The following is a 1,153,433-nucleotide window of genomic DNA, read 5'->3' as shown; positions in this document are numbered from 1 at the left end:
AACTTCATGACAGTGCCCGAGGGAAGCACTCCTACGAATTGCACTGCATGGATTTGTCAAAGGCCACCTGCAGCAAATTTGGACAAATGTCTCAGTCAACGTACAGTGTCGCCATGATGGCATAAGGAAGGTTGCAGTGATGCATCATTCCTTGTTGCCTAAAAGCAACCAGCAACCAGCTGATGGCTAATTTAAGGTCCTGCATATGTGGAGGATTTCTGGGATATGCATTCTAGCCCAGTGTTTTTCAACCTTTTTACACCTATGGAGCTGCAAAAATAAAAGAATTATTCTGTGGACCGGCGGTTGAAGAACACTGGGCTAAGTTGTGGGTCAGACCCCGCCCATCTCTACCAAGCTCCACCCCAGACCCCGCCCCCATAATAGTACTAATTGCACCTTGCACGTCCCGTGCCTCATCTGGAAGCCTTCCCTCTGACGTTGCAACGTCAGAGAGAAGGCTTCCGGTTCAGGTGCAGGACGCCCGTAGGAGCCACTGCCCTTGGCATTGTGCACTGAATCAGTTAGGAAGAGGCAGCTGGCTCGAAGATAACGCCGCATCCATCGCACCGTGGACCGGCGGTTGAAGAACACTGGGATAAATCATGGGCCAGACCCCGCCCATCTCTACCCAATGTCCACCCCAGACCCCGCCCCCATAATAGTACTAATTGCACCTTGCACGTCCCGTGCCTCATCTGGAAGTCTTCCCTCTGACGTTGCAATGTCAGAGAGAAGGCTTCCGGTTCAGGCACAGGACGCCCGTAGGAGCCGCTGCCCGTGGCTTTATGCACTGAATCAGTTAGGAAGAGGGAGCTGGCTCGAAGATAATGCCGCATCGATCACACCATGGACCGGCAGTTGAAGAACACTGTTTTGGGCTTGATGCACATGCTGGGCCTGTGGACCGGCAGGAAATTTCTGTGGACCGGCACTGGTCCATGGACCGGTGGCTGAAGAAAACTGTTCTAGCCTATCATTTGATACTGTCATGCCTGGTTATTCTAAGTTAATGGAAGACATCGGGACGCATCGGTACATCACGGGACGCATTGAGTCAGAAGATGATATCTTCTGGCTCATGGGACCCTCAACCACCAGAGGTTATCCACTGAAAATCAGGGGAGGGAAGTTTCATGGCGACTCCAGGAAGTACTTCTTCACCGAAAGAGTAGTGAATCATTGGAACAGACTCCCACTCCAGGTGATAAAGGCCAGCAGCGTGATGGATTTTAAGAGAAAATGGGATACTCACGTGGGATCTTTAAGGGAGTAAACTCAGGGGGGAGGGATACGTGGAATGGGCAGACTTGGTGGGCTATAGCCCTTTTCTACTGCTTTTTTCTATGTTTCTATGTTTCTATGATGGCAGATAAAGGCCAAATGGCCACAGCATCCACTATCTCCTCCTCTCCCTATTGGCTAAGGCTCTTAACATTTGCATCTCCTCTTCCTATTGGCTAAAGCTCTTTACATCTGCATTGTGAGGTCATAGGGCTTTATGGTTATAGAAACAGACTCCCACTCCAGGTGATAAAGGCCAGCAGCGTGACGGATTTTAAGAGAAAATGGGATACTCACGTGGGATCTTTAAGGGAGTAAATTCAGGGGAGGGGATACTTGGAATGGGCAGACTTGGTGGGCTATAGCCCTTTTCTGCCGCTTTTTTCTATGTTTCTATGTTTCTAACTTAACTTGCTAATCACACGCACAAGGAGTGACACTTGGTCGCACAAACTATAGCAGGACATGTTTATCTCCTCCTACCCTAGATAAGATCATTTTCACGCACCAGTCTATTAACACTGCCTCTGTTTATCACTTATATAGCGTTGAAAGGCGTACACAGCGCTGTACATTTTGACTTTTAATAGACGGTCAATGCTCAGAAGAGCTTACAATCTAACTTGGACAGACAGGCGAGAGGTATAGGGTTAAAGATGCGAAATTCAAGTCGAGAGGAGTTAGGAGTTGAAGGCCGTCTCGAAGAGGTAGACTTCTAACTGGGCCTTGAACACTGCCAGAGGTAGAGCCTGCCATAGGCACAGCAAGGCAGAAGGGATGGAGTCTGGAGTTGGCAGAGGTGACCTCATGTGCAACTTTCTTCACACGAGTCCCTTATTGTCTGACCTCTGTTACTCTATCTATAAACTCCTTTGCAGCAAAGATAGATGGCCAACTCTCCAAGCTACTGACCAAGACGACCAACTGCAAAACATTCAGGAAAGAACTGAAAATGATACTTTTCAAAAAATTTGTCAAATGAGCTAATCAAAACCCTTATAAACCCTCCCCCAAAACCCATCGCTCACGCTAGTCTTCAATTCGTGTAAGCTCAATCTATCTTTCAACTATGTAAGCTCCCTGGGAATGCCCAGGCCAACTGAAAGGTATTGGCAGGATAGAAAACACTAATATAATGTAATGCTTACACCTTAAGCCATCTATTAAATGTTTTATCACATGTTCTAATGTATTAAATGTTTTATCACACATTCTAAGAACATAAGAATTGCCGCTACTGGGTTTTATCGCACATTCTAATGTAACATATTATGCCATACTTTGTATTATAATCTGATTCTTTTTTTTTTCTGCAGTAATTATCTATTGCTTATGTTTGAATTCTTCAATCACAAATACAATTATTGTACTCTTAGGTTTTACAAAACTGCGATAGCGGTTTTTAGCGCAGGCCGGTACACTGAATGCTCAGCGTTGCTCCTGAAGTTCATAGGAACTCTATGAGCATCAGGAGCATTCGGCACACTGGCCTACACTAAAAACCACTATCGCAGTTTTGTAAACGGGGGGTAAGTCTCAGGTATGCTGAAGGACAATCTAAACGCATAATTGTTTGACTAAATTTCTTTGACTAAGTGTAGTTCCCCTTCATTCCACATAATCACACAAATCTATTAATTTGAAAAGACTATGATTCTGACAGTTTTTCCAAAAGTGCTGAAGACAGAGGTCACTTGTCTGTTACTAGGTGAGATATCCATGTACACAACCTGGAATTCTGTACCTTTCACTTTCACCAGCGCTCAGCAAAACCCTGCTGGACCGAGGCAAAAAGCCTGTTCTCCAGGGAACGATCCCCACTGCGCCCTCCCGCGAGACCAGCGCTCAGCAAAACCCTGCTGGACCGAGGCAAAAAGCCTGTTCTCCAGGGAACGATCCCCACTGCGCCCTCCCAAGAGACCAGCGCTCAGGAAAACCCCGCTGGACTGAGTCAAAAAGCCTGTTCTCCAGGGAACGATCCCCACTGCGCCCTCCCAAGAGACCAGTGCTCAGCAAAACCCTGCTGGACCGAGGCAAAAAACCTGTTCTCCAGGGAACGATCCCCACTGCGCCCTCCCAAGAGACCAGTGCTCAGCAAAACCCTGCTGGACCGAGGCAAAAAACCTGTTCTCCAGGGAATGATCCCCACTGCACCCTCCCAAGAGACCAGCACTCAGGAAAACCCCGCTGGACTGAGTCAAAAAGGCTGTTCTCCAGGGAACGATCCCCACTGCGCCCTCCCAAGAGACCAGCACTCAGGAAAACCCCGCTGGACTGAGGCAAAAAGCCTGTTCTCCAGGGAACGATACCCACTGCGCCCTCCCGCGAGACCAGTGCTCAGCAAAACCCTGCTGGACCGAGGCAAAAAGCCTGTTCTCCAGGGAACGATCCCCACTGCGCCCTCCCGAGAGACCAATGCTCAGCAAAACCCTGCTGGACTGAGGCAAAAAGCCTGTTCTCCAGGGAACAATACCCACTGTGCCTTCCCTAGAGACCAGCGCTCAGGAAAACCCCGCTGGACCGAGGCACAAATCCTGTTCTCCAGGGAATGATACCCACTGCGCCCTCCCTAGAGACCAGCGCTCAGCAAAATCCTGCTGGACCGAGGCAAAAAGCCTGTTCTCCAGGGAACGATCACAACTGCGCCCTCCCAAGAGACCAGCACTCAGCAAAATCCTGCTGGACCGAGGCAAAAAGCCTGTTCTCCATGGAACGATACCCACTGCGCCCTCCCGAGAGACCAGCGCTCAGAAAAACCCTACTGGACCGAGACAAAAAGCCTGTTCTCCAGGGAACGATCCCCACTGCGCCCTCCCAAGAGACCAGCACTCAGGAAAACCCCGCTGGACTGAGTCAAAAAGCCTGTTCTCCAGGGAACGACCCCACTGCGCCTTCCCGAGAGACCAGCGCTCAGCAAAACCCGCTGGACCGAGGCAAAAAGCCTGTTCTCCATGGAACGATACCCACTGCGCCCTCCTGAGAGACCAGCGCTCAGGAAAACCCCGCTGGACTGAGGCAAAAAGCCTGTTCTCCAGGGAACGATACCCACTGCGCCCTCCTGAGAGACCAGCGCTCAGCAAAACCCTGCTGGACCGAGGCAAAAAGCCTGTTCTCCAGGGAACGATCCCCACTGCGCCCTCCCAAGAGACCAGCACTCAGGAAAACCCCGCTGGACTGAGTCAAAAAGCCTGTTCTCCAGGGAATGATCCCCACTGTATCATCCCAAGAGGTCTTCACGCTTGACCACTGCTGCTTATAAAGTAGAAATGGATCGCATACGGAGCTTTCCTTACAAATCGGTCCTTCCAATGAACGGTGAGCTCATTGTTAAATTAAGGGGATGCACAAGCAACTTCTCTTACCTGATGCTGGTTTTGTTTGTCCAGCATAGTCTCTGGAAGCCAAGCTTAACTTCTCATTCTCCAGTGTCTCGCCGCCTTGCTGCATTCGATGAAGTGGTATCTAACCCACTGTGCCCATCAGCCTCTCGTCTCCGGCCTTAATCAAAGCAATGGGAAATTACAGGAGTGATTAAACCTGAAATAACACCACCTCCAGCAGCTAGGCTGACGCTCGGCAATTGATTCGATGGGGGCCAGGCACTAGCGTTTCATTCGGCAGATTTTTTGCATTGACCTGTGATCTCTTTTTTTTTCCCCCTTCCTTTGGCAAGACTCCTTTGATTTCATGCTGGCTTTTTAAATTGAGGATAAAGTTAATTCACTCAACAATGCCACAGCTGGAATTAAATATCCTCTGTTGGGGGAGGGGTTGATGCTAGCTGGAAGGGCCTTATTGGATCCCTTAACACCCTTGAGGGATATTATGGATTCAGTTGTCCCTCTAAGGACACGGGGAGAAGTTAAATAATTATGACCATATGGTGGAGCAGAGGTAGAGACCCAGCAGCCACCTTGTTAGGTAGATGTTTAGAAGGAGGTGAAAGGGGGAAGTTTTAGGTAGAAGGTGTGGTTGAAAGGCCCACTGACAAGCTTTGGAGAGGGTGATTGTTGAAAAGGCCGCATGCTGCTGGCTGAAACAGCTTGGTAATAACAGAGATTTGTGGCCTCTAAGTCCTTGTGGTTATAGCTGGCACGCGCCACTCAATTGGCCTGTCTCACGCTCGCTTGGTTAATTGGCCTCGGTGGTCAAAATGAGATGTTAGCTGAAGGTGCAACACATGGTCTACCTGACACACACAATGTGAGGTACAGCACAGATGTCACGTCTGTACTAGAGAGGGAATTAGCAACAGGGCCTTTAGGAAAAGAGAGAGGACATTTCTTAGGGTATCTGCAGTTTTTAAACGTTTAGGATGAAATGAATTGACGCAAAAGTGAGGGGCACGTTCTCGGAACTGTATGTCAAAGATATCTAGGTAGGGCTGAAGTATCTGGGCTAAGGGGCCAGCCTGCACCAAACGATGTGTCCGAGGGTCCGAATGAAAGCGAAATCACTTTTGGGATCTGACAACTCTTTGGGATCTGACAACTCTTTGGCATTACAACGCATTCTGCATAATAACGAACACTGAACGAAATCAGGAGAGAAACTGCTGATGTCAGCTCTCGATGTCCAGTCGTAGAAAAAGCAGCGTACAATGGGGTCCTTTTACTGAGGCGCTAATCAATTTAGTGTGTGTTAAAGATTGGCGCCCACAGAATATAATGGCCGTCTTAGCATTTAGTGCGCTAATCTTTATCATACGCTAAATCAATTAGCGCGCCTTCGTAAAAGGACCCCAATGCATTCCTTGTATGGAGCTAAGAGCCAAAAACAAGGAAAGAGAACTTGTACAATACAATGCTGTTCTGGACAGCCTCACGGACCAGACGGATAAACAAGACACACCAGGGTTTTTTTCTATAGAGCTGCTTTGTTTTAGGCACCTATTAGGGACGGGTAGAGCAGGATTAATTCATCGAGGGCCCCTAGACACCCAAGTACACTGGGCCCCCTGCCCCACCCCACCCCATCATGCGCCCAGGCGGAAACAGGAAGTTGCGTCAGAGGGAAGTTTTGGGCAGGCAGCACCGCTTGCACAATTACAGTTCCCCGCGTTGCTTGCTTGTCTTAGTTTCCGTCGATTGGTGGGGGGGCCGTGTTGGCGATCGATGCTGGAGGGGCCCATCGCCGTTTGGAAAAAACAATGTTGATGCCCTCCTTCATTGGGGCCCCCTGACCATTTCGGGCCCTAGGCACGTGCCTGCTTGGCCTATTGGTTAATCCTGCCCTGGGGATGGATGCCAGGTAATATTTATTTTGCATTGCTTCTTGTGTCATTTCTAGGAATGTTCATTTTATTCGGCCACTTTCTCACCACTTTTTCTCACTACTGCGTTCATGTTTGAACTACTCGCACTGGTTTGCACATGCAAAATAGTTCAAATATGCTTCCCTGCTCATTTTCATTCATTAATGGCATGCAATGAGCTGGGATTTAACAACAATTTATCCCATCCCTACTACTTAGCATGAAGGTGGGGGAGGGGGGACTTCTGTAAACGGTATCTACATCAGCAGATGGCAAAATGGCATCTGCCACATGCCAGTCAAATGTAATAATAACAGTTTATATACCGCAGTTTGAACATATTTTCCCATTGCTGAAAAAGTTACACTGGCTTCCTGTCCGTCTCAGGATTCACTTTAAACGTGCATTGTTTTGGTTTCCTTGTGCCTCTTGTTCCGTTATTCTAGCATCTTGTTTGCTTTTTTGGCCGCTGCCACACATTGGGTAGAAGGTTTCAGCATATTGTCTACAATGACACCTAAATCTTTTTCTTGGGCGCTGACCCCCCAAGGTGGACCCTAACATCTGTTAGCTATCTAATCTAATCTAATCTAATCTAAACCTTAAATTTATATACCGCATCATCTCCATGAGAATGGAGCTCGACACGGTTTACAAGAACTTAAAATAGTGGGTAGAGAAGAAGAAAAAGGATGACATGAACTTATGTGTAGAAGGGGGGAGAGAAAGGGGGGAAGGATAGAGCTACAATTTGCTGAAAAGCCAGGTTTTCAGTTGTTTGCGGAATAACTGAAGGGAGCTCAGGTTCCGCAGCGGGGTGGTGAGGTCGTTCCAAAGACCTGTGATTTTGAAGAGAAGGGATTTTCCCAGTTTGCCTGAATAGTGGATGCCGCGTGGAGAGGGGAAGGCTAGTTTAAGCCTTTGGGCAGTTCTGGAGGAGTCGGGACTGGAGGAGTTGAAAGACAGTGGGATAAGAGGAGGGAGGATTCCGTGAGTGATCTTGAAAGCCAGGCAGGAACATTTGAAATGGATTCTGGAGATTATTGGGAGCCAATGAAGTTTGGCAAGGAGTGGGGAGGCATGGTCAGACTTGCGTTTTGAGAAGATCAGTTTGGCTGCAGTATTCTGGATTAGCTGGAGTCTTAGAAGACTTTTTTGGATAGATTTAAGTAGATGGCGTTGCAGTAATCTAGTTTGGAGAGGATGATGGATTGGACAAGGATGGCAAAGTGTTGTTGGCTGAAGTAGGATCTAGCTTTCCTCAGCTATGATTTGGGTTATTCTTCCCAATGTGCATCACTTTGCATTTGCCCACATTAAACTTCATTTGCCACTTGGACGTCCAGTCTTCCAATTTCCTAAGGTCTGCCTGCAATTTTTCACAATCTGTGTGCATTTAACAACTTTGAAGAGTTTAATGTCTCCTGCAAATTTAATCATCTTACTCGTCGTTCCAATTTCCAGATCATTAATAGATAAGTTAAATAACACAAGTCCCTACAGCACTCCACTAATTGCCCTCCTGCACTGAGAAAATGGCCATTTAACCCTTGTCTGATAACCAATTCCTAATCCACAACTGAGCATCGCTTCCTATCCCATGACTCTTTAATTTTCTCAGGAATCTCTCATGAGGAACTTTGTCAAAAGCTTTCGGAAAATCTAGATACACTACATCAACTCACTCAGCTTTATCCACATGTTTATTTACACCTTCAAAGAAGTCAGCAAATTGGTGAGGCAAGACCTCCCTTGGCTGAACCCATGCTGAGGAGTGGGTGGCGCAGTGGTTGGAGCTACAGCCTCAGCACCGCTCTGCTCCTTGTGACCCTGGGCAAGTCACTTAATCCTCCATAACCCCAGGTACGTTAGATAGATTGTGAGCCCACCGGGACAGAGAGGGAAAATGCTTGAGTACCTGATTGTAAAAACCGCTTAGATAACCTTGATAGGCGGTATATAAAATCCTAATAAAACTTGAAACTTGAAACTGACTCTGTGCCATTAAATGATGTTTGTCTACCTGTTCCACAATTTTATTTTAAAATTGTTTCCACTATTTTGCCCGGCACTGAAGTCAGGCTTACTGGTCTGTAATTTCCTGGATCTCCCCTGGCGTAACATTGGCCATTCTCCAATTTTCAGATACTACACACGATTTTAGCGACAGGTTACCAATTATTAACAGCCAGTCAGCAATTTCATGTCTGAGTTCTTTCAGTACCCTGTGATATATACAGTGTGATCCAGGTGATTTATCACTTTTTTTTGACTTGTCGATTTAGCTTAGTACATCTTCTTGATACACCGAGCTTTCTTTCAGTTCCTCCACATCATCACCCTTGAAAACCATGAATGGTTCAGGTAGATCTCTTCCATCTTCTTACATAAAGACCGAAGCAAAGAATTCATTCAGTCTCCCCACTATGGCCTTATCCTCCCTGAGCACCCTTTTTGCTCATTGGTACAAAGACCAATTAGACACATTAGACACACCTAAAGTGGCATTAGGTGCTGGTAGGTGCTTTAAATTTTATGTTAATTACCATTTCAAACGGCACTTTCTAATTGACTGAAAATGCCGGTGCCAAAGTTAGAGAATTTCCCTTTAAGGGCCAAATGCCTGTTGCATGTCAATCAAACTTAGGCGCCCATTACAGAATTGCAATTAGTGGCGCTTAACTTAAATCTTAAGTGCCTGTAATGTAGGCTAAGGTTTTAAAGACCTTCATTATAACCACTTAAGTCCTTTAGAGAATCGCACCCGGCAACGCCTAAGTCCTTCTCCGCCTCTAAACACGCCTACTTTGGAATTAGGCACTGCTGGGCGCCTTGCGATAAGCCCCTATCTTGTATGAAATCGTGCCTATCTCCCAATTAAATTTTTTTTTTTTTTCAATTATGAGCTTGTTAAAATTGAGGCCAATTTACTAATTAACTCCCCTTTTACAAAACCGCATTAGGCTTTTTTGCACCAGCCCTGGCAGGATTAGCCTATGAGCGCGGAGCTAATACCGCCACGGAAAGCCTAATGCGGTTTTGTGAAAAGGGGGGGAAGGGGAGGTAAGTTAGGCACCAGGGGAGCTCAGAACGGTTTACATGCATTTATTCAGGTACTCAAGCAGTTTTAACGGGTTTTGCCGAGTTTTGAAAAGCCGTCCGGACCCCCGGACATGTCCTCAAAAGGGAAACCAGGACGTCTGGTAACCCTATAAATCACAAATTCTCCAAAAGCTTCACTTTATTCTGTAATAGCAGACGCTTCAGTAAGAAATGCGAGAGCTCAATTTTCACAGCAGTGACAAGATTCTGAGAAAAAGAGTCAAGGCAGTGTCCAGATGAGCCACTAAAGCCCAAACTTGGCCTAAAGTAACTCCAGGAGGTGAAACTAGCCATGGTGGTATAGTAAAGGCTACAGCAGCAAGAGCTGGCAGGGTTGGGGGGGAGGGGCAACCCCTGTTGCTGAAGGATCACAATCCACTGGAGCCACGGAGAGGTCTCGCATTGGAAGTCCACCAATAGATGCAATCCCAGCCACCTGCGCAGTACCTCCAACTCAGATCTGAGCCACTCTTCCTATATCGGGGATTCAAGTTCAATTTATTTGATATGCCACAAATATAAAACCAGGGTTACAATCTAACCCTCTTCTTTACCAAGCCATGCTAGCATTTTTGGCGCTGGCCGCCGCAGTAACGGCTCCGATGCTCATAGGAACTCTGGGGGAGTGTGTGGCACAGTGGTTAGAGCTACAGCCTCAGCACCCTGAGGTTGTGGGTTCAAATCCCAGGCTGCTCCTTGTGACCCTGGGCAAGTCGCTTAAACCCCTTTGCCCCAGAGTGTGAACTCACACTGGGATAGACAGGGAAAAATGCTTGAGCACCTGAATATATACCACTTGGGCCATAAGTGATATATAAATAAAATAAAGAAAGGAGGAGGGGAGGAACAAAATGCAGACCATAGAGCAAGAACATGAGGAAAAAGACAAATGGGTTAATTACACTAAAATCTGAGGTATGGGGAAAAGGATAAAACATTTAGGGCTTTTTTAATTAAGGTTCGTTACGGCTTTAACGCGCGGAATAGCGTGTGCAAAATTGCCCCGCGCGCTAGACCTTAACGCCAGCATTGAGCTGGCTTTATTCTAGAAGTGTTCCGTGTGGTCTAGCGCGCGCTAATTTTGTACGTGCGCCAAAAACGCTAGCGCTCCTTAGTAAAAGGAGCCCTAAGGTATGGGATAAAAATAAGATTTCACCATTTTATTTTGTTTTTGAACCCGTACTGTCATGCTGTGAGCAAAATGCCAGAGAAAAATAAAATGCCTTTAATTGAGCCTTACATTTTGAGGACAAGCTTTCAGTGTGAAGGTAGCGAGGTAGAGCATTCCAGAGCGCAGATGCCGTAACTGAGAAGGCGGAATCCCTATGAACATCGAGGAATAGTTGTCTGAATGATGGGACAGTTGGCAGCTGTTTTTGCGGGGATCGGAGAGCTCTCCGAGGGGAAGAATAAACTAAAAAACTTAAGGAAAAAAGAGGGAAGACCGCTTGATAATATCTGATAAGAGAGTTCACTCCTTCAGAGTCCCCTACGGAGGAGCTGACTGCCTCATCTACCTGTGCTGGGGATACGAGACCAGCGGATAATTCTCTTGGCCTTTGCAGGGGCAGTGCGTAACTCAATCCACACACAGAGCTGGGGAAGGCATCCGAGAAGATGGAAAAGAATCCAGACTCTCCACTGATGAACTGGACTGGAGATGTTTCAGGATTGGAACCACTGAAGTCAGCAACTTCACATTGACCCAGAGGGCTCACAATCTATCTAATGTACCTGGGGCAATGGGGGGATTAAGTGACTTGCCCAGGGTCACAAGGAGCAGCGGGGGTTTGAACCCACAACCTCCGGGTGCAGAGGCTGTAGCTTTAACCACTGCGCCACTCTAGAAATCAAAATGTATTAGAAGAGACCCAAGTAAAGGACAATCAAGCCATTGTGACATCACTGATGAGGTTGGCTCTTATTGGTGGAATGAGGCATTGTGACATCACAGGATCAGCTCTGGTTACCAGAAACTTTTCAGACTATGTATTCAGTTTTCTATACTGTTCTCAGAAACGGTTTACAACCAGCACGCCATTCTTTCTGTTAGGGATTTCTTCTTCACCACTATTTTAACCCTTCCACCCCAGAACATGCCAGTAAGGTTAAACTTCTCCCCCTCCCCTTGTCACAGCTGTGCTCTGCCAATAAAGAGCATGACTGCTGGTTATAGCAGACTCATTTAATGATTCGATGATGGTACGCCTTCCATCCCCATGGGGGTATTCACTAAACAGCAGCTCTCTCCCCCTTCCACTCTCTATGGTAGCACCTGCTAGTCTCTCTCATATGTTTATTTGCTTCGTCTGGTCTCAGTATTGTCAGAAACTGACACTTTTATTTTCCCACCTACACTGAGAAAAATGCAACAGGTTAAGATTATGGTTATGAAGATCTCATGTGTGTGGCGCAGTGGTTAGAGCTACAGCCTCAGCACCCTGAGGTTGTGGGTTCAAATCCTGTGCTTCTCCTTGTGACTCTGGGCAAGTCACTTAATCACTCATTGCCACAGCTGCATTAGCTAGAGTGTGAGTCCACTGGGACAAATGCTTGAGTACCTGAATGTAAACTACTTAAGTGGTATAGAAATACTAAGTGGTATAGAAATACTAAAGTGGTATAGAAATACTAAAACTAAATATATGTGCAGTCAGGCCCTATTCTGAGGCAACAACGAAACATGATGGCAGATAAAGGCCAAATGGCCCATCCAGTCTGTCTGTCCGCAGCATCCACTATCTCCTTTGGCTCTTAACATTTGCATCTCCTCTACCTATAGGCTAAGGGGTTCATAATCGAAAGAGAAAAACGGCCTAGGTTGGCACTTGGACGAACATTTCTCAAAAATGTCCAAGTGCCGATACTAAAAACGGGTTTTGGATGTATTTCCAAATGACCTAGGCCTTCATAGTGCCGCTAAACGGGGCGTTTCAGGAGGAGTGTCGAGGGTGGGAGCTGGGCGGGACGTGGGCCGGCTTAGACTTAGTCATACAGTATGTATAACCGAAAGTTATACAGCCCACGATCGACAGAACTTGGACGTTGTGACTTAGACCATGTTTTACATGGTCTAAGTCACAAAAACCCACCTAAAGTCACCAGATAAGCACTGAAAACACATAAAAAAGACCCCCACACACTACCCCAGTGATCAACGACCCCCCCCCCCCCACATAAAAATTTTAATGACAACTTTAAAATTCAGCCTCCAGACCATCATCACCTGGCCGCCTGGCATAGGAAAGCCTAGTCGTCCAGCACAGAGGCAGCTTAAGTCGTCTTAGGGGTGGGTTAGGGGCCCATAGAGAGGAGGACCCATGCCCATAAGCCCCTGTAATCACTGCATTGATACCTAAACATGTGCACTCCCCTATACACCCCCAAAACCCTTTTTTTACTGGCATATAAGTAGCTCCTGCAGCCATAAGGGCTATTGGGGTGGTAGATAAGTGGGTCTAGGAGATTCTGGAGGTGGTTTGGGGGGCTCACCTTAACCTATAAGGGAGCTGTAGGGAGGAGAAGACATGGCACCCTTTTTGTGAAGTTCACAGCAGTGCCCTGTAAGGTACCCCACTATTTATGTGATATGTCTGGGTGTTCAGTCTATCATTTTGCAGACCCCTCCCACGTCCAACAGGGCTTGTTCTAGGCGTTTTGGACTTGGATGAAAAGTTGGATGGAAATGTGGTATAAAGATAGACGATTTAGCGGCTTGGACGATCAGATTGGCAGGACGTATAACTAGACGATTTTCGAAACGAAAAAAACATTGGACATATCTTTCGAAAATGTGTCTTAAGCTGTTTTTTATTTTGGACGATTTGCGAGATGAACGTAAACGGACTTAGAAGTCCCTTTCGATTATGCCCCTCCACGACTCTTTACACCTGCAGCATCCACTGTCTCCTCCTCTTCCTATAGGCTAAGGCTCTTAACATTTGCATCTCCTCTTCCTAATGGCTAAGGCTCTTTACACCTGCATTGTGATGTCATAGAACTTTATGGTTATAGAAACATTGTAACATGATGGCAGATAAAGGCCAATTGGCCCATCTAGTCTGCCCATCTGCAGCATCCACTATCTTTGCCTCTCCCCGAGAGGTTCCACGCTTTCTTGAATTCAGGCACAGGCTCTGTCCCCACCACCTCTTCCAGGAGACCGTTCCATGCATCTACTACTCTTTCTGTAAAAAACTATTTCCTTTGATTACTCCTGAGCCTAAAACCTCTTAACTTCATCCTATGGCCTCTCATTTCAGAGATTCCTTTCAAATGAAAGAGATTTACCTCATGCATAGAAAGAGAAACATGATGGCAGATAAAGGCCAAATGGCCCATCCACAGAATTCACGATCTTCTCATTTTCAAGTTCTGTCCATCCATTCATCTATCTGTCATCAAATCCTTTAGTAATAGAATGATATTTTTATAACTGCTTCTAGCAGGCAACTAGTTCAAGGAATTTAATCTTCATTAGCCTGTTTGCATGCGCTAATCAAGATGCTTTTATCCGGATAATGCGGGAAAGCTACTCTCTGCCCTGACATACCCTCCTAAAAATATTTCTAAAAAATTGGCAATGCATAGATTAGTGTACAAACATGGGCAAAATATCGCAAATCACTTTAATGCATTCTGAAAGGTATTAAGAAAACAAGAAAAGAAAAAAGCACTGGCAAGTTAGATGCAAAGCACTGATACAGAAAACTAAAGAAGAATATGAAGAAAAACTTGTCAAAGAGGCAAAAACTCATAGTAACAATTTTTTAGGTGCATCAGTAGCAGGAAACCTGTGAGGGAATCCATGGGCCCATTGGATGACCAAGTTGCTAAAGGGGGTTGTCAGGGAGGATAAGGCCATAGTGGAGAGAATGAATGAATTCTTTGCTTCAGTCTTTACAGAATAAGATGTAAGAGATATACCTGAATCAGAAATGGTTTTCAAGGGTGATGATGCAGAGGAACTGAAAGAAATCTTGGTAAACCTAAAATATGTAGTAAGCCAAACTGACAAGTTAAAGAGTGATAAATCACCTGGACCAGATGGTATACATGAAATTGCTGATCTGCTGTTAGTGATCTGTAACCTGTCGATTAACTCGTCTATAGTACCTGAAGACTGGAGGGTAGGTAATGTTATGCTGATTTTTTTTTTAAAGGGTTCCAGGGGAGATCCAGGAAATAACAGACCGGTAAGCCTGACTTCAGTGCCAAACAAAATAGTGGAAACAATAGGAAGAAATATTAACTCGGAGAATAGTTAAATTCTAGAACCTACTGCTAGAGGATGTGGTAAGAGCAGTTAACATAGCTGGTTTCAAAAATGGATTGGACAAGTTCTGAAGGAAAAGTCCATAGTCTGCTAGTGAGACAGACCTGGGGGAAGCCACTGCTTGTCCTGGGATCTGTAGCATGGAATGTTGATATTCTGGAGTTCTGGAATCTTGCTACTCTTTGAAATTCTGCTTGGAATCTTGATACTCTTCAGGGTTCTGGAATGTTGCTACTGTTTGGGTTTATGCCAGATACTTGTGACTTGGATTGGCACCATGAAGATGGGATACTTGGCTAGATACTTGTTCTGACCCAGTAAGGCTATTCTTATGTTCTATTACAGTACTGGGTGCACTTTACAGTCTATGGCCCAGAAATATCAAAGAAAATAGGCAATTTAATTTAATCATGAATTTATAATGTGTGTAACTAATGAGCAGACAGGATGGACCATTGAGGCCTTGACATTATTTATTTATTTTACTTAAGAACATAAGAAATGCCTTCACCGGATCAGATCTTAGGTCCATCTTGTCCAGCGACCAGCGCACGCGGAGGCTAAGCTAGGTGTTCCCTGATGAATCCCTTGTTAACCCGTATCCCTCAATGTGATTTGCAAGAAGGTGTGCATCCAACTTGCCCTTGAATCCCGGAATGGTGGTCTCCGTCACAACCTCCTCCGGGAGATCATTCCAAGCGTCCACCACTCGCTGAGTGAAACAGAACTTCCTGAAATTTGTCCTGGACCTGTTGCTCCTCAGTTTCAGTCCATGACCTCTTGTCCGTGTCACATTTGACAATGTGAATACCGATATTTCTTGCTCTATTTTGTCGAATCCTTTTAGTATTTTAAAAGTCTCTATCATATCCCTTTTATGAAGGAATTCAATCAAGGTGGTGCACAGGAAGAATAAGTTTCACATAAGCAATAAATAATTATAGCAGTAAAAATATTCCAATTACAATCAAAGTATGGCATAGTATGTCACATTAGAATGTTTGATAAAACATTTTAATAACGTAGCATGTAAGTAAAGATGGAGCATATAACTAGGTAAGACAGAGTAGCAGAAGTACGAAAATAACCCTCAGGTTCTATTAAGGTCTCCCAAAGTTGGGGACCTACATTTTGGCATGGATTCCAGATGCATGTGGAAACTAATTAGTCAATTATGTGCCAACAATTAATAGGTTGAGGTAATTGGGACTTAATTGACACTAATTAGAGTTACGCATACATCTGCCCTATGCCCTAATTTTCATGGCATGCAACTCAAAAGACCACTGGAAGGGCATTGATAGGTCATGGGCGTTCCTAGAAATTAAGCTCCGTGTTAGATAATACTGGCATTTTCACACCCAACTGCCATCAGGATTTACACCACGTTTGAACAGGTGTAGGGCGCAGGAATCTACTCTAAGCTCTCTTCTATAAAAGCTACTCAACAGTGCGTGATCTTTATAGAATTAGCGCAGATCATACGGGCACCATTTATTGAATCTGGCCCTAAGGGTTTAACTTCCGTTAGTAAAAACAATACCTTAATTATGAGGGGGTGCTGAAAAGTTCTCAGCCCAACCAACTAACTTCCTAAATTCTGAGCGTTATTTTTTGCCACTGTAGCTGAAAAGATAATTATCGTATTTCATGAAGTGCCAGTTTGCAGCAACAAAATTCTCTGTTTTGACATTGTTTCAGATCATTGATTCAGCCATATCCACCTCATTCTCTTCTCGGTTGGACTCAGAAGTTTTCAATGTGAAGAGCTTCAGTCTCTGGTAACCAGAGCTGAGACTGTGATGTCATAATGCCTCATTCCACCAATAAGAGCCAACCTCATCAATGATAATAATAATAATAATAACTTTATTTTGTATACCGCCATACCCAGAGAGTTCTAGGCGGTTCACAGCAATTAATTAAGATTACAAACGATGAGATCATTGGAATGTAGAGGTCATTGAAGTTGATATGTATTGATATGAAGTTGATATCAAGGGATATACAAGACTTGGCTCATTTTTATAACATACCAGCGGGTGCTGAAAAGTTCTCAGCCCAACCAACCAACCAACTTCTTAAATTCTGAACGTTATTTTGCCTCTGTAGCTGAAAAGAGTGTTATCTTATTTTGTTAAGTGCCAATTTGCAAAAATGAAATTCTCTGTTTTTTTTAACTTTGTTTCAGATCATGGATTGAACCATATCCACATCATTCTCTTCTTGGTTGGGCTGAGAACATTTCAGGAGCCCCTTGTAGTGTGAAGAGTTTCAGTCTCTGATAGCCAGAGCTGAGATTGTGATGTCATAAAGCCTCATTCCAACAATAAGAGCCAACCTCATCAGTGAGGTCACAATGACTTGATTGTCCTAGACTTGGCTCACTTTTATTACTGCTGAAAAGTTCTCAGCCCAACCCACCAACTTCCTAAATTCTGAGCATTATTTTGCCATTTTGTAGCTGGAAAGACTGTGATCTTATTTTATTAAGTACCAATTTGCAAAAATGAAATTCTCTGTTTTTTTAACATTGTTTCAGATCATGGATGGAACCATATCCACGTCATTCTCTTCTTGGTTGGGCTGAGACCTTTTCAGCACCCCCTCGTATATGTTTGCATGACATTTGCATTAACAGTGCTGCAAACTATGCAGAGAAATTATTAAACTGCATTAGGCATCACAAGGGTTAACATGCATTGTAAGACATTTTGAGGGAAATGCCATTTTAAAAGAAGCAAATAAAAATTCATAGCGCCTATGATCAAACAGCGCCAGAATCGTGCCTAATACATGCGCAACATGTCCGAAGTGGCGTTAGGCGCCGTAAAGTGCCCATGTAGGTGCGATTCAGGTCAAAAGCTAGGCAGCGGAAATGTAGCCTGGCCCGCTTTTCTGGCACCTCCCTTTGCCAGAGGCGCAATTCTCTAAACGGCGCTGTCACGCGATGGGCGTGAGCGTGGCGAGAATTCGGCACTTTGGGTTCTTTTACTAAGGCGCACTAACCAATTTAGCGCACGCTAACAATTAACCCGGGCTAATGCTAAAGACGCCCTGTGTCCACGGCGGCAATTTGTTTTCTCCATCACAGCCCCCCCCAAATATGGAATTCCCTCCCAATTTGCGTATGGGAAGAACAAAATCTAGATAGATTCAAGAGCAAGCTAAAATGCTTTCTTTTTAAAGAAGCATTTGATAACTAGAAAATTAGATTAGGAGAATCAACTGAATCTTAGTTCCTAATTTCTTTGAAATCCACTGCTTTCCCCTCTCCTAGTGGTTTTTTTTTTCCCTTACTCGTCCTATTTACTATCAATAACTTGTATTTCTTTCCCCCTTTTTTCCCTTTCGTATTATATGTTTTGTCAGGTCAGTCGTATTTATTTGGTTTGTTTTCCCTAACATAAGAACATAAGCATCGCCTCTGCCAAGTCAGACCATAGGTCCATCGTGCCCAGCAGTCCACTCCCGCGGCAGCCCCCCAGGTCAATGACCTGTAAGTGATCCTTTACTAAGACATCTTATCCTGTATAGTACCCCTCTAATTATACCCTTCAATCCCCTTTTCCATCAGGAACTCGTCCAATCCCTTTTTGAATCCCGAAATTGTACTCTGCTCTACCACCTCCTCTGGAAGCACATTCCAGGTGTCCACCACCCTCTGAGTGAAGAAGAACTTCCTAGCTTTCGTTCTGAATCTATCTCCCTTCAGTTTTTTTGAGTGCCCTCTTGTTTTTGTTGCCCCTGCCAGTCTGAAGAATCTGTCCCTCTCTACCTTCTCTGTCCCCTGCATGATCTTGTAAGTTTCTATCATGTCCCCTCTAAGTCTCCACTTTTCCAGGGAAAAGAGCCCCAGCTTCTCTAGCTTGATTATTGGTTCATTGGTAGTCTTTCGTGAGGAAACAAAGTTTGGTTTTGTACATGGCTTAGAATTTTGAATAAGCGATTAATCAAATCCATAATAAACTTGAAAAACTTAGCATTTAGCGGGTGCACGAGCTAAACAGATGAGCGTACGAACCACCTTGTGCTTGTTAACGCACTCTAGGATATAGACCCCTCAAACTTGGATTCTCAGCTCCTCTACTATTTATGGGTAATTATGCATCGCTCCCAGAATTACAACATTTCGACAACTCCTCGAAGCGTTGTGTTCGCGCTTTCTTACGTCTTTCCATTTTTAAACCCTGAACAATATCGTAATGAACTTGAAGAGACCCTGTAGCTTTGCGTCACCTGCTCTCTTTCTTGTTGTTCTACAATTAAATCAGCAAGTTTTAATCCCAAACGACAAAAGCTTTTATGAAATGTAATTTCCTAGCCGGCCATTTGAAGCTCTCGAGCCGCTGGCCTCCTTCCCGCCAATGTGCAGCATTGGGGTGGGTTGCATCCTGCTGCAAGCAATATGTCAGACCTTTGGCGTACAATGGCCTGTGTAAGGCAGCCTATGAGGCTGAACAAACCGCCTCAGTGGGGGGATTTTAACCCAGCCCTGCCTGACAGGAACAACAGCCTGTGTTTGTAAACAGAGCTGGGCAGAATTAGTGGGAGCCCCTAGAACCCTGTCAGCTAGTTAATTGGATGTCAGCGCCCTACTGAAAATAAAGCTTAACGACTCGTCTTATAATAGAGAGCAAAAGGGGAGGCAGGAGGGCGGAAAAGCGAGAAAGGGGAGATCTATACAGCAGCTACATTGCGGAGAAAGCCTGGGAGCTGGCTAAAGGGAAAACCTCACTGAGGTCTGGAAATCCTTAAGCAAGCGAAAAGGGTAGAATATATTTTGTTATGTTGTGTACACCCAAAGGTAAGGGAGGTGTAAGTGTGCGTGTTTGAAAATGCATGTATGTACGTATTATTTTTAAGTTTGGTGGTATCTATTATAGAATTATAACAGAACAGGCTCCTTCCTATCTCTTGGATGTATTCACGGTTTCTCGGAGACGTGGTGGAAGGAGGACAATCTATGGGACACTGTGTTGACCAGAGGATAATTATATTGCAATTGGAGGGGGGTTGCCCTACATGTTAAAGAGGGAATTCAATCAAACAAAATAAACATTCTGCAAGACATAGATAGTAGCAAAGAATCCTTATGGATAGAAATTCCATGTGCGAAGGGAACAAATATACAGGTAAGACTATATTACCATTCCCCAGCACAGAATAATCAGACAGATAAAGAAATGTTTACAGAGATGAGGAAAGCTGAGAAATTGTAACCTACCGCCAAAAGTGTCCAAAGTACCTGAAGATTGGAGGGTGGGCAATATTACACTGAGTTTTAAAAAGGGTTCCGGGGTGATCAGGGAAATTACAGGTCAGTAAGCCTGACTTCAGTGCCAGGCAAAATAGCAGAAACTATTCTAAAAAATAAAATTACGGAACACGTAGTCAAGCACGGTTTAATGAGAGAGAATCAGCACAGGTTCAGCCGAGGGAGGCCTTGCATCACCAACCTGTACAGGTCATTGGTGAGGCCCCACTTGGAGTATTGTGTTCAGTTTTGGAGACCGTATCTGGCGAAAGACGTAAGAAGACTTGAGGCGGTCCAGAGGAGGGCGACGAAAATGATAGGAGGCTTGCGCCAGAAGACGTATGAGGAGAGACTGGAAGCCCTGAATATGTATACCCTAGAGGAAAGGAGAGACAGGGGAGATATGATTCAGACGTTCAAATACTTAAAGGGTATTAACGTAGAACAAAATCTTTTTCAGAGAAAGGAAAATGGTAAAACCAGAGGACATAATTTGAGGTTGAGGGGTGGTAGATTCAAGGGCAATGTTAGGAAATTCTACTTTACGGAGAGGGTGGTGGATGCCTGGAATGCGCTCCCGAGAGAGGTGGTGGAGAGGAAAACGGTGACTGAGTTCAAAGAAGCGTGGGATGAACACAGAAGATTTAGAATCAGAAAATAATATTAAAGATTGAACTAGGCCAGTTACTGGGCAGACTTGCACGGTCTGTGTCTGTGTATGGCCGTTTGGGGGAGGATGGGCTGGGGAGGGCTTCAATGGCTGGGAGGGTGTAGATGGGCTGGAGTAGGTTTTAATGGAGATTTCAGCAGTTGGAACCCAAGCACAGTACCGGGTAAAGCTTTGGATTCTCGCCCAGAAATAGCTAAGAAGAAGAAAAAAAAAAAAAAAAAAAAATTTAAATTGAATCAGGTTGGGCAGACTGGATGGACCATCCGGGTCTTTATCTGCCGTCATCTACTATGTTACTATGTATTTATTTCGCTTCTTTGAAGCTGTAAATAAGCATGTGGATAAAGGCAGGCCGGTTGATGTAGGGCTCCTTTTACTAAGCTGCGCTAGCGGTTTTAGCGTGCACTTAGCGCATGCTGCAATGCCGCATAGGCTAGACGCCAACGTCTCCATTGAGCTGGCGTTAGTTTTTGGCACGTAGCATGCGCTAAAAACACTAGCCCACCATAGTAAAAGGAGCCCGTGGTGTATCTAGATTTTGACAAAGTTCCTCGTGACAAACTCCTGGGAAAATTAAAGAGCCATGGGCCTGTACAATGTCCATTGGAATATTAGATCACTTGATATCCGACTGTCCTATCATTTAGCATTCTTGGTCCCAAGTTTGATCAACTATCTGTAAAAGTCTCAAACTTTCAGAGCACCTAACCCTGGCAATAATTATATATGGTAGATATGGTTTACAGACTAAGATCGCAGACCCTACAGCCTGGTTATTGGAAAGTCTTTCATTAATCATCATAAAAACCATCTTAACTAATTGGAAAAACTTTCTGCTTTGAGTTTCAACTCATGGTGGAATATGGTTCGTTTGATTGCAAAATATGAAAGAGTAATGGCAGGAAAAAAATGATTCGTTACGAAAGTTTGAGTCAACTTGGAAGCCAGTTGGAACCCATTGTGCATCCTCATAGTTTGGTTATCTTCATTATGTGAAAATGATATGCTTGAGTAGAAGAGAAATACTTTTCTGTTATTTGGTATTGTACGTAGTTCTTACTTGTGATGCCAAGCACTCATATGTTTGTTGCATTTTTTTGTTATTGTGATTGGTTCTGACCTTTTTTGAATTGTTGACCCTATGTTTGATTATCTATTGTATACCTTTTGAAAATAATAAAAATATTAAACTAAAAATGAGTCATGAGGTACAAGGTAAGGTTCTGTGTTGGATTAGGAATTGGTTATTGGACAGAAAACAGAGAGTAAGGTTAAATTGCTATTTTTCTTAGAGGAGGAGGGTAAAAAGTAGAGTGCCACAGTGATCTGTACTGGGACTGGTGCTATTTAACATATTTATAAATGATCTGGAAATTGGTAAAAGTTAGGTGATTAAATAGGCAGATGACACAAAACTATTCAAAATTGTCAAAACACTGTGAAAAATTGCAGGACAACCTTAGGAAATTGGAAGACTGGGCATCCAAATGGCAAATGAAATTTAATGTGGACAAATGCAAAGTGATGCCCATCGGGCAGAATAATGCAAATCACAGTCACCTTATGCTAGGGTCCATCTTAGGAGTCAGCACTCAAGAAAAAGATCTGGGTGTCATTATAGACACTCTTCTGAAATTTTCTGCCCCAAAAAAGCAAACAAGATGCTAGGAATTATTAAGAAAGGGATGGTAAATAAGAGCATTATAATGCCTCGGTATAGCTCCACACAATTCTGGATGCTGTATCTCAAAAAAGATATCACGGAATTAGAAAAGATTCCATGAAGAGCAACCAAAATGATCAAGAGGGTGGAACGCCTCTCGTATAAGGAAAGACTAAAGAGCTTGGAAGGGGAGACGTGATTGAGGTCTACAAAATTCTGAGTGAATCAATTTCTCACCCTTTCAAAAAGTGTAAAAATCAGGGGACAGACTATGAAATTGCATGTGAATACGTTTAAGACAAATAGGAGGAAATATTTATTTACTCAAAGAATAGTTAAGCTCTGGAACCTGTTGCCAGAGAATATGGCTACAGTGGTTAGCGTAGGTGGATTTTAAAAAGGTTTGGACAAGTGCCTGGAGGAAATGTCCATAGTCTGCTATTGAGACAGGCATGGGGGGAGCCACTGCTTGCTCTGGGATCGGTAGCATGGAATGCTGCTACCATTTGGGTTTCTGCCAGGTACTGTGACCTGGATTGGCCTCTGTTGGAAACTAGAAACTGGTCTAGAATGACCCTTATGTTCTAGGCAGAGCGATCGCAAACGTCTGAGAGGGCTGCTTTTTTTTGTGCACTGTATTAAAGGCACCCCCAGAGTCTGCGTGCAGCCTCCCAATTTGAATGGTTCATTTGAGAAATATTGATGGTTATTTATTTATTTATTTATTTTAGGTCTTTTGCCCTGTACAACGATTCACATTTCACACTGAAAGATGTTCGTCTATACCTTAGGGCTCCTTTTACGAAGGCGCGTTACCAGTTTAACGCACGTAATAGCGCACGCTAAACCGCCGGCCGTGCTAGCCGCTGCCACCTCCTCTTGAGCAGGCGGTAGTTTTCTGGCTAGCGCGGGGGTTTGCGCGCGATGAAAAGTCACGCGGGTTAAAGCCGCTACCGCCTCCTCTTGAGCAGGCGGTAGTTTTCTGGCTAGCGCGGGGGTTTGCGCGCGATGAAAAGTCACGCGCGTTAAAGCCGCTACCGCCTCCTCTTGAGCAGGCGGTAGTTTTCTGGCTAGCGCGGGGGTTTGCGCGCGATGAAAAGTCACGCGGGTTAAAGCCGCTACCGCCTCCTCTTGAGCAGGCGGTAGTTTTCTGGCTAGCGCGGGGGTTTGCGCGCGATGAAAAGTCACGCGCGTTAAAGCCGCTACCGCCTCCTCTTGAGCAGGCGGTAGTTTTCTGGCTAGCGCGGGGGTTTGCGCGCGATGAAAAGTCACGCGCGTTAAAGCCGCTACCGCCTCCTCTTGAGCAGGCGGTAGTTTTCTGGCTAGCGCGGGGGTTTGCGGGCGATGAAAAGTCACGCGGGTTAAAGCCGCTACCGCCTCCTCTTGAGCAGGCGGTAGTTTTCTGGCTAGCGCGGGGGTTTGCGCGCGATGAAAAGTCACGCGGGTTAAAGCCGCTACCGCCTCCTCTTGAGCAGGCGGTAGTTTTCTGGCTAGCGCGGGGGTTTGCGCGCGATGAAAAGTCACGCGCGTTAAAGCCGCTACCGCCTCCTCTTGAGCAGGCGGTAGTTTTCTGGCTAGCGCGGGGGTTTGCGCGCGATGAAAAGTCACGCGGGTTAAAGCCGCTACCGCCTCCTCTTGAGCAGGCGGTAGTTTTCTGGCTAGCGCGGGGGTTTGCGCGCGATGAAAAGTCACGCGGGTTAAAGCCGCTACCGCCTCCTCTTGAGCAGGCGGTAGTTTTCTGGCTAGCGCGGGGGTTTGCGCGCGATGAAAAGTCACGCGGGTTAAAGCCGCTACCGCCTCCTCTTGAGCAGGCGGTAGTTTTCTGGCTAGCGCGGGGGTTTGCGCGCGATGAAAAGTCACGCGGGTTAAAGCCGCTACCGCCTCCTCTTGAGCAGGCGGTAGTTTTCTGGCTAGCGCGGGGGTTTGCGCGCGATGAAAAGTCACGCGGGTTAAAGCCGCTACCGCCTCCTCTTGAGCAGGCGGTAGTTTTCTGGCTAGCGCGGGGGTTTGCGCGCGATGAAAAGTCACGCGGGTTGAAGCCGCTACCGCCTCCTCTTGAGCAGGCGGTAGTTTTCTGGCTAGCGCGGGGGTTTGCGCGCGATGAAAAGTCACGCGCGTTAAAGCCGCTACCGCCTCCTCTTGAGCAGGCGGTAGTTTTCTGGCTAGCGCGGGGGTTTGCGCGCGATGAAAAGTCACGCGGGTTAAAGCCGCTACCGCCTCCTCTTGAGCAGGCGGTAGTTTTCTGGCTAGCGCGGGGGTTTGCGGGCGATGAAAAGTCACGCGGGTTAAAGCCGCTACCGCCTCCTCTTGAGCAGGCGGTAGTTTTCTGGCTAGCGCGGGGGTTTGCGCGCGATGAAAAGTCACGCGGGTTAAAGCCGCTACCGCCTCCTCTTGAGCAGGCGGTAGTTTTCTGGCTAGCGCGGGGGTTTGCGCGCGATGAAAAGTCACGCGGGTTAAAGCCGCTACCGCCTCCTCTTGAGCAGGCGGTAGTTTTCTGGCTAGCGCGGGGGTTTGCGGGCGATGAAAAGTCACGCGGGTTAAAGCCGCTACCGCCTCCTCTTGAGCAGGCGGTAGTTTTCTGGCTAGCGCGGGGGTTTGCGCGCGATGAAAAGTCACGCGGGTTAAAGCCGCTACCCGCCTCCTCTTGAGCAGGCGGTAGTTTTCTGGCTAGCGCGGGGGTTTGCGCGCGATGAAAAGTCACGCGGGTTAAAGCCGCTACCGCCTCCTCTTGAGCAGGCGGTAGTTTTCTGGCTAGCGCGGGGGTTTGCGCGCGATGAAAAGTCACGCGCGTTAAAGCCGCTACCGCCTCCTCTTGAGCAGGCGGTAGTTTTCTGGCTAGCGCGGGGGTTTGCGCGCGATGAAAAGTCACGCGGGTTAAAGCCGCTACCGCCTCCTCTTGAGCAGGCGGTAGTTTTCTGGCTAGCGCGGGGGTTTGCGCGCGATGAAAAGTCACGCGGGTTAAAGCCGCTACCGCCTCCTCTTGAGCAGGCGGTAGTTTTCTGGCTAGCGCGGGGGTTTGCGCGCGATGAAAAGTCACGCGGGTTAAAGCCGCTACCGCCTCCTCTTGAGCAGGCGGTAGTTTTCTGGCTAGCGCGGGGGTTTGCGCGCGATGAAAAGTCACGCGGGTTAAAGCCGCTACCGCCTCCTCTTGAGCAGGCGGTAGTTTTCTGGCTAGCGCGGGGGTTTGCGCGCGATGAAAAGTCACGCGGGTTAAAGCCGCTACCGCCTCCTCTTGAGCAGGCGGTAGTTTTCTGGCTAGCGCGGGGGTTTGCGGGCGATGAAAAGTCACGCGGGTTAAAGCCGCTACCGCCTCCTCTTGAGCAGGCGGTAGTTTTCTGGCTAGCGCGGGGGTTTGCGCGCGATGAAAAGTCACGCGCGTTAAAGCCGCTACCGCCTCCTCTTGAGCAGGCGGTAGTTTTCTGGCTAGCGCGGGGGTTTGCGCGCGATGAAAAGTCACGCGGGTTAAAGCCGCTACCGCCTCCTCTTGAGCAGGCGGTAGTTTTCTGGCTAGCGCGGGGGTTTGCGCGCGATGAAAAGTCACGCGGGTTAAAGCCGCTACCGCCTCCTCTTGAGCAGGCGGTAGTTTTCTGGCTAGCGCGGGGGTTTGCGCGCGATGAAAAGTCACGCGGGTTAAAGCCGCTACCGCCTCCTCTTGAGCAGGCGGTAGTTTTCTGGCTAGCGCGGGGGTTTGCGCGCGATGAAAAGTCACGCGGGTTAAAGCCGCTACCGCCTCCTCTTGAGCAGGCGGTAGTTTTCTGGCTAGCGCGGGGGTTTGCGGGCGATGAAAAGTCACGCGGGTTAAAGCCGCTACCGCCTCCTCTTGAGCAGGCGGTAGTTTTCTGGCTAGCGCGGGGGTTTGCGCGCGATGAAAAGTCACGCGGGTTAAAGCCGCTACCGCCTCCTCTTGAGCAGGCGGTAGTTTTCTGGCTAGCGCGGGGGTTTGCGGGCGATGAAAAGTCACGCGGGTTAAAGCCGCTACCGCCTCCTCTTGAGCAGGCGGTAGTTTTCTGGCTAGCGCGGGGGTTTGCGCGCGATGAAAAGTCACGCGGGTTAAAGCCGCTACCCGCCTCCTCTTGAGCAGGCGGTAGTTTTCTGGCTAGCGCGGGGGTTTGCGCGCGATGAAAAGTCACGCGCGTTAAAGCCGCTACCGCCTCCTCTTGAGCAGGCGGTAGTTTTCTGGCTAGCGCGGGGGTTTGCGCGCGATGAAAAGTCACGCGCGTTAAAGCCGCTACCGCCTCCTCTTGAGCAGGCGGTAGTTTTCTGGCTAGCGCGGGGGTTTGCGGGCGATGAAAAGTCACGCGGGTTAAAGCCGCTACCGCCTCCTCTTGAGCAGGCGGTAGTTTTCTGGCTAGCGCGGGGGTTTGCGCGCGATGAAAAGTCACGCGGGTTAAAGCCGCTACCGCCTCCTCTTGAGCAGGCGGTAGTTTTCTGGCTAGCGCGGGGGTTTGCGCGCGATGAAAAGTCACGCGCGTTAAAGCCGCTACCGCCTCCTCTTGAGCAGGCGGTAGTTTTCTGGCTAGCGCGGGGGTTTGCGCGCGATGAAAAGTCACGCGGGTTAAAGCCGCTACCGCCTCCTCTTGAGCAGGCGGTAGTTTTCTGGCTAGCGCGGGGGTTTGCGCGCGATGAAAAGTCACGCGGGTTAAAGCCGCTACCGCCTCCTCTTGAGCAGGCGGTAGTTTTCTGGCTAGCGCGGGGGTTTGCGCGCGATGAAAAGTCACGCGGGTTAAAGCCGCTACCGCCTCCTCTTGAGCAGGCGGTAGTTTTCTGGCTAGCGCGGGGGTTTGCGCGCGATGAAAAGTCACGCGGGTTAAAGCCGCTACCGCCTACTCTTGAGCAGGCGGTAGTTTTCTGGCTAGCGCGGGGGTTTGCGCGCGATGAAAAGTCACGCGGGTTAAAGCCGCTACCGCCTACTCTTGAGCAGGCGGTAGTTTTCTGGCTAGCGCGGGGGTTTGCGGGCGATGAAAAGTCACGCGGGTTAAAGCCGCTACCGCCTCCTCTTGAGCAGGCGGTAGTTTTCTGGCTAGCGCGGGGGTTTGCGCGCGATGAAAAGTCACGCGGGTTAAAGCCGCTACCGCCTCCTCTTGAGCAGGCGGTAGTTTTCTGGCTAGCGCGGGGGTTTGCGCGCGATGAAAAGTCACGCGGGTTAAAGCCGCTACCGCCTCCTCTTGAGCAGGCGGTAGTTTTCTGGCTAGCGCGGGGGTTTGCGCGCGATGAAAAGTCACGCGGGTTAAAGCCGCTACCGCCTCCTCTTGAGCAGGCGGTAGTTTTCTGGCTAGCGCGGGGGTTTGCGCGCGATGAAAAGTCACGCGGGTTAAAGCCGCTACCCGCCTCCTCTTGAGCAGGCGGTAGTTTTCTGGCTAGCGCGGGGGTTTGCGCGCGATGAAAAGTCACGCGGGTTAAAGCCGCTACCCGCCTCCTCTTGAGCAGGCGGTAGTTTTCTGGCTAGCGCGGGGGTTTGCGCGCGATGAAAAGTCACGCGGGTTAAAGCCGCTACCGCCTCCTCTTGAGCAGGCGGTAGTTTTCTGGCTAGCGCGGGGGTTTGCGCGCGATGAAAAGTCACGCGGGTTAAAGCCGCTACCGCCTCCTCTTGAGCAGGCGGTAGTTTTCTGGCTAGCGCGGGGGTTTGCGCGCGATGAAAAGTCACGCGGGTTAAAGCCGCTACCGCCTCCTCTTGAGCAGGCGGTAGTTTTCTGGCTAGCGCGGGGGTTTGCGCGCGATGAAAAGTCACGCGGGTTAAAGCCGCTACCGCCTCCTCTTGAGCAGGCGGTAGTTTTCTGGCTAGCGCGGGGGTTTGCGCGCGATGAAAAGTCACGCGGGTTAAAGCCGCTACCGCCTCCTCTTGAGCAGGCGGTAGTTTTCTGGCTAGCGCGGGGGTTTGCGCGCGATGAAAAGTCACGCGGGTTAAAGCCGCTACCGCCTCCTCTTGAGCAGGCGGTAGTTTTCTGGCTAGCGCGGGGGTTTGCGCGCGATGAAAAGTCACGCGGGTTAAAGCCGCTACCGCCTCCTCTTGAGCAGGCGGTAGTTTTCTGGCTAGCGCGGGGGTTTGCGCGCGATGAAAAGTCACGCGGGTTAAAGCCGCTACCGCCTCCTCTTGAGCAGGCGGTAGTTTTCTGGCTAGCGCGGGGGTTTGCGGGCGATGAAAAGTCACGCGGGTTAAAGCCGCTACCGCCTCCTCTTGAGCAGGCGGTAGTTTTCTGGCTAGCGCGGGGGTTTGCGCGCGATGAAAAGTCACGCGCGTTAAAGCCGCTACCGCCTCCTCTTGAGCAGGCGGTAGTTTTCTGGCTAGCGCGGGGGTTTGCGCGCGATGAAAAGTCACGCGGGTTAAAGCCGCTACCCGCCTCCTCTTGAGCAGGCGGTAGTTTTCTGGCTAGCGCGGGGGTTTGCGGGCGATGAAAAGTCACGCGGGTTAAAGCCGCTACCGCCTCCTCTTGAGCAGGCGGTAGTTTTCTGGCTAGCGCGGGGGTTTGCGCGCGATGAAAAGTCACGCGGGTTAAAGCCGCTACCGCCTCCTCTTGAGCAGGCGGTAGTTTTCTGGCTAGCGCGGGGGTTTGCGCGCGATGAAAAGTCACGCGGGTTAAAGCCGCTACCGCCTCCTCTTGAGCAGGCGGTAGTTTTCTGGCTAGCGCGGGGGTTTGCGCGCGATGAAAAGTCACGCGGGTTAAAGCCGCTACCGCCTCCTCTTGAGCAGGCGGTAGTTTTCTGGCTAGCGCGGGGGTTTGCGCGCGATGAAAAGTCACGCGGGTTAAAGCCGCTACCGCCTCCTCTTGAGCAGGCGGTAGTTTTCTGGCTAGCGCGGGGGTTTGCGGGCGATGAAAAGTCACGGGGGTTAAAGCCGCTGCCGCCTCCTCTTGAGCAGGCGGTAGTTTTCTGGCTAGCGCGGGGGTTTGCGGGCGATGAAAAGTCACGCGGGTTAAAGCCGCTACCGCCTCCTCTTGAGCAGGCGGTAGTTTTCTGGCTAGCGCGGGGGTTTGCGCGCGATGAAAAGTCACGCGCGTTAAAGCCGCTACCGCCTCCTCTTGAGCAGGCGGTAGTTTTCTGGCTAGCGCGGGGGTTTGCGCGCGATGAAAAGTCACGCGCGTTAAAGCCGCTACCGCCTCCTCTTGAGCAGGCGGTAGTTTTCTGGCTAGCGCGGGGGTTTGCGCGCGATGAAAAGTCACGCGGGTTAAAGCCGCTACCGCCTCCTCTTGAGCAGGCGGTAGTTTTCTGGCTAGCGCGGGGGTTTGCGGGCGATGAAAAGTCACGCGGGTTAAAGCCGCTACCCGCCTCCTCTTGAGCAGGCGGTAGTTTTCTGGCTAGCGCGGGGGTTTGCGGGCGATGAAAAGTCACGCGGGTTAAAGCCGCTACCCGCCTCCTCTTGAGCAGGCGGTAGTTTTCTGGCTAGCGCGGGGGTTTGCGCGCGATGAAAAGTCACGCGGGTTAAAGCCGCTACCGCCTCCTCTTGAGCAGGCGGTAGTTTTCTGGCTAGCGCGGGGGTTTGCGCGCGATGAAAAGTCACGCGGGTTAAAGCCGCTACCGCCTCCTCTTGAGCAGGCGGTAGTTTTCTGGCTAGCGCGGGGGTTTGCGCGCGATGAAAAGTCACGCGGGTTAAAGCCGCTACCGCCTCCTCTTGAGCAGGCGGTAGTTTTCTGGCTAGCGCGGGGGTTTGCGCGCGATGAAAAGTCACGCGGGTTAAAGCCGCTACCGCCTCCTCTTGAGCAGGCGGTAGTTTTCTGGCTAGCGCGGGGGTTTGCGCGCGATGAAAAGTCACGCGGGTTAAAGCCGCTACCGCCTCCTCTTGAGCAGGCGGTAGTTTTCTGGCTAGCGCGGGGGTTTGCGCGCGATGAAAAGTCACGCGGGTTAAAGCCGCTACCCGCCTCCTCTTGAGCAGGCGGTAGTTTTCTGGCTAGCGCGGGGGTTTGCGCGCGATGAAAAGTCACGCGGGTTAAAGCCGCTACCGCCTCCTCTTGAGCAGGCGGTAGTTTTCTGGCTAGCGCGGGGGTTTGCGCGCGATGAAAAGTCACGCGGGTTAAAGCCGCTACCCGCCTCCTCTTGAGCAGGCGGTAGTTTTCTGGCTAGCGCGGGGGTTTGCGCGCGATGAAAAGTCACGCGGGTTAAAGCCGCTACCGCCTCCTCTTGAGCAGGCGGTAGTTTTCTGGCTAGCGCGGGGGTTTGCGCGCGATGAAAAGTCACGCGGGTTAAAGCCGCTACCGCCTCCTCTTGAGCAGGCGGTAGTTTTCTGGCTAGCGCGGGGGTTTGCGGGCGATGAAAAGTCACGCGGGTTAAAGCCGCTACCGCCTCCTCTTGAGCAGGCGGTAGTTTTCTGGCTAGCGCGGGGGTTTGCGCGCGATGAAAAGTCACGCGCGTTAAAGCCGCTACCGCCTCCTCTTGAGCAGGCGGTAGTTTTCTGGCTAGCGCGGGGGTTTGCGCGCGATGAAAAGTCACGCGGGTTAAAGCCGCTACCGCCTCCTCTTGAGCAGGCGGTAGTTTTCTGGCTAGCGCGGGGGTTTGCGGGCGATGAAAAGTCACGCGGGTTAAAGCCGCTACCGCCTCCTCTTGAGCAGGCGGTAGTTTTCTGGCTAGCGCGGGGGTTTGCGCGCGATGAAAAGTCACGCGCGTTAAAGCCGCTACCGCCTCCTCTTGAGCAGGCGGTAGTTTTCTGGCTAGCGCGGGGGTTTGCGCGCGATGAAAAGTCACGCGGGTTAAAGCCGCTACCGCCTCCTCTTGAGCAGGCGGTAGTTTTCTGGCTAGCGCGGGGGTTTGCGGGCGATGAAAAGTCACGCGGGTTAAAGCCGCTACCGCCTCCTCTTGAGCAGGCGGTAGTTTTCTGGCTAGCGCGGGGGTTTGCGCGCGATGAAAAGTCACGCGGGTTAAAGCCGCTACCGCCTCCTCTTGAGCAGGCGGTAGTTTTCTGGCTAGCGCGGGGGTTTGCGCGCGATGAAAAGTCACGCGCGTTAAAGCCGCTACCGCCTCCTCTTGAGCAGGCGGTAGTTTTCTGGCTAGCGCGGGGGTTTGCGCGCGATGAAAAGTCACGCGCGTTAAAGCCGCTACCGCCTCCTCTTGAGCAGGCGGTAGTTTTCTGGCTAGCGCGGGGGTTTGCGCGCGATGAAAAGTCACGCGGGTTAAAGCCGCTACCGCCTCCTCTTGAGCAGGCGGTAGTTTTCTGGCTAGCGCGGGGGTTTGCGCGCGATGAAAAGTCACGCGGGTTAAAGCCGCTACCGCCTCCTCTTGAGCAGGCGGTAGTTTTCTGGCTAGCGCGGGGGGTTTGCGCGCGATGAAAAGTCACGCGGGTTAAAGCCGCTACCGCCTCCTCTTGAGCAGGCGGTAGTTTTCTGGCTAGCGCGGGGGTTTGCGCGCGATGAAAAGTCACGCGGGTTAAAGCCGCTACCGCCTCCTCTTGAGCAGGCGGTAGTTTTCTGGCTAGCGCGGGGGTTTGCGCGCGATGAAAAGTCACGCGGGTTAAAGCCGCTACCGCCTCCTCTTGAGCAGGCGGTAGTTTTCTGGCTAGCGCGGGGGTTTGCGGGCGATGAAAAGTCACGCGGGTTAAAGCCGCTACCGCCTCCTCTTGAGCAGGCGGTAGTTTTCTGGCTAGCGCGGGGGTTTGCGCGCGATGAAAAGTCACGCGCGTTAAAGCCGCTACCGCCTCCTCTTGAGCAGGCGGTAGTTTTCTGGCTAGCGCGGGGGTTTGCGCGCGATGAAAAGTCACACGCGTTAAAGCCGCTACCGCCTCCTCTTGAGCAGGCGGTAGTTTTCTGGCTAGCGCGGGGGTTTGCGCGCGATGAAAAGTCACACGCGTTAAAGCCGCTACCGCCTCCTCTTGAGCAGGCGGTAGTTTTCTGGCTAGCGCGGGGGTTTGCGCGCGATGAAAAGTCACACGCGTTAAAGCCGCTACCGCGGCTTCGTAAAAGGAGCCCTTAGTGTTAGCCCAGAAGAATAATGACGTGCTTTATTGATCTCTGCTAGTTCCCTTTGGATTTTGAGGAGTTAAAAAAATAATCTCTCAAATGTAATATAAGCATGTTCGTTACCAGATGAAAATGATACTAACATATGTGTGTACGTCGAAATACATTTTACAAAGCCATTTACATAGTGTTATGTTTATCTTAAACTTCAGAATGTGTTTTCAAAAACTCCTTCCCTGCCACATTCCTGGCTGCATTTGCCGTCTGGATTGAGCCCCTTCCCTGCTGGGTCCTGATCTGCCCCTAGGTTACAGCAGGCCGTGGTAGACAGCCTGGCTCGTGCTACCTGCTGATCAGGCTCAGATAGATTAACTCGCTGGCAGCCATATGGACCAACGACTTCGCAAAATTCCTCGTGCTTTACAGGCCGGACCAGCTCCATGGCGAGTTTCCCAACAGAAGCAGGTCCTTGGCGTCGCCGGGAGCACCTGTGCTGGGTGGGAATGGCATCGCCATCTGCTGCTCCAGGACTGCTTTAGCCGTCAACCTTCCTCTCTCCTGCAGCTCTTCATCGAAGCACTTATAATTCAGTGCACTTTATTGTAACGGAGCTTGATGTCCCTTAAAAACCTTTTTGCTCTCTACGGGCAAACACTGAGCAAACCTTCTAATTAATTAAAGCAAGCATATATTTATCCCAAAAGAAAAGAGAGAATATAAGACATATTCAGAATCACTATAGATCCTGACATTGATCATATGTTTGTTATAAGATTGTTTTACAGCGCTGTTAAACATTGATATTTCTGATACTTAATCCTGTTAGACCAGTGGTCTCAAACTCAAACCCTTTGCTGGGCCACATTTTGGATTTGTAGGTACTTGGAGAAAAAAATAGTTAATGTCTTATTAAAGAAATGACAATTTTGCATGAGGTAAAACTCTTTATAAATCTTTCCTTTTAGCTAAGTCTTAATAATAATATTGTAATTTATAGCTAGAGAGACATATGATCAAGAAACTGTTTTATTTTACTTTTGTGATTATGATAAACATATCGAGGGCCTCAAAATAGTACCTGGCGGGCCGCATGTGGCCCCCGGGCCGCGACTTTGAGACCACTGTGTTAGATCTATTACTAATATTAAATTTGTCATCTCGTTGATTGTATTTTATATTAAACTGCTGTGCAACCGCTTTGGAAGAATCTCTTATAAATCCCAATAAATAAATTAACAAATAAAAATGCCCTGCCCCCTTTTACAAAACTGTGGCAATTTTTAGCACCAGCCATGGCAGTAACAGCTCCGACGCTCATAGTATTCCTATGAGCGTCAGAGATGTTACTGCCATGGCCAGCATTATAAAACACACTACAGTTTTGTAAAAAGGGGTGGAGGGGGTGGAATTTGTGAATAATGAGTCCTCCCAATACACACTTGCCTTTGTTTATCTGCAGCAATATTCAGGCCCCAAAATATTTACCGGCTCCAGGACTCGCCTCTGCTGACCAATCCCACCAGTAGATAGCGCTACTTCATACAATCAATCAGCAAATATACAAGCTGCCGCGCAAATCCATAATTCACACCGAATCATCACACCACGCAAGCGACACTATAACTGACAGTAGAACAGATAGAATTTTCTGCCTGATTTACAATACTACATAGTTTTTTTTATTAGGAATTAACTGCACCTACCGAATTGGCCAACAAGCCAAGGGGCTTAGTTACTAAGGTGTATTAAAGCAATATTGTGCACGATTTGCTTCTTAATATGCATTAAGGACTAGATTCTATAAATGGTGCCTAAAACATATTGGTGCCGGGAAAATAGTGCTCAGCGCTATCTATAAATTGCATTCAAACTTAGGTGCTGTTTACAGTATAGCGCTAACTTTAAGCATGGTAATTTACCCTAGAGAATGACACGGGGACAAATTTGTCCCCGACCCACAAGAACTCAATTCCCCCATCCCGTCCACTCAAGTTTTGTCCCTGTCCCTGTTCCATTCCTGTAAACTCTGCCTTAACCGCACAAGTCTCGACCACCAGAGGGCATCCGCTGAAAATCAGGGGAGGGAAGTTTCATGGCGACTCCAGGAAGTACTTCTTCACCGAAAGAGTGGTGGATCATTGGAACAGACTCCCACTCCAGGTGATAAAGACCAAATGGCCACAGCATCTACTATCTCCTCCTCTCCCTATTGGCTAAGGCTCTTAACATTTGCATCTCCTCTTCCTATTGGCTAAAGCTCTTTCCATCTGCATTGTGAGGTCATAGGGCTTTATGGTTATAGAAACAGACTCCCACTCCAGGTGATAAAGGCCAGCAGCGTGACGGATTTTAAGAGAAAATGGGATACTCACGTGGGATCTTTAAGGGAGTAAACTCAGGGGAGGGGATACTTGGAATGGGCAGACTTGGTGGGCTATAGCCCTTTTCTGCTGCTTTTTTCTATGTTTCTATGATGGCAGATAAAGGCCAAATGGCCACAGCATCCACTATCTCCTCCTCTCCCTATTGGCTAAGGCTCTTAACATTTGCATCTCCTCTTCCTATTGGCTAAAGCTCTTTACATCTGCATTGTGAGGTCATAGGGCTTTATGGTTATAGAAACAGACTCCCACTCCAGGTGATAAAGGCCAACAGCGTGACGGATTTTAAGAGAAAATGGGATACTCACGTGGGATCTTTAAGGGAGTAAATTCAGGGGAGGGGATACTTGGAATGGGCAGACTTGGTGGGCTATAGCCCTTTTCTGCTGCTTTTTTCTATGTTTCTATGATGGCAGATAAAGGCCAAATGGCCACAGCATCCACTATCTCCTCCTCTCCCTATTGGCTAAGGCTCTTAACATTTGCATCTCCTCTTCCTATTGGCTAAAGCTCTTTCCATCTGCATTGTGAGGTCATAGGGCTTTATGGTTATAGAAACAGACTCCCACTCCAGGTGATAAAGGCCAGCAGCGTGACGGATTTTAAGAGAAAATGGGATACTCACGTGGGATCTTTAAGGGAGTAAATTCAGGGGAGGGGATACTTGGAATGGGCAGACTTGGTGGGCTATAGCCCTTTTCTGCTGCTTTTTTCTATGTTTCTATGATGGCAGATAAAGGCCAAATGGCCACAGCATCCACTATCTCCTCCTCTCCCTATTGGCTAAGGCTCTTAACATTTGCATCTCCTCTTCCTATTGGCTAAAGCTCTTTCCATCTGCATTGTGAGGTCATAGGGCTTTATGGTTATAGAAACAGACTCCCACTCCAGGTGATAAAGGCCAGCAGCGTGACGGATTTTAAGAGAAAATGGGATACTCACGTGGGATCTTTAAGGGAGTAAATTCAGGGGAGGGGATACTTGGAATGGGCAGACTTGGTGGGCTATAGCCCTTTTCTGCTGCTTTTTTCTATGTTTTTTCTATGTTTCTGTGTATGATTTTAACGTGTTTGAGGCTTGTACAGATGAGGACGGAGCTTGCAGGGATGGGGCAGGGACAGGAAAAGAACTCGTAAGGACGGGATGGGAAAATGGGAAAAATTTGTCCTCGTGTCATTCTCTACTTGGGAGAACAGTATAGAAAAATTGAAAAAATAAACAGTGTGAAAAGCTTCAGCCTCTGATAACCAGAGCTGATATTGTGACGTCATAATGCCTCATTCCACCAATAAGAGCCAACCTCATCAGTGATGTCACAATGGCTTGATTGTCCTTTACTTGGCTCACTTTTGCGACATTCTGATTTCTAGAGTGGTGCAGTGTAGAAAATGACACAGGGACAAATTTTTCCCCGTCCCATCCACACGAATTTTGTCTCTGTCCCTACCCCATTCCTGTAAGCTCAGCCTTAACCGCACAAGCCTCGAACACTTATGATTTTAAAGTGTTTCAGGCTTGTACAGATGAGGACGGAGCATCATTGGTGGAATGAGGCATTATGACATCACAATCTGAGCTCTAGAATGTTGCTACTTAGGATTTTAAAGCGTTTGAAGCTTGTGCAGATGAGGGCGGAGCTTAGGCATTGGTGGAATGAGGCATTATGACATCACAATCTGAGCTCTAGAATGTTGCTACTTAGGATTTGAAAGCGTTTGAGGCTTGTGCAGGTGAGGACGGAGCTCAGGCATTGGTGGAATGAGGCATTATGACATCACAATCTGAGCTCTAGAATGTTGCTACTTAGGATTTGAAAGCATTTGGGGCTTGTGCGGATGAGGACGGAGCTTAGGCATTGGTGGAATGAGGCATTATGACATCACAATCTGAGCTCTAGAATGTTGCTACTCATGATTTTAAAGTGTTTGAGGCTTGTGCGGATGAGGACGGAGCTTAGGCATTGGTGGAATGAGGCATTATGACATCACAATCTGAGCTCTAGAATGTTGCTACTTAGGATTTGAAAGCGTTTGAGGCTTGTGCAGGTGAGGACGGAGCTCAGGCATTGGTGGAATGAGGCATTATGACATCACAATCTGAGCTCTAGAATGTTGCTACTTAGGATTTGAAAGCGTTTGAGGCTTGTGCAGGTGAGGACGGAGCTCAGGCATTGGTGGAATGAGGCATTATGACATCACAATCTGAGCTCTAGAATGTTGCTACTTAGGATTTGAAAGCGTTTGAGGCTTGTGCGGATGAGGATGGAGCTTAGGCATTGGTGGAATGAGGCATTATGACATCACAATCTGAGCTCTAGAATGTTGCTACTTAGGATTTGAAAGCGTTTGAGGCTTGTGCGGATGAGGATGGAGCTTAGGCATTGGTGGAATGAGGCATTATGACATCACAATCTGAGCTCTAGAATGTTGCTACTTAGGATTTGAAAGCGTTTGGGGCTTGTGCGGATGAGGACGGAGCTTGCAGGGATGGGGCAGGGACATGAAAACAATTTGCAAGGATAGGACAGGAAAATGAGTTCCCGCAGGGATGGGGAAAAATTTGTCCCCTTGTCATTCTTTAATTTACACCAACTGAAAGATGGTGCAAATCCTCACGCCTAAGGGCTGCTCTCATCCAACCGCGATAGAGCTTTTAACGTGGGCTGGTGCGGTAAATGCTTCAACGCTCACAGGAATTGAATGAGTGTTGAAGCATTTACCTCATCGGCCCACAGTAAAAGGCTCTATCACGGTTTGATAAAAGGAGACCTCAATTAGGCACCAATTCCTTATTCTGGAACTGCGCAAGTCAGTTTGAGGAATTCTCATGATCCGCCCATGACTCTCCTGTGGTCATGTCCCCTTTTTGGAAATGCACATAAAATTTATGCATAGATCCCATGCCTAAAAATACATATGTAAGTTTGAATAAACTCCAATTAGCAATAATAATTGCTTAAGATATGTGCTAATTGGCTTATTAGTCAGTTGAATTGAATGCACAGATTGGAAGTGTGCTCAAATGTGTGCACACGATTTATAGGGCTTTTTATAGAATTAGGATGCACATAGCAATATCTAATATAATAAAAGCCTAAGCACGCATGCGCACTCTTACCTGCGTGCTTCCGTTTTCCGTGAGCTGTAGGGCCCCGCAGGTAAGAGTGCGCATGCGCCCTTCTACTCCCTCCCTCCCTCCCTCACTGTAACTTCGCCGCCGTCGTTCGCCGCCTCCCCCCCCCCCCAGTGCACCCTTTCCCGGCACACACTAAAACCCATTGACCCTCCCACCGCGAGATGCACAAACCTCCGGCTCCAGCAGCAACCGCATCACACTAAAGACGCTGTTTCGCGGTCGGCATGGTAGAAGAAATCAGAGCATGGGAAGGCCGCGAAGCAGCGTCTTTAATGTGATGCGGCCGCTGCTGGAACCAGAGGTTTAACGGTTGTCTCACGGTGGGAGGGGGTGGGCACAACCCAATCAAGGACAGCAGCGAGCAGCCAGTGAACAGGCACACCAATGTCCTGCCCTGGGGGTACACACTGCGTCTCTTCCTCCTCTTCACAGCCCCTCCATTCGCACCTTTCTCAATCACTTCTCCCTTCTCCTTTCGGACAATCATTACAGGGTGAGGCTTCAATATATAGGAAGTGACCCCAGCACCGACTATATTAATACAAATTACGTACTGGTAAGACTGGATCCGTACCAGCACTAACCCATTTGGCACTCTGTCTCGTGGTGAGAGGGTCAATGGGGTCAGCTGCACGGCGGAGATAGTGGCAGGGGAGGAGGGAGAGGGTTCTACTGCACAGGGGGATGGCTAGCAGGCAGGTTGGCTTCGGAGGGTGCGGGAGGGACAAACTATGGAAGGCAGTGAGGGGCAGCAGGGAAGAGGTGTTGCTGGACTGGGGGAGCAGGGAAGAGGGACCAGGGGAGTAGGTAAGAGGTGCTGCTAGATAGGGGGAGCAGGGAAGAGGTGCTGCTGGATAGGGGGAGCAGGGAAGAGGTGCTGCTGGCGGGGGGGGGGAGGGAGTTCTATTGCACAGGGGGATGGCAGGCAGGCAAGCTGGCTTCGGAGGGTGGGGGTGAGAGAAACTATAGAAGGGAACATGTGAGGTTTTACTAGCATCCGTTAATGTAACAAGCTAAAACACTAGTTGCATTATATTGCCGTGATGCACATTAGCCCAAGTCACCATGGGAAGCATACAAGGGGCCGCTGAAAGTTCTCAACCCACCCAACAAAGCTGGGGTTGTCTCCATCGAGGGCTATACACTTAGTCCAGTGATTCTTCAAGTTCACCCAACTTTGGAATGATCTTCCACTTTTTTTGCAAAGTTTTAATTCTCTTTCATCCTTTCGCAAGTCTTCACCAAACACTTTGCTAATTAATTCCTCTCCCACTTCTGCTATGTTACTATTTGCTTAATTTAATTACTGTTCAATATTTTCATTACTTTATCTAACTACTATAAACCGAGTCGAGCTTTCTTGGATTGAAGACCCGGTAGACAAAACTAAGCATTAGATTTTTTTCATTCCGTCGTAAAAATACAGAACAAAAGAGTGGCCGATCACTGGACTAAGTGTTTAGCCCTCGGTGGAGACTACCCCAGCTTTGTTGGTTGGGCAGAAAACTTTTCAGCGGCCCCTTGTAATAGTGAGAAGCAGAGCCCACAAATGTATGCAAAACACCTCCTAATTCTGAAACCTGAACCCCACAGTTTGCAGCTCAATGGATTGTAAGCGGCTAGGATACGACGTAACTTTCCCTTCCTCTGAAGTCCCTGCTAATGCAGTTTGGCTGAAGGAATTGTGAACCTTTTCTATTTTTCTTGTGGCCATCTCTGTGTCTAAATGGAGACACCCAAAGCCCGCTGACGTTTTGTTTTCTCACAATCGGTCTGCTTGCAATAGTAATTTTAACACCCACACAAAACTGATAGATAATCTTGAGAGAATATGAAACATTATAGCTGATGGAGAAAATGATTCTTTTCCTTCTTGAAATAGTTGTTGAATGAGATGAGATAAAGTAACTGAGACATTGCGGAGGGGGGATAATTTTGGAATAGTCTGTGTAGCTAGTGTTCAAACTTCCAAGGTAGTTTCTCGTCAAAAACCTGCTGGTGTGAATTTTACGTGGTGAACCTGTCCACATTTTGAGGTAAATTTGGTAAGAAAGAGCAAGTTTAAGAAGACAAGTTTGAGGGGGTGCTGAAAAGTTCACAGCCATTGTGACATCAGCGATGAGGTTGGCTCGGAGGCATTGGTGGAATGAGGCATTATGACATCATAATACAAGGGGCCAGTGAAAACTTCTCAGCCCAGTCAAGAAGACAATGATGTGGAGCCATGAAACTTACAAGTTATTCCACACTTTTTGTTTCTATGAGGCAAATGCATCTAGTAAATGGGCCCAAGTAGAGGGAAACCAAGCCATTGTGACATCACTGATGAGGTTGGCTCTTAGGCATTGGTGGAATGAGGCATTATGACATCACAATAGGAGGGGCTGGGAAAGGCTCTCAGCCCAACCAAGAAGAGAATGATGTGGAGCCATGAAACTTACAAGTTATTCCACACTTTTCATTTCAATGAGGCAGATGCATTTAGTAAATGGGTACAAGTATAGGGAAACCAAGCCATTGTGACATCACCAATGAGGTTGGCTCTTAGGCATTGGTGGAATGAAGTATTATGACATCACAATACAAGGGGCTGCTGAAAAGTTCTTGGGGGGAGGGGAGGGGTGTCTGCTTTGTACATATTTACTGCAGTCATGTCAATATGGATATTTTTACTCCAGCCAGAATTTTATATGTATGTGTGACAACGAAAATGACCCCATTATGCTTTTTGAACTAACCCCTCCCCTTCCTCCTTTTTTTCACTTTTAGTGCACAGAGGATGTCAGTTTCCATCTATGTCACTATTCCTGGGTTGCTATTTTGGAAAATTGCTCTTGATCCCTTCTACTATGCCTCCTGCCATGTAAATCATTGTGGAACAAGAAAGCTTTGTTTTACCTAAAAGAAGCTTTACCTGTTCAAAGCTACTTACGTGACGTTAAAAAAAAATGTCTTTTTATAGCTTTATTTTAAGACTGTGCAAATTAAGGGGCCCTTTTACTAAGCTATCCTAACATTTGTGGTTATCATGCCTGAACCCAGGACTTTACAAAGAAACCAAAATGGAATTGTCCAGATCAGAATGATGTGCCCTACAAAAGTGTCCTCCAAGTCAACTGATAATGTGAAGATCTTTATTCCTCCAATGTCACAATGGTACATTCAAACGACTCAATGACTCGACATGTACATGTTTCGGCCTACAGGCCTGCCTCAGGAGTCTTAAGAATACACGAATGATGATATACAAAGAATGCTACCACTCACATAGATTTGACCAATATTCCAATGGGGAATCTTTTAGCGTGTGAATTCAACTATAACCGACTGGTGCCGAACATCTCGCTGGTATAACCGCACCAGTCGGTTATAGTTGAATTCACACGCTAAAAGATTCCCCATTGGAATTTTGATCAAATCTATGTGAGTGATAACATTCTTTGTATATCATCATTTGTGTTTTCTTAAGACTCCTGAGGCAGGCCTGTAGGCCGAAACATGTACATAGAAACATAGAAACATAGAAGATGATGGCAGAAAAGGGCTACAGCCCATCAAGTCTGCCCACTCTGCTTACCCACCCCCTGTCTATGCCCTAATGACCCAATTTCCTTATCTTGACCCTCGTAGGGATCCCACATGGGTATCCCATTTATTCTTAAAGTCTGGTACGCTGTCTGCCTCGATCACCTGCACTGGAAGCTTGTTCCAATGATCAACCACTCTCTCTGTGAAGAAATACTTTCTGGTGTCGCCATGAAATTTTCTGCCCCTGAGTTTAAGCGGGTGCCCTCTTGTGGCCGAGGGTCCCTTGAGAAAGAAAATATCATCTTCCACTTCGACACGTCCCGTGAGGTACTTAAATGTTTCGATCATGTCTCCCCTCTCCCTACGCTCCTCAAGAGTGTAGAGCCGCAATTTGTTCAGTCTCTTTTCGTACGAGAGACCCTTGAGCCCCGAGATCATCCTGGTGGCCGTCCGCTGAACCGATTCAATTCTGCGCACATCTTTACTGTAATGTGGCCTCCAGAATTGCACACAGTACTCCAGATGAGTTCTCACCATGGCCCTGTACAACGGCATTATGACTTCAGGCTTTCGGCTGACGAAACTTCTATTGATACAACCCAATATCTGCCTTGCCTTAGATGAAGCCTTCTCCACTTGTACATGTCGAGTCATAGAGTCGTTTGAATGTACCATTGTGACATTGGAGGAATAAAGATCTTCACATTATCAGTTGACTTGGAGGACACTTTTGTAGGGCACATCATTCTGATCTGGACAATTCCATTTTGGTTTCTTTGTATTTGTGTTTGTGGTTTTGTTTTCCCCTGGTTTGTTCCTCCTGAACCCAGGACTTTACCACACAATAACTGTTACTAAGCTGTGGTAGGGATTTCTACTGCGGCCCGGGACCCTAAATGCTCCGATGCTCAGAGGAATTCTATGAGCATTGGAGCTGCGTCGGAGCATTTAGCGCTCTAGGCCGCGGTAAAACCTATACCGTGGCTTAGTAAAGAGGGGGGGGGGAGGATAATGCAGCAATTGGTAGGGGTTAAACACATACGTGCTGGCATTCTAAATATTTGCATATGGAGATGCAGCGCTTTGCTTATAGAATTATCCTTTTCCTGTTCAGAACGCTACTCTTTCCGTTTTTCCATGGCAGTTGTTATAAATATTCAGTAGCTGATTTGATCAAGAAGAACAGGTCGAGAAATAAATTCCACGTTGCCTCATATAGCGAGATATCTATATGGACTGTCAGTTGTAAGTCAACAACCTGGTTTCTTGATTAAACAACTTTAATCCTGCTTCCAACAATGGCCAACCCAGGTCACAAGTACCTAGCTAGATCCCAAGTAGTAAAACAGACGCACCTTTAACACATGTGCCCGAGATCTGCTTTTAACACACTACCACCACCTCCAGACCTGTTGGTAATTTTGGCTCGTTAAAGGTTGGCGCTTCATTTAGTTTGTCGCCATGCAACGTTAGGGCGTCGTCTGGGGTGTGCGTATTAATATTAATGACCTCAGTGGTGTACTAAGCAGGAGTGGGGGGGGGAGGGGCGGACCGCCCCAGACGCCATGTTGATGGGGGCGCTGGCACCCTGCCTTATCCCATTTCTCCCCTCGCCACGGGCGCGCCCCCTTCCCTTCCCCCGAACAACTTCACCGTGATCCTTGTGACCACGTCGGCTCTCCAGCTGATGTCACTTCTGGGTGCCACACATAGGAAGGAGGGAGAGCTGATGCGGTCATAAGGAGCACGTTGAAGTTGTACGGGGGAAGGTAAGAGTGGGCTTGCGCACGGCAGGGGGGGTGGCTCATGGAAGGAGCGGGGAGGGGTCCAACGCCCCGGGCACCTCTCACCCTCTCTATGCCACTGAATGACCTTCGAGGCTGCTACATAGCATGGAAAAGACCGCGGTGCATCAGTAGGTAAAATACTTCAACACTAAACGGGTTAGAATTGGTTTAGCGTCGATCGTTAAATGCACGGTAGGTTTAGAACATCAGGGCCTAAGAGAATAGAAGCTTCTCCTGCCCACTGAAATCACTTTAAATATCAAATGGGTTGTTTTTATTATTAACAAATTATAGAAGGATGCACAACATATAATATGTTCCTATAATGATTCAAAATGTTATGTGATCTTGACACCGAGGTACCCCCTCTTCAAACCCAGCATGCACCCAAAAAGAGGGAGAAAGAGCCTCAGACTAATGTAAAAGTATAGAACCAAAAGGTACAAATCAAAACTTCTTTTGATACTTTCACTGGCAAAAAAACCTCCCTCACAGAACAGCTCAGGTTTAGAAAAGGGCAAAGTCACCAGAGGCACATTCAAGGACTTAGCTGGCAAAAGACGACTTGAGCTCCAATGCTGTCACATCTTCTCCAATCTGCCCAACAAGCAACCTTGTTTCACCAATGTTTGGCTCTTCAGGGGAACAAACAATATAGCCTTGAAAAGTGCAGCCATGCTGAGACCACTTGTTGGGAAGATTGGAGAAGACAAGACAGCATTGGAGCTCAAGTCGTCTTTTGTCAGCTAAGTCCTTGAACGTGCCTCCGGGTGACTTTGCCCTTGAAAAGGCTGTATTGTTTGTTCTGCTGATGAGCCAAACATTGGTGAAACAAGGTCGCTTGTTGGGAAGATTGGAGAAGACGTGACAGCGTTGGAGCTCAAGTCGTCTTTTGTCAGCTAAGTCCTTGAACATGCCTCTGGGTGACTTTGCCCTTGAAAAGGCTGTATTGTTTGTTCTCCTGATGAGCCAAACATTGGTGAATCAAGGTCGCTTATTGGGAAGATTGGAGAAGACGTGACAGCGTTGGAGCTCAAGTCGTCTTTTGTCAGCTAAGTCCTTGAACGTGCCTCCGGGTGACTTTGCCCTTGAAAAGGCTGTATTGTTTGTTCTCCTGATGAGCCAAACATTGGTGAAACAAGGTCGCTTGTTGGGAAGATTGGAGAAGACGTGACAGCGTTGGAGCTCAAGTCGTCTTTTGTCAGCTAAGTCCTTGAACGTGCCTCCGGGTGACTTTGCCCTTGAAAAGGCTGTATTGTTTGTTCTCCTGATGAGCCAAACATTGGTGAAACAAGGTCGCTTGTTGGGAAGATTGGAGAAGACGTGACAGCGTTGGAGCTCAAGTCATCTTTTGTCAGCTAAGTCCTTGAACGTGCCTCCGGGTGACTTTGCCCTTTTCTAAACCTGAGCTGTTCTGTGAGGGAGGTTTTTTTGCCAGTGAAAGTATCAAAAGCAGTTTTGATTTGTACCTTTTGGTTCTATACTTTTACATTAGTCTGAGGCTCTTTCTCCCTCTTTTTGGGTGCATGCTGGGTTTGAAGAGGTGGGTACCTCGGTGCCACGATCACACAACATTTTGAATCATTGTTTTTATTATTGCCTATTGATGTTCTTTCATAAGTTTTTTATTTACCCTTCCTACTGTGCTAAAGCTTAGGGGCCAATATATGCATAATTTTGGCCCTGAGAACTAGGGATTCAAAGATCACAATCCCCCCCCCCCCATCACCTGTGTAAGGAATGGATAGGCCTCGCAAGGAAACATGATCTTACTTCTTGAGACGGGAAGTCTAGGACGAAGACTGCAATGGGTTGGCACGCTCACAATGTTTCTAGACTCTTCTGAGCTATTTCTACCTCACTACAGAAGCGTTTCAGGGTGTCCGGCACGTCACACATTGTAAAGAGGCAACCACAACCCTGTTTGGATAGATGTGGTCACCCAAGATTAGTTACAGTTCTTAAGATCACACATGAGGAAAGGTCCAAGCCCAGGAGGGTTCACGCAGAGGTTCTCCTACCACTCAGCGTGACGAGCCTATGTGGACCTGTAGGGCAGATCAATAAGATGCCTGCCCTAAGCCAGTTCTTCTGCTTTTGTTCTACAAAAAAAATGTAAAAAACATTAAATAAAGGAGTATCTAATTCAAAAGAAAATACCCTCTAGCACAAGTAATCTCATCCATTTTGTTACCAGAGCCTGTGTAAACTGTGTGTGCAGTGCTCACAAATTTGCCCCTCCTTTTCCAAATTAGAGAATCATTCCAAAAGGCACCGTAACACCCATTTTGGCATCTGAGATCTGAATATCGCATTAATAACAACTGACCAGTCTTGTGGGGGCTCCGTTTCTGAAAAGGCAGCATTGTTTGCTGACAATGGGACTAGGGGTATTTAAGTGTGCTGGAATTTAAAGAACACTTTGTAAGGCATGCAGAGAGAGAGAGAAAAAAATCCCCATCAAACAATGGTGTAACATGAAGCAAGCACTACCTGAATTAGCCTCAGTGGAGAATTAGCTGGATGACTGTCACCCATATCAGCCACGGGAGCCCTGGGAGGGAGGGAAAAGGTGTCGGGGGGGGGGGGGGTCAGATAACTCTCAGTAAAGGGTCTCCACATTTACAAGAGGGAAGTAAAACTTTGGTTGACTTCTACATGGGAAAGAATGGTTTTGTTTGCTTGTGACAGGAGTTCCTTAACCTCAAGCTCTGTTGCTCATGTGGATCTCAACGAGGCTTAACCTCTACTTTGTCACAGTAAGAGAGGCTCTGAAAATTCAACGAGTGTAGGCCCAAAATGAGGTGTTAAGGGGCACCAGCTGGTATCAGTTTGCCACAATAAGGCTCATCATTCTGGTCTGGTTGATCATATTCCACGTACATAGACCTTGGAACTATGGGGTACAGATATGTAGAATTTTTCCCACAGTGCAGTGGGGGAGCTGGAGGGGGCCTTGAAAACATTTGTCCTGCATAAATATTAGCAGCCCTTTACTTTTTTTCCAATCCCAAATGATGCACTTGAATTTTATTTTATTTTTTTTGCAAATATTGTAATGATATCCTGTGTTATGTTACTGGTTGAATTTAATCCGTTATATTTGTGAGTAAGAATTGATTTTAGTGTCTGCGGATAGACAGATAGGAATGAAAATATACAAGATAGAAGCATAAATAAGTTCACAAACTGGAATGTTCTCAAGCCAATCAGATCTCAAGGACACAAGAATATTTCAAACAATGGTAAGTGCTGCTAACGGTAAACATGCAGTGGAAGCGTAATTTCTAGAACTGTTGATCAGTGCTCCAGTAGCTCCACTGATCACAATAGCCAAATGAACATAAACATTGCCATACTGGGACAGACCAAAGGCCATTGAGCCCAGTATCCTGTTTCCAACAGTGGCCAACCCAGGTCTCAAGTACCAGACAGAAACCCAAAGAGTAGCAACATTCCAGAGCTGAGATTGTGATGTCGTAATGCCTCATCCCACCAATGCCTATGAGCCAACCTCATCAGTGATGTCATAATGGCTTGAGTGTCCTATACTCGGCTCACATAAGAACAAAAGAGTTGTCATACTGGGACAGACCGAAGATCCATCAAACCCAGTATCCTGTTTCCAAGAGTGGCTAAACCCAGGTCCCAAGTACCTGCCAGAAACCCAAAGAGTAGCAACATTCCAGAGCTGAGATTGTGATGTCGTAATGCCTCATTCCACCAATTTCTATGAGCCAACCTCATCAGTGATGTCACAATGGCTTGAGTGTCCTATACTTGGCTCACATAAGAATTGTCATACTGGGACAGACCAAAGGTCCATCAGGCCCAGGATCCTGTTTCCAGCAATGGCCAAGTACCTTTCAAGATCCCAAGTAGCCATCACAGGATTCTTATCAGTTGAATTATCTGTTCCTGTAGAATACCAGAACATCCCATAGGCCGCTGGATTATCAGGATATTCACAAGAAATAAAAATGAGATATTTTAGCATATGCTGGATTAACAATGTATGCAAATTTATTTATTTGAAATGTTTTTACTATGGTGATTTTCCTGAAACAAAATCAAAATAGCACAAAATTTAAAAGCACACATTCATAAAATATTTAAACACCATAAATTGTTGTTAAAGTAGACTTGAGGGGGTTCAAGGACAAATCATCGTAGCCATTTCATCTCGACATGGCCATTTCAGCGCTGAATCGTCCCGTGGAATGTCCTGTGATGAACTATGGGATAGTTGAAAGACCCGTCCCCTTCAGTTATTAAAATGAGATCTACATCGCCTCCCTTTCCCTTACCATCAAAGAAAGTGGGCATTGCAGATTGGGCGATCAGCACCAGCGCCTACACCGGCACACCAGTGCACCATAGCTTGGGCTCCTCCCAACACCAAGAGTCTTTGTGATGAGACATGAGACCTTGTGTGTGTGTGGGGGGGGGGGGCAATTCCTCCCATTCTCCCTCAAAAGTACAGTCCACAGTACTGGTTCCCATACCAACACTACTCGCTAGGCATACTTCGCTCGGGGTCCTCCTGATGCGGAGAGTTATTGGGGTGAGACCTTATTTGGGGGGAGTCATGCCCCCCCATACCCCCCAAACTACACCCATTCCACTTCCATGGGCAGATCCAGTCATTCTCTCTCTCTCTTTCCTCACTCTCAAATGGTACAGCAGGGAGGCCAACCAGATTGCAGAAGGACAGTGCCTAGGACAATTCAGCGTAGCTGCATTTAAATGTCCCGCAATGAACGGGTTGTGATGAATCATCCCATTCCGGGCTTGGGGAAGGCCACTGCTTATTTCTGGGGTTGGTGGTAACATGGAATCTTGCGCTCTTTGGGATTTGGAATCTTGCTACTGATTGGAATTCTGGAATTTATTTCTTTTTTTTTTACTTTTTGGGAATCTGCTGGATACTTGTGAACTGGATCGGCCATTGTTGGAAACAGGATAATTGAGTAGATGGACCATTGCTCTGATCTCGTATGGCCTTAATCCCATAGGCCTCTAGTCTCGTTCTAAAACCAGGGACACAGGGAATTACACCTCAGGTCACAGGACTTAATCAATTAGACCATAATCTTCAACCAACCTTATTCCGGAACTTCTCCTGTAAACCTTCCAGTACACCAGTAACTTAGGGGCCCTTTTACTGAAGTATTTTCAATTTTGCTGTTACTGTAAAAATTTGTACGGTGAGTGTAAATCTAAGATGGCAGGTATTGGGGGCTCCCGCATTAAAATGTCCTTTTATCACCCAGTGCGCTGGTTGCAATTAGAACGAATGAACTTAGCATTTCTTATCTAGGAAGTGCAAAGTGGACCCAAGCTACCTGAACAAGTGATCGTTCTGGAAACAGCCTTGTTTGAACGCGCTTTTGGTGATTGCTGATGAATATTTGAATAAATTAGTAGCAACAGTTTATACTGCACCCTGTATTCCATTTTAAGCCAATAAAGTTTGACTTAATAATCGGACACATGATCATATTTTCCTACTCCAAAGAGGCTAGAATTTTGGGTAACCAATAAGGCTTGCATAGTGGTCGCAGGATCAACCTAGGATCACTCCTACCCTGACTAGGCTGCTAGACTATCACGGTTGTAAAGTAGGCCAAAGGGGAGGGGTGATTTTGTTCAGGGAGAAGCAGAGTGGAATCTGCTTTTGTTTTTTGGGTTTTTTTTTGCGGGGGGGGGGGAGGGGGAGGGGGTTGGAGGGCATGCATACTGTTGACTTCAGTTTCAGTCATCCTCTAATACAGTTATGGAACAGACTGTCACAGTGTGATATTGGGGTTACCTCAAAGGAGGTCTCCAGTTAAAGAATTAAGCACTAAGAACATAAGAATAGCCTTACTGGGTCAGACCAATGGTCCATCAATCCCAGTAGCCCATTCTCACAGTGGCCAATCCAGGTCACTAGTATCTGGCCAAAACCCAAAGAGTAGCAACATTCCATTATCTCAGAGTAAGCAAAATTCCGGAACCCCAAAGACCAACATTCTATACGGAATCCCCAAAGAGTAGCAACATTCCATACGGAATCCCCAAAGAGTAGCAATATTCCATTATCTCAGAGTAAGCAAAATTCCGGAACCCTAAACATAAGAACATAAGCAATGCCTCTGCTGGGTCAGACCTGAAGTCCATCGTGCCCAGCAGTCCGCTCACGTGGCAGCCCAAGAGGTCCAGGACCTGTGCAGTAATCCTCTATCTATACCCCTCTATCCCCTTTTCCAGCAGGAAATTGTCCAATCCTTTCTTGAACCCCAGTACCGTATTCTGCCCTATTACGCCCTCTGGAAGCGCATTCCAGGTGTCCACCACACGTTGGGTAAAGAAGAACTTCCTAGCATTCATTTTGAATCTGTCCCCTTTCAACTTTTCCGAATGCCCTCTTGTTCTCTTATTTTTCGAAAGTTTGAAGAATCTGTCCCTCTCCACTCTCTCTATGCCCTTCATGATCTTGTAAGTCTCTATCATATCCCCTCTAAGTGTCCTCTTCTCCAGGGAAAAGAGACCCAGTTTCTCCAATCTCTCAGTGTATGAAAGGTTTTCCATCCCTTTAATCAGATGTGTCGCTCTCCTCTGAACCCTCTCGAGTAACGCCATATCCTTCTTAAGATATGGTGACCAATATTGGACACAGTACTCAAGATGCGGATGCACCATTGCCCGGTACAGCGACAGGATAACATTCCATGCATAATCCCCAAAGAGTAGCAAGATTCCATTATCTCAGAGTAAGCAAGATTCCGGAACCCCAAAGAGTGCAACATTCCATGCGGAATCCCAAAGAGTAGCAACATTCCATGCTACCAATCCAGGGCAAGCAGTGGCTTCCCCCATGTCTTTCTCAATAACAGACTATGGACTTTTCCTCCAGGAACTTGTTCAAACCTTTCTTGAAACCAGCTACTCTATCCGCTCTTACCACAACCTCTGGCAATGTATTCCAGAGAACATAAGAATTGCCGCTGCTGAGTCAGACCAGTGGTCCATCATGCCCAGCAGTCCGCTCCTGTGGCGGCCCCCAGGTCAAAGACCAGTGCCCTAACCGAGACCAGCCCTACCTGCTTACGTTTTGGATCAGCAGGAACTTGTCCAACTTTGTCTTGAATCCCTGGAGGGTATTTTCCCCTATAACAGCCTCCGGAAGAGCGTTCCAGTTTTCCACCACTCTCTGGGTGAAGAACTTCCTTACGTTTGTACGGAATCTTTTCCCTTTTAACTTTAGAGAGTGCCCTTTCGTTCTCTCTACCTTGGAGAGGGTGAACAACCTGTCTTTATCTACTACCTGTCTATTCCCTTCAGTATCTTGAATGTTTCGATCATGTCCCCTCTCAGTCTCCTCTTTTCAAGGGAGAAGAGGCCAGTTTCTCTAATCTCTCACTGTACGACAACTCCTCCAGCCCCTTAACTATTATCTTCTAATATAATATACATGAAAAATAATACTACTAATATTATTCTCAACTGCTATATAATGATTTCTCTTGCTGTCTGATACATTACAGAGTTTCCACCTGCTATAGTTTAGAATTTGCGATAACTATGGTACAGCTCACATTTCACTTTAAAACTGTTTCTCAGTTCAGTTTCCCAACTCATGGCCTCAGAGGGCGAAATGGCCTCCTTCAGGTACACACACAGGACCGACGAGTTTCGGTAGACTTTACCGCTGTCACCGAGTTCAGCAGCCTGAGTCTAACTTCACAAAGAAGTAATGAAGCCTTTCCCTGCAGAGCAGTGGTGAAAACTGCCAGGTGGTCAAGCGACGTGGAGGTTCTGTGTCAGCAAATACCTTCCATGCTCAGGGTGAGCATTAGGTGAGCGTGTGGAGACATCAACATGAGGTCCTGAGCCGCTGACACTTAATGAAAGCCCTATATCTGGGAGGAGAGCACTGTGAATTACAATATGGGCCACGAAGGATGCTTGGGCAGCACTCCAGGGATAATCCTTTAAAAAACCAAGTGCTCAGCATTTCATACTCCACTTTTGAGCACTCAGTGTTGCTTTGATTTCCTATTAAGTATATTTGGAGTTTTGGAGATTTGGGAGGGTTTACTCTAAAGGGTGTTTGGGTTAGATTGGTGGGAGGCCATAAGAGCACAAGGTGCTTATTATTGCTTGATGTTCATTCAGGGAGGGGAGGGATGCAACAAGAGGGGAGAAGTAGGGAGGGGAAGGGAGGATGCTATTTTTATGATATGGGGGGAATTAAAACATTTAGGCTCATAGATTATGCAGATACTGTTGACAATTTCTTGCTCATTCCAGTTAGCTGTTGTGTGTTTCATTTCCAATAGCGAATGTCAAACAAAATCTACCGTTTAGTCCATTTTCAAGAGTATAAACCAGCCACAGGCTACACCCTTCTTTTTTCTCTCATTTTAGAAACCAGGTTTTTAAAATCTTCTTCAGATGACATAACTTTTTTTTTCTCTGTCTGTTCATCAATAATTTTGAAGTCTGACTATACACTTTTATTACACTTAGGGCTCCTTTTACGAAGGTGCGTTTTAGCTACCGCCTGCTCGAAAGGAGGCGGTAGCGGCTAGCGTGCGTGGCAATTTAGTGTGCGCTATTCCACGCGTTAATGCCCTAACGCGCCTTCGTAAAAGGAGCCCTTAGACAGAGATTCTCAAAAGTTTAACACTGTCGCTAAACTGTTTTCCGACGGGTTAGTTTGCACATATTTTAGCGGCAGATTATCAAAACGGAAACGAGCCTAAGGCTCTGATTGCCCCAGATGCCTAAGGCCCCTCTAGGCCAATCAGAGCCTTAGGCCCCTTCCCGGTGCATCCCAGGATGCAACGGAGAGGGGAAAGCCCATTTTGGAAGAGGCGGACCAGCTGGCCGGAAGGAGTAGGCATCCCTCCAGTCATCCATCTAATTAAAGGTACGGGGGAGAGGGGTTGGAGGCAGGGGCTGGTGTGGTAATGCCATCTATATAAAGTTACCTTCCGTGTGACTGAAATTGAAATAAAAAATGAAATAAACAACAAACATACCACCCCTTTTACAAAATCGTAGTATGGTTTTTAGCGACGGCTGCGACGGTAACAGTTCCAACGCTCATAGGAATTCTGTGAGTGTCAGAGCTGTTACCACCGCGGCTGGCGCTACACCACGCTACAGTTTTGTAAAATGGAGAGATAACGTCAAACAAAACATTTTTTCCAAGCAGGCCCTGACATTCCACTTTCCTCTATCAGGCTCCTTTTTTTTTCTCCACCTTTAAGATTCCTTTCTTCCTCATTCCATTCTTCCTCCCCCTTTCAGTTCCATTTGTCTTCTTCCTTTGTCCTTCCAGAAAAAGTCAGGGTGGCCTGAGATGAGTAGCTTAGGGGCAGTGGGCACATGCGCCAAAAACTGGGAAAATGTGAGAAAGGGATAAATGAGATTTCAAAGACCAACTGGTGTATCTACTTTAAAAATGTAATTTACTGAAATGTAGATTAAGATTTATATGAATCACTTTATTGTATTGATGGAGGTCCTAACACGCTGGCAATATTTATCTACTCTTGCTGACTCCTAAGAGAATTTAATCCATCAGATCAAAAGAGATTCTCATTTTCTGTAAGTCAGTAACGAGATCGGGTGAAAATGAATTCCAGTGGGGTTGCGTTAAACCTGAAAGTTATTAACAGTTTCTTTCACTTTGTAGGTTTAGATAAGTAAGTGGATGAAACATATTACCAGGAAAGAAAATACATAATGAATTCCCCAGACTAATTTGGTTTACTGCGGTGCGAGAGCGCAGCCATCAGCCGTCAGCACCCACCCCGTCGCACACCAGTAGGTCAAGCAATCAGGTTGGGTAGGACACGCAAGGCATTTGTCTCTCTAAATAAGGGGCTGTCAGCAGATCACAGCAAAGAAAGACCCTGGGCGTTATTAAGTCTTTAGTTTTGGATTAACAGGTTTTAATGCAGATTTAATTAAACAGAGCAGGGGTACCTTGTAGAGGTGACGTTTGGTGGCTAAATACCTCCCCCCCCCCCCCCCGTTGAATGCTCAGTTCATTGGAAATAAGCCTAGGCTACATTTTAAATGAAACAGAGTCATAAGAACATAAAACTAGCCTTACTGGGTCAAACCAAAGGTCCATCAAGCCTGTTCTCACGGTGGCCAATCTAGGTTACTAGTACCTGGCCAAAACCCAAGGAGTAGCAAGATTCCATTATCTCAGAGTTTCAAGATTCCGGAACCCCAAAGAGTGCAACATTCCATGCGGAATCCCCAAAGAGTAGCAAGATTCCATTATCTCAGAGTAAGCAAGATTCCGGAACCCCAAAGAGTGCAACATTCCATGCGGAATCCTCAAAGAATAGCAACATTCCATGCTACCAATCCAGGGCAAGCAGTGGCTTCCCCCATGACTTTCTCAATAACAGACTATGGACTTTTCCTCCATGAAATTATCCAAACCTTTCTTAAAACCAGCTACTCTAGCCGCTCTTACCACAACCTCTGGCAATGCATCTATAGAGCAAAATGGCTGCCCAGTCTGGGCTATCCTAGCACATAAAGTGGAGATAGTTTGATGCCCACTGGTATATGATTACAGCAACTAATAGACACACCCAGGAACCTAGAATGATGACCTTTGAAGAAATCAATCCCTTCTGATAGAAAGCCCGAAGAAATATGATCATGTGACACCGTTCTATCGTGAGTTACGTTGGCTTCCTGTGGAGGCTCGAGTCATGTTTAAATTGGGTTGTCTGTTGCAAAGTTGCTTTTGTCACTTCTCCGCTTAATTTGGGCTGACAGATATCTTAACGCATCCTACAAGAAGAGCAGAAGATCTCATGCCCTTTTCATTTTTCCCATCTGTTCAGGGTTGCAAAAGCAAGAAAGTTCACGATCATACACTCGCATCCCAAGCTGCGTCTCATGATACAGAATTTCGATTCCTGCTGCCTACATCTCACTCTTATCAACGTTTTAGAACGCAGTTGAGAACCTTTTCAAAATATCTGACCATAGTAGACGACGGCAGATAAAGACCCGAATGGTCCATCCAGTCTGCCCAACCTGATTCAATTTAAATTTTTAATTTTTTTTTCTTAGCTATTTCTGGGCAAGAATCCAAAGCTTTACCCGGTACTGTGCTTGGGTTCCAACTGCCGAAATCTCTGTTCAGACATACTCCAGCCCATCTACACCCTCCCAGCCCTTGAAGCCCTCCCCAGCCCATCCCCCACCAAACAGTCATACACAGACAAAGACCGTGAAAGTCTCCCCAGTACTGGCCTTAGTTCAATATTTAATATTATTTTCTAATTCTAAATCCTCTGTGTTCATCCCACGCTTCTTTGAACTCAGTCACAGTTTTACTCTCCACCACTTCTCTCGGGAGCGCATTCCAGGCATCCACCAATTAGCTTCATTCTGCTTTCTTTTGTAATTGTCATTGATAATCTTTTGTAAACCACGCCAAGAGTGACACGAGCGCTGTAGCTGAGGAACTGATCAGCAAATGGAAACCTGCGTACAGTGGCATAGCAAGGGTGAGAGGCATCCGAGGTGGTGGTTCCCCTCCTCTGGCCTCTTCTGCTCCCCCCCCAAGATGCTCCTTCCTGCCTCCTCCTGCCATGCACACGCCACTTCCCTTCCCCCGTACCTCTGTAACGTTACTGGGGTGAGCAGCAATCCATAAGCTGCTGTCGTGGTGCTGGGAGGTGAGAAGCTGATATGCACGGATGGGGAGAGGGACCTTGGGGTGATAGTGTCCGAAGATCTAAAGGCGAAAAAACAGCGTGACAAGGCAGTGGCTGCTGCCAGAAGGATTCTGGGCTGTATAAAGAGAGGCGTAGTCAGTAGAAGGAAGAAGGTGTTGATGCCCCGGTACAGGTCGTTGGTGAGGCCCCACTTGGAGTATTGTGTTCAGTTTTGGAGACCGTATCTGGCGAAGGACGTAAGAAGACTTGAGGCGGTCCAGAGGAGGGCGACGAAAATGATAGGAGGCTTGCGCCAGAAGACGTATGAGGAGAGACTGGAAGCCCTGAATATGTATACCCTAGAGGAAAGGAGAGACAGGGGAGATATGATTCAGACGTTCAAATACTTGAAGGGTATTAACGTAGAACAAAATCTTTTCCAGAGAAAGGAAAAATGTAAAACCAGAGGACATAATTTGAGGTTGAGGGGTGGTAGATTCAGGGGCAATGTTAGGAAATTCTACTTTACGGAAAGGGTGGTGGATGCCTGGAATGCGCTCCCGAGAGAGGTGGTGGAGAGTAAAACTGTGACTGAGTTCAAAGAAGCGTGGGATGAACACAAAGGGTCTAGAATCAGAAAATAAGATTAAATATTGAACTAAGGCCAGTACTGGGCAGACTTGCACGGTTTGTGTCTGTGTATGGCCGTTTCGTGGAGGATGGGCTGGGGAGGGCTTCAATGACTGGGAGGGTGTAGATGGGCTGGAGTAAGTCTTAACAGATTTTGGCAGTTGGAACCCAAGCACAGTACCGGGTAAAGCTTTGGATTCTTGCCCAGAAATAGCTAAGAAGAAAAAATTTAAAAATTTAAATTGAATCAGGTTGGGCAGACTGGATGGACCATTCGGGTCTTTATCTGCCGTCATCTACTATGTTACTAAGTCGTACCAGCGTCGGCTCTTTCTCTGACATCACTTCCTAGGCACAGATCCAGGAAGTGACATCAGAGGAAGAGCCGATGCAGGTTTGGGGTTGCTGCTCACGCCAGAAACTTTACAGAGGTATGGAGGAAGGGAAGTGGCACACAAGCATGGCAGTGGGTGAGGGGGGGAGGCAAGGAAGGAGTGGGAGGGCAGAGAGGAGTATGGGTGCCTGCATCCTCACCAGGATAATGCTCAGGGGTAGAATAATCCCCACCACCTTTTACTACACCACTGCCTGTGTTACAGGGACATCTGGAGTCCAGATGGTTACCATATGGCTCCAGAAAAAGAAGGACGGATTGAGACATCCGGGTTTTACTTTCAGCAATGGAAGTAAAACCCAGATGACTCAATCCGTCCTCCTTTTTCTGGAGCCATAGGGTAACCCTAAAATTTTCTGGACTGATCGTAAACAGATATCAACAACTTGGTATTTTACTACTTGGGAACTAGCTAGGTATTTGTGACCTGGGTTGGCCACTGCTGGAAACAGGATTCTGGGCTTGATGGACCTTCAGTCTGTCCCAGTAGGGCAACTCTTATGTGAGTCAAGTGTAGGACAGTCAAGCCATTGTGACATCATTGCTGAGGTTGGCTCTTAGGCATTGGTGGAATGAGGCATTATGACATCACAATCTCAGCTCTGGAATGTTGATACTTTTTGGGTTTCTGCCAGGTACTTGTGACCTGGATTGACCACTGTGGAAACAGGATCCTGGGCTTGATGGACCTTTGTATGGCTGTTCTTAATGACATAAACGTGGAGAGTCAATGGTTTTTACACTTTCATCTAGGGAAAGACCTAAGTGATATCTCTGCTCATAGGATATAGTGCTCGTGATTCAAGACATTCCAGAAAGGCAGCCACAAGAGGTTAAAAAGGGGATCTGATTCCATTGATGACCCTGGTAACTGACAGTTTTATCATAATTTAGATGCAGCCTTGATAAATGCGATCTCCGAAGAAGCTGGCTTGACTGGCGAAACGGGTCCCGTTGGACTTGGGCTGGCATTAAAGATAAGTCTGATTTTTAATAACTTTCACGTTCTTCACAATGTTAATGATCCAAATCAAGAAGTTGTTTTTTATATTGTGTAATGGATTAGAAAATGCATTACACTGAAATGGTTTAATGAACACATTGAGAGGTTTTTAGGATCGATGACTGACATCTGGAACCTGAACGTCTTCGACTCTTTGAGTTCCAAATATACGGAGATGCTTTTCCTCTCTTTAATGCATCATTTACTGTGATTATTTAAGGGTCATAAGCAATAGCAATCCTCCCTCCCCTCCCCACTCCAACATAAATATTTAAATGGTGACCCATCAAAAGCACGCTGGACATTGGCGCACCGACAATTGCGCACAGAGATGAATGCACGCTGCCACCTGAAGCCGTTATTACCGTTTCTGTTAGTGCTGTGAGGGGGTGGGGGGAACCCCCCAGTTCATTGACAAATACTTGCACTCACATTGAGGGGTGTTGCAGGGGAACCCCCAATACACCAAAAAGTCCCACTCTTCTTCCAAACACTGGCTCTTCTGCTGTGACGGGCGGTGGGGGGGGAACCTGAACCCGAACCCGAACCCGAACCCGAGCCCATCCACGCCCATCCTCAACGTAAGCATGAGTATTTCTCAGTGTACTGGGTGGTAATAATGGCTTCAGGTGGCACGCATTCGTCCCTACGTGCAATTATCGACGAGGCTTTGTCAGAGCGCTTTTGTCCTGCGCCCAAATGTCGGTGTATCCCAAGCAGTGGCGTAGTAAGGGAGTGGTCCGACCCGGGCGCTGTCTTGGTGGAGGCGCCAGAACCCGCCCTCCTTTCCGCCTCCTCACTCCTTGCCAACCCCCCGCTGAGCCCCTGCGCCCCTTCCCCCGCACCTCTTTAATTTTCCTGACGTGAGCAGCATCACGCATTTGCTGCCCACGTTGGTGTCAGCTCTCTCTCTGATGTCACTTCTGGGTCCCGCGCTTAGGAAGTGATGTCAGAGGAAGAGCCGAGGCCGACACGAGCAGCAAGTTTGTGATGCTGCTCATGCTGGGAAAATTAAAGAAATATGGGGCAAGGTAAGTGGCCGGGAGGTCTAGATGGAGCCGGGGGGGGGGGGGAGGCCGAGAACGTGAAGGAGGGGTGCCACTCACCCTCGCTTTGCCACTGATCCCAAGGTAAACAGATAGCTTAGCTGGTCCTGTCCCAAGAACCATGATATCAGTGACCACGTATTCAAGTGTAGAGTGAGCTGCAACCTCTGAAGTATGACCCCCCCTCCCCCAATCTCTCTACAGGACAGAGGTCCTGATTGGTTTTCAGAGCTCATGCGGAATACACAAGTTGTCATGATCTTTTAATTAAATTCTGAGGCTGGTCTTCCGAATGCATAAAAATATGACCATCCTCTTCTCCCTCCCCCTCCAGCTTGTGTCCCACTACCCCCCGCTGGCCTCATTCTAGCACTGTCTAATGTACCCAAGGTCCAGTGGACACTTGCCCGGCTCTTATCTTCTGTCGCTGGACATAAGTAGCTGGCAATCCCCAGACATCTCTCATTATCCTTACGAAGTGGCTGAAAAGGGCTTCAGACAACAGAGCCCCTCTGTCTTCAGGCTTCTTTTGACGCGATTAGAAAAGAGCGGATTTGTTTGTTTAGAAACTGTTACAGAGCATATGGGCTAGTTTTAACGGTTGCCCTTCTCCATGACTCAGGATAGGCCAAATGTAGGGAAATAGAAAATACGACGCCTATAGAGCCGTCTCGTGTAATGCCACAAATATAATCCACCTATGTAGCTGCACTTTATCCATGCATTTACATTACATTACATTAGTGATTTCTATTCCGCTTGTACCTTGAGGTTCAAAGCGGATTACATTAGAAGACCGCTGGATATTTCCAGGAGGATGCATTACATTGGAAAAGTGTAGTTACTTACCTGTAACGTAGGTTCTCCGTGGACAGCAGGATATGTGGCTGACTCATCCTGCTTGTCCTAGGAGAAGTTTCTGGCACAGGTTACAAATTGAGGATACAGATTACATTACATTTCTAATATCTCCCCTATGTATCTGGCATTGCCCCCCCTCCCCCGTGTCCATATACCATCCCCATGGCATGTATGTCCCCTTTATGTCTCTGTCCCTATGCCCCCATGCACATAATTTCCCCTCTGTTTCTGTTACCTTCCTGTGTCCAGATTTGCCCTGTCTTGCTCTTCCACACCAATGTGTCTCTTCTCTCCAACCCCATCTAGCTTCATTCCCTCTTTCTTCCCTCCCCTGCTTCCAGCATCTGGCTCACCTGCCTGGCCTCCCCTTTCTTTCCTGCTGTGGGTTTCTTTTGCTCCCTCTTCATCCCCTTGGCCCAGAATCTCTTTCCCTCCCACTCCCTCCTTCCTAGTGTGAGCCTCGCGCGGTCCAGCAGCCCCCCCCCGCCCGATTGCAGCGTCCAGTCAACTCCCTCCCTCCACCCCACCCCAGATGCCGAGTCTGCCGGCCTTCCCCTTTGCCCAACCGCACGCGTTCAAAAAACCACGCATTTCTGCTTTTTCAAAGACTTCGAATAAACCTTTCTATCACAATCTGGCTTAATATGGTCTGAAGTGTTATAGAGGGCAAAGTGAACATTATAATTAAAAAAAAAAAAAATAAAACCAACCAGGTGTATTTTCAAAACAAAGGTGAAAATGGTTTAGATAGTCTTTCTTTCATGCAAATATAATTTAACTGTATTTAAAACGTACCCTGCCCCCTTTTTTTTTTTACATAACTGTTTTTTAGTGTCAGCCATGGCGGTAACAACTCCGACGCGCGTAGGAATTCTATGAGCGTCGGAGCTGTTACCCCCATGCTACGGTTTTCTAAAAGAGGGGGCCGGGTTAGGAAGGCACCTCCCATGCAGACAAGCCAATTGGGGAGAGTGCACAATGGTGCTGAAAATTTCGAGCAACCCCCTATCTAGGTATCAAGCTTTTACATCTAGGAGTAAATTTCAAAAGTTCCTAGTTGATCTGGAACAATTTGGACATTCTTGAGCACATTGATGGAGGACAATTTTCAAAGTCACTTTCAATGTGTCAAAGATTTTCAGAAATGCCGCTAAATCCTCCATTGCCCAGGTACAAAACTTAGGACTCCTTTTACGAAGGCGCGTTAGGGCCTCAACGCTCAGAATAGAACACGCTAAAATGCCCCGCGCGCTAGCCGCTACCGCCTCCTCTTGAGCAGGCGTTAGTTTTTCAGCTCGCGTGCGCTAAAAACGCTAGCGCACCTTCGTAAAAGGAGCCCTTAGACTGTGAGGAAGCATAGTAAAACCTTAGATGGCGAGCAACGTGGCGCGCGAGTCTTTTGCAATGCGATCAAAATGTTCTGTTAAATTATAACTTGATAAACGAGCAACGTCTTGCAATACGAGCACGTATACACGCGGCACGTCATCGCAACTGAGCTGAAGACGCTGCGAGGTCTGGCAATGCATGTATGAAGTGTATACGCGCGTCACGACTGAGCCGATGGTTCTTCTCTCTCTGACGCTGCGGGAGTGTAGTGACTGTTCTAAACAAGCGAGGTCTTGCAATACAAGTACGTACTACAGTACAGTATTTTCTGTTAAAGTTTTTGGGTTGTGGAACGAATCGTCTGAGTTTCCATTATTTCCTATGGGGATATTTGCTTTGATTATACGTAATGAACCTTCTTTAAAAAAATGTAAGCGTTCCCTTAAAAGCTTTCTGTTCAAGGACGCTTTCAATATATAGAAAATACTACCTACAAATATTAAATCCCAGTTTTTAATGAGTGTTATGTGTAGGTCACCAAAATACTCTTTATTTCACTTTATATCTTGGATTTGAGATCCTACCATATATGTTTTCCATGACCCCTCCATATGTGGTTTTTTTTCTTAAATGTTTCTTTTTCTTTTCTTAAAAAATTTGTAGTTCACCCCTTTTGCCTTTTGTACCAGTTTGTAATAGAATGCCAAAATTTGTCTATATTATCTTGTTTTGTCCTCCCCAATTTGTTAATTGTTATTTTCAAAAAACAATTGTTATACGCATTGAAATATATGATATTGCGTAGATAACAAATCCCAATAAAACTTGAAACTTGAAATTTGATTTACGAGTGCTTTGGAGTACAAGAATGCTTCCGGAACGAATTCTGCTCACAAACCAAGATCTTACTGTACCTGCATAGAACGTGTACAGTATTGCGTATGTCTAGTAACGTTATAGAAATGATTAGAAGACCCAACTGTTTGAAAAATTTGGATCCTAACTGGTTGTTCTGTCATGCAATGTATCTTCTTTTAAATTGTATTTTTACTGTATGGTCGGTTCTTATTTATTGTATTTTGTTTTGAATTGTTTTTTCCTTTAAAATTCTACTCTCCACTGTATGACTTGTGCTTATTTGTTGTAAACTGCCTAGAACCATTTTTTGATTAGGCGATGTATAAAAATAAAATTAAAATGATTATTATTATTATTATTTTATGAAAATATATTCATGAGGTAAATATCTTTTTTTGTAGACGGACTCCTGACGCAAGCCTTGTGGAGTCCTTTCACTGTTCGATTCTTCATGTTGTGAACTGGAACTTCCTTGTCTTATTTGCTGATGATGTACCCCCAAAATTCTCCTTTTGTTTCACGTATCCTGTCTCATATTGTCTATTTTACCTTACCTTAGCCTAATTTTTAGATAATTTTTTTTTTTTTTTTTTTTCTAAACCGCTTAGGATTGGTAAGCGGTATATCAAACCTTAATAAACTTGAACTTGATTTCAATTAACCTTTGAAGGACATCCAATTCAATCCTTAGTTTTTATAACCAAAGCATCCCCAATTACTGGGGCTCGACTCGGTTCACATTATTGGTGTAAAGGGAAAAAAAATCCAATAAAACAGAAAGAAATCCAAATTAATTGGCCCACCCCGATACTAAAAGAAATCAATTATTGTATTCATCTAGAGCCTGTTGGAAAAGATAGGTTTTTAGGGATTTCCTAAATAAATTTGTTCCAGATAGTCACAAAGATGTATACCGAAGATCGAGAGAGATATCCCATAGCTTTAAGACCCTTAACAGAAGGGAACAAGAGTGTAAACGTTGGACACAGTCTTGATCTTGTAGAACATACAATTCTCTGCCACTTTTGTTTCGGACTGCTTTTCCTCACTGTTGTTGCTCTTCAGTATCTACGTGAGGTCCTTTCCTTCTCCATCGTGCTGGGTAGGAAAACAGTCTCGCAGCTCCATCTCTTCTTCCTCTCACCTCCCAAGCTAGTGTCCTGCCGCTCCTGGGAATGAGGGAACATGGCTTCATCTCCACCTAGGCCCAGTAGATCTTTCTTCTTTGTGCTAAAAGCAGCTACTGCACACAAGGAGATCCGTGCCCACGTCGCTCTTGCCTCTTTCACACAAGAAGGATGCTCTCCTGTGGTCTGACCTGTCACTTCTCTTTATGCTAATCGAATTTCCCGTTAGGAAAAAAAAAGCCCCAAGAAGACAGGAGCTCTGTTCCACCTCATTTGTCTTCTCCTCTGTTTATTTAGTTTACATAAAAGGCTGATGGCCCTCCATCCCCCTCATGTAATTTTCATTTTTTTCTTGGGCTTGAATGGAATGCGAGGGGAAGGAGGGTTGGTTCCCCCTTGGATGCAAAACAATCGTTTCTCTGCGAACCCTTGAAAAGGTTTGCACTGCTCAGCCAGTCCTTGTGTTGTTTTCCATTAAGACTCCTGGACTGGAATCTCAGAATTTGTCTTCTAGCTCACGTTTTCCTTGGACCCCCCTCACATCCTCACAAAAAACAACAACAAAAAAAAAATCTCCTTTTTTCAGATTCCTGCTCTTGAGCCACCCTCAGCCGGAGGAGAACTGGCAGAGTGAAAAGACAGAGGAAAATCTTCCCTTCCTAAGTAAATAAATAAATACGCAGAAAAAGAAAGAGAGAGAGGGCCCAAAGAAGCGTTTGGCAGTTCATTTTGGGCATGAGGTAATGCTCGGGCATTCAGTGTATGGTACAGCCAGCTGGTAGGCACTGGGAACTGCCACGGTGGTATATGGTGAGCTTACCCAAGCAAGAACTGGCACTGCAGACTGAGCTCTCACAAGGCTCTATTTATAGATACAATGGCGTTCATTTTTAATGTTTCTATGCACAAGAGGAGATTTCATTACTTCTGGAAACTTTATTTAAAAAAGTCAGTTGAGGCCTCTTTCCCGAAGTCCCCTCCCCACCCCCCCCCCCCACCCCCCATGGATAGCCCGGTGTGACCGTTACCTCATTGTATCCCAGGCACTAAAAGCGGGAAAGATAGAGCTATGATCTGGCCTTCTGATGGATTTTCCTTCCATGCGTCTTGGATGGGGTTTTTTTGTCTTAGGTTTCCCAGAGCGGTTTCCAGCCTCGCTTTGTTCCATTTTGAATGAACGTCTTGCATAAATTAATTAGACAGCTGTTTTCATGTCACTAAGATTAACTTGCTCTCTCCTTCCTACACGTGTGAAGCATGTTGGGTTTTGCACTCAAGGAAACCCTCCTCTTGCTAGACTCTTGCCCAAAGTTCGACGCAAGATTAACGCTATGGGCGCCCTGCATGGATCTTTCTGGCACCAATATACATTTCTTTGTAGTCCATCGGTCAAGGGCAGGGGTTTAAGTGAAGAGGTGTGTTTTTATTGCTTTTCTAAAGCTGAGGAGTCCTACAAGGGGTCTGATCTATGGGGGCAGTTGATTCCAGTGACTCAGTATGACATGGGGGATTGCAGACGAAGGGCTCGACCAGGGGGCATTTTGAGGCATACTTCGTCCCGGGAGCAGAGGACCTGTTTCATCGTGTACGGAAGAAGCTTGGTCATGACGTAGCCCAGCGCCATGTCGTGTGAGGACGCAAAAATGAGCCCGATAGGTACAGTATGTTAAAAATCTTTTAAACCATCAGCGGGTGCCCTCTTGAGCGGCCACAAGAGGGCACCCGCTCAAACTCAGGGGCGCAAAATTTCATGGCGACACCAGAAAGTATTTCTTCACAGAGAGAGTGGTTGATCATTGGAACAAGCTTCCAGTGCAGGTGATCGAGGCAGACAGCGTGCCAGACTTTAAGAATAAATGGGATACCCATGTGGGATCCCTACGAGGGTCAAGATAAGGAAATTGGGTCATTAGGGCATAGACAGGGGGTGGGTAAGCAGAGTAGGCAGACTTGATGGGCTGTAGCCCTTTTCTGCCGTCATCTTCTATGTTTCTATGTTTACACTTCACCAGATATGCCAATGGCATCCAGACAATTAAGCAGCTTATTTTTTTTAATGATCCACAAGATCAAAAGCACAGCTCAGATCAAATTGCAATATCAAAGCTCCTAGATCTATTCTCATAACCTGACTTTGCTGAATTAGCTTCTACACCAGGGTCCTGCAAACTTCGTCAAGCCGTGGCACATTAAACGTAGTGGCCGCGGCTCGAGGCATCCGGAAGTGTGCAAACCTTGCCGTGATGACGTCACGCGCATGTGTACCGACATCCACGCGTGCGAGAAGGCCCTCCAGACGGGCCCTGAGCTGCCAGTAGGGAGTGCCGGCAGGGAAGAGGCGCAGCTGCCGGCTGATTGCCTAAAGGACGTGCCTCTCGCCGCAGCAGTCAGCCAGCGCCTCTCCTCCTCAGTGTGTCGTGGCACACCTGACATCTCAGGAGGCGCACGGGAGAAAAGGAAATGGTCAACAATCCACAGTATTTGCCTCCTCCACTACAGCCACCCAGATCCTAAGCATTAATGAACAAATGAATGAATTTAAGCCCTTTCCCCCCCTCATTCTCCAAATTTAAGAATCCAACCGCAAACATTTCAACATATATCTCTACAGCTGATACCTAAGTTAAAGGGCCTATCAGACGTTGAATCTAAGGAAGTAGCCTAGCGGAGCTCACAAAAGCGGTGTCCAAAGGTTATTAGCGAGCCGTGTTTTGCTACACTTTCAAGAGCTGCCTCATTTGGCCGCGCCTGGGCACCAGCAAAGGCCAGCCAGGCAGTCGAGGAGATTAGTTTAAGCTCCCGCTCTCAAACCTCTCTCGAGAATGATGACTGAATGCTCGCATTTATTTTGTCCACAAGTTAAGTATGAATAGAAAGGAAAATCTTGGGTTCGTTGGGTCTGGCTGGTGTCCAAGCCCTGGGAGCTGCTCCCCAACGGGACAGAAAGAAAAGAGGACGGAGGAGAATCATGACCAGAAATCTGAAGCAGACAAATGCTGCATTTCTACCCGAGAACCTGTACAATCATTTGTCTTCAATTACCAATTATGTGCCTCCGGTTCAACGAGTCCCTTGAAAACCATTTTAATGATCTAAAGTCAGACCTTTGTTGCTCTGCGTTTACCTTAGATCTGTTTGTTAAAACTGCAGTCAGATTATAAATAGCAATTCAATGAAAAAACAAAATTAAGTTTGGACATTTAGATCCCAGCAACCTGGTCCATTCCCCATGCTTGCTTATTCTCCGGAATTAAAGGCATTGCTCATGGTTACATTGAACATCCTGGACATGGGAACATCACAGGGCTGCCCAGGTCAATAGACCCAGGTTGAATTTATTTATTTATACATAGAACCATAGAAATATAACGGCAATAAAGACCAAATGGTCCATCCAGTCTGCATCCACTATCTCCTCCTCTCCCTATTGGCTAAGACTCTTAAATTTGCATCTCCTCTTCCTATAGGCTAAGGCTCTTTATACCTGCATTGTGATGTCATAGAACTTTATGGTTATAGAAACATAGATCACAAAAATACTGCACCCTCCAACAAAACAGGAGAAAAAAATCACCTTTCTTTCAAAAAAAAGGGAGAAAAGACCTCAGTGTCTAATGAGGTCTTTTCTCCTCTTTTTTTGGAAAGAAAGGTGATTTTTTTCTCCTGTTTTGTTGGAGGGTGCAGTATTTTTGTGATTTATTTTGGGCATCCTTTCTTGAATTTCTTTGATATTTTTGTTATAGAAACATAGAAACATGATGGCAGATAAAGACCAAATGGTCCATCCAGTCTGCATCCACTATCTCCTCCTCTCCCTATTGGCTAAGGCTCTTAACATTTGCATATCCTCTTCCTATAGGTTAAGGCTCTTTACACCAGCATTGTGAGGTCGTAGAGCTGCCCTTCCGCAGTAACCATTATCTCTTCCTCTCTCCAAGAGATCCCACGTGTCTATCCCAGGCTTTCTTGAAATCAGACACAGTCTCTGTTTCCACCGCCTCTACCGGGAGACTATTCTAGGCATCTACCACCCTTTCTGTAAAAAAGTATTTCCTTAGATTACTCCTGAGCCTATCACCTCTTAACTTCATCCTATGCCCTCTCATTCCAGAGCTTCCTTTCATGCACATTTATGCCACGTAGGTAATTAAATGTCTCTATCTATGTTTCTATACTGTACTATGTTACATTCTAGGCAGTGAACAATTAAAGCATTCCCAATAATATTCATATAAAAGATACCTAGTATAATACAGTACAGATTTTCTATACTGGGAAGAACATGAGACGATACAGACCAATTTATTTCAGCCACTGAAAGGTGACTTGGTACATGGATTTTACCACTGCGTGTGGCTAAAAATGCAAATACATTTACTCTGTACGCCATGGCTATGGCAAAATCTGTAGGTCTACCGGACATCGTGGCCATTTCATTGCGGCTGCGCTGTCTGCTGGATTCTGTTTAGGTTACTCAAAGTAGGGTGTGTAAACTAATTAGTCAATTAGTATTCAATTATTGGAGCGAACGAGCCCTTAATTGGCATAGGAATTATGCGCGGATCTGCCCTATGCGCCATTCAATAACATGCGAACCTAGATTTCATAGTCTGCAATTCTCTAGGACAGTGTATCGCAAACTGTTTGCTGTGGCACATTAGTGTGTCGCCCATGAATCCAGGTGTGCCGCGAGGCGCCGGGGAGGAGGCGAGGCGCCGGTGCCGACTGACTGCCTACAGGACGTAACTCTCGCAGTGAGCGCCTGTGCCTCTTCCCTTCCCTTCAAGGATCTCACGTATGAAGAAAGGCTGAATAAATTGCAGCTGTACTCACTTGAGGAACGAAGAGAGAGGGGAGACATGACTGAGACGTTTAAGTATATCACGGGCCGTATCGAGGCGGAAGATGATATCTTCTGTCTCATAGGACCCTCGACCATGAGAGGACATCTGCTGAAAATCAGGGGAGGGAAGTTTCATGGCGATTCCAGAAAGTACTTCTTCACCGAAAGAGTGGTCGATCATTGGAACGAACTCTCACTGCAGGTGATTGAGGGCAACAGCGTGTCAGATTTTAAAAGAAAATAGGATATTCACGTGGGATCTCTAAGGGAGTAAAGTCAGGGGGGCGAGTCATTAGGATGGGCAGACTTGGTGGGCTATGGCCCTTTTCTGCCGTCATTTTCTATGTTTCTATGACCCCCCACTGGCAGCTCGGAGCCCCATCTGGAGGGCCTTCACGCGTGTGCGGACATTGTGATGACATCACGCATGCATGTGACATCATTGTGTCAACATCCACGCACTTCCAGATGCCTTTGAGCTGTGGCCACCACGTTTAGTGTGCCGTGGCTTCACAAAGTTCGCAAGACTTCCCTAGGAGGCCTGGCCATGGGTGAGTCAGGGCTGTTCCCAGAAATCAAGAGCAATGTTTTAAAATACCTGCATTCATGCACCCACCATCAGTTGGGTGCAAACATTACACCAGCCTTTGGCATAAATATTCAAGCTCAATGTTAGGCGTAGGATTACCAGATTTTTGTAAATGAAAATCCGGAGCCTTGGCCCCACCCCCAGGCCCACCCTGTTTCACCTGGACACGCCCATTCCACCCCCAGGACGGCATCTGCACATGCGCTGGTGTGACATGGATAAAATCAGGAAAGGAAACGTAGCTAAATACCATGTTTCCCCGAAAATAAGCCCTAGCATCATTTTCGGTGTAGGTCTTAATATAAGCCCTACCCAAAAATAAGCCCTAGTCCCGCGAATCGCCGGCAACTCTTTAAACCCCCACCACCACCACCATCACCACCATGCAGCTGAATCCCTGCTGACCCTCCATCCTTCCCGTCGACCATGCGCAAGCTCTACCTTCAACTGAAGCAGTGTCGGGCCGGCAGCCCTCTAAACAGGCTGCTTGGCCTTGTCCATCGGAGATTTTACTCTGCCGCGTTACTGATGACAATCCCCGATGGACAAGGCCAAGCTTTGGTTGAAGGTAGGGCTTCGCTCGCAGTCAGCGGGGAGGGAAGGATGGAGGGTCAGCAGAGGTTCGGCTATGTGGTAGGCGCAGGGGGGTGTTCAAGGGTTCTGCTGCATAAGGGAGGGAAGGATAGAAGCTGGGCAAACATCTGCTGCACAGAGGGATGAGAGAAAGGAAAGAGGAAGAATTGGGGTGAAGGAGAGGGAGGGAGAGATGATCATGTGCATATCCCAAAAATAAGAGACCTAGTGCCTTTTTTGGGCCCCAAATGAATATGACAATGTCTTATTTTCAGGGAGTCAGCAGACAAGCCAAAGAAACTCATCAAAATGTTCCACAGTAAAACAGGAGAAACCGAGCGAAACAAACAAAAGCTGTGGAGTTGATGGTCTTCTTCTGAGAGTTTATTAGAAAGTCTCCACAATAAAAGTGATGCAGGTCAATTATAAATCCATATAGTACACAGTAAAAATGTTGTGGTGTGGACCCAACACGGTCTGTGTTTTGGTCATAAAAGACCTTCTTCTGGAGTCCAATCTGACACTGCCACAAAATTTAGATATGCTGAAAAGCATCCAAAATACTGTTTTGAGAATTTAGCCCTCGGACGTCCCCAAAGGGGAATAGGGTCCACTTTTTATTATTCCCCATCATGAAATTTATATGTGCACCCCACCCCCACCCCCTTGCATCTCTCAAGGACCAAAGTTGTCCACATCTGCCCTATCAGGGAAAGAATGTGCACTATGATTGTGAAAACGTCCAAGTGAAAATTCCCATAAACAATGTTGGAAATGACACCAAACATAATATTTCTGGCTACCCATTCCTATCCTTTGCTGCTCTCACTCTAACTTTGTGTGACCCAGTTTAGGAACATGTGATTGCAAGAAGAACGTGCCAGGTTTATTTTTCTGCCTGTAAAAATTTTTTCTGAACGTCTTTGTGAAAAGCAAACTGGGCATGCCTCTGTTTCAAGAAAGCTTTCTTTTGTAAGCACAGAATGAGCAAGACCCATAAGTTTAATGAAGAAGCCATCTTTGGTCACCTACTTAGTTATTGCTTTTTAAATGCACTTAACTTTTGGTGAGATGTCAAGGTCCTCCTCTCACTTCCAGTAATAGACCTACAAGAGTCCATGTCACAGAAAACTGGAGAAATGGTGCCCTCTAGTGGATATTTTAAAACATTACAGACTACAAATATGTTACTATAGCCAAGTTTTAATTTGTAACAATTCTAATTAACATAGAAAAGCAAACAGGACAAAATGGCAACACTGAATTCTGACTGCTGTAGGGCATTGGAGTGTATTTCAAAAAGGTTCTACACTGAATAATTCCATAAAGACAGTCAAAACCTCTCTCAAATAACAGGTGAAGAAAGCATTAGCAATTTGTACCTATAGCACATAGATGATCATACATAAAAACATGATTGCAGATAAAGGCTAAATGGCCCATCCAGTCTGCCCATCCACAGTAACCATTATCTCTTCCTCTCTCCAACAGACCTCACGTGCCTATCCCAGGCTTTCTTGAATTCAGACACAGTCTCTGTCTCCACCACCTCTTCCAGGAGACGCTTCCATGCATCTGTAAAAAAGTATTTCCTTAGATTACTCCGGAGCCTATCACCTCTTAACTTCATCCTATGCTCTCTCATTCCAGAGCTTCCTTTCAAATGAAAGAGACTCAACCCATGTGCATTTACATTACGTAGGTATTTAAACGTCTCTATCATATCTCCCCTCTCCCTCCAAAGTATACAGATTGAGATCTTTAAGTCTGTCCCCATACACCTTATGACAAAGACCACGCACCCTTTTAGAAGCCTTCTTCTTGATTGACTCCATCCTTTTTATTTTTTTTGAAGGTCTGGTCTCCAAAATTGTACAGAATATTCTAAATGAGGTCTCACCAGAGTCTTATACAGGGGCATCAAAACCTCCTTTCTCCTACTGGCCATACCTCTCCCCATGCACCCTAGCATCCTTCTAGCTTTTGCTGCATATTTCATGAAGCTAAATGTTCCCGATTCAAGTAAACAAAATGCTAAGTCAAATGCTAGACATAATGAAACCTTATATACATTTGCTATCAAATACAAGAAAGAGAGAAGCACAAAATCTTTATTAGACAGAAGCTGTTCAATATTCGGAAGCAAGGAACAGGTGATGAGTGCATATGTGCTTGGTTTTAAAAATCAGTGGCCATATAATGGACACATTTTGGATAAACAACTCAATGTCCGTCCAGTATTCATCGTTCAGGGAGGAGACAAATTTAGCCAAATTTTAGGGAAATTTAAAGACTTGCCTTTTCCAGGATGCATATGACTCTGAAACAGATCTTAAACAGTCCGATTTCTTTGATAATTCTAACTGCCTCCCTTTCCCATTGTGGTCTCCCTTTTTTGTATTCTTTTTTTTAAATTTGAATTTCTCCCACCTTTCCTACCTGTTTCTGTTAGTCAAATGTTTTGTTCAGTGGAAATCTGTCAAATTATGTCTCCCTCCTTTTAATATAACTTGTAAAATGCTTAGAAATCTTGATTTGCGTTTAATCAACATTTTAATAAACTTGAAACTTGATCATTGTATATCAGTGCTAAGTTCAAGAAAACAATCCAAGGTGCAGCTCAACTAACAGAGATATTATTAGAGAATGACACGGTGACAAAATTCATCACCTTTCCGTCCCCGCAGATAACCGCGGGAAATAATCCCATGTCATTTTCTATTGTCTATTTCAACCTCAGTCCTTCTACAACAGCATTCTTCAAAGCAAAGCTTGCGGGTCAGTGGTTGTGGCCATTCATACTCTGATTCTTATTTGAGCCAAGTATAGGATAATAAAGCCATTGTGACATCACTGATGAGGTTGGCTCTTAGGCACTGGTGGAATGAGGCATTATGACATCACAATATCTGCTCTGGATACCAGAGACTGTCATTCTGTAATGTCTGTTTCAGCCTCAATTCTTCAAAGCAAAGCTTGCGGGTCAGTGGTTGTGGCCATTCATACTCTGATTCTTCCCTCTCTCCTTAAAGAATGACATGAAGATCGTTTCCCGCGGTTATCCGCGGGGATGGGAACGGTGATGAATTTTGTCACCGTGTCATTCTCTAGATATTATACAACATTTTGGGGAGTGTTTTTCCCAGTTTGGAGGTTAACTTCGATTTTATGCAAACAATTCTGTCCAACATTCTCAGATTCTTGAGGCAGGCCTTGTGGCTGAAACGCGTTTTGTGTCGAGTTGATCTTTTTTTAATTTTTATTATACTTTTCAAATAATTTCACAAGTATACTCTTGTTCAAGCAATGCAGAACTAGATATATAATCCATTATACAGTACTCCCCTGAAATTCGCAAGGGGTTCCGTTCCAGGAACCCTCCGCGAATTTCAAAAAACCACGAATTCGGTTTTTAGGCAGGGGAGACAGGAGAGGGCAGCTGGAGAGGCAGGAGAGGGCAGCCAGAGCACCAGTGAATGAAGGAAATCACTCGCTGTATGCTCCGACCGCTGCTCCTGATCGGTAAGGCCCGACTTTAGTACAGGAAGAGGCAGTCGGCGCATACAGCGAGTGATTTCCTTCACTCGCCGGGGCTCCGGCTGCCCTCTCCTGCCGCCCCTGCCCAGTCATTCGCAGTCGGAAGATACCACGAATGACCGGGACCACGAACCACCGACCACAAATTCGCGGGGGAGAACGGTAGCAGAAATAAACAATTAGGAAACAATTTAAAGTTCTTCCTTAGACCCCAAAATAGAAGGGAGGGGGGCGTTCCAGATAATAAGGAGAAAAAAAAAAAATAATAATAAATATATAAGTAAAGGTTTGAATGTGATTTAAGCTCTGATACAATCCTTAAATTACAATCTAAATAACTTGAACTTTAGGTAGACAGCTTCTTTAACCCCCCCCTTTTTACAAAATTGTGAAAGCGTTGTTGTTGTTGTTTTTTTTGCGCCAGCTGGCACGCTGAATACTCTACCCTGCTCCCGACACTCATAGAGTTCCTATGAGCATCTGTAGCATCAAAGAGCATTCAGCACGCCAGCCTGTGGTTCTTTAGAGGGGGGAGGGGGTTAAATTAATAAACACCCTCAGACGCTCCCGCTGATAATAAACATAAGTTATACCCAAATATTTTATGCAGCAAAAAGTTTGCTCCCAATGACAGAACTTCCTGTCTCATTTCCAAAAAGGCTCTTCTAGTATTTAGTCTGTTGTGTCCCATCTGGGTAGTTCCAGATCTTTTTCCCACAAAAGAGAACTTGGGCATTTCTAAAGTAAAACGTCATAATTAAATTTGCATCTTGTTCAAAAACAAATGAGACCAAGAATGTTGATCTTTCAGAACTCTGTTAAAGAAGATTCTAGAATTTCTGAGTTCTTGAGACCTTCGTTCCTCGTTGCTTGCGCATTAGTCTCTGAAGGATCTCCTGACTTCTTTGAGGAAATATAATCTATTTTATTCACCGGAGGAATATTTTGAGTGGAAAATTTTAAAGCTTCTATCAAATATTTCTTAAAAGCGTCAAGAGGAGAAATCCCAGGAGATTTTGGAAAATTCAAGAAACGAAGGTCCAGTTTTCTGTTATAATTCTCTACCATTTCAATCTTCTTATTAATTACTTGGTTATCTTTAATTATAGATGAGGAAACATCTTTTAAAGTTCTCATTTCTTCTTTTAGCAATATCAACTGAGTGGTAAATGCACTTTTTCTCCCTGATAAAATATCTATTATACTTACAAGGGAAGATATTTCTTTAGTTGAGGTGTTCACCTTCATTCAAATTTCTGGAGAGCATTCCAAATGCTCTCTAATACCGCCTCTGGCATTTTCTTGCTGGTGAATGTAGCAGAATGCTCCACAGGGTTTCTAATTTGCCCCGAGGATCCTGCTGCAGGATTGTCCCCATAGGAGGCCTCCGATTCAGTGACTTCCGCCGAGGGAAACCCTTCCAAATTCACAGGGGCCTTGGGGCGAGGCGGTGACACATCCAGTCCCGACGCCGTCGAGTCTCCGTCCTCGCAAGGCAACGGCGGGAATCCTCCAGAGCCTAGCGTCAGAGCTCGGACCACAAAAGTCTCGATAGTCGACTGCGAGGTAAGAGCAGCCTTAAAGCTCGGGGGGGGAAGAGCCTTGACCTCTGCTTTCCTTTTGGTATGCGGCATTATTACAAGCGGAATCAGGCAAAACTCGCAGAGTCCTAGACACTGTTCCCTTCACACCGCCATCTTGGCATGACACCCCCTTGAGCCGATCTTCTGAATTAATAAATGCATCTATTGGAACATCATAGGTTGTATTGCCTTTTGTCTCCTTCACTCTGGTTTTGCTCATTTGCCATTTGACCTGCTCGTCTGTTGTTTGCTATGTCACCATTTGATGCAAACAACCTATAGACCTATAGAATACTATCAGTTGCATACTGCACTTAGGCTTGCCAACTTACACCTGTCATAAGTGGGAGCACCTGTACTTGGGCGTGCAAATGCAGCTTTCCACTAGTACTCTATAAGAGTCCTGAAGCCATTATAGATTTGATGCTAATTGCAACCTTTTATGGAGCCTACAACTTAGTTCCACGTTATAGAATTTGCTTCGTAAATTTAGCAGAAGGACAGCTGATACTTAGGCCTACAAACCGATCTCGACATGAAATGCAAGCACGGCTACTTTTTGAACAAGCTTATAGATTTTCCATGAATCACGTTTCCTGGTGGGTCTTTCAAAGTCCTATTAATGCTAAGTGAAAATTCCCAGCTAGCCAATGCTGGGTAGCTCCCTCAAACTCGTCTTCCTTCTCCTAGGGCACCGATTACATCGGTCTCCTTGGGCGGGAGCTAATCAAAGCCATCGTTCCTGTTTTCCTAACAGATTTTTTAACACACTCAGACTAATAAAGCCCATTTCTATTGTAAATGAAAACAGATGAAAAAATAGGTACCGAAACTAATCTCTAGATTCTGCTTCTGTTTACAGGTCGCTCAATCTGTGCCGTTCGTGTAGGCAGAAAACAAGCACAGCTTTATGCTAATATATTTGCATCTATTATTTCATGAGGGTGTACTGGGAGCATAACCAACATTTATCATCTCTCTGATCTTAGGAGAATGAAATGTTCCATCGTACCAAAGATCTTGCATCTGTGTAGCAAAAGCAAAGCTACTTCCGAGCCTGGTTTTTCCATAATTATGTAGACGTCGTTCCAACAGCTGGACATGCTTCATGTGCAAAGCAGAAAAGCAAACAAGACGACAGGAGCTGTTTTTCCAAAGAAGTAGGTGGGGGAAAAGGTCAGGCTCCCTGTCTCCTGCAGTCCCACTCTGAAACTGGAAAACAAGAACCTTGGGCCCACATTTGAAGATAACGATGTCTGAATGGGATGTGTGTTCGTTTTGATTCCTTTTCATGTATGCGACTACATTTGATTTACAAGCATAAAAAGACACATTTACCTCCACAACAAAACAAAACAAATATGAAATAAAAGAAAGGAAACAGAATTAAAAAAAAAATAGAATGAAAAGGTTTTGCCAGTGTAAACATCTAGTGATTGAGGCACTTTACAACTAGAGTTTATGTGCAATGGAGTTTTTTGTAAAGTATCCTCTTGGAGCAGAAGGAGATTCTTTCTTCACGGCCTTTCCTCACTTTCCTTACTCTCACAAACAGGAAGCCACTAAAACCAAACAGGAAGCCACTAAAACCAAAAGCAAGGTTCTCTCCAGAATAGGGTTACCAGTTGTCTGGATTTCCCCGGACATGTCCAGGGATCCGGACGGCTTTTCAAAACCCGGCACTTTGGGTTTGGAAAAGCTTCTGGCGATGAGCGACGTCGGGACGGCATTCGCGCATGCCCTGCTGTGTCATCACATGTGTGCCCGTGACGTCACCAAGTTGCACGCGTGAATGCCGTCCGATGTCACTCGTTGCTCGTGCGGGTCGAGGGGGGCAAAAACTTAGAAACTGATACACTTGGTTTAAATTCAGGGCTGGATTAAGAAGAATTGATGCCCTAAGCCAAGCCGAACAATGGTGCCTCCTTGGCCCTTCCATTGCTTAACTGGCGAAACATTAAGGGACCCTTTTACTAAGCTGTAGTACATTCTAATGATTACGGGAAAAGTGGGCTGTTTCTCACTTACAGCGCTGTATAAACAGTGGATGCAACCTGATTCTCTGGTCACGGTACATGGGCTTGTCGTGCCACTGAAGGCTTGTGCGCACCTGTGAAGCCAAAAATTCTGCCGTTGGTCGTGTCACTCCAGCAGGGCCTCCCAAGGTGGACAAGTTTCAGCAGAGATGTGAGACTAACGATGTACCACCTAGATGGGAAGTGTTGGAGGCGGGGGGACAATGGTGACAATATCGAATTTATACTGTGCCGAAGAAAGGCCCGACAATCTACTTCTGTATTCTGCCACGAAAACTTGATGAAGTTCACCAAGTCGCTAGGACGCGAATATGAGTCGATAGCATCTAACAACTTGATTACAGGAGAAGGTGGGATAATGTGGAAACAGAGGGGCATTTCTCACTCAGAGCACTGTACGAGTATAAGCTGGATATATTGTCTGAGACTATAACACAGGGGTCCTCAAACTATGGCGCGCGGGCTGGATACGGCCTTCCGAGGTCATTTACCCGGCCCCCGCTTGAGTTTGCTGCTCATGTTCCTATCCATTGCTGACTTGCTCCATTGTGGCTTTCTCACTATAGCGCTCTGCAGTTCTCGCCGTCTCTCACTGTGCGCCGCCAGTAACCTCCTCATGTGAGCTGGACGGCCAGACACACAGCGCTGACGTCACGCTTCCATGCTGCGTGAGCCATCCGCTGAGTGCGTGGGCTGATGTGCCCAGCCCTGTTGCCGCTGGGAGGGTTTCTTGGAAGTTCGGTACGGCTGGCGGGAAACTTTTGGCATTAGTGAGTTGCCGGATGTTTGGGTACTTTATTGCAGGGGGTTGGAAGTACTTCACTTAACGTTCCAAACTTCAGTATGCCGTTTCGGCTCTTTTTGTGAATTCCAAAACTCATTCTGGCGCTCCAATAGCTTTTCTCAGTATACTTCAAGCCTCATTCTGGTGCTCCAATAGCTTCTCTCTATGCGTTCCAAGACTCATTCTGGCATCACCATCTACTGCTTTCTGCAGGTGCTTTGTTGTGATCCCCCATGACCATCTGTTAGTTTTTTGCTGCTCCAGCATTATTAGCATCGGCCAGGGGTAAACGCTGATGTGACACACTGGGGCTGAGGACGTGTTGGTTAAGAACATAAGAATTACCGCTGCTGGGTCAGACCAGTGGTCCATCGTGCCCAGCAGTCCGCTCACTTGGCGGCGCTCTGGTCAAAGACCAGCGCCATTCATTTTAAATATTGTATTGTTCTTTCATGGGTTTTGTTGTTTGTTTTTTTTGCACTACAAATATATACAGCGTGCATGGGAATTCGTTCATGGGGGGGGGGGGGGGGTTTCAAACTATAGTTCGGTCCCCAATAGTCTGAGGGACCGTGAACTGGCCCCCTGTTTAAAAAGTTTGAGGACCCCTGCTATAACACACGCAAGTTGTCTAACGAATCCCAAAGGCTCAAACTCCAGCTTAATAGTAAATGTTCCCCAGCCCATCTCATACCAAACTGTGCAAGTCTGTCCAATACCAGCCTTAGTTCATTAGTTTTCTAATTAGAGATCCTCTGTGTTTATCTCACGCTATTTTGAATTTTTTGAAGTTCGTCCACCTTGTAAGCGGACGTGGCACAATAGATAAGACACAGTGATTGTTTCCTTGATTGCTTTTCTTCATATTATTTAATGGGGGGGGGGGGTTGTTGCATACCACATTGCAGTAAATGTTTAGAAACTGGCACATACTGTATATGTTTAGGTTCACACATATCCCTTCCTTTGCTAACGTATAGTGCGGGTTTTAGCGCAGGCAGCGGCGGTAACTGTTCTGGCTCTCATGGAATTCCTATGAGCGTCGGAGCAATTACCGCCGCTGCCAGCGCTAAAGCCCGCGCTACACGTTAGTAAAGAAGGGAGATAAGGGCATATATACCAATATTACTACTACCGCTTCTACTAATTATTTCTATAGCGCTGAAAGGCTGTACATTTTAACATACAATAGACAGTCCCTGCTCAGAAGAGCTTACAATCTAATTTAGACAGGACATTTCAGGGTTGGGGAGGGTCTAGGTATCTGACAGCAGTGAGGGGGAGTTAAGAGTTGAAAGCAGTTTCCAAAAAGTGGGCCTTTAGCTTGGATTTGAACACTGAGCGCTAATTCTGTACATGCGAGGCTGTCTTGCCCATGGGCGGGGCTCTCAATGGATCTGTTTTTGAAAGAACATAATATTATAGCGATACTATTAAGACCAACAGATGTTTCCTATCCCTCGCTTTGCTAACGCGCTGAGTATGGGATGCGATTCCAAACTGAAGTAATGTTTGGCCTCTCCTCTTGGACTTACAAAAATGACACATTTAACCTTAGTCATGTACGAATAGCCCATGCGGAAATTATTTCATTTTTATGGCACAGAAGACATTTCGACAAGATCAGTAATAAGCTTCCATTGCTTTTTTTTTTCCCCTTGCAAATCCACTTCATTTTCATTCTAAGCCCTACTGGTTCTAGAATGGTTTTAATACAGCGGCCATAAAACACTCAGGCAACTCCAAACTGCATTTGCTGATTATTGCAGGTTAATGAGTGTCTCTCTGATGAGGTCTTAGCATCTTGCAGATTACATCAGAGCAGGAAGTCACCCGGAAAATGAGGGCTTTCTGAAAATGTCACTTCAGCCGTGGATAGTGTCAGACAAGTCAGGAGAGAGAAACCCAAGGGACAGGCAAATGAGAGAAATCAGAAATGCTCCTTGTTTCACATTTTCTTTAATGGCAGAGACAAACTTCAGACAATTCAGATATAACCCAGAAGAACAACATGGAGAGGATCAACAGAGCCGTCAAATAGATACTGTTCTCTTTTTCATGACATAAATGAGCAATCCATGTTCAGGAAAGTATATTGGCATGAAAACTTGGATTTCTGTTGAGTAAGAAAAAAAGATTTTTAAAAAAGGAATGCATTGGTTTCATATACACTTCTCCCTCCTTATTCGCTGTGATAGGGGATTAACAGAACCGCAAATACAGAAAAAACGCGATTAACGCTGTTTTCTGCTAAAAACCATCGTGAATATGGTGAAACCGTGAATAACACGGTGGGAGACCTGGCCTGTTCCTGAAGGAGATGCAAAACACAGTGAAAAAAGTGCTGGGAATTAACAATTTTCTCTGTAAATGCTTGGAATCAGCAATTTCTCTATGCAAGCTGATGTAATTTTTTTTTTTTTTTGGGGGGTGAGCAAGCTAAAAACCATGAATAATCGAAACCGCAATTGCTGAAACCGCAAATACGGAGGGAGAAGTGTATAGCCCACTGTGTAAATCAAAGAACAAAACAGGAAAAAAAATAGATCCTCATGAACACAACCAAATGTACGAGGGGCTGCTGAAATGTTCTCAGCCCAACCAAGAAGAGAATGACGTGGATATGGTTCAATCAATGATCTGAAGCAATGGCAAAACAGAGAACTTTGTTCCTGCCAATTGTCACTTAACAAACTAAGATAACATACTTTTTAGTTAGAGTGGCAAAATAACACTCAGAATTTAGGAAGTTGGTGCGTTGGGTTGGGCTTAGAACCTTCCAGCACTCCCTCGTACAGTGAGGTAAAAGCAGGAAAAGTCAGAGTTAAAGAGATGGAATCACTTGCATTGATTTATTCATCGATCTAAGTCGGATGAAAAAAAGTTCCATGATCCAAAGGCATAAACTAAGCAGCTGGAGAGCAAGACTCTCAACAAGGCCACGTTTCGGCAAAGGTGCCTGCTTCAGGAGCCAATAATTCCAATTAGATGTCATGTTAATCTCAATGTGAAGAAAACAATAATATTCTTTAATGATTTAAGGACAAACTCAGTCCTCTACAGAGAGTTTAAAAAACTAAACTGCACTAAACATTAGGTTTATATACCGCATCATCTCAAAAGAAGGGCATGTTTCAAGTTTCAAGTTTATTATAACATTTGATTAATCGCTTATTCCGAATTCTAAGCGATGTACAAAGTGATAAAATTAAAAAATATAGAAAGACAAACATAAGAGATGTACTATAATTACTAAAACATTGTAGTAAATAAAATTACAAACATAAACGACAAGTTTCATAACTACTAATACATAATAATAAATTAAATTACACATACATTAATAAAAACATAGGGAAAACTCGGGATGAAATACAATCTAGTTATAAAAGTAGAACAATTAAGGTTAAAAACAATAGGAAGGGGAATAAAAAACAAAGTAGTTAAAATGGATTAAGAGCCAAAAGCAGTTCGATTAAACATTGAATGCATCTTGAAAAAGAAGACTCTTTAGTTTGCTCTTAAATTTTTCAAGATTCTTTTCATCTCTCAGATGAATTGGAAGAGAATTCCAGGATTGGGGAGCCGTAACAGAAAAAATAGTCTGCCGCCGCGTATTAATAACTTTGAGAGAAGGGATGACTAACAAATTTTGGTCACTTGACCTCAAGAGTCTAGGTGATGTATATGGAATTAAAACCCTATAAATAAAGGCTGGGGTTTTAAATACCAGAGATTTAAAAGTAAGGAGGCATAGTTTATACATAATGCGGGGAAATCCGAACATCTGGTAACCCTAGGGCTGGGGGAAGAATGGGGGTGTGGTCAGAGATGGGACTGGGCAGGACTGGGTGGAACGGGGTGGGGCTGGAAGCGGGAAAGGGTGGGGTCATGTGTCCAGGGTCTCCCAAAATGCGGGGAATCTCCTTCTAGGCTCCAGGCTAAGCCCTTCTATTGCCACACACTTTTCAGCCAATTTCTTCAGTTCTCTGCTCACTCCCTGGGCAACTCAGAGAGCCCCCCTCCAAATATCCAGAATGGGCAGGAGCCAGGGGTAACCACAAGCTTCTCTTTTCCCTCCCAGAAGATTAGGTGTCCTTAAGGTCGCTGGGCTCTGGCGGGGCTAGGAACATCCAGAAGCCTTTCTTCCTCTCTTTGTCTCTGCTCCCTCCCAACTAAGTTAGGGAGTCCCCCTTGGTTGCAGGGCTCGGGGTGGGGGGGGGGAATGAGCAACCAGAAGCCAGGAACTGTCTACTGCACCCCTCCCACCCCACTTCCTGCTCCTCTTCAAAATGTGTTAGCCACAGTCTGAAATCTCAGTGACTCCCCTGGAAAATCCTACACTGTTGCTATTCAGTGTCAGGCATTTTCCAGAGGGTGGGGGGTCACACAGATAAAACAAAAATCTTTTAGACAATGATTAATAGGAATGGTAGCAGACCAATCTATAAAAAAAATACAAACATTTCTAAGCTAGGGACTGTCAAGCGCAGTTAACATTTGAAATTAGAAATGATGAGGTTCTTCTTCAAATGTCAGTGTTATATTCTAATGAACTCATCCTGCTGTGAAGGGGATGACATCACTCGTGACCTACCTTTGGCAAATAAGAGACTGCGTGCAACCTTTTCCTCTAAATCCAGATAACAAATGGCACACTGGAGCAAACAAGATCAAGACAGGATGTTGGAGGTGCAGAAAGGGCACCTAGTCTAAAACTCTATTTGCTAATTCAATCTTTCCATGTTGCATTGGCACAAAGAAGATCGTCTTTGTGGTGAAAAGGCCTGTACTAGCAGGCGAACAATTTAAAAAAAAAAAACAACTTTATCGACAATATGCAGAAACTGACATAGGCGGCCATTTTTTTCCTCTGCCTTATCTTACTCATCTAAGTAAGATACTTGAGACCCCATCTGTTATTATACTAGAGCATTGGTTATAGACGTCTGGTGATAACATCATGGAAAGATGAAATACAGGCATCCCTCTGCCAAACACTTCTTGTTGTTTTACTCACATATTTCCATGAGCTCACAATTTGAACAGAAGAACATTTTTCCATTCACAAGATTGAGATAATCAAAACAAAGGTAGATTCAGTGCTCCACTTTGAGGAAATTATATATGAAATGTGGTTTACATTTTATTTTAAAAAAAAAGCACAAAAATAAACTCTAATAAAGCCAGGACTTAGGAGAAAACAGGGAGTAACCTTGGCATCATTTCAAAATCTGCTTCCGTAAGAGCCAAGATATTTATTTCAGAATTATTTTGAAATTAAAACTGTTGTTCGGAGAAGCATATAATATATGACACCACGTGAAAAGCCATTTTCTCAGTAACAGCTCCCACTCTCTGGAACGCCCTTCCATCATATCTTCGTCATGAAACCTCACTAACTAAATTTAAATCCAGCTTCAAAACGTTTTGTTCAATGATGCCTATGATATGCCTATGATATGCCAAACTTTCTCGAGCCGGGGCACACTAAAGGTAGTGGCCATGGCTTGAGGCACCCAGAAGTGCGCGTACGTCACGCATATGCATGACATCATCACGTTGACATCCGCGCATGGGCAGAGGCCCTCCAGATGGGCCCTGAGACGCCTGTAGGGGGCGCTGGCAGGAAAGAGGGCCGGAGAGAAGGAGAGGCACTGTCGCCAGCAGTGTCTCTCAACTACTTCAAACTAAGCACCCCCTAAGTCTAACAAATATCAACTGAGTACCCCAACCACAGACCTCTCTAGGCCCATCCAAATTCTGCCCCAGATCCCACCCCCTTTACTAATTGTAATGCCATGTTTTTCCATTTATGTTTCATATACACAGCAGATATAAATTCTCAAAACATATTTCAATCACTATATTGAAAATACAATGGGGGGGGGGAGCGGTCCACCCTGGGCGCTTTGCTGGTGGGAGTGCCGGCACTCCTCCTCTTCCCATTCTTCCCCTCGTGTGTCTCCCCCTTCCCTTCCCTCATTCCTCTAGCTAAAGTTGTTTGCGGTAGCCAACAACGTGCTCATCGCGACCTCGTCAGCTCTTGGTGCCACCCATAGGAAGTGATGTCAGAGGGAAAACCTACGAAGTCGCGAGAAGCACGTTCTTGACTGCCACAAAAATCAACTAGAGCTACAAGGGAAGGGGTGGCGTGCTCCTTGTGACCTTGGGCAAGTCACTTAAACCCCCCCCCCCTCCATTGCCCCAGGTACATTAGATTGTGAGCCTGCTGGGACAGACAGGGGGAAATGCTTAAGTACTTGATTTGTAACTGTTTTTGAGCTCTTTTGGGAGGATCATGGTTAAAAAAATCAAATAAATAAATAAATTCTTACTAAACTAGGGTAAAGTAGTCCAGACACTGAGCTGGTCTAAAGGGTGGGCCTTATAGCCTGATGCACATTCCAGAATAAAAGAAACATATTGCAGAGCCAGCAGGGGCAGAAGCAAATGGGGATCACTCTTGCCCCGGAGTCTGTCGTAGGGGAAAACACCCTCCAGGGACCCAAGACAAAGATAGACAAGTTCCTGCTGAACCGGAACGTACGCAGGTGAGGCTGGACTCATTTAGAGCACTGGTCTTTGACCTAGGGGCCACCGCATGAGCGGACTGCTGGGAACGATGGACCCCTGGTCTGACCCAGCAGCAGCAATTCGTATGTTCTTATGTTATACCCCTAGACCACCAGGGGCCAAGGGGGACACCTGCAGCTGAGCAGAGGGGAAAAGCAACACCCGTTCAGAGGGAGGGAGACGAACAAACAGGACAAAGCACGCATTTTTGGCTTCCATCAAAAACACAGGGTCAGTTCCTGCTGAAACCGAAACCATGGCTGCAGCCTTTTGGCAGAAACTGAAACCAGGGAGAAAAAGGACCAAACCCAAGATTTGGTCAGCCTCTGCTAGCTTAAGTTCAGGCCAGCCCAAAATAAACCAGATACTCAACGCTGGCCACCGGAAATGGCCCAGAATTGAATGTCCAGGTGCCTCCCGTGGTCCGAATATTGACACCAATGTCTATCTGGGCATTTGTCTTTTGAACTAAGACCTCTCTATCAGTTTGCGTATACCAGTTGTGCTCTACGAGCGTCGGAGCAGTTACCGCTGCTGCCAGCGCTAAAACCCGCACTACGCGTTAGTGAAGGAGGGGGGTTAGAGCAGAGGTTTACAAATACAGTCCTTGAGAGTTCGAAACAGGTCAGGTTTCCAGGCTATCCCTAATGAATATGCATGAAATACATCTGCATATAATGGAGGCAGCATCCATACAAGACAAATTGGAACGTCTCAAAACGTACGAGTATAGCTTGCATTTTCTAAATGTTCCTAGATCTTCTTTTTTTTAACATATTAAACTAAACTAAACCTTAAGTCTGTATACCGCATCATCTCCACAAAGATAGAGCTCGGCACGGTTTACAGGTAAATTCAATAAATGAGGGAAGGACATAATAAGAAATTAGAGATTACGAAGAGGATAGCTAGCTTTACATTTTAAATAGATAGCTTTACGTTTTGGAGAAAAGCCAGGTTTTCAGATGCTTTCGGAATAATTGGTATGAGCCTAGGTTCCGCAGCGGGGCAGGGAGGTTGTTCCAAAGTTCAGTGAATTTGAAGAAAAGAGATTTCCCTAATTTACCTACATACATGATGCCTTTTAACGAGGGGAAAGATAGTTTGAGTATGTTTGCGGATCTGGTAGTGTCAGGTCTCGAAGAATTCCAGGATAGTGGGATTAGGGGAGGAAGAATGCCATGTAGGATCTTGAAAATTAGGCAGGTACATTTAAAGTGAATCCTAGAAATCACCGGAAGCCAGTGAAGTTTTGACAGACGTGGGGAAACATAATCGAATTTTCTTTTTGCGAAGATCAACCTAGCCGCAGTGTTCTGGATCCGCTGAAGTCTTTGAAGATTTTTCTTGGTTGGACTTAGATAGATGGAATTACAATAGTCCAGTCTGGAAAGAATGATCGATTGTACAAGGACAGCAAAATGTTGTTGGCGGAAGCAGGATCTCACTTTCCTCAACATGTGAAGACTAAAAAAACATTTTTTTACCAGAGAGTTGGGATGGTCTTTAAATGAAAGTGTAGAGTCAGTAACGATGCCCAAAACTTATTGAAGAAATTGAGCAGAAAATGTTTGATTTCCTTTGGGTGATATATGAATGCTGTCTGCGTTGTGTGCCTCATTTGCATTTCATTAACATCTGTCGTGATTAAAGGGGTTAAACATCACATGAAGTGCTGATGTTAACACAGTTTGCAATATCACCTGAAGGAATTTTTTTTTGTTGTTGTTCTTGACAGACGTGATTGATAATTCAAACAGAGTAAACGCATAAATTAAATAAATCCTACTCTGAAAAGTAAAACACAAGAGTGTAATGCAAATTAAACCAACGCCTGATACCCCCTTGGGGCGATTAATTATTCAAAGAGATTTAACTGGGTAGGAGAGACTCCTGGCCAGTTACATTGGGCAGTCCGAGGGCAGAGTCAGCACTTGTGCACTTTCACTTCAGTTTATAGGATATACCAGAAATATAAAACAATGTAAGATCAAAGCAGTTTATGGAGTTAAAAAAAAAAAATAATAATGAGGTAGGGAGGACAGACGTGGTGACATGAACGAATAGAAGACATCAGAAGTCTCACTGAAACAATAGCAGAGTGGAAGAGGGAAGGGCAGAATATATGATTAAGAGACCAAGTTTATTAAATATTTGATTAATCGCTTATTAACATTCTAAGCGATGTACAAAGTATAAAATATTAAATTACAATAGTTGAAGGGAAACGGACCTTGTGAAAAAGAAGAAAAGAGCATTTGTCTCCTGCAAACAATCGGAAAGACTAGAAGCTAAAGAAGACTATCTGGCAAAGACTAGAGCTGTCAAAACAGCAGTCAGAGATGCCAAACTCCGGATGGAAGAGAATCTAGCAAAGAACATTAAAAAAGTGGATAAATCCTTCTTCAGGTATATTAGTGACAGAAAAAGAAACACAGATGGGATAGTGCGCCTTAGGAAACCAGACGGAAACTATGTAGAATCAAACTCCGATAAAACCGAACTACTAAATGAATACTTCTGCTCAGTCTTTACCTGCGGGCGCTGGGATCCGGTCCACAACTACAGACAAGGGAAAGCTCAGAAGATCCGTTTTGAAATTTTGAGTTTACGACCAGCAGCGTCTACCATGAACTATCAAGGCTCAAAGTGAACAAAGCCATGGGACTGGATAAACTACATCCCAGAGTGCTTAGGGAGTTGAGAGATGTCCTGGCGGAACCGTTATCTGCGCTCCCTAAGTACAGGAAGAGTCCCATTGGACTGGAAAACAGCTAACGTCATTCCGCTCCACAAAAAGGGTTGCAGGACGGAGGCTGTGATAGTGAGTAAAATTATGGAAACATTAATCAAACACAAATTAGATACAATCCTGAACGATGAGAATCTACGAGATCCCCATCAACATGGATTTACAAAGGGAAGGTCCTGCCAATCCAATCTAATCAGTTTCTTTGACTGGGTAACGAAAAAGCTAGATATGGGGGTGTCCCTGGATGTCGTGTACTTGGACTTCAGTAAGGCTTTTGATAGTGTCCCACACCGTAGGTTATTGAGCAAGATGAGTTCGTTGGGATTAGGAGAAACATTGACTGCATGGGTTAAAGACTGGCTCAGAGGTAAACTTCAGAGGGTGGTAGTAAATGGTACTCTCTCCGAAACGTCAGAAGTGATCAGTGGAGTACCGCAGGGCTTGGGTCCAATCCTATTTAATATCTTTGTAAGGGACCTTGCTCAGGGACTTCGAGGTAAAATTACATTATTTGCCGATGACGCTAAACTATGCAACATAGTGGGCAAAAGCACAGTGCCCGACAGTATGGCGTAGGACCTACTCTTACTGGAACATTGGTCCAAACTTGGCAACTAAGTTTTAATGCCAAAAATTGTAAGGTCATGCACCTTGGCAGCAGAAATCCATGCAGAACTTACACCCTAAATGGTGAGACCTTAGCAAGAACTGCAGCAGAGCGGGACTTAGGAGTGATCATTAGTGAAGATATGAAGACTGCCAATCAAGTGGAGAAAGTTTCATCCAAGGCTAGACAAATGCTGGGTTGTATCCGAAGAAGTTTTGTCAGCCGGAAGCCCGAAGTTGTAATGCCGTTGTACAGGTCCATGGTGAGACCTCATCTGGAATATTGTGTACAATTCTGGAGGCCACATTATCAAAAGGATGTGCTGAGAGTTGAGTCGGTTCAGCGAATGGCCACCAGGATGGTCTCAGGACTCAAGGATCACCCGTATGAGGAACGTATGGGTAAGTTGCAGCTATATTCACTCGAGGAACGCAGAGAGAGGGGTGACATGATTGAGACGTTCAAATATGTTACGGGCCTTATTGAGGTAGAAGAAGATATCTTTTTCCTTAAAGGACCTACGGCAACAAAATCAGGGGTGGGAAATTTCATAGCGACACTAGGAAGTATTTCTTCACCGAAAGGGTGGTTGATCGTTGGAATGATCTTCCACTGCAGGTAATTGAGGCCAGCAACGTGCTTGATTTCAAGAAAAAATGGAATAAGCATGTGGGATCACTTAAAGGAAGAACTTAGGGGGAGGGTCATTAGAGTGGGCAGACTTGTTGGGCCAGTGGCCCTTTTCTGCCTTCATATTCTATGTTTCTATAGTGATGATGCCGCATTATCCCCTTCCTTTACAAAGCCATGCTAGCATTTATACTGCCGGCCACCACGGTAACAGCTCCGACGCTCATAGTGCGGCTTTTAAAGGAGGGGGTTAATGCACCGAAGTCCATTCAATTCCTATGGGCTTCGGAGCATTTACTAAAGCAGCACTGCTACTGCGGTTTTGGAAAGATCTTAACTACCTACGTTAACCCAACAAAGCAGACTGGCCCTGATTTTATAAATGGCACTTGCCAGTAGGCACCTAGATTAGCGCACCTGAGTTAGGCGCCCAACTTAATTTTTTTTTTGGTGCAGTAATTGAAAGTGCCAATAAAAATAAAATTAAAACATTTAATTTTTGGATAGGCATATCTCGGTAGGTGCCATGTTTCCATGTTTCAGTCCTTCTACACCAGCATTCTTCAATGCAAGGCCTGAGGGTCAGTGGCTGGAAACCATCCCGGGTCATTCTTTAATGTCCATCTCAGCCTCGGTCCTTCTACACAAGCATTCTTCAATGCAAGGCTTGAGGGTCAGTGGCTGGAAACCATCCCGTGTCGTTCTTTAGTGTCCATCTCAACCTCAGTCCTTCTACACCAGATTTCTTCAAAGCAAGGCTTGAGAGTCAGTGGCTGGGCCCATTAAAACTCTAATTCTTCCCTTTCTCTTTAAAGAATGAGACAGGATGGTTTCCTGCGGTTATCCGCAGGGACGGGGAACAGGGACAAATTCTGTCCCCTTGTCATTCTCTACGCCGCAAGCATAACAGATCTGATTTATCAAAGGCTATTTCTGTGAAACCCACTCTTTGCCCCTCTCTCCATCCTAAAGTCAACATTAGAAGAACTCTAATTGAGTAGGTACCGTATGTTACTACGAGCAAATACACAAGGATGTAATAAAGATTATCAAGGAAGGGGGGAGGAGGACACTGGGCACAGAAGCATTGGTGACCATAAGGACATGAACTCATTATTGTACCTGATACTTTCAGCTGGATTCATTTCATCATCAATAAAAGACTTAAGGGAGCAGAATTATTTTCACTATCACACTTATCAGTTTGCCTTGTCACTTTTCATTTTCCCTTACCTGTTTTCCTAAGTAGAGAATGATCGTTTCCCAGAGACACTGGCAATCTGGGTATTGGGTATCTTTGAAAATAATATTATACAATGACATACAATAGAATTTAATGGGACTTTTTGATTTGTAAATCATATTTTGGAGAAAATCCAATTGCTCCCCTTTTGGAAGTCATCAATAAAGCAAGCAAGTCATAATTGGTTTTAAAAAAAACCAAAACAACAGTGGAAGGGCTCAGAGGAGCAGTCATTAAAGCTGCCGAAGCCCCATGAGTTGGGTGGGTGAAGCAGTTGTTGGTAAGTGGAGCAAAAGAACAAGGCAGCCTACAGCACTGAGAAGAGCCTGTAGAATCAACAGCTCCTAGTAAACATGCTTCCTGCAGAACCTGCCCCTTCCGTCCTGCCCCCACACTATAGGACAGCTTTGCATTGAAAAAACATGACCACATTACTGAGGCCTTCATCAATTCTCATTGGCTTCCAATCCAGATTCCAGGAAAGAATACAATTTAAATTCTACTGTATACTATTTAAAACTATAAATGGAGACAGCCCAACCTACCTAAACGACCGCCTCATCCAAACCACCTCTACCAGGCATAGAAAAACACACACCCCATTCACTTACCCCCCAATCAAAGAAGTAAAATGGAAAAAACTATACAACGGACTACTGGCCACTCAGGCAGCGAAGATTGACAACAACCCCAGACTACAAGATGTTCAGAAAGGAAATAAAAACTATACTCTTCAAGAAATCCCTTAATAAAGCTTAATACCATGATAAAGCTTAACCCCCCTCTTACCATCCCCTCCCTAACCCCAGATCCTACTTTTCCCTCTCTTGGAAACCTTCTCTGATCTAACGTTGTAACCCTTCTTCCATAACTCTTTTTGTAATCCGCTTTGAACTGAAAGGTAATGGCGGAATAGAAATCTGTAATGTAATGTAATAAATCCCACCAACAGAGGACCCTCAAAGTCTGGGATCCCTAATTCTAGAGGAGAAATCACAAAGATCTCCAGAGAGAGCAGGAAGCAAAACAAGGAAGCCACACCTTTGCTACTCATGCTTCCCTAGGTAGTCATTGTAAAGTGTTGTTTTGGATTATACCCCCCCCCCCCTATTTTTAAGGTAAGTTTTATCTGTAATGTCAGGGAGGTTCCTTGTGGTTCTGTGTAGGACCTCTTGTAAACTATTTGCACATGATTCTGAAATAAAACAGAGAGCTCATTGAGTCACCTTTGAGTCACCTTCAGTTGCCAGGATAACACAATGAACACAGCTTAATTTCCCTTGAGTTATCTTCAATCAAAATGCAGCATCCTGCTAAAAGCAGTCAAACCCTATTTAATGCAATCACTTCATATTCTTAACTGTCTGTATCAGTCCATCTAAGCTTTATTGGCGTATAGCATGCATTTACTGGATAAAGAGCGGCTTTAATCATGTGTCTTGAAGGCTCTCGTTCTTTTACTGCTTTTATTTATTTATTGCGGGGGTTTTCTGTTTGTGTTGTCTTTACAGGTTTGACGTTTTCCAGAAAAGAGAATGTCAGCATCGTTGGTAATGTCACTAAGGGGCGAATTTTACAACAAGGCACCCATAAAAATGACCCAAAACAAGCTTATTTTATAAAAACAGAATTTATGAGCGTGATTTGAAAAGTTTGGTAAAAAGGCAAGTTAAATTAAGGTTACCAGATTTTCCCCCTAGACACGCCCCCCCAGGCCCCACCCATTCCCTTTTGGGGGGTGGAAAAAGTGCATCTTATGGAGCGAAAAATACAGGTAAGTAGATTTTCATGTTGTAATCTAATCTAATCTTCGGTTTATTTACTGGGTCATCTCCCAGTGGAGCTCGACTCAGTTCACATATACCGTATTTTCACGTAGATAATGCGCACCCATGTAAAACGCGCACATGGGTATAGTGCGCGGAAACCAAAATATATGTTAAAAAAATTTTGTATACCGCGCACACCCGTATACCGCGCATGCTGCCCCGACTCTCCTCTGGCTGCCCCGACTCTCCTCTGGCCACCCCGACTCTCCTTTCGCCTGCCCCGACTCTCCTCTCCCCCTTGAAGTCCTGTCCCCACCCTAAAAGCCTGATGCCCCCCCCCCCGACGTCCGATTCCCCCCCCCCCCCGCAGGACCGCTCGCACCCCCACCCCGAAGGACCGCTCACACGCACCCGCACCCCCACCCCGAAGGACCGCTCGCACGCACTCCCACCCGCACCCGCACCCCCACCCTGAAGGACCGCTCGCACCCCCACAGCCTCCCGACCCCCCCCTCCCCATCATGTAGACGCTCCTAACGGTGTCCTGCTGCTTCCTCTCGGCGGTCCCGGCCCTTCTGTGAGCCCTGCGCCTGCGCTGCTTCCTCTTCCGGCGGTCCCGCCCTTTCTCTGATGTCAAGGTTATGCACGGTTTGTAAAATCGTGTATAACGCGCGTGTTATATGCGTGAAAATACGGTAATTAAGACTAGAGAACATAGCAGAAAACATAGGAGAAGGAAGAACTAATTAAAAACTGAAGTACATAAGAAAAGCATAAGAAAAATAACTATAATATTATCATTTCGTTGAGGCTGTAGTTAAACCATTTAAAAATTGCGAGAACAACAAAGTTTTCAGGAATTTACGAAATAATTGCAGCCTAAAAGCCTAATGGAGTCGGGAAGTTCATTCCAGATCTCTATAAACTTGGAAAGATCGACTGAGCTTCCCAGCAGATTTAATTCCCTTAAAGGAAGGGAAGGCTAACTTATATCTTTGTGTGTTTCTCAAATGGCAAAGTCTAAGGGGACAAAAGGATCAAATATTCCATAGAGACATTAATTTAAACTCCACATTCAAATATCTTCAGCTGCCTGAACTAAGCAGCTTAACTATGCATAGAGTGATGCTAAAAATGTTTCCTGAAATTTTCACATTTATCAATGTAGACTTATCACTAAGCACTTCATATTAGCTGATTTGATATTCTTTTCGTCCCACTCAGGCCTGGTGGTATAAGGCCCCAGGAATACATGTTCCTGTTTTACTTATGTCATCTAGAAGCATGAAAATGAACATCTAGTTTTCAAGCTTCCTGCCCAAAGCTGCACTTAACCCAGAGCAGGTGCTCACGGGATGGAATTTGTTTTGCTACTGAACCAAGCAAAGGTCACTTGCATGCTGTGAATAGACGGTGGAAACCGGCATCTGTCTTCAAGCCTTTACTATTAAGAATAACATATAGTCAGAAGTATTTTAAACTGGACGGCTGCTTCTAATTGTACAGTACTTTCAGAAGACAGCATTACAGGCTCTCCATTATTTTTGGAATGCAAGTATTTTGTGTGATCTCTCTTTTTTTTTTTTAAATTCTTTATTCATTTTGAAAACTTACAGCAAGCGTACAGGAATATATCATTAGTAATAACAATAACACTTGTAATTCTCATATAATTCTAAAAACATAAAAATTATATCCCGTCCCACCTACCTTCTTTCAAATATTATAATCAATTATATCATAAATATAATATAAACACATAATATAGTGAAATTTCCAGAAAAACTCCCCCCCACCCCCTCTATGTGTACATATATTCATCCAAGGAAAATGATGTTTACTCCTTACAATATCGTTCCAATGGCCCCAGATCTTTATAAAATTATTATAGTTCCCTTTCTGTATTGCAATTGCTCTTTCCATCTTAAAAATATGGCATACCAAATTCCACCAAAATGTATAATTAAGATTAGTATAATTTTTCCAGTTATTGGTGATATGCTGAATGGCGACCCCAGTCAAGATTAATAATAGTTTGTTATTATGTGCTGATAATTGACTTTTTTTCCTCATAGACATGCCAAACAGAATAGTATCATAGGATAATGCAACATGGCTTTCTAATAGACAGTTTATTTTGTGTGATCTCGTAAATAGATTAGAGATGGGCAAGTAGGTTATGCGCTCGGTAATCAGTATGCATGTGGGCGCTTTTCGTTTTCGCGGCTGCTTGTCGACTGCATCAACGGTGTTACTTGTTTGGCTAATCTTGCATGGATTGCACTGAGCGACCACTGTCCAGGCGGACATATTTGATTGCTTTGAACTTGAAGCTTCCTGAGTGGGCTTTATGGAAGTTCTGAGGCTGCCTCGGATGGACTTATTTCAGCTCAGAGTCATCCTTTCTGAGTTTCATGAGCCACTTCAAACACTTTGGGTCTTGGCTTTAGAGGCCAACCACGTTTGGGGTTTCATTTCAGTTATGGGGCTGAAACCATCCCAAAGACCTTTTCTGATCGGTTTTGGTTTCAGCTGAACGATTATTTTAATTTTTGACTATTTTTCATTTCGGCAGAAAAATTACATTACAATTTACTTATATACTGCAGGACTGTGAAGTTCTATGCGGTTTACAAAAGAAATTGAACAGTGAGATGGATTAACTTAATGACCTAAATCTTTGGTGAACAAATAAGTTTTCAGATGCCACATGTTTTCAGTGGAAGCTGAAAATGTATATTTCTCCTGTTTTCTCCCTCTCTGCCCCTTGATCATGAGTTGCCCCTTCTCCCAGATCCCACTAAATACCTTCCCCCCACCAACCCATAGGTCCCCCTAGGCCAGTGGTCTCAAACTCGCAGCCAGCCAGGTACTATTTTGTTTCTTGACCAGCTATAATGACAATATTATTATTAAGACTTAGCCAAAAGGAAAGAGTTTTACCTCATGCAAAATTGTCATTTCTTTAATAAGATATTAACTATTTTTTCTGAGGCCCTCCAAGTAACTACAAATCCAAAATGTGACCCTGCAAAGGGTTTGAGTTGGAGACCGCTGGTCTAGGCCTTTCTTGCAATTCCAGATGATATAGAGGAGAAGATAATTCTGTCTTTGATCTCAAAATGGCTGCCACATCTGGAGCATTACTCCGGTCCTGAGTACACCACCAGCAATTATAAGTGGTCCAGGAGGGGGGCACTTAATGTATTCTTTGTTGGGTTTTTTTGGGGGGAGGGGGGTGTACTGTGCTTGCAAATAATGCAGTTATGACCTGCCCTATTCTTTGCCCCCACCCCATCTACTCCTTCCCCGCCCCCCCACTACTGCACGCATGCCTCTTCCCTTCCCTGGTACCTCCTTAACATTTGCAGCGTGAGCAGCAACCCCGACCTGCTGCTCACGCCAGCGTCGGCTCTTCCTTTGACGTCACTTCCTGGACCTAGCAGGTCGGAGTTGGGTACAGGGGAAGGGGAGGGGTGCACGCACGGCAGGACGGGGTGGATAAATGGGCAGGGGAGGGGTGCCATGGCCCCAGGCGCTTCTCACCCTCACTATGCCATCAGAGAAAAGACTTCTACCATCCATCCTCAGTCTGCCCACCCCAATGACCCTCCCCTACCTTTCTCTGTGAATAGATCCCACGTGTCTATCCCATTTGGCCTTAAAATAAGGCACGCTGCTGGCCTCAATCACCTGAAGTGGAAGACTATTCCAGCGATCAACCACTCTTTCAGTGAAAAAGAATTTCCTGGTGTCCCCGTGCAGTTTCCCCCCCCTGATTTTCCACGGATGCCCCCTTGTTGCCGCGGGACCCTTGAAAAAGAAGATATCTTCTTCCACCTCGATGCGGCCCGTGAGATACTTGAATGTCTCGATCATGTCACCCCTCTCTCTGCGTTCCTCGAGTGAGTACAGATGCAACTTATCCAGCCTCTGAATCCCTGACGCAGCGGGGTTAGTTAGCTCTAGAAGCGTAGCACGCAGTAATTCCCTGCGTGTGCTAAAAACGCTAGCGCACTTTAGTAAAAGGAGCCCATAGTCAATTTTATCTGATATATTGTCAATTAGAGTATTATCTAGGTCAGTGTTTCTCAACTCAGTCCTGGAGAACCCCCTTGTGTGGTTAACAAAAATTAAAATACACGGTATAAACACAATTAATTAAAATATTTACCAAATAAATCAGTCTTCATAAATTTTCTAAATGTCAAATAAGAAATAGAGATAGAAAGATGCCTAACTACACACAGAAGCGGAGAAAAGAATTTCTTCTAATGAGACCAGCAGTAATAGCCCTGGGAGCTACTTTTTTTCTTCGATATCCTTGCAAATGTATAGTCCATTATAAATTGCATAAATTTGTTTTCTTTGAACCATCTCAACTGACAACATTCCTATCACTGTCAAGACTGGAGAAAGAGACAGCTCAAGATGGATAAAGATAGACGACTGTTAGCACAGTATTAACTACAACTGTCTTTCTTCTTTAATTGATTACTTAAATTACGTTTATTTTTAATCTTGGATCCTAAATAGAGGACTTGAGTGAGATTAAAGATACAATTATTTCTTGTTTTATATTATGTTTGGGAAAATCTTTTTGCTTCTTCAATTTTGCTTTTCTATACAAGTTTATACTTGATTGTTATATTGAAAATCTATAAATAAATAAAAAAAAAAAAAAGAAAGATGCCTAACTAATTTCTTTATCCCATAATGCTGCCTGATGCACTAAGATCTTACCAAAGAAGCATTTATACACACATCCTTTTCCAGAAGGAAAATCAAAGGGCCGAAGATCACGTAGGTATTTTCTATTGGCAAATATTAAATGACTGGTTATGAAAAATTGGCTATTCTCAACATTAATCTTATTTGTACTCTAACTGTAATCTATTTGTTATATCACACAGTAACGTACAGTCAATTTAATATCCAATTTGCAAGTTCTTCCAGAATTAATCCAGGTACTTCTCCTCCCTTGTAACCAAAAAAAACCCCCCAAAACTGTTGTAACTTCACTGGAAATGTCCAGTTAGCTCTTTTGTAATCCGCCTTGAACTGCAAGGTATAGGCGGAATAGAAGCCCCTAATGTCATGTAATGTAATTCTGGATCAGAGATTTTAGGCACCTTTTCCCAGAGCTGGTCAACAAATGATCTGCTTTCTGTCTGCCAGTACTACTAAACCTGTTGTTCTCTGCCCAAAACTTGCTTTTCCCCTCAGAACATTATCTTTCTCATACGTAATTAACATCAGGGCTAAAATGAACCCACAGTACAGGTGTTGCTCGCAATTCATCCCCATTATCCTCCCAGTTCTGTTGCTCAGTACAAATAATAATAATTTTTAAAGTATCCAACCAAACACCAATCTAATGACCCCGATCAGAGCACCGCATATTACAGATGTCTGGAAGAAAGGAGGGAGAGGAAAAGGATGAGGGCAAGGAGCAGTGGAAAATCTCTAGAAATGATGTCAGAGAGAGGGAAGTTAGGGATTGGAGTTTGGAGCTGAAAGCCAGGGCTATAAATCCCTAGATGCTGGCCGAGAGCATCGGGGAATCACTTAAGAGGAACCAGCAGAGGGGAAAAAAACATCCTTCAGGTTGAATTTCTTTGCGTAAGGTGAGTGCGGTGGGCTTTCTTTTCTTTGGGACGGACATTTACTCTGTCGCTTGAATTCAGAAGCTAATGAAAGAGGGATCAAAAAAAGGCAAGAAAAGTCTTAGGGTTTCAAAGTCCATGTATCTGTTTGCAGGAAGAAGAAAGCAAAGCGAGAAATGAAGGAAAATACTGGAAACTACAGAACCAATTTCTCTCTCTCTCTCTTTTTTTTTTTTTAAGTGTCTCGGATTCTGTCTCATTTCATTGGCGCTCTGACAGCTCCCTGCTTAATCCATTGCACTGGGTTTTCTCTTACTCTGAATTTTGCACCCTTACAAACTTCGAAAAGTGAGTTCTTTTTAGCAGAGTTACTGGAAGGATATCTTCACACTTCTGATGATGCATGGAACATGCTCAGTGCATGATATTCTCTGAGAGACTCAACAATTTCTATAGAAAAAAAAGGGTTTTTTTGAGATTCAGATGAGCAAATGACATACAGTGTAGAGAATGACACGGGGACAAATTTTTCCCGATCCCCACAGAAACTCAATTTCCCCCTCCCGTCCCCGTGAGTTTTTTCGCTGTCCCTGCACCATTCTTGTAAGCTCTGCCTTAACTGCACAAGCCTCGAGCACTTATGATTTTAAAGTGTTTGAAGCTTGCGCAGATGAGGACGGAGCTTAGGCATTGGGTGGAATGAGGCATTCTGACATCACAATCTGAGCTCTAGAATGTTGCTACTTAGGATTTTAAATAAGTGTTTGAGGCTTGTGCAGGTGAGGACGGAGCTTAGGCATTGGTGGAATGAGGCATGATGACATCACAATCTGAGCTCTAGAATGTTGCTACTTAGGATTTTAAATAAGTGTTTGAGGCTTGTGCAGATGAGGACGGAGCTTAGGCATTGGTGGAATGAGGCATGATGACATCACAATCTGAGCTCTAGAATGTTGCTACTTAGGATTTTAAAGTGTTTGAGGCTTGTGCGGATGAGGATGGAGCTTAGGCATTGGTGGAATGAGGCATGATGACATCACAATCTGAGCTCTAGAATGTTGCTACTTAGAATTTTAAAGTGTTTGAGGCTTGTGCGGATGAGGACGGAGCTTAGGTATTGGTGGAATGAGGCATGATGACATCACAATCTGAGCTCTAGAATGTTGCTACTTAGGATTTTAAAGTGTTTGAGGCTTGTGCGGATGAGGACGGAGCTTAGGCATTGGTGGAATGAGGCATGATGACATCACAATCTGAGCTCTAGAATGTTGCTACTTAGGATTTTAAAGCATTTGAGGCTTGTGCGGATGAGGACGGAGCTTAGGCATTGGTGGAATGAGGCATTATGACATCACAATCTGAGCTCTAAAAAGTTGTCATTTATGATGTTAAAGTGTTTGAGGCTTCTGCACGTGAGGACGGAGCTTGCAGGAATGGGACAGGGACAGGAAAAGAACTCGCCGGGACGGGATGGGAAAATGAGCTCCCGCGGGAAAGGGGAAAAATTTGTCCCCATGTCATGCTCTAATACAGTGCATGAGACATATGTCTCATGCATGAACAATGTGGCTTCCACTTCCACTGATCACCGTATCCTTTGGCAATGAATTTTTTGGTAAGTGATGAAGTCTTGAGTGGAGTTAGCAAGAGAGCAGTCTACCTACCTTAGACTGATGTTCCCTGTTCCAACAGTCTGCATTCATTGAACTTTTTCAGACAGATGCGCTGGGTATAGAAATATAGATGGACAGTGAGGAAATCAAGGAAAGTAAATGTTTGGATTAGGATTTTGGATTTAATTGCTTTCTTTCCAGAGTCTAACTCAGGGTGAATTGTTATAATCACTTTTATGTATTTAGATTTACAGCCCATCGTCCCAGAAGAGCTCAGAACGGGTTACAAGTTTCCATACATAATAAGGCATAACAGGGTCTGGTAATGGAGAGCATGACGGTACATTTTAGATCATGTAGGGGAGCGTGATAATAGTCATAAAGCATGGCAGTACTTAATAGGATTTGACGGGACAAGACCTCATACAGCATGGGGTGGAGATTAGATGAGTTTTGTATGACATTGCGGTAACTAATAGAGCTTGACAGTAGGAAGCGTGGTAAGGGAGTACATAACAGAGCATGGCAGACAATTGAAATAGGAGGTTGTGGGTTCAAACCCATACTGCTCCATGTGACCCCCATTGCCCCAGGTATATTAGATAGATTGTGAGCCCCCGGGACAGACGGGGAAAAATGCTTGAGTACCTGAATAAATTCATGTAAACCTTTCTGAGCCCCCCCCCCAGGAAAACAGTATAAAAAATTGAGCAAATAAGTAGTGTGAAAAGTTTCAGCCTCTGATAACCAGAGCTGAGATTGTGATGTCATAATGCCTCATTCTACCAATAAGAGCCAACCTCATCAGTGATGTCACAATGGCTCGATTGTCCTTTACTGGGGGTCTCTTCTAATGCATTTTGATTTCTAGAGTGGTGCAGTGGTTAAAGCTACAGTCTCAGCACCCTGAGGTTGTGGGTTCAAATCCACCCTTCTCCTTGTGACCCTGGGCAAGTCACTTAATCCCCCCATTGCCTCAGATAGATTGGGAGCCCTCCAGGACAGATGGGGAAAAATGCTTGAGTACCTGAATAAATTCATGTAAACCTTTCTGAGCCCCCCCCCCAGGAGAACAGTATAAAAAATTGAGCAAATAAGTAGTGTGAAAAGTTTCAGCCTCTGATAACCAGAGCTGAGATTGTGATGTCATAATGCCTCATTCTACCAATAAGAGCCAACCTCATCAGTGATGTCACAATGGCTTGATTGTCCTTTACTGGGGGTCTCTTCTAATATATTTTGATTTCTAGAGTGGTGCAGTGGTTAAAGCTACAGCCTTAGCACCCTGGGGTTGTGGGTTCAAACCCACACTTCTCCTTGTGACCCTGGGCAAGTCACTTAATCCCCCCATTGCCTCAGATAGATTGGGAGCCCTCCAGGACAGACGGGGGAAAATGATTGAGTACCTGAATAAATTCTTGTAAACCATTCTGAGCTCCCCTGGGAGAACAGCATTAGAAAAATGAATGAATAAATATAGATGTACATATTTATATGTGTGTATAAGAAGGTATAATATGAATAAATATATGATACATTTTATAAAGGTATGTATAAGCAAGTAGATTGATTATATATTATAGGCGGAAATAAGAAAACGGATTGATTAAGGTTTAAGAGGGCTGGACTGAGAACCAACTCAGAAAACGCTAACTCTATATTTTAACACCTTTACAAAAGCACAAGTATTGATTAAGGTTTAATAATGTCTGTATTGAAACCATCCCAGGAAATGCAAACTCTGTATTGTAACGCCATTACAAAGCTCATATAAACCGCTCCAAATTGACTCCCCCAGTTATTACCAGCAGTATTGAAGCTTTCAATAAACAATACATACAGGAGAATTGGTAGGAATATGACAATGCATGGAATGGCTGAATGAAAATATAGGCTAGGTGTGGTATAGCATGGAATGTCTGGCAAAGCGTGGACGTATTGTTGGTAATGACATGTCTCCAAGAGCTTACAGTTCAATAGCGGAGGCTGGTGGGAGAAGCAGGATTTGAACCCTGGCACCCCTGCTTCTCAGCCCTGTGGCTCTAACTGTTTTTACTTCTAGCAAGTTCCACGAAAACCGTTTTGAGAGGTCTGCACAAGTGAGTGGTGATAGGACGGCGCAGTTTGCAGAGTAGAGTGATTTGTGTGTAGCTGTTTTGTTTTTGCCACGGCAGTAAGACCCAGAGCACTTAGTGGCAGTGAGGGAAGTACTTCAAGGTCTCCATTCAATAACTTCCTTCTGACTCGAAATGACCACATGTAGCCGTTTGCTCTTCATGGGTCTTAGCCTTCCAGGTCAGTGGTGTTAAGAAAGAACATTTCTGTTTGCTCGGTGCCAGCCTGTGTTTATCTTTTCAGGTAGAAATTGACTTGCAACGCCCCACTTGACCTTCGCATTCCAAGAAGGATTCATGAATTCATGTTTGAATCTTCTTGTTTCTCCATTTCTTGCGTACTATCAATTTCGAAAAGATCTTAAAACCCACTTATTTAAACAATATAATATACATTACTGATTTTCATATTATTATGTAGTTATAATGTACTTTTAATCTTTTAATCTATAGTTATTTTAGTTTATATTGTATTTTTTTTTATTCATTAGTTTTAATGCTTGTATTAGTTACTTAGAATTTTATTATGTATGATGTTATTATTACATTGTATGCTGAGCACCTATTGTGTAAACCGCTATGAACTGCTGGTTAGGCGGTATAGAAAAATAAAATTATTATTATTATTTTTTATCTTTATTGATTTTTTTTATTCAAAAATAGTGCATTAAATATACATATTCATATTAAATAACTTCAAAATTGTACTTGAATCAATCATCAAAATACTTTAAGACATTCCCCCCCTCCCACCCCAATACCAGAACAAAAAAACAAATGCATTACCGGTACTTCTTAATGTGAAGCCGTGACTGTTTGATGTGCCTTTGCTTTCTGCCTCTTCTTCCCAGGTCGCCGGAGCATTCCTTAGGAGGCTGGAAAGTCTGACCACTGCCTACTACTGCTATAGGATTTTCTTGAACTGGGTGTACAGCACAAGCAGAGACCAAGGTAATGAGGTTATGATGGTTATTTTAGAAGCTCTGAAAAGCAGCATTTAGACATCCGTATTACCTAAATGTATAAATCCCAATTGCATAAAGAGTGAGGCCAGGATTTTGAAAAACCCGCATTCAAAAGTGACGGTCTGCTAACGCAACCGTTTTAATACCGAATCTAAAAACCTGAGACATTCGTAAAAAATTGTGCATGCAAATAAGATCGGCGGACAGAAGCAAAAATTTCCTACATTTAAAACCAAAAAACACACTCTCCTGCTGCACTATAGGACGAATGGAAGGGAGAGGAGGGGAGAAGCAACATCGACTTTTTTCAATCGCGCATAGAACATGCCTTTCTCTCCAAAAAACTACTGTAATTTAGTTCTATAAAAAGTACTTCGTTATTAAATGTGATAAAGCTCCTAATACACTATCTCATGCTTTATGGCAATGTCCTCTTAAGTCATTCTGGTCTGCCATTCTATTATATCTAGGTTCATTGTGGGATAGTCCATTAGTGGAATCCCCAAGGGGGGTGTTATTTGGTAAAGCTGCTGCTTGTGGGGCATATGCACAAGGAAGAAGCATTTTATTTCAAAAGGCATGCATGATTGGTCACAAATGTATTTTGCAATATTGGTTACAGAAAGATCCTCCTAGTTTTTGGCATTGGAGGAACCAACTCCATCGTTTAATTTTGTTTGAGGTTAGGGAGGTGTGTAAGTTTCCTAGAAGAACATGATTCTTTTTGAAAATATGGGACCCCTATATTCAAAATCTTTTCTCCAGAGCACGAAGTATATTTATTAATATTCTACATTGAAGCTTTGGTATACATTCATTGCATTATAATACCTAGTAATATGTGTCATCTTCCATTCAGGGGGAGGGAAGGGAAGTGGGGAAGGGGAAATGGGAGAAATCTTCCATTCAGGGGGGGAAGGGAGGGGGGAAGGGGAGGGAAGTGGGGGGTATAAGATGTTTTGCAATGGGTCATTTCAAAAATATTTTGAAGGAATGATAAAATATGTATGAAAATATAATAATTGTGAATCTAATTGAAATGAAAATCTATGTATATTATATTTTATTTCCTTCAATAAAATGTTAGAAATTAAAATTTCAAAAAAATCCCCAAAACTACTTTAAATCAGTTGTATAAAGAGTGTGGCGCAGTGGTTACAGCTACAGCCTCAGTACCGTGAGCTCCTTTTACTAAGGTATGCTAGCTTTTTTAGCCGCGCAAACCATGCGCTAAATGAAAAATACGCAAGCTCTATGGAGGCATTAGCGTTTGGTGCATGCAGCATTGTAATGCACGCTAAGTGCACGCTAAAACTGCTAGCACACCTTAATAAAAGGAGCCCTATGCCTTGTGACCCCTGGGCAAATCACTTAATCCCCCACTATTGCCCCAGGTAAATTAGATAGATTGTGATGCCACCAGGACAGACAGCAAAAATGCTTGAGTGAACCATTCTGAGCTCCCCTGGGAGAACAGTATAGAAAGATGAATAAATAAAGGCAAGATGTGGACATTTGAACTGCAGGACATCCTTATGGCAAGGGGGACATGATCGTGGCATGTTTTGGGTGGGACTACGTAGGAGTCAAAATACGGATGGCTAACTCCAGTTTCAGAAAGGGGAGGGATGGCCTTTCCAGGTTTTCCCATTGAATGGAGGAAGGGAAGTCACAGCAGGAAGCTTTCCGTTCCTAGAGGGCTCGCAATTAAGAAAAATACAAAAAGGAAGAAAATAAAATTACAAAGTGGAATTTGAACCTGTGTTTTCTGGTTCTCTTGTGGAACCAGATATTTTAAACATTTGGCTACTCCTTCATATGGATAGCTACGTGGCCATTTTGTGAAAAACCCAGAGGAAGAACACCTCAAAATCAAATTCTATAATAGTTCTTCAGGTGAGCATTGAGGGAGATACAGAATCCACTCACACAATTATATCACTACAAATAATAATTTAGTGATTTGGAAGTGCTCAGTGTGAGTTGCATAAGTCAGAAAAATGCAAAGCGTTCAATGCTTATCTCATGCAGCTCATATGTTCTTACGTGAGCCAAGTATAGGACAATCAAGCCATTGTGACATCACTGATGAAGTTGGCTCTTAGGTATTGTTGGTATGAGGCATTATGACATCACAATATGAGCACTGGAATGTTGCTACTGTTTGGGTTTCTGCCAGGTACTTGGGACCTGGGTTTGCCACTGTTGGAAACAGGATCCTGGGCTTCATGGAGCTTTGGCCTTTCCCAGTATGGCAGCTCTTATGTTCTTATGTGAGCCAAGTATTGTGACATCACTGCTGAGGTTGGTTCTTAGGCTTTGGTGGAATGAGGCATGATGACATCACAATCTCAGCTCTGGAATGTTCTACTTTTTTGGTTTCTGCCAGGTGCTTGGGACCTGGGTTGACCACTGTTGGAAATAGGATCCGGGGCTTGATGGACCTTCGGTCTGTCCCAGTATAGGAATTCTTATGTTCTTATGTCTGAATTCTCTGAGAATAATAAAGCTCTCCAGGAAGCAAAAAGCCCTCACAATTTTGCAAAAAAGTGAAAAAGATGAGAAGTCTCTCACATAAACATTCAAAATGAATATTCTGTGCATTGAAGTACCATGTCAGCTCTGTTCCAACCAGTTTCACCTTCCACAGTCTTCTTCTGGGAGCATCACCACTTATCCCCACAACTCAGGCAATAAGGCAGTCTGTGAGCTATGAACACATCACTTTCCGAAGCTTGTCGGCAAAATGGGATCTTGTCCTCCTGCTCCGACAATGAGGAAATTGTACAGAATGCAGGTCATGCAAAATTCACATCACCGGGTCAAACTATTTCCAGTCAAGAAAATGGTAACAGACATCTCCCTCAGGCTATCAGGTGACGTAATGGCTTAGACCACCAGAGCGTTATTTCCCGTGTGGGGAAGTTAGCAAGGGCTCTCCATCTATCTCTTCCTCTGACTTTTGTTTCTGTCTTCCCTCTTTGCGGTGCCGTATGTGCAGAGAAAAGCCAAGAACGGCAGCCATTTTAGACCATCTTATTTGAACTACAAAGTGGCCTTTCTGATTTTGTAGTCTCGGAGCATGTTCCCTTTCTGTGTCTGGGCAGGAGACAGACATTCATGTTTTGGCTGCATGTGAAACGAATTAGCACACAGCTCTTTCAGTCCTGTCAGCAAGAGAAACGGATGCCTGCTCTTAGATTATGCACCGCTTGAAAGCTGTTCCTGTGCATCCTTTTTTTTTATATATAACAACTCTAACAATTAGGAAGGACTCCATCTCTTATTAAGTGGGAAGTCATGCGAATATAAGAACAGCCTTACTGGATCAGATAAATGGTTCATCTAGTCCAGCATCCTGTCTTCGCGGAGGCCAATCCAAGTCACAAGCACCTGGCAAAAAAACGAATAGTAGCAGCGTTCCAGAATCCCAAAGAGTAGCAACGTTCCATGTGGAATCTCTAAAGAGTAGCAACACTCCATGTCACCAATCCAGGACAAGCGGTGGCTTCTCCCATGTCTGTCTCAAAAGCAGTTTATAGACTTTTCCTCCTGGAACTTATCCAAATATTTTTTTAGAACCAGCTACATTAACCGTTCTCACCACATCCTCTGGCAATGCGTTCCAGAGCGTAACTATTCTCTGAGTGAAAAAATATTTCCTCCTATTGGTTTTAAAAGTATTCTCCGTAACTTCATCGAGGGTCCCCCTAGTCTTTGTAAATCTTGATGCAGTAAAACAATCGATCCACTTGTGCCCGTTCTACACCACTCAGGATTTTGTAGACTTGGATTATATGTCCCCTCAGCCGTCTCTTTTCCAAATCGGCCTCTGTCAGACAGGGGCAGTGACAAACAATCCTGGCATTAACAACGCACCTTTGCTATCTAAGCTCTAAGAAACTTTCAATCAACTAAGCCCGTAATTGAACTACTCCTTTTGACATCTGCCAGTTGCTCGATTGTAGAAGGCAGGCCTCGACTTTTCTCAATTCTACACCTAAGACTGAAAAAGGCTCAGCTATTTTTAACTTGAGTTATTTTTTAAACAAATGGCTTTTTCAGTTAATTACTCTGCCTTAGACCTCTTCCGTAAACCAATATCATATAAATATTATTGAGGTTTGATATATTACCGTCTGGACAGAACGTCAAGCTAGAATTAAGCTCAACATTCTTTCGGACGTGGAAGGGAAGGAAAACGGAGAATAGGCTATTAAATGTCAAAACCTGAACCCCATTTTTAGACAAGTCTAATTTCAACCAGTTAATCAAGTATCTTTTGTGTGGTCAGATTCATAATATTTATTTTTGTTATTATACTGGGGCCTATTTTTAGCTGTTTGGTCTTTTCAATGAATAAGCCCTGGCCTGCCTATGAAAACCAGATGAAATGTGTGTATTTAAGCTGTGCATTTATTTTTGGACTCTCCTATCCAGATAAGCAGGATGTGGGCATTGGAGAAGTAATAGACTGGCACGTTTTTCTGTTCCTACACCCATGCAAACACGCAAATGCACACCTCAGAGACTACAGAAGGACAGCTGTTTCAAATTCTTGTCCTGTCTCATCCCATCTCGGTGCTCGGGCCGCTGCTATTTAATATATTCATAAATGATCTAGAAGCAGGGATGAAGTGTGAGATAATAAAATTTGCGGACGACACTAAACTATTTAGTGGAGCTCGGACTAAAGAGGACTTCAAAGAATTGCAAAGGGACTTGAACAAACTAGGGGAATGGGCGAAGAGATGGCAGATGAAGTTCAACGTTGAGAAATGTAAAGTATTACATGTGGGAAACAGAAACCCGAGGTACAACTATACGATGGGAGGGATGTTATTAAATGAGAGTACCCAAGAAAGGGACTTGGGGGTAATGGTGGACATGACAATGAAGCTGATGGCACAGTGCGCAGCGGCCTCTAAGAAGGCAAATAGAATGCTAGGCATAACCAAGAAGGGTATTACAACCAGTACGAAAGAAGTCATCCTGCCGTTGTATCGGGCGATGGTGCGTCCGCATCTGGAGTACTGCGTCCAATATTGGTCGCCGTAACTTAAGAAGGATATGGCGATACTCGAGAAAGTTCAGAGGAGAGCGACATGTCTGATAAAAGGTTGGAAAACCTTTCATACGCTGAGAGATTGGAAAAACTGGGTCTCTTTTCCCTGGAGAAGAGGAGACTTAGAGGGGATATGATAGAGACTTACAAGATCATGAAGGGCATAGAGAGAGTGGAGAGGGACAGATTCTTCAAACTTTCGAAAAAGAAAAGAACAAGAGGGCATTCGTAAAAGTTGAAAGGGGACAGATTCAAAACCAATGCTAGGAAGTTTTTCTTTACCCAACGTGTGGTGGACACTTGGATTGCGCTTCCAGAGGGCTTAATAGGGCAGAGTACAGTACTGGGGTTCAAGAAAAGATTGGACAATTTCCTGCTGGAAAAGGGGATAGAGGGGTATAGATAGAGGATTACTGCACAGGTCCTGGACCTGTTGGGCCGCCGTGTGAGCGGACTGCTGGGCACGATGGACTTCAGGTCTGACCCAGCAGAGGCATTGCTTATGTTCTTATGTTCATCTCCTTATGGATAACAGAGGTCAGCAAAGCATAGAATTAAAGTTAATTCGAAGAAAAGGCTGAAGAAATCAACTCATTCCTTATTATCTTATAAAGCCCAGGGAGAGTTCTGGCAGCCATGTTGATCTTAATGAAAGCTGGTTTCTATTTGGCTTAATAACCACCATTTCAAAACTGATCGTGGTATAAATGTATAGCAAAGTGGGTCACTGATTGCCTCTAAAATTGGTAGTGTCTCTTCCAATCCAACATGTATTGTAGAGACGGTGGGGGAGGGGGGAAGGGAGGGGTTTATGTTTCACCCTCAACTTGCCTTCAGTCATCAGTTGTCAATTGTCAGATTCTCTTTTTTTTCTTCTTCAAATTAAGACACTCAGATTGAGTCTAACTTCAGACACTCATACCATATCAGTCCATACCTTGGTCATGACTACTGCGATTCACTCTAGCTGCATGTTAGTACCTAGCACAGCTTAGCAAAAGAGCCCCTAAGTGACTTGCCCAAGATCGTAAGTGCCTTTTCTTAGAAAAGTACCGGTACTCCTTTGTATTTGAAATATCATTGGTTGCCTATTTGTTACAGGACACAATTTAAAACTTTGATATTGGTCCATCGGGATTTTTAACATCATCAACCTGAACATTAAGATCAATGCAGGATAATAGGTTGGTTCTCCCCTCGGCCAAGTGGGAATCAACAAGAAACAAAGCCTTTTATTTCAAGGGTCCCCCAACTGTGGAACCATCTACCACAGGATATTAGATTAGAAGTAATCATCCAGGCATCTAAGTCAAGGCTAAAAATCTTCTATTATTGTGAGGCGTTTGGGAATGATGTATCTTTACCAGAAATTACTCATGTTGATTGAGAGAGTTTGACTTTGCAGCACGACTCCAGGATATGATTTAATTTTAGACTGAGGGCTCCTTTTACAAAGGCGCGTTAGCGGGTTTAACGGGCGTGACTTTTCATCACGAGCTAACGAGGAGGCGGTAGCGGCTAGCACAGCCGGCGGTTTAGCATGCCTTCGTAAAAAGAGCCCTTAGTATATTTTTGTAAGTTAGATGGTGTCTTTTTCATGACAAATGTGATGTTTATTTTTATTTGTATTTTTTGAGGTCTTTCCTATTATTATTGGAGTTCTTTTTATATCAAATTTGTATTGTAAATCGTTTAGACCTGTCATATACCCAAGCGGCATAATAAGTTTTAATAAAACATACACATAAACTCCAGGTTCTATTGTCTACTTATCTGCAGAAGACAGTGTTTCTCAATGGTGGATCTATGGGCCTCCTGTCACGAAGTCTTTATTATGGGCTGACCCTCAAATGACATTCCTAGACTATTTCTGGAATTCAGCATCCCACCGTGTACCACTGGTTGTGGTCCAGTCATACAGCACTACGGAATAAATAGTATTCCCCCCACCTCTCTTGCCTACGAAAGCCTCGAGGGTTCCATCTTTCGTATTTCTTTTCTTGTGACGGTTTTGTGTTGTTGGTGACATTTCCAGTGCTTCTCCTTTATTCCAGATGCTTGAGTATCATTTTACGTTCCTAAATGCCATCTTGGTTCTGGCTCTAACACAGTGGAGTGGGGACAGGGCTCTGCTCGCTGATGCTGCTCCACAGGTAAGAGAAACGTTGCCTGAAAGCAATTCTCCAGTTCACTGAGGGCTGCCACTACTGCACTGTAATTTGTAATTTCTTTCTTTGTATCCCGCTTTATCAAAATAAAACAAAACACTAATACATACATTACAAATTTAAGACAAAAGGACAAATCGGCGGCCAGCGCTCAAATACACACAAAGGGCTTAAACCCCTTACTTCATCTTGCAAAATAAGTACCTCTTCAATAATAATTTAAAATTACGCAAATTAGCCTCCTAGCGTATGCACTGTACATTGGAATCTCATTCCGTTCCTGAGAGCCAATGCAGGAGAACATTCTAGTCCTGGACACTTTCGGCCTCAAGCGCCAGACCAGTACGATTTACAGAGCGTAATTTCTGTAATGGAACATAGGGCAGAATACTATCCACCAGACATTTTGACGCTAATCCTTGCACACAGAGATAGACCATCAGCATACTAGTGTTTAAGCCCGTTAGATTAACGGGTGCTAGATGACCGCCTCTCCTGCTTTTGAACCTGGGCAGGGGCAGAGGCAGAGCCGGGGCGGGAGGGAGTGACGGTGGGAGAGCAATTTCAAAGCCTCGGCAGCGGCGGCTCCTTGACCAATCCGCGCTTACAACGTCCCCACACTCGCGGGTCTGGCTGGCTCCCCTACCAAAGCCCTTCGCAGCGGCAGCCCCTCCCGCATCCGTCCCCGCGTCCCAAGCCTCTCCGAAGGCCGGCTCCCAAGAAAATGGTACCCCTCTGTCCAAAGCCGCGACGGCAGCCTCCCTCAAGACACATTTCAAATCTGACATATTGTAATCACAAAACAGAAAATAAAATTATTTTTCTTACCTTTTGTTGTCTGGTCATTATTCATATCATGTAGGGGTCCCAGGCTATGGTTGGCTTTTGATAACTCGCTTGCCAGGGCCCCTTCTTTCTTCTTCCCTCCCTCCATCCCGGCAGCTGAAGACAGGCACCTCCCCCCAGTGGTCTGAGACAGGAGGGAGCAGTTAGGAGAGGGTCTGAGGGCAAAGAGGGGCTCAACAGCGCACAACCACCTTTCCTTCCCTCCCTCCATCAGGTGCAGTGAATCCACCAATGTTAAAAGGAGCCGCGTCGAAATCGGAGGCCTGCCACTGCCGTAGCACTTTCCTCTCTGCCTTGGTCCCGCCCCTTCTCTGACATAAGGGACCGCGCAGAGGGAACGTGTTACGGTGGCGGCAGGGCTCCAATTTCAAAGCAGCTCCTTTTAACATAGGCGGATGTACCTGATGGAGGAAGGGAAGGAACGGTGGGGCAAATTTCGGCAACGGCAGGAATTGTTTGGCGGGCCAAGCACCGTGAAACTTTGTTTCTTTAGGCAGCCCCGGTTATTTACTTGGATTGAATGTGAGCCGGGTGAGGAAGGCCGCCGCAGCCTCGCGGCTAGTTAGGGGGACAACAATGGCGCTTATGCTCAAGCCCCCGCCCGCAGCTCCTCTCTCGATCCTGGTGCGGTTTGAGAGAGGAGTCGTGGCGGCGGCTTGAGCATAAGCGCCATTGTTGTCCCCCTACCTAGCCGCGAGGCTGCGGCGGCCTTCCTCACCCGGCTCTCACGGCTGGCGGCCGGCGAACCCTAATGCTGACATTGAATCCAAGTAAACAACCGGGGCTGCCTAAAGAAACGTGGTAATCATATTATGTCCTGAAAGCCCCCGCCGCAGCTCCTCTCTCGATCCTGCTGCAGTTCGAGAGAGGAGCCGTGGCGGCAGCTTGAGTATAGTGCACAGTGAGAGCCAGGGGCGCGCATGCACACTCATATTTTCACGACGGATCAGGGAACACGTTTTTTTAGTGCGCATGCGCGGCCTAGCATTTTATTATATTAGATCTGGTACTCCAGTTTCAACCAATAGAGCTTCACATAGTATTCTACATAGTAACATAGTAAATGACGGCAGATAAAGACTTGAACAGTCCATCCAGTCTGCCCATAAGTTATACCCATTAAAAAATATATGCTTATTCAAATTTTATCTAATACGAACGAGCAATTCACATACTTGTACTCAGATTTACAAAAATTATTAAAAAAGAAAATCTATAAACCCAAATTCACTTAAATCAGTGTTTTTGGTTGTTCACTTATAAATTCAATTATTTAGTCCACAAACAATGGAGAGAGACTTTTAGAAAAATTAACAATTGAAACAATCTTATCCAACCTAGAAAGCAGCAATAATCTGCAGTGCTACAGCCATTTATGGCAAGTTACACATTTTCAGCTATAGGTACTACTTGCTCTTTGGATTCTATAAATCCTAACAGTTGTTTAGGTTCAAAAAATAAGTAATTCTTATTCTGATAGAGAACAAAACATTTTACAGGGAATTTCAATAAAAAATTGGCTCCCAGGGCTAGGACTCTTGGCCTTAATGTCAAGAATTCCTTCCTACGCTTCTGAGATCTTAAAGACATATCAGGAAATATTTGAACATTAGAACCTAAAAACTGATCATTAAAGTGACGAAAACACAAACGTAGTACATATTCTCTATCACTTTCCAAAGCAAGAGATATTAACAGGGTTTTCCTTTCCGTTATAACTTCTAAGGAGTTTTCCAGAAATGTTGTTAAGTTCATATTTTCATTATCTGTCCCTTGAATCTCATTAGGAGTGGAAACTTCGTCTGGTTTCTTTATTTGAAAATAATTAGCTCTGACAATAGGTGGCAAACTTTCATTAGGAATAAGCAGAATTTCTTTGAAATACTTTCTTGTCATCTCCATTGGTGAAATTAAGGGGCATTTTGGAAAATTTAGGAGTCTCAAATTATTTTTCCATAATTGGTTCTCGAAACTTTCCATTTTCCTAGCAATAAATGATCTTTCTGTAAAGTCTGGTATTTTTCTAGTTTCGAAATGCCGACCAAGCTCAGTCCAGCCTATCCAACCATCCTGTTGTTTGCAGGATATCTACCGTAAAGCAGTGGTTCTCAACCCTGTCCTGGGGGACCCCCTAGCCAGTCGGGTTTTCAAGATATCCCTAATGAATATGCATGAGAGAGATTTGCATACCTGTCACTTTCATTATATGCTAATCTCTCTCATGCATATTCATTAGGGATATCTTGAAAATCTGACTGGCTAGGGAGTCCCCTAGGACAGGGTTGAGAACCACAACCGTAAAGTCTGGCCAGTAACATCATCATGTTCCATATTAGTGGAGTTCCCATTGATGCCCAACCCAGCCCAAACTACACCGAATCACCATATATGGAACACAGACTGTGCAGGTCTGTCCAATACATGTTCGTTCCTCCCTAATCTAAAAAGTTTCCTGTACTGAATTTTGCGCAACCTTCAAGGCACATAACATTGACGCAAGTATACCTAAAAGAGAGTAATGGAACACTGGAGCATAAGAGCGTAGATTAACTGCTGGAGAAAGAGGTTTCTCCATTTGAAGACAATGTTATATCCAGGCACCTGTGGTTAGGTGTCTCTTTGCATGCATAAATGTACCAGTTCAATAAGAACATAAGTATAGCCTTACTGGGTCAGACCAATGATCCAAAAAAGCCCAGTCTTCACGGTGGCCAATCCAGGTCCCTAGTAGCAACATTCTAGAACCCCAAAGAGTATCAAGATTCCATGCAGAATCTCAAACTGTAGCAAGATTCCAGAATCCCCAGAGTAGCAACATTCCATGCTACCGATCCCAGGAAAGCAATGGCTTCCCCATGTCTTTCTCAATAACAGACTATGGACTTTCCTCCAGGAACTTGTCCAAACCTTTCTTAAAACCAGCTACGCTATCCACTTTTACCACAACCTCTGGCCCATTCTCTAGCCTAGGCATGGGCAACTCCGGTTCTCGAGGGCCGCAATCCAATCGGGTTTTCAGGATTTCCCCAACAAATATGCATTGAAAGCAGTGCATGCAAATAGATCTCATGCATATTCATTGGGGAAATCCTGAAAACCCTACTGGATTCCGGCCCTTGAGGATTGGAGTTGCCCACCCCTGTCCTAGAACCATGGCAATTGAGTAGCTCATAAATCAGGGATAGGGAACTCCGGTCCGCGAGAGCCATATTCCAGTCAGGTTTTCAGGATTTCCCCAATGAATATACATTGAAAGCAGTGCATGCACATAGATCTCATGCATATTCATTGGGGAAACCCTGAAAACCCGACTGGATTCCAGCCCTTGAGGATTGGAGTTGCCCACCCCTGTCCTAGAACGATGGCAATTGATTAGCTCATAAATCAGGGATAGGGAACTCCGGTCCGCGAGAGCCGTATTCCAGTCGGGTTTTCAGGATTTCCCCAATGAATATACATTGAAAGCAGTGCATGCACATAGATCTCATGCATATTCATTGGGGAAATCCTGAAAACCCGACTGGAGTATGGCTCTCAAGGACCGAGGTTCCCTACCCCTGTCATAAATTAATGAATTAAAATAAATAAAAGAGACTTGGATCATGAACGATGTCCTGCTGTCTTTATCTTTATTACTGCCAAAATGTCCTACATGTAGTCTAAGCGGTTTACATCAAATACAAAGAAGCATAAACGCCTAGTGATCGTTCATGGACAGCAAATATATATCAATAGCGTAGCTGAGAGTTGAGATTTGAGAGCTATCCTTAGCATAGATGGGCAGTGGCGTAAGAAGGGGGTGGACCGCCTCTGGCAACATCTTCACGGGAGCGCAAGCGCCTTTCCTCCTCTCCACCCCCACACACCCTGTGTACCTCTTGAAATGTTTACTGGCAAGAGTAGCATCTTCCAAGGCCTGTTCACACAGGCCTTGGCTCCCTCCTGACGTCACTTCCTGATCACGGGACCAGCACATGACATCAGAAGGGAGCCAAGGCCGGTGCAAGCAGCAGGTGAAAAATGCGGCTCACGCCAACAAACATCTCAAGAGGTATGTGGGGTCAGGGGGCACCAAGCGGTGAGGGTCACGGGGTGCTCATGCAGCAGAGTAATGCCAGGCACCACCACCCTGGGCACAAACCTCCCTAGCTACGCCGCTATAGATGGGAACAACCGGGGCAGATTGGGTGGGCCTGTCAGCCATCTGCCTTTGGATTGCATGTTAAATCTCTTTCTGGAAGACGCCTCAGTTAACCAAGTTCCAGTGCAACAAATCTGTTGTTGTTTGTAAATAATTTCACAGGAAATCACCATTTTCTGCCTTTCATCATAATATTGATTTGTTTGCAAGCTGTCAGTCTTACAAGTCTGAGCCATCTTCCCTCAGCTGCAGAATAGTGTGGTAGAGATCTCAGACGATATTCTGCACCTTCAGCCTAGAAAAACACTATTCACGGGAACTCATTTTCCCATCCCGTCCCCGCGAGTTCTTTTCTTGTCCCTGCCCTGTTCCTGCAAACTCCGTCCTCATCTGCACAAGCCTCAAACACTTTAAAATCATAAGGGTTCGAGGCTTGTGCAATTAAGGCAGAGCTTACAGGAATGGGGCAGGGACAGCGACAAAACTCACGGAGACGGGATGGGGAAATTGAGTTCCTGCGGGGACGGGGACAAATTTGTCCCCATGTCATTCTCTAAACTGCACCATGCTAGAAATCAAAATGTAGTAAAAGTGAGCCAAGTAAAGGACAATCGAGCTATTGTGACATCACTGATGAGGTTTGCTCTTATTGGTGGAATGAGGCATTGTGACATCACAATACCAACTCTGGTAATCAGAAGCTGAAACTCTTCACACTATTTATTTATTCAGTTTCCTAGACTGTTCTCCTAAGTTGAGAATGACATGGGGACAAATTTTTCCCCGTGGAAACTCATTTTCCTGTCCCTGCCCCATCCCTGCAAGCTCCGTCCTCATCTGCACAAGCCTCAAACACTTTAAAATCACGTGTTTGAGTCTTGTGCGGTTAAGGCAGAGCTTACGGAAATACGGCAGGGACAGCGGCTAAACTCGAGGGGACGGGATGGGGAAATTGAGTTCCTGTCATTCTCTAATTCAGAGGCTCACATTACAGCTAGAAATGCATCTGAATATAGGTGAACAAGTGCTAGGTGCCCTAGTGATAAAAATGTCATCAAATCAAAGTGTAACGTACAAGAAAGATGTAACTTCCACAGACATGACAACAAGAACCCACACTCTTGAAAAAAGGTGAGGAATGGCCTAGCAGTAGAGCTGCTACCTCTGAACCCAGAGGTTTGGGGATCAACTCCCAGGACTACTCCCTGTGATCCTGGCCAAGTCACTTAATTTTCCAATCTTTTGTTCCATAGTTTCTCTGGGTTGTTTTAAATCTACTAATTAGAAGCTTCATTGCATGTCCCCTTACATAGAACGGACAATGAACACTCCACTGAAGATCACTGATCAGTGATCTTCAGTGGAGTGTTCATTGTCCGTTCCCACTTCCTTTTGTACTGTTTTATACCCGTGGAAGTAAGAAAGACAATCTGGGTTTTATTTCCATTGCCTTCAATGGCAGTAAATCCCGGATGTCTCTCAATCCATCCTTCTTTTTCTGGAGCCAAATGGTAACCCAAGCCAGCCATGTTTTCAGGACACCCACAATGAAGATGCATGAGATAACTTTTAATGTGCTTCCTCCTTTGTATGCAAATCTATCTCATGCATCTTCATTGTGGATTCCTTGAGAACTTGACTAGCTTGGTGTATCCTGAGGACTGGATTGAGGCCCCCCTACTGTAAGTTATTGGAGGAAGCCATTTTGGGTGCCTTCGTGCTGACATCTTGAATAAGAAAAGAAGACTGTCCGAGGCCTGAGCTGTCCCTTCACTGCTATAACAGCTGAACATTTATTTCAGTCATTTGACCCCTCCACTGTCTTGGAGATGGATTCGGAATCACTACCCAGTGAGGAGAAATTGGCCTCCGACTTGGCAACCAAACTGCTACTCCTGGATGAACTGGTGTCTCTGGAAAACGATGTGATGGAAACCAAAAAGAAAAGGAGCTTCTCCAGCTTCGGGTCTCCCCTTGACAGGCTTTCGGTGGGCTCCACCGAACTCAGGAGCAAGCAGAGGTGAGTTTTGTTTCCAAAGAGTGAAAGTGTATTGTGCTGCCCTTGGTACAGGTTACTTTCACACTTCTGGAAGGGAGCTGATACAATTAAGTCAACTAGAGAATGACAAGGGGACAAATTATCTCCTTTCCCTTGAGCCTGTCCATGTCCCTGCCCCATTCCTGCACAAGCCTAGAACACTTTAAAATTTTTGAGGCTTGGGCAGTTGGGACAGAGCTCAAGGGGACAAGGTGGGGATAGAGAGATCTCGCGGGGATGGAGAAAATTTGTCCCCGTGTCATTCTCGATGACCAGGTTAGAGAAGTCAGCTCTTTATTGAAGATCTTCTGCACCCTGTAATTTTTTCAGAGATGCATGATAATAGAGAGAGGTTGGAAAAATCATGATCTTTGATCTTGATCCCTATAGATCAGGGGTGTCCAACCTGCGGCCCCGTGAAGTATTTTGTGCAGCCCCGGTTGAGGGCGATGCAGTGTTTTCCTCTGCTGCCCCCTGGTGTTTACCGTCTTGCCAGCTCCCTCCTCTGTCTTGCTGCAGCGTTTGCGCGGCCCCGGAAACATTTTTTTCAACCAATGCGGCCCAGGGAAGCCAAAAGGTTGTTCACCCCTGCTATAGATCATGACATTTCCCGAAGAGCATATTGTTCCTGGAACAGATATATCAGCGCAAGGAGAGAAATGGGAAAGGTCTCCAGCTGTATCAGAGCAATGCACTACTTTTGGAAAGTTTGCCAAGGTTTCCACAATTTTCATTGAACTTATTTACACAACATTCACTCGGGTGTTTGTGTTATTTAAATAGTCCTTATACAAATCTTGAACTTGCCTGTTCATTTCACCTTGGATAAAGTACTTATTTATTAAACAATAAAATAGTAATTATAGCTAGATATAGTTCAACTTGATGAAATTACAGGGAGATACTTTTAAAGCCAATAGGAGGTTTCAAGGTTTTATTAAAAAATTGATTAATTGCCTATCAACATTCTAGGTGATGTACAGTTTAATTAAAATGAGGGGAACAAAATTAAAATAATTAGCAAAAGCCAAATCATGGACAAGACCGACAGACAAACAGGAGACAAGAGGACAGAGGGTGAAATACAATATTATCAGAAAAGAATACAATTAAGGACGTCAGAAAAGGGTAGGTAAAACTTAGTTCAGAGCTGCCTTTTCTGAAATTACATTACATTAGGGATTTCTATTCCGCCATTACCTTGTGAAAGAATCCCGAGTTATAGAGTAAAAGCATCTCTATAAAGCTCTGGAACGCGTTGCCAGAGGATGTGGTAAGAACGGTTAACATAGCTTGTTTTGAAAAAGGTGTGGACAGGTTCCTGGAGGAAAAGTCCATAGTCTGCTGTTGAGACAGACATAGGGAAAGCCACTGCTTGCCCTGGAATTGGTTGCATAGAATGTTGCTACTCTTTGGGGTTTTGCCAGGTACTTTTGACCTGGATTGGCCACTGTGAAGATGGGATAATGGGCTAGATGACCATCGGACTGACCCAGTAAGGGTATTCTTGTGTTTGAGAAATACAGCCTGGCACATTGGAGGTACAGAAGAATTCTAATTACCCAACCTTTTTTTACAATCTTTATTGATTTTCATATATCAACAGTGCAATACAGAAGTATATAAACATATAATAAATTAAGAAAAGCACATTCATCTTACAGACCTACATGAGCATTTAAACCCACCCACCCATCCAATAACTAGTCAACAAAAACATAAATACATAGATTCTTTCAATAACCTTTCCCTATTTAAAGTAGTAATGTAATCCCACTCTCCTCCCACCCACCTGGATGTATGTATTCAAAGGGCTAAAATTAAGATAAAAGTATCCCTCCCCCATCCAACATTCTGGATTAACCAACAGCGGGCAACTTTCTCTGCCCCATCCCTCCACCCTTCTCCCCAGCACACACCTGGGGTTGGGGCCATGGGGCCAGATTTTAATTTCTGAAAATCTGGTAACCCTAATCCTTCTAAGCCACTGTCTCTGGAGCTGGAAGGCGACAGGAGACTCAGCAGCAGCCAAAGCCAGAGAATTGGGGCAAAGGCAAATATACGGCACATGTCGGTGCCACAATCAAAACAGACCGAACCCTGCAGCTGCTGTCCTGTGTTTGTAATCTGCTGCTGGAATGGGACAAATCATCGCAGGTATTTCAGCGCAGCTGCGATGAAACGATCCGCAATGAAACGGTGGCGATGAATCGTTCCATTCCAAGGGAGACGATGCTGACAGAAGCAGAGCCAGGCTGGGTTTAGTGTTCTTGAGAGTCTTTGTGATTTGCAAAGGAAGCCAGTCCGTGAGATCTGTTCTGCACACTCTGGTGTGGAGAAAAGAGGTGTCATTTACATAGGTGTCCACAAGATGGCTCCCTAGAATAGCCTGATCCTTTCTTTGCTTAAATTTAATGATTGAAACTGTAGATGGGCAGATCACAACTTTTTATTTTGTTTTCTTTGCTGTGGGCCTAATATTCAAAGCCTTTTAAGTAGGCAAAAGAGGCTCCTGAAGACCTAAATCACTTAGGTCCGCCTCAATGCTGATAGTGTGGCACAGGGGTCAAAACTACAGCCCCAGCACCCTGAGGTTGTGGTTCCAAACCCACGCTGCTCCTTGTGACCCTGAGCTTAGTCACTTAACCCCCCATTGCCCCAGATACATTGGATAGATTGTGAGCCCACCAGGACAGACAGGGAAAAATGCTTGAGCACCTGAATAAATTCATGTAAACCGTTCTGAGCTCCCTCTGGGAGAACGGTATAGAAAATTGAATAAATAAATAGTGTGAAAAATTTCAGCCTCTGATAACCAGAGCTGGTATTGTGACATCATAATGCCTCTTTCCACCAATAAGAGCCAGTCTCATCAGTGATGTCACAATGCCTTGATTGTCCTTTACTTGGCTCACTTTTGCGACATTTTGATTTCTAGAGTGGTGCAGTGGTTAAAGCTACAGCCTCAGAACCCTGAGATTATGGGTTCGAACCCACCCTGCTCCTTGTGACCCTGGCAAGTCACTTAACCCCCCCATTGCCCCAGGTACATTAGATGGATTGTGAGCCCACCAGGACAGACAGGGAAAAATGCTTGAGTACCTGAATAAATTCATGTAAACCATTCTGTGCTCCCTCTGGGAGAATGGTATAGAAAAATGAATAAATAAATAAACTTAATTGGACATTGCCACTATCTGCATTAACCCACCTGCACTGCTGTCCAGTTAGCATTGGGAGCCATCTGTGAGGTAGGTCCTGGAAGGACCTCACTTTAAGTATTGCATTCAGTTCTGGTCACCTTAATCTCAAAGATAAAGCAGAACTAGGAAAGGTTCAAAGAAGAGCGACCAAGATGGTAAAGGGGACGGAACTCCTCTCGTATGAGGAAAGACTGAAAAGGTTAGGGCTCTTCATCTTGGAAAAGAGATGGCTGAGGGGAAATAGGATTAAAGTCTACAAAATCCTGAGTGGAGTAGGACGGGTACAAGTGGATCAATTTTTCAATCGGTCAAAAATTACAAAGACTAGGGGACACTCGATGAAGTTATAGGGAAATACTTTTAAAAACCAATAGGAGGAAATTTTTTTTACTCAGAGAATAGTTAAGCTCTGGAATGCATTGGCAGAGGATCTGGTAAGAGTGGATAGCGTAGCTGGTTTTAAGAAAGGTTTGGACAAATTCCTGGAGGAAAAATCCATAGTCTGTTATTGAGAAAGACACGGGGGAAGCCACTGCTTGCCCTGGATCGGTAGCATGGAATCTTGATACTCTTTGGGGATTCCGCTTCTATTTGGGTTTTTGGCAGGTACTTGTAACCTGGATAGGCCACCATGAAGATGGGATAATGGACTAGACGGACCATTGTTCTGATCCGGTAAGGCTATTTTTCTGTTCTTCTGACTTAACTGGTCAGTGGTTGTAAATATCTTCCCATGTGAGGCAGCAACACTACTGCTCGATATGGGTCAGTGACAAATGCCACACCAGCCCACCTTCAGCCTTTTTATTGTGTGCAATCTCATGGAGGTCAACATTTCCAAATGCATTCTTTCTTTTCATCTATTGAGAAATGCCTTGTCCTTCAGGTATGCGGTTTTTCCTCCTATGCACTGTCCCCTTTCTGTCATGAGCTTGGATAGAGTGGCAAAGAACAGCAGGATAAAAGTAGGAATGATGTTGAAGGCTATTCCAGAGGTCTCCAGGGTCCGCCATTGACCCCCTGGGCCTTGCACTGAATAAAGAACACTGCTCTAAGGGCTTATTTGGCCATTGTGCATAGGCAACGTTACCCTCAAGTTTCAAGTTTATTAGATGACTTGATCAATCGCTTAATCAAATATTGTAAGCGATGTACACTTTAAAGTTTACAATTATTAAATATAAAAAATAAAACAAACAATACAAGACATACAATTACTTTAAAAAATGGGTAAGAACTTATGATTTTAACCTTGATAAATATGGGAAAGGAGGGATGAACTACAATTCATAAAGTAAAGAAGAAACATTGAGGGGAAACACAAAGGGAAATAATTAACACAAGTATCATATATGAAAACATGATACTAAAACTAAAATTATGCTGTAAAAGCGTTTTTAAAAAGGAAGGTTTTAAGTTCAGTTTTAAATTTTCCAAGTTCTTTTTCCTCTTGTAAAAAAATAGGAAGGGCGTTCCATGTTTGCGGCGCAGTACATGAAAAAATAAATTGTCTCCTCCTCATGCTTGCCCCTAAAACATTTATTTCCTTCCTTGCAGGAAAGTGGTGGATCTACCAAAAAGGCGATTTGGGATCCTTCCAATAGATAGGATTGGAATGAATCGCCTGTCTAACAGCAGAGGCTAACAGACTGGATGGGTGAGTTGAGTTGGCCAAAGGCAACATTCTGTGCTGTGAGTCTGGCAGTTCCCAGAGATTCAAAATGACCTTCGAAACTACCAGTGCGGCACTGATTTACCTTTATCAGCATTTCCTTTTTGTAAAAGACTCTCGAGCTGAGTTAAACACAGCCACCTTTAAGCCTCGTTTCAAGTATTCATATGTGATCAAAGGGGTACCATTATTTTTCTGCAGCATAACACGAGGCTGGCTACCGATCTGCAGAATAACTTACAAAATTCTATTGCCGGCCTTTCAGACCAAAACCTCTAACAAGCCAGAATTCATACACAGACTGCTTATCTGTTACACACCTACCAGAACACCAGCCACGCATGCAGATGAACAAGGAGTTATATACAACTGTGCAAATTATGAAAAAATGGACAATAAAACTTATGAAGGTCCCCTTTTATCAAGCCGCGTTAGTTTTTTTTTTTATTGCTGGCCTTGGTAGTAAAAGCTCCGACGCTCATAGGAATTCTGTGAGCGTCGGAGTTTTTACCACTACGGTTGGCAATAAAAAAAACTCTAAAGTGGCTTCTTCAAGGGGTGGGAATGGGGGGTAAATTTTTGCAGGTTGGTATGTCATCTAGAAGTGTGGAGGGGCATAATCGAAAGGAATGTCTAAGTCCGTTTTCACCTAAGTCGCAAGTCGTCCAAAGTGAAAAAACAGCTTAGGACACATTTTCAAAAAATACATCCAAATTATTTTTTGTTTCGAAAATCGTCTAAGTATACGTCCTGCCGATCTGATCGTCCAAGTCGCTAAATCGTCCATCTTTATACCACATTTTCGTCCAAGTCCAAAACGCCTGGAACAAGCCCTGTTGGACGTGGGAGGGGTCTGCAAAGTGATGGACCGAACACCCAGACATGGGGTTCCTTACAGGGCACTGCTGTGAATTTCACAAAAAAGGGTGCCATGGCTTCTCCTCCCTACAGCTCCCTTATAGGTCATGGTGAGCCCCTCAAACCACCTCTAGAATCCCCCAGACCCACTTATCTACCACCCCAATAACCCTTATGGCTGCAGGAGCCACTTATATGCCAGTAAAAAAGGGTTTTGGGGGGGTGTAGGGCAGTGCTCATGTTTCATTATCAATGCAGTGATTACAGGGGCTTATGGGCATGGGTCCTCCTCTCCATGGCTCCCTAACCCACCCCCAAGACGACTTCAGCCGCCTCTGTGCAGCACGACTAGGCTTTCCTATGCCAGGTTGTCTTGTGTGTGTTCTTGTGATGATGTTCTGGGGGCACAATTTTCAAGTTGTGATTAATATTTTTATGGGGGTGAGGGTGATCACTGGGTTACTGTGTGGGGGTCTGTGTTATGTGTTTGCAGTGCTTATCTGGTGACTTTAGGTGGGTTTTGGTGACTTAGACCACGTTTTAAATGGTCTAAGTCACAGCGTCCAAGTTCCGTCGATCCTGGGCTGTATAACTTTCGGTTATACAGGCAGTACGACTAAGTCTAAGCCGGCCCACATCCCGCCCAACTCCTGCCCTCGACACGCCTCCTGAAACGCCCCATTTAGCTATGGCCGTTCAGAGGCATTATGAAGGCCTAGGTCATTTAGAAATACGTCTCTTTTATCGGCACTTGAACGTATTTTGACAATGTTTGTCCAAGTGCCGACTTAGGCCGATTTTTGGACGTTTTTATCTTTTGATTATGAGCCCCTTAGTTTTTATTTTTAATCTCCAAGATACAATAAATTACCAGTCAGAATAAATCCAATATGATCCAGGAGCCTAGCAGAGTTTGCATCTCTGGGAAAAGGGCAGCTTTTTCTTCACACCTAGTATCGTTATTAAAGCAAATTAAAACCTTTATTAAATATCTCTACCTGAACTAATGAAAGATATATATTTTTTTTTTCCAGGTCCTTCGCTCCTGGATGATCATTAATAGATTTCAGCTGTCACAGAAATGCAGAAGGGACACTTCAGAGAACCTTTCTCCTTGACTAATAATTTCATGTCTGAGTTGACCTCATATAAATTTATTTCTGCTTGTCTTTTCAAATAATAAGGAATTCCGTTCATCAGTCAAATCCTTCTGTGGCTGGGCCTATTCATTCCATTGCAAAGAGCATAGAGAAGTCTTATGTTAGACTGCATGGCAATTAATATTTAATATTTCTTAAAGACAGTTTCAGGTTTATTAGGCTTTATATACCGCCTATCAAGATTATCTAAGCGGTTTTACAATCAGGTCCTCAAGCATTGTTTCCCTGTTTGTCCCAGTGGGCTCACAATCTATCTAATGGGTCAATGGGGGGATTAAGTGACTTGCCCAGGGTCACAAGGAGCAGCATGGGGTTTGAACCCACAACCTCAGGGGGGCTGAGGCTGTAGCTCCAACCACTGCACCACACATTCCTCCGTAGACAGAAGAATTTGGGAAGAAAATGTTTGTAATTCCTGTGAGTATTGTGGTACAAATAGGCAGAGCAAAAGGCAAAATCCAAAATAACTCATTCCCTGCCTTACCTCACCGACTCAAGTCAATAAACCCATTTGGTGAATTTGGATGAAAATTAGGGTCAACTCCCGAATGCCACAGTGACCTAGAGCTGGTCTACATCCAGGGTTCAGCACTGAATTTCCTCAGCTCCTTTGCTTCTTTACCTGACACTCCTCATATGAATTAACAGTTTTGAACAGTTGTGGTGGCTAACCAGGAAATCATTCTTACTGGTTTAACTGTCGAGGTAGGAAACCGTAGTGCCTGCGTTCCCCAGCCTGATGGTGCAGACATTGGGCCCCAAATCATTGAAAGTGGCTGCGGAGCCTCTTCATCATCTTTGCTACAAATATTGTGGTAGCCTGACGTTTGAGAATCCCAGTCTCTGACTTACGATTTCGAGGCTGGCAGTTCTCTTAATTTTCCACCCAACATTTTTGGGATTTGGATGGTAAGATTCTGGTACCAGAAATCCTTCCCTAATGCTGTCGGCTTCTGATGGCCGCGCAAATCTCCTCACTGTCTCTCCCGGATGTCGGCTTCAGGTGCTAAGAGATTGGGAAGCTGCGCTTTGGTGGGGGAAGTGGCGGGTGAGCTAGAGAGGGAGGGAGCAACAGTCATCCGAGGTGAGGGCCTTTCTCTGCAGCAGGAACTCTTCAGCCCCATCATTGCCTTTCAGGGGAAGAGACGGGGGAGGGGGAGGGAGATAAAGGAAGGGAGACCTACTGCTGGACAGGGGGACAGGAAAGAGGTGCTGATGGACAGGGGAAGAGACATGGGGGGGGGAAGAAAAAGGAAGGGAGCCCTACTGCTGGACAGGGGACAGGGGGACATAAAAGAGGTGCTGATGGACAGGGGAAGAGACGAGGGGAAGAAAGAGAAAGGGAAGTCTACTGCTGGACAGGGGGACAGGAAAGAGGTGCTGCTGGACAGGGGGGAGCATATTGTTAGGTTATATTATGTCATGTTTCTAAGTATTTCCTTAGATTACTCCGGAGCCTATCACCTCTTAACTTCATCCTATACCATCTCATTCCAGAGCTTCCTTTCAAATGAAAGAGATTTACCTGAAGCGCATTTATGCCACTTAGGTATTTAAACGTCTCTCTCATATCTCCCCTCTCCCATTTGTCCTTCAAAATATACATATTTATGGGTCTGTCCCCTTATACCTTATGATGAAGACCACTGCCCATTTTAGTAGTCTTCTTCTGAGCCAACTCTATCCTGTTTATATCTTTTTGAAGGTGCAGCTCCAGAATTGTACACAATATTCTAAATGAGGTCTAAATGTTGTATTTCCCTATGTGGGTCTATGTCTAAAAAAGATCAATGCTGGGATTTACACCTGCGGCCCAGGAGCATCTAGGTTTCAGAAAAGTAATTGTTTTGAGCAGGGCTCCAATGGACAGATTAGGGGAAGTCACCTCCTTAATCCCCCAAAGGTTAATGTCCCCACCAAATATGATATTGGCAAGAGAAATCAGACTCTATGGCAACGCAGGAAAAATAAACATTTATGTTTCTAAAATGGCTGACAGGAATGTTTATGTTGCCATGGTGACTCCATTGATATTGCCGGTACACAGTGCTGGCCTAGCCTTCCCTCCCTCTATCTCTTCCTCTGAGCAGTCGGTCATTATAGAAAATGCAAGATGGCTGACGCAGGAACAGGAATATGCACACATGGCTTCCACACTCTCCAAAACAGGAAGTTTGGATGAGACAGAAGCAGGAAGGTCATGAGCATGCGCAGATGTTCAGGACACCACACTGATAGCAGATCTTAAATATTTGCTAAATGCTGCATCTCTGTCTCAGAGAAAAGGAGGTAAGACCCAATGGCATATTAAGGGTGTGGGTGAAGAGGCGGTCTGCCTTGGGTGCCATGTTGGTGGGGGCACCAACACCCCTCATTCCTCCCCTCCACACGTATGCCCCCCTTCCCTTCCCCCAAACCTCTAATTGAAGTTGTTGGTCGCAGTGGTCAACAACGTGTTCTTTGAGACCCCTGTTGGCTCTCCCATTGATGTCACTTCCGGGTGCCGCGCATAGGAAGTGACATCAGAGGGAGAGCCGACGGGGTCATGAGGAGCACATTGTTGACCACCGCAACCAACAACTTCAACCACAAGTACAAGAGAAGGGAAGGGGGCTGGCGTGTGCGACATGCGGGATCAGGGAAGGAGCGGGGGAGGCGGAGATGAGGGTGGGGGAGGGGTGCCACCGCCCCGAGGCCTCTCACCCTCGCTACACCACTGGTAAAACCTAAACACCTTGCAGGGCAGTTGAGGGGAGAGGGGGAAGGAACAAAAGAACTGCTGGAGACCACAAGGTTGGGGTAGAAAAGACACGTTCTGGAGACCAGGAAAGTGGGGAGGACAGATGCTAGAAATTGTGTGAAGGGCAAAGCCTTAAATGCACAGCTAGTGATATCTGGGTAGTGGGTTCACCTAGGGCTTCAGAGACCCTTGGGCCAGCCCTGGGTAGATGTTTATGCTTCTAAAATGGGTCCTGTCTCCTCAATTTCCACTCCTAAATGTATTCGGATGCTGTTTTTGAATTTTAGTAGAACTTGATATGTCATGACCTGAACATCTCTATTCCAGTTTCTGCTTCCTTTCTACAATGTCACTCAAGACCATTCAGAGAATTCAGCAAACCAAGTGATAAGCATGGAGGATCCTTAGTTGCAAAGAAGTGGAGGAAAGCCAGATGCCAACTGGGGTCTACAGCAGTGGTTCCCAATCCTGTCCTGGAGGACTACCGGGCCAATTGGGTTTTCAGGATAGCCCTAATGAATATGCATGAGAGAGATCTGCATATAATGGAAGTGCCAGGCATGCAAATCTGCTCCATGCATATTCATTAAGGCTATTCTGAAAACGCAATTGGCCTGATTGTCCTCCAGGACAGGGTTCGGAACCACTGGTCTACAGCATTGTAATCAGAAATAAACTGGGTGGACTAGATGGGCCCTACAATCATTAACTCCCCCCTCCCCCCCCCCCCCGACATACACACTTTACAAAACTGTATTGTGGTTTTTAGTGCCAGCCATGGCGGTAACAGCTCTGATGCTGGTTTTAAGTTAGGTTTGGACAATTTCCCAAAGGAAAAGTCCATCGTCTGCTAGTGAGACAGACAGGGGGAAGCCACTGCTTGCCCTGGATTGGTAGCATGGAATGTTGCTACTCTTTGGGGTTCCGGAATCTTGCTACTGTTTGAGATTCTGCATGGAATCTTATATTCTTTGGGGTTCTAGAATGTTGCTGCTCCTTGGGTTTTGGCCAGGTACTAGGGACCTGGATTGGCCACCGTGAGAATGGTTCTACTGGGCTTGATGGACTATAGTAATGTTCCCTGTTTCTAAGCAACATTCTAAAGAAGTTTCTCTCATGGCTATGAGTAGTTTATTTCCCATTTTTAGGATTTTGTTTATATAGCCTAATGTTACCTCACTGGTAAAAGGCTGCCAGTCAGTCATTTTATTCTCGACAGAAGTGTGATGGTGACTTGTTTTCACAGAAGCGCAGTGAGGGTAATTTTCTAACAGGTCACTGAGGCTGAAAGGCAGGAAGGGGCCTATTTATGTTTGAATCCATTTGATATACCACATAACCTTTACAGGACGTAGTGATTTACGTCAATAAAATGTGAGGCTTATTTTACGAAGACATGGGTGCATTTGTGTCTTGTTATAAAGTTGCCCCACCAAACCCACAGAAATTGCAGCTAAAAGTAAGCTAGAGACATTTGGGCCACCTGAATAAAATCACCGCCCAGCGCTATCCTTGAAAAGGCACTCCCGATTCAGCACAGTGTCAATTTCCGCACCCAAATTTGCTGAAGTTAAGTATAATTCCTGATGCCCAATTGGGGCATTCAGCTGCAGCATTGTATAACACTGCAAGCAAATTTTTGGAATGCCCTGACATGCACATGCCCTTCAAATGACCTTGCAGAGGGGGATCTCCAATCTTATCCTCTCTCTCAGGACTGTTCCCTTGGCTGTTTCCTGACCCCATAGGCTCCTGTAGCCAGTGGTATAGTAAGGGAGGGCAAAGGGGCGGTCCGCGTAGGAGCACGGCCCCCTTCTTCCTCTCTGCCCCCCCCCCCCCCCCCGCCATGAGTGTGCACCGCTTCCCTTCCTCCATTCCTCTGTAACATTCCTGGAATGAGCAGCAACTCCCAACCGACTGTCGTACCTGCATTGGCTCTTCTTCTGACATCACTTCCTGGGCCCGCACCTAGCAAGAGGGATGACAGCAGGTTGGGGGTTGCTGCTCATGCCAGGAATGTTACAGAGGTACGGGGGAAAGGAAGCGGTGCCCATGCACGGCAATGGCGGGGTAGGGAAGGAACATGTAGAGGTGGAGGGAGGGTGCCACCACCCCAGGCGCTTCTCATCCTCGCTATACCACTGCCTGTAGCTCCCTCTGGGAAATCTTTTAGAAGAAGACTCTTAACCCTTAGAGACAGGGTCTCTTATACTTCATTCCAAAGCACAGGAGAGACCTCTGGCCATTTGTGACTAGGTAGGCATAACCTCCATTACCTCGACCTTGTACAAGGTCAGTTCAGGATCAGGGTTTCCGGAATGTTTCTCTGTACAGAAACACAGAAAACTGAAGGCAGATAAAGACCCCGTGGCCCAGCCAGTCTGCCCATCCGTGCCACCTACTCTCCCTTTCACTCCCTTAGAGATCCTATGTCGTGGTTGTCCCAAGCTTTTTAAAATTCAGATACAGTTTTCATCTCTACCGTTTCCACCGAGAGGCTTTTCCATGAACTGACCACCCTGTCCACGAAGAAGTATTTGCTCAGGTTGCTTCTGGGTCTATCCCCTGTCACCTTCGTCTTATGCCCCCTCATTCCAAAGCTTCTTTTCAAATGAAAGAGACTCTCCTCCTGTACACTTACTCTACATAGGTATTTACATATCTCTATCATATTCTTCCAAATTATAATAATAATAATAACAACAGTTTATATACCGCAGGACCGTGAAGTTCTATGCGGTTTACAAAGATTTAAAAGATGCTACAAATTAAGTAGAATTAACAAAGTTAAAAGCTAGTGATTAACAGCTCTAGAGATCAGTTATTGTGGAATAAGATTGTCCAGGTCAGTTCCCTAAATACTTCAGGAACAGATGTGTTTTTAGGTGTCTCCTGAATTCCCCATAAGTTGTTCCAAATCTCTACCCCATAATGCTGCCTGATGTGAGAAAAGATGTTGATGATGTCTTTTAAATTTACATCCTCTAACCGGTGGGGAAACAAAATTCAGATGTGAGCTTCTCTTATGTCTGTTGGTTGAGAAAGAGAAAAGGTCAGGTATATATTTAGGGGCTAAACTGAATAGTGCCTTAAAGCAAAAACATCCAAACTTAAACTTCACACGTGCCTCCATCGGCAGCCAATGCAGGAGTCGGTAGGAAAGTGTTACATGATCGAATTTCTTCAACCCAAAAATTAGCTTGACCGCCACATTTTGCACCAGTTGTAATCGCTGCATATTGAAATCTTTAAAATCTGTCCCCATATGTTTTATAATGAAGACCACTGAGCATTTTAGTAGCCACCCTCTAAATTGACTCCATCATAGGCAGCGAAACACTTTTTTTTGGGGGGAGGGGGACCCAAAGGCTCCACCCTAGCCCCAGCAGGATCCTGTGACACGACCTCTCTCTCCAGCTCCCGACTCCCCCACCTACCTTCCCCGGTCACTGCAATTTTAAAGTTTATGGCAGCCGCCGCACAGATTCATCGAGCAGGCCTGCCCCAGAAGTCTTCATTCTGCAGCGACCCTGCGCAGTAGATGTCAGAAGATTTAAAATTACAGCGGCCAAAAGGAGGTGGGTGGGGGAGTAAGGCCATAACTGACTCTGACCGCCAATTTTTGGGGAGGCCATGGCCCCTGTTCCGACGCCTATGGACTCCATCCTGTCTATATCTCTTTTGAAGATGCGATCTCCAGAATTTTAGACAATATTCTAAATGAGGTCTCACCAGAGCTGAGGAATGGGGGGAACATTGCTAGGGGTAAGTACCCTTGAAAGAGACCTGGGTGTGCTGGTGGATACAACAATGAAAGCATCGGCACAATGCGCGACAGCCTCAAAGAAAGCAAACAGAATGCTGGGTATCATCAAGAAGGGTATCACGACCAGGACAAAGGAAGTCATCATGCCACTGTATCGTGCAATGGTGCGTCCGCATCTGGGGTACTGTGTCCAGTATTGGTCGCCGTACCTCAAGAAGGACATGGCAATGCTTGAGGGGGTCCAGAGAAGAGCGACGGAAATGATAAGAGGTATGGAAAACCTTTCATAGGCCGACAGGCTAGAACAGCTGGGGCTGTTCTCCCTGGAAAAGAGGAGACATGAGACAAACTTTCAAGATCCTGAAAGGCATAGATAAGGTAGACAGGGACAGATTCTTCAGACTGTGGGGAACAACAAGTACAAGGGGGCACTCAGAGAAACTGAAAGGGGACAGGTTTAGAACCAATGCCAGGAGGTTCTTCTTCACCCAGAGAGTGGTGGACACATGGAACGCACTACCGGAGGTTGTGATAGGGCAGAAGACACTACAGGGATTCAAAGAAGGTTTGGATAAATTCCTGAAGGATAAGGGGATTGAGGGATACGGATAGAAGTAGTGATAGGTTTTTTAGGATGAGGCAGGAACCACTTGACAGGTCATGGACCTGATGGGCCGCCGCGGGTGCGGACCGCTGGGCGTGATAAACCTCTGGTCTGACCCGGTGGAGGCAACTTCTTATGTTCTTATGTTCTTAATCCACCAACAACCTGCCACAGACCGTGACTATTTGTAGACCCCCCATTGAAGAGCTAGACAGGACAAGAGTATTTTTTCCCTGCCTGACAAGTTTTGCAAGGATATTTTTATATTGTACTTTAGATGTACTGTAATGCTTTTTGCAAATTAAATGTTCCTTTTCCACTGGGGGGGGGGATTTTTTTTTTTTTAAAAACAAACTTTGTAGATCACTGATGTTGTCTCAGTCTCTTTACTTATTATAAACCACATAGAACGGTCTAGAAGTGCAAATGTTATGTTTATAAAGATCATCATCACCTCCTTTTTCTACCTGGCCATTCTCCTCTCTGCACTCAGACATCCTTCTATCTTTTGAAGTCGCCTTTTCTACCTGTTTGGCCACCTGAGATCTTCACAAACAATCCCACCGAAGTCCTGCTCCTCTTTCATGCACCAAAGTTCTTCACTCCTTAAACTCTTTGGTATCCTGCTACATTAGGATGCAAATATGAGCTTAACAGATGAACTGGACTCTTATCCAAGGTTTCTTGTGCAGTTTATGGGAAATGTCTGGGCTTGTGCTTTTACTTCATAAGCTTTGTCGTTATCGACAACAGCACACAGTTGTTATTGTCCTGGACACTTAAAAAATAATACAGGAGCCTCAGATGTGTTAACAATCAGATGTATTTCTGACCAGTTCTACTTCCTCAACTTTCCAACAAAGAGAAAATTCAGAGCAAGGGTTGCATCATGCCTACAAACCACTGATGGAAATTGTTTTAAGAGTTGGCCTACAAAGATCAGCAATCCCTTCTCCCAACAATTCCAGGAAGTTACAACCATTAAACAAGGTAATAGGTAGAAATAAAATAAAAATATAAAGGAAACCCCCTCTTTTTTATTGGACTAACTTTAATGTAGTTTATGATTAGCTTTCGAAGGGAACCCTGGCAGAACAGTATAGAAAATGGAATAAATAAATACAATTTAAGCTAATTCCTAGCTGCGGGTCCAGGAAGTGGCCTCAGAGAACGAGCCGACGCTGGTGCGACAGCACCTTGAGGGTTGCTGCTCATGCCAGTAACTTTACAGAGGTACGGGAGGAGGGAAGCGGCATGCATGTGCGGCATTTGGGGGACAGGGAAGAAGCGGGGGGGGGGGGGACACGGACGGACGGAGAGGTGGACGGGTGTTTATTAAAAATCTTTATATACCGCTCGGTTTGCCAAATAGGATCAAAGCGGTGAACAATATGATCCAATCAAAGTAATAAAAAAAAACATTTAAATTTTTGGGTTCACTCCCTGATCTTTACAGTTGGGTTAATTGAAAATTAAACACATTGTGAGTCCCATATATTTGTACTACTGTGATATTCTTGCGCTGAGCTCTTTATGTTTGGCTGACATCCAGATAATGCTGGTCATTGTTTTGAACATATTGCACGTGTCAGCCTAGAGGCCTCTGGGAGATTATATCAATCTGACCCTGGCATGAGAAGGCAGATAGACCCTTAGTGCAGGGAAACTGTTTTAAGTAGCCCTGATTGATATATTTTAAGTTTCAAGTAGCCCTGCTTGAATCATGGCTAGCTAAAAGGTGTTAATGTCTGATTAAGAGGGTGCTTAGGACAATGGTGCACAGATCAAGCCAGAGACTTAATCCCATCACCATGCTTACAGGTATCTCACCCTCCTTAGCAATTAAATTAACCATTGTTTCAAACAGTTTACAAATTCTAAACAGAAAGATACTGGGGCATACAGGTTTCTATATTGAGCCAAGGTATAAAAGCCTGCTCTCTGCAACACACAGCGAGCTCTCTCTTTTTCTATGCAGCTATCAATATCGCTCTCTTTTTCTATCCTTCTCTTTATCTAAGCTTAGACCATCCCCCTTGTCTCTCCCTCTCTGCCTTTCCCTGAAACTTCACGCTTCCTTCTGGACACTGTATGGCAGGGAAACTGCTCTGCTCTCTATTTAATTGTAATGCTTATGAATATTACTTTTCTGTAAGCCTATTTCTATAATATATTCTTTATGCAATCACCTCTGGTTGTGTCTATTATTCTACTTCCTGGTGAGTCATCTGTGAGGGAACTGAACCTGGGACCAGCGTTTGTCAGTACGCCTTTCCCTTAACCCCTACCACCTAATATTGTGGGGGCCACTTTCAAACTGACATCACTGTGTTTATCTTATTGATTTGATTTATGTAATGTATGTATTATGGTGCCCTTTTCTGAAATGTACATTTTTTAATGTATTTGCTGATCAGCACCATATATTTTGTTCGCTATGGTTTGTAAAACTTGGGGCTCCTTTTACGAAGGTGCGCTAAGTGTTTTAGCGCACACGCCAGATTAGCGCGCGCTATAGCATACGCTAACTGAAAATCTACCGCCTGCTCAAAAGGAGGCGGTAGCGGCTAGCGCGCACGGCAATTTAGCGTGCGCCATTCCGTGCGTTAAGTCCCTAACGCGCCTTCATAAAAGGAGCCCATAATAAAACGTTTTTGAACTATAAAAAAAAAAATAGGAAAGGCAAATCAAAAATTAAACTAAATATCATCCATCCATCATACAAAATATTTACGGTAATACATTCTTCAATATAAAAAAAAGATAAAATTAAATTAATAAAACAAAAAGACGGTGCCCAGGGTGGACTGCCCCTCCCCCACCCCATTACATCACTGGTCATACCCATTCGAAGGGCCTCTCGCTTTCACACTCTCTGAGCCCCTTCCCTCACTCACTGTCGGTACACCAGTCTTGTTCACTACATTCATCGGAGAGAAGTCTAACAGAGGTAAAAGTCGTGACCCAGCCAATAGGAAAAAACCTGCTCACCCTGTCCTGTGCACTGCCTCTCCCTTGTCCTTGCCCATCTCCATTCCCTGCACCTACAAATGCACATGCTCTCGAGTCAAGGTCACTTGGTACCTCTGGGAATTTTTCCCATATTGCTTTCACTCTGCCTGTTTCCTTGCAGAGGCTCCAGCAAAAAGCAATTATCGTTTTACACTCTGTGGCTTTTTATTTTTATTTTTTCTTTCATTTGCGAAATAAACTGCCCTTCGATTTTTAGCATGGATGATGCACCATCTGAAAAATCTTACTCTTTGGCCTTCAATCTCGCTCTTTGGGATGGTTCACCCTTGGCATCTCCGAAAGCCATTTGATAACTTATATTAATTGAAGTCTGGCTCGTGTAGTCTTCATTTAATACAATCAATCAATTCAGACTTGTGTCTGAGGAAGGCATTTCATCGACATGTTTCTTGGACTTTTCAAAGAAGCTATTATGTTCAGCCTCCAGCTGCTATCTTCAGCTTGCAGAGCCCCCGGAACATTGTCTCATTTGTTAAATGCAATAATGATACAACTGCCACGGATTCATCTTTATTATTCTCATTTCATTAATAACATGTAGATTTGGGAGGAAATCTGATTTTGATGTTATCATATTCTTTTTTTTTTTTTAATGTGTTGTCTTCTAACTCCCTAGTGACAGACAGCAGGGAAGGGGATGACCGACTAGCAACAGGGAGTTTTTTAAATGGCCCTGGAGTCCCTCTGTGGTAGTAACCAGAGTGTTTTAGTAGGTAATTTCTGGAACACAGATCTCCTTACTTCAAAACACATGTTGGGTAAGGGTTAGGTAAACTTCAGGCTTTACCTCTGAAGATTAGAGATGGACTGTCATTTGCAATGATACTGATTTCAACAATAGTCAACTTAGGACTGGATACGGTGAGGTTAATTCTCAAAAGGTCACTTATACCTACAGTGTTTCCCTGAAAATAAGACCTACCCCCAAAATAATCCCTAGTCCCTGGATTCTCCGGCAGCAGCGCTTCCCCCTGCCATGCAGCCGAATCCCCGCTGACTCTTCCATCTCTCCTTCCCGTCCAAACCCCGCCGACCCTCAGACCACGAGACCTACTACCTCCCTCCACAGAGCAGTGTCGGCAGCACTCCAAACAGACTACTTCGCGGCCTTATCCCACCGGGGCATTCCAACACGGTGCATGGAAGCTAATCTGTGGAGGGAGGTATGTAGGTCTCATAGTTGGTGGGGTTCGGATGGGAGGGAGAGATGGAAGGATGGGATGGTAGGGGGGGGGAGGGGGGCTGCTCAAGGATTCTGCTGCAGCTGCACAGAAGGGAGGGATAGAAGCCGGGCAAGGGTTCTGCTGCATGAGGAATGGGAAGGAGGGAGAGATAGAAAGATGCTGAAGAGGGAAAGCACAAGGGGATGGGTGAGAGGGGAGGAAAGATGCTGCACATAGGGAAAAAGAAAGAGGAAGAATTGGGGTGGAGGAGAGGAAGGGAGAGATGATCATTACTTGAAAAAAATAAGACCTACCCCCCAAATAAGTCCTAGTGCATTTTTAGGGCCCAAAATGAATATAAGACACTGGGTTTTTTTTCCAGAGAAACATAGCAGGTGCCTAAAGTGTGTGCACTAAGTACGAATTATGTAACAGTTTAAAAGCCTACCTCTTCGAGAGTGCTTGTGACTCCTAATTCCTCTCACCTAGGGTCCCGCATCCCCTACCCTCTATGTCATGTCTTGCTGTCCAAGTTAGATTGTAAGCTCTTCGAAGCAGGAACCATCTATAAATGTCAAAATGTACAGTGCTACGTACACCTTTCAGTGCTATATAAGTGATAAGTAGTACATGAATCATTGCTGTTCTAGAATACTAGCGTATATCTGCCGTTATGTGCCTAATTTTACTCATGAGTAATTATGCTAACTCAATAGCTGGTGTAAATACCCACCCATACATCGCTCCTGTGTATCCCCTTGCAACTATGTGATTTACAAGTTAAAAGTGTATATGCAGAGTATCAGTTAGGCAGGATTTCTTCATTTATACATGTACCGTATTTTCACGCATATAACGCGCGCGTTATACGCGTTTTTACCTACCGCGCATACCCCTCGCGCGTTATATGCGTGAGCGCGGTATACCAAAGTTTTAAAACATAGTTCCCACCCCGCCCGACGCCCGATTCACCCCCCCCAGCAGGACCGCTCGCACCCCCACCCCGAACGACCGCTCGCACGCGCTCCCATCCGCACCCGCATCCACGATCGGAGCAAGAGGGAGCCCAAGCCCTCTTGCCCGGCCGACTCCCCGACGTCCGATACATCCCCCCCCCCCGGCAGGACCACTCGCACCCCCACCCCGAACGACCGCCGACTTCCCGACAATATCGGGCCAGAAGGGAGCCCAAACCCTCCTGGCCACGGCGACCCCCTAACCCCACACCGCACTACATTACGGGCAGGAGGGATCCCAGGCCCTCCTGCCCTCGACGCAAACCCCCCTCCCCCCCAAGAACCTCCGACCGCCTCCCAGCCGACCCGCGATCCCCCTGGCGACCCCCACGACCCCCCCACCCCCCTTCCCCGTACCTTTGGTAGTTGGGCCAGAAGGGAGCCCAAACCCTCCTGGCCACGGCGACCCCCTAACCCCACCCCGCACTACATTACGGGCAGGAGGGATCCCAGGCCCTCCTGCCCTCGACGCAAACCCCCCTCCCCCCCAAGAACCTCCGACCGCCCCCCAGCCGACCCGCGATCCCCCTGGCGACCCCCACGACCCCCCCACCCCCCTTCCCCGTACCTTTAGTAGTTGGCCGGACAGACGGGAGCCAAACCCGCCTGTCCGGCAGGCAGCCAACGAAGGAATGAGGCCGGATTGGCCCATCCATCCTAAAGCTCCGCCTACTGGTGGGGCCTAAGGCGCGTGGGCCAATCAGATGTGCCTCAGGCCGCGCCCCCAGGTGGGACCTAAGGCTCCAGGGCCTATTCTGATTGGCCCACGCGCCTTAGGCCCCACCAGTAGGCGGAGCTTTAGGATGGATGGGCCAATCCGGCCTCATTCCTTCGTTGGCTGCCTGCCGGACAGGCGGGTTTGGCTCCCGTCTGTCCGGCCAACTACTAAAGGTACGGGGAAGGGGGGTGGGGGGGTCGTGGGGGTCGCCAGGGGGATCGCGGGTCGGCTGGGGGGCGGTCGGAGGTTCTTGGGGGGGAGGGGGGTTTGCGTCGAGGGCAGGAGGGCCTGGGATCCCTCCTGCCCGTAATGTAGTGCGGGGTGGGGTTAGGGGGTCGCCGTGGCCAGGAGGGTTTGGGCTCCCTTCTGGCCCAACTACCAAAGGTACGGGTAAGGGGGGTGGGGGGGTCGTGGGGGTCGCCAGGGGGATCGCGGGTCGGCTGGGGGGCGGTCGGAGGTTCTTGGGGGGGAGGGGGGTTTGCGTCGAGGGCAGGAGGGCCTGGGATCCCTCCTGCCCGTAATGTAGTGCGGGGTGGGGTTAGGGGGTCGCCGTGGCCAGGAGGATTTGGGCTCCCTCCTGGCCCGATATTGTTGGGGAGTCGGCGGTCCTTCGGGGGGGGGGGGAGGGATGTATCGGACGTCGGGGGGGGGGCATCAGGCTTTCAGGATGGGGACAGACCTTCAAGGGGGGACAGTGCACGGAAGTCAGGGGGGGTGAACGGAGAGTCGGGACAGCGCACGGAAAGTCAGGGCGGGCGAAAGGAGCGTCGGGCAGCATGCGCGGTATACCCGTGAGCGCGGTATATCAAAGTTTTTGTGCAAATCATCGTGATTTCTGCGCGCTATATTCGTGTGCGCGTTTTATACGGGTGCGTGTTATTTGCGTGAAAATACGGTATACATGTATGTGCACACTTACACATGCAATATACTAGAAAACAAATCACTCCATTTGATCAGTACACACCAACGCCAGAAAAAGGCCTGAGGAGTATGAGCAAATCAGGGCCTTCCAGATATCCACTTATAGCAGATTCACACGGGGCACAATTGATGGGGAGGCACTGTCGTGCCACACTTGTCCGTGCACGCAATTGTCGGTGTGCCTTAGTTTTCCTGCCAATAAGGTCATAAAGACTGTGTTTCACCTGAAACTCCGCATCCCTTGCCTTCCCCCGTACCATTTTTTACTTCCCCAGCGCGAGGTTGCTGTCCGTGTCGGCATCGGCGTTCTCTCTGATGTCACTTCCGGGACCTGCACCTAGGAAGTGACGTCAAAGGGCGAGCCGACACCGACGTGGACATGCTGCTTATGTCTGAGAAGTTATAAAGGTACAGGGAAAGGGAAGGTGGCGTGCGGCAGGGGGAGGGGCCCACTCACCCTTACTACGCCACTGACTCCACTCAGACCTATCTCAGATCCTAGACTACAAAGGGTTTTTTTTCCTTTCTGTCTCTAAAGAGGAGTACAAGTGGATCGATTTTTCACTCTGTTAAAAATGACAAAGACTAGGGGGAACTCGATGAAGTTACAGGGAAACACGTTTTAAAACCAATTGCAGAAAATTTTTTTTCACTCAGAGAATAGTTAATCTCTGGAACGCGTTGACGGAGGATGTGGTAAGAGCGGATAGCATAGCTGGTTTTAAGAAAGGTATGGACAAGTTCCTGGAGGAAAAGTCCATAGTCTGTTATTAAGACACTAGTGTTTTAGCCCATTACATTCATTACAGTAACGGGTGCTAGAATAGCCCCACCTATACCCTAATCCTGACTCTGACCCCACCCATGCCCCGCCTCTATCATGCCCGTACCCTGCCTCCCACTGATCCCAGTCCCACCACTCACCTTTCACCATTTCCTTTGTACCCTTTTGGCCCTCATAGATCCTGCATTGCATTTATCACCTGACAGGGTCTTTACTTACCTGAGGTGGCAGGTACCAATCTTTCCTCCCTCATTGCCCCAAAGCAGCAGTGGTCCTACCTTTCCCCCTTTCACACCCTCTACCATCTCTCTCTGACCCTGTTTCACCCCTTTTGCCATCTTTCCCTTTCCTGTCCCCCCTCTGTCCTTCCCCAAGACCATCTCTCTCTCCTGCCCCCTCCACACTCCCTGAAGTCTATCTCTCCCTATCCCCTACCATCTCTCCTGGTCCCCCTAGTAGCCCCTCTGTCCTTATCATCCATCTGTCTCTGTCTCTCTCTCCTTTCCTCACGCGAGTCCAACATCTCTCCCTTCTCCCACTCCCTCCCCCGAATCCATCACCTCCTGCCTCTGGGGAGCTCTCGCAGCTCCTCCTCGTCCTCCTCCAGCAAGGCTTCAGCCATCTACACTGGCTCCGGGCTCAGCTGCCATGGTCTGCAGCCGCCGACAGCCGCCGCGGCCGACATCCGCCTCGGGGGAGAGAGAGAGATTCTTGTGTACGCCGGGAAAGGGTGCATGGGGGGGGGAGAGGACCACGACGGCGGCGAAGTTACAGTGAGGGAGGGAGGGAATAGAAGCGCGCATGCGCACTCTTGCCCACGGGGGCCCTACAGCTCACGGAAAATGGAACACGCAGGTGGGAGTGCACATGCGCGCTTAGGGTTTTATTATCTTAGATGGGGGAAGCCGCTGTTTGCCCTGGATCGGTAGCATGGAATGTTGCTACTCTTTGGGGTTCCGGAGTCTTTTGCTACTCTTTGGGGTTCCAGAATCTTACTATTCTTTAGGATTCTGAATGGAATATTGCTACACCTTGGGTTTTGGTCAGGTACTAGTGACCTGGATTGGCCACCGTAAGAACGAGCTACTGGGCTTGATGAACCATTGGTCTGACCCAGTAAGGCTATTCTTATGTTCTTACTCAAGACATCCAACGGAAAGCACACAACACATACTGGAAACATATAATAATTGCATCCCATAAATAAGATTTAATTAGCACAAATCTGAAACCTGAGAGATTTTAATGGCCTCTCACAGCATCAGATCTTGGCACTTTTTTGTGGGTACCATTTCTCTGACTCTGTCCCCTTATCTGTGCAACCTGGTTCCAAAAAATCTCTAAGGAGAATTTTCAGCTCAGCTTTGCATATAACTTGCTGCTGACTGCACAAACTCCTGCATTCAGTGAGTCTAATTGTGTATTTGGTACCATACCTTCGGTACCCAAAATTAATGGAAAATACAAATGATGTTATTCCGTCACTGTAAGAACTTCAGATAAACTGGTATTCTTATGAATTTGTAAAAAGGATTTTACAGTCAAGCTTTGAACTTTCTGCATCTATTCTGAGCCCTGTGTCTAGTAGCAGATCTGAAACGGTGAGAAATCAGAGAACATAGGAGAAATCATTCAGGCCAGGGGCTAGATTTGTTAAAATGTGCAGCTGCATTAGCATAAAATGAGACCGCTGGTAAATAACACACATTCTTTTTCTTTTGTGCCAGCGTAAACTTCCTGACACTTTTTTTCCATGCTTCAGTGCCTCGGTCAGCTAAGGGCCAGATAAAGGAAGAGAATGAGAAAGCAACAAAGACCGAGACAATGAGGTAAAAGAAAGGAGAAGAGAGCAGGGCTGGTCAGTAGTGGCTCTAGCCATCATCAGATGGTCCCACAAGCAGCCATACACTTTAAGAATAAATGGGATGCCCTAATAGGATCCTTACGAGGGTCGAGTTAAGGAACTAGGTCATTAGTACTCAGACTTAATGGGGTGGGTCAGTAGAGTGGGCAGACTTGATGGGCTATAGCCCTTTTCTGCCGTCATCTTTCTATGTTTCTTTTTTCTATGTTTCTATCCAGTAGTGATAGAAAATGGCATTGGACTTAGATACATATAAATAGTAATCCATAGTACCAAACCCTGCGCTGTTCCTTTTCACCCTGGGCACGTCACTCAGTTCTCCATAGCCCCAGGTACGTTAGATAGATTGTGAACCCACCAGGACAGATAGGGAAAATGCATGAGTACCTGATTGTAAAACTGCTTAGATAACTTTGATAGGCAGTATATAAAAACCTAATAAACTTGAAACAGATAAGATGGCGGAGAGCCGCCACCACCCTGGACACCTTTCACTCTCGCTACACCACTGATATTCATTGAAGATATCCTGAAAACCTGACTGGCAGGGGTGCCTCCAGGATCAGGTATGGGAACCACTGACCGATTCTTGACCTCTATAGGGAAAAAATTGGGCCATGCTGCAGGCTAATACTGTTAGCAAGTGCTAAGTGTTGGTAAAAAAAAAAAAGTCCTTTAGTGTGGTTTGTGAATCTGAACAGTATATATAGTCATTACGTCAGGCTCTGTCTCTTGCAGTGCAGTATTCGCACATAGATTCACCCTATTTGGCATGTTTGTGTGTCAAATTAGATCGGAAGCTCTTTCGAGCAGGGACTCTCTCATGCGTGTTTAATGTACAGCACTGCATGAGTCAGGTAGCGCTTTTGAAATGATAAATAGTAGTACTGTAGTAGTATTCTAATCCAAGCTGAAAAGCCCACTTTTTCAATGTTGCTTTCAACTAGAGAATGCCACGGGGAAAAAATCTGTCCCCCGTCACCGGACCACTGTCCCCTTCACCGCCCCATCCCCGTAGCATCCACCCTTCCCACTCGCCACCTCACTGCCCTTCGGCACCCCTTGCGTGGTCCATGCATCTCCCTCCCTCCCCTTACCTTCTCGGCACGTTTTAAGGTTTCAGACTTGTTGAAAGCTGCCGGAGTGTTCGTGCAGTCACGTGCATATGTGGGCAAAAGCTTCTCCTCTAATGCATCCGGAAGTTGCATCAGAGGAGAAGCTTCTGCGCACACACGCGCGCGACTACACATACGCTCCGGCGGCTTTCAACGTCTGAAACCTTAAAACACGCCGCGAAGTTAAAGGGGAGGGAGGGAGATAGATAGAATCAAGTGGGTAGGTAGGAAGGAGGGAGAGGGCTGCACGCGATCGGTGACCGCGCATGTTCCCTCCCTTAACTGTGGGGATAAGGCCATTCACTGCTTCACGTGGTGGTGAGCACCTTTCCCGCCCTCCACCGTTTTGGCGGGTTACCTGCGGCTACCCGTGGATAACTTCCACTGTATCATTCTCTACTTTCAACTCCGATCTCCCACTCACCATAAGATACCTATGTCCGTCCTATCATTCTCTCTGCAAGAAACTCTCTAACTACTGTATGTTCTATTTGTCCAAATTAGAATGCAAGCTCTTCTGTGAAGGGACTGCCTACTCACTGCATGCTTAATGTGCAACGCTGCGTACACCTTTCGGCACTATAGAAATTATAAATAGTAGTATGAGCAATCAGTGGCCTAGAAAGGGTGAGCGACACCTGAGGTAGCGGCGTCCCTCCCCCACCCTCTTCCCTGCCTTCCGTTGCCGCACGCACGCGCCCCTTCCCTGTACCTTTTTAATTTCGGCGTGAGCAGCCACCAACTTACTACCCGTGTCAGCTTTGGCGCTCTCTCTGACATCATTTCCTAGGTGCGGGCCCTGGAAATGACATCAGAGAGAGCGCCAAAGCCAACACGGGCAGTTTTAAAGATATGGGGGAAGGGGCGCACGTGCGGCAGGGGGAGGAATGAGAGGGGGGATGCTCGCATCCCAAGCAAGATGGCGACCGGGGCGGACCGCTCCCTTACCCCCCTTATTATGCCACTGTGAGCAACAGCAATTGCTTCAAAGGATTTCTCAAGTCAGTCATTCTGTATCAGCCATTCCGGTTTTCAAGATATCCACAATGAATATGCATGAGCTAGATTTGCATGTGTTGGCCCCACCCTCTGCAAACCTATTTCCCATGTTTCCTTGTAAATATGTGGAAAAGCAGAGCAGGCCCAGGACAGGTGTGAGAAAACACTTGAAGCCCTAGGAGCCAAGTTTTCCAAATGATTTATTGAATTATTTTTATAGCACCTATAGCCTAAGTGGTTTACATTAGGTACTTTATCATGTTTATCATATGATTGTGGGGTGCTAAAACTTAGGACCACAGTGAAGTGTAGTCAATAACGGGAGGGGCACCCAAACACCCCCCACAGAAGCGGCTCCTACTACGCTTCAAGCAGATGCAAGGCGACCTAATTTGCATATCGTTCGCGCGCGTAGAGAGGATAACCAACCGCCGCCACAGCTGCGAGCCTCGCGCAGGCGCGCGTGCCGGCTCCACGCCGGACTCCGGCTCTTCGCGGCCGCCGCCGCCGCCGCCTTTCTGGCCGCTCTCGGGCCCCGTAGCTGCCCTTTCTGGCTGAGGACTGCCCCGTCCCGTCTCGAGCAGGGGAGCGCGCGCCTTCCGGAACCATGGCCGATACCAGCATCGATCAGACCAAGCTGCCCGGAGTGAAGGAAGGTAGGGGGAGGGGCCTCACTTGCGCTTCTGTGTGGGGGGCGTCCTGGGAGGGAGAGATTTTCAAATTAGTCGTCTTTTTCTTTTGCGCTTTTCTTGACGGGGAGATTTGGGGGTTGTCTTGGGGAGGGGGGCGAGGGAGGAATTTGGGAGCTGGATGTCTTTGTTTTAGGAGGATGGAGGGGGGATGTAGGTTGTCTTTTCTGTTTTCTTTGTTTTAGAGGGAGAGATTTGGGGGTTGTCTTTCTTTTCTTTTGGGGGGTTGTCTTTCTTTTGTTTCGGGGGGTTGTCTTTGTTCTTGGGTTCTTGTTTGTTTTGACTTTCTGGGAGGGTGAGATTTGGGGGTTGATTGTCTCTTTTCTCGTGGGAGGGGAAGAGGGATTTGGGGGTTGTCTTTCTTTTGTTGTGGGGGTTGTCTTTGTTCCTGGGTTCTTGTTTGTTGTGACTTTCATGGGAGGGTGAGATTTGGGGTGTTGTTGTTTCTTTTCTTGTGGGTGGGGAAGAGGGATTTGGGGGTTGTCTTTCTTTTCTTTTGAGGGGTTGTCTTTCTTTTGTTTCGGGGGGTTGTCTTTGTTCTTGGGTTCTTGTTTGTTTTGACTTTCATGGAAGAGTGAGATTTGGGGTTTGGTTGTTTCTTTTCTTGTAGGTGGGGAAGAGGGATTTGGGGGTTGTCTTTCTTTTGTTTCGGGGGGGGGGAGGGGTTCTTTGTTCCTGGGTTCTTGTTTGTTTTGACTTTCATGGGAGGGTGAGATTTGGGGTTTGGTTGTTTCTTTTCTTGTGGGTGGGGAAGAGGGATTTGGGGGTTGTCTTTCTTTTGTTTCGGGGGGTTGTCTTTGTTCTTGGGTTCTTGTTTGTTTTGACTTTCATGGGAGGGTGAGATTTGAGGGTTGGTTGTCTCTTTTGTTGGGGGAGGGAAAGAGGGATTTGGGGGTTGTCTTTGTTTTGTTTGAGGGGTTGTCTTTGTTCCTGGGTTCTTGTTTGTTATGACTTTCATGGGAAGGTGAGATTTGGGGGTTGGTTGTCTCTTTTCTTGGGGGAGGGGAAGAGGGATTTGGGGGGTTGTCTTTGTTCCTGGGTTCTTGTTTGTTGTGACTTTCATGGGAGGGAGAGATTTGGGGTGTTGTTGTTTCTTTTCTTGTGGGTGGGGAAGAGGGATTTGGGGGTTGTCTTTCTTTTCTTTTGGGGGGTTGTCTTTCTTTTGTTTCGGGGGTTGTCTTTGTTCTTGGGTTCTTGTTTGTTTTGACTTTCATGGAAGAGTGAGATTTGGGGTTTGGTTGTTTCTTTTCTTGTAGGTGGGGAAGAGGGATTTGGGGGTTGTCTTTCTTTTGTTTCGGGGGGGAGGGGTTCTTTGTTCCTGGGTTCTTGTTTGTTTTGACTTTCATGGGAGGGTGAGATTTGGGGTTTGGTTGTTTCTTTTCTTGTGGGTGGGGAAGAGGGATTTGGGGGTTGTCTTTCTTTTGTTTCGGGGGGTTGTCTTTGTTCTTGGGTTCTTGTTTGTTTTGACTTTCATGGGAGGGTGAGATTTGAGGGTTGGTTGTCTCTTTTGTTGGGGGAGGGAAAGAGGGATTTGGGGGTTGTCTTTGTTTTGTTTGAGGGGTTGTCTTTGTTCCTGGGTTCTTGTTTGTTATGACTTTCATGGGAAGGTGAGATTTGGGGGTTGGTTGTCTCTTTTCTTGGGGGAGGGGAAGAGGGATTTGGGGGGTTGTCTTTGTTCCTGGGTTCTTGTTTGTTTTGACTTTCATGGGAGAGTGAGATTTGGGGTTTTGTTGTTTCTTTTCTTGTGGGTGGGGAAGAGGGATTTGGGGGTTGTCTTTCTTTTCTTTTGGGGGGTTGTCTTTCTTTTGTTTCGGCGGGTTGTCTTTGTTCTTGGGTTCTTGTTTGTTTTGACTTTCTGGGAGGGTGAGATTTGGGGGTTGATTGTCTCTTTTCTCGTGGGAGGGGAAGAGGGATTTGGGGGTTGTCTTTCTTTTGTTGGGGGGGGGGTTATCTTTGTTCCTGGGTTCTTGTTTGTTTTGACTTTCATGGGAGGGTGAGATTTGGGGGTTGGTTGTCTCTTTTCTTAGGGAGGGGAAGAGGGATTTGGGGGGTTGTCTCTCTTTTGTTTGGGGGGTTGTCGTTCTTTTGTTTGGGGTGTTGTCTTTGTTCCTTGGTTCTTGTTTGTTTTGACTTTCATGGGAGAGTGAGATTTGGGGTTTGGTTGTTTCTTTTCTTGTGGGTGGGGAAGAGGGATTTGGGGGTTGTCTTTCTTTTGTTTCGGGGGGTTGTCTTTGTTCTTGGGTTCTTGTTTGTTTTGACTTTCTGGGAGGGTGAGATTTGGTGGTTGGTTGTCTCTTTTCTTGGGGGAGGGGAAGAGGGATTTGGGGGGTTGTCTTTGTTCCTGGGTTCTTGTTTGTTATGACTTTCATGGGAGGGAGAGATTTGGGGGTTGGTTGTCTCTTTTCTTGGGGGAGAAGAAGAGGGATTTGGGGGGTTGTCTTTCTTTTGTTTGGGGGTTGTCTTTGGTCCTGGGTTCTTGTTTGTTTTGACTTTAATGGAAGGGTGAGATTTGGGGTTTGGTTGTCTCTTTTCTTAGGGAGGGGAAGAGGAATTTGGGGGGTTGTCTTTCTTTTGTTTGGGGGGTTGTCTTTGTTCCTGGGTTCTTGTTTGTTTTGACTTTCATGGGAGGGTGAGATTTGGGGGTTGGTTGTCTCTTTTCTTAGGGAGGGGAAGAGGGATTTGGGGGGTTGTCTTTCTTTTTTTGGGGGGGTTGTCGTTCTTTTGTTTGGGGGGTTGTATTTGTTCCTGGGTTCTTGTTTGTTTTGACTTTCATGGGAGAGTGAGATTTGGGGTTTGGTTGTTTCTTTTCTTGTGGGTGGGGAAGAGGGATTTGGGGGTTGCCTTTCTTTTGTTTCGGGGGAGTTGTCTTTGTTCTTGGGTTCTTGTCTGTTTTGACTTTCTGAGAGGGTGAGATTTGGGGGTTGGTTGTCTCTTTTCTTGTGGGAGGGGAAGAGGGATTTGGGGGGTTGTCTTTCTTTTGTTGGGGGGGGTTGTCTTTGTTCCTGGGTTCTTGTTTGTTTTGACTTTCATGGGAGGGTGAGATTTGGGGGTTGGTTGTCTCTTTTCTTGGGGGAGGGGAAGAGGGATTTGGGGGTTGTCTTTCTTTTGTTGGGGGGGTTGTCTTTGTTCCTGGGTTCTTGTTTGTTTTGACTTTCATGGGAGGGTGAGATTTGGGGGTTGGTTGTTTCTTTTCTTGTAGGTGGGGAAGAGGGATTTGGGGGTTGTCTTTCTTTTGTTTCGGGGGGGAAGGGTTCTTTGTTCCTGGGTTCTTTTTTGTTTTGACTTTCATGGGAGGGTGAGATTTGAGGGTTGGTTGTTTCTTTTCTTGTAGGTGGGGAAGAGGGATTTGGGGGTTGTCTTTCTTTTGTTGGGGGGGTTGTCTTCGTCCTGGGTTCTTGTTTGTTTTGACTTTCATGGGAGGGTGAGATTTGGGGGTTGGCTATCTCTTTTCTTGTGGGAGGGGAAGAAGGATTTGGGGGTTGTATTTTAGGGGACTGGTGTGTGTGGGGGGGTCATTATCTTTGTTTCTTCCTGATGGTGTGTGATTGGGGGCTGATATATTGTACAGCCAAGTTGCACGTTCCTGTCCTCTAAGATTCTCATTCTTGCCACACTGTTTCCCCTGATGAGCTGAAGCACATCGCATTGCCCCAGTTCACTACTGTGATTTTAGTGTATTATGCCAGATGCGTGTGACGCTTTACAGAGAGAAGCACAGTGCTCAATCCCTGCTCCTACTTGAAGTTTACTGTCTGGATAAGACAGGACAACACAGAGGATTCACCTCATAATAAGATCCTGAGCAAATTATGGAGTTGCTGATATAAGAATGAATAGTTTGTTGAATCCAGGAGATTACACATGCTCTCACTAGCGTCGTAACATAGTAAACTACAGCAGATAAAGACCCGAATGGTCCATTTTTCCCAAACGTACACTCTATAATTTCAGTGATTAACCCCCTGTTTTTCTAAGGTGCCCTATGCGTTTTAGCTCGCACTAAATATATGCACGTGCTAACCACTAATGCACCCATAGACTAACATGCACATGTTAGCATTTAGCGTGTGGTTAGTAAGTTCTAATATTTAGCACGTGCTATAATGCTTATCACACCTTTGTAAAGGAGCCCTTAATTTAAATTGTTCTTTTTCTTAGATGTTTCTGGGCCAGAAACCCAACGCTCTGCCCGGTACTGTGCATCTACTGGAGTCTCCGTCAAAGCTCACTCCATCTCATCTTAACCATCCCAACCCATCCTCAACTGAATATATGTGACACAGACCGTGCAAGGCTGCCCAGTACTGACCTTAGTTCTTCAATAGATAACATTATTTTCTGATTAGAGATCATCTGTGTTTATTTTACTGGACTTGGTAAAACGTTTTCCATACTAAACATATGAGAGAGGGTGCCCCCCCTCCCCATTATGACTGCAGGGTGGGTACTGACTGCATTTTAATATGGCCTGCGTTAATGGTTTCAGCGCAATTTACAACCCACGCTGAGATCATTTGAGCATTGGATGACAATAATTTGCACTTACCCAGCATTAAACGCATGTCAACACTTGTGGTAGTTTTGAACATAGACCCCTCTCAGTTGTCCGGGTCATTGTTAAGCCCCCCTTTCCACACATTTGGGATCAGTGAATTTGTTTGAGTTGTAATAGGTAAACCTCTTAGCAACACTATGTGCGATTGGCTGCATATCAGACCTTTGGAAATAAACACATTCCCTATTGAGCTGCCAGACTTCTCTGGAATGGCTGTGCCCTGACAGCTTCTGGCATTGCTACACTATCGGATGAGAATCAGGCTGCATACTTTTCTTCTTCAGTATTGGAGTCATCTCCAGCTAGTACAGCAACATGTACTATTTCCTTAATTGGTATTTGGAAGATTGTTTTCCAGGTTGATATCTGTCTTAGTGGTTTCTGGATAGACATTTCTCTTTTCTCTATAGAGAGTAAACTGAATAAGCATGAAGGATTTGACAAGTAGAAATGTCTGTTTCAAGATTAGAATCTCAGGCCCTGATTTTCAGATTACTAGGACTTTCAGCATGAAATAAGTTTGCTACTTCAGTCAGGATGAATCTGTGGAGAAACTTAATAAATTCAGGAATCTTTAGTTCTTGAACTTAGCTAGGATTAGTCTTCTGTGTCCCACTGAGCTATTGAAGAATGGATATTACAATTTCCTAATGCAGAGGCTATTGGTATTTCCCAATTGTATTATTATACCTTCTAAAAGTACTGTATATACTCGAATATAAGTCGAGACCCTCATTTTTCCCCCAAAGAAGGAGGAAAAATGGTTGACTCGAATATGTTGGGCGGCTTAATATTCAAGTGCCCTGCCAGGATCTGCACCTAGTGTCCCCTTACCTACCGGGCATTGCACCCAGCCCCCTTCCCTCCCTCCCTCCCCTGCTAGGCTCTCAATCCTGTCCCTCCTTCCAGGCTGTGCATCCTGTCACCCCTCCCTGCCCTGTCCATTGTACCCCCCTCTCTACCACTTACCTGGAATCCCTGGTGGTCCAGAGGTGTAGTGGGCAGGAGTGAGCTTGCCACGCCCTTACCCCGCTGCTAAACCGGTTTGTCGCTGCCGCGAGTTCTGGCTTCAGCAGTACCAAACAGAAGCAGCTTTCTGAATGGCTCCCGCAAATTCTTGTGAGACTTGCCGCAGCCATTCAGGAAGCCACTCGGCACCAAGCAGCAGCACCAAAGCACACTCCTGCTTGGTACCACTGAAGCCAGAACTTGCAGCAGCGACTGACTGGTTTAGCAATGGGGCAGGAGCATGGAAAGCTCGCTCCTGCCTGCTATACCTCTGGACTACTAGGGATTCAAGATACGCAGCAGAGAGGGGGGTACAATGGACAGGGTAGGGAGGGCAGACGATGCAGAACCTGGCGGCCCGGCGGAGGCCTGCGACAAGTCCGGGAGGGGGGCAGATGTGCTCTGGGTGCTGGCCCGAATATAAATAAAGACCCCCATTTTGGGGCCAATTTTTTGGCCCAAAAATCTCGGTTTATATTTGAGTATATACGGTATATTGAATACCATAGAAAGAGGAAGTGATATCTCAGATCCTATAGCCTTTCTGTAATCATCTTCAGTTAGCATCTCTTCTAGGACTACCCTTCTAGTGACCAGCTACCTTTAATGCAAGAGATAACGGTAAGACATTGAGGCGCCTAAGTTAAGTGAAAAAGCACCATATAAAACGCTACTTAAAAGAATTTCAAGGCATCTATTGACTCTGGAAAAAACAACAACCCCAGCACTGGAATTGCATCTCCGGAGGTGCCGACTCGCACCTAGTGCCATTGTAGTTGTGGCCTCCAGAGGTGCTATTCACGTCAAAAGTAGGCACCGGAAATGTGGCCCTTGAAAATGTGGCCTACACTTCTGGTACCTACCTTTTGCCGGAGGCACAATTCTCTAAACGGCGCCGTCACGTGATACGTGATCAGCGGCCACCAACAATGGCGCCATTTAGGGAATCTAGCCCTGAAAGTATACGTATTTTGTAATAAAAAAGTAACTTTTTGTGGCAAGAAAATCCGTTTCTAAATGTCTCTAAGGTTATACAGATTTGAAGCTGGGCCACGTTGTTTAAAATTTTCATACAAATGTTTGGTGAGCCGTCTAGGGTAGTGGTCTTCCCAGATTTTTACATTGGGGCCACTTTGGATTCTAATGAGCTGAAGGAGGAGAGTCACATTCCCACCAGTCCAGACGTTTCATTTTCCTCAGAGATGTGCATTTCCAAATGCACTCTTCATCTGTTGAGAAATGCCTTGTTCTCCAAACATATGGATCTTCTCCCCCCCCCTCCCCCCACACACACACTTTTTGTCCTGTGCTTTACAGGTAGAGAAAAAACATAGACGGGGGCCTCCATGGAGGTCTCCATTGGCCCCCGGGCCTTACATTGAAGAACACTGCTCGAGGGAGTCAGGTTTTTCGGGACATATCTCAGCTTGAGGATTTCCTTTATAAGTTTCTTGATTGGAATAAATGTATTAGGATCCTTTTTACTAAAGCTTAGTGCTTGCTTGATATTCTTGTGGGCTACATGACACTTTAAAACATGCTAATTAATGTCCATTAGTATATCCTAAATTTTAGTCAAAGGGCCCCTTAATTAAAAGTGGTATAAAGTTCATTTATTTCTTTTTCTTTATGCTGCTTGTTTTTGTGAATTTTTCCTTACTGTCTCTTTTGATCTGGGTAGATTGATTCAATGATTTTTCTAAGTTTTCTTTGTTGCTGTAATTGCTTATGTTTCTCTCTTCATACCGCAGAGGCCCCCTTTTTTCTACCAGAATGTTCTGTTTTGCTCATTTGGATTCAAGTTATAAAGAGCCCTTGAGAGATGGCATGTGGTGACCATACGTGATTTGTGGTAACCTGAATGTCCCACACTTCTTTCGTAATATTTTTAAACTTAAGTCAGAACATGCAGTACCTAACATTTTTCAAGTCATAGATTCCTTTAATTAACATTGTTTGAGAGAGCGCGAATATGATTTTTTTTTTTTTTTTTGTGAAATAGAAATAAAACATTTTTGTTGACCTCTTTGCTTTGGTTATATAGAAATTCAGTAATCATGTCAACGTTAAATGTCCTTCTCAGTCCCTCAATAATTTGAAAAGTGAAAAAGCAAACTAGAAAGAAAGTGAAAAGGAAATATACATATAGGTGGCAATAACGGATGAGCCAGAAAAAAACCCCAAAATCTTCTGCCAGGTTACTTTTAATATGGTTTTACTACATTTCTAAAAAAAAAAAAAAAATCTGTATCCAGCAGCATATCAACTTTGTATGAATAACAATGGCTGGTGCCATTTAAAAACAAAATGCCTCAAAATAGTTCATTTATGAGTTAAATTTTTTAATTGCTTTTCTAAAATGCAACAGTCCATTTCATCAGACAGCAGAGTGATGTGAACTGAGCTGAGGGAGGATAAAGGGAAAACTGATGGTGCCGTCAAATAGGCTTTTGTGTTTGGGAGGGGGGAATCGGGGAGACAAAGCAGTGAGGGCCAGTTTCACGAATTCAGCAAAAAAATGTCAAGCCCTACAAAGCACTTACTAGATGTGTGAAAGGAATGCCTGCTTTCCCTATCGAGTATGTATGAACCACCGTGTGAGAGTCTCAGAGAGCTCTTATTAGAAATCGGCCCAAAGTGCTGAACAAGTGACCTTGAGTATACAAACCTTTGTTTTTTTGTACACTGGAAATCGCCTTTCTTCTGAAAGAGCTGCTTCCTCCATTAAGCTAGAAATATCAGTCTGTGTCTTTTTGATGAAACAGTTTAAAAATTCTATCAGCTTTTGTTCAGGTTTTCATTTTTAGTCAATTTCTCTGGTAAAGCTCTGTGGCGGAGTATTCTCTGGAGAGAGGAGACTTCAAGAGTGGCGTATTGTAAGTCTGCTTGACAACTAATACAGAAATGAGAGTGCGTTCAGTTATGTGGCATTAAATCCTCAGTTTAGAGAAATGAGCCACTGATATTTGGCCATACCATAGGAGGATGGTAGAGACCTCCATATAGTTTTGGCTGCAGTTCAGTTCAGCAGTCTCTGGATTCATCTGCTGTGACTAAAGGAAAGAAAATTAACAGGTAAGAGCATAATTTTTCCATTGCGAGCCTGTGGTTTTAATCCGCGGGTTTAAAGCATGTTCTGTTCAATAATCTGGCTGCACAAAATAATTAGCTGCGTCGGCCACAATCATTCCTTTTAAAAAAAATGTCCAGCTCGTAGGGCCAGCAAAAGTAAACTGCAGCCACCCCTCCTCCTTTCTTTTGAGCTCGATTGTGCTTTGCCGCCAATGACATCTAATATAATAAAACGCTAAGCCGCGCATGCGCACTCCCATCTGCGTGCGCCTGTTTTCTGTGAGCTGTAGGGCACCGCAGGTAGGAGTGCGCATGCACGCGAAGCTCTCTCTCTCCCTCCCCCCCGAGGTGGATGTCGGCCGCCGTGGCTGTCGGCTGCGGTGGTTGCTGGCCGCCCGAAGCTCTCTCTCTCCCTCCCTCCCCGAGGCGGATGTCGGCCGTGGCGGCCTGAGGTGTATGTCGGCTGCGGTGGCTGTCGGCGGCTGCAGGCCGCGGCGGCCGAACCCGGACCAGATCATACTGAGAGCATGAATTCTGCGGATGTCGGCCGTGGCGGCTGCTGGCCGCCCAAAGCTCTCTCTCTCCCTCCTCCCGAGGCGGATGTCGGCCGTGGTTGCCTGAGGCGGATGTCGGCCGCGGTGGCTGTCAGCGGCTGCATGTCGTGGCGGCCAAACCCGGACAGCATCATACTGAGAGCATGAGTTCTGTAACACATATTATTTAACACCAGGTGTAAATAGGGGAGGGAGAGAGAGAGAGCTTCGGGCGGCCTTTACAGGTTCAGTTGGAGTCATTTCAAAGCTCTCCTTGCATATTGTTTTTTAAATGGAGGAAACAATATAGCAAGTTTAGACCCTTTGCTTGAAACGTGAAGGAGGAAAGGGAGCAGGAGGGGAGAGAATAGTAGGGCATGGAGTTAAGGAGGAAGGTATGGGGGGGGAGGAAAATACTGCACAGGGAAGTGGGGTGGGAGGGAAATGCTGCAGCACATGGAAATGGAGGGGCAGAAAAGGGGTTCATGGACAGGGGAAGAGGTGCTGATGGACAGGGGGGGCAGAAAAATGAACGCAGCCTACTGCTGGACAGGGAGAGCAGGAAGGAGGTGATGATGGACAGGGGGAGGTAAAACAAAGGGAGAAGGGCTGCTGCTGGATAAGGTGAGCAGTGATGGGGTGGTGGAGGACACAGGGGAGGTAAAAGGAAGGGAGAATGGACAGGGGGAGCAGGCAAGGGGTGGTGGTGGACAGCCAAGGAAAAAAAAAAAAGAAAGAAAGACAGACAGAAATACAGAAAGCGGCTAAGGCGAGAGAAAAAAAATAAAGACAGACACACACACATATATTCTAGCACTCGTTAATGTAACGGGCTATAAGACTAGTGTGGGAATAAACCCCTCCCACTAGCTACGTAGTAAGGGCGAAGAGCTAGGGCATGCGTAAATTGCATCAATAAACAACAAAGATACTCTGTGCCTGCGTTTCAATTGCTCTTACAGCGATCAGTGGGATCGCTATAGAGCGTGCGTCCAATCAGATCATTTGCATGTAGAATCTGTAGTGAATCGGTCGCTCAGCAAAACTTGACCAGATGCATGCTCAAGGCAGGCAGAAGCCGGAGGTGTCAGGTCAAAAGCGCGCCAGGACAAAGACACGCTTTGTCTATGAACCGAAGCCGGAAGATCTTCTAGGCACATGAGCTGTGCCTGCGTGCCGGTGCCGGTGCTGGTGCTAGACGGGGAGGTGGGTAAATTTAAGTTGTACTGACGGGGGAGGCCGGTTCGCACGGTGAGGGGGTACCGGTTGGAGCGAGGGGGCCTTTGCGAGGGGTGGGAGCGATGCCGGTTATCGGGGGGGGGGGGGGGGGAACTGTATCAAAGCGAGTTTCCATTATTTCCTATGTGGAAACTCGCTTTGATAAACGAGCATTTTGGATTACGAGCATGCTCCTGGAATGGATTATGCTCGTAATCCAAGGTACCACTGTAATTACAAGTCAAAGATCTTGATGCTTTTTTGGAGTGTGTTTCTGTTTCTTTCTTTGCTTATTTTTATCTCTATTTTGTTTACTTTAATTATTATTTTAATTCTATCTTTAAATTATTTATTCATTACTTGTTGGAATATTTCATTTCTATCTCTATCTCTACCTCTGTCTTTTTATTTTTATTTTTCATACTGTTTCTTCAGGTACTTTAGTTAGATTGTGAGCCTTTGGGACAGTTAGGGAATTTCCAAGTACCTATCTTATTTATTTAGTTTTTATTTATTGTATCTTTAATGCATCATTTTTGTAAACCGCTTAGAAACCTCACGGTTATTAGCGGTATATAAGAATTAAATTAAATTAAATCCTTCCTGAACATGTTTTCATGAAAAAAAGATGACAGATTTGGGGAAAGTAGATAATATTCAAAGTTCCTAGTACTAGTTTTCAATGTTTCCAACTTTCTCCATAAATCAGTGGCATCTTTAACAAATACAAACTGTTTCCGTTATAGATAAAAAAAATATATATATACATGTATATCCAAGTACGTTTACCCTTAGCAAGTTTTCCCTGAACATAATGTTTGTTTCTGTTCCTGGACTTTAGACCACAGAACTTCAAAGGCCTAAGGCTTTGCCCAAACCTAAAACCACCTCCCAAATAGTCTTTTTACGTGAAAGTTACTGGGTGTTCCAAAGTAAACTCAGTAGCAGCAAGAGCACCCACTGTGGACAAATCCGGTGCAGCCGTAATCTCTCATCTCATCTAACATACTTCCTCAAGCAGGTCATTTCTGAGGTCGGAAGCCTAGAATCAAGCAATTCTCTGGATGCCGATATTCATAGCAGAACCTCTCTGCTGTACTGAAATATCCTTTATTTCTGCACTCCTTCCCTGCTGCCATTTCCAAAGGAGAGCGTCTGCAAACCCCAACACTGGTGGTTTGTTTTTTTAAAAAAATCTTTATTATCTTTTCAAATATTAACAGTGCATTACAAAGAATTTAAACATAAAAGAATCAAGAAAAGCACTTTAAATATACAAATATTTTGAAAACAATCATTTTCTCCCCTCTCCCTTTCACCAATAAAAGTAGAAACACATATATAATTTCATTAAATAATAATGCTTTCCCCCTCTCCCTCCCTCCCACCCTGGATGCATACGGAAATCAACTAAAAAGAAAAGGTACATGACAGCCAAAGTGATGCAATAAATGATGTCAAATGGGCTCCACACCATTTTAAATACATTACTATATCCCCAAAATTCAGCGTTCATTCTTTCATTTTTATAACTGGAACATAAGCTCGTCCACCAGAAAGTATAATTAAGTTGATCATAACTCTTCCAATTGTGTGTTATCATCTGCATGGCAATTTCCATCATTATTAAAGATCCAAAGAAGGTTTAACATGTAGTAGAGTACCACAAATTATTGCTTCATAAGTCAACGGAATTGATGACCCAAATACAACATTAATTTGGCCCCATATCGACTTCCAAAAATTAGGTATCAATGTCCTTATATCAATATGACAGTGCCAGCATCTATTAGATTTAGAACTAACTTTTGCAAATGCACTGGGGTCCAGAAAATCCTATGCAACAAGAAAAACCAAGTTTGTCTCACAGATGCTGATGCTGTACATTTCATCCTCCAAGTCCAAATTCGTGGCCAACGAGACACAGAAATATACTGTTTAATCTCGCTGCTCCAATGTCCCTTAGACTATTTTTTGATTTTTTATTCAAGAAATCAGATATTAATTTATACCACCGGGCAGCCTGATGATGGATGTAGTGGATACACTGCTCTGGGCTCAATAATGTATTACTTCTCGGAATGATGCTACGTTTCAAAGCTCTAGCATTGATGCAGCCAGGAAACCTGCATCGGAGGAATCTATAATCAAACTGGACCAAGAAGGTATCCATGTGATCCTGAGGCATACACCGGAGCTTTGAAGGGAAGATCCTCCACTTGCTTTTGACCATTTATAGCAGTGGTCTCAAACTCAAACCCTTTGCAGGGCCACATTTTGGATTTGTAGGTACTTGGAGGGCCTCAGAAAAAATAGTTAATGTCTTATTAAAGAAATGACAATTTTGCATGACGTAAAACTCTTTATAGTTTATAAATCTTTTCTTTTGGCTAAATCTTAATAGTAATATTGTAATTTATAGTTAAAGAGACATATGATCATGAAACTGTTTTATTTTACTTTTCTGATTATGATAAACATACCGAGGGCCTCAAAATATTACCTGGTGGGCCGCATGTGGCCCCCGGGCCGCGAGTTTGAGACCACTGATTTACAGCAACCAAAGTAATAAAGGGGATGGGACACCTTTCATATAAGGAAAAACTAGAGAGGTTGGGGGTCTTCAGCTTAATGGTTATGGGGGGATATGATTGAGGTCTACAAAATCCTGAGTGGTATAAAATAGGTAAGAGTGAATTGATTTGTCAGCCTTTCCAAAAGGAAAAATACCAGGAGATGCTCAGTGAAATTACATGGGGAAACTTTTAAAACAAATAGGAGGAAATATTTATTTACTCAAAGAATAGTTAAACTCTGGAACTTGTTGCCAGAGGAGAAGGTTACAGCAGTTGTGTAGCTAGGTTTAAAAAAGGTTTAGACAAATTCCTGGAGGGAAAGTCCATAGTCTACTATTGAGACAGATATGGAGGAAGCCACTACTTGCCCTGGATCAATAGCATGGAATGTTGCTGCTATTTGGATTTCGGCCAGGTACTGTGACCTTGATTGGCCATTTATTTATTTATTCATTTAGCCCGTCCTCACAAAGGAGCCCAGAACGGGTTATAAGAGTACATTCATATAGATAGGATAGACTTAAGTGTGAGTACAGGCTGCGTGGATTTGAACCCACAACCTCAGGGTGCTGAGGCTGTAGCTTTAACCACTGCGCCACTCTAGAAATCAAAATGTATTAGAAGTGAGCCAAGTAAAGGACAATCAAGCCATTATGACATCACTGATGAGGTTGGCTTTTAGGCATTGGTGGAATGAAGCATTATGATGTCATAATACCAGCTCTGGTTATCAGAGGCTGAAACTTTTCACACTATTTATTTATTCAATTTTCTATACTTTTCTCCCAGGGAAGCTCTGAACAGTTTACATTAATTTTTTCAGGTACTCAAGCATTTTTCCCTGTCTGTCCTGGTAGGCTCACAATCTATCTAATGTACCTGGGGCAATGGGGGGAATTACCAGTAAGTGATTGCCCAGGCTTACAAGGAGCAGCATGGGTTTGAGCTCAAAACCTCGGAGTGCTGAGGCTGTAGCTTTAACCAGTGCCTCACAGGCTCCCCAAGTCCTGCATACCTTCCCATCTCCGCAAGCAGTTGTATTCTATTCAAGCTAAGCGTATAGCAATAGGCAGGATATGGGAGACATGTGCTGGGGGGGCAACACAAGTGTATTCTAAGCTGGAGAAGCATCCTGCACAGACTGATGGCGACGTCACCCCATCTTGTGAGGACTTGTATCTTACTGTCCACAAAGGACACCTACTAAAGGCCAAAAAATTAGTTATCTCCCCCTGATTCGGTGTAAAAAAAAAAAAAAATGCATTCCTTTGCAATGGTGGAACAGTTTTTCCCATTCTCTTGTTATCTGCATGGGTCAGCATGAAAGGTAGTAACCAGTCATGCAGGAAAGGATTGTGGATGCTTCAGCACATTACCTAGGTCTCTTTATTTTATTACTTTGCAATAAAGTAATGTTGGGATTTCAGACAATTTTCCGGGAGCTGACAGCATTGGAAAGTGCTATATTTGGGTTTTGCTCGGTAATAGCTCAAGGTGAGATTACATTCTGGTACAGTAGGTATTTCTCTGTCCCTGAAGGACTTACAATCTAAGTTTTGTTCCTGAGGCAATGGACTGTCCAAAAGACTTTATGAAACAGTGTCTTTTGAGGCCTAACCAAGGTAATTCTTATAGTGTAACATGGCAGTTGAGGGAGGAAAGATGGTAGTTAATTGCACGAGATCCATACTTCAATGTGTTGTTTCAAAGACCAGAATCTGGAGTGTGTTGTGTTGTGTTGTACAGTATAATCTCGTTATAACAGACTTCAAGGGACCTAGAAAAACGGTCCGTTATATCCAGAGTTGCATTTTTTTTAAAGCTTTATTTAGGTCAACTTGAAACAACGTACAATCAATGATCAAGTCACTGCACAAGCATATCAGCAACATCAAGAACAAAACTCAGCAAAACATTGGTATGGCACGAAATGATTGCAAAACCAGAACATTAAAAGATGTTTTAAAGCATTATGTCGTACTGTACTGGAAAGAAAAATACTCTGTCATTTTCTTCTCGGCTGCATTTTGATACTGTATCATAGGCACGCCACATGCCTTGTTCTGCATGTCCGTTATAGCCAAAGAAAACTACAGCTAAAAGCGGCTCTGGGGACCAAATTGATTGTCCGTTATATCTGAAAGTCCGTTATAGGCAAGCCCGCTATATGCGATGATTTTCTGTATGTTTATAATGGCGCACTGCCGGAACCAGCGGACCTCGTCCGCTATAGGCGAGGTTCTGTTATAAGCAAGTCCGTTATAACGAGATTATACGGTATATATATTGGCTTGTTTCTCAACTCATTGAGTAACTTAGGAAGACTACCTCTCCCCCCTGCAATCTGTGCAAAACTCATCTTCTACCAACCTCGCTGCACTCATGTCACCCCTCTCCTTAAATCACTTCACTGGCTCCCTATCCACCTTCGCATGCAGTTCAAACTCCTATTGCTCACCTACAAGTGTGTTCATTCTGCTGCCCCTCAATATCTCTCCTCTCTTCTCTCTCCTTATACACCTCCCAGAGAACTCCGTTCCTCAGATAACTCACTCTTAACGTTACCCTTCTCCTCCACTGCCAATTCCAGACTTCGTTCCTTTCATCTAGCTGATCCCTATGCCTGGAATAAATTACTCGAGTTTGTCCGCCAAGCCCCTTCCCTTCCCTTGTTTAAAAGCAGACTGATTTTTTGAACCTTAACTGCATTTCTGTCCCTAAAGCATCTCAAAGGGGGGCTCAGATGTTGGAACTTAGTTTCCTAAGATTTTTACAAGTTTTTGTTTTTCTTCGTTCTAGCAATCAAGGATCTCAATTATTATGTGGACTTGAGATGGATTAGTTTATGTATTTTCTTTGATATAGTTCAGGGGTCTCAAAGTCCCTCCTTGAGAGCCGCAATCCAGTCGGGTTTTCAGGATTTCCCCAATGAATATGCATGAGATCTATGGGCATGCACTGCTTTCAATGCATATTCATTGGGGAAATCCTGAAAACCCGACTGGATTGCGGCCCTCAAGGAGGGACTTTGAGATCCCTGATATAGATTGCATTATTTGTTCTTGGCTAATACTTTCTTTTCTGTACAAGATTAATTCTTGATACTGTATGTTTAAAATTGATAAATAATAAATAAAAAAGCAGACCGAAACCCCACCTTTTTCATGTATAGCCTTCAAGCCGTAACCCTACTTCCGACTGCCCACCAACCCAGCCAGCAGATTAACCCTTCCCCTTATCTGTATCCATGACATCCTGTTTGTCAGTCTTGTCTGTTTAGATTGTAAACTCTTTTGAGCAGGGACTTTCTTTTTCGTGACTGTACAGTGCTGCATACGTCTGGTAGCGTTATAGAAATAATTAGTAGTAATATTAATTTAAAACCTAAAATTGAACTGGAGGCATTTACTATTATTTGTGAACAGAATAACAGAATGATCTCTCTAGTTTTTGCTGGGATTTCTTATGAATGTTTGAGAATCCAATTAAGAAAAAAAAAAGTTAATGGCATTAGCCACAGAACTCAGTGGCATGGTCCTCTATATCAGAGCTACTCCAGTTAGATCTTACGAAGACCATTGCAGTTTAAATCCTAAACCAGGGGTGTCCAACCTTTTGGCTTCCCTGGGCCGCATTGGCCGAGAAAATGTTTCTGGGGCATCACAAACACTGCAGCAAGACAGAGGAGGGAGCTGGCAAGACGGAAAACACTGCATCGCCCTCGACCAGGGCCGCACAAAATACTTCACGGGGCCGCAGGTTGGACACCCCTTTCCTAAACTATTCAAGAAAACAAGGGCTAAGTGCAAGGGAATCTCTGAGGAAGAAGGGATTGTAGCACTTAATAGCTGATATGGATGGGCAGACTGGTTAGGCCACATGGTTTTCATCTGTTGCCATTTTCTGTTTGTCTAACCCATTGTGTTGTTTTATTTTTCTCCCCTGCTCCTACACTGTTCTGTAGTGTGTCGGGATTTTGCAGTTCTGGAGGATCATACCTTGGCATACAATCTGCAGGAGCAGGAAAGTAAGTGCTGGACCCACGGCTGAATTTTCCCTGCTCCCATCTCATTCATCCACAGTGCAACAAAGAGCTAAGCTCTTGCAGTGTCACTGGAGTACAGCTCTTGAACTGGGTTTTCTACCAACTTAGAAGGCCTATGCTTATATTTTTTTCTAACCCTGCTACCACTGCCGCCTCCCAGTGTGTTAGCAAATACATATCTCAAGACTTCCATTTTCAATCACTCTTTCTGTGCATTATGGAATGTCATTTCCTGTTGTTTAGTCCAGTGTTTCTCAACCTGCGGTACACGTACCCTAGGGGGTACACAGGCCGCCTGTTGGGGTACTCGGGCTGACCACCACCCGGGATTTCTCCCTGCCAGCCCCTTGCTGAAGTCGTCGCCGATAGGCTACATCCACCTGCCCACCGCCACAACCCAACAGCTCCATTCAATCATCCCCCGCTGCCACCACAACTCCAAGCAAGGCAGGGTCAGGCGCGTGCAACGATTGTAAGCTACCAGCCCACAAGGCTTCCCCCCTGACGTCAATTCTAACAACAGAAAAGGTTCCGGGCCAGCCAATTACTGAGTGGTGGTGGGGGGGGGGGCAGGCAGGCTTCGGCGCAGGTCAGATTCGGGGGGGGGGAGGGAGGAAAGAAAGGGGTCTGACAAAGGCTGGAAGGCAGTGAGGGAGAGGGGGCAAGAACTCAAGACACAGAAGGAAAGGAGAGGGCATAAACGTGGGACCCGAGGGAGGAAGGAAGAAGGAAGGGAGGGGGCATGAACATGGGACACAAGGATGGGAGGAATGGGGCACTAACTTGGGACATAGGAGGAAGGGAGGTAATACAAAGGGACAATTGTTGGGCCTGAGTGTGTGAGTGAGGGAAAAGATGGTGCAAATGGGGAAAGGAAGAGGAAAATTGGGAATAGAGATAGAGAGAGGATTGAGATAGAGATGCATGGAGAATAGAAGGAAGAGAGGGAGAAATGTTGGATATGGTGGTGGAGAGGGAACAAAGGGATAGATTGAAGGGGATGCAAAGGGGAGGAATGTTGGGCCTAGTGATGGAGGGAGAGATGTGGCATGATATTGGAGAGAGGTGATAGAAAGAGAAATGGGCATGAGGCTGGTGGGCAGTGGTGAAAAATGTTGCACATGATCTGGGGGATGAGAGAGGAAGAAAAATTTGACTCCTGTAGGGACAGAGAGAGATTTTGGTTGGGGAATGGAATGAGGTCTAGAGGAGAGGAAGCATGCAGGAGACTCATGAAATCACCAGACAACAAAGGTAGGAAAAATGATTTTATTGTCAATTTAGTGATCTAAATGTGTCAGTTTTGAGAATTTATATCTTCTGTCTATATTTTGCTCTATATTTGTTTATTTTTTCTACAGCTGTTATTGACTGCATATTTTAGTCATCTGCCTTGACCTCTTTGGAAAAAAAAAAAGAATATAAATGATAATTAACATTTTCTCTGCGTAAAGTGTGTTTTGTGTCTTTTTAAATTTTGTAGTTACCATTATGTATTAATAAGATTATATTGTATGCATATGAAAAATGAATGGAAAAAATTGCATTACAATTAGTATTATTATTATGGGGGTGGGGTCTGGGGCGGAGCTTGGGCGGGGGTAGTCGGTTGGTATTTGTTAGGCTTAGGGGGTACTTGGCTTGAAAAGGTTGAGAAACGCTGGTCTAGTCAACAGACGTGAGAAGTGTTGTCGGTGAATATAAAAGACGCAGATGCAGAGGAAGAAGTATGAGAACCCTAGACTGTAATCAAGAAAATGTCTGAAACTTGAATTAAATGCAGAGTTCAGAGTCTGTCCTGTTGTTTGGTACTAGGTGCATTTGCATTAAAGGGTGATAGTCACCATTTACTGACTTGAGTTGTTGACAGTTGCAAATCCAAACTTGCTCCTGAGTGGGAGGGGGAAGTAATACTTTGTGCCTCTGACCTTATTCTGTTTGACTTTGCTTTTCCTGTGTGATATACCAGCAGAGAGATGCATTTTAAATTAAGAGAACTGGACTTCCGTTTGTGTGAACTAGACAATGACACGGTGGATGTTACCCTGCGGCTAGCCACGGGTAACCCGTCAAAACAGTGGAGGGGGGGAAAGGTGCTCACCGCAGGTATGGGGACAAGGCCATCCACCGCCCCATGGAGTGGTGAATGGCCTTGTCCTGAGTGGCTCTCTCCCTCCTTCCTACCTACCCACCCACCCAAATCTATCTATCTCCCTCCCTCGCCCTTACTTTCGTGGCGTGTTTTAAGGTTTTAGACTTGTTGAAAGCTGCCGGAGCGTGCATGCGTCTGTGGGCAGAAGCTTCTCTGACACAACTTCCGGTTGCTTCAGAGGAGAAGCTTCCGCCCACACACGCACGCGACTGCATGAACAAGTCTGAAACCTTAAAACGCGCCGAGAAGGTAAGGGGGAGGGAGGGAGGGAGATGCACGGATTGCGCGAGGGGTGCCGAAGGGCAATGAGGTGGTGAGAGGGAAGGGTAGATGCTGTGGTGAAGGGGACGGGGCGGTGAAGGGGACAGTGGTCTGGTGACGGGGCAGTGACGGGGACAGATTTTTTTCCCCCATGTCATTCTCTAGTGTGAACATCTCTGCTTTTGATTCCCAGTTTAGGAGGTGAAGAACATTTGTGCATGAAAGAGGTGCAATAGCATGTGATAATCTTAAAGTGGCCAAACAGGTTGAAAATGCGCCTGCGAAAGATAGAAAGATGCTAGGTGGTATAGAGAGAGGTATGGCCAGTAGGAAAAAGGAGATATTGATGCCCCTGTATAGGACTCTGGTGAGCAGTGGTGTAGCAAAGGGGGTGGAGAGGGCACCTCTCCACCCCACCCCCACACACACCATGCTCGCACCCTCCATTCTCCACTGCCCCGTATTTCTTTAAAATTTTCATCAGAGCGAGCAACTACTCTAGGCTGCTGGTTGCGTCGGCCTGGCTTCCTTTGAAATCACTTCCAGGTCATGGGGCCAGGAAGTGACATCAGAGGGAAACCTAACACCAGCATGAGCAGCAGGCCGTAGAATCTGCTCGCGCTGGGGAAGATTTAGAGAGGTACAGGGTGGGAAAGGAGGGTGCGAGTGTGATGTGGGGGTGCAGAAGGACCAGGGAGGGGGTGGGCGTGGGGGGGATGCCACTGCCTCAGGCATCTCCTACCCTCGCTATGCTTCTGCTGGTGAGACCTCATTTGTGTACAATTCTGGAGACCACACCATCAAAAAGATATGCAGGATGGAGTCAGTTCAGAGGAAGGCTACTAAAATGTTGTGTGGTCTTTATCATAAGACGTATGGGGACAGACTTAAACTCAATGTGTATACTTTGGAGGAAAGGCGGGAGAGGGGAGATATGAGAGAGACGTTTGAATACCTACATGGTATAATTGCGCATGAGGTGAGTCTCTTTCATTTGAAAGGAAGCTCTGGAATGAGAGGGCATAGCATGAACTTAAGAGGTGATAGGATCAGAAAGGGTGATAGAGGTGTGGAATAGTTTTCCTGTAGAGATGTTGGAGACTGTCTGAATTCAAGAAGGTGTGGGAGAGGCACATGGGATCTCTTAGGGAGAGATGGAGATAGTGGATTCTGCGGATGGGAAGACTGGATGGGCCATTTAACCTTTATCCTCCATCATAGTTCTATGTTTCTCCATTGAAAGCCATCATATACGAGAGGATTCATTTTAGGTCAGTGGCAGATTGACACCATTTAATGGTGATAGCATTTATGCAGCAGAGATTTAGTTATTAGTGCTTCTTTTTCTGCATTTAAAACTGTGCTGTGTTGGCTGTAAATACTCTTGTTAGTGGAAATATTACGTAAATATTTTTCAGATTCTTGGAAAATTATAATTTGAAAAGTGGAGGACAGTTTTCTGTAAGGTATGCCTAAGTTGAGACCTGTCTGATGGTGCATACATGCCCAAAGCACTGTTCTATAAGCTTGCACACAACTGAACATATGAGAAGAGCACGGGTGGGATGTGGGAATGCCACTCATCAAGACTTGGATACGTGCGTGGATAGATCCATGGGCACACTCCTGCGTTTGCCTTTGAATATGTGGGTGTGCCTTCTGGGTGCAACAGTGTGATAGTATTCTCCTTAAAAAAGCCCCTGTTTTCACTCCTCCTCTTTTAATTTGTTTACTGACAGCTCTGCATTTTTACTCTTTCTTTAGTTGAGCATCACTTGGCATCAAACATTCAACGAACCCGCCTGGTACAACATGACTTGCTGGTTGCAAAGAAGCTACAAGAAGAAGAGGACCTGAAGTCCCGAGCTCGGATCCAGAAGCACTACAAAGATTTGTGAGTGAAAAATCCCCCAGGTCCTGAGAATAACTCGTCCTGAAGCCACCTGTAGCGCTCACTTCCTCAAGCCTCCACTCATGTTTCATGTGCTTTAGTCAGTTTTCCACCGGGGCTTCAATCTTTGACGAATGAGTTTGATACTTCGGAGACCTCATTCTCCATATGAAGTAATAAACTTGAGGTTTCTGTCATAATTTCAGTTGACAGATAAAATGCCAAAAGCTGTTTTTGTCTTTGGAAGGCAATTATTAGGAGCCCTTTGCCCTTGTTAATGCTATCTTAAAAATTGTCCTGCTTTACTAAGCTATCCGTGTAAATGTTTAATTAAATATACAGGAATGAAGTACATTTTTTTTTTGTTCCGGAACAGCTCCGTAGTTTTCTGGATACAAAAAAGTTAATTCAGTCATGAATAGAGCTGCATGAGAAATTTAGACCAGATTAATTCACGTTATGCCTTTTACTTTTAGTATTTATTTAATATTGTTTGAGATCTCCTTATATCTTTAATTTTCTTGTTTTCCATGAGTAATTAATAGTGGTCTAAGGAAAAGTTTAAAGATATTCTTTAAAAAATGTGTATATTATATATTGGAAAATTTTCTTATTGAGAAGGGATGTATTTGCACTCTATTACCTATTAATTTTTTCAGTACAACATGTAATTTTTTTTCATCTTTTATTTTATACTTCTCTGAATTTCTGTAACAAGAGGATTTTTGGTTTTTTGTTTTAAAATGCATAAAAATAATAAAAATTGTCCTGCCCACATTCAGCGGAGGCATTGTGGTAGCAGGTTTAGGGTGGGAACTGTGAAAATGATCCTAGGGTAGGTGAGTAAGTGAGCATAGTGATGATATAATTTATGTAAATTGATTGGATTATTCAAGTGTCATATGATCTCAACAAATTCTGCCCTCTTAGGGTCGGATTCTCTTAATATCGCCGGTAAAATCCGATGGGTTGCTATCTCGGCCATAAATGTAACGATTTCAAAAAGACAAGTCATTCTCGAAGAACCGCGCATGCAAAAGAGGTTCGCGGAAGTTCACAGAGGGTCGCCAAATTTACATGAGATGACTCACTGGTTTTAGTGATCGGCACATTCGCAGAGTAGTCTATGGAAAGAGGTGTAAATGTGCCAGGTAAAAGCTGCGTTGTAGGCAGACATATTGTGGGCATGCCTTATACGCACATGTCATAGGCATGCATGTTGTGTCTATCATAGGCATGCCAGTGCTATTGGATACAGGGGAAGGGAGGGGAGGTGCAAGCACACATAAGACATGCCTTTAGTACACGTGCCCGAGATGCGTGCTTTTGAGATTTTTCCCCCCCCTGAAACTATTATACAACTATACTATTATAATTTATGTGAATAGTGTATTTAAAATTTTTTTTATCATGAGCCACAGCCAGAAACAAACGCCTGGGATGTGCTTTTCACAGTACTGGCACCTCCGGACCAGCCAGTAATTTGGGGTCATCAAAAGCCGGTGCTGTGCTTAGAGAATCACCCAGCGATGATGGAGAATCGCCCAGAATGCTCATTAAATATTAATGAGTCCATTTTAATATTTATGACCTCATTGTAATATATTTGCATGGCAGAGTCAGAGTATGCTAGGAAGCTCAGAAAAGACCACGGTGAGCCATTCTGATCGCGCGGTAAAATACTGCCATGCTAAACCGGCTGGAGCCGGTTTACTGACCATCGTTAAAGGCACGGTAAGTTTTGAGAATCCGGCTCTCAGTCTCCTTATTTGCTGTTGAGAGATTAGTTTCATAAATAGCCATAAATGGGGAGAAAAATCAAACTCGGAATTTGACTTTCTCTCTCCCTTGCTCATAAGTCCTGAATTTAGCTTTCATGAGTAGCATTTCCTTTTTCTCTGTCCCAGGGAACATCAAGACTCCGAAATTGCTCAGGAAATCCAAGAGAAGCTGGTGATTGAAGCGGAGAAACGACTTAGGCAGGAGGAAAAGGATGAGGTAAGGGATAAGAGCAACATGAGTCATGCCTGCGTTTCATATATTTAAATCTTTTTTATTAAGCAGTGACAACAGCAGGTACAACAATAGTAGAAAACAAGGTTTACAATTTCAACCAACAACCGCAGAGGACTGGACTCTGATGTCCTCCACAATCAAAAGCAACACCCCAACCCCACAGATAGAAACCCCCACCCCCCTTCCCCTCCCACCCCCACCCAGAAAAATTGTACAACTCCCAAACATGGAAAAATCAATGTCAAACAGATAAACTGAATTAGAGGTGGAGTCTCTTCAGGATACGGCTACGACTCTCAGGGGATAAAATGTTCAAGTATGAAGTCCAAGTGTTGACAAAGTCTCTGCTCCGGCGGGGAGAAGAAGTGGCCAAACGGGCCTCCCAGCCCATAAGTTCATGGAGTTGATTCCTCCAATGCCAAATGGAGGGGGGTTCAGAAGAGAGCCAGCAACATAAGATACATTTCTTCCCCAAGATAAAACATTTACTAAGAAATAGTTTTTCTGAAGAAGTACACACAGACAGGAAGGAAAACTGGGCAAACAACATAGAAAGCACTGAGACAGGCACAGGAACTTGTACCAGGTCCTGTAAGAAGGAGCCTGCATTTCAATTTCATGTATTCAAAACAGGAGTGGTTCATCTTAGAAGTGCTTAAGTTTTGAAGGAAAGATTACAGAGTTTTGATTCCATATTTCTATTTTTGCAAAATGTGAGTAGGGATGATAAATAAATAAATACTTGTTAGCAGCAGAGAAATAGTCAGTGTTGGCAGACGAGGGCAAACTGAGCAATACCAAGGCTTCCTATTCCCCCACCTCATCTTATCCTTTCCCTTCGAATCTGTCCCAGGCGTGCTTGAATTGCTACACGGTTTTGGTTTCTATGGACTCTGCTGTTAGCTTGTTCCTTTCTAGGAACCACTGAAATTTCTCTCACATAGTTTTTGTTGGAAGGAAGGGTTACACTTACAATATGATACCGAATGTTAAGCCTATTATTTATTTAATTCATTTTTTTATCCCGTTGTCCCCAAAGAGCTCAGAACGGGTTACAGGTTAAAAATAGTATACAGTTAACAGGTTATGATTTGCACTGGATTTACCTTAATTTCAGTTTAAGTTACAAGTTGTTATTCTAACTTAACACATAATAGGCTCTAATACTAATATACAATTTACCGTTGCTATCCTTACAGAGCAAATTTTCCAGTATATGTTTTATCCTAATTGACACATATAGACCATTTACAGGTTGGATTTGCCATAATTACAGCACAAGATTTTTACAATATAAGTGTCCTTATACCGGGTTCTGGTACCAATATTCATTTCTTTGTGATCCATCGGTCAAGGGCAGGGGTTAGGTGAAGAGGTATGCTTTTATTGCTTTCCTATAGTTGAGGAGTCCTTCAAGGGATCTGATCTGTCAGAATAGCCAGAAACATTATGTTTACAAAATTGCAAAAGGCCTTGTTGAGAGCATTCTGGTGATACGTCTTCTAATCGCATGACTGCACTGTTCAGGCCTCATTTCCTGAGAGGAAAGTGATCAGTAAAGTGGAACACTTGACTCTTTGCTGAAAGAGCAGCTTCAGTCACTCCACAATAAATCTCTTCAGTGCTACAAGCTGAAAGCAGGTCATCGACTTGTACCTTCCAGGTTTTTTTTAACTTGTGACCAGTACGCTGTGTGAAATCCTTCAATCTGTTTAAATCGGGCTCCTTAAGACACACCCAGCCAGTCAGGTTCTCAGGATATCCATGGTGAATAAGAAAATAATTTGCATGTGAGAGACTTGCATACAACAGAGGCATATTCATTGTGGATATCCTGAAAACCTGACCGCCTAGGTGTCCTGAGGAAAGCTAATATGTGGTGAGCCGGAAGTGACCCCTGAAGAAGACTTTTTGTCGAAACGCGGATCGTGCTGGGTCCTGCATCTCTAGCAGACTAGGTCCTTTAAGGTTTTTATGTGGATCATTTTATTTTTATGTGGCTGATATTAGTGTATGTTTGGAACTTTGACATTTTCAAATAAAGTCCATTAAGGAACATCGTCATTCCACAGAGTTTCTTTTGGTTTCTTCAAGAGATTTCTTGGGCTCAAACCAAGCTGAAATCTCCTTGGTTCAAGTTGGACCTCAGTGATCCACATTTCTCTGGCTTCACAATCAAAATTAAAAATTTAATGTACAGTGGTACCTTGGTTTACAAGTGCACCCGTTTGCGAGTGTTTTGCAAGACGAGCAAAACATTCGCAAAATCGGCGCCTCGGAAACCGAGCGTGCCTCGGTTTGCGAGTGCCTCCCCTGCTAACCGGCACCCTCTTCCCCGCGATCCGGCATCCCCCCCCCCCGCCACCATCGGGCACCCCCCTGCCATGACCTGAGGTCCCCCAACCCACCCGAACCCTCTTCTTACTTCAGTGTAGCCTCCGCACCGGCACCAGCATGTCCTGCCGGTGCCCGAAGATCTGCTTCCTGTGCTGGGCCTTGACTCTACCCTAACTCTTGTTAACCATGTCGAGCTTTATGAATGTAGAGATGATGCAGTATACAAACCTAAGGTTTAGATTAAATTAGATTAGATTAGGACACCCAGAAACGTCTGGACGTTGACGCGATGAAGTCTGCACATGTGCAGATGTCCTCCAGCCTCTTATTATGTAGATTTTAATATATGGTTTGTTTTTATCTATGTATGTTTTAATTGATGTAAACCGTTAAGTATTTTGTAAATGGTATAGCAATGTTTTACATAAATTAAAATTTAGGATCCATTTCCCAGAATGTTTTGCATATAAGAACAGTCAAATTCTAAAAACCAAAATTTTTTCATTTTACCTTATATACTTGAAGATTAACTGAGATTTTTGGGCCAAACCATTGGCTCAAAAGTGGGGGTCTCTGTTTATATTCGGGCCAATGCCCACCCGCCCCCCTTCCGGACTCGTTGCAGGCCTCCACAGGGCTGCTAGGCTCTGTAGTCTGTACCTTGTCTCTCCTCCCTGCCCTGTCCATTATACCTCCTCTCTGCCAATATCCTGCATGCTTCCGTGCCTTCGTATGACTGGGCAGGGAGGGGGGACAGGGTGCAAAGCCTAACGGGAGGGAGAGAGGAAGGGGTGCTGGGTTTAGATCCTGGCAGGGCAGGACACTTGAATATTAAGCCTCGCTTTTTATATTCAAGTCAACCATTTTTCCTCCTTTTTGGGGGGAAAAATGGAGGTCTCGACTTATATTCCAGTATATACGGTAATTATTTAAAATATCAGCAAACTAAGAACCAAGCCAATTTTTTGTTTGCTTTATGGCAAATCCACTCTGCATGTACGTCGATCATCAGGCCTTAAGACCTACAGTAGTGCTTGGTCATATCAATTTATGGTAATAGTTTGTTCTCAAGTCTAAAGCCTTCTTCTATGAAGCACATTCAGAATATCCAGTCTATGCCGTTTAAGTTGTTCTGTGCTCCAGAGAAATATGTCCAAGGTCCTTTGCTCATCGGTGAACACTGGCTCTCAATCACTTACTGTGTCAACTTTAAAATCTTATGTTAGCTCATTTGGCTTGTTTTATTGGAACTTTCGCTTATTGACAAGTCATTTGATCCCACCGACATCAAATCAGTCAACGAACCAGAACACGAGCTGCCAGTCTTTGTTTTCGTCCTTCAGCAGCTCATGCGGAGCTAGATTCTCCTCGGTACACCTCCTTTGACTATGTGCGTACTGCTCCAATTACAGGGGCAAATAGTAGTATCTTTGAACTTGCATTTACACGTGTACACGCTGGTATTTCCAGGGGGGAAAACACCCTCCAGGGATTCAAGATAAAGTTAGACAAGTTCCTGCTGAACCAGAACGTACGCAGGTAAGGCTAGACTCGGGGCACTGGTCTTGGGCCGCTGCGTGACCACTTGTCTGATCCAGCAGCGGCAATTCTTATGTTCTTATGTTCAATTGTCACACAAGGCTTCTAAAGTGGCCTCCCAAATTTAGAAAAGAGTGAATCATGTGTGCCAACTGGCATACTATCCACTGAAAATTGCCCGCAGTTGGAGCATTTCCAAATCTCACAGGCTGTCGGTGCCAATCTCATGGCACATGGAGGGATCTCTTTAAGGAGGCAGGATTTTGATGATATTCCTTTTCCTCATAGCTTGTTTCATCAAGGGATAGAATTGGAGGGGTGTTGGGGGGGGGGGTAGGGGGACATGCCTCCTCCCTCAATGGCTTTTTAAAACATTTATCCCCAGAAGGTTGCTGTCCCTTGTATTAAGTGCCAGTCACCTTCTGCTAAAGAAGTTGTGAACAAAATGTAAAATTCTGCATATTCCCTTCCATATTTTCTGCTTCTGCCAGGATATCGCTAGGAAACTGCAAGATAAAGAAATAAAGGAAAGGAAAAGGCAGACAAAGCAACACACAGAGCGCCTGGGCCATGAGTTATTTGAAGATGGCTACTATCAGGAGACCAGAGGTAACTGCAGAGGCAAAGGCCTCATTTTAGGAGATCTCGGGGGCGTTTTATGCCAAAGGAATAGACATGGGTGGCAGCATATATCTGTTGGAAGCACTGGTTACAAGTCGATAAATTAAATTGGATATGTGGGAGTGGATGCTTCAACTACTCTGAACTAGAGAATGACACGGTGACAAAATTCATCACCGTTCCCGTCCCCGCAGGAAATAATCCCATGTCATTTTCTAGTATCTATTTCAACCTCGGTCCTTCTACACCAGCATTCTTCAAAGCAAAGCTTGCGGGTCAGTGGTTGTGGCCATTCATACTCTGATTCTTATGGGAGCCAAGGATAATGAAGCCATTGTGACATCACTGATGTGATTGGCTCTTAGGCACTGGTGGAATGAGGCATTATGACATCACAATATCTGCTCTGGATACCAGAGACTGTCATTCTGTAGTGTCTGTTTCAACCTCGGTCCTTCTACACCAGCATTCTTCAAAGCAAAGCTTGCGGGTCAGTGGTTGTGGCCATTCATACTCTGATTCTTCCCTCTCTCCTTAAAGAATGACATGAAGATGGTTTCCCCTCGGTTATCCGCGGGGACGGGAACGGTGATGAATTTTGTCACCGTGTCATTCTCTACTCTGAACCACTAATTCCCCAAATATTATTCCAGATGTTTAGAGAAATGTACTACAATAATCCCAGCACAGCATCTGTGACATCTAGTGCATTAGTTCCCAATTCAAGTCTGATGTTCCCCACTTCCATATAAGCCCAGTTTCCAGCACTGTTTAGGAGATAATCTATCCATTATTTGAAAGTTGGGTTTAGGTCACGTTCATTTGCTGTTTCAGGAGCCATAAGACCCACACGTAGTAACAGAAGCAAGGATTGTGGACACAGGTAAAGGATTTAAGGCTCATTAAACTGCCCAGTTTCCTTGTTTTAACCCTCATCCCCTTCCCCCAGCTAGGTTCACACAGAAAGTTCCCACCTACAAACAGTTTTTTAATACTAGCAAAGCTCTGACAGGAAGAGTACACAGCTATAAATTGTTCACTCTTTCTAAAAATACAAGGACTAGGGGGCATGCGATGAAGCTACTAAGTAGTAGATTTAAAACAAACTGGAGAAAATATTTCTTCACACAAAGTGTAATTAAACTTTGGGAATTTGTTACTGGAGAATGTGGTGAAATCAGTTAGCTTGGCGGGGTTTAAAAAAGGCTTGGATAATTTCCTAAAAGAGAAGTCCATAGGCCATTATTGAGATGGCTTGAGGAAACCCACTGCTTATTCCTAAGATAAGCAGCATAAAATCTGTTTTACTTCTAGGGATCTAGCTAGGTACTTGGGGGCCTGGGTTGGCTACTGTTGGAAACAGGATCCTGGGCTTGATGGTCTTCTGTCTGTACCCGTATAGCAATTCTTATGTTCACCATTGTAATACATCTAGGCCAAATTGTCAAGAAATGTGGATACAACAATAAATTCTTATAATTGGTGGACTCTTGAGTTTTTGTTCATTTCCTAATCATCATTTTCTTATATTTTTATATTTAAGTTTATTGGCCTCAGTGGTTTGCATTCAGGTACTCAAGCATTGTCCCTATCTGTCCCAGTGGGTTCACACTCTACCTAATGTACCTGGGGTAACGGGGATTAAGCGTGAGATTGTGGGTTCAAATCCTGTGCTGCTCTTTGTGACCCTGGGCAAGTCACTTTATCCCCCCATTGTCCCAGGCACATTAGATAGATTGTGAGCCCACCAAGTACCTGACTAAAATTCATGTAAACCATTCTGAGCTCCTCTGGGAGAACAGTATAGAAAATTGAGTGAATAAATAGTGTGAAAAGTGTCCGTCTCTGATCACCAGAGCTGCTATTGTGACATCATAATGCTTCATTCCACCAATAAGAGCCAACCTCATCAGTGATGTCACAATGGCTTGACTGTCCTATACTTGGCTCACTTTTACTACATTCTGATTTCTAGCGTGGTGCAGTGGTTAAAGCTCCAGCCTCCGCACCTTGAGGTTGTGGGTTCAAACCCACCCTGCTCCTTGTGATCCTGGGCAGGTCACTTAATTGTCCCAGGTTCATTAGATAGATTGTGAGCCTGCTGGGCCAGACAGGGAAAATTGCTTGAGTACCTGAATGTAAAACATTTTAGGCTATAAGTGGTATATAGATAATAAAATAAAAAAATAAATCATGTTTCTATGTATAGAGAATCCCGACTAGTGGCAATGTACGTGCTCTGATTTGATACTACTACTGTTTAACACTTCTATAGCGCTGAAGGGTGTTCACAGTGCTGTACATTCTGACATTAGACAGTCCCTGCTTGGAAGAGCTTACAATCTAACTTGGACAGACAGACATGACATAGATAGCACATATCTTGCTGGGGAGCATACAAGCACAAGGGCAGATGGCACAAATGTGTGTAACCTATGGACTATTTGGTTAACATCTAGGCATGGGCATTTACATCATCTGTAGGTCTGATGTCAGTGATCACACCTTGATGTGCATGCATTTTTTTTTGTCCGTTTGTGCTAATATTCTATAAAGAAAAGTGGTGCCTACTCTCTCCCGATTGCAGTGTCTCTCAAAATGTATTAACTCCAGCACACTAAATGGAGCAAATGTTTTTCACGACACATTATAATGGCAATTTTAAAATTGCAAAACAACAAAAAATTAAATTTGAGAGTTATTTATTTAAAGTTTTTATTGTAATAACGGTAAAACTAAAGTAGATGGCATAGAATTGCTAATCTATGGGCTCCTTTTACAAAGGTGCGTTGAGGGCCTTAATGCGCAGGATAGCGTGCGCTAGCCGCTACCACCTCCTTTTAAGCAGGCGGTAATTTTTTGGCTAGCGCACGCTAATCTAGTGTGTGCGCTAAAAACGCTAGCGCACCTTAGTAAAAGGGGCCCTATGTGATGGATGTGCTTGTTTTTCAGTGCAAATGAACTCAAAATGTGGCTTAATAGTTGACAAGCAAACGCTCATTTCATCATCCACCATCTGCAGTTCTCTTTTTTTAAAAAAATTTAGGGGTCCTTTTATCAAGCTGCGGTAGGGGTTTAACGCGTGTTAAACCGCCCGCCTTGCTAGCTGCTAACGCTTGCATTGAGCAGCCGTTAGATTTTTTTAGCCGACCGCAGGGGTTAGCGCATGATGAAATGTCCGACGCGTTAACCCCGCTAGCGCGGCTTGATAAAAGGACACCTTAATTTCTGTCAGAGCTGAAAATCCAGGATCGCAAAGATAAGAAGATCCAAACGATAGCAAAGCCTTGATTCCTTTATTGCTCAAGTTAGGATAACTAGTGCAGAAAAAATAAAACTAAAATTACTCGCCGTTAGTTTTCAAGGACTAATCGTGTCAAAAAATGATGCTTGTCTGGGCGGTTGTATCCTTATGCACACGGACACTCATAACATGGACAGACTCTTGCATACGCGACATGCATGTCATCTATTCTAGTGTATACTTATGAAGGGAATTTTTAAAAATAAAGTAAAATTCTGGAATCTTTTGTGGAACACCCGGAATCTCTTTGGGCACACCACACTGTGCCATGGCACATAGTTTGAGAGACAGCTTAAAACTAGCACTACAAAGAGCCCCTGTAGTGAACACTGTTACAGAATTACCCTCCTTATCCCAAATTGCTATAAAACTCTGGCTGTGCTAAGTGGTTTATTTAATAAATGGTCAATAATCACAGGACCAAAAGGAAAATTCTCTGAATGATTGATTTGATTTTCGCTTTTCCTTTCACCAGTGGGTACATTTTTTTTTCTTCCCTGGGTTCATTTTGCAAACTTGCTGGGACTCTTTAGGACTGAAAATAAATCACTGCTCAGAAATATGACCAAAAGAGAGCGTGAATTAATATTTGTGCATTGGTCCTGAAGGAGATACTCTCTCCAAGCCCCAGCTAGGTTGCAGCTCGAGGTGAAATTTCCAATTTTTGCATCCTGCTTTCCCTACATTACAATTGTCTCAGCCAAGGTGGAAGATGCAGCAGACCTCTTAATGAAATTGAAGGGGACGGAGTCATTCAGTGCAAGCTCCATCACCTGACCTAATATGTTCCCTTCCTTAAATATTCATCTAGCTACAGCAGTTCTGCACAAGATTGTTGGAAATCTTCCAGTTGTGTCCCCTGTCCCTTGTCTCTCAGTTGTAGCAGCCTTGATTCTATTGTAAGGAATGTTTCTTGCAGTTCTTCAGACCTGAAGATTCAGTTCCCTATGTAGGTAATTGAGGTACATTGCTAAGCTTTCTGGTTGCAATTCATTTTTTTTATTTTGCATTCCATAACATTGGCCCATGTTCTAATCCCCTCTTATCACTCTCCTTTCCCAGTAATTATGCAAAATAACAAATCTTCTTTTCTAGATTAAAAAATAAATAAATTCTAGATCTAGTTGAGCCTTTTCATATTTTATTTTAGAGTTGAAACCAATACACTGGAGATTTAACGTGGAAAAGAGAAATTCTGTGCCTAATTAAGCTCTTTTCAAAAGCTAGAATTCCTCAAATGGCAATAGAATGACATTTAAAAACTTTCTCTTGGTGAGGGGCTTGGGTGCTGGTGTACTGGACAAACCATAGATCAATAGCCAGGAAAAGCTAATTCCTTGTCTTATGTAAACAAGCCCTACCACGACTATCGTGCCTGATCTCTCCAGCTCTTGTTCCTACATAGAGAAGCGCTGTGTTCTTGGGGACTGCCGTGATCAACAAATACCACTAAAAAGGAATCATCTGATTTCTAAAGCACACTTAAGTGTCTTCTCATTACCCCGCCCCCTTTTTCATGCATGTCAATATTTCCTTTTTTAGGAGTATGTATTTCCATTGAATGGTTGATCCCTCATTGTGTCAGTAGGAATGAGGGGGAGGGAGAAGGAAGTGTCTGCTACTTCTGATTTGTCCAGATTTGGTGTCTCCTGCTCCACATAGGCACTCCAGCAAAATATCACATTTGGATTTAGATATGTGTCCAGACCCATCTGACATGTACTAATAATGATTTTTGCATGTTTTCCATCACAATACCTACCATTTCCATAGTTCTGTGTTGTGTTTAAAGCTGCTATGCTGCTTGCATCATGGTTTGCTTTTCTGCATGACTTGTCATAGTCAGAAATATATTTTCAGATGTAAGCATGGGTGGTCTTTATTTAAAAGTGTGTTTTAATTAATTAATTTTTTAGATATTTCATGTTGACGTGATTACATTTTTGTAGTCTTACCTTAACATTTGCATCACTAACCTGCATCCCTCACTATTTGTCATGTCCCTATCTTCTCCCAACCCGGTGCTCCACTCAGATCATTCAAGGGATAAGCACAAGGAATACGAGCATGATAGTTCCCGCAGACATCGGAATCGTGAAAGACACTATAAACCCCCGAGTGAAAGCAAACACTCTCAATCCAGGTTCTACACAGATATGTCTGAACAGCAATCGCATGTGGAAGAGAATCCACAGAAACCTTGTCGGGAGCAAGAGGCCAGAAGAGCTCATAGGCATGAAGAGCATTATGACAGACCAAACTCTTGGAATGATAGGTCCACCAGGTCACCCCTTCCAAGATCTGTTCGAGATATTGATGTGGATCTTGAGCATGCAACCAGACAGCCATCGACCAACTCGGGCAAACCCAAATCTCAGAGCCAAGACATTCTGTGCTCAACAGCCTGTCATGATGGCAATCACCACAACCCTGAGGTTCCGAAGAGAAGAGAATATAGAAAGGATGAGCCTAGTGCTAAGAGAGGCCCTCCTAGATCCCCTTCTCCCTGCAATGGAAGAACCCAAGCCAATTGCCATGATCCAGGTAATATGCAGCAGCTGTAAACAGATGAACATTTCAGGAGTCCTAGTTAAAAGAGCAGTCTGATTATTGAATTTCAGAGTACATGTTGCTATCCAGGCCAAATTGCAGGGTTTTCCAGAAGAGGTGACATTGTAAGATTATTTTTCAAGGGAAAAATGATTAATCTGATTTTGTTGTGAACGTCAAAGACATGAATACAATTTACTTTTGCTGCAGTTATACTGTGGTAAAGATGTGGAAATAATATATTTTTTGTGAAGGAGTTGAAGGTGGTATATTAACTTTAAACTGTACAAGATTTCATGCTATTTCCCATTTATCGGTTCTCCAGGGACGGGGTCGAGAGGAGTAAGAGACACTACCCATGGCAAGATGCGGGCTGATGTAAAGCATCTGGAACTGCAAGATGCACAGATGGCCAGGCAGCTGCAGGAGGAAGAACTAATGGTGAAAATGCTAATTAAAATAGAATCTAAAATGAGGGAAAATCGGTCTGGGTGCAAGGAAGAATAAGGAGAATAACTACTCAGTGGTCCCAGTTCTTTTGTAACCATGCATGCACTCTTAGAGCATGCATTTTCCCATTTGCAATAGTTGAAATGCCATTTAAGTTTAGTGATAGTAATCCTTATTTTTTTTTTTCATACTTTTGAGCATATACAACTCTGTGCATTGGTAATATTCAGGCGCAATAATTCTGCCTTCCTTTCTGTAAAAGAAATGGGGTTTGAACTCTGGTGCCATTGATTTCTCAGCCCACTGTTCTAACCACTCCTCATAAACTGAAGTAGTTCAGCCTGCACTGCTATCAATTTGGCAGACAGTTCACTCTTCTGAGCTGAAGAGTGGGTAAGTTTAGGCAGCAGGAAATTGTATTTCTCCCCCTCTCCACCCGATGAATTAGCACAGGGGTTCTTAAACCAGTACTCGGGACACACCAAGCCATTCGGGTTTTCAAGGCACCCACAATGAATATGCGTGAGAGATTTGTATGGAATGGGGATACATGTATATTTGTTCTGGATGTCCAGAAATCTTGACTGGTTAGGAGTATCCCAAGGATTGGCTTGCGAACCTCTGAATGAGAGGGCAGAGAGACCAGGCACCTGGAATGCAAATGTGAATGCAACTTGTCCTCTGCCCAAGCATTTTAGATTGTTCAGTGCTTGGCCAAGATGGTGGAATCTGACCCTGAAGAAGAGAGGTGAAGTAAACGAAGAAAGATGATTCTTTCGATTTAGTATCTATGGCTAAGTCTTCTTTTTGTCAAGTTCGATGACTGTATTTTGTCTATTGATATTGTGTATGTTCTATTGTGAGCCGCATAGGCTTGTAAGCGGATTAGAAATGTTTGAAATAAATGTGAGGCCAGTTGTGGTGAGAGGGTGGTCCCCATCATGCTTTTATACGGAAACTGAGATCCTGTACTTATGTACAACTTTGTGGTCAGATTGGCTAGATTCGACCACTTAAGATAGGATAATAGGTTGGGTCAGATGATCACATATGGCAGCATGCTTTGATTTATTTTTTATCATCAGAGTTTTTCTGAGGAAGAATTAGTCATGTGTCCCATTTTGACAATAATTTGGCCTATACAGTTGAGGTAGTATTTCTTATGTTGCTTGATATCACCAAATACAACTTTGTATATAAACAACCTAGGGCAGAACCAGCCTAGCTGGGGAAGATTGATAAGTTCTTTTCCCTTTATCCTTCACCAGAAGAGAGTATCCAAATGTACCAAAATGGAGTATGTTTTGGTGGCTTTTTGTTTTTCTCCTTCATCCATGCATTTTCACTTGTTGAATTAGATTTTTCTGTTTGTTTTAGGCGAGCAGGTCTGACATGCGAGCAGTTCAGGTGGCCCAGGATGAGGTGAGTGTGCATGCCCTCATGTCTCCCTGTCACCTTCTACTGGATGCAGCCTCGATAGCCTTGTGGACAAAGGAGCAAGCAGAGTAGATGGTGACATTGATTTGTGACCACAGTGGCCCCCATGAGATAAGTAGGAACAGAAAGGATGTCATCAGCACCCGTAATTTGCAGAACCTGTCTGAAGTTTGAGAAATTTTTTAAATGCTACGCTACGTGTGACTTGTTTACAGATTCTGTAACATGTAGGTGCTTTTTCCCTCTATTTTGTGTATCTCAGAAAGTCTTCTGTATCTTTATTATTCAGTAGCACAGACTCTGTGTAGTTTTAAACATTTAAATATATATCATATAAGTTATACATTTTAAATCAATTTCTTAACTGTTGTTAAAAGGTTTGTCTGTGTGCATCAGTACTTTTCTACGATTTGGCATGAGAATTTGGCCACTGCACATGTTTTGACTGCTGTTGGTCTGCCTAAACTCCTCCCCTTTCCTAAGTCCATCACAGGCATTTTATTTGAAAACAGCCAGAATGGCACTTGTGCTTTTTGCTGTGCAACCATTGACTGTGTAAGCGCTCCTGAATATTTTTGCTAACGTCTCTAAAACGTAATGTATGAGTCTGAGCGTCCGTAGCAGTAATGGTCATGTTCGGTCACACGGATTATATTACCTCTCTACAGGAGGTCATTGTGTGTTTCAGCTAGCTCTTTCTACCCATAGGGTCATAAACTGAAACACATTCTTTAGGGATTTTAAAAATGATTTTGACTGACTGAATACAGCTTTAGAGAAGTTAATTTCACATGCCATAAGTTGTTTTTAAACCCTATAGTGAATGACGGCAGAAAAAGGGCAGTTGGCCCACCCAGTGTGTGTTTTATTTTGAAAATCTGTTTCACAGTTAGGGATTATGTAGGTTTTGTGTTCTTTATGGAATGTTGCTACATAAGAACATAACATAAGAATACCCTTACTGGGTCAGACCAATGGTCCATCAAACCCAGTAGCCGATTCCAAGGGTGGCCAATCCTGGTCACTAGTACCTGGCCAAAACGCAAGGAGTAGCAATATTCCATGCTACTGATCCAGGGCAAGCAGTGTTTTCCCCCATGTCTTTCTCAATTACAGACTATGAACTTTTCCTCCAGGAAATTGTCCAAACCTTTCTTAAAGCCAGCTACGCTATCCGCTCTTACCACAACCTCTGGCAATGCGATCCAGAGCTTAACTATTCTCTGAATGAAAAAAATTTCCCTCCTATTGGTTCCCTGTAACTTCATCGAGTGTCCCCCTAGTCTTTGTAATTTTTGACGGAATGAAAAATCTATCCACTTGTACCCGTTCTACTCCACTATTTGGGTTTCTGTCATTGGCCACTGTGGAAACAGGATACTATATTGTAAGTCACCTTGAATGTGTTTAGGCATAGCGTGTTTCAAAATTGCCAGATTAGATTAGATCCTGGACTAGACGGACCATTAGTGTGACTCGGTATGGCTGCTCTTATGTCACTGTCCTTGCTTCCATATTACCAAATGCACTGGCCAAGGATCTATCCACCCATATAAATGTGCCTCTGTAAGCCTTGCATTTTCAATAACAGACTTTAGTGCTTTGGGGCAGTGGGGGGAGAGGGGGGTGAAAGCCAGCATGGTCTTGATGTCAGCAGTGCAGCATGCTGTCTGCTGTTTTCCCATCTACTTGACAATTAAACAAGCATGGCCATCTGTCTTGCTTTTTTCTTCTCCACCTGCCTGACAAAGCAGAATTAAACCACATGTTCGCACAAAAAAAAAAGAGAGAAGTCAAAAAGAGGAAAGGACACCTGTCCCTCTGTTGCTGAGAGAAAGGAGGCCTCTGCCCTCACTAGTGCCGAATGAGAGAGCAGAGAGATTTCCGACTTTTGTGGATGTTGTATTTTAGTGGTTGTGAGAAATCACATTTTCCAAAATCCCCCTAAGTTAACTAATTTCAAAGTAGCGGGAGCTTGAAGTCAGCATGATGCTATTAGGGAAAGGGATTCACTATGGCAGATTTTGAGATCCACTGGCTTGAGATGCAGGGTGTGGCTCAAGGTCCCATGCTGAATGGGGGCCCTTAATGATGACTGTTTACACTGATGAAGAACTAAAAGTGTACCACTGCCTCTCATCAAGGTATTATCTCCAAATCATTCTTTAAACCTTGCAGGAAATAGCTCGTTTGTTGATGGCAGAGGAGAAGAAAGCATACAAGAGAAGCAAAATGCTGGAAAAGATGCCTTCCGACAAGAGAAGGCAGGAACCAGAATGGCAGGTAGTTCCTCTTCTGTTCAGAAAATTGAAGAAATTCTCACTAAGGTAGATCTGGACTGTGGCTTATGTTGTCTGCGTTATTAGGAGCCATTCGCTGCAAAAATAGTTTGGCCAGAACTCGCTGACCGCTGGGGATCTTCTGATGTTTAAAAATGGGGGTGAGGGCAGATTAGAGGAATGAATTTTCAGAAATAGTTTGGATTCCTGAAGAAATTCAGTAGGTCTTGGGATGAGGGGTGTGAAGGCCCATTTCACATAGAATAGGGATGTGTGCAGTTCTGGTATTTTAGAAAAGGGTCAGCTGATTTAGGCTTCTTCTAGATTGCCTGCAAAAATGTATATATATATATTTTATGGCAGGAACATGTACCTACAAAACTCGCATACATTTACAGGTGTTGCATTTTGGAAACCTAAACTTGTAAAAGCATCTGATTAACTATAGAGTCAGCAGTTTTTCTTAGTTGCAGTTTGGAGTGGGAAAGAAACAGAATTAAGGTGGCTGCCACCTCTAATCTCGCCTGCCAAGAGCTGACCCAAATGTGCACATAAACTTTGAAGGAGGAAAAGGGATGTTAGAGGGAGGGGGCCTCCTAGGGGTTTGAAAAATATTTTAGGAATGCCACCATAAAAAGTTTTGAATCGCTGCTCTTAGGTTCTTATTTAGTTAACAGATCGTTTCAAAAATTGCTCCTTTCATGTTTGTTTCCGTTTGATATATTGTGAGTATTCTACAGCTTTGAGAAGTTGAAAACTGGCATGGGATAGGATTCACATTCCTTTAATGTTAGTCATACATTTATTGATGGGACAGATTAGCTTAGTCAGACTTCTTTTCATTTTTAGTTACTCTATGAGGAGGATAAATGCCCAGGTGACTCTTATGTTTACAGAAAAAAAAAAAAAAAAGAGTTGCCATACTGGAACATACCGAAGGTCCGTCGAGCCCAATATTCAGTCTCTTTCCAGCAGTGGCCAATCCAGGTCACAAGAACCTGGCAAGATCCCAAAAGGAGTATGCTGCTTATCCTACAAATGAGCAATGGATTTTTTTTAATATTGGCTTTTTTGCCTTGTTCTTAGCCTGATACAGTCGAACACACACCTCCAAGATCCCGAGATGGCCCTGAAGTGCACCGATTGAAAAATGATAAACCAGCACGGTAAGTTTACGTGTTTTTGTGCGTGCAACATAGGGCTGGCATTATTATCTTTGGCACTAATTATGGCCTCCTGTTGGTAATGACATCATTCAAACTAGGGCTGAATGGACAGGAAGTCTGAGCCACCCTTTACATAGCATCAGAACCTTTAATGGTGCATGACTATGGTATATCATGGTACTTTGTAACATTTTAGTGTTTCAACCTTTCGTTTATTTGGTGATAGGAAGATAAAGTGGCATAAATAGCTGCTAACCCATGGCTGGTTAAGCCTAACTATTAACTGGTGATGCACTAGCCATCTTTAAAAAAAAAGTGTGGAGGGGGAGGGGGAATTCAGTGCTGAAGCCCAGACAGGGGTCTGGTATTGAATTTTCAGTTTTAGCGCTGGTAGCGGACAAAAAAACCATTGTCTGCCTCCGGCTAATGTCTGGGGGAGTGGTTTTGCACCTCTGATATGCGATGGTTACCACCTCCTTTCTTCCTTTGATAATCTTAAGCTCAGAGGATGCTATTACACAGGTGATGATTTTTTGGTAACTGGTAAAGGCAAAGATTTTCTCTGCCGTTACATCTAACCTGTACAATAAACCCCTTCCAGCCTATAGAAGAGGGTCTTAATGTACATGATATTTTCATTTTTCTTGATCTAAAAACTAATTCAGAATTGGAAAAAGGAGGTTTGCTTAATTTCCATGTGTGATGCAATATAGTTTGGTTTGTGGCCTCATAATGAGTTAATGTTGCCTGTAAAAAGATACAGGAGCCACTGGACTGCCTTCTTTTTTTGCACAGTGTTTTGGTTCCTTATATTGCACGGAGATCTCTTCGTTCATCAAACCAACATCTTTTGTGTGTGCCTTCTTTTTGTCAGTTATTTCTTGATATGCACAGAAATTCTTCATTCTCACTTATGGCACCTACTTTTTGGAACACTCTCCCCATTTATCTCCAGGAAGAAAAATTGTTACATTCAAAGCTCAATTAAAGGCTTTTTACTTCTTTCAAGCATTTTGCTCATAGGTTTTTATGGGGGGGGGGGAGGTTCTGGTTAAGTAAGTTATATAATGGTTCCCCCTTTTTTTTCCCTGCAAATTTTATTGCAATCTAACCTTATTGGGTTTTTTTTTTTCCTTTGAATGTAATGGAGTTTGTTTTTGTATCGTTTTTACCTCCCCAGTTTATATTCTTTGTAAACCGTTTAAATTTAAACTTTGGATTTATATTTGATGTATATTAAATAAATTGACCTTGAACTTTGGGAAAGCCTTGACCTTTTGCCTCTAGACATATGGTTAGTGGTAAAATGGTTCTCCTTGAAATTATCAAGTTTCAAGTTTATTCATTATTTGATTAATCGCCTATCATAATTACTAAGCGATTTACATTTACAGAAAATACATGATAAAATATTAACAATAATATAATAAAAATATAAAACTCATATTAAAAAAACTAGACAAATTTAAACAGGAAACATTAGGATAGAGGGGGAAGAAATACAATTTATAATAGGAAAGGAGGGACCGATAAGGGTAAAAACACAAAAGGACAGGGAAAACAAAATAATTATAGGAAATGGTATATATGTATATATAGCTAACTAAAATGAAAGGGAGGAATTATGGGGAATATTAATATTTGTTTGGGATGTAGTAAGAACATAAGAAGTTGCCTCCGCTGAGGCAGACCAGAGGTCCATCTCACCCAGCAGTCCGCTCCCGCAGCGGCCCATCAGGCCTATTGCCTGAGCAGTGGTCCCTGACTATTTCTATAACTTACCTCTTACTCCTATCCCTATAACCTACCTCTACTCCTATCTGTACCTCTCAATCCCTTTGTCCTCTAGGAACCTATCCAAACCTTCTTTGAAGCCCTGTAGCGTGCTCCTGCCTTTCACAGCCTCCGGAAGCATGTTCCATGTATCCACCATCCTCTGACTGATTTCTTTTTAGATACGTATTTCTGATGACATTTATAGCTGCTTTCTGTACAGGTTTTTGTTTTGAAGGATGTTAAGATACGATGTATTGGTTAAGGCTGTTTTTTAAATATCTAGTTTCCCCAAAATTGTTTGGTTTTCCAGACCGCCTCCACCTCAGACACTGAGTGACTATGCAGAGTTCAAAGGTTCTCAACACATCTCTACTCGCCCATCTGCTAGATCAGAATCTACTTATAAAGGTAGGAATAATTGGTTATATCATCTAGCACCTTTTATGCAAACAAGATTTTGGGCTCCTTTTACAAAGGTGCGTTAGGGCCTTAACGCGTGGAATAGCACGTGCTAAAATGCCGCAGCGCTAGCCGCTACCGCCTCCTCTTGAGCAGGCGGTAGTTTTTCGGCTACTGCGTGCTAATCTGGCGCGTATGCTAAAAAAAGCTAGCGCACCTTTGTAAAAGGAGCCCTTTGTTGTGCGTTTCTATGTCATGTCTCTGAAATGAACCTGCAGCCACCTTTTGAGATGAACGACTCGGCAGCGTGTGCTTCGGGAGAGCCAAATTAAGATTAATTGTCTTGTTTTCAAGTGGATCTTGGAAGCCTGAAGAAATTTGCCCAAGATGGCATGATCTGTAACAAAGAGCAGATCTGAACTTGTTTTTCCAGGACATTCTCATTCCTATGAGCTTGTTGAAGAACCATAATTTTGATTTTCCTCTCCTTTTTGTTTTCCTTGAGCAAAAAAAAATCTCAACTGCTTGTAGTTTTCACCTTTTTTCCCTCCATACTCTGCAGTTTTTCCATAATGAATGAGATTTTGAGACTCAGTTTAGTTGCAGATCATGTTCAGTGTCCCAGTGAGTCAGTTGATGTGATAGTATCTGTCAAGTATGATAAACGGATGGGCAGACTAGATGGGCCATTTGGCCTTTATCTGCCGTCATGTTTCTATAAATTCCTACGATATTTTGCTTTAAAGAACGTGAACTGAGCAAACTGAATGGCCCAGTTGGATTTTACCTGCTATGCTTTTCTCTTAGTTCTAAAGTTCATGAGTTAAAATTTCTTGTAGAACATTGTTGTTTAATAATCCATCATTATTGAGTAAATTAACCAAAATATAAGTTATATGTAGAAAGTAAAATTGTGTCTTTTCTAGCCCTTTGCCTTTTTTTCTCCTTTCTGTTTTTTGTGTTCTCCCTCCTCCCACCTCCACCCCCGACACATACACATTCACGCCATGCCATGCGGCAGGAGGAATCTATGAGTACGGTAGAGTGTTGTGTACTGCATGAGGTGGACAGTTTTCAAACTAAAGAAACTAGTAGTATATTAAAGCATTTTCAGAGGTTGTTCCAGTATTGATTTAATGTGCAAGAAAGTCGAGGATTGAATTTTGTCAGACAGATGAATTAAGGTTTCCCAAATAACTGAAGAAATGGGCATCTCGGCAGGTACAGTTTTGAAAATAATTCATGAAAAGTTGGGCTTGTCCAAGGTTAGTGCAAGATGGGTTCCAAGAATGCTGATGCCATGTCAGAAGGCCATAAGGCTCCAATGCTTTCAGGAGAACTTGGAGATACTCCATGAAGACCAAGTGAATTTTTTTTCTTATTTTGGTGACTGATGAGACTTGGGTCTTTCACAGAGATCTTGAACACAAGTCATCCCCCACCCCCAAAAAAGTTCAAGACAGAAAAATCTGCAGGCAATGTCATGGCAGCTGTCCTCTGGGATGATGAAGGACTTTCGCTTCTGGAGTTCATGCCACTCAAGACGCAACTGGGGAGAGTTATGCCAACACAATGATCACTTTGTGGGAGTCAATCAAGGAGAAAAGATGAGGAAAACTCACAGCAGGCGTGATGCTGCTTCATGACAATTCGCCGGTGTGCATATCATGACAATCACAGGCTGTCATTTGAGAATGTAGGTTTCAGCAGCTCAACCATCTACCCTACAGTCTTGACCTGACTCCCTCAGATTATTTTCTGTTCTGAGTTTTGAAGAAATCTCTCCGTGGACAGCAGTTTTCAAGTGACAAAAAGGTCCACGACATCGGAAGGCAAGTGGCACAACAGCGATAGTGTCCCCCGAAGAAGGCTTGTTATTAGCCGAAACCCTCTGAAGAGAGTGTGAGCGTCGGGCAGTTCATGGTCCCCCAACGTTGGCTTTGGCTGGAAAGCAAATAAATTTATAGGTAGGGAGGAGGTTTTGAAGTAGATGATTACATCATATGTTTCCAGAAGGAAGACTTGAAATAACATCTAGGTTATAAGAGGTCTCTTTACTGAGAATTTTGCATATTTATAATAATAATAACAGTTTATATACTGCAGGACTGTGAAGTTCTATGCGGTTTACAATGCTTAGAAATGTTACAGATTGAGTGAATAAACAGAGTTACAGATTGAATGAACAAACAAAGTACAGATTTAGTGACAGGTGATTCTTGCGCTCGGTTGTTAAGGACTAAGATTGAATGGGCTGGTCTCCTAAGTATTTCAGGAATAGATGTGTTTTCAGGCGTTTCCTGAATTCTCCATAGGTAGTAGGCACAAGCAATTGTTCAAGGTCTTTACCCCATAATGCAGCTTGATGTGTGAGAAGATGTTGATGATGATACTTCAACCTCATTATAGAGTTTGGGTATGAGTTCTATCTTTAGATTAAGTTATTGTTTATGAGGTTTGAAGTAGGTGGGCTTGTAGAATTTCCCGCAGTATAAGTGGTTTTTTTTATACAAAATGAAAAATTGCATGTTTTATTTGGTTCATAGTCATTCGCGTGCAGGACTTCGGCGGGCTGACATTGTAGCGCAGACAATTCGGCGCAAGACCCCAGCGCGCCGCCTAAAATAGAAACATAGAAAAAGACGGCAGAAAAGGGCTATAGCCCACCAAGTCTGCCCATTCCAAATGCCCGCCCCCCCCTTAATTTACTCCCTTAGGGATCCCATGTGAATATCCCATTTTCTCTTAAAATCTGACACGCTGTTGGCCTCAATCACCTGCAGTGGGAGTTTGTTCCAATGATCCACTACTCTTTCAGTGAAGAAGTATTTTCTGTAGTCGCTATGGAACTTCCCTCCCCTGATTTTCAGCGGATGCCCCCTGGTGGTCGAGGGTCCCTTGAGATAGAAGATATCTTCTTCCGACTCGATACGGCCCGTGATATACTTAAACGTTTCAATCATGTCTCCCCTCTCTCTTCGTTCCTCAAGTGAGTACAGCCGTAGTTTATTCAGTCTTTCTTCATACGTGAGATCCTTGAGCCCCAAGACCATCCTAGTGGCCATACGCTGAACCGACTCGATTCTCAGCACATCTTTCCGGTAGTGTGGTCTCCAGAATTGAACACAGTATTCCAAATGTTACTATTAAAGAGCTCCAACGCAGGGTGTATGGGGAACCCCCCCAGTTTACTTCATACTCTTTGCGCTGCCGTTGGGGGAGGTTGGAACCCTCCATTATTGAGTAAACTTAACTTTTTCCCGATTTTTTTTTTTAGGAAAAAGTTAAGTTTTCTCTATAATGTGGGGGGTTGCACCCCCCCCCCATGGCAGCGCGAAGAGTATGAAGTAAAGTGGGGGGGTTTCCCCCACACACCCCGTCGGAGCTCTTTAAAAGAAACTTTTTTGGCAGCGCACTGGGGTCTTGCGCCGAATTGTTTCAAGGTTTCAAGGTTTATTAAATATTTGATGAATCGCTATATCTTTATACAAAGCGATGTACATAAAAATACAATTAGTTAAGATAAAAACATACAATAAATATATAAACACTAGATATTAGACAAGACCAACAACAATTGGAAGGGAAGGGAGGTTATGTCGGCGTGCCGAAGTCTCACGCGCTTTTGTCCCATCACCATTTTATTTATAGCTTTCATTATTTGGAAATCAAAATGTAATGGAAGAAGACAAGTTTTGAACAAAATAAAAAGTAACTGACAAATCTCCCCCAAAATGAACTGAAAGACAGCATCATGTACTCTCCTAAAATTTACCTACGTCCTAACTGAGTAGTTTCCAAAAAGCAAACTTGCCCCCTCTTAGAATAATCTGTGTATTGATCATGCTTTGTTTGAGAATGCTGCTTAAATTTGTGTCACACCTGGGCAGAATAAATTTAATAATCAAAACCGATTTTTCTGAATTTGAGTCTCTTGTTAGGATGAATATTCTGCTAAGGAGAAATGTCTCATTTCCTTATAATAAATTTTGAGTGGGAAAAATACCAACTTTCTTTAGACACCTGCTGTGTTTGAGTCACTTATTTTTTAATGCTTATAATCCTTTACAAGCAACACTTGCAACAGAAGTAAGCAGAAGAAAAAGGAGAGAGAATAATCTCAAAATTATTTACAGCTCTTATAATCAATTGAATCTCAAAATCCTGGACCATAATATATAACGAGTGAGGGGGCCATCGAGAATTGAAGGAGTAGTTGTCACAAACTACCCCTCACCCCCTTTTTATAAAAGCATAGCGCGGTTTTCCGCGCATAGAATTCCTATGAGCTTAGGAGTTGTTACCGCCGTGGCCGACGCTAAAAACCGCGCTATGGTTTTGTAAAAAAAAAAAAAAAAAAAAGAGGGGCAAATTAAAAAAGAACATAGAATGTAGACAGAATTGGCCGATGAATAATAGATCTGTAGCATTATCATCCTGCCAGTCCTGTCCATCTGCTGTTGGAGCTACAGGAACTATATTAGATTTTCTTGAAATTGGAAAAGTCTTTAATTGCTCAGGGTCCCAGAAAAAGAACAGACAGTTTTAATGGAAATAACACCACATGCTGAACAGTGAGGTGGTTCTTTCCAGGCTGCTGCTATTATTAATTCAGCATCATCCAAAAACAGGATTTATCCAGCAACTAACAATCTGTATATGCCTAAAATGAACCTTCAGCAGAGAGAGAAATAGGGCTTGCTCAAAACCATACTTTCCATAAAATCCCTCAGTTTGAATTTATCAGTCCAACTCACAGTTTGTAACATTAAGGACCAGATTCTGTAATGGGTGCCTAAAAAAAAAAGGTAAATATGTAGAGGGGGACAAGTTACAACCAATGTAACAAGAGTGAAAAGGTGCATATATTGAAAAGAAAAAATCACTCTATAGACCTGTTCAAAGAGTAATATGGATGATATAACACAGTTCACAAAAACTTGCTCAGAATCAAGGAGGGGAAAACTGGGGCTGACCCCAGAAAAAACCACCTCACAGCCCAATCATCGCATGGAGAGTAAACAGAACATTATATCATTTCATATATGCTTTTTGTTATGAAAAAATCACTGACGTTCAGCACAATGTTTACTAAGATTTTAGTCAAAGAACTGAGCAAACTTAACTTGCAGCTTGCGGGTTCCGACGTGCACGTTTCGATCCTGCCTCAGGGAACACACAGGAATGGTTGGAAAAAACTCATGCGATGGGTACAAAGATTCTGAAAAAGACAAAATTAAACGAATCAATACTTTATTCAAAAATAAGTTAAAAAAGTTTAGCACATTAAAATTGAAACGATATAAACGCAGCTTTCGGCTAAACAGGAAAAAGGACTCACCAATACGGACTGCTGTCTCACATAGAGAAGCGCAAGTAGCGCGGCTTGACTGCTTTGAGAGGTAACCAGAGCGGAAAGACCGCCGTGATTTTAAAGGGCTCTGAGAACGTGATCACACGCCTAATGCACGGGATGACGTCATGGCACTTACGGAAAAACAGCAATTTTTTTCATAACAAAAAGCATATATGAAATGATATAACGTTCTGTTTACTCTCCATGCGATGATTGGGCTGTGAGGTGATTTTTTCTGGGGTCAGCCCCAGTTTTCCCCTCCTTGATTCTGAGCAAGTTTTTGTGAACTGTGTTATATCATCCATATTACTCTTTGAACAGGTCTATAGAGTGATTTTTTCTTTTCAATAAAAAAAAAGGTAGGCACCTGAAATTAAGTACCCACTGCATGTCAGTCACACTTGGGCGCCCATTACAGAATCGTGCCTATCTTAAACTTAGGCCAGGGTTTTAAAGGCCTACATTATAGGCACTTAAGTCCTTTAGAGAAACGCACCCAGCGGCACCTTTCTCCACCCCTAAACACGCCTACTTTGGTGTTAGACAATGTTAGGCACCCAGCAATAGGTGCCTATCTCTCAATTCAATTTTATTTTTTTTCAATTATGATCATCAGTGCAGCGCAGAGCAGTCAGTGTGCCAGCCGGCGCTAAAAAACCTCTTGCGTGGTTTAGTAAAAGGGAGTGTAAGTTATGCGCCCGACTTTACTTGCCTTTTATAGGACTTTCCCCTAAATGTCCATAAATCCCATGTTGCTCCTTATGACCCTGGGCAAGTCACTTAACCCCCCCATTACCCCAGGTACATTAGGTAGAGTGTGAGCCCACCGGGACAGACAGAGAAAAAGGCTTCATTACCTGAATGTTATTCCACTGAGCCTATAAGTGGTATATAAATACTAAAAATAAAAGAAATATTTAAATGAAACTTATCTGAATTTGACTTCTTGTTCATTTAATTCATGTTTGACTTATTCTTGCTGTGAACTCCTTCAAAAAGGCAGTAAATAAATATTTGCAGTTGAGAAAAAGAATTGACCGTCTGTATTTGAACTTTTAATTATTATATTTCATCCCCCTCCTCTCATGCTTCCCATATATGTTTCTCTCCTATTTCTAAAGTAGTTCTTGCCCCTTTCATCTTGTTCCTGTCTGTCGGCCTCAATTTGTTCTTGAATTCATAATTTATATTTTATGTAATACCCATTGGGGGGGGTTATTAATATACTCTGCCTAGAAATCTTAATAGGCAGAATAACAAATTTTAAATAAACTTGGAAGTAATATGGATTAAATGAATAAAGAATTTTTGGCATCAATTTTGATGAATTCTCTCCAATGCAGGGTTGGTCCCTAAACACAATAATGTTGAAACTTTGATAGAGGATTTTGTGGCCTCATTAGAAGGAGGAAAAGATAATTAATGAAGTCAAATTTAGATAAGTATCACTGATATATTTATGGAAATTTAGGACCGGATTCTATAAATGGTGCCGTAATTGAGGCCACTGAACGAACTAAAATCCACATTGAATCCCGTTCGGCACCTAGTGACACCTACCTGAAAAGTAGGGCTCCTTTTACTAAGCTGCGATAGCGTTTTTAGTGCGCGCAGAATTTTAGCGGGCGTTAAACCCGCGCTACACGGCTAGAACTAACGCCAGCTCAACGCTGATGTTAGTGTCTAGCGTGCTAAAACCGCTATCGCAGCTTAGTAAAAGGAGCCCTAAGTGTGGTAAGGGGTGAAGAATAGGCATGTTTGACTTAGGCATTGCTAGGCGTCCGAGTTAGGCACCGGTAAATTAGGCCTGGTAAAACCTGGCTTAATATACCGGCCTAAGGATGCCTAGGTGGTGCCTAGCGGTACATTGGCAACCGTGCTGAGCTTACAACGTAGGCACCATTGGGTACCTTTTATAAAATCAAGGTGCAAACAATGCAGTGGTGGCTAAGAAAACAAATAGGATGCTAGGAATAATCAGGAAAGGAATGGAAAAGAAGGATGAAAATGTTATAATGCTCTTGTATCTCTCTGTGGTACGGCCACTTCTTGAATACTATGTGCAATTCTGGTCGCCGTATCTCAAAAAAAGATATAGCGGAATTAGAAAAGGTACAGAGAAGAGCGATGAAAATGATAAAAGGGATGGGACGGCTTCTCTATGAGGAAAGGCTAAAGCAGCTGGGGCTCTTCAGCTTGGAGAAGAGACGGCTCAGGGGAGATATGATAGAGGTCTCTAAAATACTGAGTGAATCGCTTGTATACTATTTCCAAAAATACTAGGACTTGGGGGCATGTGATAAAGCTACTCGGTAGTAGATTTAAAACAGACTGGAGAAAATATTTCTTCACACAACGTGTAATTAAACTTTGGAATTTATTGCTCAAAAATGTGGTGAAATCAGCTTAGAGGGTTTAAAAAAGGTTTGAATAATTTCCTTAAAGAAAAGTCCTTTAGCCGTTATTAAGATGGGGAAATCCACTTCTTATTCCTAGATTAAGCAGCATAAAGTCTTTTTTTGTTTTTTAGTTCAATCTTTAAGTTTTATCATCTTACAGAAAAATACAACACACAAATGTATTATAAACATAAAATAGGAAATTCTTTTTTACTACTTGTGATCTTGCCAGGTACTTGGGACCTGGGTTGGCCACTGTTGGAAACAGGATACTGGACTAGATGGACCTTCGGTCTGTCCCAGTATGGCAGTTCTTATGTGAACCAAGCCATTGTGACATCACTGATGAAGTTGGCTCTTAGGCATTGGTGAAATGAGGCATTATGACATCACAATATGAGCTCTGGAATGTTGCTACTCTTATGGGTTTCTGCCAGGTACTTGGGACCTGGGTTGGCCACTGTTGGAAACAGATGGACCAGTCTGTCCCAGTAAGGCAATTCTTATGTTCTCATGACCAATGAATGAAAATTGAGAGGTTTGGGGGAAAGCGTGTAGGGAGTAAGTCCCATTTCTAACTCTGCTGAAGGTCCATTTTAATCATAATTTGCACTGATTGTTGATTGCTGGATAAGTCTTGTGAGTTTTGCAGGATAATGTTGGCTACTTATAGGTGGACTGTCTGTTGTCTTGTTTGGAGGCTGCAGTAATTAAAATATGTAGGGGAAAGTGTCTCTTTCCACATACAGAAGTCACAATACGGTGTTAATGGAATGCTCAAAACACCTCTCCCTCTCTTAATATTTGTACGTGCCGTCTGTGCCTTAGTTCTTTATTTTACACTAATCTTTAAGCCCATTACATTAACAGGTGCTAGAATAGATGTGTCTTTCTCTCTCTCTCTCTCCTTGGCTGCTTTCTGTCTGTCTGTCTTTCTTTCTGTCTCTTTTTCCTCCGCTGTCCACCACCACCCCTTGCCAGCTCCCCCTGACCAGCAATAGCCCTTCTCCCTTCCTTTTATGTCCCCCGTGTCCAGCAGCACCTCTTCTGTGCTCCCCCTGTCCCTCTTCCCTGCTCCCCAGTCCATCAGCACCTCTTTCGTGCTCCCCCTGTCCCTCTTCCCTGCTCCCCAGTCCATCAGCACTTCTTCTGTGCTCCCCCTGTCCCTGTTCCCTGCTCCCCGGTCCATCAGCGCCCATTACCTGCTCCCCCTGACCAGCATGTTTGTTTGCAGCCTCTTTAATGTTCCCCCGTCTATCAGCACCTCTTCCGTGCTCCCCCTGTCCCTCTTTCCTGTTCCCCCGTCCAGCAGCACCTCTTCCGTGCTCCCCCTGTCCCTCTTCCCTGCTCCCCGGCCCATCAGCGCCCCTTACCTGCTCCCCCTGTCCAGCATGTTCGTTTGCAGCCTGGTGAGGATAGCGGCCAGCTGTAGCGAACCTCACAGTCCGCTATGCACCTCAGTAGCAAGTTCCTTCTGACGCGATCGCGTACGTCAGAGGAAACGTGTTACTGAGGTGCTGAGAGGCCTGCGAAGTTTGTTACAGGCGGCCGCTATTCTCACCAGGCTCCTTTGAAGAGCGGCGTCGGCAGCGGTACTGGGCGACGATGATGCGGCTCTGGCGCCACTGGGAGAGAGCTTGCCTGCAGCTTCCTCCAGCAGCAGCGGTTGGTGAGTGAGGGCGGGAGGAGGGGAATGGCCAGAGTGTTCCCTGCCGCCGGGTTCTAAAATGGAACACGGCCACGGATAACACACCACGGCGGCAGGGAACACGAAACCCTTAGGGTTTTATTATATAGGATAAGGGAGGGGATGGGAAAGGCAGTGGCTATGAGAGGTGAATGCTGCCCATTTTTTGCAGTTCTCCTAGCGCATTTTGGCATCAGTTAGTTGTTATGTTTTCCCCATTAAGCCAATGATAAAAGCAGAAGATTGTGGATGTAGATGTTCTGAAAGATGATTTATTATTCGCTCTTCACAATAAAAACATAAAAATACAAGTTTAAGTCTGTGGTACACATGTGCTTGTCCAACCTGACCCTATACGGTCCGTGTTTGGCGAACATGCCTTCCTCAGGGGTCCGAATAATATAGGGTACACAGGTAGAAGTATGGACTAAAATCAGTTTACGTGTCTTTGAACAGATAACCGAAGATGGCTTGAGACGAGCAAAGTGGCGCGAAAAATCGCAGTCAAGCCACATATCTATAGGTGTTGAGGACAGGCAATTTGAAGAAAACCAATGAGGGTTATCAGCTGTCGTCATTGGGAACAGGTTTGGAGTTACAGCCTGGTGTTTTAAGGAAACGAGCAAAGTCCCAAAATGCAGCAAGACCAAGACTAAAAGATAGATAAATAAAGCCAAAATAACAGTTGGTACAAGTGGCCTAATCTGTCCCTGATGAATTGGAGCAGTCCAAGAACCTGAAAAGGGTAGGATAAAATGGTCATTCTAGTAAGCCATACAATCAGCTTGACTCGTCCACCTAAAAATGTCCCCTTTTAGTTGGTTGTCTTCATTTAGGCAGCATACCAGTCCCTGGGCTGTTAGATGTTACTGGCAAATATCTGTGCAATAGTTGTCCATAAATTTTGTTTTCTTTTCTAGGTTCCACTCATTGATAATGAGGTTCATCTGGAATTTCAATCGATCCTGGCAAATTGTAGCAAAAGTCAATGGAATTCAGAAGACACATTTTGTTTCTCTCCTTCATGGTTTGCATTCCAAGGATCTCGTCTTTGATTATTGATGAATAGGAAGAACGTCTTTCTCCTTGATAACCGAGATGACCATATCATGTATATATTCTTAACCCATACAGTACAATCTATCTGTTCCATAATTATCCTGGTGATATGGAAGAGGAGGAAAGACCAACAGTCTATTTCTAAATCACTGAAATGAGCCAATGGCATGGGAGATTTGTTTTTCATCTCTGATTTTCTCTTGCCGTTCTTCCTAAAAGCACAAACCATATGTTATGGGTTTTAGATAATGGTGACACAATCATTAGAGCAAGGCTTATCAAATTTTTGAAGTTTATTGTTCCTCCCTTGAGAAGCCTTTCAAAGTAGGATGTAAAGAATAAGTGGGCCAAGAAAAGGAACTACATTTTACCATAGGATAGGAAAGAGATAGCATTACTGTAGCATTAGCTGCCACTCTGAAGTCCCCCGAGACAAGCTTCTAGTGGTCAATATTAAGAGATGTTGCAGTAAGTTTCCTAATGTCCCCCTCACATTTGATTTAGTTTTGGGATGTCTTTTCATGCTGCTGTTTCAATAATTCTGGTCAGTAAATAGCGATCGACAATATATTGGCGGGGCTACACCTAATCCTCTGTTTCGAGGAATCTCCCTTGTTTGGACATGAAATTCTTGCATTTCTTTGAGCGATACCATGCTGAGCAGCAAAAGATGATCTCGATGTGAAGGATGCCCAGCAGAAATCCATGACTTCAAACTCCCACCTCACCTTCAAGAAGCTGCGGTTCCTTTGCAGTCTGTGACATACAGTTCTATGGTATTACTAGACATAACACAGCACTGTACACAAACACAAGAGATGGTCACTGCTCGACAGAGCTTAGTTCATTCGCGACAGACAAGCATGACATGTAAATGGAGGAGAATGTTTGTTATAGACTAGCCTGATTCTTTGCAAGCTTGATTTAACTCTTTTTTTTTCATGATCAGCATATGAATTCCGAAGAGAAATGATGTGCATGAGTTCAAAGCACATGGCCTGCAGAAAATCCAGGACAAGAAAGGACATTAATCCAATCAGCACATAGTTAATCTAAAACCAGGTTTTCGTAGCCGAGTGCTTTAAAGGACTTTGTTCTCAAAAGAGCCCATCTCCTCAGGAAGCTGTCTTTGCTGTATGGGCCCGGCCCGTGGTTCTCTTCCATTTTTTGTTAAGTGCTAACAAGTTTTTTTTTTAAAAAAAAAAGATGTACAATGTATTTTTCATCGGAAAATTTGCAGGCTGAAGTGCCATTTACAGGGAAGTTTTATTTTAAATGGTTTTATTTTTATATTTTGGTGAATTCTTTCTACAAACCTCCTGAAATGTGTATTTATTGTCATAGAATGTAGGATGAGGTGATCTTCTGTGTCTCAGTGTCAGGGATGATAAATATGCCTCACTATAAATCAGTGTTTCTCCGAGAGGAATTCAGACCTTCCCGAAATTGCTGAAGCTCTTTCGTTTCCTCTGTTCCTCCTATAAATGAAGAGATTTCCCTGAGAAGGGCTTAAAAGCTTCCCTTTCTGTTCCTCATGGAAATACTGTTCATCATTTTTTGTGAAGCAATAGTGGGATGGTGATGAAGGATGATAAATGAGTATCCTCTTGATGTTTTTTTTTTTCCTTTAAATTTAAATTTATGGGGGACTTATGTCCTTTCATCCTTCCTTTTTATTTTCTCCCAGGAGGAGACTGCCTGAGTAACACAGGGGCCCTTGACTATAAATGTAGTCTTCTGCTGTGGATTCTCCATAGGTCCCACTGGTCACTACAGTACCAAAGCCACAGCCCAGGTTCTGTCTCTTCAGTATTTACTTTGTTTTGGGTTATTGTGTCCTGTGAATTGTCCAATTAGATGAACAGTAATCCTGCAAGGAAATAGGACAGAAAGATACTGGCTCTAGAAAGTATTTCTGAGAGACTCACTTTTGCTAAGACCTTACATAAACCTTCATTAAAAAGAAAAAATCACAATTACTAAAGGATTTAATTTGACCTGAAACTCCGAGTACCAAATTCCTGGTTGGAAACGCCACTTTTGGCTTAGTTCGAGTGATGGAGCTCATGTTCCTTGAAAGGCCTGTTTGAATTTTGTGCCAAATCTCTGTACAAAACATTTTTCTGATTGTGAACACACGTACGGCAGTATGAGACTTTACTCAGGGGTGTTTATCTAACGGCAGTACCTTTTACAAATACTGATTTCCACTGGAAGGGGGTACAGAGGGAACTGTTAGGCAAACGGAGAGCAGAGCGTGGAAGACGGTGCAAATCTGATTAAGATAATTTTTCTGGTTGCTTAATTTTTTATGTAATACAATTATGCTAAAAAAAAAAGGTTGTTTACTTTTGCTGAAATGCACAGCAAACCAAAAGTATCAATTCAGTGAAATGGAGATGATGATACAGCCAGACTATCAAAATGTATTTAAGGCAAAAGAAGATGCTCCAAGATGCCTTAGTTTGTATTAAGAGAGATCAATTGGCTTAATTTTAATATCAACATTTTAAATTCCATCTTTTTGTTGAGAAGGAATTAGAGAGTTAATTTCTATAATAATTTTAAAGTCTGGCATATATAGTGGACTTTGTCAATCTAAACACAGAAATGGACCAGAGTGCGCTCCTTTATTTAGATCCTAAAATGGTTTCTGCTCCTTCCTGTATCAGAAACTGTACTGACGGCAGATAAAGGCCAAATGACCCACCCAGTCTGCCCTTCCACACCATCCATTATCCCAGGACAAGCAGGCAGGTATTCTCACTAGTGGGTGATGTCATCCGACAGAGCCCCGATACGGACATCTTGCAAGCATGTCTTGCTTGAAGAAACTCAGAAGTTTCGAGATGCCCGCACCGCGCATGCGCCAGTGCCTTCCCGCCCGATGTACCGGGCGCGTCTCCTCAGTTCTTTTCTTTCCGCGGAGCTGAGAAGTTCTCTTCAATTCTGCGCTGACTGAAATTTCAGTATTTTGCCTTCTTTCCCCGCGTTTTATTGTTTTACTTACTTTCTTTGACTTTTATTTCTATTTAAAAAAAAAAAAAAAAAAGTTACAATTATTTCGTCCGGCGGTTCGGCCGGGCCGGCCTCGTGGCTGCGACCTAGCTCCTTCGACCTAGCAACGTCACTTTTCCGGCCTATGTCCCGGCCTATCACCGGTTTTAAAAAGTGCAGCAAGTGCCAGCGTGCGATTTCGTTGACGGACCCACACCGGCGCTGTCTTCAGTGTCTTGGTCCAGAACACGTTCCGAAATCGTGCCGGCCTTGTTCCACGCTCACAGCGCGCTCTTTTAAACGGCGCTGCTTACTTTGGGAGTCCATGTTTAAGATGGAGTCTTCTAAGGAGCCATCTGCTTCGACTTCGACAGATGTTTCACCGGTCTGTTCGAAGCCTGCATCTGCGACTCATGCATCGAGCATCGTGAAGCCAGCATCGTTCACACCGGCTTCTGCATCGAGTTCAGCATCGGTTCCTGCTCCCGTCTCCTCGGTTCAGGTACCGCCTTCCACTGTTCCTCCCGTGGTCATAAAAGTGCCCAAAGCTACCAAGCAGAAGCACTCGACCACGAAGGAACGCGATGACCGTGCAGGAGGACCCCCTTTCGGTGCGGATCCCTCCATATCGGCATCGCTTAAATCCCTGCTCGAAGCTCAATTTGTTGAGCTCATGCGGACGATGGGACCGAGGCTTATCGCTAATATTCAGGGCGATACTACGGTCCCGGTCCCGGAGAGCGGTCCGCCCCCTCCTCCTCCTCCTCGTCGTTCGATTTCCCTGCTCGACGAGGGGGAGCGGCGGAGGGCGGCGGAACCCACTAGGCGGGCTTCCCTTTCTGACATGCCGCCTTTAGAGCCCATTACACCTCCACGTCACCAGGGTACTACATCGGCCCCTGATAATCGGAGTCCTGGGCATACTGCATCGCAGGAGGAGTTCTTTCGCACTCCATACCAGACTTGGGTGGCACTGCGTGAGTCGGCATCGTTGCCTCCCATGCGCTCCACTGCATCGAGTCCAATCCATTCCTTCGAGGCTTCAAGGGATCGATCGATGCATCGAAGATCACGTTCCCCATCCCGGCATCGGGAGGGGCATCGATCTCGACATTCTTCTAGACACTCCTCGCGTCATTCGGAGGTGTCTCCACAGAAGAAAATGCAGCGTATGGGATACTCATCCTCAGATTTATCCCAGCCAGAGGGACCGGAGTATGAAGAACCATCTACCTCATACTCTCCATGCCGCTCTCAGCTCTCCCTGGAACCGGAGGCTTCCACGTCTTCTAGTCCGTCTCGCCGGCCGGCCTTGGCGGACCAACTTTCCTTTTCATCCTTTCTCAGACAGATGGCGGATGACTTGGATGTGACCTTAGATACTGGGTCGAAGTACTCTAAGGAGTATCTGGACACCATGCATTTACCTCATCCTCCGGCGGAGACACTTCGGCTTCCCCTGCATAAGTTACTTGACCAGACTCTCATGCGGTGTTTGGAGACACCGTATTCCATACCTGCGGTACCTAGCAAGTTGGATGCTCGATACCGCATCGTGCACCACAAGGGGTTTGAGGGAGCTCAACTCTCTCATCAGTCCCTCCTAGTCGAGTCTTCCCTTAAACGTTCGCACCCCTCCCAAGTCTACGCTTCCGTGCCTCCTGGCAGGGAGGGGAGAACGATGGATAAGTTTGGTAGACGTATCTATCAAAATTCAATGATGGCGACTCGAGTGCTCAATTACAATTTTTTCTTCTCGTCCTATTTGGATTTTTTCTTGCCGGTACTCCGCAAGTTCACACCTTTCATCGATGCTGAGGCTCGGTTTGAGTTTGAGGAGGTGGTGGCGACCCTGTCCCAGTTGCGCCTTCAATTGATGCAATCCTCCTATGATGCTTTCGAGCTCTCGGCTCGTGCTGCGGCCTGCTCGGTCGCCATGCGTCGACTGGCTTGGCTTCGCACCATTGATATGGATCCGAATCTCCAAGACAGACTTGCAAATGTGCCTTGTGCGGGAGCGGATCTGTTCGATGAGTCTGTCGAGACTGTTACTAAAAAACTGTCAGACCACGAAAAATCTTTCCAGTCTATCATGAGGCCTAAGCCTAAACCACAACAGTCTCGTCCTTCTAGACCGCCTATAATCTACCAAAGGCGTTATCAACCAAGGCAGGCCCCTCCTGCGAGACAGCCTGCAAAGCGACAGCCGCCCCAGAAGACTCAGCAAAAGCCTCAAATGCCGGCTGCTCCCAAGGCTACTCAGCCTTTTTGACTCTCCTCCAGGGAGCATAACCGATCTCGTTCTGCCTACCCCATATTTTCCCATAGGGGGTCGTCTCCATCATTTTTGTCATCGATGGGAGGCGATCACCACGGACCTCTGGGTCCTCTCCATCGTAAGAGAGGGATACTCTCTTCATTTCCAACGGGTCCCCCCGGACCATCCTCCAAGAGAGTATCCTTCCAACTCCACACAGACCGCTCTTCTTCTCCAGGAAGCTCAGGCTTTGCTCCGGCTTCGGGCCGTCGAGCCGGTACCGGTGGATCAACAAAACCAGGGGTTTTACTCCCGGTACTTTCTGGTTCCGAAGAAGACGGGCGATCTGCGTCCCATTTTGGACCTTCGGGTCCTCAACAAGTTTTTGGTCAGGGAACGGTTCCGCATGCTGACCCTTGCCTCTCTTTATCCCCTCATCGAGCAGAACGATTGGTTATGCTCTCTGGACCTCAAGGAGGCCTACACTCACATCCCGATTCATCCGGCCTCCCGCAAGTTCCTCAGATTCCGGGTGGGACATCTGCATCTGCAGTATCGAGTGCTTCCCTTCGGCCTATCTTCGTCGCCCAGAGTCTTCACGAAGTGTCTGGTAGTGGTGGCCGCTGCACTCCGGAACATGGGTCTCCAGGTGTTCCCATACCTCGACGACTGGCTCATCAAGGCCCCGTCCGCTCCCAAGGTCATTTCGGCGACCTTGACTACCATTTGTTTTCTGCAGAGCTTGGGCTTCGAGATCAACTTTCCAAAGTCCCATCTTCAGCCCACCCAGTCTCTCCCCTTCATAGGGGCTGTCCTGGATACCATTCAACTTCGAGCATTCCTTCCTCCTCCACGCTTACATGCTCTCCTTCTACTCTGCCAGTCAGTGTCTTCTCGCCAATCCATCTCAGCGAGACACATGATGGTCCTTTTAGGCCACATGGCATCTACAGTTCATGTGACGCCTTTTGCCAGACTACATCTCAGGATCCCTCAATGGACTCTGGCATCTCAGTGGACTCAGGTGTCCGACCCGTTATCTCGTCACATTGTGGTCACTCCTGCTCTACGGCAGTCTCTTCTCTGGTGGATGACCTCTTCGAATCTATCCAGAGGTTTGCTGTTTCATTCTCCTCCCCATCAGAAAGTTCTAACGACCGATTCATCGAACTATGCATGGGGGGCCCATCTGGATGGTCTTCGCACTCAGGGGTTCTGGACCAGTGCGGAACGACTCCATCAAATCAATCTTCTGGAGCTCAGGGCCATCTTCAATGCTCTCCAAGCTTTTCAACATCTGCTTCACGACATGGTGGTCCTTATTCGCACAGACAATCAGGTCGCCATGTATTATGTCAACAAACAAGGGGGCACGGGCTCGGCCCCTCTTTGTCAGGAAGCTCTTCGGGTCTGGGATTGGGCGGTTCGCCACAACACCTTCCTCAGAGCAGTCTACATTCAGGGGAAGGACAACGTCTTGGCAGACAAATTGAGTCGTCTACTTCAGCCTCACGAATGGACGCTCCACTCCGACCCCCTTCATCAGATCTTTGCTCAGTGGGGGACACCTCAGATCGACCTCTTTGCAGCCCCCCACAACTTCAAGCTGCCTCAATTTTGCTCCAGGATCTACACTCCTCATCGCCTAGAGGCAGATGCTTTTCTGCTGGATTGGAGCAAACGTTTCCTATATGCGTTTCCTCCTTTTCCTCTCATTCAAAAGACTCTAGTCAAATTGAGATTAGACCATGCCACCATGATTCTGATTGCTCCTCGGTGGCCCAGACAACCTTGGTTCTCCCTTCTACTTCAACTCAGCAGCAGGGAGCCAGTACTTCTTCCAGTGTTTCCTTCACTACTCACTCAACATCAAGGTTCACTACTTCATCCCAATCTGCAGTCCCTCCACCTGACAGCTTGGTTCCTTTCAACATAACTCCTCACCAGTTCTCTCAAGCAGTGAGGGAGGTCTTGGAGGCTTCCAGGAAGCCTGCTACTCGACAATGCTATTCCCAAAAATGGACTAGATTCTCTTCCTAGTGTATTTCCAATGCCACGGAACCTCAGCGAGCTTCCCTATCTTCTGTATTGGATTATCTTCTACACCTGTCCCAGTCTGGCCTCAAGTCTACCTCTATACGAGTCCACCTGAGTGCTATTGCGGCTTTCCATCAGCCTCTACAAGGGAAACCTTTGTCTGCTCATCCTGTGGTTTCCAAATTTATGAAAGGGCTTTTTCATGTCAACCCTCCTCTCAAACCTCCTCCTGTGGTTTGGGATCTCAATGTTGTCCTCTCTCATCTTATGAAGCCTCCGTTTGAACCTCTCAACACGGCTCCACTCAAGTATCTCACCTGGAAGGTGGTTTTTCTAGTGGCCCTCACGTCAGCTCGTCGAGTCAGTGAGCTTCAGGCCCTAGTGGCGGATCCACCGTTCACCGTATTCCATCATGACAAGGTGGTTCTCCGTACTCATCCAAAATTCTTACCTAAAGTGGTCTCTGAATTTCACATCAACCAATCCATCGTGCTTCCGGTGTTCTTTCCAAAGCCTCATTCTCATCCTGGGGAATCTGCTTTGCACACTCTGGACTGTAAACGTGCTCTAGCTTTCTACTTGGATCGCACAAAGCCACACAGAACTGCTCCTCAACTTTTCGTCTCCTTTGATCCAAACAAGTTGGGACGACCGGTATCGAAGCGCACCATCTCCAACTGGATGGCGGCTTGTATCTCTTCCTGCTATGCCCAGGCTGGATTATCCCTTCCCTGTAAGGTCACAGCCCATAAGGTCAGAGCAATGGCAGCCTCTGTAGCCTTCCTCAGATCGACACCGATTGAGGAGATTTGTAAGGCTGCCACTTGGTCCTCGGTTCATACATTCACCTCTCATTATTGTCTGGATACTTTCTCCAGACGGGATGGACAGTTTGGCCAAACAGTGTTACAAAATTTGTTCTCTTAAGTTGCCAACTCTCCCACCATCCCATTGGGGTTAGCTTGGAGGTCACCCACTAGTGAGAATACCTGCCTGCTTGTCCTGGGATAAAGCAATGTTACTTACCGTAACAGTTGTTATCCAGGGACAGCAGGCAGCTATTCTCACGTCCCACCCACCTCCCCTGGGTTGGCTTCTCAGGCTAGCTACCTGAACTGAGGAGACGCGCCCGGTACATCGGGCGGGAAGGCACTGGCGCATGCGCGGTGCGGGCATCTCGAAACTTCTGAGTTTCTTCAAGCAAGACATGCTTGCAAGATGTCCGTATCGGGGCTCTGTCGGATGACATCACCCACTAGTGAGAATAGCTGCCTGCTGTCCCTGGATAACAACTGTTACGGTAAGTAACATTGCTTTATCCCAGGACAAGCAGGCAGGTATTCTCACTAGTGGGTGATGTCATCCGACAGAGCCCCGATACGGACATCTTGCAAGCATGTCTTGCTTGAAGAAACTCAGAAGTTTCGAGATGCCCGCACCGCGCATGCGCCAGTGCCTTCCCGCCCGATGTACCGGGCGCGTCTCCTCAGTTCTTTTCTTTCCGCGGAGCTGAGAAGTTCTCTTCAATTCTGCGCTGACTGAAATTTCAGTATTTTGCCTTCTTTCCCCGCGTTTTATTGTTTTCTTACTTTCTTTGACTTTTATTTCTATTTAAAAAAAAAAAAAAAAAGTTACAATTATTTCGTCCGGCGGTTCGGCCGGGCCGGCCTCGTGGCTGCGACCTAGCTCCTTCGACCTAGCAACGTCACTTTTCCGGCCTATGTCCCGGCCTATCACCGGTTTTAAAAAGTGCAGCAAGTGCCAGCGTGCGATTTCGTTGACGGACCCACACCGGCGCTGTCTTCAGTGTCTTGGTCCAGAACACGTTCCGAAATCGTGCCGGCCTTGTTCCACGCTCACAGCGCGCTCTTTTAAACGGCGCTGCTTACTTTGGGAGTCCATGTTTAAGATGGAGTCTTCTAAGGAGCCATCTGCTTCGACTTCGACGGATGTTTCACCGGTCTGTTCGAAGCCTGCATCTGCGACTCATGCATCGAGCATTGTGAAGCCAGCATCGTTCACACCGGCTTCTGCATCGAGTTCAGCATCGGTTCCTGCTCCCGTCTCCTCGGTTCAGGTACCGCCTTCCACTGTTCCTCCCGTGGTCATAAAAGTGCCCAAAGCTACCAAGCAGAAGCACTCGACCACGAAGGAACGCGATGACCGTGCAGGAGGACCCCCTTTCGGTGCGGATCCCTCCATATCGGCATCGCTTAAATCCCTGCTCGAAGCTCAATTTGTTGAGCTCATGCGGATGATGGGACCAAGGCTTATCGCTAATATTCAGGGCGATACTACGGTCCCGGTCCCGGAGAGCGGTCCGCCCCCTCCCCCTCCTCCTCGTCGTTCGATTTCCCTGCTCGACGAGGGGGAGCGGCGGAGGGCGGCGGAACCCACTAGGCGGGCTTCCCTTTCTGACATGCCGCCTTTAGAGCCCATTACACCTCCACGTCACCAGGGTACTACATCGGCCCCTGATAATCGGAGTCCTGGGCATACTGCATCGCAGGAGGAGTTCTTTCGCACTCCATACCAGACTTGGGTGGCACTGCGTGAGTCGGCATCGTTGCCTCCCATGCGCTCCACTGCATCGAGTCCAATCCATTCCTTCGAGGCTTCAAGGGATCGATCGATGCATCGAAGATCACGTTCCCCATCCCGGCATCGGGAGGGGCATCGATCTCGACATTCTTCTAGACACTCCTCGCGTCATTCGGAGGTGTCTCCACAGAAGAAAATGCAGCGTATGGGATACTCATCCTCAGATTTATCCCAGCCAGAGGGACCGGAGTATGAAGAACCATCTACCTCATACTCTCCATGCCGCTCCCAGCTCTCCCTGGAACCGGAGGCTTCCACGTCTTCTAGTCCGTCTCGCCGGCCGGCCTTGGCGGACCAACTTTCCTTTTCATCCTTTCTCAGACAGATGGCGGATGACTTGGATGTGACCTTAGATACTGGGTCGAAGTACTCTAAGGAGTATCTGGACACCATGCATTTACCTCATCCTCCGGCGGAGACACTTCGGCTTCCCCTACATAAGTTACTTGACCAGACTCTCATGCGGTGTTTGGAGACACCGTATTCCATACCTGCGGTACCTAGCAAGTTGGATGCTCGATACCGCATCGTGCACCACAAGGGGTTTGAGGGAGCTCAACTCTCTCACCAGTCCCTCCTAGTCGAGTCTTCCCTTAAACGTTCGCACCCCTCCCAAGTCTACGCTTCCGTGCCTCCTGGCAGGGAAGGGAGAACGATGGATAAGTTTGGTAGACGTATCTATCAAAATTCAATGATGGCGACTCGAGTGCTCAATTACAATTTTTTCTTCTCGTCCTATTTGGATTTTTTCTTGCCGGTACTCCGCAAGTTCACACCTTTCATCGATGCTGAGGCTCGGTTTGAGTTTGAGGAGGTGGTGGCGACCCTGTCCCAGTTGCGCCTCCAATTGATGCAATCCTCCTATGATGCTTTCGAGCTCTCGGCTCGTGCTGCGGCCTGCTCGGTCGCCATGCGTCGACTGGCTTGGCTTCGCACCATTGATATGGATCCGAATCTCCAAGACAGACTTGCAAATGTGCCTTGTGCGGGAGCGGATCTGTTCGATGAGTCTGTCGAGACTGTTACTAAAAAACTGTCAGACCACGAAAAATCTTTCCAGTCTATCATGAGGCCTAAGCCTAAACCACAACAGTCTCGTCCTTCTAGACCGCCTATAATCTACCAAAGGCGTTATCAACCAAGGCAGGCCCCTCCTGCGAGACAGCCTGCAAAGCGACAGCCGCCCCAGAAGACTCAGCAAAAGCCTCAAATGCCGGCTGCTCCCAAGGCTACTCAGCCTTTTTGACTCTCCTCCAGGGAGCATAACCGATCTCGTTCTGCCTACCCCATATTTTCCCATAGGGGGTCGTCTCCATCATTTTTGTCATCGATGGGAGGCGATCACCACGGACCTCTGGGTCCTCTCCATCGTAAGAGAGGGATACTCTCTTCATTTCCAACGGGTCCCCCCGGACCATCCTCCAAGAGAGTATCCTTCCAACTCCACACAGACCGCTCTTCTTCTCCAGGAAGCTCAGGCTTTGCTCCGGCTTCGGGCCGTCGAGCCGGTACCGGTGGATCAACAAAACCAGGGGTTTTACTCCCGGTACTTTCTGGTTCCGAAGAAGACGGGCGATCTGCGTCCCATTTTGGACCTTCGGGTCCTCAACAAGTTTTTGGTCAGGGAACGGTTCCGCATGCTGACCCTTGCCTCTCTTTATCCCCTCATCGAGCAGAACGATTGGTTATGCTCTCTGGACCTCAAGGAGGCCTACACTCACATCCCGATTCATCCGGCCTCCCGCAAGTTCCTCAGATTCCGGGTGGGACATCTGCATCTGCAGTATCGAGTGCTTCCCTTCGGCCTATCTTCGTCGCCCAGAGTCTTCACGAAGTGTCTGGTAGTGGTGGCCGCTGCACTCCGGAACATGGGTCTCCAGGTGTTCCCATACCTCGACGACTGGCTCATCAAGGCCCCGTCCGCTCCCAAGGTCATTTCGGCGACCTTGACTACCATTTGTTTTCTGCAGAGCTTGGGCTTCGAGATCAACTTTCCAAAGTCCCATCTTCAGCCCACCCAGTCTCTCCCCTTCATAGGGGCTGTCCTGGATACCATTCAACTTCGAGCATTCCTTCCTCCTCCACGCTTACATGCTCTCCTTCTACTCTGCCAGTCAGTGTCTTCTCGCCAATCCATCTCAGCGAGACACATGATGGTCCTTTTAGGCCACATGGCATCTACAGTTCATGTGACGCCTTTTGCCAGACTACATCTCAGGATCCCTCAATGGACTCTGGCATCTCAGTGGACTCAGGTGTCCGACCCGTTATCTCGTCACATTGTGGTCACTCCTGCTCTACGGCAGTCTCTTCTCTGGTGGATGACCTCTTCGAATCTATCCAGAGGTTTGCTGTTTCATTCTCCTCCCCATCAGAAAGTTCTAACGACCGATTCATCGAACTATGCATGGGGGGCCCATCTGGATGGTCTTCGCACTCAGGGGTTCTGGACCAGTGCGGAACGACTCCATCAAATCAATCTTCTGGAGCTCAGGGCCATCTTCAATGCTCTCCAAGCTTTTCAACATCTGCTTCACGACATGGTGGTCCTTATTCGCACAGACAATCAGGTCGCCATGTATTATGTCAACAAACAAGGGGGCACGGGCTCGGCCCCTCTTTGTCAGGAAGCTCTTCGGGTCTGGGATTGGGCGGTTCGCCACAACACCTTCCTCAGAGCAGTCTACATTCAGGGGAAGGACAACGTCTTGGCAGACAAATTGAGTCGTCTACTTCAGCCTCACGAATGGACGCTCCACTCCGACCCCCTTCATCAGATCTTTGCTCAGTGGGGGACACCTCAGATCGACCTCTTTGCAGCCCCCCACAACTTCAAGCTGCCTCAATTTTGCTCCAGGATCTACACTCCTCATCGCCTAGAGGCAGATGCTTTTCTGCTGGATTGGAGCAAACGTTTCCTATATGTGTTTCCTCCTTTTCCTCTCATTCAAAAGACTCTAGTCAAATTGAGATTAGACCATGCCACCATGATTCTGATTGCTCCTCGGTGGCCCAGACAACCTTGGTTCTCCCTTCTACTTCAACTCAGCAGCAGGGAGCCAGTACTTCTTCCAGTGTTTCCTTCACTACTCACTCAACATCAAGGTTCACTACTTCATCCCAATCTGCAGTCCCTCCACCTGACAGCTTGGTTCCTTTCAACATAACTCCTCACCAGTTCTCTCAAGCAGTGAGGGAGGTCTTGGAGGCTTCCAGGAAGCCTGCTACTCGACAATGCTATTCCCAAAAATGGACTAGATTCTCTTCCTAGTGTATTTCCAATGCCACGGAACCTCAGCGAGCTTCCCTATCTTCTGTATTGGATTATCTTCTACACCTGTCCCAGTCTGGCCTCAAGTCTACCTCTATACGAGTCCACCTGAGTGCTATTGCGGCTTTCCATCAGCCTCTACAAGGGAAACCTTTGTCTGCTCATCCTGTGGTTTCCAAATTTATGAAAGGGCTTTTTCATGTCAACCCTCCTCTCAAACCTCCTCCTGTGGTTTGGGATCTCAATGTTGTCCTCTCTCATCTTATGAAGCCTCCGTTTGAACCTCTCAACACGGCTCCACTCAAGTATCTCACCTGGAAGGTGGTTTTTCTAGTGGCCCTCACGTCAGCTCGTCGAGTCAGTGAGCTTCAGGCCCTAGTGGCGGATCCACCGTTCACCGTATTCCATCATGACAAGGTGGTTCTCCGTACTCATCCAAAATTCTTACCTAAAGTGGTCTCTGAATTTCACATCAACCAATCCATCGTGCTTCCGGTGTTCTTTCCAAAGCCTCATTCTCATCCTGGGGAATCTGCTTTGCACACTCTGGACTGTAAACGTGCTCTAGCTTTCTACTTGGATCGCACAAAGCCACACAGAACTGCTCCTCAACTTTTCGTCTCCTTTGATCCAAACAAGTTGGGACGACCGGTATCGAAGCGCACCATCTCCAACTGGATGGCGGCTTGTATCTCTTCCTGCTATGCCCAGGCTGGATTATCCCTTCCCTGTAAGGTCACAGCCCATAAGGTCAGAGCAATGGCAGCCTCTGTAGCCTTCCTCAGATCGACACCGATTGAGGAGATTTGTAAGGCTGCCACTTGGTCCTCGGTTCATACATTCACCTCTCATTATTGTCTGGATACTTTCTCCAGACGGGATGGACAGTTTGGCCAAACAGTGTTACAAAATTTGTTCTCTTAAGTTGCCAACTCTCCCACCATCCCATTGGGGTTAGCTTGGAGGTCACCCACTAGTGAGAATACCTGCCTGCTTGTCCTGGGATAAAGCAATGTTACTTACCGTAACAGTTGTTATCCAGGGACAGCAGGCAGCTATTCTCACGTCCCACCCACCTCCCCTGGGTTGGCTTCTCAGGCTAGCTACCTGAACTGAGGAGACGCGCCCGGTACATCGGGCGGGAAGGCACTGGCGCATGCGCGGTGCGGGCATCTCGAAACTTCTGAGTTTCTTCAAGCAAGACATGCTTGCAAGATGTCCGTATCGGGGCTCTGTCGGATGACATCACCCACTAGTGAGAATAGCTGCCTGCTGTCCCTGGATAACAACTGTTACGGTAAGTAACATTGCTTTATTGCCTCTTCTCCCTAAGAGATCCCCATGTGCCTGTCCCATGCTATCTTGAATTCAGATACAGGATTCTGCGTCAGACCACAAACATCTGAACTAGGAAAAGAAGCAAAACGGTCTTAAAGGCACAAGCGCACCAACTGACTTTCACTTGAGCCATTGATATGATGCAAACATTGTCTCATTGGACAACTCCGTTTTATGTGAGGGACTCCTTTTAGTAAAGGATCTAGCTATCCATCATTGGAAGCAGTGGTGTAGTGAGGGTAGGAGGCGTGCTCTGCCCCCTCTCCCACTGCTCCTGTGCCCCCACGCCACACTCGCACCCTCCCTTCCCACCCCTGTACCCCTTTAAATCTTTGCCAGCATGACCTGCTCTTCCAGCCTGCTGGCGTTGACTTTTCCTCTGACATCACTTCCTGACCCCATGACCCGGAAGTGATTTCAGAGGGAGCCAAGCCTGCACGAGCAGCAGGCTCGTGCTGGTGAAGATTTTAAAGAGGTACAGGGGGAAGGGAGAAGCACGGCACGGGGAAGCGGAGAAGATGCAGGTGCCCCCCAACAATACAGCGCCCAGGGCAGTCTGCTCCCCTTTACTATGCCACTGATTGGAAGGTGAAGGAACAGCTAATGCTTCAGTATTTTATCAAGATTAAATATTGAAAAGACAGAAAAGTACCCTTAAAATTATGCAGTCAGCTTGAATGCTTCTTGGTTATGTACACTTCTCCCTTGGTATTCGCGGGGGTTAGGGACAGAGCTGGACCACGAAGTGTGAAAAATCGCAAATAACTTTGTGCCGGCTCTGACCCACCCCCAGACCTTACCTGGTGGTCTCTGCTTCCGATCGCCTCCCTCTGTGTGTGTTTGCGGGGTGCCAGTGCGGTCTCCTCTTTCCCCGCTTCGGTGTCGGACCGGAGGAGCGAAGAGGCGGCAGCGGGAGGATGCAGGGAAGAGGCGCTTGCCGGGGGCGGGGTTGATTGCCGTGGTTATAGGACGCTGAGAGCGGGGATCGTTCCTCTCTGAGTGCATAGGACCTAGGCTGGGCAGCCTGTGTCGGGAAAGGCCGGGGAGCGGCTGGAGCCTGCTTGCGTGCGTGTGTTTAGGTCTGTGCGGGCCCCGACTGCAATCTCCAGGGCTCGGCTCTTCGGTGCTCTTTGTTTCTCTCACATCGCCGCAAAGATGAACCGGTCTGTTATTGTGATGAGGCCCGCCTCCCTCCTCGCCACGATCCAAGTTGCGGGGCCATTTTTTTTTCAATTTCCAGGGGGCTGGGGAAAAAAAAATTGCAAATAAGCGAAACCGTGAACGTCGGAACCGTGAATAGGAAGGGGGAAGTGTAGCTTGGAAATGGCTCTGTTTGGGTGTTTTCATTGCTGCCAAAATGAAAAGCTTGTGATTGGAGCTGCAAAGAAATACTGTAATGTGAATAGAATGTCTTCATATTGTAGAACCAGTGCCGAAAGGCTTTTGATGCATTTTGCAATACTTTAGACTATGTAGAACCTGAGTGCAAATGTAGCAACCTTTAGTTACTGTGAGCATGTTGATAATGTCTACTAAGTGCACAAATTTAAAAGAACTGTTTAGTTCAATTTTAGCAGTTTTCTAGAGAGATTCCCAAGGCACACTCCTGGTGCTAAAGACACTCAGTTAACCCCCCCACCTCAACTGTCCCGTTGTTTTAATCACCTCTGCGTAGCTAAACTTCCTTTGCATGTATACCCAGTAATTCATCTATGCAATCTTAACCGTTGAGACTTCAATTTTTGAAGTTAAATAACATAGGTCCTCTGCATAATTTTTAACCAAAATATTCAGTGTAGCTATAAGGTGGCATGCTTGTTTTGTTTTTCCCAGTTGTATTCAGCAGGGACCAGAGAGCCTCACTGTCCATTTCCTTCAATAAACCATCTTGATTCACTGTATCTTGTCTGTGTGTCTTTGTTCTTTATTTCTTGTTTTGTTTACAGTTTCAGGGATTGAGTATTGACTGTTGCACTCTGCCGTCTGTGAGCCATTTCAGCTTTTCCAAGCTCATTGTTCTCCTTAGCTGTTGGTGCCATCTATATGTATTAAGGCCATTAGAGGCAAGAGAAAACCTTGTGGCATAATTTGTGGTTGGAGGCTGAAGGTTTTGATATTGCTAAACACATATGCCATCTTTGACAGTCATGTAGGGGCTTTCAAAATCTTCCTTCCATATCTTTCTCCCTCCCTCCCTTTCTTTTGTAAGGGCTTCACCCTCACTTTAGTACCTCACAGAGCTGCACCCTAATATTTCCAACCAGAGTTATGGGGATTTGAATCTGCAACCTGGCATCACATAAGAGAGAAACATAGAAACATGACGGCAGATAAAGGCCAAATGGCCCATCTAGTCTGCCCGTCCACAGTAACCATTTTCTTTCTCCAAGAGATCCCATGTGCCTATCCCAGGTCCTCTTGAATTTAGACACAGTCTCTATTTCCACCACCTCTTCTGGGAGACACTTCCACGCATCTACCACCTTTTCTGTAAAAAAGTATTTCCTCAGATTATTCCAGAGCCTGTCACCTCTTAACTTCATCCTATGCCCTCTTATTGCAGAGTTTCCTTTCAAAAGAAAGAGATTTTACTGGCCATCCCTTCCATTCTACTACACTAGGAAAACTAACTTCTCTGTAGTTGCTCCAACTTTATGGAACGCCATTCCACCTCAACTCCGTCATGAAAATTTTCTCGACAAATTCAAGATTAAATTAAAAACATTCTTATTTCAAGATGCATACCACAATTTCTAAATATCCTCTCACTTACAGCTAGCAAAATCTCTCAACCGCTTCTATGAAGTGATCCCCATCCCTGATGTCATATCCCCCCTCCTTCCTTTTTTTTAAATTTTGTTTTTAATATTGTACTTATTTACCCTCCCTCTCCCCTTATTACCTTCAAGTCTATGTAAGTATTTGTCAATTGTCTTTTTAATGTTTACTCCTCCCCCATAGTTATTTATTTTTACCTTTTATTTTATTTTTTTATTTTTAGCTTTGTAAACCAGCCCGATACATGCTGATGGTCGATATATTAAAAATAATAAAACTTGAAACTTGACTTGACTCATGCACATTTACATTACGTAGGTATTTAAACGTCTCTTATCATATCTCCCCTCTCCCGCTTTTCCTCCAAAGTATACAGATTGAGATTTTTAAGTCTGTCCCCGTACGCCTTATGACGAAGACCAAGCACCATTTTAGTAGCCTTCCTCTGGACCGACTCCGTCCTTTTTATATTTTTTTGAAGGTCTGGTCTCCAGAATTGTACACAATATTCTAAATGAGGTCTCGCCAGAGACATACAGAGGCATCAATTCCTCCTTCTTCCTACTGGCCATACCTCTCCCTATGCACCCTAGCATCCTTCTAGCTTTCGCTGTCACCTTTTCGACCTGTTTGGCCACCTTAAGATCATCACATACAATCACACCCAAGAAAGTAGCTCTCTTAAGAGAGACTCATTTGCTTTATCCTTGTGGGTCAAGCCTGTCCTGTTTTCATTATTCTGCCACATCCTGAAGTCTGTGCCTTTTAATTTCAGCCCTATCAGTACATCCTCTTTCTGTTTAAGATGTTTGAAAGCACTTTAACAGGGAGTATGCACAAATACATTTTTGACTAACTTGTTTATAGGACAGGTCAGCATCCCCATACTTCAAGCAAAGAGCTCAGAACTCGAGCATTTTCCCTATCTGTCCCATCGGGCTCACAATCTATCTAATGTACCTGGGGCAGTGGAGGAAGAAGTGACTTGCGCAGGGTCACAAGGAGCAGCGTGAGATTTGAACCCACAACCTCTTTCTCCCTATACTCCCAAGATCAGCATACCTTTCATTCACTTTCTACCTCATCTTGCTGCAGCATTGAGACGAAGTGTTGCATTTCTCCAGGAGTCAGTGCGGTTTCCTGTTCAAGTCTGCCTTCTTCCCCGCCCTCCCCCTTCCCAAGTCATGTATCAACACTCAGGTCTTGGAGGAGCCCTTTTCTTTCATTCCCGTCCCATTCAGAGCTTGCATGCAGAAGGGGAAGTGCTGCCCAAGATCACGCTTATATTTTGTCTTCATGTCCAGGATTCCGTAGTCTCAGGTATAGGATCTGGAACGGACACCAGGAAGCTACTTGCTCTTCATAGATGTTGATTAGCTGTTTTCCTCCTATAATTGCACCAACAATCATATTCTTCCAAGAAAAAGGACACCGCTATCAAAATGATCACAAACAGCATGTAACCCCTCTCCTTAAAAAAGCTCACTGGCAACCCATAGCCCATAGAATTTCCTATAAAATAGCATTATTTACTTTCAAAATACAGTAAAACCTTGCATTGCAAGTAACTTGGTTTGCAAGTGTTTTGCAAGACAAGCAAAACATTTTATTAAATTTTAACTTGATATACAAGCGAGGTCTTGCAATATAAGTACATACTGTATACACACATTACAACTGAGCCGATGGTTCTTCTCTCTCTGCCGCTGCAAGAGTGTAGTGACTGTTCTAAACGAGCAAAGTCTTACAATACGAGTATGTATAGTATTTTGTATTAAAGTTTATGAGTTATGCAACAAATTGTCTTGAATTTCCATTATTTCCTATGGAGAAATTTGCTTTGATATACGAGTGCTTTGGATTACAAGCATGCTTCTGGAACGAATTAGAGAAAACCAAAAAAAAAACCCACCAAAAAACTCTGTGGAATGACGATGTTCCTAAATGAACTTTATTTGAAAGTGTCAAAGTTCCAAAGGTACACTGAAATCATCCACATAAAATAATTTCATCCACATAAAAATAAATCATCCACATAAAAGTCTTAAAGGACTTAGTCCGCTAGGGATACAGGACCCAACATGGTTCGCGTTTCAACAAAAAGTCTTCTTCAGGGGTCCCTATAAAGGTGAATACGTAGTGAGCCGGAAGTGAGGGACCCCTGAAGAAGACTTTTTGTCGAAACGCGGACCGTGTTGGGTCCTGTATTCCTAGCGGACTGGGTCCTTTAAGGCTCTTATGTGGATGATTTATTTTTATGTGGATGGAATTATTTTATGTGGATGATTTCAGTGTATCTTCGGAACTTTAACACTTTCAAATAAAGTCCATTTAGGAACATCGTCACTCCACAGAGTTTTTTTTGTTTTCTCTGGATTTTCTTCTTTGTGGATATTTTGGGGTCAATTCCTTTTGTTTTTTGCTACTTATGATTTCAAAGTTTTTGAGGCTTGCGCAGATGAGGACAGAGCTTAGGCATTGGTGGAATGAGGCATTATGACATCACAGTCTGAGCTCTAGAATGTTGCAAACACAAGCAGTATCTCACTTCCGGCTCACCACACAATTGTTTCCCACGTACTCACCTTTATAGGACCCCCAGGGACTCCTGAAGAAGACTTTTTGCCGAAACGCGGACCATGTTGGGTCCTGTATCCCCAGCGGACTAGGTCCATTGAGGCTTTTATGTGGATGATTTATTTTTATGTGGATGATTTCACTGTACCTTTGGAACTTTGACACTTTCAAATAAAGTCCATTTAGGAACATCGTCACTCCACAGAGTTTTTTTTTTGTTTGTTTTCTCTAGATTTTCTTCTTTGTGGATATTTTGGGGTCAATTCCTTTTGTTTTCTGGAACGAATTATGCTCGCAAACCAAGGTTTTACTGTATTAACAGTTAAAGCCCCTGCATTCTTGGAAAGGTATCTTATCCCATACATCCCAGCTAGAAGCTTGAGATCAGAGGATAAAAATTTGCTAGTGGTCCCGTCGCTAAGAATTATAAATTAAAGACAAGAAACTAACTTTTCAGTCACAGATCCTAAAATATGGAACATGTTACCAGCCTTTATTAAAAAGAAAAGTCACTTAATAAATTTAAAGGAATGTTAAAATGCTGGTTATATAAGGATGCATTTCAGACCTGATTCATGCATGACAATTCCTTCGTTTCTTCTCTTGTTTTTTTTTTAAGGAAACAAAGAATCTTTTATCCCAGGACAAGCAGGCAGGTATTCTCACTAGTGGGTGATGTCATCCGACAGAGCCCCGACACGGACATCTTGAAAGCATGTCTTGCTTGAAGAAACTTAGAAGTTTCGAGATGCCCGCACCGCGCATGCGCCAGTGCCTTCCCGCCCGATGTACCGGGCGTGTCTCCTCAGTTCTTTTCTTTCCGCGGAGCTGAGAAGTTTGTACTTCATTCTGCGCTGACTGAAATTCAGTTTTTGCCTTCTAATTAACCCGCGTTTCTGTTTATTTCTTTGATTTTATTTCAATTTTACTTTATTTTTCTCAAAAAAAAAAAAAAAATTTTAAAATTATTTCTTCCGGCGGTTCGGCCGGGCCGGCCTCGTGGCTGCGGCCTAGCGGCTTCGACCTTGCAGCGTCGATTTTCCGGCCTATGTCCCGACCAATCACCGGTTTTAAAAAGTGCAGCAAGTGCCAGCGTGCGATTTCGCTGACGGACCCACACCGACGCTGCCTTCAGTGTCTTGGTCCGGACCACGTTCCGAAATCGTGCCGGCCTTGTTCCACGCTCACTGCGCGCTCGTTTAAGCGGCGCTGCTTGCTCTGGGAGTCGATGTTCAAGATGGAGACTGCCAAGGACATCTCTGCTACTGCGGCTGTTGAGGTTTCGCCGGTCCGTTCGAAACCTGCATCGACGACTCCTGCATCGAGCATCGTGAAGCCCGCATCGTTCGCACCGGCTTCAGCATCGAGTTCAGCATCGGCGCCTGCTTCCGTCTCCTCGGTTCAGGTACCGCCTTCCACTGTCCCTCCTGTGGTCATCAAAGTGCCTAAATCTAGCAAGCAGAAGCACTTGGCCACGAAGGAACGCGAAGACCATACTGGAGGACCCCCTTTCGGTGCGGATCCCTCCATATCGGCTTCGCTTCGTTCCCTGCTAGAAGCTCAGTTTGTCGAGCTCATGCGCACTATGGGACCCCGGCTTATCGCCAACATTCACGGTGAGCTACCGACCCCGGTTTCAGAGGGCGGTCCGCCCCCTCCCCCTCCTCCTCGTCGTTCGATCTCTCTACTCGACGAGGGGGATCGGCGGAGGGCGGCGGAATCCTCCAGGAGGGCTTCCCTTCCTGAGATGCCACCTTTGGAGCCCATCACACCTCCACGCCAACAGGGTGTTAGGGCGGCTCATGATAATCGTAGTCCTGGGCATACTGCATCGCAGGAGGAGTTCTTCCGCACTCCATACCAGACCTGGGTGGCGCTGCGTGAATCCGCATCTCTGCCACCTCTACGATCCACTGCATCGAGCCCTATCCATTCCTTTGAGGCTTCAAAGGACCAATCGATGCATAGAAGATCTCGTTCTCCGTCCCGTCACCGGGAGGGGCATCGATCTCGGCACTCTTCTCGGCACTCCTCACGTCATTCGGAGGTGTCTCCGCAGAAGAAGATGCAGCGTTTGGGATACTCCTCGTCGGATTTGTCCCAGCCGGAGGGGCCGGAGTATGAGGAACCATCTACCTCCTATTCTCCCTGCCGATCTCAGCTCTCCCTGGACCCGGAGGCTTCCACGTCTTCTAGCCTGTCTCGTCGGCTGGCCTTGGCGGACCAACTGTCTTTCTCATCCTTTCTCCGACAGATGGCGGATGACTTGGATGTGACTTTGGACACTGGGTCCAAATATTCTAAAGAGTATTTGGACACCATGCATTTACCTCACCCTCCGGCGGAGACACTTCGGCTTCCTCTACACAAGCTGCTGGACCAGACTTTCATGCGCTGTTTTGAGACACCGTATTCCTTACCTGCAGTCCCCAGTAAACTGGATGCTCGATACCGCATCGTTCACCACAAGGGGTTTGAGGGAGCTCAACTTTCTCATCAGTCCCTTCTAGTTGAGTCCTCTCTCAAACGTTCTCATCCCTCCCAAGTCTATGCTTCCGTGCCTCCGGGCAGAGAGGGGAGAACGATGGATAAGTTTGGTAGACGTATCTATCAGAACTCGATGATGGCGACTCGAGTACTCAACTACAACTTTTTCTTCTCTTCATACTTGGATTTTTTCTTGCCGGTGCTCCGCAAGTTCATTCCTTTCATCGATGCTCAGGCTCGTTTCCAGTTTGAAGAGGTGGTGGCGACCCTGTCCCAATTACGCCTTCAACTGATGCAATCCTCCTACGATGCCTTTGAGCTCTCGGCTCGAGCTGCGGCATGTTCGGTCGCCATGCGTCGCCTGGCATGGCTTCGAACCATCGATATGGATCCGAACCTCCAAGACAGACTTGCAAATGTACCTTGTGCAGGAGCGGATCTATTTGATGAGTCCATCGAAACTGTTACTAAAAAGCTGTCGGACCATGAAAAGTCTTTTCAGTCTATTCTACGTCCTAAACCGAAGCCTCAGCAGTCTCGTCCATCTAGACCGCCTCAAATTTACCAGCGGCGTTATCAACCAAGGCAGACTCCTCCTGCGAGACAGCCTGCGAAGAGACAGCCTCCGCAAAAGACTCAGCAGAAGCCTCAGATACCGGCTGCACCCAAGGCTACTCAGCCTTTTTGACTCTCTTTCAGGGAGCATAACCGACGTTCTGTCTTCCCCTGTTTTTCCCATAGGGGGTCGTCTCCATCATTTTTGTCATCGATGGGAGTCAATCACCACAGACCTTTGGGTCCTTACTATCGTAAGAGAGGGATACTCTCTTCATTTCCAACGGGTCCCCCCGGACCACCCTCCAAGAGAGTATCCTTCCAACTTATCGCAGACCGCTCTTCTTCTCCAGGAGGCTCAGGCTTTGCTTCGGCTTCGGGCCGTCGAGCCGGTCCCGTTAGATCAGCAAAACCAAGGGTTTTACTCCCGGTATTTCCTAGTTCCGAAGAAGACGGGCGATCTGCGGCCCATTTTGGACCTTCGAGTCCTCAACAAGTTTTTGGTCAAGGAGCGGTTCCGTATGCTGACCCTTGCCTCTCTCTATCCCCTCCTCGAGCAGAACGATTGGTTATGCTCTCTGGACCTCAAGGAGGCCTACACTCACATCCCGATTCATCCGGCCTCCCGCAAGTTCCTCAGATTTCGGGTGGGACATCTACATCTGCAGTATCGAGTGCTTCCATTTGGCCTTTCCTCTTCGCCCAGAGTCTTCACGAAGTGTCTGGTGGTGGTGGCCGCTGCACTCCGGAACATGGGTCTCCAGGTGTTTCCATACCTCGACGACTGGCTCATCAAGGCCCCGTCGGCCCCAGAGGTCATTTCGGCGACCTTGACTACAATTTGTTTTCTGCAGAACTTGGGCTTCGAGATCAACTTTCCCAAGTCACATCTTCAGCCCACCCAGACTCTCCCCTTCATCGGGGCGGTCCTGGATACCATCCAACTTCGAGCGTTCCTTCCTCCTCAGCGCATGGATGCTCTTCTTTTACTCTGCCAATCGGTGTCTTCTCGCCCGTCCATCTCAGCGAGACACATGATGGTCCTCTTGGGTCACATGGCATCCACAGTTCATGTGACGCCTTTTGCCAGACTACATCTCAGAATTCCTCAATGGACCTTGGCATCTCAGTGGACTCAGGTGTCCGACCCGTTGTCCCGCCACATTGTAGTCACTCCTGCTCTACGGCAGTCTCTTCTCTGGTGGATGACCTCTTCGAATCTATCCAGAGGTTTGCTGTTTCACTCTCCTCCCCACCAGAAAGTTCTCATGACCGATTCATCGAACTATGCATGGGGAGCTCATCTGGATGGTCTTCGCACTCAGGGGTTCTGGACCAGTGCGGAACGACTCCATCAAATCAATCTTCTGGAGCTCAGAGCCATCTTCAATGCTCTTCAGGCTTTCCAACATCTGCTTCACGACATGGTGGTCCTGATTCGCACCGACAATCAGGTTGCCATGTATTATGTAAACAAGCAAGGGGGCACGGGCTCGGCCTCCCTCTGCCAGGAAGCTCTTCGAGTCTGGGATTGGGCGGTCCGCCACAACACCTTCCTCAGGGCTGTCTACATTCAGGGGAAGGACAATGTCTTGGCAGACAAGTTGAGTCATCTTCTCCAACCTCACGAATGGACGCTCAATTCCAAACCCCTTCATCAGATATTTGCACAGTGGGGGACGCCTCAGATAGACCTCTTTGCAGCCCCCCACAACTTCAAGCTGCCTCAGTTTTGCTCCAGGATCTACACTCCTCTCCGCCTCGAGGCAGACGCTTTTCTGCTGGATTGGGGGAATCGCTTCCTATATGCGTTTCCTCCTTTTCCCCTTATTCAGAAGACTCTGGTCAAGTTGAGATCAGACCATGCCACCATGATTCTAATTGCTCCTCGGTGGCCCAGACAACCTTGGTTCTCCCTTCTACTTCAACTCAGCAGCAGGGAGCCCATAATTCTTCCAGTGTTTCCTTCACTGCTCACTCAACATCAAGGTTCACTACTTCATCCCAATCTGCAGTCCCTCCACCTGACAGCTTGGTTCCTTTCAACATAACTCCTCACCAGTTTTCCCAAGCAGTGAGGGAGGTCTTGGAGGCTTCCAGGAAGCCTGCTACTCGACAATGCTACTCCCAAAAATGGACTAGATTCTCCTCCTGGTGTATTTCCAATGCCACGGAACCTCAGCGAGCTTCCCTTTCTTCTGTATTGGACTACCTTCTACACCTATCTCAGTCTGGTCTCAAGTCTACCTCCATACGAGTCCACCTGAGTGCTGTTGCGGCTTTTCATCATCCTCTACAGGGGAAACCTTTGTCTGCTCATCCTGTGGTTTCCAAATTTATGAAAGGGCTTTTCCATGTCAACCCTCCTATCAAACCTCCTCCTGTGGTTTGGGATCTCAATGTTGTCCTGTCTCATCTCATGAAGCCTCCGTTTGAACCTCTCAACAAGGCTCCACTTAAGTATCTCACCTGGAAGGTGGTTTTCCTGGTAGCCCTCACGTCTGCTCGCCGCATCAGTGAGCTTCAGGCCCTAGTGGCGGATCCACCGTTCACTGTATTCCATCATGACAAGGTGGTTCTTCGTACTCATCCGAAATTCCTGCCTAAAGTGGTCTCTGAATTTCACATCAACCAATCCATCGTGCTTCCAGTGTTCTTTCCAAAGCCTCATTCTCATCCTGGGGAAGCTGCTTTGCACACTCTGGACTGTAAACGTGCTTTAGCTTTCTACTTGGATCGCACAAAGCCTCACAGAACTGCTCCTCAACTTTTCATCTCCTTTGATCCAAACAAGTTGGGACGACCTGTATCGAAGCGTACCATCTCTAACTGGATGGCGGCTTGTATCTCTTCCTGCTATGCCCAGGCTGGATTATCCCTTCCCTGTAAGGTCACAGCCCATAAGGTCAGAGCAATGGCAGCCTCTGTAGCCTTCCTCAGATCGACACCGATTGAGGAGATTTGTAAGGCTGCCACTTGGTCCTCGGTTCATACATTCACCTCTCATTATTGTCTGGACACTTTTTCCAGACGGGATGGACAGTTTGGCCAAACAGTGTTACAAAATTTATTCTCTTGAAATTGCCAACTCTCCCACCATCCCATTGGGGTTAGCTTGGAGGTCACCCACTAGTGAGAATACCTGCCTGCTTGTCCTGGGATAAAGCAATGTTACTTACCGTAACAGTTGTTATCCAGGGACAGCAGGCAGCTATTCTCACGTCCCACCCACCTCCCCTGGGTTGGCTTCTCAGGCTAGCTACCTGAACTGAGGAGACATGCCCGGTACATCGGGCGGGAAGGCACTGGCGCATGCGCGGTGCGGGCATCTCGAAACTTCTAAGTTTCTTCAAGCAAGACATGCTTTCAAGATGTCCGTGTCGGGGCTCTGTCGGATGACATCACCCACTAGTGAGAATAGCTGCCTGCTGTCCCTGGATAACAACTGTTACGGTAAGTAACATTGCTTTATCCTCCCATTGTTTAGACCTTTTCGAGATGTCTTCATTCATATTTCTATCAGTCTTACCCTCCCATTGTTTTGACCTTCTATGTCCTCTTGCTATACTTATTGTCGTTCTTCCTGCATCCCTTATGTGCAAGTTTCTAACGTCTTTGACTCCGTTGTATTTTAAATAATTTGGATCCCTGCTTTTAATTGTAAATCGCTTTGAAACTATGATATTGCGATTGAATCAAAATTTAAATAAAACTTGAAAACTTATGTTGCAGCATCACTTAAAGTAGCATTCCATGTTGGCAGATGTTAGACAAAACCGTGTAATAACAGTTCTCCTAAGGATGACCAAAGAAATGTCATGGCTTAATTCTATACACGTCTGTCACATTTTGTGGGTCATTTATTAATGGTTAGCATGTGCTGTTAGTAACCTCCTTTGTGTGTCGCTTATAACCACAATATCCCATGACTTTAGTGGTGTGTTCTGTATTAGTTAAAAATGCTTTACTATTGAAACACTTGGATACATCATATTAAAATTTTACATATTTCAAATTCTGGTCTGTTGAAGCCTTATGTCTGCCCACATTTGGGGTAATTCTGTAATACAGGTTCTAACATTTATGTGCCAGTTTTGCACATAAAGAGGTCTTTTTATTAAGATGTTCTAACCGATTTAGCGCTCGCTAAATGCTGATATGTCCATAGGAAATGTCTTGGCATTTAGCATGCGCTAAATTGGTTAGTGTACCTTAATAAAAGCCCCCCCAATTTTTATTTTTTTTTAATAATATTAGCATATGTATGCACATTCATGAATTGTACAAAAAACTGTGTGTATTTTGGTTCCTTTCCTGCAACGGGAGAGACGCTATATTAGAAAATATATTATCAAATCAGCCTCAAAGGCTCAACAATGGAATAAACAAAATACAGACTTAGTGATTGATAGATCTAGGGATCGTTTGTTGAGGACTAAGATTGTATAGGTTGGTTTCCTAAGTATTTCAAGAACAGATGTGTATTCAGGAAACGCCTAAAAACACATCTGTTCCTGAAATACTTAGGAAACCAACCTATACAATCTTAGTCCTCAACAAACGATCCCTAGATCTATCAATCACTAAGTCTGTATTTTGTTTATTCCATTCAATCTGTAACATTTCTAATCATTGTAAACCGCATAGAACATCACGGTCCTGCGGTATATAAATTATTATTGTTATTATTATTATTAAAGACTGCATAAATACGCTTTGCATTTATGGAGCACATGAACTTATCAATGGCTGGTTTTGTCTGAAAAAAAAAGAGCACAGCTAAAAACCTATTAGCCTGTGAAAAAAAAAAAATGATGTGCTCCACAAAACTGGTCCACAAACAAACAAGATTTATCAAAAAATAGGTCAAGCACATAGCCAGGAAAGGAATATGCACCCAAATCATGAAATTCTCAAAACATAATCTAAATACCCTGATGCAGCGGGGCTTCCCGCGAAAAAAGTGGCCCTTGTCTTTTGATAATTTCATAATTTAGGTCCAGTGAGCGCAATATTCAGAAAATGAAGAAATTGTTACTTAAGTAGTAGAAGCAGCTGGTTTCAGTTCAGGCATCCAGTTCCTTGGATTAGTTAGGGCTGATCCTAGTGCACAAAACAAGTACTGACCATCTCAAGTATTTTCAGCTGTTTAATTCCTGCTCTGCTGTGGGCGAGGTTTATCTTTGACTTGGTCTAGGCCTAGGAAGATTCTTGAAGGCCTGAGATTTTTACTGTTTTAGTTGAGAAACTCTTCTTGACTATGGCTTTCACCTCTAGCTAGGGCAAAAGCTCAGGTCTCATGTACTTAAGGTTAAGTTGAAACTTCTTTAAAAATGATTTACACATTTCTTGTGAATAAGCATATAACTATGGATAAGCATAACTAGTCACACCCCTTCATACTGTATACAATCCATGTAAGCATATTTTTAAATTCCTGGTTTAAACTCAAAGCAATTTAACTAGCCAGAAATGGCTCCTGGCCAATTAAATCGCCCCTTTGGGGCTAATTGCTCATTTTTAGCAGTGCTTAACTGGTTAGTGCCAAATTGAGAATTGGGGGCATTCTGGGATGGACTCAGAGCTTGGCCACTTAAGTGCTGATATTCAGCACTTAAGAAGGCTAGGTTAACAGCATAAAAATTGGTCTTATCTTTATGTGGTAATCCATAGCCAGTTAAAGTTCTGAATATTGCACTTAATCAGCTATGCATTCCAGAAGCCTGGAAATTCAATACTGGTGCCCAGACATGGCTCAGCATTGAATTTCCAGGTTTGACGATGCTGGTCAGCAAAAAGGTGATCACTACTGGCTGATATTAAAGCCTTAATTATTTTTAAAGGGGATCATAAGTGAAGGGAATGTGAAGAGAGTAAACAAAAATTAAAATGCAAGTAACAGAGAAGCATAGAAACATGATGGCAGATAAAGGCCAAATGGCCCATCCGCAGCATCTACTATCTCCTCCTGTCCCTGTTGGCTAAGGCTCTTAACATTTGCATCTCCTCTTCCTATAGGCTAAGACTCTTAACACTTGCATTGTGAGGTCATAGAACTTTATGGTTAGAGAAACATGATGGCAGATAAAGACCAAATGGCCCATCTGCAACATCTACTATCTCCTCTCCCTGTTGGCTAAGGCTCTTAACATTTGCATCTCCTCTTCCTATAGGCTAAGGCTCTTTACACCTGCATTGTGAGGTCATAGAACTTTATGGTTATAGAAACAGAAACATGATGGCAGATAAAGGACAAATGGCCCATCTGCAGCATCCACTATCTCCTCCTCTCCCTATTGGCTAAGGCTCCTAAACTAAACTAAACCTTGGGTTTATATACCGCACCATCTCCACGAATGCGGAGCTCGGCTCGGTTTACAGGAAGAAAGATGAGAGAGGAACTACAGTGGAGAGATTAAAAAGTTAGGTGTAAAGGGGGAAGGTGAGAGGCCTAAGAGGGGGGAAGTGTTACAGTTTTGAGAATAGCCAGGTTTTTAGGTGTTTGCGGAAGAGTTGGAGGGAGCATGAGGTTCGGAGAGGGGAGGTGAGGTTATTCCAGATCTCAGTGATTCTAAAGGGGAGGGATGACCCAAGTTTGCCTACATGGGAAATACCTTTTATGGAAGGGAAGGATAGTTTAAAAATTTGGGAGGATATGGAGGAAGTAGGGGTTGGGGAGTTCCAGGATAGAGGGATAACGACAGGAAGGATGCCATGTAGGATCTTGTAGGCCAGACACGCACATTTGAAGTGGATCCTGGGGATTACTGGGAGCCAATGGAGCTTAGACAGGAGTGGTGAGACGTGATCAAATTTGCTTTTCGCGAAAACAAGCTTAGCCGCTGAAGTCTGTGGAGGCTTTTCTTGGTTAGGCTGAGGTAGATAGAATTGCAATAATCCAATCTGGAGAGGATGATGGATTGTACTAGGACTGCGAAGTGTTTTTGGTGAAAATAGGGTCTGACTTTCCTTAGCATGTGAAGGCTGAAGAAGCATTTCTTCACCAGGGATTGGAGATGTTCGTTGAAGGATAGAGAAGAGTCTAAGGTGACACCCAGAACTTTGCTTGAGAACTCAAGCTGTAATGGGGGGCCGGAGGACAATGGGATGGAGGAAGGTAGATGGTCTAATTTTGGGCCGAGCCAAAGGAGTTTTGTTTTGGACTCGTTTAGTTTCATATGCATTGTGAATGCCCAGGATTGGAGGTTCTTTATGCATGAGGATATGTTCGTGGAGAGGTTAGTGAGGTTCGAGTCGGTCTCAAGGAGGACGAGGATGTCATCAGCGTAAGTGTAAAGAGTTTCAAGGGGGGATATTTGGAGTAGTTTCAGGGAGGACATGTAAATGTTAAAGAGGATTGGGGAGAGGGGTGAGCCTTGTGGGACACCACAAGTCGGGGTCCAGGGGGAGGATGAGGTGCTGCTCATGTTAACCATGTAAGAGCGGGAGCGCAAGAATTTGGAGAACCAATCAAGAACTATGGAGCTAATGCCTATCTCGGAGAGTTGGAAAATTAGAATGTCGTGGTGGACAACGTCAAAAGCTGCGGAGAGGTCGAATTGTAGAAGGACAGCAAACTTGTTACGAGAATGCAGTTGCTGAACCTAACATTTGCATCTCCTCTTCCTATTGGCTAAGGCTCTTTACACCTGCAGTGTGATGTCATAGAACTTTATGGTTAGAGAAACATGATGGCAGATAAAGACCAAATGGCCCATCTAGTCTGCCCATGTTAAGATCTGGAGCGTGTTGCCAGAGGTAATGTAAGGAAAGGGATACCACCTTTTTGTGGTTACATATTCAGCTGGTTTTAAAAAAAAGGTCTGGATGAGTTTCTGAAGGAAATGTCCATAGCCTGCTATTGAGACAGATAAGGGGGAAGCCAATGCTTGCCCTGGGTTTGGTTGCATGGAATCTTGTCACTCTGGGGTTCTAAAATGTTGCTACTCTTTGGGTTTTTGCTAGGTACTTGTGACCTCTAATGCTGTTCGTGCAATACAATGCCACATCTTTCTATGCAGCCAGGAGCCAGATGCAGATACAGTATGTTAATCAAGTTTTCTATTCCGCCTATACCTATTCAGTTCAAGGTCAGATTACATTACAAGAGGTTGGGTCAGTTACCCAGGAGGTTTCACCTGGACATTCAACAGAGTTGCCAGTACAGGTAGATCAATACAACTATTAATACATAGTTACAAATGCATAGTAAAGTTTAAGTATCATATATACTCAAATATAAACTGAGGTATCCTTTTTTCCATCCAAAAAGGTGGGGGGGGGGGGGGGAGGAAGGTTGACTTGAATATAAACCGAGGTTAGAAATTTGGGTTATGGTGAGCCAATGTATAAAGACAGTTCACCTTCCCTCCCCATCAGCTATCTCCTAAGTCACTAAGCAGAATGCAAATATCTGTGAGGCATATTATATCCCAAAGCTAACAACCAAAATGAGTCCTCGATGGTTATTAATTAAAATACTTATTTATTTATTCAATTTTCTATACCAGGGGAGCTCAGAACAGTTTACATGAATTTATTCTGGTACTCAAGCATTTTTCCCTGTCTGTCCCGGTGGGCTCACAATCTATCTAGTGTACCTGGGGTAATGGGGGGATTAAGTGACTTGCCCAAGGTCACAAGGAGCAGTGTGGGTTTGAACCCACAACCCCAGAGTGCCGAGACTGTAGCTTTAACCACTGCGCTAGTAACAATGTTTTTTTGAGTGCTAAGAAAAAGGTTTGTGAGAGACAAGACTTAGTGGAAAGCTCCAACAGCAGGAAAAACTCTCCTTTTTCAATCATTGCACATATCCAATGCACTTTACGATCCAATGAACAACTTTTATTGGTCATTCCCACTCTTAAATTCATAAATACCCGAAGACAATATATCTTCACTGTTACAGCACCACAAACATGGAATTCTCTCCCACTTTATTTAAGGGAGGAGAAAAATCTTGATAAATTCAAAAGCCAACTTAAGAGCTTTCTTTTTAAAGACGCTTTCAATATTTAATTGAAATGCCAATTGCTCTTTATAACTCCCTTTCATTTTAGTCAGCTATGTATACTATTTCCAAAAATTATTTTGTTTTCCCTTTCCTTTTGTATTTTACCCTTAACGGTCCCTTCTTTCCTATTATAAATTGTGTTTCTTTCCCCTCTATCCCAGTGTTTCCTGTTATAATTTGTCTAGTTTTTAAATGATTTTTATATTTTTACTATATCATTGTTATTGTTTTATCATGTATTCTTTGTATATGTAAATCGCTTAGTAATTGTGATAGGCGATCAATCAAATAACAAATAAACTTGAAACTTGATATCATGGCTTTGCATCGGATAAGTTTTTTTGTTGGTTTGCTTTTTTTTACCTGAGGCATGTTCAACATTTAAGATTGGTGAATGTTCTTTCCAAGCAATTTGGCATCCTATGCAGTGGTTTGTTTGTTTTTTTCCTTCAAGCCTGTCTGTGCTGCTTCTTGTGTGTCTGCTAAAGCAAAGCAGGGAGCTTAGGACTTTTAACTGTGTAGTAGGAAACGAACGGGTTTGGTTTCTGCCCTCCTTTACCCCTTAGCATGTCTGCCTAGTTTTAGAATGGCAAAGACAATTTGACAACCTGGGTTTTAACAGGGTACCCCTTTTTCATTTGATGTTTCCTATTCAGACTGTAACTAAAACAGTTAACTTGTAGGAATGGGTGGAACTCCTATTTTCTGACAAGGCCTTGGGGGCAAGCGGGTGTGGCCAAGAGAGAAAGAAAGGATTAGCTTTGATGTGCATGAATAGGAGACGTTAACCGTACAGCCACACAGCTTGCTAGAACCTTCCAACCCTTATACTGGCCTGCAAATATAACCACTTCCCAGCTGCATTGCTTTCAGTCATTCAGAATATCTCTAATATATGAATTATTCCAAGTTGAGCCAAATTAAGCTTTGTGATGTGGATGCAGCAGGTTTGATCAAGCCTTCGAAGACTGCATGAAAGAAGTTTTGAGTTCTATAAATATGTCTCCAGTTCTGCAGATGGGGCTTTCAACATTTACTTCTAGAGGACGGGGAGAGAGGGGTGCGATCAGTTAGGTACGTTAAAGGTAGACATAATGCAGTGGGCACAGGCATTTTTCAGTGGAAAAGGCATTATCGAAAAAGGTTTAAGAGGGACAGACTCGAGATAGCAACAGAAAATATTTCTTCCAGATTAATCAGTGGAGACGAAACGAATAGCCAAATGCAAAAGTATGTTGCATTCTGAGTTGCAGAGAAATAAATGGCAGAGCTCATGTTGTAATGATCTCAAAAGTATGTCATATTCCCCTCCCCCTCTCAAATTGGGGTGCAGGACATGTCAGCGTCTGTTAATATTTTAGTTATAAAGCTTTTTCTAAAATACTGTACTGTACATGCAAGAAGGGACATTTAGGCCAAAATTCTATTTAAAAAACAAACAAACAAACCAGCACTAAGGTCTTCTACAAATGACGTTTAGACTTGGGCATTTGGCACCAGAATCCACACCCAATTTAAAATGCGAAGAGTTAACGCCAAGTAAAACCTGGTACAAATTATTGTGTCTAAATTACATGCAGGCTTCCCTTGTTCTATAAAACTGCATGTAAATTTCAAGAATGCCCCCCATCTGCCCCTTTCCGGAGCCATGTGTAAAATTCACGCACGGATCTTGGCACCTAAAAATGTGCATGTAACTTTTACTTTACCCTCAATGCCAGTTAGCGCCAATCATTTATTAGTGCTCAATTATTGGCGCCAATTGGCTTGTTCGTTTAAATTGTGTGCAGAAACTGGGCGTGCACCCAAATCTGCGTGCAATTTTGAGTGCCATATTTAGAATTAGGCTGTTACGTACCGACTACATGCAGGGGGAGAAGCTATTTTATAGGTTTCAAACAACAGGGCCAACATGCGGTGGTGTAGTAAGGAGGTGCGAGGGGGGTGGGGAGCGTGCCTGCCTGCCTTCCCTCCCCCCCCTTCCACAGGACCAGGAAGTGATGTCAGGAGAGCTGAGGCAGGCATGGGGAGCAGGTTGGAGATGCAGCTCACTCTGGCAAAGTTAGAGGTACGGGAAGGGGTAAACACATGCTGCAGGGGGTGGGGTGCCACCGCTTGGAGCACTTCCCACCCTCGCTACACCACTGCCAACATGGCTGGTAGAACAGCAGCAGCTGAACAGCAAACCAACAACTGAATATACAATTTATTGGGCCTACAATTAATAAACTGTCTATATTTATATTTGTTGGTTTTACTGGCCCACATGACAGACGCCTGTGTTCCTTAGAAAATCACGTTTAACAGCGCCTAAGGTCATCTCCACCCCTAACCATACCTACTGTGATCTTGGGTGCTGTTGGACGTTTGCTTAGATGCGATAATGACGCCAACCTTCGTAGGCGCACAATTTTTAAAAATGAGTTTTTAATTGTTGTTTTTTTTTAGCAGTGTGGTCAATTACACCGATTAAAACCAATTAAATCAATTAAGTTAGGTGGCAGTATGGTGCCTGCCGCTGCCTAATTTATTTAAAGCAGAACAAATGGCAATATTTTGAATATCTCAATCAGGAGCTGTATCAAAATGTCTGTCTCTAACCCAAAGCTCCAAATGTAAAAGCACTTTACAGGGGTTCAAGGAAGGTTTGGATAGGTTCCTGGAGGATAAGGGGATTGAGGGGTACAGATAAAACTAGAGGTAGGTTATAGAAGTGGTCAGTAACCACTTCACAGGTCACAGACCCGATGGGCCGCCAGCGGAGCAGACCGCTGGGCGAGATGGACTTCTGGTCTGACCCAGTGGAGGCAACTTCTTATGTTCTTAATCTTATCACCACTAGTAGTATCCAATATCTCACCATGAGGAGACCTCAGCCCCACCACTCCACCACTGTAGATCATTCAAAAGCGGGAAGAATCACGTGGTACCTTTCATTATTGGTCTCAACATGTAAATGTAGCTTTGTTGTTTAGGTCATTTATAGAGTATAAATAGCATGAAATAGTATAACAAAATATACTTATATTGATAAATATTAATATAAAGCACTTAGAACGGGAGTTGTGCCCCCAACATGTTTCGCACAAAGAGCGCTTTGTCAAGGGGCTCCCGGGGCTGTATCTGTCATCCAACTCCCAAAATTATGTGAAAGGAAGCTTTTGGAGCCTAATTTACGGCACTGTTTATAGAATCTAATGAGCTCCTTCAGATAAACTTAGAGCTGCTCCTGGTGATGTCTATCTCCCACCCTTGATCTTGGAAGACATAAACATATATTCCCTTTCTGAAACGGATCATGCACTGGTACTGCCCTAGTTCCACCAACAACACACCTGGTTGCTACATGTAAGTCTTTCTGATTTCTGGGTTTCTAAAACTGCAATATTGTCGTGTTTGTGTGTGTCTGAATATCAGTTTCCTTATGTCCAGCTCAGCAATAATAATAATAATAATAACTATATTTTTATATACCACAAACAGTTCAAAGCGGTTTACAGACTGTCTACAGACAGCGACATTACAGAGAACTTTTGAAATTACATTGGCATGTTAAGTTTAGTCAAGTTTATCTGGAAGTGTTTTGGAAGTGGAGTCAGAGAAATTTGTCAAAGAGATAAGTTTTGATTACTGGTAACTTCCTAAACGTTTGGTACGAAAGTGCGTTTGAGTTGACGTTTGTTCAACATTTATTCCATTTGCCTCCTTGGAATGATAATGTTCTATCGAGCTATCGAACAAGTAGGCACTACGTGTATTAGCTGTGCCTGGGAATTCGAATTGGTGAGACAGATAGATTGGGTATGAACCTGTCATAGTTTTGAAGCAAGGCAAGCAAACTTAAAAACAAATGACCCTTGCTTCCACAGGCAGCCAGTGTAGGGTTTTTTTGTAATACGAGCTTATATGGTCCGATTTCTTTAGTATTAGAGCTGCGAGTATTGAAGTTTATCTGATTTCTTTAGGCCATAAATGAGACGGACTGCAGCATTTGGGACGATTCTCAGTCGTTTGATGGTTTTCTTGAGAGATCCCAAGTACTTCACAGTTTACCCTTAACGTTCCTTCCCTGAAAATAATCGAAACTCGTCGTGCTCTTATTTTTTCTGTAACAGCTCCAATGATTTGGAATTCTCTTCCCCTATATTTAAGAACGGAACGAAATCTGCAGAAGTTTAAAAGCAGTTTAAAGTGCTTTCTTTTTAAAGATGCCTTTAACTGAAAATACAATGCTTTTAACTAAAAATACAATACATATCAATTTTAGCAGTCTCTAAAATTGTTAATTTTGCAGTTTCCAATTTGATATACAGTCAAACCTCGGTTTGCAAGTAACCTGGTTTGCGAGTGTTTTGCAAGATGAGCAAAACATTCTCGCAAAACGTGTCTCACAAACAGAGTGTTGACTCGATTTGCGAGCACCCCCCGATAACCGGCATCGCTCCCCCCCACTCGCAAAGGGCCCCCTCCCGCATGAATCGGCACCCCCCCCCCCCCCCGCGAGAACAGGAACCCCTCGCCCGACCAACTTTTACTCGCCCCCCCCCCTTTGGCACCGGCACGCAGCCCACAAGTGCCGGTGCCGCTTGTAGATCTTCTCAGTCTCTGCCGGCTTTGAGCAAGCATCTGTGCATGCTCAAGCCTTTCTAATTCTCCCTCTCGCCGAGCTTGTGGGCTGCATGCCCGTCCCAAGGGGGGTGAGTAAAAGTTGGTCAGGCGGGGGGTTCCTGTTCTCGCAGGGGGGGGGGGGCCTTTGCGAGCGGGGGGAGCGGTTCTCGTGCCAGTGCCAGACGGGGGGTGTGTGAGTTAAAGTTGGTCGGGCGGGGGGTGCCTGTTCTCACAGGGTGTGCCGGATCACGCAGGGGGGGGACTTTGCAAGCAGGGGGGGGGAGCAGCACCCTGGCCTCGGGGGGGGGGGGGGTTGGGTTGTGGGAACGTATCAAAGCGAGTTTCCATTATTTCCTATGGGGAAACTCGCTTTGATAAATGAGCATTTTGGATTACGAGCATGCTCCTGGAACGGATTATGCTCGTAATCCAAGGTACCACTGTATATCTTTGCCAGCAATCCTTCTCTTCCCACCTCCCTTATGTATTTTCCTTCTATGTACTTTTTCTGTAAAATTGTAGATCTCCCCCTTTTTCCTATTGTTTCTTGTGACTAATAAAGCAGTTACCCAAGAATGTCCTATAATGAATCATGTACGTTTAATCTCTTAAAATGTTAATGTCCTTTTTATTTTTTATTCTTTGTACAACGCTTAGTACCTTCGGATAAGCGTTTAATCAAAAAAAAATAAAAAAAACTTGAATAAACTTGTATATAATATTGCAAAAGTCTAAGGTACTTAAGATCGGAGATTGAACCATCAGTCGAAAGGAGAAGAAATTGAAGTAATGTTTAATGGTACGAAGTTTCCATAAAGTGAGAAAGCATTTTTTGACTTGAGCGTTAGTGTAATCTTGAAAAGGGCTTTTATAACCAGTATAATCACAGATTATGGGCGTGATAGTATGCTTGATTCCGTATTGTTTGCCTTGGTGGTTTGCTTATTCCATTTCATAACAAGCCTCAATCAAAACATTTCTCAAGGGGCAGAAAAATTAAAATAGAATGGACAGAATAATCATAAATGCAATTTAGAAATTTGCAATATAATCCCTCATCTGCCCCTCATTTCCTGTGTCCTGACCCTAAAAACTACAGCAGTTCCCCTGATACATAACACATTATAAACTACTGATCTCTCCCATCAGAAATATAGGGCCTCTTCTACTAAACCGCGCGCCGGGAGCCATGCTGAATCACCCGCGCTGTTCCCGACGCTCATAAGAACTCTATGAGCGTCGGGAGCTGCGCAGTTCCCTGTGCTAAAACCGCGAGCACAGTTTAAAAGAAGAGGGGAATAGTATCCGTAATATTCCTCTTAAAATGGAAACGACCATGCTTTAATTTACAGAACTTCAAATAATTATTTTCCTGATATAAATCCAAGGGCAAAGAATTCTACTGGTCTGGTCCCAAATATGCAAAACCATTGTCTTAAACCCCAAAAAATTATTATTATCATTTAGTATATTCAGGTACTCAAGCATTTTTCCTTATCTTTCCTGGTGGGCTCACACTTTACCTAATGTACCTGGGGCAATGGGGGGGTTAAGTGACTTGCCCAGGGTCATAAGGATCAGCATGTTACCCTGGGTTTAAAGCTGTAGCTCTAACCACTCCCCCCAAAAGAAAGAAATATAAGAAGGTGAAAGACCAAAGTGGCCACTGTGGGACAAAACTAAGATATCTGGCAAATAACCCAATCGTAACAGTTTGAATTTGATTCTTTCCACTGGTAACCAATGTAAAGACCAAAACAAGCTTTTCCCCATTAGTAGTTTGAAACAGCTGAATACGTCATAACTGCCTTTAGGGAAGTCCTGCATAGTAATTACAATGACGGAGTCGTAGTCCTCAATACATGTACCAAGGTGATTGCATCGCCCAGTCCCCAAAAATGGCCCTACCCAGAACAAACTACTGGTCTCAGTTAGGAAATGTCCTTGGAATTTAGGCCCTGAATACTCCAGTTCAGCCATTATGCTCTTTCCAGTCTGCACTGTTGATATTTACTTACGTCACTTCATCCAGCTCAGTTAAGGTCCATTTGAGGGAGAGGTCCGTCTGTCTGTCTAGAATTCCCTTCCACATGAAGTTTGGGTTTATGACGATAGTGAAGCCATGGAGACTTGGCAGCATGTTTATTTATTTTAGTTGTAATTATGCCATAATTAGCTTGTTGTACTTGAGTTAATTATGTTTGATCAGTTTGTACGGAGTTTTTGTATGTTGTATTTTTTTTTTAAGTGTTTCCTGTTGTGTTTGGCTTTGTAATATAGTGGACTATTAATCTAAAGAAACTCTGGCTTCCCATTCATTTTGTTATAGCTAAGAACTGTCTGTGCTTATTCCATACTAGTGTTTTAGCCTGTTACGTTCGTTACAGTAACGGGTGCTAGAATAGCCCCACCTATACCATGACCCCACCCATGCCCCGCCTCTTCCATGCCCGGACCCTGCCTCCAACTGATCCCAGTCCCACCACCTCACCTTTCACCATTTCCTTAGTCCTCTGTACCCTATTGGCCCTCATCGATCCTCCACTGCATTTATCCCCCTTTCAGTCCCAGCTCCATTCCTATCTGTCCTTCCTTCCCTTGCCTCCAAGGCCATTCTTCCTGTCCCTATATTCCACCCCCCACCCAGCTTCTCTTCCTTTTTTATCCTTTCTCTTGTACCCCACCCCAGGACCAATTTCTCTGTCATCTCTCCCCTGCCCCTTCCCACGGTACTGCAACTGTCCCCCTCCCCATTCCAACATCTGCCACTTGAACCCTCTTCACCCAACCACACCCCAACACAAGAGCCTGCACCAGCCCGCCCCTCCCCACACACACACACACACCTGGTCTACCACCCCCACAGGTCTGTCCTCCCTCCGCGTGGATCTGGCCTCCTGGGCCCCACTACTTACCCAAGGCGGCAGCAGCTCGTCCTGACCTACCAACCCCCCTCCTCCTTCCGTGCCCCAAAGCAGTACCAGCGGCAGTAATCCTGACCCCTCCATTCCTTACCCAAAGCAGCAGCTGGTAGCGCTGTAAACAGGCTGTCTGCTGAAGTAATGCGACAGAGGAAAGGCATCTGCCTGGGTTTGCCGCGAGCAGCCTGTTTAAAGCGCTGCCGCTGCTGCTTTGGCTAAGGAATGGGTGGAGAGGGGTTTAGCGGGTCAGGATGGCTGCCACTGCACTGAGACGCTTCCCTGCTCAGCGGTGTACTGCACATGCGCATACTCCTCAGATCAGCCTACTGCGCATGCGGAGGCACACTAAGGGTTTTATTATAGCTGATGTGGGAATATCCTTTATAGTGGAAGCAGTTCATGCTCCTCCAACATATGTAGCCATAGGTTAAGGAAACTACAGGGGTCACTGGCTGAGACTGGGCAACAATTGGGTGATTCAGCAGTTTCACCCTAAAGAAATGGCCTATATGGGAAGAAATTGGGATTGAAAACAAAAACTGTGGATACAGATGCTCTGGAGATAATTTATTAAACACTGACATATAAAACCATGAAAATTCAATTTAAAAAGTACAATGATAAAAAATACAGTGATAAAAATCCACCCGGACCCTACACGGTCTGTGTTTCGGCGAACACGCCTTCCTCAGGGGTCCAATGGTTTGCAACCTCACATATACAGAATTGGACTGAAAACAGTCTATTGTCTTTAAACCTGTGAGCAAAGAACACCGCAGACAAGCTGAAGAAGCAAAAAAATGCCCATCTGCAGTAACCATTATCTCTCTCCTTATTGGCTAAGGCTCTTAACATTTGCATCTCCTCTTCCTATTGGCTAAGGCTCTTTACACCTGCATTGTGAGGTCATAGGGCTTTATGGTTATAGAAACATTGTAACATGATGGCAGATGAAGGCCAAATGGCTCATCTAGCCTGCCCAACAAAGAAAAATGAGGAGACCCGATGATCCACCAATGAAAACAAAAACTGTGGATACAGATGTTCTGGAGATAATTTATTAAACACTGACATATAAAACCATGAAAATTCAATTTAAAAAGTATTATAAAAAAAACTAATTAAATAGAAAATACTTTTAAGAATTAATCAAATATAGAAATATATAGAGAAAATAAACATTAGAAGTGATGAAAAAAGAAAAAGGTAAAGGATGGCATATGAATAGAATGGAATGAGAGACAGTTAATAGAATTCTGAGAAAATTTTAAATGAAAAATTAAACAAAAGAAATAAAAAAGAAATAGATATAATATGCTTAATAGAACAAAAATCAGGAAGGACTTATATTATATGTGAGTTTGCAAGCTATTGGACCCCTGAGGAAGGCGTGTTCGCCGAAACACAGACCGTGTAGGGTCCGGGTGGATTTTTATCACTGTATTTTTTTATCATTGTCCTTTTTAAATTGAATTTTCATGTTTTTATATGTCAGTGTATGAAAAATTATCTCCAGAACATCTGTATCCACAGTTTTTGTTTTCATCGGTGGATTGTTTTCACTGTGGATCATTGGGTCTCTCCATTTTTCTTTGTTGTGAGGCCACTGAAGAAGTTATATAGGGTCAGATTCTATTAATGGCAACAATAACATTTCGGTGCTCAACTCTGTTCGATAAAGGGTGCTTCACGATGGACGCTCTTCATAGAATGGCTTGAGTCAGTGGCCCCAGCAACTGTCCTCCTCTCTGCCCACTGCTTTGCCTGCCGCATGTGTGCCTTCACTCCCCCACCCGCCGTATCTCTAGCTCTTTGCTGGCACGAGCTGCAACTCCTTCCTGCTGCTCGCGCCAGCATCGGCGCTTTCTCTCTGATGTCACTTCCGGGTCCCGCACCTAGGACGTGACATCACATGGAGAGCTGGTGATGCTGCTGGCCCCAGGAACATAAGAATTGCCACTGCTGAGTTAGACCACTGGTCCATCATGCCCAGCAGTCCGCTCACGCAGCGGCCCTCTGGCCCAAGATCAGCACCCTAAATGAGACTAGCCCCACCAGCGCACGTTCTTGTTCAGCAGAAAGCTTGTCTAACTTTGTCTTGAATCTTTGAAGGGTGTTTTCCCCTATAACAGCCTCTGGAAGGGCATTCCAGCTTTCTACCACTCTCTGGGTGAAGAAGAACTTCCTTACGTTTGTACGGAATCTATCCTCTTTCAACATTAGAGAGTGCCCTCTTGTTCTTCCCTACCTTGGAGAGGGTGAACAACCTGTCCTTATCTATTAAGTCTATTCCCTTCAGTACATTGAATGTTTCGATCATGTCCCCTCTCAGTCATAAGAACATAAGAATTGCCGTTGCTATGTCAGACCAGTGGTCCATCGTGCCCAGCAGTTCGCTCACGCGGCAGCCCTCTGGTCAAAGCCCAGCACCCTAACTGAGACTAACCCTACCTGTCTACGTTCCAGTTCAGCAGGAACTTGTCCAACCTTGTCTTGAATCCCTGGAGGGTGTTTTCCCCTATAACAGCCTCCAGAAGTGCATTCCCGATTTCTACCACTCTCTGGGTGAAGAAGAACTTCCTTACATTTGTACGGAATCTATCCCCTTTCAGTTTTAGAGAGTGCCCTCTCGTTCTCCCTACCTTGGAGAAGGTGAACAACCTGTCTTTATCAAATTTCAGCGCTCTGAGTCTAGCCTTACCTGTGTACGTTCTGGTTCAGCAGGAACTTGTCCAACTTTGTCTTGAATCCCTGGAGGGTGTTTTCCCCTATGACAGACTCCGGAAGAGCATTCCAGTTTTCTACCACTCTCTGGGTGAAGAAGAACTTCCTTACGTTCATCCGGAATCTATCCCCTTTCAACTTTAGAGAGTGTCCTCTCGTTCTCCCTACCTTGGAGAGGGTGAACAACATGTCCTTATCTACTAAGCCTAAGGCCACATGATGTTGACCGCTTCTACAGTGGCATTAGGTGCTGCAAGGCGCCTCCTTAGTCGGGACATTGGCACCATTTGTGAAAACGCCTGTGGGTGCCTCCATTTTTTAAAATTGTGTTTTAATTGGTTTTTAATCGGCGTAGTCATTTACCGCACCAATCGAACCAATTAAAACAATTAAGTTAGGTGATGGTAGGATTCCTACTGCCACCTACCTTATTGCGCCTTTATTAGAATCTGAGCTTGACCGATTTGCTGTAGGTCCAATGTTCCTATCCATCCTCCCCCCCAAAAAAACAAAAAAACGTTGATATCCAGTAACCATCAGGAAGTGAGCTGGTTGCCCACTCCACCAGAACTAATGACTGAAATTGGCTGATGTCATTCCAGGCACTACTTCAGGTGAGGCGCACAGCCAAAGTTTGGGAAGAAACCTGGTGTCTTAGAACACAGTGAGAAAAGGGGGTTAGAGAAGCAGAATTGTGGTCCCTGCTAAACTTGCCTCTGTGTTCCAGGTGGAGGAGACAAAGGAAGACAGAGTTCGAGTTGCTTCGACCAGGGCATCTTGCCTCTTATTTACCTGTCTTCTGAACACCCTGTCCATACAGAAGCATTGCATATCCAAATAATTTTTGGCTCCTGCATTCAGTGTTTAAAGTGGCTGAACACTGTCTTGTGCAATTTTATGGGCAGCGTTAAGAGTCATGGTTTTGTGGTAATAATTCAGTTACATTCTGCTTGATGGAAACCAAAACCTGATAAAAAGAAGGCTCTCCCAATAAACAAATAAGATTTCTATCATATATTATAAAGAATAGCTCTCAAAGGGTTTTTGATTGTTCCTGGCTCGGTTGTCCTAGAATTAGTTGTATTTATTTATCAAACCCTCCCCCCTTTTTACTAAACCGCAATAGTGGTTATTAATGCAGGGAGCCACGCGGAATGATCTGCGCTGCTCCCGATGCTCATAGGTCCTCTAGGAGCATTGAGAGCAGTGTGGAGCATTTAGTGTGGCTCCTTGAGATAATAACCACTATCACAATTTAGTAAAAGGGGGGAGGGGTTAAATTATTTATATACTGCCTATCAAGGCTAACTAAGTGGTTGAAAATCAGATACTCAAGCTTTTTCCCTATCTGTCCCAGTGGGTTCACAATCTATCTAACGTACCTGGAGGCAATGGAAGATGAAGTGACTTGCCCAGGGTCACAAGGAGCAGCACGGGGTTTGAACCCAGAACCTCAGGGTGCTGGGACTGTAGTTCTAACTACTGGGCCACTACTTTATTTATTTTGTCCATTACCTTAATGGTTCTTTTTGAAACTCAGCTTATAAAATTAATAGTATTACAAGGGGCCACTGAAAAGTTCTCAGCCCAACCAACAAAGTTGGGGCAGTCTCCATCAAGGTCTATACACTGACACACTAATGATTACTCACTCCAGCCCAAAGTGCTTTCGACTGCCATTATAATCTCAAGCATGCATATACCCGGCAGTATATAAATCATCAAATAGCCTTTACAATCCTGTCTATTGCAGATTCTTCAGAAATGCCACCTACCAGCCAATCATTAATAATAATAATAAGAGCTTATATACCGCAATACCGTGAAGTTCTATGCGGTTTACAAAGATTAAGCAAAGGTACAAATTGATTGACTTTAAGAGGGGAGGAAGAAAGAGGGTTAATAGGACAGGAAATCCATTTTTGAGGAGAGAGTGATCAATAGAACAAGTTAATCGCTATAATTCAGCGGCTGTGTAGAAAACGGTTTTTGTGACACATTGAATCGTCCTCAAATCTGCTTTCTTAATTTATATTGAAAAGTGCTTAGTGTTCAAAGGGGTTTTCAAAACTTAGTAAATCATAAATATGTGAATGCCTAAAATGACTTAGCGTAACGCTGTTTCACTATCAGCGTCTTTTATATTCCTTATGAGGCTTTTAGTCTGCGCCGGGAAAAGACCCATTGGCCGAGTGGCAAAATATGTCGAATGGGTCCCTTCCTGACGCAGACTAAAAGCTTCATAAGGAATATAAAAGACACTCATGCCGGAGAAGTTAAACATGTACGAGGGAAGGGAGTGCACACGCAGTGGGGGAGGGGAGGTATGCCACCACCTCAAGCGCCGCTCATCTTTAGTACGCCACTGACTTGTGCTATTTGATTATTATTGTTACAAAATGCTATGACTGTTTGCTTGATGAATGATTCTTGCTGATTGCGATTTTCCTCTTCATTTTTTGGAGTTCTATAAAGTAGATTTTGTTCTATGTAAACCGCCTTGTATGGCAAATTAGGCAGTATATTACCCCTTTTTACAAAACCGTAGCAGTAACAGTTCCAATTCTCATTGGAATTCTGTGAGTGTGGGAGCTGGTACCACGTTACCACCATGACCGGCGCTAAAAAAATGCACTACGGTTTTATAAAAGGGGGGGGGGGGATAAGTTCCCAAATAAACACAAACCCCCAACATAAACTTGCCTAGGCTTCCTTCCGCTTGCAAAAGAAGAGAAAACCCACAGTGCAGTGTGAAACACTTGACAACAAAGCTCCTGAAAACCATCTCTGCTGCCCCTGAGCTGGCAGTAAATTTTCGGAATTACGGGCCATCATCTCCTTCTGTGCATTGGGAAGGAATACTAACTGACCTCATTAGCAACCATTTAAATGCATTTCAATACATTTTGTGGCAATGTTTGGCACACATATTGACGCCCGCGCTCAAGCCCTTTGAGCATTCTGTACGTGATAATATGCAAGGAAATCAGGCACTAGCTGCTTTTTAACACTGGCATTAGTTTTGGGTATGAGCCCCTCAGTGGGATGGCGGGGAGGGGAGACGAGAGGCGCCTTTGGGGGTTCGGAATCCAAAAGGAGAATGGAAACGGCTAAGGTATGCCAACCCTTCTCACGAAATAACAAAATATGAAGCAACCATTTCGTTTCAGATGAAAAATGAAACAAAATCTTTTGTGGCATGGTCCACTTTTGTTTCAAATGGTAGCACATCTCTGCTGGGGGGTGAGGGGGGGGGAAGTGGACCTCTGTATGACAGCTGGCCCCAATGAGGTGGTTTTGTGGTATTGTGTGCTGTTTCCAGAGGCTAAGAAATTGTCTCAATTTTCTGTAACACGTGTAAGTTTAATAAAAATTTGATTTGATCGCAAAATCGTAATTCAATGCGATTTACAAATAATGATAAAATTGGGGTAAAAAAGAAAAACACATTAATCAAACCAGACGGTTAAAACAGCTTTAGACCAACCAACCACATAAGGTAAAAAATAATAAATAAAGGGTTAAATACAATTTATAAACAAATAAAAAGGGCGAGGTGATAAGAACATAAGAAGTTGCCTCCACTAAGGCAGACCAGAGGTCCATCCTGCCCAGCGGTCTGCTCCCGCGGCGGCCCATCAGGCCTATTGCCTGAACAGTGGTCCCTGACTAATTTTTGTAACTTACCTCTAATACTATCCCTATAACCTACCTCTACTCCTATCTGTACTCCTCAATCCCTTTGTCCTCCAGGTACCTATCTAGACCTTCTTTGAAGCCCTGTAACGTGCTCCTGCTTATCACATCCTCCGGTAGCCCGTGGTAGTCCATGTATCCACCACCCTCTGGGTGAAAAAGTACTTCCTGGCGTTTGTTCTAAACCTTTCGCCTTTCAATTTCTCCGAGTGCCCCCTTGTACTTGTGGTTCCCCATAATTTGAAAAATCTGTCCCTGTCTACTTTTTCTATGCCCTTCATGAAACAATAAGATGGGGAAAAGGATACCTGCTCAGTTTTCACCCATCAGCATTACTAGTCCTCTAACACAGTGTTCTTCAACCATCGGTCCATGGACCAGTGCCGGTCCACAGAAATTTCCTGCCGGTCCACAGGGCCAGCATGTGCATCAGGCCCAAAATAGTGTTCTTCAACCGCCGGTTCGCGGTGCGACTGATGCGGCGTTATCTTTGGGCCAGCTCCCTCTTCCTCACTGACTCAGTACACAAAGCCAGGGGCAGCGGCTCCTACGCACGTCCTGCGCCTGAACTGGAAGCGTTCTCTCTGATGTCGCAACATCAGAGGGAAGCTTCCAGATGGCCCACAACTTAGCTCAGTGTTCTTCAACAGCCGGTCAGCAGACCGATGCCGGTCCACCAAATAATTCTTTTATTTCTGCCGGTCCAAAAGGTTAAAGAACACTGCTCTAACACACATCCTGGATATATAACATTTGCATAACTCAGTTAAAAGCGTCCTTAAAAAGTCAGCTTTTCAGGAGACTTTTAAACTTACTAAGTCATTTTTCTTCCCTTATATCGACTGGGAGCGAATTCCAGATTTGAGGGGCCTGTGACGGAAAAGATCGTGTCTCTCCTTGAATAAATGAGTCTCAGTGAAGGGACTAGCTTCCTCATATTGGGGCTACCAGATATCCAGATTTCCCAGGACATCTTTTCACAACCCGGCACTTTGTCTGGGTTTTGAAAAGCTTCCTGTCAAAATGGGGGGGGGGGGAGGGTGCGGAATGGGGAGTGACACATTTGGAATGGGATGGAACTGGGCGGGCTTATGAGCGTGGCCACGGGTCCGGATTTTCCTTCAGAAAAAGCTGGTAACCCTACCCCATAGTATGTATATTATCGGAAACCGTCTCAATTTTCTGTAGCTCCTTATTGATCCTGTAGCTTGTATGTTATCGATCCTGAAAACTACTGTGTACGTGTCCTTGTAATCCGTTCTGGGCTCCTGGGGAGGATGGGCTATAAAACTAAATAAATAAATAACAGGAGTAGTCATTGCGCCGATCCAATGCAGTGTCTGAAATCAGAACTAAGCTCTTTCAAGCAGGGACTGTCTTTCTTCTTTGTGACTCTGTGCAGCATTGCCTACGTATGGTAGTACTATAGAAATAGTAGTGTGAAGAGTTTCAGTCTTTGGGAAGCAGAGCTGAGGTTGTGATGTCATAATGCCTCATCCCACCAATAAGAGCCAACCTCATTAGTGATGTCACAATGGCTTGATTGTCCTGGACTCCAACCCAACCAGCAGATTAACCCTTCCCCTTAACTGTATCCATGACATCCTGTTTGTCTGTTTAGATTGTAAGCTCTTTGGAGCAGGGACCGTCTTCTTTGTGACTCTGTACAGCGCTGTGTGTGTATCTGGTAGCGCTATAGAAAGAATTCATAGCAGTAGTGTGAAGAGTTTCTGTCTCTGGTAACCAGAGCTGAGCTTGTGATGTCATAATGCCTCAGTCCACCAATAAGAGCCAACCTCATCAGTGATGTCACAATGGCTTGATTGTCCTGTACTCCAACCCAGCCAGCAGATTAACCCTTCCCTGTTAACTGTATCCTTGATGTCCTTTTTGCATGTTTAGATTGTAAGCTCTTTGGAGCAGGGACCGTCTTCTTTGTGACTCTGTACAGCGCTGTGTGTGTATCTGGTAGCGCTATAGAAAGAATTCATAGCAGTAGTGTGAAGAGTTTCTGTCTCTGGTAACCAGAGCTGAGCTTGTGATGTCATAATGCCTCAGTCCACCAATAAGAGCCAACCTCATCAGTGATGTCACAATGGCTTGATTGTCCTGTACTCCAACCCAGCCAGCAGATTAACCCTTCCCTGTTAACTGTATCCTTGATGTCCTTTTTGCATGTTTAGATTGTAAGCTCTTTGGAGCAGGGACCGTCTTCTTTGTGACTCTGTACAGTGCTGCGTACGTCTGGTAGCGCTATAGAAATCATTCATAGTAGAACTAGATCTGCATGCCCTTCTGAATCTGTCCTCCAGTGCTTTCCGCCTCTGCTGTGTTGTCCTTTAGAGCAGTGGTGCCCAACCCTCTCCTGGAGGACCACCAGGTCAGTCGGGTTTTCAGGATAGCCTTAATGAATATGCATGGAGCAGATTCGCATGCCTGGCACCTCCATTATATGCAGATCTCTCTCATGCATATTCATTAGGGCTATCCTGAAAACCCGACTGGCCTGGTGGTCCTCCAGGAGAGGGTTGGGCACCACTGCTTTAGAGAACTCTGCTCTAACTCTTCCTCTAGTTTTCTGCTTAGAAACAACTGGATTAAGCCACCATTGTCAGAAGCATCTTCCAGAAGGTTAGTCGAAAGGTCGGCTCAGGTGCATCAATCAGCCTGTAGATTTTATTTTACACTTATTAGGCCAAGTTTTGACATTTTCTATGCTAACTTTGACCACTTCTTAATCTTGGGCAGTTTGGCCTTTTATGACCTCATCAGTCTTGATTTTCAGATTAAAACTCTCACAAACTAATTAAATATATGTTAACGTATGTGATTGAACTTATGTGAGCTCTCCGCACTTTTAGCATGCATTAACTAATGCCTGGAGTCGAGAGACGCTTTTCTCTGCCCTCCCTCCCCCCCTTTCCTGTTTTACTAATATAGGTAGAATTACCATATTTTTTCTATTAAAAAAAAGTGGATGTGTGGCCCTGCCCAATTCTACCCCGGTCCTGTGCCATTCCGCCCACAGCCCTGCCCCTTTCTGCCCCCCCCGGCCCCACACAAACCTCATCTTTTCGAGGCTGCGTCTGGAGGGCATCTGTGCACACATGGATGTGATGTGATAATGTCACACACATATAAGCACACGTGTGTGATGTCATTGCGTTGCATCCACACATGTGCAGATGCCCTCCAGACATGGCCCCGGGTTCAACGTTTTTTTGGAAACCCGGACAAACTTCCGAGTCTTGAAAACCCCTCCGGACGCCTGGACAGTCCTCTAAAAAGAGGAGATCTGGTAACCCTAAATATACTGTAGGTAGTTGATCACGTGCACTTCCCCTCCCTTAAAACGATTTGCTGCAACCTTAGTACCCCTTTTGTCTCCTTTCTCCCCCCTTATATTGTTTGGTTGGAATAACCATCTACTCAGCCGATCTACCTGCCTCCTGAACTTTACCTCGGTTCTTTAGTCTATTTCTGGAAAGATCAGAGAAAGAAATCCACACCAGAGTGTAGGTAATAGTCAAAACTTTGAGAAGCGTTTCTACATCCCCAAAATAATGGGGCATCAAAAAGGACTTAAGAACATAAGAATTTGCCTCCGCTGGGTCAGACCAGAGGTCCATCGTGCCCAGCAGTCCGCACCCGCGGCGGCCCATCAGGTCCATGACCTGTCAGGTTATCTTGATTTAGCCCTATAGCCCCCTAGTTTTTATCTATACTCTTTCCATACTCTTATCTACCCTTATCTGTATCCCTCAATCCCCCTATCCTTCAGGAATCCATCCAATCCCTCTTTGAATCCCCGTAGCGTACTCTACCCGACCACTTCCTCCGGGAGCGCGTTCCATGTGTCCACAACCCTCTGTGTGAAGAAGAACCTCCTGGCATTGGTTCTAAACTTGTCCCCTTCCAGTTTCTCCGAGTGCCCTCTTGTGCTTGTGGTCCCCCGTAGTTTGAAGAATCTATCCTTGTCTACCTTCTCCATGCCCTTCATGATCTTGAAAGTTTCTATCATGTCTCCCCTAAGCCTCCTCTTTTCCAGGGAGAAGAGCCCTAGCTTGTCCAGCCTGTCAGTGTATGAACAGTCCTCCATAGCATTTATCATTTTCGTAGCTCTTCTCTGGACCTTCTCAAGTATCGCCATGTCTTTCTTGAGGTATGGCGACCAATATTGGACGCAGTACTCTAGATACGGGCGCACCATTGCACTGATACAGTGGCATGATGACTTCCTTCGTCCTGGTTGTAATTCCCTTCTTAATGATGCCCAGCATTCTGTTAGCTTTCTTCGAGGCCGCTGCACATTGCGCTGATGATTTCATGATTGTATCCACCAGCAGTACATAGAAGATAGATAGCCTGAGTAGATGGTTATTCCAACCATACAATATAACTAATTTTGGCTTTGTAAACCACTTAGATGTCTACTACTACTACTAATTATTTCTATAGCATACAATAGACAGTCCCTGCTCAGAAGAGCTAACAATCTAATTTTAACAGACAGGACATCTCAGGGTTGGGGAGATTCTGGTAGAAGAAATGACGCAGTGGGTCTGGGTATCTGAGAGAACATAAGAACATAAGAACATAAGCAGTGCCTCCGCCGGGTCAGACCATAGGTCCATCCTGCCTAGCAGTCCGCTCCCACGGCGGCCCAAACAGGTCACGACCTGTCCAAATCACCAGAAGGGGCCCCCATGCCACCTTGGTTTCCTATTGAGTCCTATCTTACCATCAAAGTCCTAGCCCTCCGGTCTTGCACATGCACGACCTGGTCGGGTTTCTATCAGCAGTGAGTGGGAGTTAAGAGTTGAAAGCAGTTTCCAAAAAGTGGGCTTTTATCTTGGATTTGAATGCTGCTAGGGACGGAGCACAACGTGTTGATTCAGGCAGCCTGTTCCAGGCATACGATGTGGCAAGAAAGAAGGGACGGAGTCTGGAGTTGGCAGCGGAGGAGAAGGGTACAGATAAGAGTGGCTTGCGCGATGAATGGAGTTCACGGGGAAGAGCTTAGGGGAGAGATAAGGGAAGAGAGATATTGGGAGGTTTCAGAGTGAATGCACTTCTAAGTCAGCAAGAGGAGTTTGAACTGTATTTGTGAGTGACTTGAGGAGAGGGGTAATGTGAAAAGAGCGGCTCTCATGGAATATGAGTCGCGCAGCGGCATTTTGAAGATTGAAGAGGTGAGAGATGGATGCCCGGGAGGCCTGAGAGAAGTCCGTTGCAGTAGCCCAAGCGTGAGGTGATGAGAGTGTGGATAAGGGTTTTGGTAGTGTGTTCAGTGAGGAGAGGACGGAGTTTGGTAATATTACAGAGGAGGAAGCGACAGGTTGACTATTTTTGCAGAATATTAAATAAAGATGGAATCTTGAATGTTAGTGCGTTACTCATCCACTTTTTGATTGCTGGCACAATACAGTTTAGTTCTTAAAAGACTTTTGATTCTGAGAAGAATGCTGCACGCCAACTTTAACTAATACCAAATGGAGCTATGAGGCTAATTTTTTCTGCCTATAAGTTTGAATCAGCTACATCATTTCTTACACAGCTGCATTGGGGTGACGGGATTAAAGCGTGCCAGAAAATCGCACGGACGTCAGCGCACCGGATTAAAAGTTAAATTTAAAGCGCTCTGAGGGGTGTGTGGGTCCCCCCCCCCCCAGTTTACTTAGAAGTGTTGGCTCTGCCATTTGGGGGGGGGAACCCCCCCCACACACACACACACACACACAGAGGAAAGTGTAATTTTTTCCTAAAACAGGGAAAAATTACACTTTCCTCTATAATGGGTTCCCCCCAATGGCAGTGCCAACACTTCTAAGTAAACTGGGAGGGGGGCCCACACACCCCTCAGAGTGCTTGAAATTTAACTTTTAATCCAGCATGCTGATGTCCTGCGCGCATATGTCTAAGCTCCTTTGTCCTTGTGCGATTGTCCTGCGTGTTTTCATCTATGTACATTGCATTGGTTATGGTTGAGTGTCGGATTTTTTTTATTATAAATTCTACGTTTTTGCCTTTAAGTCATTATATGGGGAATGGTATTCATATTTGCATATTTATTTTCATTGTTTGCAGGGAATGGTAAGATAGAAATTTTTATTAAGCATTCCTTTCATCAGATCTGTAGGATAGAACAAGTCTCACTCTCTTTAAGAAAATAATCTAGTTTTCCTGCGTTTCGTAAATTGTTAAAAACGGATTTATATAGGAAATTTGTACTGTGACTAGTTTGACGTGTTCAGCCTTTCTTTTGTTAACTGCTTTGAACTTTAGCTGGTATTATACGTCTATACATTTCCTGTAATGTCAAGGAAAGGGAATGAGATTTTCTGTGGTTACAATCAAAGCGATTTGCATATTATATACAGGTACTTATTTTGTATTTGAGGCAGTGGAGTGGACTTATCCAGAGTCATGAGGAGCTGCAAAAGGCTACTGTTTTTCAACTCGGTCCTGGATTCCCCCCCCCCCCCCCCTTGCCAGTCAGATTTTCAAGATATCCACAATGAATATGCATCAATTTGATTTGCATACACTGTCTCCATTATATGCAAATTTCTTTCATGCACATTCATTGTGGATACCCTGAAAACCTGACTGGCAAAGGGGGGACTCCAGGACCGAGTTCAGAAACACGGCTTTAGGCTAATTCGTTAAAACCGTTTAGAAGCGTCGGTGGACTACTGCAGTTACTATTGAGCCTTACTTTTACGAAGGAAAGACCAAGTTCGACAAGTTCCTGCTGAACCGGAATGTGCGCAGGTAGGGCTAGTCTCAGGGCGCTGGTCTTTGACCAGAGGGCCGCCACGTGAGCGGACTGCCGGGCACGATGGACCACTGGTCTGACCCGGCAGTGGCATCTCTTATGTTCTTCAACATCTTTGTTTCATATTTCAAGCATATGACGTGGATTTCTCTTATTTTTCTTGTCCACCGTAACATTCCCTGGCTACTGGGTGGCAACTGAATGAAAACCGTAGTAATGGATTTATAAGTCTCATTTGCAATATTAAGTTGGATGACAAGTCAAGATCCTACAGTGGTTAAAAGATAAAAGCTACTGTTTTTAAGCCAAGGGTTTTGAACTAAAGCTCTCCATGACTCATGGCTCACTAGCATGGTACTCCCTCACTGCTGCTACAAGGAATGGTGGAGTTAGTCATTTAATGGGATGCCTGAACTGGGATCAAAGTGTTTAAGAACCTAAGAATCGCCTTAGTGGGTCAGACCAATGGTCCATCAAGCCCAGTAGCCCGTTCTCACGGTGGCCAATCCAGGTCACTAGTACCTGGCCAAAACCCAAGGAGTAGCAATATTTGATGAAACAGCTGCTGCCTAGCCCAGAGGTAGGCAATTCCGGTCCTCGAGAGCCACAGACAGGTCAGGTTTTCAGGATATCCACAATAAATATGCATGAGATAGATTTGCATCTCATGGAGGCAGTGCATGCAAATCCATCTCATACATATTCATTGTGGATATCCTGAAAATCTGCCCTGACCTGCCTGGCTGCCTACCCCTGGTCTAGCCAAAGATCTGTTGCCCAACTTGGGTGGTGGGTTCCAAAAGGAGCAGAGCTGCAGTTCAAAGCTTCAGCAGCTTTGTCGTTTATAGGTCCTGCTTCTCAGCTACTTCGTAGGGTCCTTGCCACTGGCACAACAACTTGCTTTTTGATGAAGGTAGGAGTACCAAAACCCTGGCTCCATGTTGGCAGAGGCTTTGGACTGCTGCACGCCTAGAGAGCAAGTATACCTGACCTCCTCTCACCACCATAAGGCTGGTTGAGATCTGCAGAAGAACTGCTGCCCAATCAAGAGAGGGACAGTAATAGCTCCTCAAACTCAGGGGGAGGGTGAGTTCTAAGAGGAACCAACTGGCTGACCTGTCAAAGAAGGTGTAGGCCAGGGGTGTCCAATGTCGGTCCTCGAGGGCCGCAGTCCAGTCGGGTTTTCAGGATTTCCCCAATGAATATGCATTGAAAGCAGTGCATGCAAATAGATCTCATGCATATTCATTGGGGAAATCCTGAAAACCCGACTGGACTGCGGCCCTCGAGGACCGACATTGGACACCCCTGGTGTAGGTCCTTTACTACCATTTCTCATGAGTAGACTACAACAGAAGATGGCTCAGCTCCCCAAAAGACTGTGTGCTCTTAGGGGTGAAGTCTAACAGGGTACATTACCCCCATAGGGAGATGTAGGTTTCAATATCTGAATGTTCTTTGGTTTTACAATTCACTATCTTCTGTTCCTTCATTTCTTGCTTTACAATCAGGTGCTACCCTACAAGTAGATAAAACGTTTAAAGTTTTGGGTATTCTTTTAGACTCTTCTCTTACATTTGAAGATCAAATTTCTAATTTATGGAGGAAGATTTTATCTATTATGAGGAAGTCGTGCTTTTTTGGACACCATTTTGCACTGTTGGTTCAGATGTTGGTGTTGCCTCAACTTGATTACTGTAATTCTTTATGTTTCACCTTAACATCAAAACTGATTTTAAAAAATTGCAGTTGCTCCAAAAATCTGCGGTTAGATTAATTTTTGGTCTAAAAAGCTTTGAAAGTGTTGCGTTAGCATATAAGAAACTTCACTGGTTATCGGTTGAGAGGCGAGTTAAGTTGAAATCAGCTTGCATAGTTCATCGTCTATTACAGACGGACTTTTCAGAACATCTGATTTTGCTTTTTCCTAATTTACATCATTCTTCCACCAGATTCTGTGGTACTTTATTACTACGTTTTCTACAGATTAGAGGAGTGCGGTATAAGTGACAGTTCAACTCCTCTATTGCTTACGTTGCCATCATAAAAATTTTAAAATTTTTTTATATGACTTGTAATATTCATGTTATGATGATATTTTATTATTGATTGGGGGGGGGGGTGTCCCATAGATTTTACAGCCTCTTTGAATGCAAATCACCTTGAACCCTTTTGGTATAGTGTGATTAATAAACTGTGTACTAGATTAGATTAGGATGCAAAGCGGAGACAGTGAGACTGATGGGATATTGGCAGGGCTGCCAGCATAGAGTCCTCCCCAGTGCAATTTAGTATGAGATCCCCTCCTACGTTTTTGGTAAATTGCAATGAGCAGAGTTGAAGCAGTCGTTTAGAGGCCACTGGAAATCGTCAGCATAAAATAATTCATGCCTAGAGTACTAAAAACTGGCTTATCCACGATGCACAAATGTTGATGTGGAGTCTGGATGGTGGCAGATCACCATCTAAGCAGCTGAAGAGGATCTTAAGTTCACCACCGAAGAGTTAAATACAGTCTGAGACAGAATCTGCTGCCAAAAAGGAATCAAACTATAAAACGCTTTACATTTTACTTGCCCTTTCAATTGTATTAAAGTTGTTCAAAGCCTAAGAACTGCTGTGTGGTGCATTTGTGCATAGAAAGGTGTTCCAAGGAGAACTTACCTGCGACAACAGGAAAATTCCATACTTACCCCAAGCTTCAAATCACACGTAAAATCCTGAGTCATTCACCTTACGTTTGCCAAAGGAGAAGCATAATTTCTCTACCAGCACGTGCAGGAGACCCTGGCTGCAGAAATTGGGTTACCAGCAGGTTTTCTTCTAGGGGGGGGGGGGGGGGGGGGTGAAAAAAAGATACAAAATGTCAACGTGTCACATCCAAGACAGCAGGAAGGAGTATGTGGGGGTTTCATTTTTAGGTTTTCTTATTTTGGTTTCTTCCGCAGATAATTATGTAGCAATAGTTCAGGAAAAACCGGTTTGCTGGAAAGAGGTAAACGAAGTCAACAGAACCACTGTTTCCCCCTCTGTGCAGTTATTTTTAGGAACTAGCTGCAAAAGACAAAAGGGCTGATGGAAGATGAGTTGTAATTCGCACTGTGGTGGGTCGTAGCCTTTAATGTACATAAGAAACAAAGGGAGGCCAAATAATACGTTTGAAGAGACACATTGAATGCTGGTAAACGTTGCTAATTTTCAAACATGGCAACAGTTTGATGAGATGTGGCCAGTGAAGTGTATTTATTCTAATAATATTGGAAAAGGGGAGGGTGGTGAGGTGGTTAAAGCGACAGCCTCAGCACCCTGAGGTTGCAGGTTCAAACCCACACTGTTCCTTGTGACCCTGGGCAAGTCACTTAATCCCCCCATTGCCCCAGGTACATTAGGTAGATTGTGAGCCCACCAGGACAGACAGGGAATCTTGTTCTTCTTTGGGGGTTCTGCATGGAATGTTGCTACTCTTTGGAGATTCCGCATGGAATGTTGCACTCTTTGGGGTTCCGGAATCTTGCTTACTCTGAGATAATGGAATGTTGCTACTCTTTGGGATTCTAGAATCTTGTTATTCTCTGGGATTCCAGAACCTTGCTATTCCTTGGGATTCTGTATGGAATGTTGCTCCTCTCTGGGTTTTAGCCAGGTACTTGTGACCTGGATTGGCCACCGTGAGAACGGGCTACTGGGCTTGATGGACCATTGGTCTGACCCAGTAAGGCTAATCTTATGTTCTTAACCTTAATAAGATGGAGTCAACTGCTACTGCTTTAGGTGGAATTCTTGAGGTTGTGGAGCTGGAGAACTTTGTCTCCTGCCAAATTTTAACCATTTTCAGTTAGACTCTACACCAGGGGTGCCCAACGCGTCGATCGCGATCTACCGGTAGCTCAGGAAGGCAACGTGAGTCGATCGCAGAGCCCATCCCGGGCTCCGTGAAAGACTCGTGTTGCTGTCCCAATCTACCGGGCCTATCAGCCTTCCTCTCCCCGACGTCAAAGACGCCACGCCGGGCATCCACTTTAGGCTGTTTTTGTCATTTGGGGGGGGGGGGGGGAGAGGGGAGCGTGGCAGCGGCAGCAGCAGCCTGAAAAAGAAATCATCCTGGCCGGGGTCGGTGTCATGCTCCGAGCTTCTACAGCCTTCCTATCTCCCTCTCCCTTCTACCTGCTTCCGGCCACACACCCTGCTCCACGGCTCTCTTCGGCAACTCAGCAGCAGCGATCGACACAAGCTTCTGACGTCGGGGCCTACCCTCTGCGAGTCCCGCTTGTTTCAACTTCCTTTTTCCACAAAGGCGGGACTCGTAGAGAGAAGGCCTCGATGTCGGCAGCTTGTCTTGATCACTGCTGCTGACGAGTTGCTGAAGAGAGCCGCGGAGCAGGGGGGTGTTGCCAGGTGCAGGTAGAAGGGAGAGGGCCAGATGCAGGACTCGTGGGTGAGGGAGGAGAAGAGAGAGAGAAAGAGAGAGGGGAGGGAAACAAAAGGAAATATTTCATACTGGGCTGGGCCGGAGTGAAGGGAGGGTGGAAAGATTCTGGCTACCGGGTGCAGTAACAAAGGAAAAGGGGGGAAAGCTGAAAAAAGACACAAAGAAGAGAAAAGGTAAGCAGGACCTACTGAATAAGGATAGAGATACAGAGGGGACATGAAGAGGAGGTGAAATAGAGACATAGAAGTAATGCTGAAAAAGTGTGGGGGGGGAGATAAAGACATTGAAAGGGCAAATGGTGAACATGGGGTAAAGACAAGGACAGAGACAAATGAAGATTCTGAAAAAGTGGTGAGAAAGGGATATAGGTGAGATGAACACAAAGAAGGGTGATGCTGGAAAATAGGTGGAACGGTAATTCTGACAGACACAGAAGGGAAATGCTGGATCAAGGAGAGATGGGGCTCAGGCTGGATGAAATGAGGAAAAATGCCTTGTTGGCCCGGAATTTCCTCTCCTACGTCAGAATTGACGTCAGGGAGCGGAATGCTGGTCAGCACAACGCTTCTGCAGGGAAAGCTTGGGACGGCGGTGGCTTGGGGGCTGTTCCCCGATGGCGGTGGCAGCAAACCGAGTGGCTTGGGGGAGGGCACGGAGAAAGAAAGAAAGGGGGCAGACAGGGAGACAGAAAGAAGGGGGAACAGGGAGACAGAAAGAAAAAGTTGGGAGAGAGAATGAGATCTGGAGGAGAGGAAACATACAGGAGGCTGAGAGAAAGGAAGAAAGATTGGATGCACAGTCAGAAGAAGAAAGTGCAACCAGAGACTCATGAAATCACCAAACAGCAAAGGTAGGAAAAATGATTTTATTTTCAATTTAGTGATCAAAATGTGTCGGTTTTGAGAATTTATATCTGCTGTCTATATTTTGCACTATGGCTCCCTTTTACTAAACCGCAATAGCGTTTTTTAGCGCAGAGAGCCTATGAGCATTGAGAGCAGCACGAGGCATTCAGAGTCACTCCCTGTGCTAAAACCTACTATTGTGGTTTAGTAAAAAGGGAGGGGGTGTATTTGTCTATTTTTGTATTTTGTTACTGAGGTGACATTGCATAGAGTCATCTGCCGTGACCTCTTTGAAAAAACCCGGAATATGAATAATTAACATTTTCTCTGCCTTTCAGTGTGCTTTGTGTTTTTTTTAAATTTTATTGTTGGTAGATCATTTTGACTTAGTCATTATAAAAGTAGCTCGCAAGCCCATAAAGTGTGGGCACCCCTGCTCTACACCTTAAACCTGTGTTTTCAGGAAACCCACCAAACATGCTATTTTGTCTTGATCTATTTTCTAGGTCAATAGCATTTTGAAAATCTTTCTTTATCTTTAACTTGTATTGCAAGGAAACCTAGAATACAGATACTTCCTTGAACACCTAACCATGTGCCCCAGCAGATCAAAGAAGACCTCAAGAGCTAAAACTGGGTTGGCAGGATCCAGTGGTTTTGCAGCATGACCAGAGCTGTAAATCATTCAGCAATGTTTTTCATATTCCAGCCGTGACATCTCCATTGTCATGAGCCCTGGAAGCCAAGAGAACTTGCATTGGTTTAATTCTTTCACAGGACAACTTAGCAAGAAATTGGCCAGGCGAGAACCTGAGCCTATCACATTACTCACCTGGAAATGCAGGAAAATCTTCACAGCTGAAGTAGGATCTCAGCTTATCACCTTTGCATTTGAGTTGGGGGGGAAACGGCAGCTTCAAAGAATTTCTTTCTCATAGGATTTTGTGGCATAAGTTTTGAAGGGCCAGAGAAAAATATGAAAAAGCCATTCAGCGATGTTGCTGAATTTCCAACCCCCACCCTTTTTGCTCACTTTTATTACTTTTGATGATGAAACCATGATAAAATAATTGGGCCTGATATTCAAAAGGATTAATCGGGCAGGAGAGCCCCTGCCCAGCTAAATCTCACTGAGCACCTCAGGAGGCGATATTTAGCGGTTAACCAAGCAATCCCACTGAATAGCCCTTCTGACCAGTGGGGCACGGTCTGGGTAGAACTATACAGGGTGCCCAGAAAAACACTCCTTGATTTTAAATGGTTACCAAACCAAATCTTCTTTCACCTTTGAGGCTACACTTTCATCAACTCATAAGGTTTCATATGGTATCTGTTGATGGGCGTCCCACCTGTTACTCTGCAAACATCGATGCGATAATCGAGCTCAGACCAGACTCTCCGAAGCATATCCAGTGCGATCGCGTTTATAGCTTCAGTGATGCGTTCCTGCAGATCATCCATAGTTGCGGGTAGTGAAGGTTCATACACTCTGTCTTTCACGTACCCCCAAAGGAAAAAGTCACAAACAGTAATGTCCGGTGATCTCGGGACCCACTTTAGGAACACCTGGTCATTTTGTCGCATTGCATTATCAGAAGGTTGTAACCAATTGCAGCTTCTAAGGGTGAAAGTGCAAGCTATTGTTGGGACTTGTATTTGTTGTTATCTCATTTATAAACATATTCCAATAGGTTTTGATTCTGGAACCATTTAAAATCAAGGAGTTTTTTGTGGGAACCCTGTATAATCAATAATAGGATAGAAGTCCTATATCATTAAAAACACAATTTTTATTAACCACTAAGCATAAATATAATCTTTCACAATACAGATACATATCCTTTAAATCAGTGTCTCAAACTCAACCCTTTGCAGGGCCACATTTTGGATTTGTAGGTACTTGGAAGGCCTCAGAAAAAAATAGTTAATGTCTTATTAAAGAAATGAGGTAAAACTCTTTCTAGTTTATAAATCTTTCCTTTTGGCTAAGTCTTAATAATAATATTGTAATTTATAGCCAAAGAGACATATGATCAAGAAACTGTTTTATTTTACTTTGGTGATTATGATAAACATACCGAGGGCCTCAAAATAGTACCTGGCGGGCTTCATTTGGCCCCCGGACAGCGAGTTTGAGACCACTGCTTTAAATAAATGAAACAGAGTTTCGAAAATGCTAATAGATGAAATCAGTATAAGACTCTTTTTCAAAAAGTCACTACTTCACTATTTAAATAAATGTTCCACTTAATTCATAATATGTTGCTAGCAATGTAGTAGAATTTCTGTTAAAAAAATATTCTAAAACGTTCCTTCTGATTCACATGAAAGGCACAGAAATCTACAACAGTCAGCCAGGTCAGTTCAGGGGCAGATTTAGGGTGATCCCAAAAGTTATGTAAGCAATATTCGGTGCCAGCAGTCACATAGTCAATAGGGTAGGTATGGCCGCTTAAAGATCAATCCTAACTTTGCCTGGTTAGCTATGCGGGTAGATCACTGAATAACTTCCGTGAGCTGCAGCTAACCTGGTTATTCAGTGTCGGTGCCCAGATATGGCCCAGTAGTGAATATCCAGGCCTAACTTAGCTAGCAAAGGGTCAGCGTTGAAAAAAACACCACCCCTGCCTGAATATTAACCCACTCACTTTTTCATGTAAGCAAATTTTCTCACAAAACATAAGCGCTATTCAGATTTTGGAGAAATGAAGGACAAAGTAGAACACTAGTTTCCGGATGTCAAGGAGATATTATTTATTTATTTATTTATTTATTTAATATTCTTTATTCATTTTCAAAATTACATTAAGTGTTAAATATATTCATTCACATTAACAATAAAAATATCACTTACAAACAATCATTGGTACATTTCATAAATTCTTATTATTTATTTCTTAATCCAAATAGTCATATTACAAACACATCATAGGTAGCACTGATAGTACAAGCTCATAAAAGTGTTCAGCAAATTCTCTACCTTCATCAGGGGTCCTAAATCAATTGACGCAAATGGTATGGTGCCTAATAAATTCTGAGGATGCTTTGATTTGTTTGTAATATGGCCATTTGGATTAAGAAATAAATACTGTATCTTTTGGACATCCGGAAACTCGTACATGAACATCAACCCAGATAAGACTAAATTCCTACTGCTTGAACAGGACAAAACCCCTTCTACAACCGAACTAGAAATAAAAACCACCAAATTCCCCATACAGCCCGCTCTCAAACTCCTTGGAGTAACATTAGACAGACGTTGCACTCTTCAATTGCAAATCAACAAAATCACACAAAAAGCATTCTTCACCATGCGCAACCTTCGCAAAATCAAAAAATTCTTCAACAAAGAACACAACAGACTCGTAGTTCAATCCCTAGTCCTAAGTCTAATGGATTATTGCAATATCCTCTACCTTCCTTGTCCCACCTACTTAATAAAACAACTACAGACCGTGCAAAACACTGCCCTCAGACTGATCTATTCCCTTGGAAAATTTGACCACATCACCAACGCCTTCCTAGATTCACATTGGCTTCCAATACAAGCCCGCATCCAATTCAAACTCTACTGCATATTATTAAACACATTAAACGGAACGGCACCCACCCACCTAAACAACCGCCTAAACAGGAACCTCTCATCCAGACAAAGGAGAACCCAATCCCCCTTCTCCCACCCCCCTTTTAAAGGAACCAAGCGCAAAAAGATGTACGACAACCTACTAGCAACACATGCAGCTAAATTGGACCCCTCCATCACCAACTTACTGACAACATCAACTGACCTCAAAGCTTTCCGAAAAGAAATCAAAACCCTGCTATTTAAGAAATTCATCCAAATGTACTAACCCTTTTTTTCTTTTTCTTTTCCCCTCTCTCCCCATGCTAATATCCTCCCTTCAAAATTGTTTCAGACCTAACGCTCTTAATTGTACTCCTCATCCTGGAAACGTCTAGCTATCTTCTTGATGTATTAGGCCCAATGTCTTTAATTGTATCCCTCATCCTGGAAATGTCCAGTTATCTTATGATGTAATCCGCTTAGAACTGCAAGGTACAGGCGGAATAGAAGTCATTAATGTAATGTAATGTAATGTATTCCTCTTTTTGCTTGTTGGTGGACCACTGGTTCTTCTCCTGCTTGGATCTATTCAGATTTTGGAAACATTTAGAAGAAGGTGTGCACTGTGTTTCACAGACCACACACACCAGCTAGTGTGTCTTTTACTGCACAGACCGGCACTACCATCTACTGTGCATTAAAACCAGCGGCTCAAGGGCGCATTCACACTAGCTACTTAACACAGGTGGGCGTGGGGGACATGTACATGGCATGGGCAAGTCAAAGGTGTGGCCGGCAGTGGCAGCTAGCCTGCAGGTCAGTACCAAAATCTAGCTGTACCTAACGCCACTTAGAGCTCCTTTTATAAAGCCTCACTAGGGCCTTAACACGTGGAATAGCGCACGCTACATTGTCGCACACGCTAGCCGCTACCGCCTCCTTTTGAGCAGGTGGTAGATTTCCGGCTAGCACGCGCTATAGCGTGCACTAATCTGGTGCGTGCATTAAAACCGCTAGCTCGGCTTTGTAAAAGGACCCCTTAGTGCTCAAGAGGAGATCGGTAAGTGCAACCATGCTACCAAGTTGAACCTCTATTAAAATACGCACATTGGCTTCCTATTTCTCATCGCATTACGTTCAGGATCTTACTTTCAAAACAAAATTAGCCCATTCCCTGGCATTTATTGATTCTCTTCGGAATCACAGGTCTTTGGAACGACCTTACTACCCCGCTGCGGAACCTGGGCTCCCTCCAATTATTCCGCAAGCAACTGAAAACCTGGCTTTTTCACTAAAATGTAATTCTATCCCCCCCTTACTCTTCTCTTCTATATATAAGTTCATGTAAACCTTTTTTTTTTTCCTTCTCTTCCTATATTTTAAGTTCTTGTAAACCGTGCTGAGCTCCACAACATCCATGGAGATGCTGCGGTATATAAACTTAAGGTTTAGTTTAGTTTAGTTACTTCCTTACACAACTTTGATCCACTCAACAAAACCTGCTTTCAATGCCTTCAATCCGCTATATCGTTTACGACTCCACGCGTAAAACCATATTTTCGGTTGTGGCTTCAACTTTACGGAATGCCTTTCCTACTAATCTAAGACAGCAAGATTGTCTATCCAAATTTAAATCAAATCTTAAAACATTTCTGTTCAAAGGCGCTAACATTTCCCTCTTAATCATAAATGTCCACATTTTCGTTATCCTATCTTCCCTTGTATCATCCTTTTATTTTTTTTACATTGTAATTTTGTTACCTTCCCTCCTTATATATCAAGCTTTATTTTGTGGTCTCTGCTTTTATTACCCTTTTTAAAAATTTTTAACTGAATTATAAACTACTAAGACTTCGAAATAGGTGGTAAATCAAATAAGCTTAAAACTTGAATACCTTCAATCAAAACTAAACTGAACTTAAGTTTGTCTACCGCATCATCTCCATAAAGATAGAGCTTGGCACGGTTTACAGGTAAATTCAATAAATGAGGGAAGGACATAATAAGAAATTAGAGGTTATGAAGAGGATAGCTAGTGTAATCTGATGCAACCCTACTCCTACCAGTCCTATGATCCCTCCAAATCCAATCATCTTATCTGATCCAAGGCCCTACCTGATCCCTCCAACACATACGCAATCTTTCATCTCTCAGAACCACCATATCTAGTGGACAGACTACATCCGGCACACACCGACACGCGTGAGCCAAATCCTCCTTCTGGAAATACCTTCCTTCAGCGACATCAAATACAAAAGTGTCATGAAAAGAATGTGCTCAGTGATGGCTTCAAAGTGGTGGAATGTCCTTCCTAAGGAGCCAAAACTAGAAAAGGACACCAGAATTTTCGAGAAAGGGATGAAGACCATCCTCTTCACAGAATACTAGAGCCAATAATGCAACAAAGTTGGCTAGTCCCCACTAGGAACATCTGCAGGATAAACACAGTTAGGGACAGGGGATAAAATAATCATAGCACAGATAACCAGATTTATCAGGAAGTCAGTACTTCCAAGATGAACGTAGATCACGATAGAGATACCAAGCGCAAATTGAAATAGGAGTAGTGTGAACAAAGTACACAATACTAAATATAGATTTATATATTTATATGTGTGTAAGAAGGTACAATATGAATAAAAATATGATATATTTTATAAAGGTATGTACATGCAGGTAGATTGATTGTATATTATAGACGGAAATAAGAAAGAGGTTTGATTATGATTTAAGAGAGCTGTATTAAGAACCAACTCAGAAAACACTAACTTTACAAAAGCACAAGTATTGATTACAGTTTAATAATGTCCGTATTGAAACCATCCCAGGAAATGCAAACTCTGTATTGTAACACCATTACGAAGCTCATAGAAACTGCTCTGAATTGACTTCCCCAGCTTTCAGTAAACAATAAACCCCCTTCCTGATCAGCATCCTCCCTCCAGGTCTGCATCAATGCCCTAATTTGGTTCTGTAACCCCCAACCCCATCTCCTCCTTCCTGTCGTCAACCTACTTCTCTTTCAGCCACCTTCAGGTAAGCCCTGGTGATCCGACGGGAAAGGGTTAGGACTTATATACCACTTTTTAATGTAGTTAATGCAAAGCAGTTTGCATACAGGTCCTTTAAGCATTTTCCCTATCACAGTCTGTTTAATGCACCCGAGGCAGTGGAGGATGAAATGACTTGGCCAGAGTCACAGGGAGCAGCACCGGGTTTGAGCCCACAATCTCAGGGTGCTGAAGCTGTAGCTCTAATCAATCTCAGAAGTGAGCCAAGTATAGAACAAGGAAGCCATTGTGACATCACTGCTGAGGTTGGCTCTTTGGCATTGGTGGAATGAGACATTATGACATCACAGTACGAGCTTTGGAATGTTCCTACTATTTGGGTTTCTGCCAGGCATTATGACATATGTGAAAGGGATTGGGACTTGTATATCACCTTTTTGCAGTTTTACAACCACACTCAAAGTGGTTCACATCCAGGTACTTCATGCATTTTCCCCTTTCTGTCCCTGTGGGCTCACAATCTATCTAATGTACCTGAAGCAGTGGAGGATTAAGTGACTTGCCCAGGGTCACAAGGAGCAGCACAGGGTTTGAACCCACAACCTCAGGGTGCTGAGGCTGTAGCTTTAACCACTGCACCACACTCTCCTCCCTGCAAAACCCTCTCCCAGGGACTCTAAGGTTGTGCTGTGAATTACAAAGATGTGAATGGGACCAGCACAGGAGCAATAGAAGAAGCAGGCTGGGCTCCAAAGATAAAGCCCGGAATCTGCCTTTCGACACCGTAGTGTGTCAAAGTAGCTGGTACCACACTGAACCTCGCTATAAGCCCACCATCATAGACGCACCCTTCACAAAATCCTTTTTGAAAGAAACTAGGGTATCTTCCTGTTTGAGTTCATCCATACTTGCTGAATAACTAGGTGTCGTGAACATTATTTTAACATCAAGGGTTCTCCGATCATTATTAGACAAGAGACTAGTGATTTTGCATCCCTCAAAAACGAAATGGGAGAGAGCCAGAAATTCAGCATTCTTTGCCATTGTGCCAGCCTTATGGAACTCATTGCCGACTAGTGTACGCTTAAAATCTTCATATACACTGTTTCGTGTACTTTTGAAGACTTATCTCTATGAACACGCTTTCTCTTAACTGTGTAAATTTAGTAGAGAACGCACTTTTGCAGTGATGGACAATGAATGGTTTTCTGTATGAAAGTAGTGTACTATCCTATTTTTAATGGTGTTCTTTTTATTTATCGCTTAGAATTTAGAATAAGCGATTAATCAAATTTTATAATAAACTTGAAACTTTTATTTTCTTTCTTTTATTTTACTAATATATTTTATTGTAAACCGCCTTGAATTGTGCTGCAACTAAGGCGGTATATCTATTTCAATAAATGATCTTTTGATCAGAGGTAAGATTCAGTAGGAGAAAATGATCACTGAGCTAGCTGCAGTGCTCAGACTGGGCCACAAGGTGGCGTGAACACATTGGTTCAATTGCCACACACTGTAATGTGGGCATGATCTTAATTAGAATTGGTCTGCATTATGATTATCTTATAGACTGCATGTTGTAGAGGTCATTCATTTGCCAGGTGGTCTGACAACTCTCAGACTGATCTATCCTACCTGAATTAAAACCCAGAGAGCTGCTTTCATTCTGAAGTCCAGTTGCATCACTTTGCTTGACTGACTAAATATCTCTCACGGAAAACCGTAAAAGAAGATTTAGAGCAGTGACTGTTTCCAAACCCTACAAAGATGAAACATATCATGGCTTTCACTTTTTCTAGCTTGCTTGAGCTGAGACCCAAGAATGTGCCTTTATTTCTTTATGGTTTTGGATAATGCAACTCTTCCATGACTTCTGCTGAGTTTTGTCCCAAATGCAGCTGATTGGTACTGCCCCTTTTGATCTGTCAAACAGCAAAGGCCAGAATCATTCCCAGACCTCAGAAACTCTGTTGTACCTATGTCCCTTAGGGTCTTTGTTATCCTTGTCTCTCAAGAAAGATATAGCGGTACTAGAAAAGCTTCAAAGAAGAACGACCAAGACGATAAAGTGGATGAAACTCCTCTCATTTGAGGAAAGACTAAAAAGTGTAGGGCTCTTCAGCTTGGAAAAGAGACGGCTGAGGGGAGATAGGATTGAAGGCTACAAAATCCTGAGTGGTGTAGAACGGGTACAAGTGGATCGATTACAAAGACTAGGGGACACTCAATGAAACTGCAGGGAAATACTTTGAAAACCAATAGGAGGAAATGTTTTTTCACTCAGAGAATAGTTAAGCTCTGGATCGTGTTGCCAGAGGTTGTGGTAAAAGCAGATAATGTAGTTAGTTTTAAGAAAGGTTTGAACAAGTTCCTGGAGGAAAAGTCCTTAATCTGTTATTGAGAAAAACATGGGGGAAACCACTGCTTGCCCTGGATTGGTAGCATAGAATGGTGCTACTGTTTGGGATTCCGGAATCTTGTTGTTCTTTGGGGATTCTGCATGGAATGTTGCACTCTTTGGGATTCCGCATGGAATGTTGCACTCTTTGGGGTTCCGGAATCTTGCTTACTCTGAGATAATGGAATGTTGCTATTCTTTGGGGTTCCGGAATCTTGCTTACTCTGAGATAATGGAATGTTGCTACTCTTTGGGATTCCAGAATGTTGCTAATCTTTGGGGATACCCCATGGAATGTTGCTACTCTTTGGGGTTCCTGAATCTTGCTTACTCTGAGATAATGGAATGTTGTTACTTCTTGGGTTTTGATCAGGTACTAGTGACTTGGATTGGCCACTGTGAAAATGGGCTGTGAAAATGGACTTGAAGGACCATTGGTCTGACCCAGTAAGGCTAGTCTTATGTTCTTATTCTTCCTGGTTTGTCTGGTCTACTTCCTGCTCTTTTATTTTCATCCCAACACAGAATCCAGCAACAGCTAATGGCAGATGGTTCTCTCTTGTGTTTCCTTTGTCTGCAATGAGAGTATGACAAGGTCTCACGTCTCTCTGTTTTACTGTGGATTGGCAATTGTGAAACACTGCAAGTGGAACGTGCCACAGATACTATGCCCTGAGGCAGCGGACATAGTAAGACAAGTCCGCGAAGCGCTGGCCGTGTCGGCTTTTTCCTCTAATCCTATCCCTATAACCTTACCTCTACTCTTATCTGTACCCCTCAATCCCTTTGTCCTCCAGGTACCTGTCTAGACCTTCTTTGAAGCCCTGTAGCGTGCTTCTGCTTATCACATCCTCCGGTAGCGCGTTCCATGTATCCACCACTCTCTGGGTGAAAAAGAACTTCCTGGCGTTTGTTCTAAACCTTTCCCCTTTCAATTTCTCTGAGTGCCCCCTTGTACTTGTGGTTCCCCATAGTTTGAAAAATCTGTCCCTGTCCACTTTTTCTATGCCCTTCATGATCTTGAAGGTTTCTATCATGTCTCCTCTAAGTCGTCGCTTTTCCAGCGAGAAAAGCCCCAGCTTTTTCAGTCTGTCAGTATATGAGAGGTCCCCCATACCCTTTATTAGCTTAGTTGCTCTTCTCTGGATTCTCTCAAGTACCACCATATCCTTCTTGAGGTACGGCGACCAGTACTGGACACAGTACTCCAGGTGTGGGCGCACCATTGCACAATACAGTGGCAGGATGACTTCCTTCATCCTGGTCGTGATACCTTTCTTAATGATACCCAACATTCTGTTCGCTTTCCTTGAGACTGTTGCGCACTGCGCCGACGCCTTCAATGTTGTGTCTACCATCACTCCCAGGTCTCTTTCAAGGTTGCTCACCCCTAGCGGTGATCCCCCCATCTTGTAAGTGAACATCGGGTTCTTCTTCCCAACATGCATGACCTTGCATTTCCCTATGTTGAAGCTCATTTGCCACTTTTTGGCCCACTCTTCCAGCGTTGTCAGATCTTTTTGGAGGTCTTCGCAGTCCTCCATGGTAATATTGATTGAATGATGGTGTGGGTAAAATGGGAAGGGGGGGCAGAGGGTGAGGGAAATATATGAGGTGTTGTCAAGGGTCTGTAGAATAAGGATTGACAAGTTTATAAGAGGAGATAAGAAAGGGTTAATAGATAGGGCTTGTAAGAAAGAAAAATGATTAGGGAGGTTTCTATGATGGGGTGGAGCAGTTACGGGATTGTGGAAGGCTGGAGTGAATTCCGTGAGGAAAGGGGAACAGTAGAGTAGTCTCTTCAGGAAAAGATTATCCCTCCCTCCCTCCCATTTGGGCTGGTGTTATGTTTTGTGTCAGTGTTGTGGGGTGGGGTGGGAGTGTACAGGTTATATGTTGACTTGTGTGGGTTTGGTGGAGCTTATGGGGTTGGGGGGGAGGTGGTCGCAGATTTGGGTGGGGCAGAAAATGGGGTTTGGCCCAGTTGGATCTGTATGCAATACCGCTGCGAGGGGATGCATGGCCTTGCGTCACCGTGGGTCATGTTTGGGCGGAGGGGATGCATGGCCTTTCGTCACCATGGGTCATGTTTCGGGGAATGTTATAAATTTAAAGACTTAATGGGAGCTAGTTTTGACACCGAATAGCTCCCTGGGGGAAGGGTGTGAAATATGCATTGGGGGTTTGTTGGTTTTTGGACACAGATTGTATTGTAAGTGGAGATAATATTCAGACAGATAATAAAGCTTTGGCCAAATATTTATTCCAATAAAACTGAGTTGTGTGATTATTGATTGATGGTGATTAGCTTTCAGTTGCAGGTGACGGGAATGCGAATGCTAATGTTAGGAGAATCGTGGTATGTGAGACTTCTCACATCATTTCTTTGAGACCAGGACCAAGGTCATCAAATGCCAGAGAGTATAGACGAGGATTGTATACACACTGCTCGGTAAGTCAGACCGCTCCCAGAATGGCAGTCTGAAACAACAAATTTACTGAAACTCTGTTTTAGCACTTACGCGAGAGAATAACTACCGCAGAGGCAGTCAATAAACGGTATTTACAACATGTCTTATCTCTCTTGTATTGATGCCCTTACTTAGAAACATGACTTCTAGTGGTAACACCACAAGACCACAGCTAGGGGTCTCTGATGCCATTTTGAGTAAAAGCTCTGCGCTAGCAAAGTAGGAGGGATGGAGATCACTTCTGTTCTTCAGGAGGGTAAGAAGGCCTGGAGGAACAGTCCTGTCTCAGGACAGGAAAAGTTTCCAGGTATAGAGGCACCATTAGGGGAGGCCGATACCAGGGTGAGGGGGCTTGATTGAAGAAGACTCCAAGAAAGGCTTGGGGGAACTCTATCCACTACCTGTAAAGTGAAGTTTTGAGAACATCAGTCACAGCTTGGTGGCCTGGTGCTCTCAGGCACTCATACAGTCCCAAATTTTAGCTGGGTCATTTTTTTTACTGACTATATGGTGGCTTACACATGATACATGCTGCAAGTTTGGTTTCACAGGTTTCTTATTAATAGAACGGATGCTCTTAGAAGAGATGATGAATGCTCACCTCCCATATGAGGAAAGACTGAATAGACTACAACTATACTCGCTCGAGGAACGTAGAGAGAGGGGGGACATGATTGAGACTTTTAAATATATCACGGGCCGCATCGAGGTGGAAGACGATATATTCTTTCTTAAAGGACCTTCAACCACAAGAGGTCATCCGCTGAAAATCAAAGGTGGGCAATTTCATGGCGACGCCAGGAAGTATTTCTTCACCGAAAGGGTGGTCGATCATTGGAATGAACTTCCATTGCAGGTGATTAACGCCAGCAACGTGCTCGATTTCAAAAAGAAATGGGATATGTATGTGGGATCTCTAGCCGGGTGAAGTCTGGGGGTGGGTCATTAAGGTGGGCAGACTTGATGGGCTACAGCCCTTTTCTGCCGTCATATTCTATGTTTCTATGTTTCTATGCATGGCAGCCAGTATGTGGTATGTCTCAGAGTTCACCGTTATCACCATTGTTGTGTAATTCCTGTATGCAACCTTTAGAGATGATTTCTTTCAAAGGAGACAAACATTTGTTTTCTTATGCCTGTGATATATTTTTAGTAATGACAACATCACTTTTGGAAACTGCTAATGGAAATATTCGACATTTTGGGAAATACGAAGATATATTGCCCACTATTATACCATTGGTTTCTGGAGAACTTTCACCAGTTAAGCATTCAGCTAAAATGTTAGGAATAGTTCTGGATCACACTTTTGGAACCTCAATGAAATAATCTATGCAAAAAAAGTATTTTTTATTCTCAAACAGCTTAGAGCAATTTGCTTCTATTTTCCTGAAGATCATTTTACTTGTTCATCACTTGGAATTATCACAACTGGACTACTGCGATGCTATTTATTCTGCAATATCAGTTTTTTTAAAAATCTGGAAGGAGTTCCAATGACTTCAAAACACGACTGCCAAATTAATTTTTAAACAAATGAGGCTTGATTATGTTACCCCTTTGCTTATCAGCCTGAGCACAAAGAGGAAGCCAGTCCAGCGTGATTTCAAATTATCATGCTTTTTTTTTTTAAATAAGATTTTCCATGGTATCTATCTAAAGTGCTGATTTTCAAAAGAGAAAACTATCTCAAAAGCGACAGAAAGTGGCAGGTGGATGTTTTTCCCATCTAAATCACAATTTTCCAAAAGGCAGAATTCAAACTTTTCCATTCAGTTCATCCAAATAGCAAGGGGACATGGCAGAGGTATGTTTTGAAAAACAAAAAACAAAAGGAATTGACCCCAAAATATCCACAAAGAAGAAAATCCAGAGAAAACAAAAAAAACTCTGTGGAGTAACGATGTTCCCAAATGGACTTTATTTGAAAGTGTCAAAGTTCCAAAGGTCCACTGAAATCATCCACATAAAAATAAATCATCCACATAAGAGCCTCAAAGGACCTAGTCTGCTAGGGATACAGGACCCAACACGTTTTGACAAAAAGTCTTCTTCAGAGGTCCCTGGGGGTCCTATAAAGGTGAGTACGTGGGAAACAATTGTGTGGTGAGCCGAAAGTGAGACACTGCTTGCATTTGTCGAAACGCGGACCATGTTGGGTCCTGTATCCCTAGCGGACTAGGTCCTTTAAGGCTTTTATGTGGATGATTTCACTGTATCTTTGGAACTTTGACACTTTCAAATAAAGTCCATTTAGGAACATCGTCACTCCACAGAGGTTTTTTTGTTTTCTCTGGATTTTCTTCTTTGTGGATATTTTGGGGTCAATTCCTTTTGTTTTTTGCTACTTATGATTTCAAAGTGTTTGAGGCTTGCGCAGATGAGGACGGAGCTTAGGCATTGGTGGAATGAGGCATTATGACATCACAATCTGAGCTCTAGAATGTTGCAAACACAAGCAGTGTCTCACTTCTGGTTCACCACACAATTGTTTCCCACGTACTCACCTTTATAGGACCCCCAGGGACCCCTGAAGAAGACTTTTTGTCAAAACGCGGACCGTGTTGGGTCCTGTATCCCTAGCGGACTATGTCCTTTAAGGCTCTTATGGGGATGATTTACTTTTATGTGGATGGAATTGTTTTATATGGATGATTTCAGTGGACCTTTGGAACTTTGATACTTTCAAATAAAGTCCATTTAGGAACATCGTCACTCCACAGAGTTTTTTTGGTTTTCTTCGGAGGTATGTTTTGGGCAGGACTTAGGCGAACTTGCAATCTAGATATTTTTAATGTGACAATGGAAAAGAACAAAAGGTCCGGGGCAGAAAAGATGTACAATCATATCTATTAAGTCATAAAAGGTGCCCTAACTGACCAGCTGACTATAATCCCCTTAATCCCCCAAGTGGTCACTGACCCCCTCCCACACCCCAAGGATGCCACCCTACTGTATGACAACCCCAGATATTTTGGCCACCCCTAAGAAAGCAACAAGCAAATAGATGGAGTAATGCAATGGGTAGTGACCAGGATCCAGGTTCAATCCCCCCCTTTAACTCCTTCATTTCATACAAATATGTGAGTCTTTCTGGGACATACGTAAAAATACCTCCTGTACCTAAATATATTTGCAAGCCTGAGAGCTATTGTAGTGGTGGACCTTATAGTACGGTAGGTTTACTCTGTTCCGAAAGGGCTCACAATACAATATGAAGAGGTTTAGATGGGATTTGCATCTGGGTCCCTCTGGATTGCTGGGATGTCTCTGGGGCCAGTTCACTAGAAATGCTACCAGACAGACATCCCTATGGCTTGTTTTTCAATGTTTTCCCCTGGGATGGATTTTTTTGTGTTTTTTTAATGGTACATCCACCCCAGACTACAAAACTTTCAAAAAAATACATAAAACCTATATAACACAACCAGATCCGTCCCAAGCTTCACCTACAATACTATCTACTCCTTAGCAAATCAAAATGTTCAAACTACTCCTTATGTCTTTCCCAATATCATAATATATGAAGGTAGTAGGGGGATTAGATAATTAATTTATTGGATCTTGCAAGTTTTAGGAGGTCAAAACTTGTGTAAAATACCAATACTGTAGAGAACTCCTAAAGGAGAAAGGTTAAATAAATTGTATAAGAAAGATGCTTCTTTCTTTTTTCCGCACATACACTCAGAAATGTGTCGTTCAGCCAGGGGCCGGAGCTCCTATAGCCAAACCCACCGCCCCATCACTGTGTATGAAAATTTAGAAAAAAATACTAAATAGGTGCTATTCTGATGATAGTAAACTTTTAACGGCAAAAAGGTGAACTTTCACGAAAATAAAGCTTCAATACAGCATTAACATCTTGTTGAAACACAAATGAAATGAGCATGGTAGCTCTTTCCTCAGTTGTTGCTTAGCCGCGGCTAAGCTTATTTTCGCAAAAGGCAAGTTCGACCAAGTCTCTCCGCTCCTGTCCAAGCTCCACTGGCTTCCAGTACACTCCAGAGTCCTCTTTAAATGTGCCTGCTTAGCCTTCAAGATTCTACACGGCATCCTTCCTCCCATTATTCCACTCCTTTGGAACTCCTCTAACCCTAACTCCACCAGATCTTCCCAAAAACTGAAACTATCATTCCCTTCTACAAAAGGTATATCCCGCGCAGGAAAACTAGGAACATCCCTCCCCTTTAGAACCACAGAACTCTGGAACAACCTCACATCCCCGCTCAGAAATTCAAACTCCCTCCAATTCTTCCGCAAACACCTGAAAACTTGGCTCTTTTCAAAAATCTAACACCTCCTGCTCTCTGGGACCCTTGTCCCTCTCTTTCTTCTTGTTCCTTTCCTATAACCCTTCATTGGAGTTCCTTTCTTCCTAACTTTGTAAACCGTGCCGAGCTCTACGCTTGTGGAGATGGCGCAGTATACAAACCTAAGGTTTAGTTTAGTTTAGTTTAGTTGTAGGGTTTTTTTTGTTTAACAGAAAGGACCATCAATCGAGTAGCTTCCTGCAATACAAACTAAGTATTCCTTGCAGTAAAGAACCAGGACTTGACATTGAATTGCTCTAAAATTTTAAGCCTCCAAACTTAAACTGTGCTCTGCTGGCAATAGGAAACCAATGCAACCATAAAACTGCTTTCCTATGTGGTCACAGGGGAAACGTGGAAGCCTTCCTGAACAGAAAGCAGTAACATCTTTCAAAAGGGCTGCCACCTTGGAATTTTCACGGCGTGCACTGGGAATAATTTGTTTTATCTCAAGGTTGGCGTTGGGTTGATGCAGCATAGGCAATAAAAAGAGACGGGGGAAGGATGGGAGAAAGCCAGATTAAATATCATCTACTCTCTTGCAACGACCGCATTGCCTCCTAAGCCCCTGAACAAAGATATGTAGTGCTTGCAGTTGATAAATCAAAGGCCTGTTCTCCTCTCTAGGTATACGTTATATATAGTACTGGCTTATTTTGATGATTCATTGTCTAGCTATAAAATACATAATGGCGGATGAGCTGTTATTCTAAAGTTTCTGCTTGCCCTCTCGGACTACGTCTGTGCCATTTCTTTAATCTTGCTGCCGTGACTTTAACATGATCGAATGTAGACAGAAGCAAGCAGCAGGAGTCGTAGTCCCCCCAGACATGTTCAAGGTATGACACCGGAACAGAAATCTGATGCCCCTTCCAGACCTTGAACAAATTTTAACACTAGTAGGAGACAATGCAACACCAATTGGACCAGGGTCTTCCCCTTTGACTTGATTTGTTCAATCTTTATTTACATTCAATAAGAGAGATTATTCAACTATTCTATATCCATAAGAACATAAGAATTGCCGCTGCTGGGTCAGACTAGTCCATCGTGCCCAGCAGTCTGCTCACGCAGTGGCCCTTAGGTCAAGGACCAGTGCCCTATTTGAGTCTAGTCTTATCTGCGTACATTCTGGTTCAGCAGGAACTTATCTAACCTTTTCTTGAATCCCTGGAGGGTGCTTTCCCCTACAACAGCCTCTGGAAGAGCGTTCCAGATTTCTACCACTCTCTGGGTGAAGGATTATTGTTTCTTAAAAGCCAACGCCTAACTAGTAGTTAATGGGCAGGAGCAATGCCCACTCATTCTGGCCCATGTCCAAGGCCACGGCAAAATGGCTGCCACGACCTGTAACGGAAGTTACCCAGATGCTAGCCCAGGGGTGGGCAACTCCGGTCCTCAAGGGCCAGAATCCAGTTGGGTTTTCAGGATTTCCCCAATAAATATGAATTGAAAGCAGTGCATGCAAACAGATCTCATGGGAGGAGAAAGGTCAAGAAGAAACAGAAACAATGTGGAGAAATGATGTTCCTGAGATGGACTTTATTAATATGAAAATAATATTAAAACTTGGCAAACCACATAAAAACCTCTAGGATGCAGTCTGCTGAAAAGCTTTGGACCCTGGACCCAACATGTTCCGTGTTTCGACAGAATGTCTTCTTCAGGGGTCCCTATGAAGTCCTATGGTAAAGATACGTGGATAAAAAAGCCAGTCGGAAATAAACTGATCCGTAAAAGCTGAGGAGAAAAGTCAACCCTTGAATATGAGATTCTATATACTTGTCTGCCGTTTTGTTCTGTTCTTCAGTGTACTGGGAACTACAAGGACAAGAGGACATCTGGAGAAATTGAAAGGGGACAGGTTTAGAACCAATGCTAGGAAATTCTTCTTCACACAGAGGGTGGTGGATACCTGTAGAGAATGACACGGTGACAAAATTCATCACCGTTCCCGTCCCCGCGGATAACCACGGGAAATAATCCCATGTCATTTTCTAGTGTCTATTTCAACCTCAGTCCTACACCAGCATTCTTCAAAGCAAAACTTGCGGGTCAGTGGTTGTGGCCATTTATACTCTGATTCTTCCCTCTCTACTTAAAGAATGACATGAAGATGGTTTCCCGCGGTTATCCACGGGGACGGGAACGGTGATGAGTTTTGTCACCGTGTCATACTCTAGCATACCTGGAAAGCGCTTCCGGAGGGTGTAATAGGTCAGACTACATTATGGGGTTTCAAAGAGGGACTAGATAAATTCCTGAAGGATAAGGGGATTGAAGGTTACAGATAAAGGAGAAAGAAAGGGTATAGATAAAAAAGAAAAGGGGTTTGAAGGATATAAAGGATTAGGGAAGAACAAGTTCTAGACAAAAGATCACTTTACAGGTTATGGACCTGATGGGCCGCCGCGGAAGCCGACCGCTGGGCGCGATGGACCTCTGGTCTGACCCAGCGGAGGCAAATTCTTATGTTCTTAACATTGCTGGCGTATTCCTCTGTTTTCACTGTAGGATCCTCATAGGCTAGGAAGTGTGAAGGTGACATATGTAAATTCTTTTTGCAAGTGAATATTACCGAATGTGAGCCTGGGTCAAGGTGGCTTCTTGGTCATAGTACCGTGAATTCATATAAATCGTTTTTTAAAAAATTGTGCTTCCTTGTGACCCTCCACAGGTTTCATGCTGCCAGTGATGGGTGAGATGTGTTAATGCGTTTACCGCTTTGACCTTGCCCTGTAGAGATCGAGAGAAAACGGAGGGGGAAGTGTATTCTTTTTCCAAATTAGGGGGTCCTTTTACTAAGGCAAGTTAGCCGTTTTACCGTGCGCTAAACGCCAATGCGTGGCCGTTTGGTGGGGGATGGGCTGGGGTGGGCTTCAGTGGCTGGGAGGGTGTAGATGGGCTGGAGTAGAGCTTTGGATTCTTGCCCAGAAAAATTTTAAATTGAATCAGGTTGGGCAGACTGGATGGACCGTTCGGGTCTTTATCTGCCGTCATCTACTACGTTACTATGTTTTTATAAACTTCGATTGATTCGCTCTCTTGCAAAATTCTTACAACCAGAATCCATTAACATTCTCATTCATTCCCTAATAATGTCTAAATTAGATTACTGCAATTCTCTTCTTATAAACGTAACACAAAAAGAAAAAAGAAGACTGCAACTTATACAAAATACCGCTGTGAAACTAATTTACAAAGCTAAAAAATACGATCATGTCACCCCACTGTTGATTAAATCCCATTGGCTTCCTATAAGCCATCGTATCACTTTTAAATTACTGCTTTTGGTGTTCAAAGCCTTAAACTTTAATGAACCACAATTTATTAACAGATGGCTTATCCCATATAGTACAACAAGATCACTTCGTTCATCTTCATTTAATCTTCTTTCTGTGCCTTCTATTAAAATGATAGGAACTAGAAGACAAGACATGTTCTCAGTTATGGCCCCACATTCTTGGAATCTTTTACCACAATACATTAGAGAACTAAAAGACTTAACACTGTTTAAAAAAACGTTAAAAACCTTCCTCTTTAAAGATGCGTATGGATCTTAGGATAAAGAAAAATCTATTATCTTTATACCGTTACCAAGTTTTCTAGTTGTTTTTATTTTTTTTTAAACAACAACCATTATAACCTCCCTATTTGTTTTTCCCTTTTATGTTTCTTCTTCTCTTCTATCAAAAATTGTAACTATTCCCCCTCTTAACCACACATGTCTTGTATGTTTTACCCACAAAATTATTTTTAACTTATGTTTACACTCAGTTTTTAAGTGTGTTAAATTTTAACTAACAACAAATTTGTTTTTATGTCACCATTAATATTGTGCTTGTTTCATTTATTAATATATGTTAATATTATTATACATCGCCTAGCAATTTAAATAGGCGATTCATCAAGAATAAATAAACTTGAAACTTGAAACTTACTATGCATCCATAGACTATAATGGACGCGTTAGCGTTTGGCTTGGACTACCTTAGTAAAAGGACCCCAGTATTTCTTTTGTATTATTTTATTCTTAATGTTAACCGAGTCGAGCTCCAAATTGGTTGATGACCCGCTGTATACAACTAAGGGCTCCCTTTACTAAGGTGTGCTAGCGTTTTTAGCGCGCGCTGAAGATTAGCGCGCGCTTACCCCGCGCTTCATGAAAAATGCTAACGCCAGCTTTACGGAGGCTTTAGCGTGCAGCGCGGGCTAAGCACACGCTAAAACCACTAGCGCACCTTGAGCAGGCGGTAGTTTTTAGGCCAGCGCGGGGGTTAACGCGTGATGATACGTCGTGCGCTAGCGTGGCTTGATAAAAGGAGCCCTAAGTTTTAGTCTAGTTTAGTTTGGTGATTTTCGTGCAGATGAAAAAGTATTTTTGCCTCTTCCCCTCTCGCTTGCAGGAAAAAAATATGAGTGACAGTATTAAAGCCTCCGTGTCGAATGGTGTCTTACATTCTGGCACGTTCTGGTTAATTCATTTTGTGTAGCTCTGGGCTGTTTAGAAATAGCTAGCGTCCCAAATCAGCCAAAAACGTTTCAGCACCGAAGAGGTAATTGCAACTTTCTTTGTAGTGTCTGTTGAATGTTACAAGAAGAGCCAGTAATTTAGAACTGATTTAGGAAAGATTTAAAGAGCTTTTGAACTTCAATAAAGCAATATTGTTCCACAAGCCAATCGGGGAAGCAGCTTTCATTTCTATAAATGGTTTGGATTGATGAGGACCTTCAAGTGGGCTAAGCTGCTTTGCCAAAGCAGAAAATGGTAATTGTGAACTGTTTATTTTTGTTTCAAAGATTGACCTAAAGTACCCTATGAAAAAGAGCCCTAACTGGGCATCTTTAGGATGTTCTGATCAAATCTGAGAAGGTTTGGGGTACAAAGACTAGGGGGACACTCGAAGTTACAGAGAAATACTTTTAAAACCAATAGGAGGAAATTTTTTTCACTCAGAGAATGTGTTGCCAGAGGATGTGGTAAGAGCGGTTAACGTAGCTGGTTTTTAAAAAAGGTTTGGACAAGTTCCTGGAGGAAAAGTCCATAAACCGCTGTTGAGACAGACATGAGAGAAGCCACTGCTTGCCCTGGATTGGTGGCATGGAATGCTGCAACTATTTGGGTTTATATCACGCACTAGTGACTTGGATTAGCTACCCAAAAAGAGGGAGAAAAAGCCTCAGACTAATGTAGCGGTATAGAACCAAAAGGTACAAATCGAAACTGCTTTTGATACTTTCACTGGCAAAAAAACTCCCTCACAGAACAGCTCAGGTTTAGAAAAGGGCAAAGTCACCTGGAGGCACGTTCAAGGACGTAGCTGACAAAAGACGACTTGAGCTCCAACGCTGTCACGTCTTCTCCAATCTGCCCAACAAGTGACCTTGTTTCACCAATGTTTGGCTCATCAGGAGAACAAACAATACAGCCTTTTCAAGGGCAAAGTCACCCGGAGGCACGTTCAAGGACGTAGCTGACAAAAGACGACTTGAGCTCCAACGCTGTCACGTCTTCTCCAATCTGCCCAACAAGCGACCTTGATTCACCAATGTTTGGCTCATCAGGGGAACAAACAATACAGCCTTGAAAAGTGCAGCCACGCTGAGACCACTTGTTGGGAAGATTGGAGAAGACGTGACAGCGTTGGAGCTCAAGTCGTCTTTTGTCAGCTAAGTCCTTGAACGTGCCTCCGGGTGACTTTGCCCTTTTCTAAACCTGAGCTGTTCTGTGAGGGAGTGTTTTTTGCCAGTGAAAGTATCAAAAGCAGTTTTGATTTGTACCTTTTGGTTCTATACTTCTACATTAGTCTGAAGCTTTTTCTCCCTCTTTTTGGGCGCATGCTGGGTTTGCATCATTATATAATTTACCTTCAAATAATCCAAAATGCAGCCATCAAAATAATTTTTACCGCTAAAAAATTCGATCCCATCACACCCCTTCTACTTAAATCACACTGGCTCCCTGTTGAACACCGTATCACTTACAAAATCATGTTACTGACATTCAAAACCAGGAAAACAGGGCAGCCGGAATTTATTAACCGTCTCCCAGCGCACTCTCCAATCTTCCAATCTAAACTTGCTTGCTTATCCCCTCCTTAAGATATATAAATACTATGAAAAATAACATCCTTTCTGTTACTACCCCATCGCTTTGGAACTCAGCCCTGAACTATTTATGAGAGATCACCACAATTGATAAGTTTAAATCCAGTCTAAGGACCTTTCTGTTGAAAGAAGCCTTTGGCAAATAACCGTCCTTTTAAGGATGTTTTAATCCATTGTTTCCCCAGCCTTTCTGGAGGACTCCTCACTTATCAAACCCTCTTGGCCTTCCCCTGGTTTTGTTTTTTTTTGTTCTTTCCTATTCAAGCAATTGTAGTTCCTACATTTTTCCTTTCAGTCCCGTTTTATCGTGTTGATTGTTTATGTATATCGATTTTATTTGTTTCCCCTCTGTGATTTTAACGTAATGTGAAACCGCTTTGAATTTTGATAAGGCGGGCTAATAAGTTTTAATAAACTTGAACATTAATATAAACCAGACGTTTTAGTTCAGTGGTCTCCAACTCAAACCCTTTGCAGTTCCACATTTTGGATTTGTCGGTACTTGGAGGGCCTCAGAAAAAATAGTTAATGTCTTATTAAAGAAATGACAATTTTGCATGAGGTAAAACTCTTTATAGTTTATAAATCTTTCCTTTTGGCTAAGTCTTAATAATAATATTGTCATTTATAGCTAAAGAGACATATGATGAAGAAACTGTTTTATTTTAGTTTTGCGATTATGATAAACATACCGAGAGCCTTAAAATAGTACTTGGCGGGCCGCAAGTTTGAGACCACTGTTTTAGACTGACTGAAATTTCAACTCATAATTTTGATTACCGACGCATAAGATGCGTCCCATATTTTAAGAATATTTAGAGAGGAAAAAAGTGCGTCCTAAATGCCGGTAAATATAGTCATTCTTTTTTTTAAAAAATAATTTATCGTCTACAATTCTATGTGGATTACAAATTATTCAGGTCCTCAAGCATTTTCCCCTAACTGTCCCGGTGGGCTCCCACTTTATCTAATGTACCTGGAGCAATAGAGATTAAGGGCTCCTTTTACGAAGGCGCGTTAAGGCCGTAATGCGTGGAATAGCGCGCGCTAAAATGCCGGGCACCCTAGCCGCTGCCACCTCCTCTTGAGCAGGTGGTAGTTTTTCAGCTAGCGCGCGCTGATCCGTTGCATGCGTTAAAAACGCTAACGCACCTTTGCAACGCCCTAAGTGACTTGCCCAGGGTCACAACGAACAGTGCAGGATTTGAACCCACAACCTCAGGGTGCTGAGGCTGTAGCTTTAACCCCTGCGCTACACACACCTTGAAGCCTACTGAAACAGACATGAGTTAAATCTCTTGTGAAGACCTGCTAGAAATCCCCACAAAATAAAAGATCTGCTCCAGTCCTTATGAATAATGCAGCATTTTTTAATGGATTACTTAATGCTGCCTTGCTGCAGTTTTAACTAAGTCCTCTTAGTAAGAGATTTACATAATGGACTCTGTAATGAGCAGAATTTTGTTCAACTCAGTTTCCCCATTTACCAATTTAGAAACAGATGTACTAAGCTTTTTTCTTCCCCCTCCCCCCAAACTCTTGGGTGCCAATTGCTCTTCAGTGTGATCCAGGCTAATCCTTTGACGGCACGAGTATTGGGGTCATAATACCTAAACCATTACCAGCTTTTGGAGCAGGTTTTGATTAAACAGCAGATGGTGGAGGGCAATTTCGGCTGAAATGTGGATTCCTCCCTTGCCCCTTCCCTAGAGGAGGTTTGATAATGAAGTCACAGACAGCAAACTGTGCCTCGGATACATTTTTCTTGTCGATTACTGGTGATAGAGGTAGGATTGCTTGAAAAACTGGGTTCGTGTCCGTGGCATTTATTCAATATCGTGTAATAGGTATACACTGCTTGGTTCTACTACAGGCCGGTATATCAGGAATCTAATGGAAACATGATTGTCTGTGAAATTAAGCAGTTCCGGGATCGAGGAAATAACAGTATGAGCCCCCGTGGAAGATTGGTCCTAAACCTACAGAAAGTAAAAATGTGTGGGGGAGGGGGGAGGGGGAGAAGGTTGATATACCGCTGGAATTATACCTGGAAATTCAATCCCAAGTAGGGTTATCATATGGCTCCAGAAAAAGGAGAAAATGTCAAAGCAAAAACCCGGAGAGAAACCTCCACACACACAAAGCCAACAGACAACAGTGGAGGTTCGAAGACAATGGGGTGTAATTTTATTCAACAAATCATAGACCTGGGCGGCGGCTCGACACGCACGTGTTTCAGCCGGTACGGCCGGCTTCGGGAGCCTTTTTAACTCACAATCGCAATTTCTCGTATAATACAGAAGCTGACGATTCAAAGTAACTCAGGAAATCGAACATGGAATACAGAAACTCACTGCACTCGCCAAATACAAAAAAGGACAGATTGAGGCATCCGGCACGGAATTTCGCAGTGAAATCATAGCTGGTATAATGTGGTTTCCAACCCTTAACTGGCTATAGCAAACGCATAAAGATAGGACTGACTTTTAGGTGATCTATTTATGTACATAAGAACATAAGAACATAAGCAATGCCTCCGCTGGGTCAGATATGAGGTCCATCGTGCCCAGCAGTCCGCTCACGCGGCTGCCCAACAGGTCCAGGACCTGTGCAGTAATCCTCTTTCTATACCCCTCTATCCCCTTTTCCAGCAGGAAATTGTCCAATCCTTTCTTGAACCCCAGTACCGTACTCTGCCCTATTACGTCCTCTGGAAGCGCATTCCAGGTGTCCACCACATGTTGGGTAAAGAAGAACTTCCTAGCATTCGTTTTGAATCTGTCCCCTTTCAACTTTTCCGAATGCCCTCTTGTTCTTTTATTTTTCGAGAGTTTGAAGAATCTGTCCCTCTCTACTCTCTCTATGCCCTTCATGATCTTGTAAGTCTCTATCATATCCCCTCTAAGTCTTCTCTTCTCCAGGGAAAAGAGGCCCAGTTTCTCCAATCTTTCTCTCTCTCTATTTCTCTCTGTCTCCCTTTCTCTCTCTCTTTCTGTCCCTCTCTACTCTCTCTATGCCCTTCATGATCTTATAAGTCTCTATCATATCCCCTCTAAGTCTCCTCTTCTCCAGGGAAAAGAGACCCAGTTTCTCCAATCTCTCTCTATCTGTCTATCTCTATTTCTCTCTGTCTCCCTTTCTCTCTCTCTTTCTGTCCCTCTCTACTCTCTCTATGCCCTTCATGATCTTATAAGTCTCTATCATATCCCCTCTAAGTCTCCTCTTCTCCAGGGAAAAGAGACCCAGTTTCTCCAATCTCTCTCTATCTGTCTATCTCTATTTCTCTCTGTCTCCCTTTCTCTCTCTCTTTCTGTCCCTCTCTACTCTCTCTATGCCCTTCATGATCTTGTAAGTCTCTATCATATCCCCTCTAAGTCTTCTCTTCTCCAGGGAAAAGAGACCCATTTTCTCAAATCTTTCTCTATCTCTCTCTATTTCTCTCTCTCCCTTTCTCTCTCTATTTCTGTCTCTCTCCCTTTCTCTTTCTTTCTTTCTTTCTTTCTTTCTTTCTTTCTTTCTCTCTCTCTCTCTCTCTCTCTCTCTGTCCCTCTCTACTCTCTCTATGCCCTTCATGATCTTGTAAGACTCTATCATATCCCCTCTAAGTCTCCTCTTCTCCAGGGAAAAGAGACCCAGTTTCTCCAATCTCTCAGCGTATGGAAGGTTTTCCATCCCCTTTATCAGACGCGTCACTCTCCTCTGAACCCTCTCGAGTATCACCATATCCTTCTTACGGTACGGCGACCAATATTGAATGCAGTACTCCAGATGTGGGCGCACCATCGCCCGATGCAACGTCAGGATAACTTCTTTCGTTCTGGTTGTAATACCCTTCTTGATTATATCTAGCATTCTATTCGCTCTCTTAGCGGCCACTGCGCACTATGTGGTTCCCTTGACCGGTTAACAGCTGAACATTGGCACTTAACCAGCCGAGTGCTGTCTCCGCCCCCAGAACGCCTCCAAAAGAGCTGGGTTTGAGTTGGGCATCTATCAAGCATGTTGAGCAGTACTAACCAGTTAAGTCTCTCCAAATATGACTAGTTAGCCCTGAACAAGCCATTTAACCTGCCAGGAGCTGTTTCTAGTGGTTAAATCACTTCAAATAACAACCCCATGGAAATTTAAGAGAGAGAAAATAAATTAAAATCTGTTTTCCTCAAAAAAATTCAGGTTTCTCTTTTTTTTTCTTCTTTTTCGTTCATCGAGCAGCTCTGTGAGGAAAGCCTGCTCATGCCTAGTACATCGCTGGGCCACGAGAACTCGAGGCGGCCGTTCAGGGAGGGACTCAGCATGGAGCAAGAGCACGGAAAGCTTGCTCCTGCCCAGTACACTGCTGGACCACCAGGGATTCAAAAAGGTACGCAGGGGGAGGTGAGAGGGAGGTAAAAATAAAATTGGCAGAGTCAGATGAGACGGGAGGGATCCCTCCTGTCTCAGCCCACCCCACTATGTCATATGGCAGGTCCGGTGGAGGCCTGCAGGACATCGGGAGTGAGGGAGGACAGGGCAGGGAGGATGGCAAACCTGGCAAAGGGGAGGGGGGAACAGGGTGGAGAGCTTGGCAAGGAGGGAGGGAGGAAGACTAGGTGCAGAGCCTGGCAGGGCAGGAAGGGAGGCTGGGTGTAGAGCCTGGCAGGGAGGAAGGGGTGACAGGATGGAGAGCTTGACAGGGCAGGGAGGGAGGGGGGTCTGGGTACGAAACCTGGCAGGGAGTGAGGAGGGCTGAGTGCAGAGCCTGGCAGGGGAGGAAGTGAAGGGGGGGGGGCAATGCACTGATCCTGGCAGGGCGCATGAATATTAACTCCCCCTCCTCATCATATATTCAGATCAACCTTTTTTTCCTCCGTTTGGGGGGAAAAAGAGTACCTCGTCTTATACTCAGATCGACTTATATTCGAGTATATACGGTACCTCATTTTGTTGTTGAATCTGAGCAAACAGAATAAGGTGCATCATTCCCGGTATCACTGCTGCTGTTTTCTGGGCTTCCAGTTCAGGCCCTACCTTGGATCCCCAAACCTTGCATATGCATTGCCTTAGTGCAGTGTTTCCCGTTAGTGCTAGAGTAGCCCCTTGCCTAGGATGTCCACAATGAATATTCATGAAAAAGATTTGCATACAATGGAGCCTGGGAAAATATAACATGATGAACATGGTACAGTGTGACACAGGATGGCAGCTTAGCATGGCAGACATAGTATAATACATGGTGAACATAGTATATTATATATATATAGACCTAGCGTGCCAAACATAGCATGGCAGCCTTTGCATTATATATGACATTAGAGATTTCGATTCCGCCAATACCTTGCGGTTCAAGGCGGATTACAAAAGAATTACAAAAAAGGTATTACATGAAGAAAATATCTGGTAACTTCTAGAGGAGATACGGAGTAGGTGAGGTTGCTTTGGGGAATCAGGAAGGTATTGGGAATTGGGGAAGGAGCTAGCGGTACATGGTGAACATAGTATTATATACTGTATATATAAACATAGCATGGCTTTTCATTTGCTAGTGATAGGCAGGTGCACTAGAGTGCTGCAGAGCTTGTCTGCTCCTCCCTATTGAAAAGGTGATAATGAAGCAGCAGCACCCCCCACTGGCAGGACGGTAGGTGAAGGACTCCCACTTAGCTTAGAGGAAACGGTGCACGTCTCCCCTTGGAGTGTGACACAAATGGGTTTTCAGTGTCCCTCCATTTGGGGGGGATTGTGACCATGATTCCTAGCATGATTAAGGTCGGGGAGGGAGAAGGAAACAATGCCCCTTTCCAAATGCTACTGACCAGCACTGGAAGGGATGCCACACGTGGCGTATAGGAGGCACATGGGTGTAAGGTATGCGCTAAAACGCTATTGATGAGGTGCAAGTGGGTGTGCCTAATTGTTTATGCATAAATGCTGATTTCCATTAATATTCTATAACAGAATCTGGGTGTCCAGAAGCCATTATGGAATTAGAGTTCAATGCGCTGCATCATTTATTGAAGACATTTTGAATCGGCCTTAATCCAAGGCCGCTCACAATATCACATACACATTTCAGGATTTGATCATCTTAAAAATCATAAGATTATACCATCTCAACCGCTCATCTGCTACATTATTTCAATAAAGCAGCACAAATTTGATAACCTGCAAAAAAAAGATGATATTCAGAAGATAAAAGTATTAACTTAAGAAGCAGGGTATTAGCTTTCTAAATTGCAGTAGATTTCTACAAAACCGTAAGGTACCAGACAACGCATTCCACGTAAATGGTCCAGCTAGAGAGAAACATGAATTTTTGGTCCGTACACATCGTAAAATATTCCCCTTTGTTGTGTCTAACAACCAACGATTCTGTGACCTCAGCGTCCTTGGCGGAGTCTGTAGTGTTAGGCATTTTGCAACAAAAAGGAAGGAGGAGGTCCAACCTTATCTGCAGAAAAAACCAACCAGGAGCAAACAAAAACAAACTGCAGATGTGTACAAGATGCAGGCGAAATTTATTGTGACAAATATAAATATATAAAAACCTTTTTTACCAAACAGTGGACCCGACACGATCCATGTTTCGGACAAACCTTCGTCGGGGGTCCAAAATGAAAAAGGTTTGAAAATTATGCCACAAAAAATTGTAGAGTACAATTTCATAAACCAAAAGGTCCAATGCGCCGAGAATCGCCAACTACTGTAAAGCGTCTCACGAAGACGCTGACTTCATGAGACGCTTTACAGTAGTTGGCGATTCTCGGCGCATCGGACCTTTTGGTTTATGAAATTGTACTCTACAATTTTTTGTGGCATAATTTTCAAACCTTTTTCATTTTGGACCCCCGACGAAGGTTTGTCCGAAACATGGATCGTGTCGGGTCCACTGTTTGGTAAAAAAGGTTTTTAAATATTCGTGTTAGGCATTTTGCCAAATAATTTGGCAAGACGTCATAAACACCTTGTTAGACAAGTTTCAAAACTTTATAATATGTGCAAAAAAGAGAAGGTCAGCAAAGTGGGACCGAGCCACTCCTGGTTACCACTTTCCAAGTTAGGCAGAGACTGGTAACTCTGATTTACTCAGAGAAGTCAATGAGAACCACAAACTAACAGTCAACAGAGGTATAACCTGGACTGGCTCAGCCTGCAGCCATCTGGTAACACTGTCAGTCATACGAGTTGCCCACAAACCAATGACTCAATTGTGCTGTTGACTCTCCGGAATTGCTGCCCATCTGTCATTAGGAAAGATGGATCATCGTCTTGGAAAAGTTCCAATGAATTATAGCAAAGAAGGCCAACATTTTTATGTGGCTGATAATTCTCGGTGCGATTCCCCAACCTATCCCGGTGACCCCGCAGCCATTTACGTATGCAGATTTGTCTCATGCATATTCATTGTGGATGTTCTCAAAAGTTGACTGGTTGGTTCTGGAAACCTTGAGATATGAGAATGTGATTAGTTTTATTAATTCTCCCTTTCTGTTCATGTACAGTAACTATATTTTGTAAGTATGGTGGGATAGTACACCACTGCCTCTACACTGTGAGGGCCCTTCATTCACAGCTCCTAACAACCATTTGAGGAGAGTGTGGTGCAGTGACCTTGGGCAAGTCACTTAATCCCCCCATTTCCCCAGGTACATTAGGTAGAGTGTGAGCCTGCTGGGACAGACAGGGAAAAATGTTTGAGTATCTGGATAAAATTCATGTAAACCATTCTGAGCTCTCCTGGGAGAACAGTATAGAAATTTGAATAAATAGTGTGAAAAGTTTCTGTCTCTGATCACCAGAGCTGCTATTGTGACATCATAATGCTTCATTCCACCAATAAGAGCCAACCTCATCAGTGATGTCACAATGGCTTGACTGTCCTATACTTGGCTCACTTTGACTACATTCTGATTTCTAGAGTGGTGCAGTGGTTAAAGCTCCAGCCTCCGCACCTTGAGGTTGTGGGTTCAAACCCACACTGCTCCTTGTGACCCTGGGCAAGTCACTTAATCCTCCCATTGCCCCAGGTACATTCCATAGATTGTGAGCCAACCAGGACAGACAGGGAAAAATGCTTGAGTATCTGAATAAATTTGTTTAAATCATGGGAGAATGGTATAGAAAATTGAATAAAAACAAACTTGATCTGAAAGGGTTTCATTTGCTTGCACTCATTTAAAAATAAAGTTTCTTCTTCACTAACTAGCATAACTTAAAGAGAAACTGAATGCATCCCTTCAGCCTTAGTGCAGAACTGTCAGGCAAAATGGGCAGGTTTCTTTTTTCTTTCTTTTTTTTGCAAGATTTATAAATAAAAGTTCAATGCGCTGCGGTGGCAAAAAGGGCGAACAGAATGCTAGGAATGATAAAGAAGGGAATCACGAACAGATTGGAGAAGGTTATCATGCCGCTATACCGGGCCATGGTACGCCCTCACCTGGAATACTGCGTCCAGCACTGGACGCCGTACATGAAGAAGGAGACGGTACTACTCGAAAGGGTCCAGAGAAGAGTGACTAAGATGGTTAAGGGGCTGAAGGAGTTGCCGTACAGTGAGAGATTAGAGAAACTGGGCCTCTTCTCCCTTGAAAAGAGGAGACTGAGAGGGGACACGATCGAAACATTCAAGATACTGAAGGGAATGGACTTAGTAGATAAAGACAGGTTGTTCACCCTCTCCAAGGTAGAGAGAACGAGAGGGCAATCTCTAAAGTTGAAAGGGGATAAATTCCGTATGAACGTAAGGAAGTTCTTCTTCACCCAGAGAGTGAACGCTCTTCCGGAGTCTGTTATAGGGGAAAACACCCTCCAGGGATTCAAGACAAAGTTGGACAAGTTCCTGCTGAACCAGAACGTACGCAGGTGAGGCTGGACTCATTTAGAGCACTGGTCTTTGACCTAAGGGCCGCCGTGTGTGCGGACTGCTGAGCACGATGGACCACTGGTCTGACCCAGCAGCAGCAAATCTTATGTTCTTATCTTCTTATTTTAAAGAAAATGTAAAAAACCCACTCTCCTCCATTTCTCCCATCGCAAAGGAAAAACTCAAATGAGAGCTTATGGGGAAGGAAAATAGATTCTCTGAGGACATTTTCTTACAGCTGGATGTTGACATCTGGCAGAGCCCATGTGGGAACTCTCTACAGTTTATTGGAAACCTTGTGCCAGACATGAAGGCACTTTTGCTCTTTCTGCTGGTGCACGGGGCCTGGTCAGTCTTGTGTTTTTTCTGCCTTTATGTGTAAGTCTTGACATTGCTGTAGAGGGCCTCAATCCCTTGGCTAGGATTATTTTGCGCTTTTTAAATTTTATTTTTTTCCAAGGTCCATTATTTTATTTATTTATCATTCTTCTGTACTGTAATTTGGAAATTTGAAATGGTGCATAACATAGAGTTCCTTTTACAAAGCCACGGTAGAAGTTTCTGCTGTAGGTCGGCAAGGTAAATGCTCCAAAGCTCATAGGATTTCTATGAGCACTGGGGCATTTACCTCGCTAGCCCACGGTAGAAACCTCCTACCATGACTTTGTAAAAGCCAGCAATTATTCATAACTCAGTAAAATCAAGCATAGCTGGTTTGGACAAGTTCCTGGAGGAAAAGTCCATAGTCTTTTATTGAGAAAGACATGGGGGAAGCCACTGCTTGCCCTGGATAGGTAGCATGGAATGTTGCTATTCTTTAGGGATTCCGCATGGAATGTTGCACTCTTTGGCGTTCCGGAATCTTGCTTACTCTGAGATAATGGAATGTTGCTACTCTTTGGGGATTCCGCATGGAATGTTGCACTCTTTGGGGTTCTGGAATCTTGCTTACTCTGAGATAATGGAATGTTGCTACTCTTTGGGCATTCCGCATGGAATGTTGCACTCTTTGGGGTTCCGGAATGTTGCTTACTCTGAGATAATGGAATGTTGCCACTCTTTGGGGATTCCGCATGGAATGTTGCACTCTTTGGGGTTCCGGAATCTTGCTTACTCTGAGATAATGGAATGTTGCTACTCTTTGGGCATTCCGCATGGAATGTTGCACTCTTTGGGGGTTCCGGAATCTTGCTTACTCTGAGATAATGGAATGTTGCTACTCTTTGAGGGATTCCGCATGGAATGTTGCACTCTTTGGCGTTCCAGAATCTTGCTTACTCTGAGATAATGGAATGTTCCTACTCTTTGGGGATTCCATATGGAATGTTGCACTATTTGGGGTTCCGGAATCTTGCTTATTCTGAGATAATGGAATGTTGCTACTTTTGGGGATTCCATATGGAATGTTGCACTCTTTGGGGTTCCGGAATCTTGCTTATTCTGAGATAATGGAATGTTGCTACTCTTTGGGGATTCCATATGGAATGTTGCACTCTTTGGGGTTCCGGAATCTTGCTTATTCTGAAATAATGGAATGTTGCTATTCTTTAGTGATTCCGCATGGAATATTGCACTCTTTGGTGTTCCGGAATCTTGCTTACTCTGAGATAATGGAATGTTGCTACTCCTTGGGTGTTGTCCAGGGACTAGGGACCTGGATTGGCCACCGTGAGAACGGGCTACTGGGCTTGATGGACCATGGGTCTGACCCAGTAAGGCGATTCTTATGTTCTTAACTCCAGTACCTAACATTGCATCAGACCAATTTCTGGCAACCCAAAAGCCTCATATATGTGGTCACTTTCTAATCCTTATATTCGGCAGACTGGAACCCTCACAATCAGAGCAACCCAGCTAAAAAGAACTGACACATACGGTATATTTTTCATCCAAAGAAGCTTTACTGGGCATTCAGATTCTTATAGAAGTTACAAAAACATCTGAAGAACTTTAAATTCCATTTTAAATTTTCCCTCAATGACACACTCATGAATCTGTTTAGTCCGAAGCTATCATTACGAGAAGATTACAATACTTTTTGCTGCCAGTAGAGGTGAAAGGCATCTTTCTCTGAAAGGCACCAGTAATGGGGTTTGATGAACAGCAGCCAGTAATCTTGCACCGTGGTGACACACTTGTCATTTCCTGCAGAGAAGAAAAAAGGTCTCCGTCACGGATAGTCTGATATTACAAAGCAGACACCTGAATCTGTCTGTCCCCTGCCCATCCCACCCTATCACTTATTAAATACTGTGACTCAGTCAAGAGACAGTGGGTTACTGCATTTATTTTTCAAGTCAAATATCTATGAAATAATAGAGACAGCTGCTTATTGCAAAATATCTCCTTCCGTTCAACTGGGGACTTTCTGCAGTTTGGTGGCACAGCCTACCGGTGACTCCCTTGAGAGTGCAAGCACGGAAGCCTAGCAGTGGGTGTGCCAAATGCAGCCACTTTTTATTTTCACAACTCATTTGCATAGTAACATAGTAGATGACAGCAGATAAAGACCCGAATGGTCCATCCAGTCTGCCCAACCTGATTCAATTTAAATTTTTTTATTTTTTCTTCTTAGCTATTTCTGGGCAAGAATCCAAAGCTCTACCCGGTACTGTGGTTGGGTTCCTACTGCCAAAATCTCCGTCAAAACCTACTCCAGCCCATCTACCTCCCAGCCACTGAAGCCCTCCCCAGCCCATCCCCCACCAAACGGCCATACACAGACACAGACCGTGCAAGTCTGCCCAGTACTGGCCTTAGTTCAATATTTAATATTATTTTCTGATTCTAGATCCTCTGTGTTCATCCCACATTTCTTTGAACTCAGTCACAGTTTTACTCTCCACCACCTCTCTCCTCATCCTTATTAGATCCAGGTTTTACTTATGTGGTTTAATGGGCAGTGACTGCTTTTTTATTTTTTTTTACATTTCCTGGTTCTTCTTGTCATATTTCTTTCATTTGTTATTAATGGCATTATTAAAATCTCTCAGCACACACAGTTAAATGTGTTTTTCAAGCCCTCAGCTATTGAATTTTCTGGTGGATAAACTGGATTTAGATGGGTGTTTTCAGAAAGCCTTACAAAGGGCTGTGTTCATTCATCAAACAGATAATAAGCTTCTAGAGAAACAGAATACGTTTTTGTCTCATTAAAACCTGCATCCATTAAGCTACACTCAGATTTATCTTTCTAGCTTGATGGTGTCCTAACGCTGTCTGCATGAGTTGACTCAGGTGCTGCAGTAACATTTCCAAACACCTGGGAATTTTTCTCACCCAGAAAAGTAACCGTTCACCGATTCAAAAAGGAAACCCATTAATCTGCAGTAGTGCAGAGAGATGCACATTAGTTGTTGCAAGATTCGCTGTTGGAAAGAACTGAGAACCAAATGAGAGCTAATAACTTTTGTTTATTAATCTTCTTTATAATAATTTAATGTCCCCTACTGAGATGTTATAAAAAGTATATGTTGGAGGTTTTGTCGCTGTCCCTTCCACAGATTTCCAAAGCTTATCATATTTCTTCAGCTGTTAAGAATGTTTCTGGTGGAGGGATCAAGGAGGTACCGTATATACTTCAATATAAGATGAGATTTCTGGACCAAAAAATCGAACCAAAAATGGGGGTTTCGTTTTATATTCAAGTCAGCACCCCTCCCGGACTTGTTGCAGGCCTTCACCAGCCTGCTGTATGACCTGGTGGGCCAGGACAGGAGGGATTCCTCCCAACTCTACCAAGTTTTTTTACCTCCATCCCGCCTCCCCCCGCATACCTTTTTGAATCCCTGGTAGTCCAGCGGTGTACCGGGCAGGAGTGAGCTTTCCATGCTCCTGCCCCACATTGAGTCCCTCTGAATGGCTCAGGGTTCAGCACTGGTCTCAGGGTTCAGCACTGAGCCGTTCGCTGAATGGCTTCCACCAGTTTTCACGGGACTTGTGAGAACTGGAAGCAGCCATTCAGGGAGCGGCTCAGGGCCGGGCAGGAGTGCAAAAAGCTTGATTGTGCCCGGTACACCCCTGGGCCATGAGAATTCGAAACAGCCATTCAGGGAGGGGCTCAGCACGAGGCTCCTGATGGAACACCGCTGGACCACCAGATATTTAAAAAGATACACGGGAGGAGGCAGGAAGGAGGTAAAGAAATTGTCAGAGTCAGCCAGGACAGGAGACAGGAGGGATCCCTCCTGTCCTGGCCTGCCACTGGACCACCAGGTCAGGCTTGGTGGAGGCCTGCAGGACATTGGAAGAGAGGGGGGGCAGGGAACAGGGCAAGGAGGTGGGACAGGGTGCAGAGCCTGGCAGGGAGGGAGGGGGACAGGATGGACAGCCTGGTGGGCAGGGAGTGAGGGGAGGCTGGGTGCATTCGAGTGAACCTTTTTTCCTCCTCCTTTTTGGGGAAAACGGATACCTTGACTAAGATTTGGATCGTCTTATATTCGAGTATATACGGTATTAGCGATAGACCTGACCACTATGCTAGAAATGTCTATTCAAAAGACTGTACTATGAGGCACCCTTATGGCTACCTTATTTTGTAATGAAGATAGAGATAAAGGGCTCCTTTTATGAAGGTGCACTAGCGTTTTTAGCGCATGCGCTAGCCGGAAAACTACCACCTGCTTAAAAGGAGGCGGTAGCGGTTAGCACACTCTCTACAACCACCAGCGCACCTTTGTAAAAGGAGCCCAAAGTCTTGATAAATTTCTTTAGGAAAAACTTAGCTCATTTTCTTGGCTCTTCAATATATATTTATCCTGATGTTTCTCACAGGACTCAGACGATTAGGTGATCAATTGAGACCTAGAGCATCGTCCCTTGGAATGATCTTTTTTTTTTTGGGGTCAGGTAAAATATCTAGGAGAGGATTAGATATTTCTGGATCCCTTACAATCGGAGAACTTAGTACAAGCTCAGGAGCCAGCCAAAGTCCTATCAGCAGGGCTATAGAAGAGATTGAATTCGAAAATGCATCATGCCCGTGTGTTTGAGCTAGAATAGTTGTGTCGAAGATTGTAGTTAAGATAAGATCAGTAGAATGCTCTTGCTCCTTGATTTCTCTGTTGTAGCCCTAATAAAGACTTCTCCTCTCAATTTGTTTTATCTCCTTGCAATGTTCGTTGACAGAAAGTCAATTATTGGACGTTCCTTTGTTTTTCAAATGTGATTGATTTTGTATGTGGAAGGTTATATTATACTGTATAATTTCCTAAGAATGTGTATTAAAATTCCAAAAAAAAGAAAACCACTGCTTTACACCTCTGTGGCAGGGGTTGGTAAGTGCCTATTTGACTGAGTGGAATGCACTGAAGACACCTACATTATCACCGCGTCAGTATTTCGTGTACTGAAAAGTACACATTTTTTTGAGGGGGAGAAAGAGTTCAAATAATCTGAAAGTCAAACTGATTCTTGCAAAATAGCTGTTTTCCTGTCGCAAGGTTTAATGTCCTGCAGAGTCTGGCAGGGCATACATTTCGCCAAAGGACTTGCACAGAACAGATCATTAACATTTTCAGGAAAAATATGCAAACTTGAACAAGTGAAATGACTTGCAGGCTTCTTGTAGTTTTTTGCTCGGCTGTGAAAATCAATGTAGGCTGTTAGCTTTTCAAGGAGCTTCAGTGAAAGCAGACCATCATTTTTTTCATGTGGCTCTTCACATGAAAAAAGCTCTAGAAAATCACTCTCAGAAATCCTTTTTAAGAAAAAGAAAAGTCCAGTTTGCCAGTACCCTGTGAGGTATACCACCTGGTCCAGGTGATTTATCCCTCTTTAACTTGTCAATTTGGCTTAGTACATCTTTTGGGTTCACTGAGATTTCTTTCAGTTCTTCTGCATCATCACCCTTGAAAACTATTTCCGGTTCAAGTAGATCTTTTACACTGTCTTCCATAAATCTTTCATCTTCATCCCCAGGCCCATAATAAATTTTATTTTTCAGTGCATGGGTAATGCATGCAAACGGAAAAAGTACCATGGCATACCCTCAGTCTGCCCTGCTGTACACAGTTTTTAACACAGAAACAGACAAAATTTTGCTGCTCACTGCAGCTTTTTAAAAGGGCTTCTAAAACTTCAGTCCTGTGGCATCTAAGTATGTGCTCCTTTTACAAAGCTGCGTTAGACTTTTTTTTTATCGCCGGCTGTGGCAGTATTAGCTCTGACCCTCTTAGAATTCCTATGAGTGTCATAGCTAATACCGCCATGGCCAGTGATTTAAAAAAAAAAGCTTAACGTAGGTTTGTATAAGGTGTGTGAGGGGGTATAGTTCTCAAATAATACTCCAAATTGGAAAAATATGAGCAAGTGAAAGAACTAGTTGACTCAATGAAAATGCATCGCATCGCATTGTCAAATTAACTTCATCAATTTGAAAGCACTGCAAAACTTGAGACAAAAACCCTTTTAAAGGCAATCTGACTCAAAGATTGAAACAGAGTGGCAAAAGTGCTTCAAAATAGTGCAGGTACTTGACCGAAGCGCTTGACTGAACGGCAAGAAAAAGCATGTAACAAAGTAGCAAAAAAAAAAAATTCAGTGTAGCTTGTTGAGAAATGCTGCGATAATGCAAAACTATTACCAAAACCCCCCACTTATCTTGAATTTGCAGTGGTAAACCTTGGGGTCCTTTTATCAAGGCACGGTAGGGATTTAACGTGTGGAATACCGCGGATTAAACTGCCTGCCGCACTAGCCGCTAACGCCTCCATTGACGAGGCGTTAGTATTTTGGCTTGCCGCAGGGGTCAGCGCGTGATGAAATGTCCGACGCGCTAACCCCCGTAGCGCACCTTGATAAAAGGAGCGCCTTGTCTTCAGCTCACAAGTTTTACAGGGCTTTCAAGCTGATTAAGTTAATTCAACAATTTCTTTAGTCACAAGCCAAAGGGCTCCTTTTACAAAGGTACGTTAGGGCCTTAAGGCGTGGAAAGGAACACGCTAGCCGCTGCCGCCTCCTCTTGAGCAGGCGGTAGTTTTTCAGGTAGCGCGCGCGCTAAAAACGCTAGTGCACCTTTGTAAAAGGATCCCAAAGGCTTTAGATTTAAAATTAATTTATAAAAATAACTAAATATAAATATATATAAATCCTATATAATAAAACCCTAGAGCATGCGTGCGCTCTTGAAATTTCGTGATCCCTGCCGCTGTGATTTCTGATCCGTGGCCGCGTTCCATTTTAGAATGTGGAGGCAGGGATCACTCTGGCCACTCCCCTCCTCCCGCCCTCACTCACCAACCGCTGGAGGAAGCGCAGGCAAACTCTCTCCCTGCCTGCGTCCCTCGCCACCCCGATTGGTGCTGGCGGCGGCTGCCGGGAGGAGGGCTTCATGGAGCGCCGCCACACGCCAACACCTTCACAGTCCCCTGAGCCGTGTCCTCGCCACCCCAATTGCCGGCATTCAGTCTTCACGCTTCCGCGACGCAGGCGGGGATCGGAAAGAGTAAGGGAGCCGAATCAGTGGGGGGTGAGCTGGGAGGGAAGAGAAGCGGTCTGCCTCGGGTTTTTCAAGGCCTGGTTTCTTCGAGCAGCAGCAGCGTTTACAATTTGCTGCTGTTGCCGGCTTCAGGCCTTCCTCTCTGGCGGGTCCTGCCTACTTTCTGTTTCAGGAAGACGACCCGACAGAGAGGAAGACCTGAAGCTGGCAACAGCAATGAACTGTGAATGCTGCTGCTGCTGCCCGATGAAGTTCAAGGAGGAAAGGGAGCAGAGGGGAAGAGAATGGCTTGGAGGGAAGAAGAGATGGCAGGGCATGGAGGGAAAGAGGAATGTATGCCAGACCAAGGGAAAAGGAAGGGGTAAAGGAAGGAGGAACATATGGAACAGAGAGAGAGAGGGCGGACACTGGATGGAAAGAGAAGAGAGGGCAGTGAATGGAAGGGGCAAGGCAGAGGGTGAACAGTAGATAGAAGGGGTAGAGAGGGAGATAGACACTGAATGGAAGTGTGCGGGAGAGGAGGGACAGCCACTGAATGGAAGTCTGAGGGACAGGGGGAGCAGATGTTGGAAGGAAGTGGGGAGGAGAAAGAAAAATGGGCACATGCAGGATTGAGGGAAGAGGATAGAGTTAGAAATAAAGATAGACAGATAGGGGGCCAGGGAGAGACAGACAGAAAGAATGACAGACAGACAGCATCCAAGGAGAGAGAGATAAATTAAAAAAAAAACAGACAGACATGTACTTTAGCACCCGTTAATGTAACGGGCTTAAACACTAGTATATATATATATACTAGCTGATGCCCCGGCGTTGCACGGGTATTTAATTATAGCAATAACACTGTAAATGGATTTAAATAAAGATACTTTATAGTGGTGAATGAAATAATTTTGTTACAGCTTTATAAAAAGTAAAATATTCAAAGTATAATGTGAAATATTTGACAAAATGAATACAATTCAACTAACACAAAAATTGATTATAAACAACATTTTTAGTTTCACCTCCAGGAGCAAGAACATATACATTCTTGGGTGAACCCACCCTTCCCACGTGTGCAGGTGGGCCGTGAGACCCCCAGAACATATCACCCCAGGTAGTGAGGGATCTGCATACCAAGTTTCGTTCAAATCGGTCCCACAGCTTTTTACATTTTTTCCATTGAATTGAATGGGTGAAATCTGATTTTCTGTTTGTAGCTCCGCCCACGTGTGCAGGTGGACCGCGAGACCCCCAGAACATATCACCCCAGGTAGTGAGGGATCTGCATACCAAGTTTCGTTCAAATCGGTCCCACAGCTTTTTACATTTTTTCCATTGAATTGAATGGGTGAAATCTGATTTTCTGTTTGTAGCTCCGCCCACGTGTGCAGGTGGGCCGCGAGACCCCCAGAACATATCACCCCAGGTAGTGAGGGATCTGCATATCAATTTTCGTTCAAATCGGTCAAGCCGTTTTTGCATGATCGCGGCATATACACACATACACACACATATACACACATACATACCTCCGATTTTATATATATATATATAGATATATATACACACACAAAGAAAGGAAGGTTTTTGAGACTGATGAAAGATACTACCATCCAGTGATTACCAATGGATGTCTCAATTCGTCTGTGGTTTGGATGTCTGAGATCTCTTTCCTTCATAAAAAATATTACTGTCTTTGAACTTTGATAATAATAATAACAGTTTAGTACAATGCGTTTTCATTGAGTCAAGTAATTGATGGGGTATATAGGGATATATTTATCCTCTTTCTTGTGTGAAGAGTTAGCTCACTCAGAGAATAGTTAAGCTCTGGAACGCATTGCCAGAGGTTGTGGTAAGAGCGAATAGCGTAGCTGGTTTTAAGAAAGGTTTGAACAAGTTCCTGGAGGAAAAGTCCATAGTCTGTTATTGAGAAAGACACGGGGGAAACCAATGCTTGTCCTAAACCGGTAGCAAGGAATGTTGCTACTCTGGGGATTCCAGAATTTTGATACTCTTTGGGGTTCGAGAATGTTGCTATCAGGGACCTGGATTGGCCACCATCAGAACGGGGTACTGGGCTTAATGGACCATTGGTCTGACCCAGTAAGGCTATTCTTATGTTCTTATGGAAGACATGGGTCATATTAAAATCTATGCTCTTGAGCTAATTAAGGTATTTTGTGCAATGCAGAGAGTGCGCCATCCACGTTTGACTTGTACAGAATGCAAGAATTTTTCTACAAAGGTCCGAGTTGGCGCAAAAAGTTTTCAGGAGCTGATTTCTTGTCAATCGTTCACATTTAAGTGCTAGATTTGTCTTCTTACGCAAGCAAAAGGAAGCCTTTGCAAGCTTTAAAGGGATGTGTAAAGTAGCAAGCACATGTCCATGTCTGAAGGAAATTGAAAGTGAAAGCTCGCATCAGTGCCTATTCTGGGACTACGTAGGAGTCTCTCAAAAATTATGTGCATACAATTTATGCACAGAAAAACAAGCACCAACCTGTGCGCGGTGTCGACACTTCCAGTTTTGGTTTGGACATGTGCACAAGACACCGTGTGTACTCTCCCCACATTTGCTACAATTCCCCACATAAAATTTGCATGCAGTTAACTCCTTGCGTGCCACAATATTACTCTCGCAGTAGAAGCCATGCACTCATAGAAACATAGAAACATAGAATATGACGGCAGAAAAGGGCTGTAGCCCATCAAGTCTGCCCACCTTAATGACCCACCCCCAGACTTCACCCGGCTAGAGATCCCACATACATATCCCATTTCTTTTTGAAATCGAGCACGTTGCTGGCGTTAATCACCTGCAATGGAAGTTCATTCCAATGATCGACCACCCTTTCGGTGAAGAAATACTTCCTGGCGTCGCCATGAAATTGCCCACCTTTGATTTTCAGCGGATGACCTCTTGTGGTTGAAGGTCCTTTAAGAAAGAATATATCGTCTTCCACCTCGATGCGGCCCGTGATATATTTAAAAGTCTCAATCATGTCCCCCCTCGGACACGCTTGTGTGGCTTGTGTGGCTGTACCGCAAGCCTTTCTGCAACGGCCCCCAAAGTGCAGATGGCAAAGAGCCATCTACCAAATTCCTATGGAAAGTGAATTACAATAATCTGAGCACAGAAGTGCCAAAAAGTCTTTGCCATCATCCAGTATTTCAAGACATGCCCGGAGCTGCCTTATCATCTTAAGACAGTCAAACGATTGTCGGGTTTTTTTCCTAGTTAATCTGATTAAATTATTTCTTAATTTATGACTGTGTTCTAATTACTAGTAAGATTATGAATATAATTAATGATAATGAATGGCTCCATTAGTCTCCCACTAGCTGTGATAATGTCTTGGGCTGACACATCCTTTCTGTCTGGAATGATTCTCAAGTACGTATATTCTAGATTTCTATTTCCAAAAACATCTGGAACAAAGTCAAGGAAATACATTTAAGTAGACAGTGCTCATAACATTAGGAAAATCATTTAAGTTTCATTTATTTTCAGCAAATTTTATGAAAGGGGAGAAGAGTGAGCTGAGTGGACCAAGAATGAAGCCAAGTCCTGTATTTATGGCAAATGAAAATGGCCGGTTGGACAAGTGGCGCTGTAAGTAGCTCTCTAGCGAGATGCATCCTGATCATTTAGCATAGTGGGTCAGAATTCAGATCACCCCAGCCTCTGTTTCAACTGAGCTGGAACTTCAGAACAGTAGGAAGAAACTGCAGGCTCTTCCCTAAAAATAGAGAAGGAAGTTCAAAGCCTTCAGGGGCCCTGAGGGCACTGCTCTGAATTTTATTGGCTGAGCAGGCAAGCAGAAGCTTCTCCGTCAATCAAATTTAGATCAGTACTGTCAGGGCCTTCAGGGGGTTTGGAGAATCCCCAGCCCAAGAGCCCTGCCTTTTTTATTTGGTTTACTTTTTGTTTGATGCAGTTTGACTGGTTAAGCAGGCTGCCTACTCAACAAATCAAACTGCGTCAAGCAAAAAGTAAACAAAAATTGAAAACAGCAGGGTTGTAGAGCTGGGGATTCACTGAATCACCTGAAGGCCCTCACCGCACGCAACTGGAGTCCAAGAATACAAACACAGGAATCTTGTAGAATGAATATGAAGAAGAGAAAGCCACAGGAGATAGTCAGTTTGATCCTCATCGCTCTTGTATTATCTCCAGCTACTTTGTAAATGTCTGTGTTGGAAATGGGAAGAGGGGTAGAGTCATCTCTCATTTTGTAATTGTGTGCCACTAATGGGCACACAGTTCCAGGCTGATTGGCATAAATCAATTTGAGTCTCCTACTCTTTGTGGCAAATAGAGAGTTGCGCGGGGACAGAAATCCCTGCCCATCCCCGCCAGGATCCTCTCCGTCCCCACCCGTCCCCGCCAGGATCCTCTCCGTCCCCACCCGTCCCCGCCAGGATCCTCTCCGTCCCCATCCATCCCCGCCAGGATCCTCTCCGTCCCCACCCATCCCCGCCAGGATTCTCTCCTCCCCCACCTGTCCCCGCCAGGATCCTCTCCGTCCCCACCCTTCCCCGTCAGGATCCTCTCTGTCCCCACCCGTCCCCATCAGGATCCTCCCCGTCCCCATAAGGATCCTCTCCGTCCCCACCCGTCCCTGCCAGGATCCTCTCCATCCCCACCTGTCCCCATAAGGATCCTCTCCGTCCCCACCCATCCTGCCAGGATGCTCTCCGTCTCCACCCGTCCCCGCCAGGATCCTCTCCGTCCCCATCCATCCCCGCCAGGATCCTCTCTGTCCCCACCCATCCCCATCAGGATCCTCTCCGTCCCCACCCGTCCCTGCCAGGATCCTCTCCGTCCCCACCCATCCCCATCAGGATCCTCTCCGTCCCCACCCATCCCCGCTAGGATCCTCTCCGTCCCCACCCTTCCCCGTCAGGATCCTCTCCGTTCCCACCGTCCCCTTCAGGATCCTCTCCGTCCCCACCCATCCCCGCCAGGATCCTCTCCATCCCCACCCGTCCCCACCAGGATCCTCTCCGTCTCCACCCATCCCCGCCAGGATCCTCTCTGTCCCCACCCATCCCCGCAAGGAATCCCCTCCATCCCCGCCCGTCCCCATAAAAAGCAGCAATTACTTCTGACAGGATCATCAATTCCACAGTTTCTTTTGCTGTTTTCCTTGTGGAATCTCTTTGGTGGAACCTTTTTTTGGTTTTCTGCTCAGGTAATTAACTTATAAACCCCCTCTTTTACTAAGGTTGATGTGTCTTTTATATAATAATAATAATAATTTTATTCTTATATACCGCCATGCCCATCGAGTTCTAGGCGGTTCACAACAATTACATTAGGATCCGAATTGACATGCCGATTTACAAACAATGAATTGGGTTTACAAACAATGTATATGGACGAACCCTTCTTCCAAAGCCTTCCATCCCCTTGAGAGTCCCGTTGGCTAGAGGGGGGTCCCCGAGGGTGTCCCGTGGGCCAGAGGGGGGTCCCTGTGGGAGTCCCATGGGCCAGAGGGGGATCCCTGTGGGAGTCCCGTGGGCCAGAGGGTGTCTCCGCGGGAGTCCTGTGGGACCCCCACGGAACCCACAGGATTCCCGCAATCCCCGTCCCCGTGCAGACCTCTAGTGGTAAGTTAGACTTGAGGACTTTCCGTTCCATCTGCAGAAATCTAAAATGCCACACTGACACCTAATGATTACCATATTAATGCTGTGAGATTCATTTAATTTTGCCACCTCACTGTGTCCAGTGATGCATGGCCCTTTTGCAAATGGGAATTATGTGTTGAAGCTAACCATCGATGCTCCTTTCGGGAGAGATGGCTCTGCACAGTTCTATGCACACGGGAATCCCAGAAGCTGCAGGAGTTTTTCCATCCCAGCATGTGTGAGGGATGTTTTCACCTCCTTGGGTTGTCCCTATTCTTCTGTTTCTCTTCAGTAATCTTCAGAGGTTTGAACACATGATTAATGCCTTTGCTGCGAGGTGACACTTCAATTTCGCACATTCATCCATCATCTGTGCATTTCATGTGGGCTTCGAGATCTGAACAAACTGTCATAGTTATGAGGACCTCGGGACAGAGAAACTCCCATGAGGCTGCAGCCTAAGCTTCTATTTACTCATTGCCCTTACATAACCGTGCTGAAATACAGCTTGTGAATGTCCCATTTTTCATGCCTGTAGCTTGAAAGTGATCTTATTTAAAACACAGAGTTGCTATTTTAAGGAAATTAATATGTAATGCCACATCATAACAGCAATGTTCTGTTTTCACTTTTTCTTTATGAATCATCTAATTGTGTTATGCTCCTGAAAGGGTGGAGGGAGAGAGTCCCTGCCATTACAGAATGGTGACACCTAGTGGTCATACTCAGGATGCATATGCACATTGAGTTCCAGAAGGTGTTGTGGTCTATGATCCCTGCCCGGGAATTTTTGCCCTCAGGGATGGGTTATGCAAAAAAGCTAAGGGGAATTAGCATTAGAATTTTGGATATAATTATTCATGTTTCCAAAGTTCCGAAATCCTAGAGGGCTTACAAAGAGGCTGATATAATGAAATAATTGGTGTTACATACCAAGCCCCATTTTTATAGGATGCCTGTGATTGAGACACCCAGATCAGGATATTCACAGTTTCTTGACTGTTTAAACTTTAAAACTTTGTAAATATATATAGGAATTCTGACAAATACAGTGGGTGAATTGATTTCATAAACCTACAAATTGTAAACAAGAGTCGCTCTTGAGTGCATACATGCTGTTTTGCTGCTCTGAAAAAGCCTAGCTTTCACTTATAGCTCTTATTTCCAATCTTGAACCTTGTAAGGGGGCTTGTTGATTGGACTCCTGATGGAGGCTTTTGCCGAAACACTGCCAGTGTTGTGTCCTGCTTAGCAAAGAGTTTGTTCCTTTGCATCTCATTCACATGCCTTGTTTGTTCTCACTTAGTTTGACATACATTTCAGCAACTACATATGTGCAAACCAACCTAATGTATACTTCTGTATCTGCTGGATTCTATACAATTATACATCCAAGATGAACTAATCCTTTGGGATTCCAGCATTTTGCTACCCTTTGGGATTCTTCCAAGTAGTTGAAACCTGGATTGGCCACTGTTGAAAACAGGATACTGCGCTAGAGGGACCATTGGTCTGACCCAGTAGGGCTATTCTTATGTGAGCCAAGTCTAGGACAATTGAGCCATTGTGACATCACTGATGAGTTTAGCTCATAGGCATTGGTAGAATGAGGCATCATGACATCACAATCTCAGCTCTGGAATGTTGCTGCTCTTTGGGTTTCTGCCAGGTATTTGGGACCTGGATTGGCCACTGTTGAAAACATGATACTGGGCTAGAGGGACCATTGGTCTGACCCAGTAGGGCTATTCTTATGTGAGCCAAGTCTAGGACAATTGAGCCATTGTGACATCACTAATGAGTTTGGCTCTTAGGCACTGGTGGAATGAGGCATTATGACATCACAATCTCAGCTCTGAAATGGTGCTACTCTTTGGGTTTCTGCCAGGTACTTGGGGTTTCCACTATAAGCAGGGACAATGTAACTAAGAGTCAGAAAAAGCACTATGCTATAAACAAAACAGACTGACTCTGTAACAGTAACACAACCCCAGAGGAGGACTCGTTATACAAAAAGTTAAGCTCAGAGATATAAAACTCTGAAGAGGGAGAGGTAACCCCCTCTTAGGGAAAGAGTTTATCTTCCAATCATTGCTTCATAATTGTGACAAACGAGCCCAACTCCAAGGTGTAAAAGTTTTAACTGTGTATATATCTCAATGTGGATGCAATATGCATTCAACAGGCTTTCAAAAATAGATAAATATTCTGCATTCAGGTAAGCACTAGAATTTTCAGCATTCATATGATTAAATCTCAAAAGTACTTATCAGGGACCCTGATAAGTACTTTTGAGATTTAATCATATGAATGCTGAAAATTCTAGTGCTTACCTGAATGCAGAATATTTATCTATTTTTGAAAGCCTGTTGAATGCATATTGCATCCACATTGAGATATATACACAGTTAAAACTTTTACACCTTGGAGTTGGGCTCGTTTGTCACAATTATGAAGCAATGATTGGAAGATAAACTCTTTCCCTAAGAGGGGGTTACCTCTCCCTCTTCAGAGTTTTATATCTCTGAGCTTAACTTTTTGTATAACGAGTCCTCCTCTGGGGTTGTGTTACTGTTACAGAGTCAGTCTGTTTTGTTTATATAATAAGGTACTTGGGGTTGGCCACAATATACTGGGTTCGATGGACCTTCGGTCTGTCCCAGTATGGCAGCTCTTATTTTCATATGACTGCCCCAGTGCTTTACTGGGAAATCTGTGTGACTAGTCTAGCAAGATTGCTGGTCCCCAGATCTCTCAATGGCTTGTTTTTGTGTGTTTTCCCCTAGAACATTTTTTTGTTTGAAATGGCCCTTAAGGAAATCTGCACTGAGCACACAAACATCTAAAATAGAGCAATTTTCAAACCGAAAAGATAGACATTTTTGGCGTTCCAAAATGATCGTGTTTGATACTGGATGTTTAGACATTTTTTTGCAAAACATCCATCAAATTTGGATGTCATATTGAAAATACCCCTCCTATTATTTTTAATCTCAATTAATAACACAAGACTGAGAAAAGGGTGTTAAATATGATAGTGGGAGGGGGGGGGGAGCAGCTGAGGGTCATGTATAATGGTAAAACTTGCAATGAGTGAGAAGATTCAGATCTAATTCTCCAAGTAAGTGCCATTCTGGACACCTATCATTAATTAGAGTAGCAATGCCAGTCCCAGACATCATAAGGGAATGAACAGTGCACAGACGGGAAAAATAAATGAACGCAAGGCTCAATGAGCACTTTGCTATATTAGAGAAAGGTTCCAAGAAGATAAATTGTGCCAATGAATTTGGACATTCAACGTCATTTCATTGAACCATGTTCAAGTGATGACTCATCAAGCCAACAAGTGTGTGTATATCTCCCTCTGACCTTGCCTTTCAGGAGAAGACAAAATAAACCCTGTCCTGAAGAAGTTATTACAGTAATAGCAATAGCAATAATTAAAAATGTAGAGGAGGAAAATAAAAAGAACTTTAAACAAAGACTTGCTGGGTTAGACCAAAGTCCATTGAGCCCAGCATCCTGTCTCCAGTCTAGGTCACAGGTACCGAGCAGATCCCAAAAAGCAGAGCTGTAGTATTTCTTTTAGTTTATTTCCAAGAGAAAAAAAAAACCAACCAAACAGTGGCTCTCCCAAATCTACCTGGCTAATAATTTTTTTAGAAACTTTTCCTCTAGTAACTTGTCCAAATCTCTTGTTAGTTTCCCTAAATAAAAAATGCCATCAATTAAAAATAATAGCCTGAATGTTTATGAAGCATATAATTTCAATTTTCTGCATATCCGTGATCTAGAGTAGAGAATGGCATGGGGACAAATTTGACTCCATCCCCACAGAAACTCAATTTCCCCATCCCATGAGTTCGGTCACTGTCCCTGCCCCATTCCTGTAAGCTCTGCCTTAACCACACAAATCTCAAACAGTTAGAATTTGAAAGTGTTTGAGGCTTGTGCAGATGAGGACAGAGCTTAGGCATTGGTGGAATGAGGCATTATGACATCACAGTCTGAGCTCTAGAATGTTGCTACTTAGGATGTTAAAGCGTTTGAGGCTTCTGCAGATGAGGACAGAGCTCAGGCATTGGTGGAATGAGGCATTATGACATCACAGAGTGAGCTCTAGAATGTTGCTACTTATGGTTTTAAAGTGTTTGAGGCTTGTGCAGATGAGGACGGAGCTTGCAGGAATGGGGGGGGGGGGGCATAGACAGGAAAAGAACTTGCAGGGACAGGATGGGAAAATGAGTTCCTGCGGGGTCGAGGAAAAATTTGTCACTGTGTCATTCTGTAATCTTGAGTATAATATATGATACCTTAATTGAACCAAATACTTGAAGTGTGATCTTACCATGGAACAATACAGAGACATTATGATATTCTCTCTTTTATTCGTCAATTCCTTATCTAGTAATGTATGACATTCTGTTTCCTTTCTAGGCTCCTGGCACACACTGAGCAGCAAATTTCAACATATTGGGGTGTAATTATCAATGTGGGCCACTAACATTTTCTGCAATGAGGCCTAGTTACTAGTAACTGGGCTTAGCACGTCTTAGAATAAACACGTCTTAATGGAAGCCCACACTGGTAACTTCCTAGATACTTTTCCTGGTTCACGACACCCCATGTGGGACCTAATGTGGTCACTCTGAAGTAGCTGTAGTTTGGCTTGCAATTTCCACTTTGCTCTTGTCCACATTAAAGTCCATCTACATTTGGATGCCCAGTCTCCCAAGGTGCTCTTGCAATCTTCTTGTGATTTAACTATCACTGCGTAAGGAACCTGTGCAGCTCTACTCTGGAAGTCCACTAATGGTAGCCATTGGCATACAAGGACATTCCGAAAATGTGGCCTGCCTGTGAATTAGTAGGGAGAGTGGAAATGCAGGCCCGAGTCCTTGGGCGATGAAGGCATTCAATCATGAAAAGACCAGAAAGCACCACAGGTGCACTTCTGCTTGCTTGCAAATTATCCCGAAATAAGAAAAATCCATCAAATGTATTACCCCCGTAATAGTATTAATCAAGATTCTCTGCTGGAAGTTGAAACTTGCTTTATTCTCTTTGATTGTGGCTGTCACGTTTCTAATCCCTTTAGTCAACCAAGCAGAAATGGATAGCTGTGTCTCTGCACTGGAGGTATACACAAGGCTCGAGGAAAGAAACAGAGGCGGGGAGCACAGAGCAGCCCTCCCCTCGAAATACTGAAATCAGTCGGAGCGATGTGATAGAGTCTGGTGCAGTCTAAGTAATGGATTCTGTTTTATTTGAAATTAGTTTCTGCCTATGAGCTTCTTGGCTTAGTGCCCAAAACAAAACCTTTCTTTTTTTTTTTTCATGAGCTCCCTTGTGCATGCTTAAGTAAATGAAGTGAAGCAGAGAACAGTTTATGTAGGTGGAAAAGAGTTTAACGATACATTCATCCTCTTCCGTCTTCCTTTGATGTAGAACTTTTTACATTGGGTGACAAAAACTGAAGTTGCTCTTTGTCACGCAGATATATTGAAAGTTCCGGCACGTTGGGCCTGTTTCATCTGAGTACAGACTTAGAACACAACATCTCTAAATCTGCTACCTAAGACAGACAAAATATTCACATGGCTATTGCTTTCAGACCGAAACCAAGCCAGACTTTGAATTTGCCTTGAGAAATTTCACCTGATTTGAAAAGACGTGTATCGATATCTTTTTCTTTCCTGGTACAGGTTGATGTGAGGATAACGTGACCATTTATTTTTTTCATCAAAACGGGACATCTATTAATATTCAGTCCCGCCCCCCAATCCTGCCCTAGCCCCGCCCCAAATTTCTTCCATTCATTTTTCATGTACACACAATATCTTATTATTTCATAATGGTAACCATAAAATTAAAAAAAAATCCACAAAGCACCCTATACGCAGAGAAAATGATAATTATCATTTATATTTGGGGGGTTTTCAACTATGTCACCTCAGTAACTATAGAAAAATAGACAAATATAGTGCAAAATATAGACAGCAGATATAAATTCTCAAAACTGACACATTTTGATCACTAAATTGAAAATAAAATCATTTTTCCTACCTTTGCTGTCTGGTGATTTCATGAGTCTCTGGTTGCGTTTCCTTCTGACTGTGCATCCTATCTTTAATTTCTTTCTACACTCAGGCCCAACAATTGTCCTTTTCTATTCCCTCCCTCCTTCCTTCCTATGTCCTTAGTGCCCCCAGTGCCTTCCTATGTCCTTAGTGCCCCCAGCGCCTCCTTCCTATGTCCTTAGTGTCCCCAGTGCCTCCTTCCTATGTCCTTAGTGCCCCCAGATCCAGTGTCAGTTCTCCCATGAGAAGAGAAGACTGCAAGGGGATATGATCGAGACTTTCAAAATACTGAAAGGATTCGACCAAATAGAGCAGGATAAAAAACTATTTACAATGTCCAATGTGAAAAGGACAAGAGGACATGGACTAAAGCTAAAGGGAGACAGGTTCAGGTCAAATATCAGGAAGTTCTGCTTCACGCAACGAGTGGTAGAAACCTGGAATGCTCTCCCAGAAGAGGTAATTGCGGAATCCACCATTCTAGGGTTTAAGGGTAAGTTAGATGTACACCTCCTTATGAGTGGCTTGAGGTGACATAGGTAAGGGTAAGCTAGATGCGCATTTCTTATGAGAAGCTTAGAGTGATATGAGGACTAATATAATGCCAGGGTACACCTGGTGGGGCCTCCGCGTGTGCGGATCGCCGGACTTGATGGACCTAGGGTCTGTTCCGGAGATAGCACTTCTTATGTTCTTATGTTCTTTCTTCCAGGTCTCCCTCTCTCTATCTCTCCCTCCTCTGTTATGATCTTGCCTCTCTCTGCTCTTCCTCAGGGGCTCTCCCCCTCTGTCTGCACCTCCCAAAGTCCTGCTTCTGCCTCCTGTCTTTCCCCTTTGGTCCAGGCCTTTATCTCTCTAGTCTTTCTTCTACTTATAAACCCCTCCCCTTCTCTGCCTTTTTCTCTCCTTCCTATGTCCCCTCACTGCCTTCCAGCCTTTGTCCCACCCCCTCCCAAAAAGCCTGCCTACCTATCTCTCCCAGAGCCAGCCTGCCTGTCTCCCCCAAAGTCAGCCAGCCTGCCTGCCTACCTCCCCCAGAGCCAGACAGCCTGCCTGCCTGCCTCTCCCAAAGCCTGCCTGCCTACCTCCCCCAAAGCCTGCCTACCTCCCTCCCTCAGAGCCAGCCAGCCAGCCTGCCTACCTCCTTCCCCCCCCCCCCCTACTGCACAAAAAAAAAAAAATCCTCCCTCCAGGCCCGATTTAAACTTCCCCTGGTCCACCGCCGCTGTTCCTCTGCTTACCTCCCTGATGCTAATCGCGCCCAGAAGCCTTCTTCCCAACGTCAATTCTGACATCGGAGAGGACATTCTGGGCCAGCCAGGCAGTGATTGGCTGGCCCAGAACGTCCTCTCTGATGTCAGAATTGACATCGGGAAGAAGGCTTCTGGGCGCGATTAGTGGCAGGGAGGTAAGCAGAGGAGCAGTGGCGGTGGACCAGGGGAAGTTTAAATCGGGCCTGGAGGGAGGATTTTTTTTTTTTGTGCGGTAGGGGGGGGGAAGGAGGTAGGCAGGCTGGCTGGCTGGCTCTGAGGGAGGGAGGTAGGCAGGCTTTGGGGGAGGTAGGCAGGCAGGGGAAGTTTAAATCGGGCCTGGAGGGAGGATTTTTTTTTTTTTTTGGTGCGGCAGGGAGGGACAGGAAGCGATTGCTTGTCCCGTTGTCCCCGAGCACAGCTTCGGGATGCTGTCCCTGAAAATGGAACATTTTGGCGTCCTGAAGCTGTGTGTGGGGACAATGGGACAGGGGATCCAAAAACGGGACTGTCCCGTTCAAAACGGGATGTATGGTCACCTTATGTGAGGACAATCATGTGTACTTATTTAGCATACTGTAAGATGCAAGAGAATATTATGATATGCTGTTAGGAATGTCTGCTCATTGAGCAGGGGTGGGCAACTCCAGTCCTCAAGGGCCGGAATCCAATTGGTGTTTTCAGGATTTCCCCAATGAATATGCATGAGATCTATTTGCATGTACTGCTTTCAATGCATATTCATTGGGGAAATCCTGAAAACCCGATTGGATTCTGTCCTTCGAGGACTGGAGTTGCCCATGTCTGATCTAGAGCAAGCCTAAACCTCCACATTGCAAAACAGAACACATTTCTAGGTTAGGATTCAGCTAAGTGTAAAGAGACTTATGGAATTTAGAAGGAATGGCATGCTTAGTTCTGGTTCCGCGTTACTGTCTGCATGGATTTTCTTAGAGAGCAATAAAGGGAAAAAATTTAGAGGTACAAACTCAGGCATGCAACAAGGTCAAAACTAGGACTAGGCCAGCTTGTTTGCAAGATGCTGGGTAGGGCGGTAATCCTTGTGGCTGTCAAGGGGATGTGCTGTCATTCAGAAAACTAAACCTGACCTGGGGGACTCCCCGGCCGGTCGGGTTTTCAAGATATCCCTAATGAATATGTAAGTTGCAGGTTTGCATATAATAGAGGTGACAGGCGTGCAAATCTGCCTCATGCATATTCAATAGGGATATCTTAAAAACCCCAGGACAGGTTTAAGGAGGACTGAACTAAATAATCGAATGTGCTAGAGAGGGGAGGATCAGACAGTTTTGCATGCCATATCTGGGGGGTATTAATTTAAAAAAGGGAAAATATAGTCACCAAAATTACTTCAATAATGATGAACAGTACTAATCATTAATCCCACCCTCCCTTTTACAAAACCACGGAGGCATTTTTTAGCGCAGACCGGCACGCAAAATGCTCTGCGCTGCTCCCGACACTCATTGGGAGCACCAGCACTAAAAAAACGCTTCCATGGTTTTGTAGAACGAGGGGGGGGGGGTGAGAATGGCGAGGTCCTTGGATGTTAAAGTCACCTGTACTACCGTTGTGTAAATTTACTAATGTTAATCAAATGGATCCATTGATTTATCTTTCAACGGGCAAACTCAAAGTGATACCAAAAAAACCAACAACTTGTGTCTCTCAAAAGTACTACTAAACTATTCTTCAATCAAAATATGAAAATATAGTTATTTGCAGTGGGTTAGAGGCATTCCTACTAGAGGCCCGCCAAATTTTGGGTTCGGTTTTGTTTATGGGGTCCATAATCCTTTTTTTGCCTGATTTTGGTGTCGGTCAAAAGGTTATGGCCTCAGTTTTGGATTCAGCCAAATCTGGCAATGTGTTTTCAGTGGAAGCCAAATATTTGTGCTTTGTCCTGTTTCTCTCCCTCCCTCCCCCTCCCTTCTGAACAGTTGCTGCCTTTCCCTTCTGCCCATCTGTGGATGCCCCCCCTCAGGCCTATCTTACAATCTCTAGTGGTCTAAGAGTGTAGTCAGGGCAAGAGTGATCCCCAGTCGTGGCCGCCCATGCTGGTTCTTCTCTAAACATCTAGTGGCCACCTTTTGAAATGGCTGCCATTTTGAGAGTAGAGCTAGGGTTACAAGACGTACGGATTTCCACAGGGTCCGGACGGCTTTTCAAAACCCGGCACTTTGTCCAAGTTTTGAAAAGCTGTGTCGGGCAGGGAGGAAGTCCGCGAATGCGTGGACGCTATGTGATGATGCCACATGGCATCCACGCATGTGTGGACTTTCTCCCTGCCCGACCAGGCAGACAGTGGGGGGAGGGGCTAGGGCAGGCTTGGGGGGCGGGGCTAGGGTTTCAGATTTTCCGAAAGGGAAATTTGGCAACCCTAAGTAGAGCTGATACAACTGGGGACTGCTTCTACCCTGAATACACCACTAGACAAGAAGAGATTGCAAGGCAGTCTGGTGGGGGGAGGAAGGGGGGGGAGCAGGACCTACATTTTGCATTCTTTTTGTGTGTGTGCAATGCAATTCCAAGTACTTCAGTTATGATCTTGCACAGTAGTTTATGTGGTAAGCAGAGTGCTCCAAATAAATGCTTTTTATACAGAGGTTTAGCAGGAATTTAAATCTGTCAATTTAGAGTGATAAGCTCCTTAGGAACTAGCCTCTCTGTGGAGATATGGCATCAGCTGTCACACGAAATTTGGCGTGAAGTCAGCCATTGCGAAAGCACCGTGGCTCTGTTTCAATTTTCATTAGCTGAGGTCCAGATGTGCAGAAACTATTTTGCTTGCAGGTAAAATAATGTCTTGCGTTATTTAAATATTACAAGTACAGTCAAACCTTAGTTTGCGAGCATAATTTGTTCCGGAAGCATGCTTGTAATCCAAAGCACTTGTATATCAAAGCGAATTTCCCCATAGGGAATAATGGAAACTCAGACGATTCGTTCCACAACCCAAAAACTTTAATATAAAATACTATACGTACTTGTATTGCAAGACCTTGCTCATTTAGAACAGTCACTAAACTCTTAAAGCGTCAGAGAGAGAAGAACTATCGGCTCAGTTGTGATGTGTGTATACTGTATGTACTTGTATTGCAAGACATTGCTTGTATATCAAGTTAAAATTTAATCAAATGTTTTGCTTGTCTGGCAAAACACTTGCAAACCAAATTACTTGCAATCCAAGTAATTTTTACTGTATACTGTATCCATTCAGATTTGGATACTATTTGGGTGATTCTACTAGGCTTTTTACATTACATTACATTAGTGATTTTTATTCCGCCAATACCTTGTGGTTCAAAGGCGGATTACATAAGAAGTTATCTGGACATTTCCAGAGGTGTTACAGTGTATACCGGGTTGCTTCAGGGGATTGAAATGCTTCCTGCGGTTAGTTTGTCTTAATTGAATCCTTGAATAACAGGGTTTTTATTTCTTTCCGTTTTGTAGTCTGGGGTCGTGAAAGGTCGTGAAAGGTTTCGACAAAATTGAGCAAGATACTTCAGTATTCACATTGTCAAATGTGACTCGGACACGAGGTCATGGACTGAAACTGAGGGGCAACAGGTCCAGGACAAATGTCAAGAAGTTTTTTTTCACACAGCGAGTGGTGGACGCTTGGAATGCTCTCCCGGAAGAGGTTGTGACGGAAACCACCATTCTGGGATTCAAGGGTAAGTTGGATGCACACCTTCTTGCAAATCACATTGCGGGATACGGGTCTTCAACAGGCAACACCAAGCTAGCCGCCGCCAAGGTCTGATCCGGTGAAGGCATTTCTTATGTTCTTATGATCAGTAGGTTGAAGAGTTGGTGGTCTAGTTTTCCTGCCTGTGTGGTCAGTTGGCCATCGTACAGTTTTATGTGTTTGACGCCTCTGATTGGAGGGTGTGTGAATGGTGTCTGGAGGGTAATAATCTCCTGTGGGTTTTGCCGAGGGCTGCTGACTGCAAGTTCTGACCATCCCCAGTGAGCCTCGTTGGTTTACATTCGCACAACCAAAATGCAGTCTTCAGTTTTGGTTTTGGCTGAAGCCACGTGTAGGGTTGCCAGATTGTACTATGGTAAAATCCGGACTCCCAGGCCCGCCACGCCACAGTTCCGCCCCCCCAATCCCACCCTAGTTCTACCTCAGCCTTGCCCCCCTCCCCCGCTGCCTGCTCTCGTCAGGCTGGAGGAAATCCGCGCATGCGCAGATGCCATGCGATGATGTCAGCAGGCATAAGGCCAGGCAGCCAAAATTGGCCCTCGGGCCTGGATTCTCTATATGGCATCAATATCGGCAGCTGCTGGGAAAGATAGGGTCCAGAAATGTAGGTGAGGGGTTTCCAGGCCTACATTTTCAGCGCCTATCTTTGTCATGAATCGTGTCTACGTAGGCACTTTAGGCCGCCTACCACCACTTCCGCCATTTGCCACGCCCACAGTGGCATTAGGTGGCCCTAATGCACCATTACTGTGCTGATTATTTAAGTTCTGACATTTTTTGCCATGTTAAACAGCGTTTCTTAATTTAGCTGCCATTTGTAGAATTTCCCCCTCGTTGATGTTCTATAATGGGTGCTCATCTTTGAAGGCCTATTATAGCATTGAGCATGGTGCCAATTTCTTGTGTGCCATTTGCCGAGTCTAGCTTATAATGTCATTATTTTAATATTTATTTATTCAATTTTCTATCTGTTCTCCAAGGGCAGCTCAGAACTGTTTACATTAATTTATTCAGGTACTAAAGCGTTTTTCCCTGTCTGTCCTGGTGGGCTCCCAATCTATCTAATGGACCTGGGGCAATGGGGGGGCTAACTTGGTCAGAGTCATGAGGAGCAGTGTGGGTTTGAACCCACAACCTCAGGGTGCTGAGGCTGTTACTTTAACCATTGTGCCACACTCTCCCCATTCTCTTTTTGTGGTTGGGTTGAGAGCTTTTCAGCGGCCCCTCCTACTGTGATGTCATAATGCCTTATTCCACCAATGCCTAAGAGCCAACCTCATTGGTGATGTCACAATGGCTTGGTTTCCCTCTACTTGGGCCCATCTACTAGATGCATTTGATTCATTGAAATGAAAAGTGCGGAATGACTTGTAAGTTTCATGGCTCCGTGTCACATTTATTTATTCAATTTTCTATACTGTTCTCCCAGGGAAGCGCCGAACAGTGTACATTAATTTATTCAGGTACTCAATCTATCAGATTTACTTGGGGCAATTGGGGGATGAGTGTCACGAGGAGCAGTGTGGTTTTGAACCCACAACCTCAGGGTGGTGAGGTTGTAGCTTTAACCACTGTACCACACGCTCCCCCTTGCGTGTAATTCACATGTAAGTGTGTTCATACTTTATAGAATTGCTCTGATGCTCTTAAAATAGTGGCACAAATGCTTTTTACAAAATTGGCGTTGCAATGACTAATAGATAAAACAGTTTTTATTGTACTTCTGAGGGGTGTTTTTGAATAACAGAGCTCCGTATGCCTCAAAGACTTTTTTTTTCCCAATCCCCAGCACTTCTCTGCTGCCCTTGAACCTTAAGCCTGCCGTGTAACAGGCTGTGATTGCTAGAAACTCTCCAAAGGAGAAAATGCAATCATACAAATGTCCTTCCGTAGGAGAAAGGAACACGGGCACCATATCATTCATCTTACCTGTTTTATGGATCTGAACTCTTGATGCTTGCGCCGCTTTCAAACTGAATGGAAAGGGGGAGCTAAAAACCAAGACCAGAAAGAAAATCTATTTCTTTGCAGCCTGTACGTAGATCTTTGTCTTTCCTGCTGACAGCATCGGAGTTAAACCGGCTGAAGAAGTTTCCTCACTGGTCTCTGACCTCCAAGCCCAGGCAAGTGTCCTTGAGATAACGATATGGCGGCGGAGCATGCTGGTCCAGGGACGTTTGCTCTGGCTTCCTAGTACCGTTCATTCTAGTTACGGCTGACAGGTTGGATGGTTGCAATTGAAAGTACTTTGCGCCAGCAGTCTTTAATCCTTCAGTCTAATGGAAAGACGTTTCACCTAATATTATGCCAGCAGGAGAAAAGGGACTCAGAATTCCCTGGGTTGGACTCTAGTCTCTAACACAGACTCTGCATAGCCCTGGTGGAGTGAATTGCTGGGTCTCTCCATGCTTTCACTGAATTATTGAAATAATCACGGGCTAATTAGGCAGACACATTTTCCCTATATATAACTGTGAACATTGAACAGATACAATGGAGCATGATTGTAAGTATAATGAAGGTTACAGTGTGGAGAACAAAGAAGCCTATAACAAGATGAGAAACCCCAAAGCCAAAGAGCAGCAACAGTCCTACAGCAAGGCGAGAAATAATCCAATCAGAAATGAAAGTGATGATCCTTCAACAAGACGAGGAAAATAAATCAGCAGTAAATAAAAAAGCTTTGCACAATAGATGGGACCAGGCTGTCCATTTCTCTCTGTGAATACAACAGCTGCAGATTTTCCTAATACGAGGCCACACAGGAAAATGCTGGGGCCCGGATTCTTGAACCGGTGCTGATTTTCTAGGTGTCGGGAGGCGCCATCCAAACAGCATTTTGAACTGAGATACAAGGCGCATACAGGCACCTAGAAAATCAGCGCTGGAATCATGCCTGCGTAGGCGATTTAGACGACAAAGTAGGCGGGGACGACACTGGAAGTGGCGTTAAGCCGCCTAAAGTGCTTACATAGGCGTGATTCTCACTAACACCTCCCCCCCCCTTTTTACAAAAGAGTAGCGTGGGTTTTAGCGCTGGCCGTGGTGGTAACATCACTGACGCTCATAGAATTTCTATGAGCGTGGGAGCTGTTACCACTATGGCTGGCGCTATAAACCATGCTACGCTAAAGTGTGTGTGTGTTGGGGGGGGGAGGGGGTTAAGATAAGTGCCCAGAAAACCCTTGCCTACATTTCCGGCGCTTATCTTTTGTGTCGGCGTGATTCCGAAACCAGTGCCGACGCATGAAAGGTGGCCGCCGATGTCGATGCCAGTTCGAGAATCCACATCTTTATTCTTAGTATCTACTCCCAGGACATGCCCGTTTCTCAAGCAGTACTGGCGCTATTAAGTTTCCATATGCTTTCCAATTAGGTTTCTAGTTCCATTATTACTATTATCGTGGTTTCACACAGCTTGCCAGATGCTGTTGGCCAAGTTTGACTCTTAAAATATCATTTCCTTCCTAAGATCCTAGGATATTCCAAAGATATGGGTAGTTCCTAGCAGAGCAGCCTTCTGTGGTTAACATGAAAGGTCACTTGGGCACACAAAGTCAGAGGCGTGAAGAAAGTACAAGAAATTTATTACGGTATACCGGACTCTAGTGCAGTTAATAGCCTGCCTACTAGAGTGTCAGAAACAGGAAATACACGGACTTTTATGCCCTTTTTGCAAACTAATATATGCAAAAACTACAATTTTCATTTGTTACTTCTATAACTTTTCTACAATTATTATTGGTCCCAAGCTCACACTAGCAGGTCACTTATCTAACTCTTACAGTTCTAAATGTTAAATGTACAGAAGGGCAGGGGACATCATGGCTCATACTCTTATCTATTTAGCTTACAATGTGGTAAGGCAGGGACATACATTGTAGGCAGATGAGGTCAGTAGATTGTACACTGTTTTCAGCTATGTAGGCCAGAGCAATATTTTAAACAACAGTTAACCATTTCATGACCCTACAAACAGATGGTGATTGTGTCAGTATCCAGTGTGTTCAGATGTTGTTCCGGATCTTTCGATAATGCTCCATGGGCAGTGGGTTCCAATTGATACAGGGATCGCAGCTGCAAGTTTTCACCAGGATCGCTCATCTTCAGTTTTCTTTTCTTTCTTTATTTTAAATTGAAAATTCAAATACTTAACATATCATTATCCATCTGGAATACAACATCAACAACAATTTATTATTTCTATATTGCTACCAGATGCATGCATGGAACAGTAGGGTTACCAGATTTTCTGTCAGGAACTGGTTGAGTGGAAGGTGACAGAGGGTAGTGGCCAGTGGAGATCGCTCTGAGGAAAGTTTCAAGTTTCAAGTTTATTAGATTTTGATTTTACGCAATATCAAATATTTCAATGCGTATTACATAATTGAAATGTACAATAAAAAAAAACTAGGGTGACAAATACAAATACAAATAAGACAAAATTATACAAACTAATCAAAGGGATGTTACCAGTGATGTGCCTCAAGGTTCGGTTCTTGGGCCTGTTCTTTTGAACATTTGTGGAAGCAATATTACTGAAGGGGGGCCGTCTGGTAAGATTTGACTCTTTGCGGATGATACCCTGAAGGAGGGGAAAACATGAGGAAGGACCTAGCTTGAGGCTTGAGGAATGGTCTGAAGTTTGGCAGCTAAGATTTAATACTGACCCCTTGTTTTATTAACGCATCCATAGACTACCATGTACATGTTAGCGTTTTGCTCGTGGTTAGCGCCCTCTAAAAAGCATAGCGTACCTTAGTAAAAGGAGCCCTAAGAAATGCAGTCATGTATTTGGGCTGCAGTTCATTTGCAAAAGTTAGATCGTTCAAAGTCAAATAGTCATCTTGAAATAGGGACACTGGATCATCTCTTCTTGTATTGTCCCTTCATGCTCAATTTTTGGAAATCAATATGGGGACAAATTAATTGGTCTTCGATTCCGTTGTCCTATGAGGTCTGAGGGACATTGTTGTCAACTAAACCTCCGTTAGAAAGGGATAAAAGCAGACTTTTTATCATTATGACTGGGTAAGTCATGCAAATGATTACCAAGAAATGGAACAATTTGGACAGACTTAATTTTTCCTTTTGGTGGGAAACTTTATGTTTATGCTATAAACATGAGAAAATGAATTCAGAAATATTGTGTCATAATAAACTATTTAAATTAACATGGGGTCCATTGACGAATTTTGTTAACTCTGATTAGTTGGATTATGCCTTTATTTCCTATTTGATTTGCACATTCAGGGAGGGTGGGAGGAAGGAGGGTAATATATTTTGTTGTATTCATTAATCGAATACAAGTGTGTTTATGATATTAATTGTATGTATAATGTAAAGCGCTTTGTCTTTGTTCTCAAATTAGGGTGGGAGGGAGAGGGGGATAATATTTTGTAGTATTCTTTGATCGATTGTAAGTGCTGTCTGTGATGTTAATTGTATGTATATTTTATTGTACTGTTCTCGAAGTGAAAATTAATAATGATTTATTTTTTTTTAATAGAATATTTTGGACTATGCACAGAACAGGGTTGGTAACCTCTGATCTCGTGAATCATGACAGGACACACAAACTATCATGCTTGTAGTCAGGCCGGATGATCTTTTTGGAGTTAGTGACTGGATGATCCACAGTTTCTTCAACCTCTTTTGTACAGTCAGCAATTAAAGAATGACATGGGGAACACATTTCTCCCTGTCCCCGCAGGAACTTAATTTTCTCACCCCGTCCCCATGAGTTTTGTCGCTATCCCTGTCCCTGTCCCATTCCTAAAAGCTCTGCCTTAACCGCACAAGCCTCAAACACTTATGGTTTTAAAGTGTTTGAGGCTTGTGCAGGTGAGGACGGAGCTTAGGCATTGGTGGAATGAGACATTATGACATCACAATCGGAGCTCTAGAATGTTGCCACTTAGGATTTCAAAGTGTTTGAGGCTTGTGCAGATGAGGACGGAGCTTAGGCATTGGTGGAATGAGGCATTATGACATCACAATCTGAGCTCTAGAATGTTGCTACTTAGGATTTTAAAGTGTCTGAGGCTTGTGCAGATGAGAACGGAGCTTGTAGGAATATGGGAGGGACAGGAAAAGAACTCGCTGAGATGGGACAGGAAAATGAGTTCCCGTGGGGATGGGGAAAAATTTGTCCTCGTGTTATTCTCTAGTTGCTATCACTGGATATTTTATCAATTTTAGCCTTTACTGAATTTGTTGAAACAGTTGTTCTTGTGCTGCCACTAGTTAGGCCAATTAATGCCAAGCATTACTGTAATTAACAATTATTTTGTTTGTTTATTGGAAGCTTGTTTACCACCACTAATAGCTGGGGAGTCGATTCAGAGCGATAACAAAAAATCTTTTACACGAATACAAAATGTCCGGTGCTAGACTTGGAGAAAGTCCCCAGGAAAGAGACTTGAAAATACTTGTAGACAAGTCAATGAAACTTTCCGCAGAATGAGCGGCGGCAGTGAAAAGGGTGAACAGAACGCTAGAAATGATTAAGAAGGGGATCACAAACAGATCGGAGAAGGTTATCATGCCGCTGTACCGAGCCATGGTCCGCCCTCACCTGGAATACTGTATCCAGCACTGGTACTACTCGAAAGGGTCCAGAAAAGAGCGACTAAAATGGTTAAGGGACTGGAGGAGTTGCCGTACAGTGAGAGATTAGAGAAACTGGGCCTCTTCTCCCTTGAAAAGAGGAGACTGAAAGGAGACATGATCAAAACATTCAAGGTACTGAAGGGAATAGACTTAGTTGATAAAAACAGGTTGTTCACCCTCTCCAAGGTAGAGAGAACGAGAGGGCACTCTCTAAAGTTAAAAGGGGACATATTCCGTACAAACGTAAGGAAGTTCTTCTTCACCCAGAGAGTGGTAGAAAACTGGAACGCTCTTCCGGAGGCTGTTATAGGGGAAAACACCCTCCAGGGAGTCAAGACAAAGTTAGATAAGTTCCTGCTGAACCAGAACGTACATAGGTAAGGTTAGACTCAAATAGGGCACTGGTCTTTGACCTAAGGGTCGCCGTGTGAGCGGACTGCTGGGCATGATGGACCACTGGTCTGACCCAGCAGCGGCAAATCTTATGTTCTTATGATTTCCATGAGCTTTGGTAAAGGTGTTACAATACATGAGCATTTTTAAAGTATGAAAATGGCTTATAAAGCCCACAGAATATAATTCCTAGCATTGTGCTAAGTCTCTTATGGAAATGTAAGATTGCTAAAAACCTTTCCCCCCCCCCTCCCCAGGGAGTGGGTGACCAATAAAATAGAAAAGAGAATGAAGGAGGATTCTTTTAAAGAGAGCCAATTCTGAACTACTGCTTTATAATTTGGAAGTATGAAATGGCTGAATAGTTTAATTGGAAAATCTTGCAAATGACAGATTTAATTACAATTCCATGGAGAAGAGTCAGTATTACTGATTGCGGTAGTTAACAGAATCCTCTTTGATTATTCTAACTACAGCTCACAGGCAAGAACTGACTTTCCATATACATGATTCAAGCAGGAAAGGAAACCAGATTCGTTATTTTTATGGGACAACATGATGTCTCTTAGGCTTTGCCCTGTTTTCCCAGAAACTGTGGTGCCAAAGTTTTACATTTCCACAGTCCTGAAAATAAAAAGAATTAAGACAGACAATGCGAGGTGAGTTCTTTGGAGCCACGGCTGGCTTAAGGGGTTCTGTCTTTTGTGAGAGCTAAGGGACAGGCTGTCACCACCATAAGAGGGAGACAGTGAGGACGGATTTTGGTGCCCTGCTCTAGTGCTTCATCTTTGCTACCTTTCCCATTCTGCAGCCTTCAGAAATGGAAACACAAAACAATCTGAAAGTGATCGCAGTAGATTCCGTCCTACGAACAGTAATGACATCAGCAGTCAATTCTTTTAGTGTGGGACTGTGGGGTGCAGTGGATAGAGCTGTAAATTCATGCAAAATGTTCTGAGCTCCCCTGGGAAAATGGTATAGAAAACTGAATAAGTAAATAGTGTGAAGAGTTTCAGCCTCTGATAACCAGAACTGATATTGTGATGTCACAATGCCTCATTCCACCTATAAGAGCCAACCTCATCAGTGATGTCACAATGGCTGGATTGTCCTACACTTGGATCGCTTTTGCTACATTTTGATTTCTAGAGTGGTGCAGTGGTTAAAGTTTCAAGTTTCAAGTTTATTTAGATTTAATGGTTCGCCTACTAAATTCTAAGCGAATTACATAACAGTTTAATAGGGATAAAACAATTAAATAAAAAGTAAAAATATTAAAAGAAAAAACAAACAAAAAAAAGACAGGGTCAATACAGACTAACAGTTTGGACAGGACTGGAATAATGGGAAAGAACATAAGGGAATGAAAGTTACAAATTTGTTGTATTCCCAATGGGAAGAGAAGAAGATAGTAACGGATGGGAAAAAACACTAAGGATGGGGTTTTAAAAAAGTAAAAACTTTTCTCTTTTATTATTTTAAATTATCAAGGAAAAGTTCCTTTTTAAAGATTGAAAGAGGCTTTGAAGAGAAATGTTTTTAAGTTAGTTTTAAATAAAGGGAGGTCTTTGATATTTCTAATATATAAAGGGAGAGTATTCCAAATAAGTGGCGCTTTGACTGAAAATATGTCGTGACGTCTAGTTCCTATTATTTTTAATGAAGGGACCATAAGTAGCTCTTGGGTGTTAGATCGAAGAAGGCGGTTTGAAACGTGAGGAATTAGTAGACGATCAATGAACTGAGGTTCATTAGAAGTTATTGTTTTGAATACTAATAATGCTATTTTATATGTTATTCTTTGATTGATGGGTAGCCAGTGAGATTCTATCAGATAAGGAGTCACATGATCATATTTCTTCCCGTGATGGATTATTTTTATGGCTATATTTTGTATTATTTGTAAGCGTCTTTGTTCTTTATATGTGATGTTTAATAACAGTGAATTACAATAATCTAGTTTGGATATTATTAAAGAGTGAACTAAGATATTTAAGGATTTTGGCTCTAAGTATTTGGACATTGAGCGAATTAATCGTAGGCGATAAAAACAACTTTTAACTGTATTGTTGATATGTTCTTGATAGGAAAATTTGGAGTCAATTGTTATCCCTAAAATCTTGAGAGATGTTACTAATTCAATAGTCGTATTGTTGATCGAAAAAGGAATGGAAAGTTTTAGGTCCTGTTTAGAAGGAAAGTATAAAGCCTTTGTCTTGGATATGTTTAGGACAAGTTTATTTAGTGTAAGCCAATTTTTGATTATTTCTAATAGTACCCTGTGGCTTTGGGTTCAAACCAACACAGCTCCTTGTGACCCTGGCCAATCAGAGACTTCCTTAGACTCCAAGGGAGGAGCCTGAGGCATCTCAGCAAATCAGAGCCTTATGCCCCTCCCTGTACATCACATGAAGCACTGGGGCATGGCCTAAGGCCGCAGTTAGTGTCTGAGGAGGCCTGGAGCAGGAGGGACTGAGCACCCCCCCTGCTCCCAACGATTTTAAAGGTACGGGGAGGGGTGGGCTGGGCCCGGCCATCCGGCCTAGTTAAAGGTACAGGGAGGGAGGTGGGTCGGGTTTGAGATGGCAGGAAGGAGTTGTCATCCGTCCTGCCTTTTGTTCTTCGGTGGGGCCGCGTTTGGAGGGGGCATTTTTAAGGGGTTTGGGGAGGGAGGAAGCACTTTGGGGGGTGGGGGGTGGGGCTTTTTTATTTTTTTATTTTAACCAAGCAGTTATTTTGCGTATGTAATACACGCAAAATATCTGCCCGATTAAAAAAAATTTTTTAAAAGCCGGCAGAAGCCCTGACAGCAGTGATAGGAGGCTGCTTCTCCTGTCAATACTGTCGGGTATCCTTAGTCGCTTCTGTAAGCCTGACACCGGCTCTTTAAATGTAGGCTTCTGAAATGCTAGCCTTCGATTAAGGCACCGGTGGAAAAAAAAAGTGAAATTCTATAATCGTTGCCAGTTTGTGATTGATACGCTGTTGGTGGCCACTTCTTAGGCAGCCGCCAATACCAGAACCGCATAGAATTCCCCCTTAATGTAATGTAATCAGTGCAATAGGGGTCATTCCGAGAAGTTAGGTATGATGTCATACATAATGATGTCATATCCCTACCTAAGTTGGGTGCTGGCATTATACCAGATTTCAACAGGTGTAAATCTAGCGCCCAGAGTTAGTCATGAGATCCATGAAAATGGCGTGCAGCCTTTGAAGAATCCTAGTTTAGCATGGATCTTTTTGGTGCCTAATTTTTATGCCACAGAAGAAACAGAGTGGGCAACGCACCAGTCAGGCTTTATTGGACAACGCTTTTTTTTATATATAATTTATATTCCGCTTATCCTACAATTCTATGCGGATTACAAATTATTCAGGTACTCAAGCATTATTCCCTAACTGTCCCGGTGGGCTCCCACTCTATCTAATGTACCTAGGGCAATGGGGATTAAGTGACTTGCCCAGGGTCACATGGAGCAGTGCGGGATTTGAACTCACAACCTCAGGTTGCCAAGGCTGTAGCTCTAACCATGGCACCACACACTCCCAGATGATGTGATAAAAGCATAAATGACTCAACACGACTCGTGTTTTGGCTAACAGGCAAGTTCTGATGTATCAGGACACAAAAGGTGACTGTATAGAAGTCCTTGTGATACAAATGGCAAGTCAAGTGTTGTGGGATCAAATCCCAGGGCTATTCCGTGTGACCCTGGACATGTCACTTCATCCTCCATTGTCCCAGGTACAAAAGTTCCCCTGAGTTTTTTGTTTTAACTCATCAGCGATCATTATTATTCATGACAGGCTTTCATTATTCATGATCATTATTATTCATGACATCAAGCTTTCACTATTTAAGCCTGATTGAGTACACGTGCTGGCCTGTTTGTCCTTTGATAGAGACCGTGAGTATACTTTCTTTGCGCTTGGTTTTAATTTAGTAGGGTTGGGTTTTGTTTTTTTTTAAATCAAAAAGGCTCTTGGAACTTTGGAACCTTATTAGTCTAGTTTGGACATGTCCTTGGTTTTTGTTTTTAATTTTTGGACCTTATTGCATGTTTGGATTAAGCTGTTCCTTTGCATCAGCCGGAACTCATTCCTTGAAAAATATGTTTCTAATCCAAGCAAGGTAAGCCATCCTTTTAAAGACTTCTAGCTTTTGCCGTCACCTTTTCAACCTATTTGGTAATGGCGAAAGCTAGAAGGATGCTAGGATGCATAGGGATAGGTATGGCCAGTAGGATGAGACCTCATTTAGAATACTGTGTACAATTCTAGAGGCCGCACCTTCAAAAAGATATAAAAAGGATGGAGTCGGTCCAGAGGAAGGCTACTAAAACGGTGCAAGGTCTTCGTCATAAGGTGTATGGGGACAGATTTAAAGATTTCAATATGTATACTTTGGATGATATGCAGGAGAGGGGAGATATGATAGAGATGTTTAAATACCTACGTAATATAAATGTGCCTGAATCAAGTCTCTTTCATTTGAAAGGAAGCTCTGGAATAAGAGTGTAATGAAAGGATAGATTTTCTGTCTCTGTCTATGAAAGGACACATTTTAAGTTTTCTGTCTCTGTCCATGCTGGAAGTAATCAAATGTAGAATGTTGGGTGCTTACTCTCTTAATGGTTTGGGAAGAGGTCATTTAATTTATGTTAACTAGGTTAGTTGTCTGAGACATGAAGGCTCAACCCCCCACAGCTCTTAACACCTTTAAGATTTAAACAATGAAGTACATATCCTGCTCACACACCCTCTCCCCTCTCTTGTCCATCCCCCTTTTCTTGTGAGGATTACCACTGACCCAATATAACCAAATGAATTCTGGAAATAAAGTCAGGCTATCCTTTTGGAAATATCTGGTATTCTTTCTTTCTAAGGGGAACTGCCTCCAGACGTCTGTAATAGATGATAGAATGTTTGCAGAACGATTTCGGGGCCTAGAAACGGATCCTGTTCGTTTCAAAGAGGGCATAGGATGAAGTTAAGAGGGATACGCTCAGGAGTAATCTAAGGAAATTCTTTTTTACCAAAAGAGTGGTAGATGCATGGAACAGTCTCCCAGAAGAGGTGGTGGAGACAGAGACTGTGTCTGAATTCAAGAAAGCCTGGGATAGGCACGTGGGATCTCTGAGAGAGAAAGGGATAATGGTTACTACGGATGGGCAGACTGGAAGGGCCTTTTATCTGCCATCATGTTTCTATGTTTCTAACACAGAGGGGACAGAGTCTGGAACTGGCAGTAGAGGGGAAGGGTGCAGGTAAGAAAAACTTACCCAGAGAGGAGGATAAGAGAGGTGAGATACTGAGGAGCTGAAGAGTGAATGCATTTGAAAGTCAATAAGAGGAGTTTGAACTATATACAGAAATGGATAGGGAGCCAATGAAGCGACTTGAGGAGAGGGGTAAAGTGAGCATAGCGACACTGGCTGAATATAAGTTATGCAACAGAATTTTGAATAGACTGAACGGGATAGAAGTGGCTTAGTGGAAGACCTGAGAGATCTGATTGTCACCTTTCTGAGCAGAGACCCAGAATGCTCTGCGACTGCCTAGGAAGGCACAGTTTGGCAGGCCAGATTCTCCATATGGCACCCAAAACAGTGTGTTGAAATATATGCGCAAACTCAAGTTGTGCGTGCAATTTAATTAATAAGCCTGTAAGTAGAAGAATTGGGAATAACCATCCAATTCTTCCAGTTAATTGGCATCAACCAGAATACGCACACGCAGCTTGATGCGTGCAATTCTATCAGGCTTGGCGCTTAACTCTCATAGCATGTATCTGAAAAGGGGGTGTGGCCAAGACATTCCAAAATGTTGCCTGCAGAATTACAGAATATGGCCTAACATGGGCACCAACATTCATACCTGGTTTCATAAGAACATAAATAATGCCTCCGCAGTCCGCTCGTGCCCAGCAGTCCGCTCACACGGCGGCCCAACAGGTCCAGGACCTGTGCAGTAACCCTCTATCTATACCCCTCTATCCCCTTTTCCAGCAGGAAATTGTCCAATCCTTTCTTGAATCCCAGTACCGTACTCTGCCCTATTATGTCCTCTGGAAGCGCATTCCAGGTGTCCACCACACGTTGGGTAAAGAAGAACTTCCTAGCATTTGTTTTGAATCTGTCCCCTTTCAACTTTTCCGAATGCCCTCTTGTTCTGTTATTATTCAAAAGTTTGAAGAACCTCTCTACTCTCTCTATGCCCTTCATGATCTTGTAAGTCTCTTTCATATTGTCTCTAAGTCTCCTCTTCTCCAGGGAAAAGATACCCAGTTTCTCCAATCTCTCAGTGTATGAGAGGTTTTCCATCCCTTTTATCAGACGTGTCGCTCTCCTCTGAACCCTTTCAAGTAATGCCATGTCCTTCTTAAGGTACGGTGACCAATATTGGACGCAGTACTCCAGATACAGGCGCACCATCACCCAATACAATGGCAGGATTTCCAAAAAGCCTTTGACAAGGTGCCTCATGAATGATTACTCCGGAAACTGAAGAACCATGGGTGGACGGAGACGTACATAGATGGATCAGAAACTAGTTGGCAGGTAGGAAACAAAGGGTAGGGTTGAAGGGCCACTACTCTGACTGGAGGAGGGTCACGAGTGGTGTTCCGCAGGGCTTGGTGCTCGGGCCGCTGTTATTTAATATATTCATAAATGATCTAGAAACAGGGACGAAGTGTGAGATAATAAAATTTGCAGATGACACCAAACTATTTAGGGGAGCTCGGACTAAAGAGGACTGCGAAGAATTGCAAAGGGATTTGGACAAACTAGGGGAATGGGTGACGAGATGGCAGATGAAGTTCAACGTTGAGAAGTGTAAAGTATTACATGTGGGAAGCAGAAACCCGAGGTACAACTATACGATGGGAGGGATGTTATTGAATGAGAGTACCCAAGAGAGGGACTTGGGGGTAATGGTGGACAGGTCAATGAAGCCGACGGCACAGTGCGCAGCAGCCGCTAAGAGAGCGAATAGAATGCTAGGTATAATCAAGAAGGGTATTACAACCAGGACGAAATAAGTTATCCTGCCGCTGTATCGGGCGATGGTGCGCCCACACCTGGAATGCTGTGTCCAGTTTTGGTCGCCATACCTTAAGAAGGATATGGCGTTACTCGAGAGAGTTCAGAGAAGAGCGACACGTCTGATAAAAGGGATGGAAAACCTTTCATACGCTGAGAGATTGGAGAAACTGGGTCTCTTTTCCCTGGAGAAGAGGAGACTTAGAGGGGATATGATAGAGACTTATAAGATCATGAGGGGCATAGAGAGAGTAGAGAGGGACAGATTCTTCAAACTTTCAAAAAATAAAAGAACAAGAGGCCATTCGGAAAAGTTGAAAGGGGACAGATTCAATACAAATGCCAGGAAGTTCTTCTTTACCCAACGTGTGGTGGACACTTGGAATGCGCTTCCAGAGGACGTTATAGGGCAGAATACAGTACTGGGATTTAAGAGAGGATTGGACATTTTCCTGCTGGAAAAGGGAATAGAAGGGTATAAATAGAGGATTACTGCTCAGGTCCTGGACCTGTTGGGCCGCCGCGTGAGCGGACTGCTGGGCAAGATGGACCTCAGGTCTGACCCAGCAGAGGCATTGCTTATGTTCTTATGTTCTTATGTTCAGGATAACTTATTTCATTCTGGTTGTAATACCCTTCTTGATTATGCCTAGCATTCTGTTTGCCTTCTTAGTGGCTGCTGCGCACTGTGCCGTCGGCTTCAAGTCCCTTTCTTGGGTACTCTCATTCAATGACATCCCTCCCATCATATAGTTGTACCTTGGGTTTCTGCTTCCCACATGTAATACTTTACATATCTCAACGTTGAACTTCATCTGCCATCTCGTCGCCCATTCCCCTAATTTGTTCAAGTCCCTTTGCAGTTCTTCGCAGTCCTCTTTAGTCCGAGCTCCACTAAATAGTTTGGTGTCGTTCGCAAATTTTATTATCTCACACTTTGTCCCTGTTTCTAGATCATTTATGAATATATTAAATAGTAGTGGCCCGAGCACCGAGCCCTGCGGAACCCACTCATGACCCACCTCCAGTCCAAGGAGTGGCCCTTCACCCCTGCTCTCTGTTTCCTACCCGCCAACCAGTTTCTGATCCATCTATGTACGTCTCCTTCCACCCCATGGATCTTCAGTTTCCGGAGTAGACGTTCATGAGGCACCTTGTCAAAGGCTTTTTGGAAATCTAGGTATATGATGTCTATGGGGTCTCCTCTGTCCATCCTTTTGTTAATTCCTTCAAAAAAGTGCAATAAGTTATTTTGGCACAATCTCCCCCTGCAGAAACCATGTTGGCTAGTTATCAGAAGTTCGTTACTTTCAAAATATTCATCAATGTTTTCTTTTATCAGTGCTTCCGCCATTTTCCCCGGAACCGAGGTCAGACTCACCGGTCTGTAGTTCACGGGTCACCTCTTGATGCCTTTTTAAAGCAGGCAAAAGTCGACTGTGCCCTTTACAGAATAGCATGTGACTCCAAATTTATTTTTTAGCGCCCACTGATACAATTCCCCCTGTAGGATTAGAATGTGGGAAGTATTTTCTCGGTGTTAGCTTGAATGTCTTCGAACTATGTGCCTCTATGGTTTTGGCTTGCCCTTCAGCGATGAAAAAGAATATTGGTGAATCGAGCCCCAAGGAGCTTTCCAGAACTTTAAACGAAAGGTTTGTGCAACTAACAGCTCAGAACCACACAGGGGCAGAGTCTGTTTGTAAGCTAAGACTCATTGAGGGCTGCACCTCCACTGTATGGTTACTGAAATCGAGTATTTCACCTCTGCCGCAAGCATCTGTGGCTCCTGCAGAGCTAGAAATCAAGGCAAAGGGGAAACTAAATCTTTAATATAAAACTGGTCTGCTTTACCACCGTACTGATACTAAAAGCTAATTGTTAGCATTTGGCTTGCAGCCTGGAAAATGCTCTATCGCCAGTGTCAGTATATCAAGGGACAGTTATTTTAATGTGTTTCTTTCTTCTTTCACAGAACAAATGTCAGCTTTTTGGGAAAGATTATTGGAGCAGCTTGGGGGGGGGGGGAAGGGATGTAGGTGGGTGCAGGACCATGGTCACAGACCCCATCCTGGGGACATAACAAGCCAGTTGGGATTTTAGGGCATCCACCATGAATATGCATGAGAGAGATGTCCATGTGTTGCCTCTGTATGCAGATCTTTCTCATGCATATTCAACGTGGATGTCCTGAAAATCCAACTGGCCGCGTATGTTCTAAGGACGGGCTGTGAACCGCTCATTATCTCATCCATGGGGCCCTTATCTACGTAGGTTAGTAGGGGCTGAAAAGCTGGGCCAGAAAGAGGGGCCACATGAAAAACATAGGGCTGATCCTGGGGGTTACCAAAATGTTTTTGGATGATTTCAGTGGGCGTTGGATATCAAACTATCAAATGCATATTACAGAGATGCTTAGAGATCTTTTGTCAAACAATTCTTCCTTTCTTTTATTTACGCTTTATATTAGGGAAATATATTTAATGTTATGTTATGTTATTTCTTATATACCGCTAAATCCGTTAAGTTCTAAGCGGTTTACAGAGAAATATACATTAAATATACAATAAAATAAGATAAATAAATAAAGAATGGGTACTTTGAAATTCCCTTACTGTCCCAAAGGCTCACAATCTAACTAAAGTACCAAGGACAAATAAATTAGCAAGTAGTAGATAGGAAAATAAAGATAGCGGAAATGAGATATAAAACTTCTAACAAGAATACATAAAACTCTCAATATCATACTGTTTAATCTTTATTGCATGAAGAAATTCATAGTAAGGCTTCGGTATAACATGATTTCTGCCGTGTTATAGGGAACCAACACTGTAGCTTGCAGATTGCAGTATAGAGAGTCAAGCGCCTCAAATTAAAGAATCAGAGGCCCCCACTTCACCCCCTCACCACTTGTCTTCCTTTGAAGAGAAGGATTTGATTAAGGGCTTTGCCCTCAAACACTGAAGAATGAGGTTCATTTCATTTCATTTGCTGAGATGACGACTGGGAAATCCAGGCCGAGCCAAACACGTGGGTCTCAGAGGCGCAGGGAAGCGAGGCCAGTGATAGAAATGCCTCTTCTACTCATTGCTATGGATTGAAACTGTTTTGGTGGCAACCACCAGTGTTAAAGCTGAGCAAACACTTATCTATCATTGTCTTCTCGGCTGTGACAGCTCTGTTATTAGGTTGCCAGGCAGTTACTATACCTGATTTGTTGAGACTTTCTGGTATTTTCACTAGACGTTTTAGTTTTGAAAATCTGAGCTTTAAGGAAACAGAGACTGTCTCTCCTTTGGAAGATAGCCAGTGACCTGTGCAGACCTGTTTGGGGGAAGGGAAAGGGGCAGTGGGCCAGTTGCTTGGGACTCAAGAGGAGACCCATCTAGGATTAGATGAAATGTAATGGAGTGGCAAAGGTGCATTAAGAAGTTTAGGTTCTTTTGCTTTATTCCGGAAAGTTCTGAAAACTTTTTTGTTTGCTAAACATTTTGGAAATGAACTGCTGCCAGTCAGGTGGAGCAGGCCTCATCCAAGGCCTGACAGATCCTAGGTTGCATACGCAGGGGTTTCGTCAGCCGTAAGCCTGAAGTCATTATGCCATTATATAGATCCATGGTGAGGCCCCACCTGGAATACTGTGTGCAATTCTGGAGGCCGCATTACCGTAAGGATGTGCTGAGACTGGAGTCGATCCAGAGAATGGCCACCCGGATGGTCTCGGGACTCAAGGATCTTCCGTACGAAGAACGGCCTGACAAATTACAGCTATACTCGCTCGAGGAGCGCAGAGAGAGGGGAGACATGATCGAGACGTTCAAGTATCTTACGGGCCGCATCGAGGCGGAGGAAGATATCTTCTTTTTCAAGGGTCCCACGACAACAAGAGGGCATCCGTGGAAAATCAGGGGCGGGAAACTACGAGGTGACACCAGGAAATTCTTTTTCACTGAAAGGGTGGTTAATCGCTGGAATAGTCTTCCACTGGAGGTTATTGCCTGATTTTAAGGCCAAATGGGATAGACACGTGGGATCTATTCACAGAGCAAAGGTAGGGGAGGGTCATTAGGGTGGGCAGACTAGATCAGCCCACCAGATCAGCCCACAGACATAAACTATCCTTCCCCTCTCTACACGGCATCCTCCACGCAGGCAAACTGGGAAGATCCCTCCTCTCCAAAATCACGGGCCTTTGGAACGATCTCACTATCCCGCTGCAGAACCTGGGCTCCCTCCAACTATTCCGGAAACAACTGAAAACCTGGCTTTTCTCTAACATATAACATCTCTTCTCCTGTTTACATCCCCTCTGTTCATATGCTCTTGTAAATCTTTCTCCTCTCTCTTCCTATATTTTTAAGCTTTGTAAACCGTGTCGAGCTCCACTTCCGTGGAGATGATGCGGCATATAAACTTAAGGCTTAGTTTAGTTTAGATGGGCCGTGGCCCTTATCTGCCGTCTATTTCTATGTTTCTATGTATTTCAGTCTACTTTTCCTTGTCAAGTTTATGTATTACATTATTGTTAACCGGGTCGAGCTTCCCTTGGTTGATGACTCGGTCTATACAACTAAGTTTTAGTTTAGTTAGGGAAATTCTGTAAGAGGCACCTAGAGAAATAAAAGTGCCTAGAATAAGGTTCCTAACTTACCCCCCTTTTATGAAGCCGTGTTTTTTATTGCCGGCCATGGCGGTAAAAGTTCCAACGTTCATAGGAGCTTTTACCACCGAGGCTGGTGATAATTAGTAAAATGACTTCAATTATGAGCTTTAACAAACTCATAATTGAAAAAAAAGAATAATTAATTGTGTGGTAGATGCACGATTCTACAAAAGGTAGACGCCTAGCAGCGCCTGATTCCAAAGTAGGCGTACCATAGGCTAGTGGTCCCCAACCCTGTCCTGGAGGACCACCAGGTTTTCAGGCTAGCCCTAATGAATATGCACGGAGCAGATTTGCATTCCTCTCACTTCCATTATATGCAAATCTCTCTATCTTTCGTAGAATCGTGCATCTAGCACCCAATTAATTATTCTTTTTTTTTTTTCAATTATGAGCTTGATAAAGCTCATAACTGAAGTCATTTTACTAATTATCACCAGCCTCGGTGGTAAAAGCTCCTATGAACGTTGGAACTTTTCCCGCCATGGCGGGCAATAAAAATGGCCTGGTGGTTGGGGACCATTAAAACCCTGGCTTATGTTTTAAGTTAGGCACGGTTCTGTAATGGGCACCTAACTGTGACTGACAACAGAATTTGTAGATGCCATTTACAGACTTTCCCAGACTGATTGTTTGCTCTTTTACAATGTACAAAGACTAGGGTACAGTCTGTGATGTTTTATAATGGCACATTTAAAACCAATAAGAGAAAATATTTGTTTCACTCAGGGCGTAGTTAAGCTCTGAAACTTATTGCCAGAGCAAGAGGCAAAAGCAGTTAATGAGCTGGATTTTAAAAAAGATTTGGACAAATTCCTGGAGGAAAAGTCCATAAACTGTTATTAAAGCAGACCTGGAGAAAGCCACTGCTTATCCCTGAGGTTAAATAGCAGGGAATCTTGCTTCTTTTGTGGGACTCTGCTAGGTGGTCGTGATCTGGCCTGGCCACTTTTGGAAACAGGAGACTGGACCAGTTGGACCCTTGCTAAGACCCAGTAGAGCAACTTTTATGTTCTTCAGTAAAGAGCTATGAGAGTAGAGGGAACCATGGCCGCAGTGGTGTATCTGGAAGCCCCCTCTCATCTGGCCCGAGCACCTTCTTCGAGTGGCCGTCAGCTTTGACGGTCCCCTGCCCCAGAACAGGACGTTGACGTCAGAGGGGACGGGAACCTGCAGAGCCAATGGCTGCTCTGGCACCCCCAAACTCACGTTGTAGCACTTGTAATGCAGATTCAGCTAATACCCTCTGAACGGCGAGATCTTCATTCTCTTGGCAGCTCTTGGACAGCGCTGCCTCACTCTCCTCACTCGCTGCACTGAAAGACAATGACTTGCACCGGCGTTTTCTGCTCCGCCGGTGAAAGGCTGGCTGCCTCGAAGGAGATCTGAGAGTCCTCCGACAGACTCTCCGTTCTAGCTGAGGACATCTCACCTGGAGCACCACAAAAGCATCCATCAGCCCTGACATCTGATGTTCCGACCCAGGTTCTGTTGGAAACATCTGGGTCTTCGATTTACGCTTCACCATCAAGGCAGCAGGCAATAGGGATAGAAACATAGAAAGATGACGGCAGAAAAGGGCTACAGCCCACCAAGTCTGCCCACTCTACTGACCCACCCCATTAAGTCTGAGTGCTAATGACCCAGCTCCTTAACTCGACCCTCGCAGGGATCCCACTGGATGTCCCATTTATTCTTAAAGTCGAGCACGCTGGTGGCTCTGATCACCTGCTCCGGAAGTTTGTTCCACTGATCCACCACCCTTTCTGTGAAGAAATACTTCCTGGTGTCACCACTAAATTTCCCTCCTCTGAGTTTGAGCGGGTGCCCCCTTGTGACCGAGGGTCCCTTGGGAAAGAATATGTCATTTTCCACCTCGACACGACCTGTGACGTACTTAAATGTCTCTATCATGTCACCCCTTTCCCTGCGCTCTTCTAGAGTATAGAGCTGCAATTTGCCCAGTCTTTCTTCGTATGAGAGACCCTTGAGTCCGGAGACCATTCTAGTGGCCATCCGCTGGACCGACTCAGCTCGAAGCACATCTTTACGGTAATGTGGCCTCCAGAATTGCACACAGTATTCTAGATGAGGTCTCACCATGGTTCTGTAAAGTGGCATTATGACTTCAGGTTTGCGGCTAACGAAGCTTCTATTGATACATCCCATCATTTGCCTTGCCTTGGATGAGGCCTTCTCTACCTGTTTGGCAGCTTTCATGTCTGCACTGATGATTACTCCCAAGTCCCGTTCTTCTGAAGTCATAGCTAGTGTTTCTCCATTCAAGGTGTATGTTCTGCATGGATTTCTGCTGCCGAGATGCATGACCTTACACTTCTTAGCATTGAAGCCCAGCTGCCATATCGAGGACCAGTTTTCCAACGTGATCAGATCATGCGTCATGCTATCCTTGAGATTGCTTTCGCTTACTGTATTACACAGTTTGGCATCGTCGGCGAACAGTGCTACTTTACCCTGAAGCCCTCGGGTCAAGTCCCTTATGAATATGTTGAAAAGGGATGGTCCCAGGACTGAGCCCTGCGGCACTCCGCTGGTCACCTCCGAAGTCTCAGAGAGTGTGCCGTTGACCATCGGGATGGCGGCGTTCTGCCGAGCATCCTCAGTGCACCATCTTAGTTAGGCTCCTCCCCCTAGCACTGGCTCAAAAATTTTTTATAATTGACAATACATGCTCTATTTTTTATAATTCGCTGCTCGATGTCCAGCTTTCTTAATTAATTGTTAACTGCAAGGAGCCACATGGTTTTGCAGTATACAAATGCTATGTTATGTTTCTGATCAGCGATGAATAATAATAATTATTATTACTTAATTTTTATATACCGCCCTACCACATAGTTCTAGGCGGTTCACATACATTAAAAATTATACAGTCAATGAATAAAATACAATTTACTAAAAGTACATTAAGATCCACTAAAATATACAACTATAAAAACAATATGCATTTATCAATCAGAATACTGAAACATCAGTTTACAAATTTATCAAATAAATCAGTTTTTAGTAGTTTCCTAAAAGACATATATGAGTGAGCCTGAGACCATAAGTTCATTTTAACCTGCCTGAAAACCGAGCAATTTATCGAAGAATCTCTTGTAACGACAAGACTTGATAGTCGGAAGAACAAATAAGTATTGCCCTCGAGTAATCCTATTGGGTTTGTATCGTTCAAAACATGAGGTCAAGTAGATAGGCACCATCCCAAACAACACTTTAAAACATATACAACCAAATTTAAACAACATTCTAGCCTCAAAAGGCAGCCAGTGCGACTGTCGATAAGATGGAATAATATGGTCATATTTTTTCAGACCAAAAATTAAGCGGACCACCCTGTTCTGTATAAGTCTCAATCTCTTTTGAAACTTTTTATGAGATCCCACATATATTATATTACAATAATCCAGAACAGATAAAATGGAAGATTGTACCAATAATCTAAATGATGCAGGGTCTGACTGGAGTGTTTCGTTGTACTGTTCCAGTGATGAAAGGTCACTTCAGCTAAGAGAGCACCTCTGAACAAATTGCACGAGGTATCATTCACCCTGAACTGGTCATGCGTGTCCCTCTTGTGTGGCACCGCCGTGTGTTAGACAAGTTTAACGACTTCAACTCTTCTATCTCATTTGTTCTCCAGGCTCCTTGGAGTCATCTTGTACCACAAGCAGTAAATCAAAATTACACAACCAGCTCATATCTTTTGTTTCACGTTGAGCGAGATGCATTTCATTCCTCTGCATGAATCCTTGGCGAGATCTCAACTGGAATATTTAGCCCCGTTTTAAAGGTCCAGAAGAGGGCTACCCAAATGGTGTATGTTTGTTCTACCGCTTTCGGAAATACAGTAGTACTCAGTCTTTCCACACAGTACACACGATGAGGAAATCGTGAGTTCAGGAGGTCAATAGATCAGCCAAGGGTGTATGGTTCAAGAAAATCACTTTATTGATGAATATGCCGCAGTGGCTCAATAGAAATGGATGATCCTGAAATGGACTTTAATTAAAGACTCAAATAAAACATTCCACAAAAAGATAAAATAATCCACATAAAAAACTATAGGACCAGGGCCGGATTTAGATGAAAAGAGGCCCTAGGCTATTCCACTTATGAGGCCCTTTCACTTCCCATTTTTAAGTTTGTAAATTACATGAGAGATAATAAAATACATCATTACTGTGATATATATCAATATGTTAAATAAAACATGTTGTTATTGGTACTAACCTTTATAAAAAATGTGACACGAATAATAAATAAAAAAATAGTCGAGAACACTTATTTGGACATTTATTCTCAGCACCATATATAGTACTTGTAACAATAACTAATCAAACATAACACACAACATTGCCCCTTCCTATGTCCATAGTGCCCCCAGTGCGGCCTTCCTCACCTCACCTCCCCTCCGATGCCCGCCTGCCTCCCATCCCCCTTCCATTGAACACCTCCCATGCCATCCTGCCTGCCTGCATTCCATTAAACCCCCCCACCCCCCTCCGATGCCAGCCTGCCTGCCTCTCATCCCCCTTCCACTGAAACCCCCCACCCCACCCCTCACTCCCGATGCCAGTCTGGGCCACCATGTCCTGACGGATCCACGTTTTGCCTCTCTCCCCGCGGGGCTGGGCTTTGCCCAGCTGTTTCCGGACTGACGTCTTTCCCTCCCCGATCCTCCTCCCAGGGCGAGAAAAAGAAAGGGAGAAGCCGAGTCGGCGCCCCGTTGCGGCCGGAGCCGGTTCCGATCCCGAAGCATAGAATTTCTCCTTATTTTCGGTTCAGTGTTTTAGTGTTCACTGTTTTTAGAATAGTGTAATTTTAATTTTGCTAACAATTTGAATGTAGGCCCCTCTTGATCTTGAGGCCCTAGGCTGAAGCCTAGTTAGCCTATAGGAAAATCCGGCCCTGTATAGGACCTAGTCCACTAGTAGCGCAGGACCCAATGGCTCAATAGACATCCTGCCCTCACGACGCCCTCGTTGAGTTCTTTCATCTCGTCGTTGAGGCCTGTCCTTGGCTTCCGATTCAATGTCTCCACATAGTACACACCATATCCAGATTGCACACTATTATCAGAAACTGACAAAATGGCTCAAAAATCCAAATAAAATGAAAATTCCCATTGATGACATAGGAAATGACAAAAAGCAACAATTTTTTCTGCCCTAAGGGGTCTTTTTAATTCATAGAAATTACAGGATTTGAAGGAAAAACCTCCTGATCTCATTTTACAGATGAAAACTACACATTCAGAGACAAGATTGAAAAGATTTGTACACAGAATTGAACTGAAATCTGCATTAAAAAATATATATTACTACTGTCTCTGGTTTCTGTGAAAGGGGTGACCCAACAAATGCGCCATGATACTTGCACGCACTGAATGGGAGATGAGCCGTCAAATGCACCCCGACGGTGAGTACTATTTTGTCTTTTCTAGGGTTATGAAGTAACCCTCTTTATTGAGGGGGGGACCCCCCCAGTACACTTAAAACATTCACTTGCTGTCTAGTGTTAGGGTAAGGTTTATATAATTATGGGAACCCTTTACATAAGTGGATATCTGGAAGGCCCTGATTTAGAACATAAGAAGTTGCCTCCACTGGGTCAGACCAGAGGTCCACTCCCGCGGCGGCCCATCAGGCCTATGACCTGTGAAGTGGTCCCTGACTATTCCTATAACCTACCTCTACTTCTGTCTGTACCCCTCAATCCCCTTTAGGAACCTATCTAAACCTTCCTTGAACCCTTGTACTGTGCTCTGGCCTATCACAACCTCTGGAAGCGCGTTCCATGTGTCCACCACCCTCTGGGTAAAAAAGAACTTCCTAGCATTTGTTCTAAACCTGTCCCCTTTCAATTTCTCCGAGTGACCCCTAGTACTTGTGGTTCCCCACAGTCTGAAGAATCTGTCCCTGTCTACTTCTCTATGCCCTTCAGGATTTTGAAGGTTTCTACCATGTCTCCTCTAAGTCTCCGCTTCTCTAGGGAGAACAGCCCCAGCTTTTTCAACCTGTCAGCGTATGAAAAGTTTTCCATACCTTTTATCAGTTTGGTCGCTCTTCTCTGGACCCCCTCAAGTACTGCTCAGACTCCTCAGGCCCCATCCTTTGGGAGGGGCCTGAGGAGTCCCAAGGGATGGAGCCTGAGGAGTCTGAGCAAATCAGGGCCTTCCAGATATCCACTTATGGCAGATTCAGTCACGGGGCACAATTGACGGGGTGCCATTGTCATGTGCACACTTGTCCGTGCGCACAATTGTCAGGGCGTAGTTGTCATGCGCGGATTTGTCGGTGTACGGTGAAAGACGTGCACCTCTTGTTGCATATGAAAATAATTCAGCAGTTTGATGACAAGAAAATGTTTTAGCTGAGAATTTCAGCAAGCCAATTAGAAGAGAGAAAATAGAAATTGCAAATTTTAATTGAAGATTCCAAGGTGCTCTCCAGGGCATCCCCAAGCGGTTTTACAATTATCATGGATAGGAGCAAGCATCCTATTAATTTTCCTTCTAAGCCTTTACTTTATAATAAAAGCTACATTCAGAACAAGAACATTTTCTATTGATATTACAAATAATGTTGGCACTTATTTGTCATAATTTTGACTTGGGGATTAGTTTTACCACTTAAAAATACTAATCTATGTTCCTTCTAAAGAGAGCTTTAACAAATCATTAAAACACATTTTTGCACTGAAACTTCCTGTATTCTACATTTCTGATCTACTTATTTTAGCAAGAAAGGTTCTACATAAACTGCATGGATTTTTAGGACCCGATGGGAGCTGAATTTCCACATGTAGATTCAACTGCAATGAGCAGCCCACAATCCATTGCTGCAAACACAGCAGAAGAAACTAAAACGAGATAGATTTTCATTCAAGAGTCTTACTAATGAGTAATTTAAAAGACACCAGGTAAGGTATTTCACTGCTGATCTGAGCTTTTCAGCAGACAGGTGATATGTACGCCTGATATGAAAGGGAACAGGATTGGGACTTGTATACCGTTGTTTCGTGGTTTTACAACTATAGTCAAAGTGTTTTACATATAGGTACTTCAACCATTTTCCCTGTCTGAACTGGTGGGCTCACAATCCATCTAATGCACCTGGAGCAATGGGGGGGATTAAGTGACTTGCCCAGAATCACAAGGAGAAGCACAGGATTTGAACCCACAACCTCAGGGTGCTGAGGCTGTAGCTTTAACCACTGCACCACTCTAGAAATCAAAATGTAGTAGAAGTGAGCCAAGTAAAGGACAATCAAGCCATTGTGACATCACTGATGCGATTGGCTCTTATTGGTGGAATGAAGCATTATGATGTCACAGTACCAGTTCTGGTTATCAGAGGCTGAAGCTTTTCACACTATTCAGGGGAGCTCAGAACAGTTTACATGAATTTATTCAGGTACTCAAGCATTTTTCCCTGTCTGTCCTGGTGGGCTCACAATCTATCTAATGTACCTGGGGCAATGGGGGGATTAAGTGACTTGCTCAGGGTCACAAGGAACAGCATGGGATTTGAACCCACAACCTCAGGGTGCTGAGGCTATAGCTCTAACTACTATGCCACACTCTCCTCCATGTTAGGTAATGGAATTCAGAGGGTTCTGGGCCCAACTCGCGTGCCAGGATTTACGCTCGCTGTAACATTTCATGCCCTAAGTTGCGCACAAATCCCAGCTCTCCATGACTATTCTATACCTCTTCAAAGGTGCCAGTCCTAGAATGCCCCAGGGGAGAGCCGACGGAGGAGGGCTGCAGTCCGGCCATCGGACCAACGGTTGGCTCAGGGGCTCGTTCAAGCTGGACTTCAGTTTTGACTGTTTTGATTTTATTTTCACTTCTTTTTAGTTTCTGATATATTTTTTTAATCTCACTCATTGTTTTACCACTTTTGTTTTATTTTATCATTCAAATTTCATTTAAATTTCCCCAGAATTCTATTGCTTCAAAGGTTCTCCCTCTGCATCTATTCCTATCTCCCCTCTTTTTCACCTTTCAAATTCCTTTAGATCATTGCAATCTTATTAGTATGTTTATTTTCTTATTTTTTTCTTTCTTTATTACTCTTCTAATTGTCATTTTTCCTGGTACTTTAGTTAGATTGTGAGCCTTCGGGACAGTAAGGGAATTTCTAAGTACCTCTTACTTATAATTTTAATGCACCAATATATTCTTTGTAACCCGTTCTGGGCTCTTTTGGGAGGACGGGCTAAAAAATTGAATAAATAAATAAAATAAATAAATAAAACCGTTCAGCGCCAGTTTTCTTGGCACTGAAGTTTGAGCACCATTCACAGAATTTCCCCCTAAACGTGTATATACCTGGTTAGGTTAGTTTTCTATATAGGAAAGTAGGTGCTCGACTGCCTGTATAGAATAGACTTGTAACAGGATATAATGTTAGATGTCTTGATATGGAATTCCCACATAGCGCCGAAGCCGTCACGCCTGATAACCTGCTGCTACTACTGATTATTCCTACAGCACCACTAGACATTAGAGAGGAAATTTTCTTCTTGGGCTACCATTAAAACAGGTTGATTTTCTGTTAACCCCAGTTTTTAGTAGCTAGGGCTCATTGCATAAAGTAGCCTGACTTCTGGTAAATTCACCCATCTTAACGGTAGCCCATGGTTTGTTTTTTTTAGTTCACCAAATTTTATTAAGTTTTGCAGTATAATATGACAATTCCAATAATAGGGAAAAAAGTATAGAACGATGTAAACAGGTATGTCAAAATGCATTGAAATGCGAGTCCAATATTATGAAAATAGAACCAGAAATGAAAGAAATGCTGACAAGTTCTAAAGCATAAAAGATATCGATCAGCTGACATTAAGATACAATCCTGAGTAGTAAGTATTCAAAGAGGAAACACGTCAAGGCAAGAATCACAATCATTTTGGACAAGCTCCCAAGTTTTAATGGATACAGAATTATGTTTTTCTGCAAAAAAATCTTTCGTATTTAACAAGTAAACATACAGAGTTCCACCATTGATTGAATTCAATTTTGGAAAAGTCCTTCCAATTTTGCAGTATAACTTTAATTGCAAGAAACAACAAAGTCCATGTTGATAACCTCTCTTTCCCTTGACCCAGCCAGAGGACAGCTGATGAGCGTTGTTGACTACGGTCCGAAGTGCAGGGACAGAACCACGGGAGGATTTTGCGTGCATTTAAAGACTAGTTATGTTATTATCTCTCTTGCCCATGAAGCGAACGGGACCCCCATACCTAGGACTTTTTTTATTTTGAAATAGGTATACAAGATAAAAGGTACAATACTCTGGAAACAAATACAACCAAAAACCAAAACACACGATGAAAGAGTCTACCGCATAGTGTCTGCGCAGAGACTAATGGGCCCAACCATGAAACCAAGCAATAACCCCCCCCCACACACACACACAATTCCCCCTCCCCCCCCCAAGCACTCCAGTGTCAAAAATTCAAGAGGGCACTTCGGGCGCCATGGGACAAACTATCCCAGACTGGAGCCCAAATAGCCCGGAATTTCCTCCAACGGCCAGGGCCACAATTCCTAACATCCAAATATTCATACTTTAACAAGGTAAACAATTCATTTTTCCACATGGTAATGCCGCCAAAGCAAAAGTATACATTTTCGAGCCAATAACGAAGCTTTTTTCAGCAATAAGGAATTACCTTTTGAAAATCCCACAGAGGGGAATTGAGCAAAAAGCAGAACATCTGCCCTCAGGGGAACATACCTAGGACTTTGAACAAAATAGAATTTTCTGTTCACTTGAACTCACTGTTTGGCTCCACTTTGATGAGCCTGCTGTCTTTCACAATATAGTACCCTGGTTAACGCTTCCTAAAGTGTTTTAAAATTGAGTGTGTGCTAAATACAGGAACCAAACACAAAGAAAAATAAATCGCAATCAATATTTTTCCCAGTTTTCCGATGCTCCCTCCAGAACTTCAAAGCAGATGACAAGATTTTCATGGCCTGGATCGTCCGCAGGTCCAGGACATCGATGTTTTTTGATGCACAGCTCCTGCTGGACGTGATAGTGCAATGAAAGGTTTGCTCTCCGTCTGACAGCTCGAAGCATGTGCTTTTGTGCATGTCACACTCAAGCCGATGTGTTTCATGGGTGCTGACAGAGATTGCCAGTTATCACAGATAAAACATTCCCACAACGCCTTCTCAAGGACAACTTTGAAGCACCAGTGGCAGACAAACACCTCCAGACGTTCTAAAAATACAGATCAGCAAAGCTTCACCACGGCTGTAATAGTAATAACAACTTTATTCTTATATATCTCCAGACCATAAACGGTTCTAGGCGGTTCAGAATAAAGTAAAGCTGGACATTCAGCGAATATGTACCAGTCGTAAAAGTTACATTCGTTTTTTACAAGTCATAAGAGATGCATAGTTATAATTAAAAGCCAATGGAACACTTAAGTTACGAATTTGTCAAATAGCTGTGTCAAAGGCCACTATATGGCCACTATATGGCCTTTCAAAATTGATCCTGTTTATCTAAATGGCCTGTCCTTGTTACGCCTTTATATTATACTAGCTGATGCCCCGGCGTTGCACGGGTATTTAATTATAGCAATAACACTGTAAATGGATTCAAATAAAGATACTTTATAGTGGTGAATGAAAGTATTTTTTTACAGCTTAATAAAAAGTACAATATTCAAATTATAATGTGAAATATTTGACAAAATGAATACAATACAACTAACGCAAAACATGATTATAAACAACAATTTTAGTTTCACCTCCTGGAGCAAGAACATATAAATTCTTGGGTGAACCCACCCTTGAGCAAGCAACATAGAGTTGTGGGCCGCGAGACCCCCAGAACATATCACCCCAGGTAGTGAGGGACCTGCATACCAAGTTTCGTTCAAATCGGTCAAGCCGTTTTTGAATTACTGTGAGAATGGCAGCTTTTTACATATTTTCCATTGACATGAATGGGTGAAATCTGATTTTCTGTTTGTAGCTCCGCCCACGTGTGCAGGTGGGCCGCGAGACCCCCAGAACATATCACCCCAGGTAGTGAGGGATCTGCATACCAAGTTTCGTTCAAATCGGTCAAGCCGTTTTTGAATTACTGTGAGAATGGCAGCTTTTTACATTTTTTCCATTGTCATGAATGGGTGAAATCTGATTTTCTGTTTGTAGCTCCGCCCACGTGTGCAGGTGGGCCACGAGACCCCCAGAACATATCACCCCAGGTAGTGAGGGATCTGCATACCAAGTTTCGTTCAAATCGGTCAAGCCGTTTTTGCATGATCGCGGCACATACACACACACATACATACATACACACATACATACCTCCGATTTATATATATAGATGCCTTATCATTGCCATGTATGTAACTTCGCTGTAAATGTACAGTCTCTTCTTCTGTTAACCGCATTGAACTTCCATGGTATTGCGGTATACAAGAATAAAGTTATTATTATTATTATTATTTACTGATTTTCTAAAAGAATAATAAGATGAGACACCTGGCAAAATTTTACCAAACCAGTCATTCATTTTGGCTGCCTGAAAAGAGAGGGTTCTCTGAAGAAATCTCTTAAAACGACAAGATTTTATGGTAAGATATGTAAAGAGGTGAACGCTACGTGTAGGCTTGTTGGAGTAGTTCAAGGAGAAATGGGAAACAAGGTACCCTGGAGACATGCCAAAGATTGATTTAAAAGATGATAGACTGACTACATTGGTAATAAATGCCAGCGGGGAGAGAGCTGATGACAGCTTAGAAAAACGCTCAGAAAAAGTGAAACTCTGAGGGGGGTGAATACCTCCCCTTGGGCAAGAGTTTACAATCCAATCATTGCATTTGCTATTTGGAGCATCACTCTCTGACCGCTGGTAAAACTCAATTGTTTCAATAGCTTTTGATTGACAAAAAATTGTTCAAAAGTATCATACACAAAATCTCTTGCTCATTGAATGATACTATACACTTATCTGTGCAAGCTTTTAAGAATTGTGGTTGTGAGGGCTCTAGGGGTCTCAACGGGGCCCCGTTTCGATAATCTTCTTCAGGAGACCCAATACTGCACACTCTGAAACCCTTTTGCTAACGTATCTTTCAAGAGTATCTTTCAAGAGATGATCTAGAATTACAACAAACATTTTGTCAGTCACAGCGCACGAATTATACTTGCAGTGCGTTGTGAAAAAGTAATAATAATTTGTAGCAATAATGCAAGCAGGAAGCACTATAAATGAACAAATGAAACCTAAAAAATTGAAATCCTTATTCACATACCGTTTGCCAAATTCGAAAAGTCCAAACGACGGAGACCGCTTCACTCCTCACTGATTTTATACTACTGTGAGGAGGAGGGGTGACCTCCGACGGAACGTGATGACGTCAGAAAATGATGACGTCAAAGGTTACTGTAATGGATGCGTCACTAACACTGTAAATAAAGTTCGTTTGAAGAAAAACACATCAGAACTGTTCAAACTACTGGCCAAATTCACTGGAAGAACTGGAATCATAAGGAATCATAAGAAAGCCACCCACTCGATCTCATTATTTAGTCCATTAGGGTGAAGCGTGTTCAGCTCAAAAATCCACTTCTGTTCCTTCTGCCAGAGGAGTTTGGGTATATTACCCCCTCTGACAGATTGCACTGTATCTAGCACTGAGAATCTTAAATCAAAAATGTCATGACGCTGTTGCATCCAGTGCTGTACAAGGGGGGCTTCTTGTGTGCCTGAGTTTATTCTGCTTATGTGCTCACCTATTCTGATCTTAACACTACGCACTGTGCATCCCACATAGCATAAACCACAAGGGCATTGTACTATGTACACAACTTGTTTCGTGTTACAATCTGAGACTAAAGGAGTTTGTCTTCTTTTGATGTTAAGTCTCATATGCTGTAAAGGGACACTATACTGGCACATTTTACAGTGTCCACACGGATTATGCCCACTCGTGATGGTAAAGGTGTTCTGTTGAAAACGTAAAAACTGGGAATGAACCAGCCTTTGCTTCAAGTTTTGGTTTCTAGAGAACGCAAAACGAGGAGGCTCCTGAAACTCCGAGTGGTACTGCATCACATGCCAGTGTTGTTTAATAATGCGTTTGATGTGGAACGCCAGGTGAGAATAGGGTAAGACGCATACTAGAGATTGCTCATCACTTCTAGAATGTGGTTCTAATAGTAAAGACCGATTGGCATACAGGCCCCTCTTGTATGCTTTCTTAATTACAGTAGCAGGATACCCCTTGTCCTCAAACCTGGTTTTCATAACTTCTGCCTTGGAAACATAATCCTGTGTGGAAGTACACAATCTTCGGAGTCTCAAAAATTGTCCTGCAGGGATATTATCCCTTAGATGTTTAGGGTGAAAGCTGTCATATTGGAGTAGATTGTTGCGATCAGTGGGTTTTCGGTAGATGCATGTTTGAAAACTACCATCAATCAACCGAATATTAATGTCCAAAAAAGGTACTTGGTAATAGTCTTTAGTCAACGTGAAATGCAAATTGACATCACAACTATTCAACCAGACTAGAAATTGGTCCAATTCATCTGCTGTGCCCGTCCATATTCCAAAGATGTCATCTATGTATCTTTTCCAGAAGACCAAATGTTGCCAAAATGTAGATGGATACAAAAAAACTTTTTCAAATTTAGAAACATAGAGGCAAGCTACAGATGGAGCCACTTTAGCTCCCATGGCAGTACCTTTGATTTGTTTATAAAACACTTCTCCAAACTGAAAATAATTCAAACCCAGTACTATGGAAGCCAGTTTTAGCAAAAATTTGGTCTTACTAGCAGAAATGTCCATCATCTGCAGTTCTTCCTTGATGACATCAATAGCATCACATTGTGGTATATTTGTATATAACGCAGTAATGTCTAAGGTAAACAGTATGGCACCATGTGGAATATTGGTGAACATAGCCAAGAATTGTATCATGCTGGCTGAATCCAGAACATATGAAGGTGCTAGGGGAACACGGCCCTTAAGGTAAGAATCTAGCATAGATGATAGGGGTTCCAATATTGATCCTATGCCCGAGACTATTGGTCTACCTGGAGGGTTGTCAAGTGATTTATGAATCTTCGGGACAAAGTAAATAACTGGAATTCTAGGGTACTTACAGTGTAGAAATCTATATTCCCTCTCAGTTATGACTCCCATTTCTAACCCCTGTACCAAAATGTTTGAAATAACATCTTGTATATCTTCTACTGGATCATGCTGAAGGACCTCATAATATGTAGTGTCAGATAATTGACGATGGGCTTCTGCCACATACTGTTCAGTATCTAAAATGACTATGCCTCCTCCCTTGTCAGCGGGTCTTATAATAATACTGTCATCTGCAGCTAAGGTGTTCAAAGCTTCTTGCTGTAAACGTGACAAATTAAAACGGAGGGGAGACTGCTGATGTTCTAAATGAGCAATTTCCTTCAATAGAAGATTCTCAAATGCTTGAATATGGGGGTCCATATTTTGTTATGCCTTTTGTCTACGCGTGGACGGACAAACCCCGATCTACCAAGCGCAGCATTAAACACCCCACCTACACACAAACGTCATCCGACTCATCTGAAGATGACAGAAGACAAAAAACCTCAGCAGCAGAACCCAGCGTAAAAAGGTCCACCAGAGCGAAACAAACCAGGAATCCTCCTTAACATCAAACATTTTCAATCTATCCCATAGAAACCTCACTACAGTAGAAACATCTGTGTTGAACAAAGGGCTGTCTTTCGTACCATCTCATACTTACCAATCTGTGGATACTAGAATAGCTTTGTTCAAATTTATCAGGAAATGCAAACTTAAAAATTTTTTTCATAACAAAAAGGCAGACAACCATGATATTAGCATGGCAGATCCAGAACCTCCAGTACAAGCAAAGTTATTACTGAAATCTACATGGTGCCCTCCTGGCACCGTGGACCCCCATATTCAAGCATTTGAGAATCTTCTATTGAAGGAAATTGCTCATTTAGAACATCAGCAGTCTCCCCTCCGTTTTAATTTGTCACGTTTACAGCAAGAAGCTTTGAACACCTTAGCTGCAGATGACAGTATTATTATAAGACCCGCTGACAAGGGAGGAGGCATAGTCATTTTAGATACTGAACAGTATGTGGCAGAAGCCCATCGTCAATTATCTGACACTACATATTATGAGGTCCTTCAGCATGATCCAGTAGAAGATATACAAGATGTTATTTCAAACATTTTGGTACAGGGGTTAGAAATGGGAGTCATAACTGAGAGGGAATATAGATTTTTACACTGTAAGTACCCTAGAATTCCAGTTATTTACTTTGTCCCGAAGATTCATAAATCACTTGACAACCCTCCAGGTAGACCAATAGTCTCGGGCATAGGATCAATATTGGAACCCCTATCATCTATGCTAGATTCTTACCTTAAGGGCCGTGTTCCCCTAGCACCTTCATATGTTCTGGATTCAGCCAGCATGATACAATTCTTGGCTATGTTCACCAATATTCCACATGGTGCCATACTGTTTACCTTAGACATTACTGCGTTATATACAAATATACCACAATGTGATGCTATTGATGTCATCAAGGAAGAACTGCAGATGATGGACATTTCTGCTAGTAAGACCAAATTTTTGCTAAAACTGGCTTCCATAGTACTGGGTTTGAATTATTTTCAGTTTGGAGAAGTGTTTTATAAACAAATCAAAGGTACTGCCATGGGAGCTAAAGTGGCTCCATCTGTAGCTTGCCTCTATGTTTCTAAATTTGAAAAAGTTTTTTTGTATCCATCTACATTTTGGCAACATTTGGTCTTCTGGAAAAGATACATAGATGACATCTTTGGAATATGGACGGGCACAGCAGATGAATTGGACCAATTTCTAGTCTGGTTGAATAGTTGTGATGTCAATTTGCATTTCACGTTGACTAAAGACTATTACCAAGTACCTTTTTTGGACATTAATATTCGGTTGATTGATGGTAGTTTTCAAACAAGCATCTACCGAAAACCCACTGATCGCAACAATCTACTCCAATATGACAGCTTTCACCCTAAACATCTAAGGGATAATATCCCTGCAGGACAATTTTTGAGACTCCGAAGATTGTGTACTTCCACACAGGATTATGTTTCCAAGGCAGAAGTTATGAAAACCAGGTTTGAGGACAAGGGGTATCCTGCTACTGTAATTAAGAAAGCATACAAGAGGGGCCTGTATGCCAATCGGTCTTTACTATTAGAACCACATTCTAGAAGTGATGAGCAATCTCTAGTATGCGTCTTACCCTATTCTCACCTGGCGTTCCACATCAAACGCATTATTAAACAACACTGGCATGTGATGCAGTACCACTCGGAGTTTCAGGAGCCTCCTCGTTTTGCGTTCTCTAGAAACCAAAACTTGAAGCAAAGGCTGGTTCATTCCCAGTTTTTACGTTTTCAACAGAACACCTTTACCATCACGAGTGGGCATAATCCGTGTGGACACTGTAAAATGTGCCAGTATAGTGTCCCTTTACAGCATATGAGACTTAACATCAAAAGAAGACAAACTCCTTTAGTCTCAGATTGTAACACGAAACAAGTTGTGTACATAGTACAATGCCCTTGTGGTTTATGCTATGTGGGATGCACAGTGCGTAGTGTTAAGATCAGAATAGGTGAGCACATAAGCAGAATAAACTCAGGCACACAAGAAGCCCCCCTTGTACAGCACTGGATGCAACAGCGTCATGACATTTTTGATTTAAGATTCTCAGTGCTAGATACAGTGCAATCTGTCAGAGGGGGTAATATACCCAAACTCCTCTGGCAGAAGGAACAGAAGTGGATTTTTGAGCTGAACACGCTTCACCCTAATGGACTAAATAATGAGATCGAGTGGGTGGCTTTCTTATGATTCCTTATGATTCCAGTTCTTCCAGTGAATTTGGCCAGTAGTTTGAACAGTTCTGATGTGTTTTTCTTCAAACGAACTTTATTTACAGTGTTAGTGACGCATCCATTACAGTAACCTTTGACGTCATCATTTTCTGACGTCATCACGTTCCGTCGGAGGTCACCCCTCCTCCTCACAGTAGTATAAAATCAGTGAGGAGTGAAGCGGTCTCCGTCGTTTGGACTTTTCGAATTTGGCAAACGGTATGTGAATAAGGATTTCAATTTTTTAGGTTTCATTTGTTCATTTATAGTGCTTCCTGCTTGCATTATTGCTACAAATTATTATTACTTTTTCACAACGCACTGCAAGTATAATTCGTGCACTGTGACTGACAAAATGTTTGTTGTAATTCTAGATCATCTCTTGAAAGATACTCTTGAAAGATACGTTAGCAAAAGGGTTTCAGAGTGTGCAGTATTGGGTCTCCTGAAGAAGATTATCGAAACGGGGCCACGTTGAGACCCCTAGAGCCCTCACAACCACAATTCTTAAAAGCTTGCACAGATAAGTGTATAGTATCATTCAATGAGCAAGAGATTTTGTGTATGATACTTTTGAACAATTTTTTGTCAATCAAAAGCTATTGAAACAATTGAGTTTTACCAGCGGTCAGAGAGTGATGCTCCAAATAGCAAATGCAATGATTGGATTGTAAACTCTTGCCCAAGGGGAGGTATTCACCCCCCTCAGAGTTTCACTTTTTCTGAGCGTTTTTCTAAGCTGTCATCAGCTCTCTCCCCGCTGGCATTTATTACCAATGTAGTCAGTCTATCATCTTTTATTATAAATACTCTTACTGACTAGGGCTTTCATATATGAGTCCCTGTATTTTTCTTTAAAGATTGATTTAAAACAGATACATGCAAATTTGAATAAATCTTGGGCCTCCATCGGCAACCAATGTAGTTTTTGGAAATAGGGACTGATATGCTCCCATTTTTTTTAAGGCCGAAAATCAACCATACTGCAGTGTTTTGTACCGCTCTTAACTTTTTTTTCTTATAGGTGCCCAAGTAAATTATATTACAGTAGTCAATATAGATGACTGAACTAACAAGTGGAATGATATTTCATCAAAATATTTCTTAATGGTTCAGAGTTTCCATAGAACCGCGAGACATTTCCTAAGTAACAGATCTGTATGTTGTTCCAAAGTAAGGTGCCGATTTACTGTCACTCCCAGTATTTTTATAGACTGATCAATAGGATAGTCAAAACCATTCAGCTGTATCAATGTTTCTTTGATTGGGGGGTGCAAAACGCAGAACAATTTACCCCTCCCTGGATACGATGAAAGAATTACCTCAATACTGGGAGTGCTTGGCACCCACAGGCACCCATCGAGCTGGCTTCCAGGGCCTCCAGGGTAGCTCCGCAGCAAATTTCAGCTCTGCTTATTGAGTGCACGGTGTTTGACATCTGCAGGAGGAGCGTGATATGTGACTTCAGTGTACATTTCATCCACTCCCAGGGTATTTTCCCAACAATGAGTTTTACTACAAGAGGAGACTTTTATGATGTGTTTCAAATTTATTATACACTCCAATTTGCAGTAAAAATTTTAAGATTTAGCAAATGCTTTTTCGATGCCTTTCCTTTGGACTTATATATTTGTTATATATGTACCCTACACAACATCCTTCACGGAAACTCAGTTGCCCCCCTCATCCAACTATTCGCAACGGCATGGTTCACCTCTAGAAGAATCCTCAGTAGAATTCAACTAAACATGCCATCCACAACAAAGCAGTTTCAAGCTCTACAGAAATCGTCCACCTGCAAGTGAGGGTGGTGTGATGATATCTCATTTTCAATCATGATCAGTACTGCTAACGGACGTATTCAAATACAAATCTTCCCCTATTTTTGGTTTAACCACATAACATACATTTAGAAGAAGAGAAGAACTAATATGCACACAACAATAATTTATTCATCAACCTTACTTTTTTCATAAATATTATAAATATATTGACTATACCACCCTATGACTTATAACAAACACTTATTTCAACAAACAACCCAGGCAAATGCTCTTGTTGCCCCGAAAACCTGGATAATCAGTTCCACATTGTCCAGTGTTTTATTTAAAATGTCCTTGCCAAACTGGTGCTTCATGGTGCAAATGTGATTATAGAGAGAAAAATACAGTGAAAACCTGAGGTGGCTTCAGCTCCTGAGGACGCCTGTGTGGCGAAACGCAAGATTGTTTTGGGCTGGCTTGAACATTTTGTCAGTTGTTATTCAAGAGAGAACAAGATCTTATCATGAAAGCAGGAGTTGAATCCATGAAGCACCAGTTTGGCAAATAAAACACTGGACAATGTGGAACTGATTATCCAGGTTTTCGGGGCAACAAGGACATTTGCCTGGGTTGTCTGTTGAAATAGGTGTTTGTTATAAGTCAGAGGGTGGTATAGTCAATATATTTATAATATTTATGAAAAAAATAAGGTTGATTAATAAATTATTAATGTTGTATGCATATATGTATTAGTTCTTCTCTTCTTCTAAATGTATGTTATATGATTTTCAATCATGAGGGACAGGTAGATCCATGAAATCAGTAAAACACCACTCCTCTTCCAAACTGGTCCAGGAAGTAGCTGTCAACATGAAATAGTGGAGAAAAAAGACCTTAGTAATGACTGCACTTAAATAATACCAGCATTAGCTCCAAATCAAATAAGCACAGCTTAATCATTGGTCATAAAAAATACTCCACAATAGTTATCAGCATCAAAAGTCCCAAACCAACTCTGGGAAAGCTTACAAATATTCTCTCTGTCTTCAAGCAATAAAGGGACACCATGAAGTGCGTAGCTTAAAGAGAATCTTTTTAGCTCCTCAACATGAGTCTTCACAAATCCATTCCAGGTGCAAAGTCCCAAAGAACCGGACCGGTTTCACAGAGCGCATCGTCAGGGGATAACCCAGAGAGAGTCCGGACACACGGCAAAATGGCGTCTCACACACACATACAACCTGTCTGTTCCTCATGATTGAAAGTAGGAGATCTACACATCGCCCCCCACCGGTTGGAACTCCAGCGGAAGATCCCTGTACAGCTTGAAGCTGCTTCGTGAGAACATTGAGATGAAAGATGACCGTGGACAGCCATCATGCACGACAGCGGATGATGTCTGGGCCTTAAAGTACGCTCAACTGACCACTGCAATAAACGGGACTTGTACATCCTGTCGAAGAACATTATGTTATTGTTGATTCTGGCATCTTAAAACCCAGACTGAGTCAGAGATCTGAAAATTCAAAGGAATGAAACAAATGTTTGCAGCAGATGGCATGGTTTCTTATAACGTATGTTCTCAGATCTTGAGAAGCTGATAAGCAGAAAAAAAATGATGGTCCAGTCTACGTTCCCCCATTATTTTAGGACCTTAGTGGTTGTTGCCTCAGCTTCCCTCCCATCTTCTCGCTGTTCAACTGCAGCACTTAAAATGCTGATCTTGTTGCCTCGGGTGATGTCAAATTTATGTGATTTACATTGCTGAGAGATATGTACGACAGCTGGGTAATACAGGACAGCTGTCAAATTGGCAGCACAAACAGCTTCAAAAACAGAATTACAGGCTAGGCATTTCATCAACGGATCAGAGGAGCAGTTGTAAAAAGTTCCACTGCAATAGTCTTTTCAACAACCTGATTCTTGGCTCAGCATAACAGCCTGGCATGTTTCTTATCCTAACTGCTGAGTACTGTGAGTGCTAACACATGGGGTGGCTTACCTTCTGTGGGCCTTCCCGCTGGCACGCAGTGTGCCCATTCAATCAGAACGTTTTCTGTATGCCTGGCTGGAGGCATCAAGTTTCAAGTTTATTAAAAAATTTTATACCGCTTAATCAAGTTTCTAAGCGGTGTACAATATAAAAAAAATTCTATAAAAACAAGTCAAAATTAAAAGTACTAAACAAAACCAGAATCGGTTATTAATAATAATAATAATAACAGCTTATATACCTGGAGCAATCCATCCGGAGTGCCACAAGGGTCTCCACTATCTCCATTGCTCTTCAACGTCTATATGTCCTCACTCTTATAGAAAACTTGCACATGTCGGCATTGGGATGCCTAAAGCTATGTACCAACGGTTGCACCAAGTCAATGACAGTCATAACCAGTGTGCCCTGAAGTGTGCGTATGTAACTTAAAGCATTCTATAAGCTCCATGTGTACCTCAGAGACACGACCATAACTCACGCAAACTCTGCCTATGTTTATCTCCTTCCTCCAACACCTGCTTGCTAAGCTATTTTGGTGCGCATTTAATAAATTAATGCCTGGCAAAAATTAAGTTTAGGGTAGGCACCATGTAGGCTTCCACACCAAGGCGCCTACCGGTGCGCGCTTTTCTCTTTATCAATTGTAGTTCTAACCCTCCTTCCCTTTCATTCCCGTTCGTCAATGTCTATAAAAATTTGTCATTTGTTTATATTGTAAATTAATTTGGCGCAGGGTTTTGGCATTTTTGTACACCGCCTAGAAGGCTTGATTAGGCGGTATAGAACATTTTAAATAAACTTGAAACGTGGAAGTAGGCATGGATAGGGGTGGAGTTTGGGCACGGATTGCCTTAGGCACCAATAGGCTTCGAGGTTAGGCCTTGGTAAATTAGGAAAACCCTGGCCTAATATATCGGCACATAGCTTTATGACCCCAACCAGTGCCCATGCTGAGTTGGGCATCCCTAGGTACCATTCTACATATGGTGCCCAGCGGTTGATTGGCAACTGCGTGAGCCGAGCCGCTTGGTGCCGTTCGTAGAATCAGGGCCTATATGCCTTTATTTTTCTTTATTTCATTAAACTTAAGTGCCCTTCAAGTTTGTATCAAGGACATAGAGGCCCAGATTCTCTAAACGGTGCCAGTTTTATAGGTGTCCAAACTCAGTAAAAAACACCAATGAAATGACATTTTTAACTGAGTTTCAAGGTACCTACTGGCATCTAAAAAATTGGCAGCGGAATCATGCCTCCATAGGTGCTTTAGGCCATCTAACGCCATTGTGGGTGTGGCTAATGGCGGTAGTGGTAGCCGAAGCCATCTAAAGAGGTGCAATACACATCATAAGTAGGCGCCATAAATGTAGGCTAGGAAAAGCCTATATATTCAGCTCCTACCTTTGTACCTGATGCCATCATGTGATTGACATATGATCGGCGGCCACTGACAACAGCTTCAGTTACAGTATCCGGGCCAAAGAGTCAGTGGCGTAGTAGGGGTGAGCAGCGTCCGAGGCAGTGGCGCCCCTCCCCTGCCCTCTTCCATGCACTCCCTGCCACGCGCACCCGCCCCCGCCCCCTTCCCCGTACTTTTTATCTTTGGTGTAAGCAGCCAAGAACATGCTTTTCGTGTCAGCTTCGGCGGTCTCTCTGATGCCACTTCCTAGGCACGGGTCCCGGAAGTGACGCCAGAAAGAGCGTTGAAGTCGACGTGAGCAGCAAGTTGGTGGCTGCTTGCGCTGGTTAAAAAGGTGCAGAGGGGGGGGGAAGGGAAGTGGCGTGCACTTGGCAGGGGGAGGAGCGGGAAGGGGGTAGGAGAGCAGAAGGGGTGCCAGTGTCCGGAGAAAGATCGCGCCCAGGGCAAATCGGCCCCCCCTTATGCCACTTCAAAGAGCCACGGTTGGATTTGATGGTGGGTTCCTTGGTTTTTTGGCCTGCTTCTCTAACCATGATGCTATACCTCCACTCCTATGAGCTATTTATTTGAGATAAAAAGTTTCTTAGGTGGAATGAGCAGAAATTATGGGGGGGGGGGGGCAAAGGGTTATCAATTACAATTCAATGAGCTTGCATTGTAATTTTGGAACAATGCCTACAAGAACCAAAAGAAATGAACTAAGTCTTCTTCACTCTGACAAAGGATCCTGGGAGCCTCATGAGTCATGTGATGAGCCAATGACCCCCTTTCACAGTACAGATGTTGAATGAGCCCACAACTCGGCAAGAGCATCAAAGAGGACATGCAGCACTGCGGAGTGAAACCTCCTTGTTATATAAGACTAAAGTTGTTGTCTTGAACAACAAAAAAAGTAGGTTTGGAGGTCATTTGTATTGCAGCCCATTTGCTAATTAAATTTGTCTGTAAAGCAGTTCAATGCTAATATTATCATAATTCACGGAAGACAGAAGGATTCGATCTAAGTACCACATATATCTTTCCATGCTTCTTCCAATGTGTCAGTTTATGGTTTTTAAAGGACTCCTGAACCCGATCAGTAAACCAAATGCTGCCTTTCAATATATCTTCACCCAGTCTCGCTAGACCAGAAGTCATTGCATTTGGGGCTCCTTTTACTAAGTTGTGTTAGGGCTTTAACGCACGGAATAGCGCACGCTACGATGCCCTGCGCGGCTAGACGCTAAGGCCAGCATTGAGCTGGCGTTAGTTCTAGCCGCGTGGCGCGGGGTTAGGGCACGCTAATCTGCTGTGTGTGCTAAAAACGCTAGCGCACCTTAGGGCTCCTTTTACGAACTCACGTTTAGCGGTTTAACGCGCGTAATAATGCGCGCTAATTTGCCAGCCGTGCTAGCCGCTACCGCCTCCTCTTGAGCAGGCGTTAGTTTTTCGGCTAGCGCGGGGGTTAGCGCACGCTAAAAATGTGCCTGCGAGAAAGCCACTAACGCGGCGTTGTGTTGGAATGTGAGGACTCTTACTTTTTTACTATAACGACTTTTACACTATTTTCTAATACTATTTTTTCTTGATCAATTGTTATTTATATGTCGTTCCATGAATTTTTGATGCTTTTGTTTTTGGGGGGGCTCTTCGTGAATTTTTAAAAAATTTTCATGCCCTTTAGAATTAACTTCTGAGATACGCCTATGCACCCCCCCCCCCCCGGAAGATCCCTGCTCACAGAAACTGCCCACAAACGATCCTACAGCCACTTCATTCCACACCTCTGGAACCAACTCCCCCCCCCCAACTTAGACAACAGAACTCATTATTAACATTCCGTAAATCGGTAAAGACCCTCCTCTTCAACTAAAGATCTCCTCTGTCTTCTCCCCCCCTTAGGCCCCACCCTCCACTCTCCTATCACCTTCCCGAAATTCCAGTATGACCCTCTCTTACTCTATCCACTAACAAATTGCACCTAAACGCTTATAACTTTCCTTAAACTAAACTACTGTATTTCCCCCTTCTCTCTTTCTGCTTACTCTCCCTGTATTTAATTCTCTCCAAAAACTATAAATCCAATCCCTAAACCTGTTGTACTACTTATATGTCTAGTTACTCCCCACTGTGTATGTTCATTTGTAAACCATTCTGAGCTATTGGGAGGACGGGATAAAAATCTAAATAAATAAATAAATAAAAATATCATGCAATTTTAAGGGCACTTTGAGGAGTTCTGTTATCTTAGCTTGAAATCCTTATTAGCACTTTGCTCTTCACATTTCAACCTTTATTTAGGGTGGATTCTTGGGAGTCTATTTAGATTAGCTTATATTAATTTATTTTTTCTCCCCGGCAGGACTGTTTGACCTTGATTAACTTAGGATTTCAACTGCACGGTTTGCACTTATCTGGACTAAATGATGTATGAGGCAGTTCTCATTTGGTAACATTGTAACATAGTAGATGACGGCAGATAAAGACCCAAATGGTCCATCCAGTCTGCCCAACCTGATTCGATTTAAATTTTTTTTATTTTTTCTTCTTAGCTATTTCTGGGCAAGAATCCAAAGCTCTACCCGGTAATGTGCTTGGGTTCCTACTGCTGAAATCTCCGTTAAAAACCTACTCCAGCCCATCTACACCCTCCCAGCCATTGAAGCCCTCCCCAGCCCATCCTCCACCAAACGGCCATATACAGACACAGACCGTGCAAGTCTGGCCAGTACTGGCCTTAGTTCAATGTTTAATATTATTTTCTGATTCTAGATCCTCTGTGTTCATCCCACGCTTCTTTGAACTCAGTCACAGTTTTACTCTCCACCTGGTGCTGGTCACCTATGAGTTGCTGCCTGAGCTCAAATCCCTCGTTTATACTTCGAGAGCTCATACTGATTTCCGTTTATATATAGTATTTTGGATAGGTCTTTATCCCCTCAAGGCCAAACACTCTCCCCGAGGATTAAAACAGTTAGCCAACTATAGATTGGAATGTGAGAGTAACACTTTTTTTAAAACTATGTTTTGTCATCCTTGTAAGACAATGTCCCGCCATGTCATGTATGCCATCACCTTGTATAAATACATTTTAATATGTATGTAAACTTGTAACCCGTTCTGAGCTCTCCTGGGAGGATGAGAAAGAAAACAAAATAAATAAATAAATATATCAGCACACCTGGATTTAAGGTACACGAACAAGGACGTACGCTGGTAGGGCCAGTCTCAGTTAGGGCGCTGGTCTTTGACCATAAGGGCCGCCTCGTGAGCGGACTGCTGGGCATGATGGACCACTGGTCTGACCCAGCAGCGGCATCTCTTATGTTCTTATACGTTCTTAATCAAGGAAGTCAAGCTGAAATGGGAAATTGAAACCAAGCACATAGACAGGCTAGAGACCAAACAGCAGAAAGAAAGTGATGTAGCGAGGATCAAACAAACATCAAAGAAATCAACAGGGCCTCACACCAGAGGAAGCAGAATTTATTGAGGTACCCGACATGGCCCACGTTTCAGTTAAATGGGTCAAATGTCAGTCTCTTCCTTCTGTGGTCCAAATCCGATAACGTCGAAGATTAGAATAATTGATAAATGGGCAACGGCCAGAATTCCCCTGCAACAGGCAAGCTTCGGAGCTGCTGTGAGCCTTGGGGGAGGCTCGCTTGATAACTGGGATGCCGAAGAGAGCAAGCAAAAATGGCAAGGGTTCCCCACCCAGGAAGCCAAGAAAACGATCAATAATCTGCACTTCATACCACTTCAAAGAAGAGAAGCGTGGACTCCATCTCACCTGAAGGTGGTCTTGAGGTCTGAGTATCCAGTGTCCAGAATGTTAGAGGACCTTTCACCAAGCTGTGATAAGAGATGGTGTGTGCTTACTGCATCTTAAAAGAGATTATTACCATGAGATGTGCTCAGGTATCCTTCAATAAGATCCCAATCTAGGCGCCCAAACCATTTTATTGTTTTCTTGGAGGGGGTGTGTTAGGGCGGAGAGTGGGCATTTCTCCACTAATCAATTAGCGCATCCACATTATCACATATGCTCACTGATTAATGCAGGATTAGAGCGTCAGTCCTTACGCCTATGAAACAGGTGTCGGTAAATCCTCTTGCACTAATTGTTTTTGATGGTCATACGATAATAATGCTAGTTAATGACCATTAATTCAAATAATGGAAAATCGGCCATTTTACTGCTGCAGTCACTTTTTCCGCAACTTAGTAAAAGGACCCCTAGTTTGGACACCGTGATCTACAGTAAATATTCAAAAGCTCAAATGTGTTAAGAAATTTGTTAGCAAAGGTCAAGGACCACTAGAGGGTGCTGTAGGAAATCACAAAGAAGTTCATTATTGTTCGTACTGCATGGTTGAGCCTTTCTGTGATGAGACTTAACCATACTTACATAGGCTGTACAGAACCAGTTAGAATGCGACATGGAGCCAGAAATAGGGTCCTCAGACATGTCTGACAGCCTCAGAGTTGGTTTTCAACCTGCTTGGAACTCTTCAGTGCTTTAAGATGACAAACCTCAACCACCAGCAAAGCTTAACTAGTATAGCATTTTGGCCAGACTGGTACCAGCAGGTACCAGTTAGCATGCACGTTCTTTATGAAAGATGCAAGTGTGGACTCTCATTTACACTATGGGGCTTGAGCATCTCTTCAAATCATGCGTATTCCATGCTGAGGGAGCTAGGATCAGATATGAGAAGGTCCTGCAAGTATGAGAAGTACTTTGCCCCATGCACAATGTAATTTAGGAGATGGCAAGTTTCCATCAGTAATGTCAGCTTGTTGAGAACCATTCTTCTATAACATTCTGTATGCGGATATTCATGACTCAATTTTTAATGTCATTGGAACATTATGGAACAGTTTGCCACTCCACATATGGTTGGACACCACTTATTTAAAAGTTTAAATTAAATCTTCAACAATTAAAGCTCTTACCAGTCTGTAGCTCCCTACCTCTTCTATACTTCCACTTTTGTGGAGATGGACCTCATCCGCCCTTCTCCATTCATCCGGTACAACTCCTGACTCTAGAGAAGCAGTGAAAAAGTCAAGCCACCAGATCTTCCCTAAGTTCCTTCAGCACTATCACTGTGTCCACCTTTAGTTTAGCTAGCTCCTCATGAACACAGTCCTCTGAAAATCATTCAGGGTATACCATATCTCCATTCCTATTTGTGTTTGGCTTCTGGCGTTTCATCTGTGAACAAAGAACAGAAAAATCTGTTAAGCAATTCAGCCTTATCTTTATCAGCTTCTACATATTCCTCCCCTTAACCTTTGAGTTTCCCAATGCCACTTTTGCATTTCCTTCTATCACTAACATATCTAAAAAATGTCTTATCCCTTGTTTTACTATGCTGGCTGGTTTTTATTCCATGTGCATCTTTGCTTTCCTGACTACTTTACCAGACTCTCTTAACTTTTCCAGATATTGTAGCCTGTTTTCCTCTTTCAGCAATCTTGTGTAGTTTATGAAGGCTAACTTCTTTTTCCTTATCTTTTCAGCTAGTACTTTTGAGAAGCAAAGCAGCCTTCTTTTCATCCTACTTTTACTTACTTTCCTTACAAAATGATTTGTTGCCCTTACAATAGCTCCTTTCAGTTTGCCTGCTGTTTTCCTACTTCTTCCAGATATTCCCACTCAGACAATTCCTTAACGTAATCCTCCATCTGAACAAAGTTAGTTTAGTTTTTTGGGTTTTTTTCAAGTTTAGAACCTTTACTTTCAAATAAGCCCTCTCTACACGTGTCTTAATATTAAACTACATCATCCATTGATCACTGGATGCCAGATGATTGCCCATTATAACATCAGACATGCCATGTCTGAAAAGCAGAGAACGCAGTAAGAATTGTAAATCTGGCCTCTTTCAGTAGAAAGCAAGAAGCAGCCACACCAGATAGGAAGAAATGTGTTTTTCTAACATAAAGATTTTTTATAAAAAGCTTTTAATTTTCTGAACAAGAAATTCATTCCATCGTTTATCTTGGCGTTGTAGCTTTCTGGTTTGCACAATCTATTTTTTTTTTTAACATTTTAATGAAATGATTGTTTTCTTTTCTTTTGTAAATACAGTTTGTTACTGCCACACCAAGGTCATCTTAAGAATTAGATAATTTATGTAAATTAAATAATAAGTAAACGGATGAATTATTGTAATAAAAACTTGTGACTGGAGAGCATTAGAGGAAAGGGCTAAAAATGTTTTGCATAGGATTATATGAGAGGAATGTACACAACTGAGCAGAACTTGGGGGGGTCTTGGTTTTCAAAGCATTATTAAGGGGTCCTTATACTAAAAGCCTCTTCTATTAAACTGCGCTAGCAGTTTCTAGCGCGGGGAGCCGCGCTGAATGGCCTGCACTACTCCTGATGCTCATAGAGTTCCTATGAGTGTCTGGAGCAGCGCGGGCCATTCAGCGCGGCTCCCCGCACTGAAAACTGCCAGCACAGTTTAATAGAGGAGGGGATAAGACGCACTCACCAATTTAGCATGCGCTAAATTCTAAGGCGCCCATAGGATATAATGGGTACCTTGGCATTTAGCTCATGTTAATCTTTAGCGCATGATACATCGATTAGCCTTAGTAAAAGGACCCCTAAGTGTTCAAGCTAAGACAATACCTTAAACATGAACCATGTGCTTTAGAAGGGGTTGATATATTTCCTTGCTGGCCTTTCCTTTACTTTGTTACAGCTAAGGATTGTCTGTGTTTATCCCAGGATTGACCTTTCACTCTCCCACTGCTCGGGATCCCTCTGTGCTTAAGGGTGTCCCGTTTGAGATTGAAATCCAATTAGTAAGGTTTTCGTTATGGGTCACAGCCAGGTCTACCACCAGTTCTGGAAGATGTAGAGTCTACAAATGGACATATTGTAATCACAAAATTTGTTTTCTACCTTTAGTCATTGTATTTTTTAATTATGTTGGATATAGTCTCTGGTTTCTGCTTTCCTCTGTCTTCTCTTAACTTTCTTACCAGGGTCTCCTTTTCAGTCTGGCATTTCTTCTCTCTCCAGGTCCATCATTCATCTTCGCTCTGCATCCCTATCTGTTCTGTCCAACATTTCCCTTATCCTTCTACTACGTTGACCATCACCCCTCTCTGTTTCCTTAGTTTTGTGTTGTTTAGCATTTTCTCTCTATATCCATATCTGTTCCTCTATCTCTATAATAATTCCTCTTTGAATCTATCCCAGTTTCCCACCTCCCCATGTCCAGCTTTTCTCCTCACTCTTCCCTTCTTCCCACACAGTACCTTCACCCCTCTCTTCCTTCCTTCTTTTCTCCATCCCCACCAGGGGCTAGCATCTTTGTTTTTCCCTCCTGTTCCCCCCTTCCCCAGGGCCAGAATCTTTCCCTCTCTCTTCTGTCCTTCCTGCCCCCTCCCTGGGGGGGGGTCCAGCATGTACTGTCTACCTCTCTCCCCTCCCTGTTGTTCCCTGTTGCCCAATCTCTGCAAGTCCAGCATTTCTCCCTCTTTTTCCTCCCCCTTTTCCTCTTCCCCAGCAAGTTCCAGAAATGCTTCCTTTCTCTCCCTCTTCCTCCCCTAGAGGTCAGCAAACATCCCTCTCTCTTCCCTCTCTCTCATTCCTCTCAAATGAGTTCAGCATCATTCGCTCTGCCTCCTTCCCCCAAAAAATCCTGGCACCACTTTCTCTTCCTCTCCTCCCCCCCCCCAGGGATCCACCATCTCTTTCCCACCCACCCCTCCTTCCTTTGTAAGTCCTGGCATCTCCTCCTCTCCCAACAATGTGCTTCAGACCTCAGCTCAGCAGATCAGTAATTCTTAAATGAAGAAATAGGAGACTGATAGACTAATTTGGGGGTGGGAAGAAAGAGAGAGATACATAGAGACAGACTGTGAGGCATATCTGGAGAGAGGAAAACTGGGGGAGGAATGGAAGAGACTGGTGAGGGATGACAAGGGGGGGACATTCTGGCAGAGAGTGGAAATGGAAGGAAGATAAGGAGAACTAGTAGAGGTCAGTCATCAGAGAACCACAGAGGCCATCTTGGCAGGTGGTAGACATGGGGCTGGTGAGACACATGGAGTGAGCAAGGCAGGGTGAACCGCATAGCTCTTTTATGACCAAGAGCAGGTCCAGGAACAAGGTGGCCCCAACAATTCACTTCACAGCTCAGCCGGTCAGCCATATCTAATGGAAGAAATGCGAGACTAGTAGGAACTGGCTAGGGAGAGAGACTAGTTTTATTTCATTATTTCTCTATATTGTTCTCCCAAGAGAGCTCAGAAAAGTTGACATTGATTTATTCAGGTAGTCAAGCATTTTTCCCTGTCTGGGCTCTTACTCTGTCTAATGTACCTGGAGCAAGGGGGGGGAAGGGTTAGGTGACTTGCCCAGGGTTACAAGGCGCAGCGTGGGAGGGAGGGAGAGAGAACCACTGTGCCATACTCTCCCTGGCTGGGACGGGAGTTGCGGTATATGCACATGAAATGTTTTCTCTTTCTCTAAGGTTGAATTTCAGTTTTTGTTTGCTAATTTGTGTCACTTATTCTCTCTTAGACTTGTGCCACTGGTCCTGGATTTGTATTTCTGTTTCATTGTGAGACTTAAGGGATTCCACTAGTGTCTAGTTTCAATGTAGGGATCTTAGCTATGTCGCCTTTTTTTGTTTTTCAGCAGGGGTGTATTGATGTTCTGCCACTGGTGAAACATTGTTCATGGGCTGGATTGTTTTTAGAGTTCCAGCAGGGGAAATACTATACGAGGAGATTTATACTGCTCTGCATTCATTGCTAGTGAACTCCCTGGGACTACAGGACCAGGATTTGCTGGGTTTATACTGAGTTTCTGTCTCACTCTATAAAGACAAGAATACTGTTCAAAGCTCCTACATCCACTCGAGTTTTGATATTCCTTCAAACCCAGCTTCAACACATCCATTCGACTATCTTCGGGACCTCAGCGACACCACTCACTGCTCAAACCATCTCATAGCAGTTTAGCTTCACGTGCCTTATTGTCATCGATCCACTACCAAGGCATAAATTTTCCAGCCCCAATCTTAGTTATCGTAGTTTTTTCTGTTTGCAAGTATATTTGACTTTTACCGCATATTAGCTAAATAGAAAAATTTCAAGCTTATTGAAACTTATCTTAGTAAGCTGCTTAAAGTCCACTGTCTGGGGAATATAGAGCCAACATATTTCTAAACAGTTTTTTTCAAGGATCCTCCGTAGAATGGAGGAAAAGTCCATAGTCTGTTATTGAGAAATACACGGGGGAAGCCACTGCTTGCCCTGCATCGGTAGCATGGAAAGTTGTTACTCTTTGGGGATTCCGCATGGAATGTTGCACTCTTTGGGGTTCCGGAATCTTGCTTACTCTGAGATAATGGAATGTTGCTATTCTTTGGCGATTCCGCATGGAATGTTGCACTCTTTGAGGTTCCGGAATCTTGCTTACGCTGAGATAATGGAATGTTGCTACTCTTTGGGGATTCCGCATGGAATGTTGCACTCTTTGGGGTTCCGGAATCTTGCTTATGCTGAGATAATGGAATGTTGCTACTCTTTGGGGATTCCGTATGGAATGTTGCACTCTATGGGGTTCCGGAATCTTGCTTATGCTGAGATAATGGAATGTTGCACTCTTTGGGGTTCCGGAATCTTGCTTATGCTGAGATAATGGAATGTTGCTATTCTTTGGCGATTCCGCATGGAATGTTGCACTCTTTGGGATTCCGGAATCTTGTTTACTCTGAGATAATGGAATGTTGCACTCTTTGGGATTCCGGAATCTTGCGTACTCTGAGATAATGGAATGTTGCTACTCTTTGGGGATTCCGCATGGAATGTTGCACTCTTTGGGGTTCCGGAATCTTGCTTATGCTGAGATAATGGAATGTTGCTACTCTTTGGGGATTCCGCATGGAATGTTGCACTCTTTGGGGTTCCGGAATCTTGCTTACTCTGAGATAATGGAATGTTGCTATTCTTTGGCGATTCCGCATGGAATGTTGCACTCTTTGGGGTTCCAGAATCTTGCGTACTCTGAGATAATGGAATGTTGCTACTCTTTGGGGATTCCGCAAGGAATGTTGCACTCTTTGGGGTTCTGGAATCTTGCTTATGCTGAGATAATGGAATGTTGCTACTCTTTGGGGATTCCGCATGGAATGTTGCACTCTTTGGGGTTCCGGAATCTTGCTTACTCTGAGATAATGGAATGTTGCTATTCTTTGACGATTCCGCATGGAATGTTGCACTCTTTGGGGTTCCAGAATCTTGTTTTCTCTGAGATAATGGAATGTTGCACTCTTTGGGTTTTGGCCAGGTACTACGGACCTGGATTGGCTACTATGAGAACGGGCTAGCGAAACAGGGAACTCTGCTGGATTTTGTGGAGGCGGGCTAGCGGTTGTATTGAAGTAGTCACTATGCTCTATGAAGCTGGTTTTTTCCTGCTTTTAAGCCCCAGATTTTTGTGGAAATCTACTGAAAAGATATTGAGAAGACAGCGTTTTTCAGATAAGTGATTTCATTATAAAGATTGATAAGACTGATACTACTATTGAAACAGACTACTTTTTGGAAAGTAATTCTGAAATAGCGTCTTCATTCTTTCTGGGAGTTTTTTGACCAAGGATGTGTCTGCTGGCTTCAAGTTCTATTTGAAACCAGCTTGTCTATGTGGGTAGCTATTTTGAGAGCCCCTATTGGACACTGAGGTCTTTTCTCCCTTTTAGAGAAGATCTGACACGAAATCTTGAGCATATTGAGAGTGTGTTTTCTTTGATACCACATGGGTAAGACATACATACAAACTCCTGTGAATGAAATAAAATACTATCGGACCACAGCTTCTCTGATTTGTTTTATTACTAATTCATCTTAACGAGGTTCTCCCTGAGCCCCATGTTTAGGATTTCAACCCATGGCCCAACTAATTGCACTGTGTGATGCTTCAGCATAATAACTATTTCTCCTTTTGGGAAAACCAGGCAGGTGAGAGCAGCAGAAGGTCATCATGCAGCTTTTAACGCAGCCAAAACTTTGTTTGCAAGCTTCCAGAACCCAGAAAAGGACAGCATACAGGTGATCGCAATCCACATTTCGGTCACAGCTTGCCCTCCTTTTTAGTCCCCTGGAAGGAACACTGCAGGCAAGACAAGAAGTACGAGATCTGAACTGAAACAAATTGACATTCATTGAGCAGAAAAAATGGTTCGTTTATTTAAGAAACAATCCATTGGCATCTTGGAAAATAAGCCCTAGTGCTTGTACAGGAGAAACAGAATTAAGTGGGAGCCTCCCCTCAAAAATGTCCCTCATCCCAAAAGCTTTAGAAATGACAAGCTGACAGAAAGACCACTGGGAAATAAACTGATGTATTTCATCAACAGGGATGGAGGGAAATCTATACGATGAAGCGCAATCAATGTCCCATGCTCCTTCTTGATATGGCTAATTCCGATACTTAAGTCCTAGCTTCCTTCACACGTCTGTGCTTAGGAAGTTTTAAACTGTCTGGAGACCTTTCCCCCAGCCTTGCACCATTTAGCTTTTTAAAGTCATGCTGGCAGCCTCGGAGGGGAATGTCGGGAAGAACGAGAGCCTGGAAGTACAAAATCTACAAGTATATTAGGAAAAAAAAAAACCCCAAGACAAACGTGAAAACAAACTGAAATCAAGTGATTTTGTCAAAAACAGCATGTATGGTAGTTATACACAGCATTGTAAAATAATAACTCAATAATTATATCTAATATTATATAAATATGCACACACATTTATTTACTATGATGACTACAGCTGATAAATCAAAAGAATACATATCTTGCTTTAGCATATCACATGTGCTTTACAAATTCTCATTAAAATGTGTACATATTCATCTCTTTTAGAGCAATTTTTTTAACACGGGAATTGTGACCGCCCCTGTGACACATGGCGAGATGCTTTGGAGATCACTTGAAAAGTATCGCCAAGTGTGAAAAGAGGACGCGGCACCTGTAGGTGGACTACACAGGAAATAGTGATTTCAGAAAGGCGCTATTTCCATGTGGAGAGCTGGATGGGCTGAAAAATGCTACATGTACTTCCCGTCTGGCAATGAGAACATGTAAACAGATTCCCCCATGAGGTTCTGTACCAGCTCAGAGGCAGGCATTGATTTTTTTTTTTTTTTTAAGTGCTCATTTCAATCAAGGCTTTACATGAGGGGGTTAAAAGATAGCATCTTTTTAATTCCCCCTTTTTGTACTTCTGCCTCAAAACATCTATTGGCTGCTTTCACTGTTCCATGTGCTGCCTTCCAAGATCAGGGGCTATATATCCAAGTGCTGGCATTTATATTTAGAGGCTGCAAAGTGGCCATACATTGAAGTGCCAGCCTTTCAAAATGGCTGCTTTCCCTGCATGTATTTTGCCCTCATCTTTCTACAGGTTGCCCATTCATCTGAGCATTTTATAAAATACCAGTGGAACTGTGAACAGGACTTGGACATTCCAAGTCCGCCCTCAACAGCCTTCTTGTGCTTTGGTAGAATAATGACAAGGGGGAACTTGGCAGCTCTTCCACATCCAGCACATAGGCAATGGAAAATGAGCCATTGCTGGCTTTCTTATTATTCACTTTCAGTTGGGCTAAGGGGGATCGTTTTCAGTCTCCTCTGCTGATTGTACACAACACTTGTGGTTCACGGAAGTGTGGCGTGACAACCAGGAGGAGAGAGACTCTTTGCAAGGATCTGTGCTGACTCATTACAATTGGGCCACACGTCCTCCTGGCCCATTTAGGGAAGGTTGCTGTTGTATACTTTCAAGAAGACACTTGTGTTGCCTTGTCTTTGGTTAATATTGCAATGATTTCGGTCGATCCCCAGTAAATCCAAGAAAAATGTGGCATGCTAGCATTAGAGGATTCCCTCCAGAAAGAATCTGCCCCGTGTCTTCATGAGGTCCTTCACTAATCCATGCACTGTCTATGCCGGGAAATGCATGGATTAGTACGAAGAACCCACAGTTTAAAATGTGCAACAAAAAGGGAATATGGTAAGATTAGACCCACTTATCAGCAATGACCGCCATCTACCCTTTCTTTAACAAAAAACAACAACATTAAAACAGGACCAGGAGTTAGATAAGGCACCAAGCCACAGCAGAAGAGGGCAGGAAATGGAAGACTAGAACAGGAAAGAGAAGCCCTTTAAGGTGTCCAGAATGTTTTCCCTCAAACACTAGACTGGACAATGGCCTATGGCAAATGCCATTTTTTCTGTAATGCGCAGTAATGACTGGTAAATCCATGGCTTAAATGCAGTTTTTTTTTTTTTTTTTAATGAATAGTCTTTGACTAGGCACAGTGTATTTTCAATACAATTTCATTTCAGGTTTGGTTTTGTTTTTTCACGCAATGTCAGGTGGATAAATACATAATAGAGACCCTTTCACTAAACTGCAGTAAGCGATTGCCATGTGAATCGGCGTGCGTTGTGAGTGCACGGCCATGGTAACTGTTAACACACTGGCGTGGCGGTTGCAGGAGAATTCTACAACTTGGCACCAAGACGTAGATACCACAATAAGGTGGGCTTAGCACTAATTCTGTAACAGCTTCAGGGCCCACCACAGCAATTATAGAATACTAGCTCAAGGTTTCATCGGCACATCCATTTATGCCAACGGCTGATGTAAGCTGGAATGCCCAGGTGCATCATGGTATATCACAGAATTGATTTATTCCATTTTCTATTCTGTTCTCCCAAGGGAAAGGTTTACAGGTACTCAAACATTTTTCCATGAGGCAATGAGGGGATTAAGTGACTTGGCCAGGGTCACAAGGAGCAGCGTGGGTCTGTAGCTTTAACCAATGCGCCACTCTAGAAATCAAAATGTAGTAAAAGTGAGCCAAGTAAAGGACAATCAAGCCATTGTGACATCACTGATGAGGTTGGCTCTTATTGGTGGAATGAGGCATTGCGACATCACAATATCAGCTCTGGTAACTTTTCACACTATTTATTTATTCAATTTTCTCTACTCTTCTCCCAGGGGAGCTCAGACTGGTTTACATGAATTCATTCAGGTACTCAATGTCCTGGTGGGCTCATAATCTATCCCAGGGGTGTCCAACCTGCGGCCCCGTGAAGTATTTTGTGCGGCCCCGGTCGAGGGCGATGCAGTGTTTTCCTTTGCTGCCCCCGGGTGTTTACCGTCTTGCCGACTCCCTCCTCTGTCTTGCTGCAGAGTTTGCGCGGCCCCAGAAACATTTTTTTCAGTCAATGTGGCCCAGGGAAGCCAAAAGGTTGGACAACCCTGAATGTACTGAGGGCAATGGGGGGATTAAAGGGCAAATTCTAGAAGAAGCGCTCAAAATAGGCACCATTCAGTGTGATTCAACTAAAATTGGGTGTTTAGTGAATCACGCTGAGTGACACCTAGTTTGGAAGCGCCCAATAAATAGGCCATCTCTAGGCACAGCTACAAATTAGGCGGCCATGCGAGCGCTTAAGCGCGCTTAAGAGCAGGGATTCTGCAACAAGGCGTCTAACACGAAGCCACGCCCACGCCTAACGTACATAGCGCCTAAGCATTCTACGACACCAGTAGGTGTTAAAACCTTATGCGTTATCGCCATTCAATGCTTGCAGTGGAACGCCTTGCCACTTGAAGCAAAGAGGGCTTCATCTTATTAAGCTTCAGGAAACTTGTACCCGTTCCATACCGCTCAGGATTTTGTTGACTTCAATCCTATCTCCCCTCAGCCTTCTCTTTTCCAAACTGAAGAGCCCTAACCTTTTAAGTCTTTCCTTGTGCCATCCCCTTTATCATCTTGGTCACTCTTCTTTGAACCTTTTCTAGTGCCGCTATATCTTTCTTGAGATAAGGAGACCAGAATTGAACGCAATACTCTAGATGAGGTTGCACCATGGAGCGATACAGGGGCATTATGCCATTCTTAAACTTGTCACCCATCTGAATATTGATCCCGTAACTTTTAAGCTCTGTGGTTGGCAGAAATGCTCGTGCCTAAATTATATTTGCATTTCTAACCTGTTCTAATATTATTCCATAGAATAGGCTCCTACATATATTTATACAGTTATCAAAATGGGCCCTTAGCTGCCAATGCTTTTGGTGATGAAACCTAAAAAGAACATTTCAGGTTTTCATTGATAGATATAAACAATAATATACAGAGATGCTTTTTTTTAAAGAAACACGTCATATATTTCCATATGTTTAGGTGAAGATAAAGTACCCAAACAACTGAGGCATATGTTATCGACCACGAAAAAAAGCTGTTGCCCTTATCAGTACTGGAAAGCCTGAAAAGTGATGAGTTTGTGCTCAGCGAAGAGGTTTCCTCGCTCGCATTAATCACAGCCACACGTTGTCTCATGCATGCCGTGTGCTGAAAACTAGAAGGTGCCTGATCTATGGATTATGTCGATTTCTCAGGGGCTAGAACGGGACTAATCGAGTAGACGTTGAAGATCCTTCTCCGATTCTGTATCCCTTTATTTATTTTTTTTATTGTATGCCAGTTTGCTAATATTCTCTAAGGCAGTTTATGAGACAAAACAAACCTGAGAGAATGCCACGGGGGCAAATTTTTCCCCATCCCCGCGGGAACTCATTTTCCCGTCCCGTCCCCGTGAGTTCTTTTCCTGTCCCTGTCCCATTCCTGCAAGCTCCGTCCTCATCTGCACAAGCCTCAAACGCTTTAAAATCCTAAGTAGCAACATTCTAGAGCTCAGACTGTGATGTCATAATGCCTCATTCCACCAATCCCTAAGCTCCGTCCTCATCTGCACAAGCCTCAAACGCTTTAAAATCATAAGTAGCAACATTCTAGAGCTCTGACTGTGATGTCATAATGCCTCATTCCACCAATGCCTAAGCTCCGTCCTCATCTGCACAAGCCTCAAACGCTTTAAAATTATAAGTAGCAACATTCTAGAGCTCAGACTGTGATGTCATAATGCCTCATTCCACCAATCCCTAAGCTCTGTCCTCATCTGCACAAGCCTCAAACGCTTTAAAATTATAAGTGTTCGAGGCTTGTGCAGTTAAGGCAGAGCTTACAGCAATGGGGCAGGGACAGCGACAAAACTCATGGGGACAGGACAGAGAAATTGAGCTCCTGTGGGGAAGGGGACAAATTTGTCCCTGTGTCATTCTCTATAAGTGTTACTCTACTGGTGTCTACTTTTCTACTCAAGAGCTATAAAAATTCAAGGTGACCAAAAACAAGATCTCTTATAGCAAACTGGAAGTTCTTCAATACATAGGGTGGCAGTTCTATTAATTGGGCACCAAGATTTAGGTACCTCAGTGCCTAGTACCAGTTCTTTAATGACATCCGGGTGTCAAGATTCCATTGTAGAATACGATTGTAAGTTGGCATTGGTATATCTAGACTTAAGTGTCAACGGTTATGCCAAGTCAATGACAGGCATAACTGTTGGTGCCTAGTATTCTATAAGTATTAGGTGCATAATTTGGAGACAGGTCCATGAGTTACTCACTCTCCACCTACACATCCACTCCCTCAGTCTTCTGCACCAAGGGCCGGATTCTACAAACAGCACCAGTATCAGCAGCTGCCTATACGACAGCCGCCAATCACGAGTCAATCTCGCGACGGCGCCGTGTGTAGAATCATGAGGCGCCAGAAATGTAGGCCAGGATTTTCAAGGCCTACATTTCTGGCACGTGTCTTTGCCATGAATCACATCTACAGCAGCAGCTGAGGTCTCCTGGCACTAGCCACGCCTACGTCAACCTTGGGCATCCTTAGGCGCTGGTTTTGTTTTAAACAATTTTAAATGGATTTTTCGCTTACGTTAAGGGCTGGTAGGGCGTCCACTGGTGCCTAATTTATGGCGCTGTTTATAGAATATAGGTCTAAGCGATTTTGCCACTTACGTGATAGAATATCACCTCACACTTCCACTTCCATATCATATGCACGCAATTGGCACCTGTCTTTAGGCAATACAACACAACGGAGGGGAGATATCCAGGTACGGTATTTTTTATTCAACTGTTTTCGCAGCCTATCTTTAGGTACCAGTTTAGAGAATTACCCTTTAGGTTTTGAGATTTTAGAATGGATTCTGGGCTGTAGAAAGAAGGATAGTCTGGCATCTCATCCTCTAGGAGGATGAAGCAAAAGGGGATCGTCAGACTTCACCTGTTTCTCAACACCTCGGTCCACACACTTAAGCGCTACCATGACAACGATACCCCCTTCTTCCCATTTCTTGCCTCCCAAGCTTCCTTTTACAACGAGAGGCTCCTCTCTCAGCAAGCGCGGCGCTAAAAACGTGTAGGTCGCTTCCAGCAAGGTCGGGCTAGTCCTCCACAGAGAGTCAAATCAAATTAAATGAGCTTGCTGCATAGGGACCACCACCTCCCTCTGCCTGCATCTGCTACCCAGTTTTCATCTAATCTATAGCTGCTGCTGCTGCTATTAACCCTGTAGATCCTCGTGACCACCATTTGCCTTTCAGGTTACTGTGAAGGAGCTGAGAAGACCGAACAGTACATTGGACTTACTAGCGTAGCAATGTAGACCGGAATAACTTAATAGACTGGATCAGTGGTCATCAACTCAAAGCCTTTGCAGGGCCACATTTTGGATTTGTAGGTACTTGGAGGGCCTCAGAAAAAATAGTTCATGTCTTATTAAAGAAATGACTCTATAGTTTCTAAATCTTTCCTTTTGGCTAAGTCTTAATAATAATATTGTCATTTATAGCCAAAGAGACATATGATCAAGAAACTGTTTTATTTTACTTTTGTGATTATGATAAACATACCCAGGGCCTCAAAATAGTACCTGGTGGGCCGCGAGTTTGAGGCCACTGCTATAGGCTAAGGCTCTCTACATCTGCATTGTGATGTCATAGAACTTTATGGTTATAGAAACATAGTAACACGATAGTCATCCACAGCATCCACTATCTCCTCCTCTCCCTGTTGGCTAAGGCTCTTAACATTTGCATCTCCTCTTCCTATAGGCTAAGGCTCTTTACACCTGCATTGTGATGTCATAGAACTTTATGGTTATAGAAACATAGTAGCACGATGGCCATCCACAGCATCCACTATATCCTCCTCTCCCTATTGACTAAGGCTCTTAACATTTGCATCTCCTCTTCCTATAGGCTAAGGCTCTTTACACCTGCATTGTGAGGTCATAGAGCTTTATGGATATGGAAACATAGTAACATGTTGGCAGATAAAGGCCAAGTGGCCCATCTGCAGCATCCACTATCTCCTCCTCTCTCTATTGGCTAAGGCTCTTAACATTTGCATGTCCTCTTCCTATTGGCTAAGGCTCTTTACACCTGCATTGTGATGTCATAGAACTTTATGGTTATAGAAACATAGTAACACGATGGCCATCCACAGCATCCATTATCTCCTCCTCTCCCTATTGGCTAAGGATCTTAACATTTGCATTTCCTCTTCCTATAGGCCACTAGTCTCCAACTCAAACCCTTTCCAGGGCCACATTTTGGATTTGTTGGTCCTTGGAGGGCCTCAGAAAAAATACTTTATGTCTTCTATATATATAAAATCGGAGGTATGTATGTGTGTATGTATGTATGTATGTATGTGTGTGTGTGTGTATGTGCCGCGATCACGCAAAAACGGCTTGCCCGATTTGAACGAAATTTGGTATGAAGATCCCTCACTACCTGGGGTGATATGTTCTGGGGGGTCTCGCTGCCCACCTGCACATGTGGGCGGAGCTACAAACTGAAAATCAGATTTCATCCATTCATGTCACTGGCAAAAATGTAAAAAGCTGCCAACGAAAAAACGGCTTGCCCGATTTGCACGAAACTTGGTATGCAGATCCCTCACTACCTGGGGTGATATGTTCTGGGGGTCTCGCGGCCCTCCTGCACATGTGGGCGGAGCTACAAACAGAAAATCAGTTTTCACCCATTCATGTCAATGGAAAAAATGTAAAAAGCTGCCAACGCAAAAACGGCTTGCCCGATTTGAACGAAACTTGCAACACATCTTCCTTTTCAGTTTAAGAGATTGCAAATTCCAGTGAGACTTGCATTCTCTATCACAATCAACAAATCACAGGGATAGACTATTACATACTGTGGAGTGGATTTAAGATCCCCCTGTTTTTCCAATGGACAACTCTATGTTGCATGCTCAAGGGTGGGTTCACCCAAGAATTTATATGTTCTTGCTCCTGGAGGTGAAACTAAAAATGTTGTTTATAATCATGTTTTGTGTTAGTTGTATTGTATTCATTTTGTCAAATATTTCACATTATAATTTGAATATTGTACTTTTTATAAAGCTGTAAAAAAATAATTTCATTCATACTATAAAGTATCTTTATTTGAATCCATTTACAGTGTTATTGCTATAATTAAATACCCGTGCAACACCGGGGCATCAGCTAGTATTAAATAAATGACAATTTTGCATGAGGTAAGACTCTTTGTAATTTATAAATCTTTCTTTTTGGCTAAGTCTTAATAATAATATTGCCATTTATAGCTAAAGAGACATTTGATCAAGAAACTGTTTTATTTTACTTTTGTGATTATGATAAACATACATGTGGCCCCCCAGGCTGCGAGTTTGAGACCACTGGACTAGATGGACGATTTGACCGTCATCTCACTAAAACTCATCTGCCACCACGAATATGACTTGAATTCCTACTGCCTGAAAAGAAAACTTTTTACCTTTGTTATGCCTGTTTATACAGAAAATGCTGCAATTCAAACTCCGTCTGTGTCTAAGTCTGTATGTTACATCTATACTTTTAACGCTGTATCTGATGTCCACCAAGTCTGTACTTTTAGGGCTCCTTTTACTAAGCCACGTTAGGGCTTTAACGCGTGGAATAGCACGCGCTACATTGCCGCGCGCACTAGACCTTAATGCCAGCTGGCGTTAGTTCTAGAAGCGTAGCACGCGGTAATTTCCTGCGTGCGCTAAAAACGCTAGCTCACCTTAGTAAAAGGAGCCCGTTACACCTATCCTGTAAATGCTGTAATCTAAACACCCTACGTCTGCCAGTCTCTGGTGTTTGTTCCGCTTTTACTGTGAATGTACTCTTGTAACCCGTTCTGGGCTCCTTTGGGAGGACAGGCTAAATAAATGATTAAATAAATGAATACATAAATAATCTATAATAATCTATAATAGTGTGGTGTCTACATAAGGCACCTACTTTCCTTTATAGAATAACAGGTGACGTATGCACCCATAATTTAGATATGTGTACTTATGCAAGCTGGAGAGCTGGTGTAACTGTTCACACCTAAATATTGCAGATATGTGTGTAACTAGTGGCATAGTAAGGGGGAGGGCAGAGGGCAGTCCGCCTCGGGAGCTGTCATCATCCTCCCCTCCCTCCTTCCACACCCGTGCGCCTCTTCCCTTGTGCCTCTTAATTTTCCAAGTGCAAGCAGTGTTACGAACTTGCTGCCCGCGCCAGCGTCGGCTCTCTCTGACACCAGTTCCGGGTCCCGCGTCTAGGACGTGACGTCAGAGGGAGAGCTGACACGACGCGGGCAGCAAAGTTTATGATGCTGTTGGCGCCTGGAAGATTAAAGAGGTTTGGGGGAAGGGAAGGGGTTAAACACGTGGCAGAGGGAGGCGGAGGAGAGTATAGGTTAGGGGGTTCACCGCCCTGGGCGCCACTCACACTCATTACGCTACCGTGTGTAACTTGTATTATCCATGTCATTATGAGACTTCACCTACGAGGGGGCTGCTGAAAAGTTCTCAGCCCGAGCAACAAAGTTGGGGCACTGTCCATCGAGGGTTATACCCTTAATCCAGTGATTTTCCACTTTTTTTGTTCTGTTGGAAAAATACAGAACCAAAAATAAAGTGAAAAATCTCTGGACTAAGTGTATAACCCTCGATGGAGACTGCCCCGACTTTGTTGGTCGGGCTGAGAACTTTTCAGCGGTCCCTTGAATATATATATGCCTTTATGCAAATACGCCCACGTAAGATATACACTGTATTTACAGAATTTATAGACAGTAGCAAGAAAATTAGAATCGAGACAGAAACTTTTTGAATAAATGCCTGTTTTCTTTAAAATGCTTGGAAAGGAATAACGAGTCTGAGGTCTTTAGGAAGATTATTTCATCAAAAAGCTGCTTCATGGCCAAAGTAGCATTCAAAATAAGTTTAAAACAGTAAAGGTTTACAGAGGAAAAATGTAAAATTACATTATTATTAACACAAAGGGAGCAGAAGCTAAAAGTCAATATAGAAGATATTCTGGAGAAGCACCATCAAAATGCTATAGATCAAACAAGCCATCTTAAAAGATATTCTCGCTTCACCTGGCAACCGTACGAGGCATCACTCTATCATGTCGCAGTAATTCAAAAATCGTTCTAGGTCATGCATGTTGGCAGTAATTGCAGCCCAGCCTTCAGTTCAACAGAAATACCAGAATACAGATTATTGCAGAAATGTAAGTGTGACTAGATAAACACATAAACCAGTACATTAAACTGTGCTTGGAAAAAAAAAAATCTAATTGCATGAAGCTGGGGAAATTTTTAAAATACTTTTCTAAAACTTTTGTATTCACTTGGTAGGATAATAGTCTGCTGATGAATCTTTAATCGAAGGGAAGGTGAAGAATGATTGGTGATGTCCGGCGAATATGAATTGCCCAACTATCTTAAAAATCAATTCAAATTTGCTGGACATCACCAATCATTCTTCGCCTTCCTGTCGATTAAAACTTTATCAACAGACTATTATCCTACCAAGCGGCCTCCAGAAACCCAGAATTGAACCAAAATGTCAAAATATCAGCCTTCTACATGCATTTCAGAAAGCTTCTAAAAACACACCTATTCCCTAAATTCGGCAGCCCATTCTAAAACGATCTCATCATGAACCTTATAAATCTGATCATCAACCGCTAGGCGAAGTTATGTGGCAATTTCAGGTCCCTGGTCAGCTCCACCTCCTTGTAAATCCTCTGTTGACCTCCTTTGCCAACTTATGTTGTAATTGACTGAATTTGGTCAGTTTCACCTCTTTTGTAAACCACATAGAACTGAAAAGCTTATGCAATATATAAATAAAAAATTATGTTATGTTTAATTGTTTAATTTCAGAAGACAAGTAAAATGCCAATTTTCTCTCTTTGTCATATAATCCATTATATATTCCCTGATAGATTTAGATCAGTCAATACAGGAATATGAAATAAAATAACATCAATTTAACAATACATTAATGCACTAACTGCATTAAATCCCTTCGACTGAACTCATGTAAACATTAAATAGTGTAGGGGGGGAGGAGAACCCTGAGGCACCCCATTAATAGGTTTCCATAATAATGAGAACATATTGCTCTTTTTCACCTGGTTAACGCCTATTAAAAGAAACTCCTTAAACCACTTAAAGACCACTCAAGATATACCAACTTCAGTTCATTTGACCAATAATAAACCATGCCCTACATGGTCAATTCAAGTTGTTACCAAATTGCCCGTTTTCCTTGAACAAGAAGACAAAGGCAAGGTCTCAGCACTATGAGCAGTTCGAAAGCCATGTTAAGATCAATGTAAAGAGCCAAAAGCATATGAATATTTATTTGACTAGAAGAAATGGCCTCTATTAATTGCAGAAATACAGGAATACTAACTATCGGCCTAAAGCATGAAGGATCGCTTAAATCAGATCCTATTTAGGCACCAAAGTTAAAATAATATCCCCTGTGGGTATTCCGCAAGTAATTTTTCCAACACCACTGTTAACCAATTAATCATTTGAGCAGGATGACTAAATGGGGAAGGATCCAAGATGCAATGTGAACTAGAGAATCTAAAAAAAAAAATTAACCTGTTCTTGATAAAAATGGAATTATAAACTGTCTCATAATCTATCCAAAATGATTCCTTGACTGTCAGTTCCCAGCTGTATGTCTCAATCAATTTGAGTGGCAAAAACTTGGATTTAATGAAAAAGAAGCCATTAGTTGTTCTGCTACTTACATAACGTGCTTCTAGACTGCATAACCATAAGTTCAACGCGATTTACAAAGGATTATACATGAAAATTACAAAAGAAAACACAGAACTATTCTGTCAAATATTATGAAAAGAGATACGTTTTCAACCGAGTTCTGAAATGTTGATAAGAGCATGATGTAGACTTAAATCTGAGAAATAAGACTTTTTTTGCTTGAATGAAAATAGTAACTGAGCGAATTTTTCCACCATTCTTTCTGTTCTGCATTCCTAGATTTTCCCCAGAAATGTTCAAGATGACAAGAAGTTTGTTTTAATGAATGAAGATTTAATGAATGAGAATATTAAGAAGCATTTCTCTCAGGAGGAGCAATCTTCAATGATGTAAAATATCACTTCAATCTACTTTAATAAATTCTAGTTGGCCTCAGTGGTGGTCCGTTCAGAGCACCATGTGGGTGGGGGTGCCAGCACCCCTCCTCCCCTCTGCCCCGCCTCTTCCCACTCTTCCCCTCACCATGCGTGCCCCTTCCCCCTTGCCTCTAGTTCACCACTGTGAGCAAACAACATTAACGTGCTCCTCGTGACCATGTCGTCTCTCTCGCTGACATCACTTCCTGGTGCTGCGCATAGGAAGTGATGTCAAATGGAGAGCCGATGGGGTCGCAAGGAGCATGTTGAAGTTCTTGTTGCTCATGGCAGTGAACAACTCGAGATACGGGGTAAGGGAAGGGAGAGGGGGCACACGTGACTGGGGAGGATTGAGGAAGGAGCATTGCGGGGGGGGGGGCGGAGGCGGGCGGGGGAAGGGAACCACTGCCCTAGGCACCTCTCACCCTCACTATGCCACTGGTTTACCTGGTCAATTTTACCTCTACACATCACTACAGAGCACCAAGGGCTTTTTTTATGAAGGCGCGCTAGGGCCTTAACGCACGCTAAAATGCCGTGCGCGCTAGCTGCTACCGCTTCCTCTTGAGCAGGCGTTAGTTTTTCGGCTAGCATGCACTAATCTGGTGCGTGCGCTAAAAACACTAGTGCACCTTCGTGAAAGGAGCCCCAAGATTTTCTATTGGAATATAGAGTATAAGATAAACTTCAACATATAGGGCGAAAGTGCGTTAGTGTTTTTAGCGCATGCACCGGATTAGTGCGCACTAGCTGAAAAACTACCACCTGCTCAAGAGGAGGCGGTAGCAGCTAGCGCCTGGGGCATTTTAGCGCGCGTTAAGGCCCTAACGCGCCTTCGTAAAAGATGCCCATAATGGCCGGACCATAGAACTGGACTCCAAATACTACAGTATGTGACAAAGTGGCAGGAGAAAATCCCAGCGATAAAGCTAAAACGTCTAGACAAATGACCTCTCGTATGTGTCGCTTAAGATTTTGCAATATACATGTCATATCTTCCCTACTGACCACTAGAAAACTTTTTAAAGCATTGTAATCAAAATTTCGCTGTCGCTGTCATTTCCCATATCATATTATATGGGCCTCTTTACTTTTAAATTGCCTTAAACCTATTCTGAATACAGAAATTCAGATTAGATTAGAGTCTAAGGGCTCCTTTTACCAAACGGCGCTAGAGGTTTTTAGCGTGGGCCGGCAAAATAAATGCTCCAATGCTCATACAATTCCTTTGCGCATCGAAGCATTTACCTCACCGACTCTCTCTAAAACCATCTAGTGCCATTCAGCAAAACCCCGCGTAAAATTGCTAAAGATCTAAGCAAATTAGAGCCAAAAGATCATGCAAATCTATCTCCTAATAACATTATAGATGAACAAGAAAGTCTACAATTGGAAATAAATTCCATAAACTCTCGTTGGTATTTAAACCAACTTCTGACATACGACGCACCATAATTTCTGGGCTGGGACAGGAATTTCCTGAGCTCCCAACTGTGACAAGAACTTTATACGCTTCAGATAAGTTTAGATTTCCACCATTTGGATATTTGCTTCTGATTATATTACTTGAAATATTATTTTCCTTTATGGACATTGACCCATGTATTTTTGATTCATGTGATATTTATATCTTTGTGACTTTTTGATTAGTTTTTCACTTGGGGAGGGGTTTTTGATTCACTTTCCTTTCCCCTTTCAACATTGATTAATTCCACTGGTTGCTATTATGCATTTTGTACAGGACTAGACGATGTCCAGGGCAGGACTTATTTAGGTTATTAAATCACTAGTCTTTAAGCCCGTTACATTAACGGGTGCTAGAATAGATGTGTCTGTCTTTCATTCTTTCTCTCTCTCCTTGGCCACTTTCTGTTTTTCTTTCTTTCTGTCTCTCTCTCTCTCTCCTTGGCTGGTCTGTTTGTCTTTCTTTCTGTCTCTCTCTCTCTCTCCTTGGCCACTGTCTGTCTGTCTTTTTTTCTCTCTCTCTCCTTGGCTGGTCTGTCTGTCTTTTTTTTGCTGTCTGTCTCCTTGGCCACTGTCTGTCTGTCTTTTTTTCTATCTCTCTCCTTGGCCGCTTTCTATCAGTCTGTCTTTCTCTCCTTGGCTGCTGTCTGTCTTTCTTTTTTTTGCTGTCTGTCTGTCTTTTTTTTCTGTGTCTCTTTCTCTCTCCTTGTCCACTGTCTGGGTTTTGTTTTTTTTTCTTTCCCCTGTCCTTCTGTGTGTGTCTTTCACTTCCACCTACCTGTCTTTCAGTGTGTGTGTCTCTATTTCTGTCAGTCTGTCAATGTCCCTGCCCACTTTCCCACCTACCTTTTTTTAAAATCATGTGTTGTGTTGGAAAGGGCAACCAGCACACAGGAAAGGAAACCGCCTCATAGCTCCCAACGTGCTCACACACCGAACGCGCATGCACCGTATGCTCCATTTCTCTGCTGGCCACAGAGCTACGGACACACGGAACCACGAAGATTAAAGTGTGCATGCGCACTAAGCGTATTATTATATAGGATGATTTTTTGATCCAGTGTCTGGTCAGTTTTGAACAGGGACTTGGAGTTTTTTCTGCCAAATTTTTGTTTTGTAGCATGTATTAGAAAGTACCAGAAACGGGTTACGAGGAACTGTGACAAAGATGTCCACAAGCTCTACGTACAGACATATGAACACAGTGGCGTAGTAAGGGGGTGCGATCTTCCTTGGGGCGCTAGCACCCCTCCTGCTCTCCACCCCCACCCCTGCTGCACACACGTGCCCCTTCTCTTCCCACCATTCCTTTTGATCTTCGGCACGAGCAGCCACAAAGTAGCTGCTCGCATCAACTTTGGTGCACTCTCTGATGTCACTTCCGGGTCCCGCGCCTAGGAAGGGACGTTAGAGAGTGCGGAAACTGATATGAGCAGCCACTTTGCGGCTGCTCATGCCGATAAAAAGGTACGAGGAAGGGTGCGTGGTGGGGGTGGGAGAGGGGCACCACTGCCCTGGGGGCTGCTTACCCCCGCTAACCACTGTATGAACAGCCCTATGAACAAAATTACACTACTTCCCCTCTATGCTTCCAATGTGCTTTTCAGCCCATGCCCTGCTATGCTTCCTATTTTATTTAATTAATTTTCCATATTGTCTCCCCAGGGAGCTTAGAACAGTTTACATGAATTTATTCAGGTACTCAAGCATTTTTCCCTGTCTGTCCCAGTGGGCTCACAATCTATTCAATATAGCGGGGCAATAGGGGGATTAAGTGACTTGCTCAGGGTCGCAAGGAGCAGTGTGGATTAGAACCCATAACCTCAGGGTGCTGAGGCTGTAGCTTTAACCACTGCGCCACACTCTTCCCCCTAAACTATGTCCCTCCTGGCCCCCCTCTGTACATGAGAACACGTCAGCCTCACCTTGTACTTAGATCCACTGTCTACGGACCCTGTACACTTCTCCTAGGTTCCCTCTGTTCTCTGTAACCCAACCAGTCCTTCTGTTATCCTGCTCTCTGAATCTGTTTGTTCTACTGTTACCCGCCCTGAGCTTTCTGGAAGGGCGGGAAATAAATCAAAATAAATAAACGTGTTTGAGGTGGAAGGAGTGCTGATGGATTATTGACATCTGATGGATTATTGACATCTCCTGATCTTGAGCAGTGAATAATTTTATACTGTACACTAGACCGATGAGATTGAGAACTTGGGGGGGGGGGGTCCTTTTATTAAGGCATGATTTAGAACATAATGGGCGACTTAGCATTTAGCACGTACTAAATCAGTTAACGCACCTTAGAAAAAGGACCCCTTGCTTATTGTTAATGAAGAATACTGTAAATCCCACAAAGCAAAGATCTACCAAAACTGCCGCCTTGGCCTCAGGAAGCCACGTTTCTGTTATAAACGTTATCCCAGCCTAGATATCCTCTACTACAATTTTTTTTTAATCTCATGAGACTTGTTACAAATGAAATGAGCATTAAAATTAAAAAAATAAATCATTTTATAGATAATAAATGCTAATTTCAAGCAGCACTAGGAATAAGAGTTTAACATTTTTTCTTGGGTTTGGGTTTTTTTTTAAGTCTCTGATGACTATTACAAGGTCTATTGTCAACATCTGTCTTGGGCAGTCCGCCAGATATCCAGTCTTCTATGATTATCAATACTGAGATATGTGAAATGACCTCCTCCCATTCCTGACCCAAAATAATAAAAATCAACATAAAACCCAACTCAATCCTTTCAATATTGGTTTCTAAAATACTCTATAGAGTAGCATAGGGACAACAAAACAGTATATAGTGTACATTATAGTAGATTTTTAAAAAGTGTTATTACTCATGGCCCATTATATCAGGTGCTTGCAAAGAGACATACTAAGGGGCAGGACACACCCTTATGCATGCCCCTTCCGCAGTGAGCCTAAGGTGATGTATCTCAGACATAGAAATGCTTATATTAGGAAGTCATGTCTGATAATGATGATGTCACAAAAGAGGGGGGAAACGCTGCACCATGAAACGTTCCAGAGCACAGCTTTTTCAACTCACGGGATTGGTTCTACCAACAGATGTCCGAAAATAGTGTACAGTACACAGATGATAGATGCAGGGCAGGATTAACCAATAGGCCAAGTAGGGCCTGAAATGGTCAGGGGGGGGCCCGATGAAGGAGGGCATCAACATTGTTTCTTCCAAACGGCGATGGGCCCCTCCAGCATCGATCGGCAACGCAGCCTCCCCATTGACGGAAAGTAAGACAAGCAAGCAACGCGGATAAGAAAGGCAACGGGAACTGTAATTGTGCAAGCGGTGCTGCTTGCCCAAAGCTTCCCTCTGACGCAGCTTCCTGTTTCCGCCTGGGCACATGGTAGGGTGGGGCGGGGCAGGGGGCCCAGTGTACTTGTGTGCCTAGGAGCCCTCGACGAATTAATCCTGCCCTGGATAGAAGTAGTCCAACTAAGCCTCAGAAATAGGCTTGATTATATCAGAAGGTCACATCTGGTAAGGATGATCTTTCAAAAGGGCAATATTTTGTCAGTTATAGTGTAAATGTTGCACTTGCCCCCCTTGCATGCCCCATTGCATTCAACTAGCACTACCGTGCGTAACTATAACCATCATGGACATAAGGGCAAATATTCTCTGTCTTAAGCATGCACTCACCCCTGGATTCTATATATCGCACCCAAATTTCGAACTGTTAACTGGCAGCCTTAACAGTTTCCATGCACATCTCACTGCATGCTGTTCTATAAAGCACGGGGCCTAATTTCAGTCGCATCTATCTGAAAAGGGGATGTGACCAAGGATGTGTCAGTGGCATTCCAAAAGATGCACATGGATTTACAGAATTCCCCAAAGCACACCTAAGTTGGCTGCTGGCATTCATACCTCCAACACCCAAACATTAGGCACAGGATTCACACCAAACACTACTCTATAAAGGGTGTGTTCCCTTTATAAAATAGCGCTTAAGGGACCATTCAGCATCAAGTTATAGAATGAGGGGACATGTGACACTTTTTACACATCTAGAAGCCCCATGCACATTCTAAAACGCCATCACTATGAGATGTGGAGGCAACATAACAGAAATGTTTATATGAAAGACCCAAAATTGCAGCATTCACAGATCTTATGCTATAGAGATCTAAGTATAAAATACATGCATTGCACAACCCGTTTACGTGCATTACATGTGCTGTAGGGCAAGAGATTGCTAACAACGCTATGGAAAGAAAATGTAGAAACTCCTCAAAGCACAAAGAATAATTATCAGTGACCAATCCCGTGAGTTGAAAAAGCTGTGCTCTGGAACGTTTCATGGTGCAGCGTTTCCCCCCCTCTTTTGTGACATCATCATTATCAGACATGACTTCCTAATATAAGCATTTCTATGTCTGAGATACATCACCTTTGGCTCACTGCTGAAGGGGCATGCATAAGGGTGTGTCCTGCCCCTTAGTATGTTTGTTTACATTGTAAGATCATCACATGGAGGCAGTTAGTGGGATGACGCAAAACGTCCCTTCAAAGCTGAATGACAGTTTTTCTCCAGGATAGGTGGACAGAGCTTTGTGTCCCTCTTATACTCGTTGCTTTTGATTTGTCAGAATGACTGAGTTCTTTCATGGTTTTCACACTAAAAAAAATTGTGCATGGTCACTCTTCAAGAAATTTTGCTTCTTTGCATACCAGACCCTCAAATGAAAGTTACTATTGCTACACAAACCTAACTAACCACTGCTGTGGTGAAGCATCAAATGTCTGCATTCTTGGAACCTTTTGTCACCTCTATTTGCCTCACCTTCCATAATAATATCAGTGAGCTGAGACCTTCCTATCTAGATGGGATCTGTTGATATCAGACTACACAGATGCATGGTGGTAACATCAAAAGAACATGGATGGTTATTCCTAAACACTTGGCCCTGATTCTATAAAGTCTGTCTACAATGAGGTGCCGCTATTGGTGCTTAATTTAATTAGGCAATGGGCTTACCCCCCCCCCTCTTCTACGAAACCGCGGAGCCGGGCTGAATGGCCCGCGCTGCTCCTGACGCTCATAGGAACTCAATGAGCGTCAGGAGCAGCGCGGGCCATTCAGCGTGGCTCTCTGCGCTAAATAACACTAGCGCAGTTTCGTAGAAGAGGGAGTTAATCAGTGCCTACATTGGCCCTTAACATCTCACAATGAGCTTTAATTGGACTTAAGTGAAAGGCGCCTAAGTCAAAAAACTCAATTCTATAAAAAGTAGGCGTCCAGGCCAAAGCGCCTCCACTACAAATGGGCATGGTTAGGCGCGGATCATGTTTTCGAGTTCGATGCGTCTTTGTGAATCAGGGCCTTTGCAAAAATGGCCTTTCGTGGATCCACTGACATAGTGGGTCCTCGTATTATGCTGATGGATGTGGCTTTGTTCGCTTTCTTTGGTCAAAAGTGGTGTGAGAAATATCCTTCTATATTTGAGTTACTTCCTAAAAAGACTGGTTATGTAGCTCAGCGCATGGTTGGAAGAAGATTAATATATGCTAACGGGCCGTTCAAATTATCATTGTGATCAAACAGAAGAAGCCCAGCAAGAACACAAATTACGCATAAAGCTCACAATTCTAAGTCAGCAACTGTTGAATGCGAAAATGGGCTACTTTAGTCTGCTTGAGATCATTCACGGCCATTCTCTTTCATCCCAGAATCCTAACAAAGCAGAGGTGAGGGAACTTTCATTTCAACAGTGCTGCAAATAATATCAGAATAGCCTTAAACTATTCACTGGAGAATGACATGGGGACAAATGTGTCCCCACAGGAACTCAATTTCCCCGCTCAGTCCACGCAAGTTTTGTCGCTGCCACTGTCCCATTCCTGTAAGCTCTGCCTTAACTGCACAAGCCTCGAACACTTATGATTTCAAAGTGTTTGAGGATTGTGCAGATGAGGATGGAGCTTAAAGCATTGGTGGAATGAGGCATTATGACATCACAATATGAGCTCTGGAATGTTACTACTTAGGATTTTAAAGCGGATGAGGATGGAGCTTAGGCATTGGTGGAATGAGGCATTATGACATCACAATATGAGCTCTACAATGTTGCTACTTAGGATTTTAAAGCGGATGAGGATGGAGCTTAGGCATTGGTGGAATGAGGCATTATGACATCACAATATGAGCTCTGGAATGTTACTACTTAGGATTTGAAAGCGTTTGAGGCTTGTGCAGATGAGGGCGGAGCTGAGGCATTGGTGGAATGAGGCATTATGACATCACAATCTGAGCTCTACAATGTTGCTACTTAGGATTTGAAAGCGTTTGAGGCTTGTGCAGATGAGGACGGAGCTGAGGCATTGGTGGAATGAGGCATTATGACATCACAATATGAGCTCTAGAATGTTGCTACTTAGGATTTTAAAGTGTTTGAGGCTTGTGCAGATGAGGACGGAGCTTAGGCATTGGTGGAATGAGGCATTATGACATCACAATCTGAGCTCTACAATGTTGCTGATTTTAAAGCGTTTGAGGCTTGTGCGGATGAGGACGGAGCTTAGGCATTGGTGGAATGAGGCATTATGACATCACAATCTGAGCTCTACAATGTTGCTACTTAGGATTTTAAAGTGTTTGAGGCTTGTGCAGATGAGGACGGAGCTTAGGCGTTGGTGGAATGAGACATTATGACATCACAATCTGAGCTCTACAATGTTGCTATTTAGGATTTTAAAGTGTTTGAGGCTTGTGCAGATGAGGACGGAGCTTAGGCATTGGTGGAATGAGGCATTATGACATCACAATCTGAGCTCTACAATGTTGCTGATTTTAAAGCGTTTGAGGCTTGTGCGGATGAGGACGGAGCTTAGGCATTGGTGGAATGAGGCATTATGACATCACAATCTGAGCTCTACAATGTTGCTGATTTTAAAGCGTTTGAGGCTTGTGCGGATGAGGACAGAGCTTGCAGGAATGGGGCAGGGACAGGAAAGTGTGTTCTCGCGATGACAGGGGAAAAATATAATTATTACTGCTAAAACTGATCATTTCTCTAGTATTTTTAGACATATGAAGTGTTGTATACATTATATGCAGGCACGTCTTCTGTCCCTAATGTGCTCACAATCTAAGTTTCTGGACCTGGGGCAATGGAGGATTAAGTGACTTGCCCAAGGTCACAAGGAGCTGTAGTGGGCACTGAACCCAGTTCCTCATGATCTCAGTCCGTTAGGCGACAAATAGTTAGACCTATGAAATCACTGACTCCATTCGCTATTGCAGTGAGGTTCCAAGAAGAGAGCGGCACACTCCTGCAGAATATGAACTACTGGATTGATTTGCAATGAAGTTGGTACTTCCTGCGTCTAGGGAAAAAAAAAATCTATTCAAGTCACAATGTATTTAGCAAAGCAGCTTAAAGAGCCCAAGAGTGATTAATGCCGTGTGCTTCTTGGTTTCGGTCGGATTTCTTCGGCAGCTGGAGGCAGTGAGCCATGGGCTCCAAACTCTTTCCTAGGGATGACCCTCATTTCCTGCAGAATTCTTGAGGGTGTGAAATTCTTCTCCCTTCAAACTCTGGCCGATCTTTATGGCATTCCTTTCTTGCATATTGAATTTTTTTGAACACCTTTGAAGCATTCTTGTTAGGCATAAAAGAAAATCCACAGAAATACCGTACCAGCAGTATCGGAAAAATAATGATTGCACCATCTTTCTCTGTAAAGCCCTCAATTTATGGGAACAGAGAAGTCCAAAGACCAAGGAAAAGTATTCAAATGAATAGAAAAAGGAAGACTAAGGCCTCAGCCTATGCAAATAATAATTGATGAAGGCATGGCGACACTCTCTGCTTGCTAACTAATCTATTATATAGACAGAGGATACGTATCATTTAGATAAAATGACAGCTGGGCTGGATTTTAAAAAAAATCATGCTTAGAGTTCTTATATTTACAGTATTAATGTACTTGCAAGTGGGGTGAGGGATTCTTCTATGTTTATAAGTATAATGATAAGATTTTCAAGTGATTTATTAAGTGTTGTTATTATGATATTTGTACACTGGATGAAAGGCTAAAAATGAATAAAGAATTTTTTTAAAAAAATGTACTTGCAAGGAAATTTGAGAAAAGCTGCTCCAACCTAACTAACTCAAGGCTTCAGAAGGAGGAATTGCTTCCTCCTGTTTTGCGTGGACCTTCCCACATCAGGAAAAAATCATTAACTTAATATCATAAACCAACTGCTGCTAGAGCCTGAAATGCGACCAGGAAAATAGCATTGATAGAAGCTAGCCACGACTATGACCCCCCGAGACAACCCCAGGAAGGCAGTTAAATCCAAGCTATGGGCCCCTCTTATAAAGCCGCGACTCGCTACTGTGGCTCTGTAAAAGGGACACTATGTGAAGAGAATTGGAAAGTCCGTCTTGTTTTCTCTTAACTATTAGAACATGTTTATTTATTTATTTAATTCCATTTTCTATACTGTTCTCCCAGGGGAGCTCAGAACGGGTTACATGAGTTTACTCAGGTACTCAAATATTTTTGCCTGTCTGTCCTGGTGGGTTTACAACCTATCTAATGTACTTGGGGCAATGGGGGATTAAGTGACTTGCCCAGGGTCACAAGGAGCAGCATGGGTTTGAACCCATAACCTCAGGGTGCTGAGGCTGTAGCTTTAACCACTGCACCACTCTAGCTATCATAATGTAGCAAAAGTGAGCCCAGTACAGGACAATCAAGCCATTGTGACATCACTGATGAGGTTGGCTCTTATTGGTGGAATGAGGCATTGTGACATCACAGTATCAGCTCTGCTTACCAGAGACAGACACTTTGCACACTATTTAGTTATTCAATTTTGTCTATACTGTTCTCCCAGGGGAGTTCAGAATGAATTTATTCAGGTACTCAAGCATTTTTCCCTGTCTGTCCTGGTGGGCTCACAACCTATCTAATGTACCTGGGGCAATGGGGGGATTAAGTGACTTGCCCAAGGTCACAAGGGGCAGTGTGGGTTTGAACCCACAACCTCAGGATGCTGAGGCAGTAGCTTTAATCACTGTGCCACTCTAGAAATCAAAATGTATTAGAAGACACCCAAGTAAAGGACAATCAAGCATTTGTGACATCACTGATGAGGTTGGCTCTTATTGGTGGAATGAGGCATTGTGACATCACAGTATCAGCTCTGGTTACCAGAGACAGACACTTTGCACACTATTTAGTTATTCAATTTTGTCTATACTGTTCTCCCAGGGGAGTTCAGAATGAATTTATTCAGGTACTCAAGCATTTTTCCCTGTCTGTCCTGGTGGGCTCACAACCTATCTAATGTACCTGGGGCAATGGGGGGATTAAGTGACTTGCCCAAGGTCACAAGGGGCAGTGTGGGTTTGAACCCACAACCTCATGATGCTGAGGCAGTAGCTTTAATCACTGTGCCACTCTAGAAATCAAAATGTATTAGAAGACACCCAAGTAAAGGACAATCAAGCATTTGTGACATCACTGATGAGGTTGGCTCTTATTGGTGGAATGAGGCATTATGACATCACAATTCCAGCTCTGGTTACCAGAGGCTGACACTCTTCACACTCTATCTAATGTACCTGGGGCAATGGGGGGATTAAGTGACTTGCCCAAGGTCACAAGGGGCAGTGTGGGTTTGAAGCCACAACCTCAGGGTGCTGAGGCTGTAGCTTTAACCACTGTGCCACACATGCCCCTCCCCCCAGGCGCAAGAAATAGCAGGTAAGGAATTCAAAGAAATCTTCAAAATGTCATCATGTATCTTTTAAGCATTTCTTTGGTAGCTTAGGAACATTAATACATTGAAGGTTTCTTTTCAGGCAACATTTTCTAGAGCTTCAAATTTCCTTTTTCACTTGCAGTTCCGCATGTTTCTAATTAGCAACTTCTGTTGATTGTGAAGAAACAGCACTTAAAAGTAAGAAACTTAAACTGTCCAGAACTGGTCTTAGCAAAAGTTATCAACTGCTAGCCAGGCAATATTCAGGCATTTCCACAACTGTTGAACCAGAAATCTGACCCACAGACTCCCTATTAACACCTGACATGGACAAAACTGAAGCAGTTTTCATAGAAGATCCAGTGGTTAATATTAAGAGAATGACACGGGGACAAATTTGTCCCCTTCCCCGCAGGAACTCAATTTCCCCCATCCTGTCCCTGTGAATTTTGTCCTGTAAGCTCTGCCTTAACCGCACAAGCCTTGAATACTTATGATTTTAAAGTGTTTGAGGCTTGTGCAGATGAGGACGGAGCTTGCAGGAATGGGGCAGGGACAGGAAAAAAACTCGCCGGGATGGAATGGGAAAATGTGTCCCAGTGGGACGCGAGAACCTGCAGCAGTCATTCAATAAGTGGCCTTTTGCCAACAGGAACACGGGAAGATCGCTCCTGTTAGATTCACCACTGGACCACCTGGGAATTGAAAGGTATGGGGAGGAGGCAGGAGGGAGGTAAAACTTGTCACAGTAGGCCGGGACAGGAGGCTGGAGGGATCCCTCCTGTTCCAGCCCACTGCTGGACCACCAGGTCTTACGGAAAACCCGGTGGAGGCCTGCAAGGCATGAGAAGGTAGAGGGTAAAGGGCAGGGGAGGGAGGGAGGCTGGGTGTAGAGCCGGGTAGGGCACTTGAATATTAACACCTCTCCCCCCCAGGCTTATATCTGAGTCAACCCTTTTTCCTCCTTTTTGGGGGGGGGGAAAGGGTTACCTCGGCTTATATTCGATTTTATATGTCAGTAGATGAAAACCACAGAGGCTTAGTAATACGAAAATCCAGAAGACAAAGAACAGGATTGCCATAAATAATAATTTATCCTTTATTAAAAACCTGACATGGCCATGTTTTACCCTCAGGCTGCATCAGGTGTACAATGATACAGAAAAATCCCAGGGTCAAATACAGCATTAGAGCATAATTCCAATGTATTGCTGTGTGAGCAAAGCATAGAAAAATAAAGGCAAATGAAGACCGTACGGCCTATCTTGTCTGCCCAAACATGCCATCCACCATTTCCTCCTCTCCCTCGCTGTTGTATTCTATAACTCAAATAACGTTGTGTTTGACACTGATGCAGCCTGAGGGTGAAATGTGATCGTGTCGGATTTTTTAATAAACGATCACATCTTCCAAAGAAATTTTATTTGTGGTAGACCAATAAAATACCGCTTACAAAATACAGGTGATGATGCTCAGCATGTACATTTGTACACAACTCTGTTAGAGGCATGACGGAAGTAAATTTTACATGGCGTATGGAGAGAGTCACAAGTCCATGCATACTTTGATACAATACGCATGTTCGGGTATGTTTTATGTGCAAACATTTACACAAACTCTTAAGAGGGTGTTAATCTGCTTGACTTCATTTTAGCCTTGATTTCTGCCGCTTAGGTATACATCTATGTGTCTAGCCACCTGCTTGGCCTTTCAACCTAGTCAACATGTTTTAATGTTGCTCTCCAAATATCTAGAGCAGGGGTGTCAAAGTCTTTCCTCGATGGCCACAATCCAGTCGGATTTTCAGGATTCCCCCAATGAATATGCATGATTTCTATTTGCATGCACTGCTTTCATTGTATGCTACTAGATCTCATGCATATTCATTGGGGAAATCCTGAAAATCTGACTGGATTGTGGCCCTCGATGAGGCACTTTGACACCCTTGATCTAGGGCAGGGGTGTCAAAGTCCCTCCTCGAGGGCCGCAATCCAGTCGGGTTTTCAGGATTTCCCCAATGAATATGCATGAGATCTATTAGCATACAATGAAAGCAACACATGCAAATAGATCTCATGCATATTCATTGGGGAAATCCTGAAAACCCGACTGGATTGCGGCCCTCGAGGAGGGACTTTGACACCCCTGATCTAGGGGAAAATAATGACTCCTTAGGGTTGATAATCAGTGGGATGTTCAAGTCATAACGATAATTGTATAAGCTATTCAAACAGTCTCCCAGAAGAGGTGGTGGAGACAGAGACTGTGTCTGAATTCAAGAAAGCGTGGGATAGTCATGTGGGATCTCTTAGAGAGAGGAAGAGATCTTGGTTACTGCAGATGGGCAGACTGGATGGACCATTTGGCCTTTACCTGCCATCATGTTTCTATTCTTAACCCACAGCTTGATCTTTGGACTAGTCATGTGCAACACTTCACTGCTACCTTCCTCAAACATATTTTGGTCACGGCAATCAACCCTAGAGTGGAGTTACCATCCATCCTTCTGCACGTCATCTGAATCTAATTTCACATCCCTCCTACTCAAACGTAGCAACTCAGCCCAAACTTGAACCAAAGAGCCGAGCCCAAAGACAAATATTGAATCTCCCCTTTTTCTCTATGACATCTTTTAACTGGCCACTCTTCAAACGTCTAGCTTAAGAGAAGAACTTGAATGCTCTTATGGTTCTTCCTTACTCTTGCCACCGACATGGAGATGACAAGAGACAAATCATTTTTTTAAAACTAAGTCAAAACTAATTTCCAAGGCAGCTTGGATTCAAACTAGTTAGAAATATTGAGCACACGTAGGGATGCATTTGCAAAGGATTTAAAATTCATTTTAAGGGAGGAAAACTAAAGATAGGCAATGCTTATGTCTTCTCAAATTAGAGTAAGGCCCGTTATGTTGCAATACAGAGGAAATGATGAAGAAGTCCTTCCTGTCAGAAGACCAGTTTCTAGAAGCACCAATGACTAGGGAACTGTTACAGACTAACTTCTATCCAACATGGTTCACTAATCTCGTAACCATAACTAATGAAGAGATTTCTCGCATTTTACAGCCTAACACATTCTTGCAACAGTTGGTGAGCACTTGAAGCTGACTTCCACATTTGTGTGCCATTGTGAAAATTCATACCGTTCACGCCTCACAAAACCTTAAATCTCTTTCTCTTTCTCCCCCTGGAAAAGAAAAGACACGAGATGAATCTGCACAGATTAATAAAAAAAAAAAAAAAGAAGAAAGCAAGGGAAAAGATAACTCCAGTTTTCACAAAAACATCACTCAGCTGTAATTGTGTTTATCAGCCTCAAACTCATCCTATGTTAAGTCCAACTTTGCCAGGCTCGTTTCTTTAAAGGTAAGCAGCTTTATTATTGATATGCAGAGATGAGAATTCCTATAATCATAGAGCAAACCACTTGCGTAAAATGTTAATGGAGTTCTGATTTAAAATAATTGTTGTCTTCATATTTCTTCTGCGAGTGTGTCTAAAATCTTGCACAGGCAAGGTGTTCAAACTCAGTCTCTCCATTCTATACAAAGTAGATTTGAGTTCAGAATCATGACCGCCAGCGCCTGCCCCCATCAGGATCTCTTTCTCGCTGTCGTTTTGCCAGGTGCGCTGCAGGGAAGGGGGAGGAGGCGGGGGTGGGCGGGTTTCAGCTATGTGGATTCTTGGTTAACGACTTTGCCTCCATTCATGGTCGGTGTCCCTGAGCTTTTCCTCGAACGGCCTTGCTTCTCTCCTATTTCATGCAGCGATGGCTCTCGGTACATGCACACTGCGCACAAAAAAAAGGTGAGAGATGTAAATACTTAAAAACACAGATACATACGATGGACCAGATTTATACGCGCGCCCTAATCGTGGATGCCTAGCGACACCTAACTAATCCCCCTCTCCCTTTTTTTACAAAACCATAGTGGGTTTTTAGTGCTGGCCGCAATGGTAAGAGCTCCGACGCTCATAGGAATTCCTATGAGCGTCGGGGCTGTTACCGCTGAGGCCAGAGCTAAAAACCATGCTATGGTTTTGTAAAAATGGGGGGAGGGGTAAATTCCATGCAAAACCCAAATTGATTTGACAAGCTTAATTAGCATGGTAATTCACCACACCATTGATCTTTAATTAAAAAAAAAATAATAATAATTAAAAACGAATTAATTAAAAGTTGAGCACAGAATTTCATGCAGCACCTAGGAACGCCTAAGTCAAGGCGTCTTCCAATACCTACTGATGTCTACCTGAAACGTAGCAGTGGTTAGGGACAGAGAAGAGGTATCTGAGATAGGCACCTGGCCTAATTTACCACGCCTAGCTCTAGAACAGTGGTTCCCAACCCTGTCCTGGAGGACCACCAGGCCAATCGGGTTTTCAGGCTAGCCCTAATGAATATGCATGAGAGCGATTTGCATATAATGGAAGTAACAGGCATGCAAATCTGCTCCATGCATGTTCATTAGAGTTATCCTGAAAACCCAATTGGCCCGGTGGTCCTCCAGGACAGAGTTGAGAACCACTACTCTAGAACATCTTGCAACCCCTAAGTCTGCGTAGGCACGGCTAGGCGTGATTCTATAAAGGATGCCTAGCAGTTCTTTGACAACCGCATGCACAGACACCTACATGTTAGGCAGGATTAGATGCCATTTATAGAATCTGGCCCAATAGGTACAGAAAAAAAACAGTGGCGTAGAAAGGGGGAGGGTCGAGGGGGGTGGTCTGCCCCAGGAGCTGTGTTGGGGGGGAGGCGCCGACACCCCTCCGCCCCGCCTCTTCCCGGTCCTCCCCTTCCCCCATACCTCTAGTGGAACTTGTCGTTCGCAGCGGTCAACAACATGCACTTAGGAAGTGACGTCAGGGGGAGAGTTGGTGGGGTCACTAGCCAGCACGCTGTTGACCTCTACGAGCAAGAACTTCCACTAGAAGGGGAACGGGAGAAGTACGGCAGGCGAGATCGGGGAAGAAGTGGGGGGGGGGGGTGTGAGGTGCGCGCGGCAGAAGGGTCAGGGGGTTGAGACGGGAGAGGGGACACCACCGCCCCAAGCACCTCTCACCCTTGCTATGCCACCCTCGCTACGGCTTTGCATATCATTCATGACTTTTGTGTTAATTTGGTTCACCAAGCACAAACAAAAGAAACCTGATTTACTTGAGCACTGGATCAGTCATTAACCTCTTTCATTACGAGGCATGAGCTCATTGTCAACATTTTTAAATAAGTGACTAAGTTTGGCAAATCTGATACATTGCATCAAAGTTCCTTCAGTTAAAAGGGGATTCAGTTAGGATATGACATTTCTTAGCATTTATCCACATTATCAGGAACATTCAAGAGGACAGAATAGGACTTTCAACATGGAACTTATGTATTAGCCTCCGAGTGGCCAACACATAACTTCCTTATCTGTAGAATTTCAAAAATTAAAGATTATATCAAGGCACTGAAACCAGGAAGTAGCCCAAGAGTATCTGTACAACCGTGGGCCAGGTAAGGGAATGGGGGACGTAGCATTAATAATTATTAAGATAATGCAATTTTCAGTTGCTGTGCAGATTGGTTTTCTCTTTAGCTTAGGCCACTGAAAATTGGGACCGATCCATAGTGTCAATACGGTCAGAGATCAATCTAAACCCCTTCCTTTTTTTTACTAAGCCATGGTGGAAGTTTCTACCGCAGCTCGGAGCGCAAAATGCTCTGAAACTGCTTCTATGCGCATAGAATTCCTATAAGCATCGGCGCATTTACTGCTCCGGGCAGTGGTAGAAACCTCTAGTGTGGCTTAGTAAAAGAACTCAGCCCAAATGTTCTGTTTTTAGTTTTAGGTTTTTTTTTTTACTTTAGTGAATACATGAATTAGATTACATGCTGGCACTGGCTGAAAATTGATCCCATGTCCCTGCCTAAATCAGGCGGTAAACCTTACCCCCCTCTTTTACGAACGTATAGCGCGGTTTTTAGCGCCGGCGGTAACTGCTCTGATGCTCTGCGTTCGTTAAAGAGAGGGTTAATGATTTATGGAACTTTCTCCTATGTGAGGAGTTCACAGGGACAAAAAAAAATCTTTCATTTCTTAATGCGCTTTTCTCATTTTGTTTCTATTTAACTCTCGCCCCCCTCCCCCCCTTTTACAAAACTATAGCACGGTTTTTAGCGCCGGCTGCGGCAGTAACAGCTTTGACGCTCATAGGAATTCTATGAAAGTCAGAGCTGTTACCACTGTGGCCGGTGGTTTTGTAAAAAGGGGGGTGTAATTCTTTTAGCGTTAATAGTTTCAGTGGAAGATAAAATGAACAAACAAAATGAAAATTCATTTGCTGTTTTATTTCGGAAATAAAGCAAAATATATTAGTTCTGTTTTCATGTCATTTCAAGTTGAACGCACACCTCTGTCTCACATCCAGAATTTAGGTACTTTCTGAAGTGTTTTGAAGCAGAAATGCTATAAAAATGAACCAATTTTGTAGGTTGTCAGCATAGTCCTAATATATTTTGCCCACTATCACACCTTTTATCACGCTGTTCAATAATTTATGGCAAGCAGATAAGCAATGCATGAGAAATTCAGTTCTTTTACATATGCATTTTCCATTCCTGGGCCGTTACCATCAACCTTCTCAGACTACAGGTTCTCATGAGAACAGAAGCCGGGAATTTCTGCTTCCTTGCAGATAAGACTTTTCACATTTTTCTAGCAGAGCTTTAAAAATGCTTTCCCTGGGTATTATGAGACAGGGAGAGATGATTCTGGAAGCTTTTCATTTTTCTGCATCCGCAGAACAATGCCCTGTCTTTCCATTTGCAAATCGTCAGAGAGTTCTCCAATTAGTTCTGCCGATGATATAAAAGCCACAATGGAACAGAATTGTGGGAAAGGGTACGGAAAATGAAAGGGGATTGGAATGAATTGGCTGGAGGTGGAACAGAAAGTCCAAATTCAGTTCAATTAAATCAGCGGTTTTCATGGCTTGGAAATCACGTGACTTGAAACCGTTTAAACGAGGAAATATCTAGAGGTGGTCATCTGATATACCAGTTATAGTCTAGCCCCCTCTTTTACTAAAGGTGTGCTAAGCTTTATAGCACGTGCATGTTATCCTATGGACGCGCTAGCAGTTAGCGGACATGTTGATTTGTAAAAGAGGGCCTAAGTGGTTTATATTCAGGTACTCAAACATTTTTACCTGTGTGTCCAGGTGGACAACTCTCTATCTAATGTACCTAGGGCAACAGGAGTTTAAGCGACTTGTTGTTTCCGTCAACTAGTTGACAGCTTTTTGGATTGGTGTGGGGGTTAATTGACTTGACCAGGGTCACAAGGAGCAGCCTGGGATTTGAACCCACAACCTCAGGGTGCTGAGGCTGTAGCTCTAATCACTGTGCCACACACTCCCGCAGGATAGGAAAAGACAACTGGGTAAACTAACAGCATGCTTGGTTGCGCAAACTGAGCTATTATCAATAGGAAAAAAAAGGGTAATATTGCCCTAATGGCATTAGTAAGATCCCACATTGAGTAATAGTGTTCAGTTCTGGAGGTCATATATTTGTAAGGCTACTCAGGGGATATGAGGCAGGTAATGACTGAACAGACAGAGGAATGGGGTGGGCCACTGGAGCCTTGACCCAACTGATATTTTGCCCATATAGCATCAGCAATTAGAAAGCTTGTGAATGAAGATAAGAGATTGGTCTGTTTGGCTCTTCCAATCAAAAAAATGTTCCACTGCCCTTAAGTGATATTAAAGATTTGCCTGGGATCCTTGGATGGGGGGAAAGGTGACCCAGATGGGGAGAGAGGGAGGTAGAGGATTGGGTAAAGGAAGAAAAGACTCATAATGGGGAGAAGGAAGACAATGAGGGGGGGGGGGGAAGATCAAGGGCAAGACAAGAGGAAGGAGATATATTGTAGGATGCTGGAACGGAAGAGGACAGAGATGGAGAGGACCAGCTATTAAATGCAAGACATAAAAAGGTTGAGAGAGAGCAAGATAGAGAGAAAGATCCTATGAGAGGTGGAGAGAAGGTCCTGAGCAAGGACTAGAAAGGGGGGGTGACAGAGGTCTCTAGACAGTGTGTGTGTATGGGGGGGGGGAAAGAGTTCAGGGAAATAACATACCAGGAATGGGATGAAGAATGGGAGCGAGAGCATAGTAAAAAGAGGAGGAAGTAGGGAAGTGAAGAGGATAATGAAAAGATAGAGAAGAGAACATTAAAATATCCACTCGAAAGGAATGAGACAAAGAAGGACAAGAAAGAGAACTGAAATAGAAAACAGAAAATCAAGCGCGAGATACTAGATAGATTAAAATGTTTATTGACTAACTCATCGATGTCCCGAGGACTGGATATGGCTCCCGCGTGGAATTTACCAGTCCAGAAGAACTCGTCTTTGTTAATTCTTTTGAATTCAAGGTACATGTGTCAGCTGTGAAGTCAAGGGAACCAGAAACCCCAAAAAATGTGGGGCCCAAGACCTCGCTAATGATGTTTTTTGACACTCAAACTCAGGGTGGTTTATTACCCAACCAGACGAAAGCCCTCACCCGGCTGACACACAAGTTTATTCCTAAGTGCTTCCTGGACGCACCTGGTAGCTGCAGACGATTTATTGTCCAATTTAAAAACAAGCTTGGAATCAGACTTCAGATCTAAATGGGGGACTCTAAGTGAGACAGCTTAATCTCCAAGCCAGTCTACAAATTATTATCTCAGGCTAAGGGACATGTTTTTCCCTGGCCTGGATAATAAACAAGCTGCCTTGAAGTTTGAGCAGGTGAGATCTCCTCAGTCACAACCCCCCTCCGTGGGATCTTTATTCATAGGTGTAACTACTTCTGCTGAAATGCGACAGTGTATGAAGATGTAGGACATGCCCAGTTTTGGGTGTCTTATTTTTATAGCTAAATATCACAACCAAAGGTCGTTCAAATGACTGGAAATAGAACATAAGAACATAAGCAGCGCCTCCGCTGGGTCAGACCAGAGGTCCATCGTGCCCAGCAGTCCGCACACGGTGGTAGACGGAGAGCTGCTGCTACTACCATGAATTATTTCTATAGCGCTACCAGACGTGCGCAGCACTGTACAGAGTCACAGAGGAAGAGCTTACAATCTAAACAGACAGGATGTCATGGATACCGTTAAGGGGAAGGGTTAATCAGCTGGCTGAGTTGGTGGGCAGTGGGGAGTACAGGACAATCAAGCCATTGTGACATCACTGATGAGGTTGGCTCTTATTGGTGGAATGACGCATTATGACATCAAAGGAGCAGGGTTAAGGATTGAAGACTGTATCAAAAAGGTGGGTTTTCAGTCTGCTTTTAAACAAGGGAAGGGACAAACCTGGGTTGTTTATTCCAGGCATAGGGAGCAGCTAGATGAAAAGAACGAAGTCTGGAATTGGCAGTAAAGGAGAAGGGTACAGCTAAGAGTGAGTTATCTGAGGAACGGAGTTCTCTGGGAGGTGTATAAGGAGAGAGAAGAGAGGAGAGGAGAGATATTGAGGGGCAGCAGAATGAACACACTTGTAGGCCAGCAATAGGAGTTTGAACTGTATACGATGGGGATAGGGAGCCAGTGAAGTGACTTAAGGAGAGCATAGCGAGGTTGGTAGAAGACGAGTCGCGCAGCAGAGTTTTGCAAAGATTGCAAGGGGGGAGAGGCGACACTGCGGGAGACCAGTTAGAAGTAGACTGCAGTAATGTAAGCCTGAGCTTGGACAAGGGTCCGGGTAGTTTGCTCAGAGAGGAAAGGGCGGATTTTGGCGATATTGAAGCGATCGAAGCGACAGGTCTTAGCAGCTTGTTGGATGTGCGTGGAAAATGAGAGGTCGGAATCGAAGACCACTCCAAGGTTGCGAGCAGAGGAGACTGGAACAATGACAGTGTTATTTACAGAGATGAAGCAAGGAGGAGGAGGAGCAGCTCAGTAGAATGAAAAAGCCCACGATCTCTGCAATAGTTTCTCAGGCTATAATAACATTGTTTCACTCTCGTAGCTGATAAATGGAACTGAATCAACATTATAAATCACAGCGGAGAAATAAAAAGCTCGAATTGTGAGCGCTGAAGTGTACGCATCGCAAGCCAAGAGAGAAAGAAGATGGAATAATCTAAACTGAACCACTGCAAGTCGTTTCTTTTTCACATCCTGTGAAGGGACAATTCACGGAATCAAACTGAGGAAATCACTAGCACCCCAAGACAAGAAAACTCATAGAAAGCAAAAGGAGAGCCAGGGCACGGTCCAATATGGGGCTCTGCAATTCGCATTAACAGACGGGTGATTTCAAAAGGACACCCAAGTCAGAATATCCCAAACAGACGCCCATCTCGCATGCGTTTCTGAACAGGAAGCAAGCCACGAGCTGGAAACAAGCAGTATGAGCATCCATCTCACAAAGTGAAATGTCCACGTTTAAAATGGGGGGGGGAAATGAGGGATAGAAACGCCTGTGTGGCAGCATTCTTTGAAAATGGCAACGCAGACATCTGGATCGAGCAGAGCGGGTCAATGCGGTAGACTGTAAGTCAAGGGACCCAAGTTCCAATCCCATTAGAAAACTCTCTATTCAACGGTGAGCCCTGCCAGACGTCCTGAAATGGGTTGAAATGGTTCGATGTGTTTTTTTGGCCAGTGCAAAAGTCTAGAACTCTGAACTGGATTCCTGATGTCTTCTGTAGTTCTTTGGGTTACGTTATGAGCGAACGAAGCAGTGGCCAAGTGGTTAGAGCCACAGCCTCAGCACCCTGAGGTTGTGGGTTCAAATCCCATACTGTTCTTTGTGGTGCTGGGCAAATCACTCAATTCTCCGTTGCTTCAGGTACTCGTAGATAAATTGTGAGTCCACCAGGACAGATAGGGAAAATGCTTGAGTATCTGATTAAAAACCACTTAGATAACTTGATAGGCGGTATATGCGTATGATGTTATGGCACTTCTTTTGATTTGTTTTTCTGGATATTTATACTCCAAATAGGACTCCTGATTGAGGTTAGGGCTCTTAAGCTTGGAAAAGATCGAAGTCTACAAAATCCTGAGTGGAGTAGAACGGGTATAAGTGTCTCGATTTTTCACTCCATCAAAAATTACAAAGACTAGGGGACACTCGATGAAGTTACAGAGTAATACTTTTAAAACCAGAGGATACAGTAAGAGCGGTTAACGTAGCTGGTTTTAAAAAAGGTTTGGACAAATTCCTGGAGGAAAAGTCTGTAAACTGCTGTTGAGACAGACATGGGAGAAGCCATTGCTTGCTGCTACTACTTGGGTTTTGGCCAGGTACTTGTGACTTGGATTGGCCTCTGTGAAGACGGGATACTGGGCTAGATGGACAAGTGGTCTGTTCCAGTAAGGCGATTCCTATGTTCTTAATTATGAGTTTCTCATGTCTTCCAGTTAAACAAAGATAATACCAAATTTCTGCTAATTGGTCAGTATTCTGATGTGTGGAATGATAAACATGTTATAACGCAGTTTAGAATTGAATCCATTTTGAAGATTCTGTGTGTTGTGCTAACCAGTTCATTAAGCAGATGCTTTTGTGAAGAAAACATTCAAGACTTTAGTGCAGGAAGAGGCGGTCGGAGCATACCGCGAGTGATTTCCTTCGCTCGCCGGCTCTCCAGCTGCCCTCTCCTATCTCCCCCCGCTAAAACCGTATTTGCGGTTTTTCAGCATTCAAGGGGGTTCCTGGAATGGAACCCCCACGAATATTGGGGGAGTACTGTATTTTGTTTTGACTGCCTATAAAAAATTGTCTCTGGGCTCCTTTGATTAAATGGCGCTAGAGGTTTTTTTAGTGCGGGCTGGCGAAAATAGAATTCCTATGAGCATTGAAGCATTTACCTCTCCGTTCCGCGTTAAAAACCTTTAGCGTCATTTAGTAAAACCCAGCGTCTATTACTGAAAAACAGTGGCTTAGTAAGGAGGGGGGAGAGCGAAGGCATGGTCCACCATGGGCGCTGTCTTGGTGGGGGCACCGGCACCTATCCCCCACTCTTCACTCGCCCTCCCACTACCGTGCACACGCAGCCGTTCCCTTCCCCCGTAGCTGCTTGTGCCAGTGTCAACTCTTCCTCTGACGTCACTTCCTGAACTCACACCTAGGAAGTGACGTCAGAGGAAGAGCTGACGCTGGGGTGAGCCAGGAATGTTAAAGAGCTACGGGGGAAAGGGAAGGGGCGTGTATTACAAACTTTGAAATCTCTATCTATTTATGATAAAACTGCTATTTTTGCACAGAACTTTATATATGACCTCATATAACTTTATTATTAACTAGTCTTATAGCCCGTTACATTAACGGGTGCTAGAATATATGTGTGTGTGTCTGTCTTTATTTCTTTTTTTCTCTCTCTCTCCTTAGCCGCTTTCCCTGTGTCCACCACCACCCCTTCACTGCTCCCCTTATCCAGCAGCAGCCCTTCTCCCTTTTTTTAATCTCTCCCCTGTCCAGCAGCACCTCTTTCCTGCCCCCCCTGTCCAGCAGTAGGCCTCCCTTCCTTTTTCTTCCCCCCCTAGCACCTCTTTCCTGCTCCCCCGTCAAACAGTAGCCCTCCCTTCCTTTTTATTCCCCCCATCTCTTCCCCTGTCCAGCAGCACCCCTTACCTCACGTGTGCCCTCCGCCGACAGCCACCGCGGCCTCACTTCCTTTTTCTCCCCCATCTCTTCCCCTGTCGAGCAGCACCCCTTACCTCGCGTGTGCCCTCCGCCGACAGCCGCGGCGGCCTGCAGGTGCCGACAGTCGCCGCGGCTTGCAGACTCCAAGAGCCGCCGCGGCCGACAGTCTCTGCGCCGCCTGAAGCCGACAAAACCCTAAGCCGCGCATGCGCACTCCTACCTGCGTGGACCTACAGTGCAGGGAAAACGGGAGCACGCAGGTAAGAGTGCGAATGCACAGCTTAGGGTTTTATTACATTAGACTTTGACATTCACAATAACTTTATTTATACAAAATTACAAAATCTATTGAAATTAAAAAAAAAAAAAATGACATCAATTATAGCACTTAATGAATTATTGCATTCACATAAAAAGGATGGAGGCGGACCAATGATTGAAACCATAATACTGCATTTGTCAATAGCCCTTGGCTGTTATGAGACAAAGCAATATGGTCTGAGGTTTTGCCTTCTTCCAATTATGATCTATCAGTGCAATTGAATTGACAAAGTTAATTTTTGTTTCATTCCACTTTTTTTTGTGTGTGTGTGTGTGTGTGTTTTTTTTGTGGAGTAGATAAGGAAGCCACATAAGGGAGAGAGAATGAATCTGCCATCATGAGTGTTAATACAGTGCAGAGCATTAAAATGGGAGGAACTGATCAGAAATGCTGTCTTCGGTGATTCGTGTATTAGCAGAACCCGTCAAGGGTGTCAATAGGTTTAGAAGAAGTCTCCCTACCTTCAATGGGTTTAGGAACAAAATGTGAGGAAGGTTTGGTTTTCTTAACACGATTCCCCTTCATAGTCTGCCCTTCTTTATTGAGTCCCAGGTACCATGCTCGCCCCGACACCTGCTGGCGGTACAGCGTGGAAGAATAAATGACGTAGTAGTTCTCAAACACCGACTCTTTGAACTTGCATTCAGGCGTAAAAATATCCTAAGGAGAAAAATGAATGACAAGTTAGTCAACCGGCATGTGAATTATCCTTATGTCCTCCTAACGAAAAAAAAAATGAAGGCGTCCAAAATGCTGAAATCACATGAAAAACCCCCACATGTCTTGCTTAATATAAGACTAAAGCAATTAGTTAGACTAGAGAAAGGGCCTTGCTCTTGACTAGAGAATGACACGGGGACAAATTTTTCCCCGTCCCCGCAGGAACTCAATTTCTCCGTCTTGTCTCCGTGAGTTTGGTCGCTATCCCTGCTCCATTCCTATAAGCCAGGGGTGTCCAATGTCGGTCCTCAAGGGCCGCAGTCCAGTCGGGTTTTCAGGATTTCCCCAATGAATATGCATGAGATCTATTTGCATACAATAAAAGCAGTGCATGCAAATAGATCTCATGCATATTCATTGGGGAAATCCTGAAAACCCGACTGGATTGCGGCCCTCGAGGAGGGACTTTGACACCCCTGAGTTAGAGAAAGGGCCTTGCTCTTGACTAGAGAATGACACGGGGACAAATTTTTCCCCGTCCCCGCGGGAACTCAATTTCTCCGTCTTGTCTCCGTGAGTTTGGTCGCTATCCCTGCTCCATTCCTATAAGCCAGGGGTGTCCAATGTCAGTCCTCGAGGGCCGCAGTCCAGTTGAGTTTTCAGGATTTCCCCAATGAATATGCATTGAAAGCAGTGCATGCAAATAGATCTCATGCATATTCATTGGGGAAATCCTGAAAACCCGACTGGACTCCGGCCCTCGAGGACCGACATTGGACACCCCTGCTATAAGCGCTGCCTTAACTGCACAAGCCTCAAACACTTACGATTTTAAAGTGTTCGAGGCCCGTGCAGAGGAGGACGGATCTTGCGGGAATGGGGCAGGGACAGGAAAAGAACTCGCCGGGACAGGAAAATGAGTTCCCGCAGGGACAGGGACAAAATTTGTCCCTGTGTCATTCTCTAATGTGGAGCCATGAAACTTACAAGATAGTCCACACTTTTCATTTCAGTGAGGCAAATGCATCTAGTAAATGGACACAAATAGAGGGAAACCAAGCCATTGTGACATCACCGATGAGGTTGGCTCTTAGGCATTGGTGGAATGAGGCATTATGACATCACAATAGGAGGGGCCGGGAAAGGTTCTCAGTCCAACCAAGAAGAGAATGATGTGGAGTAGAGAATGACACAGGGACAGATTTTTCCCCATCCCAGCAGGAACTCAATTTCCCCGTCCCGTCGAGTTTTGTCGCTGTCCCTGTCCCTGTCCCATTCCTGTAAGCTCTGCCTTAACCACACAAGCCTCGAACACTGCTTTGTGCAGATGAGGATGGAGCTTACGGGAATGGGGCAGGGGCAGGGACAGGAAAAGAACTCGCCAGGACGGGATGGGAAAATGAGTTCCCGCAGGGCTGGGGAAAAATTTCTCCCCGTGTCAATCTCTACTCTTGACAAACCATAGGAATCTTTCACTCAAATTATAGGAATGTGACAAGGGACTGAAGGGGAAGAAGTGGGGTTACCCCACCCCCTGTCCAACCCTCTAGTCTTTCAGGCCGCCTTTTCCCTGCCTCCTCCATCATTCCTCTCTTTCTTCCATCACTTATTCAGTTCTCTTTCACACCTGCCTTTCCATGCCACCTGCCTCTCTCTCGCCTCTTCTTCACCTTCTTCCAGCACCATAACCTCTTTCATCAACATCTTCTTCCTCAACCTGCACCTCCCCTCTCACCAAATGTTTGCTTTTGCAGCTTCCTGTTTCTGCCATTGTCCTTAGGTTCATATGTTCCTTGCTCACCCTCCAAATTCCTCTCTTTTCCCCTCCCACAGGCAGGGCTGGAGCAACCAGTAGGCAAGACTAGATGGTGGCCTGGGACATTAGCTTCTAAGGAGCATTTCCCATGTTGTTTCAAATAAAAGTGCGTCACTAGTCTCCATAGACACCAGCATTTCAAGCACAACAGAAATTATCACTCCCTGAACACAACGAATGAGCTTTGCTTAATATTGGGGACACCCACAGAGCTGGCTCCTATGTTACTGTCCAAAAGGGGTGAAACTATTTTGATAACTCTTAAGCTCCTGCACAACTTTCTTCACAGCAGACTCACCTAGCACATTCTGGAGCCGGCCAAAGTGCTTTTCGAGGGGGGGGAGGGGAGGAATACATAAAGTGTTGTCAGGATGACAGTAAATCTGAGGTGTAAGAGCTGCAGAGTCTGGCGGTGAGCCAACGGTGAAAAGGGAGCCAAGAGTGGCTGAGCAGTCATTAGACACCTCGTGTTTTCATAAGAGGATGTGCCTGGCGTTTTCTGGCGCTTTGTCCCGAGTCCTCCTTCCTCATCTCTCTCAAAGCTTTAACAATTCCCAAACGTATCTCTCGGAAGTTAATGCAGTGTAGAAACAGTTCAGGTAATGAGATGCTGGGAACTGATACGTGGGTGATATGGTAGAAAAACTATTTATCCAGATGAAATGGCTTGGCTGAAAATTGCCCTTCTCTGTCCGCATAAAATTATGCACCAGTTTTTCCAGTGGTTCCCCCAATGGCATCGCCTAGGTTAGGGAGTTAAACAGCATTCGGCCGGTAGTATGGTTAAAGCTTGATGCCGGCACTGAACCCGTAAATTCAACGCTGTATCGTTTCCGGCGATCGTCATTAAATTTCTGGTTTCATTTGTGGCTGTAGGGACTTACGGTCATTGGTCAAGCTGACATTCAGCACCAACTAGTTCCTAGTGGTCAGTGGCATAGCGAGGGGGTGGACTGTTAACTCCCACAGTCTTGGCGGGGTGCGCCAACACCTCTCCTCCTCACCGCCCACCCATCTCTCCAGAAATCTTCACCGGCAGCGAGCAGCATCTTCTATCTGCTGCTCACACCGGCCTCCGCTCTCCTTATGATGTCATTTCCTGTTCGCAAGAGTGAGAGCTGCGGCTGGCATGAGTAGCAGGTAGGAGATGCTTGCTGGCATGCGGTCAGGGCCTTCAGGGGATTTGACCCACCCACTAAAGGCCCTGAAGGCACTGCTCTGAATTTGATTGGTCGAGCAGGCAACAGGCAGATGCTGCCCAGCCAATCAAATTCAGAGCAGTACTGTCAGGGCCTTTAGAGGGGTTCAGAGAATCCCCAGCTCAAGAGCCTGACTTGCTTTTTTTTTTTTTTTTTTTATACAGTTTGACTGGTTGAGTAGGCTGTCTACTTAGGGTTAACAAAGGTCCAGATTTCCCTGGCCATGTCCTCCTTTAGAGGGCATGTCCGGGGGGTCAGAGGGCTTTTCAAAACCTGGCACTTTGTCCGGATTTTGAAAAGCTTGGAGCATATCACTGTCAGGCCGGAGCGCATCCCTGCATGCGCGGATGCCATGCCCTGATGTCGGGTGCTCCTGCCCAACAAGAGAAGGCAGCGTGGAGTGGGGCTGGGGCAAGGCTAGGGATTGGGGGTGGGACTGAGACGGGGATAGGTGGAACTGGGCGAGCCTAGGCCTACTCAACAAATCAAACTGCATCAAGCAAAACTTAAGAAATAAAAAAGCAGGGCTGTAGAGCTGCGGATTCAATTAATCTCCTGTAAGCCCTCACCGCACACCACGGGCCAGGCACCGATGCTAGCGGTTAAAGATAGGTCTGCTATTTGTGTGGCCTATTTTAACTGCTAAAATCAACGCTGTACACCCCCACCTGCCTCCTCCGCTCGGAAATGGAGAAACGCCTATGCATCCCCCCAGGAAGGTCCCTCCTGTCAGAAACCACCTGCAAACGCTCCTATAGCCACTTCATCCACCAACTCTGGAACCAACTCCCTCCGCAAATCAGATTACAGAACTCATCGATGACCTTCAGGAAAGTGGTAAAGACCCTCCTCTTTAAAATTACAACCGCAATCTACCCCTCACCCCCCTTAACCTCCCCCTCCCTTCTCCATTCTGAATCTCTACTTAAATTGCTGTATAGTCTTTGTATTGTCCAAATGTACTCCGCTGTGAATGTTTGATTGTAGGCCGTTCTGAGCTACTGGGAGGACAGGATAAAAATCGAAATAAATAAATATATCACACAATATAGCAGGGGTGTCCAATGTCGGTCCTCGAGGGCCGCAGTCCAGTCGGGTTTTCAGGATTTCCCCAATGAATATGCATGAGATCTATTAGCATACAATGAAAGCAGTGCATGCAAATAGACCTCATGTATATTCATTGGGGAAATCCTGAAAATCCGACTGGACTGCGGCCCTCGAGGACCGACATTGGACACCCCTGCAATATAGCCAGTAAGCTGCTATGTGCTCACCATGAATATTCAGCGGAGAAACCCAGTTGTTTCCCACTGAATATTCAGGGATAGCCAGCACTATGCAATTTAACCAGTCAGCAGCCGTTACTGACCAGTTAAAGTTAAACCATTTTGAATATCAGGGTCAAATGTACACAGGGGGTAGATTCAAGAAAGAGTACCAAAATGTAGGTGCCAGGACTCAGAAAAGCAATAGTTGTGGTTTCCTTTCCTGCAGTGCCATCTTCTAATCCAGGGGTAGGCAATTCCGGTCCTCGAGAGCCAGAGCCAGGTCAGGTTTTCAGGATATCCACAATGAATATGTATGAGATGGATTTGCATGCACTTTGAGATGCAAATCTATCTCATGCATATTTATCGTGGATATCCTGAAAACCTGACCTGGCTCTGGCTCTCGAGGACCGGAATTGCCTATCCCTGATCTAATCTATCCAGTAGTCTTATTTATTCATTCAGTTTTCTATACCGGGGCTGCCCAAGTCCGGTCCTCGAGATCTACTGGCAGGCCAGGTTTTCAGGATATCCACAATGAATATGCATGAGAGAGAGAGATTTGCCTGCACTGCCTTCTTGATATGCAAATCTCTCTCATGCAGGGGTCTCAAAGTCCTTCCTTGAGGGCCGCAATCCAGTTTTCAGGATTTCCCCAATGAATATGCAAGAGATCAATGTGCATGCACTGCTTTCAATGCATATTCATTGGGGAAATCCTGAAAACCCGATTGGATTACGGTCCTCAAGGAGGGACTTTGAGACTCCTGGATTAGAGTGTCTATATCAGGGATGGGCAACTCCGGTCCTCGAGGGCCGGAATCCAGTCGGGTTTTCAGGATTTCCCCAATGAATATGCATGAGATCGATGTGCATGCACTGCTTTCAATGCATATTCATTGGGGAAATCCTGAAAACCCGACTGGATTGCGGTCCTCAAGGAGGGACTTTGAGACCCCTGGATTAGAGTGTCTATATCAGGGATGGGCAACTCCAGTCCTCGAGGGCCGGAATCCAGTCGGGTTTTCAGGATTTCCCCAATGAATATGCATGAGATCGATGTGCATGCACTGCTTTCAATGCATATTCATTGGGGAAATCCTGAAAACCCGACTGGATTGCAGTCCTCAAGGAGGGACTTTGAGACCCCTGGATTAGAGTGTCTATATCAGGGATGGGCAACTCCGGTCCTCGAGGGCCGGAATCCAGTCGGGTTTTCAGGATTTCCCCAATGAATATGCATGAGATCGATGTGCATGCACTGCTTTCAATGCATATTCATTGGGGAAATCCTGAAAACCCGACTGGATTGCGGCCCTCAAGGAGGGACTTTGAGATCCCTTGGCTCTAATGAACACACCTACAGTTAGGCATTATTCCTGGAGGAAAGCACGCTATCCTGTAAACCGCGCCTAATTCTAACCACAGTTTATAGAAAAATACAGAGCATTTTTTTTCAGCACCAAGTTTTTAGGTGACAGAGAATTTACCTCCCTAATTGTGCAAGAGGTGTTACTGAAAATGCACAGTACCATGCAATGTAGTTCTTTGTGCGAGCATTTTTGTAAACTGGCTGTTTCCACTGTATTTTCCTGCAGCCGTTTACATATTTTATAAAAGGCTCTGCCGATTGCCTTTTTAAAAATACTGAGTAAACTGTCAATGCCCTGTTTTGCACATCCCTTTCTAGTGCAACCCAGACACCCTAAATGTATTTTGGTTGTTTACGTAAGACAATAGCTGGATTTGAAGACAATCTTACAACCCATCCAGGTGAAGATAATCCTCTGCGTTGTTGCAATGGAAAATTTTTCCATGCGAAGTTCGAAAATAAGGCAATTCAATAATTACTTCATGTAGAACATGCCATATAATATTTTGGAAATATTTCACAGGACAGTGAGAGGAAAATGCAGTTCTTTAAAGGTTGCTCAGCAAGTCCACTAGGGGAAAAAAAATGGGTTTCATTTCTCTCATCTAAAATCACTGCAGAGGTGCAGAATTTAAACGAGACACATCACGTGGGCAGCAGAAGCACTTCGGTGATAAAGCAGCATTTCAAACTCTCTGTAAGTCATGAGTCTGATATGTTAATTTATAACACCTTTATGGATCTTGCTGCAGTCAAGTAGAGGCGACACAAATTACATTCAGACGAATACAATCGCACACGCGCAGGGAAATGGTTTTTCTCAGGGCCACGCTGAGTTTGGAAACTTTGCATCATTGTGGCAGGGGGTGGCCTGACGGAGCTGATGACTTATGAATTGTGGTAGATTTTAGAGGGGGACTGTGAAATATCAGATTCCCATAAGAACTTAAGAATAGCCTTACTGAATCAAACCAATGGTCCATCAGGTCCAGTAGCCCGTTTTCACCGTGGCCAATCCAGGTCATTAGTACCTGGCCAAAACCCAAGGAGTAGCAACATTACATTATCTCAGAGTAAGCAAGATTCCGGAACCCCATAGAGTGCAACATTCCATATGGAATCCCCAAAGAGTAGCAACATTCCATTATCTCAGCATAAGCAAGATTCCGGAACCCCAAAGAGTAGCAACATTCCATGCTACCGATCCAGGGCAAGCAGTGGCTTCCCCTATGTCTTTCTCAATAACATACTATGGACTTTTCCTCCAGAAACTTGCTGTTCTACATTGAACTGGCTTTTGCCTTCTTATTTTATAGGGTACAACTGTGTTATTGCAAGACAACCAGAACCAGTATTGAATTCCTACAGATGCTAGAGGGGAAAGGGCAGAAATTATGGGGATCTTTGGGCATCCATAGTAGCTCTGTAGATAGGGTTACCAGATGTCCAGATCTCCTCGGACATGTCCTCCTTTTCGAGGAGTCTGGCCGTTTTTTCAAAACCCGGCACTTTGTCTGGGTTTTGTAAAGTTTCCGTGTGAAAATCGCGTCGGGAAGGGGCATCCGCCTATGCACGGATGGAACGCGGTGATGTCATGTGTGTATGTGTTATTCGTTGCATTGCGTCCGCGCATACATGGATGCTGTCTGGGAGGTGGGGCTGGGGGGTGAACAGGAGGAATAGGGCAGGACTGGGCGGGCCTGGGGGGGCATGGCATTGGTCCGGATTTCAGGAAAATCTGGTAACCCTGTCTGTAGCCCTAACTTTTTTTTGCTGCAGCAGTTGAGCCAGCGTTTTGAATGTTATGGGGGAGGGAGTTGGTCTTCCCCCCAAAAGCTCATCAGCCTGTGGGAATCCCCCTATTCAATCACTGCGGAGAAGCCTTCTTTGGTAGATTTTCCCCAGACCCTGCACTGCTGGAAATTCAAATTCATCCCTAGATGTAACATCGAAGATATGCATTTCATTTGAAAACAGCACAGCAGGACAGGCCAATCCGGTTGTACGAAGAGAGACTGAACAAATTGCAGCTCTACACTCTCGAGGAACGTAGGGAGAGGGGAGACATGATCGAAACATTTAAGTACCTCACGGGACGTGTCGAAGTGGAAGATGATATTTTCTTTCTCAAGGGACCCTCGGCCACAAGAGGGCACCCGCTCAAACTCAGGGGCGGAAAATTTCATGGCGACACCAGAAAGTATTTCTTCACAGAGAGAGTGGTTGATCATTGGAACAAGCTTCCAGTGTAGGTGATCGAGGCAGACAGCGTGCCAGACTTTAAGAATAAATGGGATACCCATGTGGGATCCCTACGAGGGTCATTAGGGCATAGACAGGGGGTGGGTAAGCAGAGTGGGCAGACTTGATGGGCAGGGGCCCTTTTCTGCCGTCATCTTCTATGTTTCTATGTTTCTATAATGAGAAAGTTCTATGACATCACAATGCAGGTGTAAAGAGCCTTAGCCTATAGGAAGAGGAGATGCAAATGTTAAGAGCCTTAGCCAATAGGGAGAGGAGGAGGGAGTGGCTGCTGCAGACACCAGAAAGTATTTCTTCACAGAGAGAGTGGTTGATCATTGGAACAAGCTTCAAGTGCAGGTGATCGAGGCAGACAGCGTGCCAGACTTTAAGAATAAATGGGATACCCATGTGGGATCCCTACGAGGGTCAAGATAAGGAAATTGGGTCATTAGGGCATAGACAGGGGGTGGGTAAGCAGAGTGGGCAGACTTGATGGGCTGTAGCCATTTTCTGCCATCATCTTCTATGTTTCTATGTTTATTAATAATATAAGTTTGTCTCAGTATTACAGATATACAGATGGGCACAATTGTTTTTATTAACCCATGTCTATAAAGCACAGGGAAGTCCTATCGATGTGCAAGAAATGCACATCGTGAATTACAAGTGCGCGTGGCTCTGCACTGCCGCTAATCTAGGAAGTCACGTGCTCAGATTCCAGGACATTTAACCTTCCCTATTCCAGGTGAATAGGGAATTCTGGAAGAATCTTTGCTAGATCTGTGATTTAGGTGGGGGATTGCAAGCGTCTGAGAGGAGTCAGACGTCAATAGGCAGACATCTGGCCTACATGAAGGCTGATTTGATACCAGGTCATCTAGTGTTCAGACATATGGGAGCAAATTCTCAAAAGCTCTCCGAAATGTAGGTGCCAGGAAGTAATGCACCAAGGGCTGGATTCTGTAAACAGCGCCCAGATCGGCTGGCACCTAGAAAAAAGGCGCTGGCTGTGTGTCAATCACGCTTAATGGCGCCCATCGAAAAAACGCGGGTGCCGATAATGCAGGCGAACGCATTAGGTGTGAGGGTGGTGGACTGTTGATCCACGATAGGGAGAGAGGGGGGCTGCTGGACTCATGAGGGGAGGGGGCTGATGACCCCCTAGGGGTGGGAAGGGAGGCAATTTGTGCCAGATCCTTTACTGCGGGGACAAGACCATTCACTGCTCTACGTGGCGGTGAATGGCCTTCCCCCCGTACCTGCAGCAAAGCAGTTGATTTTTTTCCCCGTTTCGGTGGGTTATCTGTGACTACCTACAGCTGGCCGTGGGTAACAGACACCGTGTTAATCTTTACTCCAGGGACAGAATAATTTCTGTCTATCGGAATATATAAGACACTTGCAAATGTGAAGGTACTATACAGGGTGGTTTTTTTTGTTCCTGGAGGGCTCTCAATTTAATTAAAAATAAAAAATAAAAATTCACAAACAGCTGAAGTGGGATTTGAACCTGGGTCCTCTGCTTCTTAGCCCACCACTCAATCCTCTAGGCTACCTCTTTGCTCTGCATAAAAACCTATCTGACCATTTTTTAATATAGATGTTCCTATGTTGCCACACAAGTATCTATATCCCTTGTTTCCCCTCCCCCCTTCATAATTTGGATTTCTCCGGACATGTTCTCCTTTTGAGGACATGTCTGGGGGTCCGGATGGCTTTTCAAAACCTGACACTATGTCCATGTTTTGAAAAGCCTCCTCTCAATTGCAGGCAGTGGGGGGCGGAGCTAGGGTGGGACTGGGGCAGAGATGGGCGGGCCTGGGGGAGTGGTTCTAGGGTGTCCAGATTTTAGAATCGTAAAATTTGGCAACCCTATACTGGATGGTTCCAGCACATGGACATCCATCTCACATGTGTTCTAGAGTGGAGAATGACACGGGGACAAATTTTTCACCATCCCCGCAAGAACTCACTTTCCCGTCCCGTCCCCGTGAGTTCTTTTCCTACCCCTGCCTCATTCCTGCAAATTCTGTCCTCATCTGCACACTTTAAAATCATAAATGTTCAAAGCTTTTGCAGTGAAGGCAGAGCTTACAAAAATGGGGCAGGGCCAAGGACAGCGACAAAACTCATGGGGACGGGGAATTTGAGTTCCTGCGGGGACGGGGACAAACTTGTCCCCGTGTCATTCTCTATTCTAGAGCAGTTGACAGACTTTAGTAACTCAAGCAATCCCTTTAAAACATTCTTTCAGGCCATTCATGATTCCTGAGGATTTCTTCTGCTTGTTACAAAAACATCTATTTCCATAGAACCCTTGCATGCTTCTCTTTGGCACGTTTCATGGATATATAATAGAGGCTCAGGACAAACATCCTGCACTCTTGAAGAATATCCAAAAGACTTTTTGGTTTATGCTTTGACACTCAATCAATCTACGGCAAGCACCAAACTAAAATAGATCTTCTTACAATTCATTATGTCTGAGTGAGCCATATAATTTGCATGTGTCACTTAACCTTGGAGCAGCTGATCAATTTCACGCTGGGCTTTCTCAGGATAAAGTCCACAGCAATTCTTCGACTCGGGCTGGAATTGCTCTTCAAGGTCCTCATTTACAGATTCTACAATTCAAACTGCTACAACCTTTGTGATCACATTGAAAGGAAAACTTTGTTGTATAGTAATTCAACATACTTTATTCTAACTTTTTCCATCCATCTAATCTATCCAATTTCTGTTTTTGTTTTTAAATTTATTTATTTATGAACTTCAAATAACAAATCAAGATTAAAACTTGTACAGAAAGTGATTACAGCAAAAGAAACAAAAGAAATCTCATAATTTTACATAAGAACAAAATATTGCTTAATCTCTCAAGTCCACCATAAGATCCACGGACTAACAGGAAAATACTAACTACAGATACATGGTACGTGGTTAACTGATGTTCAGGCGTCTAATATCTTAAAGCCCTCATTTCTTTCCCTTCTCCAGGGGGGACAAAGAGAGAAGGGCCGTCAGCTGGTTTGGCTCAAAGAAAACATATTTCTGGGAATTATATTGTACTATACATTTGCAGGGATGACGAAGATAAAAAGTTCCCCCAAGAGCCAAAACTCCAGGTTTTAATAATAGAAACTCCTTTCTACGTCTTTGTGTATCTTTTGCCAAATCTGGGAACATTTGTATCTTAAAGTCAAGAAACTTTTTCTCTTTATTTTTGAAGAATAATCTCAAAAGCCAATTTTTATCCAATGTGATAGCCAAGGTCACAATCAGTGTAGCAGGTATTGCATTTTCTTTATCAGACACTTCAAGTAAGGCAGATACATCAATTGGTCCTTGAATTCTTTCCTGAAAATCCTGATTTTTGTTGGGTAAATAATAGACCTGAGTGAAAGGAGGCAATGAATCTTCCGGTACTTCCAATATCTCCAACAAATAACGTTTTAACATTTCTCTTGGAGTGACTGTTGAAATTCGGGGAAAATTAATCAATCTGAGATTTTTATTCCTAGAGAAATTTTCAAATGTCTCTATCTTCCTTCTTAAATTAATATTATCCCTAATTAAAGTATCCTGAAGCAATCTAGAAGATTTGAGTTGATCTTTAATAGTCTGACTATCTAATTTTTGATTCTCCCAGGTCTTGTTTTATCTGAAGAACTTCCTTCTCCTGAGATTTTAGTTTGGCCTCTATCTGAAAGTAATTAGTATTCACTGTTCTGACCAAATTGGCAGTCAGATCCCACAAAGCCTCCAATGTAACTTCTTGGGGCTTTACAATATTAAAAGTCTGCAAATTTGATAGTAGAAAATTGGGATCTTCTCCTCTCCGTTCCTCCTGGGTCGGGACTGACCCCAGCGTTGTAACATCCTCGTGTGCATTCAGGCTCTGCTGCAAACTCTGAGAGCCCGAATCGTTGTTTGTCTCGCCGTTCCCAGCAACCTCAGGATGGGAGCGCATGCCGACCTCCGACTGCCTCTCCACCCCCGGGGAACTGGCGGCGCGAGGGTTGGGAGGAGGGACTCTCACGTCGGGGCTCAGCGAGATCTCATGAGCCCGAAGAGACGCCTCCACTCCGTCTCCAGGAAGCGTCTCAAGCGGGGGCAACGCCGTCGTTCCAATGGCGCCCTGCGTCCGCCTCAGCAACTCCTCGATGTTGCGGAAGGACACTGCATCGGAGCGCCGCAAGGGGTGTCAGGTCAAAAGCGTGCCGGGACAAAGGCACGCCCAGACAATTGAACGCAGCGCGCAGGCGCGCACCGCTCAAAATGACTGTTTTTAGGGCTCCGACTGGGGGGCGTGGGGGGGAATCCCCCCCCCACTTTACTTAATAGACATCGCGCTGCGTTGTGGGGGCATTGTGGGGGGTTTGGGGGGTTGTAACCCCCCACATTTTACTGAAAACTTCACTTTTTCCCTGTTTTTAGGGAAAAAGTGAAGTTTACAGTAAAATGTGGAGGGTTATAACCCCCCAAACCCCCCATAACACCGGCGCGATGTCTATTAAGTAAAGTGGGGGGGTTCCCCAATAAAAACCCCCGTCGAAGCCCCTAAAAACTGTAATTTAGAGCGGCGCGGCAGCGCGCGCTGCATTCAATTGTCAGCGCGTGCTTTTGTCTTTCACGCCGTTGTCTATGAACCCATGTAACCAGTATGTCTGTCCAAAGTTATTTTTTGGCAGATAAATGATTGTACTCATGATGCAATTCTTCCGACTGAAGTATAGCCAGGGCCTTTATTCTGGAACCTGATAAATACCATCCCTCAACAGAGCTTAAATACCTTAAGCTTACTGCGCACATTACAGAAAAACGTTGGTACTCAGTAAAGACTTAGGCTTATAGGGAACAAAGTCACCCCTGCGTCAATCATTCCTAGTGCTCAAAGGCTTTACCCTTCCGTAATCCCCATCTCCAGCACATCAAGATAGAAAATTCAATTTCTTACTTCTTAACTTTTATCCCGGACACACAGGACTCCCTTATTAATGCTTTGACAACTTACTGACATCTTGGCCACAGCTGACCTATTAAACAGGAATCCTCTTTCTCTGAAACGTGACGCAGGCAAGGACATCTTGCCATCGGATTGTTAAAGGTGACAGGAGTAATGATCAGCAAACCTAAACTAAATTCCTAACCTGCCTATCATCTCGTCATCTGCAGCTATGCGCGGGATCAGGGGTGGGACTAAGGGTCTGGATTTTCCAGATGGAAAATCTGCTACCCCTAGCCTTTCCTAACTTGTGGGCCTTTCTACTTATGCAGCCACCCCATTTTTCTAATTGGGGCTCACACACAGCACCCTGGCAACATTCTAAACCAGTGGTTTTCAACTTTCCTAATGCCGCAACCCCCAACCATAAAATTATTTCCGTTGCTACTTCATAACTGTAATTTTGCTATGGTTATGAATCGTAATGTAAATGTCTGATATGCAGGATGTATTTTCATTGTTTCAAATTGAGATTCAAACAGTTTTTATTGATGCAAACATCATCAAATAAACATCAAAGCACACCAATAATGCATCAACTACTATAATATAATATACATAATAATAATAATAAAAGACAAATTCCAATTTCAATAAACCCCCACTTTATCTATATGTAACATGTGTTTGAACCTTTCAATAACCTCTACCACCCCTCTCCACACACTCCCCTCCCTCTCTTCCCAATGATACTCTCTTCATTCAACTAAATAAAAGCCCAATTAAGCGATCCAACTTAAAATCGCACTAAGGCCCTTAGGATGCAAATCTTGCAAATATGAATCCCAGATTTGTATAAATAACATCTTTCGCTCTCTTATAATTCCAGCATCTCTAGCTTCCCAAATGGCCAACTGATATAATTGGTTCCGCCAATGCCAAAACCTCGGAGGATCAGGGATCGTCCAATATTGAAGTATACATTTTCTAGCCAAGAGACTCATTTTCCTACACAACGCCCTATAATTAAAGCATAGTGATTAATCAGCTCCCTTGCCAAATTTCAAAGCCGCAGGCAGCGGCGGCTCCTCACCCGATCCCCGCTTACAGCAGGCCCGCGGTCTGGTTGGCTCCCTTGCTGGAGCTTTTCGCAGTGGTAGCTCCTCTTGCATCCTGCCCTGTATCCGGGGCTTCTCCGAGGGCTGGCTCCCATGAAAATGTTGTGTTGCTGTCCGGGGCCGCGGCGGCGGCTTCTCTCTGGAGGCGCACCGGCGTCGGAAGCCTTGTCTCTGACGTTGTGACGTCGGTGGGGTTTCCGACGCTGATGCGGCTCTTGGGGGGGGGGGGGCTGCTGGCGCGGCTTTGAATGGAAGGGTACCATTTTGCGGGAGGAGCCGCCAGCATTGGGGCTTTGGTGGGAAAGCCAGCCGGACGCGTGGACCGAGCAGCCCGGGCCCCGACCATCCGCTTCCCCTCCCTCTCCCCAGCTGGAAATCACCCTCAGAGGTGTCCTCCGAACCCCGGGAACAGACGCAGCGGGGCGACTTGTCCAGTCAGTAGAAGGGGCGGATTTTAACCCTCCATTCGCCGCTCCCCCTTCCTCGCTCGCTCCTCCATTTGCCAGGAAGGCTTAAAGATCCTTGTAAGCACGCATGCGCACTCTGCCGGCCACATCCCGACAGATCAGAGAAGCACGCGGTAAGAGTGCGCATGCACGCTTAGCATTTTATTATTATAGATAGAGCAGCTATGAAGCCTGACCCCATAGAAGGGACTGAAAGGGTAGATGTTTTGTCTTTAAGGTAGGGTCACCAGACGTCTGGGAAAACCTGGATATGCCCTCTTTCTAGAGGTCTGCCCAGGTGCCCAGATGAACTTTACCCTCAAAAGTACTAAGAGTAACGCTAGACAGCTCACTAAATCTTGAAACTCATATAAACAATCTAGTCCAGAAATCCTTCCTTATTTTACAAAAGCTAAGAAAGGTAAGCCCCTATTTCTTCCAATTAGATTACTGCAATGCACTATTTTCAGGTATCCTTGTGAATGTAATGAAAAAAATCCAATCAATACAAAATGCAGCAGCTAAACTTATATATTATAAATCAAGATTTGATCATGTCACGCTGCCACTCTACACTGGTTACCAATAGTAAAATGAACAGAATTCAGATTATACTGCCTAGCATTCAAAACGCTATACAGTAATACCCCAGAGAGCTTCCCCAGAATTTCAAACCTCATAAGAAGATTTATGGACCAACGTAACTCCAGCAACTTAATCCTATCATTCTGAACTCGGAAAGTTATAAAATATAAGACACACCAAAGCATAACATAACATAACATAACATCGTGCTTCTGAACCGTGTAGCCGTAAGTTCAGCGCGGTTTACAAAAGATGATAAACAATATCATGAAGAACAAGAAAAGTTATTTGACCAAGTATTTTGAGAAAAGGTAGGTTTTCAACTGAGTTCTAAATTGTTTATAGGAAGAAGCTGTAAGCCGTAATGATTGAAATTCTTTATCGTGGGAAGCTGCCTGAAATGCAAGAAATTTCTTGCTTTTACTTTACAATCCTGTACAGATGGGAAAGTGCGATCTTCTACTATGTTTATACGATGCTATAGAACAGTGTTCTTCAACCTTTTGACACCTGTGGACCGGCACCAGAGCACTGGGCTAAGTCGTGCCCATCTCCTCCCCAGACCCCACCCCCATAATAGTACTAATTGTAACACCATTTTCCATCCATTTTCATATATACACACATACTATATAATCATATTAACAACACATAATGGTTAACCACAAAATTAAAATTCACAAAGCACACTGTATGCTTTTCAACATTCATTCCTTCCAGAAAACAGATAACCCCATGCAAATGCAGGACCAAAAACTAAAAGTACTAATATTCGCAAACAAACCCTAAGATGCAAGACTCTGCAAGCAGGACAATCCCAGAGGAAAAGAAACAAATGCATTTCTTCCTGAACAGACAGCAGATGTAAATAAATCACAAAATAAAAAAATAAAAGAATTCCCCCTACCATTGTCTCTCTCCCTCCATGTGCCTTGCCTTGTGGCCTGCCCCCTGGTGTTAGCTTCAGGCCGGTCCACGGTGCGATCAACGCAGGGTCTTCGGGCCAGCTCCCTGAGTGCTGCATTGCACAAAGCTGTGGGAAGCGGCTCCTCGTGCGTGCCTCATCTGGAAGCCTTCCCTCTGACGTTGCAACGTCAGAGAGAAGGCTTCCCGGTCAGGCGCAGGCGCAGGGTAGGAGCCTTTTCCCACGGCTTTGTGCACTGCAGCGCTCAGCACGAAGACGCCGCATTGATCTCTTGGCCCCGATGGAGGTGCCGGCCCTGTGGACCGGCAGAAAATTTCTGCGGACCGAAACCGGTCCGCGGACCGGCGGTTGAAGAACACTGCTATAGCAAATCTATTCAGCACAGTAGATCATTTAATGACTAAATAGAGCATGGAACTCACTTCCCGTTGAAATTCACATAACCAACGTATACAATCTGTTTCTCAGAAACCTAAAAACATTTTTTTTTTAAAGAAATCTCTACCAGGGTCTTAAAGAAATGCAGACTTAAAAAAATGAAGGCCACAGGAACAATGACAATATGTTAAGAATCAGGCTCCTAGCTGATACATAAAGGGTATGGGGGACCTCTCATATACGGACAGACTGAAAAAGCTGGGGCTTTTCTCCCTGGAAAAGCGACGACTCAGGGGAGACATGATAGAAACCTTCAAGATCATGAAGGGCATAGAAAAAGTAGACAAGGACAGATTTTTCAAACTATGGGGAACCACAAGTACAAGGGGACACTCAGAGAAATTGAAAGGGGAAAGGTTTAGAACAAACGCCAGGAAGTTCTTTTTCATCCGGAGGGTGGTGGATACATGGAACGCGCTTCCGGAGGCTGTGGTAGGCAGGAGCACGTTACAGGGCTTCAAAGAAGGTCTGGACAGGTACCTGGAGGACAAAGGGATTGAGGGGTACAGATAGGAGTAGAGGTAGGTTATAGGTATAGGATTAGAGGTAATTTATAAAATTAGTCAGAGACCACTGTTCAGGTAATGGGCCTGATGGGCTGCCGCGGGAGCGAACCGCTGGGCGAGATGGACCTCTGGTCTGCCTCAGCGGAGGCAACTTCTTATGTTCTTATTACCCTATAATAACTCTAGGTAAATATGTACAACTCTGTGGGCTCCTTTTACAAAGCTGCGTTAGTGGTTTTAGCGCACGCTTAGTGCATGCTAAATTGTCCTGCGCGCTAGACGCTAACGCCAGCATTGAGCTGCCGTTAGTTCTAGCCACGTAGCGCGGGTTTAGCACGCGCTAAAAACGCTATCACAGCTTTGTAAACATCAGCTCCTATCTGTTCTATTACCCTATTACTATGACCAGTGGCGTAGTATGGGTGAGAGGCACCCAGGGCGGGGGCACCCCTCCCCCACCATTATCTCCGCCCCCTGCTCATTCCCCGATCCCTCCTCACTGCCGCGAGCAACAAGAACTTCAACGTGCTCCTCGAGACCCCGTCGTCTCTCCTGATGACATCACTTCCTATGCGCGGCACCCGGAAGTGACATCACTGGGAGAGAAGACGCGGTGGCGACGAGCACATTAACGCTGTTGCTCGCGGCGGTGAACTAGAGGTATGGGGGAAGGGAGCGAGGGGAGGAATGGGAAGAGGCAGGGGTGGAGAGGAGGAGAGGTAGCAGTGCCCCCACCCACATGTCGCCCGAAGTGGACCACCCCCCTCTTACTAAGCCACTGACTACTACCACTACGATTTAACACTTCTATAGTGCTGAAGTGCGTATGCAATGCTGTACATTTTGACATTAAATAAACAGTCCCTACACAGAGGAGCTTACAATCTAGCTAGTACAGACAGTCATGACATAGATAGACGGTTGGGGATGTAGAACCCAAGGAGGAGAGTTAGCAGTTGTATTACCCTATTCCAGGGGTAGGCAATTCCGGTCCCCAAGAGCCGGAGCCAGGTCAGGTTTTCAGGATCTCCACAATAAATATGCATGAGATAGATTTGCATCTCAAGGAGGCAGTGCATGCAAATCCATCTCATACATATTCATTGTGGATATCCTGAAAACCTGACTTGGCTCCGGCTCTCGGGGACCGGAATTGCCTACCCCTGCCCTATACTGTTGTAACATGTAGATAACTGCAGGTAATATGTAGAACTCTACGTAATGTGTGTTTACCCTACACAGTATTTCATGTCGTAGTATGCTGCTTGTGAGGATTTAGTGGGATATACAGTAAGATTGAATATAACATATCCCCTTTCCCTGTGCTATAAGATGCCCATTTTTAATCATGGGCAACTCCATTTCAAAACTGTCGCATAATTGTCTCCAGGCTCTAGAAATCCTTTCACAGCTTCCAAAGGAAAAAAATAAATACATATGCTTCTCTTTTCATCTACAACGCAATATCTTCATAGATTTACTGTATATACCAGAGACACCATCTGAAAAATATCACTCTGGCCTTCAGTCTCACTCTTTCTGGCAGTAAAGTTTCCTCTTGGAATGGTCTTGCCCTTGGCATCTCTGTGCCATCTGTATGCAATATCTTGTTTATCTCATATAATTTTATTTTGAGGACAAACTGCAAAGCACTAGTGTACTTTATTATCTTCAATGGTACTTCAGAGTTTCATTTATCAGAAGAGCTAAGTGGAGAATAATATCTTCTCTCTTAGTTCCTTTCATGCATCTTTGCACATCGGGCTACAAGCTTTCTCCATCTGTCTTGATCAGCTAAGATGGCTTCCGTCTCCTCTCAGGTGCAGCCTTCATTGCATAGATGCCTCGAGCGTGCTTCTACAAGTCAGTTCGGTCTTCCTCTTCTTCTCAGTCCACACACTGGTCTCCATTTTGGCGCTACTTTGCATGATGATGATCTAGCATGTGCAAACTGTGTCTTGTCGATCAGACTCTGCATTTGGTAACAAGATTTACAGAGAGGGTGGTAGATGCCTGGAATGTGCTTCCGAGGGAGGTGGTGGAGAGGAAAACGGTGACAGAGTTCATAAAAGTGTGGGATGAACATAGAAGATCTCGAATCAGAAAATAATAGTAAATATTGACGAACTAAGGCAAGTACTGGGCAGACATGCACGGTCTGTGTCTGGTTATGGCCGTTTGGTTGAGAATGGGCTGGGGAAGGCTTTGATGGCTGGGATAGTTTAGATGGGCTGGAGTGAGCTTTGACACAGACTTCGGTAGATGGAAAGCATGATACCGGGCAGAGCTTTGGGTTCTGGACCAGAAATAGCTAAGAAGAAGAAAAATTTAAATTAAATCAGTAATTTAAAGAGTGGGTAAGGTTGGGCAGACTGGATGGAGCATTCGGGTTTTTATCTGCCGTCATCTACTATGTTACTGGAGTTGCTTTTCCTTAGTGTCTTATCATTTGGGATGCGATCTTGGTTATGTCACATGTAAGACTGTTCTCAGGCATCACTGGTGAAATACTTCCAGTCGCTTTCCTGTCTTGGTTGATATCTTCCAGGTCTCGCAGGCATACAATGCAATTGGCAAGACAATTGAGGGATAAAGGAATCATTTTGCTTTGATACTGATCAATTTTGCTGATAATGCAATTGATGAAATGCTGGCGCCAAGTTTCCAATTCTATAATTCATGGCTGCTTCAATGACACCAATGTTTGAGATATGAGAACCACTCTGCATGCTCAGATAATGAATTGTTGGTGCCTACTAGATTTTTCATTAGCTGTTATCAGTTCTACTTTTCCAGTAGGCTCTTCAAATCTAATCTTAAGGTTTGGCAACTCTTTCCTGAATCCCCCATTTTATTACAAATAAGACAACAATTAATCTAATTCCTCTAGTGCAGTGGTTCTTACACCTGTCCTGGGGGACCCCCAGCCAGCTGGGTTTTCAAGATATCCCTAATGAATAGGCATGAGATAAATTTGCATACCTACGACCTGCTTTATAGACAAATCTAACTCAAGCATATTCATTAGGGATATCTTGAAAACCTGACTGGCTGACGCAGTGGCGTCGTAAGGGGGCAGTCCGCCCCAGGCACCATGTTGGTGGGGGCGCCGGTGCCCATCCTCTTCTCCACCCCCTATCTCTTCCCATTCCTCCCCTCCACATGCGTGCCCACTTCCCTTCCCCATACCTCTAGTTGAAGTTGTTGTTCGTGGTGGTCAACAATATTTTCTTCGTGACCCCGTCAGTTCTCCCGCTGTGCCCCACTCCTTCCGTGCTGTCCATCCCCCCGCTCCTTCCCAATCCAACTCCACACTCGCGCTCTCCCTCCCCCCATCCCTCTAAATCTTTGCCGGCATGAGTGGCTTTTGCAGCATGCTCCTCGCGCCAGCGTTAGATTTCCCTCCGACGTCACTTCCTGGCCCCGTGACCTGGAAGTGATTCAGAAGGGAACCAGGTTGGTGTGAATAACAGACAGACGCTGCATGCGCTAGAGAAGGTCTACAGAGGAACGGAGTGGGTGGAGGGATGGCGCGAGCATGGCATGGTGTGGCGGATAGGTGCTGGCACTCCCGTTGACACAACACCCGGGGCAGTCTGCCCTCCTCCCCCCCACACGCTTCCCTGACTATGCCACTGGGTTTAAATTTGTCTTTTGGAAAATTGAAGTGAACTGCGAAGGTAACGACCCTCAAATCTATGCCGAGTGTTTGAAAATCAACCATGCTTAGTAAAGGAGAGAAAATATAAAACTTTCAGGAGGAATTACAAGAGAGTGAAAGAGAAAAGGAAACTTAAAAAAAAAAAACCAACACAATTTAATTTAAGAGTAATTTAATGTGACATGACCGGCTTGTAAGGATTAGTCCAGAACTTTATTATATATGAAGATGATCCTCTAATAAACTCCAACCAAGCCCTACGAAACACCACGATTCCCCTCTACAATGTACCAAACACTTCCAGAGTACCTTCCGGAAAATCTGTGCTACTATACCTGCAATAAAAAAAAAAGCTTGTACATGATGTCTGAGAAATCCACTGCAAGCAGACAGCACATAAATTGAACCACTGAAAAGCCTCTGTGCCTGGTCTTGCATGAAGCCGGCGTGTCTGTAAGTCTCAGGCAAATGGGAGGTTTGGACAGTGCTGATAACCTTCCAAGGACCAGCAACACGTCGGAGATGCATGACCCTTCAAGATCACGCAAGTCCCCCCTTCCTCAAAGGTGACTTGAAGGCTGAAGGAGCGAAACATATGCAATCCAGGAAATGTTGGATTGGGATTTCATAAGACAGACTGTCAGGAAAAATCAAGCAGAGGCTGGATATGCATAAATCAGCAAAAGCTTAGTCACAGGAGTGAGATGTTACCGTAACACCTCACTGCGACTGAAAAGAGTGCCGGGGGTTGTCACGAGTCTCGGTCAGTCTATGGTTCTTAGAATCAAACAGATAAATACGCACTTATTTCTGACATGTTTTTAAAAAGACATTTTGGGCTCCTTTTACGAAGGCGCGTTAGGGCCTTAACGCACTAAAATGCCGCACGCTCTAGCCGCTACTGCCTCCTCTTGAGCAGGCAGTAGTTTTTCAGCTAGCGCGCACTATAGCGTGAGCTAATCCGGTGCGTGCGTTAAATACGCTAGCACACCTTCATAAAAGGAGCCCTTTGAGAAGAACAGACGCGGTCACAAGGAACACGTTGAAGTTGTGGCATCTCTCCTCCTGTCCGCACCCGCTTCTTCTCGCTTCTCCTCCCGCTGCACACAGCCCCCCCCTCCCTTCCCCCATACCTCTAGTTATTCACCGCCATGAGTAACAACTTCAACGTGCTCCTAATGACCACATCGGCTCCCGCCGACATCACTTCCGGGTGCCGCGCACAGGATGTGACGTTAGAGAATGACAGGGAAAAAAAAATTATCATCGTTCCCACCCCATCCCTGTGAGCTCGTCCCCATCCCTGCCCCGTCCCTGCAAGCTCAGTCCCCATCCCGCAAGCTCGGTCCCCTTCCCCGCCCTGCAAACTGTCAAATCTCATCCGCACAAGCTTCGAATAGTTATGATTTTATACTGAACTTATTTTATTAAAGTATAAAAAGAGACAATATTCTGTATAATTGTCATTTTATAAACACAAATAATACCGAGCAAGGATCAACAAAACCCCTGTCTCCCCTCCCTTTCACTAATATCCCCTCCACTATTGTGAAAACTGAACAAACCAAATTACTACAGAATGCTACATAGAAAAATCAAGCTAGCAGAATACTTCAGTCACACCTGGCAGGAATAGTGTTAGGGGAGGGCAACTAGGGCAACTGCCCCCTGGTCAGAGAGAGCCCTAAGCCAGCTGGAAGCTAAAGAAGCACAGCCTGAACTTTGCAGTCCCCAGTTATGTCTAATACCAGCTCTAGCAGGATACATATTTCAAATCTGAAATATTCTGGTAATTTTATTCTTCAAATCACATTGGTCTCAGGCTTTGGTTTTGGGCTCCTTCTGTCTTCATCGTGGCATGGCTGGTTCCTGAAGGTAAAATAGGCGCAAGAGGAGCTGGGGGAGGAGATGCCGAGTCTGCCACGGGGCAGTGAAAGGTCTTGTCCCCATTCCTGCAGTAAACCAGTTGCAAATTTCTCTATTCTTGCGGGGGGTGGGGGGGGGGCTGAGATGAGGGCAGAGGACGGGCACCACCGCCCCAGTAGCCTCTCACCCTCGCTATGTCACTGTGTATATTCATTGTGAATATCCTGAAAGCCTGGCCCGCCTGTAGATCTCAAGGACCGGAATTGTGTAGCCCTGCTTCAATGGAACCTCTCACGGCCTCTTCCCTTCTCTGCTATGTTACAGCTGAAATACCACATTTAATGTAGCAAGTGTATGACCAAGGCCATGGAAATGAATTCTAATTACTTATAATGTGCAATACATGAACAATCTTTTAATATCTTACAATACTGTTGATCACTGTCAAATCGTGAGGTTAAGATGGTAAATTCTGATTGGAACCCACCCATGCGGTAATAACATGAGAACATGCCGATTATGAATTTCTAAAGCAAGAATTCCTCAGTGGAATGAAAGGTGAAATACATTTAGGAATGATAGTGTGATTTATGGTTCTTCACACCGAATAGGACATGTTCACCTTCACTACGAAGGCAACAGATATCAGACTGGCTTGGTCTAGGAAATTCTTTTCGGAACCTAAAGCCAAAGGCTGGAAGATACCACCAGTAACCAGTACGCTACAGAGCAGATTCGCTGACTGTTACAACGTTTCTTGTGTGTGTGTGTGTGTGGGGGGGGGGGGGGGCTGAATTTGCCAGCGCTAGGAGGAGGAGGAGGGGCAAGACTGCAGCTTGGAGAAGTAGGGTTACTAGATGGCCGGGAAAACCCGGACATGTTTGGGCTTCTGGATGGACTTTCCAAAACATGGCATTAGTCTGAGTTTTGGAAAGCCCCGACAAGCTCCAGCCACATCTGAAGGGCCTCTCAGCATGCGTTGGTGATGTCACATGCATCTGCGCATGCTCCGGGCCCTCAGACGTGGCAGGAGCTCGTCTGGAAGAAGAGAGGAGGCTCTGTGGGGGTGGGGCTTGGGGCAGAACAAGGCGGGGCTGGAGGCTGAACAGGGTAGGGTCATGTGTCCGGGGTTTCCCCAGGGAAAAATATGATAATCCTAGGGAGAAGGAAAGATGATTCTGCTGCTGGGGTTTAGAGAAGGGGGCTAATGCTGGGCAAATGGGGTCCGCTGCTGCTTTTCCCTTTGTGGCACAGGGAGAAAGGGTGTTAATGGTGACACTTCATTGTCAGTGAAAATCTGTTTAGTTATTTAAGAAGCTTGCCCAGTAAATTACACTAAACACACCACTTAATACTGCAATATTGTCATCAAACATTATATCAGGCTGTACAAATATTTATATGTTTTACAGAAAAGAAACATCTGAATTTTTAATAAAAACAGAAAAGGCACTATCCTATCAGATTTTTCTCATCCAGAAGAATTGCCATACTGGGACAAACTGAAAGGCCATCAAGATCAACATCCTGTCTCGAACAGTGGCCAACTCAGGTCCCAAGTAGCAAAAAAGATTTTATGCTGCTTATCCTAGGCATAAGCAGTAGATTTTCTCAAGCCATCTCAATAATGGCCCGTGAACTTCTCTTTCAAGAAATTGTCCAAACATTTTTTTAAACCCTGCTATGCTAACTGACTTCACCACATTCTCCCTCAACGAATTCCAGAGATTAATTACATGTTGTTTGAAGAAATATTCTCTCTGGTTTGTTTTAAATCTACTACTTAGTAGCTACATCCCATGTCCTCTGGTCCTAATAGTTTTGGAAAGAGTAAACAAGTAATTCACATCCACTCCGTTCAGTGTTTTATAGACCGTTATCATATCCCCCCCGAGCCGTCTGTTCTCCAAGATGAAGAGCCCTAGCCGCTTTAGCCTTTCCTACTAGGGAAGTCGTCCCATCCCTTTCATCATTTTTGGTGCCCTTCTCTATACCTTTTCTAATTCTGCTACATCTTTTTTGACATATAGCGAGCATGCATTTCTCGTGCATTCCCTGTCCTTGAGTATGGAACATTCACTTCAGACCAGAGGCTATTTTCCTCGATTTTTCCTAATACTTCTGTCTCAGAAATTAACCCATGATATACTCATGGACACTTGACCTAAATTCACATTTACTGGGTTGAAAGAACAATGTCTGAGCCTGGAGAAACGACTGGTGTTGGAAAGTCATGGAAAGCAATCCACCCAAAAAGACATAAAAAAAATGAACCCTTATTTGCTTCACCTTCAGAAAGCAACAAATTCCCTAAAAGTAAACTTCCTAGCGCACCTTTGTAAAAGGAGCCCTTGGGATCAGGAGGCCGAGATATAACATGGAGATGTAAAACTGAGCAATTTTACGAACTGAGGGCCAGTTAAAACCAGTGAAAATGTCTGGTTAGCCCTGAATAGGTGATTTAGCCTTTTCTGGCCAGTTAAACTGATTTGAATATTGACCCACTAGTGTTTTTGTCCCTCCCCTCCCCCAAAAAGTGATGCTAGCAATTAATACAAGGCTCTATGACGGCTTAAGGAGACAGATGTGTAGGTTTCCAAGATGGCCGATGTAAATGAGTAAGGGTCTGCACGTACACCTCTATGTTAGAAACATAGAAAAATGACGGCAGAAAAGGGCCATAGTCTGCCCACACTAAAGATCCCCTTCCCTAAATTTATTCTCCCAGATATGTCATCGAGTCTGCCTATTCCGATGACTCTCCCCCCACTAATACCCTCTTAGAGATCCCACATGCGCATCCCATTTATTCTTAAAATCTGTCACGCTGCTGGCCTTGACAACCTGCACAGGAAGCTACTAAGTGGTAGATTTAAAACAAAACTGGAGAAAATAATTCTTAACACAATGTGCAATTAAACTCTGGAATTCATTGCCCGAGAATGTGGTGAAATCAGTTAGCTTAGCGGGGTTTAAAAAAGGTTTCGCTAATTTCCTACAAGAGAAGTCCATAAGCCATTATTGAGATGGCTTGGGGAAAATCCACTGCTTATTCCTAGGATAAGCAGCATAAAATTTGTTTTACTCCTTCGGATCTAGCTGGGTACTTGGGACCTGGGTTGGCCACTGGTGGAAACAGGATATTGGGCTTAATGGAACTTCAATCTATCCCAGTATGGCAATTCTTATCTTCTTAAGTGAGCCAGGTATAGGACAATCAAGCCATTGTGAGTTTGGCTCTTAGGCATTGGTGGAATGAGGCATTATGACATCACATTCTGAACTCTGGAATGTTACTACTCTTTGGGTTTCTGCCAGGTAGTTGGGACCTGGGTTTCCCACTGTTGGAAACAGGATACTGGACTTGATGGAACTTCGGTCTGTCTCAGTACGTCAGTTCTTATGTTGTTACTAGTCTTTAAGTCCGTTACATTAACGGGTGCTAGAATATATGTCTGTTTGTTTTTCTTTCTTTCTCTCTCTCCCACTGTCTTTCTTTCTGTCTCTCTCCCTGCCCCCTATGCAGCAGCATTTCTCTCCCCCCCCCTCCACTTCCCTGTGCAGTAGCCACAGCAGCATCCCCTCCTCCTCCATTTCCCTGTGCAGCAGCATTTCCCCCCCACACACACCCCACTTCTCTGTGCATCTGCAGCATTCCCTCCCCGTCCATTTTCCTGTGCAGCAGCATTTCCCTCCCCCCACCTCACTTCCCTATACAACAGCCGCAGCAGCATTCCCTCCCCCTCCATTTTCCTCCCCCACACCACTTCCCTGTGCAGCAACAGCAGTAGTATTTCCCTTCCCCGCCACATCCCTGTGCAGCAGCTGCTGCAGCATTTTCCCCTACCCCCCCTTTCCCTTCCCGCGGTCTCTTGCCGCCCACCCTTCCCTTCCCGTGTTAACGATAAACCTGCCGACTCCAGCAGCGTCCGCAGCACTCTACACACGCTGCTTCGGGGCCTTCTACTGTTCTGATTTACTCTGACATGTCCCTGATGACATCATAATTAGAGACGCGGCAGAGGAAATCAGGGCAGTAGAAGGCCCTGAAGCAGCGTGTGTAGAGTGCTGTGGACGCTGCTGGAGTCAGCAGTTTTTTTGAGACCGCTAGAAGGGAAGGGGGGCGGCAAGAGACTAAGGGAGCTGACCAGATCGCGGAAAGGGAGGGTCGGATGGGAGGGTCAGACCGCGGTGGGAGGGTTGGATAGGAGGGTCAAAGGGGGTTTGGGTGAGTCAGGGAGGTGAGGGTGGGGGTGGGGGTCGCCGACGACAAACTGACTTACTGTGAGTGAGGAGGTAGAGACGCAGCAGAGCAAATCAGGGCACTAGAAGGGCCCACTTATCTCCTTTCTCAATTATAGCACTTAGTAAAAAAAAAAAATTCTTAGTTGTTTTGTGAAGTTTATTTTTTATTTCAAAGTCGTCGCCGCGGCGGCTCCACTCTCGATCCTCGCCTGCATCGGAAGCCTTCTCTGACGCAGGTGTGGTTCGAGAGAGGAGCCGCGGTGGCGGCTTTGAACTAAAAAATAAACTTTGTCAGTCAATTGCAAGGGTTCCGTGGCCGGCAAGCCCGCTGCGAGAGAAAGAGAAAAATAAACTCTGTCAGTCAGTCCGGAGCCGGCAAGACCACTGCGAGAGAGAAAGAGAGATGCGTGGTAAGTGCGCATGCGCACTTCTGCCGACCACGGACCTACAGATCAGGGATCAGGGAACACAGCGGTAAGAGTGCGCATGCGCGCTTAGCATTTTATTATTATAGATGTGAGCCAAGCATAGGACCATCAAGCCATTGTGACATCACTGATGAGGTTGGCTCTTAGGCATTGGTGGAAAGAGGCATTATGACATCACAATCTCAGCTCTGAAATGTTGCTACTCTTTGGGTTTCTGCCATTGTGACATCACTGATGAGGTTGGCTCTTAGGCATTGGTGGAAAGAGGCATTATGACATCACAATCTCAGCTCTGGAATGTTGCTACTCTTTGGGTTTCTGGCAGGTACTCAAGACCTGGGTTGGCCGCTCTTGGAAACAGGATACTGGGCTTGATGGACCTTCGGTCTGTCCCAGTATGGCAAGTCTTACGGTCTTACAAGTATGTTCATTTTTCTTTCCATGGGGACGTCATAGAAGGTAAACACAGTTTTCGTGAAATGAGCCTCTCAGGGCCAGACTCTACAAATGACGCCATTAAGTTAGGCATGTGGTAGGTGCCATACCGCCATCTAGCTTAACCCTTTTAGGACCAAGGGACATATTTGTCCCATAACTTTAAAATCCTATCAATTTTGATTGGGATAGTCTACAGTTCTAAATTTGATATGTACGGATTCCATAGGATACTGCCTTTATGTAAACAAACTGGTTCCGACATTCATTCATTAGCGTCGTTGCCAGATTGACGAGAAGATTCACTTGCCACACTGTCCATAAGCCAGAAGTGTGATTTTTTTAAATAAAAATAATGATATTTCACAAAAAAAAATCAATTTTTTGGCATCTGCAAGCCCTTTTTACCATAAAAATGTCGTCAAAACCACAAAAATTGGCCTACGATCCTTATGGTCCTGAAAGGGTTAATCGCTTTAATTGGCACAGTAATTGACCACGCTGTTTAAAATGGAGAAAAATCCCGTTAAAACAACGTTAGCACCGGTAGACGCGTACAACGGTAAGCATTGCAATCGTGTCTAAAAGCACCTACGGTAAAAATAAACACGGTTGGGGGAGGAGATGATCTTAGGCGCCGTTAGACGCGATTCTCCAAAGAACTTTGGCGTCTGCAATGCTGGCCTGTATCGCAGTTGCCTATGTTTTCCGGTAGGGGCCATTAGCCGTAATTCTTTAAATCAGAGGTGTCCAAACCTGCGGCCCAGTGAAGTATTTTGTGCGGCCCCAGTCGAGGGTGATGCAGTGTTTTCCTCTGCTGCCCCCGGGTATTTACCGTCTTGCCGGCTCCTTCCTCTGTCTTGCTGTAGCGTTTGCGTGTTTGTTTCAGCCCATGCGGCCCAGCGAAGCCAAAAGGTTGGACACCCCTGCTTTAAACGGTGCCTATGCATGACTGACCCACGGCCAGACGGCTGCTGATTTAGGCACGGTGTACAGAATCTGGACCTCGCTGTATGGAGCTTACTCTGTTACCCCCGCCGAAAGGGGTTTTCTGTTTTAGTAGCTCCTCTCGTGTTCCATTTAAGACGAGGCCGCTTTGCTGTCCTTGGCCCAGTTCTGCTGTCTTCACAATCCAGTCACCTTCTCGTGAAATTTAATTTAACAAACACTGGGAATCGACTTACACGGAACAAATTCATTTCCATTCTCTTACAAAAGCTGCACTTAGGGATGGAAAGCAATCCACTCCAAAAGCCGATCGGCAACCTTCTCTGCCAGACCCTCAAGTGCTGTGAGTGTCGGCCCCCTGGCAAAAGGGCAAGAGGCACTGCCCATTCCTTCATAGCACACAAAAGTATAACAGCGTTTGTCAGGCCATCTCCATTTTCAGCTTTGTCATAATGAATCCAGCTGTTCGTGGTCCAGCTTTAATTGTGTCCTCTATTTTCAAGCATCGATTAGCTGCCTGCCACGGCAAATTTACACCCAGTGTGCTATTAGGGATATGGCAAGGCATTCCAATTTCCCCCCCCAAAAAAGGAAGAACATTATGATGAATTTCTCCCCTGAAGGATAAAGCTGAACACAGATGGGGAAACCAACAGACTGTCTCATTATACATTCATAATGCAAAATGCATTACTGCACAATTATTCATAGGAAGTTGCATCCATTTATGGAATGTCAGTAATAAAAATTAAAAGAACAATTTAGTGATACAAGGAGCCAATATGCTTTAGAATCATAGTACTGCAGTGATACACCTGTGAGGCAGAAATTAGATAAAAGCTATGAAAAGCCACGCAGAATCAGGCTCTGGTCCACTGAGCCCAGCTTCCTGGCTCAGACACTGGCAAGTCCAGGCCACAAGGACCCAGCAGATCCCAAGAAGTAGCATCACTTCCAGGGATAATCAATGACCCTACCCAGTTTACCTGAATAATAATTTTTAGGGGTTTTTCTTTTCTCCAGGAGCATGTCCAATTCTTTTTTGCGTCCCGCCATGTTGGTCATCTTGAACGTATGTTCCTGTACCAGATTCCACAACTTAATTACATACTGCATAAAACACTCTTTCTTAACATATCCATATAGACAGGATACCAGGATAAACTAAGCAACCTGGAAATGATTTCTGGTGCCCGGCAGCCGTACTTCTGCTCAGTACTGTGTTTCTTGCAGCTCTAGTAGCCGCTTTGAGTGCCTCAAACCTGCGATTGCTTCTCACAGGGCTTCGCCCCATTTGTCTTCCTCCCAACCGAGGCTTTGCAGTAAATTCTATCAAGGAAGCATAGAGTTTAATTACACTCATCATGTAATTAAACTGTGAAATTCATTAACAGATAATGAAGTAAAAGCAGTTAGCTTAGCAGGGTTTAAAAAAGGTTTGGATAATTTCCTAAAAGTCCATAAGACATTATTAAGATGGGAAATCCACTGCTTATTTCTACGATAAGCAGCATAAAATCAGTTTTACTGTTTTGGGATCTGCCCTGGGCCAGGGCACTGGCTTGATGGCTTGATGGACCTTTGATATGTCCCATTATGGCAACACTTTAGGACCTGACAGAACTGCACTCTGTACAGGTTACTGAATGACTGCCAAAATTTTCACTATGTGGGTGATTCGGGCCATATTTAATAGAAGCATCCTGGAAGTATAGTTGGAAATAATGGGCCCAATATTCAAAAAATGTTCAGTTCTGGTGATTTTCTTTTTAAAATTCAGTGAAATTAGGAGGACAGTTGTAGAAAAGTGCTTAGCGGGTGTAAATCCTTGCGCCAAAATTTTTAGAATGCCCCTGACCCACCCATGCCCCTCCCATGGTCATGTAGCACGTAGGCAGGTCTGGACGTAAGCGCTAATTTGTGCCAAGTCATTAACAGCTTATTAGCCAATTAGTTTGCACATGGATTTCAGATCTGCGTGCAAATTTGAGTGACCTTTGCGGAATCCAGGGTGTCGTGTGCACTAATAATAATAATAACAACTTTATTTTTATATACCGCTATACCACAAACAGAATTCTAAGCGGTTTACAATGGAAGAGAACGACATTACAGAGAAGTTTCGAAATGACATTGGCATGTTACGTTCAGTCAGGTTTATCTGGAAGTGTTTTGGAACTAAATGGCAATTGTCACAAATGAGAGACCCTCTTGTTAATCCTGGCTTAATCTCTACCTGTTCTTGAACTCTACTTCTCGACTGGAGCAGGAGGAGGAAGGAGAGAGGGAGGAAGCTGTTTGTTGGCACTGTTTAGATGAAGAGATGGGTCTTCAGCGTTTCCCGGAAGGTCATCAGCGAGTCTAATATAATAATAAGGCACATTTCACACTATCAATAGCAGCAATTGGGAAGGACTTTCCATTTGTCTGTCTGTCTTGTCCACCCATCCATATCCCCATTGCTGATAGACGCACATTGGTTACCTGTTAACCATAGGATTCTGTATAAATTGATGTTCTTAATTTTTAAGACACTCAAATCTAGTGAACCACTATTCATATCTAAATCATTGATCCCATACAATCCCCAAAGATCTTTACGTTCATCTGAGTTAAACTTACTATCAGTCCCTTCTTTAAAAATTATCGGAACGAGAAGAGCAGACATCTTTACTGTCGCAGGTCCAAAATGGTGGAACTCCCTTCCCCAATACATTAGAATAGAACAAGATATTTCAACCTTTAAAAATCTATTAAAAACTTATTTGTTTAAGGATGCTTATGATCTTTAATAACTCTAAACTATCCATTTTGTTTTAATTAATTTGTAAATTTGTAAATTTTTACCCTACCTTTTGTTTTTTCCTTTTCTCCAGGTCCTTATTGTAACTACACCGCCTTTCCTTCTTTCCATGTTAGTTATTATTGGATTTTTATGTTATTATGTTTAAAGTTGTTTTATTATATTATGTACATCGCTTAGAAAATTTGTAATAGGCGATCCATCAAGAGTTAAATAAACTTGAAACTTGAACTTGAGGATCTGCCACCTAAAACAGCAGGGTTGGCAGTATGAAAAGAGTCGGTTTTGTGTAGGGTACCCCAAGTCACACGGTAGTGGCAAGTAAATCGGCAATGTGTCTTGAGAAACCCAACCCAGTGACACCAGAAGAGGCAATGCCGTGGCTCTGGTGCTGAAATCTACAGTGGGCGATGGGGATGCCAAACCCCCGTGGCATTAGAAGCAGGGCCGCAGCCTACCGACTGCCCTGATGCTGTTCAGCTAGCTCTGAGTTGGTCAGAGGAAATATTCCGCAGTGCCATCCGGTTAGGGCTGGTGAATCCCCTTCTTGCTAACATCTGCCAGCCAGTATGTGCATTCGTTTGAAATGACATAGAACATAAAAATGGCCATGCTTGGACAGACCAAACGTCCATCAAGCCCACTATCCTGTTTCCAAGTACCTGGCAGAAGCCCAAAGAGTAGCAACATTCCAGAGCTAAGACTGTGACGTCATAATGCCTCATTCCACCAGTGCCTAAGAGCCAAACTCATCAGTGATGTCACAATGGCTTGATTGTCCTAGACTTGGCTCACAGAAGAGTTGCCATACTGGTCCATCAATCCCAGTATCCTGTTTCCAACAGTGGCCAACCCTGGTCCCAAGTACCTAGCTAGATCCCAAGTAACAAAACGTTTCTTATATCACTGACAAATGAAAACAAGAGAAAAAAACAAAACCATAAAATTTTTATGTATCATCAAAAGAGCATACACTTTGGCTCTGATTCTGTAAAAGTCACCGACAGGTAGGCACCTTCATCGGTGCACCTTATGTCCCATGATGACAGAAGGAAAAGAAAACCTGAACATTCCCAGACATGGCCCGAGAATCAACACAAAACAAACTTTTCTGAGCCCACGCCCCAACTGCCAATCATGTAGAGCAGTGGTTCTCAACCCTGTCCTGGAGGAACACCAGGCCAATTGGGTTTTCAGGCTAGCCCTAATGAATATGCATGAAGCAAATTTGCATGCCTATCACTTCCATCATATGCAAATCTCTCTCATGCATATTCATTAGGGCTAGCCTGAAAACCCGATTGGCCTGGTGTTCCTCCAGGACAGGGTTGGGAATCACTGATGTAGAGCATATGCCTTTGAATCTGTATAATACTGAACACAGGCATCTCCACATCAAGAAATACAAATGCATTTTTGAGACAGACATGGGGGAAGCCACTGCTTGCCCTGGATTAGTAGCATGGAATGTTGGTACTCTTTGGGGATTCCGCATGGAATGTTGCTACTCTTTTGGGATTCCACATGGAATGTTGCTACTCTTTGGGATTCCGCATGGAATGTTGCTACTTTTTGGGATTCTACATGGAATGTTGCTACTCCTTGATGTTGCTACTCTTTGGGATTCTGCATGGAACGTTGCTACTCTTTGGGATTCCACATGGAATGTTGCTACTCTTTGGGGATTCCGCATGGAATGTTGCTACTCTTTTGGGATTCCACATGGAATGTTGCTACTCTTTTGGATTCTGCATGGAATGTTACTACTCTTTTGGGATTCCACATGGAATGTTGGTACTCTTTGGGGATTCCGCATGGAATGTTGCTACTTTTTGGGGATTCCGAATGGAATTTTGCTACTCTTTGGGGATTCCGCATGGAATGTTGCTACTCTTTGGGATTCTGCATGGAACGTTGCTACTCTTTGTGATTCTACATGGAATGTTGCTACTCTTTGGGGTTTCCACATGGAATGTTGCTACTCTTTGGGATTCCACATGGAATGTTGCTACTCTTTGGGGATTCTGCATGGAATGTTGCTACTCCTTGGGGATTCCACATGGAATGTTGCTACTCTTTGGGTTCCGCATGGAATGTTGCTACTCTTTTGGATTCTGCATGGAATGTTGCTACTCTTTTGGGATTCCGTATAGAATATTGCTACTCTTTGGGTTCTGCATGGAATGTTGCACTCTTTTGGGATTCCGCATGGAATATTGCTACTCTTTGGGTTCCGCATGGAATGTTGCTACTCTTTTGGATTCTGCATGGAATGTTGCTACTCTTTTGGATTCCGCATAGAATATTGCTACTCTTTGGGTTCTGCATGGAATGTTGCACTCTTTGGTGTTCCAGAATCTTGCTTACTCTGAGATAATGGAATGTTGCTACTCTTTGGGTTTTGGCCAGGTACTAGGGCTACTGGGCTTGATGGACCATTAGTCTGTCCCAGTAAGGCTATTCTTATGTTACATTACATTACATTACTGGCTTATATTCCGCATGTACCTTTCAGTTCTAAGCGGATTACATCAGAACGATAACTGGACATTTCCAGGAAGAGAAATACAAATTACAATTAAGGCGTAAGGTCTAAAGCAATTTTGATGAGTGGGTTCTAAGAGGGGGAGAGAGGGGGAAAGGAAGGGATTAGGACGTTTGGGTGAATTTCTTGAATAGTAGGGTCTTGGTTTCTTTGCGGAAAGCCTTGAGGTCAGTTGATGCTGTCAGTAGGTTGGTGATGGAGGGGTCCAATTTAGCTGCATGTGTTGCAAGCTAAATTGGACCCTATGTTCTTTTGCATCTAAGCTAGCAGCAAAGAAAAAAAAATCAGTACAGAAATGACAGCATAAGTATTGAGTTGAATCTCTGCCAGGTGTCACATAGTCATCTGTATTTCTATTCCCTGTCCCAAAATTCCTTATGGTCCAAAATCTGTCCAGAAGAAAGTCCTTAACTGCATCTCATGTGTCACGCAAGAGAGCTATCTGGTCTAATGAATGTGTTGAAACTCAGGAGGATTAGTTTGCCACTCACATCCACGCGCAGCAGTGGATGACGCATGGGGACCACAAATCAGTCTGCATGCAAGAACTTGATTAGAAAATTCAGTCCGTTGGGACTCGTTCTGCAGAAAACGAGCTCTCTAGAAATGAGATGAACAGAAAGTGCGCAATCACACAGTACATTTGCACCTGAGATATAGTTGCTCTTCTTTGTGCATGTATTTCCCTGCCCAGAGAGCTTATTTATTATTTTTAAAATTTGCATATCGCCTCTAAGCAGTTACCATGAAATCGAACGTTCATCATTACATCTCAATAACTTAAAGCTAACAATTATTTTACTCACACCCATCAAATTTTCAAGTTTTATTTAAAATTTGATAAATCGCTTATATAAACAAATTTCTAAGTGATTTACAATATAAAATATACATTTAGGACCTTTAAATGACAGATACACACCTAGACATACTTGAGGGTGAGAGAAAAAAAGGGAGAACTACAATTTATCAAGTAAAGCACATAGAAAGGGGAAAACATTAGGAAGGGATTTAAGAACTGCCTAAAGAAATGGGTTTTTCCTAAAAGGACCTGAGCAATGAATATGAGAAGAAGAGTAGGTTGACAAAATTTTGTGGAGATTTGGTTAGAATTTTTCCTGATGTTTCAAGAGCTACACAATTAAGAAGGAAAGAATTTTTGAAGTTAAGAACAAGAGTTGTTGTTTTTTTAGTTCAAAAAACTTTTATTAAATTTTATTGAATTTACAGGTTACAAAGAGACAACCAGAATTAACAAAATTCAGAGTGTTAGCTCTTGAGGCATCATTTTACCTAAAATTTCCATGCAAATGTCTTGTTAAATTACAGGCTCTACATCGGAGGTGACCAGTGGAGTGCCGCAGGGCTCGGTCCTGGGTCCACTCCTTTTCAACATATTCATAGGGGATCTGACTCAAGGGCTTCAAGGTAAAATAACACTATTCGCTGATGATGCCAAACTATGTAATATAGTAAGTGAATGCAGTTTACAGAATTATATGGCGCAGGACCTGCTTACATTGGAAAGTTGGTCCTCAACCTGGCAACTAGGCTTCAATGCTAAGAAATATAAGGTCATGCACCTCGGAAGCGGAAATCCATGCAGGACGTACTTCTTGAACGGAGAAACTTTAACTACGACTTCAGCAGAACGAGATTTAGGAGTAATCATCAGTGCAGACATGAAAACTGCCAATCAAGTGGAGAAGGCTTCATCTAAGGCAAGGCAGATATTGGGTTGTATCAATAGAAGTTTTGTCAGCCGAAAGCCTGAAGTCATAATGCCGTTGTACAGGGCCATGGTGAGACCTCATCTGGAGTACTGTGTGCAATTCTGGAGGCCACATTACAGTAAAGATGTGCGCAAAATTGAATCGGTTCAACGGACGGCCACCAGGATGATCTCGGGGCTCAAGGGTCTCTCGTACGAAGAGAGACTGAACAAATTGCAGCTCTACACTCTTGAGGAACGTAGGAAGAGGGGAGACATGATCGAAACATTTAAGTACCTCACGGGACGTGTCGAAGTGGAAGATGATATTTTCTTTCTCAAGGGACCCTCGGCCACAAGAGGGCCATTTTGCTTGGGGGGGTGAGTTGGGATGGCAGGAAGGAGTGGGCATCCCTCCTGCCATTTTGCTTGGGGGGGGGTGAGTTGGGATGGCAGGAAGGAGTGGGCATCCCTCCTGCCATTTTGCTTGGGGGGGGGATGAGTTTGGATGGCAGGAAGGAGTGGGCATCCCTCCTGCCATTTTGCTTGGGGGGGTGAGTTGGGATGGCAGGAAGGAGTGGGCATCCCTCCTGCCATTTTGACATGGGAGGTAGGGGCTCAGTCACGAAGGCAGGAGGGAGTGGGCATCTCTCCTGCCATTTTGGGGGGGGGGGGTTTGTGGCGGCGGTGGTGGCTCGGGAGTGCCGGCACAGGTATGGTGCGAGGGTGGCTTTTTTTCTTTTTTTTAATGGGACAGATTGCGCACAACATCTGTGCCATTTTAAAAAACACAAACCAGAAGCCGTAACAGCAGCGACAGGAGGCTGCTTCCCCTATCACTGCTGTTAGGGCTCTGCGCATGTGTCAATCACTCACTGAGCAATTGATTGGTTGCGTTTGCATGCAAATGATTTGCATCTCCATGAAAATCATTAGTATGCAAACTTGATAGTGCATCGATTGCTGCTGGAGAATCGGCCAGAGAAATGGCCAACAGTGATCGAGTCACTCTGTTTAGTGCATCCAGTCCAAAATCCTGAAAATGGCCACATAATAAAGCTGAAAATTCTTTCTCTAGCTGTAGAAATCCAGGAAGTTTCAACTTGAAATTCTAACACTTTTCAAAAGAGTATATACAAAAAACAAAACATATTAATGAAGTACAAACATGTTATTATTTCTTAAGAAATCAGGGTCCTCTTTATTATTTTGACTTCAAAAATCATGATTAATTGAATACTTCAGCCTATCCCGCGTCAGGAGAGTTAACAAGCCCATCAATCACTGGAACTCCGTGACCCAGATTCCACCGGAAATGTGACAGTGAAAGAAGCTCACCTTGTATTTCATGAAATTGGATCATAAATCCAACATCCAAGCTGTGTCTCTCTTAAGCCCAGAAGATTTTGCCTTCATTAAACTTCTGAACCATGAATAGATGGTCATTTTAACTTTACCACTTCCTTGGGGCAGGGAGAAAAGGGAGTTTGTTGGTGCACATTACTTGATCTCTAATGACACCCTTCCTTCGTCCACAGGACACATTTGTCACAGTAATGGTCAATCTTGCACCTTACTCTGACCCCTAACAGTTATACAAAAATGGCAAACATTCTTTGCTTTTGTGAAATGACCTTTATAGGGACTGATTTTATACAAGATGCCTATGTAAGAAGTTCAAAGAGGCACTTATTTGTTACTCTGGATTACCATTATTCTTACCACGTTTATTAATTCCCTATGCTACCTTTAGAACTCTTAGGTCATCACAGAAGAATGTACATAAGAACATAAAAGTTTTCATACTGGGCCAGACCAAAGATCCATGAAGCCCGGTATCCTGTTTCCAAGAACGGCCAACCCAGGTCACAAGTACCTGGCAGAAGCCCAAAGAGTAGCTCTCAGACTGTGATGTCATAATGCCTCATTCCACCAATGCCTAAGAGCCAACCTCATCAGTGATGTCACAATGGCTTGATTGCCCTATACTTGGCCCACATAAGAACATAAGACCTGCCATATTGAGACAGACTGAAGGTCCATCAAGCCCAGGATCCTGTTTCCAACAGTGACCAACCCAGGTCACAAGTTCCTGGCACAATCCCAAAAGACTAAAACATTTTATGCTGCTTATGTTAAAATCAACAAACTGTTCTCAATATTAAATAACCTTACCAACACAAACAAGGTCACACGAGACCAGCTACCCCCCCCACCAGTTCAGCTACACCCACTACAAGAAAACCACCAATGGAAATACCAGCTGACAGATCTTGGAATGATTTTGAAGAGGTTAACATAGTAACATAGTAGATGACAGCAGATAAAGACCCGAATGGTCCATCCAGTCTGCCCAACCTGATTCAATTTAAAAAAAATATTTTTTTTCTTCTTACCAATTTCTGGGCAAGAATCCAAAGCTCTGCTCGGTACTGTTCTTAGGTTCCAACTTCCGAAATCTCCGTCAAAACCTACTCCAGCCCATCTACACCCTCCCAGCCATTGAAGCCCTCTCCAGCCCATCCTCCCCCCAAACAGCCATATACAGACACAGACCGTGCAAGTCAGCCCAGTACTGGCCTTAGTTCAAAATTTAATATTATTTTCTGATTCTAGACCCTCTGTGTTCATCCCACGCTTCTTTGAACTCCGTCATCGTTTTCCTCTCCACCACCTCTCTTGGGAGCGTATTCCAGGCATCCACCACCCTCTCCATAAAGTAGAATTTCCTAACATTGCCCCTGAATCTACCACCCCTCAACCTCAAATTAGGTCCTACATCCAGAGGTTGTGGCATCAAATCCCAGCACTACCCCTTGTGACCCTGAACAAGTCGCTTAATCCATTGCCCCGGGCACAAAATAAGTACCTGTATATATGTAAACCACTTTGAACGCGTAACCACAAAAAGGCAGTATACAACTCCCATATCCCCAAAAAAGTACACTTCAGGCCATGTGCTCCAACTTTTCACAATACTGTTAGTTAAGCCAAAAAGATTTTTCAATCTCACATATGCTCAGAAGAGTGTAGCCCTCCCAGAAAAAAAAAAACAAAAACCCTTCTAGGAGAACCCAACGCCTAGTCGCTGCATACGTGTAAATGATTGAAAAACATTGTAAAAACTTGATACATTTTAATAAATGTTTCAATTGACTGTGGGCTCCATTTACAAAGGTGCACTAGTGTTTTTAGCGCGCGCTAGCCAAAAAACTACCGCCTGCTCAAGAGGAGGCGGTAATGGCTACCATGCGCGGCATTTTAGTACGCTCTATTCTGCGCGTTAAGGCCCTAATGCACCTTTGTTAAAAGGAGCCCTGTGAGTTAAAGACGTAAGAGTTCCTATGAGCGTCGGGAGAAACACAGAGCGTTCAGTATGCCGGCCAGCGCTAAAAGCTGCTATCGCGGTTTTGTACAAGGGGGGTTATTTATTTTAAAAATTTATAGCAGCATCCACAGTTCTGTGCGGGTTACAATTCATATACAGTGGTGCCTCGCATAACGGCCGCCTCGCACAGCGAACGCTGCGCACAACGAACTTCTTGTCTTGATTCGTACAACGGACTTCGTTTCACACAACGAAGTCGCCCGAGCTGCATCGCTTAACTGCCCTCTCTCCGCCTGGCTCCCTGTGCAGTGGCGCTACATATTTTAAACCTCCCCCCGCTGCCACCGCATATTTTTAAACCTCCCCCCGCCGCCTGGGCCTGCGCTGATCTCTGAATGGCTGCAGTCAGCTCTCGCGGGACTCACAAGAACTAACTGCAGCCATTCGGAGATCGGCATGGGCCCACACAGGCGTGCAGAGGAATTGCTCCTGATCTCTGCGCTTCTGGCCTGTACGCCACTGGCTGGGAAAGATGGGAGGAATTAAAAAAGGTACTGGGGAGTATGTGGGGGATGATTATAATACACAGCAAGGATCAACAAAACCCCTGTCTCCCCTCCCCTTCACATATATCCCCTCTATATCATGCTAACAGCTCCAACAAGATAAATTTATATTTTTTTATGTCATCTTAGCATATTTTATGCTACAGAACGAATTATTTTTTTTTACATGTATTGTTATGGGAAAACGCGTTTCACATAACGAACTTTTCGCATAACAAACTTGCTCCTGGAACGAATTAAGTTCGTTGTGTGAGGCACCACTGTATATTGTATTAAAGGCACATTAAACTTCCCTCTCTGTCCCAAATGGGCTTACAACCTCAACGAACGCGCTTGAGAAAGAAAGACTATGACATACACAGGGTGCCCACAAAAACACGCCTTGATTTTAAATGGTTCCAAAATCAAAACTTATTGGAATATGTTTATAAATAAGATGACAACAAATACAAGTCCCACAAAGCACGGTTAGCCAGATCTTACACAATCGCTTGCACTTTCACTCTTAGAAGCTGCAATTGGCGCAGAAGTGACAACCGTCAGACAATACAGCGTGACAAAATGACCAGGTTTTCCTAAAGCGGCCCCTGAGATCACTGGGCATTACTGTTTGCGATGTTTTCCTTTGGGGGTACGTACCTCCACTACCTGCAGGAACGCATCACTGAAGCTATAAACGCGATCGCGCCGGATATGCGTCAGAGAGTCTGGTCCGAGCTTGATTATCGCATTGACGTTTGCCGAGTAACAGGTGGGGCGCCCATCGAGTGTATGTAATCATCAGATACCATATGAAACTTTATGAGTTGATGAAAGTGTAGCCTCAAAGGTGAAAGTATTCCAATAAATTTTGGTTTTGTAACTATTTAAAATCAAGGAGTGTTTTTGTGGGCACCCTGTATATATAAACAATATCAAATAAAAAATAAAACAGAAAGGCAAGAAACCCCCCCCCCCAAAAAAAAAAAAAAAAAACGCACACATAACTGCAAAATAATCAAATAAAAAAATAAATTACAGTATGTAAAAAAAGTCAAAGCTTCAAAAAGGTGATAAATAAATCCATATTTAACCACTTTCTGTACCCCCTTCATATGTTTTTTCTGTAGAAGCTGCAGCAGGGCCTCATCAAATTCAATTTACCTATGTCTTGGGGGAAATCAATCCATCTCACCCTAGGGATGTCATATTTGCCTTTGGTTATTTCACATCAAACACGCAAACTGCATATGTAATTTTGCGTAATTAAAGGTACATCCAAACCTGAACTGTCAGGAAGATTCCCTATGAACAATGCTATCGTTGAGTGATTGCTGCATTTTTAAAATCGTGTCAGTGTGCAACGCATCCAAGTTAATCACTCATTATTTCATTTTAAGCCGTTGCCTCAAAGCATCCTCTTAAATGCGTCGCCATGATCCCAGACTTTAAAAGAGAAGGACTTCATCATGGACTTCCAATCTTTTCCAAGTTAAAATGGTTTCAGCTGAAACAGCAGCCGTGAGTTATTACTGCGATGTCTGGAGCCTGCAACCATTCAGGAGCATCGCATAAGGGAGGCCATTTATAATTGCATAGACCCAACACGAAGATAGCGTGAATTTGTTCTGCAAGGAATGTCAGGATAGCTCATCTTCTTAAAGGACGGGACACAAGTCACTGGGGACTGAACATTTCTCCATGTCACATAACATGCACAGATGCCATCCCGTAAGCTCATAGATTTTCTCAAGGAAATGAGCCTTTTGCATACTTTATTTTTCTCATGTAAATGACCAATTAAAATGACATGCAAATGGTAAGAGTGGATAGCGTAGCTGGTTTTAAGAGAAGTTTGGATAATTTCCTGGAAGAAAAGTCCATAGTCTGTTATTGAGACAGACATGGGGGAAGCCACTGCTTGCCCTGGATCGGTAGCATGGAATGTTGCTACTCTTTGGGGATTCCGCATGGAATGTTGCACTCTTTGGGTTTCCAGAATCTTGCTTACTCTGAGATAATGGAATGTTACTACTCTTTGGGGATTCCGCATGGAATGTTGCACTCTTTGGGCTTCCAGAATCTTGCTACTTTTGGGGGATACCGCATGGAATGTTGCACTCTTTGGGGTTCCGGAATCTTGCTTACTCTGAGATAATGGAATGTTGCTACTCTTTGGGGATCCCGCATGGAATGTTGCACTCTTTAGGGTTCCGGAATCTTGCTTACTCTGAGATAATGGAATGTTGCTACTCTTTGGGATTCTAGAATCTTGTTACTCTTTGGGATTCCGGAATCTTGCTTACTCTGAGATAATAGAATGTTGCTACTCTTTGGGATTCTAGAATCTTGTTACTCTTTGGGGATTCCGCATGGATTGTTGCACTCTTTGGGCTTCCGGAATCTTGCTACTTTTGGGGGATTCTGCATGGAATGTTGCACTCTTTGGGGTTCTAGAATCTTGCTTACTCTGAGATAATGGAATGTTGCTACTCTTTGGGATTCTAGAATCTTGTTACTCTTTGGGATTCCGGAATCTTGCTTACTCTGAGATAATAGAATGTTGCTACTCTTTGGGATTCTAGAATCTTGTTACTCTTTGGGATTCCGGAATCTTGCTTACTCTGAGATAATAGAATGTTGCTACTCTTTGGGGATTCCGCATGGATTGTTGCACTCTTTGGGCTTCCGGAATCTTGCTACTTTTGGTGGATTCTGCATGGAATGTTGCACTCTTTGGGGTTCTAGAATCTTGCTTACTCTGAGATAATGGAATGTTGCTACTCCTTGGGTTTTAGCCAGGTACTAGGGATCTGGATTGGCCACTGTGAGAATGGGCAACTTAGATAGATGGACCATTGGTCTGACCCTGTAAGGCTATTCTTATATTCTGATGAGTATCATAGATCTTTTTTATGTGATGAAGGTTGTGGGATGCTGTGACTATTATCCCCCCAAAAGCTTCTAACTACACCTCCTTCAGGGATTGAGTTTTGCAAAAAAAAAAAAATAATAATAATAATAAATAATTGTCTATATAATACTGTGTCAGAGCAGTGGGAAACGTTTTCCTGCAGAATTTTGCTCCTGCTGAAATGACTAATGAGTCGATATAGGTTCATATACTACCTGGTACTTGCCATCTCGACTGTGCTATTAGCAGTACTCAGGATTGTACGCAAACAGATTAAGAGACCGTCCTTGCTTGACATCGCTTACAATCTATTCAGTCCAGACAAGCAGAACAAATAAGAGATTTAGCTTGCTTGCATATCTTCTCTCTCCTTACACCGATAAGGTCCTTGACAAATTCCTGAGAAGCCTTTGACCGACCATCTGTTCCTCTGACCCCTAAACGCGACGGTAAGAGACTGGATGGCAAGAGAGTGGAGTCGGTAGTTTTGAAAGTACAGACTCTATAAAGAGGACATCCTGGTGAGGATGGAAGGCCTGTCGGTACTAGAAGAGCAATTGAAGTCCATTAACAGTGAATTAGAGGCAGTAAAATTTTGGATTCTGGAACTTCTGGAGAGACAGGAAGAGCTTGTTCAGAAAAAAACTGTACTGCAAACAAGATTAAGCAGATATGACAATGGAGCTGAATCCAGCACAGGATATGAATTTTCAACAAAGGCCTGGAACAAACGAGATTTTCCATGGTCTGAGAAGATTCAGCTTATAAAATAGAGTTCTAATAAAGGTAAATACGTTCAAAGGTTATCTTGGAACTTCAGAGGTGACACTCATTGGACCAGAGTAGGTAGTGAGTGGATTTCCACCATTTCTCTTCACTAGTTTTTTTGTCCGGTTTATCTTTTCAAAGTGCAGTAAAGTGTTGATAAAGTGTCTACAAAATATTGCCATTTCCACAGTAAAGTATAAATTAGAGTTAAAACTATCCCCCCAATTTTTTTGTATCAATGACTTGGCTTTTAGTTGCGTCGGGGAGGGAAGATAATGCCGCCGATACGATCACGTTTCGCCGGGTAGGCTGTTTCAAGGCGCACTCCCCCTGTAAATATGCAAAAGGATTAGTGCAAACGGAATTACACTAAAATTATATTTAAATCACTATATAACTAAATTTTAAGATCCAAACCGTCAGTCAATAGACTCACCCAGTATATATCACAGCTTGTAGAAGATCTCAGAGGAAAGCTTAAAATAGCTGCGGCGTTTTTAAAACAGCTGACAAACGCCGTGGTCAGATGACCTTAAAAGGCAAAGCAATCGAAAGTAGCAACTTTATTGCACAGACAACACTATGGAACCACACGGGTGTATCTTATAAACTGCTTCGATTTGTAGATTTGCGGTATATAAGAAATTTTTAAATAAATAAATTGCCATTATAGTAAAGTTGCCTCAGGATCCAGATTTGCAGGGCAGAGTTGATCCAGTCCTGTTGCATGCAGGGATTTGTCATTCTATTTCCCTATTGCATTTGCTATGAAAAGCAATACTACAAGTCCCAGTATGCACTGGGGTAAACCCAGGAATGGATAAAATCTATCTTGTGGATCTGGATCCAGTTGGCAGCCTCCCGTTATAGAATACTAACATAAGTCTGAATTTTAGTGCTTAACTTTGCTCATGAGCACTTCCCTCAGTTATGCGCACAGCTGACAGTATTGTACAACCTTAGGCCAGATTCAATCTCTGTTGGCCGATTCTCTGGCCGATTTTGAAACAGTGATAGATTCACTCCCCGACTCAATCGCTCAGTGACAGGAGAAGGAAAGCCCTGGTAGGCAGGCTGCGAGCAGCCTGTTCACTGCTGCTGCTTTGGGAGGCCCAAAAGGTGAGTGAAGAGTTACTTAGGAGGCTGAGAGGGATGGAAGGCTGCTACTCAGGGGTTGGGAGGGATGGAAAACTACCGCACAGGGGGGATGGGAGGGAGGGAAGGAAAGCTGATGCACCTGGGGGGAGAGAGGAGAAAGGAAGAACTGTTGGAGATGGGGTGGAGGAGATGAAGGGAGAGGTGCAACAAGGAGGTAGAAAGGGGTGAGAGGGAGAAATCTTGCATATGGTGGAGGGGAGGGAAACATGCATGGAGAAGAGAGAAAATAATGTTGGACATAGGGTAGAGGGCAGAGAGAGATGGTGTATGGGGAGAGAGAGAAAGAAATGTTGCATATGATAATGGAGGGGAGGAATGGAGAGATGCTGCATGGAGGGGAATAGAGAGGTTTGACTCAGGGAACAAGGCAGAGAGAGAGAGTGATATTAGACAGTAGAAAAGAAACAGAAATGTTGGATATGGCAGTGGAAGGGAAGGTACAGAGATGGAAGATGGATGGTGAGAATGGAGAAAGAAGAAAACGTCAAATAGACAGGAGACCCTGGTAAGCGAGTTGAAAGAAGACAAACAGAAACCAGAGCCTGGGACCAACATGATTTGAATAATAAAATGACCAGACAACAAAAGGTAGGAAAAATAATTTGATTTTCTTTTGGGGATTACAATATGCCAGATTTGAAGTGTGTATCCTGCTTTTAGACAGCGAGCGTGAGCTGGGATCTAACAGAGAGAGGAAAAGTCGGCGTGGGGTTGAAGAGGGCAAAGGGGAATGTGGAGGGTGAAGAGGCTATAAAAATAAACCCACCAGGCCATTTGAAAAAAAACCAAAACGCCCGATTGAGCAGGAAAAGTGAATCGAATTGAAAAATCAATTCAATAGGCCAAACCAAATTGAATTTAAATTTTTTTTCCCCTGAATCAGGCAGCATTAGTCCTTAGCGGTGACCTACTGTCCTGCTCTGCATGTTTCACAAATATCTGCTAGTACCAGCGAGGAACAGCTTTCTCTTATATGACAATGCTGGATTTCAGAATTGATTTCATGTAGGGCTGCATTTCAATTAAAATTTTAATCGTGATTAAAGATACGTTATTTATTCATTTTTCCACCCACTGTAGCTCCTTGTGACTTTGAGCACTTAACCCTCCATTACTCAGTCAGAAGGAGCTACAACGGGGAAACCCCCCCCCCCCACACACAATTGCGCAATTAATCGCAATTTCAAATGTTAATCAAAATGCAGCCCTGTCAACATTAAAGAGTAGAAAATAGTGAAAAAAAATAAGAAATACAAAGTAGAAATTGAAAAATTACTCATTTAAAAAAAAAAATCTCAAACACAATCGCTCTAAACAGCCTTACAATTTTCAAAGCCCACTTCAGAAAAACGAGTCTAGTTTAATGTTGTCTTTCATGGCAGGTTTTGCTTTGCCTCTTGCATGGAGAGACCAGTCCAGGGTTGTATGTGCCAGACAAATATACTTAGCCGGTGTTAACAGACACAGACGCAGAACATCCTTGCCAGTGCCATTTATGGATTTCCCAAGGTCATACGTTATCTAACCAAGGCCCTTGGGGAGATTTCATTTGTACTTCATAAAAGAGAAGTAAACATTACGTTTCATAAGATTTATAGAGCTTTTGAGACACTGTTTCTAATAGGGCTTAGCCTACAAGTTGCTTATTCTCTGTCTTGTACTTTACTGAATTATCTGAATGATAAATCTACAAATACAAAAATTCAATTTCAGTCACCGAAATGACCTGACAAACCACATTTCAGAGTGATTCCTTTATTTTTCTGCAGTGCTTTCACTGCATTGCTCTCACTCTGCCCCTCCCCAGCCCCCAATTCTCCATCATATTTCCTGGGATATTTTTTTCTCTAAAGTTGCAAGTAGAGAATGACACGGGGAAAAAATCTGTCCCCGTCACCGCCCCGTCACCGGCCCACCATCCTCTGCACCGCCCCGTCACCGCCGATCCCTTCACCGCCCCGTCACCGTCACCGCCATCCCTTTCACCGCCCCGTCACCGCCACTGCCATCCCATTCACCGCCCCGTCACCGTCCCCGCTGCATCCATATAAGCCTTTTTCCTTTCACTCCCTCCTTCCAATTTGAGCCGGGAACACTAGCGATCGCACGGTCCCCGCGGCCACTACCTGCCTGCCCGGTCGATCCTGGTGTTTGGCCGGCTCTCTCCCTTCTCCTCACCTTGGTTTGTGGGTTTTCTTTTTCGGCAACCTGCGCGCTTTCCCAGGGAGCCGCACACGCGCGGCTGCTCAGTGTTCGATCTTCTGCTCTGCGGCAACTTCCTGTTTCCGGTTGCGTCAGAGCAGAAGATCGAGGCTGAGCAGCGGCGGGTGTGCGCGGCTCTCTGGTAGCGTGCGGGTCGCCGAGGAGGAGGATCTGCGGACTGGGGTGAGGAGAGGGGAGAGAGCTGGCTGGACACTGGAATCGATTGGGCGGGCGGGTGTGAGCTGCGGGGACCGCGCGATCCTTCATGCCTCACTGCGGGGGACAAGACCATTCACCGCCCCGTGGGCGGTGAATGGCCTTGTCCCCGTCGCCGCAGCAACTGCTAGTTTTCTTCCCCGTTTTCGGCGGGTGACCCGCGGCTAAAATGCGGTGGCCGCGGGTAAACCGCCACCGTGTCATTCTCTAGTTGCAAGTATAGGGGACATGCAAGCGATCCCTGACTCTTCCCATAAAGATACAGGGGGAGAGTATTAAAGGGGCACAGTGGTTAAAGCTACTGCCTCAGCCCCCTGAGCTTGTGGGTTCAAACCCACACTGCTCCTTGTGACCCTGAGCAAGTCACTTAATCCCCCCTTGCCCCAGGTACATTAGATAGATTGTGAGCCCACCAGGACAGACAGGGAAAAATGCTTGCGTACCTGAATAAATTCATGTAAACCAGTCTGAGCTCCCCTGGAAGAAGAGTAGAGAAAACTGAATAAATAAATAGTGTGAAAAGTTACCAGAGCTGATATTGTGATGTCACAATGCCTCATTCCACCAATAAGAGCCAACCTCATCAGTGATGTCACAATGGCTTGATTGTCCTTAACTTGGCTCACTTTTACTACATTTTGATTTCTAGAGTGGCGCAGTGGGTAAAGCTACAGACCCACGCTGCTCCTTGTGACCCTGGGCAAGTCACTTAATCCCCCCATTGCCCCAGGTACATTAGATAGATTGTGAGCCCACCAGGACACAGGGAAAATGCTTGAATACCTGAATAAATTAATGTAAACTGTTCTGAGCTCCTCTGGAAGATCAGTATAGAAAATTGAAATAAATGACAGGAAGGCATTATATTACATTTCATTTTCTAGATCACAAAACCAAGGGCTCCTTTTACTAAAGTGCGCTAGCGTTTTTAGCGCACGCAGGATTTTAGCGTGCACTAACCCCGCGCTACGCGGATAGAGATAAGGCCAGATCAATGCTGGCATTAGCGTCTAGCGCGCGCGGCACTGTAGCGTGCGCTATTCTGCACGTTAATGCCCTAACGCAGCTTGGTAAAAGGAGCCCTAAGAGACTGTAAAATCATAGTGACTTACAAAGTGACCATTGCAACAATTAGTTTCCTAAAAATCTTACGAATAAGGTTGATTTTAGTAATTTTCTAAAATGCATGTCTGAAAGTGACAGGGAAAACAAATTACGAAGCTCAGTGTCCCAACGAGCTGCCTGATAGGCAAATAGTCGAAATAACTTCTTGTAGAGACAGCCTCGTACAGAAGGAAACACAAAGAATGATGTAACTCGTAGTGGGCGATCCGTATTGAAAAGAGTAAACTAATCAAATAGATACCCTGGTGCCATTTATGACAAAGGGTCCCAAATATAAATAATGCTCTGGCCTCAAAGTGACACGATCGGACTTCTTTAAATTAAAGATCAAGCGAACTGCTGCATTCTGAATTTTACATAATCTATATAGATTTGTGTGTTGACCAGCAAGATGGACTGAATTGCAGCTGATTCTGTCTGGGGGTCAAGTGCTGTTACCAACTTCCACAGCCCCTTGTAAATATCAAGAAATGTAGAGCACCCTAACCCCCCCCCACACACACACACACCACGTGGGGCGGGCAGCGGTGACAAAACAGCCGAGGACGGGCCGACGTGGGCTAGGGGGAGGGGAGGGGGTAGGAGTGAGTTGGGGAATGGAGGCAGGCTAGGGGGAGGGGGGTCACAGAAAAAAGGGAGGCACGCTGGATAGGAGAAATCCTCCCCAGACCCCCTTTTCATACAGGCTGCGAGCACGGGTGGTTGCAGTTTTGAGGACTACTTCAAGTTTGGCACTTAACATGACAGAACTTAGCGCGGTAGACATGGAATATCAGATACTGCGTAGTGCAGTGAATCGCAAACTGTGCCTCCTGAGATTTCAGGTGTGCTGCGACACACTGGCGAGGAGGAGGATTGTCCTTGCCGACTCACTGCCTACAGGACGTGGCTCATGCGGCGAGAGGCACGTCCCGTAGGAAATCAGCTGGCGCAGATGACTCTCCTCTTGGCCGGCATCTCTCCTCCTCTCCACGCACCTCCCGGATCCCTCCGCCGAAGCGGGTTGCGGCCAGATGGGCCTCCGCGCACTTCCGGGTGCCTTCCGGCTGGGGCACTGGATTTAGTGTGCCGCCGGCCGACACTGGTGTAGTGGATATAGCACGTGAATTTGTGGCATGGTAGACATGGTATGACAGATACAGTACGAAAGATGAAATGGATGGCAGAGTGGGAGAAGGAAGTGGCAGAATCCCACAATGCGTCAAAGTGGCTTGGTAGGGTAGAGCATTAAATGACGGGCAATATAAAGTGCGACAGTTCCAGGAACAGTGGACAAAGCGCATCGGCGTTTGAGATTTGTGACGCCCTATCACCCTATTCCATCAACGGCAGACCGTAAGCCACCATCACCCCAAAGTTTCTTCTACTCACTGCCCCTCCCCCAAACCCCCAACGAATTTCGGCACCTCAACTGCATAACCCCTATTCAGACATGAAGAAGCAAGCACTCAACCATCCCTTGAGGTCACTTCTTACTCTGTCGACTCCCTCAGGACGGTCCACTCTCTTGCAGACCTGAATGTTGATCTCACAATGTCAGACTGTCCTTTGTAAAACCTCAGCAGTATCACACGCAAAGCCACTGAACACAGCCAACCCTAGGACCCTTCCCTGTGACACATCGCCAACGGTGTGTCTACTGCTTTCTTCTTCCTATCACTCATCCACTTTTTAATCCACCTCGGGACCCACCCCCAGCGGCTCTGTTTTTCTGCCTTCACGAAGGACAGGACAGCATCAAAAGCTTTGCCGAGAGTCGAGTCAACCTCGGCCTCTGTGTGCCCTTGATCTAATTCTCTGTTCATCCAATCAAAGAAATGGCTTTCCTCTGACAAAACGGTGCTGCCTCCGGTCCTGCAATTGCTAGATTCCAGATAGTTCACTATCCTTTCTTTCAATCAACTCAAGTGGCTTTCTGCAGGACAATAACTGTATGACTAACACAAACGTATTATGACCAGAACGAAGGAAGTTATCCTGCCGCTGTATCGAGCGATGATGCGACCGCATCTGGAGTACTGTGTTCAGTACTGGTCGCCGTACCTGAAGAAGGATATGGCGATACTTGAGAGGGTCCAGAGAAGAGCTACACGTATGATAAAGGGTATGGAAAACCTTTCATACGCAGACAAGCTAGAGAAACTGGGGCTCTTCTCCCTGGAGAAGCGGAGACTCAGAGGAGACATGATAGAGACATATAAGATCATGAAGGGCATTGAGAATGTGGAGAGGGACAGATTCTTCAGCCTACGGGGAACTACAAGAACAAGGAGGCACTCGGAGAAACTAAAAGGGGACAGGTTTAGAACCAATGCCAGGAAGTACTTCTTCACTCAGAGGGTGGTGGATACCTGGAATGCGCTTCCAGAGGGAGTGATAGGACAGAGTACTTTACAGGGCTTCAAAGAGAAATTGGATAAATTCTTGAAAGAAGAAGTTGTTGAAGGATATAGATAGGGAAGATATAGGATGAAGAAGGGTACAGTTAGAAGGATATAGATAAGGTAGGATTAAAAAAAAAAGGTTTGATGGGATAGAGGAGTACAGATAGAAGACTACTACGCAGGTCCTAGACCTGATGGGCCGCCGCGCGAGCGGACTGCTGGGCACCATGGACCTCTGGTCTGACCCAGCAGAGGCACTTCTTATGTTCTTATGTTCTTATGTTCTTATATGCCAGAGGTTTGAAATAGAGAATGACACGGTGACAAAATTCATCACCGTCCCCGTCCCGCGGATAACCGCAGGAAACCATCGTCATGTCATTCTTTAAGGAGAGAGGGAAGAATCAGAGTATGAATGGCCACAACCACTGACCCGCAAGCTTTGCTTTGAAGAATGCTGGTGTAGAAGGACCGAGGTTGAAACAGACACTACAGAATGACAGTCTCTGGTATCCAGAGCAGATATTGTGATGTCATAATGCCTCATTCCACCAGTGCCTAAGAGCCAATCACATCAGTGATGTCACAATGGCTTCATTATCCTTGGCTCCCATAAGAATCAGAGTATGAATGGCCACAACCACTGACCCGCAAGCTTTGCTTTGAAGAATGCTGGTGTAGAAGGACTGAGGTTGAAATAGACACTAGAAAATGACATGGGATTATTTCCCACGGTTATCCGCGGGGACGGGAGCGGTGATGAATTTTGTCACCGTTTCATTCTCTAGTTTGAAACACATCACAAGTATTTAGATACCACTTATAAGCTAAGTGGTTTATATTCAGGTACTCAAGCATTTTTCCCCGTCTGTCCTGGTGGGTTCACACTCTACCTAATGTACCTGGGGCAATGAGGGATTAAGTGTAGGGTTATCAGAGGTCAGGTTACCAGAGGTCCGGATTTCCCCGGATTTGTCTTCCTTTTGAGGACATGTCCGGGGGTCTGGATGGCTTTTCAAAACTCGGCACTTTGTCCAGGTTTTGGAAAGCCTCCTCAAATCGCATTGTGCAGGGTGGAAGTCCGCGCCATGCGCGGATGTCACACGATGATGTCACACGCGGACTTCCTCCCTGCCCGACACAGAGATGGTGGGGGCGTGGCTAGGGGTAGGATTAGGGTATTTACAGGGCGGGGTGGGCGGAACTAGGCGGGCCTAGGGGGTCCGGATTTTCCTATTGGAAAATCTGGCAACCCTAATTAAGTGACTTGCCCAGGGTCACAAGGAGCAGCATGGGATTCGAACCCACAACCTCAGGGTGCTGAGGCTTTAGCAACATACTCCCCTATGGAGTCCAGATCTGCTATTGGTTGTTAAAGAAGATAAACCGTTGTGGCTCTTTGTGAAAACATGTACACTTCCCCCTCCCCATTCGCGGTTTCCACACTCGCGGTTTCACAAATTTGCGATTTTTTTGGGGGGGGAACCCATATTTTATCATGTTCCCGCCTCTCTTCCGCCTTCCCCCCAGCATCCCAGCCTTACCTGGTGGTCTAGCAGGCTTTCGGGGCAGGAGCAATCTTCCTACGCTCCTGCCCAGTGTAGATTGCCAATAGGAAATGGCTGCCTTGAGCTTCTGCCATACTCTCGAGAGACTACGGGAACTCACGGCAGTAATTTCCTATTGGCGATCTACACGGGGCAGGAGCGTAGGAAGATCGCTCCTACCCTGAAAGCCTGCTAGACCACCAGGTATGGCTGGGATGCCGGGGGGAAGGAGGGAGGGAGGCGGGGGTGGGTCAGAGCCAGACGAGAAGATATTCGCGATTTTTCTCCATTCGCAGTCCGGCTCTGCCCCTATCCCCCGCGAATACCGAGGGAGATGTATAGGAACATCTCCCTCCACCCCTTCCTCTACAAACATATGCACAGTTCTCTATTCATCAGGAACAGATAGACTGACAGGGTATAGAGAGTGAAAGCCCTGCTACCTCTCTGCAAGAGAGGGAACGAGTACAGTGTGGCTCTACAGAACAGTGCATGTGGTTAACCTATGGCAGGGCTCTTCAAATCCAGTCCTTGAGGTCCAAAAACCCAGCCTGGTTTTCAGGATTTCTACAATGAATATGTATAGGGTTACCATTTTTCGGGCCACAAAACCCAGACACATATGGCACTGCCCTGTTCCGCTTACGGCCCCGTCCAGTCTTGCCTTCAGATCTGGCCCGGACCCTCTCAGTTAAGCCTCTAGCCCCACTCCCCACAAATCTTCTCTCTTCTTCCCCGACAAGCTCTGTCCACGTCTCGAGGGCCTGGAGCGTGCGCGGATGTGTGTGACATCATCCGCGCATGCTCAGATGCCCTCCAGATGCAGCCTGGGAGCCCGGCCAGTCCTTTAATAAGAGGACATGTCCGTATTTTCCCAGATGTCTGGCAAACCTAAATATGTATGCATGCATGCAGTGGGAACATTGAATGCAAATACATCTCAAATAAACAAAACAATACAGAAATCTTTCGCAGTTATGAGAAATTTAAGACAAGTACAAAAATTCTTCGAAAGACCACAATTCCAGCTCATAGTTCAATCCCTTATACTCGGCCTACTGGATTACTGCAACGTCCTCTACCTCCCCTGCCCTGCAACTACGAACAATCCAAAATACAGCGCTGAGACTCATTTACTCATTGAGAAAACACGACCATATTACAGAAGCATACATCGACTCACACTGGCTACCAATTCAAGAAAGAATACTATTTAAATTCTACTGTATGTTATTTAAAGCCTTAAACGGAGACAGCCCAACCTACCTGAACAACCGCCTCATCCAAACCACCTCAATCAGACATAGAAAAACACACACCCCATTCACACCCCCCCAATCAAAGAGGTTAAACGGAAAAAAATATACAATGGCCTCCTAGCAACACAAGCAGCAAAACTGGATAACCAAATCTCCAACCTACTGATAACCACCCTCGGATACAAGATGTTCCGAAAAGAAATAAAAACGATACTCTTCAAGAAATCACTGAATCACTCTTAACATATCAATTACCTTCCATCCTCCTGCCTTCACCCCGCCCCACAGATACTACCAGTTCTTCTCAACTTCTCTTGAATTCACCAATGATCTTCTACTGTTTTCCACCATTTATATCTCTTTTTGTAATCCGCCTTCTCAACTTCTCTTGAATTCACCATTGATCTTCTACTGTATCCCACCATTTATATCTCTTTTTGTAATCCGCCTTCTCAACTTCTCTTGAATTCACCAATGATCTTCTACTGTATCCCACCATTTATATCTCTTTTTGTAATCCGCCTTCTCAACTTCTCTTGAATTCACCAATGATCTTCTACTGTATCCCACCATTTATATCTCTTTTTGTAATCCGCCTTCTCAACTTCTCTTGAATTCACCAATGATCTTCTACTGTATCCCACCATTTATATCTCTTTTTGTAATCCGCCTTCTCAACTTCTCTTGAATTCACCAATGATCCTATATTGTAACCCACTATAAGAACATAAGAAGTGTCTCTGCTGGGTCAGACCAGAGGTCCATCATGCCCAGCAGTCCGTTCATGCGGCAGCCCATCAGGTCTAGGACCTGCGTAGTAGTCTTCTGTATGTACCCCTCTATCCCTTCAATCCTTTTTTTTTTAAACTCTTTTGTAATCCACCTTGAACTGCAAGGTAATGGCGGAATAGAAATCTCTAATGTAATGTAATCTCATACATATTCATTGCGGATATCTTAAAAACCAGGCCGGGTTTGGAGACCTTGAGAACTGGATTTCAGAACCTCTGCTCTATGGAATCTACTCTTCCTTTGCAGTTCGTGGTGGATTTAAGACTTTCTGAACTTGCAGCCGCTTTACCACCATAACAGTGAAGTCACCAGCTGAAAAAGAGAAAACACCAGCATTTCAAATTCGTGGCAGGTTTTTTTTATGTGGGTTTTTTTCCCAGCATCAGCAATTCCCTTTAATTTCTTCCTCCTCTTTTACAATCACAAATTCCAGTGTGACATTTCTCGGTTTCCTGCTTATCTTCAGGGTAAACACATCAGGAAAAGGAGACAAGTTGTGAATCATCGCACTTTCAATATATTTGGAGACTCATTTTGTAATCCTTGGAGCCAATGCAAAAATTACAAATATTTAGCAAGTGAAAACCCTTGTAGTTAAAGTTCTGGTTCTTCAATGCAAGGTCCGGAGTCCAATCGTGGCCCCTGGAAACATCTGGGGTGAACCCCATCATCTTTCTTTCATTTTTTTTAATGCTGACCTCAGCCTCTAACCAAGCTTATGAATGTGAAATAATGATCTCAATACTTCTAGGATTGGATAAATTCCTGATGGATGCGGGGATTGAGGGATACAGCTAGAGGTATAGATAGGATTATGTAAGAGTATAGACAGAGGGATAAAGGGGATTGAAGGGTTTTAGGCAAAGGATCACCTTACAGGTCATGGACCTCATGGGCCGCCGTGGGAGCGGACTGCTGGGAACGATGGACCTATGGTCTGACCCAGCAGAGGCAACTTCTTATGTTCTTATGTTCAAAACTTAGGGCCCTTTTAAATAAGTGCGCTAGCGTTTTTAGCGCACACTAGCCGAAAAACTACCGCCTGCTCGAAAGGAGGTGGTAGCGGCAAGCGCGCGCTATTCCGCTCGTTAAGGCCCTAACACACCTTCGTAAAAGGAGTCCTTAATTAGGCAACTATTTGGGTTGAAACTTGCTAGGAGATGTGTAGCCCTGCCAAAGACACAAAGTCCATATAGCAAGACCCACCACCCAATCGTTGCATAAGTCCAATTCCAAAATGCCATCGCGACAACTGTCAGTTTACTTCTTCTTCGCCTACTGTGGTCGCTGACAGTTATCGCAATGGTGGTATTTTGGAACTGGACTTACCATCTTGTCTTGCACTGAGAGTTGTTTTCAACACTACAATTTGGGTTCCTTGAGACGGATAAACGAAACGTGGTCCGCGTCCGGACCCTCAGGAATCTTTTTCGGTTAAGTTGAATTGTTTATAGTTGTGTGAATATAGGAATCGTACTCGTTTGAAAGACTTTTATTATCATTTGTCCACTATTATTTTTTGACTTAGTCTAACCAAGCTTATGATAGGAAAGAGAAAGTGGATGGGGGAAGAGACACATGCTTAAAAAAACAAGACATTTTTCAATAGATAGAATACATTTGGAAAGGTTCACCTCCTTGAGGAAACCCTCAATGAAAAGAATGAAAGTAGGGATAGAAATTATTGACACATGGTGGTCGGCAACATCACGGCCCCACATATGAAGATATTTGGAGGCTCTCCTTCAGCTCACTTGGATCTCAAGTAGCTCCGACTTTAAAATGAATGAAGACCGCTACCAAAGGCACCTGAATACAGAGATCACTGAAATGTAGAACAGCCTTCTTTAACTCTCTCCAAGATGAGCTGGAAATGTCTTTTTCTCGCACATTACTGTAAAATGCTTGGTGTGTGTGGCTTCTCCTGGGGCCGGTTGCTGAAAGTCTCTGGCATTCTTTTTTTGTTCTGAAGGTTGGAAACCGCAGGTCCCAGCGGAGGCATTTCTGTCTTGAAAAATTTATTTGGATCTGCGCTGTGACAAGAAATGAGTTGAGATGTGGAGACGTGGAGGTCTTTCCACCGAAGCAAGGATAGAATTCCAAAACAACAGCTGTTGTCAGGCAGGTCAAAAGTAATATTTAATCCTTTTTTATTTCCTGTGCTACGTTCGTGTTTTTAAACTCTAGTTAGAAACAATGTCCCTGATTCTATAAAAGACGCCTACAAGTAGGCTCCCAGATCAGCACGTCTAGCTGATTTAGATACATAACTAACTCCCCTCCCCGCTTTTATGAAGCTGCGTCAAGTTGTTTTAATCACCGTCCGTGGCGGTAAAAGCTCCAACACTCAGTGCCATAATAAAGAATTGTATCATTAGATTAAGGATGATCCGGTCATTGGCAAATATTCTGGATCTTTCATCTCCCAATATTTTAATCCATTCTCTTATCATATCTAAACTAGATTATTGTAATGCACTGCACAAGGGTATTTATCAAAAAGCTTTTCGTCGGTTACAATTGATACAAAACACTGCCCTAAAAATGATTGCAACTAAGAAAAAGCTTGCCCATGTCACTCCTCTGCTACCAACCCCCACACCGTATCATTTTCAAAATGGCACTTCTCTCCTTTAAATCTCTGGACACTAAAGAACCGGCCTTTATCCTTAAACTTCTTATCCCGCATGAACCGACACGAGTCCTCGCAGTATCTTCTCCGTTTACCATCATTGAAAATTATTGGCTCACGTCGGGCTACTTCCTTCGCAGTTACAGCTCCTACGATATGGAACTCCTTACCTCTGTATATCAAGTCGGAGAAAAACTTAGCCAAATTTAAGGGAAATTTAAAGACCTACCTTTTCCAGGATGCATATGACTCCTAAATAGATCTCGATCATAGCCAGAGTTGCTCGATAATCCCAACTGCTTCCCCTCCCTTTTGTGGTTTACCTTTTTTCTTCTCTTTACTTTTAATTTATAGTTCTCCCAACTTTCCTAATGTTTTTTGCCAGTTAAGTGTTGTTACGTGGACAGTTGTCAATTTCGTTTCCCTCTTTTTCACATAAATTGTAAAACGCTTAGAAATTTTGATTTGTGTTTAATCAAAAATTTTCATAAACTTGAAAACTTGAATTCCTATATATAAAAGCTTAACGCGGCCTTAATTTTTTTAATTGGTTCAGTCAGAGCTGTTAAATTAAAGGCACCATGAAAAAACAATTTAAAATAAGTAGTTTGCCGGTAGGCACCTAAAACTTTGATGTAAGCATCTACACCGAGGTGTCTACAAAGAAAATATCTAATCTAATCTAATCCTTAGGTTTGTATACCGCATCATCTCCACCTTCGTAGAGCTCGACGCGGTTTACAGTAGGAGAAATAGGAAGGAACTACAACAGAGGGTTAGAGATAGAAGTGTGAAGAAAATTTAGAGGACTTGGGATGCCAAGATATAAGAGTTTCCTTGATTCCTAAGTTGGAGGGAGACTTACATTTTTTGAGAAAAGCCAGGTTTTCAGATGTTTGCGGAAAACTTGGAGAGAGCTCAAGTTCCGAAGAGGGGAGGTAAGGTTGTTCCATAACTCAGTGATTTTGAAGTGGAGGGAGGTCCCTAGCTTTCCTGTGTGGGAAATGCCTTTTAGCGAGGGGAAGGATAGTTTTAATTTGTGGGAGGATCTGGTGGTATTATGTGACGTTAGAGGCAGAGTTTAGGTGTAGAATTCAGGGATCTCAAAGTCCCTCCTTGAGGGCCACAATCCAGTCGTGTTTTCAGGATTTCCCCAGTGAATATGCATGAGATCTATGTGCATGCACTGCTTTCAATGCATATTCATTGGGGAAATCCTGAAAACCTGACTGGATTGCTGCCCTCAAGGAGGGACTTTGAGATCCCTGGCGTAGATTTAGTTAGGCATCGATAGGCAGCTACAGTGGAATAGTAAGAGGGGAGGGGTGAGGGGGAGGTCCGCACTGGATGCCATGTAGGAGGGGGCACCCGCACCTCTCCACCTTTCTGTCCCCCCCGCCTCTTCCTGTTCCTCCCCTCCACATGCATGCCCCTTCTTCCCTTCCCCCACACCTCCAGTTGAGGTTGCTGTTCGCAGAGGTCAACAACACGCTCTTCGGGACCCCGTCTGCTCTCTTTTCATCATTTTCTTAAAATTTATCCAGCACAGTATCGCAAAATTCCAGGCAATGCATTCCAAAGCTTAACACCTGTCACACAGCATCGCTGCAGCAATCCTAACATGAGAGATTGACATTGTACCCTCTAAGCTCAGTTTCATACTATTTTCTGATTTCAGGCACCTTCTGGGCTGATAAATTAAAAAAAAAAAAAATGCTTGTAAAACAACTAAGAACATAAGAATTGCCGCTGCTGGGTCAGACCAGTGGTCCATCCTGCCCAGTAGTCAGCTCAAGCGGCAGCCCCCCAGGTCAAAGACCAGTGCTCTAAATGAGTCCAGTCTTACCTGTGTACGTCCCAGTTTAGCAGGAACTTGTCCAGCTTAGTCTTGAAACCCTGGAGGGTGTTTTCCCCTACAACAGACTCCGGAAGAGCGTTCCAGCTCTCTACCACTCTCTGGGTGAAGAAGAACTTCCTTACATTCGTACGGAATCTATCCCTTCAATTTTAGAGAGTGCCCTCTCAGTCTCCCTACCTCAGAGAGGGTGAACAGTCTGTCTTTATCAACTAAGTCTATTCCCTTCAGTATTTTGAATGTTTTGATCATGTTTCTTCTGGAACAACATGATACAAAATTTGCTGTATAGTTGAAAGACTCTTAAAGTGGACTCTCTGCTGCAATTGTGTCAGCATTGGAGTTATTTGAGTCGTTCTTGGGACACCAGTAATCAATCTTGCAGCCGAGTTAATCAGCATCTGAAGTGCCCTGATCTTCACTTTAGCAACTCCCAGGTACAGTGCATTGCAATAATCCAAGTTACTCAGGATCACATGGAGGCTGGAGGCTGTAGTTTAGACTGGAACAGGTTGCCTGAATCAATATATCGTGCTCCGTCCCTGGCAGTGTTCAAATCCAAGCTAAAGGCCCACTTTTTTGAAACGGCTTTCAACTCTTAACTCCCCCTCAGTGCTGTCAGATACCTAGACCCACTATAACCTCCTCAACCCTGAAATGTCCTGTCTAAATTAGATTGTAAGCTCTTCTGAGGAGGGGCTGTCTATTGTATGTTAAAATGTACGCCTTTCAGCGCTATAGAAATAATAAATAGTAGTATCACACAGTAATGTTAGACAACAGTCAAGACATGGCAGCAACATTAGCCGATGGGTATAATAATCTCTTGCCCCAAATTCTTTAAATGGTTCCTAAAGTTGGCCATAATTCTGCGTAACTTTTCCCACTTTGCTTTTCCACGCAATAAAGATTTTGGAATTGTCGTTAAATAAACTGGGGACAATACGGATATGTAATGAGGCGCATGATTGGTCAATCATGTAGAGGGAGGAGTATCAAAATCAGTGACTGGTAAATGAGGGTCGGCCATCTATAAGGTGGGGCTCGAAAAGGTGTTTCAAATATTGGGTGCACAATATAGAATGTACTAGTGTTTCCGCCTGTTCCATTAACCGGTTCTAGAATAGATTAGTCTGATCCAGTATGGCTATTCTTCTTATGTCTTACCCCCATATTCAGGCTCCCATTTCTCCTTTTACCGTCCCTATTTCCATCTTTTTCCACCAACTTAAACATCTGTCCCCTTCCTGTCCTTCACCTCCATAGAACTCCCTCCATTCCCCCTTTCCCCATCAACCTTCACTTATTCTTCCAGCTCCTATCTTCAGCCCCTTTCTCTCACATGCCCCCTTTTATAGCCCCCTTCTCCCTCCTCCCCAGCTCCCTTCTCTCACACATTCCCTTTCTACAGCCCCCAACCCTAACCCCCTTCTCAGACCTGCTCTTGTCTTCCTTTTCAGCCCCCAAATCCAGACCCAGACACCTTCTCTCACAACTCACCTTTTGCAGTCCCAAGCTTCAGCCCTCTTCTCCAAACTGTCTTCTTTTAACAGGTCTCTTTTCCCAAGAACCCCCCTTTAAAGCCTCCTTCCCTCACATGGCCCCTATTTTCAGCCCTAGCTCCAAACCCCTTTTTAGCCCCTCCCCAGCCCCCTTCTCCCATCTTTTCCCTTTCAGCCTCCAGCCCCAGCCCCCTTTTCTAGCCCCCTTCTCCCTCCTCCCCAGCTCCAATCTTTCATACATTCCATTTTTATAGCCCCCAATCCTAACCCCCTTCTCATACCTGCTCTTGTCTTCCTTTTCAGCCCCCAAATCCAGACCCAGAGCCCTTCTCTCACAACTCACCTTTTGCAGTCCCAAGCTCCAGCCCTCTTCTCCAAACTGTCTTCTTTTAACAGGTCTCTTTTCCTAAGAACCCCCCTTTAAAGCCTCCTTCTCACACATATCCCCTTTTCTGCCCCCTGCCCCCTTCTCTTACACATCCCCATCGTCAGCTCCCAGCTCCTTTCTCTAACATGTTCCCTTTTTACAATACTGACCCCAGCTCCAGCCCCCTTCTCCCACCTACCCCTTTTTTTTCATCCCCTAGTTCTCTTCTATTTGACCCCTTTTGCCTCTGAAGTGTGGCTTGGACCCTGGTCCAATGAAATCAGTTCACATTCGCTTTGGAATACCGACAGCATATCGTGTGCTGAGACGCTTCCCTGCTCAGCGGAAGCACGGAGGCACGGAGTTTCAATCGTAGTGCGCATGCACTAACTAAGGTTCTTGGCTAGCACAAAGGACAAAATCACTATAACTTCAACACACCTAAAAGGTCACGATCACCCAATATCAAGAACTATAAAAATATTAGAAGTCACTTTAGACACCCACTTGACTATGATCGAACACAGTAACATGGTGGCAAAAAAGTGCTTCTTTGCACTATGGAAATTAAAATCCATCAAAAAATATTTCGACCCTCTATCTTACAGACTACTGGTACAGTCATTGATTCTAGCCACCCTGGACTACTGCAACATCATTTACGTGGGTGTACCTAAAAAAAACTGAAAAAATTAAGAATAGTGCAAAACACAGCCGTCCGCTTAATATTCGGATTGAAAAAAAGCGAACACATTAGTCCTTACTACAAACTGCTACACTGGTTGCCAGTGGAGGCACGAATAATATTCAAATTCTCATGCTTTTGCTTTAAAATGGTGTGGGGCATGGCCCCTACCTATCTCCTACCACATTTCGAGCTGCACATCCCCACGAGGACAACCAGAAATCGCTATATTTTTACCTATCGAAAGATCACTGATTGCAAATACAGGTCCTTTCTGGATAGAATCTTTAAGTTTCAAGTAGAGAATGACACGGTGACAAAATTCATCACCGTTCCCGTCCCCGCGGATAACCGCGGGAAATAATCCCATGTCACTTTTTAGTGTCTATTTCAGCCTCAGTCCTTCTACACCAGCATTCTTCAAAGCAAAGCTTGCGGGTCAGTGGTTGTGCCCAATTATACTCTGATTCTTCCCTCTCTCCTTAAAGAATGACATGAAGATGGTTTACCGCGGTTATCCGTGGGGACGGGAACGGTGATGAATTTTGTCACCGTGTCATTCTCTAGTTTCAAGCTAGCAAACAGCAGACCTGGCTGGGCAATTACATCAGCAGATACCTTGTACTCTCACTAATTGTACTCTGTTTCCGCTGACTGTTCAGTGACATCTTCCCTATTTGTACTCTGTAATTCACCGATTGTCCAGCTCTCTTCACTGTAAAACACCTAGAAGTCGCAAGATTGTGGCGGTATAGAAAAAATAAAGTTATTATTATTATTATTATAGATGATGACGATATACTGTTTTTATTCCCCGTAGGAACTGATCTTTGTAGGACTGAATCGCTGTTACACGCCTACGTGACAGGCGTTGTCGACTGGATGTCTACGCATGTTTTGAATGTTCGAAAAACAGAGATTATGAGCCAGATTTCCCCTGACTTGTCCTCCTGTTCGACCAGGTTGGGAGGGGGGGGGGGGGAAACATCCTGTAAGCTGAGTGCCTAATTTCTCTCTTGTGCAACTCCAAAGGGGGTGTCAACATGGGAGGTTCAGGGGTGTGTTGGAGGCGTTCTGACCTTTTCTGTGCATTTGTGCCCCCAACTTCTGGATTTCAGGTGCCAGAATTTACACTAGCCATAAACATGGAGTAAGTGGTGTGTAACCGTGGGCTGAGTAGCAAGGGGGAGGGCATGTTGGTAGTGCTCTCCACCCCCCCGCGCCTCTTCCCACGCCCCCCTCGCCACGCCCCCTTCCCCGTGCCTCTAGTTGTTCACCGCTGCAAACAACAAGAACTTCAACGTGCTCCTCACGACCGCGTCATCTCTCCCGCTGGCATCACTTCCGGGTGCCGGGCGTAAGAAGTGACATCAGAGGGAGAGCCGACGGGGTCACGAGGAGCACGTTGAAGTTCTTGTTGTATGCAGCGGTGAACTAGAGGTGCGGGGGAAGGGAAGGGCAGGGGGAACGGGGAAAGAGCGGGGGGGGGGGTCTCTCACCTTCGCTACGCCACTGGGACTGATGCTAGTATTCTACAGCAGATTTGACATACCACGCGGTCGTCCTAAAATACCGATTAGCGTCCCGTTTTTTTGACATCTAACTTTTAGCACCATTTACAGAATTCTTCCCTATCCGCCAGTGACCACATGATGGATGTGTTATTAAAGGTCTATGAAAGGGCCACGTGTGAAGAATCGGGATTTATCACCACCTCCGTTCCCAACAACGGAGTGCTATCTGTACTCCTGTCACCAAATGCAAGATATCCCGAAGCAGGATATGAAAACTCATCTCCCTGACCTGCAAAAGGCCATTATTTATGAGCAAGGCCCACTTGCAAGAATCTGTTCATATAGTGTCAACGCCTATTAAATTTACAGGACCTCCCGGCTATTTCGGGCTTATCCAATCCATCTTGTAGAGGTTTTGAAGGCAGCAGCATCCTTCCGACATCTTACCAAGCACATCAGGCTGGCTTTATAATATAATTTCAGAATTTCTGCCCATCTCTCGGTCAGATGCAGCGTTTTCCGTTTAATCAATCGATTAGAAAGATTTTATTTTATAAACCAGCTTTCGACATTCATACCAGCTACTGACGATGCAGGTTAAGACGTTTATGAAGGAAGTTTTAACATGGACACAGGCAGAAACAGCTGTACCAGAGAAAAATGGGAAGCATTTCGTGACATCAACATATATAATGTACTAGTCTTTAAGCCCATTACATTAACGGGTGCTAGAATAGATGTATCTGTCTGTCTTTCTTTCTCTCTCTCCTTGGCCGCTGTCTGTCTGTCTTTCTCTCCTTGGCTGCCTTCTGTCTGTCTGTCTTTCTTTCTGGCTCTGGCTCTCTCCTTGGCTGCTGGCTGTCTGTCTGGCATTCTTTCTGTCTGTGTCTCTCCCTGGCCCCCTGTCTGTCTTTCTTTCTTTCTCTCTCTCTCCTTGGCCTCTGTCTGTCTGTCTTTTTTCTTTGTCTCTCTCTCCTTGGACGCTGTCTGTTTGTCTGTCTTTCTCCCTGGCCCCCCTGCCTGCCTGTATTTATCTGTTGTACCATGCCTGCCTGTCTCTCCATGGCCCCCTTCTGTTTCCCCCCCCCCCCCAGAGCAAAGCATGATTGCTAACTGCTCCCCAGCATACCCCTTCCCCTAAAGCAGCCCCCTTTCCCTCTCCCCCTCTACTTCTTACCAGCATGGGACACCTCGTAGCACCCGCACGACAAACTCTTGCCGTTGCTGAGACAAACCACCACTCGATCCACCGCATGCGCCCCAAGCCGCCTCATGCACCGCCCCAAGCCGGCGCACGTGCCGCAAGCCATCCCAAGCCAGCACACATGCCGCAAGCCGCCCCGCGCACACAGCACGGTGGCAGGGATCACGGCCTCCTAAGTGTGCATGCACGCTTAGGGTTTTATTATAGAGGATGGGGGAGAATTAGAAAGCGCTCTTGGTTTAACTTGGTGCTTGGTATCGCTGAAAGGCAAGACGTACTGTAGGAGATTCTGGCAGTGCAGACTACATTCAATCACATCAGCTTTTGCCTTGAGTTTGCAGAAATGTACCTGCATCTTTGCCTGAACATTCACATACAGGAAGGGTACATCTCATTTCTTCAGTCCAGACTGATTAAGCTTATAATAAATACAGTGTTCTTCATTGCAATGCAGTGGAGCAATACCTTCTGTTTAAAACCAATAGGAGGAAATATTTTTTCACTCGGAGAATAGTTAAGCTCTGGAACGCGTTGTCAGAAGTCATGGTAAGAGTGGATAGCGTAGCTGGTCTTAAGAAAGGTTTGGACAAATTCCTGGAGGAAAAGTCCAAAGAAAGGTTTGGACAAATTCCTGGAGGAAAAGTGCATAGTCTGCTATTGAGACAGACATAGGGGAAGCCACTGCTTGCCCTGGATCAGTAGTATGGAATATTGCTACTCTTTGGGTTTTTGCCAGGTACTAGTGACTTGGATTGGCCACTATGAGGAAGGACTACTGGGCTTGATGGATCATTGGTCTGACCCCGTAATGCTATATTCTTATGTTCTTATTATAATATTCTTGGTCATATTTATCATCCCTTTCCTAATAACTCCTAGCATCTTGCATGCTTTTTTTTTTTTTTGCCACCGTCACACATTGAGCTGAAGATTTCAGCGTAGTGTCTACAATGACACCCAAATCTTTTTCTTGGGTGCCGACTACTAAGGTGGACCCTAGCGAAAGGAAGCTATGATTTGGATTATGCATCACTTTCCATTTAAAAATAACAATCTACACACAGCTCCTCTAAGATTTATACATAACCCTAGGAAGTTCTTTTTTACCCAGAGGGTGGTGGACACATGGAACAAGCTTCCGGAGGAGGTGATAAGCCAGAACTCTGTACAGGGGTTCAAGGAAGGTTTGGATAGGTTCCTGGAGGATAAGGGGATAGAGGGGTACAGATAGAACTTGAGGTAGGTTATAGAAGTGGTCAGTAACCACTTCACAGGTCGCGGACCTGATGGGCCGCCGCGGGAGCGGACCGCTGGGCAGGATGGACCTCTGGTCTGACCCAGTGGAGGCAACTTCTTATGTTCTTATGTTCTTAACCCTAGAACCACTAATTTAGGCAAGATGGAGGAAAAAGCCTCAGGTCTGAAGTTAGCTTGTAAACCGTTCTGAGCTCTCCTGGGAGAACGGTATAGAAAACTGAATAAATAAAAATATTTTACAGCTCCACTAACCCACAAGAGAGGCACAAAAACCCTCTGAACTGCTAAATCGGCTGGATAAAGAAATTTAAGCAAACATACAAGTGAAACCATACAGTCCCCCTTTTGCAGCTCAAACGTCACTTCTTCAGGGTTTCAGGACTAATAAGAGTACAAAGTTGCCGCTTCTTTCTTCCGGCACCAGCCTCACAACCTTTGCACTTGTTCACATTAAATTTAACCTGCCGTTTGGATGCCCCGTCTTCCAGTTTCCTAACGTCTTCATGCCTTTGAATAGCTTTGTGCCATCTGCAAATTCAATCACCTCATTAGTCATTCCAATTTTGAGACTATTTATAAATTAAATAGCACTGGACCCAGTATAGATGGTCCCTGTGGCACTCCACTGTTTACTTTCTTCTATTGAGAAAAATGACCATTTAACCCTACCCTCTGTTTTCTGTCCCAGTAACCAATTCTTAATCCACAATTGAACATTGCCTCCTATTCCATGACTCTTTAATTTTCTCAGGAGTCTCTCATGAGGAACTTTGTCAAAAGCTTTCTGAAAACTAGATATATGATATCAACTGGGTCACATTTATCCACATATTTCTTCAAACCTTAAAAAAAAAATCAAGCAAATTGGTGAGGCAAAACCTAGGGTTACCATATTTGCATGACTCCGCCCACACTCCACCCAGTTCCTTGATCCCTCTTCCTATTCTCTGTAACCTTTTAGTGCTTCTCTCTCTCTCCTTTCCAGCAAACCTCCTCCCATACAAGTGCTTTTCTCTCTCTCTCCTTCCAACTTCCCTCTCCTGTGGGTTCTTCTTTCTTTCTCTCTCTTTCCTTCCAACCCCTATCCCACCCTGCAAGTGCCCCTCTTTCTCTTTCCAACCTCCTTTCCTGCTGTTTCTGTCTCTCCTCTCCCATCCAACACTATCCTACTCCATGCTCTTTTCTCCAGCACTCTCTCCTTTCCATAATGTTTCTCCAACCCTCTCTCCCTCCATGCCATTTCTCCAGCCCTCCCTCCTTCCATGCCGTTTCTCCAGCCCGCCTTCCCTCCCTCCATGTTGTTTCTCTAGCCCCTCCCCTCCTCTTCCTGTTCCTGCATAGGCGGGACCTGCAGAGAGGTGATTTCCAGGGTAGGCCGGCAGCAGCAGGCTCACCTCATTGCTGCTGCCGGCTACCCGAAGATTAAATTACCAGCCAGGCCTGCGGAGGAGTCGGGATAGACAGGCTCCCCTATTAAAAAAAAACAAAACATCTGGGACATAGCTCAGTTTTCCAGGACGTCTGATAACCCTAGGCAAAACCTCCCTTGGCTGAACCCATGCTGACTCTGTCCCATTAAACCATGTTTGTCTACATATTCTGTAATTTTATTTTTTATAATAGTTTCCACTATTTTGTTCAGCACTGAAATCAGGCTTACTGGTTTGTAATTTCCAACATTACCCAGAATCCTTTTTAAAAATCCGTGTAACATTGGCCACCCTCCAATCTTCTAGTAGTACAGATGATTTTAGCAACAGGTTATAGATCATTAACAGCAGGTCAGCAATCATGTTTGAGTCCTTTCAGAACTCTGAGATATATACCATCTGGTCCAGGTGATTTATCATTCTTTAATTAGTCGATATGTTTCACTGAGATTTCTTTCAGTTCCTCTGCATCATTACCCTTGAAAACCATTTTGGCTCTGCAAAGACCGAAGCAAAGAATTCAGTGTTTCTGCTATGGCCTTAACCTCCATGAGTGCCCCTTTTGCTCCTTGATCATCCAACAGTCCCACAAGTTCCCTCACAGGTTTTCTGCTTCTAGTGTACCTGAAAAAAGTTATTACTAAGAGTTTTGCCTCTTTGGTAAGTTTCTCTTCATTTTCTTTAGCAATGTTTTGCACTAAGAGATGGAAAGGGTTGAAAGCCTTCTTAGTTCTGTTTTAACTTAGTTTTTTTTTCTATTTTCTCTTGCTTCTGCTCTCTGCACCAGAGTCTCTGCCCGAAATGGGTGCGTGGGAGTGACAGTTTCACATACACAGATGGAAGCTGCCAGGCTTTGTGCTGGGAGTGTAATTCTAACACATGCTTCACTAGATGCAAAAAAAAGTGTTGCTTCTCTGCACCCAGTGTCTCATGATCCAGGCAGATGAAAAGCGTTGGTGGCTAAATTTAACTTCCGACAGCTCGTTCTAAGCTCGGGTCTTTTCATGTGAAATGGGCAATGCAGGAGTATCTTCCATGTTCCTTGCGAAAGCATCTTGAGCTTTCCCTCTGAGAATCCAGGCACTCTTGGCAAGGATATTCAAAGGAAGTCAATATGGGGTTTAATAAATCAGAACACTTGCGTTGCAGATGAGGAAACACCGATACAGCCAGGTTAAACAGGGCAGTGACATGATGTAGAGCAGGAGTGTCAAAGTCCCTCCTCGAGGGCCGCAATCCAGTCGGGTTTTCAGGATTTCTCCAATGAATATGCATGAGATTTATTTGCATGCACTGCTTTCATTGTATGCTAATAGATCTCATGCATATTCATTGGGGAAATCCTGAAAACCTGGATTGCGGCCCTCGAGGAGAGACTTTGACACCCCTGATGTAGAGGGAAGAGACTTAATATTACTTGATGTGAAAGCTAAGAAGAGGGCATGTGGTTGGACTGAAAGAAGACCAATGTCCAACTATGTCAGTCTGGCTATTCTTCCTGTCTAAACCCTGGGCTATAAGTTAGTGTGTCTCAAGGAGGGTTTATTTCAGAGGTCCTCAAATCCAGTCCTCGAGATCCACAACTCAACCTGTTTTCAGGATTTCCATAATGAATATGTATGAGACCTCTACGCATGCAATGGAAGCAGTGAGCAGTGAATGCAAATAGATCTCATGCATATTCATTGTGGAAATCCTGAGAAATAAGTTGGCTTGTGAACCTCGAGGACTGGATTTGAGGACCTCTGATTTATTGTCTAAGACAGCGGTTCTCTAGGGGACCTAGGGGACCCCCCAGCCAGTCGGGTTTTCAAGATATCCCTAATGAATATGCATGAGAGAGATTTGCATACCTGTCACTTCCATTATATGTAAATCTCTCTCATGCATATTCATTAGGGATATTTTGAAAACCCGACTGGCTGGGGGTTCCCTAGGATAGGGTTGAGAATCCCTGATCTAAGACATTAACCTATTGCAGTCTGAAACTCAGGGGAAGGAAAGGGATTGCCATCTCAAATTTGCAAAGGGGCAATCTGTTGCACGGTGAGAGCTTTTACTCAGAAGGTGGTGGACACATGGAACGCGCTCCCGGAGGTTGTGATAGGCCAGAGCACGATACAGGGGTTCAAGGAGGGTTTAGATAGGTTCCTAAAGGATAAGGGGATTGAGGGGTACAGATAGAAGTAGAGGTAGGTTATAGGAATAGTCAGAAACCACTTCACAGGTCATGGACCTGATGGGCCGCTGCGAGAGCGGACCGCTGGGCGCGATGGACCTCTGGTCTGACCCAGTGGAGGCAACTTCTTATGTTCTTAGAAGATAGATTTAATTTAAAAATGCACACTAGTGTGTAATTGGTAGATGCTTTAGAATACGTAAAGTTAGAAACTGCTGTTGAATGAGCTCCCTCCATTACGTAGAGCAGTGATGCCTAAATCTGTCCTGGAGGAAAGCCAGCCAGTCAGATTTTAAGGATATCCTCAATGAATATTCATGAGATCAACTTGCCTACACTGCCTCCTTGGAATGCAGATCTATCTCATGTTTATTCATTGTGGATTTCCTAAAAACTGGACTGGCAAGGGGGTACTCCAGGATCGAGTTGATAAACACTGTTCTGGAACAGCAATCAGCCAAAAGCATCCACAAATTTCAACGAGTGCCAAGTTACTTCAATAACTGGCTGTTAGTCCCCAATTATGTGCTTATTACTTAATTAATTTGTGCGTGCATCTTGGGCTTGCACGCAAATCTGGATGCCATATATAGAATCCAGGGGTTAGTTTTAATCCTCTCTGAACTGGAGGTAAGGGGCTTTCTGCCAGCAGGAGGTGAACTGCAAACGATCTATAATCTGACTCAGCAAAACCTTAGCACCTCAACTCTGATCCCACTTCTCTAATGGAGCTTAGACAGTTATGAATTGAATTCTCACGTCACGTCGAACCACTGCAGTGGAGCTTCCAAAAATCCCAGGTTTGCAGACAAAGCGAGAAATGCTCTTGTTTGCTCATCCAAATGTTTTCACCCAGCTGGATGAATATTTAGTCAGCTCACATCAAAAGCGTAAGCCAAATCACATCGGTATCCGAAGGGCCATGGTACGCCTAACAGAGTAACTGGTGTCTCAAATTTACTCAATCAATGCAGAGTCTCAGGTTCCCGGGTAGAGCATTCTACAGTTCCACCCCAGTAATCGAAAACATTGCCCTGTACAGGTCATTAAGCAAGGCCCATACTGACTATTTTGTTCAGTTCTGGAGGCGGCACCTCTAAAGGGATTGGGGTATTCACGTAATTAAGAAAGGGGCTATGGACTACCGTAGAGAGGGGTGACCTGCATGGAGCAGCAGTTGAATCCTAAATAAAAGACGGGGGGGGGGTCACCTGCACAGAACTCAGTGACGGAGGGGTGTACAATGGGGGATTGGGGTAGAGTGAAGGGTTCAATGTGCCAAGAGGGTGGGACCACCGAGCTGAAGGTGTGTTTTGGGAGAGGGTGGAGGAAAGATAAAGTGATAACTGGGGAGGGGAGGAGAAAGAATGAGAAACTGGGGTATTGCATGCGGGATAAGACTTTGCGGAAGAGAAACGTGCAGGTCTTGGGATTTAGAGGGAGAAAGAATTGCAGTTGGAGGGAGAGAGGGAGGGAACTGAGGAGGCTGGAGTCTCATAGAAACATAGAAAGATGACGGCAGAAAAGGGCTACAGCCCATCAAGTCTGCCCACTCTAATGTCCCACCCCATTAAGTCAGAGTGCTGCTCGACCCACGTAGAGATCCTACGTGGATGTCCAGGCCCTGTGATGGAGAAAGTCTATGCAAAACACTAAAAAAAATGTTTTTAAACTCCAAACTTTGCATAATAATTTCCATAATGGGACAGATCGAAGGTCCATCAAGTCCAGTAGTAAAACAGATTTAAAATATTTTGTGCAAAATGTTCAAATTTTTTTATGCAGAATTCCCTCCCAGGAGTCAATGTATTATATACTACAAAATAAATCAATGTTCATAGACCAAGGAGCCAAATCTACATGGGAACATGTTAAGGACCAGGTCACAAGACCTTATGATCAAAACACTTTCAGGGAAAATGCAAACTTTTTTTTTTAATAAGACTTTTGAAGGTAAAATGATTAAACACTTTGGAACTGAGAAGAAAAGACTCAGTAGAGACTTGGATTTTTTTCACACATTATGAACCAGAAATTTTCACCGTCTGCCACCTTCTTCCTACTCAAACACATCAGCCCCCTTCCCTTTCACACTGTCACGGGAATGCTCTTCATCAAACTGAGATGTCCTCTCTCGCTTAGGCTGTTTACCACTCAAGGGAAAGACTGATCATCAAGAAATGTTGTTAATGTTTATTAAAAGCAACAAAGCAGGAAGACCCAATACTCCACGGTGAAACCAAGTCCAGAAGACAAAAACAAAGACGATATTCTAAATGATGATTTATTGGAAAATCTCCACAATAAAAAAAAATAAATAAATAAATAAATAAATATATATATATATATATATATAAATAGTCCACATGATGCTATTTAACGTTTTTTTGGCACAGCACTGTTCGCACAACTGTCTCTTTGAGATTTCTCTTCATTTGTTATGTGAGATCTTAACATCCAACTAGACCCCTGAGGAAGGCGTATCTACCGAAACACGGACCGTGTTGGGTCTGTTAGGATTTAACATATCTGGACTATTTTTTATATATATTTTTAAAATTTTTATTATGGAGTTTTTCCAATAAATCATCATTTAGAACATCTTCATCTACAGCGTCTTTGTTAATGTTTATTTCCATGCTTCCAATAATTAGAATCTGTGTGTTTTTGCCCAATAATTTAACTTCCAGCAGCTCTTACGTAAATATTACATTATATTACATTAATGACTTCTATTCCGCCCATACCTTGCAGTTCTGGGCGGATTACAAAAGAAACTAGCTGGACATTTCCAGGAAAATTACAATTTAGGGTTTTGGATTACAAAAAGATGACTGGACAGTTCCAGGAAATTTACAGTTTGGGGAGCTGTTTACATGGTTGAGACTTTGAGGAGAAAGAATTATGGAGAGGGAGAGACTTTGAGGGGGAATTTGTAAGGAAGGAGGAGAATAGGGGGTAGAGTTAAGACATCTGGATAAATTTTTTGAATAGCAGGGTTTTAATTTCTTTAATTTGGATCTACATTTTATGTTTGATTTGACTTATCCCAAAATATTGTACACCACTTAGATGTTATGTTATTATACGTAAGTGTTATATCAAGTTAAATAAATAAAAAATTAACCATTTCACCAACATTGCATACAAGCAAAATCTCAGGCAAAAGAAGCATTCTTAGGGGTCCTTGTACTAAGACACGCTAGTGCATCTTAGTGTGCGTTCAATGCTAATACGTGGTAATGCGGCCTTTATATCCTATGGAAGTGTTGTCACACGTTAGCATTTAGCGTGTGCTAAGACGCACCAAGAATGTATGACAACCTACTGGCCACCAGAGCAGCGAAACTGGACCGACAACTCGCCAATCTGCCGATTTCGACCATAGACTCCAAAACCTTCAAAAAAGAAACAAAAACCCTCCTCTTCAAAAATTACATAAAACCAATATAACATAACCAACAATGTTCCGAATTCCTCCGGCAATTACCAACGACTCCTTAGCAAATTAGAAAATGTTCAAACTAGACCTTAAGTACTTCTTAAGATCATGACAATTCTTATGTAATCCGCCTTGAACCGCAAGGTAAAGGCGGAATAGAAATCACTAATGTAATGTAATGTAAAAGGACCCCTTAGTTCACTCGGAAATGCGGGGGAAAAGGTCAAAAATTTGAGCTTAATGAATGTAAACTGAGGGCATCAAATCTACGCCACATAGGTGCATAAAATAATGACAAGTGGACATGATGTGGCAGAGAAAAGTGCAAGTAACCAAAGAAACAAATTTTACATCCTAGTTTACCCGTCGTCACACTTTTGCGGCTTTTCATTCACTACGAACTTACCATCATACTGCAATATTTTTGTCTCCTAATGGTTGATATATTCCTTTCTCTTAGAAGTTTGGATCCATTTTATTTAACTTTTTTATGGATTTTTATGCCAATGCTGTTTTAACTTTTTAAGATATTTTAGCATTTTTGATATTTGTTTGAATTAAAATATTCATTTAATGATGTCCATCAATGTTTTAATGTTTAATTAAATTTTATGTCTCATATGAAATATTTATTAATGTATTTTACTGTTTAAATACTATGTGGGCTTCCATTTGCTATGTGATGTTAATCTGTTTTTATTTTTATACATCAGTTTTTTCCTTTAATGCTGTTTGTTGCAAAACCTTATCTACCACGGTATGTTCAATCCACTTCCTTTTCGGCTCCACTTTTTTTCACAAATTATACTTTATTAGTGTCACTTGATCCCTTTCCCATCACTTTTAAAATTATAAGTTTATATACAGATAGAACTCTGGATGCTCTCCTTCAGACTAAAACTAAACCCGGACAAAACAAAATTCTTCCTGGCCACCCCCAAAGACAAAATCAAAGACACCACAATCCAAGTGAAAGGATTGGTTTTCCCACTCGAACAAACATTGAAAATACTGGGAGTCACGCTGGACAAACATTTATCCCTAGAAAATCACACCGACCTCACTGTTAAGAAAGGTCTTTCGGCGCTCTGGAAACTTCGCACCATAAAGAAATACTTTGATGACACCGCATTCCACCTACTAGCACAATCCTCTATTCTCAGCATACTGGATTACTGGATTACTGTAATACCTGAGCTCCACAAAGAAAATCACCAGAAGACTAAAACTGATTCAAAACACAGCCGTCCGCCTCATTTTCAGCCTGAACAAATGGGAACACATCACTCCCTTCTACCACCAACTGCACTGGCTACCTTTCGAATCCCGAGTCCTTTTCAAGTTCGCCTGCATTTGCTACAAAACAGTATTTGGTCTGCATGCACTGAGCGTGTGGTAATTTTTTTTTTCTCTATTTGGGGGGAGGGAGCATGTCGGGGGCAGATAACAGACATGGGAGCGCTAGTCAGCTAATACTAACTGGTTAGTCCGTTCATGACATGGGAGCCCTTGGCCACAAATGAAACAAAAGGAATAAGCCTTTTACTGATGGCCCTCACTAGAAATGGGTTTAACGGGCAGGATGCGTGAAGCCCATTTTCTTGGCATGGCTCAGTAGAAGGGCCGCAAAGTGACATGCGGTTGGAAGGAAATTTGAAAGCTTAAACTTTAGTCTCAAAAAATGAATGAAACACCAGATTAAGACATGTTCCCTTCCCTCTTTTTTTTTTTATTTACCTTTCACCGAGGAAACATAAGTCGTGTTTCAGGGCAAAGAAAGAGTGTGAAAATCCTGTATTGATCTGTTGAGATTTATGGCAGACAGGCTTTACTGCAGAAAACCCTTCTTGTGCATTCATTCCACAGAGATACAATAACACTCGTCAGGATTCTCTGCTCTGATCAATATGGGTTTGGAGGGGGAGGGGGGAAATCACTGGGGTCCAATATTACAGAAGAACATTTAAGTTCAGAGAAAGTACAAAGACTTCCTCCTGTGGATCCAGCGCTTTCTAGAACGGTGCAGCTGTTTCCCAGCAGTGAAAGTAAGTTAACCCCTTACACATCTTTCAGATCTTTGAGGCCCTCAATCAAAAGAAATTGTACGATATGAGACCCGTCAGTGAGTCTTCTCAGGAATTTGCTCCCAAAGGGGCTACGTCTGACTCCAGACTACCTCTACTTCAGGCAGCAGGCTCTTAATACATAGGGTGATTGACTATACACCCCTTCTGCGCCAGGATTAGCTCATCGCGGGACTGCCCTGGCATCCTGTAGTAAATTTACCACACTGTAATAAAATCAGTTCCTTATTTCTTGCTTAACTGTATAAATAACTTGATCTGGGTTCAGCCTCCCATCTGTTTATCTCAACAAACTCTGTATCACCCATCTTGACCCCATTCTCCGGCAAAACAAAAATTCCCACCATGCAATCTTTGCAAACAGAATGTCTACCAAGCGAGTTCAACAGGACCTCACGGACTGAAGGCTTCCCTTTCGGTTCCTGCACGCTGACCTGCAGACACTTATTGAGTTGGCATCAGCCAAAAGCACTCAGAAGCATGTCACTTTTCCTCTCACTTCCTCCTCAGGGTCTAAAGGCCAGGTTACATCAATTACCCCTTTCAGTCATGGAGGTTATTTTGTGCTGACCGCGCCGCGGCTCACTGCAGAATGATTCAACAGCCTTCATTATTAAGATGTCACAATGGCTGCTTTGTAGTGCGTTGATGTGCGTATTAGGGACGGTCAGCCAGCATTTTGCTCTGGTTTTATTTGTTTGTTTCAAAAACCAATATTAATAGTGCACATTACCTCTTAGATGGCAATATTCAAAGCGATTTCAAATGAACATCTTGCTCATTCTGATATTCAGTGGATTATAAGAGATGGAGCCAGGGAAAAGCTGGAAATATTCAGTGCACGCAGAGCTAACTGGGCACTTAGGACCAAGGATGAAAGTGATGGATTCATCCCTACTTTCGTTCTTGTCTAGACTCAGTTAACATCCAGATGGTCAGCTGTTTCTAGCAGTGGCATAGTAAGGGTGAGTGGTGGCCTTCCCTCGCCTTCTTCCCCACCCCACCCCTGCCGCACGCGCTCCCCCTTCCCTTTCCCTGTACCTTTTTAACTTCTCCGACGTGAGCCGAATTGCCCACGTCAGTGTTGGCTCGTCCTTCGATGTCACTTCCTAAGTGCGGGTCCCGGAAGTGACATCAGAGAGAGTGGGGGGCATGCGTGTGACATGGGGGACCCCCGGGTGCCACTCACCCTTACTACGCCACCGAGCACAACAACGGCTCGCTGGATTTTAATGGCGACTTTAGAGCATCGGAGTCACAGACAGAAGAGTTTGCGTCCATGATAAGTATTTAGAATGATTAAACACGCGTTTACTATCCTTTTGAAAATGATCGCCCAAAAAGTATCTGTACAAATATACACCATGCAAAAAATTCTCCCATTTTATTTTGCATATATATTCCCCTATTTTATGAACTACACGTGGACGTCAAATTCTGCCCTCTACCACTCTGCATAATGTGGACACAGAGAACATGCAGAGAAAATACCATTTTTATGCATTAAATACTGTTTTATCAACATGAATGCCATTAAAAATTAGCTCATAATTCCTTGGCGTTTACAATCTGACAGAACTGACACCAGGCACAGAAACAAAACTAATCGGGTGACTCACGTCAAAGGGTTTAAGGTGGCAAGAACACGACTGAGAGGGTTAAAGTCAGTGGTGATGAGATGAGAATTTCAATAATCATCAAACGTCATTAGTTCTAATATATACAAGAGAACTCTGGTTATGTAGATTGCCACTGATTGGCATATTCCTACTTTCCGTAAATCTGCATAAAATGTTTTTTTTATCATTCTGCTAATGAAAGATGCACCAGCTAAAAATTGATCCAGCAACCGTAATATCGGTGACCCGTCAAAAGCGTGCTGGACATTGGTGCGCCGACAATCTCGCCCTGACATTTGCGCATAGGAGAAATGCACACCGCCGTATTGCCTTCCCTATTACCTTCCTGTTTGCGCACTGAGGAAGGTTTGGGAGGGACCCCACAATACACTCACGCTCTCGTTGAGGGGGGGTGGAGGACCCCCCCCACACTACATTTACAACTCCCGTTCTCCTCGCGCAAACTCAAAAATTTCCATTTTCCGCTCTGAAAGGGTATGGAGGGGAGGGAACCCCCACTACACGGGCGTAGGTCAGACACAGGTTATAAAGGGTGTTTAACTTCTCCAATTACATGACATTACATGACATTAGGGACTTCTATTCTGCCTATACCTTGCAGTTCAAGGCAGATTACAAAAGAGCTAACTGGACATTTCCAGTGAAGTTACAACAGTTTTGGGGTTTTGTTTTGTTTTTGGTTACAAGAGAGGAGAGGTACCTGGATTAATTCCGGAAGAACTTGCAAATTGGATATTAAATTGATGGAAATAATTAAAGATAGAACATTTTAATAAACACAGTACCTAGTCCCCAAAGAATTAAATGAATAGTACATCAATTTGAAATTACAAGCGCTTTTATAATCTCAATCTTCCTACTTTTCTTTTCCTTTAAAAGGTCATTAATATTAATCTTAGTCTTCTTACTTTTTTCATTTAAAAGGCCATTTACATTTAAACTGATCAATCATTCTTAACATTATCTCATATTTTGAATTATTTCAAAATAATTAAAGCATTTTTAATCAATTCTTTTTATATTCTTTCTCAAATGACCCTATCCTTGTGTGCAAACCTTAAATGTTTGTTGTTTTTTTTTCTTTAATAAATTGTATAAATCGTATTTCTACCCTTTACCTATTTGTTCCAGTTTGTATCAATAGAACATAATGATTAGTATGTATTATTTTGTCTCATTTGTATTTGTCATCCCTGCCTTTTATTGTATATTAGAATTATGTAATACGCATTGAAATATTGGATATTGCATAAAATCAAAATTTATTAAACTTGAAACTTGAAGAACAAGAGGAAGGATGAAAATCCGGAAGTTGTATGTGGCATTAACTAAGGGAGAAAGATATTCAACTCAAGGGTGTTATAAATAAATAGATAAAGCATTGATTTCTTATTAGGATTTTTATACTGCCTTTCTGAAGAAATTTTCATAACATACGGTTAATACAAATAACCTGGACATAAACAGTAAGCCTGGATTCTCAAAATGGCGCCGTAATTGGCCAGCGCCTAAAAAACAGCACTGGTCGCACATCGCTCAAACTACGGCGCCGTTTTGAGAATCGTGGTCTACGATGAAGACAGATGCCAGAAATGTAGGCCAGGGTTTTGCAGGCCTACATTTCTGGCGCCTATCTTCAACGCACAATCATGCTTAGCAGCACCAAACGTCAACCCCGCCTCTTTTGACAGCCCCAGTAAGAGTCTGCGTGGACGCGATTCAGGCACCTTTATGGTTACCTTTTTTTTCTGAATTAATTTTAAATTGTTTTTTAATGGCACACTCGATTACCGCATCATTAATGGCCAATTAAAACACTTCAATTAGGCGCCGTTCCGAACGGCACTGCTTTGAGAATCCGAGCATGAGCAATTACAGCAGTAAAAAAAACCCCAAAAACATTCAAGTAAACATACACAGCAAAACATTGTATTTTAAAAACAATAAAATGTAGCAAGTGAGAAGAGTTTGCCCCAGAAGCAATTAAGGAATCAAGAACAACAGGAAGTGGGCAGGGAAGGGAACAGGAAGTGGGCAGGGAAGGGAACAGGAAGTGGGCAGGGATGGGAACAGGAAGTGGGCAGGGATGGGAACAGGAAGTAGGCAGGGATGGGAACAGGAAGTGGGCATAGGGCGGGAACAGCAAAATCTCTAAAGAAAACTCGCAACTTCCTTCTCCTTCGCCCAAACGAAAAAAAAAAAAAATCTGAGAAAGGTTTGAAAACTGACAAACTCAGCAGCAGCAGAACTTCATCACTTAGGGGTCCTTTTACTAAGGCGTGCTCACTGATTTTAACACGCGCTAATCGATTTAGCGCACACTAAATGCTAAGGCGCCCATCATATTCTAAGGGCGCCTTAGCATTTAGCACGCGCTAAATCGGTTATCACGCCTTAGTAAAAGGACCCCATAGGTGCACCACATTTTTACAATGCTTATTGATTGAAATAAAGACTCGTCATCAAGGACTCCTTTTACAAAGGTGCGCTAGCGGTTTAACGCGCGTAATACCGCGCGCTAAACCGCCGGCTGCGCTAGCCGCCGCCACCTCCTCTTGAGCAGGCGGTAGTTTTTAGGCCAGCGCGGGGATTAATGCGTGATGAAAAGTCACACGCATTAACCCCGCTAGCGCGGCTTAATAAAAGGAGCCCCCAAGTACATCGTTTCTGCTGTATTTTCCTTTGGTTTTCTATTACTGGACGCCCACGGCGGTTTTGCTGGATTCCTTCTTTTTTGCGTTATTTTAACCCTATTAAACACATGCATCCTACATAAAATGCAAAGGTAGGGACACAATGCATTTCCAGAGCTACGCTGGGCAAAAAACCTCTTGCATTCCTCTGATTTGTGGCAAATCTCTCGCAGAAACCTTCCCCATTTCCCCTTCAATCGACTGCCAGACAGAAATATTCTGGCTCATTTGCTTTGCTGCTGTTTTCATGGTTTGCGGTTCTGTTTGTTTGTTTGTTTAGGTGCTGGGTATCCATCCATGTTAATCATAGTTATGCACACAAAAATGTTAATGATCCTTTAAACAGTGTCTGCCCTACAGCAAAAGATGCTTCGAATTACACAGTTGCCCGTTGGCATTTTACCCATTAAGAGATCACTGTTATCTTCCTGACACACCAAAAAAAGGGAAATAATTTGCCTGTGCTTCCACCACCCAGGAGTTATGAGCGTCTCCTCTCACTTGTGAAAACGATAATAATCACCTTTCACAAGTGACACAGCCTCTTTGACAGTATATAAATTATAGAGAAAATCAAAACAGCACATCCTCCACTGGTGTCGAGAATCAATAATATGCTGAGCGAAGGACCGCGGCTTCAGAATCTTCTGCGGGAGAGAAGAAAGTCAGAGCCGCTGAAGTGAAAAAAAAAGGTGGGACAGTCGACCAGGACCCTGTGATTCACGCTGGAGGCAACTTCTGAAGTAGGCACAGAAAGGCAGCCAGTTAATTCCTCGTCAAAGTGAAAGAAATGCAGTCAATATACAGGAGACAACACAGAAAAGGCGAAGGGGGGGGATTGAGGACCACAAACAAGGCACCTACAGCAGCCAATAAAGAGATCGCTAGATAACAGGATTCATTTTCATGCCTTCCGAAACACAGACGAATAATACTGGAGGCGAGATATTTCCTGCCAGTGGCGTAGTGAGGGTGAGAGGTGCCCAGGGCGTGGGCGCTCCTCCCCCACACTCGTCTCCGCCACACAAGCGCCCTCTTCCCTTCCCCCACGCCTCTAGTTGTTCTCTGCCGCGAATAACAGCTTTTGACACGCTCCTCGTGACCCCAGTGGCTTTCCCTCTGACGTCACTTCCAGAAGTGACATAAGCAGGAGAGCTGACGCGGTCGTGAGGAGTGAGAAAAGGCGGAGAGGGCAAAGAGGAGGAGGGGTACTGGTGCCCCGCCCCCATTCCCCACCTCCTCCCTTACTATGCCACTGTCTCCTGCCTGACTGCAGCAGAATGAAAAAAACTCATCAAACTTCATTGAACCTATCCAGACGATATTCAGAATGATTTAACCAGCTGGAAATGGCCACTGACTGGCTACTTCGCTTCTTTGTGGTTATTTTCTATGGCCTGTGAACCTCTTGAATTAATCAATGTGATCATTCAGAAAGGAATCAATGCCAAATGCCTGTTGGGGATAAAAAGTTTGTTTTTTCGACAGCTTTTTAAACATCTTATGATTAAATTCAGTAGAATATGAAAAGCTGGACTTGGAAAGTCATGTCTCTCTTATAATTCAATCAGGTTTTTTTGTTAATTAATGTTGAGGATATTTGCATTTTTTGATTTAAATAAAAAAATCATTTAGTACATTCTAGCAATGTCCCACCTAGACTGCAATAGTGCTCCAAGGATGGGACTGCCAAATGGCTCCCAGTGAATCGAAGTGCTAATTTAAGAGGTTGAGGGGTGGTAGATTCAAGAGCAATGTTAGGAAATTCTACTTTACAGAGAGGTTGGTGGATGCCTGGAATGCGCTCCCGAGAGAGGTGGTGGAGAGGAAAACGGTGACGGAGTTCAAAGAAGTGTGGGATGAACACAGAGGATCTAGAATCAGAAAATAATATTAAATATTTAACTAAGGCCAGTACTGGGCAGACTTGCATGGTCTGTATATGGCCGTTTGGGGGAGGATGGGCTGGAGAGGGCTTCAATGGCTGGGAGGGTGTAGATGGGCTGGAGTAAGTCTTAACAGAGATTTAGGCAGTTGGAACCCAAGCACAGTACCGGGTAAAGCTTTGGATTCTTGCCCAGAAAGAGCTAAGAAGAAAAAATTTAAATTGAATCAGATTGGGCAGACTGGATGGACCATTCAGGCCTTTATCTGCCGTCATCTACTATGTTACTAAGACCAAATCTTTGGTCTTTCAAGTCATGAGGAATACTGAATCTGGCTACGACATAATCATTGCCTAAAAATTGGAAACACTTCCATAGTTTGGGCTGAGCTAGAAATATCTCCCTGTCTGTCTGTTGGTATGTGCTGAGAAATGGGCATCGATATGGCAGATGAGATTCAACGTGGATAAGTGCAAAGTGATGCATGTCGGGAAGAAAAATTTCATGCATGAATACAGGATGTCTGGGGTGGTACTTGGAGAGACCTCCCAGGAAAGGAACTTGGGAGTTCTGATCGACAAGTCCATGAAGCCATCTGCACAATGTGCTGTGGTGGCGAAAATGGCGAACAAAATACTAGGAATGATCAAGAAGGGGATCACGAACAGATCGGAGAAGATTATCATGCCGCTGTACCAGGCCGTGGTGTGCCCTCACCTGGAGTACTGCGTCCAGCCCTGGTCACCGTACATGAAGAAGGACAAGGTACTACTCAAAAGGGTCCAGAGAAGAGCGACTAAAATGGTTAAGGGGCTGGAGGAGTTGCCGTACAGTGAGAGATTAGAGAAACTGGGCCTCTTCTCCCTTGAAAAGAGGAGACTGAGAGGGGACATGATCGAAACATTCAAAATACTGAGGGGAATAGACTTAGTAGAGAAAGACAGGTTGTTCACCCTCTCCAAGGTAGAGAGAACGAGAGGGCACTCTCTAAAGTTAAAAGGGGATAGATTCCGTACAAACGTAAGGAAGTTCTTCTTCACCCAGAGAGTGGTAGAAAGCTGGAACGCTCTTCTGGAGTCTGTTATAGGGGAAAACACCCTCCAGGGACTCAAGACAAAGTAGATAAAGACAGGTTGTTCACCCTCTCCAAGGTAGAGAGAACGAGAGGGCACTCTCTAAAGTTGAAAGGGGATAGATTCCGTACAAACGTAAGGAAGTTCTTCTTCACCCAGAGAGTGGTAGAAAGCTGGAACGCTCTTCCGGAGGCTGTTATAGGGGAAAACACCCTCCAGGGATTCAAGACAAGGTTGGACAGGTTCCTGCTGAACCGGAACGTACACAGGTAGGGCTGGTCTCGGTTGGAGCGCTGGGCCGCCGCGTGAGTGGACTGCTGGGCAGGATGGACCATTGGTCTGACCCAGCAGTAGCAATTCTTATGTTCCTATGTTCTTATATAGTATATCATGGTGACTCGGGAATTATCAGTGCCTTTTACCAGATCAGATCTATGTTGTGATTAATGTGTTGCCACAGAGAGCGAGAGTTTGCCTGCAAGCTTAATTTTGGACGGATTTTTCTTATCTGCAATAAAACAGATTCTCTATCTGTGCCAGAACTTGCTCAGTCCAGTCATTTATTTTCTCAAATCTGATGGGAGTTATGATAACGCCTTCCCTAAACAGTACTGGGTTTGTGACTTATGCTAACTAATTGTGCCATTCCTTTTGTTATCGCTACAGTCCAGGCACGTATATTTTGAGTGGCGTAGAATTCCACCCCACCCCCTCCCGATTAGAGTTGAGGCGTGAAGCAGCATGTTTCAAAATTTAGGAAGAAATCAAAAGCTATTTTCTTTGCAAAGGAACAATTAGAACTGGGAAAATAGGGACTGGATTTTATCCTCTGCGTTTTTCATGGGTTCTATGTCGATTTAAGTGACTATGTCATTAGAATTCCATTGTCTAACGTTTTTTTTTTTTGTTTGTTTATCTCTTAATTAATTAATTTATATATATTTATTTTTAATTCAAATAATTTTAATTTAATTTACTTTACCCACTTTATTATTGCTTGGATGTACACTTGCTTTAAAAGAATACGGCCGCAATGAGATCAATGTTTTTTTTGTATTCTTGTTAGGATGTTTTATATCTCATTTCCTCTATTCTTTATTTTCCCTTTCTATTATTTGCTAATTTGTTTGTACTTAGGTACTTTAGTTAGATTGTGAGCCTTTGGGACAGTAAGGGAATTTCAAAGTACCAATTTCTTTATTCATTTATTTTATTTTATTATTCTCTTCAATGTATATTTCTCTGTAAACCGCTTAGAACTTAACGGATTTAGCGGTATATAAGAAATAAATTACATTACATTACATTACTGTAAAACCAGCTACGTCCAGTGTTTGCTGATCCCCCTGTTATGGCGTATCTAAGATCTCGGAATTGGGGGGGTTCTTTTGAGTCGTAAGAAAGGGAGGAAAGCATGCGTGATGATGAATGGTAATCATGGATGTTGTGGACATTGCCAGTGGTGTGATTTAAGTGTGCGTGGACTGACCCTCAGGCTGGTCAGAAGATATTAGTTAAGGTTCACCCTGACTGCACCAGCTCGTGGGTGATATAAGTTATAGTGTGTCCCTGAGGGCTGGGGTGTGTTGGCAGAAGTGGGAGGCAGATAAAACGAAGACTGACAGAGCATAAATGGTTCATAGGCATTCGCGAGCGAGACATCAGTGCGCCGACATTGCAGCGCAGACAGACAAACAGATAAAATTCTGAGAACAGGATCTTTGCACACAATCTGCCTCTTTGATTTCATAGAGATGATTACAACCTCTAAAGCATCCTTTGAAAACTAATTTTTGGCACACCCAAGTATTTTATCCAATGAAAAATTACATGGAAATGTCTTCACTTCAGGAAACATGATAAAGAGCCAAGAAGCATCAGAACATTCGAAGAGATTCATGTGCCACTAGTGTGATTAAGAAGAACTTCCAAGCTCACTTCATAAGTTACCTGCACATATTACACCCTAAGAAATGCAGAAGGAAGCTCTTGTTGACCCAGTGCATGTACTGAAACAAGCAAAAATCCATCAATCTGGGAGACTGAGATCATGCTCAGATTCCTCTGGCTAAGGAATGAGGTTCGTTGCAGTCATGGAAGCCATGACAAAAGGTAGATGCCAATGCCGTGCACTAAGAGCATTGTTCCCTTTAAGCTGAATGGCAGTCCTCCACTTAGAGTCCTACCAGTAGGGGTGCTGTTTCACTATCCAATAATGAGGGAAAGGCAAACTCTTCTGGACTCTAGGGAATCTGCCTGCCTCTAGTGAAATATTGAAGCACTACCTCACACTGGCAGGTTGTGAGTTGATCCCAGTCTGCTCCCTTGACTCTGGGCTAGTCACTTAATTCCTCCATTGCCCCAGGTACTGTGAGCCTGCCGGAACAGATACGGAAACTACTTAAGAGCACCTGATTACGACTCAATATACTGTAAACCACTTTGGGTGAATCTCTTTATGAAAAGGCAATTAATAAATCCCAATAAATAAATTCTATCTGTATACCTAGATTCCATTACACCCACTTATTATTATTATTATTATGTTCTTGTATACCGCCATACCCAGTGAGTTCTAGGCGGTTCACATCAATTAATTAGGATCCGATCTGCACACGGATTTACAACATTTTGTCGGAGTTACAAGCAACGAGGAAGGAAATGTTGGTACATTTTAGCAGAAATGTATCCGAGTTACAGGCAGCGACAGGTTGGATTGGCCGGGAAGAGGGAGGGAGAGAGAAGCACAGGGGGGGAGGAGAGTGGGAGGGGGAGGGCGGGAGTTGGCTTATTGCAGGGGAGTGAGGGTTAAGGGTCCTGTTCGCCATCTCAAAAGCAGGCATCAATGTAAGTGTCTAATTATGGCATCTTTGTAGGTTATTTATACCAGTGGTTCCGAACCCTGTTCTGGAGGACCACCAGCCAGTCAGTTTTTCAGGACAGCCCTAATGAATATGCATGGAGCAGATTTGCATGCCTGTCACAATACATTATTACAATTTTTATTTGTATACCGCCAATATCTCTTTGAAGTTCACAGCGGTTCACAAACTGGGCCTCTTCTCTCTTGAAGAGAGGAGACTGAAAGGGGACATGATTGAAACATTCAAGATAATGAAGGGAATAGACTTAATAGATAAAGACAGGCCGTTCACCCTCTCCAAGGTAGGGAGAACAAGAGGGCACTCTCTAAAGTTAAAAGAGGATAGATTCCGTACAAACATAAGGAAGTTCTTCTTCACCCAAAGAGTGGTAGAAAACTGGAACGCTCTTCCGGAGGCTGTTATAGGGGAAAACACCCTCCAGGAATTCAAGACAAGGTTGGACAAGATCCTGCTGAACCAGAACGAACGCAGGCAGGGCTGATCTCGGTTAGGGCACTGGTCTATGACCTGGAGGCCGCCACGTGAGCAGACTGCTGGGCGCAATGGACCAGCAGTGGAAAATTCTTATGTTCCTATCTAATATAAGGCGCTTGGAAACTTCCCTCCATTATACGCAAATCTCTCTCATGCATATTCATTATGGCTATCCCCAAAACCCGACTGTCTGGTGGTCCTCAAGGACAGGGTTGGGAGCCACTGATTTATACTATTCTGTAAGTTTTCGTATCAATATGTAGGACCTTCCCAGCCCCAACCAAGCCTCATTCATGTGGACGCCCCCTTCTCTTTTCAGCTTAGCCTAAAAATCATAAACATGCATTCTCCATTGTAGACGGAAAATTCACACCAAAGCCATAAAGAACTGAGGCTGGGATTTGCACCCGCTACCCAGGACATCTAGGTTTCAGAGGTGCTATTACCGAGCATCACTCCACTAGATAAACGAGAGTCGACCACCTTCGTAGTCCTCCAGCGGTTAATCTCCACCTCCTCCACTCCTCAAAAGCAAAACCGGCAAGAGATACTGGGCTCTGTGACAGCAACAAAAATAAATATTTATGTTCCTAGAATGGCTGATATAAATATTTATGCATCCATAATGCTCCTTTCATACTTTAGACATTTATGATTCTAAAATGGTTGCTCCTGCTGCGTCTACATTTATTTATTTAGGTATTTATATAATGCCTATCAAACTAGGTGGTTTACAATCATTTTCCCTGCCTGTCCCGGTGGGTTCACAATCTATCTAATGTACCCTTCTTTTTGGAGCAGTATTCCAAACTATTTACGCGAAAAACTTACACTTGCAGACTTTAAGTCAAAATAGAGAATGACACGGGGAAAAAATCTGTCCCCGTCACCGCCCCGTCCTCGGCCCACCATCCTCTGCACCGCCCCGTCACCACCGTTCCCTTCACCGCCCCGTCACCGTCCCCGCAGCATCCATATAAGCCTTAGTACTCTAATATTTAGCTTATTCCATTCTTATAAATCAAAGTTCCTGCTGCTGAACTAGAGATGTGTAAGCAAATCAGCAGCGCCACCATTATATTAATAGGTTGTCCTCGTCGTCCCTGTCTTATGAAAGAGCACAGGCTGTGTACAAATGTTTGCAAGTTAAAGAACCACTCTCACTCAGGCTGATGATACCGAGGAGGGAGTGGAAAACATGAGAGAAGGGCTGTGGGAAATGCTGCTTGTAATGCAATTGAATCAAAATGTGGAGCCACCATGGTGAATCTTTTTAAAAAAATATATAATCATCTTTATTGCGAGCAAACCACATAACAAACAAACAAAGGCCAAATAGGAATACATCCAGTCCAAGTTACCGATTACAGAAGAATTTTACAATAATAAACAAAAGTAAGATAAAAATATGATACAATACCAAAGAAGTGAACAGTAGAGGCCAATGTTTAAGAGAAAGCAGAAAGAGAAAAATAGATTTGCAGGAGAGTTTTTTTCCCCCATATATTATAACATCCCTCCCCCCCAAAAAAAAAAAAACTACCACCATCCCATAATCAGTACAACTCCCCTCACCCAACTTCCACCCACAGAAACCAATTATTTATTCAATATAAGACTATGTTGTTGATGAGTGAGCGTATTCCAACAGGGCTCCTAGATCGCCTGGAATGCACTCCAGCGCTTGGACTCTGCACCGGCAGACATTACAAACAAATCATTCTGCCCCAAGGCAGAGGCCTCAATATTTATTTAAGTATTTATATACTTAAATAAAGATCCAGCAGCCCCCACCCTCCCTCCACCTCACCTTATATTCTGAGTTTGCCGGCTTCCTTTTTCCTGAGCCGCACGCATTCAAAAAGCCGTGCACGCGCGGCTGCGCGAGTCAATCAAACTTCTCCTCTCCTGCAACTTCCTGTTTCCGGTTGCGTCAGAGGAGAAAATTGATTGACTCGCGCAGCCGCGTGTGCGGCTCGGGAAAAAGGAAGCCGGCAAACTCGAAATATAAGGTGAGGTGGAGGGAGGGAGCTGGCAAAACGCTACGGGCGGGCGGTGGCTGCGGGGACCGCGCGATCCTTAATACCTCACTGCGGAGACAAGACCATTCACCGCTCCACCGCTCCATTCACCTTGTCCCCGTCCCCGCAGCGACTGCTATTTTTCTTTCCCCGTTCCGGCGGGTTACCCGCGGCTAAATGCGGTAGCCGCAGGTAAACCGCCACCGTGTCATTCTCTAAGTCAAAACTAAAGACATTTCTCTTTCTCGACGCGTTTGACTCCTAATTGTCCTTTTAAGGAGGAGTGTGTGGCGCAGTGGTTGGATCTACAGCCTCAGCACCCTGGGGTTGTGGGTTCAAACCCTGTGCTGCTCCTTGTGACCCTGGGCAAGTCACTTAATCCTCCATAGCTCCAGGTACATTAGATAGATTGTGAGCCCACCGGGACAGAGAGGGAAAATGCTTGAGTACCTGATTGTAAAACCACTTAGATAACCTTGATAGGCGGTATATAAAATCCTAATAAACTTGAACTTGAAACTATCCAGTATTTAGAAGGAATCTTCCTATTGTATCTGTATTCACTGATTGTAACTATTCGCTGATTGTCCAGCCCTTCTTTGTTGTGAACCGCCTCGAACTACTACGGCTTTGGCGGTATATAAGAAATAAAATAATAATACTATTGTTCTTCTTCCCTACATGTTCTCTATTTCTTTACATATTGTAGTTCCAGTCCTCCTTTCCCACTTGTCTCTGTTCGTTAATTTTTTTGTTCGTTTATTAGTCCTTAAAAGCTAGTATTTGCCCTAGTGTTTTTGTGTGTTTTTTTAAACTGTATTTTAGTCAATAGATGGTTTTTACCATTTTTGTACACTGCCTAGAAGGTTTGATTAGGCCAGGGGTAGGGAACTCCGGTCCTCGAGAGCCGTATTCCAGTCAGGTTTTCAGGATTTCCCCAATGAATATGCATTGAAAGCAGTGCATGCAAATAGATCTCAGGCATATTCATTGGGGAAATCCTGAAAACCCGACTGGAATACGGCTCTCGAGGACCAGAGTTCCCTATCCCTCGATTAGGCGGTATAAGAAATTTTAAATAAACTTGAAACTTGGGGCAATGAGGGGGATTGAGTGACTTGCCCAGGGTCACAAGGAACAGTGTGGGGATTGAACCCACAACCTCAGGGTGCTGAGGCTGTAACTCCGAACACTGCACCACTCCAGTTGCAATCAGCGTGGTGCAGTGGTTAAAGCTACAACCTCAGCACCCTGTGATGGAGGGCTCATGTGCTAATTTTTCTTAATGGCTACTCACTAATGGCAACCTAAGAGCATGGAAATTAATTCATAAAATGGAAAATCAGCCAATCTCCGGCTGCAGTAGAAATGGACTGAGCACGTGACACGCTAAGACTACAGCTTTGTACCAGGACCCCTTATTTATTTAATTAATTAATTAAAACTATTTATAATCTGCTTACAGCCTAAGCAGCTCACAATAAAACATGCATAATATCAATAAACCAAACCTACCCCTCCTTTACTAACGCATAGTGCGAATTTTAGCGTTGGCAACAGCGGTAACTGCTCCGACGCACATAGCAATTCTATGAGCGTCGGAGCAGTTTCTGCCACTGCCGGCGCTACAACCCGCACCACGCGTCGGTAACGGAAGGGGAATAATCATCCAACTTTCCTCTCTTCCTTGCCGCCTTATTCAGCACTGGCTACGAGGTACCAGATAAAGGTAGGACTGACTTTTATGTGTCCTATGTATGCGGTTATCCTGGCTGACTAAAGAGGGGGGGGGGTGAAATTCATCAATGAGTGCTAACTATATTAGCGCTTGCTAAATGCTAAAGATGCCCATTCTAATCCAATGGGCATCTTTAGCATTTATCGTGCGCTAATCATTAGCAAGCGCTAAAGCTTAGCTCCCGTTGACAAATTCCCCCCTAAATGATGAATATTGCCACTTAACCGGTCAAGCGCTGACTCTACCCCCAGGATGTGTTAACCAATTATTTTCATTAGTATTAACTGGTTAAATGCTAAAAAATTAGCAGCTAACCCCAAACAGGAAATTTAACTGGCCAGGAGCCATTTCTGGCCGGTTAAATCGCATCGCATATCGACCCACATGTAAACATCCATTTCACCATATATTCTAGAGCAAAGTCTAAGCTGACAGATGTTGTTCTCGAGGCCAGCGGAACTTCACATGTCCTGACCAGGATGTCTCAGTTCCGATCTGTGCATCCTTTCCAAAATGCCGCCCATGGTGAATAGTTACCGAGGGTCCGATATTCAACCGGCGGTGATCAGCATTTTGCTGACTGTTGCCGGTGTTAAACACTGAAATTCAAAGCTGGGTTATGTCTGGACTTCAGCGCTGAATTTCCAGGGAGCTGGCTAAAACGTAGCTGGTCAATTGCAACATTAAGCACTTAATTGGCTGCTATAACCGCAAATAACCCCTTCTTTTTCCACTCATAGAACGTTGGGAGCAGCGCAGAGCATTTAGCATGCCGGCCTGTGCTAAAAACTGCTTCTGTGGGTTTGTAAAAGGGGGGGTGGGATAGATAGGACTGTGTTTTATGAGGTCCTATTTATGCAGTTCTCCTAGCCGGTAAAGTATCTGATATTGGCACTTTACTGTGGATTTATCCAGCTAAGTGCCACTGAAAATTCCTGGTTAGCCCCAAACTGATGATTTTAAACATCTCCTGGCCGTTTAAATCGTTTAAAATTTTGGGCCCTAAAAGACTGACAAAAAGAAAGAGTTAAGGCTTTGAAAGGAATATGCAGCTGGAAGAAGTGAGAAAAGCAAAGGGTAAAATGTTTATACTGAACCTTGGAAATGGCAGCTGCCCTTCTGGACCATATGGAAAGGGCAATGCTAGGTACCGTGATGCAGGCAAACAATGAAGGGCAGGTTAGGAACTGCATTTATTTGCAATTTGATTTCTTTCCTGTGTTGTTAATAGCGTGCATTTATTGCTTCTATTGACGAATCTATAGTACACAGAACTGTGCAATAACACACACTGTTGCTCCAAAATGAAATTAAATAACTACAACACAGCAAAATAGAAAAACTCACAAACAAGGCAAGCTGAACAAAATGAAAGGTTGTTTTGGTTTGGGTTTTTTTTTTGCCTGCACGCCCTTAGATTACCCAGTATAAGGCAGGACTCAACAATTGCATTTAACTTTCCAGACTGGAAAGCAGCCACTGCGCCGAGCCCCATCGTAAACGCCACTGAAGCCAAACGAATTGCTCAGAGAAAAACAAGAACACGCAAAAGGCAAAGACATAGGGATGACAGATTATTCCCTTTAACAAAACCAATCGCAGGTCACTGCCAGAACGATTAGAGCTCCCACAGCAAATTAAACCACAAATTAAACTCATCCGTGATAAACCAGATTGAGAAAAGCCAATCGTACAACATAGAATGCAAACCAAATTAAAGCTAAAATGTTCTGTGCAACCGCTTAAAGGCCAATCCCTTCAATGCCTCTTCAGGCAGCCAAACCAAATTCTACATGCTAATTCCTCTAAAAGATCACTGCTTTGCTGACCACTGCCATGCTAAACCCTGAAATTCAACGCTGGACCATGTCTAGGCACTGGCATCGAATTTCTGGGTTTCTGGAGCTGGATCACATATAGTCCTATCTTTATGCATCTACCCATGGCCGGTTAAATGCTGAATATCACACTTAAGTGGCTGACTTCTAAGGAGAGCGTGTGGCACAGTGGTTAAAGCTACAGCTTCAGCACCCCGAGGTTGTAGGTTCAAACCCACGCTGCTCCTTGTGACCCTGGGCAAGTCCCTTAATCCCCCCATTGCCCCAGGTACATTAGATAGATTGTAAGTCCACCGGGACAGACAGGGAAAAATGTTTGAGTACCTGAATAAATTTATGTAAACCATTCTGAACTCCACCGGGAGGACAGTATAGAAAATTGAATAAATAAATATGTGATCCAATTTATACAGTCAGCACTTAACTGACCAAATGCCAACAAAACCCCTCGAACACCCCCAAAATAACTAATTTTTCGTTCAGCGCTAACCAATTATTTTCAGCGGCAGTAACGTATTGCATGCCACTGAAAATTAGCAGTTAGCTGTGAACAGTCAATTCAAGCAGCCAATTCAATCAGGATGCATGTGTTTTTGGTTTTTGTTTTCAAGCAGCCAGAAGCTGTTTATTGCTAGTTAAATTGCATATCATGCCCACCTCTAGATAACTAAGTTGGTGCGTAAAAGTGTTAATGCAAAAAGTTGCATTTATTAACCGCAAGCGCAAAAGCACACCAGCTGGTTAAACACATGCAAATGCAATCTTATAGAGGACAAGAACCAGGAGAATGGGCGGAGACTATATATTACAGTTAGCTCCTAGCATGTATTTTTTTCACCTGAGCATCTGCGAGTTTTTCTGACTATGAAGAAATTGTCTGCGGGGAATGTTTAGCTAAAATGAACGGCAGTTTAAATTGTGGGAACTAGTTGTTATGTCAATTCCTCTTTTCTTTTCATTTGTATTTCTCTTCAGTGTATTCGGACTCTCTCCGAGGCAACTGTGGTCTCAGGAAGATATAACGTTTACCTATTTTGATTGAGGTTATGCTAATTTCTCCTGTTTTTCTGAAGCAAGAGTTATCTTGTAAATAATATGAAAATGCAATAAAGAATAAATTATAAAAGAAAGAAAGAACGAAGACAAAACAGAAAATGAAAGAAGAAAGAAAATAAAAGTAAAAATGAAAGGCTTTCCTACTTTGGGAAGGTGGTATCTCCTCTTTCTTTTTGACCAATTGTTTTGCTGCCATTTATAGAATTTGGCCGTAAGGGAGCTGATTCTATAAAGGGTGTCTAAAGTTAGTCGCCTCTTAAGCGCCTAACTTACCCCCTCTTTTACTAAGGCGTGCTAGCGCGCCTCGGTAAAAGGACCCCTTAATTGGCAAAATACCCTTAACAGTGCCGATAACTGGTAGAAAAAAAATGAAATTGGGCAAAGGGCGCTTATCCAATTCTATAACGCCTAAGTGGGCGCCGCTAAGCATGATTCTCCAAAAACTTAGGCGCCCGAAATTTAGGCCTTTAAAACCCTCACCTACATTTCAGGCGCCTAATTTTTACATAGTCGACGCTAGCCGCCATTCTGTAAACGGTTTGAACGGTATGATTGGCACGCGGTCGGTGCCTTTTTTTTTTAGGCATCGGCCTAAACAGACCGACCTTCGCTCACCACGCTTTTCCCCCTACAAACCCGAAGCGATCTCTCAGGCATCCCCCTCTCACTTCCCTCCCCTTACAACCCCTCTTACTTTTCCTCCCCTTACTACCCTTTTCTTCTGTAACATTCCCCCTCATGCATTTGTAATTCGCTGACTGTCCAGCCTTCTTTCGATGTGAACTGCCTAGAAGTCGTCTGACTATGGCGGTATAGAAAAATTAAGTTATTATTATTATTTAGGCACCATTTACAGAATCAGCCCCTAAGTGCATAAACTTAATACACCAGTAAAAGACCCCCTTAGTTAAGAAGGCTACTTTCCCTGGTTTCCAGCTAAATAGGTATCAGCTGTTGTTGAGGCTACAGCATCATAAGCCCTTCTTCACAACTACCTGGAAAGGTTCTTCCACATTCAGCTCAGCCACCAGAGTAGGGGGCCCTGGCAAAAATGGAGCTCTGATACTGTCCCCTAGGTGTCACTGTTGAGCAACTATCAAATTCACGGATCTGCTGCAGTATTCAGAACTGAGTCTTTATGGGGGCCTGACATTTGTCCAACACAATTTTGGCAAAGGAAAAGGATAAACAAATATACAGAAATGAAAACTAAACAGACTGAACGTCTGATAGAGAAATGTATGCCGAAGCCAAATTGCTCTCAACTCTCATTTTGGCAATTTATTTATGCTGAATAATGCATCAGCAAAATCACCCCAGGTGGCAAACGATAGAATTAAAATGCAACATTTTTAAATGGGCAAGTAAAAACTTTTAGTTTGTGCCGTTATTTTACTGTGCTTCTGAGGTATGTCATATATCATCTGGTTTTCTTACCTGTACTAAATTGCTTTCAATTCACTTTTAGATTGCCTAATTTTTTTTTCTCTTACATACATTCTACTTCATCTTTAATGGGTGCTGAGATGGGATAGCGTCTGCAAACATGACACAACCATCCAAAAGCAATATTTTGCTAGCTTTCTGCCATTTGGGGGTAGAAAAAAACCAAAGAGAACACAGCAATAAAGTAAATGTCGGCAGATAAAGACCCGCACGCTCCATCCAGTCTGCCCATCAATATAACTAATTTCATTAATGTTTTCCTGTTGTTTTAAAGAGTAGGGGACACTCGATGAAGTTACAGGGAACAACTTTTAAAACCAAGAGGAGGAAATATTTTTTCACTCAGAGAATAGTTACGCTCTGGACAGTGTTGCCAGAGCGCTTAACGTAGCTGGTTTTAAAAACAGGTTTGGACAAGTTCCTGGAGGAAAAGTCCAAAAACCGCTGTTGAGACAGACATGAGAGAAGCCACTGCTTGCCCTGGATCGGTGGCATGGAATGCTGCTACTATTTGTTTTTATCGGGTGTAGTGACCTGGATTGGCCACCGTGAGGACGGGACACTGGTCCAGATGGACTATTGGTCTGATCCAGTAAGGCTATTCTTATGTTCTTACATGTACTGTATATCCTAATTTTAGTCATGATGGATGTTTCTGACAGTCAGAGCAGGCAAGATCCAGCAGAGAAGCAGCACAGTTAATCTCATAGCTCATGAAGTCATTTTCAAACCAAATGCAAGAACTTTCATTCTTTACATTAAATTCCATTTTCTAGACGTGACCCTGGGCTCATCAAACATCAAAACTGCAACCCGTTTATCACATGTCCTCTCTTCTCTACAAGTTTTAGGAGAAAAAAAAAAAATTGCAATTACATTCCAAACCAGCTTAAAGGATAAGTCTACAGACTGGGAATTCTTAAGAAATAATTTTTAACAACAGATATCGTATACCTGGACTTCAGCAAAGCATTCGATAGCGTACCACACCGCAGGTTGCTGAGCAAGATGAGCTCTATAGGATTGGGCGACACATTGACGAAAAGGGTTGGGAACTGGCTTGGAGGTAGGCTTCAGAGGGTAGTGTGAACAGCACCCCGTCCGAAATGACGGAGGTAATCAGTGGAGTGCCGCAGGGCTCGGTCCTGGGCCCGATCCTATTCAACATCTTTATAAGAGACTTGGCAGGAGGGCTGCGAGGTAAAATAACATTATTCGCCGATGACGCCAAACTAAGCAATGTAGTGGGCAAAAGCACAACAGACATAAATTCAATGTCCGACAACATGATGCACGACCTACTCCTACTGGAGCGCTGGTCTAGGTCCTGGCAACTCAGCTTCAATGCCAAAAAATGCAAAGTCATGCACCTGGGCAGCCAAAATCCATGCAAGACTTACACCCTTAATGGCGAGATCCTAACAAGAACTGAAGCAGAACGAGACTTAGGGGTGATCGTCAGTGAGAACATGAAGACTGCCAATCAAGTGGAGCAAGCTTCATCCAAGGCAAGGCAAATCATAGGTTGCATACGCAGGAGTTTCGTCAGCCGTAAGCCTGAAGTCATTATGCCATTGTATAGATCCATGGTGAGGCTCCACCTGGAATACTGTGTGCAATTCTGGAGGCCGCATTACTGTAAGGATGTGCTGAGACTGGAGTCGGTCCAGAGAATGGCCACCCGGAAGGTCTCGGGACTCAAGGATCTCCCGTACGAGGAACGGCTGGATAAGTTGCAGCTGTACTCACTCGAGGAACGCAGAGAGAGGGGGGACATGATCGAGACGTTCATGTATCTCACAGGCCGCATCGAGGTGGAAGAAGATATCTTCTTTTTCAAGGGTCCCATGGCAACAAGAGGGCATCCGTGGAAAATCAGGGGTGGGAAACTGCACGGGGACACCAGGAAATTCTTTTTCACTGAAGGGGTGGTTGATCGCTGGAATAGTCTTCCACTTCAGGTGATTGAGGCCAGCAGCGTGCCTGATTTTAAGGCCAAATGGGATAGACACGTGGGATCTATTCACAGAGAAAGGTAGGGGAGGGTCATTAGGGTGGGCAGACTGGATGGGCCGTGGCCCTTATCTGCCATCTATTTCTATGTTTCTATGACGTAGCACTCAGTATATATGGTCAATATTCAGTGGTTCCTACCTTGTTAACTCATGCTGCCCAGATATTCAGGATCATTTAACCAGTTAAGTCATGCTAAATATCTGCTCAGACCACCTCGGAACTATTTACTGACAGGACTGTCTGGGGACAGCCAAGAGTTATCCAATTAGGGCCATATTTTATATATGTCGCCTAAAAAGTCAGCACAGACTAGAACAGCCCTGAGCTTTTATAGAATCGCACTTACCTGTGTGCAGCGCATACCTTATGCAAAAGCATTTAGACCAGCTAAAATCCAGGCCTAAATGTCTACGCCTAAGCTGTGCACATATCAGGTATTCTATAGTAATGTATCTACCAATTAGGAATGACCCCAATCCGTCTCTGACCACGCCCGCTTTTAGAATTTGTGCACTGCATACATTTTATAGAATCGTGGTTTCCGAGCTGTGCATGCAACTTTTAGTTAACCCCAATTAGCATCAATTACAGGTGTTACTTGCCAATTCACACCAATTTCGCCCCTTAATCAAGTTGTGCACCTGCATTGATATGCATACACAACCTTAAGGTGACATTTACCGACTGCAAAACTGGTGCCGACTATAACGGAGCTTAATGTGATTCTACAAGGTGCGTGTACCTTTTACAGAATCGTGCTTAGTGCCTGTGTGCAAGGCAAAACTTAGGCATATTCATTTAGGCCAGGCCTAAATACCTGAGCCTAAGTTGTGTGCGCTCTGTAAGGCATAACAACTCTCATACACCGTCATTTAAATCACAATAAACTGGTACTATTACTATCTCTCAACTTGTCATCTGCTTTTGATATAATAGACCACCAACTTCTCTTAGACTACAACAATTAAGCCTACGTGAGCATATCTTTCCAACCAATCGTACATGGTTCTCTTTAATAACACTACATTAGACTCCTTCTCACTTCCATCAAGCATCCCACAAGGTTCATTATTATCAACAGTGCTCTTCAATATTTTTTTTGCCCCTCATCTCACCTTGGCTCAGTCTCTCGATTTCACTCCCTACATATATGCCGATGATATCCGTTTGCTTTGCCCATTCGATCTCACACCCATTAAGAATGACATAAAATCTTTGACTGATTGGATCCACAATAATAAACTCATCATTAACCTACAGAAATCCAGTTGCACTCTCTTCTCAAACTCACCTCTAGCTTCCTTATCCTAGCTGATCAAGATATGTTCCATGACCCTACCACTAGACCCTACCACAAAAATCTTGGGTATTATCTTGGATGCTTCCCTCTCCTTTCATCCACAGATTTCCTCTCTTGTTAAAATACATTTCCTTAAACTACGATTAATTTGCTTGGTCAAATATGTAATACTTTCACCAGCTTCAGCTGATCCATTTGTTGGTCATTAACCAATTAGTAACATAATAGATGACGGCAGATAAAGACCAGAATAGTCCATCCAATCTGCCCAACCTGATTCAATCTAAAATTTATTATTATTATTATTTTTTTCTTAGCTATTTCTGGGCAAGAATCCAAAGCTCTGCCTAGTACTGTGCTTAGGTTCCACTTTTAGACTACTGCAATTCTTTATATAATAGCTTAACAAAGAAAGATCTACATCAATTACAACTGATGCAAAACACAGCAATAAAACTTATCACTGGTGCAGAAGAATTTGATCACATGACTCTGTCCTTAAGGATGTCCATTGGCTGCCAATATTTCATTGTATCATCTACAAGATTCTACTTTTGGTATTTAAAACATGCCTGCACAAAGATCCAATTTACCTTCTATGTTTACTGACCTCTTATTTGAATCACATGACCCTAAGACCCTCATCACAAATACTTCTGACAGTACCTTCATTTTGAGAAACCGTCCATGCTCAGTTCAGGGCCATTATCACTGGAATCGCTTACCTCAAACTTTATAGGAACAAACATCTTTAGAGAGCTTTAAATGCACTTTACTGTGAAAGGCGAGATATAAATAAAGAAATACAAAGAAAATACAAAACTGAAAACATTCCTGTTTACAAATGTTTACATCTGAAACATAGGGCCTGTTTTACAAAGCCGCACTAGCGGCTGCTGCTTGATAATGGACCCAAAGCCCATAGAGATTTAATAATAATAATAATAATTTTATTCTTATATACTGCCAAAGTCATGAAGTTCGAGGCGGTTTAAGGCCTTCGGGGCTGTTGCCGCGTGGCAGCTGCTAGCGCGGCTTTGTAAAACAGGCTGATAGAGTGAAGAACTACTGGAAAGACCACACCCCTCCCTTGTGTATCCGGTGGTGTAGTAATAGGGGGGTAAGGGGGACAGTCCATCCTGGGCATTGCCCCCTCTCATCTCATTCCTCCCCTCCACGCATGCGCCCTTTCCCTTCCCCCATACCTCTAGTTGAAGTTGTAGCTCGCGGCAGTGAACAACGTGCTCTTCACGACCCGGTTGGCTCTCTCACTGATGTCACATCCGGCTGCCACGCAAAGGAAGTGACATCAGAGGGAGAGCCAAGGGGGTAGCAAGGAGCACGTTGTTGACCGCCACGAGCAACAGATTTAACTGGCCAGAAAAGCTCTTGGCTAGTTAAATCATCTGTTTGGGGCTAACCAGTTATTTTCAACAGCATTTAACCAGTTGGTGAAAATGTCCGATTACTACAACTCAAAACCAGCTATTTTGGGGGTGATCTGGAGGCAGAGACAGCTCTTGGTTAATTAAGTGCTGACATTCAGCACTTAGCCAGCTAAGGTAAATGCATAAATAGAACCACGTAAGAGGAGGAAATATTTTTTCACTCAGAGATAGTTAAGCTCTGGAATGCGTTGCCAGAGAATGTGGTACGAGTGGTTAATGTAGCTGGTTTTTTTAAAAAAGGTTTGGACAAGTTCTTGAAGGAAAAGTCCATAAACTGCTGAAGAGACAGACATGGGAGAAGCTACTGCTTTTCCTGGATCAGTGGCGTGAAGACGGGATACTGGGCAAGATGGACCATTGGTCTGATCCAGTAAGCCTATTATGTTTCTATGATTTAGTCAGGCCCATAAATCTGGAAATTCAGTGCAGACTTCACCCGGCAATGAATTTCCAGGCATAATAGCGATGGCGGTCAGCAAAATGCTGAGTGCCACTTGTTGTATATCGACCTTCATGAAATATAATATTAATAAAGGTCTAAGTAATAGATCATGAGGCCCCTAGAATACAATTTCTACCTCCCCACTACCTCTTATCATATGACCCTTGTGTATCACAACCAGTACCTGGAACCAGACCCAACCTTGCATGAGTAAAACAGTACTAGTAATTCTGCTGTTTTGGTATCTCTGGACCAGCTCCCACCATACAGCAGATATCGAAGAATATCTAAACCAGGATTGTTCAACGTTGGTCCTTGAGGGCCACAAATCAGTTGAGTTTTCAGGATATCCCCAATGAATATGCATGAGATCAGTTTGCATGCATTGCTTCCAGTTTTATGCAAATAGATCTCATGCATATTCATTTGGGAAATCCTGAAAATCTGACCTAGCGAGGGCCGAAGTTGGATACCCTTGCTTTACTTAACTGAGCAAATGCCAACACTACCCCTCGAACACCCCCAAGATATCATGGAGCAGACATTCTTAAGTAACAAAACAAAATGATTTTGTAAAATTATGATCCTTTGTTGAATTCAATAGCATAACAAAAACATTAAAATGCAAATTAAGAAGATGACCTAGGGCAGAGTTGTCCAACATCTGTCCTTAAGGTCCGCAATCCAGTCAGGTTTTCAGGATTTCCCCAATGAATTTGCATGAGATCTATTTGCATGCATTGCTTCCATTGTATGGAAATAGATCTCATGCATATTCATTTGTGAACTCCTGAAAACCCGACCTGGCGAGAACCAAGATTGGATACCCCCCTGATATCAATGTTAGCATTCTACTAGTTATCTCTTCTAGCCACCTATCTAAAGTAGCTTTTGCCCTAATCTGGCTCTTCTGGTCAACAAATTTAAAATGAAGTAAATATTTTATCCACCTCTACTCTTGATGATATGCTCTACAAATTTGAATAATGCATAATTATGCAAGGAGGTTGCATGAAAATAAAACAATTCTACATTACAGAACTGACTCTTCATTACTGTTAACGACAGTACCACCAAGACATCAGCTTCCAATATCTAATCTAATCTACAATTTGTGAGTCGCTCTGTGCCTGAGCAGGATCAAGGCGACGTAGAATTCGAGAGAAGTAGAAGAAAGGGAGAGGGGGAGGGGAGGGAGGAGAAGGGGGAATAGCCTTCTGGTTGGGCGATACAGGGGAGAATTCAAGGTATAATATACATAGGAGGACATTTTGATTTCAGGTGAATACAAGTAAACCAAGGCAGGAGAAGAACAAGGAAGTAGAAAGGCAAGTGTAAATAATATGTCGAAGTTTGTGGACCTATTTTCTCTATGAAGTAGCAGAATGATGGCGAATATGACTTACCGAGCTGTAGATGTACCCTTCACCATTCATAGACACGTACAATCCTGCTTTCACGCCCTGGATTGCTACCACACGGAGACCCACGGGGATTAGATTGAAGAGGGCTGTGGAAATAAAAGGTGATGTGTCATTTAGTGATGCTTCTTAATACGAGGTAGCTGGGACTGTTATGGCTGCTTCTGAAGCTTAGGTCAGCAACTTTTTGGGCTGAATGCCCGAAAGGAGACGAGACTACAATACTAACACACAGCCAGATTCATATCACTTGCATTGAGCTTGTACGTGAAAAATGTAGCTAATAATTCAAATGCAGCCGTTCATGGAAAAGCCTCGCGAGTTTAACACTATAACATGGCGCCCACTATAGGCTCTGGCCGTGACACCTATTTATAGCCTATTCAAAAGAAAAGTAGATAGCCAGGTTTTTATTTTTTCTAGAATACTAGCGATTTATGTGCCTTCCTGCTGACTAAAGTTAGAAACAAGGTCCTTCTAGAATTATCCTTCTTGTGCCCATGGCAAGGAGATCCCTTGTTGCTATAAGCTTAGCGGCCTACATTGTACGCATCTCCCGCTGGACTAAGGAGATACCGACAGCTGCCTAGGTTCATCTATGGATAGGTCCGGGGGAAACCATGCCAACGCCTAGTTTTAGATGAGCTTAGGCAGGCCTGTGAGCCTCCCTAGGCTCCTGGAGGCACCTCCAATGTAGGGGCCTGCCTCAGGAGCTTTTTTTTAAAAAAAACCAAAACCAACAAACAACCAAAAACACATGCATCCTGATTGGCTTGTTAGACAGCTGTAGGACACCTACTACTGTCTACAATCGGGATGCCTTTATAGAATCCGGGCCTTAGAGTACCAGAATTCTAGGGGCAATGATGAGGCAAAGAGATCTACCAGTCAGTGCTTGATTTTTTTTCTCCCTCTCCTCCTTCCCTGAGCAGCAACTCATCAGTGTCCATATGGCTGGCAGGACAAAGAGAAGTTAATAGAGCACCAGTTTCCACTGCCACATGGGGAAAGTCTAGTGGTATAAGCTGTAAGATACAGTGGTGCCTCGCATAACGAACGCCTCGCACAACGAACGCTGCACACAACGAACTTCATGTCTTGATTCACACAACGAACTTCGTTTCACACAACGAACTTCACACAACGAACTTCGTTTCACACAACGAAGTCGCCTGAGCTGCCGATGTATTGCATCCTTCCGCGCAGGAACTGCTAGCAGTCATTAGTCACTGCGCTTAACTGCCCTCTGTCACTGTATACAGTCGTCCTTTTAAGATAAACTCAATATTTTTTATATATCATGGCTTCTAAAAAAAGCAGGAAGGTGATTTCTGTTGAAATGAAACGGGAAATAATTAGAAGGAGTGAATGTGGGGTAAAACAGTGTGACCTCGTCAAAGAGTTTGGCCTCAGCAAGACCACCATTGTCACCATTTTGACAAATTTATCTTTTTTTATGTCATCTTAGCATATTTTATGCTGCAGAACGAATTATTTTTTTTAACATGTATTGTTATGGGAAAACGCGTTTCACATAACGAACTTTTCGCATAACAAACTTGCTCCTGGAACGAATTAAGTTCGTTGTGTGAGGCACCACTGTACAATGATCTCATGGCTCATACCATGAGAATGGCCCCATGCGGCAGAGAGAAATGCTGTGAAGCACTATCTCTCCTGCTGGCCACTGACAAGCGGAGGTTAAGATACCATCACAAGGCACGTTAGATAGATTGTGAACCCACCAGGACAGATAGGGAAAATGCTTGAGTACCTGATTGTAAAACTGCTTAGATAACCTTGATAGGCGGTATATAAAAACACCTAATAAAGTTGAAACTTACCAAACTATAGCTACGTGATGCAAGGTTCCACATTAGGAGCCGCCACCCAGGAAAAGGATCTAGGTGTCGTCGTTGAACTGATTTCTGTAAACTGTCCCCCTCTTCTACGAAACTGCGCTAGCAGTTTCTAGCGCGGGGAGCCAAGCTGAAGGTCCCCGCGTTGCTCCCGACACTCATAGGAAATCTATGAGCGTCGGGAGCAGCTCGGGCCATTCAGCATGGCTCTCTGCGCTAAAAACTGCTAGCGCAGTTTCGTAGAGGGGGGGGGGGGGTGGTATACTTTCGCTCTCCCTGCTCTTTTACCAGCAGATCCAGAGTGTGAGTAATCATCAAATAGAAAAGATGCAGTTAGGTTCCTTTCCAAAATTAGTGAAAGACCCGTTGGTGCAGACTTGCTCCCATCCTGGGCCACTGAAAATTACCATCCTTGGTTAACTGGGAAAATAATTTTTATGGAAATATCCGAGTCTACTTCTAAGCAGGCATGGGGTGGGGAGGCGCATCTGCAGAAAGAGAGGATGACTTGAATCGTTGCCATACCTGTCATTGGCAAATGAAACCTTGTCCATTTTCATTTGCCAGTGATAGGAAATGATTCCCCAACCCTACTGCTAAGCAGAATTAATATCCTGAAGTTATATTCTGGGAAGTTTCATACTTTTAAACCTAACCAGCATGGACCAGAAGTCGAAAATTCCTGAATTTCATGGTGTTTCCTTCCAAGGAACAGCTGGATGCTAAAAGGTTTCTGATTTTCTATCGCCATGGGGGGGGGAGGAGGGGGGGACTTGAGTTTTCTTGTTATAACCAAAACTCTTTCAAAATTGCCCTTGCATCTGGCTCCTCCCTTTGTGACATCATCTCTGTTGGAGCCAAGAGATTAGTAAGGATGGTGACACTGTCATTGGATGTACAGCTAGGATAGAGAAAGAAGCCACACAACAGTTCATTCCAATAAGCCCGTCCCCCCCCCCCCCGCCCCCCTCCAGGAGTACCGTAGGTGAGATAAAAACAAAGCAGAAAAGATTAAGGGAGTAAGAGACAGTGCTGGGAGGCGAGGGAAAAGAGAGAAATTGCCTGGCGAGGGGGGGAGGGGAGAATGGGGGGGAGAGAAGGAAAAGGAGAGAGAGAGTGTGCCTTGAGAGGGGTAAAGGTAAGAGACCATTGTAGTATAGGTACTGTTTTCAGGAAACATCTGAAATAAAAATCACTAAATAGGAGAAGTGGATTCTACTCAGCAAATTACACTAAGTAATTATGCAAATTATACTGTTAAAATTTGGAACAAAAGTGTCATGAAATAAGAAAGGAGGGGGGAATTGGCAAAGAGTGAGATTATGTATTTGACTGTCAAGGGTGATGAGAGGGCTTGAGATAACGTTCTCAGAATGATACAGAGGGGAGAGAGCGAGAGCACTTAGCATCATTTAATGGAATCCACCTAACACGGAACAAAAAATGATTTTGCAATGCAAATGCTCTGATAGACCCCCCTGTTTTTTATTAGCCTGGCAAAGCATCAAATTGCTTGAAATTAAACCCTTAAATTTTCGCATGATAAACCCTGAGCTTCAGGCGACCTAATAACAGAGTATTATATTATCCATTGATATTTCAGTTTAAAAAAAAAAGAGCCCTGGATTCCATGGGTGACTGAAAGATGAAATATCTCAATGGGGAGATGCATTCAGATTTGGGGTTTGTGGTCACCCGCAAGTGTGCTGTGATCCCAGACAGAAAGAAGTGAGGTGTTATGCAAGGAGAAGGATGGTTTGAAGGTCAAAGCTCTACATTAGGCTGCAAAGGTCATAGACTGCAGAAAACACAAGATGGTGGAGAAAAATATATCGGGTTGATATTCAAAGTGATTTAACCAGCTAGAAACAGCTCCTGGATAGTGAAATCATTTGCTCAGGGCTATTTGCTCATTTTCAGCTGCACTGAACTGGTTAAATGTCCGGTTAACACCTAACTCAAAACCGACTATTCTGGGGATGTTTCAGGGGCCGAGTAAGCACTTGGAGAGTTAAGTGCCGATATCCAGCACTTACCTGGGATACACCGACAAGTGCACGCATGACATTTGCGGTACGTTAAAACATTCATTTGCTATCTAGTGTTAGGGTACGGTTTCCATAATCGTCATGTAAACCTTACCCTAACACTAGACAGCAAGTGAATGTTTTAAGTGTAATGTATAGGGGGGGGGGGGGGTCCCCCCAACCCCATCCTCAAAAAAGAGGTTTACTTTGTAACACTCAAAAATACAAAATTGTCAGGTTGGGTCACCCCCCCATTCAGTGCACGGATTTGCCTTGTGCGCAAATGTCAGGGCGCGATTGTCCTGCGTGCATTTGACAGGTCACCCTTAATTGGCCAAGGGAACCCCATAAATAGGACTGTACAAAAGTCAATCCTATATTTATGTGTCACCCCATAGCCTCTTAAGTGGCTCAATATCGCTCTTAAGCAGTCATATTTTAACCGGCTCTGCAAAGCCAGAAATTCAATGCTGAAGCCCAGAGGTGGCCTGGCATTGGAATTTCCAGGGATAATGCCAGCGGCGGTCAGCAAAACACGGAGTGCTGCCAGCTGAATATCAACCCCCTATATGTCAATTCCTGTAGCGGAGCAAGAGAAGAGAGCAGAAACCAGGCTTGCTAAGAGATTTCTCCCCACGTGTTAGGGGAAAAAAATCACCCCATGTCTCCGAGGTGCCTCAGAGGAAAATATGGCTACAATAGCTTCCATCGAACTGCTTAGAAGAATGAGCTGGATTTATCTAATGGCTTCCAACGAAACAGCACGTCATTGTGTTTGATGAGGTATAGTTCCGAAGATCTTGCAATCCAAGTACGCACTGTGTACGCGCGTCACAACTGAGCCGCTGGTTCTTCTCTTACTGACGCTTCGAGGTTTTGCAATACAAGTACTACAGTAAAGTATTTTCTATTAAAGTTTTGGGGTTGTAGAACGAATCATCTCAGTTTCCATTATTTCCTATGGGGAAATTCGCTTTGACATACGAGTGCTTTGGATTACAAGCATGTTTCTGAAACAAATTATGCTCACAAACCAAGGTTTTACTGTACATCTTATGACTATTCATTATGGGTATGATATATTTTTTTTCAACAAAGGCCTGTCGACTGTCAGGGGCTGAATTCCTTACCTGGGTTTGCTATGTGTTCACTACAGTTGTGCTACAAAGGAAATTAAAAGTGATTTTCTTTTCCCACATTTTGTTGACAAATGAAATCCATCAGCACGGTCTAGCAGAGCAAATGGGCATCATTAGTCATTCTGAGCAGCCACTTTCTCTTACCGCAAAATATCTGCAGCCCCTGATGTATCCGAACAGCAGGGATGAGCGTCACTTTGACATAGAATCTAGGGATAAATGTCTTTCAGACTGGAAATGTCCTAATCTTTGCAATTCATTTGGTTCAGTGCTACATATTACCCCTAAAGCAGAGACAGAGTTGCTACTCGAATGGATCTGGGCAACCCTGACTTGGAAGAGAAAAGCACAACAAAGGAAGCCCAGATCATCCACTGGAAACTCTAGCAGTAGCAGAAAAAAACAATGGGGTCAAGATCCTGATAGAACTGCAGGGAACAAAGAGGTTGCAGTCATCCAGGATAAAAGCTAGAAAGAGTAAACCGATGCAATCTTGTCATTTCTGCTCTGCAGAACCAAACTCACCGGCTCAAGGCGGATCACCATCTTGTAAAAAGTGGACCAGCATCCCAGATATACAGTACATTTAAAAATGAACTTCTCTAACATTCAAATAGAGAATGACACAGGGACAAACTTGTCCCCCATCCCCGCAGGAACTCAATTTTCCCACCCTGTCCCATGAGTTTTGTCGCTATGCTTGTCCTTGCCCCATTCCTGTAATTCTGCCTTAACCGCACAAGCCTCAAACACTTATGATTTTAAAGTGTTTGAGGCTTGTGCGGATGAAGATGGAGCTTAGACATTGGTGGAATGAGGCATTATGACATCACAATCTGAGCTCTAGAATGTTGCTACTTAGGATTTGAAAGTGTTTGAGACTTGTGCGGATGAGGACGGAGCTTAGGCATTGGTGGGATGAGGCATTATGACATCACAATCTGAGCTCTAGAATGTTGCTACTTATGATTTTAAAGTGGTTGAGGCTTGTGCAGGTGAGGACGGAGCTTAGGCATTGGTGGAATGAGGCATTATGACATCACAATCTCACCTCTAGAATGTTGCTACCTATGATTTTAAAGTGTTTGAGGCTTGTGCAGATGAGGACAGAGCTTAGGCATTGGTGGGATGAGGCATTATGACATCACAATCTGAGCTCTAGAATGTTGCTACTTATGATTTTAAAGTGTTTGAGGCTTGTGCAGGTGAGGACGGAGCTTAGGCATTGGTGGAATGAGGCATTATGACATCACAATCTCAGCTCTAGAATGTTGCTACTTAGGATTTTAAAGCGTTTGAGGCTTGTGCGGATGAGGACGGAACTTAGGCATTGGTGGGATGAGGCATTATGACATCACAATCTGAGCTCTAGAATGTTGCTACTTATGATTTTAAAGTGTTTGAGGCTTGTGCGGGTGAGGACGGAGCTTAGGCATTGGTGGAATGAGGCATTATGACATCACAATCTCAGCTCTAGAATGTTGCTACTTATGATTTTAAAGTGTTTGAGGCTTGTGCAGGTGAGGACGGAGCTTAGGCATTGGTGGAATGAGGCATTATGACATCACAATCTCAGCTCTAGAATGTTGCTACCTATGATTTTAAAGTGTTTGAGGCTTGTGCAGATGAGGACAGAGCTTAGGCATTGGTGGGATGAGGCATTATGACATCACAATCTGAGCTCTAGAATGTTGCTACTTATGATTTTAAAGTGTTTGAGGCTTGTGCAGGTGAGGACGGAGCTTAGGCATTGGTGGAATGAGGCATTATGACATCACAATCTCAGCTCTAGAATGTTGCTACTTAGGATTTTAAAGCGTTTGAGGCTTGTGCGGATGAGGACGGAACTTAGGCATTGGTGGGATGAGGCATTATGACATCACAATCTGAGCTCTAGAATGTTGCTACTTATGATTTTAAAGTGTTTGAGGCTTGTGCGGGTGAGGACGGAGCTTAGGCATTGGTGGAATGAGGCATTATGACATCACAATCTCAGCTCTAGAATGTTGCTACTTATGATTTTAAAGTGTTTGAGGCTTGTGCAGATGAGGGCGGAGCTTAGGCATTGGTGGAATGGGCATTATGACATCACAATCTGAGCTCTAGAATGTTGCTACTTAGGATTTTAAAGTGTTTGAGGCTTGTGCAGATGAGGGCGGAGCTTAGGCATTGGGGGAATGATGCATTATGACATCACAATCTGAGCTCTAGAATGTTGCTACCTATGATTTTAAAGTGTTTGAGGCTTGTGCAGATGAGGATGGAGCTTAGGCATTGGTGGAATGAGGCATTATGACATAACAATCTGAGTTCTAGAATGTTGCTACCTATGATTTTAAAGTGTTTGAGGCTTGTGCAGATGAGGACGGAGCTCAGGCATTGGTGGAATGAGGCCTTATGACATCACAATCTCAGCTCTAGAATGTTACTACTTAGGATGTTAAAGTGTTTGAGGCTTGTGCAGATGAGGACAGAGCTTAGGCATTGGTGGAATGAGGCATTATGACATCACAATCTGAGCTCTAGAATGTTGCTACTTAGGATTTTAAAGCGTTTGAGGCTTGTGCGGATGAGGACGGAGCTTAGGCATTGGTGGGATGAGGCATGATGACATCACAATCTGAGCTCTAGAATGTTGCTACTTATGATTTTAAAGTGTTTGAGGCTTGTGCAGGTGAGGACGGAGCTTAGGCATTGGTGGAATGAGGCATGATGACATCACAATCTGAGCTCTAGAATGTTGTTACTTATGATTTTAAAGCGTTTGAGGCTTGTGCAGATGAGGACGGAGCTCAGGCATTGGTGGAAAGAGGCATTATGACATCACAATCTCAGCTCTAGAATGTTGCTACTTAGGATTTTAAAGCGTTTGAGGCTTGTGCAGATGAGGACGGAGCTCAGCCATTGGTGGAATGAGGCCTTATGACATCACAATCTGAGCTCTAGAATGTTGCTACTTAGGATTTTAAAGTGTTTGAGGCTTGTGCAGATGAGGATGGAGCTTAGGCATTGGTGGAATGAGGCATTATGACATCACAATCTGAGCTCTAGAATGTTGCTACCTATGATTTTAAAGTGTTTGAGGCTTGTGCAGATGAGGACAGAGCTTAGGCATTGGTGGAATGAGGCCTTATGACATCACAATCTGAGCTCTAGAATGTTGCTACTTAGGATTTTAAAGCATTTGAGGCTTCTGCGGATGAGGACGGAGCTTAGGCATTGGTGGGATGAGGCATTATGACATCACAATCTGAGCTCTAGAATGTTGCTACTTATGATTTTAAAGTGTTTGAGGCTTGTGCAGGTGAGGACGGAGCTTAGGCATTGGTGGAATGAGGCATTATGACATCACAATATGAGCTCTAGAATGTTGCTACCTATGATTTTAAAGTGTTTGAGGCTTGTGCAGATGAGGACATAGCTTAGGCATTGGTGGAATGAGGCATTATGACATCACAATCTCAGCTCTAGAATGTTGCTACTTAGGGTTTTAAAGCGTTTGAGGCTTCTGCGGATGAGGACGGAGCTTAGGCATTGGTGGAGTGAGGCATTATGACATCACAATCTGAGCTCTAGAATGTTGCTACTTATGATTTTAAAGTGTTTGAGGCTTGTGCAGGTGAGGACGGAGCTTAGGCATTGCTGGAATGAGGCATTATGACATCACAATCTCAGCTCTAGAATGTTGCTACTTAGGATTTTAAAGCGTTTGAGGCTTGTGCAGATGAGGACGGAGCTCAGGCTTTGGTGGAATGAGGCCTTATGACATCACAATCTGAGCTCTAGAATGTTGCTACTTATGATTTTAAAGTGTTTGAGGCTTGTGCAGATGAGGGCGGAGCTTAGGCATTGGTGGAATGAGGCATTATGACATCACAATCTCAGCTCTAGAATGTTGCTACTTAGGATTTTAAAGCGTTTGAGGCTTCTGCGGATGAGGACGGAGCTTAGGCATTGGTGGGATGAGGCATTATGACATCACAATCTGAGCTCTAGAATGTTGCTACTTATGATTTTAAAGTGTTTGAGGCTTGTGCAGGTGAGGACGGAGCTTAGGCATTGGTGGAATGAGGCATTATGACATCACAATCTCAGCTCTTGAATGTTGCTACTTATGATTTTAAAGCGTTTGAGGCTTGTGCGGATGAGGACGGAGCTCGCAGGAATGGGGCAGGGACAAGAAAAGAACTTGCGTGGATGGGACAGGGAAAAATTTGTCCCTGTGTCATTCTCTACTTTCAAATGGGAAATTCTCTCAGTTGACAGTGATCCTTTAAATATGTTTTCAGAGAACTGTCCCGATTGTATTGGGTATCCACAGCCTGATTGAAAAAGAATTTCCAAGCACTTATTCATAGATTGCCTACATCTCACACGTAAACACAGCAAGAACAGGCACAATGCAAGTTTTTTAAGAAGCAACTAACAGTATTTTGAATGGCAGGGACAGAACAGCGAGACGCCGGTGGGACCAGTGCAGGCAGCACATATGAATCGTTGCTGCTGTCAGCGACTCCTTGGAGGCACACTGAGGAGGGACGGCAGTCAGGTTCAGAGCAAGAAGGAGTTGTCAGGATGCCAGTGGAGGTGGGTAGAGAGACGCAGACATGTTGGGACCAGGGGCAGAAATATCTCACCTAAATGTATTAATATCTGTTTAAATAAGTTTACTTTTTTTACCCAAATTATTGTATGTCTGAATGATATGTTACCTCAATTTTTGAACTATTTGTACATCGCCTAGAATTTTGAATAGGCGATAAATCAAACTATTTAATAAACTTGGAAACTTGGAAAGGGTTAAAAAAAACACCTGTACTTTATACATGGTGCCCACAAAAACACTCCTTGATTTTAAATGGTTCCAGAATCAAAACCTATTGGAATATGTTTATAAATGAGATAACAGCAAATACAAGTCCCAAAAAGCACGGTTAGCAAGATCTTACACAATCGCTTGCACTTTCACCTTTAGAAGCTGCAATTAGTGCAGAAGTTACAACCTTCTGATAATACAATGCGACAAAATGACCAGGTGTTCCTAAAGTGGGCCCCGAGATCATCGGACATTAGTGTTTGTGACTTTTTCCTTTGGGGGTACGTGAAAGACAGAGTGTACGAACCTCCACTACCCGCAACTATGGATGATCTGCAGGAACACATCACTGAAGCTATAAACGCGATCGCACTGGATATGCTTCGGAGAGTCTGGTCTGAGCTCGATTATCGCATCGATGTTTTCCGAGTAACAGGTGGGGCGCCCATCAACAGATACCATATGAAACCTTATGAGTTGATGAAAGTGTAGCCTCAAAGGTGAAAGAAGATTTGGCTTTGTAACCATTTAAAATCAAGGAGTGTTTTTGTGGGCACCCCAGGGGTGGGGGTTGGGAAGGGCAGAGGAAATTGTGAACTATGAGGTGTGGGGGCAGAAGGGCCCATACATATTAAGGGCCCCACCCAAAATAGTGGGTCTGGCTATGCCACTGGCGCATACAGATACCGAGAGCCCTGTGCTGACTGCCTTCCTCCTTTAGACAAGAGAGAGGAAGAGGAAGAGAGAGGAGAGGGGAGGTATTTTATTTTCATCGTCATCTGAAATCAGAGGTTGAAAGGCCTGAAGACCCATAAAGGCCAACTTTGTTTCAAATGCCCAAAAGCTACCTGAAAAAGAAATCCTTCCTGATTGCAAATATGAAGAGAAGTCAGTGAACCTAGGGCAGGAAGTCAATGAGGCGAGTTTGATCACCTCTCTCCCTCCGTTTACCCCACCATTTCTACACAATAAACCTGTCACTTGCCTCATTCCCCCCTTGAAAGCTTTCAACCAGCTTCACTTCATTTTCCAGCACAGAAATAGACGGGTATAAATATCATAATTTGCGCTCCTGATCTGAAGTGCAGCCTGTTATATGAGTTCTTGAAAAGCTTCCTGAAAGTTCTGGGAAATTTCATATTTTTCATTTTTGTCCCTTTTTTCTAGCAGTAATCCAGAAAGCCCTACTCAACCAAAAGTGCCTACACAGTGGCCACATGTTAGTTCATGATCATGTAACACGCGGTATGAATGATTCAGTGGAGTGGCTAACAGCTGGTTCATTCAGATAGACATAGGCTGTCAGTGCGTTGCCAGGTGATGACATCATGTAGCACCTTGTATATAGGGAATGTGGTTTCCTGACGGTCTTCTGGCATTAGCTTTATTTTTTTTATATATCTTTATTCATTTTCGTTCTAAAAACTGCATAACAAGTTGCTTGAAAAAACAGTGAAAATCAGTGAAATACATAAGAATAATTTTCACCCCTCCCCCCCTGATTTCAATATATTCAAGATACCCATACAATAGTACTAACAACTCATAAATAAACCAGTCCCTATACATTATCCTTCTCCCTCCCACCCACCCCCCTTCCCTGGATGTAAAAAAGTAAAGGGAAAAACCATTCAATTAGAATCAATAAAATTGGTCAATGGACCCCCACGTCAGATTAAACCACTTAATATTACCTCTTTGTTCAGACATCGTTTTCTCCTAACGATAACACAAACACATCGAATTCCACCAAAGAGTGAAATTTAAGCGGTCACAATTCTTCCAGTTTTTCGTAATCATCTGGATGGCTGCCCCAGTCATTATACCCAATAACCTGTTTTTATGCCTGTCTACTGGAGATGCAGCATTAACTTTAAAACGGCTTATTTCCTGCACACGCCATAAGATGCTGGGAGCACGAAGGATTAGCAGCAGTGGGTTCTGCCCCTGAGTTTGCCCCTGAAGAAGGACATGGAACGGGGTACTCCGTAGGGCAATCAGCCACGGCACCCCTTCAAGAGAGACAAGCAGCTGCGTGCTCACACAGATCAGCATTTCTTCCTTTCATGGATATCGCAATTATTGTGGATTTTTTATGGTCCATTTTAAGTAGGGTATAAGCAATATTTAATCTTAAAAGTTTCCCACTTTCATAGCACCGTAGTTATTAAAAAAGATACACACTTGTTCGTGAATATTTATGATGTTTTTAGGTCGTTCTTACGGTGTGCCTTTGGGTACACGTGTCGTTGTGGGAAAAACCCTGGTGGAGACGCTAAGATTTATCAAAAAGTTTCCCCAGGAAATGATTTTTCACCCAACTAATCAAAAAAAGTGTTGATTGTTAAAACAAGAATAGCATGTTCGCTTTATTACTGACTGTGCGCTGTGAGCTGGGAATCTAAGAGCAGTTTTTTCTAATTAACTATTTATCCAACCTCCTCTGATATTTTGAGGCTCTTTTGATTACTGGATTGCACAGATCTCTTAAACATTTCTAGTGATGCAGTTAGGTGACTGTGCCCTGTGTTTGCAAAAGATCAACTTGATGAAAAAGGTTATTTCCAAATCTGGGGTTAAGCAAAAAAAAAAAAAAAAAAAGCAAGACGGATCAGAAACTGGTTGGCAGGTAGGAAACAGAGGGTAGGGGTGAAGGGCCACTACTCGGACTGGAAGAAGGTCACGAGTGGTGTTCCGCAGGGCTCGGTGCTCGGGCCACTACTATTTAATATATTCATAAATGATCTAGAAATAGGGACGACGTGTGAGATCATAAAATTTGCATACGACACCAAACTATTCAGGGGAGCTCGGACTAAAGAGGACTGCGAAGAATTGCAAAGGGACCTGAACAAACTAGGGGAATGGGCGACGAGATGGCAGATGAAGTTCAACGTTGAGAAATGTAAAGTACTGCATGTGGGAAGCAGAAACCTGAGGTACAACTATACGATGGGAGGGATGTTATTGAATGAGAGTACCCAGGAAAGTGACTTAGGGGTAATGGTGGACAGGTCAATGAAGCCGACGGCACAGTGCGCAGCGGCCGCTAAGAAAGCAAATAGAATGCTAGGTATAATCAAGAAGGACGAGAGAAGTTATCCTGCCGTTGTATCGGGCGATGGTGCGCCCGCATCTGGAATACTGCGTCCAATATTGGTCGCCGTACCTTAAGAAGGATATGGCGTTACTCGAGAGGGTTCAGAGGAGAGCGACACGTCTGATAAAAGGGATGGAAAACCTTCCATACGCTGAGAGATTGGAGAAACTGGGTCTCTTTTCCCTGGAGAAGAGGAGACTTAGAGGGGATATGATAGAGACTTATAAGATCATGAAGGGCATAGAGAGAGTAGAGAGGGATATAAAGAGAGCGAGAAAGGGAGACAGAGAGAAACAGAGAGCGAGAAAGGGAGACAGAGAGAAAGGGAGAGAGACAGAAAGAGAGAGAGAGAGAGAGAGAAAGAGAAAGTTTGGAGAAACTGGGTCTCTTTTCCCTGGAGAAGAGAAGACTTAGAGGGGATATGATAGAGACTTACAAGATCATGAAGGGCATAGAGAGAGTATAGAGGGACAGATTTTTCAAACTTTCGAAAAATAAGAGAACAAGAGGGTATTCGGAAAAGTTGAAAGGGGACAGATTCAAAACAAATGCCAGGAAGTTCTTCTTTACCCAACGTGTGGTGGACACTTGGAATGCGCTTCCAGAGAATGTAATAGGGCAGAGTACGGTACTGGGATTTAAAAAAGGATTGGACAGTTTCCTGCTGGAAAAGAGGATAGAAGGGTATAAATAGAGGATTTCTGCACAGGTCCTGGACCTGTTGGGCCGCCGCGTGAGCGGACTGCTGGGCATGATGGACCTCAGGTCTGACCCAGCAGAGGCATTGCTTATGTTCTTATGTTCTAAGATACAGACCAGAAAGGAGAAGGAGATGCATCCATGCCAGAAGAGCACTTCTCAAACAAGTTCACACCCAATGCTATCAAAGTTTTTCAGAACATTTGGACATAGTCACTAGGTATAGACTTAAGAGGAAGGGACAGTAGTAGGGTGGGCAGACTTGATGGGCTATAGCCCTTTTCTGCCGTCATCTTCTATGTTTCTATGTTTCTATGTTACACAGTGGATATTCATTAAGGATTGAACCACTGAGATTTCGTACAAGGGGCTGCTGAAAAGTTCTCAGCCCACCCAAGAAGAGAATGATGTGGAGCCATGAAACTTAGAAGCTATTCCACACTTTTCTCGACACTTTCCGTTTCAGTGTTATGAAAAGTGTAGAATAACTCGCAAGTTTCATGGCTCCACGTTATTCAAGTTTCAAGTTGAATTAATTTTAATATACCGACCATCGACGTGCACCTGGCCGGTTTACAATGCTAAAAATGAAAGGCTAAAATTAATTTTTGTGTGTTGGGGGGGGGGAATGTGAACATTAAATAGACAAATTACAAATACGAACATGAGCTTGAGGGTAAAGGGGGAGGGGAAAGTTAATAATGACATCATTAAAAACAAATTAATTAAAGGGAAGAGTGGGGGAGGATAAAACACCAGGAATAGGGTTCGCGTCTTAAAAGCGGTTCGTGTTTATTTCACAGACTGTTGGAAAGGAAATTTTTAGACGCTATGGTATGGTGGGCTGAGAACAGTTTAGAAATGGGCATGCAAAGAGCAGCAGACCCAGCCCAAATTTATTTAGGACCTTTGGGTAACCCATGCCACCAATTATGACACAACAAGCAACAAAGATGAATTCTCCTTACTGTAATCGCTGTTCTCATCCTTGGTCCCGTCAATCGTACCATCTGGTTGCATCTGCAGGAAGTAGTCCTGATGGCTGAATAACCTGGTCACAATTCCTTTCAGCTGGGGTTCTAGAAAACAAAATGGCAAAAAATCATCCCGTCAAACATTAAAGGCCAAACATTCTTTGCCATAGTCAGCTGTGAGGGAGAAAACAGAGGCTCATTTCAATAGGTGAGGAACGCTATTCCGTAGGAGCTGGAGCAGAATGCTGCCTGACTGCAACGCAAACACTATGAAAAGCTCATTTTTGCTGGCAGGACAGACAAGATGATGCATTCAGGGAAAGTGTGGCACTGTGGTTACAGCTATGGCCTCAGCCCCCTGAGGTTGTGGGTTCAAACCCACGTTGCTCCTTGTGACCCTGGGCAAGTCACTTAATCCCTCCTTTTCCCCAAGTACATTAGATAGATTTTGAGCCTGCTGGGACAGACAGGGAAAAATGCTTGAGTACCTGAATAAATTCAAGTAAACCATTCTGAGCTCCCCTGGGAGAACGGCATAGAAAATTGAATAAATAGGATGAAAGGTTTCTGGTAACCAGAGCTGATCCTGTGATGTCACAATGCCTCATTCCACCAATAGGAGCCAACCTCATCAGTGATGTCACAATGGCTTGATTGTCCTTTACTTGGCTCACTTCTAATACATTTTGATTTCTAGAGTGGTTAAAGCTACAGCCTCAGCACCCTGAGGTTCTGGGTTCAAACCCACGCTACTCCTTGTGACCCTGGGCAAGTCTCTTAATCCCCCCCCCCTCCATTGTCCCAGGTACATTAGATGAATTGTGATCCCACCAGGACAGACAGGGAAAAATACTTGAGTACCTGTATAAACTCATGTAAACCATTCTGAGCTCCCCTGGGAGAACAGTATAGAAAATTGAATAGTTTCTGGTAACCAGAGCTGATACTGTGATGTCACAATGCCTCATTCCACCAATAAGAGCCAACCTCATCAGTGATGTCACAATGGCTTGATTGTCCTTTACTGGGGTCTCTTCTAATACATTTTGATTTCTAGAGTGGCGCAGTGGTTAAAGCTACAGCCTCAGCACCCTGAGGTTGTGGGTTCAAACCCCCGCTGCTCCTTGTGACCCTGGGCAAATCACTTAATCCCCCCATTTCCCCAAGTACATTAGATAGATTGTGAGACCCTGGGACAGACAGGGAAAAATGCTTGAGTACATGAATTTATTCATGTAAACCGTTCTGCGCTCCCCTGGGAGAACGGCATAGAAAATTGAATAAATAAATAAATAACTAATTCTTATGCCGTAATCCAGTACAGCTGTGCACATCAGCTGTCTGTTGTTCCATTTGTCATCTCCCCCACCTGACCTCTCAGCCTCCTCCCAACCCTGCCCACCATTTCTGTCCTAATCATGGAGACTGGCAGAGAGCATGGGGGGAGGGGAAAAGGCACTGAGAACAAGCGAGGAAGCGAACTGGACAGACTCAATTGATCATCTGCTCTGTACATGCCATCGTGTTACTCGGGTGGTGTCTTAAGGATATAACCAAGGCCACACAGCTTTCTGTCTCGGGATATATAAGAGAAAATGATAAGCAATAGCTGAGGAACAGAGAAATAATATGTGAGAGATATCTGTGCAAATGAATATGGACACAACTGCCGTGGGAAAGTGAGAGAGGGGCTAAACACTTTATTGTAATCTGAGACCCCCAAATGCAGGACAAGGGCCCGCTCTTCCCTAACCTCTACCTACTGTCATTTAATCACTTTTGAAAGATACTTAAGGGCTCAATCCGCTGTGAGTGCCCCCTACCCATCCAAGCAAGTAAACAAATGTAATGTAATTTATTTCTTATATACCGCTACATCCGTTAGGTTCTAAGCGGTTTACAGAAAATATACATTAAGATTAGAAATAAGAAAGGTACTTGAAAAATTCCCTTACTGTCCCGAAGGCTCACAATCTAACTAAAGTACCTGGAGGGTAATAGAGAAGTGAAAAGTAGAGTTAGAGGAAAAATAAAAATAAAAGAAACATTTTAACAAGACAGCATTGATCTAAATACTTTGGAAGGTAGAAGAGAGGAGAGAAAGGAATAGAAGCAGAAGGGGGAGCCGTTGAACAGTAGAATTCTGGAGAAATTTAAATGATAGAAATAGAACAAAACAAAGACAAAAGGCAAAACAATAGATAAGATTAAAGATAAATCATAAGCTGGAAAGAAAAATAAAATAAAACTTTGTCTTCAATCCACGGTTTCAGCGTCCTGGTTGGGCAATCATATTAGCGGAACCATGCAATCTTACAGCGCATTTCGAAAAGGGATTAAGACTGTACTATTTGAGAAATTCATTTCTTAACTGAAGTTTTATTCATACCAAAAATTTTATACTGTCTATACTTTAGGGGCTCCTTTTACAAAGGTGCGTTAGGGCCTTAACGCGCAGAATAGCGCATGCTAAAATGCCACGCGCATTAGCCGCTACCGCCTCCTCTTGAGCAGGCGGTAGTTTTTCGGGTAATGCACGCTATAGCGTGCACTAAAAACGCTAGCGCACCTTTGTAAAAGGAGCCTCAGGTAATATGTTGTACTTTTACTCTCAATACTTTGTACTTCGCTGGTTGTCCAGTTTCTCTTCTGTTTAAACCGCCTAGAAGTCGGCGGTATAGAAGAACAAAGTTATGTTATGTTAAAACAACGGAACGTTCTCTAAAATGTGCAAAAACCTTCACCATCATTATCATCACGGAAGTCAACCTGAGCTAAAATGCAAAACAATAAATCACAAAATCTCAGCCCACAACTACCTAAGTACCCAAAGCAATGAGGCTCCCATTATAACCCCAATAAAAGAACATCGTCTTCTTCCTCCAACATCTTCCCTACAGCAACAAAATTCTGTAGGTCACCTTCAAAGGAGCAAAGAGAGGCAACCCCCTTTACTATGACCCCTATGGTGGCAATTTACTGTCATGGAGAGCTGCAACGGCATCGTTCAGATGAAGTCAGAGAGAGTGGATACACCAGCACGTGTGTGAGAGAGCAACGCCCAAAACAGGTCTCACAATTAAAGCAAAACACACGAGATCGAGCCATTACTGCTCTTCTCGCCCAAAATGACAAAGGGGATGGAACTCCTCTCGCATGAGGAAAGAGTTAGGGCTCTTCAGCTTGGAAAAGAGACGGCTGAGGGGAGATAGGATTGAAGTCTACAAAATCCTGAGCGGTGTAGAACGGGTACAAGTAGATCAATTTTTCACTCCGTCAAAAATTACACAGACTAGGGGACACTCGATGAAGTTACAGGGAAATACTTTTAAAACCAATAGGAGGAAATATTTTTTCACTCAGAGAATAGTTAAGCTCTGGAACGTGTTGCCAGAAGTTGTGGTAAGAGCGGACAGCGTAGCTGGTTTTAAGAAAGGTTTGGACAAGTTCCTGGAGGAAAAGTCCATAGTCTGTTATTGAGAAAGACATGTGGGAAGCCACTGCTTGCCTTGGATCGGTAGCATGGAATGTTGCTACTCCTTGGGTTTTGGCCAGGTACTAGGGACCTGGATTGGCCACCGTGAAAACGGGCTACTGGGCTTGATGGCCCTTTAGTCTGACCCACCAAGGCTATTCTTATGTTCTTATGTCCACAAAAAAAAAATGCACAGCATACATGGATCACATGGTATAACAGGTAAAAAATGGCTGATATGGCCACGGCAAACATGGCATCATGATCGGAGCTAATTAAGGCCCCCTTTTATCAAACTGTGTAAAGGTTTGTTGTTTTTTTTGTTTTTATTTTTTTAATCACAGATCACTAAGGTAAAAGCTCTGATGCTCATAGGAATTCTTTGAGCATCAGAGTTTTTACTGCAGCGGTCTACGATAAAAAAACAAAAAACCTTATATATCTTGATAAAAGGGGGCATAAATCAGTTTCCTACTACCTTTATTCAATAAAGATATTTTTCCCTTGTTATAGGGGGAGAAGGGGAGCCCTATTTTCAAATGCAGCCCCCCACTAGACAAACAAAAACTACAGGGGTTTACAGCATCCAAGCAAAAGGTCAGCATTCTCCTAAAACCACAGGGGCCAATATAGCTCCTGCCACCATAATTAGGGTTACTAGATGTCTGGATTTCTCCAGACATGTCCGGGCAACTTTTCAAAACCCAGCACTTTGTCCGGATTTTAAAAAGCTGATGAGAGCAGGGCTGGGGTTGGAGTGCATCAGCCCCGGCTCGAAGAGACGAGGTTTGGGTGGGGGCTAGGGGCAGAACGGGGCAGATCTGGGGGCAGAACGTGGTGGTCCCAGGGCAGAACAGGGCAGGGTCCTGCGTCTTCTTTCTGCACAAGCCTCAAACACTTCACAATCCTAAGTAGCAACATTCTAGAGCTGAGATTGTGATGTCATAATGCCTCATTCCACCAATGCCTGAGCTCCGTCCTCATCCGCACAAGCCTCAAACACTTTAAAATCCTAAGTAGCAACATTCTAGAGCTCAGATTGTGATGTCATAATGCCTCATTCCACCAATGCCTGAGCTCCGTCCTCATCCGCACAAGCCTCAAACACTTTAAGATCCTAAGTAGCAACATTCTAGAGCTGAGATTGTGATGTCATAATGCCTCATTCCACCAATGCCTGAGCTCCGTCCTCATCCGCACAAGCCTCAAACACTTTAAAATCCTAAGTAGCAACATTCTAGAGCTGAGATTGTGATGTCATAATGCCTCATTCCACCAATGCCTGAGCTCCGTCCTCATCCGCAAAAGCCTCAAACACTTTAAAATCCTATGTAGCAACATTCTAGAGCTCAGATTGTGATGTCATAATGCCATCTGTATAAGCCTCAAACACTTTAAAATCATAAGTGTCCAAGGCTTCTGCGGTTAAGACAGAGCTTACAGGAATGAGGCAGGGACAGTGACAAAACTCATGGGGATGATATGGGGAAAAATTTGTCCCCAAGTGATTCTCTACTCCTTAGTGCCAACTTTCAGAAACAAAACCCATTAAGTAATCCTTCATATTCTACAAGTGATCCAAGAACCCATCTTATAGAATAGTCTCATACACGTGGTATGGAAGCATGATCACTCCGCCCACAAATATTTCAGTGCTCGGCTCGCGTATTTGGGAACATTTCATCTAGTTTGGATACTGTAACTCCCTATTTGCTATAAAACTTCAAGACAAGCCATTTATCGTTGAGTGAAATCGAATGACAGATGTTCCTAACCTCCTCCTTGTCTCTCCGAGGTATTTTCCATTTTAATGAATCCCTTTGAAAAAAACTCCAAGAGCAAAACTCAATCTACAACAGCTCTTTACTACAGATAATTAGTTCCCAGGGCTGCTTCTGCTCTATTCAGACAGAGCCCCCTCTTTGGAACCACTGAAGTCTGTTTTATTTTAAAGTTGTTCTTTGAGAAAATAAAATTATTGCTAAGTCGTCTTTTAGAATAATCTAAAGACAAATTGTAAATTAACCGTCTCACAGGGCCCGAGGAAGAAAAATGGGCTGGAAACCAGATCTGCATTCAAATTCTGCTCCTGCCACTCACATCCCCTGTAGCCTTAAGTGGACTGCTTTATCACCCATTACCTCAGGTACTCGCTCAGACTGTAAACTCTTGAGGGCAGGTACTCATTGTAACATAGGCAGATTTAGGTTTTTCTCAATTTAATGATGGTTGATGCCAGAGGCAAAAAAGACTAAACTAAGCTAGTAGGTTGTGATGGATGTAGGACTATAGGATTTTTACCGAGGATGGTGGAAGGGTAGTTGGGGGGAGAGGTTTGGTTGGACTATTTGGTTTCATTATGTGTCAGGGTAAATTTTGATTTATTTAGTTTAATAACTAAAAGATTGGATTTTAACTCCAAGAAATTACCCCCCCCACACACACACACACAGACACACATACACCTTTTTCTTTACTCTATGAATGTCAGGAGCAGCGCAGCTCCCTGCGCTAAAAACCGCTATCGCGGTTTAGTAAAAGGGTTTGGGGGGTGTTTACTAAATTAAAAACTAAACGCATCAGACAGTTCAGATCTCGCACAGTCACCTGCAGGTGGACCCATTTCAGCTGACATCCCCAAGGCCTAAAACTGAGAGGGGTGGGAACAGCCCTTTCGTCGACAGTTATTCAGCGGCAGTGGGGCGGCACTTAGCTGCCTTCTTCAACCCAGGGGGTGACAGCTCTGAGGCTCACCAGTGATCACTCCTCTGTGTCGGTTTTGTTTTTCCCACCCACTCATCTGCCTCCTGGGGGGGGGGGGGGGGTTTTCCATGTAGATTTTTAAAAGGCAGAAACCATTTGCTCAGTTAAAACAATCCACCCAAATCCTGCCTAAAAATCCAGCATTTTGGGATAGCCTTGCTATTTTAAGCCAGTTTCTGTGGTGTTCATGAAATTCCTTTTCTGATTTTTGACATTCATATTAGAGAATGACAGGGGGACAAATTTTTCCCCTTCCCCGCGGGAACTCATTTTCCCATCCCATCCCCGCTAGTTCTTTTGCTGTCCCTGCCACATTCCTGCAAGCTCCGTCCTCATCTGCACAAGCCTCAAACACTTTAACATCATAAGTGTCCGAGGCTTGTGAGGGTAAGGCAGAGCTTACAGGAATGGGGCAGGGACAGGGACTTAACTCGAGGGGGACAGAAAAATTGAGTTCCTGCAGGGATAGGGACAAATTTGTCCCCGTGTCATTCTTTAATTTGTATGTATGAAATTGTATTTCCATTTGTTATAAGCCTACATGACTGAAAGGCCAGGGTACAAGATTAAATCTAGATATAAGCACTACGGAGCAGGTTTACACATATCTAGTCCTGCTGTATCGATACCGAGAATGAGAGAGAACCTCATACAAGAGAAATACTATAGGAGCTGAAGAGGTCTTTAGCAAAAGTGCCTCTTTGCCTGGCTCAGTGGCATTGGAAGGTCTCTCATTCAGTCCCTGAGGTCCTCTGCTCCCTGGGTCACATGGGGGCAGGGATATCATGGAAGCAGTGGTCACAGACTCCCCTTGAATATGGAGGGAAGCAGAGTCCACACATCTGCAGGCTAGATTCAAGTTCTCTGTTTGCAGGGTTTATGAAGAATCCATAGTATATGGCCCACGGTCCAGGACCATCAATGGAATGACCGAACTACATACACTGGGGTTGATGGGGGCACATACTGTATAAAACAGAGAAAAAGTCCTGGATGGTCATAAATGAAGGCTCTTGGTGCCAGAATCCAGCACTGTTTCAAAGAGGATGAGGTCAAAACCAACAGGAAGAAGCTTTTGAGTGACAAGAAAGCAAAACTTAGGACCAAATGCAGGTTTCTCCGGAATCTACAAAGGGAAGCCAAGTACTCTCTGGGGCTATTCTGTGAAATCAACACTAGGCTAAGGTTTGGACACATTCCTGGAGGAGGAAAAATCTATGAACCATTACGTTGGACTTGGGTACAACCACTGCTTATCCCCAGGATAGGTAGCAGGGAATCTTGATACTTTTTGGACCTGGATTGGCCACTGTTGCATACAGGATACTGGACTAGATGGGCCTCACTCTTAATCTGACCCAGTATGGCAATTCTTACGTTCTTAAGAAAGATGAAACCTGGTCCTCAAGCAGTTGGAGGACTCCTGCTGAGGTCAGAGGGACCAGTGACCATGGGCATGTCACCAAGAAACAAGGGCAACTTTTAAAACACTATCAATTGCATGTTTTGAATGCCAACTTGGGTCACTGACATGTTATAAATGATTGCACTAAAAATCTAAGTGGCAACAGCCGTGCAACACTGACTAAACAAAATAATGAAACGTGCTGTTATTAAGTATAATTGGGACACCAATCACACATGCAAAACTAAGACTTGATAAATAATAAAAGACAATTTGGAGAAAAACAGACCCACAAGGTGCCCTTTAAGAACTCAGATCTTCATGGGTTTGTGAAAAAACTCCACACATCAAAAAGAAATCATACTCAGTCTTCATAGATATTATTCTTAGCTTGTGTGAGGTACCATAAGGAGTCCACAATCATACACTTGAAGAATGATGCAACAATTGGCTACCAGTCCAAGAAAGAATACAATTCAAATTCTACTGCATGTTATTTAAAACTCTTAACGGAGACAGCCCGTCCTACCTGAACAACCGCCTCATCCCAGCAAACACACTCCCCATTCATTCCCCCCCCCCCCCCCCGATCAAAGAAGTAAAACGATCAAAACTACACGAAGGCCTCCTAGCCACTCAAGCAGCAAGACTGGACAACCAGATCTCCAACCTTCTGATGTCCACCCCAGACTACAAGACATTCAGAAAAGAACTAAAAACTATACTTTTCAAGAAATTCCTGAAACAGCCCTAACCTCACGTACTCTCAACAACACTAAAATAGACAAAGGATCTACCCTTTACTATCACAGCAAGGACAATTGTTGTTTATAAATCTTCTGTTTAAGCCTCCCTGTTCTTAACTATCAAAGAAATGTCAAAAGATCTACTCTCTACCACTCTAGCAAATCTTTTGTTCTCCCATTGTAACCCTGTTTATAAATCTTTTGTAAGCCGCCTTGAACCGCAAGGTAATGGCGGAATAGAAATCCCTAATGTAATGTAATTTAATGTAATGTAACAATTGGGTAGACGGAGCCAAAATAATAGTAATAGCTTTAAGGTGCTATCCCAGAATTAAATTCACATATCTTATGAAAAAATGTCCAATCTTCTTTCCCACCACCGGGGCAGACCTCTCTTCAGCTCAGCGAAACAAGAGGACCCCTGTCGGGAAAACTGTGGCAGTCTAGTTATCCAAAGTCAGCAGCCTCAAAAAGGTCCATTCTTGCAAAGTACGTCCAAAAGACTTTTTTTTTTTTTTTTAATCATCTCTCTGTATGTCCAGGCATTTGAGCGTCCAGACCGCCAGTACATCTATCTTTATACCACATTCTTGTCCAAATATTAACGTCCAGAAAAGAGCTTTTGAAGTGGGAAGGGCCAGCTTTGTCATGAACTGGCCACCCAGACATGGCAACAGAGCAGTGGGGCACCTTACAGGTGTGAACTTTACAAAAAGGGTGCCACATAAACATCTCACCACAACTTCCTTATAGGTCATGGTGAGCCCCCCCCCCCAAACCCACTATACCCACCTGTCTACACCCTCAATAGCTCTTATGGCTGCAGATGGCACCTATATGGCAGTACAGTAAGGTTTGGGAGGATTTTGGTGGGCTCACATTTTCCACCATGAAAGCAGTGGTTAGAGTGGCTTATGGGCCTGGGTCCTCCTCTCTATGGTTCACTAGCCCTCCCTCAGACTACTTAAGCTACCTCTGTGCAGCTCTACTAGGCTTTCCTATGCCAAGTGCTGATGTTCCGGAGGCAGGTATGTACTGTACATTTTTTATTCTGATTTTTGTGGCAGTGTGAGGGGTCAGTGAACACAGGGGGCATATGTCTGGGTCTTTACTTTGTCCCTGCAGTGGTTATCTGGTCACTTTGGATAACTTTTGGGCATTTATACCTGTTTTTAGATCGTCTAAGTCACAACGTACAAGTTCTGTCCAAGTAGTCTCATCAAACCTTCGATTATTCCTGCAGGACGACTAAGTCTAGCTTGGCCCACATCCCACCTACATCCCGTCCTAACCACTTGTCCAAAAATGCCCCTTTCTGCTCTTGGCGCACAGCGGGATTCAGAGGCCTAAAAAGTCTCTGGATATGTCTAAAAACCCGTTTCGATTATCGGCACTTGGACGGCGTGTCTTTTAGGTCATCCAAGTGCTGATTTGGGCGGGTTTTTAGACGTATTTGTGTTTCGATTATGAACCCCATATTCCATAAACCCAATGGTTATTATACTGGCACCTACATCTTGGTACCAAGTTACAGAATTGCCCCCATGACTCTTCCAAAAGAGCTATTTTCTAATCAGTGCCTGTGGAATATGTCCAATAAATACATATTTTTTCTGAAGTCCTCTCTGTTTAGGAATGATTCGCACAGACATCCAGGCACTCAATGCATTCCAGCAGCATCTATTTACTTCAGTGTTTTTAAAAACCACAAAAGACAATTAACATTTCAGTCTGTAATGTCCACATTTCATTATTCAATTCTCTCTTGGTTTGCATCTGCAGTTCATGATCAATTGCAATTGTCGTTGCCTTTCACTCAACAACCAACATTCAAATCGGGCTATAAACCATTTCTAATTTACTGGAGCCGCAGGAAAAGCCGCACCTTCAAAGAACGTTGCTGTTTAAACTTACAGGCAAATCACTTTAGGTAGGCTCTGAGGCTGAGAGACAGTTAGAAAGAGAAAAATGTTTTGATGATCAGAGAGCGTGAAGCGCCTACTGTGAAATGGTTCACTTTTGTCTGTCCTTATTGTATCTTAGGCCTGATTCAGCTACAGGGAAGACTTTGCCCGGCTCCCCTGATTTTATTGGCTCAATCTCCTTAGCATAGTCTGAGCTTTCACCGTTTTGCCATTATTATCTGTAGTTAAATTACAGCTCGTGAAAGGTGCTGGACTGGCGCAGCTTGAAACCAAAGTCAGCTATTTGAACTAAGAACTGGCCTTGTAAAGGGTAATGTGCACAGGGAAGCTTCCCCGATCTGTTCTAGAAGGTCCAAGCGTATGATGAAAGGCTGATTGATTTCATCCGATACCCAATAAATGATTTGCGTAACTACCGAGACCCCAATAAGTTGTGATTTAAGAGTGATACAACCTAGAGGTTTGCACGGGAACGGGGATTGCGGGAATCCGGCGGGTCCCGCGGGAATGCCCCCTAACTCACGGGACTCCCACGGGGACCTCCCTCTGGCCCACGGGACTCCCATGGGGACCCCCCTCTAGCCAACGGGACTCCCACGGGGATGGAAGGCTTTGGAAGCAGGGTTCGTCCATATAATATAATGGACACGTCAGCCTTAGTAAAAGAGGGGGTTTATAAGTTAATTACCTGAACAGAAAACAAAAAAAGGGTTCCACCAAAGAGATTTCACAAGGAAAACAGCAGCGCAAACGCAAAAGAAACTGTGGAATTGATGATCCTGTCAGAAGTAATTGCTGCTTTTTATGGGGACGGGTGGGGATGGAGGTAATTCCTTGCGGGGATGGGTGGGGACGGAGAGGATCCTGATGGGGACGGGTTGGGACGGAGAAGATCCTGGCGGGGTTGGGTGGGGATGGAGAGGATCCTAGTGGGGATGGAGAGGATCCTGGCGGGGATGGGTGGGGATGGAGAAGATCCTGGCGGGGTTGGGTGGGGACGCAGAGGATCCTGGCGGGGACAGAGAGGATCCTGACTGGGACGGGTGGGGACAGAGTGGATCCTGACAGGGACGGGTGGGGACGGAGAGGATCCTGACGGGGACGGGTGGGGACGGAGAAGATCCTGGCGGGGTTGGGTGGGGATGGGGAGGATCCTAGTGGGGATGGAGAGGATCCTGGCGGGGATGGGTGGGGATGGAGAAGATCCTGGCGGGGTTGGGTGGGGATGGAGAGGATCCTAGTGGGGATGGAGAGGATCCTGGCGGGGATGGGTGGGGATGGAGAAGATCCTGGCGGGGTTGGGTGGGGACGCAGAGGATCCTGGCGGGGACAGAGAGGATCCTGACTGGGACGGGTGGGGACAGAGTGGATCCTGACAGGGACGGGTGGGGACGGAGAGGATCCTGACGGGGACGGGTGGGGACGGAGAAGATCCTGGCGGGGATGGGTGGGATTTCTGTCCCCTCGCAACTCTCTAATACAAGCTCCTGGTCAAAGACACCATGAACTCGTTTTGCACAAACTCAAGTGGTGACTCTTGATCACTACTGAACTAAAAGGAGAAGTTATTAAAATGTGGTAAAAAAAATTGGGGTTTGTTTTTCTTACCACACCTTAATTTTCCATGGTAGTAACTAACCTGTAGAATCTCAAGGTTACAAGTTAGCCACTAATGCAGTATATGGATAAGACAGCTTGTGATTAATCTATCAAGTGGCACTGTTCACAGTGCCCAGGAACAAAGGGCTCTTAGCCACATCTTAAAGAGACTAGCTGAACTGAAGATACCCAGCCCAGTGATGAACCCCCATTCTCCCAATGCACCCCTCCCATCAATTTCTCTTCTATCAAATACTCCCTCTATCAATTATCCCCTCAACCCAAAGACTCTCCCCTTTTCCCAAATGGCCCTCCAGCCCCTGGGACTATCTTGCAAAGTTCCTGGTATCTAGTGGAGTCTGGACAGAAGCAATCTCCAGTCACTTCTTCCCTTTGGTGGCACTGGGTTCAAAATACCACAAGTGACCCCTAGTTGTAGTCTCATGGTACTACTATTTGGAGTCGAGCTGCAGCATATGGTCAAAAGACATTGGGAGTGGGGTTCATGGTGGGGGGAGGGGGCACTGGAGATCATTAGCAGTTTGGTCCACTCTTTTAAGTGGCTAACAGCATCAGGCTGCGGCTTTGTGGCCCAATACTCCTGGCTAGGAAAAACAATGTCATCATTTTGCAGTTTATATAATATTGAGATATTTTGCATGTATTTGCATCTTAATACTGTGTATGCCATGATTCTTCACATTAAGATGTGTCACGATAATATAACCCAGGTTATTACCTCTTTAACACCTGTTTAGGGGTAAATAATTTGTCTAGGTGTCATAATACACCTTAATAACCTCCCTGCTAAGCCACAGTTCACTTAGTAGCCTTGGGACATGCAGAAATAAAGGTCAGCCAACGGGCTGTAGATGAGATCTTTCCTCTGGGTTAATGTAATCTAACAGAATTACAAACTAGCTTTCAGGAGTTCTACTTCCTCTATCATAAGAGCAAACAAGTAAAGGAAGATGATTCCTTAATACACAAATGAAATGTAGGCTGGATTAACTCAGTTTGTACTGATCTACTAAGGAGAGAGCTTTACTGTTCAAAGAAAGCTCCAGATAATGAACCTGCTTATTAACCTAGTTTTCTTAGTAGACTAAGGAGTAGTCTAGAACATACATGGGCAAACTACGGCTCGCGGGCCCGTTTAGTTTTTTAATACGGCCCGCCAACCATCCGAATCCCGCTATGTATGTAGGGAGCCCTACATACCTCCCTCCACAGCAGCATCGGGCTAGCAGCATTCTAAAACAGGCTGTTTCGTGGCCTTCTCTCATCGGGGAATTCCCTCTGCAGCATCACTGATGATGTCATCAGTAACGCGGCACACGGAAGGCCCCGAAGAGAGAACCCCAGGCCGGGGTTCGGATGGGAGGGAAGGATGGAGGGTCAGAGGGGGTTCGGCTACGTGGCGGGTGCTCAAGGGTTCTGCTGCACAAGGAATGGGAGGGAAGGATAGAAGCTGGGCAAGGGTTCTGCTGCATGCAGGATGGAAGGGAGGGGGAGGGAGGGAAGGATAGAAGCTGGGCAAGGGTTCTGCTGCACAAGGGATGGAAGGGAGAGAGGGAGGGAAGGATAGAAGCTGGGCAAGGGTTCTGCTGCACGAGGGATGGAAGGGAGAGAGGGAGGGAAGGATAGAAGCTGGGCAAGGGTTCTGCTGCATGAGGGATGGAGGGAGGGAGGGAGGGAAGGATAGAAGCTGGGCAAGGGTTCCGCTGCACAGGGGGATGGGAGGGATAGAAAGATGTTCTTGGTCCGGCCCCTCTGTCAAATTTAAGAACCCATTGTGGCCCACGAGTCAAAAAGTTTGCCCACCCCTGGTCTAGAGGTTAGAGCTACAGCCCAGTGGCATAGTAAGGGGGAGGGGCAAGGGGCAGTCTGCTCTCGGCGCTGTCTTGGTGGGAGCACCGGCACCCATCCTTCTATCTGCCCCCCACCACTCCCACGAGCGCACCCCTTCCCTTCCCCCGAAACCAGCGCGAGCAGCAATCCCAACCTGCTACTCACGCACTGGCTTATCCTCTGACATCATTTCCTGGACCTGTGGAAGCGTAAGCGGCAGGTTGGGGGTTGCTGCTCGCGCTGGGCACAATAAAGAGGTACGGGGGAAGGGAAGGGGTGCACCTGCGTAGCAGGAGGGGGGGCGGGGAAGGGGTCCAGAGATGAGGACGGGGTAGGGCCACCACCGATCTGGGTGTCTCTCACTGGGTTCAAGCCCAGCGCTGCTCCTTGTAACCCTGGGCAAGTCCCTTACCCTTTCTTTTACTAAGGCGTGCTAGCCGAATTAGAGCGCACTAAATGCTAAAGCGCCCATTATATTCTATGGATGCGTTCGCATTTTGCGCACGCCAAATCGGCAAGTGCCTTAGTAAAAGGACCCCTTAATCCTCTATTGTCCCAGGTATATAGGGAAAAATGTTTGAGTACCTGAATATAAAACTGCTTAGACAACCTCCGCTGATAGGCGGCATTTAAATATTTAATAAACTATACTGAACTAACCCAGGAACTGCCCTTCTTGATCTACTGACTGGCAAGTTCTGCGGTTGTCCAGGTCTTGAGGAAACCACCCGCCTCAAACCTCAACCGATCAGGTTTGACAATCCACTATCTGCTGACCTCACAGATAGGGTGCAGTGGTTAGAGCTACAGCCTCAGCACCCGGAGGTTGTGGGTTCAAATCCCACGTTGTTCCTTGTGACCCAGGGCAAGTCACTTAATCCCCTCCATTGCCCCTGGTACATTAGGTAGAGTGTGAGCCCACCAGGACAGACAGGGAAAATGCTTGACTGCCTGGCTATAAGCGGTATATAAAAACTTAAATAAATAAAAACAAAATACTCTGAAGAAAGCCACAGCATGATGGCTGAAACGACGGTTCCACAGCAAGACCCACACAAAAATAATAATCTTGATGCCAGCTGTGCGGAAGCCTAAGAGAAGAACTAGCAATGGGGTTTGATACTAGGACTTTTCTCCTATCTTGTGTCTCAGGGGGAAATTGTTTATTACATCAAGACCCTTAAATTTCTAAGTTTAATTTCAAGATGGAGTTCTAGGGTTTTAGGAAAGATTTTTACTGATAACCACACGGCATGGTGCTGTTGTTTTTAAAATCTTTTCTTGGCTTTTTGAGCTTTATAAGAACAGAAGAATAGCCTTCCTGGGTCAAACCAATGGTCCATCAAGCCCAGTAGCACGTTCACACAGTGGCCAGTCCAGGTCACTAGAACCTGGCCAAAACCCAAAGGTTTGCTGGAAATATATTCTGTGTTGAAACGTTTCTCTATGCTTTTATATAAATTGAACTCACAGGCAATAAAACGTTGAAAAGCTAATGCAATCACTAATGGCATTTCAGACTGCAAACTCTAAAAACTGAGTTTGATGACTTTGCTCAGGGGAAATGACTATCCCTGCATGAAGGATACCTGTGGCAATTCCCCCCCCCCCCCCAAAAAAAAAAAAAACAGCCAGGGAAAGTAAGCCGGAGATTACACCAGGAATCACAACTGTATCAGAGGGGGTTAATTGAGCCATGAAGTAAACAAACCCCCGGGCTGAGAACTTTTCAGCATCCCCTCTTAACAAATGGACCCTTTCTCTTTCTGTACTATTAATCTATCTACATCAGGGGTGTCAAAGTCCCTCCTCGAGGGCCATAATCCAGTCGGGTTTTCAGGATTTCCCCAATGAATATGCATTGAAAGCAGTGCATGCACATAGATCTCATGCATATTCATTGGGGAAATCCTGAAAACCCGACTGGATTCCGGCCCACGAGGACCGACTTTGACACCTGTGATCTACATACTATGGAATAGGACAGGGGAAGGCAATTCCGGTCCTCGAGAGCCGGAGCCAGGTCAGGTTTTCAGGATATCCACAATAAATATGTATGAGATGGATTTGCATGCACTGCCTCCTTGAGATGCAAATCTATCTCATGCATATTTATTGTGGATATCCTGAAAACTTGACTTGGCTCTCGAGGACCGAAATTGCATAAAAATCAAAATCTAATAAACTTGAAACTTGGGAACCACGGGTTTAAGGCATTTACATTTTTCCATGTGCTGGTCCAGGACTGCACGAGGAAGGATGGAACCTGAGAGTCATAAACTCCTCAGAACGAAAACCAGTTTCACCTTTTCATTCTCAAGCTGGAGTCTCGCTTCTGTGTCCAAAATCCCAAAAGGCCTGGTCTTTCACAAATGGATTTGGTGAAAAATGTCCTTTATGACAGCGCTGAAAGGACAGAGCAATAATACCACCAGACAAGGGAGCAGTTTCATGTCTTGAGTTTCAGAAATAAATGTGCCTCAGAAATGAGATGGAGGAAAGAGCTATGAAGGCCACCTTTTCTCTCCAGCTGTCTAAAACCTTCGTTAATGATTCACCAGCAACACCAGAAAGGAGGAATCCCCAGTGAAAAGGGTGCTCTTTAGATTTCCACTGGTCAATACATTGCCAGAGATTGAGGTAAGAGAGAATAGCGTAGCTGGTTTTAAGAAAGGCTTGGACGAGTTCCTGGAGGAAAAGTCCATAGTCTGTAATTGAGAAAGACATGGGGAAGCCACTGCTTGCCCTGGATCGGTAGCATAGAATGTTGCTACTCCTTGGGTTTTGGCCAGGTACTAGTGACCTGGATTGGCCGCCGTGAGAACGGGCTACTGGGCTTGATGGACCCAGTCAGGCTATTCTTATGTTCTTATGCTAGGTTTGCAGGAGAGCTTTGGAATCTGGTCCACAGAGATGTGAAATACTGAGAGGCCTCTGGTGTGGGGGTGGGGGGTGAGGCAGGGACTTTGTATTTATGTGTTGTGACTTGTACATTATTCTTTAATATTACAGTATATTACAAGAAACATTAACTGTCCCTTTTACACAACCGCACACGAGGTTTTTAGCGCCGGCTGGTACTCTGAACGCTACAATGCTCATAGAAACTCTATGGCCGTCGGAGCAGTGCAGAGCATTCATCACGCTGGCCGGCGCTAAAACCTCTTGCGCCATTTTGTAAAAAAAAAAAGGGAGGGGGGAAAGTAAGTCTTGTGGACACCTGGAAGGAGTAGACAACATGAGAAGTGATCTACAAAAATATTCTAATCTAATCTGGTTTTTCTGAGTCACGCTATGTCCAGAAAGGTTCAAGGCAACTTACAATATTTTGAATTACAGAATGAATATATGACTTTATAGTAGTTTGAGGAGGTCAGAATTATGGATAGGGTAATAGAAAACAGGATGGAGGTTCTTTGATTCTACTGGTATAGCATTTAAGAACCTAAGAATCGCCTTACTGGATCAGACCAATGGTCCATCAAGCCCAGTAGCCCGTTCTCACGGTGGCCAATCCAGGTCCGTAGTACCTGGCCAAAACCCGAAGAGTAGCAACATTCCATTATCTCAGAGTAAGCAAGATTCCGGAACCCCAAAGAGTGCAACATTCCATTTGGAATCTCCAAAGAGTAGCAACATTCCATGCGGAATCTCCAAAGAGTAGCAACATTCCATGCTACCAGTCCAGGGCAAGCAGCGGCTTCCCCCCATGTCTTTCTCAATAACAGACTATGGACTTTTCCTCAAGGAAATTGTCCAAACCTTTCTTAAAACCAGCTGCCAACATTTAAATTCTTGACAGGTCTTCATTTACAACCATCTATTTCAGAGAGAACTAGAGGGCACAAATTGAACTTGCAAGATGGCAGACTTCGGAGTAACGCCAGGGAATACTTTTTTCACAGAGAGGGGGATGGATGCTTGGAATGCCCTCTTGGCGGGGGGGAGGGGGGATGGAATTCAAAGATGTGTGGAATACACACAGAGGAGCCCTTTTCAGAAAAAGGTTGGGAGCAAAATGTTAAATGACCTTCACACTATAAATAGGGCAAGAGGTTGAAGATACAACACTGGCCACCTTATTGCGCATGAGTCATTTGGGTCTTTATCTGGCATCATTTATTATGTTACTGTGTAGCCATCTTACTCTTCTGGGAGATGAGAAACCTGAAAGCAGGTCCTGTATCAGATTCTCTCTAGAAGCTTTTTTCTTCAGTATAGTCTCTTCTTTTGCCCAGAACAATTTCAGGAATAATGACCCGGTTCTACGATTACTGCTTCGGATATTAGAAGGTGGAGGTGTAGCAGGACTCATTAGGTGGAGCTCTTTCAAGCCTCAATGAATCAGACATCGCACCGCCGCCATATTGGAGGTCGGAGAAACCACAGCCGGAGTTTTGTAGAGGACGGGGGGGGGGCTGGACAATTCATTTTCTAACAATAGATTTCGTTTACAAAACCCACGTAACGAATCAACGTACGAGCCCCATAAATATGCACTATGCCCTTACGACTGACCATCAGAGCGAGATGGTAACAGATCTGTTGAAGCTAATGTGCCCTGTCCCTCGTCACTCGCAGCTCCAAACGAGTGTAAGGATATACAGGCGTTTGGAGATGTGAAACTATGGGTGTCAGGTCAAAAGCGCGCCGGGACAAAGGCGCGCGCAGACAACTGAGCGCAGCGCGGAGGCGCACACCACAGAAAATTACTGTTTTTACGGCTCCGAGATTGCGCCGCGTTGTGGGGGCATTGTGAGGGGTGTGGGGGGTTGTAACCCCCCACATTTTACTGAAAACTTCACTTTTTCCCTGTTTTTAGGGAAAAAGTTAAGTTTACAGTAAAATGTGGAGGGTTACAACCCCCCAAATCCCCCACAACGCTGGCGCGATATCTATTAAGTAAACTGGGGGGGGGCTCCCCAACAAAACCCCCCGTCGGAGCCCCTAAAAACTATAATTTTCTTCGGCGCGCGCCTCCATCTTGCACTCAGTTGTCGGCGTGCGCCTTTGTCTTTCGCCGAGTTGTCTACGAACCGAAACTATGCTGTTAGTTCTCTCCTAAAAATCCAGAAAAAAGAGTGAACACTTAAAAGCCACAAAATGCCACATTAAACTTCATTCTTTTAGAGGCTCGATCGATTAATTGGCAGCGCTCTTGACTTAACGCTCGAGATCCTCTCTTGAGATTACAATACCTGGAAAATGCTGTCTTTTCTGTACCTGGAGCTGGATTAAAAAAAAAAAAAAAAAAAAATGGAATGGCCTATCATTTGCAACTCCTTCTGAAATGGTCCAAATCACGAAGGAGCGCCGCTAAGCGTTTAGCGCACGTACCAGATTAGTGTGCGCTAGCCGAAAATCTACCGCCTGCTCAAACGGAGGCGGTAGCGGCTAGCGAACGCGGCAATTTAGCGTGCGCTATTCTGCGCGTTAAGGCCCTAACGCGCCTTCGTAAAAGGAGCCCTTAGAGCAGGGGTGTCAAAGTCCCTCCTCGAGGGCCGCAATTCAGTCGGGTTTTCAGGATTTCCCCAATGAATATGCATGAGATCTATTAGCATAGAATGAAAGCAGTGCATGCAAATAGATCTCATGCATATTCATTGGGGAAATCCTGAAAACCCGACTGGATTGCGGCCCTCAAGGAGGGACTTTGACACCCCTGACCTAGAGCCTCTAGAGCAGGGGTGGACAACTCCGGTCCTCCAGGGCTGGAATCCAGTCGGGTTTTCAGGATTTCCCCAATGAATATGCATGAGATCTATTAGCATACAATGAAAGCAGTGCATGCAAATAGATCTCATGCATATTCATTGGGGAAATCCTGAAAACCCGACTGGATTGCGGCCCTCGAGGAGGGACTTTGACACCCCTGACCTAGAGCCTCTAGAGCAGGGGTGGACAACTCCGGTCCTCCAGGGCTGGAATCCAGTCGGGTTTTCAGGATTTCCCCAATGAATATGCATGAGATCTATTAGCATACAATGAAAGCAGTGCATGCAAATAGATCTCATGCATATTCATTGGGGAAATCCTGAAAACCCGACTGGATTGCGGCCCTCGAGGAGGGACTTTGACACCTTGGCCTTAGAGCTGTAAAATCATCGTACTAACATTATCTTCACTTGAAGTCATTTTCATTCAATTCTCTGCTCCTTTATGCAAATCTTCATACTCTCTTAAACCAAAGACCTCAGAAACACCACTCCACCGCCCAATATCGTTTGCAACAACATCGATGGCAAGCAATGTGTCCTACAACGCTGCGTGCCATTACCAAATGGAAACGAGCAGAACAGGGCAGCTCGTGTTTTGTCGTCTGCTGACAGCATGGCGTGAAAATAGCGATCACCGTTTCAGAAACAGTGCGTACTCTCCTGGTAGCGGAATCACCCAGGCATTTGTGACACACGAGCAATCTCAGCAAACGCGTGCGCGCTCTTTCCACACAGCGCACGCTATTTCTACAGAGAAACTGACAAAATCCCCAATCAAATTCAAATTCCCATAAGCAGCATGGGAAACGACACAAAATGAAAACGTTCCAGCTGCCCATCACTAGTAAATAGCTAGGTTTGCTTCCATCTACCCCAGTGGTCTCAAACTCGCGGCCTGGGGACCGCATGCAGCCTGCCAGGTCCTATTTTGAGGCCCTCAGTATGTTTATCATAATCACAAAAGCAAAATAAAACAGTTTCTTAATCATGTGTCTCTTCAAGTTTTCAAGTTTTATTTCACATTTGATGAATCGCCTATTTCAGAGTTCTAGGCGATGTACATAATATAATAAAGAAACTTTAACCTAATTACAATAAAATCAAATTGTGACTCACATGAGAGATAGGAAAGGAGGGTAAAGTTACAATGGGGAAAAGGAAAAAAAACAAAAAAACAGGGAAGAACAGAAGGTAGGGTAAAAATTTATTCAAAGCACTTCTTGCATATTTGTTTGAGCCAAATCAACAATTTAGAGGATTAAAAATTAGTTAATGGCGTCCATAAGTTAAATTATAGATCGAAAGCGTCCTTAAATAAATGGGATTTTAAAAGCTTTTTGAATGTTAGGATATCACTTTCTATTCTAATATAATGGGGAAGGGAATTCCACCATTGTGGACCTGCAACTGTGAACATATCAGCTCTTCTCGTTCTTTAGCTATAAATTACAATATTATTATTAAGACTTAGCCAAAAGGAAAGATTTATAAACTATAAAGAGTTTGACCTCATGCAAAATTGTCATTTCTTTAATAAGACATTAACTCTTTTTTCTGAGGCCCTCCAAGGACCAACAAATCCCACATGTGGCCCTGCAAAGGGTTTGAGTTGGAGACCACTGATCTACACCGTGTGTCCGTTTATGCCCGTATGACAACCTTTGCTAAGGCACTACAGCAAAAGAAGATAACTAGGGTTGCTTTGGGGTCACTGCTCAGTCCAGATTCCTTTCTTCCAAGGCAGCCTCCATTTCTTTGTATGGCTTGGCTTGTATAGGTTAAGTAGTTCTTTGCAAATGAATGCTCCTGCCGTGAATTACACTCAGGTGTTAATATACCTATGTATTTGTTTATTCAATTTTCTATACCAGGGGAGCTCAGAACAGTTTACAGGAATTTATTCAGATACTCAAACATTTTTCTCTGTCTGTCTCGCTGGGCTCACAATCTATCTTAAGTACCTGGGGCAATGGGGGGATTAAGTGACTTGCCCAGGGTCACAAGAAGCAGCATGGATTTGAACCCATAACCTCAGGGTGCTGAGGCTGTAGCTTTAACCATTGCACCACTCTAGAAATCAAAACGTAGTCAAAGTGAGCCAAGTATAGGACAGTCAAGCCATTGTGACATCACTGATGAGACTGGCTCTTATTGGTGGAATGAGGCTTTATGATGTCACAATACCAGCCCTGGTTATCAGAGGCTGAAACTCTTCACACTATTTATTTATTCATTCAATTTTCTATACCGTTCTCCCAGGGGAGCTCAAAATGGTTTACATCAGGGGAGTCCAACCTGCGGCCCGAGGGCCGCAAGTGGCCCCGTGAAGTATTTTGTGCAGCCCCGGTTGAGGGCGATGCAGTGTTTTCCTCTGCTGCCCCCGGGTGTTTACCATCTTGCCAGCTCCCTCCTCTGTCTTGGTGCAGTGTTTGCGCATTTGTCTGGCCCCAGAAACATTTTTTTTTGGGCCAATGCGGCCCAGGGAAACCCAAAGGTTGGACACCCCTGGTTTACATGAATTTATTCAGGTGCCCAAGCATTTTCCCCTGTCTGTCCCGCTGGGCTCACAATCTATCTAAAGTACCTAGGGCAATGAGGGGATTAAGTGACCTTTGCAGTGTGGGTTTGAACCCACAACCCCGGGGTGCTGAAGCTGTAGCTTTAACCACTGCACCACACTTTCCCCCAATATTAACAGTATATTAATAATCTGGCCATGGACAACAAATTTCTATAGTGTCATCACACACATTATACCCTCCCCCACTCCATCCCCTATCATTTAGTCATGCAAATTTAATTTTATGCATGCTCCCAACTTCCAGAAATACGAGCTATGATGGAAAACATCATCACAAGTTACAACTTCTGACACATCTGCTCACTCCGGAAAGGACCAAAGTACTTACTGCAAACGCTATCAAATTTCGGCTCTATCTTTGCAACTTTACAGATGTTTGCATTCTGCAACAGCTCATGAGTTCTCACCACTTAACTCCCCCGCCCCACCCCCACTGCTGTCAAAATAACCCATCCCCGAGAAGTATGAATAATGCAAGTGGGAAATCTAAAGAGCCTTATTCTATAATCTGCCTCAAAAGCTCTCAGCCCAGAATCAGGCAGAAGAAGGGGATTTGTTCATTAAGGAGCGCTGGAGAATTTAACGTGTGACACGGCCAGTTATCACACGTTTAAAAATATCGCTTTCTTCGCTGAAGATACCCAGTAGCTGGTGCTCAGACTATTTTTAACCCAGTAAGAGATGTTTTAAAACATGCAAAGGAAATATATAAATTCATGACTTAATGAGGCTGGGGGGGGGGGGGGAAAGTTAGCAAATTAATTTCCTTTAGCGTGTTTTTAATTTCATTTTCTGCAGATAGGTTTGGGTTGGGGGACGGGGAACGTTTATCAATTTACATGACATGAATTCAGTGCGAAAGATGCTTACAAACGCAGACTACAGAATAAGCTCTAGGGAGTAGGAACTGTCCATTCTGTGTCTCTGTATAGCTAAACCAGCAACTCGATCCTGGAGTACCCCCTTGCCAGTCGGGTTTTCAGGATATTCACATTGAATTTGACACATTGCCTCCATTATATGCAAAGTCTTTCATGCATATTCATTGTGGCACCTGACTGGCAAGGGGGTGCTCCAGGACCGAGTTGAGAAACACTGCGCTAAACAAGCCACTGTAATATTAAAGCTACAATTAAAGCTATTAAAACACAATTCTAACCTTCCCCATCAAGGTAGAGTTTCATGGGCTCTTAACCACTATTTGATCAGCTTATCTTTTTAACTGCAACAATTTTCATGTTCCCATATGCCTCTAATACAGGGGTGTCAAAGTCCCTCCTCAAGGGCCGCAATCCAGTCGGGTTTTCAGGATTTCCCCAGTGAATATGCATGAGATCTATTAGCATACAATGAAAGCAGTGCATGCAAATAGATCTCATGCATATTCATTGGGGAAATCCTGAAAACCCGACAGGATTGCGGTCCTCGAGGAGGGACTTTTGACACCCCTACTCTAATACATTTCCTTCAGAACTCAATTTGTGCTAAGACTAGGTCAGGGGTAGGCAATTCCGGTCCTCGAGAGCCGGAACCAGGTCAGGTTTTCAGGATATCCACAATGAATATGTATGAGATGGATTTGCATGCACTGCCTCCTTGAGGTGTATGTTGTTATTTATTAGATATATTTATATGATATGAATTAAGATTGTATTTATGTTAATGTGAAATTTTAGAAGAAGCAATAAATGTGATTGATTGATAGTGAGTGTATGGAATTATATTAATTGTATTTGGTGCATAGCCCTTTTTTGTATATAATATTATGCATATTTATTGTGTGGATATCCAGAAAACCTGACCTGGCTCCGGCTCTCGAGGACCGGAATTGCCTACCCCTGGACTAGGTTAGGGGTAGGCAATTCTGGTCCTCGAGAGCCGGAGCCAGGTCAGGTTTTCAGGATATCCACAATAAATATGCATGAGGTAGATCTGCATCTCAAGGAGGCAGTGCATGCAAATCCATTTCATACATATTCATGGTGGCGATCCTGAAAACCTGACCTGGCTCTGGCTCTGGCATTGCCTACCCTTGGACTAGGTGAACCTTGGGGTTCTTCCCATTTTCAGGGCATCTGATTAGAATCCGGGAGCCTGGTTCTAGGTTATCCGCCTTTATTGCAAAGATGGAAGCTGGAGGAACCTCCCGACCCCTGAAGCATGCATTTAATGCAGAACTTCCTGCAATTCCTCCCACTGCTAATGAAGATTAAGACAGAGAGCGGGATACCTTAAAATTGGGGAGCCTTCCCAAATGGGGTGCCTCATGCCTGGGGCTAATGCCTGGGGGGTCTGCCCTAATGCATTTGTTGCTTTTAAAGGTAACTGACCGGAAACCTGAGGAACCACAGCACGCACGAGGCCTGCCCTGGTCATATGCGCGGAGTTTAGTGCAGCAATTTCTAATTTGGTATCGTGAACTTATGGGCCTTATTCAACAACGCTGATTTTTAAAAGTAATTGTTGCATCAAAACATCGTAGGTCAGATGTACAATAGGGGTTTTAGCCATTTTGGATCTATGGGAAAAAATGGGAAAGTACGTGTTTCAAATAAGCCCCGAGTACCAATGAGTTAATCATCAGAAGTAGTGAGATGACGATCAGTCCACCTGCACCGCGCCCGCTCTAAGGCTCGGATTGGCAGCCTACAACATGCATTACTGGCACTGCCGCCACATATTTCTAACACAGGAAGAAAACTTGGCCTTGCTGCAACCAGAAATCGACTCCCCTCCTGCAGCAGCGCCGGCTACTGGGGCACAGTGATTGCGCTCTTTGTGCATTCCACGGGTTCTTTTGAGCTGTGCTAATTTGGGGCAAGTGATATTACCCTTCTACGTTGTTATCTGTTTGCATAGTTTAATGCAACATATCCCCAATACCATTCAGTGCGTTGCACAATTGCCAATTAACCTGTTATTGTACCATATTTTTACACTGGGGAAATACGCCGGGACATAAGTCGATGTTCAGGGGAGAGCAGCGCAGGCAGCCCTTGTTGGGGGGGGGGGGAGGGGAGGCTCCATGTTATGAACCAAAGGTTAGACTCACACATAACTCGGTAGCACAAGCTGCATATAAAATTCAACAGTGACAATGAGACACTTGTCGAGTTGAAAATGAAGATTATATTGCATGTGTACAAATGGTGTTTGATAAGTGCAAATGTGTGTCTCTGTCTGTGTGTGAGTGATAGGAGTGTTTGTGTGCAGCTTATTCTTAGGTGCATGTGTGTCTGTGTACATTCCACACGGGTGGGTGAGTGTTTAAGGGTGCAATATAGTGCTAGATTTATCCATGTTTCATATGTGTGTGTGCAAGTGTATATTCCACAAGTATGTCTGCGTATGTTTCACGTATGTCTGTCTGTGGACATTCCACGTGGCTCACTGACGGTGTGTGTCTGTGATGTAACACATGGGTCAGTGAGGGGGTGTCTGTGTAAATTCCACACAGGTGGGTGTTTATATTTCACACGCTTGGTTGGGTGAGCGTGTGTGTAAATGTGTCACACCTGTGTGCACATATGTTTCATGTGTGTGTGTGCAAGTGTATATTCCACAAGTATGTCTGCGTATGTTTCACGTATGTCTGTCTGTGGACATTCCACGTGGCTCACTGACGGTGTGTGTCTGTGATGTAACACATGGGTCAGTGAGGGGGTGTCTGCGTACATTCCACACGGGTGGGTGTTTCTATTTCACACGCTTGGTTGGGTGAGCGTGTGTGTAAATGTGTCACACCTGTGTGTACATATGTTTCATGTGTGTGTGTGCAAGTGTATATTCCACAAGTATGTCTGCGTATGTTTCACGTATGTCTGTCTGTGGATATTCCACGTGTCTGTGATGTAACACATGGGTCAGTGAGGGGGTGTCTGCGTACATTCCACATGGGTGGGTGTTTCTATTTCACACGCTTGGTTGGGTGAGCGTGTGTGTGAATATTGCTAGGTTTGCCTATGTTTCATGTGTATATTCCACGTGTGTGCGCTGTATTTTTCGAAGGGTCACTGACCTGGTCTCCGCCTCACCGGCTTCTTCCGGCCGTTGCAGAAGCGCACTTTGCTGAAGACCCCCAGCACATGTCTCTCGCAGAGAGAGCGCCCGTCCTTGCTGGGACTAGTGCGCCGCTTCGAGGTCGACACCCGGTCGCTGTTGGACTCCCGGGCCTGCCGCTTCTGCCGGATCAAGGAGCTGGCGATGGCCGCAGCCATCTCGGACGGCCCTACCGAGACCAGGCCAGTGTGGCAGGCGGAGGCCGAGAGGGGGGTGCGTGGAAAAGCTGTCCAAAATCAAGAGGCGTCCCTGAACCCAAGGGGGGCGGCCGATCCCATGCAATCCCCCCCAAAAAGTCAGCCGTTCAAGAAGAGACCCATGAGGGCACCAGTCCTTGACCAGAAAAGCAAGAGAGCCTAGGGCACTGGCTCCATCCCTCCCGGAGCCCGAGCAAAGTTAGTCCCGGGGGAGGGAGGGGGGCAGCAAGCAAGCCCAGGCACGTCCCCGGCCGGCTGGAGCTGAGAGGCGCAGAATCCGGGCAGGGCTCACATCTGGGCTGCTGTCGGCGGGCTCATGGCGCTGCTGTCTGCCCTCCCTCGCCCGAGAGCTCCCGGGGTCGATGTGCTCCTCTCCTCCGCCCCGGCCCCCCAGGCGCGATCACACGTGCGGGTCTCTCATGCCAGGGCAGCCAGCCATCCGGGGTCTCACTCCGAGCTCTGCCGGGAAGCGGCTGTCTCTCCCGCCGCCTTGCAACAGGGTCCCGGGCGCAGCATGATCAAGCCCCCACCGCGTCACCGTCTGCCCTCCATCCCATCCAAGAACTTGCTTCAGATCTGGAGCACTACATCCAACAGGGCGACCCCCGATCCGGCCCCAGCAGCCCTCGGTGGCAAGTTCAGGGCTGCAGCCCGGGGGCAGGGAACAATGCCAGGCTCAGGAGTGGCACCATCGGTCTGGAGGGCAAACAGCGGAGATAAAAGCCCTTTGCAAGTTTGGGCTGGGAGCTGGAGAAGGGGAAGCCCGCGGCAGGTCAGGCAGCTTCTTGCATCTCTCCCTCCCTTCCCCTCCCTCTCCCTCGCTCCCTTTCTCTACGCAATCCTACGTGATTGAGGTTTGGATGAGAAATTCTCAGAGGCGAGGAAAGGCAACTGCAGATCGCTTTTTAGTCCAGTCCCTGGATGGATTAGGCTGAAAACCCGACAGCTGTCCCCTGTGTGCAAGGGAGGGAGGGGGGGGGGGAGAGGCTGGCACTATCCTTACCCTCCCCTCAAGGGAAGAGGGCATTTGGTAGAGTCCCCCGAAAACGGGTGGGTTCCTAACAGAACCGATTCTTGCAAGGGAAATATTCGGGGGTTCGGGGTCCCCTTCCGCCCCCCCCCCCACTAATTGGGCAAAGATGTCTCTGCAGCCGGAAATGTGCCCGGTTCTCCAGCAGTTGGCTGGTGACAGGAATCTTGGCTTGCTTGCTTTGGGGGTCACTCGGTGGCTTTGCAAATGGACCCAAATGGATCACAAGGAGAATAACCGAAAAGTCAACCAAAGGGAACCGCATTTTACTTAAAAATCGCAAAAAAAAAGAAACCCAGAAATTTCTCCCGAGGTTTCAGCAGACAAGAGAACGAGCTACGGCCCTAAACGATTCTCAAAAGGTTCGATACCGGTACCGGTACCGTTATCACCCTCCCAGTTCCTGGTTTCACATTTGGGACAAGCTGGGTATTAGTTGGATCACACTTGGTTGCATTATATATGTCTCCAGAAATGTAAACTTTCCAAACCGTTGAATAATATTTCCTCCAGAATGGAATTATAAATCAAAAAATCAGAGTAAATTTTGGATGACCTGGGAACAGTGAAGCACTATTTATTAGCAATATTTGGGAATGGGGTGGGGGAGGGAGTGTTGGGAGGTACTTTATCTTTGTATTGTGATGATAATTGACTGTTGATTTCTTTGAATTTATAGATCTACAATGTATTAACTGAGTTGAGATGAGATTCTTTGTAAGATTTTTGGTATGTATATTTTATTCTTAAAACTCAATACAAAATTATTGAACATTAAATCAAAAAATCAATGGATTTGGCTTTATAGATCAACTTTTCTCTTATTATTTGCTGGTGTATAGAAAAGGCGTGGGCTAAATGCAAACAAAAGAAATGCCCCTCCCCCCCAAAAAAAAATGTTAGGTGTGAGGCAAGATCCATCTGACACGATAGCAATTAACTGCCGCTGCAGTCTTTGTCCTAGGAATGGCAGACTTACGCCTCCAGCCTGCCTGTGCTTAAAAGAGACCGAGGGCAGCTGCTCCCCCTCCCCCCCCCCCAGCTCTGGTGACAGGGTAAAAGTGTGTGCAGAGACGGGGGCCACTCGGATCAGGATAGGCCAGGGGTAGGCAATTCCGGTCCTCGAGAGCCGGAGCTAGGTCAGGTTTTCAGGATCTCCACCATGGAGAAGCATGAGCTAGATTTGCATCTCAAGGAGGCAGTACATGCAAATCCATCTCATCCATATTCATGGTGGAGATCCTGAAAACCTGACCTGGCTCCGGCTCTCGAGGACCAGAATTGCCTACCCCTGGAGATAGGCCAAGCTCCAAAACTGCCTAGTTACCCGGTTCCAGGAAGGAGACTTGTTGACCCGTCCTGGATGTACATTTACTTCCCCCCCCAAAAAAAAAAAAACTCACAGTGTTTTGTAGTCCCTGATTCCACCACTGAAGTCAATGCAGCAGGATGGGTTGTCTCCAATCAGAAGCGGCTCCTAATCTCCCCCTACTGGGTATGTGGCAGCCACTTCTGATGAGCCCCCACAGAACAAAATACAGGTTCCCTTGATGCTCCAAGGGATATGAGGAGCCCAAGGGCCTGAAAGTTAATTTGGGGGTGGGGGAAGGGATCAAGGTTGAAGGTTTCTCTATGGTGCTTAGTATCCTTGCACCAATCCTTATGGTAGATATAGCATTTTAATTCTTAACGGCAAGACTCTGATGATCAAAGAATCATGCTGGCCTGTTTTTACTGATTCATCCTTTTCCCGTTGCCAATATTGATGAGGATCTGTGAAATGGTGGCTAGCCCTTTTGAATTTGGCTTCAGAATCACTCCTGGGACGCGAGTTCAAATCCTTCCACCCACTCCTCTCTGTGCGGCTATAGTGCATGAATCCCACTACTTGCTGGTAAGCTCATAGTATTAACGTTCTCCGCATTTCCCTCTTACTCTGTTGCAAAGAAATGAAAAATGTGCAACCAGGTTATCTATCCCTATATATTTGTAAAGTTTTGAGCTACAAAGGATGCTGGAGTCCTCTCTGGATGAAAGACACTACGAAAATGCAAAGATCCATGCATATGATGATAAAATCAAATACATATAAAAACAACCCTGAGAATTGTACTGATAAAAATGCAGGGCGGGTAAAAATAAAGGTTAATTTTACTCTTACCCAAACGTTTCCTAATTTTCAGGGTTTTCTCAGTTAAACACATTCATTTTCATAGTACTTTTTAAAATATGTGCACGTCACACTACTTAATGTGTTAATTCATAGGTTAGTGTACCTTAAACCACTTTAGTGCCCAAATAAGATGGTAATTCTCTAACCTTCACCTAAAGATTGGCAAAGTGTGTGCATCAGGTGCAAATTCTATAATGGCAATTATGCCTGTAACTGGGACAGACCGAAGGTCCATCAAGTCCAGGATCCTATTTCCAACAGTGGCCAACCCTTAGCTAGATCCCAAAGAGTAAAACAGATTCTATGCTGCTCATCCTAGTAATAAGCAGTAGATTTCTCCCAGTCCATCTCAATGATGGCCTATGGACTTCTCTTTTAGGATATTATCCAAATATTTTTTTAAACCCTGCTAAGTTCAGGCTTTACATTTTGGTTGTGTTGAGACAAGAATATGTCTAAAATGTAAAAAAAAAAATCCTTTTTAGTTATGTCCCAAAATTCAGAAATTTTGGAATGCTGTTTATGTTTTTCTTGGATCAATTATTTCTAGAATTGTGGTTCCTTCCTCCCAGATGGTATTATTTCTTTAATGGGACAGGAATTTTAAGAAAGGGGTTAGGGAATTATTTCGCAAATCCTTTATTGTAGGTCAAAAATATATTTTACCACATTGGTTGGAAGAAAGTCCACCCTGATTTTGGCATTGGAGGGCAGCGTTTCATACTCTTATGATTATGGAAGCTTGGATGACACCCCCCCCCCCCCCGTCTCAATCTTATAAAAAACAGAGTAAATTTTGGATGTCCTGGAAACCTTCTATACAGCAATTGTCAGTCAAAGCAGGCAGTTTTGTAATCAGAAAGTGAAGCACTATTTATTAGTAATATTTGGGAATGGGGTGGGTGGCAGGGGGAAGTGGGGGATGGGTGTGTTGGGAGGTACTTTATCTTTGTATTGTGATGATAATTGATTGTTGATTTCTTTGAATTTATAGATCTACAATGTATTAACTGAGTTGAGATGAGATTCTTTGTAAGATTTATTATGTATATTTTATTCTTAAAATGCTTCTTAAAATGCAATAAAAAAATTATTAAACATAAACCCTGCTAAGCTAACTGCTTTCACCCCATTCTCCGGCAATGAATCCAGAGTTTAATTACAAGTTGAGTGAATAAATATTTTCTCCAGTTTGTTTTAAAAATACTACTTAGGGCTCCTTTAACTAAGCTGCGGCAGCGTTTTTAGCGCACGCTAACCCCCGCGCTACATGGAAAAACTAACGCCAGCTCAACGGAGGCGTTAGCGTCTAGCGCACGTGGCATTGTAGCGTGCGTTAAAACCACTAGAAACATAGAAACATAGAAATAGACGGCAGATAAGGGCCACGGCCCATCAAGTCTGCCCACCCTACTGTCCCTCCCCTCCCTTTGCCCTGTGAATAGATCCCATGTGTCGATCCCATTTGGCTTTAAAATCAGGCACGCTACTAGCCTCAATCACCTGCAGTGGAAGACTATTCCAGCGATCAACCACCCTTTCCGTGAAAAAGAATTTTCTGGTGTCACCTCGTAGTTTTCCGCCTCTGCAGCTTAGTAAAAGGAGCCCTTAACGGCGTCATTGCAAGCCCCCTCATCCTAGTATTTTTGGAAAGAGTAAACAAGCGATTCACATCTACCTGTTCCACTCCACTCAGCATTTTATAGACCTCCCCTGAGTCTGCATTACATGTCATTTTAGGCACATTGCTCGGCTCCAAACAGACAATTTAACTGGCCAGGAGTAATTTCTTGTCAGTTGATTGCATTAAATATCAAAACCTTAGCACCTAACTTCTATGAGGGGGGGGGGGCTGTAAAGTTCTTAGGCCAGCCAAGAAGAGAACGACGTGGATAGGGTTCAATCAATGATCTGAAACAAAATTGGCACTAAATGAATTAAGATAACACTCTTTTCAGCTCCAGTGGCCAAATAACGCTCAGAATTCAGGAAGTTGGTTGGTTGGGCTGAGAACTTTTCAGCACCCCCCTCGTATACCGCACAACTGCAAAGGCAGCATTGCTGTAGGAGGGGCAGGAGAGGGTCATGGGTAGCTTACACCCTTAGGCACAATACAGAATACTTTAGACACAAGTATTTGCACCACTTATACAGACGACATATGAGGTTGTGTGTAAATGTTGACTGGGCCTCTTCTCCCTCGAACAGAGGAGACTGAGAGGGGACATGATCTAAACATTCAAGGTACCGAAGGGAATAGACTTAGCAGAGAAAGACAGGTTGTTCACCCTCTCCAAGGTAGGGAGAACGAGAGGGAACTCTCTAAAGTTAAAAGGGGATAGATTCCGTACGAACGTAAGGAAGTTCTTCTTCACCCAGAGAGTGGTAGAAAACTGGAACGCTCTTCTGGAGGTTGTTTTAGGGAGAAACACCCTCCAGGGATTCAAGACAAAGTAGATAAAGACAGGTTGTTCAACCTCTCCAAGGTAGGGAGAACGAGAGGGCACTCTCTAAAGTTGAAAGGGGATAAATTCCGTACAAACATAAGGAAGTTCTTCTTCACCCAGAGAGTGGTAGAAAACTGGAACACTCTTCCGGAGGCTGTTATAGGGGAGAACACCCTCCAGGGATTCAAGACAAAGTAGATAAGGACAGGTTGTTCACCCTCTCCAAGGTAGGGAGAACGAGAGGGCACTCTCTAAAGTTGAAAGGGGACAGATTCTGTACAAACTTAAGGAAGTTCTTCTTCACCCAGAGAGTGGTAGAAAACTGGAACGCTCTTCCGGAGTCTGTCATAGGGGAAAACACCCTCCAGGGATTCAAGACAAAGTTAGACAAGTTCCTGCTGAACCAGAACGTATGCAGGAAGGACTGGTCTCAGGGCGCTGGTCTTTGACCTGCCACGTGAGCGGACTGCTGGGCACGATGGACCACCGGTCTGACCCAGCAGCGGCAATTCTTATGATCTTAGACTAGCATTCAGCGATGGGATCCATGTACCCAGATGCTAGCTCAGCGCTCATTATTTTAACGCCTGCCTTTCGGCACTCCTTCTAGAATTACCTCCTATACAAAACATTCCAAATTACCAGGGTAGAACGTTCGATGGCATTCTCCTACTGAATGCTTCCTGCTTTGCAGACTATCCTGCACCATCGTGATATCAATGCATGTAATAAACACGCACCGATAACTCCCATTCACCATATTCAAAATACTGTTAATGAACCTTGGATTAATTCCACATGGAAACCCATTTGAAGCTCATTATTTAGCCATGGAGAGCACCAACACAAAATGAAGGCAGATAAGTGCATAGGTATGCAAATCAGCTCATTACCTAGGAACACACAGCAAAGTAGCAAATGTTGAGATATGTGAATCTTAATGCAAACTCATTGCCAGAGGAAGGATCTTCGTCATAAGGCGTATGGGGACAGACTTAAAGATCTCAATCTGTATACTTTGGAGGAAAGGGGGAGACATGATAGAGGCGTTTAACGACCTACGTAACGTAAATGCGCATGAGTCGAGTCTCTTTCATTTGAAAGGAAGCTCTGGAATGAGAGGGCATAGGATGACTTTATGAGGTGATAGGCAGGAGTAATCTAAGGAAACACTTTTTTACCGAAAGAGTGGTAGATGCATAGAGTGTCTCCCGGAAGAGGTGGTGTCTGACAGAGACTGTGTCTGAATTCAAGAGGGCCTGGGATAGACATGTGGGATCTCTTAGAGAAAGGAAGAGATAATGGTTACCGCGGATGGGCAGACTGGATGGGCCATTTGGCCTTTATCTGCCATCATGTTACAATGTTTCTATAACCATAAAGTTCTATGACATCACAATGCAAGTGTTAAGAGCCTTAGCCTATAGGAAGAGGAGATGCAAATGTTAAGAGCCTTAGCCAATAGGGAGAGGAGGAGAAAGTGGATGCTGCGGGTGGGCCATTTGGCCTTTATCTGCCTTCATGTTTCTATGACCTCACAATGCAGGTGTAAAGAGCCATAGCCTATAGGAAGAGGAGGAGAAAGTGGATGCTGCGGATGGGCAGACTAGATGGGCCATTTGGCCTTTATCTGCCATCATGTTTCTATGACCTCACAATGCAGGTGTAAAGAGCCATAGCCTATAGGAAGAGGAGGAGATAGTGGATGCTGCGGATGGGCAGACTAGATGGGCCATTTGGCCTTTATCTGCCATCATGTTGCTATGATTTGAACAGTTGATGGGCAATTTTCCTATAACCTATTTATGCTTTTAGAAACTAGCCTCATGAGATCTACACTTTCAAATGTTTATTTGAATTTAGCTCACATCTTTTCCAGTAGCAGCTCAAGGAGAGGTATTTTTACCTGTCCCTGGAGGTGCTCACGGTCTCAATTTGTAGTTGAGGCAGTGGAGGGTTAAGTGAGTTGGCTGTGATTGCAAAAAACAGCAGCAAGATTGGCACCAGGTTTTACGAATTGCGAGTCTAGGCGCCTCCTTCCTTCCACTCCTTTACCGATCTATCTGAGTAGCTACATAGACACACCTAGGTACATCTTATGAACTTAAGCTCTCTTTGGCACAACGCATAGTCCACAACAAGCGTTACAGAGATGTTGCATTCCTTAGTTTCATTTTGAGACAGTCCTGGATCTCTGACCACCCCATCCCGGTGCTTTATAGGACCTGCGCTCTGGGATGTAAGTTCAAAACCAGGACTGGCCCAAAAAGCCTCTAGCCTGGAACCGGTTGCTTGGTATCTCTGGCATTAGCAGTAACTGAGAGGCTGAGATCCTACTCCATGCGCACACCCTCCCTTAGGAGTGAGGCTCATTCCTGTCATGGTAGGTGCAAAACGAACCCACTTGGAGAAATTGTCCCAAGACAAACCCATACTAGGCTGGAGACTTACTTGGCTTTGAACTTCAACCCCAAGGCAACGTGGGAGTTGTAGTGCCCGATCCTGACCATCGAAATCAGTGCTGCAAATCACGCAATGCAGCATGACGAAATGGCCCGAAATCTCAGGACTCTTCCAAAATCTCCAGCTTGGAACTGGGTTAACTGGCAGCTCCGACGTCTAGATCGGCTTTGAAAGCTGGAGGAAAGTCTGAGGAAACCCGCCCGGTGGTGCAACGAGGGTGAGAGGCCCTACCCCCGCCCTAGTCTCCGCACCCCTTTGTTCCTTCCCTGATCCTCCCCTGTTGTGCGCGCGCGGGGCCCCCTTCCCGCCATGAGCCCTTCCTATGCGCTGTACCCCGAAGTGACGTCAGTGGGAGAGATGACACGGGTCGCGAGGGGCATGCTGACGCTGTGGCTCGCGGCGATTAACAACTAGAGATACGGGGGAAGGGTAGTAGGTGCGCTAGCGTGGCAAGGGGTGCTGGGCCCCCCCTTATTACACCACTGAACCCACCACCCTCTCTTGGAAGGCAGGGATCACCGCAGCATCCTTGCTCACACACCAGGATGGAGAGTTTCAGGCCCAACCTCCTACCTCCCGACACACGGAAAACTCAAGAGTTCTGCTGCCTGATCCAAGTTTCCAAGTTTATTAAGTATTTGATTAATCACTTATTCCAAATTCTAAGCAATGTACAAAATATTAAAATATTAAATTACAGTAATCGAAGGGAAACAAACTATATACATGTGACTGACAAAGACAAACGAGACACAGAAGGAATGGGATGGGAAGGAAATAAGAACATAAGAACATAAGCAATGCCTCCGCTGGGTCAGACCTGAGGTCCATCGCGCCCAGCAGCCCAACAAGTCCAGGACCTGTGCAGTAATCCTCTATCTATACCCCTCTATCCCCTTTTCCAGCAGGAAATTGTCCCATCCTTTCTTGAATCCCAGTACCGTACTCTGCCCTATTACGCTCTCTGGAAGCGCATTCCAGGTGTCCACCACTCGTTGGGTAAAGAAGAACTTCCTAACATTTGTTTTGAATCTGTCCCCTTTCAACTTTTCCGGATGCCCTCTTGTTCTTTTATTATTTGACAGTTTGAAGAATCTGTCCCTCTTCACTCTCTCTATGCCCTTCATGATCTTATAAGTCTCTATCATATCCCCTCTAAGTCTCCTCTTCTCCAGGGAAAAGAGACCCAGTTTCTCCAATATTTCTCTATCTCTCTCTCTCTATTTCTCTCTGTCTCCCTTTCTCTCTCTATTTCTGTCTCTCTCCCTCTTTCTTTCTTTCTTTCTTTCTTTCTTTCTTTCTTTCTTTCTTTCTTTCTCTCTCTCTATTTCTCTCTGTCTCCCTTTCTCTCTCTCTTTATGTCCCTCTCTACTCTCCCTATGCCCTTCATGATCTTGTAAGTCTCTATCATATCCCCTCTAAGTCTCCTCTTCTCCAGGGAAAAGAGACCCAGTTTCTCCAATCTTTCTCTCTCTCTCTCTTTCTCTCTCTCCCTTTCTCTCTGTCTCCCTTTCTCTCTCTCTTTCTGTCCCTCTCTACTCTCTCTATGCCCTTCATGATCTTGTAAGTATCTATCATATCCCCTCTAAGTCTCCTCTTCTCCAGGGAAAAGAGACCCAGTTTCTCCAATCTTTCTCTCTCTCTCTCTTTCTCTCTCTCCCTTTCTCTCTGTCTCCCTTTCTCTCTCTCTTTCTGTCCCTCTCTACTCTCTCTATGCCCTTCATGATCTTGTAAGTCTCTATCATATCCCCTCTAAGTCTCCTCTTCTCCAGGGAAAAGAGACCCAGTTTCTCCAATCTTTCTCTCTCTCTCTCTCTCCCTTTCTCTCTGTCTCTCTTTCTCTCTGTCTCTCTTTCTCTCTGTCTCCCTTTCTCTCTCTCTATTTCTCTCTGTCTCCCTTTCTCTCTCTTTCTGTCCCTCTCTACTCTCTCTATGCCCTTCATGATCTTGTAAGTCTCTATCATATCCCCTCTTAATCTTCTCTTTTCCAGGGAAAAGAGTCCCAGTTTTTCCAATCTCTCAGCGTATGAAAGGCTTTCCATCCCCTTAATCAGTCGTGTCGCTCTCCTCTGAACTCTCTCAAGTAACGCCATATCCTTCTTAAGGTACGGTGACCAATACTGGACGCAGTACTCAAGATGTGGACGCACCATCGCCCGATACAGCGGCAGGATAACTTCTTTCGTTCTGGTTGTAATACCCTTCTTGATTATACCTAGCATTCTATTCGCTCTCTTAGCGGAAGCTGCGCACTGTGCCGTCAGCTTCATTGTCATGTCCACCATTACCCCCAATACAAATTTAAAAATAGTAAAGAAGACATGTAAGGAAAAAAACAATAGGGAAGAGGAGAGCAGTGCGCATCAGAGAGTTTAAAAGCCAGGGTACATGCGACTGCCCCAGAATTCATTTTAATATTGTTATTCCAATCATAACATTTTTATTGCTTTTCCATCCAAACACTTTGAGAGTTCAATTAGTCAGACTAAAGCGGTAGAATTAAGCCTCTAATAATTCTCTCTTGGTTTTTTTTTTTTTTTTTTAATTGGCTCCAAAAAGAGAAGATGGCGAAAGTCTTTTTTTCCCCAAATATAACATTATGAAGAACTGTCTATTTTCTGTGCCAGAAGAATAGAAATTGGATGGGGATGGATTTTATCTGCCTTGTCATAAAAAGATCACGATGGCCTCCAAATAGCTGGAGCGAGGAGCTGAGGAAGCGAGCAAGACTTCACGCATTCAGGAAATTATCCCATTCAGTGCTTGTACTTGAGGGGGAAAAAATATTCACGGAGCATAGCTCTCTATAAGAATATACAATCGACTCCACCTACGTGCACGTCGGTTAAGCGCACGCTTCGGTTATCCGCAGCCTACCACCATGGTCCCGTTTTGTTTTGTTTTTTTTACATCCAAGTCAATGGACGTAAACTCCGGATATTTGCAATTCGGATAAACGCACAATCCGCTTATGCGCACTGATGTCATAGGTCCAACCTCTGTTCTTTCATGTTACGTTCACTCCGGTTGGATGCGATCACATTCTGACTGGGAATGGCTAGGCTTCACACAACAGCTTAAGCACTGGGACAGCTGGGAAAGTGAGCGCTGGGACAGCCGGAAAAGTGAGCGCTGGGACAGCCGGAAAAGTGAGCACTGGGACAGCTGGAAAAGTGAGCGCTGGGACAGCCGGGAAAGTGAGCGCTGGGACAGCCGGAAAAGTGAGCGCTGGGACAGCCGGAAAAGTGAGCGCTGGGACAGCCGGAAAAGTGAGCACTGGGACAGCTGGAAAAGTGAGCGCTGGGACAGCCGGGAAAGTGAGCGCTGGGACAGCCGGAAAAGTGAGCGCTGGGACAGCCGGGAAAGTGAGCGCTGGGACAGCCGGGAAAGTGAGCGCTGGGACAGCCGGGAAAGTGAGCGCTGGGACAGCCGGAAAAGTGAGCGCTGGGACAGCCGGGAAAGTGAGCGCTGGGACAGCCGGAAAAGTGAGCGCTGGGACAGCCGGGAAAGTGAGCGCTGGGACAGCCGGAAAAGTGAGCGCTGGGACAGCCGGGAAAGTGAGCGCTGGGACAGCCGGAAAAGTGAGCGCTGGGACAGCCGGGAAAGTGAGCGCTGGGACAGCCGGGAAAGTGAGCGCTGGGACAGCCGGGAAAGTGAGCGCTGGGACAGCCGGGAAAGTGAGCGCTGGGACAGCCGGAAAAGTGAGCGCTGGGACAGCCGGGAAAGTGAGCGCTGGGACAGCCGGGAAAGTGAGCGCTGGGACAGCCGGGAAAGTGAGCGCTGGGACAGCCGGAAAAGTGAGCGCTGGGACAGCCGGGAAAGTGAGCGCTGGGACAGCCGGAAAAGTGAGCGCTGGGACAGCCGGGAAAGTGAGCGCTGGGACAGCCGGAAAAGTGAGCGCTGGGACAGCCGGGAAAGTGAGCGCTGGGACAGCCGGGAAAGTGAGCGCTGGGACAGCCGGGAAAGTGAGCGCTGGGACAGCCGGGAAAGTGAGCGCTGGGACAGCTGGAAAAGTGAGCGCTGGGACAGCCGGGAAAAGTGAGCGCTGGGACAGCCGGGAAAGTGAGCGCTGGGACAGCCGGGAAAGTGAGCGCTGGGACAGCCGGGAAAGTGAGCGCTGGGACAGCCGGAAAAGTGAGCGCTGGGACAGCTGGGAAAGTGAGAGCTGGGACAGCCGGAAAAGTGAGCGCTGGGACAGCCGGGAAAGTGAGCGCTGGGACAGCTGGGAAAGTGAGAGCTGGGACAGCCGGAAAAGTGAGCGCTGGGACAGCCGGGAAAGTGAGCGCTGGGACAGCCGGAAAAGTGAGCGCTGGGACAGCCGGGAAAGTGAGCACTGGGACAGCCGGAAAAGTGAGCGCTGGGACAGCCGGGAAAGTGAGTGCTGGGACAGCCGGAAAAGTGAGCGCTGGGACAGCCGGGAAAGTGAGCACTGGGACAGCCGGAAAAGTGAGCGCTGGGACAGCCGGGAAAGTGAGCGCTGGGACAGTCGGGAAAGTGAGCGCTGGGACAGCTGGAAAAGTGAGCGCTGGGACAGCCGGGAAAGTGAGCGCTGGGACAGCCGGAAAAGTGAGCGCTGGGACAGCCGGGAAAGTGAGCGCTGGGACAGCCGGAAAAGTGAGCGCTGGGACAGCCGGGAAAGTGAGCGCTGGGACAGCCGGGAAAGTGAGCGCTGGGACAGCCGGGAAAGTGAGCGCTGGGACAGCCGGGAAAGTGAGCGCTGGGACAGCCGGGAAAGTGAGCGCTGGGACAGCCAGGAAAGTGAGCGCTGGGACAGCCGGAAAGTGAGCGCTGGGACAGCCGGGAAAGTGAGCGCTGGGACAGCCGGGAAAGTGAGCGCTGGGACAGCCGGGAAAGTGAGCGCTGGGACAGCCGGAAAAGTGAGCGCTGGGACAGCCGGAAAAGTGAGCGCTGGGACAGCCGGGAAAGTGAGCGCTGGGACAGCCGGGAAAGTGAGAGCTGGGACAGCCGGGAAAGTGAGCGCTGGGACAGCCGGGAAAGTGAGCGCTGGGACAGCCGGGAAAGTGAGAGCTGGGACAGCCAGGAAAGTGAGCGCTGGGACAGCCGGAAAGTGAGCGCTGGGACAGCCGGAAAAGTGAGCACTGGGACAGCCGGGAAAGTGAGCGCTGGGACAGCCGGAAAAGTGAGCGCTGGGACAGCCGGGAAAGTGAGCGCTGGGACAGCCGGGAAAGTGAGCGCTGGGACAGCCGGGAAAGTGAGCGCTGGGACAGCCGGAAAGTGAGCGCTGGGACAGCTGGGAAAGTGAGCGCTGGGACAACCGGGAAAGTGAGCGCTGGGACAGCCGGGAAAGTGAGCGCTGGGACAGCCGGGAAAGTGAGCGCTGGGACAGCCGGGAAAGTGAGCGCTGGGACAGCCGGGAAAATGAGCGCTCCGCTTCCACTCCAGCTGTAGGGCGTAGCTTTCCTGTACTTTAGGCTCCAGCAGCCCACGCACCATATTTAAACTGAGCCGGATTAACTACAGCCTCCCCCCACCCTCCTATTAAGACCCAATCCGAGGAGTGTGCACTTAAGCGGAGTCAACTATACTCCAGAAATCAAGTTTTGGTCTAATAAACTATGCTTTATGCAGTGTTTACACAGTGCAAATAATTTACAAATTGTACACCGAGTGCTTTATTTCTGCTTATTTAGCAAACTAAGGACTCGATCTATGTTTTATTAATCCAATTCTCTCCGAGGCAGGTCCCTTGTCATACGTCTGGTACAATTAAAAAGGAAAATTCATGAAGTTTTTCCATGCAGCTCCCGCCGTGGCTGTGAAATTTACAGGATTTACGGACACTTGACATTTAAGCGTCCCCTTTTCCAAAATCCTCTCCAAAATAATGATCCTTCACAGGTTATTAGTTGAGGTCTGCCCAGCGATACCTTGAAATTTCAGCTAATAATTTCTGGGTCAATATTTAAACTCTGCATTCAGCGTTTGTTTTAAATGCCAGCTGTGGCATTTAAATTATTTATGGGCCTTCGGCTGCGCTATCCAGAGAGTGGGTGGCAATATCCGGGTAGATCAGCGAGAGCCACTGCTATAATCACACTGCTGGAGAGAGGAGAAAGGTAGGACAGTGGTGCTTTTGCCCTGACTTTAGATTTCCAGCTCCAGGCTCACAGGGAGAAATTCTGTACGTGGTGTCATAAGAACATAAGAAATGCCGCTGCTGAGTCAGACCAGTGGTCCACCGTGCCAGCAGTCCGCTCACGCGGCGGCCCTTAGGTCAAAGACCAGTGCCCTAACTGAGACTAGCCTTACCTGCGTACGTTCTGGTTTTAAAGGCGTACATTGTAGGTGTCTAAGTTCTTCAGAGAATCACGACTAGCTGTGCCCAAGTCCTTCTTCGCCCCTAAACATGCCTAAACAGGATCAATATTCAAACCATTTATCCAGAGAACAGCTGGAGTTATGTGGATAAATAGCTTACTTACAATAAGATACAAAATAACCAAACAGGTTCAGGCTGTAAACTTGCGATCCAAAATGGTGGGCCTTCCCTCCTCGGTGCATCATGGGATGCATGAGCAAAGGGCCCAAGGCCCTGATTGGCTCAGACGCCTTAGGCCCCTCCCCATGCATCACATGATCCACTGAGAAGGGAAGGCCCACCATTTTGGATCGGTGGGCCTTGAAGGTGTGCGGTCAGTTCATGGGAACTTTTTACACAAGAAAGAATTCACATTAAAAAAATGAATTTAAACGTTCCAAGGTGAGCATTATGATGTTTGTGAGTTAACCCGGCTTAGCACTTTGGTACAGCATGCTAGGACTTACCCAGGTGAACTTTCCATTGATTGGTAAAAAGTTCCCATGAACTGATTGTACACCTGGCACTGGGTAACAAGTATGAATCTGTTTAGAGCAGGGATCTCAAAGTCCCTCCTTGAGGGCCGCAATCCAGTCGGGTTTTCAGGATTTCCCCAATGAATATGCTTTGAAAGCAGTGCATGCCCATAGATCTCATGCATATTCACTGGGGAAATCCTGAAAACCCAACTGGATTACGGCCCTCATGGAGGGACTTTGAGACCCCTGGTTTAAAGCATTTATTGTGCTTAAGTATCCTCAGTCCCAGCAAGCTTTATAAGATCCAAACTTTGGGTATCATTTGCTGAAATTTGTGTTTCAGATTCCTAAGGTGGAGATGAAATTGTTTGGGCAAGGGTGCCATTCCTTATCCCTGGCATGGCAATGGCTGCCACACAAGGCCTACTTTATTGCAACTCTTTATATAAAAGTTTTACACCAAAAGAAATCAGACGCCTACAAGTAACCCAAAATACAGCAATAAAAATGATTTCAAATTCTAAAAAGTTTGATCACGTTATCTGGATAAATTCAAAGGTGCATTGAAATGATTTCTTTTCAAAGACGCCTTCGATCACAGACTTTCCTTTCTCCAGCGATAAAGAAACTATTTCCTCTTCATTCCTATTGGGTTTTCCCTTCATCGTTCTCTTTTTATAGTTCACCCCTCTTACCTCCTGTGTCTTGAATGTATTGTTTTAGATTTTGTCCTCCCCATTTTATCATTGTAAAACGCCTAGAATTTGGCATAGGCGTTTAATCACATTTTAAAGAAAACTTGAAACATACAGAATTACATATATAATTGCTGTCTTAATCTTTAAAATTCAATCAACAAATGCACCCGTTTTTCTTGATAAGACTCCTCGTTATCCATTCCCTCCTTGAAGGCGTACAGAGATTTTCTCCGTTACAGCCCCCCAACTTTGGAACTCCTTACCTATCTATCTTAGGGGGAAGGCTATGGGCTCCTTTTACTAAGCTGCGTTAGGGCATTAACACGCGGAATAGCGCACGCTACAATGCCGCGCGCGCTAGACGCCAACGCCAGCATTGAGCTGGCGTTAGTTCTAGCCGCGTAGTGCGGGGTTGGCACGTGCTAATCTGCTGAGTACGCTAAAAACGCTAGTAAAAGGAGCTCTATATTAGATTTAAAGGTTCCCTTAAAAGTTTTCTCTTTAAGGACGCTTTCGATATTTAGGATTAGAGTTTAGCCAATAATTTTATGTTTTTCTCGATCCGTGATACTTTTTAGTCCTATTTGTTATTTTTATATACCCCCCCACCCTTTGCTCATTCCTTAAGGGTTCCTTTTACTAAAGTGCGCTAGCGTTTTTAGCGCACGCGTGAAATTACTGCGCGCTAAACAGCGCGGTACGCTTCTAGAATAATGCCAGCTCAATGCTACTCAATTTAGCCAGCTCAATGCGGAAATTTAGCGTGCGCTATTCTGCCGTTAAGGCCCTAACACACCTTAGTAAAAGAAGCCCTAAATGTCTCTCTTTCCCATAAATATTGTAGTTCTTCCCCCTTTCCTTACATTATTGAGTTAGTCTAATTATGTCTACGTGAGTCTATTATATGTGTATAATCGTGTCCGCACTTTTACTGATGTACATCGCTTAGAAATATTGATAAGCGTTAGAATCAAATTTGAAAGAAAACTTGAAACTCACTCTTGCCCCCTCCTGGATGTTTCTTATATAAATTATTGCTCTCATTTGCAAGGCTGTTGCTCGTTTATTTCTTTTCTTGTCTTTTTTTTCAGCTATATATGAAAAAAATCAATATAACATTTAATAGGAAAGAAAGAAAATGAACCGGAAGCATCAAAAGGCCCCTGGGGCCCCAGTTACGTCGAGGTCCACCTGACCCTGGCTCCTAATGAGGAGCTTTGCCACAGCGCATTGGTCTGAAATGGAAGTGAGAACGATGCATGATGCTGCCTGCCTGGACTGGCAAGGGACATGACTGACAGCTGTTCCGGCACAGGGTTTTCCTGAAAATCACATTCTGGTTATGTTGTTATTACATCCTCCAGTGACAGGTTGCAACAGCTCAGAAACATACCGTTAGCGTGTGATGTTCAGGTGATCGGGTGAAATGTAATTCAGGCGATAGGCACCCGGCACAAAATGAGCCATAATCTATCTTATCTTCTAGAACAGGGGTGTCAAAGTCCCTCCTCGAGGGCCGCAATCCAGTCGGGTTTTCAGGATTTCCCCAAGGAATATGCATTGAAAGCAGTGCGTGCAAATAGATCTCATGCATATTCCTTGGGGAAATCCTGAAAACCCGACTGGATTCCGGCCCTCGAGGAGGGACTTTGACACCCCTGCTCTAGAAGTATGGAAGCAACTGTATAACTTGGTGCCGAGGTGTAGGTACCACAATGGAGCAGGCTTACGGGGAAAAACCTCCACAGACTCCAACGGATTCAGAATGCCGCGGCCAAGCTCATCTTCGCTAAAAGTAAATTTGACCATGTCTCCCCGCTCCTGGCCAAGCTCCACTGGCTTCCGATAATCGCCAGGGTCCACTATAAATGCGCCTGTTTAGCTTTCAAAATCCTACACGGTATCCTCCCTCCCTTTATCCCTCTTTCTTGGAATTCCTCAAACCCTAATACCACCAGGTCCTCCCACAAATTAAAACTATCCTTCCCCTCGCTAAAAGGCATTTCCCACACAGGAAAGCTAGGGACCTCCCTCCACTTCAAAATCACTGAGCTCTGGAACAACCTTACCTCCCCTCTTCGGAACTTGAGCTCTCTCCAAGTTTTCCGCAAACATCTGAAAACCTGGCTTTTCTCAAAAAATGTAAGTCTCCCTCCAACTTAGGAATCAAGGAAACTCTTATATCTTGGCATCCCAAGTCCTCTCAATTTTCTTCACACTTCTACCTCTAACCCTCTGTTGTAGTTCCTTCCTATTTCTCCTACTGTAAACCGCGCCGAGCTCTACGAACGTGGAGATGATGCGGTATACAAACCTAAGGATTAGATTAGATTAGATTAGATAGCGGATGATGCGGATGGGCAGACTGGATAGGCCATTTGTCCTTTATCTGCCATCATGTTTCTCTTTTTCTATAACCATAAAGCTCTATGACATCACAATGCAGGTGGAAAGAGCCTTAGCCTATGGGAAGAGGAGATGCAAATGTTAAGAGCCTTAGCCAATAGGGAGAGGAGGAGATAGCACTTCTACCTCTAACCCTCTGTTGTAGTTCCTTCCTATTTCTCCTACTGTAAACCGCGTCGAGCTCTACGAACGTGGAGATAATGCAGTATGCAAACCTAAGGATTAGATTAGATTAGATATGGCGCAGAATGTCAGGCACTACTTCTGTGCTGAAGTTTCAGCGCAGAAAAGCATTCTAATGAAGTTGCTATTCTATAACATCCGCAACCTAAATTTTATAGCGCGCATTCATAAGAGGTGTGGCCACGGGAGGGGCTTGGGTGGGGCAGGGACAGTCCCAGAAATGAAGCATGATGTTAACTACCTCGTAATCTTCCACTTCACTCTTTAACTACCTCGTAATCTTCCACTTCATCTGACGTCTTCCTAATTTTTCTACCTATCTTGTACTCTCTTCTCAAAACTTTATTATGAAACCAGCTCCTGAATTGTAACTTTTCTCCTGGAAATGTCCAGTTATCTTAATTGTAACTTTATTTCCTGGAAATGTCCAGTTATCTTCTGATGTAATCCGCTTAGAACTGCAAGGTACAGGCGGAATAGAAGTCAGTAATGTCATGTAATGTAAATTTGGTTTTGTGCGACCAACTGAAGTCGAGGGGCGGTGGACTTAAGAGTTATGTTAGGAAATTGTTTTTCACGGAGAGCGTGGTGGATGCCTGGGAAGTGGTGGAGAGGAAAACGGTGACGGAATTCAAAATAGTATGGGATGAACACAGGGGATCTCTAATTAGAACGGGCAGACGGTCATGGTCTGAATCCCGCAGAAGGAGATGGTTTGGATCAGTGGTGTAAGCCCCTCACACCCCCCCACTCCTTTTCCACCCCACATGCCACATTCGCAGTTTCTGCCTGCTGCTCGCACCGGTGTTGGCTTTCCCTCTGATGTCACTTCCTGGCCCTGCGACCCGAAAGTGATTTCAGCGCAAGCAGCAGGCCTGAGACGTTGCTTGCACTGGAGAAGATTTAGGGAGGTCCGGAGTGCGCAAGTGTGGCGTGGGGAAAGAAAGATGCCGGCGCCCCTACCAAGATGGCACCTGGTATGGTCCACCCCACTCCCACCCCCTTACAATGCCACTGGTTTGGAAAGGCTGGAGTGAGCTTTAACGTCAACTCCACTAGTTGGAACCTAAGGATAGTAGTGAGTAGACTTCTAAGATCTTTGTCCCAGAAAAAACAAAGAAAATTTCTTTAAATTTAATCATGAAATTGTGATCACAGGGCAGACTGGATGGACCTTTCAGGTCTTTTTCTGCCGTCGTTTACAGCAGGCATAAGTCCTTCCAGGTGGGAATCTGCTCTAAGTGGTATTACATAAAGTGACCTTTATAGAACGGGTGCTTAAGCCCCGATTCTATAAACAGTGTGTAAACGTTAAGCGACGGGTAGTACGGCACTTTGCGTGATTCGATAAAATTAGGAGCAGTTTACAGAATCACGCCCAGTGGTGTCTACAGTGGGCTTAAGTGTTGACAGGCATCCTAACCCTAGACGCATCCTGTTTACGCCAGGGTTTTCTTGGCCCAGATGCCTACCTTGAATTGGTGGTCGCCTATCATCCAATTAAGTGCAGTTAACGCCAATTATAAGTTGATTGCCAATTATCAATACTGATTATGCTTTTTAATCCAGTTGGGTATCATTGACCGAATGTGAGCCTTAGTTATAGATCGAAGGCTATATCAAAAAAGTGGGTTTTCAGTCTGCTTTTAAACAAAGGGAAGAGGCTTGGAGGGCAAACGCGGATAATCAAAAGTTTTCGAAAAGAAATCAAAACCCTACTTTTCAAAAAATTTATCCAGATATCTTAACTCCCCTTCCCCCTCCTCCTAGATAAATTCTCCCCCAAAACCTCCACTTAAATAATCTCTTCCTCCCCAAAATACCAACCAAGTATTCAGATCCCTGAAATGTAACGTAATCTTATTTGTACTCTAACTGTAATCTATTTGTTATATCACACAGTAACATACAGTCAATTTAATATCCAATTTGCAAGTTCTTACGGAATTAATCCAGGTACCTCTCCTCCCTTGTAAAAAAAAAAAAACCAACCCACTTCACTGGAAATGTCCAGTTAGCTCTTTTGTAATCCGCCTTGAACTGCAAGGTATAGGCGGAATAGAAGTCCCTAATGTCATGTAATTTATTCCAGGCATCGGGGGCAGCTGGATAACCAGAAATGGCAGAAGACGAAAAACTGCCCAAGAGGCTTTTGGATTCCCTCAAGCCGTTGCTCAGTTCTAACTCAAGGCATGTTACACTGAAGCCTACTAAGTTTTTCTTTGTCCCCAGAGGATTTATAATCTAGGAGGCCAGTGCAGAGACCTCCTGTTTCTTTTATTTCAAACATTTATATTAGGGGCTCTGACAACTGTAAGGCTGTTTATTCTGCTTTAGATTCTTTAATTTGTATTAAAGAATCAATATGTATTTTGTAGTATTCATCTTTTCATGACTTTTTATGTTTTTATGCTTTAATTTGTTTAGGGTTGCATTTTTTATAAAGATTTATAATCACAAATGATTTTTTTTTTTTTCTTAATCCAGTTTCTTGTGACTGGGGGCGATGGATGGTTAAGTGACTTGCCCCGAGTCACAAGGAGCAGAACTGGGAATAAATAAATATATTGTATTCCTTTAATCATGCAATTAATTTAATTCAGACATATAGGCAAAGGGCTGCATTTTGATTTAAATTTTAATGGCAACGCAGTTCATAATAACAAAAAAACACCTTAAAAAATAAAACCAAGAACCCTCATATACCTTCCCTAATACCACCCCCATAAAGCTCCAACCTCCCCACTCTGCATCACAGACCATCTGAACTCAGACCTCAACCCTACCCACTCCATCCCTATGCGGAGAAGAACCACACACAAGGAAGTGAAGATAATAGAAACATTGTAACATGATGGCAGATAAAGGCCAAATGGACCATCCACAGCATCCACTCTTTCCTCCTCTCCCTATTGGCTAAGGCTCTTAGCATTTGCATCTCCTCTTCCAATAGGCTAAGGCTCTTTACACCTGCATTGTGAGGTCATAGAACTTTCTGGTTATAGAATCATAGAAACATGATGGCACATAAAGGCCAAATGGTCCATCCAGTCTGCCAATTTGCAGCATCCACTATCTCCTCCTCTCCCTATTGGCTAAGCCAGGACCATGCCCAAATCCAAACTAGATGCAATTAAGTCAATGATTGACTGCCAACAGCCAATTACTGGCTGTTAATGACTCATTAACTAATTTATCAGGATCATGCCCAATTGTGGGTGTCTAAATCTGGGCAAAAGGCAAAACGACATGGGCATGCTGCGACAGAGAAGTTAAAAAGATTCAGGGAAAGGGAAGGGGGCATGTGCACAGCAGGAAGGGGCGGGGGAGGAGCGCCACTGCCCCGGGCACTGCTCACCCTTACTGCGCCACTGTGTGGGAGAGCGCGGTGGAAGCATGCACGCATTGCTCTCTGCTAGCAGCAGCTGTATCTAGTGCACAAAATGAATTCGTCAAGACCCAGAGCTGAATGCGAACACGTCTGCATGTGCGCTGGAATGCTATTGCGCATGTAATATTTTTGTGGCAGCGATCTATTGCAAAAAATATACTCAATAAGGAAAACTTCAATCATAAACCAGCCCTTAAGCGGCCAAGTACTGACCCCCCTTCCCCCCTCTCCCCCCAGAATTTGGCTCTCATCATTGGGTAGCCCAACAAAATGGCTTAACCAGTCAGTGGCCGGCTAAATCACTTTGAATATTAGGCCATTTATTTTTTAGTGTATCTTCACGGCAAAATTACCATGAGACACCATATAGTAAGCCAATTTTTGCTACGGTAAAAAGGGCCCCTTAGTGAGCCATGCAAAATTTCTCATGCCTTAATGAAACAAAACAAATGAGTTTATATCCTCTGCAGACTACAAACATGAACTTTGATCCTCGGCTGTAGATCTTTTTTTTTTTTTTTAACTTTATTTCGTTTTTAATGCCAGCAAAAAGTGCAATACAATTTATATACAAATAATAATAATCAACCAAGCACTTATAATCAATCAGTATCTATACAAAAGATAAAAATCCCCCCCATAGCCATCATTACCATCAGGAATAATGGCAAAACAAAAGATATACCCCCCTCCCGCCCCCACCCCCCCTGGATGTGGGGATGAAAATCAACGGAAAATAAAGAGAAAGGACAACTATAGCAAATCTACAAAAGACGTCAATGGACCCCAAACTAGTTTGAATATCTTATTATGCTGTAGATCTTTAAGAGGGGAATTTGACTGATATATATCCACACAGTGCCCAGCATTACTGGTACCATAACAGTATGGGGCTCATAATCGAAACAGAAAAGCGTCTAAAAAAACGGCCTAAATCGGCATTTGGACGATCTAAACGACAAGTCGTCCAAGTGCCGATAATAGAAACGAGTTTTAGACGTATTTAAAAACGACTTAGGCCTTCACAGTGCTGAATAACCAGAGCTAAAAGGGGCGTGTCAGGAGGAGTGTCGAGGGCGGGATCTGGGCGGGACGTGGGCCGTCCTAGAATTAGTCGTACTGCATGTATAACTGAAAGTTTTACAGCACTGCCTAGACGGAACCTGGACGTTGTGACTTAGGCCATCTAAAACCTAAGTCACAAGAAGGTATCCAAAGTGACCAGATAAGCACTGCAGACACAAAGTACAGACCCCCACACACTGCCCCAATGATCACTGACCCCCCTCCCATAAAAATCGTAATAACAACTTTACATATCTGCCTCCAGAACATCAGCGCCTAGCAGCCTGGCATAGGAAAGCCTAGTAGAGCTGTATAGAGGTGGCTTAAGTGGTCTTGGGGGTGGGTTAGAGAACCATGGAGAGGAGGACCCAGGCCCATAAGCCACTCTAATCACTGCAATCATGGTGAAAAATGTGCACCCCCCCCAAACCCTTTTGTACTGCCATATAAGTGGCTCCTGCAGCCATAAGGGCTATTAGGGTGGTAGATAGGTGGGTCTAGTAGATTCTGGGGGTGTTTTGGGGGAGCTTTTTGTGAAGTACCCCACGACTCTGGCCAAAACCCAAAGAGAAACATAGAAGATGACAGCAGAAAAGGGCTATAGCCCATCAAGTCTGCCCACCTTACTGACCTATCCTCTTAATTCTATACCTAGCGACCGATATTCCAGTTCGACCCTCGTAGGGATCCCACATAGGTATCCCATTTATTCTTAAAGTCCAGCACGCTGCTGGCCTCGATCACCTGCGCTGGAAGCTCATTCCAACGGTCAACCACTCTTTCTGTGAAGAGGAGCGACATTCTATGCTAACGATCCAGGGGACGGGACAGGGAGATTGAGTCCCTGTGGGAATGGGGACAAATTTGTCCCCCTGTCCTTCTCTATGCCACACCCCTTTTTTTGGGTTGCACACGAGAGGATGTGGGGACTGATCTTTTACAGAAGTCACATGCAGCCAGATCTGCACACAAATGCCGCGCGCGTTAACCCCGCGCTACACGGAAAATACTAACGCCAGCTCTATGGAGGCGTTGGCGTGTAGGGCAATGTAGCGCGCACTGAAACCGTTAGTGCACCTTCATAAAAGCAGCCCTAAAAGATGTTCCAAAGCATTATGTCGTACTGTACTGGAAAGAAAAATACTGTCATTTTCTTCTGGGCTGCATTTTTTTTTTTTTAATAATCTTTATTCCTTTTAAAATAATTTCAATAAGTGAAGAACAATAAATAAAATATTTACACTATAGACATCACTTAAAATATTACAAGATTCTTACAGACCAATAACCCCCCCCACACCCAAACTATTCTTTATTATTCAAGAATCTACAAATCTATCATAAATCCGTAATTTACTACATATTTTAAACATAAAAGTACACATTTATCCACTTATAAACCACCCTGCCCCCATCCATAATAATATTTGATTATAACCTTTATATTCCTCCCACCCTCCCCCCTCCCCCCTCCCTCCTCCCCCCCCTGGATGTGTAATTCTTCTAACAACAAAAGTATAATTATATTAAATCTACAAAAGATGTCAATGGACCCCATATTAGATTAAAATTTTTTAAAAATTCCCTAACTGATCAGCTCTCATTTTTTCATATTTATATATTTGACCCAAATATCAAATATATAAATATGAAAATTACTAATAATGTCAGGGGTTGCCATTCAACAAATCACATATAATTGGAAAGACTGGAGGAGATTAAATTATAACTTTTGGTGGAATTCTTTATGCCATATCTATAAAATGGAAAGATTTATTGCTTTACAAAAGGGATATTTTAAGAAATTTCAGGATGTGTGGAAACCATTAACAAAATATTGTCAGGATTAAGTAAAATTATTTCCCTTATGTTTATCAGTTTATGAGGTAGGGAGGGGGGTATTTTATTATTACATATATCATACAATAATGGAGTATATGGTTGGGAGGAATGGGAGAGGGAGAGGGATAAGAATCTATGTAATATACCAATGATTGTTTATAAGTGATGTATTTATTGTTACTGTGAATGAAAATATTTAACACTTAATGTAATTTTTGAAAATGAATAAAGAATTATAAAATATATATATATATATATATATACTTGACATAAACTTGCCTACCAGAATGCAAAATTGAGACGATGCCAGTTTTTCCAGTTATGTGTAATCAATTGTATAGCTGTACTTGTCATAATTAAAAAGAGACTTCTTTTATATTTATCTAGGGGGTCTTTGATATATAAAATGGTGCCACAGATTATTACTTCATAAATTAAAGGAATCTCAGATTCTAAAATATTAGTAATATGTCCCCAAATCAATTTCCAAAAAAACAATATCTTAGGGCAATAAAACAGTAAATGATCCAAGATGTCTGGGCTGCATTTTGATACTATATTATCGGTATGCCACGCGCCTTGTAGGCGGAGCCTGCATGTCCGTTATAGCCGAAGAAAACTACAGCTAAAAGCGGCTCTGGGGACCAAATTGGTTGTCCGTTATATCTGAAAGTCCGTTGTAGGCGAGTCCGCTATATGCGATGATTTTCTGTATGTTTATAATGGCGCGCGGCCGGGACCTCATCCGCTATAGGCGAGGTTCCATTATAAGTGAGTCCGTTATAACGAGATTCTACTGTACCTCGACTTCCTTTCAGCAGAAAGGAAGCTCTGATCTCAGACGGTGTTTAAGCAAAGCATTAAGGGTGCCAGCTGCTTCTCACAACCGAGCAAAGCCATCTCCTGAATGGTCGCATCTCTCTTTAGCATCAAAACAAAATGTACAACTTGCACTGCATCGCTAGGGTGCTCATTAATCCGTAGCTGTTAAAAACAAGCAGAACCTACGGAGAATTGCCGCAGTCGTGTTATCCAGGGCCATCTACAAAAGCGACCAGGGAAGACCGTAAACAAACATGTTGATAGCAGCAGAAGAACCACTGCAAGAAAAACAAACTAAAGAGTTCCCCTGTCTCTTTTTTTTTTTTTCTTTTCACTTCATAAAAGGTTTATTTTGGAGCATGGCAGCCGATTCAAATAACTTTATTGGCAACATGAATTTTGTTTGCGTTGACAAAGCAAAAAACAGTGAAGGCAATTTAGTCAGGGAAAGCTGAAATGACCCACTGCAAAATTGCCTGACTAGAACATGTATAGGCAGAGGTTTATCCACTGTTTGCACAGATGTTCCCAAGGGTGGGGTTGGGAGAGGTGTGCATTTACAAGAAATAGGTTTAAAAATTCAAATCCATGTCTGTATTTTAACCCAGAAAGAGTGTGTTTTCCCCCAAAACACATCGCTTTACTGTATATGTTTTTCTTTTTTTTTTTTAGTAGAGAATGACACGGTGACAAAATTCATCACCATTCCCGTCCCCGCGGATAACCGCGGGAAATAATCCCATGTCATTTTCTAGTGTCTATTTTAGCCTCAGTCCTTCTACACCAGCATTCTTCAAAGCAAAGCTTGCGGGTCAGTGGTTCTGGCCATTCATACTCTGATTCTTATGTGAGCCAAGGATAATGAAGCCATTGTGACATCACTGATGTGATTGGCTCTTAGGCACTGGTGGAATGAGGCATTATGACATCACAATATCTGCTCTGGATACCAGAGACTGTCATTCTTCAGTGTCTATCTCAACCTCAGTCCTTCTACACCAGCATTCTTCAAAGCAAAGCTTGCGGGTCAGTGGTTGTGGCCATTCATACTCTGATTCTTCCCTCTCTCCTTAAAGAATGAAGATGGTTTCCCGCGGTTATCCGCAGGGACGGTGATGAATTTTGTCACCGTGTCATTCTCTATTTTTTAGTTCAAAAATTTTTTATTGATTTTGTAGAATAATACAATGCAATACCAACAATGTAGAACACTTAATGTTAACAAGCATCAACACATGTGAAGTGCATCAAACCATAAGATAATATTGAACCTACTGCTCTATATTATTTACCGAATTACCTAAACTGGAACTTATAATAATTACCTATCATGTTTACTGCTTTATTTATATATATATTTCTGGCAAGTGCAATATGGCAACTCTCATGCGTATTATTCCTCTTCTTTCCCGCATATACTGGTACGTTTTTCTTTAAAAGCTTGTAGCTTGACAGTGAAGCGGAGGCGTGGCCTAGCGGTAACAGCGTGGGCAGGAAGCAGATGAGCCCGGTTCAAATCCCACCGCAGCTTCTGGGGATCTCGGGCATCTTAGATGTTGCAAATGGCGTCCTTAGCAGGCGGTGCCTCCAGACACAGTGCCATTTGAATGCCGGCCACGCAACGGCGCTGTGAAAGGCAGGCGCTGGAAATGCTGGCCAGGGTTTTAAATGCCACGTCCAGCATTAACCGCGCCCATAGTGGCCTTGGGCCCTCCTCAGATGGGAGAACGACACCTCCTTTTTTTTTTTTTAATGGTGTTTTAATCGATTTTTAATCGGTGCAATTACTGCAAAGAATAAAAGGATTACGCTAGGACACCTTAAGCTGCGTATTTTACAGCGACATTATTAGAATCTGGCCCTATTCCCCTCCCCCCATTGCCTCAGGTACTCTGCATTGATAGCTTGCAGGCAGAGGAAGTAACTAAATAAAATATATTCAAACGCTTCCCTTGGACCATGGAATGCATTACCCAGAAAAAAAATGGCTTTAAACTTGTCCCCTATTGGTGCAGTTATAAAAATTTGCCCTCCAGCAGATAAGCAAGTGCTCAGTACTTATACGTATACACAGTGGTGCGGTAAGGATGAGCGGCACCCCCCCAGCCCTCCCCCTGCTGTGCACACGCCCCCTGCCCTCTCCCTATACCAGAGCCCCTCCCCCACCCCCCCTGCTGTACACACACCCTGCCCTCTCCCTATACCAGCGCCCCTTTCCCACCCCCCTGCTGTACACACACCCTGCCCTCTCCCTATACCAGCGCCCCTCCCCCACTACCCCCTTCTGTGCACACAAACCCTGTCCTCTCCCTATATCAGCGCCCCTCCCCCACCCCCCAGCGTACCCACATCAGTGTCGGCTCGCCCTTTGACGTCACTTTCTTGGCAGGGGTTCTGGAAGTGATATCAGAGTGCGCCAATGCCGACGCGGGCAGCTACCTCGCACTGGGGACATAAAAAAAAGGCAAGTGGCATGCGCGCACGGCAAGGAGAGGAGGGGGGGTGGAGCGGAGGAGGGGTATCGTGCCCTTCGGAAGACCGCACCTGGGGCAGACCGCTCCCCCTGCATCCCTCTTACTATGCCACTGCACATATAGTATTTCAGCAAAGCTAAACAGTGGCAGATAGAAACCAGCTCCCTCTCCTTTCCCAATATCCCTATCTTCTGATGTCACCCCTCCCACGCCCTCTCCTCTGCCACCCCCATCCTTCCTGAACCCCCATGCCATTCGCCCCCTCCCCTTCCCCTGTACCTTTTAAATTTTCCAGGCGAGAGCAACAGCGTAAACTTGCTGCCCGCATCGTGTCAGTTATCCCTCTGACGTCACTTCGTAGGCCCGGGGCCCGGAAGTGACGTCAGAGAGGGGGCAACACCGAGGTGGGCAGCAAGTTCGCAATGCTGCTCGTGCAGGAAAATGAAAGAGGTACGAGGGAAGGGATGGGGCGCACACATGCGATGGGGGTGGGGGTCGAGAAGGAGGGGGGAGCAAAGAGGAAGACAGGGGCCCAGCCTTTACAAAGACCGCGCCAGGACGGAACACCCCACCCCCACCCCTTTACTATGCACCTGTGTAAAGGTAACCCATATTTGGGCGCAGATCCCAGATCCGTGCGTAAACTAATTAGTCAAGTAGGCATTAACAATTATTAGCATCAACAAACACTTAATTGATAGTAATTAGGAGTTACCTTTGTATCTGGCCGTCATCCCATTCTACAATGTAAATTTCAAACTGTGCAACTCATAAGGAAGCGTGACTATGGGCAGGTCAGGGGTGTTCCCAGAAATTAGGCGCAATGCTAGAGAATTCTATCATTTGCATACCTCGGAGGGGGGGGGGGGGGGTGAGCATTTTCACACAGTTTTTTGGCACGTGTAAGCGCTCATGGAGCTAGAATTTTGTAAAGGCTGCACAGAGCTTAGTGCGGACCTTAGCTACCAAATTTTGGGCCCCATGTACCGAATCTGGCCCTATTTGTCTAGGCTCGAGAGCACGCCAGACATGTGCCTGAAATAAAGGAGCCATAATCTCACGGCGCTTAGGACGGCCAGAAAACGAAGGGTTTAAAAAAAAATATATCAAATTACAGCATATGACTTGCAGCAACCAACGTGTGCCCGCAAAAACAAAAGTGGGAACTGAATGAAGACTTCTTAAATGTTTGCAGTGAATTCAGTCTATTTTAATGGAAGGAAATCAACATTTGAAATGGGGTTTAGGGAGGTAGAATGATAGAAGCACCTGAAAGTCATTCTTCCTAATCATTTGAATATAGGGTTGACCGGTTTTCCAATCGGAAAATCTGGACCCCCCCCTAGACCCACCCCAAGGCCCGCCCAGTTCTGCCCATCCCGGCCCAGTAACGCCCTAATCCTACCCTCTGTCCCACCCTAGCCCCACTGCCTGCTCTTGTTGGGCAGGAAGTCCGTGGATGCCACGCGATGATGTCACGTGCACGCCCGTGTGCGTGACATCATCGCATGGCATCCGCGGACTTCCTCCCTGCCCCAGTCAAAGTCCTGGTTACGTCTGGTAATCCTACTTGAATATCCATAGCTGATGGACCTGTACTTTATCCCTACCTAAAACCACTCCCTCTGCGGCCCTCACTTATATACACGCCCCCTTACCGATTTTCAGAGGTTACCTGTCCCTACCACCAATGCAAATGTGAGCCAACAATGGATGGGAGAGTCATTTCCAAGGCAGTCTCTGCTCAGCTGGTCTTGAGAACCTTCTCTTCCCTCTTCACACACAAGACCTTCCAGTTCCTTCCAAGCTTTAGGATTCCTTGTCACTTCCACGTCTACAAATACCGCTAGGCCGGAAAGGCTATCAAGTGGTTTTATTCTTTCCTCCCCTGTAATCCTGATACATCGGTGGCATTTTATTGCAGGGCCACCATGTGGCTACCGTGGCGTCTGTCTGGACTTTCCAGCTGCACAATGCAGAAAGGAGTCTGATGCTGAAATTAACCCATCTGCATCCAGTTTAAATGATGATAAAATCCAGAGCGCGTAACCGTTAGGGGAGCATTTCCTTAGATTACTCCGGACCCTCTCACCTCTTAACTTCATCCTATGCCCTCTCATTCTGGAACTTCCTTTCAAATGAAAGAGACTCGACTCATGCGCATTTATGCCACGTAAGTATTTAAACATCTCTATCATATCTCCCCTCTCCCGCCTTTCCTCCAAAGTATACAGATTGAGATATTTAAGTCTCTCCCCATACACCTTATGACGAAGTCTTTGCCCCATTTTAGGGGCCTTCCCCTGGACCAAATCCATCCTGTTTATATTTTTTTGGAGGTGTGGGGGGGGGTCTCCAGAATTGTACACAATATTCTAAATGAGGCCACATAGGGGCATCAATACCTCCTTTTTCCGAAAACTAAGGCCTAATATACTATAAGAGCAATTCTGCATGGAACAGTAGGGTTACCAAATTTTTGCATGGAGAAACCCAGACACATGGCCCCGCCCCAGCCCTGCCTTATTCCGCCTCCAGCCCCACCCTGTTCTGCCTCTAGCCCTGCCCCATTCTGCCTCTAGCCCCGCCCCCACAGAGCCTTGTCTTTCTTTTCCGACCTCCGGGCCAAGCACGCAGCCAAGAGGTTGGGGGCTTTCCAAAACCCGGACATATTACTGGGTTTTGGAAAGTCCGTCTGGGCACCAGACAGTCCTCTAAAAAAAGGACATGGCCGGGTTTTCCTGGGCATCTGGTAACCTATGGAACAGTCAATATAGAACTTGTACTTAGAGCATATCATCCCAGCACCTCTCACACAAGGATAATGTCAAAAGTAAGGAGGGTGCAAGAAGCACCATGTACGAAACGAAGAACAATCAGCGATAACAGAAATCATAAATCAGAGAGAAGAGGATGATTAGCCGGTAATATGAGGCCTCCTCTTTGACTCTGAAGTATCATTTCTCAGCACGCTGCCACCCTGGGAGCAGAAAGCCTCAAAACAGCCATTTCTATTCCCGCAACTCCACACGAGTCATTAGCACCAAAGGCTCGGTACAGGTTACCAACCAAGCACGGAACATGTCCTCTCTCCACTGTGGCCTAATCACAAGTGAAATTCACGCTGCCTGAAGGCAGCAGCTGGGACATTCTGCTTCGACACTTTTGGCAACAGAAACCACACATTTTTTTCAAGGCAGGTTTTTTTTTTCTGCAGACTCCAATGTCTTGGGGTTAAAGAGAGGAACACTCGGGCTTAAGGTTCAAGGTGATTTAGGGGGCAATCTTCATACCGTCTGCAGTGCTGAAAGGCCCGCTCCCCGTGCCTTCTCTTTAAATATCACCTAAGAAAAAGAAAACACCCACAGACCAAAAGCCCATGTTTACTTTTTAAAATCCCCATTCTACCCCCGTTTAAAAATGTTTCTGCTCATTGCTCACAAGTAGCTCATTTTTAAGGGGAAATGCTTTTTCACCTCTGGGAACAGCTTTAAAAAGGCCATTCCTTACATCTGGCCTGCACTGACTGATCCAGTTTACATTGAGAAGGGGATTCCTGCAGCTGGATGTCTCCATCTAGTGCCAGGCAGAGGCTTAGCAGCCAGTGGCACCAGCACGTCCCTCACATAAACAGGACTCCTTCTGTTCTAGACCTTTGAAATTGGAAGTGCTGATGTGTCCCTACCAACAAACAGCTGACCCCCAAGACACAGAACGAACAGATGTGCATCAGAACTGCTGTAATGACCGGCAAGCATTCTAGACAGACTGCATGGACCACCTGCTCCTCATCTGATGGCATTTTCTCTGCTTCTGTGTAAGTAAAAGCCCAGTATACTACGATGCGACAGGATCTTCAGATGAAATGGCCTTATCCCTTTGCTTGCCACAGCCAGTATGTTCAGTGTATGATTTTTATTTGTTGGTATGCACTCAAATCTATCGGCCTCAACCCCAGGGGAATATCTGTTTAGTGTCATGCTCGTGCAGATTAAGCCTCTAGGCCAGGGGTGTCAAAGTCCCTCCTCGAGGGCCGCAATCCAGTCGGGCTTTCAGGATTTCCCCAATGAATATGCGTGAGATCTATTTGCATGCACTGCTTTCATTGCATGCTAATAGATCTCATGCATATTCATTGAGGAAATCCTGAAAACCCGACTTGATTGCGGCCCTCGAGGAGGGATTCTGACACCCCTGCTCTAGGCAAATAAGCATATTGCCCCCTCTTTCTACCCCCATAATATACATTTTATAAACTTTCCCATACAATATTTTAACTGGCTTATCACATCCTTTTCCCCCAATATAATCATCCTCATTAAGCCCCTTCTCCATCTGATACCTTCCATCTGGCCAAAGTCAGAAAGCGAGTGCCACATTTCTTTGACACAAGTAGCTCCAAATGAGGAGGAACTATGGCAGCCTCTAAATACCATTGCTCGCTGCGCCCTCTACCTACTGGAGAACACTGAACAGTGGCTGGGAAGGACAGATAGACTTCTATGGGTGAAAGTAGGTCTAGCCTAGGATTCTCAAAGTCCCTCCTCGAGGGCAGCAATCCAGTCGGGTTTTCAGGATTTCCCCAATGAATATGCATGAGATCTATTAGCATACAATGAAAGCAGTGCATGCAAATAGATCTCATGCATATTCATTGGGGAAATCCTGAAAATCCGACTGGATTGTGGCCCTCGAGTAGGGACTTTGAGACCCCTGGTCTAGCCTGACTGACCAGGACAAAAATCTGCCTTTAGAATGCCTTTAGAACACATCTAAAAAGGTCCCCCCCCTGAACATTTTGGAACGCATTACCAGAGGTTGTGGTAAGAGCGGATAGCATAGCTGGTTTTAAGAAGGGTTTGGACAATTTCCAAGGGGAAAAGTCCATAGTCTGTTATGAGAAAGACATGGGGGAAGCCACTGCTTGCCCTGGATTGGTAGCATGGAATGTTGCTACTCTTTGGGGATTCTGCATAGAATGTTGCACTCTTTAGGGTTCCACATGGAATGTTGCACTCTTTGGGATTCCGGAATCTTGCTACTGTTTGAGATTCTGCATGGAATCTTGATATTCTTTGGGGTTCTAGAATGTTGCTACTCCTTGGGTTTTGGCCAGTTACTAGGGACCTGGATTGGCCACCGTGAGAATGGGCTACTGGGCTTGATAGACTATTGGTATGACCCAGTAAGGCTATTCTTATTTTCTTACGACCTAACATGTGCTAATTCAACTGTAGTTTATTCCTGATCTGACCACAATCTTTCTCACTTATAGGATGGATGATAAAATTGCAGCACAATGAAACAGGAGATGGTACCTTCTCAAAGGTAGAAAGGCAGAACCCCCCCCCCCCCCCCAACACAGTGAAAGCGACCTAAGGTGCTCAATTATTTTATTGATCAATTGAGACTCGACCCGTATCTTTCGGCCCTATGGCCTGCTTCAAGAGTCTGAATGATAATCATATAAAAAGTTATATAGACCTATTTAGGGTTATCAGATTTGCTGATGGGAAAACCTGGATGCATAGACCCACCCCGTTCCACCCCCACGCCCACCCTGCCCCCAGCCCAGCCCTCAAAAAAGTGCGTCTCTTTTTCTCTTGATCTCCAGGCCACATTTTGAAGCCCTCCAGATGCGCCCGGAGCTCAGGGCTTTCCAAAACCCGGACAAACTGCCAGGTTTTGGAAAGTCCATCCGGGAACCCAGACAGTCCTCTAAAAAGAAGACATGTCCAGGTTTTCACGGAAGCCTGGTAACCCTGCACCTATTGTGATTGCCTTTTTGATAATGCTCTTGAAATTAGAGATGCAAATGAGAAGCTAATGTAACCTGTGCGTGATCAATGGAGTGCCATAGGGTGCCTTACTATCTCCATTACTTTTCAACATGTATGTCGGAGCAGTAATTGACAGCAGAAAAACACCGCATCCAAATCCATTCATTCGCCAACGATATCCAACTCTACCTCCCCCCAGGCCCAAACTGAACCGAACAAATCAAGAAACTGCAGTGCTGTCTATCCAAAATACAGGATTGGATGACCATAAACAAAACTACAGCTAAATGCATCAAAAACAGAGCTCCTCTGGGTTCACAAAGAAAACTGCACATACCCTCATCCCCACCTCTCTTGGGGAAATAATACATTCACAGCCAAAGATAGCGTCTGCAGCCTGGGAGTACTACTGGACTCCCAAACAGTGTCAACCTACCTCCGCCAGCCGAGGAACATCCGTACATACTTCTCTGAATCTGAATTTGCCCAGTTACCATATGCTTTCGTGCTGTTCTCTTATGGACTACTGTAATGCTTTCCTAGTAGGCCTATCTCATCTCCAATGCGTCCAAAATGCTGCAATCCGTAACCACATCACCTCAGCGCTAGCATCGGTTCACAGACTGCCTATCAAGAAACGCTGCATCTCCAAAGCATTCAAATCCTTCAAGAAATTGGTACCAAGCTATATGATTCCCAAGCTATCAATCTATAACCCAAGCCAACCATTAAGATCCCAGAAAGACGGATGTCTGTACCCCCCTGGACGTGCCCTCAAAACAGAATCAGCCCGCAGGCACGCCTACTCGCGCTACTTGCCCAAACTATGGAACTCCATTCCCCCCCCCCTCCCCATCTATCAGAGAGCTGGTCGACCTATGAAACTTTAGGAAGGCCATGAAAACCTTACTCTTCACAAATCCAGCTCCAGGGAAAGACCAAGCCTAAACGATCTCAGATAAACTCACCATGAAAAGACCAAGCCTAACCAATCTCAGATAAACTCACCATGAAAAGACCAAGCCTAACCAATCTCAGATAAACTCACCATGAAAAGACCAAGCCTAACCAATCTCAGATAAACTCACCATGAAAAGACCAAGCCTAACCAATCTCAGATAAACTCATCAGCTAGGCCAGAGGTGTCAAAATCCCTCCTCGAGGGCCGCAATCCAGTCGGGTTTTCAGGATTTCCCCAATGAATATGCAGGAGATCTATTTGCATGCACAGCTTTCATTGTATCCTGCATATCCATTGGGGAAATCCTGAAAACCCGACTGGATTGCGGCCCTCAAGGAGGGACTTTGACACCCCTGACCTAGGCCATAGCGCTAAGTTCCTCACCAAAGCAGGTATAGTTAATTAGAGTATCTCGGAGGTTTATTTCTACTATAACCTAGTGTATTTAAGATGTTCTCTATTTACCATAACTCGGTCATTGTCCCACTAGCTTTCCAAATACATCTGGTCCATATTTGTCTGTGTACGTACTCCTAGCACCCATTCAGGGCTCTTTTGCGAACCTTAGGTCGCCTTCGCTGATAGAATTGCAGAGCATTGCAAAGTTAGTTTTGTGTTCCAAGAACCTCTTCCTTCCTTGTCTTCCCTCTCTGGTGCACCTCCAGCCCTGCTCTCTGGAGCTCTAAGAAGCTCACTCCTGCCTCCCCACCCTCCTGTCCCTAAGCTGCCTCTCTTCCCTCCCCGCTGCCCTCAGGGGGGGCTTTCTCCATCTTTCAATATGTCTCATTAGTTTTCTGCTCTCTCCTTGCCTTTCTCTGCAAAATTCAACTGGGAAACATTTAAAAATACAGCAAAATTCCATGACATCAGCCCTAGATCTTGGCAACGGGCCTGTGCCAAGACTGATGCAACAGGATCTGTTCGTTTTATAGCCTCAACCAAGCACAGGTTATAATCCAGAAACCAGGTTTAATTATGGGATATGAAGGGCTTGCATATTTTATTTTCCAGAGAGTGTGGCGCAGTGGTTAAAGCTACAGTTACAGCCCCAGCACCCTGAGGTTGTGGGTTCAAACCCATGCTGCTCCTTGTGACCCCGGGCAAGTCACTTAATCCCTCCTTTTCCCCAAGTACATTAGATAGATTTTGAGCCTGCTGGGACAGACAGGGAAAAAATGCTTGAGTACCTGAATAAATTCATGTAAACCATTCTGAGTTCCTCTGGGAGAACGGTATAGAAAATTAAATAAATTAATAAATAAAATTATCAGCACATACATTTATTCAAAAGATTTAGGAATCCGCACTTGGGTTCATTAGCACGCAAAATCAATTTCATGCATATTAAGTTAATTTGCATATATGAAAAATTTCTAGTGTGCATTAATTTTATTTTTATTAAATTGAATTTGTGCAACAAACAAACAAAAAACCACGCCTCCCCCCCCCCCCCCAAATTTCCAAAAACATGCCACGTTTCTTTTTTGGCCTGTGGCTTGATTTCAGTGTTCTGGAAGAGAGTTTCAAAATAAAATTTTTTCACCACTATTTTGGTTTCAACAGAATACAGGTTTTAGGAAGAAGGACGGGAAGGGGCTCTAGGCCAGCAGAAAGCAACACCTCCCCAAAAGGAATTAAGTTCATTGTGATTTAGCAATTAAACCACCACATTAATCAGCACATCACAAGGTTTTAATCTGTTTCTGAGACATTATGATTGAAGATTTAAAAACTCATTAATACAGAATCTCTGAAAATCCAACCAGGTACAGTACAGAGATCTGTAGAAGGAATATTCAGAACCTCACATGGACTTCATATTGACACAGAAGAGCAGATGTTCATCTGAACCTTATATGGGCATCAAACAGTAAGGATGAGCAACCCAAAAAACCCGAAAGATTTTGTCTTTTGTTTCATTCCAGAATGTTCTCTCTTTTCCCTATAGGGCACAATTGGAATCACAGGCAAAGTCCACAACTGGTTCAAAGGATTCCTCCACTCAAGGAGATACAGAGTCAAATCAAAGAACAATCTGAATCCTGCACGAACTCCTGCGGAGTCCCACAAGGCTCTCCACTATTTCCAACTCTCTTCAACCTTTACAGAGCCACACTCGGCACCTGCCTAGACAAACTAAACATAACTTCATACCGCTATGCAGATGATATCACCATACTCCTCCCTTTTGACCAATCCAACCCCAACACAACAAACCAACTACACCCAACACTAGAAACAGTGTCACAATGGATGAGAGACCACAAATTAAAGCTAAACCAAGACAAAACCACATTCCTACTTCTAGAAAAAACCAGAACCCCAACCATAACAAACCGTCATATATCCCCTAAAACTGCTGCACCGTGCAACTTCAAATCAGCAAAACAGTCCACTCATGCGCAACGTACGGCAAATTCCGAAAATACTTCAACAACGAACAATTCAGACTCCTGATCCAGTCCCTAATCCTCGGACTCCTGGACTACTGTAACATCCTTTACCTGTCATGCCTGGTCAACATATTAAAACAACTACAAACTTACTTCATCTGTTTCTTGCTCGCGCAGTCTATAGGTTTCACAGTCTTTGCATATGCCGATGACATACAACTCATTCATCCCGTTCGATCCCATATAACAAGTGACATCCAAGAAATCAATCAAAAATTAGACAAAATCAGCCAATGGCTTACCGAAAACATGCTTTCACTTAACATTACTAAGACTAAAGCTCTTCTTTTTTCTATCAATGACAAGGAAACTTTAAAGAATCCTCTTTGCATCAGATCGATGCCAATTAAATTGGACACTATCGTAAAACCAATCGGTGTAATACTCGATGACAAACTCACCTTCCATCATCAAATTAGCTTGGTCGTTCAAAAATGTTTCGACAAACTTAAAATGATTCGTTCTTTTGCCGCCCTTCTAGAATCCCAATCACTTAAAATTCTTATACATTCACTAGTGATTTCACATCTAGATTATTGTAACTCAACTCTATAAGGGAACTGAATACCAAAGAAATTTGAAGACTTCAAATGATACAAAACACTGCTGTCAAAATAAAATATAAAAGCACAGAAATTTGATCATGTCACCCTTCATAAGAACATAAGCAATGCCTCCGCTGGGTCAGACCCGAGGTCCATCATGCCCAGCAGTCCGCTCACGCGGCGGCCCAACAGGTCCAGGACCTGTGCAGTAATCCTCTTTCTATACCCCTCTATCCCCTTTTCCAGCAGGAAATTGTCCAATCTTTTCTTGAACCCCAGTACTGTACTCTGCCCTATTACGCCCTCTGGAAGCGCATTCCAGGTGTCCACCACACGTTGGGTAAAGAAGAACTTCCTAGCATTCATTTTAAATCTGTCCCCTTTCAACTTTTCCGAATGCCCTCTCGTTCTTTTATTATTCAAAAGTTTGAAGAATCTGTCCCTCTCTACTCTCTCTATGCCCTTCATGATCTTGTAAGTCTCTATCATATCCCCTCTAAAGTCTCCTCTTCTCCAGGGAAAAGAGCCCCAATTTCTCCAATCTTTCTCTATCTCTCTCTCTCTATTTTTGTCTCTTTCCCTTTCTCTCTCTCTTTCTTTATCTCTCTCTCTCTCTCTATTTCTCTCTGTCTCCCTTTCTCTCTCTCTTTCTGTCCCTCTCTACTCTCTCTATGCCCTTCATGATCTTATAAGTCTCTATCATATCCCCTCTAAGTCTCCTCTTCTCCAGGGAAAAGAGACCCAGTTTCTCCAATCTCTCAGCGTATGAAAGGTTTTCCAAACCTTTTATCAGACATGTCGCTCTCCTCTGAACCCTCTCGAGTAACGCCATATCCTTCTTAAGGTACGGCGACCAATATTGGACGCAGTACTCCAGATGCTCACTGACTTCCTATATTCTATCAAATAACATTCAAAACCTTACTTCTCACTTTCAAAGCAAGACTAGTGCATCCCCCAGCATTTATTGACAGATTGTGAATACCCTACACCAGTGGTCCCCAACCCTGTCCTGGAGGACCACCAGGCCAATCGGGTTTTCAGGATAGCCCTAATGAATATGCATGGAGCAGATTCGCATGCCTCTCACTTCCATTATATGCAAATCTCTCTCATGCATATTCATTAGGGCTAGCCTAAAAACCCGATTGGCCTGGTTGGGAACCAGTGTTCTAGATCAGTGGTTCCCAACCCTGTCCTGGAGGACCACCAGCCAGTCAGGTTTTCAGGATAGCCCTAATGAATATGCATGAGATAGATTTGCATATAATGGAGGTGGCAGGCATGCAGATCTGCCCCATGCTATCCTGAAAACCTGACTGGCTGGTGGTCCTCAAGGACAGGGTTGGGAACCATTGTTCTAGATCACTTTGCTCAACTCAACAAAATCTTCTCACGCCATATAAGAAGCGCCATCCCCGGATCAGACCTTCGGTCCATCAAGTCCGGTGATCCGCACACGTGGAAGCCCTGTCAGGTGTACACCTGGCGTAATTTTTAGTCACCCATATCCTTCTATGCCTCTCGTAAGGAGATGTGCATCTAGTTTGCTTTTGAATCCTAGGACGGTCGATTCCGCAATAAGCTCCTCTGGGAGAGCATTCCAGGTGTCCATCACTCTCTGAGTGAAGCAGAACTTCCTGATATTAGTCCTGAACTTGTCCCCCCTTAGCTTCATTCCGTGTCCTCTTGTCCGTGTCAAATTGGACAATGTAAATAGTTTTTTCTGTTCTATTTTGTCGATTCCTTTCAGTATTTTGAAGGTTTCGATCATATCCCCACGCAGTCTCCTTTTCTCAAGGGAGAACAATCCCAGTCTCTTAAGTCGTTCCTCATATTCCAGGTTCTCCATCCCTTTTACTAGTTTCATTGCTCGTCTCTGCACCTCTCCAGCAGTTTTATATCCTTCTTTAGGTTGGGAGACCAATGTTGGACGCAGTATTCCAAGTGGGGTCTGACCATTGCCCTATAAAGCGGCATTATAACTTTCTCCGATCTACTCGAGATTCCTTTCTTTATCATGCCTAACATTCTATTTGCTTTCTTTGCCGCCGCCGCACATTGTGCTGATGGTTTCAGGATCAGTACACCCAGGTCCTTTTCTTGTTTGCTCTTACCTAGAGTTGCACCTGACATTCTGTACTCGTGTTCCTTATTCTTACTGCCTAAATGCATCACTTTGCATTTCTCCACGTTAAACTTCATCTGCCATTTCTCCAACTGACCCAAATCTCTCTGGAGTTCCTCGCTATCCTTTTGCGATATGATTGCCCGGCAATATCTGATTGCCAGGTAATATAGTTTATGATCCCACACAGAAAACTATCTTCTCAGTCACCACGCCAACTCTCTGGAACGCTCTGCCTAATCACTTTAGACAAGAAGACAACATATCCAAATTTGAATCGAATCTTAAAACATTCATGTTTAAAGACGCCTTCAAAATCTAAAATAACTTCAACCATCATCTTTCCAGTACCTCCCGTCTGTGTCTCCTTTTTTTTTTTTTTTAAACAAATACAATGTAATTAACGATCCTCCTTCCCTTCTGTAGCAAGTTTAAGTTCTTTGTTGTTCATACTTGTCTTTTGTACTTCGCTCCCTTCTGTTTTTTATAATTATTTTAACTTTGTTTGTAAATCTCTTAGACTTATAGATATGCGGTATATCAAAATAAACTTGAAACTTACTAAAATGATCGGTGGTCTTCATCATGGGGACAGACTTAAAGCTCTCAATATGTGTACTTTGGAGGAAAGGCGGGAGATGGGAGATATGATAGACGTTTAAATACTTACGTGTATCTTTCATTTGAAAGGAAGCTCTGGAATGAGAGGGCCTAGGATGAAGTTAAGGGGTGACAGGCTCAGGAGTAATCTAAGGAAATACCTTTTTACAGAAAGGGTGGTAGATGCATAGAACAGTCTCCCGGTAGAGGCGGTGGAAACAGAGACTGTGTCTGAATTCAAGAAAACTTGGGATAGGCACGCGAGATCTCTCGGAGAGAGGAGGAGATAGTGAATGCAGTGGATGGGCAGACTGGATGGACCATCTGGCCTTTATCTGCCGTCATGTTTCTTTGTAGTTGGGCACCAGTTTTAGGAAGGTGTGAGTGCCACACCCAAAGTTAGGCATTAGATCATCGCCCTTTGCAGAATACAAGGATCTTCCTGGCACAAATACGCAGGTACTTTTCATGCATGCCATACACACATTCGCACATACAACCCCCTACACAAATTTTCCTTCAAACACACCCAGTACAATCACACACTCAAACAGTACAACTATACCTCCCCCCACTCCCACAACCACACCTAATATGACTACAGACAAACATATACATACACACAATGCCCCCTCCCCAAATATTCACAGAAACATGTCCAGTACAACAGCACACAAAGACTCCGCCACACAAATATTCCCACTAACCAGTACAACTACAGACATTAGGCCAAGCTAATTTTTTTCTTGGTTCCTGCGTTAATTCTATCAAAAGTGAGTAAAATCATATTTTTCTAATTTTTGAGTAATTACAGAGGAAAAAGCACTTTTCACGTACAATGTTCTTTCATCGTCAACAGTCCGAGAAGCTATTTCAGGTGGAAACTGCTTGCTCAGAACAGGTGAAGGATGAGACCGCTGTGTTTCATAATGCAGCATAGGCAGAAGCAGCTATGATGGCTCTTAAGGGATCCCAGGAATCCAGTTCTGTCTGTGCTGCTGAATCAATGCAGAAAACATCAGCAAATGAAAGGTCCAACACTGCCTCCATGTGGCAAACTGAGGAACTGGATGAATTATTGAAGAACAAAACTTCCAAGTTACCCAGCTCCAGGAGGGATATTTCTGGATTTCTGCCAACCTCATCCTGATCCATAATGGGACCAGCAGCACCCCTTTTATAGAGAACCCAATGATTTATCCACCTAGATGAGACAGCTTCCTTCTGCTGAAGCCAGTATTACTTTCAAGTTCCAAGTATCCAGTTTGTTTGATATATCGGTCTTCAAATCAAGTTGTCCAGCATTTTTTTACATGAAGAGAGCAGAGATGCCGAGTTACCTTGTTCCAGGCTAGGAATTTGGGTACAGTCCTGGATTTCTGAGCACCTGATCATGGTGCTTTATGGAATTTGCAGCACTGATTTCAAGGGTCAGAATCAGGCACTTCAAATCCCACAGTGCTTTGTAAAGTAAGTTCGAAACCAGGACTGGCCATAAACCCCCTGACATTCTGCGTTATTTAACCAGTCAGGAACAGCTCCTGGCCAGTAAAAAAGCACGTACCCGGCTAAGCGCTAATATTCAGCGGGAAAAGAGAGGGCTGAGGAGAGATATGATTAAAGTCTACAAAATCTTGAGTGGTGTACAACAGGTACAAGTGAATTGATTTTTTACTCCATCAAACATCACAAATGCTAGGAGACATTCGATAAAGTTATAGGGAAATATCTTTAAAATCAATAGGAGGAAATATTTTTTCGCTCAAAGAATAGTTAAGCTCTGGAACTCGTTGCCAGAGGATATAGTAGCAATGGTTAGCGTAGATGGGTTTAAAAAAGATTTGGACAAGTTCCAGAAGGAAAAGTCCATCGTCTGCTATTGAGATAGACATGAGGAAGCCATTGCTTGCCCTGGGATCAGTAGCATGGAATCTTGCTATTTGGGATTCCAGAATCTTGTTACTTTTTGGGGTTCCGAAATGTTGCTACTGTTTGGGTTTCTGCCAGGTACTTGTGACCCGGATTGGCCACTGTGGAAACAGGAAACTGGGCTAGATGAACCATTGGTCTGGCCCAGTGTTGCTATTCTTATGTTTTTATTGTGGCTATCTCGGCTGAACAGTGGACTAGTGGCTAGCTGCATGACTTGGCCATTTAAGCATGAATATTCAGTGGTCAAAATAGACAACCTAAATCTGACTGCTAAGCACTTAGCTGGCTAGAGCTGTATATCAGCTTAACTGCCACAAGTGAATAATAATAATTGTATTCTTATATACCGCCATCCCGAAAAGGTTCACAACAAGGTGAGCTAAATATATGGGATGCAGATAAAATACAAATTAGAATAAAGAAGAACACCAGATTCATCTGGTGTGATATAACATTAGCTGAGCTGATGTCACCGGCTGGTAATATTTATTGAATGATGGGGGGAGGGGGGACAGAGGGTGAAGGGAATATATGAGGTGTTATCAAGGGTCTGTAGAATAAGGATTGACAATTTTATAAGAGGAAGTAAGAAAGGGTTAATAGACAGAGCTTGTAAGAAAGAAAAATGATTAGGGAGGTTTCTAAGGTGATGGGGTGGAGCAGTCATGTGATTGGTTGGATGTTGTGGCAGTCTGGAGTGAATTCTGTCAGGAAAGGGGAACAGTAGAGTGGTCTCTTCAGGAAAAGATTATCCCTCCCTCCCTCCCATTTGTGCTGGTGTTATGTTTTGTGTTATTGTTGTGGGGTGGGGTGAGGGGTGTACATGTTATATGTCGACTTGGGTGGATTTGGTGGAGCTTATGGGGTTGGGGGGAGGTGGTCGCAGCTTTGGGTGGGGCGGAAAATGGGGTTTGGCCCAGTTGGATCTGGGAGATGAGCAGTTAATAAATAAATGTAACACTCGTATGCGATACCGCTGCGAGGGGAAGCATGGCCTTGCGTCACCGTGGATCATGTTTGGGGGGAGGGGAAGCATGACCTTGCGTCACCATGGGTCATGTTTGGGGGGAGGGGAAGCATGACCTGGCGTCACCGAGGGCCATGTTTGGGGGAATGTTATAAATTTAAAGACTTAACTGGAGCTAGTTTCGACACCGAATAGCTCCCTGGGGAAGTGTGAAATATGCATTGGGGGTTTGTTGGTTTTTGGACACAGATTGTATTGTAAGTGAAGATAATAGTCAGCTAGATAATAAAGCTGCGGCCAAATATTTATTCCAATAAAACTGAGTTGTGTGATTATTGATTGATGGTGATTAGCTTTCAGTTGCAGGTGACGGGAATGCGAATGCTAATGTTATGGACTTAAAAACAGATAAAGACAGAAAGCATTTGCAATATAATGGCAGGGAAAGAAGTAATACATAGAACAGATCAAATACATCAAGTTGAATAGAAGGAACTTGATTGAGAAAATGAAGCAGAATGCATTAAGATACCAGCCTATCAAAGAGTTGAGTCTAACAATTTTCTAAAATAAAGATAGGAAGAGACCTCGAACATCATTTTTTATGTTATTCAGAGCCATTCAGCGGAACAGGCTCACTGCTAACCATAGAACTGAGGTAGGCTGCCTTCCGTGGTCTGAGTATGGGCGCCAAAGTCTGTGGAACTGGGCATCGCTGGAGGAAAATTCCCCTTGTTCTCATCACATCACCCTCTATGGCAAGACATCTGCGCTCATTGATACCACCTGCGCTCATTTATACTACCTGCGCTCATTGATCGTCACCTGCGAGGCACCGGGGCACGGTCCGCAGTTGCAGGCAAGGCCCAGCGTGGAAGATCCGTTTCAGAATTTTGAGTTCACACCTGGCGACATCTACTATGAACTGGCAAGACTCAAGGTGAACAAAGCCATGGGACCGGACAATCTACACCCCAGGGTGCTCAGTGAGCTGCGTGATGTCCTGGCAGAACCACTATCAGGACTCTTCAATCTCTCCCTAAGTTTGGGGAGATTCCCCATAGACTGGAAAACAGCTAACGTCGTTCCACTGCACAAAAAGGGTTGCAGGGCAGAGGCTACAAACTACAGACCGGTGAGTCTCACATCAACAGTATGCAAACTTATGGAAACACTAATCAAATGTAAATTAGACGCAATCTTGGATGAGGAGAATCTACGGGATCTCAGTCAACACGGATTCACCAAGGGTAGATCCTGCCAATCCAATCTCATCAGCTTCTTTGACTGGGTAACAAAACAACTAGACTTGGGAGAATCCGTGGACGTCGTATAGCTAGACTTCAGCAAAGCTTTCGATAGTGTCCCACATCGCAGGCTGTTGAGCAAAATGAAATCAATGGGGCTGGGAGAAACACTAACTACATGGGTCAATGCCTGGCTGTGTGGCAGACTTCAGAGAGTGGTAGTTAACGGTACCCTCTCTAAAATATCGGAGGTGACCAGTGGAGTACCACAGGGCTCAGTCTTGGGCCCACTCCTTTTCAACATATTCATAGGGGACCTAACTCAGGGCTTCAAGGTAAGATAACATTATTCGCTGACGACGCCAAACTATGCAATATAGGGAGAGACGGCAATTCACCCGATAATATGACACAGGACCTACATTTGTTGGAGCTTTGGTCCTCGACCTGGCAGCTGGGCTTCAACGCTAAGAAATGCAAGATCATGCACCTCGGCAGCAGAAATCCATGCAGAACTTACACCTTGAATGGTGAGACCTTAGCTAGAACTTCAACAGAACGAGACTTGGGAGTGATCATCAGCACAGACATGAAAACTGCTGATCATGTGGAGAAGGCTTCATCTAAGGCAAGACAGTTGTTAGGTTGTGTCCGCAGGAGTTTTGTCAGCCGGAAGTCATAATGCCATTATACAGAACCACGGTGAGTCCTCATTTGGAATACTGTGTGCAATTCTGGAGGCCACACTACCGAAAAGATGTGCTGAGAGTAGAGTCGGTGCAACGGATGGCCACCAGGATGGTCTCGGGGCTCAAGGATCTATCGTACGAGGAAAGGCTGAAAAATTTGCGGCTGTACTCACTCGAGGAACGTAGGGAGAGAGGAGACATGATCGAGACGTTTAAGTATATTACCGGCCGTATCGAGATGGAAGAAGAGATTCTCTTTCTCAAAGGACCCTCAGCCACAAGAGGGCATCCGCTCAAACTCAGAGGCTGGACATTTCCTGGCAACACCAGGAAATATTTCTTCACCGAGAGGGTGGTTGATCCTTGGAACGAGCTCCCGGTGCAGGTGATCGAGGCAAACAGCATACAAGAATTTAAGAGCAAATGGGAAGCCCATGTGGGATCCCTTAGAGGGTTAAGCCAAGGGAACCTGTCACCAGGAGTGGGATCCCTAGGATAGTAGACTTGGGGGTGGGTCAGTAGAGTGGGCAGACCTGATGGGCTAGGGCCCTTATCTGCCGTCTTCTTCTATGTTTCATTTCCAAATAAAATACAAATTCCCCCGAATCCTAAACACTTCCACGTCTAACTTTGTATAGAGCAGGCAAAGTGGCATAACCTAATATAATAATGAGCTGATAGTTGATGTTCACTAGCAATAATTAGCTCTAACTAATATTAATTGAAGCTAATTGGTGCCAATTAGCAGTTACATATACAACCGACCATAGTTGGTAGTCCATAAAATGTGCACATAAAATCCAGAGCATGTGACTGTTAGGGGAGGACATGGGCACGTCAGAGGAGTGCCCTGGACTTGCACACGTGACAGAATACATGCAACTACACGGCACGAGCACTTAGATCCGTCTTTCAGGTGCATAGAGTGCTTGTGCTTAAAGTTAGGTGTGCAAACACAGACTTGCACTAGCAGGTGAGGAGTGGCCTAGTGGTAGAGCTGCTGCCTTGGTACCCTGAGGGTGTGGGATCAAATCCCAGCGCTTCCCCTTGTGACCCTGGGCAAGTCACTCAACCCTCCTGGGTACAAAATAATAATAGTAACTTTATTCTTTTATACTGCCATAACCAAAAGTTTTAGGCGGTTTACACTAAAAAGAGCTGGAGATTCAGCGAAATACAATAATACAGTAAAAGATACAAATATTTGTAAAATAGAATTTCAATAATAAAACTCACTAAGTAATAAACTTATCGAACAAAGTGGTCTTAATTCATTTCCGATAACATAGCTTGCTGAATACATTTACCTAACCAAGATTGTTGCTAGGGTCCTATCTAAGAAGGTCTTATATCTACACCCATTAATTTTTGGATAAGCAAATAAGGAGAATAATGGGTGTAGATATAAGACTATCTTAGACAGGACCCTAGCATTTCAAGCTGGTAGACAACAATCTTGGTTAGGCAAATGTATTCAGCAAGCTATGTTATTGGAAATTTATTAAGACCACTTTGTTCGATAAGTTTATTACTTAATGAGAGTTTTATTATTGAAATTCTATTTTACAAATATTTGTATTATTGTATTCTGCTGATTGTAGACCGCCTAGAACTGTATATTTGTAAAGGTGGTATAGAAGCAGGGCTGTGAAGTCGGTAGATAAATGTTCCGACTCCGACTCCTCAGTTTTTTGTACTTCTGACTCCGACTCCCAACTCCAGGTACCCGAAATTTCCTCTGACTCCGACTCCACAGCCCTGTATAGAAGTCCCATTCCCCATTCTGTAATGCTATTATCGCTGTTAGAAAACGGATGATTTCCTCCAGATTCTGTATATAGGGCCTAAAATTCAGCACTGCTTCCATGCTGATTTTTCAATGCGGAAAAGCTAGGGTTATCAGCTGTCCGGATTCCCCCGGACATGTCCTCCTTTTCAAGGACATGTCTGGGGTTCCGGACGGCTTTTCAAAACCTGGCACTTTGTTTGGGTTTTGATAAGCTTCCTTGACATCGTGGATGCCCTCCTGCCCAATGAAAGCATGCAATGGGGGAGGGGGGACTAGGGCAGGATTGGGGCGGGACTGGGGCGTAAAGGGGCGGGGATGGGTGGAACAGGGCGATCCTGGGGGGGCGGGTCTAGGGGGAGTCCGGTTTTGACTAAAGTAAAATCTGGTAAAAGCATTGTAATGGATGTAAGGGGCAGAAATGACAGATCCGCGCAAAAACATACGCCCGTTTATAGAACAGCACCTAAGCGTTTCCAAGCAGATCTGGGGGTAGTAATGATGGGAGGGTTAGGGGCAATCCCTCCAGATGTGTGCAGTGTTACAGAATAGCGCAAATCCGCGCTTAAACTTCTGCGCCAAGATTTAGACCTGGTTTTATTGGTGCAAATCCTCCCACCCAAAGTCGAAAGCTGATCCCAATGTTATGAAGTCTTCTATAGTTTATTTATTGGTATCCCGCCTTTCCCCAAGCGGGTCACAACAGGTGGAAGAGGATATCTTTTTTCTCAGGAGGCCCACGGCGACAAGAGGGTATCCGCTGAAACTCAGGGGTGGGAAATTTCATGGTGACACCAGAAAATATTTCTTCACCGAAAGAACGATTGATCACTGGAATGATCTTCCACGGCAGGTAGTTGAGGCCAGATGGGATTGGCACGTGGGATCTCTTCATAGAGGTAGGTAAGGGTGGGCCATTGGCGTGGGCAGACTGGATGGGCCGTGGCCCTTTTCTGCCGTCAGTTTCTATGTTTCAATGCACGCATAATCCTTGTTCTAACAACACACCTACAACAAACAGTTACAAACAATAAAAGGTTAGTGAAGCGACCAGCGCTCCTTCATCCAATATGCAATACAAACTTCCAATTCCGTACGTCATTTTACAGAAAAGGTGCTTTTTCCCTAATTTTTTTTAAAATTCTGGAAACTTGTTCCATTCCCTGGGACCTATACATGAGACTATACTGTCCCTAGACACCTGCAATCTTAATTCCTTAACTATTGGAATATATAGTAAAACACGGTCGACAGAACGCAACTGACGAGGCGGAGCACGTAGCAAAATGTTCTCTACCAAACACTTTTCTTCCAAATTGGGCTCAAAAACATAGACTTTAACAGCATTTAGTCATTATAATCTATATATATAAAATCGGAGGTATGTATGTGTGTATGTATGTGTGTCTGTGTGTGTGTATGTGCCGCGATCACGCAAAAACGGCTTGACCGATTTGAACGAAACTTGGTATGCAGATCCCTCACTACCTGGGATGATATGTTCTGGGGGTCTCGCTGCCCACCTGCACACGTGGGCGGAGCTACAAACATTCACCCATTCATGTCAATGGAAAAAATATAAAAAGCTGCCATTCTCACAGTAATTCAAAAACGGCTTGACCGATTTGAATGAAACTTGGTATGCAGATCCCTCACTACCTGGGGTGATATGTTCTGGGGGTCTCGCAGCCCACCTGCACACGTGGGCGCAGCTACAAACAGAAAATCAGATTTCACCCATTCATGTCAATGGAAAAAAAGTAAAAAGCTGCCATTCTCACAGTAATTCAAAAACGGCTTGACCGATTTGAACGAAACTTGGTATGCAGATCCCTCACTACCTGGGGTGATATGTTCTGGGGGTCTCGCGGCCCACCTGCACACGTGGGCGGAGCTACAAACAGAAAATCAGATTTCACCCATTCAAGTCAATGGAAAAAATGTAAAAAGCTGCCATTCTCACAGTAATTCAAAAACGGCTTGCACACACATACATACACACATACATACCTCCGATTTTATATATATAGATTAAATACCCGTGCAACGCCGGGGAATCAGCTATGTGATATAAACATTCAGCCCTGCGCTCTCCAACCACAACAGCTGATCCTCATCCTGGCGCTGCCCGTTACAGAATACTGTTCAGCTCCAATTTTTTCAGCGCTGAATTTTGAATCTAGCCCAGGAGTGGGTAACAAGGGCCGCCATCCAGTCGGGCTTTTAGGATTTCCCCCATGAATAGGCATGAGATCCATCTGCACGCAATGGGAGGCAATGCATGCAAATAGATCGCATGCAGATTCATGGGGGAAATCCTGAAAACCCGACTGGATGGCAGCCCTCGTTGCCCACCCCTGATCTAGACCTTAACGTTCAGATGTTTGGAACTCTTTCCCTCCCTGAAGGAGCTGGCACCCAAGGCCACCCAATCAGCTGACTCCTTTGGCCGGCTCTAGTTTTCGGTCGGAGCCAGCAGGCCTTAGGATGCTGAGCCCTTCCCTCCAGTGTTAAGTCAGCTCCTCCAGTGTCCAGGGAGGGAAATGTTGCCTAATCTTAAGCACCAACCGCCTCTACCTGTTTCTCTATGACAGGCCTAAGCTCTGCCCAGTGGCATAGCGAGGGTGGGCAGTGCCCGAGGCGGCAGCACTCCTCCCCGCCCTCTTCCCCACACCCCTGCCACGGGCGCTCGCCCCTTCCCCCTACCTTTTTAACTTCGGCGTCAGCAGACACCAACTTACTGCCCGCTTTGGCTTCAGCGCTCTTTCTGACATCATTTCCTAGAAGCGGGTCCCGGGAATGATGTCAGAGAAAGCGACCGAAGCCGACGCAGGCAGCAAGAAAGTGGCTGCTCACACTGAAGTTAAAAAGGTAGGGGGAAGGGAAGGGTTGTGTGCGTGGCAGGAGGAAGAGTAGGAAGTGCGGGGGGGACCATCCCCCCTTGCCCCCCCTTTACAATGCCACTGGCTCTGCCTTTCTCTCAATAGCCCTCGATTCCAGAATTCGCTTTTCCTTTGAAAGACAGTAACACTTCTGGGGTTACCAGAGGTCCGGATTTCCTCAGGCATGTCTTCCTTTTCAGGACATGTCCGGATGGCTTTTCAAATCCCTGCATTTTGTTTGGGTTTTGAAAAGCCTCCTTATAGAAACTCCGTACCATTAAACGTTACTTCGATTTCCTCTCTTTTCGACTGCTGGTTCAATCTAGACTATTGCAATATCATATACTTGGGATCTTATAAGAAAGCCATCAAACGACTGAGAATCGTCCAGAACGCCGCAGTCCATCTCATCTTTGGCCTCAAGAAATCGGATCATGTAAAAACGACACTGGCTGCCTGTGGAAGCAAGGGTCATCTTTAAGTTTGCTTGCTTTTGCTTCAAAACCGTAACAGGTTCATCTCTAATCTACCTGTCTCACCATTTCGAATTTCCAGACACAACTTGTATACGTAGTTCCTACTTGTTCGCCTTCCCATCCTTGAAGGGCTGTTTGTACAAGAGATTCCTTGATCGAACAAATTTCTCTGACTCCATTTCTATTCCTAAAACACTCCCAGATAAACTCGATTAATCTCAACATGCTAATGTAAGTTCGAAAGCTTTTTGTATAATCGCTGTCTATACACAGTTTTTTCCTCTGTAAACTGCTCTGAACCATTTGTGGTATTGCGGTATATAAAAATAAAGTTATTATTATTATTAAATCACATCGGGCAGGGAGGTAATCAATACTGTGGATATGTGGCTTCTTTTTTGGAGGGGGTGGTATGAAATAGGCAGGAGGCAGATGCTGGGGAGGCTGTGGAAAGGAAGAGAGAATGCTGCCCCCAAGTCACCTCTGCTGAAAGCGAGACCACTCTCATCAAAATGGACTGCCATACTGAGAGGTGGAAGAAAAAAAGATTGAAATTTGCAAAGGAGTATTTCCTGGAACAGGAGTCCTGGATGTCTCGTACGGATTGTATACAAACATTACATTATAAAATTTTAAGAATAAAATAATGTCACAATTGCAGGAAGGCCGCCCTGGATAGATGCTATGCTGTAATGAGGGAAGTTAGCTCCTCTCAACAGCAGGGGGCAGCACTCTCAAGAGTAATAAAGAACAAGAAAATACGGTTCCTCAGTTGCTTTGAAGCAAACAGCAGGGCAGTTCTGGCCCATCTGGCAGAATGGGTCTGCAATGCATCACCTTAAAAGAAAACTCCTCTGAAGAAGGGGCCACTAGCTTCCGGCATCCTGACAGAACACCATTGTTTGGATAACAGTGCATGCTAATGCTGTTGGGTGCACCAGAAATCTGTTCTGAACAGCTTCTATGAAAAAGTGGTGAAAAAGTACCACCTAGTGGACAAAAAAAAAACAAGACATCTAACACGGGCTTGATTTTTCTTAGCACAGGCAGGGTGAAGGCTGGGGACGCGCATAGCCAAAAGAGGTTTTGCTTCATTTTCATATTTGCCCTTATTGTCACATTCTTTTCACACATTTATTTTAAATGAATTTTCTTATGTTAATATGGGAATCTTACGAAGTTCAAGGAATTTTTTTATCAGCTAAGACAGGCTATTGACGCCAGGGATCTATCAGGGATCACCACTGTCCTTCACCCTTTTAATATTTTCTGATGATCTTAAGATGGCCAAACAGGTTAGAGTGGGATAGAGTGGGAGCCCACCAGGACAGACAAGGAAAAAGGCTTGAGTACCTGAATGTAAATCGTTCTGAGCTCCTCTGGGAGAACAGTATAGAAAATTGGGTAAATAGGATGAAAGGCTTCTGGTAACCAGAGCTGATACTGTGATGTCACAGTGCCTCAATCCACCAATAAGAGCCAACTTCATCAGTGATGTCACAATGGCTTGATTGTTCTTTACTTGGGTCTCTTCTAATACATTTTGATTTCTAGAGTGGCACAGTGGTTAACGCTACAGCCTCAGCACCCTGAGTTTGTGGGTTCAAATCCACACTGCTCCTTGTGATCCTGGGCAAGTCACTTAATCACCTCATCGCCCCAGGTACATTAGAGAGATTGTGAGCCCACCAGGACAGACAGGGAAAAATGCTTGAGTACCTGAATAAATTCATGTAAACAGTTCTGAGCTCCCTGGGGAGAAAGGTATAGAAAAATGAATAAATAAATAGTGTGAAGAGTTTCAGCCTCTGATAAGCAGAGCTGGTATTGTGATGTCATAATGCCTCATTCCACCAATAAGAGCCAACTTCCTCAGTGATGTCACAATGGCTTCATTGTCCTAGACTCGGCTCACTTTTACTGCTTTTTGATTTCTAGAGTGGTGCAGTGGTTAAAGCTACAGCCTCAGCACCCTGAGATTGTGGGTTCAAACCCCCGCTGCTCCTTGTGACCCTGGGCAAGTCACTTAATCCCCCCATTGCCCCAGGTACATTAGATAGATTGTGAGCCCACCGGGACAAATGCTTGAGTACCTGAATAAGCTCATGTAAAATGGGAGAACATTATAGACAATAAATAAATAAACCCTAGTTTAAATCCTCATGCCTAATCTCCCCCCCTCCCTCCCCCCCCCCCCACCAATTTACAAAAGCATGGAAGAGTTTTAGTGCTGGCCAGCTCCCTGAATGCTCTGCCCTGCTCCAACGGTCATGCAGTTCCCATGAGCGTCAGAGCATTCAGAGTGCCAGCCGGCGCTAAAAATCTTTTCTGCACTTTTGTAAAAGGGAGAGGTAAATTAGGGGCGGATCCCCCTTACTCTATAACAGGGAACACCCGCAATTCACCTATGACCTTTCCATGGCTGCACCCCCTTTATGGGATGTCTGTGTCATTTTTGATTGATTCCAGTTAGACCCAATCATCAATTCAAGTTTCAAGTTTATTTTTGACTTGTTGAATCGCTTAATTTAAATTGCTAAGCGATTTACAGATAAAAAATAGATACAACAAATTAATTATAAAAGAATACATAAATTTAGCACATTATCATACAGAATAATAAATAAAGTCATACAAACTAACAGACACATGAGGAAAGAAAGGGTAGAACTACAATCGTATATATTAAAGAAAACATAAATGGTAAAAATACAACAGGTAAGGGAAATAAAAAGGTAAAAAAGAAAAAATTTAATAATAATCCTTAATTAAGCTCACACATTAAACGCATCTTTAAAAAGGAAATTCTTTAAGCTGCTTTTAAACTGTTTCAGATCATTTTCTACTCTGGGATACTGGGGCAAACTGTTCCACAATTGCAGGGCTATTACAGAGAAGATGTCGGTGCGACGAGTTCCAATGATTTTTAGTGATGGAACTGTTAGAAGTTTTTGATCAGTGGATCTCAAAGAGCGTGAAGTACTATATGGAAAGAGCAATCTATTGATGAATTGGGGTTCATTTGTAGTCAATGTTTTAAAAACTAGAAGTAAGATTTTAAAAGTAATGCGATGGGTAATAGGGAGCCAATTGATTCGATCAAGAGCGGTGTAACATGGTCAAATTTTTTGCGGTTGTGTATTAATTTGATTGCCGTATTTTGAACTATTTGAAGACGTTTTTTCTCTTTTTGGGTGACATTTATTAATAAATTCTTAGAGCCCCACTATCTGCGCCAATTGGCTCAACGTCCAATTAAATGCAACCTGGGAGCTTGCCCAAATTTGGTTATGCAATTTTTTAGGGCCATTTGGAGCAGTGGTCTTGACCTTGGGGTCGCCCCGTGAGCGGGCTGCTGGGCAGAAAGGACCATTGGTCTGACCCAGCAGCAGCAAGTCTTATGTTCTTATGTCCGGAATTCAGGGGACAGGGCGCATTCCTTTACAAAGACTGTGTCCACTCGTGACAACATTATAACATAGAAACATAGAAATAGACGGCAGATAAGGGCCCACGGCCCATCTAGTCTGCCCACCTTAATGTCCCTCCCCTACCTTTGCCCTGTGAATAGATCCCATGTGCCGATCCCATTTGGCCTTAAAATCAGGCACGCTGCTGGCCTCAATCACCTGTAGTGGAAGACTATTCCAGCGATCAACCACTCTTTCAGTGAAAAAGAATTTCCTGGTGTCACCTCGTAGTTTCCCGCCCCTGATTTTCAACGGATGCCCTCTTGTTGTCGTGGGACCCTTGAAAAAGAAGATATCTTCCTCCGCCTCGATGCGGCCCGTAAGATACTTGAACGTCTCGATCATGTCCCCCCTCTCTCTGCGCTCCTCGAGCGAGTATAGCTGTAATTTGTCAAGCCGTTTTTCGTATGGTAGATCCTTGAGTCCCGAGACCATCCGGGTGGCCATTCTTTGCACCGACTCCAGTCTCAGCACATCCTTGCGATCATGCGGCCTCCAGAATTGCACACAGTATTCCAGGTGGGGCCTCACCATGGATCTATACAATGGCATAATGACTTCCGCCTTACGACTGACGAAACCCCTTCGTATGCAGCCCATGATTTGTCTTGCCTTGGACGAAGCCTGCTCCACATTCGTTTGGGAATTACGGTGATGGCGGTTCATAAAACGCTGACTGCCGCCAGCCCACTCTGGGCCCCAGCGCCTGTCAAATCACTTTGAATAATGACCCCAATCATCCTTATATTTCTCAATCACTTTTCCAAATACTGCAGCTTAAAATAATATCATTATTCAGGCACTGTGAGTCCCTTCCTAAAGAGCTTACAAGGTAATGTATCTAAGGTAATGAGACCCAATAATTTTGCTGTCACCGCTCCTTCTCTTTGGAATCCGCTGCCTAATTATTTACGCATCGAATCCGTATTAAATCGATTTAAATCGAAATTAAAAAGATTCTGCTTTTGGACAATAACTGTCCTTTTAAGGACCAAAACAAGCGTTATAGCTTTTTACCCATTACCTATTATTTTTCCCCTTTTGCTGTGCTCTTTTCCTCAACGATTGTAGTTCTCGCCCTTCTTCCCCCAACTGTGTGAAGTTAGTCCATACGTTTTCTTATGTGTTTTATTAACCGATTCTGGTTTTGTTTAGTACCTTTAATTTTAACTTGTTTTTATAGAATTTTTTACATCGTACACCACTTAGAAACCTGATTAAGCGGTATAAAATTTTTTTTATAAACTTGAAACTTGGGAGGAAGTGGGATTTGAACCCTCATCTTCCTTGTTCTCAAGCTGCTCCTTCTCCTGAATACTTAGTTCTGCGCTATTCTGGGAATTAATAGCAGGAGAGTCCACCGAGGCACATCCGCACGGTTACTCTAGAATGTAATCTCTTGTGGCAGCAGTGCGAAGCACTTGCCTCACTAGACTAACCTTTGTCCCCGTCCTGGATGACTTCCTGAGATTCTGTCACCATGGCAATGATGGCTCTGTCACACCAGGATCAGTCCTCTAGGGATTGGTCATTAGCCGTTCTTCTTTTCCGCTCCCTCTCTACAGCCTGTTTACGCTCCTGCACATTTCCTGCCCTGAGATTTCATCTGCACAGTCACTCATTAAGTTAAGAAGCTCTGATCCTGCAACGGACCGAACCGGCTCTCCAACCACAAGACGGTGAAGACAAAGTCTACATTGGCATGCAGGAGGGCCAACAGAAGCAGGACGAGTGCAAGCAGTGTGCGAGATGCGTTTGCAGGGTGGTAGGGTGCTGGATTACGGAGCAATATGAGGGAGTACAGTAAAGCCCCTGAGAATTCGCGGTTCACAAATTGCGGACTCCGTAAATTTGCGGTATTTTCTGACCGCCTCTTCCTGGTACTAAAGTCACGGTTCCACCAATCAGGAGCTGCTTTGACATGTTATCTGGTGTATCAAAGCAGTTGCTGATTGGTGGAACCATGATTTTAATACCAGGAAGAGGGGGTCAGAAAATATGCCCGGCTTCGTAAGTACAATTTAAGCCGGTGCCCTAGCTGCCCTCTCCTGTCTCGATCAGCTGGAAAACTATTCGTGGTTTTTCAAAATTTGCGGGTGTTCCCCGTGAATTTCGTGGGAATACTGTACATCAGATCTGTTCTTCAGCTCCACTCAGTAAATCACTTCACTTGTACGTGTGTAAATCACTTCACTTGTACATATGTAAATCACTTCACTTGTATTTGTGGAAACTCACTTCACTTCACTTGTACGTGTGTAAATCACTTCACTTGTACATATGTAAATCACTTCACTTGTATTTGTGGAAACTCACTTCACTTGTACGTGTGTAAATCACTTCACTTGTACATGTGTAAATCACTTCACTTGTACATATGTAAATCACTTCACTTGTATTTGTGGAAACTCACTTCACTTCACTTGTACTTGTGTAAATCACTTCACTTGTACTTGTGGAAACTGGAAACTCTTTCAGGTCCATGATACATGATTCGTCTTGGGTTTCGCAGAGCAAGATGACCATTAAAGATAATTAAAATTAATATTACACGACATGGCAGGAATGGATATAACTTTAGGGCAATAATTTACAGTGGTTTACAGGTCATAGCTGAGCCCCCGCCATCAGTAGCGTAGCAAGGGTGAGAGGCGACCGGGGCAGTGGCGCCCCTTTCCCATCCTTGTCTCTGCCTCTCACTCCTTCCCCGATCCCTCCTGCTGCACATGCCCCCTCCCACTTCCCTTCCCCGTACCCTCTAGTTGTTCACCACCATGAGCAACAAGAACTTCGACGTGATCCTCGTGACCCCGTCGTCTCTCCCGCTAGCGTCACTTCCTGTGCGTGACACCCGGAAGTGACATCAACGGGAGAGGTGACGCGGTCGCAAGGGGCATGTTAAAGTTGTTGCTTGTGGCGGTGAACAACTAGAGGAATGGGGGAAGGGAAGGGGGCGCGCGTGTGGCGAGAGGAGGGGAGGAGTGGGAAGAGGCGGGATGGAGAGGAGGAGGGGTGCTGGTACATCCCCCCCCCCCCATTTGCAAAACAACAGTACCCTAAATGTCTACCTTGGATACACCGTCTGAAGAATGTCACCTTTGGAGTGGTTCACCGTGACATCTCTGGTCCTACGTGAAGAACGTCCAGCAAAATCAGGCAGGAAGTCCAAAACTATCGGCAGTAATAGGGCAGGGGATCCTCAAAAACAGTGGCCCAAATACAAGGGTACCAGACAACTGCAGAGCTAGCATAGTGGATGACGGCAGATAAAGACCCAAATGGTCCATCTAGTCTGCCCAACCTGATTCAATCTAAAAAAATCGTTGGACTTTTTTTCTTCTTAGCTATTTCGGGGCAAGAATCCAAAGTTCTTCTTTACCCAGAGAGTGGTAGAAGACTGGAACGCTCTTCCAGCTGTTATAGGGGAAAACACCCTTCAGGGATTCAAGAAAGGGTTAGATAAGTTCCTGCTGAACCGGAATGTACTCAGGTAGGGCTAGTCTCAGTTAGGGCACTGGTCTTTGACCTGGGGGCCTCCGCATGAGCGATCTGCTGGGCACGATGGACCACCGGTCTGACCCAGCAGCGGCAGTTCTTATGTTCTTATGAAGAGCAGAAGAGCTGAATGTGGGTGATACGAGAGTAGAAACAGAACCCATAATGGGACAAAACTTGGAAGTTCAAAGACAATACACAAAGAAGGAAAACATTTAAAAAATAAGAGATGCCCAACCGGAATCCAAATTAGAGAAGCAATAATTAAACCTCAGCAAGGTGAAGGTTCAGCTACAGTTCTGAAAGAAGAAAGCGGGTCATTTTGCCATCACCGAAGTGGACGGACAACTGGCATCACTGCAAAGAGAGACCGTTTGCTGGGCTGTTTCCTTTTCACCCGTGCTCACTCCCAAAAGATGCTACAAAGAAGAGAAAGACGCCACAAGGAAAGAGGAGAACTTACGTTTTATTTTATTTTTCTTTCCAGCTTATGATTTATCTTTAATCTTATCTATTGTTTTGCCTTTTGTCTTTGTTTTGTTCTATTTCTATCATTTAAATTTCTCCAGAATTCTACTGTTCAACGGCTCCCCCTTCTGCTTCTATTCCTTTCTCTCCTCTCTTCTACCTTCCAAAGTATTTAGATCAATGCTGTCTTGTTAAAATGTTTATTTTATTTTTATTTTTCCTCTAACTCTACTTTTCACTTCTCTATTACCCTCCAGGTACTTTAGTTAGATTGTGAGCCTTCGGGACAGTAAGGGAATTTTTCAAGTACCTTTCTTATTTCTAATCTTAATGTATATTTTCTGTAAACCGCTTAGAACCTAACGGATGTAGCGGTATATAAGAAATAAATTACATTACATTCTCTCACTGCACGATTCTCATTGTAATCCGCTCTGAACTTATGGTATAGCGGTACATAAGAAATAAATTACATTACATTACATTACGTTTCCAACTGTTATTCTTATATCGATGCTTCGGTTAGAAATCAACATTTGCATCGGTACAACGGGACTCCAAATCATCCCAGACAAGGATTCTGGCAAAATTCAGCAGATGACCTCAAGAACAAGGAAAGACAGACGCAGAAGCCAAGTTTGGCGGGCTAGAAAGGAATCAAAGACTCAGGCGCACCTGTTACGACCCCCGAATCTGTGATGAGGCCTGAGTTCAAACCACCCTGCCCAGAGATTTCGGCTATGGTTTCCGTGCCGTAAAAGGGTATCAAAGATCTTAAAGATCGAGCGGAGCAAAGTGAGTCGACGATTGGAAAGCAGATTGATCGTGCAGCACGGATGGCGTGAAGAGCGTTTTGACTTTGGGATGAATGAGTGGGGGGAGGGCTCCTTTATTGGGTAATAAGTAGAAAGTTGATTTTAAGGAAAGATGTTTATTGAAGTTATAATCCTCTATAATAAAACAGTTAGCACGCATGTGCACTTACAACGCCGTGATCCGTGAATCCGTGGCCATGTTCGATTTGCGTCACATGCGGCAGCTTTTGGCACGTGTGGCGGTTTGAGCGGCGCCGAGAGCAATGGCTGGAGGGTGTCCTTCGGCCTGGACGAAGTGGACAGGGTGAGGGTGGTGCGAGGCGTCCAGCTGCTACTGCTGCACAGGGAAGTGGAGGGGGAGAGGGAAAGGGGGTTGCTTTGGGGGGAGTGGTATGTTGGGGATCAGGCAGCAATCTTGGTTTGCTCAGGGGGGAGGGGGGAGACAGAAGGGGCCACAGAGAGACAGGCAGGCATGGCGCAACAGAGAGAAATAGGCAGGCAGGGAGCCAGGGAGAGAGGTAGATAGAAAGAATGACAAACAGACAGGGGCCCAGAGAGACAGACAGACAGCGGCCAAAGAGAGAGAGACAAAGAAAAAAAGACACACAGACAGCGGCCAAGGGAAAGAGAGAGAGAGAGAAAGAAAGACAGACAGGGGGCCAAAATGGTTCAGAGGTACTACAAAATCCTGAGTGGAGAAGAATGGGTACAAGTGGATCGATTTTTCACTCTGTCAAAAACTACAAAGATTAGGGGGCACTAGATGAAGTTACATGGAAATACTTTTAAAACCAATAGAAGGAATTTTTTTTCACTCAGAGGTTGCCAGAGGTTGTGGTAAGAGTGGATAGCGTAGCTGGTTTTAAGAAAGGTTTGGACAAATTCCTGGAGGAAAAGTCCATAGTCTGTTATTGAGAAAGACATGGGGGAAGCCACCGCATGCCCTGGATCGGTAGCATGGAATGTTGCTACTCTTTGAGGATTCCGCATGGAATGTTGCACTCTTTGGGGTTCTGGAATCTTGTTACTCTTTGGGGATTCCGCATGGATGTTGCACTCTTTGGGGTTCTGGAATCTTGCTTACTCTGAGATAATGGAATGTTGCTACTCCTTGGGTTTTAGCCAGGTACTACTGACCTGGACTGGCCACTGTGAGAACAGGCTACTGGGTTTGATGGACCATTGGCCTGACCCAGTAAGGATATTCTTATGTTGTTATTTAAAACAAATTTAAGCGGCAAGATGGTTCCTGGCTGGTTAAATGGCATTTAACTGGCTATCTGGCAATACTCGGCAGAGGATAGCCAGTTATCTCCCACTGAATATTGCCAAATAGCGCTTAGCCAGTTACATTACACAATATCCTGTGATATTCAGTGCCTCCCTGGATACGATTGGCTGCCGATTTAAGCTGCCGAAATAAACACCGGTCACCAGAAATGGCCTGGCATTGGATTTCAGGGCTGAATATCATCTCCCTCACTTCCCGCCAAGTTCTCCACGCAGACAAATGGAGAAATATATTCTTCTGTCATAATGTGAGCTTGTTGGGTTTTTTTAACCAACATCTGTGCTTCTTGCTCGAAAGGGGAGCCCTCGTCCTGAGCAGCTCACCTTCACATAGTCACTCTTTTTGGTGCCTTCCAGACACCATATGGCAGCAATGCTGGGTGGCCATGAGCTCCCCTTACTTAGAATATTCTGCGACCGTACAAATTTTCCAGAAACATTCTGGGTTTCTCTGTTTGGAAAGATTATAGAACAAGCAGAGACCAGACAACTAAGGTGCTGATTTTTTTTACTTAGGCGTGCGTCACTGCAGAAAACACTAATCAGATTAACGCTAATTAGGTCTGAAACTTTGCAGTTCCAGGAACGACTGCAGTTGGCTGTAATTAAACTGGATGGTAACCACTGTGGCCAAGCATTTTATGTTCATGATTCAAATTTACTACTGTATATTATTGCCTTTCATAGGTGAACAGCGAAGAGCTTACATCTAATAAAAATTTAGAAAACACAAAGACCCCCCCCTCCCCCCCCCCGTGTCTGATAGAATGGAATAGAAAGAGAAAAAGATGAGAAGTGGACAGTCAGATACTGGAATTAGAGCCCTGCCTAAAAGCTCCAGCCCAGACCTGTGGTTCATAGTAGAGAATGACACGGTGACAAAATTCATCACCGTTCCCGTCCCCGCGGATAACCGCGGGAAACCATCTTCATGTCATTCTTTAAGGAGAGAGGGAAGAATCAGAGTATGAATGGCCACAACCACTGACCCGCAAGCTTTGCTTTGAAGAATGCTGGTGTAGAAGGACTGAGGTTGAAATAGATACTAGAAAATGACATGGGATTATTTCCCGCGGTTATCCGCGGGGACGGGAACGGTGATGAATTTTGTCACCGTCTCATAGTTTAGGAAAGCCTAGTAGAGCCAGGGGGCGCTAGTGAACCATAAAAGAACAAACACTTTCAACAATAAATTCAATCCAAAAAATGAAGGAAAAAGCCTCAGAAAGGGCCCTCCCACCTCAATCAAATGGTTTTTCAAAGACGTGGTTGAGCAAAAAACCTTCAATGTGAGTTAAAGCCTTATGCTGCGTTCTACTTCGCTAATGAAAATTAAGCGATAGAAGAAAAATTCTCTACTTATCTTGGCTGATCGGTACACCTACGGTACACCAGACTTCTTTCAAAAGGAGGACGCATCTGATCGGTCGGGATACACCCTGAGGCAGCACATATTTGTGAAACGCTGGCCATCCTTGTCCAATCCATCATCCTCTCCAGATTGGACTATTGCAACTCTATCTACTTAAGCCTAACTAAGAAAAACCTCCACAGACTCCAACGGATTCAGAATGCCGCGGCCAAGCTCATCTTCGCTAAAAGTAAATTTGACCATGTCTCCCCGCTCCTGGCCAAGCTCCACTGACTTCTGATAATCGCCAGGGTCCACTATAAATGCACCTGTTTAACTTTCAAAATCCTATATGGTATCCTCCCTCCCTTTATCCCTCTTTCTTGGAATTCCTCAAACCCTAATACCACCAGATCCTCCCACAAATTAAAACTATCCTTCCCCTCGCTAAAAGGCATTTCCCACACAGGAAAGCTAGGGACCTCCCTCCACTTCAAAATCACTGAGCTCTGGAACAACCTTATCTCCCCTTTTCGGAACTTGAGCTCTCTCCAAGTTTTCCGCAAACATCTGAAAACCTGGCTTTTCTCAAAAAATGTAAGTCTCCCTCCAACTTAGGAATCAAGGAAACTCTTATATCTTGGCATCCCAAGTCCTCTAAATTTTCTTCACACGTCTTCCTCTAACCCTCTGTTGTAGTTCCTTCCTATTTCTCTTACTGTAAACCGCGTCGAGCTCTACAAACGTGGAGATGATGCGGTATACAAACCTAAGGATTAGATTAGAATACAGCATAAGGCTTTAACACACATTAAAGGTTTTTTGCTCGACCACTTCTTTGAAAAACCATTTGGTTGAGGTGGGAGGGCCCTTTCTGAGGCTTTTTCCTTCATTTTTTTGATTGAATTTATAGCCTATGCTGTTCTCACTTAATATTATTGGACATTATCATTATCATCATTGTTGAAAGTGTTTGTTCTTTTACATATTATGTTTTCATCAAATCTGGGTTAGCAGTGGCTAGTGAACCATAAGCCACTCTAACCACTCCATTCATGGTGGAACATGTGCCACACCAAAACCCCCCACAGAACCCTACTCTACTGCAATATAGGTGCCATCTGCAGCCATAAGGGCTATTGGGGTTGTAGACAGGTGGGTAGAGGTGGACTTGGGGGGATCACCATACCCTATGAGGGAGTTCTGGTGAGATGTTTACGTGGCACCCTTTTTGTGAAGCTCTGTTGCCACGTCTGGGTGGCCAGTCCATCCCAATGCTGGCCCCTCCCACGCCCTAAAGGTCTTGTTCTCGGCGTTTGGGACTTGGATGAAATTTTGGTTGAGAATGTGGTATAAAGGTAGACGACTTGGCGGTCTGGACGAACAATAGCCTGCATGTCCAGAAAGACCATTCTCCCCCCAAAATATATATTTTAGACATATTTTTTGAGAATGGACATTTTCTCGCTGCTAAACTAAACTAAACTAAACCTTGGGTTTGTATACCGCACCATCTCCATATTTGTGGAGCTCGGCACGGTTTACAGGAATTGTAATGAGAAAGGAACTCCAAGGAAGGGCTAGATGAAGATCAGAGGAGGGAAGAAAGTTAGAGGGCTAGGATGTCAGAAGAGGGGGGAGTGTTAGGTTTTAGAGAAAAGCCAGGTTTTCAGATGTTTACGGAAGGGTTGGAGAGCACTCAGGTTTCGAAGGGGGGAGATAAGGTTGTTCCAAAGCTCGATGAGTCTGAAGGAGAGGGAAGTCCCCAGTTTTCCTGGGTGGGAAATGCCTTTTAATGAGGGGAAGGATAATTTCGATTTTTGGGTAGGTCTGGTGGTATTAAGATTTGAGGAATTCCAAGAGAGTGGAATTAATGGAGGAAGGATGCCGTGGAGGATCTTGAAAGTTAGGCAGATGCATTTGAAGTGAACTCTGGAAATTATCGGGAGCCAATGAAGCTTGGAAAGGAGCGGTGAGACGTGATCGAATTTACTTTTTGCAAAGATAAGCTTGGCTGCGGCATTTTGCATCCGTTGGAGTCTGTGAAGGTTTTTCTTTGTTAGGCTTATGAAGATAGAATTGCAGTAGTCCAGTCTGGAGAGGATGATGGATTGGACGAGAATGGCAAAATGTTTTTGGTGGAAACAGGATCTTACTTTCCTCAGCATGTGTAGGCTGAAGTAGCATTTTTTTACCAGGGAGTTGAGGTGGTCATTGAAGGACAATGTAGAGTCAATGATGACGCCCAGGACCTTGCTGGAGAATTTGAGCTGCAGAGTGGAGCCAGAGGACAGTGGGATTGAGGTGGGTAGCTAAACTAAAATATAGTGCTGCTGACTTTGGTTGTGTAGCACCATAAGCCCCTCCACATATAGCCTTTGACCCATTCTGAGCTCTTTGGGGAGGACGGAATAGAGAAATGTTCTTCAACCTGTTCACACCTATGAAATAGCGGAAATAAAATAATTATTTTGTGGACTGGCACCAGTCCACGGACCGGCAGTTGAAGAACACTGGGCTAAGTCGTAGGCCAGACCCCGCCCATCTCCACCCAATCTCCTTCCCAGACCCCACCCCCATAATAGTACTAATTGTAACACTAGATTTTCCATTCATTTTTCATTTATGCACACAATATAATCTTATTAACAACACATAATGGTTAACCACAAAAGTGGGGAGTGTGTGACATAGTGGTTAAAGCTACAGCCTCAGCACCCTGGGGTTGTAGGTTCAAACCCATGCTGCTCCTTGTGACCTTGGGCAAGTCACTTAATCCCCCCCATTGCCCCAGGAACATTAGATAGGGTGTGATCCCACTGGGACAGACAGGGAAAATGCTTGAGTACCTGAATAAATTCATGTAAACCATTCTGAGCTCCCTTGTGAGAACAGATTGAAAATTGAATAAACAAATTTAAACAACACAAAGCTTCTCAACATTCATTCCTACCAGAAAACAGATAACCCCATGCAAATATGGGACCAAAAACTAACCCCCCCTTTTACTAAGGTGCGCGTTAAATATTAGTATGCGCTAATCACACGCTACACGCTAATGCGTTAGTGGTTAGTGCAGGCGTTGATTTGCGATGTCAGAGAGAAGGCTTCCGGTTCAGGCGCAGGATGCGCGTAGGAGCCGCTGCCCGCGGCTTTGTGCAATGTGGCAGTGATGAAAAGGGAGCCAGCCCGAAGATAACGCCGCATCGATCGCACCGCAGACCGGCGGTTGAAGAACACTGGGATTGAGAACGAAATAAATAAAAGCCCACAAACTGTACCTCAGTTTAAGTTCTGAATTGATTACCCAGTCATTAGTCAAATTGTAGAAGCTTTCCAGTGGCAGTGTCCACATAGACCACTTAACCTGTACGGAGAATGTCGGCTGGTGTAGAGAATGACACGGGGAAAAAATCTGTCCCCGTCACCGGCCCACCATCCTCTGCACCGCCCCGTCACCGCCGTTCCCTTCACCGCCCCGTCACCGTCACCGCCATCCCTTTCACCGCCCCGTCACCGCCACTGCCATCCCATTCACCGCCCCGTCACCGTCACCGTCCCCGCCAGAATCCTTTTCCCTTTCACTCCCTCCTTCCAATTTGAGCCGGGAACACTAGCGATCGCACGGTCCCCGCAGCTCACACCCGCCTGCCCAATCGATTCTAGTGTTTAGCCAGCTCTCTCCCTTCTCCTCACCTTAGTTTGTAGATTTTCTTTTTCGGCGACCCGCACGCTATCAGAGAGCCGCGCACGCGCGGCTGCTCAGTGTTCAATCTTCTGCTCTGCTGCAACTTCCTGTTTCTGGTTGCGTCAGAGCAGAAGATTGAACACTGAGCAGCCGCGCGTGCGCGGCTCTCTGATAGCGTGCGGGTCGCCGAAAAAGAAAATCTACAAACTAAGGTGAGGAGAAGGGAGAGAGCTGGCCTTGTCCCCGTCGCCGCAGCGACTGCTAGTTTTCTTCCCCGTTTTCGGCGGGTGACCCGCGGCTAAAATGCGGTGGCCGCGGGTAAACCGCCACCGTGTCATTCTCTAGGCTGGTGCAAAAAGACAGCAAATGAATCCCATGATCTGGATATTTGCTTTCAACATCGGGATCCGTGTGCTTATTCCTCTTTCCTGTAGCCTGCGCCATCCCTTCTGCTGCGTCACGGTCGGTCAGGGTGGATCTACGAATGAGATGTGTCGTTTTTAGGACTGCTTTAATACATGTCAATTTATCTGCGAGGGGATCTGATTGAGACTTTTAAATTAATAAAAGGAATCGACAAGATAGAGCAGGATAAAAAGTTATTTTCGATGTCAAATGTGACACGGACAAGAGGTCATGGACTGAAGCTGAGGGGGGACAAGTCCAGGACAAATGCCAGGAAGTTCTGCTTCACACAGCGAGTGGTGGACACCTGGAACGCTCTCCCGGTGGAGGTTGCTGCGGAACCCACCGTTCTAGGATTTAAGGGCAAGTTTGATGCACATCTCCTCGAAAGACGCATAGAAGGATATAGGTGACTAAGTTTTCGCCAGGTCACACTGGGCCTCCATGTGAGCGGCTCACCGCACTTGATGGACCTAGGGTCTGATCCAGAGATGGCAGTTCTTATGTTCTTATATATTTCTGCAGCCTACGGTAAGTCAAATATTGTAGTCAGTTGGGGAATGAATTATCTATTGATCAGGCTGAGAAACAGAATTGTGGGTTCAAACCCCGCACTGCTCCTTGTGACCCTGGGCAAGTCACTCATTCCTCCATAGCCCCAGGTACGTTAGATAGATTGTGAGCCTGGCGGGACAGACAGGGGAAAATGCTTGAGCACCTGAATAAAATTCATGTAAACCATTCTGAGCTCCCCTGGGAGAAGAGTAGAGAAAATTGAATAAATAGGATCAAAGGTTTCTGATCCTGTAATGTCACAATGCCTCATTCCACCAATAAGAGCCAACCTCATCAGTGATGTCACAATAGCTGGATTGTCCTACACCTGTCTCACTTTTACTACATTCTGATTTCTAGAGTGGTGCAGTGGTTAAAGCTACAGCCTCAGCACCCGAAGGTTGTGGGTTCAATCCCTCACTGCTCCTTGTGACTCTGGGCAAGTCACTCAGTCCTCCATAGCCCCAGGTACGTTAGATAGATTGTGAACCCATCGGGACAGGTAGGGAAATACTTGAGTATCTGATTGTAAAAACCGCTTAGATAACCTTGATAGGCGGTATATAAAATCCTAATAAACTTGAAATTGGAGGGGACTGCATAGCCACCTTGCTTGCCGAAACAGACTTTTATTTCAGTTTGCTGAACTTCCAGAGAAGGGGTTTTATACTTTGGAGCTACCTTGCTTGGAGAAAACCAGTCAATATTCAGCTCACAGCAATCAGGGTTTTTGTAAACACTGGTCACTTCAGGATGATTTATTTAGACCAGGCAATACTTCTCCCTCTGTATTCGTGATTTCAGCAATGGCGGTTTCGATTGTTCGCAGTTTTTAGCTTGCTGGCTCTTCCCCCCCCCCCCCTCAAAATTACATCAGCTTGCATAGAGAAATCGCCGATTCCAAGCGTTTACAGAGAAAATCGCCGATTCCCAGCACGTTCTTCACCGTGTTTTGTCTCTCCTTCAGGAACAGGCCGGACGACATCTCTATTAAATCTACACCGATCCAAATGGACACAAAGATAAAACTCTTAGGGGTAATCATTGATAGAGACCTTACCTTTCATGATCACATAAGTTCAGTGGTTAAAATTTGTTTTTATAAATTACGCATCATCCGATCCCTTTCTTCCATCCTTGAAACTAATTCAATCACTATCCTGATACATTCATTAGTCATTTCTCATCTTGATTACTGTAATTCTCTTTTAAATGGCTTTCCCCAAAAAGAAATTCGTCGTTTACAACTAATACAAAATACAGCAATAAAACTTATCCATAAAGTAGGCAGATTCGACCATGTTACCCCTCTTCTAAAAGAAGCACACTGGCTCCCTATTTCTCACCGCATCATCTTTAAAATTATCTTACTATCTTTCAAAATAAAGTTCTCTCATTTGCCCTTATTCCTTGACAAACTTCTCATTCCCTACTGCTCTTCACGCACTCTAAGATCAACTGATCAAAAACTTCTATTTATCCCCACTATCAAAGACTTCTACAATACACGTAAAGTAAATTTCGCAGTAACTGCCCCTACCCTCTGGAATTCCCTGCCACAGCAACTCCGCGACGAATCACGACTTGACAAATTTAAAACAGATTTAAAAACGTTTTTATTTCGCGATGCCTTCTCATTCACTTAGAGCCATCTTTTCTAATTACCAAAAATAACCGCTTTCTTTAAAGCGCCCCCCTCCATCATGTTTTATCCTCACCCTACTATCTCCAATTTCTTCTCAAATATGTAACTTTACCCCCCCTTTTCCTTTTATCCTCACTATCTAGTTTGCCTTGTGATGTTATATGTAGATACACAATGCCTCTTTTTTTTAGTTTTGTATAATTTCTCTTTCTTTTAAACATATTGTTAACCAGCCAGATATTAACTTGATGGTTGGTATATCAAAAGTAATAAAACTTGAAACTTGAAACTCCCACCGGGTTATTCGCGGATTCACCATATTCACTATGGTTTTTAATAGAAAACAGCGAATAGCATATGAGAAAAAGTTACGTGCGGTTTTTCAGTATTCGCGGGTCTGTTATCAGTGGCTGCCAGCAGTAGTGTAGTAAGGGGGATTCGGGGTGGGGCGGTCCACCCCGGGCACAGTCCTGGTAGGGGCGCCAAAAACCATCCTCCTCTCCACCCCACCCTGCTCCTTCCCAACTCTCCCTGCTGCACGCATGCGCCCTTTCCCTTCCCTCGTACCTCTTTAATTTTCCCTGGGGAGGCAGCATTACGAACTTGCTGCCCGCGTCGGTGTCGCCTCTCTCTGATGTCACTTCTGGGTTCTGCACCTAGGGAAGTGACATCAGAGGGACAGCCGACACGACGTAGACAGCAAGTTCGTCATGTTGTTCGCGCCTGGAAAATTAAAAAGGTGCGGGGGAAGGGTGCGCGCGTGTGGGTTGGAAAGGAGCGGGAGGGTGAAGAGGGCGGGGGAGGGGTGCCCCTCAACTTTGCTACACTACCGACTGCCAGCATGGTTCCCTCAAAGCTGCATTACTCCCTTGGAGTCCTGAAGATCTTGCCTATCCTTCACTATTGAAAATGTGATAGTGAAACAGCACCTCCTATTGGCAGGAGGACTTCTGCTCGGCTTAGAGGGAAACGTGACTGCCAGAAGTTAAACCAGGTACTGCGACTAGTCAGCGCTGTTCAACTTGCTATCCAGGCAGGTTAGGACTCCAGTCCTAAACCATCCCAGTACTGGTACCAAGGCAGTTAATGCCAGTCTCCAATTAAGTGCTCCTGCATGCCTGCTCCAGACCCAGTCAGCAGGAGCTAAACCATGTAGGAGCTCTTCCTACTTGATTAACTCTTGCTGAATATCGATCTATAAAACACACCGTCTCACTAATTCTGAAGGAAAAATTCAAGCAAAAACACCACAGAACTCTGTTCTGTTTCTAGCAGTCTGCAGAGGGCAGGAGATGCAAACCGCCATGAAGAAAGGGGAGCAAATATATATTTTCTTCAAAAGGCCCCAGTGACTTCTCAATATCCATGCTGGGATTCATGATATACTGCCTTTTTGCTAGCATGGCACACAGGCTATATACTGAAAAAGCAAGAGTTTATATTCCATGGAAGCGCCAGGGATCTCCTGGTCCAGTCCACGCGACTCAGTGCAGATAAGGCAGCGAATGCAGAACTGCTTTTTCAGGGGTTTTCTACTGCAGCGTGATTTGCCGTTTGCCGTGAACGCCAGTTTCAGTAAACTGCAAGGCAGAATGTTTCCAGACAGAATGATGAGATGCGCGGATGGACCACGGTCAGTCACCTTATGCACTGCCCTGGAGACGCAAGCAACCGTGCCTTTCAAAAGCGATTAGCATCAAGTTCTGGTGAATTAAAAAAAAAAAACAAAGATTTTCTTTCAATACTCTTCCCTTGGCTCGCTCGACAAGGATGATAAATTCTTCCCAGTATTGGTCACCTTTTTGGGGTCAGAAGGTTCAATTAGGACCCACTGTTTGGATGTATCTACAAAGTCTGCAGGTGCAGAAAAATATTGCCGTGGCCCCGGGTTCAGTTCTCAGCCGAGAGAACTGGGTTGCTTTGGTCTCTAACGGTGGCATTCTGAAACTTCCGCAGAAAAAAATGGAGGGAATATTTGTGGGTTTTGGCTGTGAGATGGGCTGCCAAACCCATCTCAGTGTCGGGCGCATTTGAAAAATATAGACTAAGGGGGTTAACTGGCTGGGGAAGAGACTCTCCCTTCGATGTTGTAATCGGAGGGAGGGTCAGTTGTGCAAATAGGCATGCATTAAATTATGCAACTTTTTTTTTTTTTTTGCTTCATTAGAATAAAGTCTTTCTTTCACATTCTTTGCGTGTCTAATTAATTTATTTGAGAGAGAGAGACTGCATTCAGAAAGGCAGGGGTAAACATAGAGGGGGGAGCCAAAATTAGGCACCTAGATGCAGCGTTACCAAAAGCAAATGCTATAATGTAATGTAATTTATTTCTTATATACCGCTACATCCGTTAGGTTCTAAGAGTGCCTTTTTTTATTGGACTAACTTACCCCCTCTTCTACGAAACTGCGATAGCGGTTTTTAGCGCGGTGAGCCACGCTGAATGGCCTGCGCTGCGCCCGATGCTCATAAGAGTTCCTACAAGCATTGGGAGCAGTGCGGGCCATTCAGCGCGGCTCTCTGCGCTAGAAACCGCTAGCGCAGTTTAATAAAAGAAGAGGTTAATGCAGTTTATGATCAGCTTCCGAAGGTAACCCCTTCTCCCTCAGTTTAGAAATGAGCAAATGTTGGCAACATCAGTATATATAAGGGAAACATGAAAGCAAAGTGCCGGGTTTTGAAAAGCCGTCCGGACGCCTTGACATGTGCTCAAAAAAAAGGTCATGTCCGGGTAGGAGTAAAGGGACACTATTCTGACTGGAAAGGGGTCACAAGTGGGGTCCTACAAGGGTCAGTGCTAGGACCACTGCTATTCAATATATTTATTAATGACCTGGAAACAGGGACAAAGTGCGAAGTTATAAAATTCGCGGATGACACAAAACTCTCCGGTAAGGTTAGATCTGTAGAGGAATGTAAAGAACTCCAAAGGGACCTGAACAAACTGAGTGAGTGGGCAAATAAATGGCAGATGAGCTTCAATGTAGAGAAATGTAAAGTTATGCACATAGGGAAAGGGAACCCGATGTACAGTTACACGATGGGGGGGGGATAATATTGGGGGAAGGCAACCTAGAAAAGGACTTGGGGGTTTTGGTGGATAAAACAATGAAACCGGCGGCACAATGCGCAGCGGCCTCAAAAAAGGCGAACAGAATGTTGGGCATTATCAAAAAAGGTATCACTACCAGAACCAAGGAAGTTATCCTCCCGCTGTACAGGACAATAGTGCGACCGCATCTGGAGTACTGTGTTCAGTACAGGTCGCCGTACCTTAAGAAAGATATGGCGATACTCGAGAGGGTCCAGAGAAGAGCAACAAAAATGATAAAGGGCATGGAAAACCTCTCGTATGCTGAGAGGCTCGAGAAGCTGAGGCTCTTTTCCCTGGAAAAGCGGAGACTTAGAGGGGATATGATAGAAGCTTATAAGATCATGAAGGGTATAGAGAAGGTGGAGAGGGACAGATTCTTCAGACTGGCGGGGGCAACAAAAACTAAATAATTGAAGGGAGATAGGTTCAGAACAAATGCTAGGAAGTTCTTCTTCACACAGAGGGTGGTGGACACCTGGAATGCGCTTCCAGAGGAGGTGGTAGAGCAGAGTACGACTTTGGGGTTCAAAGATGGATTGGACGAGTTCCTGAAGAAAAAGGGGATCCAGGGGTACAATTAGAGGGTTACTATACAGTACAAAAGGCTGTAGAGTAAAAGAGTAGAAGAGTAATGGATCACTACGGGTCATTGACCTGGGGGGCCGCCGCGGGAGCAGACTGCTGGGCGTGATGGACCTATGGTCTGACTCGGCAGAGGCCATGCTTAGGTGCTTATGTAAATCCGGACGTCAGGTAACCCTATGACGAGCAGAAGCACGGGAGGGAAAACAAACGGGCTGGAAACAGCTCACAGGCCTTACGTTTGACGCCCTGGATTTAGAACCTTGATCAGTAAACGTTTTTCCAGTTGATCTGCATGAATTTATTGTAGATATCCAGTATCAGTTTGAAAAACGCCAAAGAGCCTGCATTTGTCAGAGAAGACGTTTCACTTTGCGATGAAACCAAACGGAGTGCTATAGGAAGCCGCTGGTTTGTTTCCCGCTATGGCGATGACAAGTCAGCGCTCTCAAAATCCCAGAAAGCAGGACAAATACACGAGTCAGCCGGAGCCTAAGACAGCGGTCGGGAACATATTCCAGAGCACGGTCTAGAAACTGCGAGCCTAAATATTCCTAAGCGCTGGCCAGATGGCCAGCAAATGCCGTATGCCCTCGCCCATGAACTTCAGCAAACGCTGCTAAAAAAAATGATTGGCCCACCCTGGTGCTATTCAGGTTGGAGGGCGAAGCACGGGTGGGCTGGATTTTTATCCCTGTTCAAGCTATTATCCGGAAAACCTTATCAGCTGTCCTAAAACTGTATCCCGATTTTGCACTGAATAACCGATATTCAACACTGCTCCCTCTCCAGATGACGACTCTGAATGTCCATGAATAATTTAGACTCCCCCCTCCCACCCACCCCCCTCGGCTGGCATCTACAAAATTGCCGACCCTGGAGCTTAAATTTTGACCTGAATATCTTCCGTTTCTGTCAACAATTATACTGTGGCTTGAGAACGTCAATGCACTGTTTCACCCTGGGACACCAATGATCCACACCCTGGCATGATAAAGCTACATGCGGACTTTTAGGATGTTCCATTAAACCATCGGTCGCACCAAAGAAAACAAAAAGACATACTTTCTAATGCTGCCACTAAATTACCTTCAAAAATCAGCCCAAGATATATTTATGGGTTTTTAGTTATTTATTTATTCAATTTTCTATACCAGGGGAGCTCAGAACAGTTTACATGAATTTGTTCAGCTACTCAAGCATTTTTCACTATCTGTCCTGGTGGGCTCACAATCTATCTAATGTACCTGGAGCGATGGGGGGGATTAAGTGACTTGCTCAGAGTCACAAGGAGCAGTGTGGATTTGAACCCACAACCTCCAGGTGCTGAGGCTGTAGCTTTAACCACTGCGCCACTCTAGAAATCAAAATGTATTAGAAGAGACCCAAGTAAAGGACAATCAGGTCATTGTGACATCACTGATGAGGTTGGTTCTTATTGGTGGAATGAGGCATTGTGACATCACAGTATGAGCCCTGGTTACCAGAAACTTTTCAGACTAGGGGAGCTCAGAACGGTTTACATGCATTTATTCAGGTAGTCAAGCATTGTCCCCGTCTGTCCCGGTGGGCTCACAATCTCTCTACTGTACCTGGGGCAATGGGGGGATTAAGTGAGTTGCCCAGGGTCACAAGGAGCATTGTGGGTTTAAAACTACAACCTCGGGGTGCTGAGGCTGTAACTTTAACCACTGCACCATTCTAGAAATCAAAATGTAGTCAAAGTGAGCCAAGTGTAGGGCAATCAAGCCATTGTGACATAACTGATGAGGTTGGCTCTTATTGGTGGAATGAGGCATTATGATGTCACAATACCAGCTCTGGTTATCAGAGGCTGAAACTCTTCACACTATTTATTCAGGTGCTCAAGCATTTTTCCCTGTCTGTCCTGGTGGGCTCACAATCTATCTAGTGTACCTGGGGCAATGGGGGAATTAGGTGACTTGGCCAGGGTCACAAGGAGCAGCGTGGGAGTTGAACCCACATCCTCAGGGTGCTAAGGCAGAGTGCTAAGGTAGTTTTAACTACCGCACCACACTCTCCCGTCAGCATCTTGATGGATCATCTGAAATTACCAAGTACCGTGCTTAGGCTGGGACGTTTTATCAGAACTGCCCACTTTATACGAAACCAAAAATCCCATTCAGTGACTCAGAACTGAATGTGGTGGCTGTGTGTGAAGTCCTATAGGGGAAGGAAATTTGTGCCACTCACTGCAAGAGGTTCTCTTGAAACAATTCCTTAATACGAAGGTAAATCAAAAAGTAAAGGCAAAATACATTGAACAGCTTTAATACAAGTAACTGTGAGCAATTGAACATATCACTTTTCCACATAGTCCCCATGCAAGACGACGCATTTGTTGCATCGTTCAATGAGCTTCTGCATTCCTGCAGAGAAGAAGTTTTTCGGCTGCTCCCGAAGCTAGGTGAGCTTTCTTTACTTCATCATGCTTTGTCTTTCGCTCTCTGGGTCGCAGCGATTCACCCATGTCTCGTCACTGGTGACAGTTCTCTCCAGTAAACTCGGATCTTCTTTATACCATCTCAGGAACTGAGTCGCAACCTCCACACGCTGTTTGCTCGTGCCAGATCAGTCAGCTGTTTGGGAACCCATCAAGTGCAGACTTTCCTGTATCCCATGACATCATGCGTTATGGCAAATGCAGACCCATAGCTGATATCCAACTTTGCAGCCAATTGAGACATGGTTATCTATCGGTCTCTAATCAAGGCATCCACCCTGTTCTTGTGTGCATGATGTTGATGGGCGACCAAACCGACCTTCATTGGTTACATCTTTCTTTCCGCTTTAAACCTTTTTACCCACTCATAATCCATTGATTTATGAGTCAATATCCAACGGTGAATTTCCACAGGTTTTACTCCCTCTGCCCAAAGAAAGCGCACTATTGCACGTTGTTCTTCGGTGGTGCAATCTTGCAATGGAGCGTCTATGTTTTTGACCTCATGGTAGCCAAACGACTAAAGGCCAAGGACTGCATTGTGTGTGGATGAACTAGCCAACAGGCAATGTACGAGTACATATGTTGCACTTCGCAAGCTCTGTTCCGGTTATCGCATAATTTAAGTTTCAAGTTTAATTCATATTTGACAAAATCGCTTTTTTCATAGATTATAAAGCGATGAACAATAAAAATTAAAATAGGGGAGACAAACAATTTTGGGGGAATCGCTGACCTACATTCAATAAGAGGGAAATGCAGGGAGGAAATTGAGTTTAGTATAGGAAATAGAATTAAGAAGGGATAAACCAATAGGAGATTTATTGCCTGCTTCGAGTGGAAATGTTAACTGAACTTTGAAGGCAAATTAATTAAAGGCGTCCCTATATAAATTGCCTTTAATTTTAGATTTACTTTGTACATTTGCTGGACAGCAAAACTAATGTTGTTGGTATGGAGTTCATATGCTTCACAGATTTACATCTCATGGCCTGGGAGCAAGTTGGGATCGATCAGTTTTGCCATCATCTAATCAAAGGGCAAGATCCAGGCAATGGGCAATCGTAGAAGTGTTATGGCCGTGCTTTTTGTGAAGGCATTCTCAGCATGGTTAAGAAAGAGCCAACCAAGCTTCGAAGGTCCTAAGGAAAAGTCCTGCAGAACAATGTGCTTCAACTGGGGACCAGGTAGATCCATAAGCCTCAAAAGTTCAAAATGATTGTTGAGTGCCAGGCACCATCCAACTTGCCTCTTCCAAGGCACAATGAAGGAACAGCTCGATATTGGGCGTGCTCAACCACACTCACGCACATCTACAGAACACACAGGTCTCAAAAAACAATCTCTGTGCAGAAAGTGGCATCCAAAATCAATATCAACCACTGATCTAATCCATGAAACCAATTCCGCTATATCCAGAAGCTTACAGGCAAAGAAAGAAACTCCTTCTTAAGCTGCATTAGTAAGCAAAATCTTGTTAAGACCCAATTAGCTTCACTCATTATTTTATGTCCTCTTTGGTTTGGGCTTATCAGAAGGCTCGTCTAACAGTGGCAAATACTGTTTCAGAGCCAAATTAGATTATCTCTTTTGTTGGGCCTATGTGAAGACTACAGGCCCGATATTTATCTGTATTTAGCTGGCTGGAAACAGCTCCTAGCCAGCTAAATATCACTTCGCTGGCTATCTGCCGAAATTCATCGGGAGGTAGCCAGCTATCTCCCACTGAATCTCCCACTCTCTGGACTGACCAGTGACCAGCAGGTCACTGCCAACATTCAGTGGCTGACCGACTAAGGCTAGCGGCCAGACAGATCTGCCTAAAAAGCATGTCTGCCTTTCACCGCTTTGCCTGATGTAAAATTTTGACCTTTGCAGCTGCTCCTCTAAGTTTCCTTTTTACCAGTGTCCTCATGTGATCATAATCTTCTTTTTTAAAGTGCTGTTGTATTGGATTTCCTGTGCAAACTTATTCCAGGGATCATATTAAATCTGATCACGTTATGATCACTGTTATCAAGCATTGCCACCCGCACCAATTCATGCGTTCCTCTAAGAACTTGATCAAGAATTGCTTCACCTGTTGTCTAGGGTTGCCGGATTTTCCTTTCAGAAAATCCGGACCCCTAGCCCCACCTAGTTACACCCACCTCATCTTAATTCCGCCCCCACGCCCGCTCTAGCCCCGTCCCACTGCCATGCGCAGACTTTCTCCCTGCCCGACACAGTTTTTCAGAACCCAGATAAAGTGTCGGGTTTTGAAATGCCGTCCGGACCACCGGACATGTCCTCAAAAGGAGAAATCCGGACATCTGGCTCCTCTCTGAAATCACTTCCGGGTTGTGGGGCCAGGAAGTGACATCAGAGGGAAAGCCAACGCTGGCGCGAGCAGCAGGCCAGAGAAGCTGCTCGCACTGGCAAAGATTTAAAGAAATACGGGGGGTGGGGGGAAGAGGGCTCGAGTGTGGCATGGGGGCAAGGAAGGAGGGCATAGGGGTGCACCAATGCCCCAGGTGCCTCCCACCCTCGCTATGCTAAGTACACATATTCTATAAACTGTACCTAAATTTAGGGACTCCTTTTATGAAGGTGCGCTAGCGTTTTTAAAGCATGCACCGGATTAGCACGCGCTATAGCGCGTACTAGCCGAAAAACTACTGCCTGCTCAAGAGAAGGCGGTAGCGGCTAGCACATGGGGCATTTTAGCACGCGCTATTCCATGTGATAAGGCCCTAACGCGCCTTCGTAAAAGGAGCCCTAGGTGTGGTTTATAGAATAGCACTAATTATTTTCAACACTATATAGTGTATAAAATTTACCCCAAGCCCCACCCAGACTCCATCTCTTTTTATGCCCATCCTCACCCTATCTGCTATTGAACCCTCACAATGAAGATATTCTGCAGATAACATAAGAACATAAGCAATGCCTCCGCTGGGTCAGACCTGAGGTCCATCTTGCCCAGCAGTCCTGAGGTCCATCGTGCTCACGCGGCGGCCCAACAGGTCCAGGACCTGTGCAGTAATCCTCTATCTATACCCTTCTATCCCCTTTTTCAGCAGGAAATTGTCCAATCCTTTCTTGAACCCCAGTACCGTACTCTGCCCTATTACGTCCTCTGGAAGCGCATTCCAGGTGTCCACCACACGTTGGGTAAAGAAGAACTTCCTAGCATTTGTTTTGAATCTGTCCCCTTTCAACTTTTCCGAATGCCCTCTTGTTCTTTTATTATTCGAAAGTTTGAAGAATCTGTCCCTCTCTACTCTCTCTAAGCCCTTCATGATCTTGTAAGTCTCTATCATATCCCCTCTAAGTCTCCTCTTCTCCAGGGAAAAGAGACCCAGTTTCTCCAATCTCTCAGCGTATGAAAGGTTTTCCATCCCCTTTATCAGACGCGTCGCTCTCCTCTGAACCCTCTCGAGTAACGCCATGTCCTTCTTAAGGTACGGCGACCAATACTGAACGCAGTACTCCAGATGCGGGCACATCATCGCCCGATACAACGGCAGGATAACTTCTTTCGTTCTGGTTGTAATACCCTTCTTGATTATACCTAGCATTCTCTTCGTAGCATAGCCAGTGGCTTTTTCTGCTTGTGCTACAAGAAAAGATATACAAGCCAGCCTGAGGGGGATTTTGTTTGAATGCCACAGAGATTTGCATCTACCTATATACAGTACAAATATTTGCACACCTCTAAATTTCACAGGGCTGACGCTGTGGTGGAAAGACACCTGCTGAAGCCTGAGCGCAAGATCCGCAGTAATGAACAGAACCGGTTTGCAGGGCTGGCAGCCGCTGCTGGGTTGAGATTCAGGCTGAGCGCAACAGAACCTCCACTTCCAAGAATCGCTGGTGGCTGACTCATCACTTTCTTAGCTGCCAGAGAAGAACAAAGGGCTTGTGGGCATAATTAAAGCACTGAAAGGAGAGTAAGCAACACACACACAATTTCCAGAGAGCAGATCCCAAGCTGCAGCGTGTGCTCGGGTTTGTTTATGAGGGTTCTGAAGGATGCGAGCTGAGCTCTTTATGCGAAGAGGCAGAGTCGATAGGAAGCAGGTGCTTAATTTAAAACCACCACTTGCATTTTGGAGGTCCATAAACGAAAGGTTACCAGATTTTAGCTATATAAAATCCGGACCCATAGACCTGCCCCATTACGCCCACATCACACCCCGGACCCCGCCCCCTGTTCTCGTCGGTCGAGAGGGCATCCACGCATGCACAGTTGCAACAGTGACTTCATGCACGTCACTGTGTTGCAACCGTGCATGCATGGATGCCCTCCCAGCAAGAACAGGTTGCGGGGCGGGGCCATGGTGTGATCGTTGGTCGGGAGGGCATGCATGATTGCAACGCAATGACGCGCCTGATGTCACCACTCTGCTGCCCTCCCGATGCGGTCCCAAAGAAGCTATTCAAAACCCGGACAAAGTGTCATAAGAACATCAGATTTTCCGCTGCTGGGTCAGACCAGTGGTCCATCGTGCCCAGCAGTCCGCTCCCGCGGCAGCCCTTAGGTCAAAGACCAGCGCCCTAACTGAGACTAGCTTTACCTGCATACGTTCTGGTTCAGCAGGAACTTGTCTAACTTTGTTTTGAATCCCTGGAGGGTGTTTTCTCCTATAACAGCCTCCGGAAGAGCGTTCCAGTTCTCTACCACTCTCTGTGTGAAGAAGAACTTCCTTACGTTTGTACGGAATCTATCCCCTTTTAACTTTAGAGAGTGCCCTCTCGTTCTCCCTACCTTGGAGAGGTTGAACAACCTGTCTTTATCTACTTTGTCTTGAATCCCTGGAGGGTGTTTTCCCCTATAACATCCTCTGAAAGAGCGTTCCAGTTCTCTACCACTCTCTGGGTGAAGAAGAACTTCCTTACGTTTGTACGGAATCTATCCCCTTTCAACTTTAGAGAGTGCCCTCTCGTTCTTTCATCCAGACATCTGGACAACCTACATAAACGGGCACTTATGATGTCTATCATGCAATTTTACAAAGCTGGGATATAGATGTCTAAAAATGAAGACCATCCAAATGGCAAGGGATCGGGGTCTGGGCATGCTTTAGGTGGGCTCAAAAAAATAGACATGTCAGAAGAGGAATGGAGTGGACCTCTGTGTCTAAAAAAGATGGATGTAGGGAGTTAGACCTGCTACTCAGGACATCCAAGTGTCTGAAAAGCTTCCCTATTGAGCAGGAATCCACTGAAGGGATTACGGGAGGTCACCTCCTTCATCTGCCAGTGTTATGGAGTCATCTATTTCAGAGGAGATATCAGAGTAATGATGTACCACCCATCTGGGAAGCTACATATGTGCAGTGTTGGAGGTGGGGGATCACGTTTGATGCGACATCGAATTTAGACTGCGCAGAAGAAAGACCCGGCAATCTACTTCTATATTCTGCCGTGAAAACTTGATATTCATTAAATTGCTAGGACTTGAACACAAGTCGATGGCACCTCCAGGCTATTGCAATTCCTGGATTGTGGCCAGTCTTCTTCCTTGTTATCCGCATTGAACTGAAAGGTATACTGCGAAATATAAGACACATTGTTATGTTATGTTATATTTTTGCTGACAACTAGAGATGGATTCTGGGCATTTTCACTTGCATGCATAGTTTTGCATTTTCAAAAATATGTGAATACATTTTCTTGCATTTTGTGCACACACATAGCAGATGTAACTATATCAGGGGCATTTTTAAAACACTAAGGCATCCAAGAGCACTTGGATGTCTTAATCGTCAGGGCATCCAAGTACTGATTTTCAAAACCATCTTTCTTGTGAGGCATCCCAGCAGCTGTGCCTCCCAAACTAAAAGGGAGGCATGTTGGAGTTATGTTCGGGGCGAGCTTTGGGCATGCTTAGACTTGGATGTCTTGTGGTAGTAATCAAATCTTTCCCAAGATGTCCAAGACGTGTTTTCAAAGCATCTAAGTGCCAAAAAGTTTCTCAAACTGACCAGGTGACCATGGGAGGGATTACGTTATTACGCCCCCAACACACACACTACCCCAGTGCTCACTAACCCCCCCCCTACCACCCCACAAAGATCCATACCTGTCTCTGGAACACCAGCACCTGGTATGAGAAATCCTAGTAGAGCATCACACAGGTGTCTTAAGTAGCCTGGTGGGTGGGCTAATGAGCCATAGAGAGGAAGACCCAGGCCCATAAGACACTCTAACCACTACATTTATGGTGGAAAGTATAGACCACCAAAATCCTACTCTTCTGCCATATGGGTGCCACCTGCAGCCATAAGGGCTATTGGGGTGGTAGACAAAATGTAATATTTTGCCCACTCAATAATGACTGGTTTTGTAGTCAATCTCTACAATTTTGCTACATTTAACTAGAATACGATCAACCGTTTTGTTTTTTTTTAAATCTGTGCATAATCGTCAGCTATTAAGATTGGTATTTTCAAATTTTGCCTTGATAGCATTTCTACATAGAGGGAAATTCTGTAAATGGTGTCTAAAAAGATAGGCGAGAGGTTGCCAGAAGTTGTGGTCAGAGCGGTTAATGTAGCTGGTTTTAAGAAAGCTTTGGACAATTTCCTGGAGAAAAAGTCCATAGTCTGTTATTGAGGCAGACATGGAGGAAGCCACTGCTTGCCCTGGATCAGTAGCATGGGCTGGATGGACTTTCGGTCTGTCCCAGTATGGCAACTCTTATGTGAGCCAAGTATAGGACAATCAAGGCATTGTGACATCACTGATGAGGTTGGCTCTTAGGCATTGGTGGAATGAGGCATTATGACATCACAATCTCAGCTCTGGAATGTTGCTACTCTTTGGGTTTCTGCCAGGTACTTGGGACCTGGGTTGGCCACTGTTGGAAACAGGATCCTGGGCTTGATGGACCTTCCGCCTGTCCCAGTATTGCAATTCTTATGAGAGCCAAGTAAAGGACAATTATGCCATTGTGACATCACTGTCACCCCTACCACCACCTAACTTACAGCACCATTTGCAGAATCTGCCCCCCAATCCCTTCCCCATTCAATAACTTGCCTTAATTAAACAAATAGGGTGGCAATGCCAAGCCCTGAGGCACTTATTCTGCTTAATATCTTTGCAGATGGTATTGCTGATGGATTAGAATGAAAAGCTTGTTGTTTTGCAGATAATGCAAAGAACTGGATCAGAGTAGACACCCCTGAGGGACATTTGGCATCTGCAGTTTCTTCAGAATAGGGCAGTCAGACTCATTAGAGGGCCAAAGAAGTGGGATCATGTTCGGTAGTAAAAGACGGCACATAAAATCGTTAAGTCTCGTGCGCCATTTTTGTCTCTCATCTCATCGCACCCAGAGCCTTGAAATCCACCCAGCAGAACCGTCTTGAAGTTCCCTCATTTCACTATTTATTTATTTTTAAAAATTGATATACCACTTTTAAACAAAGCGGTTTCCATTTTAAAAAACATACAAAATATGAGATAAAATTACAATTCTGAATGAAAACTAAATTCCAGCGCCATAAAATACATTTTCTAAAAAAAAAAAAAAAAAAATCCATTTGTACCAAAGAAACAAATAATGCCCAGGCAATTAATTACAAAGAGGTCCTTATACGAATGCGCGCTAAATTCTAATGCGTCCATCGATTGTAATGGGCGTGTTAGCATTTAACTTCTTTAGCGCGCGCTAGACCGGTTAGAGCGCCTTAGTAAAAAGGACCCCAAAGGCTCTTAAGAATCCACATATTGACTCAAACAGAATCTCGGCAGAAGTAACATCTAGCGAGGAATATCTTAATATGAAGGCTGAAGAACTCTACAAATAGGCGTCCACAAATAGCTTGGTTTTTCAACAGCTTTTTGAAACTATATTCATCTCGATACAATTCATAACTATACTTGGCCTCTTTTTGGAATAATCTACACAGAATCATCTTTCAAGCATTTAAAAAAAAAAAAAAAGGTCTTAAAATGTTCCTTTTCTTGGATGCTTTTGGGATTAACTGAATCGATAGACATCCTATAAATTTTCTTGATGGATCTACAAATTGATGTTGAGCAGCTGGAGGAAGGCCAAGTTTGGCAGGGGCGTGAAGTCCACAGCAGTTCCTTTCTTTCTCCTTATTAAATATGTTCTTTCTTTTGGTATTGTAAACCGCCACGACGATATTTTCAGACGGTGATATATCAGGTTTTGAATACACGGTAAACTGTAAGTGACAAATACATGGCAAAAACCCCAAAAGTTGCAGCCTTCCATTATCTCAGAGTAAGCAAGATTCCGGAACCCCAAAGAGTAGCAACATTCCATGCTACCGATCCAGGGCAAGCAGTGGCTTCCCTCATGTCTTTCTCAATAATAAAAACATAAGACTAGCCTTACTGGGTCAGACCAATGGTCCATTAAGCCCAGTCAGGAACAAACAAAACAAAAACTGCAGATGTGTACAACGAAGTAGGCAAAATTTATTGTGACAACCAAATAATATATTAAAACCTTTTTATCAAACAAGGGACCCAACACGGTCCGTGTTTCGGACAACCTTCATCAGGGGTCCATGGTAGAAAAAGGAAAAAACATGTGTCACAAAAAATGTTGAAAAATACAGTAAAACCAAACAAATAATGTGTCGCGCCGAGAGTCACTAAATGAAGTAGGAATCTCACTAAACCGTAACCTGTTCTTATGGTGGCCAATCCAGGTCATTAGTACCTGGCCAAAACCCAAGGAGTAGCAACATTCCATGCTACCGATCTAGGGCAAGCAGTGGCTTCCCCCTTGTCTGTCTCAACAGCGGACTATGGACTTTTCCTCCAGGAGCTTGTCCAACCTTTTTTAAAACCAGCTATATTAACCGCTCTTAACACATTGTCTGGCAACGCACTCCAGAGCTTAACTGGCTCAGTTAAGCACAAAGAGTTTTAATAGCTCTTCAAAACCCCAATAAATTATCAATCTACAAAGAGGAAGGAATTTTATTCCACAGAAAAATCAAGAAAGAGTAAGCACACGAATGCACACATTCAAATCAAAAGGATGTGGCAGAAGGAATTATAAAATGGCTCTCACTCAGAGAGCGTAAAAGATGCCTGGAGACATGTATTGACATCTTCAAAGACCACATATACCTCTCCCCCCCCCCCCCCCCCCCCCCCCCTCCGAGGCAGAGGTTTCTACCGCAATCCAGAGTGATAAATGCTCTGACGCACATCTTTACTGTAATGTGGCCTCCAGAATTGCACACAGTACTCATCTGGAGTACTGTGTGCAATTCTGGAGGCCACATTACAGTAAAGATGTGCACAGAATTGAATTGGTTCAGCGGACGGCCACCAGGATGATCTCGGGGCTCAAAGGTCTCTCGTACGAAGAGAGACTGAACAAATTGCAGCTCTACACTCTCGAGGAACGTAGGGAGAGGGGAGACATGATCAAAACATTTAAGTACCTCACGGGACGTGTCGAAGTGGAAGATGATATTTTCTTTCTCAAGGGACCCTCGGCCACAAGAGGGCACCCGCTCAAACTCAGGGGCGGAAAATTTCATGGCGACACCAGAAAGTATTTCTTCACAGAGAGAGTGGTTGATCATTGGAACAAGCTTCCAGTGCAGGTGATCGAGGCAGACAGCGTGCCAGACTTTAAGAATAAATGGGATACGAGGGTCAAGATAAGGAAATTGGGTCATTAGGGCATAGACAGGGGGATGGGTAAGCAGAGTGGGCAGACTTGATGGGCAGTAGCCCTTTTCTGCCGTCATCTTCTATGTTTCTATGTTTCATAGAATCCCTATGAACGTCGGAGCAGTGTCAGACCATTTAGCGTTCCAGACTGTGGTAGAAACCTCTAGCATGGCATATATTCAGTGCCAGTGCCTGAACTTGGCCCGACATTGAATATGCGGGCATAAGAACATAAAACCAAAAGTCCATCAAGTCCAGTATTCTGCTTCAAAAGTACACTTCGCCCTCCGTATTCGCGTCGCGATTTTGGATCAAAAAATACATTTTCATTTTTCAGGCTATTTTAAGCCTTGTAAGCCCCCCCCCCCCCCCCCTTAAGCCTTACCTGGTGGTCTAGCGGGTTTTTGGGGCAGGAGCGATCTTTCCACGCTCTTACCCTGTGCAGATCGCTCACAGGAAATGGCTCGAGAGACTACGGGAGCTCAAGGCAGCCATTTCCTGTGAGCGATCTGCACGGGGCAGGAGCCTGAAAACCCGCTAGACCACCAGGTAAGGCTTAACTGGGGGCTTTCAGGGCTTAAAATAGCCGGGGGAAACAGGGGTTAGGGGCAGAACTGGCCCAAATATTATTTGCGGTTTTTTAATATTCGTGGGTCGGCTCTGCCCCGAACCCCCGCAAATACGGAGGGGGAAGTGTACCTGGTAAAATCCCAAGGTGTAAAGCAGATTTTATGCCTCTTATCTAGAAACTAGTCTTTAAGCCCGTTACATTAATGGATGCTAGAATAGATATGTGTATCTGTCTTTCTTTCTCCCTCCTTGGCTGCTTTCTGTCTGTCTTTCTTTTTTTGCTGTCTGTCTCCTTGGCCGCTTTCTGTCTGTCTTTTTTTCTGTGTGTCTCTCTCTCCTTGTCCGCTGCCTGGTTGTTGTTTTTTTTCTTTCAATCTCTCTCCCTGGCCCCCTGTCCTTCTGTCTCTATTTCTGTCAGTCTGTCAATGTCCCTGCCCACTTTCCCACCTACCTTTTTTTTTTTTTTTTTAGCACGCGTTGTGTTGGAAAGGGCAACCGGCACACAGGAAAGTAAACCGCCTTGTAGCTCCCAAAGTGCGCACACGCTGAACGCACATGCGCCGCACGCTCCAACATTTCTCTGCCGGCCACAGAGATACGGACGCACGGAGCCACGAAGATTGAAGTGCGCATGCGCGCTAAGGGTATTATTATATAGGATAAATGGTGAATTTTCCAAAGTTCGTCTTAAATATCGCGTATGAACTTTTCTTTCAGTAAATTGTCCAAACCTTTTTTAAATCTTCGCCAAGCTAACCGCAACAAATTCCAGAGTTTGATTAACCACTGAGTGAAGAAAAATTTTCTCCGGTTTGTTTTTAAAATCTACTACTTAATAGCTTCATCGCGTGCCCCGCCCCCCCCCCCCCCCTTAGTTCTAGTATTTTTGGAAAGCGTCAAGAAGTGATTCACATCTACCCTTTCCACTGCACTAAGGGCTCCTTTTACTAAGATGCGCTAGTGTGTTTAGCGCACGCACAAAATTACCACGCGCTCAATGCTGGCGTTAAGGTCTAGCGCGCATGGCAATTTAGCGCGCGTTATTTCGTGAACCAAGGTCCTAACGCACCTTAGTAAAAGGAGCCCTAAGTATTTTACAGTCTATCATATCTCCCCTGAGCCGTCTCTTCTCCAGCCGCTTTATGATTTTCATCACCCTTCTCTGTACCTTTTCTGTATCTTTTTTGAGATGCAGTGACCAGAATGCCAGAGGTGATTAAAAAAAAATAAAAATACTGAGAACTGTCGGCCAAATAGTTAACCCTTAATATTTAAGTTCTAATTTCATCTCAGTAACAGCAACAGAAACGTCCTCTACTGCCAGATACATTGAAGTAACATAAAATTCTGCCCAAAAAAACCCCAAAACGATACCTAGCTTCTTACTGTACGATTTATTGAATTATTCATATACCACTTATATGCTAAGGGGCTCATAATCGAAAGAGAAAAACGTCCAAAAACCGGCCTAAATCGGCACTTGGACCCACATTTCTCTAAAACGTCCAAGTGCCGATAATCAAACCGGGTTTTGGACGTATTTCTAAACGAGCTAGGCCTTCATAGTGCCGCTCAACGTCCAAAGCTAAACGGGGCGTTTTGGGAGGCGTGTCAAGGGTGGGAGTTGGCCGGGACGTGGGCCGGCTTAGACTTACTCATACAGCATGTATAACCAAAAGTTTAACAACAGAGCCTAGACGGAACTTGGACATTGTGACTTAGACCATGTAAAACAACAGATGATCCAAAGTCCCTATATCAATATGACAGTGCCAGCATCTATTAGATTTAGAACTGGCTTTCATGTTTTGTTTTGGGTGTTTTGCAGAGTGCGTGGGAATTCGTTTATGTTTTCTTTTTTTTTCAAACTATAGTCCGGTCCCCAACAGTCTGAGGGACCATGAACTGGCCCTGTTTAAAAAGTTTGAGAACCCCTGCTATAGAGCATCAATATACCTCCTATTGGTCAAAGAGAGCAGACTGGACTGATACAGAGAAACTCAAGCTAACAGTCTCTAGAGACTACGACGGGAACTCCCTACAGCTATTTCCTAATGGTGATCTGCACGGGGCAGGAGCGTAGGAAGATCGCTCCTGCCCCGAAAGCCTACTAGACCACCAGGTAAGGCCGGGATGCCGGGGGGAAGGTGGGAGAGAGGCGGGAACGTGATAAAATATGGGTTCCCACCCCCCCCAAAAAAAAAAAAAAAATTTTGCAAATTTGTGAAACCGCAAGTGTGGAAACCGCGAATGGAGAGGGGGAAGTGTACTATTAAGCGACCGATCATTTGGGCAAGGGATTTGGAGAAGTTCTTGAAAGGGGTCCCGTGCTCATACCTTCAAAATGTACTCCAAACTGCAAAACAGTTGAATTTTGCAGACTCCCATCACCAAGTGGAGCTGTTTTTTCTTTTTCTCTTTCTTCCCTTTTGTGATGGTTCTTATTCATCATTACTTTTCCACACACATATGCACCAACGTTTCACAACTTTGTTTCTTTCCAATTTTTCTGTTATTCTTTTTTTTTATATCAATACATTTTTATTGAAAAAAAAAAATCCAAACCATAAACCAACACAATCAGAACCAATGGTCAATAAACAATGGACACAGACAAACTACAAGGTCCAATCACCAACACCAGACCCAGCATTTAACCCCAACAGGGGTCAAGTCTACCCATAGCACATAAGATAAGAAAACAATATTGTACCCACCCCCCTCCCTCCTCCCCAAAAATCCAACCAAACCCCCACTTCAAAAGAAAACATCGAGTACCCCCCTTACCCCAGAAATCCACCAATAATCAACCCCTAAGGGCTCCTTTTACTAACCCCCGCGCTAGCCGAAAAACTACCGCCTGCTCAAGAGGAGGCAGTAGCGGCTAGTGCGACTGGCGGTTTAGAGTGCGCTATTACGCACATTAAAACGCTAACGCACCTTCGTAAAAGGAGCCCTAAGTTTACCGAAAAGCAAATCCCAATCTCTATGATGCACATCAAAATAGCCATGCTGTTTAGCGGTCACACATTCCACATGAAGTAAAGAACCCACCCGATCCTTCCATTCCCCTCATGAAGGTACCGGGCCCCTTTTCCAATAAGAAGCTAGCAAACATTTGGCTGCAGAGAGACCTATGCGTAGTAATTTCCCATGCCACCAGACATCTCTCAAATTTGTAAGACCCAATAAACAAGTCTGAGGGGTAAGAGGAACCAACTCTCCCAGCCAGTAATCATAACCCAAATATGGTCCAACCTTAGCACAATTCCACCATACATGAAAAAAAGGTACCTCCCCCCTCCCCACACCTCCAGCAAACATCAGGTACATTAGGACAGTGTTCTTCAACCACCGGTCCATGGACCAGTGCCAGTCCACAGAAATTTCCTGCCGGTCCACAGGGCCAGCACGTGCATCAGGCCCAAAACAGTGTTCTTCAACCGCCGGTCCACGGTGCGATGGATGCGGCGTTATCTTCGAGCCAGCTCCCTCTTCCTAACTGATTCGGTGCACAAAGCCACGGGCGTCCTGCGCCTGAACCGGAAGCCTTCTCTCTGACGTTGCAACGTCAGAGGGAAGGCTTCCAGATGAGGCACGGGACGTGCAAGGAGCAATTAGTACTATTATGGGGGCGGAGTCTGGGGTGGAGATTGGGTAGAGATGGGCGGGGTCTGGCCCATGACTTAGCCCAGTGTTCGTCAACCGCCGGTCCACGGACCGATGCCGGTCCACAGAATAATTCTTTTATTTCTGCCGGTCCATAGGTGTAAAAAGGTTGAAAAACACTGCATTAGGAAACATAACTTGTAGACGAGCAGGAGTATAATACCAGTGAGATACAATTTTATATGCATTCTCTTGAACCAACACCATTCTGCGTTATTTTTATCATTATGTTTATTATTCATATTCTTTTCGACTCTTATCTTTTTTCCATTGCTCTTTGCTTCTCACGGTATTATTCTCACTGTTTTAAATCCGGTTTAGTGCCCACCACTTGTCACATATTTCAGCACTAATTTCATTGGTCATTCATATTTTCAGCTATTTTCATTTTTATTTGTTAAGACCCCCGGTGAAGGCGTGTTAACCGAAACACGGACCGTGTCGGGTCCCTCGGTTTCTAAAAAGGTGGCAACATTAACCGCATTAAATAGTTAAAACAATAAACTTAGGTTGCGTCTTGTACGCTTGTCTGCAGTTTTTCTCTCTACATTCCATCAAATACACGTATTTTTTCCCCTGCCAGTGAGCCTTTTGTGAAATATGCTGCACATTGTGAACTTCCTGGCTTGAATATTCCCTTTTCCAACCTAGATGATCTGTAGAAAATTGGCTCTGCTATGTTTCTTACCACACTTTCAAATTACAGGACCAGTAAATTTGTTAATGGCTTGTCTGTCTTAACCTCTGCCCCCCTGCGTCGACCAGCCCTTTCCTCCCCCGGCAATATTTATCTAGAGAAAGCTCTTTCTGTTCAATGAACTATGAACATTGGAAAACCGGCACTTGCAGGCTGTCAGATTTAACTTCATAAGTCAGTTGAAGTCATTTCTCACCCTCACCCCCTCTAGCTCAAATGTTTCCATTCTCAACCAACATTATTTCAGGCCCAACGCATAGCAGCGTTCTCTGTTTTCCTATTTCCCCGCACGCATTGTGATTTTCTGCAGTACACAGGTACGACATCCTTTATCTGAAATTCCCAAAACCAAAATTCGATGCGAAACGGAAGTAGTCAATTTCTCTGATGTAACAGAACACAGAAACATGACGGCAGATAAAGGCCAAATGGCCCATCTAGTCTGCCCATCCTCAGTAACCATTGTCTCTTGCTCTCTCTGAGAGATCCCATGTGCCTATCCCAGGCCCTCTTGAATTCAGACACAGTCTCGGTCTCCACCACCTCTTCTGGGAGACTGTTATCTACGCATCTACCACCCTTTCTGTAAAAAAGTATTTCCTTAGATTACTCCGGAGCCTATCACCTCTTAACTTCATCCTATGCCCTCTCATTCCAGAGCTTCCTTTGTGACGCATGCTGAAACTAACACAGCTGCATGTGTTTCTCCTGTTCTCTCTGCAGTTCAAATCAGAGGACTGGAAAAACGGCAAAGAACTGCAGATTCCACTCAGGGTGACAATTTTATGGTCTTTCTTTTTCCTGACGTGACATTACCATTCCAAAATCTGAAAAGTTCCGAGAACCGAAATAACATCTGGTTCAGTGGTCCCCAAACCTGTCCTGGTGGACCACCAGGCCAATTGGGTTTTCAGGCTAGTCCTAATGAATATGCACGGAGCAGATTTGCATGCCTGTCACTTCCATTATATGCAAATCTCTCTCATGCATATTCATTAGGGCTAGCCTGAAAATCCAATTGGCCTGGTGGTCCTCCAGGATAGGGTTGGAGATCACTGGCTCTGGTCCCAAGGATTTCGGATAAAGGATCTTGTACCTGTACAAGTAATGGAATGAGAAGGATCCAACCTTCTGTGAAAAAACTGAACCTTAAGCATATAAGATATAAGGCCCCCAAGCCCTGAATTCTGTGTCTGATCATGGTGAATCCAGGTCACGTGTATCTGGAAGACGTTAAGGATAGAACCATTCCTTGGTGCTCACGTCCACAGTTTAGTTCTGTCTTCCCAAGACTACAGAGCTAACAGTGGTTTATGAGATTCTCCTGCAAGAACTTGCCTGAACCTTTTTAAGTCCAACTACTGGTATGTTGTCTTGACCACATCTTCTGATAACAAATTCAATAGCTAAATTGTATGCCGAGTGACATACGGTCTCTGGTTTGTTTTAAAATGCCACCTATTAATTTCATGGAGCATCCCCTTGTCTGAGAGGAACACATCCTTTACTTCAGGGGTGTCCAATGTCGGTCCTCGAGGGCCGCAGTCCAGTCGGATTTTCAGGATTTCCCCAATGAATATACATGAGGTCTATTTGCATGCACTGCTTTCATTGTATGCTAATAGATCTCATGCATATTCATTGGGGAAATCCTGAAAACCCGACTGGATTGCGGCCCTCGAGGACCGACATTGGACACCCCTGCTTTACTTATTAACCAATATCACTCCAGTCACGATTTTAAAGACTTTTATCTCAGCCAACTCTTATAAAGAGCCCTTACCTACACTATTTAGCATTTGCTCATGGGGAAGCTCTTTTATCCCCTTCTTTGTTCGCGTTCTAATTCCACTATTATTTTGGAGATGAGTCAACCATGGTACCCAAGGTTTACTCACACCATGGATCGATGGAAAAGCATTATAATATTCTCAGTTTTATTTGCTATTTCTTTCCAAACAATTCCTAGCATTTCAATTTATTTTTATGCTGCTAAACAGTAAGTTGAAGATTTCAATATATAGTTCACAATCACTCCAACATCCTTTGTCTCTGTAGTGACTGCTAATTTGGACCTTAAAGTTAGGGTTCATCTACCTCTTAGAAGACAGTCCCCATCCCCCTCCAGTCTGACAAGGTCCTGTTGCTGCGGGCTGCTACCTGCGGGATTGGGGGAGATGCTGGACTCTGAGGGGTGATAAGGGGGGGAAGGAGAGGCGCTGACCATGCAAGTCATTAGATAGGGTGAAATTTGTCGCAACATTGCAACCCATAAAGTTCAGCGATGTCACGCACAATAAAATTATGAAAATTCAGACTTCCAACTGGCTTTTACTTACATTGCCATTCCAAGCTATCTAAGTTGGCTCCTTGAAATCCAGGAAGGTGGAGGCCCACCCTGGCTTTATCCTCCAAGAGTAAAAGGACGGCAGTGGAGCAAATGCAAGACCAGCTCAGGCCTTCCAGCTGATCTGAAGTCAGTTGATTTAGTCTATTCCCCTTACAGGGTTAGAGCTAATCTCTTCGGTTCTTGGTTAGCAAAGATTTGGCTTTCAGAATAAAAGCAGCAGCTGGGCAAAATCATCTTCTCAGAGAATCAGCTGCATGTGATATAATATCTCATGAATATGCACTGCAGAAATACCAGTTCCAAGAAGGACATTTTTTCACCCATTCCGGTTTCGAACTTACATCCCAAAGCAGTGTGGTACTTTTATTCCTTGATTCTATCCATTGAAATCATTGCCGCAGGTCCCTTAACCTGCACAGCATCAAGGTAGGGCTGTCAGAAATTCTTGACTGACCTAAAATCTCCTCTTGGAACTGGGTAATTTGACAGTTCTGAAATTCTGAATGCCAAGCCTGCTTGCATCCCTGTGAGGACTGGCGTTCAGGCCACCGTATGGCTCCAGAAAAAAGGAGGATGGATTGAGACATCCAGGTTTTACTTCCATTGAATGCAATGAGGGAGGGGGGGGACTAAGCGACTTCTCCAAGGGCAGTCAGTAGGTTCGAACCTGGCTTACCTGATCCTTAGTCTGCTGCTCTGATCACTAGCCTTCTTTGACTTTATTCAAAGCAAAGTATTAATGTTCTTTTAGCCCTTAGAAAAGCAGGAACTACATTTCCCTGCATGCAATGGGGCTAATCCTGGCACTGACTCAGCCTGTACCACAATACAAGTCAGCTGGTCGTCCTAGGTCACTATGACATGTGTATAGTTTAAGTAATTGTCGGTTCTCATATAAAGGTTTATTTATATTTCAACTGTTTGCACTCATATAAAACTGTCAGTGTGAAAAATAGAATCCCGGCAATGCCATGCCAATATTTCACGGTTTCCCTTTCAAACAGGTAGCAGGGATAGCCTGGCAAATGAAAGGGTGAGTCATGTGAAAAAGGTAGGTGGTTCTACACAAAAGCTTCTAGTCCCAGCTACTTGGTGCTAATTTATCACTTGTGAGGAGCGTTCATGCATTCAGATATACCCCACGCTCTGGGGACTTTCCTTTCCAGCCAGAGTGAAAACACAGGTCATCGCCTTTCCTCTCCCTAAACTGCGAAATTCATTTTCTCTACGTCATGGAATCTAAAGCCTACAGTGGGTTCCCGTTTCAACGCAGTCAGATCTGTCCTCGGTGGCCCCACTGTACTCTGTGTATACCATCTGCTCATCGTTACCTTAAGGGGTAATGGAGCAAGATAACGACCCGGTGCTTTATTCCATCCTGGGTCTCAGGCAAGAGACTGCTTATACTCCCCTGAGACTCCGAGGCCTTGAAACTTCACCTTAGAAACAGAACAGAAGCCAGCAATTCTCCGGGAGGAACTTATCACAGCCTGGCTCTGGCAGCACTTAGCATAAAACAAAGAAATACATAAACCCGAATCAAATTAGAAAAGGCATGCTCTCTCCCCAAATGGATTCTGAGGCCTTGTCATACATGTATCTGTTTCTTTTAAACAGAGAGGAAGCTTGCACTTTGTGAATCGATTGGTTAGGAATTGTATATGTGTTCACGTCTACCCTTCTTTTCTGGGATGCCTTAGCTGGCGACAGGGCGCCCACCTAAGGCCTAAGAGCCCATGTGGGCAGGAGGGGCGGAGGAGGGAGGGGGTGATACCATTTCAGTCTGTCAGCAGAGCTGTCGGATCCAGTCCTGGTTCTGACTCGCTGTATGCTGACTCAGACTGTAGTTCTGATGCCCTGAGAAAATCAAAGTACTCTGCCAGGAATGCAGGAAGAAAAAGAAAGACTGGATCAGCTTGTTTCGTTTGACCTAGAGAGTAATGTGACAACCTTAGGCCTGGGCTCTGAATTTCATGAATCCAATTTCTAAACCACAATATTGATTGGATTTACTAATTATTTTTATCATACCGTAGGTTGCATTTTGATGTGCAGGGGTTTTTGACTTCTGGTTGGAGAACCGAAAGGTGGTATAGCAAGAATCCGATAAACAAAACCAAAATTCATTGTTCCTCCTTCACAATTATTATTCCTGTGATTTAGGTCTCCCAAGGTAAAAAGTAGCCTCCGGTATTTAAGCTGCAAGTGTGGGTACTGGCCAACGGGCAATGGTTTCCAACCCAGCCCTCTGGGCACGCCCAACCAGTTGGGTTTTCAGGATATCTGTTATGAAAATGCATGAGACAGATTTGCATAAGAACATAAGAATTGCCACCGCTGGGTCAGACCAGTGGTCCATCGTGTCCAGCAGTCTGCTCACGTGGCAGCCCACTGGTCAAAGACCAGCACCCTAACTGAGACTAGCCCTACCTGGTTCAGCAGGAACTTGTCTAACTTTGTCTTGAATCCCTGGAGGGTGTTTTCCCCTATAACAGACTCCGGAAGAGCGTTCCAGTTTTCTACCACTCTCTGGGTGAAGAACTTCCTTATGTTCGTACGGAATCTATACCCTTTCAATTTTAGAGTGCCCTCTCGTTCTCCCTTCCTTGGAGAGGGTGAACAACCTGCCCTTATCTACTAAATCTATTCCCTTCAGTATCTTTTGAATGTTTCAATTATGTCCCCTCTCAGGCAAATTAATCATGGTGGAAATCCGATAATCTGACTGGCTGGGTGTGCCTCGTAGACTGAGTTGAGAGGGGGGGGGGCGGCATAGGCTGAATGGTTCTACCAGTGACATACAGTGTTGGCCGCAGAACAGGAATCAGTGACAAGAAATTCTATACAAGATGCACCTGCATTTCGATGTATTCGATGCCACAAATGCAGATACATGTGTTTGCCCACAGTGCTACTCTACAAGCTTCCATGTAAGTGGCCTAGCATCTGTTGAAAAGACAGCGTACCTGTGGAAATTGGAGGGTCACCCATCAACAAGGGCATCTTATAGAATACTCTCAGCTGTGCACATTAACTGATAGATCTAGGAGACCCGATAGAACTAGGTTACAGGACCAGGAAGTGACATCACAGGGAGAGCCAAGGCCAGCGCAAACAGCACTGAGAAGATGCTGCTTAGTGCTGGCAAAGATTTAATAAGGTTTGCATGGGGGCAGATGCAGCGGGAAAGATTGGGGAGGGGGGTGCATGGCAATGCCGGTTGCCTTCTTCCCCCATTATGCCGCTGGCGGGCACACCTTCTTTTTGATGCACCAAAGCAGTTTTGTGGTAGTATTCTGTCAAAGCATGGTGCCCTAATGCCGTTAGAGAATTAGCGTGCCCTGTGTCGCATCAGGACAATTTACAAAACTGCCGCTTTAGTGTATGATCTTGCTTTGGTCTCACCTCCCCCCTCCCCCCTCTTTTATTAAACCGTGATAGCAGTTTTAAGTGCAGGGAGCCATGCTCAATACTCCGTGCTGCTCCCGACTCTCATAGAGTTCCTATGAGCGTCGGGAGCAGCACAAAGCATTCAGCTCGGCTTCCTGCGCTAATAACCGCTATTACGGTTTAGTAATAGGGTAGTCTAAAGCCTTAAGGACCTGGCCGGTTGCTACTCTGACTAATTATTTTGCTGCATTTGAATGAGGACCCTGCTGAATTTAATAAAGATGGGCTGCACTTTTCTGGAAAACACAGGGTCCGATGAACGTGAGGCAAATTCAAGCTCCAGGCTCACTCTTGTACGATATAATCAGAATTCTGCATTTCTTGATTATCTTTAACCTAAGGCAGATTACATTTTTGAGGGGCAATGTCCCTGTCCAAGAAAGCTTACCATCCAAGAGGGTACCTGATGCAAAGAAAATGACCTGCCCAGGCTAAGTCAGAGAGAGAGGCAAGATTTGAATCCTGGTTTCTCTTTTTCTAAGCCACGGTAAGGGGTTTGTACCGCGGCTCAAAAGGTATAAGAAGATGATAAATCATATCTGAAGTAAGACAAACCAAATATATGGGATAATTCAATCATTTATTTTCTTCCATACAGAAGAGATACTAGCATGTCCCCGACGGGACCCGTTTCGCCCAGATAGGGCTAGATCTAGCTGTCAAAAAGTGAGGACGCTGAGGAAAGAGCGCCAGCAGGGGTCGGTGCTGGGACCGCTCCTGTTCAATATATTTATTAATGACCTGGAGGCGGGAACAAATTGCGAAGTTATTAAATTTGCGGATGACACCAAACTCTACCGCAGGGTTGAAACCATGGAAGACTGCGAAGATCTGCAAAGGGACCTAACGACGCTAGAAGAATGGGCCAAAAAGTGGCAAATGAGCTTTAACGTAGGGAAATGCAAGGTCATGCATGTAGGGAAAAAGAACCCGATGTTCAGCTACAAAATGGGGGGGTCACTGCTAGGGGTAAGTAACCTTGAAAGAGACCTGGGAGTGATGGTAGACACAACCTTGAAGGCGTCGGCGCAGTGTGCCACAGCCTCAAGAAAAGCAAACAAAATGTTGGGTATCATTAAGAAGGGTATCACGACCAGGACGAAGGAGGTCATCCTGCCACTGTATCGTGCAATGGTGCGCCCGCATCTGGAATACTGTGTCCAGTCCTGGTCGCCGTACCTCAAGAAGGACATGGCGGTACTTGAGGGAGTCCAGAGAAGAGCAACTAAACTGATAAAGGGTATGGAAAACCTCCCATATACTGACAGACTGAAAAAGCTGGGACTGTTCTCCCTGGAAAAGCAAAGACTTAGAGGAGACATGATAGAAACCTTCAAAATCCTGAAGGGTATAGAAAAGGTAGACAGGGACAGATTTTTCAGATTATGGGGAACCACAAGTACAAGGGGGCACTCGGAGAAATTAAAAGGGGACAGGTTTAAAACAAATGCCAGAAAGTTCTTTTTCACCCAGAGGGTGGTGGACACATGGAATGCGCTTCCGGAGGCTGTGATAGGCCGGAGCACGTTACAAGGCTTCAAAGAAGGTTTGGATAGGTTCCTAGAGGATAAAGGAATTGAGGGGTACAGATAAGAGTAGCGGTAGGTTATAGGGATAGTCTGGGACCATTGCTCAGGCAATGGGCCTGATGGGCCGCCGCGGGAGCGGACCGCTGGGCGAGATGGACCTCTGGTCTGCCTCAGCGGAGGCAACTTCTTATGTTCTTATGTTCTCACTGTGAACCCTTGAAAAAGCCCTATCTGGGCGAAACGGGTCCCTCTCCCTCTTCTGACTAGGAGGACACGTTAATCTTTTTAGGAATGTGTACACGAGTGTCTCTTATGCAAATTTTGTTTCGCAGGCTTTGGATTTGCCCTTGGAAGAGATGATCAGTGCTTCTCAAACCCAGAGAACTCACTTTGACCCCAAGAATAGGGGTCAGCATCGCATACAGAGCACCTCACTCTTAGGAAGCTGTGTTCCTTATTGAAGGAAAACAGTACAAGTCATCCATTCCTTTTCCTGAGTTGATTTTCTAACTAATTATTATCAATTTTCTCCCACACAGATGATATGAAATGAAAAATGGAAAACGGATGGGTATTAGCTTGGTGATTTCCTGTCCAGTGAGGGGAGATCACAGGGGAAGGCCATGTGTCTGTGATTACTGGAAGCGTGATATTGTCACTGGTTTTTAACGTAAACAAAACGGAATAATAACATGAAATAAAATCAAACTAAGTTTCTATAGGGTTGATATTCACAGCGATGAAACTGGCCGAAAATGGCTCACGGCCAGTTAAATCACCTGTTCGGGGATGTCAATTTTCAGCAGCGCTTAACTGGTTATTTTCATTGGCACTAACCAGTTAACACCAAACTGAAAAACGGCTATTTTAGGGGCATTTTGGGGGTGGAGTTCACACTTACCGGTAGCTGGTTCAGTGCTGATATTCAGAACCACATACATAGGACCGAATGAAAGAAAGCGTCGCACTTACCACCCCGTAGACCCGGAACGCTAAATGCACTGACGCTGCTCTGAGGCTCACAGAATTCGTATGAGCGTCGGAGCAGTTAGCGCTCCGAGCCTTGGTAGAAACGTCTACCGCGGCTTAGTAAAAGAGGACCTTAAGGGGCTATGTGTTAGCCGGCTTCCCAAACCCAGAAATATAATTCTGGTGCCCGGATATGGCTCAGCATTGAATTTGCAAGTTTAGCTTTGGCAGTGGTCAGCAAAATTTCAATATCATTCAATAATAATAACTTTATTTTGTATAGCGCCATACCCAGAGAGTTCTAGGCGGTTCACAGCAATTAAATTAAGATTACAGACATAGAGAAACATTGGAGTTACAGGTTATTGTAGTTGACAGGAGTATGCAAGAATGTACAGTAGTATTTACAGGAAAGTGCGGTCATTGAGTTAAATTGGTTTGGTGGGTACAATAAGAGAGGAAGAAGAAGGTTCTCGTGAGTTGGTGGGAGTTGAGAAGTGAGAGGGAGTTATGGGTTCTATCCATGGAATAGGTGGGTTTTGAGATTTTTTTCCGAAGTCAAGGTAGGTAGGGGCGTCAAGAACAATTTGGGATAGCCATGAGTTTAGTTTGGCTGCCTGGAAGGAGAAGGTTTTGTCAAGGAACCTTTTGAATTGGCATAATTCAGGCCCTATGTTTTTAAAACTCAGTTTCAGGGAGTTGGAGAATGGAGACAAGGAACCTAGAGGTTAATGAACATAGGAACTGCTGCTGTTGGGTCAGACCAGTGGTCCAGCATGTCCAGCAGTCCGCTCACGTGGCAGCCCACTGGTCAAAGACCAGCACCCTAACTGAGACTAGCCCTACCTGGTTCAGCAGGAACTTGTCTAACTTTGTCTTGAATCCCTGGAGGGTGTTTTCCCCTATGACAGACTCCAGAAGAGCGTTCCAGTTTTCTACCACTCTCTGGGTGAAGAAGAACTTCCTTACGTTTGTACGGAATCTATCCCTTTTTAACTTTAGAGAGTGCCCTCTCATTCTCCCTACCTTGGAGAGGGTGAACAACCTGTCTTTATCTACTTTGTCTTGAATCCCTGGAGGGTGTTTCCCCTATGACAGACTCCGGAAGAGCATTCCAGTTTTCTACCACTCTCTGGGTGAAGAAGAACTTCCTTATGTTTGTCCAGAATCTTTCCCCTTTTAACTTTAGAGAGTGCCCTCTCATTCTCCCTACCTTGGAGAGGGTGAACAACCTGTCTTTATCTACTTTGTCTTGAATCCCTGGAGGGTGTTTCCCCTATGACAGACTCCGGAAGAGCATTCCAGTTTTCTACCACTCTCTGGGTGAAGAAGAACTTCCTTATGTTTGTCCAGAATCTTTCCCCTTTTAACTTTAGAGAGTGTCCTCTCGTTCTCCCTACCTTGGAGAGGGTGGACAACCTGTCTCTATCTACTAAGTCTATTCCCTTCAGTATCTTGAATGTTTTGATCACGTCTCCTCTCAGTCTCCTGTTTTCAAGGGAGAAGAGGCCTAGTTTCTCTAATTTCTCACTGTACAGCAACTCCTCCATTCCTGCAAGCGCCGTCCTCATCCGCACTTTAAAATCGTGTGTGTTCGAGGCTTCTGCGGTTAAGGCAGAGCTTACAGGAATGGGACAGAGGCAGCGACAAAACTCGCGGGGACGAGGACATGTCATTCTTTACTCACAACCTCAGGGCACTGAGGCAGCAGCTCTAACTAAACTAAACTAAACCTTAAGTTTATATACCGCATCACCTCCACGGGAGTGGAGCTCGACACGGTTTACAAAGCTAAAAATATAGGAAGAGAGAGGGGAAAGATTTACAAGGGGATATATAAAGAGGGGATGAAACAGAGGAAGAGATGTTATATGTTAGAGAAAAGCCAGGTTTTTAGGTCACTCCTAGTTCCCCTTTCTTTCCTTTTCATCGTGCAATATATCTCTAGATCTTTAAGTCTATCCAAAAATGCTTTGTCATGAAGACTGTCAGCCATTTTCGTAAGTACCCTTTGAACTGACTATCTGATTTAAGCCAAAACTTTATACTGTACTCCAAATGAGGCCTTACCAGAAAAAAAAATTATACACAGGCTCTATCACCTTCATTTTTCCTGTTGGTTTAAGTCTCTGGTGAGATATTTCCCTGGAATACATTTCAAGAAAAAATGTATTTCATGCCCCCCCCCTCTTTAAAAGTCAATCAGTTTTCTGCGCTCGGTAACACCGAATGTTAATATTATGGATTAAGTGGTTCTCAAGAAGCTCTAAAGGTTCAATGAATAACATAACATAAAAATTTATTTCTATACCGCAATATCATTAAGTTCTATGCGGTTTACAAAATAGAATTTAAAAAACTGCACATACACAGTTGAATTTAATACATTAATTTCCTAAAAATCTTGTAAACCAATTGCGTTTTCAGTTGTCTCCTAACGTGCTGATATGAGCAAGAGGTCGCTATTAGAGAATTCAAATCTTTATCCCATGTTGCAGCTTGAAACGACAGAAGACGTTGATGATAGCATTAATTTTCTTTTGTTGCTCCCAAAAAAACTATATTGTAGACTTCAAAGTACTGAATCATGGCATTGTTATTATAATGAAGACTTGCAAACAATGAAAAAGAGAGAAGTGTTTATAATTTGAGTAATGATGAGTCAACCCATTATTTAAGGGATGATGGGTTCCCATGATCTGGCATCAAATCCAATTGGTTGATTTGCCATTTTTCCCCTAATTCCAATCGGCTCTTGTGTTGTTCATTATTAACATGTCAACTAATTAGAACTAAGGATGAGCAACCAGACATTTTTCATTTTGTAGGATTACTGGAAATATTTGCTTTTATTTTACCAACCTGAAAATTCAATGTTGGGCCATGTCTGAGTACACAAGAACACAAGAATGGCCGCTGCTGGGTCAGACCCGTGGTCCATCGTGCCCAGCAGTCCGCTCACGCGGCGGCCCCCAGGTCAAAGACCAGTGCTCTAAATGACTCCAGCCTCGCCTCTGCGTACGTCACAGTTTAGCAGGAACTTGTCCAGCTTAGTCTTGAAACCCTGGAGGGTGTTTTCCCCTATAACAGCCTCCGGAAGAGCGTTCCAGTTTTCCACCACTCTCTGGGTGAAGAAGAACTTCCTTACGTTTGTACAGAATCTATCCCCTTTCAACTTTAGAGAGTGCCCTCTCGTTCTCCCTACCTTGGAGAGGGTGAACAACCTGTCTTTATCTTCTAAGTCTATCCCCTTCAGTACCTTGAACGTTTCGATCATGTCCCCTCTCAGCCTCCTCTTTTCAAGAGAGAAGAGGCCCAGTTTCTCCAATCTCTCACTGTACGGCAACTCCTCCAGCCCCTTAACCATCCTAGTCGCTCTTCTCTGGACCCTTTCGAGTAGTACCATGTCCTTCTTCATGTACAGCGACCAGTGCTGGACGCAGTATTCCAGGTGAGGGTGCACCATGGCCCAGTACAGCGGCATGATAACCTTCTCCGATCTCTTCGTGATCCCCTTCTTGATCATTCCTAGCATTCTGTTTGCCCTTTTTGCCGCCGCCGCACATCGTGCAGATGGCTTCATCGACTTGTCGATCAGAATTCCCAAGTCCCTTTCCTGGGAGGTCTCTCCAAGTACCGCCCCGGACATCCTGTATTTGTGCAGGAGATTTTTGTTACCGACATGCATCACTTTACACTTATCCACGTTGAACCTCATTTGCACTGAGGGTTTCAGGCACTGGCTCATAGAAGGTTAACTGGCTAAGGGTTATAGTATAAAAACAGGACTGACTTTTCTGCGGTTAACTAAGCTGGGTAAGTACTTAACTGGTCAAGTGCTAACTCTGCCCCTGGAACACTCCCAAAACAGCTAGTTTTAAGTTCATTACTAACCAGACATTTTCAACAGCTCCAACCAGTTAAATGCCAGGAGCAGTTTCTGGTCAGTTAAACTGCTTTGAAAATCGTCCCCACTGAGTTCACGCTATTTCAACAGAGTTCAAAGTATGGGGCTGATTCCATAAATACAGCATCTAAATCGGCCAGCGTCTAGAAAAATGGCGTTGGCCGCATGTCCTTCACACTTGGGCGATGATTACAGAACCGCGGCTAGCGACGCCTGTGGAAAAGCTTCGCCATCTGAAACGTAGGCCAGGGTTTCAAAGGCCTCCATTTCAGGCACCTAAGTTTTTGGAGAATCACTCTTGGCAAGCTCCGCCCATAGAAACGCCCACTTAGGCATTAGGAACCTCTCTGCGCCATGCAATAGAGGTCTATCTTTTATAGAATCGGAGAGGCAGCTATCATCCAATTATTATTATTATTATTTTTACCAATTATTGAGGCTATTAAGGGTGTTTTGCCAATTAACTTAGGTCCCTTTATAGAATCCATCCCTATGTGCCAAGAGGGCACGCTCTTTATGAAATAGCACTATGTGTAGTGATTTGGGTAGGCTCAATAGTTTACACATGTGCACTACTACTATTTATTATTTCCATAGCGTTGAAAGGCATACACAGCACTGTACATTATAACATACAACAGACAGTCCCTGCTCACACGAGCTTACAATCTAATTTAGATAGGACATTTTAGGGTTGGGGAGGTTATAGTGGGTATAAGAACATAAGAATATTCTTACTGGGTCAGACTAATGGTTCATCAAGCCTAGTATCCCGTTCTTACAGTGGCCAATCCAGGTCACTAGCACCTGGCAAACACCCAAGGAGTAGCAACATTCCAGAATCCCAGTGTAAGCAAGATTCCGGAACCCCAAAGAGTGCAACATTCCATGTGGAATCCCTAAAGAGTTCCATTATCTCAGAGTAAGCAAGATTCCGGAACTCCAAAGAGTGCAACATTCTATGCGGAATCCCCAAAGAGTAGCAACATTCCATGCTACCGATCCAGGGCAAGCAGTGGCTTCCCCCATGACTTTCTCAATAACAGACTATGGACTTTTCCTCCAGGAACTTGTCCAGGTATCTGACAGCAGCAGGGTTGGGGAGATTACAGTGGGTATAGGGAATGGATACCCTCCTTGCAAACAGCAGACGCTCTCTTGAAAGAGTGTGCATTGTTACTGGAAAACAATAAAGCATTCATTTTTGTCATTTTTCTGCTTGTTTTCATTTGATGATGGCATGTAACGACACTGACAGCTCCCATATCATGCAAACAAATGCCCTAATTAGAACACGGCTGAACAATTAAACTCATTTTCCACAAATGATGTGTGTGGAGTGGGGGGGGGGGGGGGAGAGGAAGGGTAATGAAAACTGGAGCTAGCAGCAGACATTTGGCTTTAAAAATCATCGGCACATGACATAACGAGATATTTTCGCTCACTGCTCCTCGGTTATGGAATTCGCTTCCAGCTTATATCAGAGAAGAATCGGTTGTACATAGATCCAAGTGTTCCTTAAAAACCTTTCTTTATAAGGATCCATAACTTAGAACCATTAGGTCCAGCTTATCCAACCACTAACGGCTCCTTTTACGAAGCTGCGATAGCGGTTTTAGCGTGCGCTGAATTGCCACGCGTGTAAAAGGCGCCCTAAGAATGCTTAATCATTAATTCTTATGTACTGTACTTAGGACCTTCGGCTCTTGTCCTTCCCCCTACCTATCGTTTCCCCCTTTTCGTTTCACTTTTCTTAAACCGCTGTCGTTCTGCCCCTTTTCCCCTTGTCTCCACATGTCTGTGTTTTAAGTTTGTCCTCGTTCGTACTTTCCCCCCACAACTTTATCATGTACACTGCTTAGAGATTTTTAATAAGCGTTTGATCATATTTTAAAATAAACTTGAAACTCGATCGTTGCTTTGCGCTATCATCCTCTTCCATCCTCTGTCCTCTTTTGCTCAGTGCCCAGAGCATAACTGGAGTTCCTGTTACTGGACCAAAACTGAAGGCAATATGTTCTGAACAGCCGTGAAACCTTCTATCAGGCAAAGCTGGTTTTAATTGGAAAGGCAAGATCTTTCATGGCAGAGGTGTGAATAATTTATCCCTCCTCCTCGGCTCCCCCCCCCAGAGACCGCACTTGTAGGAAAACAAGTGTCCCATTAACCATGGCAACCAACTGTAGCCTTGTCTGTGGAGATCGGAGTCACGACGTCACCCAGCGCCAGCAAATGCCAAGGCTCCGTTATGGACAGGCTCCTGTGCTGGACCCCGGAAAGACCCGGATATCTCTGGGATTCAAGGACGCATCAGTAGTCCTCTCATCAAAAGGCCGAGCCACAACTTTGATGCGAGATCACTTTTTAAGACTATTTCCAAGGTAACATTTGTAGTGTTACAGACTGAATAGTGTTTGAGAAAATCTACAGACAATTGTAACTAAGTTTTCAAACTATGGATGCCATTGAAGTCCCTTTACCTTTGGAGTAATATGTTCCCTCAATCTACAATCAGATAGTATGTGAGAGTCCATGGGAATTGGCCATCGGTGGAGAGATAAACATTTATCAAAGTATAAATAATGACTTTTTCACCTCTTTACTGATTGGGCGGCAGTAGAACTAGGTTACAGGGGAGTCAACTCAACATCAGGAAGTACTTTTTCATGAAGAAGATGGTAGATACCTGGAATCCCCCCTCCCCCCCGAAAATGATGGAGATGAAAATGGTATAGAAAGAACGGAACCCAACAAACGTGGTGGTTAGATGGTAAATCCAGTACACTTCCCCCTTCATATTCGCGAATTCCGTTTCTACAGATTCGGTTATTCGCGATTTTTTATTTCATTTTTAGGGCTATTTATAGCCCTGTAAGTCCCCCTCCCCTTAAGCCTTACCTGGTGGTCTAGCGAGTTTTCAGGCAGGTACGATCTTCCCACGCTCCTGCCCCGTGCAGATCGCTCACAGGAAATGGCTCGAGAGACTACGGGAGCTCAAGGCAGCCATTTCCCGTGAGCGATCTGCACGGGGCACGAGCGTTGGAAGATCACTCCTGCCTGAAAACCCGCTAGACCACCAGGTAAGGCTTAAGGGGGGGGGGCTTTCAGGGCTAAAAATAGCCGGGGGAAGAGGGGGATAAGGGCAGAACCGGCCCAAATATTATTTGCAGTTTTTCCATATTCGCGGGCCGGCTCTGCCCCTAACCCCCATGAATACGGAGGGGGAAGTGTAATTGGGAAGCAAAGCCAGTGCCAAGCAGACTTCTACGCTCTCTGTCCTGAAAATGGCAACGACAAATCATGATCAAGTATGATTCGTACCTTATGCTATGGGGCTCGTTTATAAAACACAAAGATGGCCTAAAATCGGCACTTGGATGCTTTGGGGTTTTTTTTTTGCTAAGACGTTCCACATGCCAATTTTTTAAACCAGCTTTCTAGACATCTTGCTAGAATTTTCTCCCCACTGAGATTCCAAAGTTCAAGAGGGGGGAGAGGGGGGCTGAGCACTTGAACGTCCTGCGGCAATAATCTAACGTTTCCCAAGATGTCCACGATGTAATTTAGATGTTCGGAGCTAGACATAGAAACATAGAAATAGACGGCAGATAAGGGCCACGGCCCATCTAGTCTGCCCACCCCAATGATCCTCCCCTACCTTTCTCTGCGAATAGATCCCACGTGTCTATCCCATTTGGCCTTAAAATCAGGCACGCTGCTGGCCTCAATCACCTGAAGTGGAAGACTATTCCAGCGATCAACCACCCCTTCAGTGTAAAAGAATTTCCTGGTGTCCCCGTGCAGTTTCCCGCCCCTGATTTTCCATGGATGCCCCCTTGTTGCCGCGGGACTCTTGAAAAAGAAGATATCTTCTTCCACCTCGATGCGGCCCGTGAGATACTTGAACGTCTCGATCGTGTCACCCCTCTCTCTGCGTTCCTCGAGTGAGTATAGCTGCAACTTATCCAGACATTCCTTGTACGGGAGATCCTTGAGTCCCGAGACCATCCGGGTGGCCATTCTCTGGACCGACTCCAGTCTCAGCACATCCTTACGGTAATGCGGCCTCCAGAATTGCACACATTATTCCAGGTGGGGCCTCACCATGGATCTATACAATGGCATAATGACTTCAGGCTTACGGCTGACGAAACTCCTGCGTATGCAACCTGTGATTTGCCTTGCCTTGGATGAAGCTTGCTCCACTTGATTGGCAGTCTTCATGTTCTCACTGACGATCACCCCTAAGTCGCGTTCTGCTACCGTTCTTGTAAGGATCTCGCCAAAACACGACTTAGGGGTGATCGACCTGTTTATGAAGTGTCTAAGTGCCATAAAGGTACCCAAACTGACCAGTTGACCACTAGAGGGATTAAGTCGTGGCTCTCCCACACTCCCCTACTGGTCACTGACCTCCTCCAAACCCCCCCCCCCCCAAAATATCTGAACAGTACATACCTGTCTCTAGAACAGCAACATCTGGTATGGGAAGCCTTGTAGAGCATCATACAGGTGTCTGAAGTAGCCTAGTGAGTGGTGTGGTAAATCATGGAGAATGGGACCCAGACCCACTAAATTTATGGTGCAAAGTGTGAGCCCACTAAAAAAAACCCAAAATCCTACTGTACTGCCATTTAGGTGATACCTGCAGCCATAAGAGCTATTGGGGTGGTAGACAGGTGGGAATAGTGTATTTTTTTTTGGCGGGGGGAGTTATGGTGACACCCTTTATGTGAAGTTCACAGCAGTGCCCTCTAAGGTGCTCCACTGCTCTGTTGGCATGTCTGTGTGGCCAGTGTAGTACAAATGGTATCCCCTCCTAAGTCCAAATGGTTTGGGTTTGGACCTTTTCAAGTTGGACGTCTTGTTGGCCAAGGCGAATTTTGAAAAGAAAAAAAAAAAGGACGTCCAGCAGTTTCAGAAATGAATGGTTTCGGCATCAGAATTTTGGATGCGCTTCTCGGGACTCCCAAATCGGACTTAGACACTCCAGCGAAAATGGCCCTCTATGAGTTTATCTCATTGGGCAGACTGGATGGACCCCAGGGGTCTTTATCAGCTTCAGACATATATATCCTCGCTGGAGATTAATTGTTTATGCACGTGTAAATGACAACTAACAATTCTTTAAAAAAAATAAAAAGCACTTGTATCTCGTTCCTTGCCTCGAGCTCCTTTGTGAGAAGACCAGGTCATAAATACAAATGGTAAATGGCAGTAAGAAATGCAGAGCCATGAATCTCCCCTTGGATATCTGCCAGCTACTTCCCAATGACCCCCACTGGTCACCGCTGGAGACAAGATGCTGGGCTCAATTGTCCTTTCGTCTGACCCAGCTTCACCGGTTTTATATTTCTATGACAGCTAGGCTAGGGACACAGAAATCCCCTACTAATTCAGAGATGGCCCAAATAAGGTTCTTCTGTTCAGGAGCGCAGGGGGTATTATGGGGCTTTCTCGATAAACCTGACAGTTAAGCAAATGCACCAAAGGTGTGAATAACAGTTTACATTTATTTCAATAACGCAAACAGTTATCTAAGTGGTTTACAAGTACACTTCTCCCTCTGTATTCGCAGTTTCAGCAATGGCGGTTTCAATTATTCACGGTTTTTAGCTTGCTGGCTCCTCCCCCCCCCCCCCCCAAATGACGGCAGCTTGCATAGAGAAATCGCTGATTCCAAGCGTTTACAGAGAAAATCGCCGATTCCTGGCACTTTCTTCACCGTGTTTTGCCTCTCCTTCAGGAACAGGCCAGGTCTCCTGCCACGTTATTCGCGGTTTCACCATATTCACGACGGTTTTTAATAGAAAACAGCGAATAACATATGAAAAAGTTATTTGCAGTTCTGTTAATCCCCTATCACAGCGAATACGGAGGGAGAAGAGTAATCATGAATTGGGAAGGGGACGGGAGAGATTCAAAAGGATTCTGAGAACATACAGAGAAAATATCGATAAAGGAGGAGAAGTAGGGGAAAGTAGTGAAGAGGACACAGTGAAGGGAGAATTAGTGCTGTAAAAGAGGAGGAAATGGGGAGGAGAGACTGGGATTATTACGGTTCTGGTGGAAATTCCTCAGGGAAAAAGTGTGCTCTAAGTAAAGCCTCGAGTCTAAAGGATAAAAGTTCAGTTCATAGGTGCAGGAGGGGGGACAGTACTCTAGAACAGGGGTAGGGAACTCCGGTCCTCGAGAGCCGTATTCCAGTCGGGTTTTCAGGATTTCCCCAATGAATATGCATTGAAAGCAGTGCATGCAAATAGATCTCATGCATATTCGTTGGGGAAATCCTGAAAACCCGACTGGATTCCGGCCCTTGAGAATCGGAGTTGCCCACCCCTGTCCTAGAACCAATGCAATTGAGTAGCTCATAAATCAGGGGTAGGGAACTCCGGTCCGCGAGAGCCGTATTCCAGTCGGGTTTTCCCCAATGAATATGCATTGAAAGCAGTGCATGCAAATACATTGGGGAAATCCTGAAAACCCGACTGGATTCCGGCCCTTGAGGATCGGAGTTGCCCACCCCAGTCCTAGAACCATGGCAATTGAGTAGCTCATAAATCAGGGGTAGGGAACTCCGGTCCGCGAGAGCCGTATTCCAGTCGGGTTTTCAGGATTTCCCCAATGAATATGCATTGAAAGCAGCGCATGCAAATAGATCTCATGCATATTCGTTGGGGAAATCCTGAAAACCCGACTGGAATACGGCTCTCGCGGACCGGAGTTCCCTACCCCTGCTCTAGAGAGTAACAGCGAGAACAGAAAAGGCGAAGGTTTATTTATTTATTTAAAACCTACAAAAAATACAAATTCAACTATAAACATACTAAAATACAAACTCAGTAAAAAAATAAATTCAGCAAATAAAAGGATCCCAGGGAAAATACAAGAAAGCAGGAATTCCTTATTCTTAGAAGGCTTTTATAAATAAGTGAGTTTTCAACAGTTTTTTTTTTAATGATACAAAGTTAGAACATAGGGCTTCTTTTACTAAGCCGTGTTAGGGCTTTAACGCGTGGAATAGCGCGCGCTAGACCTTAACGCCAGCATAGAGCTGGTATTAGTTCTAGCTGCGTAGCGCGGGTTTAGCGCGCGCTATAATTGCTAACGCAGCTTAATAAAAGGAGCCCATAATCTTAGGGCTCCTTTTATCAAGGCGCGCTATGGGGGTTAGCGCATCGGACATTTCATCACGCGCTAACCCCCGCGGCAAGCCTCGTCAATGGAGGCGTTAGCAACTAGCGCGGCGGGCGGTTGAATGCACGGTATTCCACGCGTTAACCGCCTACCGCACCTTGATAAAAGGAGCCCACAATTTTGGTTTTAGCGAAGTGTGAGCGGATCAGCTATTGGCTGCCTGCGTCCTAAATCCCCCCCCCCCCCCAATGACCATGTTGGGATCACCTGGAGCAATATTGTCTTACTTTCCCTTTCAGTAACTTCCCTCTTTTACAAAACTGCAGTAGCAGTTTCTAGCGCGGGGAGCCGCGCAGAATGGCCCGCGCTGCTCCCGACGCTCATAGAAACTCAGTGAGCGTTGGGAGCAACGTGGGCCTTTCGGCGCGGCTCCCTGCGCTAGAAACTGCTACTGCAGTTTTGTAAAAGGAGGCCTAAATTTTGCAGGCATTCGTAATGTGCAACTGTCACCTACTGAGGTGACACCGCAAAGAAAGGGATCAAAAGTGCCCCAAAAACGAGCAACCACAAAAACAGAATTGGGACCATTCAGGTAACATATATTCAATACGTGCATTTTTTTATTCGTATACAGTGGTACCTTGGTTTTCGAGCATAATTTGTTCGTAAATCAAAATACTCGTATATCAAAGCGAGTTTCCCCATTGGAACTAAGGGAAACTCGCTTGATTCGTTCCCCCCACCCCCATCCCCCGAGACCAGCGGCGCTGCTCTATCCCCCCAACGAGAACCGGCATTGCTCCCCCCGAAGGTCCCCCGCCGCGATTCAGTACCCCCCTGCCGCGATCCGGTACACCCCCCCCCCCCCACCGCGATCTGAAGTCCCCCCAGACCCACCCGAACAGGCTTCTTACTTCCATCTTGGCCTCGGCACTGGCACCGGCATGTCCTGTGCATTGGTGCCAGTGCCTGAAGATCGGCCTCCTCTTCTTTGCTGGGCCTTGAGCATCTGAGCATGCTCAAGGCCTGCAAGTTCACACTCTCTCCGAGATTCTCTGGGGGACTTCAGATCGTGGCGGAAGGGTGCCGAATCGTGGCGGGGGGGGGGGGGGTGCCGGATTGCGGGGGGAGGATGCCGGATCGTGAGGGGGCGCCACTCGTAAATCGAGGCACGCTCGGTTTCCGAGGCGCCGATTTTGCGAATGTTTTGCTCGTCTTGCAAAACACTCGCAAACTGGTGCACTCGTAAACCGAGGTACCACTGTATTTTAGTCATTTTTTCAGATATTATATGGAATATTCACTTTGAATATGTTTTTACATTGATTTTTAAATTGATCTACCAGATTTGAGCTTTTTAATGATGATTAACATATCTGAAGGTGAGATGAGATATGTGTTTATACACGTTCTTGCGCAATTTATCTATATTTATTATTTCAGACCCCTGACGCAGGCTTTCAGCCAAAACACTGACGGTGTTGGGTCTTTGTGAATAAAGAATTAGTCCCAGTTCTTCAGGCTTTCGAGCTGTTTTTGTGGTTACGTGCTGGGTGGCAACAGATTCACGGATGAGGCCACGCCTCTGAAAGCTTCTTCCAAAGGCTCACTGTGGTGTCTGCATGAGTCCTGTCCCCACTCCAATCATTTCTTGTCCTCTGTAACTGGGTAGGAAAAAGCTCCTCATACCTGGCTATCTATCCAGGGATATGCAGCAGAAAGCAATATCACCTCTAACTGGCTATCTTGTGGGCTTGTCCAGGAGCAGAGTTAGAACTTATCTGGTTAAGTGATGATATCTGCTCCCATCTTTGCTTTAACTTATCCACTTAAGGGCTGAATATTGAATGTCATCCAGATAAGTGCTGGCCATCCATACATACCTGGATATTCAATGCTGGTAATAACATAAGAACCAAAGAATAGCCTTAATGGGCCTAGTAGCCCGTTCTCACGGTGGCCAATCCAGGCCACTAGTACCTGGTCAAAACCCAATATTCCATGCTACTGATCCAGGGCAAGCAGTGGCTTCCCCTATGTCTTAATAACATACTATGGACTTTTCCTCCAGGAATTTGTCCAAACCTTTCTTAAAACCAGCTACACTATCTGTTTTTACCCGAACATGACCTGGCATTAAATATCCAGGTATATTTCTGCCAGCAGCGAGAAAAAAAACCATTCGTAGACCACCACCAGCTGGATACTGCCCCCTTGGTTCTTAGCGCTTTCTATTTTTACATACCAGAGTTAGTTTTAACACAACTTTTTGAATTTTTAACTTTTTATTTGTATTTATAATAATCCGACTGAAAGCGTGCAATTTTTCATGTTTTCCTTAGATCCTCTTTCTTCAGGGAGGTGGCCCGGTGGTTTGAGCTGCTGTCTCAACACCCTGAGGTTGCGAGTTCAATCCCAGCCTGCTCTTTGTGAGCCTGCTGGGACAGAAAGGGAAAATATTTACAAGTACCTCATTTTAGAGGCACACAAAAGCAGATTCTCAACTGTTTTCATAGCTGGCCTTCAAATACCCATCCACAGTGTTGAGTTCTCTTCTCCTTCAGATCTGAGAAGCACTAAGAAGCTTTTATTATAAGACCCGTACTGCAGGCAATTAGCCAAAACACAGAGCCGTGTTGGGTCCATCAATCAACTGCTCTTCCTCTGGTTTGAGGCTCCGCCTCTTGTTTCCATCCAGGCCCACTACACTTGACTTTTTGCTGCAACTTTCAATGGAGAAATAACACATTTTTCATTCATGAAGGGAAACTTTGGGTGGGTCATCCCTAGTCAATGTTATAGCCATTCATAGAGTAAAGAGCTAGGCAGAATTGGCAGAATTTACATGGAAATGCAGATGTACAGTTAACTGCCATGCCTTCGTAAAGGTGGTTAATGAATCCTTGTAAATAAATGCTAAGACACTGATATTCTGGGCTCTCTTGTATTGGAAAATAAAAGCATCTAATTGGAGGATAATGATGATGATGTCATCACAATCCATGATACCGTACGGTTTGATAATAATCTAGATATTGCTATGTACTGTACTACGGATGAGACTGAAGTCTAATAATGTCCACTGAAACCTGATTGTCTCCCTTAAAGACAACAGGAAAGGCAATAAAACTGAATTACTGCCTCATTTGCTGAGGACTGCTACACTCCATAAGGCTCAGGCGTATCTGAGCAAATGCAACCGAGCTTTCATGATCAGGTTAGTCTGAAACTGAGATCACTGGCCATATTTTAGCTATGAAATAGCATTCTAGGAATTACAAAGCAAGGGGCAGTAACTCAACTCCTTTGTATGTTTTGCACGCACCGTCTTCCACCAGGCTACCGGTTCTATCATCTGACTGCAAAACGAGATGCTGACATTTGATGGAAGTCAGAAATACGGTGGGGAAGGGGGGGGGGGTTTCAAAAAATGACATAAATTTAATGTCCCACCAGGACCAGGTGACGGTGAAGGCAATTGAAAATGAGCTTTATAGAAAAAAAACAACAACATGTCGGACAGATGTATCAACATTTTGCCCCAGTACCAAAAGTGCGACAGATTTAACAGTAAAAATATCCCAGCTTGGAAAATGCTAAGGGAAAAAAACCGGAAACGTGTTGCACCAGTACAAATGTTCACATTCGTGTTCTATATTATTTATGTTTATTTAAAAAAAAACTTTATATACAGCATAATAGCCAAAAAAGGATCCAATCGGTTTACAATATATATTTCAGAACAATTTGGAAAAGAACTCCATTCAAGAACAGAAAAGGAGTGAAAGAAAAACAGAAAAATTGTTTGTTTTTTAGATACATAAAATTCTTTAAGCTCCTTTTACTAAGTTTTGGTAGCGTTTTTAGCACGCGCTGCCCCCCGCGCTATGCGGAAAAACTAATGCCAGCTCAATTGAGGCGTTAGCGTCTAGCACGTGCGGCATTGCAACATGCGCTAAAAATGCTACCGCAGCTTAATAAAAGGAGCCCTATATCAATCAAAATATCAATAATAAAAATTAGCTAATTAATACAAACTAAAAATTTTCTTAAAAATCAATAACTACCTAAATACAGATTGCAGTCCCAAACTCGTTTCTTCAATTTGAAAACGCCAATGGAAAAAAATGTCTTTTAAAATCTATGTACGATTCTTCTTTTCTTAATTCTATAGGCAAATTATTCCAAAACCGTGGAACTAAATAAAAAAAAACGCACAATCTCTAGTTGAGGCAAGATTTACCGTCTGCATGGACACTGGCCTTTATCGACCATTGCTTATCGTGCAACTCCGTTCTTCTTTTTCGTGCCATGGACTCCTCCAACAGCTTCACTCAAAGGATTTTCAGAAGTCAAATCTTTCTATTATGTCCGCATTTGGAGGCAGCCTCTTGTTTTTATCAACCTGAGAATAATACGCCAACGTCAGGAACAGGTACGCCAGACCGTTGCCGTATCTCTACCTATTGAATGCTGCATTGAGCATAAGATCTTGAGAGTTATGCATCGCGCACTTTACGGGGGAAGCACCACAGTACTTGATTCAGGCTTTGAAAAACTATGGGCTCCCTTTACGAAGCCGCGTTAGCGGTTTTATCGCGCACTAGCCGGAAAACTACCGCCTGCTCAAGAGGAGGCGGTAGCGGCTAGCGCAGCTGGCAGTTTAGCGCACGCTATTACACATGTTACAACCGCTAATGCGCCTTCGTTAAAGGAGCCCTATGACCCAAACCCGTAGTTTGCGTTCGCAGTCTGCACTCGGATGTGTCCGGGATGTGCATCTATCAAAAGACCTGGCCCAAAATTGCGGAATGCACTGAACGGACCATTAAGATTATGTTCTAATTCTGGATGGTTCAAAAAACCACTGAAAACGCATTTATTTTTAAAAGCCTTCTATTAATAAGGATTTACTGCCTTGATGTACTTCATTCCTATGATCGTTCTTTTTGCCGAATTTGGTTTTTACTGAGTTTGAATTTAGTATGTTTTTAAGTGAATTTGTATTTTTTTTTCTTTATTTATCAATTTTTCATTTTAACAAAATCAGACATTTTGTACAGAAAGATTGTCTGATTAAACATATATTATTTTAAAAATGAAAAAAAAAAATTCTTCAACAAATTCTCTATTCAAACAATCTCAAGTCCTCATTATGTGAATTTGTCTTTTTTTGTAGGTCTGACATTTTATGGACGCTTACTTTGTAATCCGCCTAGTTGATGGGCGGAATAGAAATGTCGAAAATAAATACATAAATAACATTGCCCTGAGTCCAAACACCTGGAAACTCTTATCCCTAGTTCTGTCCCCTACTCCAATGGGGCATGAAATTCAGGCCTTCGCACTCTCTCTCCCAATCTTCAGTACAACTTTTTCTCCCCAATCCCCGTATAACGCTTTGCTCTCACCTCTCCACCATCCTTAATGCAGCCTAGCTGTGGGTGTTTGGTATCACTTTAAAAATAATAGCAGCGGTAGTAGCCTGTCTGTCCCTCCCAATCTCACCACCACTACCACAACCTCTATCTCATGCTTTCAGCTATAATTTGAGACTAAGACCTAGATTCACTAAACCTTCCGATCCTGTCCCGACGATCGCAAAACTAGTTTTACTGTTTTTGCGATCGTTCCCTGACCCGATTCATTAAACTGCCGCCGATCAAATCTCCTACCCGATCCGATCCACCCATGCAAGTGAGGGGAAATGGCATGCAAAAGTAGGAAGCCATCGATTCACTAAGCAGAAGAAGAAACATCGATTAGGTTTGCCGATCCGAAATGAAGCGACTGCTATCTTTGCCGACTCTCCTGCCCTCTTTCGCCCTGAAATCTCATGTATTGAGGCTACAACCCTATAGAAAAAAATTAAAAATAAAATTAAAAATAAATTAAAAATTAAAAAAAATTAAAAAAAAAAATTAAAAATAAAACTGTAAAATACCTTTACATATGCGTAAGAATTCCTTATTTATATATTCTGCAAAAAGCGCAGTGCGAGCCCGTGGTTTTAACCTGCAGATTTAAAGCGTGTTCTGTTCCATAATCTGGCGACACAAAAATTCAAATCATTCCTTTTAAAATGTCCACTTGTAGGGCCAGCAAGTCCACTGCAGCCACCCCCACCCCCCTTTCTTCTGCGCTCGCTTGTGCGAAGAGCAAGCGCATGCGCAAATTGCCTCTATAACCAACAAGGATACTCTGCGCATGCGTTTCGATCGCTCTACAGCGATCCGCTGTAGGGCGTGCGTCCGATCAGATCATTTGCAAGCAGAATCTGTTGTGAATCGGTCGCTCGGCAAAACTCGGTCAAGAATCGCCCAACAACGATCCAGATCTAATCTAATCTAACCCTTAAGTTTATATACCGCATCATCTCCATGAATATGAAGCTCGACACAGTTTACAAGAACTTAAAAAAATAGGTAGAGAAGGAAAAGGTTTACATGAACTTATATGTAGAAGGGAAGAAAAAGGGGGGGAGGATAGAATTACAATTTGGTGAAAAGCCAAGTTTTCAGTTGTTTGCGGAATAATTGGAGGGTGCCCAGGTTCCGCAGCGGGATGGTGAGGTTGTTCCAAAGTCCTGTGATTTTGAAGAGAAGGGATTTTCCCAGTTTGCCTGCATAGTGAATGCCGAGTAGAGAGGGGAAGGCTAGTTTATACCTTTGGGCGGTTCTGGAGGAGTCGGGACTTGAGGAGTTGTAAGATAGTGGGATAAGGGGAGGAAGGATGCCGTGAATGATCTTAAAAGCCAGGCAGGAACATTTGAAATGGATTCTGGAGATCATTGGGAGCCAATGAAGTTTGGCAAGGAGAGGGGAGACATGGTCAGATTTGCGTTTTGTAAAGATCAATTTGGCTGCAGTATTCTGGATTAGCTGGAGTCTTTGAAGACTTTTTTTTGATAGGCTTAAGTTTAATGAATTGGGGCCTTAATGCCCCCTGTTTCTCACGTTCTTCTCACCTGCTTTCCAACCCCATCACCCCTCCCTAGCTACTGAGCAAACAAACTGGCACCGTGTGAAACATGTGTCCCACTTTCAGGCACCGAACTACAGTAACCTTACAAGTTCAAATTTATTTGATATGATGTACCAGGTGGCAATACAACTACTGCCTCCATTATATGCAAACAGATTTCATGCATATTCATTGGGGAAATCCTGAAAACCTAACTGGGTTGCAGCCCTCAAGGACCGAGGTTGCCCTCCCGTGTCCCTTATAGCTAAAATCTAAGGTGCCTGGAAATTCAATGGCAGGTCATGTCCGAACTTTGGCACTGAATTTCCAGGTTTCCAGAGACGGCTACACTGTAGCTGCTTAAGTGAAATATTCAGCACTTAAGCGGCTATGGGACAGAATTTAAAGATAGTCCTATGTGGTTATGTTGGCTACTTAAATGTTGAATAGTGCTACCTAACCAGCTAAGTGCCAACTCTGCCCCAAGAACACTCCCAAAATAGCCAGTTATAAGATACGTAGGAATTAACCAGTCAGTGACACTAACTGGTTAAGTGAAAACGGTCCACTCCCGCGCCAAGCACCTCCCTAACATCCCATCATGAAAAAAAGGCAGGAGGGATGCTCACTCCTGCCACCAGAGGAAATGGCCACCCCTCCTGCCAATTTTCGGTAGTGTGGGGGAGGAGTGTCATTGGGGAGGGCACCTTTGGGAGGGGTGGGCTTTTATTTTAAAATGGCGCAGATATTATGCGTGTGTAACATGCACAGCATCTGCGTCCATTAAAAAAAAAAAAAAAAAGGTTTCCTGCCCCAAACAGCTGAGTGGCAGAAGGCTGCTTCTGGGGCTTCCCTTGCCTCTCAACTGTTCGCGCTTCCCCTGCCGGCTCTACGCTTGTGTGAGAGTCACTCTCACAGCGATCATCGGACGGCAGAGTCGGGGATTACGACGAGCATCTGCGTGAATCATTTGCATGGAAACTTTTGAGCACATCAATAGCTCTTTCTGAATTGGCCCAAATATCAGAACGGTTCAGACCCACACGGTCTTACCGATCCTCTTAATGCATCTAGGCCCGAGTGCTTTACAAAGAGTCTAAAATATAATTGGGGGAAGAAAATTAGTAAATATACACAAATGCATTAAAATGACATAGCACATTAGCACTGGCAGGAAAGGAAGCAACGAGGTAGGATCTGGCAACACCTCCCACCCATAAGAACATAAGAATTGACTAGAGACAGTAACATGATTTGCCTCAAATGCCCCTCCTCCCCCCACCCAGTCTGAACATTCACTACCCCCTGGCTCTGCCTTGGTTCCAATTTTCTTCATGCTCCAGCTCCCAGAGACAGGTTTAGCTCAGCCTGGTGCCAGAAGCTCCCTGTTACCCCCAACCTCTCTGTCACTCAGGTAAGTTTCTAAGAGGGACACATCCCCATAACCTTGAGAGAAATGTGTTGCCATGGTGCACTGCAAATGAAACCCTGTAGGTAAAAGACATGAAAATGATCCCATCATCTGCAGCCCGAAGCCATCTGGCCACTGGCACTGTTTGCTCTAAGGTGTTCAGGAGTCCTCCAACTGCACCGCTGCCAGTGGGGGGGGCAGTGTTTCAATGCTATGTTTTCTATCATTAGGAACAGGCAGGCCCCCTGGAGTCCTACAGAGCTTGCCTGTCCCTCACCATTGAAAATGTGATTGTGAAACAGCACCCCCCACTGGCAGGAATGTATGTGGAGGACTCCTGCCCAGCTTAGACGCAGTGACCGCTGATATAAGCTGCCAGAAAGTGAGGGAAAGAGGGAAGAAGACAGAATAATTGTTTGGGTTTTTTTTAACCCGAATAATCAAATCTTGGCTGGGTGGGAGTGCCTCTGGGCCCAAACCCTTTTTAAGAATCTAGCTTTGCTTCTGTTTGAAAAAAATGTGTTTTAGAAGTCAGCCTATTTTTATCCCCATTGTTTTTGGAGAGATCAGCAGATGTTCTGTATCTGTCATGCCATTGTCTTATCCAAGCTGCCTTCATCCTTACATCTCATCATATGTTAAAACAGAAATACAACATGTGATAGTAGACATCTCATCTGCTCAGTTTCCTTCAGAGATATAAGTTGAGGTGGGCACGGGGCGGGGGACAGTGCCCCTCCCCAAATGTTGTGAGCTATAATGCTGCATTGGTGCCCCCCTCCCACATACACACTGCCAATATAACTCCTTTACCCTTTGTCCCCCCTCTAAAGTAAGCAAGGCAAACTACGCTGATTGTGTCTTGAAGATCTCCAGATTTACCATCACATTCTCACAACTAATTTAAGGATCCCCTTTATCCAAGGCCAGGGATGCAGGTGTTGAGGACTTGGGTACCACAAACAGGCCATGTTTTCAGTATATCCCTAATGAATATGGAAGAGATAGATCTGCATGGATATTTACCTCTACTGTATGCAAATCTGTCTCATGCATATTCGTTTGAATCCCTCAGAATCTGAACTCCTGCATCCCTGGCCTGGGTTTTCTGTTTTTTCCTCCACTGAAAGGCTGCGCCAAGCACTCCTCCCTAATGATTCTCCATTGTCTACTCCCTCAGGGCCTCCGACTGTGACCTCTTCTTACAGAAATTTATTTTCACTGGAAAAAAAAAAGCATAAGAGTTGCCATACTGGGGCAGACTGAAGGTCCTTTAAGTCCAGTATCCTATTTACAACAGTGGTCAGCCCAGGTCACAAGTACCTGGCAAGATCCCAAAAAAGCAGAACAGATTTTATGCTGCTTATTCTAGAACTAGACCAGTGGTCTCAAACTCATGGCCCGGGGGCCACATGCGGCCCTCCAGGTACTATTTTGCGGCCCGCGGTCTGTACTAGTGCTGCCCGCTCTTTGCAGCGTCCTCCGACTTCCCCCCTGGCCTACAGCTCTTACCTTCAGATAATTACAGTAGCATGCAGTGAGGATTGCCAGTGCTGTAGCGATCCTCAGCATCATGTTCCTTCTGCTGCGATCCTGCCCCTGACGTTAGAAGAGGAGCAGGACCGCGGCAGAGGGAACTTGCAGAGACCGATGGCAGCCTGCAAGGAATGTTACAGCACCGGCGATCCTCTCTGCAGGCATGGTAATTAGCTGAAACTAAAACCGGGAGGCCAGGGGAGAAGCTCGAGGACCCTGCAAAGTAGGGGGGAACATGCAGGCCTTTGGGGGGGGGGGAATTTATAAACTATAAAGAGTTTTACCTCATGCAAAATTGTCATTTCTTTAATAAGACATTAACTTTTTTTCCTGCGGCCCTCCAAGTACCTACAAATCCAAAATGTGGCCCTGCAAAGGATTTGAGTTTGAGACCACTGGACTAGACAGTGGATTCTCCTAAGTCTATCTTAATAATGGCTTATGGACTTTTAGAAAATTCTCAAAATCTTTTAAAAAAAAAAAAACAAAACATGCTGTTTTCATCACATTCTCTGGCAATGAATTGCCTTCTTGTGCATTATTTATACCTTTGACGTAGCCGAATGTCGATATTTGTTATAGCCGAATGTTCTTTCACATCTCCTTCTTCCTCTAAGCCTCTAGATTACACATATTTGGGCCCTTGTACTGATTTTGACTCAGGCTCCATACCTTTTTGGTAACTCCTCTGGATCTCTTCTACTCTGTATCCTTAAGGAGATCTGTTCTCCAGAACTGGATGCAGCATCCTTTCTCCTCCAGTTTCGGCAAAGGACCCATCATCCTATTTCTCTCCATGTACTTATATTCTTATACTACAGGGAAACCGTTCCCTACCCCCAACACACACATTGGCCATCGCATTAACCCTCAGTCACTCTTGCCACTATCTCTAGCTCTACCTCAATCAACACAATGCTTAATAGACAGGTATTAAAATGTCATTGTGCTATGCACAAACACACAACCTAAAAGCTACTGCATTTTAAGGGCTCCTTTTATCAAGGTGCGGTAGGCGGTTAACGCGCGGAATACCGCTTCAACCGCCTGTCGCTAACGCCTCCATTGACGAGGTGTTAGTTTTTAGGTTTGCCGCGGGGGTTAGCGCGTGACAAAACGTCCTACGCGCTAACCCCCATAGCGCGCCTTGATAAAAGGAGCCCTAAATCTGTGTAATGGGTAATTCCATGTCAACTGGTCCAATTTCATGGAGGGTCCCTAGTTGACATATCTACCCAACAATATCTTATTTCCACTCCCTCCATGCGCCAAAATAGTATACAACACCACCAGAAAAACAATCTTTTCTGTCATACTGCCAACATTGTGGAACTCTCTTCCCATTAACCTCAGACAAGAAGGTTGTCTCACAAAGTCTAGATCAGGCCTCAAAACTTGTGGTACCTAAATTACGAGACTTATTCTAGAATCCAATTCTTTCAACTTTTTCTCTTTTCTCCTTTCTTCTCATCTTTTCTTTTATCATTCTCTTGTGACCCACCCTCGTGCTCTGTTCCTTTCCCCTCTCCATTTATTTTTATATGATGTATCTTCTTATCGTTTTTTTCGCTTTTGTGTCAAGTATGTCTGTCCATGGTTTTTAACGATCCCTGTGCGTCTCCCCTATTTTTAAAATTTGTATGGAAACCACTTAGGCTTCAATAAGTGGTAGATCAGTGGTCTCAAACTCAAAACCTTTGCATGGCCACATTTTGGATTTGTAGGTACTTGGAGGGCCGCAGACAAAATAGTTAATGTCTTATTAAAGAAATGACAATTTTGCATGAGGTAAAACTCTTTCTAGTTTATAAATCTTTCCTTTTGGCTAAATCTTAATTATAATATAGTCATTTATAGCTAAAGAGACATATGATCAAGAAACTGTTTTAGTTTACGTTCGTGATTATGATAAACATGCCGATGGCCTCAAAATAGTACCTGGCGGGCCGTGGATTTGAGACCAGTGCGGTATATCAAACATAATAAAACTTGAAACTTGACATCTTCCACGGATACAAAATAGTGACCCAAATAAAATGGCCCCCTAACTCTGGACCTGGTTGAGGTCATGCCCCAAAACTCTGGATATCTCCTGAAAAATGTCATCAGTGTCTGAGATGGTTGAGTGGGGACCACTTGACATGGAATAACCCTAACATTTTCTGAAGGAAATGGCAAATTGATTTGTAGATGTCTCAGAAAATATAGCAGAAACCCTCATGTCCTCTAGGCCAGTGTATGGCAAACTGTGTGCCTCCTGAGATTTCAGGTGTGCCACGAGACGCTGGGGAGGATGAGAAGCACCGGCTGACTTCCTTCAGGACGTACTTCTCGTGGCGAGAGGCATATCCTGTAGTTAATCAGCTGGCAACAGCGTCTCTCCTCTTCGCGCATCTTCCTTGCCGGCACCCTCCACTGGTGGCTCAGGGCCTGTCAGGGGGGTCTTCGCGCATGTGCATGATGTCATCACATCAACGTGAACACACTTCTGGAAACCTCGAGCCAACAGCCACTACGTTTAGTGTGCTGTGGCTCGACAAAGTTTGCAAGACACTGAACTAGGCTAAACAGTGCTGGATGTGGTCATGGAAAAGTAGTGGATAATACAGTAGAACAGATGCAGGAAAGCTTTAGTATGGTGTAGCAAGCTGAGTCAACATGTCCATTCTAGTAACCCCATTTCCTTCATTTAGTATTAAGGCTGTGTGCTGATAGTCTGTTGGTCCCTTGACTTACAAATTCATAAGAAGAACATAAGAATAGCTTTACTGAGTCAGACCAATGGTCCATCAAGCCCAGTAGCCCGATCTCATGATGGCCAATCCAGGTCCCTAGTACCTGGCCAAAACCCAAGGAGTAGCAGCATTTCATTATCTCAGAGTAAGCAAGATTCTGGAACCCCAAAGAGTGCAACATTCTATGTGGAATCCCCAAAGACTAGCAACATTCCATTTTCTCAGGGTAAGCAAGATTCCGGAACCCCAAAGAGTGCAACATTCCATGCGGAATCCCCAAAGAGTAGCAACATTCCATTATCTCAGAGTAAGCAAGATTCCGGAACCCCAAAGAGTGCAACATTCCATGCAGAATCCCCAAAGAGTAGCAACATTCCATTATCTCAGAGTAAGCAAGATTCTGGAAAACCAAAGATCCAAAATGTGGCCCTGCAAAGGGTTTGAGTTTGAGACAACTGATCTAGAGGAAAGATCCATTGACAGTTATTGGTTAGACAGACTTGGGGATTGCTAGTCCTACTTCAGCAAGTGAGCAAAAGGGAAAGGCAGGATAGGGGAGATTTGATAGAGACGTTTAAATACCTGTGTGGCATAAATTTGCTTGAGACAAATCTCTTGAGACACAAGGGAGGGGACAGAAAGGGAGAATTGTTGGGGATGAGTATTTAAATGAGAGGGAAAGATGGTGCACATGAGGAAAGGAAGAAAGAGGAAAATTGTTGGGCATAGAGAGAGAGGAGTGAGGAAGAGATACATGGGGAAGAGAAGGATGAGAGGAAGCAATGTTGGATATGGTGGTGCAGAGGGGACAGATTGAAGGAGATGCAAGGGGGAGGAATGTTGAACATAGTGATTTAGGGAAGGAGTGGCATGGTACTGGAGAGGGGTGACAGAAGGAGAAATGGGCATGGGGCTGGTGGGCAATAGTGAAAAATGCTGCACCTGATCCGGGGGATGAGAGAGGGAAAAATCTGCAGGTAGCGGGAATGGAAGAGATGTACCATGGATCTCTCTTTCTCCCTCTTTCCCCACTCCCTCTACACAGGATGGAGACGGGGACTGAGTTCATGGGGACGGGACAGTAACCGAGCTGTGGGATGGGGTGGAGACAGGGGTTTCTAAAATCTCAATCTTGGTAATTTGTCGGTTCACAAATAATTATTTTATTTCCGCCGGTCCATAGGTGTAAAAAGGTTGAAGAACACTGGCCTAGACAATGTTTTTTTATGTCTCTCTTCTTTCTCCAAGCCTCTAGGTTACACATATTTGCGTGTTTACAACACATATATGCATACAGGTCCATATTCCACTAGTGCAGGGGTAGGCAATTCCGGTCCTCGAGAGCCAGAGCCAGGTCAGGTTTTCAGGATATCCACAATAAATATGCATGAGATAGATTTGCATCTCAAGGAGGCAGTGCATGCAAATCCATCTCATACATATTCATTGTGGATATCCTGAAAACCTGACCTGGCTCCGGCTCTCGAGGACCGGAATTGCCTACCCCTGCATTAGTGCTAGTTGGTAAATAGATGGGTATCTCATGTGGAGGGCCATTTTTGAAAAAAAAAAGGGTCTAAGTCCAATTTGAACATTTCCAGCTGAATGTCCAAAATTGGAGGTAAAAAAATGGCCATTTTCAAATGGCAAACTGCTGGACGTTCAAATATACATATATATATATATATATATTTTTTTTTTAAATCATGTACTTAGACGTCTTGGCCACCGGGATGTCTAGGCAACCAGAACATCTAACTTTATATCCCATTTTCGATCAGAAAAAAACATCCAGGTTGAAAACATCCTAATCCTGACCATTTGGACGTGGGTGGGGCCAGCATAGTAATAGAATGGCCACATAGACATCCCAACAGAGCAATGGGACACTGCTGTGAACTTCACATAAAGGGTGTCAGCTGTATATCTCACCATAACCCTCTTATAATTTAGGGTGAACCTTCCAACTCTCCCCCCCCCAAAAAAAAATAACTACTGTACCCTCCGTATACCATCCCAATAGCACATATGGCTGCAGGTGGCACCTATATAGCAGTATAGAAGGGTTTGGATGGGCTCACATGTTCTACCATAAATGTAGTGGCTAGAGTGGCTTATGGGCCTGACTCCTCTTCTCTATGGTTCACCAGCCCATTCACCAGGCTACTTAAGACACCTGTGTGCAGTTCTACCAGACTTCCCCATACCAGATGCTGCAGTTTTAGAGACAGGTATGCACCTTTTTGTTCTCATTTTTGTGTGGTCAGTGAGCATAGGGGAACATAGGGGTGTCTTACCTTGATGCATGAAGTAGTCACCTGGTCAGTTTGGGCACCTTTGTGGCATAGGATCCTTCTAAAACAGGTCTAGTTACAAACGAATAAGTTCTGTCCAGGATGTCTTGCAAAATGTTTCATTATCGCTGCAAGACGTCCATGTCTAACCTGCCCTTGAGGCCACCCAAAGCCTGCCCATAACATGCCTCCACCATGCCCTTGCTAGATGTACAGAAAGACAACCTGGCGATTAAGAGGTCCACATGCCAATTTAAGATGCTTTTTGAATGCCTATATTTTTTGATTATAAACCTGATAGCGTATATTTGCATAGTGGTCTTGAAAGATTTCCCCTTTTGTGACTTCAGTCAAAACAAGTCCTTGAAGGAGAGGGTTTTCCCAGAGAGTTGTAAACAATCGACCGTAACTCCAATATTGAAAAAAGCGGCCTTGATCTAGAAGAAATGTCTAGTTATAAGCCCATCTCAGGGAACCTTCCTTGGTAAAGTGATTGAATATAATAGAAACATAGAAACATAGAAAGATGACGGCAGAAAAGGGCTATAGCCCATCAAGTCTGCCCACACTACTGACCCACCCCCAATAAGTCTAAATGCTAATGACCCTGTTCCTTAACTCGACCTTTGTAGGGATCCCACGTAGATGTCCCATTTATTCTTGAAGTCGAGCACGCTGGTGGCCCTGACCACCTGCACCGGAAGCTTGTTCCAGTGATCTATCACTCTTTCCATGAAGAAATACTTCCTGGTGTCACTACTAAATTTTCCCCCTCTAAGTTTAAGAGGGTGCCCTCTTGTGGCCGAGGGTCCCCTGAGACAAAGGATGTTATCTTCCACCTCGACATGTCCTGTGATGTATTTAAATGTCTCAATCATGTCCCCCCTCTCCCTGCGTTCTTCTAGAGTGTAGAGCAGCAATCTGTTCAGTCTCTCTTTGTACGAGAGACCCTTGAGCCCCGAGATCATCCTAGTGGCCATCCGCTAAACCGACTCGACTCTAAGCACGTCTTTACGGTAATGTGGCCTCCAGAATTGCACACAGTACTCCAGATGAGGTCTCACCATGGTCCTGTACAGTGGCATTATGACTTCTGGTTTCCGGCTGACGAAACTTCTATTGATACATCCCATCATCTGTCTTGCCTTGGATGAGGCCTTTTCTACTTGTTTGGCAGCCTTCATGTCTGCACTGATGATTACCCCCAAATCTCGTTCTACTGAGGTCTTAGCCAATGTTTCTCCATTCAAGATGTAAGTTCTGCATGGATTTCCGCTACTGAGGTGCATGACCTTACATTTCTTAGCATTGAAGCCCAGCTGCCATGTTGAGGACCAGTTTTCCAACGCAAGAAGGTCCTGTGTCATATTATCCTGCAAATAGCCTTCACTTACTATGTTGCATAGTTTGGCGTCGTCGGCGAATAATGTTACCTTACCCTGCAGCCCACGTGTCAAGTCCCTTATGAATATGTTAAAAAGGAGTGGACCCAGGACTGAGCCCTGCGGCACTCCGCTGGTTACTTCCGATGCTTCAGAGAGGGTGCCGTTGACCACCACCCTCTGATGTCTGCCACTAAGCCAATCATTGACCCATGCAGTTACTGTCTCGCCCAACCCCATCGATTTCATCTTGTTTAGAAGTCTGCGGTGTGGGACGCTGTCAAAAGCCTTGCTGAAATCCAATATATTGTATATATATTGTATTACAGCAAATGGATAGCTACATCCAGAATGTTGCATGTTTGGACCCATGCCAGTTTGGCTTTTGGAAGGCACATAGTGTCGAGTTACTGTTGTTGTCTGTTCTCAACACTTTGAGAGATGGTATGGATCGAAAACAGAGTTATTGTATGATTTCCCTGGATATGTTCTGTGAATCTCTTTATATTACTGAGTGTGTAGGGATTGGTGATGTGGTGTTTGAATTATTTCAATCTTACCTTTTAGGAAGATCTATCAGTGTTAAAGGTGGTTGGGGACTGTTGGCCTTGTCTGCATTGCTGTATAACATCTATATGGCAAACTTAGGGAAGGTCTTTGTCCAGTTAGGTGTAGAGTACAGGATATATGCTGATGATATTCTGCTTCACTTCCCGATAGGAAAACACAGGCAAGAAATTGAGCAACGATTGAATGATTGTATTGAAAAGGTAGACTTGTGGACGTCATCACACGGTTTGAAACTGAATGTGACTAAAACGGAAGTTATGTTTGTGGGCCAAGACCTGGAAGAGATCCAGGTAGATTGCTTGAATGTGTTTGGGGCGCAGGTAGAAAAAAAAGCAGGAATTGACAATTCCGGGAAAGTGCTTCGACTCAGCAGTCACAATGGGTAAGCAGATTCAGAGAACCATCCGGGGGGGGGGGGGTGGTTCCATGCAATTACGGACCTTATATAGACTAAAATCAATGTTAACACCCTTTGATTGTACGACAGTGGTACAGGGTCTAATTTTGCCTAGATTGTATTTCTGTAACTCAATTTATCTTGGATTGACAAAAGTAAAGACTAAGGCCTTGCAATTGATAATGAATTCAGCAGCAAGGTTGAGCACTGACACGCCCAGAATGACACATATCTCACCTGTTCTGAAACAACAGAGCACAGTATGAAGTTCTGGCCCTGCTCCACTAGGTCTTACATCGATCGGCTCCAGCGTGCTTTGGCGCGCTGTGGGAGATCTACGGCCCCTTTAAGGACACTAAGATCCGAGGGAGGGATGAGATTGATAGCAAGTAAGGAAACAGGAGTGTGAGATCCAATCTCAAAACCAAAAACGTTTTGTATTGCTGGTGAACAATTTACCAGGACATCTGAGAATTGTGCGCAGATTGTACTCATTTCAAGAAATTGCTAAAGACCCAATTATGCGTCGATGCCTATATGAAACATGGACAAAACTTTTCTATGCTGCTCTAGGTATACAGTCAGCACAAATGGATAAGAACATATGGATGAGAAGAAAGTGGTGGCATTTTTATGCCTATGTTTTGATATTGGAAACCGCCTAGAAATTAGGCAGTATATAAATGTATTCAATAAATAAATAAGGGGTGGAGCTCACACACACAGATGCGCATTTACACCAGCTCTATGGTGGGCGGTGACAGGTCAATTGCGCGCAAGACAATTGCGCGCCGACAAAAACGCGAAGACAACTCAGCGCAAAGACAATAGTGCGCAAAGACAATAGCGCGCGAGACAATTGAGCGCAAGGATAACTCAGCGCAAGACAATTGAGCGCAACGATAACTCAGCGTGAGACAATTGAGCGCAACGATAACTCAGCGCAATCACAATTCAGCGCGCCCCTAGATGGCGCCTTGCGAACGAAGGCCATGTGCACGTTAACACGTGATCACGTCAACGCGTTTTCAGTATGGTTCCCTTCACTCTTTGCGTTTTCAACATAACTCACGTGAATGCATTTTCGTTACTATGGTTACGTGTCCTCATTATATATGTCCTCCGAACAGCCCGCCTTCCTTTCGCTGCCTGACCATGTCTGTTATAGGTAAAGATCTGGTTTTGCTAGAACTTGATCTATGAACCATGGTTGGCACAAGGATTTGTGCCTCACTTCTAGGGGTTTATATAGCTGGTTAGACTAGTATTCCATAAAGACTCCTAACCCTCTGGACATCTACTTATAAGCTCGGTAATAAGGTAGACACCCAGAGGGTGTAGATAACATGACGCGGGATCTGCCAAAGCTTGAAGAATGGTCTGGTAATTGGCAACTAAGATTTAATGCTAAAAAAGAAATGCAGGGTCATGCACTTGGGCAGCAAAATCCAGGAGAACGGTAGAGGATAGGAGGAGATGTTCTCCTGGGCCCGGAAGAAGAGCGGGGCTCGGGGGAGATGATGTCTGATGATCTCAAGGTGGCAAAACAGGTAGAAAAGATGACAGTCAAAGCCAGGAAGATGCTTGGGTGCATAAGGACAGGAATGGCCAGTAGGAAAAGTCTCTGGTGAGGCCCCATTTGGAATTTCATAAAAGATATATAATAATAATAACTTTATTTTTGTATACCGCCATACCCCGAAGAGTTCTAGGCGGTTCACATTAGTTAGACAGAGATTACAAGTGGTTACATATCAAATTGAATCATAGAGTTGCGAACAGCAAGGAGAGAAGTTGGGGGGAGAGGAGGGAGATGGGGGAGGGGAGTAGATCAGAGCAGGGGGAGGATTGAAGGGGCATTAAGGGTCTTGGTCTTGGAATAGGTGAGTTTTGAGTAATTTTCTAAAGTCGAGGTAGTTGTAGGCCTTGAGGACCATTTAAAAAGAATGGAGTCGGTTCCGAGGGCTGCTACAAAATTGGTTAGTGGCCTTTGTCATAAATCTTATGGGGACAGACTTAAGATACCTTACTATGACGGAAAGATGGGAGAGAAGGGATAGGATGGAGAATTTTAAATATCTCCATGGCGTTAATGTGCAGGAGGTGAGTCTTTTAAATGAAGGAAATCTCTGGAAGGAGAGGGCATAGGATGATGTTAAGAGGTGATAGGAGTAATCTAAGGCAATACTTCTTTACAGAAAGGGTGGTAGAAGTATGGAATAGTCTCCCGAAGGAGGTGGTGGAGGTCGAAACTATCTGAATTCAAGATAACATGGGACAGGCATGTGGGATCTCTTAGGGAGAGGAGGAGATAGCGGATATTGTGGATGGGCAGACTGGATGGGCCATTTGGCTCTTATCTGCCGTCATGTTTCTATTCTTAAACCTATTCTTTTCAACTCCACTATAGGTCTAGAGCAGTGGTCTCAAACTCAAACCCTTTGCAGGGCCACATTTTGGATTTGTAGGTACTTGGAGGGCCTCAGAAAAAAATAGTTAATGTCATATTAAATAAATTATAATTTTGCATGAGGTAAAACTCTTTATAGTTTATAAATCTTTCCTTTTGGCTAAGTCTTAATAATAATATTGTAATTTATAGCTAAAAAGACAAAAGATCAAGAAACTGTTTTATTTTACTTTTGTGATTATGATAAACATACCGAGGGCCTCAAAATAGTACCTGGCGGGCCGCATGTGGCCCCCGGGCCGCGTCTTTGAGACCACTGGTCTAGAGGCAGTTCCTAGGACAAACCTCCAAATCAAATGACAAATGGGATGAGACCTCATGTAAATATTTTCAATAGACTCCTGCCTCAGACCATTTTAATGTTAAAAATAAAAAACCTAAACTAAACTTAGGAGTTGAAAATGTTCATCGCAACAAACTGTAGCTTAGTAAGAGTTAATAATTCTTCTGAAAAAACAAGCTTGAAAACACATCTGCAGCCTATGGGCTCAGCCCAGCAATTCCCCCCCCTGCTCTGTTTCATTTCCAGCTCATTCAGAACCAGGATTAAGACATGATACGGGCAATGATGGTCTGATACCTGAAAAGCAAGAACAGAGTCTGGAATTGATCATATCTGATTATCTTACAGTTCCAAACAAGGTTATAAGATAGTGGCAAAAGCCAGACGAATCCTGGTATGGACAGAGCGAGGAAAATGGAAGAATACCGAGCCTAATATTCAGAAACAAATCTCTGGATAGTTCTACTGAGCAGAACCACTGAACATATTCCATACTGCCTTGGAACTGTCCAGTTAGAACCAGGCAGTTGAACATTGACCTGACTGGAGTAAGTTCAAGAAAGAGCACCAAAATTTAGATGCAGGGATGATGCACCCAAAGCGTGAATTCTATAACAGTCATAGAAACATATAGAAACATAGAAGATGACGGCAGAAAAGGGCTCCAGCCCATCAAGTCTGCCCACTCTGCTTACCCACCCCCTGTCTATGCCCTAATGACCCAATTTCCTTATCTTGACCCTCGTAGGGATCCCACATGGGTATCCCATTTATTCTTGTCCTGCACAGAACTGCCATTACAGAAAACCTGTACAGAACTGTGGAGGCATTCAGTAAGATACAGGGGGGGAGGGGGGACGTCCTTGAAAAAGTGGATTTTTGTTTGGCAAAACATGTTGGACATACTTCCCCCAGCTGACGGACAGAATGCTTTAAAAAAACGTTATTAAAGTCTCCATATTGGAGTGATGGGAGACTGTTTAAATGAACCATTTAAGAAATAGTGAAAAGGAGAAAGGCTGATGATGGGGTGGGTGGGTGAATCTCATTGCAGTGAAATGCAGTTGAGCTCTGAGTGACACAGCTGAACCCTTTATAAACTAAAGAAAAATAAAGTAAGAAGATATTTGGAGAATATTTATTATAGCCTGAGACTAAAATGGGAGATTTCTACATCTCTTGGGATAAAGAACTACAGTGCTGATATTCTGATTACAGAAATACTAGCATAAGTTTGCAGTTTCATGCCTAGCATAAGAACATAAGAATAGCCTTATTGGGTCAGACCAATGGTCCATCAAGCCCATTCTCACGGTGGCCATCCAGGTCACTAGTACTTGGCCAAAACCCAAGGAGTAGCAACATTCCATGCAGAATCCCCAAAGAGTAACAAGATTCCGGAACCCCAAAGAGCGCAACATTCCATGCAGAATCCCCAACGAGCAGCAACATTCCATGCGGAATCCCCAAAGAGTAACAACATTCCATGCTACCAACACAGGGCAAGCAGTGGCTTCCCCCATGTCTCTCTCAATAACAGACTATGGACTTTTCCTCCAGGAACTTGTCCAAAACTTTCTTAAAACCAGCTATGTTAACCGCTCTTACCACATCCTCCGGCAACACGTTCCAGAGCTTAACTATTCTTTGAGTGAAGAAAAAACTTTTCTCCTATTGGTTTTAAAAGTATTTCCCTGTAACTTCATCGAGTCTTTGTCATTTTTGACGGAGTGAAAAATTGATCCACGTTACACATGAGCACTTACGCCATGTCAGAGGTTGGTGTTTGTGTCTGCGTCTAACTGCTGGCACTTAGATGTGTAATTCCTAGTGTTCTATAACCTGCACACTATGGTCTGAATTCTACAAATGGCGGTGACAACCTTAAAAGTGTTCATCAATCATATATCGATCACGCAACGGCACCATTTAGAGAATCGCGCCTTCGGGAATGGAAGGTGCCAGAAATGTAGGCCAGGGTGTTCAAGGCCTACATTTTTGGCAACTACCTTTGATGTGAATCGCGCCTACGGAGGTGCTTTGCAGTGCCTAATGCCACTTCCGGCAACAGCTACGTCTACAGTGGGTTTAGGCATCATGAAGTGCCTCCATAGGAGTGATTCCAGCACCATTTTTTTAGGTGCCTGTAGGTGCCTTGAAATTTGTTTAAAAGCTCTTTTAAACAGTGCTTTGCACTTAACTTAGGTACTGGTAGGGTGCCAAAGTTAAGGTCCTGTTTATAGGATATGAGTCTTAATTCCTAGGCCTGCTCCTAATTCACCCATCCCCTCCCATATCCACACCTTCTTAGAAGTTGAGTTCAATAGAATTTGTGCGTTGAACTTCTAGAATATCGATTAAGGGCAGTTGGAGACATGATAGAAACATTCAAATACGTCACAGGCCGCATTGGAGTAGAGGAAGAAATCTTTTCTCTTAAGGGTCCCACGGCAACAAGAGGGCATCTGCTAAAACTTAAAGGTAGAAGATTTCATGGAGACACCAGGAAATTCTTCTTCACCGAAAGGGTGATTGATCGATGGAATGGTCTACCACGCAAGGTGGCCGAGGCCAGTAGCGTGCTCGACTTCAAGAGACGATGGGACAAACAAGTGGGGATGCTACAGAATTATGCTTATAATATGGATTCTCATGGGAGGGAGGGTTCTTGAGTGGGCAGACTTGTTGGGCCGCCGGCCCTTTTCTATGTTTCTATGTTTGGACCCACAATTGATCATGCCAATTAAGACCAAATAACAGCCAATTATTACATTAAGTTGCAAACACCACTGACCTTAATTCTATAAATTGCATATGCAAATTCACACACTAGGCAAAAATTTGGGTGTGCAAGCTTATAGAATTAGGGAGACTGGGAACATACGAGTATCTAGAGATAACATCTTCCAAAGGATAAAAACCGTATAGAGTCTGTTCTGAAGGCAGCTATTCAAATGGTCAATGATCTTCATTATAAAACATATGGATACAGGATTAAAGATCTATCTATGCCCTTGAGGCATGGAGAGAGAGAAGAGATATGAAAGAGGTCTTCAATATCTCTATTGAATAAATGTACAGGAGGCAGGCCATTTTCAATGGAAAGTGAACTCTAAAAGGAGATGTCACAGGGTAAGGATGAAAGAGTGATGACTCAAGTGTAATGAAAAGAAATATTTCTGGACAGAAAAAGTGCTGGCAAACAGAATAAGTTCCCAGAGGAGGTGAGGGAGTATTGAAGCTCAAGAAGCCACAGGACAAGTATAAAGGTTTTTGGATGGAGGTGAAGGGACAGGAATGCTGGAGTTGAGATGGGCAGTTTAGACTGGTTTTATGGTCATTTGTAGCCTTCATTTGGAATTCCCTGGGTATTTATTGGTCATATTTGTTCCTCTCTCAATCACTTAGCTTAAGTTATTGTAATAACAGTCCTCAGTGAGAGACCATAAGAGCATAAGAATAGCCTTACTGGATCAGATAAATGGTCCATCTAGCCCAGTACCTGTTTCCAACAGTCGCCAATGCAGGTCCCAAGTACCTGGCAGAAACCCAAAGAGTAGCAACATTCCAGAACTCATTTCGTGATGTCATAATGCCTCATTCTACTGATGCCTAAGAGCCAACCTCACCAGTGATGTCACAATGGCTTGATTGTCCTATACTTGTATCACATAAGAGTTGCTATACTGGGACAGACTGAAGATCCATCAAGCCCAGTATCCTGTTTCCAACAGTCGCCAATGCAGGTCCCAAGTACCTGGCAGAAACCCAAAGAGTAGCAACATTCCAGAACTCATTTCGTGATGTCATAATGCCTCATTCTACTGATGCCTAAGAGCCAACCTCACCAGTGATGTCACAATGGCTTGATTGTCCTATACTTGTATCACATAAGAGTTGCCATACTGGGACAGACTGAAGATCCATCAAGCCCAGTATCCTGTTTCCAACAGTGGCCAACCCAGGTCCCAGTTACCTGGCAGAAACCCAAATAGCTGATGAGCTGATCGCATTGGTCTGTGAAAGAAATCTTTTGAATGTTTGGCATTTTATTATCCATAGGAACCCCCTTTTCTTATTCAATTAAAACCCCAAATAGTAGCAGCATTGCATGTCATTGATCCAGGGCAAGCAGTGGCTTCTCCCATGTACCAGGGTTCCTTTCTGAACCCTGTAATCTGTAAAATAAGTGTGTAAATGTCAGCACTGCCTATGCCCCACCCATGCCCCTCCCCTGTGAACGCCACTTTGCATTTATACATTAAGCCAGTGGTTCCCAAACCTGTCCTGGGGGACCCCCAGCCAGTCAGGTTTTCAAGATATCCCTAATGAATATGCATGAGAGAGATTTGCATATAATGGAAGTGACAGGTATGCAAATCTCATGCATATTCATTAGGGATATCTTGAAAACCTGACTGGCTGGGGGTCCCCCAGGACAGGCTTGGGAACCACTGCATTAAGCCATATACGCACATAAATGATAGAATAGCACTTAGCGTGCTGCTACCATGTATGGCATATGTGCACTCTTGTTCATGTGGATGGCAGTATTCTATACATTTAAGAGCAGTGTGCAACATGTTATGGAATGAGGGAGAAATGGGGAAAGCACCCCTGGAACATCTGACCCCAAGTTTAATAAAAAGAAAAATGAAGGCTCAAAGAAAATTATTAAAAATATGAATTAGATGACTAAATCCTGTATAGAGAAATTGAACAGCACCTTCTTACCTCTACATGTTTTACTCTCCATCTTTGAGACACCAGAGCACCTTTACAATGTACATGTGTACATTATTTATGACTTATCCATAAGAAAACTTGGTTACCTGAGCATACTGAGAACACTGCGATACAACATGGTGTATTAGGAGGAGGAACCAATGTTTAGTGCATTCAGCTGAGAAACAGGCGAACCAGGTTCCATTTCTGGGCAAGTCACAGAATACTTCATTGCTCCAGGTGCAAAATTTAGAGCCCACTGGAATCACTGCTTGTACCACCAAAAGGCAGTGCCTCAAATGCAATACGCTAACCCTTAGTTGAATGCAAGCCACCAATGAACATAGTAACATACATAGTAACATAGTAGATGACGGCAGATAAAGACCCGAATGGTCCATCCAGTCTGCCCAACCTGATTCAATTTAAATTTTTTATTTTATTTTATTAAATTTTTCTTCTTAGCTATTTTCTGAGCAAGAATCCAAAGCTTTACCCGGTACTGTGCTTGGGTTCCAACTGCCGAAATCTCTGTTAAGACTTACTCCAGCCCATCTACACCCTCCCAGCCATTGAAGTCCTCCCCTGCCCATCCTCCACCAAACGGCCTTACACAGACACAGACCGTGAAAAAGGCATCTCACATAGATATAGGCTCCCTTTTATGAAGAAGCCGCATTAGACCTTTTTTTTTTTATCTTCGGCCGCGACAGTATTGGCTCTGATGCTCAAAGGAATTCTATGAGTATCAGAGCTTTTACCATGGTGGCTGGCGATAAAAAAAATCCTAACACAGCTTAAAAAAAAAAAAGAAAGTGTGTGTTTGGGGGGGGGGGGGGGTTAGATATTTAAAAAGCAGACATATTGAAAACACTTTGAAAAGATATGTTCTAGATATATCCTCTTTGGTGAAAAGATAAACATCCTCTAAGAGCACTATCTCATGTGTGTATATATACTATGAAAGTTCTTCAAAAAGTTTCATATTTTCGTACTCGACCAAAAGCATTCTTTTCTGATGGCATTAAGCAGTAGGACGCTGGGAAAAACAGGGTGATGATGTGGAAAAGTGATGTAATTTGCTGCTGAGATATTTAATAAATAGTATTTTTTTTAAACAGAACTGCGGAAATTTTTTGAAGATCCCTCCTACTAAACATTTTCAATTTTATCGCCTGATATTGGAATAAGCCATTTTTTTTTTTTGCCTCCTTTATGCTTTAGGTGCATTTAGTTCAGGGTGCTTGTAAAAGTTGAAAGTGCTCTTCTGTAGTTGAAAAGAACCGCGCTGAGGGCACAACAATACCCCCCCCCCCCCCTGACTCTCAAACAGGAATACTGGCATAAATGTCGGAGATAAAGTTATACTAAAATATAAAAAATAAATAAAGACTCGGAAAGAATGTTAAGTAATGTTTTCAAAGTAAAAGTCACACCTACAGAGTTCACATAAACCATGCTCATATTCTATCTATTTAGACTATATATACCTATAGATTTCATATGCCCATAAGTGAGAAACTGAGGTGAATTTATTTACACAGGAAACAATTCTCCCTTTCTGTTTCCCGGACCAAAATAGAATCAACTCAAAATCACATGAACAGCAGGTGTGGCTCGCCTGTTATTCCTTTTGGAAGAGGTTTATTTCCCGATCTACAGTAACAGGTATCATCAAAAGCGGCAGCCAATTGTCTCCTGCCTCCCCTGAACCCTAAACAGCGGCAGGTCGAGCGTCACGCCCAAGCTTGACAAGCGCTGGGGTTTTCAGCACCATGGAGAGCAACTCGGCCGGCGAGGCAGAGGAGACGAGAACTTGGGTCAATGTCCGCGTCTTAAGGTCTTAAGTGGTATAGCCGCGCATATTGTGTACGCGGCACTGTACGGAAACGCACAAAGGACAGTCCGAGCTAGCCGAGGCAGATAAGAAGCCCAAGAGCTGTAACTGTAATCTTCAAAAGATTGGGTTTCATTTTCTGAGCTTATTCCCCCCCCCCTCTCTTTTCCTAAAAATCCTTCCTTCTCTCATTTGTTTGATCTGTCATAGCTTTTAAGTTTCAAGAGGGCTAAGTACACCTGAATTAATTACCACGTCTAAACCCGTTCCTTGCCTCTGAAAAGTGGATTGTGGCACTCCCAAAGTTTATTCCTTAATAATTGGTCAGTCTGTCTTTTGTACTTTCCTGGACCTTTGTATGGCTTTACCCTCGGTTTAAAACTCCTCCTCGACCCAGGCAACTCTTCACCCTCTCCTCGCTGGACTCGGCTCACCCACCTCCACCTGCCACTTGCCCCCGATGGGCAAAAGGGACCCGGAAAACCTCTCGAAAGCAAAGTCAACGCTGAATGGAAAGGAACTTTATTTCGACCCCCCCCCCCTCCTTAAAAAATAAACCACCAAGAAATAAATATCCGAGTTGGAGATGAAGAGAAAATAAGTTCCCAGCCCAAAGGTGAGAAAGAGCTACAAACCAAAGAGTTCTCCCCCCCCCCCCCCCCCCCAAGATCAAAGTTTTGAAATGGGCTGCAAACTAGCCCCAGCCCAGGGCGAAGGGCATGTGCTCTGGCATGAACCAACGCCCCCCCCCCCCCCCCCAAGAAGGTGCACGGGGTGTCTGGAGGGCACATGCAGCAAAAGGGGCCTAGGAAGTGCCAGCTCCATCCAGGCAGCGGAGGGAAAGGGCTCACTCACCACTAGCCTTCCTGTTCAGCTTCAGGCGCTTTCCACATAGACACTGCAGCATATGCACACCTTTCCCCAGGAAAAGCCGAAGAATCCTCATTGATTTTGCTTGGGGGGGGGGTCTACTTTGCTCCCGATCCGCCGGCAGATTTGCGAGCTGCCCGCTCCGAGCAGGGGGGTTAAAGGCGCAGGGCTGAGCAATGCAGCCAGCGAGGGGCTGGGGAGCGGGTGGGTGGCGGAGGGAGGGGAGGGGCGGGAGGGGGGCAGCGGAGGATCAAAGCCCGTTCGAGCAGGACATGTTGGGACTTTTCAGGGGGAGGCGGCTTGCCTCGACGGGGGCGGAGACCCGGGGAGCGCGTCAGGCTGGAACCCCGGCTTGGCCACGACCCCGGGGAGGGGCGCCTCGGCGCATGGCCCGTAGAGCTTACGGTGCGGGCCGGCACCGCATCGTGCGATCGCGCTTGGGGGACAAAGGAAGGGCTGCGTGGGGTGGCCCGGGAGAGCACCCACTTTACTGCCGGGGGGGGAGGGGGAGGTTCTCAGCCTTGACAGAGAAGCAAAGCTGTCCTTTGTCTGGTGCTGATCTTATGTGCTAAAAAAAAAAAAAAAGCATGCCACATTGTCACACGAATTCGCCCCCCCAAACACTAACAGGCTCCCCCTTCCACCACCACCACCTTGCAATGCAGGGCTGAGACGTTTATGCCATGCTAAAACGGAGAACCCCACTCTCCTTTTGTGTGCCACTGACTAGCTTTCCCTGCAGAGAGGCTCATATTCACCTGGGGGGGGGAGGGGGGAGATGCAGAAAGACAGAAATAAAAGCTTGGAATTGTTCTCTGCAGATCTGGCAGCCAAGCATTTATTTTTTGCCTCTGAGGTAATGTACTACATAAAAAACGGGAGACAGAGATTCTGTATTTCCTTGCTTCCGGGTGTTTATACTGGGGGGGGGGAGGGTTCTGCTAATGCCCAGGGACTCAGGAGCAGAGCTTCATTGTGCAGGGTGCGTGAGAAACAATCTCATACCATGGCCTCTCCCTAGGATGTGCCTGGATTTGGGGGGGGGGGGTTCTCATTAGGTGATGCCTCAAGCAGATGCTGTCAGTCTTTTCATGCTGCTGAGTTTCTGTCACTCAGCAGCCTACAGAACTGACTCATTCAATGATGAGAAGCAGGGGGGGGGGGGAGAGAGAGAGTGTCACACATAACTAGTCAAGGAAACCGGATAGGTGATGGCTGGAACTTCAAGAACGTGTGATGTGCACAGCCACCTTAATACGAGCGGAGTGGGCTGCGACCAATGCACCTTTATTTTAGGTCCCTATACCACAAATAAGGCCTTAAGCGTAAGCCAAAGTGCAGTTTATGTCCCTGTTGCAGCAGAGTTCTCTCTCTAACACAAGTCTTGCCAGCCTTTGACAGGTCCCTCATAATCCGGGGCTAGTGTACCTGAAGTCAAGCTGAAAATCAGGAAAGGTATTGAGTGGCCAGTAGGCATTCTGCTCTGTCAAAGGGACAACATGGGCTGCTAACACTTATCATGCCTAACCCTCTTTTTACATGATGCTTCTGAGAGGCTGGGCTCTATGGTCAGAGGTTGATGAACCTAGAAAACTCATTGCAGTGTCCAGAACATTGATTCTGGACTAAGAAACAGCAAACGGCTGGGAGGCCCCAAGGGATCAATCCGTTTTCTTTATAGAAATACTTCATATACTAAGTTTTGTTTCTCAAACCAGAAAGTAAATCCTACTGAAGTCCAAAATCAGCAAAAATGGTTCAACAGGCAGAAAAATGAAATCACAAAAAAAATAAGGCAACAAAACAAAGAGAGAAGGGAGGTCCCAACCTAACCTGCAGTAGAAAACCAACCAAGAGCAAACAAAACAAAACTGCAGATCTGTACAAGACGTAGGCAAAATTGATTGTGACAAAATAATTATATGCAAACCCTTTTACCAATCAAGGGACCCGACACGGTCCGTGTTTCGGACAAACCTTCGTCAGGGGTCCATGGTAAAAAAGGAAAACAAAAAAAGTCACAAAAAAATGTAGGGTAGCAGCAAAGTTTTAGCGACGTCGAGATTCACTAACTGCAATGAGCCGTCGCAAAAAGAAAAAAAAAAAAAAAATCCCTCCTCTAACATTTTGAAAAAGGGACAGGAATGGGGGGATCCCAGGTATTTCTGTTGGACCTCCTTCTCCCCAGAGTCCTTTTTGGAAACCTCTGAATTCTCTTCTGCAAAGGATCTTAATAAAGTCATTGCATGACTTGCCAATCTGTCCCAGAGTCTTAACATAAGAATATAAGAATGGCCATATTGGATCAGACTGTTGCTCCATCCTGCTTCCAACCCAGGTTACGAGTACCTGACAGAATCCCAGAGTAACAAGATTCGATGCTACGTACACTGAGGGATACGTAGTGGCTGTCCCCATGTCTATCTCAATACCAGTCTATGGCCTCTTTCTCCGGGAACTTGTTCAAACCTTCCTCCAGCACAGAGCTTAACTATTCGTTGAGTGAAAAAAATATTTTCTTCTATTTATTTTAAAATTACCATGTGACTTCATGGACTGTCCTCTAGTCTTCATACTTTCTGAAAAAGTAAACCGTTGATTTAGAGTTTCCTGTTCTACGACAAGATACAAACACACTCGAGGAATAGGCCGCAAAATGGCAAATGAGATTCAACGTGGATAAATGCAAGGTGATGCATGTCGGTAACAAAAATCATATGCAGGATGTCCGGTGCTGTACTCAGAGAGAGCCCCCAGGAAAGAAACTTGGAAGTACTTGTAGAAAAGACAATGAAACTGTTCGCACAATGCACAGTGGCAGTGAGTAGGGCAAACAGAATGCTAGGAATGATTAAGAAGGGGATCACAGATTGGAGAAGGTTATCATGCCACTGTACAGGTCCACCCCCACCTAGAGTTCTGCATCCACCACTGGTCACCGTACATGAAAAAGGACATAGTACTACTCAAAAGGGTCCAGAGAAGAGCGACAAAAAATGGATAAGGGACTGGAGGAGTTCCGTACAATGAGAGGCTAGAGAAACTGGGCCTCTTCTCCCTTGATAAGACTGAGAGAGGACATGATCGAAACATTCAAGATATTGAAGGGAATCGACTTAGTAGAGAAAGAGAGATCATTCACCCTCTCCAAGGTGGAGAGAACGAGAGGGCACTCTCTAAAGTTAAAAGGGGATAGATTCCGTACGAACGTAAGGAAGTTCTTCTTCACCCAGAGAGTGGTAGAAATCTGGAATGCTCTTCCAGAGGCTGTTACAGGGGAAAGCACCCTACAGGGATTCAAGAAAGGGTTAGATAAGTTTCTTGCTGGACCAGAACATACGCAGGTAAGGCTAGACTCTAGTAGGGCACTGGTATTTGACCTAAGGGCCGCCGCGTGAGCGGACTGCTGGGCACAATGGACCACTGGTCTGACCCAGCAGCGGCAAATCTTATGTTCTTACTCCAATCAGTATTTTGTAGAATCTTTTACTGTATATCTCCAACCCCCAGCCATCTTTTGTCCAAGTTGAATAATCTTAACCTCTTGTAGAAGAGGAGTTTCATCCCCTTTAGCATTTTGGTTGCCCTTTTTTGAACCCTTCTGATTTTGCTGTATCATTTTTAAGTTATGGCGACCATAATTACACAGAATACTCAAGGTAAGGTAGCACTCAGTAGCGTAGTAAGAAGGGTGCAGGGGGTGCGGACTGTACCGGGCACTGTCGGTGGGGGTGCTGGCACCTCTCCGCCCCACCTTGCCACCCATCCCCCCGCCCCGTACCTCCGTATTATCTTCGCTAGCGTGAGTAAATTCTACCTGTAGCTCACGCCAGCCTGGTTCACCTCTGAATCACTTCCGGGTCACGAGGCCAGGAAGTGAAGTCAAGAGGGAATCCAACGTTGGCACGAGGAGCATGCTTGCTGAAGCCATTCGCGCTGGCGAAGATTAAGAGGTACAGGGAGAGCACAAGTGTGGAATGGGGGTGGGTGGGAAGGAGTGGGGGGGGCACAGAGAGGAGGGGGGGCGCCACAGGCGTCTCCTACCCTTACTCCGCCACTGGTCACACCATGAAGCAATACAGACGTATTACAATATTCTATCTCTTTCCTAATATTTCCTAGCAGTCTGTCCACCACCACCCACTGAGCAGATGACAACAAATTTTTTTCTTGGGTGGTGACTCCTGAAGTGGAACTTAGCATCAAGTAGCTATGACTTGGATTATTCTTCCCAACTTGCATCACTTGTTAACATTACATTCAATCTGCAATTTGGACGCCCGGTCTTCCAGTTTCCTAAGGTCTTCCTGCAATTTTTCCACAGTTCACACGCATTTTAACCCTTTCAGGACCAAGGGACATATTTGTCCCATAACTTTAAAATCCTATCAATTTTGATTGGGATAGTCTACAGTTCTAAATTTGTTATGTACGGATTCCATAGGATACTGCCTTTATGTAAACAAACTGGTTCCGACATTCATTCATTAGCGTCGTTGCCAGATTGACGAGAAGATTCACTTGCCACACTGTCCATAAGCCAGAAGTGTGATTTTAAAAAAAAAAAATAATGATATTTCACAAAAAAAATCAATATTTTGGCATCTGCAAGCCCTTTTTACCATAAAAATGTCGTCAAAACCACAAAAATTGGCCTACGATCCTTATGGTCCTGAAAGGGTTAACAACTTTGAGTAGTTTTGTGTCATCTGCAAATTTATTCACCTCACTTGTTCCTATTTCCAGATCATTTCTAAATATGGTCCCAGTAATCTCCCTGCAGCACTCCACTATCCACTTTTCTCCGCTGAGAAAAACGTCCACTAACACTACCTTCTGGTTTTTTTTCAAATCTATTTACCAGCTCCCAAGCCACAACGGAACATTGCCATCCATCCCATGGCTGTGTCATTTTCTCAGGAGCCTCTTGTGAGGGACATTTCTCAGAGGTTTTCAGAAAATCTAGATACACTACATCAATTGGCTCATCTTTATCCACATGTTTATTCACACTAGAGAATGACACGGTGACAAAATTCATCACCGTTCCCGTCCCCGCGGATAACTGCGGGAAATAATCCCATATCATTTTTTAGGATCTGTTTCAACCTTGGTCCTTCTACACCAGCATTCTTCAAAGCAAAGCTTGCGGGTCAGTGGTTGTGGGATTCTTATGTGAGCCAAGGATAATGAAGCCATTGTGATATCACTGATGTGATTGGTTCTTAGGCACTGGTGGAATGAGGCATTATGACATCACAATATCTGCTTTGGATACCAGAGACTGTCATTCTGTAGTGTCTGTTTCAACCTCAGTCCTTCTACACCAGCGTTCTTCAAAGCAAAGCTTGAGGGTCAGTGGTTGTGGCCATTCATATTCTGATTCTTATGGGAGCCAAGGATAATGAAGCCATTGTGACATCACTGATGTGATTGGCTCTTGGGACAGGTAGAATGAGGCATTATGACATCACAATATCTGCTCTGGATACCAGAGACTGTCATTCTGTAGTGTCTATTTCAACCTCAGTCCTTCTACACCAGCATTCTTCAAAGCAAAGCTTGCGGGTCAGTGGTTGTGGCCATTCATACTCTGATTCTTATGTGAGCCAAGGATAATGAAGCCATTGTGACATCACTGATGTGATTGGCTCTTAGGCACTGGTGGAATGAGGCATTATGACATCACAATATCTGCTCTGGATACCAGAGACTGTCATTCTGTAGAGTCTGTTTCAACCTCAGTCCTTCTACACCAGCATTCTTCAAAGCAAAGCTTGCGGGTCAGTGGTTGTGGCCATTCATACTCTCATTCTTCCCTCTCTCTTTAAAGAATGACATGAAGATGGTTTCCCGCGGTTATCTGCGGGGACGGGAACGGTGATGAATTTTGTCACCGTGTCATTCTCTAATTCACACCTTCAAAGAAGCAATTTGGTGAGGATGCCTGAAATCCAGACAATTTAGAATAGATGAATATCCCTCTTGAAACTCCTGTACGTCATCTCTCCGGTGCGCCTCCCATAGACCGTGCATTCAACTCTAACTCCTTGGGCCCACTGTCATGGAATCATGCTTTATACTCTGTCCCCAGCCTTTTAGATGGGCTGACACATTGCTCGGAAGACCTCCCGTAACCAGAAACTTCCCTATTATAGTGAATAGCCTACATATCGCTTAGAACCCTACGGCTTTCTACCCATTCATCTTAAGGTCTCTTGGTGCTCATGCTAAATTCCATCCCAATGCTATGCCCAATTATGCACAAACATAGTAACTACCCAAATAGTTTTATAACAGCCCATGAATTCTATCATCTGGTTCTGATGTCAGAACAGCAAATTGGATTTTCGGAATATCAATAATGAATATGCATCTGATATTTCTGCATATAATGGATCTCTAGTATATGCAAATGTATCATTTGTTTTCTTTTTATAATTTATATTCCGCATACAAATTATTCAGGTACTCAAGCATTTTTCCCCTATCTGTCCGGGAGGGCCCATAACCTATCTAACGTAGCTGGGGCAGTGGAGGATTAAGTGACTTACCCTGAGTCACAAGGAGCAGTGTGGGATTTGAACCCACAACCTCAGAGTGCCGAGGCTATAGCTCTAACCACTACACCACACTCTCCTTTAGGGATAGGAGCTTTCTCTAATTTATCAGTGGGGGGGAGGAGAGGAGAGGCAAAAGGCCATTACCCTTAGGCCTCCTGTCAACCAAAGGACTTCCAATACAAGAAATGGCTTCCATTGGGCCACTGTTCATTCTTTCCTTGCCCAGATTACCTCCCAATATAAGAACAGATCTCTCTCCAGGAGACGCCCCACTTCCATCCCATCCCTCTGCCCCAAACAAAAACATAGGAATGCAGCTTTTTGAAATTGCCCTTCCACAAAATGCAGAAACTGCTGCGATGATGTACAGGACGTCAAGGATTTATTGAACAATCATAAAAAAACATAAAACAGTTTGTTTCCAAAAGGACTGATAAGACCGGACCCAACATGGTCCGTGTTTCGAAGAAACATTCCTTCCTCAGGGGTCCTAACGCGTATCAGAACAACGGCCATCACTGCTGTTTCCAGTTTTTTATTCAGTTGTTATCCATCAGATTATTTTGTTCTGATACGCGTTAGGACCCCTGAGCAAGGAGTGTTTCTTTGAAACACGGACCGTGTTGGGTCCGGTCTTATCAGTCCTTTTGGTTATATGTTCAATAAATCCTTGACGTCCTGTACATCATCGCTGCAGTTTCTGCTTTTTATTCTTCGTTTTGACATTTTACTGCGGTTGAGTTGGACCTTTTGTTTGTTGCTGCCTTCCACAAAATGTACACAACATACATCACCAGTGGAACAGGACGGACAGAAAATAGTGGGTGGTTGATCGTTGGAATGATCTTCCACTTCAGGTAGTAGAGGCCAACAACGTGCTCGATTTTAAGAATAAATGGGATAAACATGTGGGTTCACTTCGAGGAAGTGCTTAGGGGGGTGGGTTATTCGAGTGGGCAGACTTGTTGGGCCAAAGGCCCTTTTCTGCCATCATACTCTATGTTTCTATAATGTATGGTACATAAGGGGCACTTCCATAAGTGGATAACTGCGTTCAGGCATGCTAAGGCCAGGTGTTAGATGCCTGTTCTATAAAATGGAACCTAGGCACCTGGGTTCCATTGCAGAACATAAGAGAACCCAGAATCAGGGCACCTACCATTTAGAGTCCCAAGACATAAAGTCGATGTAAGCATGGATAGCTAAATGCAGCAGGGAAGGGTTTAACTTGCAGTATTCAAAAGTATGTTTTGCCCATTCCCCACCCATGTGAATTCTCCCATTGCAAATACGCACCCTGGCCAGTGGCGTAGCAATGGTGGCGCCCTCCTCCATGCACCCCACACCCCCTTACCACCCATAATTCTTTAAATCTTCGCCAGCGGGAGCAGCTTCTCCAGCCTGCAGCTCGCGCTGGCATTGACTTTCTCCTCTGATGTCACTTCCTGTTCCCTGCGACCCGGAAGTGATTTCAGAGAGGAGGCAGACCAGTGCAAGCAGCAGGCTGGAGAGGTTGTTTGCACAGGTGAAGATTTAAAGAGGGAGGGAGGGCGAGAACATGGTTGGGAGGTGGAGATGTGCTGTGCCCCCACCAAGATGGCACCCAGAGTGGTCTGCCCCCTGCCCCTCTTACAATGCCACTGACTGTGGCACTTATTTTCTAAGTCCCCCATTGCCCCAATTACATCTGATAGATTGTGAGCCCACCAGGACAGACAGGAACAAATGCTTGAGTACATGAATAAATTCATGTAACCTGTTCTAAGCTCCCCTGAGAGAACAGTATAGAAATTTGAATGAATAAATAAATAATGTGAACAGTTTCAGCCTCTGATAACCAGAGCTGCTATTGTGACATCATAATGCCTCATTCCACCAATGCCTAAGATCCAATCTCAGAAGTGATGTCACAATGGCTGGATTGTCCTATACTTGATTCACTTTTACTACATTTTGATTTCTAGAGTGGCGCAGTGGTTAAAGCTACAGCCTCAGTACCCTGAGATTGTGGGTTCAAACCCACGCTGCTCCTTGTGACCCTGGGCAAGTCACTTAATCCCCTCATTACCCCAGGTACATTAGATAGATTGTGAGCCCACCAGGACAGACAGGGAAAAATGCTTGAGTACCTGAATAAATTCATGTAAACTGTTCTGAGCTCCACTGGTATAGAAAATAGAATAAATAAAATATTTATATACAGTAAATATTTTTCTGTTCCAAGAGGACTCACAATTCCAAAATGAAAGACTGAATGCAGGTCCACTGGTCTGCAAAGTCCACCACTCTGACCACTAGGCTGACCCTCTGCACTGCACAGGTGTCCATGTCCCATATTTTACCCTGTTCTTAATTTGGATGTTTCCAGCATATGGACGTCCATGTCCCATATTTTCAAAAAGAAAATACATTAATGAGGTTTTACATTTGAATTAGGGAGAGTTGGGAGTTAAAGAGTGCCCATGACTTAGGGGAAAATGCTTGAGTACCTGAATGTAAACCACTTAGGCTATTAGTGCTATATAAATAATAACAAAAATCTCAAAAAAAATTTTCCTGTTAGAAAACACACATGAGATGGATGTCCATTTGGCCCTTTTGGAAATATCCCTCTGTGCAAGTTAAATGGGCATTTGCAAAATAGCACTTAGGCACCATGCTAGCACCCATAATACTGCACATGCTAGTATTCTAAGCATTTATATATGTAACACCCATGTCAATGTGGGTGCCTAGGTTAGAATTGCCCTAGTGCCACCAAGCGTCCATATACTTATTATGACTAGACAAAAGCCAATGAAAGCTGTACTAATATGAGGGACTGCTGAAAAGTTCTCAGCCCAATCAAGAAGAGAATGATGTGGAGCCATGAAACTTACAAGTGATTCCACACTTTTCATTTCAATGAGGCAGATGCATTTAGTAAATGGGCACAAGTAGAGGGAAACCAAGCCATTGTGACATCACCGATGAGGTTGGCTCTTAGGCATTGGTGGAAAGAGGCATTATGACATCACAGTAGGAGGGGCCGGGAAAGATTCTCAGCCCAACCAAGAAGAGAATGATGTGGAGCCATGAAGCTTACAAGATATTCCACACTTTTCATTTCATAAATGAAACATAGAAACATAGAAACATAGAAATTGACGGCAGAAAAGGGCCACAGCCCATCGAGTCTGCCCACACCAGTGACCCACCCCCTGATTCTTACTCTCCTAGAGATCCCACATGAATATCCCATTTCCTCTTGAAATCTATAGGGAAACCAAGCCATTGTGACATCTCCAATGAGGTTGGCTCTTAGGCATTGGTGGAAGGAGGCATTATAACATCACAATAGGAGGGGCCGGGAAAGGCTCTCAGCCCAACCAAGAAGAGAATGATGTGGAGCCATGAAACTTACAAGTGATTCCACACTTTTCATTTCAATGAGGCAGATGCTTTTAGTAAATGGGTACAAGTAGAGGGAAACCAAGCCATTGTGACATCACCAATGAGGTTGGCTCTTAGGCATTGGTGGAATGAGGCATTATGACATCACAATAGGAGGGGCCGGGAAAGGTTCTCAGTCCAACCAAGAAGAGAATGATGTAGTCTTTGTGGAGCCATGAATATTACAAGTTATTCCACACTGTGTTTCATTTCATATCATTTGAGACGAAAAGTGTCAAGAAAAGTGTGGCATAACTTATACGTTTCATGGCTCCACATCATTCTCTTCTTGGCTGGGCTGAGAACTTTGCAGCAGCTCCTCGTATCACTTACTTACTATAGGACCAGTGCAATAAGTTCTGCTATCTCTCAGCAAGGCAGTTTACTTTGATTTTCTCATGATATCTTATTCCTGATGGAGGGTTTTAGCCTAGAAAAAGAAGCAGTAAAATCATCACCCTCAAAGGTAACCCAGTCAATATGCAAGTTGCATGCAAACCCACCGAACCAGGAATTGCCCCTGATGTCAAATAACTACACAGAGGCTTGGTATACCATTCAAACACACAGCTTAGGATCTTAGCCTCCATGGGAGCCTACAGCTGAGGTGAAGGAGAGTGGATACTTTAATTTTGCAGTTCCAGGAAAAGCATCTTCCTCTCTGAGACATGCCATAAAGATGACCATTACTTAATCTGAAGTGTCATAAAGTTTACAGTTCAAATGCACAGGCAAACACACACTTTTTGGCTGTGCAGTCATGCACACATGCACAGTTCAGAATCTCCCTGCACGTTCATTATACCCAGAATTTTTGACATGTAAGTGGAATGGGGGGGGGAGGCGGTTCTTAGATGTTTTAGGGCAGTGTTCTTCAACCGCCGGTCCGCAAAAATTTTCTGCCAGTCCATAGGGCCGGCACATCCATCGGGGCCGAGACAGCATTCTTCAGCCACCGGTCCACAGTGCGATCAACGCAGCAAATTCGGACCGGCTCCCTGAGTGCTGCAGTGCACAAAGCCGTGGTAAAAGGCTCCTATGCGTGGCCTGCGCCTGAACCGGAAGCCTTCTCTCTGACGTTGCGCAAGGAGCCGCTGCCCACAGCTTTGTGCAATTCAGCACTCAGGGAGCCGGCCCGAAGACGCTGCATTGATCGCACCGTGGACCCGCCCAAATATAACACCGGGGGGGCAGGCCAGAAGGCAAGGCACATGGAGGGAGAGAGACAACAACGGTAGGGGAAATGCTTTTATTTTTTTTATTTAGTGATTGATTTGGCTGTTCAGGAAGAAATACATTTGTTTCTTTTCCTCTGGGGTTGTACTGCTTGCAGAGTCTTGCATCTTAGGGTTTGTTTGCGAATATTAGTACTTTTAGTTTTTGGTCCTGCATTTGCATGGGGTTATCTGTTTTCTGGAAGGAATGAATGTTGAAAAGCATACAGTGTGCTTTGTGAATTTTAATTTTGTGGTTAACCATTATGTGTTGTTAATATGATTATATAGTATGTGTGTATATCTGAAAAATGGATGGAAAAAATGGTGTTACAATTAGTATTATTATGGGGGCGGGGTCTGGGGTGGAGATGGGCACGACTTAGCCTAGTGCTCTTCAACTGCCGGTCCATAGGTGTCATAAGGTTGAAGAACACTGTTTTAGGGGACCTTTTAAGCCTTTAATGTGCAGGTAATGAACAAGAACAAGCCACCGAAGAAACACATGAAAATGTTTTGCAATATTCTGTCTATTCGCGCATGCCAACCAGCATCATATCTATTTTTTACAAATATATTTTTGGAGGGGACGTGTCATGGGTGGAGGGGGGGGGCTCCTGTTAGTGCATTATGATTAACATGCACTAGCTGTATAGCGCAGGGTTTAACACGGGAGCCCTTAGCGCCTTCTAAATAGGCGGCATTTGGCGCTCCTGTGTTAACGCTATGCAGTTGCCAAATGCTGATGACAATATTAGCACATGCCCTGCAATAAAATATTTTATCCCTCCCCAAAAGTGCCACGTTAAAATACCTTAAACCCAGATTTTACTGCGCTTTAGTAAAAGGGACCCTTAGGGCTCCTTTTACTAAAGTGCGCTAGCGGTTTTAGCGTGCGCTATAAACGCTAACGCCGCCATAGAGCTTGCATTAGCATTTTTCATTTAGCGCGTGCTAATCTTTAGCACGCGCTAAAAACGCTAGCGCACATTAGTACAAGGAGCCCTTAATGACTGTTTGGAATTGGGGTATTTTGCACAGCTTGAAGAAAATCTGCGCAGAAGATATTTCATTGGAAACGAGTGAAAACTGCAAGATTTTACAAAATGAAAACTTTCATCATTTGTACATACGCAAGAGTCAGAAAGAGAGAGGAAGAGTTCTAGACTCTAGAGTTTGTCATTTGGTGACTGCTTCTGCTGAAAATACATTTTCAACATAGACATCTCTTAGCGGAGCTGGTTTTAAGAAAGGTTTGGACAGTTTCCTGGAGGAAAAGCCCATAGTCTTTTATTGAGAAAGGCATGAGGGAAATCTCTGCTTGCCCTGGATCGGTAGCATGGAATGTTGCTACTCTTTGGGATTCTAGAATCTCGTTACTCTCTGGGATTCCAGAATCTTGCTACTCTTTGGGATTCTAGAATCTTGTTATTCTTTGGGATTCCGGAATCTTGCTATTCTTTCAGATTCTGTATGGAATCTTGTTACTCTTTGGGGATTCTGTATGGAACGTTGAAACTCTTTGGGATTCTAGAATCTCGTAACTCTCTGGGATTCCGGAATCTTGCTACTCTTTGGGATTCTAGAATCTCGTTACTCTCTGGGATTCCAGAATCTTGCTACTCTTTGGGATTCTAGAATCTCGTTACTCTCTGGGATTCCAGAATCTTGCTACTCTTTGGGATTCTAGAATCTCGTTACTCTTTGGGATTCTAGAATCTCGTTACTCTCTGGGATTCCAGAATCTTGCTACTCTTTGGGATTCTAGAATCTTGTTATTCTCTGAGATTCCGGAATCTTGCTATTCTTTCAGATTCTGTATGGAATCTTGTTATTCTTTGGGGATTCTGTATGGAATGTTGAAACTCTTTGGGATTCTAGAATCTCATTACTCTCCGGGATTCTGGAATCTTGCTATTCTTTGGGATTCTGTATGGAACGTTGAAACTCTTTGGGATTCTAGAATCTCATTACTCTCTGGGATTCCGGAATCTTGTTATTCTTTGCAATTCTTATGGAATGTTACTACTAGGGACCTGGATTGGCCACCGCAAGAACAGGCTATTGGGCTTCATGGACCATTGGTCTGACCCAGTAAGGCTATCCTTATGTTCTTATTGGAGTTGATTGGCATTTAATTGGCAGTAATTAGCAGATACATGTTCATCTGCCCTACACCATATTCTGTAATGTGCACATAAATTGCATAGCTGGCAACTCAAAAGGGGGTGTGGCCTTGGAAGGGATATGGGATGGATCAAGGACATTCCCAGAAATTAGGCCCAATGTTATAGAATACTTGGGGAGGGCGTTGATGGAAACTCCAGTAATTTAGAACATGAGGAAGGCGCTGGGTGGACGTTTACGGTCCGTATCCCGCAAACGATGTGATGGTTTGGATAGGCCGGAGTGAGCTTCAGCAGCAACTCCAGTAGTTCCAGGAGGACTTCTATGCTCCAGCACCCAGTAAGATCAAAGCATGAATTTAATTCGAGTGTAACTGTTGGGCAGACTGGATGGGCCATTCAGGTCTTTATTTGCTGTTTATTTACATGTTCAATTGGGAACAGGGATTTATAGCACATTTCAGCAGGTATAAGTCGCGTGCCCAAAGCTGAGCTAAGAACTGTTCTATAAAGGAGGTTTAGTACTGAACGATCTTTAAGAACTGGTGCATAGCACGGATTTTAGCAGCTCATAACTTTGAGTACCATACCAAGTTCTTTTTCGCTTCTCCTTCAAACTGGGTGGTGGAAAAAAATCTGACACTATGTGGGGTTACTTATCCTATTGAATCGGAAATCAGAATCTTAGAGAATGACACAGGGACAAATTTGTCTCCATCCCTACAGGAACTCAATTTTCCCGTCCCTATGAGTTTTGTCGCTGTGCCTGTCCCTGCCCCATTCCTGTAAGCTCTGCCTTAATCGCACAAGCCTCGAACACAGTACAGTATAGGGGTTCAAGGAAGGTTTAGATAGGTTCCTAAAGGATAAGGGGATTGAGGGGTACAGATAGAAGCAGAGGTAGGTTATAGAAATGGTCAGGAACAACTTCACAGGTCATAGACCTGATGGGCCGCCGCGGGAGCGGACCGCTGGGCGCGATGGACCTCTGGTCTGACCCAGTGGAGGCAACTTCTTATGTTCTTATGTTTGAGGCTTGTGCAGATGAGGACAGAGCTTGCAGGGATGGGGCAGGGGAAGGAAAAGAACTTGTGGGGGGGTGCGGGAAAATGAGTTCCTGCGGGGAAGAGGAAAAATTTGTCCCCATGTCATTCTCTAGTGTGTACCTAGATAGGAACTTATCAATGAAGGCATTTACTTCTGTGTTGGTCAAAAAATGTTTTTTCATTTTATGGAAATTGCGAACAATTAAATCTGATTTTGACCCGATGATATTCAGGATTCTGGTTCAATCTTTAGTACTTTGGATTACTGCAATTTGGTTCATCTTGCCGGGCAACATACAAATCTAGTCAGAATACAAAAAATTCAGAATGTGGCAGTTCGCTTGAATGTTGACCTGAAGACATCTGATCATGTCACTCCATATTATAGAGAGCTTCACTGGCTTCCAATCGAGGCTCGAGTATTGTTTAAATTTAAGTAGATCATCCATTATGAGTTACTTCTTTATTCATGCCTCCTTCCGTTCGAGGTTGCATTTATAAGAAGTTTTTACGATGACTGTTTGCCTATCAGGCAGCCAGTTGGAATAAGGAGTTATGTAATTTGTTTGCGCTGTCACGTTTGTATATACATTGCAGAAAATTATTAAAATCAACTTTATTTGTGAGGTTTTTAAGAAATTAATAGTGATAACGGTCTCTCTGGGGCTCTTCAGTTTCTTGTTTTTGTAAACGGCATCAATCTGAGAGGTTTTGCGGTTTAGAAACAAAATGTAATGTAATTTACTGAATCTGGCCCTTTGCCAGTATTCAGAATGATCATGCATTCTGGATGTCACTAACAGCCCTTACAAATTCTCTTTTTATTGTGGAGGATTCTGGGAAACAGGAATGAAGCTTTGGAAATTACCCTTCCAGAAAATGTACACAACATTCATCTCTGACATCAGAGATTTATTCTGTCATATTTTAAACCAGTTACCACAGATTGTTTGACTTATTTTTAAAAAAATCTTAATTTGACTCACATTTTTCAGCTGTAGCTAAAGGTGAATTAAATTCAAGTATTTCCCTGTCACCAGTGGACTCACAGTTCTGTATATGAGGCATGGAGGGTTTAAGTGGATTGCCCAAGACTACAAGAAGAAGTGGTGGGATTTGGAAAGAGTTTCTCTGGTTATCAGCCCGTTGCACTAACATTATGAATTATTACAATTAATTGTGTGATAGACACCTTATATGGATTTTTGGTGAAACAGTTACCCCCATCACCTCTGCAGAATTGTTTGAGCTGGGATTCAGTTGGGTTGTGCCCAGGGAAAGTGGGTTCATTAGTTTATTTAAGGCCCTGGTTTTGTTTTTTTTAATCTCTGCACCCCAAAGTCCAAGGCCTTTTAAGAGTGGGCCCTAAAGAATCACTCAAATTTTACAACAACTATGAAAGGAAAGCTCTCCTAGGATCTCTAAAATTGGTCCTCCTAAGCAGCAGATGGAGCTCTAACTTCAATCCCTGAATGCAATCCTTTATGTAAAGTATGCTCTTCCTGCAAGTCCAGAACAATAAACACTTCTTTAGAAGCCATCTCTTCCCCTATTGTGCTCTCCCTCCCTTTTCTTCCCATCCCTCTTTATTTTTTTTTGCTTTCCTGCTCCCTTTCCTCCCTATTGTTCCTCTTGGTCTCTGTCATTACATGTCCCCCTTTTTCAATATTTTTTTTTCTTTTCAACAGAATTTATATGTTTTTATTTATTTATTTATTTTTTAAAAGTATATTATATTATTATAAACAGTTTAGTTATTTCTTGATAAACGGTATATCAAATGACGAATAAACTTGGAAACTTGTTAACTGGGGAAGAGAGCTGTACAGATCCTATGACAGTGATACCCTTTCCATGAAAGGTAATGAGATAAGGAAAACTTGTCCACGATGAGCAACCACAGTGGGATAAGCTCTCAGGAGAAGGGGAGACTGTTGGGGCTGAACCCAAGGATCCAAGGCTTTTTCCCTTGGGAATGGAAATCTTGCCGGCTAACATTTAGTGAGGAGCCCTGCAGTATGGGACTGGAGCCACGCTGGAAGGTGGAACCTATGAGAAGCTACTGCCATTGGGGCCTGGGAAGAGACAGACCTCCAAAAGAGTGGAACAGGAGTATCCAACACAGAAACTAAAGAGAAGGTGTGTTGAAGGTGAACGGGAAACGGAGTTGAGTGAAAAACTGAAGCTCTGCATTTAAACTACCACTGAAGAACCAGTAAATATCTCCGAAAGTGACTTACAAGAAGGTATTGTACCAAGTTTAGCTGCCCTAAAATGAATTAGTAAAGTTGGAGTTGCAGTTACAGACCACTATGTGCTGTGGACTTATTCTTTTGGACTGAGGCTTGGAGAGCTTGAGAAAGTAGATGCCAAGCAGGTAGAGATGAAGGGCTTCCAGTAGAGTCCTCTACACAGGATCAATCAAATACATGAATCTGCCTCTCTGAACAGGGGATCACCAGGGTCCATCTACATTTAGGATAACCACATCACCATGTTCTTTCTTGTAGAAGTGTTCTATTGCCATTTGGGGGGGGGGGAGAACCCTTGCCCCTTTGGAAAACTGCTAACAAGGCACCTGGGCAGCAAACTGTCTGCAGGCTTTAAGGGCAAATGAGAACATACTGTATGCACTGGAGAATGCTGTCCTACCAGCGTCGTTTACTCCCCTGACCTAACCACCCTCCCAGGAACTCCTCTTGTGATCCTGCTACAAAGTTTCCGTGTTGTCAAAGCCACTCTAACGGGGATCGTTTTTACCGATGGCACTCTAGGTGCGTAATCACTTCCATACCTGGCTTTCTCTTCTTTGTATATGAATCTGTATAGAACTCAGAAGAATTTCATACAATTTCCATTTCAGTTCATCTGATCCCTGTCTTCTTTCAGTTCTGCTGTTCTTTAGTTTTCACCCCCACCCCCATTTAATTCAGACGATGCCAAATTCCCTTCAATCTCTCTCCTCTGCACTCCGCCTTCTCTCAGCCTCACTCTGCCAACTCCAGAGCCATTATTTCACCTTTTCCCCCCCCCCTATGTTTCTGCACTCCGCCTTCTCTCAGCCTCACTCTGCCAATCCCAGAGCCATTATTTCAACTTTCCCCCCCCCCCCCTATGTTTCTTAAAATGCGATTTTATACAAGCGCATTTCATTTCTGAATGGGCTGTAAAAAGCCACAAATAAATACCAAAGGGTTGTACTTACATATTTTTATTTTTTCCCCAAGCAAAGACTGACCCAAAGTAAACCCAAGGTTTTCTCTTACACGCTTTAACTTGTGAATCTTTTAAGGAGGGGCCATGGTCTTACTGCACCTAAAGCTTATCAGTACAGTACAATGCTGCCACAGAATTTTTGGACTTTCCTATTACGGTACTCTGAAATATGCTAAATCAATCTATAATAATAAAATTCTAAGCGCGCTTGCGCACTCTTATCCCGTGTTCCCTGAGTCCTGATCTGTCGGATTGTGGCCACAAGAGTGCACTTGCGCGCTTACAAGGATCTTTAGTCCTAACCGGGAAATGGTGGAGCGAGCGAGGAAGGGGGAGCGGTGAATGGAGGGTTAAAATCCGCCCCTTCTACCGACCGGACAAGTCGCCCCATTGCGTCTCTTCCCGGAGCTCGGAGGATGCCTCTGAGGGTAATCGGGGCCCAGGCTGCTCGGTCCATGCGTCCGGCTGGCTCTCCCACCAAGGCCCCCCACGGTGGCTGCTCCTCCCGCATCCAGCCCCACATCCAAAGCCTCCCCGAAGGCTGGCTCCCATGAAAATGCTACCCTTCCATTCAAAGCCACGGTAGCAGCCCCCCCAAGAGCCACACCAGCGTCAGAAACTCCTCCGACGTCACAACGTCAGAGACAAGGCTTCCGACGCCGGTTTGCCTCCAGAGAGAAGCCACCGCCACGAACAGCAACACAACATTTTCATGGGAGCCAGCCCTCGGAGAAGCCCAAGAGGAGACAACACCGCGAAAAGCTCCAGCAAGGGAGCCAACCAGACCGCGAGTGTGGGGCCGCTGTAAGCGGGCATCGGTTGAGGAGCCGCCGCTGCCTGCGGCTTTGAAATTTGGCAAGGGAGCTGGCCAGAATGGAGTGGGGGACTTCTAAAATGTAAGGCTGCATGGTTTACAGATAAGGGAGAAGGGTTCCTAATGGACAGTGGGGAACCTACAAGTAAGGGAGAAGGGCTACTGCTGGACGGGGGGGGGAGCAGGAAGTAAAGGAGAAGAGCTACTGCTGGACAGGGGGAGCAGGGAATGGGGGGGGGTGATGCTGGACAGGGGGAGATAAAATGAGAAGGGCTACTGCTATATAGGGGGAGCAGGGAATAGGGGAGGTGCTGCTGGAGAAGGAGGAGGTAAAAGTAAGGGAGAAGGGCTGCTAGCACCCGTTAATGTAACAGGCTAAACAACTAGTTTCACATAATCTTGTATGACATTCTAGAAACATAAAAACATGACGGCAGATAAAGACCAAATGGCCCATCCACAGCATCCACTATCTCCTCCTCTCCCTATTGGCTAAGACTCTTAACATTTGCATCTCCTCTTCCTATAGGCTAAGGCTCTTTACACTGCATTGTGATGTCATAGAGCTGCCCATCCGCAGTAACTATTATCTCTGCCTCTCTCTAAGAGATCCCACGTGACTATCCCAGGCTTTCTTTCAAATTAGACACCATCTCTGTCTCCACCACCTCTTCCGGGAGACTGTTCCATGCATCTACCACCCTTTCTGTAAAAAAGTACTTCCTCAGATTACTCCGGTGCCTATCAGCTCTTAACTTCAATCTATGCCCTCTCATTCCAGAGCTTCCTTTCAAATGAAAGAGACTCGACTAATGCATATTTACGCCATGTAGGTATTGAAACGTCTCTATCATATCTCCCCTCTCCCGCCTTTCCTCTAAAGTATACAGATTGAGATCTTTAAGTCTGTCCCCATTTCCCCAAGCCATCTCAATAATGGCCTATGGTCATCTCTTTTAGGAAATTATCCAAACCTTTTTTAAACCCTGCTATGCTAACTGATTTCATCACATTCTCCAGCAACAAATTCCAGAGTTTAATTACATGTTGCATAAAGAAATATTTTCTACAGTTTGTTATTATTTATTACATATTACCCCTATATATTTTTTTCCTTTTTGTAGTTATATTTTACTGGAGTGATTATTATTTTTGTATATATTTTTCCTGCATATAAATTATTGAATTATTAGCCCCTTAGGGGTCTACATATTAAAGGGTCTTAGTGTTAATATTCATGCCAAAGGGCTGCATTAACGTATTGCCACTAGAACCTTCCCTTCTGGGAGTCCTCTTCCCATCAATCAAAGGGTCGTCCCTCCAAAATATAGACAGCTCAGATGTCAACAACACCATTTTACTATTTGGAATCTTGTGTCACTGCTGGCAGGAGATAAACTGGCTCTTTTCTGCTAGTAAGGGGCTGGGTGTGGGGTTCAAAGACCCAGGAAGATCCTCTTAGATTGGGGATGGAAGTGGGGGTTGTTTCTGAGGATCACAAACCAGAAAGTCCTGATCGGCTCCAGGGGGCTGGTGGTGAGCAAGAACTTTGCCTGTGGTAATTGATTTTTTTGTGTTCAGCTGGTTGGTCTGGGAAAACCAAATACACAGTGCGGCAGGATTACCATAGCAACTCTCCTCTTTAGCACAATCAGGGTAATGCTACCGCCTTCTGAAGCTCACTAGTTTCATGACACAGGTGTTAAAACTGGAAGGTAACTCTATTTACTCTGTGCTTTTAATGCTAGCTATGCCTGGACTGCATGCCACTAAAGGAAAAAAGACACTCAGGGTTGACAGGAGGACCCTCAATTCCAATTCCTGGTCTATATTCTCACTTAAGCTGTTTAGTGACACTTGCTTGATGTAATTTGTATAATTGGTGCTGAAAGATTCAGTGCCATTTACACAGAATAGTGCATAGAGGCGATCCCCGCACCCACAATTGAGAAAGATTCAGTGCCATTTACACAGAATAGTGCATAGAAGTGATCCCTGCATCCACAATTGGGAAAGATCCAGTGCCATTTGCACGGAATAGTGCATAGAGGCGATCCCTGCGCCCACAATTGGGAAAGATTCAGTGCCATTTACACGGAACAGTGCATAGAGGCGATCCCCGCACCCACAATTGGGAAAGATTCAGTGCCATTTACACAGAATAGTGCATAGAAGTGATCCCTGCATCCACAATTGGGAAAGATTCAGTGCCATTTACACAGAATAGTGCATAGAGACGATCCCTGCATTCACAACTGGGAAAGATTCAGTGCCATTTACATGGAATAGTGCATAGAAGCGATCCCTGCATCCACAATTGGGAAAGATTCAGTGCCATTTACATGGAATAGTGCATAGAGGCGATCCCCGCGCCCACAATTGGGAAAGATTCAGTGCCATTTACACGGAATAGTGCATAGAAGCGATCCCTGCATCCACAATTGGGAAAGATTCAGTGCCATTTACATGGAATAGTGCATAGAGACGATCCATGCGCCCACAACTGGTAAAGATTCAGTGCTATTTGCACGGAATAGTGCATAGAGGTGATCCCTGCGTCCACAATTGGGAAAGATTCAGTGCCATTTATACGGAATAGTGCATAGAGACGATCCCTGCATCCACAACTGGGAAAGATTCAGTGCCATTTGCACAGAATAGTGCATAGAGGTGATCCCCGCGTCCACAATTGGGAAAGATTCAGTGCCATTTACACGGAATAGTGCAAAGAGGCAATCCCCATGCACACAATTGGGAAAGATCCAGTGCCATTTACACAGAATAGTGCAAAGAGGCAATCCCCATGCACACAATTGGGAAAGATCCAGTGCCATTTACACGGAATAGTGCATAGAGGCGATCCCTGCGCCCACAATTGGGAAAGATTCAGTGCCATTTACACGGAATAGTGCATAGAAGCGATCCCTGCATCCACAATTGGGAAAGATTCAGTGCCATTTGCACGGAATAGTGCATAGAGGTGATCCCTGCGTCCACAATTGGGAAAGATTCAGTGCCATTTATACGGAATAGTGCATAGAGACAATCCCTGCATCCACAACTGGGAAAGATTCAGTGCCATTTACACGGAATAGTGCATAGAAGCGATCCCTGCATCCACAATTGGGAAAGATCCAGTGCCATTTACATGGAATAGTGCATAGAGACGATCCCTGCGCCCACAACTGGGAAAGATCCAGTGCCATTTACACGGAATAGTGCATAGAGGTGATCCCTGCGTCCACAATTGGGAAAGATCCAGTGCCATTTACACGGAATAGTGCATAGAAGCGATCCCTGCGCCCACAACTGGGAAAGATTCAGTGCCATTTGCACGGAATAGTGCATAGAGGTGATCCCTGCGTCCACAATTGGGAAAGATCCAGTGCCATTTACACGGAATAGTGCATAGAAGCGTTTCCCCGCACCCAGAACTGGTATTTAAGCCAGTTGAAACTTGGTGTAAATGCTGACACCCAGCTCTTAACAATTATTACTTCTCAGCCTACATTATCGCTTTAATCCAAAACTCTAATAATGTTCTTCAATACAGTTATGACAAACCCATATACACAAATTCAAAATCTTATTACAAGTTTTTAAAAAATTTTTGTATAAATTTTTTATGTGGACCACCAGAGATGGCGTATTTCCAACGAGTAACAAACTTCATCATCAGTCCTATTTTTAATGTTTACTCCTGAATGTAACGGTTCTTATACAATTTCCCCTCCCCCCACACTTCTATGAAGCTGCGTTAGGCCTTTTTTTTATCGCCAGCCATGGCAGTATTCGCATCAATGCTCATAGGAATTCTATGAGAATCAGAGTTAATACAGCTGCGGCCAGCGAAAAAAAAAAGCCTAACGCGGCTTCGTGAAAGTGGAGGTTATCAAACTTCTAAAAATCAAGCTTTGCACTTAATACTCCAGACCAGGAGTAAAAGTTCAAAATAGGACTGATGATAAAATTTGGGTGAACAGTGAGCAACAGAGGGACTCCTTTTACAAAGCTGTGGTTGCGATTCCCCGTGCAGCAAACGTGACAAAGCTCATAGGAACTAAATGGGCTGCGTCGTATGGGCTGCGCAGGAATCACTACCGCGGCTCAAAGTTTCTATCTCAGGTGAAATCTACCACCTCCACTAGAATACAAAATATTTATAGAACAGGTTTTTTTTTAAATGGTAAAATATTTTATTACTCAAAGGGGTGTTTTATCTACAATTTCCGTGTAAGTGTATCATTAAAATGTTTTTTTTGGACCCAGAACATTGAAAGAATTTTTTAGAGGCAAAACAACCTCCGGTTCCTATTGCTATATCCACCCTCTCTGATTGTGATGTTAATCTCGCGATAGAAAAACAATTCCTGTTTGGTTCTGATAAGAAAAATTTCTTTCTGTGAAATTGCATTGTTTTTGGGGGGGTTTTTTTCCTCCAAGATTTCTGTAATCTTGTCTTCTCTCCAACTGCTTCTTTTTTCTTTAAATTGAGGTAAATATAGAGTTACACTTTTGTTTATTGAATTGCTACTGGAATCTTTCAAGAGTAATTTATTTTCTTTATCAAGTGTAAACTTGTAATATTTGAAAATTGCATAAATAAAAAAAATTTTTATTACTGTGCATATGAGTTTCTCATAGCTATATTGAAGAACACCATTGGAGTTTTGGATTAAAGTGTTGATATACTTTATGCTGGGAAATAATTCCTTTTTTTATTGATATATCCCTGTACTGAAAGTGGCTCCCAATGCTTGGCATTTGGGCTCAGGGAATGGCAATTTCGATAGCAACACATGCAATTTTTTGGAACACTCCTGCCCCACCCCTTGCCACAGTGGCGTACTAAGGGGAGGCGGGGGGGCACCCCGCACCGAATGCCGTCTTGGTGGAGGCACCAGCACTTGTCCTCCCCTCTCCCCGGCTTCTTCCCTCCCCCACTACCGCGCATACGCACTGCTTCTCTTTCCACATGCCTCTTTAATGTCTGTGGCACAAGCAGCGACCCCATCCTGCTGCTTGCGCCCGCGTTGGCTCTTCCTCTGATGTCACTTCCTGGACCTCCACCTATGAAGTGATGTAAGAGGAAGAGCCTGCGCTCGCACTAGCAGCCAGCTGGGGTAGCTGCTCGCGCTGGGAATGTTAATGAGGCACTGGGGAGGGGAAGGGAAGGGGTGCGTGGCAGGCACTTCTCACCCTCATTACGCCACTGCCTGGCCATGCCCCCCCCCCTTTTGAGTTGTGCGGTAGTGGATTTGAGTGTGTGGGAAGCTGTGCACGCAGATTCCAATTACTGCCAATTAACTGCAATAATCAATTCACATCAATTTATTTAATGCTAATGGCTCATTAGCTAAATAATTTGCGTTTGCCTCTTTGATCCGTGAGCAAATGTTGGCACACGCTTTGCAGTGTCAAATGCAGAATCTGAGGGTAAGTGCATTTATATACCACACACTAACATGTTCGAGGAGATAAAAAACCAATTGGCTCATCCAGTTTGCCCTGTTGCTCCCGCTGGCATTCCCAAGCTAGGGATGCATCCATTTCCAAAAACCTTGATATTAGAAGTCATGACGTTCTTTTGGGACATGTCATTTGATGTAAGGCAGCTGGCTCCTGCCTCGCGTTTCCGCAGTGATTGTTTCTTGGTTCCATGTGTGGATGCAACGTACAGAGATCCCTGAGTGTGGCACAGGATCAGCCCGGCTCATAATCCCCTGGGTCCGGCTTAATTAGCTGCTTCTATGACGATAGTACTGCTGCTTCGTACACCCTCAGTGGGGACAAAAATAAGCACCTCCATGGACAAGCTGGAGACCGTAGTGCTCCAGGAAGAGGCAGTGGACCGAGAAAGGGGATTCTCTGCTGTCTCTTGTGCGCCTGTTCTCTTAACTGGTATGTCCCGTTGGTGTCGCAGATTCCCAGTACAGGCATCTGATGGGAGGGAACACGTGATGTACCAGAATTTAACGAGCCGAGAACCTGCATGATTAGACAAAATTAGCAACCAGAGATGGCCGTTTCCCCTTCATCCTTGTGTGTAATATTGAGGAAGACCAAGCGCTCCAAGCTAGGAGTGTGCATGGCCAAAAAAAAAACCCCAACAGGTCAGTTAGCGCTCATTTAAGACATATTTTTGTAAATTTTCAGGCATCTTTTTGTGTTCATTTGATCTATTTGATTTTTTTAGGTGTGTACTGTATCCATATAGGACCTCAGAAAGTGCATGCACATTGATTCTTATGAATTCAAGCAAAAAAACCAGTGGAGATAACGGTCGGCAAGTCCTAATATATGTACAAGTGATCTGTATCCGCTTTAAGGAGGACAGTTATCAAGCAGCATTACAGCCAAAATGCACATTATTTATCCCTTAACATATCTGAAATGGCAGCAATACATTTTTTCAAATATATTAGCAAAAGGAGGAAGATGAAAAATGGATGCTGGGAACCGATATGTGGAGAGTGATGAGGAAAAAGCAAACGTGCTAAACAAATACTTCTGTTCTGGATTCACAGAAGAAAATCCTGGAGAAGGACCGAGATTGTCTGGCAAAGTTACATGAGAAAATGGAGTAGATTCTGCGCCGTTCACGGAGGAGGGTGTTTATGAGCAACTTGAAAAACTGAAGGTGGACAAGGCGATGGGACCAGACGGGATCCATTCCAGGATACTAAGGGAGCTCAGAGAGGTTCTGGCGAGTCCTATTAAAGACTTGTTCAACAAATCTCTGGAGACGGGAGTGATTCCTGGGGATTGGAGGAGAGCGGATGTGGTCCCTATTCATAAAAGTGGTCACAGGGATGAAGCAGGAAACTACAGGCCGGTGAGCCTCACTTCAGTTGTTGGAAAAATAATGGAAGTGTTGCTGAAAGAAAGAATAGTGTACTTCCTTGAATCTAATGGGTTACAGGATCTGAGGCAACATGGCTTTACAAAAGATAAATCGTGCCAAATGAACCTGATTGAATTTTTTGATTGGGTGACCAGAGAGCTGGATCGAGGACATATGCTAGATGTAATTTACTTAGATTTCAGCAAAGGCTGTTGAACAAACTTGAAGGGCTGAAGTTAGGACCCAAAGTGGTGAACTAGGTTAGAAACTGGCTGTCGGACAGACGCCAGAGGGTGGTGGTTAATGGAAGTCGCTCGGAGGAAGGAAAGGTGAGTAGTGGAGTCCCTCAGGGTTCGGTGCTGGGGCCGATCCTGTTCCAATATGTTTGTTAGTGACATTACTAAAGGGTTAGAAGGAAAAGTGTGCCTTTTTGCAGATGATACCTAGATTTGTAACAGAGTAGACACCGAAGAGGGAGTGGAAAATATGAAAAAGGATCTGCAAAAGTTAGAGGAATGGTCTAATGCCTGGCATCTAAAATTCAATGCAAAGAAATGCAGAGTAATGCATTTGGGGATTAATAATCGGAAGGAACCGTATATGCTGGGAGGAGAGAAGCTGATATGTACAGATGGGGAGAGAGACCTTGAGGTGATAGTGTCCGAAGATCTAAAGGCAAAAAAACAGTGTGACAAACCCATATACACAAATACAAAATCTTATTACAAGTTTTAAAAAATTTTTTGTATAAATTTTTTATGTGGACCACCAGAAATGGCATATTTCCAACGAGTAACAAGGCAGTGGCTGCTGCCAGAAGGATGCTGGGCTATATAAAGAGAGGCGTAGCCAGTAGAAGGAAGAAGGTGTTGATGCCCCTGTACAGGTCATTGGTAAGGCCCCACTTGGAGTATTGTGTTCAGTTTTGGAGACCGTATCTGGCGAAGAAGACTTGAAGCGGTCCAGAGGAGGGCGACGAAAATGATAGGAGGCTTGCGCCAGAAGACGTATGAGGAGAGACTGGAAATCCTGAATATAGAAACATAGAAATAGACGGCAGATAAGGGCCACGGCCCATCTAGTCTGCCCACCATAATGTCCCTCCCCTACCTTTGCCCTGTGAATAGATCCCATGTGCCGATCCCATTTGGCCTTAAAATCAGGCACGCTGCTGGCCTCAATCACCTGTAGTGGAAGACTATTCCAGCGATCAACCACTCTTTCAGTGAAAAAGAATTTCCTGGTGTCACCTCGTAGTTTCCCGCCCCTGATTTTCCACGGATGCCCTCTTGTTGTCGTGGGACCCTTGAAAAAGAAGATATCTTCCTCCGCCTCAATGCGGCCCGTAAGATACTTGAACGTCTCGATCATGTCTCCCCTCTCTCTGCGCTCCTCGAGTGAGTATAGCTGTAATTTGTCAAGCCGTTCTTCGTATGGAAGATCCTTGAGTCCCGAGACCATCCGGGTGGCCATTCTCTGCATCGACTCCAGTCTCAGCACATCCTTGCGATAATGCGGCCTCCAGAATTGCACACAGTATTCCAGGTGGGGCCTCACCATGGATCTATACAATGGCATAATGACTTCCGCCTTACGACTGACGAAACCCCTTCGTATGCAGCCCATGATTTGTCTTGCCTTGGACGAAGCCTGCTCCACTTGATTGTATACCCTAGAGCAGTGGTTCTTAACCTGCATATAGGTGACATCATTGTGTCGCATGCTCGGAGGCCCTCCAGTCTTGGTTTTCAAAATCTGTTCAGACTTTCGGACAGTCCTCTAAAAAAGAGGCCATGTCCGAGTAAATCTGGACCTCTAGTAACCCTAACTTTAGATAATAAGCTCTGGGAGGAAGAAATGTGTCTGCAGTAGAGGTCTGCCCGGGAATGGGGATTGCGGGAATCCTGCGGGAATCCCCCCTAACTCACGGGACTCCCATGGGGATCCCCCTCTGGCCCACGGGACTCCCACGGGGACCCCCCTCTGGCCCACAGGACTCCCACGGGGATGGAAGGCTTTGGAAACAGGGTTCGTCCATATAATATAATGGACACGTCAGCCTTAGTAAAAGAGGGGGTTTATAAGTTAATTACCTGAACAGAAAACAAAAAAAGGGTTCCACCAAAGAGATTTCACAAGGAAAACAGCAGCGCAAACACAAAAGAAACTGGAATTGATGATCCTGTCAGAAGTAATTGCTGCTTTTTATGGGGACGGGTGGGGATGGAGAGGAGAGGATCCTGGCGGGGATGGATGGGGACGGAGAGGATCCGGACGGGGACGAGTGGGGACAGAGAGGATCTTGGTGGGGTCTGGTGGGGATGGAGAGGATCCTGGCAGGGACGGGTAGGGATGGAGAGGATCCTGACAGGGACGGGTGGGGACGGAGAGGATCCTAACGGGGATGGGTGGGGACGGAGAGGATCTTGGTGGGGTCGGATGGTGACGGAGAGGATCTTGGTGGGGTCGGGTGGTGACGGAGAGGATCCTGGCGGGGACGGGTAGGGATGGAGAGGATCCTGACAGGGACGGGTGGGGATGGAGAGGATCCTAACGGGGATGGGTGGGGATGGAGAGGATCTTGGTGGGGTCGGGTGGTGACGGAGAGGATCCTGGCGGGGACAGAGAGGATCTTGACGGGGACGGGTGGGGATGGAGAGGATCTTGGTGGGGTCGGGCAGGGACGGAGAGGATCTTGGCGGGGTCGGGCGGGGATGGGTGGGACTTCTGTCCCCGCGCAACTCTCTAGTCTGCAGAGCAAATGTGGAAACCGAATCCTGCAAACAGAAGCAGAGGCTGGGAAGGCAGACATCCCAAAAGCCCCTGGAGAGCTCCATTCTGAACTGTTGGTTTCAAACATTTGGTCAGCTTCTTTGTGACTAAACTGTGCCTTGCCCTTTTTCACTGTCACAGTATCCCCTTTCCCCTCATTTCTTCACACTTGGCTGTGCATGAGAGCAGGCAACGCTTAGCTCCATGTGTTCTAGGAGTAGCCCCTAGGGGCAGCGTTGCTTCCAATTGCCATGCTCCGGGGAGATACTGTAACCAAGACCGGAGATAACAACAAGGTACTTTCAGCCTCCCAGTGCGTGCATTATTATTAAAGCAGATACGCAAAGCCTGGAGCTTATTATTACACTTACGAAATGGCTAAAAATACATTTAAAAAACAAACAAATCTATTTATAACACCTCACAGCTGCCTTTGCCAATACGGATTTCTCCTTTTCAGTTTATAAGATGTAATATCAAATGGAAGATAAGTGTTAACAAAGCCCAGTTCTATAAATATTGACAAATCGTTATCTTGGATAAAAGTGTGCGCTCGGGAGATGGACTCAGATTGGCCGCATGATTTTCTCTGCACCGTCTTCTCACCTCCCATCCAAACCTAATTTTTCTCCCATTTCAAGCCATTTCTTTCCACTCCTGTTATAATTATTTTTGACTGTGGCTGAGCCTGTCTCTGTCCTTTTTAGGGGGGAAAGAGTAATATTTATCTATTCAGGTCCATACGGTTGGCCCCTGCCCATGCTTCCACCAGTGCCCAGATAAATTAAAATGTAGAGAATTCATGACTTTACAGGACAGAACACAGACCCTCCCCCCGCGAAGAAGAGAATTACGACTTTACAAATAGTTCAGCTTAAAGCCGAATCTTGTCTTCTACTGGCTGAGTCCTTATACCATTAGGCAGCAATTCTAGAAACGGGTACCTCGGTTTAGGTGTCCCAGTGCCATCACTTAATACCAATCCTATAACGGAATCTTGGCGCCAAGATGGATTGCCAGGGTAAGTTAGCACTGGAACACTTATGTTTAGGTAGGCCCATGTGCACACCGGTGGCGTGGTAAGGGTGAGGGGTGTCCGGGGCGGTGGCACCCCTCCCCTTCCATGCACATGCCCCCTTCCCTTTCCCCACACCCCCTTTGATGTCACTTCCTAGGTGCGGGTCCCGGAAGTGGCATCAGAGAGAGTCCCAATAAGGTACAGGGGAGGGCAAAGGGCATGCGGGGCAGCGAGCGGGCGGGCCCCCTCCACAATCCTTACTGCGTCGCTGGTGCACACATAGCTAAGAGACATGCACAACCCCCTTTGAGTTTAGGCAACATGCCTAGTGCACATAGGCATCTACCAATTGACGGCACCTTTGACAAGACAGGAGTGTTGCACCCCTCTAGATGCCAGTTTAGAGAATTGCCTCCATAGGGATAGGCATTCGGTTAGCACTGGTGTTTTTTTTAGCCACCACTGACATCAGTGTTGAAGCAAGGGGTGAGAAGCGCCCCTCCCCCACCCTCTTCTCTGCCCCCTACCTCCATCCGCTCTTTCCCTGGCCCCTCCAGCTATGTGCACCCCTTCCCTTCCCCTGGACCTCTTTTAATATTCCTGGCACGAGTAGCAACTCCCAACCTGCTGCCCACCTCAGCGTCGGCTCTTCCTCTGATGTCACTTCCTAGGTACGGGTCCAGGAAGTCAGAGGAAGAACTGATGCTGGGGCGGACAGCAGGTTGGGGATTGCTGCTTGCGCCGGGAACATTAAAGAGGTATGTGGGAAGGTAAGAGGAGCGTGCACATGAGTGGTAGTGGAGGGAGGGGGGAAGTGAAGGAGTAGGGGGAGGAAAGGAGGATGGTTGCTGGCACCCCCACAAAGACGGCACCCTCATTCGCACAAGCCTCAAACGCTTTAACATCCTAAGTAGCAACATTCTAGAGCTCAGATTGTGATGTCATAATGCCTCATTCCACCAATGCCTAAGCTCCATCCTCATCTGCACAAGCCTCAAACACTTTAAAATCATAAGTAGCAACATTCTAGAGCTTAGATTGTGATGTCATAATGCCTAAGCTCCGCCCTCATCTGCACAAGCCTCAAAGCCTTTAAAATCCTAAGTAGCAACATTCTAGAGCTCAGATTGTGATGTCATAATGCCTCATTCCACCAATGCCTAAGCTCCGTCCTCATCTGCACAAGCCTCAAACAGTTATTTAAAATTCTAAGTAGCAACACTTTAGAGCTCAGATTGTGATGTCATCATGCCTCATTCCACGAATGCCTAAGCTCCGTCCTCATCTGCACAAGCCTCAAACACTTATTTAAAATCCTAAGTAGCAACATTTTAGAGCTCAGATTGTGATGTCATCATGCCTCATTCCACCAATACCTAAGCTCCATCCTCATCTGCACAAGCCTCAAACACTTTAAAATCATAAGTAGCAACATTCTAGAGCTTAGATTGTGATGTCATAATGCCTCATTCCACCAATGCCTAAGCTCCGTTCTCATCCGCACAAGCCTCAAACGCTTTAAAATCCTAAGTATTCGAGGCTTGAGCGGTTAATAATAATAATAACTTTATTCTTCTATACCGCCATAGTCGTGAGACTTCTAGGCGGTTCACAATGAAGAGAGCTGGACAGTCAGTGAGTTACAATATGCAGATTATTAAAAATTTCAGACTTATACGCAGGAGTGGACATATTTAAAATAATAGAATTTGATTTAGTGTTTGGTGTAGATACTTTTTAGGTGATATTTCTGTCGAATAAGGCAGTTTTTATGGCTTTTCTAAAGGCGTCATAGGTCAGTCTAGCTCCATGAATGTAGTTGTCTAACCAGTGTTGTTATTTGCTTGGTTCATAAAAATTCTATCCAGAAAGGTTTTGTATTTACAGCCGGTAATGCTTGGGTATGCAAATAGATTGCAGTTTCTGGTTTGTCTTGTAGGGCTATATAGTATGAAGTGAGGTAGCAGGTAGGTAGGAGCTTGTCCCCAAACCAGCTTGAAACATATGCAAGAGAACTTGCGCAGTGGTTGAAGCTACAGTCTCAGCACCCTAGGGTTATGGGTTCAAACCCCGTGCTGCTCCTTGTGACCCTGGGTAAGTCACTTAATCTTCCATAGCCCCAGGTACGTTAGATAGATTGTGAGCCCACCGGGACAGATAGGGAAAATGCTTGAGTACCTGATTGTAAAACCACTTAGATAACCTTGATAGGCGGTATATAAAATCCTAATAAACTTGAAACTTGAATATTATTCGCGCCTCCATTGGCAGCAAGTGTAGCAGTCTGTAGTAGGGGCTAACATGGTTGCTTTTTTTCAATCCAAATATCAAATGGATCGCTGTGTTCTGAACAATTCTAAGTTTCCTCACTTTTTTTGGGGGTACACCCATATAAACGATATTGCAATAGTCCAGTGTAGAAAGCACTAGCGATTGCACTAGTAGTCTAAATGATAATGGGTCAAAGTATTTTTTGATGGTCTTTACCTTCCATAATGTCAGGAAACACTTTTTTATCACTATGTTCGTGTGTTCAACCATTGTCAAATATGTGTCTAATGTGATTCCCAATATTTTTATTGTTTTGGTAATCGGGTAGTCGCGATGTTTTATATGTAACGTTGTTTTGGTAATTTTGTCCGTTGGGCTTGCGAGGAAGACTTTTGTTTTTTCTGTGTTTAGTTTCAGTTTGACGTTGATTGTCCAGTGTTCTATTTCGGTCATAATATGAGAAATGTATTCTGACATCTCGTTTGTTATGTTGTTCACTGGGATTAAAATGGAAACGTCGTCTGCATATATGTAGTAGTTTAAGTGTCCTATGTAGACAGGGCTTACAGGAAAGGGGCAGGGACAAAACTCATAAGAATAGCCTTACTAGGTCAGACCAATGGCCCATCAAGCCCAGTAGCCCATTCACACGGTGACCAATCCAAGTCCCTCGTACCCGGCCAAAACCCAAGGTATAGCAATATTCCGTGCTACCAATCCAGGGCAAGCAGTGGCTTCCCCCATGTCTTTCTCAATAACAGCCTATGGACTTTTCCTCCAGGAACTTGTCCAAACCTTTCTTAAAACCAGCTACGCTATCCGCTCTTACCACATCCTCCGGCAACGTGTTCCAGAGCTTAATTATTCTCTGAGTGAAAAAATATTTCCTCCTCTTGGTTTTAAAAGTATTTCCCTGTAACTTCATCGAGTGTCCTAGTTTTTGTAATTTTTGAGGAAGTAAAAAAATCGATCCACTTGTACCCGTTCTTCTCCACTCAGGATTTTGTAGACTTCAATCGCATCTCCCCTAAGCTGTCTCTTTTCCAAGCTGAAGAGCCCTAACCTTTTTAGTCTTTCCTAATGAAAGGAGTTCTATCCTCTTTATCATCTTGGTCACTCTTCTTTGAACCTAAGTGCCGCTATATCTTTCTTGAGATATGGAGACCAGAATATTCCAGGTGAGGTCACTCCATGGAGCGATACGGAGACATTATAACATTCTTAGTCTTGTTAACCATCCCTTTTTTAATAATTCCTAGCATCTTGTTTGCTTTTTTGGCACACATTGGGCGGAAGGTTTCATTGTATTGTCTATGATGACGCCCAGATCCCCGAGGTGGACCCTAGCATCCGGTAACTGCGATTCAGGTTATTCTTCCCAATGTGCATCACTTTGCATTTGTCCACATTAAATTTCATCTGCCACTTGGACGCCCAGTCTTCCAATTTCCTAAGGTCTGCCTCGTGGAGACGGGATAGGGAAATTGAGTTCCTGCGGGGACAGGGACAAATTTGTCCCCGTGTCATTCTCTCCTAACAGGGTCTTGTGAACCTGTGGAAGGAAAGTTAAGAAAGAGCTCCGTTCTTTGTCTCGGCTTGTAGTTTTTAGTTTCTTCTGTGACTCATCAGTCCAGGGTGCAAATCTGGAAACAGTTTCTCTGGAGAAGTCAGTAGCTATTCATGACAGAGCCGATGTCCTCAGCGATGAGAAAAGGAAGGCGGGCAAGGTATGCATTGATACCACAGCTAGCTGGAAACGATAGCAACATCGTTGCAGCTCAAGGCCTTCTGAGCTAAATTAGGATTTCAGAAAGCCGCTAGTACTTTGCTCACAGCAGAGAACAATAAACAAAGTCTGTATTCATTGTTTAAACTCTGAAGCAACTCTGGAGCTGTGGCCACAAGATCAGAGATGCGTTGCGGTAGCAGCATTGATGTGGCTTGTTCAGGCCGCAAACGCACACAAAAAGGTTCATTCAGCAGGTCTAAACTAAACTAAACTAAACCTTAGGTTTGTATACCGCGCCATCTCCGCAAGCGCAGAGCTCGTCACGGTTTACAGAAGTTAAGTGGAAAGGAACTACAATGAAGGGATAAAGGAGAGGGACTAAGAAGATAGAGAGGGACCGGATGCTAGAGAACGGGAGGTAAATTAGATTTTTGAAAAGAGCCAAGTTTTCATGTGTTTGCGGAAGGATTGGAAGGAGCTTGAATTTCTGAGAGGGAATGAGAGGTTGTTCCAGAGTTCTGTGGTTCTAAAGGGGAGGGATGTTCCAAGTTTTCCTGCGCGGGATATACCTTTTATAGAGGGGAAAGACAGTTTCAGTTTTTGTGAGGGTCTAGTGGGGTGTGGGTTTGAGGAGTTCCAAAAGAGTGGGATAACGGGAGGAAGGACGCCATGTAGGATCTTGAAGGCTAAGCAGGCACATTTATAGAGGACTCTGGAGTATACTGGGAGCCAGTGGAGCTTGGAGAGGAGTGGGGAGACGTGATCGAACTTGCCTTTTGCGAAAATAAGCTTGGCCGCGGCGTTCTGAATTAGCTGAAGTCTATGGAGGTTTTTCTTAGTTAGGCTTATGTAGATGGAGTTACAGTAGTCCAGTCTAGAGAGGATGATAGATTGAACGAGGACGGCGAAGTGAGAATGATGAAAGCAGGATCTCACTCTCCTCAGCATATGAAGACTAAAGAAGCATTTTTTTACCAAGGAGTTGAGGTGATCATTGAAGGAGAGAGAGGAGTCTATGACGATGCCTAGGACTTTGCTTGAGAACTCAAGCTGAAGAGTGGGGCCGGATGGTAGGTTGGACAGGGGTGTCCAACCTGCATGCGGCCCCGTGAAGTATTTTGTTCGGCCCCAGCCAAGAGCGATGCAGTGTTTTCCTCTGCTGCCCCTGGGTGTTTACCGTCTTGCCGGCTCCCTCCTCTGTCTTGCTGCAGCGTTTGCGCATTTGTGCGGCTCCAGAAACATTTTTTTTTTTGGCCAATGCGGCCCAGGGAAGCCAAAAAATTGGATACCCCTGCATCCCCAAGTTATTTTCCAACTTTGGCTCCTAAGGGCTGAGCCATTGTACTGATACTACCATGTTTCCCCGAAAATAAAACCTACCCCAAAAATAAGCCTTAGTTGAAGTGCTGGATTCGCCAGCGGCAGTGCTTCCCCCTGCCCCCCCCCCCCCACCTGCTGCACAGCCAAACCCCCGCTGACCCTTCCATCTCTCCCTCCCATCCGAGCCCCGCCGACCGCGAGACTGACATACCTTCTTCCAAACTGCAGCATCGGCAGCAATCCTCTGCCGCATCACTGATGATGTCATCAGCGATGCGGCACCCGGAACGCCTCGGCGGGAGGAGGCCCTGAAGCATCCTCTTTAGATTGCTGCTGATGCTGCCGTTCGGAATTAGGTATGTCAGTCTCGCGGTTGGCGGGGTTCGGATTCCATGTGGAATCCCAAAAGAGTTTCAAGATTCCAGGCAGAATGCCAAAGAATAACAAGATTCTGGAACCTCAAAAAGTAAAAAGAGTCCATCCTACCGATGCAGGGCAAGCAGTAGCTTCCTCCATGTCTGTCTCAATAGCAGAGTATGGACTTTTCCTCCAGAAACATGTCCAAACCTTTTTTTAAAAAAAAAAAAACCCCAGCTACATTAACTGCTCTTATCACATCCTCTGGCAATGCGTTCCAGAGCTTAACGGAGTGAAAAAATATTTCCTCCTATTAGTTTTAAAAGTATCTCCCTCTAACTTCATTGAGTATCCCCTAGTCTTTGTAATTTTAACAGAGTAAAAAATTAATCCACTTGTACCCATTCTACACCACTCAGGTTTTTGTAGACTTCAATCCTATCTCCCCTCAGCCGTCTCTTTTCCAAGCTGAAGAGCCCTAACCTTTTTAGTCTTTCCTCATACGAGAGGAGTTCCATCCCCTTTACCATCTTGGTCGCTCTTCTTTGAACCTTTTCTAACGCCGCTATATCTTTGTTGAGATAAGGAGACCAGAATTGAACGCAATGCTCCAGGTGAGGTCGCACCATGGAACGATACAGAGGTATTATAACAATCTTAGTCATATTTACCATTCCTTTTCTAATAATTCCTACCATCAAATTTGCTTTTTTGGCTGCCGATGCACATTGAGTGACTAGTCCATGATCCAATGGGATTTGAACCTGGTTTTCTTGGTTCTCAAATAAAAAAATGCATACTTTTATAAACATTAGCCCTAAGGTAATTTTAAGAAAACATTTCCCCCTGGATTCTACAGATGGCTCCCAAATTTCCATGCGCAGAATTACACATGATCCTGAGATTTCCGTGCAACTAAAATGGCCAATTAGCACCAAAACCTGGGTCCCATCAATCAATTATTGGCATTGCTTGGCAACAATTTGGATTTCTGCATGCATCTCACTGTACACTAGTCTATAAAGATCTTCATACAAATCTTATGGGACATGGCCATGGGAGGGGCATGAGTGGGTCTAGGAAGTTCACATAAAATGCAGACATAGAAACAGAGAAAACATGACGGCAGACAAAGGCCAAATGGCCCACCTAGTCTGCCCATCCATTGTCTCCTTGTCTCCCTATAGGCTAAGGCTCATTATACCTGCATTATGAGGTCATAGAGCATTATTGTCATAGGTTAAGGGTCTTAACACTTGTTGCATTGTGAGATCATAAAGCTTTATGATTATAGAAACATAACAGCAGACAAAGGCTAAATGGCCCACCCAGTCTGCCCATCCATAGCATCCACTAGAGATCCCACGTGCCTGTGCCATGCTTTCTTGAATTCAAACACAGTCTCTGTCTCCACACATCTACCACTCTTTTTGTAAAAAAAATATTTCTTTAGATTACTCCGGAGCTATCATCTCTTAACTTCATCCTATGCCCTCTCTTTCCAGAGCTTCCTTTCAAATGAAAAAGACTCATCTCGTGCATTTAAGCCATGTAGGAACTTAAACGTCTTTATCATATCTCCCCTCTCCCGCCTTTCCTCCAAAGTATACAGATTGAAATCTTTAGATATGTACCCCAAATGCCTTATGACGAAGACCACGTATCATTTTAGTAGCCTTCCTCTGGACCGATGCCATCCTGTTTATATCTTTTTCAAGGTGCGTTCTCCAGAATTGTACCCAATATTCTAAATGAGGTCTCACCAGAGTCTTCTACAGAGGCATCAATACCTCCTTTTTCCTACTGGCCATACATCTCCCTATGCAATCTATGTATCCTTCTAGCTTTCACCGTCACCTTTTCAACCTGTTTGCCATCAAATGTAATCACACCCCCGCTTCTCTTTCATGCACAAAACTTCTTCACCCCTAAATTTCCCCCTGACCCCCTAAACTGTACTGTTCCCTTGGATTTTTGCAGCCCAAATGCATTAAATCTTAGCTGCCAAATTTCAGACCATTCTTCAAGCTTCGCCAGGTCCCCTCCTCATGTTATTCACACCATCAGGGGTGTCTATTCTATTGCAGATTTCGGTATCATCTGCAAAGAGGAACTCTTACCTGATAGGTTTCAGTTGGTGAAAATCCTCGTGCTCAAAGTTTGGATTAGAAATCAGCTCTAAGCGCTATTTTATAAATGGTTTCACGACTCGGAGCACCATATTCAGGACAGCAAAAGGAAAAGGACGGTTTTCTGATTCAGTGGAGAGAGCTAGGGAGTCACAAAAAAATTCGTAAGAGCAGAAAGTAGGAGAAGAAAGGTTCCAAAGCTAGGGGGCGCTGTGCCTCAGTCGCAGACCTGAACCCAGTTTGAAAGTAACTGAATTGATACGGAAGATATAGGGAGGGTTTGGTTTTTTTTTCTCTTGTACAGGCTCTCAGGGAAAGTTTTATAAAGTATCTTTCATGATTTTTCAACTTGTCCAATTATTTAATGACCTTTCAGTAAGCATCCATGGTTGAAAATAAATATCTGGATTTGAATCTTCAAGAACCCTGGTAGCAGCAGTGGGTCGGAGTGACCTGCAGTTCCTGAAGTGTGTTCCCAGCCTCCCTAATTGAGGCACAGAGACCGTAGGAGGTAACTTTAATTTGTAGTCTGACAGCGATGTGCCGCTTCGTACATCTTCAAACCATTCACTCTCCAGTGCTGTTTTCATATTCTAGAGCAAAGGGCTCTCAACCATTGGTGCAGAGCTGCCAAGTTATCCAGTTTCAGGATGGAGATTTTGGGATAGACCTGGATTTCTGACCTGGTGCATTATGGGTCTTGTAACACTGATTTCAGTGGGCAGGATCTGGCTTATAACCAGGACTGGCCGAAAGGTTTCCAGCATGGAACTGGGAAACCTGGCATCCATGGTGGTGCTTGCACTCCCAAGGGGTGAGGAAGAGGTCAAAAAACTGTACAGAGAAGGGTGTTGGCATCTGAGGCAATTTATTGAAAGCTTTTAGACAGAGTAAAGGCAGATATTAGGACAGGAAGTGACATCAGTGACATAATGCTGGCGCGAGATTTACAGAGGTACATGGAGGAAAGGGAGACTGTGAGTGTGGAGTGGGGGTGGGTAGGAGCAGTGGGGGGAGGGTGACACATGGGGGGAGCGCCTCCTAACCAAGCTGTGCCACTTTCTGAAGTAAAACCTCAGAGGGGCTGATGAATTAGCGTGTGGTTTCTGCCACAAAATCAGGTTGGGCAGACTGGATGGACCATTCGGGTCTTTATCTGCCGTCATCTACTATCTTACTATGTTATGAAAGTATCCTGCAGCAGTGCAGTAAGTGATGATCATGCAAATTATTGCCAAGTTAAAACTGCAACTCATTTTCAAAATGACTCCCTTCTTGTCAGTACAAGAGTGCTGATTGGTTCACACACTGAAAGGATGCTGGGACTCCCTTGGTCCCCTGACAATCTCTGGAAGTCTAACAGCTCCCCCCAGCACCCCGATCCCCCTCCCGAGATGATCCCTCTCCCTGTCCCCCAATCCCCATAACTATGTCAGTACTCCGATCCAAACTCCACCCCCAGAATGACCTATCCCTGATCCCCCCCCTCAAAATATCCCTAGTGTCCTGGCCACTTCCTACCCAGTTAAACCTCTTGCACATTGGGTCTTTCATTTCATAGGCAGGCATTTTCACCCTAGCTCATGATTAAAGGAAAGCCCCTAGCTACTAATTCCTGGCAGGGGTCTCCAACCTTTTTCATGTAAAGGACCGCAGTACGAATACAAGAAAGCTATAAGGGCCACTACAACGTTTCACGCTCACATATATTACTAATTTCTGACTTGGCCTGATTATTCAGACAGGGTATTAAACATTAACAATTAATATTAATATTGATTCTAGAACAGTTCAAGGATATATTTTTTAAAACTCACCTTATTTTGAATTGTCAACAGTAGCAAATTCCATAAATGAGACACTTGAGCAAGTGGGCTAGATTGACATTAACAAATTTACAGGATTTAAAGAGCATTTCAGTCAACTGTTTGAGGGCCACAATAAATGACTCGGGGGGGGGGGCAGGCGTTGGAGATCACTGACATAAAATCTCTAAGGGAGAGGAAACGATAGAAGATGGCATGGATTGACAGATTAGATAGCTTTCTATATATCTAATGCCAAGGATGGCCACCAGAGGTCAGCAGAGAACCACAGAGCAGTCAATATGGCCATCTAGCTCCAGCTTTCCCTCTATCCCTGAAAATATTGTTAAATGCTTTGAATTCTCTTACACTGACACATAAGCTAATTACAATTCAAGATCTCATTAATGTTTAATTGTATTTCACAAGAAGTTATGGGAGAGAAAGGAACAGCGTGAGATGGATGGACTGGCATCCAGATGTCCAGATTTAAAGCTGGACATGTCCTCTTTTTAGACTCACTCTCTCCAGTCCAGTCCGTCGACACCCCATCTGGAATCAGGTATGGCTCTCTAAGTCTCCCCTGTCCCCAGTACCTCCTCCGGCGCTGCAATTTCAAAACTTCGGGCAGCCGGCAGCGTAAGCAACATGATCCTGCTGCCGTCGGCCTGCCCTGGAACCTTCGCTCTGCAGCGTCCTGCCTACATGGGAACAGGAAATGCTGCAGAGTGAAGGCTTTCTGGGCAGGTCGACAGCAGCAGAATCATGTTACTTACGCTGCTGGCTGCCTGAAGTTTTGAGATAGCAGTCCTGGAGGAAATACTGGGAACAGAGAGCCATACCCGACTCAAGGGTGGCCTGGAGAGAAAGAGAGAGAGGCTGCGCTGGGGCGGTATAGGGGCGAGACTAGCAAGATGCAAGGGCAGGGGTGGAACATGGTTGGGGATGGGGCGGGGGCAGGTGTCCTCTTATTTGGTTTACTATGGCAGCCCTACATCTGGTCTTATCCCACTGCAACCCGCTCCCAGTGAACCATCTCACTCCATGCCAGTCTAGCCAAAATCCAGTTCCAGAATTTATCTTTTGCCAATGTTGCTACATCCATAGAAAAGATGTTTTATTTTTAATGGTCAGGTTCGGAGATGGCAAAGGCGTCCCATCCCAAAGCTGGAGACTTACCACCTCTATGCTAGAGATTTAAGGCCAATGAGTTAGATTTCTCTCATAGGCCACAGCCATGACTTAAACCAGCTCTAGCATATGTGAATTCCATAAGCTGATATATTCGAATCAAGTTTATTAAAAATTTGATATACGACCTTATGAAATATCAAAGCGGTTTTACAGAGGTTTAAAAAAAAACCCATTAAAAACAGTTATCAATACAGCAACAGAAATACCAACTGACAAGCAATGACTTACTGGAATGAAAGGAAGCTGGGAAAAACTACAATATTTAGATAGTAAAGAACGGGAAGGGAAAAAAAACAGAGGGGAGGGGGAAGCAGGTACATCTGCTCAAAGGGCTTGGCTTAAGAAAGCATAAAATCTACCTTAATGCATCCTTAAAAGGAAGATCATTTGTCCAAGTTTTGGAAAGCTCCGACGAGCTTCGGCCACATCTGGAGGGCATCTGAGCATGCGCAGATGACCTCATGCACGTCTAGCACACATCCTCCATCCAATTCTCTGGTCACCCAGTCAAAGAAATTGATCAGATTCATGCACTTTCCTTTCAGAGTGCACACTATCCCTCGGATTCCATCTATGGTACCTAGATTTGTGTGTAATCCCAAGATGTTGCACGCAAAATAATTGAATAACGAGCTCTCAACCAATAATTGAGGTTAATTGGAACCCACCCAACCCATCACAGTTTCAGCATATCCATTTGTTTTAATGCCAATCTCTCAGGCATATTCATTGTGTGGCTGGGGTGAGAACCTCAGATTTAGAAACGGGATAAGGGCAGAATAACCCCCTCTCAGTGGCACAGTAAGAGGGCAGGGGGCGGACCGCCCTAGGTACCGCCTTGGCGGAGGTGCTGAAGTATCTCCTCCTCTCTGCACCCCTCCCCTCCCCCTTTAACCTCTTGAAACGTTTGCCGGCATGAGCATCCTCCACCTCTTGCTCGTGCCAGCCTCTTCTCCCTTCTGACATCACTTCCTGGTCATGGGACAAGGATGTGATGTCAGAAGGGAGCCGAGGTCGGTGCAAGCAGGAGGTGGAAGATGCCACTCGCACCGGCAAACATTTCAAGAGGTACGTGGGGGAGGCGCTCAAGCAGCAGGGAAATTTATGGGGTGCATGGCACCGTGATGCTGGTCGCAATTGCCACGGGTGCCTCCCTCCCTCGCCACGCCACTGCCTCCACCTCCAGATCTTGAGAATTTAACAGTTAGTATCTGTATAGGAGACATATTTCTTTCTAAATTATAACAATAATTTATAATGCCACAAATACACATATATTTCCCTCATTTTTGGAAATGGGAGTCCTCCTTATGGGAGATTCATCCTCATTTTTGGAGGGGAGTGTGCTCCTTTTGGGGTTTTCTGAATTGACCACCCTAATTGAGTCTTAATTACATAGTGGGCTAGTTTAGGAGGGAGGGGGGTTGGGGAGAATGCCCAAAGTGAAGTAGGAGCATTGTAAATGAGAACAATTTACATATAGGGCAGCCAGAATATTAATGAGAGAGAAAGATGTACAAGACTGAGTGATATGTTGCTGCCACCTTGTGCTACAAAATGGAATAATTTTAAAGTAGATTCTTGGGGGAAAACAAAGGTCCAGAAAAGCCCGACAGCTGAGATGATTTTCTTAGTCCATTCTAACTGGATCTGGAGGATTATCCACTCTTCAACGGGTGCCCCTGAAACTCTGCAGCCTGCCTGTTCACAGCACAAGGAGTAGCTTAGTGGTTAGCTCAGCATATTGAGAACCAGGGGAGCCCAGTTCAAATTCCACCACAGATCCTTGTCATTTTGAGCAAGTCAGTTAACCTTCCACTATATAAGCCTTTCAGGGACAAGAAAACACCAACTGTACCTGAATGTAAGTCATCTTGAGCCACCCTTGAAAAGGTATCGGCTCGATCTAAAATTCCCTTTCCCTTCTCCAGAATGTGCAGACATGATCCACCGCTGACCCATCTCCACGACCGACCTATCATCACTGCTGAAATCTGAAGGTAAGCCTACTGCTTTTAGGAATCTGGAGCCTCCTTCCTCCAGTTCAGATCTACACTGGGAAGGGAACAGGACTGGTTTGAAGACTTCTGGAAATGGTGCTGTGCAGTGCACTGGATTTGATTTTATTCAGGTTCAGAGATTGGGAACTCTCAAACCTTGGAGCTATCGGTGATCTGGTCACCTGTAAGATCTTACTGGTTCCAGTAAAGTGTACCGAGAATTTCCAAAGTGAAGTGTAATGATGTTGTGGTGCCTTCCCTCTCAGTACAATAGCCAGATGAGGAAGGTGAAGGGTCCACTCAGCCTGCAGCCCCTCACCAGATGCTTTTCATATGTATGCATAATTCACTTGGCTCAGGACCTTGACCGAGAGTCCATCTCTGACCAGCCCAGGACTTTGAGCTTGCAAAACATTAGATTGAGCTCCAAAGCAGAAGTTGGACTCTCATAACATCCATGCTATTACAAAGAAGGTCCACCAAGGCCTGGTTTTAGTCACAGGGAACCTAAGCAAGTGTCTAGGCACAATTACGCAGGCTAACGAGGAACCTATCTCTTAGGGCCCTGTGCACACGCTGCTTCAAAAGGCACCAGTATGGTACTCTGCACCTCTTCTGGATTCCCAATCTTTTTGCAAACTCTGATAACACTCTCTCCCCACCTGGTAGGGCTGTCAACTAGATCCAGATTCACCCAACTTGGTTGATTCAGTCCGGAGTTCCCCATTCCATTCCCTATAAGTCCCTGAATGCAGTGGGGTAAACCCATGATTGTAATAACCCTGTCAGGCAAACCTAACATAGAAACATGATGGCAGATAAAGGCCAAATGGCCCATCCAGTCTTCCCATCTGCAGCATCCACTATCTCCTCCTCTCCCTATTGGATAAGACTCTTTAACATTTGCATCTCCTCTTCCTATAGGCTAAGGCTCTTTTCTCCTGCATTGTGAGGTCATAGAACTTTATGGTTATAGAAACATAGAAACATGATGGCAGATAAAGGCCAAATGGCCCATCCAGTCTGCCCATCCACAGCATCACTATTTCTTCCTCTCTCTAAGAGAGCCCATGCTTTCTTGAATTCAGACACAGTCTCTGTATCCATCACCTCTACCAGGAGACTATTCCACCCACCTACCGCCCTTTCTGTAAAAAAGCTTTTCCTTAGATTACTCCTTAGCCTATCACCTCTTAACTTCATCCTATGGCCTCTCATTCCAGAGTTTCCTTTCAAATGAAATAGACTCAACTCATGCACATTTACGCCATGTAGATATTTAAACATCTCTATCATATCTCCCCTCTCCCGCCTTTCCTCAAAAGTATACATATTGAGATCTTAAAGTCTGTCCCCGATGCCTTATGATATAGACCATCAACCATTTTAGTAGCCTTCCTCTGGACCAACTACATCATGGTTATAACTTTTTGAAGGTACAGTCTCCAGAATTGTACACAATAGTTATATTCTAAATGAGGTTTGACCAGAGTCTTATACAGAGGCATCAATACCTCCTTTTTCCTACTGGCCTTTCATCTCCCTATGCACCAAGATGGCAACCTTCTCTCTCTGGGATCTGTTGTCTGGTTGCTTCTGGATATCCGACTCAACTTCCACCTCTTGCATGCAGCTAAATGCAATTACTATTTTCAGACTAGAGGGGACTTCTTATCTATGATATAGCCCCCTGAAAGTTTGAATTTAGTGACTGAATAAGTCAAGTCCTTATGGTTCGTGCATCTTCAGACCATGTTTATTAAATTCTTAGTGAGAGAGAGTGAAGCACTATTTCTTAGCGAGGATGGGTAGCCCTTCGGGCTAGAGGGCACAGCGACTCTTTGTTTAAAGTGATAAGCATCTACCCTGTGGTTCTGGGAATTCCACATGGCCTGCCCGTGTTCTGGCATTTATTTTCCTATTGAAACCTTCCTCTGTCACTTGCGCTGATGATATTTAACTAAATTACACAGTTAGGGCCCTTTTTTTTTTTTTTTTTTTACTAAAGCTTAGCATGCACTAAAGGACATCAGCAAGCGCTAAATGCCACAAGGTCTATATGTATAAATAGGACAAGCGAAGGAGTCGTGAGTTTAAGATGTCAATAATTCAGCCACAGATTTACAGTTCAAAGTACTTTATTGATTGTAGCACTGCAAAGACTCGATACTGACAGTGTTTCGGAATCAATACCTTTGTCAAGAGTCTCGAAGGATGATTTCTCTATCGCATGATTAGTGCATTAAGCGCAGGTAAATGTTTGAAACGAGTAGAGCCAAAAACAGGTGTCCAAAGCAATGCTTATGGTTACTCGTGACCTAGTGCACTATTCATGCGATAGAGAAATCATCCTTCGAGACTCTTGACAAAGGTATTGATTCCAAAACACTGTCAGTGTCGAGTCTTCGCAGTGTTACTACTAATAAAGTGTACTTTAAACTGCATACCAGTGGCTGAATTATTGACATCTTATCCTCATGACGCCTCCGTTGTGCCATGCTTCTGTCGTTGCTGAGGTCTTTTTGGCCTTTCTCTTCAGTGCCTAAATAGGACAAGCAGCATTTAGCACATATTAAAGTCCATTAGTCTACACTAAGCTTTGGTAAAAGTGCCCCTCGGTTATATACTGGAAGCCAGGACTGGATTTGATTTTAACAGGTGTTTCCAAGCCACTGGGTACAGCTATTCGGGGTGGGGGGGGGGAGTATCTTGAAAGATATGTTCTGAGAAAGAGCTTTGATGAGCAGGGCAAATTTTACATCAAAGTTTTCCGGCAAGTGGCTCGGCTGCGTAGGCAACGCGATCAAACAGGTAAACATGGGACGCATGTCTGCAAAGCGCTAAAACCCTGCTGTGCACGGAAGAATTAGAGAAAAAAAGGCAATGAAGAGTGTAAAACTCATTATCTCTACCCGGCCCTGAGAGGCTTAATCCATGCTGAGTGCCAAAGCACCAATAAGAAAATTGTACGGAAAGAATGCGCAGATTGGCTGAATGAATTCTAACGCTCTGATTATCCAGAGGCTAACGACGGATCTTGTTGAGCTAAAATGTTTTCAGATTTTGGAGGATGGCGTAGGTATAGAGCAGATGTTATCTCATTGTATATGTTCACTTGTAGAAGTGTCAAATATGCAGAAAAAGTCTTTTAAAAAACGATCTCATCGTGCCAAACTTTACCCAGTCTATCTGTACTGTATAGGGAACAGACAGATGAAACAGCACATCTGTGTGTACTTTAGAAACGATGCCCTGCCTTTGCAGCACACGACTTGCACCTGCCTCCGAGCAGCTGGAAATGCCTGCGTTTTCTTTCTGTGTGGTAACACCGGTACCTGATTTCAGGGGGGAAGTTATCAAGATGTGGTAAAAAAAAAAAAAAAAAGGTGAGGTTTTATGGCACCTTGAATTATCACGGAATTACCACTCACAGGATCACAGTAGCAAAGCTTGCTAGCTTTCGTAGCAAATGGATGCAGCCTGCAGGCGAGCCACCGCAAAAGCAACTCTATTCCATTACCGCAGCATGGTATTCTCAGGCCACAGCTCTCAAACCTGCTCCTCCCCCCCCCAACATCCCACCTTCCCAATCCTCACCTGACTCCCCTGATATGGAACCTCCATATTAGACTCTGACCCCGATCTTCACTGAACTCCCCCAGTCATCAAACCTCCCCCCACCCAAAGAGCACTCCGCTCCCATAACAAACCCTTGAGCCATCTGAACAGGTCCCCTGGAGGTCTAGTTGTTCCACGGAGAGTAATGATACTCATTCATCTCCTCTCCTTGCTGACATCCTAGCACAAACTTTTAACATGATCCTGAGATCTTCACAAAAATAAATTAGTTAATAAGTCATTAACAATCATAAGAACATAAGAATTGCCGCTGCTGGGTCAGACCAATGGTCCATCCTGCCCAGTAGTCGGCTCAAGACCAGTGCTCCAAATGAGTCCAGTTTCACCAGTTTAGCATAAACTTGTCTAACTTTGTCTTGAAACCCTGGAGAGTGTTTTCCCCTATGACAGACTCCGGAAGAGTGTTCCACTTTCTACCACTCTCTGGGTGAAGAAGACCTTCCTTACTGAGACTTACCTGCGTACGTTCTGGTTCAGCAGGAACTTGTCTAACTTTGTCTTGAATCCCTGAGGGGTGATTTCCCCTATAACAGACTCCGGAAGAGCATTCCACTTTTCTACCACTCTCTGGTTTTGGATTTGCCTGTAGATCTGGCTGTGTGTGTCCATCCTATCATTTTCTCTGCAAGAAACTCCCCAACCCTATACAGTATGTCCTGTCTTGTCCGTCCAAATTCGATTGTAAGTTCTTTGAGCAGGGACCATCTATTACTTGTTAAATGTATAGCACTGCATATACCTTTCAGCACTACAGAAATTATAAATAAGAAGTTTTATTAAATTTTGATTTGATCGCTTATCCAATTTCTAAGCCAAAAAAACCCCCCAAAAACCAAAAAACAGAGCATGAACATAATAAAAATGCCATACACATACAGAAAGAAAACAATTATAGAGAAACATCAACTAATACTTGGCATATTAAAAGGGGACAAATGAGACAGACAGATGGGAGACAAAAGGAAATAGGGTTAGAAATACAATTTGGATAGGAACGAAAGCCAAATAAGGAAAAAAACAAAATGAAAGGGCTCATTGCTGCTTAATTCCTTAAGGGAGTTAAAAGGATACTGTAAATTTTTAGATCAAATGTTAAAAGCTTCTTTAAATAAATGACTCTTGAGTAGGCCCTTGAAACGTTCAAGGTTAGATTCTTCTCTTATGAGAGCTGGTAGGGTATTCCAAAGTTTTGGGACTACAACTGAGAAAATGTCGTCCTTTTGGTTCCTATTATACGAAGGGAAGGGACCCTCAGCAATTTACGATTAGACGATCTAAGACTGCGGGGTGGCTCATATGGAACAAGATATTTATCAATAAACTGGGGCAGTCCAGAATGAATTGCTTTATATGTTATTAATGAGATTTTGTAAGAGATTCTTAGATTAATTGGCAGCCAACGGGCATTTTGAAGTAGGGGGGTTACATGGTCGTATTTTCTAGATTTTGTTTTTAATTTAATTGTGGCATTTTGAATTATTTGTAAGCATTTTAATTCTTTCTGGGATACTCCTATAAATAAAGTATTATAGTACATAAGAATAGCCTTACAGGGTCAGACCAAAAGGTTCATCAAGCCCAGTAGCCCGTTCTCACAGTGGCCAATCCAGGTCACTAGAATCTGGCCAAAACCCAAGGAGTAGCATCATTCCATTACCTCAGAGTAAGCAAGATTCCGGAACGCCAAAGAGTGCAACATTCCATGCGGAATCCTCAAAGAATAGCAACATTCCATTATAATAATAATAATAATAATAACTTTATTTTTCTATACCGCCATAGTCAAGCGACTTCTAGGCGGTCCACACTGAAAGAAAGCTGGATAGTCAGCGAATAACAATAAGTTTAAATAGAAAGCTTACATACTAATTAGAGTTCCATGGGTAAAGAGTAAGCAAGATTCCGGAACCCCAAATAGTATCAACATTCCGGAGCCCCAAAAAGTGCAACATTCCATGCGGAATCCCCAAAGAGTAGCAACATTCCATTATCTCAGAGTAAGCAAGATTCCGGAACCCCAAAGAGTAGCAACATTCCATTATCTCAGAGTAAGCAAGATTCCAGAACACCAAATAGTAGCAACATTCCAGAACCCCAAAGAGTAGCAACATTCCATTATCTCAAAGTAAGCAAGATTCCAGAACCCCAAAGAGTGCAACATTCCATGTGGAATCCCCAAAGAGTAGGACCATTCCATTATCTCAGAGTAAGCAAGATTCCGGAACCCCAAAGAGTGCAACATTTCATGTGGAATCCCCAAAGAGTTAGCAACATTCCATTATCTCAGAGTAAGCAAGATTCTGGAACCCCAAAAAGTGCAACATTCCATGCTACCGATCCAGGGCATGCAGTGGACCAATTAACATAAATTACTGATTGTTGATGACTTATTAACTAATTTATTTGTGTGAAAGATCTCAGGATCATGCAAAAGTTTCAGCTTTATGGTAGCATTCTTTAAGAACTTAAATGTACCCAGAAGCCAGTATAGAACTGGAGCTAAGCATGTTCCATTGTGTAGGGCCGCCAGATGTCCTCTTTGAAAAAAAGAGGACGCCTGTCCCCACCACCTTCCTCCCTGAGTTCGAAAGCTGCATTTGGAAGCCTTTGCGCATGCACGGATGTCAACGCAAAGATGTCACACGCGTGCGCACATGCATATGACATCATCACGGTAATGGCTGCGCATGCGCAAAGGCTTCCAGACGTGGTCTCCGAGCTCAGGACTTCCAAAACCCCGGACATACTGCCATCGCCCCGGGTGCTGGTCACTCTCGCTACGCCACCGATCGCGCTCAGCCGGCTATGTATTAGCCAGCTCTGCAATCCTGGAAATTGAATGCCCAGGCCCAGACTTGGTCTGGCTTTGAATTTCTAGGGCCAACAGTGATCAGCACATCTCTCCCAGCATAAATCCTCTAAAAGCTCGTTACCTGACGAAATACAACTTACTCTGTCTTATTAGACGAAGAAGAATGGGCTGCAGTCAATTTCTTAAGCTGAGGCCACATAAGAAACTCAAAACAAAAAAAGTGCACAAAAACTCGTATCAATGAACAAACTTAACTTAAATTAGCCACCATTCTTATCGCATAAAGTTCTTCAGAATGCCACACGATTTTAGCGTATGGTAGCTGTCCTCATAAGAACCTTTATATTATGCGTTTTTTTCATTCAATATATGATTTTATGGTTTTCTTTATAAGTTATAAAGTGCTTGTGCTTAATATTATAATGATAGCAAAAGTAGCTTTTACTTATCTTTTTCTTTTTTCTTAATAAACTGGGTCTGGCTCAATCCCCACCGACGCGTTTCATTATTTCATCAGGGTCGGGGAAGGAGAACGCAGAGCAGTATATTATCTTAGCTGAATGCTTCCGGCTCATAAACTATGGATTTAGCATTCAGCTAAGATAATATACTGCTCTGCGTTCTCCTTCCCCGACCCTGATGAAATAATGAAACGCGTCGGTGGGGATTGAGCCAGACCCAGTTTATTAAGAAAAAAGAAAAAGATAAGTAAAAGCTACTTTTGCTATCATTATAATATTAAGCACAAGCACTTTATAACTTATAAAGAAAACCATAAAATCATATATTGAATGAAAAAAACGCATAATATAAAGGTTCTTATGAGGACAGCTACCATACGCTAAAATCGTGTGGCATTCTGAAGAACTTTATGCGATAAGAATGGAGGCCACATAAGGGCATCATGAGTAGAACAGTGGACGTCATAATGCCGCTTTATAGAGCAATGGTCAGACCACACTTGGAATACTATGTCCAACACTGGTCTCCCTACCTAAAGAAGGGCACTCGGAGAAACTGGAAGGGGACAAGTTTAGAACCAATGCCAGGAGGTTCTTCTTCACACAGAGGGTTGTGGACACATGGAACGCGCTTCCGGAGGAAGTGGTCGGGCAGAGTACGCTACGGGGATTCAAAGGGGGACTGGATGGATTCCTGAAGGATAGGGGGATTGAGGGATACAGATAGATTTACATAAGAGTATGGAAAGAGTTTAGATAAAAACAAGGGGGCTATAGGGCTAAATCAAGATAACATGACAGGTCATGGACCTGATGGGCTGCCGCGAGTGCGGACTGCTGGGCACGATAGACCTCTGGTCTGACCCAGCAGAGGCAAATTCTTATGTTCTTATAACCCTGCTGGAGAGGGTGCAGAGACGAGCCACGAAGCTAATAAAAGGTGTGGAGAATTTGAGCTACAAAGAACACCTCGAAAAAACTGGGATTGTTCACCCTCAAGAAGAGAAGGCTGCGAGGGGATATGACAGAGACTTTTAAAATACTAAAAGGTTTCGACAAAATAGAGCAAGAAACTTCATTATTCACATGGTCAAAAAGTGACTCGGACAAGAGGTCATGGACTGAAACTGAGGGGCGGCAGATTCAGGACTAATGTCAGGACGTTCTGCTTCACACAGCGAGTGGTGGACTCTTGGAATGCTCTTCCGTAGGAGGTTGTGACAGAGACCACCATTCGGGGATTCAAGGGCAAGTTGGATGCCCACCTTCTTGCTAATCACATTGAGGGATACGGGTGAACAAGGTGTCCATCAGGGAACACCTAGCTTAGCCTCCGCGTGTGCGGGTCGCCGGACAAGATGGACCTAAGGTCTGATCCGGTGAAGGCATTTCTTATGTTCTTATGAAGGTGCCGATATTAGTATAATTATATGTACAAGGGGTCAAGTTATAGAATTTCCCTTTAATTTTATGGGAGGTCAATCTTGTGTCTATTTTTAGCTTATTTTATAACGAAACAGGGACAGAATGAGCCGGTCCTGGCTTTACCTGTGTGCATGCAGACAGACAGAGTCTCCCTTCTCTGGGGAAATCAGAACGTGCACCGGGAACAGATTAGTCTATCCCCTGAAGATGGAGCTCCACCATCAGCTAAATCTCCCGGAAAGATGCTAAAACATAATACCAGCAGCATCTCACTTAGAACAGGAGCCAGTGAATCAATGTGAGTGAGGCCATTCTGCGCTTTCTCTGTCAGCATCGAGGGTCAGCGGCTTGCATCTCTGAACACAGCAGATCACTTTGATTCATCCGAAAATGCCGCCCTTCCCAGGCGCGGCACTTAAGCAGACCACAAGGAATGCTGTCTCCACCATGGTGAGGTAGAACGAGCAGTTGCGCATACCGGAGCAGTACTTCCACTGTCTCACCCAGGAGCACCGTGCCAATCCCTTGGTCTGAGCTATGTCAGGAGGGTCAAATGCCGGTCCTCGAGGGCCGCAATCCAGTCGGGTTTCAGGATTTCCCCAATGAATATGCATGAGATCTATTAGCATACAATGAAAGCAGTGCATGCAAATAGACCTCATGCATATTCATTGGGGAAATCCTGAAACCCGACTGGATTGCGGCCCTCGAGGACCGGCATTTGACACCCCGGGTATTGAAAAGCTTCCCATCAAAATCACGTCGGGAAGGAGCAGCCGCGCTCGCGCAGACGAAATGCAGTGACATCATGTGCACATGCTGTCAATGCATGCGGGGATGCCTGAGGGCACCGGCATCTCTCGACCCACCACCCCACACTCATACCCTCCCTTTCTCAACTCTCCCCCCTCCCCCTTTGTACCTCTTTAAATCTTTGTCAGTGCAAGCAATTACTCTGGCCGGCTGCTTGCACTAGCCTGGCTCCCTCTGAAATCACTTCCGGGTCACGGAGCCAGGAAGTGACATCAGAGGGAAAGCCAATGCTGGTTTAAGCAGCGGACCGGAGAAGCTGTTTGTGCTGGTGAAGATTTAAAGAGGTTCTTGGGGGGAAGGGCGCGAGTGTGACATTGGGGGTGCGGAAGGAGCGTAGGGGTAGTGCATAAGGAGTGTGGGGGGGGGGGCGGTAGAGAGGAGGACATGGGGGTCGACACTGCTCCGAGCACCTCCTACCCTCACTATGCTACTACTTGAAGGGTATTAACGTAGAACAAAATCTTTTCCAGAGAAAGGGAAATGGTAAAACCAGAGGACATAATTTGAGGTTGAGGGGTGGTAGATTCAGGGGCAATGTTAGGAAATTCTACTTTACGGAGAGGGTGGTGGATGCCTGGAATGCGCTCCCGAGAGAGGTGGTGGAGAGGAAAACAGTGACGGAGTTCAAAGAAGCGTGGGATGAACACAGAAGATTTAGAATCAGAAAATAATATTAAATATTGAACTAAGGCCAGTACTGGGCAGACTTGCACGGTCTGTGTCTGTGTATGGCCGTTTGGTGGGGGATGGGCTGGGGAGGGCTTCAATGGCTGGATTTAGTTTTGACGGAAATTTCGGCAGTTGGAACCCAAGCACAGTACCGGAAAAAGCTTTGGATTCTTGCCCAGAAAAAATTTAAATTTAATCAGGTTGGGCAGACTGGATGGACCATTCGAGTCGTTATCTGCCGTCATCTACTATGTTACTATGCCACTGCAGTGCCTACCTAACTCTCGGCTCTTCTCAGACTTTATCCCTGAGCGAGTGTCGTGGCAGTCAAAGGTGATGTTCATCTGCACTGCCTTCTTAAATGCTGGTGAATATTGGTTCCTGGGCTGCCCCGTGGGATGGAGCTGGAATATCGACCTTTAGATTTCCAAGACCTGCCCTACACGCTCTGAAGGAGTAAGAGAAAAGGAATTTAAATTTTTAAGCTTAGATTACATTAAAGCTGGACAATCACAATCTACTTGAGCTTTTGAGTTCAGTCCGAGAGCCTCCTGGGACGCTTCCTCATTAGCCCCGTTGCCCCCTCACCAGGATCCTCCAGTCAGCAGGCGATACATAGGCTTGAGAAGGGACCAGCTGCAATTGACTGGGAATTACGGCATCGGTTTCTAGTCAGCCCTTGTTGCCGAGGTGTCTGAAAGCTGCCGTCCAGCCTCTTAAGATTTGTGACCAGAACTTTTGTTTGCTGCAGCCCGTGCACAGAAGATAAAGGACCCACGGGACAGTGGGCTTTGGATTATAGCCAAACGCTGGGCTGTTTCCAGTGTTTAACTGTTGAATTTGTGGTCCTCTCAGCCTACCCTACAGGACAGACGAAGCTGAAGATCTCTGCATGTTCATTACTGTCTGTCGCCGTCAGATGGCCCGGGGACAACATGTATATTACTAGACCCAGTGTAAATATGTATGCTGTGTCCTAGAGGGTTCTACTGACCTCATCAATAATGTAAAGACATACCAGATCCCGGTACCAATAAATGTAAGGTTATTTATTATTCATTCTCCTAAGGGCTGAACACCGTGTGTACATGTTCATATCTATTTATGGTTAACTCTTTATGTGCTCTTCTCACCCGGCAGCCTTGGTTTCTGAAAAATAATGCAAATCTGCTATTTTACTTCAGTGTCTCTGTCGGCTCACGGGCCAAAGAGGTTGGCTGCACCGCTGGGACATTCACTGCACAGGGACAGAGGGAGCCCTTCGGAAATCTGATCAGGGCCCATGATGCAACCGCACCTCTGCATGGCTACGCTGCACAATGCAACCTCAGAAGATACCGTATTTGCCGGCGTATAGGACGCACTTTTTTCTCCTCAAAATACGGTTAAAATGCGGGGTGCGTCTTATGCACCGGTAACTCCCCGATTCGCTGGCGGCAGCGCTTTCAAGCCCCCCCTTCCCATCCCACCCAGCAGAACCCCGCCGACCCTCCCACCGCGAGGCCGACATACTTCTGTTCCAAACTGCAGCCGTGGCAGCACTGAACATCCGTCGATGGCCTCCCCACCAGAGCATTCCCTGTGCCACGTCCGTGATTTCATCAGTGATGTGGCACAGGGAAGGACCCGGCAGGGAAGGCTGCGAAGAAGCCTATTCAGTGCTGATGCCACTGTAGTTTGGAACAGAGGTATGTCGGCCTCAGGGTGGGAGGGTCGGCAGGGTCCTGCTGCGCAGGATGGAAAGGAGAGATGGAAAGATGCTATGCAGGGGGATGGGTTGGCGGGGTTCTGCTGCACGGGGGAATGACTTTGTATTACCGTATCTGTTCCACAAAGATCTCAAGACTTTTTTTATTTCAGAAATGTTATGACATCTGAAATTCAGTTTGCTTAAGGATGATCTGTAATTAGCTTAAAAATGTAGAAAATTATTTTTTTTCTTTAAAATGTGGACAAAAAAAAGGGGGGGTCTTATACGCCGGCAAATACGGTAAATACAGACTTCTGATTTACTGGAACTGTATGGAAACCGCACTATATCTACATAAAGTTTGTATTTAGAGAGACTCTGGCATCAAAACTGAATTAAAGATTTACCCTCCTAGGGATTCCGCTCTAGTCATTAGTAGAGAAGATGCACAGAAGCACTTATAGGAATATATCATCAATCTACAGACTGATGACAGTAATGGGTGGCTAACAGCCAGCAAACATTGAGTTCTTCATCTTCTTGTGTGCTTAAGGTAGTCTACTGCCCTCTACAGGAAGCTTAAGGAAAGGCGGCTTTATTTCTAAATAAAAAATACACCTACTTATATGTCTATTAGTAACATAGGGGTCCTTTTATTAAGGCACACTAATTGCTAAGGCATCCATTATATTCTACGGGTGCCTTAGCATTTAGCATGTGCTAAATCGATTAGCGCACCGTAATAAAAGGAACCCATAGTAAATGATGGCAGATAAAGACCTGAACGGTCCATCCAGTCTGCCCATAAGTTATATCCATTAAAAAAATACACGATTAGATTAACTTGTCTCTTCTTTGATATTTCTGGGCCATAGACTGTAAAGTCTGGTATTGTGCTAAGTGCCAAATGCTGAAGTTGCCGTCCAAGCTCACTCCAGCCTATCCGACCGTCCCGTTGTTTGCAGGATATCTACTGCACATTCTCGATGTACTGACTTTCTGTGGGACAACCAAAGTGGCTTACATTTATTATACGCAGGTGTTTTCTCTGTCCCTAGTGAGCTCGCAATCTAAGTTTTGTACCCGTGGCAATAAAGGGTTAAGTGACTTGACCCGGGTCATAAGGAGCCTCAGTCAGACGTGAACCTGGTTCCTTTGGTTTTCAGCTCACTTTGCTGACCATTAGGCTGTTTTAGACTCAGCTTTTGCATGCAATGTGTGCTTTCTAGGGCATCAATTTAGTCCTTTTTTTTTCAGTCACAAAACCAAATCTGTTCATCTTAAAAGGCCGCCAAGGCGGCAAGTGCAGTGGAGATAAATAAGATAGGCAAGCAGAATAGGACAAAGTCACCGGGGCTGAGAGATGCAGATTCCCGGCTAGTCTGCCATCGCATTGTAATCCTGCAATTCTCCTCTGGGAATGGTGTCGACAGAGCTACCAAGTTCACTTCATTTATTACATATATGAGGTTTGAAATTAGACCTTGGTGCTCTAGAGGCAGTGGGGCGGGAGTGATCAATCCCAGTCCATTAAGGGCACGACGCAGCCTGTGCTGACTCCTGAAGATCAATAAAGGCTCAAGCGCTCTTTCTTCCATGGCTCCCACGGAACTGCATTTGCAGAGGTACCTGCTCTGGGAGGAGAGGGGGGGAGGGGAGGCCAAGGCAGGAGGGAGTGGGCATCCCTCCTGCTGATTTTCATGCGGGGTTTGGGTTGTGGGAGGTCCGGGTGGCCACTGAGGCAGAAGGGAGAGGAAACTAGGCCTCTTCTCCCTTGAAAAGAGGAGACTGAGAGGGGACACGATCGAAACGTTCAAGGTACTGAAGGGAATCGACTTAGTAGATAAAGACAGGTTGTTCACCCTCTCCAAGGAAGCGAGAACGAGAGGGCACTCTCTAAAGTTGAAAGGGGATAGATTCCGTACAAACATAAGGAAGTTCTTCTTCACCCAGAGAGTGGTAGAAAGCTGGAACGCTCTTCCGGAGTCTGTTATAGGGGAAAACACCCTCCAGGGACTCAAGACAAAGTAGATAAAGACAGGTTGCTCACCCTCTCCAAGGAAGCGAGAACGAGAGGGCACTCTCTAAAGTTGAAAGGGGATAGATTCCGTACAAACGTAAGGAAGTTCTTCTTCACCCAGAGAGTGGTAGAAAGCTGGAACGCTCCTCCGGAGTCTGTTATAGGGGAAAACACCCTCCAGGGACTCAAGACAAAGTAGATAAAGACAGGTTGTTCACCCTCTCCAAGGAAGCGAGAACGAGAGGGCACTCTCTAAAGTTGAAAGGGGATAGATTCCGTACAAACGTAAGGAAGTTCTTCTTCACCCAGAGAATGGTGGAAAACTGAAACTCTCTTCCGGAGTCTGTCATAGGGGAAAACACCCTCCAGGGATTCAATGTAAGGACGTTCTTCTTCACCCAGAGAGTGGTGGAAAACTGAAACGCTCTTCCGGAGTCTGTCATAGGGGAAAACACCCTTCAGGGATTCAAGACAAAGTTGGACAAGTTCCTGCTAAACTGGAACGTACGCAGGTGAGACTGGACTCATTTAGAGCATTGGTCTTTGACCTGGGGGCCGCCGCGGGAGCAGACTGCTGGACACGATGGACCACTGGTCTGACCCAGCAGCGGCAATTCTTATGATCTTATCACTCCTACCAATATTCACGGGGGTGGGGGAGGGAGTCCAGGTAGCCGCCGAGCAAGAGGGAGTGGGTATCCCTCCTGCTGATATTCACCGGGGGAGGGGAGGATATCTGAGTGGCCTGCTGATTGGCCATTGTCGGGAGGGGGTCATCATCAGTGGGAGGGGGCAACTTTTTTTTTTTTTAATGACTTTATCCCATTTTCTGTGAAGGGGGACAAAAGTTTGGACATCTGTCCCCTCACTCTAAGGACCATTTGTGAACAGAAATTGACAGAACGCTGGCATCTACGCATGTAAGTGGGCATTTATGTGCAAAGTGACACGAACACACCTAACCAGAATTCTATAATTATGCGCTAAAATGGTTTTTAATACGAGGATGGTTTGAAAAGTTTGGTGAATCTCCACGAGATGCCACCACACCCATTAAGTCATCGATGCCGTCAAAACCTATTTTTCCTACAATACGAAAAAAAAAAAAACCCTGGAAACTCGCTGGACTAAGTGCATAGCCCTCGATGGAAATTATTAATAATAATAATAATAATGTTATTGTTTTATACCGCCATAACCAAAAGTTCTAGGCGGTTTACACTAAAAAGAGCCAGACAATCAGCAAAATACAATAATACAGTAAAAAATACAAATATTTGTAAAATAGAATTTCAGTAATAAAACTCTCATCCTATATAATAAAACGCTAGCCGCGTATGCGCACTCAGACCTGCGTGATCTGTAATCCCTGATCCGTAGACCACAGTTTGGGTAGTGTAAAGCAAGAGGTGCCGACTGAATATACACAGAATGACACACACATTGATGCTAAGAGAGAGAGACAGATAGAAAGACAGAAAGCTGCCAAGGAGAGAGAGAAAGAAAGACAGACAGACAGACAGTGGCCAAGGAGAGTGAGAGAAAGAAAGACAGAAGGCGACCAAGAATAGAGACAGAAAGAAAGAAAGAAAGACAGTGGCCAAGGAGAGAGAGAGACAGAAAGAAAAAAAGACAGACAGACAGGCAGTGGCCAAGGAGAGAGAGAGAAAGAAAGACAGACAGACAGACAGTGGCCAAGGAGAGTGAGAGAAAGAAAGACAGAAGGCGACCAAGAATAGAGACAGAAAGAAAGAAAGAAAGACAGTGGCCAAGGAGAGAGAGATACAGAAAGAAAAAAAGACAGACAGACAGGCAGTGGCCAAGGAGAGAGAGAGAAAGAAAGACAGACAGACAGACAGTGGCCAAGGAGAGTGAGAGAAAGAAAGACAGAAGGCGACCAAGAATAGAGACAGACAGAAAGAAAGACAGTGGCCAAGGAGAGAGAGAGACAGAAAGAAAAAAAGACAGACAGACACATCTATTCTAGCACCCGTTAATATAACGGGTTTAAAAACTAGTTAAGTAATAAACTTATCGAACAAAGTGGGTTTAATTCATTTCTGAAATGATGTTGTTTAACTTACTTTTTTACCAAACTTTTCTAACCACTCCCCTACATAAGTGTCAGGGGGTGTTCATAGAGGAAGAGCATGAGTGGGGCTGACTTTTCTGTGCTTAATTTACAGAATATTGTGAATTATGAGTGTAAACACAAGAATAGCAATACTGGGTCAGACCAACGGTCCATCTAGCCCAGTTTCTTGCTTCCACAGTAGCCAGTCTAGGTCATAAATACCTGGCAGAATCCCAAAGAATAACCAGATTCCATGTTACCAATCCCAGGGAGAGCAGTCGAGGGCATAATTTGAGGTTGCAGGGAGGAAGACTCAGGAGCCATGTTAGCAAATTCTTTTTCATGGAGAGGGTGGTGGATGCCTGGAATGCCCTCCCGAGGGAAGTGGTGGAGAGGAAAAAGGTGTGGGATAAACACAGAGGATCTCTAATTAGAAAACAAGTGGTTTCAATAAAAGAACTAAGGCCGGTATTGGAAAGACTTGTACGGTTTGTGTCCCATATGTGGTAATTCGGTGTAGGATGGGCTGGGGAGGGCATCACTGTGAACTCCACTAACTTGGAACATGAGGACGTGACTAGTCAGACTTTACAGAGATATCCTGCAAACAGGATGGTTGGATAGGCTGGAGTGAGCTTAGATGGCAACTTCAGCAGTGGACTTTAGTCTATGTCCCAGAAATATCAAAGAGATAAGCTAATTTACTCATGTATTTAATGAGAGTAACTAATAGGCAGACTGGTCTTTATCTGTCATCATATACTATGTTACCATGTTTCGCCATTCTACCTTGATAGAACTTTGGACTTTTCCTCCGGGAACTTGTCCAAATCTTTTTTAAACCAGCCATGGACCTGTCATAAATGTAGGCACATTGATGCCGACTTTGGACTTTTCCTCCAGGAACTTGTCCAAATCTTTTTTTAAACCAGCCATGGACCTGTCATAAATGTTAGCACATAAATGTAGGCGCATTGATGCTGACTTTGGACTTTTCCTCCAGGAACTTGTCCAAATCTTTTTTTAAACCAGCCATGGACCTGTCATAAATGTTAGCACATATGTGTAGGTGCATTGATGCCAATTATGCTAGTAATCTATAAAAAGACAATTACAGGCATGTGTGCGGTTAAGAATTAGACACACTACCTGCTTCTAATGCCTTACCCACGGCTGTGCAAACACTGAGGCAGCACAAGGCATAGATATGCTTCCAGCCCATCGTCTCTTCTCCCTGACAGTGGTGAAGTGGATGGGGTGAAGGGCGCCCTGGTGGGTGAGTCGCACAGGGCACAACCATAGCTCACTACGGTCCTAGTAAATAAGGCTCCTCCGTCTAATTAGATCAGCTGATTCTTGCTTTTCTCACAGTGGTTCCTCACCTGAGCTACTCAGATGCCTTTCTACCTTGGAATTAAGCACAAACGACTGCTGAATCATTTACCATCTTGAATTACCTGTCTTTGTGTATTTGGAGTTAAGTGCTTGTTATAGAGATATATTTTAGGAAAGATACTGTATGTGTTCATTTAGATTTATAGTTCAGATGTGACTGCTTGGATATAAATTTTTGTGAGGAGCAACATATTAAATCAATATTTCCAATCAGACCTGAAAAATCCCTCTGAAACTCCTTGTGGCCTTGGACAAGTCACTTAAACTCTCCAATGCCTCACTTAGATCATAAGCCCTCCAAAAAACAGGAAAAGATTAGACTGTAAGCTCTACTGAGCAGGAACAGTGTCTTGAATGTTTTAATGTACAGTACTGTGTATATCTAGCAGCGCTATAGAATTCATAACTAGTACCATGCAACCACAAATCAACACAATAATAAAAGCATCATTCACAACTATGAGAAACCTAAGACAAATTCGAAAATTCTTCAACAGGAAACAATTCCAACTTTTGGTACAATCTCTTATCCTTGGACTAATTGACTACTGCAACATATTATACCTCCCCTGCCCAGCGGCCATGATAAAGCAATTACAAACAATACAAAATACAGCCCTAAGACTCATTTACCCATTAAAAAAAATACGACCACATCACAGAGGCATACCACGACTCACAATGGCTCCCAATACAAGCAAGAGTCCACTTCAAATTCTATTGCCTACTATTCAAAGCTATTAACGGAGACAGCCCAACCTACTGGAACAACCGACTAACTCAATCCACCTCAACCAGACACAGGAGAACCCACTCACTATTCACACACCCGCCAACCAAAAATGTCAAACGAAGAAAACTGTTTGACAACCTAATGGCCACCGGAGCAGCAAAACTAGACAGACAAATCACCAATCTGCTGTCTTCAACCACAGACTACAAAACCTTCAAAAAAAAAACCAAAAACTCTACTCTTCAAAAAACACATAAAACCTATCTAACACGACCAGTTCCGTCCCAAGCTCCACCTACCACCCTGTCTACTCCTATCAAATCTAAAATGTTCAAATTACCCAACACGTATTACCTTAATTTCTCGACAATTCTTATGTAATCCACCTATATATCTTGCAACTTCATGACAATTCTTATGTAATCCACCTATATATCTTGCAACTTCATGACAATTCTTATGTAATCCACCTATATATCTTGCAACTTCATGACAATTCTTATGTAATCCACCTTGAACCGCAAGGTAATAGCGGAATAGAAATCACTAATGTAATGTACAGCGAAGAACGTATGACATCACCAGCAAGTACAAAATGTGGCGATGAGGCTTCGATCATTTTCCAATCTGGTCATGCAAATTAGCTAAACCACCATGCCAACTGGCCAAGTGATTGGTGCACTAACATCTCTTGGCTATGCACAAAAAAACACCAACCCAAAACCAGGGGTTTTAGCGATCCCAAAAAAGCAAGACTAGTCCCTTACCTGTCTAACCATAGTTCAACCCCTTTTTTTAAAGGGGCACAGATGCCGGCCTTAGGCTCCGCCCTCAATATCCCAGGAATGGTTCGGGGGGTGGCAGCTGGCATGGGGGGGGCCTCCATTGGTGGGCATTCCTCCTGCAAATTTGTTTCTCACGCAGGGAGGGGGGTCATCAGGGCAGGAGGAAGTGGTCATCCCTCCTGCCAATTTTCGCTGGTGCGAGGAGGGTTGGTCCCCGGTGCTGGTTCATCGGGGAGACGTTGGGAAGGGTCAGCAGCAGCAGGGAGGAGGGGATTTTTCTTTTCTTTTTTTATAATGGGGCAGGTATTGTGCGTGTGTAACACAAACACAGCATCAGTGCTCATTAAAAAAAAAAAAAAAAAGGTTTCCTGCCCCGAAGAGCTTAGTGGCAAGAGGCTGCTTTGGGGATTCCTCTGCCTCTCAGCTAATCGGGCTTCCCCTGCCAGTTCTGCGCACGTGTGAGAGTCGCTCTCACAGCGATCATTCGGACAGGAGAGACAGGGATCACGACGAACCCCCCCCCCCCAAATCATTTTCACGCTAAATTTTTAGTGTATCAATATCTCTTTTAGAATCGTCCAAAAATCGAAGCGGACCCACGCGGTCTTACCGATCCTGTTTAGTACATCTGGCCTTCAGTGTTTTGCTGACTGCCGCTGGGATTAAACCCAGAAATTCAAATCTAGGCCATATCCAGGCTCCAGCGTTGAATGTCCAGGTTTCCGCATAGGCAGTTAAGTGCAGTGTTTACTACTTAACCAGTTATGAGTTACCGCATAAAGACAGGACTGGCTTTAATGCAGTTAACCTGGCCAGTTGGCACACTGACAAAAGCGCGCAGAATTCCACGCTGACAACTGTGCGCATGGACAAGTGCGCGCAGGACAGCTGCGGCCCATGAAGGATATCTGGAAGGCCCTGATTTGCTGTGACTCCTCAGGGCCCGTCCCATGGGAGGGGCTTCAGGCGCTAAATCAGGGTCTTCCAGATATCCAACTCTAACCCCTTAAAGAAGTACGAGGGAAGGGAAAGGGCACACGCGCGGTAGTGGGGAGGCAGGGAAGAGCGGGGGTCGGAGAGTAGGACGGGTGCTGGTGCCCCCCCACCAACACGGCACCTGGGGCAACCGCCCCTCCCCCCTCACTATGCTACTGTCTGGAGCAGAACCTTTAAAGCTTTATAAAGCAGGCATTCTAAACCCAGTTCTCGCCTCAGGTGGCGGCCAGTATAGTGCAGTCGTGTTTGTGAATTTAAAAATCCTCCTGCGCACTTCTATCAGTGCACTTCTCTTTCTTTCTCCTCTTTGATTTTTTTCCCCCCCCTCAGATTTCCCCCTCTTTGGGCCCTGATTCTCGAAACACATGTATCAATTGCAAACAGCGGTAGGCGTCTTACCAGGATGCCTACATTGTAGGTGTCCCTAGTGCGTCTACACCGATGCGTAGGGAGGCTTAGGCATGCCCAAGGCAGGGGCGTGTGCATGGTTTCTCCCGGAAGTGACCTTAGGCATGCTTAAGCCTCCCTACGCATCTCCATTGGCGTGTAGGCCTACCTTTAAGGCGTCTGTTCAGCGATTCTCTTTAGGACGCCGATGCATGGTTGGCGTTCGATTGGCATCCGCCTCTTAGGTGTCCGCCAAGATCACCAGCCTAAAGAGAATCAGGCTCTTTATGTATATTAAGAAACCCAAAGAGGATTCTTGGTTGCTGACTCAGCCTTTTGGAAATTTATTTATAGATTGGAATTTATTAACCAATTTTCATGAAAACCCAAAGCGGTTTACAACGTACTGAAAAGCAATCAGGTACTCTTAGAACATATGAATAGCCTTATTGGGTCAGACCAATGGTCCATCAAGCCCAGTAACCTGTTCTCACAGTGGCCAATCCAGGTCACTAGTACCTGGCCAAAACCCAAGGAGTAGCAACATTCCATTATCTCAGAGTAAGCAAGATTCCAGAACCCCAAAAAGTAGCAACATTCCAAGCAGAATCCCTAAAGAGTAGCAAGATTCCGTAACTCCAAAGAATAGCAACATTCCATGCAGAATCCCCAAAGAGTAGCAACATTCAAAGCAGAATCTCAAGGAATAGCTAGATTCCAGAACCCCAAAGAGTAGCAACATTCTGTAACCCCAAAGAATAGCAACATTCCGTAACCCCAAAGAATAGCAACATTCCATGCGCAATCTCAAGGAATAGCAAGATTCTGGAACCCCAAAGAGTAGCGACATTCCATACAGAATCCCCAAAGAGTAGCAACATTCCATGCGGAATCTCAAGGAATAGCAAGATTCTGGAACCCCAAAGAGTGCAACATTCCATGCGGAATCCCCAAAGAGTAGCAACATTCCATTATCTCAGCATAAGCAAGATTCTGGAACCCCAAACAGTGCAACATTCCATGCGGAATCCCCAAAGAGTAGCAACATTCCATTATCTCAGAGTAAGCAAGATTCTGGAACCCCAAAGAGTAGCAACATTCCATGCTACTGATCCAGGGCAAGCAGTGGCTTCCCCCGAGTCATTCTCAATAACAGACTATGGACTTTTCCTCCAAGAAATTGTCTAAACCTTTCTTAAAACCAGCTACGATATCCGCTCTTACCACAATCTCTGGCAACGCGTTCCAGAGCTTAACTATTCTCTGAGTGAAAAAATATTTCCTCCTATTGGTTTTAAAAAGTATTTCCCTGCAGTTTTATCGAGTGTCCCCTAGTCTTTGTCATTTTTGACGGAGTGAAAAATCGATCCACTTGCACTCTTAAGTATTTCCCTATCTGTCCAGGCAGGCTCACAATTTTACTATATTCCAGTGCGCCCGAAAGAGGAATTGATGGAACTTTATGGAGTTTCCTACTTTTGCATCTTCCCAATAGATTTTTTTCACCCCATGATTGAGTCTTGTGGGTCTGATGATATGGATCAGATTGCTTGCAGTCTAAGTCAGAAGAACTATTTCCTATAAAGACCTTACCACTGATGAAATCCTGCTGAGTTTTATCTTTGAGTTTGTACACGGGTTGCCGAGACCCAAATTCTATGTTGGCCCGCCACGATTAGTCAGATAAGTTGACAAGAGTCAACAATTCTTTTGATGCGATATTCTATCTGTGGCGGCAGGACTAGCGAGTGCTATGATGGTCCTACTGGGCAACCTCAATATTGTTCACTTTACGTTGAGCACATTGGGTTGCGGACTGAGCGCTGCATAATCATTTATAACAATGAAACTATGATTTTTGTTGGTACGTGCCAAACACTGTTGTCATGATTGCATCAGGCACCACAAGGAACATCATGGTCCTTGAGCTTGGATCCCCTGGATCCAAAATAGGCCACCTGAAGTTGGGTGCATGGATCCGAGATCCACGTTCAACTTAACGAGATAATAGTCTCCAGTTGGTCACATATAATTGGGATCTCACCTATGCTCTATTCTAGAACTTGGCACCCAACTTTCTTTGCGCACAACCCAAAAGGATACATGGCCATAGAATTTTGATGATCCACCCCTAACATTGGGTGCCGGGCCTACACCTGCGTGCTATGCCAGTATTCTATAAATAGAATAGAGTCTTTACCTAGAACAACCCTTTGCTTTGGGGTTCAACCCTCTAGTACTTGGACATTGCCAGAACTTGAGCTTGAGTCATACTCATGGGTGGGACATGGGTATGACTCCCAGTTACACGTGCAACTTAGACAATACTATACATTATGTGCACTCTTGCTGTATTTGGACAACTACTGTTTTGCCAGGTCGATGTCTGTTGTATCTGTGGATGCCTAAATAATGCTGGGTTACACTCGAATTTTATAAAGGAATCTCAGTGGCCTGAGTTAGTTTGATGAAAGATTCTCCTTGGGCGGCATCAGGATGCCTACAAGGAGGTGCCCACTTATAGAACTGCCATCATGGAGACCAGGGCGTCTACACTAAAGAATGACACGGTGACAAATTTTTCCCCCGTCCCTGCGGAAACTCATTTTACCATCCCTGAGAGTTCTTTTCCTGTCCCTGCCCCATTCCTGCGAGCTCCGTCCTCATCTGCACAAGCCTCAAACACTTCACAATCCTAAATAGCAACATTCTAGAGCTCAGATTGTGATGTCATAATGCCTCATCCCACCAATGCCTAAGCTCCGTCCTCATCTGCACAAGCCTCAAACACTTTAAAATCCTAAGTAGCAACATTCTAGAGCTCAAATTGTGATGTCATAATGCCTCATTCCACCAATGCCTAAGCTCCGTCCTCATCTGCACAAGCCTCAAACACTTTAAAATCCTAAGTAGCAACATTCGAGAGCTCAAATTGTGATGTCATAATGCCTCATTCCACCAATGCCTAAGCTCCGTCCTCATCTGCACAAGCCTCAAACACTTTAAAATCCTAAGTAGCAACATTCGAGAGCTGAGATTGTGATGTCATAATGCCTCATTCCACCAATGCCTAAGCTCCGTCCTCATCTGCACAAGCCTCAAACACTTCACAATCCTAATTAGCAACATTCTAGAGCTCAGATTATGATGTCATAATGCCTCATTCCACCAATGCCTAAGCTCCGCCCTCATCTGCACAAGCCTCAAACACATTTAAAATCCTAAGTAGCAACATTCGAGAGCTGAGATTGTGATGTCATAATGCCTCATTCCACCAATGCCTGAGCTCCGTCCTCATCTGCACAAGCCTCAAACACTTTAAAATCCTAAGTAGCAACATTCGAGAGCTGAGATTGTGATGTCATAATGCCTCATTCCACCAATGCCTGAGCTCCGTCCTCATCTGCACAAGCCTCAAACACTTTAAAATCCTAAGTAGCAACATTCGAGAGCTGAGATTGTGATGTCATAATGCCTCATTCCACCAGTGCCTAAGCTCTGTCTTTAAAATCATAAGTGTTTGAGGCTTGTGCAGTTAAGGAAGAGCTTACAGGAATGGGACAGGGGCAGGGACAAAACTCGTGGAGACGGGACGGGAAAATTGAGTTCATTCTCTAATCTACACTGGTCCTGTAACCTTACAGTCTGCTGATTCACTAAAAGAGAGGGCGAAGTGCAAGGTGGCAACAATCCTTCAGCCAGAAACATGAAATGTATAACACAATATGTTTAAGGACTAGCCCTCTTGCTCTTTAGAGGTTTAACATTGTAAGAAGGTTGTGCCCTTCCAAACCAAGGATGAGTCGAGGGTGGTGTTGGGGGGTGGGGGGCAGTATACTTCATCTTTCGACATTGAATAAGGGCACATTTTTCTTAGCTCCGTCCCTGAACTTTGCAAATGACTTTGCACACGCTACCAAATAATAAATTGCACCAATACATGAAGTAATTAATATCTGAAGAAGGGAAGCAGAATGACAGCTTATTTCACAGCAAATATCAGATCTTCCTTGGGGGAGGGGGAGTTATGTGCTATAGTCATGAGAGCGAACAGCGCATCCAACACAGTTTCACATTTGGCTTGAAAGGATTTTTTTGGTCAGAAAACCCCAGGGAGAATTCAGTTTCTCTGCAAGCAAGCAAAATCTTCACTGCGTCTTCCATTACAAAAATCCCCTGTTCGTGTTTATAATTGTATCAGGTTTGATCTCCACCTTAAGCAATTATTTAAAAAAAAAAAAAAATTAGATTTCACAGAAATTTCTTTCTTCTGTTCACTTTTTAACAAAGAAAAATTACCAAAATTTAGGGATTCTTTTAATAAGATGCGCTAGCGTTTTTACCGCGCTAGCCGGAAAATTACTGCCTGCTTAAAAGGAGGCGGTAGCGGTTAAGTGACGACCTGAGCCACTGAGAAATAAAGAAAATACCTTTAATTCTGTGATTAATCGTGATTACAAATTTTCAGCCCTAATCAGAAGTGAATTTCTCTCCTCTAACCCCTTCTGAGACTGACACAGCAATAAATTTGATATCCGAAACCCATTAAGACCCTGGGCACTAGGCAGTCAGTTCTGAAAGTGCTGACAGGTGACTATTCAAACGCATGGCTCGGCATTTGTTTTATGCACCAGCTGCAGTTGTTCAAATTGTCCACAGATGCAGTGCTGTTGAATATATGGATGGCTGTGAAATTGAAGTTAAGTCAGGCCTTTTCCCTGTCCTAACTTTTTTTATCTGTCCAGTTATATGAATAGTGATAGATGCTCAGCAATTATCCAGACTGTGACGTTTTCAGCGCTATACCATCCCTATAGTGCTATACCATCCCTATACCATCCCTATAGTGCTAATGAGAATTCACAGGCCCCCCCTTGGCAGAGACAGCAAGATCGGCAACTGCAAGCGGTGCTCAGCCCAAAGCTTCCCTCTGACGCGAACCGCCCAGGCGGAAACAGGAAGCTTTGGGGCTGAGCAACACTTGCAATTCCCGTGCATTCGTTTTCCAAAGCAGCAGCGCTCGGATTCCGGGGCAAAATTTCATTAAAAAAATAGTTTGGATTCCAAGGTGTTCGAGTTATGGGGCGTTCGGATTTCAAGGTACCACACGAAAGCAATAAAAAAATTATAATCATAATTTCAGGGTATATTGGTGGTTAGCTGCCACCATAGTTGCGTTATCACAACATAGATTTACAAGCGTGGCTGACCTAGTATGACACGACAGTATGCCACGTAACATGATAGAAACTAGTGTGGTAGGTATAGGGATGGCATACCGCGTAAAATATCAAACACTGACATATAAAACCATGAAAATACAATTAAAAAAGTACAATGCTAAAAAATATAGTGATAAAAATCCACCCGGACCCTACACGGTCCGTGTTTCGGTGAACACGCTTTCCTCAGGGGTCCTAAAAGGAAGAGGTAATGATGAATAATGATAAAGAGAAAGATGAAAAGATACAAAGATAAAAAGATAAGAAGATAAGAAGTGACTGTGATGACAATCTGAAGAATGCATAATAGTGTCTATTCTCGACTGCAAGATAAAGCAAGTGAGCCAAGTGTGATCATGCTATATACAGACGCTTGAAATATCAACAAGATTTTTATCACTATATTTTTTAGCATTGTACTTTTTTAATTGAATTTTCATGGTTTTATATGTCAGTGTTTAAGAAATTATCTCCAGAACATCTGTATCACAGTTTTTGTTTTTATTGGTAGATTGTTTTCACTGTGGATCATCGGTTCGCCCCGTTTTTCTTTGTTATACCGCATAAAAGACATAGCATGAGAATTCATAGCATGGTAAGAACATAAGAAGCGCCATCTCCAGATCAGACCTTCGGTCCATCAAGTCCGGTGTATACCTGGCATAATTTTAGTCACCCATATCCCTCTATGCCTCTCGTAAGGAGATGTGCATCTAGTTTGCTTTTAAATCCTAGAACGCTGGATTCCGCAATAACCTCCTCTGGGAGAGCATTCCAGGTGTCCATCACTCGTTGCGTGAAGCAGAACTTCGTGATATTTGTCCTGGACTTGTCCCCCCCCCTTAGCTTCAGTCCATGTCCTCTTGTCCGCGTCACATTGGACATTGTAAATCATTTTTATTCCTGCTCTATTTTGTCGATTCCTTTCAGTATTTTGAAAGTCTCGATCATATCCCCTCGCAGTCTCCTTTTCTCAAGGGAGAACAATCCCAGTCTCTTAAGTCGTTCCTTGTATTCCAAGTTCTCCATACCTTTTATTAGCTTTGTCGCTCATCTCTGCACCCTGTCCAGCAGTTTTATATCCTTCTTTAGGTTGGGAGACCAAAGTTGGCAGATATAGTGTGAAAGATATGATGAATAGTATAGTGGAGTGAGAGAAAAGGTGATAGCATGACAAAACGTGGCACAGTCAGACATAACCCCTCTTTTACAAAGTGCGCTATATATTAGCACGCGCTAAACAGGCACTAAACGCTAATGCGTGCATGTTATCCTGTGGACGCATTAGCGTTTAGCGCATGCGTTGATTTAGCATTCACTAAAATGCTTAGCGCACCTTTATAAAAGAGGGCCGTAGTATATAGTACAGAGTACGGTGGGATCGCGCACGGTGGAGGCTATATGTATCGTAAACCGTGCGCCTCCTGAGATTTCAGGTGTGCCGCGACACACCGGGGGAGGAGAAGACGCGCCGGCGCCTCTCCTTCTGTCCGGCCCTCTATCCTGCAGGCAAACACCCTCCCCCCTGGCGGCTCAGAGCCCGTCTGGAGGGCCTTCGCGCATGCGCTTGATGTCATCCCGGCAACATCCGCGCACTTCCGGGTGCCACGAGCCACAGCCACTGCATTTAGCGTGCCGCAGCTCGACAAAGTTTGCGGGACACTTCCTAAGTCACTTCAAACAAGCACACCTCTAGTTTATAGCGCTATTGAATTGAGGATATGAAGGGGGGCTCCATACCAGGCCAGTTAAATGTACATTTCGAGACTAACCAGTCATTTTCAGCTACGCATTAGCCAACTCTGGAAACCCGGAAATTCAGTGCTGGACATAGCCTAGCACTGAATTTTCAGGTTTAACGCTGACAGGCTGATCGATGCCGGTTGAATATCAGGCCCTGATTTCTGTGTCTGTATTTACTGAAGAGGATATACACAGCAACCCGGAACCCATCAGACTATATGCTGGAAACGAAGACAGGAAACTGACAGGGTTGATGGTCAGTCTAGAAGAGGTATGCAGGCAGATCGATAGGCTTAAGAGAGATAAATCCCCGGGGCCAGATGGCATCCATCCGAGGGTCATCCAGGAACTGAAAGGGACTACAGCTGAACAGCTTCAACTGGTCTTTGACCTGGGGCCGCTGCGTGAGCGGACTGCCGGGCATGATGGACCACTCAGTGGCAATTCTTACGTTCTTATTGGGACTCAAGGATCCAGAACCAGAGCTCTGAGAATGGCAAAGCTCTACTCCTTCTGTTCTGTCATAGTTCCAAGGGCACTTCCCGTTTTTCCTCTTTAGCAGTGAACACGACCTCACGTTTGTAAATTAGGGATACGACAAAGTTCTGAAGAACGACCTATCTGTTACAGTGACTACCGTATTTTCACGCATATAACGCGCGCGTTATACGCGTTTTTACCTACCGCGCATACCCCTCGCGCGTTATATGCGTGAGCGCGGTATACAAAATTTTTTTTACATAGTTCCCAGGGCGGGTGAACGGAGAGTCGGGACAGCGCACGGAGAGTCGGGGCAGTGCACGGAAAGTCAGGGAGGGTGAACGGAGAGTCGGGACAGCGCACGGAGAGTCGGGGCAGTGCACGGAAAGTCAGGGAGGGTGAACGGAGAGTCGGGACAGCGCACGGAGAGTCGGGGCAGTGCACGGAAAGTCAGGGAGGGTGAACGGAGAGTCGGGACAGCGCACGGAGAGGCGGGGCAGTGCACGGAAAGTCAGGGAGGGTGAACGGATAGTCGGGACAGCGCACGGAGAGTCGGGGAGGGCGAAAGGAGAGTCGGGGTGGCCAGAGGAGAGTCGGGGCGGGCGAAAGGACAGTCGGGCTGCATGCGCGGTATACCCGTGAGCGCGGTATACAAAAGTTTTTGTACATAAAATCGTGGTTTCTGCGCGCTATACCCGTGTGCGCGTTTTACACGGGTGCGCGTTATCTGCGTGAAAATACGGTAGTACATAAATTATGTGGTCACGAGGGAAGCAGCCTTTTTCATTATTGGTCAGTCTTTTTTGGAATCAGTTGCTCGATCGATTGGGTCAACATTCAGAGCCTTCCCGATTTAAACAGCACCGTTGCAACTTACAATTCGTTCTCGTTATTTGCGCATTCGCAACATGTGAATTCACCTATCCAAAGTTGCATCAACTGCAACCAAGTTCCCCATTCACGAACCAGCGCTTCAAAAAAAGCTTTTTTGCTTTGCTTCCAGATACGGCCCCCGAACATCCAGAGAGTGAATTACAGGTATTTCATGCAGAAATCTAGCCCTATTTTACCCATAAGATCCACTGTTCACTTTCCGCGGATTTCAGGCACAACGTGAACTGCTAGAACCTAACCTCTATTTTCCCTTAGACTCCACGTTTCGTTATTTGCAATTTTGTGGTTCGTGAACATTTTCATGAGCCTTCCTGCCGCGAATAACGAGAGCGGACTGCACCTATTTTCTCAGGCCTTATAACATAGAATAATAAATAATTTATGGTATGCTATCAGATGTTTGATATTTGGGTGGCGTAATATTATTGATTGAGTGGTACATGGGATGTCTCACTGCTCCTTGTGTAATTCAATATTCTTTTTAAGTTTGGGCATTTTTACTGTAAACCACCTAATAGCAGGCTCAAAAATAGATAAAGACAATCTCAACTGGGTTTGATCTGTTCACATTCAAAGAAAAAGTCCTCAGAGTCCAAAGCTACTGAATTACCTTAAGAAGGAAAAGTATAAAATGAAATTCGCCTCTTCAAAGAGAGTCCTTCAAATTAAAAGCGCTGCCAAACATACAAAGCAGGGGGGAGGGGAGCAGGGAATCAGTTTATGAATCATTAGGGATTGCAAATTATATCACAGATTTGGAGAGCAGATGAATTGAAGCTATAGCTGAATTCTTCCGAGCGTGCACCATTTTAACAGAGCAAGCTGATATGCAGGAAATTCTTGCGGCATTAATCAGTCTTTACATTCTGATCTAAATAATCAACCCCAGATTTACGCATTCAAATTTTAAGTCCAAAACGGGCCCACAATTTCATCGAGTGCTGGGCTGTATAAAGAGAGGTGTAGCCAGTAGAAGGAAGAAGGTGTTGATGCCCCTGTACAGGTCATTGGTAAGGCCCCACTTGGAGTATTGTGTTCAGTTTTGGAGACCGTATCTGGCGAAGGACATAAGAAGACTTGAGGCGGTCCAGAGGAGGGCAACGAAAATGATAGGAGGCTTGCGCCAGAAGACGTATGAGGAGAGACTGGAAGCCCTGAATATGTATACCCTAGAGGAAAGGAGAGACAGGGGAGATATGATTCAGACGTTCAAATACTTAAAGGGTATTAACGTAGAACAAAATCTTTTCCAGAGAAAGGAAAATGGTAAAACCAGAGGACATAATTTGAGGCTGAGGGGTGGTAGATTCAGGGGCAATGTTAGGAAATTCTACTTTACGGAGAGGTGGTGGATGCCTGGAATGCGCTCCCGAGAAAGGTGGTGGAGAGTAAAACTGACTGAGTTCAAAGAAGCGTGGGATGAACACAGAGGATTTAGAATCAGAAAATAATATTAAATATTGAACTTAGGCCAGTACTGGACAGACTTGCATGATCTGTGTCTGCATATGGCCGTTTGGTGGAGGATGAGCTGTGGAGGACTTCAATGACTGGGAGGGTGTAGATGGACTGGAGTAGGTTTTGACAGAGACTTCAGTAGATGGGACCTAAGAACAGTACCAGGCAGAGCTTTGGATTCTTGCCCAGAAATAGCTAAGGAGAAGAAGAAAAAAAAAACAACAAATTTTTAGATTGAATCAGGTTGGGCAGACTGGATGGACCATTCGGGTTTTTATCTGCCGTCATCTACTATGTTACTATGAGTGAATGCTTAACTATCAATAATTGAATGCTAGAAACCAATTACTGAAGTTACACACACACCAGTTCAATTTATTTGATTTACCGCAAATAAAAAACTGAGGTTAAAATCTCAGCGGTTTACAATATAAAAATGTATAAAAGAAATAAAAGAAAAGTGGGAGGAAGACAATCAGACAAAAATGAACAAAATTGAAAACGTAGGGAAAGGAAGAGAATGGATGGGTTACAAAAAAGGCAAAAGGGAAGCATAAAGCACTGAGCACGACTGATTTCTGCCCATGTCTCTTGGATTTTGATGGAAGTGCTACAGAAAGGGTAAATTGCCTAGTTACACCTGGAGCCAAAGCGTTACATGTAGTGCAGGAAGAGTACAGAAAATACCGGAGAGTGTAAGTCAGGGGTGTCAAAGTCCCTCCTGGAGGGCCGCAATCCAGTCGGGTTTCAGGACTTCCCCAATGAATATGCATGCGATCTATTAGCATACAACGAAAGCAGTGCATGCAAGTAGATCTCATGTATATTCATTGGGGAAATCCTGAAAACCCGACTGGATTGCGGTCCTCGAGGAGGGACTTTGACACTCCTGGTGTAAGTGAAGAGCCGGAAAAATGTAATATCCCAAAACGCACAAAATGGAACCAGGACTTGGAGCCAAAAATAAAGACGTGCAACATTTTCTTAGAAGTTGTCACAAAACGCACACTGGAATCTTGACCCTGCAGGGGCAGTGTTTTGGCAAAATGCCTTCCTCAGGGGTCCTGCAAGTCAGCGGTTTTTCCAAGGGTTTCGCTTCGGCTTCACGTTTTGGCATTCTACTCAAAGTCCCACGGAATCTTAGCCGCGTCGACCCCCGAGGAAGACATTTTGCCGAAACACAGCCCGTGTAGGGTCAAGATTCCCGCGTGCGTTTTGTGACAACTTCTAAGAAAGTGTTGTATATCTTTATTTCTTGGCTCCAAGGCCTTTTTGGAAACTCCTTTTGTTTTGGCCATTTTTGTCTCTGACTTTGGGTTCACTGCTCTTTGCTGTGAGGCTATTCAGAGGCATTTGTGGACGGTTCATAGACAAGTCGGCGAAAGACAAAGGCGCGCGCCGACAACTGAGCGGAAGACGGAGGCGCGCGCCGAAGAAAATTACAGTTTTTTAGGGGCTCCGACGGGGGGTTTTGTTGGGGAGCTCCCCCAGTTTACTTAATAGAGATTGTGCCGGCGTTGTGGGGGGTTTGGGGGGGTTGTAACCCTCCACATTTTACTGTAAACTTAACATTTTCCCTAAAAACATGGAAAAAGTGAAGTTTTCAGTAAAATGTGGGGAGTTACAACCCCCACACCCCCCACAATGCCCCCACAATGTGGCGCGATCTCTATTAAGTAAAGTGGGGGGAGTCCAGGTTCCGCAGCGGGACAGCGAGGTCGTTCCAGAGGCCGGTGATTTTGGAGAGGAGGGATCTACCCAGTTTACCTGCGTGGAGGATGCCGTGTAGAGAGGGGAAGGATAGTTTATGTCTGTGGGCAAATCTGGTGGTAGTTGGTGTCGGGGCGAGGAAGGATAGAGGGATTAGGGGCGGAAGGATGCCGTGAATGATCTTGAAAGCCAGGCAGGAGCATTTGAAATGAATTCTGGAAAGTACTGGGAGCACATCTGGCTGTGAGCCATTCTATAACACCCAAAGTGGCTCCAACTTAGAAAATGATGAAGACCACTGCCCTACGGGATTCACCGCAGAAGTTCCATGTTCCGATGCTTCTGCTGGATAGATGGTCTTCTTCTGCTCTTCCACTTACTACTCCTTAGAAGGCAGATCCAGATGCCGCACCCATGGTCAGACCCCTCCTTTTAGCTACACACTAAAAGATTTGTGCATCTTATAGAATACAGCTACTCCTCACTTAACGACCTACCTGGTTAACGACCGCCCAGACTTAAGACCAGTTCTCCAACCAGTGTCAAGCAGGTCAAGAGCGAGCTTCCTTTGCTCCTGCCCCATGAAAGCCACAATTTAAAATGTTGTAGTTATGGCTGAGCACCTCCCTGATCCCTCTTCCCCTTGGTACTTCCTCTCCTTCTATTTATTTATTTATTTAGATTTTTATCCCGTCCTCCCAGTAGCTCAGAACGGTTTACAAGTAAACATTCACAATGGAGTGAATTGGACATACCAGATTATACAGTAGATTTAAATACTTGGACATACGAGACTGTGCAGCAGTTTAGATATAGGGACTATACAGCAAATTAAGAACAGAAGTTAAATATAAGTAGTTTAGTTTAGATACAAGTTATTTGAGTATAGGCTGAGAGTGGACTATGCAGAAATTTAGGCAGAAGATTAGAATGGAGAAAGAAGGGTAGAGGTGGGGTTTAAGGAGGTTGGGTGTAGACTGAGGGTGACCTTTAGTTGAAGAGGAGGGTCTTTACCATTTTCCGGAATGTCATTAGTGAGTTCTGTAGTCTGAGTTGAGGGGGGGGAGTTGGTTCCAGAGTTGGGGAATGAAGTGGCTGTAGGAGCGTTTGCGGGCGGTTTCTGTGAGGAGGGACCTTCTGGGGGGAATGCATAGGCGTATCTCCGTTTCTGAGCGGAGGGTGCGATTGGGGATGTAGATGGGTAGCTTGGATTTTATGTAGGAGGGGGTGGTGGCATAAATTCTTTTGTGTGCTATTGCCAGGGCCTTGAATGCACAGCGTTGGCTAATTGGGAGCCAGTGTTCAGCGCGGAGTACTGGGGAGATGGGATCATGGTAGTTGAGGCTGTGTAGGAGGCGGATAGCTGCATTTTGGACCCGTTGAAGGTGCTTGAGATCTTTTTTGGTTATTCCATTAAATAGGGAGTTGCAGTAATCCATTCTGGAGAGGATATATGCGTAGAGGAGTTGGGCTAGGTCAGGTATGGAGATGGAGGGTTTGATCCTTCTCAGTTGGTGGAGGTAGTAGAAAGAGGTAGAGACTACTTGGGATATGTGGGTGGATAGGGATTGGTGTCCACCTAAGGTTACTCCTAGGCTGCGTACTTGATCTGTTGCCGTTAGTAGAGTGGAGTCCCATGATAGTGTTGGGCGTGTATATTTGATGTTTTTTTTCCTGATCCACTACCCTCCCCCTGGACAGCCCACCCCTCAAAACTCAACCTCCCTTCCCCCCAAACAGGCCCCCCTTGAATAGAAAAGACCAGCACCCAAGCATTCTCTGGTAGTCTAGCAGTATGCTATGCATGGTACCAGTGACCCCCTAGTGTTAGCTTTGCAGTACTACCGCAAGGGAGTCATCCTCCCACATATGGCTGGACATACGTGGAAAACAAAATTTACCACACTTTAGAAAAAGGGATCCTAGGGACTTTATATACTAACATGGGTGTTAACCAGTAAATCTGTATTAATGATATTAATGCACATTAATTCAGGTTAAGAGCATAATTAGAAAGGGCCCCATAGGGAACAATGGAGCTTGCATTATTTTAACTAGTTAAATTGCATTAACATACATTAATAAATAGAGCCCTTCATGGAACTGACCTTAAGATGGTTAAGTACGGAATATAGCCATTAACTGCATAAGAGATAGCCAGACGTGTAAATCCTTTAATGCCAGAAACCAGACCTAACCTGGAATTGTTCACGGCCATTAACATAGTAACATAGTAACATAATTTGAGGTTGAGGGGTGGTAGATTCAGGGGCAATGTTAGGAAATTCTACTTTACGGAGAGGGTAGTGGATGCCTGGAATGCGCTCCCGAGAGGTGGTGGAGAGTAAAACTGTGACTGAGTTCAAAGAAGCGTAGAATCAGAAAATAATATTAAATATTGAACTAGGCCAGTTACTGGGCAGACTTGTACGGTCTGTGTCTGTGTATGGCCGTTTGGTGGAGGATGGGCAGGGGAGGGCTTCAATGGCTGGGAGGGTGTAGATGGGCTGGAGTAAGTCTTAACAGAGATTTCGGCAGTTGGAACCCAAGCACAGTACCGGGTAAAGCTTTGGATTCTTGCCCAGAAATAGCTAAGAAGAAAAAAAAAAAAAAATTTAAATTGAATCAGGTGGGGCAGACTGGATGGACCATTCGGGTCTTTATCTGCCGTCATCTACTATGTTAAGATGCGCCAACAATGTGATGGCTTAAAAACAGTCTCGGTTATAATAGTCCAATTTTGTAAATCAAGCGCCCTGTTGACAATATGGCAAACGACACACCAAAACCTCTTCCACACATAAAGCGCAAAAAAAAAAAATCGGACAGTTTTTAAAAGACATCACATTGATTGTTTGAGCCCTGACACAGGCATATTCATGTCGAAACACGGCCCCTATTGGGTCCACCAATGAAGAGCTCTTGATTGCCTCAACTTGATGGTCCTTCCAAGTTTTATTTAAAATAAATAAAAAATTTCAAAGCAAAGGACATCAATAAAAATACAAAGGTAGAACATAGTAATAGACAGACTTTAAAACACGACGAAACAGAAATGAGGGGGAAATGGGAGGAACTATAATTTTTTTAAAGAAAAGCACACGTAATGGGAAATACATCAGGGATGGGGTCGCTGGTAATCAAAAACATGTTTTCCTTGGTGTTAGTTGATAACGAGGTTCGAATAGAAGTTGTAGTGCATTCATTTTAAATTAATTTCCAAAAGCGTCATTACAGAGGAAGCATTTCAGAGAGCTCTTAAATTTATCTAGTTTCGTTTCCTCTCTTAGATGGATAGGTAGGAGATTTCATTGCTGGGGGGCTGTTCTAAAGACAGCACAGACGAAGTGTTTTGCACGAGGCTTCCGCGGCCATGTCACCCCCTATCCCAAAACGATGCACCTTTAAAGCCTTGGTTTTTAGCCTTCAAGACATTCCACAAGATAACACCAAACTACATAGCATCAAAAGATCCTAAGCAGAAAAGCGGCTGATCCTACCGCCTGGCCGTTCACTCAGGTCTGAAACAGCCCGAAAACCCTCATATTCACATTACGTACCCAGATTTCAACACATCATCCCCCAATCCATTAGATCGTTAAACAGTCTACGGAATTTCAGGAAAGCCGTGAAAAGCTTCCTCTTTACAAACCCAGCTCCTTAACGACCCGCGTCTGCACCCCTGACAGATGGATCTCAAAGGCACCGCCTAATGCATCAAACGGACTCCCACTAAAACTCGTACACCACCACAAGTATAACTTGATGAATCACTCCAAACAAAATCAAATTGTACTATATTCTAAAACCCAAATTCATTCCCAATAAAACTTATCTGTGATACCCACCGGATCAAAATCGCCACACCCTTCGATACACACACCTGCAAAGCAAAAGCTATTTTACCTCTGTGTTATACTATGTCTCTACCAAAAATGCTGCAATTTAAACCACCCTATGACCCCCCCTTCCCAAACCTTGACCAAAGACAAACCTAATGTCTAGGATCATCCCTATGAACCCCCACCCTTCCCCAAGCCACTATAAACTAAACCACCCTATGTTCATGTCTGTATTTTCAAGTCTGTATGTTATGTCTATACAGTACTCCCCCAATATTTGCAGGGGTTATGTTCTCAGAGTGACCGCGAATGTTGAAAAACCACGAATATCGGGATGAGCACTGCAATCGGCACTCCCCCTCCTCCTCCTCTCTTGCTCTGGCCCCGCCCTCTCACCGGCACCAGACAGCGTTCAAAGATACGACTCCTTGAGTCTCCCAGCTTCTCGGAATGGGGAAAACAACCCAAACACACGGACACCGGCGCTCAATCCTGGTCATTTGTTCAGAAAAAGAAGTTGGTTGCCAAGTGAAGGAAAAACCGCGAATTACTGAGTCCGCAAATTTGGAACCACGGATTTGCGAGGGTATACTGTAAATGCTGAAATTTAACCCCCCCCCCCCCCTATGTCCACCACTAAAGTTTGTCCTTCTTGCACTGTGAATGTACTCTTGTAACCTGTTCTGGGCTCCTTTGGGAAAATGGGCTAAATAAAAGAATAACCAGGTAAATGTATTTTCGTGCCTTTGGACACAGAGTGTGGGACGTTTAATAACAGGTGATGGAGCCAAACAGGAGAAAGACACTTATACAAAACGACATACACTTCTCCCTCCGTATTTGCTGTGATAGGGGATTAACAGAACCGTGAATAACTTTTTCATATGTTATTCGCTGTTTTCTATTATAAACCATCGTGAATATGGTGAAACCGCGAATAACATGGTGGGAAACCTGGACTGTTCTAAAGGAGAGGCAAAACCACGGTGAAGAAAGTGCTGGGAATCGGCGATTTTCTCTATAAATGCTTGGAATCAGTGATTTGTCTATGCAAGCTGATGTCATGGGGGGGGGAGAGAAGCCAGCAAGGTAAAAAACGTGAATAATCGAAACCGCAAATGCTGAAACTGCGAATACGGAGGGAGACGTGCACATCAAGACAGAAGCTTTCCCGTGTAATGCCTGGAGAACATATAGCCAGAGGTCAGGAGAAAAACATAAATCCTTTCCAAATTTCTCTCCATTAAAAGCATTCTTTTCTAACATGCCGGTGTCTCTCTGGGAGCCTCGCGTTATTAAAAAACATTTTTTAATACCTGCTGTGCTTGCAGGCAGTAACAGAGCAACCAGAAGCAGTTTCCAGAGACTGAAAATAATGAAGCTTGTTTTTCTATCAACTTCTTTTCAAATTATTCTCCTTATTAAACTTTCTCAGAATAATAAACATGAAGACAGATTTAAGAAAGAATGTGCAAATTGGAATTGAGGACAACCCCCCAAAAAAACAAACCTCTTAATGAAAAGACGGTAACCACTAATGCTCCATACTTTTAATAATTGGTAAGTGCTCTAACCCCAAAATGTTTGATAGAAACGGGGGACCTTTGCAAAGTGCCGAAACATCATAAAGAGAATAAGAAGGTAATTCACCACTGATATCTTTTAGAAACATGTGGCAGGTCTGCCATTTCAGATTCCAATCTGATTCAACATGTCCATAAATATCTGCCCAATTATATCCAGTACAATAATGAAACATTAAGGAAAGTAGCAAATTTTTAAAAATCACCGCCATTTATCTGTTATAGTTCATTCTACAAATCATTTTGGCTCTAGCGTTTGTTTGTTTCTTTGGGGGGGTGGGGGAAGGGTTCAGATTTGGAGTAGAGGAGTGACCTAGTGATTAATGCATTGGGCTTGACATCTAGGGGTCCCTGGTTCAAAAGCCACTGCTACTCCTTGTGATCTTAGACAAGTCACTTAGGCCCCCTTTTACTAAACCACTATAGAGGCTTCCACGGCGGCCCTGGGGCGTTAATGCTCTGACACCTGCAGACTGGAGGTCAGTAGATCATCCAGACAAGGCCCTTCTGGAAAGTATGCCACCTGCAGGCTGGCAGTAGAACCTCATCTTAACTGCAGGGAATAGGGTTACCCGGACATCTTTTTAGAGGACTGTCTGAGAACGGATTTTCCAAAACCCAGCAGTTTGTCCAGGTTTGGACATCCAAAGGCCTTTGAGCCTGCACGGATGATGTCACACACATCCACGCATGCTTGAGGCCTTCCAGACAAGGCTGGAGCTCGTTGGGGAAGAAGATGAGGCTTTGAGGGGGCGGGGCTGGTGGTGGAACAGGGTGGGACTTGAGGCATAACTGTGCAGGGCTGGAGGCGGAATAAGGCGGGGATGAGGTAGAAGAGGGCGGGGCCATTCATCCAGGTTTGAGAGGCTCCAAATATAGGCCTTATTTTCATATGTGTTGATATTATTATGAAGAATGATTTCTATTGTTTTTGATTTTTGTTTTTGCTTTATGTATGTTTATTTGGAAACTGCTTGTGATTCCAAGCGGTATATTAAGTTTTTAAATAAATAGTAATAAATAATATTAATAGAAATAGAGCTCGGCATGGTTTACAATTTTTTTTTTTTTTTAAACGATTACAGTAAAAATAAAAACAGAGAGAAGCAAAACTTACAATTTTGAGAATAGCCAGGTGTTCAGATGTTTTTGAAATAGTTGGAAAGAGCATGGTAAGTGCAAAAGTTGACTGGACCCTTTAAGACAGGCGGCAGTACTGCAAGACTAGAGGGCCATTGCAAACCTTCATCTGGCATCCTAGTCTGTGATTAAAAAGAGAACGGGTGAAGACAAAACATTTTCTACAAATCTAGTGTTTCACTGAAGTAGGTGAATAGAATAAGAAGTGTGCACCCCTACCATTTGACCAAGTTTGGATTTGGAACGACCCAAGAACTGATTGTGGCATATGGCGAGTGCCATCGAAAGCCACAGGACAACACAAAGATGCACAAGAAGGCAAGGCGTGAGGAGATGAGGAACACAATAGATGGAGGGAAGGAGCTGGAAGACGCTTTTGAAAATTAACAAAAAAAAAAACAAACCAACCAGGAGCAGCTACTAGGAAAAAAAATATCAGAAACACTTACTTCTGCAACAAAGACATGAATTATGGGTTTGTTATTTCATCCCCAGATCAGCTGCTTACATTCATCTGCTGTTCCCCTAGGCATGGTCCAACTGCTTCTATCAGCAATTTCATCCCAGGCTGCCTTGAGGAAGCCACGCAAGGTTGAATAAGCTGCATTTTTGCATCTGAAGCCCGAGGCGCGTTATTAAACTTTTATTAAAACATGGAAAGAGGAGCTGAACAGAATGGGGTTGACTTGATTGAGGGTTCTGCTGATCAGAGACAGAATGCTTATTTTAATGTTAGGAATTATGGTATAAAAAGTTTAAAGAAATTAAAACAAACTGAATGAATCGTTTCAAAACTTTTGAAATAGATTTGTCTTCAGTTTCTTCCTAAACTGCATATGTCCCCTCCCATTTTACAAAACGCTCATGGCGTTGGAGTTGTTACTACCGTGCCAGCGTTAAAAACACTAGCGTGGTTTTGTAAAGGGGGGGGATAATTAATTTTTTGCCTAATATCTATTAGAAATGAGTTCCAACAATTAGCTGCATAATAAGAAATTAATGATGAAAATATATTTTACATTTGACCTTTTTCACATTTGGAAAATGAAGTGGCAAATATCTCTGTTTAGAAGAGGCCTTATTTGAAGGAATGAATTCCAACGAGTTGGAGGAAGGCCATGAAAGATTCTGAAACCAAATATACGTATTTTGAATGAGACAAGCCTCTATAGGTAACCAATGAAATATAGATATAATCTATCATTATTTCTTAGCCTTACAAGTCAAGCATGCAGCTCTGCAACATTTCCTCTGTTTGGAAGTCTTCTTTGACTCCGCTCTCTCTTTCTTCGCACAAATCCAACCGACCGCTAAAGCCTGCCATTTCTTTCTCTATAATATCACCAAAATCCAATCTCTCCTTTCTGAAGATACCACCAAAACCCTTATCATCTCTCGCCTAGACTATTGCAACTTCCTTCTCACAGGTCTTCTCTATAATATCACCAAAATCCAACCTTTCCTTTCTGAAGATACCACCAAAACCCTTATCCACACTCTTATCAACTCTCGCCTAGACTACTGCAACTTCCTTCTCACAGGTCTTCTCTATAATATCACCAAAGTCCAACCTTTCCTTTCTGAAGATACCACCAAAACCCTTATCCACACTCTTATCACCTCTAGCCTAGACTACTGCAACTTCCTTCTCACAGGTCTTCTCTATAATATCACCAAAATCCAACCTTTCCTTTCTGAAGATACCATCAAAACCCTTATCCACACTCTTATCACCTCTCGCCTAGACTACTGCAACTTCCTTCTCACAGGTCTTCTCTATAATATCACCAAAGTCCAACCTTTCCTTTCTGAAGATACCACCAAAACCCTTATCCACACTCTTATCACCTCTAGCCTAGACTACTGCAACTTCCTTCTCACAGGTCTTCTCTATAATATCATCAAAATCCAACCTTTCCTTTCTGAAGATACCACCAAAACCCTTATCCACACTCTTATCACCTCTCGCCTAGACTACTGCAACTTCCTTCTCACAGGTCTTCCACGTAACCATCTCTCTCCCCTTCAATTCATTCAAATTTATGCTGCACGACTTATATTCCACCAGTGTTGTTACGCTCACATTAACCCTCTCCTCAAGTCACTTCATTGGATCCCGATCCATTTCCACGTACAGTTCAAACTCCTCTTATTGACTTACAATTGGGTCCACTCTACAGCTCCTCAGTATATCTCCTTTCTTATCTCTCCTTGTACTCCTCCCTGGGAATTACGTTCATTGGATCTGTCTTAGCTGTACTCTTATCCTCTACTGCCAGCTCCAGACTCCAACCTTTCTAGCTTGCTGCATTGTATGCCTGGAACAGACTGCTTGAGTCAGTACCTCGAGCTCCATCTCTGAAAGCATTCAAATCTAGGCTAAAAGCCCACCTTTTTGAGGCTCATTTGTAAAGTACCCAGGTCTGTTTTATCATTCCCCCTGTGAGAAATTCTCTAACACCTATTTGTCACGTTTGTCTATTTTAATTAGATTATAAGCTCTATTGAGCAGGGATTCTCTCTAATATGTACAGTGCTGCGCTATAGAAATCATAAGTAGAAGTAGTAGTTACGTAAATATTGTGTGCAAACATCTCAGGACTGTGTCCAAAATTTGGCATGCGGTTTTCTGCAAGCGTTATGCTGTAGAATCTGGGGAGAAGTGCGAGGAAGAAAGGCGAGGGGAGAGTAAGCAGATGAAATGAATATCATAGCCAACATTGCAAATAAGCAGTGATGGCGCGCCTTTCTTCAGGGAGGCATCATTAGAAGAGTGACCTCGCCCTTCTCCAAATCAGCGTCCTCTAACTAGGGTTTGCTTTACGGATCAGAAGCTGCTGTTTTGCCAGAGCTGAGCGGGAACTGAATTTCCCCGACTTCTTTGAAGCCGAGCTTTGTTCAAGAACAAAAGGCAGGAGGAACTGAGTCAGTGAGATAAAACAAGCAGCAACAATTGTGCCAAAATGCTGATCTGTCAGGCGCTGGACCTCAGATGATGGCTTATGTCTGAAGTAGCTCGGAGCTGGCTGCCCCTACAGTTGTATAAAACCTGTGACATAAGAACAGATCAGTCTAATGGTCCATCTAGCTCAGTGGTTCCCAACCCTGTCCTGGAGAATCACCAGGCTATTCGGATTTTCAGGCTAGCCCTGATGAATATGCATGAGAGAGATGTGCATATAATAGAAGTGACAGGCATGCAAATCTGCTCCATGCATATTTATGAGGGCTATCCTGATGGTGGTCCTCCAGGATAGGGCTGGGAACCAATGATCTAGCCCTGTATCCCGTCTTCACAGAGGCCAATCCAAGTCACAAGTATCTGGCAAAAGCCCAAATAGTAGCAGCATTCCATGCCACCGATCCAGGGCAAGCAGTGGCTTCTCCCATGCCTGTCTCAACAGCAGTTTATGGACTTTTCCTCCAGGAACTCATCCAAACCTTTTTTAAACCCAGCTACGTTAACCACTATTACCACATCCTCTGATGAATTCTAGAGCTTATTTGTTCTTGGAGTGAAAAAAATATTTCCTCCTATTGGTTTTTAAAGTATTCCCCTGTAACTTCATCGAGTGTCCCCTAGTCTTTGTAAATCCTGATGTAGCAAAAAAAAAAAAAAAAAAATCAACCCACTTGTAACCTATTCTACACCACTCAGGATTTTGTAGACTTTGATCCTATCTCCCCTCAGCCGTCTCTTTTCCAAGCTGAAGAGCCCCAACCTCTTTAGTCTTTCCTCATACGAGAGGAGTTCCACTCCCTTTATCATCTTGGTCGTTCTTCTTTGAACCTTTTCTAGTGCCGCTATATCTTTTTTGAGATAAGGAGACCAGAACTGAACACGATACTCAATGAAACACTAAGTCAGTTCCTTTAAAAGGGCCACACCAAAAGGAGCCTGTAGTACCCAAAGGTTTCCAGATCACACAGGACTAGAAATTCCAAAACTAAATTCAAAGAAAGATGGGGCTTTAGATCAGTGCCACATTGTGAGACGCCAGGAACTTTAGCCCTGATTCTATAAATGACACTTATCTTCTAGGCACCGAGGAGCGTCATTGTCAATCATCCGCTAGGCACCATTTATAGAATCATGCCTAGTGACATCTAAACAGACATAGGTGGACTCCATTTATACCAGGGTTTTCTTTGCCTAAATAAGTGACCCTAAGCCTTTTAGTCCTCATCATTGTTATGGACCAGTGGATCATCAGATCCATCATCCCACTTCCTTCAATCTAAACATCTATCCAATCACTCTTTTCCAATTACCGTATATACTCAAATATAAGTTGATCCGAATATAAGCCGAGACCACCATTTCCCCCCCAAAAGGACAAAAAAATAAAAAATAAAAATGGTTGACTTGAATATAAGTCGGGCGGCTTTATATTCAAGTGCTCTGCCCTGTCAGGCTCTGCACCCAGCCCCTTCCCTCCTCCCCTGTCAGACTCTGTACCCAGCCTCCCTCCCTCCCAGGCTCTGCACCCTGTCTCCCCTCCCTTTCCTGTCCTCATACCTCCTCTGCCGATCCCTGGTGGTCCCGAGGTGCAGCCGGCAGGAACGAGCTTTTCACCCTCCTGCCCCGCTGCTAACCCAGTTGGTGGTGTCTGCCGTGAGATCGGGTTTCTTCAGCCACTGAGCGGCTTCTTGATCCCGTGATAATTTGTGGGATCCAGTCAGGAAGCCTCCCAGCGCTGAGCAGCAGTGCTAAAGCGTGCTCCTGCTCGGTGTTGCTCAGCGGCTGAAGAAACCCGATCTCGCAGCAGCCACCACTGACTGGGTTAGCACTGGGGCAGGAGCGTAGAAAGCTCACTCCTGCCCGCTGCTACACTGGACCACCAGGGATCATCAGAGGAGGTACGAGGACAGGGCAGGGAGGGTGGGACAGTGTACGGAGCCTAGCGACTGCGTGCAATAATTCTGGGAGGGGGGCGCTGACCTGAATATAAACCGGGATTTTTAGGCCCAAAAATGGGGGGTCCCAGTTTATATTTGAGTACATACGGTAAACATATACTAAATGTACGTGAACAAGATCCACTTTATGTGTAGTATGTTAACTTAAGATGATAAAGCCGTATGTTAAGTGAAGACAATCAAATTGTATGCTAAACTTGATTCTCTGTGTATGTTAACTGTACTGTACACACACTTCTGGATATGCTTCAGCAAATAAAAATATTGAAAAGCTTAAATTTAAAGGCACAGAAGAACGGTGATGATGTGTGCTCCGCTTTCAAGTTTCCTGCTGGGAAAGGAGATAGAGGGGTATAGATAGAGGATTACTGCACAGGTCGTGGACCTGTTGGGCCACCGTGTGAGCAGATTGCTGGGCATGATGGACCTCAGGTCTGACCCAGCGGAGGCATTGCTTATGTTCTTATGTGTGGCATATGCGTACTTACCAGAGGGAAAAAGGGGAGGAAACCGAGAATTTGCCTATGTGGGGATTAGTACTCAAAATAATCTAAATGACTATTTGATAGCCTATAGCAGGGGCATCAAAGTCCCTCCTCGAGGGCCGCAATCCAGTCGGGTTTTCAGGATTTCCCCAATGAATATGCATGAGATCTATTTGCATGCACTTCTTTCAATAACTTTGACACCCCTGGCCTATAGATATGTATAGGAGATTCTTCCTGTGTTTTTGAATAGTTATGCTTCAAATGATCAATCCCTCAATTGGTTAAATGTACTGGGTATATTTTCTATGAATCTCGTCATTGTATAAATTAATAAAATGTTAAATACTGCCAGGCAGCCTTGTTCATGGTGGTCACATTTGTTTTTGTTTTCTGATTTTCTTTCACACCCTTCTTTCCTGGTGGTAAGTATACGAGGACAGCGTTGCTTCTGCCACGTCAGTCCCCGATCCAGGGAGCATCCGGCAACTGGGAATAGGGCATTACACTTGCTTCCCCCCCCCCCTACCCCCGACTCAAACACTCCTGCCACCCCTAGGGAGTGCCTCTTTGCAATTTGGTTAAAGGCAGGAGCACGGAGGAAGCGGGCATGAGAAGGGCAGTTTTCAGACTGGGTCATTTGAGCAGGCTAGCTTGGAGTTTGGACATGGTCCTCTCCACCAAGAGAACAGAATGGTTTGGCAGTTACCAGAACCAACAGCCTAGCGAAGTCACATTTTCACTATAAAGAGTCTGCTTTACTACATCGGCCAAAAAACTGCATCGTGTCGACTTAAATGCTCTGCTCAGAACGCCACCGATAATAACCTGGCAATGCTTCCAGATGCTACTTTGCACATCTGTTCTTCCCAGCTTCTCTGGCAGAAGCAGACCTCAAGTGAATCGATTACTCCATTAAACATGCGGGAAGAATAAAGAGTTCAGAAGAGTAACGAAGGAATGCTGCAAATAGCCTCGATTGATCCGTCATAGGGTTACGTCAGCAGATATAGCTCATCTCACATTCTTAGGGCTTCAGAATTATAATATACTAGTCTTTAAGCCCGTTACATTAACGGGTGCTAGAACATATGTGTGTGTGTCTGTCTTTATTTCTTTCTCTCTCTCTCCTTAGCCGCTTTTTTTCTTTCTGCCTTTCTTTTTCCTTGGCTGTCCATCACCACCCCTTGCCTGCTCCCCCTGTCCATTTTCCCTTCCTTTTACCTCCCCTGTGTCCACCACCACCCCTTCACTGCTCTCCTTATGCAGCAGCAGCCCTTCTCCCTTTGTTTTACCACCCCCCTGTCCAGCAGCACCTCTTTCCTTCTCCCCCTGTCCAACTTAGTCCTCCGTTCCTTTTCTTCAACCCCCTGTCCATCAGCATCTCTTTCGTTCTCCCCCTGTCCAACGGGTGGTAGAGTAGACGACTGTTTTTTTTTTCCTTTCTCTCTCTGTGCTTGAATGCTGTCTGTCTGTCTGTCATTCTTTCTGTCTGTGTCTCTGTCTTGCGCCCTGCCTGCCTGTATTTCTCCATTGCGCCATGCCTGCCTATCTCTCTGTGGCCCCCTTCTCTTCCCCGCCATGATTGGTGTGTGCCCCCAGCACACCCTTCCCCCCAAAGCAGCCCCGTTTCCCAATGCCCCTGCCCCCTTTTGTGCCATGCCTACCTGCTCCGTGGCCCCCTTCTGTTTCCCCCCTATGATTGCTGTCTGGCCCAGCAAACCCCTCACCCCAAAGCAGCCCCCTTTCCTTCTCCCCTTGTTGAGCCATGGCTGCCTGCTCTGTGATCCCCTGCCCATGATTGCTGTGTACCCCCAGCATACCCCTACCCCCAAAGCAGCCCTTTTCCCTCTCCCCCCTGCTTGCCTGCCATGCCTGCCTGCTCCCTGTGCATCAGCATCAGCATTTCCCTCCCCCTCACCTGTTCCTTCGTAGCAGCATGGAGATAAAACGGCTCCCTTAGTTCTTTGCTGGATTTTTTTTTTAAGTTTAAAGATGCCGACGCGGCTCCTCTCATGAGCTGCACTTATATTATGTCGGAAGATGAGAGAGGAGCCGCGGCGGCGGCAGATTTGAAATGAAAATAATTTATGCGGCCAGCTGGCTCCCTCAAACCCTCCTCCCCCCCCTTCCCTTCCCGCGGTCCGTGTGGCTGCGGTGCGGCCTGTGGAGGCGATCGGCTGGTGACGTATTAGCGCGCATGCGCACTCCTTCGGCCACAGACCTACACGCACGGAACACGCAAATAGCAATGCGCATGCGCGGCTAGCTCTTTATTATATTAGATGGCATCCAAGTTCTCTGCACTGAAAATAAAAAGAAGAAGAATTTACACTCAGGGCTCATTTTACTAAGGTGAGCTAGCGTTTTTAGCGTGCGCTGCATTGCCGCGCGTGCTAACCCCGCACTGCGTGCCAAAAACTAACGCCAGCTCAATGCTGGCGTTAGTGGCAATTTTGCACCCGCTAAAACCTCTAGCGCAGCTTATTAAAAGGAGCCCTCAGACTCCAGAATGGGTCCTTTTTCGATTGGTTTCTCCTGGGATGTTGATCTTTCTAAGTGCTACTATGAGCAGCTACAACTCCCTCTATGTCAGTGGTCTCCAACTCAAACCCTTTGCAGGGCCACATTTTGGATTTGTCGGTCCTTGGAGGGCCTCAGAAATAAATAGTTAATGTCTTATTAAAGAAACTAGTCTTTAAGCCCGTTACATTAACAGGTGCTAGAATAGATGTGTCTGTCTGTCTGTCTTTCTTTTTGTCTGTCTCTCTATCTCTCTCTGTTGTGCATTGCCTGCCTGTCTCTCCGTGGCACCCTTCTGTCTCCTCCCCTCCCAGAGCAAACCAAGATTACAGCCTGCCCCCCAGCATGCCCCTCCGCCCAAAGCAGCCCCCTTTCCCTGTCTGTCTTTCTTTCTGCCTCTCTCTCCCCCTGGCCCCCTGCCTGCCTATCTCTCTCTGTTGTGCCATTCCTGCCTGTCTCTTCATGGCCCCCTTCTGTCTCCACCCCCCCAAGCAAACCAAGATTGGATTGCTGGTAAGGAGGGGAGCGGGTGGGCTCTGCGCGCGCTTGGTCCTGCTCCAGAGCCCTGGACTTTTGGGCACGTACAGTCGTTGGGGAAGTCTGGACCCCGGCTCTGCGGAGGTTCCCTCCCGGTGTGCACAAGGAAGATGTGCTGATCAGATCTAGCAGCAATGGGTGCAAACAAAGCTCTGATTTCTTGTATTTGCAACGCAGATTGGAAGTTATTCACGGTTTCATCATATTCCCAAGGGTTTTTAATAGAAAACTGCAAAAAAGTTATCTGTGGTTTTTTCTGTATTCGCGGGTCTGTTCATCCCCAATTACCGCGAACACGGAGGGAGAAGTGTAGTAGATTTTACCAGCAGGTAGAACCAGCCCCTTTTTTTCCTGTTTTCCAAGGGGTCCTCTCCACACCATCATGCTCCCCTACCTGGTTTTTCTTCCTTCTTTGGTGGGTCAGCCAGCCTCAAACCAGTTCCCCTTAGATTCAGAGGCAGCCACCTTCCAGGTAATGCTATTCTGGGACACATTGCTACATACGGTATATACTCGAATATAAGCCGGGATTTTTGGGCCAAAAAAATTTGGCCCAAAAATGGGGGTCCCAGTTATTTTTTGGGCCAACGCCCCCTCCCAGAATTTTTTAGGCCATTGTCGCCACCGCCACCAGACTCTGCTCCCCTCCTCCCTGCCCAATCCTCATACCTTTGCCGATCCCTGGTGGAGGTGCAGCCAGCAGGAGCAAGCTTCCGAGGGAGCCAGTAAGGAAGCCTCTCAGCGCCAAGAAGCAGCGCCACATCGCGCTACTGCTCGTGCTCCTCAGCTGAAGAAACTGGATCTGCGTAACCGGTTAGCAGCAGGGCAGGATTTCAGAAAGTTTGCTCTTGCCCGCTGCACCTCCACCATGGATCGGCAGAGGTATGAGGATAGGGCAGGGAGGGGGGAGGGCAGAGGCTGGGAGGGAGGGTGCAGAGTCTGATAAGGGAAGGAAGGAAGGGTGCTGGATTCAGAGCCTGACAGGGGAGAGAGGGAGGGAAGGGTGCTGGGTGCAGAGTCTGACAGGGGAGGGAGGAAGGGAAGGGGGCTGGGTGCAGAGCCTGACAAGGGAGGGAAGGAAAGGTACTGGGTGCAGATCCTGGCAGGGGAGGGAGGGATGGAAGGGAGCTGGGTGCAGAGCCTGACAGGGGAGGGAGGGAAGGAAAGATACTGGGTGCAGATCCTGATAGGGGAGAGAGGGAGGAAAGGGGGCTGGGTGCAGAGCCTGACAGGGGAGGGAGGGAAGGAAGGGTACTGGGTGCAGATCCTGACAGGGGAGGAGGGAGGGAAGGGTACTGGGTGCAGATCCTGACAGGGGAGGAGGGAGGGAAGGGGGCTGGGTGCAGAGCTTGGCAGGGCACTTGAATATTAAGCCACCTGACATATTCCAGTCAATCATTTTTCCTCCTTTTTGGGAGGAAAAAGGGGGTCTCGACATATAGTCGGGTCGACCTATATTTGAGTATATACAATACCCTGTACTGGCTGAAGAAAAGCCCTGGTTATCCCATCCCTTAAGGTTGGTTCTGCATGAGTACCAGCTAGGGTTACCAGGACATGTGGCCCCGCCTCTTTTTGCCCATGGCCCCGCCTCATTCCGTCCCCGGCCCTGCCTTGTTCTGCCGCACAAACCTCGTCTCTTCGGGACCACGTCTGGAGGGCATGTGCGCACGCGACGCAACGACATCACCCCGTGCAACATCATGCATGAGACATCACTGCGTTGCATCCGCGCATGCGCCGACGCCCTCCAGACGCGGCCCTGATCTCAATGTTTTTCAAAACCCGGGCAAAGAAGCCGGGTTTTGAAAAGCCATCCGGACACCTGGACAGTCCGCTAAAAAAAGGACATGCCCGGGTAAATCCGGACGTCTTGTAACCCTAGTTCCAGCACCTTGTTTTCTAGGGAAAAAAAAAAAAAGCGCAGAGCATAAGTACATTTACATCCAAAGCACGCATACTGTACCCAAAAAAGCAGAGCACGTAGGCTGGGAAAAAAGAACTAGCATGATCCCATTTTCCTGGGTTGTTTCCGGCACATCCTTTGTATCCATGCTACGCACACCGCTGGTATTTCATATCTCTAGGAATGCAATCTCCATAGGGAAACTCATTATTGTACAGACTTCTCAAAGAGTGCTGATAATACACATCTGCATTAGAGTCAGGCCTGAAAGCAAGAGCTTCAAATGTTCTCTGCTGAATTCCTGTTGTTTCGGGCTTTGCTTTGACATCATCACCTGCTTTAACATTCTGCAGACTTTTTGAAACCGAGAGCCTAAGAATAGCACCTCCCGGGGAATATTCAGAAAGCTAATACCATCCGCAGCTCTGCGGGTCACTTCAGTCAGAGTGCAAACATGCGACAGCCATCACAGCAGCCCAGCACCCCTCAGTCTCAGTGGGACGAGGAAACAACCTCCTGCCAACCCAATCCACAACTATCCCCGAAAATAAGACAGTGTCATATTAATTTGGGGTCTAAAAAAACATTCTAGGGCTTATTTTCAGGGGATATCTTTTTTTTTTCATGTACAATCATCTCTCCCTTCCTCTCCTGCACCCCAATTCTTCCTCTTTCTTTTCTCCCCCACCCCCATTTGGAGCATTTTTCCTCCCCTCTCACCCATCCCCGTGTGCAACATCTTTCTATCCCTCCCTCCCATCCCCCTACTCTCTCACCGTGAGACCAACATACCTCCGCTCCGAGGCCTCCAAAAACAGCAGCGGTAGTGCTATGAATGGGCTGCTTCGCTGCTTTTCCCGCTGGGGCCTTCCCTCTGCCACATCACTGCTGCACAGGGGGATGGGAGGGAGGACTAGAAAGATGCCGCAAAAGGAAGGCCCGGCCCCGGCGGGGAAGACCGCGAAGCAGCCCATTCAGAGCGCTGCCGCCGCTGCTGTTTTTTGAGGCCTCGGAGCTGAGGTATGTCAGGTCTCACTGGGGTGGGGGGTCGCTGAATTCATGAGTCCAATTTTTTCGGCATACCGGGCAGCACTAGTCTCAGGGATGGAGTCGGGGAGTGTCGGGGATATTCGGGAGGGGGCTTTGGTGGTTGATCTTAGCTGGGGCTTATTTTGAGGGTAGAGCTTATATTAGGGAGTACCTTTAAAAATCATGCTATGGCTTATTTTGGGGATGGGGCTTATTTTGGGGGAAACGTGATATCACACATTTCCTCCCCATCTCCCACCTCCACTCCATTGCCCCCCCCCCCCCCCCCCAGTCTAAGTGTGGTCATGAAACAACCTCATGACTAAACAGCCACACATGTCACACAGACCCATCGGTTAGGGTTTCCAGATTTCTTCACTAAAAACAAAGAGGACCCCTGACCTCGCCCCATTCTGCCCTCAGTCGTACCCCGGGTCTAAACACAGAAAGGACCAGCAAATAAAGACCAATATTCATCCATTTAGTTCCAAAATCAGCGCCATCAGGATGTTTTAAAAGGGTGTCGATGTTGCAAATGTTTTTGCATTTATTTGTTCTTTGCTCTGTTTTGTTTCATTAAGATTCAACCCCCCCACCCCAAGCAAAATATCAGAAAAGGCCTTCAGAGAAAGGGGATACAACATTCACCTCCGTCTCACTCTCTTCATCGGCTTAGACCATCCCTTTATCACACCTGATCCTAAAGGGAGCACGTGTGATCCCAGGTTGCTGCTGTACCTAGGGTTACCAGATGTCCAAATTTCCCCTTTTGAGGACATGTCTGGGGGTCCAGACGGCTTTTCAAAACCCGGCACTGTGCATCCCAGTAGCCCGTCCTCACGGTGGCCAATCCAGGTCACTAGTACCTGGCCAAAACCCAAAGAGTAGCAACTTTCCAAGCAATGGCTTCCCCTATGTCTTAATAACAGACTAAGAACTTTTCCTCCAGGAATTTGTCCAAACCTTTCTTAACACCTGCTACACTATCCACCTTTACCAATTCCAATGTACAGCACAGCATGCATCTGGCAGTGCTATAGAAATAATAAATTATTGCTGTTATGTGTGGACAGCTGGCATTTTAGGCGGGTAAGGCCAGTACTGAGCCTTTAACCCAGGTGTGCTACGAAAGAGACAGGTCAGTCACTGCTGGCACCGGTGATGACGCCTCTGCCCCTCCCTCCCGGCGATGGTGGGACTTCCAAAACCCGGACAAACTGCTGGATTTTGGAAGGTCCCTGAGCTCAGGGCCGCGTATACAAGGCCTCCGAGCATGCATGGATGTTGACGTGATGATGTCATGCACATGCATGTGACATCACTGGTCGACGCCCACACATGCTCAGAGGCCCTGTAGATGTGGCCCCCGAGTTCAGCGTGCCGCGGCGGAAAAAGTTTGCAAGACACTGCTTTAACCGGCCTGGTGAAACCTAGACAACGATTAGACTGTGTTTTATGCGGTCTGTATTGAACATTTAATTTATCCTCACAGAACCGAACAAGTTAATCAGACAAATTGGATCACACACAACACAATCCTACCTTTGCCCAGCTTAATTTATCCGGTTAACAGCTGAATATTAAAAAGATAAGTGCAAATTCCAGCCTTGATCACCCACAACTTGGCTGTTTTTGGCGAAGCAGTTAGAGCAGGGATCTCAAAGCCCCTCCTTGAGGGCCGTAATCCAGTCGGGTTTTCAGGATTTCCCCAATGAATATGCATTGAAAGCAGTGCATGCAAATAGATCTCATGCATATTCATTGGGGAAATCCTGAAAAGCCGACTGGATTGCAGCCCTCAAGGAGGGACTTTGAGACCCCTGAGTTAGAGGATATATTGAACAGCACCAGCCGGTTAAGTGTTGCATATTCCCCCCTCCCAGCTTGATAGCTCACACAAGCAATTTTTCTTCTGCCTGGTTAAATCAATTTGACCCCCATGCTTTACATTACACAGACAACTGAAAAATGAACCCTGATCATGTAACCGCCAGATGAGCCCTGGCTTAATGCAAGGAGCCCTTTGAACCTTGAAGCCTTTTAAGCAGCCTTGCCCTACAAACTTTGTATGCTAATCTGATTAATTAAGCTACGTTCACAGCCAGCCAGCAGAATTAGCAGAGCTCTTAGCCAAGATAATTCTCCGAATGAAAAATGGAGATGCCCCAGTCCTTAGCGTTCCTGAGCAGCGACTGCCCACGTCAACTTGGACTGTCAGACAAATTTCAGGAGTTTACAGTATTCTGCAGTATAATGGAACGGGTTTAGTATGCTGAAAAATCTACGCTGTGAACCAAAAAAAAAAAAATCCCACACCAAAATGTTTTTTCTCGTATCTTCTACAGAACTTGGCCGATTGTCATGGCCTGAATGAAGTTGATGTAAAATGTTGTGAATATTTTCCCACAAAACGTGTATTCTGTGTATATGAGAGCCATTTTTATGGATTACACTTTTGTATAGACTTTCAATAAAGATTCCCGCACCTTGTACATTCCGCTCTGCGGTTTTTTTTCCTTGTTTTTGGTGTTCTCTTTTGACTGTAGACATGTTGGATTTTTCTTTGTTTTGCTGTGTAAATATTTCCCACCGCACCACAACACTATCTTGTGAAAATGAATTGTGAAGTGAATAAAAATACTTCAAAATTTTTATGGCGTATCTTGCAGAAAAATGTAAAGTCAAAATGTAATGTTTCGATTCAGCAGATGTTCAAAGTGCGCTCCCTTTGCGCGAAGGAACGCCCTTAGCCTTGGCCGCCACTGACCCATGGACTTGTCAATGACGCTCTACTTCAGCTCAGCCCAAACAGAGACGAGGCGTTGTTTAAGGTCTTCGACGTCAGACAGCGCTGTCTGGCAGACGCGTTCCTGTATCAGCCCCCAGATCCGGTAGTCAGCTGGGTTTAGGTCTGGTGACTTTGCAGACCTGGGGTTTCCCGATGTAGCAGTTCTACGGTGTCCTTTGCCCAATGTTTTGGGGCATTGCCCTGTTGGAAGATAAAGTAGTCTTCCGACATGCGACAGATCGCGGGCAACTGCTTCTGCTTCAAGAAGACGTCCCTGTAGAATGCGCCATTGATCTTAACCCCAGGATCGACGAAGAAACATAGAAAAAAGCAGCAGAAAAGGGCTATAGCCCACCAAGTCTGCCCATTCCAAGTATCCCCTCCCCTGAATTTACTCCCTTAAAGATCCCACGTGAGTATCCCATTTTCTCTTAAAATCCGTCACGCTGCTGGCCTTTATCACCTGGAGTGGGAGTCTGTTCCAATGATCCACCACTCTTTCGGTGAAGAAGTACTTCCTGGAGTCGCCATGAAACTTCCCTCCCCTGATCTTCAGCGGATGCCCTCTGGTGGTCGAGGGTCCCATGAGCCAGAAGATATCATCTTCTGACTCGATGCGTCCTGTGATGTACTTATATGTTTCAATCATATCTCCCCGTTCTCTTCTTTCCTCAAGTGAGTACAGCCGCAATTTTTTAAATCTTTCTTCATACGTGAGATCCTTGAGCCCCAAGACCATCCTGGTGGCCGTTCGCTGAACAGATCTGTAAATACGAGTTTCAAGACTGCAACCGAGACCGTGGCGGGGAAGGCGCACGTGGAGGTGGGGGGAGGGGCGCCCCTCACCCTCGTTATGCCACTGGCTCCGGGGACTTGGTCAAAAGCTGCTTGCACCCGTTTCAGCCATGTGTCTTTGTTGCGTAACGTTAACTCTTGGGCCTGACGCTTTTTTAAGACACTTTCATTTCAGATCGTTACGAGTTATCCTAACCACAGTTGTCTGACTTTATTCCTGCTTCTCGTGCTATTTGGCGAGTTGTTCGATGCGTTTGCGGTGCTTCCTCCTGGCTCAGTGCAATATCTCGTACAATGACAATGTGCACTCGTGTGCGAATCGAGCGCGGTCGTCCTCGGTGCCCGTTGCTCGGATCTTGAGTAGCAGCACATCGAGGCCGTTTTTGTTCCAACCCTTCTGCAGGAACTCTTTCAACAATCGTCGACTGTTGCAGCCTTTTAACAGTGCCAAGTCCTTTATCAAAATCCGGTCTTCCGCAGCGAAAACCGTTTTGACTCAGAGACCGTTTACATACTATCGTCTGCTTCTGTGCTGATCCCATAGCAGCAATTCATTTTCACAAAATAGTGGGAAATATTTACAGCATTTTACAACAAATTCTTTCAGGATACGAGGCACTAAATTTCATAAGAATCGGCCGATATGACAAAAAAATCTTGGTGTGGGTTTTTTCCCCCCACGGTTCACGCTATGTATGAATAGCTGGACTCTGTCTCTTTCTAACATCTTTCTCTGGGGGGTTTTTCGTGTGTGCCTCTGTTTCATTTTCCCATTTCAGCAGACTGAATCCTCATGTGTAACACAAAGATGCTTATTCACTTTAGAGTGGGGATTTCAGGTTTTCGGTCCAGCAATTTCTTCCTGCCTTTTTTTTTTTTTGGACTTCAAACTCAGTCAGAATGGGTTTCTTATGTGCCTTCACCAGCAATTACACAGAAATTTTCCCTTACTTCATACACCCGCTCCCTATTCAGCTAAATCAGTGATGTCTTTAGGGTTACCATGTGGCTCCAAGAAAAGAAGGACGAAGACATCTGGGTTTACATTGCTTTACAAAGGGGATATTTTAAGAAGTTTCAGGATGTCTGGAAACCATTAACAAAATATTGTAAGGATTAAGTAAAATTATTTCCCTTTTAATTATCAGTTCAGGATATAGGGAGGGGGGTATTTTTCTTATTACATATATTATATAATAATGGAAGATATGGATGGGAGGGATGGGAAAGGGGAAGGGATAAAATTTATATAATGTACCAATGATTGTTTATAAGTGATATATTTATTGTTACTGTGAATGAATATATTTTACAGTTAATGTAATTTTGAAAATGAATAAAGAATATTTAAAAAAAAAAGACATCTGGGTTTTACTTCCATTGCTTTCAATGGAAGTAAAACCCAGATGTCTTTATCAGTCCTCCTTACACTTCCCCCTCCCCATTCGCGGTTTTCCTACTCGCGATTTCACATAATCGTGATTTTTTTTGGGGGGGGGGGGGAGGAGGAAAAAAAAAAGCATATTTTTGTCTTCCCCTTGGCATCCCGGCCTTACCTGGTGGTCTAGCTGGTTTTCGGGGCAGGAGCGATCTTCCTACCCTCCTGCCCCGTGCAGATAGTCTCGAGAGACTAAGGGAACTCCCCACAGCCATTTTCTAATGGCTATCTGCACGGGGCAGGAGCATAGGAAGATCGCTCCTGCCCCGAAAACTATTTAGACCACCAGGTAAGGCCGGGATGCCGGGGGAAGGCGGTAGGGAGGCGGGGGTGGGTCAGAGCCGGATATTCGCGGTTTTTCGCCATTCGCGGTCCGGCTCTGCCCGTATTCCCCGCGAATAAGGAGGGAGAAGTGTACTTCCACTGCTTTCAGGTAAAACCCAGATGTCTCAATCCATCCTCCTTTTCGTGGAGCCATATGGTAACCCTATCCTTGGCCAGGGGTCAAGGGCTGGTATTCAAGGACTGCAAACACAGCAACTGACCTGCGCCTCCATGTTAGAGGGGCCTAAGCCTATCAGAAGCTGAAAATGATACAGCCTATTAGTGGCTTTAGAGCCCCCCCCCCTTTCTAAATATCTGCCCTAGATCTCCATATGTTTAACACTGAGCCTGCAAGGATCACGGACTTCCTTCAGAATCTACTACATGTGCACTCCGCCAGCAGGTGTCACTACTGAGCAACGGCCGGGATTTCCCCCCTCTCCAAGGTTTGCTGGAGCTGCTCCCCAGCATCTGCAGGCCCGTCCTCTACAGTGAATGCAAGATCAGACCCAGGAACCAAAGCCAGGCCCTTCATGCTGAACACTGTTTCAGAGTGCTCATGGATTTGTGTAAGGTGAACTAGTGCCGTTCCTTCAACCTTCATATCAAGTTTCAGCTTTAAGCACTTTACAGTTCAAAGTCAGAACCAAAATAACCTACAAGCCTGTAGAAAATAGACTGCAGTGACACTGCTTCATACTTTGCCAACAAAATTATAATTCTTCCCCAGGACCTAGAAGCAGTCTCACCCAATCGGTTCATAGACAACAACGCGGAAGACAAAGGCGCGCGCCGACAACTGAGTGCAAGACGGAGGCGCGCGCCAAAGAAAATTACTGTTTTTAGGGGCTCCGACGGGGGGTTTTGTTGGGGAGCACCCCCAGTTTACTTAATACAAATCGCGCCGGCGTTGTGGGGGGTTTGGGGGGTTGTAACCCCCCACATTTTACTGTAAAATTAGCTTTTTCCCTAAAAACAGGGAAAAAGTGAAGTTTTCAGTAAAATGTGGGGGGTTACAATCCCCCAACCCCCCCCCCCCCAATGCCCCCACAACGCGGCGCGATCTGTGTTAAGTAAAGTGGGGGGGTTCTCCCCCCCACGCCCCCCCCGTCGGAGCCCTAAAAACAGTAATTTTCTTCGGCGCGCGCCTCCGCACTGCGCTCAATTGTCTGCTCGCGCCTTTGTCCCGGCGCGCTTTTGACCTGACACCACCCAATCAACCAGAAGTGAACTATTTTGCCCTCTTCTTACATAGGGCTTCCAGATTTCAGTTCAATAAAATCCGGACCCTCGGTGTGAGGATTTACATCAACTGAAATGGGTGTAAATCCTGGCATGTAAATTAGGTGGATCCCTGGTATTCTGTAATCCTGCCTGCCCCGTGAATACCTGACCCACCCGTGGTTATGCCCCCTTTCGAGTTCTAGAAATATAGAAAAATGAAGGCAGATAAAGACCATATGGCCTATCTAATCTGCCGAACCATGACATCTACTATCCTCTCTTCTCGAGATCCAATGTACTCGTCCCACGATTTCTTGAAATCAGATACACTTTCATCTCCACCACCTCCACCAAAAGGCCCTTCCATCCATTCACCACCCTTTCCATGAAAAAGTATTTTGTGAGGTTACTTCTGAATCCATCCCCTTTCACCTTCATCCTATGCTCCCTCATTCCAAAGTTTCCTTTCAGTTGCACATTTATGCCACATAGGTATTTAAACATTTCTGTGAGGGAGTAAGAGGTTCTCCTTCACTAGAGCTGCTGCTTTACCCATGGACGGCAGGGGATGTTGCTTAAGAGTAAGCCAAGTCGAGGAGAGGCATGCAACCCTGAGAAGTCATAGGGATGGGACTCAGGCAGGGAGGTAGATATGTGCCCTAGTTGGGAGTTATTCATAGAGGTCCTCAGGATTGAGAGAGACTTCCAGCTTTCCCTAGCCTTGGGCTGAGACAGAGCCCTGGGAAGCAGAATGGCTCATGAGAGACTGTTAAGTGATAGGAGTGTTCTTTGAATGGCTGAGATAAGCCACTGATATACAGTACTCACCCAAAATTTGCAGGGTTATGTTTACGGAGTGACCGCAAATGGTGAACAACTGCGAATAAACTTGTGTTGAGGCAGCCGTGAATCAAGAAGGCCAAGTGTGGGGACACAGAAGTTTATTTTATTCCTTGGTTTTCAAGGAAGTAACAGGATCAGGCTGAAGTAAAAAATAAAACTCCTTTCTGTTCATTTGCAAAGTGTGTACAGGCTTTGTGTGTGCAGAGCTCAGCTTTTTACAGTCTCTATCATATCTCCCCTCTCCCGCCTTTCCTCCAAAGTATACAGATTGAAATGTTTAATTATGTCCCCATACACCTTATGACAAAGACCACGCACCATTTTAGTAGCCTTCCTCTGGACCAACTCCATCTTTTTTTATCTTTTTGAAGGTGAAGGCCTCCAGAATTGTACACAATATTCTAATACACCTCCTTTTTTGCTATAAGATTTATGCAAGATTTATAGAATAGCACAAAGCAAGATGCATACGTAAATCCAAAATGTCGACAATTAATTACCAATAATTGATTGTTAGCATTCAATTATTTTATTAATTGGCTCATTAATTGTGCACGTATCTCAGGATAGCACACAACTCTGCGTGCATCATTTATAGAATCTGAGGGGGTAAAATTGTGCACGCAAGTTTACAGAATTAGATGGGAAGGCGCACATTTGCATAGCAGTGACACCATGTTTAGACACCTAGAGGGTACCTGTGTTCAGCACCTACTTTCCTTCATAAAATACTATCATAGCAGGTAAAACTCATGCCTATAATTTAGGCATGAGCACTTAGAACATAAAACTGAAGGTCCATCAAGCCCAGGATCCTGTTTCCAAGAGTGGCCAACCCAGGTCCCGGCAGAAACCCAAAGAGTAGCAACATTCCAGAGCTGAGATTGTGATGTCATAAAGCCTCATTCCACCAATGCCTAAGAGCCAACCTCAGCAGTGATGTCACAATGGCAGAAACCCAAAGAGTAGCAACATTCCAGAGCTGAGATTGTGATGTCATAATGCCTCATTCCACCAATGCCTAAGAGCCAACCTCAGCAGTGATGTCACAATGGCAGAAACCCAAAGAGTAGCAACATTCCAGAGCTGAGATTGTGATGTCATAATGCCGCATTCCACCAATGCCTAAGAGCCAACCTCAGCAGTGATGTCACAATGGCTCGATTGTTCTATACTTGGCTCATATAAGAACATAAGAGCTGCCATACTGGGAAAGACCAAAGGTCCATCAAGCCCAGGATCCTGTTTCCAACAATGGTCAACCCAGGTCACAAGTACCTACCGGTAGTTAGAACCCAAGTAGCAAAACAGATTCTATGCTGCTTATCCTAGGAATAAGCAGTGGATTTCCCCAAGCCATCTCAATAATGGCCTATGGACTTCTCTTTTAGGAAATTATCTAAGTCCTTTTTAAACCCTGCTAAGCTAACTGATTTCACCACATTCTCCAGCAATGAATTCCAGAGTTTAATTACATGTTGTGTGAAGAAATATTTTCTCTGGTTTGTTTTAAATCTACTACTTAATAGTTTCCATCGTATGTCCCCTAGTCCTAGTATTTTTGGAAAGCGTGAGCAAGTGATTCACATCTACCCTTTCCACTCCACTCATTATTTTATAGACCTCTCTCATAACCCCCCATGAGCCATCTCTTCTCCAAGCTAAGAGCCCTAGCCGCTTTAGCCTTTCCTCATTGGGAAGTCGTTCCATCCCTTTTACCATTTTTGTTGCCCTTCTCTGTACCTTTTCTAATTCCACTGTATCTTTTTTTGAGATATGGCGACCATAGAGCGATACAAGGACATTATAACATTTTCATCTTTGTTTTCCGTTCCTTTCCCGATCATTCCTAACATTCTATTTGCTTTCTTAGCCGCCGCCGCACATTGAGCCAAGGGTTTCAACGTATCCTCAACAATGACACCTAGATCCTTTTCCTGGGCAGTGACTCCAAACATAGAACCCAGCATCACGTAACTATAGTTCGGGTTCCTCTTTCCCACATGTCATAGAGCGAAACTGCTAAAACACTTGTGTACATTTTCTTGCACTTACTCACTTACATCCAACTTCAAACCACACACCATCACTTTTAGGTGCCTCTTTCTAGACTAGCGGGTGGCTAGACTATTGGAATGTACGATTGGACCCTTGGTACCCAAAGATGTCTCAATTTATGACACTAGGAATCGGCCTATTTTGAAGAAAAGTAGGCGTATAAGGTACCAAGAATGCGCCCATATTGATCAGTTGCACCAACCATAGAGCCGGCATAAATTCATGCACCTATTTTATAAAATTGTATAATCTGCATGAGGAACTGTGCATTCTGCCAATACTCCCTCTAGGAATTGGCTGGGCGTGGGCAAATTTTTTTCATCTGAGTGACAAGGTCTAAAAAAAAAAAATTTTGGTGTGTGTGAACAACAAGTTCCAAAACCCAATAATTTTCCAGATTTGCAAGTATTTTTGTGAGCGACCATGTAAAATCTGTGAGCGACACTCCTGGAACGCATGAGCGATTGCTCACGCGCTCTGTTTAGAGCAGGGGTGTCCAACCTGCGGCCACGTGAAGTATTTTGTGCGGCCCCGGTCGAGGGCGATGCAGTGTTTTCCTCTGCTGCCCCTGGGTGTTTACCGTCTTGCCGGCTCCCTCCTCTGTCTTGCTGCAGCGTTTGCACGTTTGCGCGGCCCCAGAAACATTTTTTTCAGCCAATGCGGCCCAGGGAAGCCAAAAGGTTGGACACCCCTGGTTTAGAGGAAACATAGCATCCTACCCGCGCTGCGGCCACGTAAACTCTTATCCACGAAGTACACGGCTTTGCATCTTGATGTCTAGTGTACTTTAGAATACCGCTAAACTGGAAAATACCCACATATACTACTGCAACGCGCTATTCAACGGTCTCACAGCAAAGACTATACACTTCTCCCTCCGTATTCGCTGTGATAGGGGATTAACAGAACCGCAAATACAGAAAAAACGCAAATAACTTTTTCATATGTTATTCGCTGTTTTCTATTAAAAAACCATCGTGAATATAGTGAAACCGCAAATAACATGGAGGGAGACCTGGTCTGTTCCTGAAGGAGAGGCAAAACACGGTGAAGAAAGTGCTGTGAATCAGCGATTTTCTCTGTAAATGCTTGGAATCGGCAATTTCTCTATGCAAGCTGATATTGTAGGGTCATGAAATGGTTAACTGTTGTTTAAAATATTGCTCTGGCCTACATAGCTGAAAACAGTGTACAATCTACTGACCTCATCTGCCTACAATGTATGTCCCTGCCTTACCACATTGTAAGCTAAATAGAGAGTATGAGCCATGATGTCCCCTGCCCTTCTGTACATTTAACATTTAGAACTGTAAGAGTTAGATAAGTGACCTGCTAGTGTGAGCTTAGGACCAATAATAATTGTAGAAAAATTATAGAAGTAACAAATGAAAATTGTAGTTTTTGCATATATTAGTTTGCAAAAAGGGCATAAAAGTCCGTGTATTTCCTGTTTCTGACACTCTAGTAGGCAGGCTATTAACTGCACTAGAGTCCAGTATACCGTAATAAATTTCTTGTACTTTCTTCACGCCTCTGACTTTGTGTGTCCAAGTGACCTTTCAATATAATTGGGGGGGGGGGGAAGCCAGCAAGCTAAAAACCGTGAATAATCGAAACCGCGAATGCTGAAATCGCGAATAGGGGGAGAAGTGTACAGCATCTCCAACGTGTACAAAACGCAGCAATCGGACTTCTAAAGAACCTTCACGCCCACGACCCTGTCTCCCAGGCTCTACCATCAGCTCACTGGCTATACCCATAGTCAAATGCTGCGTCTTTAAGGGCTTGATGCTAGCGTGCAAATCCTTGCACAACATGGCACAAGAGTACAGGTCAACTAAGCTTTCTCCATATGTGCCAAACAGGCTACTCTGCTCCCAGGAGGAAACGCTCCTCCAAACACCCCCTGGTCGTGCTTTTCAACTATACAACGATCCTACTTCCATTTCTTACCAAGCTACTACAATCAGCTACCCTTGCAGAGCAGATCCCTCAAAGGACTCCTGAACTTCAGGAAAGCCATAAAAATGTACCTCTTCGCCCAATTCCCCTGCCCATTGCTGTACGATTAATAATAAAGAAAGAAATGTATATTGGAACTAGATCGCCTGTATAGATCGAGTTAGAATAAACACATTGTTTTGTAATAACAATTTGTAACCTGTTTTGATTGTATACTCTGTATGTTAACCTGTAAAGGGTTCTGAGCTCGTTGGGGAGAACGGAATAGAAAATTAATTAAATCAATATATGTTCAGATATGCATTTTAAACACATTTCTGTGAGTTGCTGCTGTCCAGAACTAGGCAGCTCCTCATCGAGCTACAAAAAACTACACTGGCTTCCAATAGAAGCGCGAATTCTATTCAAATTCGCTTGCACCTGTTTCAAACAAGCCTGGGGACTAGCACCTTCATACCTACAAACTCACTTCACCCTATACAACCCCACAAGAACGACCAGAAACAAAAACATCTTTGCATACCCAAAGATTACAGGCTGCAGATACAAATCCTTCTTGGACAGAACCTTCCAGTTCCAAGCGAACAGACAGCAAACCTGGCTGAAAAACCACATAAACGAACCAAACATGACTTATAATACTTTCCGCAAATCGATCAAAACCACCCTATTCGCTAAATTCATAGACTAAAACGGTCCCCTCCCCACTAAGACCCCTCTCATGGATGTTCTAAATCTTTCAGACACTCATTACCCTTAGATCTCCAATTAATATGTAAGTTACCATTTAGACTATTGTACTGCATCTAGTCTCTTTATTCGGTACTGTATTTAAACTTATTGTATGTTTTGAATTTGGACTCACTCTACTGTATTATATGTGAATTTATTGTATTGTATTAGTATTGTACTGTACTTGTTATTCGCTGAATGTCCAGCCTTCTTACAATGTAAACCGCCTAGAAGTCGCCTGACTATGGCGGTATAGAAAAATAAAGTTATTATTATTATTATTATTATTAAAAGAGTTTTAGCGCCAGTGGAGAGAGGAGAACGGCACACTTGGGCAAGCGCGAGCAACAGGGACAGGTCGACTGAGAGAACCGGGGGGCTTTTTCCCCGCCGCTATTTCTCCGCGTTTCTGCCATTCTAAAATTAGAGAACGGGAGGCGCGGCACAGTGTAGCAGAGAAACAGAGTTGCCAACATCCTAATTTGGCGAAATTATAACGTGCAGCGCTCCCATTGTTTCCACGCTTAAAAATTCCGTTGTTGCTATAACACACTCGATTGAGAGAGCAAGACATTTCCACTCTCTCCCCCTCCATTTCTTAAAAAGCTTTGAAATCTTGGCACACATACAGAAATGCAAATGGAAAATCGTTTTCATGTGGACGTGTCTAGAAAGGGGGGGGGGAATCCATTCTAAAGTGTCTCCACAGAGAGTTGGAGGAGAGAAGGGAAAAGGGGGATCTGGAATCTAGGTGGGTAATATATTCTCTCATAGCCTCTTGACGAAGGGACGTCTAACAGAGAGCTTTCATTACAAAACATTAGCAAAAGCAGCTGCAGTCGAAGACTGGCGTCCTCATTCCTAAGCCTTACTCCCTCAGCTGCGCCCCCCTCCTCGCCAGCCTCCGACGTCCAATCTCACACAAACCATTCATTGCTGAGGTCAGCAACATCTTGAAATGGGGAGCGTGGCGGGGGCAAAGGGCCGATACCGTTGAAGCACATCAAAGCAACAGGCCCCGACAAATAAAAAATAAAAACCTCTTAAAACTAATACCCAGATCAGTCGCAGATATATTATCGCCTTATTTTTTGCTCTGTTAACCTCTGTATATTGATCCTATATATTTTGTCATGTTAATTCTCATTGGTACTGGTCAGTTTACCTTTGTATGTTGTTAAAACTTTAATAAAGATTATTGAACTTAAAAAAAAACCCCTCTTAAAGCAGTAGCACAAACTGTTACCAGCAGGGATGATGGGCAGTTCAGTTTTCAAGTTGCTTTTTGGAAACTGATCTTATAGATACACATTCAATATCTATACCTACCTATCAGTACATATATAGCACATATAAATACACGTATTGGAAATGTGGGGTAAAATTCAGCCCATGGTGGTAAGAGGCTGACCTAACCCCAGATGTTCAGTGACAGGGCATGAGCAACTCCTGGCATTAAGGGCTCCTTTTATCAAGGCGGTCGGGCATTTCATCACGCGCTAACCCCCGCGGCAAGCCTAAAATCTAACGCCTCGTCAACGGAGGCACATAAGAACACAAGCAATGCCTCCAATGGGTCAGACCCGAGGTCCATCGTGCCCAGCAGTCCGCTCACGCGGCAGCCCAACAGGTCCAGGACCTGTGCAGTAATCCTCTATCTATACCCCTATATCCCCTTTTCCAGCAGGAAATTGTCCAAACCTTTCTTGAACCCCAGTACTGTACTCTGCCCTATTACGCTCTCTGGAAGCGCATTGGCTAAGGCTCTTAACATTTGCATCTCCTCTTCCCATTGGCTAAGGCTCTTTGCACCTGCATTGTGATGTCATAGAGCTTTATGGTTATAGAAACCTAGAAACATGATGGCAGATAAAGGCCAAATGGTCCATCCGCAGCATCCACTATCTCCTCCTCTCCCATAAGAACACAAGCAATGCCTCCGCTGGGTCAGACCTGAGGTCCATCGCGCCCAGCAGTCCGCTCACGCGGCGGCCCAACAGGTCCAGGACCTGTGCAGTAATCCTCTATCTATACCCTTCTATCCCCCTTTAACGCGTGGAATAGCGCGTGCTAAATTGCCCCGCGCGCGAGACCTTAACGACAGCGTTGAGCTGGCGTTAGTTCTAGCCGCGTAGCTAACGCAACTTAGTAAAAGGAGTCCTTAGCCAGGAAGCAGACTAAATATCACAGCTCATCGGCTAAGCTGGCGCTCCACTTTAATTCTGCCTCTGGTCTGCTCAGTTACTCGAAAAATCTTCAAAATCTCCTGTCTAATCGTTCACATCCTGCATGGAAATTCCGCCTGGCCACTCAATAAACCTATTCGTTTCCTCATGGTCCTACTTGACCAGCAATCTTTGTAAGCTTCTGTCGAACTTCCGCACAACAAAAGGTCTCAGATACAAACATATTTTCAACCCAATGTTTACGCATATTGGCACAAAGACATGGAACAACCTCCCAAGAACCATCAGATCTGAACCGAACTACCTCACGCTCTGAAAGAAACTAAAGACTTACCTCTTCGACACCACACTCAACACAGCAAAATGACCCTTGAGCCTACAAACACCTTACTACCTCGATGATACCACACACAGTGTCATCCACATGACCTTGGACTAAGCTATCTCCACCATATACCTCGCACACCACTCCTACCTCCGACCTATTAGTAATACTTTTAAAAAGCAAGAGGAGGAAATATTTTTTGCACCCGGAGAACAGTTAAGCTCTGGAATAGAGAATGACACGGTGACAAAATTCATCACCGTTCCCGTCCCTGCGGATAACCGCAGGAAACCATCTTCATGTCATTCTTTAAGGAGAGAGGGAAGAATCAGAGTATGAATGGCCACAACCACTGACCCGCAAGCTTTGCTCTGAAGAATGCTGGTGTAGAAGGACTGAGGTTGAAACAGACACTACAGAATGACAGTCTCTGGTATCCAGAGCAGATATTGTGATGTCATAATGCCTCATTCCACCAATGCCTAAGAGCCAATCACATCAGTGATGTCACAATGGCTTCATTATCCTTGGCTCACATAAGAATCAGAGTATGAATGGCCACCACCACTGACCCGCAAGCTTTGCTTTGAAGAATGCTGGTGTAGAAGGACTGAGGTTGAAATAGACACTAAAAAATGACATGGGATTATTACCCGCGGTTATCCACGGGGACGGGAACGGTGATGAATTTTGTCACCGTGTCATTCTCTACTCTGGAATGCGTTGCCAGAGGATGCAGTAAGAGCGATTAATGTAGCTGGTTTTACAAAAAGGTTTGGACAAGTTCCTGGAGGAAAAGTCCATAAACTGCTGTTAAGACAGACATGGCTGCTTGCCCTGAATCGGTGGCATGGAATGTTGCTACTCTTTGGGAATTCCGCATGGAATGTTGCTACTCTTTGGGGTTCTGAAATGTTGCTTACTCTGAGATTCTGGAATGTTGCTACTATTGGGTTTTTTGCCAGGTACTGGTGACCTGGATTGGTCACCGTGAAGACAGGATACTGGGCTAGATGAATCATTGGTCTACATAAGAACATAACAATTGCCGCTGCTGGGTCAGACCAGTGGCCCTTAGGCTCATGCGGCGGCCCTTAGGTCAAAGACCAGCGCCCTGAGTCTAGCCTTACCTGCGTACGTTCTGGTCTAGCAGGAACTTGTCCAACTTTGTCTTGAATCCCTGGAGGGTGTTTCCCCCTATAACAGCCTCCAGAAGAGCGTTCCAGTTTTCCACCACTTTCTGGGTGAAGAAGAACTTCCTTACGTTTGTCCGGAATCTATCCCCTTTCAACTTTAGAGAGTGCCCTCTCGTTCTCCCTACCTTGGAAACTGATTTTCTGATCAAGCAAGGCTATTCTTATGGTCTTAACACTAGTGTATTTCCTCTTGTATTGTACCATCACTCAGTCTGTATTGTAATGTACCACCTGTGCCATCGTTGTACTTTACTAATTTAGATCTCCTTAAATTGCACTCTTACATCGCCTTGAAGGCTTTTTAGGCAGAGTGCAACTCATAAATCCCAGATTAGATTAGATTAGTTTAAGGATAGCTGCTCGGCAGTGATAATCACTGGCAGGACCCACTGAAGTGCTGCGGAATATCGGTGACCAGCTGGTTCAGAAGGGTTTAAGCGAGTAGGAGGCTCTCTTGCCCCAGTTAAACTCTTGCGAATGTGGACCTCCTGATTTCTGATCATGCATTTCTACAGAACTATTCTGTTAATCTTTTAATGATCACCGAGTTTAATTATCAAAATCTCCTGGGAATGGGAGAGATCTAGGAGGTTTCTAAAAGTTGTGGATGATGAAAGGCGAAAGATTCACTTAGGGCAACCAGCCCTGTCGTCACACCCCGGTCCCCACTCCCTGCTCTCCAACCTCATTCTCCAGTGTCTCCCGTGCATTTCAGCCACTTCTCAGATCTCCACAGTTATTTTCCAGTTTTCCTCCCCTGACCCCCAGTGGTATGTGCCTAAAGTCTTCCTTCACTCTCCTTTGATCTCTCTCTTCACTTTTGTTTCCAGCTGCAATAAGTTCCAAAGCTCTGAAGTGACCTTTCTATTCCAGGCAACTCCAGTTTATCCCAGAGGCTTAAACAGGATTTGATGCACCAATTGGTCAGAGAATCTGTAAGCGCCGCAGAAAGGGAATTATCAGTCAGACATAACTGCAGTTTTGTCCTTGCCCCATTCCTGTAAACTCTGCCTTACCCACACAAGCCTAGGACACTTATGATTTTCAAGTGTTTGAGGCTTGTGCAGATGAGGATGGAGCTTAGGCATTGGTGGAATGAGGCATTATGACATCACAATTTGAGCTCTAGAATGTTGCTACTTAGGATTTTAAAGGCTTTGAGGCTTGTGCAGATGAGGGCGGAGCTTAGGCATTGGTGGAATGAGGCATTATGACATCACAATCTAAGCTCTAGAATGTTGCTACTTATGATTTTAAAGTGTTTGAGGCTTGTGCAGATGAGGACGGAGGTTAGGCATTGGTGGAATGAGGCATTATGACATCACAATCTGAGCTCTAGAATGTTGCTACTTAGGATTTTAAAGGCTTTGAGGCTTGTGCAGATGAGGGCGGAGCTTAGGCATTGGTGGAATGAGGCATTATGACATCACAATCTAAGCTCTAGAATGTTGCTACTTAGGATTTTAAAGTGTTTGAGGCTTGTGCAGATGAGGACGGAGCTTAGGCATTGGTGGAATGAGGCATTATGACATCACAATCTGAACTCTAGAATGTTGCTACTTAGGATTTCAAAGTGTTTGAGGCTTGTGCAAATGAGGACAGAGCTTGCAGGAATGGGGCAGGGACAGAAAAAGAACTTGCGTGGATGGAACAGGAAAATTAATTCCTGTGGGGACGGGGAAAAATGTGTCCCCATCTCATTCTCTATGCAAATATCACTACCTATATAGAAGAAAACTCAAGTCCTTCAAGTCCACACAGCCTCCAGCGATGCCTCTCGTAAGAAACAAATGCGCACAGTTCAGCGCTCTGGAGCCGGCACTTCCACAGATGTGCTTTATTGATTTATGCTGTAAGCTCAGCTTTTTTGTACTGATATAATTTATGGATATTAATTGGAATGTTTATTAAAATGAAAGAATATATGCACAGAACCGTTGTACATTTGACGCAGGTCCTCATCAAGGTTTCTTTCAGTGGGTCAAGGTAGGAATTCTCAGTCAGCTGTGATTCGAGTGGAATAATGCCATAAAACTGAAACTAATTTTCTTGATTTGTAAAGTTCTGTAACACAGCACTCACGTTCCAGAGCTAGGCTGAGGGCTTTATTGTATATCGGACCGATGAGGGGCCACTGAAAAGTTCTCAGCCCTACCAACAAAGCTGGGGCAGCCTCCAGTGATTTTTTTTCCACTTTTTTTCATTCCGTCAGACAAATGCAGAACAAAAAAGAAGTGGAAAAATCGCAGGACCAAATGTTTAGCCCTTGATGGAGACCGCCCCAGCTTTGTTGGCTGGGCTCAGAACTTTTCAGCAGCCCCTTGTACATGAGAGTGGTTTGAAAAGTTTGGTAAAAAAAAAAAAAAAGGCAAGTTAAGCAACGCAGTTTCCATCAAGGGCTCTTTTTACGAAGCCGCGTTAACGGTTTAACGCTAAACTGCCAACAGCACTAGCCGCTACCGCCTCCTCTTGAGCAGGCGGTAGTTTTTCGGCCAGCGCGGGGGTTAGCGCATGATGGAAAGTCCCGTGCGATAAAGCTGCTAACGCGGCTTCGTAAAAGGAGCCCTTAGTCCAGCAAGTTTCCAGTTATTTTCGTAAGCTATTTTCCCCACGATACGATCAAAACTAGGAACTCGCTGGACTAAGGGCTAGATTCTCTACACTTACCTAAGCGATCCGACCCATGGCCGATCCGGGGTCAAGTCTTCCCGGGCGACTGATTCGCCAAGCCTCCTGATGCAAATTAATGCAATCGGAGGCACCCCACGGATCGCTGCAGAGCAAACCATCTTCTTAGCCTGTAGATGTGATCCGTGCGTCCGCTGGCTCTCCACGCAAGCGAGGTCAAAACAAGGGGAGGGCGGGGGCTGGAACAGAACACATTTTGCTAACAGAGCATGCTGCAGCCAGGAACAGAACATGCTTTTAACCCGCGGGTTAAAACCACGGGCTCGAAAGGCGGCAGAGTGCAGGGTTTTTGCGCAAGGGAGATGTTTTATTTAAGTCGGAAAGGACGTGAGCGACTGGCCCTCAGCCAGCCCAGTCGGTGTTCCTAAATTTGTTTAGTGAATCATTGCCTTCCTACTTTTGCATGCAATTTCCCCTCATTTGCATGTGCGGATCGGATCGGGAGGAAGGTTAGTGAATCGGGTCGGGGTGGCAAAGTGGTTGCAAACGATCGGTAAGGTTAGTGAATCTAGGCCTAAGAGTAAAGCCCAGTGTCAGGTCAAAAGCGCACCGGGACAAAGGCGCGCACAGACAATTGAGCGCAGCGTAGAAAATTACTGTTTTTACAACTCCGACGGGGGGGGTGTGGGGGGGAACCCCCCCCCCACTTTACTTAATAGAGATCGCGCCGCGTTGTGGGGGCATTATGGGGGTGTGGGGGATTGTAACCCCCCACATTTTACTGAAAACTTCACTTTTTCCCTGTTTACAGTAAAATGTGGAGGGTTACAACCCCCCAAACCCCCCACAACGCCGGCACAATTTCTATTAAGTAAACTGGGGGGGCTCCCCAACAAACCCCCCCATCGGAGCCCCTAAAAACTGTAATTTTCTTCAGCGCGCGCCTCCGTCTTGCGCTCAGTTGTCGGCGCACGCCTTTGTCTTTCGCGGAGTTGTCTATGAACCGTAAAGCCTTCATTGGAGACCACCTGTTTAACCTGCTTTTTCACCAAACTTTTAAAACCACCCTCGTAGAACTGTGCCCAAATCCCAGCGCCAGGTTACAGGAAATGAAAATCTAAAGATGAATACAGATGACAAATGCTCTCTATAGAGTGACCTCATTTGTTATCTCTAAATGCACTTTCAAAATCCCCTATCAATAAACAATGAGCTATTTGGAGGCTGGTCTTTGCTGACATAAATTTACTTGAGTGATGAATCTGATTAAAGATTAATAAACAGAACCGTGAGTCCATTAGCCCTCCATTCCTCTCGAAATGAAAAAACAAACGAACAAAAAAACAGTGGGAACGCCACCTATTTGCGCAAAATACCTTGAATTTTAAGAAAAAGTACCTAAGAATGATCACCAAACTGCTTCCGATGAACCACTTTCAAAAACGAGCCGGATAGAAGCAAGTTGGCCACAGTGGGAGGGGGAGGGGACGCACTGCTAGCTCAGCTAAAGATTTTGCTTCTTCGGACCAGCGCTAGAGTCTCCGGTCGGGAAGACAGCAGGATTGCAAAACCCCGAGTTCCCAGATGGAGATATCAGACTGTGGCAATGTGGAGAGCAAGTTACAGGAGATTCGACTCGGAAGCAATGTTAGGAAACACTTTTTCACACCTGCGTGAGGTGTGGGAGACAAAATTGAGAATAGAACTGAAGAATGTGTGGGATAAGCACAGAGGATTCCTAATGCTATGCTACAATTGTAATTCTTTTTTTCCTTGGGTTATGTGTACTCCGAATAGTGGCATGCCAAATCTTTTTTTAAATACATACGTGAATAGGTTCTGAAATCACCATTTACACATGTAGCCGATCTACATGTGTAAGGGGGGATGTTGTTAACGTGGCTACTGATAAGATGTGTTACTTTACTGTTAACTAGGTCTCATTGCATAAAATTGGCATGGGTAACCAGAACTGAGAGTGTGATGTCATATTGCCTCATTCCACCAATAAGGACCAACCTCATCAGTGATGTCACAGTGCCTTGATTGTCCTATACTTGGCTCACTTTTATTACATACGAGGGGGGTGCAGAAAAGTTTTCAACCCAGCCAACCAACTTCCTAAATTCTGAGTGTTATTTTGCCACTGGAGCTGAAAAGAGCGTTATCTTGTTTCATTGTCAATTTGCAGAAACGAAATTCTCTGTTCTGACATTGAACCATATCCACATCATTCTCTCCTTGGTTGGGCTGAGAACTTTTCAGGAGCCCCTCAATAGCGTGAAGAACTTCAGTCTCTGGAAATAAGAGCTAAGATTGTGACATCATAATGCCTCATTCCACCCATAAGAGCCAAACCTCATCAGTGATGTCACAATGGCTTGATTGTCCTGTTCAACCCAGCCAGCAGATTAACCCTTCCCCTTAACTGTATCCATGACGTCCTGTTTGTCTGTCTTGGCTGTTTAGATTGTAAGCTCTTTGGAGCAGGGACCGTCTTCTTTGTAACTCTGTACAGCGCTGCGTGCATCTGGTAGCGCTCTAGAAAGAATTCATAGTAGTAGTGTGAAGAGTTTCAGTCTCTGGTAACCAGAGCTGAGATTGTGATGTCATAATGCCTCATTCCACCAATAAGAGCCAACCTCATCAGTGATGTCACAATGGCTTGATTGCCCTATACTTGGCTCAATTTCAGGAGAATGTAGCGGAGTGGGCTATTTTACCATTAATCCCAGTTATTAGTAACTAGGTCTCATTGCATAAATTGAACCAGTGCAAGAAGAGTTGAGATGGTCGTCTTGTCAGTAGTCCTTGATGATAACTTGCTCATGGAGATGCTTCTCAATGACTTCCTTAATACTTTAAAGCCCTGTTTCAGATTCCTGCTGCGTCCTGCTTTTAGGCCCCGATGCTCAAAAGCTTTCCGTGTCGGTAAGACTCATAAAAGCAGTCTTACTGGCATGAAAGCTCAGCTTCTGATGCACAAAAGGGTCTCCGTGGCTGCTACCAAGAACCCTATGCAAATGTATTACAAGGAGCTCGTTAGTATTCTAATAAACTCTCCTTGTGATACACTAGAGCACGGTTCTCAAAGTCCCTCCTTGAGGGCCGCAATCCAGTCGGGTTTTCAGGATTTCGCCAATGAATATGCATGAGATCTATGTGCATGCACTGCTTTCAATGCATATTCATTGGGGAAATCCTGACTGGATTGCAACCCTCAAGGAGGGACTTTGAGATCCCTGCACTAGAGGTAACACCCTCCCCCCTTTACGGATAAATTTTCTGGCAGCTCTACCAGTAGCTGTGTGTGTTGTGTGCTCACACAACAGAGGCACCCCTCAAAAAAAAACCCAAAAAACCCAGCCTGCAGCTAGCCACCCTTCTCCTTCCTTCTACCCACCTGATGGCAGCTCTGGAGCCGCAATCAGCTGAGAGCCCGCGGAGGGGAGGGCAGCGGTTGCCTGCTCTGCTGATTCGCGGCATTCCCTGCCGGCTCAAGAGCTGTGATCAGCTGATCAGGAAGAGGAGCTGTGCCTAGCGATTGCTCTGCTGATTCGTGGCATCCCCTGCCGGCTCAAGAGCTGTGAGGAGCTATGCCTAGCGATTGCTCTGCTGATTCGCGGCGTCCCCTGCCGGCTCAAGAGCTGTGATCAGCTGATCAGGAAGAGGAGCTGTGCCTAGCGATTGCTCTGCTGATTCACGGCGTCCCCTGCCGGCTCAAGAGCTGTGATCAGCTGATCAGGAAGAGGAGCTGTGCCTAGCGATTGCTCTGCTGATTCGCGGCGTCCCCTGCCGGCTCAAGAGCTGTGATCAGCTGATCAGGAAGAGGAGCTGTGCCTAGCGATTGCTCTGCTGATTCGCGGCGTCCCCTGCCGGCTCAAGAGCTGTGATCAGCTGATCAGGAAGAGGAGCTGTGCCTAGCGATTGCTCTGCTGATTCACGGCGTCCCCTGCCGGCTCAAGAGCTGTGATCAGCTGATCAGGAAGAGGAGCTGTGCCTAGCGATTGCTCTGCTGATTTGCGGCGTCCCCTGCCGGCTCAAGAGCTGTGATCAGCTGATCAGGAAGAGGAGCTGTGCCTAGCGATTGCTCTGCTGATTCACGGCGTCCCCTGCCGGCTCAAGAGCTGTGATCAGCTGATCAGGAAGAGGAGCTGTGCCTAGCGATTGCTCTGCTGATTCGCGGCATCCCCTGCCGGCTCAAGAGCTGTGATCAGCTGATCAGGAAGAGGAGCTGTGCCTAGCGATTGCTCTGCTGATTCGCGGCGTCCCCTGCCGGCTCAAGAGCTGTGATCAGCTGATCAGGAAGAGGAGCTGTGCCTAGCGATTGCTCTGCTGATTCGCGGCGTCCCCTGCCGGCTCAAGAGCTGTGATCAGCTGATCAGGAAGAGGAGCTGTGCCTAGCGATTGCTCTGCTGATTCGCGGCGTCCCCTGCCGGCTCAAGAGCTGTGATCAGCTGATCAGGAAGAGGAGCTGTGCCTAGCGATTGCTCTGCTGATTTGCGGCGTCCCCTGCCGGCTCAAGAGCTGTGATCAGCTGATCAGGAAGAGGAGCTGTGCCTAGCGATTGCTCTGCTAAGCAAGTACCAGGCACAGCCCCTCTCCTCTTTTACCGTACAAACAGCATGCTAGTTGTGTGAGCATAGCCTGGTAAAAGGAAATCGCTCCCAACCCAGCATTTTTAACTGGAATTGATGGAGCTTTGTGCATCATACCCTTAGTATATTGAAATATGCTCACTATGCAATGACATGCCCACAGGGGGCTCGAATGGAACACACAGCAGTGCCATTCCCAGACCAGGAAATCAGCCATTTTCGGTAACCTGCAAATGCTTGGCCCTGATGCTTTCCCACCACCTTTAGGAGATATTTAGTCCTTTATTTAATTGCAAAAATCCTGAATTACCATAGGAAAATCAGGACCCAATCATTTTTTTGCAGTCTGTTAAATGGACAGTACTATGCAGATCATGCAGTAACAGCCTTTTGTTCATTTCTGCACTGGGAAAAGGATCATTTCATATCCATGTGCAATGTTATTGCGGAGGGGGCCTGGTAATTAGAACCACGAGTCATCTGTTCTCTTCCCTCTAATACACACCTTGCTCCTTTTCGGTAAAGCCTTAAGTCAGCAAACCTTCCACAAAACGAGATTCATATATCACTGCCTGACATGGAACAAAAGGTAAATTGCATTGCTCAAGAAAAGCAGGAAAGGGAGACCTCAGAGAAAGAATAAATATTCACCATGCAGCATGAGCTGGAATCAAGCAAGAAAGCACAAGAGCTCCGTCTGAGATACACACCCACACGACTAAATTACTGTTATCCAGACTGCATTGTCATTCTGGGCTCTGCAACATGCACCAACGCACGCATCCTCAAAGCTTCAGACTCCCCAAGTAACACAACTGAGCATCCTGCGATGCAGGACGAAGAAGGAACACATCTGCAGGCTCGATCTTGGCATCGCTGTGTGACCTAGAAGGTAAAGTCAAGTGCAGTCCTGAATAAATGGCCTTACAGACCCTGCCAAACAGGAGCACAGTGTCAGACTGAGCAAAGAAACACAGCACCTCTACAATATAAGAGGGGGGCATAGTTTAAGCAATAAAGTACACACCCACACTGATAGCAATCTAGTCACTGATGTGGTTACATACACTTCTCCCTCCGTATTTGCTGTGATTGGGGATTAAAAGAACCGCAAATACAGAAAAACCGCAAATAACTTTTTCATATGTTAGTCGCTGTTTTCTATTAAAAACTACCGTGAATATGGTAAAACTGCGAATAACATGGTGGGAGACCTGGCCAGTTCCTGAAGGAGAGACAAAATACGGTGAAGAAAGTGCTGGGAATCAGCGGTTTCTCTAGGCAAGCTGATGTAATTTGGGGGGAGGAGCCAGCAAGCTAAAAACTGTGAATAATCGAAACCGCGAATACAGAGGGAGAACTCTACACTTCTCCCTCCGTATTTGCTGTGATTGGGGATTAAAAGAACCGCAAATACAGAAAAACCGCAAATAACTTTTTCATATGTTAGTCGCTGTTTTCTATTAAAAACTACCGTGAATATGGTAAAACTGCGAATAACATGGTGGGAGACCTGGCCAGTTCCTGAAGGAGAGACAAAATACGGTGAAGAAAGTGCTGGGAATCAGCGGTTTCTCTAGGCAAGCTGATGTAATTTGGGGGGAGGAGCCAGCAAGCTAAAAACTGTGAATAATCGAAACCGCGAATACAGAGGGAGAACTGTACACTTCTCCCTTCGTATTTGCTGTGATAGGGAATTAACAGAACCGCAAATACAGAAAAACCGCGAATAACTTTTTCATATGTTGTTCGCTGTTTTCTATTTAAAACCATCGTGAATATAGTGAAACCGCGAATAACATGGCGGGAGACCTGGCCTGTTGCTGAATGAGAGGCAAAATACAATGAAGAAAGTGCTGGGAATCAGGGATTTTCTCTGTAAACGCATGGAATCAGCGATTTCTCTATGCAAGCTGATGTAATTTTTTTTTGGGGGGGAAGGAGCCAGCAAGCTAAAAACCACAAATAATCGAAACCACGAATGATGAAACCGTGAATACGGAGGGAGAAGTGTACTAAGTATATTGGTAATAGATCCCTACACTTCTCCCTCCGTATTCGCTGTGATAGGGGATTATCAGAACTGCAAATAAAGAAAAACCGCAAATAACTTTTTCATATGTTAGTGGCTGTTTTCTATTAAAAACCACCGTGAATAGGGTGAAACCGCGAATAACATGGTGGGAGACCTGGCCTGTTCCTGAAGGAGAGGCAAAACATGGTGAAGAAAGTGCCGGGAATCAGCGATTTTCTCTGTAAACGCTTGGAATCGGCGATTTCTCTATGCAAGCTGATGTAATTTGGGGGAGGAGTCAGCAAGCTAAAAACCGCGAATGCTGAAACCGCAAATACGGAGGGAGAAGTGTACATCAGCAAAATGCCTCGGATAAAATACCCCATGAGTTTTGGTGGTGGAGGGGCTGGGGTCATGCAGCCCTGCTCCCATTTCATACAAAGCTTCACATTTGTAAAATAGTATGGAAGTTCCTTGCGTTCTGAGAATTTGGCTCTGCTGAAGACGACCGTGAATCCAAGGTTGGTCGATATTGGCAAAAAAGCTCTCTCCTGGGCAGGAGTTAAGATCTGGAATTCTCTGTTAGGACAGATACGGAACAGGGCTCCTTTTACGAAGCCGCGTTAGCGTTTTAAGGCGCATAACAGTGCGTGCTAAAGTGCCGGGTGCGCTAGCCGCTACCGCCTCCTCTTGAGCAGGCGGTAGTTTTTCGGCTAGCGCGGGGGTTAGAAACATAGAAAGAGGACGGCAGAAAAGGGCTATAGCCCATCAAGTCTGCCCACTCTATTAACCCACCCCTTTAATTCTACTAGCCCCCTTAAAAGTCACGTGGCTTCGTAAAAGGAGCCCTCAGTTGTTTGTTGACGCTTTCTTTTAGTCATATTCTTTTATTTGATAAATTTGATGAGCTGTTTATGATCCGCGGTTACGATATCAATCTGGATCCATGACACAATATTACTTGTTTTAAGATTTGTGTTTTATGTAAACCTACGTTAGCATCTTTTAAATATGAATTTTAAGACCTTTTGTATGTCTTTTAACATGTTTTAAGATTATGTATGTACACTTTGTTAACCGTTTAGTTGTAAACGGTATAGAAATTTTTAAAATACATAAAAGTATCCTGATTTAGACGCTGGAATTCCCCTCTGCACCTCCTTTATAAAATGGCATTCAGCACATCTTTTTCAAATACAAGTACAGAAATTGGGCCTACTTTAAAGAATCTTTGTTATGAGAAAGTTTGGTAAGGTGGCCGACACCGGCGCTAACGAGAGGACCCTTGAAAAAGTGTTGGGTGTAGCTACACCTTCCATAATGTGCCTAAAATCGAATTGAAAGATGTTTGAAAAAACTATATTCAGATAAGTTTGCGCTTTAAATGAAATTGATACTAAGATTATAATTATTTATCTATTTATTGATTTATGGAATATAAAAGAGCACATAAAGCACAAAGCACTTTAAAAACAGTAAAAAAAAAAACCCTTTAAGTAAGTGAATATATAAACTAACTGGGAGTTTTTTGAGCCGGTGATGATAGGACCATGTAAAGCTCACCGCGATGAAATATATTGAGGCGGTGGAGTGGTGGGGTTGAGGCTCAATAATCAAAAAAAGTTCAATAGAAGGTGTTTCGTTTGGAGGAAGAAACTTTAAAAGAATAGACACACCTGCTTTTGAATGGAGGTAAATGTGCCTAGATTATGCAAGTATATGCAGAGATTAACATCTAATATAATAAAATGGTAAGCCGCGCATGCGCACTTCCTATGCGTGCGTCCGTTTTCCGTGAGCTGCAGCGACCCATAGGAAGTGTGCATGCGCGGCTTACGGTCTGGCCTCACGCGAGGCAAGACAAGTGCACATGCGCGCCCTTCCCTGCTCTCCACCTGCGGAGCGGCGGCTGCCGGCCGCTAGCACCCCCTGCCCTCTCCGTCGCCTCCCGGCTCCAGCGGCGTAGGCAGCACTATAAACACGCTGCTTCGCGCCCTTCTCTGCTGATTTCCTCTGCTGCGTCTCTGATGACATCATCGGAGACAGACGCGGCAGAGGAAATCGCCAGCAGAAGGCCGCGAAGCAGCGTGTTTAAAGTGCTGCCTACACGGCTGGAGCCCCGAGGTTTGTCGGCGGTGGGAGGGTCAGGAGCAGGCCGGATCGACAACGGCAGTAAAAGAAGGGGGAGGGGCCGAACGGAGCAGGGAAGAGAAGGTAAGAGAAGGGAAAGGGGGAGTGGGGGGAAAATGCTGCTACTGCTTCTACACAGGAAAGGGGGGGGATAGGAGGGAAATGCTGTTTCTGCTGCATAGGGAAGTGGGATGGAAATGCTGCTGCACAGGGAAATGGGGAAAAATGACAGACAGACAGCGGGAGGGAGGGAGACAGAAAGAAAGAAAGACACAGGGGCAGGGAGAGGGACAGAAAGACAGACAGAGAAAGGGGGCCAGAGAGAGAGAGTCAGCGGGAGAAGGAAAGGGGGCTGCTTTGGGGGGAGGGATGTGCTTGGGGCAAACAGCTTTGCTCTGGGGGGAAAGACAGAAGGGGCCATGGAGAGACAGGGAGAGGGATAGGGGGCTGATTTGGGGGTGAGGGGTGTGCTGGGGGAGACAGAAGGGGCCATGGAGAGATAGGGAAAGGGGGCTGCTTTGGGGGAAGGTGTGCTGGGGACAGACAGCTTTGCTCTGGGGGGGGAAGACAGAAGAGGGCCATGGAGAGACATTTGGAGGGGAGGTGGGTGCTGGGGGAAGACAGCTTTGATCGGGGGGGAGGGGGAGACAGAAGGATACAAACAGCGGCCAAGGAGAGAGAGATAAAGAAACACAGACAGACAGACACATCTATTCTAGCACCCGTTAATGTAACGGGCTATAAGACTAGTATTTTATAATATGCTAGGGAGTGTATAGCACAGTGGTTAGAGCTACAGCCTCAGCTGTATATACCTGAGGTTGTGGGTTCAAATCCCATGTTGCTCTTTATGACCCTGGGCAAGTCACTTAACCCCTCCCATTGCCCCAGGTACATTAGGTAGGGTGTGAACCCACCAGAACAGATAAGGAAAAATGCTTGAGTGCCGAATGTAACACAAACTAAAAAGGAAGAACCAACAGGGTCTACAGTAAAGGGTCGAAGACAAAACAAGGAAAACGCAGTCACACATACAATGATACAGGCAAAGTTTATTCAATTGATTGCGGTTAAAAACAACACCTTAAAACTAAACCACAGGCCCCAACACGGTCCGTGTTTCGGTACACGTCTTCTTCAGGGGTCCCAGGTTGGAAAGGGATCAAACAGAACCACAAAACAACGCCAAAGGCTGCTAGATGTCGACATCCGCATAAAATGTCCTTTGGCGTTCGTCTTCACACAGGTTTTAGTTTCTTTTGTGGTTCTATTTGATTCCTTTCCAACCTGGGACCCCTGAAGAAGGCGTGTACCGAAACACGGCCCTTTGTTGGGTCACGTGGTTTAGTTTTAAGGTGTTGTTTTTAACCGCAATCAATTGAATAAACTTTGCCTGTATCATTGTATGTGTGACTGTAGTTTTCCTTGTTTTGTGCCTGAATGTAATCCATTTAGGTTATAGGTGGTATATAAATACTAAAAATAGACAAAAATATAAATTCACACAAACTGGTGAAATCTCCCCACCCTCCAACCAAATTCCACCCTTGTACACGATGAGCGTACTTTTACTTTGGTCATTATTTCGTAAGCAATCACGCGCATGACGTTGACTATTTTTATTTATTCAATTTTCTACACCGTTCGCCTCTGGACATAAAGCCAACAGTGGCTAAAAAAAACATCACTGACCGCTGGTGGCTGAATATTTACTATAAATAATAATATATAATCTACTCCCTTCCAATGCAGAGCGAGGAAACAATGACCCAAGGTTGGAGAATATCAATATAAGTGGAGAAAAAAAGACCTTGGTTAAAGCTTGGATCACGGAGTATCTAAGAATCACCGCTACAGCCCATAGGACAAATGCAGTCAATCCACCTGAAGGTCAAAGGACAAAAAAAAAAAAACCCCAACAACTCCTCTCTCCAAAGATTCCAAAAACTTTGGGCCATTCCTCACTCACATCAGGAAAAAGAGAGACTCCACACTGTCCCTTATTCAATTTTTTTGTGGTGCAGTCGGCGACAAACTTAGCTACTTGAAACATGTGAGCTCGATTCACAGTTTTGTGTAGTCTTTGGCTTGTGATCTCAAAGAACTATAAGGAGTGTACGGCTAAAAAGAAGAAGCAATTACCCTAGGCCAGTGTATCGCAAACCGTGCGCCTCCTGGACCAGCTGACTGTCTACAGGACGTGCCTCTCGCAAAGAGAGACACTGCCTCATAAGCAATCTCCCGACTCCGGCACCTCTTCTCTCTACCGGCCCTTCTCTCCAGCGCAGCTCCTTCTCTCGGAGCAAGGCCCATTTGAAGGGCCAATGCGCATGTGCTGACGTTGGCACGCTGACATATGCTGGGAGGAGAGCAGCTGATATGCACGGACGGAGAGAGGGACCTTGGGGTGATAGAGTCCGAAGATCTAAAGGCGAAAAAACAGTGTGATAAGGCAGTGGCTGCTGCCAGAAGGATTCTGGGCTGTATAAAGAGAGGCGTAGTCAGTAGAAGGAAGAAGGTGTTGATGCCCCTGTACAGGTCATTGGTGAGGCCCCACTTGGAGTATTGTGTTCAGTTTTGGAGACCGTATCTGGCGAAAGACATAAGAAGACTTGAGGCGGTCCAGAGGAGGGCGACGAAAATGATAGGAGGCTTGCGCCAGAAGACGTATGAGGAGAGACTGGAAGACCTGAATATGTATACCCTAGAGGAAAGGAGAGACAGGGGAGATATGATTCAGACGTTCAAATACTTAAAGGGTATTAACGTAGAACAAAATCTTTTCCAGAGAAAGGAAAATGGTAAAACCAGAGGACATAATTTGAGGTTGAGGGGTGGTAGATTCAGGGGCAATGTTAGGAAATTCTACTTTACGGAGAGGGTGGTGGATGCCTGGAATGCGCTCCCGAGAGAGGTGGTGGAGAGGAAAACTGTGACTGAGTTCAAAGAAGCGTGGGATGAACACAGAAGATTTAGAATCAGAAAATAATATTAAATATTGAACTAGGCCAGTTACTGGGCAGACTTGCACGGTCTGTGTCTGTATATGGCCGTTTGGTGGAGGATGGGCTGGGGAGGGCTTCAATGGCTGGGAGGGTGTAGATGGGCTGGAGTAAGTCTTAACAGAGATTTTGGCAGTTGGAACTCAAGCACAGTACCGGGTAAAGCTTTGGATTCTCGCCCAGAAATAGCTAAGAAGAAAAAAAAAAAATAAAAAAATAAAAAAATTTAAATTGAATCAGGTTGGGCAGACTGGATGGACCATTCGGGTCTTTATCTGCCGTCATCTACTATGTTACTATGTTACATGCCAGGAACACTAGGTTTAGTGTGCCCCGGCTCGAAAAAGTTTGCAAGACACTGCCCTAGGCAATAAGCCATGCACCAAATAGCAAAGTTAATACCTCGAATTGGATTCTCCATGTGACGGGCAGTACAGGTGTAATATGGGAGTAGCGAGGCAATCTTGCTGTCACCCCAGCTGCGGTTCTGAGCTACTTGAAGTGCTCTAAGTGCTGTCTTCGGTAAGTCACACAAAAGAAAATTACAATAATCTACAGAACTGATCTAAAGTTTGCAGCCAACAAGTTTCACCATAATCTAAATCAGTGTTTCTCAAACTCGGTCCTGGAGTAGCCCCTTTGCCAGTCAGGCTTTCAGGATATCCACTTTGAATTTGCATAAACTTGATTTGCATATACTGCCTCCATTATATGCAAATTTCTTCTATGCATGTTCATTGTGGATATCTTGAAAACCTGACTGGCAAGGGGCTACTCCTGAGAAACACTGATCTAAATAACTATTTGTACCATTGAGACCACTTTTCCAACATCCAGCCATTTATCTCTCCGTGGTTGTTTTAAATGCTGCTCAGCCACCGACAACCCTGCTGACATGATGGTTGGTTTCAGGGGAGGTTATGACCTGCTGGTTTGCATGAGATCTCTTCTTTTGTATCTGATTTTGAGGGAAGGAGGGAATAGTCTGCAAACAGAATGTTGGGTATCATTAAGAAGGGTATCACGACCAGGACAAAGGAGGTCATCCTGTCACTGTATCGTGCAATGGTGCGACCTCATCTGGAGTACTGTGTCCAGTACTGGTCGCCGTACCTCAAGAAGGACATGGCGGTACTTGAGGGAGTCCAGAGAAGAGCAACTAAACTGATAAGGGGTATGGAAAACCTCTCATATACTGACAGACTGAAAAAGCTAGGGCTGTTCTCCCTGGAAAAGCAGAGACTTAGAGGAGACATGATAGAAACCTTCAAGATCCTGAAGGGTATAGAAAAGGTAGACAGGGACAGATTTTTCAGATTATGGGGAACCACAAGTACAAGGGGGCACTCGGAGAAATTAAAAGGGGACAGGTTTAGAACAAATGCCAGAAAGTTCTTTTTCACCCAGAGGGTGGTGGACACATGGAACACGCTTCCGGAGGCTGTGATAGGCCGGAGCACGTTACAAGGCTTCAAAGAAGGTTTGGATAGGTTCCTAGAGGATAAAGGGATTGAGGGGTACAGATAGGAGTAGCGGTAGGTTATAGGGATAGTCTGGGACCATTGCTCAGGCAATGGGCCTGATGGGCCACTGCGGGAGTGGACCGCTGGGCGAGATGGACCTCTGGTCTGCCTCAGCGGAGGCAACTTCTTATGTTCTTATGTTGGGTCAAATTCCCTATGAAGAAAGGCTAAAGCGGCTAGGGCTCTTCAACTTGGAGAAGAGATGGCTCAGGGGGGATATAATAGAGGCCTATAAAATAATGAGTGGAGTAGAAAGGGTGGATGTGAATCACTTGTTCACTCTTTCCAAAAATACTAGGACTAGGTTGCATACGATAAAGCTACTAAGTAGTAGATTTAAAAACAAACCGGAGAAAAAAATTTCTTCACCCAACTTGTAATTAAACTTTGGAATTTGTTGCTGGAGAATGTGGTGAAATCAGTTAGCTTAGCAGGGTTTAAGAAAGGCTTGGATAGATCACTGGAATAAACTTCCGGTGCAGGTGATCAAGGCCACCAGCGTGCTGGACTTTAAGACTAAATGGGACACCCACGTGGGATCCCTTCGAGGGTCGAGTTAAGGAACCAGGTCACTAGCACTCAGACTTAATGGGGTGGGTCAATAGAGTGGGCAGACTTGATGGGCTGTGGCCCTTTTCTGCCGTCATCTTTCTATGTTTCTATTATTGAGATGGACTTAGATTTTATACTGCTTATCTTAGGAATAAGCCGTGGATTTCCCTGTTTTACTACTTAGGATCTAGCTAAGTACTTGTGACTTGGGTTGGCCACTGTTGGGGCTTGATGGACCTTCGGTCTGTCCCAGTGTGTCAATTGTTATGTTCTAACTTTATTCCTGTCCCAAGCACGCTTGAATTCTATCACAGTTTTGACTGTTCCCACCTCTGCCCCTAAACTGTTCCGTTAAAACCTATGGGCCCTGATATTCTGAAGGACTTTCACATTTACCAGCAGCTGTATATAGATAAATCTTCTGGCTGCCCAATTTCAACAGCCTAAAAACAGACCGTATTTTTTGTTCGTCAGTGTCAGACCTGTGTTTTTGGGGGGGTTTTAAAAAAGATTTTATTTACATACCCCCTGCTTTACAAAGCCACGCTAATGTTTTTAGTGCCGGCCGCCATGGTAACAACTCCAACGCTCACAAAATTCCTACGAGCTGTTACCGCCGCGGCCAGCACTAAAAAAGCCAGCGTGGCTTTGTAAAGAAGGGGGATAGTAACAAAGTACACGTCTCCCTCCGTATTCACGGTTTCAGCAATCACGGTTTCGATTATTCACGGTTTTTCGGTTGCCGGCTCCCACCTCCCCCAATTACATCACAAAAATCGCCTATTCACACCATTTACAGATATATTTGCTGATTCCAAGCACTGCACAGAAAAAAAATCGCTGATTCCCAGCATGCACAGAGAAAATCACTGATGTTTAATGTACAGCACTGTTATTCAAAAGCTGCAATAAATGTTTTCAACTTAAAATCACAAATCTCGTCTTTTTTGTTATTCACAGTTTCACCATGTTCGCTATGGTTTTTAATAGAAAACCGCGAATAACATACGAAAAGTTATTTGCGGTTTTTCTGTATTCACTCTCTCCTATCCTTTTCAACATTTATATGTCCTCCCTCAAACTCCTCCATCTCTCCCCCCTTGAAACACTTTACACTTACGCAGATGACATCTTTGTCCTCCTTGAGACCGACCGGAACCTCACCAACCTCTCTGCGAACGTATCCTCATGTATTTCGAACCTTCAATCCTGGGCCCACACTGTGCAGATGAAACTGAACGAATCCAAACCAAAACTTCTCTGGCTCGGCCCAAAATTGGACCAACTGCCCACCTCCATCCCTCTGTCCTCTGGCCCCACTCTGCATCTTGAATACTCAAGTAAAATTCTGGGAGTCATCATTGACTCTACACTTCCTTCAATGATCACCTCAACTCCCTAATAAAAAAATATTTCTTCAGCCTTCACATGCTGAGGAAAGTGAGAACCTGTTTCCATCAAAAACACTTTGCCGTCCTTGTCCAATCCACCATCCTTTCCAGACTGGACTATTGCAACTCTATCTACCGAAGCCTAACAAAGAAAAACCTTCAAAGACTCCAGCGGATTCAAAATGCCGCTGCTAAACTTATCTTCGCAAAAAGCAAATTCAACCATGTCTCACCGCTTTTGTCCAAGCTTCACTGACTTCCGATAATCTCCAGAGTCCACTTCAAATGTGCCTGCCTTACTTTCAAGATCCTACACGGCATCCTCCCCCCCCTTTATTCCTCTTTCTTGGAACTCCTCTCATTCTAATTCCACCAGATCCACCCAAAAACTGAAACTTTCCTTTCCCTCTCTAAAAGGCGTCTCCCTTGTAGGAAAACTAGGTTCCTCCCTCCCTTTTAGGATCACTGAGCTCTGGAACAACCTTACCTCCCCTCTTAGGAATCTGAGCTCCCTCCAACTCTTCCGTAAACATCTGAAAACCTGGTTATTCTCAAAAATGTAACTCTTTCTCCCTCTCTGTTTACTCTAGTCCTCTAAATTTCCTCTTCATCTTTCCCTCCACTGGAGTTCCTTTCCACCCTAATTCTTGTTAACCGTGTCGAGCTCTGCGAATGTTGAGATGATGCGGTATACAAACCTAAGGTTTAGTTTAGTTTAGTTTCACTGCAAATACAGAGGAAGAAGTGTAACACAGTAAATGGCAGCAGATAAAAAGTTCATTCAGTCTGCCCAATAGTTACACCCATTATAAATTCATGATTAAATTAAATTGTCTTTTTTCTTTGATATTTCTAGGCCATAGACCGTACAAGTCTGTCCTTAGGTTCCGATTACTGGAGTTGCCATCCAAGCTCACACCAGCTCATCCACACCATCTCATCATTTGCAGGATACGGACCACAAAGGTCTGTCCAGCACCATCCTCGAGTTCCAAATTACTGGAGTTCTCATCGAAGCCCTCCCCAGCCCATCCTAAACTGAATTGGCCACATACAGAGCACAGTCCATGCAAGTCTGCTCAGTATCAGCCTTAGTTCATCAATTTATAACCTTCATTTTCTGATCAGAGATCCTGTGTTCATCCCATGCTTTTTTAAAAATTCCGTCACCATGTTCATGTCCACCTCCTCTCTCAAGAGCGCATTCCAAGCATCTACCACTCCTTCCGTGAAAAAAGAATTTCCTAACATTGCTCCTGAGTCTTCCTCCCTGCAATCTCAAGTTATGCTCTCTTGTTTTACCATTTTCCCTCCTCTGGATTGAGAGGGGATTTGATAGAGACTTTTAAAATATTAAAAGGATTTGACATAATAGACCAGGAAGAAGCATTACTGACATTTTCAGATGTGACACGGACAAGAGGTCATAGCCTGAAACTGTGTGGCAGCAGGTTCAGGACAAATGTCAGGAAGTTCTGTTTCACGCAGCGAGTGGTGAGCGCTTGGAATGCTCTCCCAGAGGAGGTTGTGGCAGAGACTAGTGTTCAGGGTTTCAAGCGCAAGTTGGATGCACACCTTCTTGCAAATCATATCGGGGGGTACGGGAAATCCGGGTCTCCAACAGGGAGCACCTAACTGGGCCTCCGCGTGTGCGGATCGCCGGACTAGATGGACCTAGGTCTGATCCGGTGAAGGCGTTTCTTATGGTCTTATGTTCTTATGGAAAAGATTTGGCTCTATATTAATACCTTTCAAGTTTTTCAATGTTGGATCATGTCTCCCCTGTTCCTCCTCACCTCTAGAGTAGACATATTCAGGTCTTCCAGTCTCTTCTCGGACATCTTTTGTTGCAAATCCCCGACCTTTTTTGTCTCCTTCCTCTGGACCGCTTCAAGTCTTCTTCTATCCTTAGCCAGACACGGCCTCCAAGACTGAGGCCCTCTTTTACAAAGGGACGCTAAGCGTTTTAGCACGCGCTGAAGCACCTTTGTAAAAGAGGGGGGTGAGTGTTTTTGTGTATTTGTACATGACAACCCCAGAAGTAGGCAAGTGGGGTCCGCCAAAACACCCAAAGTTTTAAGAGCCAGAAGATAAAAGGTGAGACTACAGTACTGGTGGCCTCGAGTGTCAGAATCTGTATTGACTGCTATAACATTGTTTAGAAAGGATTCTCAACTGAGTATCTGCATATGTTTCGTCTTTTGGGACATTATATTTTGAATGGGCATAATCATTGAAATTCATTCATCTTCACATAGAAGACAGCAAGAGATGGTGTACAGCAGGGGTGGCAAAGTCCCTCCTCGAGGTCCGAAATCCAGTCGGATTTTCAGGATTTCCCCAATGAATATGCATGAGATCTATTAGCATACAATGAAAGCCATGCATACAAATAGATCTCATGCATATTCCTGGGGGAAATCCTGAAAACCCGACCGGATTGCAGCCCTCGAGGAGGGACTTTGGCACGCCTGGTGTAGAGCAACAAGAAGCAAAAAGAATTGTTTCATAGTTTATTTAAATTTTGATTAAACGCTTATCCAGAGGTACAAAGCGTTGTACATAATAATTTAAAAATAGCTGGGGAACAAACATTTCAAATAATAAACATGAACAAACATTACAAACATACTGGTAACATGAAAACATTGGGGAAAAAAGTAGGAGAGCTACAACTTTTTAAAAATAAGGAAATTACAATAGGGAAGGGAAATGATTTAATTCATAGGAAGATAGGTGTGTACAGAAGTAAAATCAGTTAAAAGCGTCTTTAAAAAGCAAGCATTTTAGCTACTTTTAAATTTCTGCAAGTTTTGTTCGGCTCTGAGGAACAGGGGGATGGAATTCCAGATTAGTGGGACAGTGACTGAAAAATAATTGACATGCAACTGGCGGTTGCTTTTTAGGCGGCCACCAATGTTGGCGCCATATAGAGAATCCAAGCCTTCGTCTACTTTTATCAGTCATTTCACGTCAAAGTGGAAAGCAAAGACTTTTTTAGTGGATCAATACGAGGGCAAAATCATGTTATAACAGGGATTCAACGTACAACAGAATATTATCCAGCTTTCTGCAACCAAGAACTTTTTAAATCTAATCTAATCTAATCCTTAGGTTTGTATACCGCATCATCTCCACGTTCGTAGAGCTCGACGCGGTTTACAGTAGGAGAAATAGGAAGGAACTACAACAGAGGGTTAGAGGTAGAAGTGCTATCTCCTCCTCTCCCTATTGGCTAAGGCTCTTAACATTTGCATCTCCTCTTCCCATAGGCTAAGGCTCTTTCCACCTGCATTGTGATGTCATAGAGCTTTATGGTTATAGAAAAAGAGAAACATGATGGCAGATAAAGGACAAATGGCCTATCCAGTCTGCCCATCCGCAGCATCCGCTATCTAATCTAATCTAATCCTTAGGTTTGTATACCGCATCATCTCCACGTTCGTAGAGCTCGACGCGGTTTACAGTAGGAGAAATAGGAAGGAACTACAACAGAGGGTTAGAGGTAGAAGTGTGAAGAAAATTTAGAGGACTTGGGATGCCAAGATATAAGAGTTTCCTTGATTCCTAAGTTGGAGGGAGACTTACATTTTTTGAGAAAAGCCAGGTTTTCAGATGTTTGCGGAAAACTTGGAGAGAGCTCAAGTTCCGAAGAGGGGAGGTAAGGTTGTTCCAGAGCTCAGTGATTTTGAAGTGAAGGGAGGTCCCTAGCTTTCCTGTGTGGGAAATGCCTTTTAGCGAGGGGAAGGATAGTTTTAATTTGTGGGAGGATCTGGTGGTATTAGGGTTTGAGGAATTCCAAGAAAGAGGGATAAAGGGAGGGAGGATACCATATAGGATTTTGAAAGTTAAACAGGCGCATTTAGAGTGGACCCTGGCGATTATCGGAAGCCAGTGGAGCTTGGCCAGGAGCGGGGAGACATGGTCAAATTTACTTTTAGCGAAGATGAGCTTGGCCGCGGCATTCTGAATCCGTTGGAGTCTGTGGAAGTTTTTCTTAGTTAGGCTTAAGTAGATAGAGTTGCAAAAGTCCAATCTGGAGAGGATGATGGATTGGACAAGGAGGGTAAAATGTTAAAGAGTTTGTGGCCATCAAAACCTTTTATTTATTTTAGTTGGTTAGTTAGTTATTTGATTTTCTAGTCCATCCCCCCAAAAGAGCCCAGAACGGGTTACACTTTACATCCGTAAGAAAAGGTTAGCAACAAGATTACAAGTTGACATACATAAAGGCGGTTAGCTTTATGGTAGGTGTATTCTTCAAAGAATAGTGAAATATAGCCATACTCTGAAGGGTTAAATGTTTGGTTAGCAGGCTAGATGGGTTCAGATCTCTTATAGCTGTGAGACAATTTCTATAGGCAGCATGAGAAAGCAAATATCGAGTTTGAAAACGATGTACAGCAACAGTAAGATAATTCCTATACATAGAAACATGATGGCAGATAAAGGCCAAATGGCCCATCCAGTCGGCCCATCCACAGCATCCACTATCTCCTCCTCTCCCTATCGGCTAAAGCTCTTTACACCTGCATTGTGAGGTCATAGAACTTTGTGATTATAGGCTAAAGCTCAACACTTGCATTGTGAGGTCATAGAGTTTTATGGTTATAGAAACATAGTAACATGATGGCAGATAAAGGCCAAATGGCCCATCTAGTCTGCCCATCCACAGTAACCATTATCTCTTCCTCTCTCTAAGAGATCCCACATACCTATCCCAGGCTTTCTTGAATTCAGACACAATCTATCTCCACCACCTCTTCCAGGAGGCTGTTCCATGAATCCCAAAGAGTAGCAACATTCCAGAACCCCACAGAGTATCAAGATTCCAAGCAGAATTTGATGGAGTAATAAAATTCCAGAACCCCAAATAGTAGCAACATTCCATGTGGAATCCCAAAGAGTAGCAACATTCCAGACCCCAGAGTATGAAGATTCCAAGCAGAATCTGAAGGAGTAGTAAGATTCCGGAACCCCAAATAGTAGCAACATTCCATGCAGAATCCCAAAGAGTAGCAACATTCCAGAACCCCACAGAGTATCAAGATTCCAAGCAGAATTTGATGGAGTAGTAAAATTCCAGAACCCCAAATAGTAGCAACATTCCATGCGGAATCCCAAACAGTAGCAACATTCCAGAACCCCACAGAGTATCAAGATTCCAAGCAGAATTTGATGGAGTAATAAAATTCCGGAACCCCAAATAGTAGCAACATTCCATGTGGAATCCCAAAGAGTAGCAACATTCCAGAACCCCAGAGTATCAAGATTCCAAGCAGAATCTGAAGGAGTAGTAAGATTCCGGAACCCCAAATAGTAGCAACATTCCATGCGGAATCCCAAAGAGTAGAAACATTCCAGAACCCCAAAAGAGTAGCAACTTTCCATGTTACCAATCCCAGGGCAAGCTGTGGCTTCCCCCATGTCTGTCTCAATAGCAGATTATGGACTATTCCTCCAGGAACTTGTCAAAACCTTTTATAAACCCAGTGTCATCTCCTCTCTAAACTATCTGAGCTAAGCCTCACTGTAGCTAATTGAATACAAGTGTGTAAGACCTGAATGTACCCCCTCCCCCATAATAAATGCAATAAAGCAGGAGTTCTCAATGCAGTCCTCACGACACACCGAGCCAGTCAGGTTTATGAGATATCCACAATGAATATGCATGATCGATATTTGCATGGAATAGAGGTAACACATGGAAATTCATCTCATGCATATTCAATATAGGTATCCTGTAAATCTGACTGGCTCGGTGTGTCCTGAGGAACCCCTGTCTCTTGGGCTCGTCAGTGCTCAGCTGGCACAGGTCTGACTTAGGTTGCTTATTGAAAAAAATGAACTGACAAGGCAGATTTTGAAGAAAGGGAATGGGGCAAGATGCCCACGCACCGTAATATTTTGTGCTCGATGTTACGGATCTCAATTAGCCAAACAAACCAGGAAATGCAGATCTTCGTGTTCCACATTGGTCAAAAACAACATACAAAATGGAACACCGTAATGCCCTGCTCTCTCTGTACCTCAAGTTCTAATCCCCAGCACTGCTACTGACTTAGGCTGGCAGCTCAGGAAAACCCATCCTGAGCTTGCAACGCCATTTTCCCTCTGCAAGACATATAAAGAGCAAAATGAGATCAACGGAAACTGGGAATCAGAACGCCAATACTCGTACAGGAACTCACATCAGTGGGTCCCCTGCCTTCGTCCCACAGGAAAACTAGACGAATCATTCTCAGACATGAAGAATCACAATTTCTTGAATAACATAAGGAAGGGTAATTCGGTTGATTGCGGAGAGTCAGCTATTGCCCAAAGGCTACAGCGAGCATCAATGATGAAACCCATGACATAAAGTATGAGAGAAAGAGAGATTGCCGAGGCTGTGAGCATCGAACAGACAAGCAGAGAGGTTTGAGCAGGTCATTCACAACCGGGCCTGAGGTCTGGCATCGTGAGCCTTTATTTACAGCTATGTGTACACCCCCCACCATACTTAAGTCCAGGCATTGCAGGACAGTGCTCAGTCAGGAGACTAAGCACCGGCACTCCTTCTGGAACCCTGCAATCATGTGCCCCACATTCAGCCAATAGGTGTCACTGTTGCTTAATGGCAATGACCTCCCTGCAATCATGTGCCCCACATTCAGCCAATAGGTGTCACTGTTGCTTAATGGCAATGACCTCCCTGCAATCATGTGCCCCACATTCAGCCAATAAGTGTTACTGTTGCATGATGACAATGACTTCCCTTCACTCAATCTCCAGAAAATGCTGCTTCCATAGCACTCCTACCCCCAGCCACCTAAGGAGCGAAGACTTGACTTGGGGATTAAACGCAGGCCCTTCCACGCTATTCCTAACTTCTTTCGGCCTAGTAACACTGAGATACTTGTAGCCCCGCTTCAGACATGTGCACTTATTAGAACCAGCGCCATGATTAATTGGGGATAGTGGACATCGAAAACCCAGCACTAGGCAAAAGTCTCAGTCCAAGCATTCAATCGCCTCAGCCCCTGAGAGAAAGAGCATGAACCAGTCATTCCTGGAAAAGCTGATAGAAATGTGCATTGGGTTCATTTTGGATTCTCAAAAATTATACGACACACAAACTCGATTGTACAAGCAGACGCTTACGGATGTTAAAAAGTTTCCACACACATTCTTTAAAAAAGTTATTAAAAACAAAACAAAAAAAAACCTCCAAAACGGTTTGGGCCCTTCACATCCCTTGAAATTCTGGCAAAATGTCATCGAGACCATTAGTGATATATCATTTGATGATGAATCAGGATAAAGATTACTCCGTGCCTCATAATTACTCTATAATTTAAAGACACAATATGGAACAGGTCCTTTTCAAAGTCCTGACCCAGAAACCTTCTGCATCAAACTGCACAGCACCTACCACCGGAACCTAACTAACCCCTCCTTTTGCAAGACCGCAAAAGCACTTTTTAGCGCAGGCCGGCGTGCTGATTGCTCTGCGCTTCTCCCGACGCTCGTAGGAACTCTATGAGCATCGGGAGCAACGCAGAGCATTCAGCAATTTTGAAAAAGTAGGGATAAATTTTCATGCAAGATACTTTCTGTTCTGTTCATGGTATATTTACCAGGCCAGCAAACGATCTACGCAGGCGGGACTGGCGCTGCCACTAGATAAACTAGGCAGCTGCCTAGAGCAGGGGGCTCTCACTCCAGTTCTCCGGACACACCAAGCCAGTCAGGTTTTCTGGATATCCATAATGGATGTGCATGAGGTGGATTTGCGTATAATGAAGGCTCTACATGTATATTTGCTGTGAATATTTTGAAAACCAGACTGGCTTGGTGTTCCCCGAGGACTGTGAAACCCTGGTCTACATAGTAACATAGTAGATGACGGCAGATAAAGACCCAAATGGTCCATCTAGTCTGCCCAACCTGATTCAATCTAAAAATTTGTTGGGTTTTTTCCTTCTTCTCCTTAGCTATTTCTGGGCGAGAATCCAAAGCTCTGCCCGGCCCTGTTCTTAGGTTCGAACTATTGAAGTCTCCGTCAAAGCTCACTCCAGTCTATCTACACCCTCCCAGCCATCGAAGCCCTCCCCAGCCCATCCTCCCCCAAATGGCCATACACAGACACAGACCGTGCAAGTCTGTCCAATACTGGCCTTAGTTCTTTAATATTTACTATTATTTTCCGATTCTAGATCCTCTGTGTTCATCCCACGCTTTTTTGAACTCCATCATCGCTTTCCTCTCCACCACCTCTCTCGGGAGTGCATTCCAGGCATCCACCACCCTCTCCATAAAGAAGAACTTCCTTACATTGCTCTTGAGTCTCCCACCTCTGAACCTCAAATTATGTCCTCTGGTTTTACCATTTTCCTATCTCTGGAAATGATTTTGTTCTACGTTAATACCTTTCAAGTATTTGAACGTCTGAATCATATCTCCCCTGTCCCTCCTTTCCTCTAAGGTATACATATTCAGGGCTTCCAGTCTCTAGAGTGCTGAGATTCTGCGACAGCAAAAACTAAGGAGGAATCATTCAGATCTCCTCTATCTTGGTCTTCACCCTCTCAGAGGCTCTACCCCGGCAGGTAGGAGGGCACTTGATAGCGTTGTCTTTTTCGTGAGGGGTCAGTTTTATAGTATAAACTATGAGATCCCACAACCTTGCGGCTTACGCCACGAGAGTGGCTTCGCATGAGAAAGGAAACTGGTACTCCCTTAAATGCCTTTTCTCATGGTAGATAAGTGCTGGGTTAGGATCCGCGAGGTAGCCAGGCTGAGGCAGAAGGCAAGGCAGGCTGCAGCTGGGGGCACGGGCATAGGCAGGGGTGCCTAGAGTGCCAAACCTCTTTGGACCAGCCCTGCAAACAGGCAGCCTACTTTACAAAGGCCGGAAGTGTACAGAACACTGTCCTGGAGGAAATGAATTTTGCATTACTCTCCTCTATGTTGATCTATTATCCCTCTTCCTTCTCAGGTATTTTATTTTTCCACCTGTTTAATTGTTTATTTTTTCTTTTTCTTACATTTGTTTTTGTTATTATTTATTTGATTTTTATATTTCATATTTATTGCTGTATTTATGGCCCGTGCTAAAACATGATTGATTTGACCGGTTAATGCGAAGATTTTATTTGTATTTCATTCCTTAATTTTCCTTCGTTCTAACTCTCTTCCTGCTCTCTCTTTCCTTCTCTTTCTCAATTTGATCTTAATTTTGTACATAGCTCTCACCATTACTTTCCAGCCACCTTAGCACAGATTGTGATCCCTGCCTGGGACAGATAGGGAGTTTCCGTGTGGCGTACTTCCACAATGTTTAACCAATTTCAATGGTATTAATTTCTCCTTATATTCTTTTGTACGCCGCATTGAACCGAACGGCATTTGTGTGGTATATAAATAAAGAAGTATGATAATGTCATGAATATATCCCAGGATGGCCTCAACAGCATTGTTTTGGGGAGCTCTTTAACTAAGGGCTCCTTTTTATCGCACGCTAACCCCCACGCTAGCCGAAAAACTACCGCCTGCTCAAGAGGAGGCGGTAGCGGCCAGCAGATTAGCGCGCACTATTTACACGCGTTAAACCGCTAACACAGCTTCGTAAAAGGAGCCCTAAGGTGTGCTAAGCCCTAAAGCCGGCTTACCTCAAGATGCGCTAAAAAAATTGTTTTAATTTCTCTTATTTTTTAATACAATATTTTTTGGGACAGGGTGTGTGGCATGCTCGGGGAACGGGTGTGGAAAGAGTGAACAACTAGAGCGTTCACAATAGAGCCTGCTAACCGATTAACACAAGTGTTAAAGTGGGAGCACTGAGTGCTACCTACGTAGAAGGCGGTTAAGTACCCCTGTATTGCTACATGGTAAAGACAACATTAGTACATGATCTACAAATAAAAAAAATAGCCAAAAATGCCCTGTTTTATGGGCCGGATAGAAACGGCTCTTAGCGCCTGGAAAACGCACCTTAAGGGCCCCTTTGTGTTACCGAAAGTAAGAAAAAGCTGCCGTGAGGCCAAAATGATCATCTCGGAGTAAAGTCTGCTGTTGCAAAGGCAACCCTGAATAAAACGTGTGGTGCAGTGATTAGAGCTACAGCCTCCGCACCCTGAGGTGGTGGGTTCAGATCCCTTGTGACCCTGGGCAAGTCACTTAATCCCCCATCGCCCCATAGATAGAGTTTGAGCCCACCGGGACAGATAGGGAAATATGATAAAGTACCTTAGGATATAAGTGGTATATAAATCATTAAATAAATCTATTGGGAGGGAGGGTCAGGGGATCACACAGTGAGTCCAAAGAGCAATTTTTGGAGTTTCCTAGACTGCATAAGACTTAACATTCAAAACCTGGAGGAACTATTGCTGTAATGCACCTATAGAATTATGAGGCGATTTCCCCAGCCAAGAAAAGCTACAACTTTGGCATAGATCAATATAATAATCCTATAAAGGCCCTTTTACCAAACCGCAGTGCATGCAAAGAGACAGTAGCATGTGCTAAGAGTCATGTGACACCACAGGTGTAAAATAAGTCATGGAGCATTTAGTGCCCGCTGTCTGTGAGCTCATGCTAAGCTCAGGTCCTTGGCATTTAAATGCAATCTTGCAGTAAAGAACCGTCTTCCCCAAACGCCTTTATTTCTCCAATAAGAGTCATGCATTTTTGGAGGTTGAAGCAGAGGAGAATGGGGGAGGAGCAGGTGGGTGCACTGATGCTCCCCTCCAAGGACGGGCCTCAGTGAAGTGTAATTTTTTTTTTTATTTCCCATTTTTATCTAACGTTTATAGGCTCAGCACCTCCTGGATCTAGTTTATGCAGAGTCAAGGCAAGAATTAAGGCACCGTGAGCTTTAATGTGAAATCCTGGGGGGCTATTTTCTCTGGTTCAATATCTGCTTCCAGCTTACTTAACTCAGGTGGTGCTACAAAAGCCTCCACCGAGGGTCTCGTACTGGGGTCCTTCGGGGACAATGTAATCGTAGAGCTCGCATCTGTCCACTGTGTGTCACTGTTTTGCAACGTCCAAGGCTCCCTCATCTCAGGGGTCTCTGAACCTGCCTGAGCGACAACTTTCAGATCTGGCTCACGTATAATTTCATTTTTCACTTTTATAACATAAAGCAGTATTTTTTCATCTCTAACCAGATCTCCACCGGCGTTATCAGTTGTAAAGAACGCACTGGAAGTCTACCACTTTGCTACATTTGAATCTGTCTGTGATAACGAGGAATCACAGTGTCTTCTAATGAAAATTGGAGATATTTAGGATGAAAACTTGGACGTTAAAACCGTATATGGTAGAAAATACAATTTTAAAAAAGGATATGGTACCAGCATAACTATAAATCTGCAATACCTTAAGGAAAGCTGGGATAACCCTCAAACACTTTATTATTTTTTTTTGCAATAAGCTCTGGCCATTCCGTCATGGTGGTAGTCTCCTTGGGGGAAATCTAAAGGCCCAGCCAAGGTTTCTACTTCTGGATCCAAAGGAATGACCTTTGGGTTTCTAAAGTCTAGCACGCTAGGTAGGACCGCAGCCCGATTGCATTCTGTTTTTTTGCAGTTCATTTGCATCAGCAGATCCTTGGTTGGAGGGAAAATGTGTCACCAATCCAGCCAGCCTGGCAGAGAAAGACTCACCGGCTAAAGCACTGGCAGCATCCTTAAATCAGGGCTTGCGAACAGATGCACCCGAGTTTTGTATTGCAACCCATACCTGCTTCTGCAAAACTGCTAACCCTAGTGTTTGCTGGAAATTGAAGGCTTTGATTCCAAAAAACCATAAATATGTTATTCAGAACTATGAAATCAGCTGAAAAGCTTGCATGAAATTAAACCTCCGGGTTAGGGAACAGAAATGGCCATCATTTGCCCTAGTCTAACATTTTTCCCCCCTCCCAGAATTTTGAGCATATGTTTATCTAATCTAGAAAGCTCATTGCCAATGCAAGCTAGGTGCAATGCAATTTGCAAGAGCTCAAGTGTTGCTTGGAGTTCCGGGCAAAGCCCATGCCAGCCTGAGGAACGTGCCAGCCGGGCAAGGCAGCCCCTGCAGCCCACCGCAGTGTGCCCCCCCCCTTACCTTTGCTCTCCATGGCCGCCCTTGCGAAGTTTGGGGAAGTTGCCGAGGTGGGCAGGGGGGGCTTCTCTGATGTCTGTCTCTTCGCCCCAGAGGCCAAGATCCGATGCCAAGTGGTATCTGCAGCGGGTGCCTGGGCTCTTCTTCCTCCACCCCCAGACAGTGGTGGATGTGTGAGAGGGGGGGCGGGTTCCCCAAAATCTTGCAGCTGCAAGAGAGGAGAGGCGGGGGCCGGCGTTACCTGGCTCCAGATCGGGAGCTGTCCTCCGAGCCTGGTGCTGCAGGTGGAGCTCCTGCGCTGCTCCCTCGGAAGACGGAGCCGGGGGGTGGAATTTGCACGGGGGGCCGGCGGTGCGCACGCGCCACTCTCGCCGCCCCCTCCCCTCCCTGTTTGCCGGCCCAACCTCGCCACGCGGTGAAGCTTCGGTGTAGCGCGAGATGACAGGGGCAGCGTGGCGGCCGCAAACTGCGGGCTGGATCGCGGGCTGCGTGCAAAAGCCGGAGCGGATCGAAGTTCGTGCAAGAAATGAGACGGGCTGCAACGTGTGCAAGCTTTGACACTATTCTGACCTTTACTTTTGCCTGTTATAAAAATTTAATTTATAACATTTTATTGAAGGAAATCATTAAATATAATATAATACAAATAGATTCACAATTATAATATTTACATACATGTTCCTTCAAAATATATTTCCATATGACCCAAATCAACCCCCCATTACTCCCTCCCTTCCCCCTTTTTTCCCCTTCCCCCCTCCCTTTTTCCCCCTCCTATTCCCATTGTATTGAAGTAATTAGTAAAACTATAATATAAAAATTTAATAAAAGGTTTGAACTAAATCATAATGCAGTCAGATTTTGTGTGTTCTTTTTTGTTTATTTATTTAATTCTTTAATTTATAACATTTTTATTGAATAAATCAGTAAATATACAATATTATAATACAATAAAATAGTCATTAAATTAAAATTCATCATATTAATACCCATCAATATCTTTAAAACTGCAAGGTCTGAAAGCCAATAATTATAGTAACATAGTAGATGACGGCAGATAAAGACCCGAATGGTCCATCCAGTCTGCCCAACCTGATTTAATTTAAATTTTTTAAATTATGGATGAGTTCACTGCCTTAGTCATAAAAACTTGAGGATTATGGGGGGTTTTTTTTACAAATATTTTTTTTATTTCAGGGACAGCAGACACCTTTTTAGTTGGAGGGGCCAAGCAAACCAACTTCCGCCCCCACCTCTGAAGTTGCTGATGTTGCATTGGCCTAAATTGGCGGGGGCCACCCTGTGACCCACCCCATTCACTCCATGCCAGGGATCTCATAGTCCCTCCTTGAGGGCCGCAATCCAGTCGGGTTTTCAGGATTTCCCCAATGAATATGCATTGAAAGCAGTGCATGCCCATAGATCTCCTGCATATTCATTGAGGAAATCCTGAAAACCCGACTGGACTGCGGCCCTCAAGGAGGGACTTTGAGACCCCTGCTCCATGCCTATGTGTAACTTTTTAGCTTTCATTTTCAGCAAACCACAACACTTATATTCCATAATGTGTTCTTTTGACAATAACCTAATATATCGCCCACCCCTCTTTCTCCATGCCCCCCTCATAAACATTTATCCTTTATGAGTTTAGGATTATCTCATGGTCTCCTTATCTCAGCTCCCCAGATTGTATTTTGTGCTTTTTTTTTTAGGTTGGGTTTTAATGTTCAATAATTTTTATTGAGTTTTAAAAATAAAATATACATACCAAAAATCTTACAAAGAATCTCATCTCAACTCAGTTAATACATTGTAGATCTATAAATTCAAAGAAATCAACAGTCAATTATCATCACAATACAAAGATAAAGTACCTCCCAACACTCCCTCCCCCCACCCCATTCCCAAATATTACTAATATATAGTGCTTTAGGTTGGGTCTTAGACACCACACAATTCAGTAACGCTATTTGGATAACCCACAGCAAAATATTGTGGACTAAGTAGATCAAACAAGTGGTAGGCGAGAGCTTTTTCCCTGCACTCCCTCTCTGGAGCAGGTGAAAGGCAATTTCAGGATGTGCAGGAGAGGGAAGGGGACGTTATTCTCTTGGCCTTTTCTCCTGATTTTCAGAAGCTTTGATTGTTAACCCAAACCGCAAACTTTTTAACACATGCAAATTGACTTTGTTAATTTGTAGACTAATGATTCTGAATGCAGTAAATTTTTTATGAAGTACTAAGAATGCAAATTCCCTATTGGAATAAATCAGGGGTGTCCAATGTCGGTCCTCGAGAGCTGTATTCCAGTCGGGTTTTCAGGATTTCCCCAATGAATATGCATTGAAAGCAGTGCATGCAAATAGATCTCATGCATATTCATTGGGGAAATCCTGAAAACCCGACTGGACTGCGGCCCTCGAGGACCGACATTGGACACCCCTGGAATAAATAGTACCAAATCCTCTAGAGCAGGGGTAGGGAACTCCGGTCCTCGAGAGCCGTATTCCAGTCGGGTTTTCAGGATTTCCCCAACGAATATGCATGAGATCTATTTGCATGCACTGCTTTCAATGCATATTCATTAGGGCAATCCTGAAAACCCGACTGGAATATGGCTCTCGAGGACCGGAGTTCCCTACCCCTGCATTAGGATTATAGTTGAATAATGTATGGGGGAGGTGTGATTGACAGGAAAGACAGGGGAAACTATATCTGGCAATGCAGGAGAAAGCCAGTGCCTCCTTTTCTGCTGTTGTCAAAATATGCCATCCTTTTAATTTCAAATGCTTTAGTTCCTTTTGTGCTCCTGAAATTCCTTTACACTACCCCAGGGGTAGGGAATTCCGGTCCTTGAGAGCCGGAGCCAGGTCAGGTTTTCAGGATATCCACAATGAATATGGATGAGATGGATTTGCACGCACTGCCTCCTTGAGATGCATATCTATCTCATGCATATTTATTGTGGAGATCCTGAAAACCTGACCTGGCTCTGGCTCTCGAGGACCGGAATTGCCTACCCCTGCTGACTACCCTGATGTCAAGGTTGCTCAGAAGATAGTCTTGCCTTGATAGCTGTTTGCTTAGGGGTCCTTTAAATAAGCTAACAGAGCAACAAATGGAGTACCACAGAACGCGCTCAGATGTCCTGCGGCAACTTTCTAATCTGCATGCGCTTTGAAAAGAGACAGCTGAGGGGGGAAAGGATTGAAGTCTACAAAATCCTGAGTGGAGTAGAACGGGTACAAGTGGATCAATTTCTTCGTCAAAAATTACAAAGACTAGGGGACGCTCGATGAAGTTACAGGGAAATACTTTTAAAATCAATAGGAGGAAATATTTTTTCACTCGGGGAATAGTTAAGCTCTGGAACGCGTTGCCAGAGGATGTGGAAAGAGCGGATAGTGTAGCTGGTTTTAAGAAAGGTTTGGACAAGTTCCTGGAGGAGAAGTCCATAGTCTGTTGTTAAGACATGGGAGAAGCCTCCGCTTACCCTGGATCGGTAGTATGGAAAGTTGTTACTCTTTGAGAATTCCGCATGGAATGTTGCACTCTTTGGGGTTCCGGAATCTTGCTTACTTTGAGATAATGGAATGTTGCTACTCTTTGGGGATTCCACATGGAATGTTGCACTCTTTGGGGTTCCGGAATCTTGCTTACTTTGAGATAATGGAATGTTGCTACTCTTTGGGGATTCCACATGGAATGTTGCACTCTTTGGGGTTCCGGAATCTTGCTTACTTTGAGATAATGGAATGTTGCTACTCTTTGGGGATTCCACATGGAATGTTGCACTCTTTGGGGTTCCGGAATCTTGCTTACTTTGAGATAATGGAATGTTGCTACTCTTTGGGGATTCCACATGGAATGTTGCACTCTTTGGGGTTCCGGAATCTTGCTTACTTTGAGATAATGGAATGTTGCTACTCTTTGGGGATTCCACATGGAATGTTGCACTCTTTGGGGTTCCGGAATCTTGCTTACTTTGAGATAATGGAATGTTACTCCTTGGGTTTTGGCCAGGTACTAGGGACCTGGATTGGCCACCGTGAGAATGGGTTACTGGGATTGATGGACCATTGGTCTAACCCAGTAAGGCGATTCTTATGTTCTTATATTTTTGAAGGGGCATTTCAAGGGCAGAGATTTGGCAATTCCTGCACTAATCTGCATTACTGGTCGACAAGTTGATGAAGCCGTCCGCACAATGCGCGGCAGCGGTGTAAAGGGCGAACAGAATGCTAGGAATGATTAAGAAGGGGATCACGAACAGATCAGAGAAGGTTATCATACCGCTGTACCAGGCCAGCACAGGTCGCCGTACATGAAGAAAGACATAGTACTATTCGAAAGGGTCCAGAGAAGAGCGACTAAAATGGTTAAGGGGCTGAAGGAGATTCCATACAGTGAGAGATTAGAGAAACTGGGCCTCTTCTCCCTTGAAAAGAGGAGACTGAGAGGGGACACGATCGAAACGTTCAAGATACTGAAGGGAATAGACTTAGTAGATAAAGACAGATTGTTCACCCTCTCCAAGGTAGGGAGAACGAGAGGGCACTCTCTAAAGTTAAAAGGGGATAGATTCCGTACAAACGTATGGAAGTTCTTCTTCACCCAGAGAGTGGTAGAAAACTGGAACGCTCTTCCAGAGTCTGTTATAGGGGAAAACACCCTCCAGGGATTCAAATAGGGGAAAACACCCTCCAGGGAGTCAAGACAAAGTTAGACAAGTTCCTGCTGAACAAGGACGTACGCAGGTAGGGCTAGTCTCAGTTAGGGCACTGGTCTATGACCTAAGGGCCACCGTGTGAGTGGACTGCTGGCCACGATGGACCACTGGTCTGACCCAGCAGCGGCAGTTCTTATGTTCTTATGTTAGACGTTACATTTTTAACATTTATTCTTGTGTACTCATTCCCGGTTGATTTGAGTGGTTCCATCTTCACTTTTTTTGTTTTTGCTTGTTTTTAATGGGGGGGTTTAATTTACCTTTTTTAAAAATTGTATTTTGACTGCCAGTTGAATTAAGGCCTCTTATTTTGCCCAATATTTTAATTTCTAAAATGGCAACAGATTTTTTATTTTTTTATTTTTTTGCAGGTTTGCTAGGGCCACACACACTCTCTCTCTCTCTCTGCCATTCTATCATCAGGAATGGAATGAGGGTGCAACTGTGCTGATAGTCATCAGAGGGCTTCCCAGCCTGCACAGAATTTCATGATTTAAAATGCAGAACAAATGATCATAATAAAAGATGCAAACCTTATGGTCCAAGAACATATGATTTTGATATTAAAAACAAAAAACATGTATCACAGCCTAGGGAAAAGGAAATCCGGCAATAACATCTTAAGACAAGCAACAGACAGCTAAATATTTTGAGGAATGTAGTCTGTGCAGCCGCAACCATTTATTATTTTAAAACATTATAGTAAGGGGGAAAGCTACATGTCCGTACTCATTGAGCTCGAGGAGAAGGATGAGCACTCTGGTTTTGGGTAGAAAAAATGACACTTATTTAGTGCACTAAAACTGTTGCACTTTTTTTGACAGGCGTGCAATGTCTCCCCCCCCAAAGCACTAATCCACTGCACAGTAATGACACTTATTTACTGCACTAAAACTGTTGCACTTTTTTTGACAGGCGTGCAATGTCTCCCCCCCCAAAGCACTAATCCACTGCACAGTAATGACACTTATTTACTGCACTAAAACTGTTGCACTTTTTTTGACAGGCGTGCAATGTCTTCCCCCCCAAAGCACTAATCCACTGCACAGTAATGACGCTTATTTACTGCACTAAAACTGTTGCACTTTTTTTGACAGGCGTGCAATGTCTCCCCCCCCCAAAGCACTAATCCACTGCACAGTGATGACACTTATTTACTGCACTAAAACTATTGCACTTTTTTTGACAGGCGTGCAGTGTCTCCCCCCCAGAGTACTAAGGCACTACACTAAAACTGTTGCATTTTTTTTGACAGGTGTGCAATGTCTCCCCCCCAGAGCACTAATATACTGCACAGTAATAACACTTAATACTGCACTAAAACTGTTGCACTTTTTTTGACAGGTGTGCAATGTCTCCCCCCCCCAAAGCACTAATCCACTGCACAGTGATGACACTTATTTACTGCACTAAAACTGTTGCACTTTTTTTGACAGGCGTGCAATGTCTCCCCCCCCAAAGCACTAATCCACTGCACAGTAATGACACTTATTTACTGCACTAAAACTGTTGCACTTTTTTTTGACAGGCGTGCAATGTCTCCCCCCCAGAGCACTAATATACTGCACAGTAATAACACTTAATACTGCACTAAAACTGTTGCACTTTTTTTGACAGGTGTGCAATGTCTCCCCCCCCCCACCAAGCACTAATCCACTGCACAGTGATGACACTTATTTAGTGCACTAAAACTGTTGCACTTTTTTTTGACAGGCGTGCAGTGTCTCCCCCCAGAGTACTAAGGCACTACACTAAAACTGTTGCACTTTTTTTTTTTATAGACTTGCAATAAGTCTCCCCACAGAGCACTAATGCACTGCCCAGCAGCTCTGCTTCCGAACAGCGTCATAGGCATCAAGCAGGGTGTCATAACCCTGGCGTGCCTTAGTCACTTGGGCTCAGCTGATTTCTCCCCACCCTCTCTGTCGTCACTAAATCAAGCCATAACCCACCACCGAATGAAGAAACTCCCTGCTGGGGTGTTTCATTTGGACATTTGGGCTTATGCTTTGGTTGGAAACTCGTCCTGCTGCAGTCCCGCTTCTCCGCCAGACGTGCACTGGGTGGGAATGAAGCCCCCACCCAGTACCACTCCCTCCCCCTCTGCCCGCTCCTCTTTGGCTCCTTCTCGCCTGCAATCTCCACCTTAAATGCCCAGGCAAAGTTCCACGGGCCAATCAGCGCGGAGCACTCTCTTCTCAGGGCGGAGCCTGCCTGGAGGGGCCCAATCAGGAGGCTGGAGCCAGATTCTCGAGGCGAGGAGGGCCGGTCCTGGCTTTCCTAGATCCCGGCTCGGGCTTCGGAGCCTTAGTGAAAACCTGGAACTGGATCCCGGTGCCGCTACGTGGACGCGAGTTCCGACGGCTTTTGGGGAGGAAAGCACAATTGCAACTCCGACCATCCTGCTGCTATTAATTATGTCTCTGGCGCTAGCAGCCGTACGCAGCGCTGTACAGACCAAATCACTCTGGCGGTGCTGCTTCTTTGAACGTAAAACGAAAGGACTCCGATTCTTAATGTTTTCTATTGAAGCTTTAGAAACATTTATTGCATTCCAACACATTGTAATTTGTGTCATCTTCTTCCATTCTGGGGGAGGGGAAGGAATATGGTGGATGATAGAAATTTGTTTGGAAATTCTTGAATTGTTTATTTGTTTAATTCATTCATTACAATATTATAATTGGAAAGAAAAAGTATGGGGGGAAGGGTACAGGGGGAGTATATAGAGCAGGGGTAGGGAACTCCGGTCCTCGAGAGCCGTATTCCAGTCAGGTTTTCAGGATTTCCCTAATGAATATGCATGAGATCTATTTGCATGCACTATTTTCAATGCATATTCATTGGGGAAATCCTGAAAACCTGACTAGAATACAGCTCTCGAGGATCGGAGTTCCCTACCCCTGGTATAGAGGTATGAATAGGTAATATGGAAATATATTTTGGAGGAGTGATAGAAATATGTATGGAATATTAGAATTTTGAACTTAATTGTAATGAATATTTTTTATTGTATATTTATTTGATTCCTTCAATAAAATATGTTAAACTAAAAATGAATGAAAGCAGACTGGCTTTAATTCAGGGATCTCAAAGTCCCTCCTTGAGGGCCGCAATCCAGTCGGGTTTTCAGGATTTCCCCAATGAATATGCATTGAAAGCAGTGCGTGCACATAGATCTCATGCATGTTCATTGGGGAAATCCTGAAAACCCGACTGGATTGCAGCCCTCAAGGAGGGACTTTGACACCCCTGCTTTAATTTGTAGTAGAAGTGAAATATGTTGGACTGTAGAAGCTCTTGAACCCCGGGGATGGAGGAGATACTGCAGAGCAGTCGAGAGTATGTGCCTTAGATAGAGATGCTAGCTAGACACAGACAGACAGACATGGGCAACTCCGGTTCTCGAGGGCTGGAATCCAATTGGGTTTTCAGGATTTCCCCAATGAATATCCATCAAAAGCAGCGCATGCAAATCGATCTCATGGTGAGGGTCATTGAGGAAATCCTGAAAACCCAATTGGATTCTGGCCCTTGAGGACTGGAGCCCATGTCTGCACTGAGAAGTAGGGAGAGAGATGTTGGATGGGGGGACGGACAGACAGGTAAGGAATTTGAGCTGAGAGGTGTCCCTTGAATGGAGGGGAGGGGGGGAGGAAAACCATTGCAAAGGAAAGAACCTATGGACAAGAAAGACCATTATAAGATCTACTAGGGTGCAGGGCAGAAATTTGCTCCCACAACTAAAATGGAGGCACAACCATTTATGCAAATCTGGTGTAAATGTGCCCCTCTGAATTCTGCACTAGAGGTCTGCATAGGGACGGGGATCACGGGAATCCCCTCTACCCCATGGGACTCCCACGGGGACCCCCCTCTGGCCCAAGGGACTCCCACGGGGATGGAAGGCTTTGGAAGCAGGGTTCGTCCATATAATATAATGGACAGGTCAGCCTTAGTAAAAGAGGGGGTTTATAAGTGAATTACCTGAAAAGAAAACAAAAAAAAGGGTTCCACCAAAGAGATTCCACAAGGAAAACAGCAGCGCAAACACAAAAGAAACTGTGGAATTGATGATCCTGTCAGAAGTAATTGCTGCTTTTTATGGGGACGGGTGGGGATGGAGGTAATTCCTTGCGGGGATGGGTGGGGACGGAGAGGATCCTGACGGGGACGGGTGGGGACGGAAAGGATCCTGACAGGGACAGATGGGGACGGAGAGGATCCTGACGGGGATGGGTGGGGACAGAGAGGATTCTGGCAGGGACGGAGAGGATCCTGGCGGGGACGGGGAGGATCCTGGCAGGGATGGGTGGGGACGGAGAGGATCCTGATGGGGACGGGTGGGGACGGAGAGGATCCTGATGGGGACGGGTGGGGACAGAGAGGATTCTGGCAGGGACGGAGAGGATCCTGGCGGGGACGGGGAGGATCCTGGCAGGGATGGGTGGGGACGGAGAGGATCCTGATGAGGACGGGTGGGGACGGAGAGGATCCTGATGGGGACGGGTGGGGACGGAGAGGATCCTGGCGGGGATGGGTGGAGACGGAGAGGATCCTGGCAGGGACGGGTGGGGACGGAGAGGATCCTGGCGGGGACGGGCAGAGATAGGTGGGATTTCTGTCCCCGCGCAACTCTCTATTCTGCACAAATTGGGCACAGTCTGTAAGTTATAAGAATGCCCTCAGCCCGCCCATGCCCCCTTTTCAGATCTGCCCATTAGAATTTACATACACCACTGTCTAGAAGATGCTTAGAAAGCTGTGTGCTCAGTGACGTAGAAAGGGTCAGTTGCGCCACGTGCGCCCCCTTGCCTTTCCCCGTACCTTTTTATCTTCTCTAGCATGAGCAGCGCGCCCACGTCGCTGTCAGCTCGCCCTTTGACATCGCTTCCTAGGTGAGGGTCCCAGACGTGGCATCAGAGAGAGCGCCAATGCCGACGCGGGCAGCAAAAAAGGGACGAAGGCAAGAAGCGCATGGTGAGGAGCAGGAATGCCACACCCTTAGGAAGACCGCGCCCAGTGCGATCTGCACTCCCCCTTACTATGCTACTGTGTGTGCCTAAATTCTAATTGGTGCCAATTGTTTGTTAGTGACCAATTAATCTTCATGCCTACCCTCAGGTGTGTGCGTCTTTTTTTTTTTTTTATACATAGTGTGCACTTGTTAAGAAAAATGTCCAGGATTATTAGTGAATGACCCACCGGCAGGTCTGGGCTGCCGATTGCATGGCAAAAATACTTTGACGCTATACCGGTTAGAACTGGTTTAGCATCAATTGTTAACGGCACGGTAAGTTTAGAACATGGAGGCCTGTCATTTTGATGATATGCCAGCACAATGCAGTCACGGTCCAGACTTTTAAATAAGATCATCTGGCAACATGGCCTACTTCCAAAATTCTGACTCATTACCTGGATGCTAAGTTGAAACCTTCCAAAAATGCATCAGGCACTGGACAGATACGGTCAGGCAAAGGCATGGGTTTTTTTTTGGCCTGGGAGCTTCTTCCAGTACAGCTGGAACCTCTGCAAGGATCCTGGCCGTGTGACCTTCATTCTGAACTCTCTGGGGACCCATTCCCCCCTCGGTTTACTACTCTGCTAATTGTAGCAAAGATCCAGAATCTTCTGTCAGGGGCTCTATACACAAGTTTACTGCAACATCGCCTACCTGGGTATCCCCAAAAAAAAACAGTACAAAAATTAAGATTAGTGCAAAACACTGCAGTTCGCTTGATCTTCGGACTGAGAAAAAAGAGACCACATTAGCCCCCATTACAAAAAATTACACTGGCTACCTGTGGAGGCGCGAATACGGTTCAAATTCGCTTGTATCTGCTTCAAACAAGTCTGGGGCCTAGCACCTTCCTACCTGCAAACACGCTTCACTCTACACAACCCCACACGAACCACCAGAAACAAAAACATCTTCGCATACCCAAAGATCACAGGCTGCAAATACAAATCCTTCCTAGACAGAACCTTCATGTTCCAAGAAAACAGACAGCAACCCTGGCTGGGAAACCACATAAATAAAGCCGGACAGACCAACAACACATTCCGAAAATCAATTAAAACTGCTCTATTTGGCAAATTCCTTGCTTTAATCAGATCACCTCTCTCAGGTATTTTTTTTTTATTTTTTATTTCTTCCCCTTATAACCCCATTGTATTATGTAACATCTTTCTTCTCTCATGTATTCTTTGCCCATGCTTCTCCAATTCATGATGTAACTTCCTTCTTCTTGCATTTTGTAATTCGCTGATTGTCCAGCCTTCTTTCTATGTGAACCGCCTAGAAGTCACTTTGACTATGGTGGTTTAGAAAAATAAAGTTATTATTATTATTATTAAGTTAATTTTAAGGGAAAATGTGGACATGGAGAGACAATGCCCCCTCTCTCAAACACAATGCTGGTACTTAGAGGGGTCAAAGAGGGTACCTGCCCTGGCACCATGTTCTTGTAGTGGCAGCAGTAAAGGTCTGCACCCTGCAAGGACCCTACAGCAACTTCACCCATGTCAATGAGCATCAGAATCCTAATAACCAAAGGGGAGGTGGGCATGTGCCCCTTGCAGGCTGCTATCTGAAGATCAGGACCAGATCTTTGGCTTCTAAATCTGGGACTCCAGCGTGGAACCTTCCCATGGCAATTCCCATCATTAAAGTTACATTCTTCACCTCTCTCCCCTTCTCCCTTCTAGTTTTGTTTTCTCTTTCTTCCCCCCCTCCCCCCTTCCAGTGCAGCCCAGGGGTCTCAAAGTCCCTCCTTGAGGGCCGCAATCCAGTCGGGTTTTCGGGATTTCCCCAATGAATATGCATGAAATCTATTTGCCTGCACTGCTTTCAATGCATATTCATTGGGGAAATCCCGAAAACCCGACTGGATTGCGGCCCTCGAGGAGGGACTTTGAGACCCCTGACGCTACCTCCACCTTTGTCTCTCCTCTGACCTTCCAGTAAGCCCTCTCTCTCTCTCTCCACTTCCAGACCCAGCCAAGCACTTGCACCTCTTTCTACCCTTTGTGGCCTTACCTCTACCCTCCTTCCAAACCCTTTGCCGCTCCTTCCCATCTGTGGAGTGTTATGATGCAGAGACTCTCCTCAGCCATGCTGTGAATCTCTGCCACGTCTCATAAGAACATCAGAGCGTTCTGCTAAGAGATAACGCTGACACAATTGGTCAGAGACGAGCCAAGCTTCACTAAGTTAGTCCCATGAGGAAGGCATAGCCAAAACCAGGATTCTAGTCGGGACTTTGTCAGAAAGATTTGACTCACAATCAAGTGTATTTGGACTTCAATTGGTGTATTTTATTTATCAACTTGATTATAATAAATACTACTGTCTTTTTGATGGTTTAGACATCTTGCTTGCCTTTTTGTTATATACATTGATTTTAGGCAAGCCCAGTGTCCAGTTTCCAGCAATAACCAACCCAGGTGACAAGTATCTGACAAGATCCCAAAGCATAGAACATAGTAGTTATGCTGCTTATCCTAGGAATAACAAGTGGATGTTCCCAAATCCATCATAATAATAGCTTAAGGACTTCTCTTTTAGGAAGTTAACCAAACCTTTTTTTAAACCCTGCTAAGCTAACTGCTTTCACCACATTCTTCAGCAAACAAAGTCCAGAGTTTAATTACATGTTGAGTGAAGAAATATTTTCTCTGGTTAGTTTTAAATCAGCTACTTAATAAGCTTCATTACACACCCTCTATTCCTAGTATTTTTAGAAATAGTAAACAAGTGACTCCACTCAGTACTTTATAGACCTCTTTGATATCTCCCCTGAACCGCCTCTTCTCCAGGCTGACCTCCTTTAGTCTTTTCTCATAGGGAAGTTGTCCCATCCCATTTATCATTTTCATCACCCTTCTCTACCTCCTCTAATTCCGCTATATCTTTATTTTGAGATGCGGCAACCAGAGTTGTACACAGCATTTGAGGTGCAGCTGTACCATAGCGTGATACAAAGGCGTTATAATGTTTTCATCTTTGCTTTCCATTCCTTTCCTGATGATTCTTAACATGCTATTTGTTTTCTTAGCCCCCGCCACACACCAGCTGGCTGTTTCAATGTATCCTTAATGACGACACCTAGACCATTTTCCTGGGCGACGACTCCTAATGTGAAACCCTAGCTCGAGTCCGGGCTCCTTCCCTCTTTCCCGCAAGCATCACTTTGCACTTGCTCACATTAAACGTCACCTGCCATTTTGATGCTCAGTTTCACAAGGTCCTCTTGCAATTTTTCACAGTCCTCTTTGTGCCACCAGAAAATTTAATTATCTCACTAGCTATTCCTATCTCTAGATCGTTGATAAATATGTTAAAAAAGCAGCGGTCCCGGCCCAGACCCCCGGGGAACCCCACTATTATCCTTTCTCCACTGAGAATATTAATCATTTAATTCTGCTCTCTCTTTTCTATCTTTTAAGCTGTTCTTAATCCAGAATTAGGACATTGTATGATGCTCTAATTTCCTCAGAAATTGTTCATAGAGGTACTTTGTCAAATGCTTTTTGGAAAATCCAAATACACAATATTGACTGGCTCACCTTTATCCACCTCTTTGAAGAAATGAAGAATAGCCTTACTGGGTCAGACCAATGGTCCATCAAGCCCAGTAGCCTGCTCTGAAGGTGGTCAATCCAGGTCACTAATACCTGGCCAAAATCCAAGGTGTAGCAATATTCCATGCTACCGATCCAGGGCAAGCAGTGGCTTCCCCCGTGTCTTTCTCAAAAACAAGCTATGGACTTTTCCTCCAGGAACTTGTCCAAACCTTTCTTAAAACCAGCTACGCTATTCGCTCTTACCACATCCTCTGGCAACGTGTTCCAGAGCTTAACTATTCTCCGAGTGAAAAACATTTCCTCCTATTGGTTTTAAGAGTATTTCCCTGTCACTTTATCGAGTGTCCCCTAGTCTTTGTCATTTTTAATGGAGTGAAAAATCGATCCACTTGTACCCGTTCTACTCCACTCAGAATTTTGTGGACTTCAATCCTATCTCCCCTCAGCCGTCTCTTTTCCAAGCTGAAGAGCCCTAACCTTTTTAGTCTTTCCTCATACGAGAGGAGTTCCATCCCCTTTACCGTCTTACATAGAAACATAGAAGATGACGGCAGAAAGGGCCCATGGCCCATCAAGTCTGCCCCCACTAATGACCCACCCACCATGACATTACCCCCCTTGGTCGCTGTTCTTTGAACCTTTTCTAGCACCACCATGGAAGCAAGATTTCCCTACAAAATCGATGTTGTCTTTGTCTCATTAATCCAAGCGTGTGTGTATGCTCTGCAATTTTGTTCTTTTTAATAGTTCTAAACCCCCCCTCCCCCGACGTACGTGTCCTGTTGCTTTGGGGCAGAACCCAGAAGAGACGCACAGTGTGGTTGAAAATAGTCTCTGCATCACAGTTGCATATTGCAGGGGGGGGGGGGGTATTCGCGCCAGGCACAGCCTCCCTCCTCTCCTTGCTGCGGGCCCCTCGCTTTCTCCCATTCCTATTTTTTACTTGCCCAGTGTAAGGTTGCTACCCACGTCGGCATCAGCGATCTCTCTGAAGTCACATCCGGGAGCCGCACCTAGGCAGTGACATCAAAGGGCAAGCTGAAACCGACGTGGACATGCTGTTAAGGCCGCAGAAGTTTGAAAGGTATGGGGAAAAGGGGCGCATGCTGCAGCGGGCGGGGGAGGGAGTGGCAACTCTGCCCCAGGCGCCGCTCACTCTTACGATGCCAGTGGCTTCCCAGCACTGAATATCCAGGTATCGGTGGTCGCCTGGTTAACTTTAGCACCGCGGCAGCCTGCAGTAATTGCTCCGAAGGCCATTAGGAATTAATAGGTTTCGGTGGTGTTGCTGCATGGCTTTGTAAAAAAAAAAAAAAAAAAAGGGTGGAAGTTAGGACAGACTTTTTGCTGTCCTAAATTTATGTGGTTACTTAGCCAGTTAGTGGACTGAACCTTGCCGCTAATACCCATGCTCTGGCCTGCATCACCTCTATCCTACCTGGATGAGAGAGACGTTTTAACGGCGATAGCGGAACTGATTAAATGCCACTGAATAGTGTTTGCCGGCGCGTACGCAGTTAACAATGCTACGCCCACTCTCCGTCCACACTGTGCCCCTTCCAGAAGAGGACAGCAAAATGCTGCCGCCCCAGCTGGCCTCATTACTATGGCCGTCCCTGGCTAGAACATTTTGTAAATGGGAAGCACTTGGCACCTCTAGCCATTTGAAAAGCCCTTTCGTAAGGGAAGCCTTAACCCAGAAGCAGAGGGCGGAAAGACATCTAATGAATATTTCCTTTTACAATAGAGGCTGTTCACGTGGCAACATATTGGCAGCATACCTGTGGTTATCGTTACCAGACGTGTCCTCTTTTTAGAGGACCGTCTGGGCTCCCGGAAGGACTTTTCCAAAGCAAAGCATTTGTCTAGGTTTTGGAAAGCCCTGACGCGCTCCAGCTGCATCTGGAGGACCTCTAAGCATGAACGAATGATGCCACACAGATCCACGTAGGCTCCAGGCCCTCCATACGGCGGCTGGAGCTCATCCGGAAGGAGAGGAGGAGGTCTTGCGGAGGCGGGGCTTGGGGCAGAACAGGGCGGAGTCACGTGTCCGGGGTTTCCCCGAGAAAAATATGGTAGCCCTACCTGTGCTTGAGAATCTCTGCTCTAATTTCATGGGGTTAGGTTTTGGTTTTTTTAGGAGGCAGAAATGTTGCTATAGAACCTGCATGATAAGAGAAAATGATAAGAAATTGGATATAAGACCAAGCAGGGATTCCATCCGTCAGCTCCCTCTCCAAGCGCTATTTTCATGTGCCCTCTCCTACATGGGACCTGACCTAGCATGCCTCAAGCTTCCCTCATGGAGAAGATGACTACTGACACTTGCAGGTCATATGATCAGGGCAGGATTAACCAATAGGCCCAGTAGGCACGTGCCTAGGGCCCAAAATGGTCAGGGGGGCCCGATGAAGGAGAGCATCAGCATTGTTTTTTCCAAACGGCGATGGGCCCTTCCAGCATCAATCGGCAACACAACCCCCCCCCCCCCCACGATTGGCAATGCAGGCCCCCACGATCAGTAACGCAGCCTCTCCCCCATCGACAGAAAGTAAGACAAGCAAGCAACGCCAGTAAGAAAGGCAACGGGAACTGTAATTGTGTAAGCGGTGCTGCTTGCCCAAAGCTTCCCTCTGACGCAGCTTCCTGTTTCCGCCTGGGCGCATGGTGGGGTGGGGCGGGGCAGGGGGGCCCAGTGTACTTGTGTGCCTAGGGGCCCTCGACCAATTAATCCTGCCCTGCATATGATTTACGTTCAGTGATCACTTTCACAACCAATTTTGCCACAAGTATTTGTATTAGAAAAGCAATCATTGTAGGCTGTTTTTAATGCATTCATGTTAGCATTGTGTATGATTTGGTAGGAGGCAGTTCCTCACCTGACAAAGTTGGTTGCATTAGTCAGCTATTTTTTCAGATGAATGATTTAAAAGCTTTTACTTGCAAGCTTCTATATGAATAGCGTTTTGGTATTTGACTTTTTTTGGGGGTGTTATGTTAAACTGTTTGTGAATTTTATGCATGCTTTCTTGTAAGCTGCTTATATAAATGTTATAAATATGAAATAAATAAATACCACCCACTAAGGAGATAGAAATAGGGAAATTACCACTGGCTGCTTGATCCTGGTGCGACTTTTCCAGTGCACTAAGCTTGCATCTTCGTAAAAGCCCCCACCCCAGCTCGTTCTGCTGTAATTCCTGGAATCTGTGACATTTTGCTCAAAGTGGCTTACCTGTACTATGTCGAGCTTTATACTTTTACTTGGGGTGTCGTGATTTTATTATATATGCTCTTCTGCTGTACTCCGCTTAGAATTTAAAAAGAATAGAAATTTTAAAAAATTAAGATTACTGCACCTATATTTGATAAATACACTCAAAAAAATTACTATTGCAGCATTAAAAAGAAAAAAAAAATTGTTCACAGAAAAGACCCTGAATGTACTTTGATCTAAATGCTCAAAGATTTGGAAAATGAATGGTTAGCATTACTGCATGTTGTTCCTGATTGAATTTATGATGTGTAAAATATTATTCCACTTTGTTAGTTCTCTCTCTTTTTTTTTTTTCACGCTATCTAAAAGTAGAGAATGACACAGGGACAAGTTTTCCCCCGGCCCCATGGGAACTTCATTTTCCTGTCCCCACGAGTTCTTTTCCTGCCCTATTCCTGGACGCTCCGTCCTCATCTGCGCAAGCCTCAAACACTTCAAATTCATAACTGTTGTGTGCTTAAGGCAGAGCTTACAGGAAGGTGTCAGGTCAAAAGTGCGCCAGGACAAAGGCGCGCGCAGACAATTGAACGCAGCACGGAGGTGCGAGCCGCAGAAAATTATTCTTTTTACAGCTCTGACAGGGGGGGGGCGTAGGGAGGAACCCCCCCACTTTACTTAATAGAGATTGCGCCGCGTTGTAGGGGGTTGTAACCCCCCACATTTTACTGAAAACTTAACTTTTTCCCTGTTTTTAGGGAAAAAGTTAAGTTTACAGTAAAATGTGGAGGGTTACAACCCCCCACAATGCCGGCGCGATATCTATTAAGTAAAGTGGGGGGGGTTCCTCCCTATCCGTAACATGACAGTCTACATCTGCTCTGTATACGATAGAAAAAAATTCTAAGACCGCAAAAAACCCAGGAATGTTACACAAACTGAATGCATTTATGTAAGGCATGCATCACACCACCTTGGCCCAGTTGTGTCAAGACTTGCACATGGATTTGCATAGATTTGCATAAAAAGAAAAGTGTTTTATCAGATGGAAATCTAAATGGAGTAGAATGAAGGAAGGGGCAGAACGAGATTCGATGCAACGGCACGTTTGCTGGATCGGACAATGGCTTCTAATGGGTTTAATGCCTCCCTCTACAGGTCTTTCCTAATTTTTTGAACAGATGGTTTTGTTTATGGGGCCCACAACGCTGCTCATTTGTTTACCGCGCTCTGATGGGACTGCGAGACGAGAAATGCCTTCTTCTGCCATCTCTACATCACACTAAGACGTAGACCCCTAAGGGGCTCATTTTCAAAGTACCACAGAAACTTAAGTGCTTTGAAGACGAGCCCCCAAGCCTCATGTCTCCTGGAATGCACACCTGGTTCAAATGGATATCTACAGCCTGAAGCCTTTAGTGAAAACATGATCTGGAATTCAGCATTATTTAGCAGTAAGTTACCAGTGAACAAATGAGTAGGGCCAGTGCATAGGTATTGCACCCTAGGCAAAACATAAGCCTCCCCTTCCCCAATATCACGCTTTTAAATTTTGTGTGTGTGTGTGTGTGACGCACGCACAGAAATAATGAGGACTACTTCCAAAACTCATTTATCCGAGTAATGGGATATTTGAAAACTGCCCACCCTTCCTTCTTACGGGTAATAGTTCACATTGGTGGGTCTTTGAATTTGTGCAGCTGTCAAAATCTATTATTTTGCTTTGACCAAAGCCGTTTGCTGCTGCAGCCCTAGGCAGCCACCTAATCTTGCCTAAAAGGTTGTCTGGCCCTGTGAAGAGGTGCTTGGGATTGAACACCGAGCTGCCCACTGCAGTGCAATGAAAATCTTTTTTGCCTCAGCAGGGATTACAAATGCGCCTGGGATGGGGATTTGAAAGTGGCCTCTCGGCTGACCAACCTCCGAGGCTGGTGGGACTTGCGTTGAACCTTTGCCAGGTCTCGTCGATCTCATACGTTCAGAACATCTGAAAAGTCAGCCTAGCTCACACTCAATTCGTCTTGTCTGTTATCTGCAGAAACACTCTTCCAGATTCTTCCTTTTCCATTGCACTGGCTTATCATGGGAGAACACTTTAAACAATATGACAAAAACCCTCAATAAAATAGTCAACAGCTTATCCAGAAGGGGCAAAAATGACCCTCGATTCAGAATCAAAATTTAGTACAGTTTATTTATCAAGCTCAAAACCAAGGTAACGTTTTCGTCCCTTTTTCTGAGGGGTTGGACGAGTTTCCTTATCACACATCTTCCCAACCCTGTGTGGGATGTCAAGATACTCACAAGGAATGAACACAGAGATTTGCATCCACTGGAGACAGTGGATGTAAGTCTGTTCCATGTGCTTTCATTGTAGATAGTCTGAAAACCAAACTGGCTGTGGGGTCCCTGGATCGGAGCTGAGAAATGGTGTATAATGTGTGTGTTCTCCACAAAGGCCTAGATTCACTAAACTCACCTTTCCGATCCGTGGGCGATCCGTGTCCGAGTCTTGCCGGGCGACCAATTCACCAAAGAGTCCTCATACAAATGATCTGATCGGTCACACGCCCACAAACGATCCCACGGATCGCTGCAGAGCGATCCAGATACTTTCGCAGACCGTCCTCTCTGCCCGGAGACGCGATCCGCGCATGCGCAAGGGAACAGAACGCGCTTTGCAGCCAGACTGGAAACGCTGTAGCGCCGCCCCGCTTTAAACCCGCGGGTTAAAAACACGGGCTTGCAGAGAGCCTTTTGCACAAGGGAGATGTTTTTTTATTTTGATGGTTTCAGGGCGGCAGGGCTGGGATTTCAAGGCGGCAGAGAGCAGGACAGTCGGCAAGGACGTGAGCAACTGGTCCTCACCAGTCGCTTCTTTTTGGATCGGCCGGCCCGATCGGTGTTCCTTCATTGGTTTAGTGAATCGCTGCCTTCCTACTTTGCATGCCATTTCCCCTCATTTGCATGTGCAGATCGGATCGGGCAGGTTAGTGAATCTAGGCCAAAGTCAGGACCTAAGAATGGCAGATACCATATAATAATGTATTTATTATATAATGGTATTAACTTTTGTATTGCACATTACCTTAACTCTCATGTCAATAGCAGCCCCTCCCAGATTAGCCATTCTAAGGTTTTTATTTTATTTCTTTATTTTTGTCAACTTTCATCCGGGGAAGGGGATTTGATTATAGGATGGAGGGGAAGGGAATGGGTGGTTTGGACAGGAGGGGATTAGGGTTAATTATATAAATTGTTTGGAGAATTGATAGATTTTTATTTATTATATTAGAATCTTAACATTTGTGTTATTTGTATTTTTACTTTAATAAAATGTTTGAACATAATTTTAAATAAAAGAATGAGGGGGAAGGGGTTGGAATCATATGGGGGGGATAGAAAGGAATGGATTAGGTTATATGGAAATTTAATTTGCAGGAATGGTAGAAATATGTATGAAATATTATTGTGAATATATTTGTAATGAATATTTCTTTGTATTATATTATTGTATCTTTACTTGATTCCTTCAATAAAATGTTATAAACTAAAAGCCTCAATTATTACTGGTACCACATATAACGAATACAGCTCTAAAAAGCCAGCCAGCACCTTTGTGCATTGGAAATATTATTTTGGGGTGTGAAAGCACATAGGAAACACATGCACCTGTGTGCTTTGCCTCCTGAAAATCTGTGCCACAACAGCGCCTCCTTGTGTGTGTATTTGTCAGTGGGAACCAGCACTTTCGCTGTTTTAGCAAATATATGTGTCTGTGTCTGTATATGGCCGTTTGGGGGAGGATGGGCTGGGGAGGGCTTCAATGGCTGGGAGGGTATAGATGGGCTGGAGTAGGTTTTAACGGAGATTTCGGCAGTTGGAACCCAAGCACAGTGCCGGGTAGAGCTTTGGATTCTTGCCCAGAAATAGCTAAGAAGAAAAAATTTAAATTGAATCAGGTTGGGCAGACTGGATGGACCATTCGGGTCTTTATCTGCCGTCATCTACTATGTCGAGACCACTCCCGGACATATTATATATATATATATATATATACACATTCCAAGTAAAGTGGCCTTTTTATTAAAGCTTAGCACACACTAGCCCCTGGATACTGTACAAGGGCACCCAAAATTTAGGCAGAATCCAGAGAAGTATAGCCTAATTGATGAGTCAATACACCTCAATAATTGGATGCCAAAATCATTTACTGATCTTAACTGGCCTCATCTGGCTTCATGCTGTTCTATAAACCCCACAGCACATGACCCAAAGGGGTTCAGTTAACATCCAGTTTGCTATGTCCTGTCTATGAATCCATCTGGGCTGTACACTATAGTCTTGTGGGGACTGTGAGGTTCCTTTTAGATGGAAATTGATGTGATCAAACATTAAGAGCTGGTGGGACAAGGCACCCTGCAGTATCAATTGTGGTTTTCCCCACTCTGCATCCGCGTGATAGATATCTCCCCATGGGATAGAGGTTAGGGAAGAGGACAGGGTAGATTTTTGGGGTTTACCCACTGTTCGTTTACCTTGATTTGCAGTCCTAACTCACTTACGGGTCGTGTGGCTTTATGATGTTGAGCTGCTCCTCTGGTTATGGAGTAGCGTAGCTGCATTTAATTGGTCTTGAGGAGGGATGCTTTGGGAGTCTCGGGTGGGCGCCTGGGACTCCATCTTTTCCAGAATAATTGGTACAGCGCCGATCCTCTCGCACGCTGGAATGTCCAGGTCCGCCTTTAGGTCGCCATCTTGGGACTGTGGGCGGGTTATCATCTCACCCGTTAAACGGAAAAATATTTGGAGTGCCTTGCGACGCCATAAAGCGGATAGCACGTGCTTGCATGAAATTAAGCTAGCAGACATTGAACATTAGAAGCTTAGATCTCTGTGGGTGAGCGAGGCGTACCATGTGGGGAACCACAAGTACAAGGGGTCACTCGGAGAAATTGAGAGGGGACAGGTTTAGAACAAGTGCGAGGAAGTTCTTTTTTACCCAGAGGGTGGTGGACACTTGGAACGCGCTTCCGGAGGTTGTGATAGGCCAGAGCACAGTACAAGGGTTCAAGGAAGGTTTAGATAGGTTCCTAAAGGTTAAGGGGATTGAGGGTTACAGATAGATGTAGAGGTAGGTTACAGAAATGGTCAGGAACCACTTCACAGGTCACAGACCTGATGGGCCGCCACGGGAGCGGACCGCTGGGCGCGATGGACCTCTGGTCTGACCCAGTGGTGGCAACTTCTTATGTTCCTTTAGAGCATACATGGGGTGGAGTGGCTGAATTGTTCAGGAAGACACTGCAGAGTAATGTAGACCTTTTTGAAGATTCTAAGGGTAGGTACTTAACGTTGAAAAATGAGGGTACAGGATAGTTTTCCACCCACTGGCAGTGTATGGCCCCAATACACCTAATCCTGTTTTTAATCGGCTCTTAATTAGACTCTGGTTTGCCGTATGTGGGAGTAACTCCCTGTTGTAGGGGACTTTAAAGTTGGACACTGCACACCTGTCAGCCCTGTGGGAGATGAAGTCTTATCCACTAAACGGTGCACCAAATTAAGTTATTTTCGCTCTTCTCTGCACCTGGTGGATCTGTGGTGCTTTTTGCCCTCATATTCCTCAATTATCTCAGAAAGCTAAAGCACAGAAGAACAAACCATTATAGGCCAAGAAAGTGATTAAGGTAGCAAAGAGTGGGACAGCTCCAGGCCCTGATGGATTTAAGCTTTACAAATGGCTGTTGTCCTATTTTAATATAGTAACACAGTAAATGACAGCAGGTAAAGACCTGAAGGGTCCATCCAGTCTGCTCATAAGTTACATCCATTTGCCTCAGTCGCTCAGGGACAGATGTCGCTGCACAGAAATGAAGCATTAATTAATCCAATCCCCAAACCAGGTAGGCCACTGGATCAACCTGACTCCTAACAACTCATCTCACTGCTTAATGTTGATTAATTTTTTTTTTTTAAATAGAATCCTTACAGCTAGGACAGCTGTTTACCTTCCCAACCTTATAGCTGAGGAACAAGTGGGATTTGGGAAAGGGAGGCAGTCAGTGCGACACATTAGAAAAGTCCTACTCGCAAGGTCGTATCGTCAGCGACAGGAGGCGCCTTCTTTAATTGTTAGGACGCAGAAAAGGCCTTTGATCAGGTGCTATGACTATTTTAGTTTCAGACTCCTCAATGTGTCGGAATTCTGGGGTGGTTGTTGGGAATTCCATGAACACTTCTCAGACTTCTCCAATAGTGAACGGGGTCCAAGCGGCCTCCTTTAAGAACCCATCAAGGATGCCCGCTGTCCCCTCTGCTTATCTCCTTACCGTTAGGTGTGCTTTGCCAAACTTGGAGTGCGTGGATATAAAAATGTTAGCATTTGGGGATGACTTTCATTGGTATTGTCCAATCTCCAGTGTTCCCTCCCCTCTGTTATCTTTGATACGGATCTACGGTGAGCATTTTGGATTTTGTCTTAATTTACAGAAGGCTTTGGAAGTTGTCCCCTCGATTTGGACAGCTTGGAAGGGTAACTTTCCACTTGTGTGGGCAAAGCATTCATTGCGATACCTAGGCGCTATAATACCGGCTGGCTTTAACCAAGTTTTGTAACTTATCTCTTTGTTACAGGATGTGCAATAAACTATCCCTTTGGCAAACATATGCCATCTTTACTGGCTCTGCTTAACATGATGCTGGCAGGGCTGTGGAGTCAGGAGTCGCGGAGTCTGAATCGCAGTCAGTGAAAATGTGCCAATTCCAACTCCTAACAATTAAATTGTACGTCATGCAAATATTATAACGCTTCAATTTCTTATTACACAGATAATAATTTGATTAACCCATTTGTTTCAGGATATGTTTTTACTTTAAGAATATATTTTGATACCACGTTTTTTGACGATTACAAAATGTAATATATGTCATGATATTTATATTAGTGAAAGTGGCACTTACAGAATAAAAACAGGCATCCCCACGAGCTCTGTCCCCACCCCCGCCCCATCCTGCGAACAACCCCGACTGGATTGCGGCTCTCGAGGACGGACATTGCACAACCCTAGCTTAAAGGAATTCTTAGGTGGATGGCAAAGAAAACAATTCTTTCAATGCACGTTTGTCTGGAAAAGTCCTACTTATGTTGTGCAGCTGTAGCGTATACAAACGATCTCTCTGCTGACCTTGGAACGCGGTGGAATCTGCGTTATTACTTCTTTGAAAAGTGTTCAATTTCAAACAGCGTGGGAACCTTTCTGGAACAACTTAACACCCCTGGCTAGAAACAGGATTTTGAATTTATATTAATATTGTTGTTTATCATAGATTGTAGATTTTTTTTGGGGGGGGGAGATATCGGGGTAAAAAAAAAAAAATCTACTGTGTTATGCGACTAATACTTATCCTATTGGACGATGATGGATACGAAACAGTGTAATGTTTGAGGTTGGAACTAATAAAATATTTTTCATATCCCACCCCCCATTAAAAAGTTGGTTACAGGTACACTCAGAGTAAGCAAACAGGAAAAGGATATAGAAAACATTTTATCTAGTTTTTTCTTTATTCCGTTCAAAGAACACAGTGGCAACCTGTCCTCCTCAGAAGTCAGTCCTGTCAGTTGGGTCCACGATCTGGAGTCGATTACTGAGAGATAAAGTGACTAGATTTATCATTCTCTCAAAAAGCAGGAAGCTACCCCCCCCCTCCTCCTCCTCCCAACTTATAAGTAGACATGAGATGAATTGTGAACTATAAGCATTTACGAGAGAAGAACAGCAGGGGTCCCCACCGCTCTCGATCGACTCTCCTTTAAAAAAAAAAAAACCTTCCGCTAAATCAAAAGCGGCACACCTAGGCCTTCGTAATAGAGGGTTTCAAAGTTACGTACTGTCCTGCAGAACCAACATCAATTCATTAATAATCTTCTCGACAGATCCGATCTGTGCTGGATATGTAAAACAAAAGACACCACAAGACACCACACCTCGGAAAAGTCCCGGCAGCGAGAGCAGCAAAATGTCAGAAAAATTTATCGTCGATTCGGAAGTGGGGCCTGGTGACGTCATCGGGGTTGATAAAGACGGAAATGGATTTGCCGGGGTTCTCAGTCACTAACTGCTGCAGCTTTTTGGCTAACCGGTCGTCGGGCTGGTTGTTGTCTCCCCCGTCCGACTGGGGAGAGGGGATGCTGGGGGTGCTGCCTCGCCTCTGGAGCTCGATGGTGAGGTGGTTGGCCGCTTTCACGTGCTCGATGGCAGTCCGAAGGTGCTCGGCTGGATCCGATCGGACAGAGGACAGCTTCCTGGCGTGGAGCATGACCGTTTCCTCCGAGAGGTGCTCCAGCATGTTGCACTGGGGAATGAAGTAATTGGGGCACATCTTGTTCACCAAGCAATGCTGCAGATCGTCAATAAGTCCCAGCAAGAAATGGGCCGCAGAGTCCTCTTGGGCTAGGTAGTTGGCGGGAAGCCTATCGCAAGCCCAAAGCATCATGCTCCGGAGATGGTAAGGGCTAATGGCTTTGGGTCTGGAAAGCAGTTTAATGATGATGGCTTTGCAAGCCTGGTAAGCTTGCATGAGACTGCCGGAGATGCACTTTTTGAGCTGAACTTCGCTTCTGGCAAAGGATAACCGCCACTCGTTCTCCTTCTTCCCTTTATGGAAACAAGCAGGGACCAAGTAAAAGCCACTAATAACCTCCTCTTCAGTAATCTTACCATCCCAGAAGTGGTTTTCCATAAGCCAGCTCTGAGCCACTGCCGGCCAGCCCTTGAAAGACACCACCGGAACGATATCGTACAGCATACGGCTACTCCCAACCCCCAAAATAATAGATATTATCGTCCCATTTTTTTCAACCTTTTCCACCTTCGGCATGCCCCGTTGAGGCTTTTTCTGAATCTCGGACAGCACGACGCTAATGGAGTCGTGGAACCAGTCCGCAACTTTCGTCGGCGAGAAGAAATAGTTTGTAGCGCCGTTGATGTGGTCCACGATGGTACAACAGTCTTTCCACTTGCTGATGGTCCCCTCGTCGAAGAGACGAAGGCTGAGCCAGGAGTGGCACAGGGCGGAATGGCGCATATCCAGGGTGACCGGCTGATTTCGGTCGTGGAGCTTGAGGGCCGGCACCAGGAGAGTGAAGTCCATGTCGTAGTCCGTTCCTCGGGCGTACACGCTGAGCTCATCGAGATCCAAGTCCACCACGCCTTCCCGTACCCCTCCTGAAAGCAGCAGGTACTCGTTGGCAACAGGCAGCTTCAGGTCAAGTTTCTGCACCATTCCTAGGAAAAGAAAAACGAAGAACAGTGTAAAAACAAGAACAGAAAACCAGCAACATTTTCCAGCCAGATTTTAACCAAATTTACATTCTCTTTTATTAGGAGCTTTAACTAAAGTTACCTCCTCTGAAAGTTATACAAATTGTTAGATAAAAATCTCAAAAACTGTCCTGTCACTGTTATCAGCATTTTTGGCTTTTTTCGTTCTTGAGAATTTGTTTCCATCATTACAAAATTATAATTCAGCCTCGATGTTCCCCAACTCTCTTTCCATCAAACAAGAATATCTGGGTGGGAATAGTTCCTACCTGGAGAATTCCTGCCGACGCAGGTCCAGACCCACATTTTCAGCTGTATTATCCAGAAAAATATGGATTGGATTCAGTGGCGTGGCGAGAGGGAGAAGTGCCTCCCACGCCCTCTTCTCTGCCCCACCTCCACATGCTCCTTCCCCGCCCTCCTCCCCTGCTGCTCGCGCCCCGCTTCCCTTCCCCCTGGAACGTTCCCGGCACGAGCAGCGATCCCTACGCTGCTGCTGCGCCAGCATTGGCTCTTCCTCCGATGTCACTTCCTAGGCAAGGGTCCAGGAAGTGATGTCAGAGGAAGAGCAGGTGCCGCAAGGGTCCAGGAAGTGATGTCAGAGGAAGAGCAGGTGCCGCGCCAGGAACATTACCAGAGGTACAGGGAAGGGAAGCGGCATGAACGTGCAGCAGTGGAGGGGCGGGGAAGGAACGGGAGGGTGTGTGTGCCCGGGCAGACTGCCCCCTCCCCCCACTTACAATGCCACTGGTTGGATGGTAGTGCTAAGGAAGTGTAGGAGAAAGGTAGTTAGCAGCGCTTTTCAGTCAACTAACCAGTAAGGCCTAAATTCTGTCGCCAGTGCCTAATGCTAGGCACCTAATTTGGAGGCGCTCAACCAGATAAGTGCCTATCGAAATCGAACAACAAGCGCAATTAAGCTTTTTAATCAGCACCAATTGAAACTTAGGCCCCTGTCAAGAAAGAGCGATTCTGTAACAAGGCGCATCTAAAAATTTAGGCGGCCTTAAAAAAAGAGGCGCTATGCACGGTAGGCGTGGGCGCGGTTTCGTGTCAGGCGCCTTCTTACAGAATCGCTTCTCTTAAGCGCTCGCACGGCCGCCTAACTTTTAGTTGTGCCTAGAGCTGGCCTATGCGTTAGGCGCCTCCAAAATAGGTGCCGTCAGCGTGATTCACTTAAACAGCGCCCAATTTGACTTGAATCGCGCTGAACGCTACCCATTTTGGCGCCTAACTTTTGGGCCCTCAATGCTCAGTTAACATTAGGACAGGAAAAAAAAAGAAGGTTGTTCCAACTTTATCTAGTTTACTTATTTGGGAACTAGAGCCCAACCACTTTTAAGGTTCCCGGGACCCTTAAAAGATTCTAAAGATAAATCCTTAATAAATCACAAGTTTAAAAAGAAGAATTGAATTTATAGTTTATTGAAACACCAATTCAATGCTGAAATGCATGTAAAGCTTTTCAATCTTTTCCATCTATGCAGTGATTATGTTTATTAAGAACTTTATATACCGCATAACGGGCAATCAGGTCACAAAAAGACAGCGAGGAACTCCAGAGAGATTTGAACCAGCTTGAGAGATGGGCAGAAAATTGGCAGATGAGTTTTAATGTAAAAAATGCAAAGTGATGCACCTGGGCAGGAAAAACAAGGAACACGAGTATAAACTGTTAGGTATAACATTGGGGAAGAGCGAACAAGAAAAGGACCCGGGGGTACTGATAGACAGGACCCTGAAGCAGTCGGCTCAATGCGCAGCGGCGGCAAAGAAAGCTAAAAGGATGTTAGGCATGATAAAGAAGGGAATCACGAGTAGATCGAAGGAGGTCATAATGCCGCTTTATAGAGCAATGGTCAGACCACACTTGGAATACTGTGTCCAACACTGGTCTCCGTACCTGAAGAAGGATGTAACACTGGAGAGGGTGCAGAGGCGAGCGACGAAGCTAGTAAAAGGTATGGAGAACTTGAGCTACAAAGAACGCCTTGGAAAACTGGGATTATTCACCCTTGAGAAGAGAAGACTAAGAGGGGATCTGATAGAGACTTTTAAAATACTAAAAGGAATCGATAAAATGGAGCAAGCTCACTCACCAGCAGGGGTGAGCAAGAAACAGCGTTATTCACATTGGCAAATGTGACCCAGACTCGGACCCGAGGTCATGGCCTGAAGCCGAGAGGGGACACGGCCAGGACAAATGCCAGAAAGTTCTGCTTCACACAGCGAGTGGTGAACGCCTGGAACTCTCTCCCGAAAGAGATGGTGGAGGATTTAAGATTTAAGAGAAAATTGGACGCACATCTTCTTGCAGGACATATTGAGGGATACGAATGAGTAAGGGTACGCCTGGCTGAGCCTCCGCGTGTGCAGATCACCAGACTAGATGGACTCCAGGTCTGATCCGGTGCAGGCATTTCTTATGTTCTTATAATGGCCTAAAAGGATCCAAGCGGTTTACGATGCATAAATCACATTTATCAAGAAAAGAACTCCATTAAAAATAGAAAAGGAAAGATTAAGAACAAAAGTTAAAAAAAAAATTTTTCTCTGGAAGGGCTACACACTTCTGAGCATATGTAAGATTGAAATTCATATTATTTACATAATTTAATTATCAGCTATATCAAACAACTGAAGCACATGCTCATTACGTGTGTATTTCTAAATTTCAGGCGTGTCATTTGAGAAACTTTTCCCTGAATAAAATATATATTGACGTAGGATGCATAAGGGGCCATCTTGCCTCTAGACAAATTTGGAGGAGATCTGGAGAACGGTCCCTAACGAAGAGTAGAGAGAGTCTCACAAAAGGCTGCCAAAATAATGTCGAGAGTGCACTAGAAGGCCTATAAAATGAAATTAAGGGCCCCAAAGAGATAGACTTAAGAGGAAAGGAGGGATGAGATGCATTCAAAAATCTCCAGAAATGCTGCCGATGCACTAATGGCCAGGACTGTTCAGTGGACAAGATCTCCGAAAGCAGGAGGCCAAGTTAAGCTAGAAGGGCCTTCAGGAAAGGGTGGCGGATGCATAGAACAAGTTCCCATTGGAAGCAACTCAATAAAGAATGAAAAAGAGGACATTTACTGGTGAGGGTGGAAGTGAAGAGAGTTAATTAAGAGAAATGAAGCAAAAGAGAAGATGGCACTTTATTAGGCTAAATACAATTTTTTGACCAGCTTTTGAAGGCAACACTGTTTATTGTAAACCTTCTTCAGGGCAGAAATGGGCAAAAGATGGATTTGGACTTGGAGGATGAGATTGTACAGCGTCAGCATCTACGAGACAAATGTGTTTTTTTGTTACATAGAAGTTTCTGGACCCCAGTTCGTTTGTAGAAATTAGATAGTTCTAAGGCTAATAGATGCTGCCAGTGTCATCTAGACATAGGGACACTGGACCATTTGTTATTCTATTGTCCTGTAATACTCGACTTTGATGTGGGATGATTTGGTGTCAGGTCAAAAGCATGCCGGGACAAAGGCACACCCAGACAATTGAGCGCAGCGCGTGCCACCATGCCGCTCTAAATTACTGTTTTTAGCGCTCCGACGGGGGGGGTGGGGGGAACCCCCCCACTTTACTTAATAGACATCGCGCCGCATTGTGAGGGCGTTGTGGGGGGTTCTAACCCCCCACATTTTACTGAAAACTTCACTTTTTCCCTGTTTTTAGGGAAAAAGTTCAGGTTACAGTAAAATGTGGAGGGTTACAACCCCCCAAACCCCCCATAACGCCGGCGCGATGTCTATTAAGTAAACTGGGGGGGTTCCCCAACAAAAACCCCCGTCGGAGCCCCTAAAACTGTAATTTAGAGCGGCGCGGCAGCGCGCGCTGCGCTCAATTGTCGGCACGCGCTTTTGTCTTTTGCGCCGTTGTCTATGAACCGATGATTTTGCATATTAAACCCCCATTGGACCGATATAAATGTCGGCTTTTCCTTATTATGACCGGGATAGCCAAGCAAACGGTTACTCATAATTGGAAAAACTGCGATCGCCTTAGTTTTACTTTTTAACATAGTAGATGACGGCAGATAAAGACCCGAATGGTCCATCCAGTCTGCCCAACCTGATTCAATTTACATTTTTTAATTTTTTCTTCTTAGCTATTTCTGGGCAAGAATCCAAAGCTTTACCCTGTACTGTGCTTGAGTTCCAACTGCTGAAATCTCTCTTAAGACTTACTCCAGCCCATCTACACCCTCCCAGCCATTGAAGCCCTCCCCATGCTGACATGCTGGGGCACAATAAGAAATTTAAATTAGTTTGGGGTCCACTGATGTCTTTTGTGGCTTTGTCCAGGGGAGGGGGGGGGCTTATCTCTTTCATTTGGTTCTATTCCCTGATGGAAAAATTGGATGGGAAAGGGGGTTTTATTTTTCTGCATTGTTATTGATTGATAAGTGCTTATTATGATTATTATTATATGTATGTATATTGTTTTGCACTTTTGTTGGCTTTGAAAACTTAAAAGCTTTATAAAAAAAAAAAAAAAAAAAAAAAAAAAATATATATATATATATATATATATATATATATATATATGTGAAACATAAAGGCATTCCAATAAGACTCATGTGGATGAGGGGGAGTGGGGTTGGTGATCAGAAAATGACAAAGCGGTATCATTTTATGTGTATAATGTGATAGGAAACCCTGTTAAGATTTCTTCTGGTGATGGAATAATATTTCATCATCATAATTTCAAAGGTCTTAAACTCCTGGGAAGAAAACAAGGCAGAGGAGGCAGACTTATGGTCTTATCACCTCATAACTGTCGTGAGATTCTCATTGTGAACACCAGAGGGCGCTCCAAGACCATCATTCCAGACAACAGTCGACGCATGGAAAAACCAAAAGAAGGGATTTGCATTTTTATAACCTCTTGTCATAGGAGTAAAATGCCATTCTTATCATCGGCTAAGCACTGGGCAACCTGAGCCATAGAAGGTAGAATAAAAGCAAGGCTGGGAGGGGAAAATGAACGAGAAGCCAGATCTTGGAAAGAAACAGGTGACCCAGCTGTGCTATCTGCAGCAAGCAGCTGCTGGGACACAGCTGGGTGCCAGCTGTTAACAGAATGAAACCACTTGTACCATGAAACCAGAAAGGTGCATGGAGCATTCGTACACAGAAATTTCCTCAATGCTTTCTCGTTCAATCTATTTTACTTGAGACAAGATTGTCTATAGGGGACTTTTTTTTTTGTCCCCTTTAGGACACTGAGATCTTTTCTCCACTTTTAATAGTGTATTTATGAGACTGTGTCTGCTTGAGACCACTACATGGTGAGCTGCCATTGGGGGGGGGGTTGGGGGTGCAACCCCCCCCCCCCCACACACACATTATAGAGAAAACTGAACTTTTTCAGATTTTTTAGGAAAAAGTTCAGTTTTCTCTATAATGTGGGGGGTTGCACCCCCCAACTCCCCCCAGTGGCGTCAGAGCTCTTTAAAAGTACGTTTTTCCACAGCGCGCTGGTGTCTTGCGCCGAATTGTCTGTGCTCTAATGGTGGCGTGCTGATGTGTCGCGCGCTTTTGTCCTGTCACCGTCACAAGGAGCTACAGTGGGAGTCAAACTCATAACCTCAAGGTGCGGAGGATCCACCTGACACAACAGTTGGCATCAAAAGAGGAAAGATATTTTGGGGGGAAATCATTTACCTGAGAAATTGGTTTTAAGTTTATGTGCAAAAAGAAAGAACACAAGGAACATGGATATAAAATGTTAGGTGTAATATTGGGCAAAAGTGAACAAGAAAGGGACCTGGGGGTACCGATAGACAGGACCCTTAAGCCGTTGGCTCAATGTGCGGCGGCGGCAAAGAAGGCAAACAGGATGTTGGGCATGATAAAGAAGGGAATCACGAGTAGATCGGCGGACGTCATTTTGCCGCTTTACAGAGCAATGGTCAGACCACACTTGGAATACTATATCCAACACTGGCCTCCCTACCTAAAGAAGGATATAACCCTGCTGGAGAGGGTACAGAGGAGGGCCACGAAACTAGTAAAAGAAATGGATAATTTGAGCTATAAAGTGCGCCTCGGAAAACTGGGACAGTTCACCCTCGAAAAGAGGAGACTGCGAAGGGATATGATAGAGACTTTTAAAATACTAAAAGGATTCGACAAAATAGAGTAAGAAGCACCTTTATTCACATTGTCAAATGTGACATGAACAAGAGGTCATGGACTGAAACTGAGGGGTGGCAGGTCAAGGACAAATGTCAGGAGGTTCTGTTTCGCACAGCGAGTGGTGGACGCTTGGAACGCTCTCCCGGAGGAGGTGGTGACGGAGACTACCATTTTGGGATTCAAGCGCAAGTTGGATGCACACCTTTTTGCAAATCACATTGAGGGACACGGGTAATCAAGGTCTCCATCAGGGAGCACCTGGCTTGGCCTCCGCGTGTGCGGGTCGCCGGACTTGATGGACCTAAGGTCTGATCCGGTGAAGGCGTTTCTTATGTTCTTATGTACATCTTCGAATCACAAAATTAAGATTTCTCCCAGATCTTCCATCCATCAAAAGGGAACAAGATTTTAGTTACGGTATATTAAAAAAAAAAAAAAAAAAAAAGTTCTAACTGGGGTTGTTTTCCATTCTCTTTGATCCTGAACAATTGAGGGACTTTTTCTACAGAAGATCAAACAGCAGGGAAAGCCCTGTAAGTATGATTAATTAGAATCTTAAATGTTTTAACATCCCATATAGTTGGTACTGAATGGGCCATCTTTACTCTTTCAAGATGTAAGTTTGCCTTTTAAAAACAGAAACAAAGAGACACACAATTTTGAAACAGTATCAGTTTTTTCAGCTTCTGCTCAATTCTTGGAAACGGAGCCACAAAAGAACAAAGAAACCGAGCCAACATAATGAGCGTGAAAATAATTTGTATCAGTAAGAACGAGATGCAGTTCCAACTAACCTCTGCAGAGCTGAGATCCCAAACAGGGGCTGCGCAAGGCCGACTCACTCATTCATACCAGGATGTCAAAACCAGCTGTGCACGGGGAGCAAGAGGGAAATGGGTTTGCCAGATTTATGTATATTGGGGCCCCTAAGATGTACAGTTCCCCCTCCGTATTCGCTGTGATAGGGGATTAACAGAACCGCAAATACAGAAAAACCGCAAATAACTTTTTCATATGTTATTCGCTATTTTCTATTAAAAACCATCGTGAATATGGTGAAACCGTGAATAACATGGTGGGAGACCCGGCCTGTTCCTGAAGGAGAGGCAAAACACGGTGAAGAACGTGCTGGGAATCAGCGATTTCTCTATGCAAGCTGATGTAATTTGGGAGGGAGGGGCCTGCAAGCTAAAAACCGTGAATAATCGAAAGCGCAAATACGGAGGGAGAAGTGTAATATTTAAGAGGCATCCTTGATCAAGTAGGAAGTGCATTTTAGGATTCATAGTTTTCCATGCTACTGAAAAACATGGGGCCCCTTGTAATGTGAAACCCTAAATCATAGCTTGTCTACCTAATACATAAATCTGGTCCCTTGGCTTGCAGTCTTGTGCTATTTTCCCATTTAACAAAAGTAAAAGTTTGCACAGCTTAAAAATGAAACTTCTGCATGCATGTTGTTTCTCCCTCTTTTACTGTATATTTGCTTTAATTTATATTTATTATAGAAGTCACCCTGAAAAGTATAACTCAAGAGCAGTATTTTAAGTTTTAATAAACCTGAAATTTGTACTTCCATGGGAGCTGCGAAGGGGGAATAGAAACCCAGGCCATATGGTCTTTATCTGCCGATCCATGCCAATTATCAAACAGGGCCAAGTAATCAAAATATGATTATGTGGGAAACAAGTGTTCATCTTTGTAAAAATGCGTTATTGTCCTCACAGAGGGCAGAAAAAGGGCTAATTTACCAGGATACTCCAGGGTGATAATGAGAATTGGACAGGAGCCAGGGCTGGAGGTCTCAACCACTGGGACTTGCTCACGAGTTTCCATCTTGTGCTAATTCAGCCCTGTTGTGTACGAGCTGGAAGAGCGAGCGAGGTCTCAGGGGTAACTGAACAATGTCAGAAGCCTCTGGGGAAAAGCAGGCTGTTATCCGAAGTGCACGATTTGTTTTCAGAAAGTCGCGTGCATGGCCATGTTTCACCTTCATGTGTAATACTTAAGTTCTCGTTTCTTAGACGGCCTCAGTTCTGCAGTCAAACCACAGAAACTCAAAATTGGGGAGGCACAGTATGTGTTCAGGGTGTCCTAGGTTCTTGAATCTGAGGGATGCCCACTCCCTCCTGCCATGCTGAACCCCCTCCTCCCCGCCGTGAGAGAAAAAAGTGGCAGGAGAGATGCTATCTCATGCATATTCATTGTGGATATCCTGAAAACCTGACCTGGCTCCGGCTCTGAAGGACCGGAATTGCCTACCCCTGGGTTAGACAATGCCTATGAAAGAGCCAGGTTTTCACAGCTGCATTAAAGTTCTTTAAGAGCTCCCCAATACATGAGGTAAATGGCGAGGAGCTCCAAAACACGTTAAAAGGTTTCACTACGGGTGGAACTTGGGACGCAGGACAGGCAATGGGGCAGATTCTGCAGAGAGCAGGGCGGCAAGGCAGAAGTCGGCAGAGAGCAGGAAAAGTCGTGAGCGACTGGTCCCCACCAGTCGCTTCTTTTCTCGATCGGTCAGACCAATCGGTGTTCCTGAAAATGTTTAGTGAATTGTATCCTTCCTGCTTTGCATGCCGTTTTCCCCCTCATTTCCATGCACGGATCGGAATTGGATCAGCCATGAGGTTGGTGAATCAGGTCAGGGTCACAAACTGATCGGTACATGACTGGTAAGCTTTGTGAATCTAGCCCTAAGTGACTTGCCCAGGGTCACAAGGAACAGTGCGGGGTTTGAACCCACCACCTCAGGGTGCTGAGGCTGTAGCTTTAACCACTGCACCACTCTAGAAATCAAAATGTATTAGAAGTGAGCCAAGTAAAGGACAATCAAGCCATTGTGACATCACTGATGAGGTTGGCTCTTATTGGTGGAATGAGGCATTGTGACATCACAGTATCAGCTCTGGTTACCAGAAACCTTTCATCCTATTTATTCAATTTTCTATGCCGTTCTCCCAGGGGAGCTCAGAACAGTTTACATGAATTTATTCAGGTACTCAAGCATTCTTCCCTGTCCATCCTGATGGGCTCACACCTAATATATCTAAGGCAATGGGGGTCTTAAGTGACTTGCTCCGGGTCACAAGGAGCAACATGGGGGAAGGATGGGCTCATTGTACAGTATAAGGAATAGTGACTGCAGAGAGGTAGCCAAGATAGAAACATAGAATATGACGGCAGAAAAGGGCCAACGGCCCAACAAGTCTGCTCACTCAAGAACCCTCCCTCCCAACTAATCTGCCTACTCAAGAACCCTTCTTCCCAACTAGTCTGCCCACTCAAGAACCCTCCCTCCCAACTAGTCTGCCTACTCAAGAACCCTCCCTCCCAACTAGTCTGCCCACTCAAGAACCCTCCCTCCCAACTAGTCTGCCCACTCAAGAACCCTCCCTCCCAACTAGTCTGCCCACTCGAGAACCCTCCCTCCCAACTAGTCTGCCTACTCAAGAACCCTCCCTCCCAATTAGTCTGCCTACTCAAGAACCCTTCCTCCCAACTAGTCTGCCCACTCAATAACCCTCCCTCCCAACTAGTCTGCCTACTCAAGAACCCTCCCTCCCAACTAGTCTGCCTACTCAAGAACCCTCCCTCCCAACTAGTCTGCCCACTCAAGAACCCTCCCTTTCAACTAATCTGCCTACTCAAGAACCCTTCTTCCCAACTAGTCTGCCCACTCAAGAACCCTCCCTCCCAACTAGTCTGCCTACTCAAGAACCCTCCCTCCCAACTAGTCTGCCCACTCAAGAACCCTCCCTCCCAACTAGTCTGCCCACTCGAGAACCCTCCCTCCCAACTAGTCTGCCCACTCAAGAACCCTCCCTCCCAACTAGTCTGCCCACTCAAGAACCCTCCCTCCCAACTAGTCTGCCCACTCAAGAACCCTCCCTCCCAACTAGTCTGCCTACTCAAGAACCCTCCCTCCCAACTAGTCTGCCCACTCGAGAACCCTCCCTCCCAACTAGTCTGCCCACTCGAGAACCCTCCCTCCCAACTAGTCTGCCCACTCAAGAACCCTCCCTCCCAACTAGTCTGCCCACTCAAGAACCCTCCCTCCCAACTAGTCTGCCCACTCAAGAACCCTCCCTCCCAACTAGTCTGCCCACTCGAGAACCCTCCCTCCCAACTAGTCTGCCCACTCGAGAACCCTCCCTCCCAACTAGTCTGCCTACTCAAGAACCCTCCCTCCCAATTAGTCTGCCTACTCAAGAACCCTTCCTCCCAACTAGTCTGCCCACTCAATAACCCTCCCTCCCAACTAGTCTGCCTACTCAAGAACCCTCCCTCCCAACTAGTCTGCCTACTCAAGAACCCTCCCTCCCAACTAGTCTGCCCACTCAAGAACCCTCCCTTTCAACTAATCTGCCTACTCAAGAACCCTTCTTCCCAACTAGTCTGCCCACTCAAGAACCCTCCCTCCCAACTAGTCTGCCTACTCAAGAACCCTCCCTCCCAACTAGTCTGCCCACTCAAGAACCCTCCCTCCCAACTAGTCTGCCCACTCAAGAACCCTCCCTCCCAACTAGTCTGCCCACTCGAGAACCCTCCCTCCCAACTAGTCTGCCCACTCAAGAACCCTCCCTCCCAACTAGTCTGCCCACTCAAGAACCCTCCCTCCCAACTAGTCTGCCCACTCAAGAACCCTCCCTCCCAACTAGTCTGCCTACTCAAGAACCCTCCCTCCCAATTAGTCTGCCTACTCAAGAACCCTTCCTCCCAACTAGTCTGCCCACTCAATAACCCTCCCTCCCAACTAGTCTGCCTACTCAAGAACCCTCCCTCCCAACTAGTCTGCCTACTCAAGAACCCTCCCTCCCAACTAGTCTGCCCACTCAAGAACCCTCCCTTTCAACTAATCTGCCTACTCAAGAACCCTTCTTCCCTGGAGTATCTATCGTTTGAGCATAACTCTGTAGTACTCCCACCTGTTTGTCTTTGTGTTGTGCTTTGTGTGTTATTGAAAAGGTCTTGACTTTAACCCGATGTGGTAGAGGAAGCCAGTGGTGCTGAATAAAGGGGTAACTCGGTCAAAATTTTTGGTATGGCATTTAATATGAGACTGGGCTATTCCAATCCAGGTCACAAGTACCTGCCAGAAACCCAAATAGTAGCAAGATTCCAGATTCCCAAAGAGTAGCAACATTCCACGCTACCGATCCCAGGGCAATCAATGGCTTCCCCATGTCTGTCTCAATAGCAGACTATGGACTTTTCCTCCAGGAACTTGTCCAAATCTTTTTTAAATGCAGATGCTAACTATTGTTACCACATCCTTTGGCAATGATTTCTAGCGCTTAACTATTTGTTGAGTGAAAAAAATATATATAGTTTCACCTATTTGTTTTATCGGTATTTCTACCAAACTTTGTTGAGTGACCCCTAGTCCTTGTACTTTTTGAAAGAATAAAAAATTGATTCACTTTTAACCTTTCTCCACCTCAATCATATCCCCCCTCAGCCATCTCTTTTCCAAGCTGAAGAGCCCTAACCTCTTTAGTCTTTCTTCATACGAGAGGAGTTTCATCCCCTTTGTCTGGCCCTCTTCTTTGAACTTTTTCTAATCCCTCTATATCTTTTTTGAGATACAGTCACCAGAATTGAACACAAGTACTTAAGGTAACGCACCATGGAGCAAATCACAGGCATTATAACATTCTTGGTTTTGCTTGTTGCAAGTTCCCGGGTCTCGCTGCGTCTTTCTCAGGTAGAAACCAACGTTTCAGCCACCATGCTGTGGCTTTCTTCAGGGTACGCTCTGAAGTCTGCAGTGTGACTTTGGAAATAGGGGGTTCACTGACCTGATTGGGAACAGGTCGACCAATTTGAATTTTGGCGGGAAAGTCAGTTGGTCAGAAATTTGAATTTGTTGTGAAAGTCCATAGAATGGAAAAGTCTCTGGTAGGTTTAATAATAATTTGTTCTTATATACCGCCATACCGTAAAGGTTCTAGGCAGTTCAGAACAAATAAAACTAATACGTACAACGCAGATAAAATACATCAAATTATAAATGAAAAATAACTTAATTAAAAGTTAGAATGGGATGCATTAAGATACCAACCTATCAAATAGTTGTGTCTTTAACAGTTTTCTAAAATAAGAATAAGAAGCGACCTCTAACATAATTTTTCTAAGCCATATATTCAATTTAGCGGCCTGAAACGAGAGGGTTCTCTCAAGGAACTTCTTGTAATGACAAGATTTTATGGAGGGATATGTGAACAAATTCACTCTGTGTGTACTCTTATTAGAGTGGCTCAAAGAGAAGTGAGGAACAAGATAGCCTGGTGACATACCAAAGACTGATTTATTACAAAAGCATGAAAATTTAAACTAAATTCTAGGCTCTATTGGCAACCAATGAAGTTTCTGGTAAAAAGGAGTAATATGCTCCCATTTTTTTAAAAGACGTTCCCCCCCCCCCCATGGAGCTGGGTTAGATGCTCTCTCTCAGGGTTTCCGCAGCTGGCATTATGGTGGACTGCCCTGTTCCTAGTCAGGTCAGTGATCCCACTATTTTTAAATTCACACAGCAGACTTCAGAGCGTAACCTGAAGAAAGCCACAGCACGGTGGCTGAAACGTTGGTTTGTACCTGACAAAGACGCAGCTGAGCGCGGCAGGGAGATGATTCCCTTGCTTTGACCGGCTCAGCGGCAACGCGATTCTCTAAACGGTGCCTGTGACATAGAGAATCGGGGTGGTTAGGCGTCTGCCATCAGGACAGACGCGATTCTGTATAGGACGCTCGTATGCGATTCTCAAAAGCAGCTTAGGCGGCTGCCTAGACCTGGCGCCCTATACAGAATCAGGCCCTAACTGTGTGTGTAAGACACTGAATGTTAATATGTGCAAAAGTGTTACAGTTATGTGGATGTTAACTGGGGGCCAAGCTGTATTCTATAGGGTGCAACTCGTTTACTATGTAAATATTATGGGGAGAAGCATATGGGAGAGTCCTACATTTAAGCATGCAACTTGCAGAATACCTTTGTCCTGCGCTAAAGTGCCACAAGTATTTACGCCTGCTTATGGGGACTTAAATGAATGCACCGAAACGCCAACTGCCACTACTATAACGGAATCTGGGCGCCCAGATGTAGCGCACCGAACAGAAGCTTGGTTTTAAAATTCTGGCGACCTGTATAAAAATTCCCCGGAAGGCAAGATTACCAGACAGAAACTGACCTATTATGGACACGTGAAGAGAGCGAATTTCACTAGAAAAAGGGAGGTGCTAAAAAGGACGCAGGGGAGACCCTCAAGAATGAACGCCAAGCAATTGAAAGAAGCCGTGGAAATCAGGGAAGCGTGGCGCGGACTGGTCTAGAGTACCCAAGGGTCGAACACGACTGAATAGATACTAGCATAGTATACAAATTCTCCCCCAAAGCAGGCGTGGGCAGCTTTCAGCCCGTGAGACCATGGAAACTATAGGCAGAACAAGAGTGTGGAAAATTTTACATGCTGGGCTCGAAATATTTTCAGAATAGCAACAGAGACCTCATGAAACTTTCAAAGTAACAACAGAAGTGTGCAGTGACAGACCATCTGGTAAGAAATGAAAATATGTTCAGTCAGTTACTCATTGCTTAAGAGTCAAGTGAATTTTCTGTTATGCGTTCTGCCAAGGACAGGACCGAGGCTATGCGTTTGCCCACCCCCAGCCCTAAGGCACAGAACACGAAGGCAGATAAAGGCCAAATGGGCCATCCAGTCTGTCCATGCACAGCCTGAATCTACATAAAAGCTGTGTGTGTTTGTAGCAGAGTGTGTGTGGCAGAGTGTGTGTGTGTGTGTGTGTGTGTGTAATAGAATGTGTGTGTGTGTGTGTGGGGCAGAGTGTGTGTGTCAGTGTGTGTGTAATAGAGTGTGTGTGTAGCAAAGAAAGAGAGAGAGAGAGAGAGAGTATGTGTGGCAGTGTGTGTGTGGCAGAGTGTGTGTGTCAGTATGTGTGTGGGTGTGTAGCAGAATGTGTGTGTGTGTGGCAGAGTGTGTGTGTCAGTGTGTGTGTGTGTGTAGCAGAGTGTGTGTGTGTGTGTGGCAGAGTGTGTGTGTCAGTGTGTGTGTGTATATGTGGCAGAGTGTGTGTGTGTGTAATAGAGTGTGTGTGTGTATGGCAGAGTGTGTGTGTCAGTGTGTGTGTGTATATGTGGCAGAGTGTGTGTGTGTGTAATAGAGTGTGTGTGTGTATGGCAGAGTGTGTGTGTCAGTGTGTGTGTGTATATGTGGCAGAGTGTGTGTGTGTGGCGGAGTGTGTGTGTGTGTAATAGAGTGTGTGTGTGTATGGCAGAGTGTGTGTGTCAGTGTGTGTGTGTATATGTGGCAGAGTGTGTGTGTGTGGCAGAGTGTGTGTGTGTGTAATAGAGTGTGTGTGTGTATGGCAGAGTGTGTGTGTCAGTGTGTGTGTGTATATGTGGCAGAGTGTGTGTGTGTGGCAGAGTGTGTGTGTGTGTAATAGAGTGTGTGTGTGTATGGCAGAGTGTGTGTGTCAGTGTGTGTGTGTATATGTGGCAGAGTGTGTGTGTGTGGCAGAGTGTGTGTGTGTGTAATAGAGTGTGTGTGTAGCAAAGAAAGAGAGAGAGAGAGAGAGAGAGTATGTGTGGCAGTGTGTGTGTAGCAGAGTGTGTGTGTATTAGTGTGTATGTGTGGCAGAGTGTGTATGTAATAGTGTGTGTGTGTAGCAGAGAGAGAGAGAGAGAGAGTGTGTAGCAGAGTGTGTGTGTGTATTAGTGTGTGTGTAGCAGAGAGAGAGTGTGTAGCAGAGTGTGTGTGTGTATGTGTGGCAGAGTGTGTGTAGCAGATAGAGAGTGTGAGTGAGTGTGAGTGTGTGTGTGTGTGAACCATATTTCCTTCCATCCCTCACAACCCAGAAGGTAAGACGTTCTCCCTCCCTTCACAACTGCAGTTCTCAGATACAACAAAAGAATTAGTTACAATATCTGATGCTTACAAACGTTTGAGAAACCCTCGAACACCCTGATGAAACCAAAGTATGTTGGCCACAATAGCATTTACCGCTTAGCTTCCTAAACACGTCCTGGAAACCTCCCGCCTGCACTAAATCAGTTTGCATATACTGAATATCCAAAGAATGCAAACTGATCGTAAGCTTATTTTTCGGAGTATTTTGAAAGCCCGGCTAGTCGTGGGGGGCCTCAGGATTGTTTGGAAAAACCCTGAATTATTAGATTTTGGTCTACATCGGGCTTGTCCAACCTACGACTCCGCAGGGCAGAACCCAGCCCACTAAGTGCTTGTTTCTGGCCCACAAGGGCTTGGCAGTTCTTGTCGTGCTTTCCCACCATTATTTGTCTCGCTGTAAGCATGAGCTGTGCAGTAGCAGAAGTGTAGGTTGATTTCGCAAGAACTGAAACTATGAGATTAACCCAAACTTAATGACACTGCGTAGTTCAAGAGCCAAGCCAAGCCGTGGTGGGGGAAACGGGAATCCTAGTGCTTCTTTTGCAACTGAAACTGGGTGAAAGCTGGATGATGCACTGTTATAATTTTGGCACTATTCGATTAAAATATGCACCAAAATACAAACTATCTTTTGGCCTTCCAAATGTTAAAAATTATAGAATGTGACCCTTAGTCGAAAAAGGTTGGATAAGCCTGGTCTACCATCTTGGGTTCTCAAACCAGTCTTTGGCACACACAGAGTCAGTTTTGGTGTTCTAGAGCAGGGGTTCCCAACCCTGTCCTGCAGGACCACCAGCCAGACGGGTTTTTGGGATAACCCTAATGAATATGCATGAGAGAGATTTGCATATAATAGAGGTGACCGGCATGCAAATCTGCTCCATACATCTTCATTAGGACTATCCTGAAAACCTGACCACTGTTCTAGAGCACTGTTTCTCAACTCGGTCCTGGAGCACCCCCTTGCCAGTCAGGTTTTCAGGATAACCACATTGAATTTGCATAAACTTGATTTGCCTACACTGCCTCCATTATATGCAAATTTCTTTCATGCATATTCATTATGGATATCCTGAAAACCTGACTGGCAAGGGGGTACTCCTTACACTAACACCAGCCCACGAAGGAGACCAGCACTGACTGGTATTTGTCGAATGCCATAGCACAGACACAACTCCCCTGCCTATGACTGATGGATTACAAAGAAATTACATTACATTAGTGATTTGTATTCCACCAATACCTTGCGGTTCAAGGCGGATTACAAAAGAAGTGATTTGGCCATTTCCAGAGGAATTGAAGAGAAGAGCGAGTTGCTTCCGAGAATTGGGATGAGTCTTGTGGTATTAGTTTGGCTTCAAGGATGTCTTGAAGAGGATGGCTTTTATTTCTTTTCTGAATGATTTGTAGTCCGGGGTCGTTATCAGTAAATTGGAGAGTTGGTAGGTCTAGTTTTGCTGCTTGTATGGCTAGAAGGCCATCGTACAGTTTTTTCATTTGACGTCTCTGATTGGGGGATGCATGAATGGTTTGTGGGTTCTCCTATGTCCGGTTGAGGTAGTTTGGGTAGGCTGGGCTGTCTCCGTTTATGGTTTTAAATAGTAGGCAGTAGAATTTGAATTGTACTCTTGCTTGTATTGGGAGCCAATGTGAATCAAGGTATGCCGCCGTGATGTGGTCGTGTTTTCTCAGGGAATAGATAAGTCTTAGCGCTGTGTTTTGAACTGTTTGTAGTTGTTTTATCATGGTTGCGGGGCAGGGGAGATAGAGGATGTTGCAGTAGTCTAGAAGACCCAGGACTAGGGACTGGACCAAGAGCTGGAATTGTGTTCTGTCGAAGGATTTTCGAACTTGCCTCAAGTTTCTCATGACCGCGAATGATTTGCGGTTGCATAGTACATTGGTACTAGATCCCGGTACGTGTCACGTTAGGATAATAACTTGAATTGAAAAATCTTCCACGGTAACTATGAAAAATTTAACCTGTAAATTGCACATTTTGGATATTGGTCTTAGATCCCTAGTATGTATTGAGTTAGGATATAAACTTGTACTATAATTATGGCAAGTCATAACCTCTAAACCAGTGGTTCCCAACCCTGTCCTGGAGGACCACCAGGCCAGTCGGGCTTTTGGATTAGTCCTAATGAATATGCATGAGAGAGATCTGCATATATTGGAGGCAACAGGCATGCAAATCTGCCCCCGTCATATTCAATAGTGCTATCCCAAAAACCCGACTGGCCTGGTGATCCTCCAGGACAGGGTTGGGGACCACTGCTCTAAACTGTATTTTAGGTTCATAGACAAAACCGCCGAAGACAAAGGCGCGCGCCGACAACTGAGCGCAAGACGGAAGTGCGCGCCAAAGAAAAAGAGTGTTTTTAGGGGCTCCGACGGGGGGGTTGTAACCATCCTCATTATACTGGAAACTTAACTGTTTCCCTGTTTTTTAGGTAAAAAGTGAAGTTTTCAGTAAAATGTGGGGTGTTACAACCCCCCAAACCCCCCACAATGCCCCCACAACATGGCGCGATCTGTATAAAGTAAAGTGGGGGGTTCCCCCCCACACACACCCCCCACACCCCCCATCGGAGCCCTTTAAAACAGTCATTTTCTTCGGCGTACGCCTCCATGTTGCGCTCAGTTGTCTGCACGCGTCTTTGTCCCGGCGCGCTTTTGACCCGACACCGTATTTTATGTATGTTTAACCTGTAACCCGTTCTGAGCTTTTTGGGGAAAATGGGATAGAAATATAAATATCCGTCAACTGGAAAAAAAAGTTTATTAGTGCTCAGGAACTATTTAAAATTACAAATAATCTGGTTGCATGAATAAACCAATATAATAGCAGTAATTATAAAGCACCAACACATGAGTTTTCTTGTTAATTAAAAAAAAAGCATGCCTAAAAATGAGTTTTTACCATAGAAAACTTACTTAGCAATGACACAAAACTAAAGATCAAACAGACATTCTGTGCTGGTCTAATTTACAATTCTTGGAACGAAAAGTAAAACGGATGAGAATGGTTTCCACACCGAGTTATTTTGGGAAGACAGGGAAAAAAAAAAAATGCAAGCCAACATATTAGAACACACCAGGAAGTGTTCAGCCAATCAGAGCCCTACACTGAGTGACACGCCCCCCCCTAGCTCCTGCATTCCATTCTGTATCGACCCACATTGGAACAGAAGCGAAAACCTCCTCCCCCCCCTCTCCTCGCACATTTTTTTACATTGATCTAGAAATGCACAATTTATCCCACAATCAGTAATCTGGGATGTGAAAAACCAGGTGCCAGAGCTCAGAAATGCAAAACAGACTGAATTAATTATAATTACAATTATTATGACTATTTTTGCTAGTTAGTAATCTGCCTCGGTAAAGACACAATATAAATGAACAAAAAAAAACCCCCAAACTATTATTAATGCCTGTAATTGAATAAGAAAAGCTAACAAACACATTCTATAGAAAACTCAGCCAGGCTTGAGTAAAAAAAACTTCAATGTCAAGAAACCTAGAAATCATTAGACATTTGGGTTGTGGATATCAAATTTCTTGTTCATGCAATAAGACTGGATGAAACCACGCACGCCTCTGTCCTTTCTCTGCCTCATTGCCAGATCCTCTTGAGTTGCTCGGGCAGGATCCTGGGCGTGGGGCAGAATCCACTAAAGTGAGCAAAAAAATTCATCACTTAAAAACACAGCACATCTATATGACCTACTCTTGCAGGCCAGGTTCAAGCACTTTCCAGTAAGATTTTGGGTTAGCTTTGTTGCCATGCAGCCGTCCCTTTAAAAAAAAAATAATAATAAATAAGACAGCCTTGGGGTAGGAGATACAGTCAGCTGAGTGCATTGGGACCAGCTGGCTATTCTTGGCTTTGAATCAGCAGGTTGGTCGATTACATACAAGCTTTGCTCACTTCCAATCAGCTGCTTCCCCAACAGGATTCAGGTACTTTAGACAAAACAAAGGGATTAAAGGATTTGCCAGATTTGTTAGACAATAGTTAAAATAAAAGTGAAACAATGCAGACCCCCCCCCCTCCCCTCCTACTCCTGACTAAACTCTCTGCCTTCCTTAGCACCTCCTGGCCAAACTCTATAAATATTCTAAAGGAGGTGAAGACAGCAAAGCTGGAATCCCTCCCTCAATTGGTGTTTAAACAATCCTTGATTAACAGCCATTGCCATGGGGTCTCCCATCCTCAACAGAGCTTTATTGCGAAATAAATCTGCCAGCAGCCTGAAAGGGCCAGATGGCCCTTTGTCCACAGGGCTCTTTGGGTAGGAGCTGTGGGTGTAGGGCAGTCGCTAGTCTGTTCAGAGCACAGGGCACTCACGGGGCTAAATGGACCTTTGGTCAGACCTAGTTTTAGCCAGTCTTATGGCAGAAAAAGTCAAAGTCCAACAGAGAACAGAAGAAAATTAAGAGGTTGACAACTCCTGGCTAGTTAAATTGCTTGTTCAGGATCAACTGGTCATTTTTCAGCGGTACCCAACTGGTTAGTCCCAATGAAAATGACCACTTAGCACCTAAAGCAAAACTGGCTATTTTGGGAGAGTTCCAGGGGCAAAGTCAACACTTGGCCAGTAGGCTGGATTCAAAAATGGATTGGACAAGTTTTTGGAGAAAACATTCATGAAAAATGATTAGTCAGGCACACTTAGTAGAGCCACTGCAAAAAAATGGCTGCAATTTGCACAGGAGTACCGAGATTGGACTTGCCCCAACCGGCAGAAGGTTGCCTTCTCTGATGAATCACGTTTTGAGTTCCATTGAACACATGAACGTTGGTGTGTCAGGTGTGAAACTGCTCAGAACAAGCACCCAGCAACCATTATAGGACATGCACAAGCTGGTGGCGGTAGCGTTACAGTCTGGGGAATGTTTTCTTGGTATGGCCTGGGTCCCTTGAAACCTCTGGAAGGCACTCTCAACCGATATGGGCATCTCTCCCATCCTTGACGATCAAGTACATGTTGACGGTCTTCCCTATGACCGATGGGATCTTTCAGCAACCAGAATTGTTCGCGAGTTGGTTGTGCTCTGAGAGCCAGACTTCCAGCTACTTCCCTGGCCTCCAAATTCCACAGACCTTAACCCAATAGAGAACATTTAGGGCCACCTCAATCAACATGTCCAACGACTGGATCCACCACCACTCACACATCAGCAACTTCTGGACGTACTGCAGTCTGCACGGCTCCAGATACCTCTAGCAATCAGCCAGCATCTCGAGTCACTCCCATGATGTCTGGCTGCCGTCCGTGCTGTCAGAGGCCATTATTGTGGATATTAGCAGGTGGCCATAATAATGTGACTTAACCGTGTATGTTATATGGCTTCTTGTATACCAGCTGAAGTGCAGTAGTGGTCTGAGAACCAGGAAGCCAAGTTCAAATCCCACTCCTGCTCCTTGTGATCTTGGGCAAGTCACATAACCCTCCATTGATTCAGATACAAACTCAGAGGTCCTTCTACTAAGGCGCACTAACAGATTTAGTGCACGCCAATGAATTAGTATGCGTTAAATGCCATGCAAACCACAGGTATACAATGGGCTGCTCAGTATTTAACACACACTACATCAGTTAGCGCACCTTAGTAAAAGGAACAGTTGTGTAGTAAGGGGGAGGGACATAAGAACATAAGAGTTGCCGAAGGTCCATCAAGCCAGGATCCTGTTTCCAACAGTGGCCAACCCAGGTCCCAAGTACCTGGCAGAAACCCAAAGAGTAGCAACATTCCAGAGCTGAGATTGTGATGTCATAATGCCTAAGAGCCAATCTCAACAGTGATGTCACAATGCCTTGATTGTCCTATACTCAGCTCACATAAGAGTTGCCACTCTGGGACAGACGGAAGGTCCATCAAGCCCAGGATCCTGTTTCCAACAGTGGCCAACCCAGGTCCCAAGTACCTGGCAGAAACCCAAAGAGTAGCAACATTCCAGAGCTGAGATTGTGACATCATAATGCCTCATTCCACCAATGCCTAAGAGCCAACCTCAACAGTGATGTCACAATGCCTTGATTGTCCAATAATCAGCTCACATAAGAGTTGCCATTCTGGGACAGACCGAAGGTCCATCAAGCCCAGGATCCTGTTTCCAACAGTGGCCAACCCAGGTCCCAAGTACCTAGCTAGACCCCAAGTAGTACAACTGATTTTATGCCCTGGGTGCCGTTTTCACAGGGGGCACTAGCACTGGCACCTATCTTCCTTTCTACCCCGTGCGTACCCCTTACGAATGTTTGCCATCGCATGCAGCGTCTTCCACTTGCTGCTCTCGCCAGCCTCAGCTCCCTTATGCCACTTCCTGGTTGCGGGACCAGGATGCGATGTCAGAAGGGTGCAGGTGGAACATTGCAAGAGGTACGCGGGGTGGGGGTGGGGCGCTCAAGCAGCGGGAAAGAGGGGGGGCGCATAAGGCTCAGCAATGCTGGGCTCCACCACCCCAGGTGTCAGCCTCCCTTACTGCAGCACTGAAAAGGACCCCTTAAGATGGTAAGCCCCTGGGGACAGGGAAATTATCCACCCTATCCGAAGGTAATGCAAGTTAAATCCCCCCAAACAGAAATAAATCAGTTTCCAAAGCCACTTTGCAGTTTGTAAACCTGCCCTTCACAGAGGCTGAAAGAATACAAAGCATTTCCACAGCCAGTCAGTATGTTATCCTTAAATCCTCCTCTGAAGTAACAGCAGCTGTCGTCCGAGGATATGCCAGCCCAAGGTGCATTTTAAAAGAGAGGAAGAGATTTTGGATGTCACTTATGACTTTAAAGTACTTACTCAGTATTCGCCTATCCCCGAAGACTCACAATGTTTTTGTATCTAAGGTAACGAAGGATTTGATGACTTCCCCAAGATCACAAGGAACAGCAGTGAGAAATCCATGATCATGTTTTTTTAAAATGTCTTTTTTAATAGAAGTATAATTCATTCAATAAAAAAGGCGTGTGTGGAGGAAGGGAGGGTGGCGAGGATTACAGAAATTACTGTAAAAGCAGCAGAGAGAGCACCAGATTTTTATGTCATGTAGACGGCAAAAGGCCAGCAAGCTTTTCGTCCCCTGGCCTTGGGAATAACATTATTTATCACCAAGGACCAGTTCGATACTATAGAACAGAACTCCCAATGCTCATGTCAGACAGGGTTAATGCTGTAAAAATTTAACCTGGACCCCTCTGGATTTGGGGTTAAAGTCCCCAGGATTTACAACCTCAGTAAACCTGGAGCAATAAAAGAAAGACACCAGGAGAACAAAGGTAGCACCTTTCCTAAACCTGATGTTTCCAGATTAAACAGTCCATGCTGCAGAAACAGTAATCCGTCCCCCCCTCCCCAATCATCCTCCTTTGAGCTTACAATTTTCATACTTCAACCTGCTCCTTGTACCCGATGCTTGCAAGTATGCCTCAGAAGCATTCACTGTACCTCTTAAAAATCTGAAGGGGGGGGGGGGGATTCCTTGAAAATTAAGTTCAGAAGCCACACCTTCCAAAATAAGGCCCCCGTTCTCAGTTTAGGGGAGATGAAAGAAAGCCTTAACCAAGTGGATCGATTTTTCACTCTGTCAAAAATGACAAAAGACTAGGGGACACTCGATGAAACTGCAGGGAAATGCTTTTAAAACCAATAAGAGGAAATACAGTCACTCAGAATAGTTTAGCTCTGGAACGCGTTGCCAGAGGTTGTGGTCAAAGCTGACGGCATAGCTGGTTTTAAGAGAGGTCTGGACAAATTCCCGGAGGAAAAGTCCATAGTCTGTTATTAAGACACTCTGCTTGCTGCTCCTTGGGTTTTGGCCAGGTACTAGTGACCTAGATTGGCCACCGTGAGAACAGGCTTCTGGGCTTGATGGGCCATTGGTCTGACCCAGTAGGGCTATTCTTATGTTCTCATATGGTCCAGCAGGAGGAGGAGATACCGAATCATAGGGAGGGGGGAAGGAGAGAGATACCAGATTATAGGGGTGGGGGGCATCGATGCAAAAAAGTCAGCTCAGGGTGCCAGAGTCCCTTGAACTGGCCTCCACGATGTCTGCCACCATTAATTTCTATACTCTTATTGACCAGTCCCAGAGCAAATCACAGATTCAGCAGGAACACCATAACTGCAACCCAGAGGGTGGGAGCGAGAACATAAGAATGGCCGCTGCTGGGTCAGACCAGTGATCCATCCTGCCCAGCAGTCTGCTCACGCGGCAGCCCCCAGGTCAAGACCAGTGCTCCAAATGAGTCCAGACTCACCAGTTTAGCATGAACTTGTCCAACTTTGTCTTGAATCCCTGGAGGGTGTTTTCCCCTATAACAGACTCCGGAAGAGCGTTCCAGTTGTCTACTACTCTCTGGGTGAAGAAGAACTTCCTTACGTTTGTACGAAATCTATCCCCTCTCGTTCTCCTTACCTTGGAGAGGGTGAACAGTCTGTCTTTACTAAGTCTATTCCCTTCAGTATTTTGAATGTTTCGATCATGTCCCCTCGCAGTCTCCTCTTTTCAAGGAAGAAGAGGCCCAGCTTCTCCAATCTCTTACTGTACGGCAACTCCTCCATCCGCTTAACCGTTTTAGTCGCTCTTCTCTGGACCCTTTCGAGTAGTACCGTGTCCATCCTTCTTCATGTACGGCGACCAGTGCTGGACGCAGTACTCCAGGTGAGGTCGCACCATGGCCCGGTACAGCGGCATGATAACCTTCTCCAATCTGTTCGTGATCCCCTTCTTGATCATTCCTAGCATTCTGTTCGCCCTTTTCGCCGCCGCCGCCGCACATTGTACAGATGGCTTCACGGACTTGTCGATCAGAACTCCCAAGTCCCTTTCCTGGGAGGTCTCGCCAAGTACCGCCCCGGACATCCTGTATTCGTGCATGAGATTTTTGTTCCCGACATGCATCACTTTGCACTTATCTACGTTGAACCTCATTTGCCATGCCACCAGGATAGACTCCAGGCTATGAAATTATTTTATCTTTAGCATTTATTTATCTCTTCCGCCGAGTGGGAAGTACTGCAGCTGGGCTGTGTTGAATTCCCACCGCAATGCTCCTTACAGGACCCTGGGCAAAGCTTAGCGGAGATAAATTTGAAGTGACGGGTTCTGTAATTATCCCTTTTAAAAAGTCTTTGTAAAGTAATTAGCAAAAATGAAAGTGACTGATGAAATATGTTTCCCAGTCTTAATTAATTATAGATATTTCTGGCCGCTAACCACAGGTTTCTCATAAAAGTTACTGATAAAAATAAATGATTTGACTTTGCATGCGTAACGGAGAAAAGTCAAGGGAATTTGAAGCGGTAAACGAAAACTTGCAGATGGCAGGTGAGACCTTTTCATGGGATTAACTAATTACCAGCTGCGGCTAGCTTTGGAGAGCAATTCTCCCTTCACCAGAAAGCTAAACAGCACTGTTTACGTCACCAACCAATTAGACACAAGACCATTTTGGAATTAGTTATTGTTGATGAAACATGGTTAACACCACTATGATCCCGAGACAAAACAGTCCACGCAATGACGGCCCTCGATTTTCTCCAAGGCCAAGTAAATTCAAGACCCAAAAGTTAGCAGGAAAGGTTAGCGTTTTGAGATCAGGAAGGTGGTGTACCGTAATTACTATTTTCCAAGGGGCCAAACAGTTAATGCAGAATACTACCATAACGTACTGTGCCAATTAAAAGGAGGCATTGAAAGAAAAAAAATGAATAAAAGGGAGAGGGGGAAGCTGCGAAAAGGAGTTCTCTCTTTGCAAAACAATGCACCTGCTCACAAGGCTGGCAAGACGATGGGCTGTTTTGACGCAGCTGGGGTTTCAATGTAAAGACCATCCACCCTACTCTACAGATCTTGCTCCATCTGACTAGTTTCCGTTTCTAAACCTTAACAAGAGTTTGAAAGCGCAACAATTTGAGTGATTCAGAGGTGATTGAAGCAGCGGAGCAGTATTTCAGTGACCAGACAAAAGTAGTTTTTTGAAAGGGTTACCGAAACTTCAGACACAATGTGCCAACTGTGTTGAACTTAGGGGTGAACATGTGGACTAACTTGTAAGTTTCATGGCTCCCATGTCATTTCCTTCTCGGCTGGGCTGAGAACTTTCCAGCACTCCAGCAAATAAATAAAACAATACAGAAATCCTTCGCAGTTATGAGAAGCCTAAGACAAGTCTGGAAATTCTTCAAAAGACCACAATTCCAGCTCATAGTTCAATCCCTTATACTAGGCCTACTGGATTACTGCAACGTCCTCTACCTCCCCTGCCCTGCTACAATGACTAAACAACTACAAACAATCCAAAATACAGCTCTGAGACTCATTTACTCATTGAGAAAACACGGCCATATTACAGAAGCATACATCGACTCACATTGGCTACCAATCCAAGAAAGAATACTATTTAAATTCTACTGTATGTTATTTAAAGCCTTAAACGGAGACAGCCCAACCTACCTGAACAACCGCCTCATCAGACATAGAAAAACACACACCCCATTCACACCCCCCCCAATCAAAAAGGTTAAACGGAAAAAAATATACGATGGCCTCCTAGCTACCCAAGCTGCAAAACTAGATAATCAGATCTCCAATCTACTGATAACTACCCCAGACTACAAGATGTTCAGAAAAGAAATAAACACTATACTCTTCAAGAAATTCCTGAAACAGTCCTAACATCACATACCTACCTTCCTCCCTCCCTCTTCCCGCCACACAGAAACTACTCTTTACCTTCTCTAGAAATGACCAATGATCTTCCATTTGTAACCCACCGTTTATAACTCTTTTATAATCCGCCTTGAACCGCAAGGTAATGGCGGAATAGAAATCTCTAATGTAATGTAATCGTATAAAAACGAATGTGGGAGAAACGCACACTTGATTTTGAGACACAGACCGGCCTTATTTCCCTCCTGCTGAGGTGGCCATCAAAGTTTCAAGTTTCAAGTTTCTTCATTATTTGATTGATCGCCTATCATAATTACTAAGCGATTTACATATACAGAAAAATACAGGATAAAACCATAACAATAATATAAATAAAAATATAAAAATCATTAAAATACTAGACAAATTACTACAGGAAACACTAGGATAGAGGGGAAAGAAATACAATTTATAATAGGAAAGGAGAGAACATTGAGGGTAAATTACAAAAGGATGGGGAAAAATGAAATAAATTTATAAAAGAAATCTTCAAGTGACTGGAATGAATGGAAGTAATAAAGAGCAATTAGCATTTCAATTAAGTATTGAAAGCGTCTTTAAAAAGAAAGCTCTTAAGTTGGCTTTTGAATTTTTCAAGATTTTTCTCTACCCTTAAATATAGTGGGAGAGAATTCCATGTTTGTGGTGCAGTAACGGTGAAGATATATTGTCTTCGGGTATTTATGAATTTAAGAGTAGGAATAACCAATAACAGCTGTTCATTAGATCGTAAAGTTTTTTGAGAAGAGTAAGGAATTAAGTCTTTATAAATAAATGATGGAGTACCAACTCCTGCCCATCACAATGTATCAAAAGCCATGACTTCCTTTACCGATACCATTCCTCATTCCTTTTAGGGGTTCACTGTTTTTTTTGGCCTCTTACCATCTCCAACCAGGAGGCTAATCCAGGCAATGGCCACCCCCTTCGTGACAAGAGTAACAGCAAATACTGTAAGTCGTCCATCCTCCAATCTCAATTCATATTTTCTTAGTTCTACAACTTCCCCATTTCTGGAAAATTTAAATACAGCCAAACCTTGGATAGCGAGTAACTTGGGTTGCGGGTGTTTTGCAAGACGAGCAAAATATTTTATTAAATTTTAACTCGATAAATGAGCGTTGTCTTGCAGTACGAGTATGTATATGCGCGTCACATCATCAGAACCCACAGTTGAACACGCACATCTTACGCCGAGCGCGGCAAACCATAATAGAAGCGTCACGTCCAATTTGCCCATAGCTCAAGCACTCACAGCGTACAGTATTTTGCATTCAAGTTTTTGGGTTGTGGAACGAATCGTCTGAGTTTCCATTATTTCCTACGGGGAAATTCACTTTGATATACGAGGGCTTTGGATTACGAGCATGTTTTCGGAACTGGCTATGTATGCCCCAGGGACTCCATTACTAACTTTTTTTTTCTTTACAAAATAAATTTCTTTGAGTATCACCCTCGGTTGTCTGGTAGTCAAGCAGTTTCCTAAAATCGGGCCACTCAGTTTATCTATGAGCCTCCTACGAAGAGGAAGGCCTGGCTTAGAAACTCGTAGCCCAACCACTATAGGTGACAGACCTCTTAACCGAAAGGCATGGGATGCATGCAGCTATGAATGAGACAGGGGCATATTGTGAACGTGACCAGGATCAGAAACCAAATTAGGGAAACCAATCCAAGTGTTATGACCTTTGGCTGAGCCACAATGGATAATTTTATTTATAAAGGCAATTAGACATTCCATGAGGATGAGATCACAGCGAGGGAACATCTGAGACAGAAAGCAAAAGGGCAAACACAATCAGAGCAACATAATCGGATGAAGGTAAGGAGCCAAGCTCACCTAGTCGACTTGCACCTTCAACACACACAATACAAAGCAGGAAAACAAAATAATCACAATTAAAAACTACGTCCTGACACACATAATTACCCACAAATTAGAAATATTAACATAGAAACATAGAAGATGACGTCAGATAAGGGCCATTGCCCACTCTACTGACCCACCCCCCAAGTCTACTATCCTAGGGATCCCACTCCCGGTGACAGGTTCCCTTGGCTTAACCCTCTAAGGGATCCCACATGGGCATCCCATTTGCTCTTAAATTCTTGCACGCTGTTTGCCTCAATCACCTGCACTGGGAGCTCGTTCCAAGGATCAACCACTCTCTCGGTGAAGAAATATTTCCTGGTGTCGCCATGAAATTTCCCGCCCCTGAGTTTGAGCAGATGCCCTCTTGTGGCTGAGGGTCCTTTGAGAAAGAGAATCTCTTCTTCCATCTTGATGCGGCCGTCTCGATCATGTCTCCTCTCTCCCTACGTTCCTCGAGTGAGTAAAGCCGCAAATTTTTCAGCCTTTCCTCGTACGTGCCTCTCTCCTAGACACATACCTGTACGTACAGAAGGATATCTGAGGTCACCTCCTTGAGCAAACTGAAATCCACCATCAGAGGTCAGTGCCCTTCCAAGCTAACTTTCTGAAAAATACCGGCATGGCTTTTTTTTTTTTCCTTCCAACGTTAGCCAAAATAGGGTCAGCTCCTTAAAGGGCTCTGTCCAACGCTAAAGCCTGTGTGCATTTAATTTTGTGACACAGGGACGAATTTTTAGGGACTTATGATATGCACCACGGTCAGTGTCGACCGTGTTGCTATTTTCAAAAGGCGGAAACCGTGTAGATCACTGTCCCTCAAACTTTCTCAAAGTGTGGCACAGGGTGGTCGCAGCTCGAGGCATCCGGAAGTGCGCGGGCCTCGCCGTGATGATGTCGACATCCGTGCGTGCGTGAAGGCCCTTCAGACGGACCCCCCCGAGACGCCAGTGGGGGATGCCAGCAGGGAAGAGGCGGGAGAGAAGAGGAGGCGCTGGCTGATTGCCTACAAGACGTGCCTCTCGCCACGAGTGGCACATCCTGTAGGCAGGCAGCCGGGCGCCTTTCCTCCTCCACTGCGGAGGCATACAATTTGCAAAACACTGATGGAGACGTTGCCTTTTCAAAAATGTTCTGCAGCTGTGTACTTGCTAAGCACACAGATACCTAGAGCCTCTTCTGACAGGTGGCTGAAGAAGGGTAGAAATTTAACATTTAAGCATGCCTTCTCTCCCCTCTCCCCCTCTGTTTAATCTGGCTAAGGTATGTGAGCTGGTCCGAGGGAGGGAATTTTCCCCAGAGGCAATGCCTCCGAGTAAGCACCTGTTTACCTGGGCAAATCCTCTGGAAACCTAGCCCTTACAAAACACTTCTCTCACAAAGGTGAGACCAGGCTATTATTCAAACTGGCTCCTTCCACCCCTGAGCTGCAAAATCGTTCAGAGGAAGAGGTCTCTGCAGGACGGAGCCAGAAATAACCCTCGAGCCAGGCCAGGTCATTCGCACTGTTAAAATTTGACGCCCCACTTTCCGTCGGAAACGCTTAATGCACTCCAGTTTTAAAATCAAAAGCTTTGTTCCATGCAGGGCCCAAAGCATCAGGCCTTTAGCCTTTAACAGAGAATTGAGGAGCTGGTGGAAGACCCCCAGATCAAAACATTATCAACCAAATACCCCTGAGCTCAAGTAGCAGAGATTTTGAAATGGATATTTTTATTATTAAACAGTTAACTAACTAGGCAACATATATCCATAAATATAGGTCATAAGAACATAAGCAATGCTTCCGCTGGGTCAGACCTGAGGTCCATCGCGCCCAGCAGCCCAACAAGTCCAGGACATAGAAACATAGAAAGGTGACGGCAGAAAAGGGCTACAGCCCATCAAGTCTGCCCACTCTACTGACCCACCCCATTAAGTCTGAGTGCTGCTCGACCCACGTAGGGATCCCACGTGGATGTCCCATTTATTCTTAAAGTCGAGCACGCTTGTGGCCTTGATTACCTGCGTCGGAAGTTTGTTCCAGTGATCTACCACTCTTTCTGTGAAGAAATACTTCCTGATGTCACCACTAAATTTCCCTCCCCTGAGTTTGAGCGGGTGCCCCCTTGTGACTGAGGGTCCCTTGGGAAGGAATATATCGTTTTCTACCTCGACACGACCTGTGACGTACTTAAAAGTCTCAATCATGTCACCCCTTTCCCTGCGCTCCTCTAGAGAGTACAGGACCTGTGCAGTAATCCTCTATCTATACCACTCTATCACCTTTTCCTGCAGGAAATTGTCCAATCCTTTCTTAAACCCCAGTACCGTACTTTGCCCTATTACGCCCTCTGGAAGCGCATTCCAGGTGTCCACCACACGCTGGGTAAAGAAAAACTTCCTAGCATTCGTTTTGAATCTGTCCCCTTTCAACTTTTCCGAATGCCCTCTTGTTCTTTTATTTTTTGAAAGTTTGAAGAATCTGTCACTACAACTGGCATACGGACCAATGCATACTTCGCATGATCCTTTATATTTAATTCTCATATAAACTGATCCTTTGAAACAGGTAGTGTGTCGTTCTTACAAACCGAGTGAAAATTAACAAAGTCTTTAGACAGGGCCTATTTATAAGAACGGGAGACAAGGAACGTCTCCACAAAAACTGCCGTTAGTGACCAAAACAGTTTCATCTTCTCTGGGAAAATGAAACGGGAAATCTGATTGGTCACTACGAGCAAGTTCTCTCACAGTCGCATCCCACCTGGCCTCAGCCACTCTGCCCTTCTCTCTCTCAGAGAGCTGGTTGATTTTGCTGTCTCTTGAGATAGGGAGGTACACGTCACCCTCCGTATTTGCAGTGGTTAGGGGCAGAGCCGGCCCGTGAATATTAAAAAACCGTGAATAATATTCGGGCCGGTTCTACCCCTAATCCCCGCTTCTCCCGGTTATTTTAAGCCCTGAAAGTTCCCCTTTAAGCCTTACCTGGTGGTCTAGCAGGCTTTCGGGGCAGGAGCGATCTTCCCATGCTCCTGCCCCGTGCAGATCGCTCACAGGAAGTGGCTGCCTTAAGCTCCCGTAGTCTCTCGAGCCATTTCCTGTGAGCGATCTGCACGGGGCAGGAGCGTGGGAAGATCGCTCCTGCCCCGAAAACCTGCTAGACCACCAGGTAAGGCTTAAGGGGGACTTACAGGGCTTAAAATAGCCTGAAAAATGAAAATGCATTTTTTGGTTTAAAACCACGAATAAGTGAATCCGTAGATACGGAATTTGCAAATACGGAGGGGGAGAAGTGTACAAGATCAACAGGCTTTTCTTGCACCTCAACATATCACTTACTGCAAAATGTCTAAATTCCTGTCTGATGTTATAACAAACTACATATATTAAAAAGTTTTGATATTTAATCCTGCTACTGCAAAACACCATGCACAAACTTGTGCAAAAAAAGAAAGAAAGAAAGAATTGCAACCTTACCATATAACAGTCTCCATGTTGCCCAGCATTGAATTAAACAGCCTGCAAAGCTGTTTTTTGGAAAATTTTGGCAGCTTTTGCTTAAAACACTAGCATTGGGTTCCTGAGGAAGAGGCTCTTTGTCCCCGAAACCAAGCCTGGTCCAACCACAAGAAGGCAGGACTTACTGAAGAGTTAACGTTGCTCCTGTTTGATTTCATTGAGTTCAAGCGTAGATGAGCATCAAATAAGCTAAATACAATCTTGGCGACCTTATATCAACTGCATTCAGAGAGGTTTAGAATGAGGAAGAGTGTTACACTAATCGCCTCCGGTCCTGTAATCCACAGGATTCCAGAAACTTGACACCATTCTCTGCTTTAAAAGCGTTTCCGTTAATTTGCCTACCACAGAAGTCAGTCTTCCTTACTTCCACTTTCGTGGAGAGGGACCACATCTGCCCTTCTTCCAGTCCTCCAGTACCACTCCCAATGCTAGAGAAGTACTGAAAAGGTCAGCCAGCGGAGCCTACCTTTAATTTAGCTCACTCCTCACGAACACAACCCTCTGAAAATCGATTAGGATCTACCACTCCTTGCCAAACTTCACTGGCTCCCAATAATCTCCAGAATCCATTTCAAATGTTCCTGCCTGGCTTTTAAGATCATTCATGGCATCCTCCCTCCTCTTATCCCACTGTCTTTCAACTCCTCCAGTCCCGACTCCTCCAGAACTGCCCAAAGGTATAAACTAGCCTTCCCCTCCCTACGCGGCATCCACTTTGCAGGCAAACTGGGAAAATCCCTTCTCTTCAAAATCACAGGTCTTTGGAACGACCTCACCTCCCCGTTGCGGAACCTGAGCTCCCTTCAGTTATTCCGCAAACAACTGAAAACCTGGCTTTTCAGAAAATTGTAACTCTATCCTTCCCCCCCTTTTTTCTCCCCCCTTCTTCACATAAGTTCATGTAATCCTTTTTCTTCTTCTCTACCTACTATTTTAAGTTCTTGTAAACCGTGTCAAGCTCCATACTCATGGAGATGATGCGGTATATAAACTTAAGGTTTAGATTAGATTAGATTAGATCCCTGTCTTCTGTGGTCCCGCTCCCGGCGCTTCAGAACAGAAATATTTGTTAAGCAATTCGGCCTTTTCTCTATCAGCTTCTACATATTCCTCCCATATTTCTGAGTCTCACAATGCCACTTTTGCACTTCAAGTTTCAAGTTTCTTGTAGATTTGATTGATCGCTTACTTAAATTTCTAAGCGATGAACATATCATTAAAATTATATACAATTAAGAGGGCAGCAAAACAAACAGACTTTTTCTTATCACTGATATATCTAAAGAATGTCTTGTCTCCCTCTTTTACCATGTCAGCTATTTTTTTTCTTCCATTTGCAACTTTGCTTTCCTGACAAGTCGACCAGCCCCTCTCAACTTTTCCAGATATTTTTGCCCGTCTTCCTCTTTCTGCCATCTTATCTATGATGTCCAGAAACTACTCTCTGTGCCTATGAGATCAGTATTGTCCTCTCCATCCAGCATTCCCCCTCTGTGTGTGTGTCTGTCTCTATCCTCCCTCCATGCCTAGCATCTCTTTTCTGGGCATCATCTCTCTGCCCACATCCCTCACCTTGCATGTCTCCCTTTCTGTTCCTTGCAATCTGCCATCCCTCCTTCCCAAGTCCAGTATTCTCCTTCCCCCAATCCAGTCTTTCTCTCTTTCTCTTTCTCCACTGCCCTCCCCCAGTCCAGCACCACCTTTTCCTCTTCCACTCTAAGTCCAGCAGCATATCTCCCCTCTGACTAGCACCATCGCTCCCTTCCTCCCCTACCCACCGAACAGCAGTTGTACTGTAACTTGCCTGCACAACCGCCAGCATTAGGGCAGAAATGCCCTCTGGTAGCCTTGTGGCATTTGCTAGGCCCACCTCCGAGGAAGTTGCATTATCGGAGGTGAGGCTGAACTAGCAAGCGTCCTGAGGCTGCCAGAGGGAATCCATGCACCAACACTGGGGTGTCAGGTCAAAAGCGCGCCGGGACAAAGGCACGCCCAGACAATTGAGCGCAGCACGGAGGCGCGCACCGCTCTAAATTACTGTTTTTAGGGCTCCGACGGGGGTGTGTGTGGGGGAACCCCCCCACTTTACTTAATAGACATCGCGCCGCATTGTGGGGGCGTTGGGGGGGTTTGGGGGGGTTGTAAACCCCCACATTTTACTGAAAACTTCACTTTTTCCCTATTTTTAGGGAAAAAGTTAAGTTTAAGTAAAATGCGGAGGGTTACAACCCCCCAAACCCCCCACAATGCCAGTGCGATGTCTATTAAGTAAAGTGGGGGGGTTTCTCCCCACGCCCCCCCGTCGGAGCCCTAAAAACAGTAATTTAGAGCGGCGCGCGCCTCCGCACTGCACTCAATTGTCCGGGCGCGCCTTTGTCTTTCGCGCCGTTGTCTATGAACCCAACACTGGTGGCTGTGCAGACAAGTTATAATGGAGAAAGCATTGGGGGAGGGGAGGATAGATAAAAACAGCAGCAGGAGACACGCTGGCATCAGGTACCCCCTGACACCAGTATGTGAATCTCCTGGAGTACGCATATTGTGTGTTGAGAATCTCTGGTCTAGGGAATATGTCCTAGCACAGCAGAATGAGTTACACCTGCTAATAAATTTGTCTAGGGGGGGGGGGGGGTAGAAATGGAATAAAAACCAACCTTTCAGATTAAAAATTTTTTAAAAATTATAAATTGTCCCATATAGGTTCAATTTCTCCCTGGCCAGAGTTGCTAAGTTTCCCAGTTCCAGGCTAGAGATTTTGAGACCATCCTGAATTTCTGACCACCTTTGTCCTGGTGCATTTTGGGACTTACAGTACTAGTTTCAATGGATCATTTTGTAATTGTCACTGGTTTATACCATATAATTGTTAACTAATTCTCTGCACCTACATTGTATAAATCGCTCTGAACTGTTTTTCGATATGCTGTAACCTCGATGTAACTTCGCTATAACTAAGCTGTAACTTCACTGTAAATGTACAGTCTCTTATCCTGTAAACCGCTCTGAACTGTTTTGTGGTATTGCGGTATAGAAAAAATAAAGTTATTATTATTATTATTACAAATCCCACAATGCTCTGGGATGTATCGTATATACTCAGCTAAAAGCTGATCCCATGCATAAGTCATGGTGTGATGGGTCCAAGTCACTTACAACCCACTTAATGGTCTTGCTGTGGCATTCTGAATCAATTGGAGCTGGTGAGACCTTTTGCACTCAGACCTGTGCATTACAGTAATCCAATCGTGATGTTATCATGGCAGGCACAACTACAATAAGACTTGCCTTCTAAATGTTAAGGAGAGAGGTAGCATAGTTGTCACAAATGAACGAAACAGCTCTTGAAGGTTGCTGGGATTTGGTGGCGGGGGGGGGGGGGAGGGGAGGGAAATCTGTATTAACTGTTAGGTCTAGTTATGTGATTTAAGGGGGAGTTTGTATTTCCCAAAAGAGACGGGATTGGATTGCAGTCAAACCCTTCCCCTATTCCTTTGGAATTCTGGCCCAGGTATGATGGAGGGTTTGGGATTATATGCATTTGAACTAGAGAATGACACGGGGACAAATTTTTCCCCGTCCCCGTGAGAACTCATTTTCTCGCCCCATATCAGAGAGTTCTTTTCCTGTCCCTGCCCCATTCTTACAAGCTCCTTCCTCATCTGCACAAGCCTCAAACACTTTAAAATCCTAAATAGCAACATTCTAGAGCTCAGATTGTGATGTCATAATGCCTCATTCCACCAATGCCTAAGCTCCATCCTCATCTGCACAAGCCTCAAACACTTTGAAATCCTAAGTAGAAACATTCTAAAGCTCAGATTGTGATGTCATAATGCCACATTCCACCAATGCCTAAGCTCCGTCCTCATCTGCACAAGCCTCAAACCCTTTAAAATCATGAGTAGCAACATTCTAGAGCTCAGATTGTGATGTCATAATGCCTCATTCCACCAATGCCTAAGCTCCGTCCTCATCTGCACAAGCCTCAAACCCTTTAAAATCATAAGTGTTCAAGGCTTGTGCGGTTAAGGCAGAGCTTACAAGAATGGGGTAGAGATAGGGGGCAGCGACAAAACATGCGGGGACGGGAAATTAAGTTCCTGCATGGACGGAGTCAGATTTGTCCCCGTGTCATTCTCTAATTTGAACCTACCTCTTACCAGCACTAGATCTCGGCATATTATTTTTCGTTGTAAGACCCAGAGGCAGCTCCCACCGATTCCAAATGTGGCTCCTCCATCCTTCTCTCCCCCCTTCCCCCCCAACACAAAACTTCCAACTCGCCCTCCCTTATGTGAAGTCTTGCTGCTAGCAATGCCTCTACAGCAGCTGTTCTCCTTTCACTAAAGCACTCAGGGCCGTGCAATGCTGAACTCCTGAGCTTTGAAAGACTGTTGAACCAATGAAAAGTTAAGCAGTGGGAAGCCGAGCCTGCATGGCTGAAAGAACAGGACAGCTGTTGTGGAGGTGGCAGCTGGCAGCAAATCTCTAAAAAAGGTGAGGGAATGATCAAGCTAGACGTGGGGGAGAGGATGCCAACAGGAGAAACAGGATGGTTGGTGAGGGGGTGCAAGGACCTCAAGAGCCGACAGTAGCTGGGGACAAATGCCAAAGAGGTTGGAGAGAATGGGGATAGGCTAAAACGGCCCCCAAGTAGCTCGGCTAGCTGTATTACCGAGTTGGGGGGGAGACACCACTTCTCCACTGAAACGAATATTTTTCCAAAGCAATTCCCACTTGGAAAATGGTAAAGATCATTGGATTAGGAAATGTGCCGAAACCCCTTTTCTTGCATTAGCTCCAGCAGCAGAAACGAGATACAGTACAAAAAAAATTTGGGCAGACTTTTGCCAACATACCACTGCTTTCTCCATTCTACTGCCCCTCCCCCCATAGATTCAGGCCTCGGTGCAAAACAGTGCATTGATTTAAAAGATTTCTCAACCGCTTTACAAATACACAAAAACATACAAACAGACGTTTCAGATCATTCAAATTGAAAACAATTAATTCACAGCGCTCCATTATATATCAATCCAAAAACCGGAATAAACCAGAATCATCATTTACCGAAATGCTTCTATAATAAAAGTGTCGTCTTGAGCATTTTTTTGAGCCTTGCATTAGGTTTTGACGCAGGAGCACTACAAATAAATATTTACTTCACAGCAGTAAACTAATGTCACGCAAATCATCACGGCATTAAAAGAGTGCACCGTCAGGTAAAAACAGTGCACAGTGCCACGGTATTATGCATTTCGTGCAACATGAGCAAAATGTCCAGTCAATATACAAGCACCGGTTCATGCATTGATAGGAATGGAGACGTAAAAATAACCCTTAGAAACAAGCTTGCTAGATTTTCCCTCAGCTTGAGTCCTCTATGCCCACCTAAAAAAAAAAAATGCCACAGACTCTGAAATTCCACCCCACCCGACTCCCCTGGTTACAGCAGTGGCCTAAAATTTTCCCCCACTGCCCCACCTGATCTCGAGCAAGTCAATTCAATTTTCACTGCCTCATGTACAAACATATTTATAAGCGCTCTCAAGAAGTGAAATGCCTTTTTATATGAACGCAAGTCATTTTCAAGTCAAGTAACCAACAGTGCTGCCCAATTAAGGGAAAAAATTTTCGATTTGATTCAATTCAGCCTACTGAATCAATTTTTCAATTTGATTTTTCTGCCCAATCAGGCGTTTTTGGGGGGGTATTTTCAAATGTCCTGGTGGGTTTATTTTGTAGCCTCTTCACCCACCCCACCCCCTCTTTGCCCTCTCCAAATTCACACCTGTGCTAGGGTGTAAACAAGACTTTTCCTCTCTCTGTTAGGTCCCAGCTCACGCTCGCTAACACCAGCTCTGGCAGGATACACATCAAATCTGACCTATTGTAAATCACAAAAATAGAAATAAAATTATTTTTTTCAACCTTTTGTGGCCTGGTGATTTATTATTCAAATCATGCTGGTACCAGGCTCTGGTTTCCGTTTGTCTTCTGTTAACTTGCTCACCAGGGTCTCCTGCTCATTTGACTTTTTTTTTTTCTCTTTCTCCGTGCTCACCATCCATCTTCCATCTCTGTACCTTCCCTTCCACTGCCATATCCAACATTTGTTTCTTTCCCACTGTCTACCATCTCTCCCTTTCTCCTGCCCTGGGTCAAACCTCTCTATTCCCCTCCATGCAGCATCTCTCCCTTCCTCCCTCCACTATCATGTGCAACATTTTTTTCTCTTTCCCCATGCACCATCTCTCCCTCCCCTCCACCAAATGCAGGATTTCTCCTCCTCACCCCTTCTTTGCATCTCTCCCTTCCTCTCCATCCCATGTGCAACAATTCTTCCTCTCTCTCCCCCCATGTGCAGTAACTTTCCATCCCTCCCTCCCAACCTCCTGTGCAGCAGCTTTCCATGTCTCCCAACTCCCAATGAGGCACTTCCCGACTGAACCCCCCCCCCCCCCCACCGTGAGATCTGACAATCCGTCGGGCCTCCTAAAGCAGCAATGACTGGCAGTCAGAGGCAGTGTTCTGAAAAGGCTATTTGCGGCCTGCCCTCCAGGGTTTCCCTCTGATGCGTCAGTGACGTCAGCAGTGACGTGGCAGAGGGAAGAACCCAATGGAGCAGGCCACGAATAGCCTGCTCAGAGCAAAGCATCTGCCCGCCAGTCCTCGCTGCTGCTGCTTTAGGAGGCCCTGGAGGTATATCAGGCCTCAACGGAGAACAAATGTAAATCAGAAGAAAGGGAACAGAAACCTCAAGTAAAATCATTGTGAGACCTTAGCGTACCCTGGTTTCGAACTTTTGGCTGTTTACGAATGTTGCATACATTACAAGCATTATTTTTGAAAACCAATAACCACACTCCTGAGGCAGGCCTCCATCTGGAGGCCGAAACACAGACCGTGTCAGGTCATCAACTGGATTATTCCATAATAAGGACATTATGTTTATAGGACTTTTTATTCATGTACTTTTACATTTATTTTAATTTAAATTCACAGAAATAAAGATTGTTCGCCTCAAGGCTGATGTGTTCTATCCCACTCTCCACTTGCTTTCTTTTCGTCGGTATATCAGGTCTCATCAGGGGGAGGGTTGGTCACTGAATCGGCGAGTCCATTTCATGGGGAAAATGAATCGATTCACCAAAGTGAATCGGTGAATCGATTCAAATCAGCGAATCAGGCAGCATTAGTAACCCAAAGGGGCATTTAATAAAAACATCCAAATGTCTAAAAAAGCACCTTAGTCAGCACTTGGACGTTTTTCACACCAAAACATCCAAGTACCGATAAATCAAAACTCATTTCCTGGACGTCTAGCAGGAAGTTTCAACTGCTGTGCATCCAGAGAGTAAAGGGGCATGTTGAGAGGCGCGATATGGGTGGGCTATGGGCAGGCTTAGACTTGGGACGTCCTGCAGCTATGATCGAACGTTTTACAGAACTTAAGATGCTTCTAAAACAGGCCTAACTTGAAACGTCTAAGTGCCAAAAAGGTGACCAAACTGACCAGATAAAACACTGGAAGGATTAACTACTGACCCACTACAGTCCCCCATTGGTCACTGGCTCCCTTCCCACCCCCCACAAACATCTGAATTTAAAAGTCCATACCTGCCAGTTCAACGGCAGCATCTCCTATGGGAAAGCCAACTGGAGGCTGGAGCATCTTAAGTAGGCTAGTGAACCATAGAGAGGAGATGTATATGTGCCACCCTTTATGTGACGTTCACAGCAGTGCCCTCTAAGGTGCCCCACTGCTCTGTTGGCATGTCTATGGGGCCAGTCCCATCATAATGCTGACCCCCTCCCAAGTCCAAACGCAATTCATTTGGACGTTTCCAACTTGGATGATATTTTGGTCAAAAACAGAGTATAACTTTGGACATTCTGGTAGTCTAGTCATCCCGGTGACCCAGTCGTCTAAGTAGATGATTTTCAAACAAAAAAAGGTTTGTATTTGGACATTTAGTAGTTCAAGTTTCAGAAATAACCTTTTTTGTGCTTCCGAGTTGGACGCTTTACTCGAGACAACCAAATCGGACTTAGACATTGGTTCTGAAAATGCCCCTCAAAAGTGTATAACGAATTTTGTGGGGATTTGGTTAGGATTTTTCCAGATGTATCCAGGACCACTCAAATGAGGAGGAAAGAATTTCTGAAATTGAAAGATAGAGTTTTGGCCCTGGAGGCATCCTTTTATCTGAAATTTCCCTGTAAATGTCTGGTTAAGTTACAAGATATTGAGTATGCTTTCTGGGATCCTATACAATTACAACAATTTTTAGTTGCAAGAGAACAGAAATGAGATTTGTTTCATTCAGATGAGAATATGAGGAGAATTAAATTAATAATATCCCACTTTAAGGAATGATTCAAGGTTCTTTAGTTTGAATCGAGAATTATTGTCCTTTATTTTCCTGAATTTATTTGATTAGAAATAGCAATATGTGCTCCCCATTAATGTGGGCTTAAAAGGAATTATGTATGTATGGTTTGATTATGTATTGATTTATGTATTTATCCTTTTTTCCTTTGGAATTATTGGATATTGTAAATGTATTCAAAATTTATAAATTTAAAAAAAAAAAAAAGGGTATAACGAAAGCCGAATCGGCACATAGGCCTAGGTTCAACGAAAAACGGCCAAAGTTAGGCGCCAGGATGATCCGTATTAAGCTAGTATCCTGTAGAGCAGGGGTGTCAAAGTCCCTCCTCGAGGGCCGCAATCCAGTCGGGTTTTCAGGATTTCCCTAATGAATATGCATTGATAGCAGTGCATGCACATAGATCTCCTGCATATTCATTGGGGAAATCCTGAAAACCTGACTGGATTGCTGCCCTCAAGGAGGGACTTTGAGACCCCTGCCTTAGAGTAACATATTTTTTTAACCCTTTGTAGACAGAAAGCCAGAGTCTGCATATGCAAGGTTCTGTTTTTATAGAAACAGGGGAGAGAATGGCGCAGTGGTTAAGGCTACAGCCTCAGCACCCTGGGGTTGTGGGTTCAAATCCACACTGCTCCTTGTGACCTTAGGCAAGTCACTTAATCCCCCTCCCCCATTGCCCTAGGGTCAGGGGTAAGCAATTCCGGTCCTCGAGAGCCAGAGCCAGGTCAGGTTTTCAGGATTTCCCCAATGAATATGCATGGAAAGCAGTGCGTGCACATAGACCTCATGCATATTCATTGGGGAAATCCTGAAAACCCGACTGGATTGCGGCCCTCAAGGAGGGGCTTTGAGACCCCTGCTGTAGAGAGGGAGCTCTGCAAAGCATGTCCTTCATAGACTAGTAGCTTAAACGATGCACCTTTCACATCCAACTTTGGTCATAAGCACTTAGACCCGGGGTAAATTCAGGTGTCCAACTATTGCAAATGCATCGTGCTTAATTTCTGAGAACGCCCTTGATCCACCCACACCTCTCCCATGGCCACACTCCTTCCCGGTTGTGCACTATGAGATTTAGGTGCGCACATTATAAGCATCTCTGACCTATGCCTTATTCTATACCTTCTAAATCAGGGGTCTCAAAGTCCCTCCTTGAGGGCCGCAATCCAGTCGGGTTTTCAGGATTACCCCAATGAATATGCATGAGATCTATGTGCACGCACTGCTTTCCATGCATATTCATTGGGGAAATCCTGAAAACCCGACTGGATTGCGGCCCTCAAGGAGGGACTTTGAGATCCCTGTTCTAAATACTGCCAAGTGCTTAACGCCAATACCTGAATGTTCCTGCCTAATTGGCTAATTAGTTTATGCACGGATCTGGGCACTGCACTCAAATTTGGGCAACTTATACAGAATCCGAGGCATGGCGCGTACACCCCCCCATGTATGACCAGATACGTTCAAAGCTGCAAAGGTTTGGTATCACTTTGGAGAGCACCCACCCATGAAGAAGCCCTCCTGCACGTTTCAATTACTGTGAATAAAGCAGGTTTTCAAAATTGCTTTCCAGAATCACCGAATCCTGCACTCCTTCCAGAATATAAAAGGAGCAAAGAGGGATTAGAAATCCCATATAAGAAAACAAAACAGCCTTCCTTATCAACATTAGAGATAAGAGAATAAAGACAGACTCGCCTTATCTCATCTTCCACTCGTCTTCTGGTGCCAGAGCTTTGGGAGAAGGATCCGGTAGCAGGTTAGATAACAATCCAAAATCTTAGCCGATTTACTAGTGAGAGCCGAACAGCCTGTCATGCCACCAGCTGGTGAACCTAATCTTCATTTAACTGTTCCTCCTCCAGGCCCCCCCTGTACGAACAAATTAAACCTTATCTGAATTAGTCTGGCTAACTTTATTACCCTTCGAAACACAGGAAAGAGTGGTTGATCGCTGGAATAGTCTTCCACTACAGGTGATTGAGGCCAGCAGCGTGCCTGATTTTAAGGCCAAATGGCATCGGCACATGGGATCTATTCACAGGGCAAAGGTAGGGGAGGGACATTAAGGTGGGCAGACTAGATGGGCCGTGGGCCCTTATCTGCCGTCTATTTCTATGTTTCTATGAATGCATTTGAACTAATATCTGACATTATAAATTTTAAAAATGAAAAGGTTCCGTCATCCTTCTCCCGAGGACCCCATTTAAATTCTATTAGTTCCCTCATTTCTGTAGCTGCCCTGGGCAATTACCCCTAGAGCAACATTTCAGTCTAGGATCGCGACCGCTTCGTCTTAGCTGGCTGTTTTCCTGGGTGTCTTTTTTTTCCATTTTCTTTGAAGATACATTACTTAGTAAAGCCAGGTGATCGGCACCGATGCCAATTTCCTTTCAGGAGTCCCAAGACATTAGGTTTACCAGATTTTACTTTAGTAAAATCCGGACCCGTAGACCTATCCAGTTCCACCCATCCTCATCCTGTTACGCCCCAGTCCTGCCCCATATCCCGCTCTAGCCCCATGTCTGCTCTCGTCGGGAAGGAGGGCATCCTCGCAAGCGCTGATGCCCTCATGGCCCGACACAATTTCGAGGAAGCTTTACAAAACCCGGACAAAGTGTCGGATTTTGAAAAGCCGTCCGGTCCCCTGGATATGTCCAGGAAAATCCGGACGTCTGGCAAAACCTACATGACATTAACCACCTACAGCGCCCCAATTTACTCACCGAAGCCTGAATGTTACTGAATCCAGACATCGCCAAAAAATTCTTACACATTGCCCCAGAGGTATCCAGATGGACAGAGGGAAAATTCTATAAATGGCGCCTACGCTAATTGGAAAATGCCTTTTGAAACGGCAAGCAATATCAAATTTAAAGCGCCTACCTAAATAAAAGGCACCGGAATCGCCCCTCCGGAGGCACATACCAGCACCTAACACCACTACAGGCGTGGCTAAATACCGGAAGTGGCCCTAGGCGTGACTTGCGGCAAAGATAGGCGCCTGAAATGTAGGCCAGGTTTTTCAAGGCATATGTTTCCCCCACCTACCTTCTCCGGAGGCATGATTCTCTAAATGGTGTTGTCGCACGATTGACATGCGCTCGGTGGCCGCTAATATCGGTGCCATTTAGAGAATTCGGGCCAGAGTGCCTATGCTGTGCTCTGTGACCAACTATGGATAAATCGGCGATTTGCGACTTCTATCTGTATATTTATGTGGATTAAATTTAGTCCAGCCAAAACAGCTGTCTTAAGCTCTATGGTTTAAGTCAGGGGTGTCCAACCTGCGGCCCCGTGAAGTATTTTGTGCAGCCCCGGTCGAGGGCGATGCAGTGTTTTCCTCTGCTGCCCCCTGGTGTTTACCATCTTGATGGCTCCCTCCTCTGTCTTGCTGCAGTGTTTGCGCGGCCCCAGAAAGATTTTTTTCAGCCAATGCGAACCAGAGAAGTCAAAAGGTTGGACACCCCTGGTTTAAGTTAAGCCTCCATTGCCCCGGGAAGAATCTTAGGGGGTCTCTGACTAAAGGGAGTTAAATCTGTAACACTTGGTTAGTCCAAGCACAGAGAACATAACATAAGAACCTAGGAATAGCCAAACTGGGTCAGACCAATGCTCTAACCCAGCATCCTGTTTCCAACAGTGGCCAACTCAGGTCCCAAGCCCCTAGCTAGATCCTAAGTAGCAAAACAGATTCTATGCTATTTATCCTAGGAAAAAGCTGTGGATTTCCCCAAGCCATCTCAATAATAGACTAAACTTCTCTTTTAGGAAATTATCCAAACCTTTTTTAAACCCCGCTAACTGATTTAGCCAAATTCTCCGGCAACAAATTCCAGCGTTTAATTACACATTGTATGTGAAGAAATATTTCTCCGGTTTGTTCTAAATCTACTGCTTAGTAGCTTCATTGCATGTCCCATAGTCCTAGTATTTTTGGAAACAGTGAACAAACGATTCACATCTACCCTTTCCACTTTATCATATTACCCCTGAGCCGTCTTTTCTCCGAGCTGAAAAGCCCTAGACGCTTTAGCCTTTCCTCATAGGGAAGTCATCCCATCCCTTTTATCATTTGTTGCCTCTTTCTGTACCTTTTCTAATTCCACTATATCTTTTTTGAGATAAGGCGACCAGAACTGCACACAGTTTTCCAGCTACAAACCATTTCCTCGCCAATAACTTGTACTCTTTTAAGCTCTCTGCTCTCCTCTAGATCACTGTAATGGTTCTGGGGCTCTCTGCTATTATGTGCAGCTTCCTCTAAGATTCCTGCTGCAGACTGTCCATCTGTCTGATCTCCCATGAACTCACAGGCCCTGTACATGGGCCCAGCCTCCGCTCAGCTCTCAGCATTTCCTCACCAATTTCTCTGCTTTAAAATGTATTATTTTTTTCCATCCTATTACACTTGGCAACTTTCCCTGGTTGTTATGTCTCTGCGCCTCATCCCACTTAGCCATACTTAATCCACGCTGGCCCTATGAACTGAACCCCACGCAGGACCTCCACCCAGAAGCAGCTGCACACAAGTTGCTTCAGAGATAATGCAGACATCCCAAGCCTTTGGGAAGCCAACTGTGGTCTGCTGGAGTTCTTATTGTCTCAATGCAAAAATGGAAGTAAACTATCCCTTTCACTATGGATTTAACTCTGCATCATCGATGCACTATTATGCTCCAGAAAAAAATCCTAAAAACATTCAGCTTGAAATGTGTCCGTTTCTGTACCATTCCACTTTGCCCTATACCCTGACACAGAACAGCCTTAAATAGCGTTCATTTACTGATGTGGGTTCTTAATGACTAAATTTGCATGTGCCTAGCTCAATTAACATTCAGACCACAGCGGCTCGCACATTTTGTGCTGAGGTGTTGAGATTGCTGCACAGTGCCGTCAGCATGTTCCAGGAGAGAAGGTGCTGCGAGAACAGATGGAGGGAGTAAGAAAGCAACATACTAACTGCCTGACTATATCTGTACACTGGCAAAGAGGACCTGGCCCAGCCTGCAAGGCTCCTCAAGAAACCTACAATACGTAGCAAGAGGCAAGGGTGCACACCTGCGCTGAAGCAGACAGGGGGCATCTTCTGGGCCAATGACTACTACTAATATTGCTATAGCACTAGCAGACGTACCCAGCGCTGTACAGAGTCACAAAGAGGACGGTCCCTGCTCAAAAGAGCTTACAATCTAAACAGACAAGACAAACAGGATGTCATGGATACAGTTAAGGGAAAGGGTTAATCTGCTGGCTGGGTTGGAGGGCAGAGGGGAGTCCAGGACAATTGAGCCATTGTGACATCACTGATGAGGTTGGCTCTTATTGGTGGAATGAGGTATTATGACATCACAGTCTCAGCTCTGCTTCCCAAAGACTGAAACTCTTCACACTACTACTATGAATTATTTCTATAGTGCTACCAGACTAACGCAGCGCTGTACAGAATCACAAAGGAGACAGTCCCTGCTCTAAAGAGCTTACAATCTAAACAGATGAGACAGACAAACAGGATGTCATGGATACAGTTAAGGGGAAGGGTTAATCTGCTGGCTGGGTTGGAGGGCAGAGGGGAAGGGAGTACAACCATTGTGACATCACTGATGAGGTTGGCTCTTATTGGTGGAATGAGGCATTATGACATCACAACCTCAGCTCTGCTTCCCAAAGACTGAAACTACTATTAATGATTTCTATAGTGCTACCAGATGCATGCAGCGCTATACAGAGTCACAAAGAAGATAGTCCCTGCTCCAAAGAGCTTAGAATCTAAACAGACAAACAGGATGTCATGGATACAGTTAAGGGGAACGGTTGATCTGCTGGCTGGGTTGGTGGGCAGTAGGGTTATGAACTGAAGGCTATATCAAAAAGGTGGGTTTTCAGTCTGGTTTTAAACAAGGGAAGGGGCTTGGCGGACAAACTCAGGTCATTTATTCCAGGCATAGGGGGCAGCTTGATGCAACGAACAAAGTCTGGGATTGGCAGTGGAGGAGAAGGGTACAGCTAAGAGTGAGTTATCTGAGGAACGGAGTTCTCTGGGAGGTGGATAAGGAGAGAGAAGTGTTAGTGAGACCCTGAAAAGTCAGCTACCCTGTAGGCCAGGGTTCAACATACCTTTCAGTATAGAGAGCTACTTTCAAATGTGTTCTAAAATTTGTCGGAAATGTGTTTCCATTACTGGAAAATCTAGAAACTGGACTGATTTTGCAGGGGAGGCATCCATCACGCTCAGCGCTCTTGTCTATATTCTTAATTGCAGGTAGTAATAACATGGGGAAAAAGAGAGGAATACGACTTGAAATCTCGGTACGGTGTAGTTCCCATGTACAATGACAAGTTGCCCACGTGCAACTCCTTCCTCCGTTGCCAGCGAACGTCATGCGACACTGGAATGGGGCCAAGAGGAAGTGAATGGACGTCAGAGTAGGCTGGTGTCCAAGAGTGAGGGAGTACTTGGGGGCTTCAGAACAGCAGTACTTAATACTCTCCATTTTAAAGGCCCTTTGCCCATTTACACTGGCTACATGCTGGACCTGCTGGTCACAGATTTTTGATTACAAACAGCAATGAGGCACCTCACCTTCACCCCTCCCTCATGCTCATCCCAGTGTGCAACAATCCAGGGGCGGTGGTCATTGTGAAAGATTTTGTTATCACAACTCACTCATTGTTTTCGTTCCCTTCTGTGAAAGGATGTAAATGCAAGAAATTTCAGGAATGACTACTATCTTTTCAGGCAGCCTCATGGACTAGGGCAGGGGTAGGGAACTCCGGTTCTCGAGAGCCGTATTCCAGTTGGGTTTTCAGGATTTTCCCAATGAATATACTTTGAAAGCAGGTCATGCAAATAGATCTCCTGCAGATTCATTGGGGAAATCCTGAAAACCCGACTGGAATACGGCTCTCGAGGACCGGAGTTCCCTACCCCTGGATTAGGGATTTAACTTGAATGAGGAGAATCTACGGGATCCCAGTCAACATGGATTCACCAACGGTATGTCCTGTCAATCCAATCTCATCAGGTTCTTTGACTGGGCAACAAAACAGCTTGACTTGGGAGAATCCAGTGGACGTCGTATATCTAGATTTCAGCAAAGCTTTCGATAGTGTCCCGCATCGCAGGCTGTTGAGCAAGATGAAATCAATGGGGTTGGGAGAAACACTAACTACATGGGTCAATGACTGGCTGAGTGGCAGACTTCAGAGGGTGGTGGTTAACGGTACCATCTCTAAAACATCGGAGGTGACCAGTGGAGTACCGCACCTTTTCAACATATTCATAGGGGACCTAAGTCAGGGGCTTCAAGGTAAGATAACGTTATTCACTGATGACGCCAAACTATGCAATATAGTGAGAGACGGCAATTCACCCGATAGTATGACACAGGACTTACATTTGTTGGAGCTTTGGTCCTCGACCGGGCAGCTGGGCTTCAACGCTAAGAAATGCAAGATCATGCACCTCGGCAGCAGAAATCCGTGCAGAACTTACACCTTGAATGGTTAGACCTTAGCTAGAACTTCAACAGAACGAGACTTGGGAGTGATCATCAGCGCAGACATGAAAACTGCTGATCATGTGGAGAAGGCTTCATCTAAGGCAAGACAGTTGTTAGGTTGCATCCGCAGGAGTTTCGTCAGCCGGAAGACTGAAGTCATAATGCCATTATACAGAACCATGGTGAGGCCTCATTTGGAATACTGTGTGCAATTCTGGAGGCCACACTACCGAAAAGATGTGCTGAGAGTAGAGTCGGTGCAACGGATGGCTACCAGGATGGTCTCGGGGCTCAAGGATCTATCGTACGAGGAAAGGCTGAAAAATTTGCGGCTGTACTCACTTGAGGAACGTAGGGAGAGAGGAGACATGATCGAGACGTTTAAGTATATTACCGGCCGTATCGAGATGGAAGAAGAGATTCTCTTTCTCAAAGGACCCTCAGCCACAAGAGGGCATCTGCTCAAACTCAGAGGCGGGACATTTCCTGGCAACACCAGGAAATATTTCTTCACCGAGAGGGTGGTTGATCCTTGGAACAAGCTCCCGGTGCAGGTGATCAAGGCAAACAGCGTGCAAGAATTTAAGAGCAAATGGGAAGCCCATGTGGGATCCCTTAGAGAGGGTTAAGCCAAGGGAACTTGTCACCAGGAGTGGGATCCCTAGGATAGTAGACTTGGGAGTGGGTCAGTAGAGTGGGCAGACCTGATGGGCTATGGCCCTTATCTGCCGTCATCTTCTATGTAACTTACACTCCCAGCTTCATATCAACAATTTCGACGTGCCTTAAAAACGTATCTTTTCAGGGAACACTTCGGAAGTTAGAAATCGGATGTCTAGCCATTTGTATTACTAGTCTTTGTGAACCGCATAGAACTTAATGATATTTGCGGTATACAAGTGAGTTTTATGTTACATTATTAAATAGGAGAATACAAATGGACAAGAAATTTCTATTTGCCATCCCTAAGTATAAATTTATTTTTTTTAACATCCTGGCTGTGCTGCAGACAAAAAAAAAAAGGAATAAAGTTTGATAAATAAGAACTGGAAATGGATTTTCAGAGTCAAATTCAGCTTCTAGGAAACAGGGGTTATTTTTCCTTTTCTATCCACTCAGAAGAAAACAGATTAATAATAAAAAAATGCATACTTAAAAGCAAGTTCTCATTACTATAGTGCAAAATGGTACACAGATCTAAATAACCTAATCACTAAATTTTAGTGGCTTTTAACAAGCACTGCAAAAATTAAAAAAAAGAGGACCCTCCGACTGAATTGCCTTAATGTTTAGCCCCTGCTGTTCTAATGGAAACTCCACAATGCAAATAAATCTTTAATTAATTAATGCTGGAAACAATTACAAATGAGTCTACCAGCCCCATGCAGCTGGGTTGTTTTTCCTTTTAAATCACGCAATCTCCAAGGCCAGAAGCAACATTCCTGAGATACCAGATCGAGAGGAATTGATTCCCTGTCCTGGAAATACCGAGACAGATACCACAGACTCCCCCCCCCCTCCCCGGAGCACACATGTTTTTTGGGATCAGTTTCTCTACGTCTAGGATCAGAAATGGGAAAAGGCAGTTCTGAAAAGCAACCGCTCTGTGATGAATTTGAAGCTGGAACTGCTTCAGGGTATTTTCTCTCTCAACCCCCCCCCCCCCCACCCTTAAAGAAACAAACAAAAAAAGAAAACCCAAACCTCAATAATTCCGTCTAGGTCTTGATTTCATAAATGCTATATTACTGGTCTCTTTAGCACTGGATCTCTGACAACTGGATCTGGGCTGGTCCCGAGATCACCCTTCCCCCTCACTTATGCCCCTTTCATGCCCAGCTGCCTCTCACATCCCTGCTTATTTCCCTCCCCTCTCCTCATCCAATTAATTAAACATTTGATCTCGGAATTAAATATTGAGCAGGCATTCCAGGTGGGTATAAAACCAGGTCACAGCTCTATTTGAGCTGAAACACTGAATAGTTTACAAACAATTAACTCCCAGATATAATTAAAAAAAAAAAAAAAAAAAACACAACCCACACAGATTGCATTTTGACCCTACCTCCTGGCCCCGCCCTGCCAGCTAGGATCCGAGGTTGGCATGACACTTGAGATACCACTCAGTGAGTTTAAGACATGATACCACTCATCATAAGAACATAAGAATAGCCTTCCTGGGTCAGACCAATGGTCAAGCCCAGTAGCCCGTTCTCACGGTGGCCAATCCAGGTCACTAGTACCTGGCCAAAACCCAATGTGTAGCAATATTCCATGCTACCAATACAGGGCAAAAAAGACAAAAAAACTCCCAAACCCCAAGCAACAGAACTGGATAAGGGGGAGAGACAAGAGCAGGAATGGTAAATCTACTCAAAAAGCAACCAAATAATGAATTTAAAATTTTTTTTAATGCTTGGGAGAGCCCTCAGTCACACAGCCACCCGTTCCTGAAGAAGGGGGTTTTCACCCCCGAAACGGAGTCCCGTTGGACAAACTTGATCTGGACGTATTTGATATCTACTGGCTGTTGTTTTCCACGAAGAAGCTAAGTACTTCTAGTTGGATTTTTGCATTGTTGGATAAGGACGTTTGATTCTCTTGTTCTTGGCCCCCTGGATACGGGGTAGAGACAATTACAGTGAATGGTAATAGAAGAGTGTGTTTTTTTTATTTATTTATACTTTTTCACACTCGGCACTATTGGGTGCACTTTTTTCACTTATTATTAGCCCGGAGAAAGCCCGGGGATGTTTCACAGTTAACACTCTTCTGGGTGTAAGCCAGTGACAGCCATTTCCTCTGGGAGTTTCCAGCGGGTGGCTGTGTGACTGAGGGCTCTCCCGAGCATTAAAAAAATTTAAAATTCATTATTTGGTTGCTTTTTGAGTAGATTTACCATTCCTGCTCTTGTCTCTCCCCCCTATCCAGTTCTATTGCTTGGGGTTTGGGAGTTTTTTTTGTCTTTTTTGTATTTCTATATCTCCCATTATTTTTGGGTTCTGCTATTTTTCTACCAATACAGGGCAAGCAGTGGCTTCCCCCATATCTTTCTCAAAAAGATAACGGGCTTTTCCTCCAGGAATTTGTCCAAACCTTTCTTAACACCAGCTACGCTATCCGCTCTTACCACATCCTCTGGCAACACGTTCCAGAGCTTAACTATTCTCCCAGTGAAAAAAAAATTTCCTCCAATTGGTTTTAAAAGTATTTCCCTGTAACGTCATTGAGTGCCCCCCTAGTCTGCCCAATGAGTACATAATCTTGCAGCTTGGGAATATCGTGAGCTGTGACAATTACCCCATATGAACCTCTCTATCAGTGTGTTCATTCCAGCAAGGGTGGGCGGTTGACAATTTGCTTCCAAGGGAAAGACGCAGTGCCCCAGGAGCTGACCCTTTAAATGCTCCTTTAGCCAGCTTCCCTGCCCAAAAGCTATGCTCTCCAATCTAACCCTTACCTTCATCAGGAAGCTCGTTTAAAATTGCTCCTACTGGCCATCTACCCCCTGCCCCCTCCTCCAGCCTGCAACCACTCCCCCTTCCCTCCTGGACTTCCTGTTTCTGTAACCGATGGGCAGCTGACACGACCAATTCCAGACTTCATTCCTGTCATCTAGCTGTCCCTTATGCCTGGAATAAATTACCCAAGTTTCTCCGCCAAGCCCTTTCCCTTCCCTTGTTTAAAAGCAGACTGGAAACCTACCTTTTTGATATAGTCTTCAATCCATAACCCTACTCCTTTGCCCACCGACCCAGACAGCAGATTAACCCTTCCCATTAACTATATTCATGACATTCTGTTTGTCTATTTAGATTGTAAGCTCTTCAAACAGAGGGACTGTCTTCTTTGTGACTCTGGTCAAAATGACTCAGATATAGTGAAAAATCAATGATGATAAATGGAAACAGTTTCACATAAATTAATGCATGATGTCAAATTGTGTAATGCCAGAACAACACAGGTTCCACAACATGTTAAATGGAAGGAAAGAGCCTCAGAAAAGGCCCTCCCAACTCTATAAGTGTGGCTTATTCTAGGTGGTTGAGCGGTCACCTCATTGGCAAAAAACCTTCCTCAAAGTTGAAAAGTTCTGTGTTGTGCTGTGAAAAACTCAAGAAGATAGATGAAAGAATTTTTCAACTTATCTTCAGCTGATCGGTACACCGACGGTGGCCAGCGTTTCACAAATCTGCTGCCAAGATGGTAAAGGAGATGGAACTCCTCTCGTATGAGGAAAGACTAAAATGGTTAGGGCTCTCCAGCTTGGAAAAGAGATGGCTGAGTGGAGATATGATTGAAGTCTACAGAATCCTGAGTGGAGTAAAACAAGTGGATCGATTTTTTACTCCCTCAAAAATGACAAAGACTAGGGGACACTCGATGAAGTTACAGGGAAATACTTTTAAAACCAATAGGAGGAAATATTTTTTCACTCAGAAAATAGTTAAGCTCTGGGACGCATTGCCAGAGGTGGTGGTAAGAGTGGATAGTGTAGCTGGTTTTAAGAAAGGCTTGGACAAGTTCCTGGAGGAAAAGTCCATAGGCTGTTATTGAGAAAGACAGGGGGGAAGCCACTGCTTGCCCTGGATCGGTAGCATGGAATGTTGCTACTCTTTGGGGATTCCACATGGAATGTTGCACTCTTTGGGGTTCTGGAATCTTGCTACTGTTTGAGATTCTGCATGGAGTCTTGATACTCTTTGGGGTTCTAGAATGTTGCTACTCTCTGGGTTTTGGCCAGGTACTAGTGACCTGGATTGGCCACCGTGAGAATGGACGGGCTTGATGGACCATTGGTCTGACCCAGGAAGGCTATTCTTATGTTCTTAGGGTGTAGCACGACCGATCAAACTTTGATGTGGGATATTGAACGCGTCTCCTGCGCTGTGTATGTCTGGTAGCGCTATAGAAATTATTAGTAGTAGAAACAACCAAAAAATGAGTCTAGAAATCAAGAAAAGATCCTCAAGCCAAAAATGTTTTGCCTACACACATCCCTAATCTTGAATTTTAGTGTTTGCTTATTAGATTAGGCTTTTCTGCCCCTTTTTAGCTATAGGCTAGCTTCAATATTGCAGTTGAATTAATTCAACCTGGCAAGTATATTAATCAATGTTGATTATTTAAAAAAAATGGTCCATACCTAGGCTGACAAGATCCCAACAGCTACAGAGCAATATATATATATAGCAAATATATGCAATGAGTGAAAAATCAAATACAGCATTCTAGAAGATACTCCTGCACTGTTTTTTTAGGCCCTGCACCTCATATACAGGCTTAAAAATTGCCCAGAGAAAACGATTTTGCAGTGCAGGCAAATCTAAAAATATCAACCTTCCTCCACCTCCTTCCCCCTCCTTCCCCCCATCTCCTTGTAATGCGGTCACAGCTACTAGCATTCAGAACAGCAGGTATCGATCCGCTGGAGCTGTCAGAGGGAAGACACGTGATGATGTGCAATATTTTCTTCTGCGAGAACAGCGAGCGCAGAAAAGTATCACAAGGAGCTGGGACTACCAAAGCTCATGGCAAGATGCTAAAAAGCGAGGATCAATGTCACAATCCTGGGCCCATTCTATAATATTTACTTTAACTCGAGAAGGGTCTTAACCCAGGAGAGAGGGAAGGCTACACCATCTTTCCCTTCCTTGGGGTCTAGGACAATTTATCGTGGCCATTTCAGCACGATGAACTGGCTGCAATGAATACAACTGTCTGTGTGTGTGTCTGTCTGTGTGTCTGCGTCTGTGTGTGTGTGTCTGCGTCTGTGTGTCTGCGTCTGCGTGTGTGTGTCTGCGTCTGCGTGTGTGTGTCTGCGTCTGTGTGTCTGCGTCTGTGTGTCTGCATCTGCGTGTGTGTGTCTGCGTGTGTGTGTCTGCGTGTGTGTGTCTGCGTGTGTGCCTGTCTGCGTCTTGTGTGTGTGCGTGTCTGCGTCTGTGTGTGTGCGTGTCTGCGTCTGTGCGTGTCTGCGTCTGTGTGTGTGCATGTCTGCGTCTGTGTGTGTGCGTGTCTGCATCTGTGTGTGTGCGTCTGCGTGTGTCTGCGTCTGTGTGTGTGTGTCTGCGTCTGTATGTACGTGTCTGCGTCTGTCTGTGTCTCTGTGTGTGTGTCTCTGTGTGTGTGTCTGCGTCTGTGTGTCTGTGTCTATGTGTGTGTGTCTCTGTGTGTGTGTCTCTGTGTGTGTGTCTGCGTCTGTGTGTCTGTGTCTATGTGTGTGTGTCTGTGTGTGTGTCTGTGTCTGTAGGGGGGGCAATTCCCCCCATTCCCCCCCCCCAAAAAAAAGATACCTACCCACAGAAATAGCAGTAGGCTGCAGAGTAAGGGCAGGAAGTGTGCGTGTGGCAGTGACTAGCAGAAAGCTGGGGGGACGAAAGGTTCCAAAACGCATTTTATCAAGTAGAAACAAAATGATTTCCACGTCCAAATTCCACATAAATCATCACCACCACAACACCCAATAATAAAAGTTTAAACAAAAAACATAAGGGGAACACTACATCTAGCCCACCAGCTTAAACCTAAGCTTGCCATTTAGACAGAGGAAGCAGGGATGTCGCTGGGGCTGATCCCAGAAGTCCAGACAGCTCTTCTGCCCGGCCGGCATGCTCACAAACCGGAAGTGCCATTCAGCTGTGTAGACTCCCACTGAAAACAAGCTGTTCCCTCTCTCCAGAGAGAGGGGCTACCGACAGTCCCCATCCAGGCCCCAGCTCAGCCCCGAGCTGGCCCCGTCTTAACTTTTAAACAACTTACTGGACTGGAAACAAGCGAGTTTTCAATGCCTTTCTTAATCTGATCACCGTCATCCAGTAGCTGTACAAACAGCATCTTACTGTACTCTCAGGCCTTACTTTTAATGATTTCATTTCGATTATTTATTTATTTAAAAAATTTATATACCGTTTAAAACTAAGTGGTTTACAAAGTTTACATCCACAATATTTGAGATGAACACATAGGGCTCCTTTTACTAAGGTGCGTTAGGGCCTCAACGCGCAGAATAGAACGCGCTAGACCTTAACGCCAGCATTGAACTGGCGTTATTCTAGAAGCGTACCGCGTGGTAATTTCGTGCATGCGCTAAAAATGCTAACGCACCTTAGTAAAAGGAGCCCATAGTAAAAACAAACAGTTAAAAACATAAGATAAAATAAACATAAAAATCAATCTTCAACAGGTACCATAATGCGAGCAAAAAGATCATGATTAGTCAAAAAAATACGTATAAGAAGGCATCAACAAATAGCTGCGTCTTTAGACATTTTCTAAAGCTACCCTTTTGACAGCAATTACGTATTTGCCCCGCCAAGGCGTTCCATAACTTAACTCCTGCGCAGCAGGTCATTTTACTGTCTTGGGTTCAAAGACGTCTTCAGTAGCATTAAATTCTCAGAACGCAAAGATCTTTTTGGTCTATAACTGAGTATATTGCTTTTAAGCAACTCTGGGATGTTTCCATACGTAAGTTGATGGCAAATAATCACAACCTTATACTGGACTCTGAAGGCGACTGGAAGCCAATGCGATTTTTTTAAGATATGGTCATACTTGGACAACTAGTTCAGTCGCTCATTTTGGGAATACTGGACTATTGCAATATTGTATATTTGGGTGGCATTCAAAACTTTTTTTCAAATTCTATGCTTTACACGTATACTCTCAGCTGAAATTATACGTACTGGCCCTGCCGGATTTGGTTGACATGAGACACTGGTTGGATTGACTTATAATTAATACTGTGATATGTACAACTAGTCTGCTAAGTTATCTTTTGTATATTTACATATATGTATATTTGCATATTTATAATAATTATTCGCATACTTTGTATATTCATTTTGAAAAATATAAAATTTGTTAAATTTGGATGTTTATTTATTTTGATTTATATCCCATTCTCCCAGGAACTCAGAAGAGGTTTATGTTACAAGGTAGTGCACGGCATGACTCCAAAGTATCTAGTCGATCATTTTAAGTTTTCTAACTTCCGATGTTCCTCGCGTATATCAACAATATTTGATTTTCCATCAGCCAGGGGATGTCGTTATAAAAGATTTCAAAACAGACTGCTTTCGTATCAAGCAGTTACTTGGGACTCCATCTTTCACCAATTATTTTCCACTTCCACATCTTATGTGAACTTTAGAAAAAATTAAAAAAAAACTTTTGAACTTAAAAAAACTTGTTTATACGATAAATTCTTATAACTGGTAATCTATGTAATATTCAATTTATAAATTCACTGTTTGATGTTGAGCTTTCTCTTTGCTAAACCGCAAGGATCCGCATGGTTTTGCGGTATACACATGCTATGTTCCACTGGGCCCATTTATACTCCGATTCTTCCTTCTCTCCTTAAAGAATGACATGGAGATGTTCTTCCCGTGGTTAACTGCGGAAACGGAGACAAATTCTGTCCCTGCGTCATTCACTAGTTATCAGATGGCCCCAGAAAGGGAGGACGGATTGACACATCTGGGGTTTTACTTTGACTGAAAGCAATGGAAGTAAAACCCGGATGGCACATCCATCCTCTTTTTCTTGGAGCTATATGGTAAGTATATGGCCATTTTTCAAAAGTTCTTCAGACGAAACAAATCTGGAGCTCAGGTATAGAACCTAGATATCAGTAAACAGGTAGGTGAAATCTGTCAAGAAGAATGTTTGTTCGCAAAAGAAACTGTCACATTAATAATAATAATTTTATTCTTATATAATGCCAAAGCCGTGGTAGTTCGAGGCGGTTTACAACAAAGAAGAGCTGGACAAACAGCGAATACAGGTACAATGTAAGATCATCAAAAAATATAAGAGAGCATGATACAGAGATGAGGCATAAGAGAATTTGGGGAACAATTCGGTTAGGGTTGGAGAAGAAAGGTTGAGAGGACTTGGTTACAAACCGGTTAAACGTTTTTTTACAAGTTTTCTGAAACGTTGGCATTATAGGCAAGAACCAACCAGTTCAACTCTGCGACCCTTGCAGGGAACACGCTCTTATACCTTTTCCACAATGCACAGCACTGCATTTTCTCCTGCTCGTTACTACCATTAAAACACATGTATTTACCAATGTACCATATCTAACATATGCCTCTCCCACTCACATGGGGGGGAGAGCATCTTCCTGTACCCAGAACCATAAAATATATCTCTCTTCACCATGAGGCTAGTCACCAATATAAGTCACCTCTTACACTCTGGTATCATCTCCAGATCCAGTGGCACTTCATCATCCCAACAGCAAAATAACACTCAACATTTTAAAAAAAAAAAAAAAAAGAGTAAGAAAAATAAAGATAATAGCTAACCATGAATCATGATATCATTTTGCTGTAGCATTAATGGAAGTTTAGCAATTTTCTAGTGGGGAGAGTGTGGCACAGTGGTTAAAGTGTTTGGGGCTTGGGCAGATGAGGACGGAGCTTAGGCATTGGTGGAATGAGGCATTATGACATCACAATCTGAGCTCTAGAATGTTGCTACTTAGGATTTTAAAGAGTTTGGGGGCTTGTGCAGATGAGGACGGAACTTAGGCATTGGTGGAATGAGGCATTATGACATCACAAGCTGAACTCCAGAATGTTGCTACTTAGGATTTTAAAGCGTTTGAGGCTTGTGCAGATGAGGACGGAGCTTAGGCAATGGTGGAATGAGGCATTATGACATTACAATCTGAGCTCTAGAATGTTGCCACTTAGGATTTCACAGTGTTTGAGGCTTGTGCAGATGAGGACGGAGCTGAGGCATTGGTGGAATGAGGCATTATGACATCACAATCTGAGCTCTTGAATGTTGCTACTTAGGATTTCAAAGTGTTTGAGGCTTGTGCAGATGAGGATGGAGCTTGCAGGAATGGGGCAGGGATAGGAAAAAAAAAACCCTCACCGGGACAAAGAGTTCCAACGGGGACAGGGAAAAATTTGTCCCTGTGTCATTCTCTACCTTGTACATCCTGCTGTCTATGTTGGATCCTTTCTTTTCAGTGGATCTGTACATCTTTGTTTTACATGTGAACAATATAGAAAGACATTCTTTTGTAAGGCTCAGTGCTACAAAAAACACTGAACAGCACTAAATGAACCCAGACACAGTCCCACCAAGCAAGTTACAGGACCCCTGAAGTCTATGCTAAAAAGAATTTTAAAAGGCTAAAGAATCACGGATTCGATTTACCACCTTTCTAGGGCTACTATCAAAGCCGTTTACATATATTATATACAGGTATTTTCTGTCCCTGGTGGGTTCACTATTTAAGCTTTTGTTACCTAGAGCAACGGAGGCTTAAGCAACTTTTCCAAGGTCACAAGGAACTGCAGTGGGGATTGAACCCACTTCACTAACCCACCCAGAGCACATAGACTAAACAAATACAGGCCTACCGTACCAGACCATTTCTACAAGGATTCAATGGAGCTTACTGTAGGATTTTTCAAGGATCCAGCCCAAATTACAGTAAAGTTCTGGATGGCGATCAGAAGAATGACGGAGAAAAATGACGAGTAACATTTTTTTTTAAGTGGCTCATGATGAGGTCACTCGCAGGTATAGTGGCAGGCTGTTCCAGATTTTGGGGCCCTGAAATTTGAAGGTGGTCTCCAATAGTTTTTTATATGGACTTGGGGTGTAGGATAGGATTGTGTTTTTCCTAGAGTTGTTGAAAGAACAAGTAACTTATTAGTCCCTAAGAGTTTCCTCCATACATGGCATTATGGACCATACAAGCAATCTTAAATCGAGTTTTTCTCTTCAATAGTAGCCAGTGTAGCTTCCTTAACCCTTTGATTGACAGATGGTGAAATGGCTGCTTTACGTAACTTGATATTTAACGAGAGCAACAAGCAAGAGGCATTTGAAGATATAGACCTTCCATAAGAGCAGGGGTGTCAAAGTCCTCGAGGGCCGCAATCCAGTCGGGTTTCAGGATTTCCCCAATGAATATGCATGAGATCTATTAGCATACAATGAAAGCAGTGCATGCAAATAGATCTCACGCATATTCATTGGGGAAATCCTGAAAGCCCGACTGGATTGCGGCTCTCGAGGAGGGACTTTGACACCCCTACATAAGAGCCATAGAAAAAAACACATGTTGCTTCTGAGCAACAAAGCCAAATAAAGGGTTAATAGAGGGCTTGCTCTCTTGAAGGGACATAGTTGAAAGATCAATCAAGGTTCAAATGATCACAAAAAAACTGGAAAAGTCATGACAGATTAAATTATACATTTTGGTGGACAAATGTGAGTAATACATACAGATATGAGAGAGTGAACACAGAATGCTTAGGGCAAGGAACTCCGGTCCTCGAAAGCCGTATTCCAGTCGGGTTTTCAGGATTTCCCCAATGAGTATGCATTGAAAGCAGTGCATGCAAATAGATCTCATTGCATATTCATTGGGGAAATCCTGAAAACCCGACTGGAATACGGCTCTCGAGGACCGGAGTTCCCAACCCCTGGACTAGGGTTTAGTGTTTTATTTAACAAAATATGGAGTCCATTGGCTTTATTTGCTGTTTAGCATTAAAAAAAAAAATACATTGCCTTCTGAGTTTTTTTCATTACACATCTGGGTTAGGATGGGGGGGTAGGGTAGGGAAAGGTACTGAAAAATGGATATTAAATCTTCATATTAAAGATGTTTAGTATTGTTAATATTAATAATTGTTGGAAGGGAGTTGGGTACAGTTATGATTCTATAACATTAGTTTGAAATAGTGTATTATTTGTAATATTTTACTATTTTCAATTAAATGTATTACAGTTACACTATTGTAATTTAATAAAATAATAAAAATGTTAAAAAAAAAAAGAAAGAAAGATCAATCTGGCTGCCATGTTCTGGAATAGTTGCAGCCTTTTGTATTTTTTTCTCCACGATCCCAGTGAATAGAGAGTTGCAATAATCTACCTAAGGGAATAGGACTGCCTGAACAATTCTCCTAAAGCTAATCTGACTTAATCCTGGTCTAATTGCTCTTAATTGTCTAAGACGGAAGATTTTTTTCATCAAGGAGTCGATTTGAGTTTCAAATGTTAGGTAGGAGTGTAGAAAGACTCCCAAAACTTTGGATGTTTTCTCAAATCTTTAGATGTTCTCCGGTTGTCAGAAACTCGCTGAAATGTCCACAATACATTGCATAATTATTACAAGCAAATAGCTTATACACTTCTCCCTCTGAATCTGTGGTTTCAGCATCCGTGGATTCGATTATTCGCAATTTTTTTTTTAGATCCATTTTCATTTTTTGGGCTATTTTTAAGCCCTCTTAGACCCCCCTTAAGCCTCACCTGGTGGTCTAGCGGGTTTTCAGGGCAGGAGCAATCTTCCCACGCTCCTGCCCTGTGCAGATCACTCACAGGAAATGGCTCGAGAGACTACGGGAGCTCACGGCAGCCATTTCCTATGAGTGATCTGCACGGGGCAGGAGCGTAGGAAGATCGCTCCTGCCCCGAAAACCCGCTAGATCACCTGGTAACGCTTAAGGGATGCAGGTGGGAAGCGAGGGGTGGGTCAGAGCCTGCCCGAATATTATTCGCGTTTTTTTAATATTCGTGGGCTGGTTCTGCCCCTAACCCCCGTGGACACGGAGGGAGAAGTGTAGTTTACTTCAGATGTTCCCGATTTCCAAGGCAGAGATCTTCTTCTAGGAGGAGATGGGTTCCAATGGTTCGAAGAAGAATTTGAGACATTTTGATCCCTTCAGCTTTAAGAGATCACAATGGAATCAATACAGAGCTACTTGTATGTATTGAACGTTTAAAGCCTCTTCCACACCCAGTGGCGTAGTGAGGTGAGGCACCCCTCCCCCACCCCCTCCTGCCACACACGCCCTCCCCCCCCTTCACCCATACCTTTTTGATGTTCACGGCAAGAGCAGCAACCCCAACCTCCTGCTAGCGCCAGCATCGGCTCTTCTTCTGACATCATTTCCTAGGTCCAGGTCCAGGAAGTGACATCGGAAGAAGAGCCAACGTTGGTACGAGTAGCAGGTTGGGATTGCTGCTCATGTTAAAAAGGTATGGGGGAAGGGAAGAAGGGCAGGTGGAGAGGAGGACGACAGGTGCTCCCCCAACAAGAGGACTGTTCCCCTCCTACTACGCCACTGCCCACACCTGTTTGTTACAGCTGGGAGAAGAATGACCAAGCTACTGTTGATGTCAGGTCTTAAAGTCCTGGATGGTTCACGGATGGACTGGTGCAATGGAGGGCCAAGACTGAATATGGTCCTTGCAGGCTGGGTGTTGTACACTAGCAGTTATTTGGGGTTCTTAAAGAAGGAAGGGGAACTGGCATTTGTGCAGATTATGAAAAAAAAGCTGCAGAACAAACACTTCCTCCTCAGCTTTCACAGCTTAGAAAAAGACTTTGGATACTACTATATATGCAGGGAACTTTGATTTCAACGTAAGCCAGTTTTCATCCTAATCTTACCACTCACAGTCGCTGCCAGGGCAGGATTAACCCTTGGGTGGGCCCTAGGCAAGAATGCATAACGAGCAGCACTGCTCACCAACTTCTGCTGAGAGGGTGGGGAACAGACATACAGATCGGACGGCAGTATATTTTGCAGGGCAAATCTGCCTTAAGATACACAGTAGACTCTTAGGCGCTCTTTTACAAAGGTGCGCTAAGCGTTATCCATAGGATAACATGCACGCATTAGCGTTTACCATGTGTTTAGCGCACGCTAAAAAGCGTAGCGCACCTTTGTAAAAGAGGGGGTTAATTAACCAGCACCCATGGGGATTTATAGATGCCACGTAAATGGAGTTCCTGGTTGCTTGAGCATTACTATTAAAAATAGGCCTAACTAATACTAGATCCTATACCATAAACTGTGTCAGACAAACTACCGGACCATGTGGTAGGCAAAGCGTGGGCGTACTCACCAGACATTTGATTTTACTTTCATTTTTATTTAAAATATTACAGTGTTTTCGGTTTTCTGGTTGCTTGAGAGTTCTGGCTGCTTGAGTTCCGGTTAACAGAGTCTACTGTGTTGAATTTAGCACATCCGAGAGGGCTCCTCCTAAACCTTTGGGCCCTAGGCACATGCCTAGTTTGCCTATACCATAATCACGCCCTCGTAGCTGCCATTTAAAAGGCACAATCGTAGCTCAGAAACCTGCTCTGGGGTTGGGGCTCAGCAGAGGTGACTCGGCACGGTTCTTAGACGTTCGATGTCAGGTACTATTCCGTGCCTTCCAATGAGTGGGCAGAATTTCATTACCATAGGTACAGCATGCAGTTCTGAGTGTCTAAAAGCTAGGCGAGGAGCAGGAAGTGGGAAGAGACAAGAGACCGAGTATGATTTTTGACGCTGTATGGGATCTTTATGTTGTGGAAATCCTGAAATATGTATGTAATACTGTGAGCCGCCTTGGATAAAAGCGGATTAAAAATTGTCTTCAATAAAAAAATAAAATAAAATAATGAGTTCCAGCAGATCCCACCATGTCCCAGAAAATACCTTTTAGGGCCATCAGGACCCGGCTCTATCCCTTGTCCCCAAGCACTACAGTTTGGAAAAAATGTTTAATATACTAAGATGATCTACCTTACTGGGGCAAGAGATAACTATGTTTAGCATATAGAATTCCAAAGTAACAACATGATGTACTTTTCAAACAACTGTTTTATCAGCCACCAAAATAAACTCTGATATTTACTGGGAAAAAGAACAAGTTGTTCGCTTCTACTGTTTTAATTTCCCTCTAGAATAAAATACGGAGAGACTCTCAGGAAGAAATTCACCATAAAAAAAAAAAATCACAACACCACAAGCCCATCTATGATTAATTACAGAGAAAACACCAGCACAGACAACACACTTATTAACCGAGTTAGTCATGGCAGACGAGCATGAACGCATCTGTGACTATCTGAAGCTTTCATTGGAATCCGGAACTCACCACCACAACACATTTTGCATGTTTTAAAATGATTAAGGAGTCTACAGAAAGTATCAGATTTACATCCTCATGCCGCTGACAAGTAAATCTTGCCGTGAACTAGCTACAGGTTTACTATCCTTCACTGCAAACCCAGGAGACTGGTCCAGGAAAGAAAAAAAGAAAATGTTTTATCAGTGCGGCCTGGACTGTACGTGAATGAGTTTGAATTATAAAAGGTTAGCAAACAGTACGGTGAGGAGGAATACCTGCGACTGCAAACGGGAGGGGGGGGGGAGGGACTGCATTGTCCGACACAGGCAGGTTGAGGAACATGGAGGACTGCAAACCATTCCGATCCGAGACACAAATGCCCATTGACCGTCAGCTCCCCCCTCCCCCCAATGCAGACTGGGCCATAGATCCAGGTCAAAATCTTAATCCTCTGTAGCCACATTGGCTTTCATGTATTTGGACAAGGCCTCGATTGTTTATATTTCAAAAGCGTTCTAAAAATGAATCATTTCCTAGGACGGTACCTAGGTTGTATCTCAATCAAGCACAGAAGTACACATGATGAAAAAAAAAAAGGTCCCCCCTCCCAAACAGGCTAGCAGCTACTCCTTCCATCCCTGCAAATTAAGGGTCATTTCCAGGGACGTTGTTCTGTAGCCCCAGACTTCAGTATTTCACAGGAGCCTTGTACTGCAGGCAATATCATAAGGCAACACCGTCTCTTGTTCTGCTTGGGCTGGCAGGGAAAAGGATCGACCAGGAACCAGCTGGGCCACAGAAGCCACAGGCTGCAGCCACACAACCCACAAAACGTTGACGATAAGGAATCAAGCACAGAGCAGGAAGCCTTAAGATTCTGCTAGAAGAGGTCTAACGACTTACAAAACAAAATCATTAGCAGCAGTTCCCAAATCCGTTCCCAGTGACCAGCCAGGTTTTCAGGATATCCACAAGATACATGTGTGAACATTCAGTGGGGGGTAGCCTAAAATGTCCGCCAGCTGTTATTTTACCAACATCAGGACAGGGTTGCAAACCAATGTTTTAGAAAAGTCAGGAGTAAAAAAAAAAAAATTGGGGAATAATAAGCCTGCCCTAAATAAGGATGTACGCTGGTATGGATAGTCTCAGGGCGCTGTCTTTGACCAGAGGGCCGCCGCGTGAGCGGACTGCCGGGCTTGATGGACCACTGGTCTGACCCAGCAATGTTCTTAAGTCTACAAATCAACGGCGTTTAATCTAATCCAAATTCACAACAGCTAGGGACGAACCAGGCCAGAGGACCTTAGGCTATCATCCTTTCAGGCTGGTACTCGGGAAAGAACAGTGGGTCAAGCGCAACGTTGACATCCTGAAATAAGGACGAATTTCTCCACAAGCATGTAATGAGTTTCGTTACATATCAGGGAGCAACAACATCAAGCATAATTCTGCTCTGGGAATTCATCTTGGAAAACCATTCCAGATATTATTCTTATTGGGAAAAGGGTCTAGTGATCGGCCAGCAACCATTGATGTAATTGGAATCTGAATACGGTTGAAATATTTAGGGATTCAGCTCGATTCTGCATTCTTTTCAGGCACAAATTGTAAAAAAACAGTATTTTTCAAATTTCCATTTCTAGAACGCAAATACCTTTCAGTTCAATGCGGTGTACAGAAATTAAGAGAAACTGTACAATAACTGCGATGTACAGTGCTCCCCCGTGAATTTGTGGTCGGCGGTTCGCAGTCCCAGTCATTCATGGTATTTTCTGACCACAAATGACCGGGCATGAGAGGGCAGCTGGAGAGGCAGGAGAGGGCAGCCGGAGTGCGGGCGAGTGAAGGAAATCACTCGCTGTATGCTCCGACCGCCTCTTCCAGTACTAATGTAGGGCCTCACCAATCAGGAGGTGCTTTGACATAAAGCTCCTGATTGTTAAGGCCTGACTTTAGTTCAGGAAGAGGCGGTCAGAGCATAAAGCAAGTGATTTCCTTCACTCGCCGGCACTCCAGCTGCTCTCTCCTGTCTCCCCTGCCTAAAAACCGTATTCGCGTTTTTTCAAAATTCACGTGGGTTCCTGGAACGGAAACCCCGCGAATTCCGGGGGAGTACTGTACACAACTCACTGAAAACAATCCATACTTAAAAAAAAAAAAAAAGATGCGTTACCAAGAAATTTCCTAGAAATCTAACAAAGGGGTCCTTTTACTAAGGACCAATTGGTTCTAAAATGCAAATACGAAGATGATAATGATAACAATTTCCGACTTGGATCATTAAGGTTTGAATTTTAATTTAGGGACTTTCTCACATGTGTAGTTCAGCTGCTGTACCCCTCCCATTCATTTGCTGAAGGGAGAGGAGTTCATAGTGAAAATATAACCCCCAGCCCGTGCCACCTTCTCACTCTCTCTTTCTTTCTTCCACCTCACCAACCCATTCTCTCCTTCCCTCTTCTCCCAAAGGCCCTTCCACAGCCTAGGTCTAGGCGAAAATGCAGCCACCTCAAACCCTGTTAATCGAAATTATACAGAAGAATTTGCTTAACATACGGGAATACTAGACAGACAGACTTAAACTCCTCCCTCTATATTTAGACCTATGGAAAATGTCCATTAGCAGACAGGAGCCCAATGTGATTAAATGCTGCAGCTGAGTCAGCTTCCAATTAACTTTCTAATGGAAATAAACAATTTTGAAATAATGGTCAGAAAGTTCTATTGTATTTAACTTAAGGGTAGGCGTGAAATTTTTTTTTTTTTTAAGTCAGCTTAGAAAATTGGTTTCCTATGTAACTTCCAATTACTTACTTATGTGCCTTCCAATGGAAATAGTGTTAAATGCTTCTCTCTCCCTCACACACACATATACACAATTTGAACATTATTTAACACGGGACGCATCGAGTCAGAAGATGATATCTTCTGGCTCATGGGACCCTCGACCACCAGAGGGCATCCGCTGAAAATCAGGGGAGGGAAGTTTCATGGCGACTCCAGGAAGTACTTCTTCACCGAAAGAGTAGTGGATCATTGGAACAGACTCCCACTCCAGGTGATAAAGGCCAGCAGCGTGATGGATTTTAAGAGAAAATGGGATACTCACGTGGGATCTTTAAGGGAGTAAACTCAGGGGAGGGGATACTTGGAATGGGCAGACTTGGTGGGCTATAGCCCTTTTCTGCTGCTTTTTTCTATGTTTCTATGATGGCAGATAAAGGCCAAATGGCCACAGCATCCACTATCTCCTCTTCTCCCTATTGGCTAAGGCTCTTAACATTTGCATCTCCTCTTCCTATTGGCTAAAGCTCTTTACATCTGCATTGTGAGGTCATAGGGCTTTATGGTTATAGAAACAGACTCCCACTCCAGGTGATAAAGGCCAGCAGCGTGACGGATTTTAAGAGAAAATGGGATACTCACGTGGGATCTTTAAGGGAGTAAACTCAGGGGAGGGGATACTTGGAATGGGCAGACTTGGTGGGCTATAGCCCTTTTCTGCTGCTTTTTTCTATGTTTCTATGATGGCAGATAAAGGCCAAATGGCCACAGCATCCACTATCTCCTCCTCTCCCTATTGGCTAAGGCTCTTAACATTTGCATCTCCTCTTCCTATTGGCTAAAGCTCTTTACATCTGCATTGTGAGGTCATAGGGCTTTATGGTTATAGAAACAGACTCCCACTCCAGGTGATAAAGGCCAACAGCGTGACGGATTTTAAGAGAAAATGGGATACTCACGTGGGATCTTTAAGGGAGTAAACTCAGGGGAGGGGATACTTGGAATGGGCAGACTTGGTGGGCTATAGCCCTTTTCTGCTGCTTTTTTCTATGTTTCTATGATGGCAGATAAAGGCCAAATGGCCACAGCATCCACTATCTCCTCCTCTCCCTATTGGCTAAGGCTCTTAACATTTGCATCTCCTCTTCCTATTGGCTAAAGCTCTTTACATCTGCATTGTGAGGTCATAGGGCTTTATGGTTATAGAAACAGACTCCCACTCCAGGTGATAAAGGCCAGCAGCGTGACAGATTTTAAGAGAAAATGGGATACTCACGTGGGATCTTTAAGGGAGTAAATTCAGGGGAGGGGATACTTGGAATGGGCAGACTTGGTGGGCTATAGCCCTTTTCTGCCGCTTTTTTCTATGTTCTACCGCAGGGCTTGCTGCGGACCCCATAGTTAGTTGGATTTTTAAAAGATCCATAACGAACATGAGCCAGAAGATCTGACTATATTGGAACAATTTGGACCTCCTGAATAGCTATTGTGGAGAACCTGAAAACCCAAGTGGATGTAGGATGCCCCGACATGTCTTATCTGCAAAAGTCCAGTAATTTATTACAACTCTCCAGCAAACACCTGAACTAATCTATAGTAAGAGACACAGAACGCAAACACCGCAATGAAATAAAAGAAAGAAATAAGTGAAATAAAATTACAATAATCTTCCAATTCCCCAGATACCATAACTACACGTGAATGTATGTCTGTCTGTCTGTCTCTCTCCAGATATATGAGGTGAAATCAAAAAATACGATGAGTGCAGCTGATGAAGCGTCTTTCTGTTGGATGGCGCTCAATACGGGAAGCAGCGCCTCAAACCTTAGCAACAGTGTATAACAAGTTTCAGCTTTTGGTACAGTCAGTCGGTTGTGAGAAGGTGCGTTTAAAGTGTGGAGGGGGGTAGGGGGGATGAGAAGGTAGGCGGGAGTGTTGGGAAGTACTTTATTACATTACATTACATTAGTGATTTTTATTCCGCTTGTGCCTTGCGGTTCAAAGCGGATTACATAAGAAGAGAGCTGGACATTTCCAGGAGGGTACATGACATTGGAGAATACAGATTGAGGGTATAGACTTAATGACAGAGTGAGGGTGTAGACATAATAACAATGGAAGATAAATCAGGTTACATTACTATACATATCAAATATTCTGTTTCCATACTTTGGTAGGTAATCGGTATCGGTAGGGTGAATTAGGTTCCAGGTATTTTTTTATTTATTTATTATTTTTTTATATGTATTTTTTGTCGATTGATGGTATGGTGCCAGGGAGTGAGCAAACCTGGTTGGTGGAAGAGGAGAGGGAGATTAGGTAGATTGTAAATACTTTTTGAAGAGCAGCGTTTTGATTTCTTTACGGAATGCTTTGAAGTCAGATGTTGAGGTTAACAATCTAGTGATGGAGGGTTCGAGTTTTGCTGCATGCGTTGCTATGAGGTTATCATAAAGCTTTTTACGATGAGTGCCATTGAGTGGTGGATATGAGAATGGTGTCAGTGTTCTTCTTATTCTGGGTGGAAGGTTACGGTTTAGGCGATCGTTTAGATAGGCAGGTGCAGTACCGTTGAAAACTTTGAAGATTAGACAGTACAGTTTGAATTGAATTCTGGCTTTAATTGGTAGCCAATGTGAGTCTAGGTAGGCGTTGGTGATGTGGTCATATTTTCCGAGGGAGTAGATTAGTCTGAGAGCTGTGTTCTGAACGGTCTGTAGTTTTTTGATCATGTTTGTAGGGCATGGTAGATATAGGATATTGCAGTAGTCCACAAGACCTAGTACCAGGGATTGTACAATGATCCTGTAGTGTTCTTTGTCAAAGAATTTCCTTATTTTTCTTAGGTTGCGCATTGTGAAGAATGCTTTTTGGGTACCGTATTTTCGCGGATATAACGCGCGCGTTATACGCGATTTTACCTACCGCGCATACCCCTCGCGCGTTATATGCCTGAGCGCGGTATAGAAAAGTTTTTAAACATAGTTCCCACCCCGCCCGACGCCCGATTCACCCCCCCAGCAGGACCGCTCGCACCCCCACCCCGAACGACCGCTCGCACGCGCTCCCACCCGCACCCGCATCCACGATCGGAGCAAGAGGGAGCCCAAGCCCTCTTGCCCGGCCGACTCCCCGACGTCCGATACATCCCCCCCCCCGAAGGACCGCCGACTTCCCGACAATATCGGGCCAGGAGGGAGCCCAAACCCTCCTGGCCACGGCGACCCCCTACCCCCACCCCACACTACATTACGGGCAGGAGGGATCCCAGGCCCTCCTGCCCTCGACGCAAACCCCCCTCCCTCCAACGACCCCCCCCCCCCCAAGCCCCTCCGCCCGCCCCCCCAGCCGACCCGCGCCCCCCCTGGCCGACCCCCACCCCCCTTCCCCGTACCTTTGGAAGTTGGCCGGACAGACGGGAGCCAAACCCGCCTGTCCGGCAGGCAGCCAACGAAGGAATGAGGCCGGATTGGCCCATCCGTCCTAAAGCTCCGCCTACTGGTGGGGCCTAAGGCGCGTGGGCCAATCAGAATAGGCCCTGGAGCCTTAGGTCCCACCTGGGGGCGCGGCCTGAGACACATGGTCGGGTTTGGCCCATGTGCCTCAGGCCGCGCCCCCAGGTGGGACCTAAGGCTCCAGGGCCTATTCTGATTGGCCCACGCGCCTTAGGCCCCACCAGTAGGCGGAGCTTTAGGACGGATGGGCCAATCCGGCCTCATTCCTTCGTTGGCTGCCTGCCGGACAGGCGGGTTTGGCTCCCGTCTGTCCGGCCAACTTCCAAAGGTACGGGGAAGGGGGGTGGGGGGGTCGTGGGGGTCGGCCAGGGGGGTCGCGGGTCGGCTGGGGGACGGGCGGAGGTTCTTGGGGGGGGGGGGCGGTCGTTGGGGGGGGGGGGGGGTTTGCGTCGAGGGCAGGAGGGCCTGGGATCCCTCCTGCCCGTAATGTAGTGCGGGGTGGGGTTAGGGGGTCGCCGTGGCCAGGAGGGTTTGGGCTCCCTCCTGGCCCGATATTGTTGGGGAGTCGGCGGTCCTTCGGGGTGAGGGTGCGAGTGGTCCTGCCGGGGGGGGGGGATGTATCGGACGTCGGGGGGGGGCATCAGGCTTTCAGGATGGGGACAGACCTTCAAGGGGGGACAGGACTTCAAGGGGGGACAGTGCACGGAAGTCAGGGGGGGTGAACGGAGAGTCGGGACAGCGCACGGAAAGTCAGGGCGGGCGAAAGGAGCGTCGGGCATCATGCGCGTTATATGCCTGAGCGCGGTATAGAAAAGTTTTGGTACATATCATCGTGATTTCTGCGCGCTATACCCCTGTGCGCGTTTTACACAGGTGCGCGTTATATCCGCGAAAATACGGTAGTTTTGTTGATTTGAGTCTGCATAGTGCAGCATCTGTCTATCAGCACTCCCAGGATTTTGAGGGAGGTTTGGATTGGGTATTTGATTGCTTTAATTTCCAGGTCTGTTATGGATGGGTTTTTGTCTGTTTTGAGCATTAAGAATTTGGTTTTGTCCGAGTTTAGTTTTAATTTGTGGTTTGTCATCCATTTTTCTACTTCGTTCAGTATTGTTTCCAGGTGTCCTGTTGAGGTGTGGTCTTGGGTTTCGAAGGGGAGGAGAATAGTTATGTCGTCTGCGTAGCTGAATGATGTTACTTTTAGGTTGTCAAGAGTGGTACCAAGGGAGGAGATGTAGAGATTGAATAGAATGGGTGAAAGTGGAGATCCCTGCGGGACTCCGCATGGATTCGACCATGGGTTAGATTTCATATCGTTTATCTTAACTCTGTAGGTTCTTGTTTTAAGGAATCCTTGGAACCAGTTGTAAACCACCCCTGAGATCCCTATTGCATCAAGTATCTGGTCTGTATTGTAATGATACTTGATTGTTGATTTTTTTTGAATTTATAGATCTACAATGTATTAACTGAGTTGAGATGATATTCTTTGTAAGATTTTTGTTATGTATATTTATTTTTAAAACTCAATAAAAATTATTGAACATTAAAGTGTGCCATAAACCACGGATCACGAACATGAAATTTTGTTTCAAACTGCAAAAAAGTGCTAAAGAAACACACACAAAATGTTAAAATTAGTTTATGGCGATGCAGCAGTGACCAAGTAGGCTCAAGTGATTTCAGAATGGTTGTGAACTGGTTGAAGACGAGGCGAGATCGAGACAACCTTCAACATCAAAAATCCAAGTGAATGTTGGAAGAGTAAACGAAATGATTCGATCAGACAAGTGACTGAATATTACGGAAATTTCTGAGGATCTGAACGTCTCTTAGGGTTCCGTTCAAAACATTTTAACAGATTTGAACATGAGGCGAGCGAGTGTGACCTGAGAAACTGGGCAAACGGTTTCACCCTCCTTCATGACCACGCTCCGCGTCACACATCGTTCTGGTACGGCAATTTCTGTTAAACAAAAACATTAATGTGTCCTCATCCACCTTATTCACCGTGCAACTTCTGGCTCTTTCTCAAAGTCAAAATGACCACGATAGGTAAATCGATTCATGACATCAAAAGAGTGACGACGGTGCAACTAAAGACACTCCCGAAAGAGGAATTCCAAAAATGCTTCAGAAAGTGGCAAGAAAGATAGAAGAGGGGGAATATTTCGAGGGGGGGGGTTAATGGCAATCTGTCTTTGATTGTAATAATTTTATTTTTTATTTAAACATTCACTGTTATTTTTTGATCATACCTCATATGTAAAATTCATACTCCATCCCCCTTCCCCAAATGATAATGTATACAGGCAGTTCCTGGGTAAAAACAAGTTACGTTTATAAAGCTGTGCTTAAGTCGGATTTGTATGTAAGTCAGAACTTGTAGATTTTAAGATTCTGCTCCCAGCTGACAAAAGGTCCAACTGTCCCTAGCCAGTGTTCCCTTTAAGGTTCTGCATGCACAACCACACACTGCTCTTTTTGTGGCCCTGCATCATTGCTGAATCTGCTGCAAGAGAGGTGGAGGTGGAGTCTAGGCCACTGGAAAGACCGTTCAGTGAACTCAAATGAAGCTGCAACTGCGTTCTTAAGTAGCAACATTCCAGAGCTGAGATTGTGATGTCATAATGCCTCATTCCACCAATGCCTAAGAGCCAACCTCAGCAGTGATGTCACAATGGCTGGATTATTTCTATACAGGCAGTCCCCAAGTTAAGAACGAGTTCTGTTTTTAAGTCAGATTTGTATGCAAGTCAGAACTTATAGATTTTAAGATTCTGCTCCCAGCTGACAAAAGGGTCGACTGTCCCTACCCGTGTTCCCTCTAAGGTATATAGCATGCACAACCACACACTGTGGCCATGCATCATTCCTGAATCTGCTACAGGAGAAGTGCAGGAGTCTATGGCCCTGGAAATACCGCTCAGGGAAATCAAATGAAGTGGCAACCTCGTTCTTAAGTACGAGTTGTACTTAAGTTGGGTGTCTAACTCAGGGAACAACAAAAAAGGGTAAATGTCCATTGGGATTATAACCAGAGTGTAAGTCCAGTGCCATTAATTTTTTAGCTGACCTGATCCAGCCGTGTTTCAGCAAATGCCTACATCAGGGATACGGCTCCATTGACACTCGTGACCATCTCCACTTAACCCCCCCCAACCCCCCCAGGATTACCTCTGCTACAAAGCAGGGGATTCCTCTGTGAGGGAGGGAGTCATGCAGGGAAGAGCAGTGGGTGGAGTTGGAGGACCCTGACCAGAGAGGAAGAAGTATATAAAAAGGTTTGTGCACTGGGCTTTTTGGTTATCTTGACTCTGAGGTTTCAACAGTCTGCAGGGATGAGAGTCCAAGTGAGGAGGGTTGTTTGTTTGTTTTAACAGAGCAGGTAGTGGAGGAAAAGTTAGGGTTACCAGATTTCCTCTTAAAAAAAAAAGAGAGAAAGAGGCTACCTAACCTGCCCCCTCCACCCCACACAAACCTCATGCCTGCTTCCCCGAGCTCAGGGGTCGTGCCTGGAGGGTCTCTGCGCATGTGTAATGTCGAAGTGATGACATCACACGCATGTACACACGTGTGATATCACATCGATGTCTGTGCATGCTCAGGGCCTCCCAAAACCCAGACAAACTGCTGGGATTTGGAAATCCCTCCAGGCACCACGTACAGTCCTCTATAAAGAGGACATGTCTGGGTTTTCCTGGACATCTACTAGCCCTAGGAGAAGTGACCCTGGGCTGAGGCAAGAGGGTGAGACCTGGAGCGGCTCACCAAGAGACCTTACCCCCGCGGGTTGTTGCCAGAGACAGGACTGTGTGGATACCCATCTCTGGTTAACGAGCGTGAAAGAGCCTCGGAGGAGTGTTTTCAACTTGGCGGGAAGATAGCACGGTCCCAGGCTGAAGAGCCAGGGTGGACCCAGAAGTACAAAAAGAATTGTGTTTGCAGAGATTAGGAACACGATAAGGGAACAGTAAAAGGACTTTGTACCAGGACTGGAATCAAGAAACTTTTGTCAAGCAAGCAAAGTTTTCAAGTAAAGTTTAAGCGTCAATTTTCCCTCCCCACTCTCAGCTTAATTCATTTTAAGTAAGTAAAAGACTGCCTGGAGTGATTGAACCCCAGAGAAAATAATCCTTCAGGCCCAGCCTGCGCCCAGCTCAAAAACAGACTTCCTTTTTGTATGCCCTGGTTTCAGGTACCTGACCCGAAGAGCTGCCTGGTGCTCAAGAACATGAAAGACTAGGATTATGGGGGGGGGGGGGGGGGGGGAAGGGTTCCTTTTATAGGCCAAACCAATCCTTGTTCTGCTCTCAAGATTCCGAACCCAAAACGCCAAAGGGGAGGGGAAGAAACAGGGGTCTAGGAGCTCCTTTTACTAAGCTGCCATAACGGTTTTAGGGCACGTTAGCGCCAGACGCTAAGGCCAGCAATGAGCTGCCTAGCGCATTCTGCGGCGCGCTAAAAACGCTATCGCAGCTTAGTAAAAGAAGCCCTAGGTTAGCCCTGAAGGCTTCACACTATTTCAACCCAAAGATGGCAAGAAAGCACGTTAACAGGCACACCTACAGGTATTTAACGCACTAGGTACAGAACTGGCAGGGCTTCCCTGTCCCCATTTGCCCTGGGAAAAGCTTTCGGCAAAAGATCGCTCCCACAGCCCTTAGGCCGGCCAGCCCGTCTCGCCCCGAGAGCCTCCAGGCCAGGACGCGACCTCCCCGGGCAAGCGCGTAAATCTACGCGGCCCCCAGCGCGCAGGGCACACGTTACCTAGCATGGAGAAGATGAAGTCTTTGGCCGTGTGGATCTCCAGGGCCCGCTGGTCGTCGTATTCGCGCTGGTCGTGCTTGGCGTAGTCTTGGATCAGCCGGTTCAGCTCCTCGATCCGGGCTCCCGACCTGAAGTCCAGCTCCGGGAAGGCCGCTCGGGTGCCGGTGCCGCCGGAGCCTCCGGCTTTGCAGACGCTGGGAGCCGCCATCTTCCGCCGAATCGCGCCCACCCCGAGCCCCCTTTCCGCGCGGTTGCACCAGCTGCTCTGCCTCCCGGTCCCTCCCCCGATCTTCGGGCGGGGGGCGACCGCGCAACCCGCCGCAGGAGGAGGAGGAGGAGGGAGCAACAAGCGGCTTTGGAGGGGCGCTTAAAGGGACCTTGCACCCCACCCTAGCCGCGTCGTCGGCTCCCCGCCCCCGAACCCCGCATTTTGCACGGGAAAGCTCGCACTGGAAGTGCGGCCCGGGGTCCCGCCACGATCCGGCAACAAAGAAACTCGAGCCTTCAGCCAGCTGTGCGCCTACAAAAGATAGGCGCCTAAAGACCCGGCTGAGGCTTCCGGCTCTGGAGCGGAGCGGCGGGGTGCCAATCCCAGCAGGGCTCCTAGCTCAACTTGCCACACCTCTCCTTATGGACCCTTAATGAGCAGTTCTGGGTCCTGCAAGTTGTCATTCCTTCTGTGATTATTTATTTTTTCTTTTATATACCACTTCTATCCCAAGTGGTTTATATTTAGGTACTTTTATCATATTTCCCTATCTGTCCCGGCGGGCTCAAACTCTATCTAGTGTATCTGGGGCAATGGGGGGATTAAGTGACTTGCCCAGGGTCACAGGGCGCAGCGAGGGATTTGAACCCACAACCTCAGGGTGCTGAAGCTGTAGCTCTAACCACTGTGCCACCCACTCCCACTATTATTTTGAAAGGTTGGCACCTATGAATTGTGGCATGTAATAACACCAGAACTTGTTAGATTCTTCCAAAGGGCACCTTACCTGTCCCCTCGTTGAACTCTATTTTTCCTATTATTTGCTGGTCTTCACCCTTATCAGGGGGTGTTGAAAAGTTCTCAATCCAAGCAAGCTACTTCCTAAATTCTGAGTATTTTTCCACCTCATTCTCTTCTTGATTGGGCTGAGAACTTTTCAGCACCCCCCTGGTATGTAATAAAAGTGAGCCAAGTCTAGGACAATCAAGCCATTGTGACATCACTGATGAGGTTGGCTCTTATTGGTGGAATGAGGCATTATGATGTCACAAGCTCAGCTCTGGTTACCAGAGACTGAAACTCTTCACACTGTTGAGGGGCTGCTGAAAAGTCCTCAGCCCAACCAAGAAGACAGTGACAAAATATAGATTTTCGTTTCTGCAAATTGGCACTTCAGGAAATGAAATCACCCTCTTTTCAGCGACAGTGGCGAAAAAATAATGCTCAGCATTTAGGAAGTTGGTTGGTTGAGCTGAGAACTTTTTGGCACCCCTCGTATTTATGGGAACATTTTATTGTTGGCTCTTCCAGTTTTGAATTTCTTTGGGGGTTGTCTCTTTTATTCCAGGATTATCTCCCTCTTTGTGCACTATGGGACTCATTTTCTAAAAAAGAAAAAATTTTCCCAAAGCGGCAGGTAGACTTTTCTCCAGGACTTATGCGAATGAAAATTCTTGCATTTTGCTACACCGCTCTCAGAGACCTGTGTTCTTCAAGCACATCAGTGTTCGAAACAACGTGTACAGGTAAAGGGTTTCTTTCATCGAGCGGTTGTTTTTATGTGCAAAAATAAAATAGTGCAACAGGGCCAGCGCCATTTTCTATGTGTTAACACGAGCAAAGTTACACATTTATAAATTCAAGACCCCTGAAGAAGCCCAATTTTGTGGTGAAACGGGTCCCGTAGGACGTTTAGCCGTTCAGCTACAACAACTCTTGGTCACAAGTCACCTTTAAAGTTTCTTCTAAATAAAATAAGTGCGGAAGTTTTGATATTTTTATAAGTTATTTATTGCATTCAGCACTTTAAGAGAACTTGTTGCACTATTTTATTTTTGCACGATGAAAGAAACCCTTTACCTGTACACGTTGTTTCGAACACTGATGTGCTTGAAGAACACAGGTCTCTGAGAGCGGTGTAGCAAAAAGCAAGAATTTTCATTCGCATAAGTCCTCAGTTTTGCCTGTTTGTTTTGTTCATTAAGAGAACTTAGTCCATTATTGTGGTTAGGTAGACTTTTCTCGCCAGAACCTTCCAATTCTCTATTTTCGAAACAGATTTCCATGCTGCGCATCTGCAGTTTGTCTAAATCTCAAGGGGGAGGGGAGGGGTAGAGGCGTAGTTTGGGCAGGCTCATGACTTGGATGTTTTTCTGCCGTAAACATTGAAGAATGTGTCTGGGGCACAGTTTGGACTTCTGGGGCTAGGCCCGTTTTAACAATGAATAGGTACCAAAAAGAGCCCAAACTGACCAGATGATCTGGAGAGATGTAAGCATGGCCCCTCCACACTCCCCCAGTGGTCACTGACCCCCTCCCATACTCCCAAAATGTAAATGAGACAGAACATACCTGCCTGTATGATGGCCAGTCCTGGTGAAGCCACGAGCAGGTGACCTAGTGGTCTGTGTAGTCGACCGTAGAGATGGGGACTCTGGCCCATACACCACTGTACCTACCCGCACAGGCATAAGGGTGTGGTATACAGCCGGGGCCCAATAGGTTTTAAAGGGCTCACCACACAATATAAGGGGGTTATAATAATAACTTTATTCTTCTATACCACCACAGTCGAATGACTTCTAGGCGGTTCACATCGAAGAAGGCTGGTGTCACACAGCTATCCCCTGCTCTGACCGGCAGGAGGCTTAGCTGTGCCGAATCCTGACCTGGTGGCTTGGCTTCCCCAGGAAAGAAGAAGGCTTTTCAGGTACAACAGACCTAGGCACCTGCCTAGTCTGTCAGGCCACACTGAGATACTTTGCCAAAAAGGAGACACAATTCAGGTTTGTTCAAATTCACATACTTAGGCTTTATTGAACAGGGGGGTCTGAATACTTTCATCCACCCTCATGGAATGCAAAAATTAAGCATGAAACAAAAATATCATACAGCTGTCAGAATGGCTTAAAGTTCAAGTATGGCATACAATCGCAGTTCCCTGGACTTTCTCTGCTTTAAAGATAGTCCTCTGCACCAGGGTTCAAATAAACAGAAATGCCATGAAAATAAATTTCCAAACCATGAAAACAAACTGCATCACAAAGCAGATAAATGAAGTGGCAAACTTTAGAAATAAAGTTCCAGGTTTTTCAGCTAACCTAGCTGGGTAACGTGTATAGTTTTCAGAGCAGACTCCTTGGCTCATTAGCATCAGCTGAGCTCCCCAGCCAACGGAGCACAGCAGGATATTAGATAAGCTGGTAGGTTTACAAAGGCTTTAACCCAGAGGCTTCACCCTATCAAAGATTCAGTCCCTTTAGCAAACAACAATCTCCGGGCAGTCCCAGAGTGCGCTTTTCATTCTCTCCATAATCAGTGACACCTGGGCTCTGGTTGCAGAGAGCCAGCACTCAAACACAGCTTAGTGAGACAGATACTCAGCTTCCCTTCAGCTTATGGACTAACCTCCATTCCTTCTGGGTTATAGACAGCTTCTGGACCCATTTCAGCAGTGTCCATTGCCTCCTCTTTTCCAGCAGCTAGGCTCTAGCTTGGGAAGTCCTCTGCCATCTCCACGTTCTCACTACTGTGGGGTTGAGGAGGGAGACTTCTCTCCTCATCTGCCTGTTTGCACTGCTGCTGGTCGTGCCTTTGCCTTGGTTCCTCAGCTTCCCCTCCGTTCCTGCTCTCCTCACTGTGATTCCATGCTCTGCTTTTAGGTGTGTTATAACTCCACCCCTCTCTCCTAGGAGCAGAGGGGTTGGGCAGGAAATCCCTAGGGAAATAACTAAGGTTTCTCCTAGGCTGATAATATGCATACCTTGCAGGACTAGGTCTCCATTTCCTGTAACCCGTTCTGTGCTCTTTGAGGACAACGGGATAGAAACCGAATTAAATAAATAAAGAATACTCCCCTCAGTCCTTCTTTTTGAAATAATGTTTATTAGAAGCAGTTGCAACATAGATGACACAGATACCCAGCAGTACAATGTCACCAGGTCCAAATAGAGAAAATACAAATTCCAACAATACACGGTCTGGTAAACTCAGAATAAGAAAATAAAAACGGCCAAGCTCTGAGCCAGTCAGTCACAATCTGCAAATTTTTAAATTGTTCAAAGAAGAAGAACAGAAGCAACCCCCCAGCCACACCAAACGCACTCCCCCCTCCAACACTCCATACAAAACACAACCACACACACCCCCACAACCACACGCTCCCCCACACATCCACCAGCAGGCCCCCCTGAAGGAGGAACGAGATACAGAGAGTAAGAAAGAAAAAGAACTGTAGACTCAAGAACGGGTTTCCAGCTGTGCCCCCAAATCCCCGGGACACAGCGACAAAGCCGTCTTCCATAGTCCCACATAGCAGCGCTGATCAATGCGTCCCCCCCGTGGAGAAAGGTGAATTTCAAATTGTGCTACCTGGGCCATCCGATGGAGCCAATGAGTAAAAGAGGCCACCTGATCAGACACCCAATATTGCAAGAGAAGCTTTTTCACCAAAAGGAAAGCTAAATAAAGAAATTTCTGCTGAGGATTCAAAAAACCAGCTTCCTCCAGAACTCTCAAGTCGCCCAACAAGAGCATGCCATAATCACGTGGGACAGGACGGTGCACTATGCGCTCCAGAAAAGGGAGAACCTGCAGCCACAAATCAGTGGACGGGCATTCCAAAAAATGATGGGTCAAAGTCCCAGCAGCACGGCAACACTTGATGCACATATCCCCCTCCCAAAGGCCCATACGAGCCCCATGCTTCCGTGAGATATATGCCCTATGTAATATCTTAAACTGCATTTCCCGAAGATCGGACGAGCCCCCCATGGTTCTAAGAGGACCAAACAATGCAAGGAACGCACTCCGATGCAAGGAACGCGCTCCGCCCTCAGTCCTTCTTTGCTGATCCAAGCCTGGCACATAATATCCTGCATGGGCACAGGTTAGATAATTACCACATTAGCATGCATTTAAATGCATGCTAATTTAGGGCTTCTTTTACAAAGGTACGCTAACGTTTTTAGCGCATGCAGAAGATTAGTGTGCGCTAGCCAAAAAATTACCGCCTGCTTAAAAGACGGCGGTAGCGGCTAGCGCATGCGGCATTATGGCGCATGCTATTTCGTGTGTTAAGGCCCTAACGCACCTTTGTAAAAGGAGCCCCTAGTCTGCGGTAAGGGTTTCTGTGAAATTTAACTCCCCCCCCACCACCACCAAAACCCTTTTGGCATTGCCATCCTGTGCTAAAACTGTTTCTCTGGTAAAATGATGTCCTAGGGCTCCTTTTACTAAGCCGCGTTAGAGGTTTAACACGCGGAATAATGCGCGCTAAATTGCCGCCACGCTAGACCTTAATGCCAGCATTGAGCTGGCATTAGTTCTAGCCACATAGGGCGGGTTTTGCGTGCGCTAAAACCGCTAACGCAAAAGGAGCTCATAGTTGTTGAGCTGGGCCATCTTATTATGCCTTTCTGTACACAAGCTTTCTGAAATTAGCCCATCAAACCAAGCAATGAGATGTATAAGTATTTCTACTTCATTGCTACAAAATCTGCATTTCTCTCTTGTACTCGTTTACTGTCCCTGTTCTCACATTCCAGATCCTCCCACATTGCTGGCAGCAGAGCTGGCAGAAGAACCAAAGATAAGACCGGAGGAAAGGAACAAACTCCTGCCACTGCACAAGGTGAACTCGTAGAAAGAGAGAAGCCTGACGGCAGATATAGGCCAAACCAGGGCGGGATTAACCAATACGCCAAGTAGGCACTTGCCTAGGGCCCAAAATGGTCAGAGGGGCCCGATGAAGGAGGGCATCAACATTATTTTTGCCAAACGGCAATGGACCCCCTCCAGCATCGATCGGCAACGGGGGCCTCTGCCCCGATCGGCAACGCGGCCCCCCCCCCCCCAATCGACGGAAAGTAAGACAAGCAGGCAACGGGAACTGTAATTGTGCAAGCGGTGCTGCTTGCCCAAAGCTTCCCTCTGACGCAGCTTCCTGTTTCTGCCTGGGCACATGGTGGGCTGGGGCAGGGCAGGGGGGCCCCAGTGTATTTGGGTGCCTAGGGGCCCTTGACGAATTAATCGTGCCCTGGGCCAAACGAGCCATTTTGTCTGTCCACCTGCAGTAACCATTTTCTCTTTCTCTCTCTGAAGTGCCCTGGACCCGTGCTTCACTGGCTCACTCTTTAAGCCGGCTTCTTCAGAATGATTTGATGTACCGCATTTCATCAGCACATCAAGGCAGAACAGTATAGATAACAAAAATACTAGACAAACACAACAGAAAAAAAAAGAGAGGGAATGATGGCACGATATTAATTAAGTGGCATACCAAAGGGTATGGAGAAACCAGACAGGCAATGCAGGAGGAGAGTGGCACGGTGGTTAGAGCTAAAGCCTCAGCACCCTGAGGTTGTGAGTTCAAACCCACACTACTTCCTGTGACTCTGGGCAAGTCACTTAATCCCCCCATTACCCCAGGTATATTAGATAGATTGTAAGCCCATAGGGAAAATGCTTGAAGTACCTGTATGTAAACCGCTTTGAATGTGGTTCTGAAACTACAAAAAGACGGTATAAAAGTCCAATCCCTTTCCCTGATGTCCTAATGCCTGGCAGAAACCCATAGAGTAGCAACATTCCAGAGCTGAGATTGTGATGTCATAATGCCTCATTCCTCCAATGCCTGAGAGCTAACCTCATCAGTGATGTCACAATGGCTTCATTGTTCTATACTTGGCTCACATCTGATATTGTATTGGAGGAGAGTGTGGCGCAGTGGTTAGAGCAGTGATTCCCAACCCTGTCCTGGAGGAACACCAGGCCAATCGGGTTTTCAGGCTAGCCCTAATGAATATGCATGAGAGAGATTTGCATATGATGGAAGTGATAGGCATGCAAATTTGCTTCATGCATATTCATTAGGGCTAGCCTGAAAACCCAATTGGCCTGGTGTTCCTCCAGGACAGGGTTGGGAACCACTGGGTTAGAGCTACAGCCTCAGCACCCTGAGGTTCTGGGTTCAAACCCTGTGCTTCTCCCTGTGACCCTGGGCAAGTCACTTAATCCTCCATTGCCCCAAGTACACTAGATAGATTGTGAGCGGTATGCAAGTCCCAATCCCTTTCCTTGATGTCATAATTGCCAGCAACATTCCAGAGCTGAGATTGTGATGTCATAATGCCTCATTCCTCCAATGCCTGAGAGCCAACCTCATCAGTGATGTCACAATGGCTTCACTGTTCTATACTTGGCTCACTTCTGCTATTGCATTGGAGGAGAGTGTGGTGCATTAGTTAAAGCTACAGCCTCAGCACCCTGATGTTGTGGGTTCAAACCCACACTGCTCCTTGCGACCCTGAGAAAGTCACTTAATCTTCTGCTGCCCCAGGTACATTAAATAGATTGTGAGTCCACCGGGGCAGACAGGGAAATTGCATGACGTACCTGTCTGTAAACTGCTTTGAGTGTGATTGTAAAATTACAAAAAAGGGGTATACAAGTCCCAATCCCTTAAGATAAAGTCACCAAATAAGGAATTATATGCATGACTAAAAAAAACTAAGGGCCTAATGCTCTAAAGTGCCAGTGATTCCCAACCCTGTCCTGGAGGAACACCAGGCCAATCGGGTTTTCAGGCTAGCCCCAATGAATATGCATGAGAGAGATTTGCATATGATGGAAGTGATAGGCATGCAAATTTGCTTCATGCATATTCATTAGGGCTAGCCTGAAAACCCAATTGGCCTGGTGTTCCTCCAGGACAGGGTTGGGAACCACTGCTCTAAACTGCCATGCTAGAGGCAAGAATGCACATCCCAAAGTGCAAGAAGAGTGCTGAAAACTAACCCCCCCATACTGGATGCAAAGGAGAAGAGACGTGATGGATGCATGCGCAGAAGAGCTGCGCTTTACGACGAAACTCCTGTGCGCATGCGCCAGGTGGAACAGGATCTGCAAGAACACATTGGCACCCTCCCCTCCCCCCCCCAAAAAAATGCAGTTTAAATCCTCTAAGAAGCTCATATCAAAGCGCAGAAAAACAGGTGTCAAGGCTTTGCTCTGACTTGCAGAAATGTTTTTTTTTCCCCTCTCTGTCGAAAGAAGCCAAAAATGGGCAATTTAGAGGGGCCTTTTCAATATAACATCGAAATCCTAGTTTGGACATTTTGTGGAAGATGCTCAAAAATCCAGTACCAAATGTCATTTTCAACGTCTATCTTGGGTTGTTGGTTTTGTTTTTTAAATGGCCATTTTGCAGATATAAAAAAAATTCCCAAAAGAAACACCCATCCATATATACCTATCTAGGATGTAGGAGAGGCCAGCATTTGTAGCAGACTGGTCACACAGACATCCCAGATCCCAGCAGAGCAGTGAAACCCCTCAGGGGCACTGCAGTGAACTTCACATAAAAGATCCCAAGTACAACCCTCACCATAATTCCCTTTTTCTGTGCAGTGAGCCTTCCAAAATTCACCCCAAACCTATTGTACTCAACAGGTTAGGATTACCAGACGTCCGGGGTCCTGGATGGACTCTCCAAAACCCGGCAGTTTGTCCAGGTTTTGGAAAGCCCCGACGAGCTTTGGCCGCTTCTGGAGGGCCTCTGAGCGGATGACATCCGCGCATGCTCCAGGCCCTCCAGACGTGGCCGGAGCTTGTCAGGGAAGAAGAGAGGAGGTTTGTGGGGGTGGGGCTACAGGCTGAACTGGGAGGGGCTGGGACAGGATAGGGCATAGCTGAAGGCAGAACTGGGCGGGGTTTTTGCGACCCAAACGATGTTAACCCTTCTGCAGTTGCCACCTCCATGAGGGTCCAGTAGGTTTTGGGTGGGTTTTGGTCATCCTCCATTCTCCACCACAAGTGTAGTAGTTAATGTAGGATATTGGCCTGGGTCCTCCTCTCTGTAGTTCACTGCCCTGACCACCAAGTTAGGCCAGGAACCTGCTTGCTGCTGTACTAGGACGACCCAGAACATCTGAAGCTGCCATACAGGCAGGTATGTACTGTTTCATTCATTTCTTTGGGGGGTAGGAGGTGGAAGCAGTGGCATAGAGAGGGTGAGAGGCGCCTGGGGCTGTGGCGCCCTTCACCACACTCTTTCCCCCCCACCACCACTTATCCGCTCCTTCCCCACCTCCACCTGCCACGTGCAGGTCCAGGAAGTGAAGTCAGAGGAAGAGCTGACGCTAGTGCGAGCAGCAGGATAGGGTTGTGCTCGCAACGGAAATATTAAAGAGGTACGTGGGAAGGGAAGGGTCGTGCGTGTGTGGTCGTGGGCTGGGGGCAGAGAAGGAGCGAGGGAGGAGAGAGGAGGCCTGGATGTGGATAGGAAGACCGTCCCCCTTACAATGCAAATGGGTGGATGGTGACCATTGGGGGAGTGTGGGGTCATGTTTACATCTCTCCAGTGATCATCTGGTCAGTTTGGGCACCATCTTGGTATTTATTCATTATCAAAACAGAATCCAATCCACAGAAAAGTAAAATAATCCACCTAAAAACCTTACGGACCTAGTCTGCTGAGAGCGTAGGACCCAACTTGGTCTGTGTTTCGACAAGATAGTCTTCTTCAGGGGTCCCTGAAAGTCCTATGGTAGTAGATATGTGGAATAACAATACGTGGAGAATCGTGGAGAACGCGCTGCTTAAAACCACGTATCTACTACCACAGGACTTTCAGGGACCCTGAAGAAGATCATCTTGTTGAAACATGGACCGTGTTGGGTCCTACGCCCTCAGCGGACTAGATCTATAAGGTTTCTCTGTGGATTGCTTAAGTAGACTTTTGGAACTTTAAAACGTTCAATAAAGTCCATTTCAGGAACATCGTCACTCCACAGTGGTTTTTGGTTTCTCTTGGATTTCTTCTCTGTGGATCTCCCAGGGTCAATTTCTTTGTTTTGGGTTTTATGCATGCAGTTCCGGCACCAATCTCTCCTAGCGCTGGCGTTAGGTTTTGAGCTTCTGGGCCAAAGTTTTACGGGAAGAGTTAAATTTCTTAAAGGAAAGACTCCAACTTCCACAAAAAGGAGGATGCAGAGCTAAATTCACAGAAGTGATCACACTGTGAGGGCTGGCAGCCAGGATATATCTCTGCAGTATAAGTGAGTAGATTGGAAGTGTCAATTGCCTCTATCTGCTCTGGGCCACTATCAATGCAATTAATCTGGGAAGAGATTTCTGCTTTAGAGTGATTTGATGACATTTACTGAGATCTGGCACACTTGGATTTCTAGACGGCAGTGGTGATGCACTGCCGCCTTTCCTAGGGATCCTTGAATTAGGAGCAAACAAAGCCCAGAATAACAGCCTGTGTGCCTCTGAGCTAATAGCCTGTACCAAATGCTGGCTTCTTTCAATTAACCTATATAAAACTCCAGTTTATTCAAATGCGCATTTTCATATTTTCAGTAATTGACATTGAAACATTGCTTTGAATTATAAGACCAGAAACAAAAAAAAAAATTCTTCAGCTTGTCGGGGAAGAAGAGAGGAGGTTTGTGGGGGCGGGGCTGAAGGCAGAACTGGGAGGGGCTGGGCTGAAGGCAGAACTGGGATGGGCCTATGAACTGGGTGGGGCTCCTGAGCATGCTTAGATGATGTCACACACATCCGGGCATGCTCCAGACCCTCCAGATGTGGATGGAGCTTGTCGGGGAAGAAGAGAGGATGTTTGTGGTGGTGAGACTGGAGGCTGAACTGGGAGGGGCTGGGGTGGAAGATGGTGGGGCTGAAGGCAGAACTAGAAGGGGCCTCTGAACTGGGTGGGGCTTCTGAGCATGCGTAGATGATGTCACACACATCTGGGCATGCTCCAGACCCTCCAGACGTGGATGAAGCTTGGGGAAGAAGAGAGGAGGTTTGTGGGGGTGGGGCTGGAGGCTGAACTGGGAGGGGCTGGAGTGGAATGGGATGGGGCTGAAGGTAGAACTGGGAGGGGCCTCTGAACTGGACGGGGCTTCTGAGCATGCATAGATGATGTCACACACATCTGGGCATGCTCTAGATGTGGATGAAGATTGGGGAAGAAGAGAGGAGGTTTGTGGGGATGGGACTGGAGGCTGAACTGGGAGGGGCTGGAGTGGAATGGGATGGGGCTGAAGGTAGAACTGGGAGGGGCCTCTGAACTGGACGGGGCTTCTGAGCATGCATAGATGATGTCACACACATCTGGGCATGCTCTAGATGTGGATGAAGATTGGGGAAGAAGAGAGGAGGTTTGTGGGGATGGGACTGGAGGCTGAACTGGGAGGGGCTGGAGTGGAATGGGATGGGGCTGAAGGTAGAACTGGGAGGGGCCTCTGAACTGGGCGGGGCTTCTGAGCATTCATAGATGATGTCACACACATCCGGGCATGCTCCAGACCCTCCAGGGATGGATGGAGCTTGTCGGATTTGCAAAGTTTGCGAGACACTGAGCTAAGCTGACAGCTGCCGCTCTCCCCTCTTCCGGCTCTCATCTGATCATAGCTCCGCTGCTGCCATCAGCAGGACAGAGGGGAAGAACAGCAGGGGAGAACAGTCTTTTTATGGGGGTGGGCTGGGGGAGGGTGCAGCTATTGTGCATGTACTGTGTGAGTGCACAACACACGTACAACAGCTGCCAGCCGGAAAATTATGATTGTAAAAAGGGGGGGGGGGATGTTTCCTTTAGTGAATTATAAGGAGAGCTCATTAGAAATACTGCTTTAACGAGTCTTACTGGCACAGAAACCTTTTGAGCATCAGTGGAATGACTGATATCAGAGCAGATTAAGAGTTCAATAAGAGTAAAAGAACCTGAAAATCTGCAGCCTCGTTCATCAAATTTATTTCCTCACAGACACAGACGGTGAGAAAATCCTTTGTGAGACAAGCACAGAGTGACATTTTCGAACTGCCGGGAAATGTCCCCTCTCTCGGTTATTATTATGCTCTTAATGGTTGCGCCAGCTTCAGTGACACCTGTATAATAGCGACATAGCCTGAAAGAATTCCTCCGGCACACAAATGTGGGTCATTGTGTGTGTGTGGGGAGGGGGGGGGGGTTCTTTATGTTGCAAGAACGATTTTCAGGATACCTTAGCGAGGACATTAAGGTTGGCTCTTGCTTCTTCACGCCACAGAGCAGGGGAGGCAAACTTTATGTACAGAGGCTCACGTCCTAGCGATTCCAACATTAAGTACAGTTGAAACCGGGAATGTACAGAGCTCCATAGACCACCAGAACACACAACTTACGGTTCTATAATTCAGTGTTTTTCAACCTTTTTACCCCTATGGACCGGCAGAAATAAAAGAATTATTCTGTGGACTGGCATCGGTCTGTGGACCGGCGGTTGAAGAACACTGGGCTAAGTCCCCGCCCATCTCTACCCAATCTCCACCCCAGACCCCGCCCCCCCTAATAGTACTAATTGCACCTTGCACGTCCCATGCCTCATCTGGAAGCCTTCCCTCTGACGTTGCAACGTCAGAGCGAAGGCTTCCGGTTCAGGCGCAGGACGCCCGTAGGAGCTACTGCCCGTGGCTTTGTGCACTGAATCAGTGAGGAAGAGGGAGCTGGCTCGAAGATAACGCCACATCGATCGCACCGTGGGCCGGCACTGTTTTGGGCCTGATGTACGTGCTGGCCCTGTGGACCAGCAGGAAATTTCTGTGGTCCGGCACTGGTCCACGGACCGGTGGTTGAAGAACATTGCTATAATTCACCTTTCATTCCCCACCCCTGGATAGCATAAAGATAGGGACACATTTATGTAGGTAACCTGGCCGGTATTTAACTGGCCAAGTGCTAACTTGTCCCTGGAATGCTTCAAAATAGCCAGTTTTGAATATGACACTAGACTGTTACGAGGGATCTTCAAAAAGATCCCACATTGTTATTTTTTTACCACTATTTATTAAATGTCTCAAGAGCAAATTACATCACTTTTCCACATAATCACCCAGCTTGCTTCTAACACTCCTTCTTATCACTTCTCTCACCCCAACTATTTCCCACGAGAATATGAAAGTGTGGGAACATTTTGCACAACCCTTGTATTTTGAGCTGCATTAACTAGTTACTTGGCACTGAAAATAACTGGTTAGCCCTAAACAGGTGATTAAACCAGCCGGGAGCCATTTCTAGACAGTTAGATTGTAAACAATTTTTTATTGACAAAAAAGACTGGCAGAACCAGAGGGAAAACAACAGGTTACAGAAGACAATGAACATAGGTGGGAGATCCACTTAACAAAGCACTTCATGACAAAGAAATGTGTCATTTACAGCCACCCACAAACCCTGAAACCCCCCTCCCCAAGGCTCACCCACCATCCCCCGTCCCCCCTACCCTCCCAAGATGGAGGGGAATGCAAACAGCCCCACCCCCAAGAAAAAGGGGGGGGGGGAAACCAGGCCATCTAAACCTATAGAGAAAGGAAAAACACCAACCAAATTCCCCCAGGATCTGGTCTCTGATCAGGGCAGGATTAACCAATAGTCCAAGTAGGCACATGCCTAGGGCCCGAAATGGTCAGGGGGGCCCGATGAAGGAGGGCATCAACATTGTTTTTTCCAAACGGCGATGGGCCCCTCCAGCATCGATCGGCAACGGGGGCCCTGCCCCGATTGGCAACGCGGCCCCCCCCCCCCCCCCCATCGACGGAAAGTAAGACAAGCAAGCAACACGGGTAAGAAAGGCAATGGGAACTGTAATTGTGTAAATGGTGCTGCTTGCCCAAAGCTTCCCTCACGCAGCTTCCTGTTTCCGCCTGGGCGCATGGTGGGGTGGGGCGGGCAGGGGGCCCAGTGTACTTGTGTGCCTAGGGGCCCTCGACGAATTAATCCTGCCCTGACTCTGATAACCCCAGGGCACACAATTGAGCAGGGCATCCCCACTAAAAACAGTCCCCCCAAACCCCCTCCTCCCCACCCCCCCAGAGCAGAGAGATGCAGGGATCCAGAACACCCCAAGAGACTTCACCATTAAATTGCATTGAACGTTGAGCCCATGAATACTTCCCCTTGTGTGTAATGATTTCAATTTTGTCCCTTTTCATCTGTATTTCTATAACATCCTTCACCACAAAGTGTTTTTACATATTTGGAAATCTCTTCCTAAGTAGACTTCTTCAGCAATTAGCAACAACATTTGCAGATTCTGCTGAAGCCACAGATGAAGTGTTTTATGCAGAACAGAGGAGTTCTTATCCCAGCTCAATGGCACGAGTCGAAATGGCTCAGAATGTGACAACGAGCTTGGATTTTGGAAGAGCAAATGGCTCACGTTCAGATTCAATTCAAGCTGCCTCTGCTTCAAACTGTTGGAATGGAAATCAAACCCCACTTTTCATCATGGAGGCCAATCATACTCAAGTGTTTCAGGCTGACGGAGATGCAGGTTAAATCTTGCATTTTCAAAAACTTCTACTCCATCTTTCCCCATCCCGTTTCCAGCACAGACCGTGATCTGAGGCTGACAGGAGCAACATAACAAGCATCTCATCATAAAAGGGGGCGATGGATGCACAGAACTTTCTCCCAGAGGAGGCATACGATGAAACCCTCCGCCCAATGTGCGGCGTTGGCCCTAAAAGCAAACAAGATGCTAGGAATTATTAGAAAAGGGATGCTTAGCAAGAATAAGATATTATAATGCCCCTGTATCGCTCCATGGTGTGTTGTGTTCATTTCTGGCCTCCTTATCTCAAGAAAGTTATATCGGCACTAGAAAAGGTTCAAAGAAGAGTGACCAAGATGGTAAAGGGGCTGGAACTCCTCTCGTATGAGGAAAGACTAAAGAGGTTAGGGCTCTCCAGCTTTGAAAAGAGATGGCTGAGGGGAGATACAATTGAAGTCTCCAAAATCCTGTGTGGAGTAGAATGGGTACAAGTGGATCGATTTTTTTTATTCCATCAAAAATGACAAAAACTAGGGGACACTCAAAGTTACAGGAAAATGCTTTTAAAACAAATAGAATGAAATATTTTTTCTCTCAGAGAATAGTTACACTCTGGAACGCATTGCCAGAGGTTGTGGTAAGAGCGTTTAAGAAATGTTTGGACCATTTCCTGGAGGAAAAGTCCATACTCTGCTACTGAGACAGACATGGGGGAAGCCACTGCTTGCCCTGGATCGATAGCACAGAATTTTGCTACTCTTTGGGATTCTAGAATCTTGCTTACTTTGAGATAATAATACTTCTCGATCTCTCCAATCGACTTCTTAAATTCTCTTAACTATCCCAACCCTGAAAATTGTAGGCACTAGAAGACACGATATGTTTTCGGTAATGGCTCTTCAACTGTGGAACTCATTACCTCAATATATTAGAGAAGAAAAGGATCTTACTTCTTTAAAAAAATCATTAAAAACCTATCTTTTTAAAGACGCTTTCAACAGTTGAATTTTAATCATACGACCAAATACTTTACGTCTTTTACTCTTTACTCTCCCTTTCGTCTTTCCCCTTTTTGTTTATTCTCCCTAAGAAAGAATTGTAACTTTTCCCTCCTTTCCCCCTGACTCATGTTTGTTATATTTGTAAGTCTGACGTTATTTTGTTGGTTTTTACAATTATATTTTTTAGAAAGTTATACATCGCTTAGCAAATTAAATAAGCGATTCATCAAATATCAATAAAAACTTGAAACTTGATAATGGAATGGTGCTACTCTTTGGGGATTCCGCATGGAATGTTGCATTCTTTGGGGTTCCGGAATCTTGTTTACTCTGAGATAATGGAATGTTGCTACTCTTTGGGGATTCCACATGGAATGTTGCACTCTTTGGGGTTCCGGAATCTTGCTTACTCTGAGATAATGGAATGGTCCTACTCTTTGGGGATTCCGCATGGAATGTTGCACTCTTTGGGGTTCCGGAATCTTGCTTACTCTGAGATAATGGAATGGTGCTACTCCTCAGGTTTTGCCAGGTACCAGTAACCTGGATTGGCCACCGTATGGATGGGCTGCTGGACTAGATGAGCCATTGGTCTAACCCAGTAAGGCTATTCTTATGTTCTTAAAAGAGAAGAGGTACGTGTGGACTGTGGTGTTATGAGAGGGAGACTTTTTGGTCTTTATCTGCCTTCGCAATTCCATGTAGGTTTGGAATTGCCCGCAGTCGAAAATCAAGATGCTATTTTTCAGCAACCAAACTTTTGCCTCAGTTCTAGACAGAAGTTTGAAGCTCATGAGAAAAAGTGCCAGCTCTCAGGGCTTTTAACATCGAATTGTCAAAATCTTGCCTGGACTCCTTCCTGCTGACTAAGAGATTAGCTTAATGCACTGGTTTTACTGCCGAGTCTTATTACATCTGGCGTGAGATTAGTGCAGGAAAATCAGAAGTAATCTAAAGGATAAAATGACATTGGCATCTCTGTCTATCGGATATATATTTACTAAACCAGGCCTTAAGTTTGTATTTGAAGCAATGAAAGGTGAACTAATTTGGTGACATAGTTAAAAAACATAGTAATATAGTAGATGACGGCAGATAAAGACCCAAATGGTCCATCCAGTCTGCCCAACCTTACCCTCTCTTTAAATTGCTGATTTAATTTAAATTTTCTTTCTTAGCTATTTCTGGGCCAGAATTTTCCATTAATGCTCATTCCAGCTCATCTAAAACATCCCCGCTGTCGAAGCCCTGCCCAGCCCATCTACTACTACTAATTATTTCTATAGCGCTACCAGACGCACGCAGCACTGCACAGAGTCACAAGAAGAAGAAACAGTCCCTGCTCAAGAGAGCTTACAATCTCAACAGCCAAGACAGACAAGGAGGATGTCGTGGATACCGTTAAGGGGAAGAGTTAATCTGCTGGCTGGGTTGGAGGGCAGAGGAATAGGGTTAAGGATTGAAGACTGTATCAAAAAGGTGGGGATGGAGGTAATTCCTTGCGGGGATGGAGAGGATCATGGCAGGGACGAGTGGGGACGGAGAGGATCCTGGTGAGGATGGGTGGGGACGAAGAGGATCCTGGCGGGGACGGGCGGGGATAGGTGGGATCTCTGTCCCCGTGCAACTCTCTATCGTGCAAGTCTGCCCGGTCCTGGCCTTAGTTCTTCAATATTTACCACTATTTTCTGATTAGAGATCCTCTGTGTTCATCCCATGCTTTCTTTAAACTCTGTCACCGTTTTCCTTTCCACCACCTCCCTCACAAAGAACATCGCTGGAAGAAGCAGGCTTTGAACAGGTGGTTCCCTGGCTCTCAGCCATCTTCTCTAACCAGCAGGCTGAAAGAAGATTAGTAGGCAAACTCATTAATCTTCTAATTCTATGTATAGCGCTCAAAATTGCATGCATAAATTTGGGCTTGTAATTTAATTCTTTTAATGTGCCAGTTAGCATTGATAATTGGGTGCAAACTGGGCAGTAATTGGAATTTGCATGCACATCATACAGTTGCTGTTTTATAGAAGTTTTTCCAGGTAGATCTGAAAAGAGGGTGTGGCCATGGGAAGGGCATGGGTGTGGGTCAGGGGTGTTAATCTTCAGGCCTAAAATTGGGTGCAGATCCTGGTAGTACTTCAAGCTCTACACTTCCCCCTCCCCATTCGCGGTTTCCATACTCACGGTTTCACATATTCGTGATTTTTTGGGGGGGGGCGGGAACCCATATTTTACCACGTTCCCGCCTCTCTCCAGCCTTCCTCCTGGCATCCTGGTCTTACCTGGTGGTCTAGCAGGCTTTCGGAGCAGGAGCGATCTTCCTACGCTCCTGCCCCGTGTAGATCCCCAATAGGAAATGGCTGCCGTGAGCTTCCGTCATAGTCTCGAGAGACTACAGGAACTCATGGCAGTCATTTCCTTTTGACAATCTGAACGGGGCAGGAGCGTAGGAAGATCACTCCTGCCCCGAAAGCCCGCTGGACCACCAGGTAAGGCCAGAATGCCGGGGGGAAGGAGGGAGGGAGGCGGGGGTGGGTCAGAGCCGGACGAGAAGATATTCACGGTTTTTCTCAATTCGCGGTCCGGCTCTACCCCTATCCCCCACGAATACTGAGGGAGAAGTGTATTTATAGACTAGCACTTAAAAACACAGACACACATACACACACATATATATATATATATATATATACTAGTCTTTAAGCCCGTTACATTAACGGGTGCTAGAATAGATTTGTCTGTCTGTCTGTGTTTCTTTATCTCTCTCTCCTTGGCCGCTGTCTGTGTCCTTCTGTCTTCCCCCCCCCCCCCCCCCCCGAGCAAATCTGTCTGCCCCCAGCACACACTTCCCCCCCCAATCAGCCCCCTTTCCCTCTCCCTAACTGTCTCTCAATGGCCCTCTTCTGTCTTCCCCCCCAGAGCAAAGCTGTCTGTCCCCAGCACACCTCCCCCCAAAGCAGCCCCCTTTAGAGGAGGATCAGCATCAGCGGCAGTAGCGGCGAGCGAGGGTGGGAGGTGTGTTCCCTGCCGAGGACGCGGGCAGGTAGAGAGCTTGCCTGGCTTCCATGGTGAGTGAGGGCGGGAGGAGGGGAGTGGCCAGAATGTTCCCTGTCGCCGGGTTGGAACCCGGCCACGGATCACACACCACGGCGGCAGGGAACACGAAATCCTAAGTGCACTTAGGGTTTTATTATATAGGATACAGTATATAAAATATTTATAATCCGCCTTTATCCAAAGCGGCTCATAGAGTACACATACATAAATTCCGATTTGCAACATTACAAAACTAACCCATACCATTAGCATTTATAATGCCAGCCACCACAGTAACAGCTCTGACACTCATAGAATTCCTATGAGCATCCGAGCTGTTACCGCCACTACCAGCGCTGCAAACGCTTTGGATAAGGAGGGGGTATATTCGCCAAGTACTTTTGTCTTCTTCTATGGAGTTGAGGAGTAGCCTTGAGTTTCATGCAGAGACCTCAGAACCTGGGGAATCGGGTTCAATTCCCACTGCAACTCCCGTGCCCCCGATCTAAAATAAACACCTGCACATCATATGCCAATTGCTTTCTAAGCACAGAAAGGCAGAATGGCCCCAATAACAACGCCTTAATTTAGATGCTGGTAGACGCCCTACCCAGTGCCTAAGAGGGAAATGCCATTTAAAATGGTACTTACCAAAATTTCAAGGCACCTAAAAAGACAGCACCAGAGGCATGATGCACGTCAAAGGTAGGCGCCGGAAACGTAGGCCTTGAAAACCCTGGCCTATATTTCCAGCGTCTACCTTTGCTGGAGGTGCAGTTCTCGAAACGGCACCATTGTGAGGTTGACACACAATCAGCGGCTGCCAATGACAGTGCTGTTTAGAGAATCCGAGCCTATATGTATATCAAGACCCCTTCTCTTTCCCTTGTAAACAGGTTAACTGACAGGACCCAGGATAGGTGACTTAACCCTTACACTTCTTTCAAGATAATGAAGGGAATGGACTTAGTAGATAAAGACAGGTTGTTCACCCTCTCCAAGGTAGAGAGAACGAGAGGGCACTCTCTAAAGCTAAAAGGGGATAGAGTCCATACAAACGTAAGGAAGTTCTTCTTCACCCAGAGAGTGGTAGAAAACTGGAACGCTCTTCCGGAGTCTGTTATAGGGGAAAACACCCTCCAGGGTTTCAAGACAAAGTTAGACAAGTTCCTGCTGAACCAGAACGAACGCAGGTAAGGCTAGTCTCAGGGCGCTGGTCTTTGACCAGAGGGCCGCCACGATGGACCACTGGTCTGACCTAGCAGCGGCAATTTTTATGCTCCTCTTCTCATAACATAGCCTAACAATATGCTTGTATACCGCGGTTACCTCTCAGTTCTGTGCGGTTTACAGAGTAAAGAAACTGGACGTTCACAGTGAATTACAATCCATTAGTTCACAAAAATTATCCAACAAGTATTTTCTAAATGCCAGTTAGATCTTGGAACTTAATATAAAATTACCAAGCTGTTTATCCCATATACCGGCCTGATAAGAATCGTTTGTAAACACATCCCTTAATAGATGGAAAGTCAAATCTCCGCGAAACCCGTGTCGGGTGTTTTCTATTAACAAATTCAATGTGGTCAAGAAAATAACTAGGTAAAACGCCATGTAAAGACGTAAAACATATACAACCAATCTTAAACAATATTCTCGCCTCAATTGGCAGCCAGTGCAATTTTGGGCAATATTTTGTCACATGGTCGAATTTATTCAGACTGACTATCAAACGAACAGCGGTAATTTGAATAACTTGCAACCTCTTGATGTTTTTCTTCCAGATTGACAAATAAAGGATTTTACAGTAATCTAAGGTGCTTAGAATAAATGATTGTACCAATAGCCTAAAGGAGGAAAGGTCAAAATATGGCTTATACTGCTTATATTGAAAAAATTTTGAAAAAGATTTGATTCTGTATGAATGGAAATTATTTATTTATTTATATGTATACGGAGTTTTTTTTATAAACCTGTGATGATGTGAATAAGTTTGGGCACTTGTGTAGTCCCAGCTTTTCACAATTGAGGTTTATTTTTCTCCGTTGTATTATGATTTTTCATACAGTTTGTGTTGTGTCAGCAATTCGTGTATATGTGGCTTGAATGACTCCCTGCTACTAATCTACATCTACAATACGTTTCTGACAAATATTTATTAATTCAATCCTCTGCCATTTGGCCACTTTGGGTCCACGTGCACTCAGATTCTCACATGGAACCAAATCCCACTTCTCATTCCACTGTGAGCCTCACCCAACCCTTTCAAGGTGCTCCGTGAAGGTTTCTTTTGGATTGGATGGTTTTAGATCTATAGCTGCAGCTTTGGGCAGGTTATGTAAATTTCCCAGATCACGTGCACTAAAGTGGCCTACTAAAAAAAAATCTCCTTGATTTCAATGACTGCTAATAATACTGTGGATCCAAGAGCTCCTTTTTGAATGAATAATTTCACTGTAAGTAGAATGCTGCCACCTTCTGCTCATTCTATGTAAAAGCATCTTTGTTAGGAAAAGGGGGAATGTGTTTAGAAACTGCCTGCCTCAAATAATTTCCCTTTCCCTCCCTCCACTTGTAGTGAGTGAGAATAAAATGATCAACACACTGGAGCTGTCGAACCTTCTCCTGTTCTCTCACCACGTGCGGGATATAGACCGTCCAAGGCTGTTCAAGCATATCTGGCCCAAAAGAATAGCTACGCTAATTATATACAATTGGAGGACTCAGATTATCATGTCTATGTTTATATTGATTGAAAGCTTCTATACTGTGTGGTGCAGTGGTTAGAGCCTGAGGTTGTGAGATCAAATCCCGCCCTGCTCCTTGTGACCCTGGGCAAGTCACTCAATCCCCATTGCCCCAGATAGATAGAGTGGGGGCAGTTAGGGGGAAAATGCTTGAGTAACTGAATAATTTGTAATCCGCATAGAATTGTAGGATATGCAGAATATAAATTATTAAAAATAAAAGTAATGACTGTTGAGTCAATTCAGAGGGGTTTACATGAGCTTCTGTAAAGGTGTTGCAATACAGAATTAGCATTTTCTGAGATGGTTTTCGATACAGACGCTTTTATAGCATAGTCAATTATCCTACGTATATACACATATAATACCTGTATCATGTTCTATGTTGTATTCCTATTGGGATTAGCCAGTTCTCCTCCATCAATTGTCAGATACAATGAAAGCATCTCAGTTAGGGATTCTTTGCCTCCTGCCCAAGAATTGGCAGAATTTAATTTTTAATGGCATGGGAAATGACAAAAAAGGAACATTTTCTGGCTGCTCATCCCTATTTCTAAATTGGGATGGACAGATGTGCTTGTTGAGTTCTTCATTCTCTTTCTGTACCAACATTGCCATGAGAGAATGTTGAGCAGATTATTAAAATGTTTTGGGGTTTTTTTGGGTTTTTTTTTTGGGGGGGGGGTTCTTTCATTTTCTGTATTGGAATCAGATTTAGTATGGATGGCCTTGATAAATGTCACCAGTGTGGTCATCGTTCTCTGGCGTTCTTTCCTGTATTTTAATATAGAAACATAGAAACATGACGGTAGATAAAGGCCAAATGGCCCATCTAGTCTGCCCATCCGCAGTAACCATTATCTCTTTCTCTCTCTGATGTTTCCAAGAAGGGTGTTACAGTGAGTCGAAATAAACCAAACCATAACCATAAATCAAGTTACAGAATTACTACTACTATGAATTATTTCTATAGCGCTACCAGACGCACGCAGCGCTGCACAGAGTCACAAAGAAGAAGAAAACAGTCCCTGCTCCAAAGAGCTTACAATCTAAACAGCCAAGACAGACAAACAGGATGTCATGGATACAGTTAAGGGGAAGGGTTAATCTGCTGGCTGGGTTGGAGGGCAGAGGGGAGTCCAGGACAATCGAGCCATTGTGACATCACTGATGAGGTTGGCTCTTATTGGTGGAAAGAGGCATTATGACATCACAAGCTGAACTCGCTTCCCAAAGACTGAAACTCTTCACACTATTACTACTACTATTAATGATTTCTATAGTGCTATCAGACGCATGCAGCGCTGTACAGAGTCACAAAGAAGACGGTCCCTGCTCCAAAGAGCTTACAATCTAAACAGACAAACAGGATGTCATGGATACAGTTAAGGGGAAGGGTTAATCTGCTGGCTGGATTGGAGGGCAGAGGGGAAGGGAGTACAGCCATTGTGACATCACTGATGAGGTTGGCTCTTATTGGTGGAAAGAGGCATTATGACATCACAAGCTCAGCTCTGCTTCCCAAAGACTGAAACTCTTCACACTATTACTACTACTATTAATGATTTCTATAGTGCTATCAGATGCACGCAACACTGTACAGAATCACAAGGACGATAGTCCCTGCTCCAAAGAGCTTACAATCTAAACAGCCAAGACAAACAAACAGGATGTCATGGATACAGATATGGGGAATGGATAATCAGCAGGCTAGGTTGGAGTCAGGTTCTGGACAAGCTTGCTTTTAGACAATTTTTTTTGGGGTGTGTGTGTGCGTGAATCTTTTGCCTTCTGTGATGCAAGTGATTACAACCTGAGTCACCTTTGAGCTAACATGCACCTGCATCCCACAGGGTTATTCAGCAGGTCCGATATCTGAGCCTTTATTATGCAACAATATCTCCCTTAGAAACCCATCTAATTTGCATAATGATCCACTTTGCCAAAGCAATTTCAGTCTGGAACTTGTCTCTGACAAACATTTCCTGGTTGATTTTGAGGGCCCTGTTCTTACAGGCATACGTACAGACTCGGTGCATATATAAATGCATGCGTCTACTGGACCTTCCTTGAGAACTTTTTATGAAGGCACATGGGGGAGGGAGTGTGGTGCAGTGGTTTGAGTTAGAGCCTCGGGACCCTATAAATTCAAAGGGCATTCTCTTAAGTAAAGGTGGTTTTCTTAAATATTGTAAATGCTAATGTATCCCTTATAGTCTATGGATGCGTCAGCATTTAGCACATGGTAAAACGGCTAGCACGCCTTAGTGAAAGAGGGGGTTAATTCCTTACGACCCAGAAGATCAAGACTCTCATTCCCTTCTGTTAAGGATGTTGAAGCCATGGGATATATCTCTCGATCTTTTGTGTAGATTTTTTTTCTACTGTATTTGGAACAAATTTCCTTATGAAATTAGATCTCTTTTTTTTTTAATAATCTCTATTGATTTTCAAACTTTGACAGTGCAATACAATTAATTGAACATAAAATACTGTATAAAACGCACTATTAACTACACAAATAATACATAAAACAATCATTTTCTCCCATTCTCATCTCAATTATTAATACAATCATATATATGATGTGATTACAATATTATAATTAAGTCATTTAAATCCTAAAAATTCATTTCCCTCCCCCCCCCCCCACCCACCCTCCTTGGATGTGTAAGGAAATCTAAGAAAAAGAAAGATACATAACCCTTATCTCTCTTCATCTGTTTAGGAAATCCCTGAAAACCTATCTTTTTTAACAAGCCTTAGATGAATACAAAAATTGATTTTATTTAGTATCATGGTGGGCCAATAAATTTTGACTTCTTTTCTGTTCTATTGTTTCTCCCTTTACACCAATAATGTAAACCGAGTCATGCCCCAGTACTTGGGGATTATTCGGTATATACGAGGATTGGATTGGTAATACAAGAAGAACTCAAGTAGGCGAACAGCTTTTGATACAGATAGATAAGGAGACCCAAAAGAAGGCGGACAGAGGTGGTGGTGAGGGGGGGGGGGAAGATAAGTAGTAAGAGTTGAATGAGTCTGTGCATAGAGCTTTTTCCGTCGTCTTGAGAAGCATATGAGCCATGTAAAAAGGGCCCAGGGTTTAATGATCTAATAGGAATTTGTTGAACAAATATGTTTTCAATCCTCGCCTGAAATGTATGTATGATGAAGAAGACCCTATAATAGGAATCAGTTCCAAACTGAGATGAGGTGCTTGATAGCACAGTGGTTTTGTCATGGAAGCTTTTTTAGGTTTTCCTTGTGAGCCCTCATACAAGTAAGAACGTGAGGTTCAGGCTTATTAAACTTGATTATCTGCCCAAGGTTACTGAATCCGACTGGGCGAGATACAATAAGAAAATAATAAAGGTAGAAATCCATTCAATAATAGCACAGACAAAAAGAAATCAGTACTTGCAGCCCCTGCCTCCTCCCAACCCCAAAATTCTAGTTCACCACCAAGTGCAGTCAAATCCCTGCTCCCCAGTGTACAAGATCAACTATAAATGCCTCTTGAAATAATATGCCTTTCAGCATAAAAAAAAAGAAAATCAGCAGGATGTCATATGCAATTCTTAATGATGAATGCATCAAGGTGATTCATAACCAACCTCTCTGCCACTTGAGAAACAAATGGAAGGTGCACTATTGGTCTATAGCTAGAAATGATGTTTATTCCAGTACAGGGAACATAAGAATAGCCATACTGGGTCAGATCAATGGTCCATCAAGCTCAGTAGCCCATCCTCACGGTGGCCAATCCAGGTCACTAGTACCTGGCCAAAACCCAAAGAGTAAGCAAGATTCCGGAACCCCATAGAGTGCAACATTCCATGCGGATTCTCCAAAGAGTAGCAACATTCCATTATCTCAGAGTAAGCAAGATTCCAGAACCCCAAAGAGTGCAACATTCCATTATCTCAGAGTAAGCGAGATTCCGGAACCCCAAAGAGTGCAGCATTCAATGCTACCGATCCAGGGCAAGTAGAGGCTTCTTCCATATCTTAATAACAGACTATGGACTTTTCCTTCAGGAATTTCTCCAAACCTTTCTTAAAACCAGCTACGCTATCCGCTTTTACCACAACCTCTGGTAATGCATTCCAGAGCTTAACTATTCCCCGAGTGAAAAAATATTTCCTCCTATTGGTTTTAAAAGTATTTCCCTGAAGTTTCATCGAGTGTCCCCTAGTCTTTGTAATTTTTGACGGAGTCCAGTGTGGCCTCCTCCATCACCACTAGTAGCTAGAAGAGTTCTCTCTCTTTCTCGATGACATTGCAGCAGGAGTGTCCCTAACCCCATCCAGAATATTGAAATCACCTATCAATAGTGCTTCCCCTTCTATAGCAATATTGTGAACGCCTTCAATTAAATCTTAGTCATATGAATTGCTATACTGGGACAGTCTGAAGGTCAATCAAGCCCAGTCCTGTTTTCAACAGTGGCCAACCCAGGTGCCAAGTACCTAGATAGATCCCAAGTAGTAAAACAGATTTTAAGCTGCTTATTACCCTAGGAATAAGCAGTGTATTTTTCCCCAAGCCATCTCACTAATGGCCTATGGACTTCTCTTTTAGGAAATTATCCAAACCTTTTTTTTTTAAACCCCGCTAAGCTATCTGATTTTACCACATTCTCTGGCAACGAATTCCAGAGTTTAATTACACTTTGTGTGAAGAAATATTTTCTCTGGTTTATTTTAAATCTACTACTTAGTAGCTTCATCGCATGTCCCCCTAGTCCTAGTATCTTTGAAATGAGCGAACAAGCGATTCACATCTACCCTTTCCACTCCACTCATTATTTTCTTGACCTCTTTCATATCTCCCCTGAGCTGTCTCTAATCAAAACTGAAGAGCCCTAGCTGCTTTAGCCGTTCCTCATAGGGAAGTCATCCCATCCCTTTTATCATTTTTGTCACCCTTCTCTGTATCTTATCTAATTCCGCTATATCTTTTTTGAGATATGGCGACCAGAACTGCACACTTCTTCTGCCTGTGAAGGAGACCTTTCTACCACATCACTGTAAAACAGAGTTCCTTTCCCTCATTCCAGATTAACCCACAGTACTTCCTCATAACCCCATAAGTCCTGCAATTTGGTTGCTTTAAGATATAGTAACACTCCTCTTCCTTTTCTTCCTGGATAGATTAGAGACCAGTGCTAGAGTTCAGGCATTTTACTGATATGGAGATGACTAATCTGTAAACTCCTGCTGAACACCTAGAGATCTTGACGGGAGAGACTTCTATTGACTTTACAAAGCAGGCATTTATGAGGTTCTTATTCAAAGTGCTGGTATTTAATTAATATGGGGCTCATAATCAAACTTAAACACGTCTAAAAAAATCCCAAACCCTACTGTTCTTCATATAGGTGCCACCAGCAGCCATAAGGATTATTGGGGTTGTAGACAAGTGGGTATAGTGCTTTTGGGGGGAGTTTAGGGGGGGGCTCACCGTAATCTATAAGGGAGTTCTGGTGAGATGTTTATGTGCCACCCTTTTTGTGAAGTTCACAGCAGTGCCCTGTAAGGTGCCCCACTGCTCAGTTGCCATGTCTGGGCGTATGGGACTTGGATGAAAATTTGGTCAAAAATGTGGTAGATATACTAGCGGTCTGGCGATCGATGGCCTGGACGTCCAGAAAGAAAATCTGAGGACAGATTATGCAATACCAGAGTCAGCATTTCCATTAACGTATGAGACACTATTACATATAAAGCCCCCTATAGATCGTTATAAGTGTCGTCTTTACATAATTATGACTGGGGTGGCTATGCAGATGACTACGCAGAATTGGAAGAATGCTGATCGTCTTAACTTCTCTTTTTGGTGGGCAAACTTATGCCACTTATGAGAAAATGAATGCGGATTTGTTAGGGCATAGTAGTATATTTAGATTGATATGGGGCCCATTGACATCATATATTACATCAGGTTAGATATTTTTGAGAATTGAATTTGATAATTCTATGCACATCCAGGTGGGGTGGGGGGGGGTAGAAATGTTTGTTATTAATGTTGATTATTTATTGACATGAGGTGGGATAAATGATTCTGATCATATACTTATAAATTATATGTGCTTTCAATGCTTTATTGTCTGTTTATAAATCGATGCTTTGCACTGTTAAATATTTTGAATATTAATGAAATATATTAAAAAAAGGAAGAAAATTTTCAAAAAATATCTATATAGAAATATATATTTGCTAGATGCATTTTTCAAAAATGAGCATTTTCCCACTGCTGACTTTGGGGTGTCAGGTCAAAAGCGCGCCGGGACAAAGGCGCGTGCAGACAACTGAGTGCAACGCAGAAGCGCGCGCCGAAGAAAATGACTGTTTTAAAGGGCTCCGACGGAGGTGTGGGGGGGAACCTGCCCCACTTTACTTTATACAGATCGTGCCGCGTTGTGGGGGCGTTGTAGGGGGTTTGGGGGGTTGTAACTCCCCACATTTTACTGAAAACTTCCCCTTTTCCCTAAAAAACAGGGAAACAGTTAAGTTTCCACTATAATGAGGGCGGTTACAACCCCGCCGCGATCTGTATTAAGTAAAGTGGGGGGTTCCCCAACAAAACCCCCCTGTCAGAGCCCCTAAAAACACTCATTTTCTTCAGCGCGCGCTTCCATCTTGTGCTCAGTTGTCAGCGTGCGCCTTTGTCTTCGGCGGTTTTGTCTATGAACCGACTTTGGGCATCTAGGTCTGAATCAGACTCAGGCATATCTTTTGATTATGCCCCTCCACGTGTATTCGATGTACTATATATATAGGGGAGGCCTATGAATGGTGCCTAAAATTAGGCATTAGGAAGATCTGTGTTAAATTAGCATTCTGCATAGGGCATATACTTTTTGGAGACTACTAGCCCTTACGCCTGCTCTGCTGAAGTGTGGTGTAACTAATCCTTTATACTAGGTACTTCTCCCTCCGTATCCACGGGGGTTAGGAGCAGAGCCGGCCCGCGAATAATATTTGGGCCGGCTCTGACCCACCCTCCCACTTCCCCCCCGGCATCCTTAAAGCCTAACCTGGTGGTCTAGCAGGTTTTCGGGGCAGAAGCGATCTTCCTAGGCTCCTGCCCCGTGCAGATCACTCATAGAAAACGGCTACCATGAGCTCCCGTCGTGATCTCGAGAGCCTACGGGAGCTCACGGCAGCCATTTCCTATGAGTGATCTGCACGGGGCAGGAGCGTAGGAAGATTGTTCCTGCCCCCCAAAACTCACTTTCACCAGGTAAGGTTTAAGGGAGGGGGGGGGGTCTAAGAGGGCTTAAAAATAGCCCCCAAAATGAAAATGGATCTATAAAAAAAATTGCAAATAACCTTGGATTCGGAGGGAGAAGTGTAATCTTCACAGCTGGTGGTTAATACAGTCTTAAGCACCTCCCCACCAGAACTCTATCTTCATAACATAAAAACATAAGAGTTGCCGTACTGGGACAGACCAAAGGTCCATCAAGTATCCTGTTTCCAACAGTGGCCAACCCAGGTCCCAAGTACCAGACAGAAACCCAAAGAGTAGTAACATTCCAGAGCTGAGATTGTGATGTCATAATGCCTCATTCCACCAATGCCCAAGAGCCAACCTCAGCAGTGATGTCACAATGGCAGAAACCCAAAGAGTAGCAACATTCCAGAGCTGAGATTGTGATGTCATAATGTCTCATTCCACCAATGCCTAAGAGCCAACCTCAGCAGTGCTGTCACTAAACTAAACTAAACCTTAAGTTTGTATACCGCATCATCTCCATAAAGATAGAGCTCGACACGGTTTACAGGTTTATGTCACAATGGCTTGATTGTCCTATACTCGGCTCACATAAGAACATAAGAGTTGCTATACTGGGACAATCTGAAGGTCCATCAAGCCCAGGATCCTGTTTCCAACAGTGGCCAACCCAGGTCCCAAGTACCTAGCTAGATCCCAAGTAGTAAAAAAGATTCTATGCTGCTAATCCTAGGAATAAGCAGTGGATTTTCTAAAGCCATCTCAATAATGGCCTATGGACTTCTCTTTTAGGAAATTAGCCAAACCTTTTTTAAACCCTGCTAAGCTAACTGATTTTATCCCATTCTCTGGCAACGAATTCCAGAGTTTAATTACATGTTGTGTGAAGACATATTTATTTTAAATCTCTTACTTAGTAGCTTCATTGTATTTTTGGTAAGAGTGAACATGCGAATCACATCTACACTTTCCACTCCACTCCCCCCTGAGCCATCTCTTCTCCATGCTGAAGAGCCCTAGCTGCTTTCTCATAGGGAAGTCGTTCCATCCCTCTAATCACTTTTGCTGCCTTTGCCTACCTTTTCTAATTTGTTCCATAGACCAGACAAAATTCAGTCTCATCGTTAAAGCTAACAACCACCAATTTATCAAATTTGTTTTCAAGATTTTTAACTTATTCATAGAGCCTTCAGAAGCGGCACTGAAAAAATAACATATTTTTAGTTTAAGTATAAGCTGCTAAACTTCCTCATCGGCTCATTTTTAAGTCATTTGCAAATTTGAATATCTTCTCATCAATTTTTCTATCTTAATATCTTATGGTTCTCAGTCTACTGCGCTAACCAGTGAGCTACTCCACTCCAAGTAGTAAGCTTTTCTTTAGTGGAGGGTGAGACTTCTTGAAATATGAGGTCCTAAGATGTAGGTTGTACAGATTATATGAACAGTAGAGTAAATCCTGCCCTGTGTGAAAAAGGGGGAAAGGTCACTGTTTCTAAACACTTTCTAAATTTCCCCAATCAATATTCCTAGTAAATTATTAAGGACCAGGAAATCAGAGGAAGAAATTTATCATCTTGGTTAACCAAAGTCCTGGGCAGTGTAAGGGTGAGGAGAGGGAGGTTTTATTGGAGTTTATTACACTAACCAAAAGACTAATCCTCAGCCTTGCTTTCTATTTTCCTAAGAATGCTCATAATACCTGAACTGTCATAGAGCCTGGCATCCCCTTATAGAGAATGACACAGTGACAAAACCATCACTGTTCCCATCCCCGCAGATAACTGCGGGAAACCATTTCCATGTCATTCTTTAAGGCGAGAGGGTAGAATCAGAGTATGAATGGGCCCAGCCACTGACCCTCAAGCCTTGCATTGAAGAATGCTGGTGTAGAAGGACTGAGGTTGAGATAGACACTAAAGAATGGGGATGGTCACGGGAAGGACCGAGACTGAGATAGATACTAAAGAATGACACAGGATTGTTTCCCGTGGGACGGTAGCCATGTCATTCTCCAACAGCAACCACTGGGGGATTAAGGAGGTGTCATGCCTTAATCTCTCCAGATTAAGATCAGAGCACTTCTTTGGACTCTGGACATGACTAAAACACAGGAACTTAGGATGTCCTGTAAATCAATCATAAAAGAAGCACGATAAAAGTAATCAGGATTCAAATTATACCATAATAGGGCATGGAGGAACATTCACATAACAGACATATAGTATGATATGATATCATACAGTACAGATGAAACACCTTAATAGACACACATTAAACATTCAAATTATATATATATATAATGCTAATATTGTTTATACAATACCAAGAAACTTCTTAATAGTTAGCCAAGGGGACGAGTGCTGTTGAAATACGGAGAGGGCAAGAAAGATAATATAAGGTCATTGGGATAAATGGATGGGTAGAAAATTATATGTACAGTTGAATAAAAAAATGCTTTTTCAACCTTCACATGTTAAGGAAAGTCAGATCCTGCTTCCACCAACAACACTTTGCTGTCCTCGTCCAATCCATTATTCTATCCAGACTGGATTACTGCAACTCCATCTATTTAAGCCTAACAAAGAAAAGTCTTCTCAGACTGCAGCGGATTCAGAATACCGCGACTAAACTAATCTTCGCAAAAAGCAAATTCGACCACGTCTCCCCGCTTCTGTCTAAGCTTCACTGGCTCCCAGTTATCCTCAGGGTTCACTACAAATGCGCCTGTCTAGCCTTCAAGTCTCTTCACGGCATCCTTCCTCCCCCTTTTTCCACTTTCTTGGCTCTCCTCCAGTGGCGTACCTAGGGGGGGGGGGGGGGGGGCGGGCCGCCCCGGGTACCAGCCCTAAGGGGGTGTTCCCGGCCTTGCCGTTCAGTCCCCCGCCACCCCCGAAGGACCGCTCGCCCCACTGACCTTCCTGCACCACCTGTGAAGCAGCCCGCAGCAGGATCGCGAAGTCAGCGTCAGCATCCCTGCGCTGCTTCCTGCGCCGCGATCCCGCCCCTCCTCTGATGTCAGAGGAGGGGCGGGACCGTGGCGCAGGAAGCAGCGCAGGGATCGCTGACGCTGACTTTGCGATCCTGCTGCGGCTGCTTCATAGGTGGTGCGGGGAGGCCAGGGGGGCGAGCGGTCCTTCGGGGTGGGTCGGGGCATCAGGCCTTCAGGGTGGGGCGGGCGGGCAGGCAAGCAGGCTTTCAAGGGGGAGGGGGTGACAGGCAGGCAGGCAGGCCTTCAAGGGGGGACAGGCCTTCGGGGGGGGTGCAGACCTTCAAGGGGTGCAGGCCTTCAAGGGGGGCAGGCAGGCCTTCAGGGGGTGCAGGCCTTCGGGAGGGTGTAGGCCTTTGGGGGGGTGCAGACCTTCAAGGGGGTGCAGGCCTTCAAGGGGGGGGAACAGGCCTTCAAGGGGGGAAAGGCAGGCAGGCCTTCAAGGGGGGGACAGGCCTACAAGGGAGGGGGACAGGCCTACAAGGGGGGGGACAGGCCTACAAGGGGGGGGGGGACAGGCCTTCAAGGGGGGGTGCAGGCCTTCAAGGGGGGTGCAGGCCTTCAAGGGGGAGACAGGCCTTCAAGGGGGGGAAAGGCAGGCAGGCAGGCCTTAAAGGGGGGACAGGCCTTCAAGGGGGGGACAGGCCTTCGGGGGGGGGTGCAGACCTTCAAGGGAGTGCAGGCCTTCGGGGGGGGGGTGCAGTCCTTCAAGGGGGTGCAGGCCTTCAAGGGGGGGGAAAGGCAGGCAGGCAGGCCTTCAAGGGGGGGACAGGCCTACAAGGGGGGGAGAAGCTACAAGGGGGTGGTACAAGCCTTCAAGTGGGGGACAGGCCTTCGGGGGGGGGTGCAGACCTTCAAGGGAGTGCAGGCCTTCGAGGGGGGTGGTGCAGGCCTTCAAGGGGGTGCAGGCCTTCAAGGGGGGACAGGCCTTCAAGGGGGGAAAGGCAGGCAGGCAGGCCTTCAAGGGGGGACAGGCCTACAAGGGGGGGGAGAAGCTACAAGGGGGTGGGACAGGCCTTCAAGTGGGGGACAGGCCTTCGGGGGGGTGCAGGCCTTCAGGGGGTGCAGACCTTCAAGGGGGGGACAGGCAGGCAGGCCTTCAAGGGGGGGACAGGCCTACAAGGGGAAGGGACAGGCCTTCAAGGGGGGTGCAGGCCTTCAAGGTGGGACAGGCAGACCTTTAAGGGGGGACAGGCCTTTGGGGGGGGGACCATGATTTAGAAGTACACGGAGGGAAGGGGGTGTTCAAAGAGACATGCATATGCCAAACTTTGGGGGGGGGAAGAAATAATGGGTCTGAAAATAGAGGAGAGGGAGAGAGATGATGGACCATGGGATTTAGGGAGGGAAGGAACAGAAAGGGAGAGAAATTGGACACAAGGGATGGTGTGGAGGAGGGATAGAGATACTGGATAGGAGGGTAATTAGGAAAAGAAACGGAGAGATGGTGGACTCTGGGATGGTGGGGAAGGAGGGAGAGATGCCGGATGAAAGGGTATTTAAGAAAAGGTGGATCTGTGGAGGGAGATGAAAAAAAGGAAAGATACCAGACTTCCTGGGAAGGGAAGGGAAATGGAAAGGGAGGACAGAGTTGGCAGATGGATGGTTAGCATGCAGAAAGAAGGAGACCCTGGCAAGCAAGTTATCAGAAGAAAACCAGAGCCTTGGACCAACAAGATTTGAAATATAACCAGACAACAAAAGGTAGAAAAATTAATTTTATTTTCTGTTTTGTGATTATAACATGTCAGATTTGAAATGTGTATCCTGCCAGAGCTGGTGTTGGACTGCAAACGTGAGCTAGGATTTAACAGAAAGAGGAAAAGTCCTTTTTGTTTCTTTATTTTATTTACACCACAGCGCCAGTGTGGTTAGGAGAAGCCAAAGGGGGTGAAAAAGCTATAAAACCCACCAGGAGTTTTGAAAAAAATCACCCAACTGGGCAGGAAAATCGAATTGAAAAAACCAATTCAATAGGGCTGAATCGAATCAAAATTTTTTTTTCCTGTATCTGGCAGCATTAGTTTGCGCTACTGTCTTAGACTTTAGGACCTGGGATTGGGGAGAGATGGCATCCTCAGTACTTTATAATGCAAGTGAAACGAGGATTTGGTCAGACTTTTGAAGGGTCTGCAGAAAAAAAATATTGTATAGGCCGGGGACATGAGACAGCAGGAAATGGGAACTTTTCTTCCTTCTATTTTTGTGAATGGAAAGGCTGAGGATGTCAGAGAGGTCAGTTAAAATATGTGCTTTATAAGAAAATATAATAATGTGTTTTATAAAGTTTATAGCATAGCTGGCCTACCCAGTGAGGTGTTCCTAGTGGTGATGGTGGCAGCGTGTCAATGTGTTGAGAGGAAGAGGTGGTCTGGGAAATTCTGCTGAGCAAACTCCGGGCCCATTTCCACCCCCCAGTTAGTCCACTCCACTCAACTGATTCACACACTGAGTGGGTCTTTGGGTGTTGTTTTGGATCTCTTCCAGTGGTTTATCTCCTTCTGGTCCAAGGAAGGAAACTTTGTTATCCTTAGCATTGACCTACAGAATATGTTTGTAACAGCGCTGCTTGTGTGGCATTAGGCTATGTAGTGATCGAAAGAAAAAAACAGACCTTTGCACATTTTTGCACTATATGGTGGGTGTATGAGGAGATTCACATTTCCTGCACAGCTAAGTCCATGTGAAGTTACCTTGTGCTGTATTTGACATCTAGCAAGGTCTCTGTTTGAAAGGAAAGATCTAAACTTAAAAATGAAGTGGCCAGAAGTTATGGTAAAAGCAGATAGTGTAGCTGGTTTTAAGAAAGATTTGGACAAATTCCTGGAGGAAAAGTCCATAATCTGTTATTAAGACATGGGGGAAGTGTCTGCTTGCCCTGGATCGGTAGCATGGAATGTTGCTACTCTTTGGGTTTTGACCAGGTATTAGTGTCCTGGATTGGCTACCATGAGAATGGGCTACTGGGCATGATGGACCATTGGTCTGACCCAGTTAGGCTATTCTTATGTTATGTTCTCATCTGTAGGGGCCTTTGTTTTCACTTCTTATTTTAATGTATTTTTTTTCTGGGAACTTATCAGTGTTTTTTATAATGGGAACAAAAATGGAAGAGAATTAATGTGTGTGGGATGAGGGGGTAACTAATTTCTTCAGCTAAATAATTCAATCCACTTCAAACAGACATAGGAGAACTCACGCACCATTCACACACCCTCCAACCAAAAACGTCAAAAGAAAAAAACTGTTCGACAACCTCCTAGCCATTCGAGCTGCAACACTCGACCCCCAACTTTACCAATTGATATCAACCACAGACTGCAAAACCTTCAAAAAGAAATAAAAACCCTTCTATTCAAAAAACACATAAAACCGAACTAACACAATCAGAACTGTCCCAAGCATCACCTGCAACTACTCCATATGTACTTCTAATGTCATGACAATTTAGACATAATTTATGTTATGTTATGTTTGGAATAATGGTTACATATATGAGGTTCAATAAAAGAAAATTTTCACTGCCTGTTTCTATTCTGACCATTTATTCCATTTCATGGTTATTGCAAAAAAAAAAAAAAAAAAATTTTTTTACATGGGGGGGGGGGGGTGTCAAAAAATGATGGGCCCCGGGTGCCACATACCCTAGGTACGCCACTGCTCTCCTCGAATCCTAACTCCACCAGATCCACTCAAAAATTCAAACTATCCTTCCCCTCTTTAAAAGGCATATCCCATACAGGAAAACTTGGAACATCCCTCCTCTTCAGGATCACCGAGCTGTGGAACAGCTTTACTGCCCCTCTTCGGAGTTCGACCTCCCTCCAACGCTTCAGAAAACATTTGAAAACTTGGCTTTTCTCTAAAATGTAACTACTCCCTCCCTCTCCACTATACTAAGTCCCCTCTTTCTTTCCTTTTTACTAAGCCCTTCTTCTTTCCATTGGAGTTCCTTTCTTTATTAATTCCTGTAAACCGTGTCGAGCTCCACTTCTGTGGAGATGATGCGGTATACAAACTTAAGGTTTAGTTTAGTTAGTAACACATGAGGAACATGTGTGCCAGAAGCTGCTCAAGGCAATCTGCTGCCTGAGGCGAGAGGTGAGCTGGCACCTCCCCACTGGACATCCAAAATGGGGGTGGGATAAGGGCTGCCCCAACTATTAGGCTTTCTGCTTTCACCCTTCTCCCCCCCCCCCCCCCCAATTGGTATTTTTCCCATTCCACTCCTCCCCCCATCTACCTTCAATTTGTCGTAAAAGTTGCCGGGCAGCGGTCCCTGCCTCTTCTCTCTACTGTGGCCCGCCCTCTCTGACAACTTCCTGCTTCTGCCGAGATGGGCCATAGTGGAGAAAAGATGCCAGGATTGGCAGCAGGGTAGCCAATCTACAAAATGTCAATTGTGTTGGGCATCCAGCCACAAGGTTTCTGCAATATGAACCATCTGCGGTCATAGTTTCCATTGTTGTTTCTTGGCTTGTTCTGTTTTTCTATGCTTTCACAATTCCTGGTTGTATGTTCCCGTTGCAATTGCTAATAAAGATACTTAAAAAAAAAAAAAAAAAAAAAAAAAAAGAAAGTAGATGCAAGGGGGGAGGGTGGAATGAGAAAAATGCCAATGGGGGGGGGGGAAGGGTGAAAGCATTAGACGTCAGGAAGGGGAGTGGCAGAGACAGCCGCCCGGCAGGTAGGCTGGCCGGCAGCAACATAAGAACGGAGTTACTGGGTCAGACCAATGGTCCATCTAGCCCAGTATCCCAACTTTGCGGAGGCCAATCTAAGTCACAAGTACCTAGCAAATAGTAGCAGCATTCCATGCTGCCGTCCCAAGTCTATCTCAAAATCAGACTATGGACTTTTCCTCCAGGAACTTGCCCAAACTTTTAAAAAACATGTCATTCCCTCAAGAGTGCCGCCTAAGGCCACTGTTTCAATTGGCCTCGTTATGGGGCTGCCCCTGAGGTGTGCACCAAGCTTGTCCAGATGTGGAGTGAGTGGTGGTATAGACAGTTACCACCTATAATAAAGGCTTTGGGAGAGGAGCCAGGTTTATACCTGCTTTCTAAAACAGAGGTCGCTGATAGCTTGTAGATCGCTTTCTTTAAATATGATTTAATTTCTCAGAGCCAAGGAACCACACTTGAACAGCCAGTGCATTTCACTATGGCTGCCAGTCTCTCTGTTATATCATTGATTTTTAAGTAACTACAGTATCTCTATTTTACAGCCAGGTGTTGGAAAATCAGTTCCACTTCCTGCAAAGTCCAGGTCTGTAAAATGAAAGGATTTATGGTCCCCTCCTCCCCTGGCTTGTCCTCTTATAAAGTCAGAGTCCTATCTATTCATCTGAAGAGTACGGAGGGCAGGTCAACATGACAGGGATCTCTCAAGTGCTCTGACACCTTCGTCTTCCAGAATGGAGATGTCTTGTCTCCCATTATTTATTTTAACTGCATTTTATTTATTGACAGATACTCTTGGGTAAGTAGTTTCCGGTTTCCAGAATACAGTGGATTTGTGGCTGATTCTCTGTGCTTGTTGGTAATTCTAGGAAACAGATGAGAGCCCAGTTCGGCTGTTCAGATGGCTATGATGTCAATTTCAGATGTGTCTGAGAAATGTACTTCAGATTGATCAAATATACCCTCTTAAAGTTATCCATGAAAGCCACTGGGTACAATTTAATCAAAGACGTTCAAATGTTTATCAACTACAATATGCATCATGCAAAAAGTTAGTTACAAGAAAGGTGGAAAAGGTAACGACCATTCCCTCTTATATGGAATTCTTTACCTGCCCACTTAAGGGCGGGAAATAAACCTAGCCAAATTCAAAGGGGCATTAAAAAATTTTCCTGTTAAGAAAGCTTTTGAGTCTTAAGGCTCCTTTTACTACGCTGCGTTAGGGCTTTAACGCATGGAATAGCCCACGCTACAATGCCGCGCGTGCTAGACGCTAATGGTAGCATTGAGCCGGCATTAGTTCTAGCTGCGTAGCGCGGGATTAACGTGCGCTAATCTGCTGCATGCGCTAAAAATGCTAGCGCGCCTTAATAAAAGGAGCCCTTGGGCTTTTTCCAGCCTCTCCAGTTTTCCAGCTCTTACTTATTCCTAACTAACAGTTGAACCTTTCTCCCCCCCCCCCCCCAATTCTTACTGTTTTAAAAAAAGTCTTTAATGTATGCTTTTCTTGAATCGTTGTAGTTCTACCTCCTTCCACTTTGTTTAAAGTGTGTCTGTCATTGTCCAAGTTAATTATTGTTCCATTTAATTGTTAATTATAATCTACCCTCTCTTTTCTTACTGTACATCGCCTAGAAATTGCGATAGGCGATTAACGAAAAATTTTAATAATAAACGGAAACATCATTGTACGGAACAAAAAAACACCCCCCCAAAAACCAACGGCAACATTTTGTTCAGGGTTGCAGTTGGCCGCAGGTGGCACATTCATCTGCAGTGTCTGCTCATAAGGTGGCAGGTGCATTAGCCGTGGCTGCGTCGAAGTGGCGTGAGGATTTCTCGTGTCCTCTGCGAGCTCGTAGCTCCTGAGGTCTGGCATCTGCTGCGAATGTCACAGGGCAAACAAACTGGGAGAAACAACCCCACGTAGAGTCAAACAAAGCGAGAAAACGAGTGGGAAGCGTGTTTGAACCCCTCAACTTGGAACCAACCGATTTTAGTCAGATAAACTCAAGTCAAAATTAAATACATGGATATAGAGTCCTTTGTCTTTATACGTGTATTTAATTTTGACTTGAATTGAGTTTATATGAATAAAATTGGTTGGGGCTCCTTTAACTAAGTGGTTTTAGCACGTGCTACACACTAACGCCTCCATAGAGCTTGCGTTAGCATTTTCCGTTTAGCGCGGGGTTAGCGTGCACGGCTTTCTAGTGCGCTAAAAACGCTAGCACACCTTAGTAAAAGGAGCCCTTGGTTCCAAAATTGATGTGTTCAGTCCTGTTCCCCACTTGTTTTCTCCCTTTGTTTGACTCTACGTGGGGTTGTATCCCGTCTTCGCTACAGGGCAAACATTTCCCATTTGTTTTTGGCTAGTTTGGACCTTTTTTGTTTCACACATTCATCTTAATCATTTTTTTTTTTCAACGTTTGTTAAAATATTGTAACGGACGCTAGTTTATGGCCAGATAACTCCTTTTGTAATCCGCCTTGAACCGCAAGGTAATGACGGAATAGAAATCACTAATGTAATGTAGATTCAGCTCACACCTTTTTCGGTGTCAGGTCAAAAGCGTGCCGGGACAAAGGCGCGCCCAGACAATTGAGCGCAGCGCAAAGGCACGTGCCGCTCAAAATTACTGTTTTTAGGGCTCCAACGGGGGGCGTGGGGGGGGAACCTAAAAACACGGGGTGGGAGAGGGGATGGTGCAAAATACAGAGCATTGCAAGTGAGGGCAGGTGAAGCTATTTGCATCAGAGTTTCTGCACATTAACATTTAACGAAATTATTTTCTTTGTAGGGAGTTGCAAAAGAACCCAAAAGGTCACTTAGCCATCTGGAATCCAGAAGCAGGTAAAATTCTGGCAACTGGGCAAAATGGTCTTTATCTGTTATCGTTATCTCCTCTTTTTATCTTTCTGTTAAAATCCATGTAATAAAATACAGATGCAGGACAATTTCTCAGTGACAAAAGGTGATGCATTTAGGGAGCAGAAATCCAAGGAGGTGTGAGGCTAATATGCATAGACAGGGAGAAGGACCTTGGGTGATAATCTCTGAGGATCTGAAGGCGATGAAACAGAGTGACAAGGTGTTACTGTAGCCAGGGCCGCCATCAGAAATTTCTGGGCCCCTTACTGAGCAATCATATTGGGCCCCCCCACGCACCCCTTCCCCCCCACTTTTGTCCGGGGGGGGGTACTATCAGGAAATCGGCAGGGGACAAAAAAAAGTATGACAGCAGTGTTTATTGTTTATTGTTGTGCACAGCAGAAGCATAATACAGGAATTTGTGCTATGGTGGCCTAGGACCAATGTTCCCTCTAAGGATTGATGAGGTGTGTGCAAAAAAAAAATATGCATGAGCGACAAGTTACATATTCCACAAATTTATGAGCAGGCGCGGAGGACGCATTTTTAAACAAATGTAGTTTATCCTTGTACTCCTTATGTAATTTTAATCATCTATGGATATGTTTGTATGTTTATTGTTCAAATGGTTTTATTTATTTCCCCAAATTTATTTTTGTTATACCCATTGAAAATATTTGATATTGCGTTTAAATCAAAATCTCAATAAACTTGAAACTTGAAACAAGTGCCCGTGAGATTGTGGGAGGGTTAAATACTCAAAACTTAGAAGAATAACAATTTACTTAAAGTTTTTGCTACGCCAGCTTTCTGGTATCTTTACATACAGTGGCGTACCTAGCATATGTAACACCCGGAGCCCATCATTTTTTGGCACCCCTTCCCCATCTGTAAGAAAAACATGATTTTTAGTAACAAACCACACGTCACACATGAGTACCTAGGAAAAGGCAGCATCTTACATATTGCAGTGAGCAGTATATCAATACACCCATTGTAAAACTAAACAAGCCAGACCAGCACAGATCAATCCTACACCGTCAATCCTAACAGAAAACCATGTCTTTCGAACACACAGAACACAGAAAACACCTTCACCTAGTATGGAATATGTCATCACAAACTAACCCCTCACCCTTTTACAAAACTGTAGTGTGGATTTTAGCCACAGTGGTAACAGCCCTGATGCTCATAGAATTCTGAGTATTAGAGCTGCTACCACCACGGCTGGCGCTAAAAAACGCTCCACAGTTTTGTAAAAGGGGGGATAAAATAGAAATACACAGTTTCAACGCTCTAGCTCAGAGGTGCCCAAACTTTTTGAGCTTGTGAGCTACTTTAAAATGACCAAGTCAAAATGATCTACCAACAATAAAATTAAAAAACACAAAGCATACTATACGCTGAGAAAATGATAATTATCATTCCTATTCTGGGTTTTTTTCAAAGAGGTCAAGGCATATGACTCTATGCATTGTCACCTCAGTAACAACCATACAAAAATAGACAAATATACCCCCCATCCTTTTTATTAAACCACAATAGCAGTTTTTAGCACAGGGAACTGCGCTAAATGCCCAGCGCTGCTCCCAACGCTCATAGGCTCCCTGCGCTAAAAAATACTATTGCGATTTAGTAAAAGGGGGCCATAGTGCAAAATATAGACAGCAGATATAAATTCAGACACATTTTGATCACTAAATTTAAAATAAAATCATTTTTCCTACCTTGTCTAGTGATTCCATGAGTCTCTGGTTGCACTTTAATCTTCTGACTGTGCATCCAATCTTTCTTCCCTTCTTTCAGCCTGTATGCTTCCTCTCCTCCAGACCTCATTCCCTCCCCTAACTTTTTCTTCCTCTCTCCTTGCCCTTTCTTTCTTTTCCTCTTGATTCCCCCTTTCTTTTTTTCTGTTTCCCTTCTGTCTCCCTGCCTGCCCCCTTTCTTTCTCCCTACCCTCCACAAAGCCACTGCTGCCACCATCGGGGAAAACAGGCCTCAAAGCCACTGCCGCGGCTGCACCAAGCTCTCTCTGCGTCCCACCAGGCCAACCAGCAATCCCCCGACGTCAATTCTGCCTTCGGAGAGGAAGTTCCGCCCAGCCAGGCAGCGATTGGCTGGCCCGAACTTCCTCTCCGACTGCAGTCTTAGGGCGGGTACACAGCCGGGGCGGACCGCCCCCCCCTTGGTAGGACACTGAAGACATGGCAGCGGCTCCTCTCACGAATCCCCACCTGCGTCCGAAGTCCGATGCAGTCTGGGATCTTGAGAGGAGCCGCCGCTGCATCTTTTAACTTTAAAATACAGGCCGCCATCGCCGCTGCTTCCTTTCACCTCCTCCCGCCCTCGAGTGAGCGACAGGGGAAAGCGTATGAGCGATGCCACTGAAAATAGTGAGCAATCACTCATGTGCTCACCTTAGAGGGAACACTGCCTAGGACCCTGGGGGAGTCCGGGACCCCTGTCAGCTCCGGGCCCCTGAATGCAGGACTGGTAGTACTGCCCTGATGGCGGCCATGACTGTAGCCAGAAAGATGCTAGGCTGTATAGTAAAAGGCAAAACCAACAGAAGGAGGTGTTGGTGAGGCTCCACTTGGAGTACTGCAAACTGTTCAGTTTTGGAGACTGGATCTTGCTATGGATGTAAAAAGACTTGAAACAATCCAAAGAAAGGTGACAAAAATGGTAGGGTCTTGCCCCAAAAGATGTACAAGAAGAGACTGGAAGACCTATACCCTAGAATAGGGGTATCAAAGTCCCTCCTCAAGGGCCGCAATCCAGTCGAGTTTTCAGGATTTCCCCAATGAATATGCACGAGATCTATTAGCATACAATGAAAGCGGTGCATGCAAATAGATCTCATGCATATTCATTGGGGAAATCCTGAAAACCTGACTGGATTGTGGCACTCGAGGACTTTGACACCCCTGCCCTAGAAGAAAAGAGGGATAAGGGAGATATGATATATTTTATTTTTTTTCTTATATATTGCCCTAACCTGGAAGTTCCAGGCAGTTCACAGCAAGAGAACTGAGACATATCAGCGAAGACACAAAATACAGTAGAATTCAATGGAATACAATACAGTGAAATACAATATGATTCAGTACAATATAATATAATGTAAAATCATCGCACAAATTTACCAAACAAATAGGTTTTTATTGATTTTCTGAATTCAAGATAAGTTTGGGATTAGGCAATTAGAGGATACAGCCAAGAGTTCATTTTCCCCGCTTGAAAAGCCAGAGTTTTGTCTAAGAAACTTTTAAAACGACAGGCTTTCAGAGCAGGGTTCAGTTTCTTGTGTCCTTATTTGTTGAGAATAATTTTAGTTGGGCGGATAAGTATGATGGTAGTAGTCCGAAGAGTGCTTTATAACTCTAATTTTGAAAGGGAGCCAATGAAGTTTCACGTAAAAAGGGCTTACATGGGGTCAAACTTTTTAAATCCAAAGATCGGACGAACAGCCGCATTTTGAAACAGGCGAAGTCTTAGAAATAGTTTCTTGGTTGATCTAAGGTCTAAGGTAGATAGGATGGTGGATTGAACTAGTATCCTAAAGGACTCCATATCAAAATATTTTTTTATGGTTCTTAGTTTCCATGAAATAGCGAAGCATTTTTTAGTCAGTTGGTCAGTGTGTTTCTCGAACGTTAGGTGTCGGTCTAGAGTAACTCCCAAGATTTTGATGTGACTTGCTATCTCGAAATTTTGACCATTGAGTTGAATGGAGGTTTCCCTGAGTTTGGCGTTGGGGCTAGCAAGAAAGATCTTAGTTTTCTCAGGGTTGAGTTTCAATTTTGACTGCAACATCCATTGTTCTATTTTCCCCAGAATATTTGAGATTAGGATACTTAGTTCTTTTGAGAATGATTGTAGTGGTATTAGTATAGTGATATCATCAGCGTAGATGTGGAATATCACATTGAGACTTAGTAGTAAATTAGCTAAAGGGACTATATATATATTGAACAGCTTTGGTGATAGTGGAGAGCCTTGCGGGACTCCACAGGAATTTGTCCATAGGGGAGAGTGTATACCTGCACTGTATACTTGATAAGATCTGTTTTTCAGGAAACCCTGGAACCATTTGTGTACATTACCTGTGATTCCAATTGAATTCAAGCAGCCCAACAGTAGATCATGATCTACCAGATCGAAGGCACTGCTTAGATCTATTGGACACCGTTTAGACCAGGGGTGTCCAATGTCGGTCCTCGAGGGCCGCAATCCAGTCGGGTTTTCAGGATTTCCCCAATGAATATGCATGAGATCTATTTGCATGCACTGCTTTCATTGTATGCTAATAGATCTCATACATATTCATTGGGGAAATCCTAAAAACCCGACTGGATTGCGGCCCTCGAGGACCGACATTGGACACCCCTGTGCTAAGGCCTGCTTTACCTTTAGCACAGGTGTAGGGAACTCCGGTCCTCGAGAGCCGTATTCCAGTCGGGTTTTCAGGATTTCCCCAATGAATATGCATGAGATCTATGCGCATGCACTGCTTTCAATGCATATTCATTGGGGAAATCCTGAAAACCCGACTGGATTGCGGCCCTCGAGGACCGACATTGGACACCCCTGGTTTAGACACTTGTTTTGATGGACAGTATATAAAAAATAAAGCAACTTGAAACTTGGGCATTCCTAAAAAGTTAAGCGCACAGTTACAGAATATGCTTGAGCTACACATAACTTAGGCTCAGGTACTTAGGCCTGGTTTTTCTTGTCCTAAATGGGTGTACTAGTAATGCATATGGCTGCTAAGCGAGTTTCCATATATGGAGCGTGCCTTTTACAGAATCGCGTTAAGTGCCTTTCTGATTGGTGCTTATTTTTTAGATGCCACATATAGAATTTGGGGGTAAATGCATCACTTGAAAAAAACAGTCATGCTCTGCCCATGTTTCACCCCCTGCAGTTATGCTATAGCACTTAGGATCTACCTAATAGAACAATGTCTAGGGCACGTTCTCGAGCCTATGATGTGAATAAGTGGCACATACCTACGAGGGGATGCTGAAAAGTTCTCAGCCCCTCCGAGAAGAGAATGACGTGGATATGGTTCAATCAATGATCTGAAGCAATGTCAAAATATAGAATTTCGTTTCTGCAAATTGGCACTTAAAATAAGATAATACTCGTTTCCGCTACACTGGCACAATAACACTCAGAATTGAGGAAGCTGGTTGGTCGGGCTGAGAACTTTCCAGCACCCCCTCGTATGTAATAAAAGTGAGCCAAGTATAGGGCAATCAAGCCATTGTGACATCACTGATGAGGTTAGTTCTTATTGGTGCAATGAGGCATTATGACATCACGATCTGAGCCCTGGTTCCCAGAGACTGAAACTCTTCACACTACAAGGAGGTACTTGAAAGTTCTCAACCCAACCAAGAAGAGAAGGACTTAGATATGGTTCAGTCAATGATCTGAAACAATGTCAAAACAGAGAATTTCGTTTCTGCAAATTGGCACTTAACGAAATAAGATAACGCTCTTTTCAGCTCCAGTGGCAAAATAACGCTCAGAATTTAGGAAGTTGGTTGGTTGGGTTGAGAACGTTTCAGCACCCCCTTGTATAGCTGCGAATTTAAATAATTACCTCCTAAGCCCTAATGTTAGAACAGCTCTTAGAATGTGGGCTCTCGATACCAAGTCAGTACCAACACAGGAAAAGACTGTTGTGGTCTTGAAAGCTCAGAGGGTAAAACAATCTTTCAGTTGGTCTTTCAGAAAGTGTCCCAGTCTACAAAGATTTCCATTTTCTCCAGAACCATTGTGGTTAGAAGCTCATTGCATTAACCCACGGGATCATATGTTCACCTAATATTCAGCAGGGAAAGAAATGTTTGTAGACTTGTTTTAGCGCAGTGTTTTTCAACCACCGGTCCGCGGACCGGTGCCGGCCCACAGAAATTTCCTGCCGGTCCACAGGGCCGGCACGTGCATCAGGCCCACAACAATGTTCTTCAACCGCCATGGTGCGATCGATGCGGCGTTATCTTCAGGCCGGCTCCCTCTTCCTCACTGACGCAATGCACAAAGCCACGGGCAGCGGCTCCTACGCGCGTCCTGTGCCTGAACCGGAAGCCTTCTCTCCGACGTCGCAACGCCAGAGGGAAGGCTTCCAGATGAGGCCCGCGGCTTTGTGCACTGTGTCAGTGAGGAAGAGGGAGCCGGCCTGAAGATAACGCCGGGGGCGACATAAAATGGCCAGGCGGGAGCAGGCCAGAAGGTAAGGCATTGCATGGAGGGAGAGAGACAACAAAGGTAGGGGAGAATGATTTTATTTTTGAAATTAGTGATTGAATTATGTCAATTTTGAGAATTTATATCTGCTGTCAGTGTGCTTTGTGTAGTTTAATTTTGTGGTTAACCATTATGTGTTGTTAATAAGATTATATTGTAAGTATCTATGAAAAATGAATGGAAAAAATAGTGTTACAATTAGTACTATTATGGGGGCGGGGTCTAGAGTGGATATGGGTAGAGATGGGGGGGGTCTGGCCCACAACTTAGCCCAGTGTTCTTCAACCGCCGGTCCGCGGACCGATGCCGTTCCAAAAATAATTCTTTTATTTCTGCCGTTCCAGAGGTGTAAAAAGGTTGAAGAACACTGTTTTAGCATATCTATTCTTGAGACAAATCACAGAGATATTCTTTGTGTCTTTCCTGCATTTCAGATTATATTACCAAATGTGATTTTAATAACAATTCAAATCCATTCTGTGACTGGGTGCAAGTGTGTGAGGAGGACCAAGGAGATTGGATCAGAACCAAACATGCCACACCAACACCAGAAACGGGTCCAGATGAGGATTACCCAGATGGAAGTAAGACTGTTTTCTTAAATTATTCATTTTCTGCCCCTGTTCTATCTATTGGAAAGACTCACATAAATAAAAAACAAAATACTGATGGCCAATAATTCTTATGCTTTGTAGAGGGATATTTTATTTACCAGGAAGCCAGCAATCTCATCCCACTCGATGCTGTTCGACTTGAGAGCCCGGGTATCGGTGTCCTCGGGGATGTGTGTATAGACTTCTGGTATCACATGTTGGGCTCAGAACACCAGAACGAGCTGAAAGTGATCGTCAAGAATGCCACGAGTGAATGGGACGTGTGGCATAGAAAGGGAAATCAGAGCTCTTCCTGGTTATATGACTCAGTCACAGTTTCGTTTCTGACAGAGCAGAAGATAAAGGTAAGGCCATAAGCAAGCAAATTGAAATGATTTGCATAGTGGATCGATTTATTGCATTCTGGTGAACATGGTCAAGGTTTTGAAACAGCAGTGTTCGCAGAAAAAGATATCTTTGCAGGACAAAGGCGAAAGGGAATGGGACTTGTATACCGCCTTTTTATGGCTACACATTCAAAGCGATGGGCAATGGAGGATTTAGTGACTTGTCCATGGTCACTGGTTGACGAAAACTGATAAGGAATTCTAGGTAGGGCGGCAGCACGAGTCTAACATTTGGGGCTTAGTTATCATCGTCTAAAAATCTTGTGTGAAAAATCATTAGCTAAACTTCCAGGTAACAAAAGCATTTTACATTTGGTTTTCTGCCAGATACTTGTAACCTGAATTAGCCACTGTTGGGCTTGATGGACCATCAAGCCCAACCATCAAGACCATCAAGCCTGATCCTCTATGGCTATTCTTATGTTTTTATGAATTCAGAATCCTGCATGCCCTCTTCAAACGATTTTATGTGCACATACATCCATGCATGCCAGTATTCTAAAAATTTACACGTGCACATGTGAGCGTGAGCATCTATTTTACAATTCTACCCCCTAATGTTCAAGGTGCAAGGAGGAACACAATAAAGGTGTTGAAAAAGCCAAGTGATTGACGTAGAAGATGAGGGGACAGATATTTGGCACTTTGCTCTCTGCAGATAAAGTTACTGCAATTAAGCAGATTTTCAGCCAGCCAATACTAGCATAAACCTGCATCAACATGTCTACAACCTAGGAGCAAACATTTACAGCAAGTCTGTGGCTCGTGTAAATGCTAGTGCTTAGATTTGACTCTTGCGTGTATAAAAATTCAGTATTCTGTAAGCTATATGCACAAGTCGGCCATGTTGGGTGCCTCTACCATGCAAACGTCTCTAATAGTTGGACATGCTATTGCATTTATGTACAAAAGCGAACACTTATCTGTGTGGATCAAACAAAAGGCGCTTAATTTAGTTGACCTGGTATAGATTATGGGTATTATCTGGCCAACTTTTTTTTAGTTCAAATATTTTTTTTTAGACATAATTAAGTCAAGCAACCAACCAAACAAGACATCAGACCATAAAAGGCATCACGTTATTTGAGCTAATATCCAACTTGGTCCAATAATTATTCCTTGCAAAACGTTTCTCCGTGACCACTCCTTCATATTTACGATATCAATCTACTGTATTCCACCACTGTTGCAATAGAAAAATTAGAAGTGTTCTTCCAGTAATTAACGAGTTTCATTGGTATCAGTAATAGGAAATACGACAATCTCCTAGTGCCTTAGTTACATCACTAGTGTTCTCTCTTGTGACCTGTGCTCCCAAGCGTGCTACATAATTTTCCCTAAGGTTTACAGAGTTCATCTAAAACAGATAAAATGCTCCATTTAACACTTCAAAGCCATAAGAACATAAGAATTGCTGCTGCTGGTTCAGACCAGTGGTCCATTGTGCCTAGCAGTCCACTCACACGGCAGCCCCCAGGTCAAAGACTAGTGCCCTAACTGATTCTAGCCTTACGTGCGTACGTTCTGATCTAGCAGGAACTTGTCTAACTTTGTCTTGAATCCCTGGAGGGTGTTTTCCCCTATGACAGCCTCCGGAAGAGCGTTCCAGTTTTCCACCACTCTCTGGGTGAAGAAGAACTTCCATACGTTTGTACGGAATCTATCCCCTTTCAACTTTAGAGAGTGCCCTCTCGTTCTCTCTATCTTGGAGAGGGTGAACAACCTGTCTTTATCTACTTTATCTTGAATCCCTGGAGGGTGTTTTCCTCTATGACAGACTCCGGAAGAGCGTTCCAGTTTTCCACCACTCTCTGGGTGAAGAAGAACTTCCTTACGTTTGTACGGAATCTATCCCCTTTCAACTTTAGAGAGTGCCCTCTCGTTCTCTCTATCTTGGAGAGGGTGAACAACCTGTCTTTATCTACTTTATCTTGAATCCCTGGAGGGTGTTTTCCTCTATGACAGACTCCGGAAGAGCGTTCCAGTTTTCCACCACTCTCTGGGTGAAGAAGAACTTCCTTACGTTTGTACGGAATCTATCCCCTTTCAACTTTAGAGAGTGCCCTCTCGTTCTCCCTATCTTGGAGAGGGTGAACAACCTGTCTTTATCTACTTTATCTTGAATCCCTGGAGGGTGTTTTCCTCTATGACAGCCTCCGGAAGAGCGTTCCAGTTTTCCACCACTCTCTGGGTGAAGAAGAAATTCCTTACGTTCGTACGGAATCTATCCCCTTTCAAGTTTAGAGAGTGCCCTCTCGTTCTCCCTATCTTGGAGAGGGTGAACAACCTGTCTTTATCTACTTTATCTTGAATCCCTGGAGGGTGTTTTCCCCTATTTGAATCCCTGGGGGGTGTTTCCCCTATAACAGACTCCGGAAGAGCGTTCCAGTTTTCCACCACTCTCTGGGTGAAGAAGAACTTCCATACGTTCGTACGGAATCGATCCCCTTTCAACTTTAGAGAATGCCCTCTCGTTCTCCCTATCTTGGAGAGGGTGAACAACCTGTCCTTATCTACTAAGTCTATTCCCTTCTGTACCTTGAATGTTTCAACCATGTCCCCTCTCAGTCTCTTGATCGTCCCTCTTATAAACGGTGATAGAGCGCAAATCCAATCAATTCAGAAACACAAGCAAGCTTTAAAACATACATTGCTGTCAAAAAAATTCTAAAAGGCGATTATCAACTGAAATATTCCTAAGCATAAGAAAGCGTTGGCAAATAATTGAGTTTTCAGCAATTTCTTTAAAATTCATCCTCCCCACGCAAAACCGCAGAATACCAGGCAAGGCATTCCAGAGTTCTACGCTAGCCACGAATATCATTGATGCTCCGATCCTAGCAGGCCTCAGATTCTCTAAAGGCTGTCCAAGCTGGCATGCCAAAGTTTGGACGCATTCCTGAGATGCACGTAAAATTTAATTGGGTGATAACAACCAGTGGCATAGTAAGGGTAGGAAAGTCCGCCCCCCCCCCGCTCTTCCCCCCGCCGACGAGCGCCTTCACTTCTCCCCCCCCCCCCCCACAAAACTGTACCTCTAGCTCTTTGCCAGTGCAAGCAACAATTCCAACCTGCTGTTTGCACCAGCCTCAGCTTACCCTCTGATGTCACTTCCGGTCACGTGTCTAGGGCGTGACATCAGAGGGAAAGCCAACGTCAACGCGGACAGCAAGTTTGTGATGCTGCTCATGCCAGGAAAATTAAAGAGAAGGGGGGGAGGTGCACACGGCAGGGGAGAGGGCGGGGAAGGACTGTGACCAGGGGCAGAGAAGAGGGCAGGGGAAGGGCTCCACCACCCCCCGGGCACCTGTCACCCTCCCTACACCACTATCAGGTTTCATTTTATGTCATCAGATCTATAGTACGTAAACAGCAAAGCGACCTGTCTTGGCTGTAGCCCACGTTGATCATTTCCCCCTAAATTATGTGTTACTTCCATCAAATCAGTTGAACTTGTGGGTTTGTTTCCTACAAATAGGAAAATGCTGCGTTAACGTAACAAAGCAACAGGACCAGTCCATATCCAGGATATTAGCACCAATCTCAATCTGACAAAAGAAGAAATCTCTAAAGATCAATTTACTACCTGTGAGATGGCTTCACCACCTATTTAAATTTACCTTTTAGCCAGTCTGAGAAAAATGTGTTGCTATCTTTTTTATTTGCAAAAATATGGCTGATGCCCCTTTCATGCCTAAATTCAAAATTAATGAGCTGCTTTGCATAATTATAAATTTACATGATCTTTCCTATAAGAACTTACAAATTGCTGCACTGGGACAGACCAAAGGTCCATCAAGCCCAGAATTCTGTTTCCAACAGTAGCCAACCCAGGTCCCAAATACCCAGCTAGATCCCAAGGAGTAAAACAGATTTTATGCTGCTTTTCCTTGGAATAAGCAGTGGATTTCCCCAAGTCATCTTCATAATAGTCTATGCACTTCTCTTTTAAAAAATTACCAAAACCTTTTTTTTAAACCCTGCTAAGCTAACTGCAAATTCCAGAGTTTAATTACATATTGTGTGAAGAAATATTTTCTCCAGTTTGTTTTAAATCTACTATTTAGTAGCTTCATCGCATGTCCCCTAGTCCTAGAGTGAACAAGCGATTCACATATACCCTTTCCACTCCACTCATTATTTTATAGATCTCTGTTATATCACCTCTGAGTCGTCTCTTCACCAAGCTGAAGAGCCCTAGCCGCTTTAGCCTTTCCTCATAGGAAAGTCATCCCATCCCTTTTATCATTTTCGTCGCCCTTCTCTGTACCTTTTCCAATTCCGCTATATCTTTTTTCAGATATGGGAACCAGAACTGTACCATAGAGCGATACAAGGGCATTATATCGTTTTCATTTTGTTTTCAATTCCATTCAATTTCAATTCAATTTCATTTTGTTTTCAATTCCAGAATATGTGTAACCATTACAACTAGGAAAGAAACATAAGAAATCACTTGTAAAAATAGGATTCACATGCTAAAATATCTGGACACTTCAAGGGTGCTGTGAGTTTTAGCATGTGACGACCTGTTCGTAAAAGCTGCCACCATTGGGTGCATTGGACTTATGGTTTGTAAGTGGAAATTAAGGAAGCATTTATATTCCATTTCCTGTTGCAGGTGATTTTTGAGGCACTCCGAGGACTCACAGAGTATGGCGACACAGCTGTTGATAATGTCGCAGTCCGAAGAGGTCCCTGCGGTAAGAAAGGTTTACCTGGGTTCTTATGTGTACAATGTTCAGGTCAACATTTCATATGACTTAGTTATTTTTAAAAGCTAATTACTCTAGGCCAGGGGTAGGCAATTCCGGTCCTCGAGAGCCAGAGCCAGGTCAGGTTTTCAGGATCTCCACAATAAAAATGCATGAGATAGATTTGCATCTCAAGGAGGCAGTGCATGCAAATCCATCTCATACATATTCATGGTGGAGATCCTGAAAACCTGACCTGGCTCCGACTCTCGAGGACCGGAATTGCCTACCCCTGGGCTAGAAGACCACATAAGTAACTATTTATCCCCAACACTCAAAATAATTGTAGGAGTCAGCTAATAATTAAATTTCTTCTTTTTCTAGAGACCACATCTACCGCTGTTCCTACAGAAGAACCCCAGACAATTACGTCCTTGGTTACAGACTCATTGCCAACAACAACAATGCATTCTGTGCCAACAGGTGAGGTCCCGCATACCGCATACCTGTGCATGCTTGTTTGGGGAGGCAGTGGCATCGCACTTCTTAAGTAGGCTGAGGAGGGAGCGGAAAGAGAACATGTTGTGGCTGAAAGGAAGAAATGTACCCAGGCAGAGAGAGATAGGAAAAAATGGACAGGCCTCAAAAGAAGGGAGATGACGAGAGATGGGAGCTCTGGGGTGGGGATGGGGAGGGAGGCAGCAAAGAGGAAAGACCGGTGGGAGGGGCGAAAGAGAAGAAACAAAGGGATACTTCAAGTTTGATAGATTATTTATATTTGGTCTAAAGCCTTAGATCAAAGTGGCTTACAATTACACCACAGAAAGAGGACAGGGTTTCCAAAATAGATAGATCCTTAAGTTCAATATTCTGCAACGCTTGGTAAAAAAGTGATAGCCAAAGGAGACACATAAAACGGAGGCTTCGGGGAGAAAAGCTCAATTGTAGGTTTCCTTCTACAGACAATAGGAGGAAATTTTTTTCACTCAGAGAATAGTTAAGCTCTGGAAAGAGCGAATAGCGTAGCTGGTTTAAAGAAAGGTTTGGGCAAGTTCCTGGAGGAAAAGTCCATAGTCTGTTATCGAAAAAGACATGGGGGGGAAGCCACTGCTTGCCCTGGATTGGTAGCATGGAATGTTGCAACTCTTTGGGGATTCTGCATGGAACGTTGCACTCTTTGGGGTTCCGGAATCTTCTTATGCTGAGATAATGGAATGTTGCTACTCTTTGGGGATTCCGCATGGAATGTTGCACACTTTGGGGTTCCGGAATCTTGCTTACTTTGAGATAATGGAATGTTGCTACACTTTGGGGATTCTGCATGGAATATTGTACTCTTTGAGGTTCAGGAATCTTCTTATGCTGAGATAATGGAATGTTGCTACTCCTTGGGTTTTGACCAGGTACTAGGGACTTGGATTGGCCGCTGTGAGAATGGTCTACTGGGCTTGATGGACCATTGGTCTAGCCCAGTAAGGCGATTCTTATGTCTTATGTTCTAATGACCAAAAACACAAATGAAGAAACTAGGTAACACATGAAAGAATGGTAAAATTTAGTTTTGTAAGGAATTTAGGGTTCTTTTATTAAGGTGTGCTAACCGATTTAACGCGTGCTAAGTGCCAAGATATCCGTCATATTCTATGGGCGCGCTAAATCAGTTAGTGCACCTTAAAAAAAGGACCCCCATGTTGAACAAAAGTAAAGAATTTCAATAGACACTGACTAATGTTCACGCCAAATTATATAATGTGGAATATGTAAATTTATGCTAATATGTCACAGAACTCCTCTGAATCTTGAAAATCCCCCTCAACTCTAGCTCTGAGCTGTCAAAAATAAACCTAGAAGCCTGGGCGTGAAACATTGCAGCAAACCTCTCTGTCCACACCACAGTCCCAGAAGCATTTCTATTCCCCCCCCCACAGGAGCCACCTGCACCGTCCACGGCGACCCACATTACCACACATTCGACAAGCAGTCCCACAGCTTCATGGGAAACTGTACCTACACTTTATCCAAACTATGCGATGCTGACAGTAACTTACCGTACTTCAACGTGGATGCTGCCAATGAATACATAGGACGCAACACTCGTGTTTCCTACGTGAAGCAGGTGAACGTGGAGGTCCACGGCATCGGAATAACCCTGGAGAAGGAGCAGGTCAAGGTAAGAAGGACAGATAAGCTGGGCCTGTGAAGAGTTCAAAACGTAGGCTAGATTTGAGTTTACGTAATATGGTTTATGGTTGTGGTTTATTAGAGTTCATAGACCATCTATCGTAAATTACAGCAAGGTGATTACGCATAAGAAAATTCACAGATATCAAAGCGGAGGATGAAACATTAATGGGACAGAAAAAACATACTGTTAGTTTCTTGATAAACATTGTATTATTTTTTTAATCTAATCTTATTTAGAGAATTGCATTTATAGAACATAGAACATGACGGCAGAAAAGGGCCACGGCCCATCTAGTCTGCCCACACTAATGGCCCACCCCCCTAACTACCTCCATGAAGAGATCCCAAATGCCAATCCCATCTTTTCTTAAAATCTGGCACGCTGCTGGTCTCAATTACCTGTTGTGGAAGATTATTCCAGCGATCAACCACCCTTTCGGTGAAGAAATATTTTCTGGTGTTGCCATGAAATTTCCCACCCCTGATTTTCAACGGATGCCCTCTTGTTGCCGCGAGTCCTTTAAGGAAAAAGAGATCCTCTTCCACCTCGATACGGCCTGTGACATATTTGAACGTCTCGATCATGTCTCCCCTCTTTCTGGATATCGAGTTTACTTATTTGCATGCTAGATAAATGCACAATCTTTTATCTGTACTGCGCAGTGCCAGTCCTGTTTTTCTACCATACATTTTAAAGAGGAGTCATTTTTATTACGCATGCCAGAGCTCGTGCTTCGCTTACTCGCCTACTTTTGACTGGTTCCACTGATGACAGCACTTTGTACGAGGGTGCTTCGAAAAGTTTGGTAAAAAAGCAAGTTAAGCAACATAGTCTCCACTGAGGGCTACACACTTGGTCCAGCAAACATTACAAAACTGGAAGCCAATGAGGGAGGGAGAGGAGTGAGCCGGGGCTTTGAAATGCCCAAGCAACAAAAGGCAGTATACAAGTCCCCTATCCCAAGCATCCCTCTCTCTCTCCCCTAGAACCCCCTTCTTCGACCAAGCATCCGAGCCAGAATTTCACTCTCAGAGTTGCTGTCAGAGGAGGTGAGCAAGGCTGCCTAATGTTGGCCTGCCTTAATCTTTAATGAAGAATCACAAATTTGCAAGACCCAGGGTGGGGGTGGGGGAGGTGGAGGTAGGAGAAATTCCCGGAACTGCGGAGACACACAGACACAAAACCACCTCCAAGAAAACAAAATGATGGCAAGAGTTGCCAGAGAAGTCCCCTCGTGCGCCTTCCATTAAAGACCACTGCATTAAAGGCTCTGGAATGAGAGGGCATTGGATGAAGTTAAGAGGTGATAGGCTCAGGAGTAACCTAAGGAAATACTTTTTTACAGAAAGGGTGGTAGATTCGTTGAACAGTCTCCTGGAAGAGGTGGTGGAGACAGAGACTGTTTGAATTCAAGAAGGCTTAGGATAGACATGTGGGATCTCTTAGAGAGAGGAAGAGATAATGGTTACTGTGGATGGGCAGACTGGATGGGCCATTTGGCCTTTATCTGCCATCATGTTTCTATGTTTCTATAACCATAAAGTTCTATGACATCACAATGCAGGTATAAAGAACCTTAGCCTATAGGAAGAGGAGATGCAAATGTTAAGAGTCTTAGCCAATAGGGAGAGGAGGAGACAGTGGACGCTGTGGATTGGCAGACTGAATGGGATGTTTGGCCTTTATCTGCTATCATGTTTCTATGTTTCTATAACCATAAAGTTCTATGACATCACAATGCAGGTATAAAGAGCCTTAGCCTATAGGAAGAGGAGATGCAAATGTTAAGAGTCTTAGCCAATAGGGAGAGGAGGAGACAGTGGACGCTGTGGATTGGCAGACTGAATGGGATGTTTGGCCTTTATCTGCTATCATGTTTCTATGTTTCTATAACCATAAAGTTCTATGACATCACAATGCAGGTATAAAGAGCCTTAGCCTATAGGAAGAGGAGATGCAAATGTTAAGAGTCTTAGCCAATAGGGAGAGGAGGAGACAGTGGACGCTGTGGATTGGCAGACTGAATGGGATGTTTGGCCTTTATCTGCTATCATGTTTCTATGTTTCTATAACCATAAAGTTCTATGACATCACAATGCAGGTATAAAGAGCCTTAGCCTATAGGAAGAGGAGATGCAAATGTTAAGAGTCTTAGCCAATAGGGAGAGGAGGAGACAGTGGACGCTGTGGATTGGCAGACTGAATGGGATGTTTGGCCTTTATCTGCTATCATGTTTCTATGTTTCTATAACCATAAAGTTCTATGACATCACAATGCAGGTATAAAGAGCCTTAGCCTATAGGAAGAGGAGATGCAAATGTTAAGAGTCTTAGCCAATAGGGAGAGGAGGAGACAGTGGACGCTGTGGATTGGCAGACTGAATGGGATGTTTGGCCTTTATCTGCTATCATGTTTCTATGTTTCTATAACCATAAAGTTCTATGACATCACAATGCAGGTGTAAAGAGCCTTAGCCTATAGGAAGAGGAGATGCAAATGTTAAGAGCCTTAGCCAATAGGGAGAGGAGGAGATAGTGGATGCTCTGAATGGGCCATTTGGTCTTTATCTGCCATCATGTTTCTATGTCTAACTTTAACCATGGTTGGGCCCATTTAATATCACCTTCGCTCTCACTGGTTTCATACAATCACTGCACATCTGTAGTACTTATGTAAAAAAAAATGTCTCCTAACGCTGTTTTGTAATAATGCGTATGACAAGTGAGGAATGTGCACGTGAATGACTCTGTTCCTTTCATTTCAGGTGAATGGCGTAGAGACGCACTTGCCCCTTATTCTGCAACCTGACATAACCATTGGCTTTAGCGGTCAATATGTCGTGGTGAGCACCGGATTTGGACTGACAGTAAAATTTGACAGAAATCACAGAGCTGAGGTGATCCTCCCCAGCACTTTTAGAGGGAAAGTGTGTGGGATGTGTGGAAATTACAATGGCAACCAGGCGGATGACTTCCTTAATCCAGATGGTCAAATGGAACCGGATTCTGCCAGCCTGGGCAACAGCTGGCAGGTTAATAATGATTCAAGGTAAAATTAGAGATCATTGAAACATTTTCTGGTTGTAATGGAGGGGGGGGGGGGGAGGAGAAAAGCACTCAGATAGTATAACTGAAGCAATATTAGATGTTACTAAATCTTTTTTTTTATGACTCCATATTTTGAAAAACAAAACTCCTCTAATATGCATTTTCCATCTGTTAAGGATACATGCTTTAAACTAAACTAAACTAAACCTTAAGTTTATATACTGCATCCTCTCTATAAAGACAGAGCTCGGCACGGTTTACAGGAACTTTAAAATAAGGAAAAAAAAAAATAAGAAGAATTAGTGATTATAAAGAGGGTAGCGAAATTTACATTTTTTTGAGAATAGCCAAGTTTTCAGATGTTTTCGGAATAATTGGAAGGAGCCCAGATTCCGCAGCTGGGCAAGAAGGTTATTCCAAATCTCAGTGATTTTGAAGAAAAGAGATTTCCCTAATTTTCCCGCATAGATAACGCCTTTTAACGAGGGGAAAGATAGTTTAAGTTTTTGGATGGATCTGGTAGCATCAGGGCTCGCAGAATTCCTAGATAGTGGAATTAAAGGAGGAAGAATGCCATGCAGGATCTTAAATGTTAGGCAGGCACATTTAAAGTGAACCCTGGAAATTACTGGAAGCCAGTGAAGTTTTGACAGAAGCGGGAAAACGTGATCAAATTTACTTTTTGCGAAGATCAACCTAGCCGCAATATTCTGGATCTGTGGAAGTCTTTGAAGACTTTTCTTGGTTAGACTTAGATTTAGACTTCGACTTAGATTTGCTTTAGGCAAATTTTGGGGTCCAGAAGGTCTCAGCTTCGGTTTACGTGGTGGAGATATGACATTGTAGAACACAAATGAAAAAACTTAACCGCCCTGCAGGGTGCATTAACCTTATTCAAGCTCCACATACATTTGTATGTATTTTTAGTATGCCAGTCTGGATTATTTATTAATTTATTTTGCCCATCCTCCCAAAGGAGCCCAGAATGGGTTACAAAGCTACATATACAGTATATAATTCAGCGGAAGCAATAAAAAAAAAAAAAAAAAAATCAATTTGATAGGTTCAGAATATCTAGAGATTCATTCAGATCCCAGGCTGGAAGTCTAACCTCTAAATTCTACATGCTTTTATATAAGAAGCTATGATTTCACAGTTTTCAGAAAACTCGCGTCCCTTCCAGTGGACAAGCACATGGTGAGACTTTGCTTGCCTTAAAGTTCTTTCTTTCCTTCTCAGGATATATTAACCTCCTTCAAGAAGGATAATGGGGGTCAATATTCAGTGGGATTAACTGAGTAAATCCACTGAATGGCCCTAGAGCAGATTCTGAGTGGCATGTAACCGGGTGGTGCCTCTGAATATCTGCCCTTATCGCTGTAACATTATTTGATTAGTGCCAGAGCTGTCTGTGGGTGGATTCTTGGTAGTGCTCATAGTTAGGCCCTGGCAGTATTCACTGCGGGTGCTCAGACAGCATAAACAGCTGTCCTAACTTACTCGGATAACCATCTGGTTACCGATATTGAATATCACCGGCACCTAGGTATTTTCTAGAAGCCGCTGAGCCCCCAGAGATTCTGTGCCGATCCTCAGATAGGGCCTGCTATTAAATATTGGGCAACGTCCAGCTGGCAATACCCGTATTTACAAAAAATGCAGATCATAGCTGACTGAATTTCAGGTGGCACATTCTTTGTTTTGCTCTAGTGACTTACTGGTATCCCAGTTTTGTCCGGTTGCAATAAAATTCTAACAACTCTGCACTAACTAATCAGTGTTGGGATAAACCTAGAGGATCTCTAATTAGTAAACGAAGAATGTAAATTAAAGAGCTAAGGCCGACACTGTACGGTCTGTATCTCATCACTCATCGCTTCACCTATGTCCTATGAAATACTTCTTCTCACCTTTAAAACAAGAAAAACCAACCGGCGTTCATTGATAAACTACTGATCCTTTACCCATCATCCAGGACCTTCCGATCTAACAATCAAAACCTACTTTCCATACCATCAATACGCGAACTGTTTTACAATACCACCCGCAAATCCATCTTCTCGGTCACCGCCCCCTCTCTGTGGAATGCCCTTCCCATTAGATCTTCGATTAGAGAGATCTCTTGTAAAATTTAAAGCTAAACTTAAAAACTTTTCTCTTTAAAGACGCCTTTACTCTTTAGTACCAGCTCTCGCTTCTCAGACCCTCAATTCTCGTGAAGCCTTGAAACACCAAAACGCTTCTCTTGAAGCGAACCCCACCCTAATGTATCACCGTTCGCCATTTACCTCCCTTTTTTTTAATTAATTTTACTTCAAAGTATTTAAAAACTTCCCCTCCTCCACTTCCCTCTTGTTCCACGTACGTCAATGTGAACTTGTCTAGTATTTTTAATATTTGATTAAATATTGCTTTTATTTAACTTTTTTTAATTTCTTTTTTAATCTCATTATATTGTATACCATTTACACACTTGTTTTGATAGACGGTATATATATAAAAAAAAGAAACTTGCAACTTGATTTGGTGTAGGATTGGGCTGGGGAGGGCATCAATGGGAACTCCAGTAACTAGGAACATGAGGATGTTACTGGCCAGACTTTATGGTAGATATCCCACAAACAGGATGGTTGGATAGGCTGGAGTGAGCTTGGGTGGAACCTAAGATAATACCAGGTGGACTTTACAGTCTACAAACCAGAAACATCAAAGAAGAGACAAGTTAATTTAATCATGTGTTTTTAATGGGTATAACTTATGGGCAGACTGGATGGACCGTTCAGGTCTTCATCTGCCGTCATTTACTATGTTACCTGGCAGAAACCCAAAGAGTAGCAACATTCCAGAGCTGAGATTATGATGTCATAATGCCTCATTCCACCAATGCCTAAGCTCCGTCCTCATCTGCACAAGCCTCAAACACTTTAAAATCCTAAGTAGCAACATTCCAGAGCTCAGATTGTGATGTCATAATGCCTCATTCCACCAATGTCTAAGCTCCGTCCTCATCTGCACAAGCCTCAAACACTTTAAAATCCTAAACAGCAACATTCTAGAGCTCAGATTGTAATGTCATAATGCCTCATTCCACCAATGCCTAAGCTCCGTCCTCATCTGCACAAGCCTCAAACACTTTCAAATCCTAAGTAGCAACATTCTAGAGCTCAGATTGTGATGTCATAATGCCTCATTCCACCAATGCCTAAGCTCCGTCCTCATCTGCGCAAGCCTCAAACACTTTCAAATCCTAAACAGCAACATTCTAGAGCTCAGATTGTGATGTCATAATGCCTCATTCCACCAATGCCTAAGCTTCGCCCTCATCCGTATAAGCTTCAAACGCTTTCAAATTCTAAGTAACAATATTCCAGAGCTGAGATTGTGATTTCATAACGCCTCATTCCACCAATGCCTAAGAACCAACCTCAGCAGTGATGTCACAATGGCTTGATTAATGGCAACTTCAGCATTTGGAACCTAGGACAAAACCAGGTGGACTTTACAGTCTATGGCCCAGAAATATCAAAGAAGAGACAAGTTAATTTAATCATGTATTTTTAATGGGTTTAACTAATGGGCCAACTGGATGGACCGTTCAGGTCTTTGATCTGCCATCATTTACTATGGTACTATGTTACTGAACATGCAGAAATAAAGTGAATGAGAAAGACTGAGAGTTTTCAAATGTTACCGCTATCAGTCATTGTAATACAATGTAACCAATAGAGTTTCATACATAAAATCCATAACCAGATCCTTTTTTCTTTCCTTTCCAAAGCTGCTCACCAGACAACGGCCATACCCCAAACTGTACCATATATGAAAAGCAGGTAATCGCGAGCAGCAGTTACTGTGGACTGATTACGGATGCCAATGGGCCATTCTATGAGTGTCACTTCCTGGTAGATCCACAAAGCTACTTCGTAGACTGCACTTATGATCTTTGTGAACTTGGCTTGGAGTCTGAGCCTCTCTGCAATAACCTGCAGGCCTATGCAGATGCTTGTCAAGCCGCAGGGGTTAACCTGCGACCGTGGAGGAATGCTACCTTCTGCCGTAAGTATCACAGTGCACCTGAATGCAAAGCAGCAAGAACACATACAATCAAATACTTTATCACATCAGAGGATAGAGTTTAAAGTAATTACCTTGGCCATTTAAAAATGCCTGGGCCAACCGGAATCTTAGGTTGGCCTATATGCCTATGGGTGGGGCCTTAGGCACATGGGCCAACCTAAGATTCCGGTTGGCCCAGGGGCCTATGGCCCCGCCCATGGAAGGGGCCTTAGGCCCAGGCCAACCTAAGATTCTGGTTGGCCCAGGCACTTAAGGAAATAAGGTTGGACAATCTGATCTGAAGAAGAAGGGTTACCTTCCAAAGCTCATCATAAAATGCACTGAATTAGTCCAATAAAAAAGGCATTACCTTATTTCTTTTGCTTTTTGTTTTATTTCTTTATATAACCTTATCTATCCATGGATGACTGAAAACCCACCTGTTCGACACCTAACCTCCTGTCTCCTCTCCTCCTCTCCCACTTCCTCCCCCTCTTACCCATCCCCTTTCCCCCTCACTTCCTCTCTCCCCTCCTACCTATCCACCTCCCTTCCCTCTCCATCCTCTGCCCTCTCCCCCTCTCTTTAAGTCATCTTGAGCCTGTATAGCTATGAGCAACGTACAAATAGAAGATTAGGCTAGATGATATTTTGGGGGTCAACAGAAGAAACAATGTTTTCTCCCTATTAATCTTTAAATTAATTGTTAAGGATTGGATTATGTCAGGTTCGGGAAATGTGAATCTCTTCTGGTGTTTTTCTGTTTTTTAAAGCAGAGGAAGAAATGTCTGTTTCTCCTTTTTCCAGTACTGCACGGTCCATAAAGTGGCTGGTCTAACTCTGGTTTAACTCTGAGCATTTCTTTTTTAATTTGCAATCCCATATTCTGTATTAAGTAAAGATTTGTCCATGTCCAGCATGAGTTTAACTAGTAACAAATTAATTTCATTTCACAGCAATCCACTGTCCATCCAACAGTCACTACGAACCGTGTGGCTCAGCTTGCCCTGCCACCTGTGTCAAACCCAGTGCCCCTTCGTCTTGCTCCCTGCCGTGTGCTGAGGGCTGTGTCTGTGACAATGGATTTGCTCTCTACAATAATAAGTGTGTTCCCAATAACCAGTGTGGATGCTGGAAAGACGGTGTTCACTATGCTGTGGGATCTGCCTTCTGGACCGATGACATGTGCTCAGAAAAATGCAGCTGCCCCTCAGCAGGAAGCAAACTTATTTGTGTAGATGGAACATGTCCAGAACACCAGTACTGTGGAATTTCCAATGGCAAACCCGGATGCTATCCCTACACTTACGGGATCTGCCGCATACACAATGACCCTTATTATAACACTTTTGACAAAATGACTCACAGCTTCATGGGCATCTGTACCTACACACTGGCCAAACTCTGTACCAATTCCACTTCTCTGCCGTATTTCAACATTGAAGCTAAGAATGAGCATCGTGGAAACTCACACGTGTCCTATGTTCAAAAGGTTGACGTTGAAGTCTATGATCACAAAATTGTGATGATTAGGAGGGAGCCAAATCGTGTTCTGGTGAGTCTTAAATTATATAATTACTTCATTTGCTGTTCAATCGTTTCTTCTTTTATCTGTTGTCCATCAACCCCAGATGGAATACCAGGGTAGGGTAGCTACTCTTGCCAGCCCTGAGAGCTTAAGGGAAGTCTTTTCTAAGATTGCCACCTAGTTCCACTGTAACAGAGATAGGGCCACTAGATTAGATGTGACATTGCATATTTTAAAGTCATCTGCCTTGTCCTCTTTGAAAACCCCTCAAATATAAAATACTAGTCTTTAAGCCCGTTACATTAACGGGTGCTAGAATAGATGTGTCTGTCTGTCTGTGTTTCTTTATCTCTCTCTCCTTGGCCGCTGTCTGTATCCTTCTGTCTCCCCCCTCCCCCATGAGCAAAGCTGTCTGCCCCCAGCACCCACCTCACCCCCAAATGTCTCTCCATGGCCCTCTTCTGTCTTCCCCCCAGAGCAAAGCTGTCTGTCCCTAGCACACCTCCCCCCAAAGCAGCCCCCTTTCCCTATCTCTCCATGGCCCCTTCTGTCTCCTCCCAGGACACCCCTCCCCCCAAAGCAGCCCCCTATCCCTCTCCCTGTCTCTCCATGGCCTCTTCTGTCTTCCCCCCAGAGCAAAGCTGTTTGCCTCAAGCACACCCCGACCCCCAAAGCAGCCCCCTTTCCTTCTCCCGCTGACTCTCTCTCTGGCCCCCTTTCTCTGTCTGTCTGTCTTTCTGTCCCTCTCCCTGCTCCTGTGTCTTTCTTTCTTTCTATCTCCCTCCCTCCCGCTGTCTGTCTGTCATTTTTCCCCATTTCCCTGTGCATCAGCATAAGGGGTTAGGGAGTTTCTCAGGCTGGCAAACTGTCCTCTCCTCTCCCTCTCTAATGCTCCTCCTATGCTTTCCTTTTCTTTTCTGTTCTCTTCCTCCTTCACCATCCCCTCCTCTTTGTCCTCTCTCTCTCTGCTTCTCTCCTCCTCTCCGATTTTCTTCTTCTACCTTGCCTCTCCTAATCCCGCCCCCCTTCCTCATTTCACTCTGACCCGCTGCCCTCCAACCTAGCCTCCCCCTCCCGAAAGACCTTTCTAGAAAGATCTTGACGGGCGACCAACTCGAGCCACTCCGCCCGTTCTTAGTGTTGCCCATCGAGACCAGTTCTCTGGCTCTTTATTTCCCCCTTGATATTTAATCTGTCCTTCCTTCTTTTGATCACTGTCCTTCTGTTTCAGAATGTGTGAGTAAATACCGAGTCATATTTGTTATTAATAAATACGTTTTTAAAAAGCATCGATGACTTCTGAAACCAAACATCCGAGACTCTCAGCCCATCCTAAAAATGTTTTTGATGAGGCACTGTGCAGACCTTTCAGGTTTAAAGACTCGACAACGCGAGACCTGCCAGCGGCCAAATCCAATGGGAAGCAGCCATCTGTTGGAGGCTGGAGTCGGGAGTCAGTGCCAGGAGCTTTAACGGCTGGTGGTTCCGCGTAGAAAGAATCCCGTGCCTCTTTGAAAACTGTCACGCCGCTGGAGCCGGGAGGCGACGGAGAGGGCAGGGGGTGCTAGCGGCCGGCAGCCGCCGCTCCGCAGGTGTAGAGCAGGGAAGGGCGCGCAGGCGCACTTGTCTTGTCTCGCGTGAGGCCAGACGTAAGCCGCGCATGCGCACTTCCTAGCTACAGCTCACGGAAAATGGATGCACGCATAGGAAGTGCGCAAGCGCGGCTTACCATTTTATTATATTAGATAATTAACATTTTCTCTGCGTATAGTGTGCTTTGTGTTTTTTTAATTTTGTGGTTACAATTATGTATTAATAAGATTATATTGTGTGTATATGAAAAATGGATGGAAGAAATTTCATTACAATTAGTACTATTATTATAGGGGTGGAGTCAGGGGTGGAGCTTGGGTAGAGGTACTCGGTTGATATTTGTTAGGCTTATGGGGTACTTTGCTTGAAGAAGTTGAGAAAAACTGCCTTAGGTGACCTAAAAAAGCACCTCAGCCTATGAACTGAACCTAAGTCCTCTTCATTATAGGTCCATGAAAATGAAATTCTTCTCTCTTTTCCTAAAGGTTAATAAAATGTGGCGAAATCTGCCAGTAACACTAGCAGGAGGCTCTCTTAAAATATCCAAGAGTGGCTGGAGTATCCTTCTGGAGACTGATTTCAGGATGACAGTTTCCTACGACACCGATCATTCTGTGGAAGTGAAGGTCCCCACCACCTACTTCAACTTGACATGCGGCATGTGCGGTAACTTCAACAGTCGGGGAGAGGATGATTACATGATGCCCAATGGAGAGCAGGCTCAGAATTCCATTCAGCTGGGAAACAGCTGGTCAACAGTCAATGATCCCTCATGTGAGGTCATTCCACCTACACATGGTCCATGCGTATTGGAAGAACTCTACAAAAGTGACGCTTTCTGTGGCTTGTTGACAAGCAAAGATGCACCTTTCAGTGTCTGCCACTCAGTGATTAACCCGGAGAGCTTCTTTGATACCTGTGTCCTTGAACATTGTGCTGGAAACCAAGTTTTGTGCCAAGCTTTGCAGGTCTATGCTGATGCCTGTCAGCGAGAAAAAGTTGCTGTTCCATCCTGGAGAAACAGTACTTTCTGCCGTGAGTATTCAGAGGCTGCCTATATTGCATTCATAACGTGACCAAGTTCATTATGGGTCCTACGAGCTAAACATTTTCTCATAGATGCAACAGGGCCAATATACTATAAATTTGACCATGGAGAAATATTTCCTAATATATTACCCTATACAATATATAATATATAACATTATGCAGTATGTAAGTATGAAACCTGTCCTTAGGAAGCACATACGAGGGTGCACACTATTCCCGCTAAGGTGAGCAGGAGTCCTCCACCTAGTGCCCTGTTGAAGTGTGTGTGGGGAATGCTGTTTCTCTATTAAATTTTCAATATGAGAGTGAGGGACACTGCAGGACTCCAGAGAATCTAATACTGTGATTGAGAACACAGTATTAGAGCACCACCCCCTAGTGGCAGCAATGCAGTTGGAAGACTCCCACTCAGCTTCTATACAAAAACCATTATGCTTAAGTGTTCTTAGAGAAAACTAGCATAAGTTAGCAGAATGTGCTCCTACAATTGAGCGTGCCCACTTATGCCAAGTCTAGGACAGGCATAAATAGACACAACTAAACATGGCAGGTGTACATGTCACTTACTGTATTCTTTTTAAAAAATTTATTTATCACATTTCTTATTAACAATCAAGTATAATAAATATAACTTGAATCAGATCAATAATTTCCAAGGGAAAAAGAAAAAAAAGAAAGAAATATCTATTCAGTTATATAGAACACAAACACTTACAGTATTCTGGCTACATTATATATATATTATATACTGTATATATATGCACCTAATCTAATCTAATCCTTAGGTTTGTATACCGCATCATCTCCACGTTCGTAGAGCTCGACGCGGTTTACAGTAGGAGAAATAGGAAGGAACTACAACAGAGGGTTAGAGGTAGAAGTGTGAAGAAAATTTAGAGGACTTGGGATGCCAAGATATAAGAGTTTCCTTGATTCCTAAGTTGGAGGGAGACTTACATTTTTTGAGAAAAGCCAGGTTTTCAGATGTTTGCGGAAAACTTGGAGAGAGCTCAAGTTCCGAAGAGGGGAGGTAAGGTTGTTCCAGAGCTCAGTGATTTTGAAGTGGAGGGAGGTCCCTAGCTGGGAAATGCCTTTTAGCGAGGGGAAGGATAGTTTTAATTTGTGGGAGGATCTGGTGGTATTAGGGTTTGAGGAATTCCAAGAAAGAGGGATAAAGGGAGGGAGGATACCATATAGGATTTTGAAAGTTAAACAGGCGCATTTATAGTGGACCCTGGCGATTATCGGAAGCCAGTGGAGCTTGGCCAGGAGCGGGGAGACATGGTCAAATTTACTTTTAGCGAAGATGAGCTTGGCTGCGGCATTCTGAATCCGTTGGAGTCTGTGGAGGTTTTTCTTAGTTAGGCTTAAGTAGATAGAGTTGCAATAGTCCAATCTGGAGAGGATGATGGATTGGACAAAGAGGGTAAAATGTTTTTGATGGAAGCAGGATCTAACTTTCCTCAGCATGTGAAGGCTGAAAAAGCATTTTTTTTACCAAGGATTGGAGGTGGTCATTGAAGGACAATGTGGAATCAATGATGATGCCCAAGACCTTGCTCGAGAACTCAAGCTGCAGAGAGGAGCCAGAGGGTAGTGGGATGGAGGTGGGTAGGTGATCTAGTTTTGGACCGAGCCAAAGAAGTCTTGTTTTGGACTCATTCAATTTCATTTGCACAGTGTGGGCCCAGGATTGTAGGTTCATTATACAAGAGGATGTGTTCTTAGACAGGTCGGTGAGGTTCGAATCGGTCTCGAGGAGGACGAGGATGTCGTCTGCATAAGTGTAAATTGTTTCAAGGGGGATAGGTGGAGGAGTTTTAGGGAGGACATGTAGATGTTGAAAAGGATAGGGGATAGTGGAGAGCCTTGCGGGACTCCACAATTCGGTTTCCAGGGGGAGGATGAGGTGCCATTCATGTTAACCGTGATAAGATCTAATTTTTATAGCCTAGTTTTCCTCACATTCTACTTCCAACTTTTTTTTCAAAGAATAAGATTGCGTTTGATAAATATTCTATGTAGGTAGAAACAGTTTTTTCAGTAAAAATCATACTGGAATTGCAAAATAATTTTGCTTTCACCCATATTAACAAAACGGGAGGGTGCAGAGAAAATACAGATGCAGGAAAAGGTGTAATTGAATAAAAAACTATGACCTCATAAAACTTCAAAGGCTACGTGGCTATGTTTTGGCTCATGCCTGTATAAGGGGTAAAAATTATAATATAGATAAAGAGAAACTTTAACAGCATAGCTGCAGTAATGAAATGCAGTTTTATTCAACTAAACATTTTTATTGTTTCAGAACAGGATTTGATATATCTATTTGCTCTGTGTATAGTCCTTTCATTCATTCTTTTGGAGGTGGATTTGCAAATTGTCTCTCCTTGCTTATATGATAACCTCTGGCACTGGCATTAATTGCTCTAGGAGTAGAAAGCAATACAGCCAAAGTATTGAACAATTTCACCTTCAGTAATGACAAATGTTCTCCCCCCTGTGTTGACCTCTGTTGCGTCATTAATTCTCACATTTATCTAAAAGAACCTGTTTCTCTTTCAGCAAAACCATGCAGGACCAATAGCCACTACAATGCTTGTATGACTGCCTGTCCTGCAACATGCGTTGACCCCTCGGCCCCTGAAAACTGCAGTAAGCCCTGCATCGAAGGCTGTGAATGTGATGATGGATACGTGGACAGTGGAAATACCTGTGTTTTGAGGGCTGACTGTGGATGCTGGTACAAGGAGAAATACTACACTGTGAGTGAGAGAGGCTTTTCCGTCATAATATTAAGCAACGTTTCACTGGTATTTGATTACATGAAGACATTATGATCTTTCTTGCAGAAAGGAGAGAGTTTCATGGAAGGAAACTGTGAGATCAAATGCCAGTGTATGGGAAATAACCGAGTGGAATGTGTTTCAGTCACTTGTGGCCCAGATGAAATCTGTAAAGTTCAAAATGGCCTCCTGGGATGTCACCAAGCCAGCACTGCCACATGTCACATTTATGGAGACCCCCACTATGCAACGTTTGATGGGAAAGTTCACCACTTCCAGGGTTCCTGTAATTACACAGTGGCTGAAACATGTGGAAATAGTTCTGTGGGCTTTAGTGTTACAACAAGGAATGAGTACAGGGGGAACCCAAGCTGGACGGCCCTTAATTCCGTGGCTCTTTCTGTGAACGGTATTCACATCGCAGTCAGAAAGCACAACCACGTCTATGTAAGTACATTTCTGTGGTTGATGTTACATGGCTACGACATCAATAGCCACTATCAATATAAAATCAATATTGACTATCAATTTAAAATTCAGCATACTAAACTCTGTTTAATTTCCCTTCTGTAAAAGGTTGTAAAAGCAAGAAATTCCTAAATCACTCTTTAGCATCTCAGGCAGCTTCTCCTGAAAAAGAATTTCGATCATTGTTGCTCACAGCTGTCTCTTACAGACATTTTAGAAAACAGCTAAAAACCTATCTTTTCAACAAATACCTGACTAGCTGACTCATTCTAATATACGATTATGTTCAATGTTTATAATCTTTCGTAAACTGCATAGAACTTTTTGGTAGCGCGGTCTATAAGTACAATGTTATGTTATGTTAAATAGCTCTCTCATGCTTTATCTCTTTCGTTTTGTTTACTGTCAGGTTAACAATGGATTATTGACCGGCTGCCCTGCCAGTCCCACCCCTGGAATAAACATTTCATGTACCACATCGCATACGATCATCAGCACCAACTTTGGTCTTGAGCTCCAGTTTGATGGTGACCAGGAACTCTTTGTCAGAGTGAAGGAATACTATAAAGGGTCATTGTGTGGTCTGTGCGGGACCTACACTAACAACCAAGAGGATGATTTCATGAAACCGGACGGAGTGGTTGTTCCAGACTTCAATGAGTTTGGAAACAGCTGGAGAGTTCCCGATGATGAATGGCCGTAAGTAACTTGGCTCTTCTTTCCTTTAATTAAGGCTTTACTGACAAATCACCTATGAAAAATCCTCTTATTTAAAGATAATTTAGGTAAGGTAGGATTAAATTGTAACTTGCTTTTTATTTATTTATTTATTTTATGCTTTTATCACGAGATTCACTCAAGGCTATGACAAACTTCATCTATCGTATACAAATCAGTAGAATTGGCCAATTTTTACCATATATCTAAAATCTAGTTAAAAAACACAGCATTTGACAATAGCTTGTCATCGGTCTGTAAGTTCTGTCCTCTAATTCAAACACCTAATTGCATGTAGGCAAAATTTACATCATGTTCCATGTCTTATCAGATCCATCACCATTGGAGGTCATCAATAACTGTACCTTATTTGTTCCTAGCTGCAATGCAACAACTGATCCCAAACCATGTCCACCAGCCCTGCAACAGACAGCTGAGGAGGACTGCAAAGCCCTAACGATGACCAATGGCCCTTTCAGCCCCTGCCATTCTCTTATCCCACCCAATGTGTACTTTGAGAGTTGCGTCTATGACCAGTGCGCCACAGGGGGGAGCTCTGACCAGCTCTGCGTTGTCCTGGCATCCTATGCGGCTGCGTGTGAGGCGGCTGGAATACTTCTGGGTGACTGGAGGAAAGGGACCATATGCGGTAAAGTCTATTAATAAATGTTACCAGTGATTTACCAAAAATTGGTTTGATTTCCTTATCCAGAGCTTGTAGGCATTGCGCTGTTATTATTAGCTGAGAAATCAAGTCTTAGAATTCCTTTGTATCCATACTAAGAAATCTCTTCTGCTATCAAGAATTATAATATGTTTTAGTCCATTTTATATAGAAAGTTGTAGTGAACAGTACGTATGGTTTTGTACATTTCGTAGGGTGAAACATGAGAAAAATATAACTCTGTCCTTTGAACATCTATATACAACACTAGCCAACCAGTTAACCAAGACAGGAACAGCTTACAGCTATTATAACTAAACCTTCTTCTCCAGGCTCATTCATTTTTAACTGGAAGCCATCTAGTCAAGAGTAAACATCTGTAATTCATACTTTTCTTTCAAAACACTGGCCACAGCAGCCACAACATTTCTGGGTATTCAGAGCCACTCTCAGAATACTGTCGCCATCTGGTTAAGTTTCGGTATTGCCCTGACTCTGTTCATGCTTAAGCCCTAGTTTATCCACGTAAGGGGTACATCTTTAAACAAGGTGCCAACATTTACAGGGTCTTTTACTAATGTGTGCTACCGCACCTTAGTAAAAGACCCCCTTAGTCATCAAAAATGCAGCTAAATATGAGCAGAATATTTTCAAACAATCACAAGAGGTTGTGGTCTAGGGTGTTGATGGCAGATGAAAGATTTGAGCAAGGTTTACCAAAGAATCATTGCCTAGGTTTAGACGTCTAAGATCATCAGTAAACATAAATGAGATTCGTTATTTTTCTTAAGGCACCGACTCCATTTTATAGTTATTAATCATGCAATAAGTTGTTCTTTTTTTTAAGAAAAGTGAGTTGACGTGGGAGTCTACATTGGCCGGTGTTTTCTTCTCTTTTAGATCTTTCGTCTACACCACCATCTCCTTCCACCACCTCCTCAGGTGCACCCAGCACAACAGGTACAAAAAAAAACTTCTGTTAGACTTTAGACTTAATGGCATAAATCATTATTGCTGAGATTTTAAGGCTGCCTGCTGGCTAATTTCTAACCAGGAAACTCGTTATCACGTTAAAATGTATCCACTTAAGTCTGGGTGAAGTAAGAGGTGCTCTGAGAGGGGTGGGCACAAGTTTAGTGATGTTAGAAAAATGATACTGTAATATAGAAGTGATATAAATGTAATAAGAACCTAATACTGTTACATATTTCCTTTCTCCACATTTGAGCAACTTTGATATAACTGTCCAGTAATAGATTCCAGAGGATCATTATTTCATTGCTTTTTTGTTTTTATCCCTTAAGTAGATGAAATATTAGATCATTTTTATATTGCTTATTACATGGCATCTGTAACTTATTTTTTATCTCAATTACATAAGTAATAATATAGTCATTGATTTGATAGTGGAACTTGTATGTTTTAGTTCTATCTATTTGATGAAATATTTACAAGTAAGATTATAGAAATATGTCCGATAATCCGTGGCACTGAATTGCGTAGGAAGGATTCCCGCCTGGATGACTTCCACTCACTGAAACCGTTCCCGGATTTTCTTGAGCAGGGGTGTCAAAGTCAGTCCTTGAGGGCTGCAATTCTGCCGGGTTTTCAGAATTTCCCCAATGAATATACATGAGATCTATTTGCATGCACTGCTTTCATTGTATGCTAACAGATGTCATGAATATTCATTAGGGAAATCCTGAAAACCCGACTGGATTGCGGCCTTCGAGGACCGACTTTGACACCTGTGAGCTAGAGAATCCCACTGCAAATCTTTATTGACCTTCCTGGCCCCAACCCATAGAAATCCAGTGCTGACTGCCATTATTAAATATTGTAGGGAGGAGCTACTAAAGAGAACTTTTTATGGTAAAACATGATACATAAACTACTCTACCCTTCCACACCATGATCCAAAGAGCTACGGAAACAATCCACATTTCTCTTTTGCATTCCTTGTTTCAGCAGTCAGCCAATAACAGCAGCAAAGTCGCTTATGTTGTGAATATAAAAAGCCCCAAAGAATGATGTGACTCAGCTGAATTCAGGTTGACTTCTAAATGTCCTACTATGACCTATAATATTATTCCACCTTCTGTTCCAGTTGACCCTTGCCCCTTATCTTGTACATTTGACGATGACTTCTGTCACTGGACGCAATCCATTGATGATGACTTCGACTGGAGACGTCAAAAGGGACCAACAGAAAGTTTTTTAACAGGACCCTCCTATGACCACACAACCGGAAGTAGGTGCAGAAATGAGAATCAAGTTTTGCTGCAGTTTCTTTCCAAACATCGGATAAATTGGCATCATAGCTGTGTTTGTCCACTTTTATAGGTTATGACTTACTATCTTACCCCCACCTTTACAAAACTGCGCTAGCATATTTAGCACCGGCCACCAGCTCCGACGCTCATAGAATTGCTATGAGCTTCCGAGCAATTGCCGTCATGGCCGGCGCTAAAAACCCTTTGTAAAGGAAGGGGTTAATTTATTACATTTGTGTTTACTTTTTGAAGGCAATACCTTCAGATCAGAAGAAAAAGGTATTACAAATTTATCAAACAAATCAGTTTTCAACAGCTTCCTAAAAGACATATAAGAATAAGCCTGAGAAATAATGGTACATAACCAAAAATTCATTTTGCTTGCCTGAAATGTGAGTAGTTTGTCAAAGAATCTCTTATATCGGCAAGATTTTATGGTCGGATAAACAAATAGATAGCGTCCTCGAGTGATCCTGTTCGGTTTATGTCGTTCAAAACAGGTAAATAGGAGCCAGACCAAGCAAGGCCTAAAAACAAATAGAACCGCACTTAGTCAGTATTCTTGCCTCAAAAGGCAATCAATGCAACTGTTGATAAAATGGAGTGACACGGTCATGTTTTTTCAGGCCAAAAATCAAACGAACCGCTGTGTTCTGAATAAGTTTTAATCTTTTTAGAAGTTTTGGATGAGATCCCAAATATATTATGTATGAAGCATGCACTGCACACTCTGCATTTATAGTTCGTTCTTTACATCCACTGTCAGAACGTTTCCGTAGAAACTGAGCGTTGGCTTCTCTTTTAGACGGCTACTACATCTATATTGAAGGGAATGATGCCAGCCGTGGAGCAGTAGCTCGGCTGCTCAGCCCTCGATGCCGCGCCCAGGGGCCTCATTGCTTCCGCTTTTGGTATCACATGTTTGGCGTCGCTCTGACGATGGAGCTAAAGGTTTCTGTGGTAAAGAATGGAGTTCTTCAGAATGAATGGTCAGAGATGGGCAATAAAGGAGATAAGTGGTATTATGCAGAAGTCCTTCTGGATCTCTCAAGTAATACACAGGTAGGAGATATATTCATCCCTGTCTGATCCATGTCTCCTATAGAGTACAGTGTGTAAGCACAAGAATATATATGGAATCACTTTGTCTAGCTACAATACAATGTCAAATGATATTGGATGAAAGAAGAGGAGAATATATACATAGATTAATTGATTCAGCCTGATATGAAGTAGAGGTACCAAGTCAGAAAAAGCCACGACTTAGTGGTTGTTTATTGCAAACTTTAGCTAGAAATGCAAATGTGATTCTAACATTCATATTCTATAAATCAATGCATAAGAATATATATATATCATTTTAAATTCTAGTTTTTGTGTAGTTGCATTAAAATCTTGGTTTAGTGGGCTCTTCTCCCCTAACTCCAGTTAAAAATAAGTCACACCTTTCTAATCCAAAGTAGCTTTTGACATTAAGGTCCTCCCATGTCCCCTTTCTTCACCTCAATTCAGGCCAAAGTGGTCAAGTCCACCAGGGGCCTTGTTTCTGCCTGGCATGGTCAGGTTTAGAGGCTCCTGAATGGAAAGTTCCACTTGATCAGCTTGGCAGGTTAGTTGCTGCCCCTGCAGGATTTGGTCATTGTGAAATGAGATTGGGTTTGTGGAGAGGGGAACAGAGGGGATGAGAATTGTGTTGTAGAGCTAGAGGACATAAGTTTCTAAGAAGCAGGGTTCGGTGGCATCTGGAAAGGAGTATTGGCAAAGTCTGAATGGAGCATGGCTTGAGTGCACAAGTTATAAAATTTATTTTTATATTTGCATAGGTCCTAAGCAGTTTACATTGAATAATAATCAGGCACTTGTACTATTATACTTTTTTTGCACGTTCATGGATAAATCTAGGTTTGGCTATTTACACTAGTTATAGAGCTGGTGTCAGCTTAGGGTTCTTTAGTGTGGAAAAAAGATAGCTTGAGGGGAGATTAAAATTAAAGTCTACAAAATCGTGAGTGCAGTAGAACGGGTACAAGTGGATCGATTTTTCACTCCGTCAAAAATTACAAAGACTAGGGGACACTCGATGAAGTTACAGGGAAATACTTTTAAAACCAATAGGAGGGAATTTGTTTTCACTCAGAGAATAGTTAAGCTCTGGAAAGCATTGCCATTGGTTGTGGTAAGAGCGGATAGCGTAGCTGGTTTTCAGAAAGGTTTAAACAATTTCCTGGAGGAAAAGTTATGGGGGAAGTCACTGCTTGCCCTGGATAATTAGCATGGAATTTTGCTACTCAACTATTCAACATCTGCCGCTCCTTAACTTCCAAAAAAGACTCCACCTTGCTCCCCTCCACTCCATCAGCCGATGTTCTGGCAAAATTCTTCAACGAAAAGGTCACTACCTTGAGATGCTCCTTCCCACCTACAGTCTCCTACAACTCTCTGGTGCCCACCGACTCCAATTCTACCCTAACGGTCTCCAACCCTATCCCAGTCGACAGATCCTGGACTACCTTTGAGCACGTATCCGAATCCCTGGTCTTCAAACTCTGCCACAAACTGAAATCCTGCAACTGTTCCTTAGACCCATTCCCCTCCTACCTATACGAGCAAATTCCTGCATAGGCCATCTTATCTATTACCAAACTCATAAACTCCGCCCTACATTCGGGCCTTTTTTCCCCAGAAATGGGTCATATTGCCTTGACCCCAGTACTGAAAAAATCTGACCTAGATCCCTCCACACCATCCAGCTATCGCACAATAGCAAATATCCCTCTCCTAACCAAGATGCTAGAATCCATCATATCAACCCAACTCTCATCATATTTAGAGAGATTCTCTATTCTCCTACCTTACCAATATGGCTTTTGTCTCAACTTCAGCACCGAATCCCTACTGACCACCTTAATCTCAAAGGTTCAACAACTCGAAATAAGTTTGCCGTCCTCCTACAATTCGACCTTTCTGCTGCTTTTGACGTTGTGCATCATGATATTCTAGTCTACCAACTCTCTAAGATAGGTATTAACTCCACAGTCCTAGACTGGTTCTCAAAATTTTTACGTTCTCGTTCTTACACTGTCAACATAAATGGCACCTCATCCTCCCCCTGGAAATTGATATGTGGAGTCCCGCAAGGCTCACCTCTAGCTCCTATTTTTTTCAACATCTATATGACCTCCCTAAAACTCCTCCATCTATCCCACCTAGAAACAATTTATACTTATGCTGATGACATCCTCGTCCTCCTCAAGAATAATTCAAACCTCAACTCTCTGAGAACATATCCTCTTGTATAACGGACCTTAAATCCTGGGCCCACACTGTGCAAATGAAACTGAACGAGTCCAAAACAAAACTACTTTGGCTCGGCCCAAAACTAGACCAACTACCCACCTCCATCCCACTGTCCTCTGGCTCCACTGTGCAGCTTGAGTTCTCAAGCAATGTTCTGGGTATCAACATTGATTCTACACTGTCCTTCAAAGACCACCTCAATTCCTTGGTAAAAAAATGCGTTTTCAGCCTTCACATGCTGAGGAAAGTAAGATCTTGTTTCCATCAAAAACACTTTACCGTCCTTGTCCAATCCATCATCCTTTCCAGATTGGACTATTGCAACTCTATCTACTTAAGCCTAACTAAGAAAAACCTTCATAGACTGCAGCGGATTCAGAATTCCACGGCTAAGCTTATCTTCGCAAAAAGTAAATTTGACCATGTCTCACCGCTCCTGTCCAAGCTTCACTGGCTTCCGATAATCGCTAGAGTCCACTTCAAATGCGCCTGTCTAACTTTCAAAATCCTACACGGCATCCTCCCTCCCTTTATCCCACTTTCTTGGAATTCCTCAAATCCTAATACCACCAGACCCACCCACAAATTAAAACTATCCTTCCCCTCATTAAAAGGCATTTCCCATGCAGAAAAACTAGGGACCTCCCTCCCCTTCAGAATCACTGAGCTCTGGAACAACCTTACCTCCCCTCTTTGGAACCTGAGCTCTCTCCAACTTTTCCGCAAACATCTAAGCCCTCTAAATATTCTTCATACTTTATCCTTTAACCTTCATTGGAGTTTCTTTCTCTCCCAACTCCTGTAAACTGCGCCGAGCTCTACGATTGTGGAGAAGTTGCGGTATACAATCCTAAGGTTTAGTTTAGTTTAGTTTTAGTCAGGTAATAGTGACCTGGTTTGGCCACCATGAGGATGGACTACTTGGCTAGATGGACCATTGGTCTGACCCAGTAAAGCTATTCTTATGTTCTTATGTCAGTGGTGATAAGTAGATGCACCCACGGACTCTGCCACTTCCATTACCCTTCCGTAAAGAGAAGTAGGTGCATAGCTGTCTTTACAAAATAGGCTTAAAATGGGTACCATAACCAGTGCTTATAGGTGCCACCCAGAAAATGAAATGTTCTATTAAGGATGTCTTCAACCAGTGACCACTCGGGTGAACTTTGATCTTATGATGAGCTTTCATTGGAAATGCCAAGGAAATTTCAACATGTGTAACTTGCCTAGAGCTCTGATCTGGATGTCCAAGCAAAAAAATCTAAAATGCAACCGCCTAGAAGTCTTTCGACTATGGCGGTATAGAAGAATAAAGTTATTATTATTATTATTATTGAAATCCATGATGTCCTATCTTGTGCCTTTCATTGATCAAATGAAACAGAAATAAATATACTAACTTCCACTTTGTTTTAAGACTTGAGCCTCCGCCATCTCCATTACAGCATCAAATATAGAAGGTGACCTTCTCCCGTTCCCCCAGTTCTGATTGAACAAGGGGGCAGGAGTGATTCCTAATTCTTCCTGCCCTGCTGGTGATGCAATCCGTAATGATTGTTTCAAAATGTTTCTCATTGAAGGAGCATCATTTACCGTATGTTAAATGATTAATACCAATGTCTAATTCTGCTCTAGATCATTCTGGAAGGTGTGAGGGGCAATGATTACCGTAGTGATATTGCCGTGGATGATTTATCTGTGGTGCAAGGCTATTGCTCAGGTGAGATTTTCAGTGTAACATCATTTCTACATCCAAAAATGTGGCAGTATCGTATGTTCTATGTTAATTCATTATATTACTCATTGGTGGTTATTGTAGAAGCTCTCGTCTTGTTTTGGATATCTGTTTCGGCATCCATATTGCATGGATGTCCAAATTCCAATTTTATAATCTAATCTAATCTAATCTAAACCTTAAGTTTGTATACCCCATCATCTCTACATTCGTAAAGCTCGACACGGTTAACAAGAGTTAGGGTAGAAAGGAACTCCAATATAGGGAAGAGGAAAAATGAAGAGAAAATAATGTACATAGGAAAAGTCTGAAAGGCAAGATATGGGCGTCTAACATGAAAGCATGTCCAAATGGCAAGTGGACAAGGCCTGGGTATATTTTACATGGGACTATAGATGCCCAGCTCGGATCACAGAAGGGGAAGGGGTGTTCAAGTCTAAAAAGATGGATATCCGTATCTAGACCTAGTCAAATCCAGTTTAGAGAAAGGTGCTTTGATTGAGCAGCTGTCCACTTCAGGGATTAAGGCATGACACCTCCTTAATCCCCCATTTGGGAGTTGGCTATCTACAGAGTGAGCAGCAAGTGAAATCTTTGGAGTACTTCCCAGTCCTAAAGATTGGCCACAATTAGAGACAGGATGCAGGGCTTGATGAACCTTGAACCTGACTCAGGATGAAACCTCTTATGGTCTTACTGGGACGAAAGTCTAACATTGTGGCCATACTTCAAATTGCAAATGGACCAGTTCCTGAGGTCCACATAGACATCTTGTTTTCACATATAAACAGTGAATACTATTTTTATAAACTGAACCTCATAATCTGGTTAACTTTCATATTTTGGTTATTTTGAACCAATTCTGAAGGCCACATGTGCACCTTGGTCAAAAGCCTCACCTCTTAGTTTTCTAAGAATGGATTAAATATTTCATCAAACAAAATCAAATGAATACAGAGTTAAGCAGTAACTGTAATGATCGTTTTCTTGCAAAAGTAATGAGTAACTTTTATAATATATATACCAATAATGGAGACACTCAGCTCTGCCCAAGTAGCAGCAAGTCAGTGGACCAGAGCAGAGAGAGCCTGGCCATCAAATCACACTTTAATAGCAACCAGTGGTAAAGCACGAACATAAATCCATCTCCTCAGTCATAAAACATCTGGAAAATCATGGCCTCGTCACGGACCGTGTTTTGGCTAAACCGCCTGCATCAGGAGTCCCTATTTAGTTAGTTACAAACCAAAAATGAAAGCCAGGTCCTCTAGGAGCATCAGAGCTGTTACTGCAATAAACCGCGCTACGGTTTTGTAAAAGGAGGGACCATATAATTAAATCACAAAAGTATCTGAATTTACACCATTATTATATTTTCCATATATAGGATCCGTTTTAACCACAACTCCAACTACGACGACATCACCAACCACATCATCTTCACCACCACCAATCACTTCAGGTAATTGTCAGCAACAGGACCTTCCTCCAGGATCTGAAAAATATAACAGTTTATTAACTCTGCTAAAAGAGGGCGTCATATTAGTTTCTTTTGGGAAGTAGTTGATTTGCGTGTAGATTATGAAGCTTCATTATGAGTTTATAAAGCATAAAATACTTATTATTCCCAAAGCCTTGATATTGGGTGAAAGTTATTTAAGTCTTAGTTTTCTCTCTGTCTCTCAGGGATTATGTATGACAATTAATTTTGAGCTCCATTTTCCTCTCTTTTCGCTAAAGATTCATGCGTGGTGGAAGGAGATCCTCATTATTACACATTTGATAATCAAGTCCATCATTTCATGGGAACCTGTAAATACACATTATCTCACCTGTGTAATGACAGCAGTCTACCGTATTTCAACATTGAAGCAGCCAATGAACACCGAGGAGCATATACACATGTTTCATACGTCAAATATATAGATATCGACGTGTATGGAAACAGGATCACACTGGAGAAGAACAGAAGTGTGAAGGTAAGTGTATTTAGTTATTAGACATTGTAAGAAGAAGCAATAAGAAATGTGTTTCATCACAAGTTATTCTGACCTGACATGTGTAACTACAGGTTAATGGGGAATCCGAAATACTTCCCATAAACTACTTACCAGGTCTTGAAGTTTCCCTGAGTGGACAGTACGTTCTTCTGACCACAGTCTTTGGACTGAAAGTGAGATTTGATGGCAACCACAGAGTGGAAGTGACTCTTCCCAGCACCTATAAAGGCAAAGTTTGTGGAATGTGTGGAAATTATAATGAGAATCCTCTTGATGACTTCTTAAACCCAGATGGACAAATGGAACCAGACTCCGTCAGCCTTGGTAACAGCTGGCAGGTTGGCAATGATTCAAGGTTGGTTGCCTTTAGCAGAAAATCCTACTTTTGCATGAAATTTTTTACCATTTATTTTTATTAAGTGGAAGGTCATGGTCTAAAAATGAATTATTCTCTTTCTGAGAAGAGTATCCTCAAAAATAGAGAAATAATGATAAAGAACAGCTGAAATAAAAGCCCCATATTACATATGACTTCACGCTCAAGAAGGCCCCCTCCAGTTGACGATATTCACAATTTTACATGTATTTTACAAAAAGCTCTTCGAAAGTTGAACATTTTGTAAAATACATATGATGCATAAGAGTAAATGTATGTATAACATCAAGAAGAGTAATTTTACAAAATAATAAGAATAAAAGAGAAGGCCATTACTCAGTCTGTTACACAGGAAAGCCTGCTACTTAATATGAGTAATTGCCGATTTAACAACATTCACGTGTAAGTACCAGAGTTTGTAAAACTACAGGAACAAGAAGAGCCAATTAAAGAGATGAGTTCTAAACTCCGAATTATGTAATTTTTAAGCTCAGAAACAGAAGCATGCTGGTCCCCTCACTCACATCTTGAAACCTCTTGTCCACCCAGCAGTTTGTTGATATTTACGAATCCTTCGAGGAAGTGTTAATACAGATGGGGACATTTTTGAAAGATCCGTTTATTCTCTCCCACACCCATCTCATACCACCGTGAAATCTATACACGCTGCATACGTACACATAGAAGTAGCTGTTACCACAATTGTTCATTATTCCCATATGTCCACTTAACTATGAACACTGTCTTTAATATAGTTTAAACACCTTCTATACCTTGCAAACTGATTTCCTACATGTGAAGCATCTGCAACTTGCATTTACAGCTTACAGCAGTCCAAAATGAAAATTTCGCAAATCTACATATTCATTCCAGCAAATGGACCACCCTGCTGTGATGACAGTGGTCGAGCGACTTTAGCCTTGACATCAATTCTGAAGGAAACTGTTGTCAATAAATAAATAAATGCCATTTATGCAAAAATGTCCATTTCTTCCTGGTAGAATTCCCATCCTTAGAAGCAAATTTAATAAGGTGACTTTGCTGTACAGAATCACGCAATGACACCGAACGTCTCTCTTCTTTTCTTCCAGCTGTTCTGGTTCTAAGCATGAACCCAACTGTACTGAGGAGGAGAAAGAGGTCATTGAAAGCAACAGCTTCTGTGGTATCATCACTGATGCAAATGGGCCTTTCAGATGGTGTCATTCTGTCCTACCCCCAAGCGCTCACTTCACCAACTGTATTTATGACTTGTGTGAGCTGAAGATGGATCCCGACTCGCTGTGCAGGAGTCTTCAGTCTTACGCAGATGCATGTCAGGCACACGGCATGAAAGTAGAGCCCTGGAGGAATGCAACATTCTGCCGTATGTACTGGAATATTCTCCATCCTCGTAATGCTTTGCTCCTTTATAATTAATTTAATGAAAGGATGATCTTACTTTAGAACTACAATTTTGTTGGAGTTGATCCATTTCTACTGATTGACTAATCACAAATTAATTTCATTTCACAGCAATCCACTGTCCATCCAACAGTCACTACGAACCGTGTGGCTCAGCTTGCCCTGCCACCTGTGTGAATCCCAGTGCCCCTTCGTCTTGCTCCCTGCCATGTGCTGAGGGCTGTGTCTGTGACAATGGATTTGCTCTCTACAATAATAAGTGTGTTCCCAATAACCAGTGTGGATGCTGGAAAGACGGTGTTCACTATGCTGTGGGATCTGCCTTCTGGACCGATGACATGTGCTCAGAAAAATGCAGCTGCCCCTCAGCAGGAAGCAAACTTATTTGTGTAGATGGAACATGTCCAGAACACCAGTACTGTGGAATTTCCAATGGCAAACCCGGATGCTATCCCTACACTTACGGGATCTGCCGCGTACACAATGACCCTTATTATAACACTTTTGACAAAATGACTCACAGCTTCATGGGCATCTGTACCTACACACTGGCCAAACTCTGTACCAATTCCACTTCTCTGCCGTATTTCAACATTGAAGCTAAGAATGAGCATCGTGGAAACTCACACGTGTCCTATGTTGAAAAGGTTTACGTTGAAGTCTATGATCACAAAATTGTGATGATTAAAAGGGAGCCAAATCGCGTACTGGTGAGTCTTATATTATGTAATTACTTCATTTGCTGTTCAATTGTTTCTTCTTTTTATCTGTCGCTCATCAACCCCAGATTGAGTACCAGGGTAGGGTTGCTACTCTTGCCAGCATTGAGAGCTTAAGAGAAGTCTTTTCTAAGATTGCCACCTAGTTCCACTGTAACAGGGAAAGGGCCACTAGATTAGATGTGACATTGCATATTTTAAAGTCATCTGCCTTGTCCTCTTTGAAACCCCCCCAAATATAAAATCTAATTAACATTTTCTCTGCGTACAGTGTGCTTTGTGAGTTTTTTTTATTTTTGTGGTTACCATTATGTATTAATAAGATTATATTGTGTATATATGAAAAATGGATGGAAGAAATTTCATTACAATTAGTACTTTTATTATAGGAGTAGAGTCAGGTATGGAGCTTGGGGGTGTGTGGGGCAGAGTTTGGGTGAGTCTGGGGTGGAGCTTGGGTAGGGGTACTCGGTTGGTATTTGTTAGGCTTAGGGGGTACTTTGCTTGAAGAAGTTGAGGAACACTACCCTAGGTGATCTAAAAAAACACCTCAGCCTATGAACTGAACCTAAGTCCTCTTCATTACATGGTCCTAAGTCTTCTTCAAGGTCCATGAAAATGAAACTCTTCTCTCTTTTCCTAAAGGTTAATGAAATGTGGAGAAACCTGCCAGTAACACTAGCAGGAGGCTCCCTTAAAATATCCAGGAGTGGCTGGAGTATCCTTCTGGACACTGATTTCAGGCTGACAGTTTCCTACGACACCGATCATTCTGTGGAAGTGAAGGTCCCCACCACCTACTTCAACTTGACATGCGGCATGTGTGGTAACTTCAACAGTCGGAGAGAGGATGATTACATGATGCCCAATGGAGAGCAGGCTCAGAATTCCATTCAGCTGGGAAACAGCTGGTCAACAGTCGATGATCCTTCATGTGAGGTCATTCCACCTACACAAGGTCCATGCGTATTGGAAGAACTCTACAAAAGTGACGCTTTCTGTGGCTTGTTGACAAGCAAAGATGCACCTTTCAGTGTCTGCCACTCAGTGATTAACCCGGAGAGCTTCTTTGATACCTGTGTCCTTGAACACTGTGCTGGAAACCAAGTTTTGTGCCAAGCTTTGCAGGTCTATGCTGATGCCTGTCAGCGAGAAGAAGTTGCTGTTCCATCCTGGAGAAACAGTACTTTCTGCCGTGAGTATTCAGAGGCTGCCTATATTGCATTCATAACGTGCCCAAGTTCATTATGTGTCCAAGAGCTAAGCATTTTCTCATAGATGCAACAGGGCCAATATACTATAAATTTGACCATGGAGAAATATTTCCTAATATATTACCCTATATAATATATAACATTATGCAGTATGTAAGTATGAAACCTGTCCTTAGGAAGCACATACGAGGGTTCTTCAAAAAGTTTCTTCACTTTCATTTTTTCACAGGAAATGGTTGGGACGGGAGAAGTGGTAAGAGGGCGTGTCATAGAGTGTCATGTGACTAGTCAGCCAGCCAATCTGGTTCACCTGTGGAAAACTGATGTAATTTGCTTTTGAGATACTTAACCCTTTAATTGGCAGATGGTGAGACCAGCTGCTTTACATAACCTGATGTTGAACGAGAACAAGAGATATTTGGAGATTCAGATCTCCCATAAGAGCCTTAGAAACACAGGTTGCTTCTGAGCAACAAGGCCAAATAAAGGGCTATTTAAAAACATAACAGTGTTTTGAAGATCCCTCGTATTTCTGTCACAACTCAAATTAGTTGCTTCCTTTCCTTACTTATTTGTTATGGTAATAATTTGTAATATAATTTCTAGGCGGAAAGTGTAAAAAAGAAGTAATTAGATTCTTATATTATAAAGGCATCATAGGATCTTATTTGATTTCATAAATAGTATCCTACAAAGACTCCCAGTAGAGCACAAATTCTCTCCTATAAATTTTCTCCTGTTCTGAAGGTCTGAATATGTGTGTACATTGTTAGGGGCAATTCTACAAGTGGGTGCACACTATTCCCGCTAAGGTGAGCAGGAGTCCTCCACCTAGTGCCCTGTTGAAGTGTGTGTGGGGAATGCTGTTTCTCTATTAAATTTTCAATATGAGAGTGAGGGACACTGCAGGACTCCAGAAAATCTGCTTGTCCTTAGTGATTGAGAACACAGTATTAGAGCACCACCCCCTAGTGGCAGCAATGCAGTTGGAAGACTCCCACTCAGCTTCTATACAAAAACCATTATGCTTAAGTGTTCTTAGTGAAAACTAGCATAAGTTGGCAGAATGTGCTCCTACAATTGAGCGTGCCCACTTATGCCAAGTCTAGGACAGGCATAAATAGACACAACTAAACATGGCAGGTGTACATGTCACTTACTGTATTCTTTTTAAAAAAATGTATTTATCTCATTTCTTATTAACAATCAAGTATAATAAATACAACTTGAATCAGATCAATAATTTCCAAGGGAAAAAGAAAAAAAAGAAAGAAATATCTATTCAGTTATATAGAACACAAACACTTACAGTATTCTGGCTACATTATATATATATTATATACTGTATATATATGCACCTAATCTAATCTAATCTAATCCTTAGGTTTGTATACCGCATCATCTCCACGTTCGTAGAGCTCGACGCGGTTTACAGTAGGAGAAATAGGAAGGAACTACAACAGAGGGTTAGAGGTAGAAGTGTGAAGAAAATTTAGAGGACTTGGGATGCCAAAATATAAGAGTTTCCTTGATTCCTAAGTTGGAGGGAGACTTACATTTTTTGAGAAAAGCCAGGTTTTCAGATGTTTGCGGAAAACTTGGAGAGAGCTCAAGTTCCGAAGAGGGGAGGTAAGGTTGTTCCAGAGCTCAGTGATTTTGAAGTGGAGGGAGGTCCCTAGCTTTCCTGTGTGGGAAATGCCTTTTAGCGAGGGGAAGGATAGTTTTAATTTGTGGGAGGATCTGGTGGTATTAGGGTTTGAGGAATTCCAAGAAAGAGGGATAAAGGGAGGGAGGATACCATATAGGATTTTGAAAGTTAAACAGGTGCATTTAGAGTGGACCCTGGCGATTATCGGAAGCCAGTGGAGCTTGGCCAGGAGTGGGGAGACATGGTCAAATTTACTTTTAGCGAAGATGAGCTTGGCTGCAGCATTCTGAATCCGTTGGAGTCTGTGGAGGTTTTTCTTAGTTAGGTTTAAGTAGATAGAGTTGCAATAGTCCAATCTGGAGAGGATGATGGATTGGACAAAGAGGGTAAAATGTTTTTGATGGAAGCAGGATCTAACTTTCCTCAGCATGTGAAGGCTGAAAAAGCATTTTTTTTAAACCAAGGATTGGAGGTGGTCATTGAAGGACAATGTGGAATCAATGATGATCCCCAAGACCTTGCTCGAGAACTCAAGCTGCAGAGAGGAGCCAGAGGGTAGTGGGATGGAGGTGGGTAGGTGATCTAGTTTTGGACCGAGCCAAAGAAGACTTGTTTTGGACTCATTCAATTTCATTTGCACAGTGTGGGTCCAGGATTGTAGGTTCATTATACAAGAGGATATGTTCTTAGACAGGTCGGTGAGGTTCGAATCGGTCTCGAGGAGGACGAGGATGTCGTCTGCATAAGTGTAAATTGTTTCAAGGGGGGATAGGTGGAGGAGTTTTAGGGAGGACATGTAGATGTTGAAAAGGATAGGGGATAGTGGAGAGCCTTGCGGGACTCCACAATTCGGTTTCCAGGGGGAGGATGAGGCGCCATTCATGTTAACCGTGATAAGATCTAATTTTTATAGCCTAGTTTTCCTCACATTCTACTTCCAACTTTTTTTTCAAAGAATAAGATTGCGTTTGATAAATATTCTATGTAGGTAGAAACAGTTTTTTCAGTAAAAATCATACTGGAATTGCAAAATAATTTTGCCTTCACCCATATTAACAAAACGGGAGGGTGCAGAGAAAATACAGATGCAGGAAAAGGTGTAATTGAATAAAAAACTATGACCTCATAAAACTTCAAAGGCTGACGTGGCTATGTTTTGGCTTATGCCTGTATAAGGGGTAAAAATTATAATATAGATAAAGAGAAACTTTGACAGCATAGCTGCAGTAATGAAATGCAGTTTTATTCAACTAAACATTTTTATTGTTTCAGAACAGGATTTGATATATCTATTTGCTCTGTGTATAGTCCTTTCATTCATTCTTTTGGAGGTGGATTTGCAAATTGTCTCTCCTTGCTTATATGATAACCTCTGGCACTGGCATTAATTGCTCTAGGAGTAGAAAGCAATACAGCCAAAGTATTGAACAATTTCACCTTCAGTAATGACAAATGTTCTCCCCCCTGTGTTGACCTCTGTTGCGTCATTAATTCTCACATTTATCAAAAAGAACCTGTTTCTCTTTCAGCAAAACCATGCAGGACCAATAGCCACTACAATGCTTGTACGACTGCCTGTCCTGCAACATGCGTTGACCCCTCGGCCCCTGAAAACTGCAGTAAGCCCTGCATCGAAGGCTGCGAATGTGATGATGGATACGTGGACAGTGGAAATACCTGTGTTTTGAGGGCTGACTGTGGATGCTGGTACAAGGAGAAATACTACACTGTGAGTGAGAGAGGCTTTTCCGTCATAATATTAAGCAACGTTTCACTGATATTTGATTCCATGAAGACATTATGATCTTTCTTGCAGAAAGGAGAGAGTTTCATGGAAGGAAACTGTGAGATCAAATGCCAGTGTATGGGAAATAACCGAGTGGAATGTGTTTCAGTCGCTTGTGGCCCAGATGAAATCTGTAAAGTTCAAAATGGCCTCCTGGGATGTCACCAAGCCAGCACTGCCACATGTCACATTTATGGAGACCCCCACTATGCAACGTTTGATGGGAAAGTTCACCACTTCCAGGGTTCCTGTAATTACACAGTGGCTGAAACATGTGGAAATAGTTCTGTGGGCTTTAGTGTTACAACAAGGAATGAGTACAGGGGGAACCCGAGCTGGACGGCCCTTAATTCCGTGGCTCTTTCTGTGAACGGTATTCACATCGCAGTCAGAAAGCACAACCACGTCTATGTAAGTACATTTCTGTGGTTGATGTTACATGGCTACGACATCAATAGCCACTATCAATATAAAATCAATATTGACTATCAATTTAAAATTCAGCATACTAAACTCTGTTTAATTTCCCTTCTGTAAAAGGTTGTAAAAGCAAGAAATTCCTAAATCACTCTTTAGCATCTCAGGCAGCTTCTCCTGAAAAAGAATTTCGATCATTGTTGCTCACAGCTGTCTCTTACAGACATTTTAGAAAACAGCTAAAAACCTATCTTTTCAACAAATACCTGACTAGCTGACTCATTCTAATATACGATTATGTTCAATGTTTATAATCTTTCGTAAACTGCATAGAACTTTTTGGTAGCGCGGTCTATAAGTACAATGTTATGTTATGTTAAATAGCTCTCTCATGCTTTATCTCTTTCGTTTTGTTTACTGTCAGGTTAACAATGGATTATTGACCAGCTGCCCTGCCAGTCCCACCCCTGGAATAAACATTTCATGTACCACATCGCATACGATCATCAGCACCAACTTTGGTCTTGAGCTCCAGTTTGATGGTGACCAGGAACTCTTTGTCAGAGTGAAGGAATACTATAAAGGGTCATTGTGTGGTCTGTGCGGGACCTACACTAACAACCAAGAAGACGATTTCATGAAACCGGATGGAGTGGTTGTTCCAGACTTCAATGAGTTTGGAAACAGCTGGAGAGTTCCCGATGATGAATGGCCGTAAGTAACTTGGCTCTTCTTTCCTTTAATTAAGGCTTTACTGACAAATCACCTATGAAAAATCCTCTTATTTAAAGATAATTTAGGTAAGGTAGGATTAAATTGTAACTTGCTTTTTATTTATTTATTTATTTTATGCTTTTATCACGAGATTCACTCAAGGCTATGACAAACTTCATCTATCGTATACAAATCAGTAGAATTGGCCAATTTTTACCATATATCTAAAATCTAGTAAAGCAACACAGCATTTGACAATAGCTTGTCATCGGTCTGTAAGTTCTGTCCTCTAATTCAAACACCTAATTGCATGTAGGCAAAATTTACATCATGTTCCATGTCTTATCAGATCCATCACCATTGGAGGTCATCAATAACTGTACCTTATTTGTTCCTAGCTGCAATGCAACAACTGATCCCAAACCATGTCCACCAGCCCTGCAACAGACAGCTGAGGAGGATTGCAAAGTCCTAACGATGACCAATGGCCCTTTCAGCCCCTGCCATTCTCTTATCCCACCCAATGTGTACTTTGAGAGTTGCGTCTATGACCAGTGCGCCACAGGGGGGAGCTCTGACCAGCTCTGCGTTGTCCTGGCATCCTATGCGGCTGCGTGTGAGGCGGCTGGAATACTTCTGGGTGACTGGAGGAAAGGGACCATATGCGGTAAAGTCTATTAATAAATGTTACCAGTGATTTACCAAAAATTGGTTTGATTTCCTTATCCAGAGCTTGTAGGCATTGCGCTGTTATTATTAGCTGAGAAATCAAGTCTTAGAATTCCTTTGTATCCATACTAAGAAATCTCTTCTGCTATCAAGAATTATAATATGTTTTAGTCCATTTTATATAGAAAGTTGTAGTGAACAGTACGTATGGTTTTGTACATTTCGTAGGGTGAAAATGAGAAAAATATAACTCTGTGCTTTGAACATCTATATACAACACTAGCCAACCAGTTAACCAAGACAGGAACAGCTTACAGCTATTATAACTAAACCTTCTTCTCCAGGCTCATTCATTTTTAACTGGAAGCCATCTAGTCAAGAGTAAACATCTGTAATTCATACTTTTCTTTCAAAACACTGGCCACAGCAGCCACAACATTTCTGGGTATTCAGAGCCACTCTCAGAATACTGTCGCCATCTGGTTAAGTTTCGGTATTGCCCTGACTCTGTTCATGCTTAAGCCCTAGTTTATCCACGTAAGTGGTACATCTTTAAACAAGGTGCCAACATTTACAGGGTCTTTTACTAATGTGTGCTACCGCACCTTAGTAAAAGACCCCCTTAGTCATCAAAAATGCAGCTAAATATGAGCAGAATATTTTCAAACAATCACAAGAGGTTGTGGTCTAGGGTGTTGATGGCAGATGAAAGATTTGAGCAAGGTTTACCAAAGAATCATTGCCTAGGTTTAGACGTCTAAGATCATCAGTAAACATAAATGAGATTCGTTATTTTTCTTAAGGCACCGACTCCATTTTATAGTTACTAATCATGCAATAAGCATTTTTTTTAAGAAAAGTGAGTTGAAGTGGGAGTCTACATTGGCCGGTGTTTTCTTCTCTTTTAGATCTTTCGTCTACACCACCATCTCCTTCCACCACCTCCTCAGGTGCACCCAGCACAACAGGTACAAAAAAAAACTTCTGTTAGACTTTAGACTTAATGGCATAAATCATTATTGCTGAGATTTTAAGGATGCCTGCTGGCTAATTTCTAACCAGGAAACTCGTTATCACGTTAAAATGTATCCACTTAAGTCTGGGTGAAGTAAGAGGTGCTCTGAGAGGGGTGGGCACAAGTTTAGTGATGTTAGAAAAATGATACTGTAATATAGAAGTGATATAAATGTAATAAGAACCTAATACTTTTACATATTTCCTTTCTCCACATATATTAGAGCAACTTTGATATAACTGTCCAGTAATAGATTCCAGAGGATCATTATTTCATAGCTTTTTTGTTTTTACCCCTTAAGTAGATGAAATATTAGATAATTTTTAAATTGCTTATTACATGGCATCTGTAACTTATTTTTTATCTCAATTACATAAGTAACTTACCCCATCTTTTACTAACGCTTAAGGCTCCTTTTATGAAGCCGCGTTAGCGGTTTAATGCGTGTAATAGCGTGCGCTAATTTGCCGGCCACTCTAGCCGCTACCGCCTTCTCTTGAGCAAGCGTTAGTTTTTCGGCTAGCGTGAGGGTTAGCGTGCACTAAAAAGGTGCGTGCGCTACAGCCGTTAACGCGGTTTCGTAAAAGGAGCCCTTAGTCTGGGTTTTAGCGCTGGCAGCAGCGGTAACTGCTCCAATGCTCTTAGGAATTCTAAAACCCACTCTATGCATTAAAGAGGGGGCTAATTTTAACCTGCAATATTACGGTTCATAGTCATTCGCGCGCGGAACTTCGATGCGCCGACAAATCAACACAGGACCCCAGCGCCCCACCTAAAAAGTTACTTTTAAAGAGCTTTGATGCGGGGTGTAAGTGGGGAACCCTCCCAGTTTACTTCATACTCTTCACGCTGCTGTAGGGGGGGGGGGGGGTTTGGAACTCTCCAGTATACAGTAAGCTTAACTTTTTCCTGATTTTTAGGAAAAAGTTAAGTTTTCTCTATAAAGTGGGGGATTGCACTCCCCACGCCCCCCCACAACGGCAGCGTGAATAGTATGAAGTAAAATGGGGGGTTCCCCCCACACAACCCATTGGAGCTCTTTAAAAGTACCTTTTTGGGGGTGCGCTGGGGTCTTACGCTGAATTGTCTGCGCTGCAATATTGGCGCGGCAAAGTCTCGCATGCTTTTGTCCCATCACCCATATTACAGTTAAAAGAAATAACCTTCTGCATTTTGTCAATTATCACCTCTCAGTCTGCAATTTTCAATCTTGCTAACAAACCCCCCCTTTACTGAACTGCAATAGAATAGGGAGCCACGTTCCATGCTCTGCGCAGCTCCTGACGCTCATAGAGTTCCTATGAGCCTGATGCTCTCTGCACTAAAAACCACTATGCGGTTTAGTAAAAGGGTGGGAAACTTACTTATCCTTGGATAATAACTTTACTTTTACCTACAATGTCCAGAGATTAATCAATAATATAGTCATTGATTTGATAGTGGAACTTGTATGTTTTAGTTCTATCTATTTGATGAAATATTTACAAGTAAGATTATAGAAATATGTCCGATAATCCGTGGCACTGAATTGCGTAGGAAGGATTCCCGCCTGGATGACTTCCACTCCCTGAGACCGTTCCCGGATTTTCTTTTTTTTTTTAAATAATTTTAATGTTTATTAATTTTCATTTTCATAATCAACAAAAATCAACCTTTTAACAGTTACATTTCAAATTAAATAAAAGTAAAATATAATTAAATCATTAAATAAAATTTCAATTGTACTGTTACTTAGTCCACTATATTGAGGAGTGAGCTTAAGAAAAAATCGGTATAATTATAATTCTCTAAACATTCTTGGGTAAACAAAGAGTAGACCTGAATCACACCTAGGTCCCTACTAATTAAGAGGCTTCTTATTGCAAGTTGTTAGGGTTAACAGCAGTAGAAACCTCTTTGGTTGAAATAAATCTTGACAATTGTGAAGATTCAAAAAACACATATCTAGTTCCCTGGAAATTAATTATACATTTACATGGAAATCTAAGTACAAACGTTGCCCCCAATTTTAACACCTGGGGTCGGAGAATTAGGAATTGCTTCCTCTTTTTCTGGGTTACTCTGGATACATCTGGATACATTCTAATTTTATTCTTCATAAATTCTATATCTTTAAATTTGAAAAACATTTTCAACAACCAATCCCTATCAGATTCCAATGCTTGTTGAACAAAAAGCGTAGCCACAGTCATCTGTTCAGAATCTGATCTTTCTAAAATATTAGTCAAATCTAGTACGTCCAAAGTTCCTTCCGCAGGATCCTGTTGTTCTTCAGCTATTTTCTTCTTTCCAATTGGAAGATAATAAATTCTAACCACTGGTGGGTAAGATATTTGTGGTATTTTCAAAACTTCAGAAAGATACTTTTTGAACATGTAAAGTGGTGAAACCAATTGCAATTTAGGAAAATTAATTAACCTCAAATTTTTATTTCTTGATGCATTCTCCAACTTCTTATTGCTCTGGGATATTACTGGACACAAAAAAATTACACCAAAGAGTTGATAAAATGGAGGTAGATATCCTTCAACATAGACAAAATTTAGATACTTTGACTGTGCAAAATCAGCTATTAATGAAAGATAATGAGAATATCAATTTTAAACTTGAAATGCTGGAGAACGCGTCAAGAAATAAAAATTTGACGTTCCCGGATTTTCAATGTTATTTTCTTGAGCAGGGGTGTCAAAGTCAGTCCTTGAGGGCTGCAATTCTGCCGGGTTTTCAGAATTTCCCCAATGAATATACATGAGATCTATTTGCATGCACTGCTTTCATTGTATGCTAACAGATGTCATGAATATTCATTAGGGAAATCCTGAAAACCCGACTGGATTGCGGCCTTCGAGGACCGACTTTGACACCTGTGAGCTAGAGAATCCCACTGCAAATCTTTATTGACCTTCCTGGCACCAACCCATAGAAATCCAGTGCTGACTGCCATTATTAAATATTGTAGGGAGGAGCTACTAAAGAGAACTTTTTATGGTAAAACATGATACATAAACTACTCTACCCTTCCACACCATGATCCAAAGAGCTACGGAAACAATCCACATTTCTCTTTTGCATTCCTTGTTTCAGCAGTCAGCCAATAAGAGCAGCAAAGTCGCTTATGTTGTGAATATAAAAAGCCCCGAAGAATGATGTGACTCAGCTGAATTCAGGTTGACTTCTAAATGTCCTACTATGACCTATAATATTATTCCACCTTCTGTTCCAGTTGACCCTTGCCCCTTATCTTGTACATTTGACGATGACTTCTGTCACTGGACGCAATCCATTGATGATCACTTCGACTGGAGACGTCAAAAGGGACCAACAGAAAGTTTTTTAACAGGACCCTCCTATGACCACACAACCGGAAGTAGGTGCAGAAATGAGAAATTGATCATATCGAATCAAGTTTTGCTGTAGTTTCTTTCCAAACATCGGATAAATTGGCATCTTAGCTGTGTTTGTCCACTTTTATAGGTTATGACTTACTATCTTACCCCCACCTTTACAAAACTGCGCTAGCATATTTAGCACCGGCCACCAGCTCCGACGCTCATAGAATTGCTATGAGCTTCCGAGCAATTGCCGTCATGGCCGGCGCTAAAAACCCTTTGTAAAGGAAGGGGTTAATTTATTACATTTGTGTTTACTTTTTGAAGGCAATACCTTCAGATCAGAAGAAAAAGGTATTACAAATTTATCAAACAAATCAGTTTTCAACAGCTTCCTAAAAGACATATAAGAATAAGCCTGAGAAATAATGGTACATAACCAAAAATTCATTTTGCTTGCCTGAAATGTGAGTAGTTTGTCAAAGAATCTCTTATATCGGCAAGATTTTATGGTCGGATAAACAAATAGATAGCGTCCTCGAGTGATCCTGTTCGGTTTATGTCGTTCAAAACAGGTAAATAGGAGCCAGACCAAGCAAGGCCTAAAAACAAATAGAACCGCACTTAGTCAGTATTCTTGCCTCAAAAGGCAATCAATGCAACTGTTGATAAAATGGAGTGACACGGTCATGTTTTTTCAGGCCAAAAATCAAACGAACCGCTGTGTTCTGAATAAGTTTTAATCTTTTTAGAAGTTTTGGATGAGATCCCAAATATATTATGTATGAAGCATGCACTGCACACTCTGCATTTATAGTTCGTTCTTTACATCCACTGTCAGAACGTTTCCGTAGAAACTGAGCGTTGGCTTCTCTTTTAGACGGCTACTACATCTATATTGAAGGGAATGATGCCAGCCGTGGAGCAGTAGCTCGGCTGCTCAGCCCTCGATGCCGCGCCCAGGGGCCTCATTGCTTCCGCTTTTGGTATCACATGTTTGGCGTCGCCCTGACGATGGAGCTAAAGGTTTCTGTGGTAAAGAATGGAGTTCTTCAGAATGAATGGTCAGAGATGGGCAATAAAGGAGATAAGTGGTATTATGCAGAAGTCCTTCTGGATCTCTCAAGTAATACACAGGTAGGAGATATATTCATCCCTGTCTGATCAATGTCTCCTATAGAGTACAGTGTGTAAGCACAAGAATATATATGGAATCACTTTGTCTAGCTACAATACAATGTCAAATGATATTGGATGAAAGAAGAGGAGAATATATACATAGATTAATTGATTCAGCCTGATATGAAGTAGAGGTACCAAGTCAGAAAAAGCCACGACTTAGTGGTTGTTTATTGCAAACTTTAGCTAGAAATGCAAATGTGATTCTAACATTCATATTCTATAAATCAATGCATAAGAATATATATATCATTTTAAATTCTAGTTTTTGTGTAGTTGCATTAAAATCTTGGTTTAGTGGGCTCTTCTCCCCTAACTCCAGTTAAAAATAAGTCACACCTTTCTAAACCAAAGTAGCTTTTGACATTAAGGTCCTCCCGTGTCCCCTTTCTTCACCTCAATTCAGGCCAAAGTGGTCAAATCCACCAGGGGCCTTGTTTCTGCCTGGCATGGTCAGGTTTAGAGGCTCCTGAATGGAAAGTTCCACTTGATCAGCTTGGCAGGTTAGTTGCTGCCCCTGCAGGATTTGGTCATTGTGAAATGAGATTGGGTTTGTGGAGAGGGGAACAGAGGGGATGAGAATTGTGTTGTAGAGCCAGAGGACATAAGTTTCTAAGAAGCAGGGTTCGGTGGCATCTGGAAAGGAGTATTGGCAAAGTCTGAATGGAGCATGGCTTGAGTGCACAAGTTATAAAATTTATTTTTATATTTGCACAGGTCCTAAGCAGTTTACATTGAATAATAATGAGGCACTCGTACTATTATACTTTTTTTGCACGTTCATGGATAAATCTAGGTTTGGCTATTTACACTAGTTATAGAGCAGGTGTCAGCTTAGGGTTCTTTAGTGTGGAAAAAAGATAGCTTGAGGGGAGATTAGATTGAAGTCTACAAAATCGTGAGTGCAGTAGAACGGGTACAAGTGGATCGATTTTTCACTCCGTCAAAAATTACAAAGACTAGGGGACACTCGATGAAGTTACAGGGAAATACTTTTAAAACCAATAGGAGGGAATTTGTTTTCACTCAGAGAATAGTTAAGCTCTGGAAAACATTGCCATTGGTTGTGGTAAGAGCGGATAGCGTAGCTGGTTTTCAGAAAGGTTTAAACAATTTCCTGGAGGAAAAGTTATGGGGGAAGCCACTGCTTGCCCTGGATCAGTAGCATGGAATGTTGCTACTCAACTATTCAACATCTGGCGCTCCTTAACTTCCAAAAAAGACTCCACCTTGCTCCCCTCGTCTCCCTCAGCTGATGTTCTGGCAAAATTCTTCAACGAAAAGGTCACTAGCTTCAGATGCTCCTTCCCACCTACAACTCTCTGGTGCCCACCGACTCCATTTCTACCCTTACGGTTTCCAACCCTATCCCAATCGACAGATCCTGGACTACCTTTGAGCATGTATCCGAATCCCTGGTCTTCAAACTCTGCCTCAAACTGAAATCCTGCAACTGTTCCTTAGACCCATTCCCCTCCTACCTATACGAGCAAATTCTCGCATAGGCCATCTCATCTATTACCAAACTCATAAACTCTGCCCTACATTCGGGCCTTTTTTTCCCCAGGAATGGGTCATATTGCCTTGACCCCACTACTGAAAAAATCTGACCTAGATCCCTCCGCACCATCCAGCTATCGCACAATAGCAAATATCCCTCTCCTAACCAAGATGTTAGAATCCATCATATCAACCCAACTCTCATCATATTTACAGAGATTCTCTATTCTCCTACCTTACCAATATGGCTTTTGTCTCAACTTCAGCACCGAATCCCTACTGACCACCTTAATCTCAAAGGTTCAACAACTTCATTCTCAAAATAAGTTCGCCGTCCTCCTACAATTCGACCTTTCTGCTGCTTTTGACGTTGTCCATCATGATATTCTAGTCTACCAACTCTTTAAGATAGGCATTAACTCCACAGTCCTAGACTGGTTCTCAAAATTCTTACGTTCTCGTTCTTACACTGTCAACATAAATGGCACCTCATCCTCCCCCTGGAAATTGATATATGGAGTCCCTCAAGGCTCACCTCTATCTCCTATTCTTTTCAACATCTATATGTCCTCCCTAAAACTCCTCCATCTATCCCACCTAGAATTTATACTTATGCTGATGACATCCTCGTCCTCCTTGAGACCAATTCAAACCTCAACTCTCTGAGAACATATCCTCCTGTATAATGAACCTCAAATCCTGGGCCCACACTGTGCAAATGAAACTGAATGAGTCCAAAACAAAACTACTTTGTCTCGGCCCAAAACTAGACCAACTACCCACCTCCATCCCACTGTCCTCTGGCTCCACTGTGCAGCTTGAGTTCTCAAGCAATGTTCTGGGTATCAACATTGATTCTACACTGTCCTTCAACCACCACCTCAATTCCTTGGTAAAAAAATGCATTTTCAGCCTTCACATGCTGAGGAAAGTAAGATATTGTTTCCATCAAAAACACTTTACCGTCCTTGTCCAATCCATCATCCTTTCCAGATTGGACTATTGCAACTCTATCTACTTAAGCCTAACTAAGAAAAACCTTCATAGACTGCAGCGGATTCAGAATTCCACGGCTAAGCTTATCTTCGCAAAAAGTAAATTTGACAATGTCTCACCGCTCCTGTCCAAGCTTCACTGGCTTCTGATAATCGCCAGAGTCCACTTCAAATGCACCTGTCTAACTTTCAAAATCCTACACGGCATCCTCCCTCCCTTTATCCCACTTTCTTGGAATTCCTCAAATCCTAATACCACCAGACCCACCCACAAATTAAAACTATCCTTCCCCTCATTAAAAGGCATTTCCCATGCAGAAAAACTAGGGACCTCCCTCCCCTTCAGAATCACTGAGCTCTGGAACAACCTTACCTCCCCTCTTTGGAACCTGAGCTCTCTCCAACTTTTCCGCAAACATCTAAGCCCTCTAAATATTCTTCATACTTTATCCTTTAACCTTCATTGGAGTTTCTTTCTCTCCCAACTCCTGTAAACTGCGCCGAGCTCTACGATTGTGGAGAAGTTGCGGTATACAATCCTAAGGTTTAGTTTAGTTTAGTTTTAGTCAGGTAATAGTGACCTGGTTTGGCCACCATGAGGATGGACTACTTGGCTAGATGGACCATTGGTCTGACCCAGTAAAGCTATTCTTATGTTCTTATGTCAGTGGTGATAAGTAGATGCACCCACGGACTCTGCCACTTCCATTACCCTTCCGTAAAGAGAAGTAGGTGCATAGCTGTCTTTACAAAATAGGCTTAAAATGGGTACCATAACCAGTGCTTATAGGTGCCACCCAGAAAATGAAATGTTCTATTAAGGATGTCTTCAACCAGTGACCACTCGGGTGAACTTTGATCTTATGATGAGCTTTCATTGGAAATGCCAAGGAAATTTCAACATGTGTAACTTGCCTAGAGCTCTGATCTGGATGTCCAAGCAAAAAAATCTAAAATGCAACCGCCTAGAAGTCTTTCGACTATGGTGGTATAGAAGAATAAAGTTATTATTATTATTATTATTGAAATCCATGATGTCCTATCTTGTGCCTTTCATTGATCAAATGAAACAGAAATAAATATACTAACTTCCACTTTGTTTTAAGACTTGAGCCTCCGCCATCTCCATTACAGCATCAAATATAGAAGGTGACCTTCTCCCGTTCCCCCAGTTCTGATTGAACAAGGGGGCAGTAGTGATTCCTAATTCTTCCTGCCCTGCTGGTGATGCAATCCGTAATGATTGTTTCAAAATGTTTCTCATTGAAGGAGCATCATTTACCGTATGTTAAATGATTAATACCAATGTCTAATTCTGCTCTAGATCATTCTGGAAGGTGTGAGAGGCAATGATTACCGTAGTGATATTGCCGTGGATGATTTATCTGTGGTGCAAGGCTATTGCTCAGGTGAGATTTTCAGTGTAACATCATTTCTACATCCAAAAATGTGGCAGTATCGTATGTTCTATGTTAATTCATTATATTACTCATTGGTGGTTATTGTAGAAGCTCTCGTCTTGTTTTGGATATCTGTTTCGGCATCCATATTGCATGGATGTCCAAATTCCAATTTTATAATCTAATCTAATCTAAACCTTAAGTTTGTATACCCCATCATCTCTACATTCGTAAAGCTCGACACGGTTAACAAGAGTTAGGGTAGAAAGGAACTCCAATATAGGGAAGAGGAAAAATGAAGAGAAAATAATGTACATAGGAAAAGTCTGAAAGGCAAGATATGGGCGTCTAACATGAAAGCATGTCCAAATGGCAAGTGGACAAGGCCTGGGTATATTTTGCATGGGACTATAGATGCCCAGCTCGGATCACAGAAGGGGAAGGGGTGTTCAAGTCTAAAAAGATGGATATCCGTATCTAGACCTAGTCAAATCCAGTTTAGAGAAAGGTGCTTTGATTGAGCAGCTGTCCACTTCAGGGATTAAGGCATGACACCTCCTTAATCCCCCATTTGGGAGTTGGCCATCTACAGAGTGAGCAGCAAGTGAAATCTTTTGGGTACTTCCCAGTCCTAAAGATTGGCCACAGTTAGAGACAGGATGCAGGGCTTGATGAACCTTGAACCTGACTCAGGATGAAACCTCTTATGGTCTTACTGGGACTAAAGTCTAACATTGTGGCCATACTTCAAATTGCAAATGGACCAGTTCCTGAGGTCCACATAGACATCTTGTTTTCACATATAAACAGTGAATACTATTTTCATAAACTGAACCTCATAATCTGGTTAACTTTCATATTTTGGTTATTTTGAACCAATTCTGAAGGCCACATGTGCACCTTGGTCAAAAGCCTCACCTCTTAGTTTTCTAAGAATGGATTAAATATTTCATCAAACAAAATCAAATGAATACAGAGTTAAGCAGTAACTGTAATGATCGTTTTCTTGCAAAAGTAATGAGTAACTGTAATATATATACCAATAATGGAGACACTCAGCTCTGCCCAAGTAGCAGCAAGTCAGTGGACCAGAGCAGAGAGAGCCTGGCCATCAAATCACACTTTAATAGCAACCAGTGGTAAAGCACGAACATAAATCCATCTCCTCAGTCATAAAACATCTGGAAAATCATGGCCTCGTCACGGACCGTGTTTTGGCTAAACCGCCTGCATCAGGAGTCCCTATTTAGTTAGTTACAAACCAAAAATGAAAGCCAGGTCCTCTATGAGCATCAGAGCTGTTACTGCAATAAACCGCGCTACGGTTTTGTAAAAGGAGGGACCATATAATTAAATCACAAAAGTATCTGAATTTACACCATTATTATATTTTCCATATATAGGATCCGTTTTAACCACAACTCCAACTACGACGACATCACCAACCACATCATCTTCACCACCACCAATCACTTCAGGTAATTGTCAGCAACAGGACCTTCCTCCAGGATCTGAAAAATATAACAGTTTATTAACTCTGCTAAAAGAGGGCGTCATATTAGTTTCTTTTGGGAAGTAGTTGATTTGCGTGTAGATTATGAAGCTTCATTATGAGTTTATAAAGCATAAAATACTTATTATTCCCAAAGCCTTGATATTGGGTGAAAGTTATTTAAGTCTTAGTTTTCTCTCTGTCTCTCAGGGATTATGTATGACAATTAATTTTGAGCTCCATTTCCCTCTCTTTTCGCTAAAGATTCATGCGTGGTGGAAGGAGATCCTCATTATTACACATTTGATAATCAAGTCCATCATTTCATGGGAACCTGTAAATACACATTATCTCACCTGTGTAATGACAGCAGTCTACCGTATTTCAACATTGAAGCAGCCAATGAACACCGAGGAGCATATACACATGTTTCATACGTCAAATATGTAGATATCGATGTGTATGGAAACAGGATCACACTGGAGAAGAACAGAAGTGTGAAGGTAAGTGTATTTAGTTATTAGACATTGTAGGAAGAAGCAATAAGAAATGTGTTTCATCACAAGTTATTCTGACCTGACATTTGTAACTACAGGTTAATGGGGAATCCAAAATACTTCCCATAAACTACTTACCAGGTCTTGAAGTTTCCCTGAGTGGACAGTACGTTCTTCTGACCACAGTCTTTGGACTGAAAGTGAGATTTGATGGCAACCACAGAGTGGAAGTGACTCTTCCCAGCACCTATAAAGGCAAAGTTTGTGGAATGTGTGGAAATTATAATGAGAATCCTCTTGATGACTTCTTAAACCCAGATGGACAAATGGAACCAGACTCCGTCAGCCTTGGTAACAGCTGGCAGGTTGGCAATGATTCAAGGTTGGTTGCCTTTAGCAGAAAATCCTACTTTTGCATGAAATTTTTTACCATTTATTTTTATTAAGTGGAAGGTCATGGTCTAAAAATGAATTATTCTCTTTCTGAGAAGAGTATCCTCAAAAATAGAGAAATAATGATAAAGAACAGCTGAAATAAAAGCCCCATATTACATATGACTTCACGCTCAAGAAGGCCCCCTCCAGTTGACGATATTCACAATTTTACATGTATTTTACAAAAGGCTCTTCGAAAGTTGAACATTTTGTAAAATACATATGATGCATAAGAGTAAATGTAGAAGAGTAATCAAGAAGAGTAATTTTACAAAATAATAAGAATAAAAGAGAAGGCCATTACTCAGTCTGTTACACAGGAAAGCCTGCTACTTAATATGAGTAATTGCCGATTTAACAACATTCACGTGTAAGTACCAGAGTTTGTAAAACTACAGGAACAAGAAGAGCCAATTAAAGAGACGAGTTCTAAACTCCGAATTATGGTTTTTTGAGATAATTTTTAAGCTCAGAAACAGAAGCATGCTGGTCCCCTCACTCACATCTTCAAACCTCTTGTCCACCCAGCAGTTTGTTGATATTTACGAATCCTTCGAGGAAGTGTTAATACAGATGGGGACATTTTTGAAAGATCCGTTTATTCTCTCCCACACCCATCTCATACCACCGTGAAATCTATATACGCTGCATACGTACACATAGAAGTAGCTGTTACCACAATTGTTCATTATTCCCATATGTCCACTTAACTATGAACACTGTCTTTAATATAGTTTAAACACCTTCTATACCTTGCAAACTGATTTCCTACATGTGAAGCATCTGCAACTTGCATTTACAGCTTACAGCAGTCCAAAATGAAAATTTCGCAAATCTACATATTCATTCCAGCAAATGGACCACCCTGCTGTGATGACAGTGGTCGAGCGACTTTAGCCTTGACATCAATTCTGAAGGAAACTGTTGTCAATAAATAAATAAATGCCATTTATGCAAAAATGTCCATTTCTTCCTGGTAGAATTCCCATCCTTAGAAGCAAATTTAATAAGGTGACTTTGCTGTACAGAATCACGCAATGACACCGAACGTCTCTCTTCTTTTCTTCCAGCTGTTCTGGTTCTAAGCATGAACCCAACTGTACTGAGGAGGAGAAAGAGGTCATTGAAAGCAACAGCTTCTGTGGTATCATTACTGATGCAAATGGGCCTTTCAGATGGTGTCATTCTGTCCTACCCCCAAGCACTCACTTCACCAACTGTATTTATGACTTGTGTGAGCTGAAGATGGATCCCGACTCGCTATGCAGGAGTCTTCAGTCTTACGCAGATGCATGTCAGGCACACGGCATGAAAGTAGAGCCCTGGAGGAATGCAACATTCTGCCGTATGTACTGGAATATTCTCTATCCTCGTAATGCTTTGCTCCTTTATAATTAATTTAATGAAAGGATGATCTTACTTTAGAACTACAATTTTGTGGGAGTTGATCCATTTCTACTGATTGACTAATCACAAATTAATTTCATTTCACAGCAATCCACTGTCCATCCAACAGTCACTACGAACCGTGTGGCTCAGCTTGCCCTGCCACCTGTGTGAATCCCAGTGCCCCTTCGTCTTGCTCCCTGCCGTGTGCTGAGGGCTGTGTCTGTGACAATGGATTTGCTCTCTACAATAATAAGTGTGTTCCCAATAACCAGTGTGGATGCTGGAAAGACGGTGTTCACTATGCTGTGGGATCTGCCTTCTGGACCGATGACATGTGCTCAGAAAAATGCAGCTGCCCCTCAGCAGGAAGCAAACTTATTTGTGTAGATGGAACATGTCCAGAACACCAGTACTGTGGAATTTCCAATGGCAAACCCGGATGCTATCCCTACACTTACGGGATCTGCCGCGTGCACAATGACCCTTATTATAACACTTTTGACAAAATGACTCACAGCTTCATGGGCATCTGTACCTACACACTGGCCAAACTCTGTACCAATTCCACTTCTCTGCCGTATTTCAACATTGAAGCTATGAATGAGCATCGTGGAAACTCACACGTGTCCTATGTTGAAAAGGTTGACGTTGAAGTCTATGATCACAAAATTGTGATGATTAGGAGGGAGCCAAATCGTGTTCTGGTGAGTCTTAAATTATATAATTACTTCATTTGCTGTTCAATCGTTTCTTCTTTTATCTGTTGTCCATCAACCCCAGATGGAATACCAGGGTAGAGTAGCTACTCTTGCCAGCCCTGAGAGCTTAAGGGAAGTCTTTTCTAAGATTGCCACCTAGTTCCACTGTAACAGGGAAAGGGCCACTAGATTAGATGTGACATTGCATAATTTAAAGTCATCTGCCTTGTCCTCTTTGAAAACCCCCCAAATATAAAATCTAATTAACATTTTCTCTGCGTACAGTGTGCTTTGTGAGTTTTTTTTATTTTTGTGGTTACCATTATGTATTAATAAGATTATATTGTGTATATATGAAAAATGGATGGAAGAAATTTCATTACAATTAGTACTTTTATTATAGGAGTAGAGTCAGGTATGGAGCTTGGGGGTGTGTGGGGCAGAGTTTGGGTGAGTCTGGGGTGGAGCTTGGGTAGGGGTACTCGGTTGGTATTTGTTAGGCTTAGGGGGTACTTTGCTTGTAGAAGTTGAGGAACACTACCCTAGGTGATCTAAAAAAACACCTCAGCCTATGAACTGAACCTAAGTCCTCTTCATTACATGGTCCTAAGTCTTCTTCAAGGTCCATGAAAATGAAACTCTTCTCTCTTTTCCTAAAGGTTAATGAAATGTGGAGAAACCTGCCAGTAACACTAGCAGGAGGCTCCCTTAAAATATCCAGGAGTGGCTGGAGTATCCTTCTGGACACTGATTTCAGGCTGACAGTTTCCTACGACACCGATCATTCTGTGGAAGTGAAGGTCCCCACCACCTACTTCAACTTGACATGCGGCATGTGTGGTAACTTCAACAGTCGGAGAGAGGATGATTACATGATGCCCAATGGAGAGCAGGCTCAGAATTCCATTCAGCTGGGAAACAGCTGGTCAACAGTCGATGATCCTTCATGTGAGGTCATTCCACCTACACATGGTCCATGCGTATTGGAAGAACTCTACAAAAGTGACGCTTTCTGTGGCTTGTTGACAAGCAAAGATGCACCTTTCAGTGTCTGCCACTCAGTGATTAACCCGGAGAGCTTCTTTGATACCTGTGTCCTTGAACACTGTGCTGGAAACCAAGTTTTGTGCCAAGCTTTGCAGGTCTATGCTGATGCCTGTCAGCGAGAAGAAGTTGCTGTTCCATCCTGGAGAAACAGTACTTTCTGCCGTGAGTATTCAGAGGCTGCCTATATTGCATTCATAACGTGCCCAAATTCATTATGTGTCCAAGAGCTAAGCATTTTCTCATAGATGCAACAGGGCCAATATACTATAAATTTGACCATGGAGAAATATTTCCTAATATATTACCCTATATAATATATAATATATAACATTATGCAGTATGTAAGTATGAAACCTGTCCTTAGGAAGCACATACAAGGGTTCTTCAAAAAGTTTCTTCACTTTCATTTTTTCACAGGAAATGGTTGGGACGGGAGAAGTGGTAAGAGGGCGTGTCATAGAGTGTCATGTGACTAGTCAGCCAGCTAATCCAGTTCACCTGTGGAAAACTGATGTAATTTGCTTTTGAGATACTTAACCCTTTAATTGGCAGATGGTGAGACCAGCTGCTTTACATAACCTGATGTTGAACGAGAACAAGAGATATTTGGAGATTCAGATCTCCCATAAGAGCCTTAGAAACACAGGTTGCTTCTGAGCAACAAGGCCAAATAAAGGGCTATTTAAAAACATAACAGTGTTTTGAAGATCCCTCGTATTTCTGTCACAACTCAAATTAGTTGCTTCCTTTTCTTACTTATTTGTTATGGTAATAATTTGTAATATAATTTCTAGGCGGAAAGTGTAAAAAAGAAGTAATTAGATTCTTATATTATAAAGGCATCATAGGATCTTATTTGATTTTATAAATAGTATCCTACAAAGACTCCCAGTAGAGCACAAATTCTCTCCTATAAATTTTCTCCTGTTCTGAAGGTCTGAATATGTGTGTACATTGTTAGGGGCAATTCTACAAGTGGGTGCACACTATTCCCGCTAAGGTGAGCAGGAGTCCTCCACCTAGTGCCCTGTTGAAGTGTGTGTGGGGAATGCTGTTTCTCTATTAAATTTTCAATATGAGAGTGAGGGACATTGCAGGACTCCAGAGAATCTGCTTGTCCCTAGTGATTGAGAACACAGAATTAGAGCACCACCCCCTAGTGGCAGCAATGCAGTTGGAAGACTCCCACTCAGCTTCTATACAAAAACCATTATGCTTAAGTGTTCTTAGTGAAAACTAGCATAAGTTGGCAGAATGTGCTCCTACAATTGAGCGTGCCCACTTATGCCAAGTCTAGGACAGGTATAAATAGACACAACTAAACATGGCAGGTGTACATGTCACTTACTGTATTCTTTTTAAAAAAATGTATTTTATCACATTTCTTATTAACAATCAAGTATAATAAATACAACTTGAATCAGATCAATAATTTCCAAGGGAAAAAGAAAAAAAAAAGAAAGAAATATCTATTCAGTTATATAGAACACAAACACTTACAGTATTCTGGCTACATTTTGTATATATATATATATATATACACATACATATATATATATATATATATATATATATATATTTATTTATATATATATATATATATATATATATATATATATATACTAGTCTTTAAGCCTGTTACATTAACGGGTGCTAGAATAGATGTGTCTGTCTGTCTGTGTTTCTTTATCTCTCTCTCCTTGGTCGCTATCTGTATCCATCTGTCTCCCCCTCCCCCCTGAGCAAAGCTGTCTGCCCCCAGCACCCACCTCCCCCCCAAATGTCTCTCCATGGCCCTCTTCTGTCTTCCCCCCAGAGCAAAGCTGTCTGTCCCCAGCACACCTCCCCCCAAAGCAGCCCCCTATCTCTCCATGGCCCCTTCTATCTCCCCTCAGCACACCCCTCCCCCCAAAGCAGCCCCCTTTCCCTCTCCCTGTCTCTCCATGGCCCCTTCTGTCTTCCCCCCCAGACAAACCTGTTTTCCCCAAGCATACCCCTCCCCCCAAAGCAGCCCCCTTTCCCTCTCCCGCTGACTCTCTCTCTGGCCCCCTTTCTCTGTCTGTCTTTCTGTCTCTCTCCCTGCCCCTGTGTCTTTCTTTGTTTCTGTCTCCCTCCCTCCGCTGTCTGTCTGTCATTTTTCCCCATTTCCCTGTGCAGCAGCATTTCCATCCCACTTCCCTATGCAGCAGCAACAACATTTCCCTCCAGAAGCAGTAGCAGCATTATCCCCCAGCCCCCTTTCCCTTCTCTTACCTTCTCTTCCCTGCTCCGTTCGGCCCCTCCCCCTTCTTGTACTGCCATTGTCCTGCTCGATCTGGCCTGCTCTTGACCCTCCCACCGCCGACAAACCTCGGGGCTCTAGCGGCGTAGGCAGCACTATAAACACGCTGCTTCGCGGCCTTCTACTGCCGATTTCCTCTGCCGTGTCTGTCTCCGATGATGTCATCAGAGACGCGGCAGAGGAAATCAGCAGAAATGGGTGCAAAGCAGCGTGTTTATAGTGCTGCCTATGCCGCTGGAGCCGGGAGGTTTGTAGAGTCGCGCGCCTTCAGCCCCCGCATGCGCCGTGAGGTTAGAATGTTGCCACAGAAGCACACCTCACGGCGCCACACCACACAAATTTTCGAGAGCGCATGCGCGCTCTAGCGTTTTATTATTATAGATATATTTGCACCTCCTTGACTTAACATGCTAATGTGTTTGTGCATGTGTTTATAGAATACCGTGATAAGATCTAATTTTTATAGCCTAGTTTTCCTCACATTCTACTTCCAACTTTTTTTTCAAAGAGTAAGATTGCGTTTGATAAATATTCTATGTAGGTAGAAACAGTTTTTTCAGTAAAAATCATACTGGAATTGCCAAATAATTTTGCCTTCACCCATATTAACAAAACGGGAGGGTGCAGAGAAAATACAGATGCAGGAAAAGGTGTAATTGAATAAAAAAACTATGACCTCATAAAACTTCAAAGGCTGACGTGGCTATGTTTTGGCTTATGCCTGTATAAGGGGTAAAAATTATAATATAGATAAAGAGAAACTTTGACAGCATAGCTGCAGTAATGAAATGCAGTTTTATTCAACTAAACATTTTTATTGTTTCAGAACAGGATTTGATATATCTATTTGCTCTGTGTATAGTCCTTTCATTCATTCTTTTGCAGGTGGATTTGCAAATTGTCTCTCCTTGCTTATATGATAACCTCTGGCACTGGCATTAATTGCTCTAGGACAGGGGTCTCAAAGTCCCTCCTTGAGGGCCGCAATCCAGTCGGGTTTTCAGGATTTCCCTAATGAATATGCAGGATATCTATGTGCATGCACTGCTTTCAATGCATATTCATTGGGGAAATCCTGAAAACCCGACTGGATTGAGGCCCTCAAGAAGTGACTTTGAGATCCCTGCTCTAGGAATAGAAAGCAATACAGTCAAAGTATTGAACAATTTCACCTTCAGTAATGACAAATGTTCTCCCCCCTGTGTTGACCTCTGTTGCGTCATTAATTCTCACATTTATCAAAAAGAAAGTGTTTCTCTTTCAGCAAAACCATGCAGGTCCAATAGCCACTACAATGCTTGTATGACTGCCTGTCCTGCAACATGCGTTGACCCCTCGGCCCCTGAAAACTGCAGTAAGCCCTGCATCGAAGGCTGTGAATGTGATGATGGATACGTGGACAGTGGAAATACCTGTGTTTTGAGAACTGACTGTGGATGCTGGTACAAGGAGAAATACTACACTGTGAGTGAGAGAGGCTTTTCTGTCATAATATTAAGCAACGTTTCACTGATATTTGATTACATGAAGACATTATGATCTTTCTTGCAGAAAGGAGAGAGTTTCATGGAAGGAAACTGTGAGAACAAATGCCAGTGTATGGGAAATAACCGAGTGGAATGTGTTTCAGTCGCTTGTGGCCCAGATGAAATCTGTAAAGTTCAAAATGGCCTCCTGGGATGTCACCAAGCCAGCACTGCCACATGTCACATTTATGGAGACCCCCACTATGCAACGTTTGATGGGAAAGTTCACCACTTCCAGGGTTCCTGTAATTACACAGTGGCTGAAACATGTGGAAATAGTTCTGTGGGCTTTAGTGTTACAACAAGGAATGAGTACAGGGGGAACCCAAGCTGGACGGCCCTTAATTCCGTGGCTCTTTCTGTGAACGGTATTCACATCGCAGTCAGAAAGCACAACCACGTCTATGTAAGTACATTTCTGTGGTTGATGTTACATAGCTACGACATCAATAGCCACTATCAATATAAAATCAATATTGACTATCAATTTAAAATTCAGCATACTAAACTCTGTTTAATTTCCCTTCTGTAAAAGGTTGTAAAAGCAAGAAATTCCTAAATCACTCTTTAGCATCTCAGGCAGCTTCTCCTGAAAAAGAATTTCGATCATTGTTGCTCACAGCTGTCTCTTACAGACATTTTAGAAAACAGCTAAAAACCTATCTTTTCAACAAATACCTGACTAGCTGACTCATTCTAATATACGATTATGTTCAATGTTTATAATCTTTCGTAAACTGCATAGAACTTTTTGGTAGCGCGGTCTATAAGTACAATGTTATGTTATGTTAAATAGCTCTCTCATGCTTTATCTCTTTCGTTTTGTTTACTGTCAGGTTAACAATGGATTATTGACCGGCTGCCCTGCCAGTCCCACCCCTGGAATAAACATTTCATGTACCACATCGCATACGATCATCAGCACCAACTTTGGTCTTGAGCTCCAGTTTGATGGTGACCAGGAACTCTTTGTCAGAGTGAAGGAATACTATAAAGGGTCATTGTGTGGTCTGTGCGGGACCTACACTAACAACCAAGAAGACGATTTCATGAAACCGGATGGAGTGGTTGTTCCAGACTTCAATGAGTTTGGAAACAGCTGGAGAGTTCCCGATGATGAATGGCTGTAAGTAACTTGGCTCTTCTTTCCTTTAATTAAGGCTTTACTGACAAATCACCTATGAAAAATCCTCTTATTTAAAGATAATTTAGGTAACATAGGAATAAATTGTAACTTGCTTTTTTTTTATTTATTTATTTTATGCTTTTATCACGAGATTCACTCAAGGCTATGACAAACTTCATCTATCGTATACAAATCAGTAGAATTGGCCAATTTTTACCATATATCTAAAATCTAGTAAAGCAACACAGCATTTGACAATAGCTTGTCATCGGTCTGTAAGTTCTGTCCTCTAATTCAAACACCTAATTGCATTTAGGCAAAATTTACATCATGTTCCATGTCTTATCAGATCCATCACCATTGGAGGTCATCAATAACTGTACCTTATTTGTTCCTAGCTGCAATGCAACAACTGATCCCAAACCATGTCCACCAGCCCTGCAACAGACAGCTGAGGAGGATTGCAAAGTCCTAACGATGACCAATGGCCCTTTCAGCCCCTGCCATTCTCTTATCCCACCCAATGTGTACTTTGAGAGTTGCGTCTATGACCAGTGCGCCACAGGGGGGAGCTCTGACCAGCTCTGCGTTGTCCTGGCATCCTATGCGGCTGCGTGTGAGGCGGCTGGAATACTTCTGGGTGACTGGAGGAAAGGGACCATATGCGGTAAAGTCTATTAATAAATGTTACCAGTGATTTACCAAAAATTGGTTTGATTTCCTTATCCAGAGCTTGTAGGCATTGCGCTGTTATTATTAGCTGAGAAATCAAGTCTTAGAATTCCTTTGTTTCCATACTAAGAAATCTCTTCTGCTATCAAGAATTATAATATGTTTTAGTCCATTTTATATAGAAAGTTGTAGTGAACAGTACGTATGGTTTTGTACATTTCGTAGGGTGAAACATGAGAAAAATATAACTCTGTGCTTTGAACATCTATATACAACACTAGCCAACCACTTAACCAAGACAGGAACAGCTTACAGCTATTATAACTAAACCTTCTTCTCTAGGCTCATTCATTTTTAACTGGAAGCCATCTAGTCAAGAGTAAACATCTGTAATTCATACTTTTCTTTCAAAACGCTGGCCACAGCAGCCACAACATTTCTGGGTATTCAGAGCCACTCTCAGAATACTGTCACCATCTGGTTAAGTTTCGATATTGCCCTGACTCTGTTCATGCTTAAGCCCTAGTTTATCCACGTAAGGGGTACATCTTTAAACAAGGTGCCAACATTTACAGGGTCTTTTACTAATGTGTGCTACCGCACCTTAGTAAAAGACCCCCTTAGTCATCAAAAATGCAGCTAAATATGACCAGAATATTTTCAAACAATCACAAGAGGTTGTGGTCTAGGGTGTTGATGGCAGATGAAAGATTTGAGCAAGGTTTACCAAAGAATCATTGCCTAGGTTTAGACGTCTAAGATCATCAGTAAACATAAATGAGATTCGTTTTATAGTTACTAATCATGCAATAAGCATTTTTTTAAAGAAAAGTGAGTTGACGTGGGAGTCTACATTGGCCGGTGTTTTCTTCTCTTTTAGATCTTTCGTCTACACCACCATCTCCTTCCACCACCTCCTCAGGTGCACCCAGCACAACAGGTACAAAAAAAAACTTCATTATTGCTGATATTTTAAGGCTGCCTGCTGGCTAATTTCTAACCAGGAAACTCGTTATCACGTTAAAATGTATCCACTTAAGTCTGGGTGAAGTAAGAGGTGCTCTGAGAGGGGTGGGCACAAGTTTAGTGATGTTAGAAAAATGATACTGTAATATAGAAGTGATATAAATGTAATAAGAACCTAATACTGTTACATATTTCCTTTCTCCACATTTGAGCAACTTTGATATAACTGTCCAGTAATAGATTCCAGAGGATCATTATTTCATTGCTTTTTTGTTTTTATCCCTTAAGTAGATGAAATATTAGATCATTTTTAAATTGCTTATTACATGGCATCTGTAACTTATTTTTTATCTCAATTACATAAGTAACTTACCCCATCTTTTACTAACGCTTAAGGCTCCTTTTATGAAGCCGCGTTAGCGGTTTAATGCGTGTAATGGCGTGCGCTAATTTGCCGGCCACCCTAGCCGCTACCGCCTTCTCTTGAGCAAGCGTTAGTTTTTCGGCTAGCGTGGGGGTTAGCATGCACTAAAAAGGTGCGTGCGCTACAGCCGTTAACGCGGCTTCGTAAAAGGAGCCCTTAGTCTGGGTTTTAGCGCTGGCAGCAGCGGTAACTGCTCCGATGCTCTTAGGAATTCTAAAACCCACTCTATGCATTAAAGAGGGGGCTAATTTTAACCTGCAATATTACGGTTCATAGTCATTCGCGCGCGGAACTTCGATGCGCCGACATTGCAGCGCCGACAAATCAACACAGGACCCCAGCGCCCCACCTAAAAAGTTACTTTTAAAGAGCTTTGATGCGGGGTGTAAGTGGGGAACCCTCCCAGTTTACTTCATACTCTTCACGCTGCTGTAGGGGGGGGGGGTTTGGAACTCTCCAGTATAGAGTAAACTTAACTTTTTCCTGATTTTTAGGAAAAAGTTAAGTTTTCTCTATAAAGTGGGGGATTGCACCCCCTACGCCCCCCCACAACAGCAGCGTGAATAGTATGAAGTAAAATGGGGGGGTTCCCCCCACACAACCCATTGGAGCTCTTTAAAAGTACCTTTTTAGGGGTGCGCTGGGGTTTTACGCTGAATTGTCTGCGCTGCAATATCGGCGCGGCAAAGTCTCGCATGCTTTTGTCCCATCACCCATATTACAGTTAAAAGAAATAACCTTCTGCATTTTGTCAATTATTACTTCTCAGTCTGCAATTTTCAATCTTGCTAACAAACCCCCCCTTTACTGAACTGCAATAGAATAGGGAGCCACGTTGCATGCTCTGCGCAGCTCCTGACGCTCATAGAGTTCCTATGAGCCTGATGCTCTCTGCACTAAAAACCAATATGCTGTTTAGTAAAAGGGTGGGAAACTTACTTATCCTTGGATAATAACTTTACTTTTACCTACAATGTCCAGAGATTAATCAATAATATAGTCATTGATTTGATAGTGGAACTTGTATGTTTTAGTTCTATTTATTTGATGAAATATTTACAAGTAAGATCATAGAAATATGTCCGATAATCCGTGGCACTGAATTGCGTAGGAAGGATTCCCGCCTGGATGACTTCCACTCCCTGAGACCGTTCCCTGATTTTCTTGAGCAGGGGTGTCAAAGTCAGTCCTTGAGGGCTGCAATTCTGCCGGGTTTTCAGAATTTCCCCAATGAATATACATGAGATCTATTTGCATGCACTGCTTTCATTGTATGCTAACAGATGTCATGAATATTCATTAGGGAAATCCTGAAAACCCGACTGGATTGCGGCCTTCGAGGACCGACTTTGACACCTGTGAGCTAGAGAATCCCACTGCAAATCTTTATTGACCTTCCTGGCCCCAACCCATAGAAATCCAGTGCTGACTGCCATTATTAAATATTGTAGGGAGGAGCTACTAAAGAGAACTTTTTATGGTAAAGCATGATACATGAACTACTCTACCCTTCCACACCATGATCCAAAGAGCTACGGAAACAATCCACATTTCTCTTTTGCATTCCTAGTTTCAGCAGTCAGCCAATAAGAGCAGCAAAGTCGCTTATGTTGTGAATATAAAAAGCCCCGAAGAACGATGTGACTCAGCTGAATTAAGGTTGACTTCTAAATGTCCTACTATGACCTATAATATTATTCCACCTTCTGTTCCAGTTGACCCTTGCCCCTTATCTTGTACATTTGACGATGACTTCTGTCACTGGACGCAATCCATTGATGATGACTTCGACTGGAGACGTCAAAAGGGACCAACAGAAAGTTTTTTAACAGGACCCTCCTATGACCACACAACCGGAAGTAGGTGCAGAAATGAGAAATTGATCATATCGAATCAAGTTTTGCTGCAGTTTCTTTCCAAACATCGGATAAATTGGCATCATAGCGGTGTTGGTCCACTTTTATAGGTTATGACTTACTATCTTACCCCCACCTTTACAAAACTGCGCTAGCATATTTAGCACCGGCCACCAGCTCCGACGCTCATTGAATTGCTATGAGCTTCCGAGCAATTGCCGTCATGGCCGGCGCTAAAAACCCTTTGTAAAGGAAGGGGTTAATTTATTACATTTGTGTTTACTTTTTGAAGGCAATACCTTCAGATCAGAAGAAAAAGGTATTACAAATTTATCAAACAAATCAGTTTTCAACAGCTTCCTAAAAGACATATAAGAATAAGCCTGAGAAATAATGGTACATAACCAAAAATTCATTTTGCTTGCCTGAAATGTGAGTAGTTTGTCAAAGAATCTCTTATATCGGCAAGATTTTTATGGTCGGATAAACAAATAGATAGCGTCCTCGAGTGATCCTGTTCGGTTTATGTCGTTCAAAACAGGTAAATAGGAGCCAGACCAAGCAAGGCCTTAAAACAAATAGAACCGCACTTAGTCAGTATTCTTGCCTCAAAAGGCAATCAATGCAACTGTTGATAAAATGGAGTGACACGGTCATGTTTTTTCAGGCCAAAAATCAAACGAACCGCTGTGTTCTGAATAAGTTTTAATCTTTTTAGAAGTTTTGGATGAGATCCCAAATATATTATGTATGAAGCATGCACTGCATTTCTAGTTCGCTCTTCACATCCCACTGTCAGAACGTTTCCGTAGAAACTGAGCGTTGGCTTCTCTTTTAGACGGCTACTACATCTATATTGAAGGGAATGATGCCAGCCGTGGAGCTGTAGCTCGGCTGCTCAGCCCTCGATGCCGCGCCCAGGGGCCTCATTGCTTCCGCTTTTGGTATCACATGTTTGGCGTCGCTCTGACGATGGAGCTAAAGGTTTCTGTGGTAAAGAATGGAGTTCTTCAGAATGAATGGTCAGAGATGGGCAATAAAGGAGATAAGTGGTATTATGCAGAAGTCCTTCTGGATCTCTCAAGTAATACACAGGTAGGAGATATATTCATCCCTGTCTGATCAATGTCTCCTATAGAGTACAGTGTGTAAGCACAAGAATATATATGGAATCACTTTGTCTAGCTACAATACAATGTCAAATGATATTGGATGAAAGAAGAGGAGAATATATACATAGATTAATTGATTCAGCCTGATATGAAGTAGAGGTACCAAGTCAGAAAAAGCCACGACTTAGTGGTTCTTTATTGCAAACTTTAGCTAGAAATGCAAATGTGATTCTAACATCCATATTCTATAAATCAATGCATAAGAATATATATATCATTTTAAATTCTAGTTTTTGTGTAGTTGCATTAAAATCTTGGTTTAGAGGGCTCTTCTCCCCTAACTCCAGTTAAAAATAAGTCACACCTTTCTAAACCAAAGTAGCTTTTGACATTAAGGTCCTCCCATGTCCCCTTTCTTCACCTCAATTCAGGCCAAAGTGGCCAAATCCACCAGGGGCCTTGTTTCTGCCTGGCATGGTCAGGTTTAGAGGCTCCTGAATGGAAAGTTCCACTTGATCAGCTTGGCAGGTTAGTTGCTGCCCCTGCAGGATTTGGTCATTGTGAAATGAGATTGGGTTTGTGGAGAGGGGAACAGAGGGGATGAGAATTGTGTTGTAGAGCCAGAGGACATCAGTTTCTAAGAAGCAGGGTTCGGTGGCATCTGGAAAGGAGTATTGGCAAAGTCTGAATGGAGCATGGCTTGAGTGCACAAGTTATAAAATTTATTTTTATATTTGCACAGGTCCTAAGCAGTTTACATTGAATAATAATCAGGCACTTGTACTATTATACTTTTTTTGCACGTTCATGGATAAATCTAGGTTTGGCTATTTACACTAGTTATAGAGCTGGTGTCAGCTTAGGGTTCTTTAGTGTGGAAAAAAGATAGCTTGAGGGGAGATTAAAATTGAAGTCTACAAAATCGTGAGTGCAGTAGAACGGGTACAAGTGGATCGATTTTTCACTCCGTCAAAAATTACAAAGACTAGGGGACACTCGATGAAGTTACAGGGAAATACTTTTAAAACCAATAGGAGGGAATTTGTTTTCACTCAGAGAATAGTTAAGCTCTGGAAAGCATTGCCATTGGTTGTGGTAAGAGCGGATAGCGTAGCTGGTTTTCAGAAAGGTTTAAACAATTTCCTGGAGGAAAAGTTATGGGGGAAGTCACTGCTTGCCCTGGATAATTAGCATGGAATTTTGCTACTCAACATCTGGCATTCCTTAACTTCCAAAAAAGACTCCACCTTGCTCCCCTCCACTCCATCAGCCGATGTTCTGGCAAAATTCTTCAACGAAAAGGTCACTACCTTGAGATGCTCCTTCCCACCTACAGTCTCCTACAACTCTCTGGTGCCCACCGACTCCAATTCTACCCTAACGGTCTCCAACCCTATCCCAGTCGACAGATCCTGGACTACCTTTGAGCACGTATCCGAATCCCTGGTCTTCAAACTCTGCCACAAACTGAAATCCTGCAACTGTTCCTTAGACCCATTCCCCTCCTACCTATACGAGCAAATTCTCGCATAGGCCATCTCATCTATTACTAAACTCATAAACTCCGCCCTACATTCGGGCCTTTTTTTCCCCAGGAATGGGTCATATTGCCTTGACCCCACTACTGAAAAAATCTGACCTAGATCCCTCCGCACCATCCAGCTATCGCACAATAGCAAATATCCCTCTCCTAACCAAGATGCTAGAATCCATCATATCAACCCAACTCTCATCATATTTAGAGAGATTCTCTATTCTCCTACCTTACCAATATGGCTTTTGTCTCAACTTCAGCACCGAATCCCTACTGACCACCTTAATCTCAAAGGTTCAACAACTCGAAATAAGTTTGCCGTCCTCCTACAATTCGACCTTTCTGCTGCTTTTGACGTTGTCCATCATGATATTCTAGTCTACCAACTCTCTAAGATAGGTATTAACTCCACAGTCCTAGACTGGTTCTCAAAATTCTTACGTTCTCGTTCTTACACTGTCAACATAAATGGCACCTCATCCTCCCCCTGGAAATTGATATGTGGAGTCCCGCAAGGCTCATCTCTAGCTCCTATTCTTTTCAACATCTATATGACCTCCCTAAAACTCCTCCATCTATCCCACCTAGAAACAATTTATACTTATGCTGATGACATCCTCGTCCTCCTCAAGAATAATTCAAACCTCAACTCTCTGAGAACATATCCTCTTGTATAACGGACCTTAAATCCTGGGCCCACACTGTGCAAATGAAACTGAACGAGTCCAAAACAAAACTACTTTGGCTCGGCCCAAAACTAGACCAACTACCCACCTCCATCCCACTGTCCTCTGGCTCCACTGTGCAGCTTGAGTTCTCAAGCAATGTTCTGGGTATCAACATTGATTCTACACTGTCCTTCAATGACCACCTCAATTCCTTGGTAAAAAAATGCGTTTTCAGCCTTCACATGCTGAGGAAAGTAAGATCTTGTTTCCATCAAAAACACTTTACCGTCTTTGTCCAATCCATCATCCTTTCCAGATTGGACTATTGCAACTCTATCTACTTAAGCCTAACTAAGAAAAACCTTCATAGACTGCAGCGGATTCAGAATTCCACGGCTAAGCTTATCTTCGCAAAAAGTAAATTTGACCATGTCTCACCGCTCCTGTCCAAGCTTCACTGGCTTCCGATAATCGCTAGAGTCCACTTCAAATGCGCCTGTCTAACTTTCAAAATCCTACACGGCATCCTCCCTCCCTTTATCCCACTTTCTTGGAATTCCTCAAATCCTAATACCACCAGACCCACTCACAAATTAAAACTATCCTTCCCCTCATTAAAAGGCATTTCCCATGCAGAAAAACTAGGGACCTCCCTCCCCTTCAGAATCACTGAGCTCTGGAACAACCTTACCTCCCCTCTTCGGAACCTGAGCTCTCTCCAACTTTTCCGCAAACATCTAAGCCCTCTAAATATTCTTCATACTTTATCCTTTAACCTTCATTGGAGTTTCTTTCTCTCCCAACTCCTGTAAACTGCGCCGAGCTCTACGATTGTGGAGAAGTTGCGGTATACAATCCTAAGTTTTAGTTTAGTTTAGTTTTAGTCAGGTAATAGTGACCTGGTTTGGCCACCATGAGGATGGACTACTTGGCTAGATGGACCATTGGTCTGACCCAGTAAAGCTATTCTTATGTTCTTATGTCAGTGGTGATAAGTAGATGCACCCATGGACTCTGCCACTTCCATTACCCTTCCGTAAAGAGAAGTAGGTGCATAGCTGTCTTTACAAAATAGGCTTAAAATGGGTACCATAACCAGTGCTTATAGGTGCCACCCAGAAAATGAAATGTTCTATTAAGGATGTCTTTAACCAGTGACCACTCGGGTGAACTTTGATCTTGGGATGAGCTTTCATTGGAAATGCCATGGAAATTTCAACATGTGTAACTTGCCTAGAGCTCTGATCTGGATGTCCAAGCAAAAAAATCTAAAATGCAAATTGAAATCCACGATGTCCTATCTTGTGCCTTTCATTGATCAAATGAAACAGAAATAAATATACTAACTTCCACTTTGTTTTAAGACTTGAGCCTCCGCCATCTCCATTACAGCATCAAATATAGAAGGTGACCTTCTCCCGTTCCCCCAGTTCTGATTGAACAAGGGGGCAGGAGTGATTCCTAATTCTTCCTGCCCTGCTGGTGATGCAATCCGTAATGATTGTTTCAAAATGTTTCTCATTGAAGGAGCATCATTTACCGTATGTTAAATGATTAATACCAATGTCTAATTCTGCTCTAGATCATTCTGGAAGGTGTGAGAGGCAATGATTACCGTAGTGATATTGCCGTGGATGATTTATCTGTGGTGCAAGGCTATTGCTCAGGTGAGATTTTCAGTGTAACATCATTTCTACATCCAAAAATGTGGCAGTATCGTATGTTCTATGTTAATTCATTATATTACTCATTGGTGGTTATTGTAGAAGCTCTCGTCTTGTTTTGGATATCTGTTTCGGCATCCATATTGCATGGATGTCCAAATTCCAATTTTATAATCTAATCTAATCTAATCTAAACCTTAGGTTTGTATACCCCATCATCTCTACATTCGTAAAGCTCGACACGGTTAACAAGAGTTAGGGTAGAAAGGAACTCCAATATAGGGAAGAGGAAAAATGAAGAGAAAATAATGTACATAGGAAAAGTCTGAAAGGCAAGATATGGGCGTCTAACATGAAAGCATGTCCAAATGGCAAGTGGACAAGGCCTGGGTATATTTTGCATGGGACTATAGATGCCCAGCTCGGATCACAGAAGGGGAAGGGGTGTTCAAGTCTAAAAAGATGGATATCCGTATCTAGACCTAGTCAAATCCAGTTTAGAGAAAGGTACTTTGATTGAGCAGCTGTCCACTTCAGGGATTAAGGCATGACACCTCCTTAATCCCCCATTTGGGAGTTGGCCATCTACAGAGTGAGCAGCAAGTGAAATCTTTTGGGTACTTCCCAGTCCTAAAGATTGGCCACAGTTAGAGACAGGATGCAGGGCTTGATGAACCTTGAACCTGACTCAGGATGAAACCTCTTATGGTCTTACTGGGACGAAAGTCTAACATTGTGGCCATACTTCAAATTGCAAATGGACCAGTTCCTGAGGTCCACATAGACATCTTGTTTTCACATATAAACAGTGAATACTATTTTCATAAACTGAACCTCATAATCTGGTTAACTTTCACATTTTGGTTATTTTGAACCAATTCTGAAGGCCACATGTGCACCTTGGTCAAAAGCCTCACCTCTTAGTTTTCTAAGAATGGATTAAATATTTCATCAAACAAAATCAAATGAATACAGAGTTAAGCAGTAACTGTAATGATCATTTTCTTGCAAAAGTAATGAGTAACTGTAATATATATACCAATAATGGAGACACTCAGCTCTGCCCAAGTAGCAGCAAGTCAGTGGACCAGAGCAGAGAGAGCCTGGCCATCAAATCACACTTTAATAGCAACCAGTGGTAAAGCACGAACATAAATCCATCTCCTCAGTCATAAAACATCTGGAAAATCATGGCCTCGTCACGGACCGTGTTTTGGCTAAACCGCCTGCATCAGGAGTCCCTATTTAGTTAGTTACAAACCAAAAATGAAAGCCAGGTCCTCTATGAGCATCAGAGCTGTTACTGCAATAAACCGCGCTACGGTTTTGTAAAAGGAGGGACCATATAATTAAATCACAAAAGTATCTGAATTTACACCATTATTATATTTTCCATATATAGGATCTGTTTTAACCACAACTCCAACTACGACGACATCACCAACCACATCATCTTCACCACCACCAATCACTTCAGGTAATTGTCAGCAACAGGACCTTCCTCCAGGATCTGAAAAATATAACAGTTTATTAACTCTGCTAAAAGAGGGCGTCATATTAGTTTCTTTTGGGAAGTAGTTGATTTGCGTGTAGATTATGAAGCTTCATTATGAGTTTATAAAGCATAAAATACTTATTATTCCCAAAGCCTTGATATTGGGTGAAAGTTATTTAAGTCTTAGTTTTCTCTCTGTCTCTCAGGGATTATGTATGACAATTAATTTTGAGCTCCATTTCCCTCTCTTTTCGCTAAAGATTCATGCGTGGTGGAAGGAGATCCTCATTATTACACATTTGATAATCAAGTCCATCATTTCATGGGAACCTGTAAATACACATTATCTCACCTGTGTAATGACAGCAGTCTACCGTATTTCAACATTGAAGCAGCCAATGAACACCGAGGAGCATATACACATGTTTCATACGTCAAATATGTAGATATCGATGTGTATGGAAACAGGATCACACTGGAGAAGAACAGAAGTGTGAAGGTAAGTGTATTTAGTTATTAGACATTGTAAGAAGAAGCAATAAGAAATGTGTTTCATCACAAGTTATTCTGACCTGACATGTGTAACTACAGGTTAATGGGGAATCCGAAATACTTCCCATAAACTACTTACCAGGTCTTGAAGTTTCCCTGAGTGGACAGTACGTTCTTCTGACCACAGTCTTTGGACTGAAAGTGAGATTTGATGGCAACCACAGAGTGGAAGTGACTCTTCCCAGCACCTATAAAGGCAAAGTTTGTGGAATGTGTGGAAATTATAATGAGAATCCTCTTGATGACTTCTTAAACCCAGATGGACAAATGGAACCAGACTCCGTCAGCCTTGGTAACAGCTGGCAGGTTGGCAATGATTCAAGGTTGGTTGCCTTTAGCAGAAAATCCTACTTTTGCATGAAATTTTTTACCATTTATTTTTATTAAGTGGAAGGTCATGGTCTAAAAATGAATTATTCTCTTTCTGAGAAGAGTATCCTCAAAAATAGAGAAATAATGATAAAGAACAGCTGAAATAAAAGCCCCATATTACATATGACTTCACGCTCAAGAAGGCCCCCTCCAGTTGACGATATTCACAATTTTACATGTATTTTACAAAAAGCTCTTCGAAAGTTGAACATTTTGTAAAATACATATGATGCATAAGAGTAAATGTATGTATAACATCAAGAAGAGTAATTTTACAAAATAATAAGAATAAAAGAGAAGGCCATTACTCAGTCTGTTACACAGGAAAGCCTGCTACTTAATATGAGTAATTGCCGATTTAACAACATTCACGTGTAAGTACCAGAGTTTGTAAAACTACAGGAACAAGAAGAGCCAATTAAAGAGTCGAGTTCTAAACTCCGAATTATGGTTTTTTGAGATAATTTTTAAGCTCAGAAACAGAAGCATGCTGGTCCCCTCACTCACATCTTGAAACCTCTTGTCCACCCAGCAGTTTGTTGATATTTACGAATCCTTCGAGGAAGTGTTAATACAGATGGGGACATTTTTGAAAGATCCGTTTATTCTCTCCCAAACCCATCTCATACCACCGTGAAATCTATACACGCTGCATACGTACACATAGAAGTAGCTGTTACCACAATTGTTCATTATTCCCATATGTCCACTTAACTATGAACACTGTCTTTAATATAGTTTAAACACCTTCTATACCTTGCAAACTGATTTCCTACATGTGAAGCATCTGCAACTTGCATTTACAGCTTACAGCAGTCCAAAATGAAAATTTCGCAAATCTACATATTCATTCCAGCAAATGGACCACCCTGCTGTGATGACAGTGGTCGAGCGACTTTAGCCTTGACATCAATTCTGAAGGAAACTGTTGTCAATAAATAAATAAATGCCATTTATGCAAAAATGTCCATTTCTTCCTGGTAGAATTCCCATCCTTAGAAGCAAATTTAATAAGGTGACTTTGCTGTACAGAATCACGCAATGACACCGAACGTCTCTCTTCTTTTCTTCCAGCTGTTCTGGTTCTAAGCATGAACCCAACTGTACTGAGGAGGAGAAAGAGGTCATTGAAAGCAACAGCTTCTGTGGTATCATCACTGATGCAAATGGGCCTTTCAGATGGTGTCATTCTGTCCTACCCCCAAGCGCTCACTTCACCAACTGTATTTATGACTTGTGTGAGCTGAAGATGGATCCCGACTCGCTGTGCAGGAGTCTTCAGTCTTACGCAGATGCATGTCAGGCACACGGCATGAAAGTAGAGCCCTGGAGGAATGCAACATTCTGCCGTATGTACTGGAATATTCTCCATCCTCGTAATGCTTTGCTCCTTTATAATTAATTTAATGAAAGGATGATCTTACTTTAGAACTACAATTTTGTTGGAGTTGATCCATTTCTACTGATTGACTAATCACAAATTAATTTTATTTCACAGCAATCCACTGTCCATCCAACAGTCACTACGAACCGTGTGGCTCAGCTTGCCCTGCCACCTGTGTGAATCCCAGTGCCCCTTCGTCTTGCTCCCTGCCATGTGCTGAGGGCTGTGTCTGTGACAATGGATTTGCTCTCTACAATAATAAGTGTGTTCCCAATAACCAGTGTGGATGCTGGAAAGACGGTGTTCACTATGCTGTGGGATCTGCCTTCTGGACCGATGACATGTGCTCAGAAAAATGCAGCTGCCCCTCAGCAGGAAGCAAACTTATTTGTGTAGATGGAACATGTCCAGAACACCAGTACTGTGGAATTTCCAATGGCAAACCCGGATGCTATCCCTACACTTACGGGATCTGCCGCGTACACAATGACCCTTATTATAACACTTTTGACAAAATGACTCACAGCTTCATGGGCATCTGTACCTACACACTGGCCAAACTCTGTACCAATTCCACTTCTCTGCCGTATTTCAACATTGAAGCTAAGAATGAGCATCGTGGAAACTCACACGTGTCCTATGTTGAAAAGGTTTACGTTGAAGTCTATGATCACAAAATTGTGATGATTAAAAGGGAGCCAAATCGCGTACTGGTGAGTCTTATATTATGTAATTACTTCATTTGCTGTTCAATTGTTTCTTCTTTTTATCTGTCGCTCATCAACCCCAGATTGAGTACCAGGGTAGGGTTGCTACTCTTGCCAGCATTGAGAGCTTAAGAGAAGTCTTTTCTAAGATTGCCACCTAGTTCCACTGTAACAGGGAAAGGGCCACTAGATTAGATGTGACATTGCATATTTTAAAGTCATCTGCCTTGTCCTCTTTGAAACCCCCCCAAATATAAAATCTAATTAACATTTTCTCTGCGTACAGTGTGCTTTGTGAGTTTTTTTTATTTTTGTGGTTACCATTATGTATTAATAAGATTATATTGTGTATATATGAAAAATGGATGGAAGAAATTTCATTACAATTAGTACTTTTATTATAGGAGTAGAGTCAGGTATGGAGCTTGGGGGTGTGTGGGGCAGAGTTTGGGTGAGTCTGGGGTGGAGCTTGGGTAGGGGTACTCGGTTGGTATTTGTTAGGCTTAGGGGGTACTTTGCTTGAAGAAGTTGAGGAACACTACCCTAGGTGATCTAAAAAAACACCTCAGCCTATGAACTGAACCTAAGTCCTCTTCATTACATGGTCCTAAGTCTTCTTCAAGGTCCATGAAAATGAAACTCTTCTCTCTTTTCCTAAAGGTTAATGAAATGTGGAGAAACCTGCCAGTAACACTAGCAGGAGGCTCCCTTAAAATATCCAGGAGTGGCTGGAGTATCCTTCTGGACACTGATTTCAGGCTGACAGTTTCCTACGACACCGATCATTCTGTGGAAGTGAAGGTCCCCACCACCTACTTCAACTTGACATGCGGCATGTGTGGTAACTTCAACAGTCGGAGAGAGGATGATTACATGATGCCCAATGGAGAGCAGGCTCAGAATTCCATTCAGCTGGGAAACAGCTGGTCAACAGTCGATGATCCTTCATGTGAGGTCATTCCACCTACACAAGGTCCATGCGTATTGGAAGAACTCTACAAAAGTGACGCTTTCTGTGGCTTGTTGACAAGCAAAGATGCACCTTTCAGTGTCTGCCACTCAGTGATTAACCCGGAGAGCTTCTTTGATACCTGTGTCCTTGAACACTGTGCTGGAAACCAAGTTTTGTGCCAAGCTTTGCAGGTCTATGCTGATGCCTGTCAGCGAGAAGAAGTTGCTGTTCCATCCTGGAGAAACAGTACTTTCTGCCGTGAGTATTCAGAGGCTGCCTATATTGCATTCATAACGTGCCCAAGTTCATTATGTGTCCAAGAGCTAAGCATTTTCTCATAGATGCAACAGGGCCAATATACTATAAATTTGACCATGGAGAAATATTTCCTAATATATTACCCTATATAATATATAACATTATGCAGTATGTAAGTATGAAACCTGTCCTTAGGAAGCACATACGAGGGTTCTTCAAAAAGTTTCTTCACTTTCATTTTTTCACAGGAAATGGTTGGGACGGGAGAAGTGGTAAGAGGGCGTGTCATAGAGTGTCATGTGACTAGTCAGCCAGCCAATCTGGTTCACCTGTGGAAAACTGATGTAATTTGCTTTTGAGATACTTAACCCTTTAATTGGCAGATGGTGAGACCAGCTGCTTTACATAACCTGATGTTGAACGAGAACAAGAGATATTTGGAGATTCAGATCTCCCATAAGAGCCTTAGAAACACAGGTTGCTTCTGAGCAACAAGGCCAAATAAAGGGCTATTTAAAAACATAACAGTGTTTTGAAGATCCCTCGTATTTCTGTCACAACTCAAATTAGTTGCTTCCTTTCCTTACTTATTTGTTATGGTAATAATTTGTAATATAATTTCTAGGCGGAAAGTGTAAAAAAGAAGTAATTAGATTCTTATATTATAAAGGCATCATAGGATCTTATTTGATTTCATAAATAGTATCCTACAAAGACTCCCAGTAGAGCACAAATTCTCTCCTATAAATTTTCTCCTGTTCTGAAGGTCTGAATATGTGTGTACATTGTTAGGGGCAATTCTACAAGTGGGTGCACACTATTCCCGCTAAGGTGAGCAGGAGTCCTCCACCTAGTGCCCTGTTGAAGTGTGTGTGGGGAATGCTGTTTCTCTATTAAATTTTCAATATGAGAGTGAGGGACACTGCAGGACTCCAGAAAATCTGCTTGTCCTTAGTGATTGAGAACACAGTATTAGAGCACCACCCCCTAGTGGCAGCAATGCAGTTGGAAGACTCCCACTCAGCTTCTATACAAAAACCATTATGCTTAAGTGTTCTTAGTGAAAACTAGCATAAGTTGGCAGAATGTGCTCCTACAATTGAGCGTGCCCACTTATGCCAAGTCTAGGACAGGCATAAATAGACACAACTAAACATGGCAGGTGTACATGTCACTTACTGTATTCTTTTTAAAAAAATGTATTTATCTCATTTCTTATTAACAATCAAGTATAATAAATACAACTTGAATCAGATCAATAATTTCCAAGGGAAAAAGAAAAAAAAGAAAGAAATATCTATTCAGTTATATAGAACACAAACACTTACAGTATTCTGGCTACATTATATATATATTATATACTGTATATATATGCACCTAATCTAATCTAATCTAATCCTTAGGTTTGTATACCGCATCATCTCCACGTTCGTAGAGCTCGACGCGGTTTACAGTAGGAGAAATAGGAAGGAACTACAACAGAGGGTTAGAGGTAGAAGTGTGAAGAAAATTTAGAGGACTTGGGATGCCAAAATATAAGAGTTTCCTTGATTCCTAAGTTGGAGGGAGACTTACATTTTTTGAGAAAAGCCAGGTTTTCAGATGTTTGCGGAAAACTTGGAGAGAGCTCAAGTTCCGAAGAGGGGAGGTAAGGTTGTTCCAGAGCTCAGTGATTTTGAAGTGGAGGGAGGTCCCTAGCTTTCCTGTGTGGGAAATGCCTTTTAGCGAGGGGAAGGATAGTTTTAATTTGTGGGAGGATCTGGTGGTATTAGGGTTTGAGGAATTCCAAGAAAGAGGGATAAAGGGAGGGAGGATACCATATAGGATTTTGAAAGTTAAACAGGTGCATTTAGAGTGGACCCTGGCGATTATCGGAAGCCAGTGGAGCTTGGCCAGGAGTGGGGAGACATGGTCAAATTTACTTTTAGCGAAGATGAGCTTGGCTGCAGCATTCTGAATCCGTTGGAGTCTGTGGAGGTTTTTCTTAGTTAGGTTTAAGTAGATAGAGTTGCAATAGTCCAATCTGGAGAGGATGATGGATTGGACAAAGAGGGTAAAATGTTTTTGATGGAAGCAGGATCTAACTTTCCTCAGCATGTGAAGGCTGAAAAAGCATTTTTTTAAACCAAGGATTGGAGGTGGTCATTGAAGGACAATGTGGAATCAATGATGATCCCCAAGACCTTGCTCGAGAACTCAAGCTGCAGAGAGGAGCCAGAGGGTAGTGGGATGGAGGTGGGTAGGTGATCTAGTTTTGGACCGAGCCAAAGAAGACTTGTTTTGGACTCATTCAATTTCATTTGCACAGTGTGGGTCCAGGATTGTAGGTTCATTATACAAGAGGATATGTTCTTAGACAGGTCGGTGAGGTTCGAATCGGTCTCGAGGAGGACGAGGATGTCGTCTGCATAAGTGTAAATTGTTTCAAGGGGGGATAGGTGGAGGAGTTTTAGGGAGGACATGTAGATGTTGAAAAGGATAGGGGATAGTGGAGAGCCTTGCGGGACTCCACAATTCGGTTTCCAGGGGGAGGATGAGGCGCCATTCATGTTAACCGTGATAAGATCTAATTTTTATAGCCTAGTTTTCCTCACATTCTACTTCCAACTTTTTTTTCAAAGAATAAGATTGCGTTTGATAAATATTCTATGTAGGTAGAAACAGTTTTTTCAGTAAAAATCATACTGGAATTGCAAAATAATTTTGCCTTCACCCATATTAACAAAACGGGAGGGTGCAGAGAAAATACAGATGCAGGAAAAGGTGTAATTGAATAAAAAACTATGACCTCATAAAACTTCAAAGGCTGACGTGGCTATGTTTTGGCTTATGCCTGTATAAGGGGTAAAAATTATAATATAGATAAAGAGAAACTTTGACAGCATAGCTGCAGTAATGAAATGCAGTTTTATTCAACTAAACATTTTTATTGTTTCAGAACAGGATTTGATATATCTATTTGCTCTGTGTATAGTCCTTTCATTCATTCTTTTGGAGGTGGATTTGCAAATTGTCTCTCCTTGCTTATATGATAACCTCTGGCACTGGCATTAATTGCTCTAGGAGTAGAAAGCAATACAGCCAAAGTATTGAACAATTTCACCTTCAGTAATGACAAATGTTCTCCCCCCTGTGTTGACCTCTGTTGCGTCATTAATTCTCACATTTATCAAAAAGAAACTGTTTCTCTTTCAGCAAAACCATGCAGGTCCAATAGCCACTACAATGCTTGCACGACTGCCTGTCCTGCAACATGCGTTGACCCCTCGGCCCCTGAAAACTGCAGTAAGCCCTGCATCGAAGGCTGTGAATGTGATGATGGATACGTGGACAGTGGAAATACCTGTGTTTTGAGGGCTGACTGTGGATGCTGGTACAAGGAGAAATACTACACTGTGAGTGAGAGAGGCTTTTCCGTCATAATATTAAGCAACGTTTCACTGATATTTGATTCCATGAAGACATTATGATCTTTCTTGCAGAAAGGAGAGAGTTTCATGGAAGGAAACTGTGAGATCAAATGCCAGTGTATGGGAAATAACCGAGTGGAATGTGTTTCAGTCGCTTGTGGCCCAGATGAAATCTGTAAAGTTCAAAATGGCCTCCTGGGATGTCACCAAGCCAGCACTGCCACATGTCACATTTATGGAGACCCCCACTATGCAACGTTTGATGGGAAAGTTCACCACTTCCAGGGTTCCTGTAATTACACAGTGGCTGAAACATGTGGAAATAGTTCTGTGGGCTTTAGTGTTACAACAAGGAATGAGTACAGGGGGAACCCGAGCTGGACGGCCCTTAATTCCGTGGCTCTTTCTGTGAACGGTATTCACATCGCAGTCAGAAAGCACAACCACGTCTATGTAAGTACATTTCTGTGGTTGATGTTACATGGCTACGACATCAATAGCCACTATCAATATAAAATCAATATTGACTATCAATTTAAAATTCAGCATACTAAACTCTGTTTAATTTCCCTTCTGTAAAAGGTTGTAAAAGCAAGAAATTCCTAAATCACTCTTTAGCATCTCAGGCAGCTTCTCCTGAAAAAGAATTTCGATCATTGTTGCTCACAGCTGTCTCTTACAGACATTTTAGAAAACAGCTAAAAACCTATCTTTTCAACAAATACCTGACTAGCTGACTCATTCTAATATACGATTATGTTCAATGTTTATAATCTTTCGTAAACTGCATAGAACTTTTTGGTAGCGCGGTCTATAAGTACAATGTTATGTTATGTTAAATAGCTCTCTCATGCTTTATCTCTTTCATTTTGTTTACTGTCAGGTTAACAATGGATTATTGACCAGCTGCCCTGCCAGTCCCACCCCTGGAATAAACATTTCATGTACCACATCGCATACGATCATCAGCACCAACTTTGGTCTTGAGCTCCAGTTTGATGGTGACCAGGAACTCTTTGTCAGAGTGAAGGAATACTATAAAGGGTCATTGTGTGGTCTGTGCGGGACCTACACTAACAACCAAGAAGACGATTTCATGAAACCGGATGGAGTGGTTGTTCCAGACTTCAATGAGTTTGGAAACAGCTGGAGAGTTCCCGATGATGGATGGCCGTAAGTAACTTGGCTCTTCTTTCCTTTAATTAAGGCTTTACTGACAAATCACCTATGAAAAATCCTCTTATTTAAAGATAATTTAGGTAAGGTAGGATTAAATTGTAACTTGCTTTTTATTTATTTATTTATTTTATGCTTTTATCACGAGATTCACTCAAGGCTATGACAAACTTCATCTATCGTATACAAATCAGTAGAATTGGCCAATTTTTACCATATATCTAAAATCTAGTAAAGCAACACAGCATTTGACAATAGCTTGTCATTGTTCTGTCCTCTAATTCAAACACCTAATTGCATGTAGGCAAAATTTACATCATGTTCCATGTCTTATCAGATCCATCACCATTGGAGGTCATCAATAACTGTACCTTATTTGTTCCTAGCTGCAATGCAACAACTGATCCCAAACCATGTCCACCAGCCCTGCAACAGACAGCTGAGGAGGACTGCAAAGTCCTAACGATGACCAATGGCCCTTTCAGCCCCTGCCATTCTCTTATCCCACCCAATGTGTACTTTGAGAGTTGCGTCTATGACCAGTGCGCCACAGGGGGGAGCTCTGACCAGCTCTGCGTTGTCCTGGCATCTTATGCGGCTGCGTGTGAGGCGGCTGGAATACTTCTGGGTGACTGGAGGAAAGGGACCATATGCGGTAAAGTCTATTAATAAATGTTACCAGTGATTTACCAAAAATTGGTTTGATTTCCTTATCCAGAGCTTGTAGGCATTGCGCTGTTATTATTAGCTGAGAAATCAAGTCTTAGAATTCCTTTGTTTCCATACTAAGAAATCTCTTCTGCTATCAAGAATTATAATATGTTTTAGTCCATTTTATATTGAAAGTTGTAGTGAACAGTACGTATGGTTTTGTACATTTCGTAGGGTGAAACATGAGAAAAATATAACTCTGTGCTTTGAACATCTATGTACAACACTAGCCAACCAGTTAACCAAGACAGGAACAGCTTACAGCTATTATAACTAAACCTTCTTCTCCAGGCTCATTCATTTTTAACTGGAAGCCATCTAGTCAAGAGTAAACATCTGTAATTCATACTTTTCTTTCAAAACGCTGGCCACAGCAGCCACAACATTTCTGGGTATTCAGAGCCACTCTCAGAATACTGTCGCCATCTGGTTAAGTTTCGGTATTGCCCTGACTCTGTTCATGCTTAAGCCCTAGTTTATCCACGTAAGGGGTACATCTTTAAACAAGGTGCCAACATTTACAGGGTCTTTTACTAAGGTGTGCTACCGCAGCTTAGTAAAAGACCCCCTTAGTCATCAAAAATGCAGCTAAATATGAGCAGAATATTTTCAAACAATCACAAGAGGTTGTGGTCTAGGGTGTTGATGGCAGATGAAAGATTTGAGCAAGGTTTACCAAAGAATCATTGCCTAGGTTTAGACGTCTAAGATCATCAGTAAACATAAATGAGATTCGTTATTTTTCTTAAGGCACCGACTCCATTTTATAGTTATTAATCATGCAATAAGTTGTTCTTTTTTTTAAGAAAAGTGAGTTGACGTGGGAGTCTACATTGGCCGGTGTTTTCTTCTCTTTTAGATCTTTCGTCTACACCACCATCTCCTTCCACCACCTCCTCAGGTGCACCCAGCACAACAGGTACAAAAAAAAAACTTCTAAAGTCTAAAAGACTTTAGACTTAATGGCTTAAATCATTATTGCTGAGATTTTAAGGCTGCCTGCTGGCTAATTTCTAACCAGGAAACTCGTTATCACGTTAAAATGTATCCACTTAAGTCTGGGTGAAGTAAGAGGTGCTCTGAGAGGGGTGGGCACAAGTTTAGTGATGTTAGAAAAATGATACTGTAATATAGAAGTGATATAAATGTAATAAGAACCTAATACTGTTACATATTTCCTTTCTCCACATTTGAGCAACTGTTATATAATGTAATGTAATGTAATGTAATTTATTTCTTATATACCGCTCCATCCGTTAGGTTCTAAGCGGTTTACAGAAAATATACATTAAGATTAGAAATAAGAAAGGTACTTGAAAAATTCCCTTACTGTCCCGAAGGCTCACAATCTAACTAAAGTACCTGGAGGGTAATAGAGAAGTGAAAAGTAGAGTTAGAGGAAAAATAAAAATAAAATAAACATTTTAACAAGACAGCATTGATCTAAATACTTTGGAAGGTAGAAGAGAGGAGAGAAAGGAATAGAAGCATGATGAAGTGATGAAGTGGAGCAAGTAAGTTTAGGAGGAGCGATTGACGTTTCCAGAAAGGGCTTCTTCAGGGAAGAGACTTGGCCGACAGTCCCAGGATGCCTATGTCTCCTCCCCTGAGATGTTCTCCCATCCATGCATTCCCTCCCAGACACACTGCCCGTGCCCCAGCCGCTCCAAGGAGGCTGCCCCAGATGAGGCCCACAGTGAATGCAGGATTCTCTCCTCTGCGGGAAAGCCGCCCGGAGCCGACAGTCGATCTTCTTAGCGGATTGCAGGGGGGGAAGAGTTCACTCTCTTGGTAGGATCGGGTCTGTGTGCTCTCGGTGGTTGTGGCTGGTCTCGTTGCTGCTTAGGTGTAAAAGCAGTTGATCTCCACTGCTGCTGATATTTAAAAGCAGGCAGATTGATCTCTCCAATGGACTGCAGGGGGAGGAGTTCACACTCCTGTATATATATAACTGTCCAGTAATAGATTCCAGAGGATCATTATTTCATTGCTTTTTTGTTTTTATCCCTTAAGTAGATGAAATATTAGATCATTTTTAAATTGCTTATTACATGGCATCTGTAACTTATTTTTTATCTCAATTACATAAGTAACTTACCCCATCTTTTACTAACGCTTAAGGCTCCTTTTATGAAGCCGCGTTAGTGGTTTAATGCGTGTAATGGCGTGCGCTAATTTGCCGGCCACCCTAGCCGCTACCGCCTTCTCTTGAGCAAGCGTTAGTTTTTCGGCTAGCGTGGGGGTTAGCGTGCACTAAAAAGGTGTGTGCGCTACAGCCATTAACGCGGCTTCGTAAAAGGAGCCCTTAGTCTGGGTTTTAGCGCTGGCAGCAGCGGCAACTGCTCCGATGCTCTTAGGAATTCTAAAACCCACTCTATGCATTAAAGAGGGGGCTAATTTTAACCTGCAATATTACGGTTCATAGTCATTCGCGCGCGGAACTTCGATGCGCCGACATTGCAGCACAGACAAATCAACGCAAGACCCCAGCGCGCCACCTAAAAAGTTACTTTTAAAGAGCTTTGATGCGGGGTGTAAGTGGGGAACCCTCCCAGTTTACTTCATACTCTTCACGCTGCTGTAGGGGGGGGGGATTTGGAACTCTCCAGTATACAGTAAACTTAACTTTTTCCTGATTTTTAGGAAAAAGTTAAGTTTTCTCTATAAAGTGGGGGATTGCACCCCCCACGCCCCCCCCACAACGCCAGCGTGAATAGTATGAAGTAAAAGGGGGGGGTTCCCCCCACACAACCCATTGGAGCTCTTTAAAAGTACCTTTTTAGGGGTGCGCTGGGGTCTTACGCTGAATTGTCTGCGCTGCAATATTGGCGCGGCAAAGTCTCGCATGCTTTTGTCCCATCACCCATATTACAGTTAAAAGAAATAACCTTCTGCATTTTGTCAATTATCACTTCTCAGTCTGCAATTTTCAATCTTGCTAACAAACCCCCCCTTTACTGAACTGCAATAGAATAGGGAGCCACGTTGCATGCTCTGCGCAGCTCCTGACGCTCATAGAGTTCCTATGAGCCTGATGCTCTCTGCACTAAAAACCAATATGCGGTTTAGTAAAGAGGGTGGGAAACTTACTTATCCTTGGATAATAATTTTACTTTTACCTACAATGTCCAGAGATTAATCAATAATATAGTCATTGATTTGATAGTGGAACTTGTATGTTTTAGTTCTATCTATTTGATGAAATATTTACAAGTAAGATTATAGAAATATGTCCGATAATCCGTGGCACTGAATTGCGTAGGAAGGATTCCCGCCTGGATGACTTCCACTCCCTGAGACCGTTCCCGGATTTTTTTGAGCAGGGGTGTCAAAGTCAGTCCTTGAGGGCTGCAATTCTGCCGGGTTTTCAGAATTTCCCCAATGATCTATTTGCATGCACTGCTTTCATTGTATGCTAACAGATGTCATGAATATTCATTAGGGAAATCCTGAAAACCCGACTGGATTGCGGCCTTCGAGGACCGACTTTGACACCTGTGAGCTAGAGAATCCCACTGCAAATCTTTATTGACCTTCCTGGCACCAACCCATAGAAATCCAGTGCTGACTGCCATTATTAAATATTGTAGGGAGGAGCTACCAAAGAGAACTTTTTATGGTAAAACATGATACATAAACTACTCTACCCTTCCACACCATGATCCAAAGAGCTACGGAAACAATCCACATTTCTCTTTTGCATTCCTTGTTTCAGCAGTCAGCCAATAAGAGCAGCAAAGTCGCTTATGTTGTGAATATAAAAAGCCCCGAAGAATGATGTGACTCAGCTGAATTCAGGTTGACTTCTAAATGTCCTACTATGACCTATAATATTATTCCACCTTCTGTTCCAGTTGACCCTTGCCCCTTATCTTGTACATTTGACGATGACTTCTGTCACTGGACGCAATCCATTGATGATCACTTCGACTGGAGACGTCAAAAGGGACCAACAGAAAGTTTTTTAACAGGACCCTCCTATGACCACACAACCGGAAGTAGGTGCAGAAATGAGAAATTGATCATATCGAATCAAGTTTTGCTGCAGTTTCTTTCCAAACATCGGATAAATTGGCATCATAGCGGTGTTGGTCCACTTTTATAGGTTATGACTTACTATCTTACCCCCACCTTTACAAAACTGCGCTAGCATATTTAGCACCGGCCACCAGCTCCGACGCTCATAGAATTGCTATGAGCTTCCGAGCAATTGCCGTCATGGCCGGCGCTAAAAACCCTTTGTAAAGGAAGGGGTTAATTTATTACATTTGTGTTTACTTTTTGAAGGCAATACCTTCAGATCAGAAGAAAAAGGTATTACAAATTTATCAAACAAATCAGTTTTCAACAGCTTCCTAAAAGACATATAAGAATAAGCCTGAGAAATAATGGTACATAACCAAAAATTCATTTTGCTTGCCTGAAATGTGAGTAGTTTGTCAAAGAATCTCTTATATCGGCAAGATTTTATGGTCGGATAAACAAATAGATAGCGTCCTCGAGTGATCCTGTTCGGTTTATGTCGTTCAAAACAGGTAAATAGGAGCCAGACCAAGCAAGGCCTTAAAACAAATAGAACCGCACTTAGTCAGTATTCTTGCCTCAAAAGGCAATCAATGCAACTGTTGATAAAATGGAGTGACACGGTCATGTTTTTTCAGGCCAAAAATCAAACGAACCGCTGTGTTCTGAATAAGTTTTAATCTTTTTAGAAGTTTTGGATGAGATCCCAAATATATTATGTATGAAGCATGCACTGCATTTCTAGTTCGCTCTTCACATCCCACTGTCAGAACGTTTCCGTAGAAACTGAGCGTTGGCTTCTCTTTTAGACGGCTACTACATCTATATTGAAGGGAATGATGCCAGCCGTGGAGCTGTAGCTCGGCTGCTCAGCCCTCGATGCCGCGCCCAGGGGCCTCATTGCTTCCGCTTTTGGTATCACATGTTTGGCGTCGCTCTGACGATGGAGCTAAAGGTTTCTGTGGTAAAGAATGGAGTTCTTCAGAATGAATGGTCAGAGATGGGCAATAAAGGAGATAAGTGGTATTATGCAGAAGTCCTTCTGGATCTCTCAAGTAATACACAGGTAGGAGATATATTCATCCCTGTCTGATCAATGTCTCCTATAGAGTACAGTGTGTAAGCACAAGAATATATATGGAATCACTTTGTCTAGCTACAATACAATGTCAAATGATATTGGATGAAAGAAGAGGAGAATATATACATATATTAATTGATTCAGCCTGATATGAAGTAGAGGTACCAAGTCAGAAAAAGCCACGACTTAGTGGTTGTTTATTGCAAACTTTAGCTAGAAATGCAAATGTGATTCTAACATCCATATTCTATAAATCAATGCATAAGAATATATATATCATTTTAAATTCTAGTTTTTGTGTAGTTGCATTAAAATCTTGGTTTAGAGGGCTCTTCTCCCCTAACTCCAGTTAAAAATAAGTCACACCTTTCTAATCCAAAGTAGCTTTTGACATTAAGGTCCTCCCATGTCCCCTTTCTTTACCTCAATTCAGGCCAAAGTGGCCAAATCCACCAGGGGCCTTGTTTCTGCCTGGCATGGTCAGGTTTAGAGGCTCCTGAATGGAAAGTTCCACTTGATCAGCTTGGCAGGTTAGTTGCTGCCCCTGCAGGATTTGGTCATTGTGAAATGAGATTGGGTTTGTGGAGAGGGGAAAAGAGGGGATGAGAATTGTGTTGTAGAGCCAGAGGACATCAGTTTCTAAGAAGCAGGGTTCGGTGGCTTCTGGAAAGGAGTATTGGCAAAGTCTGAATGGAGCATGGCTTGAGTGCACAAGTTATAAAATTTATTTTTATATTTGCATAGGTCCTAAGCAGTTTACATTGAATAATAATCAGGCACTCGTACTATTATACTTTTTTTGCACGTTCATGGATAAATCTAGGTTTGGCTATTTACACTAGTTATAGAGCAGGTGTCAGCTTAGGGTTCTTTAGTGAGGAAAAAAGATAGCTTGAGGGGAGATTAAAATTGAAGTCTACAAAATCGTGAGTGCAGTAGAACGGGTACAAGTGGATCGATTTTTCACTCCGTCAAAAATTACAAAGACTAGGGGACACTCGATAAAGTTACAGGGAAATACTTTTAAAACCAATAGGAGGGAATTTGTTTTCACTCAGAGAATAGTTAAGCTCTGGAAAGCATTGCCATTGGTTGTGGTAAGAGCGGATAGCGTAGCTGGTTTTCAGAAAGGTTTAAACAATTTCCTGGAGGAAAAGTTATGGGGGAAGCCACTGCTTGCCCTGGATCAGTAGCATGGAATGTTGCTACTCAACTATTCAACATCTGGCGCTCCTTAACTTCCAAAAAAGACTCCACCTTGCTCCCCTCCACTCCATCAGCCGATGTTCTGGCAAAATTCTTCAACGAAAAGGTCACTACCTTGAGATGCTCCTTCCCACCTACAGTCTCCTACAACTCTCTGGTGCCCACCGACTCCAATTCTACCCTAACGGTCTCCAACCCTATCCCAGTCGACAGATCCTGGACTACCTTTGAGCACGTATCCGAATCCCTGGTCTTCAAACTCTGCCACAAACTGAAATCCTGCAACTGTTCCTTAGACCCATTCCCCTCCTACCTATACGAGCAAATTCCTGCATAGGCCATCTTATCTATTACCAAACTCATAAACTCCGCCCTACATTCGGGCCTTTTTTCCCCAGAAATGGGTCATATTGCCTTGACCCCACTACTGAAAAAATCTGACCTAGATCCCTCCACACCATCCAGCTATCGCACAATAGCAAATATCCCTCTCCTAACCAAGATGCTAGAATCCATCATATCAACCCAACTCTCATCATATTTAGAGAGATTCTCTATTCTCCTACCTTACCAATATGGCTTTTGTCTCAACTTCAGCACCGAATCCCTACTGACCACCTTAATCTCAAAGGTTCAACAACTCGAAATAAGTTTGCCGTCCTCCTACAATTCGACCTTTCTGCTGCTTTTGACGTTGTCCATCATGATATTCTAGTCTACCAACTCTCTAAGATAGGTATTAACTCCACAGTCCTAGACTGGTTCTCAAAATTCTTACGTTCTCGTTCTTACACTGTCAACATAAATGGCACCTCATCCTCCCCCTGGAAATTGATATGTGGAGTCCCGCAAGGCTCACCTCTAGCTCCTATTTTTTTCAACATCTATATGACCTCCCTAAAACTCCTCCATCTATCCCACCTAGAAACAATTTATACTTATGCTGATGACATCCTCGTCCTCCTCAAGAATAATTCAAACCTCAACTCTCTGAGAACATATCCTCTTGTATAACGGACCTTAAATCCTGGGCCCACACTGTGCAAATGAAACTGAACGAGTCCAAAACAAAACTACTTTGGCTCGGCCCATAACTTGACCAACTACCCACCTCCATCCCACTGTCCTCTGGCTCCACTGTGCAGCTTGAGTTCTCAAGCAATGTTCTGGGTATCAACATTGATTCTACACTGTCCTTCAAAGACCACCTCAATTCCTTGGTAAAAAAATGCGTTTTCAGCCTTCACATGCTGAGGAAAGTAAGATCTTGTTTCCATCAAAAACACTTTACCGTCCTTGTCCAATCCATCATCCTTTCCAGATTGGACTATTGCAACTCTATCTACTTAAGCCTAACTAAGAAAAACCTTCATAGACTGCAGCGGATTCAGAATTCCACGGCTAAGCTTATCTTCGCAAAAAGTAAATTTGACCATGTCTCACCGCTCCTGTCCAAGCTTCACTGGCTTCCGATAATCACTAGAGTCCACTTCAAATGCGCCTGTCTAACTTTCAAAATCCTACACGGCATCCTCCCTCCCTTTATCCCACTTTCTTGGAATTCTTCAAATCCTAATACCACCAGACCCACCCACAAATTAAAACTATCCTTTCCCTTATTAAAAGGCATTTTCCATGCAGAAAAACTAGGGACCTCCCTCCCCTTCAGAATCACTGAGCTCTGGAACAACCTTACCTCCCCTCTTTGGAACCTGAGCTCTCTCCAACTTTTCCGCAAACATCTAAGCCCTCTAAATATTCTTCATACTTTATCCTTTAACCTTCATTGGAGTTTCTTTCTCTCCCAACTCCTGTAAACTGCGCCGAGCTCTACGATTGTGGAGAAGTTGCGGTATACAATCCTAAGGTTTAGTTTAGTTTAGTTTTAGTCAGGTAATAGTGACCTGGTTTGGCCACCATGAGGATGGACTACTTGGCTAGATGGACCATTGGTCTGACCCAGTAAAGCTATTCTTATGTTCTTATGTCAGTGGTGATAAGTAGATGCACCCACGGACTCTGCCACTTCCATTACCCTTCCGTAAAGAGAAGTAGGTGCATAGCTGTCTTTACAAAATAGGCTTAAAATGGGTACCATAACCAGTGCTTATAGGTGCCACCCAGAAAATGAAATGTTCTATTAAGGATGTCTTTAACCAGTGACCACTCGGGTGAACTTTGATCTTGGGATGAGCTTTCATTGGAAATGCCAAGGAAATTTCAACATGTGTAACTTGCCTAGAGCTCTGATCTGGATGTCCAAGCAAAAAAATCTAAAATGCAAATTGAAATCCACGATGTCCTATCTTGTGCCTTTCATTGATCAAATGAAACAGAAATAAATATACTAACTTCCACTTTGTTTTAAGACTTGAGCCTCCGCCATCTCCATTACAGCATCAAATATAGAAGGTGACCTTCTCCCGTTCCCCCAGTTCTGATTGAACAAGGGGGCAGGAGTGATTCCTAATTCTTCCTGCCCTGCTGGTGATGCAATCCGTAATGATTGTTTCAAAATGTTTCTCATTGAAGGAGCATCATTTACCGTATGTTAAATGATTAATACCAATGTCTAATTCTGCTCTAGATCATTCTGGAAGGTGTGAGAGGCAATGATTACCGTAGTGATATTGCCGTGGATGATTTATCTGTGGTGCAAGGCTATTGCTCAGGTGAGATTTTCAGTGTAACATCATTTCTACATCCAAAAATGTGGCAGTATCGTATGTTCTATGTTAATTCATTATATTACTCATTGGTGGTTATTGTAGAAGCTCTCGTCTTGTTTTGGATATCTGTTTCGGCATCCATATTGCATGGATGTCCAAATTCCAATTTTATAATCTAATCTAATCTAATCTAAACCTTAAGTTTGTATACCCCATCATCTCTACATTCGTAAAGCTCGACACGGTTAACAAGAGTTAGGGTAGAAAGGAACTCCAATATAGGGAAGAGGAAAAATGAAGAGAAAATAATGTACATAGGAAAAGTCTGAAAGGCAAGATATGGGCGTCTAACATGAAAGCATGTCCAAATGGCAAGTGGACAAGGCCTGGGTATATTTTGCATGGGACTATAGATGCCCAGCTCGGATCACAGAAGGGGAAGGGGTGTTCAAGTCTAAAAAGATGGATATCCGTATCTAGACCTAGTCAAATCCAGTTTAGAGAAAGGTACTTTGATTGAGCAGCTGTCCACTTCAGGGATTAAGGCATGACACCTCCTTAATCCCCCATTTGGGAGATGGCCATCTACTGAGTGAGCAGCAAGTGAAATCTTTTGGGTACTTCCCAGTCCTAAAGATTGGCCACAGTTAGAGACAGGATGCAGGGCTTGATGAACCTTGAACCTGACTCAGGATGAAACCTCTTATGGTCTTACTGGGACGAAAGTCTAACATTGTGGAAATACTTCAAATTGCAAATGGACCAGTTCCTGAGGTCCACATAGACATCTTGTTTTCACATATAAACAGTGAATACTATTTTCATAAACTGAACCTCATAATCTGGTTAACTTTCATATTTTGGTTATTTTGAACCAATTCTGAAGGCCACATGTGCACCTTGGTCAAAAGCCTCACCTCTTAGTTTTCTAAGAATGGATTAAATATTTCATCAAACAAAATCAAATGAATACAGAGTTAAGCAGTAACTGTAATGATCGTTTTCTTGCAAAAGTAATGAGTAACTGTAATATATATACCAATAATGGAGACACTCAGCTCTGCCCAAGTAGCAGCAAGTCAGTGGACCAGAGCAGAGAGAGCCTGGCCATCAAATCACACTTTAATAGCAACCAGTGGTAAAGCACGAACATAAATCCATCACCTCAGTCATAAAACATCTGGAAAATCATGGCCTCGTCACGGACCGTGTTTTGGCTAAACCGCCTGCATCAGGAGTCCCTATTTAGTTAGTTACAAACCAAAAATGAAAGCCAGGTCCTCTAGGAGCATCAGAGCTGTTACTGCAATAAACCGCGCTACGGTTTTGTAAAAGGAGGGACCATATAATGAAATCACAAAAGTATCTGAATTTACACCATTATTATATTTTCCATATATAGGATCCGTTTTAACCACAACTCCAACTACGACGACATCACCAACCACATCATCTTCACCACCACCAATCACTTCAGGTAATTGTCAGCAACAGGACCTTCCTCCAGGATCTGAAAAATATAACAGTTTATTAACTCTGCTAAAAGAGGGCGTCATATTAGTTTCTTTTGGGAAGTAGTTGATTTGCGTGTAGATTATGAAGCTTCATTATGAGTTTATAAAGCATAAAATACTTATTATTCCCAAAGCCTTGATATTGGGTGAAAGTTATTTAAGTCTTAGTTTTCTCTCTGTCTCTCAGGGATTATGTATGACAATTAATTTTGAGCTCCATTTCCCTCTCTTTTCGCTAAAGATTCATGCGTGGTGGAAGGAGATCCTCATTATTACACATTTGATAATCAAGTCCATCATTTCATGGGAACCTGTAAATACACATTATCTCACCTGTGTAATGACAGCAGTCTACCGTATTTCAACATTGAAGCAGCCAATGAACACCGAGGAGCATATACACATGTTTCATACGTCAAATATGTAGATATCGATGTGTATGGAAACAGGATCACACTGGAGAAGAACAGAAGTGTGAAGGTAAGTGTATTTAGTTATTAGACATTGTAAGAAGAAGCAATAAGAAATGTGTTTCATCACAAGTTATTCTGACCTGACATGTGTAACTACAGGTTAATGGGGAATCCGAAATACTTCCCATAAACTACTTACCAGGTCTTGAAGTTTCCCTGAGTGGACAGTACGTTCTTCTGACCACAGTCTTTGGACTGAAAGTGAGATTTGATGGCAACCACAGAGTGGAAGTGACTCTTCCCAGCACCTATAAAGGCAAAGTTTGTGGAATGTGTGGAAATTATAATGAGAATCCTCTTGATGACTTCTTAAACCCAGATGGACAAATGGAACCAGACTCCGTCAGCCTTGGTAACAGCTGGCAGGTTGGCAATGATTCAAGGTTGGTTGCCTTTAGCAGAAAATCCTACTTTTGCATGAAATTTTTTACCATTTATTTTTATTAAGTGGAAGGTCATGGTCTAAAAATGAATTATTCTCTTTCTGAGAAGAGTATCCTCAAAAATAGAGAAATAATGATAAAGAACAGCTGAAATAAAAGCCCCATATTACATATGACTTCACGCTCAAGAAGGCCCCCTCCAGTTGACGATATTCACAATTTTACATGTATTTTACAAAAAGCTCTTCGAAAGTTGAACATTTTGTAAAATACATATGATGCATAAGAGTAAATGTATGTATAACATCAAGAAGAGTAATTTTACAAAATAATAAGAATAAAAGAGAAGGCCATTACTCAGTCTGTTACACAGGAAAGCCTGCTACTTAATATGAGTAATTGCCGATTTAACAACATTCACGTGTAAGTACCAGAGTTTGTAAAACTACAGGAACAAGAAGAGCCAATTAAAGAGACGAGTTCTAAACTCCAAATTATGGCTTTTTGAGATAATTTTTAAGCTCAGAAACAGAAGCATGCTGGTCCCCTCACTCACATCTTCAAACCTCTTGTCCACCCAGCAGTTTGTTGATATTTACGAATCCTTCGAGGAAGTGTTAATACAGATGGGGACATTTTTGAAAGATCCGTTTATTCTCTCCCACACCCATCTCATACCACCGTGAAATCTATACACGCTGCATACGTACACATAGAAGTAGCTGTTACCACAATTGTTCATTATTCGAATATGTCCACTTAACTATGAACACTATCTTTAATATATTTTAAACGCCTTCTATACTTTGCAAACTGATTTACTACATGTAAAGCATCTACAACTTGCATTTACAGCTTACAGCAGTCCAAAATGAAAATTTCGCAAATCTACATATTCATTCCAGCAAATGGACCACCCTGCTGTGATGACAGTGGTCGAGCGAGTTTAGCCTTGACATCAATTCTGAAGGAAACTGTTGTCAATAAATAAATAAATGCCATTTATGCAAAAATGTCCATTTCTTCTTGGTAGAATTCCCATCCTTAGAAGCAAATTTAATAAGGTGACTTTGCTGTACAGAATCACGCAATGACACAGAACGTCTCTCTTCTTTTCTTCCAGCTGTTCTGGTTCTAAGCATGAACCCAACTGTACTGAGGAGGAGAAAGAGGTCATTGAAAGCAACAGCTTCTGTGGTATCATCACTGATGCAAATGGGCCTTTCAGATGGTGTCATTCTGTCCTACCCCCAAGCGCTCACTTCACCAACTGTATTTATGACTTGTGTGAGCTGAAGATGGATCCCGACTCGCTGTGCAGGAGTCTTCAGTCTTACGCAGATGCATGTCAGGCACACGGCATGAAAGTAGAGCCCTGGAGGAATGCAACATTCTGCCGTATGTACAGGAATATTCTCCCTCCTCGTAATGCTTTGCTCCTTTATAATTAATTAAATGAATGGATGATCTTACTCTAGAACTACAATTTTGTTGGAGTTGATCCATTTCTACTGATTGACTAATCACAAATTAATTTCATTTCACAGCAATCCACTGTCCATCCAACAGTCACTACGAACCGTGTGGCTCAGCTTGCCCTGCCACCTGTGTCAAACCCAGTGCCCCTTCGTCTTGCTCCCTGCCGTGTGCTGAGGGCTGTGTCTGTGACAATGGATTTGCTCTCTACAATAATAAGTGTGTTCCCAATAACCAGTGTGGATGCTGGAAAGACGGTGTTCACTATGCTGTGGGATCTGCCTTCTGGACCGATGACACGTGCTCAGAAAAATGCAGCTGCCCCTCAGCAGGAAGCAAACTTATCTGTGTAGATGGAACATGTCCAGAACACCAGTACTGTGGAATTTCAAATGGCAAACCCGGATGCTATCCCTACACTTATGGGATCTGCCGCGTACACAATGACCCTTATTATAACACTTTTGACAAAGTGACTCACAGCTTCATGGGCATCTGTACCTACACACTGGCCAAACTCTGTACCAATTCCACTTCTCTGCCATATTTCAACATTGAAGCTACGAATGAGCATCGTGGAAACTCACACGTGTCCTATGTTCAAAAGGTTGACGTTGAAGTCTATGATCACAAAATTGTGATGATTAAAAGGGAGCCAAATCGTGTTCTGGTAAGTGTTATGTTATGGTTTTACTTCTTTTCATGCTATATAAAGTATATTCCTCATTATTGCAAACTTTACACTCTCTAGTGACGGCTTTCGGGGAGGTGGGGAGGGGGACCTCTTTTTCGGACTATTCCATAGTAGCAGAATCCATCCCCCCTTTTCAAGGTTCAGATACGTTATGTACATGGGGTGCACTAGCCCTGCAATCTCCAACAGACAGTATTGTCAAGCATGAGGTATAATGCTATGCTCAGAGTCTGGGGGGTGGATGATTTGTGAATTTAATACAGTCATACGGAATGAAACTTGATATATAGGACATATATTTCATGTCTTGAGGAAGATACGATACACACTTTTCCATGAATATCTCCTCCAGAATATCTCCAAAAAGAATGAACTTGTATTACTTTATTCATAAATTATAGTAGATAATGACCAATTGGCCCATCCAGTCATCCCACTTAAGTTAGCTTTGTTTCTACCATTCAAGGTAGGTCATGCAAGCTTTTGTACTTTAACCAAATCCAGCCTCTCCCATCCAGTCTTATCTATCAACATCAATTTTTTGTACTTGCTAAACGTACGGAAATGTTTATTTTTGTCAAAAATATTATTTTAAACTATTTCCACTTATTTTGCATCCTTCTCCTTTGTGCTTTCATCTCAATGGAAAGTAGGCCTAGCATCCAGCACCATGAATCTTCATTTGCAATACTGATTTCTTCCTACTTTAACTCCTCCCAGCTCATTTAGCCCAGTCATTGCGGTGTTAGGCCTCACCTGGGACCATGAGCTAGAGATTCTTCTAGAATCCAGAAGTCATGGGCATGAACGGTATCCACTAGATCTCACCACTGTGTAGCAACAGGGAATCCCTCTTTTCCTGGGACTGCAGCATATTTATTTATTTTTAAAATTTCTATACCGTTTAAAACTAAATGGTTTACATGATTTACATACATAAAATTGTAAAAAAACCATGATTAAACGAACAAACAAATAATCAGGATCACTTGCAGGTCATGGACCTGGGGGGCCGCCACGGGAGCGGACTTCTGGGCACGATGGACCCCCTGGTCTGACCCGGCAGAGGCAATGCTTATGTTCTTATCCATAAAATAATACCAAAAACTTGTTCAAAGAGTCATGAGTGATTCTGCAGTCAACTACACTCAAAAAGTATTGGCTAGAATAAGGCGTCTACAAACAATTGTGTCTTAAGTAATTTTCTAAAACTACCCTTTTCACAGCATTTTTGTATTTGGCTCACAATGGAGTTCCATATTTTAACTCCTCATTTTACCAGTCTCCACATGCTTCGGATTAGCATTTGTTTTTAGTAGAACTAAATTCTCAGAACGTAATGATCTATTTGGTAAATAATTAGACATGTTGTTCTGGAACAATTCAGGTATGGTTCCCTACAAGAATTGATGGCATCATGACTACTTTTTATTGTATCCTGAAAACAACTGGTAACCAGTGCAATTGTTGGAGAAAAGGTGAAATGTGATCATACTTCGATAATCCCATTATCAGTCCTGCTGCTGCTTTTTGAGTAACTTGCAATGCCTTGCACCTCGCTTTTGTTGTTCCAAGGTATACAGCATTGCAGTAATCAAGTCTCGACAACACCATAGCCTGAACAACTATGCAAAAATCAAAAGGTGAAAGCATAGGTTTTTTTCGATGCAGTCAATGCATTTGAGCAAAACATGCTTGTACTGTCTTAGTTACTTGCAACTTGATTGTAAGACCTGAATCCAGCCTTACACCTAAAATGGTCATTGACTCAATTACTTTCACTTCATTAGGCCACTGGTAATTAGGTTTTCCTACAAACATTATTTCTATTTTATCCACGTTTAATTTCAAACCTTGTTCTCCCATCCAGTCCTCAATTTTACACATATAATTGCTCAGTAACTTTTACATTACATTAGGGATTTCTATTCCGCCTGTGCCTTGCGGTTCTAGGCGGATTACAATATAGAAATATCTGGGATATTCCAGTAGAGTTACATTTCAGGATAAGAGTAAGTTACAGGAACAGTAATGAGTTATGATACTACAATTTCAAAGAAGGTAATACTTGTTACAGAAGATAATACATATAACGGAAGATAATGCATTTAACAGAGGTAATACATGTTAACTCGATCGGTTGAATCGGGTGTAGTGTAGCAGAACTTTTCTATGATTTACGTGGAGAATGGAAGACCTTTCACAGAAAGGAACCAGTCCTCCTCATGGACACTTCAGCTTTAGCCTGGCCCATGTTTTCTTCTCTGACCAGACTCTGCTCTCTTTTCCTATAGGTTAATGAACGATGGACAAATCTGCCAGTACTGCTAGCTGGAGGTGCTCTAAAAATAACCAAGAGTGGCCGATATTCCATTTTGGAGACTAATTTCAGACTAACTGTTTCCTATGATACTGATCATTCTGTTCAAGTGAAGATCCCCACCACCTACTTCAACCAGACATGCGGCATGTGCGGTAATTTCAATAATCGGAGAGAAGATGATTACATGATGCCCAATGGACAGCAGGCTCAGAATTCAATTCAGCTGGGAAACAGCTGGGTAACCGATGACGATGATCCCTCATGCGTGGAGCCTCCTCGTCCTCCTCCATCAGTAACTCCTGGTCCTTGTGAAGAAGAAGATCTCTGTAAATTGCTAATAAGCAAAGATACACCTTTCAGTGTCTGTCATTCAGTGATTAACCCTGAGAGCTTCTTTGATGCCTGTGTCTTTGAGCATTGTGCTGGAAACTGTGTATTGTGCCAAGCTTTGGAGGTCTATGCTGATGCCTGTCAGCAAGAAGGAGTCACTATTCCTATCTGGAGAAACAATACCTTCTGCTGTGAGTATTCAGAGGTTATTGATTCTGTATTTCTAATATGTGAAGTAAGATCATTAAGGAGGCCATTTCAGAGAGACTATTCTCCACATAAAGTGTCCTTTACTTGTGGAAAAGATTCATAGCTGTTTATACGTACAGTATGTCAGCCTGCATACTAAGAGTAACACACCTACTTGTTCACCTGCTGTGTGTAGGCATTCCTGGGGGCAGTATTGAAGTGGAATTGTGATGTTCTGTGTGTATTTTCTAAAATACATGAGTACATGCATAGAATAACGCATATTTTATGCCTTTTTTGAAAAAAGAATTCAAGAAAGTGTGGGACAGACACATGGGATCTCTTAGGGAGAGAACAAGATAGTGGATGCTGTGGATGGGCCATTTGGCCTTTACCTGCCATCATGTTTCTATAACCATAAAGCTCTATGAGCTCACAATGCAGGTGTAAAGAGCCTTAGCCAATGGGAAGAGGAGATGCAAATGTGAAGAGCCTTAGCCAATAGGGAGAGGAGGAGATAGTGGATGCTCTGGATGGGCCATTTGGCCTTTACCTGCCATCATGTTTCTATAACCATAAAGCTCTATGACATCACAATGCAAGTGTAAAGAGCCTTAGCCTATAGGAAGAAGAGATGCAAATGTTAAGAGCCTTAGCCAATAGGGAGAGGAGGAGATAGTGGATGCTGTGGATGGGCCATTTGGCCTTTACCTGCCATCATGTTTCTATAACCATAAAGCTCTATGAGCTCACAATGCAAGCGTTAAGTGCCTTAGCTTATAACAATAATGCTCTATGACAGTGGTTGTCATTGCAAGGCCCTCTAGCCAGTGGTGGCACATGGAGATCTTTTTGGCAGCTTGCGCTACATTTCGGGTTTCCATCCCCCTCGTCCTCCCATGGGATCAATTGCTGAAGCCATTTTTTCTCTCTTTGGGCTACCAGCAGCTTGAGGGAAGCAAACTCCCTGCCTTTGCGACCCAGAAGTTTTCCATCTGCTACTGCTTCCTGTCCCTACAGAGGCACAAATGAGTACAGAGGGAAAGTTTCCTGGCTGGCAAAGGCAGTTTGTTTACTTCACTCTTGGTGCCATAGGTCCAAAGAGTGAAAGAGCTGCTACCGTAGAAGATCCTGTGAAGGGGAGGTCGCAGGGGGATTGCAGAAGGAGTAGATATTATGCTGGACCCTAGGGAGGAATAAAAAAGGAATATGATGCCAGACTTTCGGTGGAGGAAAGAGAAAGGGAAAGGCAGGACAGAGTTGCCAGACCATGGTAGGGAGTAGGATGAGGGAAGAGAAAGAGATAAGAAGAGATACCAGGCCATAAGAAGGGAGATAGGGAAGGAGAGGGAGGGACTACTGGAGAGGGAGGGAAGAAGAGAGAGATGTTAGACTAGGTAAGGGAAGGAGGAGAGAGAGTGAGATTCCAGACTAGGTTAGGGAAGAAGAAGGAAGGGAAGGAAAGGAGAGAGATACCAGATCACAAGAAGGGGTAAAGGGAAGGAGAAAGATGAAGTAGTGGAGTGGGAGGGAAGGAGAGAGAAATGCCAGACCAGGGAAGGGAAGGAGGAGAGAGAGGTAGGGGAGAGGTGGAAGAGAAGAACAAAGAGATGCCAGACGACAAAGAGGGGGAGGGAAGGGAAGGTGGGGAGAGAGATACCAGACTGTGGGAAGGAGAGGATAAAGATCCCAGTCTAAAGGAGAGGGAAAGAGAGGGAGGAGATGGTACACAGTGATGGGAGGGGTGGGGAAGGGAAGAGAAATGGAAGAAATGCTGCTTATGGATAGATGGGAATAGGGGAGAAGAAATAGGGAGGGGAAGGGCAGAGAGAGGGAGGACATTGTGTAAATGGAGAGATGGGAAGGTAGACAGATTTGAGGAGAAAGCAGAAAAATAGAAGAAAGTTGAATGTTAAAAGTTAATACCAAAGATGGATGTAGGGCAGAAAGTTAAGGAGAGAAAAACAGCCAATGGATAAAAAGGCCCTGGAGTTTAATAGATCAGCCTCTTGCTTTTCCTTTTAGAATAGGCTTCAAATAAATACATTCTTGGGACCTTCATAGAGTTGCTCTCCACATATCTCAATTTCTGACTACAGAATCCTCTATATCTAACATCTTAGAAAGGATAAAGTTTGTGTTTTGTAAGTGCACCTTTTGGCCACTTTTAGATTGGTTTGCCTGTTTGCTGCACATATGTAGGAGGTCATTTTCTATGTCAGTTTGGCACCTAAAACGCTGATTTACGCATCTAAAAGAGTTTTATAAAATGATCTGACACATGATACCGTGAAGTTCATCCTTGCAACTGACATTGGAGGAAGCACTTTCAGGGGATGATTTTGAGCAGAGGGCAGGCAAAGTTGCAATTTAAGTGCATTCTTTTACTGCTAACATTTATGACTGATCCCAAGCAGGTGGGATGTCCATGTTTTAAATTTAGCTGCAATTTCTGCAGGATTTGCATGAGTGGTTTACAGCTACAGGTTTAAAATAGACACCTTTTCTAGCCCTAAATCCAGGCGCCTGTTATACAATTACTGAACTCTCTAACGGGAATGTTGTATTTGCAGTAAAATGAGAAATATTTGAGTATATGATATAATTTTTATAGGTTTTTTTTAAAGTTTTTTTTTCTCACCACAACCGATTTAAAAATGACATCATGGTTGATGGATATTCTACGTGAGAGTAGTAATTCTGAGTAGAAATCATCTTAAATGTGCAAAATAATTTTGTTTCCAATCAAATTAAGTTTACAATCCTGATTACTTCTACAAGGGCTCCTTTTACAAAGCTGCGGTAGGAATTCCCAGGTGGCAAATGCAACACAGCCCACTCAGTTCCTATGGCCTTTGTCTCATTTGACGCTCTTGGAATCGCTTCCGCAGCTTTGTAAAAGCGGTCCTAAATTAGAGTTTAGTGTTCTCTATGAATTACTACTAGCTGTGGATTGATTACTCAATAATGTCACCTCCAGAACTATTCATTGCAATGTAGCAACACAAATACTTGGAAGTGTCACCATAAACTCTTCTCCCCTAGGGTAGATTTCTGATGTGCCTTTAATTCCTACATTTAAAAAACAGGAACTGTTTACCTTCTAGCTCTACCATGCTCATCCAATAGCCACTACAATGCTTGCACGACTGCCTGTCCTGCAACATGCGTTGACCCCTCGGCCCCTGAAAACTGCAGTAAGCCCTGCATCGAAGGCTGTGAATGTGATGATGGATACGTGGACAGTGGAAATACCTGTGTTTTGAGGGCTGACTGTGGATGCTGGTACAAGGAGAAATACTACACTGTGAGTGAGAGAGGCTTTTCCGTCATAATATTAAGCAACGTTTCACTGATATTTGATTACATGAAGACATTATGATCTTTCTTGCAGAAAGGAGAGAGTTTCATGGAAGGAAACTGTCAGATCAAATGCCAGTGTATGGGAAATAACCGAGTGGAATGTGTTTCAGTCGCTTGTGGCCCAGATGAAATCTGTAAAGTTCAAAATGGCCTCCTGGGATGTCACCAAGCCAGCACTGCCACATGTCACATTTATGGAGACCCCCACTATGCAACGTTTGATGGGAAAGTTCACCACTTCCAGGGTTCCTGTAATTACACAGTGGCTGAAACATGTGGAAATAGTTCTGTGGGTTTTAGTGTTACAACAAGGAATGAGTACAGGGGGAACCCGAGCTGGACGGCCCTTAATTCCGTGGCTCTTTCTGTGAACGGTATTCACATCGCAGTCAGAAAGCACAACCACGTCTATGTAAGTACATTTCTGTGGTTGATGTTACATGGCTACGACATCAATAGCCACTATCAATATAAAATCAATATTGACTATCAATTTAAAATTCAGCATACTAAACTCTGTTTAATTTCCCTTCTGTAAAAGGTTGTAAAAGCAAGAAATTCCTAAATCACTCTTTAGCATCTCAGGCAGCTTCTCCTGAAAAAGAATTTCGATCATTGTTGCTCACAGCTGTTTATTACAGACATTTTAGAAAACACCTAAAAACCTATCTTTTCAACAAATACCTGACTAGCTGACTCATTCTAATATACGATTATGTTCAATGTTTATAATCTTTCGTAAACTGCATAGAACTTTTTGGTAGCGCGGTCTATAAGTACAATGTTATGTTATGTTAAATAGCTCTCTCATGCTTTATCTCTTTCGTTTTGTTTACTGTCAGGTTAACAATGGATTATTGACCAGCTGCCCTGCCAGTCCCACCCCTGGAATAAACATTTCATGTACCACATCGCATACGATCATCAGCACCAACTTTGGTCTTGAGCTCCAGTTTGATGGTGACCAGGAACTCTTTGTCAGAGTGAAGGAATACTATAAAGGGTCATTGTGTGGTCTGTGCGGGACCTACACTAACAACCAAGAAGACGATTTCATGAAACCGGACGGAGTGGTTGTTCCAGACTTCAATGAGTTTGGAAACAGCTGGAGAGTTCCCGATGATGAATGGCCGTAAGTAACTTGGCTCTTCTTTCCTTTAATTAAGGCTTTACTGACAAATCACCTATGAAAAATCCTCTTATTTAAAGATAATTTAGGTAAGGTAGGATTAAATTGTAACTTGCTTTTTATTTATTTATTTATTTTATGCTTTTATCACGAGATTCACTCAAGGCTATGACAAACTTCATCTATCGTATACAAATCAGTAGAATTGGCCAATTTTTACCATATATCTAAAATCTAGTAAAGCAACACAGCATTTGACAATAGCTTGTCATTGTTCTGTCCTCTAATTCAAACACCTAATTGCATGTAGGCAAAATTTACATCATGTTCCATGTCTTATCAGATCCATCACCATTGGAGGTCATCAATAACTGTACCTTATTTGTTCCTAGCTGCAATGCAACAACTGATCCCAAACCATGTCCACCAGCCCTGCAACAGACAGCTGAGGAGGACTGCAAAGTCCTAACGATGACCAATGGCCCTTTCAGCCCCTGCCATTCTCTTATCCCACCCAATGTGTACTTTGAGAGTTGCGTCTATGACCAGTGCGCCACAGGGGGGAGCTCTGACCAGCTCTGCGTTGTCCTGGCATCCTATGCGGCTGCGTGTGAGGCGGCTGGAATACTTCTGGGTGACTGGAGGAAAGGGACCATATGCGGTAAAGTCTATTAATAAATGTTACCAGTGATTTACCAAAAATTGGTTTGATTTCCTTATCCAGAGCTTGTAGGCATTGCGCTGTTATTATTAGCTGAGAAATCAAGTCTTAGAATTCCTTTGTATCCATACTAAGAAATCTCTTCTGCTATCAAGAATTATAATATGTTTTAGTCCATTTTATATAGAAAGTTGTAGTGAACAGTACGTATGGTTTTGTACATTTCGTAGGGTGAAACATGAGAAAAATATAACTCTGTGCTTTGAACATCTATATACAACACTAGCCAACCAGTTAACCAAGACAGGAACAGCTTACAGCTATTATAACTAAACCTTCTTCTCCAGGCTCATTCATTTTTAACTGGAAGCCATCTAGTCAAGAGTAAACATCTGTAATTCATACTTTTCTTTCAAAACACTGGCCACAGCAGCCACAACATTTCTGGGTATTCAGAGCCACTCTCAGAATACTGTCGCCATCTGGTTAAGTTTCGGTATTGCCCTGACTCTGTTCATGCTTAAGCCCTAGTTTATCCACGTAAGGGGTACATCTTTAAACAAGGTGCCAACATTTACAGGGTCTTTTACTAATGTGTGCTACCGCACCTTAGTAAAAGACCCCCTTAGTCATCAAAAATGCAGCTAAATATGAGCAGAATATTTTCAAACAATCACAAGAGGTTGTGGTCTAGGGTGTTGATGGCAGATGAAAGATTTGAGCAAGGTTTACCAAAGAATCATTGCCTAGGTTTAGACGTCTAAGATCATCAGTAAACATAAATGAGATTCGTTATTTTTCTTAAGGCACCGACTCCATTTTATAGTTATTAATCATGCAATAAGTTGTTCTTTTTTTTAAGAAAAGTGAGTTGACGTGGGAATCTACATTGGCCGGTGTTTTCTTCTCTTTTAGATCTTTCGTCTACACCACCATCTCCTTCCACCACCTCCTCAGGTGCACCCAGCACAACAGGTACAAAAAAAAACTTCTGTTAGACTTTAGACTTAATGGCATAAATCATTATTGCTGAGATTTTAAGGCTGCCTGCTGGCTAATTTCTAACCAGGAAACTCGTTATCACGTTAAAATGTATCCACTTAAGTCTGGGTGAAGTAAGAGGTGCTCTGAGAGGGGTGGGCACAAGTTTAGTGATGTTAGAAAAATGATACTGTAATATAGAAGTGATATAAATCTAATAAGAACCTAATACTGTTACATATTTCCTTTCTCCACATTTGAGCAACTTTTATATAACTGTCCAGTAATAGATTCCAGAGGATCATTATTTCATTGCTTTTTTGTTTTTAACCCTTAAGTAGATGAAATATTAGATAATTTTTAAATTGCTTATTACATGGCATCTGTAACTTATTTTTTATCTCAATTACATAAGTAACTTACCCCCTATTTTACTAACGCTTAAGGCTCCTTTTATGAAGCTGCGTTAGCGGTTTAATGCGTGTAATAGCGTGTGCTAATTTGCCAGCCACCCTAGCCGCTACCGCCTTCTCTTGAGCAAGCGTTAGTTTTTTGGCTAGCGTGGAGGTTAGCACGCACTAAAAAGGTGTGTGCGCTACAGCCGTTAACGCGGTTTCGTAAAAGGAGCCATTAGTCTGGGTTTTAGCGCTGGCAGCAGCGGTAACTGCTCCGATGCTCTTAGGAATTCTAAAACCCACTCTATGCATTAAAGTTCATAGTCATTCTCGCGCGGAACTTCGATGCGCCGACAAATCAACACAGGACCCCAGCGCCCCACCTAAAAAGTTACTTTTAAAGAGCTTTGATGCGGGGTGTAAGTGGGGAACCCTCCCAGTTTACTTCATACTCTTCACGCTGCTGTAGGGGGGGGGGGTTTGGAACTCTCCAGTATACAGTAAACTTAACTTTTTCCTGATTTTTAGGAAAAAGTTAAGTTTTCTCTATAAAGTGGGGGATTGCACCCCCCATGCCCCCCCCCAACGGCAGCATGAATATTATGAAGTAAAATGGGGGAGGGGGGGTTACCCCCCACACTCCACATTGGAGCTCTTTAAAAGTAACTTATTAGGGGTGCACTGGGGTCTTACGCTGAATTGTCTGCGCTGCAATATCAGCGCGGCGAAGTCTCGCATGCTTTTGTCCCGTCACCAATATTACAGTTAAAAAAAATAACCTTCTGCATTTTGTCAATTATCACTTCTCAGTCTGCAATTTTCAATCTTGCTAACAACCCCCCCCCCCCCCCCCATTTACTGAACTGCAATAGCATAGGGAGCCACGTTGCATGCTCTGCGCAGCTCCCGACGATCATAAAGTTCCTATGAGCCTGATGCTCCCTGCACTAAAAACCACTATGCGGTTTAGTGAAAGGGTAGGAAACTTACTTATCCTTGGATAATAACTTTACTTTTACCTACAATGTCCAGAGATTAATCAATAATATAGTCATTGATTTGATAGTGGAACTTGTATGGACCGACTTTGACACCTGTGAGCTAGAGAATCCCACTGCAAATCTTTATTGACCTTCCTGGCACCAACCCATAAAAATCCAGTGCTGACTGCGATTATTAAATATTGTAGGGAGGAGCTACTAAAGAGAACTTTGTATGGTAAAACATGATACATAAACTGCCAGGTACTTGGGACCTGGGTTGACCACTGTTGGAAACAGGATCTTGGGCTTGATGGACCTTCAATCTGTCCCGGTATGGTAGTTCTTATGTTCTTAAGTGGCATTGGGATGCCTTTCAGAACACTGAGTGTATTTATTTATTTATTAAAAAATTTATATACCGCATACAACTAAATACCTTTTGAAGACTGACCTCATCATACTTTGGATTTCAGATGAAACAACTATATATGACATATCCACAATAAAAACAGCTCTACCTCCAGGACCAACAGCTACCACTGCACAGCCAACTCCAACCTTAAATTTCACTCTAGAGCAGTAGTTCTCAACCCACCCCTCGAGACAGTCCAAGTGAGTCAGGTTTTCGGGATACCCACAAAGAAAATGCATAAGATAGATTTGCATAAAATGGAGGCAGTGCATGCAAATTTATCTCATACATATTCATTGTGGATATCCTGAAAGCCTAACTGGCTGGGGGTGTCCCGAGGACTGGGTTGAGAAACCTTTCTCTATAAAAATGAAGAATAATTGTTCTTAAAGCAAGCCAGAGCTAGTGGTTCCAGAAATCCAGTGTTGATTGTTGTTTAATAAGTTCCAAATCGGTGTTTATTTCAAAGACTTGTCACACAGCTAACGATGCAATAACCTAGGATTGCCATGGTATTACAAATTCTTCTTAACTACTTCTGAATTTGGACAAAGCTTTAGAAATGTCTTCTTGTCGCTGGTAGGTATTGTCCACACTAAGCTTGTTCCAAGGCGAAGGCTTTATGTTGAAGCCACTCTCACTAAAACTTAGAAATTTCCCTGTAAATCGGACAGTGGTACAAGATTGTGACTTCTGTATGGTTATTTGTAAACCGCCTAGGTTCAGGCAGTGTATACATTGTTAAAATAAATAAATAAGATGCAACCTCTACCTCAAGCAGAACCGTCCCTCTTGAGGCAACAGTGACCACTAATATGTTCCATTTACCCGTTGGGCTCTGAAATTGGTGCCTAACTTAGGCAAAGAAAACCCTGGCAGAAATTGGGGATGCTGAATTCTGCCTAAGCACGCTTAGGCAATGCTAAGCATGAGTCTACCTTATAATGGGTGCCTACGTTTTATAGAATCGGTGCCTTACCTTAGCTGGACTTTATAGAATCAGGGCCTCAGTGAGCACCTTTTTTTTTTTGGATTTCAGATGAAACAACTACACATGAAACATCTATCATTACTACAGCTCTCCCTCCTGGATCACCAATTCCAACTTCACCACCAGCTCAAACAGGTACTGTAAGTTGTCCTACCATTAATTCACTTCCTTAGAAGCTAGGAATAATCGTCCTTATGACAGGCCCGAGCTAGTGTTCCAGAAGTCCCATAGTCATAAAAATGCACCTCAATTCCAGTGTGCATCCTTGTACTGGAGAAACATAACATTAAGCCCAATTCTGCATAGAATGTTTGGGTGGGAAACGGAACCAAACTGTGGAGAAACACAATGTTCTTGACTTTGCTTTATTTCTTCAAAAAGTCTTCAAAGAGTATTTTAAAAAACTTGTCCACATTGATCTTATTAAAGTCTAACAGACCCGACACGGGCCGTGTTTCGGCTGACAAGCCTTCCTCAAGGGTCCGATCGTGAATGATGTGTTTTGGAATTGTGGAGCTCATTTCCAAATCTCGAAAACACAATAAGGAGAAAAAAGTCGGGAGCTGTGTTTCTCCACCTTTTGCTTCTATTTGGATTGCTCCTTTTTCTGTCTTCCTGTTTTGCTTCTCTGGGTAGGAAATGGAACATCCAGGTCAGATATTCACAGTAACTTGAGTATGTTGCAAAATTCTTTACTAAAGGCCGAATCTTTTCTAAAATACATATTCGAGTGTAGAAGCATCCATTTCACAAATAAGCATAATCAACCTCCATCTTTCCTAAGGCAAAAGCAGTGAAGACTGGTCCATTATATATGTCCAAATGTCAATAAATTTGGAAACGTATTTACAGTTGGAAACGTATTTACAGCTGGTTTTAAGAAAGGTTTGGACAAATTCCTGGAGGAAAAGTCCATAGTCTGTTATTAAGACATAGGGGAAGCCTCTGCTTGCCCTGGATTGGTAGCATGGAATGTTGCTACTCTTTGGGTTTTGACCAGGTACTAGTGACCTGGATTGGCCACCGTGAGAATGAGCTACTGGGCTTGATGGACCATGGGTCTGACCCAGTCAGGCTATTCTTATGTTCTTAACAACATCAGACATGATCACCTTCAGATTTCACTCTTTTAAATGCATTTTTTAAAACATTAAGGCCTCCTTTTACGACACTGCGATAGCAGTTTCTATCACAGGGAGCCGCACTGAATGGCCCGCACTACTCCCCATGGTCATTGAGTTCCTATGAGTGTCAGGAGCAGAGCGCATTTAGCGCGGCTCCCTGTGCTAGAAACTGCTGTCGCAGTTTCGTAAAAGAGAAGTAAGTCTTAGCTACCAAAGTTTAGACCATTCTTCAAGCTTTGCTAGATCGCTCTTCATGTCCTACACCTTCCAGGATGTCTGCCCTATTTTGGGTTTTCTTGCCAGTTTTCTTTGTCCATTATCAAATGTTTAATAATGTATATCTGATACACAAATTCACATAGTGAACAATGGTTACAGTTATGTGGTTGCCACACTAGTTTACTTGTATATATAGAAACAGAGATTAATATATATAAACAACTATAAAAATCTCATGCTATTTCCTACAAATAAAGGAAATGAAGCATTATGAAACATTCACCCACTTCTTTGTTTATGCCTTAGATAAGACAACTGTGTATGAAACACCCATTATGATCACATCTCTCCCTCCTGTAATAATCTCCACAGCACAATCAACTTCCAGTATAACAGGTAAATTGTTTATCATTAATTCAGAGGTATGCAATTATTTATGTACTATAGTCCTTAAGCCCATTACATTAACGGGTGCTAGAATAGATGTGTCTGTCTGTCTTTTTTTATTTCTCTCTCTCTCTCTCCTTGGATGCTGCCTGTCTGTCTTCCTTTCTGTCTGTTTCTCTGGCCCCCTGTGTGTCTGTCATTCTTTCTCTGTGTCTCTCCCTAGGCCCCTGCCTGCCTGTATTGCTCCCATTCTTACCCTCCCTCCGTCCCGGCTTCCTGGTGTCTTCTGGCCAATCAGCACGAACCGCTGCCTCCGCCGCTGCTCCTCTTCAAAGCAGCCTGCTGAGGATCGTGGCCAGCTGTAGCGAACCTCGCAGGCCGCTTTCCACCTCGGTAGCGATTGCATCAGGAGCGGCGGCGGCGGCAGCGGTTGGTGAGTGAGGGCGGGAGGGGGGAGTCGCCGGCATGTTCTCCTTGCCTCCGTGTTCAGAAATCAAATTCGGCAGGGAGGCAGACACCATGGTGGCAGGGATCACAAAACCCTAAGTGCGCATGCGCGCATAGGGTTTTATTATAGAGGATGGGGTAAATCTCCATGGGATTTAACTGTGCATCTCCAGCATCATTATAACCATCTGTCTGGTAAAGCTCTTGAAGTTTCTTTTTTTTTTTTAAATTTCAGATGAAACATCTATGATAACCACAGTGCTGCCTCCTGAGTCGCCAACTACAACTCCATCACCAGCTCCAACAGGTAAACTGTACTACTTCCTCAGAAACTAGGAACAACCATTGAAAGTAAGCCAGGGTTAGTGGTCCAGAAATCCCATGCTGAGAATGGAAATTATAGACTGACGAGTTTGATGTTGGTGCCAGGCAGAATGGTAGACACCATTAGAACATAAGACCGAAGGGCCATCAAGCCCAGAATTCTGTTTCCAGTGATGGTCAATCTATATCCACAAGGGAAGATTAATGAGACAAAGACAACATGGATTTAATCAAGGGTGAATAAACATGTGGATAAAGGTCAGCAGTAAATATTATGTATCTGGATTTTCAAAAGGCATTTGACAAAATACCTCATGAAAGACTTTTGAGGAAATTAGAAAGTCATGGGATAGGAGGTATTATTTTCTATTGGAAAACAGGCCAGTTCGGTTCATAGACAAAATTGCGCGAGTCAACGGCACGCCGACAACTGAGCGCAAGGTTGATGGCGCGCCGAAGAAAAGCACTATTTTAAAGGGTTCCGATGGGGGGTGTTGGTGGGGAACCCCCCTATTTTACTTAACAGACATCGCGTTGGCGTTGTGGGTGGTTTGGGGGGTTGTAACCCCCCTCATTATACTTGAAACCGAACTTTTTGCCTGTTTTTTAGGGAAAAAGTTCAGTTTTAAGTATAATGTGAGGGGTTACAACCCCCCAAACCCTCCACAACGCCAGCGCAATGTCTGTTAAGTAAAGTGGGGGGGTTCCCCCCCACCCCCACCCCGTTGGAGCCCTTTAAAATAGTGCTTTTCTTTGGCACGCCATCAACCTTGCGCTCAGTTGTCTGCGCTCAGTTGTCGGCGCGCCGTTGTCTCGCGCAATTTAGTCCCGTCACCGGCCAGTTCAGTTGAACTCTCAGGGAGGTCACAACACATTATGATGCCACTAAACATTTTTGAAAGTTGCACCGCCCTTGGCCGGTGCCTGCGGTCACCAGGTGTCCAGTGCCGCAGCTGAATCTTTTCTCGCCCAGTTTCCTTGTCCAATCTGAAATGTCTAGTGATGTACTTCTTATACAAGAATTCACATAGCAAAAGTTTGAAAAGCTGGAGCATCACTGCTTGTTTATATCCTAGATACGACAACTGTGTATGAAACAACCACCATAGTTCTCCCTCCTGTAGTCACCACCACGGCACAGCAAACTACGACAGGTAACTTGTTTTATCATTAATGCAGAAGTGTGCGAGTATTTATGGGCAGGAGAAAATCTCCAAGCAGTGTACAACTTTCCTACTCATGATGGCATCATGGTTCGGCACCTCTAGGCAGCATTATTAGGGGAATATGAAAGGACTGGCAAAAGGAATCTCACATTCCTCCTGTCTTTGGAATGATAAGGGCCAGATCTTCCCTGATCGAGGGATGTCAGAGTGAGCTTTTGATATGGAAAGACCTTTTGCCTTGTTCCTTATGTTTCCAGTACAGTTTGTAATTTAATTGTTTCTTGTAGGTTTTTAAAATAGTTTATAATATCTTTTCAAAATAAAAATGAAAACGTTGTTTTTACTGCCAGATGTGTGTTGTACGTCCTAAAAATTGATGCAGCAATTATGTTTCACTGATGAGAATCTGCTCATGGAAATTAAGATGGGAAAATTGAAACCTATAGTCGAGAATGGAGATTATAGAAGCCTATTCATATTTCCACATGGAAATACTGGCATTTAAACATGTATATCACATACGAATGTAAAGAAAAACAAACAAACCAGTTTTAGAAAGCTTCTATTACATGTAAAAATCCAAACTACATAGGGCTAGATTCCGACCCCTTTAAGACCTAATTTCCCTCCAACCCGATTCACTAACCTCTGTCCCGATCGTCCTCTGATCTGCGCATGCAAATGAGGGGGGAACGGCATTCAAATGCAGGCAGGAAGCGATTCACTAAAATAATAAAAAAAAAGCAACACCAACTGGGCTGGCCGATCCAAAAATATGTGGCTGCTGAGGTCCTTTCCGACTGCCCTGCCTTCTGCCGCCTTGCTTTCTGCCGCCTTGCTTTCTGCCCTGCTTCTCTGCTCTCAGCCCCGATCTCCTCTCCTGCCTGCCCCGAATCCCTCCTGCCGCCCTGACTCGCCGCCTTGCTCTCACCCCGACTCTCCTGCCCTTCCCCCGCACTACGGGCCCTTGGTTTTAACCCGCGGGTTAAAACCATGGGCTCGCAAAGAAAAAGTAAAAACAGCTAGATTAAAAATAAAGTTTAAAAAAGAAAAGATTGTTGCTCTTAAGCATGCGCAGACCATCTACAGATGGTCTGCGCATGCGTCGGGATCGCTAGAGAGGGTTCATAGACATAATCGCGGAAGACAAAGGCACGCGCCGACAACAGCGCAAGACGGAGGCACGCGCCGAAGAAAATGACTGTTTTTAGGGGCTCCGACGGGGGGTTTGTTGGGGAGCCCCCCCACTTTACTTAATACAGATCACGGTGGCGTTGTGGGGGGGTTTGGGGGTTGTAACCCCCCACATTTTACTGGAAACTTAACTATTTCCCGAAAAACAGGGAAAAAGTGAAGTTTTCAGTAAAATGTGGGGGGTTACAACCCCCAAACCCCCCACAACGCGGTGCAATCTGTATTAAGTAAAGTGGGGGGGTTCCCCCCACGCTCCCCCGTCGGAGTCCCTAAAAACAGTAATTTTCTTCGGCGCGCGCCTCCGCGCTGCGCTCAATTGTCTGCGTGCGCCTTTGTCCCGGCGCACTTTTGACCTGACACCGCTGGAGAGCGATCCCGACAGTCAGAGGGGGCGTGATTCCGATCGCCCTCATTTGCATGAGGGCGACCCGTGAATCAGCCCCCCCCCCCCCAGAACGGATCGGATCCCTCACGGATCGGGTTCGATCCGTGCCCTTTGTGAATCTAGCCCATAGAGATTTCAAAGAAGGTGATTTGGGTGGAACAAAGAGAATGGGGAGAAAATTTCAGGATGTTTTTTTGGCGCCTACGTGTTAAAAAAAAAAAAAGTGTTTGTTTCAGCCAGAGCTTTACGCGAGAGATTAAGGGAGCCATTCTCCTTAATTCCATGTCGTTTTTGTCAAACTCTAAAATAAGAATACATTAACCCCCCCCCCCCTTTTACAAAACCGTAGCGTGGTTTTTAGCGCCGTATGAGGCGGTAACTGCTCCAGCACTCATAGAATTCATATGAGCGTTGAAGCTGTTACCACTGCAGCTGGCACTAAAAACTGCGTTTTGTAAAAAAAAAAAAAAAAAAAAGGGGAGAGGTAAAAAGTATAGCCTCACTACTTAAATGTCAGCACTCACTTGAGTAGGTTTGTAAAATGGGGCAAATACACATGAAAGTTGCAAAATTGCCCCTTCCCTACTTAAGTACCAACACCTCCTCATGGGAGCTGCCTAGTCTATGCTGTTTATTTTTTCAGTATACAGTATATATATCTTTTAAAGTAGATGCTCCCTCTAAAAATGGTGTAAAATACGCATGCATACCTGCAAGTAGGTTAGAAAAGTCTCTACATAGGTGGATCCTTTAACCCTTTCAGGACCATAAGGATCGTAGGCCAATTTTTGTGGTTTTGACGACATTTTTATGGTAAAAAGGGCTTGCAGATGCCAAAAAATTGATTTTTTTTGTGAAATATCATTATTTTTTTGTTAAAAAATCACACTTCTGGCTTATGGACAGTGTGGCAAGTGAATCTTCTCGTCAATCTGGCAACGACGCTAATGAATGAATGTCGGAACCAGTTTGTTTACATAAAGGCAGTATCCTATGGAATCCGTACATATCAAATTTAGAACTGTAGACTATGCCAATCAAAATTTATAGGATTTTAAAGTTATGGGACAAATATGTCCCTTGGTCCTGAAAGGGTTAATAAAAAATACCACTAGAGTTGATCAGGACGTCTCAATTCTGACCTTTACATTCTATGTAAAAAAAGAGCTTCACATGTATAAGTCAAAAATATTTCCAAACACCCAGACTTGAAGGTTTTGTTCACAGTATTCTTGTCTTGACTTCAGTTGTTGAATCTACCACAGTTCCAGACACAGTCGTTGAACCTACCACAGTAGAACCTACCACAGTTCCAGAAGTTGAACCTACCACAGTTCCAGACACAGTTGTCGAACCTACCACAGTTGAACCTACCACAGTTCCAGAAGTTGAACCTACCACAGTTCCAGACACAGTTGTCGAACCTACCACAGTTGAAGCTACCACAGTTCCAGAAGTTGAACCTACTACAGTTCCAGACACAGTTGTTGAACCTACCACAGTTCCAGACACAGTCGTCGAAACTACCACAGTTGAACCTACCACAGTTCCAGACACAGTTATTGAACCTACCACAGTTGAACCTACCACAGTTCCAGACACAGTCATTGAAACTACCACAGTTGAATCCACCACAGTTCCAGACGTTGAACCTACCACAGTTCCAGACACAGTCATTGAAACTACCACAGTTGAATCTACCACAGTTCCAGACGTTGAACCTACCACAGTTCCAGACACAGTCATTGAAACTACCACAGTTGAATCTACCACAGTTCCAGACGTTGAATCTACCACAGTTCCAGACACAGTCATTGAAACTACCACAGTTGAATCTACCACAGTTCCAGACGTTGAACCTACCACAGTTCCAGACACAGTCGTTGAACCTACCACAGTTTTTGAACCTACCACAGTTCCAGACACAGTCATTGAACCTACCACAGTTCCAGAAGTTGAACCTACCACAGTTCCAGACACAGTCATTGAACCTACCACAGTTGAACCTACCACAGTTCCAGAAGTTGAACCTACCACAGTTGAACCTACCACAGTTCCAGAAGTTGAACCTACCACAGTTCCAGACACAGTCGTTGAAACTACCACAGTTGAACCTACCACAGTTCCATCTTCCACTACCAGAATTGTGACCATCCTAACAACATCTTCACCTAAGACGACAACGAAGACCCAGAGAACAACTTTCTCCACAACTAAGTCCCCAATCATAGGTTAGTTGTTCAGCATATTTTGCAAGCGGGCCAAATGATGCTATTTAACATTTCAGATCTTGTATGGAGAGATTCCTGACAGTTCCCCCGGATTCACTGAACTACTAGGCAGATCTGTTGAACATCGCAACTCAAACCGTTTGATATTATCTTTTCCATTTATGAAAGGTCTAATCTAATCTAATCTAATTTAAACTTAAGTTTGTATACCGCATCATCTCCTGAAAGGAGCTCAATTCGGTTAAGAAATAAGTAGCTGACAAAATTAGTAGTAATTAATTTGAGTATAAAGATATAATTTATTAGTCCAAAATTTTCTGCCATCTAATAGAAGGTTCACTATCGATGATATAAGATGATTATCTGCAATTTATTTAACTATCAAATCACAAAAGTATAGAATTTCGTATTACTACGGAGTATGTCCTGTTTCTCTAAAAAGCTGAAAACATGGGTCTTCCAGAAATCTTGGTTCCGGGTTTGGCAAGACCCTGATTTTACACTATGGGCTCCTTTTACTAAGCTATGATAGCGGTTTTAGTGTGCGCTTAGCACGCGTAAAATTGCCACGCGCGCTGGACGCTAACACCAGCATTGAGCTGGCGTTAGTTCTAGCCGCGCAGCACGGGTTTAGCATGCGATAAAATTCTGCGCACATTAAAAACGCTATCACAGGTTAGTAAAAGGAGCCCTATATGACTTTCTTTGTGAAGTGAAAATACTCTCTATATTAGAAGTCTCTGTTACAACAACAATTTATTATTTGTATAGTGCTACCAGGTGCATGCAGCGCTGAACATTGTGCATGTAAGAGATGGTCCCTGCACAGAAGAGCTTACAATCTAATCATGCAGGACAAAAGGGGAATCAGAACAAGTGCTCATGTAGGGAATGAGAGGGGAGGGGGGCACTGATGAGGTGGAACACATAGGACAAGGAGCATCTGAACTTTGTGCTCAAGAAGGGAATTGGAGGGGGCTGAAAAGGTGGTGAAGACCACTGAAGGGATGACAGACAGATAATTGGTAGGGTTAGGGTTTAAACACAGCTTCAAAAAAGTGGGTTTTCAGTCTGGATTTGAATATCGCCAGAGATGGAGCCTGCCGTACCGAGCCAGGCAGGTTTTTTCCAGGCATGCGGAGCAGCAAGATAGAAGGGACGGAGACGGGAGTTGGCAGTAGAGGAGAGGGGTACCAACAGGAGGGACTTGTTCGCTGAACAGAGTTCCCGGGGGGAGTAATAAGAGAAGGAGAGATACCGATGAGCTGCAGAGTGAGTACACTTGAATGTTAGGAGTCTAATCTGATTCTAACTTGTATTGTATGTTTATTTCTGTGTGACGATAATGCTGTCGTGTGACCCATCTCACGCTCCGCTTTGGAGGATTTGGTAGGATATAAGATTACATATAGTATAACATGTATAATATTGTAATCACAGCTATAGTCTCTTGTTAATAATATTACTTTATTTAATTTATTTTAAATATTATTGTGAAGTGCTCAGACCAAGTAACCCAAAATATAGTGAAGTCACTACAATGAGGTTAACAAGGGGACCATCATCGCCTTCACCTGTCCCCTGCCCTCCCTACGTGACCACGAACTAATACAGATCAACTAAATGTACTTATCTGAATAGGGGGGTAGTTGGTTTCGTTAATTCTCATTGGTGACTGTATCCCAATAAAATTTATATGCTCCGTTAAAATCCTAGAACTGTTCGTTCATTCTTCCAATCCCTTCCTCCCTACTCGAGTTTCACCTCTTCATCAGGGAGGGACACTGCGGAAAAATCAAACCACGATCAAAAATCACAACTCAAACCTTTTAAAACATAGTGTGAAAAAATTAAATTAGATTATACTTATAAGTGCTGAGTACTATCAGGGAAATCCCAGTGTATTAACTTAATCTTGATTTTAAAGCTCTTAAAATTCCTATATTACCTGGTGAAGGCTCACTGAGATCAGGCTCACTCAAAGCAAACGGGCCAACTGAATCTATCTGCTCAGCTTGTGAATTTTATAAGGGGGAGTAACCGGAAAATCCAGCCCAACCAACGACCGGAAATAAACACTGAATTCAATTGAATTCACTAAACGAAAGGTAATACTTTTAAACGGCTAGCCAATCTATGTCTAAATTTAAACCCTTTGGCGCCAGGGTCTGCCAATTATATATGAAGCGTTGCTCTTTTTGTATTAGTGCTTTGGATATGTCACCCTCGGTATTGTGTGTTTGGATCAATACCGTGTACTTCTCAGATCTTCTAATGAGTGTGACTGCTCCAGCCAATGGGAAACCAGAGGGGCGGAGATTCGATTTGTCCTGATGTTACTTAAGTGTTCTATGATCCGAGTTTTGATCATTCGGATCGTTTGCCCTATGTATATTTTTCTGCATGGGCACTGTATATAATAAATCACCCCTCTGGATTCGCAATTGGTCCCTGTATTCAAAATGAAATGACATCCCCCAGTGCACGGTATTTCCACAGAAGTAGCCTCCAATACATGACGACAGACCCTGCATTTGCCGCAGGGCTTATGGGAAGGCTTAGACACCAATCTTTGGTTATGCAAATTATGTTTTAACTGTTCGCCCAAATTCTTTGCTCTTGAAAAGGCAAATTTGGGCAACTTTTGTAATATTGGATAATACTGTAGTTATTGCCCAGTGCTTCAAAATTATATGTTTTATGGCGTTACTATGATTGGTGTACGGCATAACGCAAACAATATCTTGGTCTCGTTGTTTGTTTTGATCTTTTAACATTAACCAGGGGCGGTGGCAGTTTTTAGCTCTTTTCCATGCCCTTCTAACGATTTTCCCAGGATACCCTCTTTGTGTGAATCTGGTATACATTTCATTAGCCTCTTTATCGAAATCCGATTCCTCCGAGCAAATTCTCCGAATACGGAGAAATTGCCCGGTAGGAATACTATTTCTCAATGTACGTGGATGGAAACTCTGGTATTGTAATAAAGTGTTTCGATCGGACATTTTTTTGTGGAGCACTTCACAATAATATTTAAAATAAATTAAATAAAGTAATATTATTAACAAGAGACTATAGCTGTGATTACAATATTATACAGTTATTTCTGTCACAGAAGATTAAGATTTATCTCCCTATTAAGTAAGAAATATAGTATAACATAACATAGTATGTTCATGAATATCATTGATTATGTCTGCTGAAATATGAGTCATTTTTCACTTGTTGTCCAGATCAATGCCACATGTTGGAGGTTCAGAACTCCATATTGATCATTATTCAGCTAGACCTAGTTTAAATTTTGCAGGCATGTTTGTAATAATTATTCCTCTGCTATTTAACATTAAGATATGGAAAAGAAATATCCAAGCCTTCCACCATATGAACACATCAATTTCTTTCAGACCGCGGTACGTGCAGTGCCTCAGGGGACCCTCACTATAACACTTTCGACAACAGAGTTCATCATTACATGGGAAACTGCACTTACACGCTCTCGAAACTCTGCAATCAATCCACCCATTTGCCGTACTTTGATGTCTCCACGAGCAACGAACACAGAAGTTCCAACACCAAAGTTTCCTACGTGAAATCGGTTCATGTGTTTGTGTACGGAAACCTAATCACTTTGCTGAAAAACAAGAAAGTGCATGTAAGTAAGAGTTGATTATTTTTATATCATTTATTCTCACATTAAATTTATTTATTTGTTCAATTTTTTAGCCCTTCCTCCCAAAAGAGCCCAGAACAGGTTACAATGAATATATCGGTGCATTAAGATTATAAGTAAAATAGGTACTTAGAAATTCCCTTACTGTCCCGAAGGCTCACAATCTAACTAAAGTACCAGGAAAAATGACAATTAGAAGAGTAATAAAGAAAGAAAAATAGAGATAGAGGAGAAAAATAAGAAAATAAACATACTAATAAGATTACAATGATCTAAAGGAATTTGAAAGGTTAAAAAGAGGGGAGATAAGAATAGATGCAGAGGGAGAACCGTTGAAGCAATAGAATTCTGGGGAAATTTAAATGAAATTTGAATGATAAAATAAAACAAAATAAGTAAGTGAGATTAAAAAATATATCATAAACTAAAAAGAAGAAGTGAAAATAAAATCAAAACAGTCAAAACAGTGCTTTCCTCTAGGATTTTGCACCCAGGGAATAACAGCAGAAAAGACAGATCAGATTCCTGCACTTCCTGCCAGGCTTGGGAAAGTTATATGGATGATACCCCAAAAAAGAGATTACTGTACAGCAGTCCCTGGTCAAGGGCAATGCAGTGTTTTCCTCTGCTGCCCCCTGGTGTTTACCGTCTTGCCGGCTCCCTCCTCTGTCTTGCTGCAGCGTTTGCGCGGCCCCAGAAACATTTTTTTCGGCCAATGTGGCCCAGGGAAGCCAAAAGGTCGGACACCCCTGCTTACATAAACAACCTAATCTAAGTCACAGCGTCCAAGTTCCGTCGATCGTGGGCTGTATAACTTTCGTTTATACATGCTGTACGACTAAGTCTAAGCCGGCTCATGTCCCGCCCAATTCCCGCCCTCGACACGCCTCCCCAAAACGCCCCATTTAGCTTTGGTCATTCAGCGGCACTATGAAGGCCTAGGTCATTTAGAAATACGTCCAAAACCCGTTTTTATTATCGGCACTTGGAGGTTTTTGAGAAATGTTTGTCCAAGTGCAGACTTAGGCCGGTTTTTGGACGTTGATGTAATGTAATGTAATTTATTTCTTATATACCGCTACATCCGTTAGGTTCTAAGCGGTTTACAGAAAATATACATTAAGATTAGAAATAAGAAAGGTACTTGAAAAATTCCCTTACTGTCCCGAAGGCTCACAATCTAACTAAAGTACCTGGAGGGTAATAGAGAAGTGAAAAGTAGAGTTAGAGGAAAAATAAAAATAAAATAAACATTTTAACAAGACAGCATTGATCTAAATACTTTGGAAGGTAGAAGAGAGGAGAGAAAGGAATAGAAGCAGAAGGGGGAGCCGTTGAACAGTAGAATTCTGCAGCATCCACTATCTCCTCCTCTCCCTATTGGCTAAGGCTCTTAACATTTGCATATCTTCTTCCCATTGGCTAAGGCTCTTTGCCTGCATTGTGATGTCATAGAGCTTTATGGTTATAGAAACCTAGAAACATGATGGCAGATGAAGGCCAAATGGTCCATGTAATGTAATGTAATGTAATTTATTTCTTATATACCGCTACATCCGTTAGGTTCTAAGCGGTTTACAGAAAATATACATTAAGATTAGAAATAAGAAAGGTACTTGAAAAATTCCCTTACTGTCCCGAAGGCTCACAATCTAACTAAAGTACCTGGAGGGTAATAGAGAAGTGAAAAGTAGAGATAGAGGAAAAATAAAAAATAAAATAAATATTTTAACAAGACAGCATTGATCTAAATAATTTGGAAGGTAGAAGAGAGAAGAGAAAGGAAAAGAAGCAGAAGGGGGAGATGCCTATGTCTCCTCCCCTGCGATGTTCTCCCATCCATGCATTCCCTCCCAGACACTTGATCTCTTTCGATTATGAGCCCCATAGCGTTTTTGAGTTGGATGAATTTTTGGTCGAAAATGGGGTATAAAGATGGATCACTTAGTGGTCTGGACGTACAGTTGGACGATTAAAAAAAAAAAAAAAAAAAAAATGCAGACTTTTTGGGATCTAGTAATGCATTTAGAAGGGTGTGGAGCCCGTTCACACCATTTCTTGAATCACATTAGTTGTCATGTACCTTTTCTTTTCAGTTAATTCCTTACACATCCAGGGTGGGAGGGAGGGAGGTGGGAAGGCATCATTATTTCTTGTATTTAGTTTATTGAAATTCTATAGGTGGTTATACTTTTATGGATGAACTAGTCTTTAAGCCCGTTACATTAACGGGTGCTAGAGTAGATGTCTGTCTGTCTGGGTATTTTTTTTCTTTGTCTCTCTCTCCTTGCATGCTGCCTGTCTGTCATTTTTTCTGTCTGTGAATCTCCCTGTGCCTCCTTCCTATGTCCATAGTGCCCCTTTCTATGTCCTTAGTGCCCCCAGTGCCTCCTTCCTCCCCCCCTCCGATGCCAGCCTGCCTTGCATTGAAAACCCCCCACCCCCTCCATTGCCTCCCATAACCCTTCCATTGAAACCCCCCCCATGCCAGCCTGCCTGCCTCCCATCCCCCTGAGCAGCATATTTCCATAGAAACCCCCCCCCGATGCCATCCTGCGTGCCTGCCTTCCATTGAACCCCCCACCCCCCTCCAATGCCAGCCTGCCTGCCTCCCATCCCCCTTCCACCGAACCCCCCCCCATGCCAGTCTGCCTCCCATTCCCCTGAGCAGCATGTTTCCATGGACCCCCCCCCCACGATGCCATCCTGGCTGTCTGCCTTCCATTGAACCCCCCACCCCCCTTCCGATGCCAGCCTGCCTGCTTCCCATTCTCCTTCCACTGAAACCCCCCCCCCCATGCCTGCTGCCTGCTTGCTTGCCTCCCATCCCCCTGAGCAGCATGTTTTCATGGAACCCCCCCATGCCATCCTGTCTGCCTTCCATTGAAACCCCCCCACCCCTCCTCCGATGCCAGCCTGCCTGCCTCCCTCCCATTCCCCTTCCACCTGCCTGACTCCCCCCTCCCCCCCCCTGCCGCCGCAGCCGACCTGGCACAAATGAAACCCCCATTGACCCTCCCACCGCTACAGGGCTGACAAACCTGGCAGGAGCAGCAGCGTCGCAGGCACACTAAACGCTGCTTCGGGTCTGCCGCGGCAGAGGAAATTAGGCCAGTAGAAGACCCGAAGCAGCGTTTAGTGTGCCTGCGATGTTGCTGCTCATGCCAGGTTTGTCAGCCTTGTAGCGGTGGGAGGGTCAACGGGGGGTCCAGTTCCGACGCGTCGCTAGCAGCGGCTTGAAAAAAAAAGGAGACTGTGACGTTAAGCGCGCATGTGCACTCGTGCCGTCGCGACGGAACAGGGAACACGACTTTCGAGTGCGCATGCGCGCTTAACATTTTATTATTATTGATGGGAGGAAGGGGGAGGGGGGGAGAAAATGATTGTTTTTCAGAATGTTTGTATATTTAAAGTGCTTTTCCTGATTCATTTATGTTTAAAATTTTTGCAATGCACTGTTAATATTTGAAAATTAATAAAGATTAAAACAACAAACGTTAATATGATCCGTAGGTAAATGGAAGAAAGGCAAATCTACCGGTGTCAATTGGCGACAAGATTACCATTCAAATTGGTGGCAGCTATGTCCTTCTGAGAACCGACTTTGAACTTCGGGTCCAATATGATGGGAATCATTATGTGGATGTCACACTGCCATCACCGTACAAGGGTCAGCTTTGTGGTTTATGTGGTAAGTCAAATATTATATTTCCGTTTACTAGGAACCCTGGTCCACCATTCCCTTCCCCTCCCCCCACCAGATCATAAAAACAATCATGTTCTCAATATGAGATGAAACTTTGGTGGATACCTTCTTCGTGTTCCAACATGGTATTTCATTCTAGCCACACCTTGCCAGTTTCCTGTTTTCAAATGATTTTGCATGGATTAGACACCACAATATGAAACCTTTTTTTAAAATTAAAATCAAGGATAGTCCATCCATACAGTATGTATCAAAGCAAGTTACCCAGCCAGGAACAGCTGCCGAACAGTTAACTCACTTATATGTGGCTACCTGGTCATTTTCAATGATACTCGGTGGCATAACGAGAGTGGGAGATGCCCGGGTTGGTGGTGCCCCTTCTCTTTCCCCGAACCTCATTAACTTCCCCAGCATCTCCAACTTGCTGCCCGTGCCAGCCTTCGCTCTCCCTCTGATGTCAGTTCCTGGTCCCGTGACCAGGAAGTGATGTCAGAGTAGGGTTACCAGACGTCTGGATTTACCCAGACATGTCCTGTTTTTAGAGGGCATGTCTGGGCGTCCGGACGGCTTTTCCGACCAATGAGCAGGCTGAAGGGGGTGGAGCTAGGGCATGGCATGGGCGTAATGGGGCGGGAATGAGTGGAACGGGGCGGGCCTGGGGGACGGGTCTATGGGTCTGGATTTTACGTACGTAAAATCTGGTAACCCTATGTCAGAGGGAGAGCTGAGGTCAGTGTGAGCTGCAGGTCGGAGGGCTAGAGGCACGGGGCAGGGAAGTGAAGGCACGCGTATGGCGTGGGAGGAGTGGGAAGGAATGGTGGTAGAGAGGGGAGGTGCCGGTGCCCTCACCAAGCCCCGCCCCCCCTTACTGCGCCACTGAAAGCACTTAGCTGGTTAATGGTGATGAAAGTGACTAGTTAACGCCGAAGTGGAAGCCAGCTTTGTTGGGAGTGTTCTGAGGGGCAGAGTCCGGTCAGCAACCAACATTCTTCGTTAGCCCGTGCCTCATTAAAAGGACAGGTGCTGGCTGGCTTTTAGAAACCTGGGAAATCAGATCTGAAGCCTGCACAGGGCCTGCCATTGAATTTCTGGTTTTCGTGCTGGCGATGGATCAATAAAATTGCTGTCTGCCGCAGGCCGAATATCAGCCCCTATATTCATCAATATTTTCTTTGACAGATGATAAGTGTAATGAAGCCCATTCATTGGCAAAAAAAACCCCCTATGGGATCCTTTTACAAAGCCGCGCTTGGGCCTTAACGCGTGGAATTGCGTGCGCTAGCCACTACTGCCTCCTTTGGAGCAGGCGGTAGATTTCCAGCTAGTGCACGCTATAGCGCGCGCTAATCCGGTGCGTGCGTTAAAACCGCTAGCGCGGCTTTGTAAAAGGAGCCCTTTGAATCATCCATGAAACCAGCCCTTTGTTTGGGTGGAAAAGGAGGATAAAGGGGTCGATGAACTTGTTTATTAAAGTCACCACTTTCATAGCGTTTTATTCCAGTTTCCTCATCATATAACGTTAACAATGACTACGGTTATGTTTTGAGAACAAAATACACTCTCCCCCGTTCTGCCCCTCCCCAATACGAACTGGGATCCTTCAATCAAAACTGAGCTCTGCTATTTATTGTGCATTAAATTACGCATTTGCAATCCTGCAGGCAATTATAATGGCGATCCATCCGATGACATTGTGAAACCTGATGGAAATGCAGCAGCAAGTTCTACCGAGCTCGGAGACAGCTGGATTGTACCTGAAAATGGCACCATGTAAGTTCTACTGATTAGAACTTAGGTTGGCATGAATATTTCGCCGCAGGGTTCGTTGGCTTCTGTCCCCAGAGTTTAGTGCCGCACGTGCTGATGGGATGGGTGGTTTTCCCATTTGTCCTGAGGATGTTCAGTAATTCCTCAGGATGACACCCCTGTAAAGTACTGGAGTCAGATAAGGGCAATTCTATAATTTAGGTGCTCCGATATATACCTAGGCCAGGGGTAGGCAATTCCGGTCCTCGAGAGCCGGAGCCAGGTCAGGTTTTCAGGATCTCCACCATGAATATGTGTGAGATGGATTTGCATGCACTGCCTCCTTGAGATGCAAATCTATCTCATGCATATTTATTGTGGAGATCCTGAAAACCTGACCTGGGCTCCGGCTCTCGAGGACCGGAATTGCCTTCCTCTGACATAGGCTGATGTAGGTGAAGCTTCCACTGCCTAGAGAGCGGGATTCTGGGAATTGTGGTCCTCAGTAAGAGTAATGTGTGATGGTTGGAGTAAGATCTCATGACACAAGGGTTGCAGAAAAAGGCTGGTACACGGTTCCCTGCAGTGACCAGGCTTGGATCGGGGTGGGAAGGAGAGTCCACACACAAAATTCCTCTGGCAGATGAAGGAAAACAATGCCCCAATCCCAGCACCAGCGCCACCTGAGCTGGAAAGAGAAAGGAGGATCAAAACTCCCCAAATATCACTTTGACCTTTTTGTTAAGAATAAAAGAAATTCAGGATCTCAATCGCAAGTTGAGTTGAAATGGTAGAACTGTTAGTAGACTTTTTAAATCTAGGAATGTGAAGAATTTCTGCTAAAGAATTCTCTATTTCCTATGTTTTATCCAGCTGTACCAATGGGAGTGGCGAAATCTGTGATCCGGTGATTAAAGCTGAAGCAGAAAAAAATACGTCTTGTGGAATGATCACTGACCCATCAGGTAACATAGACGCACCTCTGTGTCTCAAAAGACTAATGAAATCATTTTATAAATTGCCCAGTTTTATACGGGGTGATTTTATAACTGGGTGTTTATGTCAAAGTTCCAACAAGATGCCTGTTTTATAGACATGATAAACACCTACATAGCTTTAGAAAATAAAACTATCCCTTGTAGTGCTTCATACAACTTACTCCTGCTCTGCAGAACACGTGTGTATATGCGTGTGTGTGTGTGTGTGTGTGTGAGTGTGTGTGTGAGTGTGAGCGTGTGTGTGTGTGTGTGAGAGTGTGTGAGTGTGCGTGTGAGTGTGTGTGTGTGTGAGTGTGTGTGTGAGTGTGAGCGTGTGTGTGTGTGTGTGTGTGAGTGTGTGTGAGTGTGCGTGTGTGTGTGAGTGTGTGTGTGTGAGTGTGAGTGTGAGTGTGTTTGTGAGTGTGTGTGGTTTTCAGGATTGCTACAGTACTATTCATAAGATACATTTATTTATTTATTTATAAAGAATTCAAAACAGTTCACAATCCAAAGTAAAACTCACGATAATCAAACAATAAAAATTACAATGGAATTAAAAACTATATGGTGTTTAAAACCCAACTTCCCCAATAAGAACATCCACTTTTTCAAGCAGCAAGGCCAAACCCTACCACAACCTGTCTCAAGTTCTAGCTCGGGAGCAAACGTTTTTAGCTTCTTGCAAAATGGCAGTAAACTTTTTTTCAAGTTTGTAACAGTTAACCTATTTAGGAAGGTGTAAATATAGCATACATAGAATAGTTAACTGTAATCCTGTGGAAACATAGTATACATATGATATATGCATATATAATGGTGTAATAATGCAAATATGATACCCTAGCCAAGCAGCTAGGAGGCTGAGCATAATCACAGTGGAATCCATCTGAATCTGGAATTTAAAATCCATTACAGATGTCTTTGAAAACCTCTCTGAATTGACTCCCCAGTCATTAGTAGAAGCTTCCAATACAGATAAAGATATTTACACTGGAAATGAATTCCATAATTTAGATACCATTACAGAGTTGGTCCTACCTCAAGAATCATATTTCCTCATCCTTTTAACACTCACATTCAAAAGCCAGCACTCGGCCAAATGCAGACACCTATTGGGAACATACTAGCCTAGTCACTCTAGAAGAAATGAAGGTATTGATGTTTTTATCACCGCGAAGACTATTATCGTCAATTGAATGTGTTCTTTAATGAAGTTTATGTGATGCTGGTCAAGCACTTTCCTCATTTAGAAATGCATGACAAAATTCAGGCTGTCATATTTCAATAACCTGCAGCCTCTTTCCAGCTTGAGCAATACAGAGGCTGTTACTAATCCAAGACACTGCCAACCAAAGGCTGCATGAATGATCACCGTGCAGAATCACCCAAATAAAGTTTTAGCTCATTTTAATAAACAATCTGTGTGACTTTCTCAATCTGTGGCTGGACTATACCCTCCTAATCCCAGATTCTTAACGGAGTCTTTTTTCTGGGTGGGGTGGAGGCTGTGGAGAGATGTCTGCCCTATCAATTTGTAGCCTCTGCAGTTATGGTGTCCAATCCATCTCTCCAAAGCAAGCCATCTCTGTTGTGACATTTAATTTCAACTGACTTTATGCAACTACAGTGCAAACTTGCTGCATTTATTTAACTGACTGATAGTGTAATTTGGAGCAGCATTATAGATAGTCAAAAATTCCATTGATAGAAACATGACGGCAGATAAAGGCCAAAGGGCCCATCTGCAGCATCCACTCTCTCCTCCTCTCCCTATTGGCTAAGGCTCTTAACACTTGTATTGTGATGTCATAAAACTTTCTGATTATAGAAATATAGAAACCTGATGGCAGATAAAGGCCAAATGGCCCATCCAGTCTGCCCATCCACAGTAACCACTATCTGTTCCTCTCTCTAAGAAATCACACGTGCCTATCCCAGGTTTTCTTGAATTCAGACACAGTCTCTGTCTCCACCAGCTCTTCCGGGAGACTGTTCCAAGCATCTACCACCCTTTCTGTAAAAAAGTATTTCCTTAGATTACTCCGGAGCCTATCACCTCTTAACTTCATCCTATTATCTCTCATTGCAGAGTTTCCTTTCAAATGAAAGAGACTCGACTTATGAGCACTTACATTACATAGGTATTTAAACGTCTCTATCATCTCTCCCCTTTCCTCCAAAGTATACATATTGAGATCTTTAAGTCTGTCCCCATACACCTTATTATGAAGACCACACACCATTTTAGTAGCCTTCCTCTGGACCATAGAAACATAGAAACATGACGGCAGATAAAGGCCAAATGGATTATTTATTTGATTTTTTGGCCCCCCTCCTCCCAAAGGAGCTCAGAACAGGTTACAAATCAGGTACTCAAGCATTCTCCCTATCTGTCCTGGTGGGCTCACAGTCTATCTAATGGACCTAATGGTCACAAGGAGCAGCATGGATTTGAACCCAGAACCTCAGGGTGCTGAGGCTGTAGATCTAACCACTCTCCTCAGTGGCTGCAGAAGAATATTCAACAGCAACAGTAACAGGGAGGAGCCTTGAGAAACTCCCCATTTCAACCCTTTCTTTGTTCTGACCCAAAATGTTCTCCCTTTCAGAAAGGAATGTTTCCAAGTCAACACTCTTCCGGCCTTGCGTATTCTTTGTGGCTATTCCGAAAAGCAGATTGGCGAGCAGGTGCTCTGGGGTTGGCTTAAGAAACACTATTATAAATTGCAAGCACATATTGCAACTTGGCACCTGCTCTGCCAAAATGTACCTCTTAGGAATGCCTAAACATTGCGCAATAGCACTGCACTAATAATATATCTCACGGATGATTTCTTCTGTTGCACAGGTGTCTTCAAGGACTGTCACTCTAAAGTACCTCCGAAAAATTACTTTGATAGCTGTGTTATTGACGTGTGTTCTACCGGAGGAGAATCAACTTCCCTGTGCTATGCTTTGCAGTCCTACGCTGAACAGTGTACGAAAGCGGGAATCTGTATAGAATGGAGGACCAGCGCCTTGTGCCGTAAGTTTCATTTCCTACAGATGGAAAAACTGATACAGAAGCACTTGCGCAAGACCACGGGAAGCGAAGCGTAGTGGGCATGTTTGCATTAATAGCTCATTAATTGTCAAAATAGTTGTAAATATTTCAACTATTTTCTCCCTAAGGACATAAGAGTTGCCACTGCTGGGTCAGACCAGTGGTCCATCATGCCCAGCACTCCGCTCACGCGGCGGCCCTTTTGGTCAAAGACCAGTGCCCTAACTGAGACTAGCCCTACCAGCGTACATCCTTGTTCAGTAGGAACTTGTCTAACTTAGTCTTGAATGGTTCATAGTCAGTCACGTGCCGACAATCGGGTGCTGACAATTTGGCGCAAGAAAGAAGCGCGCCGCGGGAAAACTTAGTTTTAAAGAGCTCCGAACCGGGGTGTGAGTGGGGAACCCCCCTACTTTACTGTTTAGTGTTCGCGCTGCTGTTGGGGGGGGGATTGGGGGGTTGGAACCCTCCATTATAGAGAAAATGGAACAGAAAGAACGCTTCCGATGCAGCTGTGGATCGAGCCGGCCAGAAGCTGAGCAATGCCAGTGAGCACCCGCGGACACCCCTGTTTACTGCCGCTGCTGCTGGTTAAGGAAGGCAGCAGCAGCAGAATAGGGAGGGTGGCCGGCTGTGCACCCCCTTGGGGCGTGCACCCGGGGCGGACCGCCCCCCCCCCCCTTGGTACGCCACTGATGCCAAGCACTTATCAGAGGAAGTCCATATTTATTGTAAAAGGTAAAACATCACCTAACCTAAAAATCCGTTTCTAGGCCCCAAATGCCAATGAGTTCTCTGCGGTTTACAAAAGAATGACTACAAATACGTAATCATGATAAGAATCGAATAGTTGAGGGCTAAGAAACTTCAGAAATTAATGTTCAATAATTTTTATTGAGTTTTAAAAATAAAATATACATACCAAAAATCTTACAAAGAATATCATCTCAACTCAGTTAATACATTGTAGATATATAAATTCAAAGAAATCAACAATCAATTATCACCACAATACAGACATGATAAAGTACCTCCCAACACTCCCATCCCCCACTTCCCCCCTCCACCCACCCCCATTCCCAAATATTACTAATAAATAGTGCTTCACTTTTAATTAGTTCACTCCAAAACTGTGTGCTCTGGCTGATAATTGCTGTATATAAGGTTCCCAGGTCATCCAAAATTTACTCTGTTTTTTATACGATTGAGGGGGAGGGGTCGCCCTAGTTTCCATAATCATAAGAGCATGAAACGCTGCCCTCCAATGCCAAAATCAGGGTGGACTTTCTTCCAACCAATGTGGTAAAATACATTTTTGACCTACAATAAAGGATTTGCGAAACAATTCCCTAACCCCTGTCCCATTGAAGAAATAATACCGTCTGGGAGGAAGGAACCACAATTCTAGAAATTTCTAAGATTGTTTTTATGGAACGTGTCACTGCTTCACTGTACAATGCACTTTTGAATCCAATAGAGAAGCCAATGTCAGGTGAAAACGGAAACACATGTCTTTTTTTAATTATTATTTATTTATAGATTTCAACATATTATCAAGCATAAACTTGTACAGAAAGAAATTAAGCCAAGTACAATCTACCACTATCCAATAAAAATTGGTTGTTAATTAAAAAATCATAATAGGAAATAAAAATTACAGTGGCTTAACTTTACTCAAGTCCTCAAAACTGGATCCAAAACTTACACAATTAGCGAGAAAATAAGAAATAAACGTAGGGTTCCTTTTACAAAGGCACGCTAGCGTTTTTAGCGCACGCACAGGATTAGCGCCCGCTAGCCGAAAAATTACCGCCTGCTTAAAAGAGGCAGTAGCGGCTAGCATGTGCGGCATTTTAGTGCGCGCCTTCGTATAAGGAGCCCTTAAAGAATCGCTGCTTTAAACTGAGAGCAAAATGTTCTAATGAGCTTAAGATTTTCCTTTATCCAACCGGGATATAGACAAGAAAGTAGTTAATTGAAAGGGTTCATAAGAATTTATGTAATGTACCAATGATTGTTTATAAGTGATGTATTTATCGTTACTGTGAATGAAAATATTTAACACTTAATGTAATTTTTGAAAATGAATAAAGAATTAAAAAAAAAAAAGAAAGGGTTCAAAGAAAACATATTTATTCAATTGGTGATGCACAATAGACTTGCAAGGATGTCGCTGTCAGCCTAGCTATCGCTACCATTCAGCATTTTTACTTGGCTTTACTTATGTCAGTGGAGGCCTATGGGAAATTATATCAATCTGACTCTGGCATGGGAATGCAGATAGATTCTGTAAGGCAGGGAGACTGTGTTAAGTATCCCTGATATGTTTTAAGTTGCCCCGATTGAATCACAACTAGCTAAAAGGTGTTAATGTCTGATTAAGAGGGTGCTTAGGACAACGGCCTGCTTGAATGGGACAAAGAAGCCAGAGGCTAATCCCATCACCATGCTTGCAATTATCACACCCTCCTTTATCCATTAAATTAACCATTGTCTCAAACAGTTTGCAAATTTTAAACAGAAAGATACTGGGAGATACAATATTTTCTCTATTCAGAATGGGATTCCAAGGTATAAAAGCCTCCTCTCTGCAACACATATCTATCTCTCTTTTTCTATCGAGCTATCAATCTATCTATCTATCTCTGGGCTCTCAGGTTCTTTCTTTCTTTCTTTCTCTGGCTCTCCCTAGAACTGCAAGCTTCTTTCTGGACTCTGTAGGGCAGAGAAACTGCTTTGCTCTCTGCTTAAGTGTAATGCTCTCTACTTAATTGTAATGCTTCAGAATATTGCTTTTCTGTAAGACTATTTCTATAATATATTCTTTTGCAATCACCTCTGGCTGTGCTCATTTATTCTACTTTCTGGTGAGTCATCTGTGAGGGAACTGAACCTGGGACCTGGCGTTGGTCAATGCGCATTTCACTTAACCCCTACCACCATACATTGGGGGGGCCACGAACGAAACTGACATTTTGGGGGCTTGTCTGGGAATTGAACCCAATACCCTAAAGCTAACACTCCTGGCTTAAGTAGAAGAAATTCACGCCTACGCCTCACGTGATACATCGGGAAACATCTGTATTTTACACATGTCTTTTTGGCACCAAACTGGAAACCACGTTTTAAAATGCATTGTTGTCATTGTATTTTATTTTTGCATCGAGGGGCAACAGCAGGCTTTTGAAGTATTAAAACTGGCCTCTCTCTTTTTTCCGGATTGTTTTTAGCGATATCCTGCGCCGGGGGCAGCCATTTTAAGAGCTGCGGCAGCAGCTGCCCCACCACCTGCTCTGGGCCTGTCACTTTCAGCAGCTGCGACTCTTCCCCGGTGGAAGGCTGTTTCTGTGATGAGGATTACGTTCTCAGCGGAGACAAATGCGTCCCGGAGAGTGAATGTGGCTGCACGGACATGAACAACAATTATTACCAGGTAAAGAGTCCAGAATAACCACTAGGTCATACGGGGTTTTGTTTAGCAGTACAGGAAACTGAATTACAATGAAAGGCTAATGCCATCCGATATTCAGCGCTATTTCACTAGCCAGGAACGGCTATTATACATATTATACATGACACTTTGGGATGAATGATTCTTGTCCTGCTGACAGGAAATTTTAGCTATATTGAAATCAGTCCAGCCTTTGCTATGAAGAAACCCCTTTTTCATACCTTAAATACACACTTCGATATTTCAAGACTTGGCAGCACTGGTTGCTGTGGAGACCCATAACTTAAGATGCTATGAACAGAATTTGGGCGCCAGAGTTCATTTTTAATGTTTGACTGTATTTTGCATAGCCATCAGCTGCTAAAGCTATTACATCTTAATTATAAAGGGCTGCGTACACCTTTCGGCACTATAGAAATGATAAATAGTAGATCCACAGTCATAACTTAAAAACCTAGGACTTTTGCTGTAAGACCACTGGGTGGCACTGTTCTATTTAAGGGATTCAAATGTGAGGGGAAAAAGGTTTCTTCCTATTTCCTATCTTTGACTTGGGTTTTGGTTGATTTTGCTGTTCAGCAATTGTTCTTACTGATCCTTTTTAGAGGAGATGCTATTCCCTGTCTCGGGCTGATCAAGATGAACCGTGCAAGAGCCTGTTCCTACTGCAGTTTATTCTTGGACTTGTAGGAACTACTCAGTAACCGTCACGCTGAAAATTAAGCTGCATTCTGAGGATTTAAAAGTCAAAACTTTTTTCTTGTGCTCGATTAGGCTGGAGAAAGCTGGTTCACTCAGAATAACTGTGCTGAGCGCTGCACATGCAATGGAAACAACTCGATTTCATGCATACCATGGGCATGTGGGGTCCAGGAGAAATGTGAGGTGCAGGATGGAGTCCTCGGATGTCATGGAACTGGTAGGTTTTTATTAATGCTCTTTAAAAATGTATGAAGGTAATAGGTCACTTACGGTTACCAGATATTACTTTAGTAAAATCTGATGCCCTAGACCCCCCTCCCCCCAGGCCCACCCAGTTCCAACCATCCTTTGCCCGTTATGGCCTAGCTCCGCCCCCAGGTTCCCCTTCCCCCCACCCCATTGCCTGCTCTCATTGGGCAGGTGGGCATCTGTGAATGCGCAGATACCCTTCTGCCTGACGTGATTTCGGACCAAGTGCCGGGTTTTGAAAAGCCGTCCGGACCCCCGGACATGTCCTCGAAAAGGAGGACATGGGTAAATCCGGATGTCCGCTCTGAGAAACATCAATTAATTTATTGCCATAATGTTTGACTCAAGGCCGCAGAATCACTGCTGCCTGCCCTATCCCAGCCTACCAGTCAACCTTCAGATAGGCCTCAGGGGTTTACAGGGAGGTGAGGGGTCTTTGGGAGGTGAATTGATGTTTTTTGGAGTGGGGGAGGGGGCATGGCAGGAATGGGATGGATATACTTGGGAGATAGTAGCCAAGCAGAGGAGGTTATGGATAGGGCACAATTTTGGCATCCCTGTCTACTTTACACCCGGTAAGGCCGTACATACCTCACTATGGCCCTACTGCACTGCAGAGACTTGTAGGCATAATGCGAGACAATTCATTCTCCCCCCTCCCCCACCCCCTTTTTACTAAACCGTGATAGCGGTTATTAGCGCAGGGAGCCGCACTGAATGCTGGGAGCAGTGTGGAGCATTCAGCACAACTCCCTGCGCTAATAACCGCTGTCGCGGTTTAGTAAAAAGGGGGTGTGGTCTATTAGGAGCAGTCAAGAAAATGATCTCTGAATTGGCATGCTAATTGTATCGAATGTTAATTGTATAGTCGGTTTGATCTTGTGAATTACTTCCTTCCTCTTGGGGGCAGAAATTTTAGTACAAGGCCCTTAGGTAGTAAGACATTGTTCACGGCGGCCACCCTTGGTGAGCAAGGAGCTACTTTTCATGGCCTTATTTTGGGGTGTAATATAGGAATTCAGCTTTGACGGTGAACTTGAATAGGAGAGGGTAATTCGAGAGCATGGAGTTCCTCTTCTGCTCATTGCTATGAGCCCCCATAAAATGTTCCTTTAATTTTGTATTGACCTTTAATTTGTGGTTTGTAAATACCTCCTTTTCTTTGTGATGTTCAGGTAAAGCATCATGTCACGTGGCAGGTGACCCACATTACTTCACCTTTGACAAAGTCATGCACACATTCGTGGGCACATGCACCTACACCCTGGTCCACGTGTGCAACGCCACCAACGTTATTCCTGTTACCATCAGTGGCAAAAATGAAGACCGTGGTCAACGTGGAGCGACGTATCTCAGGGAAGTCTATGTAGATGTATATAACACCCGAATCACACTGCAGAAAAGCAGGAAGACACTGGTATGTGGAGCTGTTTTAAGGCTCAGCCAATAATAATGATAAAACTGATATTTGCACGCACGCAGTAAACAATTAATCAGAGAATTCACTAACAGTGATATTTAAAATTATACTGGCCAGCTGATCCTTGGATTTTCAGTGCTACATAATTTTATTATTATTTATTACGATTTATGTAACGCCTTTTTGAAGGGATTCACTTAAGGCAGAGTACAGCAAGAATAAGTCAGACATAAGCAATAGACAATTACAGTGTAACAATATTCAAATTACAATCATAGAATGGGTCTTTTCATTTCAATTTTAAATGAAATACTTTGCGTAAGGTATATGATTCTTTTTGGAGAATGAAAATAAAGATTAAAAAGTTGTACTGTATCGTTCTGCAAATTGTGCAGCCACTGGAGACCAACCTTCTAGTTCAACCGCCTAGAAATTTGATTAAGTGGTATAAAAATTTTTTAAAAAAAATAAACTTGAAACTTAGGGCGTTAGGGCCTTAATGCGCGGAATAGTGCGTGCTGAAATGCCACGCACGCTAGCCGCTACCGCCTCCTCTTGAGCAGGCGGTAGTTTTTCGGCTAGCGTGCGCTAATCCGTTGCGTGCGCTAAAAATGCTAGCGCAACTACGTAAAAGGAGCCCTTAATAAACTAGTACAAGTAAAGTCCTGCAGTAGTCTTACTTTTTAACCCTTTCAGGACCAAGGGACATATTTGTCCCATAACTTTAAAATCCTATAAATTTTGATTGGGATAGTCTACAGTTCTAAATTTGATATGTACGGATTCCATATGATACTGCCTTTATGTAAACAAACTGGTTCCGACATTCATTCATTAGCGTCGTTGCTAGATTGACGAGAAGATTCACTTGCCACACTATCCATAAGCCAGAAGTGTGATTTTTTAAAAAAAAAATAATGATATTTCACAAAAATAAATCAATTTTTTGGCATCTGCAAGCCCTTTTTACCATAAAAATGTCGTCAAAACCACAAAAATTGGCCTACGATCCTTATGGTCCTGAAAGGGTTAAAGCATAATTTCCCCCCCCCTCACTTTTCTCAAGCTGTACTGCTGAGCAGTGTAAGCTAAATGCTGAGCTGCCCATTTTTGTCCTATGGGCAACCTGGCGTTTAAGTCGCGTTGCTCGATAAAAGGGGGTAATATGAGAACATATTATACATGACACTTTGGGATGAATGATTCTTGTCCTGCTGACAGGAAATTTGAGCTATATTGAAAGGGATTGAGGGGTACAGATAGGAGTAGAGGTAGGTTATAAGGATAGGAGTAGAGGTAAGTTACAAAATTAGTCTGGGACCACTGTTTCAGGCGATAGGCTTGATGGGCCGCCGCGTGAGCGGACCGCTGGGCAGGATGGACCTCTGGTCTGTCCTAGTGGAGGCACCTTCTTATGTACATTACATACAATATCAACACAATACATTTTAATAGACCGTACAGGCTGTAAGCAAAGATGGAACATATAGACAGACAAAATAGAGGAACAGGAGTAAGAAATTAAGGGGACTAATTTATAGAAAGTTTCAGGCGAAGTCAGAAAGGTGCTTGATTGTAAGATAGGAGAGGATGAGCAAATCCTGGCACAGAATGTCCCCCTCTTTCACTAAGGCGCCATAATCGATTTAGCCTGCGCTAAATGCTAACGCATCCATAGAATATAATGGGTGCGTTAGCAATTAGCGCGCGCTGAATCGTTTACCGATTCTCCTTCGCAAGAGGTTTCCAACCGTTTAAACTCTCCCTTCCTTCTAAAAAAGGGATTAAAGGAGTCGAGATCTTCAGTCAATCTTTGGTCTTTTAAACTCTCTCAACGCTGGAATGATCTCCCCCTTTTTTTTTTAAGGAGTTCCAGTTCGTTTCAATTTTTCCGTGAATCTTTAAAAACGACTCTATTTGCCAAACATTTTGAAAATTAATTCTTTTGAAATTTTGCTATTATCTTCTATTTATCATGTGTAAATTTATTTATTTAATTGCTGTAAACCGAGTCGAGCCTTCTCAGAATGATGACTCGGTAGACAAAGTTAAGCTTTAGTTTAGTTTAGTTCTCTGTCCTTTGACTCCATCCTCTTGCTACATAGGGGAACTTCCTATTGCATCCCTGTTCTGTCTCTTGTTTACCACTGGACTGGAAAGACCCTTAAGCAGAGGTTGACTCATAAAGACTGTTTGTACACACAGTTTAATCAGGAGAGGGTCCGCACCCCGGTGGAAGGCCGTACAAGAGGCATCTCGATTGGAACTGTGGGCATTTATACGGTGGTGGAGACGGACTTTGGAATGACAGTGAAGTTTGACGGAGACCATCACTTAGAAATCGTTCTCCCTGACTCGTACTACTCAAAGGTGAGCAAGAAGGCCATAGCTCTGGAGTGTTTCAAACGGGCTACTTTGTCTAATGTACCTATTTTTAAATAGTGATTGGGGCTAAGGATTCTACCGAACCAGCGAAACTTTTCTCAGATTTCTACTGGGTGTCAAAAAGTATCTGCATTGCTGGACATTTGTAAAATTAAAGCACTGTAGTGGTTTAGCTTTGAAACGTGATAACTACTTCTGGAGTAATAAAATTATTTACGTATCTGTGTTTAAAAATCCTATATACGCTACGGTGGATTCCTGTATGCAAAGAGGTGCAATTTCAAAGGTTCTAACTTCCTAAATTTAGGGATTAAGAGACTGGCTACTCCTTTTATTAAGACGCGGTAGAAGTTTCTACCAGGGCCTAGAGTGCTAAATGCTCCGATGCTCATAGAATTCCTATCCCCGTCTTTCTAAGGTGCGCTCTGCTTTTTATAACGCGTCCATAGACTAACATGCACGCATTGGCATTTATCACGCACGAGATCGATTAGCATGCGTTAATCGGTTGGCGCACCTTAGCAAAAGCGGGCCTAAGACCTTTTAGGGCTTCAGTTCCACGTTTTCCATAGCATCTGAACTTTCCTGCTTCTCACTCATGCCTGCGGTGGGTAATGTTACAGAAAACACGCAGAGCCGCATGCCTTCGTTCAGAGAAATCATTTGTAACCTTCGAGGCACAATTAAAGGCCTTTGACTTCTCTTTGGCCTTTAGCTCTTCACTTGCTTCCTCCTGATGGCTTACTCTTCTTCCATGTGGGCAGATTTAAATTCTTTGTTCCATCCCTTACCATATTGTTCATCCCTCTCCCCCAACCTTTTTATTTTTATTGTAATCCCTGATTCCCCCTTTCCCCATGTTCTTAATTATTTTCCTTTACGTTTTGTCTTTTTTCTGTTCCTACCTTATTTAATTTGCTTTTTAAAAAACTGTTTTTTAAATTTTTTATTGTAACCCACTTTGCCTTTTATTTATTTATTTATTTATTCAATTTTCTATACTGTTCTCTCAGAACGGTTTACATGAGTTTATTCAGGTACTCAAGCATTTTTCCCTGTCTGTCCTGCAGGGCTCACAATTTAAATAATGTACCTGGGGCAATGGGGGGATTAAGTGACTTGCCCAGGAGCAGTATGGATTTGAACCCACAACCTCAGGGTGCTGAGGCTGTAGCTTTAACCACTGCGCCACTCTAGAAATCATAATGTAGCAAAAGTGATCCAAGTGTAGGACAATCCAGGCATTGTGACATCACTGATGAGGTTGGCTCTTATTGGTGGAATGAGGCATTATGATGTCACAATAGCAGCTCTGGTCAGAGGCTCTTTATTTATTCCATTTTCTTTACCGTTCTCCCAGGGGAGCTCAGAATGGTTTACATGAATTTTACTCAGGTACTGAAGCATTTTTCCCTGTCCCGGTGGGCTCACAATCTCTCTAATATACCTGGGGCAATGGGGGGATTAAGTGACTTGCCCAGGGCCACAAGGAGTAGCGTGGGTTTTGAACCCACCACCTCAGGGTGCTGAGGCTGTAGCTTTAACCACTGCGCCACACTCTCCCCTTTTGGTTTTATATTTGCGGTATATTAAATACATTGAACTTGAACATGTATTCATTACATTTCATTTGTTTGCCGTAGGTATGCGGCATGTGCGGTAACTATAATGGCCGAGGCGACGATGAGTTGCTCATGCCAAATGGCCTTCAGGCTCGCAACGTCTCCGAGTTCGGCAACAGCTGGAAAGATGATCAGGAGAGCGACTCTGGGTAAATACAGCTTTGTTCGTTTTTCATTGGTTCTTTACAGCACACACTGCTGTGGTGAGGTGGCAGTGTAAGTGTACAAAGTACATGCATAGAGCACACACACTTTTGCACCTTCTTTGGAGCAGGGATAAATTTGTGTAAGATTGTCTGTGGGGATAGATTAGGAATTATTGGAGATTTTTTTTATAAGAATTGAAGGTTTTTGTGAACATTTGGGGACTATGAACTCTGCCTGATTCTCCAGCTAAAGATAAAGGTTTTTCTAACTTTCCTATTTACAGATTGTCTCCCTCTTCACCTGATTCACAGACTAATTACTCCTGTAAAATATATGCCTTGTGTTGATATAAACACACCTGCATCTTTATTACAGCTGCTTGCCAGATATAAGGGATGATCTCGGTCCTCCATGCACAACAGAACAGAAACCAGTGATCGAAGGCCAGTGTCAGGTCCTACTCTCAGATGCCTTCAAACCTTGCCAACATCTGATCAAACCACAACTGTTCATTCAGAACTGCGTCTACGACATGTGCAAATACGATGGCATGCTCTCCACACTCTGCGCTATAGCTCAGTCCTACGTCGATGCCTGCAAGCGTGAAGGGGTCACTATCAAATGGAGGAACAGCACACTCTGCCGTAAGTTAGATCAAACTGCAAAGCAGAAAAGAGAAACAGAATCCAGGTGAAAGTCTGCTTGCCCAAACAGAATACATAATTTTTCTTTGTTAAGTGTTTTAATAAAATGTGAGAATAGATTGATAAGTGATTTAGTACAAAGCTCTGGCAACAATACTGAGCTTAGGAAAAAAGTAGATTCTTAGTAGAGAATGACACGGTGTTGTTACCCACGGCTAGCCGCGGGTAACCCGCCAAAACGGTGACCCAAAAAAAAGGTCACCATGAGATCGGGGACAAGGCCATTCACCACCCCGTGGAGCGGTGAATGGTTAGCACGTGCGGTGAACGAGCGTTCGATCCTGCAGCTCCCTCTCTCCCGCCGGCCATGCATCTCCCTCCCTCCCTCCTTTTCCCTTACCTTTTCTTGTTGAAACTGACGATTTCTATAAGGCTATGAGCTGTATTACAGCCGGAGCCTTGAAGTTGCGTCGCGTTGCCTGCCGGAAAAATCTCCTCTGACGCAACTTCCTGTTTCCGGTTGCATCGGAGGAGACTTTTCTAGCAGGCAACCCGACGCGACTTCAAGGCTTCGGCTGTAATTCAGCGCATAGCCTTATACAACTTGCCAGTTTTGCCAGAAGAGAAGGTAAGAGGGAGGGAGGGAGAGAAATGCATGGCTGGCCGGCGGGAGGGAGCTGCTGGACCACGTGAAGGGTGCTGGGGTGGGGAGATGGAGAGGAGAAGACGCTGAAGACAGGGACGGGGCGGTGAAGGGGACAGAATTTTTCCCCGTGCCATTCTCTAATTCTTAGCAGGCTGTGATACCTTTCACCTGACCACACAAGAATAATTCAACATAGTTGTTGTTCATGAACCTTGAATCGTTTGTATGCCCCTTCTGCAGTGTCAGGTAATAAGCTAAGATAACTTTTTTCATTTTGATTAAAAAAAAAAAAAAAAATCTAAAATACCATGAGGGGCATTTTCAAAATATATTTCTAAATCCAATTTGGACGCTAGACGTCCAAAGTGGGCAGTAAGAAAATGCCTATTTTCAAAAGGCAAACCCACCATATGTCTAGAAATAATTTTTTTTTTTTTTTTGAAAATCCTCTATCTGGACGTCCAGGCCATTGGGACACCCAGACTGCCAGGATATCTATTTTTATGCCTCATTTTTGACAAAAATGTGTCCAAGTCCCAAACGCCCATTACAAGGCCATTTGGACGTGGCAGGGGCCAGCCTTGTAATGGACAGGCCACCCAGAAATGGCAACAGAGCAGTGGGACACCTTAGAGGGGGCTGCTGTGAACTTCACATAAAGGGTGACAGATAAACATCTCACCGGAACTCCCTTATAGGTTATGGTGGCTCCCCAAAACCCACTATATTCACCTGTCTACAACCCCAATAGCCCTTATGGCTGCAGGTGGCACCCATGTGGCAGTAAAGTAGGGTTGGTGGGCTCACATTTTCCACCATGAATGTATTGTTTAGAGTGGCTTATGGGACTTGCTACTCCTCTCTATGGTTCACTATCTCACCCACCAGACTTCTTAAGACACCTGTGCGTAGCTCTACTAGGCTTTTCTATACCAGGTGATGATGTTCTGGAGACAGGTATGTACGTTTGTATTCTGATCTTTGTGGGTGTGAGAGGGTCCATGAGCACTGGGGGAGTGTGGTGGTGTCTTACCTTGCTGCATGCAGTGGCCATCTGGTCAGTTTTGGCACCTTTATGGCACTTAGACCATTCTAAAACAGGACTAATTCCAAACGTCTACGTTCCATCCAGGATGTCTCGCAAAATGTTTGACGATCGCTGCAAGACGTCAATGGCTAACCCGCCCTTGAGACCGCCCAAACCCCACCCATAACACACCTCCACCACGCCCATCTCATGCTGGAACACCTCGCTAGACATACAGAAAGACTTTTGATTATCGGCACTTGGACGTCCTGGCAATTAGGACGTCCAAGTGCCGATTTAGGCAGGTTTTTGAACGTCTGGATGTTTTGATTATGCCCCTCCTTGTACAAACCCTGTGAATTTCAGTCAGATTGCATTCTTTTCTTTCTGTTTCTCGCAGCTCTGCCGTGTCCTACCAATAGCCATTACACCGACTGCGCTTCTCCCTGTCCTCCCACCTGTAATGACATTTATGCATCTGGCACCTGCGACAAGCCAGTGGCCTGCATGGAAGGCTGTATATGCAATGATGGACATGTGCTGAGTGATGACCAATGTGTTCCTCTGGACGACTGCGGGTGCAGGGACGACAAGGACAACTACTACCCTGTATGTTGCTTTAATTCTGAACAAACAAACCAAAACTGCAGATATGTACAACGATGTAGGCAAAATTTATTGTGACAACCAAAGTATATCTAAAAACCTTTTTACCAAACAGGGGACCCAAAACGGTCCGTGTTTCGGACAACCTTCATCAGGGGTCCATGGTAGAAAAGGGAAAAAACATATGTCACAAAAAAATGCAGTAATGCCGAGGGTCACTAGATATTACAAAATCTCGCGATATCTAGTGACCCTCGGCGTTACATATTATCCGTTTTTTTTCTACTGTATGTTTCACTGCATTTTTTTGTGACATATGTTTTTTCCCTTTTCTACCATGGACTCCTGATGAAGGTTGTCCGAAACACAGACCGTTGTTGAGTCCCCTGTTTGGTAAAAAGGTTTTTAGATATACAATAAATTTTGCCTACATCGTTGTACATATCTGCAGTTTTGGTTTGTTTGTTCCTGGTTGTTTTTTTCACTGCAGACAAGGTTGGACCTCCTCTTTCCTTTTGGTTCTGTTACTTTAATTACGCATTTATGCTCTACTGAACATGCTAGGTCACATTTTCTTTAACAAAGCAACCATTCAAAGTTTGTTTTGCTGAGATACTTTCATGTTATAAAAAAAAAAAAGGTGCTACAGAAAGTCCCTAGAATGATGAGACCACAAACGTAAAAAGATAAGTTAAATTAAATATTTATGATTGATTATATTTGGAATATATTTATTTATTCAATTTTTTAGCCCGTCCTCCCAAAAGAGCCCAGAACGGGTTACAATGAATATATTGGTGCATTAAGATTATAAGTAAGAGGTACTTAGAAATTCCCTTACTGTCCCGAAGGCTCACAATCTAACTAAAGTACCAGGAAAAATGACAATTAGAAGAGTAATAAAGAAAGAAAATAGAGATAGAGGAGAAAAATAAGAAAATAAACATACTAATAAGATTACAATGATCTAAAGGAATTTGAAAGGTTAAAAAGAGGGGAGATAGGAATAGATGCAGAGGGAGAACCGTTGAAGCAATAGAATTCTGGGGAAATTTAAATGAAATTTGAATGATAAAATAAAACAAAATAAGTAAGTGAGATTAAAAAATATATCATAAACTAAAAAGAAGAAGTGAAAATAAAATCAAAACAGTCAAAACTCAAGTCCAGCTTGAACGGGCCCCCGAGCCAACCGTTGGTCCGATAGCCGGACTGCAGCCCTCCTCCGTCGGCTCTCCCCTGCTGGAATGGGGGAGGAGCAAAGACAGTGTCGGTTTAAAAATATTAGAAAAAAGACAAAAGAATTCATCTAATTAGAACATTCATTTTAGTGATCTGGTGTAACATTATGAAAGTAGTTTGAACGTGGAGTGGTGCATCTGAGGCTCTAGCTGACATTTACACTACTGAGTTCTAAGAGGAACAAGTTAGCTATTTGATTATTAATGAATGAATGTCTAGCATTACTTTCTGAAGAATAAGTGCAGTGATTTGGATTGTAAAAAAAGGTGAACATAACCTTGAGATACTTATTTCAATTACAAACAAAGACGCACTCCCTCACGTCACAGTAAAAGGGGATTGTCGATGAGAAATGGATCCAAATAATCAATGACTATTATCCTTAAATCAGTGATTGTGATAGAATCCGGGAAATAGCTAATGGCTAGTTTTAATGTTATTATAACTTTTGAGTGCAATAATATTTATTTACTAACGGATCACCCGGTGTTGCCCAGAAATCCAAATCCAAATCCCGGATATCCCAATCTCAGCAGCAAGAATGGCCCTCTCTGTCTCAACCCTCTCTACCCCTTATAGCCTAATTGGTTTATATTCAGGTACTCAAGCAATTCTTACGTTCTTATGTTGCTATGTTTCTATCTGAGTGTTTCAACGCTGGCTAGCGCATGGCCAGTTAAGGTGATATTTAGACTTAACTGGCCATGGCTTAGTGGACAACGATAGGTCTGCTTTTTATGCGACCTTATTTGCCCATTAAGCCTGGCCACTTAAGTTCCGAATATTGGGACATAAGGGGTTGTGCTTTTTTTGCAGCACTAACAGGGCATTTTCAGCAGCGATAACCAGTTAAATACCACTGAAAATGACCAGTTAGCCACCATGATGGGAGTTCACTGGTCAGCATCCGTTCCTGGCTGGTAAACTCACACTTAATATCAGCCAGCTAGTGTTTTGCATCTCAGGCAGTTGGGCTTTAGACAAACCCACAACACTGAGACCTTGTTCTTAGGCAAGATGTGTGATATTCAAGATAATGATATACATAGAAACAGAATAATTAAGGCAGATAAAGACCACATGGCCTAGCCTGTCGGCTCATCCACGCCATCCACTATAACCTTCTTCTCCCTTACAGATCCAACATACTTGTCCCAAGCTTTCTTGAATTCAGACGTTTCCATCTCTACCACCTCTACTGGAAAGTTGTTCCACGAATTCCCCATCCTGAGTCTATTCCCTTTCACCTTCATCCTATGCCCCCTCATTCCATCACTTTCTTTCAATTAAAAGTGACTCACCTCCTGTTCATTTATGCCATGGAGTTATTTAAATGTCTCTTATCATATCTCAAACCAAAGCACTATAAATGAATATAGGTGCTTACTTCATATATCAATGTAGTAGCTAGGAAATAATTTCTTTCCTGCTAAACAAGCAACCATATTAGATTTTTACCGACCCTCAGTGGCACCACTCAGGACTCAAACCTTTCATTGTCCTGAGCTTTACGTGTCTGCTCGTCACTGGGTCTAATGATCTTTTTCATAGAGCTAAATGTTTTTTAGACTTAACTTTTTATATTTATTTATATTTTTATACTTAGCTTAAAGCTGTGGCTAAGTCCTCTTGGCTCGAGATGTCAGCGTTTATAAGGGATGTCAAAGCCGACATGTTTCACCTAAATAGCTTTTTCAAGGCTTCATCCCTGCAAGCATAACCAGCATAGCCACATTATTAATAACTTATTATAAATAGATTCACAGTAAAAAGAAAGCTCTTCCTACAGTCAGCTAGCTATCGCCCTACCGAAATACTAGCAAACTGCTTACCTCTTCACCACCGACTACCACTGTAACCGCCAATTCTTTACACCGGAAGCGGCAGCGTTTTTTCATTTAAATATCTAGGGCTGTCTGACAAGCCCGAGGGCACGTAATGACGTGGACTCTGGCGTAAAAGACTGCCCCGTACAGTTATTTATTAATTTATGTTTTATCAGACTGAATCCTCCATACTGATAGTTATTCTAAATTCAGGGTCAGACTAGCGACATCCACTCTAACTCATTGTTAAGCCCGTAAGGGGATACTGTGTTTAAAACATAGATCCACCGCTGTTCTTTATAATTTAACATTTCTTCCACATTTTCTTCCACATTGGGTTGTTGTCTTATCATATCTCGGCACAACAAAGGATTCGTGAGGATGAGATGTCAATAATTTAGCTACTCATGACCCTCAGCTTTGCTTTGGAAATCAGATATTTTCTTGTTCTTTCTAAATTTGAGCTGCATTGAATGCTCCATCTATGCGATAGAACTACCAGCCATTGAGACTCTTGACAAAGGCATACAGTAGATGCTGAAGCACTGTCAGTGTCGAGTCTTCGAGTCCTCACAGTGCTACTATCAATAAAGTGAACTTTGAACTTTACACCCATGGCTGAATTATTGACATCTCATCCTCACTACTCCTTTGTTGTGCCTTGATTGTCTTGTTGTTGAGGCCCCCTTGGGTTCCCTTTTTGGTGTCTTATCATATCTCCTCTCATCCATCTTTTTACTGAAGTATACATATTGAGATCTGTAAATTTGTCCTCACACACTTTGTGACAAAGACCATTTTAGTAGCTGCCCTCTGGATTGATTTCATCCTGTCTACATCTTTCTGAAGTACAGTCTCCATTCGCTTGCTTTTCAGAAATGCATTTACACCCTTAATCTGGGGACAGGCTATTCTGACAATTTTGTTATGTTTCAGGTGGGTGAGAGCTGGATAACTCCACATTGTTTCCAAAAATGTCAATGTAGGAAGGGTAACAACATCAAGTGCAGAAGTTATGGTTGCGAACCTGGTGAGATCTGCATTCTCAATAACAAAGGCAATTATGCCTGTAAACCAACAGGTAGGTAACATTTGTTTTCATACCTTCTACACATTCATTATGACTTTGGCCCAGTCCTGTTGCATTAAAATTTGGAAACAAGCCTAACCCTTGCTCCACTTCTTCCACAGACACATTTTTCAGGGATGCAGGGCTACTTCTAACCCTGGCACCTTTGGAACCTCCTAATGGGTGAGGTGAAGGGGGAGATGTACTAGGGAAAACTGATTTTTCAAGACCCCTAGGCTTAAAGCCTTCAGAATATAGCTGAGCAAACCATCCAGATTGGAGTTGTTCCAAAAATATTAAGAGGCCCATATTTACAAGTTTTAGCTGAGAGTTAGACAGATCAATTATTTAATGTAAAAATATCTTGAATGAAAACTTTTTGGATGTATATCTCCACATCCATCCAGTAGAGACCCTATTAGGTAGAGGAGGTCTGGGTGTGCCATTGTGGACCCAAGATTAAATTTAAGAAAACATATTCAGACATGCAACATGAGCACTATTCTGCTCTCTTTTAAAATTAAACTCTCTCACTTACCTTTATTTCTTGACAAATTACTGATACCTCAAAGCTCGCCCCGTTCTTTAAGATCCACTGACCAAAAACTTCTTTTCATTCCATCCTTAAAAGACTCCTATTATACCAGAAAAACTAATTATGCTATAATAGCTCCCACTTTATGGAATTCTCTCCCTCAATACATCCGTGATGAAATTCATCTACCCAAATTCAAGATCCATCTTAAAACTTATCTATTTCAAGATGCCTTCGATAAATCTTAATTTATCAGATACTCTAAGAAACCAACTTTCTTCAATATGCATCACTTTTTCCATGCACCCTCATCCTTCATGTTTTATCCCATTCCTCTATCTCATTTTCCTCTAACAATTATGTAACTTTTCTTCTCCTCCCAATTTACCCTCACTGTCTAGTCTGTCTGTAAGTGTCATATATGTTTACCCTAATTATTCATACACACCCCCACTATTTCTTTCTAATCTATATTAAAATTTTCATTGTTAACCGGTCAGATATTTGTTTTATGATCGGGATATTAAAAACTAATAAACTTGGAAACTTGGAGCAGATAATTGGACTGAATAAAAGGTTAAAGTTATCTTAAGCTGGATATGTTACCACTTCATGTAGGTCCCAAATTTTACTGGGATAATATCTCTCTCAATCTTTAAATTTAAACACCACTTCAATGCTTAAATTATAGAGTATTTGCACATACATGGTAAGTGTACACTTAATAAGTGCTAGAACTCACACAGTGCTGTGGAACGCTCTGGTGGGCCAAGTAAGACTATGGGCTCCTTTTATCAAGGTGCGGTAGGCGGTTAACGCGCGGAATACCGCGCGTTCAACCGCCTGCCGCGCTAGTCGCTAACTTTAGTTTTTAGGCTTGCCGCGGGGGTTAGCGCGTGATGAAACGTCCGACGCGCTAACCCCCGTAGCGCGCCTTGATAAAAGGAGCCCTATGTGTAAATCAGCTCTAATTTAAGAAACAAAACCTCAGCTGTTTGTTACCGTCGGCACAATGTGCGGCAGCGGCAAAGAAAGCAAACAGAATGTTGGGCATGATAAAGAAAGGAATCACGAGTAGATCGGACAAAGTCATAATGCCGCTTTATAGAGCAATGGTCAGACCACACTTGGAATACTGTGTACAACATTGGTCTCCCAACCTAAAGAAGGATATAAAACTGCTGGAGAGGGTGCAGAGACGAGCAACGAAACTAATAAGAGGTATGGAGAAATTGGAATATGAGGAACGACTCAAGAAACTAGGATTGTTCTCCCTTGAGAAGAGGAGGCTGCGAGGGGACATGATAGAGACGTTCAAAATACTGAAAGACATCGATAAAATAGAGCAGAAAAACAAATTATTTACATTGTCCAATGTGACACGGACAAGAGGACATGGTTTGAAGCTAAGGGGTGACAAGTCCAGGACAAATGTCAGGAAGTTCTGCTTTACGCAGCGAGTGGTGGACGCATGGAATGCTCTTCCACAGGAGGTTATTAAGGAATCCACTGTGCTAGGATTCAAAGGCAAATTAGATGCACATCTCCTTATGAGAGGCATAGAGGGATATGGGTGATTAGAACAATCAGGTGTATACCTGACTGGGCCTCCGCGTGTGCGGATCGCCGGACTCGATGGACCATGGGTCTGATCCGGAGATGGCAATTCTTATGTTCTTATGTTCTTATGTTCTTATGTTGTGATTCATTAGTCAATATTTGAAGAGAAGAAACTATTTCATTATGAAGATTTTAAGATTTTAGTCTTTTTAAAAAAAAATTTTATGTATGTTATTGTTGATGTAACAACACACTCAATATTCTTGGGAATTATAAATATATAAATATAAATTTTCTATTCTAGTTAACACCTTCTACAAAAAAGAAGATTTTAATGTTTTAATAAAATATATTAGGAGTATAAATATTCAATAATAGTGCTCAGTGAAAGCCATTTAGAACTTCAAGGCATGAAGAGCACAGGACTCTACCAGTTCTGGCTTAAATCCATCTTGGCACTCCTCCCTTCCTACCACTATAACTTTTAAAGATTTCAAAAAGCTAAAACTGAAGCTATAAATTTATAGAAGTGTATAAGTAGAGGAGAACTTATCTCAGCTGGTGTGCGTTGTTGTCAAAGGGCCCCGGCTTCTGCTTCAAGTCCAATCAAGTGCTCAGTGTTCCCAACATTCACACCCCCTGTCGGAGCTCCGTCAGCGCTAAAATGTCATTGAGGTCTGTCAGAGCCGCGGACCTCTGATTTTTACATTTACTGGGGCTGCAGGAAACCGACTTAAAGGATTCGTTTTAGAGCTACTTCAGCACTAGTCTCTGGCTCTGACAGACCTCAATGACATTTTAGCGCTGACGGATCCTAATACTTTTCCCTCCCTATGCTGAGACAGATCCGTCAGTGCTAAATTGTCACCGAGGTCTGTCAGAGCCAGAAACTAACTATAAGTGGCACGGACCTAACATTTTTAAGGACGTGCGGTTTTAGATCCGCGAGGTCCGTCAGGTCCTTGTTTTACCCCTTTCCAATTGGAGATGCAAACGCAACTTCAGAACCTCAGTCCTTCACTGGCTGGGCATATTTTCTTTTCTCCAACCAAAGTAGCATTCCACTGCGGAGAAAAGGCAAACCAAGTTCTCTGCTTTTCTGTGTAAGAAAAGTGCATCCAGCAGCAAAAGAGCCAGATTAAAAAAAAAAAAATGTATTGCATTTTTAATTAAGAAGCATACTAAAGTCATCATAAATAGTATCTTCTTTAAAAGAATCAAACTCTTAACACATTTTTAGAAATACAGAAACGGTGTCAAGGGTTTTAGGAACTACTTTCTACTTCGTTTTTCTTTGCTCTTGTCATGGGAAAGCACAGAGAGACACTCATTACTTCAGGGGCAAAATAAGGAGGAATTCAAGAAAAAGAAGTTGAGAAGATTAGGCCTGCCTGGAATCTTTGTGTTCATCTGCATTCTTTTTTGCTTTATGTGGATTGCTTTGTACCCTGTCTTCAGGGTACAAAGCAATCCGGATACTTCAGGGTACTTACTCCATCTTTGGCATCCTATGCCCTCCACATACTCCTCTCACTATGTCCTTTAACCTTCTTTGGAGTTCCTTTCTCTTCCAACTCTTGTAAACGATGCCGAGCTCTGCAATTGTGGAGAGGATGCGGTATATAAACCTAAGGTTTAGTTTAGTTTAGTTCAGGATTATATCTTATAGATGATCAGTACATGTCATAAAAATACGCATGCTTCACACTGATTTCTTCTGCTACCTTGTTTTCAGACACAGTGCCTTTCATATGTACCGCATGGGTTCATTTCCCCTCTCCTAGGTTTTGCAAAGTGTTCTGTCACTGGTGACCCTCATTACTTGACTTTTGATGGCTTAGTGCATCATTTCCAAGGCAAGGACACTTACATTGTGGCTCAGACGCCTGTGAGCATTTCCGACAGCCTGCCACAATTCAGAGTTGAAGGCAAGAATGCGCCTTTGATTACAAAAGTAGGAGTCACCTATCTTAAAGAGATCAGCACCAACGTGTACAATCATACCGTGCTTTTCAAGCAGAAGAAACAAGTTGTGGTAAGAAAGCATAAGACTGTGTATACCTTCCCCCAAAATACCAACAATGTTGGCAATGATCTACCAAAAAAGGGGCCCTATCAGGGTATGTTCCAGAGCTCAAGCTTTTTGTTGGGCTATGGACAGTTGTTGGCAATTCAACAGTATTATTATAAAATGAATGAATTCCTTGATCAGGAAAGACCCAGAGTAATGTTTTTGGTGACTGTGATTGCTCTTCCTATTATTTGATTACAAATTGCCATGTCCAGAAGAATAGCCAATGTCTTGGAGCATAGTCCAAGACAAAACAAAAGAACAATCCAAGAAATCTGCAGTGGAGAGTAAAACGATAAAAACAAGAGAGAAAACTGCAGATGCGATGTACAAGGCACAAGATCTTTATTGGCGAAAATACAATGCAGCAATCCAATTAAGGGCTCTCATATTGAAGAGACAGGACCTGACACGGTCCATGTTTCGGAAAACACGCCTTCCTCAGGAGTCCGGGATGTTTTGGCCCACACATGTAGAGAACCTTATCAAGAAATAAAAAACAAGTAATCCAAAATCGACAGGCGACGTGGATCTCCTGTCCTGCTGCAACACAGTTGATTAACATCGCCTGTCGTTTTGGATTACTTGTTTTTTTTTTCTCGATAAGGTTCTCTACGTGTGTGGGCCAAAACATCCCGGACTCCTGAGGAAAGCGTGTTTTCCGAAACATGGACCTTGTCAGGTCCTGTCTTTTCACATATGAGAACCCTGCGTTGTATTTTCGCCAATAAAGAACCTGTGCCTTGTTCATCACATCCTCAGTTTTCTCTCTTGATTTTGGAGCATAGTCCACCACAGTCCCTTCTATATGGTTCATGAGTGCCATAACCCCAAAGAGTATCCATCTTCAAACATTCCCAAGACCATAAGAAGATAAGCATAGCCTTACTGGGTCCATCTAGCCCAGTATCCTGTCCTCACAGTGGCCAATCCAGGTCACATGTACCTGGCAAATATCCAAAAAGTAAAACCCAGCCTACATTATTGGTGTCTAAGTTTTGTGATCGACGCCTTAAGATGTGATTTTGTAAATGGTGTCTAAGCATGATTGACGGGCATTGTTTACAGAATCTGGCCCAATGTACCTCAGTCTTAGATTCTTGTCACTCTGATTGCAAATTTGACATATCTTATATTTTTGATTTGTCTTATAAATCAGTTGGACGGTGTCAGAATAGATCCTCCTGCCCAGCCTCATGAAGGAATTCGAATATCCCAAAGGTCGACAAGAATTCACATGGAAACTGATTTTGGTTTATCGATCACTTTTGATGGTGTAGAAAATGCAGGTAAGAAACGGATTTGGAAGATTCACTGCAGAGACTTTTTACTCTTTAACCCTTTATAAAAAGCACTAAAAACTGTGGGTGCAAATCTGGACATGTATCTAAATTGTGCATGCAATGTCATTTAATAACATTCTACTTAGTACCAATAATTGTCATTTTAACAAGCAATTATTGGTACTAATCAAAAATAAATTAAATGTTACATGCGTGGGATCCGCACCTAAATTTTAAGTGTGAGTCCAAAAAGGGGGCAGGTCATAGGCACATATAGGACATGCACATAGTTATAGAATCTGTTCGTCTGAGAAGTTGGTACCCTTCTCCTCCACAGCCAACTCCCATCTCCGTCCCTTCTGCCTTGCTGCGCCGCCTGACTGGAACAACCTGCCTGGCTCGTTATGTCAGGCTCCGTCGCTGCTGGTTTTCAAATCCAGGCTGAAAGCCTGCTTGTTTGAAGCTGCATTTAAATCCTGACCCTACCAATATATCAGTCTATAGTCCGCTACCACCTCTTCAACCCCCCTCTAATTCCCTACATTAGCACTGTGTTCTGACTCCCCCTATGTGTCTGTCATAATTAGATTGTAAACGCTTTTGAGCAGGGACCGTCTCTTGCATGTCCAAAGTACAGTACTGCGTGCGCTCTAGAAATAATAAATTGTTGTTGTCGGTATAGAACAGGGGTAGGCAACTCCGGTCCTTGAGGGTCGGAATCCAGTCGGGTTTTCAGGATTTCCCCAATGAATATATGCATGAGATCTATTAGCATACAATGAAAGCAGTGCATGCAAACAGATGTCATGCATATTTATTGGGGAAATCGTGAGAACCCGACTGGATTGCGGCCCTCGATGAGGGACTTTGACACCTCTGGATAAGATTAACTCTTAACTCTAAGCCGTAGTCACCCCAGCGTATATAGGCCGGTGTGCAGATAAAAACAGTAGTTTTCAACTATAAGCCTTAATTTTCTGAGGAAGCCCTAACTAATGAATTTAGGGCAAAACAGAGATCTTCCGTCGGCATTATCGTCTTCGGATGGATGTGGCTGGGCAGAGAAACTTCGCCCAAGCTAAGTATTGTTCTAAATAAGGATTTGCTGATAAGGAAACTGAATTAACATAGGGCAATCAATATATTGTGCAATTAATAGTGTTTGGAAACCCTAAAAGAGACAAATGGGACCGATGATAGTCTGCTTGTTGGTTACTCTTCACGATTAGCTCTAAAGGGTTAACTGCAGACACTTGAGATCCCTGGTCTCGTTGTAAAGATTACTATTGTTACTACTCTTTAACAATAGCGTGTCACGTTGAGGTGTCATTTGTGTGGATCACATTAACTTGTGAAAGGATTTAGATTAACTCTTAACATATATTTTTTGCAGTATTGCCTATGGCAGAGGTAGGCAATTCCGGTCCTCGAGAGCCAGAGCCAGGTCAGGTTTTCAGGATCTCCACAATGAATATGGATGAGATGGATTTGCATGCACTGCCTCCTTGAGATGCAAATCTATCTCATGCATATTTATTGTGGAGATCCTGAAAACCTGACCTGGCTCCGGCTCTCGAGGACCGAAATTGCCTACCCCTGGTATAGAATAAAGACATCTGTTCCTAAATTTTGGTGTGCGCATTTGTACCATGATTCGCTGGTGCAAATGACCACGTTTATTTATTTTTTTATTTTTTATTTATTTATTTTTTATTTATTTTTTATTTTATTTTTTATTTTTTATTTATTTTTTTAATTTTTATTTATTTATTTATTTATTTATTTTTTATTTATGACCACGTTTAAAGTTAGGCAAACAAAGAAAGGCAAGGGAAGGACTTCCTTGGCTGGGAGGACTCCTCACCTTGCCTTTCTTTGCTGTGCTATATACTTGAGGCGAGGTGTTCTTCTTCTCTCTGTTTGTGTATTCACATTTAAAGTTAGGCCTGATTCCAAGGCAAAAATGCTATTCTATATAAACTGCACCTAATTTCAAATGGGGGTTATAGAATAGCAGTAAGTGCTTTTTTTTTGTGGGGCAATATTTTAGGCGCCATTTATAGAATTTTTATAAAGGAATTTATAAAAATTCTATAAATGGCGCCTAAAATACTGATAAAATTGCCCCAGGGTAAAAGCACCAGCTTTTTTGTGACCCTGTTGTAGACATGTCTACAGGCATAGTTTGGTCACAGAGTTTGGGCAGAGCTGCAATTTTATAAAATACGAACAAATATTTACATATATTTCTAAGGAGCCTCAGGGCTCCTTTTACTAAGGTGCGCTAGCGTTTTTAGCGCACGCAGGAAATTACCGCGCGCTACACTTCTAGAACTAACGCCAGCTCAATGCTGGCGTTAAGGTCTAGCATGCGCGGCAATGTAGCGCCCGCTATTCCGCGCGTTGAAGCCGTAATGCGGCTTAGTAAAAGGAGACCTCGGTGTTATTTCTGCCGCTCTGTCCTGGGACTTTATGAAAACACAGGTCCATCTGTGTCTTGAATAAAATAGGCTGAAACTAGGGCCCTCTTTTAAAAAGGTGCGCTAACTGTTTTAGCGCGGATTTACCATGCGCTAAATCAATGCGTGCGCCAACCGCTAACGCGTCCACAGGATAACATGCACGCGTTAGCGTTTAGCGTGCGCTAAAAATCTTAGCGCACCTTTGTAAAAGAGGGTGTAGTCGCCTTATTTAACGCCAAACCTGGGTAATGTCGTATTTAATACAAATCTTGGGAAACTGTATAAATTTGGCATTCAAACTTGTATGATATATCACTACTAATGCCTTTGCTCTATAAATGAAAATATCTACGTAAATTACTTGTAAAACTTTTTATAAATAGTGAGAAACGTAAATTTGATCACATGACTCCGTTGCTCCAGAGTCTCCATTGGCTCCCGGTTTATTTTAGAGTTCAATTTAAATGTGCTTGTGTTGTTTTTAAAGTCCTATATGGTATCTTTACTCCTCGCCTTCCTTTATCTTGGAATGCTTACAGACTTTCTTTTGCAAGAGGTAACCAACAATTTAAATGATCTCTTCCTTCCAAAAAAGGGATTTTTAGTCAATCTCTGATCTTTAAGTTTTCTCAACTTTGGAATGACCTTCCATTTTTTTTAAGGAGTTCTGGCTTACTTCAATTTTTTCACAAATCTTTAAAAACGACTTTATTTGCTAAACATTTTGAAAATTAATTTCCTGAAAATTAGTCTTATTTTTTATAGGTTATATTTGTTAAGTTAATTATTGTAAACCGAGTCGAGCTTTCTTAGAATGATGACTCGGTATATAAATCCAACCCTTAGATTAAATTAGATTATATTGTGTTCAGTCATCTCCATCATGGTCAAATCTTGGTCAAATCTGAAACAGATGTAAGGAGCACGATAATCAAGGAACCATCACAGCACAATATTGTTCCATTCCTGGTTTATTTTTCAAAAGTACCTAACCAATCCAATCTGTTTGTAGATCGTGAGTGATCGTATACTACTCGCCAGGATAGCCTTTTTCTGTGCTGCGATTGGAGTCCCACTCTCAGTTCGCCCTTGAAATTTGGTTCCTCTACATCAAAAACAAAAATTCAAAAAATTCCACAACCAACAATTGCAAAAATCAAATTAAAATGGAACTTTTAATATAAAACTTAATAAATCATCATTTTATCCAACATACTAATCCATACAAGGTTAGATCATCTGTGGCAGGGATGAAAGGCCTCAGACTATATGTCTGTATCACATACCGGCCTCACAGCCATTCGGCCAATGTGGACAAAAGTTTCAATCACTGGCCTTCCTCCTACCACCTCCTGTGCAAAACCACACTATGTAATGTGCAAAATCACGCTTATATTATATAAATACTACAAAATATGAAAAACCATTATCTCGGTGGCGTCAGACGAATCATCCTAAAAACCGATTCTGATTCTGACGAGCTCGTTTCGCAACATCTTCTTCAGAGAATCAGAACAGACCTCAAAATACGACAATAAAAACTGCGTCTCAAAGGCTCACTCAGCCCATATCAGCTCCTGTTGAAATTCTGCCTCTACATCAGCCATTTTCCAACACGTGCCAATATGTGCATAAGTGAATGTGAAAACTCCAATTCTTATTCTAAATCTTGTAGATTAGATCTATTCTTTTGATGAATCTTTTATGTTGAAGTTCGTTCATTCATCTAATCACCATGTGCAACCTACAAAAAATAAGAAAATTCTTCGACAAATATCACTACAGGATCATAGTCCAATCCCTTGTCCTAGGATTAGTGGACTACTGCAACATCCTATACCTACCATGCCCTATAAACTTGATAAACCAACTACAGACCATTCAAAATACAGCCCTCAGACTGATCTATTCACTCGGAAAATTTGACCACATCACCAGCGCCTACTTAGACTCACACTGGCTACCGATACGAGCCCAAATCCAATTCAAATTTTACTGTCTACTATTCAAAGCAATAAACGGAACTGCACCCACCTACCTAAACAACCGTCTAAACCGTAACCGCACATCCAGAACTCAGACCCCATTCTCCTACCCAGCACTCAAGGGAACACAGCGCAAGAAGATGTACGACGGCTTCCTAGCGACGCAAGCAGCGAAGCTGGACCCCTCCATCTCCAACCTGCTGACAACTACAAGTGACTTTAAATCATTTCAAAAAGAAATCAAAACTCTGCTATTCAAAAAATCTATACAGCCTTCTTACCCCCCCCTCGCATCCTCCCTCACATCCTCCCTCCTGCTTGCAAATTTCCAGCTGACCTCCTACCCCTCTACTAATATCTCCTCAATGACTCTATCAATTAGCTTACCCTAAACTGCATCTTCCCTACAAGTAAACCTCAATTCTCCACCCTTCCTTCTATCTCTCACCAATTCCTCTACTATGTAACTGACCCCTAAATTGTAACTTCCTGGAAATGTCCAGCTATCTTCTACTGTAATCCGCTTAGAATTGCAAGGTGGAATAGAAGTCACTAAGGTAATGTAATGTACTGTCCTAAAATCAGTACCGTCCTACAGATATTCTTTGGCCACAGTAAACATAAGATTTACATGTGGATCTTGATAGAAGTTCATAGCAAGATGCAGAGAGAAATCCAGATTGGTGCATTGTGCTTTTTACGTTACATTCCATTAGTGACTTTTATTCCGCCATTACCTTGCGGTTCAAGGCGGATTACATAAGAGGTTATCTGGACATTTACAGAAGAGTTACAGAGTTGAACGGGTTACTTCGGGGGACTGAAGTGCTTCTTCTACACGCATATGTGTCTTGGAACAGTCATTTCTTATATGCTCTTTGATTTGAATTTGTGAAGTAATGGTTGCTTTCTGAAAGCATTTGTTTTATTTTGGTTTTGGGGTTTTTTTTCCCCCCTCTTTTGATAGATATTACTCTACCCAATACATACAAGAAGAAAGTGGAAGGGCTGTGTGGTAACTTTGACGGAAAGCACAAAAATGACTTCACGAAGCCGGATGGCGCACAAGTCAACAATGTAAATGTGTTTGGAGAAAGCTGGAAAGTGCAGAATGGGAAAACAACATCCAGACTCAGGTAATTGGGGCTGCTTGACACAAATCACAAGTCAAGAGTTCTTAGGGCTAATCCTTGAGGCCTTCAGATAAGTGCAGCTTTTGAGGCAACCCAAATATACAGATTAGCTTGGTTCTTAGATGAAATGCATGCAAATATTTCTCTTGACTATCCTTTTTGAAAGCCATGAGGAGCTCAGTGGTATTTCAGACTATGGCTAAAGAGGTTCAGAGTATTTCTTCGATTATAATTTGTATAGTCAGTGCAAAATTTCTGTGAGAAACAATTGACTTGGGTAATGGTGATTATTAATACATTTTCTGTAGGTCAACACTATTATTATTGTGGATCCAAGAGAAAGGCTGTATCAAGGAAAGGACTTTTACTAACAGCAGTGTAGGAAATAAATATATGTACCATATATACTCAAATATGAGATTTTGGGGCCAAAAAAAGTAGCCAAAAAATGGGGGGTCTCATCTTATATTTGGATCAGCACCCATTCGCCCCCTTCCCGGACTTGTTGCAGGCCTCCACTGGCCTGCTGTATGACCTGGTTGACTGGGACAGGAGGGATCCCTCCTGTCTCCTGTCGCAGCCGACTCTGACAATTTTTTTTTTACCTCCCACCTGCCTTCCCCCACATTCCTTTTTGAATCCCTGGTGGTCCAGCAGTGTCTCGGGCAGTTGCGAGCTTGCCACGCTCCTGCCCAATGCTGAGCCCCTCTGAATGGCTGCTGTAAGTTATTGCAGTCCAGCGGTGTACCGGGCAGGAGTGAGCTTTTTGTGCTCCGGCCCGGCGCTTAGCCACTCGCTAAATGGCTGCCACCAGTTCTCGCAGGACTCGTGAGAACTGGCGGCAACCATTCACAAGGAGCTGTAGTGGGAATTGAATTCTAGTCCCCTGGTTGACAGGCTTTTGCCCTTACCGTTAGCCAGGTTTCCGATAGCTTACACATCTGTAGTGGAGGCTTATGCTGTAAGGCTGCTTCTCTCTTCCCTGGGCCTCTCTGGCTTGACTACGCTTGGGGGTTTTATTTGGCTGCCTGAACCACATCCTCCCTGCTCTGACCAGACCAAGTCACAGATCCCCTCTCTTCCCCCCACTTCCACTCAATATGTTTTAATGCACAGAAGTAGAGGTGCATTTTTTGACTCGGTCTTGATCAACCTTGAGAAAATGAGTGCCGGCTCCCAAAAGCTAGTCAACATATGTACGAAATTAGTCTAATTAAAAAAGGTATCACCTTATGTGTCTATTGTGTCACTGACCTTTATTTCTGTGTAATGAAATGGACTGACGTGATCATTACACCGCCGTATCCATTTTTAACAGAGTTCACTGAAGTCGAGCCATTGCGTTGTTTATTTATTGAAAGCATTTCTAGCTGCCTATTGACTAGGTGGGTTTACAATTAAAACACATATAAATTCAGCACACACATCACATAAAAGCATCCTGGTGTATAAGTATGATTGATTAACTAATGGTTTGGGGAGAAGTTATGAGGTAGAAATGAAGGAATGATCATTTATTCTCTCAATCTAGGCGAGCTTTAACCTCAGAGGAAGACTCAGACGGCGAGGAGCTTCAAACTGGATTCAGCATCAGCTGTTTGCCAAACCAACTTCAGATGGTTAACAGCAGTGCTTACTGTGGACTTCTCACTGACCCGTCTGGTCCATTTAAAGCTTGTCACCAAACCATAGCAGCAGACCTGTACTATTCGTAAGTAACAAATGTTCTGGACATCTGTGGAGGGTCGTTTTCGATAGGACATCCAAGTCCGACGTTGGATGTTTCCCGCAAGACATCCAAAAGTCGGGGCAGGAAATACCCATTTTCAAAATCGCTAGACGTCCACTTTTTTATTTTTTATTTTAAATGGCCTATTTGGGCATCTTGGACGTCTAACTATTTTGGCCATTTTCTAAAACAAAAATGTCCCAAATTCAAAATGTCCAAATCAAGCCCATTTGGACGTGGAAGGGTCCAGCATCTTAATGCACCGGACACAGAGGCATGCCAACAGGGCAGTGAGGCTCCTTAGGGGCACTGCTGTGACCGTCACATAAAGAGCGCCAGGTACACATTTCACCATAATCCCCTTGCAGTGTATGGGGAGCCCTCTAACCCCCCCCTCCCCAAGCCTATTATATCAATGTAGCTGCAGTTCGCACCTATATGGCAGTATACTAGGGTTTTGGTGAGTTTTGGTAGCCTTAAATGTGGTGGTTAGAGTGGGATATCGGCCTAGGTCCCAATCTCGATGGTTCATAACATAACATAACATTATACTTATAGACCGCGTTACCAAAAAGTTCTACGCGGTTTACAAAAGATTATAAACATTAAACATAATTGTATATTTGAATGAGTCAGCTAGTCAGGTATTTGGAGAAAAGATAGGTTTTTAGCTGTTTTCTAAAATGTCTGTAAGAAACAGCTGTGGGCAACAATGATCGAAATTCTTTTTCACGAGAAGCTGCTTAAGATGCTAAAGAGTGATTTAGGAATTTCTTGCTTTTATAACCTTTTACAGAAGGGAAATTGAACAGAGCATGAGTTTTTCTATTGCATTTGTGCATAGCTATGGAAAAACTATTAGCCAGATAAGTAGGGGCTACACCATATAAAACCTTGTAACAAAAACTGCCCACTGCCGAGCTTCCACAGACAACCAATGCAATTCGTAATAAAATAACGTAACATGATCGTATTTCTTCAATCCGTAAATCAATCTAATTGCTGTGTTCTGTATCAATGATAATCTCAATAATTCCTTCTTAGTAATTGATAAATAAGCAATATTGCAATAGTCAAGGAGACTCAACAGTAATGACCGGGCCAATAATTTAGAGGCTGAAAATTCAAAATAGGGTCTAATTGTTAGTAGTCTCCACCTACCAGGTTACTCAAGATGCCTACGTGCCACTTTACTACTCTTTCCCATGCCAGATGACAAGAATGCACTGTCTCATTCAGATCTTTCTGGGTAAGTGGGGGTCAGTGACCCCTGGGGGAGTATGGGGGTTATTACATAATCCCTCCACTGGCACTTAGATGATTTTAAAACAGGTCTAGCTCTGGATGTCTAAGTTCCGGGCTGGACGTCTTGGGAAATGTTCGATTATTGCCGAAAAACGTCCAAGTGCTAAGCCCGCCCATACCACGCCTCCAACATGCCCCCTTGGACTTTGGGCGCATAGCTGCTAAAAGAAGCCTAAGTAGACATCCAGAAAGTCGGCTTTAAAAATTGACACTTGGACGTTTTGGCTAGAAAAACGTCCAAGTGCCAATTTATGCCGTTCTATGGACGTCTTAATTTTCTGAAAATGAGCCCCTTGTTACCTTTTCTTTTAAAGAATTATAAATACATTATCTTGTCAAGATAACAACTAAGTATCACTTAACTGGTTAATGCCGCTAAATATCGCTGCTAACCAGTTATCTCTTAACTAAACTAAACTAAACTAAGCCTTAAGTTTATATACCGCATCATCTCCACGGAAGTGGAGCTCGACACGGTTTACAAAGCTTAAAAAGGAAAATTTACAAGAGCATATAAACAGAGGGGATGTAAGCAAGAGAAGAGATGTTATATGTTAGAGAATAGCCAGGTTTTCAGTTGTTTTCAGAATAGTTGAAGGGTGCTCAGGTTTCGCAGCGGGACAGTGAGATCGTTCCAGAGGCTCGTGATTTTGGAGAGGAGGGATCTTCCCAATTTGCCTGCGTGGAATACGCCGTGTAGAGAGGGGAAAGATAGTTTATGTCTGTGGGCTGATCTGGTGGTGGCAGGCGTCTCGGCGAGGAAGGATAGAGGGATTAGGGGTGGAAGGATGCCGTGAATGATCTTGAAAGCTAGGCAGGAGCATTTGAAGTGGATTCTGGAGAGCACTGGGAGCCAGTGAAGATTGGCAGGTAGTGGGGAGACGCGATCAGATTTGCGTTTAGCAAAAAATCAGCTTGGCTGCAGTGTTCTGGATAAGCTGGAGTCTGCGAAGGCTTTTTTTTTTGGTTAGGCATGAATAAATGGCATTACAGTAATCGAGTTTGGATAGATGATGGATCGTACAAGGACGGTGAAATGATTTTGGTGAAAATAGGATCTTACTTTCCTCAGCATGTGGAGGCTGAAAAAGCATGATTTTGTCAAGGCGTTCAGGTGATCGTTGAGGGGGAGGGAGGAGTCGATAGTGATGCCGAGGACCTTGCTTGAGGACTCAAGGTGCAGAGCAGGGCAGGTTGGGTTAGGGGCAGGTTACATAGAAACATAGAAACATAGAAACATAGAAAGTGACGGCAGATAAGGGCCAAGGCCCATCAAGTCTGCCCACACCAATGACCCTCCCTATCTCCCTTTGCGAAGAGATCCCACCTTTCGATCCCATTTAGCTTTAAAATCAGGCACACTGCTGGCCTCAATCACCTGCATCGGAAGACCATTCCATCGATCCACCACCCTCTCGGTGAAGAAGTATTTCCTGGTGTCGCCATGCAATGTCCCTCCCCTGATTTTCCATGGATGCCCTCGTGTTGACGTGGGTTCCTTGAAGAAGAAGATATCCTCCCCCACCTCGATACGGCGCGTGAGGTACTTGAATGTCTCGATCATGTCCCCCCTCTCCCTTCGTTCCTCTAGGGAGTAGAGCTGCAATTTATTCAGCCGTTCCTCATACGGGAGATCCCTGAGCCCCGTGACCATCCGTGTGGCCATTCGCTGGACCGATTCAAGTCTCAGCACGTCTTTGCGGTAATGTGGTCTCCAGAATTGTACGCAGTATTCCAGATGGGGTCTCACCATGGACCTATATAATGGCATTATGACTTCGGGCTTACGGCTAACGAAACTCCTTCGTATGCAACCCATGATTTGTCTGGCTTTAGATGAAGCTTTCTCCACCTGAGTTGCAGTCTTCATGTCCTCACTGATGATTACCCCTAAGTCTCGTTCCGCTACAGTTCTCTCTAGGATCTCACCATTAAGAGTGTAAGTCTTACATGGATTTTTGTTGCCAAGGTGCATGACCTTGCATTTTTTGGCATTGAAGTTTAGTTGCCAGGTCCTGGACCAATTCTCCAGTAGGAGGAGGTCGTGTGCCATACTATCGGTCTTGGATTTGTTGTCAGGTCCTGTTGTGTTCTTGTCCACTATATTGCATAATTTGGCATCATCGGCGAATAACATTAATTTACCCTGAAGCCCCTCAGCCATGTCCCTTATGAAGATGTTGAACAAGATTGGGCCCAAGACCGAGCCCTGCGGCACTCCACTTATCACCTCTGTCGTTTCGGAGGGGGAGCCATTCACCACCACCCTCTGAAGTCTACCCCCCAGCCAGTCCCCCACCCATGTAGTCAAGGTATCTCCCAAACCTATAGAGCTCATCTTGCTCAACAACCTGCGGTGTGGTACGCTATCGAATGCTTTGCTGAAATCTAAGTACACGACGTCCAGGGACTCCCCAATATCCAGCTTCCTCGTCACCCAGTCAAAGAAGCTGATCAGGTTGGATTGACAGGACCTCCCCTTTGTAAACCCATGTTGACGGGGATCTCGCAGATTCCCCTCGTTAAGGACCGTATCCAATTGGTGCTTGATTAGAGTTTCCATTAGTTTGCTTACTATTGATGTGAGACTCACTGGTCTGTAGTTCGTAGCTTCCGTCCTGCTTCCTTTTTTGTGGAGTGGAATGACATTAGCCATTTTCCAGTCTAGCGGGACTTTTCCTTTGCTGAGGGAGAGATTGAAGAGTGTTGATAGTGGTTTCGCCAAGGTGTCTCTTAACTCCCTGAGTACTCTGGGGTGTATGTTGTCTGGCCCCATAGCTTTGTGAACCTTGAGTTTGGATAGTTCACTGTAAACACTACTGGGCGTAAACTCGAAGCTGCAAAACGGGTCTATCGAGCTATCCCCTGTTGGTAGCTGAGGGCCGGATCCCTGCGTCTCACGGGTGAAAACTGAGCAAAAGTATTCATTTAACAGTTTAGCCTTCTCGGAGTCCGATTCTACATAGTTCCCGTCCGGTTTCCTAAGGCATACTATCCCTCCTGTGTTCCTGTTTCTATCACTAATATACCTAAAGAATGCTTTATCGCCCTTTTTGATATTCTTTGCTAGATTCTCCTCCGCCTGCAATTTGGCCTCTCTGACTGCTGTTTTGACGGTTCTTGACTTGGCCAGATAGTCTTCCCTGGAGCCCTGCTTCCCTGAATGTTTGAAAGAGATGAATGCTTTTTTCTTCTCTTTTATGAGGTTGGAGACCTCCGTAGAGAACCACTGTGGTTTGTTTTTTCTTCGTCGTTTACTTACAGATTTAATAAATCGGTTTGTTGCTTCGTGTATGGTAGCTTTCAGTGTTGACCACAATTCCTCTACATTATCAGTCTCTGCTTGGTTTTGCAGCGCCTGATGGATGAATTCCCCCATGTCCTCGAAGTTGGTGTCCTTGAAGCTGAGGACCTTAGTTAATGTGTTGGATTTGGTGAAACCTTTTCTGAGGTTAAACCATACCATGTTGTGGTCACTGGATGACAGCGTGTCTCCCACAGAGACATCTGTGACACTTTCTCCGTTGGTAAGTATTAGGTCTAGAATCGCTTGATCCCTAGTTGGCTCCAAAACCATTTGCTTGAGTCTTGCTCCCTTTATAGAGTTTAATAGCCTTCTGCTGCTGCCGGTCGCTGAGGAAAGTGTGTTCCAATTCACGTCAGGCATATTGAAGTCACCCATCAATACTGTGTCCCCACGCAAGGTGATATTCTCTATGTCCTCGATTAATTCCATATCAAGGTCTTCCTGTTGCCTTGGAGGTCTGTATACTATGCCAAGGTACAGGCATTTGTCCTTTCCCCTGGCCAAATTTACCCAAAGGGATTCCCCTGTGTACCTAACATCTGTGATTCTGGTAACTTTGATGTCATCTTTGGCATATAGTGCTACCCCTCCTCCCATTTTGCCCTCCCTGTCTCGGCGGAACAAATTGTAACCCGGTTGGGAGCAGAGTGTGGGCGGAGCACCTACTTAGCTTAAGAGGCCCCCACTTACCTCGGCTTCAGAAAATCACTCAAAACCTACCTATTCGGCAAACAAGACCCCTAACAACCCCCCCCCCCCCCGCTTACATTACTACACCCCCCCACCCGCCCCCACTCTTCTCCTCCCCTTAATTGCTCTCCTCTCCCCTATCTCCCCTCCGCCAGTCATCCTCCGTTAAGTTCGATTAACACTGCTTATATCCGATAAACTATTTATATCGGATAAATTGTCTTGACATGATAAAATGCTGTAAACCCTGCTTTAACATTTGTTTTTATCTGATAAATTGCTTAAAATTGTTCAAACTGTTTGTAAATCTGCGTGTCAACGCAGATACTACTGTAACTGATGTAAACCGCCTAGAACTCTCCGGGTATGGCGGTATATAAGAATAAAATTATTATTATTAGCTAGTTAGGGGCAATTTTCACTCCGCTAACCAGCTAAGTAACTGCCTAAAGGCCCCCTTTTGCAAAGCAGTATTTGGCTTTTTTTTATCGCCGGCCGCAGCAGAAAAAGCTCCGACGCTCGGAGAATTCCTATGAACGTCGGAACTTTTACTGCCATGGCCAACAATAAAAAAACGCTAACGCAGCTTCATAAAAGCGGGGGGGGGGGGGGAGTTAGGACAACAAAAAGGCTGTCCTAACTTTGGGGTCTTTTTACTAAGGCGCGCTGACCGATTTAGCGTGCATTAACCGACTTAGTGCACGCTAATCGATTTAGCACGCGCTGAATCGATTGGTGTGCGCTAAATCAGTTAGCGCGCTTAGTCAAAGGACCCCTTTATGGGCTAAAGTTAACCCAGCACCACTCTGAGTATTGGCCAGTGCCCAGTTAACTCACGGGAGACTGCTCATACCCAGATAATAATAACAACTTTATTTTTATATACCGCCATAACATAAACAGTTCTAAGCGGTTTACAAGGAAAGTTGGGTAGTTAAAATGCGCTTCTAACTACCCAACAAAGTCTAAAATGCTTCTAATTTACCCAACACTTATCACCTTAAGATCTCGACTTCTCTTTGGTAATTCTTATTACCCAACATCTATCACCTAAGATCTCGACAACTCCTTGGTACTTCTTAAGTAAATATTATGACATCGCTTATGCTATTCCTTCAAACTTTTAACGTAATTTTTGGTAACTGTGATGTAATCCGCCTTGAACCGCAAGGAATAGAAATCACTAATGTAATGTAATGTAAGAGACTGTATACATTACAGCGAACTTTCGAATTTACATTGGCATGTTAAGTTTAGTCAGGTTTATTTGGAAGCGTATTGAAAGTACATCAGGTCAAGATCATCACATAACATAACATAAAAACTCACTTGTATACCGCAAATACCGTTAAGGTCTATGCGGTTCACAGAGATTAGCATTCAAAACTGGAAGCCACGCAAGCCCTGTCATTGAATATCCAGGGTCAGTTCAGCCCACGGCCATAAGTGGCTCAGATGCCGCTTACTGCTGCAGGCTGAATATAGGACAGGTTCAATTTTCGTGTCCCCGCATAGGCGGAAATTGATATCGGTTTTGCCTCAGTTTGGAGGCTTAATAAATTGTGCTCCGCTTTGTACATGTGTTAAAGCCCCTAAATCCATGTGCTAAGCTTAGTAGATAATTGTTTATTGTTTATTTTAATTATTTGATTAAACGCCTTATCGATTCTACAAAGCGTTGTACAGAGTAAAAAAATTTTTTTTTCCTTTAGACAAACAATATTACAATTAATACATACTTTTTAAAAAACTACAGGCGAACTATAATACATACAAAGTTGTTGTGGACGAACGAACAAAAGACACACAAGGTAAAGAGGGAAGAAATACAATAGTTATAGTAAATGGAAGAAACATTAATGGAAAGTACAAAAGGGCAGGGAGATTAAAAAAAAAAAAAAAAATAAATATTGTAGAATCAGAACGGAAATGAAAATCGATAATAGGATGTTTTGCTCAGTGCTTTTATTTTTTTTCCCCATAGGAACTGCATCTTTGACTTATGCGCAGACTTTGAAAGCACAGCCCTGCTTTGCAGTAATCTAGGCCAATATGCCCTGGCCTGCCAAGAGGCTGGCATCACCCTAGGGGACTGGAGGAAGAACAGTCGATGCGGTAAGAAGAAAACCTGATCGATGGCTTCTCGTCATTGCTAAAATTTCTTTTTCTTTATGGTTTGTGACAGTGTGGAACCGTGTGCTAGTAATCGAAGGTTAATGCAGGAAAAAAAAAACTTCTTTAGTTTGGGTTGGAGGGAAAAAGTTCCCGATCTCCAACTCCAACCTGACTCTAAAAGGAAAAATGATCTCTTTGCCGACTACAGTACGCAGTTTAGGTACATGGGTAGATTTCACTCTAGACCAGGGGTGTCAAAGTCCCTCCTGGAGGGCCGCAATCCAGTCGGGTTTTCAGGATTTCCCCAATGAATATGCATGAGGTCTATTTGCACGCACTGCTTTCATTGCATGCTAATAGATCTCATGCATATTTATTGGGGAAATCCTGAAAATCCGACTGGATTGCGGCCCTCGAGGAGGGACTTTGACACCCCTGATCTATTGGATTTTCCCACTTTACTATCTCTCTAGCTCAGGGGTGTCAAAGTCCCTCCTGGAGGGCCGCAATCCAGTCGGGTTTTCAGGATTTCCCCAATGAATATGCATGAGGTCTATTTGCACGCACTGCTTTCATTGCATGCTAATAGATCTCATGCATATTTATTGGGGAAATCCTGAAAACCCGACTGGATTGCGGCCCTCGAGGAGGGACTTTGACACCCCTGATCTATTGGATTTTCCCACTTTACTATCTCTCTAGCTCAGGGGTGTCAAAGTCCCTCCTGGAGGGCCGCAATCCAGTCGGGTTTTCAGGATTTCCCCAATGAATATGCATGAGGTCTATTTGCACGCACTGCTTTCATTGCATGCTAATAGATCTCATGCATATTTATTGGGGAAATCCTGAAAACCCGACTGGATTGCGGCCCTCGAGGAGGGACTTTGACACCCCTGATCTATTGGATTTTCCCACTTTACTATCTCTCTAGCTCAGGGGTGTCAAAGTCCCTCCTGGAGGGCCGCAATCCAGTCGGGTTTTCAGGATTTCCCCAATGAATATGCATGAGGTCTATTTGCACGCACTGCTTTCATTGCATGCTAATAGATCTCATGCATATTTATTGGGGAAATCCTGAAAACCCGACTGGATTGCGGCCCTCGAGGAGGGACTTTGACACCCCTGATCTATTGGATTTTCCCACTTTACTATCTCTCTAGCTCAGGGGTGTCAAAGTCCCTCCTGGAGGGCCGCAATCCAGTCGGGTTTTCAGGATTTCCCCAATGAATATGCATGAGGTCTATTTGCACGCACTGCTTTCATTGTATGCTAATAGATCTCATGCATATTTATTGGGGAAATCCTGAAAACCCGACTGGATTGCGGCCCTCGAGGAGGGACTTTGACACCCCTGATCTATTGGATTTTCCCACTTTACTATCTCTCTAGCTCAGGGGTGTCAAAGTCCCTCCTTGAAGGCCGCAATCCAGTCGGGTTTTCAGGATTTCCCCAATGAATATGCATGAGGTCTATTTGCACGCACTGCTTTCATTGTATGCTAATAGATCTCATGCATATTTATTGGGGAAATCCTGAAAACCCGACTGGATTGCGGCCCTCGAGGAGGGACTTTGACACCCCTGATCTATTGGATTTTCCCACTTTACTATCTCTCTAGCTCAGGGGTGTCAAAGTCCCTCCTGGAGGGCCGCAATCCAGTCGGGTTTTCAGGATTTCCCCAATGAATATGCATGAGGTCTATTTGCACGCACTGCTTTCATTGCATGCTAATAGATCTCATGCATATTTATTGGGGAAATCCTGAAAACCCGACTGGATTGCGGCCCTCGAGGAGGGACTTTGACACCCCTGATCTATTGGATTTTCCCACTTTACTATCTCTCTAGCTCAGGGGTGTCAAAGTCCCTCCTGGAGGGCCGCAATCCAGTCGGGTTTTCAGGATTTCCCCAATGAATATGCACGAGGTCTATTTGCATGCACTGCTTTCATTGCATGCTAATAGATCTCATGCATATTTATTGGGGAAATCCTGAAAACCCGACTGGATTGCGGCCCTCCAGGAGGGACTTTGACACCCCTGCTCTAGACGATCATTCACAGCTGAATAACTTCAGTGGTTGTTCAATTACTTTTTTTTTTTTTTTAGTCAGATCTGTTTGCTTCTGTCAATTGATAACTTACAGAAATTAGTGCTAACATTACTGTAACATTTTCTATCTTGTTAATTCAAAGTCACTTTTATCACATTTGAAGCTGTTACAAAACAAAGCTGTGGAAAGAAATTTGGGAAGGCAAAATATGATAGAATTTATCCTTTGTTGAGCAGATTACATTTGTTGCCGCTAGAATAAATTTTAAGGTTTTGTGTTTGGCTTTTAAAATTTTACATGGTGATTGTCCTATTGATCAATCCAACTCAATAAAAAAATTGCCCAAATTCACTTCAGTAAGTGAGAATTCCCTCTACCTTCTTCATTAAGACTCCATTCTTCCATTCCATCTTTAATTACATAATTCCTCCTATGTGGAATTCTTTGACGCCATCTTTTAGATGGGAGCCCAATTCTCTCAGATTTAGGAAAAAAAATTGAAAGCCTGGCTATTTCATAAATATGTGGGATAATGTAACTGCATCTAGAGAAAAAGGTTTGGCTCAGTTTTATTAATCCTTTAATTTAATTTCTGTGTCAATTTGGGGAATGTAATGCTTTGAATGGAACATGTTAATCTTTTGCAAAGTGACCTTGAGCTCCACGTATAGACATTATAGAAATGCACTGCTGTTGAGTAATGTAGAACTGCATATGTTAGTTTCTTATTTCTAATCTTAATGTATATTTTCTGTAAACCGCTTAGAACCTAACGGATGTAGCGGTATATAAGAAATAAATTACATTACATTACATTAGCCCTCTCTCATATATATTGCCTGTGAAGACAAGGGGGCATATTCTCTATACAGCGCCCAAAAACTCAGGGCTCCTTTTACGAAGGTGCGCTAGCGTTTTTAGCGCACGCACAAGATTAGCGCGTGCTATAGCGTGCGCTAGCTGAAAAATTACCGCCTGCTTAAAAGGAGGTGGTAGCGGCTAGCGCGCGCTAAAACCACTAGCATGCCTTTGTAAAAGGAGCCCTCAGTGTCGACCAGAACAGCAGGAGAACCCACTCACTATTCACACACCCACCATCCAAAAATGTAAAACAAGGAAAATTATATGACAACCTAATGGCCACCAAAGCAGCTAAACTGGACAGACAAATCACCACTCTGTTGTCATCGACCACAGACTACAAAACCTTCAAGAAAGATACTAAAACCCTACTCTTCAAAAAAATACATAAAACCTATCGAACACGAGCAGTTCCTACCCAAACCCCTACCCACTCTATACCCTTAATATACTCTAATATGCCCCCCCAAGTACCCAACTAATGCAAAATGCCTCTATTTACCCAACACTTAACACCTTAGATCTTGTCAACTCTTTGGTAGTTCATATGTAACTCTTACGACATCTCTTACACTATTCCTGTAAACTTGTATGTAATTTCTGAAAACCTTTATGCAATCCACCTTGAACCGCAAGGTATTGGCGGAATAGAAATCACCAATGTAATGTCATGCAATGTAACAGCACTTAGCGTGATTCTATACAAAGGTATGTGCACCTTACAGAATCACACTACGCGCCATATCTTTTAGGCACTCCCTTTTAGGCCACGGAAACCCGGACCTAAAAACCTGCACTCATCTTCTGTGCATATTGGGCGTATTCCGTAACAGTGCGCCTAAATTTTAGGAACACCTACGATTCGCCCATGCTCCTCCCCTGGCCATGTCCCCTTTTCAGATTCGCGCGCTAGAACTGGCGCGGACCACTTCACAGAATACGCCACGTTGTGCGTGTAATTTTTAATTAGTGCCAATTAGCGTCAATTATGAGTTGTTAATTGCCAACTATCGGCGCCGACTAGCTTGTTAACCGATTAAGGTGTGCACTGAAATTGGCGGTGTGCACTGATTTGCACACAGAACTTAAGGCGCCCATGTCCAGAATCTGGGGCTAAGCGTCCTCAAGCTGATATGAACCTTTTAAAGATTGTTTCTAACTTTCTGCTTCCTGATTTCAACAGAGATGAGCTGTCCTCCTAACAGTAGGTACAGCAAGTGCATGACTGCTTGCCCTGCCTCGTGCAGTGATCTGGCCGCTCCCTCGGACTGTGACATGCCTTGCCAGGAAGGCTGCGAATGCCTCCCCGGATATGTTCTCAGCGGCTTCAGCTGCGTGCCGTACAAAGAGTGCGGCTGTACTTATCTCAACAAGTACTACAAGGTAATGCGCATTCCACAAACGCGTGTTAAGCCACTTGATATTCAGTCCGTGGCGGAAAGGAGTTTTTTTTTTTTTTTTAATTTTTATTTATTCATTTTTGAGTTCTTACAACAAGTGAATTAAACATATTATAATCAATTATCATATGGCACTTGTATTTACAAACAAATCCTCTTATAATATAGAATAAATCCCCCCCTTTTGTCAAAATTCCTATTTCCATATGATATACATTCCCCATCCCACCCCTATATATCTACTACCCATGTGCAAAGATATCTGATCATTAGAATAATTAGTCAATGGTTCCCAAATTTTTTTAAAATTATGAAGATTCCCTTGTTGTAACGCTAACACCTTTTCCATTTTATATATATGACAAACTGAGTTCCACCAAAATGTATAATTTAATTTAGTATAATCCTTCCAATTTTGAGTAAATTGTTGCATGGCGACCCCTGTCAATATTAATAATAACTTGTTATTATTTGCAGAAATCGGACTCTGAGTTCTCATTGCTGTACCAAATAATATAGTGTCATATGAGAGTCCTATGTGGTTTTCTAATAATTTATTAATTTGGGGCCAAATTAGTTTCCAAAAAGCATTTACACAGGGACAAAAAAAAATTAAATGATCTAACATTCCAACTTCTATTTTACAATGCCAGCATCTATTGGATCTAGTACTATCTATCTTTTGTAAACGCGTAGGGGTCCATAAAACTCGATGTAACAAAAACATCCACATTTGACTCATAGATGCTGACCTTGTAGACCTTAATCTCCAGGACCAAAATCGTGGCCATTGAGACACAGTTTTTAAGACGCTGACAGCTGTGGGCTAAATTAAGCCTAGATATTCAAAGCTGGGTTAAGGTCACGTCCTGGCACAGAAAATCAGGGTAACTTTGATCACCTGGAAGATAACTGGGCGCCAGCCAATATTCAGTGGTTACCTTGGCAGATACCCCTCCCCCTCCCCCCCCCCATTTTATTCAGCTGTGATAGAGGTTTCTACCACGGCCCGGAGCGCTAAATGCTCCAACACTCATAGAATTCCTGAGTGTGGGAGCAGCGTCAGACCATTTAGCGCCCCGGGCCGCGGTAGAAACCTCTATCGTGGCTTAGTAAAAAGGGGCCAAATTTAAGACAGTCTTTTTTGCTGTCCTAACTTTATACACTTACGTAACTGGTCAGTGGACTGAAAATCACTCCTAACCAGTTAAGTGCCAGCTCCACCCAAACTCTGCCCCGGTACTAATTGGGTATCACCGCAGCAGTCACAGGCAGTATTCAGTGGTATTACCCACTTACGTACTACCGGATATTGGCAGATGGCCAGCTCAGCATGGTTTAACTGGTCAGGATCCCCACCTACCCAGTTAACCCTTTCAGGACCAAGGGACATATTTGTCCCATAACTTTAAAATCCTATAAATTTTGATTGGGATAGTCTACAGTTCTAAATTTGATATGTACGGATTCCATATGATACTGCCTTTATGTAAACAAACTGGGTCCGACATTCATTCATTAGCGTCGTTGCTAGATTGACGAGAAGATTCACTTGCCACACTGTCCATAAGCCAGAAGTGTGATTTTTTAAAATAAAAATAATGATATTTCACCCAAAAAAATCAATTTTTTGGCATCTGCAAGCCCTTTTTACCATAAAAATGTCGTCAAAACCACAAAAATTGGCCTATGATCCTTATGGTCCTGAAAGGGTTAAACCCTTTTGAATACTGGGCCAAGTGCAGCCTCTCATTTACTGATTTGGGAAGGGTTGTACAAGGATATTATAGGACCTAGATCAGGGGTCTCAAAGGTCCTCCTTGAGGGCCGCAATCCAGTCGGGTGTTCAGGATTTCCCCCATGAATATGCATGAGATCTATTTGCATGCACTGCTTTCAATGCATATTCATGGGGGAAATCCTGAAAACCCGACTGGATTGCGGCCTTCAAGAAGGGACTTTGAGACCCCTGACCTAGATATATCAATCTGGCCGCTACCATCTATCAAGGCTATCTAAGCAGTTTTACAATCAGGTATTTTCCCTCTCTGTCCCAGTGGGCTCACAGTGTATCTAATGTCCCTGGGGCAATGGATAGGGTGACCAGATGCCCGGGTTTCGAAAAGCTGTGTCGGGCAGGAAGGAAGTCTGTGGCCGTCACGCGATGGCTGCACATGCGCGGACTTCCTACCTGCCTGGCAAGAACAGGCAGCGAGGGGTGAGGCTAGGGTGGGCTTGGGGGCGGGCGTTACTAGGCGGGCCTAGGGGCGGGGCTAGGGGGTCCTGATTTTCCGAAAGGAAAATCCGGCAACCCTAGCAATGGAAGATGTCACCCTGAAGTACCGATACCTCCTTGTTCCCTCCCCCTGCCTCCCAAGGACTGTGAAAATACTCATTTAACTTCCCCAGCACCTATGCAATTGGGTTGTGGACGACTCCTGAGCAACCAAGCCAGTTATTTACTACAGACTTCAAATACAAGTACAGAAAAAAAATTATGAAGAGATACAATAAATGTTTGTCCTAAAATATTAGAGGCCTGGTGTAGATGAAAATATTAAATCCTTGGGGGCCGTTTTATTAAAACTTAGGGTGCGCTTATTCCGGTAGTGTGCCCTAAATGCTAAGATGCCTATTATAAACCTGGAGGGTTCTTTACATTTAGCTTGTGCCAAGTTTTAGTAAAAAAGGCCCCATCATTTCTTAAATTCTTAAAATCTGCTTCTATTCCTTTCTCTCCTCTCTTCTACCTTCCAAAGTATTTAGATCAATGCTGTCTTGTTAAAATGTTTATTTTATTTTTATTTTTCCTCTACCTCTACTTTTCACTTCTCTATTACCCTCCAGGTACTTTAGTTAGATTGTGAGCCTTCGGGACAGGAAGGGAATTTTTCAAGTACCTTTCTTATTTCTAATCTTAATGTATATTTTCTGTAAACCGCTTAGAACCTAACGGATGTAGCGGTATATAAGAAATAAATTACATTACATTACATTAAATGCACAATATATACTGTGTGTTCTCACAAGGAGCTTTCTTTGCTTTTGCTATTATTTTTAAGGCCGGAGAAAGGTTCACCACAGATGACTGCTCTCAGACATGTACTTGTACAGAAAGCTCCACTGTCAACTGTCAGAGGACTCGGTGTTCCCCACAAGAAGTCTGCACCATCGCAAATCTCACACGTGGCTGTTATATTCGTAAGTCCAACTAACAGAGTAAAGGCCAGATTCTATAAGAGGCGCCTACAACAATTAACAAGCTCAAAATTGGGGGGGAAAAAAAAGAATTGGCCCTTAGGTGCCTACCCGATTCTATAAAAGGTAACATAGTACATGATGGCAGATAGAGACCCGAATGGTCCATCCAATCTGCCCAACCTGATTCAATTTTATTTTTTATTTTTTTTTCTCCTTAGCTACTTCTGGGCCAGAATCCAAAGCTCTGCCCGGGACTGTTCTTAGGTTCCAACGACTGAAGTCTCCGTCAAAGCTCACTCCAGCCCATCTACACCCTCCCATCCATTGAAGCACCTTGTGACGTCTAACACCTAAATGGGCGTGTTTGGGGGGGGGTGGAGACAGAGATGGGCGCTGCTAGGCACGATTCTCATAAGCCGCCTGCAATGTAGGCCAGTAAAACCCTGGCCTACATTACCGGCGCCTAAGTTCTGTGAAAGGCGCCGTCAGACGCGATTCTGTAAATGGCGACTAAGCGGGATTGGCATGCGGCTGGCACTTTTTTGTGTAGGCGCCTAGCTGATTTATGTGCTGTTTACAAAAAAATGGCCCTAAAGGGTTAACGGCATACTGATTCTGGCTAGCAGCTGTATCACTTCTGGCCCTCATGAGCGTTTGCGGTATTTGATGTTAAGTTACGGAACACGCTGCCAAAGTTTTTAAAGTTTTTATTAAAGTTTGATACTAACCCTTATCCAACTTCTAAGCGAATTTACAGATAAAATAATCGGGAATACAAAATAAAAACACCAAGAACAATACAATTAAAAAAGAGACTAAAACAACATCAGCAAATGGTATATCACAAATAGGACAAATTGAACTAAACTAACATGATAGAGAAGGAAGATGGGGAAGAAATACAATTGATATAGGATAGAAAACAAATACGGAAAGGACCTCTTCTCCCTTGAAAAGAGGAGATTGAGAAGGGACATGATCGAAACATTCAAGGTACTGAAGGGGATAGTAGATAAAGACAGGTTATTCACCCTCTCCAAGGTAGGGAGAACGAGAGGGCACTCTTTAAAGTTGAAAGGGGATAGATTCCGTACAAACGTAAGGAAATTTTTCTTCACCCAGGAAGTTTCTAGACAAAGTTGGACAAGTTCCTGCTAAACTGGAACGTACGCAGGCTGGACTCATTTAGAGCACTGGTCTTTGACCTGAGGGCCGCCGCATGAGCGGACTGCTAGGCGGGATGGACCACTGGTCTGACCCAGCAGTGGCATTTCTTATGTTCTTATGACAAAAAGAAAGGGAATGCTGAGATCTGATTCTTTTGAAAGGAGAACTTGTGTAAGCTAGAGTAAGATTTAAATATTAAAGACATCTTTGAATAAATGGGTCTTAAGAAGGCCTTTAAAGCAGTCTAAGTTATTTTCTGCGCTTACTGGGGCTGGAAGAATATTCCAAAGCTGGGGGGCCACTACTGAAAAGATATCTTGATGCTTGGTACCTATTATACGTAGAGAGGGAATAGCAATTTTAAAAGCTCTACTAATTAGTGAATTTAAAACAAACATCGTGTAATTAAACTCTGGAATTTGGTGAAAGCAGTTAGCTTTGCAGGATTTAAAAAAAGATTTGAATTATTTCCTAAAAGAAAAGCTCATATGCCATTATTAGAATGGGCTTTGGAAAATCCACTGCTTATTTGTAGGATAAGCAGCATAAAATCTGTTTTTCTCTTTTGGGATCTTGCCACTGTTGGAAACTGGATACTGGGCTTGATGGACCTTCAGTCTGTCTCAGTATGGCAACTCATGTTCTTATGTATCCAGAAAAGAATAAAAATAAATCATTCCAGATCTGTATTACTGTGCACAGCTTTAAATGAGCTTAATTCTGTTTGTTTGTAGCTGGTCCCTGCCTGGAAAATCCATGTAAAAATGGAGGTACATGTGTTGAAACCACTATGGAAGGGAAAAACAAGATTGCATTTTGTCAATGTCTAGAGGCATATCAAGGTGATGTCTGTGAAGCTGATAAGCCAAGAGGTAAATTACTATTACAATTCTTATAACCTGTCATGTCAGCAAAACAATAAGATGAGATGGGAATTCCATCCAGCTGACTAGTTCAGTGAATGAGACAAATATCAAGAGAGGAGTGGAGGAGGCGTGTGATTGGGCCAACGGTCATTACCCATCAACTCTCCACACACCAGGGGATTCTAGTCTTCTCCTCGCCACCAGGCACTGTTAGAACAAACACAACACAATTAAAACACATGACCATTCATACTCTTCTAAAATCCATGACTGGGTCCGTCCAGGCTCCTCCTGGTCATCACCAGGTCCTCCCTGGACTCCATTCTTCTCCAGATCCTTCCAGGTCCTCTCCAATCCTCACTGGCCCTCTGGGTTTTGGGCAGCTTTCAGTACCATTTACCGGTTCTCCGCCGGTCCCTTACCAGAGACCTTTGGTTAATGCTTTTGGGGTCTACCAGGCTTTTTACTAGGATTCCTGCCAACTCCCAGTACCATTTACTGGTCTTTCCACTGGTCACCACCAGTCCTGCTGGTCATTCACCAGACACCCTCAGCCTTGGACTCTTTGGCCTGCTTGTGGGGCCACTGTCGGTCCCTTACTCCCTGGCCTTTTTGGCCTGGATACTTCACTGGTCCCTCTGCTGATCATCAAGCTTGAGTACTTCCTGGACTCCAAGCTGTACCGGGCCCTCTGGCTACTTCTTCTTCCAGACCCACTTCCAGTCACTCAGGCATCTTTTCCTGGACTCACACCCTAAGAACTCCTTCTAGTCACTCAGCTGGTCTCTCCTAGTCACTCACACAACCCCACCAAGTCCCTTGCCAGTTGTCAAGCCTGAGTCTGCCCTTTGACTTCAAGCTCTACTGGATGGGCTGGTCTATCAAGTTTACCAAGGGTTAGGCTGAAGCCATCATTCCTCCCTTTGAGGGTCATCTAGCTCCTAAAGGAGCTTCTGTTCTTCTCAGCTCTCTATACTGGAGCTGTTCTTTTCAGTACCCTTTTCCACTCAGGGTGAATGGACATCTCCCAGATGTCTTTGCAGCTCTTCTGCTGGCCTGTGACAGGAACTTCACCCTGTCACAAGTAGCCTAGTGGTTAGTGCAGTGGGCGGAGATCCTTGCAATCCTGGTCAAGTCACCTAACCTTCTGTTGCCCCAGGTAACACACAAAAAAAGATTGTGAGCCCACTAGGAACAAAGAAAGTTATTACATATACTTCCAGATTCTATAATGGGTGCCCAAATTTGGGTGAGATCTGTGCCCAAATAAATTAATGAGCTATTAACAATCATTTGGGTTTGTGCATGAGTGTGGCTGTGAGCGATGCTATAATTATCAGTGTGAAACCCAAAAGGGAGTGCAGGCACAGGCAGGTCAGGAGTATTCCAAAGTGTTATAGAATCTGGGAGTAAAACCAAAAAGAAACCATTAGAACTGAAGTAAAATTGCAACAACAAAACCGAAAAAAGAATTGCAGAAAATGTACATCAGAGGGAAGGCTTCTGGGTCAGCCATAGGAACTGTGTGTAGGAGCCACTGCCCGCGGCTTTTGTCAAGAGAGAAACGACTGCGGCTGGAAGGAGGAGGAAGCCATCCGGTGTCAGGTCAAAAGCACGCCGGGACAAAGGCGCACGCAGACAATTGAGCGCAGCGCGGAGGTGCGCCCCGCAGAAAATTACTGTTTTTAGGGCTCCGACGGGGGGGCCGTGGGGGGGGGGGAAACCCCCACTTTACTTAATAGAGATCGCGCCGCGTTGTGGGGGGTTTGGGGGGTTGTAACCCCCCACATTTTACTGAAAACTTCACTTTTTCCCTGTTTTTAGGGAAAAAGTTAAGTTTACAGTAAAATGTGGAGGGTTACAACCCCCCAAACCTCCCCCCCAACGCCGGCGCGATCTCTATTAAGTAAACTGGGGGAGCTCCCCAATAAACCCCCGGCGGAGCCCCTAAAAACTGTAATTTTCTTCGGCGCGCGCCTCCGTCTTGCGCTCAGTCGTCGGCGCGCGCCTTTGTCTTTCGCGGGGTTGTCTATGAACACGGAATGGAGGGAGAGAGGGAAAGAGAGGGGCCAGTTGGAACACCAAAGGTTTATCGAGGACCCCCGTTCGTAAGTGCGAGTCCGGGTTAAAGTTGGGTGTTCTTAAAACGGGGACTGCCTGCACTTCAGAGTTGCAGAGGCTGTGGTGTAATCTGACAAGTTTGGAAAGTATTCTTAGATGACCAGGTGCTAGGATTGTACAGAATCTAAAAGGAACAGATGTCATTTTCAAGTGTTCTAATAAACTGTAGGATGTGTGGCCAATATCTGTTTTCTTACCTAGGAGAACCATTTAATCCAACTATCTACATTGTGGTGGGTACCGTGCTTGCTGTTATCCTCATCAGCGCCATCACAGCACTGGTCCTTTGGAGATGCAATGCCAGGTAGAGAATTGTTTAAATAAGTATCAGACTTGGCTTTCCAACGTATGCTTCATCTTGGCATTGTGTTGGGAGGGGGGGGGAGGGGGGGTGAACATACGAACAAAAGAATTGCCGCTGCTGGGTCAGACCAGTGGTCCATCGTGCCCAGTGGTCCAGTTCGCTCCCGCGGCAGCCCTTAGGTCAAAGACCAGCGCCTTATTTGAGTCTAGCCTTACCTGCGTACGTTCTGGTTCAGCAGGAGCTTATCTAACCTTTTCTTGAATCCCTGGAGGGGAAAAAGGTGATGGGGGGGGGGGGTCGGGCGGTTTCTATTGGTTGGGGGGAGGAGAAAATCGAAAATGTTGTTCCTGTTGATCGTTCAAAACTGTTTTGATCTTTGCGCTATGTGGTTTGTTCCTTATGGTTGAACAATAAAACAATTTAAACTAAATAGGAATCAGACTTGGAAACATGTCATTCCCCAAATTCTGTATATGGCTCTTAAGGTTGTGTTGCCCCATCGTGAAACCGCCATCGGCCCGTTCCACCCCTCCCCGTACCTTACTCTTTATGGGCTCTTTAAAATTAGGGCAGGAGGGTTCCCACTCCCTCCTGCCATATCTACAAATACTAATCCCCTCCCAACAAGTAACCCTAACCCCCCTCCCTCCCGGATCCCCCCCAAAAATTTGCCCTGCAGCCGTGTTGAAAAAAATTATGGTAGGAGGGTTCCCACTTTCTCCTGCCATCGGTTCCACTCAACTCCCTGATGCCATTCCCCCCCCCCCCCCGGATGCCCCTTCCCCGTACCTTTAACGGAGCAGGAGGGGTGCTCAATCCCTCCTGCTCCAATGCCTCCCACGACGAGTCTGAGGCCTTAGGCCACGCCCCGGTTGGGGGCATGTCTCCGATCGCCCCCCATTTGCATGCAGATGGTTGGCGAATCGGTCGGCCTGCCTCCAATCGCACACGGATCGCACACGGATCAGAGGGTTAGTGAATCTAGCCCCAAGTGTTATGTGCCATGTCCAGTGCACAAAATTTAAAAGGAGGTGTGGCCAGGGGGTTGGGCAAATCATGGGAGTTCCAACTGCTTGGTGTAGGCATTTAGGCCTGGTTCTAGCTGGTCTTAATGGGTGTACCTAAAAGCTATGACACACACTGGCTCCATGTGTGATTCTATAAAGTGCACATAACTTTACAGAACTGCACTTACAGTCATGCTAGTTGGCACAGATTTTTCTTAGATGCCATATATAAAGTCACTTTGGTATCGGCATTACCGCTGAGTGAACCAGCTGGCCCATGCATCAGTGTTAGTAACCATTCTGTAAACCATAAGAAAATGGTCAAAAATTGTCAGGATAACGTCAATATGACTTTGTTGGGATGCCACTAGCCAGGCCTGTGGAGTCGTTACACCAATCCTTTGACTCCGACTCCATAGCCCTACCACTAATGGCAAGAAATACTACATCAGTGCTATGAATTATTTCTACAGCGCTATACAGAGTCACAAAGAAGACGGTCCATGCTCCAAAGAGCTTACAATCTAAACAGGATGTCGTGAAAGAGTTTTAGCAGTAGTTTTGGGTCTTTCTTGACAAAGCAGCATCCAGTCTCTGCTTTATTAAATAGACGTTTAATAATCTTGTTCAATAACTGACACATGAACTTTCAGAAACTATATAAATTAAGCTAGTAGGATCATTACAGGTCACAGCAGAGAGGTTAAAGTAAAATAGTCCCCTGTACGAAAGTACCAAATTGTGAATAACTTATTGCAGACTATTAGCAGGGCAGTTTGCCCAGTGACATAGTAAGGGGGTCGGACCTCTCTGGGTGCCGTCTTAATGGGGTTCACCGGCACCTCTCCAACGCCCCCATTCCTCTTTGAAATTTTCCCAGCACGAGCAACTACGCCAGCCTGCTGTTCACGCCGACTGGCTTCCTCTTAAATCACTTATGGGTCGTGGGGCTAGGAAGCGAAGATTTAAAGAGGTGCAGGGGTAGGAAGGGAGGGAGCGTGTGTGGTGGGGGACACAGAAAGAATGGGGGAGAGGGTTGGTGTGGAAGGGCGGGATGGGTACGGAAGGAGCTGGCGGCGAAGAGGGGAGCGCCACCCCCCCCCCCCCCCGGGCATCTCCTCCCCTCGCTCGCTACGACAACCATTGCCTTTTCTGAATTATCTTTACTTCCTAAGGCTGGGAACTCATTTACCAACTGAAAGTGGATGGATGGCTGAGTTGGCCACATGCTGGCTACCTGAAATCAGGCTGTAGACACAGTAAGGAAGCTAAACTATTGATTATACCAGGAGGCTTCCAGAGCATAGAGAAACTTGCTGCCTCCTTCCCTCCCTTCCCCCCTCCCCCCCAAAAAGAAAGAAAACCTACTATGACAACCAGTAGTTTCAGCAAAAAGGACTGAGGAAGACTGGCATGGAAGTTGATGTGCCTTCTCAGACCTCTAGCATAGAAAAATGAAGAGATAGAAATTGTTTTTTGTTTTTTTTAAATTGACGGCAGAAAAGGGCTATAGCCCATCGAGTCTGCCCATACCAATGACCCACTCCCTGACTTTTACTCCCCTATTGATCCCATGTGAATATCCCATTTTCTCTTAAAATCTGACACGCTGTTGGCCTCAATCACCTGCTGAGGCAGCTCATTCCAATGATCGACCACCCTTTCGGTGAAGAAGTACTTTCTAGCATCACCCTGAAATTTCCCTCCCCTGATTTTCAGCGAGTGTCCTCTGGTTATCGAGGGCCCTGTAAGACTGAAGATATCATCTTTCATCTCTATACGCCCCGTGATATACTTAAAGGTCTCAATCATGTCCCCCCTCTCTCTTCGCTCCTCCAGCGAGTACATCCGCAGTTTTTTTTGTCTTTCTTCATATGTGAGATCCCTGAGCCCCAGGACCATCCTGGTAGCCATTCGCTGAACCGATTCAATTCTCAACACATCTTTCCGGTAGTGTGGTCTCCAGAATTGAACACAATACTCGAGATGAGGTCTCACCATGGATCTGTACAGTGGCATTATGACTTCAGGTTTGTTCTTAGGGTATGTTCTTAGGGTAGTGACTGGAGAGCCTCCTTCCCCTTTTATACCTCATCTGATAGGTTTCAGTTCCAGCCTGGCATACAGGAAATTTAGGAGAATAAAGATCTGGTCTATGAATAATTTCAATATGTGGTGAAAATGATTGCTCATGGTCAAAATGCTTCCTAATTAGTAACATCATTTTTCATTCATACTGTACTTAACCACTGTGCACCATTTCTTCTGATTACTCTTTGTAGGAGGAAGAAGAAAAATCCTAAGGGATCACGTGCAACAGATTACTTTGTGAATGGTACAGAAGACAGATTGGGCTTCCGCCAAGAACCAGGCTGGGCAGTCAATGCTGCATATGATGAAGAATAAGACAACTTAACCAGTGTCATCTCAAATGGGATTGTGTATCCCTAATTTTTAATTATGGGCAATACTATAATTAGTGCATTGCCATTGTAATTAAAGTCTATGGTTCTGATGGATTCTTTTGACGCTTTTCATCTCAATAAATTACTTATTTTGGAGTTTTCTTGAGAAGTTTGTTCTATGTAACCCAGGTCCTGCTTACCAAAGCCTCTGGGCATCAACTAGCTCTTCGGAACGAATACCCAGCCCAGGTGCTTACAAAAAAACAATTTCAGGGTATTGAGCTGGGCATAGGCCGGGGCCGGACTTACCCATCAAGCGCAGAAGCCCTCCAGGCGCAGCCCCGAGCTCAATGAAGTTTGTGTAGGGGCAAGACTTGGGGCAGAATGTGACAGGACTGGGGCCGGGCGAGATGCTCTCTTTTTTGTTGTTTTTATGTTATAACATTTTATTGAAGAAATGCAATAAATACATAATACATATAACATAATAATATAACATAATAATATAAAAATAGTCATTACATTCAAATTGACCATATTAACTTATAATAAATGTTTATCATTCCTTCAAAATAAATTTTTTATATCTCTCAATATGTTCCCTCAATTTCCAACCCCCCCACATATTTTAAACAGGACTTATTCATAAATTTTGTTTAGAATTATAGGAGTTTTGATTGAGCACAATTAATTTATAACGTTTTTGAGCACAATTAAACAATGTTTTACTATGAATTAAACTGCAAAGAACATCCTCCTACATCACATTTTTCATTTGCATAAACATTTTATCATTCCTCCAACATTTATTTTAATATATCTAAACTATTTTTCCCTATATCCCTCCTTATTACTTTATATATATATATTAAAATCATTCCAATTTCCCTCCCTACCCTAGAATGAAAGGTGACATAAAACATCAAATAAAAAACAAAACAAAACATTTTTTTATATCTAATATAAAGTATTAAGAATCATACTTCTTGCTTTCGAGGATAATTTTTGTATATAAGGATCCCAGATTTTTAAAAATAATCATGTTCTTTTAGGAAATTTACGAACCTCAAAAACCTCAAATAAAATTAAACAATGGAATTGATTCCTCCAATGCCAATAATTTGGAGGATCTTTTTGTAACCAATATTGTAATATGCATTTATGACCAATTATACATGCTTTTGGAAAAAGAATACATCTTTCACGTCCAAAAACCCCACAAGCTGCTGCCCTACCAAACAACACACCTTTTGGAGATTCAACCAATTGACAATTCCATAATGACCCCCAAAATAATAGGATGGCAGACCAGAAAGATTTTTTAAGAGGAAATCTGTCAACCCTAGTAATGGGTAAACATGAATTGACTGGATATTCTTTCGAAAAGTACAAATACTGGGGGACCCTGCATGAAATTGTACAGTGGAACATTGAAAACACATTTTTTCACTCAATGCATAGTTAAGCTCTGGAACTCTTTGCTGGAGCATTTGGTAAAAGCAGTTAATGTAGTAAGATTTCCAAAAAGGTTTGGTTAGGGATACCAGACGTCCGGATTTATCCAGACACGTCCTCTTTTTAGAGGACGGCCCAGATGGCTTTTCAAAACCTGGCACTTTGTCTGGGTTTTGAAAAGCTTTGAGCTCGGGGCCGCGTCTGGAGGGCATCGGTGCATGCACGGATGTGACGCAGTGATGTCACATGCACGCGCATTTGCGTGTGATAAAAATAATAATAATTTTATTTTTATATACCGCTATACCAAAAGGTTCGAAGTGGTTCACAACAGAGAAGTTAACACATAAAGTGTAGATAAAATAACAGAGATAAAAACAAGCAGTTAAAATTGAAATACAGCGGTACCTCGGTTTACGAGTGCACCGGTTTGCGAGTGTTTTGCAAGACGAGCAAAACATTTGCAAAATCGGTGCCTCGGAAACCGAGCATGCCTCTATTTGTGAGCAGCGCCCCCCGCGATCCGGCACTCTCCCCCCCCCCCCCTGCGATCCGGCACCCCCCCCGCTACGATTGGGCACCCCCTCCACCGCTTCTTACTGTCATCTGGGCACTGGCATGTCCTGTGCGTTGGTGCCGGTGCCCGAAGATCGGCCTCCTCTTCTTGCTGGGCCTTGAGCATCTGCGCATGCTCAAGGGCTGCGAGTTCACGTTCTCTCCGAGATTCTCGGAGATCTCAGAGAGAACATGAACTCGCAGGCCTTGAGCATACGCAGTTGCTCAAGGCCCAGCAAGAAGAGGAGGCCGATCTTCAGGCACCGGCACCAACGCACAGGACATGCCGGTGCCGGTGCCCAGGCCCAGATGACGGTACGAAGCGGTGGGGGGTGCCCAATCGCGGCGGAGGGGTGCCCTGTCACGTTAGGGGGGGCGCCGAATCGCGGTGGGGGCCTTTGGGGGGAACAATGCCGGTTCTCGTGGGGGGGGGGGGATAGAGCAGCGCCGCTGGCCTCGGGAGGTGGGAACGTATCAAAGCGAGTTTCTATTATTTCCTATCGGGAAACTCACTTTGATAAACGAGCATTTTGGATTACGAGCATGCTCCTGGAACGGATTATACCACTGTACATCAATTAGAAACATAGGTAATTTAAAAACGGAACGCATTAAGATATCAGCCTATTGACCAGGTGTGTCTTTAAACAGTTTTCTGAAATCAAAAGAAAAAGTAGCCTCTAGCATAGTTTTTCCAAATCACGTATTCAGTTTGGTGGCCTGGAATGAGAAAGTTCTCTCAAAGAACTTCTTATAATGACAAGATTTTATAGAGGGATAATTAAATAGGTTAATCCTACGTGTACTCTTTTTGGAGTGACTCAAGAGAAAGTGAGAAGCAAGATAGTCTGGTAGCATCCCGAAGACTGCTTTATAACAGATGCAAGAGAACAGGACTCTGGACTCTACCGGCAACCAGCAAAGTTTTTGATAAAAAGAAGTAATCCAAAAATGAGGCGAACAGCCGTATTCTAAACCAGTCTCAGTTTTTTAAGTGAAATCTGTTTTTATTAAACAACCATAACAAAGGTAAACAGCAGGACAAAGATATTTCAAATATTGAAAACAAAGCTCCCTACCCCCAAGAGGACTGGACTCTGATGTCCTCTCAGGTTACAAAGTATCCCAACCCCCCAATGCCCCCCCCCCAAACCCCTCCAAACCCCGCCCAGAACCCCACTCCCCCCCAACCCCCCCCCAAAATCAGACAGGCGGGATGGAATACGCTTGTAGTCTATTCAAGATACGACTACGAACCCGGGGAGGCAAACTGTCCAAATAAGGAGTCCAAATATGAACAAAGTTTCTACTCCTTCGGCGGGAGGAAGAAGCCAGAAGGGCCTCCCAGCCGAGAAGGGCATGTAATTTATTCCTCCAGTACCAGAAGGAGGGAGGAACCTCCGCCAGCCAGAAATTCAATATACATTTTTTCCCCAAAATATAGCATTTGCTCAAAAACAATTTCTCCGCAGAGGTGTACACAGAAAACAAGGAAAAATGAGCAAACAACATATGATATACAGAAACAGGAACAGAAACTCGTAAGAGACCCTGAAGAAAGGAAGCCAGGACCCCCCAAAAGCTCTGAATACTCTCACAACCCCAAAGACCATGAAAGTATGAATTCACCTCAGTAGGGGGTATCTCAGTTTTTTGAGTATTTTCTTGTAAGCCCCTAAGTATACAATGTTACAATAATCCAAAATACTCAAAATAGAAGACTGGACCGGTAGCGCTTGCGTATGATGTCACCGTGTCACCTCTGTGCATGCGCAGATACTCTCCAGACGCGGCCCAAAGAGACGAGGATTGTGTGGGGCCAGGGTTGAGGGATGGAATGAGGCAGGGCTGTAGGTGAGATGGGGGTGGGGCTTGGCAGGAACAGGGTGGGGCCGCATATCCTCTTTTTGCCCAGCAAAAAAAATCTTGTGGCTCTAGGTTTGGAGGAGTTTCCTGGAGGAAAAGTTCATAGATCTGAGGGAAGCCACTGCTTATCCCTGAGGTTAATAGCAGGGAATCTTGCCACTTTTTGGGATTCTGCCAAGGTACTTGTGACTTGTGACTGTGGCCTACAGAGACCTGTGGCGTAGTGAGCGTGAAAGGCGCCTGGGGCTTTGGCGGCTTCCTCCCCTCCTGCCATGCACCGTTTCCCTTCTCCCGTACCTCTGTAATGTTCCTGGCACGAGCAGCAACCCCCAACCTGCTGTCGCGCCAGCATCGGCTCTTCCTCTGACATCACTTCCTAGGTGCGGGTCCAGGAAGTGATGTCAGAGGAAGAGCTGTCGCTGGTAAACCAGCAGGTTGGGGGTTGCTGTTCGCACCAGGAATGTTACAGAGGTACAGGGGAAGGGAAGCTGTGCATATGCATGCCAACAAGGGGGGTGGGGGGAGCAGCGAGGGGGGGAGTGGAAAGGTGCCTGCATCCTCACCAAGACGGCGCCAAGGGTGGACCGCTTACTATACTACTGAGAGGGACCATTGGTTTGACTCAGTACAGAAATTCATGTTCTTATGAATAGCAATCCAAACCAATCTGTCCCCAGGTGCTCAAAAAGCATACATCAAAAATAACATATTTTCTATTCTTTACATGAAGGAAATTTTAGGGCCATCATTTGTGAAGCAGGTTCCTACTACATGTCTCCCTCAAAATCCGTGGGTTTAGTAACTGCAAATTTGGTTATTTGCAATTTTTTGCCCCGGACAACCCCCTTGTTTTTTTAAGGCAGAAACGCTGTGTCCCGGACCTCCCCAGACCTTACCTGGTGGTCTAACGGTAATGCGAGGCAGGAGCGATCTTCCTACGCTCCTGCCCCATGCAGAGCCATCATCAAAAATGGCTGCCGTGAGTTCCCGTGGTCTAGGAAGATCGCTCCTGTCCCGTGTCACTGTTAGACCACCAGGTAAGGTCCGGGGGAGGTCTGGGACACAGGGGGGGAGGCGGGGGTGGGTCAGAGTCAGCCCTAAAAGTTATCTTTGATTTTTCCATATTCGCGGGCTGGCTCTGCCCCTAACCCCCGCGAATATGGAGGGAGACGTGCACTAATTATTTCTAGAGCGCCGCCAGACGTACGCAGCGCTGTAAATTGGGAATAAATAAAACTGCTTTTCCTATCATATGCTTCACAATATAATGGCAAACTAATACTAAACTGCTTAGGTCTATAACTTGGAATGTAAACCGCTGAGGTCTGTAATATGGTGTACGCCAGTGGTCTCAAACTCACGGCCCGGGGGCCACATGCGGCCCGCCAGGTCCTATTTTGAGGCCCTCGGTATGTTTGTGATAATCACAAAAGTAAAATAAAACAGATTTTTGATCATGTGTCTCTTTAGCTATAAATGACAATATTATGATTAAGACTTAGCCAAAAGGAAAGATTTATAAACTATAAAGAGTTCTATCTCATGCAAAATTGTCATTTCTTTAACTATTTTTTCTGAGGCCCTCCAAGTACCTACAAAGTCAAAATGTGGCCCTGCAAAGGGTCTGAGTTGGAGACCACTGGTGTAGGCGGTATAAAAAATGGTATTAAACATAGCACTATGAACAAATTCCATGCATTTGGTTCATGAAAAAACCCAGTATTAACAATATATGTTTATTATTTAATAATGTGTTTTCTCAGGTACTTTAGCTAGCTTGGAGTTGTGAGCCTTCGGGACAGTTAGAGAATTTCCAAGTACCTAATTTTTACTTTTATTTTATTGTAACCCGTTCTGGGCTCTTTGGAACAAATAAATAAAGAAAGCTTTTAGGGCAGAGGATCTTCTAAAAAATTTCATTATGAGGGTAAAAATCTCTACAAAACATTAGCAACAACAGCAGCAGCAGCTACCACAACCCCCAGCTGAATTGCAAGAAGAAGAAAAAAATCCCGGCTCGCGCCCCTTTCTCCCGCCCTTCTGTCGTCTCCTGATTGGCCTCTGGCCCTCCGTTTCCATCGCGACCGGCGGGTGCGGCGCGAGACCGGGGCTCGAGCGCGGAGTTCCAGCTGTTGCGTCTTTTTTTTTAAACCCGGCAAGGAGGAACCCGCCTCCTCCCAGGGCCGTTAACCTGATTGGCTGCTCGCCCTTCGGTTTCCATCGCGACCAGCAGGTGCGGCGCGTGAAGCGGGTGCGCGGCGGCCGCTCCAGGAGATGCTTGTGCTGCTGCTGCAGCTTTGTTCAAAGGCCCGGATCGGGTGAGGCAGCGGGTCGAATCGGGTCTGCTGGCGCTGCTTTGCCTCCTCCTTCTCCCCTGGTGATGAAAGCAGCGCCCGTCGCCTTCCTCCGAGAGCTGCCTGGTGCTGCAGCACGATGCTCTTTGTAAAGCTGCCTCTTGCTGCAGCGCTGCACGCATTAGCTGGCTTGCAGGAGCCGCGGGGTGCACGTGACCTCCGGGGGATCAGCGGGTTTCCGTGTGCAATGGAAGCTCCCGGCTGTCGGCGGAGACCTGCAGGGGAGCGCCTCTAGATCTCTGCTAGCAATCGTGCCTTTTTCGCAGGTAGAGATTTGACGGCCAGTCGGTGCTTTTTGCTGTTTTACCACTGTGCTGGTGCTGAGTTTCTGCTCATAGTCGAATTGCACTTTGCATCACTGATTTTGTTGTGAAACATTTCAGAAACTTGGTCTCCGTGCTTGACTTGGGGTTTTAGTTACCCAGTTTTCCAAATCTGTACTCGAGATAAATCCCCACCCTCTCAGAGGCATTGGGTGTGTGTGTTGGGAGGGGGGGGGGAAACAAAGTGACTTAGAGAAAATCACAAGAAGAATCTGGGAGTATACCTGGTTTGCACAAGTTCCTGGAGGAAAAGTCCATAGTCTGTTATTGAGAAAGACATGGGGGAAGCCACTGCTTGCGCTGGACTGGTAGCATGGAATGTTGCTACTCTTTGGGAATTCCATATGGAATGTTGCACTCTTTGGAGTTCCGGAATCTTGCTTATTCTGAGATAATGGAATGTTGCTACTCTTTGGGGATTCCATATGGAATGTTGCTACTCTTTGGGGATTCCATATGGAATGTTGCACTCTTTGGGGTTCCGGAATCTTGCTTATTCTGAGATAATGGAATGTTGCTACTCTTTGGGGATTCCATATGGAATGTTGCACTCTTTGGGGTTCCGGAATCTTGCTTATTCTGAGATAATGGAATGTTGCTACTCTTTGGGGATTCCATATGGAATGTTGCACTCTTTGGGGTTCCGGAATCTTGCTTATTCTGAGATAATGGAATGTTGCTATTCTTTAGTGATTCCGCATGGAATATTGCACTCTTTGGGGTTCCGGAATATTGCACTCTTTGGGGTTCCGGAATCTTGCTTATTCTGAGATAATGGAATGTTGCTACTCTGGTGATTCCACATGGAATATTGCACTCTTTGGGGTTCCGGAATCTTGCTTATTCTGAGATAATGGAATGTTGCTACTCTTTGGAATTCCGCATGAAATGTTGCACTCTTTGGGATTCCGGAATCTTGCTTATTCTGAGATAATGGAATGTTGCTACTCTTTGGTGATTCCGCATGGAATATTGCACTCTTTGGGGTTCTGGAATCTTGCTTATTCTGAGATAATGGAATGTTGCTACTCTTTGGAATTCCGCATGAAATGTTGCACTCTTTGGGATTCCGGAATCTTGCTTATTTTGAGATAATGGAATGTTGCTACTCTTTGGTGATTCCGCATGGAATATTGCACTCTTTGGGGTTCCGGAATCTTGCTTATTCTGAGATAATGGAATGTTGCTACTCTTTGGAATTCCGCATGAAATGTTGCACTCTTTGGGATTCCGGAATCTTGCTTATTCTGAGATAATGGAATGTTCCTACTCTTTGGGTTTTGGCCGGGTGCTGGTGACCTGGATTGGCCACCGTGAGAACGGGCTACTGGGCTTGATGGACCATTGGTCTGACCCAGGAAGGCTATTCTTAAGGGGAACCAGGAATTGAACCTGGTTTACCTCACTCTAAAGGCAAGGCCTTTCATAGCAGTCTTCCAAAAAAGTAAGAGGAGGAGAAACTAGGAATTGGGGGGAAAAAAACCCCAAACAAACCTGGCACAAGCTCAAAGGATCATTAACTGCAAATGGAAGCCCTTGTACTGGTCAGAGTCTCTCTCTGTATCCAGTGTGTTTTCTTCTTTCTGAAAGAGATTTGTTAGAAGAAAGGTGATTGAGCTCTTAACTAAATGAGGGAATATGACAGATCACAGTCTCTTTTGTGAAAAAAACAGTCCTTTGTTTTATTGAGATTGAGAACGACTCATCTGATACAGTAGACCAAGGACCATAAGCATTTATCTCTTTAGTCAAAGCATCTTATGTCTCTGCCTTCAGCTGCCTTGGCTTTGTAGGTGTCGGTAATTGTAAAGTTGCACTGATCATTTAACTTTGTACTGGAGATGTGCTCTTGCAGTTTCTGTTTTCTGATGCATAAAATGCCTTTTCTTTCAAATCAGGAGGTCTGGTTGAAAATTTGTTGTAGAAAAAAAAGCAGTTTTATTGGTGAAATACGTGCATGGTGCTATGGATATATGAAATGTGATTCAGTTTTGTGCTTCTCACATATGAAGGGCATTCAATAATTTATCTACCTCAAAAGGACAGAAAGTTTTCACATTTTTTGTTTCATTTTTTTTAAATATAGGCCCCTGATAGCTCCATACACTTAAAACACTTTTCCTGCAAATAACTTTAATCCCTTTGGAAAAAAAATATTCTTCGGTTGACCTTCAAACCAGGCCATCTCAGCTTCCTTGATGTCTTCTTCATCACTTGAAAACTGCTGTCCACAGAGAGATTTGTTCAAAACTCTGAACAGGAAATAATCCAAGTAGCTAGGTCAGGACTGTAGGGTGGATGGCTGATACCCCCATTCTCAGATGGCAGCCTGTGATTGTCATGACGTGTGCATTGGTACATTGTCGTGAAGAAGCAGCATGCCTGCTGTGAGTTTTCCCTCATCTTTTCTCCTTGATTGACTCCCACAAAGTGATCATTGGGTTGACGTAACTCTCCCCGGTTATGGTTGTCTTATGTAGAATGAAGTTTCAGGTTTCAAGTTTCAAGTTTATTAAAATTTGATTGATCGCTTATTACAAGCTAAGCGATTAACAATTTATATAAAATAAGTAGAATTTTAAAAGTAAAACAGTAAATGAGGTTCAGATACAAACAGACAAAATAGACTAACATGATACATAAGGAAGGAAAAAAAAAAATGGAAGGGAATAGTTACAATATTTAATCAAAAAATGGAAAAAGAGGGGGTAGGAAAAAAACATACGGAAAGGGAATGTGAAAAATTGGATAAATAGTAATTTTTTTAAAAAATAAAAAAATTAAATATAATGCATTTTTAAACGTTAAAAGCGTCTTTAAATAAGAAAGTTTTTAAAATAGTTTTAAATTTATTAAGATCTTTAACTTCTCTTATATATAGTGGTAAATTATTCCAGGTTTGGGGGGCCATTACAGAAAATATGTCATACCGTCTGGTGCCAATTATCTTCAAGGATGGAATCATTAATTGTCCTTGTGATGAAGAGCGGAGGGATCGTGTTGCATTGTAAGGAATAAGTAACCTATCTATGAATTGTGGTTCATGCGTAGTTAATGTTTTAAATACTAATAGAGAAATTTTGTAAATTATACGGTGGTTGATAGGCAACCAATGTGAATCAATAAGGAAAGGAGTGACATGATCAAATTTTTTTCCATTATGAATAATTTTAACTGCGGTGTTTTGTATTATTTGTAGTCGTTTCTTTTCCTTTTGGCTAATATTCAGCAATAGTGAATTACAGTAGTCGAGCTTGGCAATCACTAAAGAATGAATTAAAATATTTAAAGATTTGGGTTCCAAGAATTTCGACACGGATCGAATCATTCGCAAACGATAAAAACAACTTTTGACAATATTACTGATATGATCGTAATATGAACATCAGAAGCAAAAGTCCTTCATCATCCCAGAAGTCAGGTGCCATGTCTTTGCCTGTAGAGTTTTCTGTCTTGAACTTTTTTGGGGTGGGGGGATGACTTTTGCTTCTCTTCTCCCCCCTTCCCTTCCTTGTGGAGCAGCAGCATGTCTGGCCGGCTCCCTTGCTGCAGCCGATCGTTCCGTTCGAAGTCGCGGGTGGCGGCTCCTTGCGCGATCCGCGCCTGCGTCAGCAGCCTTCTCTCTCTGATGTTGTGACGCCAGAGAGGCTTCCGACGCAGGTGCGGATGGCGCGAGGAGCCGCCACCCGTGGCTTTGAACGGAACGATCGGCTGCAGCAAGGGAGCAGTTGATCGTCGCGTCCAGACCGCGGGCCGCAAAATAGCACCTGGAGGGCCGCATGCAGCTCGCGGGCCTCGAGTTTGAGACCGCTGATGTAGATGGACTGGAGTGAGCTTTGATGGAGACTTTAGTAGTTGGAACCTAAGAACAGTACCGGGCAGAGCTTTGGATTCTTGCCTGGAAATAGCTAAGAAGGAAAAAATCCAACAAATTTTTGGATTGAATCAGGTTGGGCAGACTAGATGGACCATTTGGGTCTTTATCTGCCATCATCTACTTTTTTTCGAAATCTATCAGCCCACTTACAAGCTGCTCTTCGACGTTCGTCTTCACACAGGCTTCAGCATGCTTTTTGCGGTTCAATTTGACTCCTTTCCAACCTAGGACCCTTGAAGAAGGTGTTTACCGAAACACGGACTGTGTTGGGTCCCGTGGTTTAATTTTAAGGTGTTGTTTTTAACCGCAATTATTCTAATAAACTTTGCCTGTATCATTGTACAAGTTACTGCAGTTCTCCTTGCTTTGCTTTGTCATCTACTATGTTACCATGTTACTATGCAAAGAAACCCTAACATGCAAGACTCTGCTTGCAGTACAACCCCCAGAGGAAAAGAAACAAATGCATTTCTTCCTGAACAGACAGCAGATGTAAATCAATCACTAAATTCAAAACTAAAATCATTCCCCCTGCCTTTGTTGTCTCCCTCCCTCCATGCAGTGTCTTGCCTTCTGGCCTGCTCTCGCCTGGCCGTTTTATGCCGCCTCCCGGTGTTATCTTCGGGCCGTCTCCCTCTTCCTCAGTGCTGCAGTGCACAAAGCCGTGGGCAGCGGCTCCTCGCGTGTCCCGCGCCTCATCTGGAAGCCTTCCCTCTGACGTTGCGACGTCAGAGAGAAGGCTTCCGGTTCAGGCGCGGGACGCGCGTAGGAGCCTCTGCAGCACGCCCGAAGACAACGCAGCATCGGTCGCACCGTGGACTGGTGGCCAAAGAGCAGTATCGGGGGCCCAATGCACGTGCCGGCCCTGTGGACTGGCAGGAAATTTCTGTGGACCGGCGGTGCAGAATTCTGTGCCCCACCCTGACTACTCTTTCATGCTGTCAAAATTCTGGTTAACGATGTTTTCTTGCATATTTCCTATGGTCTTGGGGGCCACAGGTTGCCCATCCCTGTTTGTTGGAACCGAGTCGGCCACTGTCCCTCTCTCTCTCTGTTGCCTTCATGTCATGTGGTGCAGGGTGCACGCTGGACTGCTGCTGTATGGCTGCCTTTCCTATCTACAGGAACAACCAGTGAGATCATCAAGTTTGCAGACGACACAAAACTCTGCCGGGCAATCAGATCGCAGGAGGACAGTGAGGAACTCCAGAGCGATTTGTGTCGGTTAGAAAAATGGGCGGAGAAATGGCAGATGAAGTTCAACGTGGAGAAATGCAAGGTAATGCATTTAGGCAGTAAAAATAAGGAATACGAGTACAGAATGTCAGGTGCAACTCTGGGAAAAAGCGAACAAGAAAGGGATCTGGGTGTACTGATAGATAGGACCCTGAAGCCGTCGGCACAATGCGCGGCAGCGGCAAAGAAGGCAAATAGAATGTTGGGCATGATAAAGAAAGGAATCTCGAGTAGATCGGAGAAAGTTATAATGCCGCTTTATAGGGCAATGGTCAGACCACACTTGGAATACTGCGTCCAACATTGGTCTCCCTACCTAAAGAAGGATATAAAACTGCTGGAGAGGGTGCAGAGACGAGCGACTAAACTGGTGAAGGGTATGGAGAGACTGGAATACGAGGATAGACTTATAACACTAGGATTGTTCTCCCTTGAGAAAAGGAGACTGCGTGGGGATATGATCGAGACCTTCAAAATACTGAAAGGAATTGACAAAATAGAGCAGAGAAGATTATTTACAATGTCCAATTTGACACGGACTAGAGGACATGTAATGAAGCTAAGGGGGGACAGGTTCAGGACTAATGTCAGGAAGTTCTGCTTCACTCAGAGAGTGGTTGACACCTGGAATGCCCTCCCAGAGGAGATTATTGCGGAATCAACCGTCCTAGGCTTCAAAAGCAAACTAGATGCATATCTCCTTGAGAGAGGCATATAAAGTATGGTTGGCTATAAAATAAACCAGGTGTATACCTAGCAGGGCCTCCGCGTGTGCGGATCGCCGGACTTGATGGACCGAAGGTCTGATCCGGAGATGGCGCTTCTTATGTTCTTATGTTCTTATGTGTGTTGAGAACAGAAATTACCCCACCTGCCGCAATTGGTTTATGTAAAGATATTAAAGCAATTCTTGAAGTTTTACCCAGCCAAATAAATTTGGTAAGTATACTGTTCAACTTCATAGAAAAGGACCCCTGAAAATATACTGGCAACATTCCCATTTGGTAATAAACTACACTTCTCCCTCCGTATTCGCGGTTTCAGCATTCGCGGTTTCGATTATTCACAGTTTTTAGCTTGCAGGCTCCTCCCCCCCCATATTACGTCAGCTTGCATAGAGAAATTGCCGATTCCCAGCAAGTTCTTCACCGTGTTTTGCTTCTCCTTCAGGAACAGGCCAGGTCTCCCACCATGTTATTTGCGGTTTCACCCTATTCACGATGGTTTTTTAATAGAAAACAGCGAATAACATATGAAAAAGTTATTTGCGGTTTTTCAGTGTTCGCGGTTCTGTTAATCCCCTATCACAGCGAATACGGAGGGGGAAGTGTATATTGTTGCAATTGCTACTGATCAAATTGAAGTGCTTAGTTGTCATTGCTATTGATATGAATATTGTGTTGCACTTTTTGTTAGTAATGGAAAATGAATAAAGGCTTAAAAAAAAAAAAAAAAGAAAGAACAGAATTTCTATCAGCCAATCAGCTGCGAGTTCCAGCGATTATTATGTGGCACCTGGAACAGTGTTTAAGAAACAACAGAAACAGCTTTCCAAAGTGACGATCACACTTTCTCACATTCCTTTGGTCTAAATGACTATGGTATTGGCTTTTTGGGTTTTATGTCCTTGTTTTTAACTCCATATGTTTAACTTCAGCTGCTGCTTTTGATCTAGTGGTAAAAACAGGGGGAGCTGTTTAAAGACTCTGCAACTTGGTGATGCTTTTTATTTGATAATCATAATCTTGTTAACATAGCATCCTATATAATAAAACCCTTAGCGCGCATGCGCACTTACAACGCCGTGATCTGTGACTCTGTGGCCGTGTTCGGTTTGCGTCGCGTGCGGCGGTTTGAGGGGCGCCGAGAGCAATGGCAGGAGGGTGTCCTTCGGCCTGGACAAAGCGGACACAGTGCAGGTGCTGCAAGGCGTCCGGCTGCTACTGCTGCACAGGGAAGTGGAGAGGGGAGAGGGAAAAGGGGCTGCTTTGGGGTGAGGGGTGTGCTTGGGAGCAGGCAGCAATCTTAGTTTGCTTGGGGGGGGGGAGACAGAAGGGGGCCATGGAGAGACAGGCAGGCATGGCGCAACAGAGAGAGATAGGCAGGCAGGGGGCCAGGGAGAGAGACAGACAGAAAGACAGACAGACAAGGGGCCAGGGAGAGACACAGACAGAAAGAATGACAAACACACAGGGGGCCAGAGAGACAGACACCCAGCAGCCAAAGAGAAAGAGACAGAAAGAAAGACAGACAGACAGAAAACAGCCAAGGAGAGAGTGAGAGAGAAAGAAAGACAGACAGACAGACAGACACATCTATTCTAGCACCCGTTAATGTACTGGGCTTAAAGACTAGTGATTTAACAAAGGTATAGACAAGTTCCTAAAAGTCTGTAAGCCATTATTAAGGTGGACTTGGGAAAATCCACTGCTTATTCCTAGGATAAGCATCATAAAACCTTTTTTCACTCTTTTGGGATCTTGCCAGGTACAGTGACCTGGATCGGCCGATGCTGGCAACAGGATACAGGGCTTGATGGACCTTTGGTCTGTCCCTGTATGCCAATACTTATATTCTTTTATTGTGCACTGAACAGGGAATAAAGTGTTAAGATGATTACAAGGTGGCAACTAAAATATTTCTCATTTCCAGATGGCTACTGGTGACAGCTTTAGCGTGGACGAGCCTGAAAATCCTCAGCCTGGGGACCTGATTGAAATTTTTCGGCCCGCTTACCAGCACTGGGCTCTCTATTTAGGCGATGGTTATGTCATTAACATAGCTCCCGTAGGTAAGATCCACTTGCAACACAGGGTCCATCTCAGGGTATGTGTTAAAATAAGAATGCATTATCCATCCTGCTAGGTCTTAATTCGCTTCTTGGCGCTTTTTTTTTTTTTTCTACAGACGAGGGCCCAGCCACTGCTTTTGCAAGCGCCAAGTCTGTGTTCAGCAGGAAAGCATTGGTCCGAATGCAGCTGCTGAAGGATGTGGTAGGAAGTGACACTTATAAAGTCAATAATAAATATGACGATGAGCACACACCACTGCCTTCAGAGGAGATCATCCGCAGGGCAGAGTTTCTGATAGATCAAGAGGTGTCATACGACTTACTTGGAAACAACTGCGAGCATTTTGTCACATTGCTCCGATACGGAGAAGGTGTTTCTGATCAGGTAACGTTATTTATTGCACTCTCTGGGTGGCCACAGGGATTGATTTATTCAATTTTCTATCCTGTTCTCCCGGGGGAGCTGAGAACGGTTTACATGAATTTATTCAGGTACTGAAGCATTTTTCCCTCTCTGTCCCGGCAGGCTCACAGTATAATGTACCTGGGGCAGTGGGGGGATTAAGTGACTTGCCCAGGGTCACAAGGAGAAATGTGGGTTTGAACCCACAACCCCAGGGTGCTGAGGCTGTAGCTTTAACCACTGCACCACTCTAGAAATCAAAATGTATTAGAAGAGAACCAAATAAAGGGCAATCAAGCCATTGTGACATCACTGATGAGGTTGGCTCTTATTGGTGGAATGAAGCATTATGATGTCATAATACCAGCCCTGGTTATCAGGGGTTGAAACTTGCCAAGTTTTCCAAGTTTATTACAAGATTTGATTAATCGCCTATTCCAGGTTCTAAGCGATGTACAGCTTAAATTACAAAGTTAGGGTAAACATACATAATTAGAACAACTTAATATTAAACAAATTAAAATAGTATAAAAATACATAACATGACTAAACATTTACAACAGGACAATAAACATACGTGATCACAGAAAGGTAAGGTTATGGGAGGAAATACAATTCAATATAAAAGAAACATTTAAGGTTAAAAAATATTAGGGAAAGGGGAAGAAATTTAATATAAACTGTAAAAAAGATTTGATATAAAATGTAGAAAAAAATCAATTAATCACTAAAAGCATCTTTAAAAAGAAATCCCTTAAGTTTGCTCTTAATTTATCTAAAATTCTTTCTTCTCTTAAATAAATTGTCAAGGCGTTCCAGGCTAGAGGAGCCGTAACTGAAAAAATAGAATGTCGTCGTGTACCAATAACTTTTAACGATGGAATAACTAATAAATGTTGATCAGTCGACCGTAACACTCTTGAAGTATTATAGGGGATTAAAAGTTTATAAATAAAAGCCGGAGTTTTAAAAATTATTGATTTGAAAGTGAGCAAATTTAATTTGTACATTATTCGATATGTAACCGGCAACCAATGTGCTTTCTCGAGCAAAGGCGTAACGTGATCAAATTTCTTAGCGTTTTCAATAAGTTTAATCGAGGTATTTTGAATAATTTGCAAGCGCTTAATTTCCTTTTGTGCTATTCCTTTAAATAAGGCATTACAATAATCAATCTTTGAAATAACGAAGGAGTGTATCAATATAGTCAAGGATTTTGGACAAAGAAATTTTTTCATTGAACGTATTTGGCGGAGACTATAGAAAGTAGATTTCACAACATGACTAATATGATCATGATAGGTTAGTTTTTCATCAAAAATTACTCCGAGAATCCTGATCTTATGAATAAGTTTCAAAGAAATGCCTTTAATAGTAATTGGACTAACGAGAGTAAAAGTGTCCTTCCAAGGGACACTATTTATGTATTCAATTTTCTATACCATTCTTCCAGGGAGCTCAGAATGGTTTACATGAATTTTATCCAGGTACTTGGTGGGCTTACAATCTATCTAATGTACCTGGGGTGACTTGCCCAGGGTCATAAGGAGCAGCATGGGTTTGAACCCATAACCCCAGGGTACTGAGGCTGTAGCTTTAACCACTGCGCCACACACTCCCCACTCCCCACATTTATCATGTCTACTAAGAGAAAAGAACTGGTGACATGTTAGAAGGATTGATTCTTAAAGGACTGTCAGTTAGGGTTTACATCATTATGGATGATACCAAAATCTGGAATTAGGTAGACATCCTGGATGATGTGGGTAACATGAGGAGGGATAGTTTATAGTTTACCATATATACTCAAATATAATCCCAAAATGGGGGTCCCGGTTTATATTCGGGCCAACACCCATCTCCCAGAATTATTGAAGGCCGCTGCCAGGCTCTGCACCTTGTCCCCCCCCCCTCCTTGCCCTGTCCTCTACCTCCTCTGACGATCCCTGGTGGTCCAGATGCGCAGCGGGCAGGAGCGAGCTACCCCACTTCTAACCCGGTCGGTGGTGGCTGCCGCGAGATCGGGTTTCTTCAGCCACTCAGCGGCTGGAGAAACCTGCTCATGCTGGGAACGTTAGAGGTATGGGGGAAGGGAGGGGGCATGCACACAGGGCAGGAAGGGGTGGGGAAGGAACATGTGGGGGGGTGCGCGGAGAAGAGGGCGGGGGAAAGGCACCTTTCGCTCTCGCTATGCCACTGGTGCCAGGACAGAACTGCTCTCCCAGAACTGAGAACTTAGTGTAAAGTTTGAGCAAGTAGGGCCCATCCTGTGTACAGTAGGTTCTCTCAGGTTAATTCCTCAGGAGAGCCTTTCAAAGGTTCATTTAGCAGAGCAGAAGAAAGAAATCTCAGGAGACCGTTGTACATGGGAAGGACATGCTCAAAACTTTAATATCTGAGCGCTGGCAAAGCTGTTGGAAGATGTCTCTGACTTGTGTGCCTGACATAATCCTCTCGTCGATGAAAAAACTGATAACACCACCTCTCCGAACAGAGCCAGACAATTGGTTATTATCACTTAGCAGAGCTGATGTTTAATACGACTTTTTGATTTTCCATCTGTAAAGAGATGTGTTTGCAAATGATTTCTTAGTAAAACTTTGGCATATTTGGAAGCCATGTGGGACAAACAAGTTAGCACTTACAGATCAATCTCAACCGCTTATCTAGTCTTTAGAAAATCGCTGAAAACCCACTTGTTTGGTAAATATTTGGATTAATTTTATTATGCTCATACTTCATATGGTTATGTATCTCTTAGCTGTGAACCGCAAGGTAGCTGCGGTATATAAGAATTGATGTAATGCAATAGAAACAGCAAATTTCTTTGTGTAGTCTGACAAATATATGTCAAATGACCTGAAAGTCAGGTGTTTTGTTGCTTCTTTTGCAGGCCAAACGAGCCATCAGTGCTATTGGGTTTGTGACGGCTGCTGCTGGGGCCTTTTCTTTGCTCGGTTTCTTTCAGAACAGATCCAGGCAAAACCATTATTAACCAGCAACCGAACAGGAAATCGGCACGGCGGCGGTTTGGTCCAGGATTCCCGTGGAAAACCAGCCAGTTGGAGAAATCGCAAGTGCGGCACTGCATTAAAAGATTGTGATCTTCAGCGAAGCTGACTCGCTTCCAGCCTGCTTAGAGGATGGGTTTTCGGGTTGACTTTGAGCCGGAAGGATTGGGTCAGCCAGTCCTGGTTTTCCAGTGGTTTGGCAGCTTCTCGGTGTGAAAGGATCATTTGGAAAACTGAGGCCTGGATTTTCCTCTTCCTTATAGCCTGGAATCAGGTGATAATCCTGACGTGGCTGAGGGAGGCCCAATTTTACCGTCTCCTATTAATTTCTGTTCTGGCGTGTGAGAGATCAAACAGGCTAAACTCATTGCAGTTTATTGAAACACTGCTTACCCCTTTGCTCAAGGTAAGGGAGCCATTATTTCTAGATAAGAGGGTCAGTTTATAACAACCTAAGTCGTGTGGCAGGAATCACACAAGTTATATCAGTTTCCAAATGAAAATTGTGCATTTTTTTTTTTTTTTTCACTTTGAAAATACCATAAAATACATGCACACATTTTAGGCCTGAAGTTTAGTACATATAAGGCCCAATAGTCAGCCACCGGGAGGAAGCCTGGATAACTCCCACGGTTATTCAATGTCGGTCCGTTTCCAGTGACTGGCATTGAATATCTGGAGTTTTATTGGGGCTGCTTAGAAGTTGACCAGCTAAGTCAAGATTCTGTGCTGACTGTTTATATTTATTTATTTATATATTCAATTTTCTATACCGTTATCCCAGGAAAGCTCAGAACCATTTACATGGGTTTATTCAGGTACTCAAGCATTTTTCCCTGCTTACCCTGGCGGGCTCACAATCTACCTGATGTACCTGGAGCAGTGGGGGGGATTAAGGGACTTGCCCAGGGTCACAATAGTGGCCAAAGATAGGACTTCTATTTATGTCGTCCGATTTGGCTGCTCATTGATGATTATCGTGTGATATTGCCAGTTAACTTTTAGCTACTAACCACAAATATTCAGCAGAGATAACTGCTTATCTCTGCTGAATATCTGCATTTAACCGTTTAAGCGCTATTTAACTGGTCAGCACTGTTTTTGGCCAATTAAATGGTACTGAATATCAGCCAGATTTTCTGAAATATTCATATATTTTATATAAGGAATGCATATAAGCACAAACAGCCACCCCCCCCCCCCCCCCCCACCTCCCAAACCTTTTCCAGGGAATGCATCTGCATGTATGCTCATATAGTCTGGGCAGTTTTCGAAAGTCTACAAGGGGGGTGCTGAAAAGTTCGTAGCCCAATCAAGCAGGGAATGACATGGAGCCATCAAACCTACAGATTATGCCACATAGTCACCCCTAAGCTGAACACACTTGACACGTCGTGTCTGAAGTTTCTGTGTGAAATACTGCTCCGCTGCTGCAGTCACCTCTGAATTGCTCAATAATTGTCACTCTTTCAAACTCTTTTTAAGGTTTGGAAGCAGAAAGTGGTCAGATGGAGCAAGATCTGGGGAGTAGGATGCACTGAAACCCCAAATGCGTCAAAACATCTGTCGTTTTGCCAGTCTTGTGAGCAGGTGCTTCGTCTTGAACTCCTTCCCACAGCTTCCCTCTCCTCTTTTCTTTCAACGCCTCCTTTAATTGACACAGCAAGTTACGGTAGTATTCTGCATTAGCTGTTTGGCCCCTTGGAAGATAGCCAGTCATTACAGCACCTTCCTGATCCCAAAACACTGTGGCCATGACCTTTCCTGCTGACTTTTGGGTCTTGAATTTCCTTGGCCTTGGACTGTTGTTTTTGTCTCAGGATCATAGTGGTAAAAACCATGTTTCATCAACAGTAACTAGTCGTCCCAAAAACTTAGCACCAGCTCACTGAAAATGCTGCAAAATCAACTTGGAAGTGTCTACTCAACATCGTTATTCGTCAGCTTTCAAACATTTGGGCACCCTCTGGGCTGACAGCTTCTGCATACCCAGCTGCTCGTGGATTATACACCCAACACATTCCCTGGATATCTGTAGTGTCTCGGCAATTGTTTTAGCCGATATTCACCGAAGGCCATAGGCATGGCCAGCAATTTCAGGAGTTGGCACCGTTTGAGGCCTCCCAGACCTTGATGCAACTTCAGGCTCCATCTCCACGCTGAAAGTTTGCACACTACTTCTTCACTGTGGAGTATGATGGGCATTTGTCACTCAGTGTTTGCATCATACATTCATGGATTTCATTTGAAGTTTTCTTCTGCAGGAAAAGGAAATTTACGACGGCTCGGAGTTCCACACTTAAAAAATTCCACACTTTTCATCGACATGGCTCAATCAGTGATCTGTAATAATATCAAAACATAGCATTGCAATTTTGCAAAATTGGCCCGTTGCAAAATCAAGTAACACTCATTTTAGCTACAGTGGCATGATAACACTCAGAATTTAGAAAGTTGGTTGGGCCGAGAACTCTTCAGCACCCCCTCGTATCTCTCCAAATATAGACACTCTTTTACCCTTGGGAGTTTGCTGGGTGCCCATCTGTTGATAATGCCAGTCCTCGGGTCACACCTGGCCAGTCAGGTTGTCAGAATACCCCCCATAGTAGGCGCCGTTAAGATCAGCGCTAAGCTAGTATTCTGAAAAGGGTAGTCCGCGCAGAGCGCTTTTTTTACAGAATGCTGGCTTGGCGCACTTCTTGCGTGAATACTTACACCTGCTAAAAGCTGTTGTAAATGCTCGCAACCAATCAATGGCAGATGTGCAAGCCTAGGTATTCTTTAACACCGTACCTAAATCCTGGGAACGCCCCCGACCCGCCTTTACCCTCATCCAAATTTGGGTGACCTATACAGAATCTGGCTCAGAAGAAGAGGGGCTAACGTCAGATGCACCGTCTCACATCTCGGTAGGTTTTGAATTGAGGCGAGGCAAATTCACTTTTGCTGCTGTTCCTGGCCCAGGTGCTAAACGCGTGGATGGACTTACAGATGGTCAACCTCAACTGGGGGGTGGTTTCCCTCATAAATATTCATGAAATGAATTTGCATGCAACTGCTCTTTCTCCACGGTTCGTTACTTTTACCTATCTAGTACTTAATTTTTACTTATTTGGGCTTAGCTCACACCTTTTCAACAAGACGAGTTACATTTGAGTTATCCTGAAAATTAGGCCTCTCCATGACGGTTCATAGACAACGGCGCGAAAGACAAAGGCGCGCGCCGACAACTGAGCGCAAGACGGAGGCGCACGCCGAAGAAAATTACAGTTTTTAGGGGCTCCGATGGGGGGTTTTGTTGGGGAACCCCCCCACTTTACTTAATAGACATCGCGCCGGCGTTATGGGGGGTTTGGGGGGTTGTAACCCTCCACGTTTTACTGTAAACTTAACTTTTTCCCTAAAAACAGGGAAAAAGTTAAGTTTTCAGTAAAATGTGGGGGGTTACAAGCCCCCACACCCCCCACAATGCGGCGCGATGTCTATTAAGTAAAGTGGGGGGGTTCCCCCCCACGCCCCCCTGTCGGAGCCCTAAAACCAGTAATTTTGAGCAGCGCGCACCTCCATGCTGCGCTCAATTGTCTGGGCGCGCCTTTGTCCCGGCGCGCTTTTGACCTGACACCCTTCATGACGCAGGAGGACACGAGCCTGTTCCCTCACCCTCCCTCCCTCTGCACCACCTCAAGTTCCTGTCCTAGTGGGACTCTGAAATAAAAAGCCACGGAAAATAATCACGGTACAGAAGAAGAAACGAGTGAAATTGCAGGGGATACAAACCATTGCTGCTAAAGAGAGAACTCGGCTCCTTTGCAACACTCTCACTGCCCACCAAGCTGTGTTGGCTCTGGGAGACACAAGGAGCTGCTTTGATGTTCAGGTGCCTGTGGATAGCTTTGACTTTGTAGTGGTAGAATCTGTTGCCGTGTTGATCCTTGCGTGTGTGTATTTATGTGTGTGTGTGTGTTGGGAGAGCATTGTTAGCTCTGGACTAGTGGATTTTTTTTTTTTTAATTCATGGGTTTTGAAGACTTTTAGGCCCCAATGTTCAACTAGATCAACCTCTCTAAATCGAATGAGAAGCTCAATTAAGCTTTTTAATCCGCAAGAGTTGAAACTTAGACGTCTATCGGGAAAGAGCGATGCTGTAACAAGGTGCCTCTAAAAATTTAGGCAGCCTTCAAAAAAAAAAATAGGCATTATGTATGCATGGCTTCGTGTTAGGCGCCTTGTTACAGGATCGCCGCTCGTAAGCGCGCTTAAGCGCTCGCATGGCCGCCCAACATTAGAGCTGGCCTATTTCTTGGGCGCCTCCAAACTCAGCGTGATTCACTCGACAGCTCCCAATTTGACTTGAATCACGCCGAACGGTGCCTATTTCAGCGCCTAAGTTTTGGGCGCTTCTTACAGAATTTGTCCCTTCATGTCGAAGTTGTTAAAATAAACCTTTTCTAACTGTATACTGCTTTGTTTATTCTGATGGAATACTGGAATCTTTATTTATTTGTTTTTTAATTGTATGTTAACTGCTGTATGGGTTGTGATTCACTTCTTTATACATAATTAGTATTTTATCCTTGGAATTTTGAAAGGAGTTTGTTGTGAAGCTTTCTAATTGGAATTGGATTTTCAATAAAACCCAAGAAAAACAAAACAGCGAATGACTTCATATTGGAACAGACTTAAAACTACCCTCCTTCCTCCTTCATCCCACACTAGGGAATTGGTAGCATTAGGTACAGGTCAGCTTCCAAGAAATTATTTTTGAGACTGT

At 44.3% G+C, this 1,153,433-nt stretch overlaps 6 protein-coding genes across 12 annotated transcripts; 4 read left to right on the top strand and 2 right to left on the bottom strand.

Annotated features, from left to right (window-relative positions):
• Positions 1 to 95,215: 95,215 nt before the first annotated feature.
• Positions 95,216 to 121,129, top strand: OSTN (osteocrin). Its single transcript, XM_033957814.1, has 6 exons — positions 95,216 to 95,301; positions 99,859 to 99,958; positions 107,092 to 107,190; positions 113,995 to 114,212; positions 118,991 to 119,090; positions 120,998 to 121,129. The coding sequence occupies exons 3-5, from the start codon at positions 107,092 to 107,094 to the stop codon at positions 119,076 to 119,078; spliced, it is 405 nt and encodes a 134-aa protein (XP_033813705.1). The 5' UTR covers positions 95,216 to 95,301; positions 99,859 to 99,958; the 3' UTR covers positions 119,079 to 119,090; positions 120,998 to 121,129.
• A 19,016-nt stretch (positions 121,130 to 140,145) lies between these two features.
• On the top strand, positions 140,146 to 193,412 carry CCDC50 (coiled-coil domain containing 50). Of its 3 annotated transcripts, XM_033958688.1 has the most exons (12): positions 140,154 to 140,505; positions 157,465 to 157,527; positions 161,723 to 161,852; positions 163,757 to 163,847; positions 168,233 to 168,350; positions 173,701 to 174,210; positions 174,542 to 174,657; positions 176,044 to 176,088; positions 178,282 to 178,386; positions 179,469 to 179,548; positions 181,635 to 181,732; positions 192,086 to 193,412. In XM_033958688.1, the coding sequence occupies exons 1-12, from the start codon at positions 140,457 to 140,459 to the stop codon at positions 192,097 to 192,099; spliced, it is 1,419 nt and encodes a 472-aa protein (XP_033814579.1). In that variant the 5' UTR covers positions 140,154 to 140,456; the 3' UTR covers positions 192,100 to 193,412. The 3 variants fall into 3 exon arrangements, with proteins under 3 accessions (XP_033814580.1, XP_033814581.1, XP_033814579.1); XM_033958689.1 differs by lacking the exon at positions 178,282 to 178,386 and having other exon boundaries at positions 140,146 to 140,505; XM_033958690.1 differs by lacking the exon at positions 173,701 to 174,210 and having other exon boundaries at positions 140,148 to 140,505.
• A 189,123-nt stretch (positions 193,413 to 382,535) lies between these two features.
• Positions 382,536 to 806,543, bottom strand: FGF12 (fibroblast growth factor 12). Of its 4 annotated transcripts, none has more exons than XM_033959358.1 (5): positions 806,257 to 806,543; positions 507,939 to 508,049; positions 493,316 to 493,419; positions 393,859 to 394,057; positions 382,536 to 384,230 (listed from the first exon to the last, which is right to left on the bottom strand). In XM_033959358.1, exons 1-5 carry the CDS (start codon positions 806,267 to 806,269, stop codon positions 384,112 to 384,114), a joined length of 546 nt encoding a protein of 181 aa, XP_033815249.1. In that variant the 5' UTR covers positions 806,270 to 806,543; the 3' UTR covers positions 382,536 to 384,111. The 4 variants fall into 4 exon arrangements, with proteins under 4 accessions (XP_033815249.1, XP_033815248.1, XP_033815250.1 ...); XM_033959357.1 differs by lacking the exon at positions 806,257 to 806,543 and adding an exon at positions 669,216 to 669,379; XM_033959359.1 differs by lacking the exon at positions 806,257 to 806,543 and adding an exon at positions 624,755 to 624,881 and having other exon boundaries at positions 382,537 to 384,230.
• Positions 806,544 to 830,256: 23,713 nt separating this feature from the next.
• On the bottom strand, positions 830,257 to 905,600 carry MB21D2 (Mab-21 domain containing 2). Its single transcript, XM_033959699.1, has 2 exons — positions 905,081 to 905,600; positions 830,257 to 832,072 (listed from the first exon to the last, which is right to left on the bottom strand). The coding sequence occupies exons 1-2, from the start codon at positions 905,286 to 905,288 to the stop codon at positions 830,808 to 830,810; spliced, it is 1,473 nt and encodes a 490-aa protein (XP_033815590.1). The 5' UTR covers positions 905,289 to 905,600; the 3' UTR covers positions 830,257 to 830,807.
• Positions 905,601 to 966,490: 60,890 nt separating this feature from the next.
• LOC117366936 (IgGFc-binding protein-like) lies at positions 966,491 to 1,130,947 on the top strand. Its single transcript, XM_033958996.1, has 91 exons — positions 966,491 to 966,977; positions 969,029 to 969,578; positions 972,159 to 972,358; positions 972,446 to 972,826; positions 973,257 to 973,546; positions 973,945 to 974,213; positions 975,129 to 975,188; positions 976,336 to 976,479; positions 977,307 to 977,563; positions 981,434 to 981,518; positions 982,921 to 982,995; positions 983,274 to 983,512; positions 983,605 to 983,888; positions 985,001 to 985,275; positions 985,425 to 986,023; positions 986,678 to 987,227; positions 990,424 to 990,623; positions 990,711 to 991,091; positions 991,522 to 991,811; positions 992,210 to 992,478; positions 993,389 to 993,448; positions 996,719 to 996,862; positions 997,705 to 997,961; positions 1,001,823 to 1,001,907; positions 1,003,302 to 1,003,376; positions 1,003,655 to 1,003,893; positions 1,003,986 to 1,004,269; positions 1,005,393 to 1,005,667; positions 1,005,817 to 1,006,415; positions 1,007,069 to 1,007,618; positions 1,011,002 to 1,011,201; positions 1,011,289 to 1,011,669; positions 1,012,100 to 1,012,389; positions 1,012,788 to 1,013,056; positions 1,013,942 to 1,014,001; positions 1,016,167 to 1,016,310; positions 1,017,146 to 1,017,402; positions 1,021,204 to 1,021,288; positions 1,022,688 to 1,022,762; positions 1,023,041 to 1,023,279; positions 1,023,372 to 1,023,655; positions 1,024,779 to 1,025,053; positions 1,025,203 to 1,025,801; positions 1,026,456 to 1,027,005; positions 1,030,201 to 1,030,400; positions 1,030,488 to 1,030,868; positions 1,031,299 to 1,031,588; positions 1,031,978 to 1,032,246; positions 1,033,162 to 1,033,221; positions 1,036,157 to 1,036,300; positions 1,037,135 to 1,037,391; positions 1,041,200 to 1,041,284; positions 1,042,684 to 1,042,758; positions 1,043,037 to 1,043,275; positions 1,043,368 to 1,043,651; positions 1,044,775 to 1,045,049; positions 1,045,199 to 1,045,797; positions 1,048,116 to 1,048,665; positions 1,051,771 to 1,051,970; positions 1,052,058 to 1,052,438; positions 1,052,869 to 1,053,158; positions 1,053,548 to 1,053,816; positions 1,054,732 to 1,054,791; positions 1,057,627 to 1,057,713; positions 1,059,228 to 1,059,317; positions 1,059,991 to 1,060,062; positions 1,061,156 to 1,061,233; positions 1,064,090 to 1,065,055; positions 1,068,460 to 1,068,707; positions 1,072,239 to 1,072,416; positions 1,074,093 to 1,074,201; positions 1,075,051 to 1,075,142; positions 1,078,003 to 1,078,179; positions 1,081,428 to 1,081,630; positions 1,082,423 to 1,082,567; positions 1,083,775 to 1,084,016; positions 1,086,225 to 1,086,389; positions 1,088,048 to 1,088,175; positions 1,088,549 to 1,088,817; positions 1,090,891 to 1,091,099; positions 1,095,101 to 1,095,245; positions 1,099,113 to 1,099,363; positions 1,100,559 to 1,100,688; positions 1,106,097 to 1,106,265; positions 1,107,794 to 1,107,973; positions 1,115,278 to 1,115,408; positions 1,119,504 to 1,119,703; positions 1,122,783 to 1,122,921; positions 1,124,823 to 1,124,960; positions 1,127,277 to 1,127,379; positions 1,130,669 to 1,130,947. The coding sequence occupies exons 1-91, from the start codon at positions 966,606 to 966,608 to the stop codon at positions 1,130,790 to 1,130,792; spliced, it is 22,122 nt and encodes a 7,373-aa protein (XP_033814887.1). The 5' UTR covers positions 966,491 to 966,605; the 3' UTR covers positions 1,130,793 to 1,130,947.
• Positions 1,130,948 to 1,137,041: 6,094 nt separating this feature from the next.
• PLAAT1 (phospholipase A and acyltransferase 1) lies at positions 1,137,042 to 1,150,450 on the top strand. Of its 2 annotated transcripts, none has more exons than XM_033957742.1 (4): positions 1,137,042 to 1,137,287; positions 1,145,110 to 1,145,248; positions 1,145,365 to 1,145,633; positions 1,148,620 to 1,150,450. In XM_033957742.1, the coding sequence occupies exons 2-4, from the start codon at positions 1,145,110 to 1,145,112 to the stop codon at positions 1,148,644 to 1,148,646; spliced, it is 435 nt and encodes a 144-aa protein (XP_033813633.1). In that variant the 5' UTR covers positions 1,137,042 to 1,137,287; the 3' UTR covers positions 1,148,647 to 1,150,450. The 2 variants fall into 2 exon arrangements, with proteins under 2 accessions (XP_033813633.1, XP_033813632.1); XM_033957741.1 differs by having other exon boundaries at positions 1,148,545 to 1,150,450.
• The last annotated feature ends 2,983 nt before the right edge of the window (positions 1,150,451 to 1,153,433 follow it).

Source organism: Geotrypetes seraphini, chromosome 9 (genome assembly GCF_902459505.1).
Source record: "Geotrypetes seraphini chromosome 9, aGeoSer1.1, whole genome shotgun sequence".
NCBI lineage: Eukaryota > Metazoa > Chordata > Amphibia > Gymnophiona > Dermophiidae > Geotrypetes > Geotrypetes seraphini.
The sequence above is the reverse complement of the archived record's forward strand: the minus strand, read 5'-3'. Positions and strand labels throughout refer to the sequence as shown.

Excerpts from the sequence above, each read along its gene's own strand:
- OSTN (XM_033957814.1), top strand. The coding sequence starts at position 107,092 with ATGCTTGAGTATCATTTTACGTTCCTAAATGCCATCTTGGTTCTGGCT. Across the intron at positions 107,191-113,994 it reads TCGCTGATGCTGCTCCACAG|TCATTTGACCCCTCCACTGT; the intron begins GTAAGAGAAACG and ends CATTTATTTCAG. Across the intron at positions 114,213-118,990 it reads GAACTCAGGAGCAAGCAGAG|GAAAGTGGTGGATCTACCAA; the intron begins GTGAGTTTTGTT and ends CCTTCCTTGCAG.
- CCDC50 (XM_033958688.1), top strand. The coding sequence starts at position 140,457 with ATGGCCGATACCAGCATCGATCAGACCAAGCTGCCCGGAGTGAAGGAA. Across the intron at positions 174,658-176,043 it reads TGCAGGAGGAAGAACTAATG|GCGAGCAGGTCTGACATGCG; the intron begins GTGAAAATGCTA and ends TGTTTGTTTTAG. Across the intron at positions 179,549-181,634 it reads AAAAATGATAAACCAGCACG|ACCGCCTCCACCTCAGACAC; the intron begins GTAAGTTTACGT and ends TTGGTTTTCCAG.
- FGF12 (XM_033959356.1), bottom strand. The coding sequence starts at position 534,223 with ATGGCTGCGGCCATCGCCAGCTCCTTGATCCGGCAGAAGCGGCAGGCC. Across the intron at positions 508,050-534,024 it reads GCCGGTGAGGCGGAGACCAG|AACCCCAGCTGAAAGGAATT; the intron begins GTCAGTGACCCT and ends TTTGTTTTCTAG. Across the intron at positions 394,058-493,315 it reads AAGGGTACATCTACAGCTCG|GATATTTTTACGCCTGAATG; the intron begins GTAAGTCATATT and ends TTTTCTCCTTAG.
- MB21D2 (XM_033959699.1), bottom strand. The coding sequence starts at position 905,288 with ATGGCGGCTCCCAGCGTCTGCAAAGCCGGAGGCTCCGGCGGCACCGGC. Across the intron at positions 832,073-905,080 it reads CTTCATCTTCTCCATGCTAG|GAATGGTGCAGAAACTTGAC; the intron begins GTAACGTGTGCC and ends TTCTTTTCCTAG.
- LOC117366936 (XM_033958996.1), top strand. The coding sequence starts at position 966,606 with ATGTGCTCAGAAAAATGCAGCTGCCCCTCAGCAGGAAGCAAACTTATT. Across the intron at positions 1,004,270-1,005,392 it reads CAGGTTGGCAATGATTCAAG|CTGTTCTGGTTCTAAGCATG; the intron begins GTTGGTTGCCTT and ends CTTTTCTTCCAG. Across the intron at positions 1,025,054-1,025,202 it reads GAGGAATGCAACATTCTGCC|CAATCCACTGTCCATCCAAC; the intron begins GTATGTACTGGA and ends TTTATTTCACAG.
- PLAAT1 (XM_033957741.1), top strand. The coding sequence starts at position 1,145,110 with ATGGCTACTGGTGACAGCTTTAGCGTGGACGAGCCTGAAAATCCTCAG. Across the intron at positions 1,145,249-1,145,364 it reads CATTAACATAGCTCCCGTAG|ACGAGGGCCCAGCCACTGCT; the intron begins GTAAGATCCACT and ends TTTTTTCTACAG. Across the intron at positions 1,145,634-1,148,544 it reads GAGAAGGTGTTTCTGATCAG|GCCAAACGAGCCATCAGTGC; the intron begins GTAACGTTATTT and ends CTTCTTTTGCAG.